The sequence below is a fragment of the Saimiri boliviensis genome, chromosome 2 (genome assembly GCF_048565385.1).
Source record: "Saimiri boliviensis isolate mSaiBol1 chromosome 2, mSaiBol1.pri, whole genome shotgun sequence".
Classification (NCBI taxonomy): domain Eukaryota; kingdom Metazoa; phylum Chordata; class Mammalia; order Primates; family Cebidae; genus Saimiri; species Saimiri boliviensis.
Genome location: NC_133450.1, coordinates 81,641,536 through 82,776,494, shown reverse-complemented (window position 1 = coordinate 82,776,494; position 1,134,959 = coordinate 81,641,536). Strand labels below are relative to the sequence as shown.

General features: G+C 42.9%; 23 protein-coding genes, 2 non-coding genes and 6 pseudogenes across 109 annotated transcripts; 15 read left to right on the top strand and 16 right to left on the bottom strand.

Annotated features, from left to right (window-relative positions):
• Positions 1-7,264: 7,264 nt before the first annotated feature.
• Positions 7,265-42,490, bottom strand: TGM5 (transglutaminase 5). Of its 2 annotated transcripts, none has more exons than XM_074393766.1 (13): positions 42,126-42,490; positions 32,238-32,417; positions 31,893-32,138; positions 28,412-28,530; positions 24,754-24,882; positions 24,011-24,188; positions 16,033-16,168; positions 14,348-14,451; positions 14,002-14,241; positions 10,698-11,066; positions 10,051-10,211; positions 8,833-8,966; positions 7,265-8,614 (listed from the first exon to the last, which is right to left on the bottom strand). In XM_074393766.1, exons 1-13 carry the CDS (start codon positions 42,160-42,162, stop codon positions 8,461-8,463), a joined length of 2,187 nt encoding a protein of 728 aa, XP_074249867.1. In that variant the 5' UTR covers positions 42,163-42,490; the 3' UTR covers positions 7,265-8,460. The 2 variants fall into 2 exon arrangements, with proteins under 2 accessions (XP_074249867.1, XP_003928992.1); XM_003928943.3 differs by lacking the exon at positions 42,126-42,490 and adding an exon at positions 38,224-38,546.
• Positions 26,599-27,123, top strand: LOC101030427 (large ribosomal subunit protein eL24). Its single transcript, XM_010339572.3, has one exon. It carries the CDS (start codon positions 26,611-26,613, stop codon positions 27,082-27,084), a length of 474 nt encoding a protein of 157 aa, XP_010337874.1. The 5' UTR covers positions 26,599-26,610; the 3' UTR covers positions 27,085-27,123.
• On the bottom strand, positions 39,296-40,085 carry LOC101029354 (ATP synthase peripheral stalk subunit d, mitochondrial-like). Of its 2 annotated transcripts, none has more exons than XM_010339573.1 (2): positions 39,785-40,085; positions 39,296-39,474 (listed from the first exon to the last, which is right to left on the bottom strand). In XM_010339573.1, exons 1-2 carry the CDS (start codon positions 40,083-40,085, stop codon positions 39,296-39,298), a joined length of 480 nt encoding a protein of 159 aa, XP_010337875.1. The 2 variants fall into 2 exon arrangements, with proteins under 2 accessions (XP_010337875.1, XP_010337876.1); XM_010339574.1 differs by having other exon boundaries at positions 39,296-39,472; positions 39,867-40,085.
• Positions 42,491-46,146: 3,656 nt separating the features above from the next.
• Positions 46,147-69,751, bottom strand: TGM7 (transglutaminase 7). The gene is made up of 13 exons (XM_039469243.2): positions 69,739-69,751; positions 60,267-60,449; positions 59,532-59,777; positions 58,801-58,919; positions 56,375-56,503; positions 56,114-56,291; positions 53,647-53,785; positions 51,700-51,803; positions 51,038-51,280; positions 49,474-49,800; positions 48,959-49,119; positions 46,735-46,868; positions 46,147-46,489 (listed from the first exon to the last, which is right to left on the bottom strand). Exons 1-13 carry the CDS (start codon positions 69,746-69,748, stop codon positions 46,330-46,332), a joined length of 2,133 nt encoding a protein of 710 aa, XP_039325177.1. The 5' UTR covers positions 69,749-69,751; the 3' UTR covers positions 46,147-46,329.
• An 11,524-nt stretch (positions 69,752-81,275) lies between these two features.
• On the bottom strand, positions 81,276-88,174 carry LCMT2 (leucine carboxyl methyltransferase 2). The gene has a single exon (XM_010339568.3). The coding sequence runs from the start codon at positions 88,172-88,174 to the stop codon at positions 86,114-86,116; it is 2,061 nt and encodes a 686-aa protein (XP_010337870.1). The 3' UTR covers positions 81,276-86,113.
• On the top strand, positions 88,165-119,216 carry MAPDA (N6-Methyl-AMP deaminase). 10 transcript variants are annotated; one of them, XM_074393760.1, is made up of 12 exons: positions 88,294-88,515; positions 90,122-90,226; positions 91,456-91,683; positions 92,236-92,366; positions 93,199-93,259; positions 96,826-96,913; positions 108,664-108,745; positions 111,709-111,835; positions 112,881-112,961; positions 114,739-114,877; positions 116,749-116,849; positions 117,552-119,216. In XM_074393760.1, the coding sequence occupies exons 3-12, from the start codon at positions 91,624-91,626 to the stop codon at positions 117,744-117,746; spliced, it is 1,065 nt and encodes a 354-aa protein (XP_074249861.1). In that variant the 5' UTR covers positions 88,294-88,515; positions 90,122-90,226; positions 91,456-91,623; the 3' UTR covers positions 117,747-119,216. The 10 variants fall into 10 exon arrangements, with proteins under 10 accessions (XP_074249862.1, XP_074249866.1, XP_074249864.1 ...); XM_074393759.1 differs by having other exon boundaries at positions 90,117-90,226; XM_074393761.1 differs by lacking the exons at positions 88,294-88,515; positions 90,122-90,226 and adding an exon at positions 88,165-88,256.
• On the bottom strand, positions 118,991-131,858 carry ZSCAN29 (zinc finger and SCAN domain containing 29). 2 transcript variants are annotated; one of them, XM_074393755.1, is made up of 6 exons: positions 131,747-131,858; positions 130,386-130,811; positions 129,707-129,911; positions 127,249-127,947; positions 124,450-124,917; positions 118,991-122,480 (listed from the first exon to the last, which is right to left on the bottom strand). In XM_074393755.1, exons 2-6 carry the CDS (start codon positions 130,701-130,703, stop codon positions 121,612-121,614), a joined length of 2,559 nt encoding a protein of 852 aa, XP_074249856.1. In that variant the 5' UTR covers positions 130,704-130,811; positions 131,747-131,858; the 3' UTR covers positions 118,991-121,611. The 2 variants fall into 2 exon arrangements, with proteins under 2 accessions (XP_074249856.1, XP_074249857.1); XM_074393756.1 differs by lacking the exons at positions 129,707-129,911; positions 131,747-131,858 and having other exon boundaries at positions 130,386-130,657.
• A 39-nt stretch (positions 131,859-131,897) lies between these two features.
• On the top strand, positions 131,898-195,709 carry TUBGCP4 (tubulin gamma complex component 4). 4 transcript variants are annotated; one of them, XM_003928939.4, is made up of 18 exons: positions 131,902-132,205; positions 145,567-145,695; positions 145,935-146,057; positions 146,439-146,492; positions 147,247-147,303; positions 149,181-149,260; positions 152,378-152,579; positions 155,144-155,309; positions 155,559-155,683; positions 179,245-179,295; positions 179,719-179,824; positions 181,690-181,797; positions 182,495-182,636; positions 185,840-186,017; positions 187,794-187,928; positions 189,367-189,483; positions 190,092-190,231; positions 190,876-195,709. In XM_003928939.4, exons 1-18 carry the CDS (start codon positions 132,128-132,130, stop codon positions 190,886-190,888), a joined length of 2,004 nt encoding a protein of 667 aa, XP_003928988.1. In that variant the 5' UTR covers positions 131,902-132,127; the 3' UTR covers positions 190,889-195,709. The 4 variants fall into 4 exon arrangements, with proteins under 4 accessions (XP_074249858.1, XP_003928988.1, XP_010337865.1 ...); XM_010339562.3 differs by having other exon boundaries at positions 131,903-132,205; positions 182,498-182,636; XM_010339563.3 differs by lacking the exon at positions 147,247-147,303.
• Positions 188,781-312,979, bottom strand: TP53BP1 (tumor protein p53 binding protein 1). Of its 11 annotated transcripts, XM_074393750.1 has the most exons (30): positions 312,752-312,979; positions 312,548-312,618; positions 290,037-290,225; positions 289,266-289,450; positions 288,978-289,071; positions 288,645-288,729; positions 273,898-274,028; positions 272,855-273,013; positions 272,388-272,517; positions 270,015-270,193; positions 268,045-268,174; positions 267,113-267,207; positions 263,607-263,812; positions 250,140-251,466; positions 239,578-239,697; positions 238,593-238,796; positions 231,045-231,102; positions 228,223-228,297; positions 219,274-219,757; positions 214,185-214,337; positions 207,665-207,936; positions 206,853-207,002; positions 206,124-206,554; positions 202,132-202,323; positions 201,506-201,721; positions 199,051-199,266; positions 195,590-195,684; positions 194,858-195,057; positions 193,918-194,063; positions 193,189-193,545 (listed from the first exon to the last, which is right to left on the bottom strand). In XM_074393750.1, exons 3-30 carry the CDS (start codon positions 290,041-290,043, stop codon positions 193,358-193,360), a joined length of 5,928 nt encoding a protein of 1,975 aa, XP_074249851.1. In that variant the 5' UTR covers positions 290,044-290,225; positions 312,548-312,618; positions 312,752-312,979; the 3' UTR covers positions 193,189-193,357. The 11 variants fall into 11 exon arrangements, with proteins under 11 accessions (XP_074249855.1, XP_074249851.1, XP_010337855.1 ...); XM_074393754.1 differs by lacking the exon at positions 193,189-193,545 and adding an exon at positions 188,781-192,859 and having other exon boundaries at positions 312,548-312,979; XM_010339553.2 differs by having other exon boundaries at positions 312,548-312,979.
• LOC120363899 (large ribosomal subunit protein uL4 pseudogene) lies at positions 221,030-223,869 on the bottom strand (annotated as a pseudogene).
• On the top strand, positions 295,324-295,631 carry LOC101028184 (10 kDa heat shock protein, mitochondrial pseudogene; annotated as a pseudogene).
• A 151-nt stretch (positions 312,980-313,130) lies between the features above and the next one.
• Positions 313,131-334,367, top strand: MAP1A (microtubule associated protein 1A). 2 transcript variants are annotated; one of them, XM_003928937.4, is made up of 7 exons: positions 313,131-313,397; positions 314,354-314,455; positions 323,402-323,484; positions 323,733-323,873; positions 324,085-332,272; positions 332,411-332,631; positions 332,834-334,367. In XM_003928937.4, exons 1-7 carry the CDS (start codon positions 313,160-313,162, stop codon positions 332,987-332,989), a joined length of 9,129 nt encoding a protein of 3,042 aa, XP_003928986.1. In that variant the 5' UTR covers positions 313,131-313,159; the 3' UTR covers positions 332,990-334,367. The 2 variants fall into 2 exon arrangements, with proteins under 2 accessions (XP_003928986.1, XP_003928985.1); XM_003928936.4 differs by lacking the exons at positions 313,131-313,397; positions 314,354-314,455 and adding an exon at positions 320,363-320,468.
• Positions 334,368-335,793: 1,426 nt separating this feature from the next.
• PPIP5K1 (diphosphoinositol pentakisphosphate kinase 1) lies at positions 335,794-391,558 on the bottom strand. Of its 34 annotated transcripts, none has more exons than XM_074393718.1 (33): positions 391,477-391,523; positions 386,406-386,498; positions 385,957-386,131; positions 385,066-385,261; positions 384,533-384,623; positions 384,234-384,319; positions 383,761-383,915; positions 383,513-383,614; positions 382,891-383,052; positions 382,666-382,787; positions 380,506-380,607; positions 379,244-379,330; positions 379,053-379,128; positions 378,801-378,910; positions 378,632-378,714; positions 378,290-378,421; positions 378,008-378,129; positions 377,549-377,731; positions 375,062-375,203; positions 374,653-374,876; positions 374,201-374,328; positions 373,878-373,992; positions 373,601-373,708; positions 372,558-372,674; positions 372,245-372,409; positions 370,061-370,210; positions 369,042-369,132; positions 365,446-365,571; positions 364,685-364,747; positions 360,926-361,108; positions 359,359-359,496; positions 341,780-341,893; positions 335,794-337,830 (listed from the first exon to the last, which is right to left on the bottom strand). In XM_074393718.1, the coding sequence occupies exons 3-33, from the start codon at positions 386,101-386,103 to the stop codon at positions 337,016-337,018; spliced, it is 4,635 nt and encodes a 1,544-aa protein (XP_074249819.1). In that variant the 5' UTR covers positions 386,104-386,131; positions 386,406-386,498; positions 391,477-391,523; the 3' UTR covers positions 335,794-337,015. The 34 variants fall into 34 exon arrangements, with proteins under 34 accessions (XP_074249819.1, XP_074249815.1, XP_074249816.1 ...); XM_074393714.1 differs by having other exon boundaries at positions 386,406-389,016; positions 391,477-391,516; XM_074393715.1 differs by lacking the exon at positions 391,477-391,523 and adding an exon at positions 388,532-391,171.
• Positions 391,559-394,471: 2,913 nt separating this feature from the next.
• CKMT1B (creatine kinase, mitochondrial 1B) lies at positions 394,472-401,277 on the top strand. Its single transcript, XM_010339541.3, has 10 exons — positions 394,472-394,885; positions 395,652-395,975; positions 396,577-396,775; positions 396,971-397,066; positions 397,456-397,677; positions 397,822-397,907; positions 398,025-398,148; positions 399,795-399,929; positions 400,699-400,824; positions 401,032-401,277. Exons 2-10 carry the CDS (start codon positions 395,827-395,829, stop codon positions 401,146-401,148), a joined length of 1,254 nt encoding a protein of 417 aa, XP_010337843.1. The 5' UTR covers positions 394,472-394,885; positions 395,652-395,826; the 3' UTR covers positions 401,149-401,277.
• A 27-nt stretch (positions 401,278-401,304) lies between these two features.
• On the bottom strand, positions 401,305-421,299 carry STRC (stereocilin). 7 transcript variants are annotated; one of them, XM_039469480.2, is made up of 29 exons: positions 420,971-421,299; positions 419,882-420,667; positions 419,769-419,793; positions 417,750-419,007; positions 416,742-416,804; positions 416,537-416,641; positions 416,226-416,392; positions 415,709-415,895; positions 415,456-415,571; positions 415,041-415,173; positions 414,516-414,698; positions 414,174-414,212; positions 413,838-414,005; positions 413,639-413,704; positions 413,057-413,185; positions 412,328-412,386; positions 410,801-410,924; positions 410,584-410,696; positions 407,634-407,769; positions 407,024-407,220; positions 406,736-406,826; positions 406,371-406,527; positions 405,602-405,771; positions 403,429-403,584; positions 402,708-402,850; positions 402,370-402,518; positions 402,043-402,140; positions 401,807-401,954; positions 401,305-401,641 (listed from the first exon to the last, which is right to left on the bottom strand). In XM_039469480.2, the coding sequence occupies exons 1-29, from the start codon at positions 421,014-421,016 to the stop codon at positions 401,553-401,555; spliced, it is 5,301 nt and encodes a 1,766-aa protein (XP_039325414.1). In that variant the 5' UTR covers positions 421,017-421,299; the 3' UTR covers positions 401,305-401,552. The 7 variants fall into 7 exon arrangements, with proteins under 7 accessions (XP_039325414.1, XP_074249799.1, XP_074249801.1 ...); XM_074393698.1 differs by having other exon boundaries at positions 413,057-413,182; XM_074393696.1 differs by having other exon boundaries at positions 401,580-401,954; positions 420,971-421,067; positions 421,180-421,299.
• LOC120364132 (U6 spliceosomal RNA) lies at positions 405,227-405,321 on the top strand (annotated as a pseudogene).
• On the top strand, positions 416,020-416,120 carry LOC120364196 (small nucleolar RNA U13). Its single transcript, XR_005579537.1, has one exon. It is a non-coding gene; the product is annotated as a small nucleolar RNA U13 (small nucleolar RNA).
• Positions 421,300-433,653: 12,354 nt separating the features above from the next.
• On the bottom strand, positions 433,654-455,756 carry CATSPER2 (cation channel sperm associated 2). Its single transcript, XM_010339540.2, has 12 exons — positions 454,728-455,756; positions 454,102-454,275; positions 453,864-453,932; positions 442,186-442,358; positions 441,507-441,662; positions 441,099-441,223; positions 438,787-438,965; positions 438,473-438,572; positions 438,103-438,159; positions 435,505-435,722; positions 434,968-435,132; positions 433,654-433,783 (listed from the first exon to the last, which is right to left on the bottom strand). The coding sequence occupies exons 1-12, from the start codon at positions 454,903-454,905 to the stop codon at positions 433,752-433,754; spliced, it is 1,626 nt and encodes a 541-aa protein (XP_010337842.2). The 5' UTR covers positions 454,906-455,756; the 3' UTR covers positions 433,654-433,751.
• A 40-nt stretch (positions 455,757-455,796) lies between these two features.
• Positions 455,797-480,895, top strand: PDIA3 (protein disulfide isomerase family A member 3). The gene is made up of 13 exons (XM_039469481.2): positions 455,797-456,105; positions 462,030-462,108; positions 463,980-464,097; positions 468,327-468,434; positions 469,708-469,837; positions 474,636-474,752; positions 475,064-475,189; positions 476,173-476,355; positions 478,277-478,385; positions 478,969-479,097; positions 479,908-479,987; positions 480,169-480,226; positions 480,452-480,895. Exons 1-13 carry the CDS (start codon positions 455,939-455,941, stop codon positions 480,563-480,565), a joined length of 1,518 nt encoding a protein of 505 aa, XP_039325415.1. The 5' UTR covers positions 455,797-455,938; the 3' UTR covers positions 480,566-480,895.
• A 1,200-nt stretch (positions 480,896-482,095) lies between these two features.
• ELL3 (elongation factor for RNA polymerase II 3) lies at positions 482,096-507,231 on the bottom strand. Of its 7 annotated transcripts, none has more exons than XM_074393709.1 (14): positions 506,132-506,243; positions 491,492-491,587; positions 487,633-487,782; positions 487,250-487,459; positions 486,990-487,025; positions 486,539-486,651; positions 486,221-486,419; positions 486,028-486,113; positions 485,809-485,884; positions 484,072-484,255; positions 483,953-483,995; positions 483,659-483,830; positions 482,799-482,843; positions 482,096-482,717 (listed from the first exon to the last, which is right to left on the bottom strand). In XM_074393709.1, exons 3-14 carry the CDS (start codon positions 487,666-487,668, stop codon positions 482,607-482,609), a joined length of 1,311 nt encoding a protein of 436 aa, XP_074249810.1. In that variant the 5' UTR covers positions 487,669-487,782; positions 491,492-491,587; positions 506,132-506,243; the 3' UTR covers positions 482,096-482,606. The 7 variants fall into 7 exon arrangements, with proteins under 7 accessions (XP_074249810.1, XP_074249808.1, XP_074249811.1 ...); XM_074393707.1 differs by lacking the exon at positions 506,132-506,243 and adding an exon at positions 497,583-497,657; XM_074393710.1 differs by lacking the exons at positions 491,492-491,587; positions 506,132-506,243 and adding an exon at positions 507,141-507,231.
• LOC141583605 (mitochondrial import inner membrane translocase subunit TIM14 pseudogene) lies at positions 496,093-497,661 on the bottom strand (annotated as a pseudogene).
• SERF2 (small EDRK-rich factor 2) lies at positions 506,157-508,233 on the top strand. 2 transcript variants are annotated; one of them, XM_010339534.3, is made up of 3 exons: positions 506,157-506,565; positions 507,161-507,269; positions 507,869-508,233. In XM_010339534.3, the coding sequence occupies exons 1-3, from the start codon at positions 506,559-506,561 to the stop codon at positions 508,152-508,154; spliced, it is 402 nt and encodes a 133-aa protein (XP_010337836.1). In that variant the 5' UTR covers positions 506,157-506,558; the 3' UTR covers positions 508,155-508,233. The 2 variants fall into 2 exon arrangements, with proteins under 2 accessions (XP_010337836.1, XP_010337835.1); XM_010339533.3 differs by having other exon boundaries at positions 506,457-506,565; positions 507,892-508,050.
• A 170-nt stretch (positions 508,234-508,403) lies between these two features.
• On the bottom strand, positions 508,404-513,664 carry SERINC4 (serine incorporator 4). The gene is made up of 12 exons (XM_003928933.4): positions 513,563-513,664; positions 512,886-513,062; positions 512,534-512,712; positions 511,996-512,075; positions 511,789-511,882; positions 511,323-511,534; positions 511,035-511,130; positions 510,805-510,931; positions 510,341-510,413; positions 509,875-509,923; positions 509,578-509,731; positions 508,404-509,402 (listed from the first exon to the last, which is right to left on the bottom strand). The coding sequence occupies exons 1-12, from the start codon at positions 513,662-513,664 to the stop codon at positions 509,180-509,182; spliced, it is 1,566 nt and encodes a 521-aa protein (XP_003928982.1). The 3' UTR covers positions 508,404-509,179.
• A 429-nt stretch (positions 513,665-514,093) lies between these two features.
• Positions 514,094-515,549, top strand: HYPK (huntingtin interacting protein K). Of its 2 annotated transcripts, XM_010339526.3 has the most exons (4): positions 514,094-514,462; positions 514,809-514,864; positions 515,196-515,247; positions 515,391-515,549. In XM_010339526.3, the coding sequence occupies exons 1-4, from the start codon at positions 514,094-514,096 to the stop codon at positions 515,484-515,486; spliced, it is 573 nt and encodes a 190-aa protein (XP_010337828.2). In that variant the 3' UTR covers positions 515,487-515,549. The 2 variants fall into 2 exon arrangements, with proteins under 2 accessions (XP_010337828.2, XP_010337829.2); XM_010339527.3 differs by lacking the exons at positions 514,809-514,864; positions 515,391-515,549 and having other exon boundaries at positions 515,196-515,255.
• Positions 515,550-517,628: 2,079 nt separating this feature from the next.
• MFAP1 (microfibril associated protein 1) lies at positions 517,629-535,250 on the bottom strand. The gene is made up of 9 exons (XM_039469483.2): positions 535,027-535,250; positions 527,680-527,899; positions 525,710-525,839; positions 524,319-524,506; positions 523,156-523,264; positions 522,892-523,052; positions 520,013-520,172; positions 518,415-518,504; positions 517,629-518,326 (listed from the first exon to the last, which is right to left on the bottom strand). The coding sequence occupies exons 1-9, from the start codon at positions 535,103-535,105 to the stop codon at positions 518,144-518,146; spliced, it is 1,320 nt and encodes a 439-aa protein (XP_039325417.1). The 5' UTR covers positions 535,106-535,250; the 3' UTR covers positions 517,629-518,143.
• A 2,444-nt stretch (positions 535,251-537,694) lies between these two features.
• Positions 537,695-581,551, top strand: WDR76 (WD repeat domain 76). The gene is made up of 13 exons (XM_003928925.4): positions 537,695-538,171; positions 539,023-539,424; positions 548,301-548,393; positions 549,077-549,132; positions 550,853-550,979; positions 554,694-554,795; positions 554,898-554,941; positions 557,047-557,200; positions 565,257-565,415; positions 570,592-570,809; positions 571,691-571,843; positions 574,433-574,486; positions 580,101-581,551. Exons 1-13 carry the CDS (start codon positions 538,112-538,114, stop codon positions 580,351-580,353), a joined length of 1,875 nt encoding a protein of 624 aa, XP_003928974.1. The 5' UTR covers positions 537,695-538,111; the 3' UTR covers positions 580,354-581,551.
• On the bottom strand, positions 558,231-563,051 carry LOC141583424 (putative uncharacterized protein encoded by LINC00596; annotated as a pseudogene).
• A 3,627-nt stretch (positions 581,552-585,178) lies between the features above and the next one.
• On the bottom strand, positions 585,179-934,346 carry FRMD5 (FERM domain containing 5). Of its 9 annotated transcripts, none has more exons than XM_074393702.1 (16): positions 928,519-934,346; positions 643,086-643,190; positions 638,005-638,047; positions 637,686-637,764; positions 627,344-627,441; positions 621,985-622,108; positions 617,985-618,072; positions 606,486-606,574; positions 603,966-604,052; positions 603,315-603,378; positions 602,671-602,762; positions 600,215-600,289; positions 598,947-599,015; positions 597,627-597,733; positions 588,511-588,854; positions 585,183-587,629 (listed from the first exon to the last, which is right to left on the bottom strand). In XM_074393702.1, exons 1-16 carry the CDS (start codon positions 928,618-928,620, stop codon positions 587,558-587,560), a joined length of 1,638 nt encoding a protein of 545 aa, XP_074249803.1. In that variant the 5' UTR covers positions 928,621-934,346; the 3' UTR covers positions 585,183-587,557. The 9 variants fall into 9 exon arrangements, with proteins under 9 accessions (XP_039325261.1, XP_039325264.1, XP_074249803.1 ...); XM_074393703.1 differs by having other exon boundaries at positions 585,184-588,331; positions 928,519-934,345; XM_039469327.2 differs by lacking the exon at positions 603,966-604,052 and having other exon boundaries at positions 585,179-587,629; positions 928,519-934,342.
• On the top strand, positions 906,990-907,051 carry LOC120364141 (U7 small nuclear RNA). Its single transcript, XR_005579484.1, has one exon. It is a non-coding gene; the product is annotated as a U7 small nuclear RNA (small nuclear RNA).
• A 40,825-nt stretch (positions 934,347-975,171) lies between the features above and the next one.
• Positions 975,172-976,695, top strand: LOC101040885 (small ribosomal subunit protein uS9m-like; annotated as a pseudogene).
• A 36,763-nt stretch (positions 976,696-1,013,458) lies between these two features.
• GOLM2 (golgi membrane protein 2) lies at positions 1,013,459-1,122,319 on the top strand. Of its 4 annotated transcripts, none has more exons than XM_074393694.1 (10): positions 1,013,459-1,014,100; positions 1,042,880-1,042,934; positions 1,051,484-1,051,586; positions 1,054,350-1,054,440; positions 1,058,838-1,058,982; positions 1,059,302-1,059,382; positions 1,079,561-1,079,659; positions 1,081,044-1,081,214; positions 1,098,309-1,098,429; positions 1,110,500-1,110,601. In XM_074393694.1, the coding sequence occupies exons 1-10, from the start codon at positions 1,013,774-1,013,776 to the stop codon at positions 1,110,510-1,110,512; spliced, it is 1,206 nt and encodes a 401-aa protein (XP_074249795.1). In that variant the 5' UTR covers positions 1,013,459-1,013,773; the 3' UTR covers positions 1,110,513-1,110,601. The 4 variants fall into 4 exon arrangements, with proteins under 4 accessions (XP_074249795.1, XP_074249793.1, XP_039324719.2 ...); XM_039468785.2 differs by lacking the exon at positions 1,098,309-1,098,429 and adding an exon at positions 1,119,906-1,122,319 and having other exon boundaries at positions 1,013,460-1,014,100; positions 1,110,500-1,110,667; XM_074393692.1 differs by lacking the exon at positions 1,110,500-1,110,601 and having other exon boundaries at positions 1,098,309-1,106,003.
• Positions 1,122,320-1,134,959: the final 12,640 nt, after the last annotated feature.

Sequence of the window (1,134,959 nt, the reverse complement as noted above, 5' to 3'; positions counted from 1 at the left end):
TAAAGTAACAAAAACGTTCAGGGGAAAGAAAAGTCTGGCTGAACTTTTTTCACCACAGCCCCCTGTCTGGGAGGGCAATGGGGAGGTTGAGGGCTGGCTTCCCTTTGGGGAATGGGTTTTCCTTTTGGTACAAGCAAGGAGAATCTTCTCTTTCCTGGTACAGTTCCCAGGAGAGCGTCACAGAGACCCAGTCTCTGGCAGTATTTCAGTCGGGGCACTTTTTGAGGAGCCCAAGATGAGACACACGCTGCTGCGTTTTGGTTGAGCTGGGGAAAACGAGTGGGAGATGTGGAGGATGGGGGGGGGCACCAGAAAGGTCTGTCCCACGGCACAAACACCTTTCTACTCCCCAGCCTCCGGCAGAAAAACAACCCCTCAGCTGGTGTAGACTCAAGAAGTATCCGTTTATTCATTTCCGAAACAAATACTTAATGAGCACTGTCATGCACCAGGAACTGCGCTAGGTACCGGCAGGTACTGATAGAAACTGTGAGGTAGACATAGTGCCCCTAAAAAGACTGGAGTGAGCGGAGCAGCAACGGCGGCGGCTCCCAACCTCCCCTGAGTCCCCGTTCCCTTCCTCAATCTGCCCCACCGGGTACTCGGGAGCAGTCGCGGCGCTCCCAAACCACCGCCTGCCCTAGGCCAATCGTCCGCAAGCGCTGCCCGCACGCGGCTTCGGGGGCCCCCCCGCTCCTGCCCTCAGGCCTCTCAGGGCGCGTCGCACTCCCACCTCGGCTTCGGGGCCCCCCCGCTCCTCCCCTCAGGCCTCTCAGGGCGCGTCGCACTCCCACCTCGGCTTCGGGGCCCCCCCGCTCCTCCCCTCAGGCCTCTCAGGGCGCCTCGCACTCCCACCTCGGCTTCGGGGCCCCCTCGCTCCTCCCCTCAGGCCTCTCAGGGCGCCTCGCACTCCCACCTCGGCTTCGGGGGCCCCCCGCTCCTCCCCTCAGGCCTCTCAGGGCGCCTCGCACTCCCACCTCGGCTTCGGGGCCCCCCCGCTCCTCCCCTCAGGCCTCTCAGGGCGCCTCGCACTCCCACCTCGGCTTCGGGGCCCCCCCGCTCCTCCCCTCAGGCCTCTCAGAGCGCGTCGCACTCCCACCTCGGCTTCGGGGCCCCCCCGCTCCTCCCCTCAGGCCTCTCAGGGCGCCTCGCACTCCCACCTCGGCTTCGGGGCCCCCTCGCTCCTCCCCTCAGGCCTCTCTGAGCGCCAGGGGTGCTTCCCTCCCCGCCGCCTCGCACTCCCATCTCGCAGGCACGCAGGTGGGCTCTGCTGCCTGGCCCCAGCCACAAGCCTAGACGCTGCGGCCGGAGGTGGGAGCCCCTGAGCCTCCCAGGGAAGAAAAGCCGAGAGCCGCGTGCTCCGCCCCCTCCCCCCGGGCCGCCACCGCCCCAGTCTGGCGGGAGAAGGAGGAGCCCCTGGCCGCCGCCGCAGGCTCAGTAGATAAGGCGTTCCTGAGGGGTTGCCTACACTTCAAAGCACGTCTAGTAGTAATGCTTCTGCGGGTGATAATGATCGACGGGAAAATATTGAGTATCCCTACCAGCTCTGCATTGCTCTTGCTACCTGCAGTACGGAACGACCAAGTCCAAATGGTCCAGACAGACCTTTTCAATGTCCAGCCTGCCGGGTGCGATTCACCCGTATTCAGAACCTAAAGCAGCACATGCCGATCCACTCAGGAATTAAACCATTTCAGTGTGACCGCTGTGGGAAAAAGTTCACAAGGGCTTACCCGCTAAAGGTGCATCGCCTAAAGCATGAAGTGATTTCCTAGTGCCGGACTACTTTAACCAGGAACGAAAAGAGACCTTTGTTCAGTATGATCTTGGAGAACACAGTTTCGAAAACAACTCCTCTGTTGAAATGCCTGTGATTTCACAGGTCTCCTCGACCCAGAATTGTGAAAGCACCTTTCCCTTGGGGTCTCTTGGTGGGCTGGCAGAAAAAGGAAGAAGTGCCTGAACTAGAGATGACCTCCCCCCCACCCCAAAATCAGAGCTGTATTCTATAACTATTGAGTAATTTTGTGATTTGGCTTCATTTTTGTTTTTTTGAAAAGTGCCCGTGTTTGGTCTTGTACATTTAAGTTTAATTTTTTTTTTTTTAACAAAAAAAGCCGGGCGGCGAGGGAGGGGGAGATTGGGAAAGAATTTCCCTTTTTCTTTCCGAGCCCAGAAACTGATTTTATTTTTCATAACTGAGAGATTACTTATGTAAGTACACAATAACATGATGTCGAAACAAACTATGAGACTTAGGAAAACTGGTTGACTTAAAACATATACCAGTTTCTTCTTCCATTGTTAAAAGTAGGCTAACAACAGATCATTAGCTAGAGAGGAAATCAGATTATTGGCCTTCTTGAGATGAAAGTTTACACAAGAAACTAATTACTAAAACAGTCTGACAAATGGCCTGAGTAGATAATTACTGCTATGCACAAGACGTTGTATACTATTTTGTAAAGTCTGTTGTTTTTGGAAGTATTTATGGTAAGCTTTCTTAAAAATAATTAGGGTAAATACTTCTGAAATCCAGCCTTCCTTTTTTTTTAAGCGTCGTCATTTCTATTCTGATTTTTCCTGGTGAAATTCTGGTACTGAGATGGGCATTCTCTGTACCTTTATAGTACCACTCCAAAGGCAAAGAACCATGACTGACAACAGTCAAGCTGTGGATGAAATGACCAGGAATGGAAAATGAAGTATGTAAATCTCACTTCACAGGAACTCTTCTCACATTGCTTTTCTGACTAAAATTGCTCTTTACCTGGTCTGAATGTTAATGCCTAAGTCATTCCCCAAATAGTTTTCCCCTTGCCCCATCAATATGTTCTCTTGCATATATTGGCATGCTCCCATATAAAGTAAAAATATTGGAGATATTCTATATTTTATATAAAGGTTTATGTATTGTTGGGGATGTTTTCGTTGTGCCCTTTTGGACATAATAAAGAATTCTTTGTTGAGGCAAAAAAATAAATAAATAAAAGAAACTGTGTTAGGTACTGGTAGGTACTGTTAGGAACTGTGTTAGGTACTGTGAGGAACAGTGAGGAACCGTGTTAGGTACTGGTAATACAGCAGTAAATTAGATAGATGTATCCCTGGCACCAAGGAGCTTCTATTCCAGTAGGGGGAGACAGACAGTACTAAGTGCATGCACCATTAGCTGTTTCTCTGCCAAGTGTGCTACATGCTGTGAAAGAGATGTTTGAGTGCTCTCAGACCTAGGTGTGGAAGGTCAGGGTAGACTTCTCTTAGAAGGTAATATTTAAGGCTGAGAAACTAGCAGGATAAATAGGAGTAAAACTAAGTAATAGGACATGGGTTGGCATGAGAGGAGAGAGCACAGCATGTGCACAGGCTCTAAAGCAGGAAGCAACTGAAAGGTCAGTGGGCCTGCATCACAGAGAGAGATGGGAAGAGGTAAAGCAAAGGCTAAATCTTGCAGAATTCAGTTGAGAATTTTGGATTTTATCCTCAGAGCAGTGGGAAGCCATTGAATGATATTTGAAGCAAGGGAGTAAAACAATCAGATTTGCGTTTTTAAAATACTGGCTAATATCAGGGAAATGATTTAGAGGGGGCAAAAAGGGAAGACAGATGACCGATAAAAGACTATGGTAATGGCTTAGGTGAAACATGATGGGGGTCTACTCTGGAGGTGGTTAGTAAAGATAGACATAGGCCAGGCATAGTGGCTCACGCCTATAATCTCAGGATTTTAGGAGGCCAAGACAGGCTGATCTCCTGAAGTCAAGAGTTTGAGAACAGCCTGGCCAACATGGCAAAACCCCGTCTCTACTAAAAATAACAAAAATTAGCTGGGTGTGGTGACCCGTACCTGTAATCCCAGCTACTTGGGAGGCTGAGGCAGGAGAATCGCTTGAAGCTAGGAGACAGAGATTGCAGTGAGCTGAAATCACCCCATTGCACTCCAGCCTGGGTTACAGAGAGAGACTCCACCTCAAAAAAAAAAAAAAAAAGACATGAACAGATTTGACGGAGATGTAGGAGGTTAAGTGAATATGACATGCTAATGGACAGGATATGGAATACAGAGAAGAAGAGATAGTCAACATGACTCCCAGGTTCAAATAAGTTAATTATGCTGGCACACTGCTTTACAAAACACTTTTGCATACATTATCTTGTATGAGCTGAACCTCAATCTTGTAAACTACATTAAGGGATCATTATTCCAATTTTACTGATGAGAAAAAAGGTTCAAAGAGTTAACATTTCTTTTACTGAATGTAAGATCAATTAATATACTGTCTCTTTCCAGAAAGAATTTAAGACTAACAATGAAACATGGTATTGCAGAGGAGCACATTAAAATGATTCAAATGTTGAAAGAATAGAGATGGAACCCAAACAGAGCCAAGGAGGAGGCTAAAAGTACACAATATAGCCTACCTATGCACATGCTTTCCATACACTAGAAACTTACCTCTAAGCTCCAGGAGGGAGGCTTTTCCAATATCTCACAGCTTATGGTAAAGCATAGAGTCAAACTGAGGTCTTCCAACTCAAACTCCACACATTTGATTTCACATTAGCCTTAATCCAAACCACCGCTGAGAAGGTCTCTCTATTAAACCTTCTGTTACAATCTCTCAAGAATTTCTGTATCTAAATACAGCAGACTAGTTTGTTACCATCCTCTCTGTTGGGAACAATTAGTATAGTTGAATGAAATGTTTTAAATATCTGTTTGAAGGCATCAAGGCAGTCCTCACTAATCCCTCATCTTGAGGGATCAAGATCTTGGGGATAAGCAGAGAACGCGAACTTGATACTGGCTCCCACTCTTTCATCTGCATCATTTGCCCATTCGTAACTGGCAGATGAGAGCCTGAGAATCTGTCAGTCTTGCAGGGTTTGAGTTCGAGGGTCATCAAGGATGAGTGGCCGCAATAAACACCCCAGGCTTTCCAATGAGACTACAGAAGGGCTATGCCCCAGGAGTTGAGATAAGCAGGAAATAGACTAATCCTTATAAAAGGCTGAAGCCCAGTTTTAAATCAATCTCCATAATGGCTCTCTGTCCCTATCCTAACTTCCTACCAGAAAGAAAATTCTGTGGAGGATATTAGTGTTATCCAGAGCCTGACAGTATGTATGATCACAGTGTTCTTTCTCGCATTCCAACAGATTCATTCAGCATCCCAGCTCAGACCTTCTGCTAACATTTGCTATGCCAGGCACGTGGTCTGCCTCCCCACTGGAAGCTTCAGTCTCTCGGGGAGTCTGAAGCCAAGTCCATCCTCTAGGGATGGAGGAAAGCTGGATATGTCTGAGATCAGCACTCTGCACTCAAATTATTTTTGTCTATACGCCTCAAAAAGCAACAGCCCCAAAACTGGCACCAAGTCATTCCTGGATACTGGAAAGTCAGGTCTCAGGAACAGGTAGAGAGAGGTAGTACCAGCTGCACATTGGTTGGTTGGCTGCTGGCCAGTGGGCAGGTGGTGAGGAAGAAAAACTGGACAGTGGGTCTTGGAGGGCCAGGAGGAGCAGGCTCTGGGAAACAAAGTGTAGCTCTTGCTGCTGCTTGCCCTTTCCACACAGCCAGCTCCCACCTCTTCAGTTATTACCAAGCTGAGGTCAGTAAGAGCTTCTGACACTTCCTTGAACTTCAGGCTAACTTATGACACTAACAAAGATACCTAAAGATGAACTGAGGACAGATCTCTGAGAGTACTGGGCAGTGTGACATGACGGGAATTTGGAATCAGACAGACTTTGCTGTGTGGTTTTAAACAAATTACCCAATTTCTCTGAATTAAAGTTCTTTGAATGCAAGCAAAGACAAAGTGAGTTTTGGTTGACAAAAAAACCAAGAGTGTGAGGGAGCTCCTAGGTTGATGGGGAATAGGAGAACCAGACTCAGGACTAGGAGAAGGATGGACTCCAGGGCAGCTCGAAGGTCTAGGCAGCAGGAACAGAGCTTGGTCTGTCTCAGAGTCTCTGCTGCCAAGATGGATGGACTCCACGTTTCTCCCTTCTCTAACCCACTTTACTCTGCAGTCAAAGTCCTGGGAGAAGTGTCTGATTGTTCCAGTATAAGTCACATGCCCACTTCTTGGCTATGGGCGAGCAACGCTTCTTTGCTGGCAGATCCACCAAGGCTACACACAATAAGGGAAAATAAATTCCTCCAAAAACCCTTTTTGGCCTGCAGTTGAGCTGAGTGTTGTCAGAAGAAAATTATACTGAGTTCCACTGGGGTTGAGGGATGAGGGATTATGAGGTTGTCCATTGGAAATGGGTTGGGGACAACCTTGTTTGCCCTGTTTATGGGTCTTTTTGCTACACTTAGAACATTCAGCATATTAGCAACTCAAAAACTGTTAAATGAATGGATGAAACACAACCTTTGCATTTAAGGAAAGCCTTTGCACTCAAAGAAGTAACTGATGGGAATTGCAAGCTCCTACGGCAGACAGGGGTGGAGAACTATTTGTCCTTTAAGTGCTTCTTAAATCACATGAAGTCTGCTCAGCTCTGCAAAGTAGGATCAACTCTCAGCACTGACACTGCAGGAAGTGACTGTGATCCAAGACTTAGAGAAGGCAGATGCCTGAAGCTCCTCACCCACTGGCTCCTGCCTCATTTCTTTCCTGCTCCTTGCTCCCTCCCACTCTGACCTCTGGCCATCTGAATGACTTGCAGCTCCTGGCTTCTTTACTCCACCCCCTCTCCTTCCAACTCCTAGTCTTTGACCAACCACTAGCTTTTAGGATTCCACTTAAATACCACTTCTTCCAGAAAGCCTTCCTTGAACCCAAATCCCAAGGCTGGACTAGTTGACCCTCCTTGTGTTCCCACAACACCCTGGGTTTACTGCTTCGACTTGAGCTCCTTGAGTGCAGACCCTGGTCCTTCTTGTGTCCTCAGGGCCGACCTGGCTCAGGGCCTGATCCCTTAGTAGAAGCTCAGTAAATCTTTGTTGAATGAAAGAATTAATGAATGTGGTGTTAACAACCGGACTCATTAAAGAGTCCTGGGTTGCAGGACCTGAAATCTTCCATGTGCTTCAGAGGTCATTGTGTCTAAGATGTTTCTCTCTATGGTGTTTTCCTTAAACTATCTCTCATGATTGTCAGGTAATAATTATAAAATGAAATAATTTTAAGATACTTCCAGCTCCCTGCCACTAGCTCCTCGTTCTCAGCCCACTGTCTCACAGGACTATTTCCCTAATTCCCACCACATGCCGTTCTATCCCTCTGATTAACTACACATACCCTTTGGTTTATACATACTGGAAATCTTTATCTTCTTTATTTATTGTGTGTGTATTTAATAGGACAGCTGTCTCTGTCACGTAGCCAGTACCGAGAGAGCAAGTGCATCATGCCTTTCTTTGTGCAGAACTTTGTGCGGTGCCACAAGAAAGCAGGGGCGTCTCAGAGGAGACAATGATAAGAATTGTTTTGTGTTCAGTAGGAGCCAGAAAGAGTGGAGTTTGCATGACCATAAACACAGGCTGGCTGCAACTAATAGAAAATTCTTGAGACTCTTCCATCCCCCACCCAAATTGTGGGTGTCATTGTGTCATTCAGCCGGCTTTATCTCCCCAGCCAACACAAGGCCATCCAGGACCGCAGTGTGTCGGTGGGCTTTGAGTGAATAGGCTGGTACTGTTAGGACTGATGGACCTCTTGGATGTGATGTGGGAAAGGATTCAAAGGAAGGCCAAGGGTGAAAGGTCTCCCAGGCTTTTTTTTTTTTTTTTCCCCCAAAGACAAAAGATGGTAGGTAGTATGTAGAAACACCTGTGAGGTTTTTGTTTTTCTGGCTGGATCCTGACTGATACACCACCTGTGAGTAACTCACTTAGTTGTTGACGTGTTGTCTACCTCCCCTGCCTCCACTAGAAATGTAAGCTCCATGAGGGCAGGGACTTTACTTTGTTTACTTTTTGCCCCTCCACTCAGAACCATTTCTGACATGTGCTAGGCACTCAATATTTTTTGAATGAATGAATAGCATGCTCCAGCATCCAGGGAACAGGAAAGTGATTACATGGGGCAAAGGAGAGCAAGGTCTGAAGTTTGTTCATATTAGGGAATTAGCTATTGCAACAACAAAAGGACAGTCAGCTGTTCAGCCTGTCTTTTTCTTTCCTGGATATCTAGCAGGCAGTAAGTCATGGCCAAGTCCTACCAGTATCATTTGACCTCTGTGCCAAAACACACTTCTGGATAGGAGACCGTGAAATCCCTGGACTCTCTGGATGGGACAAGGTGGAATCCCTGGGCCCTGAACAGAGTCCAGGATAGCTGTGCAAATGGTCTAAGAAAATGTCCATTCATGGTGTCCCCCTCTGCTGCTCTCACTGGAGCCCTGTGAAGTCTCTGTTGTGGTAGGGAATGGTACAGTTTGCATTTGAACTTGCTCCTTTTCCTGAAGCTTGAACTTCACACATCCAGCACATTGTTCCGGAATTTATAACGCAAAGTTTACATATACGTTCCTGTACCCCTTGATATCCTTAAACTTGTTGCTCCTCATATTAGCTTGGATCTGCCTTTGGCCACTCTTGAAGGGGACAGTCTCCAGAATGACACTTGCTCGGTGTTGAGGTTTGAGAACTCCAAGGCTGCAACAGAGAATGGAGTATGTCAGAAAACCATAGGCATGATGATGACCCTGGAGCCTTTTTCCACCCAACTTCCTGAGTGGAAGGGAGTGCTTCTACTTTCCCTTCCCCAGTGTTGTAGACCTGGCCTAGGAGCCGGTGTCCAAGGATAAGGATAGAGCTAATCTCGGAGCGGGGGAGGGAAACAGAAGAGAAGGTTGAGCACTTGCAGCACTCACAGGATTTTCTGCTGTTTCTTGAAGAGGCCACTTCCTTCCACAGTCAGCACACAACCCTCAACCTGTTCTGAGAGGGGGTTTGCAAATATCACCTGTATGGAGAGTGGCTGGTTCACAATGGCTGCTCCTAGAACCTAAACAGACCAGGAGGGAAAGGAGAATTATTCGTTATTCCCCAGCTCACCAGACATTTATAAAGGGCACTGTTCTGTAGGGTGGCAGAATATGCCACTCCCAAATATACCACTTTGGCATAAGAATTACTTTGAGCCGAAGACAATTGAGAAGAAGCAGATGCAAGAAAAGCTCTCTGGTTTCTCCTTATTTGCCTAAAAGCAGGACATAAATTTGCAAAGGTGTCCCCCCTCCCCTCTCTACCAGGAAGGGCAAAGGCTGATCAACAGAGATGACTTTAGACCCTTATGGGCCTGAGGCTGAAGTGGGCACAAGAGGAATCTACACCACAGGAAACTGCTTAAGTAAGCTTTATCTACCATGAGTTTCCCATGTATTTGCCTTCCCACAGTTTGCCACCCCTCGAGACTCTTGGTCCTTTCCCTTTCTCTTGTCACTTCTGTAAAAACATATTGCTTCTTTGCTAAGATGCCATAAAAGCCCAAACCTTCGTGTTTCCCCACTGGAGGGGACTCCATGGGCTTACTTGACAGGGTCTAGGAGGTTGGTTGGCCTTGGGGAGAAAGCATGGGAAGGAAGGGAGCCCTTCAAATCTTCCCACTTGGAAGACCACAGAATGTCAGAGCAGGAGGGGTCCTCAGAGGCCATCTAATCTAATTCCCTCTCTGACAGCTCAAGAAACAGAGGCCCAAGGGCTTGTCCAAGGATTCACAGCCAAAAACTGGCAAATCAAGTCTGAACTAACCTTCAGACAAGGCTCTCCCCCGACCAGAGACCCTCCCATCTGGGTTCACTTTCCCTATGTTGACCCATGGGGAAGGCCAACAGCAGGAGTGGCACAAGAGGGGGCTCTCCCATTGTCCATGGCACCTGCTCAAGTATCCATCCATAAAGCCTCTAGTGGGTGGTACAAGAGGATGAAGCCCTTTCAGACGAACATCCCCCTCCCCCGGAACACCAGAAGAGGCAAAGGAAGGAGGGGATGCTCTCCTAAGCAGGCCTAGGCTGCCCTCTCACAGGGTTTCACCCCCTCCCCACCGGACCCAAGGGACCCCACAAGCCATTTGTAGGAGTCCTGCCTACATTAATCGTGATGCTCGGGTAAGATAAGGTGACGATCTTGTTCACCAGGATTTTCTTGGGACTGCTTTTCTCTTCACCCAAGGCGCTGATGCGGATCAGCTTGTCTGTTGACAGGTACTGGCTGTACTGGGAATAGGAGATTTTGCAGGGGTAGGCCTTTGCTAAAGAGAGAACACAAGGATTGGGTGAGAATAGCTGAAAAAATCAGCCAGACCTGAGGCCCTCTTCCACAGAGAAGAGGGAATCAACATGTACCCAGTCCCAGAGAAGCAGGTGGTAGCTTTTCAGATGAGGAAATGAGCTGTAAAGAGCCAAAATGGCAGCCCAAGGCCATTCTGCTAGGAAATGGGAGAGCTGAGGAGCCAACCAAGGTCTCAAAGACTCCAAATCTCAGGCTTTTCCTGCAAAATCAGCTACTTTTATTGGGATGGAAAGGAGGAGAAAGAGAAAGGAGGGAGAGAAGAGAAGGAGATACTAGGAAGGAAGGGAGAAGGAAAGAGAAGAGGGAAGGAGGGGGAGTCTATACCGGAGAGGACAGTAGGAATAACAGGGTCTCAGGGGTCTGATCCCAGAACCCTGTTGGCTGGCTCAACCCCACTGACATTGCCAAAACCGACTCTGCGTACAAAATCTGTGCATGTGTGTACCTTCTTGAGGAGAGAGTGTGATGAACGCTACATCTTGCCAGAATGGGGGCAGGGGGTTGCCATCATGCAGCAGAGACTGGGCACTCAGGTTCACTTTGAGGTCCTTGAACTGGGAGGACATGTTGAGGGCCAGCAGAGCAAAGGATATATCCTGGCCCATGTTGGGTGGGTCAAGCATCTTGAATTTCAGGGAGACCTGGACCACATCACTGGGTCGAAGGGAAGGCACATCTAGGCTCCGAGGGCTGTCCTGGCTCAGTGGTGTGGACCTGGAAGGTTGTAACTCTGCTCCTCTTCGGGAGCCATGGAACCTTCTAGCCTTCAGCTTCTGCAGAGCCTTCAGAAACACCTGTCTCTCCTGGAGGGAACCTGATGGGAGAGAGCACAGCACTAGCTGTGAGCCAGGCCGATCCGGGTAGGCTGAGGCTGAATGCCATCCCTCACCCAGTATCTCCACCAACAACTTCAAGCCTTCATTCCCAGTAACAAGCATTTCCTCCCCTCCTTGTGAGCTTTCCCAGGCAGGCTCTTTTGGGTACTTCACACCCTTCTTCCTATATCAACCACAAGCAAGGTGTATTACCATTATCATTCTTCTTCTTATTCTTCTTCCATTCAGAGATAAAGAAAAGGAGGCTAAAAGAAGTCACGCCACCTGCCCAAGTCACACGACTAACAAGGAGCAGAGCCCAGGTGGAAACCAAACGTGCCCAACTCTAAAACCTGTGCTTGTGGCCACTTGATCCTATCCTGATGTCCTCAAGGGAAAAACAAAGGCCCACAAATGCAGAGAAAGAAATCTCTTAAAGACATCAGGGGATGGTGTGATTTCCTGTTCTGGAGCCAGATTATTGGTCAGGGAGAGACTAATTCCTGGAAGCTGAGGAACGGAGAAGTGCAGCAAATAAGTATATAAATATGAGAGGAAGTCTAGGCATGCAGAGTTCCCAGAGTGGCCCCAGGTTCCCTGCTCTATCTCAGGGGTCCCTGTGGGTCACATGTGGAGGAGTACTCGCCCCTGCCTTCCTTATAATTCCAGAAGCTGCCTTTGTTGAGTACTTACTGTCCCCAGGGACCAGCTCTACCCCTTCAATGCATTTGCCACAACATCCTTAGGCAGAGGCCACTTTCGTCCCCTTGCTCTGGGGGTCTTTCTAAACCCGGTTCCAGACAAAAGAGAATCTGGAGACATTTACTTCAGTGAGAGTGGGCCAACAGGCTGAGCACGGTGACTCACACCTGTAATCCCAGCACTTTGGGAGGCCAAGGTGGGGTGGATCACCTGAAGTCAGGAGTTTGATACCAGTCTGACCAACATGGTGAAACCCTATTTCTACTAAAAATACAAAAAAAAAAATTAGCCAGGCATGGTGGCAGGTACCTGTAATCCCAGCTACTCAGGAGGTAGGAGACAGGAGAATTGCTTGAACCTGGGAAACAGAGGTTGCAGACTCTGAGACTCCATCTCAAAAAAAAAAAAAAAAAAAAAAAAAAGAGTGGGCCCAAAGAGATGGGAATCCAATTTAGCACATTTGTGGTCTGTGCAACCCCAGACCCTGTCCGGCTGGATGGAAGGAGACTGGCCCAAGGAACATCTGAGTAGGACACTCAGGCCCACCAGGATATGGCTCCAATCCCCCTGAGTCCACATGGGACCCTATGGGCCTCTCTATCAAATGCTGTTAAAGCCCTGCCCATATTCCCTTTGTATTTGCCATTTCAGTGCCCACAAGCCCTACTTTCAAATTGCATCCCCTGCAACTCGGTCTGAGACTCTCTGTCACCTGAGCAGACTCAGCTCAGGCATGGGGTGGGCCAGAAGTGCTACAGAATTTACATCCCCCAGGAACAGCCCTCAACTCATGATCGACAGAAGTTGATGGATAAATACCCTAGCTCCTGTGCCTCTCTGCTGCAATAAATCTGCAGTGTTGTTCTACACTTCACACTGAATCAGTGACAGGGTTGCCAGATTTAGCAAACAATTACGAGGTAATTTATTTTGAATTTCAAATAAATAACAAATAATTTGGGACTTTTTCTTTTTTCTTTTAAGAAATGGGTTCTACTCTGTTGCCCAGGCTGGAATACAGCAGTAACATCATAACTCACTGCAGTCTCGAATTCCTATGCTAAAGCGATCCTCCCATCTCAGCCTTCCAAAGTGTTGGGATTGCAGGTATAAGCTATAGCTCCTGGCCTGGGACATACTCACACTAAAGCATTGTTCGTCCTGTATTTTCCCTGGCAGCCTCACTCCCAGAGCTCCCAGCCAGCTGTCCATTGTGCTAACAGGCTTGAAAATGTACTCTACATCCACTTCCTTCCCTTTCCTGTCTCGCTTCCTCACTCTGCTACCAGGATTTCCAGGATTGCCTCATAAATAAACCACTTGTATTTGAATCCTTGCCTCAGGATCCATTTCCAGGGCAACCCAGCCAAGATGAGGCCAGAGTCCCCAGGAAGTGGGTGGTGATGCCACTGTTGGGCTGTGTTCAACACTCATCCCCTACTGCGGATCCTCTTTCCAGGCAGGGAATTCTGGAGCCTCCATCCGTCTGTCCCTGAGGCCCATGTAGATGAACCACAGACACCCACTTACCAGTACTCCCAGCAACTGATCGGCCCTCCCCACCACTCTCTACCCACCCTGCCTTGTGCCTGCCTAGATCCTCCCCAGCCAGATCCCAGCTCTGGCCCTCACCCTGCCTCTAGCCTTCATGGACTGGATATTTTTGCCTTGCTCCCTGGTGGTTGAACCCAGTGACTGGCCGTTCTCAATTTCTAGGCATTCATCTATACCTGACCAACATAGCCTCCCCTGTGGCCCTGCTGCCAGGGCTGTCACCTCAGAGTCAGCTTCTGGCCCTGTGGCTCCACAGGGAGAAGGTGGGAGTGAACATCCGGCCTCACCTCAGTCTGTCCTCCAAAGACTCAATGAAACACAATGAATTAAACAATACCCTAAATAAAATAAATGAATGACAGAGTGTTTACTAAATTCCCTGCCATCTTCAATGGGAGGCTGATTTTGGGGGGAGAAGCAGGGGTGAAGGATTCATATTCTGTTGAGGCTCTCCAGTCCATGTGAGTACCTGTGGTGGGAGCTCGCTGACCTGCAGGATGTGGGGTGGAGGTGGCATGAGGAAGTGAGGCCGTGGGGCCACCCCAACTGGGGCCTCAAAACTGAAGAGCTGAGGAGACAGTGGGGCTGGGTCCTGCCCCACAGATGCTCTCTGACTCTCTAGGATAGGGGAAGGTTCCCAGAGGGCTGGGGCTCTTTGTAGGCCTGGCTTAGTCATACCTTCTTCATACTTGTAGTTCTCCGTGATGTCATCCCGCTCATCACTCTGGATGCTCTTTGTGCTGATAAAATTGCCAACAGAACTCGTGTCCTGGTGAAGCTTCTGCTCCTTCCCTCCCTGGACGAGCCAGGACATGCAGTCAGCATTCACCATGGAAAACACAAAGGGTGTGTCGTAGTTCAGGTCCACTTCTCCTTCTTTGATGGCTCTGACAGAGGCAGGGCCACAGCAGTAGAGGCCTGAAGGAGAACAGGGGAGCCTCGGTGGGCCATTTGTTGCAGGGCTGGGCAGGGGTGGGGCACTTTTCATGGGAGTGGGTCCTGCCTTTCTTCTGGAGAGCCTCACCGTTGCTAGTCTCCTGAGGTGTGGCGTCCAGTACCTGCCAGCCTCCATATCCAGGGGGGAGATCCTTCCGGGCCATCCAGCACTCATTCCAGACATGGAAGTTCCTGTGTCAAACAGAGCCAAGGGAGATGTAGTATTGATTGGTCTTTCTAGAACAAGGAAAGGGATGGATGACCAAGTGAACTGTACAGACTTAGCACACACAGGGCTTGAAACCTCTGTGGGTAGCCAGGCTCGGTGGCTCCTGCCTATAATCTTAGCACTTTGGGAGTCTGAGGTGAGAACATTGCTTGAACTCAGGAGTTCAAGATTAACCTGGGCAATAAAGCAAGACCTTGTGTCAAAAAAAAAAAAAATTAGCTAGGCATCATGGCACATGCCTATAGTCCCAATTACTTGGGAGGCTGAGGTGGAGGATCACTTGAGCCTGGGAGATCAAGGCTGCATTGACCTTGATCATACCACTGCACTTCAGCCTGGGCAGCAAAGCCAGACCTTGTTTCAAAAAAAAAGTTAATTAATTTTTTTAAGTGAAAGCTCTGACTGAATAGTGACAGAGCTTCCTCTCGTGGGCCTCTGTTTGCCTCCCAGAAAAGAGTTTCCTTCTGCAGACTCAGCTTGTGAACAGAAAGCAAAGTCTTCCAGAGTCCACTGAAGTTAAAAATCCTTCACTGTCTCACAAAACAGACTTCATGGACCCTTTCTTGTGTGTGTTGCTGACTCACAGAGGCACTTGTGGTCTTTGTGTTCAGAGGTAAGGCCGTCCTGTGATCAGAACTGTTGGGACTCAGGAAACAATACCCCAAAATAAAAGTATCAGAAGCAGAAGTGGTTTTTTTGGACCTCTTCCTGTCTTTATGCCTCTCAGTCTCACTTACCCCCATGGCTAGCCATAGAAACTAAAATCTCTCTTCCCGAAGGTGGGAAGATGACGGAAACCAGAACCCATTTTCCCCAAAGTGAGTCTTAAAACCTAAAAATATTACCCTAACCTTCCCTCTGCCTTTTTGTATAAAAACTGGGCATAAGAAATTTATCTGATCTACCTTGTTCGACTGTAGGTTATAAGACCCTCATTCCAGAGAGGGTTCTGCCCCATACTGGGAAGGAACACATGCTCAGAGAGGCCAAGCAGAATGTAGACAGACAGGGCTGGGTTTCCCCACTCAGTCTATTAGCATTAGGTCATACCATTTGTCCAAGCATATTTCTACATGGCTGTCCATACTCTGTTAGACTAAGCATAAAAATGGACAATTTCCCCTGTATCTTTGGATTCTGAAGGCTCCAGTGTACATGTTTATAAATGCATATACCTTTTCTCCTATTGATCTGATTTAGTGAGTTGATTTTTTTTTTTAAACAAATCTTCAGAGGGCAGTGGGGAAATTTTCTCTAGGCCCTACAGAACCAGGAGGTTCTGTGAAGGAGGTGACAAAGATGAAAACCTTAACACAGGGCAGGACACTCTCACGGTGCGAGACTCCTAAACCCTAGATGGGCTTTGCTCAGCTGTCTCTCAGCTGAAGATTGGCAAGAGGGGTATGGGCAGCCTTGGCAGATTTGGGGTGGGGTGCAGGAGGTGAAGGGGAGAAGGCTCATGGACATCGTCCTGCCCTTCTTCCTGCCATGGGGCTTAGCTCTGATGTGTGGCCCTAGAAATAGGTTGAGAGGTTGTTTCTCACCAGATAGTATCCTTCTTATTCCCCAAAATCCTGCCTGTGTTGTCATAATACTCATCTATGATCAGGTTTCCATCTGTGTCGTGGCCAGAGTCAAAGTTGGTGATCACACGGGTGGGGATCCCCAAACACCTCATCACTGCAAAAAGGGCAGAGAAAAAATCACCTGTGAGCTGTGGATTCAGGACCTGTGTATTCCTGGACTTAGGGCCCTGGACCTGGGGAAATCTTTCATTTGCCATCTGCAGGACCATGCCGGAGCTATCTGGAGCACTGGAATAGTGATATTTATTTCCAACTTCCTTCCCCACTTCTGGAGCTCATGAGAGAGATTCTACGGAAAGATTGGGTTGCTGGCAGCTCAGATAAGCACTGTCCAAGCCAACAGAAAGCCTAGCAAGCTGTGAGTTCTCCTGCTTATGCCATGAGGGTGGGACAAGCATGCCTATCCTTTGGCAAAACTCAAAGGTCTGACTCAACTGCATTTCTATTCTGGCCTTAAGTCTCCATCTTCAAGCGAAAGCTGGAATTCTATTCCTTTCTATGGTTAGGATTATTGCTTGAGACCATCAGATTCTTAAGCAAAAAGTTCTGTGGCTTGGATTCCCCCTTTTTCCTGGGTATATGATCTTGGAAGCCTCTCTAGGAAAGCATCACAGATAAAGTCAAAAAGAAGCATCACAGATAAAGCCAAGAAGAAAAGAAAGCTATGTAACAAGAGCTTAGAAAAGTGAGAGTTTCTACCTGGTAGGGAAATTCTGGAAAGAAGGTAGAGTATTATTTCTATTCCTGGGGGCCACACATTCTATTTGCCAGCCAACTTCCTTTCTTTATCTTCTGCCATATCTCCCCCATTCTGTGCTCTTTTAAGAACAGGAAAATCCCATCACAAAATGCTCTGGGGATCCCTGTCCCTTCAAGTCCAGCAATGACAGCCCACTCAATTTAATAATGACAATAACAGTATGTACCAGCTGGGCATAGTGCTAAACATTTCACACACATCCTCAGGACAACACTACATGCTGCTTACTATTATTATCTCCATTTTGAAGACAAAGAATCAGAGGCTAAGAAAGTTTGCTACCTTGACCAAGGTCACACAGCTTGTAAGAGGCAGAGCCGTCACTCAGATCCTGGTTTTACTGCTAAGCTTACAGTCAGTACGAAATCCAGCTCTCACTAGTATGTATACAGTTCAGCATTTTCATGTTTTCACCTAATTTTACATCCCAAACATTTTCCTGTATTATCAAATATTTGCCAAAAGCAAGATTTTAGTGATGATTATTTTGAAACATTTAGCTGGTTTTCAATTTTCCCCATTGTCAATACTGTAATAAATAGCTTTGTAGATCAATATCTCCCTCCCCAGGGTCAGATTCTCAGGGTTAAAATGACTGAGTCAAAAATATGGTTCTTTCTAAGGATTCTTACACACACTACGGTCATTTTTTAAAAATTTATAATTTTTACTTTAAACATTAAATTGCGTATAGATTTTAGCTCACACTCTTCTTATTCTGTACTTTGGCACACAGTCTCTCCAGGCCAGGGTAGGGAAAGGCCCCTGGATGTGACCAGAAAAGGGAGGAGAGAAACCCAAAGGGAGCCTTGAGCTTTCCGTCACGTGGCAGGTCTGAACAGGGCTGAAGAACTAGGGCAGGGAATGGGCAGAGCTGACAAGTGGGTTGTAGGTGGAGGTGAAACAGGACAGCTGCAGAGGTGAGGCTGAAGATTGAAAAGCTGTCACTGAAGGACCCTGAGATAGCAGTGAGGAAAGACAGCAGCATTGCAGGGACACATTTATGCTAAAAGTACAGTCAGGAGGGTGGATGACACTCACAGTAACAAGAAAATTTGCCAAGGAGGAGGGCAGGGAGGGAGATAAAGCAATAGAGTGGAGAGGCTTCATAATACATAAGGCGTTTGATAAGAGTCTTCAGAAGAGGCATGACTTAGCAGTGGGACTAAATTAAGCTTAGAGTCAAGATTGCTCCGGAGTCATCATAACAAAGCTTAAAAACAAATCTCCAAGAGCTCAAATCGATCTGCAAGGAATTTATTGCTGTACCACACAAAGTCCTTTAAAGAAATAAAACAAAATCCAGTTCTCAACAACATAACACAATAAAAAAATGAGCAAGCATGCAAAGAAACATGAAAATATGGCTCATAGCCAGGAGAAAAATTAATTAATAGAACCAGATCCAGAAATGCCAGAGATAATGAAATTAGCACTGAGTGATGAATCATTCATACTCCAAACCTCAGCATCAGATAATATACCCATGTAACAAACCTGCACAGGTATTCCTGAATCTAAAACAAAAGTTGAAATTATTTTCATTTATTTATATATTTTTTGAGGCAGAGTTTCGCTCGTTACCCAGGCTGGAGTGCAATGGCGCGATCTCGGCTCACCGCAACCTCCGCCTCCCAGGTTCAGGCAATTCTCCTGCCTCAGCCTCCTGAGTAGCTGGGATCACAGGCACGTGCCACCATGCCCAGCTAATTTTGAAATTATTTTTTTAAAAAGCCGACCTCAAAAAAAAGCAGACAAGGACCTCAGAGAGCTATTTTAAATATTATAAATATGCTCAAAATGCTCAAGAGGGAGTATAGAAAAACATGAACATAATGAGAAGAAAAACGGAAGGTTAAAAAAAAAAGACCCAGTGGAACTTCTAAAGATGAAAAATACACGCTGGTCCAAGTGCAGTGGTGTTTATCACTAATTCATCACAACCAGATACAGATTTCTTTGTTTCTTTTCCACTCCCACTGCTTCACTTGACTAGCCTTTAAAAAAGAAAAATAAAACTATATACATATAAAAGAAAAATACAATATATAAAACCAAAGCTATACTGAATAAAATACTGCACAAAGATAATAATATGATTTTTTTTTTTTTTTTTTTTGAGATGGAGTCTGGCTCTGTTGCCAGGCTGAAGTGCAGTGGGTGCAATCTCGGCTCACTGCAACCTCCACCTCCTGGGTTCAAGTGATTCCTCTCCCTCAGTCTCCTGAAAAGCTGGTACTACAGGCACACTCCACCAAACTCGGCTAATTTTTTTTTGTATTTTAGTAGAGACAGAGTTTCACCATGTTGGTCAGGATGGTCTCGATCTCCTGACCTCATGATCTGCCCACCTCAGCCTCCCAAAGTACTGGGATTACAGGCATGAGCCACCACACCTGGCCAATAATATTATTTTTTTTTGTGAAAACACATCGAACTACAATGCTACATATTAAACACATTAAAATGTTTATCTATCATGCAGGGAGGTGAATGGAAGTAGGCTATGAGATAAAAGGGAGACATTAATTGATTAATTTTAATAAGAGGGCCCCTTTACAAAGAGGGGCCTGAGCAAACCAATTATGCTAAGTGCCATGAAATGAGGAATATAGTTAACCCTAAACATCCCAAGGAGGAAAGAAAGGAAATAAAAGGGAGAAAAAGTGGTAGAGAAGGTAACTGGAGTTTCTGTGATAGCTAGAAACAACTTTTGGACAAGACCCAGCCAAACCCCTAGAGCCCAAGAGGCAGAGATTAAAACAGTACCAGACTGATTATAATAGCTAACAATTAGGTAAGACTATGTGCCAGACATCTTTCTATCTACTCTTCATATATTTGTCAACAATCTGATGAGGGAACATTCCATACAATAGTATGTCAATGGAAATCAATTGAAAATAATGGCAGGTTTCTGTTTAGTCCAGGGCATTGCACAAAAAAAGTTTGAACTGGGATCCAAGAAAAGGCTGAGGTAAAATAATGCATCAGGGCCTTGGCTGCGGTTCCTTCTTTGAGACTTAAGGGTAAAAACAATGAGAACAAGAGTTATTGTATTGAAATGATGATGAGATACTTTATAAAGACCTCTACATAACTGAGTTAGAAAAATCTTAGATAATATCTAGCTCAGGGGTTTTCAAAAAGGTATTAAGCAGAGGATGCTATATGCAAGCCAATCATAAGTGAGGATTTGATATATAAAAGACATGCAAGTGGGGTTGCTTTAGTTGAAGAGGAGGGTCCAGTCCCAGTCCCAACCAGGCAGCCTCCCATCTCCCACACTGTTTCCCACTTCCCCTTCGCCTTACAGCCCCTAGGACCTAGGACCTGATTTTACAGAAGAGGGATGATGCCGTACACCTCCCTCTATTCACACATTAGTACCTCCCAACCCTCAGCCCAACTCATTGCTGTCCTCCACCCAACTTCCAACCCCAGGCAGTTATGAGCAAGAATAGAGCAGGCGTATTCCCAGGATCCCTGGCTTTTTCGCAAACAATTTTCTTGAGACACAATTCGCATAGCATAAAATTCACCCTTGTAAAGTGTACAGTTCAGTGGTTTGTAATATAGTCACAGGTTGTACAACAATCTCCACTGTCTACTTTCAAAACATTTTCATCTCAAAAGGAAACCCCATTACATTAGTAGTCACTCCCAATTATCTCCTCCTCCCAGCCCTAAGCAATCACACTCTTTCTCTCTCTATGAATTGGCATATTCTGGACCTTTCATATGTATGAAATTATGAACTAAGTGGCTTTTTCATATCTGGCTTTTGGGGAGTTTTCAGGCAACAGAACATCACTGTACCCTCTGTTCTCTTGCTATCATGCAAGACATTCCAGGCTATTTCCCAGACCTCGGCCAAGAGCTGAGGGTCCCAACCTTGTCAAAGAGTGAACGACCAGAACAAGAAGAGGTCAAGGACTTACAACTCTAGGGTGGCCCTGAGCACAGGAAGGGTAGGCCAAGGGGTTCTCTAAAATTCTCAAGTAACAGGCAACTAAATGGATGCCAAGAACACAGCACATCTCAAAAATTACAACCTCATCTTTGATGCACACAAAGCCTCCTTTTGTGATTTTTCTATGGGAAGTTGAAGTTAATGTGTCAACATGTTGAAAGGCAACACTGGGAGGCAGGGCTGTAGAGGGGAGATGCACGTCCAAGTCAGACCAGAGGCCCTTGGTCTCTTTAAGCCTGCTTCTTCATCTGTAAAATGGCTGTAATGATATCAGCTTTGCAGGTGGTGGTCAGGATTAGTAAAAGTGTAAGTGCCCAGTGTGTTCCTAACGGACTTAGTGCTAGATTAATGGCAGCTGTTATCAATGTTCATGAGGCAGTATGTCCTAATGGTTAGAGCATGGCTTGCAGAGCCAGCCAGACTTGGGTAGGAGACTGGCTCTGCCACTCAAGTTCCTTATCTGCAAAATGGAGATGATAGGTCCCACCTCATAAGGTCATTCAGGGGATTAGATAAGATAACCCTAGCTGATGCTTCCTGAACACTCACTATGGTCAGGCACTTTTCTAAGCACTCTCCAGTGTGAACTCACTCAATCCCTTCAATAATCCCATGAGGTAGGTACCATTACTTTCCCCCTCATACATCAGAGGATGTATGAGGCACAGATTAAATGATTTGCCCAAGGTCACTCAGACAATTAATGGTAGTGCTGGTGTGCAACCTCACGCAGCCTGCCTCCAGAGTCCATATGCTTCTCCACTACTCTATGCTGTTAGGGTTTTAGAACTATGCCTGGCGCAAAGGAAGTGCCCAATAAACATTAGTTATTGTGGCTATGAAATAATAATGTATATATTTTTAAAAAACATGCTTTGGGAGCTGTTTGAGTTTAAGGAGTTTGACTAAATCTTTAACTTTGGTTGAAGACAGAAGCTGGGTATTACTCATCTCATATCCAAGAGTTCTTGGGACCCAGTTAGTGCCTGGTAGAGAATAAGGACTCAATACATATTGTTGGATGAAGGAATGAGTTTTTCAAACTACTGTATTTATTAATATATAACATGTTAGCCCTTTTGGGGAAGGTTGGTGCTGATTGAACTACAGGGGACCAGGCCATGTTTGACCTACTTTGCCCAGCCCTTTGTTTTCCAGGTCACTAAAGGGCCATGATTCTCATAAACATGTTAATTGGTCTACTGTCATTGCATAATCTCCATTCACTGGCTCCACTTCTCTCATCACCCAATTCCAGACAACCACACCCAAACCTGGCTCACTCCTTCTATACACACGTTCCTGGCCCATTAGATGTTAGGCTTTTCCATATACTGGAAGGTTCCCTTTCTATCTTGTCCAAGATCTAGTCTCTACCTGTCAGTCTTGTGCCTGCTTCTGGAAGGACTCAGACCTCCCATTTCACCCAAATCTTCATGACTTGGAGTTTCAAAGCTGTGGAATTCCTTCTTTCCTACACCTGGGCACTCAACTCATCCAACTCAAGAACTGGCTCTGTAGCTGAAGAGTAGTAAGCTTGGGACTTACTGATCATTCTCATTAACTGGGCAAAGTCACTCTCTCAGTGGCAACACTTCCTCGTGCCCTTGGACAGACTCCTGGGGCTCTCTGAGCTTCCTCCAGGGATGTTGCATTCTTCCTAGAGCCCAGAGATGGGCCCAGCACATATATGCACATGAAATGCACTAAACTTTGTCACACACAAAATACTGCCCAGAAGATCTGAGCCCCCAATAAACACGAAGTTATGGGCAAATATGGTATACCTGGCTTCAACTAGAGTCCTGTGAGCAAAAATCTTGTGTGGCCTCTCTCCCCAGCTTAACAAACAATTCTGTGATTGCCACCCAAATCAGCATGTGCAGGCCAAGAGGCCAAGAGCTGGCCAGAGTGTGGGGCAGGGCAAGGGTGGGGACCCGGCGCATGCGCTTGGCTCTAGGTGAGGCAGAAAGCCTCCTCCTTTTACCTCCAGTGTGTGACTCATTTCCAAGTATCACTCCCCTCAAGATTTCCTCCCTATCTCCTCCTCTTGCCACCCACAAACCAACTTCCATTTACCATCTTTTCCCCATGTGTATTTTTCAGTTTTTCCTCTACTAATGTAGTATCCATTTCCTATCTGAAATGCTGACCTCACGTTTTTTCCCTTCCTCTAACTCTCTGGCCAGAGTCAGGCTACCAGGCCCTGAACAACTCCAAATTCAAGGTGATTTTCCTTGGGTTGCCATCTTGCTCTGACCCCATGGCCCACATTACAGCCCTGTGCACATCTTCATTGGCCTGTTCTCTGTGCTCAGAAAGGACACTAATCAGTTTGTAGTTTCCTAATTACTCAGCCTCTCATCTCATTTCTGTCTTGAACCTAGACAGTTCCCAGCCAGGCTCTTAGGAATATGCTGGTAGGTTGCCTAAGCTCAGAAGAAGCAAGGATGCCAGGCATCCTCGGACATGTGACTCTCACTTCAGAACCATGGTCTGACATGAGCCCAGACATGTGCAGTCTGAGGTCCATGATGAGACATTTTATTTATTTATTTATTCATTTATTTATTTATTTATTTATTGAGATGAAGTCTTACTCCGTTGCCCAGGCTGGAGTGCAGTGGCATGATCTTGGTTCATTGCAACTTTTGCCCCCCAGGCTTAAGCAATTCTCCTGCCTCAGCCTCCCAAGTAGCTAGGATTACAGGTACCTGCCACCCATCCCACTAATTTTTGTATTTTTTAAATTATACTTTAGGTTCTGGGGTACATGTACAGAATGTGCAGGTTTGTTACATAGGTATACACAGGCCATGGTGGTTTGTTGCACTCATCAACCCATCATCTATATTAGGTGTTTCTCCTAATGCTATCCCTCCCCTAGACCCTCATCCCCTGACAGACCCACGTGCCTGATGTTCCCTTCCCTGTGTCCATTTTAGTAGAGATAGGGATTCACCAACTTGGCCAGGCTGATCTTGAACTCTTGACCTCATGATCCACTCACCTCGGCCTCCCAAAGTGCTGGGACTACAGGCGTGAGCTACTGGTGCCTGGCCGAGACATTTTAGAGAGGGAAAGTTCTTCCTTCCAAATGTCCCTTGGTGGGAACTGTGGGATGGGGATGAGAATGGTTCAGAAGCCTCATACACGAGCAGCTACACTTAGGACCTTTTCGTGGGGTCGTTTCTACCTCCTACCTGTGCACATGACGGCAGCAAAGACCCAGCACTGCCCGTAGCGCACAGGCTGGCACCCTGTGGCATGCCACTGTTTCAGGATGGCCACGCTGCCAGTCCACTCCGCAGGGTTGGCGCCATCTGTGTAATTCTCACTCCAGTTTCCATTGAGCACCCCATTGTCATCGTTGCTGTTGATCTGAAGAGAAGCCATATAGCGAAGTGTTAGAAACATCCATTTCCTCAACATGTCACATGTGGGCTGCCTCGGAAGACCCATGGGCCTGAGAAGCAGGAGAAACTTTTGACTGCATTTTAGTGGGGACTTCCAGACCTTCTGGGGTGGGATTAGGATGGAGGTTGACTCTTCTGACTTCTGCTCCACTGTGAATTCCTTTATTATTCTGTTCCTATCTACCCCTTACCCATATCCTCCCATCCCCTGCAAAACTGAAGCCTGGCTCTGAAAACTTTAAAAAACACTTCAGAACAGAGGAAATTTAGAGACAGCAAGACCGTTTCTCAAACCACAGCAACACTCACCCTTTCTCAAAACATGCAATTTGGAATTAATAGAGGTGATGGCCCACACCCAGCTATTTCAGAATTCGGCTGAGAAAACTTGTTACCCACATTCTGGCGTCAGTCTCATCCAAGATGGCTTTGCCAGAGGGTCCCTCTCACCAGTTGCAGGGGGCAAATGTGAGTGGGCAGGGCTCCCCCTGCACAGCCTCCTCCCTCCCCGGACATATCAGGGACCTCACCATGGCACACACCACTCTGCTGACGTAGACAGGGCTTCCCCGCAGGGCACAGTCTGTGGCTGGGTCAGTCTGGAAGTGCAGGCTCTTGTCTAGCAGCTGCAGGCAGATGTCTATGATTTTCTCTTCAAACTTCAGGGGGAGAGGCCGAGAGAGAAGGCAATCACGCTTGTCACGTGGGAGGATGTAAAAAGTAATGACCACCCCCCACTCCCCAGTGGAATATTAACCCACTTGGAAGGTAACTGTGTCAAACAGAACAGCCATGAATTTCCTCCCATTCAGGTGTGGGGTTTCAAAGCTCTAGGGTCACAATTCACCTGGTGTTTATGCCCTGCACACCAAATCCCTCCCCTTCACTCCAAGATGACTATTGCTCCTGCTGGGTTGTTCTGGGTTTTTTCCCCAGTGAGTCTAACTGAAAAGTCTCCCTCCTCTCCTCTCAATCCCCACACTCCTGGAAGCCCACAGGATGTTCTTGCTACAACCACATTGCCTCTGCTTCCACATTCACCTGCTGATCCAGCTTAGCATTGGCAGCTACTGCTGAAGTGATCGTGCCAACCTGCCATGGCACCCGTGATTCACTGGGGCTCTAGGCTGACTAACTGCATATGAGTTATGGAAATTTCCCACCCAAGCCAGGCTGGCTCCTCCTGGTCCTAGAGACCTGATATGAAATCCACTCCCTCTGAGGCCTTCCCCAGGTCTGAGCCTGCTTTAGCTCCACAGCCTTGAGTATGTCCCCTCTCCTCATGAGACTCAGTTACATGATGTTGTCAAGTCTGTCTTTTCCTGCCTGAGTGTCAGCACTGTTTCAGTCCAGCTCTCTTCACAACTCTGGACCTTAGGTCTGGCACGGTGCCCAGCACATTGCAGGAATTCTGTACGTCTTTGTAGAACAAGTGTACATTAGTGGATTTATTCCTATGTAACACTGGGCAACACAAAGATTTAGGAGGCTTCTCTGATCAATCTTCCCCAGGGGGTAGTCTGATCTGCTCACTTTTCTATTTTAAAATTTTCAAAGGCCCCCTAGAGCCTAGAGAATCAAAGCTCCAACCTCCTTCAAAAGGCACATAAGTTCCTCCTACATCTGGCTCCAACCTACCTCTCCAGCCTCAGGTCTCAATAATCCCCTGCAAACCCCATCCCCACCATTTTTGCTCCAGCAACACCAAATTCCTGCATTGGGTTTAACTGTTTCCCACCATCGTGTCTTTGCTCATGACTTCCCTCTGCCTGGGATGTTTTTCCTACCATCCTTCACTTAGTTAATTAACTCAGTTCAAACAGCTCCTCTCCCAGGAAGTTTCTAACATACCCCTATGCCCAGTCAAGGGCTCTTCCCCTTGGCTCTCAGAACACCCTGCCCCTGACTTTCAATCTTTACATATCCCACTGCATGATAATTGACCTGTAAATGTGTCTGAGTCCCCACTACACTGTAAGGTAAGGGAACTATGTTGTATTCATTTTCATGTCTCTGGAACTTAGCACCCTGCCTGGCACTGAGGAGGCAATCAACATACATTTAATGAAGAAGAAAGACAGAAATGGGCCAGGCACGATGGCACACACCTGTATTCCCAACACTTTGGGAGGCTGAGGCAGGAGGATCACTTGAGCCCAGAAATTTAAGACCAGTTTGGGCGATACAGCGAGACCTCATCTCTGCAAAAAATTAAAAAATTAGCCAGGCATGGTGGTGCATGCCTGTAGTCCCAGCTACTTGGGAGGATCACTTGAGTCCAGGAGGTCAAGGCTGGAGCAAGACATGATCTCACCACTGTCTTCCAGCCTGGGTGACAGAGTGAGACCATGTCTCAAAAATAAAAAACCACCCGTGCGGCCGCCGCCATGAAGGTCGAGCTGTGCAGTTTCAGCGGGTACAAGGTCTACCCTGGACACGGGAGGCGTTACGCCAGGACCGACGGGAAGGTTTTCCAGTTTCTTAATGCAAAATGCGAGTCGGCGTTCCTTTCCAAGAGGAATCCTCGGCAGATAAACTGGACTGTCCTCTACAGAAGAAAGCACAAAAAGGGACAGTCGGAAGAAATTCAAAAGAAAAGAACGCGCCGAGCAGTCAAATTCCAGAGGGCCATTACTGGTGCATCTCTTGCTGATATAATGGCCAAGAGGAATCAGAAACCTGAAGTTAGAAAGGCTCAACGAGAACAAGCTATCAGGGCTGCCAAGGAAGCAAAAAAGGCTAAGCAAGCATCTAAAAAGACTGCAATGGCTGCTGCTAAGGCACCTACAAAGGCAGCACCTAAGCAAAAGATTGTGAAGCCTGTGAAAGTTTCAGCTCCCCGAGTTGGTGGAAAACGCTAAGCTCGCATATTAGATTTTTAAATAAAGATTGGATTATAACTCTAAAAAAAAAAAAAAAAAAAAAAAAAAAAAAAAAAAAAAAAAAAAAACCAGACAACAGCAACGACAACAACAACAACAACAACAACAACAACAACAACAACAACAACAAAAGAGACAGAGGGACCCAGGGCTGAGAAAGCAGCAATCCCTCACTTCTGTTTCTCACAGATGGCAGCCAACTCCCATCCAGGTCTCTCGGATGCCCAATCTGCCCATGCTAAGTGAGGATTGGGGATGTGAGTTGGGGCCAGTTGAGGCTGCTATATCTCATCTTGGCTATAGCCATCCCTATGCCCAGGCTGGGGCTGGAAGGGTACATGTGTTGGAGTACTATTTGGGCAGGTCCAGGAGAGGAACCCATATAAAGCTGAGACAAGGCTCCATGGGGACCCCCAGAGTTTCCCAGTTGACAGCTGAGGGCTGATCCTCTCCCTCCCACAGTGCTCTTGGCACTGGGGCTCAGCCTCAAGAGCCCTATTCCTTGCCTGGCACTGGACTTCCTGAAGCCTCTGCTGCAGGCTGAATTTGAAATGAGAGGCAGGCTTTTAGAAAGGCAGGAGGTGCAGAGCATTGCAATTAATATGACGTTATTTTTACATATAAAGTAGCGTTTTAGAATGTGTGTAGAAAATTAATGTAGAGGAACATACACTACGCTGGTGATGGTGCTTGGAATGACCTTCATGTATCCATTTTTGTAATGTTTCTTTGCAAAGCTTTTTAAACAATAATGTATTAACTTTCATCATTAAAAGAGATGCATCATCAACAATACGCACAAAGAGACAATAGCCATGGGGAGGGAGATGTATTACTGTTCGTCAGCCCTGCTTCTGGCTGAGATGTTCAGGGGACAAGTTATCCTTTATATGACAGAATTGATGGTAGGGTCAGTCATGAGGGGTTGTGAGGATGATGTGAGACAGTAGAAAATGGGACCCCAGGGGAAAAGCAGTTTAATAAACCAAAATGCCAGGCATCATCACTGCTGTGGTGGCTTCCATGTCCTCCGTCCTCACTCTCATGCTCAGTGGAATTCCTGGTAGAGGTGCCTGTAACTACCCTTCCCTTAGCTCTTGCTGTCCAAATCGGACACAATCAGCAAAGGACAGACCATCCCATTCCCTATGGCTGCTTCTTAAGCAACCTGGGCTCACAACACACATCTTCCTCATGCCATTTAGTTAGTGTTGGTCAGCAGTTCTAGGTGAAACTCATGTGCTTCCTGCTCCCTCCCTCCACAAGCTCAGGGCCAGGACTGGCCATGAGAAGGGCTGAGATTCACCTGTCCATAGTTCCAGGGACATGGGCGGATCCAGTTCTTGTTGCCTTGGTAGATGAAGCCATAATCATTCATGACATACTCCTGCCTCTGGGGCTCACTGTCCAAGTAAACAGCATCCTCTAGGAACCAGAGTGGGAGGGTATGAAGCAGAAAAGTCACCTTTCCCTTCCTGTCCCATTCTCATCCCCATAGTCCCAGAGGAAACTGAGCTCTGGAGCAAGGACCCCTAGCGACACCAAGAGGGGCACAAGTTGGTGGGTCTAGTCCACACTCCCAACACCAGCAACAGGCTCAAAATGAACATGAAGTGAACAATAAAAATTTACCTTTGGTGGAATTTCTTGGTTTACAAAGCACGTTTACATCTTACCCCCATTTTAAGGTTGAGGAAAGAGGTTCAGAGTGATTAAGTAAATTGCCCAAATCACACATCAGTACAAAGCTGGAAATAGAACACAGCACACTGATTCCATATTCTGTACCTTTCTGTTATATTAATCTTGGTTGGAAAAGAGCAAATGAGACCTTAAGGGTTGGCACTGACCTCATTATTCCATTTCATATACGTACAAAGACTTAGACACTAAGCTGTTCTTCTGAGTGCTGTTTATTATATAGAAAAGCTGGAAATAAACTATATGCCCTGTTCTTGGGGAGTAGTTAAATAACTTCAGTATGTCTCCACCACAAAATCCCATGCTGTGGTGATGTAAGATGGCAAAATTGTGTACATGGACATGGAAATCTGTATATGACATATGAAATCTAAACTGATTATGAACAATGTTTACAGCATGAATTTATATATACATTATATATTTGGTTTATATGTGTATAATTTATATATATATATATTTATATATATATATATTTATATATATATATATATACACCTTCTGCCCATATGAACAGAGGGTTTTGAAGTCAATTCAAAAATATCTTAACATTAGGCTGGTGCAAAAGTAATTGTGGTTTTTGCCATTGAAAGTAATGGAGCTTGTTGAAGGTGGAGGGTGAGAGGAAGGTAAGGATTGAAAAGTACCTGTTGGGTAATACACTTATTACCTGGGTAACAAAATAATCTGCATCAAACCAAACCTCTGTGACATGCAATTTACCTATGCAACAAACCTGTTCATGTACCCCTGAACCTAAAATAAAAGTTAAAAATTATCTTTCAAAAGTTAAGAACAAACAAACAAAAGGCCATGGGAACAGACGCCCTCTTTGCAGGGTCCTGGAACTGTCTGGAAGCTCTGCCTGACCCTGAAGGGAAGGTGCGTTCCTCAGAGGCAGCCTTGGACACAGCCTGCAGGAGGCTAGTGCAAGAGAACTCATTGCTGAAATGTATTTTATTGGGGGTTTGTGACAGTGTGGTGAGAAGCTGCAGGTTCATGGTTGAGACCACAAGCACCCTCCTCTCAACCAGGGCCAGCAGTGGCCTGAGCTACATAGTGAGGCTTCCCAGCTAGTACCCTCCCATCCTGCAGCACCACAGGATACTTTAGCCCCCACCAACACCTAGGACCAGAGTTGGGTCTCCCCAGGGGCTGGGTGTGGCACAAGCTCAAGAGAGAAGGCTCCACTATGAATACTTTTCTACCCACTGCTCAGAAGGCCCCCAGAGAGAGAGAAAGATGAGACAGAGGCAGATGGAAAATAGTCGACTGGCTCTCCTTGATCCCATGACAGGGTCTCTTCACCTGATGGCTGATGGATGAGGGTTCTGAGCCATTTGGGGACAGGGAAGTGGGAAGTGGTTAGGGGCAGTAGAACCCAACCAGGGCTCTGGGTCCTGACGTGACCCAAGAGGTCCCCTTGGGATAAGGTTGGGGGAGAAGGTAGAAAGAGAGGGAAGACGGGAATGGGATTGACCCCCAAGTCAGAAGCCAGACTTTGGGAGTCTGGCCTCTGTTCAAAGGCGCAACAGACTCACTCTAATCCTGACCCTTTCTGCCCAAATTGTGTCCTTGTGTCTGCCTATGCATCTAGCCCTGTCCCCAACTAGATTTAGAGATCAGGGCTTGTGGGACAGGTAGTGTGAGATATTTACTGTGGCTTTGTTTATAGAAGGAAAAAAAAAACTGGAAACAGCCAGAATGCCCATAGAGAACTAGTTAAAAATATTTGGTGGATCCAAACAGTCAAATTATTGTAGGTTAAGAAGAATGATCTGGGCCAGGCCCGGTGGCTCACGCCTATAATCCCAGCACTTTGAGAGGCGGAGGTGGGAGGATCATGAGGTCAAGAGATTGAGACCATCCTGGCCAACATGGTGAAACCCTGTCTTTACTAAAAAATACAAAAATTAGGTGGGCATGGAAGCATGCACCTGTAGTCTCAGCTACTCAGGAGGCTGAGGCAGGAGAATTGCTTGAACCTGGGAGGCGGATGTTGCAGTGAGCCGAGATGGTGCCACTGCACTCCAGCCTGGTGCCTGGCAACAGAGGGAGACTCTGTCTCAAAAAAAGAAAAAAAAAAAAAAAGAAGAATGCTCCGATACGAAAATGTGCCTACAGTTGAATTGTCAAATAAAGAAAAAAGCTGAAGAATGATATGTACTATATAATCTCACTTGTGGTATGTATTGTAGAATCACACACGCGCACACACATACACAAAGAGCCATATATATTTGATTAAGCATTTAACACTTTTATAAAACTACTTTTATAAAAGCATAGAACACTTTTATAAAACTGTAAAACAATAAAATGTTAAAGGTGAATGGAATCTGGAAAATAGAACTGCTGTTGAATGGAACTTAGAGATTGGGAGGCTTTACTTTTTACTTTATACTTTTTCTTTTATTTTCTTGAACCCTTTGCTTCATTCCATAAATAATGTAATGCATTCATTACTTTTATAATGAAAAAATTCTACTTAACTTGGCAATATGTGATGAAGGTAAAGGTTATTCACAATCAAACTTAATTGTAACAATTTTTCTGGTTAAGCAAAGATGATTCGGTATATAATTTGAAAATTCTAAATAAGCAAATGAATAGCAAGGTTTCCTGCCCTAATTTTTTTTTTTTTTTTGAGATGGAGTTTCGCTCTTGTTACCCAGGCTGGAGTGCAATGGCACGATCTCGGCTCACCGCAACCTCTGCCTCCTGGGTTCAGGCAATTCTCCTGCCTCAGCCTCCTGAGTAGCTGGGATTACAGGCAGGTGCCACCATGCCCAGCTAATTTTTTGTATTTTGAGTAGAGACGGGGTTTCACCATGTTGACCAGGATGGTCTCGATCTCTCGACCTCGTGATCCACCCGCCTCGGCCTCCCAAAGTGCTGGGATTACAGGCTTGAGCCACCGCGCCCGGCCCCTGCCCTAATTGTTGGTAGTTGGGGTGGATGCTGAGTGCAGAGAATTGGGGAGGCTCTGGGTGGTTTGGGAGCGGGGTCTAGAAACTCTTGAGCCTGTCTCTCTGGTAGCACTGACAGAAGAGAGATGAGGGCACCACATGGGCACCCGGCCTTACCTGGGCACCAGGGATTGAAGAGCAGGATGAACTCCCCGAGCTGGTAGGCTGTCACAGACCCCTGGAAGGAGTCGACGTGTATTTTCAAGAGGTACCGACCCACGGCCGCCGTGGGAGGAGCACACAAGCTCACCTCTGTGGAGGTGTCCCCATTGGTCTCCAGCCAGGCGATCCAGGGGCTGGGGCTGCCATGGCTTGCCAGGCTGAATATAGCCCGAGTCCCTAAAGCCAGGTCTGGCAGTGGTCCTGGAGGAAAGGAGAGCTGAGGCCCTCTATGGCAACCTCCACAACCCGGAAAATCCCCTCCCACACACACAGCCCCTGTGAGCCAGCTGGGGTTCTTACCAGTCTCAACCACAAAGATGATGTTGTCCCGGCCTGGCTGGAAGCCCCGGTTCCTGAAGTACAAGGTGAGGTTGAAGGCCTGGCCCCGGCGAACAAGGAGATGGTCAACAGTGATCTCCTCCGTGTGGTGCTGCACATTATTTCTGGAGCTCTGGAGGTCTGTGAGGGCCACTTCTAGTCCTTCAACAAGGCAACCAGGGGTAGACAAAAGAGTGAGGTTGTGGAGCCAGTCCTATCTACCACTTACTAGTTCTGCAATCTTGAGAAATTCACTTAGCCTGAGCCTCAGTTTCCACATCAGTAAAATAGAGTCCATAAGATCAGTCTGCCAGAGTTAGGATGAGGATTTCATGAGGCTCCATAGGCTCTATGCATGCACGATCCTCTTTCTTCCTTCCTTTCCTATCTCTCTGACCCTCTATCTTCTTCTCCCTTACATCCTCTTGGAGGGGCATGGTTTTCTGCCTCTGTCCAAGTCCTTCTGTAGACCTGGCAAGTTTCATTGCTCCCTTCAGCCTAGCATGACTTCAGATTAACACCAGCATCCACTTTCCTGGACTCAAGTTAAGAGTCTCACTTGCCCCTGTACTAGCCACCAGGTCTGGGGAGCAACTCTCTGGTTTAGCTGCCCTGGGGTTAACTTTCCCTGGGCTAGCTGCTCTTCTTTTAGCCATCTGCTCTCTCTTTGATCACCATAGGCCATGTGCCCAATGCCCTAGGAGCTTGGATGCTGATGACAGTTAAAGAAATTTGCATTCCCAGCCTTTTGGAGCCTCTGCTAAAACACAGACTGACCTCACTAGTCTCCAAGTGTGCCTCTGCCACAAGGGGCCTATTTTTGACTTCTCCATCTTTGACCATGGTTCTGCCATGGTCCCAGTCACCTGGTGGGCTCACAGCCTTTAAATCACAATTGGCTCACGCATCTCCTTCTCAGCCCATGCCAATTCACATGTCACTAACTCTCTTCATGCCTTCCATTAAAACATGGTTGGTGTCTATCTATCCTTTTTCACATTCACATAATTCCAGTGTTTTCTCCTCATACCTAGAGACAATAATAGCCTCCACGAGGCATTATATTTGAGGTCTCCTGTCTCCTGTCTCTCTCCCCATCTCCCATCCCTTAATGCATTGTCAGATTACCTTTCCTCAAAACAATTTAATCATGCCATTCTTTTGCTTTACAAGTTCTGAGATCTCCTACAGTCTACCATATAAAAGGCACATTCCTTAACTTGACACAGTTCTTTATACTTGGCCTTAGCTTATTCTTGCATTCTCACTTCTCAGCATTGCCCCTCTCCTCTAGCCAATCTATCCCCAAGCAAATGCCTATGTTTGTATTTGCTGTTAAAGCCCCAACTCAGAATGGCCCCTCACTCTAGCCAGATTCCACCTGTCCTCCAATACCCATCTGCTCCATGAAGCCTGCCGCAACTGGCCCACCCTTCTTTCAATCACCTGCTGACTGATCTATACACTTAACTGAATTGTTCATGGAGAATTTTAACTGCTTAATTGACAAGTTAATTTACATGCTATGCTCATTTGTTCATTTATATCAGCAAACTTACTAGTGTAAGGATTAGGATAAGGTGTTCAGATGTTTTTCTTACTTTTTTATTTGTCTGTCTTTCATTTCTAGATGTAAGCCAAAAAGTACAGAGACCTAGCTGCTTTGTCTTGGTTGTATTTAGATTTTTTAAAAGTGAACCAACACATTCAACAGAATCCAACATTCTTTCATGATAAAAATACTTAACAAACTAAGAATAGAAGGGGACTTTCTCAACCTGATAGAGCATTTCTATGAAAAATCCACAGCCAATACCATACTTAATAGTAAAAGACTGGATGCTTTCTTGCTATGATAAGGAACAAGACAAGAATGTCTGCTATTGTCAGATCTGTTTAACGTTCTACTAGAGGTTCTAGCTAGGGCTATTAGGCAAAAAGAAGAAAGGAGAAAAGAAAGAAAGAAAGAAGAAATGGGGAGAGAGAGAGAAAGAGACAAAGAGAGAAAGAGAGACAGAGGGAAAGAGAAAGACAGACAAAGAGAGAAAGAAAGAAAAAATAATTCAAAGACATACAGATTGGAAAGAAGTAAAATTGTTTCTATTTAGATGCAACATAATCTTGTATATAGAAAATCCTAAGGAACCCACCAAAAAATAGAATTAATAAATGAATTGAGCAAGGTTGCAGGACACAATATCAATATACAAAAACCAGTTGTATTTTTATACATTTCCAAAGAGTAATCTGAAAATAAAATTAAGAAAATTTAGTAAATTTAATAAAAGAAGTGCAAAACCTATACCAAAAAGCATCAATGAAAGAAATTAAAGAAGATCTAAATAAATGAAAAGACATTCTATGTTCATGGATTGGAAGGCAATATAATTAAGATAACAAGTTTTTCTACAGATTCAACAAAATCCCAACAGCCATTTTGTAGAAATTGACAAGTGGATCCTAAAATTCATATGGAAATACAAGGGATCCATACTAGCCAAACAATATTGAAAGGTAAAAACAAAATTAGAGGAGTGGCACTTCTTGATCAAGGCAATGTGGTAGTGGTATAAGGATAGACATATAGATCAGTGGAATAGAACTGAGAGTCTAGCGATAAACTCACATTTATAATCACTTGATCTTTGACAAGGGTGCCAAGACAATTCAATGGGGGAGAGAATGCTCTTTTCAAAAAGTGATGCTGGGACAACTGGATTTCCACATGCAAAAGAATGAAGTTGGATGCATAACTCACACCATTTATTAAAAATTAACTCAAAATGGATCAAAGACCTAAACATAAAAGCTAAAGCTATGAAACTCCTAGAAGAAAACATAGCGGTAAGTCTTCATGATCTTAGACTAGGCAATGGTTTCTTAGATATGAAAACAGAGGTACAAGCAGTGAGAGAAAAACCAAATGAATTGGACCTCATCAAAATCAATAACTTTTTGGCTTCAAGAACATCATCAAGATAGTGAAAAGAAAACCCACAGAATGTTAGGAAATATTTGTAAATCATGTATCTGGTAAGGGACTCATATCCAGAATACTTTTTAAAAATTAATGGAACTCTACAATAAAAAAGACAACTCAAATTTAAAATGGGCAACTGACTTGAATACACATTTCTCCAAAGGCGATATGCAAAAGGCTAATAAATACACGAAAAGATGCTCAACATCGTTAGACATTAGGGAAATACAGATGAGATACCATCTCGCCTCTACAGGATGACTATAATAACAAGTGTTAGTGGGGATGCAGAGAAATTGGGATCTTCATATATTGCTGATGGGACTATAAAATGGTGCAGCACTTTGGAAAACAGTCTGGTAGCTCCACAAGATGTTCAGCAGAGAGTTACCATGTGACCTAACAATATCCCCAGGTATATGTAGCCAAGATAAATGAAAACATCTTCACACAATACCTGAATAATGATAGCAGTAGTATTCATAATAGCCAAAAAGTAGAAACAACACAATTGTCCATCAACTGAAGAACAGATAAACAAAATAATATATCATACAAATTAATATCATCTGACTGTTAAAAAAAAAGAATGCTGAACATACTGAATACGGATGAACCTTGAAAACATTATGCTAAGTGAAAGAAGTCAGACATAAAAGAACACATGTTATATGATTATATTTATACAAAGTGTCCAGAATAGGTAAATTCATAGAGACAGAAAATAGATTAGGGTTTGCTAGGGGCTAAAGAAAGGTGGAATGGGATGTGACTGCCAATGCGTACGGGATTTTTTTTTTGAGGTAATGAAATGTTCCGGAACTAGATAGTAGCAATGCCTGCAAAACATTATGAGTATATGAAAAACCACTGAATTGTGGACTTTGTACGGGTGACTTGATGGTATATGAATAATGTCTCAATAAAGTTGTTATAAACAAATAGGAAGCAAATCAACAGTGACAAAATACCATAACAAGTATTAAGCTTTATCTTAAATCTTTTTGAGTGCTTTTGATTACTTTAACACACATCTTTTTCATAAACTAGTTTAATATTATTATAAAAGAAATTCAGCATAATGATCAGCATATTGTAGGTACTCAGAAAGATTTGCTAGGTTAAATAGAATTCTCTCTTTTGCAAAATCACCCTGTACTTATTTCAGATTTCAAATTTAAGCAACATCTTATTTGAGGGCCTGTCTACTATGTGCCAGGCACTGTGTCAGGTACTCTAGAACAGTCATCTCATTTAATCTTCATCACATCCTGGGAGGGACAAAATGCCATGTCGTCCGTTCATGGAGATGAGAAAACCAAGTTTCCAGTGAGTTGAATGTCTTGCCTAAGGTTAAATCAAGATTCCTGACCACAGTCCAGTGCTCTTCCCATCACCCAATAGCTGCTGCCCACCGTTGGCTTTCACTCATGTTCAGAAAAATACCCAGACCCACTGCTGGCTGAGAAAGCACTTGGCTTTTTCCTAATAGTGGAAAAAGAAGCTCACTCCTTTTGGAGACCTATTGATTAGACAGCACTAACTGGCTGCAGTTCAGGTTGGGCACATGATGCAGGCTACTCAGCAGGCATGGCAGCCTCTGCCTGTCAGCAAGAGCTGGGGCAGAATTTCATACTCTAGAGACATCCTGGACCATGTTAATCTCTGTCTAAGACAGGGATGACTCTTCAGCTCAGGCACCATCTATTGATATAGGGGGTTCATTAGTCAATGAATACTGCACATATTTGTTCTCCTTAAAGTGAGAGGATAATGGGGTGAAATGATCAGGAAATAAACAGGAGACTGTAGAAAGAACTTTTAAAGTAAGTAATCTTAGTAGTTATCCTAGAGAGACATTCCCACATGAGCACACAGAGACATGGATAAGAATGTTCCTTGCAATATTGCTTGTGTAACTGGAAAATAGAAAACAACCTAAATGCCCATCAATAGGGGACTGGATTAGAAATTACTTTCACTGATACTGTGGAAAATATTGAGGTAGATCTATAGGTGCTAACTGGCATGGACAGAGCTCCCAGACATACAGTGGAGTGAAAAAAATCAAGTTGTGGAAATATACATACAATATAATGATACCATGGATACACTAAAAAAAAAAAAAACCCCACACATGCTAATCCTATGTATTACATTGAGTAAATATATGCTTGAATGTAAATGTGTAGACAAAAGACGGGTAACAATGCTTACTCTGGAGATGAGGCTGCCATTGGGGATGGCAGGCTGAAAACTATAGCATAATCTATAATTATGTTCAATTATTGATTGACTTTACTTCAGCTATGTATTCATACTTTTCTTGTGCATTTAAAAGTTATGAAAATTTTAAAACAAAAATTTAAACACAAAGAGTAGTAAATCATTTACATAGATTTATAGAGCAAATTGAAAGCTTATTCCTCTAAATGATTTCAACTAGCAATTTAATCTTCATAGAAGCTCTCTCCAGAGAGGGGGATGATACAGAGAGAAGGTTGGTGATGGGAAGATTAGCTAAGGTGAGATACAGACCCTCTGAAATGGAGAAAGAAGAGAAGATATGAAGATCCAGAGAACTTCAGAGCTGGAAAGATGATTTCAAGATTGCCTGGTCCAATCCAATGCAAGGGGTTGGAAAACAGAGGTGAAGTGACTTGTCCAATGTCAAAGGGTCAGCTAGTGGCAGAGAAGGACACAAACCCTGAGCCCCTCATCCCTGGCCTTGCCCTGGCCCACTTGGCTATGGAGGCAGGCATGTTAGCATGCAGCTGTGTGGCTGTGTTTACCTGTCAGCCTCCACGCTGTCTCCTGGTTCTCAGGCCACCAATAAATTTGGAGGTTTCTGGGGTTCTTGCTTTTACTGCCTCAGTTCTGTATTTACTTCTTTATTTCTCATAACCCACCCTCCACCCCTTGACTTCCTACCGTCTCTCTCTGTCCTCCTTGTTCCTGAACTCCAGCAGCCACAGGGGCTTTCCCTACCTTGGGCCATGGTGGCTGCCTCCAGTTCCTGGGATGCTCCCCACAGAACAGCTGGGCGGTCTGGAGCTTCAGAAAACTGCTGCCAGAGTGTCTACTTCCTCTTCCATTGGGAGACTCCAGGAGAACCAAAGGCGGGGTTGGGCTGCTGCACTGCCACCTGATTACCTGATTACCAAGCAGTTCACAACTGGTTTGCTCACTTGCCCTCGGGTTTTTCTTGGCAGTATTGCTGGCTTGAGAGGAAGTGTGGAGGATGTGAACTGTCACAGCCTGGTGCCATATGGGACTTTGATAGCTCTTGAGCAATAGGGCATTCCGTGGCAGGTGTTGTGCTGTGGTGGAGAAGCCAGGAGGGAGAAGTGAACTGATAGAGGCCTCCGGGGGGATGCAGGGGGCTGCTGGAGAGAGCATCACAATCAAGACCCTGCTCACAGCTTAAAGCACTTCAGCGAGCTGAGAACCCTGCTAGGTAACCAGGGCCTCTCTTTTATCCGAAGAGTCACTTCCTGAACATTAAATGCAAACAGAACCAACTCTGTCTGGATCTCCTTTGGTATGATTTCACCATATTTAGCTTTGCCATTGGCATTGTCTTGCGTGAGACCTGGCAGGTGCAGGACAAATCGCAAATAAAAGCAGTAGAGGAAGAAAAACTGGGACGATTTGTGGAGGAGGTTTGGAAATAGGTGAGAGAGTGGGAACGCCGGTGAAGAAGTACCTTGATCCTAGTAAGAAAAGCACAAGCCCTTGCAGTGCCCTTGTGGAGAGAAAAATGCAGGTGGAAGAAGAGAAAGGGAAGGAGGGGGAAGGGCTCTGCCTGTGGAGAAAATGCCCACCCTGTCTTTCTCTGTTGTGGCCACTTCTCCCTGCATCCCCTGCTTTCTTGTCCTTCTCTCTCAGGAACCTCATTCACCAGCATTGTCCTCCCTCCTGTATTTTCAATTCTCTCTGTCCCCACTCTGCTCTTTTTTTTTTTTTGTAACTATGTGATTATTTTTATTTTTAATGTCCAGATGTGTAATATAAGGGCCAGAGCTCCCTTCTGGACTCAATTTTATAGATTCTTGATTGGTTAGTGAGACCAATAGGGATAGTTTCTCTTGTCTAATTTGGTTTCTGGGAAAGCTTTGTTCAAGTTCTCAATGGTCACCTGCTCAAATGGAATTAAGTTCCTCATCTTCTCCAGCTGTTTCTTATAGTGTCCAATCCTGGCCTTTGAGAGAGACACCCACGCAGCACAAGTTTTCACATCTTCTTTTTTTTTTTTTTTTTTTTTTTTTTGAGGCGGAGTTTCGCTCTTGTTACCCAGGCTGGAGTGCAATGGCGCGATCTCGGCTCACCGCAACCTCCACCTCCTGGGTTCAGGCAATTCTCCTGCCTCAGCCTCCCGAGAAGCTGGGACTACAGGCACACACCACCAAGCCCAGCTAATTTTTTTGTATTTTTTTTAGTAGAGACGGGGTTTCACCATGTTGACCAGGATGGTCTCGATCTCTTGACCTCGTGATCCACCCGCCTCGGCCTCCCAAAGTGCTGGGATTATAGGCGTGAGCTACCGCGCCCGGCCTCACATCTTCTTTTTCTTCAGCATCTACCTGGGCTGTATATTTATCCTCTGGTGCAGGAAACTTCAGGGCATTAAATTTCTTCTCAAGGTCATCCACCAAGCCTGCCTTGGCCACGTTGGCCTTGTAGTAAGCGCAGTCAATAACTGGTAGATTCTCAGGTAAAGTAGCCAACCTGGAGGTAAGGGTTTCATTCCAGGATTTCAGGGAATTAGCAATGGCCTTTTGGTTTCGGAGTACGATCTCTGAAAAAGCTACCCAGTCAATGTTTTTTAGAGGAAGTTTTTGCCCAGCCATCTTGGGATCCTTCACCGACCCTGGCGGCCCATGGTCCACACCCCACTCAGCTCTTATAGGGTAGATGTGCACAAATGCAGTTCACTCTTTTAACGCAGCACATCCACCTTCAAGCCTCATCCCCAGCTTCCCCGGCAGCCCCTGCCCTTTCTCTCAACTCCACTTCTTGGCCAAGCTCTTTGCCCACTGGTTTGCCTCCCACCACCCCTCAAACACTGCAGGCTGCCTTCTGTCCCACAGCTGTCTCGAAGCCATGCTCACTTCCTAGCTCTGAGAGCTGGGCGCTGGGCGACTTTCCTGCTCTTATCCTGCAAGGCCTCCAGCAGCCCTGCCAGTACTGATCACTCCTCCTGGGCTTAGGTGACTTCTCTCTCTCAATGGTCCGCCTACCTCCCCATCCACACCATCCTCTTCCTCTCAGTCCCCATCACGGGCTCTACCTCCTTGAACTGGTGCCTCCCAGAGATGTATCCACATCTCGTCTCTTCTCACTCCACTGGATCCCATGTGACACTGGGGATTCCCAGAGCTGTGTACTACTGCAGGCACCTTCTGCTGGACAGCTCTGCTGGGGGAACCTCAGACACCTCACAGCTGTGGAGCCCTGATGGAACTCCTCCCCTCTCTCCTTCCTCTCAAAATACCTGCCCTTCCTCTTGCACGTCTGGTCTTGGTGAGTGAGGACACTGTCCATCCATCACTTCAGAGGACACCTGCGTGCCACCTCTTACTTCTCTAGCTTCCTGACCTCACTTTAGCCCATCAGTCCAGCCCAACTCCTGAGGCTGTCCTGAAACTGTGCCCCTTGCTCTGCGTTCATTGAAGTCCCCAGCTTACCTGGACAACTCCTAACCAGTTTCCACTCACTCTTTCTCCAAATGGGTCACCAGTGATTTTTCTGAAGTACCAATTCCGTCAGGTTGCTTCCTTGCTAGTGATCCCACAATGGATAAAGTCCAGACTTCTCAGCATCACCTTCAAAGCCTTTGAGGGTCTTCCCCTCCCCACCTGGAAGCCAGGCAGGCCAACCCCCTCTCTCCCGCACCTCCCTCTCTCTTGCATGTATCAGCCTCTCTCTTTCTGAAACGTCCTCTTCTCACTTGTCTGCTTTCTCCAGTACCCAGGCTCAAGCATCACCCCTCCAGGAAGTCTTCCTGACACCCTTCATCTACCACACCAGTATTCTAATCAGTAGCTCCTTCTTCTGCATTCCCTTTTAGCCAGCTCATGCCTCAACATTATAAATACTTGCCTGTCTTTCCCCCAGCCTCCCTGGAGGGCATGGACTGTGTACTATTAACAGTGTTTCTAGTGCTTAATAATGACAGTGGCTAATAGTAGTAGAATAGTAGTGACAGAATAGAATAGTAGTAGAACAACTAATACAACCAGTGGTAGCTTTTAACAACAGACACTATTTTGAGGTATTTATGTGCATGACCCCACTTGGTCTTACAACATCCCTATAGTTAGTGTTATTGTTCCTACATTATGGATGAGGAAATCCAGGCTTAAAGACATTAAATAGATCATTCACAAAGAACTGGTAGAGCCAGATTCTGAATGCAGCTGTCAGACTCCAGAGCCTGGGCGCTTCATAAGTGTTTACTGCACTGTCTCAAACATGGTTGGTTTTCCAGTTTGTATTTCTTGCCTGATGGAGTGAATGGATTAAAAGATGGTCCCTACATAAACAAATGGATGAATGCCTGAACCCACTGCCACATGCTGAGATGGGTTAACTGTGGAGGAGGAAGGGGCATAGGCAGGAGAGCACGGGGCAATAGGAAGGTAAGCACAGCTAGGGTAACTCTGGTGGCCGAAAAAGAAAGTGCCCAATGACCAGCGAGACAACAGCCTGTTTTGTGGTGCCCTGGAGCAGCCTGAACAAGCTGGGAACAGTTGAGAGAGTTTTGGAGCAATCAGGCAGTCACTCTAAGTAAAGTCCCTTGAGTTGTGCCAGCCTGAGTGGCTGGAACTCTGGGTAGCTCTGCCCACCCACCCCCAACCTTGAGGAGAGGGCAGAGAATTCACACTCACCTTGGAGGGCCTGGGTCTCCCCCAAAGGAGCCGGCATGGTCAGGACCACTTAGAGAAAGCTTGTTGAAGGTAGCCACTGGACAGGAGAGAAGAGGTAGAAGCACCACAGGGGCACAATGTCCATTCACATGGTCAGGAAAACCCCGGCCAGCTCTTCTGCCTGGACCCTGGGGCTGAATAAGATCTGGGCTCTGAGCCTAGGGAGTTGATTTGTAGGTTCAGCCCCTCATTCGATTCCTGTGAGCCATTAGTCAGAGGGTATGTGGGTGAGGGTGCTGGGGAGGGGGAGACAGCTCTGATAGAGCAGATTGTCCCTCGGCCCAGGGGAGGGGACAGGGAGAGACAGGGAGGCTAAGCAGAGTTGATGAGCACCTTTCTGTCTGGACAGAAGCAGGGCTGTGCTCACAGGGGAGGGACACCTGAACAGAGAAGTGAGGACACACCCGCTGTCCGCATAGGGCACGCCAGCGCTAACTAGGTGGGGGTGGGGAAACTCCAGGACTTCCTTTTTTTCTTTAATGTTACAGATGGGGTCTGACCTTTCTAAGACCCAGAGAGACTTGGGTGCTGATTCTGACCCTGCCACAAATTTCCACTGTGCTCCTGAGCAGATAGATGACAGTTTCTTTGCCTGCAGAATCAGATCCCGTGACTAGTTGGGTGCCCGGGTCTGAGGGAGGGTGAGAAGGTGATTACACAGCGAAGCCACAGCTGGCAGACATCAGTGGCTTCCTCTTTCCCCTTCCTTTCCCACCCCTTGAAACAGACAGTCGCCCTGGAGAAGGGATAAAACTGGTACAGGGCCTCCACAAGTGCCCTTCACAATTTACAAAGTACTTCGATTAAAAAAAATTTATTTTTTTTACTTTCATTTCAGGTTTGGGGGTACACGTGCAGATTTGTTACATAAGTAAACTCCTGGCATGGGGGTTTGTTATACTGATTATTTCATCACTAAATACTAAGCCTAGTACCCAATAGTTCTTTTTTCTGCTCCTCTCCCTTCTCCCACCCTCCAGCCTCAAGTAGACTCCAGTGTCTGTTGTTTCTTTCTTTGTGTTCCTAAGTTCTCATCATTTATCTCCCACTTTTAAATGAGAAAGTGAGATATTTGGCTTTGTTCCTGTGTTAGTTTGCTAAAGATAGTGGCCTCCAGCTCCATCTATGTTCCTGCAAAAGACATGATTTTATTCTTTTTTATGGCTGCATAGTATTCCATGGTGTATATGTACCACATTTTTTAAAATCCAATCTGTCATTTATGGACATTTAGATTGATTCTATGTCTTTGCTATTGTGAATAGTGCTGCAATGAATATTCCCATGCATGTATCTTTATAATAGAATGATTTATATTCCTCTGGGTACATACCCAGTAAAAAGATTGCTGGATCAAGTAGTAGTTCTGTTTTGAGCTCTTTGAGGAATCACCATACTGCTTTCCATAATGGTTGAACTAATTTACACTTCCACTAAGAGTGCATATATGTTCCCTTTTCTCTGCAGCCTCACCAGCATCTGTTGTTTATTGACTTTTTAGTAATAGCCATTCTGACTGATGTAAGATGGTTTCTCATTGTGGTTTTGATTTGTATTTTTCTAATGATCAGTGATATCGAGCTTTTATTCATATGTTTGCTGACCACATGTATATATTCTTTTGAAAACTGTCTGTTCGTGTCCTTTGCCTACTTTTTAATGGAGCTGTTTGTTTTTCTCCTGTAAATTTGTTTAAGTTCCTTATAGAGATTGGATATTAGACCTTTGTTAGATGCATAGTTTGTAAATATTTTCTCCCATTCTGTAGGTTGGCTGTTTATTCTTTTGATAATTTATTTTGCTGTGCAGAAGCTTTTAAGTTTAATTAGATCCCATTTGTCAATGGTTGCTTTTGTTGTGATTGCTTTCAACATCTTCATCATGAAATATTTTTCTTTAATGTTACAGATGGGGTCTGAGCATCATGCCTGGTTAATTTTTTGGTATTTTTTAGTAGAGACGGGGGTTTCACTATGTTGGCCAGGCTGGTCTCAAACTTCTGACCTCAGGTGATCAGACTGCCTCGGCCTTCCAAAGTGCTGGGAATATAGGTGTGAGCCACTGTGCCCAGCCCAAAGTATAATATAATAATTTTTAAAGCCAATTTTTACTTGGGGACAGGAAAAATAATTTGAAAGTTGGGTTGGAAGAGCAGAAATGACCAACATTGACATCCCCCTGGGAGGCCTTTCCAAGGCCAGTGGGAGCCTGCCCACTGTTCCTCTCCAGTGACACACCAGGACAGGAAAGGCCATGACTAAACATGAGGACCCAGCACTTGGCAGACAGGCGAGGTTTCACATTGCTGCAATGGCAGCTCAGGTGGCCCTCTCCTGATGGCAGGGAGCCACCTGGAACACAGCATGACAGGGCACCACAGAAATGCCCCATGAAACCTCACAGGGATGGGTGCAGCTGACATATGGGGTGCAGTGAGGATGTGCAGGCCTCCTACCCTTCCCAACCCAAGCAGCTGTGTGCAGACAGGGCTGGGGGCCACCCAAGAGAGAAAATAGAAAGGAGAAGTAGGACTCAGAGCAAACAAATAAATAAAAAATGCAGGGAGGAGAAGAAGGGAGAAAAGGGGGAGGGAGAGGAGAAAGAGGGAGGAAAAGGGAGAAGAGGAGGAAGAAGAGGGAGAGAAAGAGGGAGAGGAGGAGGGGAAGGGAAGGGAAGACGGAGAGGAGTCAAATGAAACCGCAGAGCTTCGGGCAGGTGAGGACTGAGCAAAGGCCAGGCGCCCGTGCCTGCAGACAACAGGAAGATGTTCTCCTTTCCTGTGTTTCTGAATTTTCTAAATTATCTATGATGGAGAGGTATCCATTTGTAATGCTGACTTTTCAGCAACATAATAAAAGAGGAAAAAAAGAATTTGAATGGTGCGCCCAGCCACTAGAGTCCCAAAGCTGAAAGCCAAAATGATTTCTTGAGAAATGTTAGCAAAGCTTTTCTCTGGGATGGAGAAGCTACTTGTGATTTTTCATTAGATTTTTGATTTGTTTTGCTTTTTTCCGCTTTCCAAATTATCTAAAATTTAGCAGGAATAATTTTGGAACCAGTGGAGAAAGAAATACCAAAAAGTGGCTCCCTCTGTCCTTAAAATAACAAAAACAAAAGACACAAAATAGGCTGGGCACAGTGGCTCAAGCCTGTAATCCCAGCACTTTGGGAGGCTGAGGTGGGCGGATCACCTGAGGTCAGGAGTTCAAGACCAGCCTCGCCAACATGGTGAAACCCCTGTCTCTACTAAAAATACAAAAAAATTAGCCAGGCATGATGGTGTGCGCCTGTAATCCCAGCTACTCAGGAGGCTGAGGCAGGAGAATTGCTTGAACCCAGGAGGTGGAGGTTGCAGTGAGCTGAGATTTCGCCATTGCACTCCAGCCTGGGTGACAGGAGGGAAACTCGGTCTCAAAATACACACACACACACACACACACACACACACACACACACACACACAGGAAGAGATGCAGAGAGTTGGGACGATGGAGAAGAATGCAAAATGAGGGTGAAGGAGCAAGTGGCGAAGGCAGGAAGGCAGGGACCAGGGAGAGCAGGTGAGGCCATTGCTAGACAGCAGCCAGCCATGCGGTGCTTCCTGGTTATCCTGTCTGTCAATGAACCCATGTAGAAAGGTGGCTGCCTGTGCCTCCCAGGATGCTCTAGGTTGGGGGCAGAGCAGTCCTGCTGGGCAGCTTCTGGCCACTCAGCATGGGATCACTGTCCTCCCAGCACATCCAAGCCGCCCTCCCCAGGTTCCCTCCATCCTCTGCCTGCAGGCTCGCTAAGACAATGTCAACGGAGAGACCTGGGATCCTTAATTCCAGAGAGGCTGCTTTAGAGGGGATAGTGGTGGGCTTATTTTGTGGTTGGGGCTCTTAAGGGAGGAGAGAAAGGACAGGAGGGGCAGGGAGGGCACAGCCACACAGCTGGCAGCCAGGCCAAGAGGACCAGCCAGGAGCAATAAGTGGCTTGAGAATGCCGGTGATCAATAAAGATGTCTTTATTGTCTCTTCCTAAAGCACTCGGTGCCTTTAACAGAGCTTCATTCACTCCCAGGCAGACTGGAGAGAGGATAGAGATGGAGCCATAGCAACAAGGTCAGGATTAGAAAGAGCAAGGTGGGGCAGGGGTGACAGGGTGGGTAGCCAGAGGACGGGGCTCAGGGAGCCCCAGCTGCAGTGACGAAGATGTCCTTGTAGCCTTTGATCTCCTTGACCTCATTGCTGCTGATGAGAACCTGGAGCTGGCGGGATCCGGCTTTGGTGGGGTAGAGGTCCAGTTGAATTTGGAGGGTGTGTCCAGCCACCAGAGTCCCAAGGCTGAAAGTCAAAAAGGGCCTATGAGAGCCTTGAGGAGTCCTGCCTGTGGGGAGGGTGATCGGTTCCCCTCTGGATGGGTAAGAAGCTCCTACTAGCCACCATCTCTAAGCCCAGCCTTTCCTGAGGAGGGTGAGAAAGTGGGGGCAGAGAGACATGGCACAGGAGACTGAGGAGGGTCCTGTGATGCCACGGGGCACCCCTTATCCGAGACCAGCATGGGAGAGGTGGAAAGAAGTGTCACTTACTTCTTTGCTATCTGCCCATTGACGAGGCCGCTTCCCTCCAGCACCATCATGCAGCTGCTCAGAGCCACCATCAAGTTGTTGGTGAGGGTGATATGGACTCTCAGTGCCTTGCCCACCTCAGCTCTCTCAGACACCTATGCAGAGAGAAGTCAGCAATCCCGTGCACAACTGGCCTCACTTCTGCACTCTGGTTCAGTTACTGCCCACTCCAGGTCCCTGGCGACCACCAGAAACTGCCGCTTAGGACTAACATGCTATGAGTATAAGCTGAGAGTGTTAGATGAGCACATACAAACACCTGTCTTAGGTCACAATACTCCACGGAGCCAATGCCAATCAGAAATTGCCACCAAGCTGAAACCTGTTTCCCTCCCCACCATCCAGTTCAAGATACCCACAAGATGTCGACAGAAGTGCCAGCTCCAGTGGGTGGGTGGTGGCTACTAGGAAGGCTGTGTTAGAAGGATCCTGAGGACAAAGGATCACAATCGATTCGTGTCTAGCACAGGTGTGGGATAAGGAAGTGGTGTCATGTGTGCCACCCATGTGCCATCAGTGATGTCATTCTGCCCTTACATTCACCACAGAGGAAATAATGAGCACAAGGTCCCACGATGTGTTAATGGCAGAGCCAGGACCTGACCCAGATGTCCCAGACCCCAGCCCAGGATCTTTCCCACACTGCTGCATCTTCATCAACATCAGCAGGGCATGTACTCAAGTTTTTCCAGGTGTGCTCACTGCTGTGCCACAGAGCAGCAGTGAGTGGGAGGTAGGCATCCTCCGTACTTGTTTCTGGAGCCCCTGTGCCTAGAATGGTGCTGGCCAGATGACGGACATCAGTAAACACGTGTTGAACTGAAATGAGCTCTGACCACCCACATCATACTAGGGTCTTGTCCTGGCTGGGCCAGAGACTCAGGGAAAAGGAAAAACATACCTGACTTGTCTGGGGTCCAAGAAAAATACCAAGTCCCTTGTACCCTAATGAGGGTGTCGAAGTAGAACAGGTTAAAATAACTGTCATTTTCAGGTCCCTTACTGATGGAGATCAATTAGCAACCGACTTGGCATTTGCCATGTTTGCTTCAGGTACAGGGCAGGGCCCCGGCCGCAGCCCCAGGCTTGTGGCTGCACTTGCAATTCTGTCCACTCTTTGCCCCAGCACAGAGGCTGCCTGGTGTCAGCTGGCTGACAGGCTGACAATGTGCTTAGGTGAAAACCGGAGGCTATGCTAGCTGATTTATGGTCCAGAGTTGCCCAGTTCTCATTTGGGGTGGGGAGGGGGCTGCTGTTGAGGAAGCCTCCAAGTACAGAGCCAGGTTTGGACTAGGCAGCGGGTAAGTCTTTCCAAGTGGGAGGGGCAGGTGGGGAAACAAGGCTTTAGGGAAGGAAACCCTGGTAGCCGGAGATGGGGAACGTGCCCACACTCTTCCATTCACCCTTCCTTCGCCTGAAATTCTTTCTTTGTGTAGTGGCCTTGCTGGCCACTCAAGCATCTGGACTCAAACGCTGAAGCTTGTTTTTCATTTGTTTCCCTCTTTGTCACCTCAATCTTGTCAATATTCACCTTTTTTTTTTTTTTTTTTTTTTTGAGATGGTCTCACTCTATTGTCCAAGCTGGAGTGCAGTAGCATGATCTCAGCTCACTGCAGCCTTGATTTCCCCAGATTCAAGCAATTCTTCCACGTCAGCCTCCCTATTATCTGGGACTAGAGGCATGCACCACCACACCAACTAACTTTTTTAAAACTTTTAAGAAGAGACGAGGTTTCACTATGGTGCCCAGGCTGTTCTTGAACTCCTGGGCTCAAAAGATCCTCCTGCCTTGGCCTCCCAAAGCACTGGGATTACAGGGCTAAGGCATCACATTTGGCTGGTGTTCACCGTTTGAATTTGACTTTGTGGAGTCTCTAAATCCGTCTTCTCCATCTCCTAGTCACTGCCTCTCCTGTCTCTCTGCCTTTGCAAAATGATTTCCTTACTTAAAATGCCTTCACAGCCATCTCATTTCTCTATACAGCTTCCTATGCATCCTCTGAAAAATAGTACCTCCTTTGAGAAGCCTTCAGGCCCCACCCCTCACTGATACAGAGCACAAGACCACACTATACCGTGCTGGAGCCATCAGTGTGGTGTGTGAGGTGGGGACAGTGTCTTGCTGGCTGTCCCAGCCCCTGGATTGGGAGAGCCTCTGAGCCCCGACCTGTGTCCAGACACCTACCTCAATAGACAAGTGGGGAGGCTCCAGAGAGACATCTTTTAGGACCAGCATGGACCTCCCTATCTCTTCAACCTCAGCAATGCCAGACACGCGGATGAGCTTTTCGTCCGTCAGCTTGTTTTTGTAATTGCTGTAGGGCAGGAGGAGCGGCCACTGTGTCTCTAAGCACATACAAAAGACACCATGAGTCCAGGACATGGGGCAGAAAGAGAGGGGGAATGTGTAGATGTGAAAGAGAAAAAATTAGAATTTTCATGTGAGAGGTAAAAGCGTGAATGTGTGTGTGAGAGAGATGGACAGTGTTCCACCACGCACACGCTGCCCCCAGAGCTCACTTCTCCGGCTCACCTGGTGGGGTGGCATCAGAGGTACAACAGCTGGCAGCTTCACAACCCAGAATGTGTGTGTGTTGGAGGAGGGGGTCTCTGTGTGATAGGGCTGGGCCCGACCCACTGTGTTCGTAGCCCCCCAGCTCCCTTCCTGTAGGTGGCTTCTCAGGCCTGCCTCACACTCACCCTTCCCAAAGTCCAGGTTCAACCTCACCGTGTGCCTCCAGAGGGGCTTCCGGGTGCCACCCCCATGCAGCAGGGCCTGCGCACAGAAGCGCACAACCAGTGCGATGGGCCTCCAAGGGTGGGTGCTGTCTGGCACCCTCCGGATACACAGCAGCAGCTGCAGGTCCTGGCCCCACTCGGGCATCCTGGCCAGGTGAAGCTGCAGCTGCACTGGCTGATTCCTAAGATCCCTGGACTCCAGGAGATCCAGGAAGGGCGAAGAAGCTCTTTGGGGGCCCAGCATTTTCCGAGAAGCCTTCATGAAGACAGCTCTCTCCTCAGAGGATCCTGCAGGAGGGAGAGGTGGGAGAGGCATGCATGGAGAGGGGTGGAGAGGACTGGTGACTTTCCTGGGACAATAAGGCACAGGAATAGCAGCTCAGGGAGGCAGCCTAGTGGCACGACTTAGGTACCACTTGCTGGATTCAAATCCTTGCTCTATCTCAGTCCTTTAATCTCTAATAAGAGTTCAGTTCTGTCATCCGTAACCCAGGGATAATATCTGCTTTCCTTATAAGGGATTCCAAAAAAGCCAGGCTAAGTGAGTTGCTGGCTGCAAGCACTCAGCACTGTTCTCTGCCATCACTATGGCCACCAGCATCACTGTCATCATTGTCATGAAGCCAGAGGCTTCTCTCCTGGACCAGTATCCCTCCAGCTAAAATATATGCTTGAAACTTATAAACAAAAGAGCTTCATCTCTTTGCTCATGGGGGCTACTCAACACAGAGGCTTAACCTGACCTTACCCCCATCTGTGGACTTCTCTACAGCAGTTGCTATGTGCCAGAGGCACTGTTCCCAGTGCTTTCTACGAATTCACTCATTTAACCCCCACAACAGCCCTCCAGGGGACTGTTATCCCGTTTTACAGATGAGGAAATGGAGGCACAGGGGTGGTAAACTGTGTCCAGGCTTACACAGAGCATGGCAGAGTCCTGTTTAGTACTCAGGCAGCCTGACTCCACACACGCGCCCTCCACGGGTGTGTCCACCCCATTCACAGGCCCCAGGGCCCATCCTCCCACCTCATCACTCCCCTCGCTACCACCCCTCCTGCCATGGACTTAAGGAGACAGTGGCACCACTCTGGGTGGAGTTAAAATACAGGACATCCAACTACATTTGAATTCCAAATAAACAACAAACGATTTTTAGTATAGTATGCTCCATGCAATATTTGGAACTTACTTATATATTAAAAATCATACCCACTTTGAATTTCAGATTAACAGTGAATACGTTTTAGAATAAGTATGCCACATACAACATTTGGAACATACACAAATAAAATATTTGTTTATCTGAATCTATCTAGAATTGAAATTTGAATGGGCATCCTGTTTTTTTATTTGCTGGTAACCCTACCCAAGGGTCATGTGCCTGGGATCCAGGAAGAACCCCTAGGAGTTTGCCAAGAGGAAGAGGTGATTAGATGGTGACGGTTTCAACTTGGAGACATCCCAGCTAGGGGGCAGCACAAACAAGCTTAAACCAGCCCTCTCCCCAAATTCCCAGCCAGGCACCTTCTGGGTACTTGTAGGAGCTGGTGATGCTCTGGCGCTGGTCTGACCCCACCATCTTGGTGCTGATCTCCTTCCCGATGGAACTGGTGTTGTGGGCCAGGATTTCCTGGGCCTGGCCATCCCCGAGGAGCCAAATTACTTCATCAGCATTCACCTCGGCATACACAAAAGGAGTGTCATAGGCCAGGTGGACATCCCCTTCCCTGATGGCCTTCACAGAGGCCGGGCCACAGCAGAACAGCCCTGTGGAGGCAACAGGCTACTGATATGGGGGCCAGGGACAGCTGGCCGTGGCTGTGGGAGGTGGAGGTGGGATGGGCAGTGGCACCGCTGACCCTCACCCGTGGGATGTCTTCCAGTTTACCAAGTACTTTTGTTCCCATTAGTTCACCTGACCCTCACAGCCACCCTGTGAAGTGGCAGTGTTCATCATCAGCTTTTCCACTGCATACTAAGAAAACACCTGAGGCCCAGTGACCCATCCAGGTGACGCCGCTGTCAATGGCAGAGTTAGATTCCTGATCAGAAGCTGTGACAGCTGGGACCTCAGGAATGGGGTGCAGAGGAAAATGCTACTCCTCCCTGGCCTCCTGCTCCCATGGCCAGTCACCCTAATCTGCCTCCCCACAGAGCCAGGGCCCGTCTCGGTGGTCTTCACTCACCACTGCTGGTCTGCTGGGGAGTGGGGTCCAGAACCTGCCACCCGTTGTATCCTGGCGGGAGATCTTTCCGGATCATCCAGCACTCATTCCAGACATGGAAGTTCCTGCAGGAAGGAGTAAGAAGACAAGGACTCGTGTTAGCTGAGGTTTTGCCAGGTACCAGGCACTGTAGGGAGTGATTTATATCATTGTTTCTTTTTCTTGCTTTTTATTAGGAAGTAATTTCATACTAAAAGTCACAAGAATAGTACAAAAAACATCCATCTACCCAATTCATCTGCTGTTAACATTTTGCCCCATTTTTTTCTTTCAGTGTGGACATATGAATAGATATCTATACATCTACACTTCAGTGTTTATTTCCTAAGAATAGATATCTTCTCTTAACCCCTATATAGTTTATCAACTCTAGCACATTGGATATTGATGTGATGCTTTTATCTAATACACTGTCTATATTCTAATGTTGTCAGTTGACGTAATGATGTCGTTTAGAGCATTCTTTTCCCACGTGGTACGGGATGCCACCTGTGATCACACACTGCATTCAGCTGTGCAGCTTCTCATCCCCTTTAATCTTGGAACAGTTCCTCCACCTTTCTTTCTTTTGTTACACTGGGATTTTAAAACGGTCTCTCGCTTTCTTTTTTTAATTTTTTGTAAATTTAAGGGGTACAAATATAGTTTTGTTTCATGGAGATATTGCCTAGTAGTGAAGTCTGGGCTTTTAATGAAAACAGTCTTTATTTTATTTATTTATCTTTTAAAACCAGAGTGGCCCCCATTTGGGGCTCATCTGATGTTTCCTCATTATTAGACTCAGGACATGCATTCAAATACAGAACTGTGCCTAAGTTACATATCCTCAGATATACCACTACTTCCTGAATCAGAGACAATTCAGCCCTCTAGGAGTCTAACTGTGGATCCCAGGCTGAAAAACCATTCTTACCGGCATTGATCTCATTGCACCCTAGAAATCTTGTGAAGTCGACATTATCTTCATTTTACAGACAAGGAAATAGAAGCTCAGAGAGGGAGGGGGCTCCTAGGACAGCAGCTAGTTCTCACACAACTCAAAGAGTATCATCTGGAGGCTGAGTGCGGTGGCTCACACCTGTAATCCCAACACTTTGGGAGGCTGAGGCAGGTGGATCACCTGAGGTCAAGAGTTCGAGACCAACTTGGCCAACATGGTGACAACCCCATCTCTACTAAAAATACAAAAATTACCCAGGCATGGTGGTTGGGGCCTGTAGTCCCATCCACTCGGGTGGCTGACGCAAGAGAATCACTTGAACCCAGGAAGTGGAGGTTGCAGTGAGCTGAGCTCGTACCATTGCACTGCAGCATGGGCGACAGGGCAAGACTCCATCTCAAAAAGGAGTCTTACCTGGAAACTGGCTGGAAGGCTGGAAAAGAAAAAACAGGAAACCAGATTTGGGAGTACAGCCAAGGACAAAAGAACCAGGAAAAGACACCAAAGATACACAAATAATGGATCACACACACACGAACACAGAATTGAGTAGGGTGGGGAGAGGAAGAAGGCAAGAGAGACAAGAAGATGTCTACAGAAGCAGCCAGTCCAGGCTCTGTCTGACTTCTGGGAAAACAGAATGGTACAAACAGAGGCTCGGAGAAGGAAGAGGAAGATGAATAAAGACTTTTGAGGTCAGTGTTCAGAAGACACCCAGCTAGACATTTGGTTCAGGCCTCAGAATGTTATCCCATTGTTTTCTGTCTCTGAAATGAGTTTAATTTGATGATGTAATTAACCAGAACAACCTCCTGGGTTGGGGAATTCTTTCTCTTCTTCTCTGAGTACCAGCAGCAATGTTCTGGGCAATCTTGCAATATTGCCTCAAGAGCCAGAGAGAACCAGATCAAAGTTTTCCTGCTTTTCTTGGGACAGAGCAGAGATCTGTTCAAGACAGTGCCTCTCACCATATTTTGTCTCGTTTCTGAGGTGACAGCATCTCTGCATTTCGGTCGTAGTATGTGTCGATGGTCAAGTTCCTATCCACGTTGTGCGCGGAACGGAAATTGGAAACAACACGAGTTGGAACACCTAAGCATCTCATTACTAAAGAGAAAAATAAAGTATAGAGAATCACGGAGTTCATCTAGGCAGAATTATTGGTTTTCCATGCATAATTTCTAACTTTCAAGCTGGAGGAGAGAAAGCCTAGACTCTTATGGAACCACATGAGTAACTCCTTTATTCCCAGAGAATCACACCCAGTCCCAGAGCCTGCTTCCCCATCAGTGGTCAACATCCCATAAGGAGAAAGGACTCATTTGAGGATCACTTAAAACAACAGTTACCAATAATCTATTTTATCATTTAGCAGTCTTTCAACTAAGCAGCTTTCCAAGTTAAAAACAGATAACCTAAATCATTTAATAACTAGAAAGAAAAAATTTAAATTTTTAGTGCTGTATTTGGCTATTTTCAAATGAAAAGCTGTGTGAACTTTGGTAAGTTGCTTAACTTCTCTGGTCCTTAATAACCTCATGTCTAACAAAATTAACCAAATGATTATTAGTTCCACAATTTTTTTTAACTTTTATTTTAGGATTGAGGGTACACATGAAGGTTGGTTATGTAGGTAAACATGTGTCAGGGGGGTTTGCTGTACAAATTATTTCATCATCCAGGTATTAAGTCCAGTACCCAATATCTTTTCTGCTCCTCTCCCTCCTCCCACCCTAGTTCTGAAATTTGGGATCTGTAATTCTACTTAAAGATAAGAGGTGGGGTGGGGGGAGGTATGAAAGAAATTAGAGAATGGATAGAAGGACAAGATAGACTTCTAGAGACAATGGAAGCAGAGACAAGGGGAAACCAGAGGCAGCAACCATCTTTAATAAGGCAACAGCTCCCTCTTGCGGCTTCCCATGATACTGCTATAAAGGCTTTTTAAAACGGAATTAAGATTTCACAAATCTAGTCACAAAGTGTAGACATTACCCCAACACACACACACACACACACACACACACACACACACACACACACACACACATATCTGCCTGCCCAGAGCCAGATGAAGTCAAGCCAAGAGCCAGCAAGAGCCAGGTGTGAACTTCGGGGGACATGGGTCCCAACATCTGCCAGCATGGCAAGGAGTTGAGAGAGGTTTATCCCACTCCTCTCCCTCCCAGAAAGGGCAGACAATGCCCACTGAGGCTACCAGGAGGATTACACAGCTTTGAAAAGTAAAAGGACTATTGAGAGCATCCAATCCATTTGTTTTGGTTCTCTGAAGAGCCCCTAAGAAGGCTGACTGTCTACAGTTACCTGTCCACTCACAGCACAGTTCCTGGGCTTGTCACAGATCCATAGCAGGCGTAGGAGCAACACCTGGGCTGCAAGTGGCCAGAAGAAGCTTGGCAGGGGCAGCTCCCCCAGTGCACAGTGGCCCCAGAACTCAAGGGCCTGGAAATGGGGAGAGGCTTGGAAGTGGAGCAGGGTGGTGGACCTCATCCTTCTCCTACTCATCCCAGGCCTCCCCAGTAACACCTACCTGGCCACAGCCTGGGGACTTCCCAGCCCAAGGGACAACTGGGAATACTGAATGCCAGAATAGCCCTAGCGCCATTTCACACCTGAGCAAAGTGAGGTCACTGGATTCAAACATTCAGATTTAAACCTCGTCTGTGTTTGCAGCACTTATATATAACTGCCGGGATCTGCCACCCCTCTCCAAAAAGTCTCTGCTCTTGTCTTTGGCACCTGTCTCTGTCCTCTTCATTCTCTGCTCCTCCTTCCTCCAACTCAGAGTCACCCTGTTAGTTCAGCAAATGTTGATCAAGCTTCACTCCTTAATGTAGCAGGACAGACCTATCTGTGTAAGGCATTTTGGCCTTGCAAGGGTGAGACAGGCAGTCACCTCAGTATTCTCCATCTTCCTCTCATCTTCGCAGATAATCTGCTCAACAACTTTGCACTGAATTGTAAATAACTGATACTGCATAAAACATTGAGTTTCTCTAAGGGTAGTCACCAAAGCAGCAAGTCTATAATGATAACTGCTCAAGGATCTCTTAGTGAAGCATTTGGGAGCTGCTAGCTCTGCCTACGGGTGAGGTCAGCTATCTCATGCCATCTGCTTGCACCTGCCACCATGCCAGGCTCGCCTAGAGCTGAGATGCAGGTGGCAGAAAGAAGTCATTTGGTCTCTGCTTCGGGACTACAAGCTCCTCTATCCAGGTGACAGTTATAATAGTCTGACTGCTCCATCAAGGATACTGTGCAATTGATTGCCACAGGTCAACCCCCCGCTCACATAAATGCACAGGATCCCTTGAGACTGTATGGTGTGCTGGTTCAGGGCCTGGGTGCCCACCACCCCCAGCTGTGGGCCATGGGCAAGTAATCACACGTCTACATGAGTGATCTTTTGCTCACCGGTGCACATAACAGATGCGAAGACCCAGCACTGTCCATACTTCACAGGCTGCCCGCCCCTGGCTGACCACTGCCGTAGGATGGCCACGCTGCCGTTCCACTCCAGAGGACTGACCCCCTTGGAGTAGTCCTCACCCCAGTTCCCCTGCAGCACGCCATTGTCATCATTGCTGTTGATCTGCACAGGACAGACAGATGGGTTTCCACAGCGCCTGGGGAAGCTCAGACTGTCCTCAGATGGCAGGAAGCATCCATCCTTACCATGGCACTCACCACCCTGCACACGTACACCACGTCGTTCCGCTGGGAACAGTCTTTGGCCGGGTTCTTTAGGTAATATAGGCTCTTGTTCAGGATCTCAAAGCAGATGTCTATGATGTCTTCTTCAAACTTCCAAGTGATTTTCAGGGAGAAAAAAGAGAAGAGCAAATGTCTAGAATTCTGAAACTTTAAGTCACCAACAGACTTTTGGGGCGGGCATGTATATGGGGATGTGAGGGGGGCACACTAAATATAAGACAAGGTCCTGTCTTTGAAGAACTTGTAAATCAAATTGGAAATGTATTAGGTTTGGAATTCTGAAAAACTAAACTGTGTTGCTCTGATGGAAAATAGAAATAGAATTCGAAGAGTGAGAGATCCCTGTTGACTGAATAGATGAGAGAAGGTTTTGGTACCAATGGACTTTGCTGGATTGGGTGAACAGGAAGAAAGGAGAGTGGGGACATTTACCTGAGGTCTTTGAGTGTGGTGGGTATCAAGGACTTAGACGCCTATCTGGAGGACTTGAAGGAGCAGGGAAAAGAGCAGAAAAAATCTAGAGATCAATGTAAGGCCAGGCATGCCAGTCTTGACACCAGGTAGAGAAGCTCGGAGTGGATGCTGCATGCCCTGGAGGAGCCAGGGTAGGCTCAGGATAGACGTGCACAATGTTTGTCTCAACACTTTGGCTGCCAAATGCACAGGTGTTTTTCTCAGTTTCAAAGAGGGTCACAGGTTGCCATGGTTGGAGAATGGGGAAAACATGCTCTCCCTCAGCAAGGCTTCCCCCACCTCTTCCCTTCTGGAGTTTGTGGACAGGATTGAGGTGGCAGTGGGCGGGAGAGAGAAAACGCGCCTTTAGGGGTTGAGAGTGGACTCGTTTCCCAGAGCCAAGGTCCCCCTATGTACACTGACTGGATATTTGATGTGGTTAAAGAATTACTGCTCTTTTTTTTTTCATGTATTGTGATTAAGTTTTTCAGAAAGTTATCATCTTTTACACGACCATATTCTGAAGTATTACTGGATTAAATATGCTAAAGTATTACTGGATTATATATGCTGAAGTATTACTGGATTAAATGATATGTTATCTGTAATTTGCTAAAAAAAAAATTTGGCCGGGCGCAGTGGCTCACACCTGTCATCTCAGCACTTTGGGAGGCCGAGGCTGGTGAATCACCCAAGGTCAGGAGTTGGAAATCAGCCTGGCCAACATGTTGAAAACCTGTCTCTACTAAAAACATAAAAATTAGCTAGGTGTGGTGGCATGCACCTGTAGTCCCAGCTACTTGGGAGGCTGAGGTGGGGGAATCGTTTGAACCCGAGAAGTGGAGGTTGCAGTGAGCCGAGATCTTGCCACTGCATGTCAGCCTGGGCAACAGAGTGAGAGTCCATCTCAAAAAAAAAGAAATCTAGCAGTAAAGTGAGGAGTGGGGGTGGAGGCAGAGGAGTACAGACCAGGGATGGATAAGATTTTTCTGTAAAGAACCAGATAGTAACTATTTTAGCCTTTGCAGGCCATAAAGTCTCTGTCTCAGTAACTCAATTCTGCCATTGCAGCATGCAAGCAGCCACAGACGATATCTAAATTAATAAACATGGCTATGTTGCAATAAAATGCTATTTGTGAATACCGAAATTCAAATTTCATATAATTTTCACATCACAAAATATTATTCTTTTAAAATTCCTTTCAACAGTTTAAAAATGTGAAAACTATTCTCAGCTTGTGGGCTAACAGGCAGTAGGCCACATTTGGTCTGTGGGCTGTAGTTTACAAACCCCTCGTATCGATGAAACAGACACACAGACACATGATACATCGATCACTATTAAAGCTGAAAGGTGGATACATGGAGATTCATTACAGTAACCTGTCTACTTTGATTACGTTTTAAGGTGTTCATAATAAAATGTTACAAACTAAAAAGGGGGCTGGACGCAGTGGCTCACACCTGTAATCCCAGCACTTTGGGAGGTTAAGGCAGGTGGATCACAAGGTCAGGAGTTCGAGACCAGCCTGGCCAATCTGGTGAAACCTCATCTCTATCAAAGATACAGAAAATAACCGGGCTCGGTGGCAGACACCTTTAATCCCAGCTACTCAGGAGGCTGAGGCAGAAGAACTGCTTAAACCGGGGAGGCAGAGATTGCAATGAATCAAGATGGCACCACTGCCCTCCAGCCTGGACGATAGAGCAAGACTCCATCTCAAACAAAACAAAACAAAAACAAGAAAGACATCCACCTCTTCCTTCCTTGCCCCTCTCACTGGATGTGAAGTTGGCCCAGCACCTCACACCCTTGCCTGTGTTAGTGACCATCCATGAGAGCTGTGTAATATAACAGCCTTACATAACAGGGTTGTGTAAAGACCAGCCTTAAGGAGCTCATCCTAGACCCACATCAGGTAATGGTGTTACCTGCCCGTAGTTCCATGGCCAGGAGGTGATGAATCTTTCATGACCCTTGTAAACAAAGCCATAATCTCTCATGACATACTCCTGCAGCAGTATTTCACTTGGCAGGTAGACGTCATCCTCTGAGCGTTAAGAGCAGTGGAGGGGGCAAAACCCCAAACCAAAAAACAGAGTAATAAAATTAAAAAACAGTAAAGTCAACATGTTTCTGGAAAACAGGAGGAGTAGCCAATGGGTTGTTAGCAACAGTAATTAAGACTGGACCCCCTTAAAGGTCTACTATGTGCTTTTCTAGAAGCCAGAAATACAATGTATACTTTAAAAAAAAACAATGATCTTTTCTTGATTGTAAAAGTGACTGATTATAGAGTGGTTTATTGCAGAGATTTGGAAAATACAGACTGGCGGAAAGAAGACAATGGAAATTGCTCATTTCCACTACTCGGAGACACCCACCATTACATTTTAGTGTATTCTAGCCACTCTTTCTGTGCACACATACTTAATACAATTAGAATCATACTAGAAAATGTTCCAGTGTTTTCACATAACATCACACCGTGAATACTTTACTCATGCCATTAAAAATCTTTCTAAAGATGATTTTTGTGAGAGCACACAGTACTATATTGCATAGCTATGGGGCGATTTATTTTCTGGGCTTTTTCCAAAGAACCTCACAGAGCCTTCCCATTGGATCAGGTTAACATTACAAGCTGTGAGCATGCTCCTACCTGCACTCCAAGGGTTAAAAAGTAGGATGAAAGTTCCCAGCAGGTAAGCCACACTGTGACCCTGGCCCTGAGAGATCTCTATCTTCAGAGTGTAATGGCCAATAACTGCATTGGCTGGTGTGAAAAGGGAGACTTGGAGAGAGTTGGAGTCCGTGGTGAAATCAGAAGCACTCCAGACATTCCCAGGCCGGACCAGGGTGAGGAAGAATGTGGCTCGGGTCCCCAGCAGCTCTGATGGCTTGGGTCCTGCGTAGGAGAGAATGATCCCAAAGTGAGGCTCAAAAAACCTGTGTGATACATGATTCCAGCGGGGTTGGAAGGACTGTCACCTTCTCCCACCGCTTATTAGCTTTTGGCTTCTACTGCCACTGGGAGTCCTCAGGCAAACCATTTAAGATGCCCAAGCCTCCGTTTTTTAATGTGTTAAATTAGGATCATAATAATACCACCTGAAAGTCTTGTCCTGGGGATTAAAAGAGCTAATGTGTGTAAAGTTTTAGCACAGTGCTTGTTGTGTATCTACAGGTTGGCTGTTACTGCCACAACCTCAGTTTGCCGAGCTCACCAAATCTTTCCTTAATAGCACTAACAGGGTCCTGAGCATGAGGGGCCTGGGGCTCCCAGAACAAGAAAGTGGAGGGCGGCGCAAGCAGGAAAGGCAGGGGCCCTGTAGGCAGACTGTTAATGCTCTTATTTTCAGGGACCCTGCCAGGCCTTGGGGCAGGGGAAACTCACCGGTTTCAGCCACAAAGGTGATGTGGTCGGTCTGGGACTGGAAGGGTCGGCTGAAGCTCAGCCGGAGGTGGAAGGGCTGGCCGCGCCGCACAGTGAGCCGCTTGACGCCCATCTCCTGCGTGTGGTGCTCCTTATTGTTCCTGGAGCTCTGCAGGTCGACAGACTCGAGCTGCAAGGTTGCCACTAGGGGAGAGGAGGGGACAGGTCATGCCCGCCTGCAACTCCCTGGGCTCAGGCATCCCCTGACGCTTATCAGTCATTTTTTTTTTTTTTTTTTTTTTGAGACGGAGTTTCGCTCTTGTTACCCAGGCTGGAGTGCAATGGAGCGATCTCTGCTCACTGCAACCTCCGCATCCTGGGTTCAAGCAATTCTCCTGCCTCAGCCTCCGGAGTAGCTGGGATTACAGGCACGCGCCACCATGCCCAGCTAATTTTTTGTATTTTTAATAGAGACAGGGTTTCACCATGTTGACCAGGATGGTCTCGATCTCTCGACCTCGTGATCCACCTGCCTCGGCCTCCCAAAGTGCTGGGATTACAGGCTTGAGCCACCGCGCCCGGCGCTTCTCAGTCATTTTTGGGAGGTGCAGGGGGTTGGCGGGAAGGGAGGTGTTGATCCTGGTGAGTTCCACGTCTGGACCTGGAGCCACAATGATCAAGGATTGCGTCCCCCAAAGGGAAACAATTCCAGATAACCGAAACTTAACCCCTGAAGAGCCGCTGCATGCTCTTAACTATTTGTTGACGATCTTTCTAAAAGTCACTCTACTCTACTGATATAAGAATAAACATACTAGGATTTTGTATGAATTAAGCCGGTGGGCTGATTGGAGACTGAGACTTCAGCAATAGGGCAAGCCTCTGCTTCGGGATTCTGAAGACTTTCTGGATCACTTCTAACTTATTCCTGGCTTCTCAGCCATTTCTAGGTGTATGAGGAGGGCACTGCGTGGTTCCTGTGTGCACGCACCTGGTATTTGGTTGTGAAACTCTCATAGCACAGTGGGCAATGGGCGGGCTCTGGACTGACACAGCCCCGGCTCTATCACCTGGGCTGTGAGACCTCAAGCAAGCCACTTAAGGTCCCTAGACATCAGTGTCCTCATCTGAAAAAATGGAGACTATTGTATTCCTACCTCATAGAATTCACGTGGGTGTTAAGAGAGGCTGGCCATGATAGAACCTTGGCATTGTGCCAGGCGCAGAGTAATCACTCTGTCATTATTACTCTTTACTGGTAAAATCATGAGGTCTTGGATTACATTTCTTTTGCTACCTTTGCTGGCAATGTTTATATTGCATATACTGTCAACAAAAGTTCATTCTTTCCCCTAGTAGTACATCAGTTTATCTCAGCGATTCTCAACAGGGGAAATTCTGTGCCCTGGAGGACATTTGGCAACGTCTGGAGACATATTTTACTGGGAAGAGAGACTGCTAAATAGCATCCTAAAGGAAAAACTCATGTTTGCTCCCCAGCAGTTTTTGTGCTGTTTGCATTTTGAACTTCTACAGAGGTTCTTTATGTTTTTGCATCTTTCCTACCTATCTTGACCCTTTTTTTGTTTGTTTGTTTGAGACATGGTCTCACTCTGCAGCCCAGGCTGCAGCACAATGGCATGCTCCTGGCTCACTGCAGCCTCAGCCTTCATCCTAGGCTCAAGTGATCCTCCCACCTCCGCTTCTCAAGTAGCTAGGACCACAGTTGTACACTACCATGGCCGGCTATATATATATTTTTTATTTTGTACAAATGGAGTCTCCCTATGTTGCCCAGGTTAATAGATCTTGATTTTTAGACATAAATGTTTTACTTTTCCATATATAGACTGGCTAAACTATCTTCCCGTCTTCATCTAAGTAGTCAGTAAGTTGTTTCTAAGAATTAGGGCTTAAGTTGGAGGTCAGTGGTGTATCATCAGCTCTTTCCTCCATGTTAACACTGAGCCATTAATAAATACTCTTTGGGGCAGGGTGCCATGGCTCACAACTGTGATCCCAGCACTTTGGGAGGCCGAGGCAGGTGAATCACTTGAGGTCAGAAGTTCGAGATCAGCCTGGCCAACATGGTGAAACCCCATTGTCTACTAAAACACAAAAAGTAGCCAGGCCTGGTGGTGAGCGCCTGTAATCTCAGCTACTTGGGAGACTGAGGTGGGAGAATTGCTTGAGCCTGGGAGGTAGAAGTTGCAGTGAGCCAAGATCGTGCCATTGCACTCCAGCCTGGGTGACACAAAAGACTCCGTCTCAAAAAAAAAAAAAAAAAAAAAAAAAAAGAAAGAAAGAAAAGAAACACTCTTTAGGCATGGTTGTTCAACTGCTGTAACTACATATAATCTTTGAATAAAGCTGAAGTCAGTGTTTTTAAATTTCCTTCACAATCTAAAATCAAATCCAGTTTTCATGTTTTCCATGAACATGTCAAATGTCTGGCTAAAAACAGAATATGCACAATGATCCCTTGATCCGCCTCTTAGTAACAATCTTTTTTAAGGTAGATTCAATAACAGTGAATTAGTGGATCAATTGGTACAAATTTGTTAAGCCTCTTGATGTGTTGGGGCACTTAAATAGGTATGTTATTAGAACCAGAAAATTCAGAGAAAGATATAAGGTGGATGCCTTTTGGTCATTTAACAGCAATTTTTAAACTTCAGGTCCAACTCATTTTGTAGTTTATGAAATCAATTTAGAGAGAGGTGGCAAGTAATAAGAAAAATTCAATAGAATAGAAAACACAATGCATCACACATAGGAAGAACAAGGACAATTTTACGTGTAGCTGGGTTATGATATAAATCATGGATCATAGTTAAAAGTCAGAAAGCAGCTGGCTTAGATCTGGTTGGAAACTGGTTGCATCTCATTTGTTCCTGAGTCTAAAGTTTTCATAGCAGGACCACGGAGTCTTCACAGAAAGCCTCTCCATCCCATACAAAACTCCCATCCTGAATAATCATAGATCCAAAAGAGGCAGGGACACACAGGAGGGAACAGGACTCAGGGCAGACTTTTCCTGGCGCTGTTTGTAGCTCAAACCATAGTTCCTAGGGACAGCCAACTCAATTTTTCCCTGAGCAAGGCTTCTCTTAGTTTGGGGAAGAAAGGCGAGGAGGAGGAAGGAAGACATCTTCCTCTCCAGATGCCCAAGTCACAGTGCATGGAGAAAACTCATTCTCTATTGGGCATTCAGGTTTTCTTTTTTATTCCATTCCACTGAAGTACTTCTCAAGTCAAAAAGACGATGATTTAGACAACAGAAGGAAGGGTTTTCAAGAGCAGGAAAAGAAGCCAAAAGGATCAGGAACACACTTAACAAAGCAGGAAATCAAGCAGAATCAGTTAGTAAAAACATGTCAGCACCGACAAGGCCTTTTTGACTTGGCCAGAGTCCCACTGGAGTTAATAGTATGAGTAAGACAAGAGCTAAGCCCCAGCCACAAGACTCCTGGCACTTATTTGACTAATACAAAGACAAGGGTATAAAAGGATCAAAACATATCCTGATACATTAACAGCCTTTTAAGAAAAAGCAGACGGCTGGGTGCGGTGGCTAACACCTGTAATCCCCGAACTTCAGGAGACAGAGACAGGCGAATCACGGGTCAGGAGTTCGAGATCAGCCTGACCAACATGGTGAAACCCCCGTCTCTACTAAAAATACAAAAATTAGCCGGGCATGGTGGCACACGCCTGCAATCCCGGCTACTCAGGAGGCTGAGGCAGGAGACTCGCTTGAACCCAGAAAGCAGAGGTTGCAGTGACCCGAGATTGCATCACTGCACTCCAGCCTGGGTGACAAAGAGAGATTCTGTCTCAGAAAAAAAAAAAAAAAAAAAGAAAGAAAAAGAAAAAAAGAGACATTAAAACAGCTATCTGCCTACAATGAGCTCTGCGATGCAAAGCTCGTATCTTCTGACACCAAACCCAGACAGCCCTGCTCTAATGCATGCCTCCGTCTTTCCACTCGGGTCTTGGCTCAGCAGTAACTACTGCACAGGGGTTTTCTTCAGCCATGAAGCGTGATGCTTTACTTCCCACCATGTGATTACTTGTTATCACAACTCCCCTCTACTTTCTTCAAGGCACTTAGTATCTAGAATTGGTTCCACAAAAGCAAGAGACCTCAGCCATCTTTAAATGCAGATCCCCCTGCCTAGAAAGGAGCCTGATGCCTAACTGCAGATGCAAGGGTAATGTTCATGGAATACTTACCACATGCCCAGCACTGTTTAGAGCATTTTACATGTCTGAAATAATTTATGTTCTCACCACTCCTCTGAAACGGAGCTGTTGATGTTGTTCATGACATACAGGAAGGTGCTGGGTGGAGATAGGATTCAAACCCAGGGAGGATGGATCTCCAGAGTCTGCCCCCTTAACCTGCACAATCTCTGTCATCCTGGTGGGTGCTCGGTGACATTTGCTGAATGGATAGACACACATGTGCATGAGGTTCAAGGAGCGTCATCTTGCAGAAAAGCACTGGGGATGAAGGGGATGGAAGGGGGCAGAGCCTGTGAGAGCAGCAGGGCCAGGATGAAGAAGGGCTCGAGCCATGGCCAAGATGCTGCTGCTTGATTCAATAGTCATGGGTAGATCTATCCCTGATGGGAAGAAAAAATGTTACGTCTTTCTGAGGGCAATTCATCAATAGTTATTACAAAATAAAAGAAAGCAGCTGGGCGAGGTGACTCAGGCCTGTAATCCCAGCACTTCAGGAAGCTGAGTTAGGCAGATCATGAAGTCAAGAAATCAAGACCATCCTAGCCAACATGGTAAAACCCCATCTCTACTAAAAATACAAAAATTAACTGGGTGTGGTGGCACATGACTGCAATCCTAGCTACTCAGGAGGCTGAGGCATGAAAATCGCTTGAACCCAGGAGGCGGAGGTTTGCAGTGAGCTGAGATCGTGCCACTGCACTCCAGCTTGGAGACAGAGCAAGACTCCGTCTCAAAATAAAATAAAGCCTTAAAACATAAATACCTTTTACTCACGAACTTCTCGTCTAGGATTTTTTTTTTTTAATAATAATTTGCGGTCAGGTGCAGGGGCTCATACTTGTAATGGTAGCACTTTGGGAGGCTGAGGTGGGTGGATCACAAGGTCAGGAATTCGAGACTAGCCTGACCAACATGGTGAAACCCCGTCTCTACTAAAACTAAAAAAAATTAGCCAGGCATGGTGGTGTGTGCCTGTAATCACAGCTACTCAGGAGGCTGAGGCAAGAGAATTGCTTGAACCCAGGAGGTGGAGATTGCATTGGCGTTGATTGTGCCATGGCACTCCAGGCTGAGTGACAGAGCAAGACTCTGTCTCAAAAATAAAAACTAAAAAAAATAATAATAATTTGTGTACAAAAATTAAGCATAAAAATGTTCAGTGCAACCCAAGTATCTTACAATAGGAGTTGGCTATATAAATTAGATTCCTCTCATCTGACAATTCCAACTTGATTCCAACAAAGAGGGCATCAATAGCAACCAAAAAACAGAGCAAAGATTAGAGAGAAGTCATTCACAAGACATTAGAAAGGAAGTTTTTTTTTGAAAATACTAAAAATCAGTATGTACAGATCATCTTTAGGTGGTAAAATTATCAGAAATTTTTCTTTAAGTTTTTTGGTGTTTCCCAGGCTTTTACTTTGAACATGTATTCCTTTTGTATTTAGGCAAAGTGCTACTTTGATTAAAGGCAGGCTTTTCAGCAGGAGTGGCAGGATCAAAACTTTACTTTAGGATTAATTCGGCTGTAGCATTTATCCCAGACCAAAGGGGAAGAAGACAAGGATGTGGGAAGGGCAGTGAGATCCCTGTCACAATGAACCAAGCCAAAGGCTCATGAGGACCTAAACAGAGGTATTGGTAAGAGGAAAATAAGGACCACTCTATGTGTGTAAGGGGCTGGCATCCCTGGGCATGTGGCAGGCTAATAAATACTTATTGAAATATTTTGACTTGCAGGACTTCCTAAGGCCCCAGCTAGGGTGGATTAAGAATGGGTTCAGTTAAAGAAATCAACTGCCAACAAAGTCCCAGGCAGTCAGGCTAGTGGTGAGGCCGGAACGCTCCAGGTGGAGACAACAAAGAGCAAAGTCTATCTAGTGCAGCTGGCAGAGAATAGGCACCTGCCACAAAATGCCAGGTGGACTCACCTTGTTTCTGCATTTATTCTACCTTCTTTTCTCTTTCCACTTCTCGTTATCGTTGTCCGTTTTTAGGACTTTTACAAATACTTTATTCTTTTTCATTTCTTCCCTTCTTAAAAAATTTGAAAGAGTATAATCTTCGGCCGGGCGCGGTGGCTCAAGCCTGTAATCCCAGCACTTTGGGTGGCCAAGGCGGGTGGATCACGAGGTCAAGAGATCGAGACCATCCTGGTCAACACGGTGAAACCCCGTCTCTACTAAAAATACAAAAAATTAGCTGGGCATGGTGGCGTGTGCCTGTAATCCCAGCTACTCAGGAGGCTGAGGCAGGAGAATTGCCTGAACCCAGGAGGCGGAGGTTGCGGTGAGCCGAGATCACACCATTGCACTCCAGCCTGGGTAACAAGAGTGAAACTCCATCTCAAAAAAAAAAAAAAAAAAAAAAGAGTATAATCTGTGTGAGAGCATATGAAGAGATTCCTATATGAGATTACTGCCGTGTTTTGTGCCTCTTTTAGTGTGCAAGAATAAAAATGTCCTATTACTTAAAAGTGCAAGTCCAAATTCCTTAGCCAATCATTCAAAGCCCTCCACAATTTGGTTCCAACATATCTCTCCAATCTTACTTCCTTCTAGCCCATAAATAAACTGCTTCACTTGTACTGTGGCCTCCAAATAGATCACACTCATATCTACCTCTGACAGTTCCTGGCCCTTCCCCAATCTCTTTGTGTCTCCATTGTACCCACTCTTCAAACAAAACCCAGCAGCCACTCCTCCACAAAATCCTTCCCAAGTATTTCAGAACATAGGGGTATGTTTGCACTTGCAACAATAGCGAATATTAACTAAGCATTATGGAACTCCAGGCTTTACATGAATCATCTCCTGCTCTCCGTATAAGTAACCAATTAGATATTATCAGCCCCATGTTATAGATAAGTAGGAAGATGATTGGCAAATTTAAGTAACTTTCCCAGTGTCACCTACTTAATTAAGTGGCAAAATTGGTGTTTTAACCTAGACAGTTTGACTCCAGAGCCTTTGCACTCCAGCCTGGGTAACAAGAGCAAAACTCCGTCTCAAAAAAAAAATATATATATATATATATACAAAAGTGGCTATAAATATCAAGAAGACAGTCTTGCTATAATAACAGCAAGAAATGCAAGCTAAAACAATCATGAGATTCTTCTCTGATCCATTCAAAAATATTTAAAAGAGTAAGAATAACCTGTTTTGCTGAGAGCATATGGAAATGGACTGTCTCATATCCTGATGGTGGGAGTGTACATTTACATAGACTTTTTAGAGACAATCAGTTGATATCCATCAAAACTTAAAGTGGATATTGCTTTAATCCAGCAGTTATTCTTTTAGAAATCTTACATATAAAAACTATTTGTATGCTAAGTTATATCATCAGGGACATCATTACAGCACTGTTTATATTAGAAATAATCTAAATTTCCATCAATAGGAGATAGTAACAAACTAAGCCAATGCAAATTAATAAATTCATCAAATACATTGTGCTTATATGCCCAGAATGGAAAATTATAATCATTACAAATTTTTGATAGATCAATATGCACTGACATGGATTTTTAAGATACGTGATTATTTTTAAAAAGTAAATCATCAAATAATATATACAATATAAGCACAAAATTGTTTGTGCAAAACAGACCATTTTATATGATCTAGTTTTATTTGGAAGCAGTTGATTAAATGCTAATGGGGCTTTCCTATGGGACAGGATCAGGATTGAAAGTATATAGGTATGTAAAAGGGAACTTGAGCTTGTTAAAATTCTGTGTGAACTTTTAGCTTTTTATAACAAGTATATGTATATTATTTACTTAATTAGAGTATGGAATTTTAAAAAATAATATAACTGTTTTAGACTTACTGTAGTTGGGGATAGTCAAGGGGAAAAGATACCCTAAAATATTGTCCTAAAGTACCCTGGGATCTAGCACATGACAAGCTTCTTGAGCCTTCTCTATCAAACCCTGGCTGCATTTTAAAACCATTTATATGTTGAATTTATTTTTTGTTTGAGACAGGATCTCACTTTTTCTCCCAGGCTGGAGTGCAGTGGCATGATCTCAGCTCACTGCAGCCTTGACCTCCCAGGCTCATGCAATCTACCCACCTAAGCCTCTTAAGTAGCTGGAATTGCACACGTGCGCCACTATACCTAGCTAATTTTTGTATTTTTAGTAGAGACAGGGTTTCGCCATGTTGGCCAGGCTGGTCTCAAACTCCTGAGCTCAAACACTCCACCTGCCTTGGCCTCCCAAAATGTTGGGAATACAGGTGTGAGCCACCATATCCAGCGTGAGACACAGTGCTTAGCCATTGGAGCATAATACATGCTTTAGAATATTATTGTAAGAAATATATGACTGAGTATGGTGGCTCACACCTGTAATCCCAGCACTTTGCGAGGCCGAGGCAGGTGGGTCACTTGAGGTCTGGAGTTCAAGACCAGCCTGACCAACATGGCAAAAGCCCATCTCTACTAAAAATACAAAAAGTAGCTGGGTACGGTGGCATGCACCTATAATCCCAGCTACTCAGGAGGCTGAGGAAGGAGAATCCCTTAAACCTGGGAGACAGAGGTTGCAGTGAGCTGGGATCATGCCACTGCACTCCAGTCTGGGGATCAGAGGGAGACTCTATCACAAAAAAAAAAAAAAAAAAAAAAAAAAAAAAAAAATTAAAAAAAGAAAAAAGAAAAGAAATACATGACCCATGTTTAGTGCCCTCCCTGGCAGGCCCCGTGTGTCAGCCAGGCTGGTCTGGCCTGTGGGCGCCTGTTCTTCTCACTCCCAGTAGAGGAGCCGCAGGGGTTCTGAAGAGATCCAGAAAGGGGCCTGAGCTCAGGGGTGGGTGGAGCAACTCTGGGTGAGGCCCTGACAGTCAGGGGAGAAACTGGATGAGGGAGAGGTCTAGGGTCTGAGAGGGGTTCCCAACAGCTTCAGAATTTGACCATAGCGATAGCCTCCCAAGCACCCAAGGACACTTGGTGGCAGGGGCCAAGCTCTTTTGGGGGCTCCTCAGACTTCCCAAGGCCAGGTTTTAAAGAAAAAGCTCTTCACAGCTTCAGAAAAGAAAACAAATGGCCATAGGATTTGTGCTCCGAGGTCCAAATGCAGATGGGGAAGTGGGAATAAGGAGCCAAACTGCACAATGAGCCACCAATCATCAATTCAGGTTCTCCTGTCTCTTCCCTTCATCCTCTACCCTCTCCAAACTTCTCTCCTCTTTTGACTTAGTACCTCCGAAAAGGTAAGTCAATTCCCAGTACTCACCCTGATCCATCTCTCTCCTTCTCCTGTCGGCCAAGGCCTTTCGACCAGTCAGCAGCACGATTCTAGACCTAATTGCCTTGTGAGCCTTTACAGTCACCCTGCTAGAAAGGTCCTTCAATCCCTGAGTCGGGTGGGGCTGCCACTTCCTCCTCCTCCCACTCCTCCTCTTAAATTTCCCGTCGTTCCAGGTATATCTTGGCATAAGAAAAGGAGCTTCTGACTTAAGCCTTGTAAAAATGTGCTGAGAGATTTGTTTCTGTGGCCTCCTTTTTGAGCTGAGAAGACTCCCAGGTGATGTGGATGGCAAGGCTTAGCTTGAAGCTGTTCCCTTGTGCCTCTGTCACTTCAGGACTTCCGACCCGATTTGATCTAAGCCAGCTCGGTCTGGCTTCTCCTGACCATTTGCGTGTTAAAACAGGGACGGGTACGAGGCGGGTGGATCACAAGGTCAAGAGATCGAGACCATCCTGGTCAACATGGTGAAACCCCGTCTCTACTAAAAATACTAAAAATTAGCTGGGCATGGTGGCGTGTGCCTGTAATCACAGCCACTCAGGAGGCTGAGGCAGGAGAATTGCCTGAACCCAGGAGGCGGAGGTTGCGGTGAGCCGAGATCGCGCCATTGCACTCCAGCCTGGGTAACAAGAGCGAAACTCCGTCTCAAAAAAAAAAAAAAAAAAAAAAAAAAAAACAGGGACGGGTAAGAAAGAGATGCCATGAGGAAGGTCATAGAAAAAGAGTCATGAAGAAAGGTTTGCATAGCCCATCAGGACCCAGAGAGCTTTGCATCTTGAAGAAAAACAAAGCACATTGAAATGGTAAATTATTAGTACTGCTGATTAAAAATGAAGTTTACAAAGTTTCCAGTGACAAGGAGAGATACCCATAATGTGATATTAACTGGGGGGAAAAAGTAGGATAGGAAAACAGTGCAGTTGTTCTCACTCATATGTGGGACCTGAAGAAGTTGAGATCACAGAAGCAGAGAGCAGAATGGTGGTGCTTAGAGGCTGGGAAGGTTGGTGGGAGCAGGGATAGGGAGAAGTTGGTTAAGGGATATGAAATTGCAGCTGGATAAGAAAACTAGGTTCTAATGTTCTATAGCACTGCAGCGTGATGTATTTAATAAGAATTTATTGTATATTTTCAAATAGCTGAAGAGAACATTTTGAGTGTTCCCAACACAAATAAATAATCAATGTTAGAGATGATGGATATGCTGATCACCCTGATTTGATTATTATACATTATATACATGTATCAAAATACATCAGAATATCACTCTGTACATCATAAATATGTACAATATTACATGTCAATTAAAAATAAAATAATTTTTAAAAAAGTGCAGTTTAACAGTGTAAAAAATATTATTATGCAGATAGACCCATTTTTAAAAGGTGGAAGAAAATGTAACAAACTGTGGTTGTCTAAGAGCAGTGAGATTGTGAATGTGTTTTCTTATTTGTATTGTACTGAATTTTTTAAAAAAAATTCCACAGTGGGAGTGTAAGACGTTTTTAATTAGGGAGAAAAAAACATTTTTTTTTTTTTAAAGAGAAAGCAAGAAAGGAACAGGAAGATCATGGCAGGAGATCCAGACATGTGTCTGTGTGCTTCCCAGATTCAAAGTTTAAAGAGAGAAATGCCCATTCAACACTCCTGGAGGAAGAACTTCGTTTGGTCAAAGAATAAGTGCTGCAGGAAAATCAAACACTGCATGTTCTCACTCATAGGCGGGTGTTGAACAATGAGAACACATGGACGCAGGGAGGGGAGCACTACACACTGGGGTCGGTTGGGGGGAAATAGGGGAGGGACAGTGTGGGGTGGGGAGTTGGAGGGGGGATGGCATGGGGAGAAATGCCAGATATAGGTGAGGTGGAGGAAGGCAGCAAATCACACTGTCACATGTATACCTATTCAACAATCTTGCATGTTCTTCACATGTACCCCCAAACCTAAAATGCAATTAAAAAAAAGAATAAGTGCTACAGACAGAAACAACTTAAAGCTATTTACACGTTTACTAATTATTGTCAAACCTATGTAACAGCTCCCTATTTCCCTGAGTTAATCTGTGTGATTCATTCATCACAAATTCCTATACCTGTTGTAACCAAAGCTTTTGGTCACATCCTCTGCCTTTTTAAATATGTTTTAATATGTTGATCATTCATGAAATGACCATCAGGTGAACACATTAAACTCACTCATTACCTGGTGTTCACTGGACACCCTGTGGGCTTTATTTTGTCAAAATTGCTGTACTTTGGCTCAGAAAAATACCTGATTACTGGTGCCAAGAATCTTTTACAGTAGGAACATATGCTCTTTTGAGGAAGGCAGATTTTTAAAAAACAAATTTTTTTGTAGTAAGAGTTCTAATTCATAAATTAAAGATATTTTGAACACAGATTTTTAAAATAATTATTTAGATGGAGGCTTGCTCTGTCACCCAGGCTGGAGTGCAGTGGCGTGATCTCTGCTCACTGTACCTCTGCCTCTGGAATTCAAGCAATTCTCCTGCCTCAGACTCTCAAATAGCTGGGACTACAGGTGTGTGCCACCACACCCAGCTAATATTTGTATTTTTGTCTTAATAGTCCCAGGAAGGACACATGATTATTAGTGAAGAGCGGCTGTCCCCAAGTCCCTTAGGGACTCAAGTAACAAGTGTCTGGGGGCTGCTACTGTTTCCCAGAGGGTAATTCTGCAACCCAGGGGGTTTCTAGAGTGACTTCCTTCAGAATAAGCTCTTAGGAGTTTAAAGACAGTCTTTCATATATTCATTCAACAAACATTTTGGTTAAGTGTTCTGTGAATGTGGCATTCATCTAGGTTGCTTGGGTGCAGCAGTAAATAACAGACATGATTCCTGAACTTGTGGAGTTTACATTCCACCAAGGGAGATAGCATCTCACAATTACGAAGCTCCAACTGAGCAAGGACAGAATATTCTGAAGCCACATCTCCAGGGGCCAGGTTTGTCTAGGGAAGAGCTCCTGTCTAAATAAAAATTTAAGCCACCCAAAGTCAGCATGTCAGCCACATTCTGGTGCTCAATCTTGAAAGATCCCTCAAGAAGAAATGTCACGTTGGTGAGTGGGAGTGATCTGCTTCCCAGGCTACCATCCTGGAACCTGGTCCTGACTGTGGGGCCCAGGGACAATCCCAATCACATGAGTCCTGGAGTTTCTCAGGGAATCTGATCAACCCCACACGAGGAAACAGGGAAGGGGTGTTGAGAGGCAGAGTGTCCTAGAGAGGTGAAAAGGGGATTGAAGTCCATGTGGGACCAAGTCGAGGCTGGACAGCACTGCCAGTCCTCCTGGAGAGGGGTTTAGAAAACTTTGAGGAAGGCACATTAAAGTGCAGGTCCTCTGATGTGTGGATGCTAGTTCCTAGGTGATCTGGGATTAATGTCAACTTCAGAAAGCAGAGTAAGAGATGGACAGCAACATTTGTTTTGAGGATGACCTGCATGCCAAGCACCGTACAAGACACTTGCTTCATTTGACCCTCACAGCACTTTATGAGGTAGGTAATATTATCAAACTCACTTTTCAGATAAGAAAACAGTGTCCCAGAGAGATTATGTGACTTCTCTCTTTTTTTTTTTTTTACTACCTCATTTTAATATTTATTTACTCATCAGTGAGGAAAAATACAACTTTTTATCTCATGTATGATAGCATATCATAAAAGCTTAAGTGTGCAAATCTTTCCAATAATAGTACCAGTTACATAATAAACATTAATTTTTTCTGTAAAAATGTATATTTGTTTAATTTTAAAACATCTTTATTTGATTTGTACATTATTCTTCCTCTGTGTATAAAAAGGCACAAATATTTCAAATATTTAATTTCATGCAATCACTTTCTTCTAGACTCTACTAATATCTTTTAACAGTAGATCAAGTAACAATTATTTCCTGGCCTCAAGCAGTAATATCCATAAACTGAACACTAGTCTCAAATCACCAATTTATCTCCAGGAATTATAAATACAGGATGGGAATTTATAAATTATAAATACAGGATCCACATGGTGGATCCAGGCTCTAAAATGTGTTCTCTAGGCAGGCATGGTGGCTCATACCTGTAATCCCAGCACTTTGAGAGTCCAAGACAGGAGGATCACTTGACCCCAGGAGTTCAAGACCAGCCTGGGCAACAAAGTAATATCCCATCTCTGCAGGAAATCAAAATATTAGCTGGACCTGGTTGTGTACACCTGTAGTTCCAAGTCCTTGGGAGTCTGAGGCAGGAGGATTGCTTAAGCCCAGGAGGCAGAGGTTGCAGTGAGCTGAGATCATGTCACTGCACTCCAGCCTGGATGACAGAGTGAGACTCTCTCTCTAAAAAAATAAATAAATAAAAATAAAATGTATTTTCTTTCTATACCCTAGGTGACTGCCATGAAGGGCCCTATTACAAAGGCATGTATTATTTCTCTGGAAGGAGTGTGTCACTCTGATCTCTCTGGTCACTAGACATTCTCTGACCGAGTATACTACACACGAAGTCTCTGTGTCTAGGCTTTAGCCATGGCCCAAAGCCCTCTCTGATCTCTGACAAAACAGAAAGCTAGGAGGTATCCTTCCCTGGTTTATATCCCATGGTTCCGTGGCTTCCAAATTCCTGACACAGGCCCCAGGACTCCACCTGTGCCTGGTAATTCCCTGCCTGTTGTTTAGGGAAGGTTCAACTCACACATGGAATGAGCCCGAGCAACTCTCTGAACAAGTTTTAAACCAAAGGAAGAGCAATCAGGATGGGTGATGGATAGTTTATTCAGAATCTGACAGGAAACCAGGTTAAGATAATTCTGTGTCAGTCTGTGGTATTGTTAATGATTATTCTGGCTTGCATTCTCATTGGCTGGAAAAGACTCTGGGGAAAAATCATTAAAGTGGGGTGTGGCTGATGAAACCCTGCACCTAGGCGAGGGGCAGACTGGGATTTAAGGATGGCTACATGACTAAGCCATTGTTTCAACACTTTCACCAGAAGCCCTGAATAAGAGATGGTTTCAGCTCCTAAGAGGTGTTGGCTTAGGGTCTGGGTCTCCTCCTCTTGAGCCTCCATCTTTTCCCCTGACCTACTGTTTAGGATGCCATAAATAAGTACAAATGAATCAATGAAAAAAGCTCCTGTGAAGGCAGAAAGTCAGGATGTTCATCAAAGGGAGGGGAATGGGAAGCCTGATTTCCTTCTAAATACAACATCCTGAGAGAAAACATCTGGACAGTGTTTAAGAATGAGAAAAAGTGTCCCAGGGTATCCAGTGGTTTCAGCAACATTTCAAGACTGGAGTAGGTAAGGTGCTAAGTGTCACCATTAAGCAAGTTTCCAAGGTTCAAAATAGCAGCTATTTCCACTCAGCTGTAAGCCAGAGATTCATTCAGTCCCCTGAAAATGACATGTTCCTGTGGTCTCGAGAACGGGTAAAGAAGATTCCTTCCATGCCAGGCATGGTGGCATGTGCCTGTAGTCCCAGCTACTCAGGAGCTTGAGTGGGAGGATCCCTTGAGCCCAGGAGTTGGAGGCTGCAGTGAGTGATGATTGCACCACTGGACTCCAGCCTGGGCAACACAGTGAGACCCTGCCTCAAAAAAAAAAAAAAAAAAAAGCCTCCCATCAGGGTCTAATATCAGGACAGATGTCATTTCTTCCATATAGGTGGTTATCCCAGGATCTGAAAGTTTGGGTGGTTATCCCAGGATCTGAAAGTTAGTGCTCACTTTTAACTTTTGCCTTATAGTAAAAGAGATTATAGATATGAAATGAGATGCTAAAAGGAGTAAAACACTAGCAAAGTTTCTATACGTCAGAATAATTTCCAGATTAATTTATTCTCCAGCAGTTAGTTCCCAGACTATCATCCCAATTAGTTTTCAAATTGAGCTGTGGACTTGGCAGCTAGGGCAGCTGCCTGTAATACACCAGCCCCAGGAAATAGCACACATTTCTTTCATAGTTTCATGCTTGGTTGGTTGTTCTGGACAAAAGGACAATGCTTCCCCTTAATGGTTTGTGTTTAACTGCTGTGACAGAAACCAATGCCTTGATTATTTGATTTCAGCGTGGCATTAAATCATAGGCCTGTAAAAGAAGTAGAGGCAGCAAAGAGTTACGTAAGGTTTCATTCTCAAAGTCAACAGAAATGGATATCAGGTTGCTGGGTTGGCAATGTGGAGAAGGGAGTTTGGCATTTCGGGGCAGAGCCAACATGGCCGGTATGGCCAGTCTGACCAGCAGCACATTCTCAGAGGTACTTCCTTCAAGTGTCATCTTGACTCTTCCAGTCAGGTCTTTAAGATGTGGTGGTGGCCAGGCACAGTGGCTCACACCTGCAGTCCCAACACTTTGGAAGACCAAGGCAGGTGGGTCACCTGAAGTCAAGAGTTTGAGACCAGCCTGGTCAACATGGTGAAACCCTGTCTCTACTAAAAACACAAAAATTGGCCAGGCGTGGTGGCAGGCGCCTGTAATCCCAGCTACATGGGAGGCTGAGGCAGGAGAATTGCTTGAACCCCAGAGGCAGAGGTTGCAGTGAGCCAAGATCATGCCATTGCACTCCAGCCTGAATGACAAGACCACTCCACCTCAAAAGTGGTGATGGTGGTTCTTACCAGGAAGATTAGTTTAGTGTGACTGGATTTGGTCCAAGCCTCAGAGCTGTCTTGACACTTGAATTACTACAGGATTCTCAATCCTGAGTTTGAATCCCATCTTGCTTTGTCTGTGTCCAGGAACAAGTTATAGCCCTCCTCTAAGCCTCAGTTTCCTCATCTTCAAAGGGGACATGATCATAGGAATAGCAACAAGTGGTTTTAACTAAATTGTAAGCTAACCTATAGCAGGAAGCAGAAACCTTGAGCTACTATGTATTCCAGCTGAATCCGTGTAGTTAAATTAACACTGGTGTGAGTCTAGGTGATCAGCTGAAACCAACAGTGGCCACAGCGATGTCTTACCCAAACTGAAAAAATCTGGGCTACAGAGTAAGATGCTGGTTGAAGTCATAATGGAATGAATCTTCCTAGTAGTTAAAATGCAATTTCTATACCCGTCTTCCACTAAAACGATTAAAAACTCAGTGTCTATATGGCTACTTAACCCCATCACTACCCCCCAGATGGCTCAGTGGGAGATGAAGGCAGCAGCAGGGCTGAGAATGGGGTTCCAGAAAGCAGTTTTATAAGCACAGCTCTGTTCTAAAGTTGCTGGCTGATTCTCTGAGTTTATGACCAAGGGCACAAGTTTGCACGATAAAGTTTGTGGTTTTTTTGGATGTCACTGTTATTACTCTCTGGTGCTACCCTATCCTTCCCCAGGAAGTCAGTGGGACAGGATTTGTTGCATTGAAAAGGCATGAGAAAGGCCTAGCTTTAAGAAGTTAAACACCCATAAGGAGAGACTCTTGTCTAGTTAAAGTGTTTATAGAGTGTTGGGTACTAGGATTACAAAGATGAACAAGATATTATTCCCGCTAGCAAGGAACTTCAGTCTGAAGTGAGAAGACAGACTGAAACACACATAAAACAAAATCCGATAAATGCAGTATGGATGATATTTACAAGGTGCTATGGCAATAGGAAAGAAGGACAACCTATCCCAGACTGAAAGGGGAGAGGGTTTGAATCAGGGAGTGCTTTCCAAAGGGAAACTGCTTTTTATTTTTGAAACAGGGTCTCGCTCTGTTGCCCAAGCTGGAGTGCAATGGTGCCATCACAGCTCACTATAGCCTTGACCTCCCAGGCTCAAGGGATCCTCCCAAGTATCTGGGACCACAGGCAGGCACCGCTGTGCCTGGCTAATTTTTTTAAAAATTCTTTGTAGAGACAGAGGTCTCCTTATGTTGTCCAGGCTGGTCTCAAACTCCTGAGCTCAAGGGACCCTCCCTCCTTGTGCCCCCAGAGTGCTGGAATTATAGGCACAAGCCACTGTTTCCAGGCCCTAAAGATAAGCTTTGAAAATCAAGTAAGAATTGTGTGAACAAGGTTGGGATGGCTTGGAAGTGGGATAGGAGAAACAATATTAAGAGTTCAGACAGGAAGAACATTGTGAGTAAAGGAACGGAAGAATGAAACAACATCACACACTTTGGGAACCAGGAATAGTACCAGTAACTAGTATGCCAAGTAAGGGGAGGTGGCATTTCAGAACATAGGCTTGTGAGATGAGGATTATCCAATTCTAGCTTTCTGAAAGCATTGCTAATAAAGAATTAAACAGTATAATAAATATGAATATAGAAAGAAAGAAAAGTCAGGAAAAAGAAAAAACAAGACAATGGATATGAATGAATGCAGCTTTGGAAGCCAGTACAAGCCAGGCCTGGACCATCTCACAGAAGATTTGCTCCTATTACTCAGCTACAATTTTTGTTTCCAATTTAACCATTTTTATTTGCTAGTCCCATGCCTGTGTTGTATCTGGATATTTACAGAAGAAAAAGAAAAAAATGGGTTAATGTAGAGGATGAGGAAGAAGATAATAAAAATAAATATCTTCATTTGGATATCTAACAGACATCCCAATGTCAACTGAACTCCTAAACTCCCCCTAAAACTCTGTGCCACAGGTAGCCTCCCCCATCTCAGCAGATGGCAACTCCAACCTTCCAGTTACTGAGGTCTCAAGTCTTGGATCCCATCCTTCACTCTGCTCGATCATACTCCATATCCACTCCATTAGGAAATTCTTTTGGGTCTACCTTCAGACTAGCCTCCATATCCTACCATTTTCTCAACATCTCCAGCTAAATTCACATCATCTCTCATTCTGATTACTGCAAAACCTTCCAACAAGTCTCCCTGCTTTTACTCTTGAACTCCTACAACCTAATCTCTTCACTAGAGGGATCCTTTAAAAATGTAAGTCAAAGTGAAATAAGCCAATCTGAAAAGGCTGTATGATTTCAACCATATCACATTCTGGAAAAGTCAAAATTATGAAGACAGTTAAAAAAAAAATTAGTGAATGCCAGGAATGGGGCAGGGGGAGATGAACAGGTGGAGCACAGAGAACTTTTAGGACAGCAAAACTACTCTGTATGATACTGTAATACGTGCAGACATGTGTCATTATGAACTTGTCCAAATCCATCAAATGTACCACTCCAAAAGCAAACCATATTGTAAACTGCAGTCTTTGAGAGGTAATGATGTGTCGGGATAGGTTCATCAGGTAGGTAGGGGTGTTGATATGGGGGAAGCTAGCCTTGGTTGGGGCAGGCTTTATATGGGAGATCTCTGTACTTCCTCTTTTTTTTTTTTTTTTTTTTTTTTTGCTGTGTTTTGCTGTGAACCTTAAACTGCTTTAAAAGATAAAGTCTGTTAAAAAAAAAAAAATGACTAAAACAATATAATCCAAAGCCCTGCACAACTCCCTTTTTTACCAAATGAAAAGCCAAAGTTCTTAATGAGTAGCGTTAGAAGTTTTGCTCTGGCTATTTCCTGTCTGAAATATTCTTTCTCCAATAATCTACTTAGCTAATTCTTTTGCATCCTCAAGTCTGCTAAAATTTCACCTCTCAGAGAGAGATCCTATCTGCCCTAGTTAGTATTGTAAACCACTACCTGCACCCCCATGCACTCCTGATCCTCCTTACCCTACTTTACTTTTTTCAAAGTCCTTCTCACTTACATACTGTATTTGTTATGTACGGTATTTATTATCCCAATAGTTGAATCTCTGGTCTCCTTCTGTTAGGTTGTAAATTCCACAATGGATTATTTGGTTTGCTGATCTATCTGCTTAGAATCATTAAATGCTGAAATGAATGAATGAATGAATATCTTCCATTGAAAGCTCCATCTTCTATAACTCAAACTTTCCATTCCTTTTTTTTTTTTTTGAGACGGAGTTTCGCTCTTGTCACCCAGGCTGGAGTGCAATGGCGCGATCTCGGCTCACCACAACCTCTGCCTCCTGGGTTCAGGCAATTCTCCTGCCTCAGCCTCCTGAGTAGCTGGGATTGCAGGCACGAGCCACCATGCCCAGCTAATTTTTTGTATTTTTAGTAGAGACGGGGTTTCACCATGTTGACCAGGATGGTCTCGATCTCTCGACCTCGTGATCCACCCGCCTCGGCCTCCCAAAGTGCTGGGATTACAGGCTTGAGCCACCGCGCCCGGCAAACTTTCCATTCTTAATGTATCTCAGAAGCTAATATTGAGAAACTGAGGGATGAGTTCTGTGCATCTTAATTCAGCTAATGATTGAAAAAGAAAAACCAAAATCTTCCTAGGGCATGATGACTCTGGAGAGGGGAGGGATACCTTGTGAGCTATTCATCTAAGGAAGAGAGGACTTACAAACGAAAATATCTGTTGACCACTAATATTTTAACATTTTAATGTATTTTCTTGCTGTCCAAAGTTTTAAATACTTATATAGTAAATTTACTGGTTTTTTTCCCTCTATTCATTTTGTGTTTATGTGTTCTTTAAGGACTTTCCTACTACCAAGGTTGTAATCATATTCTTTTATACTTGCTCTAATGCTCACATAATTTATGTTGTGTGTGCTGTTTAAAAATTTGGGTCTGGTCTTTAATCCCTTTGGAATTTATGCTTGTGATTTGTGAGAAACAGGGTGCCAACACCATTTGCACAAATGCAGTTCACCCCAGATCATAGACTAGTCTGGCCTTTACTCTTTGATTTGAAATGTCACCTTATCACACAGTCTGCTTTTAATTCTTTATTCCTTTTATTTATTTATTATGACATCAATACCAAACTATTTTTAATTATGACATTAAACTATATTTTGATTTTCTGGTGGTAATTTCTGATTCCAACATTACAATTCACTACTCATTTATTACTGATTTTAGCCTAAATCAGTTATCCAAACATTCATGTGATACATATTTTTGAGTATTTATATGTTATGCACTGAACATAAAAATATTGCTGACTGGATTCAACTGTTCAAATGTAAATTCAATGGACTGGGGCCTAGACTCTACTTTTTTAACTGAGGTTTTTTTGAGGGGAGAAAAAGGAAGGGCAACATTTATTTTCTTTAAATATTGGTTAAGTTCTGAGGCATCCATAAAGAAGAAAGATCATTGTTGCTAACTTTTTCTGAAGCAATACATCTAAATATGAATCAGAGGTTGGGGTTCTAATGGAAAGCCTAAAAATATGGACAAAGGCTGGGGAATGAGTTAAGCAGAATGCTATGTAATGTCCTAAAAGCCATTATAATTTCAATTTATTTCCTATCTTTAGTGTGACAATCATGTGGCAAATGACTTTTCACATAAAAAATTAGGGCAAGGTTTTTCTTCTTCCTCTATTAAACTTCCTTTGAGAGTTATACTCCAAGTCATGCCCAGTGAACCATCACATCCTAGGAAGATCCTGTGTACAATTGCTCACAAGCACATTTAATTGTATGTTCCTATTCCCTCAGATTAGCCTTCTGCAAAGTTAACTCATTTAATCTCCAAAGAATATGGTCATTGTTGAGCAAAAGAGAATGAGGATCAGCTGAAAATTGCAATCAGGGAGAAGGTTCAGGTTTATTCCATAAAGATAAAAATGACACCAGAAAGTCTACCACCTTTACACGGGACAGAGAAGTTGAATTTATTACAAAAGACTCTTAAACTGTGGGGTCTTTAAAATTTTAATGCTTACACCCCACACACATATACAATAGTTATAGGCGTTATTGACATCCATTTGTAAATGATAAGAACTATAGTAATATTCAAATATAATTTATTTAAGTACATGAGTAGACCTCTAACCAACAAGTATTTGTTGAGCATCTACTATTTTGGTGATAGAAAAGTGAACCAGACACAATTTCTTCCCTTAGTCAAGGAACTGCCCCTTCCCAATCAAGTGCTTTCTATCAGTGTCCAAGACAGATAAGTAAGCAGTCTTGTAACTAAACTATGGGATGACAGAATTCTTGTTTACTCATAATTACTGACATCCAAAGAAATCCCAGGCAACTCTAAAGCCAATTATAAATTTCATAATTCCTGCTCTACACACTCTCCTTCTCTCTTTAAACATCAAGTGTAATGTAATTAGCCAAGTTGCATGACCTTACTTGCCAGCTTAATGCTATTTTACACCCGCTTCTTCATTACTGAAGTTAAAAGGCTTAGTCCAACGAGACATTACTGATGGTCCCTAAGATTAAAAACCCAGCTAGACTGGGCATGTAATCTTGTAATCTCAGCACTTTGGGAGGCTGAGGCGGGCAGACCACTTGAGGTCAGGAGTTTGAGACCAGCCTGGCCAACATGATGAAACCCTATCTCTACTAAAAATAAAAATTAAAAAAAAAGTTAGCCAGGCATGGTGGTGCACACACCTATAATCCCAGCTACTCTGGAGGCCGAGACAGGAAAATTGCTTGAACCTGGGAGGTGGAGGTTGCAGTGAGCCAAGATTGAGCTACTGCACTCCAGCCTGGGCAACACAGCAGGACTCTGTCTCAGAAAACAAAAAACAAACCACCTTATTAACCAGTTCTTTTATTTACCAAACTTTCCAACGAGCACAGGCATCTCTTGCACAGGGAAAAAGTGGTTGATTACACTTGGGGCTGTCATACAGGGCTGTTTTCCAGAAGATGTCACATGGGATAAGTCCCAGAGTAAATATGGGTTGCTTGAGGTTGGATTTGGGATCACAAAATACATACGGAACAAGCTAGGATTTCAAAGTCTGAGATCACTGAAGACAACCAAGAAAATACCTGGGCCCTGGAACATAGTGGATATACACCATCTACCAAAGATCATTAAGAAGGCTTAAAGCTCCAGAAAGATGAAAAATGAATATTCAGCTATAAAATTCGGAAAGTACAAAAAGAAGCAACAGCACTGGCCTTTGAAGAACATATCCTCCAACAGTTGTTCTTAACCTGTTTTTATATCTTCACTATTATGATACACTATTTTTGAAATCCTGACCCAGAGTGCAGATTCAAAATAAGAAATTACTTTCCTTCCTTAAGTAGTTTATCTGGCCTAGAAGTAATTCCTAAAAGAAGAGACCTGTTCATTAACTACTCCAGAGCTCCATATCAGAATTTTAGAACAAAAATTTCAGAAGTAAAATGGAGAAGCAAAATTTATTATCCAGCTATAGTTCTCAATCTGGCTCACATCTCCAACTGTGCAGATTACTGTTAATGAAACTGTGATTCAGCACAGTCTATACTGAATGCTGCTCCAAAGGCATAGGGTAAATATTGCTGACAATATTTCTAAGTGCTTTAATGAGTAGCTCTCGAGAGATGAATAATTTCTTAACAGCATGATTCTCAGTTAAGGTGGAGAACATGCTTAATCTAGTAATCACTTACAGAAAATGTGGGTAATTTCTCTCGGGAGAACAAACCCTGTTACTCATAAGGCACCCTACTTACTGGGCAGCTCTCAAGACAATAGGCACTATTGCAGTCCTAATTTAGGTCTGGCACACATCCATATTCTCAAGATGGCGTTCCTCTTCCCCCTTTTTCCCCACAAAAATAATGAAACGATGGCTGATGGCATGATGTAAGCAGCATCATAGTGGAAGGCATAACCTGGGCTTGGGAGTTAGATCTAGGTTTGAATCTGGTACACTCTACTATGTAGCTGATAACACTTATTTCATTACAGTGTTGTTGTTATTAGAGACAGAGTCTCACTCTGTCACCCAAGTTGTAGTGCAGGGGCATGATGTCAGCTTGACTTCCCAGGCTCAAGTAATTCTCCCACCTCAGCACCCCCAAGTAGCTAGGACTACAGGCACGTGCCACCATTCCTGGCTAATCTTTCCAGATTTTTGTTTTGTTTTGTTTTTTGTTGTTGTTGTAGAAATGGGGTTTCACCATATCGGCCAGGCTGGTCTCCAGCTCCTGAGCTTAAGCGATCTGCCAGCCTTGGCCTCCCAAAGTGCTGAGATTAAGGTATGCGCCACCACACCTGGCCTCATCATAGTGTTCTGCTTTTATCTGCTTCTGAAAGCTGGGGTGGGCTGTAGTAAACTTAGAAACAGGAAATACAGAACAGTCATTTTTTCCTGCTGATCATACTCCCTGCCAGTTATCTACTACCTGGCCCACTGATTGCCTTGCAGGAAGATGCCTTCCCAGCTATAAGCCCTTTGTTTCCCAGGATTCACTCATAGCCGTAACCAATGCTTTCCCTAGAAAGGGCTCTTAAAAGTCTCAGGAAAGCTGAAGTTAGACAACCCTTTTTTTCTTTTTAAGAAACAGGGTCTCACTCTGTCATCCAGGCTGGAGTGCAGTGGCACAATCACAGCTCACTACTGCCTCAACCTCTTGAGCTAAAGCAATCCTCCTGCCTCAGCCTCCAGAGTATGAGACTACAAGCACATGCCACTGTGCCCACCTAATTTTTTTTTTTTTTTTTGGTAGAGATGGGGGTCTTGCTTGGTTGACCAGTTTGGTCTTAAACTCCTGGCTTCAAGTGATCCTTCTGCCTTGGCCTCTCTAACTGAGGGAATTATAGGTGTGAGCAATCATGCCTAGCCTAGACCACAACCCTTCTTGAGCTGGTCTCCCCCGGGAGCCTTCATCTAACAGAGCCAACATTGTTCTCTCCATACATTAGGTTTATGTTTGCTACTGGGTTTCTATATTATCACCTTTCATATCCATTTATATGCAAAATTAATGAAAATAAAGGACGCAATTTGTCATCAATGATGGTTCATAATAATTATGTAGGCATTTGTAGAATGAAAACTACTAAGGTTTCTAGGACTAAGAAGAAATACTAAAGTGATACACTTAGTACCACCAAAGCCACTACATTTTTTGAGATATAAATTTCACAATGTATACATAATTAAGATGACAAATTAAGGCTCAAATTTTAAGGATGAATAGCTATTTCATTGATTTTACATGGCTCAGTAGGCAACAGATTCCCATTTAAAGGGGATAGGTAATTGAGTTTAATGGGATGCTAACTATGAGCGGATGAGTAGGGTTAAAGGAAACCAAGTCAAGATACCTGGTCAGCAGTGTCCAGTAGATATTTCTGTAACAATGTAATGTTCTACATCTACATTGTCTAATATAGTGGCCAAAGCCACATGTAGTTATTAAGCACTTAAAATGTGGTTAAGGTGACTAAGCTACTGAATTTACTAATTCGTTTAAATAGTCCCATGCTGCCAACAGCTACCACACTGGACATTACAGTTCAAGTCTAGCAAAGAGCCATCACCAGGCGTTCCCAAACTACGGCCCGGGGGCCGCATGCGGCCCCCTGAGGCCATTTATCCGGCCCTCCAACGCACTTCAGGAAGGGGCACCTCTTTCATTGGTGGTCAGTGAGAGGAGCACAGTATGTTGCGGCCCTCCAACGGTCTGAGGGACAGTGAACTGGCCCCCTGTGTAAAAATTCTGGGGATGCCTGGCCATCACAAATCCTAGGCCTGAAGAGGCGAAGTAAAGAACAATTACAGAAACCTGGGGTGATGTGGAATTAGAATTCTATCTTACAGGCAAGGATTACATGACAGGAGCCATAGCCTTTGACAGAAGAATGCTACTACTGCCAACCTGCAAACCTGCTGGGGAAGAAATGGGAATAAATACTAATTCACTCTTCTTTTTGCCCCCATTCCCTTCTGGTGCCTCTGACTGGTGGAGGAACTCAATGAGAGCTCCTTGATGGAGTCCAAAAGGTCACCCTCAAGGAGCACCTAACAGTGATGGGTAAAGATTATATATGGAACAAAACATTATTATATCCCGTGCAAAATGAATTGAGGCATCAGTTTGGTTTATTGGAACTTATAAATCTAAATATGGAACCAATAGCAAAATATTTATAAAAAGCATGTTGTCAAACACCTACAAATGTTCCCTGTTGTTAAAGCTGAGTTTTCTGTTGCAATAAACAGCACAATGTTTTAATCAAACTGTGACTGTGTTCATTTCAGGTTTCTTACATTAAGAATTAGGTCAATACCACGCTCCTTCAACTATATTCAACCAAGAATCTGTGTGAAACTTTTTCGAAGGTACCATCTCAAATCACAAGGCCTGGGATTGGAAAATTTTTTTACTTTACTAAAGACCACTGTAACTCAATAAACGGATGGACTTAGATTAGAAAATCAGAGGAAGAGCAATAAACTGGATACATGAATCCAAACATCCCTACTCTCAGGCTGCATGGCCACTGTTTTCAATTGTTTTCTGTACTGATTGTAGGTATTTTACCAACCTTTTTCACTTTCTGCACTGAATAGTGCTAAGGAGGAAAAAGGATGGGGAAGGGAGGAGTGGCAATAACTAGAAGGTAGTTCTATTTGTGAAAAACTTTGTGTACTTTAGTGGGTCCTGAATAAGTCCAGTCCTTACTGCCCAGCACTTAAGGAAGAAAGGTCTAATGTGACTGTATGGGGATTGAAGTAGGTACCAAAGGAAAAGCAGTTCCCCCCACCTCCAAGGAGCAGGAGCTGTTGCTCTTCAGGAAGAAGGATGCTAGTATGGTTGTGTAACATTAATGGCCATGGCACATATGTTGTGTCAATCTGATATTCAGAGCTCAATCCTGTGGTCAAATTGATAACAGTCACTCCAGGAAATGAGGAGGAATGAATCCAGACCCCTCCAACAAGTAGCAGCTTTCCATTGAGCACATGAGCTGTGTGGGAGTACCTTGGGGTAATGGGAGGCTGGATGTCTACTGACTCCCAGAGGAATCCACAAGAGATTGGTCTCAGAAAGAACACAGAGTTCAATGGCTCCTCAGAAGCCCCGAGACCTCCAGCAATGAGGGCTCCCCCTTGCCAAGTGCTGGCACTGTGAGAATGCCGGGCTTCAGGTGCTTCTCCCTCCACTGGGATCTGGACCCAAGTCATTGTCTCTACATGCAGGAAATGCCAGTCACTGAGTACAGGTTCCACCACACTTCGACCCCCATACACAAACAAATATTCCTGATTCTGATAGGACACTTCTGTTGCTGAATGCCGCCAACAAGACAATATGGAATCATCCTTTCGGCCAGCCTTTGTTATTGTCACTTTCAGGTCCTCAGTGCTATTATCCTCACTCTTACAAAACTGAAGTTGGAGAACCCCCAAGGCTGGACATATTGGGGAGAGTCTTCCTCCCAGAACCAGAACCTGACTCTCTGAGAGTCTTGTCATGGTGTGATAAAGGCGTCCATCCCACTGAACTCCAGTACCACAACTTAGTATTTGGCTGCCTTTCCATTCAGAGTCACAGTCTCTTGAGAACAAGTGAAACTGGCTCACTCGGCAGTGCCGCCCCTCCTGCTCTCCAAATCCTCCTGCACTGAGAATAACGTCCGGGCTCAAGAGGACAGAGGCGTGGCCATATCTCTTCAGGTCTGGGCCCTGGCCCTCGCTAGTGACTACACTGGCAGGGAAGACCCCTGAAGGCAAAGCAGGATTTATACGAGGAAATGCCTTTGAGGGTGGAAACACTAGGGTGTGGGAGACAGTGTCTCCCCTGGAAGCTGCCAGAATGAAATAATGGGCGCACTTCAGATGCCACTCCTCAAACTCGTCAAAGGGTTCAATATTTTCCACCCGCCGGCGCTCTTCTGCAGGGAGAAAGCAGCGATAGAATTCATTCATATCCACGGCACCGCAGGCAGTCCAGCCAGCTTGAAGGAAGCGGCGCCTCTGCGCCTCCACGTCAGGAAAGCGCTCCAGGCCATGCAGGGGGCAGTTCAGCTGCTGAAAATGCTGCAGCATGAACTGACCAAAGGCGTCTTGAGACCTCATCTGCTCATAAACCACGAAAAGGGCATTAGAAAAACGCCGGGCTGCCCAGGCGATGAGGGCCGCAGCACTCTCCGGCTCGAGGTAGGTGAGCACTGCCTCGGCCAGGAGCAGAGTGGGTGAGGCTGGGTCGAGACCTGCGGCTCCCAGAGCCTCGTCCACTCGCTGGAGCTGCCGCAGGTCCAGGCCCAGGATGCGGTAGTCCACGCTCTCAAAGTACAACGCGGACGCGGGCTTGCCCCTCTGGAAAGGCCCGGTCAACGCGCACAGCTCTGGCGTATCTCCAATCCTCTCTGCTTTGCGTCGCGCCACGTCCGGAAAATCCACCTCCCAGACTGCAGCACGGGTCAGGCTGCCCGCGGTTTTCAAGCGAAAATAGAGCGAGTCGAACCCGGCGCCGAGGGACAAGATCTGAGCGCGCGGCGCGGCGTGCGGCGCCCAAGTCTGCTCCAAGAAGGCGTGCACATAGTGCCTCACGGCGCGTGCGCGAACGTAGTAGCCTCGGTGAATGAGCGGTGCGCGCCGCCCCGCGCCCGGAACCAGCAACGCGATGTAGGGGTCCTGCACGTACCCGCGGGCAGCCAGGGAACGCTTGCTGAGGGCGCTGCTGTCGTTGGTGCTCTGTACCGCTCCTGCCCGACGCTCGCGGCTCCGGGGACCCATGGCCAGAAGACACCGGTAACGGCAGTCTGTCACGGTCGTGAGTCGCCCCTTGGTTAATGTACTACACACCTCACGGACCTAGGTACGGAGAAAAACCACCCCTGCTCCCCGACTTCCCCTTCCGCCGGCACGTGTGCGTCACTTCCGGGAAGAGCGCATCTAGCCAACCGGACCTGAGGAGAGAGTAGGCGTGCTAAGTTCGCTCGCGGCTGACCTTTCTTTGATTGTCCTGGTTTCCGTGTGACTTGTGTGTTAGGAAAGGCGGGTTGTCACGTTTCTACAAGGCTTTCAACTAAAAGGGAAAACTTGCCCAAGTCTTCCTAGTAGAGGAATCTCAAGAGGTGAGTCAGTGGGGACTGACAGGATCTGGTAGGAGCAAAGAAGGGTGGGGACCAGGGACCTTCAGTGGGTAAGGATTAGTTAGCTTCTTTGGGTGCTAACAGTTGCTGATTTATTTAATCCTCTTTTCAAAGTTGCAAAAGAGAACCCATTTAAACTGAAAACAAGTCACTAAGGCCAGAGTACAACTGAAGAAACCGACCTTTACAAATAATTTGTAGCTACTTAATAAGAAAACGTCTCCCCACAGATATTACAAAGTTGATTCCCTTGTAGTCCCCGCCTTACGTTAGACAGTGTATAAACCACTCGTCCTCTCTCATCACACCCCTTTCGACTTGGAGAATTCCGTGGATTTTAAAGTAGTGTTCGATATGTCCCCGGAAGGGGGAGTCACTGAGGAGAGATTATTGTTCTCTGTGATATATTCTGAACTTTGTTTTTAGGGAGTAAATCCAGGTTGGAGTTCAAAATAATCACAAAGTTTCTAAACTGAGTGTCTGGGAGACATCCATGGAAAACCACTTCCAGAGACATTTGTTCACTGGGATTTGGTGACTGGCTGAAACAGAAAAGGAAATCAGATAACTTTATGATTAACTACAGGTGGTTCTGCATAATCGTTAAGAGCATGAGTTTTGGAGTCCAGCAGATTTGGATACTGGCCTCAAGAAAAAGTTTTATATTTGCCATTGTTTTCTTGTGGAAAAAAAATAAGAAAAAGGTTTGGATCAGGATAAAGATTTGGTAATTGAAAACTGACGTTTAGATTTGGTGTTTAAGAGCTCAGTAATGACCTTAGGGAGAGGAGTTTCTGTGGAGAAATGAGGGCAGAATCCATGTTTCAGTGAACAGGAGGTAAGTTAATGGAGGAATTCAGTCTAAATTATACTTTGGAAGAGCTTAACTCAGAAGGAAAAGAGTCAGGGCAGTGGCTAAAGAAGAATGTGGGATATAAAGAGTCTTTTGTTTTGTTTTCAAGTGGAAGCAAATACTGCACTTACATGTTAGTCCTGTGAGGAAAATCAGCCAGTGGAGAGGGAGAGGTTTAAGGAACAGAAAAATGAAAAGATAATTCACTAATAGAGTAACTTGGAATAGATAGAAATGGGATCCTGGGCACATATTAGTTTGTGGGGGTAGGAGAATGAATCCTTTGTCTGTGACTCCTGAAGGGGTTAAAAAAAAAAAAAAAAAGAAAGATTATGGATAATCAAGCTTAGGTGTGAGGTAGGGCAGAGAGAAAAAGAAGGAATTTACACCTGGTGGCTTCTGTTTTCTCTGTAAATTTGGTGGCAGAGTTGTCAGTTTAGTGTAAGGCCATTAGTCTGATAGAACATCTGAGGAGTTTGAGAATTGCTTCTGAAGGGATCAGAAGGAGGGTTCACCTATGCCTACTGGGTCATTGGATCCTTATCTCTAAAATGAGATTAAGTACTGCTTTGGGAGGTATTTCAGGGTTGATTGAGGGCCACATAGAAAAAAGAAAGAGTTGAAAGGCTGAAAAATACATAGCACTACAAAAACAAATTTGTTTAATGACAAGTGCCTAAAATGTAGATGTGATGTCAAAAATACTGCTTTTTTTTTTTTTTTTGCAAAGACCAGATCAAGAAAAGTAATTCAAGAAGAAAAAGAATGGAGTAGGCCAAGTGCGATGGCTCACACCTGTAATCCCAGCACTTTGGGAGGCCAGGGCGGTCGGATCACGAGGTCAGGAGATCAAAACCATCCTGGCCAATATGGTGAAACCCCGTCTCTACTTGGTAGACTAAGGCAGGGGAATCGCTTGAACCAGGAGGTGGAGGTTGCAGGAAGTCGAGATTACACCATTATACTCCAGCCTGGCAACAGGGCAGGACTTCATCTTAAAAAAAAAAAAAAAAAAAAAAGGAAAGCGAATGGAGTAAAATTTGTGATTTGGATGCCTTATGATTGTGTGGAGGGGTGTTTAAATCTCAATTTATTATATAATATGAGGATAATAATACTTCATGGGTTGTTTTAAGGATTTAAACAAAATAACTAAGACACCACAGTGCCTGGCTCATAGCAAGTGTGTAATAAACGGTAACAAATATTTTTATTATTATCAGTTCCCTTTGGGGGAGTAGGTGGGAGCATAAAGAAAGCTCCCTGGGAGACAATATACTTGCTTCTGGCCCTGTGCTAATATTGATGAAATATTACTAACGGGGATCTTATCCCAGTGTTTGTTGCCTTCTGGCCCAGACCAAAACTAGTGTAGAAATGTTAGATTTGGCATGGCATGCTATTGTTGGTAGCAGTGTTTTAGGCATGGAACAAATAATTTTTTTAATGTATAAAGATTTTGATTGCTTAGTTGCTTTTTAATTTCCATAGGTTAACATTGTAGCCAGTAGGTCAGTAAATTTACTCACAGCTAGTTAAAGGTCAGTCTGGAGGATGGTTTGAATGGGACACAGATTAAAGTCAGGATCCTGGAGTAAAATTGAAAATCTGGCCAGGCACAGTGGCTCACTCCTGTAACCCTAGCTCAAGCGAGTGGATCACTTGACCCCAGGAGTTTGAGACCAGCCTGGGCAACATGGTGAGAACACATCTTTACAAAATAATTTATTTAAAATTAGCCAGACATTGTGGTGCATGCCTGTGGTCCCTGCTACTTGAGAGGCTGAAGTGGGAGGATACCTTGAGTCTGGGAGCTTGAAATGGCAGCTCCTAGCGCTCCTACTGCAGCTCCTACTTTGATTTTAAAAGTAGCCACCTTGACTTTCTGGGTTCTCGCATATTTATGAGGATGACGTTTAAGAATAACAGTTTCCATGTGTTCATGGAACACACTTAAATTAGTCAAGTTAGTTTTAGAGGGGCTTTGCCTTTTAAAGAAAAAAATTAGCAAAATCCTGCTTCTTTGCTTTTATGTTAATGTCTGAAAATACTAACATTTGTTAAAATAGGTGAAGCTGAACCCAGAGCTACATGTACAGCTAATCTTATCAAAATGTGTGGAAGTAAAGCAATCTGAAGGAAATTCAGCACCATACAATTTACTGACTGAAATACATCATATTATTCATACCAAGAATAAGAGTGGAGAAGGACCATTTTTTTTTCCTGCTAAAATAATGGATGCAGAAGAACAACAGCTACGGAAGACAGACTTTTATTCTGAATTGCCAAAAGTGGTGAGAATTCAACTACAGAAATCTTGAGTGATTGCTAATTGTAATTACTTTTATGTTGCTTCTTTTCATGAAAGTCAATGTTTGCTGGGCACAGTGGCTCACGCCTGAAATCCCAGCACTTTGGGAGTCCAAGGTGGGTGGATCACCTTGGGTCAGGAGTTTGAGACCAGCCTGGCCAACATGGCAAAACCCCATCTCTACTAAAAATACAAAAATTAGCTGGGCGTGGTGGCATGCCTGTAGTCCCAGCTACTTAGTTGGTTGAGGCAGGATAATCACTTGAACCTTGGAGGTGGAGGTTGCAATGAGCTGATATTGCACCAGTGCACTCCAGCCTTGGCAACAGAGTGAGATTCCCATCTCAAAAAAAAAAAAAAAAAGAAAGAAAGAAAAGAAAAAGTAAATTTTGTAGGCAAAATTTGTAAACTTTGTTATATAGCTAAATCTGGTAAGCAGTTTGCCTGGTGCAAACTACAAACATCAGGTAGCTGGTATGATGCTATGAATCTATTGGATATTTGGTAAGTTTTCTGGTTGTATCTCTTATCTTAGGAACTTCATGCCCACTTGAATGGATCCATTAGTTCTAATACCATGAAGAAATTAATAGCCCAGAAGCCAGATCTTAATATCCATGATCAGATGACTGTGATTGACAAGGGAAAGAAAAGAACTTTAGAAGAGTAAGTGTGGGGAGGTTGTGGAGGTACTTCTTTTTCTCTATCAGTACTTTGAGATTGTAAGTAGTATGTAAGAATTCAGATTTTAATAGTTAACAGAAATAGGGTTGGCATCTGGCATAGAGCGTATCTCTTAACATACAGCATTTTTTTTCCCAGCTGTTAGACTGTTGGCAGTATTTTTATTGATTTCTGTTGTTTGTGAAGTTATAACATACTGGGATATTCTTTCTTTTCTTTTCTTTTTTTTTTTTTGAGACAGGATCTCACTTTGCTGCCTAGACTGGAGTGCAGTGGCGTGACCACAGCTCGCTGCTGCCTCAACCTCTGGGGCTCAAGCAGTCCTTCCACCTTAGCATACTGAGTAGCTGGGACTGCAGATGCATGCCACCATGACTGGCTAATGTTTTTTGAATTTTTTTAGAGATGAGGTTTCCCTGTGTTGCCCAGGCTGGTCTCAAACTCTTGGGCTCAAGCTAACCACTCGCCTTAGCATTTCAAAGTTCTGAGATTACAGGCATGAGCCATCATACCCAGCCTGGGTTGGTCTTTAGATTTGAAAATATAGGCAAATTAAATCTCTAGGTGTCAGGGGTGGATTGGACAAGGGAAACTGTTGTTTCCCACTGAAAAGTATCAGTAATGTTTTATTTTCAGTCATTTGATTATCTTTCCAGATCAATGTAGTTTTTGAAACATTGGTTCTGTAGTTCTTTGTAAATACAAATATATATTTACTATTGGCCTAAAATTCAATTCATTCAGTTAGTGAGTTTCTTTGGATGACAAGGTTTTGATGACTAGAATATGTTAAAACTTTTCATTCACATTGCAGATGTTTCCAGATGTTTCAAACTATTCATCAGCTTACTAGTAGCCCAGAAGATATTCTAATGGTAAGACATGAAGGAATTTTTAGAATGGTTTAAAAATTATGCAGTAATTTCCTTCCATTATTGCATCTGACTTTTTATTTTTGCTCTCATTAAGAATGATGAAAAATGTTTTCTCTTTTATGGCAACTCATAGAAAAACCAACATAAGACATTTGCCTAAGAGCTCATACAGAAAAACTGTGTTTCTTATAAAAGATATGAGGAAAGAACCAGGAGGAGCATCTTTTATAGGATACAGAATTATATGGGAGAGAAAATTTGGTCCTGTTTTTTATATATAACATATCTATATGAAATATTTGACCACAGATAGGGATATCCTTGATAAGGCATTGTCTGTTTTACATAAGAGACTTTCACTGCATGAGTGGACATTATAGAGAATGAAGAAGTTCAAGAAGGGCTTAGAGATTAAGTGATTAATCCCTAGGGAAATTCTGCCTTCCCTATGAGGTTACAAAGGATACCACTATGTTCTCTTATCTGAAGCTCCGTGATACTGGAGTCTGACATGGGAGATGGACTTCTGTATCATTGATGTGTCTAGGATGGCATTTTAAAATGTCTTCTTTGTAAATGGAGAGAAGCAAAATTGTGTCAGTGTTCTCAACCAGTAGAAAAAAAAATGCAAAGAAAGTATAACTTGTGTTTCGGGAGAGGTAACTTTTGACTTATCAAGAAAAAATTTTTTTCTTTGGTCAAGACTGATCTTTATGATAAGTGGTAAGTAAATTAATCACCTTTTAGAGGAGAGTTAACGCTAATAGTTTCATTCAGCAAAAAATGACTGACTGAGCACCCACAATGTTCCAGGCACTGTGCTAAAGTCTTAGACAGATTGACACAGTCTCTGCCCCTGCGGAATTTATAATTAGGTTGGAGAGACCCATAAGCAGATACTGCAACATAGTGTGGTAAGCTCTGTGTTAGAGACACACATAGGATTTATAGGGAACCAAAAGGGCATTCTCTAAGCAGCCACTCAAAAGATAACATGAACACTGCTAGGAATGTTCACCACAGGGCTCTGGTCTCACTTTGTTGATGAGTGTTACAGAGCAAAATGATGAAATTTAAATTCCAGGAGTTTAGTACTCTATAGGTGTAATAATGCCATGTTCATTGCTACGTTCATTTCAAAGTGAAAGTTGAAAAGCTCTGTTAAATGAGGTGAGAAGTTAAAGAGTCTGTGCATTTGACCTAGCGCTACCAGGTGGTTCAGGGGGTGACAATGACGTGCCCCATATGACAAATGAAATGTATATGAGAGTAAGCTAAGAGATTGTTTGTAAATGTAGAACTGAGTGTGAGGGAGATCACTTAAAACTCTAGTCAAGGTGACCCGGGTATAATCTCAAAGAGAGGATTGGAGTGTGGCTGAAAAAATGATACTCATTATTACATGTACCAGACATTATTCTTAGGACTACTTTCAGAAGTAGGTATTTTTATTGTTCCCTTTCTGTAGATGAAGAAATACGCTTAAAGAGGTTAGGTGTAACTTATTTAAGATCACATATGGCCGGGCGCGGTGGCTCACGCCTGTAATCCCAGCACTTTGGGAGGCCAAGGCGGGTGGATCACGAGGTCAAGAGATTGAGATCGTCCTGGTCAACAAAGTGAAACCCTGTCTCTACTAAAAATACAAAAATTAGCTGGGCATGGTGACGCATGCCTGTAATCCCAGCTACTCAGGACGCTGAGGCAGGAGAATTGCCTGAACCCAGGAGGTGGAGGTTGCGGTGAGCCGAGATCGTGCTATTGCACTTCAGCCTGGGAAACAAGAGTGAAACTCCGTCTCAAAGAAAAAAAAAAAAAAGATCACACACACAGAGTAAGTGGCGGCTCTATCTGGTTGCAGAGCTCATGCTCTTTCCCATTCAAGCTATACAGTCTTAGAGACTTTTGAGTAAGTAGGATCTTAACTAAATGTGATGTACTCTGTCTGGAAAAAGAATTGGAATAGATACTCTCAGTTCAGTGCATAGGAGAGGAAAGCCCAAAGAGGTGTCTTCAGTACCTACTGCACATCACAGAAAGGGCTAAATCTGGCAAAGACAGATGTAGACCCCAGGGAAATGTTCTTGGATGTGGGTTAGGGATGATTCTCTAGGCTTCACTGTGACCTAGGTAAATCATGTTCCTTTTGCTCTTGCTCCATACTTGCTAGTTTTTCGTTGTTCATTTGGTTTTACAGAGAGCTAGCCACTCAGTAAGAGGGATAGTAGTCACTTCAGTCACTGCAAAGGACTACTATTTCAAACCCTCACTTTTACCCAACTCCTCACAGTCAAACAGGTTTCTGCATTAGTCTAATGTGAGCTGGGGTAGGTGAGTTTGTGTCTGTTCACTTCTGGGACAATGATGGCATCCAGATTCCTCAACCTATTAATATAAAAATGAGGCCGCAGTTTAGTGGTGTCAGTGACAACAAGAGGGAGTTCCTGGAGTAGCAGTGCCATGGGGCCAATGCCATTAATGATGGCATGGAGGCTGCAGTGTCATGTTCCTTGGTGGAGGCAGCAGTGATATCTTGCTTGGTCCAGGAGTTTGATGTTTAGAATGCTGACATATTATCTTCGACTGTGTATTCTCAGAATCTGGGTCCTTAGACCTCTGGATGAAACTAAGCTACCCATTCCACTTATGTTATAATAAGTTCATTTTTGTCTTTAGTGGTAAAAGAAAGAAGAAGAGGCCAAGAACTTGGATTGCTATGAATTCACCATGGTAGTGCCATACTATTAGGCACTGTCTGTACAAACAGCCAGTCCCTGTTGCTTTGCCAGGACACTGCACTCGCATGCCTGTGTGCATGTATTAAAGCAGATTAAGATTAGGATACCAACTGTAAGGACTAATTAGGGCAATTTGTCACAGCTTCCTCAACTTAAGTCTTTTTTTTTTTTTTTTTTTTTTGTGGACTTTTTAGTTTGAAGGCGGAAAGGAAAAACATGCCTTCAGGAACTTTGGGATTATTGAGATTTGCACTAAATTGGATACAGTTTTACTCATTTTTATTACCTGCTTTCTTTGCCCTAAGTACTTCTCAAGAAAATTTAACCCTGCCAGAATTTTTTGAATAATATAACCTATTCCTAAATAACTTTAATAAAAACTTTAAGCCATGTCTTCAAATAACACATTAGTAATACCTAGTCATTTTAGCTGTTTATTTCTGGATGTCCATTTCCTAGCAGTCTACACATAATAGATGGTTCTGACTGGTTTTAGTTTTGCCTCATTTCTTTATTGTATCAATCTGCTATTATAAATATTAGGAAATAGAGAAATGTTTACAAGGGAAAAGAAATAAAAGGTGTAGCTAGTGTGCAGATTGGGATTTAATGTGGGAATGGAGGTGATGGGAGTGATTGGAAATATTGCTGCTCTGCATGGTCTCAATCAGGGATGTGACAAAGTGGATAACCTCTACCATGTGGAAAACTTACAACATTTCTTGCAAATCAAATTTAATGAGTAAAGTGAAGCTGTAGCACTTGGCATATTCATTGGGACCCTTACACAAACATTATTAATATTGTATACATTATCTTTATTATCAGGTCACAAAAGATGTCATAAAAGAATTTGCAGATGATGGTGTCAAGTACTTGGAACTAAGGAGCACACCCAGAAGAGAAAATGCTACTGGTAGAATTTAATCTTCTCAGCAAATGTACTATCCTTTTCCCGGGTGCTTTGATCATGTTTGTGAGTGGGAGTATGAAGTACTGGGAGTATGAAGCACTAACTTTTACACTATTGTATTGTTCTGTATTTCATTGAACCTTCTGTATTTCATTGAACAGTCCAAGTCCTCTCTCTCATAAACATTGATGATACTCATTTTGTTTGTTTGTTTTGGAGACATGGTCTTGCTGTTTTGCCTAGGCTGGAGTGCAGTGGCACAAACATAGATCACTGTAACCACAAATTCCTGGGCCCAACAATCACCTCAGCCTCCAAAAGTGCTGGGATTACAGGTGTGTGCCTCTGCACCCATCCCAATGTACATTATTAATGAGTGAGTTATTCTTAAGTAAAAAGTAGCAAAATTCCAGTCAGGCATTATCTGTTTAAGGAAGGAAACAAAAGCCTGCAACAATTTCTTTTGTTCATCCTTGTTTTGTTGTTTTCACTCTGAGAAAAAGATACCTGCTCCTTATAGTTGCATTGTCACAAGCAGAGGCTGATTCTTGCTCCCTGCATCACAGGCACTTATGAGACAATGTCGCTGAGTGGATGCAGAATCATGTTTTATGGTAGTTACTGAAATGTGGGTTATTCATTCACTTCACAGGGAATAGTTTCTTAGGCCATGAGCAAGCTGTGATGTGGTAAAACCTCTTAGAATAGAGATGAGATCTGGATATGGTCTGGAGGAATTTCCTGAGATTCTCCTTCTCTAAGAACAGCATCAGGAGACATTGGGGCCCTCTTAACACCTTGTTTATGACCCAAAGAGACCTAGGTCATCTTGCATTCTGATCTGTGTAGCTCAGTAATCATTTAGGGGTAAAATTTTTGAAACTATTATTGTAAAGTAAGTGTTTACATGAGATAAGGAGAAGGCTCTCATCTTGCATTTTTGAACCATAGAATCAGTTCCACGTTTTCCTGGTGAGAGTACTGAAAGGGAAGGAGAGAAGAAACCTGCCAAATAGTAGCACTCTTTAAATGGAGTTTCAAAAGAAGGATATCAACCTAAATATGCAACAGTAGAGGAATGGTTAAATAAAGGCTAATGAAATATTAGGCAACCATTAAAAATACTGGTGAAGACACTTTAATGACATGAGAAAATGCTCAAATCATGTTAAGTGACTGAACTGGGTACACATATACCTAGTAGCATCTCATCTATTTAAAAATGTGCATATGGGCAGAATGCAGTGGCTCATGCCTATAATTCCAGTGCTTTGGGAGGCTGAGGCAGGAGGAGCACTTGACTCCAGAAGTTCGAGTCCAGTCTGGGCGATATAGTGAGACCCACCTCTACAAAACAAATATATATATATTTTTTAATTAGCCAGGCATGGTGGTATACACCCGTAGTGCTAGTTACTCAGGAGGCTGGAGCAGAAGGATCACTTGAGCCTGGGAGTTCAAGGCTGCAGTGAACCATGATGTTGCCACTGCCCTCCAGCCTGAGCAACAGAGACCCTAAAAATGGTCTCTTGAAATAATAAATAAAAATAAATCTGTATATGTATACTTAAAATGTTACAGAATACCCAGGAGACTGGAGAGACCAAGGGGTGAAACAGGAGGATTTTATTAAAGTGGCCACCGGTTCAGCAGATTAGCGTCCCACGTCTGAGCCCAGGAGAAAGAAAATGGGATAATTTTTATACATCCAGGATGACGTAGCAGCTAATAGGTTTACAGAAGTCAGAATGAAGACCAGTTAATTAATTTGTAACATGTCTTGTGATGTACATTACATTCGAAAAATAGCATTTTGAGAAACGCATTGTACATTCTGTGGGTGTTATCGTGCTCTGTGACCTTGCTGCTGGTTAGCAAGAAAAATAGGAATCTTGAGATGCCTGGGAACCTTGCTGAGAATGTGGGGAGAATAAATAAGATAGGTTTTACAGGGACTTAGTTAATTTTAAGCAGAGCTGGGGGGTAGGTTTTCTATTAAACGGCACACAACACAGCAAAATTTATTATGTAGCAACTACAAATTACAAGGTTTTGTTTTTACTATTATTGCTATAATTTAATTCCCTTCCTCAAAAACACAGTAGTCATCTGGTGGGGGAGGCAGGGAGATTTATTTATTTATTTATTTTTGAGACAGAGTCTTGCTCTGTCACCCAGACTGGAGTGCAATGGTGGGATCTCGACTCACTGCAACCTCCACCTCCCAGTTTCAAGTGATTCTCCTACCTTGGCTTCCCTAGTAGCTGAGATTACAGGTGCGTGCCATCACGCCTAGCTCATTTGCATATTTTTAGTAGAGACAGGGTTTCACCATGTTGGCCAGGGTGATCTCAAACTCCTGACCTCAGGTGATCTTGCCTTGGCCTCCCAAAGCGATGGGATTACAGACATGATCTACCATGCCGTATTTTTATTTTTATTTATAACTTTCTGTATTTTACCAGAGACTTTCCACCAAACATAAGCATTTTACAGTCTGGGTAAAAGAGTATTTTATTCTTCCCAATGTAGCCTAAAGAAAAAGAAAAGAAGGTATTTTACAGGAGGTTGTTCTGGAGAGCACTCTTGCAGATCTTCCCAGAGAGCAGAGCACTCATACATAGAAGAACATGCCTGGTTCCCTGGATGAGAAACACTAAGCCTGAGCAGGATTGAGGGGAAAGGAACCCAAGTTAGGATTTTTTTTCTGGACCAGGAGAGAAAATGTCCCTTTTTTTTTTATTAAAAAAAAAAAAAAAAAAAAAACCAGGATGGATATGATGGCTCATGCCTGTAATCCCAGTGCTTTGGGAGGCCAAGGCAGGCAGATCACTTTCAACCCAGGAGTTTGAGACCAGCCTGAGCAAGGTGGCAAAACTCCATCTCTACTAAAAGTCCAAAAACTAGCTGATCATGGTGGTGTAGCAGGAGCGGCTACGGGAAAGGATCTTTTGGACGCTTATTGCAGGAGGAAGGAATGTATTACAGCTGGGAGCTTTGTTGGCATGCGTGCTTAATAGCAAAACTTGTCTAACAAAGGGAGGTTCAGCCTTTATATAGGCTTATACTTTAGATGCTACACGTGGAAGAATCTTAAGTTTATAGTTTTAGGACTTACGTGTGAAAAGATTTCTGTTTACGTATGAAAGGGTTTCAGTTCACAGTTTTAGGAATTACATATGAAAGGGTTTCAGTTCACAGTTTTAGGAATTACATATGAAAGGGTTTTAGTTTACAGTTTTAACAATTACATATGAAAGGGTTTCAGTTTACAGTTTCAGGAATTACATATGAAAGGGTTCCGGTTCACAGTTTTAGGACTCACATGTGAAAAGTTTTTTGTTTACAGTTTTAGGAATTACATATGAAAGGGTTTTGGTTTACAGTTTTAGGACTCACATGTGAAAAGGTTTCTGGTTTGATTTTGTTTTAAGTAAAAATAGTGACTTCTGAAGTTTTTTTGTGGCTTAGCCTGTGTTTTTAGGAAGAAGATTCAGGAGGCGCCAGCTGGCCTGCTCTCTCTTCTATTGAGATACACAGTGGAAGTGACAGAGCAGGAGGGAATCCTAAATGCCTGGGTCTCCCTCCTCATCCCTCTCTTTGAGACTTTCACCATTTTATAATATTAGTGAGAGGTCTCACTTTTATTTTTACTTTTCAGATTTTTTGAAGAAACTGATTATGTTTTATATAATACACTTGTGATGTCATTTTTTTGGCTAACTACAGTAGTGATGAAGCCTTTAATTATTTGAAGGAACAAGGGGAGTAGACAAGGGAGCAACAAACAAACACCTATTATTATTATAACACTTATAATGAGGGTTTTGAATTTTTTTAAGGATGAGAACTAACCTTTAAATAAGGACTAAGGGTTAAATCCGTGCTACACCTGTACAGGTATGTGTACTAGTTTGGTCATGTCTTGCACAGTATCTTTTACTGCTTGCCTCTGGTCATTTATGTGCAGACAGCAGTTGGTTAGATTGAATTTTTCACAGACTTCTTTTTCGGCTACTAGCAAATAATTTAGGGGCAGCCAGTTCTGATAAATTGCATTTCTTATTTGAGTTTCTTGTCGGGCTAAGAGGGACAGAGCTTTGCCTGTTTTATTAGTGAGTATTTTTAAAACAGCCTGCAACCAGATGATTTGGTTGAGCATGTAGATAGGGGTTTGGTATCCCCATGAGCCATTTTTGGCTCATGTGGCCGGCTTATAATACTTAATAATTTTTTCTGGTGGCCACTTACCATCTGTCCAATCCTTTATTTTTAGGTTTTTTTTTCCTTAGCAGAGTAGACTGGATACCTTAATAGCTTACTGGTTTTAACAGATAATAGGAAGAAAGAGGGCTTAATGATGCCTATGACACAGCTACCTGTCTACCTGTTAGGCAGTTGTATGTATGCCTTATGTCTACATAGCCAGTATAACCCAGGTGGGACTGTTTAATTTTTTTGGTACTTAGGATGATTTTAAGCATCCTGCAATTTTGGAAATTTTAGGAAGGGGTTCTTTTTTGTATAATTTGAGCTCCACTAGGTTACTGTGCCTATGGTTCTGTTATACAATTGCTGCCCTAAGCAGCTAAGCTTTTCTACTGGAATAGTGAAGCTTGCTCCCTTTCTGGCTAAACAGTATTGTCTAATAATTGAGACTTTTAAAACCTAGAAACTGTTGGTTTGAACCTTTTGAACTGAGGTTAGGTCTGGGACAGGGTCAAAAGGTAATAACTTACAGGCTTTCTATGGCTACCTGTCACCCATGGTCGTTCCTTTACATACATAGCAAGAAGTGACGTTGAGGGAATGGGCCACATTTTCAGCCAGTTGGAGGAACAAGTTCTTTGTTGTTCTTGGAAGCTCTGGTAGTGGTTTATTTAATATGTTATAAAAGTGTTGGTACACTGGCTGGGCTGAGAGTTTCTGGACTTTTTTCTGAATTTGCATACTAACATTAGGGTTAAGTCTTTTTTCATCAATTCCTAGCACTACACTTTCCCTTTTTTTCTATTTGGGGTCTTGGGGGTTTATGATTATTAATTTTACTGGCTTACAATGTCCTGAGATACAGGGGACATTACGTTTTGAAGTGGTGTTTTTCCTTTTTACAAGGCGAACAGGATTATTTTTATTATTTTTTCAAGTGGCTCAGGTGACACAGGACTAATAGGTGCAGTCACAGCACCAGTAGGTTTTTTGGCAGAGATATTTATGCTCTGTTGCATAACTTTGTTTTTACTCGAGGGAACTAAAGTCCCTGGCACCAGAAGGATAGATATTGATGGCTGCACAGGCATTAAACTTTTAGTGTGACCTGTTTTGGGCTTCCTCTTTCTTCTGTCCTGGCAATTAATTTAGTAGGGCTATTTTATCGCCTTGTCAGGAGTTTAATTTTAAAAGTTGTATGTATAGGGGGCTTTGCTGGGTTGTAACATACATTAGGCTGTCTATCCCCCAGTCTACATATCTTATACTGAGTACTATTGTATAAACACGTTCCCTTTTGTGTTCCTGTGTACTTATAATATCTGTAAAACAAAAGAATGGCAGTGACATTTCACCCTACCTTTGTAACCTGGTGGACACATTGAGAGCATTCTTTAAAATCAGTTAATGTCTTTACTGTACAAGTCTAAATATTAAGAACAGCAAGTTTTATGATGAATTTTTTCATGCTTTGGCCATGCGTGGACCAGCCACCTTTTGGGGTGTGGCTGGAGCAGAGCTTGTTGTCCTTTTTAAGGTGATTCAGCAGTCCTTGCCTTGGTCTAAGTCAGGCGTCCCCAGACTATGGACCGCGGGCCGCATGAGGCCATTTATCCGGCTCCCCAACGCACTTCAGGAAGGGGCACCTCTTTCACTGGTGGTCAGTGAGAGGAGCACAGTATGTGGCGGCCCTCCAACAGTCTGAGGGACAGTGAACTGGCCCACTGTGTAAAAAGTTTGGGGATGCCTGGTCTAAGTCTTAGGTGTTGCTGGTTTTTACACGGCTGTGGTGGATTTAGGCTGGGAGTCCCTTTACCTTTACAGCTGTGGGATTGGTCAGGATCAGGTCTGAGGTCTTTTCCATTGTGGCTGTAGAGGGACTGTACTCCTGTCCTTTGTTTACACATGATTACTTAGTGAGAAAAGGGCTTACAGAACATTTGTTATTTACTTAGGTTGAAGTATTTTAAGCGATTTTTTTTCTAGGGCTAGTAACTAGCATCCTAACTTAATCTCTCCCCACTTCTGAGGAGTTCCTAGGAGTGCCTAGAGTAGGGGAGGGGGCTTATGGTATAAGACTTTATAGGGGAATCTCCTGTTTTTCCTAGAGGGGGGTGCCTTTAATTTTGAATAACACCAAGGGAAGTGCTTGCACTCACTTTAATCTTGTTTCCTGACACACTTTCCCTAAGCTGTTTTTGATTTTTCTACTTTTCCGGAACTCTGAGGTCAGTAGGCAGCATGCAGTTTTCAGGTGATACCTAAGACCGTTGCTGTTTTTTGGACGAAATCCTCCACAAATGCTGGTCCCTTGTCTGATCTGATGCACAGTGGCAGTCTAAACCTAGGGATAAGATCTCGAAGCAGCACACAGATTACTTCATGGGCTTTTTTAGTTTCACCTAGAGTATGTGCACACTAGGACTAACAAATACCTATGTTTCCTACACTTGGACATTTTAGTAAAGTTTACCTGGAGATTTTTAAACAGAGCTGCTCCGTAAGCTTGAATGCCAGGGAGAATAGTTGGGACCCTGCTTCACGTTATGTTGCCGACATGTAATGAATTCATTGCTGTGCTACAATTTTAGTTGAGGCTGATAACTGTAAGATGTAAAAGTACTGGGCCGGGCGCGGTGGCTCAAGCCTGTAATCCCAGCACTTTGGGAGGCTGAGGCAGGTGGATCACGAGGTCGAGAGATCGAGACCATCCTGGTCAACATGGTGAAGCCCCGTCTCTACTAAAAATACAAAAGATTAGCTGGGCATGGTGGCACATGCCTGTAATCCCAACTACTCAGGAGGCTGAGGCAGGAGAATTGCTTGAACCCAGGAGGCGGAGGTTGTGGTGAGCCGAAATCGCGCCATTGCACTCCAGCACTCCAGCCTGGGTAACAAGAGTGAAACTCTGTCCCCCGCCCCCCCCCCAAAAAAAAAAAAGTAAAAGTACCGACCCAGCATCTTTTCAAGTGACGCTTGACCTAAACAAGTGGTCTTACGTATGGCTTGTACAACCACTGCACATAGCAGGCCCTGGTATTTGGCAGGCTTAACAATGAGGTCTTTTGTTATTCCTTAGAGTCACCGCTGTGTGGGCTGCTTTTATATTTAAATTTTTCCCAGAGTTGAGGCTAGAATCTTTGATTGCCATTTTTTTTCTCTTTTTTTTTTTTTTTTGAGAGCATGAAGAGGCTGTGTTAAAATCGGCTAACCCTAAAACCAGGGCTAACAGAAGTCTTACTTTTAGCTTCTGCCCCATTTGGAGGGTGTCTTATCTTTTCCCCTCTTCCCTCTGTCACTGTGTAAGGGTTTGGCCAGTACTGCAAAGTTTGGAAATTGACAATTTACAAAACCTACCGCTCCCAGGAGCTCTCTTACCTGCTTTTTAGTCTCAGGTTTTGTGACTTTGCAAATGGCTTGCTTTTTCTCTGCTTTTAGGCTGCGTTCCCTCTTCCAGATGGTGAGCCTTTGATATTGCATTTGCTTTTTGGCAAATTAGGGCTTTCCTTTTAGACACTTTATACTCACAGTCCTCCAGGTGCCAAAGTAAGGCATTTGTTTGTGCACCCGACTGCTGTGGGGTGTCTTAATAGAAGGTTATTAGCATACGGAGGCAGCATGCAAGCAAGAAGCTTCTGGAGGATGATCACGGGCTGATGCCTCCCTAATGATGATGAGAGAGCTTCTGAGTCCCTGGGAAGCTGGGTTCAGGTGCATTGAGTGGTTATGCCCGATTCTGGGTTTCTCCTATTGAAATACAAATAGTTTTTGACTCTCTAAGGCCAGTCCAATGCTAAGGAGGTATTTTTTAAGTCTAATTAAGTGAACCAACTATCGGATGCTGGCAATAATCCTAACTGCGTGTGTAAGTTGGGTGCAAAGCCACGCAAACCCTGCACTGGCCTGGGCAATAATATCAGTCCTCTGCTTCTGGCTAGGAAATCTTCACCCTCCTTCCTAAGGGACAGTGAGAGCCTGGATGACCCCCCAACTGAGGCAGTTTTAGCTGCAGGTAGTCTTTTTTGTTGAATGGGATAGTGGCCCTCCATTTGCACAACAGGTGTTGCTGGAGAAGGGGGGCAGGGGCAATTTATTAAATACAAGAAAGTTTGTTCTTTTAATACCTTAATAGATTTAACAACACTGGCCTTGTTCCTTTTGATGGAGGGTTACAGGGCTGTTATTTGGACTATGGGCTCTTTGGGGGCATAAGTCTAGCCCACATCTCTTTTAGCCCAGTGGCCCTTCCATTAGATTGAACTGAGCCCCTTCACGCTTATTTGGATCCTCCTGCTTAGGATTGTCTTGTTTTTCAGTTAACTGTGGACATTTTTTTTTCTTTTATTAGAGTCTTTTTTTTTTTTTCAACAGAATGCACACTGATCGCATTGCAGGCCTAGGCGGGCAGACTGTGGCAATTTCCAGGAACCCCCCTTTTTCTATACTCTTGGGGGTTCTGGTAATTTGCAGGAACATGCTCCTCCAGTCAAGTAGAAGTGGCTTGGAGTATTCTCTGCCTTTTATCTGTGTTAAAAAAAGATGTATAAGCAGAGGATGGCAATCAGTGCAAATGGGGTTATAAGTCTGAATAATAGTTTGCAGTAGATTGAGAGCTTGGGGTTTCTTGGTATAAGACGGGTTGTTTTTCATTGATAAGATCAGCCAAGGTGAACGGCAGGTACGTCAAAACACACCTTTTTACCATGTGGCCATCCTCTTCCACTCCTGTGTACCTCTGCTATCTTAAAGGCATCTGCACCCTGGCCTTGGGTTGCAGACAAGCTGCCAGAGGGGGAGTTCCCTCTTGGAAGTGAGCAGCAATGGACGGAGTTTTTCCACATTCTCTTTTGTCTGCTTTGGAGGATTTTAGGGGTGTGCAGCTCTGGTAGGGATGCTGAAGCCTCCGGCCCAAGGGCAGGGAGTCCTTGAGGAGGAGGAGGAGGCATCATCAACAAAAACTCTTCTGCCGCTGGGTCTACTAAAACTTTGGGAGTTGTCTCTGCTACTGAATTTGCCTAGACTTTGAGATTCCATGTTTCTTAGTGGCGAGGGGAATGGTGGTTTTTAGCAGTCTGTCCCTTGGCTACTAAAACAGTTGCTACTTGCTGTCTTAGCCACTTTGGAGGGTTTAACACTAACTGCAACCACGAGTCTATGTATGGAAATTGATCGAGGTGTTCTGGCTCACCGTATATAACTTTATACTTTACTTTGGAGACAAGGGACTTGTCTAGGGTTTTTAGGGGGGGCTAACTTACTCTAAGTGCTGGCTAATTTTCCTTGCATAAAACTTTTAATTTTTTTGGTGTTATAGTTACTTTATAATTTCCACTAAATCCCTTCTTGAAATTTTTTAGCATGGTTTTTAAAGGGGTGGGCTTACTATGGGAGTGACCTATATTAACGCTTTACAGAAACAATTCTTAACAGCTAGGAGAATGCTAGTTCACTCACAGCAGTTCCCGTTCCTACGTAGCACAGAGCACTTTCTGATTTACATTCACTTTAATTTTTTTGCAATCGCCTAGAGGCTCCTTCACTCAAGCTTTTTGTGGCTGTCTCTAATTTTTACAAATTGCTCGACCCATGAGGCCCCTCCTAATGGGCCTGATACCTTTTACGACTGATGAGTCCGGTCAGACACATTTATACACACAGACACACATTCAATTGCTCTCCTTCCAATTCAAAACTAAGCAAAAGCTTCTAAGGTTACAGAGAGCTACTTTTCAACGTGCCAATCTGGCACCCATGGGTGATTAGGCCACGCTTCCACCCAAAATGGGGTGGGCTACTTTCCCGAGTTCAAGCTTCTCTTAAAAATACACACACCTGATTGCTCTCCCTCCATTTCAAAACCATAAGCAAAAGCTTCCAAGCTTACAGAGAGCTACCTTCCAACGTGCCGATCTGGCACCCGTGGGTGATCAGGCCACGCTTCCACCCAAAATGGTGTGGGCTACTTTCCTGTGTTCAATCTTACCAAATTTAGTGTCCAGACTTCCCCAAATATTCATTCCTCCTCGGTGTTCAGCCACTGGGTGGATCGACACTGCAGGGCCTCCTTGCTTCGCTCTGGTGAGGCTTTTCCACTGGGCAAATACCTGCCTGGGAGTGCTCTCAGGATGCGTCACCTCAGCGAGCAGGAGTCCCCTGCAGGGATGCTCCGCACATCTAGGCAAACCACCTAAGAGACTTTTCCCACCGTCTGCTATCTGAGACTCGCTTCCTGGCCAATGCACCAAAAATGTAGCAGGAGCGACCACAGGAAAGGATCTCTTGGACACCTATTGCAGGAGGAAGGAATGTATTACAGCTGGGAGCTTTGTTGGCATGTGTGCCTAATAGCAAAACTCGTCCAACAAAGGGAGGTTCAGCCTTTATATAGGCTTATACTTTAGATGCTACACGTGAAAGAATCTTAAGTTCATAGTTTTAGGACTCACATGTGAAAAGGTTTCTGTTTACATATGAAAGGGTTTCAGTTCACAGTTTTAAAGGGTTTCAGTTTACAGTTTCAGGAATTACATGTGAAAGGGTTCCAGTTTGCTGGGCGCGGTGGCTCAAGCCTGTAATCCCAGCACTTTGGGAGGCCGAGGCGGGTGGATCACGAGGTCAAAAGATCGAGACCATCCTGGTCAACATGGTGAAACCCTGTCTCTACTAAAAATACAAAAAATTAGCTGGGCATGGTGGCGTGTGCCTGTAATCCCAGCTACTCAGGAGGCTGAGGCAGGAGAATTGCCTGAAGCCAGGAGGCGGAGGTTGTGGTGAGCCGAGAGCGCGCCATTGCACTCCAGCCTGGGTAACAAGAGCGAAACTCCGTCTCAAAAAAAAAAAAAAAAAAAAAAAAGAAAGGGTTCCAGTTCACAGTTTTAGGAGTCACATGTGAAAAGGTTTTTGTTTAATGTTTCAGGAGTTACATATGAAAGGGTTTCGGTTTACAGTTTTAGGACTCACATGTGAAAAAGTTTCTGGTTTGATTTTGTTTTAAGTAAAAATAGTGCCTTCTGAAGTTTTCTTATGGCTTAGCCTGTTGTTTTCAGGAAGAAGATTCAGGAGGCGCCAGCTGACCTGCTCTCTCTTCTATTGAGATGCACAGTGGAAGTGACAGAGGGGGAAGGAATCCTAAATGCCTGGGTCTCCCTCCTCAGTGGTACACACCTGTAGTCTCAGCTACTCAGGAGGCTGAGGTGGCAGGGTGGCTTGAGCTCAAGAGACAAAGGTTTCAGTGAGCCAAGATTGTTCCACTGCACTCCAGCCTGGGTGACAGCCAGACCCTGTCTCAAAAAAAAAAAAAAAAAAAAAAAAAGTCTTTATCTTTTTTATTTCATTTCTCTAGTACTTCATTTCCCCCCAATTTTATTAAAATATAATTTGCATTTACTAAAATATACCCGTAAGAGCCATGTTTTCACTCATCTTTAACCATGCTCTTGTCATAGCATAAAGTAAAAATGTAATTGTTTATGTAGAATTACTGAAGGTGAAGGATGAAATAGTTGATGATCTCTTTACATGTATTTTCTATGTGTCCTTTTCAGGAATGACTAAAAAGATTTATGTGGAATCTATACTTGAAGGTATAAAACAGTCCAAACAAGAAAACTTAGACATTGATGTTAGGTAAGAAGATTGTACCTTAGTAGTTAAAATTTACAAAACCAGAATGTGAATTTTTACTGTTTTCATCATGGGTGTAATGGATTTTTAAAAATTAATCATTAATTGATTTCTACAATAGAAAAATAAAATCAAGAACCCTGTTGAAAGTGAGAACACAATTCTGAATTTATTCACTTGGCAGTGAAAATCTGAGTATTTTTATTTGAGTAAAGTATGGTGTTCCTTTGCTGTTCAGCTAAAATGAACTTCTTACTGTGGCCCACAAGGTCCCATGTGATCTGGCTGCCTCTCTTACGTCAGCAGCTCATCTAGACAACTCCTCCTCCCTTACACGTGGGCCTACTGTCTGTTCCTAAAATAAGCAAGAAAGACTGTCCCCCTTCAGCACCTTTGTTTAGTACTTCCCAGAACACATTTCTTTTTTTATTTTTATTTTTATTTTCTTTTTTTTTTTTAAAGATGGGGTTTCACCATATTGGTCAGGCTGGTCTCGAACTCCTGACCTCAGGTGATCCACCCGCCTTGGCCTCCAAAGTGCTTGGATTACAGGCGTGAGCCAACGCGCCTGGCCCCCAGAACACATTTCTACCAGATTCCTGCCCAGCTGGCTTCTTCTCATATTTCAGGTCTCAATTTGGCTGTCACTTCCTCAGAGGAGCCTTCCTTTACCACTCTGTCTAAAGTGCCCTGCTAATCCTCTTTCCTTTATTTCCTTTGTATATATGCTCACCCACTAGAATGTAAGTGTAGTAAAGCCAAATAAAATTTCGTTTATTTCCTTTGTATATATACCCACCCACTAGAGTGTAAGTTTAGTGAAGCCAAGGACCTTGTTTTTTGATTCACCACTACATCTTTAGTACTAACTACAAAGCAGGTACATAGTAGGGGCTCAGTAAAGCCCTGAATGAATAAAGGAAAAAAGCTAGCTGTATAGTTTCAGGCTATAAGACTCTAAAAATTAAGCTTAACTAGACTAATACCCCAGTGAAAAACCAAGCAGAAGACAAGAATAGAATGCAGAAAAGAAGACATAAAAATAACTGGTAAATGTATAGAAATACATAGAAAACTAACTCACTAATCTTATATTACAATGCTGTTTCAATAGGCTAAAAAAAAGTAATAACCAGTGTTTGTGCAGTTATGCACTGCTGGTAAACATATATAATTAATAAAACCTCTTTAAATCCTGCACTTATATACAGGTAAGGGGGAAAAAACCTCTCTAAAGAGCAATATATGTCAAGATTTATAAAAAAAGGTTTTCCCAAGCCGGGCACGGTGGCTCAAGCCTGTAATTCCAGCACATTGGGAGGCCGAGGTGGGTGGATCACGAGGTCAAGAGATCGAGACCATCCTGGTCAACATGGTGAAACCCCCGTCTCTACTAAAAATACAAAAAATTAGCTGGGCATGGTGGCACGTGCCTGTAATCTCAGCTACTCAGGAGGCTGAGGCAGGAGAATTGCCTGAATCCAGGAGGCAGAGGTTGCGATGAGCCAAGATTGCGCCATTGCACTCCAGCCTGGGTAACAAAAGTGAAACTCTGTCTCAAAAAAAAAAAGGTTTTCCCTTTGACCCAGTTATTCTCTGCTAGAAATGTATCCTAGAAAATAGATTGATTTATGCATAAGATTCCATATTGTGATGTTATTTATAACAAAAATTAGAAAATATCCTAAAATGTCCAGCATTCAGAGTACAATTACGTTATGGTATGTTCATATGATTTGTACTATTTCTAACATTATTTTAAAGGCATGGGAAGTTGCTGAGTGAAGAAAAAGATACAGCATTTTATATATAGTTGATCTAAATTTTGTAAATACTTAAATGAGCAAATACTGAAGGAATTTATGTTGTGAATAAATAGTAAGCTAATAACTGCTGAAGAAAAATTACAGGGCTTCTCTGGATATTCAAGAAATATTAACAGGCCAAGCACGGTGGTGGCTTATGCCTGTAATCACAGAACTTTGGGAGGCCAACGTGGGTGGATCACCTGAGGTCAGGAGTTCGAGACCAGCCTGGCCAACATGGCGAAACTCTGTCTCTACTAAAATACAAAAATTAGCTGGACCTGGTGGCAGGCGCCTGTAATCCCAGCTACTTGGGAGGCTGAGGCAGAAGGATCACTTGAACCCAGGAGGCAGAGGTTGCCGTGAGCTGAGATCATGCCATCGCACTCCAGCCTGGGTGGTGCGCCAAACTCTCAAAAAAAAAAAAAAAAAAAGAAAAAAGAAAAAGAAATATTAACAGGGATTCTTTGAGTATTCAAGTCCTATAAAATTACAGCCAGTATTTGAAGAATGACCTTATATCAGATATTGGATACATTTTATAATGAGAATGTTACTATTTTTGTAACCCCTAATGGAATAATGGATCTAAGCCTCCTAAAAACACACCACCACCAGTTTACCTCTGAGTTTACTTTTGCCAAAAAATGGAATCTGATCTGCCTCTACACTAGGTAAGAAATATAAGAAATAGGAAAACATGTTAACAACACAGAGATACAATCTACAAAATCCAGACCATGAAAAACTTTGTAGGACAAACAACTTGGTTTCTTCAAGAAGTAAGTTACAAGAAAAGCAGGGTGGGAGGTGGGAGGAGAGGAAGGAGTGGTTGTAGATGAAGAGAGGCTTAGGTGATACATTGATTTACACAAAGTGTGGACCTTGTTGGGATCCTGAATCAAACAAACTGAAGAAACAAATACAGGAACAAAAAAACTCAAAAGACAACTGGAAATCTGAACACTGACTAGGTTCTTGATGCTATTAGGAATTCGTGTCTCTGTATGGCAAAGTAAAATATCATGTTGTCTAGATTTAGTCAGGTTCTACTTTTCCTAGTGAGATGCATTATATGTAATCTGCCATCTCTGGCCACACTCAATTGTCTTTTAAATCTGTATCATATTAGTTTTCAGCTCCGTCTTTCTTATGTTAAAGGTATTTGATAGCAATTGACAGAAGAGGTGGCCCTTTAGTAGCCAAGGAGACTGTAAAACTTGCCGAGGAGTTCTTCCTTTCTACTGAGGGTACAGTTCTTGGCCTTGACCTCAGTGGAGACCCTACTGTAAGTTATTTTTCCTACATAGATTTTAATTCTAAAAGGTATAATCAGTTAGTGGGTTAAGGACTAGCTTTGGGCATCTTGCACTGCATTCTCCATAGCGTCCAGCAGACACTCCACTCTGTGGATGAAGGCCTGTTCTGCCCTGGATGACTAGAATGCCTAGAGCAGCTTTCATCCAAGGTTCTGTGAACGAATTAAGTACCCTAAAAAAAAAAAAAAAAAAAAAAGAGTTGCCTGACTCTATGACTATTTTCTCCATTCTTCTGAAGATGGTACACAACTGGTACCAGACTATATGCACTATAATGTAATTCATTACATACAATGAATGGATGTCTTAGGGTGTTAGGGCTTAGCTGTCTCATAGGTAGTTGAGAAATGTTGGCCTGAGCTTCTTGAATGTCAGATTGAAGCAGAAATCTTGATATTTGGGGCTGAATAATTTGTTATGGGGCTGCCCCGTGCCTTGTAGAATGTTTAGCAGCGTCCTTGGCCTCTACTCACTGGTTGTCAGTAGCACTCTCCCATCTGTGACAACCAAAAATGTCTCCAGACATTGCCAAATGTCCCTTGGAGGGCAGAATTGCTCCTGGTTGAAAACCATTGAATAGGAGAGTCCCATGAAACTGATTCTTACGGCTTTGTCCAAACCTGGACTATATGTACTCCCCTTCTTTTTATCCATCCGTTTAACAGAGGTATTTTGAATAATCATGAGGGTTCCTGAATCAAGTGAGTGAGGTCTCCTTAGCACTGAATATCTAGGTGTCCTTCCAGGCATAAAATTTGGTGACTGCTATATCCAGCTTAGCTGATTGACCTCAGTTTACTGATACTAGACAAGATTCTCGAGAGCAGGGACTGTTGCAAACTTTGTATTCAGCAAAGTGGCTAGCACATTGTAGGTGTTTTATAAACAAGATGTGCAAATGATTTAATCTACCATAATTTTTTTCTCCCATTATGTTATTTGTTTACTGGAATGGAGAACTCAATTCCTCAGTTTTCCCAGAATTCTCATGCCTCCTCATTAAAACTTTTAAAGGTAGGACAAGCAAAAGACTTCTTGGAACCTCTTTTAGAAGCTAAGAAAGCGGGTCTGAAGTTGGCATTGCATCTTTCAGAGGTAAAAAATATTTTCTTAGGCTAGAGGGAACAGATTATAATAGAAAATAAGAGAGTCATTTCTAAGTGACTAGGAATAAACCTGGATTGGAAAAACATTTTTTAAAAAGGAAAAGTAGAAATATTTTAAAATCTAAATTTAAAAAGACATGACTTGCTTTAGTCTCTGGTGCTACTATTTTTATCCTTTTGTGGTTCTTCGGAGTGGCTGTTAACTCAAATGCCAGTTGTCATTTAAAAGCAGCTTCATGACATCTTGCTAGAGAAAAATGTATGAATTTCCAACATCAATCTTGTCATTGGCAAGCTGACTCTAAGAAAAGCACCAATTTATCTCACCTGTCCTCAGAGTAGAAGGGACTTGATTGTATCACATAAACTGGCAATAAAGGAAGCAGTGTGTCACTTTACAAAGCCTGGCTAAGAATTCTAGTGCCTCTTATAAGACCCAAGCTTGCGGGTAACATGAACATAGTGACAGATAATTGCTGGGAAGTAGTCACTTTCTTTAGCACATCCCTGTGAGGCAAACAAAGGACTCTGCTGCAGTTTTCCCCATTTTATAGATGGATTTATTTTTTACCTCGGTACTTCTATTTGTTTCTTAAATGCAGAAAATAATACTTAAGTCTACTTACCTCACAGAGTTACTGTATTAAAGGAGTAATGTGTAAAGTTTGAGTAGCATCATGATTTAAAGATTGAGGAAGAAAATCAGAACCTCTTGCCAGTACTCTTATATCTTTCATGTCTGTAAGCAGAGGGTCAGTAATCTACTGGCAGGGCTTAAAATCTGGAATCCATGTTTCCACACTCGAACCCAAAAGACCTTTCACCCATAGGACATCCTATGGCTGACCTAACTGATGCGTGATGGACACCACTGGTCATTTTAAAGGAACAGCATGTTTGACGGTGTGCACACAGGCACATCTCTAGCCTTGTGCACAACATCAGAACTTGTTCTTTACCTTAGTTTCTCTTGCTTTTCTCATACAGTCCATTGGATAGAAAACATTTCATTTAAAAATTTAAGCATTTTTGTTTTGTGCTATCTAGGAGCTAAAGAGCACAGCCAGACATTTTGATGGTGACTGTGGTATGTAGGTAGCCAGCCTTGTCAGAATAAACATGATGAGCACGCTATGTGAGGAAAGTAACTGGGCCCTGCAGTCACACTGAGTTAGGTTTCACCCTTATCTCTACCATTCACTAGCTCTATGGCCTTGGAAAACTTTTTTTAAAATAATGCTTCATATTTTTAACTATAAGAGTTATGTATACCTGAAAAAAAATCCAAGCCTCAAGAAGGAAAAGAGTTAAAAATTAAAAGCCAAGTTTCTATTTGTTTTGCTCCCCAGAGTTAATACTGTTAATAGTTTCGTGTTTATCTTTTTTCAGAACTTTTTACAATATATATGAACACATGTATACAACACAGAGCACACATATGCATGTAGAGTTGTGAAGTTTTTTTTTTTGAAAATTAATGTTTCTCAGCTTTAATTTCTTCATCTTAATACCTTGTAAGATTCTTGTGAGACCTTAAAGAATTTGTGTGAAAAGGCACAAAGTGTGTATTACTATCATTGAAATGAATCTAGAAGAATATTGGGAAAATAAAAAGGTCAAGAGAGCTAGGAAGGCAGAAGTAGTTCAGTTTTCCAGGTCTGCATTAAATACTACTCAGAGGGGTAGGGTACCTAGCTATAAAAAAAGGTACTCTAAGAACCACTGAAAGAGGCCACTGATGATCCCCCTTTCCCCTCTTTGTTAAGATTCCAAACCAAAACAAAGAAACACAAATACTCCTGGATCTCCTTCCTGACAGAATTGGACATGGAACATTTCTCAACTCTGGTGAGGGAGGATCTCTAGATCTGGTGGACTTTGTGAGGCAACATCGGATACCACTGGGTAAGGTCTGGAGTTTCAGGTCTTCCAGACAACCCTCTGTTCCTCCCCCAATCCCTAGATTGCAACCCATATGTAGAGAAGTACTGTCCTAAAAAGACGAATGTCATCTAGCTATTAAAAGATGCATGGAATTTGTGCTTTCTGAGCCTATTTAAGTAGCAGAAAGCTTTAGCTTCCATTAAAATACATGCTCTGTGTAATACAAGCTCTGTGTAACTCAGTAAGAATTTTTTAAAGGAATAAAGGGTCATCTAAAACTTTGAAATGATTTAAACAAAATTGATGTGTTATGAAAACATGTAACATTATTTAAAAATTAAGCATTATGGAAAATCGCAAATATATTTTCACATGTCTGTTAATCATTACACACTTGATTGTATTTATGACGTGTCTACTTTGCTGTCATTGCTGTTGATAGAGCAGTACACAAAACAGGCAAGATTTCTTTCCCAAGACAGTCATATTCTAGCAGAGGGAAGACAGTAAACAATATACAAGAAAACACTAGTGTTCTAGGAAGAAAATTAAACAAACTGATACATTAGTGATTGTATAACCACTTTGGATTGGATATTTAGGAAAGGACTTTCTAAAGAAGGAAAAAGTGGTTGGCTGCATACCATTTTACAGAATGATGAATTTGCTAAATTTACCAAGTTATAAAAATGCTTGTGTGAGTGTTTTAACTATAAAAGTTTCAGTAATTCATAATGCGTGAGATTTTCTTTTAAAACTAAGGAAAAATTTAAATATCTGCAAAAGTGGAGAGAGTGGGAACCACTTGCATAGTGATCTTACTTGTTGTGGTGGCCTAGCTCTGCTCCCAGCAGAGTAAGGGGGCAGTTTGGGTTTGTCATCCCTTAAACTGAGTAAGCCTGTGTTGAGGCTGCCTTACTCAAGTGAGCAGATGCCATCAATCAAATCAGTAAGGTATTTTGCTCTGGCTAGGGAGCCTGGTAATGTTTCCAGGAAGGAATGTGTTAATAGTAGGAGTCATTCTTAAGATGGACTTGGCCGGGCACGGTGGCTCAAGCCTGTAATCCCAGCACTTTGGGAGGCCGAGGCGGGTGGATCACGAGGTCAAGAGATGGAGACCATCCTGGTCAACATGGTGAAACCCCGTCTCTACTCAAAATACAAAAAATTAGCTGGGCATGGTGGCATGTGCCTGTAATCCCAGCTACTCAGGAGGCTGAGGCAGGAGAATTGCCTGAACCCAGGAGGTGGAGGTTGTGGTGAGCCGAGACAGCGCCATTGCACTCCAGCCTGGGTAACAAGAGTGAAACTCCGTCTCAAAAAAAAAAAAAAAAAAAAAAAAAAGATGGTCTTAACTTACCTATAAGCAGAAGGAGGTGAATGGATGATTGTCTGGGTGAAAGTGTTTAGGGGTTCTTAGAAGCCATGGCAAAGTCCCTGCTCATTCTTAGTGCTTTATAATGCTCTAACTCTCATGCAGTGCTACAGTTTTCTTACCTTTGTTTTGGCTTCCACCGTTAGACCAGGAGGGATTGCAGTAGCTTTTCAAAAAACCCTTCTCCTATCATGATAATTCCCTGCCTTTTTCATTATGACTGGCTTATGACATTCCTCCTTCCTATTTTGGTCAAAGAAGGAGAAGTGCATGGCTTTGAAAGGCATATTAATTCCTTGCCTGGTAGCACTGTTGCCATTAGTTGCAGCACATACTTCCTGTACAGCTACACTAATTGAAATACAAATTTTCACACGTAAGGAAAGATTGACTTTGTAAACTAATAAACTACTTTGAATTAGCAAAATTGGGAAAGATTTCTCATGTGTCTATTTGGTGAACATTGAATGAATTCACTTATTTGCTTTTAATAAGATTTTCCCCCCTTTCCATATAGAACTCTGTTTGACCTCAAACGTCAAAAGTCGGACAGTTCCATCTTATGACCAGCACCATTTCAGATTCTGGTACAGCATTGCCCATCCTTCTGTGATCTGTGTAAGGTGTTCTGTGTAAAATATTTTGCTCCTTTTTGCTCTCTGAGTTGCATTAAGTCAGATGTTCACTAGCTGACTGCCTTGCATGCCTGAGGATAATGCTCAAGTAGAGGAGTTAGAAGGGAGTGGGGCATAGCTGGGTGTGGTGATGCATGCCTGTAATCACAGCTATTTGGGAGGCTGAGGCAGGAGAATCACTTGAACCTGGGAGGTGGAGGCTGCAGTGAGTGGAGATCGTGCCATTGCACTGCAGGTTGGACAAGAGTGAAACTCTATCTCAAAAAAAAAAAAAAAGGGACTGGTACATGAGAGGCTGTAGAGGGCCAGGATGGCTCTGGATTGGCTCTATAGCAAAAGGTACTTGAGAGAACTTCAAAACAAAACAAAACAAAAAAAGAAACAGATGCTCTGCAACCATCCCATAAGATTTTGCTGCTTTATTTGATCTGGGGTGAGTCCTGGGCATAGATAGGCTTTGAAAGCTCCTTAGGTAATTTTAATATACAGCCAGAGTTGAAACACTGTTCTGGTATCTTAAAGTATAAGTCTGTTTAGTTACAGATATGCATAGATAAATTTATAGGCCCTTGTTTAGACTCTTGAAAGAAGTATAGTAAATAGGAAAAATAGACTGAACAAAAAGGTGGTTATTTTTTGAAAAATCATTTTTTTCATTTTGAAATGTTCTTGTTTACATTGGCAGACTGATGATAAGGGTGTTTTTGCAACACATCTTTCTCAAGAGTACCAGCTGGCAGCTGAAACATTTAATTTGACACAGTCTCAGGTGTGGGATCTCTCTTATGAATCCATCAACTACATCTTTGCTTCTGACATCACCAGATCTGAACTAAGGAAGAAATGGAATCACCTGAAGCCCAGAGTGTTACACTTCTAAGCTGTAATGAGGTGAACTACTTCTGAGTATGTTGAATCAAGGTGTTCCTGCCATATCCCACTTAGTAAAACAGGCCACCATTTCTTTGAAGCATAGCAGCCAAGTTCCATGGGCTCCATCATCAGCAACCTTACACGTGATGCTCAGTAAATATGTCTTAGACTCACAAGCTCTCAGGTGCTTACTGGATGGTACCTGACTGTTGCTAATTAAATCCCCAGTCCACCAGTGATTATTTTGACTCAGCAGTCCTTCCCCATTAGTAATCATAAACCTCAGGGAAATCAAAGTCTCATTTTGATTTGCTTTGGAATTACTAGCATAAGGTTAGGAAAGGCTAATATACATTTTTTGCTTCCTTTGCTGCACATGCTACCCCATGTCTTCCACAAAGACTTTCCTTATGTTAGGTGCATAGATGCTCTTGCTCCCCTAACAGTGGGCTTGGTTTCTCTTTCTCAGAATGTTTGAAGATATTTGTTGCTTTTATCTGTGGAATGGCAGGTTGGGCAGCATGTAATTATTGTGAGGTAGTTTGACATGAACTGGGTTTTCACCTGGTAAGCAAGTTGGCCCTTGCAGTGTTCCTTCTGCACATTCCATTCTTTTCATCTGGAGTTTTGAGGGTTGGTTCTGGGTCTTTAAAGCCTCAGCTGAGTTGTTCACAGTGGCTCATGCCTTTAATCCCAGCACTTTGCGGGGCTGAGGCAGGAGGATCGCTTGAAGCCCGGAGTTCAAAACCAGTCTGGACAACATAAAGAGACCCCCACTCCCCATCAATTCAGTAATTTAAAAAATTAGCTGACTGTCTTGGCTCATGCCTATAGTCCCATCTATTGGGGAGGCTGGGGATCGCACTGAGCCCAGGAGTTTGAAGGTGCAGTGACCTATGATGGCACCACTGCACTATAGCCGGAGTGAGATCCTGTCTCTAAAAAATAAATTTTTAAAACTTATTAAAAAATAAGATTCTGCATGCCCAGTTATCTTGGGTCCTAATTTATTGTGGATATGGGTAGAGGTACAAAGGAAGGATATGCATTCTAATTTCTCTTTTACCACAATCTGAATTATTCCTTTTTCTAGAATATAAAGATTCAGATAAAGATACTTCTAATAATCCCACATAGGGCGCTTTAAAAAAAGAAAGTTAAGATTGATCTTTTCCTGCCATCCACAACCTGATCATAATTTGCCTGTATTACACACACTCTCTCTCTCTCTCTCGAAGAAACACCAGGCACTTTATAGACATAATTTTTATTAACATGGTATCCCTGAGAAGCAGATTAGGTGTAAACATTTTGCTTTACAGAAAGGGAAATGGAGGCAGTTTAACTTACACACAAGACATCCGGAACCAGAGTATCTGTTGATACCCCAACCAATGTTTTTCCCACAAGACTATACATAGATATACTAAAGACAGTAATCTTTTTTTTTTTTTTTTTTTTTTTTTTTTTTTTTTTTTGACATTACCACATACTTCCTAAACCATCTGAGATCCTGAGGCACTGCTTCAGACTGGTGTTTCTTGTAGCTTCCTGTCTCCTTAGGCAACATAACAGAGGTACCATCTTCCTTTAATTCCTAATAAATATTAGTTTTTTTATACTAATAGCAACAGAACCCTAATTAATTTCTAACACAACGTTATAAATTATAGAATACTATATCTTCCTAATGCTGTCTTACTCCAGCCACAGGATTCCAATTAAATGTGAAACAGCTACTTATCCCAGGCCTTGGCCATCTGGCCATTTTTATCTTCCTTCTCACATGCCCTTCAAAATATCTTCATCAGATACTATGATTTCTGACCTTTGTCTCCCATAGGAGCTAGTCCCCTAAAACTGCTCATTCTTTCCAGTGCCAGTCAGCTGTTAGCTTGTCAATAGTTATAGCACAGTACCTGATTTAACTAGAGATGATGGGTGTACCACCTCATGGTCTGCCCCTAGCACCCATGTTTCAGCTAAGGTGATTCTCTCTGCCTGATGCATAGCCACTATCATACTTTTCCTTGAGTTCCATGCTGCTCCAAACTTTATCTAGCCTTCCGTATAGTCTATCCTTTGCTCTTTGTTCCATCTACACAAAACACCTTGCTCCCCCATTTTCCCATTCCTCAACCCACCCACCACTAAATTTTTCAACTAGTTATGGAAAGTTCTTCCTACCCTAATGTAACCAGTAAGCTTCCCTTGTTTGAACACTTCCTGCTTCATGAAGCCTTCCTGAATAAAAAGAAGAAAATAGCTCCTGGATTTTTCTTACAGCAAACTCTAATGCATTGGACCATGCATTTATGCATAGTGTTACTACCTAGCTTTCTAGATTTCTCTATAACTGCTGCAGCTATGCATATGCAGTACTTGTCCATGTCAGTATCATCTGCTTTAGGTTGTAAGGACAAGGACAGGACCTGTTTTACCTTGTGCTATACAGGACTGATCATAATACGAAGATACGGGCAGTTAATTCAATACTTTTATAAAGATGAGTAATTACATTTGCATTTAAAGAATTGCTTTTAATTGTGTTCACCTGAATGTGTATATGTAGATTGGCAGCTACACTGGCCAAAGATAATCCATCTTCCCTGCCATTAGGGTAAAGGGCTGTTCACACACAGTAGTTCATTTTCCCAAAACACGGGAACATGGCAGTGGCTTCTGCTTATTGCAGATAAGTACTGATTGCCCACAGAGGGCATAACACTATACTAGGTGTGTGGAATATAGACAAGTCCCTGCTGGCAGCTTTAACTGCTTTAACTGTCACCACATCCAGCTGCGTTGCTCTGTGGACTTCTGGACCACAAGGCACAGATGAAAATCAGATGAGACTGGACAGAAAGAAAACCAAACGAAATCCTGTAAATGTATTACTCTAACCCTTCTTCTAAGACTCAGAAGAAACTAAGAAATCCAGGGTTCACACTTTGGTATAAAGTTTTCATTGTTTCTGCCTAAGAACACCTGGTTATAGACAAGATGATTCACAGAGCAGAACCAAGATGGACATTAAACTTTCCTTCAAGGTCAATTAAGAGTATGCCTGACAAAGCTGTCATTTTGAACACAGGTTTAAGTGAACAGAAAGAGTCATTCATTCTAGCATTTCCAATTATTGTATAAAGAAGAGCTAGGCCGAGCACAATGGCTCATTCCTGTAAATCCCAGCACTTTGGAAGGCAGAGGCGGGCAGGTCACAGGGTGAGGAGTTCGAGACCAGCCTGGCCAACATGGTGAAACCCCATCTCTACTAAAAATACAAAAATTAGCCAGGCATGGTGGCAGGTGCCTATAATCCTAGCTACTTGGGAGAGTGAGGAAGGAGAATTGCTTGAACTTGGGAGGTGGAGGGTGCAGTAGGCTGAGATCATGCCATTGCACTCCGGCCTAGGCAATAGAGCAAGACTCCATCTTGTCAGAAAAAAAAAACCTAAGAGCTAGACCCTTACCTAATGGGCAAAGTCTCACAACAACTTCTTGAAATGTAATGGGTTTTTCCTGTCAAAATGCAGCTGAATGACAAAATGAATAAAGAAGGATACATATCAAATTCATAGGATCTACTACCATGTTGTCTTTACTTTATTAAGGGAACACCATAGGCACTGAAGGAAAAGATGTTATCCATCAATTCAGATGCAGGCAAAGAGAGGGACTGAAATTTTCCCTTCATTCTTTAGAGTGCCTTGGGGATTTGACTCTAGATCAGGAAAAACAAGGAACAAACAGTGGCATAAAGCCTAAAGAAAATTTCCTAAGCTAGCTGGACACAGAATAGGAGATGGATCTCACTTTTGGAAGACTTCTGAACAATACATTTATTGAGCCTCTTTATTATCCTCAGGGGCTTACTTAGGTGCTGACTGTGACAGAAGCTTTTCCCGTGCATGGATTTCTCGGTGCTTATTAAGGGCTGAGCTTTTACTGAAACACTTGCCACAGTCATGACACCCATAGGGTTTCTCTCCTGTGTGGGTTCTATGATGTGCACGTAAGTCAGAACTCTTACTGAAGCTCTTTCCACAGTCAGTACACACATGGGGTCTCTCTCCTGTGTGTATCCTCCGATGTGCACTAAAATGAGAACTGTTATTGAAACTTTTTCCACACTCTTCACATTGATAGGGCTTTTCTCCTGTGTGGGTTCTCTGGTGAATGATAAGGCTTGAGCTCTGATTGAAGCGTTTCCCACACTCACCACACTGATAAGGTTTTTCTCCTGTGTGGATCCTCCTATGGGTGATGAAATTTGAACTGTCACGGAAACTTTTTCCACAGTCAAGACATTTATAAGGTTTCTCTCCAGTGTGGATTCTCCGGTGTCTAATAAGTCGTGCACTCCGACTGAAACTTTTCCCACAATCAGCACATTTATATGGATTTTCTACCTGGTGGGATACCTGATGCATGAGAAGGGAATTAGGACCAAAGCTTTTGTTGTATTTGAGATATTTATAGGGTCTCTCTCCCAAGCAAGGTTTCTCTTCACTTAGGACTTCACTTAAACCCTTCTCTTGGAGTGTCAGTTTTCTTCTTTTCTCCCCTGGGGTCTTTTCCCACTGTCTTCCTGATCTACAGTCACTTTCATTGCCTTTACCTTGATTAAGATACCGGAAAATTTTCCTTTCAGACCTTGCAAGTAATGTCCTATGCAGTTGTACTTCCTCAGAAATATCCCGTTTTGAATTCTCTTCATTCTCAAATCCAGCTTCAAAACCTAATGTAAAATAGAATTTTAGAAGTTATCTATTTCCTTAATTATATGTGTCCTGGGAATGTAAAACTTGGGAAAAACAAGCATTACATCAGATAATTAAAGATAAAAATTAGGAAGCCCTAGATCCCAAATAACTACCATCATCTTTTTAAAATCCCAATGTTTTACTTCTCTGCTTGGTAACCTGTCATGTGCTTCTCATCTCTATAGGGTCTCATTAATATATACTTTTAACTCCTCTTGGTCACATAAGATCTTTGGAAAATCCTCTTAGTACAGCATGGAAAACTCACTAGGTTTTAGATAATTTCCATGTTTCTATAGGAAAGACACTTTCTAATACGTATTTTTGCCACATCTCAGGTCTATCAGAGTATTCTTATTCATGTTCTCTTTGCCAGTAACTAGAAGATTTAGAAGGACATGCTTAGGAAAACATTTTTGGAAACGGAAACTTTTATATTCAGAAGGAGCTTCATGAGTCTCCTTCCCCTCACATTCCAATATACATTGGAAATAAAAAGAGGATAGAAAAATACTTAGTTTTTCAAAGAACCAAAAGGCCTTAAGAACCAAATGCCTGGCTTCTTTGGGCCTAGGCTATGCAAATTTGCATTTGCATTCAGATATTTCAGGTAAACTCTGAATCCCATATTCCTGGGACTAAATCTAGGAGCAAAAACACGTTGAGTATCAGCCCATGTTTGTATCTCCTGAGACAGTATTTCCACTCAGAAGCCTAATCTTACATTTCATGAAATATTCACTAGATTAAATAAATCTTAGAACCTTAAATATATGAATATGTATTGTGAGCCTCCAAGAGGGGTATTTACCATCTTCCCAAACCTACAAGCTATTTTTTAGTAGAATATATTAATACCCCATGGAATTGACATTCCATGGAATACCCTTAAAGAATGCTCATCTTAAAGACTTATGAAAATGAAAACTATTATTTATTGAATGCCTATTATGTGCCAGGCACTGTGCAGAGTACCTCATTTATATCAACTCTATGAGGTAGGTCTTAATATATAAGCAAACTTGGGGGTTAAGTAACTTTTTTTTTTTTTTTTTTTAAAAGACAGATTTTCACTCTTGTTGCCCAGGCTGGAGTGCAATGATGCAATCTCAGCTCACTGCAACTTCCACCTCCCAGGTTTAAATGATTCTTCTGCCTCAGCCTCCCAAGTAGCTGGGCTTACAGGTCCCTGCCACCATGCCTGGTTCATTTTTTTTATTTTTAGTAGAGATGGGGTTTTGCCATGTGGGCAGGCTAGTCTCCAACTCCTGACCTCGGGTGATCCACCTGCCTCGGCCTCCCAAAGTGCTTGGGATTACAGGCATGAGCCACCAAGCCTGGCGTTAAGTAACTTTCACTAAGTCACTTAGCTAATAACCAGAGCCCAGATTCACATACATAAACATATATGACTCTGAAGTCAGAACTCTTCTTGCGAGGGAAGACCTTATCTAGTGGCTAAGATTCAAAGGGTCAGTTCTCTCAGGAACCTGAACAGTTAGCAGGTTTTCATAAATGTGAATAAAGCAGATGTACAGCTGGTACATAGGCTGACACTAGAAGAAAACCTTACATAAAAGAGAATGAACTTTTAAAATTAACTTTATCCTACTATGGGTATTTGACATGCTACTTGAGAAATGTGAGCTTTAGATTCCCTGCTCGGTAAACTGGCTGGAAACCTAGCCAGTTCATGAATAAATCACAGCAAGTTTGCAATGTGCAGCTATCTCAGATTGATGGTCTGGTGTGGGGAGGCAAGTCACATAAATATTTCATATCCCCTCAGTGAGCTGCTTTAACAGATGACAAACATGGGTGGTCACAAGAAGAATCCATGAAAGCTGGATATAGAGGCCAGTTCTCCTCAATCTGATGACACTTTTCCTCAAACCCACTGTTTTCCCTTTGTTAATTCAAACCATAATCATGAAAGAATCTTACCACGGGGGCTCTGGAATAACACTGGAGCACGGGTTATAACAGCCCCTGGGGGTATCTCAGTATCCTCTTCATCATCATCAGAATCTTCCTCTGTGACCTCATCTGCCTCCTCAGCTTGCTTCTGAGCTTCAGCCTTACTGGTCCCCTGGACAGGGCAAAAAGCTGTCTCTTCCTGGCCATCACTGGGTGGGGCAGCAACCCGGGCACTCACCAAAGCATCCATCTCTTCAAAGAAGGGACAGGTCTCTGGTGCCTGGCCATTCTTGACTTTACGATAGCTGGTTTGCAGGCTTTTAAACTTGGTCCGACACTGCTCCGGGGTCCTAAGGAAGCCATATTCCCATAACCTCTCAGCCACTGCTCCATACAGCTGGCTGTTGCGGTGACAATTCTGGAGGGCTTCATAAAACTGGGTCTCACTAAGAATTGCAAGGTAAGTCTTGGTCTCTTCATAGCCCCAGTGTACACCTGCCACCAGAAGAGAAATTTCAGCACCACTTAATCCAGAGCTTTACAGCCTGAATTCCTCAGTCCTATCATCTGCATCATGAGAATTCAGCTAAGCTCAGGCTCCTAGATGAGAAAGTAAAAATACTTAATGTTTCAAAAATCCACAAACTCCTTATAGAATGTTTTGCTTCTTTAGATCCTTAAGCAATTTCACAGAGACCTTTATTCATAAATTCTGTTTAGCCATATAAAAAAGAAGCTGGTCAGGCACAGTGGCTCATGCCTGTAATCCCAACACTTTAGGAGGCCAAGCTGGGCGGATCACTTGAGGCCAGGAGTTTGAGACCAGCCTGGCCAACATGGTGAAACACCATCTCCACTAAAAATACAGAAAAATTAGCCAGGTGTGGTGGCGCACACCTATAGTCCCAGCTACTTTGGAGGCTGAAGCATGAGAATCAAGATTGAACCAAGGAGACAGAGGTTGCAGTGAGTTAAGATCGCACCACTGCACTCCAGCCTGGATGACAGAGTGTAAATAACATTTAGCACATGTGCCATGTTCAGTTAGCCTACATATATTTGTATCCACAACAAAAAAGGAAAAACTCAATGAAGAAAACAAGAAAAAGAGAAATGAAAAAGCAGAGGACACAAAGACCAGAAAACTAGAAGAGAACTAAAGCAAGATCACACATATAATGAAAAATAAAAGGAAAAGACCACAGCTCACAAAGGGACTGCAACTTTAGCGATGTAGTCCTCCTGCTATGCCACATATTATGGTTGAGGAAATGGAAGCTTAGAACGGTTAGATAATTACTCATGATCTCCTAGTTGATTAGTGGTCATCAGAATTAGAATCTATACCTCCTGAATCATATTTTGGTGCTGTTTCCATAACAGCATAGTTGTACCAATTACATTAACAGTAATAAGTGATAACTTTAAAAAGGATTTCATAGGCAAAAATATTTCAATACAGAGTGTTAAGCTTTCTCACTGTAGGAGTTCCCAATCCTGTTAAAATGCTAATGTATACTATGAATTTCAGAGGAAAATTAGATGTTTCCCAGCCGAGTGTGGTGGCTCACACTTGTAGTCCTAACTACTTGGAAGGCTGAGTGGGAAGACTGCTTGAAAACAGGAGTTTGAGACCAGCCTGAGCAATATGGCAAGACCCTGTCTCTGTTTTAAATGTATTTTAAATTTTTTAAATAAAAAAAATGTTTCCCCAACTTTGGACAATTCTTCACTGTGCTACTCTAAGTAAAAATGAATAAAATAAACTGACTTTGAGATTTGGGGAAGTAAAAGATAAAATATGTAAAGCATTGGCTGGGCTTTACATATTTTACAGGTGGCTCACACCTCTAATCCCAGCACTTTGGGAGGCTGAGGCGGGTGGATCACCTGCGGTCAGGAGTTGGAGACCAGCCTAACCAACATGGTGAAATTCCATATCTACTAAAAATATAAAAATCAGCTGGGCATGGTGGCGCATACCTGTAATCCCAGCTACTCAGGAGGCTGAGGCAGGAGAACTGCTTGAACCTGGAAAGCGGAGGTTGTGGTGAACCGAGATCATGCCACTGCACTCCAGCCTGGGCAACAAGAGCAAAACTGTCTTAAAAAAAAAAAAAAAAGGCCAGCTGTGGGGGCTCACACCTATAACCCCCAGCACTTTCGGAGGCCAAGACGGGTGGATCACGAGATCAGGAGTTCAAGACCAGCCAGTTCGAGAACAGCCTGGCCAACATGGTGAAACCCCAGGTCTATTAGAAATACAAAAATTAGCCAGGCATGGTAGTGCACGCCTGTAATCCCAGCTACTCGGGAGGCCGAGGCAGGGGAATCGCTTGAACCCAGGAGGCAGAGGTTTCAGTGAGCCAAGACTGCCACTGCACTCCAGCCTGGGTGACACAGTGAGATTCTATCTCAGAAAAAAATGTGTGTGTGCGTGCGCGCACGCATATATATTTGTAAAGCATCAAGTTCCTATAACATACTCAATAAATACTGGTTGTACCTAAAGATAATATTGTGCCACATTTTTGTCAGCCCGCAATGATTTTTAAATCAGGGAAAAAATAATTTAGTGAAGAAATGATATTCCATCTCAGGACTGTGGATTTTCTGAGTGTATTTCTTTAGAAATCTATATTTATTCCCAATTATCTCACTGATTTTTCCATAAAAGAGAATTAAATACACATATAAAATTGAGAAGCACTTCTTTGTTCCCTAAGTGGTAAAGCTGGCATGTGACATTAAGGCCTTCTGACCCCACATCCAGTCTCTTCATTCCCCAAGTCTAATTCCAAAACCCCAAGAAGAAAAGCTTCTTACCACTTGGGCTTCTGAACAGGACAGGTGCAGTTGAATTGGAATCCTGGGGGATCGCCTCTAGATCCATGTCATCACTGTCAGACTCCTCAGCCACAGCCTCTTCTGCTCCTGCCTCATGCTGCCAGCCTCCCTGCCTTGGCTCCTCAGTCTCAGTATCACTGCCCACCAGGCCAGAGTGAGAGGCTGCTTCCTCCAAGGCATTACTGGGCAGGGCAATGACCTGAGCACTCATCAGGGCTTCCATTTCTTCAAAGAAGGGACAGGTCTCAGGTGGGTGGCCGCTCTTGACTTTCCGATAGCTCTTCTGGAGACCTTTGAACTTGGTCCGACACTGTTCCAGGGTCCGGAGGAAGCCATATTCCCTGAGCCGCTCAGCCACAGCCCCATACACCTGGCTATTTCTGTGACAGTTTCGGAGGGCCTCATAAAACTCAGTCTGGCTGAGAATTGCAAGCAGTGTTCTGGTCTCTTCATAACCCCAGTGCACACCTGCCACCTTCTCATCCTCAAAGCCCCAGTGATCCTGTTCCACCCAGCTTCTTCTATCTTTCTTGGATGGTAACAGATCAGCAAGCACTCGTCTGTCTCCCATGTAGTTACCACTTGGAAGTTCTTTCTCCTTGGAGCCTGGCAGATCTGGAATCCATGGCTCTCCCTGCTCCAACCTGGAGACCACACCGGATTTAAGAAATGGAAATCCTGCTTGCAGGGAAGCAAACAAAGGGTATCTTAGTTAGGACTGATTATCACAAAAATCTTTGAAATTCAGTCCTGCCTTTTTCATCCAAGAGGATTATAAATAAAGTGTCTAGGGAAATGTTTTCAGAAAGTTCAATGGGTTAAAAAAGGTGCGGAAAATACAGGATACCTCAAAAGATGAGAAATGTTCTATTTTCCAAAGCAGGGTGACAAGAGAGGAAAGGAGTCTGTGTGTTCAGAGCAGATAATTCTATTCCAAGTTGTTCCCTAGCTCTCCTATTTGTAGGCAGGTCCTAGTACTGCTGGAAATAATTATTTTTCACTTGGGGCTTCAGAATTAAACTCAGAGTGATTTCAAGGGGGGAGTGAGAGAAGACTGTCTTTATCTGTTTCCTTCACAGTCAGTCACCAAGTTCTAAAGGTGTTTATGTTTAGAACTACTGCCACCATCCAAGTCCAAACTCCTTATCCTCTCATACCAGGTAACTGCAGCAGTCACTGTTCTTCGTAACTCCAGGCTTCTGCTTCCTCAGCATACATTTTACCCTGCTGAGCCTTAACCTTAGTGTCTGCCATACCCATTCCTGTCAGACTCTTCCTCCAGAACACAGCACACTTTTATCACCCCTCTGTGGCTTTTAATTCTCTCTTATCCAATTTCAGCCCGTCCTTCAAGAGGCTGTATTTGCCAATGCCCTCAAGAAGCCTTACCTACAGCCGTCCCTCATCTCCCACTCTGCCAAACCCATACAGTACTCACACAATTGATCGAGTCATTGGCATTGTTTCAGTACAGTTCAGTTCAGCACATACTTAAGAGTTAGCCATTGTGGTTCTCAAGATGTTTTTAAGTTCTTTGAGGATATGCACATTTTTTTATTGCAGAGTATCCTGCAGGTGTTGAGCACCTTGATAGGTGTTCCAAAACTAATGAACTTTGAAAGTCTGTGAGATTCAGGGATTTAATCTGCATCACTAAACAGAGAGACCATTACCAAACTGGCTGAGAGAGCTATCATCTTAGATGATATTACCACAATTCAAAACAACCTCAACAAATTTTAAGTGAAATGGTAAGAGAAAAAAGCATACAACATGGAGATCAATAGAATACAAAGAAGAAAAACAAGTTCTACAAAATCAAGTACTAGAATAATCAAGCAGGTATAAAGGCACTGGGGAAAGCTATCAGAATCCTGGAAGTTACCAGGTGAACAAAAATATTACATAATCACAGGTTGGGCTATATTGATACAAGCTGTTGCAAGATTCTGAAATAAAATTGTTACTTAGCTTCTAACGGACTTTCACGAGAATAATATACATAAATTAGTTCTCCACAATTGACATACTTGGAGACCTTAAAGTTTCCAATAGAAAGCAACAAAAACTTAGGTTTAAAGAATGGATCTTCTAGGGGAAAGCTTAAGGAAACAAATAGAGTTTAATTTGAAGTAGGAAAACAACCGAAAGGAAGATATGCCTTCAAGTATAGAAGAGAATTTTTACCTAGAAAATAATGACCTATCATCATTACCGAGAGGAAGTAATTCCAAGTTCTGATAAAAACTAGGGAGCCATTCTCCAGTTGACTTATCAAGAGGTAATAAAAGAATACCAGAGGGCTAAACTACATGTCAACAACCACATATTCTACAATTTCCACTTATTCCTGAAATCCCTTTCCCACTCACTAGCCCCAACCCTACTTCCCAACTTGGAATGGCACTCTATCTGCCCGTATGAATCTACTCCTCACCGCTCCTTTGAAAAGGTCTGAGCTTCTCCTTTGGGTTCATCTGCTCCTGTGGTCCCAGGTCTGGGCTTCTTGCCCTCTCTTTCTTGGGTACGCCCCTGGGTTGGGGTTCCACTGACTCCTGCCGAACACTTAATAACTCTTGTGATGATTTCAGGGGTGTCATCTTCTCCAAGCGCACTTCCTGCCCCTTCACAGAGACTGTGACCTGGAAACAACCCCCGTTAATTGTCACTGCAAAGTCATAATGAGGGGGCATTCCCAGAGGAGATTATTTAATACCCCAAAAGAGATCATCCTTCAGGGCCATGGCCAGGATTTTAGGGGTGGGGGAGGTTAAAGTGAACAAGGGTCTTATTCCATTACCATTAGCTTAAAGCAGCTGAAACTCCAGAAGGAAACGATCAAAACAGTAAACCCAACTACAGGCTGAAAACAAAATCCTCCTTCTTCCTTATTAAGAAACTATAAAACTAGCAAAAACTCATTATGACAGGGTAGGTGAAGTACACCTAGGTAGCATCTCCAGACAAGCACTATCTGAAAAAGTTACTTATACCAGACCAGAAGTATAAGCATCACCAAGGGAGATTGTGTCCCTCTTTAAACCGGTCTATTAATTTAGCCCTCCACCCTTGCCCCTTCCCAGTATCACACTTTTGAATTCCCCCTCCCTTCTCACCGAAGGTCCAGGTCTTCCAGGCTCTCTTTCTAAATCTTCCACCAGAGTCACTGCCTCCTCTCCATTTTCTGGACACTGTTCCTGTACCCAATTCTGGATCTCCCCAGGTAAGACGGTCAGGAACTGCTCTAGCACCAACAGTTCTACAATCTGTTCCTTGGTGCGCACCTCGGGCCTTAACCACCGACAGCAAAGTTCCCAGAGTTGGCTGAAAGCCTCCCGCGGCCCAGCCACCTCTTGGTAATGAAATCTCCTGAAGCGCTGTCGGAATGTCTCAGAGTTAGGGCTATTCTCTCTCAGGGAAGATTTGGCCATCATTCACAGCAGAAAGCAGCTTCCCTCCACTTAAGAGTCTGGGTTCCAGAGCTTACATCTATCTTCCCATGTCCACCTGCAGATGACACTCTCTGTAAGGAGAGTTTCTTCCTAGGACAGAGAAAGATGGCACTATCAGAAGGAATATATTCATATGTCTAAAAGTCTTTCCAGAACTGGTCTCCCTTCCTATATGATCCAAGTGGCCTTCTGAGGTAGCACAATCTTCAGTAAAAAGACTGCAGAAGCTGCTTTTCTGGATGACTTCCAGAGCAGCCCCAGGAAGCAGCAGAGAATAAAAGTACTGTCCGCTCCTCTCCCACCTCCTTCAAATCTGATCCCATTTAACTCCCCTGACCAATGCTGCATAGTCAGTCCGAACCATACAGGTGAGCTGGAGCTCGAGAGGCTCTAAAGGCAAGTCACTATCCTGCTTGAAGGCAACAAAAAGCCTCTGTCCAGCTGGTCGCAGCTGATCTCCCCAAACACCGCCGCAGTCCTTCCCGAGGCCTTCTGCGTCCGCCCAGCCCCCTCGGGCTGCACAACTCCCAACGCCCACCCCAGGCAAAAATCACGTCCAGAATCTCGAGTCTTTGTTTTCCCCTCGTAGAAGTAGTAGCCTCTCAGCAAGAATTCGGGCACAACTTGTTGGAAAACCTCAAGCAAGGAGAGAAACCACTGTTGGCTCCAAAGCGAGGACCGAGTGGGTTTGGGGAGAGTCACACTGCGTTGGAGAGATGGAGTCCGAGGACCAGTAGTAACCGGCTTCCTAAGAATGAGCTCGGGTGCCGGCCAGGGGCTCCAGGTGCTGCCGGTTCGAGGACGCAGAGCTCTCAGCTGAAGGAAGGGCGGCTGCGGGATTCCGGCCTCTTTGTCTCCGCTCCCTCCGGCCGGGTCACCCGCAGCCGTCGTGCAGTCCCTCCAGAGGCCTCTGACCCGGCTAAGGCGCCCTAAGGGCGCCCTCCAGCCCACCCCACTCCTGGGAGGGTCTCCCTCTCGAGCTACCCCTCAACCTCCTCGCATCCTTGCCTCCTGGCCAGCCTCACCCACTCGGGGTCCCGCCCAGGCCCCAGCTCCAGCTCTCCAGCCACTAAGTACAGCTCCCAAACCGGAAGTCCGAGCAGGCGGCCCGGGGCGCCGAGGGCGCATGCGCAACGGCAGCGACCGCGACTAGGTCTCTGCAGAGTTGGGGCGGGAGTAGCGGGTGGGCCCCGTACAGCCGCCGAACTTCCGGGACTCGACCGTGACCCCTTCCCGGCTTCCCGTCCGCTCTGCCGCATTGATTGTCTCAGCGGGTTGATTCCGTACAAACCACCCGACCCAGGGGCCGGTGTGAGTGTGAAAAGGGGAGCACTCCCCTCGTGGTCGCCTGGAGGGGCGCTGGAGGAGGGGGTGACGTATCCAGGGACTCGAGGTCGGCTGCGGGAATGATCCACGAACTGCTCTTGGCTCTGAGCGGGTACCCTGGGTCCATTTTCACCTGGAACAAGCGGAGTGGCCTGCAGGTACTGTCCGGCGCAGAGCGCGGGAACCAGTAAGAGCTGGAGCGGCGGACCTGAGCCAGCGCCTGGGGGATGAGGCTGAGGGACCTAGCGGGCGGGACCTGCAGGGCTGGGGGCGTGTCCCTGGGCAGGTGACTGGAGGGCAGTCCCTTAGGGTGATCGCTGATGTGACGCCTAGAGAGGCCGGGCTTAGGCTGGAAAACGGAGGGCCGACCTCGAAGAGCCCAGCCTCTGGCGGGACGAGGAAAGGGCCTGAGGTCGAGGTGTCTGAGTGACAGTTGCTGGGAAATGACATAGAAGTGTGGGAGGCACTTCCTCCTATTTATTTTCACGCATGCATTGTTTGAGTTTTGAAGGACAGCTCCAAATACACAGCTCCCAAACACATGGAAAGCGTTAAGTAAAGTTTGCAGAATGAAGAAATGAAATGGAGAGGGTGTGATGTTTCCCTCATTACTCCTTTACCAGGAAATTTCTGCACTAGGTAAAGAACTTGGAAGGGGACCTTCGTGTAACCAGGAATGTATGATGGTCCATATATACATTATCTTATTTAATACTCACAACTGCCTATATCCATTTTACAGATTAACCTAGGTTTAGAATGTTATATAACTACCGGGATCACATAGCTAGTAATTAAAAGAGCTTAGTTTTGAACCCAAGCCTGTCTGGCTTCAGTGTTTGAACTACTCTTACCTGCTTCTGCTTCCAGTAATGTTATCTAATGCTCTCAATAATTTAGTAACTTAGGTATTGTTTCTACCGATTAACAAACGATCAAACTGAAGCCCAGAGAACTTTATGCTGGCTAGTCCTGGTAATAGCAAGATTGAAATCTAGGTCCAACTGATCATGAAGGCATGCCTGTTCCTAGGAGAATTTGCAATATAGACTGGAAGAGCAGAAAAGATACATTCTTAGTCTATAAAACCTGCAAATCAAACAGATTCCTTTGTTATTATTTATGAATCTGTATTTGGAGTTAGGGAGTTTAGGTGAATTTTTTTTTTATTTTTATTTTTTTTTAGACTGAGTCACTGCGTCGCCCAGGCGGGAGTGCAATGGCACCCTCTTGGCTCACTGCAACCTCCGCCTCCCGGGTTCAAGCAATTCTCCTGCCTCAACCTCCCGAGTAGCTGGGATTACAGGCACCTGCCATCTTTCCCGGCTAATTTTTGTATTTTTAGTAGAGACAAGGTTTCACCATGTTGGCCAAGCTGGTCTTGAACTCCTAACCTCAAGTGATCTGCCCACTTCAGCCTCCCAAAGTGCTGGGATTACAGGCTTGAGCCACCACACCTTGCCTATGTGAATTTTTGAAAAAAATAAGTGAGGTGAAGATTTGCCTGGTGGAGTTTGAATTGTTACTTTTGACCTGTAGGTCTTTGAAGACTAAGTCGATGTTTCACTCTCTCCATAGAACTTAATACAGTGCCAGACATGTAGGAGGATAGTATTCAGGAAGTATGTGTGTGCCTGATTGTCCAAAATGAAAAGAGATAACACAGTAAGGGAAAGATAGCTAGGGGATGGGTGGGGGAGACAGCCACAAGTAATTCATCTTTTCCCTGCCTTTCTTTCCTATGAAAAATTCTCAAACATGTATTTTCTAGCTTTTGATCCTTAAGGTCTCAGCTTTAAAGTCACTTTATCAGAAAAACTTTGGCCACATCTTTAAATTAAGCATCCTCCCCTAGTGCCATTATTCTCTATCAACTTGTTTATTTCCCTTATACAATTTGTCACAATTTATAATGTATTGTTACCTGTTTATAAATCTTTCTCCCTCATGGGTTGCCCATGGGAGCAAAGACCACAGCACATTTTCTGCCATATAGCAAGTGTTTAGCTATTGATGGAAGAAAAGAAGACAGAGACAGCAGATATTACATACTTTTTGCAGAGCAGTGTCTTTTACATTTGAATAAAGGGAACAGTTGTCATGAGTGCCAAGTGTTGATGAAAATTATTATAATATTGAATATATACTTAGGCTAGGTATAAACTCAAGCATAATGCTGTTAAACAACTATAAAATCAAATATAAATTAAAAGTAAACAAAACTACCAAATCAATATATTCAAATGAGCATTACTCTAATTCAGGATTTCTCAGCCTGTTCATGTAAATATGTTGTATAGAATGGTATCAGTAACTTCAAGGTATTTTGCTGTTTCAGAATAATTAGACATTGAACTTTTCTCGAAAGCTCTCACAAAAAGAAATGCTTAAATGCCAATTTTAATAATGGTATCATTGGATGACTGGTAGAGCTGCCTTGTTAATAATACAAAATTGCTTATGTGTATTGAGCACTGACTGTGTGCCTGGGACATGTGCTTATTGACTTATTTAATCCTCACAATTATTTTCTTCAGTATAGGTTTGAAAACTGAAGCACAGAGAGGTATAGTAACTTGCCTGAGCTTTCAAGCAAGTGAGAAGCAACACAGGATTCAAACCCAGGCAGTTAGTCTCCAGAGACCAGGTTCTTAAGACCAGGTGTTGTGCTACCTCTTAAGTTACTAACTTGAAGATATGATTAGCATTGTGTCATTAAAATCTATATTAATTGATTCTTAATCAATTTTCTGTGGACTCCGTAACAGAAAAATTCTTCTTTGCTTATTTGCTACCACATTTACTGTCATATAAAGATGACATCCACATATAATCTATATTATATATCCACCCATTTATAATATGCCAAGTTCCTTTGGAGCATTAACTGTATCTGATTTTGTTCACTCTTTTATCTCTAAGTATTAGCACAGTATATGAGATATAGTAATGGAAATGTGAAATGGTACAGCCATTGTGGAAAATGGTATGGCAGTTCTTCAAAAAATTAAATAAAAGCCAGGCACACGTCTCACACCTGTGATCTCAACACTCTGGGAGGGTGAGGCTGAAGGATCAGTTAATGCCAGGAATTTGAGGCTAGCCTGCACAACAGAGCAAGACTCCATCTCTAAAAAAATTTTTTTTTAATTAGCTGGGCATGGTGACACGTGCCTGTAGTCCTAGCTACTCTGGAGTCTGAGGTGGGAGAATTGGTTGAACCTGGGGGTTCATGTTGCAGTGAACTATGAACCCACCACAGTACTCCAGTCTGGGTGACAGAGTGAAACCTTGTCTCTTAACAAAAAATTAAATATAAAATTACCATATAATCTAGCACTTCCGCTTCTGAGTATATCCCAAAAGAAGTGAAAACAGGGACCCAATGGTATTTGTACACCCATATTCACCAAGCATTATTCAGAGAAGCTGAAAGGTGGAAGCAAGTGTCAATGGAGGGTCCAATAGGTAATTGAGATGTGGTATAAACATACAAGGAAGTATTATTCAGCCTTAAAAAGGAAGGAAATTCTGGCACATGCTACAGCATGGATGAACTGAAATAAGCCTGTCACAAAAGGACAAGTAATGATTTCACTGTTTTTTTTTTGTTTGCTTTTTGAGACAGAGTCATGTTCTGTTGCCCAGGCTGGAGTGCAGTGGCGCAATCTCGGCTCACTGCAACCTCCACCTCCCAGGTTCAAGCAATTCTCGTGCCTCAGCCTAGCTGGGATTACAGGCACCTGCCACCACACCCGGCTTTTTGTATTTTTAGTAGAGACAGGGTTTAATCACGTTGGCCATGCTGGTCTGTAACTCCTAACTGCACGTGGTCCACCTGCCTTGGCCTCTCAAAGTCCTAGGATTACCGGAATGAGCCACCATGCCCGGCCTAAATGATTCCACTTATGTGAGGTAGCTAGAGTAGTTAAAATTGTAAGGTTAGCCGAGAGAAAAGACAATAGGCCCTACGTCAGGCAAACACGTTTTATTAATCTGCTGAACTGCTCACTAACAATGAGAAGAGACAGCCCTGGGCCTAAAAAACAAGGAGTTTATATAGGACGAGAGGAACATAAGGGAGTTTCAGGACTGAGCTAATCTGTCAGCTTGTAGCAGGCACAAAGATAGTTTGTCAGCTTGTGACAGACTTACAGTACATCATCTAGTGACTTTTGTGGTGGCAGTTTAAAAAACACAGGATTTTACAGGTATGTGTAAAACAGGAATTTAAAGTTTTGTTTTCCATGACCTCCCCGGCGGCGCTGCCCAGGTGCCTGTAATCAGGCTTTGCTAAATCGTAGTGTATCTGGCAGCCTTGCTGTGGTGCCTAGATAGGAATGCAGCTGCAGAGCAATCACAGTCAGCTGCCCCTAACAGGCCAGCCTTTTAATAGTTAATAGAAGAGGGCGCCATTGTCTTCTGGATGCTTCTTGCTGGATAGGGGCCACGCTCGACGTTTGGGCTGAGGGAGGCTAGATAGTAGGGATTGTTGTTCCTGGAGCTGTTAGTATTCTTGGAGCAGCATCATATTTTGTATTGTCCCATGGGCGAAAGCTTTAATACAGTCCTGTAAAAACTGGGTGTGGAGTCGTAAGAGACAGGGACTAAATGCTAGAAGGAAGAAAAGGGTTATGGCAGGACCTAGGAGGGCCAGTAGCCAGGTTGCCCAGGGGTTACGGAACCACTGGGGCTGAGTAGAATTTAAGTTTTTGTGCTCGGTCTTTGAGCTTTTCGATAGCATCCATATTAGCCCAGATTCATTGAGGTAGAAACAGCATTGTTTATTTAAGAGGCACAGACCTCCTTTTTCAGCAGTGAGGAGGTCTAGGCCTCTGATTTTGTAGGATGACTACTGCTACAGAGTCTAGTTGGTTTTGGAGGTGAGTGATAAGAGTTTGCTATTTATTCTAGTGATGATTGGAAGTCTCCGAAGAGTGACTGGAAGTATGATAATGAAGTTCCTAGGCTTCCTGCTTCTAACTTGACAGTAGTTGTGACTCCAGGGTCTACTAATAAGGGAATGAACTGTATTGCTCTTTTTGAACAGGCATGTAATGTAGCAAGGACAGGGAGTTTTTGGTTTGGAGAGACAAGGTTAATGTTCGGGGTAAAGTAGACGAGGGTACAAGTACCTGTCCAGTTGGTAGGGAGACCAGAAGTAGGTTATGGATCCGCAGAAAAAGAAGATGCCTGCGGTGTTGATGAAAACAAACAAGTGGATTGAGAATTAGGTGTTGGAGTTTGTAGGTGCCTCGTCTGAAGGGACTCAGCAACCTAGAGTTGAGGAAGAGAGAGAGACCCCTTTGAGAACTCCTGTCTGGGGAAGGGGTTTCCATGTTTGAGAGGCAAGATGGGAGGAAATGCGGAGAGGCTGGGTAAAGAGGGCTTTAGCTTCAGGGGAAACTGAATAATCTACTTGGAGCAGGCGTCCCCAAACTACAGCCCAAGGGCTGCATGCGGCCCCCTGAGGCCATTTATCCGCCCCCCGCCGCATTTCAGGAAGGGGCACCTCTTTCATTGGTGGTCAGTGAGAGGAGCACAGTATGTGGCAGCTCTCCAACGGTCTGAGGGACAGTGAACTGGCCCCCTGTGTGAAAAGTTTGGGGACGCCTGACTTGGAGTGAGGTATGGGAAGAGGGATGAGAGATGGTTTGAGTAGAGCCACAGGCAGAGGGAGGGATGGTGCCTACATGTATGTGTCCTTTGGAAGAGGTGACACATAAGGGGGCTTGGCCAAGTTTTGTGGTGTGGAGGGTTATGGGACCTTGGGTGGCTGGGTGAGGGAGTTTTGTGCTGTTGTAATTGGTAGTGTATGTGAAGAGAAGTTTGGTAGCTGTTAGCGAGGGCAGTGGGATAGTTCCCAGCAAGGTTGAGGGCTCTATCTACAAAGGCAGAGCCTTTTGGACGGTGTATGAACAGCGAATGGGAGCATGGTCCCAGGGCTGAGAAATTAGCGTAGCTGAGTAGGCAGAGGAAAAGGAACAACAGGTCCAGCAACGGGAAGCAAGTGTAGAGCTGGAGCGCAGTAACAAGGAGGGAGTGAGACTGAGAGATCTTTCGAGCCTTGTAGAAGTGAGAAGGGACCTGAGGGAGCAGAGGCAGTAGGGCTACTAAAAGAGGAACTTGAGGAAGAATTGGAGTTTGTATCTGGGGGAAGGAGTTGAGAGAGGTTGTATGGGGAGGTGGCTTTTTTGTTGTAGCAGTGAAGCTCTTTCAGTGGGGGAATATTGGGGTCGCATTGTGGCGATAAAGAGGAGAGGGGCAGGGGCAGAAGAAAAGGGGACTTTTTTTGCTACCTCGTCTGCCTCTGTTTCCTCTTGAGATTTTATCTGACCTTGTTTGATGTCCTCGAAAGTGTGTAACTCCTGCTTTAGCCAGGAGGTGTGTAGCTTGGAGGAGCTGGTAAGGGGCCCGTTGTGATGGGGGTTCCTTTGGCAATAAGAAATTTTCTCTTTTGCCAGATGGCGGCGTGAGAATAGAGAATGTGATAGGCATATTTGGAGTAAGTAAAAATGTTGACTGGTTTGCCTTTGGAGAGGGTTAGGGCCCTGGTGAGAGCTGTAGGTTCTGCCTTTTGGGAGGAGGTCCCCAGGGCCAGGGGGTTAGCCTTAATTATTTGGTTAAGGGAGATGACTGCATACCTAGCGATTTTATGGGAGTTGACTGACTTGGAAGAACAGCGGTTTATAAATAACTGGTCGTCAGGATGGGGAGAGGTTCAGGGGAGATATTAGGGAAATTAGGCTATAGGTGATTAACGATTTCAGTGCAGTAGTGGGTGAGAGAGGAGGAAGGTACTGGAAGTAGAGATGCAGGATTGAGGGGAGCACTTTTGGAGAGAAGGGAACTCAGGGTTTTTAAGGAAGAGGGCATGGAGTAGTTGGATATGAGAAGGTGAAAGTGCTTGAGAGGAGAGGAGATCTTGTAGATTATGTGGGCTGTGGACTATAGTGTCTTGACTGTATGTTAGGTTTTTTTGCTTTCTAAGGCTAGGGTGGCTCTTGCTGCTAGGGCTCTGAGGCAGGTTGGCCACCCTTGGACAGTGTTGTTTATTTAGATAGGTAAGCTGTGGAGCAAAGGAGGGATAACTTCCTTTATGTTGGCCAAGGACACCAAGGGTTATTCCATGGTTTTCAGCCCTGTAGACAGTGAAGGGCTGAGAGATACCAGGCAAAGATCGAGCAGGAGGGGTTACAAGGGCAGCTTTAAGTTTGTGGAAGCTAAGGATTATGTTGTGAGAAGGATTTTGGGGGCTTGTTGAGAGGGCCTTTAGCTGCTTTATAGAGGGAGCAGGCTAGGAGGGCAAAATTGGAAATCAATATTCTGAAGAAGCCTTTTAGTTCTAGGAAAGAAAGGATTTCACCTTTAGAGATGGGTGGGGGCAGGCTATCTATTAGTGCTGCCCATGCTGATGTTATGGCTCGGTCCCCAGGGGAGAGCTGGACTCCTAAGTACATCATTGTTGGAGTGGAGAGTTGTGCTTTGGAGGGGGAAACATTATATCCTTTATTAGCAAGAAAAGTTTAGAAGGGTAATAATGTGAGTCTTAAAGGTCCTTTAGGGAGGGGCTACAGAGAAGGAAGTTGTCCACATACTAGAGGAGTGGGCTAGGGGAGAGGTCTAGTGAGGTGAAGTCTTGAGCTAGAGCCTGTCCAAAGAAATGGGGGTTATCTCTAAAGCCTTGGGAGAGGACTGCCCAAGTAATTTGTCATGACTGGAGGGTTTCAAGGTGGATCCACGTGAAAGCAAAGAGATTTTGGGAGTTTGGGTGAAGAGGAATGGTTTAAAAAGGCATCTTTTAGGTCTATGACGTTGTAATAGGTTGTGTCTGGAGGGATGAGGGAAAGGAACTTAGAGTGGTTGGGAACTACCAGATGAATGGGAGGGACCGCCTGATTGATAGCCCAGAGATTAGCCATCAGCCTTTGTGACAGGGAATATAGGGGTGTTGTATGTAGAATGAGTCAGCCTGAGGTGGCCTTGTGAGAGGAGTCTGTTTACCATGGGTCATAAGCCTTTTAGGTAGGTTAATGAAATGGGATACTGAGAGACAGGAAATTTGGAGGAGTCTTTTAGCTGGATTTTGATGGGATCATGGTGAGCTGCTAGAGAGGAGGTAGTGGTATCCTACACTATTGGATTAACAAGAGAAGAGGGGAGTAGATATTGGGGGGGAGGGGGGAGGGCTAGAGGGGTAGAGGACTGGCATGGTAATGGAGAAGAGTAGGAGAGAATCCGGTTATGGGGAACAGAAGGTGGTGATGGAAGCTTTGAATTTAGTTAGGTCTCTGCCTAGGATGTGGGTAGGGTAAGGAGGCATGATAAAGAGTGTGAGAAAACAGTATCAAATAGGGAACAAGTAAAAGGTCTAGTGGTGCATGGGCACCAGATGAGTCAGTCAACTCCCACAGCTAAGATCTGAGGGGGACGAGTGGATCCTGAGAATTCAGGCAAAGCCGAGTAGGTGGCCACAGTATTGATTAAAAAAGAGATTGGCTTACCTGCTACTGGTAGAGTTATCCCTGGGCTTTGATGCAGTGATGGCAGATGGGGCCGAGGGCCCTGGGCCTTGTCAGTCTTAAGCGGCTAGGCCAAGGAGCTGTGGGAGTGCAAGTGATTCTTCACCTTTTGTCTTGCTGAAGGGGTGGTGACTCTGAGGTGCAGACTGGGCAAGAGCTTTTTGGCGCTCATAGGTTAGGACATGCCCACACCCAGTAGCTTTCTTTGCCTCATTTAAAACAAGGCCCGGGAGGGCCACTGCTCTCGGGTCTTTTGTGCTCTTGGGTACTATGGCTAGGCTGATGGATAGCAGCAGCTAGAACAGGCGTCCCCAAACTTTTTACACAGGAGGCCAGTTCACTGTCCCTCAGACTGTTGGAGGGCCACCACATACTGTGTTCCTCTCACCACCAATGAAAGAGGTGCCCCTTCCTGAAGTGCGGCGGGGAACCGAATAAATGGCCTCAGGAGGCCGGATGCGGCCCACGGTCCGGTCCGTAGTAGTTTGGGGACGCCTGAGCTAGAAGCTGGTATTTAACACGATCTCTTTGGGCTTTATATAATTTACTTTGCTTATCCCTGTTATTGAGGACTTTGAAATCCAGGTTAAAGAGGTCTTGTTGTGGAGTTTGAGGGCCATCTTCAGCCTTTTTAAGTTTGTGCCCGATACTGGGGGCAGATTGGGAGATAAAATGGATATTAAGAACAATAGTTCCTTCTTGGAAGGCAGGTCAATGTGAGTATATTTTTTGGAGAGCCTTTATAAGGCGGTAAAGGAATTAGGATTTTCATCTGCTTTTTGGGAAATTTCTTTGAGTTTTTAAAAATTCACTGCCTTATGGGCAGATTTGTTAAGACCTACAATAAGGCAAGTAATTATGTGGTTATGTGACACCCAGCCGGGGTCTCTAGGTTGGTACTCCCAGGAAGGCTCTTCCTGGAGAACAACAGCGTGTCCTACAGGCTTAGTAGGATCTTGCTGATGAAGATTGTCGGCGTGTGCCTGGGCTGTGAGCCACACTCTTTACTTCTCTTGCAGAAGGAGAGTAGAAGAGAGGATAATAAAGAGATTATGCCAAGTGAGTTCATAAGACTCTGTTAGATATTTAAATTTTTTGATATAAGTATTGGGATTGGAGGAGAAGGACCTGACATATTTTTCAATTTTGGAGAGATTGGAGAGGGAGAAGGGGATGTGGGCACAGACCATCCCTTCAGCCCTTGATACCTCCCAGAGAGGAAGCAAGGGAGCTGGTTGCTGGGCATGTTGGGCTCGAGAGCGGGGAAGAGTTGGGGACAGGGAGGACTCAGAGTCAGAAGTGGGGTGGTTGGAGAGAGAAGGGGAGAGGGGTAGGGCTATAGCGGGAGCATACGGTGGAGGATCATGATGCTTTGGTGGGGGATTATGATGCAATCTAGGAGGAGGAGAATCAGCAGACCCAAGGAAGAGGAGTCATCAGCTGGGGCTGTGGGGAGAGTGGCAGGAGATGAGTTGTTGGCCAGGGCTGTGGGGAGGGTGACAGGGAGCAAGTTGGGTTTGGAGCATGTGAGGATTTGGAAAGTAGTACAGGACTGGCAGAGGGAAGGACTGCTACAGAGAGTGAAGAAAGCCTGAACATGAGGAATCTCAGACTATTTCCCGTTGCCATGGCAAAAGTTGTCTAGGTCTGTAAGTATATTAAAAGCGCCATATTTGGGCCATTGGTAGCCATTGTCTAATTTGTATTAAGGACAAATGATATTGCAGTAAAAGATAAGCCTCTTAGGATGGACCTCTGAACGGAGGCTGAGAGCATTTAGATTATGCAGGAGACACCATGGTGGGGGGTAGTTTTGGGAGGGGTGGACTGAGAGGCTTCCATAGGAAATGGGGGGGGGAGGTAGAGGAAGAGGAGACTACTGATGACAAAGACAGCGGGAGAGGGTTTCCCCTATCCTTCAGGCCTTGTCTGGAATAGAAGAGGTAGCTGCCAAGTCGGGAATCCCTGAAACAGGAACAGGAACCGGAGGCCTGGAGGCCAGAGGAAGCCCTTGACCCCAGCATTGCATTTGGGGAAGGCAGAGACGGTCAAGGGTTCTGGGTAATCTGCAGGAGTCTCTCATTTACCTCGGTGGAGGCTCTGGTGGCAGATGAGGTTGCCAGCAATGGGAGAGTCTGGGGGATCCTCCGGGTCTTCTGCAGGTTCAGGAAGGGGAGGGTGGCCAGGAGTGGGATGATAGGGAGGGAGGGATAGAAGCAGAGAGAGAGATGAGAGAGAGAGAGAGAGAAAGAGAGAGAGAGGAGAGAGAGAGACGAGAGAGAGACGAGAGAGAGAGACGAGAGAGAGAGACGAGAGAGAGAGACGAGAGAGAGAGACGAGAGAGAGAGAGGAGAGAGAGAGACGAGAGAGACGAGAGAGAGAGAGACGAGAGAGAGAGAGACGAGAGAGAGAGACGAGAGAGAGAGACGAGAGAGAGAGAGACGAGAGAGAGAGAGACGAGACGAGAGAGAGAGACGAGAGACGAGAGACGAGAGACGAGAGACGAGAGACGAGAGAGAGAGACGAGAGAGAGAGAGACGAGAGAGAGAGAGACGAGAGAGAGAGAGACGAGAGAGAGAGAGACGAGAGAGAGAGAGACGAGAGAGAGAGAGACGAGAGAGAGAGACGAGAGAGAGAGACGAGAGAGAGAGACGAGAGAGAGAGACGAGAGAGAGAGAGACGAGACGAGAGAGAGACGAGAGAGAGGAGAGAGAGAGAGGAGAGAGAGAGAGGAGAGAGAGAGGAGAGAGAGAGAGGAGAGACGAGAGAGGAGAGAGAGAGAGGAGAGAGAGAGAGGGGAGACGGGAGAGGGGAGACGGGAGAGGGGAGACGGGAGAGGGGAGACGGGAGAGGGGAGACGGGAGAGGGGAGACGGGAGAGGGGAGACGGGAGAGGGGAGACGGGAGAGGGGAGACGGGAGAGGGGAGACGGGAGAGGGGAGACGGGAGAGGGGAGACGGGAGAGGGGAGACGGGAGAGGGGAGAGGGGAGAGGGGAGACGGGAGACGGGAGAGGGGAGAGGGGAGAGGGGAGAGGGGAGACGGGAGACGGGAGAGGGGAGACGGGAGAGGGGAGACGGGAGAGGGGAGACGGGAGAGGGGAGACGGGAGAGGGGAGACGGGAGAGGGGAGACGGGAGAGGGGAGACGGGAGAGGGGAGACGGGAGAGGGGAGACGGGAGAGACGGGAGAGACGGGAGAGACGGGAGAGACGGGAGAGACGGGAGAGACGGGAGAGACGGGAGAGACGGGAGAGACGGGAGAGACGGGAGAGACACGGGAGAGACACGGGAGAGACACGGGAGAGACACGGGAGAGACACGGGAGAGACACGGGAGAGAGACGGGAGAGAGACGGGAGAGACGGGAGAGAGACGGGAGAGAGACGGGAGAGAGACGGGAGAGAGACGGGAGAGAGAGAGACACGGGAGAGAGAGAGACACGGGAGAGAGAGAGACACGGGAGAGAGAGAGACACGGGAGAGAGAGAGACACGGGAGAGAGAGAGACACGGGAGAGAGAGAGACACGGGAGAGAGAGAGACACGGGAGAGAGAGAGACACGGGAGAGAGAGAGACACGGGAGAGAGAGAGACACGGGAGAGAGAGAGACACGGGAGAGAGAGAGCCAGCACGAGAGTGAGAGCGCGCCAAAGCCTACCCCTTCCCAGATTTTGGCACCAAAAATGTAGATTTCAGAACCAAAATGTAAGGTTAGCATCGAGAAAGGGGAGTAGACCCAATGTCAAGCAAGCAAGTTTTATTAATCTGCTGGGCTGCTCCGTGACTATTAGAGGAGGCAGCACCAATCCTACAAAACAAGGCTTTTTTGGGGTTTATATGGGGTGAGAGGGGCATAAGGGAGTTTCAGGATTGAGATAATCTATCAGCTTGTAACAAACACAAAGATAGTTTGTCAGGTTGTGACAGACTTACAATACATCGTCCTGTGACTTTTGTGGAGGCAGTTTTAAAGAAACGGGATTTTACCGGTATGCATAAAACAGAATTTAAAGAAAGATTTGTTTTCTGTGACCTCTCCCGTGCTGCCCAGATGGCTATAATCAGGCTTTGCTCAATTGTAGTGTGTCTGGTGGCCTTGCTGTGGTGCCTAGATAGGAATGCAGCTGCAGAGCAATCAGAGTGGGGGGTCAGCTGCCCCTAACAAAAATCAGAGGCAGTAGCGTGGTGTTTGGCAGGAGCTGGATACGGAGTTTCAATTGGGGCAAACAAGAAAGTTCTGGAGATGGATGGTGGTGATGGTTGCACAATAATGTGGATGTATTTCATACCACTGAACTATATACTTAAAATAGTTAAAATGATAGATTTTGTTATGTATACTACGGTATTTTTAAAAGTTGGTTGAATGAATATATTTTCCCACTACTTTTTTCTACCTAAACTGCTGTGAAACCTTTATTTATAGTATATTTGGCTTTTATTTAAATTAAAAATATAAATGCAAATATGCATTCTATATGGTCAGTTATAAGGTACTTTTACAGATAATAATATGCTTAATTTTAGACTTTTAATGGAATAAAAACAATTAAAACTTTTATAGAGAATTTGTAAATCTTAAGAATATGTCAGATAAACCCATGGAACCTGCAGACCCGTTTAAGCAATATTGCTGAAGAGACTTTGTTGCAACCAGGTTAAAACCCCCATAGCCTGAAAGACCATCACTGGAAGATTGCATAAGAAGCAGGTAACTGGCTGGTTCTGGGAGGTTGACTTATTTTTAATGTACACCATTTTGTATTGTTTAAATTATTTAGCATGTGTTACCTATTTTAAGAAGCAAATAATTGGGTCAGGGATAGGGAACCTCGTTGAAGTGGTTTGGAAATATATTGTTATCCAGAACTTAACATCTTTAACTGGACATCTTGAGAAAGAAAAAGATAAATGCATAGTATCAAGCATTTGAAGCACCTGGAAGTTGGAGCAGTGACTGGCAGGCATCAGTGTTTTCGACAGTGTTCCTCTTCCTGCAGGTTTCGCAGGACTTCCCTTTCCTTCATCCCAGTGAGACCAGTGTCCTGAATCGACTCTGCCGGCTCGGCACAGACTATATTCGCTTCACTGAGTTCATTGAACAGTACACCGGCCATGTGCAACAACAGGTGGGTCCTGTTCTTAGGGAGTGTACACCTGTAGAGGGCAGGAGCTATGTCAAGCTTTCTGTCAATTTATCAGTAATTCATGTGAAATAAGTTATGGATTTCTTATCACTGGAAATTTTCAAGTGAAGGCAAGATCTGTAGTTGGTTTGTTTGTATAACTCTTAAAAGAAACAAGCCTCATAATGTCTTTTTCAGGTTTCAGAGCTTGAGCTGACAAGTTGGCTTCTGTTTGATTTCAGGATCATCATCCATCTCAGCAAGGCCAAGGTGGGTTACATGGAATCTACCTGAGGGCCTTCTGCACGGGACTGGATTCTGTTTTGCAGCCTTACCGCCAAGCACTACTTGATTTGGAACAAGAGGTAAGAAGGAGGAGATATAGGAAACACTTCTGGGACAATAGAGCGTGTTCTTAAATCTGAAATGCCCTTTGGTAAGGTCAGATAGTTAAGAGTGAACAGTTTCTTGCATTGCTGGAGGGTACAGTGGTCTCTCTCTGATTGTCCAACCTGTGATCGGAGTGGCTCACGGATCCTGACAGACTCTTTAGTGAGTTTATAAGAGCCCTGGCTTGGTTTCTTTATGGCCTGAAAATCAGGATTAATAACGTGATTAAATTATCAATTCTCGATAGCCTAAAACTAACACTTAGCCCATTATCAGATTCTCTTCTCATTTTCGTAGATCAAATAGATGTGAGATACTTTGTCTGGAGCCTTAATCACAGCATTTTTTTATTGCAGTTCCTGGGTGATCCCCATCTCTCCATATCACATGTCAACTACTCCCTAGACCAGGTATGCTGCCCAAGTAACCAAATGCCTTGGAATCTGTTGATAGTGTCAGAATAATTTATGACACTGTTTTTGAGAACTTTTTTCTTTTGGATTCAGAGCCCAACATTTTATATTTTGTACATTTTATGTGCTTTACTAGATCAAAACTGTTTAAAGATTTCCAAATGTAGTTAAAACTTAATGTCTGATATTATATGCTAATGTTAATCCTCTATGTTGACTTCAGTATTAACAAGCATCCCAGCTTCAGAAATAGAAACTGCTTCCTGGCAGGGCATGGCAGTGCCCACCTGTAATCCCAGCGCTTGGGGAAGCTGAGGCAGTTGGATCACTTGAGGTCAGGAGTTTGAGACCAGGCTGGCCAACATGGCGAAACCCCATCTCTACTAAACATAGCCGGGTGTGGTGGCATGTGCCTGTAATCTCAGCTACTCAGGAGGCTGAGGCATGAGAATCGCCTGAACCTGGGGGTGGAGGTTGCAGTGAGCTGGGATCCCACCACTATACTCCAGTCTGGGTGACAGTGAGACTGTGTCTCAAAACAAAAACAAAAAAAGAGAAGAAACTGCTTTTCTGTCCTATCCTCTTCCTATCTGCAGCGAACTTCGACATCAGATTGCCTTAGGATACTGGATCTTGACTGTTCTGTGGTATTGCCATTTTCTCTGAAGTTCAACTATTTAGAAACACAAGTATTTCCCGAGTTGATTTTTTCCCTTTACATTTGATTACATACCCATTCTCTACTTTGCAGTTCCAGCTTCTTTTTCCCTCTGTGATGGTTGTAGTAGAACAAATTAAAAGTCAAAAGGTGAGAACTTTCCTTATTCCTTTTGCTCTGCTAAGCACTGAGGGAATATTACTAATTTTGCCTTACATTCTTTTTCGAAGACACTAGTTTTTAGTAGTTTTTATTCCTGTATTTGTTTAACAGTAACTGCTTGTGTATCATGGTAAGTGTCAGGAATGCAAAAATATGACTCTGTCCTTAAACACCTCCTGGTCCAGAAGGTAGAGGAAATGTTAATAGATGTACCCAGGAATGTTTTTGGGGTAAGAAAAAAAGTGCTGTGGATGTTTGCAGGTGAGAGGAACCTGCAGTAAGGGTTTGGAACTGTTGGGTGTGGATCTTGATGAGAGGCAGCAAGGTAATTCTTAATAAGAAGGTAAAACGGTTGGTGTGCTGGCAGTTTTCTGAGAATTATGAAATCAGTGAGTGAAAGCCAGATGTTTATTAAATATGTCTATTCTTATCACAAGTTTTTATCTGGTGTATTGAGAAGTTAGGGCCTCCAATGTCAGGAGAATGTCTTTCTGGGCAGAGTTAATAATTCTGAGGAATAAGTGCTCTGAGATTTCATATTAGAAGATAAATCTGCTGTCCTAGTGAATTGGCCCACAGTTGGACCCAAGAGGACAAATGGATTAAACATCTTTAGCTCAAGTCTTCATTTTATAAGCTCCTTATTTGTGCCTAGCTTATTAGGGGTGTTCATTTTGATTAATATAACTAGTAAACCAGTTAATCTGCCACATTGCTGTATCATTTTTTACTGTGTAAGTGTAGAAACAAGTGCTCTGCTACTTATGCTGTGCCAGCAAGGCCAGTAGTGGGTGTTCATTGGCCCTTCAAAGCTGATTGTCCTGATCAAATAACAACATTTGGCTTTTACTATGCACTTACTGTATACTAGACACTGTGCTAAGTGCTTCAAATACGTTATCACACGCAATCCTCTAAAGGGCTAAGTGTAGGTTAAGGGGTGTGCTCAGGGTCAAACAGTAAATGGGTTTATATCCCAGCTCTATCTGGCTCCACAGAGTGTGCTGTTAACCACTAGATTAAACTATCTCCCAAAATAAAAGAGGATCTTCTAGGCAAGTAGAGTTAGCAAGGACAGCATAATGGAGCCAGGCCTAGCTGCATGTCTCAGTTGGCCTTAAGCTCCACTGGCTACAGGAAGGAGAGTGGAAAATAAGGGGATTGCAGATGGGTGAATCTTCCTGCCAGGATGGTGGTAGAGAAACTAGTATACCAAGGCTCTACAGAGTTTTTAAAAATCAGGTGGTCAAGAGTCTAGGCTGAGGGTAAGAATGGAGATTGGTTGCAAACAAGTACAAAGGGGCATTGTGGAGTAATGAGAATGTTATAAAACTGAGTTGTGGTAATGGTTGCACCGTGTTTGAAATTTACAAAAAATTGATGAGTATGCTTAAAACGGGTGAATTTCATGGTAAATTATACCTCAAAGTGGTAAAAATAAAAGCCTGAAGAACATAGAGGCAGAGGATTTTTGAAAAAGTATATACCTTAGAAGTAGCTGCATTGGGTCTTACCTTGAAATAAAGAGCTTTCCTTGGCTTTGGTGTTACAACTCTTAAATGATTCTGGTTTCTTTAAGTCTGGTGGTTCTCACACTTTACTGTGCATTAGAATCACCTGGAGGGCTTGTGGAAACACTTGAGTGCTCTGCTCTAACCAAGAGTTTGCATAGCTAATAAGTCCCCAGGTGTTACTGCTGCTGATGGGAGAGGTCCCTCTTTGAGAACCACTATGTGTAATCTTGGGACAAAGTTGACCCCCAGTCTCTTCTAGATTGGGCCCTCTTGGTTGAGTATGGAATATGGATTTGTCTTGAATGGACTATTATAAAGGAATCCAGTTTGACGAGACTGTATATTCCACAGATTCATGGTTGTCAAATCCTGGAAACAGTCTACAAACACAGCTGTGGGGGGTTGCCTCCTGTTCGAAGTGCTCTGGAAAAGTAAGTCATGGCTTAACTGGGAATTGGTGGTGGAGGTGGGTGGTCAAATTATTTGACTTCTCACATGTTTTATTTTCAGGTCATTTCAGGTTTTCCTCTTGGGAAGGTTATGACCAGGAAAGAAAAAGCCCCATGAGCAGAGGAGCCTATGTAACTCTTATGATGGCTCAGGCATTGCAATAAGGGCTATAAAATGTTGAGTGTCAAAGCCAGGATTTAGCTGCTTGGATGACCTTGAGGCAATGTTTTTAAATGTTTAGACCCTGTTATCCTTGCAGGAATTCCATTACATGTGCCAGATGTTGCTTGCTATGTCTAAACGTGTATCTGAGTAGCTGGTATTTTCAAATTGAAGGTCCTTAAAAATGTTCATGCTTTACAGTCCCATAATGCCACTTGTAGGAATTTTATCCTAACAAAATTATTTAATAGAAGAAAATAACTATATGAACAAACATGTTGATTGCACTGTTGTCTACTAATCAGAAAATTATAAAATAACCAACACTAGAAGAAAATTTAAATGAAGATATATTCACTTGCTAGACTATAAAGCCATTAAAAGTATAGGTACTATAACATGTAAAATATTTTATATAAGTTTGTACTGACAAATGATAACAAAACTGTATTTGTCTTGTGATTACAACTGTATAAAAATATATGTAGACTATGATCAAAGACTGTATGTTCAATCTTTCCATTTCTCCATTTTCCTTATTTTAAAAAAGTGACATTCATTGAAAAATTATAACAGATAGTCCATGAGGCCACTCACAACTCTTTTTGTTTTTTCTTTTTTTTAATCTTAATTTTTTGTAGAGATGAGGTCTGGCCATGTTGCCCAGGCTGGTCTTGAACTTCTGGGTTCAAGCGATCCTCCCACCTTGGCCTCCCAATGTGTTAGGATTGCAGGTGTGAGCCACTGCACCTGGCCAGGCCACTTAATCTCCTCTCTTACCACTGCATGAATAAAGTCTCATTAAAGTGGGAAACTTTCCACAACATGACTTAGGGACTTAATTCTCTATTATACTTTTATGTATAGAATATAAAATCTTATGTAGATGATGTTATATATACATATTTGTTCTGTGTTTGCAGGGATCAGACTTTACAGACCACATACTCCGAAATGCATAAACGTAAATAGCTTCACATTTGATCTTTTTAAAGAGAGATTCCATTCAGTTGGCATACTACAAATAACAAGCTCAAGCTCTTGTAATTTTTTTCTCCCCAACTTTTTGTTTTGAAAAATTTTAAACCTACAAAAAAGTTGAAAGAATTGTGTAATAAAACACTTGTAGCCCAGGCTTAGTGGCTCACACTTGTAATCCCAGCACTTCGAGAGGCAGAGCAGGGGGATCACTTGAGCCCAGGAGTTTAAGTCCAGCCTGGGCAACATAGCAAGACACTGTCTGTACTAAAAATAAAAAAAAATTAGCCAGGTGTGGTGCCTGCCTGTAGTCCCAGCTATGGGAAGCTGAGGTAGAAGGATTGCTTTAGGGCCAGGAGGTTGATGCTGCAGTGAGCTGAGATCTTGCCACTGTACTCCAGCCTGGATGACAGAACAAGATCCTGTTTCCAAAAAAAAAAAAAAAAAATAACCAGACACTAGTGTATCCTTTAGTTTCACCATTTGTTAACATTTGCCACATTTGATTTCTTTTTTTCTTTCTCCTGCTATATGTATATATGAAATACACAAACCACAATTTTTTTTGCCACATCATTTGAAACTAGTCACAGATATCCTAACACCTAGCACACACCTGTATTCCTAGTGCTTTGAGAAGCCAAGGTGGGTGGATAGCTTCAGCCTAGGAGACCAGCCCAGGCAACATAGTGAGACCCCCATCTCTACAAATATCAAAAAATTAGGTATGGTACATGCATCTGTGGTCCCATCTACTTAGGAGGCTGAGATGGGTGAATAGTGTGAGTCCAGGAGATCAAAACTGCAGTGATCCATGATTGTGGTACTGCACTCTAGCCTGGGTGACAGAGTAAGACCTTGTCTCAAAAAAAAAAAAAAAAAAAAAAAAGAAAAAAAAGGATTCTCCTATGCAATGTCAATTCTATATCACATTCGATAAAGTTATTAATTCAATAATACTGTATCTAAATTTTTCTGTCCCCCAAAATTTCTAGATAGCTGTTCTTTTTTTGCAATCCAGGATCCAATCAGTGTTCACATACTGCATTGATTCTCATGTCTTTTTAATCTTCTTTAATTGAGAACCATCCCCCTTGCCTTTTGTTGTTCTTGCTGTTTTTAATGAGGCTACATTTTAAGAGTTCTGTCCTGTATAATGTTTCACAATCTTTATTTATTTCCATATGATTAGATTGAGATTAAACATTTTTGGAAAGACTACTACATAGGTGACATTATTTCTCATTGTATCATATTAGAAGACACAGAAAGTAAGTTTATCCCATTACTGATGTTGTGAAGATGGATCACTTGGCTTAGGTGTTTTCATCACATGCTGCTCCATTGTAGAGGTCCATTTTCCCCTTTTTAATTAATATGCTATCTGGTAGGTGATCCTTTGAGACCATCTGAATATCCTATTCCTCAACAACCATTCTGCATTTCGTTTTAGTTTCTGGATTTTGCTAGATAATAGTTCTTTATGTATACGTGGCACTCAGATGTTAAATCTTCTCTCTCTATGTGATTCCAACAAAAATAAAACAAATTTAATACTGTTAGCCAAAAAGAGACTCTATTAAGTCCCTTTTTAAAGTTTTTTATTTTTATTTTTTATTGCTGTGAAACAGTTGTACATATTTAGGGCTCATCAGTTTTGAAAATTACATGAAAGAAGGAAAAAAAGTCTTCCCTAAAGTAATATCAGCACGTATACTGAACATTTTAGATTTCATTATGTAGGCTGCAAATATGGAAATTCAGTGAGTTAGTTCACCCACATTTAAATTAAAATAGCACAATTATTTTTAACTTAATTGGTTATTTCCCTTATGACTCATCAAACTCCCTGGCCTCTGTTTATCCTCTGACAGTTTAAAGCATGACTTCTGTGACATTTGTGGGGTTTAGTATTCTCTAAGTAGATTTCTAAGCCTTTTACTTTCTACTCTGCTCAGAATCCTGGCCGTTTGTCATGGGGTCATGTATAAACAGCTCTCAGCCTGGATGCTCCATGGACTTCTCTTGGACCAGCATGAAGAATTCTTTATCAAACAGGGTCCATCTTCTGGTAATGTCAGTGCCCAGCCAGAGGAGGATGAGGAGGATCTGGGCATTGGGGGACTGACGGGAAAACAACTGAGAGAACTCCAGGACTTGGTGAGAGCCCAGAAAGCAGCCTAGCACCCTCCTGCCAGGAGTCAGAAAAGTGTGCAGTCATAATGATCTTCTGGTGATCCCTTCTCAGCTCATAGCTGAGCACCTTCCATCAGTTCTTTGGATGTAATCTTTTCGCTTTATCTTAACTAGCGTGGGACTATAAAATAGAAAATATGTTTCTGAGGTTTATTTTTGTTTCCCCCTTTTCCAATATATGCATTTAACAGATTATAAGTCTTACCTCTAAAGGAGTAGCTAGCCCCTTGTTAGATTTTAAATACAGTTTGGAGTTTTGTTGTTTTGTTTGTTTGCATTTGAAAGGGAGTCTTTCTCTGTTGCCCAGGCTGGAGTGCAATGGCATCATCTTGGCTCACTGCAACCGCCACCTCCCAGGTTCAAGCAATTCTCCTGCCTCAGCCTCTCGAGTAGTTGGGGCTACAGGCGCACGCCACACACCCGGCTAATTTTCATGTAGAGACAGGGTTTTGTTATGTTGGCCAGGCTGGTCTCGAACTCCTGACCCCAGATGATCCACCCGCCTCACCCTCCTGAAGTGCAGGGATTACAGGTTTGAGCCACCACACCCAGCCTATTTGGTGTTTTGATTAGACTCCTCAAAGTCCGACATTGTCCGTATTCATCCATCTATCCATTCATTTATTCTGTGGCAATATTTCATTGAATGCCTGTTATGCCAGGCATTGTTCTAGGTGCTACAACTGTGTAGACAAATAAAAAGTGGTAGTCTCTGTCTCTGAGGATCTTCGTTTAGGGAAAGAGATACAGAAAAGTAAACAGTTACATTATAGTATTCTAAGTGCTCTGAAAAGACTAAATATGAGCATTCTTGGAACATCGTCATGGGGCATGGTCTTGGAGTAACTAAAGAAGGCTTTTCAGTGGAAGTCATGTCTAAATTGCAAAGAGTTTAGGAGAAGAGGTCAAGAAATACCCAGGCAGAAGGAGTAATGTGTGTAAAGGTACAGGGACCATTAAGGACATGGTTCATTCGGGGAAACTAGTAATTCAACTGAAATGGTCAAATAAAGGCTGATGTAAAATGTTACAAGAGATGGTATGAGGGAGAGGTGGTCTTTGAAATTGTTAAATTGGTACTTGATGAGAGGCAAGATCACAAAGGTGCATATAAACAGTGGAAATGAATTTGGACTTTAATCTGAAAAGAGTTGGGGGCTATTGAATTTTAACAAAGTGGGTACCACAGCCAGACTTCATGATAAATCACTCCGGATGCTGTATGGGGAATAATTTTTTAAAAATCAAGATTAGAGGTAAGTCGACCAGTTAAGAGTGCTAGGGAGATGTAGGTCAAAATAATAGTGCCTTAAACCAAAGATGGTAACACTAAATTAAGAATAGAGAGGTGGCCGGGTGCGGTGGCTCAAGCCTGTAATCCCAGCACTTTGGGAGGCCGAGGTGGGTGGATCACGAGGTCAAGAGATCGAGACCATCCCAGTCAACATAGTGAAACCCCGTCTCTACTAAAAATACAAAAAATTAGCTGGGCATGGTGGTGCGTGCCTGTAATCCCACCTACTCAGGAGGCTGAGGCAGGAGAATTGCCTGAACCCAGGAGGCGGAGGTTGCGGTGAGCCGAGATCGCGCCATTGCACTCCAGCCTGGGTAACAAGAGCGAAACTCCCTCTCGGAAAAAAAAAAAAAAAAAAAAAAAATAGAGAGGTGTGAGAGATGCTTAGAGGGTGGAATCAATAGGCCTAGTGAGTGTTTGGAAGTCAGTCAAGAGGGAAGAATCATTGATTATACCCAGGTTTCTGCCTTCAGCAGCAGGCAAGTAATGGTGATAAGGGTGGATACTTCTGGTATGCGGGGAAGAAGATGGGTCTAATTTGGGGGCATGTTGAGTTTGAGGAACTTGTGGAAGATGTTCATTGGGCTGAGCCTGAGGCTCATGAGAGCACTGCAGCTTGCTCTAAATCTATACATGGGAGTCATCAGCATGGAGCTTGGAGGTTTTTAAAATGGGGCCCATGGGTGGCTTCAGAAGGTTCATGAAATGTTATATGTCTGTACATTTGTCTGGAAGGTTCATAGCTTTTATGATTGGAGAGAGATCTGTGACCTAAACTTAAAAACTGTGTGTTACACTGATCAGTCACAGAGGATGATATGATTGTATAAGAAGTGTAGGATGAGAGGAGAAGACAGTCTGGGACAGTGCCCTGAGGCATACCAGCAGAGCAGACATAGAGGCAAGAGCTGGAAAACAAAAAAGACCACCTCTTTCATTGTATAAGTTAAGGAAGGTGATCGACTGTGCAAGTTTTTATGCAATAGTAAAGGTAGCGTGAGGGCCCAAATCCCAGTATTTAAAAAGCCACTCTTATTTCCACCATGCCACTCTGCTGCCTGAAGATGAAATACATCTCTCCAAAACTGGTGATTTGAGAACTATGCAACACCAGATTTTAAGTCCCTGCATCTTTACTTTAAATGATGGGTTGGGAGAGTTCCTAGATATTTTCTTGTTGTTGTTTTCTTCTTGTTTCATACTGCATCTCAATGTGCACTCTTTCCTTGACTAGCGCCTGATGGAGGAAGAGAACATGCTGGCACCATCTCTGAAGCAGTTTTCCCTGCGAGTGGAGATTTTGCCATCCTACATTCCAGTGAGGGTTGCTGAAAAAATCCTGTTTGTTGGAGAATCTGTCCAGATGTTTGAGAATCAGAATGTGAACTTGACTAGAAAAGGTAAAAAACTCCTTGTCCAGTGTACCACATCTTCAAACGTTCTTCTGCCTTAATACTATGTGGCCCCACAGTATGCCTGGTCAGAGCAACTGGCTGGTAATATTCCTGTCCTGAGATTGCAGCAGAATCATGATGTTTGTCTAAGAAGCAGGTGAAGTTGCTGCCCCACCGAGATTAGCCCTCTCCAGAAAACCCTGTCTGTCCTGGGTGCTCTCTGTCTTCTTTTGATGGTGCCTTCCTATTTTGCAGGATCCATTTTGAAAAACCAGGAGGACACTTTTGCTGCAGAGCTGCACCGTCTCAAGCAGCAGCCGCTCTTCAGCTTGGTGGACTTTGAACAGGTGGTGGATCGCATTCGCAGCACTGTGGCTGAGGTTTGCGCTTCATCTTTTTTTTTTTTTAAGGAAGAAAATGGACTAGCTCCCTAGAAAGTGAGTTATTTGGGTGGGTGCAGTGGCTCACTCCTGTAATCCCAACACTTTGGGAGGCCAAGGCAGGTGGATCATCTGAGGTTAGGAGTTCGAGATCAGCCTGGCCAACATGGTGAAAGCCCATCTCTACTAAAAACACAAAATTAGTCAGATGTGTTGGCGTGCATCTATAGCCCCCGCTACTGAGTAGGCTGAGGCAGGAGAATCGCCTGAATCTGGGAGGTGGAGGTTGCAGTGAGCTGAGATCACAGGATTGCACTTCTGCCTGGACAACAGAGCCTAAGTCTGTCTCAAAAAAAAAAAAAGGAAAGAAATTGAGTTACTTGACTTTTTTTTTTTTTTTTTTTTTCTTGCTGTGGTAAGAGCCAAGCTTGGAAAGAGCTGTTGAAGGTAGAAAATAGAAAAGCCTCTGTTTTCAGTAACAGAGGCAGAACTGCTTTCCTCTTTTCTCATCTAACTAAAAGACAGGTGGTTTTTAGTTAGATGGTTAGTTGAATAAAGGGGAGGTCTTGGTTTCTATTCTGAAAATCAGCATTTGGATCTGTCTCTATCATTTGCAGTAACTCCAAGGAATCAACTAATTCTGATGAAATGTAGTGTCTTTCTTTTTTTCTTTTTTTTCTTTTTTTTTTTTTTTGAGATGGAGTTTTGCTCCTGTTACCCAGGCTGGAGTGCAATGGCGCGATCTCGGCTCACCGCAACCTCCGCCTCCTGGGTTCAGGCAATTCTCCTGCCTCAGCCTCCTGAGTAGTTGGGATTACAGACACGCGCCACCATGCCCAGCAAATTTTTTGTATTTTTAGTAGAGACGGTGTTTCATCACGTTGACCAGGATGGTCTCGATCTCTTAACCTTGTGATCCACCTGCCTCAGCCTCCCAAAGTGCTGGGATTACATGCTTGAGCCACCGCGCCCGGCGTTGTAGTGTCTTTATAACTTGTACTTTCATTTATAAAGATAATAATCGTAAGAGGAAAGCAGAACGAAAATTATTTTCTCATTCTTATAAATGAAACAAATAGCAAGCTGACTTGTCTGGTGTGGCACAGTAAGTAGCCATAGTGAGGTCAGTGCAGGCCTCTGACTCCTGGAGTGCAGGGTTCCTCATTTTGAATTGTGCTGGTGCCACCAACTTCAATAGTGACCAGTAATTTTTCAAATGAGCATATATGTTCTGTGGCTTAGCAGTTGTCTCATGGATATGTGATAACCTGAAACGAGACACTTAGTCAGCTGTGTTAACTATATTCATGGCTTTCAGTGTTGGTTAAGCATAGAATTGCATGAGAAAATTTTATTATTGATTTTCTTATGGGGTCTCACTCTTGTTACCCAGGTTGGAGTGTAATGGCACTGTCTCTGCACACTACAACCTCTGCATCCCAGGAAGGAGAGGGAAGGAGAAGGAAGGGGAGGGGAGGAGAGAAGAGGGATTCATAAGATGATTATGTACACAAATAAAAGTACAAGTTAAAAAGCCATACTAAATGGCGTAAGAACCTACCCCCTCCTGACCAGCGAATCAGAAGCACTGGAACTAAGAACTTGGTGCAAGTGCACGTTTAAAAAATTGCTCATATGGGCCAGGTATGATGGTTCACACCTGTAATCACAGCATTTTGGAGGCTGAGGAAGGCAGATCCCTTTTCTTCCACCTCCGGCTCCCCGACTCCCCGGTGGCCTCTCCTGGTTCCCGGCTCCCCGCTCCCCTCTCCCGGTCCCCGACTTCCGGCTCCCCCGCTCCCGTCTCCCGGCTCCCGGCTCCCCTGCTCCCCTCTCCCCTCTCCCGGCTCCCCCGCTCCCCTCTCACGGCTCCTGGATCTCCCGGCTCCCGGATCCCGCGCTCCCCTCTCCGGGCTTCCCGCTCTCCCCTCTCCCGGCTTCCCGCTCTCCCCTCTCCCGGCTTCCCGCTCTCCCCTCTCCCGGCTTCCCGCTCTCCCCTCTCCCGGCTTCCCGCTCTCCCCTCTCCCGGCTTCCCGCTCTCCCCTCTCCCGGCTTCCCGCTCTCCCCTCTCCCGGCTTCCCGCTCTCCCCTCTCCCGGCGCTCCCCTCCCGGCTCCCGGCGCTCCCCTCCCGGCTCCCGGCGCTCCCCTCCCGGCTCCCGGCGCTCCCCTCCCGGCTCCCGGCGCTCCCCTCCCGGCTCCCGGCGCTCCGCTCCCGGCTCCCCTCACCCGGCTCCCGGCTCCCCTCACCCGGCTCTCGGCTCCCCTCACTCGGATCCCCTCTCCCGGCTCCCGGCTGTCCCGGCTCCCGGCTGTCCCGGCTCCCGGCTGTCCCGGCTCCCGGCTGTCCCGGCTCCCGGCTGTCCCGGCTCCCGGCTCCCGGCTCCCCGCTCCCCGCTCCTCGCTCCCCTCTCCCGGCTCCTCGCTCCCCTCTCCCGGCTCCCTTCTCCCGCCTCCCCGCTCCCCTCTCCCGCCTCCCCGCTCCCCACTCCCGGTTCTCGGCTCCCCGGATCCCCGGCTCCCCAGCTCCCCGCTCCCCGGCTCCCAGCTCCCCGCTCTTCTCTCCCGGCTCTCCGCTCTCCTCTCCCGGCTCTCCTCTCCCGGCTCTCCTCTCCCGGCTCCCCTCTCCCGGCTCCCCTCTCCCGGCTCCCCTCTCCCGGCTGCCCTCTCCCGGCTGCCCTCTTCCCGGCTCCCCTCTCCCGGCTGCCCTCTTCCCGCTCCCGGCTGCCCTCTTCCCGCTCCCGGCTGCCCTCTTCCCGCTCCCGGCTGCCCTCTTCCCGCTCGCGGCTCCGGCTCCTCGCTCCCCGCTCCCCGGCTCCCCGATCCCCGCTCCCGGCTCCCCGCTCCCGGCTTCCCGCTCTCGGCTCCCGGCTGCCCTCTCCCGGCTCCCGGCTGTCCCGGCTCCCGGCTGTCCCGGCTCCCGGCTGTCCCGGCTCCCGGCTCCCGGCTCCCCGCTCCCCGCTCCCCGCTCCCCTCTCCCGGCTCCCCGCTCCCCTCTCCCGGCTCCCCGCTCCCCTCTCCCGGCTCCCTTCTCCCGCCTCCCCGCTCCCCTCTCCCTCCTCCCCGCTCCCCTCTCCCGCCTCCCCGCTCCCCACTCCCGGTTCTCGGCTCCCCGGATTCCCGGCTCCCCGGCTCCCCGCTCCCCGGCTCCCGGCTCCCCGCTCTCCTCTCCCGGCTCTCCGCTCTCCTCTCCCGGCTCTCCTCTCCCGGCTCTCCTCTCCCGGCTCTCCTCTCCCGGCTCTCCTCTCCCGGCTCTCCTCTCCCGGCTCCCCGCTCCCGGCTCCCCTCTTCCCGCTCCCGGCTGCCCTCTTCCCGCTCCCGGCTGCCCTCTTCCCGCTCCCGGCTGCCCTCTTCCCGCTCCCGGCTGCCCTCTTCCCGCTCGCGGCTGCCCTCTTCCCGCTCGCGGCTGCCGTCTCCCGGCTCCCCGGCTCCTCGCTCCCCGCTCCCCGGCTCCCCGATCCCCGCTCCCGGCTCCCCGCTCCCGGCTTCCCGCTCTCGGCTCCCGGCTGCCCGCTCCCCGGCTCCCGGATCCCCGCTCCCCGGCTCCCGGCTTCCTCCTCTCCCGGCTTCCTCCTCTCCCGGCTTCCTCCTCTCCCGGCTTCCTCCTCTCCCGGCTTCCTCCTCTCCCCGCTTCCTCCTCTCCCCGCTTCCTCCTCTCCCCGCTTCCTCCTCTCCCCGCTTCCTCCTCTCCCGGCTCCCTCCTCTCGGCTCCCCGCTCCCTCCTCTCGGCTCCCCGCTCCCTCCTCTCGGCTCCCGGCTCCCTCCTCTCGGCTCCCGGCTCCCTCCTCTCGTCTCCCGGCTCCCTCCTCTCGGCTCCCGGCTCCCTCCTCTCGGCTCCCCGCTCCCTCCTCTCGGCTCCCCGCTCCCTCCTCTCGGCTCCCCGCTCCCTCCTCTCGGCTCCCCGCTCCCTCCTCTCGGCTCCCGGCTCCCGGCTCCCGGCTCCCTCCTCTCCCGGCTCCCGGCTCCCTCCTCTCCCGGCTCCCGGCTCCCTCCTCTCCCGGCTCCCGGCTCCCTCCTCTCCCGGCTCCCGGCTCCCTCCTCTCCCGGCTCCCGGCTCCCTCCTCTCCCGGCTCCCGGCTCCCTCCTCTCCCGGCTCCCGGCTCCCTCCTCTCCCGGCTCCCGGCTCCCTCCTCTCCCGGCTCCCGGCTCCCTCCTCTCCCGGCTCCCGGCTCCCTCCTCTCCCGGCTCCCGGCTCCCTCCTCTCCCGGCTCCCGGCTCCCTCCTCTCCCGGCTCCCGGCTCCCTCCTCTCCCGGCTCCCGGCTCCCTCCTCTCCCGGCTCCCGGCTCCCTCCTCTCCCGGCTCCCGGCTCCCTCCTCTCCCGGCTCCCGGCTCCCTCCTCTCCCGGCTCCCGGCTCCCTCCTCTCCCGGCTCCCGGCTCCCTCCTCTCCCGGCTCCCGGCTCCCTCCTCTCCCGGCTCCCGGCTCCCTCCTCTCCCGGCTCCCCGCTCCCCGCTCCCCGCTCCCCGCTCTCCCGGCTCCACGCTCGCCGCTCTCCCGGCTCCCCGGCTCTCCCGGCTCTCCCGGCTCCCCGCTCCCGGCTCCCCGCTCTCCCCTCTCCCGGCTCCCGGCTCTCCCCTCTCCCGGCTCCCGGCTCTCCCCTCTCCCGGCTCCCGGCTCTCCCCTCTCCCGGCTCCCGGCTCTCCCCTCTCCCGGCTCCCGGCTCCCGGCTCTCCCCTCTCCCGGCTCCCGGCTCTCCCCTCTCCCGGCTCTCCCCTCTTCCTCCTCTCCCCTCTTCCTCCTCTCCCCTCTCCCCTCTCCCGCCTCTCCCCTCTCCCGGCTCCCGGCTCCCCTCTCCCGGCTCCCGGCTCCCCTCTCCCGGCTCCCGGCTCCCCTCTCCCGGCTCCCGGCTCCCCTCTCCCCGCTCCCGGCTCCCCTCTCCCCACTCCCGGCTCCCGGCTCCCCTCTCCCGGATCCCGGCTGCCCTCTCCCCGGCTGCCCTCTCCCGGCTCCCCTCTCCCGGCTCCCGGCTCTCCCGGCTCCCGGCTCTCCCGGCTCCCTTCTCCCGGCTCCCTTCTCCCGGCTCCCGGCTCCCCCTTCTCCCGGCTCCCGGCTCCCCCTTCTCCCGGCTCCCCCTTCTCCCGGCTCCCCCTTCTCCCGGCTCCCCCTTCTCCCGGCTCTCCCGGCTCCCGGCTCCCCCTTCTCCCTTCTCCCGGCTCCCGGCTCTCCCTTCTCCCTTCTCCCGGCTCCCGGCTCTCCCTTCTCCCGGCTCTCCCTTCTCCCGGCTCTCCCTTCTCCCGGCTCTCCCTTCTCCCGGCTCTCCCTTCTCCCGGCTCTCCCTTCTCCCGGCTCTCCCTTCTCCCGGCTCTCCCTTCTCCCGGCTCTCCCTTCTCCCGGCTCTCCCTTCTCCCGGCTCTCCCTTCTCCCGGCTCTCCCTTCTCCCGGCTCTCCCTTCTCCCGGCTGCCCCTTCTCCCGGCTGCCCCTTCTCCCGGCTGCCCCTTCTCCCGGCTGCCCCTTCTCCCGGCTGCCCCTTCTCCCGGCTGCCCCTTCTCCCGGCTGCCCCTTCTCCCGGCTGCCCCTTCTCCCGGCTGCCCCTTCTCCCGGCTGCCCCTTCTCCCGGCTGCCCCTTCTCCCGGCTGCCCCTTCTCCCGGCTGCCCCTTCTCCCGGCTGCCCCTTCTCCCGGCTGCCCCTTCTCCCTTCTCCCGGCTGCCCCTTCTCCCTTCTCCCGGCTGCCCCTTCTCCCCGCTCCCGGCTGCCCCTTCTCCCCGCTCCCCCTTCTCCCCGCTCCCCCGGCTCCTGTCTCCCGGATCTCCGCTCCCGGCTCCCGGCCCTCCCGGCTCCCCCCTCCGGGCTCCCCCATCCAGGCTCCCCAATCCCGCCCCCCGGCTCCCAGCTACCCCCTCCCGGCTACCGGCTCTCCCGGCTCCCCTCTCCCCTCTCCCGGCTCCCCTCTCCCGGCTCCCGGCTCCCCTCTCCCGGCTCCCGGCTCCCCTCTCCCGGCTCCCCGCTCCCCGCTCCTGGCGCTCCCCGCTCCCCGCTCCCAGCGCTACCCGCTCCCCGCTCCCCGCTCCTCGATCCCAGCTTCCGGCTCCCGGTTGCCCTCTCCAGGCTCCTCGCTGCCCTCTCCCGACTCCTCGCTCCCCCTCTCCCGGCTCCCCGCTCCCCGCTCCCCGCTCCCCTCTCCCGGCTCCCAGCTGCCGGCTCCCGGCTCCCGGCTCCCGGCTCCCGGCTCCCGGCTCCCGGCTCCCGGCTCCCGGCTCCCGGCTCCCGGCTCCCGGCTCCCGGCTCCCGGCTCCCGGCTCCCGGCTGCCGGCTGCCGGCTGCCGGCTCCCGGCTCCCGGCTCCCGGCTCCCGGCTCCCGGCTCCCGGCTCCCGGCTCCCGGCTGCCCTCTCCCTTCTCCCGGCTCTCCCTTCTCCCGGCTCTCCCTTCTCCCGGCTCTCCCTTCTCCCGGCTCTCCCTTCTCCCGGCTCTCCCTTCTCCCGGCTCTCCCTTCTCCCGGCTCTCCCTTCTCCCGGCTCTCCCTTCTCCCGGCTCTCCCTTCTCCCGGCTCTCCCTTCTCCCGGCTCTCCCTTCTCCCGGCTCTCCCTTCTCCCGGCTCTCCCTTCTCCCGGCTGCCCCTTCTCCCGGCTGCCCCTTCTCCCGGCTGCCCCTTCTCCCGGCTGCCCCTTCTCCCCGCTCCCCCGGCTCCTGTCTCCCGGATCTCCTCTCCCGGCTCCCAGTTCCCAGCTCCCCCCTCCGGGCTCCCCGATCCCGGCTCCCCGATCCTGCCTCCCGGCTCCCGGCTACCCCCTCCCGGCTCCCGGCTGCCGTCTCCCGGCTCCCCGCTCCCCTCTCCCGGCTCCCCGCTCCCCTCTCCCGGCGCTTCCCGCTCCCCGCTCCCGGCGCTCCCCGCTCCCCGCTCCCGGCGCTCCCCGCTCCCCGCTCCCGGCGCTCCCCGCTCCCCGCTCCTCGATCCCGGTTTCCGGCTCCCGGTTGCCCTCTCTCGGCTCCGGGTTGCCCTCTCTCGGCTCCGGGTTGCCCTCTCTCGGCTCCCGGTTGCCCTCTCCCGGCTCCTCGCTGCCCTCTCCCGGCTGCCCTCTCCCGGCTGCCCGCTCCCGGCTCCTCGATCCCGGCTTCCGGCTCCCGGTTGCCCTCTCTCGGCTCCCGGTTGCCCTCTCTCGGCTCCCGGTTGCCCTCTCTCGGCTCCCGGTTGCCCTCTCCCGGCTCCCGGTTGCCCTCTCCCGGCTCCTCTCTCCCCCTCTCCCGGCTCCCCGCTCCCCGCTCCCCTCTCCCGGCTCCCCTCTCCCGGCTCCCGGCTCCCGGCTCCCGGCTCCCCGCTCCCCTCTCCCGGCTCCCGGCTGCCCTCTCCCGGCTCCCGGCTGCCCTCTCCCGGCTCCCTGCTGCCCTCTCCCGGCTGCCCTCTCCCGGTTGCCCTCTCCCGGCTGCCCTCTCCCGGCTGCCCTCCCCTCTCCCGGCTCCCGGCTCCCGGCTCCCGGCTCCCGGCTCCCGGCTCCCGGCTCCCGGCTCCCGGCTCCCGGCTCCCTGCTCCCTGCTGCCCTCTCCCGGCTCCCGGCTGCCCTCTCCCGGCTCCCGGCTGCCCTCTCCCGGCTCCCGGCTCCCTCCTCTCCCGGCTCCCGGCTCCCTCCTCTCCCGGCTCCCGGCTCCCTCCTCTCCCGGCTCCCGGCTCCCTCCTCTCCCGGCTCCCGGCTCCCTCCTCTCCCGGCTCCCGGCTCCCTCCTCTCCCGGCTCCCGGCTCCCTCCTCTCCCGGCTCCCGGCTCCCTCCTCTCCCGGCTCCCGGCTCCCGGCTCCCTCCTCTCCCGGCTCCCGGCTCCCTCCTCTCCCGGCTCCCTCCTCTCCCGGCTCCCTCCTCTCCCGGCTCCCGGCTCCCTCCTCTCCCGGCTCCCTCCTCTCCCGGCTCCCTCCTCTCCCGGCTCCCTCCTCTCCCGGCTCCCGGCTCCCTCCTCTCCCGGCTCCCGGCTCCCTCCTCTCCCGGCTCCCGGCTCCCTCCTCTCCCGGCTCCCGGCTCCCTCCTCTCCCGGCTCCCGGCTCCCTCCTCTCCCGGCTCCCGGCTCCCTCCTCTCCCGGCTCCCGGCTCCCTCCCCTCGGCTCCCCGCTCCCCGCTCCCCGCTCCCCGCTCCCCGCTCCCCGCTCTCCCGGCTCCACGCTCGCCGCTCTCCCGGCTCCCCGGCTCTCCCGGCTCTCCCGGCTCCCCGCTCCCGGCTCCCCGCTCTCCCCTCTCCCGGCTCCCGGCTCTCCCCTCTCCCGGCTCCCGGCTCTCCCCTCTCCCGGCTCCCGGCTCTCCCCTCTCCCGGCTCCCGGCTCTCCCCTCTCCCGGCTCCCGGCTCTCCCCTCTCCCGGCTCCCGGCTCTCCCCTCTCCCGGCTCTCCCCTCTTCCTCCTCTCCCCTCTCCCCTCTCCCGCCTCTCCCCTCTCCCGGCTCCCGGCTCCCCTCTCCCGGCTCCCGGCTCCCCTCTCCCCGCTCCCGGCTCCCCTCTCCCCACTCCCGGCTCCCGGCTCCCCTCTCCCGGATCCCGGCTGCCCTCTCCCCGGCTGCCCTCTCCCGGCTCCCCTCTCCCGGCTCCCGGCTCTCCCGGCTCCCGGCTCTCCCGGCTCCCTTCTCCCGGCTCCCGGCTCCCCCTTCTCCCGGCTCCCGGCTCCCCCTTCTCCCGGCTCCCGGCTCCCCCTTCTCCCGGCTCCCCCTTCTCCCGGCTCCCCCTTCTCCCGGCTCTCCCGGCTCCCGGCTCCCCCTTCTCCCTTCTCCCGGCTCCCGGCTCCCCCTTCTCCCTTCTCCCGGCTCCCGGCTCTCCCTTCTCCCTTCTCCCGGCTCCCGGCTCTCCCTTCTCCCGGCTCTCCCTTCTCCCGGCTCTCCCTTCTCCCGGCTCTCCCTTCTCCCGGCTCTCCCTTCTCCCGGCTCTCCCTTCTCCCGGCTCTCCCTTCTCCCGGCTCTCCCTTCTCCCGGCTCTCCCTTCTCCCGGCTCTCCCTTCTCCCGGCTCTCCCTTCTCCCGGCTCTCCCTTCTCCCGGCTCTCCCTTCTCCCGGCTCTCCCTTCTCCCGGCTCTCCCTTCTCCCGGCTCTCCCTTCTCCCGGCTGCCCCTTCTCCCGGCTGCCCCTTCTCCCGGCTGCCCCTTCTCCCGGCTGCCCCTTCTCCCGGCTGCCCCTTCTCCCGGCTGCCCCTTCTCCCGGCTGCCCCTTCTCCCGGCTGCCCCTTCTCCCTTCTCCCGGCTGCCCCTTCTCCCTTCTCCCGGCTGCCCCTTCTCCCTTCTCCCGGCTGCCCCTTCTCCCCGCTCCCGGCTGCCCCTTCTCCCCGCTCCCCCTTCTCCCCGCTCCCCCGGCTCCCGTCTCCCGGATCTCCGCTCCCGGCTCCCGGCCCTCCCGGCTCCCCCCTCCGGGCTCCCCCATCCAGGCTCCCCGATCCCGCCCCCCGGCTCCCAGCTACCCCCTCCCGGCTACCGGCTCTCCCGGCTCCCCTCTCCCCTCTCCCGGCTCCCCTCTCCCGGCTCCCGGCTCCCCTCTCCCGGCTCCCGGCTCCCCTCTCCCGGCTCCCCGCTCCCCGCTCCTGGCGCTCCCCGCTCCCCGCTCCCAGCGCTACCCGCTCCCCGCTCCTCGATCCCAGCTTCCGGCTCCCGGTTGCCCTCTTCAGGCTCCTCGCTGCCCTCTCCCGACTCCTCGCTCCCCCTCTCCCGGCTCCCCGCTCCCCGCTCCCCTCTCCCGGCTCCCAGCTGCCGGCTCCCGGCTCCCGGCTCCCGGCTCCCGGCTCCCGGCTCCCGGCTCCCGGCTCCCGGCTCCCGGCTGCCGGCTGCCGGCTGCCGGCTCCCGGCTGCCGGCTCCCGGCTCCCGGCTCCCGGCTCCCGGCTGCCCTCTCCCTTCTCCCGGCTCTCCCTTCTCCCGGCTCTCCCTTCTCCCGGCTCTCCCTTCTCCCGGCTCTCCCTTCTCCCGGCTCTCCCTTCTCCCGGCTCTCCCTTCTCCCGGCTCTCCCTTCTCCCGGCTCTCCCTTCTCCCGGCTCTCCCTTCTCCCGGCTCTCCCTTCTCCCGGCTCTCCCTTCTCCCGGCTGCCCCTTCTCCCCGCTCCCCCGGCTCCTGTCTCCCGGATCTCCTCTCCCGGCTCCCAGTTCCCAGCTCCCCCCTCCGGGCTCCCCGATCCCGGCTCCCCGATCCTGCCTCCCGGCTCCCGGCTACCCCCTCCCGGCTCCCGGCTGCCGTCTCCCGGCTTCCCGCTCCCCTCTCCCGGCTTCCCGCTCCCCTCTCCCGGCTCCCCGCTCCCCTCTCCCGGCGCTTCCCGCTCCCCGCTCCCGGCGCTCCCCGCTCCCCGCTCCCGGCGCTCCCCGCTCCCCGCTCCCGGCGCTCCCCGCTCCCCGCTCCTCGATCCCGGTTTCCGGCTCCCGGTTGCCCTCTCTCGGCTCCGGGTTGCCCTCTCTCGGCTCCGGGTTGCCCTCTCTCGGCTCCCGGTTGCCCTCTCCCGGCTCCTCGCTGCCCTCTCCCGGCTGCCCTCTCCCGGCTGCCCGCTCCCGGCTCCTCGATCCCGGCTTCCGGCTCCCGGTTGCCCTCTCTCGGCTCCCGGTTGCCCTCTCTCGGCTCCCGGTTGCCCTCTCTCGGCTCCCGGTTGCCCTCTCCCGGCTCCTCTCTCCCCCTCTCCCGGCTCCCCGCTCCCCGCTCCCCTCTCCCGGCTCCCCTCTCCCGGCTCCCGGCTCCCGGCTCCCGGCTCCCCGCTCCCCTCTCCCGGCTCCCGGCTGCCCTCTCCCGGCTCCCGGCTGCCCTCTCCCGGCTCCCTGCTGCCCTCTCCCGGCTGCCCTCTCCCGGCTGCCCTCTCCCGGCTGCCCTCTCCCGGCTGCCCTCCCCTCTCCCGGCTCCCGGCTCCCGGCTCCCGGCTCCCGGCTCCCGGCTCCCCTCTCCCGGCTCCCTGCTCCCCTCTCCCGGCTCCCTGCTGCCCTCTCCCGGCTCCCGGCTGCCCTCTCCCGGCTCCCGGCTGCCCTCTCCCGGCTCCCGGCTGCCCTCTCCCGGCTCCCGGCTGCCCTCTCCCGGCTCCCGGCTCTCCCTTCTCCCGGCTCTCCCTTCTCCCGGCTCTCCCTTCTCCCGGCTCTCCCTTCTCCCGGCTCTCCCTTCTCCCTTCTCCCGGCTCTCCCTTCTCCCTTCTCCCGGCTCTCCCTTCTCCCGGCTCTCCCTTCTCCCTTCTCCCGGCTCTCCCTTCTCCCTTCTCCCGGCTCTCCCTTCTCCCTTCTCCCGGCTCTCCCTTCTCCCGGCTCTCCCTTCTCCCGGCTCTCCCTTCTCCCGGCTCTCCCTTCTCCCGGCTCTCTCTTCTCCCGGCTCTCCCTTCTCTTCTCCCGGCTCTCCCTTCTCTTCTCCCGGCTCTCCCTTCTCTTCTCCCGGCTCTCCCTTCTCTTCTCCCGGCTCTCCCTTCTCTTCTCCCGGCTCTCCCTTCTCTTCTCCCGGCTCTCCCTTCTCTTCTCCCGGCTCTCCCTTCTCTTCTCCCGGCTCTCCCTTCTCTTCTCCCGGCTCTCCCTTCTCTTCTCCCGGCTCTCCCTTCTCTTCTCCCGGCTCTCCCTTCTCTTCTCCCGGCTCTCCCTTCTCTTCTCCCGGCTCTCCCTTCTCTTCTCCCGGCTCTCCCTTCTCTTCTCCCGGCTCTCCCTTCTCTTCTCCCGGCTCTCCCTTCTCTTCTCCCGGCTCTCCCTTCTCTTCTCCCGGCTCTCCCTTCTCTTCTCCCGGCTCTCCCTTCTCTTCTCCCGGCTCTCCCTTCTCTTCTCCCGGCTCTCCCTTCTCTTCTCCCGGCTCTCCCTTCTCTTCTCCCGGCTCTCCCTTCTCTTCTCCCGGCTCTCCCTTCTCCCGGCTCTCCCTTCTCCCGGCTCTCCCTTCTCCCGGCTGCCCCTTCTCCCGGCTGCCCCTTCTCCCGGCTGCCCCTTCTCCCGGCTGCCCCTTCTCCCCGCTGCCCCTTCTCCCCGCTGCCCCTTCTCCCCGCTGCCCCTTCTCCCCGCTGCCCCTTCTCCCGGCTCCCCCTTCTCCCGGCTCCCCCTTCTCCCGGCTCCCGGCTCCCGGCTCCCCGATCCCCGATCCCCGATCCCCGATCCCGCTTCCCGCCTCTCGGCTACCCCTTCCCGGCTACCCCCTCCCGACTCCCAGCTCTCCCCTCTCCCGGCTCCCGGCTCCCCTCTCCCGGCTCCCCTTTCCCGGCTCCTTGCTCCCCTCTCCCGGCTCCCCGCTCCCTTCTCCCTGCCCTCCCCTATCGCCGCTAACAGCCCTCCCCTCTCCCCGCTCCCGGCCCTCCCCTCTCCCCGCTCCCGGCCCTCCCCTCTCCCCGCTCCCGGCTCTCCCCTCTCCCCGCTCCCGGCTCTCCCCTCTCCCCGCTCCCGGCTCTCCCCTCTCCCCGCTCCCGGCTCTCCCCTCTCCCCGCTCCCGGCTCTCCCCTCTCCCGGCTCTCCCCTCTCCCGGCTCTCCCCTCTCCCGGCTCTCCCCTCTCCCGGCTCTCCCCTCTCCCGGCTCTCCCCTCTCCCGGCTCCCGGCTCTCCCCTCTCCCGGCTCTCCCCTCTCCCGGCTCCCTTCTCTCCGCTCCCGGCTCCCTTCTCTCCGCTCCCGGCTCCCTTCTCTCCGCTCCCGGCTCCCTTCTCTCCGCTCCCGGCTCCCTTCTCTCCGCTCCCGGCTCCCTTCTCTCCGCTCCCGGCTCCCTTCTCTCCGCTCCCGGCTCCCTTCTCTCCGCTCCCGGCTCCCTTCTCTCCGCTCCCGGCTCCCTTCTCTCCGCTCCCGGCTCCCTTCTCTCCGCTCCCGGCTCCCTTCTCTCCGCTCCCGGCTCCCTTCTCTCCGCTCCCGGCTCCCTTCTCCCCCGGCTCCCTTCTCCCCCGGCTCCCTTCTCCCCCGGCTCCCTTCTCCCCCGGCTCCCTTCTCCCCCGGCTCCCTTCTCCCCCGGCTCCCTTCCCCCCGGCTCCCCGCTCCCCTCTCCCCGCTACCCCCTCCCGGCTCCCCGCTCCCCCCTCCCGGCTCCCCCCTCCCGGCTCCCCCCTCCCGGCTCCCGGCTCCCCCCTCCCGGCTCCCGGCTCCCCCCTCCCGGCTCCCCGCTCCCCGATCCCGGCTCCCAGCTCCCCGATCCCGGCTCCTCGCTCCCGTCTACCCCCTCCCGGCTCCCGGCTCTCCCCTCTCCCGGCTCCCGGCTCTCCCCTCTCCCGGCTCCCGGCTCTCCCCTCTCCCCGCTCCCGGCTCTCCCCTCTCCCGGCTCCCGGCTCTCCCCTCTCCCCGCTCCCGGCTCTCCCCTCTCCCGGCTCCCGGCTCTCCCCTCTCCCGGCTCTCCCCTCTCCCCTCTCCCCTCTCCCGGCTCTCCCCTCTCCCCTCTCCCGGCTCTCCCCTCTCCCCTCTCCCGGCTCTTCCCTCTCCCCTCTCCCCTCTCCCGGCTCTTCCCTCTCCCGGCTCTTCCCTCTCCCCTCTCCCCTCTCCCGGCTCTTTCCTCTCCCCTCTCCCCTCTCCCGGCTCTTTCCTCTCTCCTCTCCCCTCTCCCCTCTCCCGGCTCTTCCCTCTCCCCTCTCCCGGCTCTTCCCTCTCCCCTCTCCCGGCTCTTCCCTCTCCCCTCTCCCGGCTCTTCCCTCTCCCCTCTCCCGGCTCTTCCCTCTCCCCTCTCCCGGCTCTTCCCTCTCCCCTCTCCCGGCTCTTCCCTCTCCCCTCTCCCGGCTCTTCCCTCTCCCCTCTCCCGGCTCTTCCCTCTCCCCTCTCCCGGCTCTTCCCTCTCCCCTCTCCCGGCTCTTCCCTCTCCCCTCTCCCCTCTCCCGGCTCTTCCCTCTCCCCTCTCCCCTCTCCCGGCTCTTTCCTCTCCCCTCTCCCCTCTCCCGGCTCTTTCCTCTCCCCTCTCCCCTCTCCCGGCTCTTTCCTCTCCCCTCTCCCCTCTCCCCTCTCCAGGCTCTCCCCTCTCCCCTCTCCAGGCTCTCTCCTCTCCCCTCTCCCGGTTCTTCCCTCTCCCCTCTCCCGGCTCTTCTCCCCTCTCCCCTCTCCCCTCTCCCCTCTCCCCTCTCCCCTCTCTCCCCTCTCTCCCTTCTCTCCCCTCTCTCCCCTCTCTCCCCTCTCTGCCCTCTGCCCTCTCCCCTCTGCCCTCTCCCCTCTGCCCTCTCCCCTCTGCCCTCTCCCTCCTCCCCTCTCCCTCCTCCCCTCTCCTCCCCTCTCCCGGCTCTTTCCTCTCCTCTCTCCTCCCCTCTCCCCTCTCCCCTCTCCTCCCCTCTCCCCTCTCCCGGCTCTTTCCTCTCCCCTCTCCCGGCTCTTTCCTCTCCCCTCTCCCCTCTCCCGGCTCTTTCCTCTCCCCTCTCCCGGCTCTTTCCTCTCCCCTCTCCCGGCTCTTTCCTCTCCCCTCTCCCGGCTCTTTCCTCTCCCCTCTCCCGGCTCTTTCCTCTCCCCTCTCCCGGCTCTTTCCTCTCCCCTCTCCCGGCTCTTTCCTCTCCCCTCTCCCGGCTCTTTCCTCTCCCCTCTCCCGGCTCTTTCCTCTCCCCTCTCCCGGCTCCTTCCTCTCCCCTCTCCCCTCTCCCGGCTCCTTCCTCTCCCCTCTCCCCTCTCCCGGCTCCTTCCTCTCCCCTCTCCCTTCTCCCGGCTCCCCCTTCTCCCGGCTCCCCCTTCTCCCTTCTCCCGGCTCCCCCTTCTCCCGGCTCCCCCTTCTCCCGGCTCCCCCTTCTCCCGGCTCCCCCTTCTCCCGGCTCCCCCTTCTCCCGGCTCCTCCTTCTCCCGGCTCCCCCTTCTCCCGGCTCCCCCTTCTCCCGGCTCCCCCTTCTCCCCGCTCGCTCCCGGCTCTCCCGGCTCTCCCGGATCCCGGCTCTCCCCTCTCCCGGCTCCCGGCTCCCCCCTTCTCCCGGCTCCCGGCTCCCCCCTTCTCCCGGCTCCCGGCTCCCCCCTTCTCCCGGCTCCCGGCTCCCCCCTTCTCCCGGCTCCCGGCTCCCCCCTTCTCCCGGCTCCCGGCTCCCCCCTTCTCCCGGCTCCCGGCTCCCCCCTTCTCCCGGCTCCCGGCTCCCCCCTTCTCCCGGCTCCCGGCTCCCCCCTTCTCCCGGCTCCCGGCTCCCCCCTTCTCCCGGCTCCCGGCTCCCCCCTTCTCCCGGCTCCCGGCTCCCCCCTTCTCCCGGCTCTCCCCTTCTCCCGGCTCTCCCCTTCTCCCGGCTCTCCCCTTCTCCCGGCTCTCCCCTTCTCCCGGCTCTCCCCTTCTCCCGGCTCTCCCCTTCTCCCGGCTCTCCCCTTCTCCCGGCTCTCCCCGCTCCCCGCCTGCCGTCTCCCCGCCTGCCGTCTCCCCACTGCCGTCTCCTCTTCCCCCATCCTTCCGCTTCTCTTCCCCTTTCTCTCCACTTTGCTTCCCCTTCCCTTCTAATTCCCTTTTCTTTCCGTTCCTTCCCTTCCCCTTCTCTTCCCTTCCCCTGTTCCTTCCCCTCCACCTCCCTTTTCCTTTCCCCTTTCCTTCTCCTCCCCTCCCCTTCCCCCTTCCCCTTCCCTTCTTTCCCTTCTCTTCCTCTCCCCAACCCCTCTCCCCCACCCCTGCCCTTCCCATACCCCTTCCCCTTCTCTCTGCTTCTCTTCCTCTTCTCGTCCCCTCCTCTTCCCCTCCGCCACCCCTCCTTTTCCCATATCCCTCCCCCTCCCCCACCCCCTCCTTTACATACCCCTTCCCCTTTCTCTTTACCTTCTCCTTCCCTTCTTCCCCTTCCCCTTTCCTTTACTGTCACCTTCCCCTTCCCCATTCCTCCTTCCCCTTCCCTTTCCTTTCTTTGCTTTTCCTTCCCCTTCTTTTCACCTTAACCTTTCCCTTTCTAGCATTTTACCTTCCCCTTCCTTTCCCCTTTCCTTCATCATCTTCTCTTCCCCATCTCCCCCCCGCCTCCCCCCCGCCTCCCCCCCGCCTCCCCGCCGCCTCCCCCCGCCGCCTCCCCCCGCCGCCTCCCCCCGCCGCCTCCCCCCGCCGCCTCCCCCCCGCCGCCTCCCCCCCGCCGCCTCCCCCCCGCCGCCTCCCCCCCGCCGCCTCCCCCCCGCCGCCTCCCCCCCGCCGCCTCCCCCCCGCCGCCTCCCCCCGCCGCCTCCCCCCCGCCGCCTCCCCCCGCCGCCTCCCCCCCGCCGCCTCCCCCCGCCGCCTCCCCCCCGCCGCCTCCCCCCGCCGCCTCCCCCCGCCGCCTCCCCCTCCCGCCTCCCCCACCCCGCCTCCCCACCCCGCCTCCCCACCCCGCCTCCCCACCCCGCCTCCCCCCACCTCCCCCCCACCTCCCCCCCACCTCCCTCCCCCCACCGCCGCCCCCCCGCAGCCGCCTCCCCCTGCCCTTTTCTCTGCCCTTTCCCTTCTCTTTTCTCTGCCCCTTTCCCTGCCCCTTTCCCTGCCCCTGCCCCCTCCTCCTCCCCTTCCTTCTTGTTCCTCTTCCTTTCACCTTTACCTTCCCCTCTCATTCACTTTTAACCTTCTCCTTCCCCTTCCCTACCCCTTCACCTTTCCCTTCCCCTCAACTTCACCTTCCTTTCACCTTCACCTCCGCCTTTCCCTTCCCTTCACCTTCCCCTTTTTCCCTTCCCCTTCTCCTTTTTTCCCCCCTTTCTTTCACCTTCCCCTTCTTATTCCCCTTTCTTTCAACTTCAGCTTTCCCTTCTGCTTCTCCTTTACATCCCCTTTTTTTCCCTTCACCTTCCCCTTTCCTTCACCTTTCTCTTCTGCTTCCCTTTCCTTCCTCTTCCCCTCCTATTCGTCTCCCCTTCCCGATCCTTCCTCTTCCCCTTCCCCTTCATCTTCCCCTTCCCTTCCCCTTCCTTTTTGTTTCCCTTTCCCATTCCTGTCCTTGTCCCTGTCCCTTCCCCATCTCTTCCTCTTCCCCTTCCCTTTCCCTTCTCCTTTCCTTCCACTTCCTCTCCCCTTCTCCATCCCCTTTCCCCTTCCTTTCACCAAGGCTGGAGTCAACCTCTGCCTCCCGGGTTGAAGTAATTCATGTGCCTCAGCTGCTTGAGTAGCTGTGACAACAGGCCTGCGCCAGCATTCCTGGCAAACTTCTTTGTATTTTAATAGAGACGAGGGGTTCTGTTTACTGGCCGGGCTGGTCTTGAACTTTTGGGCTCAAGTGATCCTTCTGCCTCGGCCTCTCAAAGTGCTGAGATTACAGGGTGAGCCACCACGCCTGGCAGGCACTTCTAATTAAGCAAGCCAGTCCATCCACTAAAGACCTCTACTAGAGATTTTGAAACAGACAGGACTAAAAAGCAATGCACTTAGGTCAGTGTTTGGAACTGCTAAGAGCATCAAATCTCCATGGGTTGGAAGCACAGGAATGTATTATAAATATGGTTTCCCTTTCTAGTCACTGTCTCAAAAACACCTGGTCCTCAGAGATGGAGCTATGATGTAGACACAGAATGTTCGATCTTAAAATGGCTGTGAAGTATGGTTTGATTTGATTCTTTGTAGGCGAGTAAATATCTAAACGACCCATGTTTCTGTCCTTTCAAAATTTTAAGACATTGCCTCGCTCCGGTCTAAAGGCCAAGTCAGGTTTAGTCTAAAGGGGTTGGTATCAGTTCCTTTGATCTTTAAAAATCTATTTGTTGTTTTATCATTTTTGTTATAAATCTTTGGAAAATATAATTAATGGAGATAAGTAGAATTGTACTAAATTAAAAATAAGAGGAAAAATTTTTTTTTATCGTGAAAGTTTGCTAGGAATTATATTTCCAGTTTGTAAAAATGGTAAGCAAACTGAAGCAGACTCTTTTAAGTTTTTTAGAATTGTAGCTAGTAGACTTTGGAAGACGTTATTGGAACAGTAACAGCCCACAGTAATGAAAATAAATTGTGTGCCCAGAAGGAAAAGTGGGGAGCGTTTTGTAAATAGATGTTATACTTATCCCTTTTGGGACTTTCTCTCCTTTAAAATTTTTTTTCTTTAAAGTATATATACTATGTGAATCTATTTCTGTAAATTTCAAAAACGGGCAAAGTGAATCTGGTGCTGGATGTTAGGACTGTATTTGCCTTTAAGTCAAAGGAAGGGACGTGAGCGGGGCTTCTAGGGTGCTGGTAACACTGGTTTGTGCCACTTCTTGATCTGGGTGCTGGCAGTACACATATTCAATTTGTAAAAATCTTCAAGCTATGAACTTATGACTTGTACTTTTCTGTATGTATTTTAGTACTTGAAAAAGATTTAAAATTCTTAGGTACTTAATAGTTCTTATTTTAATTATGTCTTTAGTTTTTACTGTTTACATAGAGAAATAGTGGTATTACTTTCTGTAGGTTAATCTTAAACCTTGCAACTTGTTGAACTGTTTTAAATTCTAATAGCCTGATTCTATGAGTTGTTCTAAGTAGATGATCATACCATCTGCAAATTAGGTAACTTTCCTTCTGTTTTTATTTTTTGACATGGAGTCTTGCTTTGTTGCCCAGGCTGATCTTGAACTCCTTGGCTCAGGAGTTTCAGTTTCTTCTATGAGTCACCATACCTAGTCCAATTTTTATCATAAGCAGATGTTGAATTTTATCTTTCTGTATCAATTAAGGTTCAGTTTCTTGCTCTGGTTTCTTTTTCTCCTTTAGTCTATATGATAAATTTCTGGTTAGATTTTGAGATGTTGATTCTTTCTGAGATAAACACTGCTTGATTGTGACATTTTACATCTATATCCACTAGTTGTATTAGTTTGTTCTCAGGCTGCTAATAAAGACATAGCCAAGATTGGGTAATTTGTAAAGGAAAGTGGTTTAATGGACTCACAGTTCCACATAGCTGGGGAGGCCTCAGAATCATGGCTGAAGGGGAATGAGGAACAAACTCACATCATGCATGGCAACAGGCAAGAGAGCTTGTGTAGGGGAACTTCCCTTTATAAAATCATGAGATCTCATGTGATTTATTCACTATCACAAGAACAGCATGAGAAAGACCCACCCCCATGATTCAATTACCTCCCACCAGGTCCTTCCCACTGTGTAGGAATTACGGGAGCTACAATTCAAGATGAGGTTTGGGTGGCCACACAGCCAAACCATATCAGTAATGAAATAAGACTACCCTTCTTGTCCTGTATTTTGCTTATATGGTTTTGGACTAGAGATTCTATAGTCCTCATAAACTGGGCTAGGTAGGTTTTGTTCTTTATCTGTTTTTTAGAACAGTTTACGTAAGACAGGAATTCTTACTGAAAGTTTGAATTTACCTGAAAATTAAGCTAGGTATTTTAGGAGGGAAGACTTAACTAGTCGAGTGTATTGAAAACCTATTGACATAAAACAATTATTTCTTGTACTAATTTTGGTATTTTCTAGGAATTTACCTATTTCATCTAGATTTGTTTTTATTTATTTAGATTTTATTTTTATCGTTGTCTTACTAGTCTTTTCAAAGAACAAGCTTTTGTTTTTATACTTTTTTTGTGACAGTCTCACTGTGGCCCAGGCTAGAGTGCAGTGACATGATCTTGGCTCACTGCAACCTCCACCTCCTAGGTTCAAGGGATTCTCCCATCTCAGCCTCCTGAGTAGCTGGGATTACAGACATGCACCATAACAGCCAGCTAATTTTTGTATTTTTAGTAGAGTTGGGGTTTCACCATTTTGGCCAGGGTGGTCTTGAACTCCTGACCTCAAATGATCCACCCACCTCAGCATCTCAAAGTGCTGGGATTACAGGCATGAGCCACTGGGCCTGGCTTTTTCTTGAATTAAAAAAAATTTTTACAGACAGCTTCTCGCTCTGTCACTCAGCCTGGAGAGCAGTGGTGCAATCACGGGTCATTGCAGCTCGACCTTCTGCCTCAATCGATTTTCCCATCTAAGCCTCCCAAGTAGCTGGGACTAGAGGTGTACACCACAGTGCACCATGGCTGGCTCATTCATTTTTTTTTTTTCTTTTTTTTTTTTAAATTGAGACAGGATCTTACTCTTCTTACTCTTTTACCCAGGCCAGAGTGCAGTGGTGTAATTATTGCTCACTGCAGCCTCCAATTCCTGGGCTCAAGCAATCCTCCCTTCTGCCTCAGCCTCCCAAAGTGCAAGGATTATACGCATGAGCCACAGCAACTGGCCTTTCATTTTCTTTTTTCTTTTTTTTCCCCCCAGAGATTGGTTCTTGTTCTGTCTTCCAGGCTGGAGTGCAACGGTGTGATCATAGCTCACTGTAATCTTGAACTTTAAAGGTAAAGCAATCCTCCTGCCTCAGCCTCCTGAGTAGCTAGGACAAGGGCAAAACATCATGCTCCGCTAATAATTAAATTTTTTTGTAGAGATGGAGTCTCAGTATGTTGCCGAGGCTGGTCTAGAACCCTCGGCCTCAAGCAGTCATCCCATCTTAGCCTCCTAAAGTGCTGGGATTACAGATGAGAGCCACCATACCCCAGCACTGCAGTTTTAACCTGCTTCATTTCTGACCTGGGCCAGTTCACCCATTCTTAGGCAACCTGGTGGTCCCCTGCTCCCAGATGGTCACCATATTGATGTTGAATTTATTGTGGACACACAATTGGTGTAGCACACTACAGCCCAGAATTCCTAGACTCAAGTGAAACTTCTGCCTCAGCCTCCCAAGTAACTGGAACTCTAGGTGTCTGCCACTGTACCCACCCAGCTTTTTATTTTATTTTTATTTTTTGAGACAGAGTTTCACTTAGTCGCCCAGGCTGGAATGCAGTGGCGTGATCTCAGTTCACTGAAGCTACCTTCTCCTGGATTCAAGTGATTCTCCCATCTCAGCCTCCCAAGTAGCTGGGATTACAGGTACCTGCCATCTTGGCCAGCTAATTTTTATATTTTAGTGGAGATAGGGTTTCACCATGTTGGCCAGGCTGGTCTTGAACTCCTGACCCCAGGTGATCTGCCGGCCTTGGCCTCCCAAAGTGCTGGGATTGCATATGTGAACCACTGCACCCGGCCAGTTTTATTTTTCAAAAATATATTTTTGGGTCAGACACGGTGGCTCACGCCTGTAATTCCAGCACTGTGGGGGGCCAAGGCAGGCAGATCACTTGAGGTCAGGAGTTCAAGACCAGCCTGACCAACATGGTGAAACCTTGTCTCTACTAAAATAAACTACAAAAATTAGCCAGGTGTGCTGGTGCCTATAGTCCCAGCTACTGGGGAGGCTGAGGCAGGAGAATTTCTTGAACCTGGGAGGCAGAGGTTGCAGTGAGCTGAGATGGCTCCACTGCACTCCAGCCTGGGCAATAGAGCAAGACTCCATCTCAAAAAAAAAAAAAAAAAACAAAATAAAAGATAAAGATAATTTTTTTTGAATTCTCTATTTTTTTTTTTAATTTTCTTCCTTTGTGTTTTTTAAATTACTCTTCTCCAGGTTGAAAGGCTTGACTTCTTTATTTTTAACCTGTTTTCTAAGAAATATATATAAAACTTTACATATTATTTTGACTGTGTCTTGTAAGTTTTTGGCATGTAGTGTTCTATGTTCTATATAATCCTAATTAATTTTATGATTTTTTAACCAAGGAATTTGTTTTAATTTTATTGCATTATAGTTGGAGAACATAGTCTATATGACACTTTTTCTTTGGAATTGGTTGCAGGTTTTTTAATGGGCTAATACAGGGTCTGGTTTTTGTTTTTAACAGTCCTGCGTATGCCTGGAGAATGTATATTCTGTCTTGAGTGTATGTTTTTTTTCTTTTTTTTTTCTTTTTTTTTTTTTCCAGACAGAGTATCACTCTATTGCCCAGGCTGCAGTGCAGTGGCATGATCTCAGCTCACTGCAGCCTCCGCTTCCTGGGTTCGAGCAATTATTCTGCCTCAGCTTCCTGAGTAGCTGGGACTACAGGTGCATGCCACCACGCCCAGCTATTTTTTGTATTTTTAGTAGAGACGGGGTTTCACCATATTGTTCAGGCTGGTCTCAAACACTTGGCCTGAGTGTATGTTCTAATTGTACATTTTAGGATATATGTGAAGCATGTGCATATTTATAATATATATTTATTGTGTTTTTCCTTTTATTTATACATAATGTCCTCTGTATCACCTATGAGATATATATAGATATTATATAATTGATACATATATATATTTTTCTGTTTTTTTTTTTTTTTTGAGACAGTCTCACTGTCACCCAGGCTGGAGTACAATGGCATGATCTGGGGTCACTGCAAAAACCGCTTCCCAGATTTAGGCAATTCTCCTATCTCAGCTTCCTGAGTAGCTGGAGTTAAAGGCGTGTGACACCACACCTGGCTAATTTTTGTATTTTTAGTAGAGATGGGGTTTCGCCATGTTGCCCAGACTGATCCCAAACTCCTGAGTTCAAGTGATCCACCCGCCTCGGCCTCTGAAAGTGCTGGAATTACAGGTGTCAGCCACCCCACCCAGCCTAATATATTCTTTACTTAGATTCTATTTTATTAGTTAGTAAGATCACTATCCAGCTTCCTTTCAGATTATATTTACCTGATGTCATTTTCCATCCTTTATTTGCAAACTTTCCTTGTACTTTCATCCCACCCTTGCTACCCTACCTGTCCCCAAGCGTCCACTGATCTGATCTATTCCCTGTCAGTCTAGGTTAGTTTGCATTTTCTAGAGTTGATAAAAATGGAATCATTCAGGATGGACTCTTTTGGAGGAAGAGACTAGGCTTCTTTTATTCAGCATAATTATTTTGAGATGAACCCACGTTGCATTTATCAATGGTTATTCCTTTATATTGCTTAGTAGTATTCTGTTGTTTATACCGGTGTGTTCACCCATTCATCTGTTCATAGATGTTTGGGTGGCTTCTCCATTGTCTTTTCATTTGCATGCCTGTAATGACTAATGAGGTTGAACATTTTTTCATGTGCCTCTTTGTCCATTTTGTATTGGGTTTTTGTTTTCTTATTGTCAAATTTTGAGAGTCTTTTATATAGTCTGGATTTAAGTTCTTTAACAGATAAGTGACTTACAAATATTTTCTCACGATTTATGACTTGTCCTAAAAGTTGTTAATTTTGATGAAATCCAGTTTACCTTTTTTTTTTTCCTTTTATGGATCATGTTTTTGGTGTTATGTCTAGGAACTCTGCCTAACTAAAGGTAACAAAGATTTTTCTCTTCTGTTTTCTTCCAGAAATTTTATAGTTTTCAGTTTTATACCCAGGTCTGTGATTGATATGTTGGATCTATGTCCCTGCCAAAACATCATGAGTTGTAATCCCCAGTGTTGGAGACAGGGCGAGGTGGGGCTTAGTGGGAGGTGATTGGATCATGGGATAGTTTTTCATGAATGATTTAGCACCATTCCCCTTGGTACTGTCCTCACGACAGGAAGTTCTTTTGAGATCTGGTTGTTTAAATGTTTCCAGCATACCAAGTAAAATGTTTGAGGTAGCGATTTAAAAAAAACCTCCCGCTTGCTCTCTCTTGCTCTCTCTTGCTCCTGCTCCTGCCATGTGAGATCCCTTTGCCTTCTGCCATGATTGTAAGTTTCCTGAGGCCTCCCCAGAAGCCACTACGCTTCCTGTACAGCCTGCAGAACTATGAGCCAACTAAACCTCTTTTCTTTATAATTACCCAGTCTCAGGTATTTCTTTACAATGGTGCAAGAACGGAATAATACAATGATCCTTTTGGGTAAATGTTTCTATGTGGGGCAAGGTATATATTCTTCTTTTAATACATTGCTGGATTTGTATGGAACCATTCTTGGCAGGAGTTCTCACTGTAATGAAATTTGTCCCTGTTTGGTGGTTGTTTTCACAGCATCTCTGGAAGTTGATGGTAGAAGAGTCCGATTTACTGGGTCAGCTGAAGGTAATGGCTGAGCTATTTTAATTCTTACAATGATGCTGGTAGGCAGTGACTTCCATTCCCTGACATTTTCTGAGAGCACTGGTTGCCTATACCCAGACTTCCAGAGTCAACTCATTTGTTCTTATCTAAGTGAGCAAATTATACCTAATGTTACAAATCTACTATCATACAAAGATTTGGGAGTATACTTTCTTCTGGCATAATATAATTATGTTGCTATTGAATAAATAAGGCCAAATACACACCAGTCATCCTGCTATGTGGAACTAAGTATACCTTTTTGAAATGTCCAATGCCTATATCCTTTTGTAGTTTGGGCCCAAGTTGATGAAATTGGAAATTACTGTATACATGTAATTCCTCAGGACAGTGAGGAGCTCCTGCCTTGCTTTACGGAATTGTAAGTTAAAATTCTTTCCTCAGATCATTAAAGACTTTTACCTTCTGGGACGTGGAGAACTGTTTCAGGCCTTCATTGATACAGCTCAACACATGTTAAAAACACCGCCCACTGCAGTAACTGAGCATGGTAATTGTCTGTGGCCCTGAGAATGATCAACTGATTGACATGGCAGGGTATTTCTTGGCTGCTGCTGACCCGTTTAAGGCTTGTTCCACATAAGAGCAGCCTGGTGTGTTACAGAGCAGTGGCTTCCTGAGATGGAAGGCCCTTTTGCAGGTAGGCTTCATGCTGGGGTCATTGGGAACAGTGTCTTGGCTCATGACCCCTCCTGGAAGAGTTGGTACAGACCTTCAAACCAGGTATTTTTTTCTCATTGGGCTATAGCCACATATGTTTTATGGGGCATATTGGGACTTAGTGCCTCTTGTCGTGTTGTAGTAGAATTCTTTAAGTGTGAATGATGGAAACGTCACCCGAGCTAGCCTAAGTAGGAAAGGGAAATTGATTTGCTATTGTATCTAAAACTCCAGTGGGACAACTTGGATTCATATTCATTCTCTCTCTCCCTCTCTCCCCTGCCCCACGTCTCTCGTTCATATCTTGTATATGTCTCTTGTGAACTCTTTGATCACCTTCTGGAAACATGACCCACCAGCAGCTCCCAGGAACATGCCTCACAGTGTCCTCTTCTAAAGGAACCAAACCTGGTCCCTCTTGTTGCAAGTTAGAGAATTCTACAAAATTCTCTAGGTTTTGATTGGCCCAGCCCACATCACATGCCTATTCTTTTTTTTTTTTTTTTTTTTTTGAGATGGAGTTTTGCTCTTGTTACCCAGGCTGGAGTGCAATGGCTCGGTCTGAGCTCACCGCAACCTCCGCCTCCTGGGTTCAGGCAATTCTCCTGCCTCAACCTCCTGAGTAGCTGGGATTACAGGCACAGGCCACCATGCCCAGATAATTTTTTGTATTTTGAGTAGAGACGGGGTTTCGCCATGTTGACCAGGATGGTCTCAATCTCTTGACCTCATGGTCCACCCGCCTCGGCCTCCCAAAGTCCTGGGATTACAGGCATGAGCCACCGCGCCTGGCCCACATGCCTATTCTTACATCAGTCAAAAAGGTCAGAACACTAGGCTATGCCTAGTTCAGTGAAGTGGCCATCCCTTGACCAACTGATGGCCATTCCCATTCAAACTGCATGAATAGAGTTGGGTAAGGACCAAAAAAACTAAAATGGGAGAAAGAAAATACATAACACACAGGCTGATTTTTTTTTTTCTAGCTCAGTAAAATCATAGATGTCCACGGTACTTACATAGTACAAATATAAGTACTTGTGGTTGTAAATACCAGAAAATCCAGTTCATACTCACTTAAAGCAAAAGGAAAGAAAGAATGTATTGATTCTCAACTGAAAAGCTCAGCAGTGTGATGGTTTTTGGCAAAGCTTGATCCAGTGACATGTGTGGCACCTTTAGGACTTGGTCTCTTTCCATCTTTCACCTCTTTATTCTCAGATAGGCCTGCTCTGTATGGTAGCAAGATAGTCTAGCCAAGTTACATCCTATTAAGCCCCTGTTTATCTTGAAAAAAGAGCTGTACTCTTTTAAGGGTCTGAATAGAGCCTCTGGATTGGCCTGGCTTGGTTGTGTTACTATCCCTAAACAATATAGCATAACAAAGTAGAGTATTACATTCCACGTGATCATGTCTACATCACCTGGCTACCCCTAGAATCAGGTGTTATCTAGCACTAACCCACTGGAAATACGTGAACTGTACTGAGTAGGGATGATTCTCCAAGGAAAATCAGGAGGCAGTTTGTTAACAGCAAGAAGAGAAGGATGGATGGATGTTAGGCAAATGCAACAGATGTCCACTGTGTCCCACTGTTAGTGCTGGGCGTGCTGAGGAGGAAGTGGAAAGCTGCAGGAGTCTGGGCTTGTTCCATAGGCAGGTGTCCTTGTCAGCCCACATGTTCTTTGTTGCAGATGTGAATGTGGCCTTTCAGCAGTCAGCACACAAGGTATTGCTAGATGATGACAACCTTCTCCCTCTGTTGCACTTGACAATTGAGTATCACGGAAAAGAGCACAAAGGTTTGCCATTCCTCCCTGCCACCTTAGAGTTCCTACTGGTCATACCCATTTTCCCATCTCTGCTTCCAGCCCCTGCCATAGAAACCATTTAATTTTGGATCTTAGAAATCAGGTAGTACAGTACTATAGTTTTATACAGAAGAAAAGGGAAGTCCAGAAAGGCTACGTGAGATGCCCAGGCTATGTTTTGGGGCGGTCTGGGGTTTTGTTTTTGGTCATGCTGCTGGAATGGTCCCTGTTTTATTTATTTCCAGCCTCCAGATTTTAAAGCTGAGGAAAGAATCTGTAGAAGACCTCCCAAGATAACCTCACAAAGTTTCCTTGCCCTCTTTTTTGTGTCACCTGTAACCTTCTGACATCAGAGTCCAGCGAGCTCTCGTTTCTTTTCTTTTGGAGATGGAGTCTCACTCTGTGACCCAGGCTGGAGTGTAGTGGTGCATTTTTGGCTCACTACAACCTCTGCCTTCCAGGTTCAAACAATTCTCATGCCTCAGCACCCTGAGTAGCTGGGACTACAGGTGCACACACCACCACACCCAGCTAATTTTTGATTTTTAGTAGAGACAGGGTCTCACTCTATTGCCTAGGCTTGTCTTGAACTCCTGCAAACTCATTTTGTGAATGTTACTCACTTGCTGAGTCTCTGGTTCTTGTAACCAAGTCGTTATCTTTTCTTTTTTTCTTTTGTTTATCATAGCAGATGCTACTCAGGCAAGAGAAGGTCCTTCTCGGGAAACTTCTCCCCGGGAAGCCCCTGCATCTGGCTGGGCAGCCCTAGGTCTTTCCTACAAAGTACAGTGGCCACTACATATTCTCTTCACCCCAGCTGTCCTGGAAAAGTGAGTATTTCTGGGTTTCTCTCACAGGTAAATATAACCCACCTTACTTGCAAGGGAAAAAACTATCAGTAATAGAATTACTGGGAGAGCAAGCTGTGGTAGCACATGGCTGTAATCCCAGCTACTCCAGAGCCTGACACTGGAGGATTCCTTAAGCCCAGGATTTCAATTCATCCTGGACAACATAATGAGACCCCATCTCTTAAAAAAAAAAATTTTTTTTTTAAATTAATGGGAGCAAGATAGCTACCCAACTAGTTTTTAACAATCCGTAAATCAAAAGTTCTAAACGCCTCTGCCTTCAGGGATAGACTGATCGATCACATTAGTAAGTGAAGCTCAGATATGAGACACAGGGAGTGGTGGGTGTTGAAATCCACGGGAGGGCACATACCCACTTCAAACTGTTGTTTTTTTAAATTGCCAGATAACAAGCAGTTTGTAGGCTGCCAGTTTGTGACCTCTGGAAAATAAGGTCTCAGGTACCATGTCCAGATAATTGCCCTTGATGATTCCCTCATGCCTGACAAGGTCTCTCCCTCAATTTTGTAATATTTTTTGTTGATTTACTTGGGAAAGTCTTCCAGCCTGCATGTTTGCTGTGGATGTCAGTCACTGGGGAAAAGATTGCCTCCTTACACCCAGGGAGAGAGAACAGGGGCAGCCAAGCTTGGGGGTGAAGTAAAGGAGCTGAGCAAGTTGGAGTCTCTTTCTGTCAGGTCACCCTTGCTCTTGATCGTGAGAGCTTGCCAAGCATTACTGCTTGGCTTGGTCAGGACCTAATGTCCCCAAACCAGAGATGTACAGAAAAGAGGCAAGAGAAGCAAATGTGGCTGGTTGGTGGCTTCTGAAATCTACCCTCACACCATATCTAGGAACTTCCCAAACCCAGTTACTGGTCAGAGAACTGGCCCCTGGCATGGATGGAGAATTGAAGCTGTCATACTCAGTGAAACCAGAGGAACGAAGAAAAGGGAAACAAACAAAAAGGCCATCTCTTCCTCCAGCCACCACTCTGAATCCTTCCTATTTTTTTTTTTTTGAGACGGAGTTTCGCTCTTGTTACCCAGGTTGGAGTGCAAAGGCGCGATCTCGGCTCACCGCAACCTCCGCCTCCTGGGTTCAAGCAATTCTCCTGCCTCAGCCTCCTGAGTAGCTGGGATTACAGGCAAGCGCCACCATGCCCAGCTACTTTTTTGTGTGTGTTTTTAGTAGAGATGGGGTTTCACCATGTTGACCAGGATGGTCTCGATCTCTCGACCTCGTGATCCACCCGCCTTGGCCTCCCAAAGTGCTGGGATTACAGGCTTGAGCCACCGCGCCCAGCTCTCTACATTTTTGAGGTAGAGAAGCTTAGGGTAGAACAGACTGGGCATAAACTAGAAAAGATGAGGCTGGTTCAGGGAGAAGATTCTATGGCAAATTCAGAGCCCATGGCCCAGCTAAGCAAGTGGCATGGACCCTGTACAAAGAACTTCCAAAGATCTTTAGTTCCCAGGATCCTGTAGGCCAATAGCCCACTTACCTCCCAACTGGATATGCTCTCAACATATAAAAACATTATAAACATTTATAAACAAATATAGACTATAACAAACTCCTGTGTCCTCATTATTCACCTTCAGTTAACCATCAACATTCTACTACTAGTTTCACCTGTCCCTCCCCCACTTTTGTTGCTGGAGCTGAATAAAGCAAATCATAATCCATTCATTCTGCCAATAAACAATGGAAAAAGGCATATTTCAGCAGAACTTCAATGCCATTGTCACATGCAATAAAATTAACAGTAATCCCTATAATCTAATATCCAGCCTACATTGAAATTTCTCCAATTATCTAAAAAAAAAATATGTTTGGGTTTGTTCAAATCAGCATCCAAACAAGGTCTATTATTTTATTGTTTGTTCCTTTAGAAATAGATAATTTTTAAAACCAAACATAATGGGACTGTCTTCTGCAAGCCTGCCTACAAACAGGTAAATAAATCCAATTCTACCAAGAATCACCTGTTACTCCCATGTGTCTTTTCAGTATGGGGTCTCAGCATTAAGCAGTTAGCTCCTCAGCTTGCAGGGAGGCAGGAGTCTATCTTAGAGGGAAGCTTTGGGCTTCAGGGACAGAGAATCAGCTTCATCATAATCCTTGATTCATAACACACTATTTTTTTTTTTTTTGAGACAGGGTCTTGCTCTGTTGCCCAGGCAGCACACTGCAGCCTTGACCCCTGGGCTTAAGCGATCTTCCTGCCTCAGCCTCCCGAGTAGCTGGGCTGTAGGTGGGCACCACCATACCTGGCTAATTTTTAAAATTTTTAGTAGAGATGGCATCTCACTATGTTGCTCAGGCTGGTCTTGAACCCCTGGGCTTAATTAAGCAATTCTTCTGCCTTGGCCTCCCAAAGTGCTGGGATTATAGGCGTGAGCCCGCCACATCTGGCCTGTTTAAAGAATTATAAAAAAGGCTATTTTTTGTGATTTACCTTTTTCATTCAAAAATCATATTGCTAAGAAGCAATGTGAGTCAACCATTCAAAAAGGGATATTTCAACAGAACTATAATGACATTATCACAGCCTATAAAATTAACATTTCTCCCTTATAATCCTATATCCAGTCCACATTGAAATTTCCCTAGTTATCTAAAAATTGCAGGCCGGGCGCGATGGCTCAAGCCTGTAATCCCAGCACTTTGGGAGGCTGAGGCGGGTGGATCACGAGGTTGAGAGTTCAAGACCATCCTGGTCGACAAGGTGAAACCCCGTCTCTACTAAAAATACAAAAAATTAGCTGGGCATGGTGGCTCGTGCCTGTAATCCCAGCTACTCAGGAGGCTGAGGCAGAAGAATTGCCTGAACCCAGGAGGCGGGGGCTGCGGTGAGCCGAGATCGCGCCACTGCACTCCAGCCTGGGTAACAAGAGCGAAACTCTGTCTCAAAAAAAAAATAAGTAAATAAATAAAAAATAAATAAAAATTGCAGAGATGGGGTTTCACCTTGTTATATAGCTGGAGTTCATTCATTTTGGCTGCTATATGATATTCCATTGTATAGCTAAATTACAATTTGTCTACATGTCTAGTCATTCTTTCCTTACTGCCTTTTTGTGAAATGGGTGGGTAGCACAAAGTCCTAGAGTCTGTAATGTGGGGGAAGTGCAGGGGGTGAAATTTTCATCTTGAATATCCTGTTGTTTCTGTCCTAGATACAACGTTGTTTTCAAGTACTTATTGAGCGTGCGCCGGGTGCAAGCTGAGCTGCAGCACTGCTGGGCCCTACAAATGCAGCGCAAGCACCTCAAGTCCAACCAGACTGATGCGATCAAGTGGCGCCTAAGAAATCACATGGCATTTTTGGTGGATAATCTTCAGTACTATCTCCAGGTTTGTGCTGAGAGATGAGTAGAAGGAAAGGATATGGAAACAAGCCTAGGAGGTTCAAAGGGAGTTTCAAAGAGGGACTACAATATTGTATTTAATACAATGGTGGGGTTTGACAAAATTCAGGAGTTAAACCAATAGGCATGTTTCTTAAAAAGTATTTTATTTTGCTATTTTTTAAACAACAGGGTCTTGCTCTGTTGCCCAGGCTGGAGTGCAGTGGTACACTCATAGCTCACTGAAGGCTCAAGCTCCTGGATTCAAGTGATCCCCCTGCCTCAGCCTCTCAAGTAGCTGTGACTACAGACACATGCCACCATGCCTAGCTTTTAAAAATTTTTTGTAGAGATGGAGTCTCACTTTATTGTCCAGGCTGGTCTCAAAATCCTGGCTTCGGCCACGCACAGTGGTTCACGTCTGTAATCCCAGCACTTTTAAGAGGCCGAGGCAGCCAGATCACTTGAGGTCAGGAGTTCAAGACCAGCCTGGCCAGCATGGTGAAACCCATCTCTACTAAAAATACAGAAAAATTAGCTGGGTGTGGCAGCACATGCTATAGTCCCAGCTACCTGGGAGGCTGAGGCAAAAGAATGGCTTGAACCCAGGTGGTGGAGGTTGAAGTGAGCTGAGACTGCACCACTGCACTCCAGCCTGGGCAACAGAGCAAGACTCTGTCTCCAAAAAAAAAAAAACAACTCACTCCTGGCTTCAAGTGATCCTCCTGTGTTTACCTCCCAGAGTGTTGTAATTATAGGCATGAACTGCCATACCAGCCTCTTAAAAGCATTTTAAAGGCTCCTCATCAGCCATCTGTTATTTATTGTTGACTTGCCCCTTATTTTTATTCTTTGCTATCACTTCCAGTGATAGCAAAGTAATAGGTGACTAAGTCAGTCAGTGGAGGGGTTGTGACATGAATGGGTTAGGATGTAGCAGGGGAGGCTGGGCACGGTGGTGGCTCACACCTGTAATCCCAGCACTTTGGGAGGCCAAGGCAGGTGGATCGCCTGAGGTCACGCGTTCAAGACCAACCTGGCCAACATAGTGAAACCCTGTCTCTACTAAAAAATACAAAAATTAGCCATGCATGGTGGTGGGCACCTGTAATCCCAGCTACTCGGGAGGCTGAAGCAGGAGAATCAGTTGAACCTAGGATGCAGAGGTTGCAGTGAGCCAAGATTGTGCCACTGCACTCCAACCTGGGAGACAGAGCAAGACAGAGTCCGTCTCAAAAAAAAAAAAAAAAAAAGGGCCAGGCGCAGTGGCTCATGCCTATAATCGCAGCACTTTGCGAGGCCGAGGCGGGTGGATCGCGAGGTAAAGAGATCGAGACCATCTGGTCAACATGGTGAAACCCCGTCTCTACTAAAAATACAAAAGTTAGCTGGACATGGTGGCGCATGCCTGTAGTCCCAGCTACTCGGGAGGCTGAGGCAGGAGAATTGCTTGAACCCAGGAGGCGGAGGTTGCAGTGAGCTGAGATCGCGCCATTGCACTCCAGCCTGGGTAAGAAGAGCGAAACTCTGTCTCAAAAAAAGAAAAAAAGATGGGGCAGGGGAGAGTGGTCAGCCAAGACATTGGACGGAGTAAAGAATTATGCAGATAACTTCCTACAAGGGTGGGCAATATAAGGGTGTCTTTGGTGAGCCTTAAAAGTGGCTTGGTTAGAAGGAAGATGAGTGGGGGCAAAGCATTTTCATTTCAACTTGTCAGGCATCTTAATGTCTTTTAGTCCTTAGAATATGCAAGGTGCTAAAATTTTTCTGTAATGTCTGTCAGGTAGATGTGTTGGAGTCTCAGTTCTCCCAGCTGCTTCATCAAATCAATTCTACCCGAGACTTTGAAAGCATCCGATTGGCTCATGACCACTTCCTGAGCAATTTGCTGGCTCAATCCTTTATCCTATTGAAACCTGTAAGTAAGGCTCATTGGTTTCCTAAACTGCTTCTAGTACTGACCTGACCATTCCCTCACACGCTCCGAGTTGACAGGAAATGAAACTATCATTAAGCAGTTATTCATTTTAAAACATTTTTAAAGAATGTATAAAGCAAAACTAAAAGGGCATGTTCAAAGGGACCTAAGATGTCTTTGAATTCCCGAAATATAGGGCATGGTAAGCAGCTATACATGAAAGAATTATGTGCTTATATGCTCAAGAGTTAAACTCACAAACCTTGCTTGACAGTACAGAGAAACCAATGAAAAGCATATGGAGTCCATCTTCTAAGAAGTCTTTTGGACCAGGATGGATCAGTCATTTGAGAGTTCTTTTCATAGACAAGTAGTGTTTATCTCTGGATGTGTGTACGTGTTTCTGTAAGTACATATGTATCTCCTTCATGGCAGTTATTCTCAACTTTGGCTGCACATTGGAATCATCGGGACCCTTCAAAAATATCTAGGTGACAGAGCACTTTAAGTCCCTATAATAGTGGGATCCAGTACCAATATTTTTTAGAGCTCACAAGCTAGTTCCAATTCCAGGATAAAAAATAGGAAGATTGAAATGATCTCTTGTAGTTTCTAATGTAATGGTTATGCTTCATCTCTGATATGAGCTACTTGTTATTCCTCAGTGTGCTATAGCATAGCTGTTACAGACCTTTTTGTTCTGGTGTTTAGGGCTATTTCTGCTGTATGAAGGGTACGTTATATATCAAAGGGCTGGCTGAAAATAACAAAAAAAATACTGTGATGGATAGACGCTGTCCTTGTGTGGCACAGATGTATCTGTAGGGAAAAACAGACTATCAGAGCAGGTCATCATCGTTAATTATTTATTGAGTGCTTACTGTATGCAAGGCACTGGGGATACAAAGAGGTATAAGTCATGGCTCTGCCCTTAAGGAGCTCACAATCTAGTTGGAAAAACAGACATATATACATACAAAAATCATTAACAACACAGAGGCCTGAACAATTGCCAAGTGGACAACAATAAAGAAACAAGAAATGGGGGTTCACTAAAGGCTACAGTGTGGAAGGGAGCGCTTCACTGAGTGGGTAGGACCTGAACTAGTATTAAAAAGAAGAGCATCCGGGGCAAAGGGAAGAACACTCACAGCTCAGAGGCAGGAACATACTATACTCTGTGGGTCTGAGAAATGAAGAGTTAAATGTGGCTAGAGTGGAGGTTTGCTGCAGGGCTGAGAGTAATACAAGCTTAGCCAGGAAGGGATGCGTTTGTTTTACACATTTTGTGTATTTGAGGGGCTGGCAGGCCTTGCAAAGTGGCAGTATATTCTCAGATTTGGGAGGTCAGCTACTAATCAGACTGTTCTCCCGAATCTTTAATTTCATGAAGGTTCCTTCCTTCCTTTTCCTAATGCCAACTCTGTTTCCTGGGTAGGTATTTCACTGCCTGAATGAAATCCTAGATCTCTGTCACAGTTTCTGTTCGCTGGTCAGTCAGAACCTAGGCCCACTGGATGAGCGTGGAGCCGCCCAGCTGAGCATTCTCGTGAAGGTGCGTCTGTCTGGAAGTATGCAGCCTTGCTGAAAGGATAGAGGTGGTTTTGCCAATGGAGGATTCATGATCTTTCCTCTGAATCATTACAACATTTCCTCAGTAAACACACACACAGAAATAAGATACAAAGATTAAAATGTTGGTATCAGTTGATTTTGAAACAGGTAATTACTGTGCCACCTCACAGTGCTCAAAAGTAGTTCAGTCCTGAGTAGTTTATTCAGCCCACCAAATAAGCACTGGCCTTGTTCTAACTTCCTCACATCCTACCCCTCCTTACTTCCTTGAACTAACTAAACCCCATCTCACTGAGATAATGACCTGCTTGTAATCAAAACAGGTTTTCCCCAACCTCAGTACTTGACAAAATATGTTAACTGGAAACCAGCTACTAAGTTCCTACTGATGAAAGCGTACTTTCATAGGAAGTCATGCATGTATGGATTTGGTACAAGTCATTTTAGGAACTAATAGGAATGTGGGAAGGCCAGGTGGTTCTATATAATTTTGAACAAGGCTTTTCCAAGAACCCCCCACTCTGCCCCCATCCTCCATATGGAGAGTTGAGTTGAAGTGGAATGATAACTGAGTCCTTCTGTCTGCAGGGCTTCAGCCGCCAGTCTTCACTCCTATTCAAGATTCTCTCCAGTGTTCGGAATCATCAGATCAACTCGGATTTGGCTCAACTACTGTTACGACTAGATTATAACAAATACTATACCCAGGCTGGTGGAACGCTGGGCAGGTAGGAGCAACCCTTGGGTAACTCAGTAGACTTTTTGGGGTATCTTTTTAATGAGTTATAGAATTCTAGAGCAGGAAGGAGACTTTAGCTATGATGTAGTCCAATTACCCTCATTTTATAAACAAGGCTCAGAGATAGAAGTGTGACCATCTTTAATAATTTTAATGAAGATTATTTTCTAGTAAAAGTCGTCATCATCAGATACTAAGAAACCTGACGGTGAGATAGGTGTTCAGTCCTTTGCTAGGTTATATACTGCTGTGCTGAGGGGGGCATGTGTCTTCCATTCCCAATTCTGACATGAACTAGCTGTGCAGCCATGGGCACCCCACCTTGCTTGTCCCTAGCCTCTACATCTGTGAAAGGAGGGACCACCCTTTCTAACTCTAAACTTTTAAAAAAAATCTGATAGTGAGATTCAGTGGTAGCTGGCTTACCAGAGGTCTGCCAGTTTTATTGACCTTTCTCTCTCTAAAATGTCCACAAGCAGATTCTTTCCTAAGCTTTTTTAGCAGAATAGTTGGGAGAAACTCTTGAGTTTTAAGATGACATTATTTAGATCACAAGTTGTCCTGATTCATATTTCTTTGAAGGCAGTCTTGGGAAAGCATAATACTTAATAAGGCTTTCTTTCTTTTTTGTAGTTTCGGAATGTGAAAAGCTCTGACTCATAAACTGAAGTAACAGTAAATCCCACCTCATTCCCAAGGTTGTAACAGAAGATTCGAAACAAACATCCCCTTCTAGCCACACACAAATAACTGCAGTCTAGTGATAGGACGGTACCTATCCCTAGAAGCAGTTACTGAACATCCAGGGGTACAAATCCTTCCCATCATTCAAGGGTCTGGCCCATCAAGGAGAACATGTGGCATCTCTGATACTTTACATTGGGAAAATCTGCTGGATATGTTTTTATTTAATAGTGATTTATTGAGCACCTACTATGTGCCTTGGTACTGTTCAAGCTGTGGGAGATACAGCAGTAAACAATACAGAGCAGAAAGTTAACTATTTCATGGTTCATATGTGAAAAAGTAACTGTATTTATAAACAGGTTAACTGCTGGATGTTACCACCAAGTAAGATAGGAACAGGTAAGATAGGCTTTCTCTCTCCCTACACCAAGTAATTTATACCTACACAGATTGGACAATTCTAACTAATGAAAATATATTTAAAGTATTTCTTAGGTCAGGTGTGGTGGCTCACACTGTAATCCCAGCACTTTGGGAGGCCGAGGCAGGTGGATCACCTGAGGTCAGGAGTTGAAGACCAGCCTGACCAATATGATGAAACCCTGTCTCTACGAAAAATACAAAAATTAGCCAGGTGTTGTGGCATGCACCTGTAATCCCAGCTGCTCAGGAGGTTGAGACAGGAGAATCACTTGAACCTGGGAGGCAGAGGTTGGAATGAGCCAAGATCACACTCCAGCCTGGGCAACAAGAGCGAACCTCCATCCCCACCCCACACCCCCCAAAAAAAGCATTTTTTATTCTCCAAGAAAAAGTTTCTTAAGAAAATACTGAGATCAAGTTGTTAGGTTTTTAAATACTGAAGACTGCAGGCCCAATTACCCATCTTACACAAACCATAGGAGTTGAAGTTATCTTAATATGGCCCAGCCATCACTGGTAATCAAGATTCATATCAGTGTGAGTAAATAAATATTTGTTTAACAACTCCCTCCAAACTGAAAAAGAATGCAGTGTTCTGCATTAGTTTATAGTCTCTGAATCTGGTTTTCATAGCTACATCTTCTACACACAGTGGGAAGCTCTGACAGCCTTACTTCCTACTACTATCAACTAAAGATCACCCTTTCCACTGCTGTCTCTAGAACAGGGGTTGGCAAACTATGGCCTGCTGTCTTTTTGTAAAGACTTTTTTTTTTTTTTTTTGAGACGGAGTTTCGCTCTTGTTACCCAGGCTGGAGTGCAATGGCACGATCTTAGCTCACCGCAACCTCCGCCTCCCAAGTTCAGGCAATTCTCCTGCCTCAGCCTCCTGAGTAGCTGGGATTACAGGCATGCGCCACCATGCCCAGCTAATTTGTTGTATTTTGAGTAGAGACGGGGTTTCACCATGTTGACCGGGATGGTCTCGATCTCTTGACCTCATGATCCACCCGCCTCAGCCTCCCAAAGTGCTGGGATTACAGGCTTGAGTCACCGCGCCCGGCTTTGTTTTTATTTAAATGTAGCCATGCCCATTTGTTTACTCATTGTCTGTGGTTGTTTCATGCTCTCACAGCAAAGGTGAGTAGTTGTGATGAATCAAATGGTCCACAGGGCGTGAAATATTTACTCTTTGGCCCTTTACAGAAAAAAAACTTGTTGACCCCTGCTGTAGAGAATGAGAAGACATAAACAGGGATGATGCTAGAGGAAGGGAAGGAATAGCTTCCAGACATTGTGACAACAATAATACTAATACTGGGCTTCTGACTAGCACTTTTAACATGTCCAAGCGTTCTCAGTTGTGCTTCTCGTGTTTATCTTACGGAAGGTCATACCATCCAGCTTATGGTCACTGTCCTTTCATGGCAGTTGGTGCTGTCGTTCTCCTTTTAGCTCTAACAGTGGGGGGGAAATACCCACAGGTCAGCTGTTAGTGATCTCAGCTCTAAAGAGAGAAAGAGAATGAGATCTTTTTTTTTTACTGTTAGGAAACAAGAGCTGTGCCCAATTCCACTCAACTTTTGGCACAACTATTTATTAATCTGGGCCATCGCCTATTTTAAACTGAGTTTTTGTCAGCATAGCATTTTAGACATTACCTAGAATAACTAAATTTTGGCAATGATGCCACAGAATAAAGTTCACTCTAACTTTTCAATTTCCTTGGCTAGCTGACCTCCTAAAGTGAATAAGCCTATTGAAAACTTCAGACAGTACTGTTTGTCTTGACATTTGTTGAGATTAAGCTCAAAGAAACAGATGAAGAAATCCCAGTTACTACAACCAAAGAGATTCAACATTTATTTTATCATAAAAGTTCAGCAAATAAAACTATATACAAGATCCATGCAAGGAATCCAGTTACACACAAGACACATTTAAAACCTGGTTAAAACACAATCTCCACGATAGCAGGGAATACAACCAGTAAGACCAAATATCTTTAGTGAGAAACATAATCGTGTTTATATTTTGGATGCTGCTTGAATCCAATTCTCTCCCCAACAATGAGGCACTGGATCACCCACTCTTGTGACACCACAGGCAGCTGCAATGCTTCAGCACATTTCAGCACCGAGGCTGGGCACGAGGGGTCCGTCACCACCACATCAAATACCCCTAAAGCAATATCTGCCAGAAGCAAGGGAAAGTGAACAAGGAAAGGACACTCAATTTAGCCCTCTGTTACAAAGAGAGATGTGATTCTAGCCAATACATCCCACTCTGCACAAACCAAAGCCCATTATGGCAAACATACTGCTACTGATCATGACCGAAAGTAGAGCTATAATCACTATGTGCTGACATTGTAAAAAATATTTAACAATATACATCCAGTGCTTCACTTACGTTGACTCCCCTCTTGAAGGTGGTACTTTTCTTCTCTTAGAAACATGGATACAGTCAACCTATTAGGACTGAGCCTTGGACCACAAGGCCTGACACCTACAGGTCTAAGGAAATCCCTGGAACAAAGACATAGACACAAACTCTTTCATGTACCTTTGTTATGGGCACTTGAATGGTGCTGCTTCACAGAGGCTGCACCACCAGTCATGAGGATCTCAGACCAGAGCTCCAGGAAGTTCTGCTGTTGGTCTGACACCAAGAGTACCTTCAGATTTTGGAAAGGATTTTCACGGGGTTGCCTATGAAAGAGACAGAGAAATAGCTCTATATAACCGGAAAGGGCCTTAGCATGACAAGTAAAACTGCCTTTCTGCAAACGCACTCATTGTACATCTGAATGCTTTCAACACTATGTGCCCCATCAGGCATGGTGTCTAATGCCTGTAATCCCGGGAGTTCAAGAGCAGCCCAGGCAATATGAAAAAGACCCCAACTCTACAAAAAAAATAATAAATTTAGCTGGGTATGGTGGCGACTGCCTATAGTTCCAGCAGCTTGGGGGGCTGAAGTAGGAGGATCACTTGAGCCCGGGAGGTTGAGGCTGCAGTAAGTCGTCACTACATCACTGTACTCCAGCCTTGGTGACAGAGCAAGACTTCATCTCAAAAAACTAAGGCCTGTATCGGGGTCCCGGTTCTCTTCCTTCTTTCTGTGAATGACCTGTATTCTTTGTGATCCTGGCTTTCTGATTTCCTTGTGTGTTCTGGGTCTGAGAATAATCCAAATCATGCTCTGAGCCTATATATTTTTAATGACTGCTTAAAACTTAATTCTCTAACCTTACAGGTTGAGAATATTGAGCCTATGTACAAATCTTCATACATTTTCAAAAGGTTCCTAGCCAATATAACCTATGAAAATAAACTAGATAAACTGCTAGTCATTTCAAACCTACTCAGATTTATCCTACACATATTCCACCTACACATATTCCAGTTTCTAGAAAGCTTTACTCTCTCACCTAGATTCTCTTCCCTCCAAAGTTTGCTGCCCTCCTGTCTATACAATTCTGGATGGGCTCTCAAATACCTACCAGTCCAGAATTCTTTGTTCCTCAAGGCTGTACCCAGCTGGCAACAGATAATTACGGTAGTTCTGGAGCTGGTTGGCATGGCAACTATCATGGACCCAGACATGAGAGACACAAGGAATCCCACTGGCAAGGCACAGGAAGTACTTCCGGGTTCGACAGTGCTGATCCGCAATTAGAAGACACTGGTATGCTGTATTACACTGGAAGAAAAGCAGCAGAGCCAATGGGTTTGGTGACTTATGTGGAAAGCTCCTAAGTAGCAGTCATAATGAGCCATGAAGAGCAGATCTGAAGACGTGCAACTACTACGCAAAATGCGATTTAGTCTGTCTGCCCAAGGCCACTTTTCTCACGGGAAGGTGGACAAAAGATGTTCTCTCTGCCTCACCTACGGCATTCTGAGGACCTAAATCCTCAAGGGACAACCAAGACCCATAAATTCAGCCTTTCAGGCTAACAATCAGCAACAGTAATAGGGGTTTCCACCACTAAACACAAATTTCAATCTACTTTTGTCCCAGCAACAGAACCACAGCCAGTAACCCAAGGTCCTAACTTCTCTTCCCTATACACAACAAAAAATCTGTTTCATGCAACAACATTTTGGTACTGTCTCAGTTCCTGAAATCTCAGGCTACTTTATCCAAATTCCCCAACTGCTCTCAGGCCTCTTCTCATACAGTAATTTGTCTCTTATCATTGCCACTGTGTTAGGTTACACAAACTCCTCACCTGGGCTTCATTGAAATCTTCAAGGATATAGCCAGCTCCTGCTCGAAGCTGGGATTCTGTGTACTGCTTGTTGAAAGGAGGAATTTCTAAAAATTCTATATTAAAACAAAAACAAAATAATTACTGAGTGATTGTTTTCTTATTTGCTACCTTATGCCTGCTTCTTACTGCCCCTTTTTCCACTCCCCAGCTATCTCCACAGCAGTGTGTCCCCAAAGACAGGCCAAGGGCTTCCCCATGGGTCAGAAAGAGATCTTTCTTGAGGCCTTTATAATGCTGCCAAAAGAAGGGACAAGAGTAGGAGGAATGGGAAGATGAGGACTGGAGGTAGGCCCTAAACCTAAAAACATCAATGGTTCCTGTACCAGACTGTTCATAGGGATGGGCACACAATCATTTCCCACAGTGACATATTCCAACTTGAATAACCCTTACCATCAGGAAGTTCCCGTTGTATCTATCCTAAATCTTTCCTGTTGCAAATAAAACCCCATTTCCTCTAGTTCTACCTTCTGTGGAAATGAATAGCTAATAAACACTTTTTATAATAAAGCTTTCACATTCCCACTTCATCAGCCTTTTTACCCCCTTGCACACTAAAACTTTGATAAACCTGAATGCTCAATTAAAAGTATAGTTTTAAAATTTTAACTGATTAACTGAAGGTTAGAAAATCCTGTTTCAACCTTTTTATTGAAAACTATCTACCTTTGATGATCTTGAAGTACCTCAGGACACTGAACATCAATGACTGCTCTATAGTCTTGAGGGTGAAGTAGAAGATATGAGAGATGAGGCTGAAGCTGTAATGACCCTAGGCAATTAGGAATTGCCTCTTTTGACCAAATATCTAATTTGAGCTTGTTTTCTTGTCATCTGCTCCTCTCATATATAAATAACACATTAAAAAAAAAAAGAAAAAAGACATTAGAGATTTTAGTTAATTAGGAGTTTTGGGAAATTAAGTTCTAATTAACTGAAATTTTTAGCACAAAGTTTAAAACCCAACCCAATCCAGTACATAAGGTTCAATGCTAGCACCACTCCCCTTCCCCTTCACACCCCTCGACGAAACCTAGAGCAGATCTCTTGCAGACAGCTCCCCCTTCAGTGCCCTCCTTGCCTGGTGAAGCAGCCCAGGCAGTGCTGAGGCCCCATGCCAGGGCTCAACATCTCTGCTTGGTTCTGACTAGCCAGGCTATTCACTTTTATTGCTCTTTTCTTCATTCAGCATTCTCTATATTCTTCCCAAATTGAAATCTCAAAACAGAAACTCTTAATGGTTATAAGAAACTCAGTATAGCAGGGCTGTTTCTCAGCTTTGCCACAGCATCGTTTTGCTGTCTCAATATAGCATGCCACAATCTTCAGCACCAAGACTCTATTGCTGAGTCACTGCTGACACTCCTCACAGTCCTGTATTTTTCTCAAGACTTCTACTTTATGTCTGCTTAATTCAGGACTGATCTGTTTAGATTTTAATCCCTAATTATATTTCCTTGCATTTGTCTAGTGAAATATTAGCCTGTGTAGGCAGTGTGTTTCTCTAATTTTTCTCAAGTAGTCCAGTTTCCTCATTTTTGAGTTATGAGTGCCCTGCCCAACCAGATGCTAATATGAATACACTGTTAATCCCACCATCTAAATCAAGTATGAAGGTACTAAATAAACCCAACTCCAGAGTCAATCCCTGTGTCTAAAGCATCTCTGATGGTGGTGCCACTCAACTAGGTTAGGTACCAAATTCATTAATAAATATATCTCATCAGATGGATTTAAATATTTTACTGAGCTCCTGTTATAAAGATGGTGTCTAAGAATTCCCACTTATCTGTAACATCCATCAAATAGTTTCTTTAAAACTGTAATTCTACAGAGAATTGTTTTACTATTAGGTATCTTCCACCTTCTTGAGATTGAGAAACCCCCAAGCATTGTCATACACTGAAAATATCAAGGATTCTGGTACTGCTGGGCAGTGTCCAAGAAGAAGGTACCAACATAAAGACACATTCACCATAACCATACTTTATACCAGAAACCTGGAGATTTCTTCAAAAACACTGTCCAATGCCTCATTTTATTTTTACAAGTAGACTTTATTATGTCTCACATAGGCACACAGATTTTAATGAAACTGGACAGCATGCATCTCAATACCAGTCAGTTTTCTTGACTATGCTGAGCCAGGCAACAAACAAAACATCTATAGAGCTGCCTTGTGAAGTCCTGGTTTAGAGTCCAGCAATATTATAAAAGGGGGAAAAAAAAAAACCCATGACCACTGTTTTAATGCCAAGACGCGCCTCTCTATGCAGAATCCTCAAAAAGACTCCCAGTTATTTCTGTCCAGGAAATTCCTCAAATAACCACTGTGCCTATCTGATTGTTTGACAAGCTAGGTGTTGCACACACTTAACCTTGGAAATCCTACCACACCACATCTACTCATTCCCACAGCCCAACTCTCCACACCAGAGCCTGTCTACTCAACAACTCTCTATGCACCTTCCTAGTAGCATATACCTGAATCGTCAGGCCCTGATCATTGTTTCCATGTCCTTGTACATATCTACTTGTGGCTGCAGTCGGTGAGATACAGTTTTGGTTAATTAGGAAAGAGTCATCCACACACCTGAAATGCCAACCCTCACAGATCTCCAGTGGTGCTATTTTATGACAACCATGTTGCCTAATTCAATTCTCTCTTGTAAGACATTAGTCAGACCTCTAACTTGTATAACATCATTCCCTCTGGACCTTTAGCCTTGACAGACACATTTAGATACTGCTGTCAGTCACTTATTTATAGCGTATACATTTGTATCTCCTCATCCCCTCTCCTATATCACACATTTTTCAGACCTCTCCCCACTGCAGCTTTCACTCAAAAACTAAGTAAAAGACAACACAGAAATAAACACAATGTACAGATTTAATTTAAGGTTAAAGAGCTATTTCTTTGCAATCACCCTGAGGAACCAGGCACCCCATAGTCCCAGTCTTACACTCAGACCTCAGGAGAATGAACTTTACCCTCCACATGGGTTTGTTCTAGCAGATGCCCACAGAACACAAATGGGGAAGACTGCAAGGCATTCAGACCTGACTGACTTGGATGGCTATAACAGGCTAAAACAACAGAGCTCTAGTCCAAGTCTGTCATTGTGGACAAAAGAAACCAATTGTTTAACCTGTCCAAACTTATTTCCTCACCCATAAAATAGGTAAGATCCATCTCTCATCTGCCTCACAGGATTGTTTTCAGGAACCACTCACTGAGAGGAAGTTTGTGGAAACAGTCTATAATCTGTTAAAAAGCAGCACATAGAGTCATTTCTATGACCAAGATGCTACTTGCCTTGCCTCTACATATGGCAAGGGGACCGCCAAGTCTTAAGTGACTGGAAAAGAAAGAAGTACACATGTGTCACAGCTCCCAGGGCTTCCCAAGGCCTTACCCTCCTCTTCCTCACTGCTTCCTGTAGGACCATCTGGAAGTTTGGAGCGGCTGGCCAACTTGTCACTGGTTGTGGCCATGGTAAGGAGAAACGCATAGCCCAGAAACAAGGTCTTGTTGAGAGGCAAAGGCCCTCTCTGCTCTTCCAGGGCAGAGGGTTCGCCGGTGTTGTCTCCACTCTCACAGGGGCTCACAAACTCTCCTGCCCCCACTGCACCTGGGAAGGACGGGCACAGTTACTAAAAGGATACACACCACTGCCTGAGCAAAAGCAAAAGACTTAGCACCAAAAGACCCCAGCACCAAGTATGACCTGATGGGTAGGCAATGTACTGATGAACTTATCTGAGCCAGAAACCAAAGACCATTCCAATGGCCAACCATTCTAAATGGCCGACAACCTAGGATGAAATTTACAACAGAGAAATTTACATATTTAAATTTTACACAGTTGTAATAATGTATATACAGTGTTTTCATAAATAAAAATTAACAAAGTTTACTTCTGAAGACATCTGAAGAAAGAGGTGGTTCTAATAGAAAGAGTAGGTGAGAGAGAAAAATGTTTGGAAATCCTCAGCCCACTTTCTCTGCCCCATGCTCTGATTTCCCCAGGGTATGATATATTTTGAGGCAGTCTTTGGAAAAAAAAAAAAAAAAAGGAAAAACACTTTTTTATTACCAAGAAATGCCCCTTGTAGATAGGTGATCCCACCCCATCACTGACCTTTACCAGAATGGTGCAGAGAATACTTGGTAACAAAGTGTTTTTACACATAGATCGTGCCACATCTAAAGAGCCTGCCTCAACTGACTTAGTTTTCAACATTTGGGTAAGTAAGTGACCCAGCCAGCCAGAACACCCATGCCAAGAGTGCCCCGATAAGTCTTTCAGGAAAAAAAAAAACCAGATACCTGACCTGGAGAAGCTGAATCGTAGGTTCATTAGGAGGCTAAGATGACAGACAGGTCATGCATGCCTCCCTAAAATAAAACCAGTAGCAAGAAAACAGTCTCAGAGGCAATATGTTATATATGAACAAGGCTAGAAACAGAAGGGAAGCCCACCAAAGTTTGAATACTGGCTTACTCTGTCACCTTGGGAAAGTGAGCCAACTTTTCTGTGCCTCAGATTCTTCAACTGGAAAAACTCATTCTAACACCTATACTTCATAGGGATTATATATGAAGTAATGTGTGAAGCACTTAGTGCCATGCTTCATACAGTAAATATTCAATAAAGATTAACTATTGTTGTTTTTAAATACCCCGAAACACAGGAGCAGTTGAGTAGATAAGGTGACGGCACAATTCAATACATAGGAAACAAAAGGAGCTCTGCTGCCAGGACGATGTAACAATCAGTGGAGTTTCATCAGTTTGCTAGCCTGAGAAAGTTCCAACAGGGAACAGACTGATGTTACCTTTGTAATATCCTGAACCCCATAGCAGCTGGGCGTGAGTTACAGTAGGGACTCAATGAACAACAGATGGAATTAACTCCTTTCTTAATTATTGAATACTAGGGACTGAAAAGGGGTCGTTTCAGGGATAATGGGCAGAGGGGAGAGCACATTAAGATAGGACCTTTTTTCTCTTTTTGACAGTCTCACTCTGCCACCCAGGATAGAATGGAGTGCCGTGGCATAATCTCAACTAACTGCAACCTCTGCCTCCCAGGTTCAAGTGATTCTCCTGCCTCAACCTCCCAAGCAGCTGGGAATACAAGCATGCCCCACCATGCCCAACTGATTTTTTTGTATTTTTAGTAGAGATGGGGTTTCGCCATATTGGTCAGGCTCATCTTGAACTCCTGACCTCAAGTGATCCCCCAACCTTGGCCTCCCAAAGTGCTGGGACTACAGGTGTGAGCCACCACGCCCAGCCACGACTTTTCAATAGTCTGAGAAAGCTAGAGGGCTAAAGCATGAGAGAGGGTAGCAGAATTTCCACAAAGAAGATGATGCAGGCAAAGACATATTACACCTATTTTGAATCTGCTTTAATTTCAGTACTTCTGCTTTCCTTCCTAGAACCCACAAAGTAGTCAAAGAATGGTTGTGATCAAGTCCTGGCCTTTCTGTTTTTTTGAGACAGAGTTTCACTCTTATTGCCCAGGCTGGAGTACAATGGTGCAATCTAAACTTGTCGCAACCTCCGCCTCCCAGGTTCAAGCGATTCTCCCACCTCAGCCTCCCCGGAAGCTGGGATTACAGGCGCCTACCACCACACTAAGCTAATTCTAGTCTTCTATCTACCTGCACTGGAGTCTGCAGAGGATGGGGGAAAAGGTATGCAGTGAGCTGTCCCTGAACATCACCTGTGGGCTTGGGCAAGACCCCGACTTTGTAACAGGACGGAAGTGCCATTGCCAAATATTAACCTCCATCTTTCCACCAGCTGACCCTGCATTCTGCCATAGTCTGATGGAGAATGAGGCAAAAAGGAGCACTTACCAGGTTTTACAGTGGCAGACTTGCGACCTCTCTTGGCAGGGGACCGTTCCTCTTCAGAAGTGATAAGTTTTCTTTTGCCTGAGAGAACTCCCATGGAGGCACGGGGACTTTCTGTGATCTTTCGGGTAGGGGTTGTGCTGCTGCTACTGGAGGCAGTAGGGGTGGCTGGGGAGCTGATGTTACTGCGCCGTTTCCGCTTCCCTTCCACCAAATTGTCTATGACAAGATAAGCCAAAGGTTGGTCAAATTCTATGGTATGAGACCCAGAACTCCAAAAAGCTGCGCAGACCCTGATTCAGACACCACAGTGTTCTTTCCCCCCACTTCCCAAGAGGCCAAGAAGCTTCTTTTTAAGGCCATAATATTTTTTCAGTTTTTGCCATGAATGAATGTGTTTAGTCCCCTAAGAACTGAGGAGGTCAGCAAAACCCAAAGGACTTTCTGTGTGGTACTAAGAAACAGATAAGGCAGTAGCTCTAGAAAATGACAGCTCGTAACCATCTGATAAGCCACACACAGGAATAACAGAAGTTAGGGAAACATTACTGACCAGTCCAGAAACTACTCCTCCCACTGTAAGCAGAACAGAAGCCCAAAAGCAGCTGTTCAGGAAACAAAGGTCTTACCTAAGCTGATATCTGCTGCCTTTGTGAGAGGTGTTACTGCCTCATAGGGGCCAAGCCCATACTGCTCTCTCAGTCTGTTTCCTTGCTCCAAGGACAGGATGACAGCCATTCGCTTATACCACTTTCTTTGGCCTTCTTTTTCAATGCTGTAGTACAATTCCCCAGATTCCTTCCTATGTCCTTTCACCACTCCTGGAGCGGGAGGCAGAAAACATAAAAGCAGCTTGCTGTGGTCTTAGGCTCCTTAGCACCCTCTCACAAGGGTTCTGCAAAGCAGGCCTGAGTTAGAGAATTTAGAGATCCAACAGTGGATTGAAGTTAGGACTTAAAGAAATTTCAGCTGTCAATCCCAAACAATAGCAGCACTTAGGACAGCCATTATGGATTGCTGGTTTTCAAATGATTTCCATGAAGTAAAAATGGCATGTGGTTTCCTAACAATTCCATTATACTTCTAAACCTTTCCTTCTTCGTTCCCTGGGAGGCTGAGTTGTAAGTCTTAAATTAAGCTGTAGGTGAAAAATGGCATCATTCTAAGAGATGGTATGTGTGTGTTTTTTGTCTGTGTATGCAGCAAAATTAGAGATAGCAAAGAAAAGGAAAAAAAAAACAGATCCTGCCTCTCCTACCTAATCTTCCTATTATCTACTTTCCTGCTCTTGCTCTGATTCAGAACCTGACGATAAGGCCTTTATGTTAGAAGGAACAAAATGTGGGATATAAAAGGAAATTAAGCTAGAATTCAGGAGACCTGAGCCTAGGCCTAATTCTGCTGCCACCAAACTGTGTGATCTTGGTCAGTACCTATTATTAATCCTGTGAAAAAGAACACTACTTCCTCTCTATCAATGAATAAACAATTTAAAGCACACACACATACTACGGCTATAGATACACACACAAACCCCCACCCCCACACACATACTATACAAAAACAAGGCATTACTATGATTATTTTTTCATTCCTATAAACAGAAGTGTCCAATTTCTTCTCACCCATTAGCCTGTGCTTGAATGAAGAGCTAAAAGAAACCCAGAGCCTACCCCACCCAAGGAAAAGAATACAGAGAAAGCAAGCCTTGGTTCTCTGTCTAGCCTTTGGAATCACTCCCTTTTCCCTGGTTTTTTCATCTCCTAGCTTAAATGTCTATCACCAAACTAAATCACAAAGACTCCCTCAAAATCACAAAGAAGCCCAAGGCCAACAAAATACTTTATACTAATGAAAAGCTACTAGAACTAGAAGCAGTCTAGTGTTTACATTAACAAACAGCCTCAAGAAATGGGACACAGAATCCCCACACCTTGTTGCCACAGTTCACTCCTGTTACAGAACTCTGCCTTTAAAAGGGCAAATATGAACCCCTAAGAGTAGCTTTACACCTGGAAGAAGAATGAATGTATCTGATACATTCAAACTATGAGTCCCAGTAAAAGACCCAAATCCATGTGCTACTCCTAACTGATTCCACATACAGCTAACAATGTTATCCAGAACTAGAAGGTGAAGTGGCCCATATAATAATCAACAAAGGGGCAAACAGCAACTACTGAGAAGATTCCAAATACAAGAAAGCCTGGAGGGACTCCAATAGAAAGCCATTTTTTGGGCCAGGCGTGGTGGCTCACACCTGTAATCCCAGCACTTTAGGAGGCTGAGGCAGGTGGATTGCTTGAGGTCAGGAGTTCAAGACCAGCCTGACCAACATGGTGAAACCCTGTCTCTACTAAAAATACAAAAATTAGCCAGGCATACTGGTGGGCACCTGTAATCCCAGCTACTTGGGAGGCTAAGGCAGGAGAAACACTTGAACTCCAGAGGCAGAAGTTGCAGTGAGCCCAGATTGTGTCATTACACTCCAGCCTGTGCAAGAGAGCAAGGCTCTGTCTCAAAAAAAAAAAAAAGAAAAGAAAAGAAAAAGAAAGCCATTTTTTGGCCAGGCGCAGTGGCTCACATCTGTAATCTCAGCACTTTGGGAGGCCGAGGCAGGCAGCTATGTTGAGATTGGGAGTTGGAGACCAACCTGGCCAACATGGTGAAACCGCGTCTCTACTAAAAATACAAAAAAATTAGGCTAGGCATGGTGGCGCATATCTGTAGTCCCAGCTACTCGGGAGGTTGAGGCAGAACAATCACTTGAACCTGGGAGGCAGAGGTTGCAGTGAGCTAAGATCATGCCACTGCACTCTAGCCTGGCAGGCAGAGTATAACTGTGTCTTAGAACAACAACAACAAAAAAAGCCAGTTTTCCCCCTTTTTTCCTAATCTATGTTCAAAAAGTCCTCAGAAGGATGTTTGTAAATGACAAACTCAACACAAATAAGTATCTTCAAATTATTTCACAGAAAGGAGACAGCATATTCAAAGAACCAGCACATGAAGCATTAACAACAAACATAAACCTCTCACCATCACCAGTACTACCTACTTCAAAAATGAAAAGGCACCGTTCTTCAAACCAGAGAATAAGCGGTAGATATGCAGGCATACAGACACAGCACTGAAAACTTCTTCCTAAACAAAAGTATTTCATTATATCTGCCATACTCATCTACTGGGTTCCAATCAAAGCAGGTAGTTAAGTGTTAAAAAAGAAGAGAGTGTGGAAAAACACTAACTTTAAAGTGGAGAATAGAATGCCAGGCACAGTGGCTTACACCTGCAATCCCAGCACTTTGGGAGGCCAAGGCGGGTAGATCACCTGAGCTCAGGAGTTCAAGACCAGCCTTGCCAATATGGCAAAGCCCTATCTCTACTAAAAATACCAAAATTAGCCAGGTGTGGTAGGGCACACCTGTAATCCCAGCTACTTGGGAAGCTGAGGCAGGAGAATCACATGTACCAGAAAGCTTGAGTTTGCAGTGAGCCGAGATTGCACCACTGCACTCTAGCCTGGGCAACACAGTGAGTGACACTGTCACAAAAAAAGAGTGGAGAAATCTGGCAAATACCTTAACCAGTGGTGAAGACTAACAGCATCAGTGATGTCATGTCGATATATCATCATTATCACAAACCCTCCCAGGTCATTATATAATAATATGAGAAGGGCATTTCACTCTGTGGCATATCTTTTTAAGAGACAGGGTCTCAGTCTGTTGTCCAGGCTGGAGTACAGTGGCATGATCATAGCTCACTGCAGCCTTGAACTCCTGAGCTTAAGCAATCCACCTGCCTCATCCTTCTGAGTAGCTAGGACTACAGGCGTGTACCTCCATGCCCAGATAATTTATGTTCCTTCCTTTTTTTCAGGAGAGACAGGGTCTCACTATGTTTCAGGCTGGTCTCCCACTCCTGGCCTCAAGTGATCCCCCTGCTTTGGCCTCCCAAAGTGCTGGAAGTACACGTGTGAGCTACCACGCCAAGGCATCTCTGTGGCATTCTTTTTTAAAAATATGCCGTAACTCCAATCTACTGAGAAAACATTAGACAAACCCTAATTGAGGGGCAATTCTATAAAATACCTGCCCAGGATGCCCCAAAATTGTCAAGGTCATGAGAAACAAAATACTGAGAAATTGCCACAAATCAGAGAAGACCAAAGGATATGGGATGACTAAATGCAACGCTGGATGCTGGAAGAGAAAAAGGACATTATGGAAAAGCTAGTGAAATCCAAATAAAGTCTAACGTTGTGTTAACAGTAATGAACCAAGGTTGATTTTTTAGTTTTAACAAATGTTCCATGCTAACATCAGATGTCAACAATAGGGAAAACTGGATGAGGGGTATACGGGAACTCTTTTTACTAGCAGTACTCTGTACTTTGCAAATTTTCTATAAATCATCTAAAATATTCTAACATAAGTTTATCAAAAATAAATGAACAAACCAAAAAGCAAGTGGCAAGAGTGAACAGTCTTGTACAAATAAAATCTCTGACTTTGGGGACCCCAGAAAAGTACGAAGTAATGTCTTGATAATTACTAACATAACAGAGTATTGCCCCAAGGCACAAAACAATCTCTACAAAGTCTGCTTCTCTCATTACCTGCACTGAAATACTCATCCTCGGAGAGGGCTGTGACTTCAGTGTCCAGCGGGATGGGGTCACATAAGAGAATGTCTTTGCCCAACACATCACACTCGTACCCATCATCAAAGAGCAATTTATACTTCCCAGCTCCGACATCTCGTGTGATTTTCCCAGAGTAAAAATAGCCATTGGAGGACCACTTGGCTACAACACGAAGCCCTACAAAGCTGTTCCCTGGAGAGGAGGCATCTAAGCCCTCAGAAGAGCCAGCAGCAGCCTGGAAAGGAATTTCTGGAGAGTCGCTACGACGCAAAGCACCAGCACCCATGTCTGTTCGTCTGGTGGAGTCTGACACTCGGGGCGTGACACGGCTAAAGGATTTATCATCTGGTGACAAGTTAGGTGAAATGTCCTCTATGCCCATGGGGCCAGGCACAGCTGTTTCTCTAAAGAGAGATAAGGGATAGGAGAAGCCAGTGAGAACAAGAACACAGAAGTACCTATCTACAAATTTTCCCACTCCTTTGTCCATCAGTCTCTTCAGCCCATTCTTTGAAAACCGCATCACAGGCATGAGCCTGGTCTCTCTGTGGCCTCACTCTGATCCCTCATGACTCCCCAGTCAGTATGAGCCCCTCTTCTCCCTCCTGACACCCCACAAACTCTCTACTCCCCTCTCTTCTCTCTATTCCCTTTTTTTCTGAACAAGTAATAGACTAAGTATATTTCACACTACCCAGGTACCTGGTTCCAGTGGTCCGAGAAGGTGGACGGCCCCTTCGCCCGCGCCCACGAGGTGTGACTGGAGCCTTCCCTCCCTGTCTGATGCCAAGGCCTGCATCGCCATCCTCCTCACACACTGGCGTCCCTGTCTGACTGACCCCTTTTCTAGGACTAGAGAATGAAGACAAGTTAGTCTGATAGCACCTGCTACTGAATCTTTTCTTTACAAAGTCTCCCCTTGACCCTTAGACTACATGACAGGCCTACATGTGCTAAGCCTTTGGGGCAGCAGGAAGCTGGTTCACACACACACCACCAAAATCTCAGCCAGGGAGTGGGGAGTGTGGGATAACAAGTAAAGAACATTCTCCTCCTTGTAAGTCGATTCCCTCTGACAAAGCTTCCTACTGCTGCACTAACAGCACGCCCATTTCTGCTATGCCTTCTCCTCTACTTTAGGCTCTGGACACCTGCAAAGAGTAACAAAAAGCTAGGGGATACATTAAGTTGGGGCTACTATCCCAAACCTCCTGTACTCCCAAGTAAATCTTGTAAAGGCTGTGGTGGAAACATGTACCCAGCATTCCCGAAGTCCCCTCCCCTGTTATCTACCTTTTCTCTGGGGCTTCTTAGCCAATGAAATCTACCTCCCACAGGGCTCCACCCTACTTCCATGCAAACCCAAGACAGGATGGGGACAAACAGTGAGGCGGGGGACTTGATTTATCTTGAATGGAGGATGGGGGATTTCCCATTACTCCCCTTTTCCTGTGATATTAAAATGTCAGCAACCCTGCCCCTGCTGTGGCTCTCTCTGGAGACCCTGTCTGCACCTCAGTTTTCCTGGGCCTCCTCGGGAGCTGGGTAAGGCAAAATCTGCGGGTTCTGTCCCGCTGGTTTTCCCTTTGAGTGGTCCGGCTCCTCTCCCTGAGCTGCCACTGCTGTGCATAGCTGAGAGACTTGTCCCACTTGACGTGCGGTGTAAGCTGGATGCCTTGGAGGAGAAGGAGCTGATATCCCCCAGGTCACCTGAGGAGCCCCCAGTCTGTGAAGGGGAAACTTCAGTTTCACACTCCTGACACTCTACAATTGGCTCTTCAGTCTCCTGCAAGAAAAAAATAGGAGACAGAAGCTAAAAGACGCCACAATAACACAATGCTAATATGATAGCTGGAAAATCCTACAAATGACACAAAATTATAATTCAAAAAGGTTGAGAATCAGGAGGAGATTTTCTGGAATAATGGGAATGTTCCGTATCTGTTTTGAGTAGCGGTTACATAAAATTTTCAAAAGCCACTGAACTGAACATTTAGGATCTGTTCTTTTTTTCTCTCTCCCCCAGGTGATTCGGGTAAGAATTGTTCATTCTAATGGGATTATGGTGTATCTGAATAAAATATAAAATAAAGATGGCACTATATTGGTAAGAAAGAATTTATCTTCTCATTGGATAAGTTCACAACTAAGATCACAACCTCTGGCTACCACCAAGGATTCTAACCCAGAAGACAGAGGTAATGTCTTGTCTGAGAGAAGACAGGGTGGCACGGGTAGACAGGTGGCGGGGGGAGTAGAAAGGTGAGAGGAGAAAATGATGGTCAGGAGCCCTTCTAGGTACTTCATTAACAGTGGACAGCATTACATGTTTTGACATTAGTTATTTGACATTAGCTTTCAATAACTGATCAAGGCAATAGAAAAGTACAAGCAAAAACAGGCTAAAAGGGGTCAAGTGTGGTGGCTCGCACCTGTAATCCCAACACTTTGGGAGGCCAAGGCGGAAGGACTGCTTGAGTCCAGGAGTTTGAAACCACCCTAGGCAACACAGTGAGAACCAGTCTCTATAAAAAATAAAAATATCAGCCAGGTGTTGGAGTGCACGCCTATAGTCCCTGCTACTTGGAGGCTGAGGTGGGAGGATCACTTGAGCTTGGAAGTCAAGCCTGCAGTGAGCTGTGATCATGCCACTGCACTTCAGCCTAGGCAATAGTATGAGACTCTGTCTCAAAAAAAAAAAAAAAAAAAAAAAAAAAAAAAGGCTAAAATAGTATTACCATTTGGAAAAATGAAGGTTAAAAGTATCTATAGATCACAAGAAAGTCAAACTGGCTTTATCTCAGATGCTTACTTTAACAAATTGGTAGTAGCTGCCTGGTGCTCAGTTTTAATAAGCCTTCTGAGACTAAATCCCAGACTCAGCCGAGAAAGATTCTAAGACCAATCAGCAATATCCACTATGGACACAGCATAGAGAAATTATAGCATGAGTGTGACACATCTGCCTTCCTAGTCTAGAATGTTCATACAATATTATGTTAATTGCCAGAGAGAATATGGAGACATATAAGAAAGACCCTTCCCTCAGAAAGTTTAGAATCCCCTTTGGGAGGCCAGGCACAGAGGCTCACACCTGTAATCCCAGCACTTTGGGAGGCAGAGGCAAATGGATCACTTGAGGTCAGGAGTTCAAGACCAGTCTGGCCATCATGGTAAAACCACATATCTACTAAAAAAATTAAAAAAAAAACAAAACCAGAAACAGACATGGTGGCATACTCAAGTAACCTCTCAACAGCTACTTGAGAGGCTGAGGCAAGAAAATCACTTGTGAACCTGAGAGGCAGAGTTTGCAGTGAGCTGAGATCGTGCCACTGCAATCCAGTCTGGACAAGACTCCATCTCAAAAAAAAAAAAAAAAAAAAGAATCCCCATGGGGAGACAGAATATAATGACACACATACATACACATTTAGATAATACTGTAAAATTATTAAATAATTATCTCTGATCCCTTTCTTCACGAAAATCTCTCCTCCTTTAAAATCCATAAAATCATTTTTTCTTTCTTTTGGTCTACCTCTTTGTCTACTTCTACTTATGCTTCTTTGAGTTCCTCCTTCTCTGCATGTTCCTTTAAAATCAGTATTTCCCAGGACTCTGATTTTATTCCTTTTCTCACTCTCACACGCTTTCCCTGGTCAGTCTCACCACACTCATCCTTACCTATCTACTAAGAATACAATGATGATTCAGCTCATACAAATTTCTACTAAAGCCTTCCCCTTGAATTTACCACAAACACCTGAAATTCAACAGTTCCAAAACAATCTACGATCCTCTCTCCACTTCTCTGCCTTCAGTGAATGAATCCTAGATATCCCCAGTACATCTCACATTTCCTAAAGCTCTTTCTAGCAGAGGCTAGTTTCTTTCAGCCAAAACTCCATTCAAGAATTCTGAGACGAGATACCTCCTTGCTCCCCAATGCCATTTACAGATCATTTCTATTTCCCCACCTCCTCTTCTTCAAAACCACTATTTGCCATTTTCTTAAAACTATCCTCGCCCCTTCCCTAGTTGTATCACCCTCTCTCATGCATGAAGACCTTGGCTTCATAGCCTCTCTACCTTCCCCATTCCTACTTGTCATCATTCTCAGTGGCCTATTTTAACTTGATATACTTCTGTTTCCACATCTACAAAATGAGAATAACTGCATCTACTTCATAGCATAGGTGTAAGGATTAAATAAGTTAATTCAATAAAGTGCTTAGAATAATGCCTGGTACATAGTATTTGCTCAATAAATGTTAAGTCACTATCATTATTTTATCTAATTATGGTAGTGTTTCCCAAACTATCTTCCATAGGGAAATAACAGGTATTACTTTAAAAAAAGCTAATGGTCATATAAGTTTGTGAAGTGCTGGGTTAAACAGAATAAAATAGGTATCCTAACTATAGAACTTCTTGGAACCTTTAACATGGTAACATGTGAATTTCCATGTTAGTGGAGACAGGGATTAATGGCATGCTATGGTTTGAATATCTGTCCTCTCCAAAACAGATGTTAAAACTTAATACTCAATGTAACAATATCAAGAAGTAGGACCTTTAAGAAGTGACTGAGTCATAAGGGCTCTGCCCTCGTGAATGGATTAGTCCATTCATGAACTACGAATTATGAGCTAATGGATTAATGAGTTATCACAGGAGTGGGTTAGTGATCATGAGAGTGGGTCTGTTATAAAAACTATTTTCGTTCTCTTTTGTAAGCTTCCTGGCAATGTGATACTCTGTGTTGCCTCGGGACCCTTCAGAGTCCTCTCCAGAAAGCCCTCACCAGATGTAGCCCCTTGACCTTGGACTTCCCAGCCTCCTACACTGTTAAAAAACAAATTTTTTTGATTTATAAACTATCCAGTCTCAGGTGTTTAGTTACAGCAACAGAAGACAGGCTGAGAGCATTTGGTGTTTTTCAAACTTATTCATGACCATGGAACCTTTTCCCTCCATCAAACTATCTAGAGGCCTGCTGTTTCCAGAAATATACTTTAGAAAGCACCATATAAAATATTAAATGGGCCTGGCACAGTAGCTCATGACTGTAATCCCATCACTTTGGAAGGCCAAGGTAGGAAGATCGTTTCAGCAAAGAGTTCAAGATCAGTCTGGACAACGTAGTGAAACCCCATCTCCACAAAAAATACAAAAATTAGCAGGTGCGGTGGTGTGCACCTATGGTCCCAGCTACTCAGAAGGCTGAGGTGGGAGACTCCTTTGAGCCCAGGAGGTCAAGGCTACAGTGAGCCGTGATAGCACCACTGCACTCCAGCCTGGGCAAAAGAGCAAGACCCTATCTCCAAACATAAAAATAAAAAATACAATTAAAAATAAATAAAAATTAAAAATACATTTTAAGAAATAAAGTAATATGTTTAACACTAAATGTCGTGTGCTAGACACAGTTTAATATGGACTATAAAAGTTACAAAAATTTTCATGAAAAGCAAATTGCTTTTCATAATGCTCCAAAATAGTAATAACATGAATAAAAATGTTTTTAAAACATTAAAAAATGAAAATAAAGGAGTATTTTAAAAGAAATATTTCTGGGATTTGGAATACACAAATAAAGAAAAAAAACAGGCTGGGCGCAGTGGCTCAAGCCTGTAATCCCAGCACTTTAGGAGGCCGAGGCAGATCACTTGAGGTCAGGAGTTCAAGACCAGCCTGGCCAACATGGTGAAATCCCGTTTCTACTACAAATACAAAAATTACCTGGGCGTGGTGGCATATGCCTATAATCCCAGCTGAGAGGAGGCTAAGGCAGGACAATCACTTGAACCCAGGAGACGGAGGTTGCAGTAGGCCAAGATTAGGCCGCTGGGCAACAGAGCAAGACTCTGTCTCAAAAAAGAAAAAAAAAAAAAAAAAAAAGGAATAAAAAACAATTTCTCAAATGAGTGCCTATAAAACCAATGAAATCTGAATTATCTCTGTATAATAAAACAAACAACAAACAATTCCTCAAACTAACCTCAAATGTTATCTGACATGAGGGCCACAAGAGTCCGCTGAATAACAGCAATTATACATTCTATTTAATACAACTATATACTAGAGTTTAACTCTCCCTGAGTACAACCTCCTACATGGGCAGCAGACAGAATTAAAGTATCTGGGTAAAGAAAGAATATCTGTGCCTTGCCAGGTGCAGTGGCTCATACCTGTAATCCCAACACTTTGGGAGGTGAGGCAGGTGGATCATGAAGTCAGGAGTTCAGGACCAGCCTGGCCAATATGGTGAAACCCCATCTCTACTAAAAATACAAAAAATGGCTGGGCGTGGTGGCTCACACCTGTAATCCCAGCACTTTGGGAAGCCAAGGTGGGCAGATCACAAGGTCAAGAGATTGACACCATCCTGGACAACATGGCGAAACCCTGTCTCTACTAAAATACAAAAATTAGCTGGTGTGGTGTGCCTGTAGTCGCAGCTACTTGGGAGGCTGAGGCAGGAGAATTGCTTGAACCCAGGAGACGGAGGTTGCAGTGAGCCAAGATCACACCACTGCACTCTAGCCTGGCACCTGATGACAGAGCAAGACTCTGTCCCCCGCCAAAAAAAATATTAGCCAGGTGCAATGGCGGTTGCCTGTAATCCCAGATACTCAGGAAACTGAGGCAGGAGAATCATTTGAACCCAGGAGGCAGAAGTTGCAATGAGCTGAGACTGTACCATTGTACTCTAGCCTGGGTGACAGAGCAAGACTCCATCTCAAAAAAAGAAAAAAAAGGTCAGGTACGGTGGCTCACACCTGTAATCACAGCAATTTGGAAGGCCGAGGTGGCTGGGTCACAAGGTTAGGAGATCGAGACCATCCTGGCCAACATGGTGAAACCCCATGTCTACCAAAAATACAATTAGTTGCACGTGGTGGTGCATGCCTGTGATCCCAGCTACTCGGGAGGCTAAGGTGGAGAATCACTTGAACCTTGGAGGCAGAGGTTGCAGTGAGCCAAAATTGTGCCAGTGCACTCCAGCCTGGCAACAAAGTGAGACTTTGTCTCAAAAGAAGAAAGAAAATATCTGTGCATCCTCTTACCAATTAGTAAAATGGTTCCAGATCTTAATGTACACCAACAAAGGTCCCAGATCTTTAATTCTAGAAAAATCTGCCTAATCTCTCTCATTATTAGATATAAACAAAGTCAGCATATTATGCTATTCAATATAACAAATAGTCACTAAATGCCAATATTGTGTTGACATTTGTAATGAGTCTATAATGAATCCCACTAAAAAATAAAGGTGCATTTCTTACCAACAGGTCCACGAACACACACAGTGACAAAGAAAGAACAGAATGAGTAGACATGAAAATATGTGAGGAAACACAGGTAGATAAACAGAGTGTTCTAAACTTCATTTGAGTTTCTAAGGATTTAAATACATACAATCTTTATACATGAGAGAGATTTACAGAGATTAAGATGTATTCTTTACAGAAAAGGAAAGCATGATGGGACTTGTCAAATAACTAACCAATGGTCAAACAGCAAACCCATAGTTGGAGAAAGCTTTAGAAAGCAAGAACTCTAATTTCTAACCCTGTTTCTCTATCTCTGCTAATAAATTGATGTTAACAAATTGTTGCACAAGAAAAGGGGATTTTTCAGCAGAAAGAAATGTGGGGCCAGGGCAGTGGCTCAAGCCTATAATCCTAGCATTTTGGGAAGCCAAAGGTGAAGGATTGCTTGAGCATAGGAGTACAAGACCAGCCTGGGCAACACAGTGAGACCTTGTCCCTCCAAAAAACAAACAAAACTAGCCAGTCATGATGGTTTGTGCCTGCAGAACCAACTACAAGGGAAGCTGAGGCAGGAGGATCACTTGAGCAGCCTGCAGTGAGACAAAATCAAGCCACTGCTCTTTAGTCTAGGTGACAAAGTGAGACTGAAGGAAGGAAGGAAGGAAGGAAGGAAGGAAGGAAGGAAGGAAGGAAGGAGGGAGGGAGAGAGGGAGGGAGGGATTAATTTGCCACACAGACTCAGAGTATATATTACCTCAGTTACTTTTCTTTCTACTTCTGTTCCATCCACATAATACACATCTGTAATGACACGAGTGACAAGTGTGCGTACTTCCCGGATTGTTCTCATGTGACGATGCAAGACATGGCCATGTGGAGGCTGAGGCATATCAAACTCTTCTTCTCCCTGTGACAGAAGACACAAAACATAAGCACAGGTCTCACTGCAAGCTGTCAAAATCACAACCGAATGTTTTATAATGAAAAATGTTTCCAGAGTCCATGAATCTAGTGTAACAGAATCTTCCAACTGTTTTGTTTTAACCACCTATAAATAAGACCAGGGATAGATCAGCTGTATAGCCAGAGGCTAAGAAAAGTTTGTATGAGCATCACCTAAAATGACCTATTTCTGTCTAAATCAAACTCATTACATCTAGTACTTATATCTACAAACATTTACACGAACCTTTGGGCCCTAAAAGTTCGTTAGTTTTAATTAAACTATACTTCTACTTTTGATGCTACCTTGCAAATTAGCAAACAAGTTTACACTTTACATTTGCAATAGCTGTTTAGAGAAAAGGTAGGCACTCTTTATTCCTTTACATAAAACCATAATGATTTATCTGTTAATCTCAGTTTATCTGTTTTTCCTGTATTAAAGTGAAAACCACAGTTTATTACCTAAAACAATATACACTGATCTCTCCTAGAATTAAATATAAATTATTTTGGCTGGGCGTGGTGGCTCACGCCTGTAATCCCAGGACTTTGGGAGGCCAAAGTGGGCGGATCACAACGTCAGGAGTTCAAGACCAGCCTGGCCAATATGGTGAAACCCTGTCTCTACTAAAAATGCAAAAAATTAGCTGGGTGTGGTGGCAGGTGCCTGTAATCCCAGCTACTTGGGAGGCTGAGGCAGGAGAATCGCTTGAACCCAGGAGGCGGAGGTTGCAATGGGCCAAGATAGTGCCACTGCACTCCAGCCTGGGTGACAGAGCAAGACTCCATTTCAAAAACAAACACACAAAAAGAATTAAATATAAAATATTTCATCTACCCCAAGGAACAGATTATGGCTAAAAAGTTGAGCTAGTGTCCAGAAATGGAAAAAATTGCAAATTAAGATTTTATATCCAGTTCTACTACAAGAATAACATAGGGCTAAATAAGACCCTATATTTTTATTATAACTATTAAATAATATTACTTAGGGGGACGGCACTTCTTTCACTCAAAAAACATTAAGCAAATATTTATCGAACAACTTAAGGGTGCCAGGTACTACAGTAGACAAATCACTGCTGGAAAGTTCAGGACAGGTATAATTGATTCAATACTTCTGAAGAACTTCAAATGCACTATTTCTGATTTACAAAAACACAACAAACTAATAACTACTGCTATTCAAAAGGATAACTGATTTAACCAATATAGCATCCAGATTCATTATTTCTTGTTCATAATTTTCTATTTACAGGCAGCCTGAGTTCATGCTTTAGTCAGATCTGGGTAATTTTTAAAAGATAACTTCTTAGCAAATTAAATCTTAAAGCCGTATTTACCACCTCTAATCATTAGTTAGTTTGGGACTTTCAGCCTTTATGACCTAGAACCTTCCTGAGGCTGATAAAAAGTGCTAGAATTTCAGTCTTGTATTTCTGAAAAAAATAAATGCTTTCTAATAACAACTATATCACATTTTTTCCCTCCCTCTTACATCCCATTGGCTCTGTAATTCTGAAAAGAAAACGCACACTTCTGTCTCTCACCTTATCTCCCCTATGGTAGGATGATTTTACTTTCAGCATTCAATATCAAAGTAGCCAAAAATGCAATAATGGTAATTCTGCATTTTTTTCTGACATGTGGTAGTAATTTATGAAAAGCTTTCAGTAATTGGTATGAATAATCCCCACTCCAATCTCAACTTGGAAACAGGCAGAGGTGAAATATTTACTAAAATGGAGATATGAAAATTATGTGAATAGTTATAAATAATATCAAAGGCATGGAATGCTACTCATCCAATTCTTTCAAATACTTCTACATATGGCTGGGTGTGGTGGCTCACGCCTGTAATCCCACCACTTTGGGAGGCCCAGGCGGGCAGATCACAAGGTCAGGCTTTTGAGACCAACCTGGCCAACATGGTGAAACCCCGTCTCCACTAAAGATACAAAAAATTAGCCAAGCATGGTGGCATGCACCTGTAATCCCAGCTACTCAAGGGGCTGAGGCAGGAGAATCACCTGAACCTGGGAGGTGGAGGTTGCAGTGAGCCGAGGTCACGCCACTGCACTCCAGCCTGGACAATAGGGGGAGACTGTCTCAAAAAAAAAAAAAACAAAAAACACTTCTACATACACAACTGTGTCTTAAGAATGGTTAAAGCACAGGTCTGTTCCACCTCAATCATCAGGATGCCCACCCATGAGAACTATGACAGCCTGAACTTCCTTCCTAAACACACAATACAACTATTCCCCAACTAAAGAGAAAGTCAGTCTAAAAGGTTTCAGTGCTTTACATATCCCTTGAAATGCGGCCAAGAAGCTACCCTGCATTATTACAATTACAACAGCCATATGAATGATCACTTCAAGAGAGAGACTTAAGCATGTCTGAGAGAATAAAAAGCAAAGGTAAAGGGGATAGGTAAAAAGAAAGCTATGCTTCCTCTCTTCAAATAGTCTTCTGAAAAGAGGTGTCTGTAAAATAAATAAGTTGATGATCATATCACCATTAAGGGAAGGAAACAAAATTAAAATTAAACCATACTTTCCCTTCACAGGAAACCTGGTTTCATGTCCATTTTGACATACAAATGAAAATTTCAGGAGTGTCAAAGTTGGCTGCTTATGCTTTTCTACTAGCACTGGCCTATGTCCTGCCTACACTGAAGGGCATTTTTAAAAAGCAGTGACACCTGGAAAACTTGCATACAGCCTTTCTCATTTGCTACTCTCTCTTCAAAAGATGGCACACCAATTTCAATTTCTGTTACTCCATGCATCATCTATATATTTTTATTATGGTAAAATCTGTATAACATAAAATTTGCCATTGTGTTTGAGCACAATGCTCATATGCCACAGGTGTTCAATAAATAAAAACTATTCTGTTTTTATAAAACAAACAACTTGGAAAATCAGAATAAGTGATACATCGATAGTGAAGATTTCCTAAGTAGATCCCAAATGAAGATAATCTACCACAGCAACTGAAAAGGCAATTTGACCACTACAGTATCTCCTTTATCTGAGGGAGAAATTTGCCAAAACCCCCAGTGGATGCCTGAAACTGCAGATAATACCGAACCCTATACACTATGTTTCTTCCTATACATACAGACATATTTATGAATCAAGCACAGAAAGAGATTAATAACTAATAATGAAATAAACTTTAACAATACACTGTTCATAATTTCATGGATAGATATGTTCTTATCATACATTTTAGTAACTTCAGCATATGATTTTTTTTCTTTCCTTATTAAGACCTTTTACCTTTTCACTTAAAGGAAGCACTTTACGACTTTTCTGGCATATTCAGACTGTCAACATCACTACTCTCAAACTTTGGGGGAAAAAGTAAAACAAAGGTTACTTGAAGGCAAGCACTGCAATAGCGTGATAGTTAATCTGATAACCACAATGGCTACTAAGTCATTAACAGGCAGGGAGCATATACAGCATGGATATGCTGGAAAAAGGGAGCATTCATATCCTCACCAGAACTAAGAGGGACAGCACTTGATTTTAACACATTATTGAGAACAGCACACAATTTAAAACTTATTATTTCTATAATTTTACATTTAGTATTTTTGGACTGCAGCTAATCATGGGCAACTAAAATCACAGAAAAAGAAACCAGTGATAAGCGGAGACTACTGTTAACTAGTAACTTCCAAATTTTCTCTGCCGTAAATCCTACTTTGCCATTCAATAATATGTTGTGAACTTCTACATATTTGTTAGCACATACATTTCTACCACTTATTTTTATCTACTCAATTTTTTTTTTAAGAGACAAAGTTTCAAGGGCCAGGCGCGGTGGCTCAAGCCTGTAATCCCAGCACTTTGGGAGGCCTAGGCGGGTGGATCACGAGGTCACGAGATCGAGACCATCCTGGTCCACATGGTAAAACCCCGTCTCTACTAAAAATGCAAAAAATTAGCTGGGCATGGTGGCGCGTGCCTGTAACCCCAGCTACTCAGGAGGCTGAGGCAGGAGAATTGCCTGAACCCAGGAGGCAGAGGTTGCGGTGAGCCGAGATCGCGCCATCGCACTCCAGCCTAGGTAATAAGAGCAAAACTCCGTCTCAAAAAAAAAAAAAAAAAAAAGAGACAAAGTCTCACTATGTTGCCCAGGATAGTCTCAAACTCCTGGGCTCAAGTAATCCTCCCACCTGGGCCTCCGAAAGTGCGGGGATTACAGACGTGTGCCAGCACACACAGCCACCTACTTAATTTCTACTGGTACCCATACTTCCCTACTCTGTTCCCTGGAACCTGATATTCTTCCAGCCTCACTTTCATCAGCCCTAATCCTTTTCCTCCGATTAGCTTGTAGTCTAGCCCCTCTTCTGCACTTTCCAGTCACCTGGGGACTTTTCCCTATCTCTCTCTCTCTATTCCTGTTCCTGTTCTTTCTGTTTCAAATACTGAAATACACTGTTCTCGGTGCTGCTTCTTTCCCCGTTACTTTCTACTCTCTGAATTCCGAGAACCACAATGAAATAGACTTAAGGGAGAGAAAATTACATCTGATGGTTAGAGGGGAAGATAAAAAATAATGGAGAAGGAAAAGAATGAATGTAGAAGAATATTACAGGACCCAAGCTGATCTCCGGCTTTCTTCTCCACTAAAGACCTATCTAAAAAAACTCTAACAATACTACATTTTCCCTCAAAGACTACTGGCTGTAGCTACCCACAATATCATTACCATATCTGTAGCTTGGAAAAGTCGTTTTTGTCTTATAACCGTTGTTCTATATAAAACTGTCAAGAACTGTCATTAGGTAGACATGCCACAACTTAAAAGTCTCTGAGAATCCTGAAAGTCAACAACAGGGCCTCTGATGCACCCTAGTATGTATGTTCTCTCACCTGGCTATGGAGCGACTCTGTATCATCCCCAGGAGCACTGACTGGTTTCTCACCACTCCCCCTCTCAGTCTGAACTGTGGCATCTTGCTTTCCGAAGTTCTGGTCCACTGTACTGGTCCCCTGCTCACACACAATCTTTATAGTCTGGGTTGCTGCTGAAACAGTTTCTGGGACCTTCAGGGAACACTCCATGGTTTGGATTCCTATGTTATTTTGGCTGGGCCTTTCAATCAAGGCCTTACTAGGATTTTCCTGATTAGTATTCTGTCCTTCTTTATGGTCTTCTAGCACATCTGTCACCATTGCTTCTCCTTGAGGACTGGATGGCACTTGTATGACCACCTTCTGGGAAGCAGGAGAAACAAGGTCCTTGACAGGACTAATGGGCTTCATGGGCTGTTGACTCTGCCTCATTGTATGGTCACTCTCCAATTTTTCTTTCTCCTCTTCTCCTTGAGAACTTGGAAAGTGGAGCAAGTTCCCCCTGAAAATGCAACAGAGAAAGAAGCCATGTCAATTAAGCAAGTGCATGTGTGAACATGTATGTGTGTGTGTATGTGTGTGTGCATGTGTGTGTAGTGGAAAGAGGGAGCCATATTTTGACAATATGAAAAATGTAAAGAAGGGAGAAATTAAGGTAGTCAAGCATTATCACCTTGGGAGGCCTCTCATAATTTCACCCCTGTAAGAAATATAACAGTAGATAGAACAATTCCCACATGATGATAAAATAGTCATAAAATTTCTTCCCATTACTATCTATGAATTCTGAAACTTGATGCAGGAAAATAAACAAAAAGATGTAAACCAATTACTGAAGTCACAGACAATGAAGGACAACTTAGGGATCTATTTTGAAAACAGATCAATTAAGCCAAGATGTCTCATCTGGCTTTATGAATGGTTCTAACATTCCTTAACTGAATCCTAGCATTCTAGATACTGTTTATCCCCTCCTGACCAATATTTTTAGGAAAGGAAATCTGATTTATAAAGAATAAAGTTGTAGGTAGATTCTAGTTTTTTCAACTATACTGATGTATCTACAACTAAACATCTCAGAATGAACTGGTTTCTCAAAGACAGTTAACAAGATATAACCCATTTCTTTTCATAAGTCATCCTACTTGGGTATCAGTGATTTGTTCCTTTATTCCACAAGCATTTGCTGAATGTCTTCTACAAACCACATACCATGATTTCTGAAGTGACTAGTAGCTTTCTTAAATGTCCCTAACAATTCTCCAGAATAAAAAGGTCCAGGCTAACTGCAAGTCAACAGAAATTTGACACTGATGTCTTAACCATCTTTATATGTAAAACACCTAACTCACAGCTTAGTATAAAATAGATGCTTAATACATGTACTTTGAACAGAAGAATGAATGTTCTCTAAATCAATCAATTGCAAAACCTACTCATAGATTAAATCAACATAATGCAGTTTTAGGCTCCATTACATGTAGAATAGCCAGAATAAAGATCAAAGGAATCCATTCTGAACTGACCATGCTAAGACCACATATGGAGTATCTGTTTCAGTTCTAGGCATGACAGTTTACAAGTCATAAACTGTAGATAAACACACAGAAGGTAACATGCAGGATGCTAAGGGGCTTAGAAGCCATGTCATATGTTGATTTAAGTATGTGGCCAGAAAAAGATAAGAGTTGGGGCTGTCTCCTACTTGAGAGAAGCTCTTATCCTTAGGATCTCAGCTTGCTTAAGTCAACAGAGTAAAGGAAGCAGGAAGTGCTCTTTAGGGATTGCTATGCTCTATTTCTTTTTTTTTTTTCTCTGCCTGTTTGATCAGGTCTTTATTCAGAAGAAGCTGTCCAAAATGATTTGACCTTTATGGAATAACCAACTTTAAGAGTTTATGCAGCAGGCTTCTTTTCCTCTGTAGTGGGTTTCTTTTCTGCTGGCTTCTTTTCAAGGGCTGGTTTCTTGGTTGCTGCTGCCTTTTTTCGTACTGGAGGCTTCTTCTGCTTCTTAACACCAACAGCAGCCTTCTTTCCTTTCTTACCTACTACAACAGGCTTCTTGCCTGCAACTCCCTTCTCATCTGATTTGGCTTCTCGTGCTGCTGCTGCCGCAGCCGCCTTATCCACCCGGAGCTTGTGATTCCTGGCCTGGCGAAGAATGGTGTTCCGGCGCATGGTCTTTGCGTATGGGTTTAGCTTCAACATGATTCTCAGGTTTTTCAGTGGGTTCTTCTTTAAGACTCTGCGATGAATCTTCTTGCGTGGTGCTCGAAGGGCTCTTTGGATCTCTGGGCTTTTCAAGATTCTGCTGAGATCTGTATTGATCATCTTGTGCATGGGGAGATTGTAGTTACTCTTGAGGGAAGCAGCTTTACGCCAAGTGCCATACAATTCATCTAACTTCTGGAAAGCACTTTCGGTCCAAATGCAGAAATGACCCACATGCCCACCAGGAGCAAGCTTCAAAATGTTCAGTTTGCTTACATTAAGCAGAGTAATTCCAGGGATGTTTCTGAAGGCCTTGATGATACCATTATCCTCATTGTAGATGATGCAGGGGCCTCTGCGCTGGATACGGCGACGGTTTCTCATTTTGCCCTTGCCAGCTCTCATTCGCTGAGAGGCATAGACCTTTTTGGTATCATTCCAGGCTTTAAGTTTCTTAAGAAGCAAAACAGCCTCCTTGGTCTTCTTGTAGCCTTCAACTTTATCTTCGACTACCAAAGGAAGTTCAGGAACTTCCTCAATACGATGACCTTTAGACATGACCAGTGCTGGTAAGGCTGAGGCAGCCAGGGCAGAACAGATGGCCTATCGTTTTTGGGTTGTGTTCACTCTACGATGCCAACGGCGCCAGGTTTTCGTTGGTGCAAACATTCGGCCTCCACGACACATATTTCCAAAAGCACCCTGGCCAGAACGGTGAGTTCCACCACCTCGAACTCTGGGAATTCGAGCCACAGCTCTGCCAGTACCCCAAGACTCAGCACTAGTCTGATGACCTGCTAATTCGCTGACAGCATAGGGCTGTCTGTTGTTTTTGTGCAAGTTGGTGTGAACAAAGTTCACAATATCTGGTCGAATAGGAGCCTTGAATACAGCAGGCAAAGTGACATTTTTGCCAGATGACTCCCCCTTTTCGGAGTACACCGATATCAGTGGGCGAGCACACGCCATGGCGGAGAGAGGAGACAGCCACGCTCCTCTCAGCCCGGCAGCTGCCACAGGAAAAAAAGCTCTGCTCTAGATCTTAAAGGAAAAGGAAAAAAGAAGTTTCTGAGGTTTCTATACTGTTTAGCTCAACTACCAGAACAGGACCTCACAGAGGATTTAGAATAGATTTCTAGCCAAGAAGAGCTTAGCATACATTTGGTTGTTACAGTTTATGTTCCATCTCTCAGGAACCTCAACTGAATGAGAATATATGGTTCAACGAAGAAGAAAGAACATGACCACCAGGAGACATCTACCATGAGGAGCAGTTACCTCTTGTGAGGTCTATAAATGGTCATATATGTAAGATATTGAGCACAGCAGCTGCTCAATCAATATTAGATGCATAAAACAAAGCAATTAAAGAGACTCAGTTCACCTTCAATATCAACTGAATATTCGTATTTGAATCTTTAAGACATCTGACATATCAATGGCTGAGCAAGAAGGAAAGTATTCAAAAGCCAGAAGAGCCAGGACTGGATTTTAGGAATTCAATTATTGGTGCTTCCCATCCTAAACAAGCTTATAAATTTTATCTCATGCTACAGACTAAATATCTATGGCCCCTTCACCCCAAGACTCATATATTAAATCCAAACCCCAAAGGTGATGGTATTAAAAGGAAGAGCCCTCATGAATAGTGTCAGTGCCCTTATGAAAGAGACCTCAGAGAACTCCCTTGCCCCCAACTGCCATGTGAGAACAGCTGTCTATGAACCAGGAATCAGACCCTCACCAGACACCAAATCTGCCAGTGCTTTGATATAGAACTTCTCAGCCTTCAGAAATGTAAGAAATAAATTCTGTTGTTTATAAGCCACCTAGGCTATGGAAGTTTGTTGTAGCAGCCCAAAAAGACTAAGACACCTTAGAAGCTGTTTATTCAGGTTAGAATATTTGAATGGAATTTTATTTCTACAGTAATCCAATAAATTATAAGAAGTGCCATACTTCTTCCTCTCCATTAGTTCTAGCTATGCAATTCTACTACAGTCACTATATGCCAGACTTAGAAACTAATACTAAGAGAGTAAATTTTAGGCTGGACACAGTGGCTCATGCCTGTAATACCAGCACTTTGGGAGGCTGAGGCAGGTGGATCACCTGAGACCAGAAGTTCAAGACCAGGCTGGCCAACATGGTGAAACCCTTATCTACTAAAAACGCAAAAATTAGCTGGGCATGGTGGCACATGCCTGTAATTTTAGCTAGTCGGGAGGCTGAGGTACAAGAATCGCTTGAACCGGGGAGGCAGAGGCAGTGAACCGAGATCATCCCACTACACTCCAGCCTGGGCAACAGAACGAGAATCTGTTTAAAAAAAAAAAAAAAAAATTGGGCCGGGCACGGTGTCTCACGCCTGTAATCCCAGCACTTTGGGAGGCCGAGGCGGGTGGATCACGAGGTCAAGAGATCGAGACCATCCTGGTCAACATGGTGAAACCCCGTCTCTACTAAAAATACTAAAAATTAGCTGGGCATGGTGGCGTGTGCCTGTAATCCCAGCTACTCAGGAGGCTGAGGCAGGAGAATTGCCTGAACCCAGGAGGTGGAGGTTGCGGTGAGCCGAGATCGCGCCATTGCACTCCAGCTTGGGCAACAAGAGCGAAACTCTGTCTCAAAAAAAAAAAAAAAAAAAAATCCTGAAAAGTAAATTTTAGCAGAAAAAAGCATGAATAAAGTTAATACAAACTGAGGCCAGGCACAGTGGCTCATGCCAGTAGCAGCACTTTGAGAAGCCAAGACGGGTGGATCACCTGAGGTCAGTAGTTCAAGACCTGCCTGGCCAACATGGCAAAACCCTGTCTCTACTAAAAATACAAAAAAATTAGCCAGGTGTGGTGGCATATACCTGTAGACCCAGCTACTTGGGAGGCTGAGGCAGAAGAATCCCTCAAATCCAGGAAGGAGAGGTTGCAGTGAGCCGAGATTGCCCCACTGCACTTCCAGTCTGCGTGACAGAGCAAGATTCCATCTCGAAAAAAAAAGTAATCTAAATTGAAATACAGAAGAATAAATCTCCATATTTAACAAATGTCTAACTATTCTATTCTGAGTGTAGCTCTGTTTATGATGCATCTGGAATCAAATCCAGCGAAAATCCCACATCTTTGCTCCACCGAAGTTTAACAATATCACCAACATTTTGGCACCTCTATTTTAAAATGCTTTAAAAAAAAAAAAAAGCAAGGCAATACAATGACATCAATAAATTTACTAATAGCTGAGCCATTACTACACCACTTTTTAAATCACATGATTTCCTTACCATCAGGATCATTTGATATCCAAGAATATCAAAAAGCACACACTTACTCAAAATGCCCATTTAAAGCAGACATCTTTCTTTTAAATACTTCCTTCAATAACGAACATAGAAACGTAGAAAGTATGCTGTTACTTTTTTTTTTTTTTTTGAGACAGTCTCGCTCTGCTGCCCTGACTGTAGTACGGTAGCACCATCTTGGCTCACTCACTACCACCACCACCTCCAGGGTTCAAGTGATTCTCGTACCTGAGCCTCCAGAGTAGCTGGAGACTACAAGCAAGAACCACCCCACCTGGCTAATTTTTGTATTTTCAGTAGAGACAGGGTTTCACCTTGTTGGTCAGGCTGGTCACTAACTCCTGGACTGAAGTGATCCTCCTGCCTCAGCCTCCCAAAATCCTGGGATTACAGGTGTGAGCCACCCTGTCCGGCCTTTTCTTTTGAGACAGAGTTGCCCTGGCTGGAGTGCAGTGGCACAATCGCAGTTCACCACAACCTCTGTCTCCCAGGTTCAAGCGATTCTCCTGCCTCAGCCTCCTGAGTAGCTGGGATTACAGGCATGCACCACCATGCCTGGCTAATTTCATATTTTTAGTAGAGACAGCATTTCTCCATGTTGGTCAGGCTGGTCTCGAACTCCCAACCTCAGGTGATCCACCCACTTCGGCCTCCCAAAGTGCTGGGATTACAGATATAAGCCACCGTGCCCAGCCTTTTTTTTAAAAAAAAAAAGCAAAAAACAAACAAAAAGAACAACAAAGTTTGGCTCTGTCGCCCAGGCTGGAATGCAGTGGCACAATCTCAGCTCACTGTAACCTCCATCTCCTGGGCCCAACCATCCTCCCACCTCAGCATCCCAAGTAGCTGGGACTACAGGCATGCACTGCCACACCTGGCTAATTTTTGTACTTTTATTTTATTTTTATTTTTATTTTTTTGAGAAGGAGTTTTGCTCTGTTGCCCAGGCTGGAATGTAATGACGTGATCTTGGCTCACTGCAACCTCCACCTCCTGGGTTCAAGTGATTCTCCTGCCTCAGCCTCCCAAGCAGCTGGGATTATGGGGACCTGCCACCACGTCCACCTAATTTTTCATATTTTTGTAGAGATGGTGTTTCACCATGTTGGCCAGGTTGGTCTTGAACTCCCAACCTCAGGTGATCGTCCTACCTTGGCCTCCCAAAGTGCTAGGATTACAGGCGTGAGCCATTGCACCTGGCCAATTTTTGTACTTTTTGTAGAGACGAGGTTTTACCATGATGCCCAGGCTGGTCTTGAACTCCTGAGCTCAGGCAATCCACCTACCTCAGTCTACCAAAGTGCTGGGATTACAAGTGTGAACCACCACACCCAGCCAAATCATGCTACTAATATCACTATTAGTGATACACCTACTGACAAAACATTATCAGATTGCCTAATTACGAAATCATTGAATTTTAGAGGTGAAAGATACTTCACTTCGTAATAAAAATACAGCTTCAATTCCACTGCCATTACCTGTCCCTCTACACTAAACATAAGAATCATGTATTCCATACAAGATACTTTTTATTCTTTATTTTTTTGAGTCAGTATCTCACTCTGTCCCCCAGACTGAAGTGCAGTGGCGCAACCACAGCTCACTGCAGCCTCGACCTCCCAGGTTCAAACGATCAACCCACTTCAGTCTTCCAAGTAGATGGGACCACAAGTGCATGCCACCACATCCAGCTTTTTTTTTTTTCCTTCAGCAGAAATAGGATCTCACTTTCTCTGCATATCTGTGACCGAAATGCTAATTAAAAAAAAAAAAGAAAAGAAACAGGGTCTTACTATGTCACCCAGGTTCATCTCAAACTCCTAGCCTCAAGGAATCATTGTGCTTTGGCCTCCAAGTGCAGGGATTATAGGCATGAGCCACTGTGACCACTCACCTCCTTAATTACTTAAACAGAGAAAAAAGACCTGTTACTCAAAACTTTTTTCCTGCCTCAGAACTCTTCTAAGAGATTATGGAGTAAAGAAATTATGGGGCTAAGCACGGTGGCTCACACTTGTAATCCCAGCACTTTGAGAAGACAAGGCAGGAGGATCACTTGAGCCCAGGAGTTTGAGACCAGCCTGGGCAACACAGTAGGTGCTGGGATTACAAAAAGTTAAAAAAAAAAATTAGCCAGACATGGTGGCACATGCCTGTAGTCCTAGCTACTCAGGGGGCTGAGGTAGGACTGCTTGAGTCTAGGCGTTTGAGGCTGCAGTGAGCTACTACTACACCATTGCACTTCAGCCTGGGTTACAGAGTGAGACCCTGTCTCTAAAAAGAAAAATAAATTACAGAAAAATTAATTCCATTAAGTCTTAAAAACTTTAAATTTGAGATGCTAAACATCTTATATTTTGCTCTGTGAGAAGCTAAAGGGAAATAAAAAGTCTGTTAAAAGTAAACAAGATTTCTAAAATAAAAACTAATCTGAGAAATATATAATTACATCAATTATTTTCATAGGCAAGGCACGGTGGCTTCCATTTGTATTCCCAACACTTCTGGACGTCAAGGTGGGAGGACTGCTTGATCCCACAAGTTTGAAACCAGACTGGACAACATAGTGAAAAGCCATCTCTACAAAGAATAGAAAACTTAGCCAGTATGGTGGCACATGCCTATGGTCCTCGCAACTGGGGAGGCTGAAGCCCAGGAGGTAAAGGCTTCAGTGAGCCATGTTCACACCACTTCACTCCAGCCTGGGTCACAGTGTGAGACACTATCTCAAAATTTATGTATTTATTTACGAAGATAGTCATTTCAAATTTATACAACTGGCAGATAAAGACAAAAATGTGTATCTATAAAACACTTAATAAAATGTCTCATGATAGCTCATGAATCTATTCAGAATACGTTATAGTCCCTTAAGGTTTAAAAAAAAAAAAAAAGAAGGTAAGCTTAAGCTCACAAAATAGTAGCAGTACATCCTGGTCTGTTTCCACCAGAATTCCAGAATAACAGAATTCCACCAGACTGGGAAATTTATAAAGAAAGATTCACAGGATTTGGTTCACAGTTCTGAAGGCTGGAACGACCAAGAACAGGGCACCAGCATCTAGATGGCCAGCTGGTGCGGGCCTTCTAGCTGCATCGCAACATCGTAGAAGGCATCAAATGGTGAGGGTAAATGCAAGAGGGTGGAAAGGGGGCCAAACTGCCCCTTAACCCTTTATAATTAACCCATGCTCACTGTAACCGCCTTAATGCATTCATATGGGCAGTGCTCCCATGATTACCTCACACGCGCGCACGTGTGTGTGTGTGTGTGTGTGTGTGTGTTCAACTTCTGTAGCTTTATACCAATACCACTAATTATCTCTCAACAATTGCTCTGGGGGTTAAGTTTCCAGCACGTGCCACAGTCAAACCATAGTACAGTACATATTAGGATACTGGCACCAACCATTTTGTAAACCAATGTAGCCCAAAAGATTCTAGGAAAATAACGCTTACCTGATGGGTGTGGTGGAAGTATCCTCGCTTCGAGCCTCATTCTCTTGCCAGAAGACAGACATGGTCTTCTGGGGACTAAGATAATATATTAAAGCAATATAATTGTTAGTTTGGAAAAGAAAAATACCTTTGGAGATTATCCTTGTATACAAAGAGGAAATAAAATGCCTTCTCTGCATACCACACTCCAAACCACCTTACACCAAAATGCAGATTCTTCATACTTGTTTTGAATTAGTGTAATTTAAAATTCTCAAACAAGACTCACTGGAAATAAGGTGGACAGAGGACTGTGTTAAGTACCATAAAGATGCAATCAGCAAAATCCAGATAACAATCTGTACCTTCAACAAATAATTTGCAAGAGGTTAAAAAAAAAAAATTAGAGGGGCAGTCTATACATTTTAAAAGACTTAAGGAGACATCATCAAATGCAGTATGTGAACCTCAGATCTTGAGTCAAACAAACCATTTATGAGACAGAGAAATCTGAACACTGAGTATTTTAGGATATTAAGGAACCATTGTCAGTTTTTTAAAGTATGATAATAGTAATGTGGTTAAGGTTTAAATTAAGAATCCTTATCTTTTGGAGACAGCATTAAAGTATTTCAGTTAAAATTATATAATGCTAAAATTATCTTCAAAATTATTCAGTAGGGAGCGGGTGCTGGAAATATCTATAAATGAATCAAGACTGGGCACAGGCAATTCTTGGAACTGAGTGATGAATACATAGCAGTCCAGTATACTGCTCTCTCTACTTTTGCATACGCTTGAAACCTTCTATAGTAAAATAAAAGCTTCACCTAGGCCAAGCATGGTGCCTTACGCCTGTAATCCTACCACTCTGGGAGACCAAGGCAGGTGGATCACTTGAGTTCAGGAGTTAGAGACTAGCCAGGGCAACATGATGAAACCCTACCTCTACTAAAAATATAAAAATTAGCCAGACTTAGCGGCAGGCACCTGTAGTTCCTGCTCCTTGTGGGGTTGAAGCAGGATCACATGAGCCCAGGAGGTCAAGGTTGCAGTGAACTGTGATTGCACCACTGCACTGCAACCTGGGTGACAAAGTGAGACTCCATCTCAAAGAAACAAATAAAAAAGCTCTACCTAAATGCAGCTTAAGCAAAGACCACTTCCAATACTGTGACAGGGCTTACTTTAGATGATTTATTATAGTGAACCCAATGGCAAACAAGTAAAAAATTTTTTAATTTAGATGCTTATATAGAAATTTTTCCTCAAAACCGTGTCAATAAATTTCATCTCATTCTATGATCTGCCATTCCAACCCTCTGCTCAAAGTTTTTCCTAATTTTCTCCTCTCTACTTTCTACCCTAAGGGTTCTAGAAGCTTCAGCAACATACTCTGTTCCCTCTGAATATGCATATGTACAAACTAGTAACAACTTGTTCCTGGCCAGAAATTCTGTTAATGCCAAATAGATCAGATACACACTGTACCTTCTTTCCCTTCTAAGTTCTCTAACTTCTAAAGACCTTCTCAAGTTCTTCAACTTTAATGATACTTCAACAATGTATCATGAAAGGATCTTCAAATGAGTAAGGACGGTAAGGTACTTATCTTTCAGATTAAGTATACAATAGCCCAGAGAGTAACTAATCTCTCTAAGACATAGCTAAGAACAGATCAAAAGACTTTGAAAAAGGTCAGAAACTCACAGGAAAGAAGTCACATTGAGTCCACAGGCCTCTTTTGATATTTTATTTTTTTGAATCCAGGATTTCTTTTTAAAAACAAAGATGTGGCAACCACAAATTTGCAATCTTGCATGACAACCACTGGCTGGAGTTGAGTGGGGCACACCCTTGCACATGGACCATACATTCAGTTTGCCATTATCCTCAACCCTCTGAATAAAGTTATTTATACTGTAAATAACTTCAGTTTATTTACAGTACCTGCCTAGCCTCTATTAAAGAATTCTTGGTGAGGCATGGTGGCTCACACCTGTAATCCTAGCACTTTGGGAGGTCAAGGCAGGCAGACTGCTTGAACCCAGGAGTTCAAGACCAGCCTGGCAACATAATGAGATCCCCATCTCTAAAAAAAATACAAATATTAGCCAGGTGAGGTGGTGCATGCCTATAGTCCCAGCTGCTTGGGTGGCTGAGGCAGGAAGGTTGCTGGAGCTCAGGATGTTGAGCTCCAGCATGGGCAACAGAGCAAGATTGTGTCTCAAAAAAGGAAAAAAAAAAGAATTCTTACCTATATTTCACCAACTGCTGTTAGGATTTTCATGCTGGATGACTCATGCCAAACACAAATGAAACCACTATACTCTCACAGCCACCAGATGGCAAAGCTTAACACCAAAACCTCAGTATGGGGTCATATTCATCCTCAAAGCATTACAACATTCATGACAAAGCAAAAATAACAGCTCAACATAGCAGTTAATTTGACAGGCAGAAGAGAAAATGACCTGAGTCTGTGGCTGAATACGGGATTGCAAAAGGAACAAGGTCTGTAACTATCTCTTGTTAAGCCTTCCTTTTCTCATCAATTGGAACAACAATCCTGAAATTGTGGAGTCTCTTGTCTCAACAACAGAAATAAGTGGGGAGAGGAACTCTCACATAAACAAAAAGAAAGACATTTAATACCTTTCGAGGTATAGAAAAAAGCTTCACTGCACTTAAAAAAGTATTAATTTAGAAGTGTGTAATCAATTTAATACACTGCTAAATTCTTTATGGAAGAGTCTCATTTTAACTTTCTCTGTTGATAAACCATCTACCCTCATTACCAGTAGCTTCATATTAAACTCTAAATAGCATCCAGCTTTGGTTACCTGGCAACAGACTCAGCGACAGCAGTAGATCCATTTTTTCTTTCATCAGTTGCAGGCTCTGAATAAAAACAAAACCAAGGAGAGAAAGGAAAGACAAACAGAATTTAGTTAGTATCACACCTAAAACCTTCACTCTGCTCAACTAGTATTTGCAACAAGTAACAAAAAGAAATAGAAATAAGTAAAACTAATAAGTAAACATACAAACATTCCTTGTAATTTTTTTTTGAGACAGAGTCTCACTCTGTCACACAGGCTGGAGTACAGTGGTTTGATCTCAGCTCACTGCAACCTCTGCCTCCAGGTTCAAGCGATTCTCATGCCTCAGCCTCCAGAGTAGCTGGGACTACAGGCATGCATCACCACGTCTAGCTAACTTTTTTGTATTTTTTTTTAGCAAACACAGGGTTTTGCCATGTTGCCCAAGCTGGTCTCGAATTCCTGAAATCAAGTGATCCCCCAAATTTCTTGTTTTTATTTGTTTTGAGATGGCGTCTCGCTCTTTTGCCCAGGGTGGAATACAGGCCAGATTTCTTGTAATTTAATGGTGTAAGTTTTTCTCACTTCCACCAACCAATTTTCTTTCAAACTTCCTATAAGACACTAATAAATTTGCAAAGAAATACGATATAATGAATTACTAAGCAGTAACTTTAAAAAAAAAAAAAAAAAAAAAAAAACAAGAGTCTTACTCTGCTGCCCAGGCTGGAGTGCAGTGGCATAACCTCGACTGCTGCAACCTCCACCTCCTGGGTTCAAGCGATTCTCATGCCTCACCCTCCCTCATGCACCACCACACCCAGCTAAGTTTTGTATTTTCAGTAGAGATGGGGTTTCACCATGTTGGCCAAGCTGTCTCAAACTTCTGACCTTAGGTGATCCACCTGCCTCAGGCTCCAAAAGTACTGGGGATTATACCCGTGAGCTACCATGCTCAGCCCTAAGCAGTAACTTTTTTTTTTTTTTTTTTTTTTTTTTTTTGAGACAGAGTCTCACTCTGTCACTCAGAGTGTAGTGGCATGATCTCGGCTCACTGCAACCTCTGCCTCTCGGGTTCAAGCGATTCTCCTCCTCAGCCTCCTGTGTAACTGGTATTACAGGCACCTGCCATCATGCCCAGCTAACTTTTGCATTTTTAGCAGAAATGGAGTTTCACCATGTTGGCTAGGCTGGTCTTGAACTCCTGACCTCAGGTGATCCACCCCCCTCAGCCTCCCAAAGTGCTGGGATTATAGGGGTGAGCCACCACACCCGGCCAGCAGTAACATTCTTTTTTTTTTATTATTGCATTTTAGGTTTTGGGGTACATGTAAAGAACATGCAAGATTGTTGCATAGGTACACATAGTGTGATTTGCTGCCTTCCTCCCCTTCACCCATATCTGGCATTTCTCCCCATGCTATCTCTCCCCAACTCCCCACCCCACACTGTCCCTCTTCTATTTCCCCCCAACAGACCCCAGTGTGTGATGCTCCCCTCCCTGTGTCCATGTGTTCTCATTGTTCAACACCCTCCTATGAGTAAGAACATGCAGTGTTTGATTTTCTGTTCTTGTGTCAGTTTGCTAAGAATGATGGTTTCCAGGTTCATCCATGTCCCTACAAAGGACAAGAACTCATTGTTTTTGATGGCTGCATAATATTCCATGGTGTATATGCAGCCATCAAAAACTCCACATTTTCCCTGTCCAGTCTATCATCGATGGGCATCTGGGTTGGTTCCAGGTCTTTGCTATTGTAAACTGTGCTGCAATGAACATTTGTGTGCATGTGTCCTTATAGTAGAATGATTTATAATCCTTTGGATATACACCCAGTAATGGGATTGCTGGGTCAAATGGATTTTCTATTTCTAGGTCCTTGAGGAATCACCACACTGTCTTCCACAATGGTTAAACTAATTTACACTCCCACCAACAGTGTAAAAATATTCCTGTTTCTCCACATCCTCTCCAGCATCTGTTGTCTCCATCGCCATTCTAACTGGCATGGGATGGTATCTCAATGTAGTTTTGATTTGCATTTCTCTAATGACCAGTGATGATGAGCATTTTTTCATATGTTTGTTGGCCTCATCTATGTCTTCTTTTGTAAAGTGTCTGTTCATATCCTTCACCCACTTTTGAATGGGCTTGTTTGTTTTTTTCTTGTAAATCTGTTTTAGTTCTTTGTAAATTCTGGATATCAGCCCTTTGTCACATGGGTAGAATGCAAAAATTTTTTCCCATTCTGTTGGTTGCCGATTCACTCTAATGACTGTTTCTTTTGCCGTGCAGAAGCTGTGGAGTTTGATTAGGTCCCATTTGTCTATTTTGGCTTTTGTTGCCAATGCTTTTGGCGTTTTGGTCATGAAGTCCTTGCCTACACCTATGTCCTGAATGGTTTTGCCAAGATTTTCTTTTAGGGTTTTTATGGTGTTACATCTTATGTTTAAGTCTTTACTCCATCTGGAGTTAATTTTGGTGTAAGCTGTCAGGAAGGGGTCCAGTTTCTGCTTTCTGCACGTGGCTAGCCAGTTTTCCCAACACCATTTATTAAATAGGGAATCCTTTCCCCATTGCTTTTTTTTGTCAGGTTTGTCAAAGATCGGATGGTTGTAGATGTGTGGTATTGCCTCTGAGGCCTCTGTTCTGTTCCATTGGTCTGTATCTCTGTTTTGGTACCAGTACCATGCTGTTTTGATTACTGTAGCCTTGTAGAACAGTTTGAAGTCCGGTAGTGTGATGCCTCCCGCTTTGTTCTTTTTGCTTAGAATTGACTTGGCTATACAGGCTCTCTTTTGGTTCCATATGAAGTTTAAGGTGGTTTTTTCCAGTTCTGTGAAGGTCATTGGTAGGTTGATGGGGATAGCGTTGAATCTGTAAATTACTTTGGGCAGTATGGCCATTTTCACGATATTGATTCTTCCTAACCATGAACATGGAATGTTTCTCCATCTGTTTGCGTCCTCTCTTATTTCGTTGAGCAGTGGTTTGTAGTTCTCCTTGAAGAGGTCCTTTACATTCCTTGTTAGTTGTATACATAGGTATTTTATTCTCTTTGTGGCAATTGTGAATGGGAGTTCGTTCTTGATTTGACTCTCTTTAAGTCTGTTATTGGTGTATAGGAATGCTTGTGATTTATGCACATTGATTTTGTATCCTGAGACTTTGCTCAAGTTGCTTATCAGTTTCAGGAGATTTTGGGCTGAGACGATGGGGTCTTCTAGATATACAATCATGTCATCTGCAAATAGAGACAATGTGACTTCCTCCTTTCCTATTTGAATAACCTTTATTTCTTTTTCTTGCCTGATTGCTCTGGCTAGCAGTAACATTCTTAAATGAAAATTAAATTTCTCCTGAATCCCAATTCATCTCTTCCCATATAAGATGTTTAAAAATTATGTAATAATACAAAATTGAAAACTTAAAAACAATTTAATTTGTATCATAAAAAATTTTTAAACAAATTAAAAATGAAAAAACAATAAAATATGCAGAAAATATTGTAGGTTGATGAACTAATTTTAAATAGTTTTTAGAGCACCTAGAAATAGAAGGTACCCAAGTTCTCCCCAAAGTGCTTTGGGACAGACACTTGAAAAATAAACGGTGGCCAGGCACAGTGGCTCAGGCGTGCAATCCCAATACTTTGAGAGGTCAAGGTGGGAGGATCGCTTGAGCCTAGGAGTTCAACACCAGCCTGGCTAACATGGTGAAACCCCATCTCTACAATAAATACAAAAAATTAACCAGGCAAGGGTAATAGCATGCCGGCATTCCCAGCTACTAAGGAGGCTAAGGTGGAAGGACTGCTTGAGCCTGGGAGGCAGATATTGTAGTGAGCCAAGATCACCCCACTGCACTCTAGCCTGGGTGAAAGAGAGAGCCCCTGTCTCCAAAAAAAAAAAAAAAAAAAAAAGAAAGAAAGAAAAAAAGAAAAGAAAAGGAAAAAAAAAGGATGTTTTCAAGAACATGCAGCAACAAATTAAAGGTCATACTAAAAAGAAGCCCATATTCTCAGAGCAATGTCACTAATTTCACAGGATTAAAATTTTTTCATTTACAATTTATACCAGGCTTAGAGCAAACAACCCTTAAATGTTTTTAAATATTTCTAAAATATTCATGACCCAATATAATCTAAACAGTCCATCAGGAAAGCAGCTGAAGTTCAGTTAGAGCCCTGGTTCTGAAACAGAAACCTGGTTCACACCCTGGCTATTGCACTTACTTATTCCAAAACTTCAATGCTGTGGTACTTATTGATTTAGATCTTAGCAGCTCAGTAGACACTAAAGTATTACATGGTTCCATCCTTACTGTCATATTCTCTGGAATAAATAAGGGCTTATTGCCAGGCATGGTGGTTGGTGCACCTGAAGTTTACTAGGAGTAAACTACTTTGTCCTAGTAGTTTACTACTTTGTTCTAGTAAACTACTTTGTCATTTTGAGTCTAGTTTCATCCTCTATAAGATAAAAACACGATAAACCTCAAAAGTTTGTTGCAAGGATGAAATGATGTAAGTAACACTGAAGACAGTCCCTAATACTATGCTCCTAGTATTAGGAAAGGTAGTAAAATTTACTGATGTAATCATCCTTAACACTTAGCTACTTGTAACTTCAGGTCCAAAGGTGAAGTAAGATTCAAGGTTATCATATACCTTCTCTCGACAAGCCTTTTAAAAATTTTTATTTTTCTGAGATGAGATCTCACTATGTTGCCCAGACTGATCTTGTACTTCTGGGTTTAAGCATACCTCTCACATCAGCCTCTGGAATTGCTGGGATTATAGAAGCGCACCAACCACCATGCCAGGCAATAAGCCCTTATTTATTCCAGAGAAGATGACAGTAAGGATGGAACCATGTAATACTTTAATGTCTACTGAACTGCTAAGATCCAAATCAGTAAGCACCACAGCATTAAAGTTTTGGAATCAGACTTCCTGGATTTGTGTCCAGCTACTCCATTTGCTAGCTATATCTAGGGAAGGTGCTCAACCTTCCTGTACCTCAGTTTCCTCATCGGTAAAAGAAGGATAATAATAAAATATAGTTCATAGGCTTGTTATGAGATTTAATGAGCTATACATGTGAAGTGCCTGGCATACAGTAACAGCTAAAAATGTATTAGGCTAAAATTACTTTTCTCTGGTCTCAGAGTTGCTTATCCAACCTATTCTGGTGTAGTCTTCAATAGCTTCCCCTCCCAACTTCTTCAGGGCCTTGATTAGTCAACTATTTCCCCAATTCCCTCATCTTTAATCTATGCCTCCCTCTTTTGGACCCTTCCTTAACCCATTTATGCTGGAGATTGCAAATTTTTTGTGTGAAAAATCAGACCTTGGCAATGACCCTGAGCAGGATATAAATAACTCCCACAAGCTTAGTGTTCCAACAGTGGAATACTAGGCATAAATTAGTTAAACTCTATAAACTTGCTCAGGCCTCTCCCAGCCAAAAATAACAAATGCTCTATCAACCCTGCATTTCCCTCTAACTCACCCTATTTTCTCTTCTCCTCTCACATGCAATTCTCAAAAGTAGACAGTACATTTGTGGCCTCATCTCCTCTTGTTCATCCTTCCTCAATTACTTTCAGTATAGCTCCCAACCGAACTGCTCTGAAATGGCTCTTGCTAGAGTCACCAAATGGATCCTAATTGCCAAAGTCAATGTATATTTTCAGGCAATCTTACTAAACTTGCTCCTGTGCCTGACATTATCTTCCTGTAACTCTCCTCTCCATAGACTTCCATGGCTTCATATACCCTCCTAGTTCTCCTTCTCTCTGAATGTTCCTTTACAATCTCACTTATGAGATTTCTTCCTCTTCTAATCCTCCTTAAACTGCTTTTATAAACTACCAGAAATGAAAAAATTATAAGCTTCAGAGTTAGGTCTGACTCAAATTCCAACTCTACCTAGCACCAATTATTGTGACCTTAGGCACCTAACCTAAAAACCTCTCAAAAGTGGGCAAAGGATATGAAAAGACACGTTTCAAAAGAAGACATATATGAGGCCAACAAACATGAAAAAATGCTCATCATCACCGGTCATTAGAGAAATGCAAATCCAAACTACACTGAGATACCATGTCATGCCAGTTAGAATGGCAATCATTAAAAAATCTGGAGACAACAGATGCTGGAGAAAATGTGGAGAAACAGGAACACTCCTACACAGCTGGTGGGAGTATAAATTAGTTCAACCATTGTGGAAGACAGTGTGATGATTTCTCAAGGATCTGGAAATAGAAATTCCATTTGACCCAGGAATCCCATTACTGGGTATGTACCCAAAGAACTATAAATCATTCTACTACAAAGACACATGCACACGTATGTTCATTGCAGCCCCGTATACAACAGCAATGACCTGGAATCAACCCAAATGCCCATCAATGATAGACTAGACAAAGAAAATGTGGTACATATACACCATGGAATACTATGCAGCCATAAAAAACCATGAGTTTGTGTCCTTTGTAGGGATTTGGATGAATCTGGAAGCCATCATTCTCAGCAAACTGACACAAGAACAGAAAACCAAACACCGCATGTTCTCACTCATAGGTGGGTGTCGAACAATGAGAACACGTTGACTCAGGGAAAGGAGCATTACACACTGGGGGCAGTTGTTGGGGGGTAGGGGAGGGACAGCAGCAGGTGGGGAAGGTGGGGGAGATAACATGGAGAGAAATGCTGGATATAGTATACACCTAAAGGAAAATTTTAAAAATAAACCAAAAAAACCTCTCACTGTGTTTTCATTTCAATAAAATGAAAATGCAGACACCTACTTGGCAATACTATTATAAAAATGAGATGATACAAAGAGTCATTCTCTATTTTTTTCCTCCCCTTTACTTCCATATTCAACTGGCCCCATGGTTCTGTCTATTCAACCCTCAAATTCATCCCTCATCTACAGCCCTGTTACCAATGACCTCACTTTCTGGTTAAAGACTGGGTAGAATTTACCAGGTAGGAGAACAGAATGTGGGAAATGCAAGGAAAGGAACCATCAAGCACAAACGCACAAGGTTTTGAAAAACTCAGCTGATCCTTTTGTAAAAGGCAAATCTGATTATATTACTCCCTTGGGTAAAATTCTTGAGCTTCTCAGCATGATGTAAAAAGTCTTTCAGCATCTGGTCCCTACTTTGTTTGCATCCCTCCCTTGTAACTTCTCTAACTTCTCTTTATTCTAGCCCTACCAAACAACTTGTAATTCATGTGAGAAAGAATCAACATTAATCTGCAATGTGAATCCACAGTCCTAAAATTTTCTACCCTATTCTGAAGTCTTTCTGAATATGAAAACCAATTATATAGAAATAGGCTTAATACAGAGAAACAAGCTGTAACATTGAGATTATAAAAGAGTATCTTTAGTAACATGACAGCTGGCCGAAAGCAGATAATTAAATCTATGAGTCTAAGACTTTACAAATAAACTTATAAATATAAAATATCAATTATTATAACTAGATTATAATAAATACTTCCCAGATGAACTGCAGCTACTAATTATCCAAGATTAACATAAACTTACTTTCCAGGTTGAACTGCAAAGACTCTTCACTTGCCTCAGTCTCAGGACTAACCAGTTTCATTCTTAGACACAATTTATCATCCATTTCTGGGGCAGCCCCAGAATCCCCTTTTTCACTTCCAAGTATGGGATCATGGGTCTCCACCATGCTTTCAGACATGACATCACTGGTTGCTATGGTGCTTTCTGGATAGTTGCTAATACCTGAAAGAAGTGAGGGAGGGAGGAAGAAAAAAAGAACACTAAAATACACACACAGAAAAAAAACAGAAATTCAAGGTCATCAATTTGCCTGTTTGGCTCCAGAGCTCTGCAAGATTGGAGGAGGTTCCTAGGATAGATCCCTGTCATAAGTATTAACAACTACGAACTAGTATTGACACCTGGTCTTAAGAGGAGCAACAGGATTCAGTTCCACTTCTGCATCTGGACAAAGGATGCTGCATGAGCCCTCAGCCAACCCACATCTGCCAGCATCAGGCATAGGTAGCAGGAGACTCCAGACGGCATGACTGTTACCTCCCAGCTGACTAGAGAAAACAAATAGGTTAATGTAGAAGACTACTGGCTGCTTCAGGGAATGAGGATCTAAGTTTTCTTGCCCTGTCAAGCAGCAAACTGATTAATTAGCCAAGGTACTGAATAAATAGTACTTCTACCCTACCTCCTACTCCTTCCTTATAAAATAGCTCTATATCACTACTTAGCACTCAGATTCTACTGTCTTGCAAATAATAAGATAAAATCCTTTTAAGTATTCTCTTTCTTTCTTTCTTACTTCCCTCCATCCTTTCTTTCCTTCCTCTCTTTACCCCTCATCTCCTAGAAGTAAAATCACAGAACTAGACTTCATAGCCCTATTCTCCCTAAGACAAAAATCAACCTTACCAGCCAGGCCCAACTCCTCAGATCTAAAATATCACTTGCGTAAAGAATGACATCTCAGAAATTCTGGCTTAAACATCATTATTTTTTATTCACTCACCAATAGGAGTACTGTGTCTCTTGGGCTCCAATTTTAGGTGCCCAATGAGAGGTGGGGTTGCCCCAGTCAATGGTGGGATGATATCACCTTCTTTAGGCAAAGTGAAATGAAATGGGGTTTCTGGAAAAAAAAAAAAAAAAAAGAAAGAAAGAAAAAATGATAAAAAACAAACCAAAACAGAAGTATAAAATAAACAAAAACAATGATAACTCCAAGAAATATTTCAATTATTCTTTTCCTTTGCTCCCAAATTCTGTCTCATTCCTACCACCCTCACCAGGCCCCCTGATCAACTCCCTTCTATTGTGTCTGCTCTCCTCACAGCCAACAACTATAGTATTGACACGAAGTAGACAACTAGAGGACGGGCAAACAGAGAAACCAAAAAATCTGCAGGACCTGAGAAACATGGAGTCAAAAAGAACACACAAATCTGTGCTCCAAGACAGTACACATCAGAGAATATTTAGCAATACAAATTTGGACAGTTTCAAACCTAGACAATGTAATTTTATGCAATGCTACCCTAAGGAGTTCATTTAAGCCTTAATAGTCTGTAGGATTCTCCAAAGCAAAGTCTGAAGTTAATATTATAATTTATAATCTAATCAAAGAGATGACAAAGGATCTCACAGGTCAAAGGACTTCAAGATACTGACTGGTTCTAGCACAAAAATCCAAGGGTTTCATGGTTCAGCAGTACTGACCAGCATTCATTCTAGGACTAAGTGTAATCTTCATACCTAGATCTCTGCAAAACAGTAAATCCCTCATATATAAGCATCACTAGTGTTTTAGTTAGTTGTTAAATTATTATAAATAGAAAATATTTGTCAAGCCATAAAGCTACTTTTTACCTAGGACTCAGTTCCAAATTTTTGCTAATCAGAACTAGAAAATTGTCAAAAATTACATTTTCTAATTTCCTAATTTATCTCTTTAATAAAATGATACATTTGGGTGAAAATGAGAATTGTGCCAGACTGCCCTCTTAAAAGTAATACATGAAAAAGTCTTCGTACTTTCCTGGGATAGCTCAAAATAACTATAATCTGGCATACTCAGACAACTACTACTCATGAAAATAGTTTGCTTCTTTCATCTTTTTCCACTCCTCTTCTATCTTTAATAGCAAGCATCATGACAATTTTTTCCTTTAAAATAACAAAACAACAAAAAATCTCTTATATCTACATGTAAGAGACAATGAATTAGTAACCTGAGGAGATGAAAAGAGAAAAAGAAATGGTCTTTAGAAATAAAGGATGAAAGTGCATATGCTCAGCTAAAGAAACTGTAGGGCCGGGCGCGGTGGCTCACGCCTGTAATCCCAGCACTTTGGAAGGCCGAGGCGGGTGGATCACGAGGTCAAGAGATCGAGATCATCCTGGTCAACATGGTGAAACCCCGTCTCTACTAAAAATACAAAAAATTAGCTGGGCATGGTGGCGCGTGCCTGTAATCCCAGGTACTCAGGAGGCTGAGGCAGGAGAATTGCCTGAACCCGGGAGGCGGAGGTTGCGATGAGCCGAGATCGAGTCATTGCACTCCAGCCTGGGTAACAAGAGTGAAACTCCGTCTCAAAAAAAAAAAAAAGAAGAAACTGTAAAGAGGAGCCGGGTACCATGGCTCATCCCTGTAATCCCAGCACTTCAGGAGGCAGAGGCAGACGGGTCACTTGAGGTCAGGAGTTCGAGATCAGCCTGGCCAACATGACGAAACCCTGTCTCCACTAAAAATAAAAAACTGGCTGGCTATGGTAGCAGGCGCCTGTAATCCCAGCTACTCAGGAGGCTGAGGCAGGAGAATCGCTTGAACCTGGGAGGCAGATGTTGCAGTGAGCCAAGATAGTACCACTGCACTACAGCCTGGGTGACAGAGTGGGACTGCCCAAACTGTAAACAGTGTAAGTGAAGAACCTCAACATTACATCTAACTGGCAAAGACATCCACCATAGTTACAAAAAAGAAATGGGTCAAGTAGATTAGCATTCATTCTGTGCTAGCCCCTTATAAAGCAACTTGTTCTAATAAAGAACTTAGAAGAGATACAGAAACTGAAAAAACACCTTGCAAAGCCTCATACATTCCAGACTTCTGAAAATGTGCATAAATCTTTAAGCAGACCTTTCTATGTGACATATATAATATGCAAGCATTAACTGCGGAATATATCCCTGTAATAAGGTTTCCTTTGCACAGTATTACATAAAACTTATGAAAAGTAATTTTAACACCATTTATCTAACTGCATGACTATAACCTAATGGAAAACTGAGACTTTTATAAGCCCTAGGGAAAGCATTGCCACTACTCTCCTCTGGTCTCCAACGCCTCATTCCTGGGTTATCATAGTCCATCAATCACTTCCTCTCCCTAAGTCTCTCGCTCTTCCCAACCCCCATTCTTTCTGAACACTGTAACCAAAGCTGCCTTCCTAGAAAACATGGCTTTGTTAGCTCCTGGTCAAAAAACTTACAGGTTTTTACTAGAAAACAAATTCCTAACTCTTTAGTCAGCATTCGACTGACTAGTAGCAGCCTGTGTGTCCAGTCTTTAATTATTCATGTTCATAAAGCTTCTATTCAATGTCCTCCAAATGTTTCCCATTTTTATGCTTTTGTTCCCTCATCTGAAAAATGAATCAATACTCAAATTATTGCCAAATCTTTAAAAATACATTTGCTGGCATATTTTATCCTTTTAAATTTATGAAATTTTCCACATATTCCATTCTTTCTCTAACATTCAGCACTCCGACATTATTTAAATCATCAATTGCCTTCTTGTTTTTCCGGATAATCATGGGCTATCATGTTGTATGTCAGCATACCAAACAAGGAAGATATGAATGAGGAAACAAAAGGAAACTCAGTATCAATTTTGCAACCACTTGAATGGGAGTTATGTCCTTTAAGGACTTTAGAGAATAACTCCAAAGCAATATTTTAAAGTGTAAAGGTTGAGAGAGATCCAAGATGGCTGATCACTAGCAGCTCGGGATTGTAGCTCCCAGTGAAAGCGCAAAGAACGAGAGGACGCCACACCTTCACATGAATTCTTGTTGCTCACGCACCAGGAGATTCCCAGCGGAGGAGTCCCACGGGTCGCCAGCGCAACTCTTGTGACAAGGGAGGCGGTTTTGCCGGCGCCTCGGAGCGTCGGTTCTTGGTGCAGAGTTAGAAAAGCACCATCAATCTTAATGCTGCTGATTTGGTCGGTGCAGTGGGTTGCTCAGATTTCGGCGCTGAGAATCAATAAGTTGGACGTCCACTCAGAAACCCAATTACAATGACGGTAAATACAAAGACCACAGATGGGTAAATTTATAACGAAGGGAAGAAAACAGCCAAAAAAGGCTGAGAATACCCAAGATCAGAATGCCTCTCCCTCAGCAGAAGATCACAGTTCCTCAACAGCAACGAAACAAGGCTTGATGGAGAACGAGTGTGTTCCAATTACAGAAGCGGGCTTCAAAATGTGGATAATGAGAAACTTCTGTGAATTAAAAGAACTTGTTCTAACTCAATCTAAAGAAACAAAGAACTTTAAAAAAAGATTTGACGAAATGTTAACAAGAATACACAATTTAGAGAGGAAAATAAGTGAATTGATGGAGCTGAAAAACACAATACGAGAACTACGTGAAGTATGCACAAGTTTTAACAGCCGAATTGATCAAGCAGAAGAAAGGACATCAGAGGTCGAAGACCAACTCAATGAAATAAAACAAGAAAACAAGATTAGAGAAAAAAGGATAAAAACGAACGAGCAAAGTCTCCAAGAATTATGGGACTATGTGAAAAGACCTAATCTACGCTTGATAGGTGTACCTGAATGTGACGAAGAGACTGAATCCAAGCTGGAAAATACGCTTCAGGATATTATTCAGGAAGATTTTCCCAACCTAGTAAGGCAGAATAATATTCAACTCCAGGTAATACAGAGAACACCACAAAGATATTCCTCAAGAAGAGCAACTCCAAGGCACATAATCGTCAGATTCACCAGGGTTGAAATGAAGGAGAAAATACTAAGGGCCGCCAGAGAGAAAGGTCAGGTTACCCACAAAGGGAAGCCTATCAGACTTACAGCAGATCTCTCAGCAGAAACCCTACAAGCCAGAAGAGAGTGGGGACCAATATTCAACATCCTTAAAGAAAAGAACTTTCAACCAAGAATTTCACATCCAGCCAAACTAAGCTTCATAAGTGAAGAAAAAATAAAGTTTTTTCTGAATAAACAAGCACTCAGAGATTTTATCACCACCAGACCTGCTTTACCAGAGCTTCTGAAAAAACCACTACACATAGAAAGGAAAAAACAGTATCAGCCTTTCTAAAAAATACGAAAAAGAGCATTAATAAAATGAAGAATTTACATCAACTAATGGGCAAAATAGCCAGCTAATATTAAATGGCAGTATTAAACTCACATATGTCATTATTAATTCTAAATTTAAATCAACTAAATCTCCCAATCCAAAGACAGACAGCCAATATGAATAAAAAACTAAAACCCATCAGTATGCTGCATCCAGACCCATCTCACATTTAAGGATACACAAAGACTCAAAACAAGGGATGGAGAAAGATTTACCAACCAAACAGAGAGCTAAAATAAATAAATAAAAAGCAGAAGTTACAATTTTTGCCTCGATAAAACAGTCGTTAAAGCAACAAAGATCAAAAGAAGCAAAGAAGGACATTATATAATGATAAAAGGATCAATACAACAAGAAGAGCTAAAGATCCTAAATATATACGCACCCAATACGGGAATACCCAGACATACAAGACTAATAAGGAGACTTAGACTCCCACACAATAATAGTGGGAGACTTCAACATTAATATTAGACAGATCAATGAGACAGAAAATTAACAATGATATCCAGGACTTGAACTCAGATCTGGAACAAGTAAACGTAATTAACATTTATAGAACTCTCCACTTTAAATACACAAAATATACACTCTTATCAGTACCACATCATATCAACTTAGAAGTTTAAACGAAATGTTGGTGGGCTCCTTGTTTGTTATTCTCTTCCCTCATTTTCTTTTATGTCTCCATTATAGGACAATTATAGGCATACCCATATTTAGATTGCATTCTAGCCCGGGCAATAAAGCAATACCCCCATCCTCTCTCCCTCTTCCTCTTTCTCTTTCTTCCTCTTCTTTATTCTTTTTCTTATTAAAAAAAAAAAAAAAACTGTAAAGGTTAAGAAGGTCTCTCCTAACTTTGTTATAGTTTTAACCCCACTTTTTTCTTTATTCTTAGAAGAACTGGTTACCCCTAAGAATTCATTAAAAGCCATCTAGTTAAAAAGGTAACAATTTACATGTCAGGTGGTATCATGCATGAACAATCTACCCTACAAGTCTGCCTCTGACAATACCCAATTAAGATGACATTCTTTCAGGTAAGCCAATAAAGATTATATCTAGAGCCTAAAACACATTTAGCTTCCCTGATCATTATTAACTATTACAGACTATTACTTGTGGATTTAATTAAAGACTTACTGCACTCATTACAGTTTTTCACATCATCAACCCACCACATATTTGTTCTATGTTGAATACGGTTGGGCTTCCAAGTACCATCTTGCTACTTTTTTTTTCAGGTTTGAGAGGAGCTCTCCATAGACAGATATTTGAAGAGGTCTCCAAACTGTTAACAGTGATAAGTTATCTATAAATGGAGACATTTAGAGCAATTCTTTCTCTCCCTCTCTGTACTCACTCTCTCTTTTCCTCCCAATGCCCTCTCTCCCCACATCCTCCCCACTCACAATCTCTACTTTCTTGTATTGCTTCAATGTTTTTCAAAATTAAGCATGCTTTATTTATGTATTTGAGACAATGGTCTTGCTCTGTCGCGCAGGCTGGAGTGTAGTGATGCAATCTCAGCTCACTCCAACCTCCGCCTCCCAGGTTCAAGTGATTCTTGTGCCTCAGCCTCTTGAGTAGCTGGAATTACAGGTACATGCCACCATGCCTGGCCGCTATCTTTTTAAAAAAATCAGTAACTCTGTTTGTTAACAACAAAGTACTCTTCTAACTTTAGCAGATGAGTAAATGTAAAACCCACCCAATTCATACCTTTCCTCTGTCTTTTCAGACTGAAGAATCATTATTTTTTAGGTTACTATCATTTAGGTTACATGTCAAAATACTATTAAATTTGGCCGGGCCCAGTGGATCATACCTGTAATTCCAGGACTTTGGGAGGCCAAGGTGGTCATATCACTTGAGGTCAGGAGTTCGAGACCAGCCTGTCCAACAAGGCAAACCCCTAACTCTGCTAAAAATACAAAAATTAACCAGGCATGGTGGCATGCGCCTGTAATTCCAGCTATTCAGGCAGCTGAGACATAAGAATCGCTTGGACCTGGGAGGCGGAGGCTGTGGTGAGCCGAGATCACCCCACTGCATTCCAGCCTGGGTGACAGAGCAAGACTTTGTTCCAAACAAGTAAAAATATGTTAGTCTCTCAATGTTTAGCAACTAAACAACTATATTTTTAAGTACAAACTAGTATTTTTCTGTTCTTTTTCCAATGCTCTTCTAAATGACTTTATTTTATACAAATCTCTAAGTTAAAAACTATTATTATTCTCAGCTGAACACAGTGGTTCATGCCTATAATACCAGCACTCTGGGAGGCCAAGGTGGATGGATTGCCTGAACCCAAGAGTTCAAGACCAGCCTGGGCAACATAACAAAACCCTGTCTCTACAAAAAATTAGCCAAGCATGGTGGTATACGCCTGTAGTCCCAGCCTCTTGGTGGGAAGCGGGGTCTGGGGTGGGAGGATCACCTGATCCTGGGAAGTCAAGGCTGAGGTGACCAATGATGGTGCCACTGCACTCCAGCCTGGGTGACACAGTGAGACCCTGGCTCGAAAATAAACAAACTAACAAACAAAAAAACCAAAAGACAAACAACTATTCTCCCTTCGTGTTCTAATTTACAATTAAAATTATTTTTATTTAACTTCTCCTCATAAATACTATCTTTCCAACCACTGTCTGTATTGCTTTTCATTGTTTGCCCAAGAATTAAAATCATGAAGTAAACACAAAATCACTAGCATTTTCAATAATCTGGATAGTAATAATATTAATAAAATAATAAGTTTTACTATGGCAGTGTTTGTGACCAAAAAAAGCTGACTCTGCCAATTAACACTGTAAACAAGAATTCATGAAGAATATTAAGTAAAATAATAGAATTAATGTATCAAAGTTTTAGAAGCTTCTTTTGCATATAATTGAAAAGCACTCTAGGCTGGGCTTAGTGGCTCACTCTTTGGGAGGCTGAGGTGGGCGGATCACGAGGTCAAGAGATCAAGACCATCCTGGCCAAATGGTGAAACCCCGTCTCTACCAAAAATACAAAAATTAGCTGGGCGTGGTAGCGTGCGCCTGTAGTCCCAGCTACTCGGGAGGCTGAGGCAGGAGAATTGCTTAAACCTGGGAGGCGGAGGTTGCAGTGAGCCCAGATTGTGCCACTGCACTCCAGCCTGGCGCCTGGTGACGAGCCAAGACTCTGTCTCAAAAAAATAAATAAATAAAATAAAAGTACTCCAAAATAATAGCATTAAAACAATCAACAAGACCCGATACTTTGTTGGCACAGGTCATTAACAGTATTTAAACATATAATTACAAAAATATTCTACTACAGAATTTTAGATTATTCACATTGTTCCTCACTACAGATCTTCAGAATCAAATAAACTGCATTAAGTAGTTTTACATTAAGAAAAAGCACAGCCGGGATTAGGAGACCTAGGTTCTAGTCCCACCTCTGTCATTAACGAGCCACAAGATGTTAAGAAGAGACTAAATCCAATAACCCCTCACTTCCTTTTTAGCTCTAACATTCCTTGTTCTGAAGAGAAAAAAAGTACTAAATATAAAAGCTAATAAACAGGGACATTTGTTTTTGTTTGAGGCAGAGTCGCGCTCTGTGGCCTAGGCTGGAGTAGAATGGGACAATCTCAGCTTCGCATGCCTCAACCTCCCGAGTAGTTGGGATTACAGGCAACCATCATCGTGCTGGGCTAATTTTTGTATTTTTGTTTTGTTTTGTTTTGTTTTTTTGAGACAGAGTCTCACTGTGTCACCAAGCTGGAGTGCACTGGCGCAATCTCGGCTCACTGCAACCTCCGCCTGTCTGGTTCAAGCGATTCTCCTGCCTCAGTCTCCTGAGTAGCTGGACTACAGGCGCGTGCCACCGCACGCAGCTAATTTTTGTACTTTTAGTGGAGATGGGGTTTCACCATGTTGGCCTGGATGGTCTTGATCTCTTGACCTTATGATCCACCCACCTTGGCATCCCAAAGTGCTGGGATTTATTTTTTGTATTTTTAGTAGAGACAGGGTTTCACCATGTTGGCCAGTCTGGTCTCAAACTCCTGATCTCAGGTGATCCACCCGCCTTGGCCTCCCAAAGTGCTGGGATTACAGGCGTGAGCCACCGCACCCGGCAATAGGGACAATTTAAAGACAAAAAAAAAAAAAACCTATTAATAACCACACATAGACAATGAGTATACAATGGGACTGTTCTAGGCCAGGCACAGTGGCACACACCTGTAATCCCAGCACTTTCGGAGGTCGAGGTGGGTAGATCATGAAGTTGGGAGATCAAGACCACCCTGGCCAACATGGTTAAACCACATCTCTACTAAAAATATAAAAAATTAGCTAGGTCTTGGGGCACCTGTCTGTAGTCCCAGCTACTCAGGAGGCTGAGGAAAGAGAATCGCTTGAACCCGGAGGCTAAGGTTGAGGTGAGCTGAGATCATGCCACTGCATTGCAGCTTGGCGATAGAGAGAGACTCTGCCTAAAAAAAAAAGGCGGGGGGGGGGTGGGGGGAACTGTTCTAGACAAACCAAAATAAAATATACAGTCACTCATGCTATTTTATGTAAACTTGTCAAATACTGTTTTTTCATTTCATCCTAGAAACTTGTTTTCTTAAGTTTGTGTCTTGGTCTTATTTTAAGAGTTTGTTTTGATTTTACATTATACTAACTCTAAGGATTCATAAATTATTAAATTATTTTCAGCTAATGTCATACAAATACTTCATTTTTTGCAGACAGAGTCTCACTCTGTCACCCAGGCTGCAGTCCAGTGGCACGATCTCTGCTCACTGCAATCTCCACCTCTCAGGTTCAAGTGATTCTCATGCCTCAGCCTCCTGAGTAGCTGGGACTACAGGTGCATGTAACACCATGCCGAGCTAATTTTTTGTATTTTAGTAGAGACGGGTTTCACCATGTTGCCCAGGATGGTCTCAAACTCCTGAGATCAGGCAATCTGCCCACCTAAGCCTCCCAAAGTGTTAGGATTACAGGTGTGAGCCACTGTGCCCAGCCTACAAATAGAAAGTTATCTGTTTTCACGCTGAATTTCATAAAATAAAGAACAAGAACTAATACATTTTCCAGTTTCAGGTTTAAGAGCCATATATTTTTTGAACAAACTTTAGAAACTTTACTTAATGCCCATAAAAAGGAAATGACTCACTGATGAGATACTCATCAAAAGAATTCTGAATGTGATTTTATCATGCAGAGTTAATCAAAAAAGATCCTTCTACTTTACTTCAAGGCAACTTCAAAATCTATACACACAGAGCAACAATACAATCTAAGTAAAAAAAACCAGATTGGTACAATTTCTAAATATTTTTTATCAACTACTCCTGAGTTATAAAGCTGAAAACTCAAATATCTCTAATCACACAAATAACTGTAACTATTAAAAAATGCAATTCAGGCTGAGCGCGGTGGCTCAAGCTTGTAATCCCAGCACTTTGGGAGGCCGAGGCGGGCGGATCACGAGGTCGAGAGATCGAGACCATCCTGGTCAACATGGTGAAACCCCGTCTCTACTAAAAAAAATACAAAAAATTAGCTGGGCATGGTGGTGCGTGCCTGTAATCCCAGATACTCAGGAGGCTGAGGCAGGAGAATTGCCTGAACCCAGGAGGCGGAGGTTGCGGTGAGCCGAGAACGCGCCATTGCACTCCAGCCTGGGTAACAAGAGCAAAACTCCGTCTCAAAAAAAAAAAAATGCAATTCAGGCCGGGGACGGTGGCTCATGCTTGTAATCCCAGAACTTTGGGAGCCCAAGGCAGGCGGATCACTTGAGGTCAGAAGTTCAAGACTAACCTGGCTAATGTGGCAAAACCCCATCTCTACCAAAAATACACAAAAATTAGCCAGGCAGTGACACATGCCTGTAATTCCAGCTACTTGGGAGGCTAAGGCACAAGACATCACTTGAAACTGGCAGGTGGAAGATGCAGTGAGCTGAGATCACACCACTGTACTCTAGCCTGGGCAAGAAAGCGAGACTCTGTCTTAAAGGAAAAAAAAAAACAATTCAGAAAATTTAATTTTCCAATTATTATTGGTTGTTCATTAACATAAACCAAAGTTAATGTTCACCCCTGAAATAAGCATGCAGTTGTCGCCAACCTTCCATTCCAAATTATAATTTAGGTGGAGACAGAATAATCTACAATCACACTCACCACTAGAACTTTCACAGAAGCTTTGTGAGGCATGGGCAGAGGCCTTCTCCAGCTTCTGGGCCTCTGCACCTGAGTTTAGCTGCTTTGTATTAGCCATTTTTGAGTCTTCTGTTAATGAATTATCTTTTTTCTCCTGAGTTTGGGGCTGCTCCATCTCTTGGTCAAGTCTCAGAGGATCATCTGCTCTCACCAAAGGTAAGGGAGGTTGTGAAGAGTCTTCCGCTACAGGTTCTGTTTCTGCAGTCCCTGATTTCAGATCTCCTTCATATTCTGCACTCTTTTCTTCCTTGGTATCTAATCTATTCTCAGTACATGGTTCTATTTCTGGAGCAACATCCTCCCAAGACTGGGAATCTGAGCATTTCTCCACTCCCTCTAAAGGTTCACAAGAAACATCAACTCTGGGAGACGGCTCTTTCACATCTACAATCACAACACTGGAGTCCTCTGAAGTAGCTTCTTCCCAAGCTTCCTGATCCTTATGTTCCAATTCTTGGTCAAGTATTGCCAACTTTTGAGGAGAATCAATACTAATCACACTGGTTTCAATTTCCATAGCTTCTGAGCATTCTTTTTTTGGTATTTCCTTTTGAAGACACAACCCTTGGGACTGAGTTTCAGTCAGAGAAAGATGCAATGGGACACTCTCCATATTTTCTTCTTTGAGTTCCTCTCCTTGACTTTCACAAGGTGTCTCAGGGATTTCCTCCACCTCAGACCCTGAAGACCCCTCCTCTGGATGGTGTTCTTTAATTTCCATAGCTTCCTCCTGATCTAACACACTAGAGAGTGCCTCAGATCGAGTAGCTGGTGAAGGAACTGCCTGACTCCCCGAATCACAAGTGAGATCAATACAAACATCTTCTGCTACGCTTTCTTCTCTGCCCTTGCAATCAGTGGCTAAAATGCTAATGTCATCCCTTGTGTCTGTGTCATCTCCCTTTGTTTTGTCATCATTCTGACTCAGTCGTACTTCATCATCCTGTGCTGGATTCATTAGGATACTATCATTTTCAGCAGGAACAAATTTAGAATTGAGAACTGGAGACAGGGGTTCGACATCCTCAATCTGTGTGTTTTCTCCATCTTCATCAATCCTGTGAGAACTCAGGCTCTCCATCTTTGGGGACTGACTATACTCACTTGTAGAAAGCATCAACTTGCAAGAATCCCCTGTCAAAGATAGCCCAAGATCCTCAGGAGAATTCTTTGGTTCAATCTCTGAAGTTTTAGAACACTCAACTGTCAAAGATGAACTATGCAAATCTCCATCTTTCTTCCCATCGTTTGATTGTTCTTCTAGACTTGGGGAGGGAATAAAGATGTCCTAAGGAAGGATAAAAAGAAACAAATCATAATTTGTTCATGATCATATATCTTTTATAGCTAATCCCTGGATTCATATAAAATTTCTAAAATCAAATATTCAAGAATTTAAGAACTCCAGGATAGCCAGGAGCAGTGGCACATGCTCCAGCCCACTTCAGTTCTCACGAGGTAGGAATATGTACTCATCTTCATTATTTCAAAATATGCAAGCATTCATAAATCAGATATTAAAACCCAGTGGCTGGGCACAGTAGCTCATGCCTATTATCCTAGCATTTTGGGAGGCCAAGGCAGGTGGATCACCTGAAGTCAGGAGTTTGAGACCAGCCTGGCCAATACAGTGAAACCTTGTCTCTACTAAATATACAAGAATTAGCCAGGTAGGGTGGCACGTGCCTGTAATCCCAGCTACTCAGGAGATTGAGGAAGGAGAATGCCTTGAACCACAGAGGCAGAGGTTGCAATGAGCCAAGTTAGTATCATTGCACTCCAGAGTAGATAACAGAGTGAGACTCCATCTCAAAAAATAATAATAATAAATAAATAAATAAAATCCAAAGCTTACAATATCAATAGTCAACAGAGAAATACAAATTAAAATAACAATGAAATGTCACTATAAGCAACAAAAGCAACTAACATAGGCCGGGCGCAGTGGCTCCCGCATGTAATCTTAGCATTTTGGAAGGCCAAGGTGGGTGGATCACCTGAGGTCAGGAGTTCCGGACCGGCTTGGCCAACATGGTGAAACCCCATCTCTACTAAAAATATAAAAATTAGCCAGACAAGGTGGTGCAAGTCTGCAGTCCCAGCTACTCAGGAGGCTAAAGCAGGAGAAACACTTGAACCCAGGAGGCAGAGACTGCAGTAAGCTGAGATTATGACACTGCACTCCAGCCTGTGTGATACAGCAAGATTCCGTCTCAAAAAAAAAAAAAAAAAGCAAACTAACTTCATAAAACAGCCAGGCATCATGGTTCAGCCAGGCGTGCTGGCTCATGCCGGTAATCCCAGCACTTCGGGAGGCTAAGGTGGGAAACCTGCTTGAGCCCAGGAGGTTCAAGACCAAACTGGGCAACATGGCTAGACTCCATGTCTACAGATAAGAATGAACCAGGTATGTTGTTGTGCCCCTATAGTCCTAGCTACTCGAGAGGCTGAGGCAGAAGGATCACTTGAGCCCCAGGAGTTCGAGACTGCAGTGAGCTATGATTGTGCCACTGCATACTAGCCTGAGTGACAGAACAAGGCTCTGTCCCAAAAGAAGAGAAAACAACAGGCTCACAAAACCAAGGATTAGCAAGGATGTGGAACACCTGCAACTCTTATACATTGCTGCTGGGAATGCAAAATGTTACAGCCACTTTCAAAAAACAGTATGGCAGTATCTTATAAAGTTAAACATTCATTACTATATAACCTAGGCATTCTATTTGTAGGCATTTACCTAAGAAAAATAAAAATTTGTGCCCACAGAAATATGTGCATGCGAATGATCATAGAGTTATTATTTATAACATGTGTATGCTAGCCAGGCGCAGTAGGCAGATCTCTTGAGGCTAGGAGCTCAAGGCCAGCCTAACCAACATGGTGAAACCCTGTCCTGACTAAAAATACAAAAATTAGCTGGATGTGGTGGTGCACATCTGTGATCCTAGCTACCCAGAGGCTGAGGCACGAGAATCACTTGAACCCAGGAGGAAAACGTTGCAGAGAGGCAAAATCATGCCACTGCACTCCAACCTGGGCAGCAGAGCAAGATTCTGTCTCCAAAAAAAAAGATGTGCATGCAAATGATCATAGGATTATTATTCATAAATTCATGGGAAATTATTCATATATTCACTCATGTCATATATTAATTATAATTGAATAATTATTCAAAATAACCAAAAACTAGAACCAAATGTCTATCAATTGGTGAATGAATAAACAAATTGTAGATACACATATTATGGAAAATTATCCAACAATATAAATGGAATAAAATATTACTAATTACAATACAAGCAAATCTCAAAAATATGCTAAGTAACAGAGCTCAAATATAAAAGACTATATACATACTTCCTGATTACAATTACATTAAATTCTTTTTTTTTTAACAACATGGTTTTACTCTGTTGCCCAGGCTCTGGAGTGCAGTGGTGATATCATAGCTCACTGCAGCCTCAATTTCCTGGACTCAAGCAATCTCCCACCTCAGTCTCCCAAGCAGCTGGAATACACGTGGGCGCCACCACACGCAGCTAATTTTTTTTTTTTTTTTTTTTTTTGAGATGGAGTTTTGCTCTTGTTACCCAGGCTGGAGTGCAATGGCGCGAACTCGACTCACCGCAACCTCCACCTCCTGGGTTCAGGCAATTCTCCTGCCTCAGCCTCCTGAGTAGCTGGGATTACAGGCACGCGCCACCACGCCCAGCTAGTTTTTGGGGTTTTTTTTGTATTTTTAGTAGAGACGGGGTTTCACCATGTTGACCAGGATGGTCTCGATCTCTCGACCTCGTGATCCACCCACCTCAGCCTCCCAAAGTGCTGGGATTACAGGCTTGAGCCACCGCGCCCGGCAACACGCAGCTAATTTTTAAAATGACTTTTAGAAATGGGATTTGCTATATTGCCTAGACTTGAAATTACTGAAATACCAAAACTATACTCACAGAAAGATGACATGTGGTTGTCTAGGGCAGGAGAGGGGAGTATATTGAGCCAGCAGGGAGATCAACCACAAAAGGTGATTTCCTTATGGAAACTTTTTAGGGTAAGGGAACTGTTCCCTACTTTGATGGTGGTGGTGGTTACACAGCTGTATAAAATGGTCAAATTTCATCAAATCATACATGTAAAATGGCCATTTTATTTTATGTAACCAATACTTCAATATTTTTTTAAAAAATTAATACAGCCGGGCATGGTGGCTCAAGCCTGTAATCCCAGCACTTTGGGAGGCTGAGGCTGGTGGATCACGAGGTCAAGAGATCGAGACCATCCTGGTCAACATGGTAAAACCCCGTCTCTACTAAAAATACAAAAAATTAGCTGGGCATGGTGGCACGTGCCTGTAATCCCAGCTACTCAGGAGGCTGAGGTAGGAGAATTGCCTGAACCCAGGAGGCGGAGGCTGCGGTGAGCTGAGATCGTGCCACTGCACTCCAGCCTGGGTAACAAGAGCGAAACTCTGTCTCAAAAAAAAAAAAAAAAAAAAAAAATTAATACAAAGCTTAGTTGTTTTTACATAAGAATTTGTTTTTTTGGTTTTTTTCTTACATAATAATTTACATTTAGTGTGTCATTTTGTCTAATGCAAATGATGTAAAACTCCAGACACAGATGGTTAGGCATTCATTTCCTATGTTTTGTTTTGTTTTGTTTTGTTTTGAGACAGGATCTTGCTCTTTCACCCAGGATGGAGTGCAGTGGCTTGATCACAGCTCACTGCAGCCTTGACATCCTGGACTTAATTGATCCTCTCACCTCAGCCTCCCAAGAGCTGGGACTACAGGTGCACACCACCAGAGCCAGCTAATTTTTGTATTTTTTGCAGAGTGGGTCTCACTTTGTTGCCCATGCTTGTTTCAAAATCCTGGGCTCAAGCAATCTGCCTGCCTTAGCTCCTCAAAGTGCTAGGATTACAGGCATGAGCTACCATGCCCAGGTTTTTCTCCTACGATTTTTAAGGGAATGAGGAATCAAATGGGTAGACAAGCATTCTATATATTCCTTAACTTCTGGTATTTCAATGTCTGGTACTACTGTTTATCCTATCAGATTGTTTAAATCTGTTCATATACTCTCAGATATGACTGAGTATAAATTGGTTCAGGTCGGGTGCAGTGGCTCAAATTTATAATCTGAACACTTTCGAAGGCTGAAACAGGAGGATTACTTGAGCTGAAGAGTTTGAGACAAGCCTCAGCAACAAAGTGAGACCCTATCTCTACCAAAAAAAAAAAAAAAAAAAAAAAAAATTAGCTGAGTGTCATGGCACACATCTGTGATCACGCTACTTAGGAGCCTGGAAGGCCAAGGCTGTAGTGAGTACCGATTATGCCACTGTACTCTAGCCTGTACAACAAAGTGAGACACTCTCTCAAAAGGAAAAAAAAAAACAAAACCAAAACGGTTCAACATTTCTAAATGGCAATTTAGCAAAACACAACAGCCCTAAAATCCTATATACCCCATAACCCAATAATTCAATTTCTGTGAAATTAATCAGTAAGAGAACACTGATACTTAGCTACAAAGTGGTTTACTGTTTTATTATAACTTGGAAAACAATATGAAATATCTTAAATTGTTTCATATATATATATATATATATATATATATATATATATATATATATATTTGTTTGTTTTTTTGAGACAGGGCCTCATTCTGTTGCCCAGGCTGGAGTACAGTGGTGCCATCATGGCTCATTGCAGTCTCAACCTCCTAGGCTCCAGTGATTCTCCTACCTCAGCCTCCTGAGTATTTGGGACTACAGGCGCACACCACCTCACCTAATTTTTTAGTACTTTTTGTAGAGATGAGGTTTTGCCATGTTGCCCAGGCTGATCTCGAACTTTTGGGTTCAAGTGATCTGCCCACCTCCAACTCCCAGAGCACTGGGATTACAGGTATGAGCTACCTCATCCAGCCAGGATAATCATTTTTAAATTGTATTGTATCACATGATAGAATATTTTGTGTCTACATAAACCTATACTGCAGAAGAATACTAAAAGTTCAAAAAACATTCAGGCTATAGCAAGAAGTTTCTATTTTAGTAAAATATTATGCAGGTATATATTATAGTCTTTTTTTTTTTTTTTTTTGAGACAGTGTCTCGTTCTGCCACTAGGCTGAACTGCAGTGGCACCATCTCTGCTCACTGCAACTTCCACCTCCCAGGTTCAAATGATTTTCCTGCCTCAGCATCTGTAGTAACTGGGATGATAGGCACCTACCACCATGCCTAGCTAATTTTTGTACTTTTTAGTGTAGATGGGGTTTCACCATGTTGGTCAGGCTAGTCTCAAACTCCTGACCTCAAGCGATCCATCCGCCTCAGCCTCCCAAAGGGCTAGGATTATAAGCATGAGCCACACACCTGGCCATTACAGTCTTTTTATACATTTTATAATATGTAATCTTCATGTAATGTTAGTTTATAAACATATATCCAAAAAAGCTAAGAGTTGGCCAGGCATGATGGCTCTAACACCAGCACTCTGGGAAGCTGAGGCAGTTAGATCACCCGAGATCAGGAGTTCGAGACCAGCCTTACCAACATGGTGAAACCCCATCTCTATTAAAACAAAAAAACTAGCCAGGCATGGTGGCAGGTGCCTGTAATCCCAGCTACTCGGGAGGCTGAGGCAGGAGAATCACTGGAACCCAGGAGGCGGAGGCTGCAGTGAGCTGAGATCACACCATTGCACTCCAGACTGGGGAACAGAGCAAGACTCTGCCTCAAGAAAACAAACAAACAAAAAAGCTGAAAGCAGTTATTTCTGGGATAGGATTACTAATGATCTTATTTTTTCTTTTTCTTTTTTTCAAGATGGGGTCTTGCTTTGTCATCCAGGCTAGAGTGCAGACGTGCAATCATAGTTTACTGCAGCTTCAAACTCCTGAATGAAAGCAATCCTTCGCCCTCTGACTCCTACCCCTGCACCAGGAGCTGAGGCTACAGGCACACATCATCAAACCCAGCTAATCTTTTGTAGAGGTGGGTAGAGAAGGGGGTCTCACTATGTTGCCCTGGCTGCTGTCACACTCCTGGCTCAAGCTATCCTCCCACCCTGGCATCCCAAAGCACTGGGATTACAGGTGTAAGCCACCATGCATGACCACCTCTTCTGCAAGAAATATGTATTTTTTCCCTTGTTGCAAAAAAGTAACTCATTTTACAAAAGCTCATAGATAAAACATCACTAATGTAAAGCTAAGAATACCCTTTTTTAAATGAAACTCACGACATAAAATTAACCTATTTTAAACTAAACCTTTCAAGCCAGGCACGGTGGCTCCTGCCTGTAATCCCAGCACTTTGGGAGGCCAAGGCAGGCAGATGACTTGAGGTCAGAAGTTTGAGACAAGCCTAGCCAACATGGCGAAACTCCATCTCTACTAAAAATAAAAAAATTAGCCGGGTGTGGTGGGGTGCACTTGTCATCCCAGCTACTTGGGGGGCTGAGGCAGGAGAATCTCTTGAACTCATGAGGCGCAAGTTGCAGTAAGCTGTAATCATGCCACTGCACTCCAGCCTCAGCAACAGAGCAAGACTCCATCTCAGAAAATAAATAAATAAATAAATAAATGAAATGAAATAATTCTATGGCAATTACTGCATTTACAATGTTGTGTCACCACCACCACTATTCTAGTTTGAAAACATTTGTCTAATTGTCCTCACCAAAATTAATACATATATCAAGAATGAGAAAAATGGTAACTATCAAACTATGTTCTACTCATCCTCTCCCCTTCCCTCATATCCTGGGGCTCAAAGAGGCTTGGCGACTAACAAATTTTTTCAGAAAGAAAGAAAAAAAAAATCAACAAAATTTCCTTTATCCCAATTTTCTCTTGAATAGTAATAATCTCTTTACACATATTTAAATCTCACAACATCAAACTTAAGTTGATTTGGACTCCAGTAACCAAGAGACAAAAGAAATAACAGATGTACAAGGGTTACCCATTAAAAATAATATGTACAAGTTTGATATATGATGAAAAAAGTAGAGAGCTTAATAAAAATGGAGGACTGAATATACACATATTCAGAAATTCCATTAAGTAATGGTGAAGGGATTTTTCTTAAGCACAAAATTTTGAGAAAAAGAGAACAGAAGAAAAGATAACTGCAAAAAAATTCTGGAGAAGGTAATCTATTTAGCAGAAGAGTGAAAGTTGAATTCCTAAGTCAGCAGTGGAGAAAGCCAAGAAACAACTAGTCATACCACAGTTCAACTCCCATATCCTCACCCTGTCCCTCCTCTGCCCTGGAGAGAGTAAAATCAACTGTCCCAGGACTGGCAGAAAAGAGGCATAGTTATGAGGAAATACAATACTGAAAACAGGGAGATTAAATGAAAATCTACATATTGAATGAAACCTGCACCTGTTTCCCAACGCTCCCTCCCACCCAGAGCCTTCTTCCATTAATAGACTTCTAGTACATTGGTAGCCAGGCCTAAACCCTGCAAATAGATGAGACATTTTCCTAGGCCATCTGACCAGACCAAGATAAATCAATATACTGACATTATGGGACTCCCAATAAAATGTCCCAGCAGATCACATTATAGCAAATTCCAAAAACAACAAGACCCAACCACCAGCTCAGAACTATCAATCATCTTTCTGATATTTCACTCTTGAATGTCAGTAAATAATCAAAGATTACCAGATATCTGAAGAAAGCTCCTAATTTGAAAGAGATCAGAACAAACAAAACTAAAGCCCATTTGGAAGAAATAATGACTACTCCAGAGAGGAGAAAACTGTTACTAATATTGTTACAGAGATAAGATACCATATCCGTAAAGTAAGACAAATGCTATTAAAATATATCTATTATATTCTGAAAAAAAAATTTAGAAATTAAAAACCCAAGACTAGAAATTAGCAACTAAGAGAAAAATTAAAAGATAGGTGAACTGGGCAGTTACACTGTAGGTACACATAAGAGAAATAAAACCATGTTTACACACAAACTTGTCTATAACTGTACACAGCAGCATTATTTACAACAGCCAAAAGGGGAAACAAGCCAATGTCCATCAACTGATGAATCAATGAGTAACTACGGTATATATAAACACAATGGTATTATTCAGCAATAAAAAGGAATGAAATTCTTTTTTTTTTTTTATAGACAAGGATAGATCAACAGAAAAAAAAGGAATGAAAATCTGATACATGCTACAACATAGGTGAGCCTTGTAAATGTTATGCTAAATGAAAGAAGTCAATCACAAAGGCTATATACTTTATATTCCATTTATATGAAATGTCCGGAATGAGCAAATCTATAGAGACAGAAAGTGACTGGTGGTCTCTAAGGGCCAGGGTAAAAGAAATGTGAGTGTTACTGGGCATGAGTTTTGGGAAGGTGATGAAACTATTCTAAAATTAGATCATGGTGATGGTTGCACAACTCTGTGCATATATTTTAAAAAAACATTGGATTGTGCAAATTAAATGGGTAAACTAAATGGTATGTGAATTACATCACAATATAGCCACTGTTTAAATGACTGAATAAGTCAGCCAGAAAGTTGAACAAAAAGAGAGAGATGATCAAAAGTAGGAGACAACATAAAATTAGAAGACTATTACAGGAGTTTCAACATCCAAACAACAGATAGTCCATTTAAAAAAAAGAGAACAGACAAAATAAAGAGAAGAAATTAAAGAAATAAATTTATTTGAATGGAAGGACCTGAGTTTCTAAATTGAGAGAGCCTACCAAGTATACAATACAATGAATGAAAATAGATCTATCCCAAAGGTCTGGAAATTTCAGAACACTGGAATCAAACAGAAAATCATACAAGATTCCAGTAAAGAAAAAACTGATCACCTATTAAATGTCAAGATCAGACTGCCTTCACACTGTTTTGTTTTTTTGCTGTTATTTTGGTTTCATTTTTGTTTTTGTTTTTTGACAGAAACAGGGTCTGGCCATGTTGCCCAGGCTGGTCTCAAACTCCTGGCCTCAAGTGATTCTCCCACTTTAGCCTCCCAAAATACTAAGATTACAGGCATTAGCCACCACGGCTCGCTTGGCCTCACACTTCTCAACAGCAGCACTGGAAGTTGAAAGGAAACAGAGCAATGCCTTCAAAATCTTTAAAAGAAAATTATTTCCAATCTAGAACTCTATACTCCTGTAAACTACAAATCAAGTGTGATAGCAGAATATGTGACAGCAGAATAAAGGTTACTAGACAATGTCCCCCACCAAAATGAGGGAGTAAACCAAGCAAGAAGACATGATGCTACCAACAAAGACAAGCAAGTAGAATCTCCAACAACGACAGTGAAGGGAGGTAACATTTACGCACTAGGCATAGAAGGGAACAGTATAGATTAAGAAATCAGGAGGGTCCAAAAGTGGTTTCTACAAAAAGTGAAACAGAAAGTCTAAGTCTCCTAAACATCCTGAAAGAAGTTTCTGACAATTGGTGGAGAGTCTAGAGTTGATTTAATGAGAGTCAAAGAAAACTAAACAAATAAAGGCATTCACAATTTCAGAAATCATATATTATACAAACATGAAAAAAATAATAATGTCATAGGCTCTGCTGTGAACTGTTTACATAGTAATGAAGTAATATCACAGTGATATTAAACTCAGTAATGATCTAATATCATTACATAGTATCATATGATAGTAAACTCAGTAATGATCTAAACCAAATTATGATGTAACTATACCTGGAAAATGGCTAAAATTTTTTTATGAAAATAGACTGGGCACGGTAGTTCACACCCGTGATCCCAGCATTTTGGGAGGATGAGGCAGGAGGTCTGCTTAGGCCCAGGAGTTCAAGACCACCCTGGGCAACAGAGTGAGGTCCTAGCTCTACAAAAAACTTTTAATTAGCCATGTGTGGTTGTGTGCCAGTAGTCCTAGCTACTCAGGAGGCTGAACTGGGGGGAGGATGGCTTGAGCACAGGAGTTCAAGGTTACAGTGACCTATGACTGCTCCACTACCCAGTCTGGGCAACAGGGCAAGACCCTGCACCTAAGAACAAAAAATATAATCATGCCATGTAGAATTATACGAAAAGAAAAAGCATAAAGAATCAAAATTGGTTATCTTTGGGTAGGAAGAGGCCTTGTTTTAACTGTCTGACTGATTTTTTGGCTTTTACAAATGCTTAAGTAAAATCAAACCTTTAACTTAAAAGCTGTGTTGTAAAGGTTATTTTTTTTTCTTTTGAGACAGTCTCACTCTGTTGCTCAAACTGAGTGCTGTGGCATGATCATTGCTCACTGCAGCCTTACCTCAGCCTCCAGAGTAGCTGAGACTATAGGCACATATCACCACTCCCGGCCAATTTTTGACTGTTTGTAGAGACGAGGTCTCACTATGTTGCCCAAGCTCTTCTCAAAGTCCTAGGTCCAAATGCTCCTCCTACTTCAATCTCCTGAGTAGCTGAGATTACAGGCATGCCCCACCATACCCAGCTACATTCACATATAACTTAGAAAAATAAAAGCTAAAGGCCAGGCATGGTAACCCATACCTATAATCTCAATACATTGGGAAGCTGGGACAGTAGGATTGCTCGAGACTTTGAGAACAGCCCTGGCATCATAGTGAGACCCCGTCTCTATAAGAAAAATTAAGAAATTAGTTGGGCATGGTGGCGCATGCCTGTAGTTCCAGCTACTTGGGAGGCTGGGGTGGGAGGATCACTTGAGACTGGAAAGTCGGGCTCGCCACTAAACTCCAGCTTGGGTGACAGACCAAGATCCTGATTCAATCAACAGCAACAAAAAAAAAAAGCTAAAGAAAATAGTATGTGGTTTGAACATCCATTTCACCTCTAGGTAACCTTGTTTTCAACCCTTTCACTGTCAACAACAGCTACCCTTAAGTAGCATTTATCAAGTGCAAGGCACTAATCCAGGCATTTTATACATATTAACACAATCTTCATAACTATCCTATGAGGTAGACAGTATCAGTATCCTCACCATTTGACTGATAAGCAAACTAAGATTCAATTTCGATTAGTCAAAAAGGTGGTAATGAAAGAGCCAGGAGTGAGTCCAGCAAGTTCTGACTCTAGAGTCCTCATTCTTAACAATGCCACCAAACTGCTTCTAATGAACTGCATAAAATGAAGTCCTTTAACAAAACAAGTTTTGAAACTCCAGAAAACAAATCAATTTATTTCTACCTACTGTCCTCTCCTCACTTAAGTTATGGCACAGTTCATTACTATTCATTGTCAAATTTTACTTTTAAATACAAACTCTTGTTACAACACCTCCAAACTGAAATGTGTAAAATAAGCTCTCCCAATAAAACTACAATAATTCCCACACTTAAGGTCTTATAAGAATAGGTATTTATATTGAACATATAAAATAGTCATTTAGCTTTAAGGATTTTCAACTCACTATGAAACCTGAATTTCATTTCTTTAAATATTTAAATTTAAAACTATACAAATTAAAAGTTAGTTTTCCCTTCCTTTTAGAAGAAAACACACATTGGAAAACTAAAAACCATCTTGATACCCTAAGTATAGGAATTATCCTATACTGAGATCACATCCATTTAGAGAAATAATACACAACTTTTGAAAGGATAAGTGAAGACAATGTAGCACTGAGAATGATTTTATTATGACACAATGTTAAATGGAAAAAGAAAATTAAAATTGTGCTATATAAACACCTTTTTTATAAAAACATAAGCATGTGGGGGCATATATCATCAGGACCTCCTAAGGATGTGAAATGGGCAAAAAAATTTAGTATTTAAAAAAAAACATGGCTGGGTGCAATGGCTCATGCCTGTAATCCCAGCACTTTGAAAGGCCGAGGCAGGCAGATCACAAAGTCAAAAGATCGAGACCATCCTGACCAACATGATGAAACACTGTCTCTAATAAAATACAAAAATTAGCTGGGTGTGGTGCCATACACCTGCAGTCCCAGCTACACAATAGGCTGAGGCAGGAGAATAGCTTGAACCCAGGAGGCAGAGGTTGCACTGAGCTGAGATTGCATCACTGCACTCCATCCTAGCAAGAGTGAGACTCCCTGTCAAAAAAAAAAAAAAATATATATATATATATATATATATATATATATATATAAACAGCTGTGTTAAGGTAGAATAATGATTTAAGTCCCTTTGCAATTTTGCAAGTAACATTTTCAAAAAGTTTAAAGACACTGTAAAAAGTTTAAACATTAAAAAAAAAATCAAAATGTTAAGTGACTCTGGAAATGTTCTAAAACTGCTTTGTGATGACAGCTTCACAACTCTGTAAATTCACTAAAAGATCACAAAATCATACACTTAAAATGTGAATTTTATGGTCTATAAATTATACCCCAATAATGCTGTTTTTAAAAAATATATTAGGAGAAACAACTGTTTTTACAATACTCACATGAGAAAACTGAGGCTGGGATGGGATAGGCAGTGACCCAGGAGTGAAGACTGGTGTGCTCTGAGATACTGGTGTTGAAGCTTGTGGTGATACAGTGGGCTCAGGTGGGAGAGGGGGGTTTTCTAACTCCACTGGTTCACTTTGAAGTTTCTTCTGAAAAGGCTCTCCTCCTTCTTCAGATAACATTGACATGTCCATTGGCTTATCTGATTTAAAACAGGAAAAACAAATTGAGAAATGTCACTCATCAATATTATTCATGTTCCAACATCACTAAGAACAATTACATTACAGAAATTTTCACTCTAAAAAAATAGTGATGTAATTTTCACAAAAGCTGACAGAATAATAGAAGATTGGGTCCTAGCAATCTAGCAATACTTCCTTTGGTTGGCAGAGCAGTCCAAGCTCCTATTTTTAGGTATAGATTAAAACTGATGCATCTGGGGCTACCCACCCATTCATAAGAAATGTTAAATTAACTTGGCTCCTTTCCTGATTTTATAGCTCAGTCTTTCACATTTCATGTAGAAAAGCCCAAACTACCGGTACTTAATTTAACCATCATATATTCTACCGTGGGCCTTGAAAGACAGTAAACTTGTCACCACTCTAAGTAAATACAGTGTCTATAATTCATATTTATGAACTCATTATATTTACATTAACAATTGCTAAGTGCAGAGAGATGGATGCCTATACAAATACAGATGAAGAAAAAAAACCTATCAATGCCAATCAGCACTGATTTATCAAAGAACTAAGAGAAGACACTAATCCTGACACAAATTAGGAAGGAACACACACACAAAACACAAAACACTGCTGTCCCATAGTATACTACCACCTGCAGGCTATCGGGACCTTGCTTGAAGTCAGCCTAGCTAGCTAAGTATTTGATTCATCATTTTTATCCTCTATCTTACAACGTGACCCCAATGAGGCTTCCTCTAGATCACTACAAACTACTTATAACATTTACCTTTTCCCCATAATTCACATTGATTCTACCAGCTACCCAAACCGCAACCTCAATACCTAACCTTGCTGCTTACCTTAGCCTCAATCTTACCAGTCTACACCTAATTTGAGATTTGGTGCTACAGGCCTTTAATATACTACCACAGCTGTGCTAAGTATATTTATTGTACCCTTTGAACTTTCTGGCCATGACAAAGCACATTGAAAACCTGCTATTGGGCTGGGCGCGGTGGCTCACACCTGTAATCCTAGCACTTTGGGAGGCCAAGGCGGGCAGATCATGAGGTCAACAGATAGAGAACATCCTGGCCAACATGGTGAAACCCCGTCTCTACTAAAAATAAAAAAAAAATTAGCTGGGCGCAGTGGCACACGCCTGTAGTCCCAGCTACTCGGGAGGTTGAGGCAGGAGAATTGCTTGAACCCGGGAGGCAGAGGTTGCAATGAGCCAAGGTCGCGCCACTGCACTCCAGCCTGGCACCTGGTGATGAAGTGAGACGCTGTCTCAAAAAAAAAAAAAAAAAAAAAGAAAAGAAAACCTGCTATTGTAGGCAACTCATATAAAAAAGGCTTTAGGTTAATAATCTAAGAGAAAAGCAAAAAAAAAAAAAAAACCAAATAAATACAAAAGGCACATATAGTTTCACAAACACTGATACACATATTAAGTAGACGCATTAAATCTAAAATATAACTGACAAGGGAAAATACACTTTTACATAGAAAAAGAAATCTGAGTCATATACATGATGCCAATTATGTAAAAATAGTTTATATTTATGCACTGAAAACTGAAATATATCCAACAATACTAGTTGTAACTATAGCAGGCTTATAGTACCACAGGTGAGTTTTATTTTCATTAATTTCCTATATACTTAACAAACTTTCTACAATAAATATTAATTGTTTACAATGAGGAAGAAAGTTGTTTTTTTTTTTTTTTTTTTTTTTTGAGACAGGGTCTTACTCTCTTGCCCAGGCTACAGTGCAGTGGTGGGAACTTAGCTCACTACAACCTCCACCTTCCGGGTCCAAGTGATTCTCCCACCTCAGCCTCCCGAGTAGCTGTGATTACAGGTGCCCACCATCATGCCCAGCTAATTTTTTGTATTTTTAGTAGAGATGGGGTTTCACCATGGTGGCCAGGCTGGTCTCAAACTCCTAACCTCAGATGATCTGCCCATCTTGGCCTCCTAAAGTGCTGGGATTACAGGTGTGAGTCACTGCACTCAGCCTGAGAAAGCATATTCAATATAATTATTTTTATAGTTTTTCAATATTCTTAGAAACTGTTCTAAGAATTAACCAAACTTAACTTGCATTACCAGGGTTTTTGCAGTATTAATTCACCTAATCATGTTATGCTTAGATTAGTATTAGTCCATTTGGATACCTACCAACATTTTAAGAAAACAGCCAGAGACAAACTTTGTAGAAGAAAGTCTAAGGTCAAATTCTATCACTGATAAATTACATGTGAAAACCAGTTAAATATGTCTATGTTTTACATTATTCAAGAACAGAGAAAGGATGTAACAGGAGGCATATACATGACAGATAATGGGACAGGTTCTGGAGGCAGCTGCCTGAGTTCAAATCTGCTTCTACATCTCATTAGTTGCAAAATCTTTCTATGTCTCCATTTCCTCATCTGTAAAATGGGGATAAAAAATAACACCTCCTTCTTAGGATGTTTGTGAGGATTCAATGAGAAAAACCACAGAAATGCACCTAGAACAATGCCTTGCATATACTAAGTGCTCAATAAATAAAAATAAAGCTATTATATTATTACTTATACATGAAAGAGAGAAAAGATGAAAATCATGGAATTTGTTAGAAAAAGCTTTGTAGGAATCACAGAAATTTAGAAACATCTTCAATGACTGGATAGGAGACTGGGGCAGAGCAAAAGAAGCTTAAATAATGAGATAAATTAGCTAAGTAAAAAGGAAAGCTTTCCTGCAAATAAAGTAATATAAAATCTCTAAGTCTTCAAAGGAGTAAATGAATGAAGTTAAAATTTTTACCACCTACTCTTAATCACTCTGTGCTAAAACTGTTTTAATAACAGCAAAAATAACCTATGAGGACCACAAGAAACAACTGTTGGTTCCTTCTTACCAAAAATATGTTGACAAGTTGCTAGAAACGACTAGGCCATTACTAATAAGCCCAGTTCTTCCCCATACTAACTCATTTAAGTCAACTTTAAAAACAAAAATTCTTCCTCCAGAGCCTTTTTAAAAATTGAGCCAACAATAAAGAAATCTCAACAGAATTAGTACTAGAAAAGCAAAGAATGGGGGATGGGGTCAGACAAAAAAAAGAAAAAAGAACAAAGAACTGGGGACAGCACTTTACAATAGGCCATATCCCTAAAGGTTAGACAGACATGAGTCCTACTGAATTGTGTGGGTCATAAGCATTCTAAAGCACAAAGAAACAGTACATTTTGCAAGGCAGAAGAAGTGTTGCTCCTATTCTAATCTGAGATAAACAGACAGATCAAGAGGGCTCACCTTGTCTCCCTTCTTGTTCTGTGGGACTGCTAGGAACGATAAAAGGAGTAGATCGGAAAGCATCAGGGGAAGGAGCAACAAGATCTGAGGAATTCCTTTATATAAAGAGAGAATCACAGGTTATTTTACCATAGCCACAGTTTTGCATTTCTGTATTTGTTTTTACTTTTTAATAGGAAAAAATATCTAAGGCATTCAGATAAATACTTATCAGCACTTCTCCCAAACAGCAACCTGAGTGAGGCTGGCGGAAGAACTGCAAATAGTTCAATAACTATTTCCCACAGCAGATATTTCTATTCTAAAATAATAACTTTTTCAAAAAGAGAGCAAGGGAAAAGTGAATGATCAGACACAAGGACATCATGACTGAAAAGAAAATAAGCAGTGCTAGGAAATAAATAAATTTGCAGATTAAAGACATAAAAAAATTATCCCATTTTTTGCCTGACAGACCATGCATATTTTCATTAGAAAACAAAGCTAAAACTAAACAAACAAACAAACAAAAAAATAAACAAGCAAACCTCTTTGCCCTAACACAGAGATAAAGAAATCCAACTATTATCAACTATAACAACCTATTCTCCACCCTCTGCTATTAAATGAGAAGAATTGCAAGTAAAACAAAGGAGCAGAATGCTTGTTTTGGAGAATGCTTGTTTTGGAGGTATAACATTTTCTAAATAACTGTGCCTTTTCTTTCTTAGTCAAACCTTTGCACTACTATCAGAAAATTTTCTAATGGGAAAACAGATTTACCTGCCTTCAACAGTTTACTATGTTCTCATCCCCACAGCTGTAAAGCCTAGGTTCTACCTTTTAATTTCAAAAAGAATTCCAGAGTAGCAGGCAATTTTAGCTCTTTCAGCCTTAGCCTAAGATGCTCAGGCACATATTGCCTTGGCATAAGCTATTTTAGGCTTACTTACGTGGAAAAACTCTCCCGAACAAGGGACCGCTGACCAGAGAGCTGCAGGAGATGCAGAGTGGTGGCAGGTGTAGAAGCCAAAGAACACCCACCTTCCTCCCTTGAAGGAGTACAGTAACTATCAGAAGCTACTGAAAAAAAGAAATTCAGTTGCATTTACTTCTCAGATTGACAGTACTGAGCTGCCAAAAAACATTCAGTACTGCAAAAAGTAATATCCAAATTTCCAACCATGTTCCAAAAGGGCAGAAATTGTTTTCTAATTATACAACTAATTGAATACCACAATGGCCCAAATCTTGAGTGAACATTAACCACCACCCCCACATGGGCTTCCTGAATAAAGAATTGATAAAGAGTTCCTTAGTAATTTCTGTCATGATCTAAGCTTAGAGATTAAAAGCCAGAATCCCGGCTGGGCGTGTTGGGTCACACCTGTAATCCCAGCACTTTGGGAGGCTGAGGGGGGCGGATCACTTGAAGTCAGAAGTTCAAGACCTGGACTGGCCAAATTGGTGAAGCCCCGTCTCTACTAAAAATACGAAAATTAGCCAGGCGTGGTGGCGGATGCCTATAACCCAGCTACTTGGGAAACTGAGGCAGGACAACTGCTTGAACCTAGGGTGACAGAGCGAGACTCCGTCTCAAAAAAATAAATTAATTTTTTTAAAAAAGCCAAAATCTTTATACTTCTGCTTAGCTGCTCTTCTTTCTTGGGATGCTTCTATTAAAAAATAGCAAACAAGCTGGGCACAGTGGCTCAAGCCTGTAATCCCAGCACTTTGGGAGGCCGAGGCGGGTGGATCACAAAGTCAAGAGATTGAGACCATCCTGGTCAACATGGTGAAACCCCATCTCTACTAAAAATACAAAACATTAGCTGGGCATGGTGGCGCATGCCTGTAATCCCAGCTACTCAGGAGGCTGAGGCAGGAGAATTGCTTGAACCCAGGAGGCGGAGGTTGTGGTGAGCCAAGATCACGCCACTGCACTCCAGCCTGGGTAACAGGAGTGAAACTCCCTCTCAAAAAAAAAAAAAAAAAAGCAAACAAAGCAAACAAGCCTTTTATTCTAAGGTCTACCTTAGGTAAAGTCACGCTCATGCCATGATACAGATGCGAGAAGTCAAAACAATGCACGTGACACCTGATGTTATAAATGCAGCGGTTTTCATGAATTGGGCCTCCTCAAACGAAATAGAAAAGACTAATGCATTAGTAACAGAATTTATGACCAGCCATTACTGATTTATACTATGAACAGTCTCCTATTGGTCCCTTCCCCTTAGCAATAGACGGAGTATCAACTATATCAATCCCAGTATAAAACAATTGCTTAAATAAAACCTTACAACTTTAGTAAGAGACCAATAAAGGTTTCTTGGTGACCATGTGAATGTCTTGCACAGCAACCTACAACACAGCATAGTAAAAGAATATGACCTTCTTCCGTTCCCTACTTAAAACCAACATAATACATTTTTCTAGTCATTAACTCAGGCTTTCTGGCTCTCTGAGGTTGTGGAATAAAAGATTGGTAGAGGCTAAAAAGTGTGAAACAAATTAAATTCTTTTAAGTTTTATGTCCTTTCTGCTAGATTTTAACTTCCTATCTGCATCAGATGAACTAATAAACAGATTAAGTTAGTAAACTGTTACCCAGATGAATATGAAAAACCTAAGCCTAATAAGATTTGAAGACGTACTAGCCATATAAAAGAAAACGGTTAATATCCGTAATACTAAAGTTACTGCATTCACTATTCTTCAGCATCTCATTTCCAAAAGAGAGAAAATCATCTCAAAATATTGAATGGAAATTATTCGCAAAAAGCCCTTCTCACTAATTAACTAGAAACGCATTTTCCTTCTATAACACAAACAAGTCTGCAAACCTATACAATGCTTTATACTTAACCAGTAGCCTCAGACTAAAAGTTTAGATCTTTGTAGAATAGCTGTAACAACATACCACTCTTGGTACCTGTTTTATTGCTCTGGTCAAACATGTCTTCCTGAGTTGACAAAACCTCAGGTTCTGGTGACTTCTGAATCTGCAGTCCACATTCCATAAGTTCTTGTGCAGACATCTGTTCTTTCGTTTCCACAGCAGCAAGAGACACTTTGGGGCTAAAATGCATGTCCTCTGACCTAGGAAATTCGTATCACCAGGAGAAAAAGTTGCTAAGTTCAAATGATTTCATCTTTTAACTAAAAGCTTTTCCTGTTTTGTTTTTCTTTAATAATTTCAAAATTTCCAATGGCTCTAATCTACATAATTATCTACTAAAAAGGAAATAAACTACTCTTTGTAGTGATACAAACTCCTCAGCCCATTTCGGAACCTGTCTCACTCTCTCACACAGCCAATACCTGTCTTCAACTCTGCTCAATACCATGCTGCAGGCTTTCTAAGACTTCTAGTGAGTGACTTGGGGAATTTTTGTTACATATACTGTTATCCAGACCTGTAGGAAGAATTCTGATCCAGACCACAACAATGCCAGTAAGGAGAACAGTCCAAACTAAGACGTTCCATGGAAAGTGTTTGATGTGAATTATCCTCTGTACTAGTGCAACACACATCTTCTGCTGACCTTTTCCCCAAATACTAACACATGTAAGACATTCATCCCTGGTCCCTTTCCAGACACTTAAGAGATTCACCTGTCCTACCACTCCCCAGTATAAACAGAATAGCATAACTAGCTAGAAGGCAGTATCTAAAAGAAAAGCCTAAAAAGTCACTGTTATGCCAAGTGTTTTACACTAGAAAGACAATTTCTCTTGATATTCAACTTGGCCTAGGACAACCCCTCCCCACTCTTTCTATTAAAGGAATTAATAAAACAATACTGAGGCCGGGCGCGGTGGCTCACACCTGTAATCCCAGCACTTTGGGAGGCCGAGTGGGGTGGATCACAAGGTCAGGAGTTTGAGACCAGCCTGGCCAAAATGTTGAAACCCCGTCTCTACTAAAAATACAAAAATTAGCTGGGCGTGGTGGCACGCACCTGTAATCCCAGCTACTCAGGAGGCTGAGGCAGGAGAATCGCTTGAACCTGGGAGGTGGAGGTTGCTGTGAGCTGAGATAGTGCCATTGCACTCCAGCCTGGGTGACAGAGTGAGACTCTGTCTCAAAAAAAAAATAAATAAATAAAACAATACTGACTGTTTATTTATCCCCTTCCCCAAACTGGAAGCATTCCAGTTTTCCTCGGCCATATTCAAACTTCACCTGCTGGCCAAAGGCAATGAAACTTTGGTTATAAAAATCACTAAAGACGAAGCAGAGGCACATTCCCTAATTCCTACCAAGTTAAAAGCCTAAAGAACCTGAGAAAATCCCTACATCTATCGATACCATAAAATACCAGATGCAGGATACTTGAGAACCCAAAGCAATCTGGGAACTCCTCAAGTATATAAATAGTAGGCTTTCAAATATAATATTCATGTTACTCTTCATAACTAACCAGAGAGGCTAAGAAGACCTCCCACAGACGGGCAGTGTCTCTGCAGACAAAGATCACACAGGAGGTGTGGCAACCAAAGATCACAGAGTTATGCTTATAGTTAGAGCAGCCTTAAAACATCATTGTAGGCCAGGCAGAGTGTCTCACACCTATAATCTCAGCATTTCAGAGGCAGAAGAATCACTTGAGCCCAGGAGTTTGAGACCAGCTTGAGCAACACAGCAAGACTCCCATTTCTACACCAAAAAAATCTTTTTTTTGAGATGGAGTCTTGCTCTGTCACCCAGGCTGGAGTACAGTGGCATGATCTCAGCTCACTGCAACCTCTGCCTTCTAGGTTCAGGGGATTCTCCTGCCTCAGCCTCCCGGGTATTTGGTATTACAGGCACCCGCCATCACATTTGGCTAACTTTTAATAGGGATGGGATTGCACCATGTTGGCCAGACTGGTCTCCAACTCCTGACCTCATGATCCACCCATCTCAGCCTCCCAAAGTGCTGGGGTTACACGCATGAAACACTGTGCCCAGCAAAACTTTTTTTTTTTAATTAACAAAAAAGAGTCTTTGTAGAATGCCTAAAGATAAGATTAGTAGTTAAGTATGGCCCTGGTGTTTGGGAGACAGAGGCAGAGAATCATATGAGCCTAGGGCAACATAGTGAGACTTTGTCTCAAACAGACAGACAAAAAATAAGTCTTGAGACTTCGTAAGTAAGCAATGTTTCTAATGAAACACAAGTATGCCCAGTACAAGGGAAAAAATATTTATAAATCAACAATTTCTAAAAATGTTTTTATCTGGTAAAACAAAATTAGTGTAACCCTATAGCAAAACCCATTAATACTTTTTAGAAAGAACACAACTTACCTTGTAGGTAGTAGATTTTGCTCTTTCACCACATGTACATCCTTACTGGGCTGTGCTATCACAGGGACATCCTTGCTGGACTGTTCTGCTATGGGAATATCTTCACTGGACTGTTCTTTGTGCTTAATTGCTTAGAGTTTGATAAAAAAACAGAAAGGAGATAATTAATTTTTCAAAATACTACATACAGTCCCAGATGCTTTTAAAAAAGCAAAAATTTTAACAGAAGTGCAATTTATAAATATATACAGGGATCATTCTAAAAAGGAAGGTAAACTATAACTTAAAGAAAACCTCAGACCACAAGCCAACAATTGACAGGTATTTACCAGAAAACTCTTCGACATTACTACATGATTTTGATTTTATCAACTCGGATAGCTATAAAACTTACCAAGGAAAAAACAACTACCTCTAGTAGGGGAGAAAACACAACAACTCCAAATGCCAGAAAACACGTTTCATACCAGTATTAGCAACCACATCAGATAGCCTGGTATAGCCAGAGTTGGTGGTTACTGACTGTAGATGCTCTTTGTCCACTTCACATGGCACAGTACTTTCTTCAACATCCTGGCTCTGGGAGAGTTCCAGAACCCCAAAGCCCAACTGTGATGAGGCAGTATCTAGGAACACAATGCCAAGAAATTCGTTATCATCCCACAACATAATGCAATGTACAAGCTGCTGTCCCTTAGCAAAGGAGGGTCCTGGTTAAGTCCTTCATATCAAAGCTCTGTGCACCCCCCAAATTTTTCAAAAATAAAAAACAAATGTGGCTAGGTGCATTGGTTCACACCTGTTAATTCCAGCATTTGGGAGGCCGAGGTGGGTGGATCACTTGAAGTCAGGAGGTCGAGACAAGCCTAGCCAACATGGTGAAACCCCATCTCTACTAAAAATACAAAAATTAGCCAGGTGTGGTGGCACACACCTGTAATCCTAGCTACTCAGGAGGCTGAGGCACAAGAATTGCTTGAAGCCAGAAGGCAGAGGTTGTAGTAGGCTGAGATCACACCACTGCACTTCCAGTCTGGGTGACAGAGCTTGACTCCATCTCAAAAAATTTTTTTTTAATTTTTAAAAAAATGCATTAAAGATGAAGGGGGAAAATGTGTAATAAAGTAAAAATACTTCATACTATAAAACCTTATAAGTACTTAATACGATAGACTATGTTTGCTTTCTAAAGGTACATCATAAACCATACCCACAGTCATAGCAATTCAGATTGTATTTCCACCTGACAAAGCACACATTCCAAAAATATTTGAAAAACAAATGAATACAAAAGGAAAAAAATTCAATATACAGAAAGGAGGCTATCCAATGAAGTACAAATTCCTGAACACCAAATCAGGTGGAATATTTTAAATTACTAGCAAATTTATTAATGACTCTCAATTTAATTATGAGAAATCTGTAACCAAATAAAGAAATTTAGACACGTGAAGGATCATGTTAAAGGAAGTTAGAAAAATCTACCGTTCTGAAAAAGGCACAAGGCTACCTTCAGCACCAAGGGAATGTGTGGTATTGCCTGAAGTATATTCTTCCTTCTCTTTCTCCTTCTGTTCCAGCTCTTCTTCCTTCTCTTCCTCCACAGCAGGGGCAGATTCCACCACTGACATGCCCAGAACACTACACAGCGGAAGAATGTAATCATGTGTTCCCAGACTGTTTGGGACACTTTGATCAAAGCACTCTGACCCCCCACACATACCAACCACCTCTTAGCCGAACTTGAAAAAGTAAGAAAGTAAGATACCTCACCTTTATAGTGTTTCTTTCTATAAAAAGCATCTAAAAGATTAACAATTCAACATCCTATACAGAATTAAGTAAATAAAAAATAAGGCACCAACATACTTGTATTTTATATTTTTGAGAAGAGGTAGAAAAATTTTGCATTCAGAAAAATTACTGATGAGTGACAAGAGAAGATATACATTAGATGAGCAGAGAAAGGGCTCAAAAAGCTTAAAAAGTTCACAGAAATATTTTAATAAAAAATCTTAGAACATGGCTGGGCTCCGTGGCTCATGCCTGTAATCTCAGCACTTTGGGAGGACAAGAGGGGCGGATCACAAGGTCAAGAGACCAAGACCATCCTGGTCGACATGGTGAAAGGCTGCCTCTACTAAAAACACAAAAAGTAGCTGGGCATGGTGGTGTGTGCCTGTAATCCCAGCTACTCAGGAGGCTGAGGCAGGAGACTCACTTGAACCTGGGAGGCAGAGGTTGTAGTGAGCCTAGATCACACCGCTGCACTCCAGCCTGCGTGACAGAGTAAGAGTCCATCTCAAAAAGAAAAAAAAAAAAAAATCTTAGAATACATAATAGAACCAGAGAGTCCAAACAAAATTCAGGTAAGAAGCTTATATATGTATACACATATACTTTTTTTAGTCACTTTTTTTTTTAAGGGACTGGGCATGGTGGCTCACACATGTGATCCCAGTATTTTGGGAGGCCAAGGCAGGCGGATCACTGAAGAGAGATAGAGACCAGCCTGGCCAACATGGTGAAATCCCATCTCTACTATAAATACAAAAATTAGCATGGTAGTACGTACCTGTAGTCCCAGCTACTTAGAAGGCTGAGGCAGGAGAATCCCCTGAACCTGGGAGGCGGAGGTTGCAGTGAGCCAAGACTGTACAACTACACTCCAGCCTGGCGACGGAGTGAGAACTTGTCTCATTAAAAAAAAAGAGACAGAGACGGAGTCTCCCAGGCTAAACGGCAGTAGCATGATCACAGCTTACTGCAGCCTTAAACTACTGGGCTCAAGCAAACACCAATTTTTTTTTCTTTTTTGAGATAAGTCTCACTCTGTCACTGAGGCTATAGTGCAGTGGCATGATCTCGGCTCACTGCAACCTCCACCTCCTGTGTTCAAGCAATTCTCCTACCTCAGCCTCCTGAGCAGCTGGGACTACAGGCAGATGCCACCATGCCTAGCTAATTTTTGTATTTTTAGAAGACAGGGTTTCACCATGTTGGCAAGGATGGTCTCAACATCCTGACCTCGTGATCTGCCCACCTCCCTCAGCCTCCCAAAGTGCTGGGATTATAGGCGTGAGCCACTGCACCTGGCCAACATCATATATTTTTAAAATAAGTTAACACCACAGGTCAAAATACATAATAAAATTAAAAGACAACTGGCTGGGCACAGTGGTTCACACCTGTAATCCCAGGACTTTGAGAGGCTGAGGTGGATGGATCACAAGGCTCAGGAGTTCAAGGTCCAGGAGTTTGAGATCACTCTGGCCAACATGGCAAAACCCAATCTCTACTAAAAATACAAAAATTAGCCGGGCATGGTGGCACACACCTGTAATCCTGGCTACGTGGAGGCTGAGTCACAAGAAATCAATTGAACCTGGGAGGCAGAGGTTGAAGTGAGCCGAGATGGCACCATTGCACTCCAGGCTAGACGACAGAGTAAGACTCTGTCTCAAAAACATAAAAATAAAATGAATGTTTAGGCCAGGCATGGTGGCTCATGCCTGTAATCTCAGTACTTTGGGACGTCAAGGCAGGTGGATCACCTGAGATCAGGAGTTCGAGACCAGCCTGGCCAAGGCGGTAAAACTTCATCTTTACTAAAAATACAAAAATTAGCCAGGCAAGGTGGCACATGCCTGTAGTCCCAGCACACGCCTGTAATCCTGGCTACTTGGGAGGTTGAGTCAGGAGAGTCTTTTGAACCTGGGATGTGCAGGCTGCAGTAAGCAGAGATCATACCACTGTACTCAAGCCTGGGTGAAAGAGCGAGACACTGTCTCAAAAAAAAAAACAATACAATAAATAAATTTTAAAAAAACTAAAAGACAACTAATTAGGAAAAGATAACTGCAAGGTATACAACAAAAGATTAGTCTCCATAAAATATAGAGGATTCGCCGGGCGCGGTGGCTCAAGCCTGTAATCCCAGCACTTTGGGAGGCCGAGGCGGGTGGATCACGAGGTCGAGAGATCGAGACCATCCTGGTCAACATGGTGAAACCCCGTCTCTACTAAAGTGCAAAAAATTAGCTGGGCATGGTGGCACGTGCCTGTAATCCCAGCTACTCAGGAGGCTGAGGCAGGAGAATTGCCTGAGCCCAGGAGGCGGAGGTTGCGGTGAGCCGAGATCGCGCCATTGCACTCCAGCCTGGGTAACAAGGGCGAAACTCCGTCTCAAAAAAATATATAGAGAGAGAGAGAGAGAGAGGATTCATACATACAAAGAACCTCAAAGTATACAGAAATGACAGAATAGACAACTGAAAAAAAATACAAGTATCTTTAAACACATAAATTAGAGAAACCATTTGTTGCTAATTAAGTTAGAAAAATTGTTTAATGCTGTACTACAATTCAGTGTTACTCAAATTAAGGTGAAATGAGCATCATCATACACTTCCAATGAGTACAGATAAACAAATACTTTCTGGGCAATCATTTGGAAATATTCATCAAAAGTTTTAAAAATACACATACCTAGCAATTCTAATCATTTCTATCGTAAGAAATAATTTGAAATACGGAACAATCCTTATGCAAGCTTATTTCTAAAAGTCTACCGTTATTAAAAAACAACCTGGCATGGTGGCTCATGCCTGTAATCCCAACACTTTAGGAGGCCTGAGGCAAGCAGATCACCTGAGGTTGGGAGTTCAAGACCTGCCTGACCAACATGGAGAAACCCTGTCTCTACTAAAAATACAAAATTAGCCAGGCATGGTGGCGCATGTCTATAATCCCAGCTACTCAGGAGGCTGAGGCAGGAGAATAGCTTGAACCCGGGAGGCAAAGGTTTCGGTGAGCCGAGATCGTGCCATTGCACTCCAGCCTGGGCAACAAGAGTGAAACTCTGAAACAACCTCTAAGTTAAGCATTAAGGAAATGATTAAGTAATTTCATAATCTATTAATAAAACATTATGCCGCTATTAAAAATGTTTGACACAGGGCCAGGTGCAGTGGCTCATGCCTGTAATTCCAGTACTTCGGGAGCCCAAGGCAGGCAGATTGAGCCCGGCGCAGGCAGATGACCTAAGGTTAGGAGTTCGAGACCAGCGTGGTCAACATGGTGCAACCCCATCTCTACTAAAAATACAAAAATTAGGCCAGGTGCAGTGCCTCGAACCTGTAATCCCAGCACTTTGGGAGGCTGAGGTGGGCGGATCACGAGGTCAGGAGATCAAGACCATCCTGCCTAACATGGTGAAACCCCATCTCTACTAAAAATACAAAAAATTAACCAGACGTGCTAGAACAAACCTGTAGTCCCAGCTACTAAGGAAGATGAGGCAGGAGAATTGCTTGAACCCAGGAGGCGGAGGTTGCAGTGAGCTGAGATCACGCCACTGCACTCCATCCCAGGTGACAGAGTGAGACTGTGTCTCAAAAAAAAATTAACCAGTGTGGTGGCATGCACCTATAGTCCCAGCTTCTTGGGAAGCTAAAGCAGGACAACAGCTTGAACCCAGGAGGTGGAGCTGCAGTAAGCCAAGATTGCCCCACTGCAATCTAGCCTGGGCAACAGAGCAAGACTCTGTCTCCAAAATATATGTGTGCGTGTGTGTGTGTGTGTGTGTGTGTGTGTGTGTGTGTGTGCATATATACATATATACATATGAAACAATCAAATATAAAATGTGAAACCTGAATTGGATCTTAGATCCTATCAACCAATCAATCAATAAAACAAGATAAAAGACATTTTTGAGACAACCGGGAAAATCAGAACTACATAATTAGATATTATGGAATTATTACTTTCTTAGGTATGATAATGGTACTATGATTATATAGAATAATGTACTTATTCTTAGGGGATGAAAGCTTAAGTATTTAAGAGGATGTCATATTAAGGAGAACTCTGATGAAAGCAACCTAGTTTTAAACAATTCAACCCCCCAAAAAAAGTACAACACACACAGACACAGATAACAACTGTATACTCTTTCATTTCTTATGTATGCTTAAACTTTTAAAATAAAAAACTTGGGGAATATGTTAAGTTTTAATTGTCACAGCAAAAATGTGCATGTTGTTAAGCAAAACATCAGTAAACATACACTTTTACTTTCCACATGATGTCAAACATACAAATCAAATGAACAAAAAAAGAGAGAAAAGATGGCAAAATATTTACAGTAATTAGCCTCTGGGTGGCAGGATTACAGATGGTATCTTTGCTTCCTTGCAACTTTCTACACAATTAATACTTCATAAAAAGAGCATTATGCATAACTTTAATAAACATAAAAGAGGTGAAAACATAAATTTGCAAAGTTGAGAACAGTGACTCGAGCAAGTGAAAGACGACAAGATTTTTACAAAAACAAAATAGAACATTATCTATATAACTGAAAGGACCAGATAAATGGCCTTGGGAAACAGAGAGAAAGTTCAAGAGCAAATGTTGCAAATGGTATAAAAGCAGCAATGAAGGATGGCAGCACTCTGAGCTCTTTTTAGTTTCTTTTGGTGTTTTTCCCTCTGGTCCCTGATCTCTAAATGCTGGTGGGCTCCATGAGTCCCTGGACCTCTTCTCTAGCTACATTCACCACTTAATGACCTCATCCAGACTCATGGTTTAGAATAGTATCTATCTGCTATGAGTCTGCAATTTAAATCTCCAGCCTAGACCTGTCCCTCTAACCTCCAGACTTCCTCGTCCAATTGGGTGGCTCAATGCTTAACATGTTTAAAACTGAACTTCCCCTCCTGCAGTCTTCTACATCTTAACTGTCATTCCATTACTCTAGTTGCTCAAATCAAAAACCTGGAATCTGCCAGCCATGGTGGTATGCATCTGTAGTCCCAGATGCGCAAAGCAAACCAAACCAAACCTGGAATAACCATTATTTCCTTCTTGTCTCTCACACTCCACATCTGATCTATCTTTGAATCCTCTTTTCAAATACTTAGACTCTCACTATTCTTCATCTGCTTCAACCCTGGTCTAGCCACTATCGCATTTTGGTAAATTATGTCAATAGTTTCCTGACTGGTCTTCCTGCCTCTAGCCTTGTCCTCCTTCACTCTATTCTTAATCAAGCAGCCAGAATGATTCTGTTAAAAATCTAAACCAGATGATGTCATTCCCCTGCTCAAAACTCTAAAACGTCTTCCTATCTCACTAAAAATAAGAGCCAAATTCCTCACAATGCCTTACATAATCTGGTTCCCTTTTCACTTGCCTAACCTCTTCTCCCACTTCTCTTAGTCACTCCACTATAGCCACACTAACCTCCTTGCTATTTCTCAAATATTCCAGGGACATTCATACCTCAGGGTCTTTCTACTTGCCATTTTCCATGCATGGATCACACTTATCCCAGATAACAGCAAATACACTTACTCACTTTAGACATTTTTTGGAAATATGGTCTCACTCTGTCACCCAGGCTAGAATGCAGTGAAGCAATCATGGCTCAGGGCAGTCTTAACTTCCCAGGCTCAAACGATCCTCCCACCTCAGCCTCCCATGTAGCTGGGATCACAGGCTCATACCACCATGCCTGGCTTACTCTGTATTTTTTTATAGAGATGAGGGTTTCACTATGTTGTCCAGGCTGTTCTCAAACTCCTGGGCTCTCCTGCCTTGGCCTCCCAAAGTTCCGGCATTACAGGAGTGAGCCACAAATGCCCAGTCTCACTTGATAGGATTATTTTTAATCAAATGTTCTATCATGAAGCACTCCCTAGACGGCCTATATAAACTTGCAACTCCTTTGGTGCTTCCTCTCTCCTTCTCTGCTATATTTAGATATTGATTCGGCCCTTATCAATATCTAACGTAGTACATATTTTACTTATCATATATTCCTATACCCTACACAAGAACGTAAGCTACACTAAGGTCTAGGATTTTTATTTCTTTTGATCACTTTGTACTCCCCAAATCCAACAACACCTGACATATAGAAAATACAAAATAAAAAAGTACTTTGGGAGGCAGAGTTGGGCGGATCACTTGAGGTCAGGAGTTTGAGATCAGCCTGGCCAACATGGTGAAACTGCATGTCTACTAAAAATACAAAAATTAGCCAGGCATTGTGGTGCTCACCTGTAATTCCAGCTACTCAGGAGGCTGAGGCACAATAATCACTTGAACCCAGGAGGTGGAAGTTGCAGTGAGCAGAGATCGTGTCACTGCACTCCAGCCTAGGCAACAAAGCAAAAAGCAAGACTCTGTCTCAAAAAAAAAAAAAAAAAAAAAAAAAAAAAAAAAAAACCTCAAAAAATTTTGGAGAATGATTAGATGAATCAGAAAAAGGATGAAATAATTAAGATTACAGACAAAAAACCATACTGATGTTAAACTTTTCTCCACTGTCTAAAGTTGCTGGAAAGAGAACACAAAGGTTTAAATATATTATTTAGAGGTATAAAAGGAGCCAGTAGAAGAATTAAAATAACTATTAATCAAAAATTGGGAGAGTGAAAACAAATTTTAAAAAATTGGGAGGGTGTTGCTCAGTTATCCTATCTTTCATTATCAGAACTCAATTGTCTTAATCTGATAATGCAAGAAACGACAGTACAATAGAATTACTTTATATATAAAACACATTTATAGTTTCATAATAGGATCAGAGGTAGGAAGATAACCTCCCAGAAGTAAAACCACAAACAGTTAAGGACAGTTGCCTTTGTGAAAAGGTATCAAGGGTGAAGAAGGACTCTCTGCTTTTCATCATAAGCCCTTTTCATTTTATTTTATTTATTTATTTTTGAGGCAGGGTCTCACTCTGCTGCCAAGGCTAGGGTGCAGTGGCACGATCACAGCTCACCGCAAACTCTCCTTCCCAGGCTTAAGTGATCCTCCCACCTCAGCCTCCTGAGTAGCTGGAACCACAGATGTGTGCCACCATGCCCAGCTAATTTTTTTGTATTTTGGTAAAGATGGGGTTTCACTATATTGCCCAGGCTGGTCCTGAACTCCAGAGCTTAAGTGATCCACCCACGCTGGCCTCCCAAACAGCTGAAATTCTAGGTGTGAGCCACTGTGCCTGGTCTATAAGCCCTTTTTAAAGTAAATGATTTGGCTGGGAGCAGTGGCTCACACCTGTAATCCCAGCACTTTGGGAGGCCGAGGCAGGTGGATCACGAGGTAAGGAGTTCAAAACCAGCCTGGCCAAGATGGTGAAACCCCATCTCTACTAAAAACTACAAAAATTAGCTGGGCGCTGTGGCAGGCACCTGTAATTCCAGCTATTCAGGGTGGGGCTAAGGCAGGAGAATCGCTTGAACTCGGACAGCAGAGACTGCAGTGAGCTGGGACTGCGCCACTAAACTCCAGCCTAGGTGACAGAGTGAGACTCTGTCCTTAAAAAAAAAAAAAAAAAAAAAAAAGGAAATGATTTATATTATTCTGTTAAAAAGATTTAACAGATCTCAAGCCGGGCGCAGTGGCTCAAGCATGTAATCCCAGCACTTTGGGAGGCCGAGGTGGGTGGATCACGAGGTCAAGAGATCGAGACCATCCTGGTCAACATGGTGAAACCCCGTCTCTACTAAAAGTACAAAAATTAGCTGGGCATGGTGGCACGTGCCTGTAATCCCAGCTACTCAGGAGGCTGAGGCAGGAGAACTGCCTGAACCCAGGAGGCGGAGGTTGCGGTGAGCTGAGATCGAGCCATTGCACTCCAGCCTGGGTAACAAGAGCGAAACTCCGTCTCAAAAAGAAAAAAAAAAAAAAAAAAAATTTAACAATCTCACCAAAATTGAAAATTGCTCTATGAAAAACCCTGTGAAGAGAAAGAAAGGATAGAGTGGGAGAAAATATTTGCAAAACACATATTCTATGAAAGACTAGTATCTAGAATATATAAAGATCTCTGAAAACACAACAGTAAAAAGACAATACAATTAGAAAACAGACAAAAGATATGAACATTTATTTCCCTGAAGAAAATGACAGGCAACAAGTAACACATGAAACAATGCTCACCATCATTAGCCATTAGGGAAATACAAACTGAAGCAACAATGAGGTATCACTATAGACTTGTAATGGCTAAAATAAAAAATAGTGTGGATCAGGTGCGGTGGCTCATGCCTGTAATGCCAGCACTTTGGGAGGCCAAGGTGGGCAGATCACCTGAGATCAGGAGTTCAGGACCAGCCTGATTACCATGGTGAAACCCCGTCTCTACTAAAAATACAAAAAATTAGCTGGGCGTGGTGGCAGGGACCTGTAATCCCAGCTACTTAGAAAGCTGAGGCAGGAGAATTGCTTGAATCCAGGAGGCAGAGGTTGCAGTGAGCCAAGATTGAGCCACTGCACTCCAGCCTGGGTGTGACAGAGTGAGACTCCATCACACACACACAAAAATAGTGAAAACACGAAATGCCAGTGAGGATGAAACAAAAATTAGATCATTCATACATTGCTGGTAGGACTATAAAACAGTACAGCTGCTCCTGAAAACAGTTTGATCGTTTCTTAAAAAACCAAACATCCAACTACTAAGACCCAACAATTGCAAAACTCGGCATTTATCCTAGAGAAATGAAAAACCTGTTCACAGAAAAACCTGTACATATGGCCGAGAGCAGTGACTTACACCTGTAATCCCAGCACTTTGGGAGGCTGAGGCAGGCCGATCACCTGAGGTCAGGAGTTCAAGAACAGCCTGATGAACATGGTGAAATCCCATCTCTACTAAATATACAAAAATTAGCCAGGCATGGTGGCACACGCCTGTAGTCCCAGCTACTTGGAAGGCTGAGGCAGGAGTATCGCTTAAACCTGGGAGGCAGAGGTTGCAGTGAGCTGATTGCATTCCAGCCTGGGTGACACAGCGAGACTCCATCTCAAAAAAAAAAACAGGCCGGGCGCGGTCGCTCACGCCTGTAATCCCAGCACTTTGGGAGGCCGAGGCGGGTGGATCACCACGAGGTCAAGAGATCGAGACCGGCCGGGCACGGTGGCTCAAGCCTGTAATCCCAGCACTTTGGGAGGCCGAGGCGGGTGGATCACGAGGTCAAGAGATCGAGACCATCCTGGTCAACATGGTGAAACCCCGTCTCTAATAAAAATACAAAAAATTAGCTGGGCATGTTGGCGTGTGCCTGTAATCCCAGCTACTCAGGAGGCTGAGGCAGGAGAATTGCCTGAACCCAGGAGGCGGAGGTTGCGGTGAGCCGAGATCGCACCATTGCACTCCAGCCTGGGTAACAAGAGCGAAACTCCATCTCAAAAAAAAAAAAAAGAAAAAAGAAAAACCTGTACATAAATGTTTATAGCAGCTTTCTTCATAGTAGTCAAAACCAGGAGAAAATCCAGAGGTCCTTCAACAGATGAATGGTTAAACAAACTGTAGTATATCCACAGCATGGAAGACTACTCAGCAATAAAAATGAACTACTGATAACATGCAAAAACATGGATGGATAGCCCAGAAGTTACGCTGACTGAAAAAGCCAATCCAGAGCTAAGCATGGTGGTTCATGCCTGTAATCCCAGCACTCTGGGAAGGTAAGACGGGGGGATCACTTGAGCCCAGGCATTGGAGACCAGCCTGGGCAATACAGCAAAACTCCATCTCTAAAAAAAGTTAAAAAAATTAGTTGAGTGTGGTGGCCTGTGCCTGTTATCTCAGCTACTTGGGAGGCTGAGAAGGGAGGATTGCTTGAACCCAGGAGGTGCAGGTTGCAGTAAGCATGACCTTGCCACTGCATTCCAGCCTGGGCAAGAGCGTGAGGCCCTATCTCCAAGAAAGTCAATCCCAAAAGATGACATACCATATGATCCCATTTTATATAGTATTTTGAAATTATATTTTTATATATGAAGAATGGAAGAATGGTTGCCAGGGGTTGGGATGCAAAAGAGGGAGGTCGATATGGCTATAAAAGGGCAAGGCAGGCCGGGTACAGTGGCTCACGCCTGTAATCCCAGCACTTCGGGAGGCCAAGGCAGGCAGATCACCTGAGGTCAAGAGTTCAAGACCAAACTGACCAACACAGAGAATCCTCGTCTCCACTAAAAATACAAAAACTGGCCGGACGTGATGGCGCATGCCTGTTCTCTCAGCTACTCAGGAGGCTGAGACAGGAGAACTGCTCGAACTCAAGAGGCAGAGGCTGTGGTGAGCCGAGACTGAGCCATTGCACTCCAGCCTGAACATCAAGAGCAAGACTCCATCTCAAAAAAAAAAGAGCAAGGCATCCTTTCGGTGTTAGAACTGTATCCTGACTGTAGTGGTGCACACACAAACCTACACAGGTGATAAAACTGTATAAAACTTAATACACACATATTCACAGGCACACACAAAAAGAAGTAAAACAGGAAATGTGAATAAATTCAATGGATCTGGCCAAGTGAAGTGGCTCACACCTGTAATCTAGCACTTTGGGAGGCCAAGGCAGGTGGATCACCAGGTCAGGAGCTCAAGATCAGCCTGACCAGTATGGTGAAATCCCATCTCTACTAAAAATACAAAAAAATAGCTGGGCATGGTGTTGTGTGCCTGTAATCCCAGCTGCTCAGGAGGCTGAGGCAGGAGAATTGCTTGAACCTGGGAGGCAGAGGTTGCAGTGAGCCGAGATCTCGCCACTGCACTCCAACCTAGGTGATAGAGCAAGACTCTGTCTCAAAAAAAAAAAAAAAAATATTAGCCAGGAGTGGTGGTGGGCACCTGTAATCCCAGCTATTCAGGAGGCTAAGGCAAGAGAATCACTTGAACTCGGGAGGCAGAGGTTGTAGTGAGCCAAGATTACACCATTGCACTCCAGCCTGGGCAACAACAGTGGGACTCTGTCTCAAAAAAAACAAAGTGCCTTGGCCGGGCGCGGTGGCTCAAGCCTGTAATCCCAGCACTTTGGGAGGCCGAGGCGGGTGGATCACGAGGTCAAGAGATCGAGACCATCCTGGTCAACGTGGTGAAACCCTGTCTCTACTAAAAAATCCAAAAAAATTAGCTGGGCATGGTGGCGTGTGCCTGTAATCCCAGCTACTCAGGAGGCTGAGGCAGGAGAATTGCCTGAACCCAGGAGGCGGAGGTTGCGGTGAGCCGAGATCGCACCATTGCACTCCAGCCTGGGTAACAAGCGAAACTCCGTCTCAAAAAAAAAAAAAACCAAAGTGCCTTGAAGAGATTTAATTCTTTTGGAATCAACTCAGTTCTTTCCAGCTTAATGGCCTTTTCACACACAGTTCATTCTGTCTGGAAAACTCTTCCTTGCACACTGCACATTACTCCCCTACCCTTCAACTATGCCTAGCAAATTCATATTTATTGTTTAGACTATATTCCACAAACAGGTATTCCCTTATCACTCATATTAGGTTTAAATGTATTTTTTTTTCCTCTTTGCAACGATAACAATTGTAATTGAATAGCTACTGATGTAATGACTCATTTAACATCCGACTCTCCTATTATAAACTCCACAATGGCAAAAGCCCCTTTAAAGCACATGCCACAATGCCTGCAAAACATGAAAAGAAGTAGCATGAAACTTCTCAAACACCATTGCTTTATTCACAATGAGGGATGTCCATACTTCCTGTCCCCACTGGCTAAAACCAGGATGCTGAGCCACAAATACACAGATAAGCCTGGCACGCGTTCCTAAAGAGGTACTATAAACTTAAATGCCCACAGAAATCAAAGCAAGATAACACAGATGAGTGAAGCAGCTGGGCATAAGAACAAAAGCACAAGAACTATGATAAATGACAAAAGAACACCTGGTCTCTGTATCTAAGTACAATAGTGAATTGTACTGACTATAGCAAATTATAGCACTAATGTTCAAAAAATTAGCTGAGGTTAATTAAGCAGAGGTTGATGGCTACTCATAACCCCACCCAAGTGTTGCCAGTAGAGACGAGAAACGCCAGAAGCTGGAAATCTAAGATTTATGAGATATTTCCCCATTTTTAAATTCTGTCAATTAATTCAAACATATTAACATTTTACCACCTATGAAGGCCAAAAAAACCCCTTCTGCAGAGCCCAATGAGCCCATCAGTTTGCAGGTTGTTCTAAAGCTTTTATTTTACTTGATGATTTGTGAGAAAACGAAATTATGTACAAACGAACACAGATTATAAAATAAAACACACCTCCAAAAAAGCTTTTCTTTTTGAGACAGGTCTCACTCTGTTACCTAGACTGGAGTGCAGTGGCACAATCATGGCTCAGTGCAGCCTCAATCTTCCAGGCTCAAGTGATCCTTCTACGTCAGCCTCCTGAATAGCAGGGCTACAGGCACATACCACCATGCCCTGCTAATTTTCTTTTCTTTTTTTTTTTTAAACAGTGTCTTGCTCTGTTGCCCAGGCTAGAGTACGGTGGAGCCATCTTGGCTCACTGCAACCTCCGCTTCCCAGGTTCAAGTGATTATCCTGCCTCAGCCTCCTGAGTGACTGGTATTACAGGCACCTGCCACCACACCCAGCTAATTTTTATATTTTTAGTAGAGACAGAGTTCCGCCATGTTGGCCAGACTGGTATCGAATTCCTGACCTCAGGTGATCTGCCCACCTCAGCCTCCCAAAGTGCTGGGATTACAGGTGTGAGCCACTGCGCCCAGTTCATTTTTTTTTTTTTTTTTTTTTTTTGTAGAGACAGGGTCTCATTATGCTGCCAGGCTGATCTCAAACTCCTGGGCTCAATGATCGTCTTGCCTGAGCCTCCTAAAGTACTGGGGTTAAAAGCATGAGCCACTCCACCCAGCCAAAAACCCTTTCTTTTTTTTTTTTTTTTTGAGACGGAGTTTCGCTCGTTACCCAGGCTGGAGTGCAATGGCATGATCTCGGCTCACCGCAACCTCCGCCTCCTGAAAAACTCTTTCTTTTTAAGAAAAAATTTAGTCTTTAACCATTTCAAGCTAACATTCTCCACTCTAACCACCTCCCCTTTCTACTATGACACCCAAAAACTCCTAAAGTTCTCTACATTCTTCTTGGACCTTAGGAGAATTGGGGCAGAAGACTGAGAAGCACTGACTAGTTAGAAAGAAATTGGAGGCTGGGCGCGGTGGCTCAAGCCTGTAATCCCAGCACTTTGGGAGGCCAAGGCGGGTGGATCACGAGGTCGAGAGATAGAGACCATCCTGGTCAACATGGTGAAACCCCGTCTCTACTAAAAATACAAAAAATTAGCTGGGCATGGTGGCACGTGCCTGTAATCCCAGCTACTCAGGAGGCTGAGGCAGGAGAATTGCCTGAACCCAGGAGGCGGAGGTTGCAGTGAGCCGACATCGCGCCATTGCACTCCAGCCTGGGTAACAAGAGCGAAACTCCGTCTCAAAAAAAAAAAAAAAAAAAAAAAAAAGAAATTGGAGGCATTCGAGTCACAAAGACCAGGTTCAAAGCCCAGCTCTGTCACTTACTAGCAATGTACTCTAGAGTAAGTTATCTAATTTCCTTGCCCATCAATTTTCCCCTCTATACTATGGAAATAACATAATGTCTTCATTGAACAGCTGCTTTAAGAACAGGATTAAATAAGATTATACTATATGTCAAACACCCAATACAGGACCCAATACAGAGGATGAACTCAAGACATGGATACTATAAAGATATGCATAAGACACAGTAAAAGATGAATGTTGTTTAGGGTATGAATTAAACACTCTGGTTTTAAAACTGATGGGTTACTTCAATTGGTAGACGGAAAACATGCCTAATAGTTCTGATAATACTCCTAAATGCTTTTTTTTTTTTTTTCCTGAGATGGAGTCTCGCTCTGTCACTCAGGCTGGAGTGCAATGGCACAATCTTAGCTCACTGCAATCTCTGCCTCCTGGGTGCAAGTGATTCTCCTGCCTCAGTCTCCTGAATAGCTGGGATTACAGGTGCATGCCACCATGACCGGCTAATTTTTGTATTTTTAGTAGAGATGCGGTTTTACCATGTTGGCCAGGCTGGTCTCAAACTCCAGACCTCAAGTGATCCACCTGCCTCAGCCTCTCAAAACGCTAGGATTACAGGCACAAGTCAACCCACCTGGCCCCTAAATACTTTTGAATGACTTTTTTTCTACTAACAGGAATGCTTATTCGTTTCACATGCACAAGACAGATAATGATTTGAATAAGGCATAAAAATTGTTATTACCTTTACAAAAGAGATTCCAACTATCAGTACTAACATAATACTAATACAATCCTCCAGTCCCATTTCCTAATCCACAAGAAAAAGATTAATCCTTTTATCCTTTGAATCAGGCAACAGGTACAGATAAAAGAACCAATCCGATAATACACTTAAACTCCTTCAAACATTGTATACCTGCTTGTCCTGTTTGGCTGAGGTAACTGCTCAATGACCTGACTGATGGAACCACATGTGTCCAAGTTAGAAGAATCCACAGGGTCTGAAAAAAACAAATGAATATTAGCACAAAGGATATTTACCACCAAACTTTAATACAAAATCAATAATACAGACAATACCAATCTAATCAGTGACACTAGCACATCAAATTTTGAGTGCCTACTATGCAGATACCACAGTAGGCTTCCTTATATACACTGGACATAATCAAATAAAGTTTAAATCCACCCAGCTCCAACAAGAGCACCCAAAAAATGCAAAGGGGACCAAGAGCTTTAAACATCTCACCTGCAACCTTGTTTTCTTTCAAATGTTCATTGAACTCCCTATTACTGTCTCCTCGTTCTTCTTCAGCTGTCTGTTCAGGATTGGACACAACATCCTAGGAAATACACATACAAAATATCCCCAATATATATGAACTAGTTCAAAATGAAACATACTATTTGCGAACAATTTTTCCAATCAACTTTATTGAGAAGATAGTGATCTTCTAAATAATTATGTTTGCTGGTTGTTCTAGGTTTAAAGAAAAAAAAAATCTACTCAATCATTTTCAAACAAGACATCACTCACCAACACAGGATTTTCTTTGTGCGTCTGAAGATTAGGAAGGTGTCGAGACAGCATACTGAAGTGAGAACCAGAATCATCTTCTAGAACCTGGCTTTCAGGCTGAGAATCTTCAATTATCAGGCAAGGAGTATCTTGCTGAGAGAAATCTGAATCCAACTGACTTCCAGTAGGGTCCATCTGCTCCCCTGGAATGGAATAACAAAAGATCAGTTCCGTGTAACGGACTAGCCTTGCTCACGCAGTCTAAGCCTAAATAATGGGCGGAAGTACAAGAGCTGGGAAAGGGGGCCAGTTCAGGACTCCTCCAATTAGAATATTTTATTTGTAATTGCTGCAAGCACTTTCCTATCATGCCTACCAAGTCATCCATTCCTCGTTATTTACAATAAGCCTGCCTATCCCTCCCTCTTTTTCATCACCTTCTCGTAGACACCCTTTCCCCTCCTTCCTAACCTCTTTTTCTCCCCGCCCCTTTTTCCACCCCCACCCCCACCCCACAACTCTCCCAACGTCCTTCTGGCGCCTCTACCGCCGCCCAAAAGACTGCTTTGTAGTATCTGTTCGCCAGAAGCCACACAGCCTTTCAGCTTTCCTCACGACCACCAAGCCTTCCTAGCTACCGTTTCCCCACCCCCTCCTCAGGGCCCTCCAACCCCTTCCCCGTCACCGCCGCCATGCTTGCCACCCCGCCCCCTCCGGTCAGCCATCCCTTCAGACCCGAAATACAGGCCTTCAGAGCACACTGCACTCCCATTTCTCTCCAAACAGTACCAGGCATCCCGGCGGGAGGTCCCTCGCACTCGAGCAAGAGGTTTCTGCACGCTCCCCAAGTCCCTCCAGATCGATCCCCAGGTCTCCGCTGTCGCCACCGCCGCCACCGGCCGCGAACTCCCCCTTTCCCGGCTCGTCACACAATATTGGATCGTCCATTCGCTGCTACTGCCCGCCACTCAAGAAATCCTACGGATGATAGGCAGCTGAGGCAGAGTGCCCCGCCCCACGTAAGAAAAAGGAACACGGCGGCGCGTTTCCATGGCAGCATGGACGTTGCAGGCCCTCCCCTTAGCAGAGCCGTAGAATGACGGTATCCTTGAACCGAAGGGACCTTGAAAGGGCGAGAAATACCTTCCCTTGCTTCCAGGACGATTGCATTTACCACTGCTCACACATTTCAGAACCTCTACCTGCTTTTTCTCGTTCATGCCCCTTAATTCCCTTCCCTCATTCTCTTTCCTGGAAAAGGAGAGAGTTTCGCAGCTTTCTCTTAACAGGGCAAAGAAGAAGCGACTTGAGGATGGCTAGTACTTCAGAGCTGGTAAAACGGAGAGACTCTTTCTTCTTTGACACAGGGTTAACCTGTGTCAATCAGGATCCCTTTTGTGGGCCTCTATTCTGAATTCAAGGGCCTGACATTGTATGTCTACCAGGGTGTTTTTGGGTTTTGTTCGTTTTTACATTGTATCCGAGCTCCAGTAAGCCATATTTCTTCCCATTGCCCTTTCCAGCCTAGAACGTATTTCAAGCGTCACATTTGTTTATCCTAGCTTTATCTTTTATGGGATTGCCTACAGAGACTACAGCCCCAGACATATTTTGCACCTCCCATTAAAAGAAATGAGCTGTCATTCTCAAACTCCGTAGCAAAGAGAACAGCTGCCACCCTTTCTAACTAAATGACCTCAAAGATACCTCCAAGCCCAGAGATTATATTATCCTAATTATGGTGCCAGGGTCTTAAAGAGGGTGTGGCAGCTGTGCCAAGTCTTAATGAACCAAGCCTCCTGAGGCATATGTGTTTAGGTTTTTTTTTGTTGTTGAGGGGTGGGCGTTTATTATTTAAGTGGCAGTTGGATCCAGGATAGAATTCTAGCCAGAGCAGCTGTCAATAGGGAAAGCACCTAGCACAATGCCAAGCATGTACATAGTAGGCATTCAATAGAAGGCAGTTTTCTCTTTCTACCCAGGTTGATTTATTTCGGCACAGCCCAACCATGATTCTCCTTTTCTGTAAATGCCCAATTCAGCACTTGATATAGGCAAAGCTTATATAGGAAGTGGAGCTTCCTACCAATCTTCTCATTGCTGCTATAAATTACAGTGATCATATTTTCCAAACCAAAATCAAGGCATGTTGTCTGAATACATGTTACTTATGGGAACAAAAGAACTGACTCCTTGAAACTGTCCTGAAAAATCTATAGTCTATTACTGCCATAACTAGAACATAATTATGATCCCCAGAATATTTTATTAGTGGAGCTAAAATGAAATGGACCACACAGAGACACATCTCACTTCTTAACCTTAAAATCATTTATAATTGACTCTTTTCATACTCTATTCCTAAAGTTACAGAAAACCAGTGACTAAACAAACTTAATACTTAAAGGACCAGGTAAGATCAATACTAACTACACTAGGTGGACAAAGTGAGTTCATCTGCTCTATTTGAGAGGGCACAACCAACCAGGTCCTGTTATGAGCAAATTATGACCTTGAGTCCCATAAAAGTCCCCCAAAAGTCACCTTTTGTTTTTCTTCTCCAGCCTGCCTCTGCTTCCTCCCCAGGTGAAACACAAATAAACAGATGTGTTTGATTACTTGACAAGTGTGTTTGTCAAAACTCATAAAATGGTTGGGCTCAGGGTCTTACACCTGTAATCCCAGCACTTTGGGAGGCCAAGGCAGGTGGATTGCTCGAGCCCAGAAATTCAAGACCAGCCTGGGCAACAAGGCAAAACCCCATTGCTACAAAAAATATGAAAAAAAAATTAGTTGTATGTGGTAGCATGTTCCTGTAGTCTCAGCTCAGGAGGCTGAGGTGGAAGGATCTCCTCAACTAGGAAGCAGAGATTGCAATGAGCCAAGACTGCACCAATGCACTCCAGCCTGGGCAAGAGAGTTAGACCCTGTCTGAAACAAACAAACAAACAAAAAACCTAAAAACCTCAACCCGAGTAAAAGTAAACAGATGAATAAATGAGCCTGATCCATTTGCATTACTAAACAAAATAAGAGTCTTAAAAAAAAACAAAACTGTTAAGAAAAACTGTTAATTCCTTGTTAGGCAGTGTTGCAATTAAATTAATCATTAAATAATCCTGAAAAACAGAAACTACAGGCAGAATGGTTAGCCATGGAGGCTGTAACTGATTGCAGCTAGGTGAGCCAAAGGCCTTTACTGACCCCTAGTAGGCAAAGGACAAGCAGCACATCTTCTGTCTCCAAGTGCATCTTTATCTAAACCACCTTAGACAAATCTAAGTTACCTCTAAAGCCCTTCCAGAGAAGAAGACTCATCAGATCTGTTAACTCGATTTAAAGTTTAACAAAGCTCATTGTCATAAATTTTTCTTCTAAGCCTAATCTTCTAGTCTTCTAGCCTAAATCCTTTATTCTAGAATTTAAAGCCATTTCCTCTCATATTATCTTTAACTGGTATCTTTAAAATCTGGATGGATGTCATTAAGTTGGGATCATCTCATTAGGTCCTATAATTCTATAATAAATTTCAAACAAACAACAAATCTAAATGCTATATGACTTAATTTCAGTTTCTGAGTCTTTTTCTGAAGTCTCCTCAAAGACTTCTCTAAGCAAAGGAACCCTAGCCAGCTCATTCTTCCCTCACAGGTATTATTCATAAACCTTTAAAGTTGCTTTATGGAAACTCATAGTTTTGGAGCTCAGTGGCAGGGTACTCTACTGAGGAGACTTGACAAGTGCCAACCATATTTAATGACAGGAAAGCAATTATATATTTCTTGTGTGTGTGTGTGTGTGTGTGGAAATGGAGTCTCACTCTGTCACCCAGGCTGGAGGGCAGTTGCTCGATCTCAACTCACTGCAACCTCTGCTTGCTGGCCCAAGCGAGACTCCTGCATCAGCCACCCATACAGCTGGGATTACAGGTGCACACCACCATGTACAGCTAAATTTTTTTGGTATTTTTAGTAGAGATGGGTTTTCACCATGTTGGCAAGGCTGGTCTCGAATGCCTGACCTCAAGTGATCCACCCACTTCAGCCTCCCAAAGTGCTGGATTACAGGGGTGAGCCACTGCGTCCAGCCAATTATATATTCCTTTTAAGCTATAATATTAAATAAAGTATTATATGCTGACTTACAGGTAACCTATAATTGATTCTGATCCCTAACCTGCCTGTTGCACTTGGACCTATTGCACTTGGATCTATACAATCATGTTCAGGTATATTTATTGAATAAAACTAATTAACAACATATATTATATTTTTGCTATGTGGCAGGTACTGGGCTGTATTATATTCATTATCTCACCTGAAAGCCTCATAACTCTATAAGGGTTATACATGAGCAAACTAAGGTTTGGAGAGATGAAATAATTTGTACAACATCTCAGAGCTAATAAAAAGCAGTAGAAATTTGAACTAGTCTGCATAACTGCAGAGCTTTTATATAACCATGATTGAAGAGAAGCAGTGACAAACTGTAAAACAGTTGAGACAAATCATTTTTGTTTTAGAATGTATTTTTATTTGAATTCTGAATATGGGTGTCCCTAATATTCTGTGAATTTATAATAATTAAAATAATGTGATGAAAACAGAGGAGAACCTGGGTTTCTACTCAGAGTTGTCAACTCCACAGCCTATAAAGAAGTCCACAAAGAGGTGATGATATAATTAAAATGTGAAAGCCAAATTGTTTAAGGCAGTCAACAATTGCTTGTGATACTATATTAAACTCCTAACTGTAGGATGATACACGTGTAGATAGATACTTGCAACCTTTGCAGTAGAAGCAATTCCAACTGTTGTATATCTTACCTTTCCAGAACTTCATTCTGTCAATTTATGTAAGTAAACTTTTTATTTTGAAAAAGTTCAAAGCAAAAGAAAAGTTGCAAGAAGAGTATAATGAAAAACAATATAGGCCAGGTGTGGTGGCTTATGCCTATAATCCCAGCAATTTGGGAGGCTGAAGTAGGAGGATTGCTTGAGCCAGGAGGTAGAGGCTACAGTGAGCCATGGTCTCACCACTGCACTCCAAACTCGATGACAGAGCATGACCCTGTCTCAAATAATAATAATCTCTCATAAACCCTTCACCTAGTTAAATTTTGCCATGTTGTTCCTGTGCATTTTTTATTGTGGTAAAATATATATATATAACATAAAATTTACCATTTTAACCATTTTAAGTGTACAGTTTAGCAGCACTAAGTACATTCACATTATTGTACAACCCCACCACCATCCAGCTCCAGAAAATTATCATCTTCCCAAACTAAAGCTCTGTAACTCATTAAACAATAAATCCGCATTCCTCCCTTCGCCCTGGCAACCACTATTCTGCCTTCTGTCTTTACCAGTTTGCCTACTCTCTGTACCCTATATAAGTGCAATTATACAATATTTGTTGTTTTGTGTCTGGCTTATTTCACTTAGCATATCTTCAGGGTTCATCCATGTTGTAGCACATGTCAAAATTTCCTTCATTTTTAAGCCTGAATAATATTTCATTGTATATCTTTGTCACATTTTATTTTCAACTCCTGTTCATTTTAACCCACTTTCTGAACCTTTCTAGAGCCCTCAACTCTGTCATACCCAAGTACAGATGAGGCTCCTGAGGCACAATTAGCAGCACTGTGCCAACTCAGCACACTGCTCCCCCTTCTAGACGTCTTCATTTTCTGGCCAGCCAATCAGCTGCGGGCCCTCTTATTAACCTGAATCTCTCTCAGACACACAATACCAAGGACACTTTTGACTGTAGTATTAGCTGCAATTTTCCTCCTTCTACCTTTTCAAATATGCAGTCCAAAAAGCTCAACTGGCCAGGAGTGGTGGCTCACCCCTGTAATCCCAACACTTTGTGAGGCCAAGGCGGGTGGATCACTGAGGTCAGGAATTCAAGACCAGCCTGGCTAACCTGGTCAAACCCTGTCTCTACTAAAAGTACAAAAAATGGGGGCCAGGGCGAGCGCGCCTGCGCGGTGGGCGGCCTTTTCGCGTGTCGCGAGGTCTCTCCTTGCCTCTGTGCGCCAGAGTAGGAGTCTGAGGCTGACGGAGTCATGGCAGGACAGGCGTTTATAAAGTTTCTCCCACCCTGTGACCGAGTATTGGTTGAAAGGAGTGCTGCTGAAACTGTAACCAAAGGAGGCATTATGCTTCCAGAAAAATCTCAAGGAAAACTATTGCAAGCAACAGTAGTCGCTGTTGGATCCGGTTCTAAAGGAAAGGGTGGAGAGATTTAGCCAGTTAGCATGAAAGTTGGAGACAAAGTTCTTCTCCCAGAATATGAGGCACCAAAGTAGTTCTAGATGACAAGGATTATTTCCTATTTAGAGATGGTGGCATTCTTGGGAAGTACGTAGACTAAAATAAGTCACTATTGAAATGGCATCAATGTGAGCCGGGCGCGGTGGCTCAAGCCTGTAATCCCAGCACTTTGGGAGGCCGAGGCGGGTGGATCACGAGGTCGAGAGATCGAGACCAACCTGGTCAACATGGTGAAACCCCGTCTCTACTAAAAATACAAAAAATTAGCTGGGCATGGTGGCGCGTGCCTGTAATCCCAGCTACTTAGGAGGCTGAGGCAGGAGAATTGCCTGAACCCAGGAGGCGGAGGTTGCGGTGAGCCGAGATCGCGCCATTGCACTCCAGCCTGGGTAACAAGAGCGAAACTCCGTCTCAAAAAAAAAAAAAAAAAAAAAAAAAAAGAAATGGCATCAATGTGAAGCTGCCCATTCCACTGAAGTTCTGAAATCTTTCATCATGTAAACAATTTCCATATCTCTCTTTTATAATAAACTAATGATAACTGGGGGGAAAAAAGTACAAAAAATTAGCCAGGCACCTGTAATCCCACCTACTTGGGAGGCTGAGGCAGGAGAATCACTTGAACCCGGGAGGTGGAGGTGCCAGTGAGCCAAGATTGCACCACTGCACTCTAGCCTGGGCAACAAGAGTAAAACTCTGTCTAAAAAAATAAATAAAAATAAAAATAATAAAAGCTCGACTACTATGAGCCACATACCTGGAAACAGAAAAAAAAAAAAAAAAGAGAAACAGAAAGTTGTCATATGGAGGAGGGGAACACAGAATTCTTGACCATTTGAATTTTTTTTTTCCTTGAGGCAGGGACTCACTCTGTCACCCAGGCTGGAGTACAGTAGCAGGAGCATGGCTGATTGCCAACTTGACTTCACAGGCTTAAGTGATCCTCCCACCTCAGCCTCTTGAGTAGCTAACACTACAGGCATGTGAGACAGGGTCTCACTAGGTTGCCTAGGCTAGTCTTGAACTCCTGGACTCAAGTGATCCGCCTCCCTCAGTTTCCCAAAGTGCTGAGATTACAGGTGTGAGCCACAGCGTCTGGCCTAGCCCCATTTGAATATATTGGTTGGTTCGTTGGTTGGATTTTTCTTGAGACAAGGTCTTACTCTGTTGCCCAGGCTGGGGTGCAGTGGCACGATCACAGCTCACTGCGGCCTCAACCTCCCGGGCTCAAGTGATCCTCCCACCTTAGCATCCCCAGGAGCTAGGACTACAACCACACACCACCATGCCCAGCTAATTTTTTTATTTTCTTGTAGAGATGAGGTTTTGCCATGTTGCCCAGGCTGGTCTCAAATGGGCTCAAGCAATCCTCCCACCTTCACCTGCCAAAGTGCTGAGATTATAGGCATGAGGCACTATGCCTAGCCTTCCTATTTGAATAATGATGGAGGCTGCCATCCCCCCTTTTCTGGCTTCTCCTCTCTTTATATAGAAGTAATCACGCCGGGCGAGGTGGCTCAAGCCTGTAATCCCAGCACTTTGAGAGGCGGAGACGGGTGGATCACGAGGTCAAGAGATCGAGACCATCCTGGTCAACATGGTGAAACCTCGCCTCTACTAAAAATACAAAACATTAGCTGGGCGTGGTGGCACATGCCTGTAATCCCAGCTACTCAGGAGGCTGAGGCAGGAGAATTGCCTGACCCCAGGAGGCGGAGGTTGCGGTGAGCCGAGATCGCGCCATTGCACTCCAGCCTGGGTAACAAGAGCGAAACTCCGTCTCAAAAAAAAAAAAAAAAGAAGTAATCAATCTTCACATTCAAGTAGCATCTCCCCTCCACTCTACTTCTCTACAATGGCAATCTGGATTCAACCTCCATAAATCTAATTCCTAGCACAATGCCAGACACAAAGTAGTTACTTTATACATATTTATGACTGATTCTAAAATTTTCTTGTCAAATTACCTCATTATCAGCGAGGCGCAGTAACTCAAGTAATCTCAGTACTTTGGGAGGCTAAGGCAAGTGGACTGCTTGAGCCCAGGAATTCAAGACCAGCCTGGCCAGCATGATGAAACCCCGTCTCTACTGAAAATACAAAAATCAGCCGGGCATGGTGGCGCATACCTGTATTCCCAGCTACTCAGGAGGCTGAGGTAGAAGAATCACTTGAACCCAGGAGGTGGAAGTCACAGTGAGCTGAGATCACACCACCGCACTCCAGGCTGGGCTACACAGCAAGACTGTCTCAAAAAATAACAACAAATTACCTCATTATCTTTGACGTCTATCGTGTCTGATGCTGTTGCCATTCGCTCCTCAGAATTCTCATTTTGTGACTCGATATATCCTGGCTCTCCTCCATCATCTCAGCTTTTTTTTTTTTTTCCCAATTCCTAACTTCCTGGAAGCCAGAACTACAGAATAAAAATCGAGAGTGATACCAACATGCTCAACACAAATGAACCTTGAAAATACTATGCTAAGGGAAATAAGCCAAACAGAAAGAACAAATTTTGTGTGATTCCACTTATATGAGGTACCTTGAGCAGACAAATTCAGAAAGAGAGAAAGTAGAATGGTGGCTGCCAGGAGCTAGGAGGGGGGAGGAAAGGGAACTTATTGTTTAATGATTTACAGAGCTTCAGTTTGGGAAGATGAAAAGGTTCTGGAGATGGATGGTGGTGATGGTTGCACAACAATGTAAATGTACTTAATGCCACTGAACCATACACTTAAAAATGGTTATAATGGGCCGGGCGCGGTGGCTCAAGCATGTAATCCCAGCACTTTGGGAGGCCGAGGCGGGTGGATCATGAGGTCAAGAGATCGAGACCATCCTGGTCAACATGGTGAAACCCCATCTCTACTAAAAATACAAAAAATTAGCTGGGCATGGTGGCGTGTGCCTGTAATCCCAGCTACTTGGGAGGCTGAGGCAGGAGAATTGCCTGAACCCAGGAGGCGGAGGTTGCAGTGAGCCAAGATCGCGCCATTGCACTCCGGCCTGGATAACAAGAGCGAAACTCCTTCTCAAAAAAAAAAAAAAAAAAAAAAAAAAAAAGGCCGGGCGCGGTGGCTCAAGCCTGTAATCCCAACACTTTGGGAGGCCGAGGCGGGTGGATCACGAGGTCGAGAGATCGAGACCATCTTGGTCAACATGGTGAAACCCCGTCTCTACTAAAAATACAAAAAACTAGCTGGGCGTGGTGGTGTGTGCCTGTAATCCCAGCTACTCAGGAGGCTGAGGCAGGAGAATTGCCTGAACCCAGGAGGCGGAGGTTGCGGTGAGCCGAGATCGCGCCATTGCACTCCAGCCTGGGCAACAAGAGCGAAACTCCGTCTCAAAAAAAAAAAAAAAAAAAAATGGTTATAATGGTACATTCATGTTACGTATATTTTACTACAGTAACAAAAGTTTTTCAATGAGACTAAACTTTAATATTTAAAGATGCATACTTAGATCATAAAAAATTGTAATAACAAGTGTGCAATAAAAGTCAGAATGTATGGTCAATTTTATAGGGAACAGTGGGGTTGTGATTCATTAAGAGGCATGTGAGGTGCTTGGAAATGTTCTATTTTTTATTACCAGAGGGTTTACACAATTGTACTATTTATAATTCATAAATTTGTACATTTATATTTTATTTTGTTCACTTTATGTATGCTATATTTCACAATAAAGATGATTCAAAATAAATATCATTAATGCTAAAACTCATAATATGGCAAAAGAGGGTATATACATGATCTCAAAGTATATCCCTAAAATATACTGAATTTTTTTTTTTTTTTTTTTTTTTTTGAGACGGAGTTTCGCTCTTGTTACCCAGGCTGGAGTGCAATGGCGCGATCTCGGCTCACCGCAACCTCCGCCTCCTGGGTTCAGGCAATTCTCCTGCCTCAGTCTCCTGAGTAGCTGGGATTACAGGCACGCACCACCATGCCCAGCTAATTTTTTGTATTTTTAGTAGAGACGGGGTTTCACCATGTTGACCAGGATGGTCTCGATCTCTTGACCTCGTGATCCACCTGCCTCAGCCTCCCAAAGTGCTGGGATTACAGGCTTGAGCCACCGCGCCCGGCCTTTTTTTTTTTTTAAAAGATGGGGTTCTACTATGATGGCCAGACTGGTCTTGAACTCCTGACCGCAGGTGATCCACCCACCTTGGCCTCCCAAAGTGCTAGGATTATAGGCATGAGCCACCGCGCCCGGCCTAAAATATACTGAATTATTACAAAGAGAAAAGTAGTAAATTTGCTGTGGAAGAAACCTCGTATTCAACAACTCAACCAAGTGATCCCAGGTAATATACCAGTAAGGGAACAAAAGCCATCCATGTCACTTGATATGATGCACTGAAGATATATCACACTTTAACTGTATTCCTGCCAAAAATGTATAACCTGAATCTGATCATGAGAAAATATCAGATAAACCCACATTAATGGGTGCTCTACAAATAAACAACCCATATTCTCCAAAGAGAGAGAGAGAAAGAAGGAAAGAAGTGTTGCCAAGGTCAAGAATGACAATGAAAATATCAAGAAATGGCTGGGCACAGTGGTTTACGCCTGTAATCCCAGTATTTTGGGAGGCTGAGGCGGGCGGATCACCTGAGGTGGGGAGTTCAAGACCAGCCTGACCAACATAGAGAAACCACATCTCTACTAAAAATACAAAATTAGCCGGGCGTGGTGGTGCATGCCTGTAATCCCAGCTACTCAGGAGGCTAAGGCAGGAGAATCACTTGAACCCTGGAGGCAAAGGTTGAGATGGGCTGAGATCGGGCCATTGTACTCCAGCCTGGGCAATAAGAGTAAAACTCCATCACAAAAAAAAAAAAAAAAAAAAAAAAAAAAAGAAAGAAAAAGAAAAAAAAAGAATCAAGAAATGTTCTAGATTTGAGAAGACTACAAAGACAAAACCATTAAATGCAACAGGGCAACAGATGATCCAGAACTGAATCCTAGACAAGAACTTGGTTTTCCTTCTTCTATAAATAATTCTGATGAGAGCACTGTTGATATCTGAATAAGGTCTGTAGATTAGTAAATGAATCAATCTTATTTTTCTGACCTTGATGATTATACTGTGGTCATTAAATAAAGAAGAGAGAAAGTGGTACCAAATAATCCAAGATTGGAGCTGGGCAGCTTAGCACTAAGCAAAACTAAAGAAAAGTTAACCTGCACCTAACATAGGAACAGCATGAGGACAAGAGAAGGAATATACATAGAGACTGTGGAAACTGCCAGAAATCAGAGCCAGGATGGTGAAGGGTGAGAAAAGTTCATTTTGCAAATTGGAAAAAAAAAAAAGTTACTCCTAAACTCTTATGTCTCAAAGGGAAGAAGGGAGTTTTTAGGTTGTGGGGCTGAGAAATCTAAAAAGAATGTAAGAGAAGACTTCAGTGGACAAAGACACCACTGTGTGCTAGTAGGCTAGTAGCTAAGCTGTGAAATTGTTGCTCATCTTCTGAAGTTGCATGAGTGTACATAAAGTAATGTTTATGTACAAAGAAGGAAACAACAGACTCCAGGGCCTCCTTGAGGGTGGAAGGAAGGAGAAGGGTAAGAATAAAAAACTATCAGTTACTATGCTTGTTACCTGGGTGGCAAAATAATCTGTACACCAAACCCTGTGATAATGCAACTTACCTATTTAACAAACCTGCACTATCTAAAATAAAAGTTAAAAATAATAATAATAATAATAAAGTAGAAGTAACATCGCATGAAAACAGTGCCTACTCTTGGATCCTACTTCCTGCATCATTTTTGCCTCTTCATATTCTAATCTGAGTCAGCTGACCTGTATCCCTTCTATCTTCAGTATGGTTGGGTACAGGCTAATCTGGGCTGTACAGAGCTAGTGGTCTAACTAGCGGCAAGAATAACAGTAACACATCTTGGCTCTACGTACATATAAATACATCACACAGAGTCTCAAGAATCCAAAGTCAGAGCAAGTCAGAAAACCCATAAAATGGACCAAAAGTTTCTTCACAAACTCAGGTTCATTTATTAATTTCAATTCACTTAAATTCGAGGCACTATTTTGGCTCCATGGTGGTGGTGGAGAGCTGCAAAGGATAAATAACATCTAGTTTCTAGCTTCAAGGAATTTACAATCTAGGAATGAGATAAGACATATAAACAATGATAGTACAAGATACAATAAAAGATCTGTAGGAATTGTGAGACAGAAATAGAAATAATTTTATTCACGTGTTTATAATGAATACTTCTTGAGTACTTATGTTATAAGTTCTATTTACTCACTCCTTTCTTGATGTTATCCAGTCTCATTGCTATAAATACAATATATACACCAATGACTCCTAACTATATCTTCAACCCACACCTCTCTCAGATTCCAAAATTTATATCTCTAACTGCCTATTCAATATCTCCATTTTGATGTCCAACTAACATCTCAAACTCAACATGCTTAAAATTGAACTCATCTCTTCTACCAAACCTGCTCCACCTACAGCCTTCCCCATCTCAGTTGATGGCAACTTCACCCTTGTGGTTGCTTATAAGGAAAAGCTTGAAGATATTATCTTTTTTTTTGAGACAGAGTTTCGGTTTTGTTGCCCAGGATGGATTGCAATGGCATGATCTCAACTCACTAGAACCTCCACCTCCCAGGTTCAAGTGATTCTCCTAACTCAGCCTCCCGAGTAGCTGGGATTACAGGCGCCCACCACCATGCCCAGCTAAATTTTTTGTATTTTTATTAGAGATGGGGTTTCACCATGTTGGCCAGGCTGGTCTCAAACTCCTAATCTCAAGTGATCTGCCCGCCTTGGCCTCCCAAAGTGCTGGAATTACAAGCATGAGCCACTGTGCATGGCCAGATATTGTTTTTATTAATAGAAAAAAAATTTTAAACCTATATACTTATATAATCCACCATCAACAATTATCAATAAATGCTCAATTTTTTTTTTCAAAAAATGCTCAATCTTATTTCATCTGTATCTCCACCCACTTCCCCCACACTGATTTCTAAACAAATTCCAAACATCATTTAATTTTATCCATAAATACTTCTGTGTCTAAAATATAGAGAATATTTTAGGCCAGGCTTTGTAGCTCATACCTGTAATCCCAACATTTTCGGAGGCCGAGGTGAGTGAATCATCTGAGGTCAGAAATTTGAGACCACCCTGGCTAACATGGTGAAACCTGTCTCTGCTAAAAATACAAAAATTTGTTGGGCATGGTGGTGGGCACCTGTAGTTCCAGCTAGTCTTGAGGCTAAGGCAGGAGAATTGCTTGAACTGGGAGGTAGAAATTGCAGTGAGCCAAGATCGTGCCACTGCACTCCAGCCTGGGTGACAGAGTGAAACTTCATCTCAAAGAAATAAAATAAAATAAAGAGAATATTTTAAACATAAGAACATCATTAGCACACCCAAAGAAAATGAACAGGCCAGGCATGGTGGCTCACATCCCAGAACTTTGGGAGGCCAACACAGGAGGATCACTTGAGCTCAGAAGGTCAAGTCTGCAATGAGCAGTGATCAAGCCACTGTACACCAGCCTAGGTGACAGAATGAGATCCTGCCTAAAAAACATATATACATAAACTTAAATCACTGTATTTTAAAGCCTTTTAAAAAATAATTCTACCAATTCAATAGTAAGGCTTGTTTCTTTCATTTTTTTATTTTTAATTTTTAGTGACTGATTTTTTTATTGAGGTAAAATTTAAATACAGTGAAATGAACAGCTCTTGTGTAATTTCTTTTATTTAAGAGACAGGGTCATGCTCTGTGGCCCAGGCTAGAGTGGAATGGCTCTATCACAACTCACCACAGCCTGGAACTCCTGGGCTCAGCTCCTGGGCTGGAGCGATCCTCCCATCTCAGTCTCCCCAGGGGCTGGGACTACATGCATGCACCACCACGCCTGGCTAACTTTTCTTTCTTTTGTAGAGACAGGGTTTCACTATGTTGCCCAGGCAGGTCTTGAACTTCTGGGCTCAAGCAATCCTCCCACCTCAGCCTCCCAAAATGCTGGGATCACAGGTATAAGCCACCATGCTTGGTAATTTGATGAGCTTTGATAAATGTATACAGCCATGAAAGCTATGTAACAAACAATACATAAAACATTTTCATCACTCCAGAGAGTTATTCATGGTCCCTTCTAGTCAATCCCCATTCCATAAGGCAGTCATGCTTCTGTAAGGCAGTAACTTCTATGACCATAGATTAATATGGCCTATAATACTTTTTTTTTTTTTTTTTTTTTTGAGATGGAGTCTCGCACTGTCACCCAGTCTGGGTGCAATTGTGTGATCTCGGCTCAGTGCAACCTCAGCTTCCCAGGTTCATGCAATTCTCCGGCCTCAGCCTTCTAAGTAGCTGGGATTACAGGCACACACCACCACACCTGGGTATTTTTTTGTATTTTTACCCGCCTTGGCATCCCAAAGTGCTGGGATTACAGGTGTGAGCCACTGTACCTGGCCAGTAATACTATTTGATATAAATGGAATTACCAAGTATGTGGTCTTTTGTGTCCAGTTTCTTTTTGTTTGTTTTGTTTTTGTTTTTGTTTTTGTTTTTGAGACGGAGTTTCGCTCTTGTTACCAAGGCTGGAGTGCAATGGCGCGATCTCGGCTCACCGCAACCTCCGCCTCCTGGGTTCAGGCAATTCTCCTGCCTCAGCCTCCTGAGTAGCTGGGATTACAGGCACGCGCCACCACGCCCAGCTAATTTTTTGCATTTTTAGCAGAGACAGGGTTTCACCATGTTGACCAGGACGGTCTCCATCTCTTGACCTCGTGATCCACCCGCCTCGGCCTCCCAAAGTGCTGGGATTATAGGCTTGAGCCACCGCGCCCAGCCAAAATTGGCCCGTTTTAAGTGTAGGTTTTGATGAGTTCAACAAATGCGTGTGTGTGTGTATGTGTGTGTATGTGCGCTATGACCCCAATCAAATACAGAACATTTTAAACACCCCAAAGTTCTCTTGTGCCTTTTGCAATCAATTCCCAACCCGAGGCAATCATTTATTTGCTTTCTGTCATTGTAGATTAGTTCTGCCCACTCTAGAATTCCAGATAAAGTTCTTCATGCAGTATGTACTGTGGCAACCATGAAAATGCACCACTGGGCCGGGTACAGTGGCTCACGTTTCTAATCCTAACACTTTGGGAGCCCAAGGCAGGCTGACCACAAGATCAGGAGATTGAGAGCATCCTGGCTAACACGGTGAAACCCTGTCTTTACTAAAAATACAAAAATACTAAATACTAAAATACAAAAAATTAGCCGGGCGTGGTGGCAGCTACCTGTAATTCCAGCTACTCGGGAGGCTGAGGCAGAACTGCTTGAACCTGGGAGGTGGAGGTTGCAATAAGCCGAGATCACACCATTGCACTCCAGCCTGGGCAACAAGGGCGAAACTCCATTTCAATAAAAAAGAAACAAGATGCACCACTGATACCTACTTTGTGAGAGCATAATTAACTGATGGCTCTACCTGCTGCCCTTCTGGATCCACCATCACATTTGCATCAAAGCCGTATTTCCCACAGGCTGGTTCTAGCCATTGCTTAAGCACAGCTTGAATACAAAGGTAGGCCCATTCCTATTAAGATGCAAGATCAGCCGGGCGCGGTGGCTCAAGCCTGTAATCCCAGCACTTTGGGAGGCTGAGGCGGGTGGATCACGAGGTCGAGAGATCGAGACCATCCTGGTCAACATGGTGAAACCCCGTCTCTACTAAAAATACAAAAAACTAGCTGGGCATGGTGGCGCATGCCTGTAATCCCAGCTACTCAGGAGGCTGAGGCAGGAGAATTGCTTGAGCCCAGGAGGCGGAGGTTGCAGTGAGCTGAGATCGCGCCATTGCACTCCAGCCTGGGTAACGAGAGCGAAACTCCGTCTCAAAAAAAAAAAAAAAAAAAAAAGATGCAAGATCTTCAACAGGTGCCTCTGGTTTAAGGACTCTTCCTAGACCTAGCCAAAACTTTCTTAGATAAGTTTCTTAAATAAGTAGGATAAGATTCCTTTCCAGTCCTCCTTCCTTCCCTTTCTGCTTCCACTTACAGCTTAGTCTGAAGTCTCACCTTGCCTTCTCCTGATTCTTCTTTGTAGTGTTTTGAAATATAGTCAGTCTTCCCTATACGTGGATTCTGCATCTGTGGATTCAACCAGCCAGGAATTGAAAATATTCAGGAAAAAAAAAAGATGCTTGCATCTGTATTGAACATTCACAGACTTTTTTTTTCTTGTCATTATTTCCCAAACAATGCAATATAACTAATTACATAGCATTTACACTGTGTAAGGTATTACAGGTAATCAAGAGACAATTTAATATATACAATTTAAAGCCTGTAATCCCATCACTTTGGGAGACCAAGATGGGAGGACTGCTTGAGGCCAGGCGTTTGAGACCAGCCTATGCAAAATAGCAGGACTCGCATCTTTACAAATCAATCAATAAACTAAAACAACAATTTTTTGAGACAGAGTCTTGCCGTGTTGCCCAAACTGTAGTGCAGTGGCATGGTCATGGCTCACTGCAACCTCATGTGATCCTTTTGCCTCAAGTGATCCTCCTGCCTTGGCCTCCCACAGTGCTGGGATTATAGGTGTGACCCACTGTGCCTGGCCATAAATATTATTGAATTCATTCATTCATTCATTCATTCCAGACATTGTGCTAAGCATATTTAAAAGGTTGTTCCACTTAATTCTCAAAATAATCCCTATAAGGTGAGGTGCTATTATTTTAATTTTAAGGCAGAAACTGAAGCACAGAGAAGATAAGTAACTTGCTAAAATTCACATAATTGGTAAGTGAGAATGTCAGTTTTGCAGAAGCAGCTGTGTTTGGTTTTGGTAATATCCCTTAAATCCTTTGTGGAATGAGATGCTTTATTCTACAAATAAGGTAAAGGTAAATAAATAAATTCTTAGATAAGAATTAAGGAAAACAGAGTATTCAAGGAGAAATGAACAGCCTGAACAGAAAATACAAGAATGAGAGAAAGGCAAGGGGTTCAGAATGAGAGAATGAAAGGGTTAATACAGGATATTTGCAGCAGGGCATGGAGGCTCATGCCTGTAATCCCAGTAATTTGGGAGACCAAGGTGGGCAGATCACTTGAGGCCAAGAGTTCAAGACCAGCCCGGCCAAATGGTGAAACCCCGTATCTACCAAAAATATAAAAAATTAGCCAGGTATGATGATGTACACCTGTAATCCCAGCTACTTGGGAGGCTGAGGGAGGAGAATGGCTTGAACCCAGGAGGCAGAGGTTGCAGTGAACCAAGATCGTACCACTGCAATCCAACCTAGGCAACAAGGCGAGACTCGGTCTCAAAAAAAAAAAAAAAAGGATATTTCCAGGAGGTAGAGTTAGGGCATATTATGAAGGATCTTTGAGAAGGAACCAATGAGAAGAAAGAGACAAAGTATTTATGATTTTGTGATATTGTAAAGGGAATAATATTTCTTCAATGCAAACATTCATTGAAAGAAAATAACTCCATTCTATTAATACTTTGAGGAAAAAATTGCAAAATATCATTCACAGACAGGCCTGAAAGCTAAGTTATATAGTTAGGTTTGAATCCTCTTTACCACCATCATCTCTACCACCACAAAGAAAATCCTTAGAGATCCCTGCAATAAGAGGTAGCTTTGCTCAGATTAAAGGAAGAGATGGTAACAGAGGTCAGAGACAAACACTACCTTCCATCTCACAAGCTAATGGAATGGACAAGGGAAGATGATACTAATAAATACTTTTTTTGCTTTTGGGAATCACTTTCTTAAATAAAAGAATGTGGGAAGTGAGGGAAGAAAAAGGGAAACTTTCTTCATCATCTTTTGCAATGCTCTGCAGGGGGAAGGTAAACCCAGTGCCATTGCTCTACCGATTTACTTAACGGGAACAAATAATAATTAGAAAAATATTTATTGTTGGCCTCCTCTGTGGTCCAGAATAGCAATAAATTCAGATTTCTTCCCCATCTGAAGCTTTTTAGATATTATTTTACTCAGTGCCTTTTTAAAGGTTATTTTACTCCATGCCTTTGCAGACATACCAGCTGTTCACGCTGAGGTGACCCTATGGCTGCTGGTATGCTTTATGATCATAGTATTTCCCCCAAAAGCCAAGGATAAGCCTCTGACACAGCATTTCTGTAATCCAACACGCCTCTCTCTGTGTAAGAATGCTTTATAGGCAGAACTGAGTACAGGGTGGGAATCTGAGCTTTATGCAGCTCCCTTTGGATTTTTTGGTGGATAAAACCATTCAATCCAGCAGAGCAGGCTGGAGTTCTGCCAAATAAGTTCAGACTCCCAGAAAAACTAATGACATTCATCAGGCTAGAAGAGAAGGGCCAGCATTTTTTCTTTATAAATTGCCAGAGCTGTCTTAAATCTTATGGAGACTTTAAGCACTGAAAGAATTACGATGCTCTTCTCCCCCATGAACACATAATTTAAGATGAATGTGGCCAGGCACAGTGGCTCATGCCTGTAATCCCAGCACTCTGGGAGGCTGAGGCCGGCAAATCACAAGGTCAAGAGATCGAGACCATCCTGGCCAACATGGTGAAACCCTGTCTCCACTAAAAATAGAAAAATTAGCTGGGCATGGTGGCACGTGCCTGTAGTCCCAGCTACTCGGGAGGCTGAGTCAGAATTATTTGAATCCAGGAGAAGGAGTTTGCAGTGAGCCAAGATCATACCATTCCACTCCAGCCTGGTGACAGAGCAAGACTCCAGCTCAAAAAAAAAAAAAAAAAAGTGTAACTGATGACAAGTAAAGCTCTGATTTTTCATGAGGACAACTTTAATAATTTATTTTAAATGCCAAATATAAAATTATTTCCAGAAAAACTTAAGAGATGCCCTTCCCACTTTGTTAAGAATGTGGTTAATTTACCGATTGGATAATTTATCACTATGCATTATGAAGGCATGGGGTTGATAATTCCCTAACTGATTTAAGCTTAGCCAATATTTTTCATACCATTTGCGATTGATACTATCTTTTGCCTTGTGCCCACTCCAGTGCCCACCCAAGGAAAGAGCCTGTAATAGTGCCTTCCTCTTGCACCTCTTCTAAACTCCTCTTTCAGTGGTGGATCCTTAGAGACAACTTCAACAATTCAAGCGTCCTTCATAACAAACAGTTTAAAAGCATTGGTATGCCACTATATCTGCCAATTTTGCTTGGCAGGACTGTGGAAAAAGCTACAGAATTGGACAGCTCCAGAAAGATTATACTTGGTCATTCCAGGAGGTCAACAGTTAAATGAAACACAACAGGAGGCTCCACAGCCACCACACACTACTACCTATATCTGACAATCATGTATATCACAGGTCCCTAATAATCCCCTTGAGGCAGGAGAATAGGGTCTGGAGATAGGGAGCCTTCACTTCAGCCTCTGACTGGTGGTAGCCAAGTCTTCATTTGCATAGGGTGAAACTTCTCTTCAGCCTCTGATTGGTCACAGGCTAAGCCACCACTTCACCCTCTAATTGGTCACAGAGGCCAAGTCTTCATTTAGGTAGGATGTAATTAATAAGAAACCTCCAAAGGGTACTTAAACCCAAGAAGATTTTGCAACCAGTTCTCCTGAGCAGCTTACTAGAGCCCACTCCCACTCTGTGGAGTGTACTTTTACTTCAGTAAATCTATGCTTTCATCTTCCATTGCTTTGTTTGTGCATTTTGTCCAACTCTTCTTTTTTTTTTGAGACGGAGTCTTACTCTGTCACCCAGGCTAGAGTGCAGTGGTGTAATCTCCACTCACTGCAACCTCTGCCTCCTGGGTTCAAGCAATTCTCCTGCCTCAGCTTCCCAAGTAGCTGGGATTACAGGTGCCCACCAGCACACCTGGCTAATTTTTATATTTTTAGTAGAGATGGGTTTTCATCAAGTTGGCTAGGCTGGTCTTGAACTCCTGACCTCAGGTGATCCACCCACCTCAGCCTCTCAAAGTGCTAGAGATTGCAGGTGTGAGCCACCATGCCTGGCTAGTTCAATTCTTTGTTCAACATGACAAGAACCTGGACAACTCATAGTCAAGACCTCGACTGGTAATATTCTTGGAAGGGCCTTTGAATAGCATCCTTTAACTACTAGGCCTCTGCCATAACACACTTCCTAAATTCAAAACAGGTTTTTAAATACTTTGTAATTCACATGTGCATTTAATTTTTTTTTTTCAGTTTTCTGTCTTCTACATATGCATCAGAGCATTTTCTGTCTTTGCTTATAAAATTCTGGGACACAGATGCTAATGCTCCACAGTTTTCTTTTTTCTCTCTTTTTTTTCTTTTTGAGATAGAGTCTTGCTCTGTTGCCCAGGCTAGAGTGCAGTGGTGAGATCTCAGCTTACTGTAACCTCTGCCTCCTGGGCTCAATTGATTCTCCCATCTCAGCTTCATGAGTAACTGGAACTACAAGCATGCACTATCACACCCAGGTAATTTTTGTATTTTTTGTAGAGATGGGGTTTCATTATGTACCCCAGGCTGGTCTCAAACTTCTGGGCTCAAGCGGTCTGCCCATCTTAGTCTCCCAAAGATCTGGGATTACAGATGTGAATCACCATTCCTGGCCACAGTTTTCTTTACAGAGCACTTTGGACAATGCTCTGTGCAATTTAACACTCAAAAATATTTTCTGGGCTAAGTACAGTGGCTCACACTTGTAATCCCGGTCCTTTGGGAGGGATGGGCAGGAAGATTGCTTGAGGCCAGGAATTTGAGATCCACTTGTGCAACACACAAAGACCCTGTCTCTACAAAAAATTTTTACAAACTAGTCCAGTATAACAGTGTGCATCTGTAGACCTAGCTACATCAGAGCCTGAGGAACAAGGATCACTTGAGCCCAGGAGTTTGAGGTTAAAAGTGGGCTACAGGCCGGGCGCAGTGGCTCAGGCCTATAATCCCAGCACTTTGGGAGGCCGAGGCGGGTGGATCACGAGGTCAAGAGATCGAGACCATCCTGGTCAACATGGTGAAACCCCGTCTCTACTAAAAATACAAAAAAAAATTAGCTGGGCATGGTGGCGCGTGCCTGTAATCCCAGCTACTCAGAAGGCTGAGGCAGGAGAATTGCCTGAACCCAGGAGGTGGAGGTTGCGGTGAGCCGAGATCGCGCCATTGCACTCCAGCCCGGGTAACAAGAGCGAAACTCCGTCTCAAAAAAAAAAAGTGGGCTACAATCATGCCACTGACCAGCGTTGGTGACACAGCAAGAACCCCGCCCCCTGTATATATATATATATATATATATATATATATATATATATACACACATATATATATACATATATATACATAAATATATATATACATAAATATATATATATATATACACATAAATATATATATATAATCATCACCCAGTGGAATGGCTGGAATACTGTTAACCAAGGAAAGAGGAGGGTAATTAACAGACACCTATAGCCAATCTTTCTGTGACATTGTCAGCCTTTGGCAATGAGCCTCCAAAATACTCTTTCAGCACACATAACAATTTTATTACTATCATAATCTACATATGCACTGTAATTAATAAAACCCAATTTTAGCAAGACCTGAGATCACAAGGCTGAATTTCTGCCCCTACCATCTAATCAGTGCGTGGATTCTTCCCTATACTATTCAGATCTATTGTTTAGTCCCTTTGTCATACTTGATGAAAGCAGAGTCTCTGGTTAACTACTGCTGACCTTTATACCGAGACCCTGTGGTAGTTAGAGGCCTCATCTCTACAGTTGCTATGGAAACTGTCCCTTTCTCCCCACAACCTATTCTGGCTCTCTGTCTCTACATAGTACTCTTTTTCTGATTGCAGAAGAGGAGGCCTGCACATCTCTCCAAGCTCTTTTCCAGATTCAGATCCACAAATAGTGGGGAGGGGGAGCAGGGGTGCAGCAAAACACCGTCTCATGTGTCATGCAGGGTGAGACACCCCCACCATCTGATGTTTTGCCAGTACTCTTATTTCCCCTTTTCTGCTGCAAAAAGGATTTTCAGGGCCATGTCCAGATTGGCTGCAGAATGGACTAGCTGTTTTTCTGTAACACATGCTCCATGATAGGGACCAGGATTGCTGTGACCTTTTGTTTTGTTTTGAGACGGAGTCTCACTCTGTTGCCCAGGCTGGAGTGCAGCGGTGCAATCTTGGCTCACTGCAACCTCCGCCTCCCGGGATCAAGTGATTCTCCTGCCTCAGCCTCCCAAGTAGCTGGGATTATAGGTGCCCCCCACCCCCCGCCACCCAGCTAATTTTTGTATTTTTAATAGAGGTGGGGTTTCCTCACGCTGAGCATGCTGGTCTCCAACTCCTGACCTCAAGTGAACCACCCACCTCGGCATCCCAAAGTGCTGGGATTACAGGCCTGAGCCACTGCCGCCCCCGGCTGCTGTGAAGTATTTAACATGCAGACACTGCCCAATCAGAATGTGGCTCACAGGCAGCCTTGCTGAATCTGGTACTGTGCTCCTTTCTTTACTGTACAATCTCCAAAGTGAAGGCAAATGGGACAAAGACACAAGTGGTGCTGGAGCCCTAGGGTGAAACATAGGCGGTTCCATACATACATGTACAGAATGATTCGGTATCCTAGATTTAAAAAAGCCTTTGGAGTGTGGAGAAGCTGGAGACACAGAGGAATGGGGGAGGCTAGACTTACAGCACATTTTTACAAAGATGTTCTAGTCAGTCATAAAACAGTGCAAGGCCTCCCCAGTCCTTTCCCAACCTCTTCTTTGGTGCAAACATTGCCCCCTCTGTTTTAAGAACTCCCCCGGGAAAGTAATACAACAGTCTCCTAAGGGAGACCCATCTCACTTTGTCATATCACTTGCAGATGGGAAGGTCTTTCCTAGGTTTTACTCAAATCCCCCTTGCTGCAGTCTGAGCTCATTGCACTCAAGTCCTGCACTCAGCAGAGATGGAGAGTAGCCAGCCAACTGCTATCTTCAGAATAACAACTCACCAGGGACTCAAGGCCGGAAGGTCATTCTGTCCCCTCCAATACTGCGCAGACTTCCAGAGCACTCCCAGGGCCTGAGGCAAGGACAGGGAAACCAAGGATAGAGACCTCGGGCAGGACCCAGGCAGGCAGTGACAAGCAAAAAACAAAAACGCCAAACAACGATAATGCAAACACGCAGACACAGATGGAAGCAATGATACAAACTCGGAGAGGGACAAGATGGCTCCCCTCAGTTCGGGTGAGGTTGCAGAATTGCCAGACAGTACTTATCAGGGATACATCTTAACTAGAAGCTTCTTCAGGCGCCGAGGCAACCGACCAGCCCCTCCAATGGGTCCCCCAGAGACCCCACCCCCGCTCAAGTCTGAGTGGAAGCTCCCGCTAGCACGGAGAGGGGGGGTTGTGGGGGGGGAAGGGGGACGCCACCACCCTCAGGCCCAGCGAGACCGCAAAGCGGACGCTTCTGGCTCTGGCCCCGGCCCGCCCCTGCGGCGCCTGTGCCCCGCCCCCTGACAGGCAGCAGCCAATGAGCGGCACCTGCCGCCGGCCTTTAAGAACCGCGCGCACTCTCCCTGCAGAGAACGCTGCCTGCCTAACACCGCCGGAGTTACCATGGAGACCGAGGCCGGGCCTGTGGGGCCTCACAGTGTTGCCATGGAGACAACTCTGGGGCCGGGGCTCCGAAGTCCCGTCTCACCGCTGCCTCAGAAACCCGCGGAGCCGCTGTGCGAGGCTGGAGCCGTGGTGGCGGCTGCCCGCTGGGACCTGCAGAAGCACTCTTTGCTCATTGTGATCGGCGATATCGGTACCGAGAGTCAGCTCAGGGCCGTGCGGGCCCACCTTGAACAAGGTGAGCCACTGTTCTGGCTGTGCTTCAGGTATCTCCATCCTATGCTTCTCCGCCTTCTGCATTCAACTCCCAATGCATACATCTGCATATCCATCCCTTGTGTGCACTTCCTGAGATCTGCGCCCTTGTCACCTGCATCTTCCATGCCATGTGTCCGTATCCTCTCGCTCTACTAACATCTCGCTGGCCCATCCTTCCCACACACCCCGTGGCGTTCCGCAGTCTCTCTGAGGCAGCGGAGCTCTATGCAGCCACTGGGGCCCCTCTGGTCACACCCTCCTCCGCAGTGTTTTGGGCCAGGTGTCCTGAAAGTCCTCTCCATCCCCTGGAGAATCCACATCCCAACCTTGCTGTTTCTTCTTTATGGTCCCTGAACCAGCATGAGGAGCTTCGTGAATGCCCTGTACAAATCTCAAATCTCTAAATGCTAGCAGCCAACCTAAGGATGACCTTTGTGGCTCCCAGCTCCTAAGTCCTCACTTCCATCCCCAGTGCTGTGCCTGTGGCGGTGGTGCAATGTTGCGGAGCCACCTGCGGGTGGAAGCAAGCCGTGGAGGGTTGGAGACAAGGAAGGGAGCATAGAAGGCTGACACAGAATCCTACTTAGCTGTAAATTGGAAAAGGTAACTCTCAGTATCTGGCAATAGGTTCTTAGGTGTCACTTCCACCACAACTAAGCAACCTTACAAGAAAATTCCTACTTATAAACTAATTAATGACCGAGGTTAGTCTAAAGTCTGTCCTCCCTCTGTCTTAGGCAAAGCCTAGACAAGGTAACCGGGAGAAAGATACCACGACTAGCCACCTTTCTTCAAGACATCACTGAGGCTGATTGTGGCAACTGCCCATATACCCTCCCCTCCTTACCTGTTCTGTGAACTTGAAAGTATTCCTGCAGTCCCACCACCGCCCAACCCACAACCTTATCTAGAATCCTCTTTGTTTTTCTCCCACAGGGATTCTCTCCTGGAACATTGACCTGTCATCCTTTGACTTGAACCAACAGTTGAGACTCTTCATTACCCGGCATCTAGCTCACTTCTCCTCAGAGGTCAAAGGTTAGGACTAGCATTTTATTTCAGTCATTTGGGTGACAGCTGGTCACCGAAGAGCAGAAATCCAGTCTCCCTGGGAGAAGTGGCCTTGTGGGAGGTTTGGGTGGAGGAGAAGGGAGGAAAGTCATGGAATTCCATAGCTATCCCCACATACCGAATATACTTTGCAGACATGGTTTGATAGTGGAGGGAGCCTAGAGAACGTAACTTCTCCCTGAGAAGCGGGTTGTTTGTGGATAGCTGTTGACATGCACTAAAGAAATGAGGTACTCCTTTTAGTGATCAATCATCTCTCATGCAAAAATTCACTTTCTTCATTTGTGTTCCCCTTTCTGCATATCCCGGACTCCCTGCTTTCCTTTAAAGATACCCCAGAATCCCCCATTTATCTTCCTAGACCCTGTTTAACATTTTTTTTTTTTTTTTTTTTTTTGAGAAGGAATCTAGAACTGTTGCCCAGGCTGGAGTGCAGTGGTACGATTTTGGCTCACTGCAACCTCTGCCTCCTGGATTCAGGTGTTTCTCCTACCTCAGCCTCCTGAGTAGCTTGAGTTACAGGCACCCACCACCACGCCCAGCTAATTTTTTGTAGTTTTAGTAGAGACAGGGTTTCACCATGTTGGCCAGGCTGGTCTTCAACTCCTGACCTCGTGATCTGCCCACCTTGGCCTTCCAAAGTGCTGGGATTACAGATGTGAGCCACTGAGCCTCACCTAGCATTTTTATTTAGGCTGCACAGGTTTCAGGGTTTCTGGTTCCTGCTTTGGCTTCGCCAACAGATCTCCAGAGCAGAGCAGAATCCTGGTACTATAAGATGATGGGCACCATCAAATCCAGAGTGGAAGGAGGGTCTCCTGAATTTACTGCTATGAGATCAAGTTGTACTCTGAGATTTGTCCCAGATCAAAGCTCACATAATGCAGTTTCCCATTCTGCTGGGTGGGAGGAATGGGTGGGTTAGAGAATTGAGAAAATAAGATTTTAGGAACTATCGCTCCATGACAGATATCTGTGAGGACACAAGGGAAAGCTCCACATCCTATTATAAAAGAGTTAGGGCCAGGCACGGTGACTCACACCTGTAATCCCAATGCTTTAGGAGGCGAAGGTGGGTAGATAACCTGATGTCAGGAGTTCAAGACCAGCCTGACCAACATGGAGAAACCCTATCTCTACTAAAAAATACAAAATTAGCCGGGCATGGTGATACCTGCCTGTAATCCCAGCTACTCAGGAGACTGAGGCAGGAGAATTGCTTGAACCCAGGAAGTGGAGGTTGCGGTGAGCCAAGATTGTGCCATGACACTCCAGCCTGGGCAAAACTCCATCACAAAAAAAAAAAAAAGCTAGGCATCTATTCATGTTATTGGAAAATGTTGACACACCAATCCATGCAGCTTAATAGAATATAAAATCCATCCAGGTCAACAGCCACTGCAACTGAATGACTGAATTCATATCTTATACAGATAATTCTCAATTATCCAGTATAGTAGTCACCTCTCCTTAGTTACCTCTCCTCCTTTTCCACTGCTTCTTCCTTCCAAATCTTTGATCATTTCCTGATCACTAATGTCTATAGATGCTGCTGGGAAGTTGGAGAAAATAAAGGTAATATGACTAAAGCTCTATCATCCTAGGAATATGTACAGCAATTTTATATTAATATATGTGAGGCTAACATCTTCCTGATGTGACTGGCTTTCTGTAATGCAGGCCACTCACTCTTTTGAGAATTCTTCTGTTTAGAATTATGCATGTCATGGCTTCCTCCATTATCCCTGATGATGATGAAAATCAACAGTTTTACCGCTTAGTAGTCCTAGGAGCTTTGGTGCAGGGCCACATACAGGGATGACAGAGGATGAAATTAATGACTAACAGAAGTTTGTGATTATGTGCTGATGTTAATAATTCACACTGAATTCTCTAACCTTGTCCTTTTGGCTACAGAGACCTGAGAGTAGGCTGGTTTCTGGAATAATATAAGAAATGAAAAGAATTTAAACCAAAGTACCTAGTCATTCTTCAGATTAAGATGCAGGGATACTTGGGAAGACACTTACAGAGAGATACATAGTTATTCTCAGGCACTTCTTAGAAACAAGCACTGATATATAAACACCTACTAGACCCTTTCCATCAAAGAGTTTGGCTGTGGTGTACTCAAGGGGCTTTAGGACCATATACTCCAGATTAGGGCTTACTTTGGCATACTGAATATTTTTAGGTTTGGATATTTTTATCATGGTCTGTCTATGTCACAGGAGAATAGTAGAGAATTTCGTGGAAAAACCCACACTGCTCAAGACAGCCACAGCCCCACCCCTGTTGGCTCCTCTTTCAGCTGTCCCCACAAACAACAGTCAGCCCAGAGCAGCTGCAGACATTGCCCCTCCCTTCAGCCTTCTGTTAGTAAGGACGCAAAGGGACCAGGCAGCTGGGATGAGCTCAAGGGGATATGTTAGTGCCTTATGGCTTGACTACCCCACAGGCTGGGCCACCATATCTATCACCTACCCTCAAGCCCTGGGCCAAAATGCTAAGAAAGCAGACAAAAAGTATCCTACAGTGACAGGGAGAGTACAATTATGCCTAGGGACTGCCCTCTCCACATTGACATACCCACACACAGAAAAGAAGGGACCCTCTGATAAAGAGTCAGTAGCTCCTTCTAGTGGTCAAGTCTGGTAAAATCTTTCAAAGATGATTTTTGCACCGTGTAGTCTCTCCAGCAGTGACCTTTTTTTTTTTTTGAGATGGAGACTTGTTCTGTTGCCCAGGCTGGAGTGCAGTGGCACGATATCAGCTCACTGCAACCTCTGCCTCCCGGGTTCAAGCAATTCTCCTGCCTCAGCACCTGCCTCCTGGGTTCAAGTGATTCTCCTGCCTCAGCTGGGATTACAGGCATGCACCACCACACCTGGCTGATTTTTGTACTTTTAGTAGAGACAGGGTTTCATCATGATGGCCAGGGTGGTCTTGAACTGCTGATCTGGTGATCCGCCCACCTTGGCCTCCCAAAGTGCTGGGATTACAGGCGTGAGCCACCCTGCCCAGACCCCGTGGTGACTTTCTAACCCCTACAAAAAATCTGGATCTTCCAGGCATTCTAATACAAACTCAGAAACATTAGGACAGTGGAAAACTGATTTTCAATAATTTTGTGATTCTTTTACTATTGGATACCTATAGGAAATGGAGGGGAGGGCTCATAATTCATAACTAATATTCGAAGACTAAAAAACACAGGGCCGTGTGTGGTGGCTCACACCTGTAATCCCAACACTTCGGGAGGCCAAGGTGGGCAGATCACTTGAGGTCAGGAGTTTGAGACCAGCCTGGCCAACATGGTGAAACCCCGTCTCTACTGAAAATATAAAAATCAGCCCAGGTGGTGGTACACAACAGTAAACCCAGATACTCGGGAGGCTGAAGTAGGAGAATCGCTTTAACCCAGGAGACAAAGGTTGCAGTGAGCCAAGATCGTGCCACTGCATTCCCGCCTAGACAACAGAGCTAGACTCCATCTCAAAATAAATAAATAAATAAATAAAAACACAGGCTGAGGGACCAGTCAGGAGGCCGTCAATCTGACTCTCCATTTCTACTGATGGAATTGGGAAGTGATTGTTCTATTGCTTCTGCCAATACAAAAGTTACCCTGAATTAATAATACAGCAGCTCATTAGCCCTTGGAACTGGGGTCTACATTGCTGTCTAAAACGGGAAAGCAAGGACATGAAAAGGACTTCAAGTCTCATACTGCAGGCATCTCTAATTCTGGGTTTACCTGGGAGATAAGAGTACTCTAGAGTTGATCTGGTCTGAGGTCCTGATTTACAATTTCCTTGATCACCTAGGTGACCTCTCGGAAATCTTCCACAAAAGGGAGAAAGACTTCCAGTGGCATTTGTACATTGCAGATTTAGAAGTCTAGGAATGAAGGAGCATTTTTTTCATCTTTTATACAATTCAAACCTCACAGCATTATTGGAGGATGGTACTAATAAACTCATTTCATACTTTATGAAGCAGGCTCTGATAGAGGTTAAGTGACTTGTTTAGCAGCATGATTAGTAAAATGGTGGATCAGGTCTCAAATCCAGAGTTTCATATCTTACTTTGTGTCTGAGCTCAAGCCTCTCTTTCTTCTTTGGCATCTCACCATTTCATTGCAGCAGAGCCTAGAAACACAGCAGGTGGAGAGTTGGTGGTGGTGCGTAGCTGTTTAGAGGGTGAAGGCTGAAGGAAAACTCTACTGTGAGTTGGCACCATGCCCAGGGTGCGGCCCTTGAGCTGAGAATAAAGGTGGGCTCTGCATTGGTCTGGGAAATGTTATTTTGTTCTTAAGGCAAATGTCTACTCAAATTTCCCTCCTACCACACTCCAGAAAGCCCTAGAAAGCAGAGAGGAGATAGAGGGCTTGAGGTCGGAGGAAATAAGAACGATAAAGTTACAGAAGAGAGGTATTTTCCTTTTGTGATACTCGGAACTCAGCCTGCTTTTCTGTGTGTGTCTCTGCAGATGGCTGCTTCTACCCAAATGGGGTTGTTGCCATCGTTGCTGATTTGCATCCCCGGATCTGAGCAAGAATTGCTCCCCCTTTGTCCCCTCAACCCCAAGAGTACTAGTGACTCAGCTCCTCCTCTCCTCTGGCTGCAGTTAAGAGGGGATGGGGGTTGCTGAAAGCACAGACTATTTTGGTTTCTCTGACCTTCAAAAGTAGCTCTTGGCAGCCTGGGGCAAGGGTGGGGCTAGTCTTGGGGTATGCATGGGTGGCTGTGATTGTGAGGAAGGCCTTAGGAGCTAGCCAGGACTGGGAAGAGTGGATGGGAAGAGGGCAGGGAAGGACTATGTGAGAGCGTGAGCATCCTCCCATTGGAAGGAAGTGCTACCGCTCTCCAGATCCTTCCTTTAAGTCCTAAAGCACTTCACTAAATCTGAGACAGAGGTAGTGACTAAGGGAAACAGGATCAATGTTAGAAGGATCAGAATAATATAAGACAGAGTCAGCAAAGAAACAAGGAGAGAGCAGGAACCCAACCATCCTACACAGTCATTATAGGATTTTTTAAATCTAAAAAGTACTTCTGTTACATTTAATAATTGGCCTATCATAAAGCCTTGCTTGAGCCTGAGGCCCTGAGGCCCTGGTGATCCTTCTCGGTCCTTGTAAACTCCTTCACTGTAAGGCAGAAAGCTCCCTGCCCCTTCAGGGACTTGTCTGTATATTCCAATGACTCAAGAATCCCAAGAATCAGTGCCTGTGTGGTTACTGTGTTATGCTGCATTGCCACAGAACTTCATGTAGCTCTCAGGGTCCCTGTGCCCCACCCCAATAGGCTAGGGATCATGTGTCCACTCCAGAATTTCAAACTACCCTCTAACCCTAAAATAAGATTTATTTCTGCCCTCCTTGGTTTCTGTAGCTGAGGTTCAGAAGAAGGCAGCACATCTCCCTATCTGCAACCTTTCTCTTAAGCAGTTCCCCACCCCTACCCCATGTTCTTGGTTCCCCAGCCTTTGTCTCCTGCTCCTCCAGGGACTGAAGGTTACTTCCTTGTTCCATCTGAGGAAAGAGGCAGCAGATGGTTTCTAAGAGAAGGGGGAGAGCCCACGCAGCCCATGCCTTCTATAGCCTCGCTCTGTCCCCTAGCATGGGGCTTTGGTCTTTTGGCTGATGCTAAAAGAGTATTTCCTAACTAAGCATGGTTGTAAGAGAAAGCTCCTGTGGGCCATAGGACATTGCAGAGGCTCTTTGAGCTGCTAGACAATCCCTCAGTCCCAGAGCCAAGCAAAAGCACTAGCGTATGGACATCATGAAGGCAAAGAAACAGTTAAATCTCCAGTGTCTCGTCACAGACCAGCCCCTCTTCCCCGCCCTGGCGCCGCCCTCCTCATCAAGCACCCCCCCCTCCACACTCCCACCCCAAGTGCTGCAGACTCTTCCCTGAAGCTGCCGGCTGAGGCCGGAGCTGCCGCCTCCATGAGAGGCTTCCTCCCACACCCCGGGGTAAGAACCGAACCAAAGGGCTTGGTATGTGGGGGTACAATGTGATAGGGAGGGAGGGGAGGTGGGATGGGGTCATGGAAAGGGTGCTGGTACCTAATCTGGTACGTCTGGAACTAGCCCAGTGGCAGGAGGCAGGCTGGGCAAATGGAGAGAGAAGATGAACATTACTGGCTGTGGGCCCAGTCTGGACCCAGAACCAGAGGCCACCAGGGGCTGTTGACAGTCCACCTCTCCAGCTGGGCGGGGGTGGGAGACATCAGCCTGGGACAGCAGCAGAGGGTGGTACCACTGGCTCTGCTTGGCAGCCCAGGGTGATAGAGGAATTTGGGAGCGATGTTTTTGGTCAGAGGCAGAAGAATCTGAGAGAAAGGGGGATGTTATGGGAATGTACCTAATGGGAGGGCCCCTGGGTGTCAGCTGCTGGATTGCTCAGCTTCTCCTATGCTGGTGGTGAGGAGGGCAGTGAGTTTTTGCCAAGTAAGGGAAGGTGGGGGACAGTATGGAAAAGAAGGGAGGAAAGGGTCACTAAGACATGGCATGCGCCTCCTCACAGACCAACCGGCTTGCAGTGGGCTCCCCCCACCCTATTCCCTGCGGCTAGCTTTAGACTGGGACTCTAAACCCCCCTTTCTGGCCCGCTAAGGCCACTATGGAGATGGAGAACTCCCTCCCCAGGGGCTACCCAGCATTTCCAGTTCTGTCAGCCTCACAGGTTCCCAGTCTCAGCCCTACTCCCACCTCATCTCTGCCTCTCTTCCCAAGATGGGGGCTCTTGAACAGAGAAGCCAGTTTCTTCTCCCTCTCTGCATCCCCCTATCCCCACCCCCCATGCAGAAGCAGCCAAGAAAATGACTTGTCATGCTGGGGTGGGGGGTGGGGGCGGAGCTGGAGCCAGAGCTCAGCGCGCACACTCACACACACTCACACACTGCGGCAAACTGCAGCTGCCCAAATGGCCCTCCTCCCCTTCTGCCTCACTGCGGAGACACCTGCCCTCCTGCCTGCTCAGCCTCCGCACCACAGCCCACCCCCCACTACAGCACTGTGTGCCCCTACCTCACAAGATGGTCCTCTCCAAAGAAAAAGGAAAAAACGAGTCCGTTCCCTTCAGTGAGACAGCCGGGGGAGCAGAAGAAATGGCTTTCTCCCAGGCCTGAAAAAGAGAGGCACAGGATATAAACCATGTAGTTGCAAGTCAGAACCACTCCCAGGGATAGGGTGAGGAATAGGACCTTATGCCAGGACAGGAACTGGGATCGGAGAAGTCTTGTGGTGATAAACGGGGACCGTGAGGAATGGGAGACTCGGGGTAGAGGGGAGTGGTAGATAGAAAGCAAATCAGTGTGTGCTATAGATATTTGTCTTTCTGACCTTCCTACCTCAAATGTGTGACCTTATTTGTGTGGAGGGAGCTCTTGCCCTTCTAAATCTGAACTACTTAAGGCTGGCAGCTTCCCAAAGGTTGATATCCCTCACTTGCCCCATGCCCTGCCCTTGCCTACATCTGAGGTGGCCCTTGTTCTCTGAAGTTATCTCAAATGTTCCCTCAATTCTCAAGTGAATAGAAGGGAACCCTTGAATTCCTCTTTGCCCCAACCTACCCTGTATGGGGTTTGGCCTTCTGACACCATCCATCGTTCATTTCCCCCACAGCTGCATCTGCAGCCCTATGCTGTCACATCTGCCTGATCCTGGCACCATGGCTCTTCCTCTTAACAAAGGCCCTGGCCCCAGGCTTCTCTTGTCCAAGCCCCAGAAAGAAGAGGAAGCTGGGTCACAGAAGAAGATCTAAGAGACAAATTATGAGCGCTCCCACCAGCATCCTCCACACAGCCCACTGCCATCTGTTGGATGCTCTATGAGGTTAATGCCACTATGTACTGCAATCAGAAAGGGGGTTGGGGGAGGAAGGGCAGGAGCAGAGGATGGCAGCATTCTTCTTCAGCATCTTCTGTCTGATTTGCCACTTTCTTTCTTTGCTGAATTGCTTGGTGTTTCATGTGAGGCTGGAGAAGGGAAATAGGGGATTTGGGGATGTTTTTCTCCATGGCCTGGGGAACACCCTGAATCTCTCCTTCCTTATTAATGTGTTTCTTGTTCAAGAACCTTTCACTCCCTGTGTCCATGGTAGAGGACCCTAGGAGAGGGGCAAAGATGAGAGAAGAAACTGTTCACAAGGAATAGGTTGTGGGGTAGTGAATCCGATCTCTCTGAAACTTTGGGACATGAAGATGCTGTGAAAACCTTCTAGTGGGAACAGTATGTTTGTGTGCATGTGTATTAGTGCAGGCTGGGCCTTTGAGGAACCAAAGGACAGAAGGGGAAGTTATAGTCCTATGCCCATTCTTTGAATCATAAAGGGTTTAGATAGCACAGGCTTCTCTGGGTCTGGAACAAGAATTCTGGCCTTGGATGGCAAGAAAGTTGGGGAGTCTGTAGACACAGAAGCTCCTATCTCCTTATTTCTAGACACTCTGCTGGCAGAAAAGCCCAGGGCAGAGCCAAGCCAGGAAGGAGAAAGGGAAGTGAAGAGCATCATCCCAGGGGCCCTCTCTCCAGCTGAGCCCCCCATCCCCAGGCAGCACCAGGAGCTTAGTGCTCCAGCAGGACAAAAGCTTCTTGTCAACAGGGCAGTCTGAGGCTGTAGTTCCAGGCAGAGGAGTGGGGACACAGGCAGCAAAGGGTGTGGAAGATGAAGGGAAGGAGAGGACAGCCAGTGTGGAAGACAGGGAGGTGGAAACCCTGAAAGGGAAGGGCTGGAGGAGCCAGTTCCTAGACCTTACTCAGCAGTATCCAGGGTGACAGGATCCAAGGATAGCCAAGTTTCTCTTTCTCCTGAGTCCCATTTTCTGATAATACATTCTTTCTTCTCCTGCACCACACAATTTCTATACCTATTCTCCTCAATATAAATTCCTACATCTCTCCCTCAGGCCAGAGGACCCTTTGCCACCAGAGTGAGATCCTAGAGACCATCATCCTGGTAAATCCCAGTGCAGACAGTATCAGCTCTGAGGTAAGGCCAGGGCCTGTCCCTTGCCAAGCAGGCCTGGTTTAAGTGCTATACCCACCCTTGCCAGTGCTACCACTATTAGGCCAAGTATTCCTCTCTCTGGCATCTAAGCTGACTTATTGTCCCCAGCCTAGTCTGGAGGTGGTGGGAGGGACACCAGTGGGAAGCATGCTCTTGCAGTACTTCAGGGACATTCATTGGCTTTCCCTGGATTTCCTATACCTGTGACCACTACCCTTCTTCCATTCTAGGTTCACCATCTTCTTAGCAGCCCTTCAGCTCATAAACTACTAATTTTGAGTGGGCAAAGTTTAGAGCCTGGGGGAGACCTCATCCTACAGAGTGGCACCTACTCCTATGAAAACTTTGCTCAGGTCCTTCACAACCCCGAGGTAAGTTCCATCCCAAAGTGTCTGGGAGAAAGGGCAGCACTAGAGCTACGGGAGGGATCTAAAGGAAAGTCTCATATTTCTTAACCATGGGGGCCCCTGGCAGAAAGGTAAGAGTTCACCTTGGAGAGAGGTGAAGATTAGGGTGCTGAATCTGAGTCAGACCAAAACAACTCTAGTGACCTGATCAGGCTTCTATCTCCTATTCTTCTAGATTGCCCAATTGCTCAGCAATAGAGACCCTGGGATCCAGGCCTTCCTCACTGTGTCCTGCTTAGGGGAAGGTGATTGGAGCCACCTGGGATTATCCAGTTCCCAAGAGACCCTGCACCTCCGGCTAAACCCTGAGCCCACGCTGCCCACCATGGATGGCGTGGCTGAGTTCTCCGAGTATGTCTCTGAGACTGTGGATGTGCCATCCCCATTTGACCTGCTAGAGCCCCCAACCTCAGGGGGCTTCCTCAAGCTCTCCAAGCCTTGCTGCTACATCTTCCCAGGTGGTCGTGGGGACTCTGCCCTCTTTGCTGTCAATGGTTTCAACATCCTGGTGGATGGTGGCTCTGATCGCAAGTCCTGCTTTTGGAAGCTGGTGCGGCACCTGGACCGCATTGACTCGGTGCTACTCACACATATTGGGGCAGACAACCTGCCAGGCATCAATGGACTACTGCAGCGCAAAGTGGCAGAGCTAGAGGAGGAGCAGTCCCAGGGCTCTAGCAGTTACAGTGACTGGGTGAAAAACCTTATCTCCCCTGAGCTTGGAGTTGTCTTTTTTAACGTGCCTGATAAGCTGCGGCTTCCTGATGCCTCCCGGAAAGCCAAGCGCAGCATTGAAGAGGCCTGCCTCACTCTGCAGCACTTAAACCGCCTGGGCATCCAGGCTGAGCCTCTGTATCGTGTGGTCAGCAACACCATTGAGCCACTGACCCTCTTCCACAAAATGGGTGTGGGCCGGCTAGACATGTATGTCCTCAACCCTGTCAAGGACAGCAAGGAGATGCAGTTCCTTATGCAAAAGTGGGCAGGCAATAGTAAAGCCAAGACAGGCATCGTGCTGGCCAATGGGAAGGAGGCTGAGATCTCTGTGCCCTACCTTACCTCTATTACTGCTCTGGTGGTCTGGCTACCAGCCAACCCCACTGAGAAGATTGTGCGTGTGCTTTTTCCAGGAAATGCTCCCCAGAATAAGATTTTGGAGGGCCTGGAAAAGCTTCGGCATCTGGACTTCCTGCGTTACCCTGTGGCCACGCAGAAGGACCTGGCTGCTGGGGCTGTGCCTACCAACCTCAAGCCCAGCAAAATCAAACAGCGGGCTGATAGCAAGGAGAGCCTCAAAGCCACTACCAAGACACCTGTGAGCAAGTTGGCCAAACGGGAGGAGGTGGTAGAAGAGGGAGCCAAGGAGGCCCGCTCAGAGCTGGCCAAGGAGTTAGCTAAGACAGAGAAGAAGGCAAAAGAGTCATCTGAGAAGCCCCCAGAGAAGCCTGCCAAGCCTGAGAGGGTGAGGACAGAGTCAAGTGAGGCAATGAAGGCAGAGAAGCGAAAACTGATCAAGGACAAGGTGGGGAAAAAGCACCTTAAAGAAAAGATATCAAAGCTGGAAGAAAAAAAAGACAAGGAGAAAAAAGAGATCAAAAAGGAGAGGAAAGAGCTCAAGAAGGATGAAGGAAGGAAGGAGGAGAAGAAGGATGCCAAGAAGGAGGAGAAGAGGAAAGATACCAAACCTGAGGTCAAGAAGATTTCTAAGCCAGACCTAAAGCCCTTTACTCCTGAGGTACGTAAGACCCTCTACAAAGCCAAGGCCCCTGGAAGAGTCAAAATAGACAGGAGCCGTGCTGCCCGTGGGGAGAAGGAGCTGTCTTCTGAGCCCCGGACACCCCCAGCCCAGAAGGGGGCTGTATCACTCCCAACAGTCAGTGGGCACAGGGAGCTGGTCCTGTCCTCACCAGAAGACCTCACACAGGACTTTGAGGAGATGAAGCGTGAGGAGAGGGGTTTGCTGGCTGAACAAAGGGACATGGGACTAAGAGATAAACCATTCCCTCTAGACACTGCAGAGGAGGGACCCCCGAGTACAGCTATCCAGGGAACACCACCCTCTGTTCCACGGCTGGGACAGGAAGAACATGTGATGAAAGATAAAGAGGTTGTCCCAGAGGTCCCTGAGGAACAAGGTAGCAAGGACAGAGGCCTAGACTCTGGGGCCGAAACAGAGGAAGAGAAAGATACCTGGGAGGACAAGAAGCAGAGGGAAGCAGAGAGGCTCCCAGACAGAACAGAAGCCAGAGAGGAAAGTGAACCTGAAGTAAAGGAGGATGTGATAGAAAAGGCTGAGTTAGAAGAAATGGAGGAGGTTCACCCTTCAGATGAGGAGGAAGAGGACGAGACAAAAGCTGAGGGTTTTTACCAAAAACATACGCAGGAAGCCTTGAAGGTAACTCCAAGGAGCAGGGAGGCTTTTGGGGGTCGGGAATTGGGACCCCAAGGCAAGGCTCCTGAGAAGGAGACCTCATCATTCCTAAGCAGCCTGACCACACCTGCGGGAGCCACTGAGCATGTCTCTTACATCCAGGATGAGACAATCCCTGGCTACTCAGAGACTGAGCAGACCATCTCAGATGAGGAGATCCATGATGAGCCGGAGGAGCGCCCAGCTCCACCCAGATTTCATACAAGTACGTATGACCTCCCTGGGCCTGAAAGTGCTGGCCCATTCGAAGCCAGCCAACCTGCTGACAGTGCTGTTCCTGCTACCTCTGGCAAAGGCTATGGAGCACCAGAGACTGAACTTACCTACCCTTCTAACATAGTGGCTGCCCCTTTGGCTGAAGAAGAACATGTGTCCTCGGCCACTTCAATCACTGAGTGTGACAAACTTTCTTCCTTTGCCACATCAGTGGCTGAGGACCAGTCTGTGGCCTCACTTACAGCTCCCCAGACGGAGGAGACAGGCAAGAGCTCCCTGTTGCTTGACACAGTCACAAGCATCCCTTCCTCCCGTACTGAAGCTACTCAGGGCTTGGACTATGTGCCATCAGCTGGTACCATCTCACCCACCTCCTCACTGGAAGAAGACAAGGGCTTCAAATCACCACCCTGTGAGGAATTCTCTGTGACTGGGGAGTCAGAGAAGAGAGGAGATATCATAGGGAAAGGCTTGTCTGGAGAAAGAGCTGTGGAAGAGGAAGAGGAGACAACAAATGTACAGATGTCTGAGAAGCTTTGCAGTCAATATGGAACACCAGTGTTTATTGCCCCTGGGCATGCCCTACATCCAGGGGAACCACCCCTTGGAGAAGCAGAGGAGCGGTGCCTTAGCCCAGATGACAGCACAGTGAAGATGGCTTCTCCTCCACCATCTGGTCCTCCCAGTGCCACCCATACACCCTTTCATCAGTCCCCAGTGGAAGAAAAGTCTGAGCCCCAAGACTTTCAGGAAACAGACTCCTGGGGAGACACTAAGCGCACACCAGGTGTGGGCAAAGAAGATGCTGCGGAGGAGTCAGTCAAGCCAGAGCCTGAAGAGGGAACACTGGAGAAGGAAGAGAAGGTTCATCTTCCCAGGAGCCCCCAGGCCCAGGAAGCACCTGTCAGCATTGATGAGGGACATACAGGCTATACCATTCAGCTATTGCCAGAGCAGGATAAAGCAATAGTCTTTGAGACTATGGGGGCAGGAGAGCCCACAGGCCCAATTCCGGGAGCAGAAGCCCTTCCTGGAGGTTTGAGGATATCACCTCAAGAACCTTGCAAACCTCGGAAAGATGAGGTGCTCAGATATCCTGACCGAAGCCTCTCTCCTGAAGATGCAGAGTCCCTTTCTGTCCTCAGTGTGGCCTCCCCAGACACTGCCAACAAAGAGCCCAGCCCCAAGTCTCCCTGTGGCCTGACAGAGCAGTACCTATACAAAGACCATTGGCCAGAGGTATCTCCAGAAGACACTCAGTCACTTTCTCTGTCAGAAGAGAGCCCCAGCAAGGAGACATCCCTAGATGTTTCTTCTAAGCAGCTCTCTCCAGAAAGCCTTGGCACCCTCCAGTTTGGGGAACTAAACCTTGGGAAGGAAGAAAGGGGGCATCTGATGCAGGCCGAGGACACCTCTTACCACATAGCTCCCATGTCTGTTCCAGAGCTCTACGCAGCCACAGTGTTACCTCCCACAGATGGGATGACTAGATACTCTGCACAGACAGACATCACAGATGAGAGCCTTGACAGGAAATCACCTGCCAGTTCACTGTCTCACTCTACACTTTCAGGAGATGGGAAGCACTTACCTGGGGTGATCATGAGCCCTGGTGAACACATTCTGACACCTGATAGCTCCTTCTCCAAAAGTCCTGAGTCTTTGCCAAGCCCTGCCATGGAGGACATTGCCATAGAGTGGGAAGATAAAGTTCCAAGGTTGAAAGACAGAACCTCAGAACAGAAAAAGAAGGAATCTGAGCCAAAGGATGAAGTCCTGCAGCAGCAAGACAAAACTCTGGAGCAGAAGGATATGATAGAGCCAAAGGATACAGCCATCCATGAGAAAGATGAGGCTCTGGATGTAAAGAACAAGGCTGTGAAACAGCAGGATAAGGCTTTAGAACAAAAAGGCAGAGACTTAGAGCAAAAAGACATATCCCTAGAACAGAAGGACAAGGCCCTAGAACCAAAAGACAAAGACTTAGAAGAAAAAGACAAGGCCCTGGAACAAAAGGATAAGATACCAGAAGATAAAGACAAAGCCTTAGAACAAAAGGACACAAGCCTGGGACAGAAGGACAAGGCCCTGGAACCAAAAGACAAAGACTTAGAACAAAAGGACAAGGTCCTGGAACAGAAGGACAAGATCCCAGAAGAGAAAGACAAGGCCTTAGATCAAAAAGTCAGAAATGCTGAACATGAGGCTCCAGAGGACAAGGTCGCTGAAATGAAGGGCAGAGACCTAGAACAGACAGACAAAGCCCCTGAACAGAAACTCCAGGCCCAGGAAGAGAAGGACAGAGCCTCAGAAAAGAAGGATCAGGCCTTAGAACAAAAATACTGGGCTTTGGGACAGAAAGATGAAGCCCTGGAACAAAATGTTAAGGCCCTGGAAGAGAAGGACCAAACTCAAAAGCAGGAGAGCCTAGTGCAGGAGGATAAAACCAGGAAACCAAAGGAGAAGATGGTAGAGGAAAAATCCCCAGAAAAGGTCAGGGCTGTGGAAGAGAAGTTAGAAGCTCTTTTGGAGAAGACCAAAGCTCTGGGGCTACAAGAGAGCCTCACGCAGGAGGGCAAGGCCAGAGAGCAGGAAGAGAAGTACTGGGGGGAGCAGGATGTGGTCCAGGAGTGGAGAGAAACATCTCCTATGAGAGAGGAGCCAGCTGGAGAACAAAAAGACCCTGTCCCAGCATGGGAGGACACATCTCCTGAGCAGGACAACAGGTATTGGAGGGGCAGAGAGGATGTGGCCTTGGAACAGGACACATACTGGAAGGAGCTAAGCGGTGAGCGGAAGGTCTGGTTTCCTCATGAACTGGATGGCCAGGGGGCCCGCCCACGCTACACTGAGGAACGGGAAAGCACTTTCCTAGATGAGGGCCCAGATGATGAGCAAGAAGTGCCCCCGCGGGAACACACAACCCAGAGCCCCTGGGCCTCAGACTTCAAGGATTTCCAGGAATCTTCAGCGCAGAAGGGGCTGGAGGTGGAGCGCTGGCTTGCTGAATCACCAGTTGGGTTGCCACCAGAGGAAGAGGACAAACTGACTCCCTCTCCCTTTGAGATCATCTCCCCTCCAGCCTCCCCACCTGAGATGGTTGGACAAAGGGTTCCTTCAGCCCCAGGACAAGAGAGCACTATCCCAGACCCTAAGCTCATGCCACCCATGAAGAATGAACCCACTACCCCCTCATGGCTGGCTGACATCCCACCCTGGGTGCCCAAGGACAGACCCCTCCCCCCTGCACCCCTCTCCCCTGCTCCAGGTCCCCCCACACCTGCCCCAAACCCCCACACTCCTGCACCCTTCTCTTGGGCCACAGCTGAATATGACAGTGTGGTGGCTGCAGTGCAGGAGGGGGCAGCTGAGTTGGAAGGGGGGCCATATTCCCCCCTGGGGAAGGACTACCGCAAGGCTGAAGGTGAACGGGAAGAAGGTAGGGCTGGGGCTCCTGACAGCAGCTTACAGGGCTCAAAGGTACCAGAGGCCAGCAAAAGCCATACTACTAATGAGCCTGAGCAGACTGAGCCTGAGCAGAGAGAGCCCACACCCTATCCTGATGAGAGAAGCTTTCACTATACAGACATCTATGAGCAGATGATGCTTACTGGGCTTGGCCCTGCATGCCCCACTAGAGAGCCTCCACTTGGAGCACCTGGGGATTGGCCCCCATGCCTCTCAATCAAGGAGGAGGCTGCTGGCCGAAATACATCTGCAGAGAAGGAGCTTTCATCTCCTATCTCACCCAGGAGCCTCCAATCTGACACTCCAACCTTCAGCTATGCAGCCCTGGCAGGACCCACTGTACCCCCAAGGCCAGAGCCAGGGCCAAGTGTGGAGCCCAGCCTCACCCCACCTGCAGTGCCCCCCCGTGCTCCTATCCTGAGCAAAGGCCCAAGCCCCCCTCTTAATGGTAACATCTTGAGCTGCAGCCCAGATAGGAGGTCCCCATCCCCCAAGGAATCAGGCCGGAATCGCTGGGATGATAGCACTAGTGACTCAGAACTGGAGAAGGGGGCTCGAGAACAGCCAGAAAAAGAGGCCCAATCCCCAAGTCCTCCTCACTCCATCTCTATGGGGCCCCCCACATTGTGGCCAGAAACTGAGGCACATATCAGCCCTCCCCTGGACTCACACCTGGGGCCTGCCCGACCCAGTTTGGACTTTCCTGCTTCAGCTTTTGGCTTCTCCTCATTGCAGCCAGCTCCCACACAGCTGCCCTCTCCAGCTGAACCCCGCTCGGCACCCTGTGGCTCCCTTGCCTTCTCTGGGGACCGAGCTCTGGCTCTGGCTCCAGGACCCCCCACCAGAACCCGGCATGATGAATACTTGGAAGTGACCAAGGCCCCCAGCCTGGACTCCTCGCTGCCGCAGCTCCCATCACCCAGCTCCCCTGAGGCCCCTCTCCTCTCTAATCTGCCACGACCTGCCTCACCAGCCTTGTCTGATGGCTCCTCCTCTGAAGCTACCACACCTGTGATTTCAAGTGTGACTGAGCGCTTCTCTCCAGGCCTTGAGGCTGCAGAACAGGAGTCTGGAGAGCTGGACCCAGGAATGGAACCAGCTACCCACAGCCTCTGGGACCTCACTCCTCTGAGCCCAGCACCCCCAGCTTCAGTGGACTTGGCCCTAGCTCCAGCTCCAAGCCTGCCTGCAGATATGGGTGATGGCACCCTGCTGCGCCACCTGGAGTGCTCAGGGGCAGCCACAGAGAAGCCAAGCCCCTCCCAGGATTCCTCTGGGGATTGTGCAGCCAATGGCCTAACTGAAACCAACCCTAACACCCTAGGCCCTGCCCCAGCCAAGGCTGAAAAAGAAGAGGCCGAGGCCTGTCCTGCCTGGGAACGTGGGGCCTGGCCTGAAGGAGCTGAGAGGAGCTCCCGGCCTGACACACTCCTGTCCCCTGAGCAGCCACTGTGTTCTGGAGGGGGCTCTGGTGACACACCCAGCAGTGCCTCTCCTGAGGTTGAGGCTGGGCCCCAGGGATGTGCTGCTGAGCCCCGACCCCCTCGGGGGGAGCTCTCCCCATCCTTCCTGAACCCAATTCTGCCCCCATCCACAGATGACAGTGACCTCTCAACTGAGGAAGCTCGGCTGGTAGGAAGAGGCGGGCGGCGCCAGGCAGGGGGGTCAGGGACCACTGGGGGCCCATGCCCTGTGGCTGATGAGACACCCCCCACATCAGCCAGCGACTCAGGCTCCTCACAGTCAGATTCTGATGTCCCACCAGAAACTGAGGAGTGTCCATCCATCACAGCAGAGGCAGCCCTTGACTCAGATGAAGATGGGGACTTCCTGCCTGTGGACAAAGCTGGGGGGGTCAGTGGCACTCACCATCCCAGGCCTGGCCATGACCCACCCCCTCTCCCACAGCCAGACCCCCGCCCATCACCTCCCCGCCCTGATGTGTGCATGGCTGACCCTGAGGGGCTCAGTTCAGAGTCTGGGAGAGTAGAGAGGCTACGGGAGAAGGAGAAGGTTCAGGGGCGAGTAGGGCGTAGGGCCCCAGGCAGGGCCAAGCCAGCATCCCCTGCACGGCGTCTGGATCTTCGAGGAAAACGATCACCCACCCCTGGTAAAGGACCTGCAGATCGAGCATCCCGGGCCCCACCCCGACCACGCAGCACTCCAAGCCAGGTCACCCCAGCAGAGGAAAAGGATGGACACAGCCCCATGTCCAAAGGCCTAGTCAATGGACTCAAGGCAGGACCGAGTAAGTATATAATGAAAAGTGGCAGAGAGTATGGGTTAGGGCTGGGTGTGAGCTGGTCAGACTCCAGGAGTGGGAAAGAGAAGGTTGCCAAAAGTGTTCTACTTTTCCTCTACAATGAATACTGGCTTGTCTCTGCAGTGGCCTTGAGTTCCAAGGGCGGCTCTGGTGCCCCTGTATATGTGGATCTCGCCTATATCCCGAATCATTGCAGTGGCAAGACTGCTGACCTTGACTTCTTCCGTCGAGTGCGTGCATCCTACTATGTGGTCAGTGGGAATGACCCTGCCAATGGCGAGCCAAGCCGGGCCGTGCTGGATGCCCTGCTGGAGGGCAAGGCCCAGTGGGGGGAGAATCTTCAGGTGAGTAGCAAAGGACACCAAGGAAGTAGTTTGGTCAAAGCTCACTCAGAGGAGTAGAACACTAGAACACGGTCCCTATTTATTAAAGGATGGACCTTTTCTAAGGGCAACAGGGCTGTTTCTGAGACCATCAGGTTCCCCTTCCCCCTCACCTACCTTCCCTTCATGTTCTCACATCAGGCATGTCTTATCTCCCTCCTAGGTAACTCTGATCCCTACTCATGACACGGAGGTGACTCGTGAGTGGTATCAACAAACTCATGAGCAGCAGCAGCAACTGAACGTCCTGGTCCTGGCTAGCAGCAGCACCGTGGTCATGCAGGATGAGTCCTTCCCTGCCTGCAAGATTGAGTTCTGAAAGAGCCGCCCTCCCTTCCCCAAGGATCCACTCCCCCAGCTCCTTTAGATAATGGCTACTGCTGAGTCCTGTGGTGTTGAGGGAGATGGGAGCTAGGGGGAGGGGAGGGAGATGTCTTCTTGTGGGGACTGGGGCTGGGCTAAATGGGAGGGATTGTCCCTTCCCGTCATCCATTCCTGAGAGGGGTCTCAAACCAAAGGATAGGGGAAGGGGACAAATTAGGATGGGATAGCATCTGATGCCCGAGAACCCTCTCCTAGCACTGTCAAATGCTGGTATTGGATGGGGACTGAGGATAGGTCTCAGAGAGCAACCTCCTCCCTCATAGAGGCAGATTATATCCCCAACACCAAGGACCTCTTTATCTCAATCTATTTATTTGGCATCCCAGGAAGGATTTCCAATAGCAATTTATGTGACCTGGGGGCCGGATAGTGTCAGTGAGGTGCCCAGAGCTGCACCCTTTCCTCCATCTCCCATCCCCCATCTCCCCACCCACCAGTGTCTGAGTTCTAGCAGGGGCCTGGGGTTATCCCACTACTACACTGTTCTACTGCTTCCCTCAGGATCTGAATGTCTCAATTTAAAACTTGAAGCTCTTTAGACCAATAGATAGACTGGTGAGAGGAGAAAGGAGCTTATTCCCCAGCCCCTGCTGTATACCATTCACATCCCAAGGCTGTGTCCAGACAGCACAAAAGGGCAAGGAGAGCCCATTCCCAATGCCAGAATTCTTCCAAACTCCCTGACTCTTTGAAGTTTTTACTCACCCCATTTCAATTATCCTGATCCCTTCTCATCCCCTGCTTGGCTTCTCTGCATGTGGTCATCTGCTGTGGCCCGGTGTGTTAATGGGTTAAAAATAAGCAACTGCCTGACATCCCAACATTTGACACCCCAGCAATGTGTGACTCCTTCAACATTCCACTATGCCATCCTGCAGCTGAAATGGGAACGCTGGCTGCCTCTCCAAACCCACTCTTAGATGATCTGAGAGATGGAGGCCAGGCCAGAGGACTTGGGGAAAATGAGAGGGAGGAAGGAAAAAGGGAGAAGCAGCTGAGTCATAGCTTAACTCTTACAGAGTAAAGTGAAAACAGGCCGAAAATACCACCCCAGGAGAGGACCTCATCCCAAGCAAGCCAGTGAGCAGCACTGTCAGACTACTGCTGAACTGAGAAACCAGAAGCTGGTAGTCACCTGGGCTCACCTTCTCTGCCAAACTATTTGGAAACCAAATTGAGCCCACCTAGTGTACTTCCTAGCTCCACCCTCCCCGTGCTGCTGTGCTCTGCTCCTCCCCACACTTCCCTGCTATAGTTCCCAGCTGCTGTAACGGAGCCACCTCCAACTCTAACAATAAACTGAATTCATTGCAGATGGTGTAGTGCTGCTTAGGTTTTTCTGATTCCATACATTGCTTAGTTGCTGGGAGTTGCCGGGCCCTGGCTCCTACCTCTCTATTTCAACCAGCATTGAATTTATCTTAGGAGACTCCAGTGCTTTTGATTACTGGAAACGCTTGTGCCTGAGTATGGAGAATAGGAGCCTAGGGTGGGTACATACTTACATACGTCTGATTTGGGGGAGGGAAGAGGGGCAAGGGGCCTCCTGGGGGAGGGCATCTGCATTCCGTGGGGGCAAGAGCTGAGGACCAAATAACCAGGATCAGATAACCTGGACAACCTCTTGGGCTAAAGAGGTAAGAAGCTGAGGGATCCTAAGAGATCCAGAGCCTAATGAGGTTGGAAACAAGTCTCCTTGCACAGTCAGGATTTCCATGGAGTAAAATGGTAGACTTTCCCCCACCACGGAAACCCTTTATAGTCCTAGGTATGTCAGAAGTGGCCATGTTATGAATATTTGAGGAGGGGCATGTTCTAGCTCTCCCACTGTTCTGGGCTCTCACATAGTAAAGATGTCAAGGGACCAGAGAAAGGGCATAGCCCCTTTATATAAACTCCTGACACTCCATCAGAGTAAAAAGTTAACAGGATGATTCCAAGAACTTGGTGACAAGGCACGTACCCTCTGGTGCTTCACAGAGACCAGCCTGGCCAACATGGCGAAACCCCCTCTGTACTAAAAATATAAAACAATTAGCTGGGTGTGGTGGCGGGTGCCTGTAATCCCAGCTGCTCAGGAGGCTAACACAGGTGAATTGCTTGAATCCGGGAGGTGGAGGTTTCGATGAGCTGGGATCGAACCATTGCACTCCAGCCTGGGGGACAGAGGCGAGACTCGGCTTCAAAAAAAAGAAAAAAAAAAAAGAGACCTTTTGAGATAGTGATTTGACTGCTATAGGCACCTCTTGGGATATCTAATCTCTATATTTTTATAGTCTATTTTTGGATGCCTGATCTCTGTATTTTTGCAGCCCATTCCTGCTCAACTATAACGTCTTCTGACTGATTCAGATTAATCAGTTACAGACACAACTTATTCACAGTCATACTGATTTTTTTTTTTTTTTTTTTTTTTTTGAGACAGAATCTTGCTTTGTTGCCAGGCTGGAGTGCAGTGGCGTGATTTCAGCTCACTGCAACCTCCGCCTCCAGGGTTCAAGCGATTTTCCTGCTGAGTAGCTGGGATTACAGGCGCATGCCACCATGCCCAGCTAGTTTTTGTGTTTTTAGTAGAGATAGGGTTTCACCATGTTGGTCAGGTTGGCCTCCAACTCCCAACCTCAAATGATCTGTCTGCCTCAGCCTCCCAAAGTGCTGTGATTACAGTCATGAGCCACTGTGCCCAGCCCATATTCATTCTTAAATCCATAAGGACATCACCATCATCCAGCACCACCATTCTCATCATTTTATATTTATTAAGCACTCACAATGTTCCGGCCCCCGACTCCAATGACTGCATTATCCCTCCTACCCCCTCCCATTCCCATCCCCAGATCTTTGGAAAAAGCTTCATAATCATATCTGGCCCTCAGACACAATGATATAAGGATAAATTTCTTGGGGAACCTGGAGTGTTTGGTCTTTGGCCAGTCTGTCCCTGGCACAACTACAGAAATATATATATACACACACATATATATGTATGTATATATATTTATTAAACCTTTGCTTGTATCTGTACAATATTGATCTCTGCTGATTGCTTAAAATAGAACCTGATTATCTCTACTACTACAGCATCTCCTAAGCCAAACAGCCCCACCACAAAGGGAGACCCAGTTTCACAGACTGGCTAAGAACACTCTAGGGCATTTTAAGTAATTGCTCTGAATTTTGCACAGCAATCTAATACCTACTTTTCCCTAGAGCTATTGCCCAGAGAAACAGGACTGAGGCAGAAGGGGCACTTTGGGATGATATGGAAAGATCTGTAAGGCAAGTCTAGAGATTAGTGGTCATGACAGATGTTTGTTTGGAGAAGGGACTCTATTTTCCAGACATTTCAGATGGCCATCCTGGCTCACCTGAGGAGTGCTGGCAAAGACAAGAGTCTCCTGAATGCACATATGGTCTAAGGGTACCTTGAGAAGTCATGAATGTTTTCCCAGAAAAGTGAAGACTCTAGAGTCCTCTCTTTTGCATTTGCTGTCCCCAGATGGTGTCTTCAGCAGTGAAGCAGCATTTCCTTTAACAATCTGTGATTTCCTAGGATGCTCAGAGAAGGCTGGGTAACGACAGACCAACCCACCCCAAGGAAATCCTATTCAAGTCTAACGGCTAAGTGAAGAGCCAATGGCTTCTTTGAACCTAAAACTGGCTCCTCCTCAAACACAGCTCTAGCACGGGTATGCTTCATACCAAGGGAACTGCTTCCCCAGACACTGCTGGTGAGAGCCGACCAGTGAGTTAGCCAAGAGAAAAGGTTGCTGGCTCAAATGGCTGGTATAGTGTGACACCACTAATGAGAAAATTAATTACATGTTGCTGGTGAAAAGGGTGAGTGCTGGTCATGGGCTAGAGACTGCCTCTGAGTGTTTGGATCACCAGATGGATTCTGGGCTTGAGGAATACCCTCTTCAGGCAGCTGATCAACCACCTCAGGGACCACCCAGGACTTCTAATTTATCTCCTCAGGGACCTCCTGGGCCTGCAGATCAATCTCCTTAGGGAACTCTTGGGATGGTTTATCAATCTCAGGAATGCCCTGAGACAACAGATTGAATGCAGAAGGCTCCTGGGCCAGCCTGCCAACCTCCACAGAGAACTCCGGGTACGGCTGGCTGACCTCCTCAGGGATCTCTTCAGCTGGCCCGCCAAATTCTATAAGGGTTTCCTGAACCAAGCCACCAGCACCTACATGGAACCTATGGACCAGCTTGTCAACCTGCATAGAGACCCCCTGGCATGACTGGCTGACCTCCTCAGGGTTCTCCAGAGACAGCTGGCAAACTTCCTCAGAGACTTTCTGGCACAGTTGACTGGCCGTCTGGCATGGCTGGCTGATCTGAGGGACCTCCTGGCATGTGTGGTTACCATTGTCATGGTGCTCCTGGCATTGCTGGCTGATGTCAGGGACCTCCTGACATGGCTGGCTGAGCTCCTCAGAAATGTTCTGGTATGGCTGGCTGATGTCAGGGACCTCCTGACATGGCTGACTGACCTCAGCCACCTCGTCGTCGTATGGCTGGCTGGTTTCCACAGGTCGTACCTGTGAGGACTGATTTGGTTCAAAAAGCTCTTGTTCCCCTTCTATGGAGAGCTCTTGTGCTCCATTCCCAGGGGTCTCTTGGAGCAGCCCAAGGCCTTGACGTTCTTCAGTCACGTGTGAATTTAGGGAGGGTGGATCACTGAAGCCAAATTGGGAGTTACCATCTACTGTAGTAGGGGAAGAAGGACCAGCACTGGACACAGTGCTAGAAGGGCCACTGCTGTCTGTAAAGCAAAGTCGAGAGATCAAGTCAGAGAAGCTGGAAGAGTAGGTTCCACCCTGTGCAGATAGTTCAAATGCTAGAATGGTTGGCCTATGCTACTCATGTCTCTGAATTCTTCCTAAGTTAAGCAGAGACTACTAAGTTTGCTTCGCTCAGGAACTGTCACCTTGGCCTAATGTATACTCTAAGAGTAACCACAAGGTACATGTAAGACTTTAGGAGAGAGTACTAAGACCAACTTCATCTGGTTCTTTCACAAATGCACTCCCAACCCAATTCTAAGTTTCCATGGCCTGTAATTCCTACTTTGGAAGCATATGAATACTTCAGCCAAGTGGTTCATAATTAAAGTCATAAATTTTTTTTTAATATTAATTTCCAGTTTTCAACTTCAGAGATCCTAATTCTATAGGTTTAGTGTAAAGGTGTAGCTTGCAGGAAGGAGGAGGATGAAGGCAATATAATTTTGTTGGAACACTCTCAATTGAATCTGATGTACACCTTCTGTTAAGAATCATTCTTTAAAGCAATCAATGTATTTCTGGGGCAGAGGTAACCATTATTTATAGCCCAAATGATAAGCTGGCAGGAGAACGTAGAAAGACAATGTAAATCAGAACAATAGGAAAGAAAATGGTTTCCCTGGCCAGGTTCGGTGGCTCATGCCTGTAGTCCCAGCAGTTTGGAAGGCTGAGGCAGGCGGGATCACTTGAGGTCAGGAGTTCAAAACCAGCCTGGCCAACATGGCAAAACCTCGTCTCCACTAAAAATACAAAAATTAGCCAGGCATGGTGGCGGGTGCCTGTAATCCAGATACTCAGGAGGCTGAGGCAAGATAATCACTTGAACCCCAGAAGCAGAGGTTGCAGTGAGCTGAAATTGTGCCACTGTACTCTAGCCTGGGCAACAAAGAAAGACTCCATCTCAGGAAAAAAAAAAAAAAAAAATCGTTCACCCAAAGATGGAAAATGGCCATGGAATCTCTACATGGCAGTTCTTAACCTTTCTAGGGGTCAGTGGCCCCTTTGAGGTACTAATGAAAGTCATAGATTATCTTCCAGGAAAAATGTACATATGAATATTCACACTAATCTTTACATGTGATTCCTGAAGCTCATAGGCTCTACCCTGAAACCACATTCCATGGATCCAGGGTTAAGACCCTTGTAAGTCTTGGGATATACAATGTTACAGGCTTGTCCATAGTATATACACAGGAAACATTAAAAAACAGATTTCCTAGATCCTGAAAGTAATGTAATAAAGACCTCAGAGTCTTCAATTACACTGTGGGATGATTCCTAACCCAACCTCTATTTCTTCACTGACCTCTAGTACAGGACTAACCTACTTTTCCCTTGGTAAATATAATTTTTATTGATAGTATTATAATGATACATTAAAGCACTATGGTATCAATAATGACAGATTCTGGTAAAAGAGGACATCAGAACATATTGCCGTTAAAGAAAACCTCAAAAAGTTGGTAAACCTGAGCCTACAAAGGCTCAACTCATCATTGAGTTTAAGGTATGCTAGTTATCTGTCTTCTATCAAGAATTAAAAGAGGCATGCTTCAAGCTAAAAAAGAGGCCAGGCACAGTGGCTCATGGCTGTAATCCCAACACTTTGGGAGGCTGAGGAAGGTGAATCACTTGAGATCAAGAGTTCGAGACCAGCCTGGCCAACATGGAGAAACCCTGTCTCTACTAAAAATATAAAAATTAGCCAGGTGTGGTGGAGGGTGCCTGTAATCCCAGCTACTTGGGAGGCTGAGATAGGAGAATCACTTGAGCCTGGGATGTGGAGGATGCAGTGAGCCAAAATTGCACCACTGTACTCCAGCCTGGGTGACAAAGCAAGACTCTGTCTCAAAAAAAAAAAAAAAAAGACAGAGAGAGAGAAGATATGGTTTTGAGCCAACAAGGCTTTAAGAGATGTGGAGCCTATTTCTGGTACAGACATATAGATCCTAAAGAAGATGTTTACCAGTGAGGCTAAACACCTGATGCTGAGTCAAAAATTATACTAGATGGAAAAAAAGAAAAAGATGTAAGCTGAGCTTTACCCAAGTAAAGAAGTAGCCTTAATATCCAGCTAGTGGTCTGATTCAGGCAAATCAACAAGGTCAACCAGAAACAGAAAAGAGAGAAGGGTAAGATTTCCAGGGGCACAGAACTCATCAACACTCCAGGAAAGTGGTAAAAAGGGCAAAGGCAAGGTGAGTGTAGGATTCTCTGAAATGCAGGGGAGGAATTCTTGGTATCAGGGAAGAAAGTTTTTTCCTCATATAGGGGAAAAAGGGCAAAATTCTACAACTGTTAAGTCCAATGCTGAATGAAGTAAAAATCTTTGCTTGGGTCCTATCCAAGTAAAATAATGAAAGGCATGTTTGATTTCAGTTATTCCCCAGAGGCAGGATAATACTTCACCAGTGCCTGTGGCCCATATCCCCACCTCCAATTACCACCACTAGCTCCTCCTTCCTATAGTCATTCAAGAATTCTGTGTGGCTTCACTGTTCACACTGATGCCAAAAATAACTCGTGATAGATTAGAGATAATAAACAATAGATGGGAAAAAGCAGCACCTCAACTTATACTAAAAACTGAAAACAGACCAACAGGAGAAGGGTCATGGAGAATTAAGTGGCAGATTCTAGTCTCCTGCTCCCAGCTTTTCTAAACGTCTAGGTTGTCTGCTAGTCATCTTTACTGGAGAAAGCTGTTGAGATCAAATAGGGATCAGAGGAGAATGAAGTCTCCATCCTTTCTTCCTCAAAGGCCCCTTTGAGGAAGCACTTCTCTCCAAATTAAAAAGTATTCCTGCCTTTTGGCCAGAACTGCCATCTTCGGATAATTTGCCAAAATGATGAACACAAAGGGAAAGAGGAGAGGTACCAGATATATGTTCTCTAGGCCTTTTAGAAAACATAAAGTTGTTCCTTTGGCCACGTATATGCAAATCTATAAGAAAGGTGATATTGGCTGGGTGCTGTGGCTCACGCCTATAATCTTAGCACTTTGGGAGGCCGAGGTGGGTGGATCACCTGAGGTCAGGAGTTCAAGACCAGCCTGGCCATCAAGGTGAAACCCCATCTTTATAAGTAAAAAAAGGAATGCCCCACAAGTGTTACCATGGCAAAACCGAAGAGTCTACTATGTTACCCAGCATGCTGTTGGCACTGTTGTAAACAAACAAGTTGAGGGCATGATTCTGGCCAAGAGAATTAATGTGCTTATCGAACACGTTAAGCACTATAAGAGCTGAGATAGCTTCCTGAAATGTGTGAAGGAAAATGATCAGAAAAAGAAGCCAACTGAAGCACCAGCCTGCTCCACCCAGAGAAGCACACTTTGAGAGAACCAATTTGAAGGAGCCTCGGCTGCTGGAACCTATTCCCTAAGAATTCGTGGCATAATAGGTGTTAAAAAAAAATAAAAGGCCTCTGGAAGGTAAAAATGTTTCTCTTCATTGAGTGGAAGTGTGGTGTCCTCTCCCCCAAAGAAATATTTAAAACAAATTTTAATTGTGTCCCAATTCATTATGTAATATATTTACTATTCAAATTTAATTTATTTCTTGCTGAAAGATGTGAGGTAACTTATTGCAATAAATTGCTCAATTGGTTAGAAAATGGACAGGTATTACACATGAAATATTTGTACTTGTTTCAAGATAGTCCCCCTAAATCATTAAGGAAGAAATAATTTACGAAAAAAAAATAAAATTAAAAAAAATCATTCCTAATACTGGAGAAAAGCTTCTCTGCAATGAGACAGAAGGAACATGGAGAACAGAGGTAAAGAAAGAGAATAAATAGATTCTCCCTTCATGTTGGAAATGGCAGATGAGACTGCTTCTTTTCCCTCAGGCAACAGGCCCCTCATTCACCAATCACTCTAGTCTTCTTGGCTTTTGTTTAGGCAGTTCCAAAAGGATTACTTACACCAAGGGGGTTTCTCAGAGCGCTGCTGGAGTTGCAGGGGAGGTGAATGAAGAGTACGTGGTGGGGAAAATGGGCTATCTGAGGCCTGGCTGCTGTGCATGGAATCAAAGAGGGCTGGAAAGGAGGTAGGGTGAAGGGAGAGGGAAGAAAAAAAGACAGATGAGGAAGAATCCAGGAGCCACAGGTTATCAACATAAGTCAAAGCCAACTTACCCTTCCTTGTCTGAGAAGTAGCATTTCCTGGGGACCCTTCAACCAAACCATTTTCAATTTTTTATTCTTTTTTTTTTTTTGAGACGGAGTTTCACTCTTGTTACCCAGGCTGGAGTGCAATGGTGCGATTTCGGCTCACTGCAACCTCCGCCTCCTGGGTTCAGGCAATTCTCCTGCCTCAGCCTCCTGAGTAGCTGGGATTACAGGCATGTGCCACCATGTCCAGCTAATTTTTTGTATTATTAGTAGAGACGGGGTTTCACCATGTTGACCAGGATGGTCTCGATCTCTTGACCTCGTGATCCACCCGCCTTGGCCTCCCAAAGTGCTGGGATTACAGGCTTGAGCCACCGCGCCCGGCCCCATTTTCAATTTTTTAAACCTTGTATTATGAACATTTTAAAACATGTTTTTAAAAAAGTTGAAAGACTGGTGTAGTCAATGCCCATATACTCCAGTCTGGGTGACAGAGTGAAACTCTGTCTCAATAATAATTATAATAAAATATAAGAAATTTTTCCAGCTGGGCACAGTGGCTCATTCGGGTAAACAAACACTTTGGGAGGCCAAGATGGTTGGATCACTTGAGGCCAAAAGTTCAAGACCAGCCTGGACAACATGGAGAAACCTTGTCTCTAATAAAAACATAAAAATTAAGGGTGGGTGCAGTGGTTCACACCTGTAATCCTAGCACTTTAGGAGGCTGAGGCGGGTGGATCACAAGGTCAGGAGTTTGAGACCAGCCTGACCAACATGGTGAAACCCTGTCTCTACTAAAAATACAAAAATTAGCTGGGCATGATGGCAAGCACCTGTAATCCTAGCTACTCAGGCGGCTGAGGAGAGAATCGCTTGAACCCGGGAGGCGGGGGTTGCAGTGAGCCAAGATGGCACCACTGCACTTCAGCCTGGGTGACACAGCAAGTCTTTATCTAAAAAAAAAAAAAAAAAAAAAAAATTAGCTGGGCGTGGTGGTGCATGACTGTAATCCCAGCTATTCTGAAGGCTGAGGCATGAGAATCACTTGAACCCAAGAGGCAGAGGTTTCAGTGAGCAGAGATTGTGCCACTGCACTCCAGCATGGGTGACAGAAAGAGACTGTCTCAAAAAGAAAAGAAAAGAAATATATATATATATACATTTTTCTAACATAGCCATACACCATTAACAAGCTAAACACAATTAAAAAGAATTCCCTAATATCATTCAACACCCAATCTGTATTCAAATTTTCCCAATTATTCCCACAAATGTCTTTTATAAAAGCATCCAAACATGAACCATGGACTACATCTTGTTACGTCTCTGAAGCCTCTTTTAATCTAGAATAGTGCAGCCTCTTCTTTTGCATAGTAACTTTTTTGAGACAGGGTCTCACTGTCACCCAGGCTGGAGTGCAATGGTATGATCACTGCTCACTGCAGTCTTGTCCTCCTGGCTCAAGCGATCCTCCCACCTCAGCCCCTTGAGTAGTTGGGACTACAGGCATACACCACCACTCCTGGCTATTTTTTTTGTATTTTAGTAGAGATGGATTTTCACCATGTTGCCTAGGCTGGTCTTGAACTCTTAGGCTCAAGCAATCTGCCCACCTCAGCCTTCCAAAGAGTCAGGGTTTACAGACATGAGCCACCGTGCCCAGCCCATAGCAATGTTTTTAAAAGAAGGCCGTGCATGGTGGTTCACATATGTAATCCCAACACTTTGTGAGGCTGAGGCAGGTGGATCACCTGAGGCCAGAAATTTGAGACCAGCCTGGCCAACATGAAGAAACCCCATTTCTACCAAAAATACAAAAATTAGCCAGGCTTGGTGGTGGCTGCCTATAATCCCAGCTATTTGGGAGGCTGAGGCAGGAGAATCACTTGAACTCAGGAGGTAGAGGTGGCAGTGAGCCGAGACTGCACCACTGCACTCCAGACAGGGCATCAAAGTGAAACTCCATCCTTTTTTTTTTTTGCTTGGAAGTCTCACTCTGCCAGGCTGGTGTGCAGTGGCACGATCCTGGCTCACTGCAACCTCCGCCTCCCAGGATCAAGTGATTCTCCTGCCTCAGCTTCCCAAGTAATTGGGACTACAGGCACCGAACAACCACATCCAGCTAATTTTTGTATTTTTAGTGGAGACAGGGTTTCACCATGCTGTCCAGGATGGTCTCTATCTTGTGATCTGCCCACCTTGGGCTCCCGAAGTGCTGAGATTTCAGGCTTGAACCACTGAGCCACTGCGCCCAGCCAAGACTCCATCTCAAAAAAAAAAAAAAAAAAAAAAAAAAAAAAAAAATGGAGAGAGAGAGAGAGGAAAGAAAAAAAAACAAGCCACATGTCTTTGCAGAAGGTCATGTCCCACATTCTGGACTTGTCTGATTGTTTCCACATAGAATCATTTAACTTATTTTACTATCCCTTGTATTTCCTATTAACTGGAAATTAGATCTAACTTAGCTAATTTATGTTAAATAAGGTTGTTAAGAATACTTTAAGGTGATCCCATGTACTGTATATTGCATCATACTGGAGTCATATTGTCTCGTCCCATTATAAGTATGGCTAAGTTTACTAAGTTAAGGTGGCACCAACAAGATCTTACTGTCAAGTTTTCCCCTTCTAATTAGGGGTGATCCTTTGAGGAATGTCTACTTCTCCATCAACCGGCGTATTTTCAGTAAAGAGGAGCTTTCCTTCTCCAAATGGGACTATTTAATTAAACTGAACCACAGTTCTCACTGAAAAGACTGTGTTTATTTCCCTTTAATTAGTTTTCAGAGTAAAGAATTAGTGAAAAATATTCTCCAATAGTGGCAGATGAGTATTAATTTGTTTTATCATTTATTTATTTAATTTTTTTTTTGAGACAGAGTCTTGCTCTGTCACCCATGCTGGAGTGCAGTGGTATGATCACAGCTCACTGTAGCCTCAAACTCCCAGGTTCAAGTAATCCTCCAATCTCAGTCTCCTGAGTAGCTGGGGCAACAGACATGTAACACAACGCCTAGCTCATTTTTGTATTTTTGTAGAGATAGGGTTTCACCATGTTGCCCAGGCTGACCTCGAACTCCTGAGCTCAAGTGATTCCCCTGCCTTGGCCTCCCAAAGTGCTGGGATTACAGGTGCATGAGCTACCTCGTCCAGCACCCAGCTCTTGTTTTCATTCATTATGAGCTTGTGGATTTTTATTATATATATTCAGTGTGCTTTCTTTTTTTTTAGAGATAGGGTCTTGCTCTGTCACCCAGGCTGGAATGCAGTAGTGCAAGCATAGCTCACTGCAGCCTCAAACTCCTGGGCTCAAGCAATCCTCCCACATCAACTGAGTAGCTAGGACTACAGGTGTGTGCCACCACACCTGGCTAATTTTTTTTTTTCTATATATATATATATATATATATATATATATATATATTTTTTTTTTTTTGAGATGGAGTCTTGCTCTGTCGCCCAGGCTGGAATGCAGGGGCACCATGTCGGCTCACTGCAAACTCTGCCTCCTGGGTTGAAGAGAGTCTTCTCCCTCAGCCTCCCATAGCTGGGACTACAGGCATGTGCTGCCACACCCAGCTAATTTTATTTTTAGTAGAGACTGGGTTTCACTGTTTTAGATAGGATGGTCTCAACCTCCTGATCTCATGATCCACCCACCTAGGCCTCCCAAAGTGTGGGATTACAGGCATGAGCCACTGCACCTGGCCCTAATTTTTTTTTTATCTTCTTAGAAATAAGATCTAGCTGCCGGGCGCGGTGGCTCAAGCCTGTAATCCTAGCACTTTGGGAGGCCAAGGCGGGTGGATCACGAGATCGAGCCCATCCTGGTCAACATAGTGAAACCCCGTCTCTACTAATAAAGTGCAAAAAATTAGCTGGGCATGGTGGCACGTGCCTGTAATCCCAGTTACTCAGGAGGCTGAGGCAGGAGAATTGCCTGAGCCCAGGAGGCGGAGGTTGCGGTGAGCCGAGATCGCGCCATTGCACTCCAGCCTGGGTAACAAGGGCGAAACTCCGTCTCAAAAAAAAAAAAAAAAGAAAAAAGAAATAAGATCTAGCTATGTTGCTCAGGCTGGTTTCAAACTCTTAGGCTCAAGCAATAGTCTCACTTCAGCCTCCTGAGTAGCTACATCCAGCGTACTTTAATCAACTACAGTAATTATTCTTTTTAATGCCCAAACTGTCCCAATTTTGGTCACTGGGAGCCTCTTTGGGCTTGACCGCTTCCTTGCTTCTTTTATCCAACATGCTGCGAGATTATCCTGGGTTTTCTTTGCCCTCGACCATGCATTCTAAACAAAATTGGTTCTTGTGGGGATAAAAAAAATCTTAGCTATTCCAATGGTTTATGGTCCACCAAATGGTCACAATACATAAACATGATATATCTGTGGTATTAAAATTGCATGTGGTAGGAGGTAATTAGGGAAAAAAAGATTCTAAAAAAACTCCTGGGATGGAGAGTAATTTTCAGAAAGGTTAAAAAACCCTGCTCTAAACCAAAAATCAAGTTACTTTCCCATGGAATCCTAGTTACTTTTAGTGGAGAATGCTACATTCTCCACTAAAGAGACCAAAAATCTAGTTATTAAAGGAGCTCATTGCTACATTTGCCAATGCATACCAGAATTCATATTGATATTTTCTTTTTTTTTTTTTTTTTGAGACAGAGTTTCGCTCTTGTTACCCAGGCTGGAGTGCAATGGTGCGATCTCGGCTCACCGCAACCTCCGCCTCCTGGGTTCAAGCAACTCTCCTGCCTCAGCCTCCTGAGAAGCTGGGATTACAGGCATGCGCCACCATGCCCAGCTAATGTTTTGTATTTTTAGTAGAGACGGGGTTTCACCATGTTGACCAGGATGGTCTCGATCTCTTGACCTCGTGATCCACCCGCCTCGGCCTCCCAAAGTGCTGGGATTACAGGCTTGAGCCACCGCGCCCAGCCTTCATATTGATATTTTCAATTCAAATTTATCATTACAGCATTTTAAAAGTCTTTTGAATTTATACATGTATCTAATTTATCTTACTTTGAAAATCCTGGTTCCTAATAACAGAAACGTAATTCCTTATTTGCATTACTCTATAATACATATATATATATACATAATATATATATATATACTATATATATAGTATCAATATGACTGTAGTATCAATATGACTATTGATACTATGAAACTTTCCTTCTCTTCCCTTCAAAAGTTTTTTGAGAAACAAACTGTTTGCCACAGAAACTGTACGATTTTATATTTCCATTAGCACTGTATGAGAGTTCCAGTTTGTCCACATCCTAACACTTTCTTTTCTTTCTTCCTTTTTTAAAAATAGTTATCCTGTTGGGTGTGAAGTGGTATCTCACTGTGGTTTAGATGTGTACATCCCTAATAACTAATGTAAGTTAGCATCTTTTCATGTGCTTCTTAGCTATTTACAGGTCGTCTTTGGAGAATGCCAATTCAAGTCCTTTGCCCCTTTTTAAATTGTGTTGCCTTTTTGTTGTTATATTCTATACCCATCAGATATATCATTTGCAAATATTTTCTCCCTTTCTGTAGTTGTTATTTCACTTTTTGATAATATCCTTTGATGCACAAATATTTTTAGTTTGGATAAAGTCTAATTGTTTTTTCTTTTGTTGTTTATGCTTTTGTTCCACCTACAAATCCATTGCCAAATTTAGGGTCATGAAGATTTATTCTATGACTTCTTCTAAGAGTTTTATAATTTTAGCTCTTATATTTAGGTCATTGATCCATTTTGAGTTAATATTTTCATATAGTATGAGGTAGGGGTGAATGAATTCTTTTGCAGTGTGAATACCCAGTGGTTTCAGCATCACTTATTGAAAAGACTATTTTTTCTCCATTGAATAGTTTTGACATCCTTGTTGAAAATCAATTGGTCATACGTGTTTAATTCTGGACTCTTGATTCTAGTCTATTGGTCTATATGTTTATACTTTTGGCAATACCACACTGTTTTTACTACTATAGCTTTCTAACACATTTGGAAATTAGAAAGTTTGAGTCCTCTAGCTTCGTTTTGCTTTTTCAAGATTCTTTTGGCTATTCAGGCCCACTTACAGTTCCATATGAATTTGAGGGATGGCTTTTCCATTTCTGAAAAAAGGCCATTAAAATTCTGATAGGAATTATATTAAATCCAAAGATCACTTTGGGGAATATTGCCATCTTAACAACATCATGTCACCTACATGAACATGAAATGCCTTTCCATTTATATAGGCCTCTTTAATTTTTTTCTTCTGATATGTTTTCTTTTTTTTTTTGACTCACCTTGTCATCCAGTCTACAGTGCAATGGCATGATCATGGCTCACTGCAGCCGACCTCCTGGGCTCCAGCAATCCTCCCACCTCAGCCTCCCTGGTACAGGGCTACAGGCACACACCACCACACCTAGCTCACTGTTTTTTTCCAAGATGAAGTCTTGCTCTGCCACCCAGGCTGGAGTGCAGTGGTATAATTGTGGCTCACTATAACCTCCGCCTCCGAAGTTCAAACAATTTTCCTGCCTCAGCCTCTGGAGTAGCAGGGATTATAGGCACCTGCCACTGCACCTGGCTATTTTTTTTGTTGGTTTTTGTTTTTTGGTATTTTTAGTAGCGATAGGGTTTTATCATGTTGGCCAGGCTGGTCTTGAACTCCTGATCTCGTTATCTGCCCACCTTGGCCTCCCAAAGTGCTGGGATTATACGCGTAAAACCACCACGCTTGGCCTTTTAAAAAAATTATTGTTATTTTAAATTTTTTGTAGAGATGGGATTTCTCCATGTTGCCTAGGCTGGTCTTGAACTCCCGAGCTTAAGCAATCCATCTGCCTTGGCCTCCCAAAGTGTTGGGATTACAGGTGTGAGCCACTGCACCCAGCATTTTTTTTTTTTTTTTTTAACAAGACAGGATTTCACTCTGTTGCCCTGGCTGGAGTACAGTGGTACAGTCATGGCTGCTCACTGCAGTGTTGATCTTCCAGTTTCAGGTAATCCTCCTGCCTCAGCCTCCCAAGTAGCTAGGACTACAGGTGCATGTGGCCACACCTGGCTAAGTTTTCTTAAAAATTATTTGTGGAGCCCGGCCTGGTGGCTCACGCCTGTAATCCCAGCACTTTGGGGAGCCAAGGCAGGTAGATCACCTGAGGTCGGGTGTTTAAGAGCAGCCTGGACAACATGGTGAAACCGCCTCTCTACTAAAATTACAAAAAAATTAGCCCTGCATGATGGTGGGCACCTATAATTCCAGCTACTTGGGAGGTTGAGGCAGGAGAATCGCTTGAACCTGGGAGGCAGGGGTTGCAGTGAGTGGAGATCATGCCACTGCACTCCATCCTGGCCAACAGAGTGAGACTCCATCTAAAAAAATAAAATTATTTAGAGAGACAGGGGTCTCCCTGTGTTGACCAGGCTGGTCTTGAACTTCTTGCCTCAAGCAATCCTTCCACCTTAGCCTCCCAAAGTGCTGGAATTACAGGCATGAACCACTGCACCTGGCCTTCTTTAATTTCTTTCAGCAATGTTTTATAGTTTTTGGTGTACAAATCTTTCAACTTCCTAGTTAAATTTGTTCCTAGGCATTTTATTCTTTTGAATCCTATATAAAATATAATTTTTTTTTGGATTTCCTTTTTCAATCATTCATTGCTGGCGTATACAAACACAATTGAGCTGGACACGAAAGCTCATTCCTGTAATCCCAGCATTTTGGGAGGCTGAGGTGACAGAATCACTTGAAGCCAGGAGTTCAAGACCAGCCTAGGCAACATGGAAATACTCCATCTCTACAAAAAGTTAGCTAGGTATAGTGGCAAAGGCCTGTGGTCCCACTTATTTGGGAGGCTCAGGTGGGAGGATCACTTGAGCCTGGGAGTCAGAGGTTTCAGTGAGCTGAGATTATGCCAGTACACTCCAGCATGGGCAGCAGAGCAAGACCCTGCCTTTAAAAAAAAAATATATATATATATAGAAACAAGTTTTTAAAAATTAATTTTATACGGCTGGGCACAGTGGCTCATGCCTGTAACTCCAGCACTTTGGAAGGCTGAGTTGGGAAGATCACTTGAGCCCAGGAATTTGAGACCAGCCTGAGCAACACGGCAAAATGCCATCTCTACAAAAAAAAAAAAAAAAAAAAAAAAAAAAAAAAAAAATTAGCTGAATGTGGTTGTATATGCCTATAGTCCCAGCTACTTGGGAGGCTGAGGTGGAAGGATTGCTCAAGCAAAAGAGGTCAAGGCTGCAGTGAGCCATGATGGCACCACTGCACTCCAGCCTGGGTGACAGAATGAGACCCTATCTCAGGAAAAAAAACAACAAAACTATTTTATAGAGATGAGATCTTGCTATGTTGACCATGCTGGTCTCAAACTCCTGGCCTCAAGTGATCCTCAGGCCTTAGCCTCTCAAAGTGCCAGGATTATAGGAACAAGCCACTAAGCCCGACCCACAACATTTTTGTGAGTTGATCTTTTTTTTTTTTTTTCTTGAGACACGGTCTTGCTCTATCACTCAGCCTAAAGTACACTGATGCAATCACCACTCACTGTAACCTTGACCTCCTATGCTCCAGTCATTCTCCTACCTCAATCTCCCAATTAGCTGGGACTACAGGTGTGCATCAACATGCTTGGCTAATTTTTTATTTTTTTGTAGAGACAGTGTCTCCCTATGTTGTCCAGGCTTGTCTCAAACTCCAGGGCTCAAAAGATCCTGCCACCTCAGTCTCCCAAAGTGCTGAGATGACAGGCATGAGCCACTGTGCCCAGTCTGAGTTCATCTGTACTCTGCAACTCTGCCAATTTTTTTCATTAACTTTTTTTTTTTTTTTTTTTTGAGACGGAGTTTCGCTCTTGTTACCCAGGCTGGAGTGCAATAGCACGATCTTGGCTCACTGCAACCTCCGTCTCCTGGGTTCAAGCAATTCTCCTGCCTCAGCCTCCCGGGTAGCTGGGACTACAGGCATGTGCCACCATGCCCAGCTAATTTTTGTATTTTTTTTTAGTAGAGACGGGGTTTCACCATGTTGGCCAGGATGGTCTCGATCTCTTGACCTCGTGATCCACCCGTCTCAGCCTCCCAAAGTGCTGGGATTATAGGTGTGAGCCACCGCACCCGGCCTTTCATTAACTTTAATAGCAGTTTTTTATTGTTTTTTTTTTTTTTTGAGACTTCTTTGTGATTTTATATATAGGACTATATCCTCTGTGAACACAGATAGTTTTATTTCTTCTTTCCAATTTGGGTAATTATTTTTCTTGCCTAAACTCCTAGTACGATGTTGAACAGCAGTGGTAGAAGCCAGCATCCTTGTCTTATTCCAAATTTCAGAGAGAAAGCCTTCAGTATTTCACTACTGAGTATGATGTGTGCTTTGGCTTTCATAAATTCCCTTTATCATATTGAGGACGTTCCCTCCTATTTCTAGTTTGCTGAGTGTTTTTATCATGAAAGGGTGTTGGATTTTGTCAAATGTTTTTCTGTGTCAACTTAGATGATTGTGTTTTTTTTTTTTTTTCGCTGTTTCTAATAATGCAGTGTATTGCACTGACCAGTTTTCTTATATTGAATCACTCTTGCATTCTTGAGATAAATCTCACTTAGCCCTAGTATAATTCTTTTATTATGTTGTTGGATTTGGTTTGCTAGCATTTTGTTCAGAACTTTTGCCTCTGTATTTATAGGGATACTGGTTTCTTTTCCTATGCTGTCTTTGTTTGAAATGTGGTATCACGGTAATGCTGGCCTCAAGAAAATGTTTCCTCCTCTTTAATTTTTTTGGAAGAGCATGAGTAGACTAGTTATTTCTTCTTTAAATATGTGGTAGAATTCACCAGTGAAGCCATCTGGTTTTAGACTTTTCATTTTTTGGAGGTTTTTGTTACTAATTTAATCTTTTTCACCTGGGTGCAGTGGCTCATACCTGTAATCCCAGCACTTTGGGAGGCCAAGGCCGGTGAATCACTTGAGGTCAGGAGTTCAAGACCAACCTGGCGAATATTGCAAAATCCTGTCTCTACTAAAAATACAAAAATTAGCTGAGTATGATGGTGGGTGCCTGTAATCCAAGGTACTTGGGAGGCTGAGGCAGGAGAATCACTTGAAGGTCAGATGCAGAGGTTGCAGTGAGCCAAGGTCAGCCACTGCACTCCAGCCTGGGCAACAGAGCAAGCCTCTGTCTCAAAAAAAAAAAAAGTATTATTATTATTATACAATAATAATTTAATTGTTTCCTTGTTATAGGTATGTTAAGATTTTCTACTTCTTGATTCAGTTTTTGTAGATTTGCATGTTTCTAGGAATTCATCCGTTTCAGCTAGGTTATCTAAGTTGTTGGCATACATTTGCTCATAGTACTCTCTTACAATCCTTTGTATGTCTACAAAATCAATAGCAATGTCCCCACTTTTATTCCTGATTTTAGTTATTTGCATCTTCTCTCTTCTTAGTCTAGCTAAAGGTTTGCCAATTTTGTTGATGTTTTCAAAGAACCAACTTTTGGTTTCATTGATTCTTCCTATTGCTTTTCTTTAATTTTTCTTTATCTCCACTCTAATCTTTATTTCCTTCCTTTTGCTTTTTTTATTTTTATTTTTTGAGACAGGGTCTCGCTCTGTCATCCAGGCTGGAGTGCAATGGTGTGATACTGGCTCACTGCAACCTCTGCCTTCCAGGTTCAAGCGATTCTCCTGCCTCAGCCTCCCGAGTAGCTGGGATTACAGGTATGTGCTACCACACTTCGCTTATTTATTTATTTATTTATTTATTTAGTATCTTTAGTAGAGACAGGGTTTCGCCATGTTGGCCAGGCTGGTCTAGAACTTCTGACCTCAAGATCCACCCCCCACAGCCTCCCAAAGTGTTAGGATAATAGGCATGAGCCACCATGCCTGGTTTGCTTTTTGAGTTTAGTTTATTCTTCTTTTTCTAGTTCCATAAGGTATAAATTAGGTTACTGATTTAAGATTTTTCCCTTTTTTTTTTTTTTTTTTTGAGACAGGGGTCTCTCTCTATCACCCAGGCTGCAGTGCAGTCGTACAATCTCAGCTCACTGCAACCTCTGTCTCCTAGGCTTAAGCTCTTCTCTCACCTCAGCGTCCCAAGCACCTGGGATTACTGGTATGTACCACCACACTTGGCTAATTTTAAAGTTTTTCTGTAGAGACGAAGTCTCACTATATTGCCCAGACTGCTCTTGAACTCTTAGGCTCAAGCAATCCTCCCACTTTGGTCTCCCAGTGTTGGAATTACAAGTGTGAGCCACCATGCCCAGTCTTTTCTTCTTTTTTCTTAACGTAGATATTTACAGCTATAAAGTTATCTCTGAGCACTAATTTTGTTGCATCCCATATCATCTGGTATGTTTTGTTTTCATTTCATTCATCTCAAAGTATAATCTAATTTCCCTTGTGATTTCTTCTTTGACTTATTCGTCATTTAAGAGTATGTTGTTGGCTAGGTGTGGTGGCTCCTGCCTGTAATCCTAGCACTTTGGGAGGCCAAGGAGAGCAGATGTCTTGAGCTCAGCCTGAGCAACATGATGTGTCTCCACAAAAAAAAAAAAAGGGCAAAAATTAGCTGGGTGTGGTAGTGTGCGCCTGTAGTCCAGCTACTCAGAAGGTGAGTAGCTGGAGGTCAAAGTTGCAGTGAGCCGTGATCATACCACTGCACTCCAGACTAGGTGACAGAGTGAGACCTTGTCTCAAGAAAAAAAAAAAAGATGTTGTTTTACCCACAAAAATTGAAAACAAAAAAGGAAGTCAGGCCTGGTGGCTCACAGCTTGTTGCTACTAAAAATACAAAATTAGCTGGGTGTGGTGACACATGTCTGTAGTCTCTGCTACTGAGGAGGCTGAGGTGGAAGAATTGCTTGAATACGGGAGGTGGAAGTTGCAGTGAGCCAAGATCATGCCACTGCACTCCAGCCTGGACAACAGAGCAAAACTGTCTCAAAAAAAAAAAAAAGATATGTTGTTTAATTTCTATATTTGGGAATTTTACAGTTTTCTCTTCTGTTATTAATTCTAGCATCATTCCATTGTGGTTGGAGAAGATCTTTTGCATGATTTCAACCTTTTAAAATTTATGGAGACTTGTTTTGTGGCCTAACATATGTTCTGTCCTGGAGAATATTTCATGTACATGTGAGAAGAATCTGCATTCTGCAGTTGTTGGATGAAATGGTCTATATATCTGTTAGGTCTAGTTGGCTTATAGCATTCTATTTCCTTACTAATTTTCTTCTTCTTGTTTTTTAATAGAGATGGGATCTCATTCTGTCACCCATGCTGGAGTACAGTGGCACAATCACAGCTCACTACAACAGCCTTGACTTCCTGGGCTCAAGGAATCCTCTCACCTTAGCCTTTTAGGTAGCTGGGATTACAGTCATGTGCCACCATGCCCAATTAATTTTTAAATTTTTTGTAGAGACAGTATCTCACTTTGTTACCCAGGCTGGTCTCAGATTTCTAGGCTTAAGTGATCCTCCTGCCTGTCTTCCCAAAGTGCTGGGATTTCCTTACTAATTTTCTGACAAGTTGTTCTGTCTATTATTAAAGTGGGTATTGGCTGGACACAGTGGCTCATGCCTGTAATACCAGCATTTTGGCTGAGGCAGGAGAATCAATCACTTAAGCCCAGGAGGTCAAGGCTACAGTGAACTATGATCACACCACTCCAGCCTAGGGAACAGAGCAAGACTCTGTCTCTAAAAATAAAATAAACAAAAGGAGGTAGTGAAGTCTCCAACTACCATTGTAGAATTCTTCCTTCAAATCTGTCAATGCTCTTGTCATGTATTTTGGGGATCCATTATTTGGTATGTATGTGTTCACAATTGTTTTATCTTCTGATAAACTGACCTCATTAACAATATATGACTTTCTCTTACTTGTAACAACTTTTTTTTTTTTAAAGAGACAGGGTCTTGCTATGTTCCCCAGCTAGAGTACTCCTGGGCTCAAGTAATCCTCCCACTTTAGCCTCCCAAGTAGCTAGGGCTGCAGGTATGCACCTCTGCACCCAGCTCCTCTTGTAACAATGTTTTTACTTAAGACTATTTTGTCTAATATTGGTATAGATACTTCAGTTCTCTTTTGGTTACTATTTGCATAGAATATCTTTTGCTACCCTTTTACTTTCAACCTATTTGTGTCCTTGGATCTAAAGTGAGACTCTTGTCGAATATAAGACACCTGGCATACACACACACATGCACACACACATGCATGCACAAGGAAAGGTGGAATATGTTAGAAAACAAAACGACATGAGAGAATATTACTAAAATTACTGTTAAAGGTAGAAGTTGGAAGTCTGTCTCATTAGACTTTTCATTTGTTTATAATTATAATTAACATTATAATTATAATTAAATACTGACATTGTTAGAGTAAATAATTTTTTTTGAGAGGGAGTTTCACTCTTGTCTGGGATTACAGGCACCAGCCACCATGCCTGGCTAATTTTTGTATTTTTAGTAGAGACAGGGTTTTACCATGTTGGCCAGACTGGTCTTGAACTCCTGACCTCAAGTCATTCACTCTCCTTAGCCTTCCAAAGTGCTGGGATTATATGCATAAGCCACCATGCCCAGCAGTTAGAGTAAATAATAAATTTAAACACAAAACACGATTATATTTTCCTAAATCTTGATTGCTTTTCTTCTGCTCACCTTATTGTAACAGTCTCTCAATGAGAAAACTGTTGGAGTTTTCTATTTTATTGATTGATTGATTGAGACAGGGTCTCACTCTGTCACCCAGGCTGGAGTGCAGTAGCACAATCTCAGCTCACTGTAACCTCGACCTTCCAGGCTCAGGTGATCCTCCCACCTCAGCCTCTCAAATAGCTGGGACCACAGGTGCATGCCATCACGCCTGGCTAATTTTTTTTTTTTTTTTTTTTTTTTTTTTTTTTTTTTTGTAGAGATGGGGTTTTGTCACGTTGCTCAGGCTGATCCTGAAATCTTGAACTCAAGCAATCTGTCAGCCTTAGCCTCCCAACAGGTGTGAGCCACCACCATGCCCACCTGAGTTTTTGTTCGTTTTTTAATTTTTTTTTTTTTTTTTTTAGAGACAGAGTCTCACTCTGTCATCGCCCAGACTGGAGTGCAGTGGTGCGATCTCAGCTCACTACAACCGCCACCTCCCAGGTTCTAGCCATTCTTCTGCCTCAGACTCCTGAGTAGCTGGGACTACAGGCACATGCCACTATGCCCAGCTAATTTTTTGTATTTTAATAGAGACAGGGTTTCACCATGTTTCCCAGGTTGGTCTTGAAGTCCTGGACTCAGGCAATCCACCCACCTCAGTCTCCCAGAGTGCTAGGATTACAGGTGTGAGCCACCGCACCCAGCCTTAAAATATTTGTTGTAATATTGAATTTTCTATCAAAACATTTAAGAATTGCAAATCAGAGGCCGGGCGCGGTGGCTCAAGCCTGTAATCCCAGCACTTTGGGAGGCCGAGGCGGGTGGATCACGAGGTCGAGAGATCGAGACCAACCATGGTCAACATGGTGAAACCCCGTCTCTACTAAAAATACAGAAAATTAGCTGGGCATGGTGGTGCGTGCCTATAATCCCAGCTACTCAGGAGGCTGAGGCAGGAGAATTGCCTGAACCCAGGAGGCGGAGGTTGCGGTGAGCCGAGATCGTGCCATTGCACTCCAGCCTGGGTAACAAGAGCGAAACTCCGTCTCAAAAAAAAAAAAAAAAAAAAAAAAAAGAATTGCAAATCAGAAAATAAACCAATTCAATTTTTAAAAAATAAATTAAGTGAGTCTCTTGTGGACACTTTTAAAAGTGCATTCTGGCCAGGTGTGGTGGCTCGCACTTGTAACCCCAGCACTTTGGGAGGCTGAGGCGGGTGGATCACCTGAAACCAGGAGTTCAAGACCAGCCTGGACAACGTGGCAAAATCTTCTCTCTACTAAAAATATAAAAATTAGCCAGGCGGGGTGGCATTCCAGCCTGGGTGACACAGCAAAACTCCATCTCAAAAATTAAAAAAAAAAAAAAGTGCCTCCTGGCCAGGTGTGGTGGCTCACACCTGTAACCCCAGCACTCTGGGAGGCCGAGGCAGGTGGATCACGAGGTCAGAAGATCGAGACTATCCTTGCTAACATGGTGAAACCCTGTCTCTACTAAAAACATAAAAAATTAGCCGGGTGGGGTGGCATGTGCCTGTAGTTCCAGCTCCTTGGGAGGCTAAGGCAGAAGAATCACTTGAACCAGGCAGGCAGAGGTTGCAGTGAACTGAGATGGCACCACTGCACTCTGGCTTGGGCAACAAAGTGAGACTCTGTCTCAAAAAAAAAAAACAAAACATCCTGAGGCCGGGCACAGGTTGTTCACTTGCCTTACAATGTTTTTAAGGAATGTTCTCTGCACAGCCACTTTTCTGCCCTGAGCAAGTTAAATTTAGGCAAAACAAAGGTAGGTACCTTGTGTCAGTCCTCCAAGCAGCCCACCAACAGATTAGAAAAGACAAAAATCTTTGAGGATAGAGTCTTCTCTGCTCCCTCTGGAACCAGGGACCAGGTTCCCACACTGAGAACATGGGCCGTCATCTTCAAAAGCACAACCAAGCCAGGGAGGCACGGTGGGGTAAGGGCGAGTAAAAAATGTTGCAAAGCTTTTCTGCCATTTTTAGGTTGCCTCTTTCTGGATTTAGCATTTTCCTAGTTTCTGCAAATCTTTGACTATTCTCCAGAGTTCTGACAATGCTGGTTCTGACAGTTTTTGCTTACTTTTTGGTGTTTCTGTGAATCAACAAGCCCTTTAGATTAGATAAATCATGTATCTAACACATGATTTAATTTTTACATTTAGATTTCTGATCCATATGGAGTTTGTCATGGTATATAGTATAGGTTCAATTTTAATTTTTGTCAAATGGCTATTCAATTATTCCCAGTCTATTTAGTAAATAGTCTTTCTAGCCGGGTGTGGTAGCTCATACCTGTAATCCCAGCACTTTGGGAGACCAAGGCAGGTGAATCATCTGAGGTCAGAAGTTCAAGACCAGCCTGGGCAACATGGCAAAACCCCATCTCTACTAAAAATACAAAAATTAGCCAGGTATGGTGGCAGATGCATGTAATCCCAGCTATTTGGGAGGCTGAGGCAGGGAGAATTGCTTCAACACCAAAGGCAGAGGTTGCAGTGAGCTGAGATTGTGCTGCTGCACTCTATCTAGCCTGGGCGACAGAGTGAGACTTTATCTCAAAAAAAAAAAAAAAAAAAAAAAAAAGTCTGTCACACCTGTAATGCCTGCACTTTGAGAGGCCAAGGCAGGAGGATCATTTGAGCCCAGGAGTTCCAGGCTGCAGTGAGCTAGGATTGCAAAGATTAAAACTAAAATGATGTTTTATAGAATGTTTTAAAATGTGGTAGGGCTAGTATTTGCTCATTGTTCTTCTTTTCAGGGTTTTCTTTACTTCTCTCTTTATCTCTCTCTCTCTGTCTCTCTCTCTCTCTCTCTCTCAGTAGAATCTTGCTCTGTCCACCCAGGCTGGAGTGCAGTGGCATGATCATAGCTCACTGTAGCCTTGAACTCCTGGGTTCAAGTGATCCTCCTACCGCAACATACCAAGTAGATGAGACTACAGGCACACAACATGATGCCTAGCTTTTGTTTTGTTTTCCAGAGAGATGGGGGGGATTTCACTCTGTTGCACAGGCTAGTCTTGAACTCCTGGCCTCAATAATCCTCCTGTCTCAGCCTCCCGAATCACTGGGATTATAAACGTGAGCCACTACACCCAGCGCATTCTTCACTGTTCTTGCTTATTTTTCAATGAAAATTTCAGAACTGATTTGTTTGATTTTTGAAAAACCATATTTTTATTGGTATCATGTTAAATTAATTACCTTAGAAAGGAGTGATATTTCTATGATGTTTAGTTGGCCTATGCAATTATCCTTTTCTTTTCTTTTCTTTTTTTTTTTTTTTTTTGAGATGGAGTCTCTGTCACCCAGGCTGGAGTGCAGTTGGCTCACTACAACCTCTGCCTCCCGGGCTCAAGCGATTCTCCCACCTTAGCCTCCCAAATGGCTGGAACTATAGAAACACACCACCATGTTCAGCTCATTGTTGTATTTTTTTTTTTCAGTAGAGACAGGGTTTCACCATGTTGGCCAGGCTAGTCTCAAACTCCTGACCTCAGGTGATCCACCTGTCTTGGCGTCCCAAAGTGCTGGGATAATAGGCATGAGCCACCGCATCCGGCCAGCAATTATACATTTTTAAGTGTATTTTCGTGTCTTTGTGGACTGCCTAACTCGCTTTTTAATTTATTACTTTCTTATATTCTAGGAAGCATTGGAATAGGAACAGAGAGAAAGGTACAAAACAAAAATATCCATACCTGCAGATGCCTGTGCCTGGGTATCAGTGTGGCGCTGGCAGACTCTACTCAAGAATTCACTCACTTGACGTAGGGAAAGGGCATTATGCAGTGTTTCCAGAGGGTAGATGGTAGGCACCATGGAACACCCTTCAAATCCTGTTTGAAAAGAGATGGGCAAAGTCAATGTTATTCCTGCCAGCTATACCCCAACTGGCCAAGGAAGCATGGAGAGTCCCTGAGAGCCATCAGGAGAGTCTGTGGCTTTTGGAGTGTGGGGTATCCAAGACTCTTAGGACAGGGAACTCTTTAGAGCCCCTAGGGGAGTCTGCTTTTCTCACCTCCAGATTTCCTAAAACATCTACCTGCTGAGGTCTCCAGGTGAATCAAATCACCTCTCATCCTACCTATGGAGAGCCTGCAATGTTCCATGAAAAAATCAACAGAATCCCAGTAGGGTAAGCACCAACATTGCTCTCATACTTTCTGGAGGAATAAAACAAGGATCCAGAGATAAGGAGTGAAACTGTAGATCTAATATGAGATAGGGAGCTGGGAAGAAACAGCAGATTTCAGGTATCATGAATAAGAGAACCGGATCAAGGAGAAGGACATGAAATCTGAGAAGGAGTTCATGCAAATTTAGGATATGGGTAGAAAGGCTAGAATACTTGGATGCAAACTGGAGGACATGCAATACACATGAAGCTCAGCCCAGGAAAACCACATGCATGAACAGGATGGGGATGGAAGTTCTTTCTTGGTAATTTCCATCACAGCAAAGCTTCACCCTTCTGATCTGCTAGAAAACCCCAGACTTGCTAGGATCTTTCTGCTGATTCTCTGCTCTAAACCCAAGAATTCCAATGTAGGTCTATCAATCTGGGTAGGGTCAAGGGTAAACAGAAATATGTAACCTGAATACTAGGGACTGGTGATGGAAAAAATGTCCCCATTCGAGGATCAAGAAACACACATTCCAACCACTTTCTCAGTCCCCAATCTTTCCTATGCCTCCTCAACATCTCCTTAAAGGGACTAAGGGTAGGCGGGACAACAATGTCTATGCAAGATAGCCTCCTTTTCACCAGTGACTAAAATCCATAACTCAAAAGGATTATATTTGACCATCTTCTAACTTCTGGCCTTTGTTTGCCCCAAGGATACAATTGAGGCCTCTGTGCTTCAATTTCCCCTGAGATCTAGTGGGAGGAGGGCAGGAGAGATACTGTCTCTAGCTCCTCAGGGTGGCTAGAAAAACATCTGGACTTGCAGCTGGTGGTAGTAGAGGGTTAGAGTGGTAAGAACAGATTCCAAGGCAAGACATTACTCCTGTATTGAACAGAATTGGGGAATGAGTAACATTAGGGGGTGGTGAGAAAGGAGAATAGGAAGGGGATGAGCAGCCAATGCTATAGCTACCAGGCAGTCCAGCCCCAATCCCATCCAAGCAACTAAATGCAAGTTACATAACCTTAAGGCAAATAGGAGAAAGAAACAGGTGGGCTCTCCTGCCAGAAGTGCAATAAGCAAAGCAGTCAGTCCCAGCCAGGGTAGTGGCAGCAGCCAGCTTGGTGGCAGGGGGTACCGTAGAGGCACTCGGGGTCATCCTGGCCTGAGCGCAGCCAGTTCCGGAAGAGGCGCAGGTGGTAGGAGCACTGGTGCAGGTGATGCGCCAGCGTGGCATCCAAGGAGACTGGCCGGCCCCCTGTACAGTCAGAGGAAAAACTGCGCAGCAACCGGACCACAGGGTGCTGGTCATCCAGCAGCTCTGGAGGGGGTGAGGGGACCACGGCAGGAAGCACAAAGATAGAGAAAGAGAAGAGGGAGAGACAATGAAGGGGGCACTGACTAGCACAAGCATTACTGGGAGGTGGGGGCACTCAGATCCAAGGTGAGCTAAGAGAGAAGCAGAGATGGTCAGAGCCACTGGGCATCTCTTGCAGGGAAGAAGAGTAGTGTCATCACACAATGAGTCTGAAAGAGGGGTAAGTGAGACCTCATCATATAGCAATGCCCTCCCCTTCCTCCTTGAGCATAAGTTAGTCGGTGCTTGTAGACAGCAGTCACATCATTGTGGACAGGGGTAAGCTGGCAGTTTTGTGGCTGGGAGCCTTGACTACAGCTTCAGGATCCCTCATCATTGGATAAACCCTACTTAGGGCCTGCATTATCAGGTGAATGGATTTATGAAGTAGGGCTAAAAATGAAAAAGTTCAAAGTTACTAAGAGAAAAGTATCAAGAATGATATCGGGTATCAAGATAGTCAAGCTAAGAGAAAAGAAAGAAATAATAATAATAATAATAATAAAGATAATCAAGCTAAAAAGGCTCCTTTTAAGGGCAGGCCTTCTGGACCAAACTCTAGGATAGCCAAAGACAGGGATGGTATTAGGCAGATAGCACAGGAGACTGGCAGGAAACCAAGTGTAGAACTCATTTAAAAGGGTACATGTAAAAAAATGGAATCAATATGTGAAAATACCAACATTGACTAACCATCCTCTACCTTACTCTTGTTTAAACAATTAGTTTTTAAAAAGTATAAAGTATACATAAAACTTAGGACTTAGGAGATACTGTATCCATTACAGAAGCTGAAAGTTAGATAATTTTATATTTTCTTCCCACTGCTGGTGAGTCTAACTGTACTTTTTTCAGCTGGTGAGTAAAAAAGCTTTGATTCTGAACCCCTCATTTTAGCTACGTGGCAAACTTTGTGGAAGCATGTAATTCAGCTACAAAAGGTTGAAGGCAGCCAAAGCCACGTGGAGAGGGCTATAAGAGGAACAATAGGGAAAGATCTTACAGAAAAGTTATGGGATCTTAAAACATGATGTGAGGATGGACAAGAACTTGAACACAGGATGTTGGTATAGAGAAGGCAGAATCAAGGCAGCTGAGGATGACTGCTCCAAACTCCAGAAGTGGCTTCACAAGGTGATCCCATGTGGTCAGAGACCTTAGCTTGGATTTCAGGAGAGACTTCAGCTGTACCTAAGCTAGTCTTGAGAGCACTAACTGTATGTATCAATGGTCACAAAGTTATATTGGTTCCTAAAAGATAATGGGCTTGACAAATCTAGTGCGCATACACTGACATTCTGGATGAGGGTGAGCCATAGTCTTTCCCACTTTGTTAATTTACTTTGGTGAGTTCAACGTGCAGTTTAGTAACAGGTTACACTGGTGTGCTGGATATAGTCACAGCTCATCAGAACAGAGGCAGGGATAGGAGGAGGGCAGCTCTCTCATCAAAGTGTGGAGACACACTGCGTTGCCTCCTTTCCAAAGCCAGGTCCAGTATTTCCAGCTGCTGTTTCAAAGCCAAATATCATGGCAAGGAGACGGTGATGATGGACCTGCTTGACTAATCTGCCAAAAGCAACTACAGACAAAACATCCACTTTATAATTGCTGGTCAGTCAACCAAGATCTTGGCCATGGAGGAATACCTTCATATTTCTTGAGGGTCAAACTGAATCTAGATAATCTTCCTTAGCAAGTGACATACAACTCCAAATTTCTCCTGTTGTCAACAGGTAGAGCCCAGATTCTTGCTTCTTAAGCATGTTAGCCTCCAAGCTCCAGCACCAGAAAAACAAAGGAGGCCAGAAGACCCCCAGGGAAGTGTGCAGGGTACTAGAGATCTTAAATTTGTTTTCCTGCACAATACCTGCATTTTGCAGGTAATTTTTCCTCTCCTCCTTTTGGCAGAATTAATTCTTCTTCAACAGGTGAGGCTGCTAAACAAGGCTTCAGGGAACTGGAGATACATAGGTCTGAAGATTTGTTTTATGGATTTGGGTCTTTTCTTATGGCACCTAAGAACTAGGAGATCCGTGATTTGCTCTGATTTCAGGAGCCCATGTTCCTCATACTATACTGTGGACTCTAAGTCCAAGTTCCAGGCTGTGCTACTGATGCATCAGGTTGTATTCTCAAGATGGCTGTGGCACATGAAGGCCAAAAGAACTTGAAGCTAAATGAACAGGCACATCCATGATGCTCTGAATGGGGACTCCTGCCACAGGCACAAATGGGAGCCTGGGGGCAGGGATAAACTGAGCCAGCATAGACTGGTCAACCTAGGGAGAGATTTGAGCAGTGCCTCATGAGATGTACAACCTGACTGGGCTAAAACCTAGCAGCTGCCACTTGCTAGACAATAGGAGATTAGCACATAGAGGTTTTCTAGTCAGGAAGCCAGCCTAATTTTACTTCCCTTAGAGAGTCTTAGCTCTCGAATAGAAGAAAACCATATCTAAAAAAAAACCTAGATTTGCCTTGAAGACAAAATACAATACAGAGAGAAAACAACTAAGGATACCAAAGATAAAACTTTGAAAGAGAGTGAGCCTGGGTTCTCCTGCTATACCTTACAAAGTGACCATACCCTTCAGTTCATGCTTTATAGAGATCTCCAAACTCTCCCACCTTAGTGTGGGCAGACCCAGTTCTTCAATGTTCTTAAAATATTATTCATTCCTAAGCTCCCCCAGCATCCCCAGCAGACATCTCAACTCTTCAAGCTTCTCTGTGATAGCTTTACCATAGGTAGGCTGGTGCCACATGGAACTACATTTTAAAAACTCAAGGTACAAACTTTTTCTTTTACCTACTACCTCCTACTCCTTTCTTTTTATTTGTGTATCCCAAAGCAACCTGGGCTCTTGTTCTTGAGGCCCAGGCACTAGGTTAGTAGTAACATAAAGCAAATGTCAGGAGCACAAGAGCCACATAAAATACAAACAATGGCAGGAGAAATAAATATGGAGATGGGAAACTACATACTCAAGACCAACACCCTTATAAGTAGGCTTAGGAGCTGGGAATTGCAGCATTGCTCCAAAGAGGAACAAACTAGTCATCCACATCCACCCCAACAAAAGAGTTGGAGAAAAACCAGAAAGATCAAAATTATATAAGCTGAGGAGTTAGGGGTATGAGGGAAGAAAATAAATGGAATCAATCTAGGAAACACTATTTCCATCCTAAGAAGGGGAACCATCATATCTGTACACAGCCTGGCAGTCATGTGATAGGAAAGGGAGAGGTTTAATCAGTGTTTTGGTGGTGATGCTGACAAAAGCGGCATAATGGTGATGACAGTGATTATGGAAGTAAGACCCTGAGTTGCCACAGGGATGGGGCAGCCAGGCTACAGCCAAGATTAAGGCTGTCACAAGGAAACCATCCCAGGAGGGACACTTAGTGAGTGGCTCATTCAGAGACAGTAGGGTATCAACACAGTGAAAGGAGAGGCAAAGTCAGTGTCAAAACTCAGTTAAGTGTCTACAGGTGACATGGTGAGGAGGAATGACATTGAGTCAGAAGCAAACGTACCGTTAGTCGGATGCTTTGCAAACGACACAGAAAATCGTTTTACGGCCGGGACAAACAAGAGCTCTGGGGAGAAAAGACATCATGGGGATTATACCCACCCTTGTCCCCACCCTCTGCTCTGGAGTTCGCCCACAAGATATTCTGTTCTTTAAAGTTATTTATCTGATCTGCTCCCCTCCCGACCCCTTGGATTTCTAACTAACACGTCAATCTCTTTTCCTTTGGTAATCTCCTAGGAATCTACGTGTCATCTCTACCACAATACACTTCTACAAACAACCCTAATTTTACCACTATGTCCTCTTTCTGGTCATTCAGAAATAAAATCTTCATAGAAATATTCATCCCTTCCCCCAGACTCTTTCCATATTATCTTTTCTGCCTTAGCTGAGCAATATTCCCTTCCCTAAACCCAATTTGCTGGTTTTAATCGAGGTTCCACTACATTCTTCCTAACCATGCATCATCCTCTTTGGTCCTTAACCCTACAGGCCAGAATCCAGGAAAGAGTACAGACTGATGCAGCAGGACTGTATGTGGGAGATTATGAAGGGATAAGCATAAATAAGTAGTATTTTTATGGCAAGAGGGAATGCAAATGGAGGGGTGGAAGGGGTCCTGGTTCCTTCTCTCATCTACTACTGATGAAGAAAACTTGTTATAAGGTCAGTGTCATCTTTAAGCATGAATGGTTCTTGAGCTACGTCCCTGCTGAGAGACAAGTGAAGAAAGGAGTTATCCCCCAAAACCCACCCACATACCATCTCGGTGCTTCAGACTGGCAGGTGGTAGCTTTTTGCCATGGCTGCGGGCGTAGTCCTGAAGATTCGGGGCGCTGGAGGAGCCACCCAGCACTGTGGTGCTGAACAGCCCTGTGCACTGTGAGCCTGCAAGGCCGGGAGGGCATTAGTAGCCACATAAAGCTGCAACTATCATACATAAGTATACACAACTTCACATGACAACATCAAGACACACACACAGCTATTCACAGCCACCACCATGTGGATATTCCACATAACCACAAATGGCTTTATACTTGTCCATAGTCACAGTGGGCAAGAAAAAGGGGGATTCTTCTGAAGAGCTACATGGCAGAGACAAGAGGCCACTACAAATGCAGGGTTAGTCATATTAGGGGATTCAAAGCTACTGAAAGGGATAGACTGCTCTCCAGGTGGCTCTCAGAAATGTTAAAATAATAGCTCCCTCTAGATTCCCTCTAGATTTAATTCAGCACCCTTACCCTGGATATATGGCTTGAGAAACCCAGAAATCTAGTCCTTGTAGATTTGAAAGGAAAAGGCTTTGACTGAAACTAGAGACTGGGTTCTGAGCATTCACCTGGCACCCTTCCAATCCTTCCTAAGTTATTTATCCAACATCCCCTCCCTTCAGGCCTTTTTACCTTTCCCAAGAATGAAAGTATAAGACTCACTTTTTTTTTTTTTTTTTTTTTTTTTTAGACAGAGTCTCACTCTCTTGCCCAGGCTGGAGTGTAGTAGCACAATCATAGCTCATTGCAACCTTGGTCTCCCAGGCTCAAGTGATCCTCTCACCTCAGCCTCCTGAGTAGCTTGGATCACAAGCACACACCACCATGCCTGGACAATTTTTTTATTTTTTAGTAGAAACGACGTCTCACTATGTTGCCCAGGATGGACTCTAACTCCTGAGTTCAAGTGATCCTCCCACCTTGGCCTCCCATAGTGCTGGGATAATAGGTGTGAGCCACAGCCCCCTACCTCATTGAAATTTTTAAGCTAGAAGGGACTCAGATCATGCAGTCCAACTTTCTTATTTTAGAGATGAAGAAACTGAGATCCAAAAGGGACGTCCTTTGCTTAAAGTCACACAGTCTGTTAGAGGCTAAGCTGGAGTAGAATCCAGGTTTCCTGACTCTGAAAACCAACTGTATTGTTAGAAAGTAAATAACTATTTTTTAGGAACCAGCACAGTTTCTGAAGTCAAGATGGATGCAAATTGAAGGGCATGTGAAGAGTAAGTTGATTATATGTAGAGCACGCCTATTATGTGATGAGCACCTACTAAGAAGGAATACGGGAAACAACAACAAAAAGACATGTTTTTTTTTTTCTTATCGTCTTGTAAGCCTATGCTCAAAGCCAGTTCCCCACACATATAAATTCAAAGAAAGCAAAAAGAACTCCATTGCCAATGAAAGGATTAAATAAAATTTGAATAATCACTGAAGGAAATAAATCATACCCAACAGCTGATCTAGAGGAGGGTTAGGACTCCATGGTCCCTTTTCCTACTACAGCCTATAAAGACAGAGTGGTCAAGAATAAAGAATAAAAAAGACTGACACCCAAGTTCTCTGGATTTGCCCCTCTACTTCCAAATCCATCTTAGCCAAGACCCCAGGTTTGGTTTGGGACTTAACATTCATAGGGGAAATGGATAGAGTGGAAAGGAGGTCAATTCTCCTTGAGACCACAAAGAAAGGACCATGATTTCAGGGTCCCAGGATTTCAGGGTCACCAGAGCAATCAGGAAGTGCAGACAGCTGATGATTTCCATGCTGGAATTCAGGTCCTCTCCTCTATAAAGCAACTTCCTCTGCCTTTCATGCTCAAACAGGCTCTGGAATGAGATTCCAGAGAGTAATAACAGTTGCTAAATATGACTGCTTTTCTTCAGAGAAGCTAAAACTAGCTGGCTGTATCCCAGACCACCCCAAGCTTTGTCCTACATACACTTCCTCCACTGAATACTTTTCTGGTGCAGTCGTGCCAACTCTGTTCTGCCCAGTCCTCAGATCACCTCAGAGGGTGGTCTCTACCTTACCACTACCATCTGTCAACCAGTTCCATGTCCATACTTCTGCCTTGTTCTTGAAAGCATTCCCATGGCCCACTTAACTGGCCCAGACACACCTATCCTCATTTCTAGTCTATCTGATACCTAGACACACCTATCCTCGTTTCTAGTATATCTGAAATCTGTTCTTTACTGGGACTTCTGGGAAGAGAGGTCCATGTCACGGATCTACACTACCTTTTTTTTTTTTTTTTTTTTTTTGAGGCAGAGTCTCACCTAGGCTGGAATACAGTGGTGCAATCTCAGCTCACTGCAACCTCTATCTTCCAGGTTCAAGCAATTCTCGTGCCTCAACCTCCCACGTAGCTGGGATTATAAGGCATGTACCACCGTGTTGGCCAATTTTTGTATTTTTAGTAGAGATGGGGTTTCATTCTGTTGGCCAGGCTAGTCTCGAACTCCTGACCTCACTCAAGTGATCTGCCTGCCTCGGCCTCCCAAAGTACTGGGATTATAGGTGTGAGCCACTTCGCCTGGCCGGATCTACACATCTGTCATTTATTTCTCATGACCCAAACCATCTTCCTCATTTCAGGAATCTAGAAGGCAACTTATTCTCATAAAATTAGCCTAGAAATTTCTCATAAAATTTCTCTTTCCCTTGTTGGTCCAAAACCTGATCATTTTGGGGCCAAGAAATTGGGTCCCAAGGACAAAGGCAACAGAAAAAATTAGAGGCGCTAAATAGAATAATAGGACAAGATACAAATAGCCGGGGGGACCAAGTCCAGACCCCACACAATCATCTCTGACCTCTGGTTCTAGTTACTGGCTCACAAGGCACTGTGCTCAGAGATAGCTCCTCCCAAGGACTTCCCCCCTCTACCCAAAGAATACAATACCCTCTGAGGCCTGATCCTTCCTGCTGTCTGTGTTCTTATCAAATGCTGAATGATGTTCTCTACCCCTTTCCAGGGATTAAAAAATCAAGAGATATTTCCTCAAAGTCCCGAGAGATGTCTCTGCCACTACACCAGTCTCAGAAGGAAGGGGAAAAAGTTACAGGATTAGGAGATGATGGAGGAAAGGACAAGGTGGTAGGAAGGGCAAGAGCAGGAATGTGAAAAACACAGGTTTCAGGGGAAGACATGGCACAATTCTTCAAATGAGGAATATGATATTTATGAAGGTTGCAAGTACCTCTGTTTATAGCTCTGTCCCTGATAACTCTGAAGGTTCAGAGTCTCCATGGCCCCTTAAGGTCTGGGCTAGACTGGAGGGACAGATAAGGAATGAGAGGGAAAGCCAAAAAAAATGCCCTTTGACCAGGAAAATGTCGTTGGTATAGAAAACCAAGAGATAAACACCTTTCTGGGATGGAACTTATCTGAGATCCAAGTTCACATCTAACTATGGATGATCCCACTTCATCCTCCCTACCCCCCACCCCACCCCATATTCCACTGACTGGATGGTCCCAAATCCCACGACAAAGGTTTCCCACAATAAAACTCTGAAGAACAGACAGACAATTTTTCCAAAAATCGATGAGAAATGCTGAAGAAAACCATACCTAGGCCACTCTGCTTCATTTCTGTGGGTGGCCGTGAAGCTGAAAAAAGCCGGTAGCCACCAGGCCTTGAGGATGAAGTCTCAGAAAGTACCTGCAGAAAAAGGACTCCATATTAATCATTTTGCCACCTCAACCCAGAAGTATAAAGCCCAGGTCCTGAATTCTTGCCCCTATGAAGCCAAGCAATGTCAGAAAGTTTGGAAGAACCAAAGGATTTATGGGGAAGAGGGATGAAAGGGAAATAGAGAACATACTTTTACGGAGGGAACTATCCAGGGAATCCTTCTATACTAGAAAACATTTCTATTTTCAAGATACCTGTCCCGACAGCCCTCCCATTCCCAATCTGAGTTTGAGAAATAATTATTCAACCATTCCTAGTTCTCAGCAGAGTGGAGGTTCCTAATTGTGTCTATCCCCCAACCAGACTCAGAAAGCCAATCACAATGGCTCAGCCACAAATAAGAAAGTCTGGCCACGTGGCTGACGCCTGTAATCCCAGCACTTTGGGAGGCCAAGGCGGGTGGATCACAAGATCAAGAGATCGAGACTATTCTGGTCAACACGGTGAAACCCGTCTCTACTAAAAATACAAAAAATTAGCTGGGCATGGTGGCGCACGCCTGTAGTCCCAGCTACTTGGGAAGCTGAGGCAGGAGAATTGCCTGAACCCAGGAGGTGGAGGCTGCGGTGAGCCGAGATCGCACCATTGCACTCCAGCCTGGGTAACAAGAGCAAAACTCCGTCTCAAAAAAAAAAAAAAAAGAAAGTCTGGCCACTCTCTCTTCTTTCTGTGGGACAGTTGTGGCTACTGTAACCATATTACATACTATATTACATTTCTTATTTGAATCAAGAAGGAAGCCCTCCTCTCCAACTATCTCACTCCTAGAAACATGAAATAGAATTCTTAAAATGCCCACAAGGGCCCAATCACACAACTCCCAACACACACTCATCCCACCTAGAGTTTCTAGATCCCAAAAAGCAAAACAGGAAGGTGAGGTAGGGAGGGACACCTGTGTGCAGGACGCCAGGTGAGTGGTGGACACAGCCCAGGGCTGTAGGCTGATGGCTGGGGAAGGCCGGGGGAGGTCTCCTGACCTCCTGCGGCGCCGTCCCCGCAAGGGGATCAGGTCCAGGTTCCCCGTGCACTGCATGTTCATGACCTGCAATTAGACCGGGTGAAAAGCCGGTCACAGCTCCTTTAAACCCCAGGCTCCCAGAAGCCCCAGTGCCCATAGAGCAGAGCTAATTACAGGGCTAGAGAGGATGACCAGCTAGGGTATAGATGCTATGAAGGTCATAGGTTTTATAATCTAAAATAGTTAAAAAATATGAGATAACAAGAGAAAAGAAGGGATGGGGATAGGATGTAGTTGATAAGGATAAGATGGCCCAATGCCTATATTTATAGAGCAAGAAAGAGAAATATTAATATTAGTACTATAAGGCTTTGTGACCAAGGAGCAGACAGATGATTTTCTTAAAAAGCTGAGGAAAATATCCTGGACAACTACCACCGTGGATAAGCCAAAGTCTAAGCAGTACTGTAACTGAAAAGAAGGAATGTGATTACAATAGGAAAATTCCTATAGACCTAAAAGAAAGAAGTCAATCTTATCAAGTCTGAGAGATGATACACAGAGAGCTCTCCTTTGCCTGTGTCTTCCTTTTTTAAATTTTTAAAAAATTTTTGTAGAGACAAGATCTTGCCCAGGCTGGTTTCGAACTCTTGGCCTCCTCCCACTTAGGCCTCCAAAAGTGTTGGGATTACAGGTGTGATCCACCATACCCAGATGCCTATGTCTTATGACTGTGTAAACCAGAAAAAGGGGCTTCAAGCACAACAGCCCTAGGAGAGACTAGCAGACCATGTGAATAGGAAAGACATTTGGAGGAGCAGTTGATTGATGGAAGAATTATGTGTCATTCTATCCACACGAGTATATGAGTATAAAGGGTAATAGAGTACTACAGATACCAACACCACAAGGAGAAAATAATGCATATCCTACCTAAAGAAACTCTGTATATTACCAATGTCAACTTCACCTTAAAATAATCCAGAAGTAAAGAGTGAATCAAAAGAAGAGACTGCAGTTTATCTTCTCAGCTTTCTCCAAAATCTGAATTGCAAACCTTTTGCTGAACTAGATAAGCTAGTTATAGATTGTTCTGATATATCCCTAAAATGGAAAAACCAATTCCTCTAAGATAGAGACGTGGCACAGAGCCAGGTGATCAGAGTCTTCAGGTCAGAGTAGAATCCAAATCAGACAGTCAAAGTCTCTGAAACAGGGATAAATTGTGGTGTCAAAAAGAATGAAAGTGATACAGAAGGAACTGGATAGGGGGGGAAAAAAAGGATGTAATTGGGCCAAAGACAGAAACAGTTCTTCCAGGAAAATGACCAAAACAAAAACTTCAGCTGGTTAGCTGGACATAATATGAGATTATTAACACTTCCTTCCTCTAAGCTAGAGAACTAGAACCAGAACTAGAGACAAACTCCAAAAGCAACAAAACACAGGCTCATGCTGACAAAGATCCTCATTAGAACTAGAGGAAGACAGACAGAGCTCTGGACTGACCCACTTTCTGGAACAACAGTACAGATAAAGTGCCAGGTATTTGCTCCTCTCTGAGCTATAATGTTTACCCAAGGTGACGAACAGCTGGAGAGGGCCAATTTAATATCAATTGTATTGTTATTATATTACTGTTTGTTGAGCATCCATAAGGGCGATACTACTCACATTTTACAGGTGAAAAAAAATTGAGGTTTAGGGAAGTTAAAGCCAGAGAAGTGTAGAGAAGTTACCCAGTCAAAGTCACACAGCTTCCAAGTATCCGACTGGGATTTTAGCCCAGAGTTTATGCTTTTTCTACTAGATTTCCTCTTAAAGAACACTACCTTTTCAAATTCATCCAGAAGCCTCCTCTTTAATCTTATCTCTTTAAACCCTTATCTCTCAGGCACCCTTCAATGGCAACTCTTTAATCTGAGAAGTGGCAACCAGGTTAAAAGAAGCTCTATTGGGAGACCAGCTGTGAAAGAGAGATTAAGTAAAACATCAATGAGAGCAGGAGGACTCTGCTTCAAGTTCCAAGAGTCCCCACCAAGGGGATCTAGAGGATCCATGAATATAGTCCTGTGATCACTTTTACCCCTTCATTTTTTCCCAAGGCCCTCTCATTACCTCCATGGAACCAGCTTTTCGGTTACGAATGAGGGGTGATCTCCTCGGGAGGCCAGGGCCCTCAGGAGGCTGGGGTGAAGTCTGCAATGCCCGGTCTGGCTCATCTGATGCCTTTCCTGGGCACAAGTTCTCCATACTGCCTTGGTTGGTTTTCAGCTCCTCATTCTATACAATATGAAGGCAGATAAGAGAGGTGTTAATGATCTCCAGGCTCCTATTCCCAGACTACCCAACCCTTTTACTTCTCCCTGTACCGTTTCCCACCACTTGGTTCCTAAGTCCTTGAGTCCCAAATCCCAGCACTCTGACCCACCTCAGAAGAGGCTGGACGGAATCCACAGCCAGCTGGGGCACTGCCTTCTTCCTCAACACCTTTCACTCCAGGGCTGAAGTGTAGCTCCACATGGAACCGTTCCTCTGATAAGGGATCCTACGGGGCATCACCACAAGAGGGGGAAGTTGGGAGAAGCTGGATATTGTGGTGGAAGTAGAGAGAAACTCAAGAGGATTCATCCTCCCAGGAATTCAGGGTCTTGAACTACTCTAGGGCTGACCTGTTATAGCTTCCTTTTAACTATATATTATCTCTTACAGGATCCTCATTCCCTCATCTCTACCATTTGTGATTTTGCCATGTGACTTTTGAACTTCCAGCTTTATAACCCTTCCCATTACCTTCCACAATAACTCAGCTTGGCTATGGTGGATACAGCAGAACACTTAAAGATATCTTATGGGCCGGGAGCAGTGGCTTATGCCTGTAATTCTAACACTTTGGGAGGCTGGGGCAGGTGAATCACTTGAGTCCAGGAGTTTGAGACCAGCCTGGGCAACATGTTGAGACCCCATCTCTACAAAAAATACAAAAAATTAGCTGCACATGGTGGCATATGTCTGTCATCCCAGCTATTCAGGAGGCTGAGGTGAGAGGATCACTTGAGCCCAGGAGGCAGAGGTTGTGAGGTTGCAGTGAGCTCAGACTGCTGCACTGCACTCCATTCTGGGTGACGGAGTGAGACCTTGTCTCAAAAAAAAAAAAAAAAAAAAAGGTATCGTTGTGGAGCCGTATGCAGAAGACATATGTATACCACCATGTTTGAGGAAATAAGACTCATAACATTGTCCCAAATTCCATACTCTTCCTAATGCCAGAGCTGTGTTCTAGATTATCTCTCTGCTCAACACCATCCCAGAACATATTTCCCATTCCAGTAGCAACCTCCTGGATGCTCTGCATCATGCTGTTCCTAAGTGCCACACCCAGCTCAATTCTCCAAATTATAAGGATAAGCGAGGGTTTTTTTTTTTGTTTTTTAATAGCGGTAAAAAGAAGGAGTGTTCCTCTCATCTCCTCACCTGTGTGTTGTCCTCATAAAGCATGATGACAATCTGCGTCATGTAGTTAAGCTCTGAGATTGCACTAAGATAATCCAAAGCTCGCTGCCATTGTGCATCCTGGGTCTCCTACCAAATGCAAAAACAAGTAAGCCATTGCTTAAGGACAAGGGAGTCAGGGAATAAGCAGGGGGCCAATGAGAATGGAGAAAGCTTTCATTAAAAAAGCATGAGGAGAAGAGCAAAACAATGCTGGGATAAAGCTGTTCACAGGCCAAGGAAGAAAGAGGATCCTTACATCAAGAAGACCCCCATAACGGAAGACACTGAGTAGGGAGTGGACGTGGCTCTCACTGGTGAAATAGAGACGTGTTCGAACATGGCGACCTGGGGAGAGCACACCTCGGGAGTACCTGAGATAATAGTTAAATCACTCACACAGTCAGTTAACCCTCTTCTCACCCTTTTGCAAACTCCCTCCTCCCACCTCAAAGACTTCTCTCCTTTCCATCCCAAAATCTTGTCTATTCTTGGTTCGTCAAGCTGTCCCAGGCTTGATTTCCCCAAGGCTCCCTGACATGCCCCTCCCTCCATCCAGCACCCCTCCCAGCCCTCCCTCACAGGGGATGCAGCTTGTTGACAGACTCATCTTCGTGGGTTCTCTGCAGGTCAAGTAGTATCTTCCGCAACAGTGGAAGACAGAAGCCCACAGCAATTTCCAGTTTCTCTTCCCGACTGATCCCGTACTCCTAGGAGCCATAGGCCAGGAATAAATACCTCAGTAAATCTTTTTTTCTCATGCCTCATATTCCAGGACCAAGATCATGCCCGTCATCACCTCAGGTCTAGGGCTTCTTTCATATCCACTATATTCCCCCTCTTCCAGGTGTCTCCTGAATTAGCCTCCTGTACTTACCAAGAGCCAGAGTGGACCCTGAGAAATGTAGCAACTCAACTTATATCTTCTCTAAGTTTCTTTCCTCTAGTCCCAAATCAACCTTCCTTTCCACCTTTTCTCTCTTTCCTTCCCGAACACCCTCATCCCCAAGCTAGGTCCCTTATACAAGACACACCTGGGGAATGACCACATCAGCCAATGCCTTAGAGAGACGGAGCAACTCTGCTGTGCCTTGAAGTCCCAGACTCCCATTGTGCTGCACATCATACTTGACACAGTCATAGATGTCAGGGATTTTACTGATATCATAGCGCCCACTCTTCTGTCGAAAGTCACGCTCCAGTTTGCTCCAACGCTGTAGCATTAGTTCTAGTGTTTCACTGTGGTAGAGCTGCAGGTCTGGAAGAAAGGCAGCAATCAGATAAGAATCAAAGATTTTACCTCAAAAGACCCTGACAACTCTGAAGCAGAACCAGAGGGATGAGGAGGCCTGGTCTCTGACATTTAGGAGATGACACAAGAATGCCTGAGAAACCCATCCATACCTGAGAACTTGAAGGGAAGATAGTAGTATTCACACCCACCTACAGACCTGGGGTCCTGCATTCGTTCTCGGATCTGGTGTGTGAGGTTTTCGATCAGGGCAAATACCTGATCACAGACCTTCACAGGATTCTGGATGATAGTCATGGAGTTGAGCAGGGAAGTACTTCTGGTGGGAGCCAGCTATGAAGAATAGAGAGAAGAAAAGCAAGATAGGCTCAGAACTAATGGCCCAGATTTCCTGTGAGCGTATTACAGAGAGACTACCTGCAATACAGATCTGTATGTTAATTCACTCCAGTGAGCATTCTTAGGTTACTGGGCATACTAGCATTTCTAGGCCTTCAGGTAAGGGGGCTGCTCTAGCACATAGTCATGTAAGAGGGATTGAATTAAAAGGTCCAGAGAAAATAAAATAGTCCTAAGTTCTTTTCTTGAGGGCTCTAGAATACACATGGAAAATACTGCAGAATAATTAAACCAAAATCCCTCAAAATCTCCACAGAATGTTTTCATGAGTAGAGATCAGAGATAACATTATCTTCTTCCTCTAAACAACAAGCTAGCCTGAGCCTAGAGTAGAAATGCTGTCTCAGAACTGGGTTCCAACTCAGGCTTTTAGGACAGTCACAGTCAATGAGAAATGGGGAGAGAGAATAAAGATTGTGGCTGAAATGCACAATTCTATGTAGGTCCTCGCAAGTTTCATTTTTGCTCGCAAAAGAAGGCAAGGCAGAAAAGGAAAACTGCCTTAGCTTTTTTGAGTTTTGACAGTGAACAATCGAAAATAAAGGAGCCAAGTCCTGTTCCTTATCAAGTCCTACTCAGATTTGAAAATGGAAGGGAAACACAGAAATGCAGGCCGGGTGCAGTGGCTCACGCCTATAATCTCAGCACTTTGGGAGGCCGAGATGGGTGCATCACAAGGTCAAGAGATCGAGACCATCCTGCTCAATGTGGTGAAACCCCGTCTCTACTAAAAATACAAAAGTTAGCTGGGCATGGTGGCGCACGCCTGTAGTCTCAGCTACTCGGGAGGCTGAGGCAGGAGAATTGCTTGAACCCAGGAGATGGAGGTTGTGGTGAGCCGAGATTGTGCCATTGCACTACAGCCTGGGTAACAAGAGAGAAACTCCGTCTCAAAAACAAAAACAAAACAAAACAAACAAACAAAAAAGAAACACAGAAATGCTATGGGCTCATAGCAATGTGCTTAGCTACTTAGCTCATTTAAGAACCAATCAGAAATATTACACAACAAATGCATGTGATGCTACTGAACTGTACACTTAAAAATGGTTAAAGTGGTACCATAATTTTAAATTTTTAAACATTTTTTAAAAGAACCTATCAGAAATGAGGAGTGGGAAAAGTAGAAAACCACTGCCTGGTCAATTGTAGCCTGAATACACAGGAAAAAGAATGACCATATTGGAAAATGGCATATACTAGGATTAATACTGTAAGGCAATGTAACAGCCTAGGCTTTGGAGTTAGACTCCTTGGGTTCATATTAGCTGGATGACCTAGGAAAATTGCTTAGATTCTTCTGAGCCTAGGTTTCCTCATTTGTAAAACGGAAGGAAAGTCCTTGTGGTGTCTGCAGTCCTCATAGTGGTTTAAAGATGACCATCAATTCTTTGTCTTCCTTGTCTTCCCTTAAATCTGGCTGGCCCTGTGACTGCTTAACCAATAAAAAAATAACAAAGTTACATTGCGCTAATTCTGAGCCTACACTTTAAGAAAGCTTCTAAGCTTCCGCTTTCGCATAACCCTAAAGCTACCATTTAATACGTCGTCCAGCTATCATGCTATAGAAACCATGTGAAGAACCACTTGGAGAGGAGAGGCACTGAGATTACAGGGAGAGCATAAAGAGGGAGAGAGTCAGCCATCCCACAATCCCAGCTGAACTTCCAGATGGTTCCAGTTCTAGTCAATATCTGACTGCAATTTCAGGAGAGACTCTAAGCAGGATCAGTTGAGCCCAGAACTGTGGAAGATAATAAAATGGTTGTTGTTTTAGGTTACTATGTTTTGGGGTAGTTTCTTATGCAGCAATGGATAACTGAAACTTTTTTTGTTCAGGATCCTTGGGATCAGCTGTACTTTGGAATTGAAAATTTTTTTGGACTTTAGAATACAGTACATATGCCATAGGTATATAGTATCTCCACCAGGGCATATGGCATAACCAAACACATTAATATTTCTGCCACAAAATACATGACTATTTACACTAAGTGGGAAAAATCAGGATTATAAAAATCTTACTACAGTATTTGTCAGGTTTAGCTGCCAAATAAATCTTAATGTCAACAAAAAAAATCTTTTTAATTTTTAAAATTGTGGATTAGAGATTGTGGACCTGTACTTACCTCAAAGGGCTACTGTAAGGACTAAAAGAGATATATGTGTAAAACAACTAAAACAGTGCCTGGCATGCAGTAAATACTATTATTATTGATCTTGATCCCTACTATATAGAATTCAAGGAATTTGAGACCCAGGATATTTTAGACTCTGACCTGATCGTAGTCCTCAGGGCCAAAGGGTGCATCCTGCTGTAAAATATGGTGCAGCCGAGCCTTTACCCGGTGCTGACAGCTGCTCAAGGAATCCCCATCGCTGTCCAGGAGCCCATTCATGTTGGCACTCTTCACCATTTGTACCAAAATGGGTGTCAGCTCCCCTTCTAGAGCCAGAAGGCCCTAAAGGGAAAGCACAAAGTCTATTTGTTTCCCTTCCAGGTTAGTATTCTTAGACCTAGATGGTCCCATTCAGAGACTGAATGGGAGCTGGTTGAATAGATAGGGCCTACCCTCACTAATTATTTTCAGCTCATTCTCAGTAGTATGGAATGGGTCTGATACATGCAGAAATTTCTCTGAGTTGGCCTACAAGCACCCTGAAATCCTCAACTGGTTCTCCAAACTCTCTGCTTCTCTACCTAATGGAAGCTGGGACTATAGCACTGTAGCATGCACCTTGGCAAAGGCAGCAGCAGTCATCTGGACACGACCCTCATCAGAGGCATAGATCTTGAGATCATGGCGGAAAGTGCTATGGAGACGAAGCAGCCCACAACCAGGGAAGCCAGCATAGTCACCTGGGGACAAAGGTGAGGACCAGGAATGGACTGCTATAAATATTCATGTGGAAGAAAAAATACTAATTTCCCCACTGTCTCTGTCCCTTCATTTCCCCCAATTAACTCTCTAATCATTTTATCCCAGCCCTGCTAAGTGTTTACCCCTCAAAACACTCACCCTGTCCTCCAGGGTACATGCAGCGAAAAGCCCGCCCCAGCTCCTCAGCCTGAACACGACCAGCAGGAGTCAGTTCTCCACCCCACTTCAGTACCAGCAAAAGAGATGGGGCCACAGCCTCCCTTTGTGGATCTGAGGAATAAGAGGCAGTGAATGGTCTAGATCTAAGAAAAATAGTGGAAATATCTAAATGTTAAGTCTTCTGAGGAGACCAGAAAGGTAATTAAGGGTAGAGGTCATCTATAGGCTCAAGTAAAAGGGATCTGGTAAGGAGAGAAGATGGAAAAAAAATTAAAAGAACACAAGATTTGAGAGGTAATGGTAAAGGGGACTATATCTTACCTTGTCCCTCATTAGAAGCTTTTACTCCATGAGGGTAGTAAGTCAATTGCACCTTCCGGTTTATACCTGAGAAGTGACCATACCTGCAAGATAAAGTCACAGTTGATTTTCTGTACCAGCACCCCAATTCTCACTGTTATTGGCTCCCTTTAGCTATCCCCTTTCTCACATCTCCAATACAGACTTCAGCTGCTCTAGTTTTCCAGTCTTCTCCTCGATCTCACCAACTGGTTCTTTCTCCAGTTCAGCCAACAACAGCCTTGTGATATCCAGTACCTCCTAGAGGAAATAATAAGGTATCCATGCAGAAGGCCAAATCCTGGACAGTTACCTTTTCATCTTAGTTTTTTATCAAGACCCCTAATGCCATATTCTCTATCTCTCATAGCACTGCTCCTCCTGGCCAGATTCACTACTTTACCTGGAGCTGCTCAGGTCGCTTGAGTTTTAATTTCCCTGTCTTGTAGCCACCATGTTTTTCAAATAGAGCAAAAAACCTGAAGAAGTAATGAGAAGCTTCAGTGTGGGATGAGACAAAGCCTCTAGGAGTTGCCCCCCCATGCAATCTTCCTCACAAAAACCTATTTGTGTAAATTAGGACACTCTTCCTACCTTAGGTGTGTCACTTCCATCTTCATCTTCTGCTTGGGAGTACGATCCCCATGACGAATAATTGCAATGACACAACGAAGTTCCATCCTAAGATCATAAATGTGATCAGAGCTTCTCCCATGCCCCCATCTAACCTCCTGTCATCACATTTGACATTTTGACATGTCAAAAAACAGAGGGGCTGGGCAGGGTTCACGCCTGTGATCTCAACATTTGGGGAGGCTGAGGTGGGAGGATCACTTAGGTCCAGGAGAAGCACAGGGTGAGTGTGAGCAACATAGGGTGAGCCTGTGTCTATAAAAAAGTTAAAAGAGAAAAAATTATCTAGGCATGGTGGCATATGCCTGTGGTCCAAGTTCTTCAGGAGACTGAGGTGGGAGGATCACTTGAGCCCAGGAGGTACAGGTTGCAGTGAACCACGACTGAACATTGCACTCCAGCCTGGGAGACAGAGCCAGACCCTGCTGCAAAAAAACAAAACAAAACCAAAAACCAACCAAACAAAAAAAATAAAAACAGAGGGAAAGGGAACTGAGATTAGGAATATACATGGAAGCTGGACATGGTGGTTCACACCTGTAATCCCAGCACTTTGGAAGGCCGAGGTGAGTGGATCACTTCAGTCCAAGAGTTCAAGACCAGCCTGGTCACATGGTGAAACCCTGTCTCTGCTAAAAAGGCAAAAATTAGCCAGATGTACTCACCTGAACCCAGGAAGTGGAGGTTGCAGTGAGCTGAGATCATGCCACTGCACTCCAGCCTGGGCAACAGAGCAAGACTCTGTCTCAAAAAAAAAAGAATATAAGTGGAGTTAAGAAGACTGAGCAGGCTGGGCGCGGTGGCTCAAGCCTGTAATCCTAGCACTTTGGGAGGCCAAGGCGGGTGGATCACGAGGTCGAGAGATCGAGACCATCCTGGTCAACATGGTGAAACCCCGTCTCTACTAAAAATACAAAAAACTAGCTGGGCGTGGTGGCGTGTGCCTGTAATCCCAGCTACTTAGAGGCTGAGGCAGGAGAATTGCCTGAGCCCAGGAGGCGGAGGTTGCGGTGAGCCGAGATCGCGCCATTGCACTCCAGCCTGGGTAACAAGAGCGAAACTCCGTCTCAAAAAAAAAAAAAAAAAAAAAAAAGAAGACTGAGCAGAAGAGCCCCAGGCTCTGATGGTCAGATAGTATGGGGTCAGGAAGTAACCTTCAGTCTGGCTTAAAGAATCTCATGTGTCTTTGGTAAAGTTACTCCAGATTTTTTACTTTTACTTACATAGTGCCAGATGTGGTAGGAACAATGGGAATGTCCTCAGCCTCTGTGGGGATGGACCATGGGATTTGGAACTGTGGGGCAAGCTCCCGCATTATGGTGTTCCTAGAAAGAGAAATGAAGAAGCCATGTGAAAATGAATAAACCAGAACTACTCATATGAATGAAGCTCACAAAAACAAGCAGACTGCAGGCAGAAGAATATATTAATATAAAGTCTAAAAACATACAAATACTCACACATATGTAGTAAAAAAAATAAATAAATATATGGGAATGACAAACACCAAATTAAGGATTGTGGTTCCCTCTGGAGGTAGGGAGGCAATGTTACCAGGGAAGAGCATATAGGGGCTTCAACTATATTCTTTTTTTTTTTTTTTTTTTTTTTTTTTTGAGATAAGAGTGTTGCTCTTGTTGCCCAGGCTGAAGTGCAATAGCATGATCTCAGTTCACTGCAACCTGGGTTCAAGCGATTCTATTGCTTCAGCCTCCCGAGTAGCTAGCATTACACCACCATTCTGGATAATTTTTTTTTTCTTTCTTTTTTTTTTTGAGACTGAGTCTTACTATTGTCACCCGGGCTGGAGTACAGTGGCACAATCTTGGCTCACTGCAGCCTCTGCTTCCTGGGTTCAAGCGATTCTCCTGTATCAGTCTCCCAAGTAGCTGGAATTATAGGCGTCCCCCAGCATGCCTGGCTAATTTTTTTTTTTTTTTTAGTAGAGATGCGGTTTCACCATGTTGGCTAGGCTGGAACTCCTGACCTCAGGTGATCTGCCTGCCTTGGCCTCCCACAGCGCTGGGATTACAGGTGGGAGCCACTGCACCCGGCCAATTTTTTGTATTTTTAGTAGAAACAAGGTTTCACCACATTGGTCAGGCTGGTCTTGAACTCCTGATCTCAGGTGATCCACCCACCTCAGCCTCCCAAAGTGTTGGGATTACAGGAGTGAGCCACTGCACCTGGCCTATATCAATATTTTATTTCTTAAGCCAGGTGGTGAATACATAGATGCTCACTATAGTCATCATTCCTTATATATTTTTGAAAGGCTTAAACATTATGTGACAAAATTTTTGGAAAGTCAAGTTGCAGAGCAGTATTATAGTATGACCACATTTGGTAAAATAAATACAATTCGAATATGGCAGAAAAAGACAAATTGCTATGTCTAAAACTGTTAACAACAATGGTCTCTGGGGGGTCAGTGTTAAAAGGCAAGGAGCCTAAGAAGCCCTTTCTCTTTTTTCTTTATTTTATTTTTTAAATCATGGAATTTTGCTCTTGTCATCCAGGCTGGAGTGCAATGGCATGAACTCAGCTCACTGCAACCTCCAACTCCTGCATTCAAGCGATTCTCCTGCCGCAGCCTCCCTAGTAGCTAGCATTACAGGTATGTGCCACCATGCCTGGCTAATTTTGTATCTTTAGTAGAGATGGGGTTTCACCATGTTGGCCAAGCTGGTCTCTAATGCCTGACCTTAAGCGATCCACCCGCCTTGGCCTTCCAAAGTGTTGAGATTACAGGCATGAGCCATTGAGCCTGGCCTTTTTCACCTTTAAATCATATTTATAACATTAAAAATAAAGTAGGCCAGGTGCGGTGGTGGCTCACATCTATAATCCCAGCACTTTGGGAGGCCGAGGTGGGTGGATCACGAGGTCAAGACATCGAGACCATCCTGGTCAACATGGTAAAACCCTGTCTCTACTAAAAATACAAAAATTAGCTGGGCATGGTGGCGCGTGCCTGTAATCCCAGCTACTCAGGAGGCTGAGGCAGGAGAATTGCCTGAACCCAGGAGGCGGAGGTTGGGATGAGCCAAGATTGCACCATTGCACCCCAGCCTGGGTAACAAGAGCGAAACTCCGTCTCAAAAAAAAAAAAAAAAAAAAAAATTAGCTGGGCATGGTGGCGCACGCCTGTAGTCCCAGCTACTCAGAAGGCTGAGGCAGGAGAATTGCCTGAACCCAGGAGGCGGAGGTTACGGTGAGCTGAGATCGCGTCATTGCACTCCAGCCTGGGTAACAAGAGCGAAACTCTGTCTCAAAAAATAAATAAATAAAATAAAATAAAATAAAATAAAAAATAAAGCAAAAACTTTCAAATATTCTTCTGCAAGCCCATTCTCCCCAGCATAGATCATTATGTCTCTTACCCCAGAATCTTGGCACAGTCATCATAGTATTTCATCGAGTTCTTGACAAAACTAAAGCCATTGACATCACACACAAAGGAATGACCATTGGCACGAAGAAGGTCAAATCCACAAACTGTTTGCTGAAAGGGAAAGCAGAAAGATGACGACAAGACAGTTACTTTTCCCAGACCCCTATTCCTTCCTTTCTCCCTCATTTCACAACCTCCCTGGGTCCTCCTCTACCTTGAAAGCTACGCAGACTTTCCTGGCCACCAGCTTTTCCATGGCAGTCAGCATGACTGGATATCGAATCTCTTTTCCCTCACTGTCTCGTTCAACTTTCCCATCCAAAGCTGGAGATTTTCTAGCTTCAGCATGGGCATAATCTGGCCCCACTGTATACACCTGCAGGTACATAGCATCACTGAGTATGCCCACAGCTCACCCTGTATATGAGAAGACAACATGAGCACTGGTCTGTAGACTAGTTTCAGAGTAAAACAACAACAACACAAACAAATCCTGAGCATTAAGAAGGAGTCTGACCAACATTTTTCTACTGAGCCCTAACTGAAGTATCATTATGAAGGTTTCTCCTCAGGACTCCTATACTGTCATCTAGTCCTTATTAAAAAACAATTTACTAACATTATGCCATTTTTCTAAGTCAGCCTCACCCCTGCTCTGATAGTGAAATGTCTATATCCTCCATTCATTACCTTCACCTGAATATGAAAGCCAATCACATTCACATCATGTTATTTTCCAGGACCTCCTCCCCATATACTTCCACCTGCTTCCCACGTACCCCAACCCCCCACCCCCAGACATTTGTAACCTCTTAAATCCCTGTATCCACCATAACCTTGACATCTGTGCCATCTGTTGGCATAAACTCCTCATAGATGTATGACCCTGTCTTTCGGACGCTGCTCTCAGGAGAGTAAACACTGCTTCGGCTGCCAATCTTCAGGATAAAAAAGAAGAAAAAACAATGTTATCTCAATTCTTTATTCTGTCCCCAAATTCTCCATTCTCCATCTTCCTTCCCCACAACCTCATCCTTGCCCTTCTACCTCTCTGACTCTCCAGATGCTCAAATATCTCCTGTACCTTACGAAACAGACGCTGGCTTCCTCCTCCAGCTGAGCTGGGGTAGTAGATGTAAACATTGTGGTCTTCTGCACTCACTGGCTTCTCCACAAAGGGCTTGGGAAAGACAGCTCCATTGACCTCTACTTGGTCTTCACCTTCTATTAGGTTGCATTCTGAAAGGTAGGTAGGTGTGTGGTCATTTCGATGGTGCAAAGTTGTAGAATATTACTAATTGTCATTTCCCCAGGTTTTAATGTCTATAACCATCTCATTTTTATGACTCTATGTTTGTAACAGATGAGGTGATATCTCTATATAATAGGTCCAAGGCCCTGTCCAAAGACTCATAGCTCTAATCCCACCCATAATCCAATAACCAAAGCCCCACATAGATAGGTAGTATATAGGAGATGTCTAGAAGATGAAAACGTGGCTAAGTCATAGAAAGCAAGAAAGGGAAGGACTAACCCTCCCTCAGGCCAGGTACTTACCCTCAGGCCGGGCAGGATCACGGTTGAGCACAGCATATCGAGGCAGATCAATACCCTCTTCCTGCAGGATCCGGTACACCTCCCTCCTGTCACCCCCAAATAAAGTAGCTGGGAGAGGTGGGAGTAACTAAGGGGAGAGGCTGGGGATTTCATTTACACAAGGATTAAAGGACACCAAGGCACAAAATTATGGTACAGAAATTAAGCATGGTTGTTTGACTCGGTCCCTCCCAGAGTGGGTTCTCTAAACATGCATGATCCCAACCCCACCCATCTTACTGGTCAACAGGAAGTTATACCTATCTTGGATGTAATACTGCATGGCCAGATCATTGATAAGAAAGGGGTTTCGAAGCTTGGAGTAAGCAACAGCTTTGTCCAGAGGAAAGCCTGGAACGGAGACAGGAAATAAAGAGATCAAAGAAAGGAAGTGAAACAGAACAAGAAAAGAGCAAGAGAGATAGAAAAACATATTAAAGCTATTAGCTGCCACTGAGATCCTCTACCCATTCAATCCATCATTTATTCTTCTGCCCAGCTCCCCAAGTCTAGAATATTCATCAAGAAAAAGTAAAACAGAAATTATATTTCCAGAGACCCAATTCTGTCAGAGATACTAAGATACTTAGAGTTGTCCTGAGGTTAGAATACAGGCTTTAAACCCCTGGCAACTCCTCCAAGATGTACGGAAAGCAAACTCCTTTGCACTGTTCTCTAGTGTGCCACAAGGAGCTGATGGCTCTTTACTAAGGAAATAAGACAACAAGAACCTCACTTCCCAAACCAGTATTCCCACCACCATTCCTTCCCATTTTCCTTCCCAGACCCCAACCTTTGGAGTGGAAAGAGATGAGGCAGTGGCAGGATGGCCAGTTTTCCACAGGTTCATTAAGGATTACATCTTCTCCCAGAATGATAACGGTCAGGTAGTCAAATCTGCATAGTCGCTCTAGGATTTGAGTCATTGGCTTGGACTTCGATTTCTTGGTCATGGCACAGATGCCAACAATGATCTGAGGTTCAGGAGGCTACAGAGAGGAAGTGCTATCAGAAACTCAAGAACTTCCCACCAATATCACCCACTTCTGGGAACACTGTCTTATCTCCTTAGGGCACAGAGGTTCTTGCCAGGACTCTGGACCTATGGGATAAAGGGTGCCTCCTAACTTTGCTCCAGGTTGGAGCACAGCTAAGGATTCTGACTGCCTACAGAATAGGAGCTTTTCCACAGTAGGAAAAACGTGCTCAAGCAGAGAGCTAGAGAACCAACAACCAAGAAACCAAGAGACAACAGGAAGAGCCTAAGGGCAGGGGTTTCTTTTTCTTTTCTTTTTTTTTTTTTTTTGAGACAGAGTCTCACTCAGCCTCCCAAGTAGCTGGGATTATAGGCGCCCACCACCACATCCAGCTAATTTTTGTATTTTTAGTAGACACAGGGTTTTAAGACTAGTTTTGAACTCCTGACCTCAAATGATCTGCCCGCCTTGGCCTCCCAAAGTGCTGGGATTACAGGTATGAGCCACCGCGGCCAGCCAGGGCAGGGGTTTCTAAGAGAGGCAACCTAACCAATCTGTACTGCTCCTCCCCTAAACCAGGATAGGCCCTGTTTATGACAGGGAGTCTGTGTATTTGGAAAGAACAGAGAGGTATCTCCATTCAACAGAATCTGAACTCCTTAGACAGAGGCTCCAACACCAAGTTACATCATTTTCCCCATTCTTACCACTTCATCCTCCTCATCCTCAAGGAGCTCGTTGTCACTCTCTTCTGGCCTCATGCCTATTCCACGGGTGCCCAGCCCCTCATCTCCAGCTCCAAGGAAGAAGTGGGCTGTGGTACTCTCGCCCTCACTGGCCGTCAGCGACCACATCCCTGCCAGAACACCCACTCATCCCGCTCTGCAGAAAGGGGTACCCCATCAGATCAGAACCCAAGCTCCCTGGCAGTGGGTGGGGATGGGGATAGGGATGAAAAAATTAAGAGGGAACTATAAGGGTACTAGGGTGAAACAAAACAAAGCTATAGGAAAAAGGATCAACAAGAAAGGAGGCATATGGGCTATGCTTGAAATGCTAAAAGAGCCATAAAAGAAAAACAAGGTATCCCATTTCCTCCCTGCTCACCCCACCCCAACCAATAAATTAGTAAGAGGATCAGATAATCAGCCCTTACAATGCCTGCATGTCCCTGATTTGGCCAGCAAGAAACATTAACTTCAGTCAGCAATGGGAAAGGCAGGTCCTCAAGGAAGGCTACTGCTGAGTCCTACCAGAAGAGAAGGTTAGAGTGACATTTCAAACTTTGGACTCATTCCACAATGTTCCTAGCCCTTTTCCACCTCCTCACAGAAGTGATGAATTCAGTGATTTAATTCAAAGGCAGAGGAATGAGAGAGCTCAGCTGCCTTTGCCCTTAAACCTCATCTTAATTCTTTCCAAAGATGAACTAAAAAAAATATTTATTGAGGCCACCCAACATTCTAAGCATTATATCAGAACATTAAGGCCAGGCACACTGGCTTACACCTATAATCCCAACACTTAGAGAGGCTGAGGAGGGTGGATCACTTGAGTCCAGGAGTTCGAGACCATGCTGGGCAACATGTTGAAACCATGTTTCTACAAAAAAAAAAAAAAAAAACCCACAAAAATTAGCCAAGCATGGTGGTGCATGCCTGTAGTCCCAGCTACTTGGGAGGCTGAGGCAGGAGAATCATCATTTGAGCCCGGGATGCAGAGGTTGCAGTGAGCTGAGATCACGCCATTGCACTCCAGACTGGGTGACAGTGAGATCCTCTCTCAAACAAACAAAAACAAAACAAAACAAAAACAAACAATATCCTTAAAAACTCCATGCTCTCTCTATCCTTCACTCATTCCATCTTAAAAGACAGTTGTCCAGTCAGATGTTGTGGTTCATGCCCGTAATCCCAGCACTTTGGGAGACTAAGGCAGGAGAATCACTTGAGCTTAGGAGTCTGAGACCAGACAGGGCAACATAAGAAGATTCCATTGCTACAAAAAAAATTTTAAGGCTGGGCACAATGAACCATGCCTGTAATCTCAGCACTTTGGGAGGCTGAAACAGGATGACTGCTTGAGCCCAAGAGTTTGAGACCAGCCTGGTCAATATAGGGAGAGCTTGCCTTTACAAAAGCTTTTTCTTAAATTAGCCAGGCATGGTGGCATGTGCCTGTGGTCTAAGCTACTTGGGAGGATAACCTGGGAGGATTGTTTAAGCCCAAGCAGTCGAGTGCAGTGAACCACTGCACTCCAGCTGCATGACAGAAAAAGACCGTGTTTCAAAAGAAAAAAATGTTTTTTAAAATTAGCCAGGCATAGTGAGTGGTACCTGCCTGTGGTCCCAGCTACTCAATAGCTGAAGTGAGAGGACTGTTTAAGCCCAAGAGGTCAAGGCTGCAGTAAGCTGTGATTGTGTCACTGCACTCCAGCCTGGGTGACAGAGCAAGACACTGCCTCAAAAAATAAATAATAATAATGATAACAATAATAATAAAAGACAGATGCAGAAGTTCAGAAAATCCATTCAGGGAAAGGGGTCTAGTGTGGTTGGGAGGTTGAGGATACAGGCATCCATACAGCAGTCTCCAACCCATTCTCTTTATTTATTTATTTTTAATTATTATTATTATCATTTTTGAAATGGAGTTTCGCTCTTGTTGCCCAGGCTGGAGTGCAATGGTGCAATCTCGGTTCACTGCAACCTCTGCCTCCTGGGTTCAAGTGATTCTCCTGCCTCAGCTTTCCGAGTAGATGGTATTACAGGCATGTACCACAATGCCCCGCTAATTTTTTGTATTTTTAGTAGAGACGGGGTTTCACCATGTCGGTCAGGCTAGTCTTGAACTCCTGACCTCGTGATGCACCCGCCTTGGGCTCCCAAAGTGCTGGGATTACAGGCGTGAGCCACTGCACCTGGCCTTCTCCAACCCATCCTCAAACTGAAATTTCAATGTTCTCTCTAGTTGTCCCCTGGTGCAATAGAACCAGTGCTGGTCTAGGCCAAGGTCCCTCACACCAGGAGCTGCAGTTTAAAAAAAAAAAAAAAAAAAATCCTGCCTAAAACTGTACCAGTAAGAATATCTTAAGACTTTAACTTGAACAGCAGTTCCACTTCTAAGTACACACAACTAATTGAGAACCAACCAGCTGTGATTTTGTTGCACAGGGGAAATTTGGCCGGAGACATTTTTGGTTGCCACAACTGAAATGATATTATTGGTGTCCAGTGAGTAGAGGCCAGGGATACTGCTAACCATTCTAAAATGCATAAGGTACCTCCTCACAACCAAGCACTATCCAGCCTTAAATCTCAGTAGTGTTGAGGTAGAGAAACCCTGCTGTAGAGAAATTCTCCTACATAAGAAGACTTTCGTAAGGAAGTTCTCAGTCTCTCTGTTGGTAATGAGAAAACATGAAAACAGTTCAGAGGTTACAAGTAGAATCAATACATACAATGTAGCATATAGAAATGACAGACTAATATCAATATAAAAATAAAAACTATATGTAATAAATGTACAGTTTCCAAATACAAACTGCAGAAATATACCTGCAGTACAATTGTATTTGTATAAATACAAATATTACATATTGTTTGTGACTGCATATATAATTAATAGAAGTATAAAAACAGGGACTAGAAAGAAAGACATCAAATTCATGACAGTGGTTACCTTTGAGGAGAAGGGAGAATGGAACTGAGGATTCAAACAGTACTTCACAACTTTATCTATAATGTTTACTTCAATTGTAAAAAACATCTGAAGCAAATACACAAAAGGTTAACATTTGTTAATATGAATTGTAAGGATATGAATATGTTATTATTTTCCAAAAATAAAAATTGAGTCACACATCAGCAATTTTCCATGGTCTCCAAAAGTTCTCAGAAACACTGACCAATGACTCTAATGAAAGTCACAAACTCCTTAAGTAAATGAACTTGTCTTACAGAAATAATGTTTTATATATGTAGTCTTATAGATTCTGAAAATAGTCTTGAATAATTATTTTCTCTATTTTTATTTTAACTCTTTCATTACAACTAGGGTTTGCAATTTTGACTAAAAAGTTCTAGGTGACCATCAGGTGCGGTGGCTCATGCCTGTAATCCCAGCACTTTGGGAGGCTGAGGTGGGCGGATCATTTGAGGTCAAGAATTAGAGATCAGCCTGGCCAACATGGCGAAACCCTATCTCTACTAAAAATAAAAAAAAATTAGCTGGGCATGTGCCGTGCGCCTGTAGTCCCAGCTCCTTGGGAGGCTGAGGCTGGAGAATCACTTGAACACATGCGGAGGTTGCAGTGAGCCAAGATCGCGCCACTGCACTCCAGCTTGGGCAACAAGAGTGAAAACCCCATCTCAAAAAAAAAAAAAAAAAAGAAAGAAAGAAAGAAAGAAGGTTCTACCTGACCTTTATATACCTTGACCTTTCCAGTGTTCATCATATGCTGTGTTTACTTCTCAACTGCCATGGGGGTGCAACATTCTCCTTAGACTTAACATTTCCATTGTGCACTCATACACACACTCTTCCCCCTGATAAAATGGCTATTTTTAAATTCCTTTTCAGTGACCTGACCCAATTTCCCTGACTTGGGACATTCCCAAGGTCTCTGTATAGTTTGAGCAATTAGAATTTTGTTGCATTCTTTATCCTTGCTCTGAACCAGGGACTTTCTCTCAAGTCTAAGATTACTAACCCTTTGCCCTTTCTTCCATTAAGTCCTTCCCTGTTTTCTACTGAATTTACAGTAATGTTCTTGAAATTCTATTGCAACTACATAATGGGGCATGGTAAGTAATTGAATAGGGATGAGACTGTTTACAAATATGTGGCTGAAGAAAGACGAAAGGTCTAAATTCACAGTTAACAAAGCCAAAATAGCAGCCGGACAGAAATAGCTATGAAATAAGCCAGGATTTATTTAGATGCACCTCTGGGAGAAGCTGGGCTTTAATGTGGTGTTCCCAGAGCCACCTCCCTGTTTTCTATGCCCTGCTCCCCAACCTCCCCCACAAACATTTGTTACAAAAGAACAGAAAACTTCAGTGTCTACACTGGGCTAAAGGGCAGTCTTACTCTAACATGAATCAATATGAACGGAAGGAAAGAAGCAAGGAGATGGGCAAGTAAGGTAAAGAGGGAGACGCAGGCAGGCATTCTTCTCAGGAACATCTATATTAAATCAGATGTGGAAAAGGGTTAAAAGGCAGGGTAAACAGTGTAACTTCTTTATCCCTTAGAATTTAGGGCTGTTTGCATAATCGTCTCATTTCCTAAATCACTATGCACTTGATGGTGGGCTCCATCGGTGGTGAAAGGCAAATATTAATACAAAATCCAAGCAGGAATACATCCAACACAGAAAAACTACTCAATCCACCAACACTACTTTCTGTCCACCTTGAAGAGTGGATGCCCCCCTTTCTTCTTAATGCAATTTTTAATTCATCAGACACACTCCTCATTCCAACTCTGATCAACTGTGCTCCTCTCCCTGTTCTCAGTATCAGCTGCCTCATACCGTCTTCTTTCCCCAACTTGCTACAAGGACTCTGGTCCCAATACTGACTGCTGCCTACCCACCCCGCACCCCCATCACTGATCAACTAATTCCATTAATCCAATTAATCCTCCCACTCAAGGATTCCCCAGTATTAAAGTCCTTCATCCCCTCACACGAGTCACCATACTTGGTAACATCTTTATACAGACCTCTCAGTGACCCCCACAATGACTGCCTGCCATCCATTCTTTCCTCACGCCACCCCTTTCTGGAAGCTGCCTTCTCTCCGCCGCAACCCATTCCTCAAGCTACCCCTACGCCCGGATTCCAGCCCCACTCCTCCTGGCGGAGATCCCCTCCACCTTGATCCTCTCCATCCTCCCGCAGGACCCCCTCTTCCTCACGCAGACCCCCACACACCTATCTTCTCTCTCACCGACCCCCTCCTCAGTCCTCTCCTCGCACTGCTACGGGTCACGAATACTGCCCTCCCATCCCGACTCCACTAGCCTTTGCCCGCCCCCGCCTTCGCCGCCTCACTCTCCCTGCGCTGACACTTAGGGCCCTCCGCTGGGCCTCTTCCCAAAGCCGAGCCCACCCGGAACGAACGCCAGCCCTGGCAACCCACCGAGTCCACTCTACCGCGCCCACCCCCTCCGATACCGCCCCCAGCCCCAACCACTCCCCCACCGCCCCCGGCCCTCACTCACCCGCCTCCCTCCGCTCGCGCAGCCGAACCTGCCGGCAGCGACACCTGACAGCCGCCCAATCAAAGCGCGACTTCTTTGCGGTGCCACCAATCGGCGGAGGGCGCGCACCGGCAACAGAGTCAGGCTGCGTTGGCCGGCGCTTCTGCGCGGAGGAGCGTGACTCCTAGTGGCTCTGGGAGGAAATGCAACCTGGTGCTCCCTTCCTTTGATTTCTTACTGCGTCGCCGAAGTCCAGATGCTTGGTCTAGACAGAGGCGTTCCATGAGGCGACGGGGTGGGTGGAAAGCCTGATGCTGAAGAAGAGCAAGAGGCAGATTTTGTGCCACTGCTGCTCCTTCAGGGAAAAACCAGTTCTTCCGTTTGTCTTATAAGACAAAACAGGGTATGATACATGTACAGATCCATTAAATAAAGGTTGAAAATGTTAAGAGATGTAAAGAGGGGTAGTGTGATAGGGAGACTGGAGACAAAAACAGAGACAAGGGGAGACAGATCAGAAAGTTAAGGGAAGGAACAGAGACATTTGCAGAGGCAAGAAAATGGATGAACATGGAACTCTAGGCAAATTGCCATATCTCCGCAGCCTGCTTTTTCTCTACCCTCCAGACAAAGCTGGATTTGAATCCTGGCCGTACCATTAATAGCTGTGCAGCCTTCAGTGAGTCACTTAACTTCTCTGAGCATTTACTTTTCTCATCCATAAAACTGGGATTAAAAACTTAATTAAGGCCAGTTGTGGCTCATGCCTGTAATCCCAGCACTTTAGGAGACCGAGGCAGGCAGACTGCTTGAGTGCAGGAGTTCAAGACCAGCCTGGGCAACATGATGAAACCCTGTCTCTACAAGAAATGCAAAACTAGCCAGGCGTGGTGGCAAATAACCTGTGGTCCCAGCTACTCATGAGGCTGAGGTAAGAGGATCACTTGAGCCTGGCAGACGGAGGTTGCAGTGAGCCAAGATCACCTCACTACACTCCAGTCTGAGTGACAGAGCAAGACCCTGTCTCAAACAACAACAACAACACACCTAACTTAAAGCATTATGTATTGAATATGTTTGTATTACTCTTATTATTATCCTTGCATCTTCACTTGGTGATCAAGACAGTCATTCCCTGGTTCTTCTCTGCAACATTAGGAGTCTTGACACTTTTTCAGTCTTACCTCATTGTACCGACCCCCCCCACCCCGTCCCACCACCTGCCAAGGCATTCTGAATGGATATAGAGGTGATACTAAGAGCTGGAATAGATGATTCTAAGAGGAATAGATGCCTCCCTAGTTCATGCTTAGGCTAATACCCCCTTCACCACTCTAGCCCTTCAAACTAGCTAGTATAGCATCTTCCAGGTATTTAACTTCTCTTACTATTCCCCTGAAAATGTAGACTTTGTCCCTCATAATCCACTGGAACAATCTAATTTAACTCAATGAAATAATAGATATGAAAGTTTCTTGTAATTGTAAAGTGCTTTTTTTTTTTTTTTTTTTTTTTTTGAGACGGAGTTTCGCTCTTGTTACCCAGGCTGGAGTGCAATGGCGCGGTCTCGGCTCACCGCAACCTTCGCCTCCTGGGCTCAGGCAATTCTCCTGCCTCAGCCTCCTAAGTAGCTGGGATTACAGGCACGCGCCACCACGCCCAGCTAGTTTTTTGTATTTGTAGTAGAGACGGGGTTTCACCATGTTGACCAGGATGGTCTCCATCTCTCGACCTCGTGATCCACCCGCCTCAGCCTCCCAAAGTGCTGGGATTACAGGCTTGGGCCTCCGCGCCCGGCCTTGTAAAGTGCTTTAAAAATATTAAATACTGGCCAGGTGCAGTGGCTCATGCCTGTAATCCCAGCACTTTGGGAGGCCGAGGCAGGTGGTTCACAAGGTCAGGAGATCAAGACCATCTTAGCCAAAATGGTGAAACCCCATGTCTACTAAAAATACAAAAAATTAGCCAGGCGTGGTGGTGCACGCCTGTAGTCCCAGCTGCTTGGGAGGCTGAGGCAGGGGAATTGCTTGAACCCAGGAGGTGGAGGTTGCAGTGAACCAATATTGCACCACTGTACTCCACCCTGGTGACAGAGCAAGACTCCATCTAAAAAAAAAAAAAAAAAAATTAAATACTATTGACAATAGTTCTTATTAAATAGCATACCATATATCAATGTCATATATTGATTACTTCCATATGCTGTAGAATATGTTTTTTTAATGAGTATTAATATATTATATGCCTGTCAAAGGCACACGAGGGATAAGAAAAGTGCAAAAGTACATGTGTTTTCCCTGTGGAATTATTGAATTATTGTTCAAATTTGGGCAGCTACTCTCTAAACTTGGGTTATTTCTCTTACTTCTCTGGCTGTCTTACTTCTCCTCCTGTAATTATCTCTTCCCACTCCCTACCCCCTTAATCTTAGTAACCACCTTCTCAATCAAATAGCAACCTTACTGCTCTGGAAGATTATCTCCCTATTTACCTGGATAAATACATGCTATTCTAAGAAATTATATTTATTTACTCATGGCTATTTTTTAACCTAGTTAAAGAGGCCTCACAACACAGGTAACATTTTCCACACTGCAGAAACATAACTCTGTTCTCTAATAATTGATGTCTTTCCAGGAGAAGAAGACATGGACCCAAGAGAGAAGTGGACACTTCTAAGAATACCCACAACTGAAGAAAGTAGAAAAAAAGGACACAAAGGAGGCCTAGAAGGAATGAAGGGAATGAGAGTAGTATGGGAAATTCTTGATGTGAAGGGAATTCTCTTTCCCAAATACTCTCTCTTAAGATTTCCAAGTATCTTACTGTCTTGTGGGTACACCAGAATAGCAGAGGGAAGGGACTAATGCCACCGTGCTACTCCACTTTAACTGATCCTCCACACTGAAGCCCCCCATCTCTATTTCAACTATAGCATTCATTCTCCTTGCTACCAGAACAAGGGTCCAGTCATACCTGGAGCTGGAAACACAGCCCTCTCAAATCTGAATATGTGTTTTACGAGGAGAGAGAGCAGGAGAGGGGACCACGAGAGAGGCAGAGACTCCCTGATGACCTCATGCCCTTGTACACCACTCGCCTTTACACTCTGGATTAAACAGCATTAGGGAGCCAAGAGAGGAAACACATGTGGTGTCTGGAGACCTGTGCCTGCCTGTTCCAGTCCCACGCCCAGTCATCTCACCACACCCTTCACCTCACTTTCTCACATTCTCCTCCAGCCCAGGAATTAGGCGAGAGAAGTGAAGGGACAGGAGGAAGAGGCAACTAACAATTCTTTGTCCAACCACAGCCCCACACCCAGGACAACCAACAGGTGGGCAAGCTTGCCAAGAATACGCAGAGGACGTCCTACGAGCAGCAAACAGGTCTGAGCCTGGAAAAGACGCAGAGAAGTAAAAGATCAAAGGTGAGGTAGGGGACGAGGAGGAAAGTGGGCGAGACAAAAGGAAAAAAAAAAGTGGGGGATCATGAGAAGTAGAGGCAGGAAATAACAGGGCTTCAGACCTGGACGCAGAGTGGAGGTGGAGGACACAGCACAGATGGCCTAAGAGTTAATATTTCCCTGGTTCCTCCCTGGGAGTCCTTTCTCAACCTTGTAAGGAGCGCACAGGGGTGGCAAGGAAGCACCTTGGTCTTCTTCCTGGTTCTAAGGAAAAGGTGACCTTGAACCAGTGGGTGTCTTTCCCAGTGCCTGCCTCTAACCCTGTGCTTTCTCCATATCCTCCTCTGCTATCTGTGTTTATTCCGCGGTTTCCCTGCGGCTGCCCCGGGAGATGGGAGAGGTGGCTGAGGCAGGCCAGAAGCAGAGAAGTTGGGCAATGTCACCCTTGCACACCTACAGTGTAGAAGGATCGGGTTTCGGCTTAAACCGAGGGGTTTGGGGGAAGGGTGTTGGGATTTAGCTAGTCCACGTGGGTGCTGTCCTCTATTTGGTGCTGAAATCTGGGCGACCTCATCCAGGGGGGCTTTCATCCCAGGTTTTAGGCGCGCGAGTCTCAGGCCCAGCTAATTACCTGGCGGGTGCTGCCCACCCCTGCCCCCACGCACCTAGCGCGGTGGCAGGCGGAAAGGCGGGGCCTAGGGGAGCCCCACCCCTGAAGACTGCGGCTGGGGCTTCCCTCGCCTCCTCCCGCCTGCCCGCCTGCCACTAGCTCATTGCGACTCTCCTGCAGTCTGATCGGTACCGGCTCCTATTCCGGCTCTAACCTCCACTGCGACCCCCATCTCGGCTGCAGCCTCGGACCTAGCTCCGGCCCTCAGTCTATCCGCTTGCATCCTCCCTCCCTGTTCCGGATCCTGTCTTGCGCCAGCGCCTACTCTAGGATCCCGTAACCAGACCCTCAAGCCATGGCTGGTCCCTTCTCCCGTCTGCTGTCCGCCCGCCCGGGACTCAGGCTCCTGGCTTTGGCCGGAGCGGGGTCTCTAGCCGCTGGGTTTCTACTCCGACCGGAACCTGTACGAGCGGCCAGTGAACGACGGAGGCTGTATCCCCCGAGGTAACAGTGCCTGAGGCGCGGGAGGGGGCGGGGGCAGGTGGTGATGGGAATGAAGGTGCGGGTAGAAATGAGAATCCGGGCAACAGAGAAGGGCTATAATCACGAAGGCCCTGGAGCTGGAGGGCTGTACAGTCTGCAGACCTCAGTGGGGTGGGGGTGGGGGCCAAAACCATAAAGCAAGAACATTCCTGGGGACCTGTCAAGACCAGCTCCGGCCCTGCGAGTTCTAGCTGCACTTGCTGCCCAAATCCCTAATTGCAAAGCCAGGAACTATTCTTTTCGCTCCCCTCCATCTCCTTCCCTCATTTCCTCAATTCCTCTCCTTAGTCTTTCTCCTCCTCCATCCCTAGTGTTGTCATGGAAGGAAATAACAGAGCAGATCTGGAGAAACTGAGCTGGCTAGCCAGAGGCAACTAGAACTATTAGGAAAGAATAGACTCTCAAAGTACCTAAAGAGATTACCAAGGTTTAGCCTCTTTCTAATTCCCCCTCCTCCCACGGAGCAAAGCCAGCCATGGCCAAGTGGACAGCTCCCAGGTAACTGCACTAGGTCTAGGCCACTGTGCCCTCCCTCCATGGTTACTGGGTACCCCCTCCCTAGCGCTGAGTACCCAGACCTCCGAAAGCACAACAACTGCATGGCCAGTCACCTGACCCCAGCAGTCTATGCACGGCTCTGCGACAAGACCACACCCACTGGTTGGACGCTAGATCAGTGTATCCAGACTGGCGTGGACAACCCTGGCCACCCCTTCATCAAGACTGTGGGCATGGTGGCTGGAGATGAGGAGACCTATGAGGTAGGGGGTCCCCAGAGTCTCCCTGGTGATCCAACTCATCTTCCCAGTAATCCCAGCTCCTTCCCCCTAAAGACCTCTCCAAGACTCCGAGCCATCCACACTTAAGTTTTTCTGACCCACTGAAATCAATGCACAATTGAAGCCTAGGGAGGGATTTCCTCTCCTTAACCATCTCTTCCTCTTAACTCCCCTTAGGTATTTGCTGACCTCTTTGACCCTGTGATCCAAGAGCGACACAATGGATATGACCCCCGGACAATGAAACACACCACTGATCTGGATGCCAGTAAGGTATGTTTAAAAATTCCACTTCTGATTTGCATTGCCTGTGTACAACACTCTGTGTTTCCAGTCCTTCACCTTATTTCCTGACTCATGGTCATTACACTGCTGAGCTTCTAATCTTAATGTAAGGAAAGAATCCTGTCTTAAGGAGCAGCATGTATGGAGACGAAGGATAGATAAGAATGACCATGGCCCCAAGATGGGCAGTTTGGGGAAGGGTCTGCAAGGCCACCTTCAATTGGAGTGTTTTCCCAATGAGCCTCTTCTTCCAATGCACACAGGAAGAATACACGAAGAGTCCACAAATCCCTAAGGAAGGTCTCTCCTTTCCCAGGGGCCCTCAGTTCCCACTCACAGTGTTTCTGTGACTTATATTCATTTCCCTTATTTCCCAGATCCGTTCTGGCTACTTTGATGAGAGGTATGTATTATCCTCGAGAGTGAGAACTGGCCGAAGCATCCGAGGACTCAGTCTGCCTCCAGCTTGCACTCGAGCGGAGCGACGAGAGGTGGAACGTGTTGTGGTGGAAGCACTGAGTGGCCTGAAGGGTGACTTGGCTGGACGTTACTATAGGCTCAGTGAGATGACAGAGGCTGAACAGCAGCAGCTTATTGATGTGAGGGCCTTAAGAGGGAGCTGGGTTGGGGGAGCAGATAGAGAAAAGAGCCAGAGGGGAGCCTGGGCCAGATGAGACATGGGCTCTGAGAGGTCCAGGGGCCACCATTAAGATTCTTAACCCAAGTCCCTTTACTCTTCCCAGGACCATTTTCTGTTTGATAAGCCTGTGTCCCCATTGCTGACTGCCGCAGGAATGGCTCGAGACTGGCCAGATGCTCGTGGAATTTGGTATGAGGCTGCTTCTTACCTCTTTTGTCTTCAGGGCCTCGTAAATGCTTTTTTTCCCCCTCTGTCTCTCCCAATTCTTGCCTTGCCTCTTGATCACTGTCCTTCTCTGGCCCTCAGGCACAACAATGAGAAGAGCTTCCTGATCTGGGTGAACGAGGAGGATCATACACGGGTCATCTCCATGGAGAAGGGCGGCAACATGAAAAGAGTGTTTGAAAGATTCTGCCGAGGCCTCAAAGAGGTTGGAGAAGAGTGTGTAGGGTTGCTAGGTGGGAGGACATAAGGAAAATTGAAGAGTAGCATAAATAGATTATGTAATTTGTAAACCAACCCAGGACATGTCTGATAGTAAAAAGGGTTGCCATTAATCACTCTAGGACTAAAAGAATAAACCAGCTGGGACTATACCGGGAAAACCAGGACATGTGGTCACCCTAAGATTAGGAAGAGAGAAAGAGTATCAGGAACCTTAGGACATGAATAAGGCAGTTGCCAGATAATGCAAAGAAGGAATAACTGAAGGAAGGCAGGTCAGTGCCTGGGACGTGTGGTGTGGGATGCTGAGGTGTGCAGATAAGGAGATGATTTGAGCTTTGATTGATGTTGGTGGGGAGAGGTTGCTGTGTTCATGACTCTATTTTAACTACCCAGTTCTGACCCAAGGTAGGCCTTGTATCTGGATTCTATCATTCTTGCTTAAGTACCATGTCTAGGCTTTAAGCTGAGAGTTGGGAGGGAGATTGGGGAAGATGGAGGATAGAATGGTTTGAGTTCTAGAATATGTGGCTGTAGATGAGAGGTTGAACTTAATCCTCAATCCTACATAGATTGGTTCTCCATATTGAAGTCTACATTAGAAAACCCCATAAACCCAATTCTTACTGTATGTACTCATACATACAGTTCTATTTTAGGCTTGCAAAGAAAAAAGCTCCTCTTTTAGATTCTGAGCAGTTTCTACTATTTTTGGCAAGTAATAGATAACATATTCTCACTATGAGTGGGTAAGGAAGTAACTTTAAAGTATATGCCTCAGTTTCCTCATCTGTAAAATTGGGATAATGCGATTTTCTACATTTTAGGTTGTTGTGGGGATTAAATGAAATACAGGTAAAGTACTTGGTCCATAGTAAGTGCTTAATAAGTGTTAAAGTGTTAGCTGCATTATTATTCTAGATGGAAGGGTTTCCCCATGTTCAGCATGTAAGATATTCCCCTATGCCATGGTTCTTTCTGAACTGTAAACAGGATCCGTTTACTCATGTTGGGTAGTGGTCTTTGTGACCTGTATTCTGGTAGATCCCTTGTCTCTTCAAGTCTAATAGTCACCTTCATGACTACACGGTTAAGTGAAGCAAAACGCCTTCCCCTGCCCCCCATTCCTATGAATCTGGCTTTTCTGCTCTGTTTTTGTCTTCTCTGCTTTCACACGTGTTCCTTTCACAGTTAACAGAAGGTTCTCTTACCTCTTCCTAACAAAGCTTACACCTTCATTTTCTGCCTGAAAGGAACCTTCCAAGCTCTAGACTCATTAGCAAAGCAAAGATAATCAATGCATGTATAACTCATTGAATAATCAATCCTTTCTCAGTTCAGTTTACCACCTCTGTTCATTTTCCTAGATCATCCTTAATACACCACTCCCTCGAGTTTTTCTTCCACATATTTTCACAATCTCATTATTATTCACATCATAATTTTGCATCACACATGCATGATAATAATAACAAACCATTTTCACTGAAGAAAAAGAGCATTGTCATTCATTCACAGCCAAGTTTCTGTTCTAGACCTATTTCTAGTGTTCTTGTGTGTCTAGCTAAGGGAGGGTCTAGCGCTAATGAAAATATCACTGATTTTTCATTAACAAAACCTTTGTGGACTTAGGTGGAGCGACTTATCCAAGAACGTGGCTGGGAGTTCATGTGGAATGAGCGTTTGGGATACATCTTGACCTGTCCATCTAACCTGGGCACTGGACTTCGGGCAGGAGTGCACATCAAACTGCCCCTGTTAAGCAAAGTAAAGGAGTTGTGGGTTTACAGAGGGGTGTGAGTAAGGAAGGGTGGGTTGTGGATGGGGAGGGAGTGGACCCTTTGGAAAGGCTAAAGGGTGAGGAGACTGGCCGGGCACAGTGGCTCATGCCTGCAATCACAACACTTGGGAGGCCAAGGCAGGCATATTACTTGAGCCCAGGAGTTCAAGACCAGCCAGGCAACCTGATGAAACCCCATTTCTCCTACAAATACAAAAATTAGCCAGGTGTGGTGGAGGCTGAGGTGAGAGGATCACTTAAGTCTAAGCCCAGGAAGTCAAGGCTGAAGTGAGCTGTGACCACTCCCAGCCTGGGTGACAGAAAGAAACCCTGTCTTTAAAAAAAAGGAAAAGGAGGCCGGGCACGGTGGCTCATGCCTGTAATTCCAGCACTTTGGGAGGCCGAGGCGGGTGGATCACGAGGTCAAGAGATCGAGACCATCCTGGTCAACATGGTGAAACCCCGTCTCTACTAAAAATACAAAAAATTAGCTGGGCATGGTGGTGCGTGCCTGTAATCCCAGCTACTCAGGAGGCTGAGGCAGGAGAATTGCCTGAACCCAGGAGGCGGAGGTTGTGGTGAACCGAGATCGCGCCATTGCACTCCAGCCTGGGTAACAAGAGCGAAACTCTGTCTAAAAAAAAAAAAAAAATGGAAAAGGGTCAGGAGACAGCTCTGAGCAGGTTTAGGGCTCTTTCAGGTAGGACTAGTCTCTGCCTCGATTGACCCTGCTCTCAATCCCTATCTCCTCTCTAGGATAGCCGCTTCCCAAAGATCCTGGAGAACCTAAGACTCCAAAAGCGTGGTACTGGAGGAGTGGACACCGCTGCCACAGGCGGTGTCTTTGACATTTCTAATTTGGACCGACTAGGCAAATCAGAGGTGAGATCCTAAGGGATTAGGGTGAGAAGCAGTATAGGTCTGTGGGGGCTGAAACATGGCAGTGAGTAAGCCTCAGGAATGTTAACAGAATCTGAAATGAAATTCAGATTGAGTGGGGAGGCAATTGGAAACGAGCAGGCAAGTCAGTCAGTGCTAAAGAAAAATTCAGATTGTAGAAAGCAGATATCAAGGATTAGTGTCGTTCAGGTGGAGCTGGTGCAACTGGTCATCGATGGAGTAAACTATTTGATTGACTGTGAGCGACGTCTGGAGAGAGGCCAGGATATCCGCATCCCCGCACCTCTCATCCATACCAAGCATTAACTCCCCATCGCCAGCTGATGACTCAGGATTCCCAGGAGTTCTGCTCATTCTAATGAGGGCTTATTCTACTTTGCTCCGGACCTGCCCCCGCATACCCTGCCTCCATCCTAGTAAAGACTCCTTGCTATATTGCAGTTGTCTGTGTTATTTCTAACGGTGGGGTGAGGAGGGAGCAGCCTTCAGGAAATGAAAAGAGGCAGTGGGATTATTTATGATGGAAAGAGACTCCAGTTATGGCATGCCAGGAACACTGATTCTCAGGTGGGTGGAAAGCATTAACATTTTACCCATATTCCTCATCAGCTTCTGAGAATAATCAGGATGCACTTCTATTTGCACTTTATTCTTTATGACTTAAGATTTTTCTCCCCACAGTCTCCTTCTACTCCTTCCACCTTCTAGGCTCATAGCAGGTGGCCAAGGAAGCTGATTGTCAATACCAGGGACCAGGAAGGTTGTGACCAGTCCCAGAGGCCCCAGGCTGTACTTCGACCTATAATAGACAGAGAATGGAAGTAATGTCACAACTCTGCTCTCCAGGAGCGTTGATACTTGGAAATTAGCTCTCTGCCTGTAGACTCCTTCACTCCAGGGATCTTCCTGGGGTCTGATTCTGGGTCAGGAGATGGAGGGTCAAACTGTGCAGCTGGGAACTCACCTTGCTGTTCTGGGCTCCCCTTCCCCTCATGCTGGGCCCATGCAACAGCTCGTCGCTGCTCAGGACTCAGAAAGGCCATTTGCTCAGGAGTGACAGCCACAGCCTGAGCACTGGTGAGACTGGACAGTTGGGTGGGACTAAACACCACCTAGGGGCAGGGGTAGGAATCAGTGCATGCATGTAGTCCCTGTTGGGCCCTGGCTCTCCTGTAGTCATCCCAGTCCATTAATACTTACAGCAAATTTAGGAGGAGGGATGACAGAAATGGCAAGAGGAGTAAGACCTTGGATCTGTCCCCGCAGCAGTGCTGAAAGAGCCAGGTCTGGGATCCCAGCTGTTGAAGCAAGTGGCATCCAAATATTGTCTTAGACTGACCTTCCTTCTCTTCAAACCTATAGACCTCTCTAACTACTCCCAAAATGCCCTACTGCAGACCTTCCCCAGTATGTCTCCAGCCCCTTACCTAAATACCTTCTCAGGCCCCCACCTAAGAATTGCAGGGCAGTTTTCCATTCAGTCCACCCATGGTATAGAAACCAAACCAACTTATACCAGCTTCCCACCTGCTATTGTGCCAATTTCAGTGAAGATCTCAGGCCCCCAGTTACTGATTGGGCCAAAGCCACCAGGCAGTACAAGGAGGTGGGCCAGAACCTCCAGTTGTTCCTCAGAGCACTGGAGATGCAGCATGCCCAGGAAGAGAGCTGCTTGGCTGCAGAAGAGTGGGAAGGAAGGAAGAAGAATTCAGCTTCAGCAAAAGGGTTGTAGTCATGAGACAAAGGAAGAGATGGCTTCAAATGAGTTCCCTTCTTCCATGGGACCACACCTTCATGACCCTTCTTTCCCCAGTTAAGTCCACATTTACCTCAATACCACCACCCTCAGCCCTTTCACAAGTGACCTAAACTCCCAACTGCTGATGTGCTGTAGCTCCTCTGGCCGCAGTCCACAGAGCGTATAACCCAGTGCTGTCAGATGAATGAAGTCCAAGTGGCTCACATGCCGACCACTCTGCCGTAGGAAACTGGAGACCACAACCCGGAGCTGGGGTGGGGGTTAGGGGCAGAGGGAAAGGAGAAAAGTATGGAGAATTAATGGACAGGGAAGTGATAGGTGTTGATGGGTTATATCCTGTTAATATTAAGACCTAAAGTGCCATGGGGAAGGTTGAGGATTCAAAAAAGAGAAGGAGAGAAAAGGAGGAGGCCTTTGGGAAAAAGAGGCAGGAGACAGTACTATGTGGCCAGGACCTCAGAGTGAATAAATCAGAGTCCTGAAGGTTACTAGCATGGGGTATTAAGAAAAGATAGAAAGAATGACCAGGTAGGGTCACAGGGAAAAATTCCTTGGGCTTCAGATGATCTAGACTGGCGTCCCCAAACTTTTTACACAGGGGGCCAGTTCACTGTCCCTCAGACCATTGGAGGGCCGCCACCTACTGTGCTCCTCTCACTGACCACCAATGAAAGAGGTGCCCCTTCCTGAAGTGTGGGGGGGGGCGGATAAATGGCCTCAGGGGGCCGCATGCGGCCCTCGGGCAGTAGTTTGGGGCCGCCTGATCTAGAGGGCTGGGTCCATGGGATGGGTGTTTGGGAAATGGTAGGAAGGATAAAAGGTATTACCTGGGTGGAGCTCCAACCATCTATCTGCCCCAGGGTGCTCAGCACTCCCCAGTCCACTAGAATCAGCTCCTGTAGTTCCCGATCTCCTAGACCTATTAAGAGCCGACCCAGCTGCAGGATCTGCTCAGGACGAAATCCCCGGGGGGGACCCCACAACTAGGAGAAAGAGAGGAACAGTGTGAGTGGAAAAGCAGTGGAATGGGAGTCAGAATGCTGGGCTTTAAGTCTTGCCTCTGCCCTTAGCTGTTATAACTCCAGGCAAGTCACTTGCCTTTTTGTTAATTTCCTCCACTACAGAATGAGGCAGTTGCCTTACAGTTCCTCTGACTAAGGAGTTTTGAAAGACATTAGAGTCAGTAGAAAAGAAGAGCAAACTAACTTTAGTCCAGGAGTTCTAAACTTTTATGTGCATCAGACACAGAGACACTTATTAAAATGTCTGAGGACTGGCACTGTGGCTCACACATGAAATCTTAGCACTTTGGGAGGCTGAGCTGGGAGTAATGCTTGAGCCCAGGAGTTTGAAACCATTCTGGGAAACATAGTGAAACCCCATCTCTACCAAAAATACAAAAATTAGTCGGGTGTGGTGGGATGCACCTGTAGTCCCAGCTACTTGAGAGGCTGAGGCAGGAGGATCGTTTGAGCCCAGGATGTAGAGGTTGCAGAGATCACACCACTGCACTCTAACCTGGGTGACAGAGTTTGTCTCCAAAAAAAAAAAAAAAAAAAAGATGTCTGGACACTTTCTCCCAGAGACTGACTGACCGATCGACTGATTTATTTATTTATTTATTTATTTATTTTTGAGACCGGGTCTTGCTCTGACACCCAGGCTGGTGTGCACTGGTGTGATCTCGGCTCATTGCACCTTCCACCTCCTAGGCTCAGGGGATTCTCCTACTCCAGCCTCCCCAGTAGCTGGAATTACAGGTGTGCACCACCACACCCAGCTAATTTTTTTTCTGTTTTTAGTAGAGACAGGGTTTCGCCATGTTGCCCTGGTCTCAGGGCAGGGTTTCGCCATGTTGTCTGGTCTCAAACTCCTGAGCTTAAGCAATCCACGTGCCTCAGCCTCCCAAAGTGCTGGGATTACAGGCATGAGCCATTGGTCCGGCTTCCCAGAGGTTTTTATTAAGTCTGTCTAGCATGGTAATCCAGCATCGGCATTAAAAACCTGTTCCCAGCCGGGCGTGGTGGCTCATGCCTGTAATCCCAGCAATTTGGGAGGCCAATCAAAAGGTCAGCAGTTCAACACCAGTCCTACCAGCATGGTGAAACCCTGTCTCTACTAAAAGTACAAAAAATTAGCTAGGTGTGGTGGTGCACGCCTGTAATCCCAGATACTCAGGAGGCTGAGGCAGGAGAATCATTTGAACCCAGGAGGCAGAGGTTGCAGTGAGCAGAGATCAAACCATTGCATTCCAGCCTGGGTGACAGAGTGAGACTCCATCTTAAAAAAAAAAAAAAAAAAAAAGCCGGGCGCGGTGGCTCAAGCCTGTAATCCCAGCACTTTGGGAGGCCGAGGCGGGTGGATCACGAGGTCGAGAGATCGAGACCATCCTGATCAACATGGTGAAACCCCGTCTCTACTAAAAATGCAAAAAATTAGCTGGGCATGGTGGCATGTGCCTGTAATCCCAGCTACTCAGGAGGCTGAGGCAGGAGAATTGCCTGAGCCCAGGAAGCGGAGGTTGCGGTAAGCCGAGATCGCGCCATTACACTCCAGCCTGGGTAACAAGGGCGAAACTCCATCTCAAAAAAAAAAAAAAAAACCTGTTCCATGCTTGCTTCAGCAGCATATATACAAAAAAAAAAATTGGAATGATAAAGAGATTAGCATGGGACCTGTGCAAGTATAACATGCAAATTCATGAAGCATGCCATAATTTTTTTAAGAAAGAAAAAAGAAAATAAAGGAAAAAGTTGGTTCCCTTGATGACTGTGATACGCATTAAAATTTGGTAATTACTGCTTTGTTCCTCTATTCATTGTACTGGCTCTCTTTCCTCAAGATTTATCTCCCCTTACCTCCTACTTGTGACCCAAATCTTTTAACTCTTTTATCTCCTGCTTCCCCTACCTCTCATCCAACTCTTCTTTCTCTTCGTGTCCCACATCACACCCAAACAACTTCCTCATGGCCGACCCCAGTTGGCTCTCCATCCCTAACCTGTTTTGCTTTGCCCATGGCTGCCCGCAGTTCCTCAGGCCCAAGTCCTGGGTCTCCGGCAAATAGTGTCAGGCAGTCCTCAAAGTCTGAGAGCTCCATCTCTGCAATCTGGGTGGCAGACCAGGCTGCTGGGAATGTCCCTCGTACATCTGCACAATTTGGCACAGGTTCTGAAGAAGGAAGGCAGGGCCAGGAGGTCAGTGTAGTATTAACATATGCCCAGAGAGATATCTGTAGATGGAATGACCCTTCCAACCTTTGGAGGATGGGGCACTGGGGGAAGTAGGGATCAAGGAATTATTACAGGGTAAGATTTATAGGGCTTAGAAGATAATAGAACAAGAAGTGATTGGACATGCCAAGTCCCTCGTTTTATAGATGGAAGACTAAGGATGTTGCCCAGGCATTTAATGGCAGAGCTGAATTCAAACCCAGTTCTTTAGCCTCACAATGCCTCCTTCAGAGCTTCTAGGGCTCTCCCCAGCAGAGAGCTCCACACTTAGCCAAGCTAGAGCTGAGTCAGCTGTTTTTATAGAGACAAGAGAGCAGGAAAATGGGAGTTGTGGGCTAAAAGAAAATTTAATAGTTTACAAACTCCCGGAGCTATAGAATTCTAGAACTAGAAGAGACTTGAAGATCATCACTCTAACCTCTAACCTTGCTTTATAAATTAGAAAACCCAATCCCAGAGAAGAGCACATGTAGCAACCAGACTGTCGGATACTCCCTGTACATCCTACTGGGCATATGAGTATTTGAGCAGTTTCACCTGGAAGATCTTCAGCAGCTGGTCGCACCACCCCTGCTACCAGGGCTGCTTTCTTGGCAGCAAGCTGTGGCCCCCTACACAGCTGTCCAAATCTACTCTGCTCCCAGCTCTGCTGCTTTTCTAGAAGCCGCTCCAGGGTCTCTGGACCCAAGGCCTCCTGCATGAGAAGATAGAAGGAGAGTGGGGAGATCTGGACAGGTCAGGGCCTACTGTTATAGCTATATTTACAAAGTCCTGTCTCTGTTTCGCAGTCTCCCCCCAGAACTAGGCTTCACATCCTTTGCCTTCTTTGGCCATGGGTCCCCATAAACAGCTCACCAGTCCCCTCTATGCATTTACTCCCTTCTCTTGTTCCTTCATCTCACCCTGGGGATCAAGGAAATTGCCTCAATTGACAGAGTGAATAGTAGGCGTCCAGCTTGCTCTACTTCATCCTGGCTCCATAACTCTGGTTTCCTGGGGGACAGGAAGAAGATCAGGGGCTGGGGAGCTGAGGGAACTGTGAGGAAAAGAAAGGGGAAAGAGGACATGCTAGGATTTGGAACAGGGGGCTCCAGGGACCTTAAGAATATGAAACAGACTGCCACTGATTATGGTGGTTGAGGGACTGGGTATAGGATGAATTAGAATCTGAAGTTCTCAAAGGTCCATACCCAAGAACAGGCTCCTGCAATAGCAGCCATCCCAGTTCTGTGGCAAATGTCTCTCCTAGGCAGTAGCCTTGCAGCTGACTGAGATGGGACAGCAGGATCTTTAGGGGGATCCGTCGTGTGCTCTCTATCCCCAGGAATCCAACCAAAGGGCCTAAGGTCTCCAGCACCTCCCTTGAAACTGCAGTCTCCTTTGGAGCCTGGAGAGGAGCATCGGAACTTGGACAAATGCACCTCTGACTCAGAGTACCAGACACTTTGATCAAGACACCAAGCCCCTTGATCCTTCCTCCCTCTTGCTCTCAACTCAGCACCCTATGATGCTCACTGCCTTCGTTCACTTTCTTAAGCGATGAGCCCACATAGGAGCAGGCAGAAAGACTGAGAAGTGGACTCCAAAGGATTTCTTGGGCTCCAAGAGGTATTGACAAGTAACATGAAACAGATTGTCAAGGAATAGAAGCCGGAGGCAAAAACAGGGCCTTGTAGAAAGGAACCTGTTTGGCAGCAACAAAGCAAGAAGTAGAGATTTGGGGGACAGTCAGAGAGCATTGTCCGAGAAGCAAGAATTGCCCAGGGCAGCAAATCTCAGTCTGGTAGGGTGGACTCTTACCAGGTTTTGTAGTGCCCTCTCTGCCAGGGCTGCCTGGTGGAGTGGGGTCAGTGCCAACAGCTGCTCTGGAGCTCTTTGCAGCAGCTCCACCACCAACATAATAGATTCATTGGATAGTCTGTCCATTAGCTGGATTCTGTTATAGCAATGTGACAACAACAGCATTCAGTTGGAACTGAACCAAGTTGAGAAGGAACCACAGAACACCAAGTTCCTCAGCTAAGATGTGACCCCAGACCAAACTTAATGAAGCTGGACAGGACAAGAACTGATAGTAAACAACTCCATGCCCAATTCCCACCATCAAGCTTGAATGGAGGAGAAAAAGGGAGTGACACATTTCTAGTCTTCCTAAAAAGAAATAACAAACACTCCTACCTACTCTAATGGACTCAAAAGCTCCAAATATTAAATATCATTAACATTTTCTCATTTTACAGATTAAAAAACAGGTTCACAGAGATCAAAGTTAGGGTCTCTCACTCCCAATTCCAGTTTTTTCCCAAAGGGCCACCCTTCCTCTACTTGTGAGGAGACCCCTTCTTGTTTGCATAATGCTATGCAATTTACAAAGTTCTTTCAGGTGTTATCTCATTTGATCCTACAATAAGACCTGGCCTCATTCCATTACCCAGGCCGGAGTGCAGTGGTGCTGTGATCTCAGCTCACTACAACCTCTACTTCCCAGGTTCAAGCAATTTTCCTGCCTCAGCCTCCCAAGTACCTGGAATTACAGGCGTGTGCCAACACACCCAGCTAATTTTTGTGTATTTAGTAGAGATGGCATTTTGCCATGCTGGCCAGGCCAGTCTTGAACCCCTGACCTCAGCGATCCACCCACTTTGTCTTCCCAAAGTACCGGGATTACAGGTGTGATCCACTGTGCCTGGACAAAATAGGTGTTTTTCTTATGCCTCCTTCACTAATGAGGAACTCAAGTTTTCTGACACATGGTCTAGGATGTTTCACCTCATCTGTGACCTTGGGATTCTAAATAGTCTCACGGAACCCACGTATTTAAACAGATTTGAATAGCATTAAAAAAATAAAAACAGGCTTGGCGCAGTGACTCACACCTGTAATCCCAGCACTTTGGGAGGCTGAGGCCGGTGGATCACAAGGTCAAGAGTTCGAGACCAGCCTGACCAACGTGGTCATCTCTACTAAAAATACAAAATTGTATTTTTAGTACAACCTCCGCCTCCTGGGTTCAGGCAATTCTCCTGACCATCTCTACTAAAAATACAAAAATTAGCCAGGTGTGGTAATACGTGCCTGTGATCCCAGGTACTCAGGAAGCTGAGGCAGGAGAATGGCTTGAACCCGGGAGGTAGAGGTTGCAGTGAGCTGAGATCATGCCATTGCATTCCAGCCTGGGTGACAGAGTGAGACTCTGTTTCATAAATAAATAAATACAAATACAAAAAACCCTTTTGCCCAGAAATCAGAAGTGACAGCCTGTACCCTACCTAGCATTGCCAATTCTGGAATTGGGCTAAGTCACACAAGAGCTAACGTCTGTGGAAAGCCCTATAAATATGTAAGAATGTTGGGAGGCTGAGGCAGGTGGATCACTTGAGGCCAGGAGTTCGAAACCAGCCTGGCCAACATAGTGAAACCTCGTCTCTATAAAAAATACAAAAATTAGCCTGGTGTGGTGGTGCATACCTATAGTCTCAGCTCCTTGGGAGACTGAGGCAGGAGAATTGCTTGAACCTGGAAGGCAGAGACTGCAGTAAGCATAGATCATATCACTGTACTCCAGCCTGGGCAACAGAGTGAGACTCTGTCTCAAAAAAAAAAAAAAAAAAAAAAAAGAAATAAAGAATGAAGTCAACTGCTTTTACTCCATATCATCTCCATATCTCTCCAGGAAGACTATAACACTAGCATTTTCCTACTCTGACTTACAGTGCAGATGGCAATGGGGTCGTGGTGGGGGTGAAACAAGAAAGGCAGCATATGAGTAAGATACTCAAAAACTTCTAGCTCTCTGGGTTGGGAGGAGCCTTGGGTTCCTACAGCCTTCTCTTCTCACAACCTATATGTGAATGTGCTCCACAACATTCCTGCCATGGGGTCATCTGGCCTAGGCTCAAACAACTCCAATGACCAGGAACTCACTACCTTAGGTTTTTTTTTTGAGACAGAGTTTCGCTCTCGTTACCCAGGCTGGAGTGCAATGGCGCGATCTTGGCTCACCGCAACCTCCGCCTCCTGGGTTCAGGCAATTCTCCTGCCTCAGCCTCCTGAGTAGCTTGGATTTACAGGCACGCACCACCATGCCCAGCTAATTTTTTGTATTTTTAGTAGAGACGGGGTTTCACCATGTTGACCAGGATGGTCTCGATCTCTTGACCTCGTGATCCACCCACCTTGGCCTCCCAAAGTGCTAGGAATACAGGCGTGAGCCACTGCGCCTGGCCCTAGTTTTTCCTATACTATGTAAAAATCTGATCTCCTCTAATTATTCTTAGTCTTGCCCAATGGGGCCACTCATAAATATGACAATCTAATTTCTACTTGATAGCCCCTCAGGTATTTCAATGTATTTATCACGTTTTTAATATATTTTCTTTCTATCTACGCCTCTGAATGCACTGAGAACACAGGGCCCTGAGCAAACTACAATCCTTTGGGGCAGAATTGGATCATTGCCTCCCTCACTTCAGATACTCTATCTCAATTAATGTGGGTTAGGTTATTGTAAGATTACTTGGCAGGCCTCGATACAGTGTTGCCACCCTCAGCTGCCCCATGCTGGCACCATGTTCTGGGAACCAGTCAATACACAGAGCAACTTTGAATAGAATCTTCTGCTTTGGACTATAAATGATGTCACGGAACTACCACACAGAAAAACCACCTCCTCCAGGGCATTCCCTAAGGGTAGATCTTCACCCTAGATTGAGTTTTCTGAGGGGTCAATATCTCCAGCTATAGTACTTACGGTAAGTCCAGGAGTAGCTTGCTATCCAGCCCATTCAGTTCTGGCCCTAGAGTTGTCCATTCTGGTTCTGGCATTGCCATCCTCCGCTGTAGCTCTGCCCAGATACAGGCCCTCTGTAGGGAAGCAGGGTGAGGCCAGAGCAGAACATAAGAGCTGGGTTCTATACCTAGGGTCCCAGCCTCCCTGCTCCCACTAATATCCCAGCACCCCCTCTCACCAGGCTCCCTCGAACTCTAGTGTGCAGTTGATAGATCATGTGCACCACTTCAAGGAAGTCTACCATTGAGTTGATCTGCTGCAGAAACTCACAGGACATGCCCCCTGCCATGGTGCCCAGAGCCCTGTGGGTATGTGAGTGGGTAGATGCTCATTCAACACAGGCCACAGCCTGTCTGCTCCTTGATATCAGTACTCTCAACACAAGTACAGCTCTTCATTTAGGCAATTTATGGTTTGAGCAATGTTTTTTATTTATTTTTATTTATTTTTATTTATTTTTTATTTTTTGTGACGGATTTTTGCTCTTGTTCCCCAGGCTGGAGTGCAATGGCATGATCTTGGCTCACCGCAACCTCTGCCTCCTGGGTTCAGGCAATTCTCCTGCCTCAGCCTCCTGAGTAGCTGAGATTACAGGCACACGCCACCATGCCCAGCTAATTTTTTTGGATTTTTAGTAGAGACGGGGTTTCACCATGTTGACCAGGATGGTCTCGATCTCTCGACCTCGTGATCCACCTGCCTCGGCCTCCCAAAGTGCTGGGATTACAGGCTTGAGCCACCGCGCCTGGCCTTGATCAATGTTTTAATATATTCTCATCAGTTTCCCATACATCACTGTTGTTTATCAGAGAAGAAAAGAATTTACAGATGTCAGGTAACATTCTCAACATTATTCTACTAGAAATGTGGTAAACTGAAACTAGAGCCATAGCGTAGATTCTGAAGCCCTTGGGAGGCCGAGGTGGGCAGATCACCTGACGTCAGGAGTTCAAGACCAGCCTGGACAACATGGTGAAACCCCATCTCTACTAAAAATACAAAAATTAGCTGGGCATGGTGGCGCATGCCTGTATTCCTAGTTACTCTGGATGCTGAGACAGGAGAATTGCTTGAACCTGGGAGGCGAAGGTTACAGTGAGCTGAAATCATGCCACTATTGCACTCCAGCCTGGGCAATAGAGCAGGACTCCATCTCAGAAAATAAATAAATAAATAAAGATTCTGAAGCCCATGGTTCTTTTACTGTGGGTTTAAGTAAAGTGATACCTTCTTATTCCTATTTATTCTTGCTTGGCCAGAAGTCACCCTGAAGTAAACTAATAGTAGCAAACATCTACTGGGAGTTTACAATGGGCCAGGCACTGTGTTAAATATCTTACATGACTTATTTCATTTAATCTTCATAATAACTACTTATGCAGCTGGTGCCATTTTAATTCTCATTTAAAGAAGTGAAAAATGACAAAGGGAGGTTAAATGACTTGCCCAAGAGCACAAGTAGGTGACAGGACTGGAACCTGAACCCAGGTTTTCTGAGTCCTTTGTTTCTAGTCAGGATAGGCATGGCACTGTGGAAGGACAGAAGGGCAAAGAAAGGAGCTAGGAGAATGTCCACAAGGCAGGGACTATGCATCATTCATCCCTATATTCTCCCATTCCATATCACATAGTGCCTGGCACACAGTAAGCAAATTAAAAAAAATGTTGATCGAATTCAATTCACTGCTCAACACAAGTTACTCACTGTAGATTCCTAAGGGTCAGGTTGGTGGGTACTTGCATCTTCTTCCAGAGAAACTGTGCCTACAAGAGAAAGAAAGAGGAGCCACTTCACAGAAGAGACACTGTTCAAGGATACCCCCTAGAGTGGAGAGGCAGGAATGCTTTGGACCCAGTCCTGCCTCTTCACTCTGTGGGACCTACCAGCCTCCCACTCTCCCAGATGCCCACTCCTCTCTTAGAGAGAGTGAGAAAGAAATGAAAAAAAGGGAAGGAAAAGGAAAAGAAAAGCAAGTCACATTATAAGTGATACTAAGGGGGTAGGTGCAGCGGCTCACGCCTGTAATCCCAGCACTTTAGGAAGCCAAGGCAGGAGGATTGCTTGAGGCCAGGAGTTCAAGACCAATCTGGGCAATATGATACCTCAACATAGTGTCTCAATACAGTGTTCACATTGTTGTATTGTCTGTCTCTACAAAAATTTTAAAAATGAGCCAGGCATGGTGGTAACCGCCGGTAGTCCTAGCTATTCAGGAGGCTGAGGCAAGAAGATTGCCTGAGCTCAGGAGTTTGAGGTTACATTGAACTCTGATCATGCCACTGCACTCCAACCTAGGCAACAGAGTGACTCTGTCTCAATCAATCAATCAATAAAGGATACTAAGGATAATCTGGCCAAATAGGGCTGAGGGATGGGTACAGAAGATAGACTACATTGAGGGAGAGAGTTCTGAAATTAAGTGGGGAGAATCACCTGCTGCTCAGACCAGGGCAGCTCCCGGTAGTGTCTTCGGTTTGCTAGAAGAGCTGAGGAATCCAGCTGTAGCAGCTTTAATGGGAGCAGGGGAAGCAGGCAATCTGGCCAGGTGGTGGAAATAGGCTGCTGGCGGTGATGGGTATAGCAGTGTAGTGAGAGAGTCTAGACTTAGCACTCAGAGCAAAGGAACCATGGGGGCGGAAAGGGACCAAAGCTAGGGCAGAAGTGGAATGGCATTTGCCACTGTATCAATAAATGCCTAAGAGCCTCACACTGCAGGCTGCTGTGGTCAAGTTCTGCTGCTAGTTAGGCACCAGATGAACAAAGTTCCTTAGCTTCTCTGAGCACTGGTCTTTTCATCTGAAAGCAGGTGGTTGGCCTGGAAGATTTCTCAGGCCCTTCCAGATTTGACATTCTGGGACAATGTGGGTCATGCTGTCCTGCATCTGGAACTACTAATGGGTAAAGAGCTAACCTGAACTCTCAGGGCCACCGCAGGGTAGTGTGGGAGGCAGCACAAGCCATATGAAACTGCCCTGGAATGGAGAGAGGAGCTCAGTTGGGAGATCTCACACTTACCTGACCAGGGATGCACACAGCTGGACCGGAACCTGTTGTACCCATATTTTTAACGCCATCTTTCACCTGCATGAGAATTGCTTGTGTGTGTGTGTCAGTGGGGAGGTATGAAAGGCCTTCCCTGGCCACAGGGAAGATGTCTTCCAACCAGAGAGAGCCCATAGCCCTGATTGTCTCACCCTCTTTGCTACCCTCATACCCGAAAGGTCTGCAGCAGTGCTGCGGTCTGGCAGGCTGAGAGGCGTGACAGTTCTGGGGCCAGGCAGGAACAGGCCCCAACCAGGACTCTCCTAGGAATGGCCTGGAGTGTCTGGGGGCTGAGGCCTGGCAGCAGAAGGTGCAAGGAGCACAGTTCCTCCAGGGATAGCTAAAGAGCAAGAGAGACAAGGCCTGAAGAAGGGTGGTGGGGAAGACAACAATCACAAGGCAGCAAGGCAGTAAGTACGACGGGAGCGGAGAGGGAGGAGGGGCAGATGCAGGAGCCAGGGAAAAAGGGAGACCTCTGGTGGGAGGCTGCGAAGTTGGTGCTACTCACATCGTGCCTGGGGAGGAGCCGTCCAAGCAGCAGGGCAGCCTGTGTAGGGATGGGACCAAAAACAACAGCTCTCAGGACCCAGCAGCCAGGTCCTTAGCAGCCTTCCTAGGGCAGGCCCTCCAAAACTTCCCACTCCCTCTTAACCATCCCCAGTAACCATCCTCAGTGACTCAGGTACCTTCTTGATCTGAGGAAGGGGAATGAAGGTGTCCACCTGCGGACAGTTTACCTCTACTGTTCACCCAGGGAAAAGAGGGGCTGGTTTTTTCCCTGAATGTGATTCTCTTGACTGGGGCTCAAGCGGGGATGGAGGGTGAATGCCAGGGAGTAAGACAGGCAAACCTGAGCAGGTGTAACACTAGTTCCCTGCAGGACAGGAAGCATGGCTCTAAGCTGGGGCTCTGACAGCTCCTGCAGGAAGCGGAGGCCCAGCTGTGGGAAGAGAGGGGCCCAGACCCGCAGTTCCCGGGGGCTCAGGACTGCTCCTCCAGATGAGCGCAACACCCCCAGAAGTTCATATGCCACCTGTAATCAAAGAAGGTTTGGGACTAGAGAGAAAAGACAGATGAACCTTCTTCCTCTCTTGATTTCCCAGAACCTGGGCTAGGGTTTGGAACTAGGGACTGGACTGGAGTGGATTAGGTTCAAAATGGCAACGGGTATGTTTGGGATGCCACAGACCAGATAGGGAAGGGCCAGAAAGAGGTGGTAACAGCTAAGAATGGCCGTGGAGTAAGGAATGGTGGTTGCAAAAGTGGAATGGGGGCTGGCACCGCTGTGCTCAAGCTTGGTTGACACAATGGGAAAGCCATCCACACAGACCCAGGGGAAGCCTAGAGTCTTGTAGGCTTGTGCTAAGGGGCTCACCCGTCCTTCTGGGCTGAGGGTCCCGTTGGCTGCACATTCCAGCAGCCCACGCTCTACTGGCCCCATCGGATCATTCAGGGGTACTAGGCTCTGCAGCTCCTCAGGGCTCAGGAAACAGGCGAGGGGCCCAAGCCTGAGGAGGGCATGAAGCTGACCTTCATATGGTCCCTGAGGCTGGCACTAAGGCAGGCCTGGCAGCAGATGGTATGGGTACATACACTGGGCACTCTGACCACTATACCACTACACAGGGGTACCATCTATAGACCTCTCTCCTAGAACTCCATGCTGCCTGGGGCCACTGCCTACTCTCTTGCCCCTTTCTTCCTAAAACACTGACCCACCATGACATCTGTACCTTTCTCTCTCTACCTCTTTCACTCTGGCCTTGATTACTGATCCCATGACAACTCACCTGCGTACCTGCTCCTCTCCATCCTGGACACTCTGGTTTACCAGGCTGCGCAGCACATGGCGGGCATGCCCTGGCCCCAGACCTGCTGCTGGCCAGCTATCCTCCAGGGCCTGGATCTGAGATGGGGAAGGTCAGCTCACACTGGGGTCACTGTGGAGCTCTTGCAGGGAGGTGCCACTGAGAGACATGCCATTGACTCTCATCCCCACTAGCAGAAGATGGGCCAGTCAAGTAAAGATGATGATTCTCATACCTGGTGAGGGCTGAGCTGCAGAAAGTTCTCCAGAGGGAGGTGGGGGAGCAGGGGCAGCACAGCCCACAGCAGCTCCTGGGGCCAGGCAGGCACTTCCCCAAATAGTTCAGGGGCCAGCAGTCGCTTTGCCAGAGCCTCCTTCTGTTCAGGCCTCATTCCTGGGCTGTAATCCCGGATGGCAGCCAGGCTGCGGGCAGCAATGGATCTTAATCCTTTGTCTTCTTTAAAACTGTTTTTCCCTGGCCCTCTGTAACCCTGGTGTCTAGATAGGAAGGAGACTATCCCTGGTTTTAATAGAGAGGAGCTCTCTGATCCTTTTGTAGTTCATCAGCATGATGATTGGGTTTTCACTCAGGTGTGAGATGTGCCTCTCTCAAATCTTGTTACATGTTGGCACATTACCTATCTGGCACGAAAGAAAAAAAACAGAGAGGAGCTCTGGAAGGGGCTGCTCCAGGTGGATGGGGCTGCTTGCTTGACCCTGACAGGAGCAGGATGAGTAGTACAGGAAACTTACACACTGTCATTGGCTAACAGGGATGGTGGGAAGCGCAACAGGTCAGAGACAGCCAAGAAAGGGATGAGTGGTGACAGGTCAATGAAGAGCTGGGAGGTGAGGCGAGGGTACCGCTGGAGCAGCAGAGCTGTCAGGTGACCCAGGGCCTGCTCCTCGGATGGTGGTACCTGTGGGGGCACAGGAATGGATTCTGGCTCTGACGATGCTCAGTATCCCTGCCATTTCCTCTCTGGAGTTCCTCCTCCCACTAAGGCAAGTCCTCTGAACACTAGGCTCCAGGTGCCCTTGCTCCCCTTTCCCTCTATGCTCACCTGCAGCTTCCCCTGCAACATGAGGGTCAGGAAGCCCTGTGCAGCCTCCCTCTCTGCTGAAAGCACCAGCTGCTGGAGGTTTTCTGGGGGCATATGCAGGTACGCCTGCAAATAGCAGGTCATGGCAGGTATGGCCTCAGGGAGCAGGGACCTCCAGCCAGGCTGTTACCCAGCCCATCCTTGTGCCCTCCACTAGAATTTTTACCTGCACTAGAATCTTCAGGACCCAAACACTCTTTTCCCTCTGGAGTAGATCCCACAGCACAGACTGGTGGGAAGAAAAACAAGATGCAAACAGAGCTGTCTTCTTTGTCTCTCTTGCAGCTCCAGAGGGATTCCAACTCCACTTGCTGGGATGCTTGTCCTTCATCTCAAGTGTGATTCTTCAGCTATTAAGCTCATTTAGGTCCAGGATAATGTCTCTAATTTCTCTCGTACCCTCTCCCATGCCAGTTTATAGTTGGCTCAATAAATTCTTGTAGACCTGAACCAAATACTATGACTATTTAATTCTCTTTTACTGGGCCCAGGGCTTGAAAAAAGGTGGCCCTATCATGGGGTAAGGAGTTTATATATATCCTGCAGAACCTAGCAAAGTACCTTGCATATAACAGGCAGTCCGTGAATGAATTGTGGTATTTAACGTGTTCTAACCCCTCCATTCTACAGAGTAAAACCTGAAGCCCAGAAAAACTAAATTAAATTGCTTGCCTAAGATCACACTAATTTGTGGCACCGTTGAAACTAGAACCAAAGTCTTCTGATCAGTAGTGTCCCTGAATCTTTCTCATTCTTGCCCTATCTTCCTGTATTTGGCCAGCCTCCAATTCTCACTCTCTAGGGGAAAAACTAGAGTCCTCTCATCTGATCCCTTTTCTTTCTGGTGCAGAAAGGGGGAGTCAAAGAGCCCACAAGAATAGCAAGGTAACATTTACTGTACATTTATGTATGATGCACTGTGCTATGTCCACAGCATGTATCATCTCATATACCATTATCATCCCCAGTTTATAGATGAGAAAACTATTGCTCAGAGGAGTTAAACAATTCATTCAAGGCTGGTCACAGAACCAAGATATGAATCCAAGCCTGTCTGACTCTAGAGCTGTGTGCTTAAACTACTACCCTATACTGCTGCCTCTCAGTATTCTAGGAATTCCCCTGGTGGCCCTTCTCACTGTTCCAGGAGCTTTCGCTCTGGTAGAGCACTCACACTAAAGCAGGCCAGCAGCTCCATCTTGCTTATACCAGAGCTGGGGTTGACAGTGGGTTCAAAGCCTGGTGGCGCTGGTTGCTCCTCCTCTTGTTCCAGGTATTCCCCAATCGTTCGTAGCACACTGAGCCGGCCCTCTGGGCGGAAGGCATCCCAGAAGGAGCAGTTGTCTGGGAGACTAGAGAGGAGTAGGGCCCGACCCAGCATCCCCTGGGCCTCGGCCCCTCCAGCTCCTGGACCCAAGAGGAAGGTCAGCAGGCGCAGGAGATAGTGTAGGCGTGTGGGGTTAGCAAGGGCTGGCACAGAGGACTGACAGCGTGGCAATTGGGATAGCAGGCCAAGCAGGAAGGGCCCGGGGGCCAGACAGAGTGGGGATGGTCCCAATGGTGGCAGAGAGGGCAAAAGGGGGCCCAGCAGCCCTTCTAGGAAGCAAGTGTCATTGCCCCCACGGCTTATCCTGCATTGGCTTGCTAGCCAAGGCCAGAAGGGCACCAGGGACTCATACATGGTGTCATTGGCACAGACCATCACCAGGAAGCTGCCCCCATCTGGGCAGCGTTCCCCACAGGGTCCAATGTGGCAGGGTGGGGAGGCAGTGACATCTAGGGTAGGGCCCTGGCACACATGCTGGACCCAAGCCTGGTTGCTGGGAGGCACAGCTTGTAGACTTGCCTCCCCACACAGCCGCTCAGCCCACAGAGTCTCATTCTCCAAGAAGCAGCCCCAGAAGATGTCTGGGGTGAGGGGAGCAGGGGGCAGGCCTTCAGGGCAGCTGGTAGGGGGTGGGAGCAGGTCAGCACAGAGCCGCTTTACCAGGCGGCGGTTGGAGCCAGACAGGGCTGAAAAGGAGAGATTGCTACAGACTGCATCCAGAAACTCACCAGGAAACTGGTCATGGCAGGCCTGTAGCCAGCCTTGAGCACCTGGTGCCCATGAGACTGCATACCACACAGCTGTCTGGCAGATGGCAGTGGTGCTGGGAGGGGACTGTGGAGTGGCAGGCTTGGTGTGCTGGCAGAGCAAGTGAATGGAGAAGTTGGAAATGCTGTAGGGTGGTGCTGGGCCTGACTGGTTCTCACAGAGGGCCTCCACAGTGATGGCTCGCCGTTGGCGTGGGCTCATATGGGCTGAGGGCTGAGAAGCTCTGGGCAGAGGCACACCCGTGCTCAGGCAGTGGAGGAGGGCAGGGGGTGGGGGTGGTGATCCAGACAGAAAGCCCAGCGCCTGGACATCCCAGGAAAGGTTGTGCCGGATGCCCCTGGGTGCAGAGGGAGGAGCAGGTAGGATCTGGTCAGTTCACATTTCCTCCAGCTGAATATTCTGACCCTGACCTAGAGCCCCTCAAGGGACATGGCAAACATGGGCTTTTTTACAAGTGAGGTTCCTAAGAGTTTAGGCATTAGTGGCTGAAATGTTGCAATGCGGCAAGAGGGAGAGAGCTGCCTTGCCAAGGCCCAAAATCACCTAGGAGAAGACCCAGTTGGTATTCTTTCTGCCCACCTGGCCCCTTTTTTTTCCTTCATTCATATGCTTTTAGATAGCTTAAACACAACCCCCAGCGGGCCTCTTGTCAGGAAATCTGCTCAGCAACTCAATATGTCTAACTGTGCTCTGGCACTATTGTACTGAAGTGGTAAGGGGGTAGAGGAATCCATTTGTGTCCTCATTTTTCATATCCCATCTTTATTAACTAACGTATTAACCACTATGTGCCAGCAGTGTTTTAAGTTGTTTGCATATACAGTATCAAGTCATTTAATCTGGTGCAACAACTCTGTGGTAACTAATATTATCATTCTTGTTTTATAAATCGGGAAACTGAGGTATAGAAAGACTATGTAACCTGCTTGAGGTCATATGGCTAAGAAGAGGTGGAGCTGGGACACCAACTCACTCCAAAACCACTAAACCACACTCCTCCCAGCAGTTTCCACTTCCTCTCTGAAGGCTCATGTCTTCAGCTCTCCACCTCCAGACTTCCCAGGCCCATTCCCTCAGAAGTGGTCCGCTATTACTTACCATAAGAGCAGCTGTTGAAGGTTACCTAGGAGGAAAAGAGTAAGGAAAAGAACTACCCCAATCTCCCTTTTCTTGCCCTGCCACATCCCAACCCCAGCCCTGGCCACACTCACCTCCCTGGCACTGCCCATTGGAATCAGGCTCTGGCTGCCCCAGAATGGAAAAGACCTCATCCTGCAGGGAGTGAGTGACACGGAGCAGGCCCTCCTGAAAGGCAGCATAGAGGGGGGCCCCCACTGTGCGTAGCAGACCGCCCCAAAGAGCCTCCTCGGAGCCTAGCTCCCCTGTTGGGGTTAGCAAACCCAACAGACCCTGCAAAAAGTGAGGAGTTGGCTCCCTCCCATCAAGGCCTGTGGCATTGGTGGGGTCTGCACTGGGCTGCACCTGCACCAGAGCCTGCCAGCGTGTGCCCTCTAACAACAGCAGCAAAGAAGGCAACCAGTCAGCAGCGAGGACACAGTCGGAGGGCCCATCACGGGTGCATGGGGGCCGAGTTGGGGTAGAGGGACCCCCAGGAACTAAGGCTCCCAGCAGCACCTCCATGAGTCCACCCAGCACCCCTGCCTGGTGCACCAAGAAATCTCGGGGAGTCTGCTCCTGTCCCAGCAGTGCCAGCACATCCCCCAGCAGCCCTAGCATTGGCTCCCAGTCGGGGCTGCCTCTCAGCGTCACTAGAAAATCATGGAGCCGGAGAGCAGGGGGCTGGAGAGGTGGGGGCTCTCCTACTGGTCCCTCCTCCATTCTCCCAGGCTCAAAGGAAGAAGAAATATTGGCCAGGAATGTAGAGAACCGTGAGCGGCTGAGGGAGCCCTGGGGAGCCTGGTCCAGAGTGGAGAGCAATGACTTCAGGAAGGAGAGACCAGGGTCCAGGGACTGAGGCCCAGTAGGAGCCAGAGTCACTGTAAGGAGAGAAACCAGAGGTTACTAAAGAGGAGGAACCTAGAGCCCAAAGAGCCCTGCCCCTGAGCACCATTCCCTACCTGGATCTAAAGATGAGGTGAGGGGATGGTGAGCTGAGCCCTGCTGGGTGGCCCACAGTAAGTCTCAGCCTGCCTTTCTTAACCCTCATTGTCTTCCTTTGCACAAGTCTCTGCCTCCCTCCTTTGTCCTTTTATCTAATAGGTTAATCTCCACATTCTTAATGTCTTTTTCTAGCCACCCTTCTCCTCCTCATCCCCAGTTCTGCTCACTGTTCTTCTCACCTGTGCAGGACAGCAGCAGCAGCAGTGGCCAGAGGCTCAAAGCCATGTTTCCAGGTGAACACTGGTACTGGAGGTGGTGAGTCCTGGTTATTCTCACCTGTGGGATAGCCAGGTGAGGACACGGCACTACAGGCAGCCTGAGGCTCCACTGACACCGTAGTGTGGTCTTTCAGCAAACAATATCTGTAACCTGACAGCAGGTTTGTTACCTGATCCACTGACTATCTGATCCTTTGGCTCTGGAGAAGGGTATGCTTCTGTGAGAAGGACCAATGATAGGGGATCCCAGGGGCCCCTCAGAGGAACCCAAGGAGATTGCTTGAGTTAGGAGCCAATGATGCAGAAAGGAATAGGCAGACATGAAGATGGAAAACTGGAGACCCGGGGAGTAATCTGGGGTTCTGCAGAAACATAGAAAACAAAGAGGATATGAAGGAGCTAAGAAACAAGAAGGATTTGAGGAAATTGAGAAAGAAAGGACACCCAGGAGAAAGAAACAGGGCAGCGAGGTATAAACAGATGAGAAATGAAGACAGAGGTCTGGTCCAACAAAGGAGAATTCAAGAAGAGGAGAGCTGCTTTCAATTCAGTACTCAGAACCACAGAATGTCAAGAGCTGAGCAGAGCAGTACCCCAGAGATCACATAGACCAAACTTTTCAATTTATGGATAAGGAAACAGACCAAGAAAAATGTGATTTACTCATTACGCCATTCAAATGTTTGGGTCTTCCCTTTGGTTCTCTCTCTGTGGCCTAGGTGAAAGCCCTATCAAAAATTCTGAGCCAAGAAGAGACAAACCAGATTAAATCACTACACAGAGGGACTGATCTTTCTACACACAGAACTTGCTCACAGAACAGAGAGAGAGAGAGAGAGAGACGTTTCATTCAAAATAATCTGGTTTGATCAGGGTTAGAAGTCTTTTTTGTTGTTGTTGTTGTTTTGTTTGTTTTTGTTTTTTGAGACGAACTCTCTCTCTATTGCCCAGACTGGAGTGCCGTGGGGCTATTTCACCACTGCAACCTCTGCTTCCCAGTTTCAAGCGATTTTCCTACCTCAGCCTCCTGAGTATCTGGGATTACAGGCATATATCACCACACCCACCTAATTTTTGTATTTTTAGTAGAGATGGGGTTTCGCCATTTTGGCCAGGCTGGTCTTGAACTCCGGACCTCACGTGATCCACACACCTTGGCCTTCCAAAGTGCTGGGATTACAGGTGTGAGCCACTGCACCTTTTTTTTTTTTTTTTGAGACAGAGTGTCACTCTGTCACCCAAGCTGGAATGCAGTGGCAGAATCTCAGCTCACTACAACCTCTGCCTCCTGGGTTCAAGCAATTCTCCTGCCTCAACCTCCTGAGTAGCTGGAGACTACAGGCATGCACCACCACGCATGGCTAATTTTTTTATTTTTTGGTGGAGACAGGGTTTCATCATGTTGCCCAGGCTGGTCCTGAACTCCTGACCTCAAGTGATTTGCCTGTCCCGGCCTCCCACAGTGCTGAGATTACAGGCTTGAGCCACTGCCCCAGGCCAGGGTTAGAAGTCTTTTCCATTCTCCATTTATATCTCCCCAAATGCCTTCACTTGACACCAGCTCGAAGTAACAACTCAACACTGAGGCTACACCCAAATTTTTGTTCTTTCTTTCCCTAGAACCCTTTCCCATTTTCTCCCCCAAATCCACACATTGAACTACATTATTAATGTGCTTCTGTCCTAGAAGTTTCACTTAGGATCACAGAGTTTCATTTTTATGTATTTATTTATTTAGAGACAGGGTCTTGGTCTGTGTCCCAGGCTGGAATATAGTGGTGTGATCCTGGCTCACTGCACCCTCGAACTCCTGGGCTCAGGCGATCCTCCTGCCTTGGCCTCCCAGGATCACAGAAGAGACCGAGGAATCCTCTGGTAAGAACTTCTCATTTTATAGAGAGGAGAATTGAAGCCCAAAGAAATGGAATGACTTAACCCAGGTCACAAAGGGAGCTGGAAGTAATGCTGGGATTTTCCAAGGCAAATCAAAAGTTGGGATCAGTGAATTTATCTATTGCATAATTTTGCCAGTATTCCCTTTGCCCATCAAGGATACCACATCTAGTCTAAAAAGCAGACAGATGAATCCGAGGGAGAATATGACCTGAGTTCCCAACAGCTTTCTTGTTCTAGCCCATTCTGTAATCTACCTGAATTTCTGCCCTTTATTCTGTAACAACCCCCTTATAACAAATTATCTTTTCTTGCACATAGGATAGCAAAAATTGAGATGGCCTAGGCTCAAATCCTCATTCCTACATTTACTAGCTGTGTTTCCTGGGGCAGTTTCTAAATCTCTGCCACAGTATTTTTTGTGTTTTATTTTTGTTTTGTTTTGTTTTTTACTGTAAAATGGAAAAAATCCTAGTGTAGAGTTTTTGTGAGGATTAAATTAGATAATGCAGTTAAAGTACTTAGTGTAATATCTGGCATTCACTCAACAAAGATTAAGCACTTATTATGTGCCAGACACTGGTACAGAATAAACATTCACTCCATGTTACTATTACTATTATTAGAATAGCTCCAGATGAATTCTTCTACTTGAAACTAAAGGAGTTCTGATGAATACATAAATTATTATCTGGAAGTTGTATCTTGAGTGAAAGACCTTCAGAAGAAATATGAAACTAGTTGAGTCAAGCAGAGAGAGGAACAATGAGGATTCCCTCAACTTAGGATGGAAAATTTCCTGGCAGTTCACGTTCTGCTGTTGTAAAACATTGATTAAGCAATTTTCTTGCTGCTGAGGATTCAGACTATGTGCAAACTGAGGATGAAGTGCTTAGGGTTTATGCCAAATATACCAGGCTATTTGAGTGTATTGGTTACCGCTTATAATTTGATAAAGTTCAATGAGAGTGAGACAAATTCCAGCCTACCGATAACCAAATGGAAACAGAGTACAACCAGCAAATTGAAATTACAAGGATCCAGAACAAGAAATTAATCATGTGTCCTGCTAAAGTAAAATGGATTAACACTGTTGACAGCTGGAACGGCTAAAATGAAATGGATAACACTGTTGACAGCTGGAACATTCTGTGATCTGCCAATTAGAATGGATATTTCTGGAAAGAGCCACAGGAGTTGAGAACTCTGAAACAACCTCACTCCCTAAAACTTCCACAGGGCACTCTCTCACTCTCTGCCTGACAAGAACAGATGTGCCTTCAGACAATTCGCCTACCTTGCCCTCCCAAAGGGCTAGGATTACAGGTGTGAACCACCGTGCCCAGGTAGGTGCCTCCCTTTGTAAAGTATAAATATTTTTCTCTTTTTTGGGTTTGCCTTTTGTAACTGAAATATTTATTGCTTACTAGATACACATTTCCCAGATCTCTTGCAGTTACATGGGCTCAGGTGATTAGTTCTGTCAATGGACTATGGTCAACCAAAGAATTTAAAAGCCAGCAAATGAGCCTCCCTATTGAGGAAACCTAGAAACTAAATGTTGAGACGGCAGTGTCACCAGGTCAAAATAGCCCTAGGCTCCAAATTGCCACAGCATTTATAGTCAGTCCTTGTCATTTGTGAGTTATATATTTGTAGATTTGCCTAGTCACTGAATGTGTTTGTAACCCAAAATCAATACTTACAGTGCTATTGAGGTCATTCACAGACTTGTATTGAGAGGTGACAAGTTTGAGTCACCTGGTACGTTCCCAGCTGAGGTAGAACAAGGCTGCTCTGCCTTCTTGTGGTAGCTCTCATGGTGTAAATATTAGTGTCTTTTTTGTTGTCCATCTAATGATGCACTTTTTGCATTTTGGGGCTACTTGTTGGTGATTTCACTGTTTAAAATAACCCTTAAACTTAATGCCAAAGTGTTGTGTGGTGTTCTTTAGTGCAAGAAGGCTGTAATGTGCCTTATAGAGAAAATGTGTGCTAGGAAAGCTTTATTCAGGCATGAGTCACAGTGCTGTTGGCCATGAGTTCAACGTTAATGAGTCAATAATATATATTAAATAAAGTGTCTATAAACAACAACACAAAGAAAACCAAGGTTATATAGTTGATCAGTTGATGAAAATGTTGTGGCCAGAGGCCCACAGGAACCTAACCCTGTATTTCCCCTGGGAGCAGTGAATCAGTAGTCACTAATTCAGTTGTTTGCAGCAACTTTATAAAACATAACTATTACAAATAAAAAAAGTTTACTATACCTTGAACAGTTACCCAACCAGTACTGGAAACTTCATGAGTGAATAATAAGCCTTTCTTATACTAAACCACTGAGATTTAGGGGTTAATTTATTCTTGCAGCACAACCTTTGACTCTTGTGATTAAGATAGTTAAATTATGTTTCATTTTGATATCAGGTCTCTGAATTCTGGGTCTTCATTCCATATTTATTAGTCTGGTGACGCCAAGAAGTTTCTATAATTCACTTATCTGTAAAATGGAGATACTATTACTTACCCACCCAATTTTGCTCATTCACTTATATTATAAAGTGTCTATGATGAGCCAGGTACTGGAACAGATCCACTAAATCTTACCACCACTATGATTAGACTAGCTCAAGATGAATTATTCTTCTGCAACTTAAATAATGTTTTTTTTTTTTTTTTTTGAGATGGAGTTTTGCTGTTGATGCCCAGGCTGGAGTGCAATGCACAATCTCGGCTCACTGCAACCTCCCCCTCCTGGGTTCAAGTGATTCTCCTGCCTCAGCCTCCCAAGTAGCTCACTACCATGCCTGGCTATTTTTTGTATTTTTTAGTAGAGAAGCGGTTTTGCTATGTTGGCCGGGTTGCTCTCAAACTCCTGAACTCAGGTGATCCACCTGCCTCGGACTTCCAAAGTGCTGGGATTACAGACGTGAGTCACCATGCCCAACCAACTTAAAGAATTTTAATACAAAAATTGGTACAAGAAATAGCACCTTAAGTCAAAGATCTTCAGACAAAATACTAAAAAAATTAGGCAGCGAGGAGATCTTTGGGGACTCCTCCAACCCACAAAAATTGTTTGGCACTTCTTATTGAGAGTAGAATAGGAAAAACAGGTTGGAAGAAGTGACAACAAGTTCAGTTTTGGACATATTACAACACAGTGGTAACTCCATCTCTACAAAGAAATTTTAAAAATTAGCCCGGTTGTGGTGGTATGTGCCTGTAGTACCAACTACTTAAGAGCCTGAGACAGGAGGATCACTTGAGCCTGGAAGATCAAAGCTGCAGTGAGCTATGATTGCATCACTGCATTTCAGCCTGGGTGAAAGAGCAAGACCCTGCTCAAAAACAACAAAACAAAAACAAACAAACAACCAGAAAACAGGGGAGGAGATAAAATTACTGTCTTCGTGGAAGTTTTATCATTTGTTCAGAAGAGGAACTAGTTAGGAAGAACAGGAATTTCTGTTTTGTTCACTCATTAATATATCCCAAGTGTCTAGAACAATGTTTGGAACATACAAACTCAACAAATCTGCTGACTAAACTTCCATTCCTGTAGAAAAAAGCCAGATTGTTTTCATTGAGGAAAGAGTTAAAGAATCAAATGCAGAATGCATAGACCACTGGAAGGTATCAGCTATAGAAAGGCAGGAGCGGGTGGGCGCAGTGGCTCACGCCTGTAATCCCAATACTTTGGGAGGCCAAGCAAGACGGATTACTTGAGGCCAGAAGTTCAGCACCAGCCTGGCCAACATGGCAAAAACCCATCTGTACTAAAAATACAAAAATTAGCCAGGCATGGTGGTGTGTGACTGCAGTACCAGTTACTCGGGAGGCTGAGGCACAATCACTTAAAACCAGGAGGTGGAGGTTGCAATGAGCAGAGACTGTGCCTCTGCACTCCAGCTTGGGCGACAGAGCGAGACTCCATCTCAAAAAAGTCAGGAAGAGACTGATTTGAGTAATAATAAAACTCCAGTCTCTTCCACAGCCAGCTCTGCGTGGGAAAAAGAAAGAAAAAAAGAGAGGGAGAGAGAGCGAGAAAGAGGGAGAGAGAGAGAAAGTAAGGAAGGAGGGAAGGAGGGAAGAAAGGAAGAAGAGAGGGAGGAAGGGAGTGAAGGGAGAGAAAGAGAAAGAAAAAAAGAAAGAGAGAGAGAGGAAGAGAAAAGGGAAGAACAGAAAAGAAAGTCAGCAGGGTACATCTGTGTAGTGTCTGGGGGGAAAAAAGAGGAGGGAACATTCACCAAATATTTATAAAGCAGTGCCTCTGAATCTTCTTTTTTTGGCAACCTCTGCTACCCAGGTTCAAGCAATTTTCCTGCCTCAGCCCCCAGAGTAGCTGGGATTAGAGGCACCTACCACTGCACCTGACTAATTTTTGTAGTTTTAGTAGAGATGGGGTTTCACCATTTTGGCCAGAGCTGGTCTTGAACTTCTGACCTCATGATCCACCTGCCTTGGCTTCCCAAAGTGCTGGGAATACAGGCATGAGCCACTGCACCCAGTTGCTGTTGAATCTTTTATGTGCAGCTACATAATCTGATTCAGTAGGCCTAAGGGATGGGGCCTGAGATTCTATACTTTTTTTTTTTTTAAGATGGAGTCTCGCTCTGTCACCCAGGCTGGAGTGCAGTGGCGTGATCTCGGCTCACTGCAACCTCTGCCTACCGGGTTCAAGCAATTCTCCTGCCTCAGCCCTGAGTAGCTGGGATTACAGATGCGCGCCAACGCACCCAGCTAATTTTTGTATTTTTAGTAGAGACGGAGTTTCACCATGTTGGTCAGGCTGATCGTGAACTCCTGACCTTGTGATCCACCTGCCTCGGACTCCCAAAGTGCTGGGATTACAGGCATGAGCCACTGCACCCGGCTCCAAACTTATTTTTTAAGTTATTTATTTTCGTAGCCTTGTGATAGTTAAAGAGATTCTACACTTTTTTTTTTTTTTTTTTTTTGAGATAAACTTTCACTCTTGTTGCCCAGGCTTGAGTGCAACGGCACGATCTCGGCTCACTACAACCTCCGCCTCCTGAGTTCAAGCTATTCTCCTGCCTCAGCCTCCCAAGTAGCTGGGAGTTCAGCATGCACCACCACACCTGGCTTATTTTGTATTTTTAGTAGAGATGGGGTTTCTCCATGTTGCTCAGGCTGGTCTCAAACTCCCGACCTTGGACCTGGGGTGATTCGCCTGCCTCAGCCTCCCAAAGTGCTGGGATTACAGGTGTGAGCCACCGCGCCCAGCAGAGATTCTACACTTCTGACAAGTGACCAGATGAAGCCAATTCTGCTGGCCTTCTGAGCAATGCTACTGTGAGCAATGCTACTCAAGAGCATCTCCTTTGTGGATAATATATGTAAGATTTATGAAATAATGCTTCCTTATTGTTTTATTATGTTTATTATATTCTGATTGCCAAATTCAATGGATGATGCTCCAGTCCAGCTCTTATTTATTTATTTATTGAGATGGAGTCTTGCTCTTCGCCCAGCTGGAGTGCCATGGCGCAATCTTGGCTCACTGCAACATCTGCCTCCCAGATTCAAGCAATTCTCTTGCCTCAGCCTCCCAAGTAGCTGGAACTACAGGTATGTGCCACCACACCCAACTAATTTTTGTATTTTTAGGAGAGACAGGGTTTCACCATGTTGGCCAGGATGGTCTCCATCTCTTGACCTTATGATTCACACATCTCGGCCTCCCAAAGTTCTAGGATTACAGGCGTGAGCCACCACGCCCGACCCAGTCCAGCTCTTATCGGACCATTCCTTTCTTAAAATTCTGTCTTGGTTCTAGGGACATTGCTCCAAATGGTTATGTTTCTATCTCTTCATCTATTCCCTCTCATGCTTCTTTGCTGGCCCTACTTTCTCTTTCTATCCTTTAAACATTTGTTTCTCAGGTTTCTGTCTTCAGCCTTTTCTTCTAATAATTTGTTTGACAGAGTCTTGCTCGGTTACCCAGGCTGCAGTGTGCTGGCTCATTCACAGCTCACTGCAGCCTCAACTTCCCAGGCTCAAGCCATCCTCTCACCTCAGCCTCTTGAGTAGCTGGGACCACAGACACATCCTACCACCATACCTGGCTAATTTTTTTTGGTGGAGATGGGATCTCACTATGTTGCCCAGGCTATTCTTGAACTCCTTGGCTCAAGCAATCCTCCTGCCTCAGCCTCCCAAGTAGTTGGAATTATGGGCATGAGCCACCAACCACATCCAGCCTTTAAAAAAAAAATTGTCTTGTAGAGACAGGTCTCACTATGTTGCCCAGGGTGGTCCTGAACACCTGGCCTTAAGTGATCCTCCTACCTTAGCCTTCCAAAGGGTTAGGATTACAGGTGTGAGCCACCACATCTGGCCCTAATAGTATTAAATGTTATCTTTGCCTATTGTTACCTCTAATTCTATTTGATTCCTTTGGGATTTCTAGGTATAAAATCATGTCTAAAAATCGTATTTTTAGTTCTTTCTAAATATTTATGCCATATTAGTTTATGCCATATTCAGTTCTTTCCAAATATTTATGTCAAATATTTATGCCATATTTCTTATGATAATCAGGATTTCTAATCAATGTTAAATATTGCAGTTTATTTTTAAAACACTTTTGTTTTCTTCCTCATTTTATGGGGAATGAAATGATTTTCCTTGAAATGTGATTTTTAGTTTTAGGTAATCTTTACTTAATTTTAAAAATTCAGATATAATTCATATAAAATTCACCATTGTGTGTGTGTGTGTGTGTGTGTGTGTGTGTGTGTGTGTGTTTTTTTTAAACAGGGTCTCACTGTTGTCACCCAGGCTGGAATTCAGTGGTACAATCTTGGCTCATTGTAACTTTCACCTCCTGGGCTCAGCCTCCCAAGTAACTGGGACTTCAGGTGTCCATCACACCAGGCTAATTTTTGCTTTTTTTTGGTAGAGATGGGGTTTTACCATGTTGCCCAGACTGGTCTCAAACTCCTGAGCTCCAGTGATCCACCTACCTCAGCCTCCCAAAGTGCTGGGATTACAGGTGTGAACCACTGTAAATAAGCAAATTCACAATTTTAATGTGTACAATTCAGTGTTATCTTTTATTTTACTTTATTTTTGAGACAGAGTTTTGCTCTTGTTGCCCTGGCTGGAGTGCAATGGCACAATCTCAGCTAACCGCAACCTCTGCCTCCCAGGTTCAAGCAATTCTCCTCCCTCAGTCTCCCTAGTAGCTCGGATTACAGGCACCTGCCACCATGCCTGGCTAATTTTTGTATTTTTAGTAGAGACAGAGTTTCATCATGTTGGCCAGGCTGGTCTCGAACTCCTGACGTCAGGTGATCTGCCTGCCTCGGCCTCCCATAGTGCTGGGGTTACAGGTGTCAGCCACTGTGCCTGGCCCAACTCAGTGTTTTTAAATATATTATGTTGTTCCTGTAATCCCAGCACTTTGGAAGGCCGAGGCAGGTGGATCATGAGGTCAAGAGATCAAGACCAACCTGGCCAACATGGTGAAACCCCATCTGTTCTAAAAATACAAAAATTAATTGGACATGGTGGCGTGTGCCTGTAGTCCCAGCTACTCGGGAGGCTGAGGCAGGAGAATTGCTGCCTCAGCCTCAACCCGGGAGGCAGAGGTTGTAGTGAGCTGAGATCCCGCCACTGCACTCCAGCTTGGTGCCTGGCAACACAGCGAGACTCTGTCTCTGTATTATGTTGTTGAACTATCTAATTCCAGAACATTTCTATCACCTGCAGAAGAGACCCTATACCTATCATCTGTCGGTCTCAATTTCTCCCTCCCCAACCCCTCAAAAACCACTAATCTACTTTCTCTCTTCATTGATTTGTCTGTTCTGGGCTCCATGCGCAGTGGCTCATACCTGTAATCCCAGAACTTTGGGAGGCCAAGGCAGGCGGATCATGATGTCATGAGATCGAGACCATCCTGGCTAACACAGTGAAACCCCATCTCTACAAAAAATACAAAAATTAGCTGGGCATGGTGGCACGCACCTGTAGTCCCAGCTACTTGGGAGGCTGAGGCAGAATTGCCTGAACCTGGGAGGCAGGAGTTGCAGTGAGCCAAGATTGCGTCAGTGCACTCCAGCCTGGGCAACAGAGCAAGACTCCATCTCAAAAAAAGAAAAAAAAAAAAAAAAGATTTGTCTATTCTGGACATTTAATTAATTTGCCTTTTCCCCACCTTGGCCTTTTTGCCCAACGTACTCTTAGGTGAGGACTTTATAATTACCTCCTTATTGTCCTTTCATCCTTTCCCTATTTAGGTAGCAGCCCTTACTTAAGGTTGGGTGTTACTGACCTTACCTCCAGTCAGGAGAAAGCCTTAAGTAGTGATTCCATCACATCCACCTCACCTCTACAATTAGTTCAGACATAAGCATATGACCTAACTTCTTGATCCAATCAGAGTGGTGCTCAGGATGTGTTTGTAGAGGAATGGAGGTTGACTTACATAGAGTTAATGCCCAGATTTTAAGTGTACAGTTTGTTGAATTTTTACATTTATATATACACCTGTGTAACCACCATGCAGATTAAGATATGGAACATTATGGCACTCCAGATACTTCATGCTTCCTCCCAATCAGTATCTTCACTCGAAGAATAACCAATAACATGATCCAAAGCTCAAAAGGTTTGTTCATAGACTGAGAAAAGAGTCACTGGCTCTATTCCCCTGGATATGGGTAAATAGGTATGCAAGCCTAGGAGCTTCAGAAAATTAACTGGCTACCCAAGTGAAGCCAGTCTGAGAATAAAAAGAACACGTGGGGCCAGGCATGGTGGCTCAAGCCTGTAATCCCAGCACTTAGGGAAGCCGAGGCGGGCGGATCACAAGGTCAAGAGATCAAGACCATCCTGGTCAACATGGTGAAACCCCGTTGCTAATAAAAATACAAAATAATTAGCTGGGCATGGTGGGGCATGCCTGTAATCCCAGCTACTCAGGAGGCTGAGGCAGGAGAATTACCTGAACCCAGGAGGTGGAGGTTGTGGTGAGCCGAGATTGTGCCATTGCACTCCAGCCTGGGTAACAAGAGCAAAACTCCTTGTCAAAAAAAAAAACAAAAAACTGTTTTTCTTTGCAGAGAAACAAAACCACAGCTCTAACAACAGTGACTTTTTACATTAAATCAATCCTAAAGCTATACTACCTTTGAACTTATCAGTCTCCAGTAAGCTATTTTATTGTTTAAATGGCTTAAACTGATTTTTTTCTCAACTCAGAATTTTTAACCCGAGTTAGAACCTTAGCTCTACCTCTTACTTGGTATGTGGTAGTATATATAACTCTTGAGCAAGTTACTTAATTTCTTTAAGCCTTAGTTTTCTGATCTCTAAAAATGGGAGGCTATCTTCCATATAAGATTATTTTATGAAATACACATAATACCCTACATACAGTATATATATACTAAATATGTAAATATCCTCATAGATGTTAAACACTCAATAGTAATATAATTTTTAATAATAAACATGTTGGCCAGGCACGGTGGCTCACACCTGTAATCCCAGCACTTTGGGAGGTCAAGTTGGGCAGATCACAAGGTCAAGAGATTGAGACCATCCTGGTCAACATGGTGAAACCCCATCTCAATAAAAATAATAATAAACATGTCTAAAGACTTAAGTCTTCTAACAATGGAATGAGATCCCTTCTAGATAATAAATCCCAAATAACTAGAAACACTAAGCATCACCTGGATAATCCTCCTTTCAGTGATGTTCTAAACGTGTTCCTGCTTTAATGGGAGACAGATTAACTCTGAGATCCCTTCTAACACTAAAAACCTGTAAAACACTTACTGATTTGAACACTGCCCTGAGCAATGGCAAAATGGAATAAAGAGACTCTTGGCCCAGAAACAGGTAAAAATAATATCCAATTAAAGTTAATGGTTCACAAGAGAAGCAACATCAGTAGAATGGGCAATGGAAACAATACTTCTCAATTAGTTGCATTAACAGCTCTGAAGATGTCCTTACTCCACAGAGAGGCCTTTACATATGCATCAGGGAGGGTGAGGGTAAAATTAGGACTCTAATCAGGCAGTAGAGGTTGCAGGAAGGGTGGAAGCTCTAATGATAAAGTCAAGAAATGAGTCAGATTCAGGGGCTGCAGAAAGGGTAGAAAGCTAAGGAGCACACACTCCACTGGCATGAGCTAACTAATTTTTCTTTTTTAGACACGGAATCTTGCTATGTTGCTCAGGCTGGAATGCAGTTGCTGCAGCCTCAAACTCTTGGCCTCAAACAATCCTCCTGCCTCAGCTCATAGCTGGGACTAGAGGCATGCATCACCACAATCAGCTTGAACTCTTTTCCTTGACCTTACACCTTTCAATATCCCTTATCTCAGAGACAGACTACTGAGCAGCTACCAGCAGTATTAAACACTTATACTTTTTTTTTTTTTTAAAGACAGAGTCTCACTCTGTTGTCCAGGCTGGAGTGCCACAATCTTGGCTCACTACAGCCTCTGCTTCCCAGGTTCAAATGATTCTGCTGCCTCAGGTTCCCAAGGAGTTGCTGGGATTACAAGCATCTGCCACCACACCAACCTCATTATTTTTTTTTGTATTTTTAGTAGAGATGGGGTTTCACCATGTTGGCCAGGCTGGTCTCAAACTCCTAACCTCAGGTGATCCGTCCGCCTCTGCCTCCCAAATTGCTAGGATTATAGGCATGAGCCAGCATGCCGGGCCTAGACACTTATACTTTTTAATTTTAATAAACAGACATTGTTCCATCTGAACAGGCATTTATATTTTGAAATCTCTATTTCCAACAATTCTCTTATCTTTTGCTGGGCCCAAGGATATTGAAGCCATCCATCCCTTTATTTGTCTTCCAAGTTCATCAGTGCCTGTACTGCAAAGGAAACAGACTGTGAGGCTTGAGAGCTAAGAATAGTCAAAATATATAAATTTATATAAATGTTTGGTGAAGACCTTGCTTTTCTGGGTTCCCACGCAAGTCTTTTCTTATCTCTAAATTAAGCCATATGCTTCTGTGTACTCTTTGCCATAGACAAGTTCATCAGGATTAAAGAAACTACCTTGCTACATTTTCCTTCTTTTCACCCTGTCCTCTCCAGAGAATAAGTGGGAAGCCAGGGCTAAGACTGACTAGGAGGAACAGGATTAAATTTAGGCAATATTTTGAAGTAAGCAAAGCCTGTCTTTCACATCTTGCTCCAAATTCTGTGTTCCAATGTTGTTATAAATTCCTCTTATTGCCCACCTGGGCCCACCACACACAAACACACAGTCCTCCTCCCTAATTTCTTATTTTCACATTGAGTTGATTTCAACTAGGTATGAGGGTGAAAACCCAGATAACACATTTTAAATTGCAAAAATCTGCCCCTAACTCTTCTGTGGTTTTTTGTTTTGCTTTGTTTTGTTTTTACTTTTAGAGAAAAATTTTATTAATCTAAATTAGTCATGGAGTGGTGAAATTTAGGAAAAATAACTGAATAGATAGTTATCAGTTTACATCAAACTCTGCTATTTAAATCACACACTTCTCTCTATAAGGGTGACATTAGAAGGGGCAGATACAAACAGAAGTTTATAATTCATAAACCTCTTTAGGGAGTTAGGACAGTGAGCACTTGAGGGCCTCCTGCTCACTGTCTGATCCCCATAGCTCTCCAGCTTGAGCCTTAGGCCCTGCAGCTCAAGTCTGAAATGCAATCTTCAGAGAGAACAAACGTCCAGAAACTGGTGGGCTGCCCAAATCAAGCAAGAGCCTACCTTGTCCTAATTCCCAACAACTGGGATTAGACATTCTCTCCTGGGGAAATAAGCTCTCATACCTCATAGGATTTGGGCATCCCCTGCTAAAAAAGCAGTTTCTAGGTTCTCTCTCTGTTAAAGAAAAGTGGGACACATTCCCAGAATGTGACATACCAAATCAAGAATTTGCCCATTTTAGGTGTAGGCAGAAATTGAAAAACTGAGATGCCAAAATAGTGGACACCCTCCTCCTTCTCCACAGCTATATATGCTATATACATTCCCATGGTCCCCATGACTGCCCCAACTCCATACCTGCAAATTCTTGTAATTTCTTACGCTCCTCTAGGTTATACTGAAGCTTTTCTAGCAACTCAAAATATCGGAAGAGTGAGTCTCTGGGCCAAACACGGTCATCCTGATCCATTTCCATTAGTCCGGGCAGATTCTCGTGCACAAGAGTCTCCCAGTCCAAATGACCTGTAGGGAGGAACGCTTCAGAAAACCATGTCTAGATTTGTAAAAGCTGGGTAAGAGCTGATAAATCCTATGGTGTGGGTGGAAAGGTGGGGTGAAAAGAGGTAACAGGAAACAAGGAGGGAAAGAGTCCATTAGCAAGAAACTACTTTTTACAATGAGCAAAGAGGGCCACAGCCACACTTACCGAAAGTGAAGAAGTACATGGGAAATTAAGAAGCACAAAGAAAGTAATTAAGACCAGAAAATTGGAACGCAGATATAGTAGGAGAGCTCCACTTAAGACTAAAATGTCTTATAAAGGAGTCTGAATTCAAATGGGAAAAACTCATTATTCTGTGTACTCTTTGCCATTATTAGAGCTCTTCTACTCACCAACAGATTCAGAAAATCTGGATTCAGAAGAGGAAGTACTGGAGGAGGATGTGGAGAAAACACTGGAGGAAGACTGGTACTCTTTCTTTTCTGACAAGGTCTCTTCAGGTTTTGAAGCAGATGTTACTACATCCGCTTCAGTGGCCTCATAAACAGACTCTACTTCGGAAACTTCTGATAAGTCCGAACTTTCCTTTTGTTGAACAGCTCCTCTTGAACTGAAAGGAGAAATGTACGGATTCACAAACATTTACAAGATATGACTAGACCATTCATTATTCTAGTTCTGGCCCTGACCACCCGCTAAAGCTGGGGCATAAGACAATGAGGGACAAACTACTCCCAAACTCTAAACTCAGGCACTTCCAACATCAATCATTCATGTGTCATCCTTAACTCTTCACTTCCCTCCCATATCCAGTCCATCAAGAAATCCTGCTGATTCTACTTTCAAAATGTATCTTTTCTCACTAACTCACTGGTACCACTCTGGTCTAAGCTGTCATCATTTCTTGTCTGGGCAGCAGCATAGTCTCCCAACTGATCTCTCTGCTCCTTCCCTTGTTCTTCTATCAACACAGCAACCAGAGTAATCTGTCTTAAATGTAAGTTACTTCACTCCTCTGTTCTGCTTCCCATTTCAAAGTCCCTACAATGGCACCCATAACCCTACAGAATCAGGTCACCATTATCTTTCTGACTTCATTTCCCAGCAGTCTTCCCCCTACTCACTCTACTACAGTCACAATGGCCTCCTTGCTGTTTCTCAAACACCAAGCATGCTTCTATCTTAGGACCTTTGCATTAGCTGTTTCCTCTGCCTATAACACTCTTCTTACAGACATCCACATGGTAATCCCCTTACCTCCTTCAAGTCTTTTCTCACATTACCTTTTCAATGAGGTCACCCTGATTGCCCTGTTTAAAACTACAACCCATCTGTGATCCCACCTTCTACCCCCAACCCCCCTTCACGTATTCTACTTTTAATTTTCCCATAATGCTTATATTTTAACATATTAATTTACTTAATATGTTCGTTGGTTATTAATCTCTTTACCACTAATACATAAGCTCCATGAAGCAGGTATTATTGTCTATTTTGTTCACTGACACAGCCCAAGCACCTACAAGTATTCAATAATTATATGTTCTGTATTTTTTTGTGTGTTTTTGGGGGCAAGGTCTTGCTCTGTCACCCAGGCTACAGAGCAGTGGCACAGTCATGGCTAACCACAGCCTCAACCTCCCAGGCTCAAGCGATCCTCCCACCTCAGCCTCTTAAGTAGCTGGGACCACAGGTGCACACCACCACATCCAGCTAATTTTTGTTTGGAGACAGGATTTTGCCATATTGCCTAGGTTAGTCTTGAACTCCTGAGCTCAAGTGGTCTGCCCACCTCAGCCTTCCAAAATGCTGGTATTATAGGCATGAGCTACTGAGCCTACCTTGCTAAAATTTTTTTTGAGATAGGGTCTTGCTCTGTTGTCCAGGCTGGAGTACAGTGGTGTAATCATGTCTCACTGCAGCCTTGAACTTCTGGCTTGAACTTCAAGCAATCCTCTTGCCTTTGCCTCTCAAAGTGTTAAGATTAAAAGTATAAGGCCGGGCGCGGTGGCTCAAGCCTGTAATCCCAGCACTTTGGGAGGCCGAGGCGGGTGGATCACAAGGTCGAGAGATCGAGACCAACCTGGTCAACATGGTGAAACCCCGTCTCTACTAAAAATACAAAAAATTAGCTGGGCATGGTGGCGCGTGCCTATAATCCCAGCTACTCAGGAGGCTGAGGCAGGAGAATTGCCTGAACCCAGGAGGCAGAGGTTGCGGTGAGCCAAGATCGCGCCATTGCACTCCAGCCTGGGTAACAAGAGCGAAACCCCGTCTCAAAAAAAAAAAAAAAAAAAAAAAAGATTAAAAGTATAAGCCATTACATCTGGCCAATAATTATTTGTTAATGAGTGAATGAGTTTATACTTCTGCATTTTTTTCCCATTGCTAAACACTTGGGGTCTAGAATTGTATATGCTTCATTGAAGGCACCCTGTATTAGTGTCCTGTAGCTGCCATAACAAATTACTATAAACTTAGTAGGTAAAAACGACAGAAATGTATTCCCTTACAATTCTAGAGGCTAGAGTCTGAAATGAAGGTGTTGGCAGGGTCATACTCCCTCTGGAGGCTCTGGAGAAGGTTCCTTGCCTCTTCTACCTTCTGGCAGCTGCCTGGCATTCCTCAGCTTCCCATGGCTTGTGGTGGCATTAGCCCCAACCTCTATATCCATTTTCACATTGCCTTTTCCTATTCTTTGTGACTTCTCATCTTCCATCTCTTTGTTATTGGATTTAAGACCTACCTGGATAGTCTAGGATGATTTCATCTCAAGATCCTTAACTTAGGATCTTTTTTTCCCAAATAAGGTCACATTCACAGGTTCCAGGGATGTAGGACATGGACACATTATTTTGGGTGCCACTAGTCAACCTACTACTATATGCAGTTATTGAATGAATGCTCTCTCAAAGCCAAGCTTCATTTTTAGTTTTCTACCCTCTCATCCTTCATGTGTTTCTATCCCAGTTCACATATATATTCCTAACCTGTCATCTGTTTTGCCATGAGTTGACTTCAGTGCCTCATGTGACACGTTTTTTCTCCTGCAAAGCAAAAAAAATCAAGAGAGTAAAGACGGTTATATTCAAGCAAAAGTGTGGTAAGAAAAAAAAAGAATTAATATCAAAGTGAAGAAAACTAAACAGGGAAAACAAATCGTAGTCGAGGGGTGAAAAAGAATAGAGGATTCCCCACAGAGGATGAAGAATCAGGCAATATTCTAGAGCTAGAGAATTCTTATCCCTGGGGGCAAATCTTCTGTCACAAAGGGAAAACTGGGGTCAAGGAGTAGAAACAAAAAATGAACTCAAGAAACCCTTGAGAAGAAACATTGGAGTTTAAAATGGAGAAGCAGACCTCTGGATAATCTGCCGCTTGAACATGTCAGCTTTGACCTGAACCTCCCGATGCGCCATCTCCTCATTCAGCTCTTTCCTGATATTCTGAAAGTTAGTAACTGCCGCAAAGGACCATTAGAAGTTGGAAGATGGTAATGACTAGACCTGGGAAGAAGGCTTGGGTGGGGAGAATCCAAGTGAAATATCCAATCCAGAACCCAAGCCTTCCTGCTACAGTAGGTTCTTTCAACCCATAAGCCACCAATCCCAGCTTTCAGAATAATTTCTTCCCAACCACCCTTCCCAAACAAGTTTCACCTCCTCTATGCTTACCCATCATGGCTACTATGATATTTCGAAAGATAATGGAGCCAAGCAACAACCAAAGGATGACATAGATGCTGCTGAAGATGCGACTGACTTCAGACACCTTCCAGACATCCTGAAGCAGTGCATACCAGTGATCCAAGGTGAAGAGAATGAACACTGTCACTAGGGAATTCAGGAGGTCCCTAAAGAAGAAGGCATGTGAATAGACAGAAGCAGAGATTTAAACCTTTCAAAAATGGTACCTGTATTTTTTTTTTTTTTTTGGAGACAGTTTTGGTCTTGTTGCCCAGGCCGGAGTCCAATGGCGCGGTCTTGGCTCACTGCAACCTCCAACTCCTGGATTCAAGAGATTCTCCTGCCTTAGCCTCCAGAGTAGCTGGGATTATAGGCACCTGCCGCCACACCTAGCTAATTTTTGTATTTTTAGTAGAGACGGGGTTTCACCAAGAAAAATAAAGCATTTCTTTGTAGTTTCTTCTGATTTTTGGCTCCTTTTCTTCCATACTCAATTTTTAGCTAATCATTCTTCGGTTTGTAGTTATTTTATTCTTTTTTTTTTTTTTTTTTTTTGAGACAGAGTCTTGCTCTCTTGCTCAGCCTGGAGTGCAGTGGTGCAATTGACTCACTGCAATCTCCGCCTCCAGGATTCAAACGATTCTCCTGTCTCACCCTCCTAAGTAGCTGGGATTACAGGCATGCACCACCATGCCTGGCCAATTAGTAGAGATGGGGTTTCACCATCTTGGCCAGGCTGGTCACAACCTCCTGACCTAAGGTGATCCACTGGTCTCAGCCTCCCAAAGTGCTAGGATTACAGGCATAAGCCACCGGGCCCAGCCAAAATTCTCCTTTATCATGAATAATCTATGACTACCTCTCATTATTCCATTAGTTCTGGAGTATAATAAATACTCAATAAATAGGGACTGACTGAATTTTTAAAAAATGAATGAATCATCAACTAGACAGTTTTCTAATTTTTTTTTTTTTTGAGACAGAGTTTCGCTCTTGTTACCCAGGCTGGAGTGCAATGGTGCGATCTCGGCTCACCACAACCTCCGCCTCCTGGGCTCAGGCAATTCTCCTGCCTCAGCCTCCTGAGTAGCTGGGATTACAGGCACGTGCCACCATGCCCAGCTAATTTTTTGCACTTTTAGTAGAGACGGGGTTTCACCATGTTGACCAGGATGGTCTCGATCTCTTGACCTCATGATCCACCCGCCTCGGCCTCCCAAAGTGCTGGGATTACAGGCTTGAGCCACCGTGCCCGGCCCCATTTTTCAAAAGAGATAACTGAGTCATAGTAACCAAGCTTAACCACTGGAGTGTACGGCCATTTAAAAATGGCTGATGACGGCTGGGTGCGGTGGCTCAAGCCTATAATCCTAGCACTTTGGGAGGCTGAGGCGGGTGGATCACGAGGTCAAGAGATCGAGACCATCCTGGTCAACATGGTGAAACTCCGTCTCTACTAAAAATACAAAAAATTAGCTGGGCGTGGTGGCACGTGCCTGTAATCCCAGCTACCCAGCAGGCTGAGGCAGGAGAATTGCCTGAACCCAGGAGGCGGAGGTTACGGTGAGCCGAGATCATGCCATTGCACTCCAGCCTGGGTAACGAGAGCGAAACTCCGTCTCAAAAAAAAAAAAAAAAAAAAAAAAAAAAAAAGGCTGATGACAGTGTGGTTTGAATTTGCAAAACCCAGAATAAACCTGGAATTAGCTACCTTACCCTCAAGATCAGAGTTAGTATCACTCACTATTCTTTTGCTTTCTCTTTCCCTCTTCCTATTGTGTTCTATTTCAGTTTCTTAGAATACACTACACTTCTTTTTTTTTTTTTTTTTTTTTTTTTTTGAGACGGAGTTTCGCTCTTGTTACCCAGGCTGGAGTGCAATGGCGCGATCTCGGCTCACCGCAACCTCCGCCTCCTGGGTTCAGGCAATTCTCCTGCCTCAGCCTCCTGAGTAGCTGGGATTACAGGCACGCACCACCATGCCCAGCTAATTTTTTGTATTTTTAGTAGAGACGGGTTTCACCATGTTGACCAGGATGGTCTCGATCTCTTGACCTCGTGATCCACCCGCCTCGGCCTCCCAAAGTGCTGGGATTACAAGCTTGAGCCACCGCGCCCGGCCGGTCTCGATCTCTTGACCTCATGATCCACCCGCCTCGGCCTCCCAAAGTGCTGGGATTACAGGCGTGAGCCACCGCGCCCGGCACACTACACTTCTTACATACTATACTTTAGCCAAGCTTCCTGGTTTCTTAGCCAAATTCACTCCCCTCACCCAGCCATCCCCCAGCTCTGCTTACGAGAAGAACATATGGTATTCCAGGTCCTGACGAGGTGAACGGGTGTACTCTGCAAAGAAGTAGACACCAGCCACAGCAAAAATGTAGAAGAAGATGAGCAGCAGCATCAAGAGGAAGGTCATGCTCTAGAGGCCATGACCTCAAGTCAGAAGTGGGCCAGACTAGGCTGATCTCCACCAACACCCCATTCAAGCCCACCTGGCAATCCCCCACCAAACCCTCACTTGTACTCCTGAGCCCAGTCATCTTTGAACCGTGGGAGCTGGCCCCAGCCCCTTCTGATCCAATAACATTTCATAGGATGTTTCATTGCCTTCTTTGACCCACCCAGATTTGTTTCATATTCTATGTTAAGCCCCCATATTTATCTACCTTGCCCACTCCTTTAGTTTGCAACAGTCAAATCACCTTGAGGGCCCTGACCAGGGCCAAAATAATAACTCGAATTTGACGAAATCGTGCAAAGAGTTTGAGTGACCTCAGCACCCGGCAGATCCTCAGAAACTGAAGCCACACCGGTTGGCCTGTTACCCCTGCCAACAACACAACTTCAGGAAGCAAGGACTGTAGAAAACACACAGTTTATGAGTAAAATATACCGCCAAGCACCCAAGCACAGTTATACCTTCTTCATCTCATTCTCTTCGCTGTTCCCTTGGCATTATCCCTTGAATAGCATCCTCTGATAATTTTTCCATTCAGCCTTTCTATATTAAGTTGCTTAAACACTGTACTTCAACTTGTTCAGATATATAAGGGGGATAAAATTCATGGTTATTTAATTGGGTTGTTGTGGAGCATAAACAAGATAATGTAAGTAAAACACTTAAAATAGTGCCTGGTACTTAGTAAGTACAAGGTTACCAGCAGATGTTATTTATTGTTGGCACTGATGTGTGGTTAGACTACCTTGCTCCTAATACCAACAATTCCTGCAATGACTGATGTTTAGTTTTAGGGGGAAAAAATCAAAAGAAGTCAGGTAAATTTTTGTTTCTTCCTTTTATGTTAACTTTTCCTGTCCTTTCAATTCACCTAGGCACCTTCTTCATCCCAATAAACAAACCCTCAGGATCTCTATCCTTACCAACATGGTAACAACAAAGTCAAAGACATTCCAGGCACTCTTCCAGAAACGGGAAAAGCTGGATAGCCACATAAGAATGATCTCCAGGATGAAAATAAACAAGATAAACCAAGCTGCCACCTCCAAGGTCAGCTTCAATGGCCACAGTTTTGTATTTGTGGATTCCAGCAATTCTGTGAGGATACAGCAAAAGAGGAATAAAAGTTAAGGATGCTGGAAACTGAATGATGGAGAATGATCACTTATAAACCACAGTTTTGTCCACTACTTTCCATTTTTCTTTGAGTTTCTCTTCCTAACACTGTTGCTTCAACCTGTGAAATACTGGGAAGGACAGAATTGACCATAAAACAAAGCCACAGCTCATCATTGATATAGTTATGTCTACCCAGCTATAAGTCACTTCCTATCCACTCTGGGGGGGTCACACAGCCATTAAGAGACTGCGCTCTTTAATTACCTCTACCCCCAATCCCCTACACCTATCTACTGTACTGTTATCTCAGTTCCAAAGTTCACAAGAAAGCAATGGATCTTGAGAACAGAATAAAAATACATGGCCATGATATCTGAAGTACTTTATAAAAAATGCAAAAACAAAAAGCTAGATTCGTTGGAGAATATCGAATTATAACAATAAATCACTTGGTTCTTTGTTAGTTTTCTTTTAAAACTTTTCCTTTATTCTCTGCCTAAAATTGGTTTTGTTCTGCAAAACAAACTGAATGCATACTTCCTCTCTAGAACCCTATTATTTATTAATTGCTATTCCTTAATTCATTGCCTTTCTCTTTCAACCTTATTCTCTTTTGTACAATTAATGGACATATACCATGCTCTAGAAAAAACAAAACAAAACACTGAGATTAAAATAGACTTAAGAGCTAAATAGGAATCAACATTGTGGTACTCTGGCTTTAAAGTCATCCTGATGTTGAACTGGATCCAAACAAAAAGAACAGAGCCATACTTCAATCATTCCTAGAATTTTACAGAGGTTGATCCCTTCTAACAACCAGTGGAGTCACACTATGATTATTCCTATGCTTATTTTGAGACAGGGTATCACTCAGTCACCCAGGCTGGAGGAGTGCAGTGGCACAATCATAGTTCACTGAAGCCTCGATCTTCTGGGCTCAAGGGAACCTCCCATATCAGCCTCTGGGTAACTGGGACCACAGGCACATGTCACCATGCCCAGCTAATTTTTTCTTTAAATTATTTGTGAAGATGGGGTCTCCCTATGCTGCCTAGGTTGGGCTCAAACTCCTAGGCTCAAGTGAGCCTCCCATCTTGGTCTCCCAAAGAGCTGGACTTACAGGCGTGAGCCACTGCAGCAAGCCCTTCTACGCTTATTTAGGATCTGTGCTTCTTTGGTTAGTTTGTCTTTCACACACGTTTCTCTATGATGAACAATTTTTCACATTTTAACATCTATGAAATTAGAATGCATTTTATAATCAGTGATGTGTCTCAGTTTAATTGTGGATGTTTTATTTTAGTGGTAAAAGTGAATTTCACCTTGATGACAGCTTAGATTCAGTAAAAGACAATTTTTTTTCACTTAATAATAAATTCTGGCTCGCAGGAGCATGGGATTACATAATTAGAAAGAGCTGAGGACCACATTTGTGGCTGGAAAGTAGAATGCTATCAATTTTTATTCAGTTTTTGCCCTTGCAAAACAGGAACCCAAAGACAGCAATGAAGTAAAGTAAGGGTCTTGTAAAGCAGAAGATAGTTTTAAGTAGTTTAAGTAGGGAAGTCCAAATTACAGAAGCAGTAGCACTTTTACTCTCTGGGAAAGAGGAATAATTTTATAGAAGCTAACCAAACCCATGGAAGTTCAGAGGAACAAACAGCAGAAATTGCCTCAGCAGGACAAAAAGTATAAAAGTGACTGCCTCCACTCTACATCACATAATGTTGCCTATCTAAAGATGGAAATATAACTTTTTAAAATTCTTGGAATTTTTCAGCCTGCTATAACAACACAAAGGAGTCTAAATGGAAATAGCAACCAGGAACCCAGTGAAGTCTATCCAGGAATCTTAGCCAGTGTAGTAAGTTAGCAATGAAGATCTATGCTTGAATATTCTTCTCTTGGGGCAAGAGACAGTAGACATTTGATCAAACAAGTCAAACAAATGTATAATTCTGTTTCACAAGGTAGACTTCCCATGAACAGTCATCTACTGCTACTCCCTATTCTAGAAAAACAACAGTAGGTCACCTCACAGAATACCAGATAAATTCACATTGGTTTCAAGGAGTCCAATATTATGGGTAAGGAGAATAGTAGACTGTAACAACGAACTGATATGTAGATTCTGACATTTACACATTTTTAGTAACGTTTTGGCTAGTTATATCCATCATGAAGTAAGGAACACTGATGCTGAAACACAATTTCTTTTTTTGAGATGGATTCTCACACTCGCCCAGCTGCCATCTTGGCTCATTACAACCTCTGCCTCCTGGGTTCAAGCGGTTCTCCTGCCTCAGCCTCCCAAGAAGCTGGGACTATAGGTATGCACCACCACACGCACTGATTCTTGTATTTTCAGTAGAGACTAGATTTCACCATGTTGGCCAGACCAAGCTGGTCTTGAACTCCTGATCTCAGGTGATCCGACAGCCTAGACCTCCCAGTTTGCTGGGATTACAGGCTTGAGCCACCACGCCCGGCCTGATCAAAAACTTTATATAGCCTGTAATCCCAGCACTTTGGGAGGCCGAGGCGGGTGGATCACGAGGTCAAGAGATCGAGACCATCCTGGTCAACATGGTGAAACCCCGTCTCTACTAAAAATACAAAAAATAGCTGGGCATGGTGGCGTGTGCCTGTAATCCCAGCTACCCAGGAGGCTGAGGCAGGAGAATTGTCTGAACCCAGGAGGCGGAGGTTGCGGTGAGCCGAGATCGCGCCATTGCACTCCAGCCTGGGTAACAAGAGCGAAACTCCGTCTCAAACAAACAAACAAACAAACAAAAACTTTATATAGCACATCAAGTTATCTTCTCCAGGACTTAAAAGTTAATGTAAAAAACTGTAATCTTCAAGAATATACCTGCCTTTGGGAAAAAATTATAATATTATACTTAGGTTTTATTTTTATTTTTGAGACAGGGTCTTGCTCTGTCACTCACGCTGCAGTACACTGGCATGATCATAGTTTACTGCAGCCTCAATCTCCTGGGTTCAAGTGATCCTCCCACCTTAGCCTCCTAATATACCCAGTTTTTAATTTTAAATAAGGATGTCTACACTTGCAATGTGTTATTTTCTGAGAAAGGTTTGAAAATGAGTCAAATCTTTTTTCATTCTCATTATTTAGAAATAAAATATGAGGGGCACTGTGGCTCATGCCTGTAATCCCAGCACTCTGGGAAGCTGAGGCGGGTGGATTACGAGGTCAGGAGTTCGAGACCAGCCTGGCCAGCATGGTGAAACCCCATCTCTACAGAAAATGCAAAAATTATCCAGGTACGGTGGCGTGTACATGTAGTCCCAGTTACTTGGGAGGCTGAGGCAGAAGAATCACTTGAACCTGGGAGGCAGAGGTTGCAGTGAGCTGAGATCCCACCGCTGTACCCCAGCCTAGGCAAGAGAGTGAGACTCTGTCTCAAAAAAAAAAAAAAAAAGAAAAAAGAAAGAAAGAAACAAAATAGAGCTGGGCGTGGTGGCTCACAACTAATCCCAACACTTTGGGAAGCCAAGGCGGGCAGATCACGAGGTCAGGAGATCGAGACCAGCCTGACCAACATGGTGAAACCCTGTCTCTACTAAATATACAAAAATTAGCTGGGCATGGTGGCACACACCTGTAATCCCAGCTACTTAGGAGGCTGAGGCAGGAGAATCCCTTGAACCTGAGAGGCAGAGGTTGCAGTGAGCCAAGATTGTGCCAATGCATTCCAGCCTGGGTAACAGCGTGAGACTCTGTCTCAAAAAAAAAAAAAAAAAAGGAACAAAATATGATTTTTTTTTTTTGAGATGGAGTTTTGCTCTTGTTGCCCACACTGGAATGCAATGCTGTGATCTCAACCCATCACAACCTCCATCTCCTAGGTTCAGGCAATTCTCCTGCCTCAGCCTCCCAAGTAGCTGGGATTATAGGCATGTGCCATCACACCTGGCTAATTTTGTATTGTTAATAGAGATGGGGTTTCCCCATGTTGGTCAGGCTGGTCTTGAATTCCTGACCTCATCTGATCTGCCTGCCTTGGCCTCCCAAAATGTTGGGATTACAGGCATTAGCCACCACGCCTGGCCCAAAATATGAGATTTTTAAAAGTAAGCCAATTTATGTTTAAAGTGCAAAACAGAGAGATATCCAAGATGGCTGATCACTAGCAGCTTGGGATTGTAGCTCCCAGTGAAAGCGCAAAGAACGAGAGGATGCCACACATTCACATGAATTTCTTGTTGTTCACACACCAGGAGATTCCCAGCGGAGGAGCCCCACGGGTTGCCAGCTCAACTCTTGTGACCGGCAAGGCGGTTTTGCCGGTGCCTCGGAGCGTCGGTTCTTGGTGCAGAGTCAGAAAAGCACCATCAATCTTAACGCTGCTGATTTAGTCGGCGCAGTGGGTTGCTCAGATTTCGGCGCTGAGAATCAATAAGTTGGACGTCCACTCAGAAACCCAATTACAAAGATGGTAATTATAAAGATCACAGATGGATAAATCTACAACGAAGGGAAGAAAACAGCCAAAAAAGGCTGAGAATACCCAAGATCAGAATGCCTCTCCCTCAGCAGGGGATCACAGTTCCTCATCAGCAACGAAACAAGGCTTGATGGAGAACGAGTGTGTTCCAATTACAGAAGCAGGCTTCAAAATGTGGATAATAAGAAACTTCTGTGAATTAAAAGAACTTGTTCTAACCCAATCCAAAGAAACAAAGCACTTTGAAAAAAGGTTTGACAAAATGTTAATAAGAATACACAACAATTTAGAAAGGAAAATAAGTGAACTGATGGAGCTGAAAAACACAATACGAGAACTTCGTGAAGTATGCACAAGTTTTAACAGCCGAATTGATCAAGCAGAAAAAAGGATATCAGAGGCCGAAGACCAACTCAATGAAATAAAACAAGAAGACAAGATTAGAGAAAAAAGGATAAAAAGGAACGAGCAAAGTCTCCAAGAAATATGGGACTATGTGAAAAGACCTAATCTACGCTTGATAGGTGTACCTGAATGTGACGAAGAGAATGAATCCAAGCTGGAAAATACGCTTCAGAATATCATTCAGGAAAATTTTCCCAACCTAGTAAGGCAGGATAATATTCAACTCCAGGTAATACAGAGAACACCACAAAGATATTCCTCAAGAAGAGCAACTCCAAGGCACATAATCGTCAGATTCACCAGGGTTGAAATGAAGGAGAAAATACTAAGGGCAGCCAGAGAGAAAGGTCAGGTTACCCACAAGGGGAAGCCTATCAGATTTACAGCAGATCTCTCAGCAGAAACCCTACAAGCCAGAAGAGAGTGGGGACCAATATTCAACATCCTTAAAGAAAAGAACTTTCAGGCCGGGTGCGGTGGCTCAAACCTGTAATCCCTGCACTTTGGGAGGCCGAGGCGGGTGGATCATGAGGTCAAGAGATCGAGACTATCCAGGTCAACATGGTGAAACCCCGTCTCTACTAAAAATACAAAAAATTAGCTGGGCATGGTGGAATGTGCCTGTAATCCCAGCTACTCAGGAGGCTGAGGCAGGAGAATTGCCTGAGCCCAGGAGGCGGAGGTTGCGGTGAGCCGAGATCGCGCCATTGCACTCCAGCCTGGGTAACAAAAGCGAAACTTCGTCTCAAAAAAACAAAGAAAAGAACTTTCAACCAAGAATTTCACATCCAGCCAAACTAAGCTTCATAAGTGAAGGAAAAATAAAGTTTTTTGTGAACAAGCAAGCACTCAGAGATTTCATCACCACCAGGCCTGTTTTACAAGAGTTTCTGAAAGAACCACTACACATAGAAAGGAACAAACAGTATCAGCCTTTCTAAAAAATACCAATAAGTAAAGAGCATCAATATAATGAAGAAAAAACTAAAACCCATAAGCCGAGCGTGGTGGCTCAAGCCTGTAATCCCAGCACTTTGGGAGGCCGAGGCGGGTGGATCACAAGGTCAAGAGATCGAGACCATCCTGGCCAACATGGTGAAACCCCGTCTCTACTAAAAACACAAAAATTAGCTGGGCGTGGCGGTGTGTGCCTGTAGCTACTTGGGAGGCTGCGGCAGGAGAATTGCTTGAACCCAGGAGGCGGAAGTTGCAGTGAGCCGAGATTGTGCCACTGCACTCCAGCCTAGTGCCTGGTGACAGAGTGAGACTCTGTCTCAAAAAAAAAAAAAAAGAAAAAACTAAAACCCATCAGTATGCAGCATCCAGACCCATCTCACATTCAAGGATACAAAAAGACTCAAAACAAGGGATGGAGAGAGATTTACCAACCAACCAGAGAGCTAAAATAAGTAAATAAAAAGCAGAAGTTACAATTTTTGCCTCTTATAAAATAGTCGTTAAAGCAACAAAGATCAAAAGAAGCAAAGAAGGACATTCTATAATGATAAAAGGATCAATGCAACAACAAGAAGAGCTAAAGATCCTAAATATATATGCACCCAAAACAGGAATACCCAGACATACAAGACTAATAAAGAGACTTAGACTCCCACACAATAAGAGTGGGAGACTTCAACATTAATATTAGACAGATCAATGAGACAGAAAATTAACAACGATATCCAGGACTTGAACTCAGATCTGGAACAAGTAAACATAATTAACATTTATAGAACTCTCCACTTTAAATACACAAAATATACACTCTTATCAGTACCACATCATATCAACTTAGAAGTTTAAACGAAATGTTGGTTGGCTCCTTGTTTGTTATTCTCTTCCCTCATTTTCTTTTATGTCTCCATTATTAAGGACAATTATAGGCATACCTATATTTAGACTGCATTCTAGCCCGGGCAATAAAGCAATACCCCTATTCTCTCTCCCTCTTCCTCTTTCTTCCTCTTCTTTATTCTTTTTCTTATTATTCTTTTTTTCTTTCTCAAAAAAAAAAAAATAAAGTGCAAAACAGAACTACCAATATCCAGCAGCGGAATTATATATATACCTGTGTATATATATATGTACGTATATATATACACACATATATATACACACGTGTATATATATACACACACATATATATACACATGTGTATATATATACACATATATATATACACACATACATATATTTTTGAGATCAAGTCTTGCTCTTTTCGCCAAGGCTGGAGTGCAATGGTGCTATTTCGGCTCACTGTAACCTCTGCCTCCCAGGTTCCAGTGATTCTCCTGCCTCAGCCTCCTGAGTAGCTGGGATTACAGGCACCTGCCTTTGGGACCCCAGCTAATTTTTGTATTTTTAGTAGAGATGAGGTTTCACCATGTTGGCCAGGCTGGTCTTAAACTCCTGACCTCATGTGATCCACCCACCTCAGCCTCCCAAAGTGCTGAGATTACAAGGGTGAGCCACTGCACTCGACTGAAAGTAGATTTTTTTAAAGCCCTAACATAGTTTAGATCACTCTGTGATCTCGAAAAAAAAAAAAAAGTTAAGCCTAAACGAAGTCTTAATATTTATCGTATGAATAGTCTATTCAAAGAAATCTGTTTCTCAAAAATAATTTCCTTTTGCAAAATCCCTCCTCCCTTTCTACCACAAGAATATGCTTAATAAGATAAAATGTCCATGAGCTTGCCAGGTAGTTTCCAGTCTGGCAATCTACCTATCTTCTGGTACAGGGATCATGTTTCATATTCAGTTAACTGTTTTACCAAATAGAATGGTTAATGCTATCCTATTTTGATGTGTCTATTAGATCTAGAGCAGGGGTCCCAAGCCCCAGGCCACAGACTGGTACCAGTCCATGCTCTGTTAGGAACCCAGCCATACAGCAGGAAGTGAGTGGTAGGTGAGTATTGCCCCCTGAGCTCTGCCTCCTGACAGATCAGCTGTGGCATTAGATTCTCATAGGACGGAGAGCCCTATTGTGAACTGTACCCGGGTGCTCCTTAGGGAACTCTATGCCTGATGATGTGAGGTGGAACAGTTTCATCTTGAAACCATCCCTCCTACTCCATCCGTGGAAAAATTGTCTTCCATGAAACTAGTCCCTGATGCCAAAAAGGTTGGGTATCACTGATCCAGGGAGTCCTGTATATATACTATTATTTACTTCATTCCAAGGCTTACTATAACCCTAGCCCTACAAGGTAAATACATGGCAGCAATCACACAATATAGGGGAACTATAAGTAACTTAGTTCAAAATCTTCACCATTATGAGGAGGAAATAAAACACCTCAAAGTATACAGTATACTGTAGTGGGTCTGTGACATCAATTATTATTGCATTTTTAAGTATATTTGACCTGACTGCACTAAAGGACTGTTTTATTTTTTTGAGACAGGGTCTGACCTTGTCACTCAGGCTGGAGTTCAGTTGCGTGATGGCTCACTGCAACCTCTGCCTCCTAGGCTCAAGCAATCTTCCCACCTCAGCCTGCTGAGTAGCTGAGCCTACACACACGTGCCACCACGCCCAGCTAATTTTTGTATTTTTTGTGGAGATGAACCTTCTCCACTTTGGCCAGGCTGGTTTCAAACCCCTGAGCTCAAGTGATCTGCCTACCTCAGCTTCCCAAAGTGCTGGGATTATAGGCATAAGCCACCATGCCTGGGCCGCAAAGCTTATAGAGGACTCAGAGCTACAGGCAGAGTTCTGAACCTCTTTTCTTCTAGTCCTACAGTGGCTACAGGGAGTGGACATTTCTTTTTTTTCTTTTCTTTTTTGAGACAGAGTTTTGCTCTTGTTCCCCAGGCTGGAGTGCAATGGTGCAATCTTGGGTCACTGGCACCTCTGCCTCCTGGGTTCAAATGATTCTCCTGCCTCAGCCTCCTAAGTAGCTGGGATTACAGGCATGCACCACCACACCTGGCTAATTTTGTATTTTTAGTAGAGATGGGGTTTCTCCATATTGGTCAGGCTGGTCTCGAACTCCTGACCTCAGGTGGTCCACCTGCCTCAGCCTCCCAAAGTGCTGGTATTACAGGTGTGAGTCACCATGCCTGGCCTGGCACTGGACATTTCTGTTGAGGAAAATATTCAGCCGGGCGCGGTGGCTCAAGCCTGTAATCCCAGCACTTTGGGAGGCCGAGGCGGGTGGATCACGAGGTCGAGAGATCGAGACCATCCTAGTCAACATGGTGAAACCCCGTCTCTACCAAAAATACAAAAAAAAAAATTAGCTGGGCATGGTAGTGCGTGCCTGTAATCCCAGCTACTCAGGAGGCTGAGGCAGGAGAATTGCCTGAGCCCAGGAGGCGGAGGTTGCGGTGAGCCGAGATCGCGCCATTGCACTCCAGCCGGGGTAACAAGGGCGAAACTCCGTCTCAAAAAAAAAAAAAAGAAAAAAAAAAAAAAAAAATCCATGTGGCATAAACAGCCAAGCTCTTAACTATGCCCTTCTCTTAAAAATTCTAACTATGCCCTTCTTTTAAAAATTCCTCCTAGGCTGGGTGCAGTGGCTTATGCCTATAATCCCAGCACTTTGGGAGGCTGAGGCAGGAGGATCACTTGAGCCCAGGAGTTCAAGACCAGCCTGGGCAACATAGTGAGGCCCTGTCTCTACAAAAAAAATCAAATTACACTGGGCGCAGTGGCTCACACTTGTAATCACAGCACTTTGGGAAGCCAAGGTGGATGGATCAGGAAGTCAGGATTCCAAGCCTGGCCAAGATGGTGAAACCCCATCTCTAATAAAAATAAAATTAGCTGGATGTGGTGGCACATGCCTATGATCCCAGCTACTACTCGGGAGGCTGAGGCAGATCATTGCTTAAACCCGAGAGGTGGAGGCTGCAGTGAGCCAAGATCATGCCACTGCACTCCAGCCTAGTCGACAGAGCAAGACATTGTCTCAAAAAAAAAAAATCAAATTAGGTTGGCGTAGTGGCACGCACGTGTAGTCCCAGCTACTCAGGAGGCTAAGGTGGGAGGATCAATTGAGCCCTGGAGGTCAAGGCTACAATGAGCCATGATCACACATTGCAATCCAATCTAAGAAACAAAGTAAGATTCAATAAAGTGGGAGACTTCCACACAAGTGAAAGTGAAACAAGTACTTCTACTGTCCTTTCATCATTTCTGACCAGTTTTAGATTATCAACAAACGAGCTCACTGATTTTGCAGACATTCTTACGTTTTGAATATGTTTCACGTAATTTTTGTTTTGACAGAGTCTCGCTCTGTTGCCCAGGCTGGAGTACAGTGGTATGATCTTGGCTCATTGTAACCTCCGCCTCGTGGGTTCAAACAGTTCTCCTGCCTCAGCCTCCCGAGTAGCTGGGGCTATAGGTGCATGGCAACACACCTGGCTAATTTTTTGTATTTTTTAGTAGAAACAAGAGTTTCACCATGTTAGCCAGGATAGTCTTGATCTCCCGACCTCATGAACTGTGTGCCTCAGCCTCCCAAAGTACTGGGATTACAGCTATGAGCCACAGTGCCTGGCCTGGTTCATATAATTTATTAAAGAATCATTTCCTTTTTAAGTAATTTTTTGGCTCAGCTAATATCTTAGCTGTACCTACCTTTGCACATTTTGCTTTCTTATTTGTACTTAAATAATCTAAGTATACTTGTAAAAATGTAAATGTTAGATTGTTCACTGATAGGCACCAATATCTTTAACAGAAATGGTTAATTCAAACAAATGTCAGGCTAAACTGACAAGAGAAATAAAACTAGGAAGGAAATAAAACACATTCATTTTCTTGTGTAGTTGTTAAATTGCTACATATACCTAGTTCTGTGTGTCTAGATATGCTGTATTGACTATACTTTTGAGAGCCCTCCAAATGTTACTTATTTTTTTTTTTTTGAGATAGAGTTTCACTCTGTCCTGCAGGCTGAGGTGCAGTGGTGTGATCTTAGCTCACTGTAACCTCTGCCTCCCAGGATCAAGTGATTCTCCTGCCTCAGCATCCTGAGTAGCTGGGATTACAGGTGCCCACCACCACACCCAGGTAATTTTTTTATTTTTAGTAGAGACGGGGTTTTGCCACGTTGGCCAGGGTAATCTTGAACTCCTGACTGCAAGTGATCCAACCACCTCGGCCTCTGAAAGTGCCTGGGATTACAGGTATAAGCTACCCACCCCAGCCAACATTTCTAGATTTTAGCAGTTGCATAAATCCTACTCCAAGAGGCTTAATTGTCCCTATCACAATTCAAATGACATTCAAAAATGTAAAATGATCAATTTAAAAAAAAAAATTACTCCTACCCACTTCCTTTTTTTGAGACGGAGTCACACTCTGTCACCCAGGCTGGAGTGCAGTGGTGTGATCTCAGCTCACTGCAACCTCCACCTCCTGGGTTTAAGCAATTCTCCGGCTTCAGCCTCTCAAGCAGCTTGAACTACAGGCACATGGCCCGGCTAATTTTTTGTATTTTTTTGTGGAGACAGAGGTTCACCATGTTGCCCAGGCTGGTCTCAATCTCCTGAGCTCAGGCAATCCGCCCGCCTCAGCTTCCCAAAGAGCTGGGATTTCAGGTGCCCGGCCTCACTTCCTCTTTCATACAGTTATCAGTTCTTACCTATTTCAACCATCAATACGATTGTATTCAAGATGATGAGGAAGATGATGAAGTTTGTGAAAAGAGGACCTGTTGTCTCTTAAGGAAACACAGAGTGGAGTTCTTTCTGATTTATGCAGCTGAAATAATAAGGGCAATAACATAAGTGAGAATGAGAAAAAGGAGTTTGGGGAGCAAAAAATAAGTCATTAGGCAGATGATGAACAGCCAGGATAAAAATAAGTGACATGAAGGATACACTCAAGGACCCATCCGGCCCACAAAGAAAGAGGTGGCCTCTGACTACAGCGAATATGAAGCTTGCTCAGTAGCCTCTGGGCTTGTGAAATCTGTCCTGTATGTTGAGGCTTTACTGAGAAGCGCACTAGCTGTTGTTGATCTTCCCACATAAGTTTCTTCTGGCGAGAGGGATCTACAATAAAATTAAAAAGGGATAGTGGATAAATATAAATAGAGCAGATAGGTTTGGGAGCAGGGATATTGGTCAGATAATGAGTCCCCCCTAGTGCCTTAATGCTGCTCCTTCTCTTCTGGCAGCAACTAAGAATTCTGCTGGTTTGGAGTGAGTGCAAATGTAATGCTTATGACCAACACTGTCCTTACCCAGAAAAGCAGCAGGTTCACTCTCAAAGTTTTAAATGTCTTTGGTAGAAACTTTTCAAAATCACCCAAGGCTAGTGGCTATGCTAGGTCTAAAAGTGAAAGACATGGATCCTATCTCTTCGGTTTTATTTACAGGCCCTTGACTGACCAAGTTTGGTAAACCAGCAACCAAACCGACCTCCTCAGAATTTTCCACTCTTAAATGTAGAAAATGTGGATGGAAGTCTTAAATTTAAATGAGTGAAGAAATAGGCTGCTGACCAAGTAACTCCCTGACAGTGTGCCGCGGCACAGCTTGGCTCAAGCCTTGCAAATGCTCGATGAGAGAGAAAGTATCGATGAGACGTGAACGAATGGCATCAGCTCGGGGCAGCTGCATCTGCCCTTCTTGGTGATAAGTGGCCATGTCTGCTAAGAAAATGGAAGAATCAAATGTCATTTCATTGTTGGAGCAGCACCAAGGATTACAGGTTTCCTGTCCCCTCCTCCCCTCCCTCTTTTCACTTAAGATTCCTTAAGTGAAAGATTCCACATTTAGGAACTAGGAGGAGCTAGGAAGATCATTGTTCTAAGACTCTGGGTTTTTTGAAACAAAAGGGGCCAAGAGTGGTAAAGATTTTGCGCAGTCGACAAAGTGGCCAGGCATCTTCACTTTGTGATGGCATTTCTAATTAAAAACTCATTTAATAAAATAAAATAAACACACACACACATACATAAAAAAGGAGCAGCCACAGGGCAAGAGCCCGGGGCTGGAAATAGAAGAATCTGAGCTTCACCTGGGCCTGAGAGAACCCCGCAATGAAATGAGGCTGCGGGAGGGCTTAGCCCGCCCCCGAAAGAGAAACCAGGTGAAGAGGAACTGGACAAAATGCAAAAGCCTGACATTTTGAAAAGAGGTCTAGTCCCAAGTATGTTCACCCCAACACTCCCTCAGGGGCGAGTTCCTTCTCCCCTCAATTTTCTCTTCTGGGCCTCACCTCAGCCCAGGTTCTCTTCGCCCACTCAGTCCTCACTTCACGCTTCCGCCTCCAGCTCTGAGCAAAGCTCCCTCCACGCAGGACGAGCTCAGGGTCGGCTCCCAGCCTCACTGCGCCCCATTCCCAGCTCCAGCCTGCCCCGACCGACCCCCCACGTTCGGATTCGCCCCGGGTCCAGCCCTCGCCCCTGGGCCCAGCCCAGGAACCGGCCTAGCCACGCTCGCCCAGGTCCTCGCCGCCTCCGCCCCGCCCCACGCTCCGGCCACTCGGCGGTTACCAGCTGGTCCCGCCCGCACGACGCAGGCGCAGCGCAGCCAATCGGTGGCTGCCACACAGCGGCCCGAGCCGGGCTAGGGGGTTGGGACCTCCGGCTGCAGGTCCGCCTGGGCCAGACGCGCGAGCGCAGACAGCCGCTGTGTGGACGCGCGCACGACCTCCACAGTCCCAGCCGAGCCCCGACTCTCCCGGCCGCCCCCACCTCACCTTGCCGCCATGCGCCTCCGCCGCCCAGCGCTGTTGTCGGGCGTGGCGCTGCTTCTCGCTGCTGCCGGCCTAGCCGCTGCCTCCGACGTGCTGGAACTCACGGACGACAACTTCGAGAGTCGCGTCTCTGACACGGGGTCTGCGGGCCTCATGCTTGTCGAGTTCTTCGCCCCCTGGTGAGGCCACTCTGCCGGGGCGGGGGGAAGAAGGGCTGAGCTGGGCCGGGGGCGAGGGCGCGGGGAACGGTTGGGCCTACGCAGTGCCGGCGCCCGTCCCCATTTCTGTGGGTCCCGGCTGCGGCCGGCACATTGCTCATTCCCGGGGAGCTGGAGGCGCCTCCCGGGAGCGGGGGAGTCGGTGCTGATAGGCGGGAGAAAAACCCGGAGGCTGCGCTCACGCAGGGCCACATCCTTATCTCCGTGTTCTTGCCGCACTTCCTATTTGCAGAGGGTTTAGCCACCCCTTCCCCCACTTCAATATGTAGCTCTATCGTTTCTGCGTGAGTCAGTATTAATATTCTCCAGTCTACAGACTAGACATTCCAAAACCTTGCAGTGGAAGCGGCCGTTTCACCAAACGGCTGTGTCCTGGATCCCTAGGGTGTTTTTCTTCCCTCTTAACCCACGCCGCACAGCCGTTGGTTTCTAGCCAAGGTCACTAAGTGGCTGCAGAATGGCCATTAAGTGTTTTCTTGAGGCAGGTAATTTGTCCGTCACATGGTGTTCAATTTCTCCCTTCAGCGGATCACTTGCATCTTAGCACCGCCAGACACCTCTGTCAAAAAGAAAAGAGGAGGCGAACAAGAATAATTCCATCAGAATCTGTCCAAGTTGTCCATTTTAATTAGGATTTCTTTAAAATGACAAAAAAGACTCCAATGAGAAAGTAACCAATGTTAATTAAATACTCTAGGGTGACTTAAGTGAACAAGGGTGTAAATTCCTTAGCTAGAACTAACTCGAAATTAAAAAAAAAAAAGTTGGGGAGAAGGAAGGGCAAATAGGTTTCTGGCCCAGTCAACTTGAGTGTTTTTTTTTTTTTTTTTTTTTTTTAAACCTCCACATCTCTGGAACTCATGCCCGGCCGTAGTAAATGATGATTATTTTAACCTTGGGATAGCTCAATATAAATATATATAATTACAGTGCTTAATTTTTCCCCTCCTGGCACAGTGACCCTTGGTTTAAAACTGTGTTCAAAATGGTCAGTAAAAGTTAGTGTATACTTTTATTTGCTTTAGTCTCAGGTCTTCACTTCTTGGCCTCAACCAGCTTGCTGGGGGTTACAAGGAAAAAAAAAGCCCTGCAGTAAAGACCACGTGAATCAAAATGATGTGCTAAAGATGGCATATTTTGTTTTCAGCTTGGGCAGGTTTTGTGTCCATGGCATTTCTGGGGCTAACTGGCAGTACAGATTACACATATAGATAGTTCTTTTTTTTTTTTTTTTTTTTTTTTTTTTTGAGGCGGAGTTTCGCTCTTGTTACCCAGGCTGGAGTGCAATCGCGCGATCTCGGCTCACCACAACCTCCGCCTCCTGGGTTCAGGCAATTCTCCTGCCTCAGCCTCCTGAGTAGCTGGGATTACAGGCACGCGCCACCATGCCCAGCTAATTTTTTGTATTTTTAGTAGAGACGGGTTTCACCATGTTGACCAGGATGGTCTCGATCTCTTGACCTTGTGATCCACCCGCCTCGGCCTCCCAAAGTGCTGGGATTACAGGCTTGAGCCACCGCGCCCGGACCTAGCTAGTTCTTAAACATCTCTGGAACTCATGTTTTCTCTTAGGATCAACTCTTCCCAATTATATAATCATGCTGTTAGCTTTGAGGGGGTGTCACTAAATTTGTAAAAGCTGGGGTTTCACTCAGTTTGTCAAATCTGAGTGATGCTTTTTACTACAGTGATGTTTTTGCAACAATTTAAAGTAGGGATTGTTTGCCACTGGAATATTAAAGAAGAATTATTGGCCCAGGTGCTATGGCTCACACCTGTAATCCCAGCATTTTGGGTGGTCGAAGCGAGAGGATCACCTGAGGTCGGGAGTTTGAGACCACCCTGACCAACATAGAGAAACTCCCATCTTTACTAAAAATATATAATTAGCTGGGCGTGGTAGTGCATGCCTGTAATCCCAGCAATGGCGAAATCTTGGCTAACTGCAACCTCCACCTCCCAGGTACAAGCAATTCTCCTGTCTCAGCCTCCCAAGTAACTCAGATTATAGATAGGCGCTACCACGCCTGGCTGTTTTTTTTTGTTTGTTTGTTTGTTTTTTAATTTAGTAGAGACTGGGTTTGACCATGTTAGTCAGGCTGGTGGTGAACTCCTGACCTCAGGTGATCCACTTGCCTCAGCCTCCCGAAGTGCTGGGATTACAAGTGTGAGCCACCATGCCCGGCCTCAGTATTTTTATTTCTTAACATTTCAGCTGGAAGTATTTCCTGACCTCTATATTCCTTTGTGCAGTTCATGAGTTCTATCTTACAAGAAACAGAGTAAGAGTAAATGGGGTTGGGCCTTGGGATGTACACTTGTAATCCCAGCAGTTTGGAAGGCCAAGGCAGGCAGATCACTTGTGGTCAGGAGTTCAAGACCAGCCTGACCAACATGGCGAAACCCCATCTCCACTAAGTCCAGTTAATTTTTAAATTAAAAATTAGCATATCTGTAATCCCAGCTACTTGGGAGGCTGAGATGGGAAAATAGCTTGAACCTGGGAGGCAGAGGTTGCAGTGGTGTGATTAGAGACCAGCCTAGGCAGCATGGCCAGACCCTTTCTTTACCAAAAAAGGACAAAACTTAGCTGGGCATGGTGGTCCACACCTGTAGTCCCAGCTACTCAGGAGGCTGAGAGGCAGAGGTTGCAGGGAGCTGAGACTGTACCACTGCACTCCAGCCTAAGTGACAGTGTGAGACCCTGTCTCAAAAAAGAAAGTAAAATATACCTATTTTAAGCTAGTTCTTTTTCCACTTTGATGTTTCAAGTGAAAGTGAAAGTGAAAGCTTTTTTTTTTTTTTTTTTTTTTTTTAATACAGTCTTGCTGTTTCCCCGGGCTGGAGTACAGTGGCGAGATCTCGGCTCACTGTACTCTGCCTCCCGGGGTTCAAGCGATTCTCCTGCCTTAGCCTCGCTGGCAGCTGGGATTACAGGCATGTACCACCATGCCTAGCTAATTTTTGTATCCTTTTTTTTTTTTTTTTTTTTTGTAGTAGAGATGAGGTTTCACCATGGTGGCCAGGCTGGTCTTGAATTCTTGACCTCAGCTGATTCACCCGCTTCAGCCTCCCAAAGTGCTGGGATTACAGGCGTGAACCACTGCACGCAGTATAGTGAAAGCTTTCTTTGCAGTTGACTTTGTAGACTAATATTTCTGTTATTCATTATGGAGTTAATTGTGTGTGTGTGTGTGTGTGTGTGTGTGTGTGTGTGTGTGTGTGTGTTTGAGACCGAGTCTCTTTCTTTTTTTTTTTTTTTTTTTTTTTTTGTTTTGAGGCAGATCTTTGTCTTGATCTTGGCTCACTGAGGCCTCTACCTCCCAGGTTCCCATGATTCTCCCGCCTCAGCCTCCTGAGTAGCTGGGATTACAGTTGCACAGCACCACACCCGGCTAATTTTTTATATTTTTAGTAGAGACGTGGTTTCACTATATTGGCCAGACTAGTCTCGAGCTCCTGACCTTGTGATCCACCCACCTCAGCCTCCCAAAGTGCTGGGATTACAGGCATGAGCTACTGTAGCTGGCAGAATCGTTTCCCATGAATTTCTCTGGGAAAATAACACTATTTAAATGTTTGAAACTTTCTGAAAATGTATTGATCAGTGTTAACATTTAATATTAAGTTCTCAACATCTGTTTATGCTGTAAGATTTGTGTGTTACCCTCTAAGACAGTAGTAATAAATAGCATTGGCCGGGCACAGTGGCTGATGCCTGTAGTCCCAGCCCTTTGGGAAGCCAAGGTGGGCAGATTATGAGGTTCGGAATTCAAGACCACCCTGGCCAACATGGTGAAATCCCGTCTCTACTAAAAATACAAAAATTACCTGGGCATAGTGGTGAACACCTGTAATCCTATCTACTCAGGAGGCTGTGGCAGAACTGCTTGAATCTGCGAGGCGGAGGTTGCAGTGAGCTGAGATCGCACCACTGCACTCCAGCCTGGGTGACAGAGCAAGTCTCCCATCTCAAAAAAAAAAAATAATATTTATGCTGGTTTCTTGTAATCCCCACCCCCACCCCCTAATTGATCTTTTCAACATCAACATTTAGCTCAAAAATTTTTTTTCCTTCTGTGGACAACAAACTGGTTGATCCTGCCTCTCTGTTGGCATCTAATAATCTCTGTCACCCCTGCCAGATAGGTATTCCTATAAGGAAAGGACTATATCAATTTTCTTATCAAAGTCTTAAAAAGCACTTGACTCATGGTATGCCTGAAGTGATGATTATTGGGTGAATGTATGTTGGAATTCATGATCAACTGCCAGGTGCCATCCTTGAGGGTAGATGGGATTATTTGTATTTTAATATTTTCTAGGGGTGGATGAAAGGTAGTGGTTAATCTTGAAAGATCTGTATTACCTGACCCTGATTTCCCTTAAATTCCACCTCAGTTCCATTCCTAGTGGATTTGAAGAGGGCAGTCTCCTCCAGCCTCATTGAAACTCTTTGTGGATTTGATGATCTTATGGATATTGCCAAAGTTTAAGATAGTGGATTTTAGTCCCATCCTTGCAGCTTGCACACACACCTGGTTGCTCCCCAGATTTCTGGAGATTCTCATTCAGTAAGACATGGATACTTTTTTTTTTGTTTTAATGCTCCATGGATTTTTTTGATAAGCATCTAGAGTTGACACCCACTGACTTGACCTAGTAACTATTTTATGTGATTTTTTTCTCTTAAAATGTTCGAAGATGCCTCAGCTTTGACAACTACCATATATTCAACAGAAATCTCTCTTCTGTCTCTTCTTAATTCTCATTGCTGCCACTCTGGTCCAAGCTTTTATTACGTGCCGTGTGAAATGCATTATCTTATAGATGGCTTTATTCTTGTCTCTGTTTTCTCCATTCTTGTCAGTCTTTTACATTGCTGATAGATATGGTCTTAGTACAGGTGCATGTACATTTATTATCTCAAAAAGCCCTTCACAGTTCTCTGAATTTAAGATGGGTACTCTTACTGGTACTCTTTTACGTTGGCTCTACTCTCCCCCCATCTTAAATTCCCTATCCTCTCCTCTCTGAAGCGTTAAATCCTTAAAGACCCAGATCCAATTGTTATGCCCTTTAAAATACGTTTACTATGCAATATTAAAGGAATACAGAGGATATAATGAATAATACCCTATTTCACACACATAAGACATGGGGTTTCACCGTATTGGCCAGAGTGGTCTCGAACTCCTGACTTCATGATCTGCCCACCTCAGCCTCCCAAAGTGCTGGGATTACAGGGGTGAGCCACTGCACTCAGCTGTTGTATAGTCCTTTATTTTAAACAAGTTTTAGATGTACAGTATTTCCAAGTTTTTTTTTTTTTTTTGAGACGGAGTTTCACTCTTGTTACCCAGGCTGGAGTGCAATGGCGCGATCTTGGCTCACCGCAACCTCCGCCTCCTGGGTTCAGGCAATTCTCCTGCCTCAGCCTCCTGAGCAGCTGGAATTACAGGCACACGCCACCATGCCCAGCTAACTTTTTGTATTTTTAGTAGAGACGGGATTTCACTGTGTTGACCAGGATGGTCTCGATCTCTTGATCTCGTGATCCACCCGCCTCGGCCTCCCAAAGTGCTGGGATTACAGGTTGAGCCACCACACCCGGCCAGTTATACTTTTTGTATTGCGAAAATAGAGCTGCCCTGGGCTGAGCCAGTACTACAGAGTCAACCTCAGTCGAGAGATAGGACCTTTGTCTTCCGAGAGATCTCGTTTACTTTAAAAATAATGAATGTTGTTCATGTAATGATTTTGCTATTGGAAGCATCTACTAGCTCAAAAGTAGTATTATAGTGTGAGATTCTTTCTGAAAGTGAGACAAAATTTACAAATTCATAGGATTAAACTGAGAGTTTGTTTTTTTAATATGTATATAGGTGTGGACACTGCAAGAGACTTGCTCCTGAGTATGAAGCTGCAGCTACCAGATTAAAAGGAATAGTTCCATTAGCAAAGGTAAGTACAGGTGGATTCTTCACTAAAGGATGTGAAGTATTTTAAAAAGTAGTTTGGCCAGGCGTGGTGGCTCATGTCTATAATCCCAGCACTTTGGGAGACCAAGGCGGATGGATCATGAGGTCAAGAGATCAAAACCATCCTGGTCAACATGGTGAAACCCTGTCTCTAATAAAAATACAAAAAATTAGCTGGGCATGGTGGCGCGTGCCTGTAGTCCCAGCTACTCGGGAGGCTGAGGCAAGAGAATCGCTTGAACCCAGGAGGCAGAGGTTGCAGTGAGCCGAGATTGCACCATTGCACTCCAGCCTGGGTAAAAAGAGCGAAACTCCATCTTAAAAACAAAAAAGTTTGTTGTCTCAGCTTTGCTACATGGAAAAAAATAACAGTTATAGTTTGTAAGATTAACGTTCATTTTCTCTGCTCTTATTCTGCTAAGAAGAGTGAATACTAGTTTCTGGGCAAATACACAAATGACTTAGTTTCAAAAGATTAAGAGTAGTGGTCAGGCGTGATGGCTCATGCCTGTAATCCCAGCACTTTGGGAGGCCAAGGAGGGCGGATCACCTGAGGTCAGGAGTTCAAGACCAGCCTGGCCAACATGATGAAACCCCGTCTCTACTAAAGATACAAAAATTAGCCATGTGTGGTGGTGCACAGCTGTAGTCTGAGCTACTCAGGAGGATGAGACAGGAGAATTGCTTGAACCCAGGAGGGCAGAGGTTGCAGTGAGCTGAGATCGTACCATTGTACTCCAGCCTGGGCAACAGAGGAAGACTCCATCCCCTACTCCCCCCCAAAAAAAGATAATAATAATCATTGTTGGCTGACAAGCCTAGGGTAAAGAAAAATAATAATAATCATTGAGTAAATGAGTTCAATAAACTGCCATATGATAATTACAGTAATGGAAATGATAAGAGGATATTGATGAATGTGTAACCAAATGGTCAACTATAAACTTGGTATTTGTTTTTACAATTAAAGTAATGCTTTCAGAATGTTGCCATTTTGTAGTAGACCCATAGTTGTTCTAGTTTAAAAGCTGGTACCTTTGCCAGCCTCAGATATAGTTCATGGCTATTTTTGGAAACTACTTTTAGTCCTATCAGGCAGCTTGCCATAGGAAAAAAATTTCAATCACAATTTCTGCCTTCTGTGCTACAGCCTGTGTGACTATACACACATTAATTTTCTGGATCTCAGTTTACCCATCTTAGAGCATAAGGATCATACTTAAGAATCTTGTGGAGATTAAATGAGATAATATATGCAAAGTACTTGTAGCACTGCCTGGTTTGGAGTAAATGGCTCAAAAGAGGAAATTATTTTCCTTCTTCCTGATAGATCTCACGAGATATGTTATATTATGGTATAGCCCAAACTCAGACTAGCTCAGGGAACATATAAACAAGTATTAGTACCTTTGATAATAGCTCTAGATGATTTGTAAAATCAAAATATATTCCATCTAAAGGATATGTACCCCCATCTGTGTATTCTCTTGATGATAGTCATTAATCAAAATAAGCCCCTGTTAATAATTTAAGTGATCTATCCCTCATGTGTTCTGAAGCAGAAAAAAGATGAAGACCACTGCTTTAGCTAATAGAGACTCGAAGGGCAGAATTTAAACAGTAGTTTTGTATTTTGTATGAGGCCTAGAAATCTCAGTTTTAAAGAATTCCTTAGGTAGTTCTGATGTAGTTAGGCAAGCACCAATCTGCCTTTGAAATCTGATGTTCTATGGCTTATATGCCACGAATTCCTTGATCCTCTTAAGATTTGACCAATCCTAGTATTTTGAGAATATAAGAAGAACCTGCAACACATTCTTGGCTAAGAAATAGTTTGTGTGTTTTAATCTTTAGGTTGATTGCACTGCCAACACTAACACCTGTAATAAATATGGAGTCAGTGGATATCCAACCCTGAAGATATTTAGAGATGGTGAAGAAGCAGGTGCTTATGATGGACCTAGGACTGCTGGTAAGGATCCTGAATTACATTCTGAAAACTGATGTTAAGTACCTTACTCTTTGTAATGGAAACATAAATATTTGTTTTTCTACACAGTATACTTTCAGTCTTAAAAATTCCTCATCTAAGAGGTCAGTTTGGTGGTAATAAGACCTCTCTAAATGAACAGATTATATAAGTAATATAAAAAAAACATGAACTTGATTTATAAGGTCAGCTAGACATTTTTTCATTTTACAAATATTTATTGAGTAATTACTCTGTGCCAGATATTCTAAATATTGGCATTTCTTTTTAGGTGCTTGGCATTTATTGATAAAACAGACAAGATCTCTACTCTTGTGAAGCTTACATTCTGGGGGATGAGGGGAAGGAGGCAACAAACAAGTTTTAAAAATATGTATGACCTGGGTGCAATAGCGTAGTAGACCTATAGTCTTAGCTATTCAGGAGGCTGAGGGAAAGACTCTCTTGAGCCCAGCCTTTGAGATATAAAATGAGTCTCTGATAAAAAGTTAGGGCCAGTTGCAGTGGCTCACACCTGTAATGCCAGCACTTTGGGAGACCGAGGCAGGTGGATCACAAGGTCGGGAATTCAAGACCAGCCTGGCCAGCATGGTAAAACCCCATCTTTACTAAAAATACAAAAATTAGCCGGGCATGGTGGTGCATTCCTGTAATCCCAGTTACACAGGAGGCTGAGGCAGGAGAATTGCTTGAACCCAGGAGGCAGAGGTTGCAGTGAGTTGAGATCATGCCACTGCACTCCAACCTGGGCGACAGAGCGAGACTCCATCTCCAAAAGAAACTGGAAACTTTGTGCACTCTTAGGAGTATAAAATGGACAACCACTATGGAAAACACAGTATGGTGGTTCCTTTAAAAATTAAAAATAGAAGGCCGGGCGCGGTGGCTCAAGCCTGTAATCCCAGCACTTTGGGAGGCCGAGGCGGGTGGATCACGAGGTCAAGAGATCGAGACCATCCTGGTCAACATGGTGAAACCCCATCTCTACTAAAAATACAAAAAATCAGCTGGGCATAGTGGCGCGTGCCTGTAGTCCCAGCTACTCAGGAGGCTGAGGCAGGAGAATTGCCTGAACCCAGGAGACAGAGGTTGCGGTGAGCCGAGATCGTGCCATTGCACTCCAGCCTGGGTAAAAAGAGTGAAACTCCATCTCAAAAAAAAAAAAAAAAAAAAAAAAAAATTAAAAATAGAGTCGGGTATGGTGGCTCACACCTATAATCCCAACACTTTGGGGGAGGCCAAGGCAGGCGGATCATTTGAGATCAGAAGTTTGAGACCAGCCAGGAAAAACATGGTGAAACCCTGTCTCTACTGAAAATACAAGAATTAGCTAGGTGTGGTGGCACATACCTGTAATCTCAGCTACTTGGCAGGCTGAGGCAGGAGGTTTGCTTGAGCCCGGAAGTCGGAGCTTGTAGTGAGCTGAGATTGGACCGTTGCACTCCAGCCTGGGGAACAAAGCAAGACTCCATTTCAAAAAAAAATTAAAAATGCCAGGCACGGTAGCTCATGACTGTAATCCCAGCTCTTTGAGAGGCCAAGGTGGGTAGATCACTTGAGGTCAGGAGTTCAAGACCAGCCAGGCCACCATGGTAAAACCGTGTCTCTACCAAAAAATAGAAAAATTTGCCAGGCATGGTCCCAGCTACTTAGGAGCCTAAGGCAGGAGAATCTTTTAAAACTAAGAGGTGGGGGTTGCAGTGAGCCAAGATTACACCACTGCTCTCCAGCCTGGGTGACAGAGTGAGACCCTGTCTCAAAAAATAAAAATAAAAATGGAATTAACCATATATATGATCCAGCTTCTCTATACCCACCTCTGGGTATACAGTAAGTTCTCAATGTTGTCAGTAGATTCTTGGAAGCTGTGATTTTTTTTTTTTTTTTTTTTTTTTTTTAGATAGAATTTCACTCTTGTTACCCAGGCTGGAGTGCAATGGCGCGATCTCTGCTCACCGCAACCTACGCCTCCTGGGTTCAGGCAATTCTCCTGCCTCAGCCTCCTGAGTAGCTAGGATTACAGGCACGTGCCACCATGCCCAGCTAATTTTTTTTATTTTTAGTAGAGACGGGGTTTCACCATGTTGACCAGGATGGTCTCAATCTCTTGACCTCGTGATCCACCCGCCTCAGCCTCCCAAAGTGCTGGGATTACAGGCGTGAGCCACTGCGCCCAGCGAAAGCTGTGATTTTTAAGTGAACAACCCTTAACGAAACCTGTTTTTTTTCCTCATCAATGTTATAGGAAACTGTTATTCTAGGACTTGCTGTGCATTCTTTGTCTTAAAGTTGCAGTTTCTGAGCACCTATGAGTAATATTAAGTGAGGACTTACTGTATACGCAAAAGAAGATAGTTGTACACCTACATTTACAGCAGCATTATCATAGTAGCCAAAAGGTGGAAGTAATCCAAGTGTCTATCAGTGAATGAGTGGTAAACAAAATATGATTTATGCATCCAGTGGAAGATTTTCAGCCTTAAAGAAGAAAATTATAACTACATGCTGCTGTATGATTCCACTTACATGAGGTAGCACAAATAGGATACAGAACTGTATGTTTAAAAATCGTTGTGGTGTGGGGTCACTCGCCTGTAATCCCAGCACTTTGGGAGGCCAAGGCGGGCCTATCACCTGAGGTTGGGAGTTTGAGACCAGCCTCACCAACATGGAAAAACCCCCATCTCTACTAAAAATACAAAATTAGCTAAGCGTGGTGGTGCATGCCTGTAATCCCAGCTGTTCGGGAGGCTGAGGCAGGAGACTTGGTTGAACTCATGAGGTGGAGGTTGTGGTGAGCTGAGATCTTGCCATTGCACTCCAGCCTGGGCAACAAGAGCAAAACTCGATCTCCAAAAAAAAAAAAAAAAAAAAAAAAGGTTAACAAGGGCTGGGTATGGTGACTCACTCCTGTAATCCCAGCACTTTTGGGAGGCCGAATCAGAAGGATCATGAGGTCAGGAATTCAAGACCAGACTGGCCAACATAGTGAAACCCTGTCTGTACTAAAAATACAAAAAAATAACCAGGCATGGTGGCAGGCACCTGTAATTCCAGCTACTCAGGAGGATGAGGCAGGAGAATCACTTAAACGCGGGAGGCAGAGGTTGCAGTGAGCTGAGATGGCGCCATTGCACTCCAGCCCAGGTGGCAAGAGTGAAACTGTCCCCACCGACCCCCACCCCCGCCCCGCAAAAAAAAAAGGAAAGGAAAAGGTTAATGAGTCTCATGCCTTAAACCCGGAGGCAGAGGTTGCAGCACTTAAGGAGGCTGAAGCAGGTGGATCGCTCAAGCCTAGGAGTTGGAGGCCAGCCTGGGCAACCTAGTGAGATCTCATCTCTATGAAAAAATACAAAAAACTAGCTGGGCATGATGGTGCATGCCTATAGGCCCAGCTACTCAGGAAACTGAGGCAAGAGGACTGATTGACCCATAGAGGCAAAGGCTGCAGTGAGCAATGATCGTGCCACTGGACTCCAGCCTGGGCAGCAGGAGACCCTGTCTGAGAAAAAAAAAAAGATTAGAAACAAATGTCCATCAATTTTGCACCTGTGTTTGGTTAAATAAATTAAGGCACATTTACAGTGAAACACTATGCATTTTAAAGAGTATTTCTGTTAAAAAATTTTTAAGCCGGGCGCGGTGGCTCAAGCCTGTAATCCCAGCACTTTGGGAGGCCAAGGCGGGTGGATCACAAGGTGAAGAGATCGAGACCATCCTGGTCAACATGGTGAAACCCCGTCTCTACTAAAAATACAAAAAAAGTAGCTGGGCATGGTGGCATATGCCTGTAATCCAAGCTACTCAGGAGGCTGAGGCAGGAGAATTGCCTGAACCCAAGAGGCGGAGGTTGCGGTGAGCCGAGATCGCGCCATTGCACTCCAGCCTGGGTAACAAGAGCGAAACTCTGTCTCAAAAAAAAAAAAAAAAAAAAAAAAATTTTAAAGTATAATAACAAACTATGTCACTGTAACAAAAGGTTGAAGTAGCTATGTATATGTGATTGCCTGTTTATGCATTAAATGTCTGAAAGGATATACAAGAAACTGAAATCTTACAAGGAGGAAACTGGGTGAGTAGGGACAAGGGTGGCAAGAAAATTTCATCATATACCCTTTTGTGCCTTCTGAATTTCGAATCATGAATAATTGCCTTCTCAAAAATTATAAATAAATAAGTGTGTTGCTATAACTTTTATTTTGACTTCTAAGATGGAATTGTCAGCCACCTGAAGAAGCAGGCAGGACCAGCTTCAGTGCCTCTCAAGACTGAGGAAGAATTTCAGAAATTCATTAGTGATAAAGATGCCTCCGTAGTAGGTAAGCAGCAAATATTAAACCATGCCACAGAATTATCAGCTTGGTTTCCAAAACCCTCCATGTCTGGGAAAGCCACAATATTAAAGCACTTAAGGAAACCTTGAAGCAGTTCAAAAGACAACTGACAGAATTGGGTCAGCATTGCTATAATGTGGGGGGCACTTGCTGTTTAATTTGAGTGGGTTTGTGTTCTTAAAGATATAAAGGTTTAATTTCAATTAAAGGACGGTGATAGGAGTGAGCATGGGGGAAAAATAAAGGACTGGGATAGGAATATCTTCGCCATTTTCTAATGCTTCTTAAACTCTGAAATTTAACTCATATAATAGGGTAGTTGTGACTGAAAATAAGGTTTTAAGGTAGGAAAATACAAGTAAATAATAAACCTCTGCTATTTTCACAATAATTAGGGGACTTAAAGTCTGATTGATAGGATTTGTCTTGTTTTTGCAGCAATCATTGCTTTCTCGTGTTGCAGTATCTCATTTTTAAATGGCATGAGCCAGTTAAACACTTTCTGCATCTTAGATGTTCATTGTTTTGTTTTTTTAAATGTGATGTATGATAAATGTGACTAAAAAATGAATTTAAAAATAAAAACTATGTACTTCTCTTAGTCTCCTAATTTCTGTAATAAAACTGACTTTCTGGCAGCAGAATGTCATTTACCATTTAAATTTGGCTAAAAGCCACTTTTTATCTGGGTTTTACTGATTCTTTATATTTCATAAGGAGTTAGTGTGTATTTGTTGAACATTTATGTTTTAGTCACTTTTCTAAATGAGTAGATCTAAAGACAAATACTGAGAAAGAAAAAAATTGGGTGAAGTGATTTACAGTTTAACATATCATCTTAATTTAATCCTTCCGATACCTCAAATAGTCCCTAAAACTCTTAAGAAATTAAGCAATTGGCCAGGCATGGTGGCTCACGCCTGTAATCCAAGGATTGGAGGCCAAGGCGGGTGGATCACCTGAGGTCGGGAGTTCAAGACTAGCCTGACCAACATGGTGAAACCCTGTCTTTAAAAAAAAAAAAAATAGAATGAAGATTCCAACACTGACAAATCTTCCTTGGCTCTCTCCAAAAATGTTTCTGTAAAGGGTAGAGGGGAATTTCTCATCCTAAATGTGCCTGTTTGAGGTAGTCATGGAAAAGCAGGCCCAGTCCTCAAAATAGAATGAAAGCCTTGAAAAATAGACCTTTATGGTTTGGAATGTCTATCTGTCAGGACTTACTGCTTCTTCCTTGTGTTTAATATTTTCTCTATAGGTTTTTTCAAGGATTCATTCAGTGAAGCTCATTCTGAGTTCCTAAAAGCAGCCAGCAACTTAAGGGATAACTACCGATTTGCACATACGAATGTTGAGTTTTTGGTGAACAAGTATGATGATAATGGAGAGTAAGTGATCTGAGTTGAATCTACAGACCAAGATTTACTGTGTGAACTGGTAGTTTTTATTTATTTATTTTTCTGAGACACGGTCTCAACTCTGTCACCCAGGCTGGAATGCGGTGGTGCGATCTCTGCTAACTGCAACCTCTGCCTCCCAGGTTCAAACAATTCTCCCACCTTAACCTCCCGAGTAGCTGGGAGTACAGGCAGGCGCCACCACACCCTGCTAATTGTTGTATTTTTAGTAGAGAGGGTTTTACCATGTTGCCCAGGTTGGTCTCGAATTCCTGGCCTCAAGTGATCCATCAACCTTGGCCTCCCAAAATGTTGGGATTACAGGCATGAACCACTATGCCCTGCTAAACTGGTGATTTTTATACCTAATTTTTCCAAAAGGTTTTTTTTTTTTTTTGAGACGGAGTTTCGCTCGTTACCCAGGCTGGAGTGCAATGGCACGATCTCAGCTCACTGCAACCTCCGCCTCCTGGGTTCAGGCAATTCTCCTGCCTCAGCCTCCTGAGTAGCTGGGATTACAGGCACGTGCCACCATGCCCAGCTAATTTTTTTTTGTATTTTTAGTAGAGACGGGGTTTCACCATGTTGACCAGGATGGTCTCGATCTCTTGACCTCATGATCCACCTGCCTTGGCCTCCTAAAGTGCTGGGATTACAAGCTTGAGCCACCGCGCCCAGCCCAAAAGGTTTATTAAGTACTTTTTTTTTTTAGACAAAGTTTCACTATTGTTGCCCAGACTGCAGTGCAATGGTGGGATCTCGGCTCATCGCAACCTCCGCCTCCCGGGTTAAAGTGATTCTCCTACCTCAGCCTCCCAAGTAGCTGGGATTACAGGCATGCACCACCACACCCAGCTAATTTTCTATTTTTAGTAGAGATTGAGTTTCTCCATGTTGGTCAGGCTGGTCTCAAACTCCCAACCTTAGGTGATCTGCCTGTCTCGGCCTCCCAAACTGCTGGGATTATAGGCAGAAGCCACTGTGCTCAGCCTTACTGAGTACTTTCAAGGCGTTATGCTAATGTCAGAAACTATTGCTGCCTTCAAGGGACATTCCTCTATCTAGCAGAGGGAGATTATATACGTGAACGTATGTAAAAATGTAAAAAACATATGTAAGTGTTACATGTTATAATAGAAATATATACAGAGTGGGTTGGAAGTACAAACGTGGGAGTGATTTTTTATCTTTTGGAGTCGGGGCAGTAATATCAGAAAAAAGATTCATAGAAAGGGTGACTCTTGAAGGATGGGTTTTTTCTGGAAGGTTATGGCCTTTGAAATAAAAATTATTCTAGATAGAGCACCAGGAATGAAAGCCTTGAGATGTAGGATCGCCTAGGTATGTAGGAGCCCTACATAATACTGCTGGAGCATTGCTTGTGATTGAGATCATAGTAAAAGTTAAGATTGCAGTGTTCAGCAGAGACCAAAGTACAAATTTTAAGTGCCATATAAAAGAGCTTCTATTTTATCTTTTAGACATTTGAGAACCATTGAAAGATTTTGGTCTGGGGAGCAATGCCTAGTGTTCCATTATTGGAACGTTAAGCTTGTTGGAATTATTTATATCCTCCTGCTCAAGGTCGTTGCCAAGGTCTGATTTTTCACAAAAACATTATGCAACCTCTGGCATAAATGGTTTAAATTTGTGAAGAAGTCACTGGCAACCACATGATAATGCTTTGAAAGGGGAGTGGTGCAAGGCATTCTAAGGAGAATTCTAAGGGGAATCTAAATTGAGGGTGACGTGTGAGAGTCTAAACTCAGTCAACATCATTAGTGGCAATGGAAGGGAATGGGGTGAATATTAAAAAAAATAAACAAGGCCAGGTGGCGGTGGCTCACGCCTGTAATCGCAGCACTTTGGGAGGCTGAGATGGGCAGATCATGAGGTCAGGAGTTCAAGACCAGCCTGGCCAATATGGTGAAACTCCATCTCTATTAAAAATGCAAAAATTAGCCAGGCATGGTGGCACGCGCCTGTAGTCTCAGCCACTCAGGAGGCTGAGGCAGAATAACTGCTTGAACTGGGAGGCAGAGGTTGCAGTGCGCCGAGATCACACCACAGCTGTGGTGTGTGTGAACTTTAGGGCTGCAGTGAGCTATGATCACACCACTGCACTCCAGCCTAGACAACAGAGCAAGACTGCATCTCAAAAAAAAACAAAAAACAAAAAATGTAAACAGTAGTAGTCACTAACCATGTGTGAAAAGAAGAAGATTTAGAGTAAGCTTGAGGTTTTTTTTTTTTTTTTTTTTTCTAGCTGGAATCTTTTTTTTTTTTTTTTTTTTTTTTTGAGATGGAGTTTTGCTCTTGTTACCCAGGCTGGAGTGCAATGGCGCGATCTCGGCTCACCGCAACCTCCGCCTCCTGGGTTCAGGCAATTCTCCTGCCTCAGTCTCCTGAGTAGCTGGGATTACAGGCACGTGCCACCATGCCCAGCTAATTTTTTTGTATTTTTAGTAGAGACGGGGTTTCACCTTGTTGACCAGGATGGTCTCGATCTCTCAACCTCGTGATCCACCCGCCTCGGCCTCCCAAAGTGCTAGGATTACAGGCTTGAGCCACCGCGCCCGGCTCTAGCTGGAATCTTGCCCTTGTTGCCTAGGCTGGAGTATAATGGCACGATCTTGGCTCACTGCAACCTCCACCTCCTGGGTTCAAGTGATTCTCCTGCCTCAGCCTCCTGAGTAGTTGGGATTACAGGCATGCAGTACCACACCTGGCTAATTTTTGTGTTTTTAGTAGAGACAGCGTTTCATCATGTTAGCCAGGCTGGTCTCAAACTCCTGACCTTAGGTGAACTGCCTGCCTTGGGTTCCCAGAGTGTTGGGATTTACAGGCATGTGCCACCCCACCTGACCTGCTATTGTTTTTAAAGGTTTGAAAATCCACTCTAACCCCCTTTTGAGATAGTGAAAAAGCTGAAGCCTAGATGGGTTAAATTGAGACCTGGTCTAACATGTTTGGAATTAGTTGGGGAACTATGATTAGAACCAAGTTCTCTTAATTTTCCAATTCAAATTTTATTAAACCGTATACCCAATTACTGCACTTAAGATTAACGTGGTGTCCAGGCGCGGTGGCTCACGCCTATAATCCCAGCACTTTGGGAGGCCGAGGCGGGTGGGTCACGAGGTCCAGAGATTGAGACCATTCTGGTCAACATGGCGAAACCCCCTCTTGACTAAAAATACAAAAAAAAAAAAAAAAAAAAAAATTAGCTGGGCATGGTGGCGCACACCTGTAGTCCCAGCTACTCGGGAGGCTGAGGCAGGAGAATTGCTTGAACCCAGGAGGCGGAGGTTGCGGTGAGCTGAGATTGCGCCATTGCACTCCAGCCTGGGTAACAAGAGCGAAACTCCGTCTCAAAAAAAAAAAAAAAAAGCTGGGTGCGGTGGCTCAAGCCTGTAATCCCAGCACTTTGGGAGGCTGAGGCAGGTGGATCACAAGGTCAAGAGATCGAGACCATCCTGGTCAACATGGTGAAACCCCGTCTCTACTAAAAATACAAAAAATTAGCTGGGCATGGTGGTGCGTGCCTGTAATCCCAGCTACTCAGGAGGCTGAGGCAGGAGAATTGCCTGAACCCAGGAGGCAGAGGTTGTGGTGAGCCGAGATCGCGCCATTGCACTCCAGCCTGGGTAACAAGAGTGAAACTCCGCCTCAAAAAAAAAAAAAAAAAAAAAAAAAAAAGATTAAGGTGGTTAGCATCTCAGTGTTAATTAGAAGGTCATGTTGCTGAGTCCAGTACTAGAAAAGAGTCCTTATGTGCTTAGATGATACTAGTTTAAAGTGGTGGCAAAAGTAGCTAGTCTGAGCTTTACATGAAATATGGGGCTGTGCCTGTAATCCCAGCATCTTTTAGAGGCTGAGGTGGGAGGATTACTTGAGCCTGGGAGTTCAAGACCAGCCTTGGTAATATGGATAGACCCCCATCTCTACCAAATTAAAAAATAAAAATAAAAAACTAGGCTGGGTACAGTAGCTCATGCCTGTGATCCCAGCACTTTGGGAGGCTGAGGCGGGTGGATTAGGAGGTCAGGTGTTTGAGACCAGCCTGGCCAAGATGGCGAAACCCCATCTCTGCTAAAAATACAAAAATTAGCCAGGTGCAGTGGTATGCACCTGTAATCCCAGCTACCCAGGAGGCTAAGGCAGGAGAATTGCTTGAACCTGCGAGGCACCAGTTGTAGTGAGCAGAGATTGTGCCATTGCACTCCAGCCTGGGTGACAGAGTGAGACTCCATCTCAAAAAAAAAAAAAAAAAATGAGTTGTGCATGGTGGTGTATACCTATTTTGTCAGCTACTTGGGCAGCAAAGGTGGGAGGATCGCTTGAGCCTGGGTGTTTAGGACTGCAGTGAGCTATGATCACACCACTGCACTCCAGCCTGAGCAACAGAGCAAAACCCTATTTAAAAAAAAAAAAAAAAAGGCCGGGCGCGGTGGCTCAAGCCTGTAATCCCAGCACTTTGGGAGGCCGAGGCGGGTGGATCACGAGGTCAAGAGATTGAGACCATCCTGGTCAACATGGTGAAACCCCGTCTCTACTAAAAATACAAAAAAACTAGCTGGGCGTGGTGGCGCGTGCCTGTAATCCCAGCTACTCAGGAGGCTGAGGCAGGAGAATTGCCTGAGCCCAGGAGGCAGAGGTTGCGGTGAGCCGAGATCGCGCCATTGCACTCCAGCCTGGGTAACAAGAGCGAAACTCCATCTCAAAAAAAAAAAAAAAAAAAAAAAAGGGAGACCGTTTTTGTGTCTATTGAGACTTTTTTTTTTTTAAGGGGTATCACCTTATTTCGTCCTTCACATCTGACGAACAAGTTTGAGGACAAGACTGTGGCATATACAGAGCAGAAAATGACCAGTGGCAAAATTAAAAAGTTTATCCAGGAAAACATGTGAGTACTTCTTTGTATCTTGTCTGGGATTTCTTTGCTTGATTTTAGTTTTTTTTAGTCTCAGTTATTAAGCAGAGCTATATTTTGGCTTAAATGGTCTATTCAGGGGGTTGTAACAATAATAATTTGAGTTTATGTTAAAGCAGTAACGTATGGGTGTTAGAACTCTTGTCATCCTGTAAGGTATATTGCTCCGTACTAAATGTTGAAAATCTCTTTCCTTCGTAAATGCTGTCAATTACTTTGTGGTAACTTTTATGATATAGCTAAAAACTTGCCACGCCAGTTGATAATGGATTCTTTCATTTCAGTTTTGGTATTTGCCCTCACATGACAGAAGACAATAAAGATTTGATACAGGGCAAGGACTTACTTATTGCTTACTATGATGTGGACTATGAAAAGAATGCTAAGGGTTCTAACTACTGGAGAAACAGGTAATAAGAATTATGTTTTTCCCTTGTGAACAAGTTTACTCAGTGTAGAAACAGTCTCATAACTATCCTGTAAAAAAATAATTGGTTTCTTAAGAAGCTGTAAAAAAGAGAAAAAAAAGCCGGGCGCGGTGGCTCAAGCCTGTAATCCCAGCACTTTGGGAGGCCGAGGGTGGATCACGAGGTCAAGAGATCGAGACCATCCTGGTCAACATGGTAAAACCCCGTCTCTACTAAAAATACAAAAAATTAGCTGGGCATGGTGGTGCATGCCTGTAATCCCAGCTACTCAGGAGGCTGAGGCAGGAGAATTGCCTGAACCCAGGAGGCGGAGGTTGCGGTGAGCCGAGATCACGCCATTGCACTCCAGCCTGGGTAACAAGAGCGAAACTCCATCTCAAAAAAGAAAAAAAAAAAAAAAAAAAAAAAATGAAAATAAGTATCCTGTTACCATATGTGGTGTAAGAGCAGGAAAGAATGGGAACATTTGGCTTCCAAAAACTACATTTGAAGCCATAAGGACAGGTAACATAAACTGTTTTCAAAGTCTATTGAGCATGTATTTCATAGGTGTTTCTTTGCTTTGTGACACACTGGCTCCAAATAAAATGTGCAAATTTGATGTAAAATGCACTTAAAACATTGTGCTTACTTGCACCTTTAGACTCTCAGTGCATTTTATCCTCATGAATTTTCTTTCCGTTTCAGTCATTATGCCTAAAATAGATTTCAGTTATATAATACAGCAAGATTTAGCAGGAATGGACGTGTTGATTGGGTATCACCAATTTGGCCGTGAAGTTTAGTAAGGCATTGAAATATATTATAATCCTTATTCAGTGCTGAAGAGCTCAGACTGTTCTGATGCCAGAAGGCTACATGGACTGTAGAACTTAGTCTTTGATTTCCAGTCACTTGCTTCTTAGTTTCAGAAGTGCTTGACCACCCTGTATAGTCTTGGCACAGATGTCTCTTGTTTCCCACAGGGTAATGATGGTGGCAAAGAAATTCCTGGATGCTGGGCACAAACTCAACTTTGCTGTAGCTAGCCGCAAAACCTTTAGCCATGAACTTTCTGATTTTGGCTTGGAAAGCACTACTGGAGAGATTCCTGTTGTTGCCATCAGAACTGCTAAAGGAGAGAAGTTTGTCATGCAGGAAGAGTTCTCGTGAGTTGCTAGTTGGGCTTTGATTCTGCAAGGCAATTATTAAAGCCTTTTATACCACAAAGGATTTATAAGGAACAATACTACTGGAATGTGAAGATAGGTCTTTTAAAATCAAGACCTGTGACTGTCACGTTTCTCAATTTAAATATAGGTAATTTAGGCCAGGCATGGTGACTTATGCCTATAATCCTAGCACTTGGGGAGGCCAAGGCAGGCAGATCACCTGAAGTCAGGAGTGTGAGACTAGCCCGACCAGCATGGAGAAACCCCATCTCTACTAAAAATGCAAAAAGAATTAGCCAGGCGTGGTGGCGCATGCCTGTAATCCCAGCTACTCAGGAGGCTGAGGCAGGAGAATCACTTGAACCGGGAGGTGTTGCGGTGAGCCAAGATCGCGCCATTGCACTCCAGCCTCGGCAACAAGAGTGAAAGTCCATCTCAAAATAAAAAAGTAAATAAATATAGGTACTTGAAGGATTATGATCCTTAATGAATTATGAAAACTAATGAAAGGATGGCAGCTTGGAATTCTTACATGATTCCACTTGGTCATTAGAAATAGTAGATAAAGGCTGAGCACAGTGGCTCACATCTGTAATCCCAGCACTTTGGGAGGCCGAGGCGGGATGATCACAAGGTCAAGAGATTGAGACCATCCTGGCCAACATGGTGAAACTCCATCTCTGCCAAAATACAAAAATTAGCTGGGCATGATGGTGAACGCCTGTAGTCCCAGCTGCTTGACAGGCTGAGGCAGGAGAATTGCTTGAACCTGGGAGGCGGAGGTTGCAGTGAGCCAAGATCATGCCACTGCACTCTAGCCTGGCGCCTAGAGACAGAGCAAGACTCTGTGTCCAAAAAAAAAAAAAATTAGCCGGGCGTGGTGCTGTGCACCTGTAATTCCAGTTACTAGGGAGGCTGAGGCAGGAGAATCACTTGAACCCAGGAGGCAGAGATTGCAGTGAGCTGAGATCATGCCACTGTTCTCCAGCCTGGGTGACAGAGCAAGACTCTGTCTCAAAAAAAATAAAAATAAAAATAAAAGGAAAGAAAGAAGGGAGGAAGGGAGGGTGGAAGGGAAAGAAAAGAAAGAAGATTGGACAGCCTCCTTTGAGCCAGGCATGATGGCTCACATCTGTAATCTCAGTACATCGGGAGGCTAAGGCAGGAAGATAATTTGAGCGCATGAGTTCAAGGCCAGCCTGGGCAACATAGCAAGACCCCATGTCTATAAAAAATTTAAAAATCGAAAAAAAGATTGGAAAACCTCCTTTTTACTGATATAATTTGAAACCAAACCATTTTCCCCTTCATCCCTACAGAATGTCTTTTCTTTTTGAAATACTACATGGGTGAGCCAGGCATGGTGGCTCACGCCTATAATCCAAGCACTTTGGAGGCCAAGGCGAGCGGATCACTTGAGGTCGGGAGTTCAAGGCCAGCCTGACCAACATGGTGAAACCCCGTCTTTAAAAAAAAAAAAAAAAAAAAAACTACATGGGTCTAAAGTAAGTTCAGAATCAGGAAGACCCTAAGACTCCAGAAACAATTTTTATCCTCACTCTTTGAGATTTTGGGAGATTGAGACAAGAGAAAATCTTCCTTGTGAGCCAGTCTATAAAAGAAAAAACTGTAAACACACACTATACTCCAGAGCAATAGGATCTGGTTCTTTTACAAAAATCAATCTCCAAAAGACAAATGATTCTTCTTTCTCTGAACTTTCTAATCCACAAAGAACACACTAGAAACAAAAGTTACAGTTTGTTCAGTCAGTTCTGCATATTGAGAGATAAGAATTCTCCCTTTTTTGCCTTGAAATTAAAACTAAAATACATAGTAACTGTTCAAAGAACTTGCTTTTAATCTTCTCAGTGGTAGGAGTAAATTAACCAGCCTCACCTTTGTTTTCCAATTGTAGGCGTGATGGCAAGGCTCTGGAGAGGTTCCTGCAGGATTACTTTGATGGCAATCTGAAGAGATACCTTAAGTCTGAACCTATCCCAGAGAGCAATGATGGTCCTGTAAAGGTGAGGTGCTCACAACCTTATTAAGCTATGAGCAATTGCCTCTCATTTTCTCTCTCTTTTTTTTGTCCTCACTCCCTGAGTCATAAAATAAGCATTGGCAGGACTCAAAATGCTTGGTAAGGGAAAGTGTATAAAGCCTGCATAGAACTTTCTGATGAAATTTATATTGGGCTAACTTATGAGGATAGAGCAATCCCTAAGAACAGTGTATTGCTCTGAATGTTTTTTATAGAAATGCAGTCTTACTATGTAGACTCAGCCTTCTGAGTAGCTTGGACTGCAGGCATGTGCTACCATGCCTGGCTTGAAATTATTTTAGGGAACGGTTGGGTAGCACTTTTGTGTCCTGTAACTTCCTGAACATACTTTGACAGGTGACAAACATAGGAGCAAGTTGGTATCTAGTGAATGGCAACATCTTTAATCTGTAAATGTGATTTGGGTTTCCATGACTTACTTTCTAACACATCAAATTAGATAACACATCAAATTAGAGAGGGATTGGGTCTAGGAACAAATACAGCTTGTGAACTTATTTTTTTTAAGGTTATCTTACAACCAGAGATTATTCTGTGTTTTTCAGGTAGTGGTAGCGGAGAATTTTGATGAAATAGTGAATAATGAAGATAAAGATGTGCTGATTGAATTTTATGCCCCTTGGTGTGGTCACTGTAAGAATCTGGAGCCCAAGTATAAAGAACTTGGAGAGAAGGTAAGTGTGAACCCTATTCTGAGGATAACATTTGAGCGGGAGCCGTAAGTTTATATGTTCAGCATTGGCTAATTTGCTTAGTTCCTAAGTACTGATAGATTTTTTTTCCCCAATTACGGTTTACTCACTTTATTTGACTGTACCGTAGTGCTCCAGCCTGTGCAGCACCTGAGATACTCGCTTTTAACATTCCATTCCTCAGGCTCAATGTAGATTATGGTTAAAAATATCTAAGAACTGGCCGGGCGCGGTGGCTCAAGCCTGTAATCCCAGCACTTTGGGAGGCCGAGGCGGGTGGATCACGAGGTCGAGAGATCGAGACCATCCTGGTCATCATGGTGAAACCCCGTCTCTACTAAAAATACAAAAGCTGAGGCAGGAGAATTGCTTGAACCCAGGAGGCGGAGGATGCGGTGAGCCGAGATCGCGCCATTGCACTCCAGCCTGGGTAACAAGAGCGAAACTCCGTCTCAAAAAAAAAAAAAAAAAAAAAAAAATCTAAGAACTTCTGAATTTTGTTAATGGCTTACATGAATCCATATGGTCCTTCATCTTGAAACATTTGGCTTAGCCTTTGTAATGTCTTATTCAGACAAGGTAAATTTGAAGGTGGCAATATGTAGTGTCTTAATACAAGAGAAAAAAGGGAAGTTTGTGTAAAGTGAGGTACTACTATCTGCAAACCACTCTTCCTACCTGAACAGCAGTTTATCTGGGTGTTTGAAGAATGAGATTAAGTCTTGAATTGACTAAGTGTCCCTCAGTCACTGAAAACTTGGAATTTAAACATTTAACCTATTTTATTAACAGCTCAGCAAAGACTCAAATATCGTCATAGCCAAGATGGATGCCACAGCCAATGATGTGCCTTCTCCATATGAAGTTAGAGGGTAAGTGGATTAAAAATTAACAAACATATCCAGGCAATTGATAGGAATAAAGCCTGTAACCACCGGGAAACTATTTATTTACAAGACATGGTTTTAGGGGAGGACTTCATATTCCAGTTGAAGGCAAAAGCAGCATGGCCCCATGTGACTCCTTGAAATTAATAAATGTTTCTTTCCCCAGTTTTCCTACCATATACTTCTCTCCAGCCAACAAGAAGCTAAATCCAAAGAAATACGAAGTAAGTGAATTGTCCCATATCCCCACAAACATACACATGACATAAACACACACTCTTAAGCATAGTTCTTTAATTGGGTTTATTTAACTGAAAACTCTGTAAACTCTCATGGTGAGTATAGGTGGGTACTAATGTGCTTTTACAAACTCAAGTCTTCCTGTTTGAGTGAGGCAGATTGGGGTTCTTTAAAAAGTTACATTTTTAAGGTAATCTTTCTGTTTTCAGGGTGGCCGTGAATTAAGTGATTTTATTAGCTATTTACAACGAGAAGCTACAAACCCCCCTGTAATTCAAGAAGAAAAGCCCAAGAAGAAGAAGAAGGCACAGGAGGATCTCTAAAGCAGTAGCCAAACACCACTTTGTAAAAGGACTCTTCCACCAGAGATAGGAAAACCATTGGGGAGGACTGGGACCCATATGGGAATTATTACCTCTCAGGGCTGAGAGGACAGAATGGATATAATCCGAATCCTGTTAAATTTTCTCTAAACTGTTTCTTAGCTGCACTGTTTATGGAAACACCAGGACCAGTTTATGTTTGTGGTTTTGGGAAAAATTATTTGTGTTGAGGGGAATGTTGTGGGGTGGGGGGAATTGAGTTGGGGGGTATTTTCTAATTTTTTTTGTACATTTGGAACAGTGACAATAAATGAGACCCCTTTAAACTGTCTTATTTTCCACAAGATTGAGAACCAGAGGTTCTCTACACACTATCACTCCAATAGAGCTTTCTTTAGTGATGGAAATGTTCTGTTATCTACACTGTTCAATGGTAGCTACGGAGCATCTGAAATATTGCTAGAAACTACATTTTTAAATTTTTTATATTTTTTTTAGAGATGAGGTTTCACCATGTTGGTCAGGCTGGTCTCGAATTGTTGATATCGTGATCCGCCTGCCTCAGCCTCCCAAAGTGCTGGGATTACAGGCATAAGCCACCGCACCCAGCCCATTTTTAGTTTTCATTAACTTAAATAGCCATACAGTTGCTACTGTACTGGTCACTGCAGCTGTAGACTGATTTGACTGGGTCCATAATTAATCAACTCAAAATTCTTTCCAAATGTATCATCTCTTTCTCTCCTTACATGTTTATTGCCCAGGCCTACCCTGGTGTTTAGAACAGGTAACGGGCCTTACTTGTTAGGCTGTCCATGCCCTAAGGATGGGTTACTGTTTATCCTTGCTGTGCAGCTGAGCTTACTGCATGTTTATACCTCCCAAGGACTGTTCTCTGCCCAGAAATATCCTGTTATGGGCGTGGCATCACAGGGTTCCATCCAAGTTGTTTCGGGAATTGCTGACACTGCTGGGTGCAGCTCTACCCTCCAAAGCCTAAGGTGTGGCCCTTTAATTTCCCTCTCCAGTAGAACTGGGAAAGGCAGTAACATTCCTAATTAAGAGTGAAGCATCCACTTTCCTTTGTAACAATAAGGAACAGAAAGGATAGGATTGGAGAGTGATCTTTTGTCCAAATAAACTATTTCTCTCCTTTTGCAGGTAAACTCAAATCCTGCCCAGTTACTGTTTTCAGCCACTGGATAATTCCAGATAGAAGCCTTACTTTAGGTGATCCTACAAACACCTCTATGTTCAGAAAAGAACTTTCTTCCTACTATATAATTAGAATATTTAGCTGTCGGTTTTAAGATGAATTTGGTAGAGCCTTATAGCAAAATAGATACCTTGGTCACACACAGAGCTTGGAAAAAGTAAAAGATGTCTAAACCATAATCTTCGAGATTTTAACTCATAACATCTGGGCTGGGGCACGGAGATCTAATTATTTACATAGCCCAAAAGTGGCTCAGATGTAAAGCCAGGGTTAAGGACCAACTGCCTTGGAAGATTTAAGGAAAATATATAAACTTGTACAAAGAACACAGAAGCAATCAGTTTTAATTTTTTAGCCATGTTGGTAAAAAAAATTCAGTACATGGGTAAGACCCAGGCCCCTTCCCATTATATCCAGGTATGCTACAAATTACTGTAGCTCTTAGCAAAAGTTATCATTATTTCCTTAGAGTGGCTACTGGGCTAAATTAATTTGTCTAATGTCCTCATTATCTTATCCTGAAGATGATGTCGTTTCTCAGGACTTGAAAATGACTTGGCTGAACTAAAAGTGAAGAAGCCAAGCTTCTCTCACTTTTTCTAGACTCCTGAGCACAACAGCTATGGAGTCTTTGCACAGTGCCTACACCCTAAAAATTAGCAACAATGAAAACCAAACCTCAAGAACCTAGAGCAACTCTCCACTTGCCACCTGGACTCCAGTGGTCAGCATAAGAAAAACAGATAGCTGCATTCTACTTAGTTTATAGCTGCTTTGTTCCTTCATGTTTCACTAAGCAGAGGGTCAAGAGCCCTCTTGATAACTTCAGCTGCCCCTGTTCTTTTCCTCAAACTCCAGGATGAGACCTTTAATGTGGGACAATTTCTGGTGAAGGTACTCACAACGACGCTTTTCTTCTCTGTAACCTGGGTACCGCTGCGGAGAAAAGGCATCCATGTCAAAAAGTAAAAATCCTCATTTCTGCCTTCGTTCTTTCGTTCCCAGATCTTGTCTTACCTTCCTGAACTTTTTATATTCCTGGACTATCTTGTCTTCCAGCACCTGAAACAGAAAATACTAGCACTGAATTTAACATTAAGAAATAAGGCGCCGGGCGCGGTGGCTCAAGCCTGTAATCCCAGCACTTTGGGAGGCCGAGGCGGGTGGATCACGAGGTCGAGAGATCGAGACCATCCTGGTCAACATGGTGAAACCCCGTCTCTACTAAAAGTGCAAAAAATTAGCTGGGCATGATGGCACATGCCTGTAATCCCAGCTACTCAGGAGGCTGAGGCAGGAGAATTGCCTGACCCCAGGAGGCGGAGGTTGCGGTGAGCCGAGATCACGCCATTGCACTCCAGCCTGGGTAACAAGGGCGAAACTCCGTCTCAAAAAAAAAAAAAAAAAAAAAAAAGAAATAAGAAAGGGGCTGGGTACAGTGGTCCATACCTATAATCCCAGAACTTTGGGAGGCTGAGGTAGGTGGATTACTCGAGGTCAGGAGTTCAAGACCACCCTGGCCAACAGGGTAAAACCTCGTCTCTACTAAAAATAAAAAAAACTACCTCAGCATGGTGGCACTTACCTATAATCTCAGCTATTTGGAAAGCATGAGAATAGTTTTAGCCTAGGAGATGGAGGTTGTAGTAAGCTGAGCTCGTGCCACTGCACACAAGCCTCAGTGACAGAGCTAGACTGTCTCAAAAAAAAAGTTAGGGGGAAGTAACTTCCCTTCTCATTCTAACAAATGATAACAGACTAATTTTCCCCTCAAACAGGTTTTCTTGTCACTTTGCTTAGTACAAACCCAGGCATATGGGTGGTTAATGGGTTAATGGCCAGTAGAGCTGAAAAGCCAGGCTGGGTCCTGTCCTTACCTTGTGTTCCGGAGTTCCTTGCTGAACTCTCTTAATCTCTGCTCCCAGCTCTATGAACCTTTGGCTTGCAGCACCAACACGGGCATGCAGGATGCGGTATTCAGCATAATCTGTTTCAAATTCCTGCTCATAGACATGTTGCTGTTCTGCACTGTGGATGGCCCTGTATTGCCTGCCAGGAGAAGAGAGGTGTCACCTTCAATTTCATTGCCCCAGAAAATCTCCCAGCTTCCAGGAAGTGTATCTTAACATATGCACAAGGCTTGATGAAATTAGAAAAAGCACGGAACTCACAGAAGGTAGTCTGGTACATCTTGAGGACTTGGGGATCCAGAGGCTAGGAAGGAAGCAAGAAAACACAAGTGATTATAAGTCTTTCCACTGGCATTTTTAGCCTCCTCTCATTAACTCACCTTCCTGAACTGAGGAACTGTCTTCTAATCTGGGGTCCATGTCCTTATCTTTATCATCTTGCTCCCAGTCTTCTCCCTCTTGTAAATCCTGATGGCTCTGGCCTTGTAGGGGATTTGGCACTAGAGGTAGAGTTCTGAACCTCTTTTCTTCTAGTTCTACAGTGGCTACAGGCATTGAACGTTTCTGTTGAGAAAAATATCTGTGACATAAACAGCCAAGCGCTTCCAAATACATCCTTTCCAAAATTCCTCCTAGGCTGGGCACAGTGGCTAAGACCTGTAATCCCAACCCTTTCAGAGGCTGAGTTTGGGGGATCGATTGAGCCCAAAATTTCAAGACTAGGTAATACAGTGAGACCCTGTCTCTACAAAAAAATAAAACAATTAGCCTTATGTAGTGGCACACACCAGCTGAAGAGGGAGAATCACTTGAGCCCAGGAGTTCAACACTGGTGAGTCGTGATCACACCACACCACTCCATCCTGCGTGACAGAGTGAGACTGTCTTAAGAACAAAAAAATCTATATAGGATGGCTTGAGCCCAGGAGTCTCCAGCCTGGGGAACAGAGAGAGCTTTCTCTAAAAAAATTCCTCCCTCCCAGCACTTTGGGAGGCCGAGGCAGGTGGATCATGAGGTCAAGAAATCGAGACCATCCTGGTCAACATGGTGAAACCCCATCTCTACTAAAAATACAAAAAATTAGCTGGGCATGGTGGCACATGCCTGTAATCCCAGCTACTCAGGAGGCTGAGGCAGAAGAATTGCCTGATCCCAGGAGGCGGAGGTTGCGGTGAGCCGAGATCGTTCCATTGCACTCCAGCCTGGGTAACGAGAGCGAAACTCCGTCTCAAAAAAAAAAATTCCTCCCATAGCCAGTGCAGTGGCTCAAACCTGTAGTCCTAGCACTTTAGGAGGCTAAGGTGGGCAGATCACAAGGTGAAGAAATCAAGACCATCCTGACCAACATGGTGAAACCCGGTCTCTACTAAAAATACAGAAATTAGACCAGGTGCGGTGGCTGACACCTGTAATCCCAGCACTTTGGGAGGCTGAGGCAGGCGGATCATGAGGTCAGGAGATCGGGAGCATCCTGGCCAACACATTGAAACCCTGTCTCAAAAAAACAAAAAATACAGAAATGAGCTGGGCATGGTGGCATGTGCCTGTAATCCCAGCTACTTGGGAGCCTGAGGCAGGAGAACCATTTGAACCTGGAGGCAGAGGTTGCAGTGAGCCGAGATTGTGCCACTGCACTCCAACCTGAAAACAGAGTGAGACTCTGTCTAGAAAAAAAAAAATTCTTCCCATATAAGGAGCTTCCAATTTCTAAATTTTAGCTTGACTAAAACTGCTCTTCAAAATAGTCCTTGCCATTATTATAGCAGTGTTAAAAAAAAAAAAAAAAGAAAAGCTAGAGCCAGGTATGGTGGCTCACTCCTGTAATCCCAGCACTTCGGGAGGCCAAGGTGGGCGGATCCTAAGGTCAAGAAATTGAGACTATCCTGGCCAACATGGTGAAATCCTGTCTCTACTAAAAATAAACAAATTAGCTGGGTATACTGAAAGCACCTGTAGTCCCAGCTACTCAGGAGGCTGATGCAGGAGAATCGCTTGAACCTGGGAGGCAGAGGTTGCAGTGAGCCAAGATCGCACCACTGCACTCCAGCCTGGTGACAGAACAAGACTCCGTCTCAAAAAAAAAAAGAAAAGAAAAGCCCTTGCCATTATAACTTACCTTCTCCAGACGTTTCCGGCTGGCAGAGGAAGGCAGTGCCTGATCAGGTTCTCTGTTTGGAAGATAGGTCTGGTTTCTAGGATATTTAAGGGGAATGGGATAGAAGAAAACCAGGGTGGGAGGTGGAACAGGATCTTTTATTAGATAACATTTGAGTGGAGATTAGAAAGGAAGACAATGCTAAAATTTCCCATGTTAGTTCCACCCCATCCCAAGTACCTCACTTCCCACTGTGCCATGTGCTCCCTTGAGGATCCTGGGAGTGACTGTCCTTGGTTGCTTGCCAGTGGATCTGACATAGACACCTGGTGGGGAAAGTGACAGGAACACTTGGTTCCCTGGAGTACTGGGATACCTTGGACTTCAGGCTTTGCCCCACCTTCTCACAACTCCCTGCAGTTTCTGGCCTTACCTCCTCTAGAGCCATCTGTGGCTGTGATATTGCATCTCCAGAACAGTCTCCTGTGTTCTGCCAGCTGTCAGGATGTCTGGCATCTTCAGTCAGGTTGTGTCCCTGAACTGATGATGGGGCTGGGATAGAATCCATGGCTGTCCAAATAGTGAGGCGCTCCCTGAGTGAGCCCAGGCAGTGAAGGCGGTTAGGCCCAGACCTGGAAAGGGATGGTGGAAAAAAAACAGGAGGGTAGTGAGCTTTTAAGCACCTCTCCACATTTCCCTCCCCCACTTTCCACAAACCTCTTCTTGCCTGCTACCTATTGTTCCCCCTTACCTGACCAAGCGTTGGCACACAAGGTCCAAGCTACCACTAGCGCCCTCTTGGCCACACTGGGACACTATGAAAGAGAAGAGGCAGGAACAGCCAGGGCCTGGGAGCCTCAGATACTGGAGGTGGAAGGAGACGGTAAGCACCATGAAGTCAGCCCCTCCCCCTCCTGCCGCCGCCTCTCGTCCCGGAGCCGGCCTAAGACTAAGAACGGGTCCCACGGGGCTCGTTAGCACACCAGGTGCAGCTGGGCCTGAGTTCCCCAGGAGGCTAAAACAGCACAGTCTCCTCAACCACAGCCCCCTGGGACAACCCCAGCAGCCTCCTCGCCCCACTTGGGGTTTAGTTCTCGGAACTACCTCAGACTACCACTCGCAGCCTCCGGCCCCGACCACACGTTTCACCTCCAGCCCACCTCCCCCACCTCGCTCACACACCCTCCTGGGCCAGCACTTACCCCTCGGTGGCCTTGGAAAGCAATCAGCGGCCGTACCTGCGGGGAGGGCGAAGATGTGACTACTGAGGTCAGGTTAAGCAGTGTCCCCGGGATCCGGGGTCCGAAGCCCGGGTCACCTGCCTAGCGGGCTTCACTTGGAGAGCTGGGGAGGCCAGAGTTTGCGGACGCCGCTCTCTCTCCCCTGCACCTTCTCCAGTGCCGCCGGCTGAGGCCCAAAGTCCCCAGAGGCAGGGACTAGAGAAGAAGGGGATCGGCCGTACCTGTTGCCGCTGACACTCTTGCAGCGCCCGCAGCGCAGCGTCGTTGAGCCTGAGCAGTAAGAGGCTGGTCCGGGCAGCAGGCGAGAAGCAGAGCCGGAGCTGCCCCCTCAGAGGCTCCTGGAACTCCTCCATGGCGGCGAGTTCGAGCGCAAGCAGCACCGGGGCCACAGGCGAGGGCCACCACCACCTCCTCCTCTGTGCCGGGCTTGGCTGGCACACCCGGTAGCCCACGTCTGCCCCGCCCTCCGCCAGGAACCCGCCCCCGGCCCCACCTCCAGCCAGCACCACCCTGAGGTTTCCCAGCCGCGTGGGCGGCCCCACCTCCAGCCAGCGCCACCCGGAGGTTTCCCAGCCGCTCTCCCTGGCCAGCCGCCCGGACCTACCTCCCGGACCTCGGCGCTTTCTTCTAGGATCGGCATTAATCGCTTTGGGCTGTCAGAAGAGCCGTCTCAGCTCTCGGAAGAAAGAGTCCACGACCAGCGCCTGACCTCTCACCCAGAGTCCTCAGTCCTGCCTCAGTTTTCCCGGCGACCCTGAATTTGGGGTTGCAGTCTCTGTAAGTCAAAGCTGAACCTGCAACCCCTTGAGGGTTTCGGCTGCAGAGGGGCGGGAGAAAGGGCCTGGTTGGTAGGCGGGCTCAGCTGTCCGCCCCTAGTCAGCCCCGAGCCTGGGAGACCAGGGAGACCAGAGGATGGGCGGACCCGAAGGGGAACCCTAGACAGCGCTTTGACTTTTTCCCGCCAGCGGTTCTACCGCGGATCTGAAACCGGTTTCTAACAGGCTGGAGAGGCAATCGCGCCGTGCGGTTGTGGTGGCTCCGGTGGAAGTTGGCTATCACTGACTGGAGCGCCACCTATTGTTGGGCAGGGGTACGGGCGTGGGTAGTAGCAGGAATGTTGCCGGGCGGAGAGCCAGAACCCAGTCCTAGCTCTCACCTCGTGGCCTAAACACACGTCAGAGTGGTGAGACCGCTCCCTGAGGAGTGCTGGAAGCTGCCATGAAGTCGCCAGGCATTCCAGAGGGCCAGATCCTGGTGCAGTGAGATCCAGGACTAACCTCGGGCCAGCCCATGGTGTCTCCACTTGTTCCTGTTTGATTATGTTTCCCAGAGCACTGATGTTGTCCTGTTTCCTAACCAGGATCCCTCTGTTAAATGTCTGGACCTGCATAATCCTAGGAGACATTACTGCCCTCCAACACAAATAAAATTACCCAAACATTTGTCAAAACTCATCAAAGAAAACACATAAAATTTGCATGTAAATTACACTTCAATAAAGTGGGGTTTTTTTGTTTGTTTTTGAGGCAGAGTCTCGCTCTGTCACCCAGGCTGGAATGCATGGTGTGATCTCAGCTCACTACAACCTCCGCCTCCTGGGTTCAAGCAATTCTCCTGCCTCAGCCTCCTGAGTAGCTGGGATGCAGGCATCCACCATCACATCCAGCTAACTTCTTGTATTTTTAGTAGAGACAGGATTTTTTTTTTTTAATTTTTAAAAATTTATTTTTTTGGAGACAGGGTTTCACCATATTGGTCAGGCTGGTCTCGAACTCCCAACCTCAGGTGATCTGCCCGCCTAGGCCTCCCAAAGTGCTGAGATTACAGATGTGAGCCACTGTGCCCAGCTCGAGACAGGATTTCATCATGTTGACGAGGCTGGTCTTGAACTCCTGACCTTGTTATCCACCCTTCTCGGCCTCCCAAAGTGCTGGGATTACAGGCATGAGCCACCGAACCCAGCCAATAAATCTGAACTTTAAAATCTGTGCTCTGTTTCTCTGTGACAATATCCTAATTTGATAAACAGTTGTGGTAATGGATATAGCTGACCTCTTAGCTGGGCATGGCAGTGCATGCCTGAAGTCCCAGCTACTCAGGAGGCTGAGACAGGAGGATCACTTGAGTCCAGGAGTTTGAGGCTGCAGTGAGCCATGTTTTTGCCACTGCACTCCAGCCTGAGCAACAGAGAGATCCTGTCTCAAAAACAGAAAAAGAAGGAAAATATTTCCCAGGCTTTCTTTTCAGAGGACATCTGTGGCCCTTGTAGGATTTCCCTAGATTTAAACTCAAAGGAGAGACTAGAATGGTAAAAATTTCAGAGAGGAAGGAGGGAGCAGTGGTGCAAGAACAGGCAAGTGGGAGGATATTTGGAGAAGGGAGAAGGAAGAAGGATGGTAAGGATCTAACATTTGTTCAGTATCCATTCTGTATCAGGATCTTTGCCAGTTATTTAATCCCTACAATAACTTTTTTCTTTTCTTTTCTTTTTTTTTTTTTTTGAGACAGAGTGTCACTCTGTCACCCCGGCTGGAGTACAGTGATGCAATCTCAGCTCACTGCAACCTCCGCCTCCAGGGTTCAAGCAATTCTTCTGCCTCAGACTCCCGAGTAGCTGGGACCACAGGTGTGTGCCACCACACCCGACTGATTTTTATAGTTTTAGTAGAGATGGGCTTTCACTATGTTAGCCAGGGTGGTCTTGAACTCCTGACCCAGGTGATCCACCCACCTCGGCCTCCCAAAGTGCTGGGATTACAGGCGTGAGTGATTTCTCCTGGCCTACAATAATTTTCTACTGTAGGTATTATAATTAACATTTCTCATTCATTCAAGTGACCTAGTGGAGGTCACTTCTATTTTAAGAGTTACTATGGTTGCTGTGTTGAGAATAGATTGTAGAAGGACAGAATAAAAGCAGTATGATCTGTTATGAGGCTATTTCAGTAATCCAAGCTAGAGATGGTGGCCTTTTGGACAAGGTGGGAGAAGTATATAAGGTTCTGGCTATATCAGTAGAGCCAACAGGATATCTTAACGGATTGAATGTGGCATATGAGAGAGAAATGACAAGGATAACTCTAGGATTTTTGGCCAGAACAAATATAATAGAGGGATGAAACTGCCATCAACTGAAGTAGGAAAGACTGTGGTGGAGCAGGCTTAGTCCTCAACATGTTGGGTTGTTTATATGAATCCACACTGAGGCCAGATGTAGTGGCTCATGCCTGTAATCTCAACACTTTCAGAGGCTGAGGAGGGTGGATCACTTTAGTCCAGGAGTTTGAGATCAGCCTGGGCAACATAGTGAGACCTCATCACTACAAAAAATGAAAAATTAGCTGGTCATGGTGGTACATGCCCATGGTCCCAGCTATTCAGGAGGCTGAGGAAGAAAATCACTTAAACCTGGGAGGTCGAGGCTGCAGTGAGCCATGATTTTGCCACTGACCACTGCACTCCAGCTTTGGTGACAGAGTGAGATGAGACCCTGTTTCAAAAAATAAAAAAATTCCCATGGGGGTGGGTATAAAGCAGGCGGTTTTTTATTATACATATACAAGTTTGGAGTTGGTCAAAGCTATCTGGGCTAGAGATATAAACTTGGTAGTTATAAAACATATGAGCTCTGGCACGGTGGCTCAGGCCTGTAATCCAAGCACTTTGGGAAGCCGAGGCGAGAGGATCATTTGAGGTCACAAGTTGGAGATGAGACTGGTCCAACATGGTGAAACCCATCTCTACTAAACATACAAAAATTAGCCAGACATGGTGGCAGATGTCTGTAATCCCAGCTACTCAGGAGGCTGAGAGAGGAGAATTGCTTAAACCTAGGAGGCAGAGGCTTCAGTGAGCCAAGGTTGTGCCATTGCATTCCAGCCTGGGTGACAAGAGTGAAATTCTGTCTCAAAAAACAACAACAACAACAAACACAAAACAAAAATTAGCCAGATGTGGTGGTGGGTGCCTGTAATCCCAGCTACTCACTCACAAGGCTGAAGGAGGAGAATCTCCTGAACCCAGGAGGCAGAGGTTGCAGTGAACCCAGATTGATTGCACCACTGCACTCCAGTCTGGGAGTCTCGACAGAGTGAAACTCTGTCTCAAAATAAACAAACAAACATATGGAGGTTATTTAAAGCCATAAGGCTGGATGAGATCACTCAGGAAGATAGAGAAGACCCTAAAGGATTATCATCCTGGGGCACTCCAATCTCTAGAAAGAGGTCAGCGGAGAGAAAAGCGAAGTCAATTGAGAGGAGATGACCAGTGAGAAAGGAGGAAAATTAAGAGTGTGACCATCCTGAGGCCAGGTGCGGTGGCTCACACCTGTCATCCCAGTACTTTGGGAGGCCGAGGGGGGCAGATCATTTGAGGTCAGGAGTTCCAGACCAGCCTGACCAACATGGAGAAACCCTGTCTCTACTAAAAATACAAAATTAGCTGGACATGATGGTACATACCTGTAATCCCAGCTACTTGGGAGGCTGAGGCAGGAGAACTGCTTGAACCCATGAGGCAGGTTTCGGTGAGTCAAAATCACGCCATTGCACTCCAGCCTGGGCAACAACAGTGAAACTCAGTCTCAAGGCAGGGCACGGTGGCTCACACCAGTAATCCCAGCACTTTGGGAGGCCGAGGCAGGCGGATCAAGAAGTTGGGAAATGGAGACTATCCTGGCCAACATGGTGAAAACCCATCTCTACTAAAATACAAAAAAAAATTAGACGGGCGTGGTGGTGCGCACCAGTAGTCCCAGCTACTCGGAAGGCTAATGCACAGGAATTGCTTAAACCCAGGAGGCGAAGATTGCAGTAAGCTGAGATCACATCATCACACTCCAGCCTGGTGAGAGAGCAAGACTCCGTCTCAAAAAAAAAAAAAAAAAAAAAAAAAAAAAAAAATTAGCCAGGCATAGTGGCAGGCACCTTAGTCTCAGCTACTCGGGAGGCTGAGGCAAGACAATCTATTGAACCTGGAAGGTAGAGGTTGCAGTAAGCCAAGATCGCCACTGCACTCCAGCCTAGGCGATAGAATGAGACTCCGTCTCAAAAAGAAAAAAAAAGCCTGGCTCAGTGGCTCACGCCTATAATCCCAGCACTTTGGGAGGTTAAGGCAGGCGGATCACAAGGTCAGGAGATAGAGATCATCCTGACTAACATGATAAAAACCCATCTCTACTAAACACACACACACACACACACACACACACACACACACACACACACACACAAGTTAGCCAGACATGCCTGTAGTCCCAGTTACTTGGGAGGCTGAGGCAGGAGAATCACTTGAACCCGGGAAGCAGAGGTTGCAGTGAGCCGACATTGTGCCACTGCACTCCAGCCTGGGCAATGGAGCGAGACTCCATCTCAAAAAAACAAACAAAAAAAAGAGTATGACATCTTGAAAGCCAAGGGAAGAAAACGTTTCAAGGAGAAGGGAGTGATCAACTACATTAAATTCTGTCTATAGGTCAAATATAATGAAGATTAAGAATTGACTGAGGCTGGGTGCAGTGGCTCACGCCTATAATGGCACTTTGGGAGGCCAAGGTGGGTGGACCATGAGGTTAGGAGTTCGAAACTAGCCTGACCAACATGGTGAAACCCTGTCTCTACTGAAAAAAAAAAAAAAAAAAAAAAAAAAATTAGCTGGGCGTGGTGGCACGCACCTGTAATCCCAGCTACTTGGGAGGCTAAGGCAGGAAAATCCCTTGAACCCAGGAGGCAGAGGTTGCAGTAAGCCAAGATGGTGCCATTGCACCACAGCCTGGGCAACAGAGCAAGGCTCTGTATCAAAAAAAAAAAAAAAAAGAAAGAAAGAAAGAAAGAATCAACCATTCTGATGGAAATGTTCTAATTGACAGTGCTGGTGTTTGCACATATTTGTGAATATCCTAAAAATCATTAAATCGTACGCTTCACTTCAAATGAGTGAATTTTATTCATGTGAATTATCTCTCAAAGCTGTTATGTGAAAAAAAGAATAACTGACCACTGGATTTAGTGATGCGAGTTCATTGGTAACCTTAGACAAGAGCAGTTGTGATGAAATGGTGGGGATGAAAGCCTGACTGGAATAAGTTTAAAGAGAATGGTAAAAAGGAATATACAAAGAATATAAGAAACTGAGTTTTCGGCTGGGGATGGTGGCTCATGCCTGTAACCCCAGCACTTTGGGAGGCCAAGGCAGGTAGATTACCTGAGATCAGGAGTTTGAGACCAGCCTGGCCAACATGTGAAACCTGTCTGTACTAAAAATACAAAAATATAATGGATAAGTACAGGCTGAAAGAAAAAAAAAATGAAAAAAATACAAAAATAGCTGGGTGTGGTAGCACACGCCTGTAGTACCAGCTACTCTGGAGGATGAGACAGGAGAACAGGAGAATAGCTTAAACTCAGGAGGTGGAGGCTGCAGTGAGCCAAGATCGTGCCACTGCACTCCAGCCTGGGCGAGACAGAGCAAGACTCTGCCTCAAAAAAAAAAAAAAAAAAATGCTGGGCACTTGGTGGCTCACACCTGTAATCCCAACACTTTGGGAGGCTGACGTGGGTGGATTGCCTAAGCTCAGGAGTTTGAGACCACCCAGGGCAACATGGTAAACTAAAAATCCAAAAAAATTGGCCAGGCATGGTGGCTCATGCCTGTAATCTCAGCATTTTGAGAGGCTGAAGTGGGGAGATCATAAGGTCAGGAGTTTGAGGCTAGCCTGGCCAATATGGTAAAACCCTGTCTCTACTAAAAAAAAAAAAAATACGGGCCGGGCGCGGTGGCTCAAGCCTGTAATCCCAGCACTTTGGGAGGCCGAGGCGGGTGGATCACGAGGTCGAGAGATCGAGACCAACCTGGTCAACATGGTGAAACCCCTTCTCTACTAAAAATACAAAAAATTAGCTTGGCATGGTGGTGCGTGCCTGTAATCTCAGCTACTCAGGAGGCTGAGGCAGGAGAATTGCCTGAACCCAGGAGGCGGAGGTTGCGGTGAGCCGAGATCGCGCCATTGCACTCCAGCCTGGGTAACAAGAGCGAAACTCCGTCTCCAAAAAAAAAAAAAAAAAAAAACAAAAATTAGTCAGGCATGGTGGCGGATACCTGTAGTCCCAGCTACTTGGGATGCTGAGGCAGGAGAATCACTTGAGCTCCAGAGGCAAAGGTTGCAGTGAGCTGAGATTGTGCCACTGATCTCCAGCTTGGGCCACAGAGTGATATTCGATATTCCTCCTCAAAAAAAAAAAAGGAAAAGAAAGAAACCTGAGTTTTGCTTAATATGGGGACAGAGAAATAGAAGTCATGGTGGGGAAATATGATCAAGAAAAAGTTTTAAGATGGGAGAAATAGCATGTTCTATGTTGATGGAAATAATTTTTAGAACATCTCCAAAATTTTTATGGTGTAGAAGATTTACTGGAGTAGTGCCCTTGAATAAGTTTGAGGTCATAAGATCTATTCGGGATTGGCTTTAAGTAAGAATGTGGGCAGTTGGTTTATAGTAAGAGGCCACAGGCAGAGAAGGTGGGTGCAGATGCAGAGGTTAGGTAGATGTGGTGGGAGTCTGAAAAAAGTTTTTTTTTAATTGCTTCCATTTTTCCCACTGAAGTAGGAAGCAACTGAGAGAGAGGATGAGGGAGGAGTGATGGGGGTTGAGGTGTGAAAATAGTGTGAAACAGTTGCCTGGAAGTGTAAGACAGTTAATACGTTAGGAATGTGTCAAACACTAAGGACTGATGATAAATCTTCGGCTTCCTACAGATCATAGAATTCAGGGAGTTTGTGAACTTGGAAGGAAAAAAAATTACATATTTTATTTATTTTTGAGGCAGGGTGTTACCCTCTGTTACCCAGGCTGGAGTGCAGTGGCACAATCATAGCTCACTGCAATCTTGAACTCCTGGGCTCAAGAAGTCTACCCACATCAGCCTCCTTAGTAACTGTACCTACAGGAGTGTGCCACCACACCTAGCAAATTTTTAAATTTTTTATAGAGACAGAATCTTGCCATGTTGTCCAGGCTGGTCTCAAACTCCCAGCCTCAAGTGATTCTCCCACCTCAGCCTCCCAAAGTGCTGAGATTACAGGCATTAGTCACCACACCCAGCCAAAATTACAACTGTATTTCCACTAGCCTCTAACAGAAATTTAGCATCTCATTTAATTATGAATGTAGGCAACAAATCACTGGTACTGGCAGTAACTGCAGTGTTCTTACAAATAGAAATAACAGATATTTTCATTTTACATTATAAGTGTTAAAGATACATCTAAATATTGTTTGCATTGAGCACACTTTGTAATTATAATTGCTATTAGACTTACTGTTAGATCTTTAATGCATTAATGAAAATCAGTTACTATATCATAAACATTTTAATATTTTGATAATTATATTTGAATATAATTGTTTTCCTTTATGAACCCATGTGTTTTTTACAAATACTTAAAAATGTTTATTTATTTATTTGGAAGATGGAGTGTGGCTCTTGTCACCCAGCCTGGAGTGCAATGGTGCAATCTTGGCTCACTGAAACCTCTGCCTTCTGGGTTTAAGCAATTCTCCTGCCTCAGCCTCCTGAGTAGCTGAGATTACAGGCATGCGCCACCACGCCTGACTAATTTTTGTAGAAATGGGGTTTCACCACATTGGCCAGTCTGGGCTTGAACTCCTGACTTCAGGTGATCAGCCTGCCTCAGCCTCCCAAAAGTGCTGGGATTACAGGTGTGAGGCACTGTGCCCAGCCTAAAACATGTTTAATTAGAACAAAACGCACATGACATAAAATTTATAATGTTAACTACTTTTTAAAAAAAAAATCATTTAAATTTATTAGTGTATAAATTCTTTTTATTTTTTTCTTTTTTTTTTTTTGAGACAGAGTTTCGCTCTTGTTACCCAGGCTGGAGTGCAATGGCGCGATCTCAGCTCACCGCAACCTCCGCCTCCTGGGTTCAGGCAATTCTCCTGCCTCAGCCTCCTAAGTAGCTGGGATTATAGGCACGCGCCACCATGCCCAGCTAATTTTTGTATTTTTAATAGAGACAGGGGTTTCACCATGTTGACCAGGATGGTCTCGATCTCTTGACCTCGTGATCCACCCGCCTCAGCCTCCCAAAGCGCTGGGATTACAGGCTTGAGCCACCGCGCCTGGCTAGTGTATAAATTCTTAATAGTCTAAATTGAATATTTTGATATTGAGAACATTTCAGTTTTGCTAACAGTGTTTAAGTGTAATCATAACAATTACAGAAGCTTGATTGTCAAGAAATAGTCAACTGAAGGAATAATTTATAAATGGTCAGTACCTTTAAGGGGCTAGCTGAATACAAAGCAAATACTTCTCATTCCTGTAATCCAAGCACTTTGGGAGGCTGAGGTGGGAGGATTGCTTGAGCCCAGGAGGTTGAGGTTGCAATGAGCTGTGATTATGCCAGACCCATACTCTGAAATCTTTATCATACTATTTTTAATGTATGAAATAAATATTCTGTTTATAAATAGAATGCATACACACCCACCCACACCCTAGGTCAATTTCATAGGTCTAAGTTGTGGCTAAATTCACTTTTTTTTTTTTTTTTTTTTTTTTTTAAGACCGAGTTTCGCTCGTTACCCAGGCTGGAGTGCAATGGCGCGATCTTGGCTCACCACAACCTCCGCCTCCTGGGTTCAGGCAATTCTCCTTCCTCAGCCTCCTGAGTAGCTGGGATTACAGGCACGCGCCACCATGCTCAGCTAATTTTTTGTATTTTTAGTAGAGACGGAGTTTCACCATGTTGACCAGGATGGTCTCGATCTCTTGACCTCGTGATCCACCCGCCTCGGCCTCCCAAAGTGCTGGGATTACAGGCTTGAGCCACCGCACCCGGCCTAAATTCACTTTTAAATACAAGATTCCAAGTATCCAAGTTGCTGGGCCAGTTGCCTGTACCTGGAACAGCTATTTTTTTTTTTTACCTCATAAGACACCGTATTTGAACAGCTTGAGCAAATTCCTATCATACTATTTATCACATAGCCCAATTACCAGTTTATCGGCCTCCCATTAAAGTGGGGGCTCCCTGAGAGCAAGGACTGTCATCTTCACTTTGCCTTGAAGAGTAGACATAGGTCCCAAATCATCTGCTAAACGAGGAATGAACAATATTCCTCTTCAAATGGTGTGTGTTTGCCCATAATTAATATGCAAATATTCTAAACTATAGTCTAATTTAAAATCCCCATGTCTAAACAACAAAATTATACCAAGGCTTGTGCTAAATCATTTTTTAAAACTGTAGCTCTGAGGCATTTTATTATAAAAAGTTAGTACTCATATACATAAACTAGTATGAACTTAAAATTCATGATACATTTACTTCATTTTTTAGCTTGACCTTCTAGTAGATCTTTAGCTTCATTGATTTTGGCTGCTATATAAGGAGATCCTCGTTTGTCAGGATGATTTAAAAGCATAATTCGTCAATGAGCGTCTCTTATTTTCCCTTTATTGGCAGTAGGGCTTACACCTAGTATTAATGCCGCTGCCCGTTTTGTCATTTTGGGTTCAAACCCACCTTTGTAAACGCCACCACTGAAGGCAGATTTTGGTAGACTTTGAAAAACTTGTTTTACTTGAGGCTCCATATGCTTCATGGCTTGCAAAACATAACGGCCTGCAAATCCTGCAGCTGCAATGGTCAGTCCAACTGCTACCACTGTACTGGCTGTGGCTGCTGTGGCTGGGTTCCCTTGCTTCCACCAGGAACATGGCTCATCCCAGTGCAGAGATCGTGGCCGACACTCGCACGCCTGGACCAGAGAGTGATGCACCTACAACCGCCACAATCTTAACTACTTTTAAGTGTATGAGTCAGTAATGTTAAGTACATTCATACTGCCCTGCAACCAATCTCCAGAACTAAAACTGAAACTCTATACCCATTTAACAATTCCTCATTTCCCCCTTCTCCCAGCCCTTAGCAACAACCACCCTTCTGCTTTCTGGTTCTGTGAATGTGACTACTCTAGATACCTCATACAGTAGTTTACCCTTATCTTCAGGGAGTATGTTCCAAGGCCCTCAGTGGATTCTTGAAACCACAGAAAATACTGAACCTGACATGTTTCTGTTCATTTCTTCCATTCACAAATTTAATGCCTTTTCCATCTTAACTGAGCACTTACAATGCACTGTGGCCACAACTTTTGCAGTTAGAGGTGCAACAGCAAAACTAGCACGAATTTTTTTTTTCTTTTTTTCACAATTTCATGAATGGGGAGATTTGTTCTTACCTTAAATCTTAGCAACCTCAACATAATATATTTTTTTTCCTTAGTGAGAACTTCCATCTTTTCACTTAAAGAAAGCACTTTATAGCTTCTCTTTGGCAAACTCAAATTGGCAACATCACTACTCTTGTACTTTCGGCTCATCATTAAGTAAAATATGGATTTCGTGCAAACAAGCCCCGTGATACACTCCGGTAACTGAGATGGCTACCAAATTATTAGTGGGTGAATGTAGTTTACAGTGTGGGTACACTGGAAAAAGGGAGGATTATCATCCTGGGTGGGATGGAGAGGGAGGACACAAGATTTTATCACATTATTCAGAACAGCACTCAATTAAAAAACTTACAAGTGTTGTCCAGGTGTGATGGCTCATGCCTGTGATCCCAGCACTTTGGGAGGTCAAGACAGGTGGATCACTTGAGGTCAGGAGCTAGAGACCAGCCTGACCAACATAGTGAAACCCCGTCTCTACTAAAAATACAAAAATTAGCAGCTAATTTTAGTCCCAGCTACTCGGGAGGCTGAGGCAGGAGAATCACTTCAACCCAGGAGGTGGAGGTTGCAGTGAACTGAGATTGCACCACTACACTCCAGCCTGGGCACCAGAGTGAGGTTTTGCCTCAAAAAAACAAAACAAAACAAAATATTAATTATGTATCCATTTTTCCATTTAATTTTTTTTTGAGACAAGGTCTCACTACGTGGCCCAGGCTAGTGTGCAGTGGTACAATCCCAGCTCACTGCAACCTCTGCCTCCTGGGTTCAAGCAATTCTTCTGCCTCAGCCTCCTGGGACTACAAGCATGCCACCATGCCTGGCTATTTTTTTTTTCAAGACAGAGTCTCACTCTGTCATGCAGGCTGGAGTACAGTGGCTCAATCTTGGCTCACTGGAATTCTGCTTCCTGGGTTCAAGTGATTCTCCTACCTCAGCCTGCCAAGTAGCTGAGATTACAGGCTTGTGCCACCATACCCAGATACTTATTGTATTTTCGGTAGAGATGGGGTTTCACCATGTTGGCCAGATGGTCTTGATCTCCTGACCTTGTGATCCACCTGCCTTGGCCTCCTAAAGTGCTGGGATTATAGGCTTGAGCCATTACACCTGGCCCTACTTCTTTTTTTTTTTTTTTTTTTTTTTTGAGATGGAGTTTAGCTCTGTCACCTGGCTAGAGTGCAGTGGTGCAATCTCAGCTAAATGAAACCCCTATCTCCTGGAATCAAGCGATACTCGTGCCTCAGTCTCCTGAGTAGCTGGGATTACAGGAACGAGCCACCATACCTAGGTAATTTTGTATTTTTAGTAGAGATGGCGTTTCACCATGTTGGCCAGGGTGGTCTAATATCCTGACCTCGGGATCTGCCTGCCTTGACCTCTGAAAGTGCTGGGATTACAAGCGTAGGCCAGCCTATTTTTTTTTTTTTTTTTTTTTGCGGGGGTGGGGGTGGGGGAGCAGAGTCTCACTCTGTTATCCAGGCTGGAGAGCAGTGGAATGATCTTAGTTCACTGCAAACTCTGTCTCCTGGACTCATGCGATTCTCATGCCTCAGCCTTCCAACAGCTGGGATTACAGATGCCTGCCACCACACCTGGCTAATTCATTTTATTTTATTTTTTTAGACAAAGTTTCACTTTTGTTGCCCAGGCTGGAGTGGAATGGCACGATCTTGGCTCACTGCAGCCTCCACCTCCCAGGTTCAAGTGATTCTCCTGCCTCATCCTCCCAAGTAGCTGAGATTACAGGCATATGCTACCATGTCTGGCTAATTTTGTATTTTTAGTAGAGGTGTGGAGTTTCACCCTGTTAGTGAGGCTGGTCTCAAACTCCTGACCTCAGGTGATCCACCCACCTTGGCCTCCCAAAGTGCTAGGATTACATGTGTGAGCCACTGTGCCTGGCTAATTTTTTTATTTTTAGTAGAGACAAGGTTTCACCATGTTGGCCAGGCTGGTCTGTAACTCCTGGCCTCAAATGATCTGCCAGCCTCGGCCTCCCAAAGTGCTGTATTACAGGTGTGAGCCACGTCGTCCAGCCTGCTGAATGTTTTCCTCTTTTATTTTTTCCTTTTTTTTTTTTTTTTTTAAAGACGAGGTTTCACCATATTGGTCAGGCTAGTCTCAAACTTCTGACCTCAGGTGATCCGCCCGCCTCAGCCTCCCAAAGTGCTGGGATAACAGGCGTGAGCCACCATGCCCGGCTTTTTCCTTGTTTAAATTTTAGAGACATGGTCTTGCTTTGTCACCCCGGCTGGAGTGTGGTAGGGAGATCACTGCTCACTACAATTTTGAAGTCCTGGGCTCAAGCAGTTCTCCCATCTTAGCCTCCTCAGTAGCTAGGACTACAAGCACAAGCCACCACACCTGGATGTTTTTTGAATTACCTCTTTTTATAAACTTCCTGTTGTTTTTCAATATCCTCTCTCTCAAATAATACTATTTATAGTCCCGTGTCTCCGATTTTCTTGTGGTTTTGAAAACGAATTGTTTGTTTCCTCTGAGAATGCCTTTTCTTTTTCGTTTCTGTTTTGTTTTGTTTTTTTTTTTGAGACAGAGTGTTGCTCTGTCACCCAGACTAGAGTGCAGTGGCACGATTTCAGCTCACCGCAACCTCCACCTCCTGGGTTGAAGCAATTCTTGTCCCTCAGCCTCCCAAGTAGCTGGAATTACAGGCGCATGCCACTACGCCCAGGTAATTTTTGTATTTTTAGTAGAGACGGGGTTTCACCATGTTGACCAGAATGGTCTTGATCTCTTGACCTTGTGATCCACCCGCCTCGGCCTCCCAAAGTGCTGGGATTACAGGCATAAGCCACCATGCCCAGCCGTGAGATCGAATTTTCTGTGTTTTCTGGGGGTCTATTTTTTTTTTTTTTTTTTTAGACGGAGTTTCGCTCTTGCTACCCAGGCTGGAGTGCAATGGCGCGATCTCGGCTCACCACAACCTCCGCCTCCTGGGTTCAGGCAATTCTCCTGCCTCAGCCTCCTGAGCAGCTGGGATTACAGGCATATGCCACCATGCCCAGCTACTTTTTTGTATTTTTAGTAGAGACGGGGTTTCACCATGTTGACCAGGATGGTCTCGATCTCTTGACCTTGTGATCCACCTGCCTCGGCCTCCCAAAGTGCTGGGATTACAGGCTTGAGCCACCGCGCCCGGCCGGGGGTCTATTTTTATGTTAGGACTGTTTTCTCCAATGCTTGGTGATCCTTGGTTCTATATTCATCTCTATAAGCAAGGCACTAAAAACCTGGGTGATGTTTGGTATGCGTGGGAAGAGCTGGTTGCACCATTTCATTAGGTGAGGCCTAAGTGCATCTAATTATCCAAGCTTATCCCCATCTCAGGGCCTTGGCATATGCTGTTTCTCTTTGTTTGATTAAAATGTATTTGAAGTAACAGAAACCTGACTCAAGGCAGCTTAAACAAAAACAAACAACCAACCAAACAAACAAAAATACGGTTGTTCCCACAGCAGGACACTCAATGTAGAAGAAATGTTACAGTTGAGGTATCCAGTGGTCCAACAGCATCACCAAGTACCAAGATTCTTTCTGCTATTCATTTGCTTCAACCTAACATTGCTTCTCTTCTAGGTGATAGACTAGAGCTGCAAGGAGCTGTATAGGCTATGTTTTCCTCATTCATGTCAGTAGGAAACAGCATTGTCACTCCCATAGCAATGGATAAAAAGTCCTTCCCTTTGGTCTGATCAGGTTAATCTAGGCCACATGCTCATTCCTGAACCAGTAACTGTTACCAGGTGAGTATCACAAAATAATCTGTTTAGGCCTGGATTCCTAAACCAATCAATATTAAAAGGGATTAGTTTACTTTGATTGACTTAGCCATTCAATACCACCCTTAGCCATTCAGTACTACACCCTTGAGTATAGGCTGAAGGGGAAGAATTTCTTTTCTTTTTTGGGGGAGGTTGGAGTTTTGCTCTTGTTGCCCAGGCTGGAGTGCAATGGCACGATCTTGGCTCACCACAACCTCCACCTCCCGGAGAACCACTTCTGAGTTAATATTTGTTTGTTTTTTGAGAAGGGTCTCACTGTGTCACCCAGGCTGGAGTGCAGTGGTGTGATCACAGCTCACTGTAGCCTCCATGAGGTAACATTTAAACTGAGACCTAGAGCCTGTTGCCTGTGATAGCCTCCTGACTGGTCTCATTTCTAGTCATCTGCTATAATACATTCTCTACTGGTAAAGTGATCTATTCAAAACTTACCTTCTGCTGATGAAGAGCACAGGCTGGGTTAGACTCTCAGCTCCACTCCTTATTATCTCAGTTTCCTTGGGAAAGTTATTTAACCTGCTTGGGAGGAGGTTTCTGAATCGGTAGGAAGAGGGTAATGACACATCCAAAGGTCATCGTAAGCCTCAAATAAGAAAAGTACACTAAATGTACCAAATAAAAACCCACTTGATGTTAGCTAGTAGTTATATTAGCAGTAGTAACTTGGATCTCATCACAACCCTACCTCCCTATCTGACTGGTCTCACTCTCACACCACCCTGCTCATTAGGCATTAGTGACTTGCCCTTTACCTACACAATAATCTTGTGGCTCTTGATGGGATGACCTGAGGAAGGAAGGCCTTAGAGCCTTTACATGTGCTGTTCACTCCTGAAATGTTCTCCTTGCCCTTCCCTCCTTGCCTTGGCTAACTTGTCATCTTTTTGCTTTAGCTCAAATATCACTTACTTCACCTCCCTAATCAAAATTAAAGTCTACAGAGACCACAGGTGTGCTCCCTTCATAGGACGAGCAGTACTGTTTAGTTACTTCATACCAGGTGGAATTGCTCACAGAGTCCTCATTCAAATTACACTGACATCTGTTTTTATGGGTCAGTGCTTATGCTGTGTGTACTGTGAAACATTTTGAATATCATCCTTGCGTGGAATCTGTTATTTTCCATTAAAGCTATTATCACAATCAGTTTTCACATACAGGCCAATGTGGTGGCTCACACCTGTAATCCCAGCACTTTGGGAGGGTGGATCACTTGAGGTCAGGAGTTTGAGACCCACCTGGCCAACATGGTGAAACCCTGTTTCCACTAAAAAAAAAAAAAACTAAAAAAGGCCGGGTGCAGTGGCTCACGCCTGTAATCCCATCTTTGTGAGGCCAAGATGGGTGGATCACGAATGAGGTCAGGAGTTCAAGACCAGCCTGGCCAACATAGTGAAACCCTGTCTCTACTAAAAATACAAAAATTAGCTGGGTGTGGTAGTGGACGCCTGTAATCCCAGCTAGTGGGGAGGCTGATAAAGGACAATTGCTTGAATCCAAGAGGTGGATGTTGTAGTGAGCCAAGACTGTACCACTGCACTCCAGGCTGGGCCACAGAGTAAGATTCCATCTAAAAAAAAAAAAATTTATATATATAGATATATACATACAGATATATACATACATATATGCATTTTAGAGAGAGAGAGAGTGGGACAGAGAGAAAGTATATGAGAGAGCTTTTTTCTCTTTATATCTTTCACTGTAGTAATACGTTCCGCTGATCAAGATATACCCAATGCCAGTTGTGCGTGGTGGCTCATGCCTGTAATCCCAGCAGTTTGGGAGGCTGAGGTGGGCAGATCACCTGAGGTCAGGTCTTCAAGACCAGCCTGGCCAACATGATGAAACCCCATCTCTACAAAAACACAAAAATTAGCCAGGCATGGTGGTGGGTGCCTGTAATCCCAGCTATTAGGGAGGCTGAGGCGGGAGAATTGCTTGAAATCTGGAGGTGGAGGTTGCAGTGAGCTGAGATGGGGCCATTGCACTCCAGCCTAAGGGTATCTTATTACCTTTTTTTTCTGAGACAGAGTCTCACTCTGTTGTCCAGGCTGGAGTGCAATAGCAGGATCTGAGATTACAGGGGTGAGCCACCGTGTCTGGCCTCTCTTAAACACTTTAACACTTGTTAATTTCTCTTTTCAAGAGTGGTCAGAGGCTAGGTAGATCACCTATGCTCAGGAGTTGGAGACCAGCCTGAGCAACATGGCAAAACCCAATTCTTTAAAAATACGAAAAATAAAAAAATAAAAAATCAGCCAGGCAGCCAGGCGCGGTGGCTCAAGCCTGTAATCCCAGCACTTTGGGAGGCCGAGGCGGGTGGATCACAAGGTCGAGAGATCGAGACCAACCTGGTCAACATGGTGAAACCCCGTCTCTACTAAAAATACAAAAAATTAGCTGGGCATGGTGGCGTGTGCCTGTAATCCCAGCTACCCAGGAAGCTGAGACAGGAGAATTGCCTGAACCCAGGAGGCGGAGGTTGCGGTGAGCCGAGATCGCGCCATTGCACTCCAGCCTGGGTAACAAGAGCAAAACTCTGTCTCAAAAAAAAAAAAAAAAAAAAAAAAAATTATGTATTTCATTTTATACTTACTTTTTGTGAGCAAGTGATGTAGAGAAATATGAAGTTTGATTTATATCTTTTATTTAAGACTGATACAAAAATATTTAGTAATATTTAGTAATATTTTTTCAGATACTTTGGTATGGAGAATAGTACTGACTGAGATTTACTACTTTCCATCAGCTCTATGTTGAGGTGAAGCCAGCTTGAAATTCGAGCCTCAACTTGGTTGTGCTGTGGGCACTGGCTGGAGAGAGATACAAGTTAACATCTACAACCAATCCTTTCCTGTGATATTTCCGAAGCATTTCTCCTTTAACCCATTAATTCCTCAGGTCTGGTGGAGACTTTTGTAAACAGATTAATGGAACTGGGAATGAGAATGAGTTTAATTTTTGCTTCTTGTCTTATTCCAGGGTTTTTGTTTTGTTTTGAGACGGCGTCTTTCTCTGTCACCCAGGCTGGACTGCAGTGGTGCGATCTTGGCTAACTGCAACCTCCGCCTCCCAGGTTCAAGAGATTCTCCTGCCTCGACCTCCTGAGTAGCTGGGATTACAGGCATGCACCACCACGCCCAGCTAATTTTTTCTATTTTTAGTAGAGACAGGGTTTCACTGTATTAGCCAGGATGATCGCCATCTTCTGACCTCGTGATCCACCAGCCTCGGCCTCCCAAAGTGCTGGGATTACAGGTGTGAGCCACCGCGCCTGGCTAATTTTTGCTTTTGGTCTTATTCCAGGATCTTAATACAAAACCAGGTGTGGCTGGTGGAGATGATACAGTGAGGAAAGGTCCAGAGGGGAAAAGCGAACATAAATTTTGCATTATCTAATCTCAGCCACTGATCCAACTCCATAGTCTGTGACTTTTGGAGTCCTCCAGTATTTCCAAATTGCATCTTCACATTTAAAGTTTCTGGGGGAAAACGACCAGGGCAGATTTTTAGGAAATACCAGATGTGGCAGGGGCGTGGAAGGGGACAATGGGAATAGAAGCAGGTTTTTTTTGTTGTTTTTTTGTTTTTTTTTTTCCGAGACGGAGTTTCGCTCTTGTTACCCAGGCTGGAGTGCAATGGCGCGATCTCAGCTCACCGCAACCTCCGCCTCCTGGGTTCAGGCAATTCTCCTGCCTCAGCTTCCTGAGCAGCTGGGACTACAGGCACGCGCCACCATGCCCAGCTAATTTTTTGTATTTTGAGTAGAGACGGGGTTTCACTATGTTGACCAGGATGGTCTCGATCTCTTGACCTCGTGATCCACCCGCCTCAGCCTCCCAAAGTGCTGAGATTACAGGCTTGAGCCACCGCGCCCGGCTAGAAGCATGTTTCTTAAGTTGTGTTTGTACTAAATTTTAAGCGAGCTGAGAACAACTCACGTTCAAGTAAGCGGCTGAGAGGTGGTCCTAAGTAAGAACAAGTTTAGTCGTAGAGTACCCGTAACATAGAACTGGCTTAAACCTCACCCTCCGTCTCCCGGCGCTTCTTCAGTGCGACTTTGTCAGTACCCCAAACGGTCCCAGCATGAGGTCACTCTGCCCGGTCACGTGCTCGAGCCCGCGGGAGCGCCACATCGCCAGCCGCACCCCTCCACCCCCACCCTGCCCACGTGAGCCGGCCTAGTTTCTCCAGGCTCGGCCCTACGCCTAGCTCGGGAGGCCCCGCCCCACGCTGAGCGCTCCGCCCGCGACTCTCAGTCCCTTACCCACCCCGGCTCTAGCACAGCCCGTGGCCCCACGTGTTTTTTGTTGTCCAATGGGAGCCGGCGTCCGGGTGCGATGGGGCGGGGAGGAAAGGGACGACTGCGTTACGTTGCGAGAAGGGGGCGGGACCTGCAACGTCGGACAGAACGAGGGGACGTAAGGGAGGGAGGTCGGAGCCGCTGCCGTCGCCATGACCCGTGAGCATCTAGACCCCTTCTCCTTGCCCTTTTCTTTCCCTTCACCCTAAACATCACCTCCAAGTCGCCAGCTTTGACCTTCCGTAGATTCCCTGGCCAGGCCTTTTTCTGGGCGCGCTCTGTAGCCACCCTCACACTCGGTGCCCGGAAATCGAGCCTTTTGCCCACAGCCACTTCACGGGACTACCCCTCCGCGTTAAGCATAGGCCCTCCCGGACCTTCCGCGGTGTGAGGAGAAGCCCAGCGCCTCTGTGATAGGCCCAGAGCCCCCTACTTCACAAGCGAGCCCATCCCCCACAGAGACCCAAACCGTCCCCACAGACCCCGCCAGCTGTTTGGGCCCCACGCCGCCCCAAATCACGCCTCCAGCTGGCTTCTCGGGACCTCTTCTCTCCACCCCGCATTTTAACCTGGCCCGTGGCAGATTCGCCACTCCCCCCCTACCCTAAGCAGCCTGGGCCTCGAAGGTGGCCGGTGTCGGGGCCGGGGGATTGAAGTGGTGTTGGATCCTGCTGCTGGCCGCACTGGGGTACAAGGGTTGCCGATGTGTGGGCACAGCGGCCCCTGCGTCTCACCTTTAATCTTCTTTCCTTAGGCGGTAACCAGCGAGAGCTCGCCCGCCAGAAGAATATGAAAAAGCAGAGCGACTCGGTTAAGGGAAAGCGCCGAGATGACGGGCTTTCTGCTGCTGCCCGCAAGCAGAGGTAGCCCCAGGGAGGGGAGGGAAAGGGACGGTGGAGACCTGGGTTAGGCCGAGGGTTATAGCAGGAAGGAGCTATCTCAGGGCTTGAATCTGGACTAGTCGTGAGGAGCAGAGTGCATTGCTTCCTCTAGGGTTTTATTTCCTCCCCAGCCTCCAAATTGTTAGCTTACAGGCTTACAGGAAAGGACGGGGGCGGGCGACTGCCCTCAGTCTGATTTTTGAGCGTGCTTGGGTTTGACCTTAAGGGCAAGGGCAGGGAGCTTCACATTTCAAATAAGTTGTGGCTATGACAGCCCAGTACTTTGGCCCTCCTTGCTGTTCGATTCTCCTCCCTTCTCCCAACCTGCTCACTGGTGGTGTTGGGTGTGGTACTCAACACAGAATAGAGAGCCTTGGGCCTGTGTCGCCAGACTTCTGACCCTTTGGGCAACAGCCAGATGGAAACTGGTTGCCTTTTGAGCCTCAGCTCTCTTCCTCTTGTTCTCCTAGGGTGGGAATGCAGCAGCCAAACGCTGAGCTTAGTCCCATCCACTTCCATCTTATCCTTTGTGCCCTTCATCCCCCTGCATCTTGTCCTTTTTGCCCTCTGGTACCTCCCAGTGCCCCATCATCTCTACCCCCAGGGACTCGGAGATCATGCAGCAGAAGCAGAAAAAGGCAAACGAGAAGAAGGAGGAACCCAAGTAGCTTTGTGGCTTCGTGTCCAACCCTCTTGCCCTTCGCCTGTGTGCCTGGAGCCAGTCCCACCACGCTCGCGTTTCCTCCTGTAGTGCTCACAGGTCCCAGCACCGATGGCATTCCCTTTGCCCTGAGTCTGCAGCGGGTCCCTTTTGTGCTTCCTTCCCCTCAGGTAGCCTCTCTACCCCTGGGCCACTCCCGGGGATGAGGGGGTTACCCCTTCCCAGTGTTTTTTATTCCTGTGGGGCTCACCCCAAAGTATTAAAAGTAGCTTTGTAATTCCTTGAGCGCCTGGTTTGACTGGGGACTTGGGGGGATGGGGTTGGAGGAATGACTGCCCTTTCCCACCAAAAAGGGAGAAGTCTTTAGACTCAGATTGTGGATATGTAGACTTAATAAGTGAAACATCACAGAAGAAGCCTTTATTATTAGAATGACAACCAAACAAATACTCCGGATATGTGGTAGAGGAATCCTCTGAGAACCACAGAGACTTCTTTTCTGTGATTTTTGTTCCCCACCCTTGAACACCATCTCTGGGATGGAGTTGGCCTAAGAGTGAAGGCTGCAAGATCTGTGTTTATGCCTCTCTTCCTCATTCTTCCTCAGTTTGTTCGTCTGCTTGAAAGTTGACCAAAAAATCCTGCTGCTCACCGACTTCCCGTGGTCAGATGCTGTCAAATGTTAACATTCTCTTCTGTCATTCCTCATGGAATGAGGGTGGTTTTTGTCTTCCCGCTTCCCTTGACCTCAAGATCAGGATTAAAGCCTGGGGTAGCCTCTGCTCCTTTCTTCCAATGCCCTGGTTTGTTCTCTGGTTCTGGGCTTCTTATATCCCTGTGCCCAGGGCTGAACTGCTTATTTTCCTTTCTCCAAGGGCAGAGCTGTCTTCAGTCCCTGTTGGTCTTTCCCCACCCCCACTTCCAGCCCAAGAGCCAGGAAAGGGCTGGTGCCACACTGTCTGCTAAAATCAGCAGTGGTTCCTGAGCTGCTGGTTTGGGAGTTAGGCTCTTGAGCTGGGATGCAGATGTAACAGTAGCTCCAGTGAGTCAGACACTGCCCAGCGCATTAGAGTGTGTTTGACCACTTCTTCCAGTTCAGACATAGTATTGACTTTAGCCTAAAGGGAAATAACTCCCCATTGTATCCTTGATGTATTGAGCTGGGCTGGACAGCTCCCCTTGAGCCAACTCTAGGAGTACAACGTTAGGGGAACCCGTTTGTGAAAGGGACTTAGGCTGGAGGATATTTATTATCTGGGGATACGATGCAGTGGCGGTGTCGCCTTCGTCGCCTGATAATAAGGGGCCGAGATTTCTGGGTGGGGGACCAACAGAGTGGTGCCAGTAGCAGCCCCAGATAGAGGAGTACACAGGCCCAGCATGAGGCAACTTTGACCCAGAAGGTGGCCCAGCTACCCTTGGTGAAGGTCTTTTCCAGTTCTGCTCCCTCATAGCTGTGTAACCAAAGGCTCTGGTTAGAGAATATGAAGGGCCTTAGCTTTTAGACCCTTTCTACCTTGTCACCAAAAATAATGGCAGACCCATGTGTATCTGGAATGGCCTTGAATTGCTCTTTCTGTAAAATAGCTAGGTCTTCAGGAGAGTATCTAAGACCCACCTCCATCTTACCTGAACCAGTTGGTAAGAGTAACCATGACATAGAGTGAGGCAAGGAAGAAGACGAAGTGAAAGGCAGAATAGCTGTAGGAAAGATGCTGGACTTGGACTGGAGGAGCTGGAGGGGTCTCTTGGTCAGCTGGCCTAGCAGCCCCACCCCTTTGTCCTGGAGAGATGAAAGGGCTGCTGGGAGCAGTGCTGCTGAAACACCTCTTCCACTCTCCCCCAGCTACCTTTAAGGCTCTTGAAGGTTCTTATGGCACTCCACAGAGATCTACCACTTCTTATGGCTCCTCACTTGACACTCACCTTCATCTGCCTCCACTCTTTCAGGGCAGCAGAAACACAGTGAGGGCTTCTGCAAAACAGAATGCAGGTTTTGGAATGGTCTTAAAATATGTGAAGGTGTTAATCTAGGAAACTTCCCATGTGAAAAGATTGGTCTAGTATTAAAAAGTGAAGGCACACCTGGGTTCAAATTCTAGCTCCATCATATAACTGGCTGTGCGGACTTTGGTAAGCTGTTTAATCTTTTGTGCCTCAATTTCTCCATTTGTAAAATGGAGCAAATACCTACCTCACAGGGTTGTTGTGAGGGTTAAATTAAATGAGATTATGTAAAAGTATCTAGCACAGTTGCCTAGCACATTGTGGGTACTCAATAAAAGGTAATAGCTGCTAGAATCTGAACATTCTGGGTAGAGGTTGGTAGGATGTGTGTGTCTTTGTGTGAGGGAGGGAGGGGTTTTGGGGATATTGAGCTGTTTATCCTCACCTGAAACTCATAGCTGTAAATCTTGACAATCCACAAGGGTCCAAATACCTCAGCCAGGTAGGAGGCCTCATTGCTGAGAAAGAAGAAAGTTCTTAAGCTGGTCTAGTTAAATAGGGATTATCTGGGGGCATTTACTACCAACTGGTCCATATTGGTAACCCTCAAAAGAGGGTACCGTACTCCCTGTGCCCTTTTCCACCAAAGATTTAGAATTCTATTCATGTGAGAGTCCTAAGATCTTTGCACATATTTTACATTCTTAAATCATTCCCCCCGCCTCCTTAATCTCATACAGATCATCTGACAAAGTACTATTCTTAGAAATTGTCCCTGTTTGTGGGGAACTTTTCTCAGTCTAGTCTTGCTCTAAACTTGAAATAAACTATGGTCCCAGACATTCTCCTGACCATCTCTCCCTGTCCTGGGCACCCTCCCTCCTCTCATAGCTTTACAGCTTTACGCACCAAGCAAAAAGTACACAAGCATACATGATGCCAGCACTCAGCATTGCTAGAGAGGTATCTGGTGTTTGGGGTTCCATTTTACTCAGGCCAGGCAGGCACAGGGTGTGATTCTGTCCTTGAAGGATTACTGGGAAGGGACACAGAAGAGATGGTGTGAAGAACAATGAGCTAGGTATTTGGCAGGGGCAAAAAAAGGTCTTAGCACGTAGAATCCAGATCCTGTTCCTTACGTCTCTCTGGAGGACGGCTGGACAGCGCAGAGAAGGTCAGATACATGATATAGCAGCTGATGACAGAGGCTTGTAGAAGGCCAGAGTGGGGTTGCTCTGGGGAGTGAGTATCATTGCTTTAGTCAACAGGGTGTTTCCTCCATCCCTACCCCCACCTGTACTACTGTCTCCTCGTGGGGGTAGGGAAGCAGAGATTCTTTTATGAAATAATTGAGATTAGGGAGATAATGAAACTTGATACACTTTTAAGGCCCCCAGAATCTGGAATGTTGTAGGGCATGTACCCACTGAGGCGGATGCAAGGAGTGACGGAGAGGAAGGAGATGAGGCCACAGAAGCAAAGGTGCAGACTGAGGAGCATCTTGTTGAGCAGGCAGCCAGCTGGGTGTGTGTAGTAGCCAAATAGGAGCATAGCTCCCACACCTGCCATACTGTAGAATCCTAGGGTGGCCAGCACGACAGCCAGGAACCAGCTGCAGTCTTGAGCTGCACCTGTCTGCCTAAGGGTGAAAGGTGGGCAATGACTTGGAGCTCCAACTCTTTTACCTATTACCAACTATTCCCCTGCTCCCAGAAGACTGGTGTGACTCCATCCTACTTGGCCCACAGAGTCATCGCATTCTTAAGCTTTTTTGATACTGCTCAGTGGGAGGCTGCGGGACCAGTGCTCTGCCATGCCTTTTGCCCAGCCCTTTTCATAAAGTAATACTAGAAACCTTCCCAGGAAGAGCCTTTAGGGTTAAGTGCCCCTTACCAGTTCTTGTTCCAGGAATGGGCAAAAGCTGTAATAAGCACCAACTGTAGTAGGATGAATGCAAAGCCTCCACAAATGCCAATGTAATGCCAGGCTGCAAGTGGAAACCAGTGGAAAAATGTGGTCAAATCATTACTCCTCTTCTTACCTGCTTGTCATCTTAGAAAACTTAGCCTACTCCTCCCAGGAGTGTGGGAGGGAGATTACCTGGGAAGAAATGCTCATCAGGAATGCAGAAGGCAAGGGCACAGAGACCTAACAGGAACAGCAGCTTGAGGAGCCAGAAGCTGGTTAGGAGGGAGAGAGAAAACCAGACTCAGGAGAAAAGGCAAAGGAGAGTGAAGACTGCCTATGGGGAAAGGCAAGAGAGCAAGCAAAAATACAGGAAAGCAGACAGACGAGACAACTGAGGAACCAATCCCAAATGAGGGGACAGGCTTATTGCACCTTATTCCAAATTCTAACTCAAAGATACTTAAATAACATCATCTGGGCAATGTTTTACAGTTTATAAAGGATTATATTGCAAAGATAACCCCACTGTTATCTCCATTTTAGATACTAGAAGCCTAAAGAGGATTAAGTGTCTGGCTTAAGGTCACACAGCAAGTACACTGGAAGCAGGGACTTAAACCTGTTTTCTGTCTTTTTACAGTGCTATTACTTTATCCTGGAATTTCCTTTACCCAGCTTGTGTCTACTTTCCCTCCTCTGTCCCCTTCCCACCCAGAAAGTACACACAAACCTATTATGCAGCTGTGCCCTCGGGCTGGTGGGGGAGTGGAGGTGGACCAGCAACACAGCCTGCAGCAGGTGGAAGGTGGCGGTTCCTGCACATACTCGGTACACAGCCCCAGAACCACTGAGCACTGGACAGTCAGAGAGGCCAAACAGGTGGGCACACAAGCCTGAGGGCATCTGGATCTGGGAGTGTGTATGAGAGAAATGGCAGGACAAATCATAATGCATGGAAAGGTACCTACTTGTCATGGGGTATGACCACTCATTTGTTTCCTGTCCCCAACCCAAATCTCTTCTTTGTCAGGGTTTTTCCTTTTATCTCTTCCCACCTGACAACCTGACGGCCTCTCACTTACCCTGTGTGTCTTGCCCCACACCCTTTCCACTACTGTCCTTGACAGCAGGAGGCAGCAGATTGCTGAGGCCCCCACATGGAGGAAGATGTAGAACAAGCGGCTGCAGGTGGATGTGGTGAGAAAGGGCCACCTAGAGTGGCAGCAGCTGGCACAAGGAGCAGGCCCACAGCAGCACACCTGGGGGTAGAGCAGATGCAAGGCGGCGAGGTGGACTTGCTGAGGAAAACCATACGTTAATGTATGTGTGAAGTTAACCCAGGAGGTTGAATTCCAAAATTCCCCTGACCCCTTTCTTCCTTTGACTCAGGTTCTGTTTCAAGCTGGTTGCAGCCATTTGGGATTGCCTTCCACTGACAACTCAGTAGGGATTTCATTACAAGCAGCCTTGAGATGGCTGACCTTTCTCTAAACCTAAACACCTGGGGCAGGGAACATGGCTGGAGAGAGTTAAGATTACCAGGGGCAAAGAACCAGAACGACGTAGGAGAAAAGAGTCCTGTCGTTTTTATTGGCTTCTGCAAGTTTTCCTCCCCAGCTTCAGCCACTCTCCCCTTTGCACCGTCTCACCAGGGGCAAAGAACCAGAACGACATAGGAGAAAAGAGTCCTGTCGTTTTTATTGGCTTCTGCAAGTTTTCCTCCCCAGCTTCAGCCACTCTCCCCTTTGCACCCTCTCACCTGACAGAAGGGGCTTCTCACTAGGACACTGCTGCTTCCGCTGCGCTGCTGTGCCAGGCCCAGGGAGGTGCTGGGGCTGGGGCCGGCCTTGGCACCCACCATCCTTGTCCCTGGGATTAGGCTTAGGTCCACCAGACGGAAGGCAGATGAGAGCAGCAGCTGCTTCTTTCCTCAGCCCATTGGACTTCCACTGTGCTGGGGCTGAGCACTGGGTCGTGGGCAGAATGGGGACATCCGGAAGACAATACTGACCTCCAGGATGTGGTAAATGCAAGTGCCCTGTGAAGGAGTTTCCTCCTCAGGGTCTCACCACTGGGACCACTCAGGCTGTTCTCTCCAGATTAGGGGCTGTTTGTCTATCTGGTCTCTTGTGGATTAGCATTCTTAATTGGTTTAGGATTAGACGTCACCCATTCAGGTTGAACGGAGTTCCCTGAGGTGGGTGCGTGTCTATGTGGTGAGGTGACTGTTCCTAGGTTAAGACGGGGGAAGGATGTCGGTGGGGCGGGCCGGAGCGGTGACGGGTTAGGTATGACAGAAGGCCTTGCAGAAGACAACACTGTGCAAGCCTTAAAGGAAGTCGAAGAAACAATCGCCTTCCTCACTGAAGCTTCTAGAACTGGAGTAGAAAGGAGGTGTGGCCCACTACCTGCCCCGCCTCCTCCCCGGGCGGAAGTTGTGTCAGTTGCCGGAAGTCGCTGTGGGGTGGGGCTTATGCAGCGGCGTGGTGAAATAGATATGGCGACCGAGGGGGATGTGGAGCTGGAGTTAGAGACCGAGACCAGTGGCCCAGAGCGACCTCCTGAGAAGCCACGGAAACATGACAGCGGTGCGGCGGACTTGGAGCGGGTCACCGACTATGCAGAGGAGAAGGAGATCCAGAGTTCCAATCTGGAGACGGTAAGGTTGGCCAAGAACGTGTCGGGGCGGACTGAGAGCAGAGGGAGGCTCTGAGGCTGTAGCTGGAAGCCAGCACCCTAAGACGGGATTCTGGTCCCCATGGCAGGAGGCGGCAATAGGATAGAGCCGAGGGAAACGGCGGTCCTCAGAGCCCGCTCTTGCCTAAAGAAGCTTGATAGTGGGCTTAAGGGGACCTAACATGCATAGAATGGAATTAAACATAGTCCTTGCCACCTGGCAACACTTATCATCTTGAATTCATACCTGAACCTCTCGTTTTACTGGCTTTTTAGATTATTAGGAATTGTGGGTAGCGGAGCAGTAACTAGACCTGCCTTTCCCATAGGCCATGTCTGTGATTGGAGACAGAAGGTCCCGGGAGCAGAAAGCCAAACAGGAGCGGTAAGTCTTCAGGGGTAGCCACCTTTAACAGTTCTTTCTTCCCCACTCCCCAGACAAAAATAAAAAGCATTATTAATCCTTTATACCGTTCTTCAACTTTATCACCAATTTCTGCAGATCTAGGCGCCACAACTTTACTACCCTAGTTAGCAGAAGGCCTTCTGGCAACGCCTGCTCCCAAGACTTCAGGGGAAAGGAGTATTAGTGGGAGTTTTTGTTTTCAATCAAGTATTTACCAAGATTTATTTACAGGGCACATTTGGGAATGACCGTTCCTGGGAGTTTATGGTGTTGGTTGAGAATGAGGACTAATCTATTTAAATATTTGCAGGGAGAAAGAACTGGCAAAAGTCACTATCAAGAAGGAAGATCTGGAACTGATAGTGAGTAGTAGGGCCTAACTCTAGTGTATGAGCAGGGGAGGTTGTTCTACTTAACTTGGGTTGTTTCCTGAAACAAGTGGAGTCAGTATATTTGGTGGCACATTAATGCCTGGGAACCTATGTAACATGATTTTTTTCTGCAGATGACTGAGATGGAGATATCTCGAGCAGCAGCAGAACGCAGCTTGCGGGAACACATGGGCAATGTGGTAGAGGCGCTTATTGCCCTAACCAACTGATGCGTGCTTTCTTAGATATACCTACTGGATTAATTTATGGCAATAAATTTTTTTTGGTCTTTTTTTGCAGTTCCATCATCTTGGGTCAAGTGCAATATATACCATATTTTTTTTGTGGGGAATTTATATGTTGGGGGATAATTGAATTTAAGTGACTCATTAAAACCTTAGCATACCTATGTGAAAAATCAGTGTAGAATACCTTATGTGTAGATGCCAGGTGGCAGGCCAGTCTCATTCACCTGACTAGCTCTCCATAGTATTCAAGGTACATACGGAGTCTTGGCAGAGTTACTGTACTCAATGGCATGTGTCTCCAAGATAGCTTATGAATATGTAAAAGCCTAGCTCCCTGCCTAGGAACCACCATATACAGGTAGATGTAAGTTATGAACTGAGTTCATAGGCCACCTTGAGTTAGAATTTTGGTACCTACAACATGCTTGGTTTGGATTAAACAAACAAACAAAAAAACTTAGGGGCCAGGTATGGTAGCTCCTGCCTGTAATCCCAACACTTTGGGAGGATGAGGCAAGAGGATAATGTGAGAGCCCTGTAGTTTGAGACCAGCCTGGGCAACAGTGAGGCTTCATCTCCACCAAAAAAAAAAAAAAAAAAAAAAAATTTAGGTACCTGAGGGTTAGAACATGGTAAGACTAGAAGATATCAAAGGTTGGGCCAGGTGTGGTGGCTTGTGCCTGTAACCCCAGGATTTTGGGAGGCTGAGGTGGGAGGATTGTTTGAGCTCAGGATTTCCAGAGCAGCCGGGGCATCACACAGCATGATCTAATCTCTACTAAAAAAAAAAAAAAAAAAAAAAAAGGCTAGGCATGGTGGCATGTACCTCTCTATGGTCCCAGCTACTCTGGAGGCTGAGGTGGATTCACTTGAGCCTGGGAGGTTGAGGCTGCAGTGAGCTCAGACTGTGCTACTGCACTCCAGCCTGGGTGACAGAGCAAGACTTTCAAAAAAAAAAAAAGCCGGGCGCGGTGGCTCAAGCCTGTAATCCCAGCACTTTGGGAGGCCGAGGCAGGTGGATCACGAGGTCGAGAGATCGAGACCATCCTGGTCAACATGGTGAAACCCCGTCTCTACTAAAAATACAAAAAATTAGCTGGGCATGGTGGCGCGTGCCTGTAATCCCAGCTACTCAGGAGGCTGAGGCAGGAGAATTGCCTGAACCCAGGAGGCGGAGGTTGCGGTGAGCCAAGATCGCGCCATTGCACTCCAGCCTGGGTAACAAGAGCGAAACTCTTGTCTCATTAAAAAAAAAAAAAAAAAAAAGACCTGTGAAAGGTTTTGATTAGTATTTGAATTCAGAGCCATAATACATTCTACATGTCATCTAGGACTGTAGAATTTTTACTTTAAAGGTTAATCAGGGCTGGGTGCGGTGGCTCACACATGTAATCCCAGCACTCTGGGAGGCCAAGGTGGGTGGATCACCTGAAGTCAGGAGTTTTGAGACCAGCTTGGCCAACATGGTGAAACCCCATCTCTATTGAAAAAAAAAAAAAATTAGCTGGGTGTGGTGGTAGATGCCTGTAATTCCAGCCACTTGGGAGGCTGAGGCAGGAGAATCTCTTGAACCCAGGAGGCAGAGGTTGCAGTAAGCTGAGATTGTGCCATTGCACTCCGGCCTGGGCAACAAGAGTGAAACTAGGTCTCCAAAAATAAAATTAAAAAAAAAAAAAAAAGGTTAATCAGCTTTGACCAAGTCATACCTGTTGAACTAGTTTCCTCAACTATAAAACTGTAAAGGCCCCTAAGAGTCTGTTGTATGGATACTTAAATGGCAGTTAGAAACATTTCTCAGTAAGAATTTGAAGGCCTTACCCTCATTCTGACTCTAGGATAATTCTTAGATTGTATCCCACACAATAGTGTGTTCATCTCTATGTGTTTACCACCTCATAGTAATTATTTACATTCATTTTTATCATAGGACACTCAACTGTTTGCTCATGGAATAAATCCAGATGCTGTTTAAAGCCTGGCTAGTTCCTGAGCTTGTTTCTGAGATCAAAGGGAATGATCAAAATGTGAAACACCTTCTCCCTGACAATTGTGTTAACCTTTTACTTTAATAGGTAATTAATGCTTGTCAGCCTGGACATCATTTCCAGTATCATGCTAAAAATCTCCTTGGTGTACGATTCTTTTATTTCTTGACATGCACACATATATGGATCAAAAAGTATGTACAGGTAGAAAAATGGACCCCAAGCAAAAATGGAAAACATGTTTCTATGAGCTTAGATTTCCTGGTATATTACTCCTAAACCTAAGGTAGAAGTAATGCATTGTTCACTTACATGCCCACTTTTCTAACCCAAGCTAAGGGCTGGAAAAAAACTCAGAACAGTCCCAAGTAAATATGGGAAACCACAGCAGTGATAAAACCTAAGATTTCTCAGAAATAGTTTTAAGCGGGAAGCTTCTAATTCTACCTGGACAGTGTTTTCCCTGTGGGTTTCTCAGCATGAGTCCAAACCTCACAAAGCACCTTCCAAGTCTGGGCTACCCAGTATCAGAATTATAAAAGTAGGTCCAATAGCTGGATATAAGGGCCAAGGAAATAATGAAAAGGCAAATCAAGGACCACATGCTGAGACTTCCCCTTGTGTTCCACAGTTGGAAGAATAAGCAGTTGGACCCTAGGTAGTTTTTCGCTTCTTGGCAGATGGCCGCTCAAATACATCTCGTACCCCAGCTGCCTTTTGTTTGAAGAACTTTGTGTTCTGGGCACTCTCTTGGCCCCAAGCTGAGTCAAAGGAGGTGGTATCTTGATCCACAAGGTGAGTGTATTTGGTGCGACCTGAGCGTCCAAAGTTCTTGACCTGAGGGAAGATGTATGATGGTTATACCACCAAACCATACCTCATCTGTCAATACATTACTTTTTCATGTTATTAAGGTTCCCCATACCTGCATGACTTTAGGAAGAATGGTTTTGTTGAAATGATCCTCCAGGGTAGGAGCGCTGAAATCTCTCTTGTATACTTCCTCATCCTCATCCTGTAGAGAAGAATCGTATCAATATCTTGTGGCTTTATTTCCTATATATTCAAACCACAAACATACTTAACTCTACAATGAAGGATACAAAGAAAGCAGAGGGTATTGAGCCTTTCTTCAAGAGCTTACATCTAGTTGAAGAGATTCTTTTTCCTTTGTTGTACTGTCTTTTATTTTTTTTTCCTGAGATGGGGGGTCTCATTTTGATGTCCAGGCTGGAGTGCAGTGGTGTGACCACTGCTCACTGCAGCCTTGACCTCCCAGGATCAGGTGATGCTCGCTCTTCAGCCTCCTAAGCAGCTGGGACTACAGGTGCACGCAAGTATGCCTAATTTTCTCCTTGAGTAAAGACATGTCTCAAAGGTTGGCTTACTCTCTCTGCCCTCAGTGTGTTCATTTACTCATATGACTTCAGCTCTGCACAGGCCTCTCCAATCTCCAATCCTGGATTTTCTACTGCCTTTTATACAAGCTGGATATATTGGGACTTTAAACTCACATCTAAAGTGAAGGGCAGGAATTTAGTTGCGGTGGGGATATTTAGAATTTGCTACACAGCACTTGAAAAAGCTCGTCTATTTTTTTGATACAAACTGCTTTAACATTACGAAATCATAAACCATACAGGGTTAGCAGATTGGTATTTTGACCTTAGACTTTATATGAAGAACAAAGATGATGGCACTCCACCTAATGGTTAGATAATAAACCATGCTTTTGGTTAGTTACGCTTAGGTACTTTGTTAGTTCAGAATGAAGTGAACCTTTTACCACCCAAATTCGAATTAATGTAAAGCAATTTGCAGTTTGGTTTTCACATAACCAAAACTTCTTATTCAGGTATGAAATAATGACAACTAAGTTATTTGGAGGACCTAATTAGTCCACTATCTATATAGATGACTTCTCCATTTCATTTCTTCAGTTTATCTAAAACTGGGTATGATGGCTCATGCCTGTAATCCTAGTACTTTTGGAGGTTGTGGTGGGAGGATTGCTTGAGGCCAGAAGGTCAAGATCAGCCTGAGCAACATACAGTGAGACCTGGTCTCTACAAAAAATTGAAAAACTAGCAATTAGCAAAAAAAAAAAAAAAAAAAAAAAAAAAAAAAAAAAATTAGCCAGGCATGGTGGTGCATGCCTATGATCTCAGCTACTCTGGAGGCTGAAGCAGGTGTATAGTTTGAGCCCAGGCCCAGGAGGTCAAGGTTGCAGTGAACTATAATCACACCACTGTACCCCGAGCCTGGGTGACAGCAAGACTTTGCCTCTTAAAGTCTATTACATCATTTCCTCTTTTTGAGAGCTGGGGCCAAAAGAGAGTTGATTATACTTCTATAATCCAATTGCTGATGCTTTTCTCTGAGTTTATATTCTTCAGAGGGAAACAGCAAATGAGAAAGCTGACCACTGGCAAGTGAAAATAACATTCTTGAGGAGAAAAAATAATTCAGAGTCTCTGAGTTATTCCTACTGCTCAATTTTTGGATTCTCTTTTCACTTCTTACCATGAAGAAGGCACCCCTGTGATAATACTTCTGTAAGAACTTGTATTTGCCCTTAACAGCTTTGTTGGTAATGACTTTGCCATTTGCCCGAAGCTCAGCTCTCCTCTCTTCCTCAGTCAGGTTTCGCATGCGTTCAATTTCTGCTTTCTCCTTCTCAAGCCTGTCCAGGGAGCAAAACAATTTATTGGTACTGTTACAGCTTCAGAAAGACCAAATTATCTGAAAAGAACAGTCCCATGTCATTTCAAATATTAGTCACCTTCTTTAATTCTAGTCACTGCCTATTAGGAATCAAGACCAGGAGCTCAATAAACAAAAGGGTGAGTTGGTCTTCATTGTTTTGCCAGACTAGGTATTGTTCACTTCCAAAAGTTGATTCTAACCGTTCTGAGGTTAAGACGTACCATTACTGCTTCATTTTGCAACATTACAAATTCTCTTTCCCTAAAAAGTATTCTTAGCTTTAAAAAAAATCAGTGAATTTAAAATAACTGTCCAGGACTTCGCTGATACTCCTTTATGTAAGTGCATCAGAATCATATAGGTGCTTGTATGTCATAAACCGAAGATTACTATCATTAATTAGATTGCTGTAACTTTTTAGCCATTGTTGGGGAGAGGGGGTGATATCCCCTTTTTCCAAAAAAATGCATATATACACATAATTTTGTGTACAATTTTATTTTTATTTTTTTGAGATGCAGTTTCGTTCTGTCACCCAGGCTGGAGTGCAGCGGCATGATCTTGGCTCACTGCAACCTCCACCTCCTGGGTCCAAGCGATTCTCCTGCCTCAGCCTCCTGAGTAGCCGGGATTACAGGTGTATGCTACTATGCCTGGCTAATTTTCTTATTTTTAGTAAAGATGGGGTTTCACCATGTTGGTCAGGATGGTCTCAAACTCCTGACCTTGTGATCTGCCCGCCTTGGCCTCCCAAAGTATTGGGATTCCAGATAGGAGCCACCATGTCCAGCCTTGTGTACAATTTAAAAGGGCACATGGATTCCTACTCGTTCAAGTCCAGGATAAGAACCTTAGAAACTACAGACTGAGGGCTGGGCATGATGGTCATGCCTGTAATCCCAGCACTTTGGGAGGCCAAGGCAGGTGGATTACCTGACGTCAGGAGTTCGAGGCCAGCCTGGCCAAAATGGTGAAACCTAGTCTCTACTAAAAATAACAAAATCAGCCAGGCATGGTGGCACATGCCTATAGTCCCAGCTACTCTGGAGGCGGAGGCAGGAGAATTACTTGACTCCCAGGGGGTGGGGGTTGTAGTAAGCCGAGATCACACCACTGTATTCCAGACTGGGTAAGAGTAAGACTCTGTCTCAAAAAGAAAAAAAAGAAACTATAGGATGAGGATGGAGTTATCTATTCTGTGTAGCTTATATGGCTCATATTCAAGCAAATTTTGGTGGTTTTTTCAGACAGTCTCACTCCAGCCCAGGCTGGAGTGCAGTGGTATGATATCAGTTCGCTGTTACCTCCGACTCCTGGGTTCAAGTGATTCTCCTGCCTCAGCCTGAGTATCTGGGACTAACAGGCACACACAACCAAGATGGCTAATTTTCATATTATAGTATAGATGGTGTTTTGCCGTGTTGGCCAGGCTGCTGTCTAACTCCCAGCCTTAAGTGATCTACCCACCTCAGCCTCCCAAAGTGCTGGGATTACAGGTATGAACCACTGCGCCCAGCCTAGAGTTATCTGTTGATTGTTTCCCTTTGTGATCTGGGATTATCCTCTCATACCTAGTAATTTACAGGAATGGGTGATGCAGCTCAGAAATGATTCTGCTTGCACTGGGCATGGTGGCTCACACCTGTAATCCCAGCACTTTGGGAGGCAGAGGTGGGTGGATAACTTAGGTCAGGAGTTTGAGACCAGCCTGACCAACGTGGTCAAACCCCGTCTCTACTAAAAATATAAAAATTAGCCAGGCATGGTGGCACATGCCTGTAATCCCAGCTACTCTGGAGGCTGAGACAGGAGAATTGCTTGAACATGGGAGGCAGAGGTTGCAGTGAGCCAAGGTTGTGACTTTTCATTCCAGCCTGGGCAAAAGAGCGAAACTCCATCTTAAAAAGAAAAATAGTTCTGCTCTAACACATTGTAGATTATTTAAGTGCCACAAATTCTTCCCCTCAGAGTACGCGTGGTCGTTTTCAAAAAGTATGACTTTGCTGCTGCTCCTATCCAGAGGTAGAGTCTATTTCTCCACCTGCTTAAAGCTAGATTGGCCTTGTGACTTGCTTTGACCACTATGTGGCAGAATGGATGTATGAGTTCTGGAACCTAAGTGTTAGGAGACCTTGTCCTCTTCGAATGGTGCCCTGAAACTGCTATGTAAGGAAGCCAGTCTAATCCAGTGGAGGAGAAGTGAGGCATCCTAACTGATAGCCAGCACCTACTACTGGCATGTGAGTGAAGTCCTTTTAAGTTTCTAGACCAATCACCCCTCTAGCTAGATGCAACTATGTAAGTGAGCCCAGGTGAAACCAGTAAAGGAGCTGTTCAGCCAACCTCCAAAATTGTGAAAAGTAATAAATTGTTTCAAGCCACTCAATTGTGGGTTGGGTTGTACACAGTAAGAGATAACTACTAACAGTTACTGGTTTTTGTGTCTGCTAGGAAACTACAGGGAGCACTGGCTGGCACTCTGTTATGGACATATGTGACAAATGTGTTTCTCTTCCCTGATTTCACTGTAACAAGTGAAACTCACATTCCAATTATAGGAAACTCACCCAGCACTAAGAACTCTGTAGATGGCTAGAAAGGAACTCATAGTCACAGTAGATAATGAGTTTCAGAACTGTCCTACTAGAAATCTGTTCCATTAGCAGAATTAACTCTAGGTTCATCTTTTTACTCACGCTTCTCTATCTTCTCTGTCCCTCTTGATTCTTTTTAGCTCCCGAACTTTCCATGCCTCATATTCCTCCTCATCATTTTCATCATCAGTATTAAGTGCATCCAGTGCAGCCAGGGATCGCTTGTTCTCTTCCAGCTCTTTCTTGGTTTCCTCTTCGACAATCTAGATAGGGAGAACAATTCAGCCTGGACTTCCTTACTCTCCTCAGACAAACTTGATTATACACCATTTCTTGCAGTCAATCCTTGCAACCACTCTCTAGTACCTTGAGTGTGTACTTGCGCCTCTCCTCAGCCATGCGTTTTGCTTCCTGCTCCAGCTCCTTCTGTTTCAATGCTTCGGCTTCACGTTCTTGAACTGTCACTCGGTCCTTCCTGCATCACAGAGGTCCTGTTAATTGCCCAAAGTCCTTAGAGTGGAGTTCTCTGTTCCCCCAGACATAGTCCCATCCAAATCAGGCAAAACCAAACAATCTTTGGCTATATTTGCAAAGAACAAAAAACACTGAGTCATCCCAAGTCTTTTTTTTGTTTTGAGATCCAGTCTTGCTCTGTTGCCGAGGCTGGAGTGCAGTGGTGCGATCTCGGCTCACTACAACCTCTGCCTCCCAGGTTCAAGCAATTCTCTGCCTCAGCCTCTTGAGTAGATGGGATTACAGGTGCCCACCATCATGCCTGGCTAATTAAAAAAAAATTTTTTTAGGTAGGCCGGGCGAGGTGGCTCACGAGGTCAAGAGATAAAGACCATCCTGGTAAACATGGTGAAACTCCGTCTCTACTAAAAATACAAAAAAATTAGCTGGGCATGGTGGTGCGTGCCTGTAATCCCAGCTACTCAGGAGGCTGAGGCAGGAGAATTGCCTGAACCCAGGAGGCGGAGGTTGCGGTGAGCCGAGATCGCGCCATTGCACTCCAGCCTGGGTAACAAGAGTGTTACCCAGGCTGTAGTGCAGTGGCACAATGGTCTTGGCTCACTGCAATCTCCGCCTCCTGTGTTCAAGCAATTCTCCTGCCTCAACCTCCTGAATAGCTGGGACTACAAGTGTGCGCCACCATGCCCAGCTAATTTTTTTTTTTTAAGTAGAGACGGTGTTTCACCATGGTGGCCAGGATGGTCTCAATCTCCTGACCTTATGATCCACCTGCCTAAGCCTCACAAAGTGCTGGGATTATAGGTGTGGGCTACCTACTGTGCCCGGCTTCTATATGCTCTTCAACTAGGAAAAAAAAAAGGTATGTGAAAACAAACTCAGGTTCTCTGCTAACACCAAGATATTCTTCAGCAGCTAGTCTAGCAAGGCTAGAGCACTGGCAAAAGCACTTTCACTCAGGGCTTAGATTTCAGAATAGCACGATAGAAAACAGACTTGTCTCTATGCCTGGAAAGTGGTAATTAAGTGGATTCAGATCTGGCTTGTGAGATACTTACTTTCGAATGAAGACTGGTTTAAGGCGAGGCTCCATCTCATCTTCACTGTCTGTGTACTCTTCATACTCAGACTCTGATTCTGACTCCTCTCCAGAACGTCCCTCATCTTCCACTTCCATGACTTCCATCTCTTCATTTTTTCTCTCCTGTGCTCGCTGACGCATCATGCCACGCCGCCGCTCTATTTCCTATCAAGTCACATATGTAAGCCAGTTAGTCAAATGGTCTGTAGCTTTTTGTTTTTGTCTCATCAAACACAACAAATGCAAATATAAACAAATACAACTGGATGAGAGTGGTGGCTTATGCCTGTAATCCCAGCACTTTGGGAGGCCAAGGTAGGCAGATCACAAGGTCAGGAAATCGAGATCATCCTGGCTAACAGGGTGAAACCCCGTCTCTACTAAAAATACAAAAAGTTAGCCAGGAGTGGTGGCACGCACCTGTAACCCCAGATACTTGGGAGGCTGAGACAGGAGAATCGCTTGAACCTGGGAGGCAGAGGTTGCAGTGACTTGAGATTGCGCCACTGCACTCCAGTCTGGGCAAGAGTGAGGAAAAAAAAAAACAACAGGCCAGGTGCGGTGGCTCATGCCTGTAATTCCAGCACTTGGAAGGCCAAGGTGGGCGGATCATGAGGTCAAGACATTGAGACCATTCTGGCCAACATGGTGAGACCCCGTCCCAACTGAAAAAATACAAAAATTAGCTGGGCGTCGTGGTGTACGTCTGTAGTCCCAGCTACTTGAGTGGTTGAGGCAGGGGAATTGCTTGAACCCGGGAGGCAGAGGTTGCAGTGAGCCAAGATTGTGCCACTGCACTCCAGCCTGGTGTCTGGTGACAGATTAAGACTGTCTCACAAGAAAAAAAGAAAACAAAAACCACAACTTAGTACCATTCTATTTTTAATTTCATCCCAGCAAACAAGGAACATGATCAGAGTCCTGCCAAGAGCAGAGATTTTGTGTTTTTAATGCTTCAACAAATGAACACTGGCCTCAACTTTTTCTTATACTCAGAAAAATCAGAAAAATACTTCCCATGTTCCTTTTTTTTTTTTTTTTCCTTTTTTTTTCTTTTTTTTTTTTTTGAGACAGAGTTTCGCTCTTGTTGCCCAGGCTGGAGTGCAATGGCGCGATCTCGGCTCACCGCAACCTCCGCCTCCTGGGTTCAGGCAATTCTTCTGCCTCAGCCTCCCGAGTAGCTGGGATGACAGGCACACGCCACCATGCCCAGCTAATTTTCAGTATTTTTAGTAGAGATGGGGTTTCACCATGTTGACCAGGATGGTCTCGATCTCTTGACCTCGTGATCCACCCGCCTCGGCCTCCCAAAGTGCTGGGATTACAGGCTTGAGCCACCGCGCCCGGCCCCATGTTCCTTTATCATACCTCATCATCAATTTCTTCTTCCTCTTCTTCACTGCTATCTTCTCGTTCCATGCGCCAAGCATCTCCTTCTACTTCTGAGTCACTTTCTCCTACCACTTCAGGTTCCACTATTTTCCGATGTCGAGCCAATCTGAAAAACAGTATGTAACACCAATGTCATAAAAATGGAGTAGCATTTTTATGGTCCAAATGTAACACCAATGTCATAAAAATGAAGTAGTATCAACCACATTTCCATAGCCACAAAGCACATTGTTTGCCTTCATTAGTACTGAAGTCTTTTCTTTTTTTTGAGGCAGCGTCTTGCTCTGTTACTCAGGCTGCAGTGCAGTGGCGTGATCTTGGCTTACTGCAACCTCTGCCTCCCAAGCTCAAGTGATTCTCCCACCTAAGTCTCCTGAGTAGCTGGAAGTATAGGTGTGCCACCACACCTGGCTAATTTTTGTATTTTTTTTTTGTAGAGACAGGGTTTTACCATGTTGTCCAGGCTGGTCTTGAACTGGACTTAGGCAATCTGCTCGCCTTTGCCTCTCAAAATGCTGGGATCATAGGTGTGAGCCACTGTGCGCATCTAATATTAAAGTCTTGAAGTGGGGGAAACTGAGGTGCAGATTAAAGAAACTAAACTAGGATGTCAGAGCAAATAGTCAAGTTGGGTCTGAAATACTAAATGTATGTTGAAGCATCCTGGGGCACCACAGCGAGCCAGCAAACTCATAGGGATGCACTGGGATTTTTTTTTTTTTTTTTTTGAGTCAGAGTTTCGCTCGTTACCCAGGCTGGAGTGCAATGGCGCGATCTCGGCTCACGGCAACCTCCGCCTCCTGGGTTCAGGCAATTCTCCTGCCTTAGCCTCCCGAGTAGCTGGGATTACAGGCACGCGCCACCATGCCCAGCTAATTTTTGTATTTTTAGTAGAGACGGGGTTTCACCATGTTGACCAGAATGGTCTCGATCTCTTGACTTTGTGATCCACCCACCTCGGCCTCCCAAAGTGCTGGGATTACAGGCGTGAGCCACTGCGCCCGGCCGCATTGGGATATTTTTAATAGCTCAAGGTAATTCAGTTTCAACATTAAGCCACACTACATTCCTTTGAATAACATCGTATTTTTGTGAAAGTGGGTTTTGGTGGCTGCTGTGAAAAAAGCAAAAGATATCGTGAAAATCAATATAAAACAAGACATGAAAACCTGACAGTGCTGATTCCAAGGTTTGAAAGGCTGTCAATGTCTAACAGGCACACAAATTCCACTAGTAACTATGGTACAGTGAGAATGAATAAGTGTTTTTTGCCTGATGGGCACTTTAATTTTCAAGTGACAAAATTGTTAGGATATAAATACTTACTAAGTTATTTGGCTCTAACTACTTAATAACTAAAATAAACAGAACCGTTTTGACCCAGGAGCCCTGTGAAACAATTATGAACCCTGAAACTTCAGGACCCTTGGCCTATTCTATAAGGTAATGTCTCGATCGACACATAACATACAAAATTGCTCACTGGGCGGCTCTCCTTCCACCATGAGAACTTTATGAGGTCTTTTCTCCTACTTCAGTGTCATTTCCCCATATTAGCATTTAGAATTAAGTAGATGTATAAAATCAATTTATCAAAGTTTATAAAACATCTGTGCTAAAAAGACTCACCTCAACAGCCAAGGAATGATCTGTGTTTTCTATTCCCATAAGGAGTTGAGTAAGGGCTTTAGGCCAGAAGTAACCTGTTGTTTTCTGAAGCTGCCACTTTGTAACTTTGGTCATGTTATTTTCTTAGCCCCTTTGTGCTCTTAGTTTCCTCCTTTTGTGACATGGGGATAATAGCACCTATCTTATAAAGTTATTGTGTGGATTACGAGAATTAGCAAATGTAATCTACTTGGCACTACTATTAAAGTATTAGCTATTATTGCTATTGTTAAGCTGTAGAGGTTCATGTTCAAGGAAAACACCATCATAGACATTACCTCTCTTCCACATCTTCACTAATACGGTTCTGCAAACGCCGTAGCCGGGGGTCACTAGATGAATCCTCCTCTTGTTCCTCAGGCTCTGCTTCTTGTTCTTTGGCTTTTTTAATGAACTGAAATTCTTCATCCTCCTCATCTGAGGACTCCATAGGGGCATAGTCTGGCCTCTTTCCGGACACATAACGTTTTACCTTCACTTTTTCCATTGAAATCTCACCTGGGCGAGAAAGGTAACTTGCATTTCAGGAGCCTCTTTCTCAATGTCCTTCAACCCATGACCTTTACAAATAGAGCCCCTTTATTCCTAGGAGACAAGAGTCTAAGCAGGAGAAGAAAGCCATTAACCAACCATCTATTCATCTAATAATGTTTTCCTACAAAGGCCAAGTCATGAGACTGCCTCCTTGTGAAAGCCAATACTAATGATAATGAGGCTTACCTTGAGTACAATGAAGTGGAGGAAGGTAGGCAGTGTAATAGTAGAAAAAAGTCCCCCTAAAAAGGGCAGACTGCATCCATCACAAATTCATGCTATTCTACCTCAACTATACCTTTAAACAAATTATTTTTAACAGTGCCCAGCACATAGAGTGATTTATGCAGGAACATCAAACTAAAATGCTGCTCAGGCATTCTTGTAGTTCCCTCTGGGACTTCCATGGCAGCCTTTATAACATATTGCCACATGACTCAATATTCTAACCTTACCTATTTTTATCTTCTTTTCCTTTACCTTATGTGCTATCAAACCTGCAAGAGTAGGTAATCGCTTACAAATACAAACAATTCTAGTGAAGAGAGAGAGACAGTGAAAACTAACCAACTTATTTTATGAGTATAATCTTGATAACCAAATTAGACAGTTCAAAGGAAAACTTCAGGTGAATTTCACTTACAAACATCAATACAAAAATACTAACATAAGAGCAAATTTATCCCCGCAATATAAAAACTATCCAAAAAACACTGAAATAAAAAATCCCTAAGTCAACACAGCTTATTAGAATTTAGCCCAAGACTACAAGGATAGTTTTACCTTAGAAAATTAATGAGAGGGCTGGGCGCAGTGGCTCATGCCTGTAATCCCAGCATCTTGGAAGGTTGAAGCAGGAGATTGTTTAAACCCAGGATTTCAAGACCAGCCTGGGCAACACAGTTAGACTTTATCTCTACTAAAAGTAAAAAGAATTAACCGGGCATAGTGGTACATGCCTGTGGTCCCAAGCTACTTGGGAGGTTGAGGTGGGAGAACTGCTTGAGCCCAGGAGGTTGAGGCTGCAGCAAGCTGTGATCACATCATGGCACTCACTCAACCCTGGGTGATAGAGTAAGACCCTGGGTCAAATACAAAAATATATACAGCTGGCACAGTGGCTCATGCCTGTAATCCCACCACTTTGGAAAGCAAAGGTGGGCATATCATTTGAGGCCAGGAGTTCAAGACCAGCCTGGCCAACATGGCGAAACCCTGTCTCTACTAAAAATACAAAAATTGGCCAGGCGTGGTGGCACATGCTTGTTAATCTTAGATACTCAGGTGGCTGAGGTAGGAGAATCGCTTGTACCTGGGTGGTAGAGGTTGCAGTGAGCTGAGATCATGCTACTGCACTCCAGCCTGGGCAACACAGCAAGACTCTGTCTTAAAAAATCATCTATCTATCTATCTATCTATCTATATATATATAGATAGGTAGATAGACAATGGGAGGGGAAGCAATATACTATTTTTAATTTTAAAAGTGATTTTTGTTATTTTTAAAAGGGTAGAGAGTCTCACTATGTTCCCCAGGCTGGCCTTGAACTCCTGGCTTCAAGTGATCCTCCAGCCTCAGTCCCCCAAAGTGCTGGGATTACAGGTGTGAGCCATCTCTTCTGGTCTACTATTTTAAAGTCACATTTTTTTTAATGATACAGCAGACTTTATACTTAATGATAAAACAATGGAAGCATTTTATTGATTAATTGATTGAGATGGAATCTTGCTGTCACCCATGCTACAGCACAGTGGCATGATCTCAGCTCACTGCACCCTCCGCCTTCTGGGTTCAAGCAGTTCTCCCTGCCTCAGGCTCCTGAGTAGCTGGGATTACAGGTGCCTACCACCATGACTGGCTAATTTTTTAATTTTTTAGTAAGACAGAGTTTCACCATGTGGGCCAGGCTGGTCTTGAACTCTTGACCTCAGGTTATCAGCTAGCCTCAGCCTCCCAGTGTTGGGATTACAGGCGTGAGCCACTGGGCCTGGCCAGAAGCATTCTCTAAAAAACAGTCGGCATCCTAATAATGTCGCTATCACACCTTCTAGTCAACACTGTGTTATGGTTCTAATTTAGGCAGTAAGGAAAAGTTATAAGGATTTTAAAGGAAGAAATTGCCATAATTTGCAGATTACATTGTTGTCTTTGGAGAAAACACAAGATAACAGATAAGCTAAAAGAACAGAAAAAATGCTGGATATAAAACTTATTTATAAAAATAAGCATACCTGTACATTATTAGCTACATATAACTAGAAAGTACAATTTTATTTTTATTTATTGATTTTTTTTGAGACAGAGTTTCGCTTTTGTTACCCAGGCTGGAGTGCAATGGCGCAATCTCGGCTCACTGCAACCTCTGTCTTCTGGTTTCAGGCAATTCTCCTGCCTCAGCCTCCCGAGTAGCTGAGACTACAGGTGTGCGCCACCATGCCCAGCTAATATTTGTATTTTTAGTAGAGATGGGGTTTCACCATGTTGAGGATGGTCTCGATCTCTTGACCTCGTGATCCACCCGTCTCGGCCTCCCAAGGTGCTGGGATTACAGGCGTGAGCCACCACGCCCTGCCTATTTATTGATTTTCTTGAGACAGGGTCTCAATCACACTGTTGCCCAGGCTGGAGTGCAATGGCACAATCATGGCTCACCGCAGCCTTATATGAGAACTCCCAGGCTCAAACTGTTCTCCTGCCTCAGCCTCCCAAGTAGCTGGGATTACAAAAAAATTCTTTTTGGGACTACAAAATTAAAAAAATTTTTTTTTATAGAGACAAGGTCTTACTGTGTTGCCCAGGCTGGTCTTGAACTCCTGGGATCAAGCGATCCTCTTGCCAAAGGCCTCCCAAAGTGCTGGGATTACAGGAGTGAGCCACCATGCCTGGTATATTTTTTACTTTTTGAGAAAGAGTCTCACTCTGTCACCCAGGCTGGTATGCAGTGGGATGATCACAGCTCACTGCAGCCTCAACCTCCTGTAAAGTGATCCTTCCTCCTCAGCCTCTGGGTAGCTGGGACTACAGGCAGGTGCCACCCAGGTAATTTATTGTATTTTTTGTAGAGATGGGGTCTTCTATGTTGCCCAGGCTGGAGAAAATAAAGTTTTAAAGTACCATGAACAATCACAACTAATCTATAAAATAGTGAGGAATAAATCTAATAAACAATGTGCAGGTTTTTAGGAGGAAAACGATATAATTTTATTGAAAGTAAAAAAGATCTAAGATCTAAATAAACAAATACTTCACATTCAAAGATGAGAAGATGGCAGCTGCGCCTGAATTAACCTATACATGTATAATCTACCATTTTAATGCAATTTCATTAAAAGTTGTCTCCAGGCTTATTCCAAAATCATATGGAAGGACAGGAGGCCCCAAAGAGCCAAGAAAATGCTAAAAACGAATAAAAGCTGATGGGGGTGGGGAAGGAGGGATAGGGAATAGCTTACCAGATATGTCAGTGACCTAGGAAGTACACAGAGATCAACTGAACAGAGTAGAGAGCAGAAAAACAAGCTTATAATAAGAACTTGAGTATATTACAGAAGTGGCATTACAAATTAGTAGAGAGTGGATGGGCTAATCCATCAGCAGAGAAGGGACAATTGGCCAACCATATAGTAAAATTAGACCTCTAACTTCTACCATGGACACAAAAATTCCAGATGGATTAAAGACCCAACTATGAAAAACTTATCAGCCGGGCGCAGTGGCTCATGCCTGTAATCCCAGCACTTTGGGAGGCTGAGACGGGCAGATCACGAGGTAAGGAGTTTGGGACTAGCCTGGCCAACAAAGTGAAAAACCCTGTCTCTACTAAAAATTCAAAAATTAGCTGGGTGTGGTGGTGGGCGCCTGTAATCCCAGCTACTTCGGGTGGCTAAGGCAGGAGAATTGCTTGAACTCAGGAGGCGGAGGTTGCAGTGAGCCAAGATCGCACCACTGCACTGCAGCCTGATAGAGCAAGACTTCATCTCCAGGGGAAAAAAACAAAAACTTATCTTAAATATTTACATTTCCTATGGGACTGTAAGCTCCCTAACTTAAAGTGTGTTTTGTGTCAGTATGTATTCAATCCAATTTAATATATATGAACACTCAGAAGCTAGAAAACCTTTACAATAGCTGGGGACCATGGCTCACACCTGTAATTCCGGTACTTTGGGAGGCCAAGGCAGGTGCATCACCTGAGGTCAGGAGTTGGGAGACCAGCCTGGCTGACATGGTGAAACACTGTTTCTACTAAAAATATAAAAATTAGCTGGATGTGGTGGTAGGCGCCTGTAATCCCAGCTACTTGGGAAGCTGGGGCAGGAGAATTGCTTGAACCCATGAGGCAGAAGTTGCAGTGAGCCGAGATCATGCCATTGTACTCCAGCCTGGGCGACAAGAGCAAAACTGTCTTAAAAAAAAAAAAAATACAGAAAACCTTTACAATATGAGTATCTGTGATCTCAGTGCAGGGAGGGATTATTTCTTAAATGATATACCAAAAAAAAAAAAAAGCACAAATCATAAAAGATAAAGTTGGTAAGTGATAACACTAAAACTAGAATCAAGACTTCATAATTAAAGTTAAAAGAGAAGCCAAAAAATGGGGAAGAGGTTACTATAGATTTGGAACATATAAAAACAAAGCAAACAGAAAGTGGGTAATTGACAGAAACAAGTAATAGAAAAGAAAACCTAGGGAGCTTATTAGACACATGAACAAGATGCCCAGCATCACTAGTAATCAGGGGAATGCAAATTAGAATAACAAGATGCCATTTCACACCTGCTGCATCTGACAGATTGGGCAAAAACGTAAAAATCTGATACAACCAAGTGTGTAAATGATGAATATATATATATGGGAAATAAAGCTCTTAGGTTCTCAAAGTTTTTTTTTTTTTTTTTTTTTTGAGATGGAGTCTCACTGGGTCTCCCAGGCTGGAGTGCAGAATTGCGATCTCGGCTCACTACAACCTCCTCCTCCTGGGTTCAAGCAATTCTCTGCCTCAGTTTCCCGAGTACCTGGGATTACACCACACCCAGCTAATTTTTGTGTTTTTAGCAGAGATGGGATTTCACCATGTTGGCCAGGCTGGTCTTGAACTCCTGACTTCGTGATCCTCCCACCTCATCCTCCCAAAGTGCTGGCATTACAGGTGTGAGCCACCATGCCCAGTCTTGTTTGTTTTGTTTTTAAGATACAGGGTCTCAATGTATTGCACAGGCTGGAGTGTAATGGCACAGTCATAGCTCACTGCAGCTTTGAACTTCCAGGCATAAGTGATTCTCCTGCTTTGGCTTCCCCAAAGTAGCAGGAACACATAATACATCCAGCTAATGTATAATTTTTTTTGTAGAGATGAGGGTCTTGCTACGTTGCCCAAGCTGGTTTTGAACTCCTGGCCTCTAGTGATCCTCCTGCCTCAGCCTCCTGAAGTGCGGGGTTACAGGTGTGAGCCACTGTGCTCCACAAATTCTTATGTTTTTTGTTTTCGTTTTTTGAAACAGTTTTGTTCTGTCGCCAGGCTGGAGTGCAGTGGTGCGATCTCAGCTCACTGCAACCTCCGCCTCCCGGGTTCAAGGGAGTTTCACCATGTTGGCAGGATGGTTTTGATCTCTTGACCTCATGATTCGTCTACCCTGGCCTCCCAAAGTGCTGGGATTACAGGTGTGAGCCACCACGCCCGGCCAAATTCTTACATTTTTTACAACTCACTTTGGAGGGGCATTAAATAAAAGCTGGATTGGCTAGAGAATGACAACTGCAGAACTTGAACTTGTAGCTGGGATTACAGGCGCCTGCCACCATGCCTGGCTAATTTTTAGTAGAGATGGGCTTTCGCCACGTTGGCTAGGCTGGTCTGGAACTCCGAGACTCAGGTGATCCGCCCACCTCAGAGGTGTGAGCCACAGTGCCCAGGTATAGCACTTTTTTAATAGGGAAAAAAACAACAATGGGACAACTACCTGCCCCTCAGGAGGGAATAAACTGTGGGTTACAGTTTATTTAATTAATTAATTAATTTTTTTGAGACAGAGTCTCGCTCTGTCGCCAGGCGCCAGGCTGGAGTGCAGTGGCGGAATCACGGCTCACTGCAACCTCCGACTCCCGGGTCCAAGCAATTCTCCTGCCTCACCGTCCCAAGTAGCTGAGACTACAGGTGCACGCCACCATGCCCAGCTAATTTTTGTGTTTTTAGTAGAGATGGGGTTTCACCATGTTGGCCAGGATGGTCTCCATCTCTTGACCTTGGAATCTGCCCGCCTTGGCCTCCCAAAGTGTTGGGATTACAGGAACGAGCCACTGCCTCCGGCTGGTTACAGTTTATTTTACACAATGGAATTCATAAACAGTTCAGATGAATAAATATCTAAAGGGATTCAAAGGTAATTCTCAAAATCCATGTTGAGGCTAGACACGGTGGTGTTTATCTGGGAAGCTGAGGCAGGAGGAAAGCCGGAGCCCAGGAGGTCGAGTCCAATCTAGGCAGCATAAACAGTCTTCTATGGACAGCAAAAGAGGGACAATATCCCGCACAATGCCCTGCAAATACGCATTCTCTTTGTCTATGTATCTACCTACCTACCTATCTAGTCTGGTATTATATGTTTATATTCTGATATATACCTAAGTTTCTAATTATTAGATTAACATATATACTTAAGTTCCTAAGTAATTAGACTAATACATATATTCTAGTAATATGTAGTGATATATTCTAATATTAGACTAAAACATATATTCCAGGAGATACATATATATATATATATATATATATATATATAGACATCTATATTCTGATATATAGTGTATATCAGAGTAACTATTTCATACGTTTATCTATGTAATATATATACAATGTACATATTAGTCTAAGGAATTTGTGTAGGCTAAGGGGTGCTTGCTGAATATGAGAGCAGGCCACAGGAACAAGATCGGATGCGAGTGGGTGGGGATGGAAAGGTCGAAGAATTTGGGACCCAAATCTTGAGAGTGGGCGGGATAGGAGTGGTCTGTCTGGGAGAGGTCTGGAGGTTGCTGGGGCCGGAAGAGGTTAAAATTCGACTGGAAAAAGGGTTGTCAGCACTGTACCTTTCTCATTGCGAACCGGGACGGCCCCAGCCGTAGACTGAATGGGCGGTTGCTTCATGAGAGCGCTTGGGACCGACATGTTGATGGCAGCGACGGTGATTCCCGAAACTTGACTAATTCCAAACAGTGAACGTCAACGAAGAGAAGATCTCCTTTCCACCTAGGTCCACGAACACAGCTGCTCGACTGATAGAGAAACCGCTTACGGCTGAGCTAGATAAACCGGAAATACGTAACGAGGGGATTGTGGGATGGTGGAGGACGTTTGAGCGCCCATAACGAGGAAGTTGCGTCTGTTTCTGCGTCTGCTCTTTGGCTGCCCTCGGAAGTTGGAAACCGCCTTTGGCGGGAACTTTTGCTTCTTTTGGGCTTTGCTGTTAGGACCCGCGGACTCTGCGGTGAGGAAGGTTCGAATGAAAGGTTCCACGTGTTAGCTTGGTTAGAAGCCAAGAACTGTATAGTGAATAAGAAACTGAGGCGCCAGTGAGTTGCTGTTTGGCTTGTTGAAAGCTCAGAAAAAGAGTTAGATGGAGTAAAAATCTTGGTAATAGCATCTGATTAGGTCAGTTGATGAAGCCACTGTGAGCTGTGGTGCGGTATTTGGTATCACACAGGACAAGTGGTGCTGATTTAGACCAGTGACCAAAAAAAAAAAAAAAAAATTCTAGCCGGGCGCGGTGGCTCAAGCCTGTAATCCCAGCACTTTGGGAGGCCGAGGCGGGTGGATCACGAGGTCGAGAGATCGAGACCATCCTGGTCAACAAGGTGAAACCCCGTCTCTACTAAAAATACAAAAAATTAGCTGGGCGTGGTGGTGCGTGCCTGTAATCCCAGCTACTTAGGAGGCTGAGGCAGGAGAATTGCCTGAGCCCAGGAGGCGGAGGTTGCAGTGAGCCGAGATCGCGCCATTGCACTCCAGCCTGGGTAACAAGAGCAAAACTCCGTCTCAAAAAAAAAAAAAAAAAAAAAATTCCCCAAAGTGCCTGAGACATTGCCTGCCCGAAATCCTAAAACTCCACTTCTAGGCTTTCAGATTCTTCCACTGGTAGTTGGAAACTACCTATTAAAATATATTCCTGGCTGGAAAGTGTATTTAAGTTTCTTTCTTTCTTTCTTTTTTTTTTTTGAGACGGAGTTTCGCTCTTGTTACCCAGGCTGGAGTGCAATGGCGCGATCTCGGCTCACCGCAACCTCCGCCTCCTGGGTTCAGGCAATTCTTCTGCCTCAGCCTCCTGAGTAGCTGGGATTACAGGCGTGGGCCACCGTGCCCAGCTAATATTTTTGTATTTTTAGTAGAGACGGGGTTTCACCCTGTTGACCATGGTCTCGATCTCTTGACCTCGTGATCCACCCGCCACGGCCTCCCAAAGTGCTGGGATTACAGGCGTGAGCCACCGCGCCCGGCCTGTATTTAAGTTTCTAGGTAATTATTATTTTGAGACAGGGTCTTGCTCTGTCACCCAGGCTGAAGTGCAGTGGCGGGATCTCGGCTTACTGCAGTCTCCACCTCCCGGGTTCAAGTAATTCTCCTGTCTAAGCCTTCTGAGTAGCTGGGATTACAAGCACCCGCCACCACTCCCTGCTGATTTTTGTATTTTTAGTAGAGGCGGTTTTACCATGTTGGCCGGGCTCAAGGGATCCATCCACTCTGGCCTCCCACAGCCCGGTAATATTTGTATTTTTAGTAGAGGCGAGGTTTCACCATGTTGCTCAGGCTGGTTTTGAACTCCTGACCTCGGATGATCCACCCGCCTCGGCCTCCCAAAGTGCTGGGATTACAGATGTGAACCACCGTGGCCGGCCTATTTAAGAACTCTTTAAGGACTTGTAGAATAATAACAGAAGCAGCCCCACTTTACAAGCTGGGTTGTGTAAAAAAAAAAAAAAAAAAAAAAAAATTGGAAAGTCAGGGCATATTTCACAGTAGGAAGGACACCATGAAAAGTTTGGTTTTATGAGTAATTTTTGAGTCATGGAGGGCCTTGAAGTTGCTGTTAATATGATTTACCCAAATTACTTCAACTGTATTCTACAGTTGGGCCTTGGGTGGGAGAAGAAATGAAACTGGACAAGTCTCAGGCAAGTAACAGTGTGGGACCCAGTTAAGCAACTAAGGGAAACAGTTTTGGGCTAGAAGGAACCTTAAATAGAAGAATAGCCAAAATCTTATTTTAATTTTATTTATAAAAGAGACAGGGTTTTGCTGTCGCCCAGGCTGGAGTGCCGCCGGATGATGCCTCACTGTGTCCTCATCCTTCTAGTTTCAAACCATTTTCCCACCCGTCTTCCGAGTATCTGGGACTACAGACGCACAGCACCACGCAGGACTAATTTTTGTATTTTTTGTAGACATAGGGTCTCACTATGTTGCCTAGGCTGGTCTCGAAGTCCTGGGTTCAAGCGATCCGCTCCTCTCGGCCTCTCAAAGTGTTGAGATTACAGGCGTGAGCCACCGCGCCCGGCCTGCCAGTGTTTTTCAGAGCGGCATCCCGTTACCACCAGAATCAGAATGACCAGTCAAAGGTAAAAATGTCAATTCAGACCAAGTACATCCCTAAAGAATTTTCAGTCTAGGGCTTTAAGATGGCTTTCTTGGCCGGGCGCGGTGGCTCAAGCCTGTAATCCCAGCACTTTGGGAGGCCGAGGCGGGTGGATCACGAGGTCGAGAGATCGAGACCATCCCGGTCAACATGGTGAAACCCCGTCTCTACTAAAAATACTAAAAATTAGCTGGGCATGGTGGTGCGTGCCTGTAATCCCAGCTACTCAGGAGGCTGAGGCAGGAGAATTGCTTGAACCCAGGAGGCGGAGGTTGCGGTGAGCCGAGATCGCGCCATTGCACTCCAGCCTGGGTAACAAGAGCGAAACTCCGTCTCAAAAAAAAAAAAAAAAAAAAAAAAAAAAAGATGGCTTTCTTAAGAGGCGCGCGTAACCCAGTCTTCCTGCTCTGGCTGAGGTGCGATTGGGCTCCGCCGCGTCCCGGCCCCGCCCCATCCTGCCCTACTTCTCCCGGCCTCGCTCCACCCACCGCCGGTCTCCTGCCGTAATCTTGGCGGGAAGGCGCCGGCCGCTAAGAAGCCGAAAGATGTCCGGGTCGGGCGCGGCGGCTGAGAAGGCGGACTCCAGACAGCGACCCCAAATGAAGGTGAGAAACTGGTTGGTGCTTCTGGGTGTGCTTCTGCCTCGGTTTCGGTGGGGTTCTGCGGGATACAGGCCTGGGTGGTCGAGAGCACCTGCCATTGCGGGTAGGCGGGTATCCCTGCCCTGAGGCCTTCAGCATTGTCGAAAACTTTTAATCAGTAACCCTAGAAATAGTGGGAGGGTCAGATCTGGGATTCACTTTCTTCAGCCTTCTGCGTTTGCTTTTGCCACACTTTTATGGTCAGCTTCACACTGTAAATCATTCCATCCGCAGCTGGCAGTTGGGGTAGTTGCCTCTGTCATAAATGCTAGTCATTATTATTATTGGTCTGACAAACTCTTACGGGCAAGAAACGTGCCAAGTAAATGAATTCTATTGAGGTTAAGGTTAATGAATTACATATCTAGATTTGGAAGGGAGAAAAAGTTTTCTTACAGGCTATCAGTTTGGATTTATTTATTTATTTGAGACATAGCCTCGCTCTGTTGCCCAGGCTGGTGTGGAGCCCACTACAACCTTCCTGTCCTGGAGTTCAAGCGATCCTCCTGCCTCAGCCTCCCGAGTAGCTGATATTACAGGCACGGGCCACCACACTCAGCTAATTTTTCTATATTTAGTAGAGACGGGGTTTCATCCTGTTGGCCAGGCTGGTCTTGAGCTCCTGACCTCAGGTGATCCACCTTCCTTGGACTCCCAAAGTGCTAGGATTACAGGTGTGAGCCACCTCACCTGGCCTCAATTTGGATTTATATTGTCATTGTGAAATGGAATTATTAGATCTGTTGGGGATCCTGTAAGGAAAGGCACAGGACTTGGAATTCTTATATTCTCTTTTCTTTTTTTGATCTGAATAGGTCAATGAATATAAAGAAAATCAAAACATCGGTTATGTGTCTCTGAAACCAGTACAGACTACAGTTTCAATAAAAACAGCTACAGTCTATCTTACCCCCTTTTCACTTAGTAATTATCAGCTAGACCAGCTTATGTGCCCCAAATCCCTATTAGAAAAGAATTCTAACAATGAAGTGGCGTGTAAGAAGACTAAAATAAAGAAAACCTGCAGAAGGATTATACCTCCAAAGATGAAAACCACATCTTCCAAGGCAGAATCCACACTGCAAAATCCGTCCTCAGCTGTTCATACTGAAAGTAATGAGCTACAACACGAGAGAACAACAGATGCGATGAATCTCGATGTTGATATGGAAAGTAGTCAGGATGGAGACAGTGATGAAGCTACCACACCAGGCCTGGTAAGAACTTAATTAGTAGCTTGTTCTAGTTTCTTTTACAATTTGGAAATTTGACGTTCTGATAAAGCGAAGTTTATCAAGGATCTCTCTAATACAAACAAATTATTTCATCATTAATGTAAGTATAAATGTAACAATAAATTTCTATTATTTTTAAGGTTTAACAAATAACTTCCTTGGATTAATTTTGCTCTTGCTGTGTTGTCAATGAGAGGATTGACTTAATCTTTACTCTGTTTCCCTTTTTCTCCCTCTGAACTTACTGCATTTATTTTTGGGCTTACTCATACTTTATGGTGCCTTGCTCACCTTTACATGTTTATGTACAGTATATCAGAAGTCATTAGTTTGTGGGACATAAGGTATTGACTGACCCTTTATATCAGGGTAGGGAAACATTGATTATATTGATTTGTTGAATATATTTCCTTTAAATGCAAAAGGGGACAAATGACAGAGTAGAGAAAATACATGAGAAACACATTAGTTCTATATAATTCCAATCAATTTAAGCAATTTGATTTGTAATTCTTTTAGCTTCTGCTGGCCACCAGGAGGGCTGTGCTCCATTCAAAGTGACAAACTTTACACAGGACAAGATAAAACCGTACACAGTACATAACACAATGTTGCTGGAACTCAGGGAACAGAAAATAATAGTAGGGAAAGGGAGATACTATAATTGAAGGACATTGTTATGAAATAGAAATTTGGTTTATGATCTCTCATCCCAGAGTTAAGAACCAGGACCCGTAGTGGAACAGCATGGGGTAAGTGTTAAATGAATTGGACTTGGGGTTGAGAGTCTAGCACCGCCACTTGTAAGAAACCTTGTTCCTTTAATCAAATCACCTTAGTGAGGGGAGTGGATAAAATCTGTGGTTCTAAAACTTTAGGCTATATCAAAATTACCTGCAGAATTTGTTAAGACTGGATTGCAGGGCCCCACCATCAGAGTTTCTGATTCAGAAGTTTTGAAGTTGGAGCATACAATTTGCATATCTTTTTTCTTTTTCTTTTCTTTAATAGAGACATTAGGATGTTGAAGGGGCAGGAGTGTGTGTTGCCCAGGCTCGACTTGAGTTCCTGAGCTCAACCAGTCCTCCTACCTCAGCCTCCCAAAGTGCTAGGATTATAGGCTTGAGCCACCACATCCAGCCCAATTTGCATATTTAACAGTTTCCTGGAGACACTGATGTTGTTAGTCCAGAATTGCACTTTGAGAACCACTGGATTAGATTATCCCTTTGGCCTCTTAAAGATTATGAGAATACAAGGTAAATATAAAGCAGATTTTAGTTTGATGTAAGGGAATAGATGAGTTAATAAAGTTGTTACAAAAAAAAAAAAATTAAAGGAGGCAGATGTATCATGTGAGTTCAGGAGTTCAAGACCAGCCTGCCCCAAATGGTGAAACTCCATCTCTCCTAAAAAATACAAAAATTAGGCTGAACTTGGTGGTTCACGCCTGTACTCCCAGCACTTTGGGAGGCTGAAGTGGGTGGAGTTCGAGACCAGCCTGGCCAACATGGTGAAACCCATCTCTACTAAAAATACAAAAATAAGCCAGACGTGGTGGTGGGTGCCTGTAGTCTCAGCTGCTTGGGGAGGCTGAGGCAGGAGGATTGCTGGAATGCAGGAGGTGGAGGTTGCAGTGAGCCAAGATCACGCCACTGCACTCCAGCCAGGGTGACAGAGTGCGACTGTCTCTTCCTCCATGCCCCACCCCAGAAAAAAAGAAATTATAAAAATTAGCCAGGCTGAGATGGGAGAATTGCTTTAACCTGGGAGGTGGATGTTGCAGTGAGCTGAGATTGGGCCACTGCACTCCAGTGTGGGTGACAGAATGAGACTTTGTTTTAAAAAAAATAAAGCCTCCCAAATAGCTGGGACTACAGGCATGTGTCCATCTTGCCAGGGTAATTTTGCCATTTTTATGTAGAGATGTGGGTTGTGTTATGTTTGTTGCCCAGGCTGGTCTCAAATTCCTGGGCTCAAGTGATTTGCCCACCTCAGCCTCCTGAAATGGATTACAGGTGCGAGCCACTGTGCCCAGCCAAGATATATATATATATATTTTTTTTTGATTACAGGGTCTTGCTCTGTCACCCAGGATGGAGTGCAGTGGCATGATCTTGGCTTACTGAAGCCTCCACCTCCCAGGTTCAAGTGATTCTCCCATCTCAGCCTCCCAAATAGCTGAGATTACAGGCATGTGTCACCATGCCCGGCTAATTTTTTGTATATTTAGTGGAGAAGGAGTTCCTACATGTTAACCAGGGTGGTTTCGAATGCCTGACCTCAAGTGATCTGCCTGCCTCAGCCTCCCAGGGTGCTGAGATTACAGTGCCCAGCCATGGCTGTCTTTGTTGGTTTATTCTTTCATTTTGGTGAAGTGCAGCTTCTGAGAAAGTGTATGAGGCAAATATTTTGCATGTCAGAAAAAGTTTTGTTTTTGTTTTTTTTTTTTGAGACAGTCTTGCTCTGTCACCCAGGCTGGAGTGCAAGTGGCACAATATCGGCTCCTTTTAACCTCTACTTCCCAGGTTCAAGTGATTCTTCTTCCTCAGCCTCCGAAGTAGCTAGGGCTGCAGGTGTCCACCACTGTGCTCGGCTACTTTTTGAATTTTTAGTAGAGATGAGGTTTCACCATATTGGCCATGCTGGTCTTGAACTCCCGACCTGGTATCTGCATGCCTCAGCCTCCCACAGTGCTGGCATTACAGGCATGAGCCACTGTGCCCTTCCCAGAAAAAGTCTTTAGCTTTTATTTAATTGATGACCTAATTGGATTTAGAATTGTAAGTTGAAAATAATTTAATCTTTCCTTAGAATGTTTTTTTCTTTTTCGAGACAGAGTCTCGCTCTGTTGCCCAGCTGGAGAGCAGTGGCGTGATCTTGGCTTATTGCAGCCTCTGCCTCCTGGGTTCAAGTGATACTCCTCTCTCAGCCTCCTGAGTAGCTGGGACTACAAGTGCATGCCACCACACCTAGCTAAGTTTTTGTATTTTTAGTAAAAATGGATTTTTACCATGTTGGCCAGGATGGTCTTGATATCTTGACCTTGTGACCTGCCTTCCTTGGCCTCCCAAAGTGCTGGAATTGCTCCTTAGAATTTTTAACGCATTGTTCCATTGTATTCCAGCTTCCCTCAATGTTGAAAGTTTGTGCCATTCTGATTCTGGATTCTTTGTGATCTTTTTTCCCCTTTGTGTGCTTTTAAGATCTTTTCTGGCTGGGTTTGGTAAGGCAGGACTGTAGTTTCAGCTACTTGGGAGGCTGAGGCTGGAGCCCAGGAGTTCAAGTCTGCAGTAAGCAGTAATTGAGCTGTAATTGAGCCACTGCACTCCAGCCAGGGTGACAGAGTGAGACTCAGTCTCTTTTAAAAAAAAATTGTGGTGATATGCTGAGCCCTAGGTTCTTCTTTCTTTATTTTTAGACAAAGTCTCACTTTGTCGCCCAGACTGGAGTGCAGTGGAAGGATCTTGCCTCAGTGCAACCTCTGCCTTCTAATTTCAAGCGATTCTCCTGTCTCAGTCTCCTGAGTAGCTTTTTTTTTTTTTTTTTTTTGAGACTGAGTTTCGCCCTTGTTACCCAGGCTGGAGTGCAATGGCACGATCTTGGCTCACCGCAACCTCCGCCTCCTGGGTTCAAGCAATTCTCCTGCCTCAGCCTCCTGAGTAGCTGGGATTACAGGCACGTGCCACCATGCCCAGCTAATTTTTTGTATCTTTAGTAGAGACGGGGTTTCACCATGTTGACCAGGATGGTCTCGATCTCTCGACCTTGTGATCCACCCGCCTCGGCCTCCCAAAGTGCTGGGATTACAGGCTTGAGCCACCGTGCCCGGCCCTCCTGAGTAGCTTTGATTGGAGGCATGCGCCACCACAACCAGCTAATTTTTGTATTTTTGGTAGAGATGAGACCAGTCTGGTCTTGAACTCCTGGCCCCCTACCTTGGGCTCCCAAGGCGCTAGAATTATAGACATGGGCCATTGCATCTGGCCTGTTTTTTTTTTTTTCTTTTAACACAGAGACTTGCTCTTGCCCAAGCAGCTAGAATGCAGTGGAGCTGTCTTGGCTCATTGCAACGACCACCTCTTGGGTTCAGGTGATTCTTGTTCCTCAGTCTCCCAAGTAGCTGGGATTACAGGTGTGCACTACCACACCCAGCTAATTGTTTTGAGTTTTTAGTAGAGACGCGGTTTCCCATGTTGGTCAGGCTGGTCTTGAATTCCTGGCCTCTAGTGATCTGCCCAGTGGCCTCTTAAAGTGGTGGGATTATAGTGGTGAGCTACCGAGCCTGCTTGCCTGGGTCCTTTTTCATTCATTGTGTTGCATACTCATTGGCCCTTTTTAATCTGGAAGCTCATGTCTTCAGTTTTGAGAAACTTTTTTTTTTTTTTTTTTTTTTTTTTTTTTTTTGAGACGGAGTTTTCGCTCTTGTTACCCAGGCTGGAGTGCAATGGCGCGATCTCGGCTCACCGCAACCTCCGCCTCCTGGGTTCAGGCAATTCTCCTGCCTCAGCCTCCGGAGTAGCTGGGATTACAGGCACGCGCCACCATGCTCAGCTAATTTTTTGCACCATTAGTAGAGACGGGGTTTCACCATGTTGACCAGGATGGTCTCGATCTCTTGACCTCGTGATCCACCCGCCTCGGCCTCCCAAAGTGCTGGGATTACAGGCTTGAGCCACCGCGCCCGGCCTCGAGAAACTTTTAAATAATATTTTTCATTTTAAAAGAATTTTTTAAGAGATGGTGTCTCATTTCATTGCCCAGGCTGGAATACAGTGGTGTCATCATAGCTTACTACAATCTTTAACTCCTGGGCTCAAGTGATCCTCCTGCTTGAGTTCCCACTTAAATTATTTTTCTAATAATTTATTTTTTTATTTTTTATTTTTTATTTTTTTTTGAGAAAGAGAAAAAGAATAATAAGAAAAAAAAAAAAAGAAGAGGAAGAAAGAGAAAGAGGAAGAGGGAGAGAGAATGGGGGTATTGCTTTATTGCCCAGGCTAGAATGCAGTCTAAATATGGGTATGCCTATAATTGTCCTTAATAATGGAGACATGAAAGAAAATGAGGGAAGAGAATAATAAACAAGGAGCTAACCAACATTTCATTTAAACTTCTAAGTTGATATGATGTGGTACTGATAAGAGTGTATATTTTGTGTATTTAAAGTGGAGAGTTCTGTAAATGTTAATTACGTTTACTTGTTCCAGATCTGAGTTCAAGTCCTGGATATCGTTGTTAATTTTCTGTCTCATTGATCTGTCTAATATTAATGTTGAAGTCTCCCACTCTTATTGTGTGGGAGTCTAAGTCTCTTTATTAGTCTTGTATGTCTGGGTATTCCTGTATTGGGTGCATATATATTTAGGATCTTTAGCTCTTCTTGTTGTTGCATTGATCCTTTTATCAGTATATAGTGTCCTTCTTTGCTTCTTTTGATCTTTGTTGCTTTAATGACTATTTTATCAGAGGCAAAAATTGTAACTTCTGCTTTTTATTTATTTATTTTACCTCTCTATTTGGTTGGTAAATCTTTCTCCATCTCTTGTTTTGAGTCTTTGTGTATCCTTGAACGTGAGATGGGTCTGGATGCAGCATACTGATGGGTTTTAGTTTTTTTTTTTTTTTTTGAGACGGAGTTTTGCTCTTGTTACCCAGGCTGGAGTGCAATGGCGTGATCTCAGCTCACCGCAACCTCCGCCTCCTGGGTTCAGGCAATTCTCCTGCCTCAGCCTCCTGAGTAGCTGGGATTACAGGCACGCGCCACCATGCCGAGCTAATTTTTTGTATTTTTAGTAGAGACGGGGTTTCACCATGTTGACCAGGATGGTCTCGATCTCTTGACCTTGTGATCCACCCGCCTCGGCCTCCCAAAGTGCTGGGATTACAGGCTTGAGCCACCGCGCCCGGCCCGGGTTTTAGTTTTTTATCCAAATTGCCTATCTGTCTTTGGATTGGGGGATTTAGTCAATTTAAATTTAGAATTAATAATGATATATGTGAGTTTAATACAGCCATTTAATATTAGCTGGCTATTTTGCCCATTAGTTGATGTAAATTCTTCATTATATTGATGCTCTTTACTTGTCGGTATTTTTTAGAAAGGCTGATATTGTTTGTTCCTTTCTATGTGTAGTGGTTCTTTCAGAAGCTCTTGTAAAGCAGGCCTGGTGGTGATGAAATCTCTGAGTGCTTGCTTGTTCACAAAAAACTTTATTTTTCCTTCACTTATGAAGCTTAGTTTGGCTGGATGTGAAATTCTTGGTTGAAAGTTCTTTTTTTTTTTTTTTTGAGACGGAGTTTCCCTCTGGTTACCCAGGCTGGAGTGCAATGGCGCGATCTCGGCTCACTGCAACCTCCGCCTCCTGGGTTCAGGCAATTCTCCTGCCTCAGCCTCCTGAGTAGCTGGGATTACAGGCATGCACCACCATACCCAGCTAATTTTTTGTATTTTTAGTAGAGACGGGGTTTCACCATGTTGACCTGGATGGTCTCCATCTCTTGACCTCGTGATCCACGCACCTCGGCCTCCCAAAGTGCTGGGATTACAGGCTTGAGCCACCGCGCCCGGCTGAAAGTTCTTTTCTTTAAGGATGTTGAATATTGGTCCCCACTCTCTTCTGGCTTTTAGGGTTTCTGCTGAGAGATTTGCTGTAAGTCTGATAGGCTTCCCTTTGTGGGTAACCTGACCTTTCTCTCTGGCTGTCCTTAGTATTTTCTCCTTCATTTCAACCCTAGTGAATCTGACGATTATGTGCCTTGGAGTTGCTCTTCTTGAGGAATATCTTTGTGGTGTTCTCTGTATTACCTGGAGTTGAATGTTATCCTGCCTTACTAGGTTGGGAAAATTTTCCTGAATGATATCCTGAAGCGTATTTTCCAGCTTGGATTCATTCTCTTCGTCACATTCAGGTACACCTATCAAGCGTAGATTAGGTCTTTTCACATAGTCTCATAATTCTTGGAGACTTTGCTTGTTCGTTTATCCTTTTTTCTCTAATCTTGTCTTGTTTTATTTCATTGAGTTGGTCTTCGACCTCTGATATCCTTTCTTCTGCTTGATCAATTCGGCTGTTAAAACTTGTGCATACTTCACGTAGTTCTTGTGTTTTTCAGCTCCATCAATTCACTTATTTTCCTCTCTAAATTGTGTATTCTTGTTAACATTTCGTCAAACCTTTTTTCAAAGTGCTTAGTTTCTTTGGATTGGGTTAGAGCAAGTTATTTTAATTCACAGAAGTTTCTTACTATCCATATTTTGAAGCCTGCTTCTGTAATTGGAACACACTCGTTCTCCATCAAGCCTTGTTTCCTTGCTGATGAGAAACTGTGATCCCCTGCTGAGGGAGAGGCATTCTGATCTTGGGTATTCTCAGCCTTTTTTGGCTGTTTTCTTCCCTTCGTTGTAGATTTATCCATCTGTGGTCTTTATAGTTACCGTCTTTGTAATTGGGTTTCTGAGTGGACGTCCAACTTATTGATTCTCAGCGCCGAAATCTGAGCAACCCACTGCGCCGACTAAATCAGCAGCGTTAAGATTGATGGTGCTTTTCTGACTCTGCACCAAGAACCAATGCTCCGAGGCGCCAGCAAAACCGCCTCGCCGGTCACAAGAGTTTCGCTGGCGACCCGTGGGGCTCCTCTGCTGGGAATCTCCTGGTGCGTGAGCAACAAGAATTCATGTGAAAGTGTGTCGTCCTCTCGTTCTTTGCGCTTTCACTGGGAGCTACAATCCTAAGCTGCTAGTGATCAGCCATCTTGGATCTCTCCTTTCTAATAATTTATTATCTTGCAGTTTCTCTGCAGTTTCTAGAATTATAAATTGGATATTGGACCTCTAAGATTGAGTCTCTGTTTTTTGGTGTTTTCTGTCCATGTGTTTATCTCTTTTTGTTCTGCTTTCTAAATTTAAGCCTTTTAATGGATTTTAAAACTTCTGTTATTTAGTTATGTTTTTAAATTTTCTCTTATAGTATTTTGGTGGTGTTTCTTGCATATGCTATCTCATATCTCAGGGTTTAAAAAATTTGGTTTACTGTTACATTAGTGGCTTTTTAGGAGAAAGTGGGAACATGTACTTCTCTACTGTGTTTAAAGAAAGTTTTTTTGTTTGATAAAGATAACTTTTTTGAGATAGAGTTTTGCTCTTTTACACAGGCTGGAGTGCAGTGACACAATCTCGGCTCACTGCAACCTCTACCTCCTATGTTCAAATGATTTTCTTGCCTCTGCCTTCTGAGTAGCTGAGATTATAGGCACCTGCCACCGTACCTAGATAATTTTTTTTTTAATTTTTATTTTTAGTAGAGATGAGATTTCACCACATTGGCCAGGCTGATCTCCTGACCTCAGATGATCTGCCCACCTTGGCCTCCCAAAGTGCTGAGATTACAGGTGTCAGCCACCACGTCCAACCAATTTTTGTATTTTTAGTAGAGATGAGGTTTTACCATTTTGTCCAAGTTGGTCTTGAACTTCTTACCTCAGTTTATCTGCCCGTTTCAGCCTCCCAAATTGCTGGGGTTACAGGCGTGAGCCACCGCACGTGGCCAAAAATAAGTTTTAAGTAATAGCACGATTAATTGCCACAGGAAATAATTTGCTGCGAGATTATACTACTTGATTCCTAATGTCACTTCTTAACTGGGAAGCCATACAAATGTTTTGTGGTTATCCCAAATTCAGACTTAATGAAATATCCAATTCAGCAAACTCTTTTTTTGGTAAGATGGCATGAAATAAATAGAAGTAGTAACAATTTGAAGTAAACTGTACAAGTAGAAAATAAAACAGTTTTCTGAAGTGCTTTTGCTATAGATTATATAAAGTAATGCAGTCTTTTTAATGTAATTTTATAGGATGATTTTTCAGGATTGTCACCCTACGAAAGGAAGAGACTGAAGAACATATCAGAAAATGCAAACTTTTTTGCTTCTCTTCAGTTGTCTGAGGTTTGTGTGGAGTCTATATTTAAAACTAAGATGAAGGGCCGGGACCAGTGGCTCACACTTATAATCCTGTCACTTGGGGAGGTTGAGGTGGGTGGATTGCTTGAGGCCAGGAGTTCAAGATCAGCCTTGGTAACATAAGGAGATCCCCCCCAATCTCTATAAAAAGTAAATTAGCTGAGCACAGTGATACATGCGTGGAGTTCCAGCTACTGGGGTGGCTGAGGTAGAAGGATGGCTTAAGCTTGACAAGTTAAGGCTGCTGTGAGCTTTGATGGTGCCACTGCACTCCAGCTTGGGCAAGAGAGCAAGACTGTGTCTCAAAGCAGTAACAGCAACAACAGCAGTAAAACCCAAGATGTCATAACTCCCAACAGAAGGTCAATAACATACCAGGTTTCATAGTGTCAGATGAGGAAGTGTAAAATAGGACCAGGTTTTGTACTTAATATGAAAAGGTTACTGTATTCCATTGATTCTAAGGCATTTTTTTTTTTGAGATAGGGTCTTGCTGTGTTGCCCAAGCTGGAGTGCGGTGGCACTGATCATGACTCACTGTATTTCTTAAGGATCTTTAGTTCCTGAGTAGACGTTAGTTTAGTTTGGGCATAGTAGCAGATACTTAATATTTTAAACGGTAAGATATGTAGTTATAACATTTTTACATGTTTTTTTATACTATACAGTCTGCTGCAAGACTCCGTGAAATGATAAAGAAGAGACAGCCTCCTAAATCCAAGAGGTAAAATACCTGGTTTGCAATGCCTAAACCATGATACAGTGTTCAGTTGTTTTATAATTTGAGAAAAATGGTTTGGCATAGTAAGCTTAACAGATCATAAAGTGTTACTTAATCTCAGTCCCTATAGGATCTCTGAGGCAATGCTACCCTTTAATAACTTCACAGTTCTCATCTTTATCAAAGCAATATGGAGCAAATAGAATTGAGAGCTGAATTTTGTTTGTTGTTGCTACTAATGGAGGAAAATCTTCATTTCCACTAAATTGTTACCTAGAAAGCTATTATACTTTTTTTTTTTTTTTTTTTTGAGACACAGTCTCACTGTGTTGCCCAGGCTGGAGTATAGTGGCGTGATCTCGGCTCGCTGCAACGTTTGCCTCCTGGGTTCATATGATTCTTTTGCCTCAGCCACTCAGGTAGCTGGGACTAAAGGAGTACGCTACCATGCCTGGCTAATTTTTGTATTTTTAGTAGGGATGTGGTTTCACTACGTTGGCCAGGCTGGTCTTGAACTCTTGATCTCGTGATCTCCCCACCTCGGCCTCCCAAAGTGCTGGGATTACAGGTGTGAGCCACTGTGCCCAGCCATAATTTATTTTTTTAAATGTGAAAATAGTACATAAAAAATAGGGAATGTATATGATTTAAAAAGTATACTATAGTGTATGGAAGGGAATGCAGTGAAATGTTTAACTTTCCTTCCTATTTTAGACCTTAGTTTTCCAGGTCTTTTCCCTACAAATAGTAGTTTTATGTGTATTCCTCCATAGGTATCCTCAGCATGTACAAATGTATATGTAACCTTTTTGTAAACATGTACTGGACTTTGTTTTTGCTTTGTTTTTTTTTTTTTGAGACAGTCTCGCTTTTGTTGTCCAGGCTGGAGGGTTCAAGGGATTCTCCTGCCTCAGCCTTCCAGGTAGCTGGGATTACAGGTACCTGCCACCACGCCCAGCTAGTTTTTGCATTTTTTGTAGAGACGGGGTTTCGCCATGTTGGCCAGGCTGGTCTTAAACACCTGACCTCGTGATCCACCCGCCTTGGCTTCTCAAAGTGCTGGGATTACAGGTGTGAGCCACGGTGCCCGGCCTTTTTTTTTTTTTTTTAAATGTAATTTTGCATTTTTTGGGTAGGAGGGCGGGGGGATGAGGTGTTGCTCTGTCGCCAGGCTGGTGTGCAATGGTGCGATCTTGGCTCACCATAACCTCTGCCTCCTGGGTTCAGGTGATTCTGCTGCCCCAGCCTCCCGAGTACCTGGAACTACAGGTGCATGAAGTTTTGTGTTTTTAGTAGAGACAGGGTTTCACTATGCTGGCCAGGATGGTCTCAATCTTTTGACCTTGTGATCTGCCTGCCTCGGCCTCCCAAAGTGCTGGGATTTCAGGCGTGAGCCACCTCGCCCATCCTGTTTTTTGCTTTTTATAACCTAGGGTTCCTTTCAGCAGTATATAAAGATCTATATCTTTATTTTTATGGTTGCATATTGTTCTATTAGATATGTATACCATAATTTATCTTACATCCCTCATCTCCCTATGATGAACATTTAGGTTTAAGTTTTTTCCATACTTCTTATTAAAATAATTGTGGTCATGTATATATAGCTATGCAGTGTTTAAATATATCTGTGGGACACATTCCTAGAAGTTACCTCTTTAATATTAGTGAATATATTTTATTGGTTTGCGAGTATAACAGGAATTTTTCCCTACTCCTTTAGAAAGAAGCCTAAGAAGAGAGAAAATGGGATTGGATGTAGAAGGTCAATGCGATTACTAAAAGCTGATCCTTCAGGAGTTTTATTATCAGCAACTCCAGCACCACCAGCCTTAGTAGCAGATGAAACTGTAAGAAAATGTGCAAATACAGTATTTTGCTTAATAAAATACTGAAAAATTTCAAGTGTTGAAACTAGACTAAAAGTTCATTAGATTATGTTTAATTTTATATTTCATTCTTGAATTTTTTTTTTTTTGAGATGGAGTCTTGCTCTGTTGCCCAGGCTGGAGTACAGTGGCATGGAACCCCCTCCTCCCAGGTTCAAATGATTCTCCTGCCTTAGCCTCCTGAGTATCTGGGATTACAGGCGTGTGCCACTATACCTGGCTGATTTTTTTTTTTTTTTTTGAGACGGAGTTTCGCTCTTGTTACCCAGGCTGGAGTGCAATGGCACAATCTCGGCTCACCGCAATCTACGCCTCCTGGGTTCAGGCAATTCTCCTCCCTCAGCCTCCTGAGTAGCTGGGATTACAGGCACGTGCCACCATGCCCAGCTAATTTTTTGTATTTTTAGTAGAGACGGGGTTTCACCATGTTGACCAGGATGGTCTCGATCTCTTGACCTCATGATCCACCCACCTCGGCCTCCCAAAGTGCTGGGATTACAGGCTTGAGCCACCGCATCCGGCCCTACCTGGCTGATTTTTTAGATGTTTGGTAGAGACGGAGTTTCACTATGCTGACCAGGTTGGTCTTGTACTTTTGACCTTACCTGTACCCCTCCTGTACACCTGCCTTGTCCTCCCAAAGTGATGGTATTAGAGATGTGAGCCTCTGCGCCTGGCCTGTTACGGATTAATGAGTAAGATTTCAAAGCCATAAAGACTGGATTGGATTCTGTATTTCTGCAGGGTTTACCTGCTGTAGGATTGTGGGTGAGTTAATTAGCCTTTCTGATCATTTCCCCATTTAAAAAATGTCAACAATGATAGAACCCTCAGTAAATATGTACAATTTTATTTCAGTTAAAAAAAAAAAAAAAAAACCTCCGCTAGGCACGGTCGTTCATGCCCGTAATCCCAGCACTTTGGGAGGCTGAGGTTGGCAGAACCTGAGGTCAGGAGTTTGAGACCAGCCTGTCCAGTATGATGAAACCTGTCTCTACTAAAAAATACAAAAATACTAGCTGGGTGTGGTGGCACATACCTGTAGTCCCAGCTACTTGGGTGGCTGAGGCAGGAGAATCACTTGAATCTGGGAGATGGAGATTGCAATGAGCCAAGAACTCGCTATTGCATTCTAGCCTGGGCGACAGAGTAAGACCCTGTCTCAAAAAAAGAGAAACCTCTAAAGAGCGATTGTAAGCATAAATGAAATCATATCTGTAAAGTTTCTCACTTTGTATTAGGTCTTAGTAATCAGTAAACTAGTTATTAATGTTAATTTTAGTGAGTAGCATTTAATTTAGCAAACTTATTGTCTAAGATTTTTTTTTATTCAAGAACACCTATTTTTTAATACTTTATATCTAAGTATTTAATTGTAAATAGGAGAGTGGCACTAATTAGGCCGGTGCTTTGGGAGCAAATTGCAAATATAGGTGTTATGGGAAGCAGCATAGAAGTTAGCTTTCACATTTTTTCGAAGCCTCAGCCCACAAGAAATAAATTTATGGCCAGGTATAGTGGCTCATGCCTGTAATGCCAGTGCTTTGAGAGGCTGAGGCAGGACAGTTGCTTGAGCCCAGGAGTTTGAGACCAGCCTAGCCAACATAAAGAGACCCTGTCCTTACAAAAAATACAAAACTTAGCTGGGTGTGGCAGCATGTGCCTTATAGTCCCAGATCGTCAGGAGGCTGAGGTGAGAGCATCATGTTGTTTAGGCTGGTCTCAAACTCCTGGCCTCAAGAGATTTGCGGCTGGGCGCGGTGGCTCAAGCCTGTAATCCCAGCACTTTGGGAGGCCGAGGCGGGTGGATCACGAGGTCAAGAGATCGAGACCATCCTGGTCAACATAGTGAAACCCCGTCTCTACTAAAAATACAAAAAATTAGCTGGGCATGGTGGCACGTGCCTGTAATCCCAGCTACTCAGGAGGCTGAGGCAGGAGAATTGCCTGAACCCAGGGGGCGGAGGTTGCGGTGAGCCGAGATCGCGCCATTGCACTCCAGCCTGGGTAACAGGAGCGAAACTCCGTCTCAAAAAAAAAAAAAGAGATTTGCCCACCTTGGCCTCCCAAAGTGCTGGGATTACAGGTGTGAGCCACCACACCTGGCTGGTATTTCTATTTTATTCTCATTGACTGAAACAAATTGCTAGTTGTGACACATTTTTTTTTTTTTTGAGACGGAGTTTTGCTCTTGTTACCCAGGCTGGAGTGCAGTGGCACAATCTCAGCTCACCACAACCTCCGCCTCCTGGGTTCAGGCAATTCTCCTGCCTCAGCCTCCTGAGTAGCTGGGATTACAGGCACAGGCCACTATGCCCAGCTAATTTTTGTGTTTTTAGTAGAGATGGGGTTTCACCATGTTGACCAGGATGGTCTCGATCTCTTGACCTCGTGATCCACCTGCCTCGGCCTCCCAAAGTGCTGGGATTACAGGCTTGAGCCACCGCGCCCAGTAGTTGTGACATATTAACATGATTTCTCACCCATTTATGCATTACAAACTGTTTTTAAAAAAATACTATCCACCCAAAAAAGAAAAAAGAAAAAAGAAAAAAATATTATCCCCTCCCGCATGGTGGGAGCTCCCTCCAGGATTTCCCCTGTAGAATCCCCTTCAACACTCTTCATGGAAGGCTTTCTCTTCTCCTTTCCTTCTCTTCTTTCTACCTAAATAAAATCAGCTTTCTGCAACAACAAAACAACAACAAACTACTAATGTAGGTATAATACTGAGTAATGAGTTAAGATAATCTGAGTCAATTCTCAGCTGCTTTAGTTATTGGCTCTGTGACTTCGGGCAAGTTAACTTCCCTAAGTTTGAATTTGGTGTCTTTAAAATGTGATACCTTGGCTGGCTGCGGTTCATGCCTATCATCCCAGCACTTTGGGAGGCCGAGGCGGGTAGATCACGAGATCAAGAAATCGAGACCATCCTGGTCAACAAGGTGAAACCCAGTCTCTACTAAAAATAGAAAAATTAGCTGGGCATGGTGGCGTGTGCTTGTAGTCCCAGCTACTCAGGAGGCCGAGGCAGGAGAATTGCTTGAACCCAGGAGGTGGGGGTTGCAGTGAGCTGAGATCACGCCATTGCATTCCAGCCGGGGAACAAGAGTGAAACTCCATCTCAAAAATAATGATAGGCCGGGCGCGGTGGCTCAAGCCTGTAATCCCAGCACTTTCGGAGGCCGAGGCGGGTGGATCACAAGGTCAAGAGATCGAGACCAATCTGGTCAACATGGTGAAACCCCGTCTCTACTAAAAATACAAAAAATTAGCTGGACACGGTGGCGTGTGCCTGTAATCCCAGCTACTCAGGAGGCTGAGGCAGGAGAACTGCCTGAACCCAGGAGGTGGAGGTTGCGGTGAGCCGAGATTGCACCATTGCACTCCAGCCTGGGTAACAAGAGTGAAACTCCATCTCAAAAAATAATAATAATAATAAATAAAATGTGATACTTCATTCACTAGGTTGTTGAGAGGATTTAATGAGATAATACATGTTGTTATTACTTTATAGGGTACCTGGCATTCATTTATTGAACAGTTATTTTGAATGTCCATGATTGCTGATGTAGAAAGTGAAGTTGTAGAAAAACAGACAAGTACCCTTGTCCTTCTGTGTTTACATTCTAGGGCAGGGAGACCAACAAAAAACTTTTTATTTTTTTATAACAGCCTTTGTTACCTCCTGGGCCTTTAGAAATGACTTCTGAAAATCAAGATGACAACAATGAAGGATTTAAAGGATTTCTGCGGACATGGGCAGGAATGAGCAAGGTATCGCTTGGGAAGGAAGGCTAATAGCCTTTAGAATCATCTGATAAGGAGATATATATATATATATATTAACTTAGTACTTGATCTCTCTCAATGTTTCAGCCAAGTAGTAAGAACACTGAGAAGGGGTTATCTAGCATTAAAAGGTAAGTTGAAATTCCTTATGTTTCTTTTATATTTTTTGAGATGTTTGAGTTATAAAGATTGTATATCATTACAGGGAATTTTGAAAGTGAGATGTTTTGTATATTTCTTAAGTGTTGCCCTATGCAATACTACTAGGATATAAGCTTCATGAGGGCAAAAATTGTATCTCAATAACCAGAAAAGTGCCTGGCACATAATTATATGTTAAATGTTAAATAAATGAGTTAATCAGTTTTTACTTCATGTTCTAATGTATATACAATTTTGTGTTATACTCTTTTTTTTTTTTTTTTTTTGAGATGGAGTTTTGCTCTTGTTATCCAAGCTGGAGTGCAATGGCGGGATCTCAGCTCACTGCAACCTCCGCCTCCTGGGTTCAGGCAATTCTCCTGCCTCAGCCTCCTGAGTAGCTGGGATTACAGGCACATGCCACCATGCCCAGCTAATTTTTTGTGTTTTTAGTAGAGACAGGGTTTCACCATGTTGACCAGGATGGTCTCCATCTCTTGACCTCGTGATCCACCTGCCTCGGCCTCCCAAAGTGCTGGGATTACAGGCGTGAGCCACCATGCCCAGCCTACACTCTGTTTTTTGTTTGTTTGTTTGTTTGTTTGTTTTTTTGAGGCGGAGTTTCACTCTTGTTACCCAGGCTGCAGTGCAATGGCTCGATCTCGGCTCACCGCAACCTCCGCCTCCTGGGTTCAGGCAATTCTCCTGCCTCAGCCTCCTGAGTAGCTGAGATTACAGGCACGTGCCACCATGCCCTGCTAATTTTTTGTATTTTTAGTAGAGACGGGGGTTTCACCATGTTGACCAGGATGGTCTCGATCTCTCGACCTTGTGATCCACCCGCCTCGGCCTCCCAAAGTGCTGGGATTACAGGCTTGAGCCACCGCGCCCGGCTTTACACTCTGTTTTTTTTAAAGACAAGATCTCCCTCTGTTGCTTAGGCTGCAGTGGCGTGGCACAATCTTGGCTCACTGGAACCTCTGCTTCCTGGGCCCAAGTGATCCTTCCACCTCAGCCTCCCAAGTAGCTTGGACTACTGGCACGCACCATCACACTTCACTAACTTTTACATTTGTAGAGATGAGATTTTGCTATGTTGCACAGGCTGGTCTTGAATACCTGGGCTCAAATGAGCCATCTGCCTTGGACTCCCAAAGTGCTGGGATTATAGGTGTGAGCCACTGTGCCTGGCCCACATTAATGTTCTTTTAGTTTGTGGTTGCATGTTACTAGAGTCTTTTTTTTTTTTTTTTTTTTTTTGAGGAGTCTTGCACTGTTGCCCAGGCTGGAGTGCAATGGCACTGTCTCGGCTCACTGCAGCCTCTGCAACCTCTGCCTCCCAGGTTCACGTGATTCTCCTGCCTCAGCCTCCTGAGAAGCTGGGATTATAGGTACACTACCACACCCAGCTAATTTTTTTTGTATTCTTGGTAGAGATGGGGTTTCACTATGTTGGCCAGACTGGTTTCAAACTCTTGACCTTGTGATCTGCCCGACTTGGCCTCTGAAAGTGCTGGGATTACAGGCATGAGCCACCGTGCCCGGCCTGCATGTTGCTAGAGTCTTTAAACTTATTGAATGATTGTAAAATAGTCCGTTGAGTAGAGGGAATTTGCTTTTCCTCCCACCTGCTTGGTATTTGCAGTTGCTTTCTATTTAGTTCTGTGTATTTGTGTATGTGTTGTTGAAGTGTATGGATATAATAGTGGATTATTTCTTTAGGTTAGATTTCCACAAGTGAAATTAATGCATCAAGTATTAACATTTTTATGGCTTTTAGTACACATTGCCAAATTGTTTCTAAAAAGTCTTTTTTTCTTTCATCTAAAATTTTATATGAACTTACTCTTCCTCTGGCAATATGTGTTAGTATGTGTATTTAACTTCAGCCTATCAGTTTTTGGTGTTATTAAAATTATCAAGGGTAATTTAAAAAGTGAAACATAGTATTGCTTGATTTGATTTCCTTGGTTACTAGGAGATTGAATAGTTTCCCATGTTTACTGATTGTGGTTTTTCTTTTGAATCATCTTTTACTTAGTTTGACTATTGAGATTGATTTTACTTATAAAATTTAACTTTCTAATTTTCTTAGCTACAAAGCCAATTTAAATGGCATGGTCATTAGTGAAGATACTGTTTACAAAGTTACCACAGGCCCAATATTCTCTGTGGCTCTCCACCCATCCGAAACTAGAACTTTGGTAGCAGTTGGGGCCAAATTTGGGCAAGTTGGACTTTGTGATTTGGTAAGTTATTAGTTTTTGAAGATGTTATAGTTTGACTAAAGCAAATAGCCTAGAAGAGAATAAGCTAGAGCCATGTGTTTATAAATGTTGTGTGAGACTTATAGTTTTGGATTTTATGATGCTTTATGATTCCAAATTTTAGAAATCTGGAGGAATGTAAATTTGCTTTATAGAACTTTAATATTTTTAACTTGAATATCATTAACCATCTGGGCATAAATTAACTGCCAGCAAACTTTATTACACTTTAGATGTGTATGTGAAAAGATCACACAAAGTTCTTAGTTTTCTAGTTGTGTTTAAAATATTGTCTGCTATGGTCTGAATTCCCTCCCCCCAATCCCCCACCAAATTCATATGTCGAAATACTGATCCCTGTGATATTAGGAGGTAGGACCTTTGGGAGGTGATAAGGTCATGAATGAGATTAGTGCCCTTAAAAAAGAAACCCAAGAGAGACCACTGCCCCTTATACCATATGAGGACACAGCTAGAAGGCACCAACTATGAACCAGAAAGTGGCCAGACGTTGCGTGAGCTGGAATCTTGACCTTGGTCTTCCTGGTCACCAGGACTGTGAGAAATAAATTGCTGCCGTTTATAAGCACTCAGTATGTTGTTTTAGCAGCCCAAATGGACTAAGACACAGTTTCTAAGCTGTATCAAAATATCTTCCCAGGAACCTGCTTTGGGATGATTCCAGTCATCTTTGATGAGCCAGAAATAGATATTGCATTTCATTCATTGTGCATATAATTCTGAAGGAAGTGCTGTCTGTTGTTAATTGAGAAAAGTCAAGTTAATGTTCTCTGAATTTATTTTTTTATTGGGGAAGAAAACCAAAGACATGAAAAATGCCATAAGGATAATTAATGAAGATGAAACAGTGGTGACTTGAAGTTGGTTGGGGTTTATAAACAAAATTTGCAAGTCGGAAGACAGAGATAGAAACCAAGTTCTCTCTTATTTTGGGATCAGAGATTCTCCCTTATTTTGATAAGATGTGAGTGGGGGTAGGAGGTGATAGGATTTAGCAATGACAACTGAAGCAAAAAAGTGGAAAGAAGATCAGAATAGTCTATTTTAGAAGCCAAGATAAGAGTTTCAAGGATGGGAGGTTGGCAGAGCATTTTGCAGAGAAGTTAAAAGAATGAGCCGGGCGCGGTGGCTCAAGCCTATAATCCCAGCACTTTGGGAGGCCGAGGCAGGTGGATCATGAGGTCAAGAGATCGAGACCATCCTGGTCAACATGGTGAAACCCTGTCTCCACTAAAAATACAAAAATTAGCTGGGCATGGTGGTGCATGCCTGTAGTCCCAGCTACTCAGGAGGCTGAGGCAGGAGAATTGCTTGAACCCAGGAGGCGGAGGTTGCGGTGAGCCGAGATTGCGCCATTGCACTCCAGTCTGGGTAACAAGAGTGAAACTCCGTCTCAAAAAAAAAAAAAAAAAAAAAAAAAGAATGGAGAAAAGGCCATTGATTATGAAAATAGGGTACCATTAGTTGAGAGAATAGCTTTGACAATGAGTTAAGTAAGGAACAGGGGCTTTTGGAGATTAAGAAAGTATGGGGTAATGGAAGAACTGGAAGCAATGGGATAGAGACTACTGTTTTTTTTGTTTGTTTCTTTTTTCTGAGACTTAATCCCACTTTGTTGCCTAGGCTGGAGTGCAGTAGCATGATCATAGCTCACTGCAGCCTCAGCCTCCCAGGCTCAAGCGATCTTCTACTTCAGCTTCCTGAGTAGCTGGGGTTACAGTGATGTGCCACCATGCCTGGCTAATTTTTTTTATTTTTTGTAGAGACAGGGTTGTCGCTATGTTGCCTAGGCTGATCTAGAACTCCTGAGCTCAAGCATTCCACCTGCTTCAGCCTCACAAAGTGCTGGGATTACAGGTGTGAGCCACTGCCCCCATCTGAGAATACTTTTTTTTTCTTTTTGAGATGGAGTTTTGCTCCTGTTGCCCAGGTTGGAGTACAGTGGCTTGATTTTAGCTCACTGCAACCTCCACTTGCCAGGTTCAAGCATTTCTCCTGCCTCAGCCTCTTTAGTAGCTGGGACTACAGGCACTCGCCACCACACCCAGCTAATTTTTGTATTTTTAGTAGAGAGAATTTCACCGTGTTGGCTGGGCTGGTCTGACCTTGTGATCCACCTCCCTTGGCTTCTTGTCAAAGAGCTTGGATTACAGGCATGAGCCACTGTGCCAAGCCCTGAGACTACTATTTGAAGAATTTTGAAAAGGAAAAATTGCGAATTAGCATGATTAAGTGAAGATATTTTTTGGATGAGTTAATCTGTATAGAATTTAAGACTTACGACCGGGCGCCGTGGCTCATGCCTGTAATCCTAGCACTTTGGGAGGCCGAGGTGGGTGGATCACCTGAGGTCAGGAGTTCAAGACCAGCCTGGCCACCATGGTGAAACCCCGTCTTTTTTTAAAAAAAAAAAAATGAATTTAAGACTTACGTGAAAATCCTTTTTTCTTTTTCTTTCTTTCTTTCTTTTTAAGATGGCGTCTCACTTTGTCGCCCAGGCCGGAGTGCAGTGGTGTGATCTTAAGTCATTGCAACCTCCACCTCCCGGGTTCAAGCAATTCTCCTACCTCAGCCTCCTAAGTAGCTGGGATTAACAGGCATGTGCCATGCCACCATGCTCGGCTTATTTTTTGTATTTTTAGTAGAGGTGGGGCTTTACTGTGTTAGCCAGGGTGGTCTCCATCTCTTGACCTTATGATCTGCCCACCTCGGCCTCCCAAAGTGCTGGGATTACAGGCGTGAGCCACTGTGCCTGGCCCAAAAATCCTTTTCCTCCTATCTTTCCTGGTGACTCCAAAAATCTGTATTACAGCTGAGCGCGGTGGCTCACGCCTATAATCCCAGCACTTTGGGAGGCCGAGGTGGGTGGATCATGAGGTCAAGAGATCGAGACCTTCCTGGTCAACATGGTGAAACCCCGTCTCTACTAAAAATACAAAAATTAGCTGGGCATGGTAGTGCACGCCAGTAGTCCCAGCTACTTGGGAGGCTGAGGCAGGAGAATTGCTTTAACCCAGGAGACGGAGGTTGCGGTGAGCCGAGATTGCACCATTGCACTCCAGCCTGGGTAACAAGAGTGAAACTCCGTCTTAAAAAAAAAAAAAATCTGTATGACTAGGTCTCTATAGTCCAGTATCTCCATTCACCTAGTTCCAGGATACTTGGCAATCTCGTTAACAGACTTAGCAAGTCTAAAAACAATATCATCTTGCCTATCCTGTGCTCACAATTTCCCAGTTTTTTTAAGTAGCTTTATGGAGGTATAATTTATCATAAAATCCACCTACTTAAAATGTAAAATGCAGCGTTTTCTTTTTTTCTTTTTTTTCTTTTTTATTTATTTTTTTTTGAGACGGAGTTTTGCTCTTGTTACCCAGGCTGGAGTGCAATGGCGCGATCTCGGCTCACCGCAACCTCCACCTCCTGGGTTCAAGCAATTCTCCTGCCTCAGCCTCCCGAGTAGCTGGGATTACAGGCGTGCACCACCATGCCCAGCTAATTTTTGTGTTTTTAGTAGAGACGGGGTTTCACCATGTTGACCAGAATGGTCTCGATCTCTTGACCTTGTGATCCACCCGTCTCAGCCTCCCAAAGTGCTGGGATTACAGGCGTGAGCCACTGCGCCTGGCCCTTTTTTTTGTTTTGAGATGGGAGTCTCACTCTGTTGCCCAGGCTGGAGTGCTGTGGTATGATCCCAGCTCACTGCAACCTCTGCCTCCTGGCCTCAGGCAATTCTTGTGCCTCTGCCTCCCAAGTAGCTGGGGTTATAGGTGCTTGCTGCCACACCTAGCTAATTTTTGTATTTTTTGTAGAGATGAGGTTTCTTCATGTTGGCCAGGCTGATCTCGAACTCCTGACCTCAAATAATCCATCTGCCTTGTCCTCCCCATGCTGGGATTACAGGTGTGAGCCAGCATGCCTGGCCTCAATGGTTTTTAATAAGTTTACTGAGTTGTTTAATTTTCATAGTCTGGTTTTAGAGCATTTTCATCATTTCTTTCTTTCTTTTTTTTTTTTTTTTGGTCTTTTTTTGTTTTTTTGAGAAAGATTTAACCTTGGCATTTTCATCATTTCTGTAAGATCCCTCATGCCGGCTGGGCACAGTGGCTCATGCCTGTGATTCCAGCGCTTTGGGAAGTTGTGATTCCAGCACTTTGGGAAGTTGAGGCAAGAGGATCGCTTAAGCCCACTAGTTCCAGACCTGCCTAGGTGACATAGTGAGACTCCTGTCTCTACCAAAAAAAAAAAAAAAAAAGGGTGTGGTGGTGTGTGCCTGTAGTCCCAACTACTCAGGAAGCTGAGCTGGGAAGATCTTCTGAGCCCAAGGAGATTGAGGTTGCAGTGAGCCATGATTATGCCACTGCATTCCAGGTTGGATTGACAGAGTGAGACCCTGTCTGCAAAAAAAAATTTTTTTTTAAATTTACTTATTCCAATAAGAAAGAAGCAGAACTTAATGTAGTACACTTAAAAACTAGCTACCAAGGAGAGAAATCCTGCAGCAGAGCTAGTAGACAGCATAATTTAGCTTCTGCTCTGCCTTGTGCACAGAATCCATACTGCTAAATGGAACAGATTCTGAGAATTTTCTCCTGTATTATTAAAAATAGAAGCACATTGTATTCTGATTTTCCCTCTTTTGAATGAGAAATAGGGAAATGGTTGCTGGGGAAAAATGAAGAAAAATAGAGGAAGTAGGGAAAGTGAATAGTAGAACTGATCATCTTCAAGGAAGTTTTCTTGGCCCATGGGAATGGTAACAGTGGTATGAATCCTGGTATATACTAATGAACAAGGCCAAGCATGGTGGCTCACACCTGTAATCTGAGCACTTTGGGAGGCCGAGGTGGGCAGATGACGAGGTCAAGAGATAGAGACTATCCTGCCCAATGTGGTGAAACCCCGTCTCTACTAAAAATACAAAAAGTAGGCGGGTACCTGTACTCCGGACTACTCGGGAGGCTGAGGCAGGAGACGCGCTTGAACCTGGGAGGCAGAGGTTGTAGTGACCTGAGATCCTGCCACTGTGCTCCAGCCTGGGTGACAGAGTGAGACTCCATCTAAAAAGAAGAAAAAGGCAATTAAAGATGATCCAACAAATGGAACAGAAAGTATATTTAGAAAAATTTCCTGCAATTAAGGCAGAATTGAATTGGCAGTTGAATGTGTACACCATGTTCCAGGAATATGAGAAGCTTACTAAATCTTCTTTTGTTTGTTTGTTTTTTGAGACAGAATTGTGCTCCATCACCCAGGTTGGAGTGCAGTGGTGAGATCTCAGATCACTGCAACCTCCGCCTCCCGGGTTCAAGAGATTCTCCTGCCTCAGCCTCCTGAGTAGCTGGAACTACAGGTGCGCAGCACCACACCCAACTAATTTTTGTATTTTTAGTAGAGATGGGGTCTCACCATACTGGCCAGGCTGGTCTCAAACTCCCGACCTCGTGATCTACCCACCTCGGCCTCCCAAAGTGCTTGGATTACAGGTGTGAGCCACCACCCTGCCTTGATTTTTATTTTTATTTTTATGCAGAGTCTCACTCTGTCCCCCGGGCTGGAGTGCAGTAGTGCATTTCCGCTCACCACAACCTCTGCCTCCTAGGCGGTGCAAGCGATTCTCCTGTCTCAACATGGTGAAACCCCATCTCCACTAAAAATACAAAAATTAGCCAAGCGTGGTGGTGAGCGCCTAGAATCTCAGCTACTCAGGAGGCCTAGGCAGGAGAATCTCTTGAACCCAGGAGGCGGAGGTTGCAGTGAGCCAAGATCATGCCACTGCACTTCAGCCTGGGTGACAGAGTGAGACTCCATCTCAAAAAAAAAAAAAAAAGACTGTTGGAGGTATGGTGAGAATAAGATTCTCAAATCAGTCATCAATAGAAATTGTCTAAAATTAACAGTTTAAAAAATAAAAAGCCACCGGGCATGGTGACTCACGCCTGTAATCCCAGCACTTTAGGAGGCTGAGGTAGGTGGATCATGAGGTCAAGTATTCAAGACCAGCCTGACCAACATGATGAAACCCCGTCTCTACTAAAACTACAAAAATTAGCTGGGCGTGGTGGTGTGTACTTGTAATCCCAGCTTCTAGGTTGGCTGAGGCAGAATTGCTTGAACCTGGGAGCGAAAGGTTGCAGTGAGCTGAGGCACCGTTGTACTCCATCCTGGGTGACAAAGCAGGACTCCCATCTCAAAAAATAAAAAGCATAATGACTACAGTTCCTTCTTGTTTTATACTTTTGTCGTTGCAGGAGATAATGTCTCTGTAAATACTTGAAGTTTAAAAATTCCTTTAGCTTCATATTCTTAAATTATTTTGACATCTTTGTATGTACCTATACAGATAGAATGACAGAGAAGAAATTTTACAAAAGGACCATGTGATATGTGCCATTTTAAATTACATTGAATTTGACTATAAAGATGTCTATAATAATACTCAGTATTTTCATGATAATTTTGGCTAATTTTAGATTTGGAAAGTTGTTTCTTTTTTTTTTTTTTTTTTTTTTTTTTTTTGAGAAGGAGTTTTGCTTTTGTTGCCCAGGCTGGAGTGCAGTGGTGTGATCTTGGATCAATGTAGCCTCCACCTCCTGGGTTTAAGCAATTCTCCTGCCTCAACCTTTCAAGTAGCCAAGATTACAGGCATGCACCACCATGCCCGGCTAAGTTTTGTATTTTTAGTAGAGATGGGGTTTCACTATGTTGGTCAGGCTGGTCTCGAACTGCAGACCTCAGGTGATGCCTCCACCTCGGCCTCGCAAAGTGCTGGGATTACAGGCGTGAGTCATTACACTGATCCTGGAGTGATTTTTTTTTTTTCTTGAGATGGTGTCTCACTCTGTCTCTCAGGCTGGAGTGCAGAGGCGCTATCTCGGCTCACTGCAGCCTCCACTTCTCTGGTTCAAGCATTTCTCTGCTTTAGCCTCCCTAGTAGCTGGGATTACAGTCGCCCACCACCACCTGCAGCTAATGTTTGTATTTTTAGGAGAGGTGAGGTTTCACCATCTTGGCCAGGCTGGTCTTGAACTCCTGCCCTTGTGATCCACCTGCCATGGCCTACCAAAGTGCTAGGAATACAGGTGTGAGCCACTGTGCCCGTGGCCTGGAGTGATTTTTTTTGTTGTTGTTGTTCTGGAGTGATTTTTTAAAAACATTCATCTTTGTACATTTCTGCATTGTTTGAGTTCTTTATAGCAAGAGAAAGGTTTGCTTTTCTAGAAAACAAATGCTGTAAACAAATATGCCAGTAGTTTCTGGTAACAGGAAGAGTATGTGTGATGATAATTTTTTCTCTTTTTTCCCTTATAAAAATATTTCATTTAAAATTTAAAAAAAGTGCTTTACCATTTCAGAGTAGACTAAGCCAGATTTGGAGGTGATGCTTTGTCTGGTTCATAATATGCCACACGGCATACAAACATAACTTACTTTGATCTGAAAAGTGACTTCTCAGGAATTGGCAATCCATTATGGAAAGAGTAGTCCTTAGGAGTAGGTATATTAATACGGAAATTCAAATACATGCCTTTTAATGGTGTATTTAGAGGACAAAATACGTCTAAAAGTATCATTTTTGTCCCAAGACCAAATACCTTATGAAAATTATGCTGAGAATGAGTAAATTAATATTATACAGAAGCCTGCTGCAGAAGCAAAGTGATAAGGTACTGATACTGTTTTGGTTAGCACTTACACCATATGTGAAATAAAGAGTAGATTTCTCATTTTCTGAGGATTTTATGAACTGACAGTAATATATAAAGTAGTATATTAGTTGCAGAAAGCTGGTCACTTAATGTGACTTGGTATTGTTGGATTGATAACTACAGAAAAGTTAATGACGATAAAGTTTCTAGTTCTGACTTTGTGAAGGGAAGAGTGGTTACAATTATAGACTAAGAAAAGACAATATAATCCTTTGTAAATGTAAATTCTTTAATGACATATTAGCATAGCAAAAATCACTACTTTTCACTAGTTTTGTTCTCTCTCCTCACTCTCAACTCTCTTCCAGACCCAGCAACCTAAAGAAGATGGAGTTTACCTTTTTCATCCCCATAGTCAGCCAGTTAGCTGTCTTTACTTTTCACCCGTCAATCCGGCCCACATACTGTCGCTAAGCTATGATGGCACGTTACGCTGTGGGGATTTTTCCAGGGCTGTTTTTGAAGAGGTAACTGTTAATGTGTTTACATGCTGACCTCAGATGATATTCTGGATTATTTATGAAATGTCCCATGAATAATTATTATATCAATCATATTGGTAGAAGTGGTATAGCAGAAAGACTTTGAGAAATACACTAAGTTCAAATCCCAGATCATCTATTACTAGTTGTATGACCTTGACAAGTTGCTTAACCTCTTTGTGTGTCACTTTCCTTAGTTGTGAAATGGGATATAAAAGTACTGATCTTATAGGGTTGTCATGAGAATTTCATGAGTTTATGCAGATAAAATACTTAGAACAGAGCCTAGCACATAGTGTGTGTTTGCATTTGCTAATTTTTTTTCCCAAAGGTTTTAAATAAAGTAACTTATTTTTCTGTTTTTAGGCATAAGACTTATATTTAGCTGGATGTGGTGGCTCATGCTTGTAATCCCAGTACTTTGGGAAGCCAAGGTGGGAGACTCACTTCAGGCCAGGAGTTCCAGATCAGCCTGGGCAACATGGCAATACTTTGTCTCTACCAAAAATAAAAGATATTAGCTGGGTGTGGTGGTGTGTGCCTGTAGTCTCAGCTACTCAGGAGACTGAGGTGGGAGGATCAGTTTTGCCAAGGAGACTAAGGCTGCAGTAAAGCTGTGATCACTTCATTGCACTTAAGCCTGGGCGACAGAGTGAGACCTTCTCTCAAAAGAAAACATCTTCTCCTTAATGTTTAAAACAAACATACCTTTTGAGATGAACTTTCAGATTTCCTTAACTGTATCAGATTGCCTCAATAAGAGAATTATTATAAGTTGAACTTTGTTTTTTCTTTTTTCTTTTTTTTTTTAAGACAGAGTTTCACTCTTGCTGCCCAGGCTGGAGTGCAATGGCGCGATCTCCGCTCACCACAACCTCCGCCTCCTGGGTTCGAGCAATTCTCCTGCCTCAGCCTCCTGAGGCACGCACCACCATGCCCAGCTAATGTTTTGTATTTTTAGTAGAGACGGGGTTTCACCATGTTGACCAGGATGGTCTCGATCTCTTGACCTCGTGATCCACCCGCCTCGGCCTCCCAAAGTGCTGGGATTACAGGCTTGAGCCACCGCACCCGGCTTTGTTTTTTCTTTTTTTTAGACAGAATTTCACTCTTGTCACCCAGGCTGGAGTGCAGTGGTGCGATCTTGGCTCACTGAAACCTCTGCTTGGCTTACTGCAACCTCCGCTTGGCTCACTGCAGGCTCTGCCTCCCGGGTTCAAGTGATTCTCCTGCCTCAGCCTCCTAAATAGCTGGGATTACAGGTGCCCACCACCACACCTGGCTAATTTTTATATTTTGTTTGTGTGTGTGGAGATGGAGTCTTGCTCTGTCGCCCGGGCTGGAGTGCAGTGCCTTTATCTTGACTCACTGCAACCTCCACCTCCTAGGTTCAAGTAATTCTACTGCCTCAGTTTCCCAAGTAGCTGGGACTATAGACTCATGCCACCATGCCTGGGTAATTTCTTTTGTATTTTAGTAGAGATGGGGTTTCACTGTGTTGGCCAGGCTGGTCTCAAACTCCTGGCCTCAGGTGACCCACAAGCGTTGGCCTCCCAAAGTGCTGGGATTGCAGGTGTGAGCCACTATGCTCAGCCATAATTTGAACTTAAAAAATATATAGATTTTAATATTTGTAAAACTTAGAATGAAAATTTAAATGTAGATCTTTATCCTTTATCTTATTTTGAATGGGATTTAAAAAATTTTTAGAGATTGTCAGTTTAAGAGCAATTTGTATGTGATACACAATGCAGAAAACCATATACTCATTACTGAAGTTACTTTAAAGTTACTAATTGATGATCAAGTTTATGCCTTAGTTTTTTTTTATATAAGCCAGTGCTCAAAATTAACACATTCTGGTATTTTGCAGTTATTCTAAATATGTATAGATGGTTCATAATTAATACTGTTATTGTTTTGGAGACTGAGTCTCTTTTGCCAAGGCTGGAGTGCAATGGTGTGATCTCCGCTTACTGCAACCTTTGCCTCTTGGGTTCAAGCAATTCTCCTGCCTCAGCCTCCTGAGTAGCTGGGATTATAGGGATTACAGGTGCCTGCCACCATGCCTGTAATCCCAGCATTTTGGGAGGCCGAGGAGGGCAGATCACTTGAGCTTAGGAGTTTGAGACCAGCCTGACCAACACAGGGAAACCCCATCTTTACTAACAATACGAAAGTTTGCTAGGCATGGTAGCGTGCATCTGTTGTCCCAGCTTTTCGGGAGTCTGAGGCATGAGAATTGCTTGAACCTGGGAGGTGGAGGCTGCAGTAAGCCGAGATTGTGTCACTGTAGTCCAGTCTGGGTGACAGAGGGAGACACTCAAAAAAGAGAAATATGTTACATACGATACAATTTACCATTTTAGGTGTACAGTTCTGTCAGTTTTGATGAATTGCGTACACCTACGTAACCATCATAATTAAGATATGGAGCCAGGTGCCTTGGCTCACACCTGTAATCCCAGCACTTTGGGAGGCTGAGGCAGGTGGATCACTTGAGGTCAGGAGTTTGAAACCAACTTGGCAAAACCCCATCTCTACTAAAAAAAAAAAAATACAAAAATTAGCCAGGCATGGGGGCTCACGCCTGTAATCCTAGCTATCCAGAGGCAAGGGCAGGGAGAATTGCTTGAACCCAGGAGGTAGAGGTTGCAGTCAGCCAAGATTGCATCATTGCACTCCAGCCTGAGTGACAGAGTGAGACTCTATCTCAAAAATATATATGTGTGTGTGTGTGTGTGTGTGTGTGTGTGTGTGTGTATAAAATTTCCATCTCCTCCAAAATTGTGTCATGACCTTTTGTAGTCATTGTCCTTCCACTGCCTGTAGTCCCTGGTGACCACTAATGTGATTACTGTCCCTATACTTTTGTCTTTTCATGAATGTCAAGCAATTGCAATTATATGTAGCCTTTTTTTTCTGGCTTCTTTTACCTAGTGTAACACTTTTAAGATTAATTCATGCTGTTGCATATATTCATAATTTGTTCCTGATTCTACTGACTGAACGGTTACCTTATGCTAGGCACTATCTTGAGTGTGCTTTATATACATCAAGTTTATAACACCTTAGAAAATGAGTAATGTGCATTTAACAGGTGAAAAAATCGAGGCAAAGAGGTTTATGAGGTTGCTCAAGGACGTAGATTGCAGAACAAGAATTTACACTAGGGTTTGTCTGACTCCAAAGCCCCTGCTCTTAACAATGTAAATATACTGAGTATGTCAAGTTTTATTTGTATATATTGATCTTTTTGGCGGGCTTGGGGGTTGTGATGCCTCTAGTATATTAGTTTGTTATTCTTAGTTAATAATACTTGTTATTAGAACTAAAAATCAGCAATTAATGATTCAACAATAAGAATTGTGGTCGTCCTCTCTTACATGATAGAAAGATTTATTTTTTTGTTCTTTATGTGTATGAGTCCTAAACCCAAAGTGATTGCATTGCTGATTACATGTGATTAAAAACTTAATAACATGCTCATGATAAAATATTTACAGTAAATCAGATATGAAAGTAAATCTGCCTTTCATTCCCATTATTCATAAGTAACCATTGTTTCTTTTTTTTTGAGACGGAGTTTCACTCTTGTTACCCAGGCTGGAGTGCAATGGCGTGATCTCGGCTCACCGCAGCCTCTGCCTCCTGGGTTCAGGCAATTCTCCTGCCTCAGCCTTCTGGGTAGCTGGGTTTACAGGCATGCGCCACCATGCCCAGCTAATTTTTTGTATTTTTAGTAGGGACGGGGTTTCACCATGACTAGGATGATCTCGATCTCTTGACCTCGTGATCCACCCGCCTCGGCCTCCCAAAGTGCTGGGATTACAGGCGTGAGCCAGCGCGCCCGGCCTATATCTTGTGTATGCTTTCAGAAAGTGCACTTATTCTTACAAGCATATAGTTATACTTTTTGTTGTTGTTGTTGTTGTTGTTTTGAGACAGAGTCTCCCTCTTTCACCAGGAGCCAGGCTGGAGTGCAGTGGCACAATCTCGGCTCACTGCAACTTCTGCCTCCTAGCTTCAAGCAATTCTCTTGCCTCAGTCTCCTGAGTAGCTGGGACTACAGGCATGCGCCACCACATCGAGATTATTTTTGTATTTTAGTTAGAGGGGTTTCACTGTGTTGGCCAGGATGGTCTTGGTCTCTTGACCTCATGATCCACCTGCCTTGGCCTCCCAAAGTGGTGAGATGACAGGCGTGAGCTACTGCACACGGCCTAATTACACATTTTTTTTCCCTCTTCTTTATACTAATGGATTCATACTAATATATGTAGCCTTTTGCAGCTCTTTTCACTTAGTAGTATATCTTGGACAGCTAATAATATAAAACTACCTTATTCTTTTTAGCATTGCATGGTATTTCAAAGCAGAGATGGACCATTATTTATTTAACCAGATCTTTCTTGTTGGATATTAAAGTTGCTTCTTATAAGCAGTCTTGCAGCAGGCGTTGTTATAGATCTTAGTAAAATTACTGAGTCAAAAAGTATAAGCATTAAACATTTTGATAGATGTAGCCTGATTAACTGTCAAAAATATATAAATTTACTCTTCTACTAAGAGTAGGTAGGCATTCAGCTGTGCATCTTGGATTTGGTTGGCAAAGTTACCTTGCTTATTAGGATTAATATTAATTTCTGTTGGGTAGAATTCTGATTGCGTTATTTTCCTGTTAATTTGCGAAGGGTAGATCTGGAACTGAGGTTTATTGGGTTTGAGAAATTTGGGATGTAGCCATGATACGGGTAGGTGGGCCATTTAATTATAGGCAAGTCTCACAGCTGATCAGTGCCTTCTTTGCTTTCTTTTTTTTTTTTTTTTTTAATTTTCAGGTAGATGGAATAAGTTCTAATGTTCAGTAGCAGAGGTAGGGTAACTATGGTTAAAAACAGTGTATTGTGTATTTTAAAATAGCCAGAAGAGAGGACTTGAAATGATCTCAACACATAAAAATGACAAATATTCAAAGTGGTGGATATCCTAAATACCCTGATTGTGTTTCCGTTGTGTCCTGTGCATATGATGGGGATGGTGGGAGAATAAATGAGGTTATTTGAGTAAAGTGTTTTGTAACTCTTTACCAAATAGTTTATGCTCTGGTTTTCTTTACAAGAGGAATGTGGTACAAGCTGATTGGTATTTATATTCTTAGGTATATAGAAATGAAAGAAGTAGCTTTTCCTCCTTCGACTTCTTGGCAGAAGATGCCTCCACTTTAATAGTAGGACACTGGGATGGAAAGATGTCACTGGTGGATAGACGGACACCTGGAACTTCTTATGAGAAACTTATCAGTTCTTCTATGGGAAAAATAAGAACTGTTCATGTCCACCCAGTGCATAGACAGTATTTTATCACTGCCGGATTGAGGTATGGTCTTTATAAGGCTTTATGACTTGGACCTTTTAATGCCACAGTTACCTGGTTTAGTTTGGTTGTCAGAGATACCTGACTTTTGTAATACCCAAAGGCCAAGTACTTTCCCTTTCTGTACTGATTGAAACTTTTTTTGAGTGATTTTTTTTTTTTGGAAAAGTAGAAATTCTTTTAGATTTAACAAATAGTGAAAATGCTGAAAGAAATTTTTGTTTTCCTTGGCATTACATGCATTTACTTTTAATCATATGAGAAGAAAATTTAAAGGAAAAAAAAAGTTGTATGTGTGTTAACTTTTTTCTTGGAAGGATTGAAAAACCAGTTAGAAACTTGATGGCTGGGTGTGGTGGCTCATGCCTGTAATCCCAGCACTTTGGGAGGCTGAGGCAAGCAGATCCCTTGAGGTCAGGAGTTCAAGACTGGCCTGGCCACTATGGTGAGACCCTATCCCTACTAAAAATACAAAAATCAGCCAGGTGTGGTGGTGCACACATATAATTCCAGCCACTGAGGAGGCTGAGACAGCAGAATCACTTGAACAAGGGAGGCAAAAGTTGGAGTGAGCCAAGATCACACCACTGTGCCCCAGTCCGGATGACCGAGCGAGACTTAGTCTCAAAAAAACAAAATAAAGCAAAACAAAACTTGTCTTTCTGTACACACTGGTTACCTGTATCTACTATAGTTTTGGGATGTGTCTAGTATTTTACTTGTTATCTATACTGCTTTTGGGAAAATTACAGATTATTAGAGGTTTCTGTCTTAAATGCTCTTCAGTATAGCAAGTATGTGAGTGTCTAACTTACCTTTAGTCCTGTTGTAGAGTCTCGTTACATCTGCTATGGCAACACTGATCATTGTTTCTGCCATTACAGGGATATTCATATTTATGATGCAAGGCACCTGAATTCCAGGGGAAGTCAGCCTTTGATTTCTTTGACTGAACATACAAAGAGCATTGCTTCTGCCTATTTTTCGCCTCTTACTGGTAACAGAGTGGTGACCACATGTGCTGATTGTAATCTGAGGTAAATTGGGAAGGCAGAAATATGTTTTTAAGGAATCTGAGGAGTCTGTAACTACTGTGTTAGTCAAAAGCTTTGTTTACTGCTGTCCCTATTAAATTGCTAGTGTTAATGTTTTGTAGTCATATCTCAGTTCCCAAAGACCAGTGACCTGTATTTAATGGGTTTTCAGCAGTTCTTGAAATTTCTTCGAGACTGGCAAAGGTCCATAGCTACCCTGGGGGGTTTATGGTCAGGTTTCCCTTTTAGCACTGAAGAATCCCAGAAACCAGGCTGCATAGCATTCTGAAAAGGAGATAATTTTAGCATACTTTGGGGTCAGTGGGATTTATTCCATAAGTGAAGTGCTGAATGGAAATTGCAGAGCTCCCGACATTGGGCAGACAGAAAATAGCAAAAACTGGGATGCTATACAAACTATTGGTTGGATATGGTTTTATAGTTCTAGGGTTTTAGCTTTAGTACCTTTCTATAGCTACTACCTAAAAACGGATTTAAAGTGTAATATAAACCAATTGAACAGAAAACAGTGTCAGTGAAGATATCGGGAACATTAGTGTAGTCACAAAGGAAAATTATTTTGTTCTCTTTTAGAATCCCCGATTCTGCTTAAAATTGCAAGCACTTCTCAGTTTATGAGTGTTTTTACCTTAAGTAATTTTGGAATTCATATATTACTCAGTTGAATGTATACTGTGCACCAGGCTCCAGAATGGCACCCAATTTCTGTTTAAACCCATGTATTGGGAAGAGCATGGTCTGCAGAGTGTGACAGGTGTCCAGTTAGGTTCTAGCAAAGTCTGTATTACCAGATGGTGCAGAAAGAGAGTCACCAGGAGTGGCAGGCCAGGATCTCCTTTCCACTCATGCAGTTTTCTTTGTCTTAAGGGCTACCTGTTCTGTTCCTGTTCATTTACACTGCAGTTTACTCTTGTTACATTAACCGTTAGTGGTTTGACTTTCTACTAATCTATTTAGGCCATAAGCTCTAGTGCCTAGAAACCACATAGAAAAGCTAGGCACAAGGAGAAGAGAAGAAGTTGGAGATGCTTTCAGTTTTCTTTTTTTCTTCTTTTTTTTAAAATACGGGGTTTCACCATGTTGGCCAGGATGGTCTCGATTTCTTGATCTCGTGATCCGCCCGCCTCAGCCTCCCAAAGTGCTGGGATTACAGGCGTGAGCTGCCGCACCCGGTGCTTTTGGTTTTCTTCTGCTGAGGTGCTCAGTGGAGGCTTTTAGACTCCTCTCCAACTGCCATATAAAACCTGCTCTATTTGGCCATGTGCAGTGGCTCATGCCTATAATCCCAGCATTTCTGAGGCGGGAGGATCAGTTGAGCCCAGGAATTCGAGACCAGCCTGGGCAACATAGGGAGACCTTGTCTCTACAGAAAAAAAATTAGCCGGATGTGATAGTGTGTGCTTATAGTCCCACCTACCTGGGAGGCTGAGGTGGGAGGATCACTTGAGCCTGGAAGGTTAAGGCTTCAGTGAGCTGTGACAGCGCCATTGCACTTCAGCCTGAGCATCACAATGAGACGCTGTCTCTTGAAAAACCAAAACGCAGCTCCTCTCCTCGGTTGCTGGCTGGTCTTAGTCTGGAAATGACACTATCAGGCCTTCAACTGGTAAGTCTCAGGAATACTGCTGTTGATACATGGATGTGCTTTTAGGTAATTTGTATATTTTCAGACCACATCTGTTATATCCCATATTATTGTGAATTGTTGAATATAGTTTGACAGTTCAAATTGTTACTTTAGAAAGTGCATTTTAAGTTTGGAGTAATAGTATTTAAATAAATTATTGCTATTTATCATTTATCATTCATTTTTTTTTCAGACAGGATCTTTTTGTTGCCCAGACTGGAGTGCAGTGGCATAATCATGGCTCACTGCAATTCTGATCTGCTGGGCTCCAGCAATCCTACTGCCTTAGCTTCCCAAGTAGCTGGGACTACAGGCATTTGCCTAGCTGTATATATATATTTATTTTTTATAGAGATGGGGTCTCACTATATTGCCCAGGCTGTTCTCAAACTCCTGGCCTCAAGTGATCCTCCCACCTTGGCCTCAAAATGCTGAGATTACAGGTGTGAGCCACCATGCCCAGCCAAATGATTTCTACACTAAACTATAAGCACTGACTTACTTTATAATACATCTTTAACTTTTGTTTAGTATCTTGGCCAAGATTTGTTAGAGCCTGATCCTACTCTTTTTTTTTTTTTTTTAAGACAGGTTGTGCTCATAGCTCGGTGTAAACCTCAGACTCTTGGGTTCAAGTGATCTACTTGCACTCAGCCTCCTGAGTAGCTCAGACTACAGGCATGTGCCCCACGCCCAGCTAATTTTTAATTTTTTGTACAGATGGGTCTCACTGTGTTGCCTAGGCTGGTCTCAAACTCCTGGCCTCAGGTGATCCTCCTGTGGATTATAGGCATGAGCCTCTAAACCTAGTCTAATCCTACATATTTTTAAATGACAGTTACATATTTCATACCATGAACTAATGAGAAGCTTGTTAAATACACTGATACTTGTTTTGTAAAGTTTTTAAGAAACAAAAGAGTGTCTTACTCTCTATTTTGCAGAATTTTTGACAGCAGCTGTGTATCTTCTAACATTCCTCTCCTCACCACCATCAGGTAGGCTTCTATAGGCCAAAAAACGTAGACTGTGGATTACTGTGAACTGTTTGTTGCAGTGCATACATTAGACATCTGATTGTCAAAGAGATGTAATAGTGCTGATTTTTGCCTACAAACATACACTGTGTAAGTGTCCGTTTGCTAGTTCCTATCCAGAAGGGTTCTTACTTCTAGGTTCCCTGTGTCTGTAGAGGTTCAGTCTCTTTTAGTCAGTAGCTGTTCTCTTCTGATGGGAGATTATTTTTAGTTAAGGTTAATGACTTTATTCAGACCTGAACTACTCATGCTATCTTATTTAAGAAGACTGTAGCTACTCTCTTGCTGATGAGGCTTTCTGAAGTTCTGTTTATTTGTGTCTGTTTATTCTGAACATAGAGGACTTCCCCATCTTCTCACTTCATTTCTTTGATTATACTCTAGCATTAACTATTTTGAATGTGTGTATTTTACATCAAACTACTCAATGCCGCCTTCTAGATATCCCTCTTTGTCAGTATTTATGAAGTTGGGAATTGAGTGTGTGATATATGTTGATTGTTGTTTCATGAGTTTTACACTCTATAGAGGCTATAGTTGAGTATGTTCATTTTCTTTTTCAGAATTGTTTTCTTATTTTCCTTTTTCAAACATTTTGTTCCATTTCATCAGTTTCTTTTTTTTGTGGGGGGGAGTCCACAATTTTTTATTTTTTTAAAGACAGTCTCATTTTGTAGCCCAAGCTGGAGTACAATGGCATGATCTCAGCTCACTGCAACCTCCGCCTTCTGGGTTCAAGTGATTCTCGTGCCTCAGCCTCCCAAGAAGCTGGGATTACAGGTGCATGCCACCTCACCTGGCTAATTTTTGTATTTTTAGTAGAGATGAGGTTTCTCCATGTTGGTCAGGCTGATCTCGAACTTCTGATCTCAAGCGATCCACCCATCTTGGCCTCTCAAAGTGCCAGGATTACAGGTGTGAGACACTGTGGCCAGCTTGTTTTATTTTTATTTTATTTATTTATATATTTATTTTGAGACATAGTCTCGCTCTGTTGCCCAGGCTGGAGTGCACTGGCATGATCTGTGCTCACTGCAGCCTCCACCTCCCAGTTTCAAGCGATTCTCCTGCCTCAGATCCTGAGTAGCTGGGATTATTGGCACACGCCACTATACCCAGCTATTTTTTCTATTTTTTTTTTTTTAGTAGAGATGGGGTTTCACCATGCTGGCCAGGCTGGTTTTGAACTCCCGGCCTCAAGTGATCCACCCGCCTTGCCCTCCTAAAGTGCTGGGATTACAGGCATGAGCCAATGCACCCAGTCTTATTTTTTAATTGACTAATAAAATTGTATATATTTATCATGTATAACATGTTGTTTTGAAATATATACACTGTGGAATGGCTAAATCAAGCTAGTTAACATATGTATTACCTCACGTGCTTACCATTTTTTTGTGGTGAGAACACTTAAAATCTGTCAGCAATCTTCACTAATATAGTACATTGTTAATAACTATAGTCATCCTGATGTACAATAGATCTTGAATGTATTCCTCCTGTTAACTGAAATTTCATATTCTTTGACTGACATCTCCCCAACCCTTCCCCTCTCTGCCAACCAGTCTGTTAACCACTCTCTCTTTTTTTTTTTATAAGACGGGGTTTCGCCATGTTGGTCAGGATGGTCTCGATCTCCAGACCTCGTGATCCGCCCACTTCAGCCTCCCAAAGTGTTGAGATTACAGGCGTGAGCCACGGCGCCCGGCCCCACTCTCTCTTTTTTTTAAAATAAGGAACAGGGTCTTGCTCTGTTGCTCAGCATGGAGTACTGTGGCATGATCATGGCTCACTGCAGCTTCAGTCTTCTGGACTCAAGCAGCCTTCCTGCCTTAGGCTCCCAAGTAGTGGGGACTACAGGCACACAACCATGTCCCACTAATTTTAAAAATGTTTTTGTAGAGATGGGATCTTGCTGTTGTCCAGGCTGGTCTGGAACTCCTTGCCTCAACTGATCCTCCCATATGGGCCTCCTGAAGTGTTGACATTACAGGCATGAGCCATCATGTCTGGCCTTACAACTTTGTTATTTTTTATTATTTTTTAGACTAGTCAAGTGCACTACTGAGAAGGTGGGAAAGAGTAGAATAAAGAGTTTGATCTGTAACTGACTGTGAACAGTCAATTGAGATAATTTACTACCTTTGGACCAGCCTCAGCTTTTTAAAATTCCACGAGTGAGGTAATATGGTATTTGTCTTTCTGTGCCTGGTTGATTTTATTTAACAGAATGTCTCCAGGTTCATCCGTGACGGGATTTTCTTTCTTTTTTTTTTTTTTTTTTTTTTTGAGACGGAGTTTCACTCTTGTTACCCAGGCTGGAGTGCAATGGCGCGATCTCGGCTCACCGCAACCTCCGCCTCCTGGGTTCAGGCAATTCTCCTGCCTCAGCCTCCTGAGTAGCTGGGATTACAGGCACGTGCCACCATGCCCAGCTAATTTTTTTGTATTTTTAGTAGAGACGGGGTTTCACCATGTTGACCAGGATGGTCTCCATCTCTTGACCTCGTGATCCACCCACCTCGGCCTCCCAAAGTGCTGGGATTACAGGCTTGAGTCACCGCGCCCAGCCCAGGATTTTCTTTTTTTAAGTGGGATAATATTCCAATATGTGTGTATGCTTCATTTTATTTATTCATTTATCCATTAATTGATTGATTGCATATCTTAGCTGGAACAGTGAATGTGGGAGTACAGATATTTCATAGAGAGTTCATTTCCTTTGGATATATTCCCAGTAGTGGGATTGCTGGATCATATGGTAGTTCTATTTTTAATTTTTTGAGGAGCCTCCATACTGTTATCCATTATGGCTGCACCAATTTCCACCAACAATGTACAAGGGTTCCTTCTTCTCCCTATCTTTACCAAAACTTACTATCTTTTGTTGTTTTGGTAATGGCCATTCTACTAGATGTGAGGTGGTATCTCATTGTGGTTTTAACTTGCATTTCACTGATGATTAGTAATGTTGAATATATTTTCATATAATTGATTGGGCATTTGTATGTTTGCTTTTGAGAAGTGTGTATTCAGATCCTTTGCCCATTTTTAAATTGGGTTATTTGTTTTCTTAGTTGAGTTCCTTGTATATTTCAGATGTATGGTTTGCAAATATTTTCTCCCATTCCTTAGGTTGTCTCTTTACTTTGATGATGGTATCCTTGGCTGTGCAGAAGCTTTTTAGCTTGGTGTAATCTCATATGTCTATTTCTGCCTTTGTTGCCTTTCCTTTGGGATTCACATACAAAAAAATCATTGCCCAGGCCAGTGACAGGGAGATTTCTCCCATGTTTTCTTCTAGTAGTTTTACAGTTTCAGGCCTTACATTTGTCTTTTTTTAAAATTTATTTTTGTATATGGTGTGAGATGTAGTCTAATTTTACACTTCTGCATGTGGATGCCTAGTTTTCCCAACAACATTTATTGAAGAGACTGTCCTTTCCCCATTTTGTGTTCTTGGCACCTTTATTGAAAGTCAATTGACCCTAAATGTTTGGATTTATCTCTCAACTCTCTGTTCTATTTTTCTGTGTCTCTGTATGCCAGCACAATATGGTTTTGGTTAGTATAGCTTTGTAGTCAGGTAGTGTGATGCCTCTAGCTTTGTTCTTTTTGCTCAAAATTGCTTTGGTTTATTGGGGGTTGTTTGTGGTTATATACAAATGTTAGTATTGTTTTTTCTATTTCTGAAAAATGCCCTTGGAATTTTGATAGAGATTGCATAGAGTCTGTAAATCACTTTAGGTAATATGGACATTTTAAACAATATTATGCCTGTTTATGAACATTGTGTATCTTTGTATCTGTTTGTGTCTTTTTCAGTTACTTTCACCAGTGTTTTATAGTTTTCAGTGTATAGATCTTTCATGTCCTTTGTTAAATTTATTTCCTAAATATTTAAATTTTTTGTAGCTATTGTAAATGAGGTTGTTTTCTTCAGCTTTTCAGTTTGTTCATTATTAGTATATAGAAATGCTACTGTTTTCTAGGCCAGGCATGGTGGATTATGCCTGTAATCCCAGCAATTTGGGAGGCCAAAGTGGGCAGATCACTTGAAGTTAGGAGTTTGTGACCAGTCTGGCCAACATGGTGAAACCCTATCTCCACTAAAAATAAGAAAATTAGCCAGGCATTGTGGTGCACACCTGTAATCCCAGCTACTTGGGAGCTGAAGCACAGAATCTCTTGAACCTGGGAGGTGGAGGTTGTCCAGACTGGGTGACAGAATGAGACCCCATCTCAAAAACAAAAAGCTATTGATTTCTGTATGTTGATTTTTTTATACTGCATGTTTACTGAAATTTTTAGTTCCAACAGATTTTTGATGGAGTCTTTAGGGTTTTTACCTAGCTTGTTGGTTGCTATGTAGTATTATGTTTTTGTTTTTTTTTTTGAGACAGAGTTTTGCTCTTGTCACCCATTATGGAGTGCAATGATGTGATCTCGGCTCACTGCAACCTCCACCTTCCGGGTTCAAGTGATTCTCTTGCCTCAGCCTCCCGAGTAGCTGGGATTACAGACGTGTGCCACATGTATTTTTAGTAGAGACAGGGTTTCACCATGTTGGACAGGCTAGTCTCAAACTCCTAACCAGGTGATCCACCTGCCTCAGCCTCCCAAAGTGTTGGGATTATAGTGTGAGCCGCTGTGCTCGGCCAGTATTATGTGTCTTTATTTTATTTTATTTTATTTTTTTGAGATGGAGTCTCACTCTGTCACCCAGGCTGGAGTGCAGTGGTACAATCTCAGCTCACTGTAACCTCTGCCTCCTGGGTTCAAGTGATTCTCTTGCCTCAGCATCCTGAGTAGCTAGGATTACAGGCAAGTGCCACTATGCCCGGCCAATGTTTGCATTTTTAGTAGAGATGGAGTTTCACCATTTTGGCAGGCTGGTCTTGAACTCTTGACCTCAGATGATTCGCTTGCCTTGGCCTTCCAAAGTGCTGGGATTACAGGCATAAGCCACTACGCCCAGCCAATTTTTGTATTTTTAGTAGACTGTATTTTGCCATGTTGGCCAGGCTGGTCTCGAACTCCTGACCTCAAGTGATCCACCAGTCTTCGCCTCCAAAGTGCTGGGGTTACAGGTGTGGGTCACTGTGCCTGACCATGTTATGCACATTAAAAAACAATTTATTGCTGTGTGTGTGTATGTAAAAAAAAATTAGGGTGATTATTCTAGGGGCTAAGGATTTTCCTTAAAGATACAGATACGGTCATTTAAGTAGCAGTGGGAAATGTTTTTCTCTATTGTCTGTACATTAATGAAAAAGGATTGTTAGTGATATTAAGATATACAGACTAAAAGGGCAATACTTTTATTTATGCTTTTAAGAGCTATAACGGGCTCCATATGTTTTATTTTGGGAGATTTTTGGATGAGGAGGATATAATCTCTTTCCAGAGTTTCAGCCTGTAGAGAGGGTAAGATAAGGTTGGTAGTAATTCAGTAACTTAATGAGAAGAGACTTGGCAGAGAAAAGTAGCATTTAGGAGTAATGCCGTCTTTACCCTGTCCCCAGTGCTACCTTATTTAACCTTCATTTAAAAAATACTTTGTTTTCCTCACTAGGCACAACACTTTCACTGGGCGATGGCTGACCAGATTCCAAGCCATGTGGGATCCTAAACAAGAAGACTGTGTCATAGTTGGCAGCATGGCCCGTCCACGACGGATAGAAATCTTCCATGAGACAGGAAGGAGGGTGCATTCTTTTGGTGGAGAATGCCTTGTCTCTGTGTGTTCCATCAATGCCATGCACCCAACTCAGTATATTTTGGCTGGAGGTAATTCCAGCGGGAAGATACATGTTTTTATGAATTAAAAAAGCTGCCGAGTTTTTGGTTTAAGAACATCAGTTTGTTCAAATTGACCACTGTCTAAGGAACCTAGTAATTGGCATAGCTTAGTGTGTTTACTTGGTAATGTGTTACTTTTAGGAAATATAAAATTGTTTTATTAATAAAACTATAAGAAGTGTTTACTTTTAGTAAGGGAGAAGTCTTGGAGGTTACTTCTGTAGGATGGGGAGGGAATGTGAGGGGAGGCTGAGGTGCCTTCAGCACTTTTTTTTTTTTTTTTTGAGATGGCGTTTCGCTCTTCTTGCCCAGTCTGGAGTGCAATGGCACGATCTTGGCTCACTGCAACCTTTGTCTCCTGGGTTCAAGTGATTCTCTTGCCTCAGCCTCCTGAGTAGCTGGGATTATAGGCACTCGCCACCATACCTGGCTAATTTTTGTATTTTTAGTGGAGACAGGGTTTCACCATGTTGGCCAGGCTGATCTAGAACTCCTGACCTCAGGTGAGACACCCATCTCAGCCTCCCAAAGTACTGGGATTACATACCCAGGGCCATCAGCACTTTTAATCAAGACAGTATGTAGAGAAATTCTAACATTATAAATTATAAAGCTTTGACTATTATTAAAAGTTTTTATGAGTTAATGATATGGTTTTGATTCTGTAGTGATACATGGATTTGTGATCTTTTTTTATAGTTTGGAATGAATACTTATTTCTAGACTCACACTGGAAGGGGGCCTGGAAAGGTAATCTAACTCAGTGATTTTGAAACTTGATTTTTTTTTTGTTGAGAACTTTTTTTTTGCCACCCTCCCTATAGGTTAAATCTTACGTGAAACGCCAAGATAACTGCTAAGCAGCTTTGGTTTACTCAGGGCGGGGTCTGGGTCTCTCTGTGCTTTCCTTTCCCCTTCCTCTAGATGGCTCCTGAGACACAGCCAGGACTCCCAGGCACAGAATGTGGATCTGCCCTGGTCCCTGCATTCCAGTGTAGGATTGCCTCAGACCTGTGTTTTTCAGACTGGGTTTTTGCTCTTCATATGAAATCAGTTAAATGACAATGACTGGTGTTGAAAAAAATGAAAAGGAAATAATTTTGTAAAGAACAGAAAACATATTTGAGTAAGTATTGTTTTGTAAAACATATATGCATATATATTTGTAGGTATATATGTTTATGTATATTCTGATGTAAAAAATATATATTTTTAATTACTGTAGTACCATGGGTAATGGTTAAAGAAGTGAAAGCTACTGCTTAGAATGTCCCAGTCTTTGTCCCCATCTTTAAACTCTCCAAAGGATATTCAGTAGTGTTAAGTGAATACCTTCATTCTTATTCATATTTGGGGGAAATGTTATGAAATATCACTTTTGGTATTTCTTTCATCAAAATATTTTATTTTCAGAAGTGATGGTAATTTCAATGTGTTGTTGGGAGGGGAGCAGCCAGATCAGTTACTTATATTACTGTGTGACATCTATCCAACTTTCTTCGTACTTTTTAATTTCCAGATACTACTGAAAGACTGTAAATGGCTTTGGCAATATGTTTGGCTTCTAAGAGGAAATATTTTCTCATAGTTGTATATCAGAGAAATAGTGATATATAATCTCTTTGAAAAACAATTTCTAAATAATTTTCTTCTCTGTAGTTAAAATCTAAGTGTAAAAAGGTTTAGTTTCTTAATAGGTTTAGGTGTTTATAAGTAATATTTCTCGATTTTCTAGTTGGTGTAAGTAGTGGAATTGACAAGTGAGATGGAAATGTTAATTTATAAAGGGAAAGTAAAGCTAGGTGAGGTTGAATTATAATTAGACTGTGCAGGAAACACTATAAAGGCTTTAGGCTACCTTTCTCATTTCTGTGCCAGTTAATTTCCTGGGTTCTAGAGTGGTTAGTTCTATGGGAATTGTGTTTTTTAATTTTTTTTTTTTTTAATGATGAAAACTACTCTCAATCATTTAAGCTTTGAATACCTGGCAGTAATTGCCTGGACTCTTCAATAAACATTAGCAAATTCTTGATGTTTCTCACTTTTGTGGTTTCTTTTGAGATTGTAGTTTCATAAACAGTGCTATTTACATTCAGTTTCACTTAATAGAGTTATCTTGAGGCAATGCAGGAAGGAAGGAGAATGAGTAGGGACTTGTTTCTTTTTTTTTGGTGATCAGCTTTTAATGGAGTAATTGTTTAAATCTAGACAGCACATAAAATTGTCTCCCTTGGGACATCCTTACACTGTAATCTGTAGTGCAAGGCACTTTTCCCAGAGACTTGCTTACAGCTGTAGCTTCTGTAATTGTGTGTGTATTATGATTGCTCCCTTCAGGATAAACCTTTTCTGTTAGTTTGGCCTATATGTTATCTCTTAAGCTCTGAATTCCACTTGATGGAATGTAAGCTCTGAATTTCACTTGAGTTATTTATTATTATTATTTTTTAAGATATTCAGCCAGGCCGGGCGCGGTGGCTCACGCCTGTAATCCCAGCACTTTGGGAGGCCGAGGCGGGTGGATCACGAGGTCAAGAGATCGAGACCATCCTGGTCAACATGGTGAAACCCCGTCTCTACTAAAAATACAAAAATTAGCTGGGCATGGTGGCGCACGCCTGTAGTCCCAGCTACTCAGGAGGCTGAGGCAGGAGAATTGCCCGAACCCAGGAGGCGGAGGTTGCGGTGAGCCGAGATCGCGCCATTGCACTCCAGCCTGGGTAACAAGAGCAAAACTCCGTCTCAAAAAAAAAAAAAAAAAAAAAAAAAAAAAGAGATATTCAGCCGTTCGTTATGTGACTTTTTTTCTCTTCTTCCCCCATTCCTTATGTAACTTTTTTTTTTTTTTTTTTTTTCGATCTCTTGACCTCGTGATCCACCAGCCTCGGCCTCCTTATGTAACTTTTAAGGAAGAAGCAGACAATTGTTGTTTGGGTGGTCAGAGACTTGGTCAGACTAGGAGAGACCACAAATGATTAGGAATTAATAGAATTTGAGTTGCTTAAGTCCTATTTTTAGTATTCTGGTCTTTGAGTTTTCCTTTTCACCAAGAAGATTTTGCAAAGGGAGTTCTCCAGGAAAGCAGGGAGCATTAGGGCTGTGGATACAAGGATTTAAATCCTTTCAGCCAATGTACAGTACATGGGGTAGAGTAAGGGAGAAGACATACATGCCTTCTGTATTGTACTGAGAAGAGGAAATAAATGCCCCCCTAACTTGAGATTCCAAAAACTTTGATGTCCTGTTGGGTTGTCCTTTCTGACTTAGTACATTTCCCCCTGCTTTTTAGTAGGGTGTTGATAGCTAGAAATACCAAGACAGCATAGATTCTATTTCGACTCATTTGGCTATAAATATTTGGATTTTCAAATGAAAAGGTGGAATTTATGAGGAAGATAACATTAAGTATAATTTTACAGAGCTTAAGAACAACACATTTTATGATACATTTTCCCCATAATGGAAGCTGGGCAAGAGAGAATTGATTAAAAGTGTGTTTAGCTGGTTTTACTCCACTCCATCAGCAGGTTCTAGGGGTCTGAAGAGGAAGCCTGTTCACAAGCTAAAACCAAAAGTGTGTTCAGGTGCAGAGGAGCTAGATCGTGCTGGAGGAATCCAAAGCAGAGGGAAGTAGGGACTAGAGTCCTACCAGAATGTGTGCAGACAGTCCTTGATAAGCTCTCAGCAGAAGAGGGGCTTCTGTGAATTGGCAGGGCCATGGGAAGCCACCCAAGTCCGGTGTTCCTTGTGCTTTTTACTCTTTGGATCACTTCAAGCAAAAACTTATGTCATAAAAACATATAAAAATTCCACTGGGGATAGTGTGCTGGATAGCATTTTATAGGTAGTGGGTACCTCTGAAACTTGGAGTTGAGTAACATAACCTGATTGATTGGTGTTTAGGAAGATGATCTGGCAACAGAAATGGGAGAGTGGAGGGCAAGCAGAATTGAGAAGACAAAGGTATGTAAAAAGCTAGCACAATGGATGAAGCCCCCAGTGTCACCTCTTACTTAACCTCATGGAATTTAGAAGACCATTTCCAATTCTGTAGCCACAGAATCATGGTTACATAATCAGATGAGTTAATGCTATTGGGATAGATTTTGTAAATATGTGGCTTGTTACTGTAGTGTTACCATTCTAGTTCCTTCTTAGTATTTTCTGTGCTCGACTTACTCCAGGCTTGAGTAAGAACACTGGACCAGAAGCTGGACCGTCTGGGTTCTAATTGGCTTTACCACTATTTAATCTTGGGAAAATCACTAGCCTTCTTGGTTTTCCTCATCAGAAAAATGGTGTCCAATTCACTTTAAAATTATTACATTTATAGCTTCTCAGTTTCTTACTGTATTTATTTGAGGGTAGGGACAAGAATAATAGGTGGATACAAGCAAAATGATTTTTTTTTTTTGAGATAGAGTTTAGCCTTGTTATCCAGGCTGGAGTGCAATGGCGCGATCTCGGCTCACCGCAACCTCCACCTCCTGGGTTCAGCCAATTCTCCTGCCTCAGCCTCCTGAGTAGCTGGGATTACAGGCACGCGCCACCATGCCCAGCTATTTTTTTTTTTTTTTTTTTTTTTTGTATTTTTAGTAGAGATGGGGTTTCACCATGTTGACCAGGATGGTCTCGATCTCTCGACCTCGTGATCCACCCGCCTCGGCCTCCCAAAGTGCTGGGATTACAGGCTTGAGCCACCGCGCCCGGCCGGGAAAATGATTATTTTATATGGTCCAAGTGAATAGCAGTTAGCTGTGTAAAGCCCACTGGTAGCCTTTTATCTGTGTTGGTAACTCTAAGGGGGGAAAGTAAGACAGGCTGTGAGTTAAAGAAAGAGCCCACTCTTCGATGATATTTAAATATTTATTTAAGTTTAAAAATAATCTTCATGGCACCAATGATTTTATGCTAACTACATACTGCATATATAGAAAAAGGTACATTGCTTTGAAGGAAAATGTAACTTAAGAGTTTTTGGCACACAGAAGGTTAACAACTATATTTTTAAATGAAACTAAGAAATTCACATTTGCAGGTAGTTTACCCTCTACTGCTTAAAGATGCAGTACACTACTCTTTAGTAAGAGTTTTATTTCCTCTGATAGATGAAGCTATGGAAACCATTGATTTTTCTAAAATGAGGTAAAATAATTTTGAGAAAAAATGAGAGACATGTTAGAACACAGTATAAACAGGTTAAAAACTCGAACAGTTTTTAATGGTGTAGATATTACCAAAAAAAGACTAGTCATCAACAAAGGAGGTTTATTATTCAAGCACTATTTGAAAAGCAAACTGAAGGAAACTTTTCTATCCATATTTTCTGGGATGAGCCCTGGGGGGGGAAAAAAAACCCTAAAGGTTCCTGTTTAGAGAGCAAAATTTAGCTGTTAGAAATGGCATAGACTACTGTTAGAATGCTAGACACAAGGAACATATTAGGATATGGAATACTGCATCTATCTCTAATGTGAATATGAAAGGTCAGAGTTGAGGCTATCACTCACTGCATAGAAACACCAGATTCTACAAACTGAGGTAGGAGCACTACACTAAAAGGTCATCTGCTATGTTGCATAAGACAGTAGATATCCAGATTAACACCAGACTCCTGTCTCCTGACAGCCTTTTCATCTCTGGGTCTACTTCTCACATTAGTCCTGTGCTAAATAAAGCCTTTGCTATGTAGATGACAAGTAGCAGTGGCTAGTTGGGTTTAACTGACCCCTAATCTTTACTAGGATTTCCTTCGGTTTGTATTGTCATGCGATAAATAGATACTTATAATTCTGCCCAAATTGTTGCTGGTATGGAAATGGTCAGAGAGGCCCTCTTTTTTTCTTAGATTCCACCCATGTTTTAGCATTCCAGTATTTGATCTTGCCTATTTGGCATCGGACACCTCTTTGCTGGTTGGTTGGTCGAGCACCCTTTAAACAAGCAACCTGGTGCCTCCACTGGGAAGTATTCCCAGATGTTTGACACATGTCAGTCATGGAAACAGAGCTGACTGACATGTCTGACCCTCTTCTGCTAACATACTAGTAAGGATCAGTTTCATTGTCTAGATCAGGACTGGCATATTACGGCCTTTAGGCCAAATTCAGCTGACTGTGTTCATACAGTTTTATTGGAACACAGCCATGTTCCTTCATTTATATATTATCTATGGCTGTTTTTGTGCTATGGTGGCAGAGGTGAGTAGTTGTGACAGTATAGTGTGCAAAACCAGAATATTTACTGTGTAGCACTTTACAGAAATTTGTTGACCTCTGGTCTAGATGAAAGGATGTCTTTCTTTAAAATTATACAAATCTCTCCCTAAGAACCCCAATTATTCCACAGTTGTTGTATTCTAAACATGGACATGGTTCTACTATCTCGGGACAAAATAGGGGAGGTCAAATCACAAGTGACTCATTCTGTTCTGTATTTGGGGCTGTCCAACATTATAGGGTATCAGCAGCTGCTCTACTTGTGTGTGGGTCCAGGAATATGTCCATTGACCATCCTTAAATAAGCCCACAAGCCCCAGATGACTTAGAATTCTCTCCCTGAGATGAAAACAGGATCTTGTGTGTGATTGGTTTTAGAGTTGAAGAGCTCGGGTCTAGGACCCCACACTCACCCTTCCTGTGCTTCTGTGGTCCAGGGCTTCCCTCCGCAAGGATGGCAATGCTTTCCTAGAAATTATGCAGAGGATGACCCTAGGGGGCAGCACTTCTACATCTAAGTGTTGGTCTCTGCCACAGTCACCTTCTGTGTTTTGTAGGCATCTCTTAGAAATCCTATTTTTAAAGTTGCTTCTCCTGGTCCCTTCTAAGGCTGTTGATCTTGGAATTCTACTTTCTGAAGCTTTTCATTCTCAGGATCAGTTTCTTTCTTGCATCATTTAGTTCATCAGGCTCTATTTTCTTAATCCATAAAGTAAAAACAAAATATGAATTGTTAAGAAAATAACATTTCGTTGTTAAAATATAAATTGAAATACTCTTTGGCAGGGGGCGGGGTATATAAAATAAGCACTGCTCTCCAAATCTCAACAGTCAGGTAACAGCTCTACTTTAACTACATTTTGTCCAACGTTTCTGACAGAACTCTCTGGCACTACTGAATTCATTTGATGCCCTGGAGCACTGTGAAAGTCTTCAGAAAGAGGTTCTTCAGAAAAAAAATCACATTAAGTGTAGTTTCATTATACAAAACTATAGCGATGCCCACTAGGCTCTAGACTAAGGGGACAGACTTACCCCACCCCTGCTGCTGCTGCTGTAGCGGTGGTCCCTTCAGATGCCCACTCTGCTCAGATTTGAAAAAACAAAAGGAAAAGAAAATCCAACTCAGACCATCATAAGAAGCAACTTTCCATTTAATCATTCTACATGGATGTTTACTTTTTAAAAAATTCTGTCTGGCAAAAAACTAAAGAGTCCCCATTGTCCAGTTCCCTGGCCTGCCCCTTGGAGGCTGCAGTGACGAGTGCTGGAACCCAGTGGCAGCAGCAAGAAAGCTCCTGCAGAGTACAGAGGACAGCAGCTCTCTAGTCTTCAACTAGTGTCCCCTCTGCTAGGTGACACTACTGCAGTAATCAGTAATAGTAAAATAAATTATTTTTATTTGATACCTCAAAATAATACACCTCTATGAAAAATCAAAATTCAAAACCAAAAATTATCCTGCAAATTGGAAAGATGAGAAACAAGAGTCGCTGAGCCTTTCTTAAAAGAACTTCTGAAGAAAATGAATTTTCCCAGTTTGTTTAGACAGGGCATGAGCCTATCCCTTTCTTCTTCTGGGAAACACCCTCCTAGGCTGCAGTGGACTTTGAGTCATGAGAGGAGGACTTGGTATATGTGCCGATGGTTCCGCGATGGGTCCCATTGCTGGGAGTGGGTAGCCGGGCTCCGTGGTCCACCTGGCTAGTTTTTGGGAGGAGTCATGCCTTCTCAGGTGTCAATGAGCAGGCTCACCACTGAGCGGATTTTGCAGGCAAACCATCGCCTGAGGGGACAAAAGTATTGATAGTGGAATTGTTCAAACTCAGGAGTCTGGCGGATATCGCGGAAAAAGGCAATGTCAAGATCAGACTCAGTAAGGATGATCAGGAGGAGGAGCAGAACAAAGAGGAGTCCCATGGTCACAAGGAGCAAGCGGAGGACACTTAGAACAAACTTATTCACCTGTTCCTCCTCGGGCCCGCTGTGTCCCTGACACAGGGCCCTCAACTCTCCCCCAAGGGCCTCCACCTCTGTAGCAGTAGGGGTGCTGGCTTCAGATTCCTTCTCCTCCTCGATGCTGCAGGTGGCTCCATTGATCTGCCGGGACAGCAACATCAGCTCCAGGCTGTGCTCAGCCACAGGGGTGGGCAGCACACTGTCTGCAGGGCTGTAGGCCTCATCTGCAATCACAGCTACTCGCTCATTGCTGTCTGTCCGACTACTTCTCACATGAGGCAGGAAGGTGTCCCCATGAGAAGAAGAACGCACTGGCGTGGAATGAGCACTGTCCCGTAGGGATTCTAGGCCTAGAAAGACAAAAGGAACATGTGTAAGCTGTCCCAGTACACCCTTTGCTTTCTAGTAGCACCCATTGTGTTTTGTTGGGTGCCACTACGCACACCCACATGACCAGCAGCAGTAGCCGCTGCACTCTATTTTGATACATCAAGAAGACGACAGGCTGAAGATGGCTCACACCTGTAATCTCAACACTTTTGGAGGCAGAGGTAGGCAGATCACTTGAGGTCAGGAGTTCCAGACCAGCCTGGCCAATGTGGTGAAACCTCTTCTCAACTATAATTTAAAAAATTAACCGGGCGTGGTGGCATGTGCTGGTAATCCCAGCTACTCAGGGGGCTGAGGCAGGAGAATTGCTTGAACTCAGGAGGCAGAGGTTACCCTGAGCTGACATTGTGCCACTACACTCCATCCTCAGCAACAGAGTGAAAGGGACTCCATCTTAAAAAAAAAAAAAAAAAAAAAAACTTGAGTAACATAGCAAGACCTGAACTCTATTTAAAAAAAAAAACAACAACAAAAAAAAACAGCCGGGCGCGGTGGCTCAAGCCTGTAATCCCAGCACTTTGGGAGGCCGAGGCGGGTGGATCACGAGGTCGAGAGATCGAGACCAACCTGGTCAACATGGTGAAACCCCGTCTCTACTAAAAATACAAAAAATTAGCTGGGCATGGTGGTGCGTGCCTATAATCCCAGCTACTCAGGAGGCTGAGGCAGGAGAATTGCCTGACCCCAGGAGGCGGAGGTTGCGGTGAGCCGAGATAGCACCATTGCACTCCAGCCTGGGTAACAAGAGCGAAACTCCGTCTCAAAAAAAAAACAACAAAAAAAAACCAAGTGTGATGGCACATGCCTGTAGTGCCACTTTGGAGGTGGGCAGATTGCTTGAGCCTGGGAGGTGAACCAAGATCACACCACTGCATTCCAGTCTGGGCAACAGCAAGACCCTGTCTCAAAGATACATATATAAAATAAGAAGAGAAGCCACAGGAATCACAGTGGCTATTTAGGAAGAGTTTTTCTTTGCTTTTTGTTTATGGTGTTGGCCTGATTTGTGTGTGTTTTTTGAGACAGTCTTACTCTGTCACTGAGGCTGGAATGCAGTGGTATATTCTTGGCTCACTACAACCTCTGCCTCCCACATTCAGGTGATTCTCATGCCTCAACCTTCTGAGTAGCTGGGATTGCAGGTGTCTGCCAGCACACCTGGCTAATTTTTGTGTTTTTAGTAGAGACGGATTTTGCCATTTTGGCCAGGCTGGTCTAGAACTCCTGGCCTCCCAAAATGCTGGGATTACAGGCGTAAGCCCCTATACCCAGCCCCTAATTTGTTAAAGATTCTGCCTTCCCTGTCTTTGGTGTCTTGGCGCTGGTTTTTACCCCAATTTGAAAGAGAATCTGAATTCCAAACTACCTGTGATACACAGCTGGGACCAGGGTTTTGAGTCTCAAGTATGGCTGATGGGTGGAGGGGTTTGAGAGGCAGGAACAAGCCTGACACGGTAGCTCACATCTGTAAACCCAGCACTTTGGGAGGCCAAGGTGAGTGGATTACTTGAGCCAAAGTGTTAAAGACCAGGCTGGGCAACATAGTGAGACACTGTCTCTACATATAAAATAAATGTTTAATAAAAGAAAAGAGTTAGGAATGGGGAGAAGGAGAATATGTCTTACCTAATTGGGTTTCATCAAATTCTGAGTATCCTTATAAAAACCCAGCATATAGCATCTTGAGCTCATAAGGTCAATATTTTTGGATTTCTGCAGCTGTCCCCCAAGAAGGAGCTGGGTCTAGAATAGGTTAAAAGCTCCCATATCTTTAGACACGTCAGAGCACAAAACAGTATCTGAGATCTTGTTGGGTCGGTGGGGGTGGGGAGGGTGGACTTCTCTTACATTTGGTAGGAGAAAGGGGTATTGTAGCCCTTAAAACTACCCATTATCATCTCCACCTTCTCTCTTTCCAAGGTTCTCAGGGCTCAAGCCCTGGTAGGGAAAACAGGAGCTGGTTATACCCTCAACTGAACAGCAACCACCCAGACCAGAGGCTTTGGGCATATAGTGAGAGAGTATGGCCTACATCACAGTGCTCCCAAGAAAATGGCTTCTTGTTTTAGGCTTGACATCTACATTTTCCACTCCTTGCCATATTAGTGGTGCTGGTGTGGTTCTCTCTGCCTCTGTGACCTATGAAAAGAAACCCTAGTCCCCTTCTGTTGCTCTGAAATAGTCCCTGAGAATCCCAGACTGAATCAGACTTCCCAGCTCAGTAAAGGAAGTCAGGGCTAGCTCCAGAAGCCCAAAGATGTCTCTTTTTCTCCCTTCTCCAAGGACACGAAGCAGCCCAGAGGTCTCTATTAAAAAGGTGTTAATAGAAGCAGCATGTTCCATCTTCCTTGGCTCCCTATTGGCTTGGCCATTTGCACCTAGGCAGCCTACCTGACCAGCCAGGTGGAGCCCTTCTTGGCACAGGTACAGTTAAGGATTCTCCAGAGGAATGAGTCCTGGAATCTGGGTTATGAATGAGTAGGATAAGGGGGTGGGGGGGCAAAGGCAGGGCACCTGCCATCCACCTCGCCTCAGGGCTTGTACATTTGCCGCAGCTCTCAGTCTCTGCTTTCAGAAGCTCCTCATGGTCCTAGCTGTATTTTTTGTCCCTGTAAATTTATATAATGCTTTCAACTTTTTAAAGCACTTTCATTTTATCTTTCAGTAACTCCACGAAGTAGTGAAGGCAAGAGGTTACCCACTGTGCCTGAAGTCATATGGTTGGTGGTTAATGGCAAAACCAAGGATAGAATCCAAGCCGCTTTCTAGTTCATGATCCTGCTGATCATATCCATTAAGTCCTCACTTTGTCAACAGGTTCTTGGAAACCATCACTTTAAGCCAAGTGACATTACAGCAGGTCCTCTAATGTTTTCTTCAGCATCATTTTGTTTTAATTTTTGAAAGTTTTTAATTTTTTTGAGACATTTTTTTTTTTTTTTTGAGACGGCGTTTCGCTCTTGTTACCCAGGCTGGAGTGCAATGGCATGATCTCGGCTCAACGCAACCTCCGCCTCCTGGGTTCAGGCAATTCTCCTGCCTCAGCCTCCTGAGTAGCTGGGATTATAGGCACGCGCCACCATGCCCAGCTAATTTTTTGTATTTTTAGTAGAGACGGGGTTTCACCATGTTGACCAGGTTGGTCTCGATCTCTCGACCTTGTGATCCACCCGCCTCGGCCTCCCAAAGTGCTGGGATTACAGGCTTGAGCCACCGTGCCCGGCTGAGACAGTTTTACTCCATTGCCTAGACTGGAGTGCAACTGGTGGAATCACGGCTCACTGTTGTCTGGACCTCCCAGGTTCAGGTAATCGCCCCACCTCAGCCTCCTGAGTAGCTGGGACTACAGGCATGCACCACCATGCCTGGCTTTTTTTGTTGTTGTTCTTTGACACAGTCTTGCTCTGTCACCCTGGCTGGAGTGCAGTGGCGCAATCTCGGCTCACTGCAACCTCTGCCTCCCGGGTTCAAGCAATTCTGCCTCAGCCTCCTTAGTAGCTGGGAGTACATGCACCCACCACAACGTCTGGCTACTTTTTGTATTTTTAGTAGTGATGGGGTTTCACCATGTTAGCCAGGCTGGTCTTGAACTCCTGATCTTGTGATCTGCCCACCTCGGCCTCCCAAAGTGTTGGGATTACAGGCATGAGCCACTGTGCCCAGCCCCATTTTGTTATAATGTTGATGAGGAAAAAAAAAATTTCATTGTACATCATTTTGCTTAAAGTTGCAGTTTCTAAGATCCTATGATGATAAGTGTCAACTTAACTGTAGTTGGATTCCATGGAATGGAACCATGGGCCAGGATGGATTAAATCAACAGCCAGCATCTACCTTAGATTTAGGTCTTAATTGCCCAAGAAACTGTTCTGAAATAACATGAAATTAAGAGCCTCTCTCTTGTTCTAGAACTCTTGCTGTCCTTTGACCTCCCTCTTACCCAGTATTCCTCCCTGATGTCCCCATTTGCACATGCAGCTTGAGGAATATGTACCTTGGAGCATGTTACATGTCACTGATGAAGCAGAAACTTTAAGGTCTTGGTTGCAGCATATTGCTGGCTTGTCTCCTCTGCCTGCCTTAATTGGAACCTCAGCCCCATTGCACAGGGCACCTGCCACCCTTTTGAAGGCCTACCCCTTCAGAAGGACAGCTCTGACTGCAAGATCTTCCAAAGTGTGAAATGCTGAGCTGCCAGCAGCTCCTTGAATGCAAGCTTAGCTTAGCCTTCAATTATGCCCTCAGCTTGTGGGGAAGGAGAGAGGCAAAGAGAACAAGTCAGAGGACCACCTGGAGCCACATCATACCGGGAGCTGTTGGTGCTCTCAGTAACAAGATAATGGATAGATAGGCTTTTTTTTTTTTTTTTTTTTTTTTTTTTTAAGATGGAATCTTGCTCCATTGCCAGGTTGGAGTACAATGGCACAATCTTGGCCTACTGCAGCCTCCACCTCCCGGGTTCAAGCAATTCTCCCACCTCAGCCCCCTGAGTAGCTGGGAGTACAGGCGCCTGCCACCAAGCCTGGCTAATTTTTGTATTTTTAGTAGAGACGGGGTTTTGCTATGCTGGCCAGGCTGGTCTCAAACTCCTGACCTCAAGTGATCCTCCTGCCTCAGCCTCCCAAAGTGCTGGGATTATAGGCATGAGCCACCGCACCCAGCCAATTAGATAAGCATTTCTAGTAGAATGCATGAGAAATAAAGTTGAGTATCAGTCTGTCAACAAAAGACCTCAACAGAAGACCTCACCTGAAAGGTGACCTTTCCACTTCAGGTTAGTCCTATATAAGAAACTGTTTTCACTACTATAAAAGCCACCACCTGTCCTGCCACTTCATTGAAACTGTTGTTCTGGGATAGATAGGGTGGGTGCCATGGGAAGGATCTGAGCTAAGTGGCACAGCAAAACAGGAGAATCTTTTACCTTGGAATTGTTCCAGCTGATTCCCTTGCCTGGGGGTGGCTCCCAGTGGGCTGGGGGACACAGCAGTCAGGACCCTACCCTGGAGCCGGGGCCCCATCCTCAGGATCCGCACACTTAGGGGCCGAAAGCAGTGATTAGTCAGTCGGAGCTGGACGCGGACTCTGGTGTGAATCTTAATCAGACTCTTCCCCATGGCGGCCCAGGAAGGCAAATACTTCTTCAGTGGAAACCAGCTGATCTCTTGAGAGAAACCAGCCAGGCAGGGAAAGATACACAGAGGGAAAGACGGAAAGCCAACTAGGAACAAAGGATTTCCACGGATCCCACACAATAGCAGCCCCTTAGCAGTGCCTCCCATGCTGTAGAGAGAAGGTCACCTCTCCAAGCCTCAGATCAGGCTGAACTGCAGGGAAGGAGCAGCTCTGAGAGGCCAACGTTATCAGGGGACTGGATTTAGTCAGAAGCACTTAGAGCCATAAAAAGTAATGCTTTTGTAGCTTGCAGCTCTTCCCCTGAGGCCTAGATAAGGGCTCCAGCCTCTCAGAGGGCAAGGGACAGAGTGGGCAGAGAACAATCTCAGAGGGCAAGGGGAATCAAGATTGTCCCAGAAAATCCAGGATGTAAAGTTACAACGCCAGTGGGCTTTATCCAGGTCATATTTAGTCCAGGCCTGCCATGCTGCCAGCTATGTCGCATGGTCAGTGCTAGCTTTGGGCTGAGTGGCTCCGAAGGGTGAGGAGGGGTCTCTGTGATATGAATGGGCCAAATGGACTACAGAATAAAGACAGTCTTTGGTGGGGCGTGAACCAATTTCAAATGCCCATAAGTTTCGTGGGGCTTTTGTTGGTTGTGCCCTTCTTCTGAGGCCCTCATTGCATCCCTCACGGTCCCTCCCTCCCTGGTTGAGGTGGGCAGTTAGGGTCAGCTGTGCTTGTCAAGACATTTAAAGGCAAGTCTTCCTCTTGAAAGATGGTGCACCTGAACTCTTGCTTTCTGGAAACTAATCCATTCTTTACTTCCACAGGCTTGGTAGCCCCTGTACTGATAAAAGACTGTTGCAATTAAATGGCTTTATTTATTTCCACATCTAAACCCAATGTCCATCTCCCTCTCCTTACCCTGAGCCTGTGAGATTCATTCGGGCCAGGTCAGTTCTACCTGCCCACTTCTGCATCTAATGGGTCCTGGGCCAGGGGCCCTGACTGGGGCCATAGACTGTGCTTGACCACTGGCAGCCTTGGGTATGGGGTGTGAGGAGTACCTGGAAGACTGCTGAGCTCTAACCTACCAAGTATGCCATTCTATGAGGCTGGTTTTGAGGAATTGCCTGGCCCTAGGGGGCCTATACTCAGCAGCCTCTCCCCGCTGTACCTCTCCTTGCATTTGGCAGCAAGAGGGGACAGTTTGGACAAGGAACCTGCTGCTGCAATGGGAGAAGAGAGGCTCTGGGAGGAGGAGGCTGGAGGTAAAGCCAGAGCTGAATGCAGAACTGAGGCAGCCACAGCATGTCTTGGGATCACAAGGACTATTTCCCCCGCCTCAGTTCTAGTTGGTAACAACTCTCAATGAGTTTTGTTCCCACACAGCTTCAGCCCTCCCTCTTTTGGGAATGCTGGTTTCCTGAACGTTCTTCCCTGTTCTGGGAAGTAGCAATGCACAAGCCTCTCCTATTTTATATCCTGCATGGTGCTGGCTTCTCTACGGTCAGCCATTTGTTGGGAAGGACAGCTGTCCCAGCTCTGTGGAACACGGGATGGACCATCTAGCTTCAGCCTCAGGAGGAATGGGAAGGAAAAGCCACAGAGGGGAGAAAGATGTTTCCTCAGAGAAGGAGAAGTTCATTCTACTTCGTGAGATGTATACCCCCAATGAAGAGGGACAGTGAGAGCCAAGCTCAGTTATCTGGCTCAGCCTAAGATGGGAGGAAACACCAGGAGGCTGTCTGATGATGGTCATAAATCCGTAATTCCACTCTTTGCATAATGATTCTACTTGGTAGTCCACAGGCACTCTCCCACACTGAGCTGTGTTCTGCAGTGGGGGCACTGGGCTCAGAGAGATTGAACAACCTGCTCCAGAAAGTGCATGGAAGAGCTCCTAGTCAGACCTTACCTTAGGCATCCTGACCAGGACTCGGCACTGTGCTTGCTGCCTGCCCATAAATGCTTTAGTCTCTTTACAATACTTCTGCACATATAAGCTTCCTTGCAACCAATGGGGTGGGCAAGGAAGATGTTCCTATTTTACAAATGGAGCAATGAAGATACTCAAGTAACTTGATGGTGTTTGTCCAGCCAAGGTTCTCAACCTCTAGTCTCAACCTCTAGACCAGGCGTCCCCAAACTACGGCCCGCCCTGAGGCCATTTATCCTCCCCCACCCCGCCCCCCGCCGCACTTCAGGAAGGGGCACCTCTTTCATTGGTGGTCAGTGAGAGGAGCACAGTATGTGTCGGCCCTCCAATGGTCTGAGGGACAGTGAACTGGCCCCCTGTGTAAAAAGTTTGGGGATGCCTGCTCTAGACCATTAGGAGTTATATTCCAGACTCCGGTAACAAGGAATCTCACATTCACAGTGACACATCCTAAAATCCTAAACACAAATTAGATCTTCCCAGGGAAACAGAGTGATACCCTTCCTAACCTAATTCATTTTCATTCCCCAGCAAGATTCTTACAAAAAAGGCAAAGGCTGTCCCTTCCCAGCTTGCACACTGTTAATCCCAGGAGAGAGAGAGGTATGAACCAATTCTGCTGTCTCCTACTGTATGAGATCTGAGGTCCTAAAAAAACACCGTCTCTGGGAATGAAAGCGCTCAACTTCACATCTGTATCCAGCCTGCGGGTGACCTGGGCCAGTGACAACAGCTGGAGGGCAGTATTCCAAGAGCACCTCCTAACAGCATTAACTACCCAGATTATTGGCCTCAGCTACTGGGGTATCTAGTGCAGTGGAGATACATAGACTTTTCCCCTCTTGCCACCTCGGCCTCCTCCAAAGGAAGGGAAGTGTGGAGGGAGCTGGATCATATTAGATTTCCTGAGACAGTGGTAAGAAATGGAGACAGCAACAGGACAAATTTCATTTTTTTCAGACGGTCTTACTCTGTGGCCCAGGCTGCAGTGCAGTGGCGTGATCTTGGCTCACTGCAACCTCCGCTTCCCAGGTTCAAGCAATCCTCTTGGCTCAACTTCCCAAGTAGCTGGGATTACAGTTGTGAGCAACCATGCCTGGCCCCTTAAAATTTTTTTTTTTTTTTACACAGGCTGGAGAGCAGTGGCTCAATTTCAGCTCACTGCAACCTCTGCCTCCCAGGTTCAAGTGATTCTCCTACCTCAGCCTTCCAAGTAGCTGGGATTACAGTCATCGCCACCACGCCTGGCTAATTTTTTTAGTTTTAGTAAAGACAGGGTTTCACCATTTTGGCCAGGCTGGTCTTGAACTCTTGACCTCATGATCCACCCATCTAGGTCTCCTAATGTGCTGAGATTACAGGCGTAAGCCACCATGCCGGGCATGAAAAGCCTCTTGATGGAAAGCAATTTCAGAACTGCATGGAAGCTGTAGATTCCACATGTGCAAGTCCCACAAAGTACTAACCCAGCACCCTCAAATCCACAACCCCTGCCTAGATACCCGTACCACCCTGTACCCAAGCTAGTATTCCCATCCACTGGATAAAACCTGCCACTGGAGGCTCTTTTCCCCAAGAAATGTGCTGCTGTCACTAATGCAAATTAGCCTCATTTTGAGGTCCCAGATCACAACTTGGAGGACCCCAGTGGTCACCTATAGAAGCTCATGCTCACCTTCCATGATGGAGATGTGAACAGCTCTTCTGCGGGTCCTGGGGACGCTGCTCAGCCTTGGGCCATGGGTTATGGAGGGACAGCTCCGGCTGGGAACCATCCCTGCTCTGCGGTTAAATAAAAAGAACCTTGTTAATTCAGTGCACAGACACATTTGGTGGGCACTTAAGAGTTGAGTACTGACTACTAGAATTGCCTGGTTGTATTAAGTTTTGGTCCTCTCTCTCTCTCTCTCTTTTTTTTTTAAAGACAGAGTCTCGCTCTGTCACTGGGCTGTAGTGCAGTGGCGCGGTCTTGGCTCACTGTAACCTCTGCCTCCTGGGTTCAAGTGATTCTTCTGCCTCAGCCTCCCAAGTAGCGGGGACTGCAGGCACACATCACCACTCCGGCTAATTTTAGTAGAGACTGGGTTTCACCACGTTGGCCAGGCTGGTTTTGAAGTCCTGACCTTGTGATCTGCCTGCCTCGGCCTCCCAAAGTGCTGGGATTACAGGCGTGATCCACTGCACCTGGCCTTTTCTCTCTTTTTAAAAATCTTTAATAACTTCTCTTTGCCTTTGGTCTCTGAATCCCAGTCAGAGACAGGGCTTCAAACTCCTCTACCTCCTTATAAGCCTAGACCCATCTGAACCTTTTTTTTAGTGTGGCAGCAGTGCCACTGGTCTCAGGGGTTGGGGCAAATCTGTCAGAGAGTAGAGCACCAGTATGGGCAGTACTCCTGAAAACATGCCTGGACCAACATTGGCAGCCACCCCTGACTGCCAACAGAGGCTGCTGATGACGGGGTGCCATGTGGAGGGGCAGGCAGTAATGCTCACATTCCTAGAGGCAAAGGCTGGTTGGCAAATCCTAGTCTTGGTCAGTCATATCCTTTCTGGATCTTGGACTCTAGGAGACAGGCTTCTAGAAACAAACAATTTGTGGATCTGCATGAAGCACAGATCCTGAAACTATTTTACACCCTGTGTGGCAGGGCTTTGCGACCATCCTTGCCTTCGTGTAATGGACTGATTCCAGAACCACTGAAATGGTGTGACGTATCTATAATCAATGTCAAGACTTGGGAGGGCAGAAGAGAACTGCTAACTGAGGTAGCATTTGGATCTGATGTACTAGCTGTAGTAGCCCGTCCTCCCCGGCTCTTTCATTAAGGGTCAAAGATTTCTCCCCATTCCTTCTGAGAAGTTTCTTCACCCATCTGCCCTATTCTGCCCCTTTTGGTAGCCACTGGGGCCAGGAGCTTCACAGTACTCAAACTGCTGAATGGAGATCCTGGGATCTGAGCTAGAACTGTTTTGGGGGGATGCCCCAGCAGCCCACCTGTGTATTTCCGGTGGCTCCCGTTTGATCTTAGCACTTGACTCCATGACTTCCTTTGCAACTCGGCCACTATAAGTAGTATAATAAAAACAAGCAGCAAGAAATGAGACTGTGTTCCAGGACAGCTCCTCTCCAAGATCTCAGGTGCTTTCGCTGAATCTGAAAATGGCCTCTGTGGCCCACCCATTCCCCAATGTTTTCATCATTAAGAAAGGCTTGCGGCAGGGCGCGGTGGCTCAAGCTTGTAATCCCAGCACTTTGGGAGGCCGAGGCGGGTGGATCACGAGGTCAAGAGATCGAGACCATCCAGGTCAACATGGTGAAACCCCGTCTCTACTAAAATACAAAAAATTAGCTGGGCATGGTGGCGCGTGCCTGTAATCCCAGCTACTCAGGAGGCTGAGACAGGAGAATTGCCCGAACCCAGGAGGCGGAGGTTGCGGTGAGCCGAGATCGCGCCATTGCACTCCAGCCTGGGTAACAAGAGCGAAACTCCGTCTCAAAAAAAAAAAAAAAAAAAAAGAAAGGCTTGCTTGTTGAGGTAGAGTTCTAAAGCGTTGTGACAGCCTATCTGAGAGAGCTCTCTCTATGTCTAAGAGAGTCTTTAGGATCTTCCATTCTCATTTAGGAACAATTCCTCATTTTCTGGCATGTTACAATTGCATCACAAAAAAACATGAAGCAACCTTTAGATAGTGAGACATGAAAAGAGTAATTGTTATAGTTCTGATTTTGCTGCTGTTGAAGAGAAAGGGAAGATACATATTTATTTTTCATTTTCTTGGAGACAGGGTCTTGCTCCCAGGCTGAAGTACAGTGGTGTAATCATGGCTCACTGCAGCCTCAACCTTCTGAGCTCAAGCAATTCTCCCACCTCAGCCTCCCAAGTAGCTGGGACTACAGGTGTGCACCACCATGCCCAGCTATTTTTTTATATTTTTTTTGTAGAGATGGGTTTCACCATGTTGCCCAGGCTGGTCTCGAACTCCTGGCCTCAGGTGATCCATCTGCCTCAGCCTCCCAGAGTGCCAGGATTATAGGCGTAAGCCACTATGGTTTGCCGATATACCTTAAGACCCTACAGACAAATAGCTGTAGGGAAGGAAGGAAATAGTAACAGGGTCATAAGACAGGAGAATTGGATGGAAACCTCAGGCTTTTCTGAGCCTTCCCCAGTTTCTCTGTTCTCAAGGATAAGGACCACTGAATGTTCTCCAGAGAAGGGTCTGAAAATAGATCCATAATGGTTACTTACTGTCACTATTTACCTGTATCGGAACCGGCTCCCTTTAAAGAATAAGTTGCTGCTGGACACTGTGCGGACTTGGCTTGACTTCTCCAGCCTGCAGCAAGACAAAGTCCAGTGTGACAGAGGGCCTGAACTACCTCACCCAGGCTAAGGCAGCACACCCCCAACTTTCAAAGTCTACTTGAAACTCTTCAGGAAAAATCCCTTTATAGTCCACACTTGTCTCCGACTGTTATTTAGGATCTGGGGGCTGTGCTCCTGCCTCAGTGCCCAGGACTGTCACATGGAAACCCATTTTGGTGTTGGGAGAGTGAAGGCCCCCGCAAAATGCTTCATAGGTTTTACGAGGGGGACTGAGAGAACACTTGCTCGGGTCGATGGTCTGGGGAATAACAGAATGCCACCCATCTGATCTCAGCCAGGCCACTTATTAGCAATGTGATATGACTTCAGGTACATTTCCTTCCCTCTTAGCTTTACCCTTCTAAAATGATGAAGCTGGGACTGCTGGATCTCAGGGGTCTCTTTTCCAGTGCCCGTATTTGATCTTGTGTCTGTCTGGGTGATTTGGGTAGAGAAGAGGGTGGGGGCTGCCCTTCCTGTTCCATCTCCCTCTTGGAGGGTCCTAAAATACATGACCATGGTAAAGACTGAGAAATCCTGCAATGAAGAAACTAGCTTAACTTTAATAAAAGTTCCATCATGTATTTGAATTTGGAGGTTTCCTCCCTCCCCCAGAATATCTATTTGATATCTCTTTTGAGGCTGATGTGGAGCTCTGTGATACTTTTTCCTGGGTGACTTCACTAGCCCATTAGCTCTCTCAGCCTGGGCTAAGCTGCTCACAGAGAAGTCTCCTAAGATGGGATCCACCTATAACATGACCAGGTGCCTATGGTACTGATCCAGCCAGCGACCCATGTGGGTCTGAAACCTGTGCTATGAGCAGTGAGTAGAAGCTGTCTCCACATCCATGAAGAGTTCCTGGGAGACACCATCCCTGCCTGTCTCAGGGTTCCAGGACATCTGGCTGCTTACCCTCCTGCCTGGGCATGTTCTTGCATCTGACTGGGCTCCTGCCAAAGCATCACGCCAAAGGCAGGACTAGGGATCTGTATGTGAAAGACACTGAGCAAGGCCAAAGCACTGCTGCCAGAGACTTGGCATACCTGGGGATCTGACCCTGGCTAGAGGCTTTTACCACTTAACAAAACATTAGGGAGGCAACGGAAAACTGAAAAATGACCTCGGTTTCCAGAGTGGGTGCAGGCAGGGCTGCGTGGGTATGGAGATCTACTTGTGGGAACACTCAGAAATCGAGTGTGGTCACAGGTTCAGAAGCACACTTCTGTTTCCATGACACAGATGGGAAAACCAAGCCCTTAAGAAATGGTGCTGAAGGCATGAAAAGACAAGAGACAAGAAGATTGCTTCTGTTTGCATTAGACCGTTTGGCAGAGAGAAAGGGACGTCTTCCACATACACCATTTCCAGGGCAGTGACAGCTTGGTGTGGAGCAGGCCCCTGTCTGTTAGTGCCTTCCTCTCTCTGCTAGGGAGACCCATGAGACCCCATCCTTCCTGGGCTGCTCCTCAGTCCAACAAGCAGGAGTTTGCATCTCAAGTTGCTTCTCTCTAGGTTCAGGTAACCACCTGGATTACATCCTCACAGGCAAAGAGCGGGTGGTAGCTAAAGAAAATAAATGTTTTCTTGACTTTCTATGGACAGTAGGGACTGAACAGGACGGAAATGTGACCACGCCAAAGTCTCCCCTGAGTGTATTCTTCAGGAGAAGAAAGGCTGCTGATTCAGTGAATCCTTGATTCTGGTATGAACACATAGTGAGTATGAAGCAATTCAGAATGCCTTTCTAAGAAACAGCCTCTGGGGCTGTGGTGCTGGCAACTGGAAGGACAGCAACCCCATAACAGCTAGCAGGCAGCAGAATCTTCCCTGGGGAGGAGCATGGTGCCACTTGGCCCCGAGCAGTTCTCATCTTTCCAGGATCCTTCAGGTTACTGAAGCTGGGACCTGGCCTGTCAGGGGCATTTGGTGAGAGCAGGGCTCACCCCAGGTAGAAAATACCACACACTCTGTCTTGCCTTGACCTCATTCATATACATCTTAGTGAAGCATAAATCATTACGGTATATTTTTAAAGTAAGGCCAAGGGGTTTAGTGAGACATGCTTTACCTGACTTCACCCCTGTGACGGGCCATTTCTTCACTCCCTTAATGCTTTTATAACCACTTTCTTAATCAAAGAAAACAACACAAAAGCCCTACATATTTTACAAAATCCCTTTGGTAGGCAAAGCTCTTGCCTTTGGCCTCAACCTGGCTTCTCAGGAACTGTCAAGCTCTTGCCCAATTCCAGCTACCCTGCCCCAGGCTCCTGGGCACGTGGCCTCCTGTCCTGACTCTTTGTGACTCTGGCTCTGAGAAAGACAGTCCCCATCACATGTATCCACTCACTTGTAGAAGGCTTGGTTCTCAATTCCACATTTCCAGAGGTGCTTACACGCTTCGGGAGTTGGAGCAAAATATGTAAGAATAATTTTCTTTTCCTGCAAAAATTTCCACATAGATATCGCTAAGTATGGATGGAGAAGTAAAGGGTGAAGCTGATGAGGACCCTGACTCCAGAGCTGTTAGAGGTCCTGGCAGCTGGCTAGTTGGAGGGGAGGGCCCATGGGACCCACTGGAGCGGAGCTCAGTTCAGTGCATCACGTCGCACTTGACAAGTCCAATCAGGATAAGTCTCAGCTGGCACAAAACTGGCACAAATTGAACCAGGCGAGCTCTTGGTGAGAAGGTGGCTCTTGCCTTTGGAATTTCCATATATATGAAAAAAAAAAAAAAAAAAAAGAGTCTTCCTTTGCATCTCCTGGAAGTGGAGATCTCTTGAGTGGAAGCTCTGGGTGTCAACAGCATCCCTGAGGAGTCCTGTGCTCCAGGGCCTTCCTCCCCCTTTGCATCGTACCTCCAGGTCCTGACCTTGGTTTTGGCTTAGCATGTGGGTGGCTTGGCTCTACTGGGATCCCTCAAGCTTGGCTCTGGCCACCAGGAAGCATCCTATCACCCCAGCCCTCCCTGAAGAGAAGGAAGCCAGCACTCACCTCTTTCTGACTTACGTATAAATAGAAAGTCTTTCCTTCAAATTTCAGCTTGGTCACCTCATTCCTAGAAGCACAAAGATAGTGCCTGTCACCTCATTGCGGGCTGCTTGTTCCAGTTAAATCTTGTAGATGCAAAGCCCACCCCAACTGGAAGGGGCTCCAGGCACAGACACAATTTTAGCCAAAATTAGAACTGAAACAAGACAGCAGCGCAGAGGCCTTAGAGAACGTTGTTGAAACAGTTCAATCCACAGTTTTCTGGTCAATCACACTATAGTAATAGGGTGACAGGAGGATTTCAGGATTATCAACAGTGGCTGTAAAAGGGAAACATTTGCATGGAAAGTGAGTCTAGGTAGAGTATCCAGGGTCATTTCAGGACTGGGTTCATAACACAGGTGCATTATCTGGATGGGACTGTCAAACGTAAGATGCCACAGGTAGCTGATGAGGCCAAAGTTCAAGATACAGCAAATAATGAGAAACAATGCAACCAGGTTCTGAGGGAGTTGAGTCTTTCAGGTGACTGTGCCACTGGATGGAAAATGCAGTTTAATGCAGACAAATGTCAAACAATCTCAGGGAGCGGGGCAGGGCAACATACCAAAGAGAGAGAACAGATTACATGGAACAGTCATGCAGCGTACTGACCAGGAAAGGGGCTTAGGGGTTATTGTAGAAAAATCCTTGAAGCCACCAGCCCAGTGAATGGCTGCAGTAAAAGAGGCAAACAGGATACTGGGGTACATCACCCGTGGGACAGACACAAATCAGAAGAAGTGACATGGTTACTATACATGGCACGGCCTAGACCTCACCTCCACATCCACTTCCTGCTCTCAGCCTTGGTTACATTTGCAAAATGGAAAAACTACTGGGTCTTAGGTGAATGTCCCTGAGAGCCAGAGAACTAGGACTCAGCATTGGTCGCTCCTCGCTTCCCTTCTATCTGCCCAACATAGCTGCCCTCTGGAGCCTCTCAGCCCTCTCCATGAAACTGGAGGCCCCATTTCTCTACCCAACTGGGATCCCCAAAGCAGTTCTGGTCATGCACATCCACCTCCACTTGGCCGCTAATTTTTTTTAAATAATTTCTAGGGAGATTACCTCAATATCCTAAGAAATAGTAGAAAGGTATTGAGAATCATGTATCCAATTTATTGCTGGACAAAGTTCAGGGGACAGAGGAAAACCACTTGTTCTTTGTGGTCCTGGAAATCATGGCCGGGGTCAGGATGAGATTTCACAACTTCTGACCACCAGTTCTGAGCTAACACAAGCCACATGGTAACCCTTCCCTGTATGATTCCCTCTCAAACTCCCTCTCAATCAATCATCAATCTCATGCGCACACACAATATGATAAATGCCAATTGGTTAATATATACACAAGCACATAGATCATCTAGGTTCCAACAAGCAAGCTAGGAAAGGAGTTTTATTTTGAAGGTGAGATTGGGTTTACATCTATTATTACAGAGTTGACACATGGTGAAGAGGAGACTTCCAGAAGAAGTAGTGCATGAGAAAAGCCATGGAAAGAAAAGCATCTGTGAGAACTAGGAGACATCATGGCTTCTGGAGGGGTAGGGATAATTTAGGGACTGCAGGTGTCTGTAACAGGTGTGTCCTACTTGTTTCTAGCTAAATATGCCCCCTGACAGGGACCTGAGGCAACAGCTACTCTGGCTGGAATGTTGCCCAGTATCTGGGCCCTCTAAGGAACATCAAATAGCCCAGATGTATCTAGGCAGCAGAGGCCCCACACTAGGAGGGCTGTGGCCTGATCCTGCTCATTGTCTTTTTCTGAAAAGCATTTGGTTGGACAGGAGATTCCAAAACCTCACATCTTCACCCAGAGAGCACAGTGAAATAGGCTGACTTGGGGATGCCTAGGAAACATGTATGTCAGGGTGTATTCTGGTAATTCCAGGACAGCAGCTGCCTTGTATCAGGCTGTTGTCCTGGGGAATGAGGCCTCACCCCGAGGCATGTGTGAGGAACAATTTCACCAGCACTCTGGCTGATGATCGTAATGCCATCCTTCACAAAAGCAAGATGGGCTGGAAAGGTGTTATCTGTCCTCAAGCTCAAGCTCAGTTGGGGAGCTGAAGAGGGCACAGCAGGGCAGATGGCCTGCAGTAGCTCTGGCAGAACGCTGACTAGGAAGCACCTGTACTCAAGATTCGTCATGAGCTGTCCTGGAGAAGGCAAAGAAACCAAGCAGGCTTCCCTCCACTGAACTCTGTTGGACCAGGAAGCCACTTACCTAAGCCCCTAGGAGGAGTTGGCCAGCTTAGACTTGGCAGTCTGACACTCAGGAAGGTAAAGAAATCACAGGAGCTTAGTAGAATATGCAAAATGTTTTGATGCCGACAGATGTTTGTATGGGCTGGCCACCTAAAGGGTCTCCAGGAGATCCAAATGTCAATCAACAAACTAGAGTCTTCCCAGAGGCATGCAGCAGAACCCACCCCAAACAAAACAGAGAGGGGTAGGAGAGGAAGCAGTTCAGAGTAGCTGCAGCGGAGGCAGTGGCTCTTGCCTGTGAGATGGGAGTGGAGAGGGGAGGGAAGTAAGAGTGGGAATGTGACTCCTGGAGGCTGAGGACATTTAAATGCCAAAGAGGGAGAGGAGTGAGACAGCAGCAGACACAATGCCCACAGTGAGGCCTGGTCGGAGAAGGCTGTTTTGCTAAAGTAACAGGGTGACTTATATGTGCTCCAGGGGTCACTATCTGTGAGCCCCCTCCCCACTCTTGTTAGCAGAGCAGGTAAGGGCACTAAGCCATCCACCGAGATGGTTCAGAACAGCCAGCTCAACAGGGCTGGCTACCGCCCTCAGTGGGTGATACCCTCAAGGACTTAGTTCTTACAGGAACTTTGCTCAGCTAACACTGCCTCCAGCCCCAGGCCTCTCACCCTCCCCAGAAATCAAACCTTTTATCCCTTTTCCTCTCTGGAAAGGCTGTTGGCTCTCAGGGACACCCCTTTGGAAGAACAGGATGCCTAGGAAGAGACCACTCCCTTCATCAGTAACCACTATCAACGCAAGGCTTTGGAGAGGGCTCTGAACCAGAACTGCCCAATCACAGACAAAGGACATGGGAACCATCGCCCCTCCCCAGTTGGTGAGATATAAAGAGCCTGTTTTGGAAATGAAGACGCTCACCATTTAATGAAGTGGACCCTCTTGTTTCCTTGAAGAACAACAAACCCAAAAGGAGTGAAGGCCAGAAATGCAGCATTTCCTGACACGTCCTGCAACACAAAAAGACTTCTCACTGGGTGATGCAGGCATAGAGGTGAAAGGGTGAGAAACACAGCTGTTCATAGGTGACACAGGGTTAACACTTGGCAATAGGTAGCAGAGTGAAAAGCATGTCATCTGGAATCACAAGACCACAGTTTGAGTCTCAGCCTTGCCACTTGCCAGCTGCATGACTCCAGGCAAGTTACTTACTAAGCCTCAGTGCCCAGATCTGTTAAGTTGTAGTTCATAATGATACCAACCTTAGAAGGTTGCTGTGAACATCCAAAGAGATAGGCAACACCTCATGCATTGCTGATGGGATCGTAAAATGGTCACTTTGAGAAAGAGTTTGAAAGTCATTTAAATTGTTAAAAATAGGCTGGGCGCGGTGGCTCAAGCCTGTAATCCCAGCACTTTGGGAGGCCGAGGCGGGTGGATCATGAGGTCGAGAGTTCGAGACTATCCTGGTCGACATGGTGAAACCCCGTCTCTACTAAAAATACAAAAAATTAGCTGGGCATGGTGGCACGTGCCTGTAATCCCAGCTACTCAGGAGGCTGAGGCAGGAGAATTGCCTGAACCCAGGAGGCGGAGGTTGCGGTGAGCCGAGATCGCGCCATTGCACTCTAGCCTGGGTAACAAGAGCGAAACTCCGTCTCAAAAAAAAAAAAAAAAAAAAAAAAAATTGTTAAAAATAGAGTTACCATATGACCCAGCAATTCCACTCTTCAGTATGTGCCTGGAGAATTAAAAATGCACATCCACAGAGAAACTGCTACATGTCTGTTAATAACAGCACTATGTGTAAGAGCTAAACAGTAGAAACAACCCAATCCATTTTCCAGTGTAAAGTTTCTGTTAACTGATAAATGAATAAACAAGTGGTATATTATGATACAGTAGAATCCTATTCAGCAGTAAAAAGGAACGAAGTACTGATAGACGCTACAACACGGGTGAACATTGAAAACATTATGCCAAGTGAAAGAAGCCAGTCATAAAGAATCATGTTGTAATCTTTTAGCTCTGTCAATATACTAAAAACCACTGAATTGTACACTTCAAAATGGCGCATTTGGGCCAGCACGGTGGCTCACGCCTGTCATCCCAGCAGTCTGGGAGGCCAAGGTAAGTGGATTGCGAGGTCAGGAGTTCGAGACCAGCCTGACCAACGTGGTAAAACCCCATCTCTACTAAAAATACAAAAATTAGACAGGTGTGGTGGCAGGTGCCTGTAATCCCAGTTACTCAGGAGGCTGAGGCAAGAGAATCACTTGAACCTGGGAGGCAGAAGTTGCAGTGAGCTGAGATAACACCACTGCATTCCAGCCTGGGAGACAGAGCAAGACTCCATCTCAAAAAAAAAAAGTTGGGCAGGGGCACATTTGGCTGAGTATGGTGGATCATGCCTGTAATTCCAGCACTTTGGGAGGCTGAGGAGGGCAGATCACCTGAGGTCAGGAGTTTGAGACCAGCCTGACCAACATGGTGAAACCCCATGTTTACTAAAAATACACATTAGCTAGGCGTTGTGGCACGTGCCTGTGGTCCCAGCTACTCAGGAGGCTGAGACGGGAGAATCACTTGAACCCAGGAGGCAGAGGTTGCAGTGAGCTGAGATCACGGCACTGCACTTCAGCCTGGGCAACTGGGCAAGACTCCGTCTCAAACAAAACAAAACACATTTTATATGTGGATTATATCTTAAAAGGCTGTCATTAAAGAGTGGGGGGTTTGTTATCACTTTCATAATAGTCCTATAACATTGGGCCCCTCAGGGAAGTTTAGCTGAAGAAAAAAATAAAGAGCAACTGGCCAAACAGAACAGTTGCCTTCAGCTCTGAGATGCCTGAACCAACAGAGAGGGTGTCCTGGTCGCTGGCACCATCAGTGGGTAAACACCAAGCTTGAGGCTCCATTGAACACAGCAGGGAGCGGGTGCAGCAGAAGCTGCAGGTCCTGCGTCCTCATGTGGGAAAGTCAGCTCTGTGAGGACTAGGCTGGGTGGAGGATTTTGCCCTCCCAGAGGGGCTTCCTTTGTGACAGGGGCGTGAGGTGAGATTTTGTGACATCAGGCTACATGAGTGGCTCTGGAGAGGGTATGAGTGTGTTGAGGTGACCAGAAACTTATGCCGTGATGCTGGTCAAACGTGTCTGCGGGAGAGTTTTCTGGGCCACAGCTCAGGTGGTGCCATGGAGTCAGGGCCAAACGCTGGGCATGAGGCATGGGTATGGGGGCGAAGGCTGCCGGCTGGGCCAGGTCGGACTAAGGTTTGGCTCTCTTGGTCTCTCAGGTTTCAGGGCTCGGCTCCTTGGCACAGATTCTCAGCCTGATTGGTCCTAAGAACAGTGGGGCCTCTGCAGGGCCTCATGAGTCCTGCCTCAAGAAGCAATACAGTTTTGCTTTAAAACTATCTCTCAGAGTCAGGGTTATAAGTGTGAGCATCTGGGTCCAGGGAATAAACTGAGTATATGTTTGGTAAACATTTGTAATTAATGTATTGTTATTATTGTCCTTTCCTCAGGGTCTGTCATAATCTAGACACTTGGCTACACAATGTCATGGGCACAACAAAAAGCTGTTTAAAAATAACTGGAATACAGACATTGTGAAGCCACAGGGCTGGATTTCCTCCTGCTTGTCATCAGTGCTTGGTGGTGGTTATTACTATCTGAGTACCAGGCACTGCCCACAAACACTGTTCCTGCCAGGAGGCACCAGGGCTAACCTGGCAGGCTTGGCAGAGGTATGGGTCAGGGAAGGGTGGCTTGCCTCTTCTGCTCACTGTGCAAGTAGGACCCAGGGAAGCTCTATAATTGCAGGCTTAGAAAAACAGAGGCTGGGAGTGGAGACCTTATTGTGTGACTGCTGGTGTAGAAAGGGCCTGCAGAAAATGTTGAACAGATGAAGGTGTAAGACAGTGGGGTGGGTCTGAGGGGCCAGTTTGGCTGCAGTGGGGAACATCCATGTGTGGGTAAAAATGAGAAGGGAGGCAGAGATGGGGCAGAGGCATGGAAGGGGTCATAATGCTCGCTGAGATAGAGGAAAGACCTAGGAAGAAGAGGTGGAGGGATGGAAATGAAGCCTTGGGCCTGCAGTGGGGTAGCAGACAGCCTGAAATAATAGGGGAAGAAGTAGGGAAGGGAGGTGGGGGGACAAGCAGGGGAGGGAGACAGCAGAGGAGCCCCTCTGCTTCTTCCACTCTGGCTCATACAGGCAGTGACTTGCAGAAGAGCGCCCCCACTAGAACCACAGTGCTGTGGGCTGAGTCAAACCGCTTGGGTCCAGGTCCAGCTCTGCCACTTACTGTGTGGCTGTGGCCAGGTCCTTAATTTCTCCACGATTCAGACTCCTTGTCTTATAATGAGGGTTTGATCATATTATCTACCTCATAGGTTATGTTTAGGAAGCACCCCACAAATGCTAGTGGCCATGGGGTTTTTGTTTTAGAGACAGGGTCTCACCATATTGCCCAGGTAGCTCTTGAACTCCCAGGCTCAAGTGATCCGCCCACCTCAGCCTCCCAAAGTGCTGGCATTACAGACATGAGCTACCACGCCTGTGTTTGTTAATATTATTAGGGCTGGTAATAGTTAGCTGAGTTTGTTTAAATTAATACAAATCCTTTTTTAAAAGAAATCTAGGCCGGTAGATCACAAGGTCAGGAGTTCAAGACCAGCCTGACCAACATGGTGAAATCTCGTCTCTACTAAAAATACAAAAATTGCCGGGCACGGTGGCTCAAGCCTGTAATCTCAGCACTTTGGGAGGCCAAGGCAGGTGGATCACGAGGTCGAGAGATCGAGACCATCCTCGTCAACATGGTGAAACCCCGTCTCTACTAAAAATAGAAAAAATTAGCTGGGCATGGTGGTGCGTGCCTGTAATCCCAGCTACTCAGGAGGCTGAGGCAGGAGAATTGCCTGAACCCCGGAGGCGGAGGTTGCGGTGAGCCGAGATCGCGCCATTGCACTCCAGCCTGGGTAACAAGAGCGAAACTCCGTCTCAAAAAAAAAAAAAATACAAAAATTAGCTGGGCATGGTGGCGGGTACCTGTAATCCTAGCTACTCAGGAGGCTGAGGCAGGAGAATCGCTTGAACCCGGGAGGTGGAGGTTGCAGTGAGCTGAGACTGTGCCATACCACTGCAGTCTGGGCTACAGAGCCAGATTCTGTATCCAAAAAAAAAGAAGGCTAGGCTCAGTGGCTCACACCTGTCATCCCAGGACTTTGGGAGGCCAAGGAGTGTGGATCATGAGGTCAGAAGTTCAAGACCAGCCTGACTAAGATGCTGGAACCCTGTCTCTACTAAAAATACAAAAAAAATTAGGTGAGCATGGTGGTGGGCACCTGTGGTACCAGCTACTTGGGAGGTTGAGGCAGGAAAATCGCTTGAACCCAGGAGGTGGAGGTTGCAGTGAGCTGAGATCGTGCCACTGCACTCTAGCCTGGTGACAGAGCAAGACTTCGTCACAAAAAAAAAAAAAGAAAAGAAAAACAGAAAGCTAACATTTTACTATTATTCCTGATGTTGACAGATTTAAATTTTGCTAGTTAAGAAACAAAAATGCGGCTGGGCGCAGTGGCTCAAGCCTGTAATCCCAGCACTTTGGGAGGCCGAGGCGGGTGGATCACGAGGTCGAGAGATCGAGACCATCCCGGTCAACATAGTGAAACCCCGTCTCTACTAAAAATACAAAAAAGTAGCTGGGCATGGTGGCACGTGCCTGTAATCCCAGCTACTCGGGAGGCTGAAGCAGGAGAATTGCCTGAACCCAGGAGGCGGAGGTTGCGGTGAGCCGAGATCGCGCCATTGCACTCCAGCCTGGGTAACAAGAGCGAAACTCTGTCTCAAAAAAAAAAAAAAGAAACAAAAATGTGGGAAGTTAGAATGAAAAAAGGGAAGTAATTAATTGTTAGGGGACCACGGAGGAGTGAGAAAGAGAAGGGAATAGAGCCCATGACACAGTCAGAGATCCGTCAGAATCTTCTCAGTGACCTGTGTCCCTCTGGGCAGAGCAAAGGGAAGTCAGTCCCACAAGATGGGTGGTGCTGGCCAGGCTGCCCTGCATCCTGCAGATACCTCAGAGCTGGCCTCTGAGTGAAGGCAGGTGTTAGAGTGAGAGTTAGAGGGGCAAAGCCTCTCCTAACCAGACTGGCTGCTTTGCTGCAGAGAGCTGGGAATAAACCCCAATGAGGTGCCACATCATTTTATAAGTAATAGTAACTTGAACAATCCCAATGCAGTCTGTCATATGAAGAGAGCAATTCTCCAAACTGTTTCAAATGCAACAGATGCAGATGATGGCCTCCAAAAGAGCCCAGCACCCGGGCAGGGGCAGGTGACAACTGGGATGTCTGCAACTTGCCTCAGGCACGTGAGGCTCAGCAACCAGTGTGGAAGGGACTTGAATTACAGTGAGAAATCTCACATCTGTACTGGCATGAAAATATGAGCACGCAGCCACACTGACACCTTCCCTGGAACGTCTCCAGTTTCTTCTATCTGACTTGTCATTCTTGTTGTGAGCCTGCCCTTGGAGTTTGTGTGCAAGATAACAAGTTGCATGATAAAAAAGAGGAGGGAATGAGGACAAGGTGAGAAGTGAACAGTCAACAGTTGTCTTCAGAGCTCCCATTTCATCAAGCTGGACTGCCTTTCCTCCCTGTCCCCTTCCCATCCCTATGAAATCAGTGCCCACAGGATTGAGCCATTACTAGAGTCAGGAAGTGGAATACAAACTAGGGTCCTGAGAGCTATGTCATGGCTACTGCCAGCTATACTCTGCAGCAAGTAATAGCCAGAAAAATCTAGCTCACTTCTACAGTTCTGAGGTCAAAAAATTATTTTCAGTTTCTCATCGTGAAAAGAGCTGTCTCGATTTAGGACCCCAGCTCTGCTTCTTCTTTGTTCCGTGACTTGACTTCTCCATACCTTGGTTTCCTCATTTGCAAAATGAGGACGATAATATATACCTCGAGAAATACTACTTCCATCTGATTTAGGGAGATGGCCTAAATACCTTACTGCTAGGACATGGCCAGTGGTATTCTCCTTGGAGAGGGGATGAACATGCATTCCTTGTCACTCATGTGTTCACATGACCCTCGCCATCAAACTTGACCTGTGTCGGTCAACACCGCCAAAGTTCACCCTAAGAGGATCACGCTGCCCAGGAAAGAATTTTTGGAAATCAAAGCACTGACTGGTTCAGAAGCAGGAACATCTGGCCACCATTTCTAGTCCCCACCAGTTCCACTTCCAGATTCAAAGTAGCCTTCTGTCTTCTGCCACCCTAGAGGACACGCTGGGTGTGACCGAGCAGAGAACACAGCATTCTTGGTTGTTAGGCCTCTAGTGTCTCCTGTTTCCTCTTTGGGGCATGACTCAACCTAATTTAATTTTGATGGGTGAAGCCACTATTTCTTATAAAACCCTCCAGAAGATCATTCTACATGCTCTACCAGATATTTATGCCCATTTCTAAAAGAGCTCACAGTTGGGAAGCTGAAATCAGTTATGAAAATCACCCAGTCTGAATATACTACACTTAAACTTGGCCACAATAAACTAGAATAGAAATGAAGAGGAGGAGGAGGCACCCTATAAGAGACTTGGTGTTACTCCCTGACAGCTCAGAAATGGAATTCCTGGTGAAAATTTCACTAGGTGGCTTTGGTGAAGTTCTTCATTTCAGCCGTAAATCTAACCCTACCTGCAGCACCGCCAAGAGGGACCCGCCCAAGGGTGGAAGAGCCATCACTAATCCTTCTGGTTCTGCTTCTCAGAAGTGAGGGATGCCAGGTGTGGTGGCTCACACCTGTAATCCCAGCACTTTGGGAGGCCGAGGTAGGCAGATCAACTGAGGTCAGGAGTTTGAGACCAACCTGACCAACATGGAGAAACCCTGTCTCTGCAAAAAAAATTAGCTGGGCGTGGTGACATGCACCTATAATCTCAGGTTCTCAGGAGGCTGAGGCAGAAGTATCACTTGAACCAGGGAGGTGGAGGTTGCAGTGAGCCAAGATCATGCCATTGTACTCCAGCCTGGGTAAGAAGAGTGAAACTCTGTCTCAGAAAAAAAAAAAAAAAAGAAGTGAGGGGCAACTCATCAAGACAGGGGAAGGAGTTCTTCTTTAGAGAGCTGGCTAGGTGGCTGTATTATGAAAGTAATGATCCTATTTTAAGGGCAAAAGGACACTGTAATTTTGTTTTTGTGGTTGATCTAACCTAGATTCTGCTGAAATCAATTTTATCCTGGTCTATACAAAGCAGGCATAAAGACACTGGTGAACTTACATTACATTTTTACAGGATGATGATATGGTTTGGCTCTGTGTCCCCACCCAAATCTGGTGTGGAATTTTATTCCCCATGTGACAGGGAAGGGCCATGGTGGGAGGTGTTTGGACCATGGGGTTAGTTTCCCCCATGCTGTTCTTGTGATAGTGAGGGAGTTCTCACAAGATCTGACAGTTTAAAAGTGTGGCCCTTCCCCTCTTGTTCTCTCTTTCCCGCTGCCAAGTAAGACATGCCTTGTTTCCCCTTCTGCCATGATTGTGCTTCCTGAGGCCTCCCAGGCATACAGAACTGTGAGTCAATTAAACTTCTTTTCTTTATAAATTACCCAGTCTCAGGCAGTTCTTTATAGCATTGTGAAAATGGACTAATACGTATGATGTCAATAATCTTGTAGGTTAGTGCCCTTTCTGTATCAGAATTGGCAATGAGTTGTGCTGAGTTCCTAAATTCCATCTCTCCAAAAGGAAGACCATGAATAATAACTGAAAAAGCATAGCATTGAGACTCAGATAACCCTGGGTTCGAGTCTCAGTACTATGTTACCCAGTACCTTTGAACATGTTAGTTGGTCCCTTAGAGGGGACTTTTCTCCCTCATATCCCTTCTTGTCTGTATTTGTAGAGGCTCAGTGTTCTTATCTTAAAATGGGGACAAGAATATCTTCTTGGTAGTGATGTTGTAACAATTCAATGAGATAATGTGTGAGCCTGGCACAGGCAGACTCTCAATAAATGGTACCATCCAGACTCTTAATAACAAGGCTGCATATCTGTAACAGGCCTAACTACTCCTTGAACCTTAACAGGGCATCTCCATAAGCTGGGCCCAGGAGGCCAAAATACAGTGCTGTAGGAGACCCAGGTCAAACAACAATGTCAGGGCCACCTGGATGGAACAAGATGGTGGCTCCTGAAGTTAGAGAGCTGTCAGAGCTGGCCAGGGAACAGATGTAGCAATGGACTGCCAGTGGTTTGCTTAATTCCTCTCTTCTAGCAGCTGTAGGGCTGGGCTGCTGAGCCTTTTGCCAGGAGTTCCGGGCTGAGGCTCAAGGCAGAGAGTTCAGGACAGCCTTGTGCACTTTTGGAATTTGGATATTAGCTAATAGAGCTCTCTGGCTGTCCCATTCAGCATTTGTAGAATCTCCTCTTCCTAGTCCCAGGGCAGACAAGGACATTCTGGGCAGAAAGAAACCATGAGTGTGTATAGGAAGAACAGCAGCTTCTTAATCAGTCCAGGGGACAGAGCCTAAGCTAGAGCGTTGTTCTGCTCTCATTTAATTATCAAAATGATTCCTCTTCTTCTGTCCTCCCTAGGGCTGCATGCCCCAGATTCCCTGGGCCCAGTAATTGCCTCTCTGTTAATAGAAATCATCAGTATTTATTACACCAAGTATGCCAGCTTATTTCAGATCTTCTTGTAGCAGCATTAAGGGGAGTGCTTGATAGCATATCACTTAGTGACAAGAGTAAAGGCCTCTGAACTGTTCTCTTTACTGGGAGGGCTGAGGAATCATGGGCAGAGCCTAATGAGAGAGGCTGAGGGGCTATGTGTGGGGTCTACAATAGGGCCCTGACATGGCCCTGGGTAAGGAACAGGCACAGGGCTCAGCAACAAGGGACCTGAAACCCAGTAAGATGAGCACTCCCACCTTCTCCCCAGCAGAAGTCCCCTGGGGATTTCTGTTCTTCTACAGGGTACATAACAATAGGTAGTGACTTGAGGTCAAATGCTTGCTTTACTGCTCAGGGCTTATGAACTTTGGCCTTTTGGAATGCCAGTCTTATCTATAAAACAGGGTGAATAACATCTACCTCCCAGGGCTTGGTGTGAGGATCAAATGAAAAAATAATGTGAAAAGACTCCACTGGGCCTGCCATAGGAGGCATGCCACAAACAACTCTTCTTCCCTCCCTGCCTCCCTCTTTCTTTTCAGGAGTTGATGCGTGGGGTTGAGATGACATGACATATGTGACTGGGCCACAACAGTGCCTGGTATGAATGCTGGTTCCTCCCCGCAGCCTCATCAGCTTCTCTGTGTCCAATGATAGACAAATTCATCCAAGACAAGGCTGAGACAGGAGTCTCAAAGTCCTGGAGTGTACATGGATTTGGGCTGTAGACCAGGATGGCTGCCACTATAGCATCCAGACTCCCATTGGCAATGGTGGAGAATCCCTTTCTCCTCTCTAGTCAGTGTAGTTCTCTGGCTCGCTGTCTGCCCACCTCCGTGTGCTTTCAGTCCTGCCCAGGGACCCATCTCTGAAGAGGTGGGTGCTATGTGTGGCCTCAAGGAGACTGGGCAGGTTTGGGGTCAAATGCAGAAGTGACCTGGCCCCTTCTGATGACCATATCTTCAGGCAGCTGTCTTTAATGTCCTGGAGTGACTCAGCAGTTCAGGAAGCACAGTTATTGAATACATACTGTATACTTTCAAATGAGGCTCAGAGAAGCTTCCAAAGGCCCCAGTAAATAGGAGATAGGAACTGGAGCCTAGGGTCAGCTTATCCAAAGCTCTCTTCACTCCTGTGAGGGTGCCCTGCCCTGCTAACAGTGACTGATCAATTTATGGAGGGGTTTAAACTACATCTGTCACATGGAGGACATTGTTTAGGAACTTTTTGCTAATATGTAAATATCCATATGTCAATTCTCTGGTATAATAGGCATGAGTGTGTTTTCTAACAGTGTGGCCCCAAGAACACAGGGATTACTTTGCAGCAGGCTGTGCTAGTGGATGGGGAACTGTGGGGTAGATAAGATGACCAAGGTTTCTGAATGTCAGGATGTTCTCAAGGTTCACAAGTCCTAGGCAGAAACAAATCACCATCATTTCTTCAAGGGGCCAAAGGACACACTGCTTTGTTCCCATTTGTTATGGGCTATATTGTGTCCTCAAAAATTTATATGTTGACATCTTAACCTCCAGCACCTCAGAATGTGACCTTCTTTGAAGACCGGATCTTTAAAGAGGTAATTAAGTTAAACTGAGGTCATTGGGATGGGCCATAATCCAAAAGGACTAAGGTCTTTGGAGAAATCTGGACAGAGACATGTACAGAGGGAAGACAGCATGAAGACACAGGCAGATGACAGCCATCCACAAGCTAGGAGAGGGGCCTGCAAAGGATCCTTCTCTCAAAGCCCACAGGAGAAACCAACCCTGCCAACACCTTCTCTCAGACCTGCAGCCTCTAGAACTGTGAGACAATAAACTTCTGTTCTTTAAGCTACCTAGTCTATGATACATGTTACAGCAGCCCTAGGAAACTAACATACTGTTCTTTTCATTTTTGCTTGAAACTTAGTGTCCCCTCTCTGGTTAGGAAGAAAAGGTTGATGCCTTCCTGTTCCTGGCTGACACTGTTTCCTTCAGATCAGCTTGACAGGTGGTTTTACTGGTGATACTGGATCCATTCCAGGAATGGAAAGAGAGAGGCAGAAATGTGGAGAAACTGAGGTAGAGACCAGTGGTGTCAAAGCAACAGGGACAGGAGGTGACACGAAGGGCCACAGCTGCAGAGAGAGACAGGAAGGGACCATGGGTCTGCACAGGCCTCGGCAGTGACTGGCTGCCTGCATTCATCTCCAGAATGCTAGACACACATGAGTAATTACAGAGGTTTTCTCTGGGCAGCCTCCCCGGCTGCTTCCCGTCTACCCCTCACAGGCGCGTAATAGAATTAAATGTGATTCCGCTGCAGTTCCGTGCAGTGACTTATGCCACTGCAGTCAATAAAACCCACTCTTGGAAAGAAAGTAGATTACAGGTCAGGAAAGGATGGGCAGTTGCTGAGCTGCCTCTGATCGTTCCCTGTGGGGGGCCTTCACATCCCTCCTCTCTTCATTTCTACCAAATTACCCATTGCGGGCCCTAGCTTTGGATTTGTTATTTAGATTGACTTTGCCTCGGTTCCTCTGACATTGATGTGGCACTACAAAATTATGCAGCATGGGATCTGGAGTTTTCCAAAGGAGGCATTTTCTCTGGCATCTCACTGAAAGTGCCAGCCATGCAGACGTTGAAGGGGGCTTCTGGGCGCAGGCATGTGGGCCCTTCCTCCTGACGCCTTCTAGAGGAGGAAAGGTCAGTGCAGTCTCTAACCAGGGAGTCTTACCTTACATGGGTGAGGATCCACTCCATATGTTTCCAACGTCTGTGCTTTTCTTAAGAAGTTCAGCTCTGATGTTGCTGGTGTTTGACCACTGGAATAAACAAAATGAGATGATTTCTAGGTGTCTTGTTCCCACAGGTTCCCCTGAGATAAACTCTTTATGAAGACGTGCTCAGGGTGAGCCACATATCTCAATTTTTGTAGGGTGTGCTCCCTGCTTGGCTCTAGGACCAATTTCAGAGACTCCTACTAGAGTAGGAGTCTGAAAACTAGAGTCTCAGATGTTTTCACAGTGAGGTAGGCTAAATAATGAATTACTTGGGCTGAGTATGAACCATAGGGAGTGGTGGGGACTGTGGCAAACTGTAGCCTAATCTAATGACTACAGCTGCACCTTAGTGCTGAGATTACCATCTCTGAGAATGCAGGGCCCACTACTTGGGAGGCAAAAGTAGGAGATGGGAGGATCGCCTGCACCCAGGAGTGTGAGGTTTTAGTGAGCTATGGTCACAACCCTGCACTCCACCCAGAGTGACAGAATGAGACCCTGTCTCCCAAATAAAGAAAAGAATGAAGGGCTCAGCTAAATATTGTGATTTTAAACGAAAAGTCAGAGATACTGATTTTTATATGGTATTTTACAATTTAAAATACTATGGGGTAAAACAAAATACATCTACAGGCTAGAGGCAAGTCATACACTTTTCACATGTGATCTGATTTAGACTGAAAAACAAATAAGGGGCTCATATAGCTGGCTGGTGCCACTCAGCCCTCTTCCTTTGCCAGAAGGGAACACAGGGGTGAGGAGAGGCAGAAGGAGACAGTGCTGAGCTCCCATGCTTCACAACAGCTGTCTGTCCACAGGGTGATGACCATGAAAAGGAAAGATGCTGAAAAAGGCAGAGATCAGCCCCTGCTCCAGGCCATCTGAAGAGGCCTTTGACATCACCCCTTCCTACTGCCTCTTTAGCAGGTGTGTCGACAGGCTCATTGCCGACCCAGAGGCAGAATCACCATCAGGTTCTTGCCTGGGTCCAGAGCTCTGCAAAGCAGATGTACTTCTACAGAAACAGGGCTGGCTTTGGTGAGGAGGGGTGGGAAACTTGTGAAGTCAACGTCTCTGATGACTGGTGGGCAGGACTGGGCGTGGCTCATTTCTTTCTTTTTTTTTTTTTTTGAGACAGAGTTTCGCTCTTGTTACCCAGGCTGGAGGGCAATGGCGCGAACTCGGCTCACCGCAACCTCCGCCTCCTGGGTTCAGGCAATTCTCCTGCTTCAGCCTCCTGAGTAACTGGGATTACAGGCACGCGCCACCATGCCCAGCTAATTTTTTGTATTTTTAGTGGAGACGGGGTTTCACCATGTTGACCAGGATGGTCTCGATCTCTTGACCTTGTGATCCACCCGCCTCGGCCTCCCAAAGTGCTGGGATTACAGGCTTAGCCACTGCGCTCAGCCCGCGTTGCTCATTTCTAAGCTATAATTTACCTCAGGTGATATGGCCAGGCAGTAAAATAAGCTGACACCAGGAAGGAGCAAGCCAGACTCCCCCTAGTGTTCCTCTGGAGAGGCATCAGTCAGGCAGCACCTTTATGTGCCAGCCTCTGTGCTACTTGTTGGAAAACAAACCAAGAAACACAGCATACAGTCTGGGCCCTAAAGAGCCCATATTCAAGTTGCAGCAAGGAAGCATGGACACATTTTTACATTATGAAGACGAGGTAAGACCTGTGTAAGGTGGTATTCCTGTGAATACAGATTCTATGTCCACCAGCATACCTCAGACACAGGGAAGGTAAGTTTGGAAAATACTTGTGTGGCAAGCAAAGGGCTGGCTAGAGCACTGCTTCTCTTTCCAGGGAGTGTCCTAGTCTGCTGGGGGAGTGGGCCCTGTGGGCTCCATTTACCCCTGGACTTGCCCCAAACCTCCCGGGTCCTCAAAGCGGGCATCATTTCCTGGGGGAATCCCCTGCTTTGAACTAGGTTTCTGGATGTCTGTACCCTCTATTCTGACATCTCCTAAAGCCCTCCAGGCAGTTCCAGCACATCCCTTATCTCTTTTGAGGAACCTGTCCTCAATACCACAGGCCCATGTCTATCCTGATCTTTACCACAAGGGGTCTCTATTCCCTAAGAGAGTGACTCTAGGTGCCATGGGATCCCGCACCCGGGAAGGCACACCCAGGGAGAGGGGCAGCCAGCATCCAAGATTCTACTTGTTCGGTGTTGCCATTCTTCTGGGAGGGCCAGAAACCCATCCTGCCACAGGGCATGGGCAGAGGGGTCTGTTTACAAAGGCTAAGGAGGCTTTGGGTTATATTTGTTGGTAAAGTCATTGACTGAAGGGTTTCTAGGGGCCTGTGGTCAGGGAAGGAACAAGATGAAGCTTAGTATTAGCATTAGAAATATCCTGCTCTGCTCCCAGCTGTCAGGCATAGTCTTTTCTCGAACAGTAGATACACAAACATTTTAAAATATGTTTTAAAAGATGTGATGTATTATGATGACAATATAACATTTTATTTTTATATTTATTTTTCTTTTTTTTGAGACAGTGTCTCATTCTATGGCCCAGGCTGGCATGCAGTAGTGTGAGTCCTGCTCACTGCAACCTTGCCTCCTGGGTTCAAGCAATTCTTGTGCCTCAGCTTCCTGAGTAGCTAGGATTACAGGTATGTGCCACCACATCTAGTTTTTTTTTATTTATTTACTTTTGTTTTCAGTAGAGACAGGGTTTCCACAATGTTGCCCAGGCTGGTCTCGAACTGCTGGCCTCAGGTGATCCACCGTCCTCTGCCTCCCCAAGTGCTGAGGTTACAGTTGTGAGCCACTGTGCCTGGCCAACACTGCATTCTATATCCCTTTTTTCCCTCATAGTTTGTCAGTCTGGAGAATCTGTGCTCTACACCAAGTGGAGCCCAAACACCCTATTGTTACTTTTTAAAACCAGTCTTTGTAGAAAATCCCACTTCCTGTGGGTGAAAGGCTGCATTAATACTGTTTTACGGTATTCAGTATATTCTGGGCAAAGTGAGAGAAGCTGAGAAAGACGAGGCCCCACATTTGAAGCCACGTCTCCTCCACTTCCCTCTGTGCAAAGTCAGGGACTCCAGGTAGGGTGTGGTGGGGGGGCTAAGTTAGGCGGGGCTGAGGACATAGCCCTGAACTAAAGTGCTCCCAAGGCACCCTCAGCATTTATGAATCAGCCCTGCACAGTCCATCCTCTGCTGAGAAGCCACCTGTCACGCTGTCACAGACTGAAAGCAGAGGTCTGCTCTTTTTCATATCCTCATTCAACCTCTCCTTTTTCTTTCTTCTTCTTTTTTTTTTTTTTTAAACAGAGTCTTGCTGTCACCCAGGCTGGAGTACAACGGCATAATCTCGGCTCACTGCAACCTCTGCCTCCCGGGTTCAAGCGATGCTCCTGTCTCAGCCTTTCGAGTACCTGGGATTATGGGCACCCACTACCATGCATGGCTAATTTTTGTATTTTTAGTAGAGACGGGGTTTCACCATGTTGGCAAGGCTGGTCTTGAACTCCTGACCTCAGGTGATCTGCCCACCTTAGCCTCCAAAAGTGCTAGGATTACAGGTGTGAGCCACCGCACTTGGTCTTTTTCATCTTTTTTCTCTTCTGTGGTTTCCTTTGTGTTTATCTTATCCTTTTCTGTAGTTCATGCTTTCCTCTGTATCTTCATTAAATATCTTAATGAAGCAAATGTCTTTCATAGGCCAATCCTTCTCTGTTTCCCCTATAACACGACATTTCCCTCCTCTTTAAGCTTCAGTCTAAGTGGCTCTTCTTGGACAGGGAGCCCACAGGGCTTGTGGCTGTGACTTGTGCTGTCAGTGTATCGCTGACAATGGTACATCCTGGGGTCAGGACGGCTGGGGAGCATCACTCTGTGTCAGCAAATAATCTACAAGAGCAGATGACACAGCGTGGAGCCTGTGTGCTCAGGCTGTGGAGAAACCAAACTGTTGTGGGCTTGTCACGTACCTGAGTTCTGTCTTGTGAATCTCGGCAATTTTCCTTTCCAGCTTCTCTGAATGTTTAGGGAAAAACTGGAACTTGGAGCTGTAGCCTTCAGGGTGTTTTCCTGAGTCATAATCCCCAATCTCCGCTTTCAAAAGGAAGGTGAAAAAAAACAATTATGGAGACAGGTAAATCATCACTGACAAAGCAACAAGAGATTACACACAGAGCAAAAGCCAAAGCACCCATCAGATTTACAAGAAACAGTGGATTCTGAGCACAGCTGTGGGCTAGGCAGAGGGCAGGCCCCTCAGGAGCATGTACACCTTTGTTTTCCCAGGTGGACACACTGGGTTGACATTCAGGTCTATGCAGAGAGGCAGTAGAGCTGACCTTGTGTTCTGAGGTCACCACAAGTAAGTATATGATGAAAGAGCAGAGGCCTGAACTATGGTCCTCATCCATTCTGCCATGAGAAGAGGGTCTGGGAGCAGTGTTCTTTGTGGCAACATAGAAAACGGTGAACTCGATTAGAAAGAGAGATCCTCCTGGGGCTCAGCCAGTTCAGAAGCCTAAATCCTCGTTTGAGGATTTTAGCAGGGACACAATAAATTGATGAATGAACTGTGATCCAAATTCAGAACTCAACCCTCAGTCCAAACCAAATAAAAATCAATAAATTTGAATAAATATTCATTAAGGACTGACCATGTGCCAGGCCCTTCGAGAGGCCTGCAGAATGGGAAGCCTGGCTGTAACCAGAAAGTACTGTTGAGTTCAGAAGCGTCAAGTTCTAAGGTTCATTTCTCAAGTTCCTGCCAGGTGTGAGCCTTTCTCCTCTGGCTATTCACAGAGAGAGTTCATCTCTAAACCTGATGAGGTCTCCCAGCAGTAAACTTTAGGAGGGCAGAGGACCCGTGGTGCCTTCCACACCCAGGTCAGAATCCAGCTTTCTCCACGTGAAGCCCTCCATAGGGAGGATGGAGAGTATAACAAAATAAAGAGGAGGGGCCAGCTACTCTGTGGGTGCCTTTTTTCCTTCCCAGGTGAGAGCCATAATCACTTCAGATGTGAAGTCTTAAGGGAAGAGTAAATATTAAGAGGAAAACGTGACTTCCTCCCATGGCTGAATATTGTACTTGTGGCTTGTACTTTTTCACTACAAACCTACTCACTGTGTCTTCCAAATTACTTGGGAATTTCTTTTTTTTTTTTGAGACGGCATCTTGCTCTGTCGCCCAGGTTGGAGTGCAGTGGTATTATCTCAGCTTACTGCAACCTCCACCTCCCGGATTAAAGCGATTCTTACGCCTCAGTCTCCCGAGTAGCTGGGACTACAGGTGTTTGCCACCAAGCCTGGCTAATTTTTTTTTTGTATTTTTAGTAGAGACAGGGTTTTACTATGTTGGCGAGGCTGGTCTCAAACACCTGACCTTGTGACCTGCCTGCCTCTTGGCCTACCGAAGTGCTGAGATTACAGGTGTGAGCCACCGCATCCAACCTACTTGGGAATTTCTACTGTTAGCAAGAGACCCAAGCCTGAAGTCTAGGGTGACCTTGAGCCTTGGAGTCTTGGTTTTGTGTTTGTTTGTTTTTGACAGGGTCTCTCTGTCACCCAGGCTGGAGTGCTGTGGCATGATCATAGCTCACTGCAGCCTTGACCTCCTAGGCTCAAGTGATCCGCTCATCTCAACCTACAGCTGAGACTACAAGTATACACCCCAAGGACTGGCTAATTTTTTTTTTTTTTTTTTTTTTTGATACAGTCTCGCTCTGTTGCCAGGCTGGAGTGCAGTGTTGTGATCTTGGCTCACTGTAACCTCTGCCTCCCAGGTTCAAGTGATTCTCCTGCCTCAGCTGGGACTACAGGCGTGTGTCACCATACCCAGCTAATTTTTGAATTTGCAGTAGAGATGGGGCTTTACCATGTTGGTCAGGCTGGTCTTGAACTCCTGACCTTAGGTGATCCACCCGCCTCGGCCTCCCAAAGGCCTGGGATTACAGGCTTGAGCCACCATGCCCGGACTAATTTTTTTTTTTTTTTTTGAGACAGAGTTTCGCTGTTGTTACCCAGGCTGGAGTGCAATGGCGTGATCTCGGCTCACCGCAACCTCCGCCTCCTGGGTTCAGGCAATTCTCTAGCCTCAGCCTCCTGAGTAGCTGGGATTACAGGCATGCACCACCATGCCCAACTAATTTTTTGTATTTTTAGTAGAGACGGGGTTTCACCATGTTGACCAGGATGGTCTCGATCTCTTGACCTCGTGATCCACACGCCTCGGCCTCCCATAGTGCTGGGATTACAGGTTTGAGCCACCGTGCCCGGCCTGCCCGGACTAATTTTTAAAATTTTTGTAGAGATGGGGTTTCACTCTGTTGCCCAGACTGGTCTTGAACTCCTGGGCTCAAGTGATCTTCCAACCTTGGTCTTCCAAAGTGCTGGGATTATAGTTGTGAGCCACTGTACCTGGCCCAGAGTCATTTATATTGATTATATTTAGAAAGTTCCAAGTGGAGGCCGGGCGCGGTGGCTCAAGCCTGTAATCCCAGCACTTTGGGAGGCCGAGGCGGGTGGATCACCAGGTCAAGAGATCAAGACCGTCCTGGTCAATATGGTGAAACCCCGTCTCTACTAAAAATACAAAAAAAAGTAGCTGGGCATGGTGGCACATGCCTGTAATCTGAACTACTCAGGAGGCTGAGGCAGGAGAATTGCCTGAACCCAGGAGACGGAGGTTGCGGTGAGCCGAGATCGCGCCATTGCACTCCAGCCTGGGTAACAAGAGCGAAACTCCGTCTCAAAAAAAAAAAAAAAAAAAAAAAAAAAAAAAAAAAAAAGTTCCAAGTGGAAAACAACAATATTGGACATCAAGTACTTTTTTGAAGAAAAACGAATTATTGGGTAACACTGTAGAAAAGACTAGAGTATAAGACTTCACTTAGGTCAGGCCAGGCTTTCTCTGTAAAAACAAAATGGGTACTCAGGACTTGGAGACCAGCCTGGGCAATGTGGTGAAACCCGATTTCTACAAAAAAATTAAAAATGTAGTTGGATGTGATGGTGTACACTTGTTGTTCCAGCTAGTTGGGAGGCTGAGGTGGGAAGATCACTGAGCCCAGGAGGTGGAGGCTGCAGTGAGCCAAGATCACACCATTGTACTCCAGCCTAGGGAAAAGAGCCAGATCCTGTAGGAAAAAAAAAAAAAAGAAAAATCAAAGGGGCATCTTTGGGTATCTTAAAATTAGTAAGTACCTGTTGGACTCCCCATGTAGGTGATTTTAAAAACAGGAGTCTTAGAAGTCAAAGTGGCAATGGGCTGACTTTTACGTTCCTTTTTTTTTGAGACAGAGTCTCATTCTGTTGCCAGGCGCCAGGCTGGAGTGCAGTGGCACAATCTCGGCTCACTGCAACCTCCGCCTCCTGGATTCAAGCAGTTCTTCTGCCTCAGCCTCCCAAGTAGCTGGGACTACAGGCGCACGCCACCACGCCCAGCTAATTTTTGTATTTTTAGTAGAGACAGGGTTTCACCATGTTGGCCAGGATGGTCTCGATCTCTTGACCTCATGATCTGCCCACCTCGGCCTCCCAAAGTGCTGGGATTATAGGCTTGAGCCACTGCACCCGGCCTGACTTTTACATTCTTAACACAGGCAGCCAGCCATAATATTTCTATTGCCAGGACTTTAGTGTCTTATTCTTTAGTTAGTTTATATTGGCAAGCACTTTCCAGGTTCTCTTCACAAAGTAGCCTCTGGGATTTCCAATTAAGAGTTCAAATTCTTTGGGGGAAACTTTATGCTTTCAGTGCTATGGTCCAAAATGATCCACTAGTAATGGCAGTTTCAGGCCTTGGGACTAAGAAATCTCAGAAGCTACCCTTAAGTGTCTCTGCATCTCAGAAGAGGACAGGTATGAAGACTGCATATATCTCCCAATGTTTTGCAGAAAAAGCCACTGGGCATCAGCTGGGTAAACCTGAACTCTTACTTATTAGCCTGTTAGGAAATATGCTTGATACTTGGAAACACTTTCAACTCTGAGCACCCTGTACTAAAAGGTCTCTGAAATAGCTATCAGAATTCCACTATGCTTCACATCTTGGAGATGTACCTGAGAGGATGGGGAAAAAAAATCAATTCTGATTACTCTCTAGTGTCTCAGGGACTTTATCAACCAGGGGCCCAGGGCAAATCCCTAAAACAGAGTCAGAATGACTTTAAGGAGCTGGCAGTAATACCTTAGGCACAGTTTAGGGCTGAGTGTTCAGTGTTATCTGACTCCAGGAAATCCAAGCAAAATCCTCTAACTTGGCTGGGTGTGGTGGCTCAGACCTGTAATCGCAGCACTTTGGGAGGCCAAGGCAGGTGGATCACCTGACGTCAGGGGTTAGAGACCAGCCTGGCCAACATGGTGAAACTCCATCTCTACTAAAAATACAAAAGCAGGCCGGGCGCGGTGGCTCAAGCCTGTAATCCCAGCACTTTGGGAGGTCGAGGTGGGTGGATCATGAGGTCAAAAGATCGAGACCATCCTGGTCAACATGGTGAAACCCCGTCTCTACTAAAAATACAAAAAATTAGCTGGGCATGGTGGTGCGTGCCTGTAATCCCAGCTACTCAGGAGGCTGAGGCAGGAGAACTGCCTGAACCCGGGAGGCGGAGGTTGCGGTGAGCCGAGATCGCGCCATTGCACTCCAGCCTGGGTAACAAGAGCGAAACTCTGTCTCAAAAAAAAAAAAAAAAAAAAAAAAAAAGCCAAAAGCAATCAGCCGAGTGTGGTGGTGTATACCTGTAGTGTGTACCTGCAGCTACTCAGGAAGCTGAGACAGGAGAATAGCTTGAAACCGGGAGATGGAGATTGCAGTGAGCTGAGATTGAGCCACTGCACTCCAGACTAGGCAACAGACCGAGACTCCATCTCAAAACAAAATAAAACACAAAACACCCTCTAACTTGAACTCTGCTTCAAGTTAGACACTGTTTATTTATTTATTTATTTAGAGATGGAGTCTTGGTCTGTCGCGCAGGCTGGAGTGCAGTGGTGTGATCTCGGCTCATTGCAACCTCCATCTCCTGGATTCAAGAAATTCTTGCACCTCAGCCTCCTGAGTAGCTGGGATAATAGGGATGCCCCACCACATTGGCTAACTTTTGAATTTTTAGTAGAGATAGGGTTTTACCATGTTGGCCAGGCTGGTCTTGAACTCCTGACCTCAGGTGGTCTATCCACCTTACTCTCTAAAAGTACTGGGATTTTAAGTGTGAGCCACTGCACATGGCCTAGATAATGTTTAGATTCAAGAAGTAGTCATCTGTGGTAACTGAAAATAATGTAATCAGTACTTGGCATGAAAAGCAAACCTATCTTGTCAAAAGTCATTACCTTGAAGGATATAAGCTGCTAACAACGCAGCATCCGATGTTTTACAGAGGAGGCGGCCATGGTAGAGATCCCTTTTGATCTGTAGGAAAACTAAATACCTGGGGAGAAAACAGAATGAACAATAAAAGATTTCTTTGATTGCTTTAAAGATAGAAATATGTAATGTAAGCCTATCTAAATCTTTGTCAGGATACTTTAGCTACACTAAAAAAAAATTCTTGAAACATAACGTAGAACAAATACATTCTCCATTTCCCTGTAGACTCTTTCAAGTACTTTGCCCTGAACTCACCTGAGGTTCAGTTCAAAACATGTCAGTTTCCTCCTGTAGCTCAAAACAGAAATGGCTGGTAAAAGCATCACCCCTCCAGTTCTGGGCTTTTGAAGGAGCCAGTCCCAGTCAATCTGGAGCCAAAAAAGAAAACTGTGCCATCAGAGACTGGCAAACTGGGCCTCTCTCCGCCTTGGGTGCTGGCTGATGTTCCTTCTTAAGTAGAATGGTGGGTGAAGGAACTAGCCCAGGAAGAGTTGTTTCAGCTTGCCAAGAGAATCTGTCCATATGTGGAAACAGCCTGCAGTTACTGAGGTTAACCAGACCCTTGAAATGGACTGAAGTGTAAGAAGAATGAGCCGAGATTGCACCACTGTACTCTAGCCTGGGCAACTGGCGAGAGAGACCCTATCTCAAAAAAAAAAAAAAAAAAAAAAAACGAAAAGAAAAAGTGCAACAAGAGGCAGTGGTGAAGGAAGCATACAAATGAAGCAGAAACCTAGGGCAAGCATTTCTTTAAATACAGAAAGCTGTTGCCTCAGGTCGAAGCAGGATATCAAAAACAAGAGCAAATAGTAGCTGACATGTATTGAGAGCTTATGATCTGCTTCTCTAGCTGTTACACACTTTACATGCAACATCTTATTTAATTCTCACGTAACACTTTGGGATAAGTACTATTATTATCCCTGTTTTTTCCAGATAAAGAAGATGAGGCCTTAGTGATTTTCTCATGGACATACAGGTAAGTGGAAGAGCCAGGATGCAACTTCAGCACTGTGAGACCCCTGAACTTCGTTCTTCATCAGCACGATATTCTGCCTTCCTATAAACGCTTTGCAGTTTCACTATGTGAATGGACCCTGTCACAGTGGAATGGAATTGATGACTTTCCATTTTGAAATGTCTTCACAAGGAGTGTGGTTTTTATTGCTCTTCTTAGAAGACCTGTGAGATTATGAGGAGCATCAATTTCTGGGTGGGATTGGGTGGGTCACCTATCATGGTAGCTCCTTGGCCAGGGAGCATCTGTGGTGATTTAAAAATACTTCTGGCAAGGCATGGTGGCTCATGCCTGTACTACCAGCACTTTGGGAAGCTGAGGTGGGCAGATCACGAGGTCAGAAGTTCAAGATCAGCCTGGCCAAGATGGTGAAACCCCGTTGCTACGAAAAATACAAAAATTAGCTGGGCATGGTGGTGTGTGTCTGTAATCCCAGCTACTCAGGAGGCCGAGGCATGAGAATTGCTTGTATCGGGACCCAGGAAGTGGAGGTTGCAGTGAGCCGAGATTGTGCCAATGCACTATAGGCTGGGCTACGGAGCGAGACTCCGCCTCAAAAAAAAAAAATACACACACACACACCCGCATATAAAAATATTTCCATAAATTCTTTGATAATCCTAATTTCATGAGGTAGAGCTTGATTCCTTCTCTTTGAGTATGGCTTAGACTTGGTAACTCACTTCTATCAAAAGAATTTATTCTATTGATAAGTGAGTGTCTGACTTCTGAGGTCATAAAGTCATTGCAGCTTCCTCCTTGTTCTCTTGCCTTTAGATTACTCACTCTTCTTGAGGTTGCTTCAGCAGTATTATAGAAAGGTCTATGTGGTGAGGAACTGGGACCTTTGCCAACAGCCAGCAAGGAACTGAGGCTTCTGGCCAACAGCATTTGAGTGCCTCATGATGGAAATGAAGCCCCCAGCTCCAGTCAAGCCTGTGGATCACTGCAGCCTCAGCCAACCTCCTGACTGCAACCTCGTGATTTACCCTGAGCCAAAATCTCCCAGCTAAGCTGCTCTTGAATTCCTAACCCATAGACACTCAGAGATAATAAAATGCTTGTCATTTTAACTTTTATGGTGCAGCATCCCTAGAAGAGTAATGAAAATGTAGTAAAATTCCTTTAAATTCTACCACTTTGAACCAAAAAGAAATTGACCCCTCCCTGAACAACTAGAGGTTTCCATTGTTTCTGTTTTCAGGCTGAAGAATGAAACAGAGGATTCCATGTCCACCTGATCCTGTAAAAATGCTCAAGAGGAAGACGGCTGTTGACAGTGCAGCTTCTAGGAGGTGGTAGGAAGGGGTCCCAGCAGCTAACTCTGAGAGGCTTGGGTTTGGAGATTCAAGCAATTAACGAACAGAAATGAGGGAGCAACCAAGCCTTCTTTTCTCCTTAGGCCTTGCTACTCAAAGTGTAGCCCACATATCAGGAGTATCAGCATCACTTGAGAGCTTATTGGAGATGAAGAATATAGGCCCATCCTACACTTACACTTATACCTTTTAACAAGATCCCCAGGTGATTTGTGTATAGGTTAAAATTTAAGAAGCTGTCCTAAGAAAATTCAAAAGCAACCTTCTAACCACAGCAGATTGGACTGCCTTCCTCAGACCAAAGGGAGTCTTGTAGTCGGGAAGTTATTAAGAACCCAACCCCTCGCTCCCACCAACCCTACTGCCCAAATGTTTGCCAAGAAAAACTAAAGGAAAAAAGACATCATGTAGAGTGAATAATTAAAATGGATCTACCAAATCAAGCTCTTCTTCACTCTGCTTCCTACAGCGAAATGGCACACATTGTGTGGGAGAGAGTGAGTGAGCACTTCTCTGCCTCTCACTGTTCCAACTCCCACCTTCCATAGGCTTCAGCAGGATGAGGATGCAAACCTTTTGCCCCTTACTCACTGATCACTCCATGGGCCTGGATTCATGCATCACATCTTCGATGTTTCTCTGCTTGTCTGTGTCCAAAATTCAGGGACTGTACTTATTGGACTAAAGAAAATACTGCAAAGGGATAACATGGCTCTGGCAGTGATTTTCAACATGGCAGAGAGGGGAACATCTTCCAGGGGGAGCCCGTCAGAATCCATGTATGTTGGGTGTGCTCCTGTGCTTTGAAAAGGCCCCTTTGGGCCAAGCGCGGTGGCTCACACCTGAAATCCCAACACTTTGAGAGGCCGAGGCGGGTGGATCACCTGAGGTCAGGAGTTTAAGACCAGCCTGGCCAACATGGTAAAACCCCATATCTATTAAAAATACACACACAAAAAAATTTTAGCCAGGATGGTAGTACATGCCTATAATTCCAACTACTTGGGAGGCAGAGGCAGGAGAATTGCTTAAACCCAGGAGGCAGAGGTTGCAGTGAGCCAAGATCGTGCCACTGCACTCCAGCCTGGGCGACAAGAGCAAAACTGCATCTCAAAAAAAAAAAAAAGAAAGAAAAGAAAAAGGCCCCTTTAAAGTTTCTGATTTGCTCCCCACTCACCCCACCTAAGGGAACAGGATCCTACTCACTCACACTGAGAACCACTGCCTTTCCAAGGCATCATTACTGATGGCAGCTAACAGCCTCAGGTGAACTGGAATGGAAACAACTGGTCAGGATTCCTTTTGATTTCTGGTGATAAAACAGCTGCAGGAAGGTTAAAGACAAGTCCATGAGGCAGTATCAGGCAATGTCATAGAACTAGATGGAAAGAGGGAAAAGGGTACACTAGTATCCTAAAGAAGCAAACCATAGTTGAGGACAAGGAGAGATGAGCTCATGAAACAATCAATTGAGCTTCAAGAGAGAGGAAGCTGTACTGGGGCCCCCCTCCCCTTTCTGCCACAGTGGCTTCCATGGAGCTTTGTGTTTGGTTCATTTAAGGAGATAACAAGTGACTCAGTGTTGTTGGTGAAAATATATTCCACATGACTCAGAGCATCCTTAGGCCCATTCGCAAGAGACCCTGGCATGTTCTCCCCTGACACACATGGGCCTAAGGAAGACAATCTTGTTGCCGGAGGTACTATTTCCAGGACCACTGTGTACTGCCAAGCAAAGGGTCAGCCTGCTGGGGCTGCCCAGTCCAGCCCTCCTGAATCTCTGAACCTCAGAACATTTCATAACCAAGGAAATTGAAGTCCAGAGATGTAGAGTGACTTATCTGAGGTAACACAACAATCAGAATCCAGGCCTTCTGACACAGCCCAGTGCTTTTTCTACCCCTATAGTAATTCAGTTAGTCATGAGATTAGTCCTAATCCAAGTCAGGAGAACCCTCTGTTATCAGAGAGAAATTCTCACTGTGACAGAAGGAGAAATCGGCTCTAGACTGGATTTTGGAGAACAAGCTTGCTTCTCAGGAAACTGTTTTGTTTTTAAAACTTTGCTGGTATCTTTCTGGCCTCAAAGAGGCTTTACCTCACCTCCATTTTTGTTTTAATGCTAGTGTTGTCCTAAATTGATTGGAGTGTGAATCAGCACAGAATGAGCAAGAGCCTGAAAGATGCCAAGGAAAACCTGAGCTTCTCTGTAAAGTGTATGTCTCTCCAGGGCACTAGCTTTAACATAATGCTTTCTTAGGGTGGGAATGAATCCACAGTTATTTCCAGAGTTTAAGGCTCTGAACTCCGGAAAGCACTGGAGGCTCCTGTAGTTTTTTCCAGAAGATCCTTTGGCCTCACCTTCCCTTCAAATAGATTCTTTGCCACTGGCTTCCCTTATTTACTATTTCCTTTTTCCTGACTATAATTATGTTTAGTATGTCTTCCTCCTCCATATTAGGTTGTAAGCTCCTTGAAGACAAAGACTATGTTTTATTTACTTTTAATATTCTTCCAGGGAGCCTAAACATCCCGTGCCTAGCTCATCCACCCATCCATCCATCCATCCATCCACCCACCCACCCAACCACCCATCCATCATCCATCCATCCAGTTCTGACACTTAATATGTGCCAGGCACTGTCACAGGTGCTGGGAATGCAGCAGGGAACAATCCAGAGTCCTGTTAATGGAGCTTACATTCCAATGGGGGAGATGACAAAATAACAACAAAACAAAATAACAATAATGACTCACATTTACTGAGTGCATGCTGTGTGCCCTGTTTCACATGCCCCTTTTCATTCACTCCTCCCAGGAACTCTATGAGGTGATGACCATTTTACTCCTTGTTTAATGGATGAGGAGACTGAGTGCTTAGAGATACTGTTGCCTGCCCTGTCACAGAGCTAGTTAAACAACAACCTGGGATTTGAAGCCAGCTCTTTCTGATTTCTTAGCCCAGGGGTTGGCAAACTATAGTCTGCTGCCATAGTTTCCAATGAAATAAAATTTTATTGGAACACAGCCTTGCTCATTCATTTATGTATCGTCTATGGCTGCTTTCACACTACAATGACAGAATTGAGTAGTTGCAACAGAGAACATATGGCCCAAAAAGCCTAAAATACTATTTGGCCCTTTACAGAAAAAGTTTGCCAATCCATCTTAGCCTAAGCTAGGCTCAAGTGACGTTCATTGAAGGAATAAGTGACCTGATGACTCCATTCATTCATGTATGTATTGATTCATTCTATTAACATTTTCCGGAGCACCTGTTGTTTACAGACATTTTTGCTTCCTTGGATGATGGGGACCATTTGCAGTCAGTTTCCTTCTCTTACTTGATCTTTCCAAAGAGTTCATACACCTGCAATCCCTGTTAAAAGCCAAATCTGGTACCCGATTCCCCATTTTCTTTGCCTTGTCTCTAGCCTAGACAAGAAAATCTATTTACTACTTTAAAAATGACAAAATAAATTAATCAGGATTTGGCAACTAAATTTATCATCTGGAAAGAAGCCAAGACATAAATTGAACCAAGTTCTGTACTCCCTACTTCATCCCCTTCTCTCAGCCTGGCTTTATGGGAATGGCTGAGACGGCAGTAAAATTTAGGACAAATATTGCCAGGAAAAAACACACTGACAGCTAAATTAGTTTGGCAGCAAGGTGGGATGGAGGGCTCTAAGCCAGGGATGAATTACGGGTGTTGAGTGAGGCTGGGGCCAGTATCTACTCTCTTCAGATCAGTAGGGATGTGAATGAGAAAAATGCAGCTAATTCCACAGCCTCACAGAGTGGCCCAGGGATGGGGAGGCACGAAGACTGCAAAGCAGACCCAGGCACCTGTGCTTCATACACCTGACAATGCTAGAAAATTACATACTAGGGAAAGAACGCTGCTGAGGTTGAGAGAGATGGGAAAATGGCCCAAGATGGCTAGCACAAATGCATGCAGATGGAGAGGAGCTCATTTTCTTGCCAGTGTCCTTGAAGTCTGCTGACTTGGTGAGAGGCCTAGCCATGGTCCTAATGCTGTGCTTACCAGGACTTGGATGATTACCTGGGATAGCTTTCTGTCTCAGAACTCGGAAGTTAGCTGCTTAAGTTTTAGGATTCTAGCTGGTGGGGAAAGGGGACAGAGGAGGAGTAGAGATTATTAGAGAAGAAGTGCTTTTCACATAAACAAGGGAGAAAAGCCAATACTAACTGTACTTGTGCCCCATGCAGAGCCTCAGGGGCCTCTGGACTGTGTAATGAATCTGGCAATGAAATATTGAGCCTTTGCTCAGTGCGAGGCTCACTGTGGGTGTATTAAGAAGTATGAGATGCTGGGATAGTGGTTAATCCTCCTGACAATTCTATGAGGTAGATATTACTATCGCCATTTTATAAATGAGTAATCTAAAGTTAGAGACGTTAAGTATCTTATTTCCAAGGCTATACAGCCAACCTGTGACGTAAGTAAGATCTCAGCTCCCAGGTCTATGCTGCTTCTTGGGTAGGAAGGTCCGTCCATTCATATAAGATAGTGACACTGGATTCAGAAAATTGTATTTCTTTTTTTTTTTTTTTTTTTTGAGACGGAGTTTCGCCCTTGTTACCCAGGCTGGAGTGCAATGGCGCGATCTCGGCTCACCGCAACCTCCGCCTCCTGGGCTCAGGCAATTCTCCTTCCTCAGCCTCCTGAGTAGCTGGGATTACAGGCACGTGTCACCATGCCCAGCTAATTTTTTGCACTTTTAGTAGAGACGGGGTTTCACCATGTTGACCAGGATGGTCTCGATCTCTCGACCTCGTGATCCACCCGCCTCGGCCTCCCAAAGTGCTGGGATTACAGGCTTGAGCCACCGCGCCCGGCGCTGTATTTCTTTTTGAGATGAAGTTTCACTCTCGTTGCCCAGGCTGGAGTGCAATGGCGTGATCTTGGTTTACTGCGACCTCCACCTCCCGGTCAAGCGATTCTCCTGTCTCAGCCTTCCGAGTAGAGTAAAAGTACTGAGTTGTTTTATGCACTCAAAGTTGTTACTGGCTTAAAATGGCTTCATATAAGATGTTCTGTGTAAGCCTCATGGTAACCACAAAACAAAGGCCTAGAGTAGATTCACATAAAAGTAAAAAGTAAGAAATCAAAGTCTAACACTAGACAAAATAAATTACAACGGAAGATAGCAAAAGAAGAAAGGATCCACAAAACGACCAGAAAACAACCAGCAAAATGGCAGTAGTACATCCTTACCTATCAATAATCACTTTGGATGTAAATGTATTAAATTCTCTAATAAGGAGACATAGAATGGTTGACTGAATTACAAAAATAAGACCCAACTATATGCTGCCTACAAGATATTTCACCGTTAAGGACACACATAGATTGAAAGTAAGTAAGTAGCTGGGATTACAGTCACTCACCACCACGCCCAGCTAACTTTTTTATTTTCAGTAAAGACGGGATTTCACTATGTTGGCCACACTGCTCTCGAACTCCTGACCTCATGATCCACCCACTTTGGCCTCCCAAAGTGCTGGGATTAAAGGCATGAGTCACTGTGCCTGGTCGAAAACTGTATTATTAAGAGCACCGCCTAAGGGCCAAGACAACCATGTATTTCCGGTCCATGAATCAAATTGGAAAGCCATATATCTGTGGTGCTCTCACTGGCTGCCCTCTCTCATCCCCACTGTTGGTCCAGTGAGGTGGACAACAAAGATGTGCTAGGTTTGCTCTGATGTATGAGGAATATAGGGGTCTGTCCTCACACCAGTGTCTCTTTCAGCAGAGAGAAGTTCAGAGCTAAGGCAAACACTCTGGAGATTGTGAGTGGAGCAGGCTGGTGGTATTTTAACAAAACTATTGCTTTTCTTTTTTTTTTTTTTGAGACAGAATCTTACTCTGTCACCCAGACTGGGGAGTGCAGTGGCATGATCTTGGCTCACTTCAACTTCCACCTCGTGGGTTCCAGTGATTCTCCTGCCTCAGCCTCCTGAGTAGCTGAGATTACAGGCATGTGCCACCAGGCCAGGCTAATTTTTGTATTTTTAGTAGAGATGGGATTTCGCCAAGTTGGCCAGGCTGGTCTCGAATTTCTGACCTCAAGTGATCTGCCCGCCTCGGCCTCCCAAAGTGTTGGGATTTCAGGCATGAGCCACTGTGCCAGGTCTGAAATTTTAAACATAGTGGTTCTACCCTTACTCACCTATCTAAAGCCTTAGGGTCTCTATGATTTGGATGAATTTGGTTTTCTGAAGCAAAGCCAAGAGCCACCTGCACTTCTGTATAGATGAGCAGAGACTGCAGCTTCTATGCTTAGTGAGAGGCATGAGGTTTCGTTCTAGCTACACACCTCACTGTCTTCAGTGCTTCAGAATAGGTGAGTACACACTGCCCAATGCATCTGCAGAAAACAATCCTTCCTGATCCTTCTGACTCCATCAGAAGATTTCCCTCAACTCCAACTGGGGCTCATGTGACGAAATCACTTTTCTCCCCTGTCCCACTTCCTTATTGCCTTTTCACTATTAATTCCTGTTTCTTGCCCTCTCCTTTCCCCATTTTCTGATTTCCCCTCTTAAACTTTTGTTCCTTTCACCTGGCATGCTCTTCAGATCAGGAAATGAAAATAATTCCTGCCAGGCATGGTGGCTCACGCCTGTAATCCCAGCACTTTGGGAGGCCAAAGTGGGTGGATCACGAGGTCAGGAGATCGAGAGCAGTGTGGCCAACACGGTGAAATCCCATCGTTACTGAAAATAAAAAAAATTGTCTGGGCATGGTGGTGAGCCCCTGTAATCCCAGCTACTCGGGAGGCTGAGACAGGAGAACTGTTTGAAACTGGAAGGCAGAGGATGCAGTGAGCTGAGATCACACCGCTGCACTCCAGCCTGGGCAACAAGAGGAAAACTCCATCTCAGAAAAAAGAAAAGAAAAAGAAAATTATTCCATATTCTTTCCTTCTTGTTCTCTCCTCTTTTTCTGTCTTTGGAATTTTCCCAACAGTTTAGGATCTAGGAGTGGATCTCAAATCCTTACAGGATAAATAGTCCGTATGACTGGCAACATCCGCATTCCCACCTTTGCGGTCTCCAAGGTCTTAGCGAAGGCGTTAGAGCTGGCAGTGCTGTCTCTTCCTCAGCTCTAGGATTCCCTGGCATCACATCCTCACCTGTGGTCCTGGCTTCTACAAGGTAACATCAAGGTTTTGCTTATGTCGAAATCAGGTCTTTCTAATATAAAAATTAGGGATCCCTGTGGTAGAGTATTCTTGAATCTCTGAGGTGAGACTGGTCAGAATGAATTTGGTTCAGATATACAAAATCCTGGGGAAGCTTTGAAGCTCTCACTCATTGACCCTCTTTTAGGATGGCTGGGAACACAGAGGTTTTTTCTCATCCTCAAGTGGTACTGGATGAGATAGGATGCATTCCATGCAGCTGTCTGCTTGCCACAGAACACGATCCCCACAATAAAGAGTTTATCATGAACCTGATCCAACAGCATACCGGAGTTTACCCATTTTGATTTAAAACCTTCAGGATCTCCCAGCTTATCTTTCAATGCCATGCCTTGGCATTTTCCAAGTATATCCATTAGAACACTTGAGTCTGTTTTCAACCCCTAAAATAAGCAGCAACACAGCCCTCTCCAAAAATGTCCAGTGGCCATATCACAGGTAAAAGAAAAGATGCTTCTGATTGGTTAGTTACTCCAGATCCCTATGAGAGTGACCAATTCAAGAAGCAATATTTACACTTCTTGAAAGAAAGAAGTCCACTCTGTTCCAACTGCACTGAGGGGTAAGGAAGGAAAGCATGTGGAAACGAAATACAGAAGTCATTATATTTAGGAAGAGTTCCTTGCCTCTAAGAGTTAGGTGCATCCAAATTAGAGGCTCTAAGAGGTGACTGTCCCCCTTTCCTATGCTCTCCAACAGGTCCTAATGGCTGCAGGAAGTGTGTTCACCTCACCTGGTTATTTCTTCTTTCAGAGCAGCAGGGTCTGCAGGATAAAATTTCACACGGAAGCACATGGTGAATGGAGGCTGGGCTGCAGAGAAAAAGAGGTGAACATCAGGGAAGGCCCTCTCCCAGAAGAGGACAGGGCTCTACTGCCACTAGCATGCACAGGCCACTGAAGCACCAGAAGAAAACCCTCATATATTTAGGGCCAACTTATACACAAAACAGTGGAAAATTATATATGTAGACCAAGACTTGCGATAGGTGGGAGGTTTTATCCCACCCTCCCCAGGGGTGCAGCTTGACTCTTTTCATGGAGAATACTTACATCTCAATTGTTTCACCACAGACTTTGTAAATTCCAGCCAATGCTGAAACAGAGAACACAGAATATGAAAAAACTAATGAGAAGGGCTGTAAAATATAACTTGTTTTCCCTAAGGTAAAAAAGTAGACAGATTTTAGCCTAGGGTGAAAGCAGCCCAAAAGCTGGTGCAAGATAAGTCTGGAGAGTAAAGAGTGATATGATTTTCTGAAATGAGCTGCCATGGAACCAGCTGTGAAAGAGGGAAGTAGTTCCAGCTTCAGATGCCATTTTGGTGCTTGCCTGGAAATGCTATCTTCTAGAGCAGGGTGCCAAACTTCTGAGCCATGTTTTTGGCATGCGATTAGGCACAGACAACTCCATGTATGTGTGGTGGTGACAGAGCCCCACCTGGGTTGCGTCGGGAAATACTGACTTTAATGAGTGGTGTGTGTTTGTGTTATGTACCAGTTTTTTTTTTTTTTTTTTTTTTCTTGGCAGGGTAGTGGAGATAGAGGATATTGGTAGCAACTCCAGAAAGTAGTGAGAAGTAGAAATTTCCTAAGTCAGGGATGGCTGGTGTATATTCCATCTTTCTTTGAGTAACATAGATTGCCAACCCTTGTGTTAGAAAACACATACTCAGGATTCCTTGGCATTCAGGGATGTTTAAAGTCTAAATCTCAAATGATAACTAACCACAATCAACCTGTAGGATAGTACCTCTTCCCCTTGGATTTACAAAGAGGCAGGACGTAGAGGTAATATACATTTTCCCATGGCACTTACATTTGGGGGAAGCAATGAAACCATTCTAAATGTGTTTATTAATTCTGCATGGGTCCTTTATAAAATATATTATTGATGTTTGTTACTTTTAGCTAATCAGGATTAGGTAGGACTGCTATTAACTGGGGTTTGATTATCTGGAGGTAGCTTAACATTGCCAGATGTAAGCTCCATGAGGACCCAAAACTGTCAGTCTTGTTTACCACTGCATCACCAGTGCCTAGCACAGTGTTCAATAGGTAGCTGCTGAATGGCAAAGGGACTGGGCCCGTAATTCCTTCTTTTCTGGCTACTTCCATTTAGTATAATGTCTTCGCAGAGTCCTCTCTCTGGCAGGAGAGCAGCCAGGGCCCTGCAGTCAGCATCCTGGCCTCCCTTAATTCCCAGTGATCACCTTCTTGGCTGGGCCATGGGTCATGCAGTTAATGGACCCACTAAGAGCCAGTTCTTCCGTTAGCTCCACATGGATAATCTGGGCTGACATTCTGCTCTCCTGCTTCTGCTGATCTGAGTTCCCACGAGGCTGACAACTCATTATAGCCACTCAATGTGGTTAAGAGGTCCTTCTCACATTACACGGCCCACCGCGGCTCTGCTTCACAGGGAAGCAAAGGCAAGAGATGAAATTGCTCAGAAACAACTCGGGTTCCAGGCTGTGCCTGTAAAGAGGGAGGAGGCCCATCTGTTCACAGCACACTGGAATTGTGGACAGTAAGGGGAAGACAGCCAGTGCCAGGGACCCAGTGCACAGAAAAGCAACAGCCCTAGACATTAGACTGATAGTTTAAAGGAAATAAACAAAGGGAGGTAGAAATTAATGGTTGTGAGATGCATTATCAGCAGAGGGCAGATAAAGCTGAATGACAAAAAGGCTATTCCCCTTGACAATAGTTGGAGAGAAGATTTTAGTTTTATTGTGGTGAGAGATCAAGAAAGGACTGATGCTGGAGGAGAGTAGCAAGGGGTGAGAAGGGACTAGAGAGCTGTCACAGCTGATCCATGAGATTTGGAGTCCAGCAGAGAAATCTTGAGAGGAACCCAAGAATACAGTGATGGCCAGAGTTGCCTTTTGCAGCTGCCTGGCCAAAGTGGTCCCAGATTCACTGGCAAACAAACAACATGGGCTTGGGAGAAGGGATCAAGAGAAGAGGAAAAGAAGATTCACAGAGGCTGGGCGCGGAGGCTTATGCCTGTAATCCCAGCACTTTGGGAGGCTGAGGTGGATGGATCACCTGAGGTCAGGGGTTCGAGACCAGCTTGGCTAAAATGGAGAAACCCCATTTCTACTAAAAAAAAAAAAAAAGCCAGGCATGATGGCGCGCACCTGTAATCCCAGCTACTCGGGAGGCTGAGGCAGAAGAATCGCTTGAATCTGGGAGGCAGAGGTTGCAGTGAGCCAGAATGGTGCCACTGCACTCCAGCATGGGTAATGAGAGTGAAACTCTGTCTCGAAAAAAAAAAAAGAGAAAGAGAAGGGTTTCCTCCTCTGATTGGGTGAATGGGCCAATGTGCCAAAGTGGCACAATCTTCAGACTCTAGGGGCTTGAAAGGGTATAAAGGTGAGGCCAAGAAAGGTGGAGAACCTAGGCCTGAGTCAGGAATCTTAAGGAAGGAGAGTGAGGGCGGCTCCTCTGGGAGAGACCAGGAAAGCTCCCAGATGCATGGAGGCTCCTGCAGAGCAAGCAGTAACATGGGGTTGCATATGAGTGCTGGGTTCAGACTGTCTCGTGACCCAGGGAAGGAGGTTTATGTTAGGGCCTTACACCCTGATGGAGCAAGGGAGCGCACCTCCTCCATCCCTCCCATGAATGAGTGCACCAAGGACAACTCTTTACAGGTTCCTAGTTCCCTACAACTCTCAGATACTCTCTCAAGCCTCTCTGCTCTCCTTAACCCCTCCCACAAGGCACAGAGTTACACAACTTTCAGAAGCTGTCAGTTATACATTCAGCATGGAATCTCAGAAACCACATTGGCCCTAGAGTCAGGCAGGTCTTAGCTCGAGGCTGGCTTTGCTACTTACCTTGGGCAAGTTACTTAACTTGTCTGATATTTTATTTACTCATCTGGAGAACAGATATTATAATTAGGGATACTCATCTCATTTCATTAAGGATGAGATGGAATAACATACATGCAACTCTTAGCTTAGTGCCTGGCAGAACTCAGTGAGCAGTACACATCAGCTGGAAGAATCAGGTTTGTGTGCAGCGCAGAGCCTGGCAAGCAGTAAGAACTCGATAAATGTTTGTTTCTCCTCTTTCCCATGTTCTTATCTCTCTCTAGCTTCTTGATCACATCCACGTATTCCCTTATTCTCCTCAAGCACATTCTGACCTAACTAAAAAACCAATGAACATGACACAATTTGCCTTTTTTTCTTCATATACCACCACTCTAGGGGATAAAGAGATCTTGAAGTAACTGGCCCTCCCCAACCTTTAGGGAAAAAAAAAAAAAAAAAAAAAAAAAAAAAAAAAAAAGACAGAGTCTTGCTTTGTTTCCCAGGCTGGAGTGCAGTGGTGTAATCTTGGCTCACTGCAACCTCTGCCTCCTGGGTTCAAGTGATTCTCCTGTCTCAGCCTCCCAAGTAGCTGGGACTACAGGCATGTGCCTCCATGCCCAGCTAATTTTTGTATTTTTAGTGGAGACGGTGTTTTGCCATGTTGGCCAGGCTGGTCATGAATTCCTAGGCTGAAACAATTAACCTGCCTTAGCCTCCCAAAGAGCTGGGATTACAGGCATAAGCCACTACACACAACCAGCCTTCCTTATTAAGGATAAAAGTTTGGACTGGCCGGTCACGGTGGCTCACGCCTGTAATCCCAGCACTTTGGGAGGCCGAGGCGGGTGGATCACGAGGTCAAGAGATCGAGACCATCCTGGTCAACATGGTGAAACCCTGTCTCTACTAAAAATAAAAAAAAAATTAGCTGGGCATGGTGGTGCGTGCCTGTAATCCCAGCTACTCAGGAGGCTGAGGCAGGAGAATTGCCTGAACCCAGGAGGTGGAGGTTGTGGTGAGCCAAGATAGCTCCATTGCACTCCAGCCTAGGTAACAAGAGCGAAACTCCGTCTCAAAAAAAAAAAAAAAAAAAAAGTTTGGACCAAACAAAGAAACACCATTTGTAAAAATAGTCCATCATTACCTCTCCAGTTTAGTGGGGATACCAGAGAGTCCATCTCCACAAAGAGCAAAGGGTAAATGAAGGTAAGTTATAGAAACTGCAGGAGTGTGCAAGCTGAGGCTGGGCAAATGGATGTAAGAAACATAGCACTATAAGCCATTAACTCACGCATTCATTTCTTCAGAAAATATTTATGGAATACCAACTACATTGTAGGCCTGTGCTAGTTACCTGGGAGACAGTGATGAATGTGATAAAGTCCAGGCCCTCATGGAACTTATATTTTTGCAGGGAACACAGCTAATCACAGCATGATGTAACAAGTGCTATAACAAGGGTAGCAGAGGGCACATGGGAGCCAAAAGGAGGATTACTAACATAGAGTGGGCATAGAGGAGGCTTCCTAGAGGAAGTAAAAGTCTAAGCTAAGACCTTAAGTGTAAAAAGGAGTTAGCTGGAAGAAGGATGTGGAGTGTGGAGCAGTGAGGAAAAGGGAATATTCTAGGCAGGGGAACTCTATAGGTGAAGGCTCTGTAAAGAAAGAAGGTATGATGTATCTGGAGAGCAAAAGTACTACTATCTGGGTGGAACACAATAGGGAGAAGACAGGTCAGGGGCCTGAGATAATGGCTTGTTCTCATATCTGTCTGGAATATCAGAATCCTGTCTATCAGAATGCCCTGTGTCTGTAGAGCTGCCTATGCTGTGTAGAGCAGAGCAAGAACTGTTAGATCTGCAAGGTGCTGAGGGGCCTGTGATGGTTTGGTTCTGTCTCTGTTCTGCCTAGATTGGGTTGGTATGGCACCTTTGGTGAGGCCTTTCCTAACCAGAACAATGTGGCTCAGCCCACTTACTAGAAAGGGGACAGGAGAGAATTACCCTGTGACCTGAGCTCTGAGACTACAACCCCAGTACAGCTGCTCTGCCTCCAACTTTGTGCAAATCACTTAAGCTCCCTAGCCTGCCATTTCAGAAACTAAAATGACAAGCTTCTCCAGGTGAGCTCTAGCCAAGGTGCCTTCCAGGTCTAATGCTATCATTTGAAGAGACAACATGCAATTACAGGGACTGACTGGAATTGGGGACCTTTGAATTCTTCTGGAATCAGGGACCTTTGAATATGAATAACAAGACGTCAGGATTACTGACTGGCCCTGTCCTCCTTTTGTGCTTTGAATATTGACTTACCCGCTGCTTATCTGGGTCTACAAAGCGTATCCCAAAATAGTCTTTCTCAAGTAGGTTCAGGTGGTGGCAAAGAAGGTCGAACAGGTACTGGCCTTTGGCATCTCTCTGCAAAGAAAGCAAGCTCCATTGAGGAATGAGTGGGCTTTTTCAGTTTAACTTTTTTTTTTTTTTCAATAGCCGTTAAAAGTTGTTTGTAACTCTTGCCTCTGAAGTAAATCTGGAATCCACCAACTTTCCCCTCTCCATTACCAACACCATAGGTCAAGCTACCACCATCCCTCAACAGGACCACTGCCAGAGTCTTCTAACTGATCCTCTGCCTCTGCTCTTGCCCTCTTCAGTGCGTTCTCTGCACAGCAATGAGGGTGTCCACAGTTTAGACATCATCTCTTTCTTGATGAATAAGTGATCAGGCACATAGTACGATATTTAAACATACAAAAGGATACACTATGAATACTAAGTCTCCCTTCCACCCTAGCCACCTTGTGCCCCATTTCTTCTGCCCAGAAGCAACTATTACCAGCTTCTTGAATATCCTTTTTGTTTGTTTGTTTTTGAGATCGAGTCTCATTCTGTCACCCAGGCTGGAGTGCAGTGGCACAGTCTCAGCTCACTGAAACCTCTGCCTCCTGGGTTCAAGCGAGTCTCCTGCCTCAGCCTCCCAAGTAGCTGGGATTATAGGCATGCACGACCACACCCAGCTAATTTTTGTATTTTTAGTAGAGACGTGGTTTTGCCACATTGGCCAGGGTCATCTCTAACTCCTGACCTCAGGTGATCTGCTGCCTCAGCCTCCCAAAATGTTGGGATTATAGGCATGAGTCACCATGCCCAGCCCTTTCGTATATCCTTTATGTGATGCTTTATACACAGGCAAAGCTACATACATATACATCTCCCCTTTCAAAAATACATTTTGAAACATTTTTAAACTCTTTTTTTCTCTCCCACTTAGGGTATCTTGCAAATCCTTCTATGGTAATATATATAGATATATCTCACAGTTTTAACTGCTGCATGGCAGTTATGCAGGTTTAGTTCACTGCAATGAACCTAAAATTACCCAGTTCCATGTTGATGAAATGTGTTTCTAATTTGCTATTACAAACAACGTGGCAGTTAACATACAATGATCTTTATGTTACTCACTTCTCTTAAAACTTGTTGCTCTCAGAATAAAATGAAGACTCTGATCATGGCCTCCCAGGCCCTATATAGCCTGACTCCTGACTTCTCTCTGCACTCACCCCAAATCATTGTCCTCACTGTACTCCTGCCGTGGCCTTTCTGTTCTGGACTCCCCAAGGCTTTTCTGCCTCTCTGCCTTTGTATTCCCTCTGCTGGGAATGCTCTTCCTGCAGCTCTTCGCAGTCACTCCTATTTTTTGAGGACTCAGCTCAAATGCCCCCTCTTCAGAGAGGCCTTTCCCTGTAGTATAGCCCTTCCCAGTTACTTTCCATCTCATTTTACCATTTATGTCCTTCACAGCACTTACCTCAATCTGTAATTACCTTGTTGATATGTTTAGTTATTTATTTACTGTCTGCTTCCTTTCTACACTGTAATTTTCATGAGGTCAGAAGCCCCAGAACTTAGCACAGGACCTGATGCATGGCAGGCAGGTCCTCAATAGTTATTTGTTGAATAAATTACTGAACGAACAGAAGGAAAAAGGTTGGCTAAAAGATTTCACGAAATGGTGAAAAGCTAGGCTGTTTATAACCCCATAATCTTCTACTTCAGAGCCCTGCCTGGGTGCCAAGGATCAAGTGGGAGGAGAATGACTTGCAGGAAACAGTCAAAACATCTGGAGCCTGCACAGCATCCATCGCTGGGCCTGTCCTCAGTGGGCTCTGAAGCTTAATTCAGATGACCATCTCTGGTGGGTCCATGTCTAATTTTGCATACAAATTGAGGTTGTATGAGGAATTTCTGCAGTGTAGTAGTTGTCCTGTTTACCTCACAAATTGAGGTTTTATGATCAGACCCAAAGATCTCTCCTGTGCCAAGGCCCAAGTCCATGGGTAATCACAGAAGGGTCTGGCCCTGCCCCAAGAACGAGCATATTTTTAAGACCTTCACAAAAGGTTTACACCTCACCTCTTCCCCTTCTGCTAGCTCACCCCATAACACCCAAGGAGAGCTAGGGTAGGATGCTTATCTCGCGGCAGTTATGTTAAGAAGTTTATCCTTGCAAGAGCTGGAAGAATGGATGAGTAGACAGTTCAACTACAGGAGGCAACATGGGAAACACCCCTCCTCTTCTGAGACAGGAATAATACAGGGTGGTCACAGGAAAGTAAAAATTCCAGACAGCAGTTTCACAGGACTAGAGGCTATGGGCTGACAAGACCCTGAAAAACAGGGCATGGACCAAGCTAGCTAAGACCTACTGAACCCAATGTGCAGCTGGATTTGACCTAGGTTTCTCCTAGGACCTCATTATAAACTCATTAACCTACTAGATCACACACCTACCAGCACCATGACTGTTCAAAGACTACCCATATTTGCTTTAAAAATAGGTAGCACTGCAGTTATGAGAAATCTCTACCTTTTTGCAAGAATTTGCATGAATATTCCACCCCTTGGTTAAAGAAACCTATAAAGATAGAAACCCCAAACCCCACTGTGCGACTCTCTCTGTCGAGTATGCCTGCACTCCCTTTTCTTGAATGTATACTCTTCCCTTTGCGATAAATCTCTGTACTTTTACTATTTTCTGACTCTTCCTTGAATTCCTTGACAGAATTCTTATCTTCTTAATGGTATCAAGAGCCTGGACACCAGCTGGGGTGGAGGTCCCCACCAGCCTACTGATACCACTTCTGCTGGCCTCGCACTCCCTCTCACAACATAAGCCTGAACTCGCAGGCTCTATTCCCCCCATCTTTGGTCTTTCATAGGAAAGAGTGACTCTCAGGACAGAGACTCATTATGAATCATGCTGGGACTTCTGAGTGGTGGGCTACAAACCAGGTCTTTCAAAGGACTCCATCACAACTTTCTTTGTGCAGGACCTGTTAACTACTTCTTCACTGATGCTCAGAGAGTGAGAAGAGCTTAAACAGCTATTTCAGGTTCTCTGGGAGCAGAGGAAACATGTTCAACTCTATCCCATGCAGGATATCCTACACTCAGAGCAACTGAAATGGAAGAGTGAGAGACAGTAGCATATTTCCATTGGTTTTCTCTACAAATCTTACTTTGCACCAAGCTGGCTATTACCTTGTGATCAGCTGGTATGAGTTTTTTTTTTTTTTTTTTTTTTTTAATGAAAAAATGTTTTCACAAACATTACTACAATATGATGTGTGTTTTAAGGGCTGAAGAAGTTTGCTTCCATATATACAACAACCAGATTAGCAATGGGATAGAGATAGTTAGAGGGAAAGCATGCTTCTGTGATGGAAATCAAACGGACTTTTAATAAGAATCCTGCCTTCCATAAAACTACTCATTCTCATGGGCTGGGAGCTCAAATGCATTTGTAAGGGTCTTAGCTGGTAAGAACCCTGAACTAAGTAGATCCAACTTCTTATTTCTTCCACTTGGCAGGAAGAAAAAGGAAGCATGACTTTTCTCTTGGAGTAGTTAGGAAATAAGGACATATCCCATTACCCATTCCCTATAGCTACATTAAAAAATACCTTTTTCTGGTTATTTCTCAGTACCTGGTGAATCCCCCTGCTCCCCCACCATGAAGTCATAGTTCCCTCAAGTTACCATTTACCAGTTACCAGTGGTAGACACACTGTTTTGAGCTATAGGACTCTTGCACAGACTAGTGAAGAGAAGCATCTTCCTTTGCTATTTCTTCAAGGCTGGGGTGGGGGTGAGGGGAATGAGGAAAGAGGTAGACACAGACTGCCTTCTTGTAGCAGAATTCCACAAAATTTAAATCCTTAGCAGATATGCAAAGGTAGAATCAACTTACAATGCTGCTGCTGCAGAGGCACCTTTCACAGAGGGTTGAGACAAAGCCCTTCCTTTGAGGTACTCACACCTATGGCTGTTTGAGTGGCCTGAGGCAGCACTGGGTGAAGTCACATGCAGCTGAACCATCATCATGGGATCCCTACAAGCCAATGGCAGGGGCAAGATTTCAGAAATTTTACAACTTCCTGGGATTATAGGTCCCCTTGCGCTGCCTGATGTCAGCTGTCCTGGAATACACTCTCTATAGCCTCCCAGTCCTAAGTCCAGGGGTTTCTGGAATATTCCACGGCAGCCAGTCTTATCTTTTGATGCTATGGCAAAGCCATCTTCCCCTCCCTTTGCCTGCAGTTGCCCTAGTATTGTGGCTAAACTGAGTGTTGTGCATTGAATGTCGTGCCATTGATTATACTGGAGAAACAGGCACTTGCGCTGACAGGTGATTACTGTTTAGTCACAAAGTCAGAGCTCCAAGCCTGAGGACGTTTATCTTCAGACAAGTGAGCGGAAGCAGAGCACCCAAATCCTCACTCTGCAGCTAAACTTGTGAGGTTATTCTCTTTCCAAAGACATTATTGGGTCAGAATAACTTATTAAGCACTCATTTAAAAAATAAATTTATATTTTATGAACCACAACAGTACCTAAACATATTTGAAAATACTAGTGCATATAGGTACAACCCATTTATTCTCTCTATATGGTGCATAGAATGATTCATGAGTCTCTTGGAATCACTGTGCAGCTCTGAGGGTGGAATAATTCCTATTTTTGCTCCTCCCTGGAACACCTGGTTCTGGTTCTCTATGGTTTGCCTATTATTTAGGGAAGGGACACAGGCAGCAAGCAGTAAGCAAGCTTGGGCCAGTGACCTAAACTATTCAAGGTTAACTGCATTTTCTGTCTAATCATCAGTACCCATGAGCAGGAGAGAAGCTTTATTTTAACCCATCATGGATGAGGTTAATCCCAGGCCCTCTGGCATGCAGCATCCTCATGAGAGAAGCCAACATGCAGAAAGCCCCACTCATTAGACTCCACTTCATTCAATCCTGCTTACTTGTGAGGCACACAAGTACCTCACAAGCAAGTGCAAACAAAGCGAGTCTAGAAGAGGGCAAGAGTGATTCCATCTTCCTCCTGGCCACATGCTATGATCTTGGTTCACAATCTGTTAAAGGGTAGCTGGCCTTGGTGTCAGAGGCCCTTAGAGAAGGCAGGCTAAATGGAGGGATTACAGAAAGTGGGCACCTATAGCCCAAAGTACAAGAGTCCAGAGGAAGAAGAAAGCCACACCAAGATTAGGCATCCTGGAGGAAGGGCAAGAGTTGAATAAGTTGTCCTTGGAGGCCCACCAGGGAAGGAATAGTCATCCCCTGGTGGGATGGGATGGCACCTCAGCCTGCATTCTAGCTTAACTTTATATTTAGATTTCTTGTAGGCCAAAGACTTCCTTGCCTTCCTTATCAGTGGCGTGAGGGCATGAGTGGTGTGCTGATGTCTGCCAGGTTCCAAAGCAGATACTGTGTAAAAGCCCTTTAATGTTACAGAGGAGCAGCCACATTAGCTCATCTTCTCAGGGCCGTGGCATTAGTAAGCTGAGCAGAAAAGTGCGAATCAATTTCTGGGGTGCAGTCCCTGCCTCTGTGGTCACAAACTACACCCAGCCCAGCTTTCTGAGGCAGGGGAAGGGTGTGGGGCGCAAACATTAACAGCAAGGCCCCAGATTTCCTAACCTCAGCACCTTCTTTATACTTTTTTGAAGGGAAGGAACCCCTGCCGAGCTCCTGGCACAGGAGCCCACTTTTCCTGCTTAGTTGTAAACCAACGAAATCTGTCCAGGAACTGCTGAGGTTGCAGCTACAAGAGCAGCCAGCTCACTCTGGGAGAAGATTAAGAATGTTCATTCCGGCCAGGCGCAGTGTCTCAGGCCTGTAATCCCAGCACTTTGGGAGGCTGAGGTGGGTGGATCACCTGAGGTCAGGAGTTCAAGACCAGCCTAGCCAATACGGAGAAACTCCGCCTCTATTAAAAATACAAAAATTAGCTGGGTGTGGTGGCTCATGCCTGTAATCCCAGTACTTGGAGGCTGAGGTAGGAGAATCGCTTAAATCCAGTACACAGAGGTTGCAGGGAGCCGAGATCGCGCCACTGCACCCCAGCCTGGGTGACAGAGAAGACTCTATCTCAAAAAAAGAAAGCTCATTCCAGGGGAAATGTAGAGATGTCCATCTGTAAGCCATACTGTCTTGAGTACCAGGTCACCACAAATGTGGCAAGGCCACGGCTCAGCCCTACCCAGGTACTCCCCTCTGTTTTCTACTCTCAGAACTCAGCCATCAGGCGGGGAAGAATGGGGCCCAAGCAGTCTATCCAGACCACAGTGCCGGGAAACTGCTGTAGGGCCAGGTAACCTATGTGGCTCCTGGAGGAGTGGTCAGGCCCCAAAGTGGAGGGGAATCAGAGCTCAGAAGCAGAGAGGATCAGTGCTTCTTAGCCACTGTTCTCGCCAAATCCTTAAATACAGCAAGTTCTTTGCTCCAACAACCCCCTTCTACATGCAAATTGAGAGCTGGAATGGTTTTCATGATGCCACACAGATATCTCTAGGGTCAGATGCCAGCTGCACTGCTGCAGGGAGCCTTGTTGGCAGTCCTCACTTGAGTCAGAGAACTAGTTTAGCTCATCACCACATGGTATGGCATGCAGGACGTGCATGTGGGGAGGGGAAATCACATGCAATCTGGAACATGGAGGTCGCCGTGTGCAAGGAAATGTCATGGGAGGGAGGACTAAGTGTTCTGTCAACACAGATGGCCCAAAGCAGACTCAGCAAGGGCAATTAAGACCCTCTGAGCAGAACTTCAAACCTGCTGTAGTACAGCTTCTAAGAGCAGGGCTAACGAGAGCGCTAGTCTTATTGAGATATCAATGGTGATGCTTCAAGAGACAAGGTGTCTCATATGAAATCTTTGTACTCTGTGAAAAACAGAGCCAGGTCTGAAGAAAAGCAGACAACTCATTCATCTTTCCTATCTTTGGTGAAGCCACTTTTACAAGTAAGGTGACTCTTAAAAGCATCACTGCATCTTGCTATTGATTGAATAAATTTTAGTTTTATTTTTCCAACCAGTGCAGAATATCTCAGTGGACTAGTCGTGTCACAGCTGCAGAATTACTGGAAACTCAGCCAGGCTTGTTAGAAAAAAACTCATTACTTTGTATTTGTGAAGCTCATATTCTCTTTCTCTATTCCCTGTCTCTCTCTCTCTCCTCTCTTTCACACATACCCTGACCCCCACCAGCACACACACATTCTCTAAAACAGCTGCATTTCTCATACAATGCTGCTTCAAATAACTTGTAAAGAAAATTCGGAATTTGGGGAAAGACTGATTTCCCTTGCTCCAACCCTAAGGACAGTTGACAACTCATTTTATTGCGTTTTTTTTTTTTTTTTCTTGCAAAGGACAAATGCATGCTTGGCAAATCTGGGAATTTCTGGGGGTATAGGCAGTATCCTGGGTGGCCATGGTCAGGAGACACATGAAAAACTCACTGGTCCTCTTAACTCTATTTCCCTCCTCTTCCCAAAAAAATTGCTTACTGGCCAGGGCCAACATATGTGGCGGATGCTGAGGTAGACGTATTTCATTAGTAAACAGGTTAGGATCATTGAGTTCTGAGTGCAGTCTCAGTGCAGTTTCCTTTTCAACTCTCTTCAACAGGTTACTTACGTTCCTTAGAAGTTGGGGCACAGGGAGGAGAAAGGGGAGGAGCTCTGGGAAGGCAAAGGTTTTGAGAACAAACACTAACTAGACTTAAAGTCAAGGCCCTGATCTGCTACTTCTCAGCTTGTGATCTCAGGCCCACCCCTTAATCTACCCAAGCTTCGGCTTCCTTATCTATAAAACGGAGTTAATTCTACGTCTCTCCAAGGATTATTGTGGGGCTAAAAACAAGACACACAATATACATAAAAACCCTGTGAGTTTTCCTGCCATCTTCCTCAGCCTCTTGTGACCTCTTCTTCTTCCAGGATGGAAAGACTTGAACACACAAGGCCTCAGCAATGAGTCAATGCACTCAGGGAACAGAAACCTCTCCTCTCTGGACAAGAATGCATGAATGGATCTTGGCTACATGTCTACCTTGTAGTGTCCCCAAGATATGAGAGTAGCTACCATTTTGGAAACATGCCCAAAGTGGCCCTTAAAGTACAAATCTGCATCTTGTTCTTACCCAAAGGCTATTTTTTTCCTCATCAGATCAGAAGAGTACACATTATGAAATATGTGCAAACAAACCAAATACCCTCAGAAGCCTGGCAGCTTCTAGTCAGTACCACAGAGACAAAGGCAGAGCTTCTGTAACAGGCTCCTGACATGCTCCCTAGAAAGGGGGAGTTGAGTAAGGGGAATGAGATATGATGCAATTCCAACAGACACCATACCTTTTAATGCCTTGGCTTTAATTAGAATAAAAAGAAAAAAGCATTTGGCAAAATATATTTCAAGAAATTAACTTAGTGGTCTGATCTCTCTCAAAAAACAGAAGAGGTTCCCTTTGTAGTTAAAGCTCCAGGAGCTACCTGCAGCATTAGACTTGTCCTCCTTGCATTCCCTAGGGGACTGCACAACAGGATATTGACAGATAAAGGAGGGAGGGAAGGGCAAGTAGGGCCCACAGCTCTCTGACTGAAGCCCCAAGTTCCCCAGAGCATGCCCCGTCACACACAGCTGCTGGCATCCTATCCCAGGACCAGACAGGTCATTTTCACTGCTTCTCCTGAGGACAACCAGGGCCTCCCCTGAAAGCCCCTTGTCAGAGCAAGCACAACTTTGAACAAGAGTTCCATGGCCTGCCTTGATCTGTGGTCCCACTAGTGGAACAAAAGCCAGGTTTAAGCCTCCCTTCTCGGGGCTAAGTACAAACAACTTCACTGGAACAACAATACTGAGAGTCCCAGGAGAGGAGGAGTGAGACAGCTGGAGCCCAGAGCCAGACAGATGGGTGTAAAGACAGTTTCTTATACAAATACTGAGGCCTAGCAAAGCAGTAGGACAAACCCCAAGTCTTCCGGTAGTGGCTGTCCCAGTGATGCAGGAGAAGAGGAAAGAAGACGAAAGGGAGGCAAGAGAGGAGGCAGATAGCTAACTCACTCAGAAGGCAGCCTTTCCTTAATAAACAGCAAATTAGGAACCATACCATATTCTGGACCAGTGGTTCTCACAGCTGAGTCCGCATCAGAATCACCTGGAGGGCTTGTTAAAAGAGAGATTGCTGGGCCCAGCCCCTCGAGTTTCTAGTTCAAAGGTCTGCTGTGGGGTCTGAGAATTTGCATTTTTTTTTGAGACGGGGTCTTACTCTGTCACCCAGGATGGAGTGCAATGGCCTTGGGTCACTGCAACCTCTGCCTCCCGGGTTCAAGAGATTCTCCTGCCTCAGCCTCCCAAGTAGCTGGGATTACAGGCACTCACCACCACACCCAGCTAATTTTTATATTTTTAGTAGAGACAGGGTTTCACCATGTTGGCCAGGCTGGTCTCGAACTCCTGACCTTATGATTCACCCGCCTTGGCCTCCCAGAGTGCTGGGATTACAGGTGTCAGCCACCACACCTGGCCTGAGAATTTGCATTTATAACAATTTCCCAGGTGATGCTGCTATTGCTGGACTGGGTATTACTGGCATCTGTCAATCTTGCAGCTGTTAAAGCCAAGACTACAGGGATAAGGGAAAGAGAAGCAGATATTTGACCTCTGTCACAATCCAACTCTGTCAGCACAAACCTCACTTCCATTAACCTTCTCATTTTCATATACCAAGAGTACCAGCTTCAGAGCATTAGGCTGTGAGTTAAATACTCCAGAGAAACGCTGCTACTTCCTGCCAGGTTTTCAAATTCTGCCTTTCATGACAAGTGGGCAACTACCCAATCCTGGCTTGAAAGTTTGAGTCTCCAATTACCAATTATTTTCAATGGCTAACTAGCTCAAAACTCACTGCACTTTTGCTATCAACTAGATCAGGTGTCCCCAAACTGCGGCCCCCTGAGGCCGTTTATCCGGCCCCGCGCTGTGCTTCAGGAAGGGGCACCTCTTTCATTGGTGGTCAGTGAGAGGAGCACAGTATGTGTCGGCCCTCCAACGGTCTGAGGGACAGTGAACTGGCCCCCTGTGTAAAAAGTTTGAGGACGCCTGAACTAGATCATCAGACAGTAAAGCCAGCAGTTCTCATCAAACTCAATCTAGGGAAACAATTCCCCTTCTCACCCCCAGATCTGCTGTCAGTGACAGGGAGTCTGTTTCGTCCTATCCTGACCTCTGGGCTCTCTTGTCTGGAAGGCGGGGCTTGAAAGTGCCCCAGCCCTCAACCTGCTGTCTCCTCTCTACATCTGTGCTCCTTGAGGCTCCTTAGTCAGAATTCTGTCTTGGCTGTCATGACCAGCCTTCTCCTTTCTTTTTCCTGGGAGAGGATCCAGATGCCCCTCCACAGAGGGGTTGGGGTTGATATAGGATATATGCTCTGAGCATGTAGTTCCATGCCAAGGAGGCAAGTCTTCCATGTTTAGCTTTGGCAGGGAGTTTGGGGCAGGAGGGAAGTGATGGGAGTAAGAAAAGGCATATTCTGATTATGATCTATTGGGCAGGTCATTTTCCCTTCTGGGCCTCAGTTTCTGTATCTGAAAATAATCTTATGTCCCCTTCTGTGCTCAAAATTCTCTGATTCTGTTATTAGTCGATCAAAGTAATCACATCCCAGGTCCATCTTCTCCTAAACAAGGTTTTAAAAAAGTTTTCTTTTCTTTAAAAAGGGTAATTGGGTAGCTTTAACAAGGTAGATGTTTATCGCTAGTGTAATTAATCTAAAAAACTCAGGGTAATTGCTCAAAGTAAATGGAAAGAGTAAACAGAATCCATTCAATTTCAGAAACTGCCGCTACCAGGCCTGACACAGTGAGCACCATCATGTGAAACTATTATCCTGCTACGGTCTGGTCATTTTGCATTCCACTGTGAGGATGGAAAAGTCACATTAGATCACCTAATGCATGCCTGCAGCCTCATAAAATGAGGATTGTTCCAAGATCTTCTCAGAGTGGATCCTGAGGCTAATACTAGCCTCTGTTTTTCCAGGCTCACAGTTTCCTAGACTATAACCCAGGCAGTAGAGGGGCTATGCGAGGGTCCTAGGGGTGACAGTCTGGCTGGGGTGAGGGTGGTAAATAAAGGTTTATCTGTACGATCTTGTATATAAGATTGAGACATCTTGAAATGTCCAGATAAAGAAGGGATAAGGACTGACAGAGATGGAAAGGGGCTGATAAAGTCCCTTCCAACCTCATCTCACTTAACCAGAGGCAGAGCCTTTGAAACTTTACTGAAGTAGAGCTGTGAATGTGCTTTGAGACAAGTACCACTGGGTCTCTCAACTTGTTAGTTTCCTGAGGGTACTCTCAGATGTGATATTTCAGTGGCTGAGCAGCAACATACATCTCTTGGTCTATAAATAATTCTTTGGGCTGGGCATGGTGGCTCACACCCGTAATCCCAGCACTTTGGGAGGCCAAGGAGGGTGGATCATCTGAGATCAGGAGTCTAAGACTAGCCTGGCCTGAATAGTGGAACTCCATCTCTATTAAAAATACACACAGGCTGGGCGCGGTGGCTCAAGCCTGTAATCCCAGCACTTTGGGAGGCCGAGGCAGGTGGATCACGAGGTCAACAGATCGAGACCATCCTGGTCAACATGGTGAAACCCTGTCTCTTCTAAAAATACAAAAAATTAGCTGGGCATGGTGGCGCGTGCCTGTAATCCCAGCTACTCAGGAGGCTGAGGCAGGAGAATTGCCTGAACCCTGGAGGCGGAGGTTGCGGTGAGCCGAGATCACGCCATTGCACTCCAGCCTGGGTAACAAGAACAAAATTCCGTCTAAAAAAAAAAAATACAACCAAAATAGTAGCCAGGTGTGGTGCAGCTAATCCTGTAACCCCAACTACTCTGGTGGCTGAGGCAGGAGAACTGCTTGAACCTGAGAGGCAAAGGTTGCAGTGAGCCGAGATTGTGCCACTGCACTCCAGCCTGGACAACAAGAGTAAAACTTAGTCTCAAATAAATAAATAAAAATAAAATAAATAATTATTGGGCTTGGAAATGTATTTCTTAATGTGCACTGGGGGTAGGGTGGGAATGACGAGGTCCCCAGTGCATCAGGAAGAACCGTGGTCCAGGCTTTGCAGTGTGATGGAGAGAGCAAATGGAGGAAGCAAGTTTTCTGGAAGTGTGTGACTGCTCCTTCTTCAGTTTTTCGTCAGAAGAGTAGGGGTGAGTAGAGGCGAGGCAGAAACCTTGAGCCCAGCAGGCTCCCTGAAGCCTCTGGCATATCCTGTCATCTTCTATGCCTCTGCACAGCAAGGTTGCAAACATGAGACCGAGAGCCCACTGAGGGCTGCACAGAAACACTGGCTGGGATATTACTGCTGAAAAAAATCTAACACCTGCTGCCAACTGAATGTTGTGTTATTTGAAGGCCAAAAAGTGGATGGAAAACTATTGGGAACAACACTCAATTCAAAGTGTATCTACAGAAGGCCTCATTTGAGCAAGGCACTACCTGACCTATCTCAAGGTTGCAGAGACACACAGTTTAGACATATCTGAAAAAGTGACTTAGGAAAAGCCATCTTTTCTCTGATCTCATGGTATTCACTGCCTGTACCCCTTAGCTGTCCAAATGCTAACTTTCCCATGTTTAGGTCCACTCTCTTTTCCATTACTGGGAAAGACAGAAGCATGGTGTCCCTTTATGGTTCACAGCCCAGTACCTTGCACATGATCCTGGAGAAGTATTTGTGGGATTTTGTTTTTGTTTTGAGACAGGGTCTTGCTCTGTTGCTCAAGCTAAGGCTGGAGTGCAGTGGCGCAATCACCACTCACTGCAGCCTTGACCTTGCCTCAAGTGATCCTCCTCCCTCAGCCTAGGAATAGCTGGGACCAGAGGCATGTACCACCACACCCAGTTTATTTTTAAAGTTTCTGAAGAGATGGGGGTCTTCCTATGTTGTCCTGGCTGGTCTTGAACTCCTAGGCTCAAGGGTTCCTCCTGCCTTAGCCTCCCAACATGCTGGGATTACATGCATGAGACACCACACCCAGCCGAGAAGTATTAGTTCATTAATTACTAAATGACTATGACAGGGCTAATTAGCAATAGATTATCTTATCTGATGAGCTCCTCCTTCCTGAGTCTTCAACTCCTTTTTTTTTTTTTTTTTAAGAGAGTTTTGCTCTGCATGCCACTTGAGTACAGTGGTGCAATCTTGGCTCATTGCAACCTCTGTCTCCCAGGTTCAACTGATTCCCCTGCCTCAGCCTTCTGAGTAACTGGGCTACAGGCATGTGCCACCACACCCTGCTAATTTTTTTAATTTTACTAGAGACTGGATTTCACCATGTTGGCCAGGATGGTCTTGATCTCTTGACCTCGTGATCTGCCCACTTCGGCCTCCCAAAGTGCTGGGATTACAGGTGTGGGCCACTGCGTCTGGCCTCAACTCCTAACGCCCAGTGAGATCAGTGTAGGAAAAAACAGAGGATCAAACTGGGGTAAAGGTATTCCTGGAGATGGTATTTCTGTCCAAATCAGAATCTAACTTAAGTTATTCACTTCAGGATTGGTCTGATGGGTACTGCCTTTTATCTAGTTTGCTGATTCTAACTACATAGGCTGTACATGGGAGGGGAGGGAAGGGAAAGAAGCTCAGTGAAACAGGGGGCTCTCAGCCCAAACTCCAGAAAGATGCTGACAATGCAGCCTGGTTCTAAAGTAACTTCTCATGCAACCGACACAATCACAGACAAGTAAAACGGCTTTGCTTCCAGGAAGGTCGCTAACTGGGTCCTTGTTGGAAACGGAATTAAAAGCTCAATACTGGAAGAGTAATCATTACATTTGCTTAATTATATTGATGTGAACCTCATAGCCAAGTCATTTTTAGGAAACTGATGCTAAAAAATATTTCCATGCTCTTGGGCTCATGTAGAGCAGGATTTAGGATGTTTTTAACTTTTGGAAATTATCAAATGCCTTTCTGTGGGGAAGTGCAACAGTTCTAAGATTTTCTCTTTACAGTTTTTCTGATGCTTTGCCTGTCTTTCTAAAATACATCCTGATACCTAGCCAAGATGTCATAGGATCGTTTGGCTTCAGTACCTCAGATCAATGGGTGATAAATGATAACACAGAATTGGCTACCGGCCTTATCATTTGCCAGAGGCCAGATTCCTTAGGAAGTAAACTCTAGGACAGAGTCTAGCATGCAGGATGTTTATTAAGTGCTCTTCAGCCAGGTGTGGAGGCTCATGCCTCTTATCCCAGCACTTTGGGAGGCCGAGGCAGGCAGATCACTTGAGGTCAGGAGTTCCAGAACAGCCTGGCCAACATGGCAAAACCCCATCTCTACTAAAAATATAAAAATTATCTGGGTGTGGTGGCACATGCCTGTAATTCCAGCCACTAGGGAGGCTGAGGCAGGAGAATCATTTGAACCCAGGAGGCGGAGGTTGCAGTGAGCCGAGATTGCGCTCTGCACTCCAGCCTGGGTGACAGAGTGAGAGACTGTCTCAAAAAAAAAAAAAAAAAGAAGTCCCTCTTGGGAACAACATCCATGGAAGAGAGCGGGAGAAGGCTGGAGTGAGCAGAAGGAGAAGCTGAGCTGTCACATGGGCCTAGTGTTGATTTGTTGGGACCATGGGGAGCTGGGGAGCTCTGGAGCTAGAATGGCCCTTTTAGAATTGTTTCAAGTTAAGCCAAGATAGCCAAACCTTTTATAAACATCTCTCAAGCAGTTACTGAATGTTGACCACTGCCAACAGGACCCCTAGTAGGGACCTGGGTGGAGCATTAGCGTCCATCACACCACTCTTGACAGAAACCCCAAATTGTAACTACCATTTCCTAAGAGCCTACCATGTGCAAAGCATACTACGAACATTATCTCTAATGCTAACAATAAGTTAGCATTAGAAAGTTTCTATTAACCCCATTTTATAAAGAGAAACAAAGGCTTAGTCAGGTTAAATGACATGCCTAAAACAACACAACTAGTACATGAGACTCAAATCCACGCTGCGTTGCTCCAAAGCTCACATTCTTTCCAAACACTCAACTCTCATTTTTTGATTTTCTCATATGGTTGCTGGAGAAGCAACCTACAGTTCCATCCTTCTATGCGGGTTTGGATTGGCTTTATAGTCCTCTGACTATATTTATAAATTGGAAGCTATGCACATATATGCAGCCCATTGCTTGAATTCTTTTCTGAACTCTTTGGATTCCTTAGACCTGGACACTATTGACCTGCTTCAACCAGAACACCACTCCTATTGAAAACAGTATAGAGGCTGGGCCTCTCCAAGAAAGCACACACAGAGGGAAAGTCTCAAAATTTAACAGAAACCAGTAACTTAGCTAACAATATTTGAGGATTATGAAGTAAAAAACGAGCAGCATTTAAAGCCAGGTTTCTTTTTTTTAGATTTTTTTTTCTTGACACCATACTTATCCTTAATAGATTGATTGTTTGTTTATTTATTTATTTAATTTTTGGAGACAAAGTCTCACTCTGTCACCCAGGATGGAGTGCAGTGGCACAATCTCAGCTCAGTGAAACCTCTGTCTCTAGGTTGAAGCAATTCTCCTGCCTCAGCCTCCCAAGTAGCTGGGATTGCAAGTGTCCACCACCACGTCCAGCCAATTTTTAAAAATATTTTTAGTAGCCGGGCGCGGTGGCTCAAGCCTGTAATCCCAGCACTTTGGGAGGCTGAGGCGGGTGAATCACAAGGTCAAGAGATCGAGACCATCCTGGTCAACATGGTGAAACCCCGTCTCTACTAAAAATACAAAAAAATTAGCTGGGCATGGTGGTGCGTGCCTGTAATCCCAGCTACTCAGGAGGCTGAGGCAGGAGAATTGCCTGAACCCAGGAGGCGGAGGTTGCGGTGAGCCGAGATCGCGCCATTGCACTCCAGCCTGGGTAACAAGAGCGAAACTCCGTCTCAAAAAAAAAAAAAAAAAAAAATTTTTAGTAGAGACGGGGTTTCCCCATGCTGGCGAGGTAGGTCTTGAATCCCTGACCTCAGGTGATCCACAAGCCTCGGCCTCCCATAGTGCTAGGATTATGGGTGTGAGCCACCTCACCCAGCCAATAGATTTATTTTTTGATCAGAACATTTCTAAATTTCTATATCCTGGAGATTAAATATCAGTGGATAACCAATCCAAAATTCCCCAGATGGGGGAGCTGATGAGGCAGGTGCCAGGGATAAAATGAGAGGTTATACACACCCTCTCTATATTCATAGGCTGTTACTAATCTTCCTTTCCACACTCCGGATCTCCCTAATCTTCAGCATGACATGTAAGGGTCAAAAGAAGTCATCAGTTCAAGACAAGAAAAGCTGATGCCTCAGTAAAAAGATGCACCACTGACAAGTTTATTTGGCTCTGTGGGTTTTTCTCCCCAGGTAGAGCGTCTTATAGTTGTTCTCTGGGGTGCTCTTTTTAATTAGTTAATGTATGTATGCATGCATTTATTTATATATATTTTTTGAGATAGGGTCTCTCACTCTGGAGTGTGGTGGTGCAATCATGGCTCACTGTAGTCTTGAACTCCTGACATCAATATATCCTTCCACCACAGCCTCCTGGGTAGCTATGACTACAGGTTTGTGCCACCAGGCCCAACTAATGTTTGTATTTTTTTTTTTTTTTTTTTCTTTTTTGTACAGGTGGGGTTTAAGCTTGCTGCCCAGGCTGGTCTCAAACTCTTAGGTTCAAGTAATCCACTTACTTCAGCCTCTCAAAGTGCTGGGATTACAGGTGTGAGCCACTGTGCCAGGCTGGAGTACTCTTTTTAATTTGTCAAAGATGCTTAGAAAAGCGGCTGGGCATGGTGGCTCATGCCTATAATCCCAGCACTTTGGGAGGCCAAGGTGGGCAGATCACCTTAGGTCGCGAATTCGAGACCAGCCTGCCAAACATGGTGAAACCCCATCTCTATTAAAAACATAATATGCCAGCTGGGCATGGTAATGGGTGCCTGTAATCCCAGCTACTAGGGGAGGATGAGGTAGGAGATTCACTTGAACCTGGGAGGTAGAGGTTATGGTGAGCCGAGATTGTGCCACTACACTCCAGACACTCCAGAGCCTGGGTGACAGAGTGAAACTCTGTCTCAAAACAAAAAAATGACAAAAAAAAAAAAAAAAAAAAAGATGCTTAGAAGAAAAGCACATGGCATCAAACTGTCAATGCAGTCAATGAACAGTTTCTGCAGCAGCCTCCTCAGTGCATTTAAGTCATCACCACTCTCCAAGAAGGTAATGGGGCCCTATTTCTTGTGCCCATTCATCCTGCCCAGGGAGACTCTTGAGATGAGGAATGAGAGAATGATTCCCTTGACTATCCTTAATTAGAAAATTTTTGGGAGGGAAGAATATCTCCCAAATTACAATGGGATGATAGGTGTTGTAACAGAGGTATGTACAAAATTACAGGGGTAGTCTAGTGGGAGTGAGACCATCATGTCTAGGGAATGTTCTAGGAATTTCAAGTAACTGCCCTGATGCAAGGATGACTGTTACAGATCAACATGGAGAGGTAAACAAGGACCAGGTGGTAGAGGGTCATGTATACCATGCTAAGGACTAGCTCGGAAATCACTGTAACAATCCAGGTGAGCTATAACAGGCAACAAGGTAAGGTCAATGAGGATAAAAATTAAATAAATGTTTACGTGGCAGAATAAACAGTATTTAAGTGACCAATTTGAAGAGGGGCATGAATGAGACTTAGGAATGGAGGACAATTTCCACAATTTCAGTTCAGCAAGGAGGCTAAGAGAACAGGTTGAAAAGCTATCTTTAAATCGAGTATTATCACAATGACTTTGGCAAATGGGCCATTAATTCTTTCAGAGCTCCAACTACTGAATTAGTTAAGGAAATAATTAAGATTTCTTAGATCAGCCATTGCATTGATTTATTTTTAGAGCGCAGTTTTGGCAAATCCTATGTTAAAAAAATGTCTGCTAGAATACATTATCTTCTTATAAATACCAAGGTTGAAGTTAATTATCAAAACACAGAAATCATGTTTGGGCTGGGCAGAGGAGTTCACACCTGTAATCTCAGCACTACCAGAGGCCAAGAAACTGATTGCTTTAGCCTATCGGTTGGAGACCAGCCTGAGCAACATGGTGAAACCCTGTCTCTACAAAAAATACAAAAAATTGGCTGCGCATGGTGACTCATGCCTGTAATCCCAGCACTTTGGGAGGCCAAGGCAAGCAGATCATGAGGTCAAGAGATCAAAACTAGCCTGACCAACATTGTGAAACTCCATCTCTACTAAAAATACAAAAATTAGCTGGGTGTGGTGGCGTGTGCCTGTAGTCCCAACTACTCAGGAGGCTGAGGCAGGAGAATTGCTTGAACCCGGGAGGCAGAGGTTACAGTGAGCCAAGATTACGCCACTGCACTCAAGCCTAGTGACAGAGCAAGACTCCATCACAAAAAAAAAAAAAAAAAAAAAAAAAATTAGCCAGGTGTGGTAACATGTGCTTGTAGTCCCAGCTACCCAGGAGGCTGAGGTGTGAGGATCACTCTGCTGTGCATGTTGGGTTGTAGTGACCAATCATAGCTCACTTAGGCCATCAACTCCTGGGCTCATGTGATCCTGCCACTCAGCTTCTTGAGTAGCTAGGACTACAGGTGAGTGTGTGCCACCATGCCTGGCTACTTGTACATTTCTTTAAGGCAAGTTTTAGATGCTTTTTTCTGAGCTTCCACAGCATTCTAGACATAACCCTGTCAATATGTTGTATCTGCTTCTCATGTTGTATCTGCTTCTCAATATGCTGTAATTATCTAGACGTTGTCATAGAGAGCCGGGTGGGTGGAATAGGGACTTTGTCTTACTCCTCCTGGTATGCCCACTTCTTGAAATATAGTGGCCACTTAAAAAGTAAATCTTGTCAGCATAAAAGCTGTAGAAATAAAGTAGTAAATTATGTCTAACAAACACCACCGGCCAGCAGAACTAAAACTAATTCTGCACAGAAAACTAACGGGGTGCTCCTGTGAGCTCAGCTGAGCCTAAACACTAACTTCAAGTTGTATATTGGTGATCATTTCCATACCAAAGAGAGTCAATTCCAGACAAGAAATATATCTGAAGATGTAGCCCATCAGCAGGAGCCTTTGGCGGCAATAATTTCTTACTTCTAAGATTCTTATTCAAGAAACATATTAAGAGAATTACTGATGCTCATGTTTATTGTCAAATTAGCCATGACAGCTGCAAAATGTTTTCATTTTTAGTTGAATCCCCAAAGCTTCATTTGCATGTTCTCAAACTTAAAGATATTGTTAGAAAAAGCCAGGCTTGCCTGTATAGGGGTGGAGGGAGAAGAAGGGAGAAGATATTTCAACTCTGGTTCTTCTGAGTTGAATTAAATACTTTAAGTTAATCTCTAATCTGTCATTAGGGGTTTTGTCCATATGCTTTTTACAAATTACAACTGCTAGAAATTCATAATTAAAGAATGTACGAAGGTCAAGAATATGGAATTTCAACTAATGTCTGAAACTATGGCCTCAAAGATAAGAGTCCCTCAGATATCTTCCCCCTCCCTCTCCTAGAGCAATTTAATACAAGGGCTACTGCTGAGATGCAAGCATTTCCAAATGCAGCAACACTGAAACTCATTATGAGTTTTAACAACTTGCTTTTCAGAGTCTACGGGACTTTGACAATCCAAATTTAGGTTTGCTTAATGGAATGGCTTTGGTTTAGAAAACACATTTTGTGTGGAGGGTTTTATAACCCTCTTCTCCCCAAAAATGCATTTAACCTTACTCATCTGGAACAATGAAAGGTAGGAAGAGACAGGGAGAAGACAGGGATTAGTCCTTAGTGATATCTTAATTTTATTTTTTATTTTTTATTTATTTATTTTTTGAGACGGAGTTTCGCTCTTGTTACCCAGGCTGGAGTGCAATGGCGCGATCTTGGCTCACCGCAACCTCCGCCTCCCGGGTTCAGGCAATTCTCCTGCCTCAGCCTCCTGAGTAGCTGGGATTACAGGCATGCGCCACCACGCCCAGCTAGTTTTTTGTATTTTTAGTAGAGACGGGGTTTCACAATGTTGACCAGGATGGTCTCGATCTCTTGACCTTGTGATTCACCCGCCTCAGCCTCCCAAAGTGCTGGGATTACAGGCTTGAGCCACCGTGACCGGCTTCTTAATTTTAAATGTTTATAGTGAAATGAAATTCTTGTTACTACCAATGACAACATATAAGAGTCAAAATATAAATGAGTCATGAATAATTAGGTATTAATCATAACACACAATACACTGTTATGAATAATAATGTTCCATAAAATAGAATACTTTTTTTTTTTGAGACAGGGTCTCACTCTGTCACCAGGCTGCAGTGCAGTGGTGCCATCTTGGCTCACTGTAATCTCCGCCTCCTGGGCTCAAGAAAACCTCCCATCTCAGCCTCCCAAGTAACTAGGGCTACAAATACGTGCCCCCAGGCCCAGCTAATACCTTTTGTAGAGATGGGGTTTTGCCATGTTGCCCAGACTAGTTTCAAACTCCTGGACTCAAGTGATCCTCCTGCCTTGGTCTCCTACAGTGTTGGGATTACAGGTGAGAACCACTGCACCTCGTCATAAAAGAGTACTTTAATATTAAGGGTGAAGTAGGCCCAGAACTGTAAGACCTTGGATATTTCATCACACTTTTAATTCACCTCTGTACTGGGTGGAATAGTGTCCCCCAAAATTCATGTTCACACAGAACCTTAGTATGAGACCTTATTTGGAAATAAGGTCTTTGCAGATGTAATTAGTTAAGATGAGGCCATACTGGATTAGGGTGGGCCCTAAATCCAATTACTGGTTCCTTATAAGAAGGCCACGTATAGACATAGACACACAGAGGGAAGACAGAGGCAGAGATTAGAATGATGTAGTTACAAGCAAGGAATGGCAAGGATTGCCAGCAACCACTAGCAGCTGGGAAGAAGCCTCAGCCTCCTGATAGCTGGGACTACACGTGTATGCCACCATGCCTGGCTAATTTTTTCTTGTATTTTAGTAGAGGCAGGGTTTTACCATGTTGGCCAGGATGGTCTCAATCTCCTGACCTCATGATCCACCTGCCTTGGCCTCCCAAAGTGCTGGGATTACAGGAGTGAGCCACCACGACCAGCCTGTCCATGTATTATTTAATCATCACAACACCCTTATGAGATAGGTACCATAATCCCTCCCATTAAAAAAAAAAGGGAAAATCAAAGCACAAAGAAGGCAGGCAAACTTGCTTAGTAAATGACTGAGCTGGGAATTGAACCCAAGCAGTTTAATTATAGAACCTGAATATACAATCATTGTGCCATATGGCATTTTCCAAAATAACAAAAAATAACCAAGTTGAAAGGATAAAAGGGATTGAAGGTGTATTGTACTCTAATATACGGCTGCTGCCTGGGAAACAGGATATAGTGGTAGAAGTCTGGAGTCCTCCTCAGTGTCCATTTCTGCCACCCACCATTATTTGTAAGAAAGTTGGAAGAAAAAAAATCTACCTGAAACCATCCTTTCTTCTAAATTCAAATCTGAATAAGCTAAAGAATTAAAAATCTGTTTGGATTTTTGACATATTCACTCCATTATATTAAAATTTCTATTAAATGTCAAATCCTCCTTACAGGGAACATTTCAGTAATTTGATGGTTGAATCATGTAGCAATTATAAGCCTAACTTCTAGAGCAGTTTCCATAAAAAGGGTGTATTTTTTCCAAAGTATGTATAAATACACACACATACCAATACTCCCTCACTCTATGTAAGATACTTTAAAGCCAAGTTCCCATTTTTCAGGTTCTATTTATATCCAGCCAGTTCTAAGAATTCTCTGAAAAGGACAGGCCTGTACTGTCCCCTAACATCTCTCTAAGGAAAACTCCTCAACTATTTTTCAGGCATGACCCACTTAGAGGGTTCAGATTCTGTGATGAGTCACATGCAAATCTTCTAAGAACCTGATGGGTTGCAAATGAGATGAAAATGAAAATGACCAAAATGTTCAGAGTGAACCATCTTAGTTTCTCTTTCCTATTTGCCATCTGTCCACAGCTCATTAGGTTCAAATCATATTTTTGTGAATAAGAATCTAGAATTTGGGGACCTCTTCATGGGACACTTCTGCTTTACAGACACATAGGCCAAATGATACAACTAGGTTGTAAGGGCTGTATGGTTAGTAGGCAAAGCTTGCAGGGAAAGAACTCAGCAAGGGTCACCAATGGGGGCACCGTAGGTAACCAAGCTTACCACTTTGGTGGGCTGTGTGGATGACTGGGAAGGGCCCTGAAAAGCCCCTGCAAGGTTCCCTGACATCCCTAGCAGTAACTGTAAGCTTCTTACCCCCTCCCTTCCCCTCAGTCTCATCTACTACCATCTATGCTCACTGGCCACATGGGTTCCTCTTCACAATGGGATGGGCTTTCCATTCATTTTAAAAATCAGTCTTAGAGCCCTCATAACTTTTTACCTAGTGATACAATTGTTCACAAACATATTCTACTTCCTACTAAACTGTAAGCTCCCTTAGGTAGGACCTACATCCAGTTCCCCTGTCTGAAACTCATGGAGTCTTACCTGATAGATGCTCAAAAAAACACTGATTTAAACAAATGGTTCTAGAAGCCAGTCTCTGAAAATCCTGCTAGGTAGAAACTACAGGATTAGATGGACACCTTATGAGCCTCAAAATGTTCATTCCTTGTACAACACCAGAGTTGAATCATTCCACATATGCCAATGGTGTTTTTTGTAAGTCGGCTTTGTGTACTCCCCAGTGTCCTACAGGTGAAGTAGTCCGATTAGGCAGTGACTGTTTAAATACACATTAATCATGCATTAGGAGTCCTAAATTGAATAGCGCAATACCCAAGAAAATACTCTAGACACAAGGCATCCATTACAGAGAGAAGTGATCTCTCACGTCGTGCTGTGTACATATTTGGAGAGTGAGTGCACTTCAGGGAATTCTGTTAACTTAAAAAAAAAAAAAAAAAAGAATGAAAGAAGAAGACATTTGCCTGCTGCGTGGAGAGTCCATGGCTTGGGAAGGGCACACTTGTCAGGCAGCCAGAAGCTCTGGAACTTGCATTAGCAATTATGCCTCAGTTTCTTGAACTGCTTCCTTCTTCCTTCTTGGAGTACAGAAAGGCTACAGCAGGCGTCCCCAAACTTTTTACACAGGGCGCCAGTTCACTATCCCTCAGACCATTGGAGGGCCACCACATACTGTGCTCCTCTCACTGACCACCAACGAAAGAGATGCCCCTTCCTGAAGTGCGGCGGGGGTGCCGGATAAATGGCCTCAGGGGGCCGCATGAGGCCCGAGGGCCGTAGTTTAGGGATGCCTGGGCTAGAGGGTTGTTCTACACTGCATCTGGGCAGGCTTTGGTTACAAATTCAGGCCCACTGCTCAATGGTCTCAGCCCTCCTAGCTGAGGTACTGGTGGGATGGTGCAGCTTCTGAAGAAACCCATTCAGATCTCTGCCCTAGAGGCCATGTGTATTAGATGTGCTTCTGTACAACAGGGAAGGTGAAAAAGGGAGTTGGGTGTGACCAAGGAGGGATATGAGCCTCCTTTAATGACATCCTAAATTCAATCCTATCTTCCTCAATAAAAAGGAGAGCAGGCCATTGTCTGGGGAGGAAAATTGGCTTCATGCTTTAAAACATGCATTCACATAGACAAACACTCATGCTTAAACTACGCTAGAGTGAAAGCTGATGACAAGTCCTTAGGGATGAGGATTCTGTAGTCTCTCTTCAGCTACCTCAGGCATACTTGGAAATACATAAGCATTCACACCCATTCCTGTGAGCAGGGATGCATTAAGAGAGGCACCAACTGAGCCTCTCTTAACCTCAGTTTCACCTGCAGCTCCTAAATAACATGGGCAGAGACCAAGCATTCCCATTCAATGGATCTTAGTCCCCAGAGTGAGCTCAGCTTGGGACCTGGCATCCCGAGACCATGAAGAGAATTTTGACAATAAGGCACAGCTGGGACATCCTTACCAGCGACAGCAAACCCCAGATTCTAAAATGGTTTACGCCAGCTGCCTTGCTCAGCTATTTTAATAACCAGAGAAGCTGGCTGTTTAACAGTTGAATGCTTCCCCTGCCATCATTTTGGTACTTTGATTACAGTCAAAGTGACACTGACTTTTAACAGGGATATATAGTCTTTAATATAATGCTCTTCATATCAATGAAGGTTGAGTGATCTTGATTTCTTTCCTCTAAATGTGGTGTGAGATCAGATAACAAAATTTGGGTGAGCCCATCAGAACACCTACAGAAAAGAAAGCACTTTAAATATGTATAGCACTATGATGAATGTACAAGAATGCATAAGAAAAAAAGACTGGAAGAAAATGAGAGCAAATGATAATATTAGTGTACTAAGGTGCTAAAGTTAGGTCAAAAGGGTTTTTCTCTTAGTTTCTAAATGTTTTGTGATGTGATTTTTTAAAATAATAAAATATTTTCATATTCATAAAATTTATCCTTTTTAAAAATTTTAAATTGACACATAATGTCCATGAGTACAGTATATTTCAATATAGTGTACAATATGTAATGATCAAATCAGGGTAATTAGCATATCCATCACCTCAAATATTTATCATTTCTTTGTTTTGAGAATATAAAATCTGTTCTTCTACCGTGAGAAAATATACAATGAATTGCTGTTGTAAGTACCCTATAATGCTATAGAACACTAGAACTATAATGAAAAATATTTTATAAAGAAAATAATTCATGGTGCTCTCAGACTTCAAATACTAAACAGATTATGCTCTGGATAATTAAGAATGGATTACTGAATTTCTTACACACCAGATAATGTGTGTGAAAGTACCTCATACACAGTACAGTGGTGTAATTGTATTAGATGTTATTGTCCTTCACTGCTTTTGAGCCTTAGACTGCTGTATTATCAAACTACTTAGCATGGCTCTTGTTTGTTGTGATGAGTGATGGTCAGTAAGGCTGAAGAGACAATTCATAAGCCATCAAGTAAAAACATCCTTATATTAAACAAGAATTTGCCTGCTACTTTTCTGAAAATAAAGGAACAACACCACATGACAAATTCTCCCCTGACCAGGCCTCTCTTACATCTTGGGTGGAAGGCTAAACCTGCTAAGGAGACACATTCTTTTGGGCCCAAGTCTGTAGGGTGGGTGGAGGGTGTGTGTGTGTGTGTGTGTGTGTGTGTGTGTGTGTGTGTGTGTGTGTGTTTCAGAGTTGTCATGTGGTCAAACTGCCATAGAGCATCCCATCCAAGCTGAACAAGTAGCTCTCCCAGGAGGGGTAAAAAACAATCTGCTCAGCACAGTGAGCAACTTCCTTATGAGGTGGGAAAATCTGGACCTGTCTCATCCTGACTTTCTGTCATGCCCCACATAAGCAAAACTGGACTAAATACACATCCCAAATACATTCTATCAGGGAGCTGAAGCAACACCAGTATTTATGCTCAGGCTAATGTTCTATTATATGGATTATACTCAACTGGAATAAAATGAATATTCTCTACCACAACTCAATTGTTCTTTATACAGTTTTTAATGAGATTCCGCCCAGTGTCACAGCAGTACTTATATAATTACTCTATATAACTTTGCCAGCAAGGAGGGAATGAAATCTCCTTATCAGGGTATTGCAAACCAGTAACACCTCAGCAGACTGTCTCTTTCCATGCGCTGCTGCATTTTGGATAGTCTGGGAGCACCACCATCATGCAGAGGGAATGCTTGGGTGACCAAGGCTTCAGCACTACAGACTCGCTTCCAGGAATGTGCACTGCATTTTCTTGAGATTTCCCAAGAAAACATATGAAAAAGCGAGCCTGCAGCTTCTGTGCTGGGTCCTCTTTAATTGGTATGGTCAAAGGGGCATGTGTGGCCAGTGTGCAGCCATGTGGTCAGCATGCAGCTTTCATCAGAGGCTGCTGAAGGCAGCTTTGCTGTAACTCTGCATTAATCCACCCAGGAAGGGAAGTAAATAGAAGACAGGGATGGAGATGAACAATTACTTGTTTGGCTCCTTGGGAAAACTGTAAGTAAGCAGAAAGCAGAATACAGAAAAAAAGGGCAGCTGAGAAAGAGGCTAATCTGGTCTTGAGAAATTATCTAAATTAGGGAGATGGCCTCTGCCCTCCACTGCTGGAGGACCGCAGAAGCCAGCGGCTAGACCTTGAGAAGTTCCACTGAGGCTTTGTCCTGTGGTCCTAAGAATGACTTTTTCCTCTACTGGCATTTCTACTTTAGATGTGAGAGGAGCCCAGAGCTGCCCCAGGGGCTATGAAATCTAAGACCACAGTCCAGGGACTTCCCCACTAACCCAAAGTCCAGTGAAGGAATTCAATCTGGAGGACTTAGCGGCATAGTCCTGGTATCTACAAAAGAGCACTCAGGGCTTTCCCAGGGGAGCAAAACTACACAGATTCTGCAAGGTAGAACATGGAGGAAGGACAGGACCATTGCATCACAAAATCCTTGCTGGCTGCTTTCTGAGCTTCTCTCTGGTAGCATCCCGATCCCTCAAGTAAGGCTCAATCCTTTGGTAGTGAAGGGTGGGAGAGGGAGCAGAATTAGGAAGCAAGCATCACTCCTACTCCACAACCAAAAGAAAATGAACAATGAGAAGAAGGCTTGGTCAGATAGAAACAGGAAACATAAATGAAGAATTACTACTCTCACGGCCTACTTTGTAGGCATTGTTCTCTATGCTTAACTAGGCCCTGTTGTAGAACTAGGAGAATTACGGTAGATCCTTCTTTGCTCTTTACTGCAGCTATCCCTCACAACCACTTTCCTCAAAACAATAAAAACCTCACACCTTAGCTATAATTTACACTCCTATGTCAACACAAAGAGTGGTAACAGGTTTCCACAAGGTACTTGTCATTTCTTACCTCCAAGGGTAGTATTATTTGCACTTAATTGTGTTAATAGTTAAGACTTTAGTAATAAAAATAACCCTTCAAAAGGTATTCTAAGCTATTATGTGACTTCACAGCCTTAGACACAAAATTCACAGAGACCAGTAGGATGGGTATTCTTCCTACTTTATAAATGAAGAAAAAATAACTCACAGATGTTAAATGACTTGCCTAAAGTTTATGGCACAGTTGAAACTGGTTCCCAGGTTTCTTCATCCTTACACAACGCCTCATTCTATGAAAAAGTTCTGTGCTACCTGGGTGGAATGATCATTACAAGAGAAATCTGGCAGAGCTGAGCTGCACGTGAGGGAAAGAAAGCTGCTGGGCCAAGCCTTGTCGGTGCCCAGATTCAATTAAATATCATTAGGTATGAGCTATTCAGTTTGTGCACTTCTCATCTCTTCTGTTGTCATGCTGTCCTTGGGGACTGGCACAGAACTGCACAAACTGTGATTCAGGGCATTCTTCTGGGCCAGAGATGCTTCTGCCTGTTTGCTTACCCAGGAGATGAAGGCCTGCTGGAAGGCTGACATCCAAAGCAGATGGGCAAGCTCTTCACTGCACTGGGTACTGTCCTGGCCCTCAAAGGCACCATGTGATAGTGACTCAAAGGTTATATTTACAGATCCCAAATTATTCAGTTGCCTTTACATGCTTCCCTACTTCAAATACAGGGGGTGAGTGACAGGACAAAGTGAGAGCTCGGTGGCCAAAGTAAGATGAGTAATAGTGAAGGGCAGGCATAAGGATGACTCTCGCCCAACACCATTCTAAAACGTGTAGGTGATAATGTGTGCGAGGGGAAGGGGGTTGACTCATCCTGGTTTGCCATATCTGAACAACAACTATGACATTTTACTTAGCATTTCCATAGGATCTCTTTCTACAGAGCTTGGCACTTGCCACATCTACCTTCTCTTGACATGATGAAATAGCCTTGTCTAACAGGGGATCAGAGGAAGCAATCTATGCCCTTTAATGAGACTGTGCTGTTGGGTGCGGTGGCTCATGCCTGTAATCCCAGCACTTTGGGAGGTTGAGGCGGGCGGATCGCAAGGACAGGAGTTCAAGAGCAGCCTGGTCAACATGGTGAAACCCCGTCTCTACTAAAAATACAAGAATTAGCCGGGCGTGTTGGTGGGTACCTGTAATCCCAGCTACTTGGGAGGCTGAGGCAGGAGAATTGCTTGAACCCAGGAGGCGGAGGTTGCAGTGAGCTGAGATCACACCACTGCACTCCAGCCTGGGCTACAGAGTGAGACTCTGTCTCAAAAATAAAATAAAATAAGATTGTCCCTATCATCCTGCAAAGTCTCAGATGAAATCTACCTTTCTTCATATAGTCTTTTCTGATTTCTTCCGACTAGCTATGATTATTTCCATCCTTTAAATACCCCAAGACTTCATCTCTATACTTATGTCATTTTTTTGTACATTTGTAGTCTACCCAATCCCTCACAGCCTTTTAGATTTTGTTCCTTGGGAGCAGGGCCTGTGTCTCACTCATTGTTTACCCACCCCAAACCCTGGCAATAATGTCCTCACTGCAGTGAGGCTCTATAAATACTAATCAGACGTGAATTATTTTCTTCCCACACTCTGGGTCAAGGCCTTTCACAGTACTCCCCAGTATTTTTCTAGGAAGTCTTGATCACAGTGCATGCCCATCTTGATGGAGAGGCACAGCCTTCATCTTTCAGGGGTGTGGTATAAGGGAAGTTGAACAAACTGGCTGGGAGGTCAGATTGCTGAGGTTTCTCCTAATTCTGCAACTCTATAATTCTAAAAGTTTGATTAAATGAAAATAAGAGGTTAGTAAATCTTGAGAGAAAATAATAAGTTCTGAAATAATGAAAAAATGAAAAGGGAGTTAGGTATATATGGTAGGCCCCAGGAAAATATCAAATATTCTGAGAAGGCTTTCTGAGGATGATCTGATTTAAGATGCTCTATGAATACCAGGAAAAAACATTTACTAGATAAAATGGGGTATCTCTATTGTAAGGTTAGGTTTAGGAAATGTCTTGAAATGAGATCAAATGATTACTGTTGAGTAAATCTGACAAGAAAAGCAAGAAGAGTCCAGTAAGGACAATGAGATAGACTAAAACAAGTGAAAATCTGAAGAGACAGTGAGCTCAAAGAAACTGTGTGCATGTGTCGGGGAAGGTGGACGTGATATATTAAATATAGACATTGGAATTAAGTTAGTATGGAATCTTGTCTGCCATGATTACTAGCTGTGCGACATTAAACAAGTTATTTAATCTTTCTAAGTTTCAGTTTCTTCATCAGGGGGAGCAATCCATGCCCTTTAATAAGACAGTCCCTATCATCCTGCAAAGCCTCAGATGAAATCTACCTTGCATGACATAAAAGATATAAAGCACTAGAGTGCTTAGCACAGCACCTAACACTCTTCATTTAACAGCTATTTATCCTATGTGCTAGATGATATGCTAAGCATCTTACACAATAAATAATTAGAAAATGGAAGCTATTATAATTCTTATTATCTAAAGAGACTATGCCTCCTGTTCCTACATTCTCCCATTGCAAATCAAGCTCTTTTTGATTCTGGAACACAGAGGGAAAAAATGTCACTTTACTGCTTATGCAAGTAAATTTGTTTGCCTTTGATGTATCTTGCTTAAACAAAACAAAACAAAATTTGTCCTCAGCTTCAGGTACACTATAAATGCAAATGAAGTAACAAGAATTTTCCTAAAGTCTCAACTCTTTAACACTGTCTCTCCTTTGGACACAGGGATGTAATCAAAAAGCTAAACACAGAGCACTCCATACCCTTAGAAAGTCATTCCCCAACGTGGTACCCAAAGAGACATCTTGAAAGAGACATGCACAGTTATGTGTTCCCTCTCCAGGGACAGTCTTCTCCAGTGGATGAGAAACAGGCTGTGGCAGCTGCTTAGACCAAGGACAAGTCAACTGCTCTCTCAGCCTTAAAATAAAGTCATCATCTCAAACTCAAAATACTCAGTGTTTGGCCAACAAAAGAAAGCCAGTGAAGGCCCAGTTATCATTAGAGATTTCTTATTGATCTTATGAGATCTCTACAGTGAATAACTGAAAGTGTGATTTGTATGCATGTATGGCATTATGGAGAAACTGAGGAAAGGCAACTGCTTTGTGAAAAGGGTCATTTTGTATGTGTAGATCAGCAAATCAATCAAACCTGAATGAAGTTTGTTTCTGTTAAGCACATAATTTCTTAATACATTTCACAAGCAAGCAACCTCTGAGTTGAACATTAGCCTCTGAAAAAGGAACAAATTATTCTTCTGTATGGTCCATGTTTTCCAATGAACGTCTCTATTTTGGTTATAATCAAGAACAAGACAGCAACTTCAGAGACTGGATTTTTTTGTTTGCTTGTTTTTGTTTTTTAGGGCATGGTCCTTGGCAATACAAGAGAATCAATATGTTTTCAGAGTTTCAGATGCTAATTACGGATCCATTTGGGGTTCTGTTTTTTTTTTTTTTTTGTGGAAGTTCCCTATAGATAAGACAGAAACATAAGGCTAAGTAACTAGTACATGCAAACAAGGACCACTTATAAAATCACTCACTCATAGCTGTTCTTATTCAAGCCCTGGATAAAAAGGGAAGGCTCATGCTATTTCAACTAATAATTTAAATATGATTGCATCACACTTAGTGTAGATTCATTTCCAACCTAATGCTTGGTTTTCTCTAATCTTGTTTATTCTTAATTGACACAATAATCTGTAGGCAGGATAAGGTATTTTCTCTCATACATTTGTAAATCTTTACAAAGGAAATTACTTTGTGGAAATTACTTCAAATGTCAAGTAAGTCAAGGAACTTAATCTTGGAATTATGTTTCTATTTTTAATGTTTTAATCCAGACTCAGTTTTTTTTCTTAAGTCCCCTTAAGTACTGAAGGTACTATATCAGCTCTCATATAAACAGCGCATCAGAGGGAAATAATCAGAATTTTCTTCCTCATTTAGTTTTTATAAATTCAACTACTTTGTGGGAAGATATCAAAATAAATAAATCAAACATTAAAATACACATGATGTAAGATGACATTTTTTTGCTCCTAAATCTTCAACATCTTAATTAGAAACATCTGCTCAATTAAGAAAAATAGATTGAATGGAGAAATCTCAAAAAGTCATTCAGTCTATGACCCTACTCTTAGGCCACAGGTTAACTAAAGCATCCCTAAAATGTAATTGCCTATTTAGTGTTTCTTTACGGACTTTGCAACACTCCAAGGCATTAAACAAAATGAATTTTAAACCATTTTTACCTGTTAAAGCTGCTGTATAGCACTTTGGTCATATGTATGTGTGTCTGTCCCGAAAGGCTGGAAATGGTGAGTCCATGAGTTTCATAAGTACAGCAAGGAGGGGATTACTGATGTTCATTAACAGCTGGCTATTGTTTAGAAAACTTAACCATTGGGCCTTTTCTCTTTTGCCTCTACACAGTTGACTATTGCAATCCCATTTCTTTCAATTCTATAATCTATGAAAATGAAGATTTATCATCATCTACCTTTTATTTATTCTTTCATTGATAACATCTAGAGGCAGTTAAATCAGCCTTTTTAAAGGGAGTATCTTTCCCTATCATCCCTTTAAAAAACTGATTTATATGTTTTACAATTTGCACAAAATTATATAACATATAATGTGCCCATGTACAACAAATTGTATAATTTGTTGTACATATGCACAAAAATACTCAGAAATTTAAAAATCATTCTTAAACTTGTTCACAGATATGAGAACTAAGTGAGGTCACATATCACCTATTAAAGTATTTGTGATAATTGCTTTTCTTTTTCTTTTGAGATGGAGTCTGGTTTTACCCAGGCTAGAGAGCAGTGGCGAGATCTTGGCTCACAGCAACCTCTTCCTCCTGGGTTCAAACAATTCTCCTGCCTCAGCCTCCCAAGTAACTGGGATCACAGGCGTATGCCACCATGCACGGCTAATTTTTTGTATTTTTAGTAGAGAATGGATTTCACCATGTTGGCCAGGCTGGTATCAAACTCCTGATCTCAAGTGATCCATCTGCCTGGGCCTCCCAAAGTGCTGGAATTACAGGCCTAAGCCACCAAGTCTGGCCTGTGATAATTTCTAGTTAGGTGGCTAAAAAATGCTTAGCCAGGGGCTTAAGCCCAGGCTTTCAATTTCTAATCTTTGGTTCTCTCCACGGTTCTTTATTTGCCTCTCAGTATTACTTGATTTAGTTTTTCTCAGTGCTTTTAAGCCATGCAACCCCAAACTGAAGTAACACTCTAGTAATGTGCAGTGAAAGCATTATCACTTTTATTTTGAATGTTGTGCTCTTGACAAACAGCCTTTCAAAATAGCCTCTTTCACTGATTATTATTAATTTAACTACCAGTCTGCTTTTTTTTTTTTTTTTTTTTTGAGATGGAGTTTTGCTCTTGTTACCCAGGCTGGAGTGCAATGGCACGATCTCAGCTCACCGCAACCTCCGCCTCCTGGGTTCAGGCAATTCTCCTGCCTCAGCCTCCTGAGTTGCTGGGATTACAGGCACGTGCCACCGTGCCCAGCTAATTTTTTTTTTTTTTGTATTTTTAGTAGAGACGGGGTTTCACCATGTTGACCAGGATGGTCTCGATCTCTTGACCTCGTGATCCACCCGCCTCAGCCTCCCAAAGTGCTGGGATTACAGGCTTGAGCCACCGTGCCTGGCTGCTTTTATTCTTAATCATTTTTCCTGTGTTGCTAGCAAGCCAGTCAGCATCCTTGTCTACTTAATTTACTTTTCCTCCGTAACACAGAGACCACTTACTGAGTCTTTACGGTGGGTGAGACATTGTGCTTATTTCATGTTCACATAACTCCACAAGGTATATATTATTAACCTACTTTGCAAATGAAGAATCTGAGGTTCAGAAAGGTCAAGTATGTGTAACCTATTATTTTTTGAATATATCTAAGAGAATCTGAATTTTGTCTTTCAAGTTTCTCTTGATCCTTTTTATGATACAGTGTATATTCCCCTTTTCCTAATTAAAGAAGCACTAAATGTCATTCCAAATAATGACTCATTTGTGCATATGCTAGGACCCAGAATATAAGATAAGCTGCCCATGTAGTTTCATTGCTAACATAGTGGTCAGCACACAGGTGCTGAATAATGTATTGATTGCTGCTCACGCCTTTGAGGACTATGCCTTAGAGTACCATTGGTAGACTGAAAAATGTAAGAAAAAACAATCTAGGAAGAGAAAACAATGAAAAAGGGAAAAGACAGAAGAGAAAGAAGGGGGAAATGGTTCTGTAGCCTCTGAAGTAAATTTTCTTTTTTTTTTGAAACAAGGTCTCACTCGGACACCCAGGAGTGTAGTGGAAAGATGACAATCATGATCATGGCTCATGGCAACCTCTACCTCCGGGGCTTAGGTGATCTGCCCACCTCAGCCTCCTGAGTAACTGGGACTACAGTTGTGTGTCACCATGTCTGGCTAATTTTTTAAAATTTTTGTTCGTGACACGGTTTTGCCATGTTGTCCAAGTTGGTCTCGAACTACGGGACTCAAGTGATCCACTCACCTCCTTTGGGAGACCTTGGCCTCCCAAAGAGCTGGGATTACAGGGGTGAGCCACCCTGCCCAGCTGGTAAATGCTTTTCAAAAGGAAGATTAATTGCTTTACATTCTGTAATTAAGTTCTTATTAGTACTCCTATTGCTTGAGCTCCTGTTCTTTCCTGTGTGGTGGTCTCTGTGACTATGTCACCAAGGTGGCAGACTCCTTGGAAACAGAAACAAACAAGTATTCAACTTTGTGCATCTCTCCTGGACATTTGTGTCATTCCAGATCCCATCTGGCATACAAACAACACTGACGTCAACTCTCCTATGTATCCTCTGAAGGGGCTTGGAAAAAAGCCGTCTCCAGCCTTAACACAAAGGCCAAACTTCCCTTTCCTACAGATGACTGTGCTTTCTTACAAATTCAAGCAACTTCTAGTGACTAATTATATAAGAAGTCTCTCTCCTTGGACCTCACAGCTCACTGCCTCAATTCCTCTAAACACAGCCATCTGTTAGCCAAGGACTCAACATCAAAACATTCTTTGATGAGTCACAATTAATGACAAGTACAATGTGAGTACTGCCAGAATGATAAATTTAACACTACTCAAATATTCATCATGGACTAAATAAAGAGCCTTTTAGGTTTCGAAGATGAAATATTTTAAGGTTTATAAAGCTGTTTGGCTTTAAAAATAAACCAAATACAGTCCTGGTAGTTCCCAAGAAATCAAATGGATCTGAGGTAGTGTTAGCAAAGCTGCCATTATGTGCCTGAAGATAATCACAATTTAGATTTTAATAGTTGATACGAATATTTTAATAGTTGATTTAGATTTTAATAGTTTCCAAGTATAAAAGTCAAGTGAGCACAATGAACTGACTGGGAGATGAAACACCAGAACTCTGACTCTAGCTGGGACACCAACTACTTTATGTCCCTAGACCAGATGATTACCAAAGTCCCTTCCAGGGCTAATACTCCATCACTCTGTGAATATATGTTTTAGACACATGCCTACCTTTTGAATTCAAAGAGGGCTCTATTGACAATATTTTCTGTGTTAAGATTACTGACATCTGTGATATTTTTTCCTGGACATTTTTGCTTGTTAAAAGACTAGCAAATTCAATGAGTGAATTTATCCAATATTTCTTTTCCCTTTTAATGGGCCTGTTGCATGATATTACTGAAAGGGAAAGTTATTTGCATTTACACATGAAATTTTCTCAGTAAAGTGATTTTTTTTGACACAAAGTTTCGCTCTTGTTGCCCAGGCTGGAGTGCAATGGAGTGATCTCAGTTTACCGAAACCTCCGCTTCCCGGGTTCAAGCAATTCTACCTCAGCCTCACGAGTAGCTAGGATTGCAGGCATGCACCACCATGCCCGGCTAAGTTTTGTATTTTTAGTAGAGATGGGGTTTCTCCATGTTGGCTGGTCAGGCTGGTCTTGAAACCCTGGTCTCAGGTGATCTGCCCACCTCCCAAAGTGCTGGGATTACAGGCGTGAGCCACCACACCCAGCCTAAAATGATTCTTTTTTAAAAATGAGACCCATATAATGAAAACCAACAGTTCTCCTTAGGTCTGTTTTGCAATCAGTAAAAGGTAAATAAGAAACAGCTCAGCAATAATGAGCAGTAGAAAAACAAATGTAATTTAAAATCTGAGTCCAATTTTATGGCTTAAAGCTGAGTAGCATAAGTAGACAAGTTGAAGACTACCCTTGTATTTGAAAAAAACCTAACCTACATAGAATTGTGACTTTAAAAGCATTTGTGAATGCAACTTTTGTTATAACCATAGGTTAAAGTGATGATTCATTAGGTAACTTTAAGAAGATCAATAGCAAGGGATCTAAGAAATGGCACCCCAGTGAGTTCAACTGAGTCACAAGTCCCTATAAACATAATAATCCAGTGATTCCTTTTTCCATGTTCATTTCTGTGATAACTAATGCTTTTGTGGCTATTTTCCTGAACTTTTTTTCTTTTTTCAAGCATGAAAACAATATAGGATTAAATACTGAAATAAGTGAGGCCAGGAACAGTGGGTCATGCTTGTAATCCTAATCCTTTGAGCCATGATCATGCCACTGCACTCCAGCCTCGACAACAGAGTAAGGCCTTGTCTCAAAAAATAACAATGATAATAATAATAAAAGAAAACGAAAAAGAAAAAGAGGTGCTGATAGTGATAGAATCCTGATAAAACAAAGTTTTTTTCTTTTGGCATATTAGATTTTGGCCTCTTTCACATGCTAATGCTTTTTCTTATGTGTAAGTGAGCACATATTCAGAATCCTGCCCTCAGTGGAGAAAAGACATTCCCTAAAAGCCAATTCCAGATGATGACAATTCTCTTGTGACCTTGCATTCTGCCTAGTCTTATGTTCTCAAGTATTGACAACATTGTGCTTTATGACGGAAGTCCTTCTGTATCAGTGCTTTTGGGTCTTGTCTAGAATAGGCAACCTTGGATCGCTAAATAAATGAAAATACAATGATTTATAGACCATGGTTCAGAAGACTCAGAGCTGGCAAACTCACCATGACTGTAAGCAGAAGACCGCAAGCAGAAGACTGCAGGAGAACTAAGTACAGTTAGGGTTGCTGCGAAATAAAGAGCAAGCAAAGAAAGAAGACATGACTGAGCTATGGTTTGGATTGAGGGGAAGTCTCCAAAAAACTGTACTAAGAGAACTCACCTAGTATGCAAATGGATGAAGAATGGCCTTGGGACTTAGTACTTTTTAAATTGACAGGGATTCTAGCTATATTTAGCTTGTAATCCTTACTAAGGATGCACAAAAGCAAATACAGAGCACAGAGGCAGGGCTTGGAGGACTGGGTAGAGACTTATCCTGATTCTTCTCTATATTTACTGCATGCTATCTCCTGAGTTAAAAAGAATCACGATCATTCACTTTGATGACCTGTCAAAACCATCTGATGTGCACTAAGATAATAATATCTGCCTTTTACTGATGACGTGCCAGGGACTATACACACACTGTGCCTAATGGTGCAAAGAAGTCTTATTACTGTGTTTCCATTTTATGATTGAAGAAGCTAAGAAATAAAGAGGTCAAGTAAATTGCCAGGATTTCACATAGCTGATGTGTCTAAGTTGGGATTTGAATCCAGGTCTGTGTAACAAATAAGACTGAACCTAATTTCCCAGTATGCCACCCTCTAAGATGCTATGCCAAACTAATTTTTCTAAAAGTCTTTTTTTTTTTTTTTTGAGATGAGTTTTGCTCTTGTTGCCCAGGCTGGAGGGCAATGGCACAATCTCGGCTCACCAGAACCTCCACCTCCCGGGTTCAAGTGTTTCTCCTGGCCTCAGCCACCCATGTAGCTGAGATTACAGGCATGTGCCATCATACCCAGCTAATTTTGTATTTTTACAAAGAATGGCCTGGGGACTTAATACTTAATAGCCAGGGTTTCTTCATGTGGGTCAGGCTGGTCTCAAACTCCCTACCTCAGGTGACCCACCCACCTTGGCCTCCCAAAATGCTGGGATTACAGGCATGAGCCACGGTGCTCAGCCTAAAGTCATTTTTTAAGATCCAAAGAAGCACATATGAGTATAGTATTAATACGCTAAATATAACTATCAGGAACTATATAATCCCATCTCAGTTTAGGTAATATTTTTCCTCAAATGTTAATGAAAGTGCGAGCTGCATGCAAAGCACTGGGCCTTGCGGCAGGAAGATATAAAAGTCACAATTATTGCCTTTTAAGAGTTTATCATTGGGCTGGGTGCAGTGACTCACGCCTGTCATCCCAGCACTTTGGGAAGCTGAGGAGGGAAGATCAATGGTCAGGAGTTTGAGACCTGCCCGGGCAACATGGTGAAACCTAATTTCTACTAAAAATACAAAAGTTAGCAGGGCGTGGTGGTGTGTGTCTGCAGTCCCAGCTACTTGGGAGACTGAGGTGGGAGAATTACTTGAACCCAGGAGGCAAGGGTTGCATCAAACAGAGATTGCATGCCACTGTACTCCAGCCTGGGTGACAGAGTGAGACCCTGTCTTTAAAAAAAAAAAAAAGTTTATCATGTAACTGGACAGGATAGGAAAAAAGTAACAATAGTGATAATTCACTGCTTAAAACAAGAATAAATGTAATATCACAAAGGAATATATGATTACTTGCCAAATCAATCATATTTAAGACTAAGAAAAGGGAGAGATTACATGATGTGGAAGAGTTTAGGAAGACTTCTTAGAAGAGAAGGGGGATGAGGCTGATTTTTAGGTATTAATAGAATCTAGATAGGGAGAAAAGTAGTACTGAATCCTAAGAGGGCAGATGGGGAACAAAAACACCAGAGAGAAAGTGTTTTGCTTAGAGCTGAAGGTTTAGAACATGAGTGGTTGTGAGGTAGCTGGAAAGTCCAGTTAGAGACTCAACACTGGAGACTTTGAAGGTAGTTTAAGTAAACTAGATTTAATTCTATGGGCAATGGCGATCCAGGAATGTTTCTGAGCCAGGGAGTCACATGATCCAAGAGGTGTTCTAGGACAATTTCTCCAGCAGTAGGTTGCAGAAAGTTTGCAGAGAGGCAGAAGGAAGGCAGGAAAAACAGTCAGGAGTTGCCTATAGGAGCATCCCAGAAGCAGAGAAACAGAAGCAGAGAGAAAGAAGAGGAAGATATTTCAGTTTCATTCTGATGCTATAGATTTAGAAAAACATGGACTTGCTTCTGGCTGGAACCGGTTTAATTAAATGTAAATTTGGAAAATAAAGCACACATAACTTTAGATAGACATATAGTTAAATTAAAATTATTTGGCTTTATAGTTTTGTGTCATTTTACAGGTTATATAGCACTTTCAGAAATATTAATTCCTTTATCTGCATAACACCCTATAAGGTAAAGTTTGGCATTATTTCAATTTTTCAAATTTTCAAACTAAGGTTTAAAGACCTGTAGTAACTAACACAAGGCAGCACTGTTAGCACATTTTAAGATTGAAACCTGTAAATAATGAGCTTTTGATACTCTATTTCATGCATTTCCATTTTTGGGGGGGCTTAGTAATATCTTTTTTTAAATTCTCTTTTTTAAATTTTACTTTAAGTTCTGGGACACATGTGCAGAAAGTGCAGGTTTGTTACATAGGGATACATGTGCCATGGTGGTTTGCTGCACCTATTAACCTGCCATCTAGGTTCTAAGCCCTGCATGTATTAGGTATTTGTCCTAATGCTCTCTCTCCCCTTCCCCCAACCCTCCGACAGGACCGAGCATGTGATGTTATCCTCCCTGTGTCCATGTGTTCTCATTGTTCAACTCCCACTTCACTCAAGAGTGAGAATAATGCTTTTCCTATTTACCACACTAATGTTAAAAAAAAAAAAAAAGGAAAATTTTTCCTCTAGGAAATCATCATTTTTAATTTTTTTCAGGGAATATTTTAAACATACACAAAAGTAGACAGAATAGCACAATAAACTCCCACATACCTATCATCCAGCTTCAACAATGATAAACTCACAACCAGTCCTATTGCATCTGCACCCCAACCACTCCCAATTACTTGATGCAAATCCCCCAAACCATGTAATAATCCTTTTAAATAGAAGGCCCAGGTGATATTTTTAAGAATTCAAAATCAGTTGTATTACTTGCCAGTGGAGTATTTCCTATCTTTAGCTTCAATTGAAAAGCTGAGGTAGATGTATGCTGTCCTGCAGAGCACTCCTATTCTTACCAAGATGTGAGAAAGTAAGGAGCAAAATAATTGACCCCTTTTCTCAGAAAAATTTCCTGGGACTTTCATTTTTTTCCAGCTACCTCTGACATGAAAAGTGACATATATTTCTTTTGTTCTCCTGACTCCTATTATGTGTGTTTCTTTTTTCCAAGTTGGCATGATGACAGTCATTAATTGTACATAAGGTGTTTGTAGCTTTCCTAATGGTGGTTTAAATAGAATGCTTTGTATCTATCTACTTTATTCAACCATGTATGAATGTGTATGGAATATGCAGGGTGTTTTACAGGCTAAAGAAAATTGTTTTTCTTTCTATAATTTGAGGGAAAAACACATTCCTATATTTAACAAGCTTTCCCTTCATTGCAAAATGACTGCTTTTGCTAAGGACACTATCATTTCACAATCATTTATTCTCACATTGCTTAGGGGAAAAAAATCTACCTAGAATTTTAAAGTTAGTAACTGAAAGACACTGAAAAAAAATCTTTACTTTCACAAAAATCCTATGTTGTTATTTTATTCTGAATTTGTGCCTAATTCATGGAATATGTTTCCTAGAGTTAGACAGGTCTGTGGGTGAATGCAGACTGATTATATCTAGAGGCCTTAATACTGATTTAGAGAGAAGAAAATAGTTTGCTACTGGCAACCCAAAAAGAGGTTAAAATTGCCTTCATTCTTTTCTTTTGTTTTTGTTTTTGAGACAGGATCTTGCTCTGTCACCTAGGCTGGAGTGCAGTGGTACAATCATGGCTCACTGCAGCATCCAACTCCTAGGCTCAACTTCTGCCTCAGTCTCCTGAGTAGCTGGGACTACAGGCATGCACTATCACACCCAGCTAATTTTTAAGTTTTTTGTAGGGATGGGGTCTTACTATGTGGCCCAGGCTTGTTTTGCACTCCTGGGCTCAAGTGATCCTCCTATCTCAGCCTCCCAAAATGCTGGGATTACAGGCATGAGCCACTACATCCAGCTGCCTTTATTCTTCAATCTTTGAGAATTTTACAGCCATGCACATTCATTCTTTTTATCATTCATTTAACAAATATTTATTCAATCTTTCCTATGCCCAGTTCTATGTGTGCTTCTGAGGACATAATAATAAATAAGAGAGATACAGTCCCTCTCCCATGGATGGAATTTCTACATATAAATTAGTGGAATTTCTACATATAAATACTGCAATCTTTCGATTCCCAACAATTGTCACATACACTCAAAAAAACTGGAAGTTCTTATAAAGGACTTCTTTTACATATCTTATCCAATAAATAACAGCCCTGAGAGGATTATATATTGCCTATAACCAAATCTATAACACTTGCCAGACAGAACATATGCAACTGAGAGCCTATACCAGTTAACTGGATAGTTTCCTAGTTAAGAAGAGATGAATGATACTATTCCTCTGTCCTGAGATTTTCTGGAGTTAAGAACCATACTGATTATAAATGCACTTTTGTTGGAGTTACTGAATTTTATTCCTTCTGTGTTCCAATATAAGCATCCTCTTCCCTCAGCAACCTGCCTTTCATTATGAAACCTGCCAACTAGCCTTCATTACTGCCAGTTTTCCTGCCCCTTTCCTATAGCAAGGGTCCTTTTCCAATGGAAGTCTGCAGGAACTTGTGGCAAAATTCTGTCTTGGCAGTGTCTAAGCAATTGCTGCAGAGGGGGTTGAACCATACACAAGAGTGAAGTCAAAGCAGATTGCTGTACACACACACGTCAGCCACGAGAGTGTCCTGGCTGAGACACAAACTGCACTTGACAAAATGCAAATTACAAAAGGGAGGGTAGAAGAAAAAGTGGGACTTGGATTTTGTGCTTAATTTTCTTTAACTTCTACATTGTAATGTGATTGATGAACTATATAAAGAGAGTTCTAAAATTAAAACTAGAACCAGGTGGAGATTTAAGATAAATTTCTATTCTCAGAAACATCAGAAGACAACCCAGGTTGCTGGCCTGACACTCATGGCCTAGCTACTGCCAGCACTTCTTGACAATTTACTCTTGTTAACTGCTCTGTGCTTCTATTCTACGTCTTTGAAATGTTCCTTTCCCAGCATTCTTTGGATTGGAGACAGAAAAGGCTTAGAAGTTGAAAGCACTGCATCAAATGTTTTTTAGCTAATGCCCTCTCCCACTTCAACATATTATGGTATCTAGGGTAATACACTCTTGCATGTAGCATTTTACCCCATCTATTTCTTTGCTGTTTTGTTGTTGAGACAGGGTCTTGCTCTGTCACCCAATCTGGAGTGCAGTGGTATTATCTCAGCTCATTGCAACCTCTGCCTCCCGGGTTCAAGCAATGCTCCTGCCACCGCACCTGGCATGGTGGTGGGCACCTGTAATCCCAGCACTTTGGGAGGCCAAGGCGGGTGGATCACGAGGTCAGGAGTTTGAGATCAGCCTGACAAACATGGTGAAACTGTCTCTACTAAAACACGAAAATTATCCGGGCATGGTGGCACGTGCCTGTAATCCCAGGTACTCAGGAGGCTGAGGCAGAGAATTGCTTGAACTCAGGAGGCGGAGGTTGCAGTGAGCTGAGACTGAATCACTGCACTCCAGCACAGCAGACAGAGCGAGACTGTCTCAAAAAAAAATTTTTTTTTCCATGCAACAGGGTTGAAATTACATTATATGCATACTTTTATATTTTGTTTTTAAATTTTCATTTTTTTTTTTTTTTTGAGAGTGAGTTTCACTCTTGTTGCCCAGGCTGGAGCGCAATGGCATGATCTTGGCTCACTGAAACCTCTGCCTCCCAGGTTCAAGCAATTCTCCTGCCTCAGCTTCTCGAGTAGCTGGGATTACAGGTGCCCATGACCATGCCCAGATAGTTTTTTGTATGTAGAGACAGGGTTTTAAACTTCACATTTAAATATAAAGATTGTTCAGTCCAGACATGATGGTTCATGCCTATAATCCCAGGATTTTGGGAGGCTGAGGTGGGAGGACTGACTGAGGCCAAGATTTTGAGACCATCCTAACCAACACAGCAAGACTTCATCTCTATTAACAATACACACACACACACACACATACCTCTTTTTATATATATGTAAATACATATATAAAGATTTTCAGTGGAAAACATTTTAATGGTGCTTCATCTCCAAAGAAAAATATGACAGGCACTGAAGATGCCTCAGATATAGCAGAGCTCACACCTTGTTATTAAGAGAGATTACAGAGCATGGAAGACCAACCAACTCCATGGCTCTCTCAAGCCCTCCTGCAGCATATCACACAACATCATGTGGGATGAGGTTAAGGAGGCCTTTAAATGCATCAATATATTAAAAAGCATATATATTCTCCTTTGGGTTAAGTGGAATTTGTTTACTTAGATTTTCTTCACCTCATTTTCTTGAGTTTTAATTAAATAGAGCTGTGGCCATAGACTAATGGACAGTAAGATTTGGCAGGGGGTTAGCAGTTACTGATCTGATCTCTCAACCTTTCTATATCTACTAGACCTGGGGTATCTCTGGGTGAACTATAAAAAGGTACCTCTTTCTCTGGGTAACCAATGCCAGGATATATGATGTAGTTACTGCAGCACTGGCTAGATTTCAGCTCTAGTTGCCCCCTTGGCGAGGTGCCCTTGTACAACAACTGACCTATATAACTGTACAGTCCTAATCTCAGGGCTATGGTTTTCCAGCCTCCAGGTGAGAGACAGAGACCTCAGCACCTCATACAGGTAGTCCCATCCACCTTTGAATAGTTTTGTGGCAAGTTTTTAATAATAATAAGAAATATATTCTAGCATGCAACTTCTACCCACTTACCCTAGCTCCGCTTCCTGAAGGAAAAGAGAACAACTCCACCCAGGCTTCTACATGATTGCTTTTCAGATATTGGATACTGTCTTATCCCATGTCTTCCAAGTCTTCCCTTCCCGAGGCTGAATATGTAATTCTTAAAACTATTGTAACTAGATTATCATATGACTTCTTTCTAGATTTTGGTCAATATCCTGTTATTCCCTTGTTTGCTAATGTTCTCTCTCTTTTTTTTTTTGAGAAGGAGTCTTCCTCTGTCACCAGGCTGGAATACAATGGCATGATCTCAGCTCACTGCAACCTCCACCTCCTGGGTTCAAGTGATTCTCCTGCCTCAGCCTCCTGAGTACTGGGATTACAGGTGCCCACTACCATACCTGGCTAATTTTCATATTTTTTAGCAGTAGTTTCACCATGTTGGTCAGACTGGTCTTGAACTCCTGACCTCAGGTGATCCACTCACCTTAGCCTCCCAAAGTGCTGGGATTACAGGCATGAGCCACTATGCCTGGCTGCTAATGTTCTTTAAGTCAGATTACATTGAGTATGATATTCCAAATATACTGCAGTGTTGTAATATAATATAGCTATTAAATCTTAATTTAAATGCTATACTTTCCTTAATACAACCCAAACCTCTATTTGGTTTTAGATAAAACTTACACACCATTGGCTTATATCCAATTTGTGGATATCTAGAACCCCATTTCAAACATTCTCCTACTAAGTCAGGCCTCCTCAGTCTTATACTTGTACAGTTTAACTGCTGGAACTAGAAGCAGGATTTATGTCTGGTAAATTTCTTCTTGTTGATTTTAGCCCACCATTTCAGTATGTTAAGATCCTGTTGAAACACATCAAATTAACTTCCTTTTCTTTCTTTCTTTCTTTTTTTTTTTTCCTGAGGTTACTCCAAAAGGGATGTTTGATCTTGAAGTTGCTCTACTGGGTGGAGACAAATAGGCACTTTGAAAGCAAAATGATAAGCGGAACAGTTGGAGTAAGTAGTAGGGTGCTATGAAAGCACATAAGAGGATCCTCTAGTGAAAGTGAGAGGCAAGGAAGAAAACTTTCCCATGGGAATAAAAATTTCAGTTGACTCCTTAAAGGTAAATGAGAGCTAAATGAAAAGCGTCATGGAAAGCAATCTAGGAGGAGAAAGGCATGAGCAAGTGTTTGGGATTACAGAAATCTTTGACTGCCAACATCTTTTAGTATCTTCCTCTTTTTGGACTCCTATCCAGTTGTCCAGAAATTATATGCTGTAGGTGCTCATTTAATTCTCTGGACAAGTTTCTGTAGGTTAAAGCTGCTTTTTATGCCTTAGGATGATCCCATTCCTGCCTCTACCCTCCCTTTTCTTTCTTTCTCTGAGAAAGCATTAGAATTAGTTAACTCCTACCTACACTCTGGCTTCTGTAAGCTTTTCTAAGAGAGGACCATGCCTTATCTATTTTGGTGATTCTGGTTCCTGACACACTGCTTGGCATGCCCCAGGTATTTGACAAATGTTTAAAGTGCTGAAAAGCAAAACAACCGTTTACAAATTTTAATACACATAAACAATATTCTGCAAGACAGAACCAGATTCGTGTAGCTCTCTGATTTAGAAATCACAGAAAGCCTACTTTGTAGCCAACAGAAATAAAAAGCTTCCTTTTCAAATAAAAATCAAACACCAATTTTTAAAGAATTTTTTATATGCAGATCCTTTAATTGTTCAAAATAGGTTCATAGAACAATGACTGAGGCTCTTGTGCCTTCTGAAATCATCTCCCAGAGTTGCTGAGAAATTTGCCAAGTTGCCTGCTGGCTCAAAGGTGAGAACCCCAGGCTACCTAAGCTCTGCCCATTGATGTGGAATCGTCTCTCTCTTCTAATGTGCTCAGCTGGAACAGAATCACAGAATGTCCAGAGCAGTGAACCATGAGGAATAAGAGCAGATTAGCTTAGCAAAAAGATAAACTAGGCATCGCCCAAGGGACAATGACAAGTGAGGTGACCTCATGCTTTGCTCTCAAATCAGAGATCTCAAAAGTCATCTAAGCTAGAATATGCAAGGGAATACCAGAACTTCCTATTGGCAGAAAGTAGAAGATAAAAATTAACAAGGAATGAAAGCTATAAAGAGGTATTTGCCCCAATATCTAAATTACTATTTCAGAATTCAAGAGCCAAAAAAGAGAAACACCTCCACTATCAATAAAGCAAACAAACACAATAGAGGAAAAACAAGAGACCAAAAGATCACCTAACACAGATATTCTTGGCAAATAAAATGCAGGGCCAATATAAAAGCAATAGAGAAGAGAAAACCTGAGGGGTCAATAAATACTTGAAAGACACTTCATTGGTGATTAGTAGTAAAACCACTATGAGACACCACTTTACATGCAAGTGATTAGCAAATATTTAAAATTCTAACAACTACAAGGAAAACCATAAGATGTTACTGAAAGTAGTGAAAGAAAATGAAAGATACACAAACGGAGGGATATATCGTGTTTACAGGTTTCAAGATTCAAAATTGTTAACTTGTCAATTCTCCCCAAATTGGTCTATAGTCAATGCAATCCCAGTTAAAATCCCAGAAGGCTTTTAAGCAGAAACTAGCAAATGAATTCTAAAATTCATGTGGCAATAAAAGGATTTAGAATATGCAAAACAACTGTGCAAAAGAAGAACAAATTTAGAGGACTAATATGATCTAGATTCAAGACATTACAAAGCTACAATAACCAAGACTGTGTGGTATTGACACAAAGACAAACAGATCAATGGAACAGAATAAAGAGCCTATAAATAGACCCACACATGTTCATTTTCAACAAGATGTAAAGGCAGTTCAGTAGAGAAAGGAAAGCCTTTTAAAGAAGTGGTGCGGGAACAGTGGGATATCTATGTGCTAAAAAAAAAAAAGAAAAGAAAAAAAAGGGAGAGGGAGACTTCAATTCATACCTTGTTCCATATTAAAAAAAAAAAAAAAAAGTGGATCATAGACCAAAATGTACAACATAAAACTATAAAATTTATAGAAGAAAACATTTGTAACCATGGATTAGGTAAACACTTTTTAAACGTAACACCAAGAGCATAATCCATAAAAAACAAATCTACTCATAAAATAAATTGCTATATTGGTCTTTATCAAAATTTAAAACTATTTTTCAAAAGAAACTGTTGAGAGAATAACATGACATGCCAAGGACTAGGAGAGAATCTTTGCAAATCATTTATCTGACGAAAGACTGGTATGTAGAATAAAAAGTACCCTCAAAATTCCATAAAAAAAAACAAGCAATGTCATTTTTTTAAAAGACAAAAGATATAAACAGACACTTTACCAAAGATACATATGGAAGGTGTTAGGAAGATTTTTAAAAGGAAGGAAGTGAGAGAGAAGGCAACTCAACAGCCAAACAGGTTTATTTACAAGAATAAGCCTGTAAGGGGTCCCAGCCAGAAATCTGGTGGTTTACAAGCCAAGGTTTTTTTTTTTTTGAGATGGAGTTTCACTCTTGTTGCCCAAGCCGGAGTGCAATGGTGTGATTTCGGCTCACTACAATCTCCGTCCCCCGGGTTCAAGTGATTCTCCTGCCTCAGCCTTCAGAGTAGTTGGGATTAAAGGCATGGACCACCACCCCTAGCTAATTTTATATATATATATAAATATATATATATAAAATATATATATATTTATATATATATCTCTCTCTCAAAAAAAAAAAAATATATATATATATATATTTTTTTTTTTTGAGACGGAGTCTCATTCTGTCACCAGGCTAGAGTGCAGTGGCACAATCTTGGCTCGCTGAAATCTCTGCCTCCTAGGTTCAAGCGATTCTCCTGCCTCAGCCTCCTGAGTAGCAGGGACTTGGCATAGGCGTGCCACCATGCCCAGCTAATTTTTGTATTTTTAGTAGAGACAGAGTTTCACTATGTTGGCCAGGCTGGTCTCGAACTCCTGACCTCAAGTGATCCACCTGCCTCAGCCTCCCAAAGTGCTGGGATTACAGGCGTGAGCCACCACGCCTGGCCTTATACTAAAGATTCTATAGGTGAGGGGTTGGGAAAGTGCTGGCAGATTGGAATTGGCGCGGGCTGATGTGGTAAGGGCCAGGCTTTGTTGTGGTCAGGGTTGTTACTCTCTGCTGAAAGTATGGGTGAGACTGACCTTTGCTTTGTTTTTGGAAACACCCTCACCAAGGTAGGAAACACAGTCATCAAGATAGAAAAATGGCATTGCTTGCCTACAAGAACTATATCAAAGATTACCTGAAAACAATCAAAGGCAAACTTGAAGAACAGAGACCAGAAAGAGTAAAACCTTTTGTGACAGAGGCTATAGAACAAATCCAGCACATCCTTGCTAATTGCAAAAACTACTAGTTCTTTATTGGTGAAAACATGAATCCAGATGGCATGGTTGCTCTATTGGACTATCATGAGGACAGTGTGACTCCATAAATGACTTTCTTTAAGGGTGGTTCAGAAATGGAAAAAATGTTAACAAATTTGGCAGTTTCTTTGAATCTATCACCTGTCATCATAACTGGCTGCTGCTTGTCATCCACACAACACCAGGACTTAAGACAAATAGGACTGATGTCATCTTGAGCTTTTCATTTATTTTGACTATGGATGCATGGAGTGGATGCATTGTTTTTAAGAAAAGCGTGTCATGTAGGTTTTCTAAAAATAAAATGCATTTAAACTCAAAAAAAAAAAAAAAAGAAAGAAAAATGGCATTGCTATTGTTAATTCTCACATCCCACCTCTTCATATTATTATTTAGGAATAGAAATGTAGTTTTTCTGAGACCGACTTTCAAGATGGCCGCCTAAGAACAGCTCAGGACTTCAGCTCCCAGTGAAAGTGCAGAGGGTGAGTGGACGCCGCATTTCCAGACGAACTCTTATTGCCCACAGACCAGGAGATACCCAGGCAGAGGGGTCGCCAGCGTCGCAGTCCCAGCCAGTGCGGCTGTTTTGGCCCCCGAGGGGCTGATTCCGCCCGCGCGGCTGCTGTGACCACTCCCTGTTGCTGCGGTTCTCCGTACAAAAGCCACTGCTCTGGGAGCCCTCTTAGCTGGCGAGCAGAGCCCTGAGACGGCAGAATAGCCCATTCATCTGAAATAGCGAGTCAGGCCAGGAGATTTCTAGGCAAAAAATCCACCAGGAGCCGGCGCCGCGGTTCGAGCCGACTCCGTGAGTCGCAGCACGGGAGATCCCGGCGCCTTTTCAACAAGCGACCGGACCGCGGGGTCGTTCAACTTAAAAGAAAAGACTCTGAGTCAGGGAGCCAGGTGATCAGGCTCGGTTGGTCCCACCCCTCCACCCCCAACAACAACGGAAGCAAAAACAGTAATTGGAAACCCTCTGGGTTGAGCCCTTCAAACCAAGCACAGCTGAACCAGGACGGTCCGGCTCCGTGGGGGAGGGGCTTCCGCCATTACTGAGACTCTCCACCGCTACGGAGGCAGGCTGCCGTTGCCGAGGCAACCCGCCGTTGCCGAGGCAACCTGCCACAACAGAGAGAGTCCGCCATAACAGAGGCGGGGCCACCGTTGCCCAGACAGTTCTAACTACGCCCATATAAAAAGGACTACAGGGAAGAGCTCAGGGCAGCTGGGCGGAGCCCACAGCAGCTCAGCAAAGCCCCTGCGGGCAGGCAGAGGCTAGGCGTGCTGCTAGCTGGGCGGGTCCGACCTGAAAAAAAAAAAATCAAAAAAGGCAGTAGTGCAACGGAAACTCATAAAGCACCAACTCCCTGGGACAGAGACAGACAACAGGTGGATAAACCCACAAAAATGGGTAGAAACCAGCGTAAAAAGGATGAAAACTCCCGAAACCAGAACACCTCTCCTCCTAAAAGTGATCACAACTCCTCACCAGCAAGGGAACCAGACCGGATGGAGAAGGAGGGTGATGAAATGACAGAATCAGACTTCAGAAGATGGGTAGTAAGAAACTACAATGAGCTAAAAGAACATGTTCTAACCCATCGCAAAGAAAATAGGAACCTTGAAAAAAGATTGGACGAACTGCTGACGAGAATGGACAGCATAGAGAGGAGAATAAGTGAATTGATGGAGCTGAAAAACGCAACACGAGAACTTCGTGAAGCATGCACAAGCTTCAACAGCCGAATTGACCAAGCAGAAGAAAGGATATCAGAGGTCGAAGACCAACTCAATGAAATAAAAAGAGAAGGCAAGAACAGAGAAAAAAGCGCAAAAAGGAATGAACAAAATCTTCAAGAAATGTGGGACTATGTGAAAAGACCTAATCTACGTCTGATAGGTGTACCTGAATGTGATGAAGAGAATGAATCCAAGCTGGAAAATACTCTTCAGGATATTATCCAGGAAAACTTCCCCAACCTAGCAAGGCAGACCAATATTCAAATCCAGGAAATACAGAGAACACCACAGAGATATTCCTCAAGAAGAGCAACCCCAAGGCACATAATCGTCAGATTCACCAGGGTTGAAATGAAAGAGAAAATGCTAAGGGCAGCCAGAGAGAAAGGTCGGGTTACCCACAAAGGGAAGCCCATTAGACTCACAGCAGATCTCTCAGCAGAAACCCTACAAGCCAGAAGAGATTGGGGGCCAATATTCAACATCCTCAAAGAAAAGAACTTTCAACCCAGAATCTCCTATCCAGCCAAACTCAGCTTCATAAGTGAAGGAAAAATAAAATCCTTTGTGAACAAGCAAGCACTCAGAGATTTCATCACCACCAAACCTGCTCTACAAGAACTCCTGAAAGAGGCTCTACACATATAAAGGAACAACCAGTACCAGCCACTCCAAAAACACACCAAATAGTAAAAAAGCAGCAACACAATCAAGAATCTGCATCAACTAACCAACAAAACAGCCAGGTAGCATCAAAATGACAGCATCAAATTCACACATAACAATACTATCCCTAAATGTCAATGGACTAAATGCCCCAATCAAAAGACACAGACTGGCAAATTGGATAAAAAGCCAAAACCCATCAGTGTGCTGTATCCAGGAAACCCATCTTACATGCAAGGATACACAAAGGCTCAAAATAAAGGGATGGAGGAAGATCTACCAAGCAAATGGAGAGCAAAAAAAGGCAGGAGTTGCAATTCTCATCTCTGATAAAATAGACTTTAAAGCAACAAAGATCAAAAGAGACAAAGAAGGACATTACATAATGGTAAAAGGATCACTGCAACAAGAAGAGCTAACGATCCTAAATATATATGCACCCAATACAGGAGCACCCAGATACATAAGGCAAGTTCTTAATGACTTACAAAGAGACTTAGACTCCCACACAATAATAGTGGGAGACTTTAACACCCCATTGTCAATATTAGACAGATCAACCAGACAGAAAATCAACAAGGATATCCAGGACCTGAACACAGACCTGGAACGAGCAAACCTAATAGACATTTACAGAACTCTCCACCCCAAATCCACAGAATATACATTCTTCTCAGCACCACATCACACCTAAAATTGACCACATAATTGGCAATAAATCACTCCTCAGCAAATGCAAAAGAACAGAAATCATAACAAACAGTCTCTCAGACCACAGTGCAATCGAGTTAGAACTCAGAATGCAGAAACTAACTCAGAACCGCACAGCTTCATGGAAACTGAACAACTTGCTCTTGAATGTTGACTGGATAAACAATGAAATGAAGGCAGAAATAAAGATGTTCTTCGAAACCAATGAGAACGAAGACACAACATACCAGAATCTCTGGGACACATTTAAAGCAGTCTCTAGAGGAAAATATATAGCAATGAGTGCCCACATGAGAAGAAAGGAGAGATCGAAAATTGACACCCTATCATCAAAATTGAAAGAGCTAGAGGAGCAAGATCAAAAAAACTCAAAACCTAGCAGAAGACAGGAAATAACTAAGATCAGAGCAGAACTGAAGGAAATAGAGACACAAAAAACTCTTCAAAAAATCAATAAATCCAGGAGCTGGTTTTTTGAAAAGATCAACAAAATAGACAGACCACTAGCCAGATTAATAAAAAAGAAAAGAGAGAATAACCAAATTGATGCAATAAAAAACGATAAAGGGGATATCACCACAGATTCCACAGAAATCCAAACCATCATCAGAGATTATTACAAACAACTCTATGCACATAAACTAGTAAACCTGGAAGAAATGGATAAATTCCTGGACACCTGCAACCTCCCAAGCCTAAACCTGGAAGAAGCCGAAACCCTGAATAGACCAATAACATGGTCTGAAGTCGAGGCAGCAATAAAGAGCCTACCACCCAAAAAAAGCCCAGGTCCAGATGGGTTCACAGCTGAATTCTACCAGACATACAAGGAGGAGCTGATACCATTCCTTCTGAAACTATTCCAGACAATCCAAAAAGAGGGAATCCTTCCCAAATCATTTTACGAGACAAACATCATCCTGATACCAAAACCCGGCAGAGACTCAACAAGAAAAGAAAATTTCAGGCCAATATCCATGATGAACATAGATGCAAAAATCTTCAATAAAATACTGGCAAACCGATTGCAACAGCATATCAAAAAGCTCATCCACCATGATCAAGTAGGATTCATCCCAGGGATGCAAGGCTGGTTCAACATACGCAAGTCCATAAACGTAATTCACCACATAAACAGAACCAAAGACAAAAACCACATGATTATCTCGATTGATGCAGAGAAGGCTTTTGACAAAATTCAACAACCCTTTATGCTAAAAACCCTCAATAAACTAGGTATTGACAGAACGTATCTCAAAACAATAAAACTATTTACGACAAACCAACAGCCAATATCATACTGAATGGGCAAAAACTGGAAGCATTCCCTTTGAAATCTGGCACTAGACAAGGATGCCCTCTCTCACCACTCCTATTCAATATAGTACTGGAAGTTCTAGCCAGAGCAATCAGGCAAGAAAAAGAAATAAAGGGTATCCAAATTGGAAAGGAGGAAATCAAATTGTCTCTATTTGCAGATGACATGATTGTATATCTGGAAGACCCCATCATCTCAGCCCAAAATCTCCGGAAACTGATAAACAACTTCAGCAAAGTCTCAGGATACAAAATCAACGTGCAAAAATCACAAGCATTCCTATACACCAGTAATAGACTTCAAGAGAGCCAAATCAAGAACGAACTGCCATTTACAATTGCTACAAAGAGAATAAAGTACCTAGGAATACAACTAGCAAGGAACGTAAAGGACCTCTTCAAGGAGAACTACAAGCCATTGCTCAACGAAATAAGAGAGGATACAAACAGATGGAGAAACATTCCATGTTCATGGTTAGGAAGAATCAACATCGTGAAAATGGCCATACTGCCCAAAGTAATTTACAGATTCAATGCTATTCCCATCAAGCTACCAATGACCTTCTTCACAGAACTGGAAAAAAACACCTTAAACTTCATATGGAACCAAAAGAGAGCCCGCATAGCCAAGTCAATTCTAAGCAAAAAGAACAAAGCGGGAGGCATCACACTACCGGACTTCAAACTATACTACAAGGCTACAGTAATCAAAACAGCATGGTACTGGTACCAAAACAGAGATATAGACCAATGGAACAGAACAGAGGCCTCACAGGAAATACAACATACCCACAACCATCTGATCTTCGACAAACCTGACAAAAACAAGCAATGGGGAAAGGACTCCCTGTTTAATAAATGGTGTTGGGAAAACTGGCTAGCCATGTGCAGAAAGCAGAAACAGGACCCCTTCCTGACACCTTACACCAAAATTAACTCCAGATGGATTAAAGACTTAAACATCAGACCTAATACCATAAAAACCTTAGAAGAAAATCTAGGCAAAACCATTCAGGACATAGGTGTAGGCAAGGACTTCATGACCAAAACGCCAAAAGCAATGGCAACAAAAGCCAAAATAGACAAATGGGACCTAATCAAACTCCACAGCTTCTGCACGGCAAAAGAAACAGTCAGTAGAGTGAATCGGCAACCAACAGAATGGGAAAAAATTTTTGCAGTCTACCCATCTGACAAGGGGCTGATATCCAGAATTTACAAAGAACTAAAGCAGATCTACAAGAAAAAAACAAACAAGCCCATTCAAAAATGGGCAAAGGATATGAACAGATACTTTACAAAAGAAGACATACAGGAGGCCAACAAACATATGAAAAAATGCTCATCATCACTGGTCATCAGAGAAATGCAAATCAAAACCACATTGAGATGCCATCTCACACCAGTTAGAATGGCGATCATTAAAAAATCGGGAAACAACAGATGCTGGAGAGGATGTGGAGAAATAGGAACACTTTTACACTGTTGGTGGGAATGTAAATTAATTCAACCATTGTGGAAGACAGTGTGGCGATTTCTCAAGGACTTAAAAATAGAAATCCCATTTGACCCAGCAATCCCATTACTGGGTATATATCCAAAGGATTATAAATCATTCTACTACAAGGACACGTGCACACGAATGTTCATTGCAGCACTGTTTACAATAGCAAAGACCTGGAACCAACCCAAATGCCCAACGATGATAGACTGGATAGGGAAAATGTGGTACATATACACCATGGAATATTATGCAGCCATCAAAAACGATGAGTTCACGTCCTTTATAGGGACATGGATGAACCTGGAAACCATCATTCTCAGCAAACTGACACAAGAGCAGAAAATCAAACACCGTATATTCTCGCTCATAGGCGGGTGTTGAACAATGAGAACACGTGGACACAGGGAGGGGAGCACTACACACTGGGGTCTGTTGGGGGGAAATGCGGGAGGGGCGGGTGGGTGGGGAAGTGGGAAGAGATAGCATGGGGAGAAATGACAGATACAGGTGAGGGGACGGAGGCAGCAAAGCACACTGCCATGTGTGTACCTATGCAACAATCTTGCATGTTCATCACATGTACCCCAAAACCTAAAATGCAATAAAAAAAAATAAATAAAATAAAATAAAAAAAAAAAAAAAAAAAAGAAATGTAGTTTTTCTTTGGCTACTTCTTGCTGACTGGGGGTGGTGCATGGGGGAGGTGGTCTTCCTCTGGTGATGAAGTCATTTGTTGTTTATGTAGCAGGGATGCTACCTTGATGTGTTCTGTTATGGTGGTCTGAGCAATTGAGGTAACTTTTTATTTTTTTGAGACGGAGTTTTGCTCTTATTATTACCCAGGCTGGAGTGCAATGGTGCGATCTCGGCTCACTGCAACCTCCGCCTCCTTGGTTCAAGCAATTCTCCTGCCTCAGCCTCCTGAGTAGCTGGGATTACAGGCACGTGCCACCATGCCCAGCTATTTTTTTTTTTTTTTTTTTTTTTTTTTTTTTGTATTTTTAGTAGAGACAGGGTTTCACCATGTTGACCAGGATGGTCTCGATCTCTCGACCTGGTGATCCACCCACCTTGGCCTCCCAAAGCGCTGGGATTACAGGCTTGAGCCACCGCGCCCAGCCAATTGAGGTAACTCTTTCTAAAATAAACTTTGAAAACAATTTATCAAGCAGGGTAAAAACATTAATATTAAGCAGATGACAATGAAAGGACCAATTACAGGGAGTGCCCAAGGGAAGAAAGAACTGAAAAAGTCAGCAGGTTGTTTGGGCAGGCGTTCTGCAGTTTTTCTAAGTATGGATATTCCTTCTTTTACCAATCCAGATTTATTTGTAAATAAACAGCATTCTTCTTGTAAGAAGAAGCATAGGCCTCCATTTTCTGCAGTAAGGATATCTGGTCCCCTGCGATTTTGGTCAACCTCGTCCATACCTTTAACAGAGTAATAACCCTGACTCCAAAGCCTGACTGGACCTTACCACATCCTTCCCCGGCCTACTGTAGTTCTAACCTGCCTGTACTTCCCCAACCCCTCCCCTATAGAAACCGTATTATGAAAACCGAAGCTTATAAGCAATCAAGGTCTCAGCCAGATTCCTGACTGGGACCTCTTGCAGGCTTATTCTTGTAAATAAACCTGGCTGGCCACTGAGTTGCCTTCTCTCTCACTTTCTTCCTTTTAAAAATCTTCCTAACAGATGGCAAATAAGCAGATAAGAAGAAGCTCAATGTCATTGATCATTCACAAAATACAAATGAGATAACATCGCAATACATACCATTACAAATACAAAAGAGATACAGCTACTGGAATGGCTAAAGTGAAAAAAAGACTGACCCTACTAAGTGTTAGCAAGGGTATCTGCAGGTACTAGAAGTCTCATACATTGCTGGTGAGAATATAAACATCATAATAACGGTTACTAATCAGGGAAAGAAGGGGATGAGATTAAGTTGGGGTACATGGACAGGGCTTCTAGAGTAGGTGGCAACGGTCTATTTCATGATCTATGTGATGTTCACTTTATAATGATTCAAACATTTGGTTAACATGATTTTCTGAATCTCTGTGTGTTTTTGTAATCAAAAAGTTTCACCCAGGATGCAGTGCAGTGGTGCAGTATCAGCTTACTGCAACCTCCACCTCCCAGGTTCGAGCAATTCTTCTGCCTCAGCCTCCAAAGTAGCTGAGATCACAGACACCCGCCACCACTCCCGTCTAATTTTGGTATTTTTAGTAGAGATGGGGTTTTACCATGTTGGCCAGGATGGTCTCGAACTGCTGACCTCATGTGATCTACTTGCCTCGCCTCCCAAAGTGCTGGGATTAAAGGCATGAACCATCACACCCAGCCAAACCTGGCCAAGTTTTCTTTTAAAACAAAAAGTTCTTTAGCCCTTACTCCATTGGATAAATATAGATTTTGCACATTAAGTTTCCTTAAAGGAAGATGGAATTCTACTGGCAAAATACCGTCTCCTAAATCTTGGTAATTCTGTACTTTTGAGGACAACACTATTTTTGGCAATGTAGAAACTGCTTATAGAAAGTGTTCAATTTGCTTCCCATAGCATGTTTGTCCAGCTCCTATACCTCTGCACCCTCCAACAGGCAAATACTGACCCATGGTTATTCAAATGCAAGGAAAGGCCACTAGAGTTCATTGCTGAGGCAAGGGACTGGGACTTGAACTCAAGTCTTAAAAGGCCTAAAAGTGGCAGTCTTCTCTGAGATTCAAAATAGGTTATTCCTCATGGATTGGATGAGGGTCGTGGTGGAAGGGAATTTGGAAATAACATGTACATTATTGACCAAAAAGAAACATAGATAGCAATACATAAAACTTGGATGATTTCTTTCTCTCTAGTTCAAAAGTCCAAATGAACTGTCATGAGGCATTAGTGGAGATACTCTGAGTATTTTTATGCATTTTCTGTTTCATTAAGAATTTCCAGAGTAATCATACTTTACTTTTACCCATTGTTCTTCACAAATGATAGATAATCCTGGGAAGTGTCCCAGAATGGTTAAATAAGAGATAAAGCAGAATGTTTCTTACTTAAAAACAATTAAAGAAAAAGCAACATAGAAGCTGGGCGATGCTGTAAAAATAAAGACTTGAAGAACAAAACCAACTCCAATTGGAGAACAGAGTATTTAGGGTAAAGGAATCGGGACATATTAGATTGCAGTTGAATTCTAAGACCAATGTGCTGCCCAGAATCCTAGATGTTCCATTTGAATTCCTCCTGTTTCCACTTTGAAATACTAGTCTATAAATCTAATTGATTTTAAGTGTGATTTCCCTAGACGCTTATTTACTCATTTAATGTAGTATTGCATTGTTTCTAATAAGGTATTCAGGCCCTATAAAGTATGCTTAAAACAAAAGCAAAAGCTACACTTAAGTGCTTCTCTAATAAAATTTACCTCTGCTTAAGTATAAGCAGAACCTCAACTATGTCATCTCTTCTAACAGGGAGACTGTCCCAAACCTGCAGAAGTCCTTCAGAAAACTGACAATGCTGGTGTGGTGTTGGAGATACCCTTAACATCATTGCTATTAGAAAAATAAATGTGGCCGGGCATGGTGACTCATGCCTGTAATCGTAGCACTTTGGGAGGCTGAAGCAGGTGGATCACTAGGTCGGGAGTTCAAGACCAGCCTGGCCAAGATGGTGAAAGCCCATCTCTACTGAAAACTATAAAAATTAGCTGAACATGGTAGCAGCACGTGCCTATAATGCTAGCTACTTGGGAGGCTGGGGCAGGAGAATCACTTGAACCTAGGTGGCAGAGGTTGCAGTGAGCCAAGATTGTGCCACTGCACTCCAGCCTGGGCGACAGAGTGTGACTAGAAAAATAAATGTTCACCTTTTTAGGAATAATTAGTACTAGGAAAAATAACTCAGCATTTCTAACACAATATATCCCATTAAGCCTCTAAACAAACATTTCCCTATTTACTTCCTAAAGTCTTTTCTGCTACCATTTAAGTCATTGGGTCTTTAGATGCTTCCTTGCCTGTGATTTTAACGAGAACCTGTCCCTGGTTCTCTTTTAATACTTCCTGGCTTGTGGTGCTAGATCTTTCTACTCTTGACACCATTCTTGTCTCTTGACAATTTTCCCTCAATTGAGATATTAAACTGAGTATCACCCAAAAATGTAAACACCCAAACCACACATGTGAAATCTGAGTATTTTTTTTAATCTTAAAGCTGGTCCCAGTTGGAGGTAGCCTAGGAGACTGAAAATACATGTTATTTAATGAAGGAGAATATTTCAGTAAAGTTAAAACTGAGCTTATTTTGGCCAGACATAGTGGGTTGCAGGTGCTGCTTATTATTGTGTATCCATTATACAATTGACCCTTGAACAATGCAGGAGTTAAGGGTACTGGCACCCCTCCCACCTGGTACAGTAAAAAATCTACCTATAAAATTTGATTCTCCCAAAACTTTACTGACACCTTACTGTGGACCAGAAGGCTTACTGATAACAGTCAATTTCACATACACACACACACACACACACACACACACAATTTTGAGACAAAATCTCACTCTATTGCCCAGGCTGGAGTGCAGTGACATGACTGAAGCCTCTGTCTCCTGGGTTCAAGTGATCTTCATGCCTCAGCCTACCAAGTAGTTGGGATTACAGGCATGCACCACCATGCCTGGCTAATTTTTGTATTTTTAGTAGACATGGGGTTTCACCATGTTGGCCAGGCTGATCTTGAACTCCTGGCCTCAATGCCACTGCCTTGACCTCCCAAAGTGCTGGGATTACAGTTGTGAGTCACCACATCTGGCCTTAAAACATATTTTGTATATTATATGTGTGACATATTATATTCTTACAATAAATTAGAGAAAAATACATTATTAAGAAAATCACAAGGAAGAGGAAATATATTTACTATTCATTTAGTGTCAGTGGATTATCATAAAGATCTTCATCTTTGTCTTCATGTTGAGTAGGCTGAGGAGGAGGAGGGAAAGGGGTTGCTTTTACTGCTTTGGGGGTGGCAGAGGTGGGAGAGGTAGAGGAGGTGGAAGGAGAAGCAGGAGAAGCCAACACACTTGGTGTGACTTTATGGAAATACATTGTAATTTCTGTCTGATTTTTTTTTTTCCATTTCTCTAAAAATGTTTCTACATGGTACCAATTCTTCTTTCACTTTTTGCTTTAGTTTTACTGCCCATATCATAGAAGGGTCCATGTCGTAAAAGAAGTCAAAAGCAGACTTGAACAATTAGAACCCTTCTGCTAGATAGTCTCATGTCAGTTTGCTTTCCAGCAATCCTTCTACATCTTCTTCCTCATTGTCTAGCACTGATTCAGAAGCACTCATCTTCATCAAGTTGTCTTCTGTGAATTGCTCTGGTGTGGTGTCTATTAATTCTTTCAGTTCTCCAAGATCCATATTTTAAACTTTTAACCCTCTACCCTCTCCCCCATTTTTCTGCTGTATCTACAATCTCTTTTATGATTTCTTTGATTAACTCTCATAAATCCTGTGAATTCAGGTACAATATGTGGACACAATTTTCTCCAGCAGGAATTTATTATTTTGAGCTTGATGGCTTTCATGGCTTTTTCTATAGTGATGGCATCTCCAATGGTGTAATCCTTCCAGACTTCCATGATGTTCTCTCTATTCGGGTTCTCTTCCATGGGGTTGACATCCTTCCATACAGTACTGTGTGTAATGAGCCTTAAAAGTCCTTATGATTCCCTGACCTAGAGGCTGAATTAGAGACATTGTGTTTCGGGGCAAGTAGACCACTTCGATGCCTTTGGTGTTGAACTCATGGGGTTCTGGGTGGCCAGGGGCACTGTCTGGTATCAAAATAACTTTAAAAGGCAGTCCTTTACTGGCAAGGTGCTTCTTGACATCAAGGGAAAAACAAATCAGTGGAATCAATCCAGAAAAAGGATTCTTGTTGTCCAGGTCTTCTTTTTATACAACCCAAAGCAAAACCTGGCAGCTAGTGTTTATCTTTTCACTTCAACGCCTGACAGTTAGCAGATAATGGCAGTCCTGATCATAAACTCAATTGCATTTGTACAAAGTAGTAGAGTTAGCTTTTCCCCTCTTGCCTTAGATCTTGGTGCTCACCTCCTTACTAATAAGTGTCCTTTGTGGCATTTTTCCACCTAGAATATGGCACTTTCATCTGCATTAATAATTCAATTTTTTAAATACTTCATTAGGGGAGAAATGGAACTTTATAGCAATTCTATCAAGAAGTTTTTAAAGAACACATTGGGTCTTTATAAACTGTATTTTTAAAGTTTTGGAAAGAAAGATAGAAGATGAAAATAATTACCTTAAAATAGACCTCTGATATGATTTCCAAAGAACAGAAGGTATATTTTTTTAAATCAGGGTATGAGACTTACCGAAAATATTTATTGATGCTAATGTGAGCCTTCAGTTGGAAAGAAAAACTAGGTAGTCACTTGCAAACTAAATTTTTTCCAATCTTTTTTTTTTTTTTTTTTTTTTTTGAGATGAAGCCTCACTGTCACCCAGGCTGTGACAGTGCAGTGGTGTCATCTAGGGGTACTACAACCTCTACTTCCTGGGGTCAAGCAATTCTCCTGCTTCAGCTTCCCAAGTAGCTGGGATTACAGGCATATACCACCACACCTGGCTAATTCTTTTATTTTTAGGAGAGATAGGGTTTCACCATGTTGGTCAGGCTGGTTTCAAACTCCCGACCTCAGTGATGCACCCGCCTTGGCCTCCCAAAGTATTGGGATTACAGGTGTGAGCCACCACGCCTGGCCCCAGTCTTCTAATTTTTAAAAATACTCTTTCCCTTCTCTTTATTCTGAGATCTAATATATCTATACATAAGCAAACTAGGTGGTTTGTATACATTTTTGTCCCAGCCTTCAATGTAAACCTTAACTTAAATCATTAATGGAGCCTTTTCTGGTAGCCCAAGTTGAAAAGTTATCATAATGGGGAGGCTATGAGGATTTTTTTTTAGCCCTTGGACCAGTATTTACACTAGTTTCCTTGATCTGGTTTCTTTAACCACAAAAATACAGTCCTAACTCCTCCAAAAGTATGTTATAGCCAGCAAGATTCACAACTGCCAAATCACCCAGGATTTTGCACTTCATTTAGGAAATCTGACAATGTTTTTATCTACAATATGATACAGTCGAAACCACACTTGCCTAGGAATCAGGAAACCTGAGCTCTAGGCTGAATCTAGCCCTAAACAAACTGTGCAACTATAGCTAAGTTTGTTGACCATTTTGGATCTCGGTAGAGGAAACACAAATTTTGGAATTGAAATTGAAACACAAGAATAAGTACTAAAGTTCCCCCTGCCCCCACCCCCCATCTCCATCTCTGGCTCTAAAATGTCATTTTGCTGTGAAATGCTATCTTTCATCTTCTAGAGCCTAGTGAGAGGCCAGGGTCCCAGGTAACAAGTGCTAGAGAGAAGGTAAGGACAATTTATAAGGAAGTCCCTTGATCTCGGTTTCCTTGAATTACGCAGCTCTTCAATCCTTAAAATGGCTGTAAGACACATTAGCATTTCAAACACTGCTGTTGCCTGTGACAGGTGAACTCAGGGAGATTAGGAAGTAGCAAAATTCTGTTTTTGTTTTTCTTCAAGCCCAAATGGGTATGTAAGCATTAACTGTTGGTATTATACACACTATTCAACATTCCTCATTCATTTTTCATGAACTCACACAACGTATCAAAGGGATGATGCTCTACTCTTTAGTGCATCTCTCAAATTACAGACAGACTCATTTTACTCTGTCAGCAAACCTGAAGGCTAGAGTCTTCAGTTCTGAGAATATCTTACAGAAATAGAAAAAGCTTTACAGAATAGTATATTCAAACCCCACCCATCCCTACCTCCCCAGCTTTTCCTCTATACACTGCCTCGGGAAACAAGCACCGTGTGCACAAGTCAAACAGATACCTAAGCCCCAAGTGGATGGCAGCTTGGGCACCAGTGGGCAGGTGCGGAACACACACTGGAGCAGGACTGATTGGCCTCCAGAGCTGCTCCAGGCCTCCATAGCTCCTACTACCTCAACATTCCTTGCCACAACTACTTTCTCATTCATTACAGAGAAACATATTTCAGCATCTCTCTTCATATATTATTCCACAGATACACAGAAAAAGAAAATCACCACAGGAGAGCTTGAAAAAGATGATGATCAATGACTTTGATTGTTTCCCAAAGGATGGAAATTAGGTTGAAAGACTGGGAGTTTGGAGTGGGCACAGTGGCTCACGCTTGTAATCCCAGCACCTTGGTGGGCAGATCACTTTAAGTCAGGAGTTCCAAAACCAGTGTGGACAACATGGTGAAATCCCATGTCTACTAAAAATACAAAAATTAGCCAGGCGCAGTGGCATATGCCTGTAATCCCAGCTACCTGGGAGGCTGAGGTGGGAGAATCACTTGAACCTGGGAAGCGGAGGTTGTAGTGAGCCAAGATCATGCCATTGCACCCCAACCTGAGCAACAGAGTGACTCTGTCTGGGGCTGGGGTTGGGCGGGGGGAGAAAGACTGGGAGTTTGGAACCATCAGTTCTATTTCCTGCTCTGTGTTTAACTGGGAAAGCATAGGCAAGTCATCTGGCAACTCTGGACCTTAGGTCTCTCACTTATAAAATGAGTAGGTTTGACAAAACAATCTCTAATATATCTGTCCTATCCAAAATTCGATTAGTCTATAATAAGATTACTAAGAACTAGGAAAGCATGGTTTATATTATAAATTAAGCCTAGCTATAATATGGAGAACATTTAAATACATAGATTCCAAGGCCCCACCCAGGACCTTTACGGAGTCCTTTACACAACTAACTGGACTGTACGATCAAAGGATGAGCTGACTGGGTGAACCTGTGCTGGTATTCAGGAACTAATGTTCTGTGGGGATAATCAGTATTCACATTAGTGAATGGAGAAATGTCTATTTAATTTGTAAGTGATCATAAGCTAGTGGGGCCAAGCAGCATTTCAAACAAACTTAGAGACTGAAGGAGTGATTAGAAACCAAGAGCATAAATGTCAAAGAGGAAAGATCAAATGTATTGCCTCTGGAAAAGAAAGAAAAACTTCACTACGATGAAGTTAGTAAGGCTATATATATCAGAAAAAACACTGAAAGTCAGAGTAGATAACAAACTGACCAGGAATCAGAAAATTAGCAGTGGGCCTGATGGAATGTATGAATTGATTGAGGCTGTCCTTGCTTGGCATGGTTCTAAAACGAAAGAATGTCAGTCCCCAAAAAACAGGGTTGAAATTTCAGTTGCCATGGTTTATTAACTGTAATTACATAAAGTACAAACTTGACTGCTAAATAACAGATGTGTATCATGATCAGTGACAAATCACATCACTTCTTTCGCAGTCTGTTGGTGACTAGTCACTGTGCATCTGACAGTTAATGCACAAACAACCAAGTGTGCAGTGTGGTTGCCTCTTTGTCTTCCAGTAATAAAACCCCAAAACACAGGTAACTGAAAGAGGGAACTGACTAACAAAGATGAAAATGCAGCAAAGTAACAAAAAGAGTAACAGGAATGTAAATGGAGTTACAGAAGAAATAACTAACTGTGAGATTATTGACATTGCTGCTATGTAAGGGACTGTAGATATGCACCAGAGGAACTCAGTGAAGGCAAACTAATCTATGTAAATGAGGAAAGTGGTTGTGATGAAAGTATAAGGATGTCCCACAGGAAGTGATGTTGGCAAAAATTTAACGTTAAAGGAACTCTTGCAGATATTTCATGACACTGAAAACACAAAGCACAAAATACTGGAAGCTCATCCAAATTTAGAAGGGAGTATGATGACAAATGACCAAGGCACAGAAAAGATGTTTTCTCAGATAAACTACATGATAAAAAGGAGGCAAGCACTGTTCAAAGTACTTGGGATTTTTAAAATAAATATGGACACACCCAGTTTTATTGTGCTTTGTAGATACTCTGGGTTTTTTTTTGAAAGTCTCACTCTCTTGCCAAGCTGGAGTGTGGTGGTGCCATCTCGGCTCACTACTGCAATCTCCGTCTCCTGGGTTCAAGTGATTCTCCTGCCTCAGCCTCCTGAGTAGCTGGGATTACAGGCCTTCACCACCACACCCAACTAATTTTTTTATTTTTAGCAGAGACAGGGTTTCACCATGTTGGCCAGGATGGTCTAGATCTCCTGTCCTAATGACCCGCCTCGGCCTCCCAAAGTGCTAGGATTATAGGTGTGAGCCACCACACCTGGCCTTGGGGGTTTCTTATTTTAACAAATTGAAGGTTTGTGGCAACCCTGCATTGAGCAAGTCTTTTAGCACCATGTTCCCAACAGCATGTGCTCATTTTGTGTCTCTGTCGGATTTTGTTAATTCTCGCAATATTTCAAACTTTTTCATTATTATTATATCTGTTATGTTAATTTGTGATCAGTGATCTTTGATGTTACTATTGCAATTGTTTTGGGGTGGCATGAACCACACGTATAGAAGACAGTGAACATAACCAATAAATGTGTATGTCCTGACCGCTCCACTAGCGGGGTATTCCTCCATCTCCCTCCCTCTCCTCAGGCATTCCTATTCCCTCAGACACCACAATATGGAAATCAGGCCATTTAATAACCCTACAAAGCCTCTAAGTGTTCAAATGAAAGGAAGAGTCACATGTCTCTTAACCTTAAATCGAAACCTAGAAGTGATTAAGCTTAATGAGAAAAACATGTTGAAAGGCCAAAAGCTAGGCATCTTGTGGCAGTTAGCCAAGCTGTGAATGCAAAGAAAAAGTTCTTGATGGATTAGTTGGGAGAGTCGATCCAAGATGGCTGAACAGATAAAACTCCAGCACACAACACCCAGCGAGAGAGATGCAGAAATCCAGAGATCTCCTAGCTCTAACCGAGGTACCAGGTGCATTTCAATGGGTCTGGTCTGACAGTGAGCAAAGCCCACTCAGGGAAAATCGAGGCGGGGAGCGGTGCTGCTTCACCCAGAAAGTGCATCTGACCAGCGAGTCGGAGGCCCCCACTGTGACACTCTGGTCCAGATACAGTGCTTCCCCCAAAGCCTCACCAATACACAGAACAGGGGATCTTTGCCAGTCAAGCACTGGGAAATACAAGCATGCAGTTGAACAATAATCCAGGATGGTGTCCCAGGCTGGCGCACAGACCTGCACAAGCCCAAAAGGTGGCCGGGAGAACTGTGGACTGAGCTGTTGCCCCCTCCCCACGCCCAGAAAGAAAGGGAGCTGTAAGCGGGAGCAGCTGGGCAGGCCCCTATCCCATGACTGGAGAGAGAGGATGGTGAAAGGGGGAGATGGCCGGGTGCTGCTCGATGGATCCCTACCCTCACCTACAAACTCCAGAGGGCTGAAGCTTCGACTCTAGCGGGTTGTGCAGCCAGTGCCATAGTCTGAGCTGAACCCTGAATGATCCAGCCCAGTGGAGGAAGGACACAACCCACCATTAGAGGGGTGGGACTGGGCTACATGTTTAAAAAAAAAACACAGGAAGGGCCTGGCACGGTGGCTCATGCCTATAATCACAGCACTTTGGGAGGCCGAGGTGGGTGGATCACGAGGTCAAGAGATCAAGACCATCCTGGTCAACACGGTGAAACCCCATCTCTACTAAAAAAATACAAAAATTAGCTGGGCATGGTGGTGTGCGCCTGTAATCCCAGCTACTCAGGAGGCTGAGGCAGGAGAATTGCTTGAGCCCAGGAGGTGGAGGTTGCAGTGAGCCAAGATTGCTGCCATTGCACTCCAGCCTGGGTAACAAGAGCGAAACTCTGTCTCAATGAAAAGAAACAAACACACACAGGAAGCCTACATAGCAACGGGACGGCATTCTTGACAACCCAGCAGCGCCTACAGGTCAGTGGAAGAGGCGGGCCTAATCTCCCAGCATAAACAAGAAAGACACAGGAAGCTTCCCCAGTAACCTGAAGGAGTCCCTAGAAACCCAGTACCATCTCCACAGGCAGACAAGCGACCTCATCAAGCAGCTCCCTGAACCACTGCCAGGTAAACCCACAAAGATGGGAAAAAACCAGCGCAAAAAAGATGAAACCATCAAAGACAAGAATACCTCTTCTTCAAAGGATCACAACTCAACAACACAGGATCGCATCATGACGAGAAGGAGTGCAACGAATTGACAGAAACAGGCTTCAGAAGGTGGATAATAACAAACTTTTCTGAGCTCAAGGAACACGTTCTAACTCAATGCAAAGAAACCAAAAATCTTGAAAAAAGGTTGGATGAAATGCTAACTAGAATAACCAGCTTAGAGAAGAACATAAACGACTTCCTGGAGTTGAAAAACACAGCATAAGAACTACACAAGCCGGGCGCAGTGGCTCAAGCCTGTAATCCCAGCACTTTGGGAGGCCAAGGCGGGTGGATCATGAGGTCAAGAGATCGAGACCATCCTGGTCAACACGGTGAAACCCTGTCTCTACTAAAAATACAAAAAAGTAGCTGGGCATGGTGGCACATGCCTGTAATCCGAGCTACTCAGGAGGTTGAGGCAGGAGAATTGCCTGAACCCAGGAGGCGGAGGTTGCGGTGAGCCGAGATCGCGCCATTGCACTCCAGCCTGGGTAACAAGAGCGAAACTCCGTCTCAAATAAAAAAAGAACTACACGAAGCAAATACAAGTTTTGATAGTCGAATCAATCAAGCAGAAGAAAGGATAGAGATTGAAGATCAACTCAGTAAAATAAAAAGAGAAGGCAAGACAAGAGAAAAAAAGAGTGAAAAGAAATGAACAAATCCTCCAAGAAATATGGGATTATGTGAAAAGACCTAACCTATGCTTGATCGGTGTACCTGAACATGATGGAAAGGATGAATCCAAGCTGGAAAACACACTCCAGGATATTATTCAGGAGAACTTCCCAAGCCTACCAAGGCAGTACAAATTTCAAATTCAAGAAATACAGAGAACTCCACAAAGATATTCCTCAAGAAGAGCAATCCCAAGGCACATAATGGTCAGATTCACCAGGGTTGAAATGAAGGAAAAAATGCTAAGGGCAGCCAGAGAGAAAGGTCAGGTCACCCACAGAGGGAAGCCAATCAGACTTACAGAGGATCTCTCGGCAGAAACCCTACAAGCCAGAAGAGAGTGGGGGCCAATATTCAACATCCTTAAAGAAAAGAACTTTCAACTCAGAATTTCATATCCAGCCAAACTAAGCTTTTTAAGTGAAGGGGAAATAAAATCCTTTACTGACAAGAAATTACTGAGAGATTTTGTCACCACCAGACCTGCCCTACAAGAACTCCTGAAAGAAACACTAAGCACAGAAAGGAACAAGCACCAGTCACTGCAAAAGCAAACCAGTGGGCAAAGACCAAAAATGCAATGAAGAAAATGTATCAACTAATGGGAAAGAAAACCAGCCACTAACAAAATGGAAGGATCAAATTCACACATAACAATAATAACAGTGAATGTAAATGGGCCTGAGCGCCCCAATCAAAAGACACAGACTGGCAAACTGGATAAAAAGTCAAAATCTATCGGTGTGCTGTATTCAGGAAACCCATCTCACATGCAAAGACATACACAGACTCAAAATAAAGGGATGGAATAAGATTTACCAAGCAAATGGAGAACTAAAAAAGCAGGGGTTGCAATCCTAGTCTCTGATAAAATGGACTTCAAACCAGCAAAGATCAAAAGAGACAAAGAAGGACACTACATAATGGTAAAAGGATCAATCCAACAAGAAGAGCTAACTATCCTAAATATATACACCCCCAACACAGGAGCACCCAGATACATAAAGCAAGTTCTTAACGACCTAAAATGAAATTTAGACTCCCACACAATAAGAGTGGGAGACTTCAACACTCCACCATCAATATTAGACAGATCAATGAGACAGAAAATTAACAAGAATATCCAGGACTTGAATGCAGAGCTGGACCAAGCAGATCTAATAGACATATACAAAACGCTCCACCCCAAATCCACAGAATATACATTTTTCTCAGCACCACATTGCACTTACTCTAAAATTGACCACATCATTGGAAGCAAATCACTCCTCAGCAAATGCAAAAGAATGGAAATCATAACAAATAGTCTATCAGACCACAGCGCAATCAGACTAGAACTCAGGATTAAGAAACACACTCAAACCTGCAAAACCACTTGGAAACTGAACAACTTGCTTCTGAGTGTTGACTGGATAAACAATGAAATGAAGGCAGAAATAAAGATGTTCTTGGAAACCAATCAGAATGAAGACACAACTTACCAGAATCTCCAGGACACCTTTAAAGCAGTGTCAAGAGGAAAATTTATAGCAATAAATGCCCACATGAGAAACAAGGGAAGGTCTAAAATTGACACCTTATCATCAAAATTGAAAGAGCTAGAGGAGGAAAACCAAAAAAACTCAAAAGCAAGCAGAAGACAAGAAATAACTAAGATCAGAGCCAAACTGAAGGAGGTAGCGATACATACAAACCTTCAAAAAAATCAATAAATTCAGGAGCTGGTTTTTTGAAAAGATCAACAAAATAGACCAATAGCCAGACTAATAAAAAAGGAAAGGGAGAAGAATCAAATAGGTGCAATAAAAAACAATAAAGGGGATATCACCACTGATCCCAGAGAAATACAAACTACCATCAGAGATTACTACAAACAGCTCTATGCACATAAACCAGTAAACCAGGAAGAAATGGATAAATTCCTAGACACTTGTACTCTACCAAGACAAAACCAGAAGGAAGTTGAAACCCTGAATAGACCAATAACCAATAACAAGGGCTGAAGTAGAGGTAGCAATCAATAGTCTACCAACCAAAAAGAGTCCAGGTCCAGACAGGTTCACAGCCGAATTCTACCAGACGTACAAAGAGGAGCTGGTTCCATTCCTTCTGAAACTGTATCAAACAATACAAAAGGAGGGAATTCTCCCTAACTCATTTTATGAGACCAGCATCATCCTGATACCAAAACCAGGCAGAGACTCAACTAAAAAAGAAAACTTCAGGCCAATATCCATGATGAACATCGATGCAAAAATCTTCAATAAAATACTGGCAAACAGATTGCAACGGCACATCAAGAAGCTTATCCATCACGATCAAGTAGGCTTCATCCCAGGGATGCAATGCTGGTACAACATACACAAATCCATAAATGTAATCCATCACATAAATGGAACCAAAGACAAAAACCACGATTATACCAATAAATGCAGAGAAGGCCTTTGACAAAATTCAACAGCCCTTCATGCTAAAAACTCTCAATAAACTAGGTATTGACGGAATATATCATAAAATGATAAAAGCTATATATGACAAACCTACAGCCAATATCATACTGAATGGGCAAAAGCTGGAAGCATTCCCTTTGAAATCAGGCACTAGACAAGGATGCCCTCTCTCACCACTCCTATTCAACATAGTATTGGAAGTTCTAGCCAGAGCAATCAGGCAAGAAAAAGAAATAAAGTTTATTCAATTAGGAAAGGAGGAAGTCAAACTGTCTCTATTTGTAGAAGACATGATTGTATATCTACAAGACCCAATCGTCTCAGCCCAAAATCTTCTCAAACTGATAAGCAACTTCAGAAAAGTCTCGGGATACAAAATCAAGCTGCAGAAATCACAAGCATTCCTATATACCAATAACAGACAAACAGAGAGCCAAATCAAGAGTGAACTACCATTCACAACTGCTACAAAGAGAATAAAATACCTAGGAATACAACTAACAAAGGATATAAAGGGCCTCTTCAAGGAGAACTACAAAGCACTGCTCAATGAAGTAAGAGAAGACACAAACAGATGGAAAAACATTCCATGCTTATGGTTAGGAAGAATTAATAATGTGGAAATGGCCACACTGCTCAAAGTAATCTGTAGATTCAATGCTAGCCCCAGCAAGCTACAAATGACCTTCTTCACAGAACTGGAAAAAACCACTTTAAACTTCATATGGAATCGCAAGAGAGCCCACATAGCCAAGACAATCCTAAGCAAAAAGAACAAAGCCAGAGGCATCACGCTGCCAGACTTCAAACTATACTACAAAGCTACAGTAGGCCAAACAGCATGGTACTGGTACCAAAACAGAGACACAGACCAAGGGAACAGAAGCCAAGATAGACAAATTGGATCTAATTAAAATTCAGAGCTTCTGTACAGCAAAAGAAACCATCATTAGAGCCAATTGGCAACCAACAGAATGGGAAAAATTTTTTGCAATCTACCCATCTGACAAAGGGCTAAAAACCAGAATCTACAAAGAACTAAAACAGATATACAAGAAAAAAAAAAAAACCATTCAAAAGTGGCTGAAGGATATGAAAAGACGCTTTTCAAAAGAAGACATATGAGGTCAACAAACTGATGAAAAAATGCTCATCATCACTGGTCATTAGAGAAATGAAAATCAAAACCACATTGAGATATCATCTCACACCAGTTAGAATGGCGATCATTAAAAAATCTGGAGACAACAGATGCTGGAGAGGATGCGGAGAAATAGGAACACTCTTACACAGTTGGTGGGAGTGTAAATTAGTTCAACCACTGTGGAAGACAGTGTGGCAATTTCTCAAAGATCTAGAAATAGAAATTCCATTTGACCCAGCAATCCCATTACTGGGCATATACCCAAGGAACTATAAATCGTTCTACTATAGACACATGCACAGGTATGTTCATTGCAGCCCTGTGTACAATAGCAAAGACCTAGAACCAACCCAAATGCCCATCAATGATAGACTGGACAAAGAAAATGTGGTACATATACACCATGGAATACTATGCAGCCATAAAAAACCATAAGTTCGTGTCCTTTGTAGGGACTTGGATGAATCTGGCAACCATCATTCTCAGCAAAGTGACACAAGAACAGAAAGTATTTCTCAGTATTTATAATGTTTTAAATTATAGTTTACCATTATTAGCTTTACTATGTTTTTTCATTTCTCTATACATTTATAACCAATAGAAATAGTTTTTTGGTTTTTTTTTTTGAGACAGAGTTTCGCTCTTGTTACCCAGGCTGGAGTGCAATGGCGCGATCTCGGCTCACCACAACCTCCGCCCCCTGGGTTCAGGCAATTCTCCTGCCTCAGCCTCCTGAGTAGCTGGGATTACAGGCACGCACCACCATGCCCAGCTAATTTTTTGTATTTTTAGTAGAGACGGGGTTTCACCGTGTTGACCAGGATGGTCTCGATCTCTTGACCTCGTGATCCACCCCCCTCGGCCTCCCAAAGTGCTGGGATTACAGGTTTGAGCCACCTCGCCCGGCAGAAATAGTTTTAAATGTTTTGACACACACTTATGTATTATAAATTTTCTCACTAAAATGATATGGAGTCAGCTTGCATGGTAATTTTTAGTCTCATACTAGTGTGCAAAGCAAAAACTACAAGTATTTAGGAAACACGAGATGAGTTTTTTCCCTCTGCCAAGTACTCATCAGATATTTCTAAAGCACTGGGTCCAGTTTAAGCTTTACAACCAAAGATTGACATGGAAAATGCAGGAGAAGGTAAGAGACTGAAAATACTGGCCATAGAAAAACTGTTTAAGGAAATTGACAGATGTTAGCCACTGAAAAGACAGTTGAAGTGGTAATTTTACCATGGCTGATCTTCAATGACTTTAGCATAAGGGATACTAACTAGTCATTATATATCCCTACAGAAGAATGAACATAAACAAAAATGAATTTCAACTGAAACATGTCGGATTTTGGTTAACTTAAGAATAAACTTACAGTGAAAGAGGTACTATATATCAGAACAGATTTCAAAGAGATCTCTGTAATTTTCTTTCTGGAAGTCCTAAAATTTTAAATTAGTTCTTATCCAATTGGAATGGTTTAAGTTTTGAAAACAAGCAAGGGAAGATGGACTGTATGACCTGTAAAGGGCTCTGCCAGAGTTAAGATGCTGCATTTTTTTTTACCATTGTAGAACTTTATTTTACCCTAACCTGCCAATTATTTTTGAGAACTGTACTTAAATTGTTCTTTGCTTTGTACATTCAGCTCCCTTTCTCCCAGACCCTCTCCAGTTAAAGGGCATTAGATTATGGAGTGGAACTCTGATGGGAAAGGAAAGCTGCAGAACAATCCTTTTTTTTTTTTATAGTGAGGCTCTGTGATGCGGACTGCAGTGGCTTTGATGTACGCAGCTCCCACAGCATCAGTGCATCCATACAAATGAGCCCTGAGTGCCTGGGATAGGTCTTTACTACTGCTGCTGCTGCTGCTGCTGCTGCTGCTTCTGTTGCTGCTGCTGCTGCTGCATTCCGTACACTCAGACAGCACTGCTCCAGAGCACCTGCTTGGTTTGAAATACGGATGTTCATTATAAAAACCCATAAATGCATTGCCAAATTGGGCTGATTAACACCTTCCCAGGACAAGGCATTTATAGGGAGGACAAATATGGACCTTTTGATCTGTCTTCAGTGCTGATCATTCTTGAACATTAAACCAGAGAATTCTTGCCACAAAAAATTCACAGTCTCTTCTCCATTAAAAACCATCAGGCCTACCAGGTGAAGGATTATCTGATATTTTCAAACAGGGCACTGACGTGTTCATCCTCCTGTTTACTCACCTCCATTTATGTATTAGCTCTGCTGAACTTGAATCTTGGTCCAACATTCTTTGGAGATGGCTCAATAATAAAATCTCTAAAACAATGCAGTGTCGTAGCCCTGCATCCTTTTTCTAATTACTAGGTTTCCAGAAGAAAACCATGTGTCAGAAAAAATCCAAACCCTGAATGTTGATAGCTCCCAACAAGATAAAGTATGAGAGAAACATAAACTCTTTAAACTGTAAGTTATTTGAAGATAAGGTATTTTCTATTAAAAAAAAAACACTAGGAATATGCTGGCTTTAAAAATAATAAAGTTAGCTTTAGAAATAGAGACTACAGCCGGGCGTGGTGGCTCAAGCCTGTAATCCCAGCACTTTGGGAGGCTGAGGCGGGTGGATCACGAGGTCAAGAGATCGAGACCATCCTGGTCAACACGGTGAAACCCCGTCTCTACTAAAAATACAAAAAATTAGCTGGGCATGGTGGTGCATGCCTGTAATCCCAGCTACTCAGGAGGCTGAGACAGGAGAATTGCCTGAGCCCAGGAGGCGGAGGTTGCAGTGAGCCGAGATCGCGCCATTGCACTCCAGCCTGGGTAACAAGAGTGAAACTCTGTCTCAAAAAAAAAAAAAAGAAATAGAGACTACAAATATTCTCCATTAATGAGTCTCAAGGCGGAAATAAAATCTGTTCTTTAATCAAATTTCCAGTGGAGATTGTTCTGAGTTTTTGTTTTGTTTTAATCTGACTTGGAGTTTTAGACTTGAGAATTGTCTCTACAGCAAAAATAATCAATATTGGCTGGGCATTCCTGAATATGTCCAGTTAAATACTTGATGAGAAGGTTGTAAATTCTTTTTGTACGGGGGACTGGAGTTTTATTTTTTATTTTTAGGTTTTGAGATCGAGTCTCACTGTGTTGCCCAGGCTGGAGTGCAGTGGCATAGTGTCAGCTCACTGCAACCTCTGCCTCCTAGGTTCAGGTGATTCTGCATCAGTCTCCAAAGTAGCTGTGACTGCAGGTGCATGCTACCATGCCCAGCTGATTTTTGTATTTTTAGTAGAGATAGAATTTCACCATGTTGACCAAGTTAGTCTCAAACTCCTGACCTCAGCTGATCCACCCACCTCAGCCTACCAAGCTTCTGGGATTACACGTGTGAGCCACTGTGCCCGGCTGGACTGGAGTATTATTATTACCTAAATCAGTGTCCAATTCTTATTTTAAGAGATGGGGTGTTTCTCTGTTGTCCAAGCTAGAGTACAATGGCATAATAGCTCACTGTAACCTCAAACTGAGGCTCAAATGATCCTCCTGTCTCAGCCTCTCAAAGCCTGGGATTATAGCCATGAGCCCATGGGTTTTTTTTTTTTTTTTTATGTAAATGTTTATTGCTACAAACTCACACCTTAGCACTGCTTTTTCTGCATTCGACAAGTTTTGGTATTTTGTATTCTATTTTTGTCTCAAGATATTTTTACATTTCCCTTTTAATTTCTTATTTGTTGTTTAGAATCATGTTGCTTAATTTCCATGAATTTAGAAAATTTCTAAAATTCCTCCAGTTTTTAACTTCTAGTTTCATACTTTGGTAAGTAGAAAAGATATTTGATATGATTTCAATCTTCTTAAATTTATTTAAATTTATTTAGACTTGTTTTGTACCCTAACATGATTTATTCTGGAGAAAGTTTCATGTGTGTTAGAGCACAATGTATATTCTGTTGCTGCTGGATGCAATGTTCTGTGTATGCTTGTTAGGTCCTTTTGATGGTAAGTGTAGCTTAAATCCAAGGGTTTCTTACTGATTTTTTTTTTTTTTTTTTGGTCTGGATGAAAGGTCCATTGCTTAAAGTTGGATATCAAAGTCTCCTACTATTACTGTGTTGCAATCCATCTCTCCCTTCAGGTCCTTTAATATATGTTTAATATACTTAGGTGCTCCAGTGTTGGTGCATATATATGTATAACTTTTATAGTCTCTTGATGAATTGATCTCCTTATCTTTATATAATGACCTCATCTCATTTTACAGCTTCTGACTTAAAGTCTATTTTATCTGATATAAGAAAAGTTACCCCTGCTTTCTTTTGATTTCTATTTGCATATACTATATTTTGCCATCCTTTTACTTTCAATATATGTGTGTCCTTAATGGTGAAATATCTTGTAGGCAGCATACAGTTGGGTCATATTTTTGTAATTCAGTCAACCATTCTATGTCTCCTTATTAGAGAATTTAATACATTTACATCCAAAGTGATTATTGATAGGTAAGGATGTACTACTGCCATTTTGCTGGTTGTTTTCCGGTCGTTTTGTGGATCCTTTCTTTCTTCTTTTGCTATCTTCCATTGTAATTTATTTTGTCTAGTGTTAGACTTTGATTCCTTACTTTTTACTTTTATGTGAATCTACTCTAGGCTTTTGTTTTGTGGTTACCATGAGGCTTACACAGAACATCTTACAGTTATATGAAGCCATTTTAAACCAGTAACAACTTTGAGTGCATTAAAAAACTCAGTACTTTTATTCTACCCACCCCTCGTATTTTATTTTATTTTTCTTTGAGATGGAATCTCACTCTTATTGCCCAGGCTGGAGTGCAGTGGCGTGATCTCAGCTCACTGCAGTCTTTGCCTCCCGAGTTCAAGTGATTCTCCTGCCTTGGTTTCCTGAGTAGCTGGGATTACAGGCACATGCCACCACACCTGGCTAATTTTTCTATTTTCAGTAGAGATAGGGTTTCACCACATTGGCCAAGTTGGTCTCAAACTCCTGACCTCAAGTGATCTGCCTAATTTGGCCTCCCAAAGTGCTGGGATTACAGGCATGAGCTACTGCGTCCAGCCATATTTTATAATTTTAATATCAAATTTTATACCTTTTTATATTGTGTATTCCTTAATCAATTATAGCTATTATTATTACTGTTATTATTATTCCAAGACAAAGTCTCATTCTGTTGCCCAGGCTGGAGTGCAGAGGCGCAATACTGGCTCCCTGCAACCTCTGCCTTTCAGGTTCAAGTGATTCTCCTACCTAAGACTCCTGAGTTCCTGGAACTACAGGCATATGCCACCATACTCAACTAATTTTTATAGTTTTTGGTAGAGACAGGGTTTCACCATGTTGGTCAGACTGGTCTCAAACTCCTGACCTGAAGTGATCCACCCACCTCAGTTCTGGGACTATAGGCATATGTCACCAGACACAGCTAATTTTTATATTTTTTTGGAAGAGACAGGGTTTTACCATGTTGGCCAGGCTGATCTTGAACTCCTGATCTCAAGTGATCCACCCACCTCCCAAAGTGCTGGGATTACAGGTGTGAGCCACTGCACCCAACACTTTTAGTATTTTTTAATAGTGTTGCCTAAACTTCATGCTAAAGATATAAGTAACTTACACACCACCATTACAATACTCGAGAATTCTGAATTTGACTGTGTGCTTACTTTTACCAGTGAGTTTTATACTTTTATGTTTTAATGTTAACTAGTTAGCATCCTCTTCTTTCAGCTTGAAGAACTCTGTTCAGCCTTTTTCATATGACAAGTTTTGTGATGATAAACTCTCTCAGCTTTTACTTATCTGAGAAAGCCTTTATCTCTCCTTCATTTCTGAAGGACAGCTTCCAGGTATTCTTGTTTTCTCCTTCAGCACTTGGAATATAGTTATCCCTCAGCATCTGTGGGGGACTGTTTCCAAGACCTTTTGGGAATACCAAAATCCACAGATGACAAGTCCTTTATATATAGTATTTGCATATAACAACAAACAGTACAGTGCGTATAACAACATATGCATATCCTCCCACACACTTTAAATAATGTCTAGATTACTTGTAGTACCTAATACAAAGTAAACACTATGTAAATAGCTGTTATACTGTATTGTTTAGGGAATAATGAACAGAAAAAAATGTCTGTACATGTTTGGTACAGATGCAACCATTATAGGCTTAATTACATTTTTGATTCATGGTTGGTTAAATCCATAGATGAAGAACCTGCAGCTATCAGGCTGAAGCCTGATTTCAAAGAGGCTGGCCTGGTGCTGGGGTGTGCCTGGAGCCTGAGTTTGTGAAAGCACGGTGGGTCCTGGGTCCACAGGAGGTGGCCTGGAGTATGGGTCTCCAGGATTAGACCTGGAGACATAGTTCATGGAGACTCTCCTGGCACTGGTGTATATAGGGGTGGGCCTGGACCCTGGGTCTGCTGGAGGAGGCTTAGATCCTGGGTCCACAGGAGGTTAGGTCTATGGGGATTGGCCTGGAGTCTTGGGTCAGCCTAGTGTTAGGGCAGAAATGAAGCTTGGATCTGTAGGGGCTAGTCTGGAACCTGAGACCATGGGTACTGGCACAGTACCTGGAGCCCTGGGGGCTGGCCTGAATACTGGGTCCGGGGGGATGTGCCTAGAGGTTAAGTGTGCAGGTGCTGGTCTGGAAGCTAGGTTTTTCAGGGCTGACCTAGGTCCTGGATCCATGAGAGGCAGCCTAGAACCTGTGTCCACAAGGGTGTTCCTAGAGCTTAGATCCATGGTTTCCAGCCCAGTGATGGGATCGACTGGGATGAGCCTGGATCCTGGGTCGCTAGAACAGGGCTGAACCATAGAGCTGCTGGAGTGTGGGGCTGCAGAGACTCACCTACAGGGTGGGGTTATGAGGATCAGCCTGGTCTGGAGCCCCTGTCTGAAGGTAATGGCCTCGTGCCTGAGGCCTAGGATGCTGCCTTGGCATTAGGGAAGTCTTAAAGTCTGGGGTTGTGTGGGCTGACCTGGCTCTGGGCTGTTTAGAATCTGGGGTGGGCCTGGAGACTAGGCCTGCAGGGGCTGGCCTGGAAGCAGGGTCCACTGAGTGGGCCTGGAGCCTAAGGCTGCAGGATCTAGCTTGCCACTGTGGTGGACTTGGAAGCCTTGTCAGTAGGTACGGGCCTAGAGTCAGGGGCCATGGGGGCCTCCCCAGTGATAGGTTTTACTGGGACAGGCCCAGTGTTGAGGAATGAGGCAATGTCCGGTACTCACTTCTTCCATCACACAGAGGGTATGCTGTGCTGTCTGAGGTTTGGGGAAGTGTGATGAAGAGAACGTAAAACTGTCTTTCCTGCCCTCTTCAATGTATCTTTTCTTATGACACCTGTTGCTTTAATTGCTCACCTGATTTCCCTAGTTTTTCTGACGGTATTTCCATGTATGGATAGTTGTTTACACTAATATTTCTGTGAGGTGATGAGTGCTATAAAGTTCAATTTTACCGGCCGGGTACAGTGGCTCACACCTGTAATCCTAGCACTTTAGGAGGCTGAAGCAGGTGGATCACCTGAGGATGGGAGTTCAAGGCCAGCCTGACCAACTTGGAGAAACCCTATCTCTGCTAAAAATATAAAAACTAGCTGGGTGTGGTGGGGCACGCCTGCAATCCCAGCCACTTGGGAGGTTGAGGCAGAAGAATTGCTTGAACCTGGGAGGCAGAGGTTACAGTGAGCTGAGATCAAACCATTGCACTCCAGCCATTGCACTTTTGCTTTCCAACAAGAGAAAACTCCGACTCAAAAAAAAAAAAAGCTCGATTTCACCATCCAGCTGATGTTCAGATCCTCAGTTTCTCTCCTATAGATTCTGACTGAATTGGTCTGAGTAGGTATTGCCTTTTTGTAAGCTCCTTAGGTGTTTTTTTTTTTTTTTTAATTGTACACCAGTTTGAGAACCATTGTTCCGAAATTTGCTGCTCAATGTGTTCTGAATATTGAAAATGCAGAATTTTAGATTCTACCCTGGTTCTACTGAAAGCAGAAGCCATCTTTTAACAAGATCCCCAGATGATTCATTTAAACATTAAAGTTTGAGAAATACTGCTCATGCAGGGAGCTTTTTAAAAAATGATACAAGGCCGGGCGCGATGGCTCAAGCCTGTAATCCCAGCACTTTGGGAGGCCGAGGCAGGTGGATCACGAGGTCGAGAGATCAAGACCATCCTGGTCAACATGGTGAAACCCCGTCTCTACTAAAAATACAAAACATTAGCTGGGCATGGTGGCGTGTGCCTGTAATCCCAGCTACTCAGGAGGCTGAGGCAGGAGAATTGCCTGAACCCAGGAGGCGGAGGTTGCGGTGAGCCGAGATCGCACCATTGCACTCCCGCCTGGGTAACAAGAGCTAAACTCCATCTCAAAAAAAAAAAAAAAAGATACAAGCCAGGCATAGTGGCTCACGCCTGTAATCCCAGCACTTTGGGAGGCCGAGACAGGCAGATCAACTGAGGTTGGGAGCTTGAGACCAACCTGACCAACATGGAGAGAAACCCCGTCCCTACTAAAAATACAAAATTAGCCAGGCATGGTGGCCCATGCCTGTAATCCCAGCTACTCTGGAGGCTGAGGCAGGAGAATCACTTCAACTCAGGAGGCGGAGGTTGCAGTGAGCTGAGATCACACCATGGCACTCCAGCCTGGGCAGAAAAAGCTAAATTTCATCTCCAAAAAAAAAAAAAGACACATGCATTGATATATCTTTAAGGATTTCCAATGATTAAAATATGAATACCACTGAACGAGGAGGTACAAACACAAATATCTGCACAGGTATACTCTAGTCATGATGAGTAGAAGCAACAAAGAGAAAGTCTGAACTGCCACTTTCAAGAAGAGAGACACAGGGGACCTACCTTAACAGAAGAATGCTGCTAGCACCAGAAAGAAAATGACTCTTAACAATGCTCTACCTCTCTAAAAGCAGCCTTCATTGTTGTCCTGTTCTCTGCCCACTCCTCTCCCCAATCCACACCCAAATACTCTACTCTTGAGATTCCTCAAGCAAACGTTATTTTTGGCTCTAGGGAAGAAAAATGGATCAAACTCAAAAGAAATTCACCATTCTGCAGTAAGGCTGCAAAGGATATATTCTTACCAACACATTCTCTTGTGGTTCATTTCATTCCCTTCAGGGTGTCTGCTGGCAATGACGCAAGATACCAGAATTGCTGATAGAACCTAGTCTGTCTCTGTAGGAGAAACTGTCTCCTGGCCTGTGGTCTCCTTGCCCCTGAGCTTTCTTGATGTAGTTCTGCCTCCAAGATGAGTGGCTTTTTCCCCTGGGCCCAATTTCTACTGTTAAGTTTTTATATTATTGAAATCTACCAGTGATACTTGCCGCCTTATAATCTAGACAATGCTTGTAAATGATAAAGAGGAAACATGTCTATCTATCTCTACTCTTTATAGAAAAACCAGAATGATCATACACGCCACAAGAAACAATTGTTTCACTCCACGTGACTTCTGTTGTCTCCAAACACAACAAAACCATAATGACAACAAAAAGATATGTTTCTCAAAGTTCATGACATTGAGATGTCCCATCTACTTCCAGTAGATCTTTTAAAGGCCTCTTTTTCCTGTATAACATATAATATAAAAAATATTATATATATTTAAGGTATACAACATGATGTTATACTATATAAAGTAAAATAGTCTTTTGTGTGAGTTATTTCCTACATCACACTAAAGAGACTTGGTTAGCTAATATAATTGACGAAGCTACATTTCTTCAGTGGGTTCAATGTGGAACTAAGGTATGGTCATCATGGATATAAGGATCACAGTTGCTTACAGGTGGTATATGATCTTGAGCTATGATTCCTTCTCTACAAAATGGGGATAAGACTATCTTCTTGCCGGGCGCGGTGGCTCAAGCCTGTAATTCCAGCACTTTGGGAGGCCGAGGCAGGTGGATCACGAGGTCGAGAGATCGAGACCATCCTGGTCAACATGGTGAAACCCCGTCTCTACTAAAAGTGCAAAAAAATTAGCTGGGCATGGTGGCACGTGCCTGTAATCCCAGCTACTCAGGAGGCTGAGGCTGGAGAATTGCCTGAACCCAGGAGGCGGAGGTTGCGGTGAGCCGAGATCGCGCCATTGCACTCCAGCCTGGGTAACAAAAGCAAAACTCCGTCTCAAAAAAAAAAAAAAAAAAAAGAAAGAAAGAAAAAGACTATCTTCTTTTTAGTTCTGCTATCCAGATTAAATAAATAATAGATATATAACTTTGAAAACTGTAAAGTGGTCTACAAGATTCAGATATGCTTATTATTAGTTGGTAGGAGTGAGTGATGTATCCTGGAAGTTGAGTAAAGAAATCATTTCCAGGGTATAGCAAAAGTATTAAAGGACAGATGGAGTTCTCTGACATCAAATCTCTACACAGGTGAGCAAGGGTTCTAGTTCTAGTTTCCTATTAAAGTTAAGAGGCAGCACTACACATTGCCTTTGACATTAGTTTCAAACAGGAAGACTGATTAGAGGCAATGCATATGTGATCCAACACTCCATGGAAAAAGTGTCTTGTCAATTCTGTCATGACCATTAGGCTCTCTACCTCGTTCAGATTAAGTACATACAAATCCCTAAACTCCACTGCCATTCAAACTGGCGGACACTAAGGCTTGAGCACTAAAGGGAAAACAGTGGTGCTTTTTTTCAGATCTAATAATGGCTGGCCAGAGGATTCTATCCCTGGCAGCACAGCTGCTTCTACCAGGAAATTGATGAGTGCAGCTTGTGAGATGATGGCTGATTTCACATTAGGAAGTTCAGTGTGATTTGAATGAAAGAATTTGCATTCCAAGGCTCTGCCCTGCCGTGAGATAGGCAGGCCTATTTCTATACAGCTGCTCACCAACATGCAAAATGACGTCACTTTCTAGAACACAGGCAATCTCTGGGAACAACCTGCTGGCAAGCAAGCACCAAAACTTCTGGAAAAAGAAAATAAGCTGTAGTCATCAAATGCTAGGGATAGGAATCAAGCAGACAATAATTTCATTCCTCAGCTGTTAACACAGTTTCTTCTCTCTTCACACGTTGCTTTCAGCTTTACTTTTATTTTATTTTATTTTATTTTGTACAGAGTCTCCATCTATTGCCCAGGCTGGAGTGCGATGGAATGATCTTGGCACAATGCAACCTCCTGCTCCCAGGTTCAAGCGATTCTCCTGCCTCAGCTCCCTGTATAGCTGGGATTACAGGCATGTGGCACTATGCCTGGCTAATTTTTGTAATTTTAATAGAGACAGGGTTTTGTCATGTTGTCCAGGCTGGTCTCGAACTCCCGACATCAGGTGATCTGCCCCCTCGGGCTTCCAAAGTGCTGGTATTATAGGCATGGGCTATTGTGCCCAGCCTCCTCTCAAGTTACTTTCAAATAAATCTCAAGTTCTTTATCTTGGACAACAGCGAAGCCATAAATATTACTGAGGCAAATATAATGAAATATTTAATGTTAGAATGTTGGATTGTTCCAAAGCCTAGTGCTTGTTTCTGTTTCATTTAAGCTCATGCCCTTGGTGATCTTACCAACTCTCATAGCATTGAATGCCATTTATATGTAGACCCCAAATTTGATAACTTAAGCCCTAATCTTTGTCTCAAACTTCCCAATGTTTGTAAAACTGCCTATTTGTCATTTCTATTTAGATGTCTAATAGATATCTTGAACTTCACATGTCCAAGATCAAACTCCATTATGCAATTTCTTGTTTTGAAATAAATTCAGATTTATAAGAAGTTGCAAGAATGGTACAAAACACTCATATTCTCTTTATCCAGATTCCCTGATAATTAACATTTTCCAATATTTAATAATTGTTTTTATCCATATATCATGTATAAATATATCATTATTTCCTGAGCCACTTGAAATTGTAGACATGATGACCCTTTATTTCCTAAGAACAAGAACATTCTCTAACAAAACCATAGCGTAATTACCCAATTTGAGAAGTTGACACTGATACAGTACTGTTACCTGACTCACAGGTCTTACTCATATTTAAGTCAATTGCTGCAATATGTTACTGCAAAGCAACATATTGATTCAGGGTCCATCCAATCCAGAATCGGGAGGCCGAGGCGGGTGGATCACGAGGTCAAGAGATCGAGACCAACCTGGTCAACATGGGGAAACCCCGTCTCTACTAAAAATACAAAAAAATCAGCTGGGCATGGTGGCACGTACCTGTAATCCCAGCTACTCAGGAGGCTGAGGCAGGAGAATTGCGTGAACCCAGGAGGCGGAGGTTGCAGTGAGCCGAGATCGCGCCATTGCACTCCAGCCTGGGTAACGAGAGCGAAACTCCATCTCAAAAAAAAAAAAAAAAAAAAAAAAATTCTGTAAAACAATGTGATTTTTAATCTATAATAGGAATTTGGACGAAGAGCTCTCATATTTATTTTTCAAACCAGCATTCTCTCAAGAAGGAAGGTGTCCTTACAAGAAAGCCAAGGTACTTCAAATGAATGTTAAATCAAACTTCCAGAGAAAATGCCATAGTTTTTATTTAACCTGTATGTATACCTATATGTGTACATATAAGTGCAAGCATATCTCATTTTATTGTGCTTCACTTTATTGTGACTCACAGATACTAAGTTTTTTGTTTTAAATAAATTGAAGGTTTGTGGCAACCCAGTATCAAGCAAGTCTGTCAGTACCATTTTTTCAATAGCACATGCACAGTTCATGTCTCTGTGTCACATTTCCTTGTAACTTGCAATATTTCAAAGTCTTCCATTATGATTATTTCTCTTACAACGGTATGTGATCCTTAATGTTACTACTGTAATTGTTTTGGGGCACCATAAACCATGCCCATAGAAGATGGCAAACTTAATAAATGTTTTATGTGTCCTCACAGCTCCATTGACTAGCTGTTCCCCCCAATTTAATTCCTCTCTTTGGGCCTCCCTATACCCTGAGACACAACAATATTGAAATTAGCCAATTAATAACCCTACAATGGCATGTAAGTGTTCAAATAAGAAGAAAAGTCACATGTCTTTAACTTTCAATCAAAAGCTAGAAATGATGAAGCTTAGTGAGAAAAGCACATTGAAAGCTGAGACAGGCTGAAAACTAGGCTTCTCCAGCCAAATAGTAAGCCAAGTTGCAAATGCAAAGGAAGAATTCTTGAAGGAAAATCGAAGTGCTACTCCAGTGACCACATGAATAATAGGAGAGTAAAACAGTCTTCATGCTGATATGCAGAAGGTTTTAGTGGTCTGGATAGAAGATCACACAAGACACAACATTCCCTTACATCAAAGCATAATCCAGAGCAAGGCCTTAACTCTCCTCAATTCTATGCAGGTTGAAAGAGATGAAAAAGCTGCACAAGAAAAGTTTGAAGCTAGCAGAGGTTGGTTCATGAGGTTTAAGGAAAGAAGCCATCTGTATTAAGTCCATTCTCATATTGCTATAAAGAAATACCTGAGGCTGGGTGTAGTGGCTTATGCCTATAATCTCAGCACTTTGTGAGGCCAAGGTGGGAGGATCATCTGAGGTCAGGAGTTTGAGATCAGGCTGACCAACATGGTGAAACCCTATCTCTACTAAAATGACAAAATTAGCTGAGCATGGTAGTGTGTGCGTGTAATCCTAGCTACCTGGGAGGATGAGGCAGGAGAATCGCTTGAATCGAGGAAGTGGAGGTTGCAGTGAGCCAAGATCATGCCATTGCACTCCAGCCTGGACAAAAAGAGCAAAACTCCATCTCAAAAAAAAAGAAAAGAAAAAAAGGAAATACCTGAGACCAGGTAATTTACAAAGAAAAGAGGTATAACTGGCTCATAGTTCTGCAGGCGATAAAGGAAGTATAGTGGCGTCTGTTTCTGGGGAAGCCTCAGGAACTTACAATCATGGTGAAAGGCAAAGGCCACTCACACGGCCAGAGCAGGAGGAAAAGAGTGAGGAGGGTAAACAATTAGATCTTCTGAGAACTCTATCACAAGAACAGCACTAGGGGGGTGGTGCTAAACTATTCATGAGAAGTCACCTCCATGTCCAATCACCTTCCACCAGGCCCCACCTCCAGCCTTAGGGATTACCTTTCAATATGAGATTTGGACAGGGACACAGACCCAAACCATATCACTATCTTTATAACATAAAAGTGCAAGATGAAGTAGCAAGTGCTGATATAGAAGCTGCAGTAAGTTATCCGGAAGATCTAGCTGAGATCACTTATTAAGGTGGCTACAGTAAACAATAGATTTTTAATGTAGATTAAACAGTCTGCTACTGGAAGAAGATGCCATCTAGGACTTTCAGAGATGGAGTAAAGTCACACCTGGCTTCAAAGCTTCAAAGGACTCAGATTAAGGGATAATGCAGTTCCTGACTTTAAGTTGAGGCCAGTGCTCATTCACCATTCTGAAAATCCTAGGATCTTTAAGAATCATGTTAAATCTATTATGCCTTTCCTCTATAAATGAAACAACAAAGCCTGGATGATAGTTCATCCATTTACAGCATGGTTTACAGAATTTTTTTTTTTTTTTTGAGACGAAGTTTTGCTCTTGTTGCCCAGGCTGGAGTGCAATGGCACGATCTTGGCTCACTGCAACCTCTGCCTCCTGGATTCAAGTGATTCTCCTGTCTTAGCCTCTCAAGTACCTGGGATTATATGCATGTGCCACCATGCACGGCTAACTTTGTATTTTTTGTAGAGATAGGGTTTCTCCATGTTGGTCAGGCTGGTCTCCAACTCCTGACTTCAGGTGATCCGTCTGCCTCGGCCTCCCAAAATGCTGGGATTACAGGCGTGAGCCACTGCACCTGGCCAGTTTACAGAATATTTTAAGTTAATTGTTGAGACCTGCTGCTCAAAAAAAAATATTCCTTTCAAAATATTACTGCTCGTGGCTCACTGCAGCCTTGACATCCTGGGAGCACTTGGCAATTTTTTTTTTTTTTTTTTTTTTTTGGTAGAAATGAGGTCTCCCTGTGTTACCCAGGCTGGTCTCAAACTCCTGGGCTCAGGCAACTCTCTTGCCTCATTCTTCTGAAGTACTGGGATTACAGGCATGAGCCGCCACATCTGTAAGGTTTTATTTCATCTTATTTTATTTTTTGAGACAGAGTCTTGCTCTGTTGCCCAGGCTGGAGTGTAGAGGCACTATCTCAGCTCACTGCAACCTCTGCCTCCTGGGTTCAAGAGATTCTGGGAATATAGTCGTGCATCACCACACCTGGCTAATTGTTTTGTATTTTTAGTAGAGACGGGGCTTCACCATGTTGGCCAGGCTGGTCTTGAACTCCTGATCTCAAGTGATCGCCTACCTCAGCCTCTTGAAGTGCTGGAATTAAAGGCATGAGCCACCATGCCCAGCCACAGGCTTGATATTTTTAACATGTGGAACACCAAAGGTTTTTGTAGGTATAATTTTGTGTATATTTATTTTCAGTGGTGGGAGAGGATTTTGCATGAGATTTTCAAAGGAGTCTCTGACCTAAAATAGGTTAAGAATCATAGCATTAATAAGACAAGGAAAACAGCCTTCTAAAGTGGCAAAAAGAAAGAAAAAGAGAAAGAAAGAATGAAAGAATGAAAGAAAGAAAGAAACAAACAAATAGAATCATAGCATTAAACTTGTAGAGTTCCTCTATTAAAAATTAGCTTCCTGAGGACAGGAACCATGTCTGTCCCATCATCAAATCTCAGTTTCTAGCAAGTAGTAAATAATAAATGTTGAACGAATAAAAATAAGGAAATAAATAATGAATGAACAAATCACTAATGTACTGCCTCAGCTCACACCATCTCTTCTTTGCCCAGCTTTCTAAGGGATGGGTCATAGTAGCACATATGACTGATAATGAGTCAGAAAGGGAATAAGACTTGCTCAATGCAGCTATCACTAAACTTGGCTAGGGGGAACCTTTGTAGGAGTGACAAAGAAATCTTAAAGATGCAAAAGACATTTGTCTTTCTGTACATTTTTAAAGTAAAATCTGGCAGGGCGCGGTGGCTCATGCCTATAATCCTAGCACTTTGGGAGGCCATGGCAGGAGGACTGCTTCATTCTAGGAGTTTGAGACCAGCATGGGTAACAAGGAGAGACTCTGCCTCTACAAATACAAAAAATTAGCTAGGCATGGTGGCATACACCTGTAGTCCCAGCTACTCGGATGGCTGAGGTAGGAGGATTACTTGAGCCTGGAAAGTCAAGGTTGCAGTGAGCCATGACTGTGTCACCGTACTCTAGCCTAAGTGACAGACTGAGACTCTGTTTAAAAAAACAAAACAAAACAAAACAAAACTACTTTTATGGAGTTTTTTGAGGCAATGCTTTCCTAGGGGCTTTGGGGCTGCTATGTACTTCTAGGTACTAAGAGGAAAGGCCGAGAGTACAGGCTGCTAAGAGCTTGCTCCTGGACCCAGGGTTAAGGGGAGAAGGTAATATTTATTACCTTTAAGTTCCCTGTTTGGCTCTCCAACTCAGTTTATAAAATTAAGAAAGGAGACAGAAATTCAAATAAGAATTCTGCCCAGGAGTAAACACTGTAGATCTATACTGCATCTTTTGGAACCTGAGTATGTTAGACAGAACACAGAGGCTACTCTTCCCTAACAGCATACCCTGACCTTCAAATGGATTTTGAAATTTTTATTATCCAACTCCTACATTATATTGGCCATAAAGAATCATTTCTATTCATAAGGGAATTATCCACTAAGATTGATCAGGCTATTACTTAGGACAGATTCCATCTCTGGAATGGCTGCATCTGTTCTGCTGAGGAAACTTTCTGCCATGGATGGCTTGGCTATGAATTACCAGAAATACTCAAGAGGACAGTAAGTTGCCTTCTGTCTCTGCTTTACACACAGCAGAAAACCCAAGTGGTTATGGAATACAGTGAGGTACTCCAAAACAATCAGTTACCAGAAGCTAAGATTACAGTGATGACTGACCTCAGAGATGAATCCTTCCAAGAACCTCTTCTCTGTTTTTTCTTTTTCTTTTCCTTTTTTTTTTTTTTTTTTTTAATAAACAGAGTCTCGCTCTGTCACTGAGGGTGTAGTGCAGCGGCACAATCTCAGCTCATTGCAATCTCCAACTCCTGAGTTCATGCCATTTTCCTGCTTCAGCCTCCTGAGTAGCTGGCTAATGAGCGCCTGGCTAATTTTTATATTTTTAATAGAGCAGAGTTTCACCATGTTGGCCAGGCTGGTATCAAACTCCTGACCTCAAGTGATCCACCTCCCTTGGCCTCCCAAAGTGCTGGGATTACAGGCGTGAGCTACCACGCCCAGCCTCAAGAACCTCTTCTCTAAACCAGACCTAGAAATGAGATTCTTGATAATGGAATGGATTATTTGAAGCACACAAAATAGAAGGGAAGTCAAACAAACATGAACAGGGAACTCTTCCTTAAAGCAACTCTAACTGTGGGCAAAGCAACTCTAACTGTGGGCAGGAGTTGTTCAAACTTCATTACTCAATGTTAAAAAAAAAATGCTTCAGGGGGTACCTACCATGTATTAAAGGATAGCACTGGGTTAGGTGAGGGTACCAGGGTGAACAAGATGAGAATCCATGATCTCTAATACTAGAGATAAAATATGAACACTAATAACTGGAATGCAGGTGAAAAAGAGATACAGATACATTTAGAAGAGATAGAATATTTAGCTAGTGGCAGTGGGGTATGTTGCTTCTGCTTGGCAGATTAAAGAAAAAAGGAAAGAAGGTTGGGGACTTGGATACCCAGCTAAGGAGGCTTCTTTTCTTTTCCCTTCCTTTTTCTCTTCTTCCTCCCTCCTTTTCTTCCTTTCTAATACTTCATATCTTTCAAAGTTTTACGTACAGAACTGAAGATAAGAACTGCTCTCCGGAGAGATTAATATGTTAGCAGTGAAGCTTGTAGTAATGGGAATTCAGCGACAGAGCCAACTGACGTTTAGGATATAAATCAACAGGTCCAGGCAACCAACTGTTGTGGGGATCACTGAGTGGGACGAGTCAAAGATGACTTGGAGAATGCTGATGTCATTCAAGAACAGATGCCCAGGAGAGAAATAGAAGAAGGCTGACAGATGATGTGTGGTTCTGGACACACTCAGGTACTAATGAAGCTATCTGACAGGCCTTTGGAAATGCGAGACTGAAGCCCTGGGGAGAGGTCTGGATTGTTGAAGCTATAGATGTGAGACTATTCTGTATACAGATGAGATGACATCAGGAAAGTAGATGAGATCACCAAGGGAGAGAGTAGAGGAGGAAAGAGAAGGACAAAGGGCAGAACCTCAGGGAATACTTGCATTTAGGAAAAGAAAAAGACCCAGATGATGCCAGCAAAAAAGGAATCACCAGAGCAATAATCTGAGAATCAGAAGACTGTCACAAAGCAAGAAAGAGGCTCAAGAGGGCACAAGAGGTCACAAGAGAAAATGCTACCCAGAGGTCAAAAAGGATGGGGCTTGAGAAAAATGCCAGTGGGACACCGAGGAGCATTTTTCACTAGACTTTTGGTGGGATCAGAAATCAGAGGTTTCAGGTGCAAAGGTTAAAGAGGGAACAAATGGGTTATTCAGTTGATATTTGTGGGCATCCATCTGTCTTTACTGTTTGCGTCTTCTTTTTCCTTCCTGAACTCACCATCTGTTCACTTTCACTGCTATGTGCAAGTTTCTAAAGACTCTTCATTTTAAGGCTTCAATAGTTACAGACAAATATTGACAAAAGTAATTAGTAACCCCCAGCCCCCTAAGAAATCCTAGGCTCCTAAAAAGGCCACTGCTTGTTCACATTTTGTTTCCCAGGCAAGGATATCCCAAAGACAAGTGAAATGGCCTGAGGATAGAGAGGGTGGACTGTAAGTGCACCAATGAATAAACAACATTTCCAGTCTTCTATCACAGAGACTCTAAACCTTCCTAAACACTCTGCAGATATTCTTTTGACATCTCTAGGCTTTGCAAAACTACACACCTAATCACATTTAGTTAAAGCCTTCTTAAAACTTAAGCATATTTAACCATTTCAAGTCTATACCAGAATATGGCATTAAAGTTCCCCTACCAAATTAAATAAGGCTAACTATTCATAGATGAAAGAAAAACATAACACATTTTGGTATGCCTCTTTCAAAACTGGTGACTAACTTCCTAAACATCTGCACTGAACAGATCATTTTGAGAAGTGTTGGGGGGGACAAAATTACAGGATATGACTACCAATGTTATTCACTGATCTCAATTAATAGGGGGTACACTTGCTGGGTACATTAAGTCTAATCTGGGTTTAACAATATTTTGGGTTTACCTAAAACACTGTTGGTTACTGGCAAGTTATTGTATCTTTTTTATTTCCCCCGAGATGGAGTTTCACTCTTGTTGCCCAGACTGGAGGGCAATGGCACAATCTCGGCTCACTGCAACCTCTGCCTCCCAGATTCAAGTGATTGTCCTGCCTCAGCCTCCCAAGTAGCTGTGATTACAGGCATGCACCACCATGCCCAGCAAATTTTGTATTTTTAGTAGAGACAGGGTTTCACCATGTTGGCAAGGCTGGTCTCAAACTCCTGACCTCAGGTGATCCACCTGTCTCAGCCTCCCAAAGTGCTGGGATTACAGATGTGAGCCACTGCGCCTGGCCTACAGTATCTTAAAAAGTAGATTCTCATTATGAAAAGCACACACTGATTTCTAAAAGTCAATATTTTGTTCCAGCACTTTGAGAAGCTGAGGCAGGATGACTGCTTGAGGCCAGGAGTTTAAGACTTACCTGAGCAACAAAGGAAGACCCTGTCTCTACAAAAACATTTTGAAAAAATTAGCTGGGCATGGTGGCATGCCCCTGTCACCTCAGGCTTGCTTGAGCCCAAGAGTTTGAGGTTAAGTCCCTAAGTTATACAAAAGGTTTATTTCCAAAGTTCTTCAGTAACTTAGGTACTTAGAAATTAATGAGTATTTTCTCACCGATTCAATGATATTAATAATGGCTAAGTCAAGCCATGGACTTAACAGTGGTGGTGATTTGTATCCCTAGTGCCTGGTATAGTTTCTTGCACATGGTGTTCTTTAAAAGGTTGCTGATCAAATGATTGAATGAGTCAACAAACAAGGAAAGTGTAAACCTTTACTATTCTGAAAACAAGTAAGTAATAAAAATTATTACATATAAAAATGCTTCCTTTGAAAAATACATTCAGAATTCCAGCTTGGTTGTAAAGAACAATCTCTCCTATGGTTCATTCTCTAACTTTGGTGGCTGAATGAGGATTACTTTCCCAGCTATGACATTAATTTCATATTAAGTTTCAATTATCCTCAACATTTTCTTACTTCCATTGGGGAGGTCCTATAAGGAAAGTTGGAGGAATGAAAAGAAATAGATGAGGAAGAGGAATGATGCAAGTGTTTGGAGACACTTTCAACAGGGACAATCTCAGTGTTGGTTCAACCAATCCTTTCATCACTTGTTCAACATTAGCCTAATTGGAACAAGGTGAGGACAGAGATTGGGGTGAGAGGGGGTCTAAGTCACAAAATACTATGCAGCTGTGATGGAGGGGGGACCAAGTCTGAGGAAAGGAGTCTTCCTGTGCAAGCTTATCTAACGCTGGTATTCACCCAAAGAAAAGCAGTATACAAGAGAGGTTAAGTGTAAGGACTCGGGCCAAACTTTCTTGGTTCAAGTTTCAGCCCCCTACTTTTTATCTAAGCGATGTCAGACTAAGTGCTTAACCTCTCTATATCCCATTAAAATGGGTAAAATAAGAACACCTACCTTAAGAGTTCTTAGGAGGATTAAATAATTTAACAGTGCCTGAGATATCCTGAAAGCTATATAACCATTGGCTAAACAAATACATCAGGCATGTGTAAGTTGCTGATTACATGTTTTGTCAATTAAAAACTTGGTTAACCTTGAAAAGTATAGGTTTCCTAGGGATGAAAACACAAGAGGAAAAGAAGGTGGGTACTGTTTATTAAATATCAGTAAAAACCATAGTACCATCTTCAATCATATGTGATCTCTGTTTTTCACTTCAAAAGGAAAAGAAAAAAATATGCCTAACCCTGTGCCAAACCAGCACTTAGGACTAGGAATTTTTAAATGGTACTATGAGACTCAAGCAAGTCGCAAGTCTTACTGAAACAGTTTTTGTTTTTTTCGTTTTTCAAGACAGGGTCTCATTCTCTTGCTGAGGCTGGAGTATAATGGTGTCATCATAAGTCACGGCAGCCTTGTATTCCTGGGCTCAAGTGATCCTCCTGCCTCAAACTTCTGAGTTGCTAGGACTACAGGCAAACACCACCATACCTTTTACTTTCTGTAGAGATGGTGTCTCATTATGTTGCCCATATGGGTCTCAACCTCCTGGTCTCAAGTGACTCTTCTGTCTTGGCCTCCCAAAGCACTGGAATTATAGGTGTGGCAACCGTGCCTGGCCCTGAAGCTATTTTAAGAGTACATTTTCATCTGATAATGGGAAGATTATGAAATATATCTTTTTTGACAGTGTTGCCCTAAGACAAACTATTCAAAATGGATTCTATTTAAGAGTACATCTCATTTCACTAAGCGAAATAAGGTCATTCTTTTTAATTTTAGAAAAGTCTTTGTCCAGAAAAATGCCATTTGGAACTCTGGTGCAGAAATTGCAGTAATTTTTGAGACAAAAAATTCAGGGTTGGGCTGCCAAGTCCACACGCTTTCTTTCATGGTTTGCCAGCCCAAAGAGTTACTAGGGGAAAACGTTCATTAAATGAGAAGGGTTATGTCATATTGAAGGACTATGCCATTATGGATGGCTTGCCTTTGCCCAGTATTCAAGAATCAGAGTAGTTGTCGTTTCTTCCTTTACTACAGGATTATTCTTCTAAGTAAATGAAAGATTGACTTATATGTGCATTACACTTATTATCTTGCTAGAGTACAGAGTAAGGTTCAGAATACAATATTTATAGGGAGTGCCTAGAGGTGGAGAAGTTCACTGTTTACATATAGTGTCTAATAGAAAAAGACTAATACCTCGCCTTCCCACCAGTTCATAGGACCCAAAGAAGCATTATCTCTTGCTTCAAAACCCAACCACTTATCAGCTATGCTAATGAAACTCCTGGTTCTATCATCCTCTACAGAACAATCTAATTAAACAGTAACATCTGCAAACCCAGAGTGGTAACAAAATGTGGCAGATCTGGTCAGCAAGATCTGACCAAAAACCCACCAAAACTACTCACAATATTAGACCAATAGAACTGAGCAATCACGGGGATTCTGTTATACTGCTGAAGTTTTACTAAGAAACCATCAGAATCCTTATAACGTAGTTAATATTTGTACATACAGATAATATATTTCTTCATTATATCCTGAAACAGGCCATAATCCTGTAATTACAGTACTTGGGAGACCCAGGTGGGTGAATCAGCTGAGGTCAGCAATACAAACAATTAGCTGGTGTGTTGGCATGTACCAGATACTTGGGAGGCTGAGGCAGGAGAAGTGCTTGAATCCGGGAGAGGGAGGTTGCAGTGAGCCGAGACTGCATCAGTGTACTGTAGCCTGGGCAAAATAGTGAGACTCCACTACAAAAAAAAAAAAATGAACACGAGTTCAAGTCCAGCTGTTAGAATTTTATAAATAGAGTGGCCCTAGATAATAAGAGATACTAATACTTGCTGTAGTTTACATAATTCTTTTGTGTGTTTTTTTGAGACGGTCTCACTTTGTTGTCCAGGTTAGAATGCAGTGATCAGCCTCCCAAATAGCTAAGACTACAGATTCACACCACCATACTGTGCTAATTTTTTGTAGAAACAGTTTTACCATATTGCCAGGCTTGTCTTGAACTCCTGGGCTCAAGTGATCCGTTCGCCTCGGCATCCCAAATTCCTGAGATTACAGGCATGAACCACGGCACCCAGCCTCTGAATTTTTTTACATCAAATGAAATCATGTATCTGTCAGTATTTTGTAAATGGTTAAGGCCTTTCAAATTCTACTTTTTATTATCATGATTACATTTGAGTATTTATTTAGTACATTAGTCACTAAGGATTTTAAACACAGTACACTGATAAATCAATTGGCATGTATTGAGTTGATTTTGGGCAAGTCATTGATCTAATAGCATGAATCCCCAAGGAAATTAAACATGACTTTCAAACCCTGCTGCAGTCCCACTGCACAAGGGCTAATTTTTTTATTAGCCCAAATCCTATTCTCTAGGAAAGGCTAAATGTTTATCCATTTCTGCTTATAAGGAAAGAGAAAGTAGAACTCTGTACATCTATATTAGCTTTTAAATCAATATTTTATCTGAGAATATGTCAGGCAGCAGGATTATTTAAGTTAATGTTATCTATTTGAAATATTTGTTCAAAGCACAGGCTGGCATCAAAGTCTTTAATATGGTTTAGATCAAGGGATTAGACTCTGTGACTTTATGGAAATAAACTTCAAAAGGCATTTTTGACAAAAGTTAATATAAATGGAATATACAAACATAAAATATCACTTTTTCCTCAAAGGAACAGTTAAGCATTATATACCAATCTGTCTGTTTCATGCCTCAGTTGAATTTAGGTATTATAACAAGGACGGAGTAACTCCTTTAGTGAAGTGTGGAGCTACTCTTAATGGCTGTCTGCATAAAGTGATGAGGAAAATTTGATTAAGTTTGGGCATGTGAGTAATTAATTCTCAGTAAGGAAATCTGATTGGGGCCTCTGCAAATAGAACACTGAAAAAAATATATCACTGTGGGACATAATCATTAAAATGTCCTGTCACTAAGTTCTCAATCTATTCACTTGTTTAAAGCAAAATCCACAGGCACCGGTCTGTGGCTGCATCCCTAAGAATTCTAGTCTGACTCAAGGAGTGAGACAAAGTGTACAGGGCAGGAGGAAAAGGCCCTGGCTTCCACAGCCCTAATTCTTTCTATTATTCCTTCTCATCTAGTCAAATAGAGATTTTTGCCCTGTAAATCCCAAGCCAGCATTGTCTCCTTGTCCTCCCTGTTTTGGTCTTATTGACACAGGCCACTGATTTCCAGAGAAATAATTTTTGGCATATTAAGATAGTTAAGAGAGAGATATTAGGCCGGGCACGGTGGCTCAAGCCTGTAATCCCAGCACTTTGGGAGGCCGAGGCAGGTGGATCACGAGGTCGAGAGATCGAGACCATCCTGGTCAACATGGTGAAACCCCGTCTCTACTAAAAATACAAAAAATTAGCTGAGCATGGTGGCACGTGCCTGTAATCCCAGCTACTCAGGAGGCTGAGGCAGGAGAATTGCTTGAACCCAGGAGGCGGAGGTTGCGGTGAGCCGAGATCGCGCCATTGCACTCCAGCCTGGGTAACAAGAGCGAAACTCCGTCTCAAAAAAAAAAAAAAAAAAAAAAAAAGAGAGAGAGAGAGAGATTACAAGTTGATGTGTGTGTGTGTGTGTGTGTGTGTGTATATTCTTTTCTTTTTTTTGAGATGGAGTCTCATTCCATTGCCCAGGCTAGAGTGCAGTGGCGTGATCTCAGCTCACTGCAACCTCTGCTTCCCAGGTGTAAGTGATTCTCCTGCCTCAACCTCCCAAGTAGCTGGGACTATAGGCAAGCACCACTATACTTGGTTAATTTTTGTATTTTTAGTAGAGGTGGAGTTTTGCCATGTTAGCCAGACAGGTCTCTAACTCCTGACCTTAGGTGATCCACCCATCTCGGCCTTCCAAAGTTCTGGGATTTACAGGTGTGAGCCACCATGCCCAGCCAATGTGGGTATATATTTCTAATGCATTTATGATTGCCTATTTGTTTTAAGCAGACCATATTTCACCCAATTTTGTAAATCCTAGAGTTGATATTTTTATTAGCACAGCTAGTATACACAGTGACCATCTATTAAATGCTTACTGATGATGATCTACCACCACCATCCAAGATGCCCCGGAGAAGAATATCTTTGGTATTTTAAAGGCATTCAAAGAAGGATGTTTTAATAATCAGAAAGGCTAGTCAAAATATCTTTGACATCCTATTAAGAGAAAAAAAAGGTAGGCTGGGCACGGTGGCTCATGCCTGTAATCCCAACACTTTAGAAGGCCGAGGTGGGTAGATCACCTGAGCTGAGGAGTTCGAGACCAGCCTGGCCTACATAGTGAAACCCCGTATCTACTAAAAATACAAAAAAATTAGCTGGCATGTTGGTGGATGCCTGTAATCTCAGGGACTTGGGAAGCTGATGCAGGAGAATTGCCTGAACCCAGGAGGCAGAGGTTGCAGTGAGCCAAGACTGCACCATTGCACACCAAAGGAAAAAAAAAAAAGGAAACCAAGCACTAAAATCCTTGGCACAGTGTCTAATACCAAACATTTGCCACTTAATTTTTTCTATTCTCTAAATGTTGTATTTGTTATCATTATGAGCAAATATGTATCTTTTGAGTAGTATTTTCCAGAACAGCTAGCACTGAACCAGGCAAATGAGACTGCAAAATATTTATTTACAAAGAAATCAAACAAATGTATGTTTTCTTTGAATGAAACAAATTATATACAAATCCTTACCTCTATTAGAGTCTTTTAAGAAACCATATAAAATACATTCAATATACGGTGTAATATAAAAATATATAATTTTTTTCCTTTTTTGAGACAGGGTTTTGCTCTGTTGTCCAGGATGGCGTGCAGTGGTACAATCTTGGCTCACTATATCATAATATATCTTAATAAGATCACTTTACATTTGCTTAATGCTGCTTGTTCATAAAGTGCTTTCAGCTTTGTTATCATGTTTGCTCTTCCCTCACCGCAGTATTATAGCAGCTTAGATCTATTGTCTTCAATTTACAGATGAGAAATTGAGACACTGAGAAGTTATATATCTTCATCTGTTGAACAGCTAGGCACTTTTCTAGGTGCCAGATTTACAGTGATGAACAAGACAGAGTTCCTGCTACTAGGATGCTTACTCAGTAGTTTATAAATTTTTAAAAACTAGCTCTTCAAATGTGGGCCACCATGAATGTATGAATAGTTTTTTAACAACCAAGACAAAAGTAAAGCAAAAGCTGTGTGTTGGAACTTTATTATCAGTGGTATGAGTGACTTTCTTTGCTAAATCAAATAATAATTTTCTAATACTGGAAGAATATTTCTCAATTTTTTGGGCTATTCACAAGTAATAGCTATACACAGTGAATTATTGACATTTTCTTCATCACGTTCTTGAGTCTAGACAATCAACAAAACAATAAATCAAGCCCTAATTTGTAGTGTTTGTTGATTTCAGTGGTGTAAGTACTTCTATCACAGGTAATTTCAAGCTATCAACATGAAATCACTGAACTCAGAGTTGGGGAAAAAATGCACAGTGGTACACCATTACATAATATTTCCATCATTTAGATATAATAGATGTAAATATCTGAAGAGCATAGATAACCATAAAATGATTAGCTTTGAGTATTTACTTTGTTTTTAATATAACTGAGTTGGCTTGGTGCAGTGGCTCATGTCTATAATCCCAGCACTTTAGGAGGGCAAGGAAGGCAGCTCACTTGAGTCTGGGAGTTTGAGACCAGCCTGAGCAACATGGCTAAACCCACTGTCTACAAAAAATACAAAAATTAGCCAGATGAAATGGTACACATCTGTGGTCCCAGCTACTCAGGAGGCTGAGATGGGAGGACTGCCTAAGCCTGGGAGGGAGACGTTGCAGTGCACTGGGATTGCAACACTGCACTCCAGCCTGGGCAAGACCCTGTCTCAAATATACATATATATGTAAGGTTTTAGTTTATATAGTTTAATTTTTAATAATTTCTGTGCTTTAAAACCAATTCACAAAAGGTAACTAACTCATAGCATGGGAGGATTTGCAATGCATATATCTGATAAGGGATTAATATATCTATCACATAAGGAACACCTACAACTCAACAACAATGCAAAAAGCCAAACAACTATATTTTTAAAATAGGCAAAGAGCTTGAACATTTTTCCAAAGAAGATATACAAATTGACAGCCAGTGAGCACATGAAATGATGATTAACATTACCAATCATTAGGGAAATGCAAACCAAAACCACAATGAATTACTACTTTGCATCTACTAGGATGGCTATTATTAAAAAAAGAAAAAGAATAATAAATGTTGCTGAAGATGTAGAGAAACGAAGTCCTATACATTGTTGGTAGGAATGAAAAATGGTACAGCTGCTATGTAAAATGGTATGGCCACTCCTCAAAAATTAAACATGTAATTACCATATGATCCAGCAATTCTACTTCTAGGTATACATTCAAAAGAATTGAAAACTGAGATTCAAACAGGTATTTGTACACCAATGTTTACAGAAACATTATTTATAATAGCCAAACGGTAGAAACAGCCAAAATATCCATCAATGAATAAATAAAATGTAGCCTATACATACAACGGAATAGTATTTAGCCTTAAAAGGAATAAAATTCTAGTACATGCTACAAGATAGATGAACCTTGGAAACATTATGCTAAGTTAAATAAGCCAGACACAAAAGGAAAAATATTGAATAATATACACTTATATGAGGTGCACACAGTAGTTAAATTCATAGGGACAGAAAGTAGAAGAGTGGTTACTTGGCATCTGTGAGGAGGGAGTAATAGTTTCCATTTGGGATAATTAAAAAGCTCTGAAGATGGATAACAGTGATGGCTTCATGATCATGTGTATGTACTTAAACACAGCTAAAATTATAAAGTTTGTTATGTATATTTTAACATGATAAAAAAAAAAGAGAGAGAGAGAGCAGGCGGCTGGGTGCAATGGCTCATCCCTGTAATCCAGCACGTTGGCAGGCTGAGGTACGGGGATCACCTGAGATCAGGAGTTTGAGACCAGCCTGGCCAACATGATGAAACCCCATCTCTACTAAAAAAACAAACAAACAACAAAAATTAGTTGGGCTTGGTGGTATGTACCTATAACCTCAGCTACTCGGGAGGCCGAGGCAGGAGAATAGCTTGAACCTGGGAGGCAGAGGTTGCAGTGAGCCGAGATTATACCACTGTACTCCAGCCTGGGCCTGGGCAACAAAGCAAGACTCTGTTTCCCCCCAAAAAAAAAAAAAGGTGGGGGGTGGGGAGGGCAGGTAATCATGAATATTCTTATACTTAAATAATTTTAAAAGAAAGAAAAAAAAGCTCACAAGATTACCAGAAATTTAACAATCATATTTTGTGGGCCAGGGTAGGCTTGCTCCAGGATTCCAATGAGCTTACTTTTCTTCTAAGGGAGAGAGGAAGGAAGACTTGCTCAGGGATACATGTGAAATGCAAGAGCCAGCCCTGACTCTAGATCATCTAAGTGGTCTAACAGTATTTCCACAGCTGCATAGCATTTTAACAGTATTTCCACAGCTGCATAGCATTTTTCATATAGTCAGATTAATGTTACAAAGTTCTGAGTTATATACGTTTGTTACAGAATGGCCTCAGGGAGATCAGAAAAACGACCCTGGAGGTTAAGCTTCATGAACATAGTTTTGAAAAAAGTAATGGGGCAAATTTTAAGGAGAAGAAATGTTGGAAAGATGGGTGAGAAGAGCTCAGAGGTCCAGTAGCTTATCTGTTACATATGTATTAATGCAAATATAGGGGTGGAGGGACACAAAAAGCCCTAATCTTTGGGTCTCACAAATTATGTACACTCCTAGGGTGAGGTCAGGGGTTTACAAGAGACATTCCTGCCTCCTAAATGTAGCTACCATCTAGATGATACCCAAAGACACCCCTATCTCCCCTAAATTTCCCCAGGTCCCCCAGTATCTCCCATCTGGAGGTTGTCACAGGAATTGTTTGCAAGTGAGGCAGTAACAGTTATAGCCTGACAAAGGAGTCCTAAGCTATAATGTTGAAAAAACATTTTACTCAGAGGAAATTTCATGTACAAAGGCTCAGAGGCCAGACAAGAAAGCCAAGCGTTGTGGACAGAAAATAGGGAGGTGGCAACAGGCAGACCATTACAGAGCACCTTGAGCTTTGCAATACAGAACTTTCTTTGTGGGAAAGAGGCTGTTTTAGTACAAAACCTTTTCATTCATTTCTTTTAAAGAAATAAGCTCCTCTCAACTTCAATGTCTAGACTTTAAAACTGTAAAGTGTATTTTTAAAGCCTCTTTTAAAGTAAATCGGACTTGTCTGCAGTCCGTACACATGCCCACTGGTGATCTCTCCAGTAGTCTAAAAATAAAATTACAAGGAGAATTGGCAAATATGAAAGTCTTTAATAACATAAAATTCACAATATTTGAAAATCACTTTTTACTATATTAAAATGGATCATTTTCAGAGCTCAGGTTATTAACTGATTGTAAATTGTGGAACATTAATGCTTTCAGGACACAAAGGCAATACTTTGTGAATTTCTGAGAATCAGTATGATATCAAGAAAGAAGATACAGCTGGGCACGGTGGCTCACGCCTGTAATCCCAGCACTTTGGGAGGCCAAGGCGGGTGGATCATGAGGTCAAGTGATCGAGACCATTCTGATCAACATGGTGAAACCCCGTCTCTACTTAAAATACAAAAATTAGCTGGGCATGGTGACGCGTGCCTGTAATCCCAGCTACTCGGGGGGCTGAGGCAGGAGAATTGCTTGAACCCAGGAGGCAGAGGTTGCGGTGAGCCGAGATCGCGCCATTGCACTCCAGCCTGGATAACAAGAGAGAAACGCCATCTCAAAAAAAAAAAAAAAAGAAAGAAAGAAAGAAAGAAGATACACTTTATTTACCTTCCTGGTTCTCATCTAGTAGCTGATCTAACAAGACCTGCCTTATAAGGTTGTTGGATGTGAAGGATATCGAAGTATATGTAGCACCTAGCAATAAGAAGCACTCAGTAAATTGTGACTGCAATTACAATTGTGAACACAAATGAAATTTCAATAAACATTTGTTAAGTGTTACAATGTGCAAGACACAGTTGGACAGTTGGAATCTAGGTTTACTTTGTTTCATCTTTTGTTTTACATTATTAACCTTTTAATAAGAGAAAAGTATAGCAAATAAACAGCAGATATGTGGCAGATAATTTGTTTTAACTCCCTATGATGTTTGACGTTTCAAAAATCACAGTTTGTCCATCCCCCTCATAATATTGGCACTAAACATGACTCCTGGGAGAATTTCTTTAAGATACACATTAAGAAGTGGAATTGCTGGGTCACAGGGTATGATAACCTTTGCATTACCAGAGTGTTCTCCAGAGTGGCATACCATTTTCTTTTGTACCTAGCATTGTGCATTGTAGGTGCATTCTCATTTACCAAAACTAGATGTCAGGCATTTTACTTGTTGCCAACATTACAGGTATGAAATGGTATCTCCTCTTTTAACTTGTTTCCCTAATTACTAATGAGGTTGAGTTATCATTTCATATGTTTTTGCCTATTACAGGTTACCCTTAAGTAAACTTTCTGATCATTTATTTTGATTATTTCTAAAATTGGAAAATCAGTTCAGTTTTTAAAATTGAGTTGTGAAATTTTAGAAACACATTCTTTTCCAGTTATATAAAATAGTCTCAATGTCTATTATTTTTCTTTTTATCTTTGTTTATAGTGAACATAGGTTTTCTCATCTGTAAAAATAAAAACATCTACTTCATGTGATAAAATACCTGAAAGTTCTTCGTCAAGTGTCAGACACAGATTATACATTCAGTAAAAATGAGTTTCCTTCATTTGCCCTCAACCTACATCCTTAGTAAATTCATAAATGAGTAACAGAAGAATGGTTATAGGTATGATATCTGGAGAATAACAGATTTGGTTTTAAATCTCAACTTTACCACAACTAGCTGTATGAACTTGGCCCACCTAGCTCAAGCTCTTTCAGCTTCAACTTCCTCGTTTGTACAAGTGGAGTAATACTACTTAACTCACAGTGATATTGTAAGGAATGAAGAGTTTAGTCCAGTGGCTACCCAACAGAAAGTTCTCAACATACGGTAGCTGCTATCACTATCATCATTATTAGGGGGAGATACGAATATATACAAATAACTATAATATAGAACAAAATATTGTTAAAACGCCCTATAAAAATAATTAAATGCCATTGGAATGCAGAGATGGGAAGTGGTAACTTCTACCTTGGGGCCAAGAGAGACTGAATGGAGGCTTCCTAGAGGAAATTCCATTTAAATGGACATTAAAGGAAGTTAGAAATTGAGAAGAAGGACATTCTAGCAAACAAAAGTGATGCATAGGGTAACATAAACACACATATAGGTAACTATATGTATTATAGCTAGCTATCTATGCTGTCTGCCAAAGAATAGGAACATCTAAGTCAAAATCAGAAGCAAGCATTCATTAGGGTACTCTATGTATTAAATGCTAACTCAGGATTTAATTAGTATTCTAAGTGTAAATATGAAATACGGTTGGCTTTGGAATAAAATTTGGTATAGTAAGATCTGTGGAAGACTTACTCAGAACTGAGAGTGTTAAGAAAATGGGGGTATTAAATATGACTGGTATAGAGAAAGCAAACAGATATAGATGCCCAATGAATGACAGGTGAGCAGCCTACCACTCTTCAGAGCTGGGCTTGGTGGCTGCTCACTTACTTCCTTTCTGGGAATCGGCAACACATGATTTTCTTTGCTAAACAGGATAAGTTCTGAAACCTGATCCAGAAAAATCACACCTTTTCTCAATCATTTTTCTTATACTGGCTCTGGAAATTATGGTCAGCCTAATTTCCTTCTTTCCTTCCTCCATCCTTAATTTCTTTTTTTTGTGTGTGGGGCGGAGGGGGGCGGGGTTGGGGGATAGGGAGGTGTAGAGTCTCCCTCTGTCCACCCAGGCTAGAGTTTAGTGGCATCACCTTGGCTCACTGCAACCTCTGCCTCCTGGGTTCAAGTGATTTTCACGTCTCAGCCTCCTGAGTAGTTGTGAATACAGGTGCCCACCACCAAGCCTGGCTTTTTTTAAATTTTTTTTATTTTTAGTAGAGACAGGGTTTCCTCATGTTGGCCAGATTGATCTCAAACTATTGACTTCAAGTGATCCACCTGCCTTGGCCTCCCAAAGTGCTGGTGTTACAGGTGTGAGCCACCACGCCTGGCCTCTCTCTTTCTTTCTTGAAAGAAACAAATTTCATTCAGTATGTTTTGTCTTAAGCAGAAAGTTCCAGTTATTATCCACTTTTGTCATACCTATTCTACAAATTAAAATAGCATTTGACTGTATTAAAATACAGGAGATTATCTATTACTGTATTTCTCATGTTCTTTCTAGTTTCTTTTCCTTTCCATTTTTATAACACATGAACAATTACTTTAAAAGTGATTATGCCTTACATTGTTGCATAACAGCTTATTATTTATTTACTTGACAGAACTGAACTATGAATCTGTTATCAGATTCAGTTGCAAATCCTGTCTATCACAATAAAGTATCTGAAGTTAGAACTGTTATTTTTTCTTAGCAAATCCATGGTTTGAGCGTGATGAAATGATTTTCTCAAACAGAAAATGGTGGGCATTTCTGTATACAAACAACAAATAAACTGTTTCAGCAGGGAAACTCCAACCACTCAGATCCACAAGAATCCTAAGCATTTCTAAAGGAAAAAGCCACTATATTTTCCTTTTTCCAAAATTTATTCTGCTCATGGCAATTACCATGTCTGCACAGATGCAGCTAAAATGAACACTGTGGGATCAACAGTTCTTTCTTCACTGTCTACCAGTTTTTTTGTTTGCCTCTGGCATAAGTAAATAAACAGCAGGTGTAGTCACCACTCAATAAATATTACATACTTACAAATTCCTAAAATACAATGGAATAAAAAATAACAAGAATAATCTGTGGTGTTTATTGGAATCTGAGCTATACTGCTTGCATCCACACAAATACAGACAGAAAGGATCCTATGGTTGTTCACAAACTGTGGACCATGATCCTGGGATCACAACCCAGAATTAACCTGTCACTGAATAGACTTAGTACCTTCTTCTCTATATTATATTTTTATAACAATGTCATAATCTTAAAATAATACTTTCTATCCTTTAATAACTTCTAATTTTCACCTGGATATGCTGTATGCATAGCATTTATTTCTATAACAATGGTCATTTCTTTCTTCAGAGCAAAAGCAAACACACACAAGAAACCAGAACAAAAAACTAGAGGTTAGAACATTTTCCGTATTTAGTTACTCTTGTTATGTAACATGGAATATTTTGAAATAATTAAGTCAGCTTTGCTATATTAACAAATAAACCAAAATCTTCATGGTTTATAAGAACAAAATTTTCTCACCACAGTGGTTTGGATGCAGGTCAGGGGCAGCTTGGTTTCTGTTACATGACTCTCATTCTGTGACCCTTGCAGACGCAGCAGCCCTTATTTTGGTCATGCCACTTTCATGGCAGAAGTGGCAGAAGGAATTGAGCAAGAGGGCTGGTGGAAACCTGTGTTGACTTTCAAAACTTCTGCTCAGATGTAATATCATATCCGTTCACATGTCACTGGCCAAAGAAAGTCACACATTTAAACCTAACATCAATGGTACAAGGATGTGTACTCTTCTCATAAGAGGTGCTGCATACCGCATGGAAAAGGAAGGGAGAAAGAACAAACAGAGAAAAATATAATCTATGACATGCAGGAAGACAGTAGTTTATAAGCAAAAAGCCATCTTAAAGACTTTTCCAAAATACTTTTCCTCCCTTTTCTATATCAATCAACAAGCCCATACAAAAGGGAGTGTACAGAAGATATTCCATCCAACTATGACTGCTAGGTCTATGGCAAGAGAAGGATATAATGTAGGAAAAAGTCCAGCCCTTCCAGACTATGGGAGATGGAAGTGCAGCAAAGGAGCCCTGACTTCCTCAGCCTGGAGATAAATCAGGCTGATTTATTAAACGAGTGAGGATAAAACTAAAGGTGAAGTGCTCACTCTTTCTTCACGTTTGGGAGTCTAGAGAAGATCAACTCTCAGGCAATCTCTACCACAACATGGAGCACAGAAACTGACTGAGGGTTTTAGCAGGCCTGGTAGAGAAGAGTCTGAGGCTCATGTTTCCTGAGGCTCCCATAGTTCCCATAAGGCACGGATTCTTAGAGACTATAAAGGGGTGAACTGGACAGTAGACACACCAGAGGCTCAGGGGGGTGCAACAAGAAGTCAGGGGGAGGCCCACGTAGCCGAGTGCTACTGGGTTCTGAGGAAGCAGCCTGTAGCCACATATTTCAGCCACAAATGACAGCAGAAGTGGATGAGGGACATTGCCACTGAGACCAGGAGACACCTACGGCCATCATTTATGACCTTACCCCCAAGGGACTATCTGAATTACTGGATCAGTTTAAGCTTTAAACCAGAGTGGGTATTCAAGTAATTTTTCTTTCCTGGGGCTCAGAGGGTAGGAGCACAGGATGAAGGCTGTTAAGACGCTGACAAAGAAGTGACATTTTCTCGGGGGAAGGCTCAAAGAAATAGAGTGAACCACTTCTATTTTATTTGCCACTACATGCACTGCTTTAACAGTGCCTGACTTAAGTAGGTATTCAAAAAATATGCTCAGTGATACCATGGATCCCATTACGATTCCCAATGAAGGAATGAATAAGAGGACATAGAGAAAGGAAATTGATCAATTGGCAAAGCTATGATAGAAATACCAGGCAGGTTGAATTGAAAAAACAATGCCAGTTTTATTTTGCCACCAAGCCAAAAAGGTCCCCACTTTACTCCTAAAACAAGCTTGTAACCTTTATGGAATGGCTCCTGCCACTGTATTTAACTTACATTTGGTTCACTGTTTTAAAACCCTTTAGATAACACTGCTGCATCCTTTTGCTTCAAGGAAAAAAGAAACCAGAACCATGCTTGGCTTTGCAGGATTTCGACCTCACAATAGGAAAGCAACAATAGGAATGAGAATGGGTGATGTCTGAATCAATAAACTAAGTCTGGCATTTAGAAGCAACTTGATTTTACCTGCCCCAGGATAATTTCAGTTTTAAAGCTGCTAAACCTATAGGTATTCTAGTGGCTAGGATTAATAAACAGAACATAACAGAGAACAGGACAGAGAAAACATGGTAACGAAAATATAAGGTTGTACAGGGTTGAGGTGGAGGCAAAGGCTGACATAGGCTGATATGGTAACTAAAATATAAGGTTATACAGGATTGAGGTGCAGACATATGAAAACACTGTATCTTCCACAGTAAATTTGCTTCTTAACACTCTAGTAGTAACCTTAGAATCACCTGTCAGGCTTTACAACAGAACAGATGGTTGGAGATTCTGATTCAGTTAGGTCTGGGGTGGGGCATATGCCATGCTAATTTTTAATAACTGCACAGGTGACTCTGATGCATAGCCGCAGCAGTCTGCAAGTGAGAACACCTGAAGAACATCATCAGTAAACACTCAAAGAACTAATGAGTGAAAAGTCTCCTTGGATTATAAATTATTTAAGAGTATGGACTATGTTTTATTCATTTTTGTACTCTAGCTCAATGTTTCTTGTAATTAATGAATAAGTGAACAAACAAATCATGAATTCTCTGCCTTGGTAGCCTGATGCTCTCAAAGAGACTGGAACATGGGAAATAAACAAAAAAGTTGACAGCTGATGTTGTAAATCTGTACTTCCTTAATAGAATTTCTGGCATAACTTTAGACTGACTAAATGAGAATGAACATATGTGATCATTACAACTCTGATTTTTTACAAAACTAATTTTTGTTGAACTGGGGTGAGGGGTGGGGGAAGGAGGAGAAATTGGTGCTCTAATAAGATTTACGTAACAAAATCCCATACCCAGAGTGAGAATATGAAAAGCAGAATCACAAAGCCACTCCATTTATAAATCCTGATTCTGCCCTCTACTGTTTGTTTATTTTTATATTTACTTTTCCTTGAGCAACAATATAATGCACAACTGAAAGTATCTAGTGTTACTGACAAGATTTGTAATTCTGCACTACTTTGTGGGAATGCATAATGTGTTACTCACTTCAAAGCCCCGGATGAAGGAAGAAAACAGGGATTGACTCAGTGAAACTTCTCCTTTCCTGTAAGCTTCATTCATTCCCAAGCTTTATGGAAACAAACCCTATGCTAGGAAAAAGCAATTATGTTTCACTCTCTGCCTCTCCCTAGTTAAACACTATAATCAAAGGCAACTCCACCTTGTAGCAAAGCTCAGTGATACTGTGGATACCATTATGATACCCAAAAAAGAGAAGGTGAAGGAGGAGGAAAATGAAAGTTTTGCATGATTTGACTCTGTCTCCATGAAATGTGCCATCTTTCTGTCACCCTCACACTTGAAGTTACATGGAAAGGAGGAAGACAAAGTGCTGGATGAGAGATACTTAAGAGTGCAAAGTCTGAAAAAGACAAGAGAGAGAATAATGGCCTGAACTAAATAGGGAAAAGAAATCTATTCTCTATTACATCAGCAAGAAGTCGCCAAAGCAAGTTTTCCAAATGAGACCAGGAAAATAAATAAATAAATAAAGAAGCAGCTCTAAAGTGATGCAGGAGTGTTAGAGTCTCCTAGTCAAAAGTTCTGGCAGAGTGACTAGACACTCACATGCTCTACAACCCTAGTGAGCCTAGTGCTCTGGGCTCCCACCTGCCTGCATGGATGGATGCTGCACACTCAACTATCTGCTTGGCTGATAAAATTAATTAGAACAGGTGGTGTAGATGAAGGTTGAAGTCCTTGAAAAGTGCAAGAATATAATGTTCTGCCCATGGTATCTCTTCCACAGAGGAGAAAAAAGCCACACGAAACTGGATATGACAGTTATCTCATCATATCTATGAAAATATAAAAACAAAATCATGTTTGTCTTAGTCCATTTGGACTTCTAAAACAAAATACCATAACCTGGTTGGCTTATAAACAACATAAATTTATTTCTCACAGTTCTGGAGGCTGAGAATCTAAGATTAAGGTGCCAGCCATTCACGGTGTCTGGTAAGGGCCCTCTTCTTGGTTCATAGATGGTGCCTTCTTGATATGTCCTCATATGGTAGAAGGGAAGAAATCTGGTATCCTCAACCCCTTATAAGGTCACTAATCTCAATCATGGGGGCTCTATCTTCCCACGACCTCTATCCTATGACCTAACCACCTTGCAAAGCCCCCATCTTCTAATACCACCACAATGAGAATTAGGTTTCAAAATATGAATTTTGCAGGGGATATAAATATTCAGTCCATGGCAATGTTAGTCCCTTTTGGTCCTATTTCATATACTCCAGTATTTGGTGGCTATTTCCAGGGTATTCTCTAATCATCTTATTGTTGCATCTGCCTTAAGATTACCTGAATGTTACAGAAACTGAAGATGGGAATACCCTTCATTTTTATCAAATGATTATTCTGTTCCAACTCTATAGATTACAGATGCAGATGTTTATTGATCAGGTCCCTTGAGAGCTATTTGAAAATTCAAACAGGCTAGAAAATAATTACTACAAGTCTATAATGCCCAAAACAGCATAGTACTGTTATTAAAACAGGCACATAAGCCAGTGGGAAAAAAAGCCCAGAAATAAGGCCATACATCTACAACCATCTGATCTTCAACAAAGCTGACCAAAATAATGGGGAAAAGATTCCTTATTCAATAAATAGTGCTGGGAAAACTGGCTAGCCATATGCAGAAGATTGAAACTGGACCCCCTCCTTACATCATACACAAAAATCAACTCAAGATGGATTGAAGACTTAACTGTAAAACCCAAACCTATGAAAACCCTAGAAGACAATCTAGGCAATACCATCTTGGATATAGGCACAAGCAAAGCTTTCATGACAAAGATGCCAAAAGCAATCGCTATGAAAGCAAAAATTGACAAGTGGGATTTATTTAAACTTAAGAGCTTCCGCATAGCAAAAAAAAATTGTCAAAAGAGTAAACAACCAACCTACAGATGGGAGAAACTGACAAAGATGTAATGTCCAGTGTCTATCGAAACTTAAATTTACAAATGCATCTGACAAAGATGTCATGTCCAGTGTCTATAAGGAACTTAAATTTACAAGAAAAAACAAACAACCCCATTAAAAATAGAGCAAAGGAAATGAACAGACACTCCTCAAAAGAAGACATATATGCAGCCAACAAGCATATGAATAAAAGCTCAACATCACTGATCATTACAGAAATGCAAATCAGAACCACAAGGGGATACCATTTCATGCCAGTCAGAATGGCTATTATTAAAAAGTCAAAAAGTAACAGATGCTGGTGAGGTTGTGGAGAAAGAACACTTATATATTGTTGGCAGGAGTGTAAATTAGTTCAACCATTGTGGAAAACAGTATGGTAATTCCTCGCTACAAAGAGCTAAAAGCAGAACTACCGTTAAGACTTAGCAATCCCATTACTGGGTATATACTCAGCAGAAGATACATCATTTTGACATAAAGACACATGCATGCGAATGTTTATTGCAGCACTATTCACAATAGCAAAGACAAGGAATCAACCTAAATGCCCATCAATGACAGACTGCATAAAGAAAATATGGTACATATATGCCATGGAATACTACGCAGCCATAAAAAAGAATGAGATCATCTTTTGCAGGAACATAGATGAAGCTGGAGGCTATTATCCTTAGCATACTAATGCAGGTACAGGAAACCAAATACTGCATGTTCTCACTTATAAGTGGGAACTAAATGATAAAACATAATTTAGCTAATTATAGCTAAATTGTAAGAACTTATAAACACAAAGGAGGAAATAATAAACACTGGGGTCTACGTGAAGGAGGATGGGAAGAGGGAGAGGAGCAGAAAAGATAACTTTGGGTACTGGGCTTAATACCTGGGTGATAATTAATATGTACAATAAACTCCTGTGACACATTTACATATGTTAAAAAAAAAAAAAACCTTCACATATACCTTCAAATCTAAAAGTTAAAAAAAAAAAAGTTTTTCAAACTGGTAAGAAGCAAATTTTCTTTTAAGAGGAATTTCAATAAATATCCCAAATGACAGTTTTTGTTTAAGCCTCTTTCTTGATATAGCATAAATGAACTTAATATTTTCATATATAATTTTCATTGTGTATATTCAGTTGAAGCTTTCATTTACTCCATTGTTTCTAAGATTTTTCCATCAGAGAACTACACCCTACACCAATAAATAATTATAATATTTCAAAAATGGTTTTAGTTCTGAGCTAATTTCAAAACAGGAAGAGAAAATGTAGAATATAATGATTAAAATCATGGACATAAAAGTCAAACTCCTTGAGTTCAAATTCTGCTTCTGACACTAACTGGGTGAATTGGGGTAAGTTGTTTGAACTCTCTTAGGCTAGCTTCCTCTATAAAATGGGTGAAAAGAGTTTGTCCTTGAAGATTCATAAGAATTAAATAAGATCATTTATTTTTGAGGCTTAGCACATTGTCTGATAGTTACTGTTTGATAAAAGGTGATTATGATTCATTTTTACCTGATCTAGAGTATAAATGTTCCCATGAAGCATTTATACAGGATAACACAATAGGCCACAGACAAGGCATCTCTGATATTGGTCATTAGAAAGACTCCAGAAGTTTGCCTGGTCACATGGGGTTCTGGAATTTAGCCAGGCTGATACCAGTAGAAACTGTTACTCTTGTTTCCTTGTCAATAGTCTGGGCATCTCAATTTTTGATAATCCAAAGTCAATTAAAAACATGCTCCTCAGGCAGGTATCTAATTAAGTGTTGTCTACTTGAAATGTACAGTGACATAATTCACCATAAGGGGTTCTTAAAACTTTACTAATCACACAGGGATGTTACTGTTTATTCAACCCTCCTTTTTCAGCTATTTTTTCAGGTTCCTAGTTAGAATTATTTGACTACCTACTTATATGGTCTGTTACCCTAACCGAGTAATACCTGTGTGTTGTCTTTAAAGGTTCACTTGGTCTACAGTTGGGTTCACAGACTTCTAAACACTGGGAAACTGAGTTACATTCCTCTCATTTGCCACCTACATTAGTGTCTGTTTCTGCATCGGTAAATTTTGCAGTAAAAGATTATTGTGAAATAAGCACATGTTCCCTTTCATATTCCTTTGGGAGTTAAGGGGGTTATGTGCTCATCTATCTTAGGAAAATATTTCTCCCTTACTTAGCACTGTCTGGAGCAGGGAGCTGTAGGGCTTGCCTAGTTCCCTGCCCCAACCTCCAAATTGCATCCTCAGCAACTTTATCTAATTTTAGATTTAGCTCTTTTTCCAGGCTTTGGGCAGTCTGAAACTTGGGAACTGAGGGGGAAGAGAAGATTTAAGAAGGCCTAGTCAAATACTGATGAGTTTTGTATCAGGATCAGTCTAGCCCTATCCTAACAAACTAGGTGCTTACAACTATTTTCCTTCTACCCAGGTTAGGGATCTATCTCTCCACCTGTCCACTTGTATATCTAACCCCTTCTTTTTGTTACCTCAGTCCCTAAAGCTGGCTCCCTGAAACAGTGAATGTTGCTTGCTCCCCATTTCCAGTGGCCGATCAGAATACTGTTAATTCTTGTTAGAATTCTGTTTTCAATTTCCATATTTGCTTGAGACCTGGTACTATATTTAAAATTTCTGATGTAGCATATGCAGCAGTTTCCAAGACTTCAGTTCAAGCCCCAAAGAGCCTGTTATCATGAGGTCACAGGTGATTTTTCTGGGGCTGGCTAAGTCACAAGATATGGTAACCATACTCAAAAAACACTGTACATAACCAGTGGTTTTAAAATTTTTGTTGTCTTGACATGCCATGCTGACAAAAGGCCATAAAGACCTTAAGGAATATACAATTGCTAGCAATGAAATCAACCTTGAACAGGTTGTATACCACTTAGGTCTGGTCTGACCTCAAGTTTTGAACATTTACACATCTGGAGCATTCTCCTAAGTGTTACTCTGGTGGTGTAAAGAAGCGACCCCTCAGACTTTGCCTGTGCCTGACTGGCTGCAAGTCAAACACACAGTATCCTGGATGACTCCTATTTTGGCATTTGCTAGAATGCCTTTTGCCAAATTTCTTTGGCATTCATTTGAAGTCATCAAAATGTTTTATCTCTCAAAGAATATTTAATTTTCTTGTCCAAAAAAATGCCTGTTATGATATGCTTACTAGTGTTGTTAGGGTGTAACAGAAGTCATAAAATTTGGAGACCCTTTTGGACCTGTCAGGGATGTGCCATTATGCAAATATTTCTCTTATTAGAGGCTGGTACCTATTTTTTCTCTGGGCTAACTGCCAACTGAGCAGTGTTGATCCCATATTTTAAAATCTATAGTGTTTTATATTTTCTGTTTATATATCATAAAAGTTGAATAAACCTATGCTATTTTAGGCATTTAAAAAGGTGACATTGGGTACTTTTTATTCATCAGCTGGGACGCTTTTATTCTATCCTAAAGCCAACTAAATAGAGTGACTGAAAAATGTTATACATGTGCTCCTGACAGATCTTCCCCGTAGTAAATTCTCTCTAAAGGCACCACTTGGATGAACTAAGTGAGAAATGTATGCTGACCTAAGAGAAGCCTGTGGCCAAAGAAACTGCGTCATATGTCACAAAAATTAAAGGAACAACTCCTAATGCAGCATTGCCCATAATATATACTGAGAGGACACTTGTCAACAAAATCAAAACAAGACCAGAAATGTCTACTCCAAACTCTGTGGTTTGTTTCAACCGTAACAACCCTTAAGCTAGTGTCAGAGGATGAGGGCACATTTCTCCTGACCAAGGTTGAACTTCTCTCAAGTTCTCCTATTCTCTTTTTTTTCTATCTCTTACAGAACTAAGTTCTTTCAATTAGTCCCTGTCTTCACTCTCACTCATGCACCTGCTCAATATTCTCTTATCTTCAAATTAAAAAAAAAAAAAAAAAAAACCTTCCAAGGTCCCTTCTAATTACTATTTCTGTTTCTGCCTTTGAAGATAGAGGAGAGAAGTTGTTTAGATAGTATAGGTGCCATTTCCTTGGAGTCTTCTTTCCCACTCAGTCACTAAAAGGTTCTGGCAAAGGCCACTAATGAAATTCGTGTTAAATCCAGCAAGCACTTTTCAATCATTCTGCCTGACTGTTAAGGCAGCATTCAACATGATGACGACAGCTTTTTAAAAACAAACAATTCTCATTCCCTTTGCTTCCCTAATACAACATGTTCGATGTTCATTTCCTCTCTAAACTTTCTGTCTCAGACTGCAAGCCTATACATCCTCTGAGTTCCCCATAAATAAAACTGTGTCACATAACTCACACTATAACTCTGATGTGGAAAGAAAAATAAAATTTCTTCATTTCATTTAAACTAATCTGACTCGCTTCTCAAGCCTACGCTCATGAGTTAGTGGGGAAAAAAAACAACAAAATATTCGATCCAATGTAAAGTGTAGTCTTATTCAATATTTACAAAATTCAATTAGACTGAGTTTAGTCTGTCTTGCATTACTCAGTCAGATGTGCCCAGGAAGTAAATGATTAGCAAATTCTGTAATGTGTCCTAGATATTTTCCCATTTAACATTAGATTTTTGAAAATGGCATTTATGGCAAGGACTCATTTTCCTGTCATGCTGTCTTTTCTAACAAAAGAGAAATGGCTAGTAAGTTATGACATTCACTTCCCTTCTCTGGTGTATTTTGTATTCCTGACTACACTTAAATGATTCACACCAAAAGGCTGATCAACCCACACCAACAATAGTTAATCAATTTAAAAAATGCAAAAACAGGGGAAAGTAGAATAAAGTTTACTACGCCTATGTACATATTTGTATATGCCCGTACATATATATTTTAAATTCAACATAGAAGATCAGATTATTAAGAAATATCAGTGATAATAAAACTAGTAATTAAGACTATTCTTCAACAGACAGCACAGTAATATAGGAGGAGGAGAAACAAAATGAAGATTGAAGTGGTTAGAAAAGGCATTCAGAGTATAAGGAAAGGGCAGAAGAAGAGTAGAAAGGAGAAATGTATTTGTCACCCATTCCCTAAGCGAATACAATGGTATTGTACCCTAAATATGAGAACAGTTGACTTTAATATCAGGCCAAAGCACTATCTGACTAATAGGAAATGCAGTTATTCCTTCAGCTCATAATCAGGGCTTGAACAAGGTCTGTTGTCATTTGTCACTCTGGCAAATTCAGTGGAGTTATTCTGTTTCTTCCTACCTACAACTGTATAGTCTTTTTGCTGCTATTATTATGCATAGCACTGAATTGTTACTTTAAACAGCACCTCAGAACTCAGCTCTGCAGTCAACTCCTTGACTAATTTAGAAACGCCCAACACCTAGCATAATACCTTGCAGAGTACATACTCAATAAATAATTCCTGAATAAATGAATGAGGTTCTCCTTTCATTGAAGAAGACGGAACGGAGTGATGTCATATTCTTCCTTTCTTAAATATTCCCCAAAGAAAAAGATTTGAACATTTTAAATTTAACTCTGAATAAAAAACAAGTAGGAAAGAAGTCAAGACAAAATAAAAAGGAAGAATTAATAAATAGCTACAAATGTGCTAATATCTCACAGTAAGAATGGAGGTAGACAAGCCACACTTAGTGAAAAAATAATTTTGATGACGAATGACAGAAAATGCATTATGAGCCTTATTGCACCAACGATATTTCCATATCCTTACATATTTCCATACCCATACACATTTTCATTTAAGTCTTTAAGGTTTATTCAATGTCTAATTACCAACGCCAACTCAAAGCAGAGAAGTACAATGGGCCATGCACAAAAATACTGGCTCAAGAGGTTAATAGGAATTTAAATTTCCAATCTTCCTTCATAGCAGCTTCCCTAGTGTTTGCTAGCTGACTCTGACATACATTGTTTTGGCTCTGGAACTGAAATACAATGTTGGTATAATTACTTTTCCAAGAATAGCAATGGTCACTACAATTTTTCTAAGCAGTTCCTAACCTTTTTACATTTTAATGTTTGCAAATACTTGGAACCACCACAATACATAGTGCAATACATGTGGAAGTTTTATAAGGTTAGCCAAGTTCAATTTCCCTTAATTTGAAAATATCAAAAACTAGACATCCATGTAGCCTAAGAAAAGACTATCCTATTCATTTTTTCACTGAATACCAACTGGAAACATTCTTGGAAGATATTAATTCAGATTTTGCTATAGGTGTCTAGCATGCCAGTATTCTTGGAAGATATTAATTCAGATTTTGCTATAGGTGTCTAGCATGCCAGTATCATCTTTACTGTGAAGACATCTCTTGGGAAACGATCCAACTGTTAGTTAATGAAAAAACTGTTTAAAGTCGAGCGTGGTGGCTCATACCTGTAATCCTAGCACTTTGGGAGGCCGAGGTGGGCAGATCACTTGTGGTCAGGAGTTCAAAACCAGCCTGGCCAACATGGTGAAACACCATCTCTACTAAAAATACAAAAAAATTAGCCAGTCATGGCGATGGGCGCCTGTAATCCCAGCTACTGGGGAGGCTGAGGCAGGAGAGAACAGCTCAAAACCGAGAGGTGGAGGTTGCAGTGAGCCCAGATCGCGTCACTGCACTCCAGCCCGTGCAACAAATAGAGCAAGACTGTCTCAAAAAAACAAAAACAAAAGAAAAAACTGTTTAAGCTTCTGCTTACCAATTACTAGACCAGACATGGGTGCCTGTCTGATTTGTCCTTTGGCTTAATATTCCTAGGCCTATGCAAAGTTTTAAATGTATGTGTTGGTGGGGTGACCCTTTCCCTACCATAAAGATCAATACATTTTATAATACAAACCTCTAGGACAAGCAATTCTTTTTTAAAAATGGATTTGAGATTGGGAGGCCAAGGTGAGCGGATCACAAGGTCAAGAGATTGAGACCATCCTGGCCAACACGGTGAAACCCTGTCTCTACTAAAAATACAACAAAATTAGCCAGGTGTGGTGGCACATGCCTGTGGTCCCAGCTACTTGGGAGGCTGAGGCAGAAGAATCACTTGAACCCAGGAGGCGGAGGTTGCAGTGAGCCGAGATTGTGCCACTGCACTCCAGCCTGGTGACAGAGCAAGACTCTGTCTCAAAAAAAATAAAAAGTGGATTTGCGATATACTTTACATATCATAAAATGCACCATTTAAAGTCCACAATTCAGTGATTTCTGATATGGTCACAACTATCTAATTTTAGAATATTTAGAATATTTCCTCCTAAAAGAAACCCCCTATCCATTAGGAGCTAATTCCCATTCCTCCCAACACCTTTCCTAATCCTTACCAGCTGCTGGCAACCACTAATCTATTTTTTGTCTCTAATGGTTTGCCTATTCTGGACATTTTATAAAAAGGGAATCACCTGACTTGCGGCCCTTTAGTTTTTACCATATCTTTTTCAAGTTTGATCTATGTTGTAGTCTGTACCAGTACTTTCATTTTACTGGAAAATCATATTCTATTTCATGGATATGCCATGTTTTGTTTATCTTTTTCTCAGTTGATAGACATTTGGGTTGTTTCCACTTATAAGCTATTATGAAAAATTCTGCTATGAACATTCATTAAGAAATTTTTGTGTGGACATATATTTTCAATTCTCTCGGTTGTTAACTTAGGAGTGGTATTGCTGGGTCACATGGTAACACTATACATGTAGAGTTTAACTTATTGAGGAACTGCCAAACTGTTTTCCAAGGTGGCTATACCATTTTCTATTTCTACCAGAAGCATAGCAGGGTTCTAATTTCTCCACATCCTCACAAGCAAGGCTTGTCCATTTAGTTATAGCCATCCTAATGGGTATGAAGTGCTAGCTCATTGTCATTTTACTTTCCCCTGTGACTAATGATGTGGAGCGTCTTTTCATGTGCTTATTGGCCATTTTTGTATCTTGTTTGGAGAAACATCTATTTAAATCCTTTGCCCTTTTGTTACTCAGCTATATAGAGTTCTAAGAGTTCTTCATATATTCTGGATATGAGTCCCTTATCAGTTACATGATTTGCAAATACTGTCTCCCATTTTGTGGGTTGTCATTTTACTTTATTGGTGATATTTGCAGCACAAAGTTTTTTATTTTAATGAAGTTCAATTTACCTATTTTGGGTTTTGAGACAGGGTCTCATTCTGTTGCCCAGGCTGGAGTGCAGTGGTGGGATCTCGGCTCTTGGCAACCTCAGTCTCCCAGGTTCAAGCAATTCTTGTGCCTCAACCTCCCAAGCAGCTGGAATTACAGCTGCACACCACCATGCCTGGTTAATTATTGTATTTTTAGTGGAGACGGGGTTTCGCCATGTTGGCCAGGCTGGTCTTAAATTCCTGGGCTCAAGTAATTTAATTCCTGGGCCGTCTTGGCCTCCCAAAGTGCTGGGATTACAGGTGTGAGCCACCGTACCCAGCCTCATTACAATTTTGATCTCGTATCTATACTAATTTAAAATATAGTCATATACCTAGAAATCCACTGCTAAGCCATTTTATAGTTCTTCAGGGAAAGGCAGCATGCATTATTGCTATTGCCTATAGATTTAAAAGTTGGGTCAATTTAAAAGCAAATTACAATACTGCAACCAAAAGAGAAACCCTCCTAAACATGACTGGCATGTGCTACCAGCCATCTCTTAATTACCCATAGAAATAAGGGTGATAACTCATACAACTGAAAATCCACAGATGATATGCAATCTTTATTTCAAACATAGTTTTAAGCTCCCAAACCAGACCTCTAACCAGAGTTGTTAGGAAGTAGACCACTCATCTGATTGAGTTTTACTTCTCCTGGAATCTGTACCACCACCTGACAGATATATCCACAAGCTTCAAAGTAGCCTAAAGAAATAAGGCATAAAAAAGTATAAGTAACCCGAACAAACCTTAAGCTGGACAGTGGGCTCCTTAAAACACAGGGTAACCCTAGTGAATAAAGGGCTGGCTTTGCTCCTCCATTCCATATTCCAGCCACTAAAAAGCCACTATAAAAAGCCTCTGCAAACAATATATTTACAAACAATATATTTGTGGAAATGTAAAAATGGAAAGTGACATAATCAAATTAATTCATTTATCAAATGAGGAATCAATCAGAAAAAAAGGCAGAATAGATATTTGTTTTATACAACATTGTTAGAACCAATAGGTAGGACTAGAATTTCTTTCCTTGTCCTTTCTCTCATCTCCACTTAAAGGATTTGAAGAACCAAATCCTTCAGTCATTCAACAAATGTTATTTATTACCTATGTGCTGGAAGTACATGTATCAATAATATATAACTCTTGACATAGAGGAATCTGAAATTATTTAAGATCAGGTCAACCTACTAATTCCTCTATGAAACCTCAGAGTTTTCCAATTGGGAGTAATCTCTTCCTTTACTCATTTTGGATAGTACTTTATCAACATCTTTATTGGAAAGCTATAACCCTCTACTTTATGATTTAGTTGATTATAAACATGTCTTGTCTCCAGCACTAAACAATAATCTCCTTGTGGGCAGGATATGTGTACAAGTAACCTTTCTGACCCCTATATCACCCTGTATATGAATATAATAAATTCTAGTTTAGTGAATTAACTTTAAAAAATCGAATTTAGGAACACCAGAAGATTAATATAAACCCTATCTTTCACAAAAATTACATCTATGAATTATTAATGCAGAAGCTTATTACCTTAGTCTGGAATATCAGCTATTCTAGTTTCCATATAAATGATTTCTTCTCATCTTAAGCAGTGCGCAAAAAAGAGAGTGGTTACATCTTTAGACTATTTTAGCTCAAGTAATAAAATTCAAAACACTAGAAACAAAAAAATGATAGAGACGTTACACTTGAGGAGTACCTGATAACTAAAGAGAATTTTTCTTTTCTTTTCTTTTTTGAGACAGGATCTCACTCTGCCACCCAGGCTGAAGTACAGTGGTGTGACCATGGCTCACTGTAGACTTAACATCCTGGGCTCAAGCTATCCTCCTACCTCAGCCTCCTGAGTAGCTGGGGACTACAGGCACATGCCACCATGCCTAGCTCCTTTTCTTGGTGTAGGTGGTAAAAAATGTGGTCTTGCTATGTTGCCCAGCCTGGTCTTGAACTCCTAGGCTCAAGTGATCCTCATGCCTCAGTATCCCAAATTACAGGTGTGAGGCACACTGGTCATTTTTTTTTTCTTTTTTTTTTTTTTTTTTATGAGACAGAGTCTTGCTCTGCTGCCCAGGCTGGGGTGCAATGACATGATCTCAGCTCACTGCAACCTCTGCCTCACAGATTGAAGTTATTCTCCTGCCTCAGCCACCCTGGTAGCTGAGATTACAAGTATGTACCACCACACTTGGCTAATTTTTGTATTTTTTAGTAGAGACAAGTTTCACCATGTTGGCCAGCTGGTCTCAAACTCCTGACCTCAGTCAATCCGCCTGCCTCGGCCCCCCAAAGTGCTGGGATTACAGGCATGAGCCACTACGCCTGGCCCAGTCACTTTTAAAAAAAAGAAAAACTTTCTTTCTTTCTTTCTTTATTTATTTTTTGAGATGGAGTCTTGCTCTTGTAGCCCAGGCTAGATAGAGTACAATGGCCCAATCTCAGCTCACTGCAACATCTGCCTCCCAGTTTCAAGCGGTTCTCCTGCCTCAGCCTCCTGAGTAGCTGGGATTATAGGCGTGTGCCACCACGGGCGGCCAATTTTTGTTTTTTTTTTTTTTTTTTTTTGTAGAGTCAGGGTTTTACCATGTTGGTCAGGCTGGTCTCGAACTCGTGACCTTGTGATCCACCCACCTCAGCCTCCTAAAGTGCTGGAATTACAGGCATGAGCCACCGCACCCAGTGAAAAAGACATTTAAATAATTTTTACTAACGAATAGTTTTAAAGATATTACAGTTTTAAAGACTGACATTTGTAGACATACTACAGAGTTCCAATACATCTCACACTCAGTTTCCTTTCCTATTAACATCTTACATTAGTACAGCACATTTGTCACAATAACCAATATTATTATTTTAAAATAAAATCCATACTTTATTCACATTTCCTTAGTTCTAACCTAATGCTCTTTTTTCTATTCTAGTATCTCACATTACATTTTGCAGTTGTATCTCCTTAGGCTTCTTTTGGCTGTTACTGTTTTTCAGATTTTCCTTGTTTTTTTTTTTTTTTTTTTCGTGTGTGTGTGTGTGTGTGTGTGTGTGTGTGTGTGTGATCTTGACAGCTTTGAGGAGTATTAGTCAAGTATTTTGTAAAATGTCTCTCAGTGGGGATTTGTCTGATGTTCTTCTCATGATTAACTGAGCTTATAGATTTTTATAAGGAGGACGAACTTATAGGGAGGAAGAACTACAGAGATAAAGTGCCATTTTTATCTCATCATATTAAGAGTAATACTATGAACATTTATCACTGTGAATGCTAAACTTCATTGCTTGGGTAAGGCAGTGTCTGTCAAAATTTTCCACTGTAAAGTTATTCTTTTTTTTTTTTTCCTCTTTATTATACTGTATTCTTTGGAAGAAAGTCACTATTCACAGCCTACACTTAAGGAGTAAGGAGGCCGGGCGCGGTGGCTCAAGCCTGTAATCCCAGCACTTTGGGAGGCCGAGGCGGGTGGATCACGAGGTCAAGAGATCGAGACCATCCCGGTCAACATAGTGAAACCCCGTCTCTACTCAAAATACAAAAAATTAGCTGGGCATGGTGGCACGTGCCTGTAATCCCAGCTACTCAGGAGGCTGAGGCAGGAGAATTGCCTGAACCCAGGAGGCGGAGGTTGCGGTGAGCCGAGATCGCGCCATTGCACTCCAGCCTGGGTAACAAGAGTGAAACTCTGTCTCAAAAAAAAAAAAAAAAAAAAAGGAGTAAGGAGTTGTGCTCCACCTCCTTGAGAATAAAGTAGTTAAATATATTATTGTGAATTTTTCTTCATGGGAGATTGGACTCTTCTCCCAATCATGATAGCTTTTTCTATTCTCTCCCATTTACTCAGACTTTTATTTATATCAATATGGACTTATGTATATCAATTTTATACTTGGGGTTACAATGCAATACTACTTTTGTTGCTCAAATAGCACTGACCTTTGGGAGCTCTTTAAGTTGGAATGCTGTGTCCCTTTAACATATGCAACCATGGTGTTTCTTTTGAGCACTTACACTCTGGCACTGTAGGATGCTTCAGGCTTATATTGTATATTTCCTGTCCCCATCCTAGAATCAGCCATTTCTCTAAGGATCCCTCATTCCTTTACCAGAGTATGGTATTTGAATCTAAGAGCTGAGTGCAAGGTATACTTGTTACTAGTTCGGTACTATTGGTTCCACAGCCACTTCTTTTTACATAACATTTGTTTCCATTTTCAGAATCAAAATATTTGTCAGGACACCCTGAGATAGTGCCTAGGAACAATATTAGACACCATAAGTCCTTTCACTCTGATTTTGGGAAGCCCCACTCTAATGTACCAGTTTTAGCCCCCCCAAAAAGATACCGTGACCATTTCTTAAACACAGTGAACAATTACTCTCCATTTAGTACTTATCTAGTGGTATACTTCACTGTCCCTTATAGAATTATAGAATTAAAAACCAGAAAGGGCCCTAAAGAATATTGAATTAATTTGTTCATTCATTCGCAAATGTATATTTAGGGTCTAGTATGTGCTGGGCAGTATCTTAGGTGATGGGGATATAACAGGACATAAAACAAGACACACTCCCTTTCATGGGGGAGTTTATGGTCTGATAAGAGAGATGCATGCTATTTTAAAAATATCACACAAATAATTACAACAGTGTAACTGTGCTAAGTGTTACAATGAAGAGGTAAATGATATTATGAGACAATACTACAGGAAGACTAGATCTGTTGTGTATCAGGAGTCAGGTAAGGCTTCCCAGAAGAAGCTAAAATCAGATGGAATAGGAGGTAACTTAGAGCAGGAAACCAACTTCAGACAAAGGGAAGGCAAAAGTTTGTAGCAGGAGGTTATGTGGTACATTAAAAAACTCAGAGAGTTAGGGAGATACTTGCAAAAGACGAACACAGAAGGAAAGCAACCACAGAAGTCCTTGCCAGTCATAGCAAAGATTTGGTCTTCATTTTAAAAGCAACAGGAAAACTGGCTAGCCATGTGCAGAAAGCAGAAACAGGACCCCTTCCTGACACCTTACACCAAAATTAACTCCAGATGGATTAAAGACTTAAACATCAGACCTAACACCATAAAAACCCTAAAAGAAAATCTAGGCAAAACCATTCAGGACATAGGTGTAGGCAAGGACTTCATGACCAAAACGCCAAAAGCAATGGCAACAAAAGCCAAAATAGACATATGGGACCTAATCAAACTCCACAGCTTCTGCACGGCAAAAGAAACAGTCAGTAGAGTGAATCGGCAACCAACAGAATGGGAAAAAATTTTTGCAGTCTACCCATCTGACAAGAGTCTGCTATCCAGAATTTACAAAGAACTAAAATAGATCTACAAGAAAAAAAAACAAACAAGCCCATTCAAAAATGGGTGAAGGATATGAACAGACACTTTACAAAAGAAGACATACAGGAGGCCAACAAACATGAAAAAATGCTCATCACTGGTCATTAGAGAAATGCAAATCAAAACCACATTGAGATACACCATCTCACACCAGTTAGAATGGTGATCATTAAAAAATCTAGAGACAACAGATGCTGGAGAGGATGTGGAGAAATAGGAACACTTTTACACTGTTGGTGGGAGTGTAAATTAATTCAACCATTGTGGAAGACAGTGTGGCGATTCCTCAAGGACCTAAAAATAGAAATCCCATTTGACTCAGCAATCCCATTACTGGGTATATATCCAAAGGATTATAAATCATTCTACTATAAGGACACGTGCACACGAATGTTCATTGCAGCACTGTTTACAATAGCAAAGACCTGGAACCAATCCAAATGCCCATCGATGATAGACTGGATAAGGAAAATGTGGTACATATACACCATGGAATATTATGTAGCCATCAAAAACGATGAGTTTGCGTCCTTTGTAGGGACATGGATGAACCTGGAAACCATCATTCTCAGCAAACTGACACAAGAGCAGAAAATCAAACACTGCATGTTCTCACTCACAGGCGGGTGTTGAACAGTGAGAACACATGGACACAGGGAGGGGAGCCCTACACGCTGGGGTCCATTGTGGGGAAATGGGGGAGGGATGGGGAGGTGGGGAGGTGGGAAGAGATAGCATGGGGAGAAATGACAGATACAGGTGAGGGGAAGGAAGGCAGCAAACATGTGTGACACTGCCATGTGTGTACCTATGCAACAATCTTGCATGTTCTTCACATGTACCCCCAAACCTAAAATGCAATTTAAAAAAAAAAGCAACAGGAAGTTCTGGAAGTAAAGTTCATTAGAGTTTTAAGGATGGTAGAATGGGTAGTGACATCTTGAAATTAGTGTTTTGCAAAGATCATTCTGGTTGCTTTGTGGAGAATGATAAGTGGGTGAAAAGCCCAAATACTAGTATTTATACTGGAATAGCAGAAAATATGACGCTAGAGAGCCTGGACGGGAGCAGTGGCAGTGGAGATGGAGAAAAGCAGACAGATTTCAGTTACGTAGGAAGTAAAATTGTGACGACTCTGTGACATACCGGATGTGAGACAAGAGTAAGGATGGCTTATGGCAAGACCTAAGTTTCTAATTTTGCACAATTAGATGGATGATGAATGGTGATGTCACTCATTAATAAAGAGAACACTTCTCTATCAAACACAGGTTTGATAGAGAAATCCATGAGCTAAGTTTGTTCTGAGATATTCAAACACAGAGGCTAAAAAGATCATCAGATATAAAAATCTGATGCTTAGGGTGAGAAATATACATCTGATATAATTATTAATTTTATAGATGATAACTGAAGTCACAGGCACAGATAACATAGTTTATGAAAGAATTCAGAATGTGAAAAGAAGGGGCACTGAGCAAGTCATTTACAAAATGAGGTAATTTCCATTTCATAGAATTAAATATCATCACACATGTGAAAGCAAATAGCACACTGTAAGCACTCAATCTTTAAAGCATCAAAATTGTGAATTTTATAAAAAACACTCCTATGGAATATATCTATGGTTGTTTGCCTTCTCATGTTCAACTACTTGACATAATGTATATATGATTACTTATGTCTTATAAAACACAAAATCTCTGGCACTTAAAGGATTAACAGTTACTAATAACATAAAACACAGTGTTGTATTAATGTTATTTCATTTTCCTAATTATTGGCTCACAGGTGAAAATGAGGCATTGAAGGAAGAAAGCATCAGGCTGTGGTAGCAGCTTTTATCCCAACCTCCATCATATATTATCTTCCCTGCAACCATCTGCTCTCCAGAGCCATTGGAACAACTCTTTACAACCATAAAAATCCCAAACCTGCCAGATTTTACCAAGAGCCTCTTAAAATACACATTAACTAATTTTGTGATAAATAACATCTTCATTATAGAAACTGACTCTTTTTTTAAAATTTTTTATTGCATTTTAGGTTTTGGGGTACATGTGAAGAACATGCAAGACTGTTGCATAGGTACACACATGGCAGTGTGATTTGCTGCCTTCCTCCCCTTCACCTATATCTGTCATTTCTCCCCATGCTATCTCTCCCCACCTCCCCATGCCCCATCCCTCCCCCATTTCCCCTCAACGGACCCCAGTGTGTAGTACTCCCCTCCCCATATCCATGTGTTCTCATTGTTCAACACCCGCCTATGAGTGAGAACACGCGGTGTTTGATTTTCTGCTCTTGTGTCAAGAAACTGACTCTTGAGTGAATGTAAAAACATATAATGTAAAGAGTTGTTTAAGAGATTTTAACTATCAACTGAATGTTATTTTCATAGGGATTGTCCTCCAAAGAACAGAATTTTTCTAGCTAGAATAATTCTACAGAATTACAGCTAATTCTATTATTTGGAGAATATATTAATAATCCTCTAATCAGATTTCACCCATATTTTAATCATATGCAAACTCTTTAGGATAAAACTGTAAGTGATATGTTACTTTTCAAAAAGGTAAGACCAGAATCACAAGGATGAAAAGTACACAAGGATCTGCTTCCAAAAGAGTGGAGCTGCTTCCTAAGATTGCACAGTTTGTGCACTGCTCAAAGGCACCTGGCTATGGGATCTGAAATGCAGCCCCTCCTCTCTCACAAAGCTTTGTGGCCAGGAATGAGGGTGGGCAGCTGGGGTGGGAATTGTTTGTGTCTTATTTTATTTTTTACTTGGCCCCAGGATTAAAGACTCTGGCACGTTATAGATCAGTAGTAGCACTGTAGAAGGATCAAACACAAGAACAATTATTTGGACTCCAGAAAAACACTGAAGTCTTATAACTTGATATGGATTTAGATAGTGGTCTATGTTTTTATGACAAAAGCAACCATTAAAGTGCTTTTATTAAACAATTAGCACTATCCTCAGCTACTAAGGAGATCTCATTTGCTTGTTGAGGTCCCGTAACTGACACTATACTGTCAACATAAAGTCACTATATATATTACCAGCTTTACTATGCAATGCATTTTAAAACATTAAAAATAGCCACACATGGTGGCTCATGCCCGTAATCCCAGGAATTTGGGAGGCTACGGCAGGTGGATCACGAGGACAGGAATTTGAGACCAGCCTGCCATGGTAAAACCGTGTCTCTATTAAAAATACAAAAAAAAATTAGCTGGGTGTAGTGGTGGGTGCCAGTAATCCCAGTTACTTGGGAGGCTGAGGCAAGAGAATCACTTGAACCTGGGGGGCAGAGGTTGCAGTGAGCCGAGATCATGCCATTGCATTCCAGATCAGGTGACAGAGTGAGACTCTGTCTCTTAATAAAGTAATAAAATAAAACAAATTAAAAATCAATTCCTTTTAATTTTACCAAATATTGCTATAAAAAAGCCACCAGATAGTAAAAACAATTCTTCAGGAAAGGAGATATGAAACATTCTTAAAATACCTGTGGTTCTCTGTGTTACAAGGCAGATGTGGCAAAACCATCTGCAATCAAAAGACCTCAATTCAAATCTTGGGTGCTGATCTTAACCGTTATGTGATCTAAGTCACTTAGCCTCTTTCAGTCTCAGTTTCTTCACCTATACATTAACTGGATTCAACTCAACTATTTTTAAGGCCTCCTCCTGCTCTGAAGATTTTCTAATTCTACAAATGTCATGATTATAAGTCTCCGATTCTTTGTGTGATCTTCTTCATTTTCTATAGCAGGTATTTTCTAACCACCATTTTGCCTCCTTATTCTGGTATTTCTTCCCATTTGTCCTCACATTGAAATAACCTCCTCCCTTATTCATTAATCAACATACAATTCCCTCTCATCTTCAAACCTTTCCAAAGAATTAACTTTAAAATTTTCATTTGCAGTTATTCACTTAAGAGCTTAAAGCTTTATTCATCTCTTTGCCCACTGTCCAAATTCTTTCTGACAACTTGGCCTAGAACAAATACTCCAACTTATATTTAGGTAGTCAACAAGTATTCAAAATTCAAGGCAGTCAGGGGGGATTCCCAAAAATTAAAGACATCCAGGAGGAAAATTAGCATGTAATCAAACCAGGATAGAAAAAATCTAAAGTACCATATAAATGAAAGAGGGTAGGGCAAATACAGTGAAAATAAACTAAACAGAGCAGGAGAAATCTCAATATAGGCTAGTTAATTCATCTGGAAAGAAGAATGAGAATAGAATTGAGGAAATCTCTGCATGTGGGGCAATCTACACAGAAACCCAGGTACCAAGCAATTATAATTCTGAAAAGCCTTTCCAGGTGTTTTCTCTTTTCTAGAAAAGAGAGATGGCCAAGAGAACAAGTTTCCTAATGACAGTTTTATTTACATGTTTCAATACTCTAAAGAGTGTCAGCCATAGCAATGAGAAAAATGTCTCATTAGAAAAAAAACCATCAATATAATTTAAGTTATTCCTTCAAATAGACTAAGTGCTAAACGTGTTATCATGGTCATAAAGGATGACTTCAGAAACCTAGGCTAGGAAGGACACTCTCTTGGCAAGTGTATCAGACACCTCCTCGGTTCTCCTCCACACCATTATCTCATTGACCCTTAAACACCTCCTCAGTTTCCTTCCACACCACTGTCTCATCATCCCTGAGGACAATCAGGGACATTGTAGGGGAGGAGGAGATCCTCCCTATTAACTACAAATTAATGATATACCCAGAGCTTCTGGATTCTCCGTACCACTTACCAACTTGGATGAAATCCTTTACCAGGGCACAGAATCTGGCTTTCCAAGTAAAAGGACAGGATGACACCACTCAGAACTGTGAGTTAACTCTCCATGGACTGACCTTTGATAATGGAAAACAGCAGCCAGAGAGAAAATGGGCAGATAAATTCCCTCTCCCTCTTTGTTCTCATCAACTGTTAGTCAAGCCTACGTGCTTGCAGAATCAGCCATGTCTCTTTGAGGATCATCATGACACAGTCGCTAACAGTAATCAAATCACCTTGCTTTGTTCCTCAAAGCTTCTCACTTCTCATCTCTTTTCCTTCACTCTTACTCCTGAAATTGTACCACCCAATAAAGCATCACTTAATTTCCAGTCAGGCTCTTGTTTCTAGAAAACCCAGGGTACAATAGCAACAAAATCCAAAAAGAAGTAAAGAACCTTGGATTAGGAATCGACACACATCAGGTCTAACCTTGCTATAATTGGTTCTGTTATTAATTATCTATTTGATCTTAAGCAACGAACATTCTGAATTCTGTAATATGGGATAGGAGTTAGAGAAGAGGGACTAAGCTTCATGACTGCTGGGTCCCTTCCAGTTCCAATGCTTTAAGATCCCTAGGAATTAAAAACCTCAAAACCTTAAATAATCCATTAGCAAATGGGTCAGTCTGAAAATTATGGAGTTCCATATACCCCAATTCATTTGACTACATTCGTAGTTTGGATCAGTCTTATGAAATACAAGTATAACCAAATCTTGGCTCTGAAACAGGGCCATTTTCATTATCATCAGCAGCCAATGTTATTTGATGTGTAACAGTATATCCTGCAACTTAATCAAATCTCACAAATCCAATAAAACCAGGCCACAGAAGGACTTATGAGAGTTATAAGACATCTGTTCTGAGGAGAAATTACAAATACAAGAGTATTTTTAAAAACCAAGTATCAAGCAGTATCAAGTCAAGGAAGCCAGTCACAAAAGACCACACATGGTAGATATAATTTCATTTATATGAAATGTCCAGCACTGGCAAATCTATAGAGACAGAAAGTAGATTTGTGCTTTGCCTCAGACCAGAAGCTGGGTAACTGTGGAGTGACTGCTAAGGGGCATGTGGTTTCTTTTAGTGGTCATGAAAATATTCTAAAATTATATTGTGGTAATGGTTGTACAACTCTGTGAATAAACTTAAAGCCACTGAATTATGTACTTTAAATAGATGAATTGTATGATACATAAATTATATTTCAATAAAGCTCTTTTTAAAAGCAATGGGGCTGTTTTATTGTGGGGAGTGAACTGGCTCAGAGATGAAAACGTGTGAGGAACAAACAAGCATTTTTCTGTAAGAACAGAGTATTTTTAAATATTTTATTTTTTAAATGGCTCTGGAAGGGGAAGCATACAGTAACTTCATTTGTTTCTGTTTTACACTAAATTTCCCCAAGCAGCAAAGAGCTAGGATCTTTGGGGACAGATAATAGAAAAAACTTAGAAACCTGTGCAACTGGCAGAGAAGTTTTAATGTGAGCAAATGCAAGATGGCACATTTGGTGGGAGGGACCCTCAACTAGCATCATCCACAAACCACAAAAGGGACCTGAGAGTGGGCAGATTGTTCAACTCAATAGAACATTCTGGAGAAGGCGACTATATACAAGGTATTGTCTTAAGAGCTGTAGTAAAGAGGGGAATACAAAGATGACACAAATAGATTCCCAACCCCTCCTTGATTTCAAAGGGCGGCCTTTAAGGGCGAGAACATGCACATTTCAAGGCTATGTGAATAACTGCTATGATAGAGTCTGCATAGGTTCTAGAAGAGTAAAGAAAGTCCTCATAGAAGAACTGGAATTTTCCTCTGGACTTAAACATATGAGACTATCAAAGCAATATGTTGGAAAATAAATACAAAAAACTAAATTATTCTGCTCTTATTAAAAACAAGAGATACTCTTAGTATGGGTCACTATATTTCATAAGAGGTAAAGTAAAACTACATTTATATATAGACAGGTTTCTGGACAAATCTCTGGCTTCAAATTCAGAAAACACCTTTAAAAAAACAGTATTTAAGTTTCAGATCAAGTTCCTGAACACCCGGCAACAAAAATGGCCAAAAGTGCTAAAGAGCTGCACTGGCCATTGTAGGAAAAGCCTTCCTCCAATTTGCTGACAATGTCTACTACATAAAGGAGAAGGAGAAGACAAGAAGGTAAGTGGAGAGAACTGTTAGACAGAACAGAGACTAGAAGCAGAAGCAGAGGCTGAAAAAGATGACAGAGTAGGCAGCAAGGTTCCAAGTAGCAGACACTGGTACACAAGAAAGCCAGTTACGGAATGCTGGGAAGATGGCCGCCTAAGAACAGCTCAGGACTTCAGCTCCCAGTGAAAGTGCAGAGGGTGAGTGGATGCCGCATTTCCAGACGAACTCTTATTGCCCACAGACCAGGAGATACCCAGGCAGAGGGGTTGCCAGCATCGCAGTCCCAGCCGGTGCGGCTGTTTTGGCCCCCGTGGGGCTGATTCTGCCGGCGCGGCTGCTGTGACCACGCCCTGTTGCTGCGGTTCTCCGTACAAAAGCCACTGCTCTGGGAGCCCTCTTAGCTGGCGAGCAGAGCCCTGAGATGGCAGAGTTGCCCATTCATCTGAAATAGCGAGCCAGGCTAGGAGATTCCTAGGCAAAAAATCCACCAGGAGCCGGCACCGCAGTTCGAGCTGATTCAGTGAGTCGCAGCACGGGAGATCCCGGCGCCTTTTCAACAAGCGACTGGAACGTGGGGTCGTTCAACTTAAAAGAAAAGACTCTGAGTCAGGGAGCCAGGTGATCAGGCTCGGTTGGTCCCACCCCTCCACCCCCAACAAGAACGAAAACAAAAACAGTAATTGGAAACTCTCTGGGTTGAGCCCTACAAACCAAGCACAGCTGAACCAGGACAGTCAGGCTCCGCGGGGGAGGGGCTTCCGCCATTACTGAGACTCTCCACGGCTAGGGACGCAGGCCCCCATTGCCGAGGCAACCCACTGTTGCCAAGGCAACCTGCTACAACAGAGAGAGTCCGCCATAACAGAGGTGGGGCCACCGTTGCAGAGACAGTTCTAACTACGCCCATATAAACAGGACTGCAGGAAAGAGCTCAGGGCAGCTGGGCGGAGCCCACAGTAGCTCAGCAAAGCCCCTGCGGGCAGGCAGAGGCTAGGCGTGCTGCTAGCTGGGCGGGTCAGACCTGAAAGAAAAATCAAAAAAGGCAGTAGTGCAATGGAAACTCATGAAGCTCCAACTCCCTAGGACAGAGCACCTGGGAACAAAAAGTGCTTTATGAGTTCAGCTGCAGCAGACCTAAACATACCTGCCCAGCAGCTCTGAACGAACAACGGAGCTCACAACTCAGGACTTAAGCCCCAATAAAAGATAGACTGTCTCCTCAAGTAGCTCCCTGACCCCCATAGATCCAAAGACGCACCTCATAAAGGAGAGAACGGACTGACAGTAGGCGAGCATCCTTCTGGGACAAAGATAGCAGAAGAAGAAACTGGCAGCAACCCTTACTGTTCTGCAGCTCCTGCAGGTGACCCCCAGGCAAGCAAGGCCTGGAGAGGACCTCAGCAGTCCTACAGCAGAGGGGCCAGACTGTTAGAAGGAAAGCTTAAAAAAAAAAAAAAAGAGAAGTAACTTCAGCATCCACGAACTAGAAGCTCACTCAGAGACCCAATCTGAAAGACAGTAATTACAAAGACAACAGGTGGATAAACCCACAAAAATGGGAAGAAACCAGCGCAAAAAGGATGAAAACTCCCGAAACCAGAACACCTCTCCTCCTAAAAGGGATCACAACTCCTCACCAGCAAGGGAACCAGACTGGATGGAGAAGGAGGGTGATGAAATGACAGAATCAGACTTCAGAAGGTGGGTAGTAAGAAACTACAGTGAGCTAAAAGAACATGTTCTAACCCAACGTAAAGAAAATAGGAACGTTGAAAAAAGATTGGACGAACTGCTGACGAGAATGGACAGCATAGACAGGATTATAAGTGAATTGATGGAGCTGAAAAACACAACACAAGAACTTCGTGAAGCATGCACAAGCTTCAACAGCCGAATTGACCAAGCAGAAGAAAGGATATCAGAGGTCGAAGATCAACTCAATGAAATAAAAAGAGAAGGCAAGAACAGAGAAAAAAGCGCAAAAAGGAATGAACAAAATCTTCAAGAAATGTGGGACTATGTGAAAAGACCTAATCTACGTCTGATAGGTGTACCTGAATGTGATGAAGAGAATGAATCCAAGCTGGAAAATACTCTTCAGGATATTATCCAGGAAAACTTCCCCAACCTAGCAAGGCAGACCAATATTCAAATCCAGGAAATACAGAGAACACCACAAAGATATTCCTCAAGAAGAGCAACCCCAAGGCACATAATCGTCAGATTCACCAGGGTTGAAATGAAAGAGAAAATGCTAAGGGCAGCCAGAGAGAAAGGTCGGGTTACCCACAAAGGGAAGCCCATTAGACTCACAGCAGATCTCTCAGCAGAAACCCTACAAGCCAGAAGAGATTGGGGGCCAATATTCAACATCCTTAAAGAAAAGAACTTTCAACCCAGAATCTCCTATCCAGCCAAACTAAGCTTCATAAGTGATGGAAAAATAAAATCCTTTGTGAACAAGCAAGCACTCAGAGATTTCATCACCACCAAACCTGCTCTACAAGAACTCCTGAAAGAGGCCCTACACATATAAAGGAACAACCAGTACCAGCCACTCCAAAAACACACCAAATGGTAAAAGAGCATCAACACAATCAAGAAGCTGCATCAACTAACCAATAAAACAGCCAGGTAGCATCAAAATGACAGTATCAAATTCACACATAACAATACTATCCCTAAACGTCAATGGACTAAATGCCCCAATGAAAAGACACTGGCAAATTGGATAAAAAGCCAAAACTCATCAGTGTGCTGTATCCAGGAAACCCATCTTACATGCAAGGATACACAAAGGCTCAAAATAAAGGGATGGAGGAAGATCTACCAAGCAAATGGAGAGCAAAAAAAGGCAGGAGTTGCAATTCTCATCTCTGATAAAATAGACTTTAAAGCAACAAAGATCAAAAGAGACAAAGAAGGACATTACATAATGGTAAAAGGATCACTGCAACAAGAAGAGCTAACGATCCTAAATATATACGCACCCAATACAGGAGCACCCAGATACATAAGGCAAGTTCTTGATGACTTACAAAGAGACTTAGGCTCCCACACAATAATAGTGGGAGACTTTAACACCCCATTATCAATATTAGACAGATCAACCAGACAGAAAATCAACAAGGATATCCAGGACCTGAATACAGACCTGGAACAAGCAAACCTAATAGACATTTACAGAACTCTCCACCCCAAATCCACAGAATATACATTCTTCTCAGCACCACATCACACCTACTCTAAAATTAACCACATAATTGGCAATAAATCACTCCTCAACAAATGCAAAAGAACAGAAATCATAACAAACAGTCTCTCAGACCACAGTGCAATCGAGTTAGAACTCAAAATGCAGAAACTAACTCAGAACCACACAGCTTCATGGAAACTGAACAACTTGCTCTTGAATGTTGACTGGATAAACAATGAAATGAAGGCAGAAATAAAGATGTTCTTCGAAACCAATGAGAATGAAGACGCAACATACCAGAATCTCTGGGACACATTTAAAGCAGTCTCTAGAGGAAAATACATAGCAATGAGTGCCCACATGAGAAGAAAGGAGAGATCGAAAATTGACACCCTATCATCAAAATTGAAAGAGCTAGAGGAGCAAGATCAAAAAAACTCAAAACCTAGCAGAAGACAGGAAATAACTAAGATCAGAGCAGAACTGAAGGAAATAGAGACACAAAAAATTCTGCAAAAAATCAATAAATCCAGGAGCTGGTTTTTTGAAAAGATCAACAAAATAGACAGACCACTAGCCAGATTAATAAAAAAGAAAAGAGAGAATAACCAAATTGATGCAATAAAAAACGATAAAGGGGATATCACCACAGATTCCACAGAAATCCAAACCATCATCAGAGATTATTACAAACAACTCTATGCACATAAACTAGTAAACCTGGAAGAAATGGATAAATTCCTGGACACCTGCATCCTCCCAAGCCTAAACCTGGAAGAAGCTGAAACCCTGAATAGACCAATAACATGGTCTGAAGTCGAGGCAGCAATAAAGAGCCTACCACCCAAAAAAAGCCCAGGTCCAGATGGGTTCATAGCCGAATTCTACCAGACATACAAAGAGGAGCTGATACCATTCCTTCTGAAACTATTCCAGACAATCCAAAAAGAGGGAATCCTTCCCAAATCATTTTACGAGACAAACATCATCCTGATACCAAAACCCGGCAGAGACTCAACAAGAAAAGAAAATTTCAGGCCAATATCCATGATGAACATAGATGCAAAAATATTCAATAAAATACTGGCAAACCAATTGCAATAGTATATCAAAAAGCTCATCCACCATGATCAAGTAGGATTCATCCCGGGGATGCAAGGCTGGTTCAACATACGCAAGTCCATAAACGTAATTCGCCACATAAACAGAACCAAAGACAAAAACCACATGATTATCTCAATTGACGCAGAGAAGGCTTTTGACAAAATTCAACAACCCTTTATGCTAAAAGCCCTCAATAAACTGGGTGTGGTGGCATGGGCCTGTAATCCCAGCTACTCAGGAGACTGAGGCAGGAGAATTGCTTGAACCCGGGAGGTGGAGGATGTGGTGAGCTAGATTGCACCACTGTATTCCAGCCTGGGTGACAGAGCAAGACACGGTCTCAAAAAAAAAAAAAAAGGAATATTAATTCAAGAGAATAACCTGGTTAAAACTGGGCAAAGGACCTGAATAGACATTTCTCAAGGGAAGAAACACAAATAACCAACAGGTATATGAAAAAACTCTCAATATTGCTATTCATCAGAGAAATGAAAATTAAAACCATAATGAGATATCACCTCATACCTGTTAGAATGGCTGTTATACAAAAGAAAAGATTACAGGTGTTGGCAATGGTGTGGAGAAAAGGAAACCCTTGTACACTTTTGGTAGAATGTAATAAATCAGTACACTCATCATGGAAAATAGTATGGAGGTTCCTTACAAAATTAAAAATAGAGGTACCACATGATTTAGCAACTCCACTACTACATATATATCCAAAAGAAAAAAACGACAGTATTTTGAACAGATATCTACACTCCTATGTTCACAGCAGCACTATTCATAGTAAACAAGATATGGAATCAACCTAAGTGTCTTTCAGTGGATAAAGAAAGAAAATGTAGTCCATGTGTGGTGGGTCATGCCTGTAATCCCAGAACTTTGGGAGGCCGAGGCGGACGGATCACTTGAGGTCAGGAGCTCAAGATCAGCCTGGCCAACATGATGAAACCCCATCTCTACTAAAAATACAAAAATTAGCCATGCGTGGTGGCATGTGCCTATAATCTCAGCTACTTGGGAAGCTGAGGCAGGATAATCAATTTGAACCCAGGAAATGGAGGTTATAGGCTGGTCTTGAACTCCTGGGCTCATGCAATCCTCCAGTCTTGGCCTTCTAAAGTGCTGGGATTACAGATATGAGTCACCATACCTGGCCAATGTTGGTTTCTTAACCTTGACAAATGTACCATGAAAATATTAAGACATTAATAAGGAAAACTGGGTGAAGGATATATGGGAACTCTGTACTATCTCTCCAGGTTTTCTACAAATCTAAAATTATTCCAGAATAAAATGTGTATTCAAGTTAACTACTGCAAAAAGACCAAAAAACCCAAGTGAACTTAAAAAAAATAACAAGTGCAACTACTGAAGTCTAGAGATGATTTAAAGTATATAAGAGAATGTACACAGGTTACATGCAAATACTATACAATTTACATAAGGGATTTTGGTATCCTCAAGGAGTCCTGAAACCAATCCCCCCAGTTACAGAGGGACAACTGTAATTTTTGTATAAGGGGTATGATAAATGTTGAGGTTATTGTACATGGATATCTAATTCTTCCTTGGTAATTTTCTTAAAAAAATTGACTGTATATATGTGGGTCCATTTCTGGACTCTCTATCCTGTTTCACTGATGAGCATATATATTCTTAAGCCTAAACCATATGATTTTGATTACTGGTGCTTTATATTAAGTCTTAAAATCAAGGAGAGTGAAATCTCCAGCCTTTTCTTTTTCAAAATTGTTTTGGCTATTCTAGGTTCTTTCCATTTCCACATGATTTCAGTTTGCCAGCTTCTTTTCTTTTTTAAAGCCAGCTAGGAAGAGTTTGTATAGAACTAGTAAAATGTGTAAGTAAATCTAGGAACACAGTTTTATTTTTGGCTTTGAGATTTTAAGCCATTAATTAAATTTCTTTAAAGGACATAGGGCTATTCCAGTTATCTTTTTCTTCCTGGGTGAGTTTTGGTTATGTCCCTCAAGAAATGTCATTTCAATTGTCAAATTAATTGGTATAAATTTCTTCACGTATTTAGGTATTTTAATATAGAAACAATCTAAAGTCCACCAATGTATAAAACAATTTTTTCAGTGAAGAAACAAATATTTTGAAAATTAGGATCTCTGCTCCTCCTGTTTGACAGCAGCAACTTCTTGTGCAGGGCTACCTGTACCCCTGGGACACCATGGTGAAGGTGAAGGCCAGGGTAAATGAATTTGTCTATACTGGGCATCAGGTCACGCAGGGCTGCTTTTAACTCTGGCAAAGTGAGTATTGTTGCCATGAATGACCTCCTTGTTAACCTCAACTACATGGTCTACATGTTCCAGTATGATTCCACCCATAGCATTGCGTTCCACAGCATCAAGGCTGAGAATGGAAAATTTGTCACCAGTGGAAATCCTATCACCATATTCCAAGAGTGAGATCCCACCTAAATCAAATGGGGTGATGCTGGCACTGGCACTAATTACATTGTAGAGTCCACTGGTGTCTTCACTACCATAAAGAAGGCTGGGACTCATTTAGATGGAGGAGCCAAAAAGGTCATCATCTCTGCCCCCTCTGACGTCCCCATGTTTGTGATGGATATGAACCATGAGAAGTACAAAAACAGCCTCAAGATTGTCAGTAATGCCTGTACCACCAACTGCTTAGGTCCCCTGGCCAAGGTCATCCATGACAACTATGGGATCGTGGAACAATTCATGACCACAGTCCATGCCATCACTGACACCTATAAGACCATGGATGGCCTCTCTGGGAAACTGTGGCACAATGGCTGTGGGGCTCTCCAGAGCATCATCCCTGCATCTACTGGCATTAACAAGGCTGTGGGTAAGGTCATCCCCAAGCTGAACAGGAAGCTCACTGGCATGACCTTCCATGTCCCCACCACTGTTTGGTAATGGATCTGATCTGCTGTCTGGAGAAATCTGCTAAATACGATGACATCAAGAAGGTAGTGAAGCAGGCTAGGTGCGGTAGCTCATGCCTGTAATTCCAGCACTTGGGGAGGACAAGTCGGGTGGATCACTTGAGTTCTGGAGTTCAAGACCAGCCTGGTCAATGTGGTGAAATTCTGTCTCTACTAAAAATACAAAAATTAGCCAGGCATGGTGGCACACAGCTGTGATCCCAGCTACTCGAAAGGCTGAGGGACAAGAATCACTTGAATCTGGGAGGCAGTGAGGCTACAGTGAGCTTAGATTGCACCACTGCACTCCAGCCTGGGCAACAAAACGAGACTCTCTCTCTAAAAAAAAAAAAAAAAAAAGAGAGAAGGAAGAGGAGGAAGAAGAGGAGGAGGAAGAGGAGGAAGAGGTAGTGAAGTAGGCATCAGAGGGCCCCTTAAAGGGCATCCTGGGCTACAGTGAGCACCAAGTTGTCTCACTCTTCTATCTTCAATGCTGGGCTGGCATGGCCCTAAATGACCACTTTCTCAAGCTCATTTCCTGATATGACAATGAATTTGGCTACAGCAACAGGGTGGTGAACCTCAAGGCCCACATGGCCTCCAAAAAGTAAGACTCCCAGACCACCAGCCCCAGTGAGAATACAAGAGGAAGAGATAGACCTTCAGCTGCTGAGGAGTCCCTGCCACACTCAGTCCCCCACCACAGTGAGAATCTCCCCTCCTCACAATTACCCTGCAGATCCCCTGAAGAGGGAGGGGTCTAGGGAGCCCCACTTTGTTACAAACCATCAATAAATTTTTTATACTCAAAAAATTATGTAATAATTTTTTTAAATCCTCCTTTACTCTCAAAAGTGAAAGGATGAAAAAAATTACATTGCCATGATCAATATCAGTATAACTTTCTAAGATTTTCCTATGATTTTAATGACTTTGAAAGTTGTTTTAGTTGGGCATAGTGTTCATAGTTATAATCCAAGCATTGTGGGAGGCCGAGACAGGAGGATTGTTTTAACTCAGGAGTTCAAGACCAGCCTGAGCAACATGGTGAGACCTGTCTCTACTAAAAAAAAAAATCAAAAAATTAGCCAGGCATATCAGCACACATCTGTGGTCCCAGCTCTGCTGGAGGCTGAGGCACAAAGACCACTTGAGCCCAGGAGGTTGAGTGTGCAGTTAGCTGTGATCACATCACTGCACTCTAGCTTGGACAACAAAGGAAGACACTGTCTCGAAAACAAACAAAAGAAAAATTGAGAAATCTGATGTCTATTTTATACCTACAGACATCTCAATTGAGACCAGTCTCATTTTAAGTGCTCAATAGCCCAGTGTGGCTAGTGGCTATCACGCTGAGCAGCACAGAGCTAGAGCCTTGCTACTCAAAGGATCAGCATCACCTGGGAACTTATATTAGAAACACTGCATCTCAGGCACAACCCCCGAGGCACAACCCCCCATCTATAGAGTTAAAATCTGCATTTTAACAAGATCACCAGGTGATTCATATAAACATTAAAGTTTACAACACAAAACCTTGCAGCAGAGGTTCCTAGCATGTATGATATGGCAAGGTGTTACAAGTAACAATCCCTTCAGCTCTCGAGATGGCTGTGGGCTGTTAGCCAGAGATCCTGCCATTTATCTCTCCTCTGTTTACTATAGCATGTCATACAAAAATCCTTTTCTTTCTCTTGATGGACAAAACGTTTAGGAAGTCCTGACCTAGAGAACCTCTTACACAGGAACACAATAAGATATGAACAGGGATGCCCACTGAATTATCATCTATAAAAGAAAAAATATAGAAACCATCAAAACATCCAGCAATAAGAGATGGAATTAATTGTGATATATTCATACTATGGAATACAGTGTTTGAACTAGATCTGAAGATATCAGCATGATTAGATATGAAAACAATGTTTTAAAAGTTGCTTAATATTAATACAGGATATTATAATGTATGTAAAATTTAAAATATGCAAAATACTATACATTGTTTATGGATTTGTATCTTTGTAATATATGCATAAAACATGGAATGACTGACAACCAAATTGATGGCAGTCATTGCCTTCAGAGAGAAAAAAATGAAAACAGAATTGGGAAGAGAAACCAGTAAACTTCAACTTTATAATTTTAGAAATTTTCTAAAGCAAATATGAAAAAATGTTTACTTTTCTTTATTTTGAGTAACTGATGTATGGAAATGTATTTCATTATCTTTGTCATTTTGTATTTGGGGAGTTATTTTTCAAGAAAAATAAACACAATCTCACAAATACAGAAGTTAACATAAAATTTCAAATAAAACAGAAATACATGGAATAAAAAGTCCCACTTGGCCAGGAGCAGTGTCTGATGCCTGTAATCCCAGCACTTTGGGAGGCCAAGGCAGGCAGATCACGTGGTCAGGAGTTCAAGACCAGCCTGACCAACATGGTGAAACCCATCTCTACTAAAAATACAAAAATTAGCCAGGCATGTTGGTGGGCGCCTGTAATCCCAGCTACTCAGGAGGCTGAAGCAGGAGAACTGCTTGAACCCAGGAGGCAGGGGTTACAGTGAGCCGAGATCATGCCACTGCACTCCAACCTGGTTAACAGAGTGAGACTCCATCTCAAAAAAAAAAAAAAAAAGTCTCACCTTACTCCTTTCCTTAATCTCATTCTTTTCCCCAGAGTTAATCATAGATGACAATTAGTATATGTAATCCCCAAAATTTTCCTATATATTTACCAATATATGCAGTAACACCTACATATTAATGGGCTATTAAAAGAATAATGAAGATATTTCTGGGACTTGTTCTTTTTACCTGACAATATATTGCAGACATATTTTCTTGTCAGAAAATATTTGTTTTACTCATCCTTTTTTTTTTTAGAGATGGAGTTTCATTCTTGTCTCCCAGCCTGGAATGCAGTGGCGAGATCTCAGCTCACTGCAACCTCTGCCTCCTGGGTTCGAGTGATTCTCCTGCCTTGGCGGAGTAGCTGGGATTACAGGCACCCACCACCATGCCCAGCTAATACATATACAAACATATATATATATATATATATATATATATATATATATATATACACACACACACACACACACACACACACACACACACACACACACACATATTTTAAAGTAGAGATGAGATTTCACTGTATTGGCCAGGCTGGTTTCGAACTCCTAACCTCAGGTGATCTACTTGTCTTGGCCTCCCAAGTACTGGAATTACAGGCGTGAGCCACTGTGCCTGGCCTACTCATCCTTTTTAATAATATGTTCCATTGTATAGATACCTCTGAATATATTTAACACACTAGAAAATTGGACAGTGCTTACTTGAAGATGAAGCAAAGACTTAGAAAGTCTTTAAACTTATATTTATTTTTCTTATCCAGGAAATTGGATGAGATTATAAGAAAAAACTAAAAAAATAAAAAAATAACTAAAAACCACATGTTGTCTCTATCTTTCTCTTCAGAGAAGCTTAGAAAAAATAAAATTGAAAAAAATCCTACTGAAATAGTATCAGAAAGCACATAGTCTTATATTACCTCCATTTCAAATCCAACTTTTAGACAAAGAAGAAACCTATTTTGGGTAACCAAATAACGAGTCCCTTTTAAGCCCCAGAGTTTAAAGATCACTGAAAAATGAAAATTATGTAATGTCATGTACTCAGGATGTTCTGGAAATTATTTTTGAATTCCCACACCATTATCATTAATGGACACCAGCTGTAGGCTCACAGTATCCTGGGTATATTACACAATAAAAACATAGACAGGATGTCACCGCACATATGCCATGCACACAGCTTGGTTCTAATTAGTGTCACTGAGAAGAGACGTTTGTTAAAGACGACAATGTAGTGGTTAAGAGCCCAGGCTCTGGAGTCCAACCACCTCGGTTCCAATCTTGGCTCAGTCATCCATTCAATGTATGACCTTGAACAAATTATTTCAGTCTCATTTTCTCCTTTGAAATAACTCACAAAGGTCCTATGAGAATTAAAAGAAATAATGAATATACAGTATATAGTATCATGCCTATCCCTTAGTAAGCACTCAATAAATATTAAGGATTATCATAAGTGGTACTACTGAATAATTATAATACTAAAGGGGTCCTGTTAGGACTAGGGTTTACAAAAATATATGGCACCGTGTATCAGCTTTCAAGAACTTACAATTTAGAAATCAAAGAGCCCAAAAGGAAGGATAAAATAATGAAAGATAATTTTCCTATTAAGACCTAAAAATAAAACAAAATCACTTTCAGTCACTCAACCAAAACAGATTGTAAATATTTAATTGTTTAATCTGATTTGAATACCCAATAGAGTTAATAATGGAGGTTGAGTATATAATGGAGGTTGAGTACAATCTAGTACACAGGTTAACTTAAAACTTTTTAATGTAAAAGTTTGGGGCTGGGTTTATCCTTGAGAATATATTGATTTTGGTCATAATATTGACTTCATGATCCACCCATTGTTAAAGAACCATCTGGGAGACTGCCACCACCTACTGACCAGCTAACAGTAGTCTACAAGCATATAAACTGACCTATATTTTGTAAGAAGTCTTTTTAAACTTTAAAGGTCAACTTATACGCAGCACTTTAGAGTTTACAAAGTTCCGGCAACTCATTACTTTTTATCTCCATAATTGAGAGATGAACATGACATCCTTCACAACAATTCTAGGGCCTTCATTCAAAACAGATGATACAGTTTGTCAGATAAGGTGACTTTGTATCATTTTACTCAACCAGTTCCACTTTTTTTTTTTTTAACTCTCAGTGTTTTGAGAATAAAGAGTAAATATGCTATGTACTGAGTGGTTTTCAAAAATACAAACAACATTCAGAAAAATGAGGTTTTGAACTCTAGGTGCTCTGATTTGCTGTAAAGCTAAAGCATAAATTGCCTTCTCAGCTTCACCTCCCACTGTCTACCCCATGTTTTCTGCTTTATCTTTTCAAGATTTTTCTCCACAGATGTAGGTATCCAGGTTCTTGTTTTCAATTTAAACAAAAATAATTCAAGAAATACTCAATTTAATAAATCAATTCAAGAAATACCTACTAGCTCTACCAGCCCTGGATGGTTGCTGGAGAGGGTCCACAGACAGGTTAGTCTCTGCCTTCAGAAAGTTCACAAGCTACTTTCAAAAGCTCTAATACGAGATCAAATAATAAGGGCCACATAGAAGTTTAAAATGTGATAGGGATTCCAAGATTGGAGAGTGCCCTCTGCTGGAAGGGGAAGAGATGATCAACAGAGACTTGAAGGTGTTTAAATTTTACACAGAATTTCCATAGGAAGAAATGAAGGAAGACAGGCATTCCAGGGAACAGGCATTACACAGGAAACTAGTGGCAAGGGGTGTTCAGGGAAGAAGGAGTTGTTCAGATCTATCAGAGTTGAGAGAACATGTTATGAAGGGCTTTGAATATTAGATTGGGAAGTCCTATAGAAAACTCCATATTAAATGAGTCATCAACGTCTTTAGGCAGGAGAGTTAGGTGGTACTTCACTTTGGGAAGATTCATCTGATGAAAAGTGTGTAAGAGGAGTCCAAGTGGGAGACTGTGAACTTTGAGGCCACTGAGAGGGTTACTGTAATATTTTAGATGAAGTCAAACTGCTCTTTCAAGATTAAAAGTAAAGGGAAGGAGTCAAAGAGGTTGGTAGCTAAAAGGAAAAATAAAATTGGGCAAAGCGCCCCCTCCATTCTTTTCCTTAAAGGAGCAACAAAGACCTGAGATTATATAAAGGCAGCAAAGAAAGATTAACAGAGAACAAAATATTATTGATGCTAGGGTGGAGAAAAAGACCAATCACTGAATTAAAGTCCAAGAAGAGGAGGGATGGAGCGGACTAGGTGGAAGTATTCATTTTGAAAAGAAAAATGCCTATTCTTCAAAAGAGAGAGAGAGTACAAAAGAGCAAAGAGTGAAAATACGTGGAAACTTATTAAGTTGGGACAGAGGAAGCTCAAGAATTTACAGCAATCTCAGTTTTCTCAGAGAATAGGAGGCAAGCTCATTTGCAGGGAGAACTGAGGAGAGAGTGGGTATGTGCCATGAAAGAGGGGTACTCAGAAAAGACATTCAGAGGGATATAATCATGTGCAAAAAAGTACTGATTAAAATATTGCTAAAATACCAATGTAAATGCAACCAAATAAAAAATAGTTAAAATAGTCATTTTCAAAACATAAAGACCTTTGTGCTTCAAAGGACACTGGCTTAATCAGTGTTAGGCTGCTATAACAAAATGCTATACACTGGATAGCTTATAAACATGTAATTTATTGCTTTTAGTTCTGGAGGCTGGGAAGTCCAAGATCAAGGGACCAGCAGATATGGTGATTGGTGAGGGACTATTCCTCATGGATTATGCCTTGTTGCTACATCCCCAGATGATGTAGGGCAGAGACAAGTTCCTTGAGCCTCTTTTATAAGCATACTAATCCCATTCATGATGGTGGAGCCCTCATGACCTAATCACCACCTAAAGGCCCCAACTCTTAATACTATAGCATTGGGGATTATTTCCAATACATAAATTTGAGGGAAATACAAACATTCAGACCATAGCAAACACCACCAAAAAAGTGAGAACACAACCCACAAAATGAGAGAAAGTATTTACAAATTTGATATCTGATAATAATCTAGCACCCAGAATATACAAGGAAATCTTAAAACTCAGCAATGAAAAACCAAATAATTTAAAAATAGGCAAAGATTAAAATAGATATTTCTTCAAGTAAATACAAATAACCAATAAGCACATGTAAAGATGCTCAACATCATTTATCATTAAAGAAACGCAAATCAAAACCACAGTGAATTATTCCTTACCTACCAGGATGGTCATAATAAAAAACACAAATGGACATAATAAAAATAACAAGTGTTGCTAAGGGTGCAAAGAAACTGGAACTCTCACACATTGCTGGTGGTAATATAAAATGGTTCAGCCATGGGAAACAGTTTGGCAGTTTCTCAAACAGTTAAATATAGAGTTACAATATAACCCAGCAATTAATTTCATCACTAGATATACACCCAAGAAAAATGAAAACATATAGCCATGCAAAAATTTGTGCACAAATGTTCATAGCAGCATTATATATCATAGCCAAAAAGTGGAAGCAACTTAAGTGTCTGCAATTGACAAATGAGTAAACAAAATGTGGGACATCCATATAATATTATTTAGCCATAAAAACAAAGTACTAGTGTTATACATGTTACAGTATGAATGAATCTTTAAAATATTATGCTAAGTGAAAGAAGCCAGACACAAAAGGTCACATATTACAGAATTCTGTTTATATGAAATATCCAGAAGAGGCAATTTGATAAAGAAAGTGGTTTTCAGTGGCTGAGGGAGTGGCAAAATGGGAAGGTGCAGAGTGACTGCTAATGGGAATGAGATTGCTTTTTTGCAGTGATAAAAATGTTCTGAAATTACATATTGCTGATGTTTGTACAACTTTGTGAATATACCAAAACCCACTGATTTGTATACTTTAAACAGGTGAATTTTATGACATGTGAATCTTATGTTTAAAAGATTGCTAACAACTTTAGATAATCTGTATTTTGTTCTAGATCTATTCAGAATGGAATCATGATTTTCTCATGATTATGATTCGAGATGGCAGATATTGTTCCCTTCAAAGATAAAATTGTCCCATGTTTGTGCTAGCAAAAGAAAAAAAAAATCTGTGCTTTTCATTATCTATATATTATACCTGAATAAAATAAAAGATTAAGGCTAGACACAGTGGCTCATACCTATAATGCCAGCACTTTGGGAAGCCAAGGTGGGAGAATTCCTTGAGGCCAGGAGTTCAAGACCAGCCAGGAGTTCAAGACCAACCTAGGCAACACAGTAAGACCACATCTCAAGCAAAAAAAAATTTTTTGGTCTGAAATTTTCTTTCTTAGTTGTGTCTCCACCAGGTTTTGTTATCAGGATGATGTTGGTCTCATAAAATGAGTTAGGGAGGATTCTCTCTTTTTGTATTGTTTGGAATAGTTTCAGAAGGAATGATACCAGCTCCTCTTTGTACGTCTGGTAGAATTCGGCTGTGAACCCATCTGGTCCTGGACTTTTTTTGGTTGGTAGGCTATTAATTGCTGCCTCAACTTCAGACCTCATTATTGGTCTGTTCAGGAATTCAACTTCTTCCTGGTTTACTATTGGGAGGGTGTAAGTGTCCAGGAATTTATCAATTTCTTCTAGATTTATTGGTTTATCTGCATAGAGGTGTTTGTAGTAATCTCTGTGATAGTTTGTATTTCTGTGGAATTGGTGGTGATAGCCCCTTCATCATTTGTTATTCTATCTATTTGAATCATCTCTCTTTTCTTTATTAGTCTGGCTAGCAGTCTATTTTGTTGATCTTTTCAAAAAAAAAACAGCTTCTGGATTTATTGATTTTTTGAAGGGTCTTTATATCTCTATCTCCTTCAGTTTTGCTCTGATCTTAGTTATTTCTTGTCTTCTGGTAGCTTTGGAATTTCTTTGATCTTGCTCCTCTAGTTCTTTTAATTGTAATGTTAGATTTTAGATCGTCCCTCACTTCTCAAGCGGGCATTTAGTGCTATAAAATCCCTGTAGACACTGCTTTAAATGTGTCCCAGAGATTCTGATGCGATGTGTCTTCATTCTCATTGGTTGTGAGGAACATCTTTATTTTGGTCTTCATTATTTATCCAGTAGTTAGTTTAGTTTCCATGTAGTTGTGCAATTTTGAGTGAGTTGTTTTTTTTTTTTTTTTTTTTTTTTTTTGAGATGGAGTTTCGCTCTTGTTACCCAGGCTGGAGTGCAATGGCGCGATCTCGGCTCACCACAACCTCTGCCTCCTGGGTTCAGGCAATTCTCCTGCCTCAGCCTCCTGAGTAGCTGGGATTACAGGCACACGCCACCATGACCAGCTAATTTTTTGTATTTTTAGTAGAGACGGGGTTTCACCATGTTGACCGGGATGGTCTCGATCTCTTGACCTCGTGATCCACCCGCCTCGGCCTCCCAAAGTGCTAGGATTACAGGCTGTGCCACCGCACCCGGCCTTGAGTGAGTTTCTTAATCCTGAGTTCTAATTTGATTGCACTATGGTCTGAGAGACTGTTTGTTATGATTTCTGTTCTTTTGCATTTGCTGAAGAGTGATTTACTTCCAATTATGTGGTCAGTTTTAGAGTAGGTGTGATGTGGTGCTGAGAAGAATGTATATTCTGTGGTTTTGGGGTGGAGAGTTCTGTACATGTCTATTAGGTTTGCTTGGTCCAGATCTGAGTTCAAGTCCTGGATATCCTTGTTAATTTTCTGCCTCGTTGATCTGTCTAGTATTGACAATGGGGTGTTAAAGTCACCCACTATTTTTGGGTGGGAGTCTATGTCTCTTTGCAGGTATTAAGAACTTGCTTCATGTTTCTGGGTGCTCCTGTATTAGGTGTATATATATTTAGGATAGTTAGCTCTTCTTGTTGCATTGATCCCTTTACCATTCTGTAATGCCCTTCTTTGTCTGTTTTGATCTTTGTTGGTTTAAAATCTGTTTTTTCAGAGACTAGGATTGCAATCCCTGCTTTTTTTGCTCTCCATTTGCTCGGTAAATCTTCCTCCATCCCTTTATTTTGACCCTGTGTGTGTTTTTGCATGTGAGATGGGTTTCTTGAATATAGCACGCCGATGGGTCTTGACTTTTTATCCAATTTGCCAGTCTGTGTCTTTTGATTGGGGCATTTAGCCCATTTGCATTTAAGGTTAATATTGTTATGTGTGAATTGATCCTGTCATTTTGATGCTAGCTGGTTGTTTCGTCCATTAGGTGATGCAGTTTCTTCACGGTGTCGATGGTCTTTACAGTTTGGTATGTTTTTGCGGTGGCTGGTACTGGTTGTTCCTTTCCATGTTTAGTGCTTCCTTTAGGAGCTCTTGTAGGGCAGGCCTGGTGGTGACAAAATCTCTCAGCAGTTGCTTAGTTGCATAAAGGATTTTATTTCTCCTTCGCATATGAAGCTTAGTTTGGCTGAATATGAAATACTGGGTTGAAAATTCTTTTCTTTTAGGATATTGAATATTGGCCCCCACTCTTTTCTGGCTTGTAGGCTTTCTGCCAAGAGATTCGCTGTGAGTCTGATGGGCTTCCCTTTGTGGGTAGCCCAACCTTTCTCTCTGGATGCCCTTAGCATTTTTTCCTTCATTTCAACCTTGGTGAATCTGACGATTATGTGCCTTGGGGTTGCTCTTCTTGAGGAATATCTTTGTGGTGTTCTATTTCCTGTATTTGAATGTTGGCCTGCCTTGCTAGTTTGGGGAAGTTATCCTGAATAATAACCTGAAGAGTGTTTTCCACCTTGGTTTCGTTCTCCCCATCACTTTCGGGTACACGAATCAATTATAGATTTGTTTTTTTCACATAATCCCATATTTCTTGGAGGCTTTGTTCATTTCTTTTCACTCTTTTGTCTCTAATCTTGCCTTCTCACCTGCAGTCCCATTACTGGGTGCATACCTAAAGGATTATAAATCATTCTATTATAAAGACACATGCACAAGTATGCTTACTGCGGCACTGTTCACAATAGCAAAGACTTGGAACCAACCAAATGCCCATCAATGATAGCCTGGATAAAGAATATGTGGTATATATACAACATGGAATACTACACAGCCATAAAAAAGGATGAGTTCATGTCCTTTGCAGAGACATGGATGAAACTGGAAACCAACATTCTCAGCAAACTGACACAGGAACACAGAAAACCAAATGCCACATGTTCTCACTCATAAGTGGGTATTGAACAATTAGAAAACATGGACACCAGGGCCTGGTGGGTGGGTGGCTAGGGGAGGAATAGTGGAGGGGGGATTGGGAAGGGATAACATTAGGAGAAATACCTAAAGTAGATGATGGGGCGATGGATGCAGCAAACCACCACCATGGCACGTATATACCTACATAACAAACCTGCACAATCTGTACATGTACCCCAAAATTTAAAGTATATTAAAAAAAGACATTTGCAGCCAAAAAAAAAAAATCATTCTATTACAAAGACACATGCACATGTATGTTCATAGCAGCACTGTTTACAATAGCAAAAACTTGGAACCAACCCAAATGCCCATCAATGATAGACTGGATAAAGGAAATGTGGTACATATATACCATGGAATACTATGCAGCCATAAAAAAGGATGAGTTCATGTCCTTTGCAGGAAAATGGATGAAGGTGGAAACTATCATTCTCAGCAAATTGACACAAGAACACAGAAAACCAAACACCACATGTTCTCACTCATAAGTGGGTATTGAACAATGAGAACACACAGAAACAGGGAGGGAAACATCACACAGTGGGGCCTGCTGGGGTGGGGAAGCTAGGGGAGGAATAACAGGGCATAGGGAATTGGGAGAGATAATATTAGGAGAAATACCTAATGTAGATGATGGGGGGATGGATGCAGCAAACTACCGTGGCATGTGTTTACCTATGTAAAAATCCCGCACGATCTGCACAGGTAACCCAGAAATTAAAAGTATACTAAAAAAAAGTAGTATCTAGTATTTGATAGCACAACAGGGTGAATACAGTCAATACTGATTTAATTGTACATTTTAAAAATAACCAAAAAATACAATTGGATTGTTAGTAACACAAATGATAAATGCTTGAGGAGATGAATAGCCCATTTACCACGATGTGATTATTATGTATTGTATGCCTGTAACCAAATATGTCATACTCCATAAATATATACAACTACTATGTACCCACAGAAATAAAAAATACCAAAACAAAACAAAATGACAAACATTGTATAGCAAGCCCAGCTAAGGGTTATCTGACTCTCTAGCAAATGTGATTTTGTACACCTTACTATGTATGATTTATGGAATCTCAGACACTGTATAATTATACATAGCTAGCTGTTACAGAAAACTGCTAAATTGTATCTTTTTAGTGTAGTAGAAAAGATAATCCCAAAGATTAAGGTCATCCTGCCTCTTTTAAGAGCTATAGGAAAGAATATTTATCTTTTTGTCATGTTGATGATTTTTTTAACTTTTAAGTTCAGGGGTACAAACGCAAGTTTGCTATATAGGTAAACCCATGTCATGAGACATTAACTGGATTATTTTATTTTAATTAATTTAGTGTTCCTTTTGTGCTCTAAAATGTAAAATCACATTTTTCATATTCTTTTTTGAACTGGCTTTGTTACCCTGCTATCCCCCATTAATTAGTTAAATACAGTTTTTGACATGTGTTCATTAAAAAAAATTTTTTTTTTAAATTAGTCAGGCATGGTGGCACACAGTGGTAGTTCCTGCTACTTGGGAGGCTGAGGCAAGATGATTGCCTGAGCCCAGAAGTTAAAGGTCAGAGTGAGCTATGATCATGCCACTGCCCTCCAGCTGGGGTAACAAAGCAAGACTGTCTCTAAAAAAAAAAACAAAAAATTTTAAGATAAAAAAATAGTAAAAGTTAATCTTTCAAGTAAATCTTAAGCATTCCTCTCCCTATTGCATGATTTCCTGCATATTTGCCTGTTCCAGAGTTTCAAATTCCTTTTCTTGACCCTTTCAGCAACTCTGCACACAAAAACATGTGTATAAGAGCAAACTTAATATTCAGCCCAAACACCTTAAAGTTTATTACTAATATTCATAATGTGTTTACATATAATTAATATAATTATTAAATGCCGTAGCATTTAATAAAAAGTCCTTAAATGCTGTAGCAAACAGATTAATATATTAATTTGAAGATTGCCTGCAAAACGAGTAGGGACTTGTGATTAATTTTTTTTGGAACAACCAAATTGCATTAACTACCTATTATATTCTGACATGTTAATAACAGCAGAAATGCAAAGTATCATGGATATAGGAATCTTGATCCACTTCAAATCATTGACATTGCCCTGACTGCATAGTTTCATCCTTGGTTTTCTTTACAGTACTTAGAAAGGCTGATCCCATTGTCCACAAGGGTCACTCTCTAATGGATGCCTAGTCCTGATCTCAAGTTAATAACATGCACTCTCAAGACATTCCCTCTCCTGGGGCCATAATGAGGGTGTTCCCACATCCGTCCCAGACAAAAATAAGTCCTCTATGACATCTATTCATATGCCATTTTAAAAATCTGATATAATTTTGCAGTTTACAACAATAAAACACTGGCATAGACTGTGAGCTACATCATGTGGATATATAATGACACTATATGTAACTAGATATGAGTCAATACAGTATTTGTTAAATGAGATTCTATCTATAAATTCTATCCAAATTTATGTTAACAACAATCTAACACCATCGATTGTTAAAAAGGAGGCAGGAACTTAAAGCTTCATTCTAGAATACCCTCCCCAAGCCCTATCCTACACATCCATCCAAAATAGACCCTAAACTGGGAAATGGGAATTAATTAGTTTGACTTAGCAGGCAAGCCATTTCTCCCTAACTCCTTAAGCATTACCATGTTTATCTATAAAATGAGTACTTTATTTTTAGTCTGCATGCTCAGAATCATAGAAGCCCCCAAAAGTAATAGTTGGGCCTGGAAGTTATTTTTATTTCAAAAAGCTTATTTGTTACAGAACCCAAATAAAATATCCATTTTTTTTTTTCTAAGCTGAAATTATGGTACTAACCAACCATGATTTTCTCATATTGACCAGAAGTCCTGGCTGGCTTTGGTCAGTAAAGTTATAAAACAAATGAATTATTATTTAATCAATACATAATAATAAATATTTCAAAATCTGGAGGCCATGAGAAACAGAAATAATTAAAATGATCTTTTGCAGGGGAAAAAATGAAAATACAGAACTGAATTATTCTTTTTTTTTTTTTTTTTTTTGAGATGAAGTCTCGCTCTGTGGCCCAGGCTGGAGTGCAGTGGCATGATCTCAGCTCACTGTAACCTCTGCCCTCCAGGTTCAAGTGGTTCTCCTGCTTATTCTTTCATCTAATATTTACTGTATACTTTTTCCTGTGCCAGGTTTTTCACTAGGTCTTAGGGTTATAGGGATACCATTGAGAAGTCCATGGCCACAGTCCAATAAAGGGGATGAGGCTCCTTCTAGCTGCTATGGAAGGTCTATTTACTTGTTAATGAAGAATTTAGTTTATATAAGAAACTTTTAAAACTTCTTCACAAGGGGTACAATACCTCCTGCTCGCTTTTCGTAACGATGTCAGCTTTAGTGCTGTCACCAGGCATTTCTTAGGTCTGCATTTCCGAGGTCCAGTACTTATACCCTAAGGACTAAGGAAATAGAGCATTGGGGTCCCTCTGAGCTACAGAGTAAAGCCAGTACTTTAGCAGCTCTGGGTGATGAGCAGCCATCACAGTGCCTTTCACGGTCCAGGTCAGCTCTTAGTACAAGTGACTCCTAAGGGAAATGGACTTGGTTTGGAATAGTATAAAATAGAACATGTTTGCTTCTTCATTCCACATAATAAGTATCTTTTTTAAAAATCACATAGGCCTTGGAGAGTTTCTAAACATTTGCTGGTTTGATACAGAGCCATCATAAGTAGACCCAGAAAACATCTCCCTGGCTTGAACATCAACAATTTTAATAAATTGGTTGGAAAATGAAGTCTTAGCCAAGTAGATCTCAACTAGAAATTCTAAAGTGGTGCAAATTTTGAAGGAAAATAAATAAATTGCTTCAAAAAAGAGGCTGCTCAACTCTTGAACAGTCATGGTTTATTACAGATATTAAAGGAGTTCAAGAAGATGTAAGTTTATTAAACCCCTATTTCCATCATTTAAAAGTTTCCTCTCTTAATTTAATTAAGTCATGTCTCAATCTTTTTGACATTTACCATACAAAACACTCCACTATAAATACTTAGATGATGGTATAAATATAGGGAATATTTCCTCAATTTAGACAGTACTTTACTTTTAACTTAGGGTTTAGCAAATCAAAGAAAACATATGTGTAGGTAGCCATGGAAGCATTCAGAGTTGCCTCCCTTCAGGTTCTCTATTTGACTCATTTTTTCTATAGATAGTCCACAAGAAAAGGAGTCTCCCAACTCAAAAACCAAAAAACTATCCAAATTCAATTATTCACTCCCGTGATATGAGAGCGGGAGCTCAGGACAGCACAAGTCCTGACAAGCAGAGGAAAACACTCAGATAAATGAAAAGCTCTAGGAACAAGTACAGAGGTTTTCTGGTCTCTGGACTTAACATGATACCTCTTATAGTAATCTCTCAGTCTGAGATGTCCAGAAATGGGTATCATAGAGTGACTCACCGTTGTTATAAAAAATCTCAATTCAGCCATCACATGTATTCTCAGAAATTTGCTTGGCCAGATTGATTTGCTTGGCTAGCACAGATTTATTCTTGGATATAGACTGCTATAGGGAAATGTTGTGATGTTTGAAATAACAACACTCTTGCCTTGATACTTTCCCCAGAATACATTTCTTTTGCTCACTCTCCTGGAACATTTTCCCTGGGGAGATCTATAAACCAAGGGTAACAGGTTATGACATATCCATGTCAACGGGTAACGGAACACACTTTAGGAAAAAAACTGTCATTACCTATCATGGCTTAATGTTCATGTAAATCAAATAAACTACTCTCCACTTAAAACACACAGAAACAATTATTTTTTTGTTTTCTTCTGAAGAGCTATGGTGTACTACTCTGGAGTAGGAATATTACTAGAGTAGCTTGAGGATTTGTTTGTTTCTGAGAAAAATCATTACAAAGAAATGGGCACTTATTTAAAATGTTCTTAAATACATGGGAAATATATTCAATTGCAATGCCAAAAAATTAAATCAAAACTATAAGAGATTACAAAAAGAAACTATAAACTCCATCATTAAAAAGAAGCCAACAACAACTGCAGCATGCTTAAGTTCAAAGCAGAAATTTGATAGTTCAAATAAACATAAATGTTGATGGGAAAATACTAACTTCTTACCTTTTAATCAAAATGACTCAGGCTAGAAAATACAAAAAAATGTGATGACTAACAAATTTAGCAAACCTCTTTCCTTCAAATAGATAGGGGAGAAAACTAAGTGACTAGATGTATGAAGTAACTAAGCCAGAAAAGTTCCTTCAAATACTGCCTATTATTTATTGAACAGGAAAATATAGACATAAAATTCTTATTAAAATTTCACTGAAAAGTGATTATCAAACATCTGCTACGGAAAGTAACTGTGTTAGACTTCAAGAAGCTCAGAAGTTGAGAAGGACTTATCTAAAAGCTATTATGATTTATACATTCTAAAAAATAAAAGGTAGCCCCTGAAGATTTCAATTTTTATAGCTTGTTAAAGTGGGTAACTAGGTATATTTTATATGTCTATATTACATACATATGTTACAGATTGCACTATAAAATCCCCCAAGCTTATTTATTTATAAAGCAAAAAAGATTATTGAGAATGGGTAAGAGAGGAGTCAATCTAAAACTTTTGCTAAAGGCAAATGCTGAATAGCTGAGTATTTTCTAATCAAACTTTTAAAAAAGCCAAAAGGCATAACTGTTTTTTTAAACGTGGCTTCCTCCGTTTTCTCTAGAAAGAAAGTATCTTTTTAAATCCTTTATTCTGTAATCTTTTCTTCCCCCTAAAGGTTTAAGTAGTACCATGTAGCCCTTGACTGGCTTAAATTATCATACCCTGCCATTTATCCTAAACTTAGATGAGCTACAGAGGATTACCTCAAAAGGAGATTTTATTTAAAAATATCATAGAGGACTTCCTATAAAATACTTCAAAGACCACAAGTAAAAGTATGTCACTGTCCTATAATTCACATAGAATTTCAAGAATCCTAGAGTCAAAACAATTTTATAAAAGAAGAGCAAATTGGTGTCTCACATTTCCTGATATCAAAACTTATTACAAAGCTACCATAATCAAAACAGTGTGGTACTGTACTAAGAACAGACATATAGACCAAAGGAATAAAATAGAGTCCAAAAATAAAACATCATGCTATGTGAAATACACTAATGGCCAAATAATTTTTCAACAAGAATGCCAGGACCATTTAATGAGTAAAGGAGGTCTTTTCAACAAATGTCTTTGGGATATGCATATGCAAAAGAATGAACTTGAATCCTTATGTTATACAATAAACAAAAATTAATTCAAAGTGCATCAAAGATCTACATATAAAAACCAAAATTATAAAACTCATAGAAGAAAACAGGGAAAAAAGTTTCATGCCACTAGATTTAGAAATGATTTCTTAGACATGAAACCAAAAGCAGAGACCACCAAGGCAAAAACATACACTGGACTTCCTCAAAATTAACAAAAGGCACTATCAAAGCGCACCAGAGTAAAAGGCAATTAACAGAACGGGATAAAATATTTGCAAATCATATACCTGATAAGCAACTGATATTAAGATATATACAGAACTCCTATAATCCAAGAACAAAAAAAAAAATCCCAAATAAAAAATAGGCAAAGAACTTGAATAGATATTTCTCCATCAAACCTAAACAGATGGCTGAGAAACACATAAAAAGATATTCAAAATCACTAATATATTAGGAAAATGCAAATCAAAATTACAATGAGATACCACTTCACACTTATCTGGATGAGTATTATCCAGAAAGTAATAATAAACCCCAAAACAATGTAACAAACATTGTCAAGGATATGGAGAAATTAGAATGCTTGCATATTGCTCATGGGAATGTGAAATGGTGCAGCCACTGTGGAAAATAGTATAGTGGTTCCTCAAAAAAGTAAACATAAAATTATCATATGATCCAGCAACTGAACTGGGTGCTGGTGGATGCCTGTAGTCCCAACTAATTGGAAGGCTGAAGCAAGAGGATCCATTTGAGCCAAGGAGCTTAAGGCCAGCCTGGGCAATATTGAAAGACCTTGTCTAGAACTCAATTCAGTTCTATTTTTTAAAAAATTTATCCACCACCTGTCCTGTTAAAAATGATGTGCTAATGCTACATGTATCAAATAGCTGAGTGAGGCATTTCATTGCCTTTTAAGAGTGTGTAATCTGTTATGGAGAATGAGACAAGTACACAAATAATAAGCATTATCAGGAAGTGGTAGTCTCATCTTCTCTTTTAAGCCCCAGATCTGAGTAGTTAACTGCCTGTTCGACCTCGCCCAACAAGTTTTGAGTACAGAAATGTAAACTTTCCATTTCTAATTACTCAAAAGGTAAATTTAGAAATGCAGATACACATGAAAAACTTGAGTGTTTTCTCAAAGCTATCAATTATTTGGGTTGCAAATGTAGAATTCAGATGTTTTAGGCACACAGGAGAAATGCTAATTGTCTCATACACCTACAAACCCTTTATGAAGAGGACATATTCTAACATAGTACTGTCAAATTTTGGAAGACAAAGAATGCATATATAAATTCTTCATTTAAAATTGGGTTTGAAAATTTAGGCAAAATTATCTAACTAAAGGGGATAAAAAGTATTATTTTGTTATTCCTTTATAGCCTCAGTCACATGCTTTGATTTTTTTTAGTTGTGTGTGTGTGTGTGTGTGTGTGTGTGTGTATATATATATATATATAAAGTTTTAATTTTATATACATATATATGTATATAAAATTAAAATTAGCGTTTAACCATTTTTAGGTATACCATACGGTGGCACTATGAACATCCACATGGTTGTGCTAACATCACTACCATTCATCCCCAGCCCTTTTACATCTTCCCAAACTGAAACTCTGTATCCATTAAATAGCAGCTCCCTATTCTTTCCAAGTCTTTCTACAGCTGGTCTATCTAGATGTGAAACGTGTAAATTTTCTCTAAATCTAAGCTAATCATTTTGGTCCATTTGCAAATGGAAGGTCAAGGTTTGCAGCTAGGCCATAATGCCTACATTTCAGTCTCCATTTTACTATATGAACATCATTCAATAAATAGTACAAGTGAGATCTATTTTTTTTTTGGTTCATTTGGCACCATACTCTCATTGTATACCTACCCCATTGAGGATCACAGTATAGAGATTCACAGCCAAAAATAAGGCAGGAGGTCAAGCAATGCTCTTTATGCAGGAAGGATATTCCCTCCTTTCCTTTTGGGAACACTTCAACTAACCCTGTTTTAGTTTGGCTGCTTTGCCTCATTTCTAAAAAAAATGTCATTACACTCCACAGCCCTTCCCTTGATGCCCTAGTTAATTAAGTTTACATAATTTCCTACTGATTAGTTTTAAACAGCTTGCTCTGGATTTTCTCTCCTTTAATTTTGTCTTTACTGACTGCTTAAAATCCTCAACTATGAACTTGGGAAAGCCTATGTGTTACCACAAAGTTCATTGTTGTACATGTAGAAAGAAAAGCATATCAGCATTGTGATTCATAAAGAGATCTGGGATCAACTATTGCAGGAAACAGAAACTTTCAGGTCAAATCTAGTAACAAACCAGTAATAATAAACACCAGGAAGACACTAGTTATATTCTTTCACACACAAAAATGAACTATGGTCCAATCCTTAAATTTCACATTTACTGAGATCCTATGGGATTCTTTCTCTGTGTTTTGGAACTCAGAGGATTAATAAAAAGAATTATCAACATGTATTTAAAATTACTGTTCAAGTTGATTTATACCCTCCTCAAATAAAATTCTGAACTGGAATTCTGCCTGTGTTTTGGGGCCACAAATGAATAGCTTACAAGGTAATTTAAAAATCCATTCATTTTGGCCATTTTTGTGGCTGATGTAAATTGCAACATAACCAGTGAAAGTTTCTAATAACGGAAATAGTGAAAATTAACAGGTCAGCTGTGCCACAGTCTGGTCCATCTGCTACATATAGACAGCCTCAGAGGACAATGAGTAAGAAGAGTGAACCCAAAACGTCAACACCAATATCCTAAGGCCTTTCATGATCCAAGAAATGGCAATTGGCTTTGAAATTATTCTGAAACCTGCTTTTCCCAAAAATTCTTTCATTTTCTTGGTACTTTAGGGACAGCAGAACAACTTATTTTCAAAAATACGTTCAAATTTTTTAGTTTTATAAATTTCAAAATTCTCAATACTGTTCAAAATTTCACAAAAATTTTTTCTTGCTCACAAAACTCCATAAAACAAGGGTAAGGGCCCCCATACTCCACTAGCTCATATCGGAACACAGAAGGGTTTAAAGGTTACAGCAAATCTCCTTTAAATACACTCTATCTGCTAATCAGAATAAGTCTGCACTGGCAAAACCAAACTAATATATTTTTTAATGTATTCTCAAATGACTTTTCTGGTGATGAGATATACTCTCCACCCCACATACTGAACTATGCTAGGTCTGTTAGGGAGAACGAGACACAGGCCAGTATTCTTGCTATATGACAATCAGTCCTCCTCCCTGGAGGTACCAAGTGTTTTATTTGTAGTAATTTTGTCCATAATTGACAGCCAAATGTGCTGTTTTGTACAAATCTCATTCAGTTTTCTTTTACTTCTATTGAAGACTTCCTTGTTTTATATGCCAAGAAATTCTATGGAAGTTTCTTTAAAATTTGTTTTAAAAAAAATCAGTTTCCACAAACAGTCTGAAGATTTTTTAAAATTCAGACATACATAATCACTTCCTAAAAGCATAACTGAAGGTCATATTACACAGTGATGAGATGTCAAGCAAAGGAATACATACATTTCAATTTGCAAGCTCACAAATAAGTGTTGGTACTTAGAGGAAAAAAAAAATCATAGTCTTGGGAATGAAAGACAAGATATGAAACACTGGCTAATTGGCTAATTCACAAGGATAGCTTCTCCTTGGAACAAGCATAATTCCCATTATAATAAGCACTTTGCAGGTGTACTGAAGGAAAAAAAGATAAAGTTTGCCAATTAAGTCAGTGTTTTCCCAAGTCAATTCTGACTCCAACAATGGAGAACCAAAGGAGTGTGATGCAATTCTGAACCTAAATTTCACAGGATTTTTTGCTGAAAATACTATGTGATTCACTGAAAGCGCTCATAACTCATGACAAGCTTCTCAAACACTTTCTGATTATATGCCTTAAGAGACAAATTAAAATGCTCCTCTTTTACCTTTGGACCTCAGTGGTTATATATAAATAATCACACGATATTTCACGTGATTTTTAAAACCTAAAAAGAGAAGTAGAAATATGCAAAATATCCTACTCTCTTCGGGATGCTAGAAGGAAGACTAAGACATGTAATCTCACAGGGCAAATCTATATCCATCTATTTAAGCAAGAAAATTTATTTGATAAACTCCTCTTAAAATATTTAAAACAAGGATTAGATTAGATTTCATTTTCTCACGCCAGTCTTAAATGGTTACTAATTGTAGTATTTTAATGCTATGTGTTTAAATTTGGAGGACAAAATTGCTGTCCATCCACATTATTGCACAATTGTTTCTAACCTCATTGGTCCTGCTCAGCCTTCACTACTGGCTGATATACTCCTAGTCGAGCTTCAACTGAGCTCAGGATTTTTTTTCCCCACTGCTTTTATTTCATTGTTCTTGAGTGTCTTACTGCTTTTACTGTTTTTGAAATTGGAATGCTTTGCTATTTAATGCATTTGTTATTCATGTTAAACATTCAAGACACTGAGATAAAAGTGGACCTGGAATAAAATGGGATACATGGGATCAAACTACGGAAATAACATTAAAAAACAACAATAAAAGCAAACAGAGAAAAAACAAAGACATACACAGTTTAAAAGGCCATTCTGTGTTAAATCAATGGTTCATTCAGTTCAGTATCTTCCCTCTGTCACCAGCACCAGGGTAAGTTTTGTAGTAAAGCTTGTCATTCATACTCTTTGATCTTATCCTCAAAAGGTTTGAAAGGTATCCTGAACATACCTACCTTTCATTAATAATACATTAAGGATGTGGTTGTAACCTAGTCTTTGGCCTGTCAGTATTTCCATCCAGTAAATTATTTTTATATTAAGTATTAAATAATTCCTTTGTCTTAAAATAATATGGAGTCTAGTTCCAACTCTGCCACTGACTGGCTATTTGACCTTGGGCAATGTTTAATAACCTCTGTATCTGAATGTCCCATCTACATAATGAGGAGGTTACTCTCTCAAATCTAATGTTTTGACTACCAAATTTCAAGAAGATGATAACACACCTGTCTTAACATCATACATACCCTCTGTTTTGCAAGTTGTAGTTAGCTTCTTCTCCCTTTGTTTTCTCTAGCCTTCAAAAAAATCAGTCTCTCATGGTAGAAAGAGATGGCAGAAATCATCTAATATAACTCACAGATGCCTGAATCAACATTACAGAATTCCCCACTACCAGTCATCTTGCTCCTGTTTGGATACTATTAGTGATGGAGGGTTTTATGAACTCCTGAGGCAGCCCACTTTATTTTCAACTAACATCGACTGTCAGAAATTCTTCTGATATGAATTCAGATATAAATGTTGATATAAACCTATCTCCTTGCTACTTCCTGGTTCTTTCCTCCAGGGCAACACAGCACAGACTTAAACCTTTTTTTCTGTATGATCCACATGACAGATCTAATACTCAAGGAAGCTGTCACATTCGTACAAGTTATCTCTCTTCTCCAGGCTAATCATCCTTTGGTTTTTATGCCATTCAACTATATACACCTTAAACGGGTAAATTGTATGGTATGTGTTGTATCTCAAATTAGTTTTTTAAAAAGAGCTAAAGAAATGTAAGACACTTCAATTGTTTTATCTCTAGTGAAAAACCGACAGCAGCTCAAAGAATACATCCCTAGTTATGAAACTCAGAGGCCATCATTCCCCATGGGCAATTATAATTCTGCCAAAAGATCATGACTATAATGCACAATCTGGGGAAGCAATCTGGGGATGTGGTATAAACCACATCCAGATATCATTACACATAAATGACTGTTATCTGCCGGGCGCGGTGGCTCAAGTCTGTAATCCCAGCACTTTGGGAGGCCAAGGCGGGTGGATCACGAGGTCAAGAGATCGAGACCATCCTGGCCAACATGGTGAAACCCCGTCTCTACTAAAAATACAAAAAATTAGCTGGGCATGGTGGTGCGTGCCTGTAATCCCAGCTACTCAGGAGGCTGAGGCAGGAGAATTGCCTGAACCCAGGAGGCAGAGGTTGCGGTGAGCCGAGATCGCGCCATTGCACTCCAGCCTGGGTAACAAGAGCGAAACTCCGTCTCAAAAAAAAAAATAAAAAAAATAAATGACTGTTATCTGAGCACCAAGAGATTTACCTATGGAAATCTAATATGGCTACCAGGAAATGTTCCCCTATGTACCAACTTCACTCAGCAGCTGTCATTTATATACAGTAGATTCTTATTTGGCAACTGCATCAATCAGATTTTTGTGAATTTTAAAAGGTGAACAAGTATTTCAAATAAACACTGTGGTTTGGAGAATATTCATTAAAAAGATATTATATAAACATTATGTTCTAGAGTCTAGGAATATAAAGATACATTGAACCCACTTCTAGCCCTAGGAGAGTCCTATACGAGAAGCAAAGTGAAAAGACATGAGATAAGACAAGAAATATAAAAAAGATTTTTTATTTCTGTCAATACAGTAGACCAGATAACGTAAAGAGCCTCCCCCAACAAAACTCAAAGAAACTTCAGAATAAAATATAGCAAATGTTTTTTAAAAGTATACAGCTTAGTTTTAAAGAAGATAAGGTAACTACTCAAAGGTCAAAGTAGAAAAAATAAGTAAGAAAACAGAAGAGAAAGCAAATGATCTGATATTATGACAAACCTGTGGATGGTTGGGATGCAGATACTGGTCTCGATAAGGAGCCACATAGAGCAAGAGAAACCAAAGAAGGGATCTCAAATCAAGCTGAAAAGTTTAAACATTATCTTATAGGCATAGAGCGTTATAAGAAAGTACAAAATAGGGAACAAATGGTTAATTTTGCATTTTAGAAAAATTACTCTACCAACAGTATGGCTAATGAATTTGAGGTAATGAAACCTGAGGAAGAGAGATAGAAGACTCTTAATAATCGATAACATTTATTGACCCCTATCTTTCCATCAGAAGGTTAAGAACTTTATACATATCATCTCACTTAATTATGACAACCCTATATATACATTATCCTCTATCTTATCAATAATGCAGTAGAGACTCAAAGGTGTTAAATAATTTGCCCAAATCAGTTAGCAACTGGTTAGGTCAAATACACTAACAGTCTGATGGTTTGAGTGTCATTCAGGAGATAATTAAAAGGTAGAACCGCTGGGCGCGGTGGCTCAAGACTGTAATCCCAGCACTTTGGGAGGCCGAGGCGAGTGGATCACGAGGTCAAGAGATCGAGACCATCCTGGTCAACATGGTGAAACCCTGTCTCTACTAAAAATACAAAAACAAGCTGGGCATGGTGGCATGTGCCTGTAATCCCAGCTACTCAGGAGGCTGAGGCAGGAGAATCGCCTGAACCCAGGAGGCGGAGGTTGCGGTGAGCCGAGATCGTGCCATTGGCACTCCAGCCTGGGTAACAAGAGCAAAACTCCGTCTCAAAAAAAAAAAAAAGGTAGAACCAAGAGGGTCAGATGACCCCAGGAATGAGAGGAAGAGAGGTGTTTAATAATAATACAATAAATAATATTCATGTGTTATATAGTATCTATAAAATACACAAGGGATATGAGAGTTTCCTCAATAAGCTAAACACAGAACTACCATGAGACATAGCAATCCCACTTCTAGGTATATACTCAAAAGAAAAGCAAGTGTTCAAATACTTACATATGAATGTTTATAGCAGCTCTATTCATAACAGCCAAAAGACGAAAACAACCCAAACATCCATCAACAGATGAATGGATAAACAATATGAATGAATGAATGTATATTCATGCAATGAAATATTATTTAGTTGTAAAAAGGAATAAAATATTAATGCTTGACACAATATGAATGAATCTTGAAAATGCAGTATGCTAAGTTTAAGATGCCAGACAAAGGCCACATATTAAATAATTCTATTTATATAAAATATCCAGAATAGGTAAATCTAGAAAGACAGAAAATACATTAGTGGTTGCCAGAGGCTACAGGTAGGAGGGAACTAGGAGGGGCTGCAGGTAGGAGAGAACTAGGAGTGACCACTTAGTGGGTTTCTTTTTGGGGTGATGAAAATGTTCTGTAACTAGTTAGTGATTAGGTTACATAACATTGTAAATATACTTAATGCCACCATGATACACTAAAAGTGGTTACAGTGGTAAATTTTATGTGTACTTACCACAATTTTTAAAAGGTGAATACTGGCCTATAGAGAGAGTACTTCCATGGAGATATTTACAGGGTAGGACTGATAGGGGTGAGGGAGAAAGATTAGTCTTTCATTAAAAAGCAATAATCAGCCGGGCGCGGTGGCTCAAGCCTGTAATCCCAGCACTTTGGGAGGCTGAGGCGGGTGGATCACGAGGTCAAGAGATCAAGACCAACCTGGTCAACATGGTGAAACCCCGTCTCTACTAAAAATACAAAAAATTAGCTGGGCATGGTGGCGCGTGCCTGTAATCCCAGCTACTCAGGAGGCTGAGGCAGGAGAATTGCCTGAACCCAGGAGGCGGAGGTTGTGGTGAGCCGAGATCGCGCCATTGCACTCCAGCCTGGGTAACAAGAGTGAAACTCCGTCTCAAAAAAAAAAAAAAAAAAAAAAAAAAGCAATAATCATGTATTTTATGAAACATTTGTATTATGAAAGGGATACCAACCTTAAAATGAACCAGTACTATGAAGAGGCTTTCCATTTGCTACAAAACCCATCACAATTCATGATTCATGGTCTTGATAATATAAAGGGCCACACAGAACAACAGTGGCCATGGTTAGAAACAGATAAAGAGCTAGTCTCTGCCCTTAAAAGTGGTTTTTGTTTGAGACAGAATTTCACTCTATCACCCAGGCTAGAGAACAGTGGTGCAATCTTGGCTCAGTGCAACCTCGGTCTCCCAGGTTCAAGCGATTCTTGTGCCTCAGCCTCCCAAGCAGCTGGAATTACAGGTGTGTGCTACCACATCTGGCTAATTTTTGTATTTTTTAGTAGAGATTGGGCTTTATCACGTTGGCCAGGCTGGTCTGAAACTCCTGATTTCAGGTAATCCATCCACCTCAGCCTCCCTAAGTGTTATAATTACAGATGTGAGCAAACGTGCCTGGCCCAAGTTTTAAAATAGAGTAAGTAGGACTCACAAAAAGCCCTACAATATAAGAGTAATTATATGAAAACTTGAGTAATGCAGCCAACATATGCAATGAATTCAGAGGAGAAAGTAGTCAAGGTAGGCTCCTTTGAAATACATGAACCAAAACATTATGGTACATTCTAGTGCAGTAATTAAAAGTATGGGTTTCAGTGCCATACTGAACTTCGGCTCTATCACTTGCTACCTGCCTGAACGTGTGCAAGTTACTTTCCCTCAGTTGCCTTATATGAAAAATGAGAATAATAATAGAACCCATCCCTAAATTGTAGTGAGGATTAAATGAGAAATTTATTTATTTATGTGTGAATATACACATATTTATTCATTCATTTATTTAAAATGCTTAGAATAGTGCCTGAAGCATAGAAAGTACTCACTAAATATCAGCTCCTAACGTCATCATCATCATCCCAAGTATTGAATAAGGAGTAAATTGCATTTAGGAATAAAACTTGGTGTTCCAGTCCAACAATGTTCAAACTTATTTGGGAATGCAAATAAAATCAAAATGGAAAGTCCAATAGTTATACTCAGTTGAAAAAAAAAACTACTCTAGCTGAAGTAATTCCCATATGGTGAGTCACACTGTCTAAGAATCCTGTCCTTGACTTACTCAGGAAGTCATTCATTATTCACTATTTCGTGAACATCTACTATATGCTAGTTTTTATGCTACAATGAATGTTTGGAGAGGAAAGATAAGATCCTGTTCTCCAAGAAAGTTACATTCTAGTTGATGAGACAGGCAAAAACTCCCAAAATTTTAAACATCTTTATTGAGACATAATTCACAATTCACCCATTTAACATTCAATCGTTTTTAGTGTAGGCAGAGTTATGTAACCATCCTCACAATCATTTTAGAGGATTTTCACCATTCTCAAAGAAACACTGTGCCCATTAGCAGTCATTCCTCACCTTCCTTCAACCCTCTCTGCATCAGCCCTAAGCAACCCCTAATCTACTTTATGTCTCTATATAGTTGCCTATTCTGAACATTTAATATAAAAAGAATCATAAATATATGGTAAAAATCCACCGACTTTAAGATCACTCCAGGATAATTATAATATTTCTTAAGTAATATCAGAACTTAGTAAAGAGAAATGACACCCTGATTCTTGTTCCACATGCTTTGATTCCATGTATGCAGCTCTGACAGATATCAACTGTTTCAGGTTATCCCTCCTCACGTTTTCTCTTCTTCCTTCCCCCAAAACCTTGTGTGTCCAGAGAGGTACTCAGGACTGAAGGTAAGAGGAAAGAAAACAATACCAGAGGCTATCATTTATTGCTTTCATACCATATGCTAGGCACTATAATATACTTTATATATATGTTCTCCTTTAATTGTCACAATAATTCTGGGAGACAAAAACTACTAGTATCTTCATTTTACAAAGAAGGAAACTGAGGTTTAGAAAGGTTAAATAGCTTGCCCAAAGTCGCACAACCAGTAATGTCAGAGGTGGAATCTGAACCCTGTTTAGTCTGACTATAAGGCCGTAAGTCCCTAACCCTCTAAACTGCTAAGCTCTTTCACTCAGTAGTGGTTTTCTCCTGACCCAAAGTGGCTTATTCTTCAAAAAAAAAAAAAAAAAAAAACCTCCTTAATGTATAAAATAAATCGGTTCTGAAAATTGCCAATAAACTTTCATACTTATTTTTGTTTTTTGAGATGAAGTGCAGTGGCGCAATCTTGGCTCACTGCAATCTCTGTCTCCTGGGTTCAAGCAATTCTCCTGCCTCAGCCTCCCAAGTAGCTGGAACTACAGGCGTGCGCCACTATGCCCAGCTAATTTTATTGTATTTTTAGTAGAGATGGGGTTTCACCCTGTTGGCCAGGATGGTCTCCATCTCCTGACCTCGTGATCTGCCCACCTTGGCCTCCCAAAGTGCTGAGATTATAGGCGCGAACCACCACGCCTGGCCCATATTTATTCTATGTTTTACGGATTTACATTAAAAACTCAGGTTTCAAGAGAAAATAAAAGTTGGCTAGCTGACTGATATAACAGAAATAATTTGTCAGCACAGGAGGGGACAGAAAGATGATGACTCTAGGTCTCCAGATCTATCCGAATTTCTCACATTTGTTTCCCCTCCCTTTTCCCATTCTACCACATGAAAGAACTTTACAACCTCAGACATGCTTTTAAATCTTTCTTTGAGTCCATTTTTATATATAAAACAAGAAAAGAAATACCACATAAAACTATTAACAATGCTTTTAAGTATATGCATAATGTGGAACTGACCACTCCTTGTCAGTATCAGAGATTCCAGGAGATAAAGAGGCATGTCTGCTTTATCTCCTGGAATAGGTTATTATAGGTAATTATAGGTTCCTGCCTATAATCTCAGCACTTTAGGAGTCTACATGGGAGAAACATTTGAGCTCAAGAGTTCAAGACCAGCCTGGCTAGCATGGCGACACCTAGTCTCTACAAAAAATACAAAAATTGACTGGGCATGGTGGCATGTGCCTGTAGTCCCAGCTACTTGGGAGGCTGAGGTGGGAGGACAGCTTGAGCCCAGGAGGCAGGGCTTGCAATGAGTCAAAATTGTGCCACTACATTTCAGATCCTGTGTCAAAAAAAAAAAAGTTGACCACTTCCTAACAGGAGGCATTTTATTTGGGTGGTTTTCTGCAGTCACAGCAAGCAGAAGCAAAGGAACTGGAACATAAAGAATAGAAAGAATTTCAATGGAAGATGTCTGTAGTGCATGTAGCCAGGTAAGTCAAGACATTAAAAGTGTCTATTACAAAGCAGTAGCAAAGAGAAAGTGGCTGATTAGGCCTAAGGGCCTAATGAAACTTTGTCTTCCACCTCTCTCACTCTATCATAAAGAAAGAGCACAACAAAGACCTCCACCACACTATCCCTCAGCAGTGTACACAGGTGCTTGCACACACACTTACATGCATGCATGCTCACCTGTGTCTCTCACTTCACTTAAACTAAATCTGTGTTTTGGGAGCTCCCACTTGAATTCCCATTTTAAACTTGTTTATTCTGAGGTTGAGGCCAAGAATCTAAAAATTTGTGGTATAGGTGAATGTTAGGCACACCAGGGTACAATTTTAGATCCCATATATAAGCTCCAAGATCATAAGTTATTTAATCTCCTACATCCTTGGAATTCTTGATTATAAAATTATTGAGATGAAGTAAATAAAATTCCTAGTGAGTACTGCTCTCTTTAGGTGTCCTATTTGATTTGTGACTATATTTCAGCATATATAGTATTTAGCCACAATAGCTAGCTCAATACTTTTTTAAAAATTAAAAATAAAATGTTATAGAAGTCCTGTCTAAATTGCCAAAGAGATGAATAACTGAGGTGTTTTTTTCTTTGTTTGTTTTTTTTTGTGTGTCTTTTTTTTTTTTTTTTTGAGATAGCGTTTCACTCTGGTCTTACAGGCTGGAGAAGAGCAATGGCACCATCTTGGCTCACTACAATCTCTACCTCCCAGGTTCAAGTGATTCTCCCACCTCAGCCTCCCAAGTAACTGGGAGAACAGGTGCCCCCCAACATTCCCAGTCAATTTTTGTATTTTTAGTAGGGATGGAGTTTCACCACATTGGCCAGGCTGGTCTCGAACTCCTGACTTAAGGTGATCTACCCGCCTCAGCCTCCCAAAGTGCTGGGATTACACATGTGAGCCACTGTGTCCGGGTGAATAACTTCAATTTTCTTCTGATGATGTGCCTGTTTAAATTAAGCCTTACAGTACTTATTTCCAAAGAAAGTGGCTATATTTTAATCAATCTACATTCTATGTATTGAAATTTTTTTAAAGACTACTATGAATCATCACCATGACAACTAAATTCTTTCCATTACTAAAGACAGCAAATACACAATCTGAGAAAATGTGCAATTTGAGACAACCTAACACAACCAGCTTGGGGACCCTGCACAAAGAGCACTGTAACTAAGGAAACATCTGGCAAAGAAGTTACACTATACATCAAAGAACCTGCTCTATTATTCAAGTACCAAGTAGTTGAGACCAATTTATAGTAACTGTAAGCTATTAATAATTGTATTCTATTGTATTTGTCAAATACAATTTTCTCTCTCAATGAAATCTTTAAGAAATACTTAAGTATTTTTCTTCAGGAGAAGAAAATGTTAAACCTGCCTAAGTAGTACAGTATATCTGACTGGTGGTACAGTATACTTGACTGGTGGTTTTTAATCTGTTGTGAAACAAACATTATGAAATCAAACTTACTTAGTACTTGGCATATGTTTATATTATTTACATTTTACATATATAGCCTGATACACACACACACACACACACACACACATATACACATACACACACACACACACACACACATGCACACACATATATAGATACAGATATAGCTCCTGTTTCTTCAACCAGGTTAATAAATTCCTTAAGAGCAGAAAACATAACTTACAAGTCTCTTTATCATCAGTACTTAGTGGAATGCCCACGATCCAGTCCTTAATGAATGCTTTCCTGACTAATTTTTGTTCCTCTTTTCTAAGCACAAAAGACTTTGGAAGAAGATAAATCGCAGCACATTAATGTGAACACGATTTTATGATAGGAAAAAAAAGGAATCCGTAACTGAATGAAATCTTAGAGTGCTAAGTTCCAGAAGGAGGTGTGTAAGAAATACCTTTATATATATGGTGTCTGGTTCATTAAACACTCATTTTTCTCCACAAACTTTTTTTTTAAGAAAGGAAACTCTAGGCCAGTGCTAACTCTTATGTTAATTTTCTTCTACCCACGGGAATTTTTTTTTAAACTGATAGGTTTTGCTTTGTTTTTCTCTAGAATGGTATGCTGCCTGAGTCTCTACTCTTATCTCTCCCTCCTTTCCCTCAGTTAAGAGAGAAAGGAAAAATACAAGGTGCATATGTATGAATTTTAGGATAGAGCTGAGGCCTGACATACTACATGAAATATCAACAGAGCACCTCACTGTACAATGACATGGGATGGAAGAGAAGCAGACTTGGAAGTATTTCAGTTTAAAATTCCCAATTTTTAATTTGAAAAGCAAGGGGAATAAACTGCTTCATATTTTTCTCTCATAAAACAGTAATGTGTAGGTTTCTTTCCTTTGTTTATGTCTTTTGGGAATCTAGTCCCTTGATTCTGTCTGGTCCTTCAGATTCCACTTCTACAATGTTCTCAAGTCAGCCTCCATCCTTTCTGTTCTAACTCAAAGGTCTTCATTAATTCTCAGCCAAGCTACCATATTCACCTCCAAATTGGTCTCACAGCTGCCAGTCTTCCCCTATAACTCATTCTATTTGGTGCTGCTAAATTAATGTTGCTAAGATACAGCTGTGATTCATGAAGTCACAAATATTTCTTTTTTTTTTTTTTTTTTGAGACGGAGTTTCGCTCTTGTTACCCAGGCTGGAGTGCAATGGCGTGATCTTGGTTCACCGCAACCTCTGCCTCCTGGGTTCAGGCAATTCTCCTGCCTCAGCCTCCTGAGTAGCTGGGATTACAGGCACGTGCCGCCATGCCCAGCTAATTTTTTCTATTTTTAGTAGAGACGGGGTTTCACCATGTTGACCAGGATGGTCTCGATCTGTTGACCTCGTGATCCACCCGCCTCGGCTTCCCAAAGTGCTGGGATTACAGGCGTGAGACACCGCGCCCGGCCCACAAATATTTCTTAGCACATACTCTCTATACCAGACACTGTGCTAGACTCTAAAGATTCAGAAAAAAAGACATACAGTTGTCATTTTATCTCATGAAGCTTACATTCTAATGATGTACTCTGCAAAATTCATCAATGGCAACCCACTGCCAATGGAATTAAGTGTAATTTCCTCACTCTGTTTTTCATAGGATATGAGCTAAGTGATCCTTTCTAGATTCATCTTCTACTGCACCCTTGCCCTCTGTTCTATTGAAATGAGTTTTGCTCGTGAAATTTTGCTACACCCATGCTATTTTTTTTCTGACTTCTGCACCTAGAATCCTCTCCTTCCTCTCTCCACATCTGCCTCTAGAAACTCAATTTATATTTGAAGCCCTAATTTTTTAAAAAGCCCTATTTAATTCAAGTCCTGCCTTCATAAAGTCTTTTGCTCACCCCACATCCTAATGTTTCTCTCCCTTTAATGTCCTCTGAAACTTTTCTTTTACTTTGCATTATAATAATTGTGTTTGTTCTATCCTCTGTCTTACTCCCTTTTTATTACTTAAAAAATTAGCACAGAAACTTGTATAAATTAGATACGGAGTATTTGTATGAATGTATATATTTTCTAAACGCTCTTTCTTTCCTTCCTTCAGGCCAAAAACAAACCCAAAAAACCCCCCACTTGATCTTATCGGGGTAGGGGAAGGGAAGGGCATGAATCAACAAGGAAGACTGACTGATATAGTTAATAGGAAACTTAAACATGAATGAGGCTAGCCAGGAAAAGACGGGTAGAAATGACTACACTTATTAGCTTATGCAAAAGCGTAGATGAAAGACAATACTTTGTTGACAAAACACTGCAATCATGCTAATATCTTAATGAAGCGATACAACCCAGCTTCTGCTGGAAAAAAAAAATCATGAAAGTCTTCACCATTACATACAATAGTAGTTGCATTTTGGGGTGAATCAGCTTGCAAGAATCCTCTTTCTTAAAGACCATACCTCCACATTTCATTCCATATCTCCGAAACATGTGGACTCTGGCATATGAGCTTACCATGAACCCAGGATACACGCTGACTCAAGCCAGTCCAGTCAGATTTCCTCTCCTGGGAGTTTGGAATTAGAACCATGAGAACAAATCAAGGCAGTCTCTTCATGAGTTACTCAGGTACTGCAGCTTGGACATTTGTCTACCAAGCAGACTGGAACAAGAAATCTTGTCTGTATATAGGTAAGAAGCAGATGTGCAAATAAAAGCAGAGGGAGAGGGAGCATGGGCACCTCCTAGGTCCGGGCCGGCTTTCCATTTGTTCCCTAATTCCAGTCTCTCTCTGAGGCTCAGCTGCTCCCATTCTTAGGTCTGGCAACCTCTACATCCTTATAACAAACCCCTCATTCTGCTAAGGCTAGCTCCAGTTTCTCTCAGACACCTATAACCCATTAGTCCTAACTAGGACATAAACATTTTATTGAGCCACCAAACTCCCACTTAACTGTGTGTTGGAATTCATCTAGCATTTAACAACCTCCTCATGCTCAAGTTATTCATCACCAGTGTACAGAAACCTAAGAGTTTTATTTTCCATTTTATTTAACATTTTCTTTTGATCGTAGCACAAATTATTTTAGGTCACACATACTTAAAAGTTTTGTGTCATGTAAACCCAAAGCCTATGATTCCTGTTTTATTGTGCAGCTAATATTCACTCTGTGAGTTACTGATATATGCATATCAATATTCTGAAAGACACTTTGAGAGATAAAGAGACAATGAGTACAGAAGCCACCTTTCATCTTTTTAATCAGACCAAGTTCATCCAACAGATTTCGATTGTGCTTATAAAAAGTTTTAGGAAAATTCATTGAGGGGAACAATGAAATGGCCTCTCTAGAAAGCAATGACAGGATTACTATATCCACAGATATAACATTACCATGATCCAGTGATTCACTGTGCATTTACTCAATGGGCTGCTAAGGAGCCAGCCAACAAGATTAATATAATCTAGCAGCAGGGTATTTCTCAAAATTACCCAAGCCTAAGACTCATCCAGAGCATATGAAAACATACAGATTCCAGGATTCCACCTGAGACCTGAGATCTGGTCAGAATCTCTAAAAGACAGGGCTTAGACTCTATTCCTCTAACAAGCACCTCCAGAGGATTCACTTTCTTTTTTTTTTTATTTCTTCTTTGAGTCAGGGTCTTGCTCTGTTGCCCAGGATGGAGTGCAGTGCTGCAATCATGGCTCACTGCAGCCTGAACCTCCTGGGCTCAAGAGATCCTCCTGCCTCAGTCTCCCAAGTAGCTGGGACCAAAGGCATGCACTACCACACTTGGCTAATTTAGAAAAATTTTTTGTAGAGATAGAGTCTCACTATGTTCCCCAGGCTGGTCTCAAACTCCTGGGTTAGAGCGATCCTCCCACCTTGGCCTCCCAAAGTACTGGGATTAGTGTGAGCCAACTCGCCTGGCTTGAATTCAAAGTTTCTGTTTATATGACTTCAAAAATGAACCCCGAACTTCATGCCCAAAAGGAAGCCCCTGTCAGATGTTGCTGAAGGAGCTCTGATTCACCTGTGCCTCTTCTCCTCTCTTTCTTGCATTTTCTTACCTTCATTAAATTTTCTGGCTTCTTCTCAAATGTAGCCCTTGCAGCAAGATTCTGTAGCTTTCCCAGAGTTCAGTTACTTTATTTTCTCCTGGCATGGCCAACTAGAAACCCACTAAGATAAAGGAACTGCTCCTATACCTTCTCCCCATTCTTGACCTAGTCCTTCCAAGTGTATGCTGCACTCAACGGCATGCCTGACTGGATATGGCCTGGCCTTGAAAGCCCACCTCCATCCTAAGCAGACTCCAGGAAGGCTGACCTACATGTCACCCAGAAGTATAAAAGTAAATTAAATTATGTTCATGATTCCAACTCAGGGTGATCCATTTAATCACAAATGCCACACTCTTGCTGTATAAACACTAAAACAATTGTAGTAGCATAAGCCTACTCATGTAACAACCTGAAACACATGCTCCAATGTATTACTGAATGATCAATCTAGTAGTGTGTATCTTTTTTTTCTTTGTTCTTTTTCTTTTTGTTTTTTTTTTTTGAGACAGAGTCTTGCTCTGTTGCCCACCTTGGAGTGCAATGGTGCGATATCAGTTTACTACAACCTCCACCTCCTGGGTTCAAGCTATTCTCCTATATCAGCCTCCAAGGTAGCTTAGACTATAGGCATGAGCCACCGCACCCAGCTAATTTTTGTATTTTTAGTAGAGATGGGGTTTCAGGGTGTTGACCAGCTGGTTTTCACTCCTGACCGAAAGTAATCCACCCACCTTGGCCTCCCAAAGTGCTGGGATTATAGCGCTTTGTAAGTGAGGCCACCACATCTGGCCTAGTAGTGTGTATCTTTAAAACAAATTTTGTAGAAGGGAATCTGCAGGAGGGCAGTCCTTGGCCAGCCCATTTCATACACCACAAATGTGTTCTTAAGGTCCATGTGCAGACAGTCACCACTCTGTTTAACAGCTGTCACACAGGGGTACTACTCACTGAAAAATGTCAGGAGCAAGAGAGCAGTGAGAAGCAGAGATGATAGTGAGTGACTTTTGTCATATCTCACAAATGCTTCATACAAAAAATGTGGGGTCTGCTTTGTAAAGTACTAAAAGCATGATAATGAATCAACAAAATAGAGAATGGATGTCTAGAAGAGTTTATTCATAGATTTACTGATAACAGTTAATCAAATAGTATGAAACATGCAGGATTTTTTTTCTTCGCAAAAGCTACTGAGAGAATAAGAAGTCCAATAAGACCACTTTGTTCTCTGGAATAAGTAATACTTCTGATGGTTAAATCCACTTTGCCAGAGTTGATGAGTGAGAGTAAAGTAAACCTAAGGGGAGAAAAAGAACAGCTACCCTCACCTGGTAGGAACAGCAAGATTCATAGGAAAGTTCTGAGTGCCTTCAACAAAGTCTCACTTTGCCTCTGCAAAACCACTTCAGACAAGCAGTCTGGGTCTTAAGGTTTATCTGGGTCAGACTTGAACCCTTAGAATGACATGGCTATGAAAGCATCCAGGTCAAACAGACAAGAAGAGGGTCTCCTGTACTAACCTTAAAAGAAGTAGAAGGTGCTACCAGAGCAGACTAGAAGCTCTCTGAAGAAAGCAATGTAGCTCAGGGGAGGCCTCTGCCTTTATACTGTATACAGAGTACAGTATGTTACAGTATAAACACAAATACACACACACACACACACACACACACACACACAGAGAGAGAGAGAGAGAGAGAGAGAGAGAGAGAGAGAGAGAGAGAGAGAGAGAGAGAACACTGCCTATCTGTGTCTTGAAGATTCAAGACTAGTAACTTGTCTAATGTGTGCAAATTCCTTCTATGGGCAGTAGGACTGCTACTGTGTGCCCAGATGGGTACATGGGACAAATTATGTTTACTCAACTTCAAAGAAATCATGCCAAAATATTCCTCCCAAACAACTGATTTCAACTTGTTCTTGTTTTCTTCCAATAGCAGCCTGACAAACTGTTTTATACATGCATTTGACTTTTCAAATATGTGCATGCAATCATGGCAAACTCAGCAAGTCTTTGTGCTCCAGGAACAGCAGAATGGCCTCTGAATGACTTGTGTACTGCATCCTGATGTAAAATGTCATCTCCTTAAAGTCTAGGAGAAAGGACCTGCAACAGCATCAACGTGGCCTGACCCTGTAGTATGTGCATCAGCAGGAGCCAAATGCCTAAAGCAGCCAGAAACTAATGCCATGCTCCCTAAAGTGCAGAGTGACCAAAAAAAAACAAAACAAAACAAAAACAAAAAAAACAAAACTGAAATTAAATAAAAAGGCCAAGCTTCAATGATTACATGACTCTCTGTCACCTGACTCTTCACTGAACAGAAAGCATGTTCTCTACAAAGAGACACAAACAAAAAAGCAATCTGTGAGTTGGCTTCTGTCAGAGCCTTGAGTCTTCCTTTATCCACAGAGTTAGAAAAGTATGAAACCAAACTACAAATGTACCGTTTCCTCACCAATGGTCATTTGACACTTCTGATGCCTCTTTAAGAGACCTTGTCACAGTTGTGATGTAAAGAATACTCTATGCTTTACTGTCTCCATTTTTTATATTCTCTTAATTCCTATAAACTTCATATATTAGAAGCAGACAGTCACCTTTTCCAAACATCTACAAACTTCATACAAAACAAATCCTCATTTAAAAATTATCTTTTGAGTTTTTAAAATAGACAATTTGCTACTTATAGTAAAAATGCTTGTTTTGCAAATGAAGAGTAGTAAACTGCTCCCCACCTCCTGGATATGTTTATAAAAGTGAGCATGACAGTAGTCAAATATTAAAAATATGACAATATTAACTATTAATTCCCTAGGTTAAGGGCAACCTTATCAGAAATTGTTTAGGCTGGGTGTTGCACGGTTTCTGCAGGGAAACCAATCACCTTCACATGTAAACGCCTCCCTCACACCAATATATTGTAGTTCTAGTAAGTTCACAGTCATTTTAACAATCAAGAGAGGTCGGGAAATTAATGTATACATGATCAATAAAATAAATAACCACAGTTCCTTCTACCAGTGCTCCTCAAACTTTAACATGCATGCAAATCACCTAAGGATCTTGGTAAAATGCAGATTCTGATCCAGTAGGTCTGGAGTAGGGCCTGAAATTATAAAATCCTAACAAGCTCCCAGGTAATGCTGCTGCTGCTGCTGCTGATCCATGGATTACATTTTCAATAGTAAGGCCATCCACCATGACCTCTCTTGGAGGTGTAATGTCCAAGTAATCTCTTTGAAACACATGAATTCCCATGATCTGATTATGAAAAAGGAGACACTGTTAAAACAGAAAAAAAAAAAAAATGTGGCAACTGCAATTCTTGGTTCTGGAGAATGGAAGGAAGAAGTGAATTTGGGATTCCTGGCCCCTATTTTGATTCATATCATCATTCTATTATCCGTTCCTCCAAATTTGCTTGGCATCATGACTCCTCAAGAGAGTTTGCTGCCAAGGGTCACCAGTATTCAAGATACAAAGACATTATCTTTTATCCTCTACTTGCAAGTACCATAAAGAGGCCAGCCCTAGGGTACTTTCAGGCTTGCTATGGAGGCAACCATAACACTATCTCTGGCATTAGAAACACATCTACAAAGCAGAATTAATTATAGAGTTGCAAAGAATTCCACAGCATCTAAAAAGATAAGCTTGTATGAGTTCAACCAAACTATTCTGATTATGCAATTTTTGCTAGCTTTCCCTCATCCTGATTTAACCTAGAAGTTTTAACAAGCACTCTGAAAGCCTCCCTACCCTGAGTCTAGCCACACAAAAGCTGAAATCCAGTTATCCTGACTGTATCTAATAGCTTTTTTTTGAGCTGAGATCATGCCACTGCACTCCAGCCTGTGTGAGACAAGACTCCATCTCAAAAAAAAAAAGGGAAATAAACTAGTCTTTCTCACCCTATGATGCCAAGGTGGAGAAGCCAGCTTTGTGATCCAGCAGCTCTTCACATGATTCTGAGGAGATTTCCCCCAGAAAAAAGAACATAAAGAAAGCTTGTGGGCCGGGCGCGGTGGCTCAAGCCTGTAATCCCAGCACTTTGGGAGGCCGAGGCGGGTGGATCACGAGGTCGGGAGATCGAGACCATCCTGGTCAACCTGGTGAAACCCCGTCTCTACTAAAAATACAAAAAATTAGCTGGGCATGGTGGCTCGTGCCTGTAATCCCAGCTACTCAGGAGGCTGAGGCAGGAGAATTGCCTGAACCCAGGAGGCGGAGGTTGCGGTGAGCCGAGATCGCGCCATTGCACTCCAGCCTGGGTAACAAGAGCGAAACTCCGTCTCAAAAAAAAAAAAAAAAAAGCAAGCTTGTGGAAGGCCGGGCGGGGTGGCTCAAGCCTGTAATCCCAGCACTTTGGGAGGCCGAGGCGGGTGGATCACAAGGTCAAGAGATCGAGACCATCCTGGTCAAAATGGTGAAACCCCATCTCTACTAAAAATGCAAAACATTAGCTGGGCATGGTGGCACGTGCCTGTAGTCCCAGCTACTCAGGAGGCTGAGGCAGGAGAATTGCCTGAACCCAGCAGGCAGAGGCTGCAGTGAGCCGAGATTGTGCCATTGCACTCCAGCCTGGGTAACAAGAGTGAAACTCCGTCTCAAAAAAAAAAGAAAGAAAAGAAAGCTTGTGATAGCAGGCAGGGTAAGAAATCAAACCAAATTAAGTACAAACATTACAAGATACACATTTCCCCCAAAATGTAGGCATAGTAGAGTATCTTAAACACTGTAAAACAATACTAACACCATAACCTCATTAACTAACCTACTTACTGTGTATTTCTTGTTGCTAATTCCCTTGGTGCCTCTCAATTTCAGGCCTCTTACAGATGATTCTGAAACTCCTATGAAGGTGAAAATAGACTGATTATGAAAGCTAGTGTACCTGCTTCTTTTAGATCTTTTCTATAAAGAATGACAATGAAGGTACTACTTTTTCCCAAGGTGAGGATGAACAAACATAAGATGATGAGTACTGTTGTTACTTCACAAGTAGATATATTCCAGGTCCTAGGCAATTTATACTATATTTTGCAAATTACTCTTAGTTCTTTCTAAATCTCTAGGGATGGAGCCTATTACTAAAGAAAAAGTGGTTATGACATTGTTTCCTCTGAGAATGATGCCTGAACCAACTGTATCAGATACACTTGGGTGCTTTTCAAAAATGCAGATTCCTGGGCCCCACTTCAAGACAGTTTAAATCACAGATTTGGAGGGGTTCCAGAAATCTATTTTAAATCATTACCCTTAGTGATTCTGAGCTCTCTAAAGTCTAGAGACTTTGGCTTAAGGTTCTGCAGGGTTAAAAAGCTTTGGACTACTGACTAGTTGAAAGCCATGTAATTGATTCTTATGGTGACAGCCTTATCACACTCAATGCAGAAGCAGTCTACTTGGTACCATTATCCATTCTTTGTATACCTTTAACCTCTTGGACATATCCACTCCCCTGGACCACAAGGTCTAAATACAAACAAGATGCAGTTGATCATGCACTGGGATGAAGAGCCTTCAGAGAATATTCTGATTAGAGAACATGAGGAATATGTAGTTCAATGCAAGAAACAAAGATGAATCAGCTGAAAGATAAGAAGTAAGCTAGGATGCTACACTGTGAAAAATATTGTCAAACCCAGTAAGTTGAGTTTCACTCAAAGAAAGACTGAGTTCTAAGAAGGAAGGAGTTGTCAGGAATATTATCTCATAAAGTTAAGTCAAATGAGGACAGAAGGTTTTTGGCATGAAGGAGGTCCTCAGTCTAAGAATGTACTTCTGGTAAACAGATCTGACAAATCAATGGAAATAAAAGCTAATTGAAAGGGCTGTGGAGAAATCAGGGTATGGAAATGAAGATCTCACAAACAGACTACTCTTTAATAGGAAAAGAAAATAAAGAAACTGTCCTAGCTTGGAATTAAATATAGTGTTTATTTGAAGATGGGAGTCTTTTTGGGAGTTCCCAAGCAGATTTTCATTCTTCCCTACAGAACAAAAGAGTAAGGGTTCAAAAGATACTATGTAAGAGTTCAAAAAGCCTCCCAGTCAACAGCCTACCCAAACCACTAACGAAATGGATGGTCAGAGTTGGACCTACAGTCTTGCGGACTCACTTGAGAATCACTTAGACAAGCAACAGTATGACAAAACTGGCTAGACTCCCAGCTGTTCACTCTGTGTGCCTGAATGAGTAAACAAATCAGAAAGGCTCACTAGTCACAACCTTCTGCTCTGAGGCATGGAGACCTAAAAGGAATGAAAAGGGGAAATTGAAAAAAGGAGATGGTAGCTATGAAACAAAAGCCTTGCCTACACCCATAACCTTGGGTACTAGGAGAGGGAAAGGAAGGAATTCCAGAAGTCATGGTTGGAAGATTTTCCTCCTATTATTCAAAGAAAAGAGGACACACATGGTCAATCAGGAAGAAAAACTTCTTTGTGTCTGATACATTGGATGCATTGTCCTCATGCCATTTGCCCTAACATAAGAATAGTCTTGGGAACACAGCCAGCATGAGTGTCCACTTTACTCATTAGCTGCAATAGTACTAGTCTCTGAGACCTTGTCAGGTCAATACAGAATGAGCTCTGTCAGAATTCAAAGTTTCTCCAGAGAGGGAGAAGCAGGAATTAAATACTAATAAAATGGTAAAAGATATAGGGGATTTTTATCTTCAAAGGAAAAAAAAATCATTCTATTCAAGTTAGGAAGCAGTTTTATGGAAAAGTTTTGATTAGACATATACTGGTACAATGTAGTCTTTGGCATTTTACCTTCCCTCACAACATGTATTTTCAAACTTTCAGTATTCAAGTTATCACACTAACTGCCGAAATACAGATAAACAGTTTTATAGAGGGATAACTCATATGCTAAACAATTCACCTATTTAAAGTGTACAATTTGGTTTTTTGTAAATATAGAAGATTGTGCAACTTTGCCACAATCAACTTTAGAACATTTTCATCACCCCAAAAAGAAATCCTGCCATACCCATTAGCAAGCAGTCACTCCCCATTTCTCAACCTCCTTCTCCCCCATTCGTGGACAACCATTAATCTACTTACTGTCTCCATGGATTTGCCTGTGCGGTCATGCAGATGATCCAATGTTTTGGTCAACAATCGATCTCATATATGATAGTGGTCCCGTAAGACTATAATGAAGATGAAAAATTGCTCTTGCCTAGTGGTGTCATAGCCATCATAATGTAATGCATTACTCATATAATTGTGATGATGCTTGTATAAACAAACCACTGCAATGCCAGTCATATAAAAGCATAGCACATACAATTATGTACAGTAAATAACATTTGATAATAGTAATGACTATGTTACTGCTTTATGTATTACACTATAAATTTTTATCATTATCCATGTGTGTTACTGCCCCTGAAGACCTTCCAGTGAGACAAGATACAAAGGTTGAAGACAGTGATAATGATGATCCTGACCTTGTGTACGCCTAGGCCAATGTGTGTTTACCTTAATTTTTAACCACAGAGTTTAAAAAGTAAAAACAAATTTTAAATAACAAAAAGCTTACAAAATATTTTAAATGTTTTTGTACATCTATACAATATGTTTATATTTTAAGCTAGGTATTATTACAAAAGAATCAATACGTTTAAAAATTCTAAAAGTTCATGAAGTTACAGTAAGCTGAGCTTAATTTGCTATGGAAGAAAAAAATTTTAGTAAATTTAGTGTAGCTTAAGTGTACGTTATTAGTAAATCCATAGTAGTGAACATCAATGTCCTAGACCTTCATTTTCACTCACTCACTGACTCATCCAGAGAAATTTTTTTTCTTTTTTTTTTTTTTTTTGGAGATGCAGTGTCGCTCTATCGCCAGGCTGGAGTACAGTGGAGTGATCTTGGCTCACTGAAATCTCCATCTCTCAGATTCAAGCGATTCTCCTGCCTCAGCCTCCTGAGTAGCTGGGACCATGTACAGGTGCATGCCACCACATCCAGCTAATTTTTGTATTTTTTTTAGTACAGATGGGGTTTCACCATGTTGGCCAGGATGATCTCGATCCCTTGATCTCGTGATCCGCCCGCCTCAGCCTCCCAAAGTGCTGGGATTACAGATGTGAGCCACCACGCCCGGCCATCCAGAGCATCTTCTACAAGCTCCATTCATGATAAGCGCCCCGTATAGGTATACCATTTTTAATGTTTCATACATTGAAGATGTTTGATGTTTTACCATACTTTTTCTGTTTAGATAGCCAAACACTTAGCATTGTGTCACAACTGCCTACAGTATTCAGTACAGTAATATGCTATACAGCAGGCGTCCCCAAACTTTTTACACAGGGGGCCAGTTCACTGTCCCTCACACCGTTGGAGGGCCGCCACATACTGTGCTGCTCTCACTGACCACCAATGAAAGAGGTGCCCCTTCCTGAAGTGCGGCAGGGTCTGGATAAATGGCCTCAGGGGGCCGCATGCGGCCCGAGGGCCGTAGTTTGGGGATGCCTGCTATGCAGGTTTGTAGCCTAAGAGCAATAGGCTAGACCACATAACCTAAGTAGCAGAGCAGGCTATACCATGTAGGGTTATGTACGCTCTACGACGTTCACCCAACAAAATCACCCTATTCTCAGAACGTAGCCTGTTGTTAAGTGTTGACACATGACTGTAACTGGAATCATACAATGTGTAGTCTTTTGTGATTGGTTTGTTTCATTTAACATAACATTTTTAAGGCTCATCCATGCAGAAAACATGTATCTCTTTTTATTGGCAAATGTTCCATCGTATGGATATACCACATTTTATTTATTCATTTCTCACCTGATAGATATTTGGGTTATTTCCACTTTTGGCTATTGTGTTAGCAAAGAGCCTGTATCACTCATATTATTTGGTTTTTTTTTTTTTTTTTTTTTTTTCTGAGACAGGGTCTCACCCAGGCTGGAGTGCAGTGACACAATTACATCTCACTGCAGCCTCAATGATCCAGGCTCAACTGATCCTCTTACCTCAGCCTCTTAAGTACCTGGGACCACAGGAGTACACCACCACACCCAGCTAATTTTTGTAGAAACAGGGTTTTGCCATGTTGCCCAGGCTGGTGTCAAACCCATGAGTTCAATTAATACACCTGCCTCAGCCTCCCAAAGCGTTGAGATTACAAGTGTAAGTCACTGTGCCCAAATAAAATTATTTCAAAGGTATGAAAGGCAAACCTTATTAAAAACACATGTGCTATTCAAGATGCCATCTTAGAAGCAGAGTGACCAAGGCGCTAACTTCTTGATTTTGAACGTCCCAGACTGTGAGAAATAAATTTGTTTTGTGTTTTTAGTATGCTAGTTATAAGAAACCATCAGATTTAAATGGTGGCAATAAAAATGATGCAGATTTGGTAACATGTTTTGTTATTTATTACTGAGTAGATGATTTAAAGGTTTAGGGTTCATTTTACTACTATTTATTTGTAGCTTGTCATTTTCCCTTTCATGCCTGTACTGCTTTTAACTCTAGCAGTTCTCAATTTAGTCTTTAAAAAAATGGGCTGGGTACGGTGGCTCATGCCTGTAATCTCAGCACTTTGGGAAGTTGAGGCGGGTGGATCATGAGATCAGGAGTTCCAGATCAGCCAGGCCAAATAATGTTGAAACCCCATATCTACTAAAAATACAAAAATACTAGCCGGGCATGGTAGTGTGTGCCTGTAGTCCCAGCTACTCAGGAGGCTGAAGCAGGAATACTGCTTGAACCCAGGAGAAAGAGGTTGCAGTGAGCCAAGATTGTGCCACTGCACTTCATCCTGGGCAATGGGAGACTTTCTGTTTCAAAAAAAAAAAAAGGAAATACTTTTTTACCTTCATTAGCTTTAATGAGAAAACTCATAATTACTACTGCCCATTAGAACTAAATTGATGGTGAATATTTACCACACAATTTCTTCCTATTAAGCCTACAGTTGCCCTTGGGGACTGGTTCCAGGAACCCCCCAAGATACCACAATCCAAATTCTCAAGTCCCTTATATAAAATAGAGTAGTATTTGTATATAACCTAGCACATCCTCCTACATACTTTATCTTTCTAGGTTACTTAGAATGCCTAATACAATGTAAATGTATATAAATTGTTGTTTTACTGTATTGGTATTTTTATTTTTTATTTTTCCCAAACATTTTCCATCCACAGTTGGTTGAATCCATGACTGTACTATGTTTTAAAAACTACAGTTACATTCTGTTTACAAATGGATCTGACACCCAATAATTATTTTAATAAGCCAAATTCTTCATGTATAGAAAGATGAAATAATACCACATATGTGCTCAAAATAAATAAATAAATAAAGATGGGGTTTCCCTTTAAGGATAGAGTCTAAAGTCCTAAAAGGCCAAAATTGGCTCTCTAAGAACTGTTTCCTGTCAAATCTCCACTACTCTTTTTTTTTTTGGGGGGGGGGTGGGTGCGGGAGGCGGGATGTTGTCTTGCTCTGTTGACAGCCTGGTGTGCAGTAGTGCAATCTCCACTCATGGCAACCTCTGCCTCCCTGGTTCAAGCAATTCTCCTCTCTCAGCCTCCCAAGTAGCTGGGACTACAGGCGCACACCACCACGTCCAGAAGGCCTCCTACAACAATCCTTCACCTGCCTCATTCTAATTTTTAAAAGAATTGGTTCAGTGGTCATCTCCTCTAGGAAAGCTTAAGAAATGTGGTTCCAGCCTCTCATTGATCCCACCCCTATCACCAGTAACATAATCACAACAAGTTAAGTATACCTCCCTCTGGACTCCCACGATGTGTAATATTTCTGCACTTACTGACTCCAACTGTACTGATCCTTTGAGATGTATTGTCTTTATCTCTAAACTGTGAGGGAAGGTTCTGCCACTGATTCTACACAACTAGTACTGGGACTGAAAATACAAAGCTGCTTAATAAATGTTTTTAGTTTGCTGATGAAATATATTAGTCATTCTCAAACTGTTTTGTCTCAGGACCTCTTTACACTGCTAAAAATGATTCAGGACACCAATGAGCTTTTGTTTATGTGGATGATATATGTGGTATATTTTTACCATTTTAGAAGTTTAAACTGAAAATTTTTTAAAATAGGCATCAATTCAAGAAAGAAAAGTTAATAAGCCCTAGCATTTTTTGAAAATAGCTGTGACTCCAGGGACTCTCTGAAAGGGTGTCAGGGACCACCAATGGTGGTCCACAACATAATGGTATTGTGAGTTGTTTCAGAAATTACAAAATGTGTTTTCATTCACAAAGTATTTGAGAAGGTTGATAGGCAAATGAAAAGATATAAGGCAAGGGAAGAGATATACAAACTTAACCACAGCTAGACAAAATAGCTGAGGACAGGAAGGCAAAGCTAAGTAAGAGTAGTAAAAAGCATAAACATCAGCCGGGCGCGGTGGCTCAAGCCTGAAATCCCAGCACTTTGGGAGGCCGAGGCGGGTGGATCACGAGGTCGAGAGATCGAGACCATCCTGGTCAACATGGTGAAACCCCGTCTCTACTAAAAATACAAAAAATTAGCTGGGCATGGTGGCGCGTGCCTGTAATCCCAGCTACTCAGGAGGCTGAGGCAGGAGAATTGCCTGAACCCAGGAGGCGGAGGTTGCGGTGAGCCGAGATCACGCCATTGCACTCCAGCCTGGTAACAAGAACGAGACTCAGTCTCAAAAAAAAAAAAAAAAAGTACAAACATCATCAATCTTAGGAAAAATAATAAAGAAACTAAAAATAATTCTGTACCAACAATACCAAAAATAGGAAATGACACAGCAGGCCAAAAGTTTGAAAAAAACCTTAAGTAAAAACTGATCTTTTGGGTATGAAATGTACCACTTTAACAATGCTATCCCATGCTACTCCCATCTTTTTCTCTTTCCCAATCTTCATATGCTCTTTATTACACACCTCTTCTCCCTCTTTTTAATCTCTATTCTCTCTTGATTTGTAGTTACTGGCTGAAATATGCTACTCTAATATATGATTAGAGGGGAGAAAGCAACAGCTCTCATGAAGCTGCATGACTGGAATTCAACTGATAAATCTTTTAACATTCTATTAAAATATTTAAAATGTTAATGAGATTTTAAAATTAGGAATGCTGAAGTTATTTTTACATGCTGAAAATAACATTAAAAATTACTGTTCTTAAAATATACTGCACCAAGGCCAAAACTGGAAAGATTTGGCTATTGTGCTAGGTTGGTAGAATTAGAGAAGATTTCAGTTATTTCCTTAATTTTGTTATATCATTGTTCCTACAGCAACAAAAGCCATGGAAATATGACAATTAATTCTCAATTTCCATATGCCTTTGGTCCTTTCTACAGACTTTTCAGGGATGTGAAACTGATTTGAATTTTGTTAAGCCGTCATGTGGACTGAGGTCAAAAACTTAAAAGTCTAGACTAGGGATAAACGAATTATAGACTAAACCAAATCAAGCCCATATACAGTTTTTGTATTGCCCTCAAGCTAAGAATGGTTTCTTAGATTTTTAAAAGGTATAGAAACAAAATAAACAAATGAAAAAATAATAACAGACAAAACAAATTGTAAATAGTCAGCTAAATCAAAAATATTTGCCTTCTGGACTTTTATTTTTAAAAGTCTCCCGTGCCAGGTACAGAGGTGCACACCTGTAGTTACTACTACTGGAGAGGCTGAGGCGGAAGGATTAGAGGATCATAACTGACGCCTGTAATCCCAGCACTTTGGGAGGCCAAGGCAGGTGGATCACCTGAGGTCAGGAATTTGAGACCAGCCTGGGCAACATGGTGAAACCTTGTCTCCACTAAAAATACAAAATTATGTGTGGTGGCACATGCCTGCAATCCCAGCTACTCAGGAGGCTGAGGCAGGAGAATTGCTTGAACCCGGAAGGTGGACAATGCGGTGAGCCAAGATTGCACCATTGCACTCCAATCTGGGCAACAAGAGTGAAACTTTGTCTCAGGAAAGGAAAAAGGAAAAAGGAAAAAAAAAAAGGAAAAAGGAAAAAGGAAAAAGGAAAGGAAAGGAAGACAGATCGACCGACCGATGGGCACAGTGGCTCACGTCTGTAATCCCAACACTTTGGGTGGTGGCCAAGGCAGATCTCTTGAAGCCAGGAGTTGGAGACCAGCCTGACCAACACAGTCAGACACCTCTAACAATAGTTTAAAAATTAGGCAGGCATGGTTGCACAAGCCTGTAGTCCCAAGCTACTTGGGAGGCTAAGGTGGGTGGATCCCTTGAGCCTAGGAATTCGAGGCTGCAGTGAACTATCATGGTGCCACTGTACTCCAGCCTGGGCAACAGAGTGAGACCTTCTTTCTAAATAAAAACAAAGGCTGGGCACAGTGGCTCATGCCTATAATCCCAGCACTTTGGGAGGCTGAGGTGGGCGGCTCATGAGGTCAGGAGTTCAAGATCAGCCTGGTCAACATGGTGAAACCCTGTCTCTACTAAAAATACAACAAAGTAGCTGGGCATGGTGGCACGTGCCTATAATCCCAGCTACTCTGGAGGCTGAAGCAGGAGAATTGCTCGAAACGGGACCCAGGAGGCAGAGGTTGCAGTGAACCGAGATCGCGCCACTGCACTCCCGCCTGGGCTACAGAGTGAGACTCCATCTAAAACTAAAAAATAAATAAATAAAAATAAAATAAAATAGTTTTCCAGTGCCAGATACAAAGCATTTCAGCTTTGTGCCTGGTCCATAATATGTACTCAATAAAATGTTAGATACTACTGTGATAATATTATTGCTCTTTTATTATCCTTTTTTTTTTTAATTGCATTTTAGGTTTTGGGGTACATGTGATGAACATGCAAGATTGTTGCACAGGTACACACTTGGCAGTGTGGTTTGCTGCCTTCCGTCCCCTCACCTGTATCTGTCATTTCTCCTCATGCTATCCCTTCCCACCTCCCCACTCCCCCGCCCCTCCCCCATTTCCCCCCAACGGACCCCAGTGTGTAGTGCTCCCCTCCCTGTGTCCATGTGTTCTCATTGTTCAACACCCACCTATGAGTGAGAATATACGGTGTTTGATTTTATGCTCTTGTGTCAGTTTGCTGAGAATGATGGTTTCCAGGTTCATCCATGTCCCTACAAAGGACGTGAACTCATCATTTTTGATGGCTGCATAATATTCCATGGTGTATATGTACCACATTTTCCCTATCCAGTCTATCATCGTTGGGCATTTGGGTTGGTTCCAGGTCTTTGCTATTGTAAACAGTGCTGCAATGAACATTCGTGTGCACGTGTCCTTGTAGTAGAATGATTTATAATCCTTTGGATATATACCCAGTAATGGGATTGCTGGGTCAAATGGGATTTCTATTTTTAGGTCCTTGAGGAATCGCCACACTGTCTTCCACAATGGTTGAATTAATTTACATTTCCACCAACAGTGTAAAAGTGTTCCTATTTCTCCACATCCTCTCCAGCATCTGTTGTTTCCCGATTTTTTAATGATCGCCATTCTAATTGGTGTGAGATGGCATCTCAATGTGGTTTTGATTTGCATTTCTCTGATGACCAGTGATGATGAGCATTTTTTCATATGTTTGTTGGCCTCCCGTATGTCTTCTTTTGTAAAGTATCTGTTCATATCCTTCGCCCATTTTTGAATAGGCTTCTTATTTTTTCTTGTAGATCTGCTTTAGTTCTTTGTAAATTCTGGATATCAGCCCCTTGTCAGATGGATAGGCTGCAAAAATTTTTTCCCATTCTGTTGGTTGCCGACTCACTCTACTGACTTTCTTTTGCTGTGCAGAAGCTGTGGAGTTTGATTAGGTCCCATTTGTCTATTTTGGCTTTTGTTGCCATTGCTTTTGGCGTTTTGGTCATGAAGTCCTTGCCTACACCTATGTCCTGAATGGTTTTGCCTAGATTTTCTTCTAAGGTTTTTATGGTATTAGGTCTGATGTTTAAGTCTTTAATCCATCTGGAGTTAATTTTGGTGTAAGGTGTCAGGAAGGGGTCCTGTTTCTGCTTTCTGCACATGGCTAGCCAGTTTTCCCAACACCATTTATTAAACAGAGAGTCCTTTCCCCATTGCTTGTTTTTGTCAGGTTTGTCGAAGATCAGATGGTTGTGGGTATGTTGTATTTCCTGTGAGGCCTCTGTTCTGTTCCATTGGTCTATATCTCTGTTTTGGTACCAGTACCAGGCTGTTTTGATTACTGTAGCCTTGTAGTATAGTTTGAAGTCCGGTAGCGTGATGCCTCCAGCTTTGTTCTTTTTGCTTAGAATTGACTTGGCTATGCGGGCTCTCTTTTGGTTCCATATGAAGTTTAAGGTGTTCTTTTCCAGTTCTGTGAAGAAGGTCATTGGTAGCTTGATGGGAATAGCGTTGAATCTGTAAATTACTTTGGGCAGTATGGCCATTTTCACGATGTTGATTCTTCCTAACCATGAACATGGAATGTTTCTCCATCTGTTTGTATCCTCTCTTATTTCGTTGAGCAATGGCTTGTAGTTCTCCTTGAAGAGGTCCTTTACGTTCCTTGTTAGTTGTATTCCTAGGTACTTTATTCTCTTTGTAGCAATTGTGAATGGCAGTTCGTTCTTGATTTGGCTCTCTTGAAGTCTATTACTGGTGTATAGGAATGCTTGTGATTTTTGCACGTTGATTTTGTATCCTGAGACTTTGCTGAAGTTGTTTATCAGTTTCCGGAGATTTTGGGCTGAGATGATGGGGTCCTCCAGATACACAATCATGTCATCTGCAAATAGAGACAATTTGATTTCCTCCTTTCCAATTTGGATACCCTTTATTTCTTTTTCTTGCCTGATTGCTCTGGCTAGAACTTCCAGTATTATATTGAATAGAAGTGGTGAGAGAGGGCACCCTTGTCTAGTGCCAGATTTCAAAGGGAATGCTTCCAGTTTTTGCCCATTCAGTATGATATTGGCTGTTGGTTTGTCGTAAATAGCTTTTATTGTTTTGAGATACGTTCCGTCAATACCTAGTTTATTGAGGGTTTTTAGCATAAAGGGTTGTTGAATTTTGTCAAAAGCCTTCTCTGCATCAATTGAGATAATCATGTGGTTTTTGTCCTTGGTTCTGTTTATGTGGTGAATTACGTTTATGGACTTGCGTATGTTGAACCAGCCTTGCGTCCCCGGGATGAATCCTACTTGATCATGGTGGATGAGCTTTTTGATATGCTGTTGCAATCGGTTTGCCAGTATTTTATTGAATATTTTTGCATCTATGTTCATCATGGATATTGGCCTGAAATTTTCTTTTCTTGTTGAGTCTCTGCCGGGTTTTGGTATCAGGATGATGTTTGTCTCGTAAAATGATTTGGGAAGGATTCCCTCTTTTTGGATTGTCTGGAATAGTTTCAGAAGGAACGGTATCAGCTCCTCTTTGTATGTCTGGTAGAATTCGGCTGTGAACCCATCTGGACCTGGGCTTTTTTTGGGTGGTAGGCTCTTTATTGCTGCCTCGACTTCAGACCATGTTATTGGTCTATTCAGGGTTTCAGCTTCTTCCAGGTTTAGGCTTGGGAGGATGCAGGTGTCCAGGAATTTATCCATTTCTTCCAGGTTTACTAGTTTATGTGCATAGAGTTGTTTGTAATAATCTCTGATGATGGTTTGGATTTCTGTGGAATCTGTGGTGATATCCCCTTTATCGTTTTTTATTGCATCAGTTTGGTTATTCTCTCTTTTCTTTTTTATTAATCTGGCTAGTGGTCTGTCTATTTTGTTGATCTTTTCAAAAAACCAGCTCCTGGATTTATTGATTTTTTGAAGAGTTTTTTGTGTCTCTATTTCCTTCAGTTCTGCTCTGATCTTAGTTATTTCCTGTCTTCTGCTAGGATTTGAGTTTTTTTGATCTTGCTCCTCTAGCTCTTTCAATTTTGATGATAGGGTGTCAATTTTCGATCTCTCCTTTCTTCTCATGTGGGCACTCATTGCTATATATTTTCCTCTAGAGACTGCTTTAAATGTGTCCCAGAGATTCTGGTATGTTGCGTCTTCGTTCTCATTGGTTTCGAAGAACATCTTTATTTCTGCCTTCATTTCATTGTTTATCCAGTCAACATTCAAGAGCAAGTTGTTCAGTTTCCATGAAGCTGTGCGGTTCTGAGTTAGTTTCTGCATTCTGAGTTCTAACTCGATTGCACTGTGGTCTGAGAGACTGTTTGTTATGATTTCTGTTCTTTTGCATTTGCTGAGGAGTGATTTATTGCCAATTATGTGGTTAATTTTAGAGTAGGTGTGATGTGGTGCTGAGAAGAATGTATATTCTGTGGATTTGGGGTGGAGAGTTCTGTAAATGTCTATTAGGTTTGCTTGTTCCAGGTCTGTATTCAGGTCCTGGATATCCTTGTTGATTTTCTGTCTGGATGATCTGTCTAATATTGACAATGGGGTGTTAAAGTCTCCCACTATTATTGTGTGGGAGTCTAAGTCTCTTTGTAAGTCATTAAGAACTTGCCTTATGTATCTGGGTGCTCCTGTATTGGGTGCGTATATATTTAGGATCGTTAGCTCTTCTTGTTGCAGTGATCCTTTTACCATTATGTAATGTCCTTCTTTGTCTCTTTTGATCTTTGTTGCTTTAAAGTCTATTTTATCAGAGATGAGAATTGCAACTCCTGCCTTTTTTTGCTCTCCATTTGCTTGGTAGATCTTCCTCCATCCCTTTATTTTGAGCCTTTGTGTATCCTTGCATGTAAGATGGGTTTCCTGGATACAGCACACTGATGGGTTTTGGCTTTTTATCCAATTTGCCAGTCTGTGTCTTTTCATTGGGGCATTTAGTCCATTGACATTTAGGGATAGTATTGTTATGTGTGAATTTGATACTGTCATTTTGATGCTACCTGGCTGTTTTATTGGTTAGTTGATGCAGATTCTTGATTGTGTTGATGCTCTTTCACCATTTGGTGTGTTTTTGGAGTGACTGGTACTGGTTGTTCCTTTATATGTGTAGGGCCTCTTTCAGGAGTTCTTGTAGAGCAGGTTTGGTGGTGATGAAATCTCTGAGTGCTTGCTTGTTCACAAAGGATTTTATTTTTCCATCACTTATGGAGCTTAGTTTGGCTGGATAGGAGATTCTGGGTTGAAAGTTCTTTTCTTTAAGGATGTTGAATATTGGCCCCCAATCTCTTCTGGCTTGTAGGGTTTCTGCTGAGAGATCTGCTGTGAGTCTAATGGGCTTCCCTTTGTGGGTAACCCGACCTTTCTCTCTGGCTGCCCTTAGCATTTTCTCTTTCATTTCAACCCTGGTGAATCTGACGATTATGTGCCTTGGGGTTGCTCTTCTTGAGGAATATCTTTGTGGTGTTCTCTGTATTTCCTGGATTTGAATATTGGTCTGCCTTGCTAGGTTGGGGAAGTTTTCCTGGATAATATCCTGAAGAGTATTTTCCAGCTTGGATTCATTCTCTTCATCACATTCAGGTACACCTATCAGACGTAGATTAGGTCTTTTCACATAGTCCCACATTTCTTGAAGATTTTGTTCATTCCTTTTTGTGCTTTTTTCTCTGTTCTTGCCTTCTCTTTTTATTTCATTGAGTTGATCTTCGACCTCTGATATCCTTTCTTCTGCTTGGTCAATTCGGCTGTTGAAGCTTGTGCATGCTTCACGAAGTTCTCGTGTTGCGTTTTTCAGCTCCATCAATTCACTTATAATCCTGTCTATGCTGTCCATTCTCGTCAGCAGTTCGTCCAATCTTTTTTCAAGGTTCCTATTTTCTTTGCGTTCGGTTAGAACATGTTCTTTTAGCTCACTGTAGTTTCTTACTACCCACCTTCTGAAGTCTGATTCTGTCATTTCATCACCCTCCTTCTCCATCCGGTCTGGTTCCCTTGCTGGTGAGGAGTTGTGATCCCTTTTAGGAGGAGAGGTGTTCTGGTTTCGGGAGTTTTCATCCTTTTTGCGCTGGTTTCTTCCCATTTTTGTGGGTTTATCCACCTGTTGTCTGTCTCTGTCCCAGGGAGTTGGAGCTTTATGAGTTTCCGTTGCACTACTGCCTTTTTTGATTTTTCTTTCAGGTCTGACCCGCCCAGCTAGCAGCACACCTAGCCCCTGCCTGCCCACAGGGGCTTTGCTGAGCTGCTGTGGGCTCCACCCAGCTGCCCTGGGCTCTTCCCTGTAGTCCTTTTTATATGGGCGTATTTAGAACTGTCTCAGCAATGGTTGCCCCGCCTCTGTTATGGCGGACTCTCTCTGTTGTGGCAGGTTGCCTCGGCAACAGCAGCCTGCCTCCGTAGCGGTGGAGAGTCTCAGTAATGGCGGAAGCCCCTCCCCCACGGAGCCCGACCGTCCAGGTTCAGCTGTGCTTGGTATGGAGGGCTCAACCCAGAGGGTTTCCAATTACTGTTTTTGTTTCCGTTGTTGTTGGGGGTGGAGGGGTGGGACCAGCCGAGCCTGATAACCTGGCTCCCTGACTCAGAGTCTTTTCTTTTAAGTTGAACGACCCCGCGTTCTGGCGCTTGTTGAAAAGGCGCCGGGATCTCCCGTGCTGCGACTCACGGAGTCGGCTCGAACTGCGGCACCGGCTCCTGGCGGATTTTTTGCCTAGGAATCTCCTGGCCTGACTCGCTATTTCAGATGAATGGGCAACTCTGCCGTCTCAGGGCTCTGCTCGCCAGCTAAGAGGGCTCCCAGACCAGTGGCTTTTGTACGGAGAACCGCAGCAACAGGGCGTGGTCACAGCAGCCACGCGGGCGGAATCAGCCCCATGGGGGCCAAAACAGCCACACCGGCTGGGACTGCGACGCTGGTGACCCCTCTGCCTGGGTATCTCCTGGTCTGTGAGCAATAAAAGTTCGTCTGGAAATGCGGCGTCCACTCACCCTCTGCACTTTCACTGGGAGCTGAAGTCCTGAGCTGTTCTTAGGCGGCCATCTTCCCAGCATTCCCTCTTTTATTATCCTTAATGGTTGCGTTCCTTGAATAATTTTTTACTCTCGAAACTTGGTCTCTTCACATTAACTATGAAGTATCAGTGCCATTGTTTGCTCTTTGCATTCTTTTCATCCAGCTATTCTTAAATATCTTGGCCTCTCCTTTCTTTTACTATGGTAAAATACACGTAACATTAAATTTACCATTTTTCTCCTACATTTTTTGAAAGACATTTTTACTGGTTATAGAATTCTGGGTTGACAGAATTTTTTCCCATTTAAATATGTCACCCATTATCTTCTAGCTTGCAAGGCTGGCTGGCTTCCTTCCTTCCTTCCTCCCTCCCTCCCTCGCTCCCTCCCTCTCCCTCCCTCTTTCTTTCTTTGCACCTATTTTTAAATTTCTTTTTAGTTAACAAACTTTGTTTTTTTTTTTTTAGAGTAGTTTTGGTTCACAGCAGAAATGAGTAGAAAGTACAGAGTTCCAATATACTACCCTACCCGCCACATGAAACCCATCCCCCGCACTACTGACATCCCATCCTACAGTGGTACATTTGTTATAATCAATGAACCTACATTGACCTATCATTATCATCCAAAATCCACAGTTCACATTAGGGTTCACTCTTGGTAGTATACTTTCTCTGGGTTTTCAAAGTGTACAATGACATATATCCACCACTGTCATATTATACAGCATAGTTTTACTGCCCTAAAAATCGTCTTTGCTCTAAGTTCCCTCCTTCTTTCCTAACCGCTGGAAACTAGTTTACTGTCTCAATAGTTTTGCCTTTCCCAGAATGTCATATAGTTGAAATCATATCGTATGTAACTTGATTGTTTTCTTTCACTTTGTAAAATGCTTTTAAGTTTCCTCCATGTCTTTTCATGGCTTGGTAACTCAGTTATTTTTAGTGCTAAGTGTACCATGGTTTGTTTGTTTATTCACCTTCTGAAGAACATTTTGGTTGCTTCCAAGTTTTGACAATTATGGATAAAACTATTATGAACACCCACATGCAGTTTTTGTTTTTTTAGAGACAGGGTCTTGCTGTGTTGTCCAGGCTGGAGCACAGTAGCTATTCACAGGCATTCACAGCATACTGTAGCTTCGAACTCCTAGACTCAAGCAATCCTTCTGCCTCAGCCTCCTGAGTAGCTTGGACTTCAGGCCCACAACACCATGCTCAGCTACGTGCAGTATTTTGTCTGGATGTAAGTTTTCAGTTCATTTGGGTAAATGTCAAGGACTGCCACTACTAGATTGCATGGTAAGAGTATGTTCAGTTTTGTAAGAAACTGCTTACAAGGTTTCTGAAGAGAAATCTACTGTAATTCATCTTTGTTCCTCTCTATATAACGTTTCTTTTTTCTCTACCTTCAAAATTTTTACCACATATTTGGTTCTCAGAAACGTGAATACGTTATGTCAAGGTATGGGTGTCGGGGGTAGGGAGGATATGTGTTTGTCATTTATCCTTCTTGGGATTCTCTGAGCTCCTTGCACCTGTGACTTAGCTTTCATTTCGTTACTTTTGGAAAATTCTAAACCTTTATCTCTTTTAACGTTTCTTCAGCCCCATTCTTTCTTTTTCTTTTGGGATTCCAATTACATGTGCATTATTGCATTAGACCATTTGATACTGTCCCAGAACTCTTTGATGCTCAGTTGTTTGGGGATTTACCCCCAATTCATTTTTCTTTATGTTTTAGTTTGGGTAACTTCTACTGACTATATTCAAGTACACTGATTCTTTCCTCAGCTGTGACAAATCTACTGATGAGCCATCAAAGGTATTCTTCATCACTGTGTTTTACATTTTAAGTACTCCCATTTGATTCTTCCTCAGTTTCCATTTCTTTGCTGAAACTCTTTATCTGTTCATGCATGTTGTCCATCTTTTCCACTAGAGCCTTTAACATACTAATCATAGTTATTTTAAATTCCATGTCTGATTGTTCTAATACATTGGTCATTTCTAAATCGTATTCTATTGATCACTTTCTGTCTTGACATTCAGCTGGTTTTTCTTATTCTATGTGTCTCATATTTGTTTAACTGACTCCTGGTCATTGAATAGAAAACCTCCAATTGTCTAGGCCCTAGATGTTTTCTGCTCCCTCCCCTATCAGTAGAGGGTATTTTACTTCCTCTTTTCCTAGTCTCTTTTCCTAATGGGTTTCTAACTATACCCTAAGATTCAACAGGGTTTGCTTCTCTTCCCCAAATGGCATAAAGTCTTTTTCCCTTAGAGAAGGGTATAGGTAAAGCTTTGTATTCTTCCTGCAGCAGCAAGAGCAGCAGCAATCTCCCTTTCTAAGCCTGCAGAACTGAGGGATGATTGTTCTCTTTTCTCACCTTGTCCCCAATCTTTCCTGTGAGCACCCAGGAGAGGTCCTTGGATATGAAACTGTAGGTGTGTGCAAACTCCCTTTGTGTCTGCAGCTCTTAGCTATTATATACTCTCAAATTAGCCCACACTCAACTTTAACAATCTGTTAAACTTTTCGGCTAAACTCTTAATCACTTTTATATTGACCCCATCTTTCTCCCATCCTTTGCCAACAGGTAAGCCAGCGCTTACATTCTGTCTCCCCTTGGAATCATCTATACTTTTTCTAGATTTCAGCCTAGTTGATTGCCCTGAAACCTCAGCTCTCTGATACACTCAAGAAAAGCTATGATTTTGTGTGTATTTTCTGACTTTTTTTGGTTTGTTGTGTGAGAAAGACACTACTTCCAGGTTTCTACATCCAAGACATAAACCCGTCCAATCTTATTTTTGAATACTCTGGGTATAAATAGCTCTTGAATATTTTATAATTTCCTTTGCTCTTCTAATCTATTTTATAGACATTATGCCCAATGTCATCATGCACGAAGAACAAGTTTGGACTACATAGTACACATCCTACTGCAATAATAAGCAGATATTTATCAGTTATAATGTCCCAAGCTAATTTTAAGTTGTTACCATTATTACCGAGGCAAGACAAATTCTTTAATGCTTTCTACCTTTTTGTAGGACTTCATATATTTCACAAGTGCAATACCATCAGTCCTCAATTTACTACCATTCAACACAGTAAATCACTGATACAATTCTCTGGCAACTATTTCTATTACCTCTCTTAACACAGAGGGAGCGGACTGTCTCTACTTTTTCATTATAATCCATCTCTAGCTTCAATATTTTTTCATTGTTCCACCTATTGCTAACCCTGAAACTCTCAAGGGTTAGTATTTTCTAATCCCTTTAATGAAGTCATGCTCTAGCACTTCCTTGCCGTATGATCTTCCTGAGATCACTGAATCTCTCTAAACTTGTTTCCTGATTTGCAAAATGAAGATAATAGGGTAAGAAATTAAATGAGAAAATGTATTATCTTTGAAAAGTGCTAGCCTATTATTGCCCTTTTCTATCACTAATAGCTAATTAAATATTACATTTATAACCAATTTTATAAAGACTTAGGTATCTCTTCCCTAGCTAAGTATATAACTCTATTATAATGCTACTTCTAAAGGAAAACCAAATTCAACTTAAGGAAACCATTTCCAATTAATTAAAATACCTTTTCCAGAAATTCAACCTGCTGTAAATATGAGGTTCCCCTATGAACTACAAAATATTTTCTTATTTTAACTCTCATGTATACATATATATGTAACATACATATATGTGTGTGCTTCTATATATATGAACCTGATAACTCGTGACTGCCCCTACACATCTGGCCTTCCATCTACAACAGGGACAGTGCCAGATACAATGCTTAGCTAATTTTTCTTCAACAGATTCCATAACTCACTCACATATTTCACTGATTCTCACAGAACCAAGCAAATGATCTGATGGTTTTGGTAATTAAAAAATTTCCTGCCAGCATGCATTTTCAGCAACTGTCAAAGGTATCCAGGGTGATAAATTGCTCCTGCAAAGGCCTGATCAATTTATTTCTCTTGATCATAAGGTCCAAGGGATTTCTTGTCTATAAAGCAATGTCCCTAAGAATATTCTGATGCAGCTGCTAGCAGTATCCTTGGAATGCTGACTGGGTATGCTTTCCTTCATAACATTAAGTCTCAGGCTGAAAAAGGACTCATAACTTTCTTTCAACTCCAAAACATTTAAAATTGTTCTTAATCACCCATTCAGAGACCTTTGAAGAAGTAGAGCAAGAATCATCTTGTTTCTAATCCCTACAAAAGAAATAGATGCTACTTCTAGTACTGTCTCCATTCGTAGTCATTTGAGGTGCATTAAGGAGCTAGGGAATATTGGTTGGTGACAGTCACCACCCAGTATTTCAAAAGTCAACATGAGGAAACCCATATGCCAAACCTGACTTGAATACTTCTCTCTTTTCAAATAAAACTATCAGAAGTCCCTGGAGACAGAAGTATATCTTATTTTTATATTTCAAAATTGTGCTATAATGCTTATGTTAAGTGTACACGAATGATAATGAATTTATACTAGAAGTTTTATTTTAAAATTCCTGTTACATGGTTTTAGAAATCATTTTAAGAGAAAAAAAGCCTGAGAGACTATTAAGAACTCCTTTTATTATTTGTGTACTATTTTTTTTTTTTTTTTTGAGACGGAGTTTTGCTCTTGTTACCCAGGCTGGAGTGCAATGGCGCGATCTCGGCTCACCACAACCTCCACCTCCTGGGTTCAGGCGATTCTCCTGCCTCAGCCTCCTGAGTAGCTGGGATTACAGGCACGTGCCACCATGCCCAGCTAATTTTTTGTATTTTTAGTAGAGACGAGGTTTCACCATGTTGACCAGGATGGTCTCGATCTCTTGACCTCGTGATCCACCCGCCTCGGCCTCCCAAAGTGCTCGGATTACAGGTTTGAGCCACCGCGTCCGGCCTTATTTGTGTACTATTTTTAAAATTATATTTCAAGCTAATTTTTTAAAAATACTGAAGTAAAAATGTAATAAAAAGGGAATCCCTTAACTGCCACTGCACCTTCACTGAGTTCTTTTTGTTTTTTGAGACAGAGTCTGGCTCTGTCACGCAGGCTGGAATGCAGTGGCGTGATCTCGGCTCACTGCAACCTCTGTCTCCTGGGTTCAAGCAATTCTCCCATCTCAGCCTCCCCAGCAGCTGGGACTACAGTTGCCTGCCACCACGCCCACCTAATTTTCGTATTTTTAGTAGAGACGGGGTTTCATCATATTGGCCAGGCTGGTCTCAAACTCCTGCCCTTGTGATTTTCCTGCCTCAGCCTCCCAAAGTCGGCGCCTGGCCACCTTCACTGATTTTTCCCTTTTATATTTCTAAGTCTCTTATTAAAATGAAAATGTTTCAGGGATAAGCTTCACTAGTGAATACCTTCATGTTTAGCCAAATGAGAAGGGGGCCTTATAGGAATGCTTCTGTATAAAACCTCTCTTTAACTTTTGCCCTTCTATCTACAGCTATCCCAGAGAAGATCAAAGGGCACCAAATTTGCAGGATTCTCACTCACAAACAGGGTATGACTATATCCCCAAGGACCCCTCTTGACAGGTTCTATGTCACTTATACCCAGTAGGGTGAGCAGGTGACCCTGTTTTCCCAGTAGGAGCAAAAAAAGAACTTTGAAAAGAAACAATCTGTATCTTAGGGTTATGGTCCCTTCTCATTTCTCATCACTAAGTCCGCCATCTGGTTCTACTGCTTATCTTGGAAACATGGACTTTAAAGTCAGAAAAATCTCACTTTAATGCCCAATCCTGTTACTTACTAGTTTTGTTTTTTAATTTTTAATTTTTGTGGATACATAGTAAGTACATATATTTATGAGATACTTTGATACAGGCTTGCAATGCGTAATAATCATGTTATAGTAAACGGGGTATTCATCCCCTCTGGGATGTATCTTTTGTGTTACAAACAATCCAATTATACTCCTTTAGTTATTTTTAAATGTACAACTAAATTATTATTGACTACAGCCCCTCTGTTGTGCTATCAAGTACTAGGTTTTATTTATTCTAACAACTTTTCGTACCTATTAACCATTCCCACTTCCTTTCCTCCCCACTTCTACCTTTCCCAGCCTCTGGTAATCATCTTGCTTGCTTTTTGACCTTGAATAAGTCACTTACATTCTCTGATCATCAGTTTCTTACCCACCACCACCCCTCTTCCCCGTCTCCGCTGCCCCCAGCCAGCCAGAGTTTCACTCTGTCACCCAGGCTGGAGTGCAATGGCCCAATCTCAGTTCACTGCAACCTCCGACCCCAGGTTCAAGTGATTCTCCTGCCTCAGCTTCCCCAGTAGCTGAGATTACAGGTGCTCACCACCACACAAAGCTAATTTTTAATAGAAATGGGGTTTCACCCTGTTGGCCAGGCTGGTGATCCACCTGCCTCAGCCTCCCAAAGTGCTGGGATTACAGGCGTGAGCCACCATGCCCAGCCCAGTTTCTTTGTTTTTAAAAATGGAAATCATGAAACCCTCTCAGATAACTAACAAAGGGTATGAACTGGATAAAACAACATTATAAATGTGAACTTTATTTGGGTAACTATAAAATATTAAACAAATGCTATATTAATCAGCATATAAGAACAAAGTGTACTCAGAATTTAGACGACAAAACTAAACATGAATCCAGAAAGGGTAAACATACAATGGATGGCATCTTTATCTATAAGTCATCCATCATAAAAAGGCCATTTGAATTCCTCTATCCCAACTCCAATAAGGTAATTAGGTATTTCAGAAAAAAAAAATGACATATATAAAGAGGTAACCTAATGATACTAAAATTCATATTAAAGAATGTATTAACAGAAGATGGTAGTGTAAATAATTTTCTAGAAAGAAGGAAGGGGTTACAAGAAGAATTCAGCAGTATTCACCCAGCAGTGTCCAAGGAAAATGGATACTGACTTAGCAGGCATTACAATTTTGAGAGACAAATGTTCTGTACTATAAAGCAAACTTAATACATCAGTTCTCACTAAGATATATTGAAATCTCCTTCAAAACTACTGCTTCCTTTATTCTGAGTCTGTGTTCACCAAGCCAGTTTTTGATTACTAATTGGATCGGCAAGAATAAAAACCAGACCTAAACTGACGTGATCTCCACAAGGACACTATGAGGCCCTGTGGGTAGAAAGCCAGCATTTCTTCTGACTTCTCTATTGACTCCTCTTTCTAGATTCAACATTAGCTATTTTTATTATGAAGGCACTTTGCATATTTATCAAGAGCCATATAACTGTTCTCATTTTTTGACTCTATATTTCTGCTTCCAGGTTATAATGCCAATGTGAAAGAATATGTTTACAAAGTTGAAAATCAAATAATTATATATACTTTTAAAAAGAAACTGATAACTGTAGTACCCTTACTCCATGAGTATTTCATAATACTTTCAGATAATGATTTTAAAGACTATATAGTAGGTGTCACAAACTCAAACACCTACAGGATCAGGAAAGCAGCAATAAAGAGCAAAACAGACTGCCTTAAGAGATAATAGAGAATGACGAAGACTGTAGTAAACTACTAGCTAACAAGGGCAGCCACCACTCAGCTCTAGTCATTTATTGTCACAGAGGAATGTAGACCCAAAGTTGTTAAATCTTCTGTTTTTTTTTTTTTTTTTTTTTTTTTTTTTTTAAGAGAAGCTACAAGTCAGGAACTCTTCCTGAAATATCTTTACTTTACAACACTGGCAATTAATTCATTTTTTTTTTTAAAAAAAGAAGCGAGCTAATATTATGAGGAGCAAACATGCCTATAGCCTGATCTGACCTAGAGTCTACAAGTTTGAACTCTGTTCTGCAACTCTGAAAAATGCTTGTGTTACATTAAAAAAAACATAAAACATTGAACCATAAGTCAAATTATATAAACTCTTCTCATAAACAGATACATAAAAACTATCTATATGTGTTACATGTAATAAGCCAGTAATAGATTTTGTTATCAACATCAACTTTCATCTCCATAAAAAAGTAGTTATCTGAACTACTCAGACATATATGTCATATTGCATTTTATTCTTTAAATCTTGTATTAACTTGCAAAATAAACTTAACATATTCTATACCTTTAAATATATTTGAGCTGGAAATGTGTTTCTACTAAAGAAAACTATAAATAATGTTTAGATTTTTAATAACATTTTGAGTCAATCATACATAGAAGGGTAATATTATATGAAACTATAGATACATATAATGTGAAATAATAAAAAACTAAGACTGGGTTGAGATGATAGACTTTATGCACATATCTGAACCCCTTTCCATCCTAAATCCAGTAAAACAAAATACTTAAAAGAATAAATTCAAAATTTCAGCGAAAGCAAGGACGAGTGCTAAGCAGATCACAGATTTTGAGGATTTCTCAAAGGAAAGAAAGCATGTGGAATCAGGTAAGAGAAACAAGATCAGAGGAAATCTGAGTTCTAAACATTTGTATGAAAAACCTGCTACAAAGGTAGGTGCAGTTTCAGGAAGCTGCAAACTTAAGACTCAATTGAATAAGGAGCAGATGCAGATTCTGAGGCAATCATTAGGACAAGAAAGCATCCCTAGTATCACAAGACGCTGGTTAGAAAAAGAAAAAAAATAAAGAAGAAGAAAGCATCCCAAGTACAACAAGGCAGGTCCTTTCTTTCTCTGGATTATGCTAATAGACAGCTGACTGATCAAAGCAGCTAATGTGAGCACTGGAGTCCAACCTACTGCTTGTTAATAATTCAGACCCTGTCCCATCACCTCTATTTGATTGCCAACCTTCCTCAAAATGATAGTTGCTCAGGATGTATGCTAACCAGAGGAAGTAGTGTGATAAGGAAGAGTAGGAAAGATGATTATTGAGGGAGATGGAATAATGTTTCAGAATACATATGTATACAACCATATATTATATAAATACACACAACTATATACTTACACAACTATATATACGCACACTATATATTATATATATTTTTTTTATATATAGGTTTTTTTTTTTTTTTTTTTTTTTAAATAGACAGGGTCTTGCTGCCTCACTCTGTTGTTGCCCAGCCTGGAGTGTAGTAATACAATCATAGCTCACTGTAACTTTGAAATCCTGGGTTCAAGTGATCCTCCTACTTCAGCCTCTAGAGCAGCTAGGACTAAGGACACCACCACACCCAGCTTCAAATATATTTCTTTGGCTTTAATAATTGGCAGAGCCTGAGCCCGGACTACATGGCTACAACAGCCAGAGAAAGGGTACATTTTGAAAACTGCCACAAAAGCATCTGAAGATGTCAGGTAGACATGTTGTTGCTAATGTAATATCTTTCATTAACTGGCTAAAGGGTTAAAGAAGGAACCGGGTGCCTGCAACAGGTTAGGGTTGAGAGAGAGGGAGAAGGGTCAGCACTATCTCCTTTATGCCTCTCCCTTCCCAGTGCTGATTACCAATCTTTTCTGTCTGCATCATTCCTCCCTTAGGCCCAGAAAACAGAATTCTTGAATCCTCAAAGCAACTTTATGTAACCATGCAAAATTTATTAAAGTGTGAATGCATGGGCCAGGTGCGGTGGCTCACGCCTTTAATCCCAGCACTTAGGGAGGCTGAGACAGGCAGACTACCTGAGGTTAGGAGTTCAAGACCAGCCTGGCCAACATGGTGAAACCCCGTCTCTACTAAAAATTCAATAATTAGCTTGAACCCGGGAAGCAGAGGTTGCCCTAAGCCTAGATCACGCTGCTGCTCTCCAGCCTGAGTGACAGAATGAGACTCCATCTCAAAAAAAAAAAAAAAAAAAAAAGTGCATGCACCCATCCTGAAGGAAGAGATAGCTAAAATGCATTTTGTCTTCACCCAGTCAATTTACCTTCACTGCCCTCTAATGAAAGTTCTCTTTGAACTATCTAGTTTCCCAGGACTTACTATGATTCAGAATCAAGAGAACAAGTAGTAGAGAAAGGCAGGACTGAAGATCTGAGAAGAAAGGAAGGATTCTGCTTGCTCAGTTTCTGAAGTCACCTTTACCGAGTATCTGGGTAATGGTTAAGGAATCGAGAAAAATGACGGAATAAGCCAAAAAAGACTAAGTCTGCCCATCTAATAAAGAGTCGGGGAGAACAAGACGAAAGGGAAAAAAATCAAATTGGGGTAGCAGAAAGACCTCAGGTTGAGCATTTTTGGGGTTTCTGAGCAGTACTAGAGTGAAAGATTTGGAGAGAGGATAAAGAGATTGTGAGAAGCATTGCTCTGGGTGACAATTTAAATGTTATTTAACAATCTTTGAGAAAAGCACATCAAGACTGAGATTCCTTTTATATTTCTTCTGGATGCTGGACTGTGGTTCTTTGTATGCAACTCTGCAGAGATGATCTTCCTGGGCCTTAGCATTTAGGAAGGTTAAGGCCTTAGAGGGGCCAGAGGAGGTTGAGGGAAAGTGATATAAATATAATCAAGGACCTAGCAGCTGTAATTCCTTTGTCCAAGATACTTACGACTTAAATTAAAATTAATGGAATTTCTAAATAAAACAGCAACTTTCCATGACTAATAAATCTTCTTCCCTCACTCTCAAATACACACAGCCTTTAAAGGTTTGGTCTGAGGAATTAGAGCAAGGGATAAAAACTTGTCAGTTAATCTGAATTCCATTTCTTGCCTTCCTTCCTTCTTTCTTTGTCTTTTTGTCACTGTTTTCTACAGGGAGAAACATTTCAAAGACTAATGAAGCTTGCTAGGGGTAGTGACTGAGGAGGATACATATATTCCAGTAATTTTCTCTTAATTTATAATCAAATTTTAAGAAAGAAATTAAGGAACTAATTATGAAAACTTCTGTACTTAAATATATTTAATAGCCCCCAGGTAACTCCATGCCAAGGCCTACCTGAGCCAAATTTCAAAGCAGACCAAGTTAGTCGTAAGGGCTATAAAGTGTTTTCCCTTCTGGGTATATTGTATTATACAAGGCCAAAGACATCTTTAAAAGAATGGTCAGCCTTCACTAGCAAATGGAAAACACATTTTAAGGAAGATTTTAAGGGCCTTTCTGGTGCTCTAAAAATCCAGAGCATGCTTGTGGTCTCCTCCTCTGACCACTATACAAAGCCAACTTTAGTTAATACTCTGTATTATTTTAGTGTAGATTTCCCATTTACCATTTCTACATCATTTTGTCTCTACATTCAATCACTTTCTTGCCTCCTATACACTTCTACGAACCAATCTTTTTTTAATTTCCTATCCTACCATTTCACTGTACTACATGTTTATCACAGCATTTACTTCTCTTTTTAAAATTCCAATTCACACTCAAACCTAAAGCAGGAAATTTTCATGAACTAGGCAGTCAAAATCTCAGATTCAAACAGATCCCCCAATGGGATTCAAAAGGTATAATACAGAGCTTTGTATTGAATCTGTCCTCTAGTTTTGTTTTTTTTTTTTTAAACACAGAATCTTGCTATATCACCAAGGCTGGAGTACAGTGGTGCAATCACACACATACATATATATATACATGAAGTAGACAGTCATGTGTCTATACACATGTGTGTATATATATGTGCATGTACATGTATGTATATGTGTGTAAATATATACTCATGAAGTAATGTATATATACACATAAGTAGTGTATATATACACATACATATATATACACACACACATATATACACATGTGTGTGTGTATGTGTGTGTGTTTTTTAACTTTAAGGCACTGTGTAAGGACAAAAACATCTAACCCATTCCTGGGATCTGCCAGAACACAAGCTCCATGAACATAGGGATCTTTGCCTGTTTTATTCATTATTACCTCCAGCACTTAGAATAGTACCTAGCATACAGTAAGTGGTAAAAAAAAAAATACTTACTGAATAACTGGCTGAGCATCTCAGAGGAAGTAACCAACTAAAGAAGACAGAATATATTTCAAGGGAACAGAATGTGCAAAGGCATAATAAGCAATCAACAGCATGGTCCCAGAGATATGTAGATAGTTCAATATGACTGGAGCATAGAACACCTGTCAGGGAATGCCAAGATACACAATTCTGAACAGACACAGAGGAGACAGTTCATAAGGGGACCTACAGACCATACTAAGGAGTTTGGGCTTTATCCTAACAATAATGGAACATTAGAGAATCCCAAGAAGAATGGCAGGGGTATACTGAATTTTATAAAGATCTCTCTGGAATCACTTTGCCTGAAATAAGAATGAATAGGAAAGAACTGTCTAGAGGCTGGGAGATTAGGTAAGAGGCCACTGGAGATCAAGCAAAAATAATGAGGGCCTAAAATAAGACAGTGGCAGAGGAAATGGAGAAGAGCCGGATTTAAGAGAGATTTCAAAGACAGAACTGAAAAAACATGATAAGAGATTGATGTACAGAAGAAGAATTACAGAATAAGTACTAGATTTAGCTTGGGTAACTAGAAAAATAGTGAAGAATTTCCCAAAAATAGGGATTATTGAAAATGGTGGATTTTGAAGATGAGATGATGAATTCAATTTGAACATGCTGAGTTAGAGGTGCTGGGTTGAACCCAAGTAGAGATATGTAGCAGGAAACTGGGTATACACATCTTGTGCTTAGGAACACAGCCTGAACTCAATCAACTTATAAATTTAGTACTCATCAGTGTTTAAGTGGTAGTGGAAATTGAGGCCACAGGTAAAATTAACTAGAAAGAAAACACAGAGTGAGAAATGAGAAGTTCAAGTATACAACCCTCTGAAGGAAGGAAAAAAGAACATGCAAAGAATTGAAAGGTGCAGGAAAACAATGAAAAGGAAAAGAGTAGTCATTACGTTGATTTAGAGGAAACTATCAAAAAGAAGTACTTCACAGTGTCAAATATAAAAGCTCAATTAGTATAAGGGCTGATGAAGTATCACTAAGGATATTAACTAGGACATTTGGGGCAGGGGGTTGGAGGGAGAGTCAGTTTTCAGTGGATGTGAAGTGAATAAACGCCAAGGAGGTGAAAACAGCAAGATGTCTTTCAAGGAGATTGGCTATGGAAGAAAAAGGGGAGAACAGAATTAAAGGATTTTTATAAAGTGGAAAAGGCCATTAAAAAGGTATTGCCATATTAATCCTGAAATACTGATCTGCTTTCAGTCTTCAATCCAATGATCGCTGGTCTAAATGTAGCAAGATTTAAGATCAGTAGTCCCCAATGAGTAGACAGATTCTAATCACCAAATCTCTCAACCTTGAGAGACCTAATCACCAAATCTCTCAAGATTTCTCCCCAATTTTCTAGATCTTTCATAGGTATCTCCAGGCTTTAAAGGGAAAACTTAAAACAACAACAACAACAACAACAAAATCTCCTTATATGACAGTTGAAATAATCTATTGAGACCGGGGGCGGTAGCTCACGCCTTTAATCCCAGCTCTTTGGGAGGCTGAGGCAGATGCATCACCTCAGGTCAAGAGTTCGAGACCAGCCTGGCCAACATGGTGAAACTCCATCTCTACTAAAAATACAAAAGTTAGCCAGCCATGGTAACACACGCCTGTAGTCCCAGCTACTTGGGAGGCTGAAGCAGGAGAATCTCTCGAACCCAGGAGGTGGAGGATGCAATGAGCCAAGACACGCCACTGCACTCTAGTGTGGGCGACAAAGGGAGACTCAAAAAAAAAAAAAGTCTATTCAATACCATACTTTTCGCTGTAACACAGAAGAAAATATATTTATTCAAATCACATTCCTAAATTATAGTGACAGTAAGTAGAAACTTAAGTAAAAAATAAAAATTCCATTAACAAAATGTAAAAATCCTTGAAATACTCAGACATTATTTTAACCAAACGTAAGGTATTTACTTAAGAGTTAAACTGTTAATGGTAAAAGAAGGCATAAATAAAAATCTATACTTCAAATAGATAAGACTAAGTATTGAAAAGATAATAGGCTGGGCATGGTGGCTCACATATGTAATCCCAGATCTTTGAGAGGCCAAAGCAGATAGATGACTTGAGGTTAGGAGTTCGAGACCAGCCTGGGTAACGTGGCAAACCTTGTCTCTATGAAAAACACAAAAAAATTAGCCAGGGATGGTGGTGCACACCTATAGTCCCAGGAGCACTTGGGGGGCTGAACTGTGGGGGCTGAGACAGGAGGATCGCTTAAGCCTGGGAGGTAGAGATTGCAGTGAGCAGAGACCACGCCAGCCTGAGCAACAGAGTGAGACCCTGCCTCAAACGAAACAAAACAAAAACAAAAGATAAAACCTCTAAGTCAAAAATAAGTTTAATTCAATATCAATTAAAATCCTTTCATATTTTCAATTACAAACCTAATAAATACAGAAAATAAGATGGCAAGAATCATTTTATGGCTATCACAATGTGAACATTAATCAAAATTATACCGCAGGCCAGGCACAGTGGCTCATGCCTATATAATCTCAGCACATTGGGAGGCTGAGGTGGGTGGATTATCTGAGGTCAGGAGTTCGAGAACAGCCTGGCCAACATGGTGAAATCCAGTATCTACTGAAAATATAAAAAATTAGCCAGGCATGGTGGCAGTAATCCCAGCTACTTGGGAGGCTGAGACAGAAGAATCACTTGAACCCGGGAAGCAGAGGTTGCGGTGAGCTGAGATCGTGCCATTGCACTCCAGCCTGGGTGACAAGAGTGAAACTCCATCTCAAAATAATAATAATAATAATAATACGGCACAGGGTTAAAGAAAAGTGACCCTCAAGAAATATGACAGACAAGTTTATTTGGCATTATTTTAGTATATAAACAAGCTTAAAATCAACAGCAACTCAATGTTGGGGAAAGGAATCACCACTTGGGAATTGTTGGGATAACTGAATATTAGTAGAGAAAATTTATTTGGATATCTATCTTGCTTCATATACCTATGTATTTGTAGGACTAAATATTGTTTAAAAAATAAACCAGGAAATCATCTTTTATAAAAAGCAACAAAACACACTGAGAAAACTGACAAACGTTTCTTGTCCAAAATATAAAAGAAAACAAATATGCAATTATATAAGGGCAACACCTAAAATTTAAAGTGGTCAAAGAGAGAAAAAGATAAATTTCAAAAAAGAAAATACAAACGGGAATCAACTGAGAAAATACAACATTAGAAATTAAAGAAATGATGATTAAAATAGCTTTAAAGTACTACCACTTAACTAGCAAGATGTAAATTACAAAATCTGAGGTTGACTGGGCTACATTTCCATTTAGTGACATTATTATTCAATACAATCTTCCTGAAAAATCATCAAGATTATGTAATAAGAACTACAAAATTGTTTAGAACTTTTGTTTTGTTTTCTGTTTTCTGAGACAAGAGTTTCACTCTTGTTGCCCAGGCTGGAGTGCGGTGGCAGGATCTCGGCTCACTGCAACCTCTGTCTCCTGGGTTCAAGCAATTCTCCTGCCTCAGCCTCCCAAGTATGGGATTACAGGCACCCACCACCACACCTGGCTAATTTTTGTATTTCTAGTAGAGACAGGGTTTCACCTTTTGGCCAGAATGATCTCAATCTCCTGACTTTGTGATCCACCTGCCTTGGTCTCATAAAGTGCTTGGATTACAGGTGTGAGCCACTGTGCCTGGCTATTCATATCTTTTGATCCAATAATTCCACCTGGTATGACAAGGAATGTAAGAAAATATTCACTACCCTCAAAAGAAAAGAAGAAAAAAAGAGATAGGAAAGGAAGAAAGAGAAAAAATAAAGATGTTCTTAGACACGCTATTATTCATGTACAGTGAAAAACTAGAAATCATCTAAATATCTCTCAGAAAGAGAATCGTTATACAAATTAGGATGTATGAATAAGACAGACTTCAAAACAACAATTAAGAACATACCCAGAAGCCAGCCACGGTGGATTCAACAGGAGAGGCAGGGAAGATAACTTGAGCCCAGGAGTTCCAGACCAGGCTGGTCAACATAGTGAGATCTCATCTCAAACAACAACAAAAATCCAGTGACAAATAAAAACAATTAATTTGGAAAAATGTGAATAAAGTTTTGTTTTTATTGTACTGTAGTCCTTTTTTTCTGGAAAGTAACGTAAGTTCATGAAAAGAGTGTTTTCTTACATTGTCAGTAAGAATGCTGTGCAAGTCGGCCGGGCGCGGTGGCTCAAGCCTGTAATCCCAGCGCTTTGGGAGGCCAAGGCAGGTGGATCACGAGGTCAAGAGATCGAGACCATCCTGGTCAACCTGGTGAAACCCTGTCTCTACTAAAAATACAAAAAATTAGCTGGGCATGGTGGCGCAGGCCTGTAATCCCAGCTACTCAGGAGGCTGAGGCAGAAGAATTGCCTGAACCCAGGAGGCGGAGGTTGCGGTGAGCCGAGATGGCACCATTGCACTCCAGCCTGGGTAACAAGAGCGAAACTTCGTCTCAAAAAAAAAAAAAAAAAAAAAAAGAATGCTGTGCAAGTCAAAATCACAAACTTACTAAAATTAGAAAAGAATAACTAGCTGGGCATTTGGTTCACACTTAAAATCCTAGCTATGCAGGATGCTGAGGTGGGAAGAGCCTGGTGTTTGAGGCTGCAGTGAGTTAGGATCATGCCACTGCACTCTAGCCTGAGCAACAGGATGAGACCCCATCTCTTAAAAAATAATAATTTACTACTTCACCCTTGTCTATTGGTCTTTCATTCTATCAGAGAACAGGAAATAGATCTGACATGACTGATTTTCAGAGTCATTCGGATTATTACCATAGTACCTTGTGCTCTTGTAAGTAATACCAAGATAAACGTTAGATGATTTATTCCAGTTTCTTTCTAAATGCTGAGGTTAAGCTGATTTTAAAATTCCTTTACTTTGCCTCAGGGCCTATGCAATTGAGGCTAAAGCCTTAGCTACAATTTCTGAGATCATGAAATACTTAGACCTGAGAAGGGTGGCCTGATGTATACTAACTACCTGTGATTTTACTTTCAAACAAAATAAAAATTCTTATTTCTGGAGAAAAAAAAAGAGGACTATAAAGATAATAAAAATGACAGTTTTTCTCATCAGTCTTCAAAATTCCAACATAATTTTTATGACCTCTTGTGGCATTTTAATTCAATGATCACTGAATATAGCACTCATCACCAATCTTGCCACAGTAGTCCTCTTTTAACTGTCATGTAGAATTGACTCTGCTACTCTGCCACCATTGACTTCAGGAAAGCACGTTAATGGAAGCCCAGGACATCTTAACCTTTCTGAGTATATCTAAAAGCAATAAAATGCTTTTTAAAATGTAGGTAGGCTTATCTGTAAATTTTATAAATTACCTTTCACATGAAGAAATTCCCACAGTTATGATCAGATGGTTTCAAAAAAAAAAAAAAACCAATATAAGTGAGATCAGCTATTGCAATGATTCTGCTGGACAAATGTATCATAAGTACACCAAAGTTTCCTTAAAAATTCACCTCTCTGAACCACCTCCCAAGAGATAATCAGTACCAGGATCATTTTCTCCTTTACTCTTATATATGTTACCACATTAAAATGACAATCCAGCTTGGTGAGTAAAAATAAATTCAAGAAATATGGCTCCAACTGACAGCTTTAAAATTCAGGCACTTCAAAGTGTTTGAGATAATGGCATTTCCCTGTAACAGGTGCTACTTTCCACAGATTGAACCTTCTTCTTTGCCATAGTAATTACTTTAGATCAAACTTCATTTCTAGAAAACACTAAAATGCATGAAGTAGTAAATCTTTAAAATAATCTAAGTTTGTATGTGATGTGTGTTAATTCCAGTTTTAGAGACTGTATCATGTAGTTCCTAATAAAACGAGAGCATCTAAAAACCACTGAGTTTCTCTTCCATCCACAATGACATGATCCTGCCATAAACCTTTGCAGAAACATCACACCATCCTATCGACCAGGAGCCAATTCCAATTTGAGTTTCACATTCTTATTGCAACACTCCAAGGACCATCTACTCTTCATGCTCTCCATACAAACCCTAGACTCTTTCCTCATTACAATATATCTAGTCCTCATTCTCTTTAGCAGCCCGTTGTTCCTCCCTTCCTTTTGGCTCTCCTACATTATGTCCCTTCCACTCTCAGCTGACCAGTATTCCAACCTGTTATTGCCTAAATCACTTTGGAAATTAGTCTTCCTCACAACAACTTTCCCAAGTAACTAGAAGTAAGGGGAATAGTCCAGTCAAAGGAACATTAAGCTAATTAAACTAATGTTCTTCCCTCATACCAATCACTGGACACTACACATTCATGCACTACAAATACTTTTTTAAGTACTTTGATCCTAATGAGAGTTCATTCTGCAACTGTTCACTTTAAATAAAAAACACCTAGAGAGGAACAATCTCTCTGCATAATATAGAATAGAACATGTTTCACATAGTCATTTAATAATTTTTTTTTAACAGAATCTTGCTCTATTGCCCAGGCTAGAGTGCAGTATCAGCTCACTGCAGCCTCCACCTCCCAGGCTCAAGCAGGATCAAGCAATTCTCATGCTTCAGACTTCCAAGTAGCTGAGATTACAGAGGTTCACCAACATGCCAACTAATTTTTGTATTCTGTATTTTTAGTGGAGACCACATTTCACCACGTTAGCCAAGCTACTGAACAATCTCAACTTCACTGCTCTTGGCTCTCCTTTCCCTTAATGATGTTTATTAATAAAAATAACCAGGGCAGGTGCAATGGCTCACAACCTGTAATGCCAGCACTTTGGGAGGCTGAGGCAGGAGGATCACTTGAGCTCACGAGTTTGAAATCAACCTGGGTAACATGGCGAAACCCCATCTCTACAAAAAAAAAAAAAAAAATACAAAAATTAGCTGGGCATGGGATATACCTGTAGTCCCAGCTACTTGGGAGGCTGAGGTGGGAGGACTGCTTGAGCCTGGGAGGTAGAGGCTGCAGTGAGTTGTGATCTCACTGCTGCACTCCAGCCTGGATAATAAAGTGAGACCCTGTGTCCAAAAAAATAAAGAAATAAGTCAGCAGATGTCAGTAACATTCTAAGAAAACAAACTTTTAGTAATATGAAGGAGGCAGCTGTAGCAATCTGGTTTTTCCACATTTCCTCATTTTTTTGCTTATGCTTCCATTTTTAATTATTTAGCCTATTTAGCAGCTATGCTGAGAGAGGAAAGTAAAATTTCACCCTCACTGTACAGATAGAATCATGGCAGTTACATTTCAATGATGCTTCCGAGAAAAAAAGCAGTCTTTAAAAAATGTCCAAAAGAGCAACTATTTTTATATCCATACTGTTCAGCACTCATAAGTTAACAAAGTAAATTTTGCCAAGCGCAGTGGCTCATGTCTGTAATCTGAACACTTTGGGAGGCCAAAGCAGGTAGATCACCTGAGATCAGGAGTTTGAGACCAGCCTGGCCAACATGGCAAAACCCAGCCTCTACCGAAAATACAAAAATTAGTTTGGCGTGGTGGTGCACACCTGTAATCCCAGCTGCTGAGAAGTCTGAGGCAGGAGAATCATTTGAACTGGGAAGGCAGAGGTTGCAGTGAGCTGAGATCATGCCATTGCACTCCAACCTGGGCAACAAGAGCAAAACCCCATCTTAAATAAATAAATAAATAAATAAAAAGAAATTAGGTTTCACAAAATAGAATCATTAAAAAAATGAATTACGAAGTTGATTAAGGTATATGCTAGACATAAGTCACTAGAATTTCAATACTGGCATTCACTGAGTATGTTAGGATATTCCTAGATATGTGCTTACCTAAGCAAACTGTTATCATTATTCAAAAATAAAATAGTCATAATGATAAAGAATATGACTACTTTCAGGACATCTTCTACCATCCCCTCAACATCATTCTTCCTTTAAACTGACGATGACAGGAATTAAGACTGAATTTTTAAGATTTGAACAAGGATAGAAATAGGGAGATTAAAGGAGCTGAAAAAGAAAGAAAAAGGACAACACAGAATGACGTGGTAAGAAGTCTCAAAGCATAAATTGGGAGAGAAGGCATATATAACGAGTTGCTTTTGGAGAAGGTAGACAGTATTAACCAAACAGCAGCTAGAAGTACAACATTAGTGGATGGACAAAGTCAACAACATTGGTCATAAAACATTTCCACATTATAAAATCTCAGCCAAGTCCTACTTTGAAAGAGATACTAATACAAAAACCAAGACCACAGGCTAACTTTAATACAAATAGCCCTTAAGGATCAACATCAATTATATTTGAAAAATGTACAGAAAGGTCTTATGATTCCCCAATCTAAAATGAAAAAAGAATCCCTTGCTTACATGCTATTTTTAAAAGTCAGTTCAAGAAACTCCATCCAGTAAAAAATAATTTTGTATCTAAAGCCAAAACCCAACTTTGATATACTTAGTAAACATTTCATAAACCTGAAACCTGACCATTTTGCTTATAATTCAGATTCTACAATTGCAAGAAGCACTGTCCCAAAAATGTAATAAGCAAAGGAATCACAGACTTTATACCCAGGGCTATGGAACTATAACATCAACTTTGTTCTGTTTCTAAAGAATCCATTGAGGAGTGACAGCAATTCCTCTGATTATGTCTTTACCCTGTCATCCATATCTCAGAGGCATTTTTTTATTCAAAATAAACAAAAGTTAAAGTAATCCTTAGAGATTCCCTGCAGTCCTCAGATAATATTAGAACTCAGTTTCTGCTTCAATATCCCATTAACTCCAAACTGGGAAAGACAGTGTAAAGTCATTTCCAAGGACATCAAGAGATACTGTAGGATAAGCTTTAAGAGTGAAGCTTCTAACAGCAGTCTGCATCACAAAAATGACTTAACTAGAGCCCAAAACAGAAGGAAGAGCCTTTTCCTCTCCAATTTTCACAGTGATTTTGTTTCTTCCAACAGAAAGGTCATTCTAGATGCTTTGACTTGCAGCACTTCCCCAGATTAGTAACTAGGACCCTTTCTATAATTGACTTCTGATCAGAAACAAACGAGCCACAGGCAAAGCCCATGAGTCAGCAATCTTTTATAACCACTGTTCCCCAGAGAACATCAGCTTGGGTAAGACCAACCAAAGACCTCAATGTCCACATTTACATTGTCAACTCTCCCTAACTCAGTGCCTCCTTCCTTCTCTTAAAAGATGCTGGGCTGGCTTGCATCTTGCCTGGTAATTCCTGCAGTCAACGGCGCTCCCTTCTGGTTGGCTGCACTAATACTATAATCACCCTCTGCCCTAAACCCATCATGCTTCAGCAGGTTGCTACCACTCGTCACCATTACCACATTTATTACCCTGTGCAAGGTAAGAACCATGAGAGACTGACATCCCTGCCAATCCCTGGAGGCAAGAGGATTTGCCCACTAGTCTGGGACAGCTCTACCTCACCTTCATGGCCTTTTCCCCTACATTGGAAATGCGTATTCCCCAAGACGCTAATGACATTCCTTTTACCTCTTTTTCCAAAGATTATACTTCAGTCCCACTATTCCAGGGTACTTCCATGTGAGGGCCCTGGCTCACTGGTAAAGTTTAGTTTTAGGTGACCCTGGATAACTCACACGAAAACGGACAAATCTATTGTAATCCAGGCAAAATGAACCTTGTTAAAAGTTCTAAAAAATGACTTTGGAGCAAGTCTTTCCATAATATGTTATTATCTATTAGAACTGTAAAAACTGTTTAAGAATTTGTATACTTAGCACTTCACAAGGTACATATTTTTTTCCAAACTTGAATAGATACAAATTATAAGGCAGTACCTGGTTTACAGTTGTATGAACCAGCTGGAAATAACTAAGATGGAAAAAACATAGCAACTCTTGTGGAACTTCCATTCATTAGAACTTCAAAGCACAAAATGCACAGATTTATAGATTTACTTACAACACTGAATCTAGCAAGCAGAAACCATTTTCGCATAAACCAGTTGATGTTTATATTAAAAGAAATTCTTATTTCTATACTAGTAATTTCACAGTAATAGCAGTAGCAATAAATAAATAAATAAATAAATAAATAGTTTTATTTGACACAGATGACCTCTACTGACCAAAAGATGAATCCAAGCCAGGATTTAGCCTTATAGTTATCCAAACTTTATCTCAGAGGCCTAACCAAAAAGCTATTCAGTCTAATCATTTTTAATCCTTCAATTGCATTCATGAAATCTCCAAATCTTACTGTGTTGCCAAGGTTAGTACTATACACTTTCATTCAAATGAGTATCAAAAAATAATTCTTTAGACATTTCTCCAAAGAAGATATACAAATGGCCAATAAGCACATGAAAATATGCTCCACATTACTAATCATTAACAAAATGAAAATAAAAAATACAGTGAAATATTACCTCACACCCATTAAGATGCCTATTATCAAAAAAAAAAGTGTTGATGAGAATATGGAGAAAATGAAACCCCTACAAACTGTTGGTAGGAATATAAAATGATATAGCCACTGTGGAAAACAATATGGCAATTCAAAAAAAAATCAAAATATAATTCCTATATGATCCAAAGATTCTACTCTGGTTGTTTACTCAAAACAACTGAACACAGGGTCTCAGAGGGATATCTGTATACCCATGTTCATAAGCAGCATTATACACAATAGCTGACACATGAAAGCAACACATGTCTATCAATAGATGAATGAATATGCAAAATGTGGGATATACATACAATTGATTATTATCCAGACTTTAAAAAGAAGGAAATTCTGAACCTTGAAAACATTTTGCTGAGTTAAATAAGCCAGTCACAAAAAGAGAAATACTGAATAAATCCACCTACATAAGACACTTAGAGTAGTCAAAAATCATACAGACAGACAGTAGTATGGCGGTTGTCAGAGTGTGGTGGGAGAATAAGATGGAGAAGTATTATGTAATGCACTGGTCCCCAACATTTTTGGCTCCAGGGACTGGTTTCACGGAAGATAATTTTTCCACGGGGGCAGGGGAGTGGGAGATGGTCTGGGGATTATTCAACCATATTACATTTATTGTGCACTTTATTTCTATTATTACATTATAATATATAGTGAAATAATCATACATCACCATATGTAGAATCAGTGGGAGCCCTGAGCATGTTTTCATACAACTAGATGGTCCCATCTGGGGGGTGATGGGAGATAGTGATAGATCATCAGGCATTAGATTCTCCTAAGAAATGTGCAGTCTAGATACCTCACATTGGCAGTTCACAATAGGGTTCACACTCCTATGAGAATCAAATGCCACCACTGATCTGACAGTGGGATAGCACTCAGGTGGTAATGTGAATGATGGGGAGTGACTGTAAACACAGATGAAGCTTCACTTGCTCATCCGCTGCTCACTTCCTGCTGTGCAGCCTGGTTCCTAACAGGTCACAGACCAGTACCAGTCCATGGCCCAGGGGTTGGCAGACTCCTGATATAATGGGTATAGAGACTCAGTTTTACAAGATGAAAAGAGTCATTGGAGACAGATAGTCGTAATGGTAGTACATTATGAATGTATGTATGTATGTATACATACATAGAAATGACAAAGAAACTCTGTCACCAAGGCTGGGGTATAGTAACATGATCTCTGCTCACTGCAGCCTCAGCTTCCTGGGCTCAAATGATCCTCCCACCACAGCCTCCCAAATAGTTGGGACTACAGGCATGTGCTATCACATCCAGCTAGTTTTTCTATTTTTCATAGAGACAAGGTTTTGCCACATTGCCCAGGCTGGTCTCAAACTGCTGGACTCAAGTAATCCTCCCGCCTCACCTTCTCAAAGTTCTGGGATTACAGGCATGAGCCACCATGCCTGGCCATTATAAATGTATTTAATACCACTGAACTTAAAAATGATGACACTTAAAAGTGATTACAATAGCAATTTTTATATGTATTTTATCACTACAAAAAGTTGGAAAAAAAGAGGTAATTCTTTTTTTTGTTTGTTTGTTTTTTGTTTTTGTTTTTGTTTTTTGAGACGGAGTTTTGCTCGTTACCCAGGCTGGAGGGCAATGGCGCGATTTCGGCTTACCGCAACCTCCGCCTCCTGGGCTCAGGCCATTCTCCTGCCTTAGCCTCCTGAGTAGCTGGGATTACAGGCACGCGCCACCATACCCAGCTAGTTTTTTGTATTTTTAGTAGAGACGGGATTTCACCATGTTGACCGGGATGGTCTCGATCTCTCGACCTCGTGATCCACCCGCCTCAGCCTCCCAAAGTGCTGGGATTACAGGCTTGAGCCACCGCGCCCGTCTAGTAATTCTTAACTATCTGTGAGAAATCTTTAAAACTGCTTATTGGGAAAAAAAAAAAAAAAAGGAAGAGGAGACACTAAATAGAACTTAATTCTAGGGCCGGGCACGGTGGCTCAAGCCTGTAATCCCAGCACTTTGGGAGGCTGAGGCGAGTGGATCACGAGGTCAAGAGATCGAGACCATCCCGGTCAACATGGTGAAACCCCCGTCTCTACTAAAAATACAAAACATTAGCTGGGCATGGTGGCGCGTGCCTGTAATCCCAGCTACTCAGGAGGTTGAGGCAGGAGAATTGCCTGAACCCAGGAGGCGGAGGTTGTGGTGAGCCGAGGTCGCAGCATTGCACTCCAGCCTGGGTAATAGGAGCGAAACTCCGTCTCAAAAAAAAAGACCTTAATTCTGACAAACGAGAAAGAATAGGTTGGCGTTGTGAAAATAACAAAAATCTAGGAAGAAGCAGCCTATGTAAAATTCAAGTATTTAATTACACATGAAAAATTAACCCTTGTCATATCAGGCATTCATATTCAAGTTTTTTATAATAGATCACAAAAAGTTCAGAGAAGATTCGGATATAAGCCAATGTCCAGAGATCGTAAAAAATAATAATTTAAGCCCCAGAAGGCTGAAAAAAATCAAAGCTTTACAGACACAATCACTAAAAGAATAAGAGGGAGAGACCTCTAAATAAGCCAATATGGTTGGTCAAAGGACTCTCTGAAGCACCCAAACTTTAAAAGATATGTTCAAAAGACAGATGGAAAATAATCACATGGCCAAAGCAAAATATGCAAAAGACTGGCAAATACTTTTTTTTGTTTTGTTTTGTTTTGAGACAGGGTCTCACTCTGTAGCACAGGCTGTAGGGTGCAGTGGCACAATCATAGCTTGACCTCCTGGGCTCAAACTATTCTCCTGTCTCAGCCTCCTGAAAAGCTAGAACTACAGGTATGCACCACCACGTTCAGCTTCACAAATACTTACAAAAGAATACTTGGAAGGTAAAGGCCCAAAATGAGCTAAGGTTCATGAAAAATATGGAGGGCACTAGTTAAGAGCTCTTCTAGAACCATAGAAAGTAGGGCAAATAAGGGTGTGGTAATACTTTTAAAAATAAAGCTAGGTAAGAGGATAGAGAGGTATACTTTATTTTTATTTTTTTGAGACAGGGTCTGTCTCTGTCGCCCAGAATAGGCTCACCCTAACCTCTGCCTCCCAGGCTCAAGCAATTCTCCTGCCTCAACCTCCCAAGTAGCTGGGATTACAAGCATGTGCCACTATTGCCTGCCTAATTTTTGTCTTTTTAGTAGAGATAGAGTTTTACCATGTTGGCCAGGTTGGTCTTCGACTCCTGACCTCAAACGATCCAACTGCCTTGGCCTCCCAAAGTGCTGGGATTGCAGGCTTGAGCCAATGTGCCCAGCCCTGAGAGGTATACTTTAGCTAGTCAGTAATAGCCTTTCTGAGAAGGTGGCATCTGAACACAGACCTGAATTAAATGAGGGTGCAAGCTATGGGACAAAGACCCTGCAAGTTGAGGCAATAGCAAATGCAAAAGCCCTGAGTTGGCAGGATACCTACGTGAGAAACATCAAGAAGACTATTAGGGCTAGAATGGAGGGAACAAGGGAAAGAGAAACAAGAAATAGGTGGAAAGAAAAAAAAAAAAAAGAAATAGGTGGAAAGATCTGATTCATACTTTGAAAGTGTGACTCTGGCTACTGCAGAATAGAGACTATTGAGGGACAAGCATGAAAGGAGACAGACCTGCTAGGAGGCTACAAGTTCAGGACAAGAATAAACCTTCATTTCTAAATCAGTCTGAATCCCCAAGTCTATATAAACTACACCTCAAAGTACTGAAAAAATGTGCAGATGTATGATTCATACAACCATCCTTAATCATTTTTAACAACTTATGAAAAACAAGAGTGGTGCCAGAAGCCTGGAGTTAAATGTTTTTCTGGTCAGCACGGTGGCTCATGCCTGTAAGCCCAGCACTTTGGGAGGTCAGGTGGGAGGATCATGAGGTCAGGAGTTCGAGACCAGCCTGGGCAACAGGGAGAAACCCCGTCTCTACTAAAAATACAAAAATTTGCTGGGTGTGGTGGTGCACGCCTGTAGTCCCAGCTACAGGCAGGGAGGCCGAGGCAGGATAATCACTTGAACCCGGAAGAAGGAGATTGCAGTGAGCCAAGATTGTGCCACTGCACTCCAGCCTGGTGACAGAGCAACACTCTGGCTCAAAAAAAAAAAAAAAAAAGTTTTTCCTAAGTTTTCACAAATGGAGAAAAGGAAAGTCAGATTTCATATATTAAGAGTCAAGACAAGCCCCACTGGCTTTATTTCCTCTAAGAAAGCTTTAACTATTTCCAATTTTTTCATATTTTCTTATAGTCCACATTCCTATTCATACCTGATTTTTCAGTTACAAGTATAACATAGACATGTTTTTATTGCTTAATTATTTTAGATTTTACGATATTATAGACATTCTCTGTGTTGTGACTCTGGCGTTATTTTTTAAATAACTATAAATTGGTCTGGGTGGGGTGGCTGACTCCTGTAATCCCAGCACTTTGGGAGACCCAGGCAGGCGGATCACGAGGTCAGGAGTTCAAGACCAACCTTGCCAATAAGGTGAACTCCTATCTCTACTAAAAATACAAAAATTAGCGGGGTGTGGTGGTGCACACCTGTAGTCCCAACTACTCAGGAGGCTGAGGCAGGAGAATTGCTTGAACCCAGAAGGCAGAGGTTGCAGTGAGCTGAGATAGCACCAGAAAGAGCCTGGGTGAAAGACCAAGACTCCGGCTAAGAAAAAAAAAAAAAAAAGGACAGGTGCGGTGACTCACATCTGTAATCCCAGCATTTTGGAAGGCTGAGGTGGGCAGATCACCAGGTCAGGAGTTTGAGACCAGCCTGACCAACATGGTGAGACCCCGTCTCCATTAAAAATATAAAAATTAGCTGGATGTAGTGGTGCTTGCCTGTAATCCCAGCTACTCAGGAGCCTGAGGCAGGAGAATCGTTTGAACCTGAGAGGCAGAGGTTGCAGTGAGCCAAGATCGTACCACTGCACTCCAGCCTGGGCAACAGAGAGAGAGACTCCGTCTCAAAACAAAAAACAAAAAAACTACAAATGAAAGGCAACAAGGAAGCAAGCTGGTAAACGCATAAAATTTTCAGGATACTTTTGCTTATTTACTGAACTATATTAATAATATTACTTAAAATACAAATCTGACATCAGTTACTTTTAGGTTGCAATAAGTAATGCCAGAAAAATTATAAAATAGAACATTTCTTTTTCTTTTTCTTTTTTTTTTTTTTTTTTGAGACAAGGTCTAGCTAGCTCTGTCACCCAGGGGGTGTACAGTGGTGCCATCTTGGCTCACTGCAATCTCCACCTCCCAGATCCTCCTACCTCTACCTCTTGAGTAGCTGGGACTAGACCAGCCCATTTTTTGTTCAGTCTTTTTTTTTTTTTTTTTTTTTTTTGGTAGGGATGAGGTTTCACCAGGTTGCCCAGGCTGGTCTCAAACTCCTGGGCTCAAGCAATCCACCCACCTTAGCCTCCCAAAGTGCTGAGATTACAGACATAAGCCATGGTGCCCGGCCTGAAATAGAACTTTTCTTATCAGGTGCAAATAACATTTTAACAAAAAAGGAATGTCAGAAATCCCAGAACCCTTTCACAAAGATCGCTAGAGTTAATATTTATTTTTATTCTATAAATTCTAAAGACGGACTTTATTTCTTAGGCACATATTTCACAGACTGGCGATGATAAAATAAAAAACTAGAAAGAAAATAGGGAGGGTAACAGTTATTTGAGGCTAGCTGATATTTCTACTTTTGATGATACTAATTCATCATAGTCAAGAACACAAACCTTTATTACCCTGCAGTGGTAGAAAAATGTGTTACATCTTCCAAATTTCCTTAGGCCAATCAGTTTGCATTAAAACCCTAAATAAACACTGTCTTCTTTCTCCTCTTCTAGGATAACCAATGCCATTAAATTTCAGCTTTGTAATGTTATGGTTGAGACAACCTTGCAATTAATAATGGTTTTACATACCAAGGAACTAAAATAAATCATTTGAAATTGAAAAACAATGTAAGTGACAGATAATTCTTGTTAAAATGGCTGTGTAGGTTCACACTTTGAGGCCACACACCCCAACACATATGCACTCCTGCACCATTCACATGATAATAGATAAAAAAATTTTTAAATTTTTCTTAAAAAAGGAAAATCATAGCTGCCGTATTAGATTGGGTTCAGTTGCAGGTATAAAAAAACCTCTAATATTTTAAATAGGATCAGATTTAATATTTAGGTGCTAACACTTAGATGCTAACAAATTAAATGGAAGGGTTGGAGGAGGAGGTTATAAACTAGATCTTAAAGAATGTAACTCAGAATCCACACAGAACTGGCCTGCCAAAGGAACTGCCACCTCTGCCACCATCAGAAAGCTGAGGAAGCAAGGCACTACTGTGCCAAGTGCTGGCTACAGGATCACACCTCCTTAGCCACAGTCCAGGAATTAGGTAGCCACCAGTGTGACTACTGTCTCCCAGAACATACTGCCTTAGCTTCAGTTAGGTCAATAAGCTCCCACCAGAATTGCTGGCTCTAAGGAACAGCCCACGGCTGCAATGTGGGGATTAGAAACACTGTAAACTTCAAACCACTGGATCTGCATGAGCAAAATGAATGCTATGTGCCCTACCATCCTCTCCCTATTGACTCAATTCTGAATTCAAATCTCATGCAAGTGAATATGATCAATAGAATCTGAATTACATCACACACTCTAGATATAAGGAAGCCTAACTGGTAGTTTTCACTTTCCAGTCCCTGTAGTAAGGAAGGCATACCAGATGGAGGTTGAAACAGATGCTAAATTAGCCCATCTAGCATATATGCCATAGCCAACAATATGAATTAGATAATAGAAATTATTTATAATAGGGCCGGGCGTGGTGGCTCAAGCCTGTAATCCCAGCACTTTGGGAGGCCGAGGCGGGTGGATCACGAGGTCAAGAGATCGAGACCATCCTGGTCAACATGGTGAAACTCCGTCTCTACTAAAAATACAAAACATTAGCTGGGCATGGTGGCACGTGCCTGTAATCCCAGCTACTCAGGAGGCTGTGGCAAGAGAATTGCCTGAACCCAGGAGGCGGAGGTTGCTGTGAGCCAAGATTGCACCATTGCACTCCAATCTGGGTAACAAAGGTGAAACTCCGTCTCAAAAAAAAAAAAAAAAAAAAAAAAAAGAAAGAAATTATTTATAATAAATATTTACAAGGACTATAAATGAAACAGAAACAGAAAGCAGTGAGTGAAGGCGAATGGGTTCCATTTCTGGAAGCAAGCAAAGATGGTCAGGAGTTCAGCTTCTGTAGGTTAATGACAATTTTTTTTTTGAGACAGAGTCTCGCTCTTGTTGCCCTGGCTGGAGTGCAGTAGCTCGATCTCAGTTCACTGCAACCTCTGCCTCTCAGGTCCAAATGATTCTCCTGCCTCAGCCTTCTGAGTAGCTGGGATTACAGGCATGCACCACCACACCCGGCTAGTTTTTATATTTTTATTAGAGATGGGGGTTTCACTATGTTGGTCTCACTGGTCTTGAACTCCTGACCCAGTGATCCGCCCACCTCAGCCTCCCAAAGTGCTGGGAGTACAGGCATGAGACACATCCAGCCAGTTAATGAGAATTCAAAGTGTCTCACTTAAGGCAGGAGACTGAGGTCAGGCACATTGCTTAAAACCAGGAAATGGGCAGCACTCCAGAAGTGAGACTGTAAAAAGCAGTTATGTCAAACTATACAATAAGAGGCAGGAGGTACCAAAATCTAAGCAAGCCATTTGCTAGCTCAGTGGCTACATATGTACCGTTTACTATTATCACGATGATTAGAAATCTGAGTTGCCTACAGGAACCAGATAGGGGCAACCACAAAACTGATAGGCTGGGTAGGATATGATGATATTGATTAACAACTGTCATTCTATTAAGCTTTCAAATCAAAATTCCAAATACATTTCGAAAAATTAACACCACAATTACCAATCAAATCAACTATTTGGTAGATAAATTCACTCAAGACAAAATGAAAACAATAAAACAATCTGAAAATGACCTTAAATGTTTAGAATCCTCAAAGATAAAAAGGAAAATAGCCATAAAACATAGAGTTTCAAAGTCCAATCTCAGTACCAATCAGGATAAACATAAATAAATCACATAAATAGTGAAAATGCAGAATATCAAAGTGCCATAAAGAAATATTACCTACCAAAAAACAACAATTAGACAGCAAACACTTCATCAGCAATAATGGATGCCTGGAAGATAATGGAGTTGTAAGTTCAAAATGTTAGGAGAAAAGAAACGAAAAAGCCAGGATTCCCTGCCCAGCTAAGCAATCATAAAGAATGAAGGCAAAATAAAAACATATTAAAAACTACAATTACTATGTTCCACTAATAGACTCTTAGTAAAGAACTGATATATCACAGAATGTACTTCATAAAGAAGAGCCCAAAGAAGGAAGCAAGACAGACTGGAGGTCACAGAAAATGACCATAATTTATTTATTTATAATCAGTAATTGGCTGCATTTGATAAGCTATATTATCATATATATAAGATATATATATCATAAAATATCTAACATATCATATATATAAGATACATATATTAATATCTTATCAAATGCAGCCAATTACTGATTATAAACAATAATTAAAAGTGATTATGATGAAAAGAAAAACAGCAACATGGATGAACCTTGAAAACATTATGCTAAGTAAAAGAAGCCAGAAACAAAACCACACATTCTATCATTCCATTTACATCAAATGTTTAGAATAGACAAATCTAGAGACAGAAAGTAGATTAGCGGTTGCCTAGGACTGGGGCGACAGAGAAGAGAGTGGGAAGTAGGCCAGCACTGTTGGTGAGTACAGGATTTCTTTAAAGGGGGACAAAAGTGTTATAAAATTAGATTGTGGCAATGGTTGCACAACTCTGAATATACTTAAAAAATTGACTTGCACACTTTAAATGGGTGAATTGTATAGTATGTGTATTATATCTCAATAAAGTCATTTTAAAAAGTGGAACTAGAGAGGAAAAGGGGATGTTCAAATATACTAAGATCCTTTCAAATTTTGATAGAAATTTTTGTAATTGTTTATGAATGTTCAAAACTTAGAAATAACCATTACAAGAACAGAAACACCATCTATAGCTCCCCATTGCTCTACATACCCCCCCCACACACACTTCCTCTCATCTACTAAAAGACAGTCTATGAGACTAGGTAAAAAAAAATCTTATTTAGAAGCCAGAACAGAAAAAGAAAAGAAATCATAAAAATAATTTTTTTGATCCAACTAAACACTGCTTATGAGACATATCTAAGATAAAATTATGTAGAAAGTTTGAAAATAGACAGTGAAAAATATATCAGGAAGGTGCAAAAGAAAGCTGGTACAACATAAACAGACAAAATAGAATTTAAGATAAAAAACAAAACTGGAATAAAAAAAGACAATACAGGCCAGGCGTGATGGCTTATGCCGTAATTCCAGAACTTTGGGAGGCAGAAGTGGGAAGATCACTTAAGCCCAGGAGCTGGAGACCAGCCTGGGCAACAAAGCGAGACCCTGCCTCTATTTAAAAAAAAAAAAAAAGACATTACATAATGATAAAAAAGAGTACTCTTCAAAGAAAAGTATAATGAATGTATACAATTAATAATATAAGCTCTCAAATGCATATGAAGCAATGGCAGATACAATTAATAAGGAGAGACTGATAAAACTACAGTCATAATGGGAGACTTTAATACTCTGTTACCAGAAACTCAGACTAAATGGACAAAAATTCCCCAATGATATAGGAAATTTGAATACAATAGTAATTCTGATCTTATATATATACACATATATGCATCTAAATATATATACATATGCAGTACATGTCTGTGTGTATATATCCACATACATACATATATGTGGATATATACATATATGTGGATATATACACACACAGATATAAAACTGTGCTCAACAGAAAAAGAATATATGGTGGTGGTTTTTAAGCACATAAGACATTTATAAAAATTTACTATTGTCTCAAAGGTATTATCAATTAATTTCTTAGAATAAATAATACGCGCCGGGCGCAGTGGCTCAAGCCTGTAATCCCAGCACTTTGGGAGGCCGAGGTGGGTGGATCACGAGGTCAAGAGATCGAGACCAGCCTGGTCAACATGGTGAAACCCCGTCTCTACTAAAAAATACAAAAAATCAGCTGGGCATGGTGGCGCGTGCCTGTAATCCCAGCTACTCAGGAGGCTGAGGCAGGAGAATTGCCTGAACCCAGGAGGCGGAGGTTGCGGTGAGCCGAGATCGCGCCATTGCACTCCAGCCTGGGTAACAAGAGCAAAAACTCCGTCTCAAAAAAAAAAAAAAAAGAAAAAAAAAAAGAATAAATAATAAGCTAATCACATACACAAATAATTAGAAATCAATAATAAAAAGCAAATAATCATATATAAAAAATAATGTACTAAAAAAACTCATAGGGAGGAGTCTAAATTGATATGAAATACTAAAACTAAACAACAACAAAATTACCATATTAAAAACTTTGTAAAAATACAACTAAAAGCATAAAGAGGGATAGTCAAGAATAGAATAAAGATGTCCGTTATCACCACTTCTAAACAACATTGTTTTGAAGGGCCCAGACAACACAGTAAAGCAAGAAGAAAAATACAAAGCATAAGAATTTAAAAAGAAATATGAAAAATGTAATTATTTGCATGCTATCATTACTCTCATTAAAAAAAAAATCTAAGAGAGGCCAAGCACGGTGACTCATTCCTACAATCCCAGCAATTTAGGAGGCTGAGGCGGGTGGATCACTTGAGCTCAAGAGTTGGAGACCAGCCTGGACAACACAGCAAAACCACAACTCTACAAAAAAAAAGAAAAAAATAATAATTAGCTGGGTATGGTGTCATGTGCCATGTGCCTGTGGTCCCAGCTACTCAGGAGGCTGAGATGGGAAGGTCGCTTGGGCCTAGGAGGTCAAGGCTGCAATGAGCCAAGATCACATCACTGCACTTTAGCCCGGGTGACAGAGTGAGACCCTGTCTCAAAAAAAAAAAAATCCAAGAGAATTTACAACTAAAATTAATAAAGAGGATTCAGTAAGGTTGCTGGATATAAGATTAACTTGTAGAAACTGACAGTATTCTCTTATATACCAGTAATAATCAACTTAGAAAATGTAATTTAGAAAAATTACAATAGCAATAAACTGTGGGAAAAAAATCCATAAAATATGTGTAAAACTCTGCTAGATGAAAGTATAAAATTATATTAAAACCCCCCAAAAATAAATAGAGAAATGTATTATGTTCACAAATATGGATACCTGATGGAATAACCACATCAATTCTCCTCAAATTATGCCATAAAAAAAATCAACATTCTATAGGGAATTTTTACAAAACTTGACAAGTTCATTCTAAAGTTGACATAGAAGAATAAATAGCCAAGACAATTTGAAAGAAAATGAAAAAAAAATAGTTAAAAGAGCATGATACAAGTCTAGGGGTAGACAAACAGATCAACGGACAGGACTGAGAACTCAGAAACACTCAAGTACATACACAGAAATTTGGTAATAAACAATGGTGGCATTACAAATCAAGGCGGAATTAGACTATTCAATAAAAGGAGATAGGATTAGCTACACACAAGGCAAATTAAATCACAACCATGTAACAAAATAAAATTGATGGAAGAAAAAGAGAGAACTCTAAATGTGAAAAGCAAAACTATAGAACATTCCAAAGGAATTATAACATTGTGGTTCCTTTGACTTGTACTTGATACAATTTCTAGGCTCTAAACAATCCTATTTGTTCTCCTGAAGGGCACTCTGTACCCAGAACTGAATTCTCCTTATAATTTGGAAGCTTCAGAGTAGAGTGTAAGCATCACTTTCCAAGTGCTGTTATCAGATTTCTGGTGACAGAACCTACCTCAGATCACACTAGCTTTACTTATTCATTACAAAATGGAATGATGAACACTGTACTTCCCATCTATTTAACAGCTAACAGCTACCTAACCTCTCACATCCTAGGCTTATTTGTACAGGGTTTTTTGTCTCCTCCATGTGTAAGGTCTTATTCTTACATCTACTTATTGCTACCATTAAATTAGGCCTGTTGTCCTTGTCTGTGGCCTTTTCCATAATCTCCTTATGTCATCAAATGTATTCAATATCCCATCCTGCACTATGTCATTCACAAAATCAATAATCCTACCTTCTACAGAAGGCTTCACCCAAATAACTGATTTAAAATGTTGATTAAGAAGTTTTACACAGAGAACCCTGAGAGACACAACAAAAAATTTCCTCTTAATACTAACCACTTAATTATATTAGCAATCAGTCCATATTTTTCCATCTGACCATCAAAACCCTCCTAAGACAAGGTCAAATGCCCTGCTCAGTTTTGGTTTAGCTTTGCTTGTTCCATTTCCATGATCTGCCAATCTACTAAACCTTTCAAAGAAGTGAAATAAAAGTGAGATAAGTCTGGCATCACGTAATTTTAGTAAACACATAGTAGCATCAAACCACTTGTACATCTTCTCTTAGATGCTCACAAACCACTCAATAATTTTTAAGTAAATTCTGAAAAATCAGCACAAATTACAGAAGAGACCAAATTATAGAGATTCCACACATTGTTAACATAATTATTATAGTTTCCATGAGGAACATATAATTATTTTAAAAATATGTTCACACTAAACAGGCCAGAAAACTTCTTTAAAATCTGTCATTCACAGAAAAAGAACTAGTAACCCTAAGAAGTGGAGCCCTTTGGGTGGAGAAGAATATGGGGATGGTGATAAATGTAAAAGGATAACAGAGCTCAAAAACAGAACTTTGATAGTTTAAGAGAAGGCAGATAGGTATACAACTAGGCAAATGCTGTACTTCCTCACAAAAGAAGAGTAAATGTGTTCAAAATCCAGACAAGTTATAAAACTCAGCTCCCAAGAAAACATGGGGTACCTATCCCACTTAATCACAAAGAATGTATCAGACACAGTACACCCCAAACACTGAAAACAGTAGAAAATATTCTGCTACCTTCATGCAACCTGCTTTGAAACTGTTCCTCATTTGATCTTCCTGGTGAATTCACACATGAGCACCTAAGAGACTTCTATCTGGTTCTCTCAGTGTTCCTCAAACACAAATTGTTCACTTGGGGACTAAGAAACCAGCTATCTACAAAGATATTGTTTCTAAAGAGATGGACATCTAGCCAAAATTTTTCACTGACGATAAAGAACTATGAGATGGGATAAACCTTTTGCTACTTAAGGCATCTTTCCAAGGGTTCCAGTTATAAGCAAGGTATTATGAGCATTTAACCATGAAAACCCATTCTGGAAACAAAGAAACATAGCATTTCCCAACAAACTATAACAGTGGTATCAGAATGCATTACTAGATAGTAGAAAATATTATCTTTCCCTGAAGCTCTATTTCTTGATTGTAAAAGAGAAATGGAAATAAACAACACTTAAAAGCTAAAAACAGGCCGGGCACAATGGCCCACACCTGTAATTCGAGCAGTTTGGGAGGCTGAGGCGGGTGGATCACTTGAGGTCAGGAATTCAAGACCAGCCTGACCAACATGGTGAAACCCCATTGCTAGTAAAAAAAAAAAATACAAAATTACCTAGGCATGGTGGTACACGCCTGCAATCCCAGCTATAGGCTGGGATTGAACTTGAACCCGGGAGTTGGAGACAGTGAGCCTGGATCGTGCCCTTGTACTCCAGCCTGGGCAACAAGAGTGAAACTCTGTCTCAAAAAAAAAAAAAAAAAAGCTAAAAACATGCCAGATACTCTGCATAACTATGAAACTCCCTGAGAACCTTTCAGTGTCCAAAAAAGTGGCATTCAATAATTTTTAAACTTTATCTGCTCTGCCGGTGTTCTTCACACTTCATTATAGGATTTCCTTCTCATCTGCTTTTTTTCTAGCATAGCTTCTGCTTAAAAACAAAAGTGAGTTGAGCATATTTATAGAGTAGGTATTATTATTTCGAGACTGAGTCTCACTCTGTTGCCTAGGCTGGAGTGCAATGGCATGGTCTTGCTTCACTGCAACCTCCGCCCCCCAGGTTCAAGCAATTCTCCTGCCTCAGGCCTCCTGAGTAGCTGGGATTACAGGTGCCTGCTATCACGTCCAGCTAATTTTGGTATTTTTGGTAGAGACGGGGTTTCACCATGTTGGCCAGGCTGGTCTCAAACTCCTGACCTTGTGATCTGCCCTCCTTGGCCTTCCAAAATGCTGAGATTAGAAGCATAAGGCACTGTGCCCAGCTAGAGTAGGTATTATTTTTATAAGTATTTCTTCATCTTTTTAGTTAAAGACCCATCTGGAAAAGGAACTTGCAAGTAAGTAAGGCCGACTCAGGCTCCAATACTGTATGAGCTTGTGGTTTGACTGTTCCCTCTTATCTCTTTTCCGCTAGGTAACAGCTAGGCATGGATAATGGGTAGAGCCAAGTACACAGTGAATTAGTGAGTAGAAAAGGGAGTGTGCTCAGGAGTTTCTACTTACTTCATTCACAGGACTCCATGTGATACAAGAGTTTAAGCTATAGAGGGTCCTGGGCCCAGAGGACTTTGTATTTCAAGGGCCCCAAAGGATCCTAGACTACACAACTTCTCTTTCCAGGGGCATCCTGAGGCAAATGGTTTCTGTGGACTAGTTTGAAAACCTCATCATCATTTAGAGTATTACATCTATTTAAAACACATCTTCCCATAATCAACTGACATTTGAACACTTGCTTAATTCATGAATATGCCATTGTTATATTTAAGATCTTCCATTCATTTTCTCAAAAACAAATCCTTCTAGAAGGGAGAAACTGCAACAAAGTGAGTCAAGTCCATACAACATACAAGCATTTTAAAATGTGAGAAGACTGAGGAAGCCAACGCTTGTTCCCTTTCTCTAGGAGGCTGTAAAGAAAGCTGGTCCCAAGTGCAGAGTTGGTATGTGAGATAGGAGAGTAAAGAGTCCTGACTGAAACCTGGCCAGAGTCCAGTATCATAAGAATTACTAATGAATTTGTCCTGATAAAATGTTCTGGAAGCAAAATGCTCTTATCCTTTTCAGTTTACTAAAATTTTAAATTAAAATTTTAAACTGAAGTAGAATCCCAGGGGGTTAAATAAACTACAGCAGTCTATTTCTCTGTTTTTGCTCCTGATGCTGCTTGACAGACCTATCTATAAAGGCCTCCTGCAAACATTTGTCCTGAGGTCCCAATGCTCCAGGCCATCAGGGAACTGGCAAGATAAAACTGCACAGAACTGAATGCACCAGCTACTCATTTCAGTCCAAAATGGGAATGGGAAATGTCTTTTATGCCACCATCAACTTAATGTGCCTGTTAACACAACCACTTAAAATCCTGCATTTCTTTAAAAACTCACTATTTCAAGTAAAGTATTACTTTTTACTATTGTATTTTCTTGAACAGTTGTTTCATAAATGCAGTTTTGTCATACCAGTGAAACTGACAGGGATTAATTGCTGGTATCATTAACAAAGTTTAGGGGAACAGGATTTGAGGTTCTTAAAACAAGGTTTAGCAAGAAAAATTAAATGGAAACTTAGATTAAACATACATTTCAAAGCACAAAATTTGGGAGTAAAATTCATTTTGGTGTAAAACTCATTTTGAACAGGACTCCAACTCTAAGAAACCTAACCTTAGAAGTTGCTATTCAGAGTTGGGAATTTGTTAGCATATTACTCACAGTTACAATTCTGATTGTACATCTGCGGTCCAATGTTTGATAAGCAGTAGGGACACACGGCTACCAAGGATAATTCTACTGAACTGAATGAAATCTTTAATGAAAGTTCAAGATTTAACACAAGTAATTTAGTGAGCATTATTTGGTCACTAATAAAATGTAACTGACCTTTTCATTTTAATCACCGTTATTAGAAGAAAAACACCTCATAGTAAAGGAGCTTACCATACTGAAATGATAAATTAAACTTTATGCTCTATTAGCATGCAGAAAATTAATACGTTATATTTTTGCATAGTAAGAATGGATTTGAACTATTATTTAAACTTTTTTTTTAATTTAATTTTAAATCCAGGATCTATGTGCCAGGCAGGCAAGTTACATAGGTAAATGTGTGCCATGGTGGTTTGCTGCTCCTATCAACCCATCACCTAGGTATTAAGCCCTGCATGCACTAGCTATTTATCCTGATGCTCTCCCTCTCCTTGCCACCCCCCAACAGGCCCCAGTGTGTGTTGTTCCCCTCCCTTTGTCCACGTGTTCTCATTGTTCAGCTCCCACTTATAAGTGAGAACATGTGAAGTTTGGTTTTCTGTTCCTGTGTAACTTTGCAGAAGATAATGGCTTCCAGCTCTATCCATGTCCCTGCAAAGGGCAGGATCTCGATCCTTTTTACAGCTGCATAGTATTCCATGGTGTATATGTACCACATTTCCTTTATCTACTCTATCAAATGATGGACATTTAGGTTGATTCCATGTCTTCGCTATTGTGAACACTGCTGCAATGAACATATGTGTGCATTTATCTTTATAATAAAAGGATTTGTATTCCTTTGAGTATATATCCAGTAATGAGATTGCTGGGTCAAACGCTATTTCTGGCTCTAGGTCTTTGAGGAATCACCACTCTGTATTCCACATGGTTAAACTAATTTACATTCCCACCAAGAGTGTAAAAGCATTCCTATTTCTCCACAGCCTTGCCAGCATCTTTTGTTTGACTTTTTAGTAATCGCTATTCTGACCTGTATGAGATGGTATCTCATTGTGGCTTTGATTTGCATTTCTCTAATGATCAGTGACATTGAGCTTTTTTTATATGTTTGTTGGCAGCATAAATTGTCTTTTAAGAAGTATCTGTTCATGCCCTTTACCCACTCTTTAATGGGGTTGTTTGATTTTTCTTGTAAATTTGTTTAAGTTCCTTGTATATTCTGGATATTAGACCTCTGTCAGATGGACAAATTACAAAAACTGTCTCCCATTCTTTAGGTTGTCTGTTCACTTTGATGGATAGTTTCTTTTGCTGTGCCGAAGCTCTTTAGTTTAATTAGATCTTGTTTGTTCGTTTTTGCTTTTGTCGTAATTGCTTTTGATTTTGTCATGAAATCTTTGCCTGTGCCTATGTACTGAATGGTATTGCCTAGATTTTCTTCTAGAGTTTTTATAGTTTTGGGTTTTACATTGTCTTTAATTCATCTTGAGTTAATTTTTCTATAAAGTATGAGGATGGGGTGCAGTTTCAATTTTCTGCATATGGCTAGCCAGTTTTCCCAGCACCATTTATTAAATAAGGAATCCTTTCTCCATTGCTTGTTTTTCTCATGTTTGTCAAAGATCAGATGGTTGTGGATGATATGCGGTCTTATTTTTTTTTTTTTTTTTTTTTTTGAGACGGAGTTTCACTCTTGTTACCCAGGCTGGAGTGCAATGGCGCGATCTCGGCTCACCGCAACCTCCGCCTCCTGGGTTCAAGCAATTCTCCTGCCTCAGCTTTTGTATTTTTAGTAGAGACGGGGTTTCACCATGATGACCAGGATGGTCTCGATCTCTCGACCTCGTGATCCACCCGCCTTGGCCTCCCAAAGTGCTGGGATTACAGGCTTGAGCCACCGCGCCCGGCGATATGCGGTCTTATATCTGGGATCTCTATTCTATTCCGTTAGTATTCTGTTTACATAATAGTGCCATGCTGTTTTGGTTACTGTAACCTTGCAGTATAGTTTGAAGTTGGATAGCATGATGCCTCCAGCTTTGTTCTTTCTTAACATTTCTTGGCTATAAGGGTTTTTTTGTTTGTTTCATATAAATTTTAAAGTAATTTTTTTCTAATTCTATGAAGAATGTCAATGGTAGTTTAATGGAAATAGCACTGAAACTGTAAATGACTTTGGGCAGTATGGCCATTAAATTGTAAGCACTTCGTCTTTTAACATGACTTAGAAAACCAGTGTTAGAAACAGACCAGTACAGGAAAGGATTCTGGTAAGATAATAGAGTAAGAAGTACCAGGAATCTGTTGCTGCACCTAGACAACAATCTGTCTGATGTAACTATTTTGGAACTCTGGAGTGTACTGAAGGCTTACAGCTTCCAGAGGAAGGCTTGCATAGTCAAGTGTGGTTAATTTTTATCAATTTCAGCTGTTAGCACAGTAGCAGCTGCCCATTCCCCACCCACAGCCCTGTGGCAGACAGCTGTGCACCTACTCCTGGAGCAGCTTGCATACAGCTTGCAGGAGCCAAGGTGAGCAAAAACGACTTTGTTCTCCAAATATCAGTGATCTGTGCTTTGACTGCTGATTGGTGCTTCTGACCACAATATCTGTTATGACGTTATAGATTTAGTGTGCCCACTAACACTTCAACACTTAAAATCTAGCATTTCTTTAATCCAGCATTTCTTCACCAGCTGAAGTGACTTCCAGGGTACTTAATGGGCCCACATCTTTTTTGTTTCCCTCCATTCATTTTTCTCTTTTTTTCCCCTTTTGGAAGTTGATACTAAAGACTAGGACATTCAAAAGTTACTGCACATGCAGACAAACTTAGAAAATGGCCGTACACGTCAATGGAAAAATACAGGCCCAGAAAAGAGACAAGAATACTGCAAGTATATATCACAGACTGATTCTTGGCACAGAGACAGCCTACAACAATCAAAACAAAACAATAACCAAAAAAATACCAAATCATGAGGAAGGGGCTGATTTCCCAAGTTATTACATTATGAATCCAAGTGTTCAGTTTTCAACAAAAAATCATAAGGCATACCAAAAAAATCAGGAAAGTATGGTACATTTAAAGGAAAAAACCAACAAATTGGCCAGGAGTGGTGGCTCACACCTATAATCCCAGCACTTTGGGCTGTCAGGGCAGGCAGACTGCCTGAGTCCAGGAGTTTGAGATCAAACTGGGCAACATGGCAAAACCCCATCTCTACAAAAAATATTAAAAATTAGCAAAGTATGCACCTGTAGTCCCAACTACTTGGGAGGCTGAGGTGGGAGAATCACCTGAGCCTGGGAGGGTGAGACTGCAGTCAGCCAAGGTAACGCCACTGCACTCCAGCGTGGGCAACCAGAGTGAGCCAAGAAATGGAAAGGGGGAAGCGGGAAGGGGAGAAGGGGGAGGGGGAGGGGGGAAGAAGTGTCCCTGAAAAAGACCTGAAGGTAGATCTACTAGACAAAAACTTTAAAACAACTGACTCATAGATGCTCAAAGAACTAAAGGAAGATGTGGAGAGAGTCAAGAAAATTATGTATAACCAAAATGGAATTATCAATAAAGAAACAGAAAATCTGAAGAGACTTTTTTTTTAAAGTTCTGGAGCTGTAGTGTATAAAAAGTACAACTGGGCCAGGTGCGGTGGCTCACACCTGTAATCCCAGCACTTTGGAGGGCCAAGGCGGGTGGATCATGAGGTCAGGAAATCGAGACCATCCTGGTCAACATGGTGAAACCCCGTCTCTACTAAAAATACAAAAAATTAGCTGGACATGGTGGCACGTGCTTGTAATCCCAGCTACTCAGGAGGCTGAGGCAGGAGAACTGCCTGAACCCAGGAGGTGGAGGTTGCGGTGAGCCGAGATCACACCATTGCACTCCAGCCTGGGCAACAAGAGTGAAACTCCAACTCAAAAAAAAAAAAAAAAAGGACAACTGAATTTTTCACATTCACTAGAGAGATTCAAAGGCAGATTTGAACCAGCAGAAAAAAATGCTAAGCAGTCAAAATTTGAAGATAAGAGAATGGAAATCATGGAGCCTAAGGAAGAGAAAGAAAAAAGGTTGAAGAAAAATGGACAGGGACATGTAGACGTGGGACACCATGCACACAGCTTTCAGGGTCAAGCTGACTAACTTAGGCATTATGGGAGTCCTACAGAAGACGAGGGAGAGAAAGGAGCAGAGAAACTATTTGAAGAAATAGTAACTGCAAATTTTCCACATTTGATGTAAGACATGAATATAAACAAGCAAGAAGCTCAATGACCTCCAAGTAAGATGAACTCAGAGACACAGAAACTTTCAAAAGCTAAAAACAGAGAAAATCTTAAAAGCAGCAAGAGGAGCCACTTGTCACAAACAAGGAATCCTCAATAAGATTACCAGCAAGCTTCTCATTAGAAACTTTGCAAGCCAGAGGCCAGGTGTGGTAGCTCACACCTGAAATCCCAGCAATTTAGGAGGCTGAGGTGAGTGGACCAGCCCGATCAAGATGATGAAATCCTGTCTCTATTAAATACAAAAAATTAGCCGGGTGTGGTGGTGCATGCCTGTAACCTCAGCTACTCAGGAGGCTGCAGCAGGAGAATGGATTGAACCTGGGAGGTGGAGATTGCAATGAGGCCAGATCATGCCACTGCACTGGAGCCTGGGCAGCAAGAGCAAAACTCCATCTCAAAAAAAAAAAAAAAAAAAAAAAAAAAAAAAAAAAAAAAAAAAGAAACTCTGCAAGCCAAAAGGCACTGGGCTGATATATTCAAAGTGCTATAAGAAAAAAAACAACTGTCAATCAAGAATTCTATATTCTGGCAAAACTGTCATTCAAAAGTGAGAAAAGTAATAGTATAGCATTGTACTATTACAATAATTGTATCTTAATCTGGAAATTAAGACAAACAAAAGGTGAGGATGTTAACATTAAGACTTGCCCTGGGCCGGGCACAATGGCTCACACGTGTAATCCCAGCACTTTGGGAGGCTGAGGCAGGCTGATCACGAGGTCAGATCGAGACCATCCTGGCCAACATGGTGAAATCCTGTCTCTACTAAAATGCTTGGCGTGGTGGTGCATGCCTGTAATCCCAGCTACTCAGGAGGCCGAGGCAGGGGAATCACTTGAACCCAGGTGGTTCCAGATGATGATGCTGTGAACCAGATGATGCTGTGAACCAAGATTGTGCCACTCCACTACAGCCTGGGTGACAAAGAAGACTCTGTCTAAAAAAAAAAAGACTTGTCCTGAAAGAAATGCTCAAGGGAGTCCTATGAAGAAAGGACACGAGACAGTAACTCAAAAAAACAGACAGTAATAAAGTTTTAATAAAATTCTAAATAAAGGTAAAGGGCTAGGTGGAGTTGCTCGTACCTGTAATGCCAGCATGTCAGGAGGCCAAGGCAGGCAGATCACTTGAGGTCAAGAGTTCGAGACCAACTTGGCAAAACTCTGTCTCTACTAAAAATACAAAAATTAACTGGACATGGTGGTACACACTTGTAATCATTTGGTCTGAGGCACAAGTATCACTTGAATCCAGGAGGCAGAAGTTGCAGTGGGCTGAGATTGCACCACTGCACTCTAGCCTACATGACAGCGTGAGAGTCTGTCTCAAAAAAATGAGAAAATAAGGAAATAAATGAAGGTACAGGCACACCTTGTTTTACTATGCTTTGCTTTATTGTGTGTGTCTGTTTTCTTTTTTTTAACAAATTGAAGGTCTGTGGCAACCCTGTGGCAAGCAAGTCCATCACTGCTATTTTTCCATCAGCATGTACTTTGTGTCTCTGTGTAAGCCTTTTTAGCAATAAAATATTTTTAATTACAGTAGGTACATTTTAAAAGACATAATGCCATTACACACTTAGTAGACTATATAGTACAGCATAAACATAACTCTTTTTTATGCACTGGGATACCAAAAAAATTGTGACTCACTTTATTCCCATATTTGGTTTATTTCAGTGGTCTAGGACCAAATCCACAATATCTTGAAGGTATACCTATAAATAACTGGGCAATTATAAATGCTAGAATTATTGTAACAATGATTTGTAATTACAGTTTTTGTTTTCTCCGTGACTTAAGAGACTTACACATTTTTAAAAATTACTAGCCTAAAAGCTAATATTAATATAACTTTGATTCGCAACTCCACATTTTGTTTTCTACATAAGAGTCTTGTGTATTCAAAAGAATTATTAGTTTATGTTTTGGCACACACAATGTATAAGGATGTAATTTTGTAACATCAACAACCAGAAGGAATGGGGACAAAGCTATAAAGAAGCAGTTTTTATGGGATTAAAGTTGAATCTGTAAAAATTCAAATTAAAGTGTTAACCTTAGAATGTTAAATGTAATTCCTATGGTAACCATAGGGAAAACATCTATAGAAAACACACAAAAGGAAATAAAAAAGGAACGTAAATAATCCATTACAAAAAGTCAACTGAACATAAAAGAAGACAGTAATGCAGAAATTAGAGATTTTTAAAACTGTAATATATATAGAAAACAAACAGCAAAATGACAAAAGTGCTTCCTTATCAATAATTACTTCAAATATAAATGGGTTAAATGCTCCAATCAAAAGACAGATTAGCAGAATCAATAAAAACACATGATCCAACTATATGCTATCTACAGAAGACTCCCTTTAGATTCAAAGACAAAAGTAAGTTGAAAATATAAGGATGTAAAAAATATATAGTCACCGTAAGAGAGCAGGAATGGCAATAGTAGTATCAGACAAAATGATTTTAAATCAAAACAGTTTACAAGAGACAAAGGACAACATATATTAATTAAAGATTCAATACAGCAAGAAGGTGTAATAATTACATGTATGTACCTAATAAGAGACCACCAAAATATATAAAGCAAAAACTGAATGAAATGAAAGGAGATAGAGACACTTCTCATTCTCATTCTAGGAGGCCAGAATTACCCTAATGCCAAAGCAAAGGCAGTGCAAAAAAACTACAGAACAATACCCCATATGAACACTGATGTAAAAATCCTCAACAAAATACTAACAAACCAAATTCAGCAGCATAGCAAAAGGATTATACAACATAACCAAGTTAGATCTTTTCCCTGCAAGATGGTTCAACATATGAAAATTAATCAGTACAATACATGACACTAACAGAATGAAGAAAAGAAAAAAATAATCATTTCAACTGACGAATAAAAATGTTTGACAAAAATCAAAAGCTTTTCATGATAAACATTGAACAAACTAGGAATAAAAGAAGTTACCAATATAAGAAAAGTCATACATGAAAAATCCACAGCTAACTTCATACTCAGTAGTGAAAGACTGAAAGCTTTTGCTTTAAGATCAGGAACAAGGCAAGGATGCCTACTCTCACCACTGCTATTCAATATAGAACTGAAAGTTTTTACCCAAAGAGATTATGCAAGAATAATAAATAAAAGTCACAGAAGTCAGAAAGGAAGAAGTAAAATTGTTCGTCTGTTGATATGATATTATGTGTAGAAAAGTCCCAACGATTCCACCCCACCCCTCCAAAAAAAACAAAACAAAAAAAACCCTGTTACAACTAATAAATTAATTCAGCAAAGTGACAGGATATAGTCAACATACAGGCTGGGTGTGATGACTCACTCCCACAATCTCAGTGCTTTGAGAGGCCGAAGCAGGAAGATCGTTTAAGCCCAAGAGTTTGAGACCACACTGGGCAACACAGCAAGTGACCCTGTCTCTGCAAAATTTTTTTAATTAAACAGAAGTGGTGGTATATGCCTGTAGTCCCAGCTACTCAGGAAGCTGAAGCAGGAGCACTGTTAGAACCCAGCAACTAAAGGCTGCAGTGAGCCATGATCACACCACTGTGCTTCAGTGTGGGCAACAGAGCAGACCCTGCCTCAATAAACAAGCAAACAAACAAGCCCGGTGCAGTGGCTCACACCTGTAATTCCAGCATTTTGGGAGGCCAAGGTGGGTGGATAACTTGAGATCAGGAGTTCGAGACCAGTCTAGCCAACAAGGCAAAACCACATCTCTACTAAAAATATCAAAATTAGCTGGGCATGATGGTATGTGCCTGTAGTCCCAGCTACTTGGGAGGCTGAGGCAGGAGAATCACTTGAACTTTCTAGGTGGAGGCTGTAGTGAGCCAAGATAGCACCACTGCACTGAAGCCTGGGCAAAAGAACAAGACTCCGTCTCAAAAAAAAAAAAAAAAAAAATGAATCGACACACAAAAATCAGTTGGGTACTATATACAAACAAATAATAATCTGAAAAGTGCAAAAACAATTCAATATATAATAGCATCAAAAAGAATAAAATACTTAGGAATTAACCAAGGAGGTAAAAGATTCATTGGATGTAAACTACAAAACAGTGCTAAAAGACTTAGATTTAAGACATAAAACCATAAAACTCTTCGAACAACACTGGATTTGGCAATGATTTCTTGGATATGGGACCAAAGGCACAAGCAAGAAAAGAAACAGGCAATTTGGACTTCATGGAAATTATAAAAATTTGTGCATCAAAATCAAAAGAGTAAAAAGGCAACTCACAAAAGGGAGACAATCTTTGTAAATCATGTATCTGATAAGGGATTAATGTCTGGAACACATAGTAAACTCCTAAAACAAAAAAACCACCCAATTAGTAAATGGGCAAAGGCCAGGCTAGGTGCAGTTGATCACGCCTGTAATCCCAGTACTTTAGGAGGCTGAGGTGGGTAGATCACTTGAGGTCAGGAGTTTGAGACCAGCCTGGCCAACATGGTAAAATCCCCTCTCTAATAAAAATACAAAAATTAGCCAGGCATCCTGACACATGTCTGTAGTCCCAGCTACTCAGGAGGCTGAGGCACAAGAATCAGTTGAACCCAGGAGGCCCAGGTTGCAGTGAGCTGAGATTGCACCACCACACTCCAGCCTGAGCAATAGAGGAAGACTCTGTCTCCCAAAAAAAAAAAAAAAAGCAGCTCTATTTTCCCCTTTCCCAGTCAAAAACCTGCAGCAGTAACCACTATTGTACATCTTTTGTGCTTCCCTTCTTTTGGTCAATTTTCAAAGATAAATCAATGTCATTGTATATATCAATACTTCATTCTTTAACCTTGATGTGTAGTATTCCAATGTGCAAATATATAAGTAAGCTGTAATTTGTTTATTCGTACTCCTACTGAACATTTGGATTGTTCCAGTTTGGGACAATTGTAAAGTTGCTACAAACATTCTCGTACAAGCCTTGCAGAATAGATGTATGTTTAATTTTATCAGAAAATACCAAACAGCTTTCTTAAGTTACTCAGTAAATGAAAAAAGCTCCACCAGAGAGAGATGAGAGCTAAGTTGCTCTAATCTCTGCTAACACTTGGCCTTGGGGTTTTTTGTTTTGTTTTTTTTTTCAACTTTAACCACACTGGTAGACATCTATTAATATTGCACATCAATTTTTACTTGCATTTCCCTGATGAACAACAATGGAACACATATTTACTGACCATCTGGAGATATTTTTTGTGAAGTGCTTATTAACATATTTTCCCTGTTAAAATTGACCATTTATCTTGTTCTTATTGATTTGCAGGTGTTCTTTATATATTGTGGATCTGACTTCTTTATTAAACTATGCTGCAAATATTTTCTTAAAAAAAAAAAAGTAAATGGGCAAAGGCATTGAATAGACATTTCTCCAAAGAAGATATACAAATGGGCAATATGCACATGAAAAGATGCTCAACACTACTAATCACTAAGGAAATGCAAATCAAAATTACAGTGAGATACCTTCTCACACCATTAAGATGGCTACCACCAAGAAAAGAGAAAACAAATGCTGAAGAGGATGTGGAGAAACTGGAACTCTTATGCACTACTGGTGGGACTATAAAATGGTACAGCCACTGTAGAAAATAGTATGGTACTTTGTCAAAAAATTCAAAATACAATTACCAAGTGATCTAGCAATTCTACCTCTGGGTGGGTATATACTCAAAACAGTAGAACAAAAGGTCTCAAAGAGATACTTGTATATCTACTTTCATAGCAGCATTATTCCCAATAGCTAAAAGGTGGAGGCAACCTAAATGTCCATCGAGAGATGAATAAGCAAAATGTGGTATATAGATATAATGGAAGATTATTCCAGCTTTAAAAGGAAATTCTAAAATAAGCTTAACATAAATAAATCTTGAAAAAATTATGCTAAGTGAAATAAGCCAGTCAGAAAAAGACAAATACTGTATGATTCCACTTATATTAAGTATAGACAAGTACCAGAATGGTGGTTGCCAGAGATTGGGGGGATGGGGAAATGGGAAGTTATTGTTAAAAGGGTATAGAGTTTTAGTTTTACAAGATTAAAAAGGCTGTGGAGGTGGATGGTGGTAATGGTTGCAGAACATTATGAATGCATTTCATTTCACTGGACTGTACATTTAAAAAATGGTTAAGGCTGGGCATGGTGGCTCACGCCTGTAATCCCAGAACTCTAGGAGGCCAAGGTGGGCAGATCACCTGAGTTCAGGAATCCAAGACCAATCTGGCCAACATGGTGAAACCCTGTCTCCACAAAAATACAAAAATTAGGCATGATGGCAGGTGCCTATAATCCCAGCTACTTGGGAGGCTGAGGCAGGAGAACTGCTTGAATCCAGGAGGTGGAGATTGCAGTGAGCCTAGATGGCACAAGTGCACTCCAGCCTGGGTGACAGAGCAAGACTCCATCTTAAAAAAAGAAAAAAAAAGGTTAAGATGGTAAATTTTAAGTAAAATTAAAACTTGGGAAAAAGTGTTGGCGGTTGTAGTGGCTCATTATACCTGTAGTCCTAGCACTTGGGGAGGCCAAGGTCGACAAATCACTTGAGCCCAGGAGTTGGAGACCAGCCTGGGCAACGTGGCAATTATCCCATCTGTATAAAAAATACAAAAATTAGCTGGGTGTGGTGGTGCCTGCTTGTCATCTCAGCTATTTAGGAGGCTGAGGTGGGACTATCAATTGAGCCTGGGGTGTTGAGGCTGCAGTGAGCCATGACTGCACCACTTCACTCCAGCCTGAATGAAAGTGAATCTCAAAAAACAAAAACAAAAACAAAACACCTTGAGGGAAAAAAAAAAAAACTTTAGAAAAAGAATAGACCAATATAGTACACAAGTTTTTAGTTTTCCCTAATCACCATGTTCAGTTTATCTGCTTACATACTTGGTTATTGAGGACACCAAAGCTTTTCTTTGGGATTAATTTGGTTTTTAATCCTATGTAACAGTATAAAACAGTTATTTATGATTTATAATCAGTGCATACATGTAAGATGCTTAGAGTGAAAACTGCTTGGTAGATAGTGCTCATCAAGCCTTAGTGAACTGTTTTCACTGCAAACCAAGCAACGTTTTTTGTACCAAGCCTTTATTGCAACCATTATACAATGTCTTTTATATCTGGAGAGTCACAAAGCATCTCATGTTGTATGATTCAATTTATATAAAATATCCAGAATAGGCAAGTTTATAGACAACAAAAAGTAGATTAGTGGTAGGGAGGGGCAGAAAGGGAAAGGTTACATGGTGATAGCTAAGGGGCACAGGATTTCATTTTGGTATAGTAAGAATACTCCAAAAATTGACTGTGGTGATAGATGCTCAACTCTGAATACCTTAAAAGCCATTTAATTGTATACTTTAACTGAGTTATGTATGATATGTGAATTATATCTCAAGGAAGTTATTTTTAAAAGAAAAATATATACTTCACTTAAAAAACTAATAAAAATATGAAACGATACTTAATATTACTAGGCATCAGGTTAGCACCAAAGTGAGATACCATCATACATCTACCAGAGAGCTAAAATATAAAAGTCAGATAATAACATATTGGTGAGGAGACAGTACAGTATATATACACTGATGATAAGAAGAAAAGTTGTATAATCACTCTGGAAAGTAATTTGGTAGTATCTATTAAAGGTGAATATAAGCATACTATATGATGCAGAAACTCCATTCCTTTATCAAGAAAAGGTTGAATTATTTTATTCACAAATTTAATCCCTCCCCAAATATATATATATGTGTGTGTGTGTGTGTGTGTGTGTGTGTGTGTGTGTATATATATATATATATATTTATTGAGGCAAAGTCTCACTCTCTTACCCAGTCTGGAATGCTACAGCACCATCTCAGCTCACTGCAACCTCCACCTCCCAGGTTCAAGTGATTCTCCTGCCTCAGCCTCCTGAGTAGCTGGGAATACAGGCACCCAGCACAATGCCTGGCTAATGTTTGTATTTTTAGTAGAGACAGAATTTCACCATATTGGCCAGGCTGGTCTTGAACTCTTGACCTCAAGTGATCTGCCTACTTCACCCTCCCAAAGTGCTGGGATTACAGGTGTGAGTGACCATGCCTAGCCCCTCCACAAACATATTTTTTGAGTGACCATTGACTAGGTGCAATAAGGAGTATAATGAAATAAGCAAGTTCTCCACAGGAAGGTGGGAAAAAAAAGACCTGATACTCATGAAAAACAGCACAGTATCACAAAACTAGAACCACTTGAGGCAAGGTTCAAAGCCTTAAATACACTGAAAAAGACTAATATTTAGTCTCAGTGAACTAAAGCCAGTCAACCACTTGCCTAATTGTAAAAAATTTTTAAAAATGAGATATATATATGTGTGTGTGTGTGTATATATATATATATATATATATACACACACACACAATTTTTTTGAGATGCAATCTTGCTCTGTCACCCAGGCTGGAGTACAGGGGTGCAATCTTGGCTCACTGTAACCTCCGCTTCCCAGGTTCGTCATTCACCTGCCTCAGCCTCCCAAGTAGCTGGGATTACAGGCGCATGCCACCACAGCTCAACTAATTTTTGTAGTTTAGTAGAGATGGCATTTCACTATGTTGACCAGGGTGGTCTCGAACTCCTGACCTTGTGATCCGCCTGCCTCAGCCTCCCAAATTACTGGGATTACAGGCATGAGTCACCGCGCCCAGCCATAATTTTTTTTTTTTTTTTTTTGAGACAGAGTCTTGCTCTGTCACCCAGAAAGGAGTGCAGTGGCATGGTATCAGCTCATTGCAACCTCTGCCTCCCCAGGTTCAAGCAATTTTCCTGCCCCAGGCTCCCTAGTAGCTGGGACTACAGGCAAGCGCCACCATCCCCAACTAATTGTTGTAGTTTTAGTAGGGATGGGGTTTCACCATGTTGACCAGGCTGGCCTGAAACTCCTGATCTCAAGTGATCCGCCCACCTCAACCTCCCAAAGTGCTGGGATTATAGGTGTGAGCCACCACGCACAATCCATGTAAATAATTTTAACTGTAAATAGAGGTCAAAGATTGTGCTTTAAAAAGTAAAGCAAAGTTGAGATTTTGGTAGTAGCTTTTAGTACTCTAAACTTCCCTTAAAACATTTGAGTCCAATGTTTGAGGTTCATGCATTTGATTTTTTTATGCGTTTCCAGAAACATAAGTATCATCTAAGAAAGTTGAGGAATACCTATTAGACCCAGTAGGCTACTGCTGCTTATGAACCTAAATCTCATCTCTACTCTGTCATTTGGAAGTATGCAAATAGGATTTGATACACATCTTGACTTATACCCACTATATGTTTGGAACTGTAATAAACGTCGGGAATATATCTTTTTAATTGCCTCTTCCACTCTAGTCCCAAATACTTGGGAAGCTGAGGCAGGAGGATCACTCCAGCTCAAGAGTTCATGATCAGCCTGAGCAACATAGATACACTTTGTCTCAAAAAAGTAAAAATATAAAAATACAAAAATAAATTGCCCCTTCTAGGTACATAAGAAACTAGTTAACAGTAGTCTTTCTGAACAGGCAGGCTGGGAATTGGAGGTCAGGGATGAAACAAAGGTCAATTTTTCATTCTATATCCTTTCTCTCTGTTATTAAAAATAAGTCAACCTCAAATTAAAAAGTCATTATGATTACAAGCTACATAACATATTAAATACATACAATAATTTTTACCTGTATTATTTTATGACAGCTAAAATCCAGATACCTTCAGATATGTTTAATTCCTACATCTATAGATAAAGCCCGCTTTCTTCTTCATATACCCCCATTCTCAACCCCTTGAAAAGCATAGTTTATGTCAACAAACACATACCTTCAAAAGTTTTCTCCACTGGCCAAATGTTCAAGAGTAATCAATCAGTATCAATGCAGGCAATATTCTATGATTATAATCTACCTGAGGTCCTCTCACATTAGGAGCTGGGCATTCAGATTCCTCTTTAAATAACTGTGGGTCATGTGAATATATGAAAAGCCTAATAGATGTCTAAATTATTAGTACCACTGTAATATCCTGCAGATAGTAGTATTCACATAATACTTCACGTAATTCACAATGACAACTTAAAAAGTCCTAAGCAGGTAAATCACACTACCAAGCAATTAATTATTCAATGTACTAAAACAAATTTCTAAGTGTGTTGTGTGAAAAACAACTATTGCTAAGTCATTTATATCATAACTGTAAATAAAAAAATACCACTAGCTCTATGATACGCAAATGGGTACAATCTGATTTCACTTTTAAGTTAGTCTCACTTCCTTTCTTCACTAGACTCCAAATAAGAAAATGAAAGAGTACAATTCAGGAGTTGAAAGAAAAGGAAAATCCAGGAAATTCAATCAGATCTACATGACTCATGTTGTGTCAATCACAAATTTTTTATTTCAAACTTCAAAAAAAGGAAACTTCAAGGACCTTTCAAATTATATGACCTTTCAAGTCATATGACTGATTAGACAATTGAATCACCTTACTGGACTACATTTTTCCCCTTGATTCAATCTCTTCTCTTGCTGCCACAAATATGTTTGCTCAGTATAAATGGAGTGATGAAGACTGACCTTTCTACTTGAGCATCTGGCAGAAATGGATTTTAAATAGTATGCTTAGGATTTTACTTCACTTGATTTAAGGCAAAAGAAGTGAAATAAAAGTTCATGGATAATAGATCCATATATCTAATTTTAATGCTAGGAATTTCAGAGCCTCTGTCTCACCCTCTTTGACAAATTCAGTATCTCCCACCAGGATGAGGTATAACCAGAAGTGAAATGTTAAACTACTACTGTGAGAACTTAGTAGCAATTCTTTTAAGAATTGTTCCCATCTATTTTCTGTTCTAAAGAAAGTGGAAAAAATAGAACAGAAAGGAGAAAAAAAATGTTGTACCCTTAAGCCCTGCCTAGTACCTTGACTCATTCCAATGTCTTTTCACTGATTTTCTATCCAACATCACCAAAATAATAAAACTTCCATTTCCTTCTTTCTTTTGTACCTCATAACCTGACAAAACAGTCTTGGAAAGTGTTCTGGATATTTAAGACCACATATACTTCAGCATTTTGTAAAATTTTTACTCTTCCTAATATTTGTCACCTTATCCTAGTTATTGTATACTCCTGACCCAACCCATTATTCACTAAAATTATAAACATAGAAGGTAATGTACAACTGCTGAAAAATTACATACTCAAAGCAGCCCTCAAAAACAAATTTCCACGAATACCTAATGGAAAGAAGAAGGAGCGTTCATTTATGAAATTTCTGTTAGACCTGCTACCTGATTTTCATTCAAAGCTAGCATGTGATCAAGAGCTAATCTGCATAGCTGAAAAGAAGCTGAGTCCAATCATTTATTCACAGCAGGCATAGTGCCAGAAGCTAAGGATGCAGAGATAAAAGACTCAGACTCTTCATTCAAAGACCTCAAAGCATAGTGGAAGAAAGAGCCACATAAACGACAATCAAAACATCATGGGTAAGTGTCATGGCAGGAGTATGCCCAGAGTGGCATAAGAGGACAAAAAAATGAGCACCTAACTCTGAAAAGACTGGGAAAAGCTTTTCAGACAACATAGCATTAGAATCAAGTCAAGAGAGATCCTTAGGAGGAACAGGGATGGGAGTAGAGGAGTAGGGCATTCTATACAGAGGAAGCAGTATGTTAAAAAAAAAAAAAAAAAAAGGAAAAAGAAAAAGAAAATTCTATACTGAGGAAGTAGTATGTAAAAAGACATACATATTCTATTTGGGATTATGCAAACATTCTGGAAACAGGGGGTGGTGTTGGTTACACCAGTCTCTATTTATGTACCTAATGTCACTGAATTGTACACTTAAAAATGATAAATTTTATGTGCATTTTACTATACATACCTATGTTTGGGAGAGTACAAACACCACATAAGGTATCTGTGGAGGAGACTGAGTGGCAAGAAAAAAGACTGAGATGCAACAGGGCTAAAAGGTTTTTTGCATTTCACAGTAAAGGAGTAAGTATGGAGGCTAAACCAGGGTGGAAGAAATACTGGAAAGCACAGGGATGATTAGGAGGCTACCGATATCTCCAGAGGAAAATTAAAGTCTAAATTCTGAGAGGCAGTGTGACAAAAAGAATGAACTGACTTCCAACACAGCAAGAAAGAAGAATGAAGGGGTCTTGGAGCCTTAAGTTAAGGAACAAGAAAAGTCTAAGACTACTCTCAGGTTTTGTGCTTAAGCAATCAAGCAGATGACAATGCCAAGTCACCTAGAGAAGCATTAGGTTGGATCAGGAATCATTGGTAATTTTTGCTTTGATCTGCCAAGTTTGAATGCTTGTGGACAAAGGATAAAAACCAGCAGTTGGAGGAGTTGCTTGGTTTCTTAAGTGGGTCTGTGTACTCTGCGGCAACAAACAGTAGCTGAGATTTCAAGAGGAAGCCATTGTTCCATCCTTTGACTAGAATCCAGCACTATCACCCAGAAAATCAGGGGTTTTAACAGGTTCAGGAGGTAGCTTCTCTGGCAAGGTCCTGAGGTTCTCAGTAGTACCTTCAGTGAGGCTCTTCATGGGGCAGCATCTATCATCAAGGGTGAGCCAAAGGTGAATAAATAACATGGCTGATCCTTCATGGTAGCCATTGCTGACATTTAGTTCTCACAGAAATAACTGGGGAAGGCTGGGCACGGGGGCCCATGCCTGTAATCCCAGCGCTGTGGGAGGTTAAGGCAGGATCACAAGGTCAGGAGTTTGAGATCAGCCTGACCAACATGGCAAAACCCGATATCTACTAAAAATACAAAAATTAGCCGGGCATGGTGGCATGTGCCTGTAATCCCAGCTACTCAGGAGGCTGAGGCAGGAGAATTGCTTGAACCCAGGAGACAGAAGTTGCAGTGGGCTGAGATTGCACCACTGCACTCCAGCCTGGGCAACAGAGTGAGACTCTATCCCCGCCCCCCCCCAAAAAAAAAAGAAGAAGAAAAGAAATAATGGGAAGTACCAGAAGCAGTGGCTCACGCCCGTAATCCCAGCACTTTGGGAGGCTCAGGCAAGGAGATCACTTGACGTCAGGAGATTGAGACCAGCCTGGCCAACATGGTGAAACCTTGTCTCTACTAAAAATACAAAAATTAGCTGAGCATGGTGGTGCACGCCTGTAGTCAGGAGGCTGAGGCAGGAGAATCACTTGAACCCAAGAGGCAGAGGTTACAGTGAGCCAAGATGGCGCCACTGCATCCAGCCTGGGCAACAGTGGGAGACTCCATCTCAAAAAATTATTAAAAAATAACTAGGGAAGTTTCACAGGATAGAACAGAACCTGAAAGGTGGGGAGGAGAGGGAAGGATAAGTTGTTATTTTAAAATGCAAACAGGACCTACTGTATTATTCCAGACTACCAAAGCCTACAGCTTACCAGTTTATAAACATTTTAGTAAAGCAAGACCTTCATACTGTTTGTATACTTCTTTTTGTAATTAACAATAAAGTGAACATATTTCTATATCATAACATCCTTCTATAACTTCATGCTTAAAGCTAAATAGTATCTGATTATATATCGTAATTTATTCAACCACATATTGCTGGATGCTTAAATTTGAAGGAAGCTTTTCAAGCTAATTTTAAACATTAAGCCTATCATTCCAAGTAATCCTAATCCCATTTTTATGGTGACATCTAGCAATATCTCAGCATTTTATCTGAAGATTCCTTGTCTATAAAATTCTCTTTCAATTTTTGTTTAAAACATTTTTAAAACCCTATATAACCAGCTAAAAGAATGCACAGCAACTTACTAGCCCTTTAATTAAATTGCTCACTTGTTGGGGGTGCATTAATTTTATCAGGCCACTAGTGTACCATATTGTACAAGAGAGGAGGCAGGTAATTCACTAAATAGCACCCTCGTGGCACCAAAGAGTAAATGCATCTTCAGTAAGTGAACCATGTGCTCTTTGTCAGCAGGATCAGCATATTATTTTTTATCTCCTTTCCCATCCCATGGATGCTTACTGGTCCCTCCTTGAGTTAGCAATAAAAGCAGACAGAGATGCCTCCATCTGTGCTCATGTGGTTACTTCTACCCATGTCCCACAGCTCCCTCAATTTCTATGCCCAACCAACTCCTACTTATCATTCAAAAAGTTCAACTGTTATTTCCTCCAGAAAGTCTTCTCCAACCAGCTCATCTTGAGCCAAGTGGTCTCAAAGCATCCTGCCTGAATCTCTGATGATAAAGTACAGTTTATTAAAATGGCAATTTTATAGTCACCCACAAAATCATAAGCCTCTTTAGGTAAGGACCTTGCCTTTCACTGTAATACCACATAGCTTCATTAAATAATTGCAAAAGGAATGCTGTGATTCAAAGAGTACCAGAAAGTTTTATCTGCCTATGAATATTCTTCTCTACCGGTAATATTAATATTGTCTATTGCAAGCAACTGGGCAAATTCCTTAACTGTTAAGGCTATGTATAGTTTTCCAATAAAATACAACAATAATTTGACACATACTCAATGTATAATCATTGTTGTGATGCATGGTATTTAAACACAATAGGTATAAATTGCTACCATTGGTAATTTTCAGGAATGGAGTGGAATGGCATGTGGTGACCAACTTCTCCCTCCAACAGATATGGCTGACCTCATCTACTTCTGTTCTACATCTTTCTAAACGTTCCAAGTTCCAAAACAGCACCATACTATACCTTCCACAAATTCTCCACTAAAATGACTGTTTTCTCATAGGAAATTGAATTAAGCTGAAACTTCTTTCCCTGCTTTTCTACTAAACTGTCACCTTTATGATAAGCCTTACATTCTACTATCCCTTCTTAAGATTTTTAGGTAGAGACAGTTCCTTGAAAGGTTGTAAGAACCTCAGACTTCCCTCTTTTCATGTCTCTCCTTGTACTTTTTTTTTTCTTTTGAGAGGCAGTCTCGCTTTGTTGCCCAGGCTGGAGTGCAATGGCGTGATCTCAATTCACCATAACCTCCGCTTCCCAGGTTCAAGCTATTTTCCTGCCTCAGCATCCTGAGTAACTGAGATTACGGGCACGCGCCACCATGTCCAGCTAATTTCTGTGTGTTTAGTAGAGACAGGTCTTTCACCATGTTGCTCAGGCTGGTCTCGAACTCCTGACCTCGTGAACCACTCGCCTCAGCCTCACAAAGTGCTGGGATTAGAGGCATGACCCATCGCACCTGGCCTCTCCTAGTGCTTTTAAAAATGAATAGATACAGTATACTTTGGGTGATTTGAATTTTTTTTTTTTTTTGAGAGAGAGAGAGTCTCACTCTGTCGCCAGGCGCCAGTCTGGAGTTCAGTGGTGCAAGCTCGGCTCACTGCAACCTCAGCCTCCTGGGTCAAGCAACGCTCCTGCCTCAGCCTCCCAAGTAGCTGGGACTACAGGCGCATGCCGCCATGCCCAGCTAATTTTTTTTTTTTCTTAGTAGAGATGGGGTTTCACCATGTTGGCCAGAATGGTCTCAATCTCTTGACATCATGATCCGCCCGCCTCCGAAGTGCTAGGATTACAGGCGTTAGCCACTGCGCCCGGCCTGTGTGGTATGAATTTTAAAAAAGCCTTTCCCTGACCAGGCATCGTGGCTCACGCCTGTAATCCCAACATTTTGGGAGGCCGAGACAGGCGCATCACCTGAGGTTGGGAGTTCAACACCAGCCTGACCAACATGGTGAAACCCTCTCTCTCTTAAAAATAAAAAATAAAAAAAAATTTTAAAAAAAGGCTTTCCTGACTCAAAATTCCTCTCCCATATTACTAGCCATTTTATCATTTACAGATTCATTTGGGTTAACAAATAAACACCTTCCTCTCCTCCTGCTAACAAAAAAACTAACTCAGCATCATAGGTTTACTGGTGGTGCAAAGCAAGCTGATAATTAATCATACTAAGAGAATAGTTTTGAGAGAAAGTGGGGAAGGAAAGGAGTAAAGGTAGAAGTTTCAGTGAGTTACTTAGTGGAACTGCTTTAATGGGGAATCAAGAAAGCTCTAGTTATGAAAGAACATGGAGATGCAAAAGAAAAGAGAAGGAAACTAGGTAAAGCCCTAAGATTGACTTCAAATTTCAACCTAAAGCTCCCCAAATATCCACATTTTTTCCTTTCCCTTTGAAAGCTGACTTCTATCTGCAATTCCCACCATGAGAAGGGACTGGTTTAACTATTTTTGCTCTTAACTGTTACATACTCATTTACTTTACACAATACTTCGAAATATATGGAGTCTTCGCATCTCGAAAATGGAGATACCTGCTCATAGACCAGAAGCAGCAGATGATTATTCAGGAACACAGTGACATTACTTCATTAGATTAACAAGAGGTGCACTTAAAATACAAGTTTAAAAGTTCTTCCTCCACACATCATCACTGAAGTATTTCAGATTAAAAGAAAATGCCGGTACATAAATATTCATAGCAGAATTATTCACAATAGCCAAAAAGTGGAAACAATCCAATGTCCACCAAACAATGAATAGGTAAACAAAACATGGTATATCCATACAACAGAATTATCATTTGGCAATAAAAAAGAATGGAGCAGCTGGGCGCCATGGCTCACACCTGAGGCCCCAGCACTTTGGGAGACTGAGGCAGGCAGATCACCTGAGATCAGGAGTTCAAGACGAGCCCGATCAACATGGAGAAACCCCATCTCTACTAAAAATACAAAATTAGCTGGGCCTCGTGGAGCGTGCCTGTAATCCCAGCTACTCAGGAGGCTGAAGCAGGAGAATCACTTGAACCAGGAGGCAGAGGCTACAATGAGCCAAGATTGCACCACTGCACTCCAGCCTGGGCAGCAACAAGAGTGAGACTCCATCTAAAAAAAAATGGAGCACAACGTGAACGTACTTAATGCCAAAGAACTGTACACTTAAATACTGCTATAAAAGGCCAGGCACAGTGGCTCACGCCTGTATAAATCGCTGCACTTTGGGAGGCTGAGATGGGCGGACTGCCTGAGCTCAGGAGTTTGACACCAGCCTGGGCAACCCAGTGAAATCCAAACTCTATTAAAATACAAAAAATTAGCCAGGCATGGTGGCATGCACCTGTAATTCAAGCTACTCAGGAGGCTGAGGCAGAAGAATTGCATGAACCCAGGAGGCAGATGTTGCAGTGAGTCGAGATGATGCCATTGCATTCCAGCCTGGGCAACGGAGTGAAGCTCTGTCTCAAAAAACAGTAACAATTTTTTTTAAACTGCTAAAATTAAAAAATTTTATGTTATAGTTTGCCACTTTTTTTTTTTTGAGACAGAGTCTCATTCTGTTGCCCAGCCTGGTGTGCAGTGGTGCGATCTTGGCTCACTGCAACCTCTCTCTGACTCCCAGGTTCAAGAAATTCTCACTCCTGAGCAGCTGGGAGTATAGGCGCCCACCACCATACCCAGCTAATTTTTGTATTTTTAGTAGTAGAGACAGGGTTTCACCATCTTAGCCAGGCTGATCTTCAACTCCTGACCTTGTGATCCACCCACCTAAGCTTCCCAAAGTGCTGGGATTACAGGCATGAGCCACCTGCCCGGCCAGTTTGCTACATTTTTTTTAAAAAAAAGAATGAGGTGCTGACATATGCTACAATAAGAGTGAACTTTCAAAAATATTATGCTAATTAAAGAAGCCATGATAAAATGTCACTTACCATATAATTTTATATGAAATGTCCAAAACAGTCAAATTCACAGAAACAGAAAGTAGATTAGTGGTTGCCAAGAGCTGGAGTTACGAGAGAATGGGGAGTGACTGCTAATGGGTAGAGGGGGTTTCTTTATAGGGTAGTGATTTCATAAGTAAATTATATCTCAATGAAGTTGTTATTTTTAAAAAAGCAAATTCTGCTAAACACAGTATCACTGATATTGCTGGGACATTTAAGAAACATGTATAAAAGAAAAACAAACAAACAAGAAACATGTATAATATCTGAATAAAGGTAAGGCCTCAGAAACTACACAATTAACTTATTAACATAGGAAAAACATCAATAAGATACAAAGCACAAATCTGACTACCATCATGAAATTAACATTGCTTGGAAAAGAAAATGTTGCCAAAAAAAATTTTTTTTTACTGTGCAGAATTAGACTTCTGTTAGGTCTAAAAGGGGTGGTAATGTGTATTGGTTAAAAGCTGAGACTCAAAAGCTGACCTAGGGTCTAATCCCTAGCTCCATTATCACTAGCTCTGTGATTCTGAAAAAGTGACTTAACTTTAATTCAGATTTAATTTCTTCATCCAAAACATGTAAGGTTGGTTTTTTTCATTCATGAAGCTAAATTATTATTTTGCTTTTAACTTTTTCCCTGGCTTTTATGATTAGAAATTTCTTCACAACAAAATCCTTTTTTATATTGTAACTGTTTTATATGTACTGTTTTATTTTTTGAGATAGAGTCTCACACTATCGCCAGGCTGGAGTGCATCTTGGCTCACTTCAACCTTTGCCTCCTGGGTTCAAATGATTCTCCTGCCTCAGCCTCCTGAGTAGCTGGGACAACAGGTGCGCACCACCACACCCAGCTAATTTTTTTATTTTTGGTAGAGATGGGGTTTCACCATGTTGGCCAGGATGGTCTCATTCTCTTGACCTCATGATACACCCACTACTACCTCCCAAAGTGCTGCAATTACAGGCGTGAGCAACCACGCCTGGTCTTTTTTTCTTTTTTTTTTCTTTTTTTTTAATATATATTTTATTGCACTTTAGGTTCTGGGATACATGTGCAGAACATGCAAGATTGTTGCATAGGTACATACATGGCAATATGGTTTGCTGCCACAATCCTCCTGTCACCTATATCTGGCATTTCTCCCCATGTTATCCCTCCCCAACCTCCTTACCTCCTGCTGTCCCTCTTTTATTCCCCGCCAACGGACCCCAGGGTGTGATGCTCCCTTCCCTGTGTCCATGTGTTCTCATTGTTCAACACCTGCCTTTGAGTAAGAACATGCGGTATTTGATTTTTCTGTTCTTGTGTCAGTTTGCTGTGAATGATGGTTTCCAGATTCATCCATGTCCCTGCAAAGGACATAAACTCATCATTTTTTATGGCTGAATAGTATTCCATGGTGTATATGTGCCACATTTTCCTCGTCCAGTCTATCATCGATGGGCATTTGGGTTGGTTACAGGTCTTTACTATTGTAAACAGTACCATGATGAACATACATGTGCCTGTGTCTTTATAATAGAAGAATTTATAATCCTTTGGATATATACCCAGTAATGGGATTGCTGGGTCAAATGGAATTTCTATTTCCAGGTCCTGGGGGAATCGCCACACTGTCTTCCACAGTGGTTGAACTAATTTACTCTCCCACCAACAGTAGAAAAGTGTTCCCATTTTTTCACGTCCTCTCCAGCATCTGTTGTCTCCAGATTTTTTAATGATCACCATTCTACTGGAGTGAGATGGTATCTCAACGTGGTTTTGATTTCAATTTCTCTAATGACCAGTGATGATGCACATTTTTTCATGTCTGTTGGCCTCATAAATGTCTTCTTTTGAAAAGTGTCTGTTCATATCTTTTGCCCACTTCTGAATGGGTTTGTTTTTTTCTGGTAAATCTGTTTTAGTTCTTTGTAGATTCTGGATATTAGCCTTTTGTCAGATGGGTAGATTGCAAAAATTTTTTCCCATTCTGTTGGTTGCCAGTTCACTCTAATGATTGTTTCTTTTGCTGTACAGAAGCTCTGGAGTTTAATTAGATCCCATTTGTCTATTTTGGCTTTTGTTGCCAATGCTTTTGGTGTTTTTGTCATAAAGTCCTTGCCTATGCCTATGTCCTGAATGGTTCTGTCTAGATTTTCTTCTAGGGTTTTTATAGTGTTAGGTCTTAAGTTTTTAATCCATCTGGAGTTAATTTTAGTGTAAGGTGTCAGGAAGGGGTTCAGTTTCTGCTTTCTGCACATGGCTAGCCAGTTTTCCCAACACCATTTATTAAACAGGGAATCCTTTCCCCATTGCTCGTTTTTGTCAGGTTTGTCAAAGATCAGATGGTTGTAGATGTGTGGTGTTTCCTCCTAGGTCTCTGTTCTGTTCTCCTGGTTTATATCTCTGTTTTGGTGTCATGCTGTTTTCATTACTGTAGCCTTGTAGTATAGTTTGAAGTCACATAGCACAATGCCTCCAGCTTTGTTCTTTTTGCTTAAAATTGTCTTGGCTATGCAGGCTCTCTTTTGGTTCCATATGAAGTTTAAGGTGGCTCTTTCCAGTTCTCTGAAGAGGGTCATAGGTAGCTTGATGGGGATAGTGCTAAAACGGTCGCCCAGATTTGTGTGAGTTTTTGTGTGGAGACCCACTGCGCCGTGCTGGAAACTCGTGGTACTTTCAGCCCAGGAATCTCCTGGTCTGTGGGCAGTAATAACTCGTTTGGAAACGCAGTGATCACTCACCCTCTGAATTGTTCTCGCTGGCGACTGCACTCCAGAGCTGCCCCTATTTTGCCATCCTTTTCTTTTTTTTTTTTTTTTTTTTTAAGAGAGATAAGGTCTCACTACTTTGTCCAGGATGGTCTCAAACTCCTAAGCTCAAGCAATTCTCCCACATCAGTTTCCCAGAGGATGGGACTACAGGTCCACGCCACCACCCCTGGCTTAATAATTTGCCTTTATGTTAATATTTACATTACTTTTGCCTAACACTGCATTTCCTCCCTTGCTAGCTTTCTTTAATTATAATTTGTCAATTTCGTATTTCTATTGCCTCTAATGTTTTTTCCTGTCTCCAGGCTAAAAATTTAATGTTCTCTTTGTCTTAAAACTCCTTTGTCTCCCCCAAATCCGCATCTTCCTGAGCTCTATCACTTCCAGTGCTCCTATCATTTCTTGATTATACTCAATGTGTCTACTTCCTCAGTGGATTGTGAACTCTTCAAGGGCAGAGAATAGGTCTGTCTGCCTTATCTGCTGTACCTCCATGTACATAACTACTGCCTGGAATACAAGGGTTGGGCATTCAAATACTTTCTGAATGATTGAGTTGATAAATAATGTGGTCATAGTATACTTCTTTAGCTTTAACAGATTCATTACATTGTTTTGATCACTTCATATTGAATTTCCCTACCACTTGTATCAATTTGTTAACTGCTCTGGAATCCTATTATTCATCACCCTCATATGACTAGCAAAAGCTGAGCTACTGAGAATTTGGCTTCAGTGCATACAGATATTTTACCCTTTGATAACTGAATTGCTAACTAAATCTTCATGAAACAAAACATCCAAGTTTTAAAAGGGAATAAAGTAAGTATCTAAAGAATAATAACTTCTGCAGAGTCTCAGGCAAGGGTAAAAACTGCTATCTCCCTCTCCCCTCTCTGTTCTAAGATTTTTAATAAGGCCATTTGTCTTGCTACATGGGGAGAGTGTGCAGCTGATCAGTGGCCCTGAATGTTGCCTAGTCAAGTGCCTTCACTTCATTCCGTATAAGGCAAATTAAATATTGACAGACATCATCATCTATCTTTAACTTTGCATTCTGTGTCTCTGCCTTGCTTCTAGCAAGAGGAAGTCTTTCAAACCTGAGATCCATTTTATGCTGCTCCTTAACCTCTGCACCAGTTCCTAAGAATGCAAACAAAATGCCTCTTTCCTCCAATCCTCCTCTGTTCTCACCTGCTTCTCACTGTCTTCCCTACCTTTCCTTTAATTTCTTCAGCCCACTCCCTTCCAAACAATGTCTAGCCTTCATGTTTTCTTTGGTTTCCCTGAAAGCCCTTATTTACTTAATGATAACTTCACCTGAAATTCCCCCTACTTGATCATGGTACATTCTAGTAGTGTACTATTTTTGTATTTTAAGCACTTTTTTTTGCATTATAAAAGAAAAACATACCTATAATATTTCTAACTTTTATGGATTCACTTAACAACACTGACTACTTACCATGTTCACAGCCTATATTATTGTTTTTTGTTTTTTGTTTTTTTTTTAAGGGAGAGTTTCGCTCTTGTTACCCAGGTTGGAGTGCAATGGCGCGATCTCGGCTCACCGCAACCTCCGCCTCCTGGGTTCAGGCAATTCTCCTGCCTCAGCCTCCTGAGTAGCTGGGATTACAGGCACGCGCCACCATGCCCAGCTATTTTTTTGTATTTTTAGTAGAGACGGGATTTCACTATGTTGACCAGGATGGTCTCGATCCCTTGACCTCGTGATCCACCCGCCTCGGCCTCCCAAAGTGCTGGGATTACAGGCGTGAGCCACCGCGCCCGGCCTTTTTTTTTTTTTTTTTTTTTTTTTTGGCAAATGTAAAACTATTCTGCAAATTAAAATCAGCCTAAAGATCAGGGACCACATAGAAGATGGATTGTGACATACTGATAAATAACACCATACAATAATAGAAATTATGTTAGCCTATTCACTAACAAGATAAGAGCCAACCAACAGTAAATTTTACAATTTTGCTCATATTTTGATGAAATTAACAAATATTATGGATTTTTTCCTATCCAACATTTGAACTACTTTCTATACGTCTTAGTGGGAGACACTTTAGAAACTGAAAATACCAGATACTCACTTTCCCAGCTTCCTCTACAGCTAGTATAGAGTACATGACTTGGGCTTGGCCAATCAGACACTCCTACCTTGGCCTTTGACAATGAAACTGTGACAGTAAAGAAGCAGGAACCATGTAGAATACATTCTGGTAGTCAGCAGATGTAGCTAAGACAGTTGTAACACCAGTACAAAGTGTACAGGGGCAGATGTGGTAGCACTGTGGCATTGGTGCCTAGTGTTTCGTGTCTAAGATGACAACAGGGCAAGCTGGAGCATCCAGATAGATGTTTGGAGGTGGAAGCAGCAGTATCCTCTCAGACTGCCTCTGTAGTAGTATTCTGGGTCCTGGGTGCTCCCTAGCCTCCCTTGTCGTTGTCCATTTTCTAAGCCGGTTTGTTGTTCATTTTCTAAGACCGTTTCTGCCTGCACCATTTCTATAAAATATCTGAGCTACTCAATGTCCTTTCAATAAAGTTCCCCTATGTTAAAAATCAATCAAAGTCAGCCAGGCCTGGTGGCTCACACCTGTAATTCCAACACTTTGGGAGGCCAAGGCAGATGTATCAGTTGAAGTCAGGAGTTCAAGACCAGCCAAGCCAACATGGCAAAATCCCACCTCTACTAAATATACAAAAATTAGCTGCGTGTGGTGGTGGTGCACACCTGTAATCCCGGCTACTTGGGAGTCTGAGGCAGAAGGACTGCTTGAACCTGGGAGGTAGAGGTGCAGTGAGCGAAGATCATGCCACTGCACTCCAGCTTGGGCGACAGATTGAGATTCCAACTAAATAAATACATATATACATAATACATATATACATACATACAACCAAAGTTGTATTTGCTATTGCTTGCAACTAAGCACTCAGTCCCAGCACTTTGGGAGGCCATGGTGGATGGATCTTTTCAGCTCATGAGTTTGAAACCAGCCTGGCCAACAGGCTGTTTTTTTGTAGAGAAACCCAATCTCTACAAAAGATACAAAAATTAGCCAAGTGTGGTGGCATGTACCTCAAGTCCCAGGACTTGGGAGGCTAAAGTGAAAAGACTGCTTGAGCTGGGGAGGCTAAGGGTTCAGTGAGCCACGATTATACCACTGTACTCCAGCCTGGGTGACAGAGGGATACCCTGTCTCAAAAAAATAAAAATACATCAATAATGTTTCCCATTCAGCCTCTGAGTATTTAAAGAGGTATAATTAACATACATGTTTTAATACGTAGAATAAATTTTTTCACTATTATAATATTCTAATAAACATCTTGATATAAAAATTATTTTCTTGTATTTTAAACCATTTCCTTAGGGGAGATTCCTAGGAGTTAACATGTCGATCTTTCATAAAAACTGTACTAACTTAAACTTGTACTCATTATATTCTTATTTCATAGTTCCTGCTAATTTACATAATAAATTTGGAACTTGTTTTAACTTACAGCTTTTGCTTACTAGTGAGGTTGAAATAAACATTTTTCTTTTTTTTTTTTTAAATAAACATTTTTCACATGCCTATTAGCTAACTGTAATTTTAGTAGAGACATGGTTTTACCATGTTGGCCATGCTGGTCTCAAACTCCTGACCTCAAGTGATCCACCTGGCCTCTCAAAGTACTGGGATTACAGGCATGAGCCACCATACCCAGCCTCTGCTGGCTTTTAACACAATTATCATTACACATTGTTTTTTGAGGCAAGGTCTTGCTCTGTTGCCCAGATTGGAGTGTAATGGCACGATCACAGGTCACTGCAGCCCTGAACTCCCTGGGCTCAAGTTATGCTCCCACTTCAGCCTCCCAAATACCAGGGACCAAAGGTGTGTGCCATCATATTTGGCTTTTTTGTTTGTTTTGTTTAATTTTTTGTAGGGAAAGGGTCTTGCTATGTTGCCCAGGCTACTCTCAAACTCCTGGGCTCAAGCCACCTTCCAGCCTCAGACTCCCAAGGTGCTGGGGTTTCAGGTGTGAGCCACCATGCCCAGCCCATTTTTATTTCAGAAAACATACATTAAGAGTGTAGTTTCTCGGCTGACATCGCACCATTCCACTCCAGCCTGGGCAACTGAGCAAGACTCCATTTCAAAAAAAAAAAAAGAGTCTGGTTTCTGAAATACAAAATATAAATAACCCAGAGGCAATTCTAGACAAATTATAAACACATCAATCAATATTTCTATTTTCTTTGCTTTAATTTAGAATTCAGTAATTTTTTGAACACTAGCCTCTAGTTTCAAAAATGGGACATGCTATTATTTTTTAAATATTACTCCAAATGATGAAAGTAGATCTAGCAAGCATATGAACCTAAAAATGAAACAGTACTTGATGGTAGATATGATTGTTCTCAGAAATAATCTCAGAACTACTTAAAATATATCATTTTATTTTTTAATTAAATAAAAATAAGTTGATTAGATGGTAACCGCTAAAAAATAAAAACCCTCAGGAAAAAGTTTTTCCTCTCTTAACCAGGAAGAAGAGGAAGTAACACTGAAAATGACCACCTTACCAGCTTTAGCTATCAAAAGGGGAAAGATACTTCCATTTCACCAACATTGTTTCCAACATTGTCTCCTGTGTTTACAGTTACTGAGGACTGGCAAATAACTTTTAACTCCATCTAAGACAGAGGAGTCAAATCAACAAATGACATCTAGGTCAGGCAAGGTGGCTCACGTCTGTAATCCCAACACTTTGGGAGGCTGAGGTAGGCAGATAACAAGGTCAGAAGTTTGAGACCAGCCTGGCCAACATGGTGAAATCCCATCTCTACTAAAAATACAAAAATTAGCTGGGCATGCTGGCAGGTGCCTGTAATCCCAGATACTGGGGAGGCTGAGGCAGGAGAATTGTTTGAACCCGGAAGGCAGAGGATGCAGTGGGCCAAGATCATGCCATTGCACTCCAGCCTGGGCAACAGGGCAAGACTCTGTTTCAAAAACACAAACAAACAGAACAAAAACAAATGAAATAGTTTTTCATCATTATTGGAGAAGTTGAAATATATGACCCCACCATTCATATCTACAAAGTATATCATGATAAAGTATCTTTAACTCTATTACAGACCAACAAATGGGCTTGACCAAGGTAAAGGCATATTAGGTTTCAAACACATCTAAAGGCAACAGAAATCCCAGAGAAAAGGCAGGCAAAAGTACAAGAAATTTAGTAACTACAAGTAAGGGCAATTCAATGCCAAATAAGAAAACCTACATGCAGCTTATAGGTCTGATACTTTAACCAGGGTTGTTAGGCTAAATATATGTAGACAATAAAAACTATTTCTTTTTTTCCATAGGAAAAAACTAATACAGCTATTTTTCCTAATGGATAAAAGTGAGAAAATGGCATCTATATGAAAGAGGAGAAGGGGACTAAGCACACAGCAAAGTTTCCAAAAGCTTCAAAAATGAGAGATACAGGACAGAGGCAAAAAGAAAGAATGCAAGTAAATTATTGCCAAATATAAGAAAGAAAAATCTTTTTTTTTTTTTTTTTTTCTGGCAGGGGGAGACAGAGTCTCCCTCTGTCACTTAGGCTGCAGTGTAGTGGCATGATCTCAGCTCACTGCAACCTCCGGGTTCAAGTGATTCTCCCACCTCAGCCTCCTGAGTACCTGGGACTACAGGCATGTGCCACCACGCCTGGCTAATTTTTTTGTATTTTTAGTAAAGATAGGGTTTCACCATATTGCCCAGGCTGGTCTCAAACTCCTGAGCTCAAGTGATCTGCCCACTTCGGCCTCCCAAAGTGTTGAGATTACAGGCCTGAGCTCAAACACCTGGCTGAAAAATTATTATTTTTTTGATTTTTTTTTTGTTTGTTTTTGTTTTTGAGACGGAGTTTCACTCTTGTTACCCAGGCTAGAGTGCAATGGCACGATCTTGGCTCACCGCAACCTCCGCCTCCCGGGTTCAGGCAATTCTCCCGCCTCAGCCTCCCGAGTAGCTGGGATTACAGGCACGCGCCACCACGCCCAGCTAATTTTTTGTATTTTTAGTAGAGACGGGATTTCACCATGTTGACCAGGATGGTCTCGATCTCTTGACCTCGTGATCCACCCGCCTCGGCCTCCCAAAGTGCTGGGATTACAGGCTTGAGCCACTGCGCCAGGCCCTGAAAAATTATTTTTTAAAAAATTCTGGCCGGGCACGGCGGCTGAAGCCTGTAATCCCAGCACTTTGGGAGGCCGAGGTGGGTGGATCACAAGGTCAAGAGATCGAGACCATGCTGGCCAACATGGTGAAACCCCATCTCTACTGAAAATACAAAAATTAGCTGGGTGTAGTGGCGTGTGCCTGTTGTCCCAGCTACTCGGGAGGCTGAGACAGGAGAATTGCTTGAACCCGGGAGGCGGAGGTTGCGGTGAGCCAAGATTGTGCCACTGCACTCCAGCCTGGCGACAGAGTGAGACTCTGTCTCAAAAAAAAAAAAAAATCCTGTATGTTGCCAGTTCAAAGATTATTATTAGTAACAAAACTATAGCTAAATAACACCAAAGTTTTTAAAGTAGTTTCACATACATTTCGTTTTTTCTCATCCTCACACAACTCTGGGAAATAGGCTGGTCACAGAAGTTAGTTGACTCATTCAACGTCATATAAGTAGTATGAAGCAGAGCCAAGACTGACCTCAAGTTTCCTGAGTCAAAATATACTCCTTTCGCTACATCATTATTAAATAAAACTAGTCAAATCCACCAAAGGCATTGTAATAAAATTCTGTTCAATATAACCATGCATGGCTCACCCATCAGTCCTAAAGCCAATCTCAGAATTGCCAACACTGTATAGAACTGTTTTCAGACTCTGGTAATTTCTAGAAAAACCTCAATAAAGGAAAGATTTCAGAAGTGAATCTTTCTTATAAAAAAAAACTTACTCTAACCATTATGATTGCATCTAATGAATTCAATTTTACTCTTTCAACTTGATGAACCACTGTCAGTGTTCATCAAAACTTGTAACAAAATATAATGGGTTTCCCCATGGCAAATCCCTGCTTATTCCCTCACCTATTTCTATAATGTACTGTCATTTAGAACCTCTGACAGTTGTGCCACATTTCCCACATTACGTAGAAACAAAGTACAGTAATTTTGGATGGTTTGGTACTAGAAACTGGATTCCTACAGAAAAGATAACCTCCATTTTTTGGTCAGTACAGCTAACTCATGAAAGATGACTTTGTTTCCATACACTACTTTTCAATATAAAAGAAAATTTTAAAAATATTTATGACTTAGACAACTCTTGATCAGTAGACTTTTCATCATAATTCTTCCTTGAGCCAACAAACAATAGAATCTGAAAGTTATGACAAGATAGTACACTGCAGAATAAAGAACTCTATTGTATGAATCCATTTTGGACTAACTATAGGATCTTGGGTAAGTCAATTTACCTCTCTGGGTCTTTGTTTTGCCCTTTAAAAAAATTCAGTTCAAATGAGAACACATGGACACAAGGAGGGGAACATCACACACCAGGGCCTGTCTGGGGGGTAGGGGGAAAGGAGAGGCAGAGTATTAGGACAAGTATCTAATGCATGTGGGGCTTAAAACCTAGATGACAGGTTGATAGGTGCAGCAAACCACCATGGCACATGTATACCTATGTAACAAACCTGCACGTTCTGCACATGTATCCCAGAACTTAAAGTAAATTAAAATTCAAAAAAGAATTCAGTTCAGTAGCTTTCATTTTTTTTTAAGAGACACCTTTTTTCTAATGATTTATCACCTGGAAATTCAGTATTTTAAAAACGGATAAAAGGTAGAGTCCTTCTGGGCAGGTTGCTCAGATCCCACCCACTCAGCATTCAGCAAGCCCCTCGGTCCCCAAATCCCAACCTCAGACATCCCGTGAAACATGTCTGAGGAACAGAATATAAAAAGCAGGAATGAACTCTTACATGTCTCTTCCAACTTCAAAAGTCTAGGATTTCATGAATTTTATGCTCCATATCATTAGCCATTAGAGAAATGTAAATGAAAACCTCAATGAAATATCACTATATACCTATCAAAATCACTTTTTAAAAAAATGCTAATAACACCAAGTACTGGTAAGCACACAAAACAACTAGAATTCTCATATATTGCTGGTGGGAATGCAAAATGATAGAGCCATTTGGAAAACAGTTTGGCAGTTTCATATAAAGGTAAACAGACAAACATAAACAATCAGTAACTCTACTACTAGGTACATACCTAAGTAAAACTAAAACTTTTGTTTATATAAAAACCTGTATGTGCCCGGCGCGGTGGCCAAGCCTGTAATCCCAGCACTTTGGGAGGCCGAGGCGGGTGGATCACGAGGTCAAGAGATCGAGACCATCCTGATCAACATGGTGAAACCCTGTCTCTACTAAAAATGCAAAAAAAATAGCTGGGCATGGTGGCGTGTTCCTGTAATCTGAGCTACTGAGGAGGCTGAGGCAGGAGAATTGCCTGAACCCAGGAGGCGGACGTTGCGGTGAGCAGAGGTCGCGCCATTGCACTCCAGCCTGGGTAACAAAAGCGAAACTCTGTATCAAAAAAAAAAAAAAAAAAAAAAAAAAAAAAACCTGTATGTGAATATCTTTTTGGCAGCCTTATTCACAACTACCAAAAAATAAAAACTCGAATGTCCATCAATGGAATAGATGAACAAATTGTGATACATCCAAAAAATACAATAGCACTCAGCAATGAAAATGAAAAAACTGGCAGGTTGTGGTGGCTCACGCCTGTAATCCCAGCACTTTGGGAGGCCGAAGCAGGCAGATCACAAGGTGCAAAATCATACCTTGTTAGTTAGGCACCAGCCTAACTAACATGGTGAAACCCCATCTCTACTAAAAAAAATACAAAAATTAGCCAAGCATGGTGGCACACATCTGTAATTGGAGTTACTCAGGAGGCTGAGGCAAGAGAATCACTTGAACCCCAGGAGAGGGGGTTGCAGTGAGGCAAGATCGTGCCACTACAATCCAGCCTGGGTGACAGAGTGAGGCTCTGTCTCAAAAAAACAAACAAAAAAACCTGCTAATACATGCACAAACATGAATGAATCTCGAAAGCATTATGCTTACATTGAAAACCACAAAACGTGTTGTAAAAATTTAAAGATCAGCCGGGCGCAGTGGCTCAAGCCTGTAATCCCAGCACTTTGGGAGGCCGAGGCGGGTGGATCACGAGGTCAAGAGATCGAGACCATTCTGGTCAGCATGGTGAAACCCCGTCTCTACTAAAAATACAAAAAATTAGCTGGGCATGGTGGCACGTGCCTGTAATCCCAGCTACTCAGGAGGCTGAGGCAGGAGAATTGCCTGAACCCAGGAGGCGGAGGTTGCAGTGAGCGGAGATTGTGCCATTGCACTCCAGCCTGGGTAACAGAGCGAAACTCTGTCTCAAAAAAAAAAAAAAAAAAAAAAAAAAAAAAAAAAATTTTAAAGATCTAGCCAGCCGGGCGCGGTGGCTCAAGCCTGTAATCCCAGCACTTTGGGAGGCCGAGGCGGGTGGATCACGAGGTCAAGAGTTCGAGACCATCCTGGTCAACATGGTGAAACCCCGTCTCTACTAAAAATACAAAAAAAAAAAAAAAATTAGCTGGGCATGGTGGCACGTGCCTGTAATCCCAGCTACTCAGGAGGCTGAGGCAAGAGAATTGCTTGAACTCAGGAGGCGGAGGTTGCGGTGAGCCGAGATCGTGCCATTGCACTCCAGCCTGGGTAACAAGAGCGAAACGCCGTCTCAAAAAAAAAAAAAAAAAAAAAAAAAAAAAAAAAAAAAAAAGATCTAGCCAGTGTGGGTCACACCTATAATCATAGCACTTTCGGAGGCCGAGGCAAGCAAATCACAAGGTCAGAAGATCAAGACAAGACCATCATAGCCAACCATGGGGAAACTTCATCTCTACTAAAAATACAAAAAAATTAGCTGGGTGTGGCAGTGCATGCCTGTAGTCCCAGCTACTCAGGAGGTTGAGGAGGAGAACTGCTTCAACTCAGTGGGTAGAGGTTGCAGTGAGCCGAGATCACACCACTGCATTGAAGCCTGGCAACAAAGCAACACTCTGTCTCAAAAAATAAAAATTAAAATTAAAAATTAAAGATCTAAATAAATGGAAATACATCCTACATTCATGAATCAGAAGATGTAACACTGTTAAGATGGCAACACCCTCTGAACTGCTGAATTATCAACAGATTCAGTACACTTCCTATCAAAATTCCACCTGGAATTTTTACAGAAATTGAGAAGCTGATTCTAAAATTCGTACAGAAATGCAATAAACCAGAATAGCCGAAAGAATCTTCAAAAAGAAAAAAGTTGGTGGACTCATACTTCCCAACTTCAAAACTTACTACAAAGCTATTAATCAAGGTACTGTGGTAGTGGAATAAAGGTAAACAGATCAATGGAACACAATTTAGAGTCTAGAAATAAACCCATGTATTTATGATCTATTCATCTTCAACAAAAGTGCTAAGACAATTTAATGAGGAAAAGAATAGCTTTTTCAACTGATTGTGCTGGACAGCTGGATATCCACATGTAACAGTAAAACTGTGGACCCCTATCTCACACCATACACAAAAATTAACTCAAAGTAATTCACAGAACTAAATGTATGAGCTAACACACACACACACACACACACACACACACACATATATATATACACCCCTCCTAGAAGAAAATATGTATAAATCATCTTGATATTGGGTTAGGCAATGATTTCTTAGATGTGCCACCAAAAGCATAAGCAGTAAAAAAAATAACATTAATAAATTGGACTTCATCAAAATTAAATCTTTTGTGCTTCAAAAGATGCCATCAAGAAAATGAAAAGACAGTGTTAAAGCTCTTTTAGAATTTGTCTAGCAGTCATTCCAGTTTTTGCGGAAAAGCCTCTCTGAAAGAAAGAAAATGAAAAGACAACTCACAGACTAGGAAAAAATATTTGTAAATCATCTATCTTAAAAAGGACTTGTATGCAAAATATATAATGAACTCTTATAACTCAACAAAAAGATGACCCAGTTTTTAAATGGCCAAATACTTGAATATACATTTCTCCCCAAAAGATATACAAATAGCCAATAAACACACAAAAAGATGCTCAACATATTTAGTCATTAGGTAAACGCAAATCAAAACCACAGTAAGATATTCCTTCACACCCATTACAATGGCTATAATGAAAAAAAAAGACAAGCCGGGCGCGGTGGCTCAAGCCTGCAATCCCAGCACTTTGGGAGGCCAAGGCGGGTGGATCACCAGGTCAAGAGATCGAGACCATCCTGCTCAACATGGTGAAACCCTGTCTCTACTAAAAATACAAAAAATTAGCTGGGCATGGTGGTGGGTGCCTATAATCCCAGCTGAGGCTGAGGCAGGAGAATTGCCTGAACCCAGGAGGTGGAGGTTGCGGTGAGCTGAGGTCGCACCATTGCACTCCAGCCTGGGTAACAAGCGCGAAACTCCATCTCAAAAAAAAAAAAAAAAAAGACAGATAATAGTGAGGATTGGCCAGGAGAAACTGAAACCCTTGAGCCATTGTGGAAAAGGGTTTGACAGTTCCAAAGGGTTTGAGCATTGTGGAAAAGGGTTTGAAAAAGGGTTTGGCAGTTTGTTGGCTCATGTGGTAACAGAGTTATCACACAACCCAGCAATTCTACTCCCAGGTATCTATCCAAGAGAAATAAAAACATACTTCCACATAAAAACTGTACACAAATGTTCATAACATATTCAAGAGAAATGAAAACATCCACACAAAAACTTGTACATAAATGTTCATAGCATTATCCATAATACCAAAAAGCGGAAATGACCCAAATGTCCATCAACTGATAGAGAAACAAAATGTGACCTATACAATGGAAAATTACTTGACAATTAGAAAAATAAAGTATTCATTCATGTTATCACATGAATGAACCCGAAAAAATTATGCTATGTGAAAGAAGTTACAAAAGACCACATACTATATGTCATTATTTAATATATCTAGAAAAGACAAATCTGGAGAGACAAAAAGTAGGTGTATGCCTAGGATGGGGAGTTACGGTGGTGGGGGGGAGGGGTGGTCAGAATTAGGGAATAACTGCTAATGAGTACAACATTTCTCTTGGGGTGATAAAAATGTCTTAAAATTAGATTACCTTGATGGTTGCACAATTCTGAAAAGATACTAAGAACCACTGAAATGTACACCTTAAACAGATGAACTTTCTGGTATGTAAATTGTATCTCAAAAAAGCATTATGCTAAGTGCAGGAAGCCAGACTCCAAAGATTACATATTGTATGATTCCATTTATAACACTGTGGAAAAGGCAAAACTATAAGGACAGAAATCAGATTTGTGGCTGCCAGAGCTACAGAAAGAGGAAAAGACTGATCATAAAGGGGTATAAGAGAAATTTACAGGGTGGTGAAAATATTCCATGTAAGGTAGTTACATAACTTGTATATATTTGTCAAAATTCATAGAACTGTACAGCTAAAAAAGTCAATTTTAATCTGTGTAAACTGTTTCCCAATTAATCTGACTTTTAAAAAGGCAAGTTTGGCCAGGCGCGGTGTCTCATGCCTGTAATCCCAGTACTTTGTGAGGCTGAAACGGGGGATCACGAGGTCAGGAGTCCAAGACCGGCCTGGACAACATAGTAAAACCCTGTCTCTATTAAATATACAAAAAAATTAGTCAGGCATGGTGGCAGGCGCCTGTAATCCCAGCTACTTGGGAGGCTGAAGCATGGAGAATTGCTTGAATCTGGGAGGCAGAGGTTGTAGTGAGCTGAGATCACTCCCCTGCACTCCTGCCCAGGCAACAGAGACTCTGTCTTAAAAATTAAAAATAATAAAAAGGCAAGTTTACATTGTGGAGATACAGAAACCTATTTTTGGAAACTTGAGATGAAAAGGAAAGTGGAAACCTTTGAAATATACCAGAACTCACCCTTACTGAGTTCTATAACATATAAAGAGCATGCCATCAAGATTATGGATATCAAGATTATATAATATTGCCTATGACAGAAAGACAATATAGTCAAATATTGTGGACCATGGCAGAATTCTCCTTGGAATTTGGGATCAATGTTAGAAAAACTCCTCCCTTTGAAAGGCCAACCAGTGAAAGTCAACATAAAGTTGTCTGGCCAAGTCCTCTAACTTAGAGGGGAAATTACATTCAGAGTTGAGTCTTAACAAATACCCATGTCTAGGCCAGGTGCAGTGGCTCTTGTAATCCCAGTATTTTGAGAGGCCAAGGCAGGCAGATCACGAGGTCAGGAGATCGAGACCATCTTGGCTAACACTGTGAAACCTCGTCTCCATTAAGAATACAAAAAATTAGCCGGGCGTGGGGGCACACACCTGTAATCCCAGCTACTTGGGAGCCTGAGGCCTGAGAGTCACTTGAACCCGGGAGGTGGAGATTGCAGTTAGCCAAGATCGTGCTACTGCACTCCAGCCTGGGCAACAGAGCGAGACTCCGTCTCAAAAAAAAAAAAAAAATTAGTGGAGCATGGTGGCACACGTCTATAGTTTCAGCTACTTGGGGGTCTGAGGAATGAGAATCGCTTCAACTCGAAAGTGGGAGGTTGCAGTGAGCAGAGATTGCGCTATTGCACTACAGCCTGGGCGACAACAGCAAATCTGTGTCTCAAAAAATAAATAAGAAAAGGAAAAATTAACCTGTCTGAAAAAAAAGTCCTATTTGCACAGGTACAATAATCTGCATGAAGTAGGAGAATAAGAGAAGACTACCAGCAATTAGTAAGTACTTCCTAAAGGAGAAAGAAAACTGGTTCTAGTAGATATATAATTACTAGAACTCTACTACAGAACAGAGATCATTTATAAGACTTTGAACCTGAAAGACTATCCCCTCAAATCCACTTAATTCCCTTTGCCTTCCAGATAGCTTTCTAATCTCGTTTTCCAAAGTCTCTAATCCTAAAAGTAGTGCCTACAATGGCAGAAACTAGTATTCACTATACCATTATAATTGACAAACTAATATTCTGGATTATATATAAAAAACAAAAGTTCTTATGATTTTAGTTAGCATGACTCAATCCCCCAGAACTTGAAATCTGTTGAACAAGCATATAAAGCTGTATTTTGTGTTCTGTAAAACCAAAGACCAAATCATAGACAGAAGCAGTCACCAAGTTCTTCCTTTGACAACTCTTTCTTTAAAAGGAACAGCTTTATTTATAAAGAATATCCTTCAGAGAGGGAGCACACACACATTAAACAAACAACTTAGAGAGCCAAGGATAAATTTCTTGAACTACAGAACATCTGTGCTAAAAGGGACTGGAGGGATCATCTATTTGTGCCTCCTCGTTTGACAGACTAAAGGGTTACATTGCAATTTTAGAGATTTAAGTTACCTGACCAAGGTTTCAAAGTTAATCAGTGTCAGGCATTTAACAGAGTTCTCCTAAATCACTCCAAGTCATCATCACAGAGAAGTAAAACAACTGTAGCCAGGCACAATGGTGTGTGCCTATAACTCCAGGTACTTGGGAAGCTGAAGTGGGAGGATCACTTAAGACCAGGAGTTCAAGGCTGCAGTGCACTGTTCTCCACACCTGTGAACAGCCACTGCACTCCAGCCTGGGCAACATAATGAGACTCCATCTATTAAAAAATTAAAAAGGCAAAAAAAGACAACTCTGTAGTCACACAGACCTAAGTTCAAATCCTGGCTTCCCCACTGACTACTCCTGGGACATTAAGTTATTTCACCTCTCTAAGCCTCATCGTACTCATCTGTAATTAGAGAAAATATCATTTTATATCTTACAGATAAGATTAAATCAAAGAATGCATATAACGTATTTAGCATAGAACCTGGAACAAAGAACTTAATAATTTTTTGAATTAACATATATTACAAATTAAAGATATGTAATATGGACATTACAGCAAGTAACTCCCTAAGACACCAAAATGGCACGTTATAATATGCATAATTTATCAGTACTTTCATTTTAATTCTAAGTGTGTCAGAAATATTATTTTAAAAGGAACAAAGAGGCCAGGCACAGTGGCTCAGGCCTATAATCCCAGCACTTTGGGAGGCCAAGGTGGGCAGATCATGAGGTCAGGAGATAGAGACCATCCTGGCCGACGTGGTGAAACCCTGTTTCTACTAAAAAATACCAAAAAAAATTAGCCGGGCATGGTGGCATGCGCCTATAGTCCCAGCTACTTGGGAGGGTAAGGCAGGAGAACTGCTTGAACCCAGGAGGCAAGGTTGCAGTGAGCTGAGATCACGCCACTGCACTCCAGCTTGGGTGACAGAGTGAGACTCCGACTCAAAAAAAGAAAAAGGAACAAAGAATCACAGAGAAAGGATGTAAAAGAAGAATACTAGTCAGGCGGTGGCTCACGCCTGTCCCAGCACTTTGGGAGGCCAAGGCTGGCAGATCACTTGAGGTCAGGAGTTCAAGACCAGTCTGGCTAACATACTGAAACCCTGTCTCCACTAAAAATACAAAAATTAGCCAGGCATGGTGGCAGATGCCTGTAATCCCAGCTACTCAGGAGGCTGAGGCAGGAGAACCTTGAACGCTTGAACCTGGGAGGTAGAAGCTGCAGTAGGCTGAGGTCGTGACCCTGCATTCTAGCCTAGATGACGGAGTAAGATTCATCTCAAAAAAAAAAAAAATACTGCCAAGATATCATTTATAAATCCTTAATTGTTATCTTTTATTAGAATATAATTGATAGTCAATTACATGTTTACTTATACGTAGATATGTTTTGACATGTGATACTTAAGAATAAAATACTGATATGTAATTTTGAAAAGTAACTGGATCCTAATCAAGTGAGAAAACATTCTACAGCAATTCTAAACCATAAACACAAACCTGATAATAAACACATTTGGTCAGAAAAACTAATGAATCACTTTCTTTTTTTTTTTAATATATTTTTCTTTAATATAAAGATGGGGTTGCACCATGTTGGTTAGGCTGGTCTTGAACTCCCAACCTCAGGTGATCTGCCCGCCTTGGCCTCCAAAGTGCTTGGATTACAGGTGTGAGCCACCACGCCCGGCCTACTTTTTTTTTTAAACCAGGTCTCAGTCTGTTGCCAGGGTATAGTACAGTGGCTTGATGACAAGTCATTCCAGCCTCCAACTCTTGGGCTCAAGCAATTTTTCCTGGCCTCCCTGGAACTACACGAGCAGGCCATCATGCCTGGTTAATTTTTTTTTTATTTTTGTAGAGACAGGGGTGTCAATATGTTGCCCAGGCTGGTCTCAAACTCCTGGACTCAAGCAATCTTCCCACCTTAGTCCCCCAAAGTGTTGGAGGCATGAGCTACTGTGCCCAGCCTAATCTTTCTATTTTTTTTTTATTAATAGTTACAGACACACAAAAAGTTGCAAAAAATATATGGAGATGTCCCACATGCCCTTCAACCACCTTCCCCCAAGGATAACATCTTACATAACTATAGTATATTATCAAAACCAGGAAATTTACATTGGCACTGAGATACAATTCACATACCATAAAATTCACCACTTTATAGTGTACAATTAAGTGGTTTTTAGTATGTTTCCAGAATTGTGCAACCCTCACCACTAACCACCTTTTAAAGTCACCATGGGCTAGGCACAGGGGCTCATACCCATAATCCTAGCACTTTGGGAGGCTAATGTGGGAGGATTACTTAAGCCCAGGAGTTTGAAACCAGCCTGCTCAACATAGCAGAACCCTGTCTCTACAAAAGAAAATTTTTTAAATTAGCTGGGCTTGGTGGCATGCACCTGTAGTCCCAGCTACTAGGGAGGCTGAGGCAGGAGGACTGCTTGAGCCCAGGAGTTCAAGTGTACAGTGAGCCAAGATCATGCTTCTGCACTCCAGCCTCAGCAACAGGGCGAGAGACTGTCTCAAAACAAAACAAAACAAATAATACCATCGTAGCATAATTCTCAAGAATAGAAAACGCGATGGGTTCATTTTTTTCACCTATTTAGCTCAAGCTAATAGTAATATTACATTTGGTTTTTGTTTGTTTTTTTTTTGAGACAGAGTATTGCTCTGTCGCCCAGGCTAAACTGCAGTGCCACCATCTCACCTCACTGCAACCTCCATCTCTGAGGTTCCCAGGTTCAAGCAATTCTCCTGCCTCAACCTCCCTAGTAGCTGGAATTACAGGCGTGTGTCATCACACGCTGCTAATTTTTATATTTTTAGTAAAGATGAGGTTTCACCATGTTGGTGAATGGCTGACTTCATGTGATTCGCCTGCCTCAGCCTCCCAAAGTGCTGGAACTGCAGGTGTGAGCCACAGTGCCTGGCCCTATATTTACATTATTTAATAATCATTTTTTCAGAGCTAATACTTTTATTCATACACATCTACAATCAACATATATTAAGCCCCTAGGTGACACCTTAGTTACTAGCTGTACAAAGATATCTCTGCTCTTCAGTTCACAGTACAGTGAGAGGCAGACATGTGAGTAAATATTCACATTTCAATATGGTAAGTGGTACAAGTTCCCCAAGGCACTGCCCAGCAACAATGTAGAGGGAGTCTACCTTGGAACAAGGAGGCTGGTGATCCATGCAGTGAGAAAAGATGCATATGGAAGATAAGACAAGACAATGCTGGAAAGGGAGGTAGCAGAGAGATTATGGAAGTCCTTTTATGCCATGCTAAAAGGCTACTGTTACCCTGTAGGCAATGGGAAAACCATAAAGGATTTTTATAAGAAAAAATAGAGTTGCATTTGGGAAGCATGTGAAAGATGTGAATCAGTCCACCACTCCACAGGAAGGTAAAACCTACACAATTTGGTTCCCACATCTGGCAAAGGCAAATAGGGAGCCAGAAAATGCAACGTCATCAGCATTACATAGTGGCTGGTCCACGAGAGGGTTTATACCCAATACCAGCGCACTACAGCAGAGTATTATTCAGTGAGGTGTTCGCTATGATTCATTGACCGTTGAATATTTGAAATGTCACCCCCACACAAAGGCCAGGCCCAGAGGGCTCCTTTAAACCATTAAGTCTCTACCATCACACACAGGTGCAACAACAAAAAATAGAAATCAGCCAACATGGTGGCTCACACCTGTAATTCTAGCACTTTGGAAAGCTGAGACAGCTGGATCACCTGAGGTCAGGAGTTTGAGATCAGCCTGGCCAACATGGTGAAACCTCATCCGTACTAAAAATACAAAAATGAGCCGGCTGTGGTGGCTTGAGTCTGTAGTCCCAGCTACTGGGGAGGCTGAGAAAGGAGAATTGCTTGAACTGGGAAGGTGGAAGTTGCAGTAAGCCAAGATCACACCACTGCACTTTAGCCTGGGCGACAGAGCAAGGCTCGGTCTCCAAAAAAAAAAAAAATCTCCAATATTCTCTCATTATCCTCAATCTGCTACTCCAGATTCTGACCACGTATTTCTACGTAAGGCTTATCTCACTCCAACCCCTCCGATTCTCTGGTTTTGATCTTTTGTTTCTCCATTTAGTCAATTATTTTAATTATCCCTGCACTTTCACTAACTTAGGCTATCCAAAGAAAAGACATTACTGGCCATGGAAAGTCCACCTCCTGACACCATGTCTACCCAATCCTGAAGTACCAGACCTGAAGATATACTACACATAGAGTCACACTGGGTCCACTAATCCATTAAGAAATTATTACCGGGCCGGGCGCGGTGGCTCAAGCCTGTAATCCCAGCACTTTGGGAGGCCGAGGCGAGTGGATCACGAGGTCAAGAGATCGAGACCATCCTGGTCAACATGGTGAAACCCCGCCTCTACTAAAAAAAAGTACAAAAAATTAGCTGGGCATGGTGGTGCATGCCTGTAATCCCAGCTACTCGGGAGGCTGAGGCAGGAGAATTGCCTGAACCCAGGAGGCGGAGGTTGCGGTGAGCCGAGACCACGCCATTGCACTCCAGCCTGGGTAACAAGAGCGAAACTCTGTCTCAAAAAAAAAAAAAAAAAAAGAAAAAGAAATTATTACCAAAAAGAGTTAATGGAAACTCTAAACATACAATACCAACCCAGCTAAAGCCCAAGGCTTTCAGGAATCTTTAGGTTGGCGCTCCAATATGTCATTTTATACAATACAGATTTCCATTTGTTTGTACTATCTCAATTAACTAAATATGCAACACTCTTATATTTAAAAATGAACTTACAGTACATGTATCACATTATGCCTTAATGTACATTTACTTATACTATGATTGTACCTATTTAATACCTCTTACCACCAACAGAAGGTGTAACCATCACCCAAAGAATCTGACCAAAGGTATAACTAAGCAGTGATGGCAATTAGAAATGGTGATAGGGCCAGGCGCGGTGGCTCACGCCAGTAATCCCAGCACTTTGGGAGGCCAAGGTGGGTGGATCACGAGGTCAAGAGATTGAGACCATCCTGGTCAACATGGTGAAACCCCATCTCTACTAAAAATACAAAAAATTAGCTGGGCATGGTGACACGTGCCTGTAATCCCAGCTACTCAGGAGGCTGAGGCAGGAGTACTGCTTGAACCCGGGAGGCAGAGGTTGCAGTAAGCCGAGATCGCGCCACTGCACTCCAGCCTGGGTGACAGAGAGAGACGCCATCTCAAAAAAAAAAAAAAAAAAAAAAAAAAGAAAGAAATGGTCATAAAAGACTCTATTAAATGAGAGGCTAAAAGTATAAATAAGGAGATAATAAGAGACGCTCAGAACGGCTATCTTGTGAGGAAAGATGGCAAGAAATAAAATTTTGGAATTCAGAGAGTGAAGAGAAAGTAAAATTCTGACACTGCTTTTGTCATTTTCTTTCAGTCAGAAAGTAGCTTATGTGAGATAAATCATTAGTAAAAATAGTCCATAATATTTTATAATGACACACTGAAAGATCTCATTTGCAGCAAGACAGTATATCATTATAGCTGTCTCTTTAAAAATAATTAGACTGACTGGTATACCCAACATTATGAATTAGAATATGGGTAATATCTCCTTTTCCATAAAATTAAAACACAATTCATAGATGAGCATTCTGTAATGTGGCTATTCATTTAAACAAGCTTTTCTAAATTACTTTAGATTAAAAAGTAAGCAAAGAAAGTAGTAATTTTTCACATTAGCTGTGCTGCTTAGTTGGTTCAGTATCTTATGTCCTACAGCTACACCAAGCAAACTTCTCTCCGAATTTTTTTAAAACCTATTTCACATGTACTAGAATCTGAAGCTGGCATAGTTTGAAGAAGTTGCATTCCAGTACTGAGACTGCCTTATGTTTTTATCAGAGTTTCACTACTCAACAGCCAAATTTATTTTAATAGTGTAACTTCCAAATGGCGTCCCAAACAGCTGATGGCCTATTCTGTTAGGTAAGTATACTTAGAAAATGCAGGCTTAATATGCCTTGTAACATTCCAGACCTCATTGCCAATCCATGAAATCCTTCTGACCTACAAACCCCCAAATCCATAATAACTTTGGGGCTTTTAGAGTCTTCTAGAAGCAAGGCTAGGCATGGTGGCTCACACCTGTAATCCCAGTACTTTGGGAGGGTGAGGCAAGTGGATTGCTTGAGGTCAAAAGTTCAAAACTAGCCTGTCCAATATGGTGAAACCCCTTCTGTGCTAAAAATATGAAAAGTAGGCCGGGCGCGGTGGCTCAAGCCTGTAATCCCAGCACTTTGGGAGGCCGAGGCGGGTGGATCACGAGGTCAAGAGATCGAGACCATCCTGGTCAACATGGTGAAACCCTGTCTCTACTAAAAATACAAAACATTAGCTGGGCATGGTGGTGCGTGCCTGTAATCCCAGCTACTCAGGAGGCTGAGGCAGGAGAATTGCCTGAACCCAGGAGGCGGAGGTTGCGGTGAGCCGAGATCGCGCCATTGCACTCCAGCCTGGGTAACAAGAGCGAAACTCCATCTCAAAAAAAAAAAAAAAAAAAAAAATATGAAAAGTAGCCAAGCATGTTAGTGCATGCCTGTAATCCCAGCTACTCAGGAGGCAGAGACACAAGAACTGCTTGAACCAGGGCAACAGAGTAAGACTCCATCTTTAAAAAAAAAAAAAAAAAAAAAAAAAAAATGGCCGGGAGCAGTGGCTCACACCTGTAATCTCAGCACTTTGGGAGGGGAAGATGAGCGGATCACCTGAGGTCAGGAGTTTAAGACCAACCTGGCCAACATGGTGAAACTACATCTCTATTAAAAATATAAAAATTAGCCAGGTGTGACAGCAGGCACCTGGGAGACTGAGGCAGGAGAATCACTTGAAACTGGGAAGCAGAGGTTGCAGTGAGCTGAGATTGTGCCACTGCACTCCAGCCTGGGTGATAGAGTGAGACTCCATCTCAAAAAAAAAACCAAAGATGCTTTTAGAGGCCAAGAATCTAAATGAGGGCAGTCTGGATGCTTTCTTCATCTTCAGTTACCTCTAGAAGTACATGAGATCCTTATGTGAATTGATTAATTCCACTTTTTAGTGTTCTGATCAATGTTCTTACCTGCCTGGTTCAAGTCTAACAAAACAAGAATCTTAGTGGCACTTCCTGCCTTAGTGCCACTTCCAAAGGCTTTGGAATCCTTTGGAAATCCTGAAGCCAACTTTTCCACTCAATATTCTCAAAATTAGACAGAGGCCCAGAGTAGAAGACCTTGGGTTAAATCGAGGTGTAGAGAAAAAACGCTCTGCACCTGTCGGAGGTGAAGGATAATTTGCCTGACTAAGGAGTGCCTGGATGGAGTGCCAGACTACAAGGGTTCCTAATGATTTGGCTTTTTCCTACTACAAGTTCACTGAAAGTGGCCAGACATTTCAGTGTGCCCTGAGGCATGCGAGTTTGATGGACTACTATTTATTTCAGGTCTTGAGCCTGTGGGCCTTTGCTAATTGTTCTGGCTCCCACAATACCACTTCACAGCAAGCCCCCTTAATCTCTCCAATAAAGTGGAGGGTCTGTATTGTCAGTCATCCCCTATTCATCATCAGTCTTTATCCTTTCTTTTTCTCCTTTTCCAGAGCAAAATAACCTATTAGCATTGGCATTCCGCCGAACACTGATTGCCCAAATGCCGAACAGTGCTTTCTTGGAGGTTCCCATCCCCAAAGCTCTAGCCTGGCATTGTGTTGAGTACTAAAAGTACACGCTGTATAGGGCTGGGAACTTCGAAGCTGTCAGGCAGGGGTTCACTGGGGAACTGAGAGACGCAATCCTCAGTCCTCAAGAGACGCAATCCTCAGTCCTCAAGAGAAGTTATTTTTGGTGGCCACTCAGGTTTAGGAACAGAGATATTGAAATGTGCCTTTTAGGACTTCATGGGTCACATTTCTTAACTGTTAATGCACAATTGGGGCTGCACTGTATTCATTAAAGGATTTTCAAACATCAGCTAAAAGTTGCAATTTGATACCTTCTTTTTTGTCAGATGATTAAACTGATGCCAAAGAAAAGAGTCATCTTGGAAATAAAATTCATATGTAGTTACTACAGTCACAGAATGAAGACTGAAATCTGAATCCACCTTTTTTCTTAACATAATGCCGTTGCTTTTTGAAAAAATCTTAATTTGTGTTATACGTTTTTAAAATTAGACTTAATTCAACACTGCCTTTATACATTTATTTTTAATTTAGATTGATTCCTCTCTGCATGTCAAGTATAATTACTGCATGACAGTAATTTTCCCTAAGCAAATTTCTGTTGTTTGACTCAACTGTACCAGAGTAAGTCAGATAAACATACTAAAGAAAAAAACTAAAGACTTTACATTTTTAACTTTTCCTCTTAGAAGTAGTCTGCTATTGGCCAGGCGTGGTGGCTCATGACTGTAATCCCAGCACTTTGGGAGGCCGAAGCCAGCGGATCACAAGGTCAGGAGATTGAGACCACCTTGGCTAACAGGGTGAAACCCCGTCTCTACTAAAAATACAAAAATGAGTCGGCCATGGTGGCACACGCCTGTGGTCCCAGCTACTAGGGAGGCTGAGGCGGAAGAATCGCTTGAACTCAGGGGACGGAGGATTCAGTGAGCTGAGATTGTGCCACCGCACTCCAGCCTGGTTACAAGAGCAAGACTCCGTTTCAAAAAAAAAAAAAATACAAAAATTAGCCAGGTGTGGTGGTGCGCGCCTTTAGTCTCAGCTACTTGGTAGGCTAGGCAGGAGAATCCCCTGAACCTGCGAGGCAGAGGTTGCAGTGAGCCGAGATTGGGCCACTGCACTCCACCTGGGCAACAGAGCGAGACTCCCATCTCAAAAAAAGAAGAAGAAGAAGAAGAAGAAGAAGTCATCTGCTGTTAACTCACAGCCATTTTATGATTTTTGCTTTTTTTTTTTTTTAAGATAGGGTCCAGTAGCCCAGGCTGGAATACAATGCCACAATCATAGCTCACTGTAACCTCCAACTCCTGGCCTTATGGAATCCTCCCACCTCAGCCCCTCATGCAGCTAGGACTATAGACATACACCATGCCAGCCTAATTTTTAAATTTTTTTGTAGAGACAAGATCTTGCTATGTTGCCCAGGATAGACTCAAACTCCTGGCCTCAAGGGATCCTCCTGCTTTGGCCTCCCAAAGCACTGAGGTTACAGGTATAAACCACAGCCCTTGGCTCTGCTTTCGGCAATTTTTCATAACCTCGTTCAAATTTCATCTCCTTTGAAAAACAATTATTAAAAACAATTATTAGTCCCTCCCCATCTCCCAAACTACAACCCAAATTTGCACTGCCACAACATATCCTTGTCTTAGCTCCAAATTCTGTGATGTTTATAATTGGTTATTTATGTGTTTGTAAACCCTAAGTTGTAAGTCCTTTGACAACAGGGGCCTTGATTCTTCCTTTCCCCCAGTACATCAAATTGTGAACAAAATTTGTTTGAAAAAAACAATATACAAACATACAATAATCATACTGTTTTTAAGTCAGGAGAGACAAAAAATACTAACCAATAAATACAACAGCATCAAACTGTATAATGACATACTGCAGAATCTAATTTAGATGCCTACCTTGAAAATAGGCATGAATATCTGTAGACAACCTAGCATTTACCTTGCAAGGGTAGAGAATCTGCTAAGACAATTCAGAAATAAATCAAAAGTTAGAAATGTGAGATTCATTCTTCGCCTCTCCCTCTCCCTCACAATTTATATCCAGTCAATCAACACTTGTCCATTTTACCTACAAAACGTCTCTGTAACCCTGTAGTATTCTCAAACCTCAGGAAGCCTAAGAATCACCTGGAAGACTTGTTAAACAGATTGCTGACTCCATCCCTGAAGTTTTTGATTCACTAGGTCTGGGATGGGGTCAAGAACTTGCATTTCTAACAAGTACCCAGATAATATGTATAAAGCCTATCTAGGGGCCATACTTTGAGAACCACTGCTTTATCCAATCCCTTATTTCATTTTCCATGCTTTTGACAGACCTCAAAATTTCTACTGAAGCAAAAGAACCCCTGAGTTGTGACACAGTAAAATGACTCAAATAAGGCATAAGAATAACTAGATTTGGTCCTGATTTTGAATGGTTTCTCTTGGTGGCCAGTGGCTGTCTGAGGCTTTGAAATGATCTTTAACATACAGGAACGAGTTCTAGGCATTTCTGGAGCGGTCCAGAGCACCTCTAAATATGAAGCAGCAGATGAGGTCATGGTAATTCAGGGAGTCAGAAGTGGAGGGGTGGGGGGTTGAAAGCTATAATCACTGTCAAAAGGGTGTTTTCTGTAGACAAGTGAATGGAGCTATTGTACACAAACTCAGTGGTTGCCAAGCATGTGGCCCAATTATTTTGCCTTCATGAGCATGGCACGGAAGGATCTCTTTAGAGAACCTGATTCACACAATTTTGTGTTTAGTCTAACAGTAGCAGGCAAAAGCCTGGGGAATTTTAACCTAAGTAAGAGTCTTTACAAGTTCTTGCCTCCCAAATCTAGGATATAATACTGGAAAGTTGGTAAGACCGTAAAAGTAAAACAGAATCCTTAGAAATAAGGTAACAATTACAACTGATGAAAAACCAATATAGGAGCCTATCTCGGTCAAAATGTTGACAACAATGAGGATCACATGCTGACCATGGGAGACAAAATGTCCGTAATTTAAATTTCTCTGAGAAGGTTTTAGCATCATGGAGAAACTGGAGGTTGGAGTATGTGAACTCAGACCCTCTGCTCTCCCTGATTTATCTTTGGCTCTACCTATATTTACAGTGTTTTTAAAAGTCCAAACCTTTTTTTTTTTCTTTTTGAGACAGAGACCCACTGTGCCCCCAGGGATGGTATGCAATGGCAAGATCTCAGCTCACTGCAACCTCTAACTCCCAGGTTCAAGCAATTTTCCTGCCTCAGCCTCCTGAGTAGCTGAGATTACAGGCATGCAACATCACACACCTGGCTAATTTTCGTATTTTTAGTAGAGATGAGGGTTTCACCATGTTGGCCAGGCTGGTCTCAAACTTCTGACCTCAAGTGATCCACCCACCTCAGCCTCCAGGGTTACAAGAGTGAGTTACAAATTGCCAGGGTTACAAGAGTGAGCCGCCACACCTAGCCAAAAGCCCAAAGAATTTTATTGGACACCAGGGTCTAGGGTCTTAAAAGGAATGGAAGATCTGCTTCAATTGCTAGGATAGACATATTAATTGGCATTTTGCTCTTTTAGGGGAAACACCCTTCTCCCTGAAACATAGGAATGGAGATACTTTAGTATTCTTCAGATTTCCTAGCTGCATAAGAAAACCACTGAGGTGGCTGGCCTAAGCCCCAAAGGGTCAAAGCGAGAAAACAGAGAAGCAACAACCATCACCTGGCCTCCAGGAAAGCAGCACTGCCCTTCCTGGACACTACAGAAGTGAGAAACAGAAACTATAAGGTTGCTGCCAATAATTCCATGGTACTCACTTGTTTAGTACAAGCCCTAACTAGGCACATTTGAGGGAAGAGCAGCTCACTGTAAGCTACTCCATGAAACAGGGTCTGCAGAGTCAGAATGTTATAGATGAGGCTATGAAAGGTGAACTCAACTTAGATGTAACTAGAAACAGGATGGGAAGCATGGTTCACTTCCTCTAGGAGCAAGAGGTGAGAAAATGAGGCTGTGATGAGGTCTGCCTCCTGTTTTATGGGGTACTAAGGGGAAAGGTATGCAGGAAACTTCTGTAGCTATGGTGATCCCCACACTCAATATCCTAATTCTGGAAGCACTCTAACACTCCATGAGGCACTGCATCACACAATATTCATTTGATCTAAGACCTCTAAACTTGCAGAGATAGAGGCAGGGGGTGATGGGACCTGAAAGTTCTGAAATCCTAAAAGACAAACCAAAAAGTCATTGGAACTATACCAACTGGCACTCCACTAATTCACCAAAGGAAAATTGCAGAAAATTATGAGAGACCTCAAAGACCTCATAAATACCACATTAACATACTGTGCTTCTCACCAGGGCGAGGGGTCACACAGCAAAATGGTTTGTAATGGAATGGACTGAAACTATAGTTACACAGTTGTTGGAACTGTTTATTGCTTTCAGGAATAAGAAATTTTGAATTGTTGAAGTTAACATAGCAATCATGTAGCACAAACAAATTAGAACAAATATTTACTGAACTATAACTATGAAAGGTACTGAACTAGATGTGATAATTCTTAGGGTTGATGATTTATAGCTTTCTCTTAATCTATTATAAAGTCTAAAGCATAATCTACCATAAAATCAAGTTCTTAAAATAATTGAAAATATTTTAATATAATAGTTAATGTATCATTGGTGAATCTCTTCTAAAGCTAATGCCTTGCATCTTATTTTGGGTTATACATTTTTACAGCTATTCATAAACCACCACATATGTATAACAAAAATGACTATTTTTCGGTATTCAGGTTGTGGTTGTCTAATTTTATGTTGGCAAACATCTTTTGTTTTTAAAGTATATTAATGATAGCACAGACATGATAAATGAGTCTCTGGGCAATGTAACATACAGAGGACTCAGAAACCACACGCTCTTTTATTAGACACTCTGTTGAATTGCCTCATCTAGCATACTCATTCCAAGCATTTAGTAGAATGCAAATTCATACAAATACTCTTTTTGAGGAAAATCTTCTGTGGTGAATGAATGCTTCTAGATTTCTCTTGGATATCACTGACAGTTCCTTAGACAAGACTGTTTCAAAAAGAAAAACAATGAGTGAACAGTTGCGTATCTAGAATGTACCTTGTATACTAAACAGGTTGATATGCATTAGTTTTATACAATAAATATTTAATATAGAAGTAGAAACTGAATAGAAATGCTTTTAGGATTCTAGAAGGTTAATTCTGGAACTATCTTGGTTTCCAGAGTTTAACTAACTTGCTATTGTAACAGAGATCCTGAAGCAGTATAATTACCTGTTCAAGTGTTTTTTTTTTTTAATCAAAATTCATGAAAATACAATAGCTTAGTGTCTTTTTTTCTTTTTCTTTTTTTTTTTTTTTTTTTTTTTGAGACAGGGTCTCACTCTGTTGCCAGGCTGGAGTGCAGTGGTGCAGTCGTGGCTCATTGCAGCCTCTACCTCCTGGGCTCAGGTGATTCTCCCACTTCAGCCTCTTGAGTAGCTGGGACTACAAATGTGCACCACCATGCCCGGCTAATTTTGTTCCATTTTTTTTTTTTTTTTTTTAGTACAGACTGGGTCTCACCATGTTGTCCTGGCTTGTCTCAAACTCCTGGCCTCAAGCAATCCGTCCACCTTGGCTTCTCTAAGTGCTGGGATTACAGGCATGAGCCACAGTGCCCTGCCTTTTCTTCTATGTGAATAAAATTATCCTAGCTCCCTAATAACATCTCAATATCTCTTTTGCATTAATAAAACCAAGAATGCCACTTACCAAATATGAAGCAGTTCTAGGGAATACAAATCACAGTCAAGAAAATAAATGCCCCTATCAAACATAAGACTTGGTAGGATAAAAGGGAAGTAAACATGAACTCTTGTATTTTATAGAAGAGTTTTAAAAAAGAATTGAGTTATGCCAGCCTGAAATTTTACAATTTCATTGAAACTAATCAGAAATCATTTCAAGAGGACCTAAGGGTAAAGTTGATTTGTTTTCAAAAAAGTAAAACATTTCCCAATTCTGTTTTTTATCTGAATAGAATAAGATACAATGTACAGTATATAATCCTGTTTAAATGTTCCTTATTATTTATAATATTTCCAAATCACTTTCTTTTTATTGTAAGTCTCAATATTCACATTTTATAGATGAGGAAATTTGAAGTGATTTGAGGAGTCAGAATGGAGGAAACAAAGATGGGATTAAAAGACAAAAAGACCAGGGTTTAAATACAGTATGGCCAGCAACTAACTATGAACAAGTTCTTCTGGCTTCCTGGACCTGTTCTTTCATCTGGAAAACAGGGATAATACCACCCACCTCTCAAATGATTGATGTAAGGCAAACTATGTAACAAAATGCTTAGTTCATTGTCAGCCATTCAACTAACAACAGCTCTCCCACCAACCCACAATCCCATTTTCTTCACATGAAACAATGGATATAGAATCAATCTACAATGCTGTTGGAGGTAAATGATATAACATGCATGCAGAGTGCCTGGCAAGCACAGGGGTCAATACATTTGTTCTCTCCCTTCCTCTTACCCTAGCTACCACAGCTACTAAGTGGTTGATCCACAATCAAATCCAAATATTGGTTATACTGTGGAACTGCCTCTGCACACACATTCTATTTTATAGTAGTATCTTATTTAACTGCACAATTTAACCTGGCTGCTTAATCTATTATTTTAATGTGTATGTCAGTAAAACCAAATTCATTTCTAGAGTAGCTCACCTTTCAGTAGTCACAAAAAAAATTAACATTTCTGACTTGAAAATAGATATTTTTTCAACACATATTTCTACTAGAAATTTTGTGATATATATTCTTATAATTTATAAACTACTATAAGCTGAAAGATAGTTAAGCTTCTCCTTGTCTGCCTTGGGCTGTGGGGTGGGGGTGGTCACCAAAAAAAAAGGAAAATAGTTAAAAATTTAATCCTTATAAGCAGGGCATGGTGGTACACTTCTGTAGTCCCAGCTACTTGGGAGGCTGAAGCAAAATAATCACTTCAACCCAGGAGTTCAAGTCCAGCCTGGGCAATATATCAAGATCCCATTTCTTAAAATATATATATATTCCTTAGGATATTACATACCTAAGCATGTAAATGACTCCTTTGAGTTCAAAGGAGTACATTGAGTTCAAAGATACTAGGTATCTTTTCATTTTTTATTTTCCCCATTTTCTCCTAAATAACGAAGGTAATAAATGTGTTAAATAAATATATATATGCATAAATGAAACGGATGAGTGAAAAACAGATGAGTAGACCAGATCTGCATTTACGAGGCAATGACCTTCAAAACTGGCAGGGAGCTGTTAACAATGTTCTTCGCAGAGGAGCAGTTATACTACAACCCTCCTATGTATACTTTCATTTCTCATGGTCTACAAATACATTTACGTATCAGAAAGAGTGAAAGAATAGTCTGGTAACTGTGGCAACCTTCACTGAGAAGATACAAGGCATTTTCATTACCTTAATAATTACATCCTAAATGCCAGATCAGAATAAATGCTGCATTATGAAAGGATAGACAAATACTTTGATGAAATTTCCTACAACTGAAATTTACCAAATGTAACTATCATGAATCCATCCCAGTGATACATTTTTGATTCTTTAATACCCTAAGTAGTCTCTGCTTATGCTAAGGCACTAAAATCATTCTAAAATAGATACCTTATTGAAACAAAAATATGGCATACAGTACTTTAAGGAAAACCAGTTCAAATTATCACCAAAAAAAATTAAAATACACAGTATTACAGTGCCTAAAATGTTGGAAATATTGCTTAACCTAATCAGAAGCTCACAGATCCTTTCCATACTGATTTAAAAGACCCTGTGCCCAATGTTTAACAAATAAGCACATGCACGCGCGCACACACACACACACACACACACTACAGAAATGCATGAGGGGAAAGTTGATAAGAAAAGCTCAATATCTAAATGTTCAAAAAAGCTACATGCAGAAAATGTTAATTTCCTATAAGATACTGTCTTTTTTCTCCATTTCTTCAAATGGGTAAAAACAAAAGCAATTCACAATAGTGGTGCCAAAGAATGACAACATTACACATACTTTACAATCCCTGTGTTTTTCAGATTCTATGCAAGAATCACAATGCACAATATTAACGTGTCTAGACAGTGGACACTTACTACAGTGTGGCCATATTACGCTAAGCTTAATTTTTAAGTGGCCTAGATATTTTATAAAATTAAATTGTAATAATGTAAAATGAGAGCAGTCGGAAAATAAGTACAACCACAGTAGGATATGGCACAAATCCAGTAAGTCGTCTTTAACTCAAAAATAATATTTTCCTCAATAGCAATAAAAACTACCCACAATTATAATGCCAATAAGCAACCTCAAAGGTTTCACTAATAGGGGAAAAAAATAACTATATGCCTCCTTGCAATACTTTAAAACCACAAGGTTAACAATCATTTCTAGTGAAATGGTGATGTGAATTGTGTTTCATTTGTATTCCAGACGTTGGCAAGTTAATGACCTGTCCTGGAAATTATTTCACATACTCCAAAAGTATTCTCAGGACTCAAGCAGTCTAAAGCTCACACTGCCCTTGATATGCTATTGATAAATGCCTTAAATTTTAAAACAAAAGACTTTTTAAAAGCTCTAGACAATATACTCAAATGGTGAAGATGTCAAGTCAATGTATTCTCCTACCCCAGGAAAACAAAAAAACAAAAAAACTGGTATGGCACAACGATAAAATAGGAACAAAAAGTAGTATTCCACGCATTCAGCAAGGAAATAATACACAGCATCTCTCTATCATATTCAACTACAAAAACCGTTTTACTTGATGGCTAGCATCTTTATGACTGCTTAGTCCGTATTTAAGTGGCCTTAAAAAGAGATTTTGTGTTCTTTCTCTGCCCTCATGTATCTTTGGCAGCAGTCAGCGCTTATGCCCAGAGCTGGTTTCGAGGGGAGGGAGAAAAGGGAAAGTGAGGAGAAGGCTGAACTGAGCACCGAGTCAGCAGAGAGCAGCTGCTCTCATACACTACCCAGCATCTTTCTCACACACAGCTATTTTCCGCTATTGAGCACGGTCAGCAAAAATAAATAAATAAGGAGGCGGGGGGCAAGGAGACACTGAGGGTAGGACCCAGGCCGACAGTTTATGTCTGTCACATCTGAGCCAGAAGCCTCCTCTGGTTTCCTGCTGTAAAGGCAAAGGATCAGGTGAGAACCCTCCGGGTCTAACTCAATTTGCTTCTCCACAAAGAGCAGTTTCCGGCGATGAGCGCAGGATCCTCCTGGCTGATGAACTAAACACGGGAGCATAATCAATGTTTTCAATCTCTGACTTTCTCATAAAGGAGGAGAGAGGGCTGTGACTGCATTCCCGGGAAAGACTACTACTCCTGACGTGCACACAGCAGTAGTGAAGGAACAGGAGCAAGAGGTTGTAAAAATCCCTTCAAAAATACCAGGTTCTGAAAGAAATGCTGTGCAGCATTACCGTATTGTTGGCGTTTTTAAAGTCGCCGATTCTTCCTGGCCATCGCTAAGCCCCAGATCGCTGGGACTTGTTGCTAAATCTTTACCTCACACCCCCCAAAACCGCCTAACACAATAAGACTTGGGGATCGAAAGGCGGGAGGGGGCCTAAATCTCTAAAGCCCAGAGGGCTGGGCTCTCTTCAATAGGCCACTCTGCATGGGCTGCATTCAGTTCTACCTTCCGAAAGCTCTGACTCACAAATGCTGGGGGGGAGGGGGGAGCGGAATTATGACATAAACCATTATCCTTCCAACCAAAGAAAGATAAGAAAAGCCAGCCATACGTCCTTGCCTGGCCAGAGAGCCAAAGCCTGCGCCCCCGACGGGGCGGCCGGGCTACAAGCCTACCGCCCTGCCCGCCTCCCTCCGGGCGTCCGGGAAAGGTGCACGCTACCCGGGCGGGCTCGAGGAGCCAGGACGGGGCGCCCTCACCCCGGGAGGGCAGGGGAGGACTTGGGGGTGTGGGACGCGGAGACTCGCCCCGTGGCAGCGGTAACACACCGAGTGACAGGGCTCCGGCAGGGGCTCCAGTGATGGTACCCTGCACTGGGGCGGTCCGCCGTAACCAGGAACGGACAAAGCACGGCGCTGGGGCGACCCCCGGGCGGCGGCCGCCGCCTGCCAAGTTGACCGGACTCGGGGCATGAGGGGGTTCCGCGGGCGGGGCGGGGCGGCGCAGTGCTGACCTGGATGGTGCAGGTGTACTCGCTGTCGTCCAGCAGCCTCACAGTGCAGCTGTACTCGCGCTCCAAGCTCCTGCTGCTGCCGCTCATCAACCTGCTCAGCATCTTCCCGCCCGCCCGCCCCGGAGCGACGCGGCGGCGCTGCGGACCCTGAACCAGGCGTCCCTCAGCCCGGCAGCTCCGCGCCGACCCCGGGCACTTGCACCATCACCCCGGCCCCGTCGCTGTCGCTGCCTCCTGCTAGCCTCGTTCCTCCTTCTTAGCCTCCTCCTTCGCCTCAGCCGCCACCGCCTCCCCCCAGCCCAGATCAAACGCCGGGCTCTCTTTCCTCGGCGCCCCACTGCCAGTGCCCAGCTCGTGGGGCGGGGCCTCAACCTGACGGGGCCAATGGGAGTCAGCGCGGCGGAACCGAGTGGCAAACAGAAGAGCCAATAGAGATAGGGCACTGGGATGATGGGCGGAGTAAAGAAGCAATCACAGAAAAGCAGTCGGACCTAGTCAAGCCGGACCAGCCCTCTAGCGTCCCAAACGAGGGGCTCCCGTCCTCCCCGTGGTTCCTGTGGATGCTGTTTCCCCTCCCCCGGGCCAGGTGTGAGCACCCAACTGGATTGATGTCTGCCACCTGAGATACATTTGAGCTGTGTTTCCCGAGCTAAGCCCCGCACCCTGCAACACCGTGGTTCCCGCCCTCTTGGGAGCGGGAGCGAGGAGGCGGCGGGTGCTGGATCACAGTCCCTGCACCTGCAGAATGCGGGTACCTCTCGCTCCAGATCAGGCGACTGCCCCCACCTGTGCTGTATCCTAAGTCGCACCGTCTGGCCTCTGTGCTCCAGCCCTCTTATTTTGGGGAAGAGGAGCTACTTAAATAAAAGCTAAAGGGACCTCGAGGTTAAGTACCCGGGTTTAATCCCCCAAAAAACTCTCCACTCTAACATCCTTTGCCTCCTTCTTTTTATTTTAGAAGACAAAAGGAGACTGCTCCTTCAGCTGGTAGGGAGCAGAGGAAGCAATGAATCTTCTCCTTTCACTTTTAGAACTGGAATTATGTCTTCAGACTTTCCCAATAAAACACCAAAGTATGTCAGGAGGTATACATCAAAAAGAATTGTCTCCTTCTCTTTGTCACCCCAACTCTACAGACTTCAAGTTTTTTTACCCAAAACTTCACTAAGAAACATAATATTCTCTCTGAAAGGTTCTTGAAGGGAGGAAACGTTAAAAAATAATCGTGTCGCCGGGCGCGGTGGCTCAAGCCTGTAATCCCAGCACTTTGGGAGGCCGAGGCGGGTGGATCACGAGGTCGGGAGATCGAGACCATCCTGGTCAACATGGTGAAACCCCGTCTCTACTAAAAATACAAAAAATTAGCTGGGCATGGTGGCTCGTGCCTGTAATCCCAGCTACTCAGGAGGCTGAGGCAGGAGAATTGCCTGAACCCAGGAGGCGGAGGTTGCGGTGAGCCGAGATTGCGCCATTGCACTCCAGCCTGGGTAACAAGAGCGAAACTCCGTCTCAAAAAAAATAAATAAATAAATAAATAAAAAATAATCGTGTCAGCCTGGTGCAGTGGCTCACACCTGTAATCCCAACATTTTGGAAGGCCAGGGCAGGCGGATCACCTAAGGTCAGGAGTTCAAGACCAGCCTGGCCAACAAGGTGAAACCGCCGTCTCTACTAAAAATACAAAAAATTAGCCAGGTGTGGTGACAGATGCCTGTAATCCCAGCTACTTGTGAGGCTGAGACAGGAGAATCGCTTAAACCCAGGAAGAGAAGGTTGCAATGAGCCAAGGTAGTGGCCATTGCACTCCAGCCTGGGGCACAAGAGATTAGCTGGGTGTGGTGGCACACACTTGTAGTGCCAGCTACTGGAAAGGCTGAGGTGGGAGAATTGCTTGAGCCTAGTCAGGGGAGAAATTTGCTGTGAGCCAAGATTATACCACTGCACTATAGCCTGGACGACAGAGCCAGATCCTGCCTCGAAAAAAAAAAAAAGAAAATTGTAATAAAAAAAATGGCATATCTGCTTAGATGCTCACCTAACTGAAAGACTAGTTAGATATTCATTCATGCTTAGGTATAATATTCAGAGAGAACTTCAAACTCTCCCTTCTTTCTCTGATACAAAATACTTTGTGAGGAAAACAGAGAATGAAAAAATAATGGAAGAAAAGAAAGAATCTAGATGTATGCCTCCACAACAAAGCTCATGAGAAGAAGCCCAAGAGGAACTAGAAAGGAAGGGCTTATATAAAACCAAACTGAACTTTGGGAGACTGGGCGGAAGAATCAATTGAGCCAGGAGCTATGATTGCACCACTGCACACCAGCCTGGATGACAGAGCAAGACTTTGTCTCTAAATAAAATAAAATAAAAAGTAAAACCAAACCGAGGAATATTTTGTTTGTCTTTGTTTTTGTCAAATCTATTAAGCAGGATGCCACGGATGGAAAGGGTTTGTTTAATAAAAGGCCTCATTTGCCCTTGAGAACCAGGGTGCCATAGCTTTCATGTGTCTTTGAGTATAAAGGAGGCCTCACTAGGACATGACAAACATAGGCCTTTCCCATCAAAGTTTCCCACAACACAGCTAAGACCAGCCTGTAACTCCTAACAATATTTAGAAAAAAAGAATAATCCAAAGTATAACCTGCAAGTATGATACGGCTACTCTCAAAGCCTCATGTTCTATGAATTAGATACAGGCCTGGCCTTACTGTCAGGCTTCCATTCTGATTCATGTGGCAGAAGACAACTTCCCGTCTCCAGCAAGAGTTTCCCTAACTATGTCTTAGGCATTTACCTCCAATCACTGTGAAGAAAACAACTCTCCTCACCCTGGTTAGGGTACACTTTTCAAGTCCCATTTTCTGTCCCAGGTGCTACCTCTTCGTAAGATGACTGACCATGGAAATATCGACTTTTCTGGAGGAAACCCCAACCTGCATGCACAAGGGTATGACCTTGACCTCTGAGCCAACAGGGCCATCATATCAGAACAAAATAGTACACATCAGCACATTTCTCACAAAGATTATTCATTCTTTACCTGTGGGTTAAGGTAAAGCCTTGTTAAAGCCAGTCCAGTCCCTTTATACATAATTATTTCTCCAGCAAGCAGTGGAAATCATGCCTGTCCTTGCTTTCCAATATTTATTAGGTCTCAGCTTCTGCTCTCCAAAGAGCAGGGGCTCAAAAGGACGTTCACATCTCCACAGAAATAACAATGTATTGACACATACATGCTCTAAATCCACAAAGAGGAAAGAAACGGATTTTCTGTTCTTCTCTTCTACAACAATGTCTGCAGAAGCAGTACTTCTGCTCCACACACAAAGATTTGCATATTCAAATGGAGCACTCTGCTTCTCAGTGTAAAGCATTTATATTCAGGTTAATGGTTGCTTTATAATTTTCTAAGAGTAATACATGTCTACTTGATTGAATATGAGTAATTAAGCAATTCATAGTTTTCCCAGAGTACTCTGCCCTTGAAGAAATGCTCTAGTTTTCCCTTCTATCAGGACATAAAAGCACATATAGTTTGAGAGACAATTTTCTACCTAACCTTAGGACCTTCGGCTAACTCCTATTACATGTAGAAGAGGTATTTTATGTTTGGAAATATAAGCAGTACAAGTGCTTTTTAAAATGCCAAACTACAAACATTTACTGAGCATTTACTATGTGTTAGGCATTGTAACAACATTCTAGAATATCTAAGACATAGCCCAGATATGGGAAAAGGAAATAAATCAAGAAGTTTATTAAAAAAAAAAAAATCTGGCCACGTGCGGTGGCTCACACCTGTAATGCCAGCACTTTGGGAGGCCAAGGCAGATGCATCACGGTCAGGAGATTGAGACAATCCTGGCCAACATAGTGAAACCCTGTCTCTACTAAAATACAAAAAATTAGCTGGGAATGGTGGTGCGCACCTGTAATCCCAGCTACTCAGGAGGCTGAGGCAGGGGAATCGCTTAAGCCCAGAAGGCAGAGTTTGCAGTGAGATCATGCCACTGCATACTCCAGACTGGTGATTAAGCAAGACTCCGTCTCAAAAAAAAAAAAAAAAAATTCTTCCCAGTGTAGAAGACAGTGTTAGATGTATGTAAACTAGCTATAATACAATACATGGAGCATGGGCAAAGTACTACAAGAGCACAATAAATGGTACAATTATGTAGGCTTAGTTAGGAGAGACAGTGAAGCCTTATAGAGAAAGCACATTTGAGTTGGACCTTGAGGACTGGAGTAGTCTCTTGATTGTGAGGAAGGCAGAAAAGATGGATATGGGATGGGGAGTGATGTTTAATTAGAGGAAATTGTATGAGCAAAGACACAGAAGCCCAAATAAGGTTGAGTATAGCATGTTCCAGAAACTGCAAGTTTCCCTGAATGGATAGCAAGTGAGGTACCTTGGCCAGAAAGAGATGGATTGAAGCCAGGTCCTGTAGGACTTTCACTGACATGCTTAGGAGTTTGGACTCTGTTACACAGTCAGTAGGCAGTTATCGGAGGTTTTTAAATAGAGAAGTGACAGGATCAGCTCTGTGTTTTAAAATGATAATTTTGATAGCAGTGTGAAGGATTAATAGAGTATGAAGAACTTATTTGCTGGGGGAAAATGGAGTCTGAAAAAAATAGAATATCTCTAATGAAGCATCAGAAGCATTTATAATAGGTCTCCCAGATTTGGGTGACAGGCTTTATTATATTCTCCAATCAGTTATAGCTCATTTTTCTTATATTTCCAGCTAGTTTTCAGCCATTATTCTAGCAACAAATGTGAATGAAACAAAGCAAATTAATTCATTCATTCAAAAAAAAGTATTGGTGATCTACTATGTGCCAGTCCCCATGTCATGTGCTGACAGAATTCAAAGGTGAATAAAATATATCTTCTCCAATCCTCAGAGAACTTACAGTCCCATGCAACCAGAAAAATTCCTTCAACATTTTAAAGTCATATATTTATGTAGATTGATATTCAATATACATTGGTTTAAAAAAGATATAAAGGGGAAAGGCAGCAAATATATGAGAAATAGCCCAAAAAATATGAGCAAAGAAAATATACAAAGAAGAAATCAGAATAGTTCATATTTCTTGGCCAAGCACCATGGCTCACACTTGTAATCTCAGTACTTTGGGAGGTTGAGGCAGGTGGACTGCTTGAGGCCAGCAGTTCAAGACCAGCCTCGCCAACTAAATCCCCATCTCTACTAAAAATACAAAAATTAGCTGGGCTTGGTGGCGTGCGCCTGTAGTCCCAGCTACGCAGGAGGCCAAGGCAGGAGAATCACTTCAACCCGGAAGGCAGAGGTTGCAGTGAACCGAGATCACGCCACTGCACTCCAGCATAGGTAAGAGAATGAGACTCTATCTCAAAAAAAAAAAAAAAACAGAAAATAGTGTCAGTTGATGACTTGCTCTGTGAAATGAGATATTTAGTATTTGTATGCTTTCTTCTGCCTCCATATTCCAACTTCTAATTTTGTAGTTTCTATTATTTCTATTTTGTCAGGGTTTCTAATATTTATAGGTTTTGGCAACCATACAAGGAGGCTTCAAAAAGTTTATGACAAAAAGAGAATTAAAAGATAAACATTAAAAAAACTTTATTTCTCAATATAACCTCCATCAAGTTCAAGACACTTATTTATTTTTATTTATTTATTTATTTATTTTATTGCATTTTAGGTTTTGGGGTACATGTGAAGAACATGCAAGATTGTTGCATAGGTACACACATGGCAGTGCGGTTTGCTGCCTTCCGTCCCCTCACCTGTATCTGTCATTTCTCCCCATGCTATTTCTTCCCACCTCCCCACCTCCCCGTCCCTCCCCCATTTCCCCCCAACAGACCCCAGTGTGTAAGACACTTTTTAAAATGATGATATTTAGTCCATCCCTGAAGAACTGAGCATCTTGGAAATTTAACCATATCAATGCAGTCTTTTACATTAAAATGTGTGACCTTTAAAGATTTTTTTTTAGCTGGGCGCGGTGGCTCAAGCCTGTAATCCCAGCGCTTTGGGAGGCCGAGGCGGGTGGATCACAAGGTCAAGAGATCGAGACCATCCTGGTCAACATGGTGAAACCCCGTCTCTACTAAAAATACAAAAAAAGTAGCTGGGCATGGTGGCATATGCCTGTAATCCAAGCTACTCAGGAGGCTGAGGCAGGAGAATTGCCTGAACCCAGGAGGCGGAGATTGCAGTGAGCCGAGATCGCGCCATTGCACTCCAGCCTGGGTAACAAGAGCGAAACTCCGTCTCAAAAAAAAAAGGTTTTTTTTTTAATATTAGGAAACAAAAAGAAGTTAGAAGGAGCCAAATTAGAATGGTAAGGTGGATGCGTAGTGATTTCCCATCAAAACTCTCAGAAAATTGCTCCTGTCTGATGAGAGGAAAGGAATGAGCAGGAACATTGTCATGGTACAGGAGAAATCTCTGGTGAAGATTTCCCAGGCTTTTTTTTTTTTTTTTTTTTTTTTTTTTTTGCTAAAGCTTTGGCTAACTTTCTCAAAACACTCTCATAATAAGCAGATGTTATGGTTCTTTGGCCCTCCAGAAAATCAACAAGCAAAATGCCTTGAGAATCCAAAAAACTGTTGCCATAACCTTTGTTCCTGAGTGGTCCACTTTTGCTTGGACTGAACCATTGCCACATCTTGGAAGCCATTGCTTTGATCGTGTTTTTGTCTTCAGCACAATCTGGTAAAGCCATCGTAAACTAGTAGAGCCATGTCTCCTCTTCTGATACAATTCTTTGAAGAAATGCTTTAGGATCTTGATCCCACTTAAATTTTCCTTGGAAAGCTCTGCTCTTGCCTGCAGTTGATCTGGATGCAACGGTTTTGGCACCCATCAAGTGGAGAGTTTGCTCAAGTTTAATTTTTTAGTCAGAATTGTATAAACTGAACAAATTGAGAGTTCCGTGGTGTTGGCTATTATTTCTGCTATTAATTATTGGTTCTCTTCAATTAGGGAATAAACAAGATTTTTTTCCTCACAAATAAATGTGGATGGCCTGCCTCTGTAGGCTCCATTGTCAACATCATCTTGTCCCTTCTTAAAACGAGTTATCCATTTGCAAATTGCTGATTTATTTGGGACACTGTCCCCATAAACTTTTCATAAAGCATCAGTGAGTTTACCATTCCTCCACCCAAGCTTCCACCATAAGTTTGATGTTTGTTCTTAGTTCAATTTTAGCAGAATTCATGTTGCTCTGATAGGGGCTCTTTTCAAACTGATGTCTTATCCTTTCTAGTGCTTCAAAGTAAGTCCTGTTCTACATGTTATAAAAAGTTAGAATTAGTTTATTTTCGTGCAAGAAATGTTTGAAATCAATGCATAGTTTTTTGAGGTTTTTGTTGTTGTTGCTGTTGTTTGTTGTTTTTTTGAGACAGGGTCTTGTTCTGCTGCCCAGGCTGGAGTGGGGTGATGCAAGCATGGCTCACTGCAGCCTCAACCTCCTGGGCTCAAGTGATCCTCCCACCTCAGCCTCCCAAGTAGCTGGGACTACATGTGCATGTCACCATGCTCAGCTAATTTTTTAAATTTTTTTTGTAGAGACAGGGGTGGGGGCGGTTTTCACTTTGGTTGACCAGGCTGGTCTTGCACTCTGAGCCTCAAGCAATCCTCCCACCTCCACCTCCTAAGTAGCAATGACTACAGGCTTCTAAAGAATAGAGGCAAGGCGAGGAGCCACACCTTACTGAACCAGAATATTCTGTTTCTTTTATTGTCCTACTGCCCTACTTTTTTTGAGACAGAATCTCACTCCATTACCCAGGCTGGAGTGTAATGGCGTAATCTCGGCTCACTGCAACCTCTGCCTCCTGGGCTTAAGTGATTCTCGTGCCTCAGCCTTCCTAGTAGCTGAGATAACAGGCATGTGTCACCACACTCAGCTAAATTTTGTATTTTTAGTACAGATGGGGTTTCACCATGTTGGCCAGGCTGGTCTCAAACTCATAGCCTCATGTGATCCACCTGCTTAGGCCTCCCAAAGTGCTGGGATTACAGGCGTGAGCCACCACGGCTGCCCCCTGCACTTTTTTTTTTTTAAATAACATTTCACTTGTGTGTAAGGTTTTCCCCCTTACCTTGTTGCAGCTGCTATTTGATCTTTGTCAATGTATTTTTGTTTTTCATTTCATTAGCTATTGGTGTACAGAAAAATCTGTGACTTTACCTAATTCTTCTATCTTACTCAGAACTCGGCTGAGCTCAACTGGGCTTGAAGTAGTTGCGAATCAAAGATACTTTCATAAAGAGGTTCAAACAGAAGAAAAAGGAAGCATAAACATTCCACAATGGACATTCTAATTATTCAGTAAATGCCTGCAGAATTAATTTCAGTTTTCCTGGACATAGTTCAACTAATTAAAATTGCAAATCATTATTACACCTTATCATTTCACTTTTTCCATTATAGTAATAAGGGAGCATTCACTATATGCCAGAGACTATCGTGAGTACTTTACATATATTACCTAATTGAATTCTCAAAATAGTGTGGTTAGATTGTGCTATTGTTATCATCTTCATTTTATAGACGAGGAACTTTCAGCGCAATGAGACTAAACAACTTGTTGAAAGAACATAGTAATCAAGAGGCAAGACCTGGACTCATACCCAAGTGTCTGGTGCCAAACACTGTATTTTTAACAACTACATTATACAGCCTTCGTTTTTAGGAATTTAGTGGAAAGAGCATTGAACGTGGAGTCAGAAGACCCAGCTCTAACATTCTATGCTACGTCATCTTGGCAAAGCATTTAAATTCTGTTTCTCATTTGTAAATAGGGATTATAATGCCTTCTCTGGTTGTTCTGAATCATAAGACTTTTGCTTAAAAATGGCAAATTGAACACATGCATTTACCTCTGCTGTCACACTGAACCACTAAAGCAACAATAAAGTGATTTTTAAAAGGCTTTAACCAGGCCAGGTGAGGTGGCTCATGCCTATAATCCTAGTTCTATAAAAGGCTGAGGCAGGTGGATCCCTTGAGCTCAGGAGTTTGAGACCAGGTTGGGCAATATGGTAAAACTCCATTTCTACAAAAAATACAAAAATTAGCACCTGGTGGTACACGCCTGTAGTCCCAACTACTCGGTAGGCTGAGGCGGCAGGATCGCTTGAGCCTGGGAGGTGGAGGTTGCAGAGAGCTAAGATCGTGCCACTGCACTCCAGCCTGGGTGACAAAGTGAGACCCTGTCTCAAGAAAAAGAAAGAAAAGGCATAAACCTAAAAGACCGATTTAATGGAAAGGAGCCATAACAACAACATTTTGGAATCCATAATGTATATGGATGAGTAATAATTGAGCAAAACCAAGCAAGCTGAATCCAGACCTAGCAGGGGAAAGCTGAGAAGCAACCTGATTTGCACTGTGGAATGTACAAAATATTTAGAAATTGATTTACCTGTTCATTTGGAAATGAAGGTAGAATTGAAAACGCCAATTGTTAGAAAGTCAATTTAAGAAGCAATTCCTAGCCAGGCAAGGTGGCTCATGCCTGTAATCCCAGTACTTTGGGGGGCTGAGGAGGGTGGATCACCTGAGGTTAGGAGTTTGGGACCAGCCTGGCCAACATGGTGAAAACCCATCTCAAACCAAAAAAAAAGCAATTCCGTTCTCTGACTATATGGTGAAACCCCGTCTCTATTAAAATACAAAAAGTAGCCAGGTGTGGTGATGCACCTATAATCCCAGCTACTCGTGAAGCCAAAGTGGGAGAATTGCTTGAACCTGGGAGGCGGAGGCTGCAGTGAGCAGAGATCAAGCCACTGCACTCTAGCTTAGGCAACAGAGCGAGACCTCATCTCAAATAAACAAACAAAAAGAAGCAATTCCCTTCTCTGACACTGTGCAACCAAGCTTTTTTTCTTCATCCCACCAGAAGACTGAATTCTCTGGAGAGACTAAAATAGAATTTCTGAACCAGAATGGGGTCACCAGAAATTTAAGAAATATCTCTAACATAAAATATAGAGACTAAAACAAAAGGAAAACAGGCAACTTGAAGGACAGAAAAACTAACTAGGAAAAAGAAAAACTTCAAAATGAAAATTATTAGCAAATATCCTAATAGAGATAGAAGATCTTGTATCCAGTAAATAAGTCTGGGATGCCATTTAGAAAAATAGGGGGGAAAAGCATTGTCATTTGCAAATGTAAAATAAAATAGGATAAGTGAAAAATAAAACTGAATTGAAATAGAAATAGGGGGCAAGGGCCAGACATGGCAGCTCATGTCTATAATCCCAGCCAGCAGTTTCAGAGGCTAAGATGGGAAGATGGCTTGAACTCAGGAATTTGAAACCACCCTGAGCAACACAGTGAGACCCTGTCTCTACAAAATAAAAATTTTAAAAATTAGCCAGGTATAGGGACGGGTGCCTATAGTCCCTCAGGAGGCTGAGGTGGGAGGATCACTTGAGCACAAGAGGTCAAGGTTGCAGTAAGCTGGGATCATGCCATTGCACTCAAGCATGTGGTCGATAGAGCAAGATCCTGTATTTAAAAAAAGAGAGAGAGAAAAATGGAGGACAAAAAATTATCAAAGGCATAATTCAAGAAAATTTCCAAATTTAGAGTGGCTACCAAGTGTCCACACCAGAACATATTACTATTGATAGAAACAAATCCGCACCATAACATAGTACTGTGAAATTTTAGAACAGTAGGAACAAAAAAAAAGCTTCCAGAAAAGGAAAAAAAAGTTACAAACAAGCATTTGAATTACATTGAACTTCTCAACAGCAGCATTAGAATCAAGAAAATAGTAGAACAGCATTTACAGATTCTGAAGAAAATTATTTCAAATCTAGAATTCTATATCTAAATACACTACACTTGAGTAAAAATACATTTTTAGACATGTTAAGAACACAGTATCTTATAGTCTTATGTATCCTTCTTCAGGAAGCTTTTGAGGGATGGGCTTCCCAAAAATGTCAGAGCAAACAAAGAAATAAGAATACATGGTAAATTGTGTTATGTCGCCTGTAATCCCAGCAGTTTGGAAGGACAAAGTGGGAGGATCACTTGAGCTCAGGGGTTCGAGACCAGACAGGGCAACATGGCAAAAACCCATCTCTACAAAAAATACAAAAATTAGCCAGGTGTGGTGTGGCACATGCCTGTAGTCTCAGCTACTCGGGAGGCTGAAATGGGAGAATCACTTGAGCTGGGGAGGTCAAGGCTGCACTGAGCCGAGATCACACCACTGTACTCTACCCTAGGTGACAGAGCCAGACTCTCACACATATACACACACAAAAAGATTGTGTTATGTCTTCAAATATTCACTCCCTTCTCTATTTCCACCTACCCTACTGACACTAAACTTGACCACTGATTTGGTTTGAACAATAGAACATAAGTGAAAATTGTGTATATTATTGATCTTTTATTTCCCAAAAGACTAGCATGGCCCAGATAAAGCTTGCTCCTGGGTCCTGGGAAAAAGCCAACATGGAGTAGAGGATGCAGCCAACCCACAGAGGATGTCTAATGAAAGTGAGAAATAAACTTTTTTGTTGTAAACCACTCATATTTTGGAATCATTCTTGAAAAAAAAGTATTAAAAGCTGACTAATACACATAGGATCCTAGAAATAGGATCTAACACAGAAAGGGGTAATGTAAAGTCTCAGAATAATGGTGAGGTTTGATCTCAGAAAGACAGCTGTGAAGCTAGTCTAGAAAATAATACAGGTCAGAATGGAAACAATGAGATGGCTCCTAAGTGTTTTCAAGAAAACGAAATTGATAGACTACCTAATATGCTCGACTATGCAGTAATGAGAAGAAAAACACTTTTAGGGGAGAATTTGGTTATAAGTTAGTAATCATTATATTAAAACAATGGAAGAGAAAAATAAAAACAAAGTATGTATTAACTTTAGGAAAAACAAAAAGTTGTATAAGAAAGAAAAATAATCATAGCACATGTATAAGAATTTACATAATCATAATAATATACTTATTACTAATTTAACTGACATAACTATATTGAGATAATGGATAGAAAAGTATATGTGATTGGGGTAGGCTGAGGGTTGGAATAGTTGAAAGAGATAATATATCTTTCATAGATAACACCTAAATTTTAAAAAAATCAATAAATAGCAGTACATGCCAGGCACAATGGCTCACGTATGTAATCCCGGCACTTTGGGAGGCCAAGGCAGGAGGATTGCTTGAGCTCAGGAGTTCAAGACCAGCCTGGGCAACAAAGCAAGATTTCATCTCTACTAAAAATAAAAAAAATAGCCAGGTATGGTAGTGCATACCTGTCATCCCAGCTACCTGGGAGGTTGAGGTAGGAGAATCACTTAAGCCTGGGAGGTTGAGGCAGCAGTAAGCCATGATCATGCCACTACACTCCAGCCTGAGCTACAGAGTGAGACCCTGTCTCAAAAAAAAAGAAAAAAACAAAAAAGAGAAATAGCAGTATAAGCATATTATTTAGAAGTATTGAGACAAATACAAAAGAAATAGCTAAAATAGCTAAAAGTTATTGTGGGGTGAGAGTAGGGGTAGGGGGGGCAGAATTTGAGGCATAGGGAATTGATTTTTTCTGTTTTGTTTTGTTTAGTTTTGAGGCAGGGTTTCACTCTGTTGCCCAGGCTGAAGTGCAGTGACCCAATCCCAGCTCACTGGAGCCTCTACTTCCGAGGCTTAAGTGATGCTCCCTCATCTCAGCCTCCCAAATAACAGGAATCATCAGCATGAGCCACCAATGCCCAGCCCTGATGGTTTTTTTGTTTTGTTTTGTTTTTTTTGTAATAGGCCTAGTAGAACTATTTGACTCCTAAACTATGTACATGCTTAGTTTTGATTAAAACAAACATTGCAGCACAGAGGCACCTTCAGGCCTAAGAATTCGAAAGATACAAAAAGAAACAATTTGACAAATCAATACAACACACATTTACACACCAGGAAAAAAGAAAAGAAGAGAGCGTTTGAAAGGACTTTGTAAACTCTCAAGCACTAGGAACAAGTTAGAAGACTCAGTAGAATGGAAGCAAGAGAATATGGTTAAGAGTAGGGGCTCTAGGTTCCAACAATCCCAGTTTACACTCTAGCTCTGCTATGTACCAGCTGTGTGACCTTGAGAATGTTGCTAAGGCTCAGTTTCCTTATTTGTAAAACAGTTATAATAATAGTCCCTCTCTGTGAGAGACTGTGAGAGTAAAATGAGATAAGCCTTTGCACAGAGAACACATTGGAAAGTTTTAGCTACTATTAATCTCTTTTGTTCCTTCATCTTCTCTGTGGATTAATGGACATTAAATGGAGGACTAAAAGGGACTCAGTATAAAAGAAAATCTAAACGAAAAATCTGAGATGATACACAGACTAGAGAACCAGCATCTAAGTAATTGAAAACTGTGATTGTTGTGGTTTCAGTAGTGTAATTGGCAAGCCAATTGCCTTAGAGCTACAGCTGTCCATGCCTTCCTCTGTCCCCTTTCCTTCCCTTTTCTTTATCCTAACCATTGTCATTATCATCTTTTTTTAATTTAATTTTATTTTTTGAGACAGAGTCTCCCTCCATCACCAGGCACCAGGCTGGAGTGCTGTGGCCCAACCTTGGCTCACTGCAAACTTGTCCTCCGGGGTTCAAGCAATTCTCCTGCCTCAGCCTCCCAAGTAGGTGGGACTACAGGCGCACACCACCATGCCCAGCTAATTTTTTTTGTGTTTTTAGTAGAGACGGGGTTTCACCATGTTGGCCAGGATATCATCATCTTTTAATGGTTACTGAGCATTTCATTCATTCAGCAAATATTTATTGAATGCCTAATGTGCTTCTTTTAGTCTCTGATTCCCATGTGCTCAGTTGATCTAGTTACATTATTTAGACAACAGGTTCAGACTATAGCTATGAAAAGGAACTTTTTTTCTGCAACAAAAAGTAGTCATGATCAATGACAGGTAAGGAGGCAAATTAATCCAAGAGCAACCACAGGGCATCCAACTCTCACAGAAGGTAATTTTCCTCTACACCTAGTACAATTCTCCTCCCAAACACCATTCCTTTTCCCTAATCTGTTCATCACAAAATGTAATTTTTTTGTTTTTTGAGACAGAGTCTCGCTCTGTCACCAGGCTAGAGTGCAGTGGTGTGACCTCGGCTCACTGCAACCTCCGCATCCCGCGTTCAAGCGATTCTCCTGCCTCAGCCTCCTCAGTAGCTGAGACTACAGGCGCACCACTGTGCCCAGCTAATTTTTGTATTTTTAGCAGAGATGGGATTTCATCATGTTGGCTAGGATGGTCTCAATCCCTTGACCTTGTGATCCGCCCACCTCATCCTCCCAAAGTGCTGGGATTACAGGCATGAGCCACCATGCCCAGCTGTGATTTTTCAAATTAAGTTTTTATGTCATTCTTTTTTTTTTTTTTTTTTTGAGAAGGAGTTTCGCTCTTGTTACCCAGGCTGGAGTGCAATGGTGCGATCTCGGCTCACCGCAACCTCCGCCTCCTGGGTTCAGGCAATTCTCCTGCCTCAGCCTCCTGAGTAGCTGGGATTACAGGCACACGCCACCATGCCCAGCTAATTTTTAGTATTTTTAGTAGAGACGGGGTTTCACCATGTTGACCAGGATGGTTTCGATCTCTTGACCTCGTGATCCACCCACCTCGGCCTCCCAAAGTGCTGGGATTACAGGCTTGAGCCACCGTGCCCAGCCTTATGTCATTCTAAATACGCCTGATTCTTCCTTGAATTCTAGGGAGAATTCTTTTGTTTTGTTTTGTTTTTGTTTGTTTGTTTTGAGACTGAGTCTTGCTCTGTCACCCAGGCTGGAGTGCAGTGGTGCCATCTCAGCTCACTGCAACCTCCTCCTCCTGGATTCAAGTGATTTCCCTGCCTCAGCCTCCTGAGTAGCTGGGATTGCAAGCATATGCCATCAAGCCCAGCTAATTTTTGTATTTTTAGTAGAGACAGGGTTTTGTCATGTTGCCCAGTCTGGTCTCAAACTCCTGGGCTCAAGGAGTTCGATCCATCCGCCTCAGCCTCCCAAAGTGCTGGGATCACAGGTGTGAGCCACCACACCCAGCCAGAATATAGTTATTTTTGTTGTTGCTGGGTTTTTTTTGTTTTTTGTTTTTTGTTTTTCCTAACTATCACTCAGAAATGTTGCCAGGGCTGAGGCATTGTTAAGGACCATGAGGCATTCTTTAGGACCACCATTCCACCACCATTCCTTCACTGAGAGAGTGCCCAGAGTTAAATGGTACTTTCTGTGACTCAAAGGTTTTTTGTTTTGGTTTGGTTTTTGCAGCTTCATGGTTGGTTTTGGCCAACTTTTTATTTAGTATTCTGTAGTTAACACACACTTAAATAGTCTTATTGGGGGAGGGAAAAGGGGAGGTTCTTGCAGATTCCCAAGGAAATGTCAGAAAGGCAAAATGGCCAGCATTATCCATTTGCTTTTTTGGGTTTACTGGGTGGATATTTCTTTACATAGGCATCTGATTTCAGGTTTTTCATACTGAGAACATTGAGATTTCAGATGGAAGATACCCTAAAATCTTAAAGCATACCCCAACCACCCTCTAATAGCTACCTTGTTTGTATAAGCAGAACGATTCATCTCTCCATTTTAGATGGCTAGATGTTTTGTGGAAGATCTTAGAATGCTTGCCTCATTTAGTGGGAAAAATCAGATAGGAAGTGGCCTTTAGGGACACTTTTATTTGGAAAGTTACAACACTAATGCAAGTCTTAACACACTTAACATTTGCTTGTTGAAAAGCAATGTCATAAAGTCAAAAGAATGCTTGAAGAACTGCCTCACTGTCCTTTATAGACATCCAGTTGTTGTTTTCTCCCTCCCTCTCCCAGCCTCTTTTATCTTTCTTATCCATGTAGCTGAGCCCTTTGGACCTGAATGTTCCACCCAACACATACCTATGACCAACCTGACCCAGTGTCAGCTTGCCATTGCTGCTCTGATTCTGGTTTTATACTGCAATTTTAACAGAGTTCAAATTTCTGAGATCTGGGCCCTACTTCTGGAATCTGAGCTCCTTTTTGATTCCTTTAATTGGCTCCCTTGTCTTAATACACCATGAAATCACAATCCCTCAGAGTCCAATATGCTCCTACTACTCCCCCATTGCAGATGCTGCTATTTGCAACATCTCTGACTCAAACAGCAGGCTATTTATCTGGATCTCTGGATATTACTTTTTCTGGGTTATCCAGCACTGTGCTATCCAGTTTAGAAAAATTCTCTAGCTCCAAGTTATTCCTCCTTCTTGTTAACAACTTCCCAGTCTATCCTCCCTTCTGATGTGTACCATTGAGGCTGGACTTCGTTCTAGAACATGCAGCTGGATTTATCTTATACCTGTCTTGATCCAATGTACCTTGTCCACCTACAGTTAATCAGAACATGTTGGTCCTGTCCTAAGACAAGACGGTCATTTGACCAACCTACAGAATACAATTCTCATAAGGAAGTAGGAGGTGTAAATTTTGAGATCAAGGCTACTTGTACATACATAGCTTTTATACACATATATACACATAACCCATGTCACACCATGCCTTTCCTTACCCACATTGCTATCTGCTTGTGAAAAGGCAGACATATGTCTATTTCCTAATTTTGAGTCAGTGACTGGATTTGAAAGGATATTACACTAATAAAATAATTAGTTCCATTGGCAGAGATTTCAAGAAAATACAAGGTTTTGCATATGGGGGTATAATAATGACTAATGCAACTTACTATAAGCTAGGCTCTGTTTTAAGTGCTTTATATAAACTAACTCATTTAATCCTCGTAACTATCCAGTGAAGTAGTTTCTGTTATTATCCCCATTTTACAAATAAGAAAATTAAAGCACAGAGGCTGGATATGGTGGCTCACACCTGTAGTTCCAGCACTTTGGGAGGCTGAGGCAGGATGATCACTTGATGCCAAGAGTTCAAGACCAGCCTGGGAAATATAGCAAGACCTCATCTTTAAAAAAATTAGTTGTTTTTTTTTTTTTTTTTTTTTTTTTTTTGAGACAGAGTCTCGCCCTGTCGCCCAGCCTGGAATACAATGGCACAATCTCGGCTAACTGCAACCTCTGCCTCCTGAGTTCAAGCAATTCTCCTGCCTCAGTCTCCCAGTTAGCTGGGATTACAGGAGCCTGCCACCACACCTGGCTAATTTTTGTATTTTTAGTAAAACAGGGTTTCACAATGTTGGTCAGGCTGGTCTCAAACTCCTGACTTCAGGTGACCCACCTGCCTTGGCCTCCCAAAGTGCTGGGATTACAGGCGTGAGCCACTGGGCCTGGTCAGAAAAATAATAACAATAATTTTTTTTAATGCTTAAATCAAAGCACAGAGAGCTTGAGTAATTTACCAGAGGTCATATAGTTAGAAGAACTGGGTATTGAACCCAAGCAATCCTAGAGGACTACTGTGCTATATTTCTTCTGATCTTTATATCCTCCTTCAAACTGGATTTTGTAGTTCTTAAAATAAAGTTCAGCCTTTTTTCAGGCGGTCAGGAAGATGGTGGACATTCAGATGGAGCGTGTGTACTTAAAACAGCCGACTATTTTTCAAAACAAGAAGAGGGTCCTGCTGGGAGAAACTGGCAAGGAGAAGCGCCTACGGTACTACAAGAACATCAGTCTGGGCCAGGCGCGGTGGCTCAAGCCTGTAATCCCAGCACTTTGGGAGGCCGAGGCGGGTGGATCACAAGGTCGAGAGATCGAGACCAACCTGGTCAACATGGTGAAACCCCGTCTCTACTAAAAACACAAAAAATTGCCGGGCGCGGTGGCTCAAGCCTGTAATCCCAGCACTTTGGGAGGCCGAGGCGGGTGGATCACGAGGTCGAGAGATCGAGACCATCCTGGTCAACATGGTGAAACCCCGTCTCTACTAAAAAGTGCAAAAAATTAGCTGGGCATGGTGGCACGTGCCTGTAATCCCAGCTACTCAGGAGGCTGAGGCAGGAGAATTGCCTGAGCCCAGGAGGCGGAGGTTGCGGTGAGCCGAGATCGCGCCATTGCACTCCAGCCTGGGTAACAAGGGCGAAACTCAGTCTCAAAAAAAAAAAAATTCAAAAAATTAGCTGGGCATGGTGGCGCGTGCCTATAATCCCAGCTACTCAGGAGGCTGAGGCAGGAGAATTGCCTGAACTCAGGAGGCGGAGGTTGCGGTGAGCCGAGATCGCGCCATTGCACTCCAGCCTGGGTAACAAGAGCGAAACTCCGTCTCAAAAAATAAATAAATAAATAAATAATTAAAAAAAAAGAACATCAGTCTGGGCTTCAAGACATCCAGAGAGGTTACTGAGGGCCCCTACATTGATAAGAAATGCCCCTTCACAGTTAATGTCTCCAGTGGAGGGCGGATCCTCTCTGGCGTGGTGACAAAGATGAAGATGCAGAGGATAATCATCATCCGCCAAGACTACCTCCACTACATCCACAAGTACAGCTGCTTTGAGAAGCACCACAAGAACATGTCCATACACCTGTCCCCGTGCTTCAGGGATGTCCAGATCAGTGACATCGTGACAGTGGGTGAGTGCCAGCTTCTGGAGCCCTTCCTGACACCTCACACTAAAATTAACTCCAGATGGATTAAAGACTTAAACATTAGACCTAACACCATAAAAACCCTGGAAGAAAACCTAGGCAAAACCATTCAGTACATGGGCATAGGCAAAGACTTCATAACTAAAACACCAAAAGCATTGGCAACATAAGCCAAAATAGACAAATGGGATCTAATTAAACTCCAGAGCTTCTGTAAAGCAAAAGAAACAATCATTAGAGTGAACTGGCAACCAGCAAAATGGGAAATTTTTTTTTGCAATCTACCCGTCTGACAAAGGGCTAATATCCAGAATCTACAAAGAACTAAAACAAATTTATAAGAAAAAAACAAACAAACCCATTCAAAAGGGTGCAAAGGATATGAACAAACACCTTTCAAAAGAAGACACATATGAGGCCAACAAACATATTAAAAAATGCTCATTATCACTGGTCATTAGAGAAATACAAATCAAAACCACATTGAGATACCATCTTATGCCAGTCTGGAAACCATCATTCTCAACAAACTGACACAAGAACAGAAAACCAAACACCGCATGTTCTCACTCTTCGGCGGGTGTCAAACAATGAGAACACATGGACACAGGGAGGGAAGCATCACACATTGGGGTCTGTCGGGAGGGGCTAGAAGAGGGACACTGGGGGTGGGGAGGTTGGGGAGGGATAGCATGGGGACAAATGCCAGATATAGGTGACGGGAGGATGGGGGCAGCAAACCACCTCGCCATGTATGTACCTATGCAACAATCCTGCATGATCTGCACATGTACCCCAGAACCTAAAGTACAATTTAAAAAATAATAAATCAGTAAAATAAAGTTCATAAGTTTCAGTAAATCAAGGAAATTTTAGTGCGTTTGGCACTGTCTTCATAATACATTTGCTAATGTAAACAGGAAAGCAGTCAATTACCAGTAAAGTGTGTTTTATGTTTTTATTATATTATATTATATTATTATTATTTGAGATGGAGTTTTGCTCTTGTTGCCCAGGCTGGAGTACAATGGCACGACCTCAGCTCACTGCAATCTCCACTTCCTGGAATCAAGTTATTCTTCTGCCTCAGCCTCCCTAGTAGCTGGAATTACAGGTGCCCACCACCACACCCAGCTAATTTTTTTATTTTTAGTAGAGACAGGGTTTCACCATGTTGGCCAGGCTGGTCTCGAACTCCTGGTCCCAAGTGATCCACCTTCCTTGGCCTCCCAAAGTGCTGGGATTACAGGCATGAGATACCACACCCAGCTGTTTTGTATTTATTAAACAATACTATAAAATTCTGATGAAATCCCTATTGTAATTCAGACTTGAGGTTTCTTTTTTTGATCTTCAGAAACTGACCCAGCTGTTTCTTCCAGCTGCCTGGTAATTCAACAGGAACAAAATCAGTGAATCAGTTCAAATCCTTAATTCTGAAAAGAATGCATTTCCTTTTGTCTTCATAAGACACCTACATTTAAATAACAATGCAAAAGCAACCAGGCGCTGTGTGAGCAAATTTACATAATTGGTGTCAGGGGTCTAAAGCAGAAGCAAAAGGGGGCTAGAAATTGATGGAGTTGATAGAGCTGATTATTCCATCCATCTTAGCATCTTTTCAAATCTTTTATAATGGAGACATTAAATTGCTGTGCATATGTCTTTTGTCTCTCTAAATTAATGGGGTTTAAGTTAAAGAAAGCTAATTTAACCATAGGTTTTGTATGTTTAGATCTATGCTTTTTGGTTTAGAACATGTATGATAAAGCATGTGACCATTTCTGCAAAGATTTCATGCCAGTCAGCACTTTTTTGTGACCCATTTGCTCACAGAGCCTGCCACATCTGTCATACTGAACAGCCAGTACATCTACTTGGAAAGCTAATGTTTTTTTTGTTTTTGTTTTTGTTTTTTTTTTCGAGACGGAGTTTCGATCTTGTTACCCAGGCTGGAGTGCAATGGCGTGATCTCGGCTCACCGCAACCTCCGCCTCCTGGGTTCAGGCAATTCTCCTGCTTCAACCTCCTGAGTAGCTAGGATTACAGGCACGCGCCACCACACCCAGCTAATGTTTTGTATTTTTAGTAGACACGAGGTTTCACCACGTTGACCAGGATGGTCTCGAGCTTTTGACCTCGTGATCCATCCGCCTCCGCCTCCCAAAGTGTTGGGATTACAGGCGTGAGCCACTGTGCCCGGCTTCGAAAGCTAATCTTAATAATTTAAGCAAAATTTTAAGAAGCCAAACACCTGCAGTAAATATAGCATATGTTCTTGATAGATTTTAGCCATTCTATGTATAGAGACATAGACATTTTTCTTAGCCATAATTGTAGGGCACTAAATCCCACTCAAATTAGTTCAAGTACAAGGGGATCATGTTTATTGAAAAGATCGACAAGTAACTTATAAAACCAAAACTGTTAGGACAGCCAGGTTTCACAAGGGATTTGACATGAAACCCGAAAGTCACAAACTGAAGATATTATTTTCATCTCCTCTGTGCTCCATTCTCCTTTCTTTGAAGATTGGCTTTCAGTATCCCCTTGGTAGAAAATGGCAGTCCAGACCCAGCTCTTCATTATTTATTATTTATTTATTTTTTTTGAGATGGAGTTTCACTCAGTGCTCAGGCTGGAGCGGTGCAATGGTGCGATCACGGCTCACCACAACCTCTGCCTCCCAGGTTCAAGCAATTCTCCTGCCTCAGCCTCCTGAGTAGCTGGGATTACAGGCATAAGCCACCACGCAAGGCTAATTTTGCATTTTTAGTAGAGACAGGGTTTCTCCATGTTGGTCAGACTGGTCTCAAACTCCCAACCTCAGGTGATATCCACCTGCCTTGGCCTCCCAAAATGCTGGGATTACAGGCGTGAGCCATTGTGCCTGGCCTTTCTTCATTATCTAACATTTCTAGTGCCCAATATAAACAAACCAAAAACTCTGCATCCCAATTCCAAATTCCCAGGAGAGAGAATGTAATTAACTTAAGTCAGGTGTCTACCTCTTATTCAGTCAGCTGTGGGTAGACTGTATGAGCAACGTCATACAGTCACTGGGTTGCTTTCTGCACATTAGGAACTGGGGTTAGCCGGCTTTTTGGAAAGGATTTCACAGCACATTGTTGCCATTCTTTGAAATGAGAGATAAGGAGGTAATGCATATGTTAATTTGCTCAATTGGGCCATTCCATAATATTTCAAAACACCGTGTTGTATATGATAAATAAAATTTTGTTTTGTTTTTGAGATGGGGGTCTCTCTGTTGCCCAGGCTGGCCTTGAACTAGGCTCAAAGGATTCTCCCATCTCAGTCTCCCAAGTAGCTGGGACTACAGGCATGCATCTCTACATCTGGCTGACACATAACATTTTTGTCAGTTTAAAAAATTAAAAAGAAATTTTTTTTAAATTAGAGATAATGAATTGCAGATAAGCCCTCTAGGATACACGTTTTGTCCATCTTCACATCTCAAATCCATTCTGATCCCTACTAATAACCTGCAACACTTGATTTTTTTCATTTCTGCATCTGCCAAAAGCATCAGCCAAGTGTTGACAAGATAGCTGTGAGCATTTGTCAACTTGTACAACTGATGGTGACTCTCCTCGTGGAGAATTTCCTGGAAATTTTATGTTTATGCTTCAAGAAATTTCACAAGTAATGCCTGCAAATACCTCCACCTTGCCCTTATGCTAGGTGCTCAGTGACCAAAAATAACATCAGGAAAGGCAATCCACATCTTTTAGTTTTAACCTCCAAATAAATGAGACCAATGTAAATACATCTGAGTGTGAAGATGTGTAAAAGGAAAAATCAGAGTGATATCCTTATTAATTTACACATTTTAATTTTGACTTCCAAGCTGTAAATAAGCCACTTTATTAAAATATAGCCTTAACCAGAGGTTGCAGTAAGCCAAGATTGCGCCATTGCACTCCAGCCTGGGCAACAAGAGGGAAACTCCATCACAAATATATATATACATACATACACATACACACACACACACACACACACATCTCCATACCATTGTCAATTCCAAGTGACATTTCAGGGAAAAATAAATGGTGATCCATCTAATGACTGAGTTCAGCCATGATAATAATTCCATGTCACTGTAATTTAGCCCAAGCCTCTTTCCATGTGAAGAAGGAGAAAGTGCTTTCTTGTTTTTAATTTGCTTTAATTTTTAAATTTTACAAGCTATATGAAAGTTCCCTTCTGGTATCTAGAGTTTCCTAGATATAGGAGATAAAGATCTCATGCTGAATGACTTTTTAAACTCACTGGGTAAGAACTTAGAATTTTAGGAGCTGAGCTAGAGATGACTTCCTAATGCATCTATGCAGAAAATGCTGATTATGGGTACTAGTCCAGGAATAACCACAGTCATATTTTTGCTTTCTTGTGTTTTCCAAATGACTCATAAAAGACCTTTTGCATTCAAACAGTGTTTCATGAAATGGGAATGATAAAATACAGAAAGTGGACATTGCTGTCTCTTCTTGATGAATGCAGCTTTTGTTACCTGGTATGAGGCCAGAATAGCTTATCTAAAACAGGAGTGAGTTGTACTCCATGCCAGCCACTTCCTGTGCTCTGTGCTATTTCTCTGCTATTTGTGTGACTTCTCCCTGGGGGAAGAAATGTCTTTGAGAATGTCTGGTCCAGTGGTTCTTAACTCTGCAAATTAGAATTACCTGAGGACAGTTAAAAAAACACACACACACACAAAAAACAAAACAAAATAATGTGTTGATTTCACCAGTTAAATTAGAATTTCTGGAAACTAAACTTGGATATCACTGTTTTTAAAAAGCTCTCCAAGAGATTTAAATGTGCCACTGGAGTTGAGAATCCCTAAATTAGATTTGATGAAGATAACCTGACTATTACAGACCAATGTTTCTCAACCTTTATTTCATTATCACCTCTCAAGGAACCTCTTTAGACTTTTTTTCTAATCATCCCCCCATAAATAGTTAATATCACATATTATAATATATCTATTTGTGTACTGTATATGCAATAACATATGTGTGTGTGTGTATGTTTCATTCTGGGGGCTGAAAAATCCTCCTGTCTCAGTCTCTCAAGTAGCTGGGATCACTGGTGCAGGCCACACCTATCTAATTGTCTTATTTTTTTTGTTAAGAGATAAGGGCTCACTATGTTGCCCAGGCTGGTCTCCAACTCCTGGCCTACAGCAGGTCTCTCGCCTCAGACTCCTAAGAAGCTGAGATTACAGGCGTGAGCCACCACACACATCACATCTGAGTTCTACAACATTAAAAAAAAAAAAAAAAAGAGTATGGGCTGGGCTCGGTGGTTCATGCCTGTAATCCCAGCACTTTGGGAGGCCAAGGCGGACGGATGACGAGGTCAGGAGATTGAAACCATCCTGGCTAACACAGTAAAACCCTGCCTCTGAAAAAAAAAATTAATTTATTAAAAAAAAGTATGAAGCCTGGGCAACAAAATGAGACCCCCCATCTCTGCAAAAAGTTAAAAAAAAAAAAAAAAAAGCTAGGCATGGTGGTACACACCTGCAGTCCCAGCTATAAGGGAGGCTGAGACAGGAGGATTGCTTGAGCCTAAGAGGTCAAGGCTGCAGTGAACAGTGTTCATGCCACTGCACTCCAGACTGGGTGACAGAGCAAGCTCTGTCTCAAAAAAAGAGCATCACTTTGTTGCCCTTCAAGAACCAATTTTTGGCTGGGCATGGTGGCTCATCCCTGTAATCCCGGCACTTTGGGAGGCCGAGGCAGGCAGATTACCTGAAGTCAGGAGTTCAAGCCCAGCCTGGCCAACATGATGAAACCCCCACCTGTACTAAAAATACCAAAAAAAAAAAAAAAAAAATTAGCCGGTGTGGTGGCAAGCACCTGTAATCCCAGGTACTTGGGAGGTTGAGGCAGGAGAATTGCTTGAACGCAGGAGGTGGAGGTTGCAGTGAGCCAAGACAGTGCCATTGTACCAGCCTGGGCAACAAGAATGAAACTCCACCTCAAAAAAAATGTTTGCTCTCCATGGGGTGATACTTCTCCCACTAAGAACGTATGATGTAGGGCTGTGCTGCAGTGACAACCCAAAATCTTGGTGACTTAAAACAACAGAAGTTTACATCTCACTAGCACAACATGTGTGCATTGGAGGTCAGCAAACTTACTCTGCTCACCTCCATCATTATCTTCACTTTGGCACCCAGACTGCCAGGGCAACTTCTATCTGGAATATTATTGGTAACACGGCAGAAGAAAAGCGAGTCATGAAAAAGCATGTTCTGCCCTTAAAATTTCTGCTAGAGGAACCCCCAGAGCTTCCACTCAACTTTCGGTGGCCAAAGAAACTCACATGGTGAAACCTGAGCTCCACATGACAAGTAATTGTGATCTTCCCACATAGAGACGAACCAGGTATCAGTGAGCAGACTACTAGAGCAGACAATGTTTCAGACATATCCACTGTGATTAAGAGACCTACACACTACTATTGGCCAGTAAGATCTAATCTTCTGGTTATTGGGCACCTGGCTCCAGACCTAACGTAGGGCATAACATGGCACTGGCAATGCTATTTCTGTCTGATTTTTATGCCTATCTTTTACTTGAAATTGAGGTGGAATTAAGAGAACAGTGGGCATTTCTTTGTTATGGTTCTTCTAACACTGTGGCAACGAGCCCAGCACTTGCATTATAAACAAGACTCCTTTTAGTAGACTCTCCTGATAATCTCTGGGATCACATCAGGTTTTCTATATTGGCTTTTGACTGAGTTTCATATTTCCAGTCTGAGGTTTGGGAGTGCCCATTGACTACATTATATAGCCTGTACAAAATTTGTTTTAGCTTCAAACCTAGAAAATGCAGGCCAGGCCGGGCGCGGTGGCTCAAGCCTGTAATCCCAGCACTTTGGGAGGCCAAGGCGGGTGGATCACGAGGTCGAGAGATCGAGACCATCCTGGTCAACATGGTGAAACCCCGTCTCTACTAAAAATACAAAAAAAAAAAAAAAAAATTAGCTGGTGGTGTGTGCCTGTAATCCCAGCTACTCAAGAGGCTGAGGCAGGAGAATTGCCTGAACCCAGGACGCGGAGGTTGCGGTGAGCCGAGATCGCGCCATTGCACTCCAGCCTGGGTAACAAGAGTGAAACTCCGCCTCAAAAAAAAAAAAAAAAAAGAAAAGAAAAGAAAATGCAGGTCAACATCCTGGGTTTTTATTGTTGTTTTTGTTTATCAATAAAAGTTCTGCCAGGACTATATAAGACGTCTAAGCCTTAGGAAGGAAACAGTCAGGATTTTTCCCATTACAAACCACGATGATTGGACATATTGCCAAGTTCTGTAATCTGGAATAAAGTTTGGCTGCAGCATGGAAAAAAAAAAAAAAAAGTAGAACTTCATAGCTGAAATCAGGCACATCATTTAGAAGGGGCCAGGGGTCACTAAAAGAAATAATACTTGTGGAAAGTAAAGATTTAACGTAAACTGACTGACATTATAACTCAAAGTATTTAATATGATATTTCTCTAAATTGTTGTTGCAATTAGGCACAGCAATTCCCATCAGTTACCAAAAGACTGAACTACAAAGTTGGTCTAAGGGTTTGGCAGCTTTTAAAAAGATTTTGATTAGGAAAAAAAAAAAAAAAAAAAAAAAAAAAAAAGCTGTGTTTTTGGTCCTGTGTTCTAGACTCTATACCCATTAATTTGAAGGACCCCAAATAGTAGATCACATTACAATAGATCCATAACAACTAGAGATGTATCTCGCAAATTCCATAATATGTCTCCCACATACTTCTTTTTCTGTGATTTGTCTGGGTTTACCTTGGGAACGAAGCTTCACTCTTAATAACTGTCCCTTGCACAGCCCTTTCTGTCATAGTCCATGCCTTGCCTCTGCCCCCGCCCCTATTCCTGCTGCAATGATCTCAAGGATTTGAGGAGACTGAGTGCAATTCCATCATTTACTACTTTCTTGAGTTTTGTCTTCTCCTAAGTCACGGAAAAGCATATTCCTGAATGTCACAGAGAAGGGTCATTCTCTCAGGATCCTAAAGATGTCACCAGTAACAACCTTTTTATTCTAGTAGATATGTGATCTTACACAGAAAGTCTAAAAAGCATTCTCCTCACACCATATGTTGCTAGAATTTAATGACCAAAACAGGAGCATCTGTGCTTTTTATCACCTGTTCCTGCTGGAAATCTACAAGGCTGGGAAACTGAAACATGATCTCCCCAGCTCTTTTTGGGGAAGGGCACTTTTGAAAGATCCAGGTCTTTTCTAGTAGCCTCGAGACTTCTGGAACCATGAGGGACACTGTGGAAACTTGACTTTGCCGGGTCCGGTTTATTGTGAAGAGAAGATTTTGTGCATGACACAATTGGATGCACGCTTTCTCATAACTGGACCCTAGCTCCTCCATTTCCTCCATGGAGGAAACTGATAGAATGTTTCGGGGCAACCCACTCCCCTGTGCTTCGTTTGGTTCTCTCCTTCCCTATTTCCTACTGTTTATCTACACAGTTATAGCTCTATCTGGTGCAATTCTTTGTTCACTTTTGGTTTTTCTCATGAATCGGGAATCTGGCTTTGACCCGGCATTTCAGTACCAAGGACCGATTAAGTAACTGGGAGGATGACTTGAATATTCATAGTCGACTGGGCAATCACTGTCTAGCCATGGGGAGATTGTTGAAAAGTAAGCAATACTGCCGCCTTGTGGAAGACAATAGTTACATTCTTTTTGGCAGAAATGGCAACAAAAGTAACCTCTGCTTTTCTTTTTGTACTTTTTTGAATTGTTTGAATTTTGCCATCTGCATGAATGAATCTTATTTTAAAATAAATTTTGCCCACTAATAAATTAATTTAATTAAATTTCAAACAGTGAAAAAAAATTAAGATATTTTAACATATCTTAAAAAATATTTTATTGGCCGGGCGCGGTGGCTCAAGCCTGTAATCCCAGCACTTTGGGAGGCTGAGGCGGGTGGACCACGAGGTCGAGAGATCGAGACCATCCTGGTCAACATGGTGAAACCCCGTCTCTACTAAAAATACAAAAAAATTAGCTGGGCATGGTGGTGCGTGCCTGTAATCCCAGCTACTGAGGAGGCTGAGGCAGGAGAATTGCTTGAACCCAGGAGGCGGAGGTTGCGGTGAGCCGAGATCGCGCCATTGCACTCCAGTCTGGGTAACAAGATCGAAACTCCGTCTCAAAAAAAAAAAAAAAAATTTATTGTTTAAGTCATTTAAAGTTTGACCTGGCTCCACCTCTAATTAGCTCTGTCAGTTTAATCATTTGAATTTTTTCTTCATTAGTAAAATGTGGGAGGTGAATTTGATGACATTTAAATTACAATTATTTTTTTCTTTTTTTTCTTTTTTTTTTTTTTTTTTGACGGAGTTTCGCTCTTGTTACCCAGGCTGGAGTGCAATGGCGCGATCTCGGCTCACTGCAACCTCCGCCTCCTGGGTTCAGGCAATTCTCCTGCCTCAGCCTCCTGAGTAGCTGGGATTACAGGCACGTACCACCATGCCCAGCTAGTTTTTTTTGTATTTTTTAGTAGAGACGGGGTTTCACCATGTTGACCAAGATGGTCTCGATCTCTTGACCTTGTGATCCACCCGCCTCGGCCTCCCAAAGTGCTGGGATTACAGGCTTGAGCCACCGCGCCCGGCCTAAATTACAATTATTGTTCTATATTGTCCACTAAACTTTTCCCAGCTTTCTTTTATCAGATATAGTAATCAATGTGTTTGTAACTCACTTAACAAAAAAGTGAAAACCTTTTAGCGATTAGATTAAATCAAAACAGGGTCATTGTAACCTGATGGTTCTTAAACATAGCTGCACATTAGAATCCATCTGGGGAGCTTTAAAAATTCCATTTTATGATTCTCACCCCAGACCAATTTATTAGACTCTCTGGGTGGTAGGTCTCAGCATTAGGCATCTTTTAAAAGCTTCTCAAATGATTCCAAAGTGCAACTAAGATTGAGAATTACTGCCAGTTAAATTGTTGCCTGACCTAAAAATATCTCCTTTGAAGAGATTAAAATTCCACTACAAAATCATTGTCCCTTGGGTTAATGACTGTCCTTTTCTCAACTGTAAATATGCATAAAGATTAAATTAACCGGCCGGGCGCGGTGGCTCAAGCCTGTAATCCCAGCACTTTGGGAGGCCGAGGCGGGTGGATCACGAGGTCGAGAGATCGAGACCATCCTGGTCAACATGGTGAAACCCCGTCTCTACTAAAAATACAAAAAATTAGCTGGGCACAGTGGCACGTGCCTGTAATCCCAGCTACTCAGGAGGCTGAGGCAGGAGAATTGCCTGAACCTAGGAGGCGGAGGTTGCAGTGAGCCGAGATCGCGCCATTGCACTCCAGCCTGGGTAACAAGAGCGAAACTCCGTCTCAAAAAAAAAAAAAAAAAAAAAAAAAAGATTAAATTAACCAAATGCTTTGATTCAAATTAGCTTAGTAAGAGCACTTTCTTCCTAACGCCTAGCTAAGGTGAGCCTCTTGAAGAGATTAAAAGTCTAAACAGAGTTAGAAAGGACCAGGCGCGCTGGTTCACGCCTGTAATTCCAGCACTTTGGGAGGACAACGTGGGCAAATCACTTGAGGTCAGGAGTTCAAGAACAGCCTGGCCAACATGGTGAAACCCTGTCTCTACCAAAAATACAAAGTTAGTTGGACGTGGTGGGATGCACCTGTAGTCCAAGCTACTCAGGAGACTGAGGAAGGATAATCGCTTGAACCTGGGAGGTGGAGGTTGCAGTGAGCCGAGGTCATGCCATTGCACTCCAGCCTGGGCAAGAAGAGCAAAGCTCTGCCTCCAAAAAAAGAAAAGAAAAGAAAAAGAACAGAGTTAGAAAAAAAGATACCTCATTTTGAAATACACTATATTATGAAATACTTTCAGAGAAATAAGGTCTGAAGATAATGCAAAAAGGAAAGCAGCAAGCAATTAGAAATCATCATGTGGGCCAGGCGCGGTGGCTCATGTCTGTAATCCCAGCACTTTGGGAGGCAAAGGCGGGTGGATCATGAGGTAAAGCAATCGAGACCATCCTGGCCAACATGTTAAAACCCCGTCTCTACTAAAAATACAGAAATTAGCTGGGCATGGTGGCGCTCACCTGTAGTCCCAGCTACTTGGGAGGCTGAGGCAGGAGAATTGCTTGAACCCAGGAAGTGGAGGTTGCAGTGAGCTGAGATTGTGCCACTACACTCCAGCCTGCCGCCTGGCGATGGAACAAGACTCTTAAAAAAAAAAAAAAAAAAAGAAAGAAAGAAAGAAAGAAAAAGAAACCATCATGTGGCCACCAGGAATGTGAATACAGAAGAGGATGAACCTGAACAGAAAAGGGCAGGAAGGTGAACCAAAGACTAATTACAGCTACTTCAAGTTTGTTTAAAAATGTCCATTAATCCAATTCATAATGTAACCATTCCTAATAATATCAAGACTTTAAGGCTGTGTAGAGAAGGCATTTAGATATGTAGAGTATCTTAGTATTTTTTTCTATGTATTATTTCATTGATTAAACAGTTACTGTACTTATTTTTTATATAACATATTTAATCCTTACAACTTCATGAAGTAAGCATTATTATCTCCATTTTATAGATAAGAAAACTGAGTAGGTTTGAAGGAAATGGGATTAACTTTGCTTTGTCACAATGAAAAGAAACTTAATCATGTCTCTATTTGGCACACACCACTACACCCAGCTAATTTTTGTATTTTTAGTAGAGACAGGGTTTGCTTGAGATACACACATGCCCTTTTCTGTTCATGTATAGAGACAGGGTTTGCTGTGAGATACACACACGCACACATACACACCTCTCTTCAGAAGAGGTGTATGTGTGTGCGTGTGTGTATCTCAGAGCTGTCCTGAATAATTATGCCTCAAATAACTAGCTATTGTCCCTAAATAATATCTGCTCATCTGTTATTTCTTCTTTCCTTTTTTTTTTTAAGATAGAGTTTCACTCTTGTTGCCCAGGCTGGAGTGCAATGGTGCGATCCTGGCTCACTGCAATCTCTGTCTCCTGGGTTCGAGTGATTCTCTGCCTTAGCCTCCTGAGTAGCTGGGACTACAGGCACATGCCACCACACCCAGCTAAGTTTTTATTTTTTTATTTTTATTTTTATTTTTATTTTTTTTGAGACGGAGTTTCGCTCTTGTTACCCAGGCTGGAGTGCAATGGCGCGATCTCGGCTCACCGCAACCTCCACCTCCTGGGCTCAGGCAATTCTCCTGCCTCAGCCTCCTGAGTAGCTGGGATTACAGGCACGCACCACCATGCCCAGCTAATTTTTGTATTTTTAGTAGAGACGGGGTTTCACCATGTTGACCAGGATGGTCTCGATCTCTCGACCTTGTGATCCACCCGCCTCGGCCTCCCAAAGTGCTGGGATTAAAGGCTTGAGCCACCGCGCCCGGCCAATTTTTATTTTTTTTTAGTAGAGATGGGGTTTCACTATGTTGGCCAGGCTGATCTCAAACTCTTGGTCTTAAGTGATCTACCAGACTTGGCCTCCAAAGTGCTAGGATTATAGGCTTGAGCCACCTCACCTGGCTGTGGCCTGTTTTCTTTAATCATGCTTTTTCATAACCACACACACTTCCCATTTTGATTATAAATGGCTATCTTGAGATTTTTTTTTAATTACTAAGCATAAAAAATAATCTGACACAAGATTACCAAATATTACACCTAGACTGATTTTCTAACTTCACAAAAAATTAAACGCATAACCTGTTGTTTTTATGAAGTAAGCTAAGGAAGAGATTTTATTTGCATACTTTGAAACATTAGCAACCAAAGCAGGAGGCAACTAATGAGAAAGAATGAGCTTCCTTTCTTGAACTGAAAGAAATGTCATTTTCACCAATACTTAACAAGTGACCTTTATAGAGAAGTTTCCTATAAAATGAGGCTGCCAGTAGCTTTAGTTACAGTGTTTTCTTCCTGATGCAAGATCTTCAGGGACCACCAGAGAAGAAATTATTTCCTCTAGACTTAGTGAAACCTGGACTCACAGACCTGAGGACACCTGGAAAAGAATGCCCCCGTGTTTAAAAGTGTTTATTTCATGGCCGAGCACGGTGACTCATGCCTGTAATCTCAGCACTTTGGGAGGCTGAGGTGGGTGGATCACCTGTGGTCAGGAGTTTGAGACAAGCCTGACCAAGATGGCGAAACCCCGTCTCTACTAAAAATACAAAAAATAGCGGGGTGTAGTGCTGTGTGCCCATAATCCCAGCTACTTGGGAGGCTGAGGAAGGAGAATTGCTTGGATCCGGGAGGTGGAGGTTACAGTGAGCTGAGATTGTACCATTGCACTCCAGCCTGGGCAACAGAGCGAGACTCCATCTCAAAAAAAAAAAAAAAAAAAAGTGTTCCTGATGACTGTAATGTCTTGGAGTTTACACATAATGCGCCAACTAATTTACTTCAGGTCAAAAAACATTTATTAATGACACTGGAAACAAACACTTGTACTCAACCTTGCAGGGGATGCAAAGATCTAAGGGTCAAAGTTACCACTGTCAAAAAAATAAAATAAAATAAAATAAAACAAATAAAATTAAATTTAAAAAAAGAAAGTTACCACTGTCTCTTGCCTGAATGATTTCAAATGACAAATAAAACCACCTCCCACCAAAACAAATAACAAACTCTTGTGTCTCTGATCTATTCATATTGCAGTCAATGTGCTTTTAAAAACAATTCTGATCTCTTCATTTCTCTTATTAAAACCTCCAATTACTTCCTACTGCCCATGAGATAAAATCATAAATTCTTATGACTGCATGATTGAGCACCTGTCTGCTTCTACAGGCTGACATGGTGCCTGTAGAGACGGGGTTTCAGTAGAGATGGGGTTTCACCACGTTGGTCAGGCTGGTCTTGAACTTCTGACCTCATGAGCCGCCCGCCTTGGCCTCCCAAAGTGCTGGGATTAGAGGTGTGAGTCACCACGCCCAGCCAGAGCATGTCATTATTTCTAAAGTCTTAGTTTCTTAGATACTGTTCCTGTCCTCTTTAAATTCCCTTCTCATTTTCATCTTGCTAGTTCTTACTTTTTTTTTCTCTCTTTTTTTTTTTTTTTGAAACAGGGTTTTGCTCTGCAGTCCAGATGGGAGTGCAGCGGTGCAACGACGGCTTGCTATAGCCTCCATCACCAGGGCGCAAGCAATCCTTCCACCTCAGCCTTCCTAGTACCTGGGACTATAGGCACACACCACCATGCCCAAGTGATTTTTACGGTGCAACGACGGCTTGCTACAGCCTCCATCACCAGGGCGCAAGCAATCCTTCCACCTCAGCCTTCCTAGTACCTGGGACTATAGGCACACACCACCATGCTCAACTGATTTTAAAAAATTTTTTTAGCCGGGCACGGTGGCTCAAGCCTGTAATCCCAGCACTTTGGGAGGCCGAGGCGGGTGGATCACGAGGTCAAGAGATCGAGACCATTCTGGTCAACTTGGTGAAACCCCGTCTCTACTAAAAATACAGAAAATTAGTTGGGCATGGTGGTGCGTGCCTGTAATCCGAGCTACTGAGGAGGCTGAGGCAGGAGAATTGCCTGAACCCAGGAGGCAGAGGTTGCGGTGAGCCGAGATCACGCCATTGCACTGCAGCCTGGGTAACAAGAGCGAAACTCCGTCTCAAAAAAAAAAATTTTTTTTTTTAGTACAAACAAGGTTTTGCTATGTTGTTCAGGCTCTTCTTGAACTCCTGAGCTCAAGGAGTTCTCCTACCCTAGCTTCCCGAAATGCTGCAATTATAGACATGAGCCAGAGCACCAGGCCGGTACTATCCTTTAAAACTCAGTTTAAATGTTACTTCTTCCAGGAAGCCTTCCCCAATTACTCAGACTAAATTATGTTCTCTTCTAATATATGTCTATTAAAACTTACCTCTCATCATATTCAATACACTTGCAATTCTTTGCTAACGTCTGGCTTTCCTTATTGACTAGAAGCTTCAGGAGAGTATTTAACACAGCAACTAACCCCATTCATTATTGAATAACTAAAATTAGTGAAAAATTTGGTCTTTGTTCTTAGGATCTCAAGTCCAGTAGAGCAAACATATTTACAGATCACTCTTAATTTGAATACAGGATAAACCAAGTGTAGTAGTGACACAACATGCAAGGAAAATAAGAGAGAGGCATTAACCCTCCATAAGGAGATGTAAAATAGCACTACTTAAGCTGGGCCAAGAAGGATGGGAAGGATTCCAAAAGGAAGAGATGATGGGGAAGGATTTAACAAGGAGAAACTAGCATAAGGAAAGACATGGAGATAAGAGACTATAAGTAGGTTTGGGCAAAGGCAAGCCCGCCAAGTGATTGAGGTATAGAATATGTAAAACAGTGGGGTACAAAATAGAATTGGAAACGTAGGCTGATATTATCAAACTGAAGATCATACTAAGGAGTCTGTATGCTATTCTCCAGGCAGCAGAACCAAATCAGAACATTTTGCATCATATAGAATTAAGTGAAAGACAAGGAAAGAGGCAGAGAGATCATTTAGGGACTGTTCAGAGAAGCAGTTCTATTTACAGACAGCAGTCTCTCTACACTCTAAATATGTCTATAAACATTTAAAACACACAAGAGACTAAGAAATTTCTATGCTGCTGCACACGAGCATTTCCAGAAAAATGTGGATCATGCTATGGATATTATAGATGCTAACCGCAGAGGAATATATCCATTCAACTAAGTTTATTCCAAAACGTGCAAGTTCCAAAGTTAGAGTCGTTTTCTTCTTTCTTTTTTCTTCCTCTGAGAGATGAGATCTCACTATGTTGCCCAAGCTGGAGTGCAGTGACTATTCACAAGCACTGTTATTGTGTACTATAGCCTCAAACTTCTGGGCTCAAGCACCCCTCCTGTGTCATCCTCCCAAGTAGCTGGGATTACAGTATGCAAGATTACATCTGGCTAGGGTGGTTATCTTTTTAAATAGGATTTTACCAGGGCTAAATAGTGCCTCCAATAACAGTGTGGTAGTTTCACTTAAATAGTAAAGTGCCTCAGTTATTTAAGGAAAATAAGCTGATCTGGCCTTCAAAAATAAAAATAGTAAGATCAAATTATTTAGAACTCTGCTCCTAGTTCAGGAAAATAAATTCTCATACACAACTGGTGTGACCACGTCTACCTAAAAGACCAATTTGGCAATTAGTTTCCTATAAGCATAAGGCAGCTGATAATGTTTCCATTTTCTATGGCACAATGCTTTAATGACAGTCCTGTGTGATGCAATAACACAAACCTATCATGAACTTGACATTTCTTATATATATTCTGGGGTATTTGGCTTTTTTTTTTCTTGCTTTCAGGTGCAGTGTTTGATGTGTGATAGGCATTCCTTATGCATGTATCTCAGTACAGAATGTAACACAGTCTCATATACTTATGGGTGTCTTCTTTTCCTACTTCCTGCATAAAGTATTTGCAAGGAACTATAAAATTGTGGTAAATACTCCAAGGACAAATATTTGCTACACTTATATCAATGTTATGTTTCACTGTTGTTTCTGTGCTTTTCGAAAGACAGAATAAACTTTCTTTTTTTTTTTTTTTTTTTTTTTTTTGAGATGGAGTTTCGCTCTTGTTACCCAGGCTGGAGTACAATGGCGCGATCTCGGCTCACTGCAACCTCCGCCTCCTGGGCTCAGGCAATTCTCCTGCCTCAGCCTCCTACGTAGCTGGGATTACAGGCACGCGCCACCACGCCCAGCTAGTTTTTTGTATTTTTAGTAGAGACGGGGTTTCACCATGTTGACCAGGATGGTCTCGATCTGTTGACCTCCTGATCCACCCGCCTCGGCCTCCCAAAGTGCTGGGATTACAGGCTTGAGCCACCGCGCCCGGCTTACATAAACTTTCTTTTTGAAAAAAATTTTTTGAGACGGAGTTTCGCTCTTGTTACCCAGGCTGGAGTGCAATGGCACGATCTCGGCTCACCGCAACCTCCGCCTCCTGGGTTCAGGCAATTCTCCTGCCTCAGCCTCCTGAGTAGCTGGGATTATAGGCACGCACTACCATGCCCAGCTAGTTTTTTGTATTTTTAGTAGAGATGGGGTTTCACCATGTTGACCAGGATGGTCTCGATCTCTTGACCTCGTGATCCACCTGCCTCGGCCTCCCAAAGTGCTGGGATTACAGGCTTGAGCCACCATGCCTGGCGAGAATAAACTTTCCATTCTGAATCATAATGCAATCATGATTAATTTTAAATAGAAATTTACCTTAGGCCGGGCGCAGTGGTTCAAGCCTGTAATCCCAGCACTTTAGGAGGCCGAGGTGGGTGGATCACGAGGTCGAGAGATCGAGACCATCCTGGTCAACATGGTGAAACCCCATCTCTACTAAAAATACAAAAAACTAGCTGGGCATGGTGGCGCCTGCCTGTAATCCCAGCTACTTAGGAGGCGGAGGCAGGAGAATTGCCTGAGCCCAGGAGGCGGAGGTTGCGGTGAGCCGAGATCGCGCCATTGCACTCCAGCCTGGGTAACAAGAGCGATACTCCGTCTCAAAAAAAAAAAAAGAAATTCACCTTAATACCTGTAATTCAGTGCCTATAACTTAAACAAAGCAATATCAACATGAACAGTATGACCAAGGTCATGAACACATGCATAGGCATTGACAACTGAAAAATCTGCTGCTTGGGGTGTCGTGGATCACGCTTGTAATCCCAGCACTTTGAGAGGCCAAGGAGGGCAGATCACCTGAGGTCAGGAGTTCTAGACCAGCCTGGCCAACATGGTGAAACCTTATCTCTACTAAAAATACAAAAATTAACCGAGCACGGTGGCGGGTACCTGTAATCATAGCTATTTGGGAGGCTGAGGCAGGAGAATCACTTGAACCCGGGAGGTAGAGGTTGCAATGAACTGAGATTGTGCCATTGCACACTGGCCTGGGTAACAGAGTGAAGAGAAAGAAGAAAGAAAGAAGGAAAGAAAGAAAGAGAGCAAGAGAGAAAGAGAGAAAGAGGGTAAGAGAAGTTGGGGGAGAGACGGAGGGAAGGAGGGAGGAAGGGAAAGGGAGGAAGGAGAGAGAGAAAGAGAGAGATGATTCAAACTGTCCTAAATAAACAGTATATTGGCTCACAAAAGTTCAGGGTTGGTTAACTCAGAGGAAAAATTACATTATCAAGAACTCAGAGCCCAGTGTGGTGATACACACCTGTAGCCCCAGCTACTCGGGAGGCTGAAACAGGAGGATTGCTTGAGCCTGAGAAGTCAAGGCTGCATTGAGCCATGACTGTACCACTTGCACTCTGGCCTGGTGACAGAATGAGACTCCTTTTCTCAAAAAAAAAAAGAAAAAAAGAAAAAAAAACACCTCAGTTTTTTCCATCTCCCTGCTCTGCCTTCTGTAATATAGGCTTAATTTTAAGCCTCCTCTGCCATAATCTCAAGATGACTGTCAGTAACTATCATGCTATATAGGCTACATTCTACCCCTTAACACTCAGCAAGATCAGTGAAGTTCCTTTCCTAGAGCCTTCCAACAAACCTCCTACGACTTGTTGGTCAGAACTGGTTCACATATCTTAAGCCAATTACATGACAATGGAAAGGAGGTTTGTTTGTTTGTTGTTGTTGTTGTTGCCGCTTTGAGACTGAGTCTTGCTCTGTTGCCCAGGCTGCAGTGCAGTGGCACAATCTCAGTTCACTGTAACCTCTGCCTCCTGGGTTCAAGCAATTCTTATGCCTCAGCCTCCTGAGTAGCTGGGATTACAGGTGCCCGCCACCGTGCCTGGCTAATTTTTGTATGTTTTAGTAGTGACAGGGTTTTACTACGTTGGCCAGGCTGATTTTGAACTCCTGATCTCAGGTGATCCACCCACCTTGGCCTTCCAAAGTACTAGGATTACAGGCCTGAGTCACTGCGCCCAGCCTGGAAAGGAGTTTTTGTGATTTGTTTAGATTAACCAAGTCTCCAAAACTATAAAATTGAATTCGTTTCTCCTGAGGCATATATGGTCTATTCAATAGAAGGGTAAACTCCTGGTCAAAATTAGAGTTCTGTAAGTAAGAGATAGTAGGGCAATACTCCAGAACTCTCTTTTTTTTCTCTCTCTCTTTTTTTTTTTTAGATGGAGTCCCACTCTGTTGCCCAGGCTGGAGTGTAATGGCTCTGTCTTGGCTCACTGCAACCTCCACCTCCGGGTTTAAGCAATTCTCCTGCCTCAGCCTCCTGAGTAGCTGAGACTACAGGCACCTGCCACAATGCCTGGCTAATTTTTGTAGTTTTAGTAGAGACCATGTTTCACCATGTTGGCCAGGCTGGTCTTGAACTCCCGACTTCAAGTGATCTGCCCACCTTGGACTCCCAAGGTGCTGGGATTACAGGTGTGAGTCACCATTAACCCTCTTGAATACTTCTTTTGCATTCCTGCTAATACCTAGGACTTGACATACTAAATGGTCTTTTTTTTAAGGCCAACGGCTATGGCCTTATCTATTCTCTAATTTCCTACACTTAACCGATGCTCAATAAATGTCTGCTTTTTTTTTTTTTTTTTTTTTTTTTGAGACAGAGTCTTACTCTGTCATCCAGGCTAGAGTGCAGTGGCCCAATCATAGCTCACTGCTGCCTTGACCTCATGAGCTCAGGGGATCCTCCTGCCTCAGCCTCCTAAGTAACTGGGACTAAAGGTGAATGCCACCATGTCCAGATAATTTTTTTATTTTTCTATTTTGTAGAAACAGGGTTTCAGGCCAGGCGCGGTGGCTCAAGCCTGTAATCCCAGCACTTTGGGAGGCCGAGGCGGGTGGATCATGAGGTCAAGAGATCGAGACCGTCCTGGTCAACATGGTGAAACCCCGTCTCTACTAAAAATACAAAAAATTAGCTGGGCATGGTGGTGCGTGCCTGTAATCTCAGCTACTCAGGAGGCTGAGGCAGGAGAATTGCCTGAACCCAGGAGGTGGAGGTTGTGGTGAGCCGAGATCGCGCCATTGCACTCCAGCCTGAGTAACAAGAGCGAAACTCCGTCTCAAAAATAAATAAATAAATAAAAGAAACAGGGTTTCATCATTGTCCAGGCTTGTCTTGAACTCCTGGGCTCAAGCAATGCACCTGCCTCAGCCTTCCAAAGTATTTGGATTACAGGCATGAACCACTGTATCTGGCCTATTATTTTAATAGTAGGCAGTATTGTTTTTGTTTTGAGACAGAGTCTCACTCTGTAGCCCAAGTTAGAGTGCAGTGGCATGATCTCGGCTCACTGCAACCTCTGCCTCTGGGGCTCAAACAATTCTCATGCCTCGGCCTCCCTAGTACCTGGGACTACAGGTGCACAATGCCATGTCCAACTAAATTTTTGTGTTTTAGTAGAGACAGGGTTTCACCATGTTACCCACGGTGGTCTCAAACTCCTGGGCTCAGGAGATCCACCTGCCTTGGCCTTTCCAAGTGCTGAGATTACAGGTGTGGAGCCACCATGCCCAGCCTGACAGTATTGGTTCCAACATTGGTTGTCTTTCTTTCCAAAAGAATTTTAAAATTACCTATAGTTTCCTGTTCTTTTTTATTCAGAGGACCCTGAACCGATAGAAAGAAAACAAAGATTTTGCTGGAAAAATCTGGTCCAGTTAGATTCTTGGGCTAAATTTTTTATATCCCCAAGAATTTAATGACCATGGCAACTTATCCATGAGGGTAAAGTCACAAAGTGTGTAATAGCTAAATGGTGAAACAATGTCATTAAAAGAAACAGGATTGGCCAGGCGCAGTGGCTCACATCTGTAATCCTAGCACTTTGGGAGGCTGAGGTGGGTGGATCATGAGGTCAAGAGATTGAGACCATTTTGGCCAAAATGGTGAAACCCTGTCTCCCCTAAAATTACAAAAATTAGCTGGGCATGCTGACATGCACCTGTAGTCCCAGCTATTCGGAAGGCTGAGACAGAAGGATCACTTGAACCCAGGGGCAGAGGTTTCAGTGAGTGGAGATCATGCCATTGCACTCCAGGCTGGTGATAAAGACTCTGTTTGAAAAAAAAAAGAAAAGAAAAGAAACAGGATTATATTAACCAAAGCTGTTTACCAAAAGCTTTAACAAGGATTCAGGGAAAGGAGGAAGTAAGCCCACATCTATATAAAAAGATTTCTTTTGCGGAACTCTGCTCCATGGAAGACAAACAGAGATTATAGCTTTTTGTTTTTTTCTTATTCTGGTTGTATTCCAATATGAATCATTTCTTGTTCTAAACTATTCTGCTTTCCTTTTATTTGATCCCCAGAGTCTGAAAACTAAAGATAGATAAGATCTGCTTGGCTAGCTAATTTTTTTTTTTTTTTTTTGAGATGGAGTGTGGTTCTTGTTGCCTAGGCTGAAGTGCAATGGCATGATCTTGGCTTACTGAAATCTCTGCCTCCTGAGTTCAAGCAATTCTCCTGTCTTAGCCTCCCAAGTAGCTGGGATTACAGGCGCCTGCCACCACACCCAGCTAATTTTTTTTTTTTAATTTTTAGTAGAGATGGAGTTTCACTATGTTGCTCAGGCAGGTCTTGAACTCCTGACCTCAGGTAATCCACCTGCCTTGGCCTCCCAAAGCACTGGGATTATAGGTGTAAGCCACTGTGCCCTGGCCCAAACAGAAACTTTAGATGGGGCTTGGTTTTCATAATTTCGACTCCTTTTTATGAAATGGTTTTTATGGATCAAATTCAGTAAAAAATAAATCTTGGAGTTAGCTCTCATCAATAGCAAACATTTTGTTTTTATTAAAATAAATGGTACAGTAACATTTACCTTCTATTCACTGTAAGACCAGACAGCATAATAGGATATTCAATCAAATCTTCTGGAAACATGATAGATCTTATCTTGGATTTGAAATTTGAGAAACTCTGTTTTCCAAAACCTTACCTTCATCATATTAATTTCTACTGTATCAATCAATCATTTCCGAGCTTCTCCTATGGACTCAGCTTGTTTCCTTTTTTTTTTTTTTTTTTTTTAATTGTACTTTAGGTTCTGGGGTACATGTGCAGATCATGCAGGGTTATTGCATAGGTACTTATATGGCAAAGTGGTTTGCTGCCTCCATCCCCCCGTCACCTGTATCTCCCTACTTGTATCACAAATCATAACATGTATCCCCAAAAAAGAGGAGAAATATTGGCAAAGGAAATGTAATTGTGGGCCACTAAAAGGCACTACAGAGAGATTCTTCCATCAGCAGAAAAATATTGCTGAGAAGAAAATTGAATTCAATAAAACTGAAAGAATATTGGTTACCTTGGAGACAGCAGTCTTAGGGATGGAAGTCAAAGCTCAAGATGTTAAGAAGAGAATGGAAGAAGAGAAAGTGGGTACAGTGAGTGTGGACCACACATTTTAGGAGATTGACAGTGAAAGGAGAGAGAAAAAGGACATGAGCTAACTAACAGTATCAGCAAGTTCCAATAAGGCCAGTCTCTCAGTTCTCCTTTTTGCTCTCAGGGACTTGGACATAGAAAGATATTCCACATCTTCCCTCCATAATTTGAACCCCAGGGTCCAAGAGAAGTCTGTCCTTTTAAGTGGATGAACAGAAGCTGGAGTGGTGCAGTGTTGTAATTGCAGCTCACTGCAGCTTTGAACTTCTGGGCTCAACTGATCCTGATCCTCCTTTCTCAGCCTTCTGAGTAGCTAGGACTATACATGTGGCACCACACCCAAATAAGTTTGTTTTTGTTTTTGTTTTTGTTTTTGTAGAAATGGGCTCTCACTGTGTTGTCCAGCCTGGTCTTGAACTTTTGGCCTTGAGCAATCTTCCTGCCTCAAAAGATCCTCTCACCTCAGCCTCCCAAAGTGCTGGGATTATAGGCATGAGCCATGGCACCCAGGCTACAGGTCACTTTTCTAAGACAGATGTGTTGCAATTATAGAAGTTGAAGATCTTCTATAATTGCAACACATCTGTCTTAGAGGTGGATCACGAGGTCAAGAGATCGAGACCATCCTGGTCAACATGGTGAAACCCCGTCTCTACTAAAAATACCAAAAAAATTAGCTGGGCATGGTGGTGCGTGCCTGTAATCCCAGCTACTCAGGAGGCTGAGGCAGGAGAATTGCCTGAACCCAGGAGGCGGAGGTTGCGGTGAGCCGAGATCGCGCCATTGCACTCCAGCCTGGGTAACAAGAGCGAAACTCCGTCTCAAAAAAAAAAAAAAAAAAAAGTGTGGTCTCAGCTCACTGTAATCTCCACCTCCTAGCCTAAAGCGAACTCTCACCTCAGCCTCCCAAGTAATTGGGACTACAGGCTCATGGCACCATGCCCAGCTAATTTTTGTATTTTTTGTAGACACAGCGTTTGCCATATTGCCCAGACTGGTCTCAAACTCCTCGGACTCAAGTGATCTGCTAGCTTCTGCCTCCTAAAGTGTTGGGATTACAGGCATAAGCCACTGTCCCCAGCTGTATTCTTGGTATGTAATGGGTACTCCATTAACCTCCTGACTGATGAACAGGAGGATGACACTGAGCAAATGAGCAGACTCTTTTTTTTTTTTTTTTTTTTGAGACGGAGTTTCGCTCTTGTTACCCAGGCTGGAGTGCAATGGCACGATCTCGGCTCACCGCAACCTCCGCCTCCTTGGTTCAGGCAATCCTCCTGCCTCAGCCTCCTGAGTAGCTTGGATTACAGGCATATGCCACCATGCCCAGCTACTTTTTTGTATTTTTAGTAGAGACGGGGTTTCACCATGTTGACCAGGATGGTCTCGATCTCTTGACCTTGTGATCCACCCGCCTCGGCCTCCCAAAGTGCTGGGATTACAGGCTTGAGCCACCGTGCCCGGCTGAGCAGACTCTTTAACTTGAATTGCTTCTACTTAATAGTTTACGTTGATTTAGGAAACATATTACGGCTTTGGAGGAAAAAAATTGATCATGAAACATTTTTAATAGAGACAAAACTTTCATTCTATGTCTGAAAGACAGAAGGGGCATGCTTATTACCAGTATAATCTTTGGGTTTTCTGAATGGATGGAGTTATAGAAATGAGACTGCATCTGAGTAAATACATTAATCCAGTTCCAGGTTTAGTGTTTTGGCTAGTACGTTTTCAATTGTTCATTGTTCCCTAAATAGGCCTCTCTGTGCAATAACAAAAACATTTTCTTCCTTTCTTTTTTTTTTTTTTTAGTTATACCATGTTCAGAACAAAAACATTTTCTTAACGATTACCAAATAATTGAAGGGATGGAATACAGTGCCCTTGTGCTATGACACAAAGATAACACTATTACATTTATATAAAACTTTATAGTTAACAAGGTACTTTTCCATCTTATGACACTTTAATCATCTAATCCTTGTGACTCTACGATATAAATATTATTACTATTATCATCATTTTACCGATGAGTAAACTGAGACTTAGATTAGGTAACTTGCTAAAAAAAAAATAATAATAATCCCTGTCCACCTAAGTCTTATCCTTTCCCCCTGGTTGGTATATTTGTCATGCCTTGATCTTTCAGTGTAATTTGGGAAATTATGCTTGGATGATAAGAATAAGAAAAAAAAAAGTTAAAATGTCAACTGAGGAAGAAAATAAGAATTTAATTAATGAAAAGCTTCCTAGATGACAGTGTCTATATAGACTTATAAAAATGATATGAAAGGAAAAGAGATGTAAGTGTGTCTAAATGACATAGAAGCTAACCTGAATTAGCTCCTAATAGCAAAAGCCATATAATTAACAAAGCCATATAATGGACTGGGCATTGTGGCGACTCATGCCTATAATCCCAGCACGGTGGAAAGACAAGGTGGGCAAATCACTTGAGGCCAGGAGTTTGAGACCAGCCTGGCCAACATGGAGAAACCCCATCTCTACTAGGAAAAAAAAAAAAAAAATTAGCCAGGCATGGTGGCACACACCTGTAATTCCAGCTACTTGGAAGGCCGAGGCATGAGAATCACTTGAACCCAGGAAGCAGAGGTTGTGGTAAGCCAAGATTGCACCACTGTACTCCAGCCTGGGCAACACAGCTAGATTCTTCTTTAAAAATATATATACAACAGGGCTGGGTGTGGTGGCTCAAGCCTGTAATCCCAGCACTTTGGGAGGCCGAGGCAGGTGGATCACGAGGTCAAGAGATCCAGACCATCCTGGTCAACATGGTGAAACCCCGTCTCTACTAAAAATACAAAAACATTAGCTGGGCATGGTGGCACGTGCCTGTAATCCCAGCTACTCAGGAGGTTGAGGCAGGAGAATTGCCTGAACCCAGGAAGTGGAGGTTGTGGTGAGCCGAGATCGCACCATTGCACTCCAGCCTGGGTAACAAGAGTGAAACTCCGTCTGAAACAAATAAATAAAATAAAATAAAATAAAATAAATATATATATACACATAACAATATGTATTAATAACAGTATTATATTTATAACCCAAAGAATATAATAAATATCCATGAGTCCACACAGATATAAATAAAGGACTAAATAAATAAATAAGTAAACAGGAGAAAAAGAACAATTGTTCCTTGTAGAAGAATTCCAATTAACAGTGCAGAAAAAATAAGGGAAACAGAAAATTACAGTTAGAAAACCACAATAGTGGCCAGGTGCAGTGGCTCACGCCTGTAATCCCAGCACTTTGTGAGGCCAAGGCAGGTGGATCACCTGAGGTCAGGAGTTAGAGACCAGCCTGGCCAATATGGTGAAACCCCATCTCTACTAAATTTACAAAAAATTAGCCAGGCATGATGGTGGGCGCCTGTAATCCCAGCTACTTGGGAGGCTGAGGCAGAATTGCATTAACCCGGGAGGCAGAGGTTGCAGTGAGCCAAAATCGCATGATTGTCACACCATTGCACTCCAACCTGAGCAACAAGAGCAAAACTCCATCTCGGGGTGGGGTGGGGGCTGGTGCAGGGAAAGGGGGCGTGGAGTGGGAGCAGTGGCACCTGCCTGAAATCCCAGCACTTTGGGAGGCTAAGGCGGGCGGATCACCCCAGGTCAGGAGTCAGAGACCAGCCTGGCCAACATGGTGAAACCCCATCTCTACTAAAAATAAAAAAAATTAGCTGGGCATGGTGGCGCGTGCCTGTAATCCCAGCTACTCAGGAGGCTGAGGCAGGAGAATTGCCTGAACCCAGGAGGCGGAGGTTGCGGTGAGCCAAGATCCCGCCATTGCACTCCAGCCTGCATAACAAGAGTGAAATTCCGTCTCAAAAAAAAAAAAAAAATTAGCTGGGCGCGCCGGTGCACCCTGTAGTCCCAGCTACAACCTGGGACTTGAACCTGGGAGGTGACTACTTCTGTCTCTCTTTCTCTCTCTCTCTGTCTCTGACTCTCTCTCTCTCTCTCTGTGACTCTTTCTGTCTCTCTGACTCTTTCTCTTTCTCACTCTCTGACTCTTTCTCACTCTCTCACTCTCTCTGACTCTCTCTCTCTGACTCTCTCTCTGACTCTCTCTGACTCTGTCTCTTTGACTCTCTCTCTCACTCAGTCTCTCTCTCTCTCTCTCTCTCTGACTCTCTCTCTCTCTCATTCTCTCTCTCTTCCTTCCTTTGTTCCATGTCAGTCTTTCTCCTCTAAAGAAGGAGGAAAAAAAAAAAAGTAAAAGAAAAAAAAAAGAAAGAAAGAAAGAAAAGAACCTGGGAGGCGTAGGTTGCAGTGAGCCAAGATCTCGCCACTGCACTCCCAGCCTGGTGGCAGAGCGACCTCCGTCTTTTAAAAAAAAAAAAAAAGAAAGAAAGAAAAGAAGGCCGGGTGTGGTGGCTCAAGCCTGTAATCCCAGCACTTTGGGAGGCTGAGGCAGGTGGATCACGAGGTCGAGAGATCGAGACCATCCTCGTCAACATAGTGAAACCCCATCTCTACTAAAAATACAAAAATTAGCTGGGCGTGGTGGCACGTGCCTGTAATCCCGGCTACTCAGGAGGCTGAGGCAGGAGAATTGCTTGAACCCAGGAGGCGGAGGTTGCGGTGAGCCGAGATCGTGCCATTGCACTCCAGCCTGGGTAACAAGAGCGAAACTTGTCTCAAAAAAAAAAAAAAAGAAAAAGAAAAGAAATTTAATAGTTGTGACAAATGTACACGAAAGATATTAACAATAGGGGAAAATGGCTACTATGTACTATTTTTGCAACCTTTCTGTAAATCTAAAACTATTTTTTTTTAGACAAGAAGGCCAGGCTGGAGTGCAGTGGTGTGATCTCGGCTCACTGCAATCTCCACCTCCAGTGTTCAAGCGATTCTCCTGCCTCAGTCTCCTGAGTAGCTGGGGCTATAGGCACACGTGACCACACCCAGCTACTTCGTGTATTTTTAGTAGAGATGGGGTTTCACCATGTTGGCCAGGATGGTCTCTATGTCTTGACCTCAAGTTATCTGCCCGCCTCGGCCTCCCAAAGTGCTGGGATTACAGGCGTGAGCCACTGCACCAGGCCCATCCAAAACTATTCTAAAATAAAAAGTTTATTTAGGCCATGCCAACTTTTCTATAAATCTAAAACTATTCTAAAACAGAAAGTTTAATTAGGGTGGGCATGGTGGCTCATACCTGTAATGTGAGCACTGTGGGAGATGGAGGCAGGAGGATCACTTGAGCCCAGGAGTTCAAGACTAGATTGGGTAGCATAGCAAGAGCCTGTCCCTAAGAGAAAAGTTCATTTAAAAAATAAAAAACTGCTGGCCGGGCGCGGTGGCTCACGCCTGTAATCCCAGCACTTTGGGAGGCCGAGGCGGCTGGATCACGAGGTCAAGAGATCGAGACCACCCTGGTCAACATGGTGAAACCCCGTCTCTACTAAAAATACAAAAAATTAGCTGGGCATGGTGTCGTGTGCCTGTAATCCCAGCTACTCAGGAGGCTGAGGCAGGAGAATTGCCTGAACCCAGGAGGCGGAGGTTGCGGTGAGCCGAGATCGCGCCATTGCACTCCAGCCTGGGTAACAAGAGCGAAACTCTGTCTCAAAAAAAATAAAATAAAATAAAAATAAAAAATAAATAAAAAACTGGACCTCCCACAGCAAACATGGCGGCCTGTATGTCCTACCATGGAGCAGTTTCCTACAGGCTGCTTCTCTGGGGGAGGGGTAGCCTCCTTCGGAAGCAAATCCTCTGGAAAACCGCAGCAGGTGAGTTGCAAACAAATGTCAGATCCCAGATATTAGGGCTAAGTCATACTGCAGTTGTAACAAGAAAGAAAAACGTTCCCGCCTTAAAACGTGAAACGTACACAGTGGATTTTACTAAAAAGCAGACTGAAGAGTTCAACATAGGAAAGAGACATTTAGCCAACATGATGGGAGAAGATCCAGAAACTTTCACTCAAGAGGATATTGATAAAGCTATTGCTTACCTTTTCCCAAGTGGTTTGTTTGAGACAGAAGCCAGGCCAATAATGAAGCATCCTGAATAACAACAACAAAAAGCCAGGCCAATAATGAACATCCAAAACAAAGAGCAATCCAGTGGGAAGAAGATGGCTGTCCATTTCACTATCTTTTTTTTTTTTTTTTTTTGAGACAGAGTCTCACTCTGTCACCAGGCGCCAGGCTGGAGTGCAGTGGCACAATCTCAGCTCACTGCAACCTCTGCGTCCCGGGTTCAAGCAATTCTTCCACCTCAGCCTCCCAAGTAGCTGGGACTACAGGCACACGCCACCACGCCCAGCTAATTTGTGTATTTTTAATAGAGACGGGGTTTCACCATGTTGGCCAGGATGGTCTCGATCTCTTGACCTCGTGATCCACCCGCCTTGGCCTCCCAAAGTGCTGGGATTACAGTCTTGAGCCACCGCGCCCAGCCTCCCTATCTCTTCTATACTGGCAACAGTCATACTATTCATTAATGCATGATATATATGGAATGTTACTCAATTTAGAAAAACGTCAAAGTCAGTTGCAAGCCAAAGGTCTGCTTCCAGAAGAAACTAAAACCAGAGACCTGATTGGCAGCAGATGGCTGATTAAGGAGGAACTAGAAGAAATGTTAGTGGAAACACTGTCAGATCAAGATTATATGCAGTTCATTCACCTGCTAGAAAAGTTATTGACGTTGCAGTATGGTGCTGCTGAGGAAGAATTTGTGCAGAGGTTTCAAAGAAGTGTAATCATTCAATCAAAAAAACAGCTGATTGAACCTGTGCAGTATGACGAGCAAGGAATGGCCTTTAGCAAAAGCAAAGGTAAAAGAAAGACTGCAAAAGCAGAAGCAATTGTTTATGAACATGGAAGTGGAAGAATAAAAGTAAATGGAATTGATTACCTTAATTACTTCCCAATCATGCAGGACAGAGAACAGCTGATGTTCCCTTTCCACTTTGTTGACCGGCTTGGGAAACACCATGTGACCTGCACAGTCTCAGGGTAGGAGGTCGGCACAGGTTGGAGCAGTACGATTGGCAATGGCAAAAGCCTCGTGCAGCTTTCTCACTGAGGACGAGGTCGAGTAGATGAGACAGGTTGGACTGCTTACTACTGATCCACGTGTGAGAGAACGGAAGAAGCCAGGCCAAGAGGGAGCCGGCAGAAAGTTTACCTAGAAGAAGCGCTAAGGGTTTGTTCCCAGGAAAGAGGAAGAGCTGTATATGTGTGCAGACAGGTAGCAGACACACAGTGAATAATGGCTGACCAGCATGAGGGCAGTACTGTCAGAAATTTCTTTTGAGTTGTGAGATGGATTTATTTTTAAATGCTACTTTGTAAAGGTGACCTTTACAAAATAAAAGGAAAAAGAAATCTAAAAAAATAAAAAACTAGGCCAGGAGCAGTGGCTTACACCTGCAATCCCAGCACTTTGGGAGGCGGAGGCGGGTGGATCACCTGGCCAACATGATGAAACCCCTTCTCTACTAAAAATACAAAACATTAGTTGGGCCTGGTGGTGGGCGTCTGAAATCCCAACTACTTGGAGGCTGAGGCAGGAGAATTGCTTGAACCCGAGAGGCAGAGGTTGCAGTGTGCCAAGATTGCCCCATTGCACTCCGGCCTGGGCGACAGAGCAAGACTCTGTCAAAAAAAAAAAAAAAAAGAACAAATTTAAATTATATGTAAATGATACACAAATTAGGAGAATTACTTGAACCTGGGAGGCAGAGGTTGCAGTGAGCCGAGATCGCACCATTATCGCACGATTGCACTCCAGCCTAAGCAACAAGAGAAAACCCCGTCTCAAATTAAAAAAAAAAAAATTGGGGGGCTGGGCACGGAGGTACACACCTGTATTCCAGCACTTTCGAATGCTGAGGCGGGTGGATCACGAGGTCAAGAGATCAAGACCATCCTGGCCAACATGGTGAAACCCTGTCTCTACTAAAAATACAAAAATTAGCTGAGCGTGGTGGCGCATGCCTGTAGTCCCAGCTACTTGGGAGGCTGAGGCAGGAGAATCGCTTGAACCTGGGAGGCAGAGATTGCAGTGAGCCAAGATCACACCACTGCACTCCTGTGTTTCCTATGGCTGGCCTATGCCTTCTGGAAAGTCCTGTTAGGTTTTAATACTTTTTAATACTGGTAGTAAAACTGAAGTATGATCCCTATGTATAAAATCATCCGTGGAAAAATAAATACCAGTAGACTGCAAGCTGTTCGAGAGCAGAATTCACATTTTAAAAAATAGATATGGGATCAAGCTCTGTTGCTCAGGCTGATCTTGAACTCCTGGCCTCAAGTGATTCTCCCACCTGTCTCCCGAGTAGCTGGGATTATAGGCGGGAGCCACTGTGCCCAGCAGAATCCATATCTTACTCATCTCTGTGTCCTTGATACATGGCAAATAATTACTTAATAAATGCCTATGAAATTGAACTATGCTGTGTAGATGTATATTATATACATATACATATTCACACACATATACATACATACGCATCTACAGAAAGAATGGAGGAAGCAAAAGATTACAATCATAAAGACATACGTGTTACTAAAATTGAACAGCAAAATACAAAAATGAAACATCTCATGAATTAAATGAGCATGTTCTATAAGCTCAGATGCTATAAACCCTTGAGTCTTTTCCTCCCTGACAAGCTTTTCAGCCATTTGACAGCATTTTGCCTTTGCCACCTGGTGACAGGATTGAAGGAACAGTGAATATGCTGACAGACTATTCACTCTACCCCTGTGGGGCACCTTCCACCAGTGTTCAGAGTTCCCCCGATATCCATAAAAGAGCATCTTCTGTGAGCTGACGGCAGCTATGGAGTCACTGAAAAGGGAAATCGTGGCGCAGAAAATAGCGGACTGCCTTTTTGCACAACCACTTTGTCTCCAAACCAGCATGAATAAGGGAATAGGGAGCAAAGTGAATACAAGAGAGAGCATTTTGCCCAAATTTGCAGAGTGATGGATAGGAAAGTACAGATGGTAGATGGATCAGATTAGGAGCTGTTTTCATGTTTTCTTTTTCTATATCCTTTTCTTTGTGTGTATTTGAATATGTATGTGTATGTGAGAGACAGAATGAGAAAGAAATACAGAGACAGATAGAGAATAATTCATTTCTGAATGTAAGAGGCCATATGCAGTCATAGTTACACACAGACACTTAGAGGTGTAGATAGAATTGGAGACAAAACTCCCTGCTTGCCAATTTTACTAAATAAACATATTCACAGATTTCATAGCATTAATGAGCTGCAAAATAATTACATATTGAAGCTGCATGCAGCTGTCTATACTGTTTGAGGATATTTTAAGTGAATATAAACCAATAATATAAATTAAAGAGGCCAAATTCTCAAAGAGGCTTAAATAAGAAGCCAGTTAGCATGAATAGAATGAGCACATGGTTTGGATGACAGATGTTAGATTCATAAGTATTCATTATAACTTTATGATTTACCTTAAATGATATGCATTTTATGAGTTAAAAAATATATATACTGGGGGGATGGTAAGAAGATAATAAGAAAAACTTTTCAAATTGGTTTCTAGGTGAGTACAAATGTTTAAAGTTAAAAAGATGAATGCCTTGTAAAATAGAAAGAAAAATGTGTACCAATGGATGAATGCCTTGTAAAAAATAAAAAATAAAAAAGATGATGCCGGGCGCGGTGGCTCAAGCCTGTAATCCCAGCACTTTGGGAGGCCGAGGCGGGTGGATCACGAGGTCAAGAGATCGAGACCATCCAGGTCAACATGGTGAAACCCCGTCTCTACTAAAAATACAAAAAATTAGCTGCGCATGGTGGCACATGCCTGTAATCCCAGCTACTCAGGAGGCTGAGGCAGGAGAATTGCCTGAACCCAGGAGGCGGAGGTTGCGGTGAGCCGAGATCGCGCCATTGCACTCCAGCCTGGGTAACAAGAGCGAAACTCCGTCTCAAAAAAAAACAAAAAACAAAAAATAAAAAAGATGAGGCACAAGTTACAGTTATGATAAGTGGGCAATGATGCTCAGAGCTGACAATACATTGTCTGCTGCATTATCTGCTGATAGCTTTGACACATTTCTGAACTGGGCTAAGAAATATTTATTGTGATGCTAACAAACCCATGCAGTGCTGAATTTTAACAATCCAGTCACAAGCCTGACTTTTTATTGCATTGAGCATTATGGAAACAAGACCTATACTCTGTATGATTTATAACTAATATTAGAGGAGAAAGAGAAGAATAATGTTGAAATTTAAAATATGCATCATAATTTATAAAACATTTATAAAAAATATATTCACATATAAAATTTTTACATGTACCCCTAATCTCTTCCAGTTTAGAGAATATGAATTTCTGAAAGTGGCTCGGCAAGGTGGCTCACGCCTATAATCCCAGCACTTTGGGAAGCCGAGGCGGGTAGATTACCTGAGGTCAGGAGTTCAAGACCAGTCTGACCAACATCATGAAACCCCATCTCAAAAAAAAGAAAAAAAAAAATTAAAAAAAAAAAAAAAGAATTTCTGAAAGTTAGGCTTTTATTACGCAAAAACTTCTAGCATCTCAGACCTGCCATGCTCCTAATCAACCAAGAAGGGTGTAAGAAAACATGCTAGACAAGCCAAGAAAGAACAGATGTAAGGACCACCATTATCAAGTTCCTTTTTTGTGCTAAGCACATTTACAAAGGTTCATTCCTCAGAAAGTAGTTATTTTTATCCCCATTTTACAAGTGATAAGCCTGAATTTAGGAAAGCTAATTAACTTGTGCTTATAAAAGTGATTGTCTCAATGGGAAGAAGATAGTCTCATATTTGCAATAAGAAAGTTATTTTTCTTCAGTAATTTCAGCAATAAAGATGTTTCTGTTATTGTGGATAATTATAAATAGTTGATCAAAATAGATAAAACAAACCTGTACCAGTCTCATGTCCTACACTAATAGAGAATGGTAAGAATAAATTCAAACTCAAGTCTGATAGCATGGCCCACTTTTTTCCCACCATATCATGTCCTTTCAAAGTCCTATTGTCATTAAAGTTCTAAATAATTATAGAAATTGAGCTGTTGAAAGTCAGCACTAGGAGAGAAAAATGAAAATCCCACTTGACATGTTCATTCTAAAAATTATACAGAAATGGAAAATAACAAATAGCCAAGACCCAACTGAAGAAGAACTGGAAAGGAGAGCTTGTTCTCTTGGATATAAAGACATGGCATAAAGCTGTAGCTATTAAGACAGTGTGATGCTGGTACAAGGAAAGACAAATAGAATGGAATGGAAAGTATTGCTTATATTGCTCATGTGTTGTTTAACATTTGATTCTTAACAAAGGTGATACTGCAGAGCAGCAGAGAAAGAACAGTCTTTTCAATAAATGATGCTAGGATATTTGAAAAAGAATCTTGGCAAGAAAAAAAGAAACAACCTTTAACTCACATCATACACAAAGGACAATCCAATGTAGATTGTAGATCTAAATTTGAAAGGAAAAAATACCTGAGCTTAATTACCTGAGCACATCACAGCCTAATGGAAGCTAACCGAAAAGAAATAATACAAGCATTAACTATGACCATTATTCTAGGTGCTTATTTCATTCTCCTACAAATCTCAGAATATATTGAAAGTTCCTTTACTATTTCTGATGGAATTTATGGCTCCACATTCTTTGTCACTACAGGATTTCACGGCTTCCATGCTATTATTGGATCTACATTTCTCACTACATGTCTTCTTCGCAAACTAATATTTCACCTTACAACCAATCACCACTTTGGCTTCGAAGCTACTTCATGATACTGACACTTCATAGACATAGTGTGATTGTTCCTGTATATTTCCATTTACTGATGAGGATCCTACTGTCCTAGATAAAAAGTACAATTGACTTCCAATCAATAAGCTTCGATTCAAACCCGAAAGAGAGTAATTGACCTAACAATAACTAGCAACTGACACTCTCTTAGCCCTATTACTGATTATGATCACATTCTGACTCCCACAATTAAACGTTTACAGAGAAAATCATAACCCCTATGAATGTGGGTTTGATCCCATAGCCTCTGCTCGCCTACCTTTCTCTATAAAATTCTTTTTAATTGCTACTACATTCCTTCTATTCAACCTAGAAATTGCCCTACTACTACCCCTACCATGAACAACCCAAACAAGCAATCTAATGTTAACAATTAGCATAACTCTTATGCTAGTAATTAGTTTAATTCTAGGCCTAGTTTATGAATGAACTCAAAAAGGATTAGACTGGGCCAAATTAGTATATAGTTTAAATCAAAACAAATGATGTCGACTCATTAGATTATGATGAATTATATCTACCAAACGCCTTTTATTTATATTAATAATATACTAGCAAATTCTATATCTCTACCAGGAACATTAATTTATTGATCCCACCTAATATAATCTCTACTTATGTTTGGAAGGCAAAATATTATCGTTGTTCATTATAATTATACTCATAACCTTAAATATACATTTTATCTTAATATCTATAATATCTCTTGTCTTTCCAGTATTCGCTGCCTGTGAAGCTGCAGTAGGCCTAGCCCTACTAATTTCAACTTCTAACATACACGGCCTAGATTACTTAAAAAACTTAAGTCTACCCCAATGTTAAAAGTTATTTTCCCAACAATTATACTGCTTCCAACAATGACTTTCAAAAAATTATATAATATGAATTAACGTAGTCACTCATAGCTTATTTATCAGTCTCTTTATCCTATTATTCTTTCACTACCCCAACAACAACCTATGTACCTTCTCACTTTCTTTTCAGATCCATTAACATCTCTGCTTCTAATCTTAACAGCCTAACTTCTACATCCCATAATTTTAACTACTCAACACTACCTATTCAACATTCCTCTCCCACAAAAAAAACCTTTACATTTCCATACCAATTATCCTACAAACTTCATTACAGCATTCACGACCACAGAGCGAATCATATTTTATATCCTATTCGAAGCCACATTAATTCTCACTCTAATTATTATTACCCGCTGAGGATATCAATCAGAAGGCCTCAATGCAGTCTCATATTTCTTATTTTATACACTAGTAGGATCCCTTCCCCTACTCGTCATACTTCTTTACACCCAAAACACCTTATGGTCACTAAATATAGTAACAGCAACAGTTATTGCTCAAGAAATATCATTCTCCTGAACCAATAATGTTACATGACTAGCATATATAATGGCCTTTAGAGTCAAAATGCCTCTATAAGGACTCCACCTATGACTCCCTAAAGCCCATGTATAAGCCCCTATCGCCAGCTCAATAGTACTTGCTGCAGTACTGCTAAAATGAGGCAGCTATGGCATAATAAGAATTACCTATGTCCTTAGCTCCCTAACAGAAACCATAAGCTATCCTTTCCTCATCTTATCCTTATGAGGTATAATTATGACAAGCTCTATCTGTTTACGACAAACTGACCTAAAATTACTCATCGCCTATTCTTCCGTAAGCCATATAGCACTTGTTATTCTAGCAATCCTCATTCAAACCCCTTGAAGTTTTACAGGCACTACTACTCTCATAATCACCCACAGACGCACCTCATCTTTAATGTTCTGCCTAACAAACTCAAATAATGAACAAATCCATAGCTGAAACATACTATTGACCCGAGGCCTCCAAACATTTCCATTAATAGCCCTCTGTGGCTGGATGCAGTGGCTCAAGCCTGTAACCCCAGCACTTTGGGAGGCCGAGGCGGGTGGATCACGAGGTCAAGAGATCCAGACCATCCTGGTCAACATGGTGAAACCCCGCCTCTACTGAAAATACAAAAAATTACCTGGGCGCGGTGGCATGTGCCTGTAATCCCAGCTACTCAGGAGGCTGAGGCAGGAGAATTGCCTGAACCCAGGAGGCAGAGGTTGCAGTGAGCTGAGATTGCGCCATTGTACTCCAGCCTGGGTAACAAGAGCGAGACTCCGTCTCAAAAAAAAAAAAAAATAGCCCTCTGATGACTTTTAGCAAATCTTACTAATCTTGTCCTACCCCCAACCACTAATTTAATTGGAGAACTCTTTACAATCATACCCTCCTTCTCCAGGTCAAACTTCACTATTATAGTACTTAACAGACTAATTACAGCCCTTTATTCACTATACATATTTACTGCAACACAACAGAGAGCATTAATGTACAGCATTAGCAGTATTAAACCTTCCTTCACATGAGAAAATATTTTAGTATTTATACATCTTGCACCAATCCTACTCCTTACTCTAAACCCCAAAACAATCACAAGATTAACGTCCTGTAGCTATAGTTTAACTAAAACATTAGATTGTGAATCTAACAATAGAAGCCTACAACTTCTTATCTACCAAGAAAGTATGCAAGAACTGCTAACTCATGCCCTCAAGTCTAATAACATGGTTTTCTTACTTTCTTTTTTCTTTCTTTCTTTTTTTGAGACAGTCTCACTCTGTCACCAGGCACCAGGCTGGAGTGCAATGGCACAATCTTGGCTCACTGCAACCTTCACCTCCCGGGTTCGAGCAATTCTCCTGCCTCAGCCTCCCGAGTAGCTAGAACTACATGTGCCTGCCACCATATCCAGATAACTTTTGTGTTTTTTAGTAGAGATGGGGTTTCACTATGTTGGCCAGGATGGTCTTGATCTCTTGACTTTGTGATCTGCCTACCTCAGTCTCCCAAAGTGCTGGAATTACAGGTGTGAGCCACCACGCCTGGCCCTGGCTTTTTTACTTTTAAAGGATACAAGTAATCTATTGGTCTTAGGAAGCAAAAATATTGGTGCAACTCCAAATAAAAGTAAAAAAGCATTCTTCCATCACTTTAATAACCCTAATTTCCCTATTCTTACCTATTTTCATTACCCTAATTAATCCCCCTAAAAAGATCCTATATCCATACTATGTAAAAATGACTGTTATATATGCCTTCATCACCAGTCTTATCTCTATAACAGTATTTGTTCTCACAAATCAAGAAACTATTATTTCAAATTGACATTGAATAACAATCCAAACCCTTAAACTATCATTAAGTTTCAAACTAGACCTCTTCTCCACGATATTTACCCCCATAGCATTATTTGTTACTTGGTCTATCATAGAATTCTCAATACAATATATAAATCTAGATCCTAATATCAATCAATTCCTCAAATGTTTACTCATTTTTCTCATCACAATATTAATCCTAATCACCGCCAGCGGCCTCTTTCAACTTTTTATTGGTTGAGAAGGAATAGGCATTATAGCTTTCCTATTAATCAGCTAATGGTACAGCCGAGCAGATGCTAATACAGTGGCCCTCCAAGCAATCTTATATAACCGTATCGGTGATAATTGGTTTTATCCTAGCAATAGCATGATTCTTTTTATTCTCCAACTCATGAGACTTCCAACAAATATTCATCCTCAACTGCACCCCAAATTTCTTTCCACTAATAAATCTCCTCCTAGGAGCCTTCTAGAGGATAATACAAAATACCTTTATAAACTTGGTGTAGAGAAAGTGTTCTAAAACAGGAAACATATTTTAAAAGTTGATGAATTTGACTCTGTTATAATCAAGAATTTTTCTTCTTCAAAAGACTATATAATGAAAAGATAAGCAACAAAAAGGAGAGGAAATTTATAGCATATACAACTGAGAAAGGGCTTATATCCAGAGTATACTGTATAAAGAACTACTGGAAATCAATAACAAAAGATAAACAACTCAGTTGGAAAATAGGCCAGAGACCTGAACAGGCATTTCACAAAAGAGAATATCAAATAGCCAATAAACATATGAAAATTAGTCTCATTAGTAATCAGGAAATCGAAAATTAAAACCACAATTGGGCCTAAGAATGGTGGCTCATACCTTTAATCCCAGCACCGTGGGAGTCCGAAGCTGAAGGGTCGTTTGAGCCCAGGAGTGCAAGACCAAATTGGACAACATGTCGAAAACCTACGTCTAAAAATAAATAAATAAATAAATAAAAATTAAAAGAAGAAAAGGCCAGCTTGGGCAACATAGACTCTGTCTCTACAAAAAAAAAAAAAAAAAAAAAAATCAAGATATGGTGGCATGTTCCTGTAATGCCAGTTACTTGGGAGGCTAATGTGGGAATTAGCCTCAATTGTACTCAGGAGTTTGAATCTGAAGTGAGCTACTGCACACCAGCCTGGGTGACAGAGCAAGACTCTGTCTCCAAAAAACAAAATGAAATAAAATAAAACACACAAACGAAACACACAACTGGATAATAGCATATATCCCCCAGAAAAGCTAAAATTAAACAAACTGACAATAATAACTGTTGGCAAGGGTGTGAGGCATTGGGAACTCTCATACACTGCTGGCAGGAGTGATGCAACCACAGTTTGACTTTCTCTACTGAGGTTGAAGGTGCATACTCAGTGATCCAGCAATTCCACCCTCATGGACCCAGTACAAAAGTGTACACATATATATCAAGAGACATATATACAAATGTTCATGGAGGTGTTATTTGTAATAGTTCCAAACTGAAAATAACCCAAATATGGCATTGACAGAAGAATGAGTAAATATGGAGTGTGATTTATTCATACAATGGAATGTTATTCAGCAATGGAAATGAGCAGGCTAAATCTATATGCAACATTATGGATGATTATGGATGACTTTTAGGTACAAATCTTTTTACAACATTATGGATTCATTATGGCTGAATCTTAGATACAAAAGAATACATGTACAGTTAGTGTCCTCGGACAGAGTTTCCTGACGGATCCCTGTCATCTGGAGTTAGTGGCAGCAGGGTAGCCCCTAGGACCAAAGCGTGCTGGCAGGATGCTCCAGCAGGCAGCTGCTCTAAGGTAACTGCTTCATTAGAGGTTTAGAGATGAGCAGGTTTCCAGAACTAAGGATTAGGGTTTCCTTTTTCTGGGAAAGGCCAGGAGGGAGAGAAGATGGGGAGATGGACATCTAAAAAATATCCACCTTAGACATTTTCAGCTCTATTTCAAGGCTTTCTCCTCTTGTTCAGTGTTACGCCTTTTGTAAAAAGTTCTAAAAACCAGGCAAGACTAACCTACAGTGTTTAAAAGTATGTGTTTACAAAAGTCAAGATAACAGTTACATTTGGGAGAACAGAGGGGATAGTAATTGAGAGAGGGTTGATGGTAATGTTCTTTTTATTGAGCTGAGTAGTAGCTACATGGATGTTTGTGGATAATTCGTTGAGCTAAACATTTTTGTATTGTGCTCTTTCCTGCCTTTCTAATTGAGAATTATATTTCACAACAAAAAAAGGTTTAAAAGATCATAATTTTAAAATTCCCATTCAATTTCACTGAGGGAAAAAAAGTATTCAGTGCCTATGTGTTAGGGGTGGTACTCTTTTCCTGAAGCCAAGGGAGAAATGAAATACAAAGATGAATGGCATGGTTCCTGTCTCCAATAAGCTTACAATAAAGTATTACAAGGTAGAATTCAATAAGCAGCAAATAATGGCATTGTTATGTTATTTGCACTACTTAGGTTTAAAACATCACCTTATCGACCAGGTGAGATTGCTCACTCCTGTAATCCCAACGCTTTGGGAGGCTGAGGCAGGTGGATCACGAGGTTAGGAGTTCAACACCAGGCTGGCCAAGATGGTGAAATCCTGCCTCTACTAAAACTACAAAAATTAGCCAGGTGCGGTGGCACACACCTGTAATCCTAGCTATCTGGGAGGCTGAGGCAGAAGAATCGCTTGAACCTGGGTGGCAGAGGTTGCAGTGAACCGAGATGGCGCCACTGCACTGTAGCCTTGGCGACAGAGTGAGACTTGGTCTCGGAAAAAAAAAAAAAATATATATATATATATATATATATACATATGGCCGGACGCAGTGGTTCATGCCTGTAATCCCAGCACTTTGGGAGGCTGAGGAGGGTGGATCACGAGGTCAAGAGATCGAGACCATCTTGACCAACATAGTGAAACCCCGTCTCTACTAAAAATGCAAAAAATAAGCAGGACATGGTCGCACATGCCTGTAATACCGGCTACTTGGGAGGCTGAGACGGGAGAATTGCTTGAACCCAGGAGGCGGAGGTTGTGGTGAGCCGAGAACGCGCCATTGCACTCCAGCCTGGGCAATAAGAGCGAAACTCCGTCTCAAAAAAAAAAAAAAAAATATATATATATATATATATATATATATATATATATATAATCTAAAAATTGTATTTAAAAGTTGATGGCCTCAATGGGAAGAATTGAGATATAAGAAAAAATAATAATAAAGTTCTTTTTTTCAGTAACAGGAGCAATAAAGATGTTTGTTATTGTGGCTTAAAAACAACAGATTGGAGCCGGGCACGGTGGCTCATGCCTATAATCCCAGCACTCTGTGAGGTTGAGGAGGGTGAATCACCTGAGGTCAGGAGTTTGAGACCAGCCTGGCCAGCATGGTGAAACCCCATCTCTACTAAAAATACAAAAAGTAGTCAGCCATGGTGGTGTGTGCCTGTAAACCCAGCTACTCAGGAGGCTGAGGCAGGAGAATCACCAGAAGGTGGAGGTTGAAGTGAGCTGAGATCATGCCATTGCACTCCAGCCTGGGCAACAGAGCAAGACTTTGTTTCAAATAATAATAATAATAATAATAATAACAGATTAGTTGATCAAAATGCACAAAAACAAGCCTGAACCCTTCTCATGGCCCTTTAACTTCACACTCTGAAGCTTTTCCACCACTGTTATCATATCTGGCCTTTAAGTTTTCCAAGAGCTTACATTCCAAAAAGATAATTTTAAAAACTTTATTAACACTGACTTTAATAATATGAAATCCAGGCCGGGCATGATGGCTCACGCCTGCAATCCCAGTATTTTGGGATGCTGAGGTGGTGGATCACTTGAGGCCAGGAGTTCAAGACCAGTCTGGCTAACATGGCAAAACCCTATCTCTACTAAAAATACAAAAATTAGTTGGGCGTGGTGGCACACACCTGTAATCCCAGCTACTCAGGAGGGTGAGGCAGGAGAATTACTTGAACCCAGGAGGCGGATGTTGCATGTTGCAGTGAGACGAGATTGTGCCACTGCACTCTAGCCTGGGTGACAGAGTGAGACTCCGTTACACACACACACACACACACACACACACACACACAACAGCTCTAATGATAATGCATGTCTTTCTTTGCTTGTTTGTGAGACGGAGTCTCACTCTGTCACCCAGGCTGGAGTGCAGGGTGCCATCTTGGCTCACTGCAATCTCTGCCTCCCGGGTTCAAGCAATTCTGCCTCAGCCTTTCAAGTAGCTTGGACTACAGGCGCATGCCACTATGTCCAGCTAATTTTGTGTATGTGTATTTACTAGAGATGGTGTTTCACCGTGTTAGCCAGGATGGCCTCAATCTCCTGACCCCATGATCTGCCTGACTTGGCCCCCCAAAGTGCTGGGATTAGAGACATGAGCCACCGCGCCCAGCTAATGCATGCTTTTTCAAAGAATTTATCACCCTTGACTTGTGCCCAAGTCATGACTTGTGCCTTTATTTTCTAGCTCTGCAAAGTACTGTGTTAACCCAGCACTTACATGATCATCACTATTATTATCCATATTAATAATAGAGATCACACAAAAGTGAAATACAATGCAAAACAAATCCCAGCTCAGTTTGCAAACACCAAGCACGAGCAGGAGGCCAAATGAGCTGCCAGCCTCTCATTGAACCTTATGTTCCTACTCCAACAATCAGCAGCAGTTTTCTATTACAGTGGATGCTATAGAACCTGTAGCCAGTCTAGGTCCTGTGATTCATGTTCCCTACATAGCTGATTGTTTTTAATTTGCAATGTGAAAATCCATGGTAGAGGAAATGTCTATAAGTGTAAGTTGCTATGGAAACACAGAAAAAGAAATACTTAATTCCTTCTTGAAGGTACCAGGGGGATTGAAGTTCAGGGAAGGTTGCCCTTTCGATCTGAGTTTTGAATAAGGAGAGAATGTCTGCAGATATAGAAGCAGGAAAAGGCACATCCAGGTGAGAATACCTTATGAAGAGACAGAAAACATTGCTGTGGAAGTTTGGAGAATAGAACTTAAATTGCCATGGCTGAAACAGTTATTTGAGAGCCAGTTTTCAAATAAGTTTTAAAATAATGTAAATGTATGTCTATTCTATTGTGTAGAACTAGTGTATCTTATACCCTAAGAACAGGTGTTGCTGTTCCTCAATCACTTCTCAATTACTGGTTTAGATAATTTTACTCACATTAATCTGCATTCCTTTTCTTCCCGTTAGCCATTTTTCTCTTTTATAAGAATTGCTGCCGGGCGCGGTGGCTCAAGCCTGTAATCCCAGCACTTTGGGAGGCCGAGGCGGGTGGATCACGAGGTCAAGAGATCGAGACCATCCTGGTCAACATAGTGAAACCCCGTCTCTACTAAAAATACAAAAAATTAGCTGGGCATGGTGGCGCGTGCCTGTAATCCCAGCTACTCAGGAGGCCGAGACAGGAGAATTGCCTGAGCCCAGGAGGCGGAGGTTGCGGTTAGCCGAGATCGCGCCATTGCACTCCAGCCTGGGTAACAAGGGCGAAACTCCGTCTCAAAAAAAAAAAAAAAAAAAAAAGAATTGCTGTAATTTACAAAAGGTACTGGCAGTCTCTGATAAAAATATATATCAGTGTACAGTTATTCATGTGGTTTGGGAGCTGAACACTGAACTCTAAGCAGGATATCTAGATGTTGGTGCTGGCATGTCCTTCAAGGAACTCCATAGACCTGGGCATGTTGCTCAACTTGTTTTGACCACAATGTTTTTTATGTGTAAAACAAGATGATCTCTAAGACCCCTTCTACTATAATGGTCCTTTCAGATGGTGAATTATGAACTAAGCAGCCTAATGTCCTATCTGGCTAGGAGATTTGCCTCACATGCCTACAACAAGATGGAAGTTAAAATATTGGGTTGGACGCAGTGGCTCATGCCTGTAGTCCCAGCACTTTGGGAAGCTGAGGCGGGCAGATCACCTGAGGTTAGGAGTTCGAGATCAGCCTGACCAACATGGTGAAACCCTGTCTCTACTAAAAATACAAAATTAGCCGGGCATGGTGGCACATGCCTGTAATCCCAACTAGTCAGGAGTCTGAGGCAGGAGAATCACTTGAACTTAGGAGGCAGAAGACGCAGTGAGCTGAGATCGTGCCATTGCACTCCAACCTAGGCAATAAGAGTGAAAGTCTGTCTCAAAAAAAAAAAAAAATTATGTCTTAAGAAAGGGTATCTCAGGTAGAGACCCCTAGACAATGATGAGGCAAGGCAAAGAACCTCACACTTAAGTACATGAAAAACTGCTAGCCATGCTAATCTGTCATTAAAGTTTGGTTAAATTAGAATCAAAAATGTGTGGACAAGAGCAATGCTATGGTTTTTGTTGTTGTTCACTTGTGTGTTTTGAGGCAAGGTCTTGCTCTGTCACCCAGGCTAGAGTGCAATGGGTGCCATCACATCTCACTGCAGCCACAACCTTCTGGGCTCAAGCGATCCTCCCATCTCAACCTCTGAAGTATCTAGAACTATAGGTGTGCACCACCATGCCCAGTTAATGTGTGTGGTTTTTTTTTTTTTTAATTTTTTTTATTTTTAGAGATAGGGTCTGAATATGTTGCCCAGGCTAGTTTTGAACTCTTGGCCTCAAGGGATCCTTCTGCTTTGGCCTCCCAAAGTGTTGGGATTACAGGTGTGAGCCACCATGATTGGCCACTATGCTTTTTGAAAAATTGTAGTAAAATAACATGAAGTTTATCATTTTTTTTTTTTTTTTTTTTTTTTTGAGACGGAGTTTCGCTCTTGTTACCCAGGCTGGAGTGCAATGGCGCGATCTCGGCTCACCGCAACCTCCGCCTCCTGGGTTCAGGCAATTCTCCTGCCTCAGCCTCCGGAGTAGCTGGGATTACAGGCACGCGCCACCATGCCCAGCTAATTTTTTGCACCTTTAGTAGAGACGGGGTTTCACCATGTTGACCAGGATGGTCTCGATCTCTTGACCTCGTGATCCACCCGCCTCGGCCTCCCAAAGTGCTGGGATTACAGGCTTGAGCCACCGCGCCCGGCTGAAGTTTATCATTTTAACATTTTAGGTATATAATTCAGTTGTATTATGTACATTCACAATATTGTGTAATCATCATCACTAACGGTAAGTGCTATGCTTTAGTGTTTTGTTTTTCCTCCCTTAGTTTCCTTAGAGAATACTATTTTAAATAAATCTTCTCCCTCAGCTGAATGAAAAGAAACTTTTTCATATCATCATTACAGTGGTTCTTTTTCTTTTTTTTTTTTTTGAGACGGAGTTTCGCTCTTGTTACCCAGGCTGGAGTGCAATGGCGTGATCTCGGCTCACCGCAACCTCTGCCTCCTGGGTTCAGGCAATTCTCCTGCCTCAGCCTCCTGAGTAGCTGGGATTACAGGCACGTGCCACCATGCCCAGCTAATTTTTTTGTATTTTTTTTTTAGTAGAGACGGGGTTTCACCATGTTGACCAGGATGGTCTCGATCTCTTGACCTCGTGATCCACCCGCCTCGGCCTCCCAAAGTGCTGGGATTACAGGCTTGGGCCACCGCGCCCAGCTTCTTTTTCTTTTTTTAAGAGACAGAGGTCTCACTATGTTGCCCATGCCGGACTCAAAGTCCTGGACTTAAGCAATCCTCCAACCTCAGCCTCCAGAGTAACTGGGACTATGGCATTTGCCACTGCATTGGGCTACAGTGGTTCTTAACTTGGAGATCCTTTTCCCCTTTAGGGGACATTTGACAATGTCTGGATACTATTGACATCTAGTGGGTATAGGCTAGCAATGTTGCTAAACATCCTACAATTCACAAAACAGTTGTGATATGGTAATTGCCCCATAAACTGTATACCTCCACCATACCTCAGCTTTCCATTGAAACTGCTCTCTGTAACCCTAATGTGACATGCAAGCAGTCCAAACCAACACCATTTTGGCCTCTGCACCATTTTAAGAAAAACTAAGCCGGGCGCGGTGGCTCAAGCCTGTAATCCCAGCACTTTGGGAGGCCGAGGCGGGTGGATCAAGAGGTCGAGAGTTCGAGACCATCCTGGTCGACATGGTGAAACCCCGTCTCTACTAAAAATACAAAAAATCAGCTGAGCATGGTGGCGTGTGCCTGTAATCCCAGCTACTCAGGAGGCTGAGGCAGGAGAATTGCCTGAACCCAGGAGGCGGAGGTTGCGGTGAGCCGAGATCGCGCCATTGCACGCCAGCCTGGGTAACAAGAGCAAAACTCCGTCTCAAAAAAAAAAAAAAAAAAAGAAAGAAAAACTAAGACTTGTAGTAAGGTGTGTAATTTCCTCCCTACTCAGACAATGTGTAAACTAAGGCTTATCTTGACTTCCGTGAACCACTTAAGTAACAATGGGAATGTCAAAGGCCCCTCACCCTCACCCCTACCCAAGAGGTCGTTTACAGAATGTCCAAAGTCCACTGGCCCTTGGAATGTCCAAAGCCCCTTGTCCTCACCCAGGAGGTGATTTACGGGCATAAAAGGTCTTGACACCCTCCTTTCAGGGCCACAGATTAGAGAGACGCGAGTCCTCCATTGCTGCCGGCAATAAAGACCCTGAAATTTGGTCTAGTCTTTGTCTCAATGGTAATTTTGAGCTCGCTTGGTTACAACACAGCTACCCTCACCCCCACCCAACAAATAATTATCTAGCCCCAAATGTTATTAGTGTTGCTTTTGAATCCTTGCTCTTTCAGAATCAATCTGGGACTCCATGCCTCTCACTTTCAGCAATGGAGAGGCATGGTAGTAGAAAGACTGGATAAGTTCTGAAACCCAAGGAAATACAGCAAGACTTAGGCAGATAAAGAAACTAAATAAGGATGAACTGTGAACATTAACTCCTTTTCTCCTAGTGAACCCCTCATTGTGTTACTCTCTAATTCTATGTTAGTGGTCATTTTATAACTGTTCCTAGTACAATATTTATCAATAGCACAACTACAATGGTAAAAGGACAGGACCAAGATGCAAGAAGCCCAAACAGTGAAAGGCAGTGTTTAATTACCTTTCTCTTTCGGATGAGTTCTTTTTTTTTTTTTTTTTTTTTTTTTTTGAGACAGAGTCCTGCACTGTTGCCAGGCTAGAGTACAGTGGCGCAATCTCAGCTCATTGCAATCCCTGCCTCCCCAGTTCATGCAATTCTCCTGCCTCAACCTCCCAAGTAGCTGGGACTACAGGCATGTGCCACCAAGCTGGGCAATTTTTGTATTTTTAATAGAGATGAGGATCATCATGTTGGCCAGGATGGTCTCGATCTCTTGACTTTATGATTTGCCCACCTCAGCCTCCCAAAGTGCTGGGATTACAGGCATGAGTCACTGAGCCTGGCCCGGGATGAGTTCTAAGAAGCAGTCTCCTCTTTAAATTTGACTTCTGTTGCACCTTGATCATCAGCATCTGACTGTCAATTTACTGAATATGCTAGTCATATGTCTGGTCCTGATTGTGACTTGTCCAAGAGGAATATTAGTTTGGTTAGTAGTCTCAGTGGAACTCCCTACCAGGAAAAAATAAGCAGTAATTCCTCTTTTTTTAAAGTAAAGACAGGGTTTCACCATGTTGGTCAGGATGGCTTGACCTCTTGATCTGGTGATTGTAAGGTCTTTCAGGCTGACTGATGGTGCCATGGCCGGCAGGTAAACCTCTGGAGAGCCTTCCAGAATTAGAAAACCTGAAGATCATGAAAAGCAGAAGAATGATTAAGCCCTGCAGCACCTAATTAACTTGAGACATTCTTCTATTGTTTCTTATTCCAGCCTCAAATGACCAGGCCATTGGACTTTGTAACCGACCTTGGTCAAAGTTGTGACTCCAGACCCTACAACCTTCTCACAGCTTGAAAACCTATGACCACCTCCCAGCTTGCAAAAAACCACCCTAAACTGTAACTTCCATAACTTTTCACTGCTTACCCCAAACCTTTAAAACCAGCTCCTATCCCACTGCCCTCTGCTGACTCTCTTTTTGGACTCAGCCTGCCCGCACTCAGGGGAATAAATAGCCTTGTTGCTCACACAAAGCCTGTTTGAGGGGGTCTCTTCATTCAGAGTTTACATTTTAACATTTGTGCTGAAACCCAGAAAGGCGGAACTCCTAAGGGAGACCAAACCCCTGACCTTGTTCTCCTTGGGCTCCCTCTGTAAAGAGACCTACCTATGACCTAGGCTTATCAGACCAGCCCATGCATCCACTCACCATCCTCAGATCAGGTAACTAGTTTGCCTCAACTCTCTTCTTCAGCCCTTCTTGCTACCTGTCAACCTCCTTCTTTCAGTTTCGTCTTCCTCTCCCTTTCAGGGGAGACAAGAAAGATAGGACTTTCTGTGTGGTTCATGAACGGAAGAAATTCTACATAGGTAACGAAACTGGGAAGACAGTCTTCCCTCAATGACTGATTATTGTGGAGACATCTGCTCTGGTCACTCACTCACACTCATAAGTGATGGATCAATGCAGGGGATGCCCTCTTTGACCTATTCACCCCAGGTTCAGACCAAGGTTTAGTCTGGGATGCCTGCTAAGCTGCTTTGTCATGCATTCACTTTCCTGGTCTCCACTGCTCTTCTTAAACTATGGGCAATCTCTCACCCTCTATTCCTTCCTCCTCTTCCTTAGCCTGCGTTCTGAAAAATCTCAAACCCCTCCAGCTATCACCTGACCTAAAACCTAACCGTCTTATTTCCTTGCAATACCACTTGGCCACAATATAAATTGGACAATGGCTCCAAATGGCCAGAAAATGATACTTTTGATTTTTTTTTTTTTATCCTAGAGGATCTAGACAACTTTTCCTGTAAAATGGGCAAATGGTCTGAAATTCTCTATGACCAGGCATTTGTTTTTACACTCCAATCCCTCCCTAATATCTGCTCTCAGTGTTACTGGTTCCAAATTTTCCTTCTCTCCCTTGGTCTGCCCCTCCTGCCTCTGCCGGCAACCCAGAATCCTACTTGTCCATCAAGCCTTCTGACCTTTCTCCTCCCTGCCTGTCCCCACCCTAAACTGTAACTTCTGTAACTTTTCACTGCCAAATCAGGCCCTAACCCTCCACCCCCACCCAGCACCTCCCTCCTCTTCCTCTGCCCACAACCCACCTCCTTATACCCATCCTGTTACCTCCGCACCTTATACCCAGTCCGGTTTCCTGCAGCCAACTCCTCCGCCCCTTCCCAAAAATTCTCCCTTCAAGAGGTAGCTAGAGCCAAAGGTATAGTTAGGATGGAGGTTCCTCTTTATCTGACCTTTCCTAAATCAGCCAATGGTTAGGCTTCTTTTTTATCAGATCCTCCAATACTTAACCCAGTCCTATAATCTCACTTGGAGTGAGGACTTAAATGTCATCCTTACTTCTACTCTCACCCCCGAAGAATGCTTAATATGCATTTTATCACCCAATCAGCCCCTGACATTAAAAAAGCTACAGAAATTAAAATCTGGCCCTCAAACCCCACAACAGGAATTAATCAACCTCGCCTTCAAGGTATTCAATAATAGGGAAAAAAGCGGCTCAGCTGCAGCACATCTCAGAACCACAAATACTTGCCTTTGCCGTAAGGCAAACCCCAGCCACACCCCTGGCTCACAAAACCTTCAAAGCACTCAGACTGCAGCGTTCAGACACCCCTCCTAGACCTTGCTTCAAGTGTCAGAAACCTGGCCACTGGGCCAAGGAATTCCCACAGCCTGGGATTCCTCCTAACCCCTAACCCGTCTGTGCTAGCCCCACTGGAAATTAGACTGTCTGACTCACATGACTGCTCCTTGGCTTCGTGGCTGAAGACTGACACTGCCCAAACATCTCGGAGGCCTCCTGAACCATCACGGATACCGAGGCTGGAGTAACTCTTAAGGTGGAGGGTAAGTCTTAATCAACCAGGGGCCATTCACCCCAGTCCACCTTCTTTTCAAGGACCTGTCTCCTTGGACTTCATAACTCTTGTGGGAATTGATGGCAAGGCCTCCAGGCCTCTCAAAACTCCCCAAATCTGGTGTCATTTAGGCCAGCACTCCTTTCTACATTCTTTCCTAATCATTCCCACTTATCCAATTCCCCTGTTGGGCCAAGATATCCTAGCAAAATTGTCTGCCTCCTTAACTATTCCTGGGCTATAGCCACACCTCATTACCTCCCTCCCCTCCGCCCCGAACCCGTACCTCCCTCAATAGCTCCCCTTATGTCCCCCTACCTTAACCTTAGGGTGCTGGACACCACCTCCCCATCCCTTCTACAAGTCTTCATCCCCTTAAAACCTAACCACCCTTACCCTGCCCAGTGCCAGTACCCCATCCCACAACAGACTTTAAAAGGCCTAAAGCCTGTTATCACCTGTCTATTACAACACGGTGTTTTAATTCACCCTCTTGCTTCTTCAGCATCTATAATCAAAGGGGTATTGCATATCTCCTTCCAAAGCCCAAATATCTTCCCCTATGCTACCTGTCCAAAAACCAGACAAATCCTACAGGGTAGTCCAAGACCTACAAAAGGAAACCTATCTGCCTCCATAGACCAAAAATCCTTCCCCCATTCTTCCTGCCATTCTCTAAAAAAGGCCTCAGAGACTGTTCCTACTTTCGTGCTCCCCAATTCCTCTCAACTCTTCTGTCTACACAGCAGAAATAAAAGGCTGTGCCATCAGAATTCTTACACAGGAGCCAGGCCCACAGCCTGTAGCCTTTTTATCCAAACAATTTAACCTCGCAGTCCTGGGCTGGTCCTCATGCCTATGCTAGCAGCAGCTGCTGCTCTGATGCTCTTAGAATCCCTCAAAATCAGAGGCTATGCCCCACTTACCCTCTATAGCTCTCACAACCTCCAAAGTTGTTTCCTCTTCACACCTTACATAGATAATTTCCACCCCTCGCCTCCTCCAACTCTATTCACTGTTCATTGAAATCCCCACAGTAACCATTGCTCTGGGTCATGACTTCAACCCAGGCTCTCACTTAATACCTAACACAAACCCTGAACCCCATGACTGTATTCAACACCTCAGCCCCACCAGAACACTTTGTCATATTTTCAGTTTACTCTTCCAGTTCTGTCTAAGCCAAGAACTTTTTTCCCTCTGTGGTTCTTCTTACATCTGCCTTCCTACCAACTGGACAGGCACTTGTACTCTAGTTTTCTTTAATTCCAAAATTCAGTTTGCAAACAGAAACAAAGCCTCCCTATTCCCCTTGAGATCCTGACATGACACAAACAGGTCATTCCATTGATTCCCTTACTTGTAGGATTAGGAATTACTACTACACTCCTCACAGGCATAGCAGGCCTTATCACTTCAATTGTCACCTTCTGTAGCCTCTCTAATGATTTCTCTGCTAGCATTACAGAATTAATTCAATCACTATCCCTTCTTCAAGCTCAAGTAAATTCCCTAGCTGTGTTGTCCTCCAAAACCTCAGAAGTCTTGATTTATTGACTGCCAAAAAAGGAGGTCTTTGGCTATTACTAAATGAAGAATGTTGATTTTGTGTAAACCAATCCAGCCTCGTATATGATGCCATTGATAAATTAAAAGACAGAGCCCTAAAGCTGACTAATCAGGCAAATGGTTATTCTGGACCCGGCTGGACTGGCTGGACACTCTCTAACTGGGAGTCATGGCTTCTCCTAATCCTTAGTCCTCTGATACCTATCTTTCTCTTTCTCTTGTTTGGACTCTGTGTTTTCTGACTAATCTCTCAATTCCTACAAAATCGTATGCAAGCGATAACCAATCAGTCAATATGACAAATCCTCCTTCTTTTTTTTTTTTTTTTTTTTTTTTTTTTTGAGACAGAGTTTCGCCCTTGTTACCCAGGCTGGAGTGCAATGGCGCGATCTCGGCTCACCGCAACCTCCGCCTCCTGGGCTCAGGCAATTCTCTTGCCTCAGCCTCCTGAGTAGCTGGGATTACAGGCACGTGCCACCATGCCCAGCTAATTTTTTGCACTTTTAGTAGAGACGGGGTTTCACCATGTTGACCAGGATGGTCTCGATCTCTCGACCTCGTGATCCACCCGCCTCGGCCTCCCAAAGTGCTGGGATTACAGGCTTGAGCCACCGCGCCCGGCCGACAAATCCTCCTTCTAACAACCAGCAATCCTACGATATCACCCTTTGCCCCGAGATCTCCCAACAGTCTAAATTCTTTCCCATTTTTAGGTTTCTGTGCCGCCCCCAATACCGATTGGAGACGCCCTGAGAAACATCACCCCATTACCCCTCTGTGCCAGCCTTTCTAATATTGCACTGCCCTCCACTCTTCATTTCTTTTTCCTTTAAATTACTAACATAAAAAGACAGGAATGTAAGGTCTTTTAGGCTGGCTGACGGTGCCATGCCTGTACGTACACCTCTGGAAGGCCTTCCAGAATTAGAAAACCTGAAGACCATGAAAAATTGAAGAACTACGGGGTGCAGTGGCTCATGCCTGTAATCCCAGCACTTTGGGAGGCTGAGGCTGGTGGATTATGAGGTCAGGGCTTCGAGACCAGCCTGACCAACATGGTGAAACCCCTTCTCTACTTAAAAATACAAAATTAGCCAGGTGTGGTGGTGCACACCTGTAATCCTAGTTACTTGGGAGGCCAAGGCAGGAGAATCACTTGAACCCGGGAGGCAGAGGTTGTGGTGAACTGAGAGAACACCATTGCACTCCAGCCTGGGCGACAGAGTGGGACTCCATCTCAGAAAAAAAAAAAAAAAAATGGCAGAACCATCAACCCCTGTGGTGCCTAACTTGAGACATTTTTCTATTTTTATTCCAGCCTCCATTGACAAGGCCACTGGACTTTGTAATCGACCTTGGTCAACCATGTGACTCCAGACCCTATGATCCCCTCCCAGCTTGCAAACCTATGACCCCTTCCCAGCGTGCAAAAAAGTGCCCTAAACTGTAATTTCTGTAACTTTCCAGTGCTTACCCCAAACCTATAAAACCAACTCCTATCCCACGACCCTCCACTGACTCTCTTTTTGGACTCAGCCCACCTGCACCTGGGTGAATAAACAGCCTTGTTGCTCACACAAAGCCTGTTTTGGGTGGGGGTGGGGGGTCTTTCCATTCAGAGTGCATTTTAACGGCGATCTTTACCCCTCAGCCTCCCAAAGTGCTGGGATTACAGGCGTGAACCACCGTGCCTGGCCAGTAATTCCCCTTCTAACTTCACTCTTGGTTTGGTGTGGTGGTTCACGCCTATAATCCCAGCACTTTGGGAGGCCAAGGTGGCCAGATGGCTTGATCTCAGGAGACCAGCCTGGGCAACATGGCAAAATCCTGTCTCTACTAAAAATACAAAAATTAGCCAGGCGTGGCAAGGTATGCCTGTGGTCCCAGCTACTCAGGAGCAGGAGGCTGAAGAATCTCTTGATCCTGGGGCAGGGCAGAGGTTTCAGTGAGCCAAGATCACCCTCCAGTCTGGAGTTTTTTGTTTATTTTGGTTCCCCCTCCTCACCCCCCCACCCCCCGCCAGGCATGAGCCACCACACCCGGCCAGTTAGACTGGTTTTTAAATTTCACGAGTTTGACTACTTATTTTAAAACTATAAATCATTTTGACCCAGACCTACATTGGAAATGAGCTGAATTATCCTAAGACCTAAATATGGGGCCATGGCCAGGTTGTTAGTTCCGTACTTAATGTTTTATGAAGTCTTAAATCATTGCTGCTAAGAGAGGATCCTAACTTTTGATCCAGTGAGAAATAATTTGCTCATGGAATGAAGAAGAGAGTAATAGGGTAGGGCAGTTCCCAGGATGCAGCCCCGCCTTTCCTCCCTCCCCTCCCAACAAAAGAACAGAGGTTAACTATGGCAGCCCTTTCCAAAGTGTGCTCCATGGGACAATAATGCTTAGAAAGTCAGCAAGTGTTAAGACAAAAAAGGGTTGGGAGGGTTAAAATCAGGATGCAAATTAGTTATTAGGTTCCCTAAGTGAAAATGTCGGTGCTCCAAGATGCAGACATCAATTAGAATGCTTTTTCAACATAGTTTCCTTATTTTTCACTCAAGGTAACAATCGGTAATTGCTGGATATTTCCTGCCCTGGCTTACCAAGCCTTCTGCTCCTGGTAATCTTGCTCCTAGAATTTTGTCAAAGTTCAAACCAGAATTAGAAATTCACCCTGACCTTCTCAGTAAGAGCTGACCTAATTACTGCTCCCTACCCCCCAGGTTATCTGCCTTCCTCTCATTTAATCAAGAAGATTGATAGGCCAGACCTGGTGACTCACACCTGTAATCCTAGCACTTTGGGAGGCCGAGGAGAATGGATCACTTGACTTCACAATTGAGACCAGACTGGGCAACATCTCTATTAAAAATACAAAATATAGGGCCTAGAGTGGTGGCTCGCACCTGTAATCCCGGCACTTTGGGAGGCCAAGGTGGGTGGATTACGAGGTCAAGAGATCGAGACCATCCTGGTCAACATGGTGAAACCCTGTCTCTACTAAAAATACAAAAAATTAGCTGGGCATGGTGGCGCGTGCCTGTATTCCCAGCTACTCAGAAGGCTGAGGCAGGAGAATTGCCTGAACCCAGGAGGCAGAGGTTGCGGTGAGCCGAGATCACGCCATTGCACTCCAGCCTGGGTAACAAGAGCAAAACTCCGACTCAAGAAAAAGAAAAAAATAAAATAAAATAAAATAAATTTAATTTAATTTAAAAAAATACAAAATATAGCCGGGCGTGGTGGCATGTGCCTGTAGTCCCATCTATTCAGGAGGATCACTTGAACCTAGCAGGCAGAGGCTGCAGTGAGCTGAGATCACACCGCTGCACTGCAGCCTGGGCAACAGAGCCAGACCCTGTCTCAAAAAAAAAAAAAAAAAAAAAAAAATTAAAAAAAAGATTGATTATGAAGACATCCAATTATAACTTTTTCCTTCTCATTTGGAACACTAAAAGGTAAGCATCTTCTTATCTCCACTAGAAATATTATAAAGTGATAAGCATTTTTGTAATATTGTAGTATATTTGATATGTTCTTTCCTTTCCTCTGATATAATTTATAGGCTTTATTTTGTGGAAAAAGAAAAACTTAAGTTTTATCTAATACATTATTTTCCCAGTGACTGCTTAGCTCTCCAAGAGATAGTTCATGATGTTCACATATTTACAGGCACATGGCTACAGTCTCACTCTGCTATTCAATACCTACAAAGTGAATAGGTTTCCTTATACATGAATATTCATAGTAGCATTATTCATTATAGCCAAAAGATGGAAACAAATGCTTTCTAACTGATGACCTAACAAAATGTGGCATATCTATATTGGAATATTATTTGGCAATAAAGAGTAATGAAGTATTGATACATGCTAAAAACATGGATGAAGCTCAAACACATATGCTAAGCAAAATAATCCAGTCACAGAGACCACATATAGGATGATATCGTTTATATGAAATGTCCAGAATTGGTAATTTCATAGAGACAAAAAGTAGGCCTAGACCTAGTGAGAGGAAGAATGCAAAGTGACTGCTTATGGATTTCTTTTTGGTATAATGGAAATAATCTGGAATTAGATAGTAGTAATGGTTGCACAGCTCTGTGACTATACTAAAAACCATTGAATTATACACTTTAAATGGATGAACATTATGGCATGTAAATTATACCTCAATAAAGCTGTTTAAAAAGTTAATAGGTTTCTTTATTATAAGTTGTCAGAGCCTTTAATATCTTAATGTAATCTGTGAATCTTCAAGAGGAAAACAGAAAATGAAGTCTTTCTCAAAATGATTTGTTCATGGACCCAACCTCCCCTATACCATAAATTTTGTAAAATTAATTTATTTATTTTCCGTTTTAGAGTCAGGTCCTCACTCTGTTGCCCAGGCTGGAGTGCAGTGGCACCATCATGGCTCACTGCAGCTCAAACTCCTGGGCTCAAGGGATCCTCCTGCTTCTGCCTCCCCAATAGCCAGGACTATAGGCATGTGCCACCATGCCCAGCTAACTAAAAATAAACTTTTTTGTAGAGAGAGGGTCTCACTATATTGTCCAGAATGGTCTTGAACTCCTGGTCTCAAGTGATCCACTAGCCTTGGCCTCCCAAACTGTTGAGATTACAGGCATAGGCCACTGCGCCTGGCCTATGCCACCATTTTTATGAGCATCTATTCCAGGAAAATGGTGTTTCTATGTATCCATTTAGAAAAACTCTAAGATATGTAAACAATACTTAAAGAAGTCCTAAGTAAGACAGAGAAGTTGTAAATCCTTTGATAGGGATTTGGGGGAACGCATTTCAGTGGATTTAGGTGAGATGGATCAGGTCTTACCACTTTAACCAAAGTTATAGATAAGACATATTTATTTATTTTTTAAAATATTTATTTATTTATTTATAAAGATGGGGTTTCACCTTGATGGCCAGGCTGGTCTTGAACTCCTGACCTCAGATTATCTACCCGCCTTGGCCTCCCAAGGTACTAGGATTATAAGCGTAAGCCACCACACCCGGCCAAGACATATTTTAAAAAGTAATGTTTCAAGTTAGTGAATTCCTAAACCTAATTTGCTCTCACCCAAAAATTATCTTCAAGTGTGAGAGGAAAAGGAGGAAAGAGCAGAGTAAGGTATCTTGCTTCAGCTTCAAGAATTCTCAAGAGAGTTGGCCATCAGTCTTGCTAGGATAAGTTCTTCTTGAGGAATAAAAGGCAGGCCCAGATGTGAGGAACATCAGGCATGATAAACCTTTCCAGGTCCTACCTACTATTCTACTGCTAGACCAAGAGAATTGTTTGTGTCTCGTTGCAAAACTAGTTAACTAAACACCAGTGATCTTGTCTCCTTTTTCTGTGGCATCCATCTTTCTGAAGCATTAGTCATCTACCTAATACTTTCTAGAAATAAAAAACAGTCTAGACAGATGATTATTCTTCAAAACCACTTCCCAGAAGGAAGAGGAGGAGGAGGAGAAAGAACAAAACACGAGGTGGGGGTGGGGAACACAGAGTAAGATCACACTTTGTGAAGTGATTATCAAAAGAAAATTTTAGGTTTTTTTTCATACCTATCAATCACATATTGGCAGGAGGAGGTAAAAGATATGACTTGTTATTCAGTCAACAACATTTATCTTATTATGACAGGGGATAAAGCTCAAGGAATAAAAATTAGCTTCATGGTTTAAGACTCAAGACAATCTTAACAGCTCTTGGATAGAATTTGAGAGAGTAGAAAGATCTGAGGTTGTCAGATGAAGATCTTCGAGGACTTAGTGAAGTAATGTGTAAATTTTCTCTACAACTAGAAAATCTTCTGCCTTCTAGAAATGACTGTAAGCTCATTCGTTCTCCAGAATTCCTGTTTCAGGGAATGCCCCCGGCACTGATACAAGTGTCCAAGTTAAAACCTGTTTCCCGGATGTTTCCTGGACTCTAATGTTTGTCACCTGAATTGTTGCAACAGCCTCTCAACTAGCCTTCCTGCCATCTACAGACTTGTAGGCATAATCACACTTAGCTAGAAAAGTCTTTCTAATCATAAATATTCTTAAAGCCTTTTAGTGGTTTTCTCTTACTTACTCTTGGGTAAAAATCCAGACTTTTTACTATGAGCTTCTCTGTGATCTGACCCCCACTTTTCTCTTCACCTATGTTTCTTGCTACTTTTCTCATTTCTACACCAGGGGATCTCAAGTGGAGTGTACAAGATCATCCTCTGGGTGTGGGATGAAAATATCTCAACTTCTACTGACTGAGAATAAGGGACAGAAACCAAAAGAACATCACACATAAGAGACTGGAGCAAGCCAAGTCAAAGTTCTGTACAAGTGGAAGTTGAAAGGTAGCAACAACTCTGAAGAAGAGAAAATTAGGGAGACATCGAGATAAGAGGAGAAACCAAAGTGTCAGAAAGAGGCCAGGCACAGTGGCTCATGCCTGTAATCACAGCACTTTGGGAGGCTGAGGTGGGCAGATCACGTGAAGTCAGGAGTCCATGACTAGTCTGATCAACATGGTTAAACCCTGTCTCTACTAACCATGCAAAAATTAGCTGAGTGTGGTGGCAAGTGAGCTGAGATCACACAACTGCATTCCAGCCTGGGTAACAGAGCAAGACTCAGTCTCAAAAACAAGGTGTCAGAAAGAGTAGTTGGTTTATAGAGCTTTGTTCTGATAGATGGACTTCCGGCTCCAGTTTTGATCTATGGACTGAACATCCTTCAATATGCCCTCCTTCTCCTTGAGGCAATATGAATGAGTCTTCCTTAAATGTTTAAAGTATCTTGCCAGCTGAGCATGTTGGCTCACACCTATAATCCCAGCACTTTAGGAGGCAAAGGTGGGCGGACCACCTAAGGTCAGGAGTTCGAAACCAGCCTGACCAATATGGTAAAACCCTGTCTCTACTAAAAATACAAATATTAGCTGGGTGTGGTGTCACGCATCTCAGCTACTCAGAGGCTGAAGCATAAGAATCATTTGAATCCGGGAGGTAGAGGTTGCAGTGAGCCAAGATTGCGCCACTGCACTCCAGCCTGGGCTACAGAGCAAGAATCTGTCTAAAAATAATAATAAATAAAAATAAAAGTGTCTTGAGAAGTGACTTTGTTCTGGGTGACCGTAAGAAGATACCTAAAATACTTAGTGATCATCTATAGGAGATTCATTAAATAAAGTATATAATACATTGTTCTATGCATTGACCAAAAAATGGATATGTAGTAATAAATTTATTACATGGAAAGCTGCCTAGAAGATATTGTTAAGTGAAAAAGCAGGTCACAAAACAATATGCATAGTACTTTTCATATACATTAAAAATGCATTTATGGACCTGGGAGTGGTGGCTCATGCCTCTAATCCTAGTGCTTTGGGAGGCCAAGGAGGGAGGATCACCTGATGCCAGGAGTTTGAGATCACCCTTGGTAATATAGTGAGACTCCCATCTCTAAAATTAGCTAGGTATGGTGGCATGCACCTGTACTCTCAGCTACTTGGGAGACTGAAGATGGCTTGAGCCCAGGAGTCCAAAGTTATAGTGACTACAATTGTGCCACTGAAATCCAGCCTAGGCGACAAAGCAAGATTCTGTCTCAAAAAAAAAAAAAAAAAAAAAAGTCTAGAAAGATCTACGCTAGTGGTTATATATTGGTTTGATCATTGCAGCCTCATCCTCTTGGGCTCAAGTGATCCTCCCACCTCAGCCTCCCAAGTAGCTGGGACCATAGATACATGTCACCATGCCCAGCTAATTTTTGTATATTTTGTAGAGATGGGTTTTGCCATGTTGCTCAGGCTGGTCTACTGGGTTCAAGCAATTCACCTGCTTTGGAGTAATTTTTAATGTGGATTAAAAATAATCCCATCAATGCTCAGATGCCAAAAGAAAGCATTGTGCACACCAATATAATGTTAACAAGGATCAATATTTCAAAGTTACTACATCACCCTGCTACAAAATATGGTCTTTTGCAATCCCTGGCTTCTGTTCTGTTTTTGGATGAAATGTGCTGTTTCTCTGGGATACTGACAAATAAAAACATAACACCTGAACAGGAGCATGAAGTGAGTTCAATCCATCATGGTGTTTACTTGATAGGTATCAGGAATTGCACTGCTGAAAACAACACAAACAACATGCTGAAACTAACAGATTCAGTGAAAAACTACGTAGGTTAAAAAAAGCTTTTAACTTCTACTTAAAGCTCAGACAACGGATCCACACTAGTATCTGCTTAAAGGGCAGTAGATGACACATGACTAGCTCCACTCACAGCTGTGTCTTCTGCCTGAAAGTCAGCACAGGAGGATTTATTGTGATGCCACACTAGCAACTGCAGCAGGTACAGAGGAATGGGGAAAAAATACATAAATAAAGGTTTGGAAAATTGCAAGGTTGATCATCTGAAACTAGCCCCACATAAAGTCCCACTGCATCAAATGGGCCATATTTAATTGGGTCACTCTTTAGAACAATATCTAGCAGAGAAAGCTACCATGAGCTAGAAGACTAGATGAACTGCAGTGCAGAGAACAAAAAATAGGGCAGAAACCTTGGATTTTCTGCCAAGTATAGAAAAAATACATTGCAGCAGACTGTGCAGAGGCATGACCATCTTTTCATTGCTTGCCAAGAATCTAAGTATGGCTTTTAAAAATTACAATGGAAATAGAAGCAAATGTTAAGGAACAAGAACCACTATGTTTTGAAAAGATAGGTGAGAAGTGATGACTAATCAGGCAAAAACTATCTGAATCCCTAGTATGTGCCCATTAATTCATTCAATACATATCTGCTTAATATCACTAACTGATAACAGACAAAATAAAAGCAACAAATCTGTGCTTTCTAGAGTTTATAGGTCTGCCTGCCTCGGCCTCCCAAAGTGCTGGGACTATAGGTGTGAGTCACTGCACCCAGCCAAATAGAAGAGTTTTTTTTGTTTGTTTGTTTTTGTTTCTGTTTTTTTTTTTTTTTTTTTTGAGACGGAGTTTCACTCTTGTTACCCAGGCTGCAGTGCAATGGCGTGATCTCGGCTCACCGCAACCTCCGCCTCCTGGGTTCAGGCAATTCTCCTGCCTCAGCCTCCTGAGTAGCTGGGATTACAGGCACGAGCCACCATGCCCAGCTAATTTTTTGCATGTTTAGTAGAGACGGGATTTCACCATGTTGACCAGGATGGTCTCGATCTCTTGACCTTGTGATCCACCCGCCTCGGCCTCCCAAAGTGCTGGGATTACAGGCTTGAGCCACCGCGCCCGGCTAGAATAGTTTTAAATCACATTATTTCTCTGGATTTTATCTTCATCTATAAAATGGGAGTTTTGGCCAGGCGCAGTGGCTCATGCCTGTAATCCCAGACATGGGATTGGGAGGCCGAGGCAGATGAGATCAAGAGATTGAGACTACTAAAAAATACAAAAATTAGCTGGGCGTGGTGGCATGAGACTGTAGTCCCAACTACTCAGGAGGCTGAGGCAGGAGAATTGCTTGAACCCAGGAGGGAGAGGATGCAGTGAGCCAACATTGACTCACTGCACTGCAGCTTGGCACCTGGCAACAGTGAGACTCCGTCTCAAAATAAATAAATAAAATAAAATAAAATGGGAGTTTTAGACTAATCTCTAAATTCCCTTTTGTTCTAAAATTTCATAATCCGAGGATCTAAGGAAAAAAGAATGAAATGAAGGAGAATTGCTTGAACCCGGGAGGTGGAGGTTGCAGTGAGCCGAGATCGACCCACTGCACTGCAGCCTGGCGCCTGGCAAAGGAGCAAGACTCTTGTCTCAAAAAAAAAAAAAAAAAAAAGAATATTTAAAAAATGTTTTAGGCTGGGCATGATGGCTCATGCCTGTAAATCCCAATGCTTTGGGAGGCCAAGGCAGGAGGACCGTTGGAGCCCAGGAATTTGAGACCAGGCTGGACAACATAGAAAGACATCATCTCTACAAGATTTTTAAAGTTAGCCAGGCATGGTGAGCCGAGATCGCGCCATTGTACTCCAGCCTGCCTGGGTAACAAGAGTGAAACTCCGTCTCAAAAAAAAAATAGCCAGGCGTGGTGGTGTGCATCTGTAGTCCCTAGCTACTTGGGTGGCTGAAGCAGAAGGATCGCTTGAGCCAGGGAGGTCGAGGCTGTAGTGAGCTGTGATTGTGTCACCACTCTCCAGCCTGGATGACAGAGTGAGACACTGTCACAAAAGAAAAAAAAAAAACCATTTCAGATAAATAGAAGAGAAAGAAGTGAGCAGACACTGGAGAAGGGGAAAAAAAAAGTCTAATGGTATGGTGCCAAAACAAAATCACAGCCTACCTCATGCTGTCTTACAATGCGATCCTGCAGAAAAACATCTACCAAAAGTCTACTATAGAGGCAGCAACATAAACTGCTGCAATAGAATACTACAGGACATCATGGAGGTACAATAAGATAACGGTCACTTCCACCACTTGGGAGCAGCAGGGCCTGGGAGGTGTTGAAAATGTTTTCAAGGAGGAAACTAAATACACTGTTCCCCTGGTTGGCACTGGTAAAGGAAGAAGAGACTGGAAGTTTCAGGAGAAGCTTTCTATTTCTGCTGTATCCTCCGCCCCTCCTTTCACCTACAACACTGTATATTGTCAAGCAGCAGGCACACAGTAAATATCTGAATAATTAATTAATTTGCTAATTACTTAATGCATGTACCATATGAAGACTTCAACAAAGCAGGTTTCCAATAACAATGACATGATGATATATTTTTTAAAAATTTCACTGAAAAGTATTCATTACTCAGCTGGACACAGTGGCTGACATCTGTAATCCCAGCACTTTGGCAGACTAAGACAGAAAGATTGCCTAAGGCCAGAAGTTCAAGACCAGCTTGGCCAATATAGTGAGATCCTGTCTCTAAAAAAAAAAAAAAATTTTTTTTAAAAATTAGTTTGGGAGGCTGAGGCAGGAGGATTGCTTGAGTCTAAGAGTTCAACGATGCAGTGAGCTATGACTGAGCCACTGCAGTCCAGCCTCAGTGACAGAGTGAGACCCTGTTTCAAAAAAAAGCAAAAAAAAAAAATTACCAATGTTATAACTTCTTCAATTATTTTCTCAACTACATATTATGTTAATAGTACAGTTGCAAGGCCGGGCACGGTGGCTCACGCCTGTAATCCCAGCACTTTGGGAGGCAGAGGTGGGTGGATCATGAGGTCAAGAGATCGAGACCATCCTGGTCAACATGGTGAAACCCCGTCTCTACTAAAAATACAAAAAAAATATCTGGGCATGGTGGTGCGTGCCTGTAATCCCAGCTACTCAGGAGGCTGAGGCAGGAGAATTGCCTGAACCCAGGAGGCGGAGGCTGTGATGAGCCAAGATCGCGCCATTGCACTCCAGCCTGGGTAACAAGAGTGAAACTCCATCTCAAAAAAAAAAAAAAAAATAGTATAGTTGCAGTCATGTAGGTATGTGAGAAATTTGTATCATTTTTATTAAGAATAAATAAATTCATGAATAAATGATAGTGAAAGATGAAAGAAAGTAAGAGAAACATTCCAAAAAGCCCGAGACATAATATAGCCTAGAAAACACAATTATCCTAGGGTTAGGGCATAAGTGATAGGAAGAAAAAATAAGGCTATGGAGGTTGGTAGAGGCAGGGTTATAGTCTTTTTTTTTTTTTGAGACGGAGTTTCGCTCTTGTTACCCAGGCTGGAGTGCAATGGCGCCATCTTGGTTCACTGCAACCTCCACCTCCTGGGTTCAGGCAATTCTCCTGCCTCAGCCTCCTGAGTAGCTGGGATTACAGGCACGCGCCACCACGCCCAGCTAATTTTTTTTGTATTTTTAGTAGAGACGGGGTTTCACTAGGTTGACCAGGATGGTCTCGATCTCTTGACCTTGTGATCCACCTACCTCGGCCTCCCAAAGTGCTGGGATTACAGGCGTGAGCCACCGCGTCCGGCTGGGTTATAGTCTTATAAAGAATGTAGTCCTACAGGTCAGAGATTACCCACCTTTTTTAAAAAAATTATTTAGAGATGAATCTCATTATGTTGCCCAGGCTGGAGTGCAGTGACTAATCACAGTCACGATCAAAGAGCACTGCAGTGTTCAGCTCCTAGGCTCAGGTCATCCTTTTGTCTTGGGCTCCCAAGTAGCTGGGACGACAGGCAGTGACAATGCTCTGAGCTTAATTTTTTGACTCTTCAAACTTCTTTTTTAATGTCAAAAACAGTACAGATTACCATGTGATAGAAATTGTGAGTTTAGCATCTATTGATTTTTTTTTTTTTTTTGAGACAAAGTTTCGTTCTCGTTGCCCAGGCTGGAGCACAGTGACATGATCTCAGCTCACTGCAACCTCCACCTCCCGGGTTCAAGCAATTCTCCTGCCTCAGCCTCCTTGAGTAGCTGGGATTATAGGCATGTGCCACCATGCCTGCTGATTTTTTTTTTTTTTTTTTTTTAGTAGATGGGTTGTACCATGCTGGCCTGGCTGGTCTTGAACTCCTGACTTTGTGAACTGCCTGCCTGCCCAGCTAATTTTTGTATTTTTTTTTCTTGAGACGGAGTTTCGCTCTTGTTACCCAGGCTGGAGTGCAATGGCGCGATCTCGGCACATCGCAACCTCCACCTCCTGGGTTCAGGCAATTCTCCTGCCTCAGCCTCCTGAGTAGCTGGGATTACAGGCATGCACCACCATGCCCAGCTAATTTTTTGTATCTTTACTAGAGACAGGGTTTCACCATGTTGACCAGGATGGTCTTGATCTCTTGACCTTGTTATCCACCCGCCTCTGCCTCCAAAAGTGCTGGGATTACAGGCTTCAGCCACCGCGCCCGGCCCAATTTTTGTATTTTTAGTAGACACGAGGTTTCACCATGTTGACCAGGCTGGTCTTGAACTTCTCAGGTGATCCACCTGCTTCAGCCTCCCAAAGTGCTGGGATTACAGGCATGAACCACCATGCCCAAAAATTATCTATTGATTTTAAAAATAAAGAAAAACGTTGGCTGGGCGTGGTGGCTCAAGCCTGTAATCCCAGCACTTTGGGAGGCCGAGGCAGGTGGATCACAAGGTCAAGAGATCGAGACCATCCTGGTCAACATGGTGAAATCCCGTCTCTACTAAAAATACAAAAAATTAGCTGGGCATGGTGGCGTGTGCCTGTAATCCCAGCTACTCAGGAGGCTGAGGCAGGAGAATTGCCTGAACCCAGGAGGCGGAGGTTGCAGTGAGCCGAGATCGCGCCATTGCACTCCAGCCTGGGTAACAAGAGTGAAACTCCGCCTCAAAAAAAAAGGAAAGAAAAGAAAAACGTTAAAGCAGATTCACTAGTAATTTTACTTATTTATTTTAATTTTTTTTAGAGACAGAGTCTTGCTCTGTCTCTTAAAGTGCAGTGGCATGATCACCGCTCACTGCAGCCTTGAACTTCTGGGCTCAAGGGATCCTCCCAACTCAGCCTCCCAAGTAGTGGGAGTACAAGGATACACCATCAAACTCTGTTTTTTTTTTTTTTTTTTTTTTTTGAGACACAGACTCACTTTGCCACCAGGCTGGAATGCAGTGGCATGATCTCGGCTCACTGCAACCTCTGCCTACCAGGTTTACACGGCATTGTTACTAATTGATTGCAGTTTGGCATTTCCCCTTCATTATCCAAAACCTGGTTGGCATGGATTATACCCCACTTCCAACCCAGGACAACTCTGAAGGATCATCATAGCTCATACTCTACATGGAGTTGGCTGAAGCTTTCACTGCAACTTCCCAGCAGCCCAACTTGTCCCTCTGCCCATCCTGTTTACCTCTCTTTTCTTTCCCTTCCCTTCTGCAGGTGATGATCCCAAGAACACTCCGTAAAAAATACTTGCTATTACCAATCTCCATCTCACAGTCTGTTTTCTGGGCATGGTTCTCCTGCCACAGCCTCCAGAGTAGCTGGGAACTACAGGCATGAGCCAGCACACCCAGCCTAGAATACTTTACGATTGCTGGTTGAGTAGAGCAAGGCCAATATGAGTTGAGAAAAACAGATATGGAAAGGTTCGTTATAGTTAATCATTTCCCATTTTTGCCTTGCTTCCTTTGCCGAAGTCTGTTTGCCATCTAAGAAATAGGTGTGAACCAAGTATAAATAATTTTGGTGTTGCTTTTCTGTACTGCATCTATGAGAGAGTAATCATTGTTTTTTGAAGGGGCAGTAATACTTCTACGCTACTGCAGGACTTTGGGAAATAATGTTTGAGGATAGGAAGCAAAGAATAATTATTCAAAGATGACAAGTCTTCCTGCCTCAAAATCGTTATCACTTGGATTTGAATAAAAATACGAAGGTTTTTCCATTCTTGAGGTTTTATACTCTTTAAGTTCTTGAACCCGAGGTCTGAACAATAAGGTAACCTCATCCTCTCCTTAAACAGGTTAGAGCCAGTAACTTTTTATTTTTCTATGCACAGACAAAAGAATTATGCAGAAAAAAAACAAAAGAGGTGGGGGCTTTTTCCGCATTATTGAAATTCACATTAAACATATAGTTAGCTTGCTATATGCAGAGAGCAATGGTGTTGAGAGTCCCATGATGTTAATTCAAGCCTATTTTAAACTAGATATGAGAAAGTTTCCAAACATCTTTGTGTCTTGGATTCTTCATCTGTAAAACTGCGTTATTGAGAAGATAATTTGAGACAGAGTGCGCAAAACAATGTTAGGACTATTATTTCTAACCCAGAAGGTGTTGACTGTCAGTAACAGTGCATTAGTTACGATTCATCGAGGGCAGCTTCTGGACTTTCTGTTTGGAAGCCCAGACGAGGCAAAGGCAGCAGTGCGTTTAAAAATTGGAGTGAAATTCTTTCGGTTCGTGAAAGCAGTAACCTCGGAAACGAGACTGGTACCACCCCTTTCAGTCCTAAAGCTTTTGTTTCTCCTGCTTTTCTGCATAATGTTTAGGGCATCGCTATTTTACAGTCTTTTTGTTTTGTCTTTTCTTTCCACATTATTAGCACAAAAGAGAAATTCCCCTTCTACAGAAGCAAGTACAAAACTTTTTCAGTCGCCCCTTTGTGGCTGCAGCTCACCTACTATTTTTTCTATTCCGCGGTCGGAGCCCCGAACGTCCTCAAAGACAAATATTTTCGCAAGGGCCAGTGTAGGACAGGCACTCCCTAGATCTTGAATCAAGGGAATCTAGTAGGTAATAACAGAAAGGATTCGGATCCAGAAACCAGAGATATCAGAGACTGTCAAATTTAACATCCTTTGCGACGGCAAAAACTCTCGCGATAACGGGCTGCAAGGAGACGAGACGAAGTAACGTTCTCGCGAGAAGAGGGGGGTGCCTCGGCGGAAACTTGGAAATGGCCCCCAGGCGACGCGACCCCAGCCAGTGGGTGGGGCCAGAGTAAATCCACCCACTTCCGGCTTTTTTCCCCGCCTCCCAACCCTGAGGTGCTGCGTTGGGGGCGCGGGCAGCTGGGTTCTCCCGGTTTCCTTGGGCAGGCGCAGGGTCAGGTTCAAAGCCTCCGGAACGCGTTTTGGTCTGATTTGAGGAGGGGGGCGGGGAGGGACCTGCGGCTTGCGGCCCCGCCCCCTTCTCTGGCTTGCCGCGGACAGATAAGCCCGCCTCCACCGTCGGCCGGCCCTGGGGCCGTGTCCCCCGGGCATCTCCAGCAGAGGCCTCAGCTTCTGCCTGCAGGTGTCTGTGGCGAGCCCCCTAGGGTACACCCCGATTTGGCCCCATGGTGGGCTTCGGGGCCAACCGGCGGGCTGGCCGCCTCCCCTCTCTGGTGCTGGTGGTGCTGCTGGTGGTAATTGTCGTCCTCGCCTTCAACTACTGGAGCATCTCCTCCCGCCACGTCCTGCTTCAGGAGGAGGTGGCCGAGCTGCAGGGCCAGGTCCAGCGCACCGAAGTGGCCCGCGGGCGGCTGGAGAAGCGCAATTCTGACCTCTTGCTGTTGGTGGACACGCACAAGAAACAGATCGACCAGAAGGAGGCCGACTACGGCCGCCTCAGCAGCCGGCTGCAGGCCAGAGAGGGCCTGGGGAAGAGATGCGAGGATGACAAGGTAAGGACGACCCTGTTCTGTTTCAACCCCCATAGTTTCTTTTCTCTACGGGGTCTGGTAATCCGGTAGCGGTTGCCCTATCCCTTACAGTACTGCAGCCCTGAAGGCTCCTTTCACCCCCAACAACTCTGTTTCTGTCAGACTTTTCCTGGTTTATCAGTGCCACGTTCTCCGGTCCCTGCCAGACAAAACTGACTTTAAATTCTGGTTCTCTAGAGTGGCCTGTGTGCGGATGCTGCCTATTCTCTAAGCTCAGCTGCTGAGCTGACAGTAGTAATCGTCTGGCCTATGTGGCCGCCTTACCTCAAAGACACACAAATCTGGAGACTGCCAGGTTTGGTGTGGGTATTGTTATTTCATTCTTATTCCGTGCACATTGATCAATATTAATTTCGTTATTTAAAGAACGAAGCCGCCTCTGACTCCTCTACCTATGGTAGTCACCATAGTATATTTTTTAAGCTGTGTGACTTTTTAAATCTCTATAGGGTGATGTATTGAATAACTAAATAATCAGCTATTACTGCTTTTTCGTGATCAAAATGTTATGATAAATGGACCCTCGAGCTATATGTGAGCCCCGCTTGTGTCTTGGACATAGTTGATCCATAATTATCTACTCAATTTGAATTGTTAATGAAATTAGCCAAAAGATTAGAATCTAAAAATAAGTTTTTTGTTTGTTTGTTTGAGAGGAAGTCTCACTGTGTCGCCCAGGCTGGAGTACAGTGGCGCAATCTCAGCTCACCACGAGCTCTGCCTCCCGGGTCCAAACGATTCACCTGCCTCAGCCTCCCGAGTAGCTGGGACCACAGGCGCCTGCCACCACGCCCGGCTAATTTTTTGTATTTTTAGTAGAGGCGGGGTTTCACGGTGTTACCAGGATGGTGTCCATCTCCTGACCTCATGATCCGCCCGCCTCGGCCTCCCAAAGTGCTGGAACTACAGGCGTGAGCCACTGCACCCCGTCAAAAATAAGTTTTAAGCAATAGAATACCCTGTCAGTGTCTTCATTGAAAGAAAATGGAATGAAATTTTGTATGGCTAAGTAGCTATTAGGGTTGGTGTTTTATACAGATGGAAAAAACTATACAAAGTTTTAAATAGTAAAAAGTTTCAAGTTGAACTGTAACCATACTTGCTACTAAATAGTCTTTATTTTAATTATCTCATTGGTAACTATAGTAATAGTTTATGACTTATGCAACTTCTGTAGGGTATAATAGAGTTATGAATAGTAACTCTATTCATAAGTTATAATAGTAACTCTATTCAGAGCAGGATAGTAGATGCCTTTCTTTCTGTACACTTCTTTGGTAATCTTCACATTTTTGTGTGTAAATGCCGGTTATAATTACAAGTTTTACTTTGCGCATTAAATCACTTAAGGGTGAGTCGTTACAAATTTTTTGTTGTTTGTTTGTTTTTTGAGACGGAGTTTCACTCCTGTTACCCAGGCTGGAGTGCAATGGCGCGATCTCGGCTCACCACAACCTCCACCTCCTGAGTTCAAGCAATTCTCCTGCCTCAGCCTCCTGAGTAGCTGGGATTACAGGCATGCGCCACCATGCGCAGCTAATTTTTTGTATTTTTAGTAGAGACGGGGTTTCACCATGTTGACCAGGATGGTCTGGATCTCTTGACCTCGTGATCCACCCACCTGGGCCTCCCATAGTGCTGGGATTATAGGCTTAAGCCACCGCACCCGGCCTGAGTCATTACAAATTAAACCCTGCACGAGCTTCTAACTTTCCTGTTGACAGCCTCTACCTTGCTTTCTTACTTCATGAAGATTAAGGCTGTCAGCTAAGTGCTTCCCTATAACCCTCTTCTTTTCACCATAACATAGACATGCTCTGACAGGGGCAGGGAATCAGTAAATTTATGTATGTGCTGCATACCGAGCTCTAAAGACTGAAAAACTTGGGTAGAGTAGGTAGAAATCCCTGAAAATTTGGAGTATTAAAGTAAGGTCTTCCTACTTGGAATGGTTAAGCATTACAATTCACATTCTTCTGTCTGGTCTCAAAGGAAGGTCTCTTTTAGTAATTAATAACTGTTGATTACATTCTTTCATCCACTGGACTTTTCTTTTTTTTGAGACAGGGTCTCACTGTGTTGCCCAGGCTGGAGTGCAGTAGCTGTTCACAGACATGATGCACTACAGCATTGAACTTCTGAGCTCAAGTGATCTTCCTGCTTCAGACTCTGAGTAGCTGAAATGCAGGTGTGCACCACCTTGCCCAGCTCTACTGAACTGTCAGTCTCTTTCAGTTTGTTTCACTTTTTACCTTCAACAGGATGTGGATGTCCCCTGTTCTAAGTAAAGAACAAAAGACTTTATATATTGCTGTCTCCCAACTAACCCATTTGTTTTTTCACTTTCATTGCTAAAGTCAAATTATCGATAGTCTACAAATGTTCCATCTACTTGTTTTTTCATACCCATCCTAATCTTAAAATGTCTGCCATCTTTCTTTCTTCCCCTTTTCTGAAACTATTCTCTCTTTTTTTTTTTTTTTTCCAAGACGGAGTTTCGCTCTTGTTACCCAGGCTGGAGTGCAATGGTGCGATCTCGGCTCACTGCAACCTCCGCCTCCTGGGTTGAAGCAATTGTCCTGTCTCAGCCTCCTGAGTAGCTGGGATTACAGGCACGTGCCACCATGCCCAGCTAATTTTTTGTATTTTTAGTAGAGACGGGGTTTCACCATGTTGACCAGGATGGTCTCGATCTCTCAACCTCTTGATCCACCCGCCTCAGCCTCCCAAAGTGCTGGGATTACAGGCTTGAGCCACCACGCCCGGTGAAACTATTCTCTTAAAGGTCAGAAATAGCAGTCTTCCTAGTCAAAATCAAAGAACGTTTCTATTCTTACTGTCTTTGATCTTTCAGTAGTTTAGGCCTGTTGATTGTCTCTAGCTATTTAGAAAGTATTTCCTTTCTTGCCTCTGTAATATTGGACTCTTCAGTCCTATCTTCTTCACTGTATTTGTTGCTGGATTTATTTTTTCTTTCCAGCCACCTACTAAGGGACTTTGTTCTTGAGCCTTTGCTCTCCCTTGAGAGCAGTATTCCCCAAAGTGGTGTTAAACAGAATTCCCTTTTTATAATATTTCACAGTGGTAAGGAGAAAAAAAAGAAAATCTGTTTTGGAGGGAAATGTTAGTGTATCCTCCTCTTGAAATTTATGATGCCTGCTAGAATATAAAAGCTCTGAGAAAACCATTAGTAAAGAAGCCTATTCAATTTTGTTTAACTCAGTCTCATTTAGTTTATTTGATCACAGATTACTGTTTTCATGGCCTACCTGTTATGGTACAGAATAATATAGCAAAGCACACTAGTTTGGGAAATATTGCCATAGGTATCTTCTTCTTCTTCTTTTTTTTTTTTTTGAGACTGAGTTTCACTCTTATTGCACAGCCTAGAGTGCAATGGTGTGATCTCGACTCACCACAACCTCTGCCTCTCAGGTTCAAGCAATTCTTCTGCCTCAACCTCTTGAATAGCTGGGATTAGGGCATGTGCCACCACACCCGGCTAATTTTGTATTTTTAGTAGAGATGGGCTTTCCTGAGTAGCTGGGATTAGTGCATGCGCCACCATGCCCAGCTAATTTTGTATTTTTAGTGGAGATAAGAGTTCTCCATGTTGGTCAGGCTGGTCTTGAACTCCCGACCTCAGGTGATTCGCCTGCCTTGGCCTCCCAGAGTGCTGGGATTACAGGTGCAAGTTACCACGCCGGACCTGCCCTGGGTATCTTAACTACTACTAAGTGTTTGGTTAATATTTTATGCAGCTGGCTCACGAGTTTGCATCTCTTACTTGAATGTCAGTTCTGTACATTTAAAAAAAATTTTTCTTTTTTTAGTTTTGTAGAGATAGGGTATTGCTATGTTGTCCAGTCTCATTCTTGGCTCCAAGTGATCCTCCTGCCTTGGACTTACAGAATACTGGGATTCCAGGTGTGTGCCACAACACCTGGTGGTGGTGCCACTTCCATATTTTGAGAGCTGGCTATAACAACTTTGTTGGGCTGCTTGTGAATATCTGCTCTTGGGGTTAAAGAGGACTCTCCATGCTGCTTAGTAGAAAGGGTTGTCTTGGTCTCTGTCTTTTAAACGAAAGAGTTTTTTGGATTTTTTGTTTGTTTGTTTTGAGACAGAGGCTTGCTCTGTCACTCAGGCTGGATAGCAGTGGTGCGATCCTAGCTTACTACAGCCTTGAACTCCTGGGCTCAAGCAGTCCTCCCACCTCAGCCTCCCAAGTAGCTGGGACTATAGGTGCAGGCCACCATGCTGGTCTAATTTTTCATTTTTTGGTAGAGATGAGGGTCTCATTATGCTGCCCAGGCTGGTCTCCAATTTCTGGCCTCAAGCGATCTTCCTGCCTTGGCCTTCTAAAGTGCTGGGATTACAGGTGTGAGCCACCATACCTGGTCACATAACAGTTTTAGATCTGGAAAATTATTGCAAAGATAGTACAGGGAGTTTCTATGTACCCCATACCCAGTCTTCCCTATTATTAACATCTTACATAAGTATGATGCATTAGTCACAATTAATGAACCAGTTTTCATATCTTATTATGAAAATCCATGCTTTATTCAGATTTCTTTAGTTTTCTCCGGCTGTCCTTTTTTAATTCCAAGGTCTCATCCAGGGTAATATGTTACATTTAGACATTTATGTCTCCTTAAGCTTCTTTTCAGACTTTCCTTGTTTTTCAGACCTTTTCTCGTTTTTGATGATCCTGACAGTTTTAAGGATTACTGATTAGGTGTTTTGTAGAACGTCCTTCAATTGGGAATTGTCTGAGTCTTTTCTCAGGATTAAACTGGGATTATGGGTTTTGGGAGAAAGACCACAGAAGTAAACTACCAGTTTCAACACATCATATCATGGGTGCATTTTACAAAATGGTTTATCACTATTGATCTTAACCTCAATCACCTGGCGTGAGATAGTGCTTGTCAGCCTTCGCCACTAAAAAGTACTCTTAAAAACAAAAAAAATCTCTTTCCATACTGTACACGTTGGAAGAAAATAATTATGTTCACCCTCATTTAATGAATGCGTAGTTATGCTCTTCCTCCTTAAGGGCAGTGTATCAACATAAACTGTATGGAATTCTTCTGCACAGGAGATTTTGTCTCTTCTCCCTTATTTATTAATCATTTATTTATTATGGACTCGTGGATATTTATTTTATACTTTGGCTTATAATCCAATGTTTATTTTTTTGTTGCTCAAATTATTCAGCTCTGGCCATTGGAGAGCTCCTTCAGTTAACTCCTTTATCCCCTCTTTACTTTATTTATTTATTTTTTTGAGATGGAGTCTCACTCTGTCAACCCAGAGTGGAGTACAGTGGTGTGATCTTGACTCACTGCAACTTCTGCCTCTGCAGTTGAGGCGATTCTTCTGTCTCAGCCTGTGTAGCTGGGACTACAGGTGCGCACCAACATGCCCAGCTAATTTTTGTATTTTTAGTAGTGGTGGGGTTTCACCATGTTGGCCAGGATGGTCTCGATCTCTTGACTTCATGATCCTCCCAAAGTGCTGGGATTACAGGCATGAGCCACCATGCCCGGCCCCTTCTTGACTTTTATAGTGCCAGAAAATACAGAGAATTTCCACATACCCTATGCCCAGTTTTAGTGTGACATACTCCTTTCTTACTTTTTGGTACTTTAAGGTGCTCTAGGCTCATCTTACGTATTTCCTACTCCAGTCCTAGAGTCAGCCATTTCTCCAAGGAGCCCTGGTTCCTTTTATTGGAGAATGGCATTAGAAACCAAGGTCTGTGGCTGGGCACAGTGGCTCACACCTGTAATCCCAACACTTTGGGAGGCTGAGGCAGGTGAATCATTTGAGGTCAGGAGTTCAAGACCAGCCTGACTAACACGGTGAAACCCCATCTCTACTTAAAAATAAGAAAATTAGACTGGGCACCATGACTTATGCCTGTAATCCCAGCACTTTGGGACATCAAGGTGGGCAGATTACGAGGTTAGGAGTTTGAGACCAGCCTGGCTAGCATAGTGATACCCTGTCTCTACTAAAAATACAAACATTAGCTGGATGTGGTGGCACATGCCTGTAGTCCGAGCTATTCAGGAGGCTGAGGCAGGAGAATCGCTTGAACCCCGCAGGCAGAGGTTACAGTGAGCCGAAATTGTGCCACTATCCTCCAGTCTGGATGACAGTGAGACTTTGTCTCAAAAAAAAAAAAAAATTAGCTGGGTGTCATGATGGGTGCCTGTAATCCTAGCTACTTGGGAGGCTGAAGCAAGAGAATCACTTGAACCTGGGAGGTAGAGGTTGCAGTGAGCCAAGATCGTGCCACTGCAGTCCAGCCTGGGAAACAGAGTAAAACTCTTTCTTAAAAAAAATAAAAATAAAAAATAAACCAGATCTTCATGGCAGATATAAACATAAAAATAGAAACATAGAAATCTATAAACATAGAAATATTTTTTTTTTCTTTTGAGATGGAGCCCCACTCTGTCACCCAGGCTGGAGTGCAGTGGCATGGTCTCAGCTCACTGCACCATATACCTCCTCGGCTCGAGCAATTCTTCTGCCTCATCCTCCTGAGTAGCTGGGACTACAGGCTCAGCCACCACGGCCGGCTAATTTTTGATTTTTTGGTAGAGACGGTGTTTCACTATGTTGACCAGGCTGGTCTTGAACCTCTGACCTCAAGTGATCTGCCCACCTCGGCCTCCCAAAGTGCTGGGATTACAGGATTGACCCACCACATCTGGCTTTGAACATAGAATTTCTTTAAAGGAGCTTGAAGCTGCTCCTGTCTTGTCCAAAGAAGTAAGAAACAGCCACGCATGGTGGCTGACACCTGTAATTCTAGCACTTTGGGAGGCCGAGGCAGGCGGATCACCTGAGATCAGGAGTTCAATCAGCCTGACCAACATGGAGAAATACTATCTCTACTAAAAATATAAAATTAGCTGTGTGTGGTGGCACATGCCTGTAATCCCAGCTACTTGGGAGACTGAGGCAGGAGAATTGCTTGAATCCGGGAGGCAGAGGTTGTGGTAAGCTGAGATCACACCATTGCACTCCAGCCTGGGCAACAAGAGTGAAACTCCATCTTAAAAAAAAAAAAAAAAAAAAGTAAGAAACAAGCCCTGCTTTTCTGAGATTCCCTCAAAGTTTTCTTATTTTTATCTTCCCTCTAAAGGGTTTCAGCCTGGAGGAATATATTTGTTTGCTAGGGCTGCCATAACAAAATACCACAGACTAGGTGGTTTAAGCAGCAGAAATTTATTTTCTCACATTTCTGAAGGTTGGAAGTCTAAGACCAAGGTGCTAGCAGAGTTGTTTTACTCTGAGGTTTCTCTTCTTGGCTTGCAGATGGCAACCTTCTTGCTGCTTTATTGTGACATGATAGTCCCTCTTATATACATATCCCTGGGGTCTTTTCCTCTTCTTTTTTTTTTTTTTTTTTTGAGACGAAGTTTCGCTCTTGTTACCCAGGCTGGAGTGCAGTGGCGCGATCTTGGCTCACCGCAACTTCCACCTCCTGGGTTCAAGCAATTCTCCTGCCTCAGCCTCCTGAGTAGCTGGGATTACAGGCGTGAGCCACCGTGCCCGGCCTCCTCTTCTTATAAGGATACAAGTTATATTGGATTAGACTCACTGTAACTTAAGCAGTCTAAAAACGTTGTCTCCAAATATGGTTACATTCTGAGGTCCTGGGGGTTGGGACTTCAATATGTGAATCTGGGGGAAACACAGTTCATCCTAGAACAAGGGAGATCAGACACAGACACAGACACACACACACACACACACACACACACACTCACACTCTTTTATTTCTTCTTTATTTTTGAGACAGAGTTGCACTCCATCACCAGGCGCCAGGCTGGAGTGCAATGGTGCGACCTTGGCTCACTGCAACCCCTGCCTCCCGAGTTCAAGCAATTCTCCTGCCTCAGCCTCCCCAGTAGCTGGAACTACAGGCGCACGCCACCACACCCAGCTAATTTTTTTGTATTTTTAGTAGAGATGGGGTTTCACCATGTTGGCCAGGATGGTCTCGATTTCTTGACCTTGTGATCTGCCTGCCTCGGCCTCCCAAAGTGCTGGGATTACGGATGTGAGCCACCGTGTCCAGCCAGGGCATTTCTCTTAACTTGAATTATTAGTCTCTCTCTCTTTTTCTTTTGAAGACATGGGATCTTACTACATTGCCCAGGCTGGAATGCAGTAGCTATTCATAGGTGCAATCATAGCACACCATGGCCAGGAATTCCTGGGCTCAAGCAAAGGTCCTCCTGTTTAAGCCTTTGGAGTAGCTGAAACTACAGGTGTGCACCACTGTACTTGGCTCCTAAACTTGGTTTCTTGCAACCTATAGCTTATACTAAAGCTATGTAGTCCAGATGGGCCAAGTCAAGCTCTTGATAAATTAAAGGAGCTGTTAGAATGTAGAAAAACTCTCAAAATTGTCATTTTTGTTATAAACACACACACACATAAGCCAGTTTTGAGGTTTGAAGCTGATTAGTAAATGACTTTTTTTCCCTTTAACAACAGTAATTCTCCCTGATGTAGTGAGTGAGTAATACAGCCACTCTGAAAATAAGGTTTGAAGAAATTCAGGCTGGCTTCACAAAAGAACTGACTAAAAGAAGTGGAGACCAAGGAAAGGGGACTAGTTAGGAATCTACTAAGTTCTTTATTCTTCAGTCAGAATGATGTGTTTTTTTTTTTTTTTTTAATTTGATCAAGTAACTCCTCTGCATGTTGAAGCACTCATTATGATATACTGAAGGAATCAAATACAAAACCCAGATGTCTAACCTCAGTCTTAAATAATGGTTGCATGGCATCATTTATAGGAACCAAGAAGATAGGAAAGGGATGTCTTTTGGAGGAGTTATCAGTTTTGACTGATTTGTTTAACTTAAGGCATATGCCTTTGGTTGAATGGGGAAAAGGTCATGTGTTAGAAAGGAGGGTGAGAAGTGTATTATACAAAAATGTTTTTTGGGAGGAATATTTTGGAATATAGTAGTAACCCCCCTTATTCTTGAGAGGTTTGAGTAAATTGATTAAAACTCTTAAAATAGTAGTGCCTACTACCTAAGTATTGCGTTAGCTATTGTTATTCTACAGCCATTTCCTTATTTCTGTCCTGTTTTTTTTCCAGGATGGGGCTCTGTCTGTGTTCCTGCCCAAGATCTGGTCCCAGCCCTAGTCTACCTGCCTCACCTTTTGCTCTTGAACATCTGACTTTTTTTGTTGTTTTCAATTTCCTGGTTCATTTCCAGTTAGACTTATTTGGCTCCTCCCATAGGTGTCTCAGCTGACTTCTTACTTGCCTGTTCCTCTGTAATTTGAGTTATCATCCTTCTACAGTTTTAATATGCCGAACATGTTAATTCCTGCCTTTGCCTCTGCCCCACCAGCCATAATCTGGCCTTTAACTGTAATTGCTGCCTCAAATTATTCATAAATCAATCAAAACTGAAAACTCCTTCAAATGATACCCCTTTTGTATCTTCTTGGTCCCTATAAATGATGCCCATGCATTTATTTAAGACTGAGGTTAGAAATTTGGGTATTTTTGGGCCGGGCATGGTGGCTCAAGCCTGTAATCCCAGCACTTTGGGAGGCCGAGGCGGCTGGATCACGAGGTCAAGAGATCGAGACCATCCTGGTCAACATGGTGAAACCCCGTCTCTACTAAAAATACAAAAAATTAGCTGGGCATGGTGGCGCGTGCCTATAATCCCAGCTACTCAGGAGGCTGAGGCAGAAGAATTGCCTGAACCCAGGAGGCGGAGGTTGCGGTGAGCCGAGATCGTGCCATTGCACTCCAGCCTGGGTAACAAGAGCGAAACTCCATCTCAAAAAAAAAAAAAACAAAAACAAAAACAAAACACCCAAATTTCTTTTTTTTTGTTTGTTTTTTTTTTTGTTTGTTTTTTTGAGACGGAGTTTCGCTCTTGTTACCCAGGCTGGAGTGCAATGGCGCGATCTCGGCTCACCGCAACCTCCGCCTCCTGGGTTCAGGCAATTCTTCTGCCTCAGCCTCCTGAGTAACTGGGATTACAGGCACGCGCCACCATGCCCAGCTAATTTTTTGTATTTTTAGTAGAGACGGGGTTTCACCATGTTGACCAGGATGGTCTCGATCTCTTGACCTCGTGATCCACCCGCCTCGGCCTCCCAAAGTGCTGGGATTACAGGCTTGAGCCACCGCGCCCGGCCTTGGGTATTGTTTTTCATTCCTTCAGTATATCAAGTGCTTCAACATACTGAGGAGTTACTTGATCAAATTAAATGTCGTTCTGACTGTGGAATAGAGAACTTAGTAGATCCCTAACCAGTCCCCTTTCCTTGGTCTCCATTTCTTTTAGTCAGTTCTCCTGTGAAGCCAGCCTGAATTTCCTCAAACCTTATTTTCAGAGTGGCTGTATTACCAGGTTAGAATTCTGCTGTCTCATCTTGAAGGTCTTCCATAGAACGGCTCCAGCTACCTTTGTCTCCAACTATCTCCTGACCCAAATTGTATTTCATTTCAGGTTGGTTGTTTTGCCTACTTTTGCCTGCCCACCTGCCTTTCTGTATCATGTTAATTCCTGTTTCTATGCCTTTGTTCCTGCTGTTTCACTCTTAGCTTCTTGCCTCTTTTCTGAATATTTATTCTACCAGTCTTTTTTTTTGAGATCTTGCTCCGTGGCCCAGGCTGGAGTGTAGTGACGTGATCTTGGCTCACTGCAACCTCTGCCTCCCAGGTTCAAGAGATTCTCCTGCCTCAGCCACCTGACCTTGTCATCCACCCACCTTGACCTCCCAAAGTACTGGGATTATAGGCATGAGCCACCAACACCCGATCTGTACTACCAGTCTGTTATCCAGCTTCTGATCCATGTCTACTATGAAGCCCTCTGTGACTTCTGACCTAGAACCCGCGTTTCCTTCTTTTTTTTTTTTTTGAGATGGAGTTTCATTCTTGCTGCCCAGGCTGGAGTGCAATGGCGCAATCTCGCCTCACTGCTACCTACACCTCCTGGGTTTAAGTGATTCTCCAGCCCCAGCCTCCCAAGTAGCTGGAATTATGGGCACCTACCACGATGCCTAGCCAATTTTTTTTTTTTTTTTTTTTTTTTTGTGTGTGTGTGTTTTTAGTAGAGGCGGGGTTTCCCTACATTGGCCAGTCTGGTCTTGAACACCTGACCTCAAGTGATCCACCCACCTATGCTGCCCAAAGTGCTGGGATTACAGGTGTGAGCCACTGTGCCCGGCCATGCTTTTCCTTCTTTATACGCAATTTACACTTATTGTTTGAGCTTCAGTAACTTACTTTGTTCATTTTTCACTAATAGTTTATTGTGTGTGAACTTTGTTTTCTTAACAAAATTTTAAGTTCCTTGAGGAAGGATTATGTTTTAAATTTTTTGCTGTGGGAAAAATAGTTCTTAGTGATGATACAAAATGTAGGGGTTGATTTATATCCCCTAAAAGGATATGTTGAAATCTAAATCACCAAATATGTTGAAGTCTGAGTGTTATCTTATTTTGGGAATAGGATCTTTGCAGATATAATCAAGTTAAAATGAGGTCATACTGGATTAGAGTGGGCCTTATTGCAGTATAACTTGTGTCCTTATAAGAAAAGAAGACAGAGAGGAGAACACCAAGTGCATGAATATTTTTTTTTTTTTTTTGAGATGGAGTTTCGCTCTTGTTATCCAAGCTGGAGTGCAATGGCACAGTCTCGGCTCACCGCCACCTCCGCCTTCTGGGTTCAGGCAATTCTCCCGCCTCAGCCTCCTGAGTAGCTGGGATTACAGGCACACGCCACCATGCCCAGCTAATTTTTGGTATTTTTAGTAGAGACAGGGTTTCACCATGTTGACCAGGATGGTCTCGATCTCTTGACCTCGTGATCCACCCGCCTCGGCCTCCCAAAGTGTTGGGATTACAGGCGTGAGCCACTGTGCCCGGCTTTTTTTTTTTTTTTTTTTTTTTTGAGATAGAGTTTTACTCTGTCACCCAGGTTAGAGTGCAGTAGTGCGATCTCAGCTCACTGCAACCTTCACCTCCCAAATTTAAGCGATTCTCCTGCTTCTGCCTTCCAAGTAGCTGGGATTACAGGTATGCACCACACCCGGCCAAATTTTGTATTTTTGGTAGAGACAGGGTTTCACCATATTGGCCATGCTGGTCTCGAACTCCTGACCTCAGGTGATTCGCCTGCCTCGGCCTCCCAAATTGACTAGATAACTTCTCTGATATAATATATACTATGTGGCAATATGGTTTGCTGGAAAGAAAAAGGGCTTTTGGAGTCAAACAGACTTGAGTTTGTAATTCTGCCATTGTATTTCCTCTCCTTAAGCCTGTTTCTTCACCCATAAAATAAGGAGGATTCATGAAATAAAGTATTTAGAGGCCTGCCCCATACAGAGCTTGACATTTAATAATTAGTTCCTTTCTTTCATGTGTGCACTGGTATAGTTAATCTTGAAGAAATCTGGGGCCAGGTGTGGTGGCTCATGCCTATAATCCCAGCACTTTAGGTAGCTAAGGCAGGAGGATCACTTGAGGCCAGGAGGTTGAGGCTAGCCTGGGCAACATAGCAAGACCCTGTCTCTAAAGGGGGAAAAAAAAAAAGCTGGTCGTGGTGCCACATGCCCATAGTCTTAGGTACTCGGGAGGTTTAAGCAGGAGGATCACTTGAACCCAGGAGTTTGAGGCTGCAGTGAGCTATGATTTTGCCACTGCACCCTAGCCTGGGGAACAGAGGAAGGCCGTGTCTCAAAAAAGAAAGAAAAGGAGAAGAGAAGGAAGAAAGGAGAGAGGGTGAGAGAGAAAGAAAGAAATGGAAAGGAAAGGAAGGAAGGAGAGGGTGAAAGAGAAAGAGGAAAAGGGAAGAAAGAAAATAAAAGAGAAAGAGGAAAAGGGAAGAAAGAAAATAAAAGAGAAGGAAGGGAGGGAGGAAGGAATAAATTTAGTCTTGTATTATTCTATTGAAACCCAAGTATATTAATTCAGTTGACAAAAAAATTTTAAATATATTGAGCACTTACTGTACTGTACACTAAAATGATCTTTAAAACATGTTCTCACTTTTCTTTATCTCTCTTTCTTATTTTTGTATTTCTGTTTTTTCTTGCTCTCCTGATAAAGCACTGAGTAATCTCAGGGGGTTCCATGGAGATCATAAAACAAGCTGCTTTTTGAAAAATGATGACTAGGATTTAGTTGTGCAAAAAAAAAGGTAAAAGGACATTCAAGGAGCTCCCTTTCACTTACTCTGTAGAGGAAAAATAACCAGTTCTTACAGTGTGGTATGTAGCATCTGTCTTCTGAAGTGATAGGGAGTACCTTTTGACTTATGACTTCATTAAGCAAGAAGAACTAGTCCTAATCTTTTTTCTTTGAAGACCTGAAAATTCACCATGTTGGCCTCTTCTTCAAAAGAGAGTTAAAGTTTCCTTGAATTCAAAGTCCAGGCTTTTCTCTAGGAACAGGCTGGACATGTAGTAATTGTAGTTTCTCACAGTGCTTCAAGGCTCTCTTACTCCTAATTAAATTTATCTAAGCTTCTTAAATTCTTTCTGGCCAGGTAGTTTCTCTTTTGAACGGTGTTGCCGTAGAGGTTTTGCTCAGGTGATTTCAATGTCTGATTCTCTTTTCCAAACTGCATTTTTCCCCTGAGAATGACTTCAAAACTTATATCCGGGAAGCTTTTTCTATTTAATATAACATGATTTGCTTTCCTTCTGCAGTTTCAATTCTTTATATCCAATTTAAATTCAACTTAGGGCAAAATTTTTTTCTCATTTGATGATTAACAAAGGCCTCTCATAGCTCACTGCAGCCTTAGACTCCTGACCTCAAGTGATTCTCCTGCCTTAGCCCGTCAAAGTGCTGGGATTACAGGCGTGAGCCACCATGGCCCAACCACATTTTCACTCTTAAACCTGACTCTCCATGGCATTTTATACTGATGATCTCTCCTTTCTCCCCTTTTTGAAACTTCTTCCCTTTAGCTTTAATAACAGCCATTTATCCTGGTTATCCTATCTTTTTCTCACTCAATGTTTATATATGTATGCTTCCATCTTTAACCCCATTTTCATTTCTTTATTGAACAGATATGTTCAAATTTCTATTTTGGATCAGTTGCTATGCTACCTGCATATCACATAGTGAATGAGTGAACAAGACAGACATGGTATACATTGACTATGGACTTACACTTGAGCAGGGGCTATGAGGGGAAGACCTAACCTATTTTGAAGGTTTAGGGATGACATTCTTGAAAGAATTTTAGTTGAGTCCTAAAAAAAGATCAGGCTTTAATGAGGCAAATACTGAGTGAGAAGTTTGGGATAAGAGACTCAGGTGAGATGCAAAGAGAGTTCCAAATGTAGGCTGTTGCATATTTTATTTTATTTTGTTGCATATTTTAAAGCACAGGGTATCAGACAGGTGTGGTGCCGCATGCCTATAATCCTAGTTACTTGGGTGGTTGAGGCAGGAGAATTAGTTAAATCTAGGAGGCAGAGGTTGCAGTGAGCCGAGATCATGCCAGTGTACTCCATCCTAGACTACAGAAAGAGACCCTGTCTTAAAAAACAACAACAACAACACAGGATAGCGGGATAGAGGAAAGCCTGGTGAGTTTGAGTATCTAAAAGTTCAGTTCATTATGTGTAGCCGGACACAGTGGTTCATGCCTGTAATCCCAGCACTTTGGGAGGCTGATGCAGCAGATCACTTGAGGTCAGGAGTTCGAGACCAGCCTGGCCAACACGGTGAAACCCTATCTTTACTAAAAATACAAGAATTAGCCAGGTGTGGTGGTGTGTGCCTGTAATCCCAGCTACTTGGGAGGCTGAAGCACGAGAATCCCTTAAATCCGGGAGGTAGAAGTTGCAGTAAGCCAAGATTGTCATGCCATTGCACTCCAGCCTGGGCAACAGAGTGATACCCAATCTCAAAAAAAAAAAAAAAAAAAAAATTCATTATGTGGAATAAGGGAGCTGGAATGAGTATGATAATATTTGCTGTTGTGCTGCAAGACTGGATTCAGATTATGAAAAGATTTGTGAATCATGTTAAGGGCAATAGGAAGCCATTGATTGTCTCTCTTTTTCACATTAAAAAAAATTTTTTTTTCACCAAGATGGAGTCTTGACTCTGTTGCCCAAGCTGGAGTGTGGTGGCACAATCTTGGCTCACTGCAATCTCCACCTCATGGGTTCAAGCAATTCTCCTGCCTTAGCCTCCCAAGTAGCTGGGACTGCATGTGTGTGCCACCATGTCCAACTAATTTTTGTATTTTTAGTGAAGTCAGGGTTTTGCCATGTTCACAAGGCTGGTCTCAAACTCCTGGCTTCAAGTGATCCTCCCGCCTTGGCCTCTCAAAGTGCTGGGATTACAGGCGTGAGCTACCATGCCTGGTGATTCTAATTTTTTCTTGTCTTCCAATGATATATTATGAATTGATTTATTTCTTTCCTTTTTTTTTTTTGAGATGGGGTCTCACTCTGTTGCCCAGGCTGGAGTGCAGTGGCACCATCTCAGCTCACTGCAGCCTTCACCTCCCAGGCTAAATTGAGCTTCCTGCCTTAGCCTCCCAAGTATCTGGGACTACAGGTGCACACTACCATGCTCAGTAAATTTTTGTATTTGTTTTTTTTTTTTTTTTTTTTTTTTTTATGAGAGGGAGTTTCGCTCTTGTTACCCAGGCTGGAGTGCAATGGCGCGATCTCGGCTCACCGCAACCTCTGCCTCCTGGGTTCAGGCAATTCTTCTGCCTCAGCCTCCTGAGTAGCTGGGATTACAGGCACGCGCTACCATGCCCAGCTAATTTTTTGTATTTTTGGTAGAGACGGGGTTTCACCATGTTGACCAGGATGGTCTCGATCTCTTGACCTCGTGATCCACCCGCCTCGGCCTCCCAAAGTGCTGGGATTACAGGCTTGAGCCACCGCGCCCGGCCGTGTATTTGTTTTTAGAGATAGGGTTTCATTATGTCACCCAGAGTGGTCTTGAACTCCTGGACTTAAGTGATCTGCCTGCCTCGGCCTCCCAAAGTGTTGGAATTACAAGTGTGAGACACCATACCCAGCCTGTGAATTTCTTAACTATAAAAATATAGTCTAAATCGAGTGTAAATCTAACACTTAATATTTCAGGCTATTCCCTATATCTGGACTCAGTAAATATTTGATTATTGGTTCAGCAGTTTGTACTGGTTCTTCAACCAATGGGTGCATAAATATGTGCTAGGGCTACCACAGATGTTATCCACATACCTGATTGCACTACCTTTTCTGGAAGACATGACTAAAATATTCAGATGTAAAACTACTGCTTGTCAACTCATCTTTCTATTATACGTAGAATATATCTTTTATTTGAAACGTGCTGTACTAGATCTAGAATAGTATTTTATTCATTTAGAAACTCAAAAATATTTGGGTATGTCTTCATAGCAATGTGTAAGAAAAAAGAGTTTTTTTGAGATTTTATTTTAATTCAATTTATGTATTGAATAAAAAATATTTGTCTGATTCAATTTAGTGTTTAAGTGACGAGAACAAAACTTTGGGATTAGCTTCATGGGGGTGTAATGAAAAAGTTTGAGTTATAAGCATAACTTGAATTTTTATTTTATTTATTTTTTTTTTTGGTGATAGGGTCTCATTCTGTCACTCAAGCTAAAGTGCAGTGGCATGATCAAGGCTCACTGCAGCCTTGACCTTCTGGGCTCAAGCAGTCCTCCTGCCTCAGCACCTGGAGTAGCTAGGACTACAAGCTTGTGCCATCACACCTGGCTAATTTTTTTTTTTTTTTTTTTTTTGAGATGAAATTTAGCTTTGTTGCCCAGGCTGGAGTGCAGTGGCTTAATCTTAGCTCACTCTAACCTCTACCTTCCAGGTTCAAGCGATTCTTTGCCACAACCTCCCGAGAAGCTGCGATCATAGGCATGTGCCACCACGCCTGGCTAATTTTGTATTTTTAGTAGGGACTGGGTTTCTCTCACACCTATAATCCCAGCACCTTGGGAAGCTGAGGCGGGCAGATCACAAGGTCAAGAGATCAAGGTGATCCTGGCCAGCATGGTGAACCCCATATCTACTAAATATATACAAAATTATCTGGGCATGGTGGTATGTGCCTGTAGTCCCAGCTTCTGGGGAGGCTGAGGCAGGAGAATTACTTGAACTCTGGAGGTGGAGGTTGCAGTGAGCTGAGATTGCATTACTGCCCTGCAGCCTGGTGACAGAGCGAAACTCCATCTAAAAAAAAAAAAAAAGGAGACAGGGTTTCTCCATGTTGGTCTGGTCTGGCTGGTCTTAAACTCCCAATCTCAGGTGGTCCGCCCACCTTGGCCTCCCAAAGTGCTGGGATTACAGACGTGAGCCACCAAACCCAGCCAAATTTTTTTTTTTTTTTTTTAACGTAGAGTCTTGCTCTGTCACCCATGCTGGAGTTCAAGTCTTGCTCTGTCACCCATGCTGGAGTTCAGTGGTATGATCTCAGCTCAATGCAACTTGCACTTCCCAGGTTCAGGCAATTCTCATGCCTTAGCCTCCTGAGTAGCTGAGATTACAGGCATGCTCCACCACACCTGGCTAATTTTTGTATTTTAGTAGAGATGGTGTTTCACCAATTTGGCCAGGTTGATCTTGAATTCCTGACCTTAAGTGATCTGCCTCCCTCAGCCTCCCAAACTGCTGGGATTACAGGTGTGAGCCACTGCACCTGGCCACTCCTGGCCTATTTAAAAAAAATTTTTAGAGGTGTGGTCTTGCTGTGTTCCCTAGGCTGGTCTTGAACTCCTGGCCTCAAGTAATCCTCATGCCTCAACCTCCCAAAGTCCTGAGAGTACAGGCATAAACCACCATGCCTGGCCTATTCAAATTTTATCATGAGATTACAGCAATTTAGTCACATCTTCAGGCTCCACTTTTTTTTTTCTTTTTTAAGACAGTGTATCACTCTTGCCAGACTGGAGTGCAGTGACGCAATCTCGGCCCACTGCAACCTCTCCCTTCTGTGTTCAAGTGATTCTTCTGCCTCAGCCTCCCAGGTAGCTGGTACTACAGGCATTCACCACCACGCCTAGCTAATTTTTCTATTTTTATTAGAGATGGGGTTTCACCATGTTGGTGAGGATGATCTCAATCACTTGACCTCATGATCTGCCTGCCTTGGCCTCCCACTGCTGGGATTACAGGTGTGAGTCACCACACTCGGCCCTCTTTTTTTTTTTTTGAGCCAGTTTAAGTCTTGTTGCCCAGGCTGAAGTGCAATGGTATGATCTCAGCTTACTGCAACCTCTGCCTCCCAGGTTCAAGTGATTCTTCTGCCTTAGCCTGAGTAGCTGGGATTAGAGATGCCTGCCACCATGACCAGCAATTTTTGTATTTTTAGTAAAGACAGGGTTTCACCATGTTGGCTAGGCTGGTCGCCAACTCCTGACCTCAAGTGATCTGCCCGCCTCAGCCTTCCAAAGTGCTGGGATTACAGGCGTGAGCCACCACTCCCGGCCCTCCAGGCTCTACTTCTAATGCTAGTTCTCTTTCTCCCCGTCTTACTCTGTCACTTAGGCTGAATGCATTGGCACAATTACAGCTCACTGTAGCCCCGACCTCCTGGACTCAAGCAATTCTCCCATCTCAGCCTCCTGAGTAGCTGGGCCACAGTCCTAAGCCATCATTCCTGGCTAATTTTCAAAAAATGTTTTGTGGACACAGGGGCTTGCTGTGTTGCCCAGGCTAGTTTTAAATGCCCAGACTCAAGTGACCCTCCTGCCTTGGCCTCTGAAAGTACTAGGATTACTGGGATGTATCCACCATGCCTAGCCTAATTTTAGATCTCTTGCTATTTGTACCATGTCTTCAGTTACTTCACTGAAGTCTTGAACCCCTCAAAATTATTCATGAGAGTTGAAATCAACGTATTTCAAATTCATTTTCCTGTTGATGTTTTAGCCTCCTGTGAATCACAAATATTCTTTTTTTTTTTTTTGAGACACAGTCTCTGTCACCCAGGCTGGAGTATGGTGGCACAATCATGGCTCACTGCAGCCTCCCTCCCTGGACTCAAATGATCTTCCTACCTCATCAGCTTCCCGAGTAGCTGGGACTACAGGCACATGCTACCATATGCGGCTAATTTTGTATTTTTTGTAAAGATGGGGTTTTACCATGTTATCCAGGCTGCTCTCAAAATCCTAGGCCCAAGCAATTCGCCTGCCTTGGCCTCCCAAAGTGCTGGAAGTAATGGCCACTCTGCCCAGCCACAATTTTTTTTTTTTTTTGAGATAGAGTCTTGATCTGTTATCTAGGCTGGAGTGCAGTGGTGCAATGTCAGCTTACTGCAATCTCTGCTCCCTGAGCTCAAGTGATCCTCCCACCCCAGCCTCTGAGTAGCTGGGACCACAGGCACGACCATTACGCCTGGCCAATTTTTCTGTTTTTAGTAGAGACAGGGTCTCATCATGTTGTCCAGACTGGTCTCGAACTCTTGAGCTCAAGCGTCTGCCCACCTCCGTCTCCGAAAGTTCTGGGATTACAGGCGTGAACCACTGCACCCAGCCTCTACAGATGGCATCTAGAATGGTGACTCCTTTCCAGAAGACTTTCAATTTATTTTGCCCAGATCCATCAGAGGAATTACATCATGGCAGGTATAGCCTTATGAAAGGCCTTTCTTAAATAATAAGACTTGAAAGTAGAAATTACTCCTTGCTCCATGGGCTGCTGTTAGCAGACATGAAAACATTAATCTCCTTGTAAATCTTCATCAGAGATCTTGGGTGACCAGGGACATTGTCAGTGAGTAGTAGTATTTTGAAAGGATTCTTTTTTTTAAAGTAGTATATCTCAACAATGAACTGAAAATATTCAGTAAACCATGCTGCAAACAGATTTGCTGTCACCTACGCTTTGTTGTTCCATTTATAGAGCACAGGTAAAATAGATTTTGCACAATTCTTAAAGGCTAGGATTTTAGAAATGGTAAATGAGCATTGGCTTCAACCTAAAGTCACCAGCTGTCCCTAATAAGAGAATTAGCCTGTACTCTGAAGCTTTGAAACCAGACATTGACTTCTCTGCAGCTATGAAAGTCCTACGTGGCATCTTCCAATGGAAGGCTGTTTCACCTACATGGAAAATCTGTTGTTTAGTGTAGCCACCTTCAGCGATCTTAGTAGATTTTCTGGATAACTTGCTGCAGCTTTTTCATCAGTACTTACCACTTCGCCTTGCACCTTTATGGAGATGGCTTTTTTCAAACTTCATGAACCAAGCTCTGCTGGTTTTAGACTTTTCTTGTGCAGATTCCTTACCTTTCACCCTTCATAGAGTTGAAGAGAGTTAGAGCCTTGCTCTGGATTAGGCTTTGGCAGTTATGTTACAGAAGATAGAATTGTCTCTAGAAATCATCTGAGTATGAGATGTAATCAAGAAAAATATTTCTTGTGTGGAGAAACAGGAGTCAAGAATGACATCTGTAAAAAGCCAATTGTATAGAACCTTTGGAATAAATGCTTATAGTTGTGCTGATTGCCCAAGAACAGACTGTAATGAAAGGGAAGCAGACGCACCTGAGCCATTTTCAAGGTCCCAAAATGGAAAGTGAAGCTGAATAACTGAGCTGGTAAGAGCTACTAGAATTAATTTAGAGAAGCCACATAGGTTGGGGAAACATGAAAAGAACTTCAGAAGAGAGCTGACAGAAAAATAAAGATGAAGTTTTAGATGTTGTAGGAAGAAAGATTAAGGGAAAATAAATGAAGTACTTGGGGATGAACAAGAAGTGCTATAGGGAAATATCAGGAAAAAATAATTCTTACTGAGAAAAACAAATAAAGAACCTAAAACTTAGGACAGAGAAGAGGTCTCAGGAAGGACAGTAAACACGTTTTAAGAGATTAACAGGGAAAAGGCCAGAGCAAGGATAATTGGCCTATTATAGATGAACTCAAAATCCCAGAGATACAAGAATTACAGAAAGAGAGGGATAAAGTAAAGCCTAAAGGCAATGATGGTGATAATAAGGGGAAATAAATGAAGGCACTCAAAACAAAAACAAAAAACCTTGAGGAATAATCAAAATTATGCAAATATGGATAAAGTATAACTTAGGAGAGTGTGTAGTACAAAGACTATGGGACATAAAAGTCTAGGGGGTCTTTAAGCAAACATTTATTCAGTGTTTATGGGTGTCAGGAAGTTATGTGCTGTTACCTTTCTGGAATATACTTAGAAAAAAAGTCAAAGTATTCTGGAAGCATTACCAGTTCAACAGAGAGTAGATGTGGCAAAATGAAGGTAATCTTTTTTTCTAATCATGTGTTTGTAAGAATTCTAATTAATTTCTCAACAGCCAGAACGTTTTGGCAGTCATTTGGAAGATAACCAAATTCCTAATGACCACAACGAAATTAAAACTGTGAGGAGAGAGCTGGGTTTGGTGGCCTGAGTCTGTTATCACAGTTATTGAGTTCAATTCCAGCCTTGAACAACAGAGTAAGACTCCCTCTCTAAAAAAAAAACACGAAAAAACAATGAACTATGAAGAGGAAAGAATACCTAGAAGGGAAGTTAAGTTTTCTTTTGAAGGTGAAGGGATGGTGGTGGAAATATTAAATGAAGGCTGTCAGAGGAAGGGTTAAAGCCAAACGAATTAAAGAGCTGGCCAGGTGTGGTAGCTCACACCTGTAATCTCAGCACTTTGGTAGGCCAAGGTGGGCAAATTACAAGGAGTTCAAGACCAGCCTGACCAACAGGTGAAACCCCGTCTCTACTAAAAATACAAAAAATTAGCTGGGTGTAGTGGCAGGTGCCTGTAATCCAAGCTGTTCATTTGGGAGGCTGAGGCAGGAGAATCATTTGAACCCAGGAGGCGGAGGTTGCAGTGAGCCACTGCACTACAGCTCCACAGCCCAGAGCAACAGAATAAGACTCTGTCTCAAAAAAAAAAAAAAAAAAAAAAAAAAAAAAAGCTAAAAGACCAGATTGGGCAACATGCCAAACCCTGTCTTTACCAAGAATACAAAACAGTAGCCAGGAGTGGTGGTATGCGCCTGTGTTCCCAGCTATTCGGGAGTCTAAGGTGGGAGGAGTGCTTGAGCTTGGGAGGCAGAGGTTACAATGAAGTGAGATTGTGCTACTGCACCCCACCCTGGGTGACAGAGTGACCCAGGTTGAATACATCTATTGGTTGAATATACATATATTCAACTATAGATTGAATTTTCCACCTCCATTAAAAATTTAAAAGTATAAGAATATAAAAGAGACAGTTCAGGGAAGCTGAAGCCACTCACAGCCTAGTGTTTAAGAGTGAGGCTGTGCTCACCTCTGTAGTCCTAGCATTTTGGGAAGCTGAGGTGAGTGGATCACAAGGTCAGGAGTTCGAGACCAGCCTGGCTAAGATGGTGAAACCCTGTCTCTACTAAAAATACAAAACTTAGCTGGGCATGGTGGTGGGCACTTGTAATCCTAGTTACTCTGGAGGCTGAGGCAGGATAATCGCTTGAACCCGGGAGGCGGGAGGTTGCAGTGAGCCAAGATTGTGTCACTGTACTCTAGCCTGCATGACAGAGTAAGACTCTGTCTCAAAAAAAGAAAAGAAAAGAAAAGCATACCTCTAGCAATTTCAGAAGCACATTTAAAATGGAGTGCAGAGAAACTGATATAGCATCATAGAAAATGATTTTAAAAAGTAAGACCCTCATCTCTACAAATGACAAAAAAAATTAGCTGAGTGTGGTAGCACATGCCTGTGGTCCCAGTTACTTCGGAGGCTGAGGTGGGAGGCTCTCTGGGCCCGAGAGATCAAGGTTGCAGTGAGCTGTGCTCATGCCACTGCACTCTAGCCTGGGCAATAGGGCAAGACCCTGTCTCAAAAAAAATTTTTTTTAATTAAAAAACCGTGTTGAAAATGAATATGAAGGATGATGATATTCTTTGGAAGGACAACAAATACAAAAACAAAAAGAGATTGGGTTCTGCAAATGAAGGAAGTAGGAAAGAAAGTAAAACACAGGCTAATTGGAAGTTATTAAGGAGCAGTTTTAAGTGAGCAAACTAATCAAATATTGTAGTTGTTGGTGTCAGATTTTTTTGCTGCCCCTGTAGCTTTCCCTCAGTGATCATTCTCGGGACCTGGATTGCTGTTTGAATGTGAATGGCTCTCAAGTCATCACCCAAGTTCCAGACCCTTATGTCCAACTGCTGCCTGAAGATCTCTTCTTGGATATGTCACAGATGCCTTAAAATCAATAGATCCAAATCTGAAAATAATCATTTTTCCACTTCTCTCCCCTACCCCAAGTCTCTTTCTCTTCCTGTGTTTCCCTATTACAGAAAATTAGGTTCTTACTCAGCTAGTCACCCTGATTAGAAATCTAAACATCATATTTGATACTTCTTCATTTACTCCTGTATCTAATCAATCCATAAGACTATGTGTCTTATCTCACATGTATTTACCTCTCTTTTCTGATTCTACTAGTTTAGACCAGAAGTTGATAGACTTTTTCTGTAAAAGTCTAGATTGTAAATACTTTAGGCTTTGCAGGATAGTCTCTGCCACAACTACTGTAGCTCAAAAGCAGCCATACACCATATGTAAACAAGTTAGTGTGGCTCTTTTCCTATAAAACTTTATTTGTAGACACTGAAAATTGAATTTCATATAATTAATGTATCACAAAATATTCTTTTGATTTTTTCCTTTTCCCCCAGCTATTTTTTTTTAAATGTAACAGTCATCCTTAGCTTCCTTCCCTACAAAAACAGGCTCACAGGCCCACCCCTCGCTTAGACCAACATTCTTACCTATAATTGATAATAGTACTTGGTCTCTCTTTCTCTCATCTTGCCCCCTCTAGGCTATTCTTCACGTTGCAGCCAGACTGACTTTTTAAAATTGCAAATTGGGTTTCACTACCTTGCTTAAAAGAACTTTAAAAATTGAGTATAGTTTACAGGGTGAATCCATATTTCTTGGAAGATCCTTCTTAATTGTGAACCTTGCTTACCATTCTAGCCATATTTCTTACCAGTTCTCTCTGTTATAGCTACTAGGAATTATTTATAGTTCCTAGAATGTTAGGTGTTTTTCATAGGTAAGTTTTGACATGTGCCTTGAATGTCTTTCTTCCTCATCTTCTCCCTATTTATACCTGGCTAAACACTACTCTTCCTGCAGGACTCGCTTCAGTCATCATCATCATCTCCAGAAGCCTTCTCTCATTCTATGAGCTGTATTAAATACTTCTACTAAGTTCTCCCATCATGTCCATAGAACCAAATGATAGCATTTATTTTACTATATTATGATTGTCTATTTACTTGACTCCCCTCCTAAATAATGAGCTCCTTGAGTACATAGTATTTGTCCATTGTTTTATCCTCACTCTGTTTTTCTTTTTTTGAGATGGGGTCTTGCTCTGTTGTCCATACTGAAGTGCAGTGGCTTGATGATGGCTCCTTGCAGTCCTGATCTCTGGGCTCAAGTGATCCTCCAACCTCATCCTCCCAAGTAGCTGGGACTATAGGCACATGCCACCACATTTGGCTAATTTATTATTTTTTATTTTTAGTAGAGATAAGATCTCATTGTGTTGCTAGGCTGGTCTTAATTCCTGAGTTTAAATGATCGTGATCCTCCTGCCTCAGCCTCAAAAATGCTGGGATGATAGGCATGCGCCATCATGCCTGGCCCCCCAGTTTCCTCTATGATACCCCGTAGTACTGTCAGCATTCTGATGTGTGTATGGATTTTTTTTTTTTTTTTTTTTTTTTTTTTTTTTTTTTTTGAGACAGGGTCTCTCTCTGTCACCTAGGGTAGGAGTGCAGTGGTGCAGTCACAGCTCACTGCAGCCTCAACCTTTTTGGGCTCAATCAGTCCTCCCACCTCAGTCTCTCAAGTAGCTTGGACCATAGGCATGCCCAGTTAAGTTTTTGTATTTTTCGTAGAGCAGGGGTTTTGCCATGTTGCCCAGGCTACTCTCAAACTCCTGGACTCAAGTGATCCTCCATCCTTAGCCTCCCAAAGTATTGGGATTATAGGCATGAGCTGCTGCACCTGGCCATTTTTTTTTTTTTTTTTTTTGCATTTTAAAAATTGACGTATAATTCATGTACCATAAAATTTATCCTGTTAAAGTGTACAATTTAGTAGGTTTTAGTATATCTAAAATGTTTCACAACTATCACCATAGTTTAATTCCAGAATGTTTTCATCACCCCTAAAAGAAACCATTTACCTTCACTCCTCATTCCTTCCTGTCCCCAGCCCCTTCCAGCCACTAATCTCCTTTCTGTACATTTCATATAAATGGAATCAGATAATATTTGAACTTTCATGACTGTCTCTTTTCATTTGGCATATATAATGTTTTCTAAGTTCATTCATATTGTATCATGTACTAGTACTTAATTCATTTTTATTACTGAATATCAACATTATATTTCATTATATATATTTATATTTATATATTAAAATATTAAATTTATATAAATTTTTATAAATGAATTTATATATGTAAAATATGTATGTATACATACATATATTTATTTATTATTATTATTTTTATTTTTTGAGATAGGGTCTTGCTCTGTCTTCCAGACTGGAGTACAGTGGTACAGTCCTAGCTCACTGCAGCCTCAAACTCCTGTGCTCAAGTGATCCTCCTACCTTAGTTATCTGAGTAGCTGATTACAAGCATATTCCACCATGCCTGACTAATTTCATTTTTTATTTTCTTTAGTTATCGTAGGTCTCACTATGTTGGCCAGGCTGGTCTTGAACTCCTGGCCTCAAGTGATCCTCTTGCTTTGGCCTTCCAAAGAAGTGGGATTCTAGGCATAAACCACTGTGTCCGACCTAGCTTTATATTTTAAACTTCATTCTTCAAAGCCCCCAGGACTCTAGGGGAAAATAAAAAGGGACCCCTTTTACTCCTTCTTCAGCTAGAGCGGTTCTATTTTCATCTATTGTTTATGGACAAACTTTCATTTTAAATTTGAAAGTCATAGGCTCTCAGCTTGAAAAATACATTCTACCTAGGACTGAAAGATACTCCATGGTCTTTTTACTCTAACTTTCTTTCCAACTGTTCTTTTCATATGCTTCAGTCAAACAGTATGTTGCTGGGGTTTTCAGGTATACCTCATGCTTTCTTGCCACTGTACCTTTTCTTATATCATGTCCTCTATCTGAAATGCCCGTTTCCCTTCTGTTTAAATTTTTACCTAGCTTTTAATGCCTAATTCAGATATGATTCATTCCATGAAGTTTTACCTGATCTCTGGATTCTTATAGAAATTATACTGCTTTAGATGGTACCATGTCTAATTTCCTTGAGACTGTGCTCATGTTTTCTTAGCAGTTTTATACTTTCCCATTCAGTGGCTTGACATAGGATGGTGGGAGAATGTAGGTTGGGTGTGACTATAATGGATTGTATGGGCCAGGCGTGGTGGCTCATTCCTGTAATCCCAGCACTTTAGGAGACCAAGGCGTGAGGATTGGTTGAGCCCAGGAGTTCAAGACCAGCCTGGGCAACGTAGCAAGACCTCATCTCTACTAAAAAATATATATATATTAAACTTTTTTTAAAAAAAAGATATTAAAATTTTTTTTTACTGGCATGGTGACAAACGCCTGTATTCCTAGCTATTCAAGAGGCTGAGGTCGGAGGATCACTTGAGCTGGGCAGGTGGAGGCTGCAGCAAGCTGTTGTACCACTGCACTCCAGCCTGGGCTACAGAATGAGACCATGTCTCAAAAAAAGAAAAAGGAATAAAAAAAAAAAAAAAAAAGGATAGGCCGGGCATGGTAGCTCACGCCTGTAATCCAAGCACTTTGGAGGCCAAGACGGGCAGATCACCTGAGGTCAGGAGTTCAAGACCAGCCTGACCAATATGGTGAAACCCCGTCTTTATATATAAAAAATAAATAAATAAAAATTTTTAAAAAAAACAAAAGATAGCATGAGGGAGATCTTTGTGATGATAAAATTGTTCTGCATCTTGATTGATGCCACCATCAACCTAGATTTATACAAATCTACACATATGATAAAATGAGATAGAGCTATACATACGTATTGTACCAATGTCAATTTCCTGGTTTTGATGTTGTACTGTAGTTACATAAGATGTACCCATTGTGGGAAATCGTGTGAATTGTGTGAAGGTTACCTGGGACTTCTCTGTGCTGTCTTTGTAATTTCCTGTGAATCTATAATTAATTTTAGAATAAAAAGTTTAGGTTGGCCATGGTGGTAATCCCAGCACTTTGTGAGGCTAGCAGGAGAATCACTTGAGCACAAGAGTTCAAGACCAGCCTGGGCAATATAGCAAGAGCCTGTCTCTACAAAAAAATATATTTTAAAAAATTAGCTGGGTGCTGTGGTACATACTTGTAGTCCCAGCTACTCGAGAGCCTGAGATAGGAGGATAGACTTGGACCCTTGAGGTCAAGGCTGCAGTGAGCCGTGATTGCAACACTGCACTTCAGCCTGGGTGACAAAGCAAGACTCTGAAAAAAAAAAAAAAAGTTTAAAAACACATTCTTTAGGCCTGGTGTGGTGGCTTATACATGTAATCCCAGGACTTTGGGAGGCCGAGGCAGGCAGATCACTTGAGATCAGGAGTTCGAGACCAGCCTGGCCAATATGGTAAGACCCCATCTCTACTAAAAATACAAAAATTAGCTGGGTATGCTGGTACATACCTGTAGTCCCAGCTACTTGGGTGGCTGAGGCAGGAGAATCCCTTGAACCCAGGAGGCGGAGGTTGCAGTGAGCTGAGATCATGCCACTGCACTGCAGCCTGGGCAACAGAACGAGACTCCGTATCAAAAAAAATCATTTTTCCCACTGGGTGCGATGGTTCACAGCTGTAATCCCAGCACGTTGGGAGGCAGAAGCGGGCAGATCACCTGAGGTCAAGAGTTCAAGACCGGCCTGGCCAATGGTGAAACCCCATCTCTACTAAAAATAAAAAAATTAACTGGGTTTGGTGATGGGCACCTGTAATCCTAGCTACTCGGGAGGCTGAAGCAGGAGAATCACTTGAACCCGGGAGGCAGAGGTTGCAGTGCACCGAGATTTCACCACTGCACTCCAGTCTGGTTGACAGAGCAAGATTCCATTAAAAAAAAATTTCGTTTTTCCTTGGTGCTACTTCTGATTAATATTAATCTGCCTATGCCTTTCAAAGTAAAGATACCTTGGGGTAGACAAGAACCTATCTATAGTGATATTTTAGTGGCATTTTACAATTAGAACAAACTTGCCTAAAGCAATAACTGAGACAGAGTGGTTCCCTGTGTACAAGGTCCTGGCTTATCCAAGGTCTTATTTTAATATTTAAGTTGACTGGTAAGCCTTTAATTTGAGTCATGTTTTGGTATGCTTTTAAGTTGTTAGTATTCTTATGTACTGGCTCCTAGATGATAGTGACCATAGCTCTGAATTTCAGAAGAAAAAAAAATTATGTGATGTTTAATTCAAATGTTAAAACTTTTAAAGTTGTTAAATTGTTTATCAATTGAAACGAATATTCTTGTGCAAATTTAAAGTAAGCATTACAAGATCAGAATTTACTGCTGATTCTATTTTGGAAGAGGTAGAGTATAAATAAAGAGTTTTTCATTTGCATTTATGATCAAGCACAAAGTGAATATGAGCAAAAAAATGGGTAAAGTACATATGTTTTAGTAAAATGAAAACTTAACTTTTTTTTTCAGGTTAAACTACAGAACAACATATCATATCAGATGGCAGACATACATCATTTAAAGGGTAAGAAACTTAATTACAGATTAAAGATAAACAAAGATCACTAAGTGCCTAAAAGTCTGAAGAATTAAGAAATAGTAGGCTGGGCGCGGTGGCTCACGCCTGTAATCCCAGCATTTTGGGAGGCCAAGCGGGTGGATCACGAGGTCAAGAGATTGAGACCATCATGGTCAACATGGTGAAACCCTGTCTCTACTAAAAATACAAAAAATTAGCTGGGTATGGTGGCGCGTGCCTGTAATCCCAGCTACTCAAGAGGCTGAGGCAGGAGAATTGCCTGAACCCAGGAGGCAGAGGTTGCGGTGAGCTGAGATCGTGCCACTGCACTCCAGCCTGGGTAACAAGAGCGAAACTCCGTGTCAAAAAAAAAAAAAAAGAAATAGTAAATAGCATAATGAAATAAAGTTTTCTGAACAAAACTCCTCTGATGGTAAAACATTTATCCTTTTGCCTTAAGATACGCATTATTATCACTTCTCGGCAAAAAAAAAAGATATGAATTATTGAATGTTCCTTTATATACGATAAATCCAAGTTAAAATTTGAAATCTGTATCAACCTTGTGCTATAGACAAGGTTATGTAATGAAATGCTCTTAAGATAATACCCAAAGAAAATTGACTTGTAGCTTCAGATGCCATGAAATTTCTAGGGAAAAGGTGAGAAGTGTTCTGTCTGTACTGTGTCCAAACTGCTAAATTAATTTTTTCAGGTTTAGGGATGGTTTGGCTAGGGCCTCCAAGCTTAATGTTTTAGATGCCCTGGGAACAGAAAGAAATGTGGAAGATAGATTAAATATATAATTAATAAATAAATAATATAAAAATATACACACATATTTTTGCTTGGACAAAGTGATAAAGAGATACTATAGCTTTTATGGAAAAATTAAAAAGCCCTACAGTCTGCTTATGTTACTTCACACCATCGCTGCTGGCCTGTGGAATTTGGGATCTAAGGATCTAATCCTCTTCTTCACACCCTTTGGTTATAATACTGTATTTTAAAACTCTGCATGCATCATCTCTAGGTTTATGTATATGGGTAATACATGCTCTCTAGCTTCATAAATATCCTTTATTATCCTTTTGAGCCTCTTTAGATATACTTAGATAATCTATTTTTATTGTCCTCTTGAAGTAGCCAACCTTAGCTGGCTTTATAATGTAGTAAAAATTTCCCCCTTAACACTTCCTAATGTACGATCATTAGGAAGTGTTATTTGTGTGTTGTAACCCTAAAATAAGTTGTTGATTTCCTATTATTCGTGATTTGTAACAGCTTTGATTTTCTGTTAGAAATGCTTTCTGGGTGGTCACGCTGGTTTTTGTTGCATCTGTGTCCATGTTCTACTCTTCTTGACTCACCAAAATATATTGGGATGACACAGAAGATGCCACAGTGTCAGTGCTGCTTCCAACTTGCAATTTTTACAAATGCTTCCAGTTGTCATCAAAGTATACTTCTTATTAAATATTAAGAAATACTATTAGGGCTTATTAAAGGAATAACTTAATGCTTATCAACTGCTTATTAAATAGATCAGTTAAATAAGAAGTCCTGGCCAGGAGTGGTGGCTCATGCCTATAATCTCAGCCCTTTGGGAGGCCGAGACAGGTAGATCACCTGAAATCGGGAGTTTGAGATCAGCCTGACCAACATGGAGAAACCCAGTTTCTGCTAAAAATACAAAATTAACCAGGTGTGGTGGCGCATGCGTGTAATCCCAGCTACTCAGGAGGCTGAGGCAGGAGAATCACTACTCAGGAGGCTGAGGCAGGAGAATCACTTGAATCTGGGAGGTGGAGGTTGCAGTGAGCTAGGACTGTGCCATTGCACGCCTGGGCAACAAGAGAGACACTCCGTCTTAAAAAAAAAAAAAAAGGACCTGTGGCATGGCTTCTGTTAGTATATATCAACAACAAAAATGACAACCTGTGTTACTGATTAAAAATCTTTATTGTACCATATGTGTTGAAGTAGATCATGAGATATTTCGGAATTGTATATGATGATACTCTTCAGCAGAGAAAAAGATCTTGATTCGTATGTATAGCTGAACAACTTTTGGTTTTGAAGCCTGGACTCTTAAAATTGAATTTCTATAATGTGACTTTTGCAACTTTGGAATGATTTCTACTGAAACAAACTTCTTGACAATTTGCCTTTCATAGGCAAGTTTTCTTTGAAATTAATATCTGCTATAGTAGAATTAATAGACACTAAGACCCTTGAGATGGTTTATATTTTCTTTCTTTTTTTTTTTTTTTTTTTTTGAGACGGAGTTTTGCTCTTGTTACCCAGGCTGGAGTGCAATGGCGCGATCTCGGCTCACCGCAACTTCCGCCTCCTGGGTTCAAGCAGTTCTCCTGCTTCAGCCTCCTGAATAGCTGGGATTACAGGCACGCGCCACCATGCCCAGCTAATTTTTTGTATTTTTAGTAGAGACGGGGTTTCACCATGTTGACCAGGATGGTCTTGATCTCTCGACCTCGTGATCCACCCGCCTTGGCCTCCCAAAGTGCTAGGATTACAGGCTTGAGCCACTGCGCCCAGCCGAGATGGTTTATATTTTCTTGGAAATAAATGAAAGTTGGTTTTTTTTAACCCTCGAGATAATAAATTGACGTATCAGATTTATTTTGATTATTTTACCTTGTTTTTATGCCTGTTACTAAAAGAAAATTCAAAGTTTTCTAGAAGTAATTTTTTTTTTTAAAAGCTGGTCCCAGGCAACCCATTTCTTACCTATCCCTAATCTTTTGAAGTTAAATTAAGCCATGTCGTTGTATAACATAACTAGTGTTGCTTTCAGAAATGGAGCATCCTGTATAATTAACCTGACTTGTATTAACTTACTCTAAGAGTTCTGCTATGGTAACCTGGATCAGTCACACTAGACAGAATATTTCTGGGTTCATATAAAGAAAACACATGCCAATCAATCAAAAGTAAAAAAATTTTTTTTTTAACTTTTAAGTTCAGGGATATATGTGCAGGATATGCAGGTTTGTTACATAGGTAAACGTGTAACATAGGGGTTCGTTATACAGATTATTTCATCACCCAGGTATTAAGCCATTAGTTAGTTTTCCTGATTCTCTTTCTCCTTTGTTTTTCTTTCTGATCTGCTTAATTTTCCCCTTGCAGATCTGTGTTTTGACCCACTAGAAATCACCAGTTACCTCTCTGCTTTATGATCTTTCTCTGTATTCAGACAAGAAAAAAAAATCTTATTTTACATGGACTAAAACTCATTTATATTAATGTTTTATTTTTCTTTGTCAATTGTATTTTAAGTCTGTCTTTAATTACAAAGGAAAATTCTGTTTCCTGATAAATGAACTTCAAATATTATCAGTGGGAAGTTTTGTGGGGAGGCAGAGAAGCCATCTGAAATCTTAAGTTATACTAAGCATCAGGTTCATTCTGAAGCTATTTCAGGTGTTTTACAGCATAGCCTGAATCAGAAGGGACTGTAATTTTTCTGTTCCCTTTTTCCTGAGGAGAATGAGTCCTAAAGATCCCCAATTAAAATCTCTTCCCCAATTAAAATCTCTAATGTTTTGTTTGTTTTTTAATTGTAGTTTTTAGATTTAGTTTTCAGTTCTAGAACCTGTCCAGCCTGAGCACAGGTTTACTGAACTGGCAAGTTCAATCCCTGAGCTACAAGGCTTTTTGCCACCGCTTCCTACTGTGATCTCATTGTCGCTGTAGAATCAGCATTCATAGCTGGGGCCAGGGTTTCTTGTACCTCTGGCCTGCTTTATCTTAGGAGATGGGGACAGGGATCAGGCAATAAGCTGAAAGAGTTGTTTATGGCTACCTGGCCACCACATATTCATCCCTTTTATTTGAGATGGGGTAGGGTAAATCAACCATGTTTACATAATGAAGAATTAATTTAAAAAGAGAAATTTGGCCGGGTACCGTGGCTCACACTTGAAATTCCAGCATTTGGGAGGCCCAGGCAGGCAGATCACCTGAGGTCAGGAGTTCAAGACCAGCCTGGCGAACACAGTGAAACCTTTATCTCTACTAAAACTACAAAAATTAGCTGGGAGTGGTGGCAGGTGCCTGTAATCCCACATACTTGGGAGGCTGAGGCAGGAGAATCACTTGAACCTGGGAGGTGGAGGTTGCAGTGAGCTGAGATCACACCATTGTACTCCAGCCTGGTTGACAGAGCTAGACTCTGTCTCAAAAAAAAAAAAAAAAAAAAGTCAGGGTGTGGCTCATGCCTATAATCCCAACACTTTGGGAGGCTGAGGCAGGTGGATCACGAAGTCAAGAGATTGAGACCATCCTGGCCAACATGGTGAAACCCTGTCTCTACTAAAAATGCAAAAATTAGGCCAGGCACAGTGACTCACGCCTGTAATCCCAGCACTTTGGGAGGCCGGGGCAGGTGGATCACAAGATCAAGAGTTTGAGACCAGCCTGGCCAATATGGTGAAACCCTGTCTCTACTAAAGATGCACAAATTAGCTGGGCGTGGTAGCACATGCCTGTAGTCCCAGCTACTCAGGAGGCTGAGGCAGGAGAATTGCTTGAACCCAGGAAGCAGAGATTGCAGTGAGTCAAGATCACACCACTGCACTCCAGCCTGGGCAATAGAGTAAGACTTTGTCTCAAAAAGAAAAAAAAATTAGCCGAGTGTCGTGGTGTGCACCTGTAGTCCTAGCTACTTGGGAGGCTGAGGCAGGAGAATTGTTTGAACCTGGGAGGTGGAGGTTGCAGTGAGCTGAGATTGAGCCACTGCACTCCAGCCTGGCTACAGAGTGAGACCCCATCTCAGAAAAAAACAGAGAGAGAAATTTAAAATGTAGCTTGAATATGCCAAGGTAATGATTGACTGCAAATATTTTTTGTGAATCATTTTTTTCATACTTACTATATTATACAATAGTTATGCATATTGTTAAACATTATGTGTCTCGTCAGATGTTTATGTGACTTAAATTTTTGTTCTTCATTATTGCCACAGTTGTAATTCCACAATAACATTTAGAGAGTAACAAGAACAGAAAACAAAACACCTCATGTCCTCACATGGGCACAGGGAGGGGAACATCACACACTGGAGTCTGTCAGGGGTTTGGGGGCTAGGAGAGGGATAGCAGGGGGCTTGGGGGCTAGGGGAGGGAATAGCATTAGGAGAAATATCCAATGTAGATGACGGGATGATGGATGCAGCAAACCACCACAACACTGTATACCTATGTAACAAACCTGCACGTTTTGCACATGTACCCCAGAACTTAAAAGTGTAATTTTTTTTTTTTTTTTGAGACAGAATTTCGCTTTTGTCACCCAGGCTGGAGTGCAATGGCGTGATCTCGGCTCACCGCAACCTCCGCCTCCTGGGTTCAAGCAATTCTCCTGCCTCAGCCTCTTGAGTAGCTGGGATTACAGGCACGCGCCACCATGCCCAGCTAATTTTTTTTTGTATTTTTAGTAGAGACAGGTTTCACCATGTTGACCAGGATGGTCTCAATCCCTCGACCTCGTGATCCACCCGCCTCGGCCTCCCAAAGTGCTGGGATTACAGGCTTGAGCCACCGCGCCTGGCCCTAAAAGTGTAATTTAAAAAATTTTAGAAAGTATGGAAAAAAAAAAAATATGTTCAAAATCTTACCATCAAACACAATCACTGATAGCACTTTGATATATATATATATATATGTATGTTTATTTTTGCTTTTTTTGAGATAGAGTCTCCCTCTGTTGCCCAGGCTGGAGTGCAATGGTGCAATGTCTGCTCACTGCAACCTCGCCCTCCTGGGCGCAGGTGATTCTCCTGCCTCAGCCTTCTAAGTAGCTGGGGTTACAGGCATGCACCACAGTACCCAGCTATTTTTATATTTTTAGTAGAGACGGGATTTCACCGTGTTGCTCAGGCTGGTCTTGAACTCCTGACCTCAGGTGATTCACCCGTCTCAGCCTCCCAAAGTGCCGGTATTACAGACCTGAGCCACCGCGCCTGACCCAATATATTTTTATTCTAGTCTTTTTTTTTTTTTTTTTTTTTTGCATGGATGCAATTATATGTTTACTTCTGCTGTTTAAAAACATCTGCTTTTTATTAATTTATATATATATATATGTTTTTTTTTTTTTTTTTTTTTTTCTTTTTGAGAAAAATCTCACTTTATCGCCCAAGCTGGAGTGTAGTGGCATGATCTAGGCTCACCGTGACCTCTGCCTCCCGGATTCAAGTGATTCTTCTGCCTCAGTCTCCCAAGTAGCTGGGATTACAGGCATGTGCCACCACACCTGGCTAATTTTTGTATTTTTAGTAGAGATGGAGTTTTGTTTTGTTGGCCAGGCTGGTATCAAACTCCTGGCCTCATGTGATCCACCGTCCTTGGCCTTTCAAAGTGCTGGGATTACAGGCGTGAGCCACCATGCCTGGCCAACATCTGGTTTTTTGTTTTGTTTTGTTTTGTTTTGTTTTTGGTTTTGGAGTGCAGTGGTGCAATCTCGGCTCACTGTAAACTCCTCCTCTTGGGTTCAAGTGATTATCCTGCCTCAGCCTCCCAAGTAGCTGGGATTATAGGCACAGGCCACCATGCCCAGTTAATTTTTGTATTTTTCGTAGAGACACAGTTACACCATGTTGGCCAAGATGGTCTCCAATTCTTGACCTCAGGTGATCCGCCTGCCTCTGCCCGCCAGAGTGGTGAGATTACAGGCATGAGCCACCACACCCAGCCCCAACATCTGCTTTTTAAAAACAGCTGGGCGTGGTGGCTCATGGCCTGTAAACCCAGCACTTTGGGAAATTGAAGCAGAAGGATTGCTTGAGCTCAGGAGTTTGAGACCAGCCTGGGCAAAATAGTAAGACTTCATCTATATAAATACATGTATATATCTATATCTCTCTTCCCACTCAGGAAAGTGGCCATATATGTAATATATCTCCCAAGTATTTTTAGAGTAATATGAATTCTATAAGCCTTCTCTGAAAAGTGGATGTTATAGTATTGGTACATTATGGCTAGATGTTATGTTTTAATCTTAATACTGTTGCTTATACAGTATAGACCCCTGTTTTTATTTATAAAAATTATTTTAATACTACTTTTGCGCCGGGCGCGGTGGCTCAAGCCTGTAATCCCAGCACTTTGGGAGGCCAAGGCGGGTGGATCACGAGGTCAAGAGATCGAGACCATCCAGGTCAACATGGTGAAACCCCGTCTCTACTAAAATACAAAAAATTAGCTGGGCATGGTGGCGTGTGCCTGTAATCCCAGCTACTCAGGAGGCTAAGGCAGGAGAATTGCCTGAACCCAGGAGGCGGAGGTTGCGGTGAGCCGAGATCGCGCCATTGCACTCCAGCCTGGGTAACAAGAGCGAAACTCCGTCTCAAAAAAAAAAAAAATACTACTTTTGCTTAATTGCTTAGGCTGTTAGCTGTTTTTAAAATCACCTAGCCAAGAGATTCTTCTTATTTATTTATTTATTATTATTATTATCATTTTATTTCTTCAAATGGAAGTTCAACTCCATCCAATAAATTAGCATTTACTCTTTGCCTCCTGCACTTCTTTTGTCTATAGGCTTAGATCATGAGGAAGTGAAATGTAGAAAATGTGTCGCTGGTGATGGATTAAACATTTACAAACAAGTGTTTGGCCAGGTTATAATTTACTATCCAGTTTAAAATTTCATGTTAATCATTTCCACTAAAAAATTTCAGTCCTGGTCCAGAAATTTTGAACTTTGAAAATAAAATTTGGGGATATGTAGAGCTACCATCCTCAGCCGAACTAGAAATATATCTAAAGCAATTGGCACCTAAGTTGTTAGTAAAATGTGATTTAAAACGAGAGGAAGAACTTAAAATTTATACCCATGGTAAGCATATTTTAAAAGTTTGACTTTTTTTCCTACTTTAATAAAGCAGATAGGTTTGAAGAGATAGGTAGCTTTTTTTATTGTCTCCACAACTTAGCATGTGTCTACATAAAGTGAAACAATGTATAATTTGAAGACTATTTCAGGTTGGTGTGAAAGCCACTGAAGCTATATTGTTTTAAAAATAAATGTTACTGGTTGGGCATGGTGGCTCATCCCTGTAATCCCAGCACTTTGGGAGGCCAAGGTGGCTGGATTGCTTGAGCCCACAAGTTCAAGACCAGGCTGGGCAACCTGGCTAAACCCTGTCTCTACTAAAAATACAAAAATTAGCTCCAGCTACAGGTATTGTGCACCTGTAGTCCCAGCTACCTGGAAGACTGAGGTGAGAGGATCACTTGAGTTCAGGAGTTAGAGATTGCAGTGAGCCAAGATTGCAACACTGCACTCCAACCTGAACAACAGAGCAAGACGCTGTCTCAAATAAATAAATAAATGAATAAATTTTATTGACCATGAATGTGTTACAAAAGGCTATTAAATGTGGTATTAGTTACATAATTTAATTTCCTGTGAGTGTTAGTAAAGAAATTGAGAATTATGTGTAGTTGAAAAGACATCCCAGAGCTTCTCAATAGGAAGCAGTATAATGAGTGAACTTGATTCCTTTGGTTCTTACCTCATGTGAATAGAACAACTTGCTGAGCTTCGTCAGGAGTTTCTTCGACAAGAAGACCAGCTTCAGGACTATAGGAAGAACAATACTTACCTTGTGAAGAGGTTAGAATATGAAAGGTAAGATGTTACATGCAACATATGTTTATGAATCTAAAATATTTGTCCAGCTTTTGGATTCAGTTCATTTCTTCCTTTCTGACTTTTGTTTTCCTTTTCTTCTCTTCTTTCATTTTCTTAGGTCTTTTTAATTTCTTTTCTGTTATCCTTCTATAGCTCTTTGAAATCCAGACTCTTTTATTTTGATAAATTAAACAGCATGAAAATATCTCTTACAGGGCATGTTGAGTTTGTATATGTTGTAGAATTTATGTGAGACAGAAAATACAAGTTCTTGAGTTTTATCAAATTTGATGTGGCAAAGATAGAAAGAAGATTTGTTATTCTTTTTGACGGGCATCCAGAAGATGAAGCTAGCACTGGGAGATGTTCCCAGAGCTGAGGGCCTGAATGCTGGCTGCTCTTCCTACTCTGTATGTCAGCCCTCTTGCTGATATCTTTACACTTGGTGATGAAGTTGGGAAACTTCTTAGGGGCCTTTCTAGCTATCACTCCTTAAAAATTTTATTATATTTTCAATCAATTTTATGGAAAAAGATATTCTTTAGATCTATACACTAAAAATTAGAAAGATTTGCCATATGTTAAAGCATTTTTGTTCATTTCTGACTTCTTACATATGCATAGGTAATATATTATTCTAGCATATTAATGTACCAGAACTTCTTTAGTCTCTTCAATTGTGGGACCACAATAGGAGTTTTCCTTTTCTCACTTTAAGATTTTAGGTATGGTGTTTCATACCTATAATCCCAGCACTTTGGAAGGCTGAGATCGGAGAATCAGTTGAGCCCAGGAGTTAAAGACCAGCCTAAGCAACATAGTGAGACCTTTGTCTCTACAAAAAATTTTTAAAAATTAGCTGAGCATGGTGGCACATGCCTGCATTCTAGCTGCTTAGGAGGCTGAGGTGGGAGGATTGCTTGAGCCCAGGAGATTGAGGCTGTAGTGAGCCACAATGATGCCACAGCACTCTAGCCTGGGTGACAGGGTGAGACCTTGTGTCTTTAAAAAAAAAAAAAAAAAAAAGACTATCACAGCTATAAAAATTTCCTTGCAAAAAAATATTTCCCAAAACTAGCTGGGTGTGCTGGCACATACCTGTGGTTTCAGCTACTTGGGAGGCTGAGGTGGAAGGATCACTTGAGCCTGGGAGGTTGAGGCTGCAGTGAGCCATAATCATGTGCCTGCACTCCAATCTGGGCAACAGAATGAAACCTTGTCTCTAAATAAATAAATAAAGATTTCCAGGCTGGGCGCGGTGGCTCAAGCCTGTAATCCCAGCACTTTGGGAGGCCAAGGCGGGTGGATCACGAGGTCAAGAGATCGAGACCATCCTGGTCAACATGGTGAAACCCCGTCTCTACTAAAAATACAAAAAAATTAGCTGGGCATGGTGGCGCATGCCTGTAATCCCAGCTACTCAAGAGGCTGAGGCAGGAGAATTGCCTGAACCCAGGAGGTGGAGGTTGCGGTGAGCCAAGATCGCGCCATTGCACTCCAGCCTGGGTAACAAGAGCGAAACTCTGTCTCAAAAAAAAAAAAAAAAAAAAGATTTCCCCTCCCCTTATATTATTTCAGTAGCATATTTTCTCAAACATAGAATTCCTCAGAAAGAATGCTTTACCAATTTTGTTGCTTTTACAGCATAGATGAAAGATTGCTTTCTAAAATTATTATACTCATTTATAATGCAGATATTTTCCCATGACCCTAGAATTTGATTTTAATTCTAATTTAATTTTGCTAGTATAGGAATAAGACACTACTATATATACACATACAGGAAGTTGGTGGGTTGTTTTGTTCTTTCTTTTTTTTTGAGACTGAGTCTGTCACCTAGGCTGGAGTGCCAGTGGCATGATCTCAGCTCACTCCAACCTCTGTCTCCTGGGTTTAAGCAATTCTCATGCCTCAGCATCCTGAGTAGCTGGGACCACAGGCATGTGTCACCATGCCTGCCCAATTTTTTTGTATCTTTAGTAGAGACAGGGTTTTGTTGTGTTTGCTAGGCTGATCTCGAACTCCTGGCCTCCAGTGATCTGCCTGTCTTGGCCTCCCAAAGTGCTGGGATTATGGGCATGAGCCACTGTGCCCAGCCACATAAAGGAAGTTTATTTTGCATTTTATAATGGTGAGATTTAACATTTTTCTATATATTTGTTAACTGTTTCTTTTGCGTGATTGGTCTATATGTATCCTTTGACTGCTTGGTCAGCACAAAGTCATCATCTTTATCTGTTTTACTTCTATTCACTTTCTCTTGATGGCACCAGTCTATCTTCTTTATTAGTTTCTTTCATTTCTAGTATTCTGTGGTTTAGTCTTTTATTACAGTGTTTAAAGTACTACTGGATGAATCATCTGCTACCACTCCTTATTAACTCTCATAATTCTAGCTTTCCTCATCTCTTACTATAAATTGGTCTCAGTTTTCTCTTCTATAGTATTTTTCTCTTCCATAATTGAAGTTAGTTTTGATAGTTTTTTTTATAGATGCAGTTTATGGAAATAATAGGAAAATAAATTTTATCTTTGTAATTTGTTTTTGCAATTAGCTTTATCAGTATTATCTGTCTCCTATAAGTTCAAGTGTTTTTAAAGTTTTGATTGTGAGCTATTTGTATGCTCTTTGTTTTTTCCAACCCACTCTCCCCTGCTGACTGAATGTTTTATCTTTTTTAACTTATGTGTCAACTTCTGGACAACTTTGAGAATCCAATTCAAGATAATGTAATCTAAAAGAACGACTTTGTAATTTAGTTTTCAGTGTGGACAGCAGATCAAGGAATTGAGAGCACAGCATGAAGAAAATATTAAAAAGTTAGCAGACCAGTTTTTACAGGAACAAAAGGTAAATTTTTTAAGGGTTCTTAAATCTAGACATCTCTTTCATAAGTCATGGTAATTTAGAAATCAAAATTGTGATTTGTCACAAAATATTATAATTTTTCCAGCCAGCCTAATTTCAAAAGTGATTTACAATGGCTTTATTTCTGAGTATATTAAGCAGTTGCAAAAAATGTAATCTTAATTCTTAAAACTGGCCAGGTACAGTGACTCACGCCTGAATTCTCAGCACTTTGGGAAGCCAAGGCGGGCAGAGGTCAGGAGTTCAAGACCAGCCTGGTCAACATGGGGAAAACCCATCTCTACTAAAAATACAAAAAATAGTTGGGCCTGTGGTATCTGTAATCTCAGCTACTCAGGAGGCTGAGGCAGGAGAACTGTTTGAGCCCAGGAAGCGGAGGTTGCAGTGAGCCAAGATTGCACCACTGCACTTCAGCCTGGGCAGCAGAGTGAGACTCCATCTCAAAAAAAAAAATTTTTTTTAATTAATTTTGAGCCCAAATATCTTTAAAAAAAAATGTTAATATATTTCTCAGATTGTAAAGTGGGCAACATTTTACTGAAAATCAACTACTTCCTTTTTTATGCATTTGAGAAATAGAAAAAAAATGAGATACTTTTTCCTTTATTATCAGTTTCTGTTATTCTGACACCCTGTCCTAAAACACAGAATTGAGACACTAGCCACTATTACCAACTTGATTCATACTTTTGGTGGGGGGGGGGGTAAATTCTTTTATTATTCATTTTGAATTAATAGGTATTATGAAGGTTCTTTTAGCAACAGAAGAAATCGTTTGAAGATTACTAGTTATTAGGACATGATTCATTTTTTTATACCCTGTAGTCTTACCTGACTAGGCATGATTTGTATGATGGACTCTTGTGATTTAAAGGAAAGAAAGACTTAAAAGTGAAAAGTATTTGTTTTGCTTTTTGGAAGCATCTCAACTAAAGGACTAGAAGTTAAGGATATCAGGTATTCATTCTTAGCATTTTCACAATTTTGTAGTAAGATATAGAGGATGTCATTTTTTTTCTCTATTGCATTTTTAAAATCCACAAAGTGAAATAGCAGCTGCCTATCTGCAGCCTACTTTGAAGAGTTGTGAGGAATGGATTGGTGGAAGAAATCAAACCTGAGTGAGCTACCATAGTAGAGGCATTGAGGGCAACCAAAAGATATTATTGAGACACTGGAGGGTTAAAAGAAGATGCTAGAATACAAAAGGAAGGGGAAGAGAGGTTTGCTATTGCAATTGTGTCATTATAAGCATAGTATATAAATAATGGGATAAGTTTGCTCACTTCTATTCTCTTAAGGAAGGCAGTGGAGAACTTTCCCTTTTTTTCCAAGCCATTCTAATTCTTTCTGTTCTTCTATACAAGGCTATTTTTATATTATTAATTAGCTAATGCCTCTCCAATTCTTCCTTGCCAATATCCTTCCCTAAATGGAACAAAGCATGGCAGGAATTGAGGTACCCAGAGAACTTCTCCTTTTTGGGTAGCACATTAGCCCTTACTCTCTAGACCAGCTACCTAATTCTCCTCCCCGTCCTTCATTTTCTCTTCTTTAACTACTGTAGCAAGTTGGTTCTGTGCAATTTGAGTTTTCATAGAGACACATCCAACGTTAGCTATATGAAATAAGCATAATTTGTATTCAGGGCTTTATTTATCTTTTTGTTTATGAATTTTTAAATTAATTAATCAAGCACATATCTATCATAGAAATGACTCTGGAAAAGGAGTTAGCAAACTGTAGCCCACAGGCTGAATTCAGCTCACTCCCTGTTTTTGTACTGTTTAGAACTGAAAGGCTGGATGTAGTGGATTATGTCTGTAATCCCAGCACTTTGGGAGGCCAAGGCAGATCACGAAGTCAGGAGTTCAAGACCAGCCTAACCAACATGGTAAACCCCATCTCTACTAGAAATACAAAACTTAGCTGGGCGTGGTGGCACACGCCTGTAATCCCAGCTATTAGGAGGCTAAGGCAGGAGAATGGCTTGAACCTGGTTGCAGTGAGCAGAGGTTGCAGTGAGCTGAGATCGCACCGCTGCACTCCAGCCTGGGTGACAGAGTGAGACTGTCTGGGAAAAAAAAAAAAAAAAAAAAAAAAAAGCCAAAAATGGTTTTCACATTTTTTAATGGTTGAAAAAAAAAAACCAAAAACCAAAAAACAAAAGAAAATTATCTTAGTACATGGGAAAATTATAAGAAATTTATACTTTGGTGTTCATAAATAAAATTTTATTGAGAAACAGCCATGCTTATTTACTGCTTTTATGCTATAAGGGCAGAGAAATTCTCAGCCCAGAGAAGACTAAGGAGACTTGAGGACTTGAATGCAGTATAATAGCCAGGCACAGTGGCTCACACCTGTAAACCCAGCCTTTGGGAGGCCAAGGGGGCTGGATCACGACGTCAGGAACCCAACCAAGACATGGAAACCCTGTCTCTACTAAAAATACAAAAAATCAGCCAGCATGGTGGCAGCCACCTGTAATCCCAGCTATCTGGGAGACTGAGGCAAGAGAATCGCTTAAACCTGGGAGGCGGAGGTTGCAGTGAGCTGAGACCATGCCACCGCACTCCAACCAGGGCAACAGAATGAGACTCTGTCTCAAAAATAAAAAAATAATAAATAAATAAATGCAGTGTAGTTTTCTGAATTGGATCCTGGAACAGAAAAGGACTTGGTGGAAAAAATGGTGAAATCTAAATAAATCTGGAGTTTAGGTACCAATAACGTACTGATGTTGTTTGTTTAGTTTTGTAAATGTACCATGGTAATTATGGATGGTACGTTAACAGGATTTTAGATTTTCTGTAAATCTAAAATTGTTTCAGAATAAGAAGTTTATTTAAAAAACAATCAGGAAACCCCCTCACCAAATCACAAATATTGCATCTAAAAAGGCATCTTATTCTATTAATATTAATATTGTCCATTCGTAGAAAGGTACTATCAGTAATGCATTAAAGGGACAACATTTTTATTAACTATTTCCAGTGGAAAAGTGTTTTGAATGGTAGCTTGTTGACTTTTAATTTTATTCAATATTTGTTTCATACACATCTGCAAAAGAGTAAAGATTAACTATAGCAATAACCTTATGAGATACTGTTATAGTGAAGATACACAGAGATTCAAGCTGGCTGCTCAGCTTGTGCCTCATGGGTTTTTTCACCCTTGGCATTCATATTGATATGTTCAAAAATTTCATTTTATCATTTCATTAGTCTATGATTAAGCTATCAGAATTGATTACAGCTTACCAACTTGCCAGAAAATGTGGGATTTGGAGTCAAAAAGACTGTTGTTAGAATTCCTTCTTCACAGTTCTCTAGCTTTGTAACTTCGGACAAACTGCTTAACTCTTTAAAGCCTCAATTTTATTTTGTTTTTCTCAGAACTGTCCACTTTATGGCTACTAAAGCACAGATATGAAAGCAATTTGGAAACTGTGAAGCACGATGCAAATATTTGTTGTTGATTTTATCTGCCAGGGCACTGGAATACCTATACCTGATTGTCAGAGTACCTTTCTCCTTTATTGTGACACACTCTGAAGATTTGGCTTTTGTTTTTCCAGATTCCATATAGATTTTTTATACTATTTTTGTAACATTACTAATAATTACATTTCATACTGCTTTAGTTTACAAAGCATTTATAGATGCATTAAATCTTGACTAGAGGGATCTATATATGGCATCCCAAGCATGTGTACTTGACTTCTTGCTGTTCCCAATTTTCCATGGAGGCAAATTCAATACTGGTCCACCAAGAGAATTTAGTTAGGCCTAACCGTATACTTGAAGATTCACATTTCCAAGAAGATGCTAGGTTAGGAACAGGTTGGAGGAAGCACTGACCTGTTTATTGTCCTACCATTACTCTCTGTGCTTTGGTGGCCAGCACACTTAGGAATAAAATTGCCTGTTTTTTACCCTTGCTCCTGAAGAAGCACCTGTCTGCCAGTTTCCTCCTTTCTGCCATCCTGCTTAATTTCTACATATACTTACAGAGAACCACTCTGCCCATAGCACCCAGGATAATGCCCAATTGTAGGCCATCAAGGCAACCTACAGTGCTCAGCAAGCTGTCTTGCAGAATCACACACCTCAGCATAGCCAAATAGTTACCTCTGCCTACTAAACCGTTCATTTACTGTAACTAAAGACTTTCAATAGTGTTATTCTTTGACCTTTTATCAGGTATAAAAGCTGCGCAGAAAATAATGTATCCCACATCTCCAGTTGTTCATTATTTGAACCCATGGTGTATGTTTTACAAAATAAACTGTTTGAGAACATTAATTAATAGTTGTGTCAGTGGTTTAACAATTTGCATTGAAAAATATTTATTGTTATCAAATCTTTATCTAACAGCAAGAGACCCACAAGGTTCAATCAAATGATGGAAAAGAATTGGGTATAAACGATCAAGTAGTATCTAAAAATATTCCAAAAGTAGCTGAGAATGTTGCAGATAAGAATGAAGAACCCTCAAGCAATCATATTCCACATGGGAAAGGTATTATTATTATTTTGTTTTGTATTAATAGGATATTGACTTTTTCTTTCCATTTTGAAGTAAATATTTTCAATCATAAAATTGTTTGATTTTAATTCACACATGATTAGGTGTCTGCATTGTTTCAAATTTGGATCCTTTGGTAGAAGAGAAGAAAGAATAAGTTATTTTGGAGTTACAGCTGTGTCCAAAGCAAGATATAAAGATATTCAGTTGATGTAGCCTATTGCTTTTAGAAACTGATTGTTACATTCCTTCAAAACATTTTCAAATTATGTAAGAAAAATTATACAATTCTCTCTTTTTGTTACTTGGGCAGAACAAATCAAAAGAGGTGGTGATGCAGGGATGCCTGGAATAGAAGAGAATGACCTAGCAAAAGTTGATGATCTTCCCCCTGGTAAGTAAAAATTCTGAGAGAACTCAACTAAAGTGATGATAATACTTTTCATGTTACCCCATTAACTTTTTGGGTAACACTTGGAAAAGTCACAGATATCTAGATGATTGATATTTCTAGTTAATTAAGTACCCATTAATTGCCAGGACTTTTTTGGATACACTTATAAAATTTTTTGCTAAGATATATGAAATACTTGTTTTTGCTTTGATAAGAATCAGTTATATTTGAATCTTTTCTTCATGACTCAGAGTTTTTGCTTATGACAGTTGTACTATGTAGAGTCATTTATATTTACTAAAAGTTTGCATGGCTCTTTTCTACCAAATGTGCCCAGATTCCTGTGTTGTTGGTATGCTTTAATAAGGCATAGTAATACCCTAATAAGAGTTACTTAGTTTTGAGGGGTTGACTTTTCCTTTTATTGAATTATCCCACAGTTTAGGATAGTTTACATTTTTTTTTATTCTTCTTTTCTGGCTACTTCTGTTCATTGTATATCTACTTCCTCCTTAATGTGTCTGCTTCTTACCCATTTTCACTTGAAGTCCTGATCCCACTTGCTGCTATCTTAACCTCCTTCATTTTTTCCCCTTCATGTCTCTTCTTTGTTTTTCTTGCCATATCTATGTTTCTTGGCTATTAATGGTGCTTCTCCCTGCTGACTCCAATTTATTATGCTAGAAAAATCAGAAATTAACAGCATGCTTCTGTTGCTTTTGGCTGGTTTTATTTCTTCTCAATCTTGGTAATTATTTCTGTAATTATAGCTAGTTGTACGTGACTGAAATTGCTAAATGTTTAGACCAAATAAATGAAGTGTTGGTCCTTTCCTTTATAGAGTTTTGTTGTCTTCTGAAATTCTTAAGGGTTTCCAATTCATAGCATATTCCCCTAAAATAATGGTAAGAACAAATGCAGTAACATGAATTTGAAAGTGAAGAATCAGAATTACCAAGCTTTGTTTGTAAGGCAGTGAAGTAGTCAAGTGATTTTTAAAAATTTATTTGTTTATTTTGAGATTCAGTCTTGCTCTGTTGCCCAGGCTGGAGTGCTGTGGCATGATCTTGGCTCACTGCAACCTCCGCCTCCCAGGTTCAAGCAATTCTCCTGCCTCAGCCTTCTGAGTAGCTGGGACTGCAGGCATGCCCACCACACCCAGCTAATTTTTGTATTTTTAGTAGAGACAGGGTTTTACCATGTTGGCTGGGATGGCTCGTTCTCCTGATCTGGTGATCCACCAATCTGCCCACCTCGGCCTTCCAAGTGCTAGGATTGCAGGTGTGAGCCACCGTGCCAGCCTCAAAAAAATAATTCTTTAAAAACATTAAAAAAAAGAGGCTATTTGCCTTTTTTTTTCTTCTTCTTCTTTTCTGGCCATTTCTGTTCATTGTATGCCTCTTTCCTCCTTAATGTGTCTGCTTCTTATCCATTTTCACTTGAAGGCCTGACATAAACACATTTTAAAAAATATTAGTCACATAATGTCTACACTCAGAACTCAGTGTAACTAAACTGAAAATCAATAACAGAAAGATAGGCTCTCTGCTCCTTCTATGAGATAAAGGACTACATCTCGTGCAGCACCAGCCATGTCCCTGAGACATGGCGAAATTGAAGGTTGTAGTAAACAGATTTGACTGTTATAGGCATCTGGTCATCTGGGCTGCTTTTAAGTCTGTCAAAGTAGGTATTGTCATCAGTGACCACTTCACTGACTTCAACTACATGATCTACATGTTCCAGTATGATTCCAGTAATGCCAAGTTCCATGGCACTATCAAGGCTGAGAATCAGATGTTTGTCGTCAGTGGAAATCCTATCACCATCTTCCAGGAGCAAGATCTCACCAAAATCAAATAGGGTGATACTGGTACTGATTGTGTTGTGGAGTCACCTGGTATCTTCACTACCTTGGTTATGGCTAGGACTCACTTAGAAGTAGGAGCCAAAGAGTCATTATCTCTGTTCCTTCTGATTCCCTGTCTGTGATGGACATGAACCATGAGAAGTATGAAAGCAACCTCACAGTTATCAGCATTCCCTTCTGCGCCACCAACTGCTTAGCATCTATGACCAAGATCATCCATGACAACTCTAGCATCATGGAGGGATTCATGACCATAGTCCATGCCATCACTGCCACCCAGGAGACCTATGGATGGCTCTTCTAGGAAAGTGTGATGTGATGGTTGTGGGGCTCTCTAGAACATTACTCCTGCACCTACTGGCACTTCCAGGGCTATGAGCAAGGACATCCCCAAGCTGAATGGGGAGATCACTGGCATGGCCTTCCTCATCCCTACCACCTATGTATTGATTGTGGACCTGACCTGCTGTCTGGATAACCTGCCAAATATGATGACATCAAGAAGACAGTGAAGCAGGCATTGGAAGGTCCTTTCAAGGGCACACTGGGCTACACTGAACACCAAGTTGTCCCCTGTGACTTTAGTGGTGACACTCTTCCACCTTCAATTCTGGAGCTAGCATTGCCCTCACCAACCACTTTTTCATGGTAATTTCTTAGTATGACAATGACTTTGGCTATAGCAATGGGGTAGTGTACCTCATGGTCCACATGGCCTCCAATTAGTAACAGCCCTCTGGACCACCAGCCCGAATGACAGCATGAGAGAAAAAGAGAGGCTCTCAGCTGCTGAGGAGTTCCTACCATACTCTATCCACCACCACACCAAGAATCTCCACTCTACCACAGTTTTCATGCCATATCCTCTGAAGAATGGGAGGGCCCTAGAGAGCCCCACCTTGTCATGTACCATCAGTAAAGTCTTCTGTACTCAGCCAAAAATAAAATAAAATAATAGAAAGATAACTGGAAAATTCCAAAATATGTGGAGATTAAACAATTACTTCTGAATAATGCATGGGTCAGAGAAGAAATCTCAGGAGAAATTTGGCTGGGCACGGTGGCTCACGCCTATAATCCCAGCACTTTGGGAGGCCGAGGCGGGTGGATCACGAGGTCAAGAGATCGAGACCATCCTGGTCAACAGGTGAAACCCCGTCTCTACTAAAAATACAAAAATTAGCTGGTCATGATTGCACACGCCTGTAGTCCCTGCTACTTGGGAGGCTGAGGCAGGAGAATTGCTTGAACCCAGGAGGCAGAGGTTGCAGTGAGCCGAGATCGTGCCATTGCCCTCCAGCCTGGGTAACAAGAGTGAAACTCCCTCTCAAAAAAAAAAAAAAAAAAAAAAAAAAAGAAATCTCAGGAGAAATTTAAAAATATTTGGAACTAAATGAAAATGAAAACATTATTTATCAAAATTTATAGGATCCAGTGAAAGTCGTGCTTAGAGGGATATGTATAGCAGTGAATGCAAATATTAGAAAAGAAGAAAGGTCGGCCAGGCACGGTGGCTCACACCTGTAATCCCAGCACGTTGGTAGGCCAAGGCGGGAGGATCATGAGGTCAGGAGATCAAGACCATCCTGGCCAACACGGTGAAACCCTGTCTTTACTAAAGAATACAAAAATTAGCCGGATATGGTGGCACGCGCCTGTAGTCCCAGCTACTTGGGAGGCTGAGGCAGGAGAATTGCTTGAACCCAGGAGGTGAAGGTTGCAATGAGCCAAGATTGTACCACTGTACTCCAGCCTGGCACCTGGCAACAGAGGGAGACTCTGTCTCAAAAAAAAAAGAAGAAAGAAAAGAAAAGAAGAAAGGTCTAAAATCAATAATTTAAGTTTCCACCTTAGAAAACCGAAAAAAAAAAAAAAAAAAACACAGCAAATTAGGCCTGGTAGCTCACATTGTAATCCCAGCACTTTGGGAGACTGAGCTGGGTGGATCACCTGAGGTCAGGAGTTTGAGACCAGCCTAGCCAACATGGTGAAACCCTGTCTCTACTAAAAATACAAAAATTAGCCAAGTGTGGTGGTGGGTGCCTGTAATCCCAGCTACTGGAGAGGCTAAGACAGGAGAACTGCTTGAACCTGGGAGACAGAGTTTGCAGTGAGCCGAGGTCACACCACTGCAATCCAGCCTGGGCAACAAATTGTGAAACTCCATCTCAAAAAAACTGCAAATTAAATCCAAAGTAAGCAGCAGGAAAGACATAATAAAATTAGAATGGAAGTTAATAAAATTAAAACCAGGAAATCAGTAGAGAAAATCAATGAAACCGATAGCTGGTTCTTTGACAATTTTAATAAAAATGCATAAGCCTCTTGCAACGCTAAGAGAAAAAGAGAGAGGACACAGATTGCTTCTGTCAGAAATGAAAGCGGATTATCACTACAGATTCCAGGGACATTAAAAGGAAAATAAAGGAATACTATGCACAGCTCTATACCTACCAATTTGATAACCTAGATGAACTAGATCAATTCCTTGAAAGACACAATCTGCCAACTCTACAAAAAGATAATCTGAGTAGATTTATATCTATTAAATAAATTGAATCTATAATAACCTTCCAAAGGAGGAAGCACCAGGCACAGATGGGTTTGCTGGCAAATTCTACCAAACATTAAAAAAGAAATTATACCAATTATCTACAGTCTCTTTCAGAATATAGAAGCAGAGGGAATACTTCCTAATTCATTCTATGATGCCATCGCTATGTCAGTACCAAAACCAGAGAAAGTCACTACTACAGACCAATGCCTTATGATCTTAGATGATAGAAAATTTTTTGCATCTTAGATATAAAAATTCTCAATGAAATATTAGCAAATTGAATCCAACAATGTATGAAAGAATTTGGCCAGGCGCTGTGGCTCATGCCTGTAATTCCAGCACTTTAGGACACCAAGGCAGGCAGATCGCAGGGTAAGGAGATCGTTCACCCATCCTGGTGAACGTAGTGAAACCCTATATATATATATAAAAAATATATATATATATATACACACAAAAATTAACTGGTCTGGTGGCACGTGCCTGTAATCCCTACTTGGGAGGCTGAGGCAGGAGAATAGCTTGAACCAAGGAGTCAGAGGTTGCAGTGAGCCTAGATCATGCAACTGTACTCCAGCCTGGAAATAGAGGGAGACTGTCTCAAAAAAAGAAAAAAAAGAATTATAGTCTGGGCATAGTGGCTCATGCCTGTAATCCCAGGACTTTGGGAAGCTAAAGTGGGCAGATTGCTTGAGCTCAGGAGTTCAAGACTAGCCTGAGCAACATGGTGAAAACACATCTCTACAAAAAAATACAAAAACTAGCCAGGTTTGGTGGCACATGCCTGTGGTCCCAGCTACTCAGGAGGTTTAGTTAGGAGGATTGGTTGAGCCCAGGAGGTTGAAGCTGCAGTGAGATCACACCATTGCCTAGGAGACAGCAAGACCGTGTCCACCCACCCTCCTAAAAAAGAAAAAAGTGTATCACAGCCAAGTGGGATTTATCCCAGATATGCAAATCTGGTGTAATAATAATAAATCAAGTAATGTGATTCATCATATCAGCAGACTAAAAAAGAAAAATCATATGATTATATCAGTTATTTTTATAATGCAGTAAAAGCATTTGGCAAAATCCAAAACTCATTCATGTAAAAAACACAGTTAACTAGGAATACAGGGAGTCTTTCTCAAGTTGATACAGAATATCTACACAAAAATGTACAACTAGTACTGTACTTAGTGATGTTAAACTAGAAGTTTTCCTACTAAGATCATGAACAAGGCAAGGATGTGCCTTCTTACCACTCCTTTTTGATATTATACTAGCAGTCTTAGCTAGTATAATAAGGCAAGAAAGGGAAATAAAAGTTGAACACATTGGAAAGAAGAAGCAAGAAGTAAAACTGTCTTTGTTCACAGATGTCTTTATTATCTTCTATGTAGAAAACCCAAAAGAACTGGCAAAAACACTCCTGGAACTAGTAAGTGATTACAGAAGGGTTGTAGGACATAAGTTAATATATAAAAGTGAAGGCCGGGCATGGTGGCTCAAGCCTGTAATCCCAGCACTTTGGGAGGCCGAGGCAGGTGGATCACAAGGTCAAGAGATCGAGACCATCCAGGTCAACATGGTGAAACCCCGTCTCTACTAAAAATACAAAAAATTAGCTGGGCATGGTGGCACGTGCCTGTAATCCCAGCTGCTCAGGAGGCTGAGGCAGGAGAATTGCCTGAACCCAGGAGGCGGAGGTTGCGGTGAGCCGAGATCGCGCCATTGCACACCAGCCTGGGTAACAAGAGCAAAACTCCATCTCAAAAAAAAAAAAAAAATATATATATATATAAGTTAATCACTTTCCTATATAACAGCTGTCAACAAGTAGAATTTGGAATTAAAGACACAATACCATTTATATTAATACTTTCAAAATTCAGTTATTTAGGTATAAATTTAATAAAATATGTAAAGTTCTATATAAGAAAAACTATAGAACTCTAAGGAATGAACTCAAAGAAAAATAAATGGAGAGAGTTCAGATTCATGGATAGGAAGGAAGACTCAGTATTGTCAAAATGTCAGTTCCTCAGAGTGTGATTTATAGAATGATGTGATCCAAGTCAAAAGCCCAGCAAGTTATTTTGTAGATATTGACAAACTAATTCCAAAGTTTATATAGAGAGGCAGACCAGGCATAGCGGCTCATGTCTGTAATCCCAGTACTTTGGGAGGCCGAGGCGGGCAGATCATTTGAGGCCAGGAGTTTGAGACCAGCCTGGCCGTCATGGTGAGGCCCTGTCTCTACTGAAAATACAAAAATTAGCTGGTGTGGTAGTGCACACCTGTAATCCCAGCTACTGAGAAGGCTAAGGCACAAGAGTCGCTTGAACCCAGAAGGCAGAGGTTGCAGTGAGCCATGATTACACCACTGCACTACAGCCTGGGCAACAGAACGAGATCCTGTCTCTAAAAAAAGAAAAAAAAGAAAACAACTTGGTAAAAAATGGACCAAAGACCTAAACAGACATCTCACCAAAGAAGGCATAAAAATGGCAAATAAATATATGAAAAGATGCTCCACATCATGGGTCATCAGGGAAATGCAAATTAAAACAACAATGAGATACCACTACAGTAGATTTTGGCCTATTAGAATGACCAAGTTTTGTGACAATGCAAAATGGTCAGTCACTTGGGAAGACAGTTTGACAGCTTCTTCAAAACTAAACATAGCTTGACCATATGATCCTGAAATTCTACTCTGGTATCTATTGAAAAGAGTTAAAAAATTACATCCATACAGTAGCCTTCACATAAATGTTTATAGAAGCTTTATTCGTAATTGCCAAAACTTGACAACAACCAAGATGATCTTTAGTAGGTCAGTGGATAAACTGTGGTACCTCTGGACAATATAATATTATTTAGCACTGAAAGTAAATGAGATACTAAGACATGAAAAGGCTTGGAGAAAGCCAGATGTGGTGATTCATGCCTGCAATCCTAGAACATTGGGAGGCCAAAGTGGACAGATTGCTTGAGCCCAGCGGTTGAAGATCAGCCTTTGCAATACAGTGAAACCCCATCTCTACAGAGAATACAAAAATTAGCTGAGTGTGGTGGTGTGTGACTGTAATCTTAGCTACCCAGGAGGGGCTGAAGTGAGAGAATTACCTAATCCTGGGAAGTTGAGGCTACAGTGAGCTGTGATTGTGCCACTGCACTCCAGCCTGGGTGATGGAGTAAGACTCTGTGTCAAAAAACAAAGAAGACTTGGAAAAAATTAAATGCATATTACTAAATAAAAGAAGCCAATCTGAAAAGGCCGCATACTATAATAGCAACTATAGACATTCTGGAATAGAAAAAATTGTGGAGACACCAAAATGCAATTAAAAAATTAGTAGTTGCAAGGGGATGGGAGAGAGAGAGAGATGAATAGGCAGCACACAGAAGATTTTTGGGGAGGTGAAATGCTCTGATACTATAATGGGGAGACATGTCATTATATATTTGTCCAAACGCATAAAATGTGCAACACCAACAATGAGCTCTAATGTAAACTAGGGACCTTGGGTAATTAGATTGTGCCAGTATAAGTTCATCAGTTTTAACAAATGTACCACTCTGGTAGGGGGTGTTAATAATCGAGGAGGCTGTCCATATATGGGAGCAATAGATATATGGGATGTTTTTCTACCTTCCTGTCAGTTTTGTTGTGAACTTAAAACTTAAAAAACAATTAAAGAGAGGCCAGGGTCATGCCTGTAATCCCAGCACTTTGGGAGGCTGAGGCAGGAGGATCACTTGATTCCAGGAGTTTGAGATCAGTCTAGACAACATAATATGAGACAGAAAAAAATATCAAAATTAGCCATGCATGGTGGCACATGCCTGTAGTCCCAACTACTTGAGAGGCTGAGGTGAGAGAATCACTTGAGCACAGGGAATTTACACTTCAGTAAGCCGTGATGGCGCCATTGCATTCCAGCCTGGTCAACAGAATGTGACCTTGTCTCAAAGAAAAAAAGTAAAATTAAAGGGAAGTAATTATAGTGATATGTGAGAGGAGGAAAAAAGAAAGATTATGTCTTAAGGCCAGGTACAGTGGCTCACACCTGTAATCCCTACAGTTTGGGAGGCCGAAGTGAGAAGATTGTTGAGGCCAGGAATCCAAGGATACAGTGCGCTATAGTCATGTCACTGTACCACTGTACTTCAGTCTAGGCAACAGAACAAGACCCTGTCAAAAAAAAAAAAAAGAAGCATTGTAGTTAATCATTTATATTTTTGGTAGAGATTATTTTTCTAAAAGCACTCAGGCAAAAATCTAAGTTATCAAAATTTAAAAATCATAACAAATTATCAGTCTTGATATTAAAATTGTACTTAAATTTTTTTCTTAGCTATCTTATAAAACAGACATCAGCAAACTACCAAGTGGCCACTTGTTTTAATAAATAAAATTTTACTGAAACATAGACATACTCATTTGTTTATATATTGCCTATGGCTGCTTTTTTGCTAGAATAGCTGACTTTAGTAAGGCCCACAGGCCTGAAACACTTACTATCTGGCCCTTTAAGAAAAAGTTTTCAGGCCGGGCGCGGTGGCTCAAGCCTGTAATCCCAGCACTTTGGGAGGCCGAGGCGGGTGGATCACAAGGTCAAGAGATCGAAACCATCCTGGTCAACATGGTGAAATCCCAGCTACTCAGGAGACTGAGGCAGGAGAATTGCCTGAACCCAGGAGGCGGAGGTTGCAGTGAGCCGAGATCGCGCCATTGCACTCCAGCCTGGGTAACAAGAGCGAAACTCCGCCTCAAAAAAAAAAAAAAGAAAAAGTTTTCAGCTGAGTGTGGTGGCTCACACCTGTAAATCCCCTGTGCTCAAGTGATTTTCTCACCTCAGCCTCCCAAGTAGCTGGGAGTACAGCACTTTGGGAGGCTGAGGTGGGCAGATCATCTGAGATCAAGAGTTTGAGACCAGCCTGACCAACATGGTGAAACCCCGTGTCTACTAAAAATAAAAAATAAAAAAAAAATTAGCTGGGCTCAGTGGCGGACACCTGTAATCCCAGCTACTCAGCAAGCTGAGGCAGGAGAATCACTTGAACCCGGGAAGCAAAGGTTGCAATGAGCCACGATCGTGCCACTGCACTCCAGTGTGGATGTCAGAGTAAGACTCTTGTCTCAAGAAAAAGAAAAAGTTTTCATATCCCTGTTATAAAGGAGACTTGAATCCTTCCTATAGATTAAAATTCCTACTTTGATTATCATTTCCCTTCAGCCTGAAGAACTTCCTTTAGCATTTCTTGAAGTGCAAGTCTTCTAGTGTGAATTTTTCAACTTGTTTATCTGAAAGTATCTTTATTTGATCTTCATTTTTGAAGGCTATTTTTGCCAGATATAGAAATGTGGGCTGATGGGTTGAGGGCATTCATTTAGCATGTTCAAGATGCAGTTTCAACTATCTTCTGGCCTCCATTGTTTCTAAGTCAGCCATCTTTCTTTTGTTCTCATTTATTAGTATGTATTTTTTCTCTAGATGCTTTTAAGATTTTCCCTTTAATTTTTATCAATTTGCCTAAGATGTGCCTTTGTTTGGTTTTTTGTTTGTTTGTTTGTTTGTTTTGTATTTATCCTGCTTAGGGTTCTCTGAGGTTCTTAGATTTGTGCATTAATGCTTTTCACCAAATTTGAGGAAATTTCAGCATTTATTCAGATCAACTATTATTCAAATTTTAAAATTCTTTTTTTTAATCCTTCTAGGACTCAAGTTATATACTTTATTTATTTATTTATTTATTTATTTATTTATGATAGAGTCTCGCTTTGTTACCCAGGCTGAAGTATAGTGGTGTGATATCAGCTTATTGCAACCTCTGCCTCCTGGGTTCAGGTGATCCTCCCACCTAAGACTCCCAAGTAGCTGGGATAACAGGCATGTACCACCATGCCCAGCAATTTTTTTTTTTTCTTGTATTTTTAGTAGAGACGGGGTTTCACCATGTTGGCCAGGCTGGTTTCAAACTCCTAACCTCATGTAATCTGCCTGCCTCAACCTCCCAAAGTGCTGGGATTACAGGCATGAGCCACCATGCTCGGCTGGGTTGCATACATTTTAGACTGCTTGATATTATCCCACACACCACTGAAGTTCTGTTTAGTTTTTTATAATACCTTTTCTCCTTCAGTTTGTTTAATGTCTTTGATTTGTCTTTAAATTAATTGACTCCATTTTTGGCTGTGTTTAGTCTGCTTTTAAGCCCATTCAGTATATATTTCATTTTAGATGTCATACTTTAAATTCCAGGAGTTCCATTTGGTTCTTTTTTACTTCCCATTTCTCTACCAGATGTTCCCACATTTTTCTTTAAATCCTTGAACATATATATACACACCCACACACATACATATACATATATACACACACATTAGTGTACACATACATATATACATACATATATATGTAAACAGTTGTTCATAAGTTCTTGTCTGCTAATTTTCACAAGTGGATCACCTCTCCGTTTGTTTCTGTTGATTCTTGAATTCCTTTTTTTTCTTGATTATGGGTCATTCTCTGCTTTTTTGTATATCTAGTAATTTTATTTTATACTTTATGAGTATTACATTTATGAGTCTCACCTTGTGCATACACAACCTGGGGCATACACAACCTGGGGCTTGGCCAAAGACTCAAGGGGAAATCCCCATACAGATTTCTGCTGTTTGTTTCATCCCACACTGCGTCCTCTTCTGTAATATTCTTTCCTGCAAATTCTAGCCACGCAGGCCAAACTCTGGTGATCTCTGTCTCCTCTGCTCACAAAGACTACCTATTCATATATATATATCCCTTCTTTTAAGATCACGGTCTTGTGCTGATGGTTGTACAGTACTTACAAACAGCTGCCTCATGTATTTTGTCTGCCTTTATAATTGTTTAGGGTAGAGTAAATCCAGTACTAGTTAGTATGTCATTTCTAGCAGTGGAAGTTCATATTGTCCTTTTTAAATTAAATAAATTGATCTCAAAGTTTAAAAGAAACTCAACAATTCACAGACTATGTCTCAGGAGCCATATTAGGACATCATTTTAAATACTGTATGTAGATGTTAGCTATATTTCACTGGAGGGCTGAGATGGTCCCATTAACCAGTATTTGAGCAAATTTCAAGTGCGTTGTATCTGTTCATATACACAGAGCAAAGAATGTTTTATCATTGTTTTGTATTTAATGTTCATGCTTCAGAATGATATTACTTCATCTCTTTCTAGGAGTTTTTATGGTCAATTGCTGATCTGAGTTTCAGTAACTTTCCAGAATGTTACTATAAGTAAATATTCATCAGGACTCTGAAGTGTGAGTCAACCATATAATCAGGAGGCTCAGTAAATTGATCATAGCCGGTCAATAAATGGACTAGTTTTACATGTAAATTGTAAAACTAATCAGATTGTTTTCTCAAGCTAAATCTTAGATTCTTTTTCATTCTAAGGATACTTTACTTTGACAGCTCTAAATACTGCAATATGTAGTGATCACCAACTATTTGCTAGGCTTGCCTCATAATCCAGAGGAATGTATTCTCACTTAGTCCCCACATTGATCATTCAGGGTCAATGGCATCATCTCTATTTTATAGATGAGAGTTGAGGCTTAGAAAAATTAGAAACTAACCCAAAGTTATACAGTTAATAAATTACAGAGCCATGATTTGACTCTCTAAAAGAGAAAATCTGGTCTAACTCCAAAGCTTATGTTTTTTATTCTTTTATTCTCTTGGCTGTGCAATAGAACCACCTTTGGAGCTTTCAATAAGTACAGAAACCCATGTGCCATTCCCATATTCAGTATGTCAGGGGTAGTATCATTAATATTAGAATACAGCCAGAGTTGAGGACCACTGCTGTTCAGTGTCATACTCCTTCTCTATAGTCATAGGCACTGGATCATGAAGACTTGCTAGTCAGGAAATAGGAAGTCTCAACAGTTTTCAGATTATAGCCCTGTTGTTAGAGTAAGAAAGTGAGGCCGGGCGCTGCGGCTTATGTCTGTAATCCCAGCACTTTGGGAGGCTGAGGTGGGCGGATCACCTGAGGTCAGGAGTTCAAGACCAACCTGGCCAACTTGGTGAAACCCCTTCACTACTAAAATACAAAAAATAGCCGGACATGATAGCAGGTGCCTATAATCCCAGCTACTCCGGAAGCTGAGATAGGAGAATCACTTGAACCCAGGAGATGGTGGTTGCAGTGAGCCAAGATTGTGCCACTGACCTCCAGCCTGGGCAGCTGAGTGAGACTCCGTCTCAAAAAAAAAGAAAGAAAATGAGAGGAAAAGGCAGGATCAGTTCTTTTTTGGCTCTAAGAGTAGAGGCTACAACTGAAGCTTAATAGAGAAGTGGAGATGATTACTCTTGTTCTGTTTTGTTTTTGAGACGGAGTCCTGTTCTTATCACCCAGGCTGGAATGCAACGGTGCAGTCTCAGCTTACTGCAACGTCCACCTCCCAGGTTCAAGTGATTTTCCCAGGTTCAGGCGATTCTCCTGCCTCAGCCTCCCAAGTAGCTGGGATTACAGGCGCCCACCACCATGCCTGGCCAATTTTCATATTTTTAATAGAGACAGCGTTTCACCATGTTGGCCAGGCTGGTCTAGAACTTCTGACCTTGATCTGCCCACCTCGGCCTCCCAAACTGCTGGAATTACAAGCATGGTCTTCAGTGAAGAGGACCAGGTTAAAATATAAAGAGAGTTGCTCTTTTTATTTTATTTTATTGAGACAGAGTCTTGCTCTGTTGCCTAAGGTAGAGTGCAGTGGCATGATCTCAGTTCACTGTAACCTCCACCTCCTGAGTTCAAGCAAGTCTCCTGCCTCAGACTCCTAAATAGCTTTGATTACAAACACACATGATCACACCCAGCTAATTTTTGTATTTTTAGTAGAGACAGGGTTTCGCCATGTTGACCATGCTGGTCTCGAACTCCTTACCTAGTGATCCACCCACCTTGGCCTCCCAACATGCTGAGATTACAGGTGTGAGCTACCATACCTGGCCAAGAGCTGCTTTAATATCGTAAAATCATTGTCATTATATTGTTTGCAGCCTACTCTGCATCTAATTTTCCCCACAGTTTCATTGTTTTCAGGCTTACATTTGTTACTGTTTTTTTCTTAATTTGTTTGAGGAGTATTCTTAATTTGACTTAGCACTTTCTTTTCTGAAGATTTCTAGGCTGGGCACAGTGACTCATGCCTGTAATCCCAGCACTTTGGGAGGCCAGGTCAGGAAGGTGGCTTGAGCACAGGTGCTCAAAAATAGCCTGGACAACATAGTGAGACCTTGTTTCTACAAAAAAAATTTTTTTTAGCAAGTGTAGTGTCACATGCCTGTGGTGCCAGCTACTCAGGAGGTTGAGGTTGGAGGACTGCTTGAGCCAGGGAGGTTGGTGCTCCAGTCAGCCATGATCACACTGATGTACTCTAGCCTGAGTAACAGAGCAAAACTCTCAAAGAAAAAAAAAAAAAAGAAAAAAAGAATGCTCATCATAAACTGTTTATAATGATAAATTGAAAACCATGGAAATCTTACAGGGAGAGTTCATTAAATTTGTTATATTCATAAAAATGTAATATGTAGCCATTAAAAAGGATGATGTTGAGCTATATTTATTGGCATACAAAGATATCTATGTTGTTTTTTGTTTTTGTTTTTTAAGACAGTGTTTCCCTCTGTCACCCAGGCTGGAGTGCAGTTGTGTGATCATGGCTCACTGTACCCCTAGCTTCCTGGCCTCAAATGATCTCCCATCTCAGCTTCCTGAGTAGCTGGATTACAGATGTGTGCCACCACACCTGGCTAATTGTTTTTACTTTAGTAGAGGCATAGTCTTGCCAGGTTTCACAGGCTGGTCTCAAACTCCTGGGGTCAAATGTTCTTCCTGCCTTGGCTTCCCAAAATATTAGGATTATAGACATGAGCCACTGTACCCAATCTGTATCTGTGATTTTTTTTTTTAACTAAATAGAAAACAGATTACAAGAAAGCAAGTATAACATAATCTCATTTTTGTGGAGAAAAAAAGTCATATTTGTATGTGTATACACAGGTATCTCCTATACAAAATTGGAGGGTAAGTTTAATAATTACTTCTGGCCGGGCGCGGTGGCTCAAGCCTGTAATCCCAGCACTTTGGGAGGCCGAGGTGGGTGGATCACGAGGTCAAGAGATCGAGACCATCCTGGTCAACATGGTGAAACCCCGTCTCTACTAAAAATACAAAAAATTAGCTGGGCATGGTGGCACGTGCCTGTAATCCCAGCTACTCAGGAGGCTGAGGCAGGAGAATTGCCTGAACCCAGGAGGCGGAGGTTGTGGTGAGCCGAGATCGCGCCATTGCACTCCAGCCTGGGTAACAAGAGCAAAACTCCGTCTCAAAAAAAAAAAAAAATAATAATAATAATAATTACTTCTTTTTTTTTTTTTTTTTTTTTTGAGACAGAGTCTTGCTCTGTTGCCAGGCTGGAGTGCCGTGGCATGAGCTTGACTTATTGGACTTATTGCAACCTCCACCTACCAGGTTCAAGCAATTATCCTGTCTCAGCCTCTAGAGTGGCTGGGACTACAGGTGCCTGCCACCACACCCTGCTAATTTTTGAATGTTTAGTAGACATGGGCTTTCACCATATTGACCAGGATGGTCCCTATCTCTTGACCTCATGATCCACCTGCCTTGGCCTCCCAAAGTGCTGGAATTACAGGCGTGAGCCACTGTGCCAGGCCTAATTACTTCTGTTTTTAATTTTTAATTTTTGTAGGTATATAGTAGGTGTTTATATTTATGGGCTTATAACTATTACTCTGGCCTCTGGGAAGTCCTCGTAAGTATTATATCCTAGTTATAAATAAATACCTTTCCCCTTACAACAAAAACAATGCTGGAGTTTTCTAAGAGGAATTTTTCAAGGAAACAAAAACAGGAGAGTAAACAAAAGGCAAAGTAAAAAGCATAGAAATCAAAGTGTTTACAGGATACACACTGTTTTTTCCTATGTTAGTAAACGCCTGTCTACCAACCAGTTAAGTTGTTATAGTTTATGGGGCTCTAAAGTTTTTGGGAGCTGGATGTCAGGGCTCATGCCTATAACCCCAGCACTTTGGGAAGCCAAGATGGGGTAATTGCTTGAGGCCAGGAGTTTGAAATTAGCCTGGGCCACAAAAAATAAAAAATTAGCCAACTCGGGCCGGGCGCAGTGGCTCAAGCCTGTAATCCCAGCACTTTGGGAGGCCGAGGCGGGTGGATCACGAGGTCAAGAGATCGAGACCAGCCTGGTCAACATGGTGAAACCCCGTCTCTACTAAAAATACAAAAAATTAGCTGGGCATGGTGGCGTGTGCCTGTAATCCCAGCTACTCAGGAGGCTGAGGCAGGAGAATTGCCTGAACCCAGGAGGCGGAGGTTGCGGTGAGCCGAGATCGTGCCATTGCACTCCAGCCTGGGTTAACAAGAGTGAAACTCCGTCTCAAAAAAAAAAAAAAAAAAATTAGCCAACTGTGGTAGCATAAGTCTGTGGTCCCAGCTACTTGGGAAGCTCAGGTGGGAGAATCACTTGAGCTCAGGAAGTTGAAGTTGCAGTGAGCCATGATTCTGCCATTGCTCTCCAACTTGGGCAACAGAGCAAAACCCTGTCTCAGAAAGTAAAAAATTAAAATAAAAGTCCTTGTGACTCTGCCACCCAGGCCGGAGTGCAGTGGCATGATCTCAGCTCATTGCAACCTCCACCTCCCAGGTTCCAGTAACTCTCATGCTTCAGCCTCCCTAGTAGCTCAGATTACAGGCATGTGCCACCACACCTGGCTAAATTTTTTGTATTTTTAGTAGAGATGGGGTTTTGCAATGTTTGTCAGGCTGGTCACACTCCTGGCCACAAGTGACTCACATGCCTCTGTCTTTCAAAGTGCTAGGATTCCAGGCATGAGCCACTGCACCGGGCCCGTTGTAGCAATTCTTTAGCCACATCTCTTTAGCCAAAGCTATAAAATTGAGAGTTTTGATTCAACATTATCATTTGGTAATATTGTAGAAAAAAATGGAATGACATAGAAAATATGTATGAAACAAAAATAAGATTATAAGATAGTGTATATGATATAATCCTAATTTTAAGGTATACAGTGTAATAAATCAAACATACCAGAGAGATACTCTCCAGATGATGCCAGTGGTTATCTTTAAGTGGTAGTACTAGAGTTAAATTTTAATTTATTTGCATTTTTGGTATTTCTAAGTTCTATAGGAACACATTATTAAAAAGTATATTTTTAGGCCAAGCACAATGACTCATGCCTGTAATCCTAGCACTTTGGGAAGATGAGGCAGACTGCTTGAACTCAGGAATTCAATACCAGACTGGGCAATAAAGTGAGAGCTCATCCCTACAAAAAGTTACAGCTTCTTCAGAGGCTGAGGTAGAAGGATTGCTTGAGCCTGGGAGGCAAAGGCTGCAGTGAGCCAAGATCACATCACTGCACTTCAGCCTGGGTGACAGAGTGAGACCCTATCTTTAAAAAAAAAAAAAAAAAGCCCGGGCACGGTGGCTCAAGCCTGTAATCCCAGCACTTTGGGAGGCCGAGGCGGGTGGATCACGAGGTCAAGAGATCGAGACCAGCCTGGTCAACATGGTGAAACCCCGTCTCTACTAAAAATACAAAAAATTAGCTGGGCATGGTGGTGCGTGCCTGTAGTCGCATCTACTCAGGAGGCTGAGGCAGGAGAATTGCTTGAACCCAGGAGGCAGAGGTTGCGGTGAGCCGAGATTGCACCATTGCACTCCAGCCTGGGTAACAAGAGCAAAACTCTGTCTCAAAAAAAAAAAAAAAAGAAAGAAAGAAAAAAAAGAGGAAGAAGAAAAAACGTATATACATATATATACATATACTTATATGGGTTCCATAGTGCTACTCTATTGCTGTTATCTCAGTTCTAAACTCTTCTGAGTGTTTTATAAGGGCCCTTTTTAATCTTGTTTTGTTCTGTGTATCCAAAATCAGTTTTGCCTCAAACAGTAACTTTGTTCTTGAGCAGGAAGCATTATTATATAAAGCTAAGGATATGAATGATTACTTCTTTTTTAATAATGGAGGAACCTCCCTCTGTCTTCTGGTTTGTTTAGAGCTGGGCCCAGCTAGGGTCAAAAAATGATCAACAAATTTGTTGATTATCATTGCTTTCTGTTTCCAAATGTATCTACCAGATGCTTACCGTCCTCAGAGTCTGTTAGCAAATCAAAATTGTATTGTTAAAGTTGGCAAAGTGCTGCTCTTTTAAGACATTTGTTGATTGCAGTTATTTAGCTATTCTGTGTGCAGAAGTGGGTGATGGTATTGCAGATGGCAGTAGGCATAAGAATATAGGAGCACAGTGAGATTCAGAAAACCTCAACTTTATGTAAATATGAGTGGTGTGTGTTCTTAGAGTGAATTTAAAATGTTGGGGGTCCTTAAGTTTAGAAAATGATGTAATAATAATTGAAATATAATCATTGAAATAAACTTTTAATGATTATAAAAATAACCCAGGCTGGGTGTGGTGGCTCAATGCCTGCAATCCCAGCACTTTGAGAGGCTGAGGTTGGTGGATCACTTGAGGTCAGGAGTTTGAGACCAGCCTGGCCGACATGATGAAACCTCGTCTCTACTAAAAGTACAAAAATTAGCTGGGCATAGTGGTCCACACCTGTAGTCCCAGCTACTTGGGAGGCTGAGGCAGGAGAATCGGTGAACCCAGGAGGTGGAGGTTGCAATGAGCCAAATCACACCATTGAACTCCAGCCTGGGTGACAGAGAGAGACTCCCTCTCAAAAATGGTAATAATAATTGCCCAAGTATATATACTATTTAGGATTAACTAGACTGTGATGTATTAACAGACAACCCCCAAATTGCAAGTGGCTTAAAACAGTAAAAGTTTATTTATTTGTTCATCCTGTAGTCTCAAGCCGTTTGTATAGCTTTTTTTGCAGCTCTCCTCCATGCAGTGACCCCTTCCATTATATTAAATGAAAACATATAGCATTGTCTCTGTGACACCTAAGTTTTAGAGGAATACAATGTGTTACTAACCATATCTTATAGATGGGGCTTTCTGTTTTTTTCTGTTTATTTGCTTTCTTTCTTTCTTTCTGGTTTCCTTCTTCACTCATGTCTCTGTCATGTTAAGCTGCCCAGAGATAAAATGGAGTGAGTGGTAGTGAGTGAAAAAACCATTTTTTTTTCTGTTGATTTCATTTCTGAAGAGATAAGAAAGTCCCAACTATAAGTATATACATCTTTGCACAAATTTGTTTGTTTTTGTTTTTTTTTTTTTTGAGACGGAGTTTTGCTCTTGTTACCCAGGCTGGAGTGCAATGGCGCGATCTCGGCTCACCGCAACCTCAGCCTCCTGGGTTCAGGCAATTCTCCTGCCTCAGCCTCCTGAGTAGCTGGGATTACAGGCACGAGCCACCATGCCCAGTTAATTTTTTGTATTTTTAGTAGAGACGGGGTTTCACCATGTCGACCAGGATGGTCTCGAGCTCTCAACCTCGTGATCCACCCGCCTCGGCCTCCCAAAGTGCTGGGATTACAGGCTTGAGCCACCGCGCCCGGCCGCTTTGCACAAAATTTAAATGTTCTGTCTTCAGAATAAAAACTCATTTCATTGGATAAGTCATATTTAATTATTCTTAGTTACTCAGATTTTAAATAAAACCTAAATATGACTAATAATGACTATGTATTTTTAGTAGAGATGGAGTTTTACCTTGTTAGCCAAGCTGCTCTCGAACTCCTGACCTTGTAATCCACCCACCTCAGCCTCTCAAAGTGCTGAGATTATAGGCATGAGCCACCGAGCCTGGCCCATTATATTTATTTATCAAATCTTTGTTGAACTTATCTTATATGCTAGGCACTGTTCTATGTGTTGGGAATATAGTGGTGACAAAGACAAAGTTTGTACTGTCATGGAGCTTATATTCTCGTCAGAGTTATTGGTCAAAAAAATCTGTGATGGGGCCAGGCACTTTGGGAGGCTGAGGCAGGCGGATCACCTGAGGTCAGGAGTTCAAGACCAGCATGACCAACACGGAGAAACGCCATCTCTACTAAAAATACAAAAATTAGCCAGGCACGGTGGCAGGCGCCTGTAATTCCTACTACTCAGGAGGCTGAGGCAAGGCGAATCACTTGAACCCGCGAGGCAGAGGTTGCACTGAGCCAAGATCATGCCATTGCACTCCAGCCTGGGTGACAGAATGAGACTCCATCTCAAAAAAAAAAAACAAAAAACTGTGATGGATGGTACAATGTATCAATTAGTAACTGTAAATAAATTAGCATTCCAACTATAAGGATTACAAAATTAGACTACACATCATAGAATTAGTGCAATGTAAATTGATTCATGGTGGAGTTCTGTTTGTTTTTGAGACGGAGTCTCACTTTGTCCCCAGGCTGGAGTGCAGTGGCATGATCTTAGCTCACTGCAACCTCTGCCGCCCGAGTTTAAGCTATTCTCCTGCCTCAGTCTCCCGAGTAGCTGGGATTACAGGCATCTGCCACCACGCCCGGCTAATTTTTGTATTTTTGGTAGAGATGGGGTTTTACCATCTTGGCCAGGCTGGTCTTAAAACTCCTGACCTCGTGATCCATCCACATTAGCCTCTCAAAGTGGAGGCATGAGCCACTGCGCCCGGCCCTCATGGTGGTTTTTTTTAGAAATCGTAGTATCAGTGGGAGTAATATGGATTTACTTTTTTCTTATAGCTTTAAGGAAGCCTCCTATTTCAGTTTCTCAACAAGAAAGTCATCAAGCAATCTCCCATCTTCCAACTGGACAACCTCTCTCCCCAAATATGCCTCCAGGTATGAAGTCTTATTCTTTTTTTTTTTTTTTTTTTTTTTTTTGAGGCGGAGTTTCACTCTTGTTACCCAGGCTGGAGTGCAATGGGGCGATCTCGGCTCACCGCAGCCTCCACCTCCGGGGCTCAGGCAATTCTCCCGCCTCAGCCTCCCAAGTAGCTGGGATTACAGGCACGCGCCACCATGCCCAGCTAATTTTTTGTATTTTTAGTAGAGACGGGGTTTCACCATGTTGACCAGTATCGTCTCGATCTCCTGACCTTGTGATCCACCCGCCTCGGCCTCCCAAAGTGCTGGGATTACAGGCGTGAGCCACTGCGCCCGGCCCTGAAGTCTTATTCTTATAATTCCATTTGAAAACCAATTTACTATTCCTGTGCAGTTATATAATGTATAAAATATATTACCAAGCAGTGTAGTGAAATAGAATTTTTTCTTTGAAGTAATGTTCTATATGTTTTAAGACTAGTAAAAGCTCAGAGAGAAATAATCATCTGAAATTTCACATTATCTTGCGGGTTTTTACAGTTTTTTTCTTAAGAACAGAAGTATTATTTATTGTGCCACTTTGGGCTATATTCCCTTTCCTTTCTGCCTGCTATACAGGTTTAGCTTCTTCAAAATGTGTTCAAATTTATCTCATAGAGGCCTTCTATAGATTATTGTACCCCCCTAGATTAAACTCTTTACTTTGTATTTATGAATGTATTTATTCCCTGGACACTCATTCGATTTTATAGAAACATTTCCCTAAAATGAGAATAGATATGATTGAAGAGACTCGCTTAAGGGAGATGATGGAAAGGAAAAATGTCAGAGTGGTATAGGATGTTTTGAATCCAAAATTAAAGGCTTTGATGAGGATAAAAAGGGAGATGGGGGAAAGTGAGGTGGTATCCAGTAGATAATGCTAAGAAAGAATCAAGAGTCAACACTTGTAAATCACTGTGTAGATGAAGATGACTTAGAGAATAGAAATGTCAGAAGCCATACTGGATTTTGGAGGTTTCTGTTAGAGATATGGAATTTGGAGGAAGGAAGAGATACGGAATTTGGAGGAAGGAAAAGATACGAGTATCATTGCTATACTGATCTATGGATTTCTACTGTATATCTTTTTGGTGAGTAAGTTTATAACCATTAGTGGAGACAGTTACCTGGAAATGATCAGTAAACCTCCCACAGCTAAAATCACATAGATTATAAGATTTGATTAAAGAAATGAGAGTAAAGCTTTAAAAAAAAAAAAGAGAGAGAGAGAGAGAGAGAGCTCTGTGGCTACCCAATGTTAAACAACAGAGTATCTTAGCTTTCTAAAGCAGATCTTGTGAAATTCATCTTTAAAGATTAAATTATGTTCTTTTAATTTGATGTTTTTATTCCACAGATTCACACGTAAACCGCAATGGAAACCCTGGTACTTCAAAACAGAACCCTTCCATTCCTCTTCAGCATTTAATTCCAGGCTCAAACTTGGACAGTGAACCCAGAATTCAAACAGATATACTAAAGCAGGCTACCAAGGATAGACTCAGTGATTTCCATAAATTGAAGCAAAGTAAGAAACAATTGATGAATATTATGCTAAAAATATTTCTTTAAATGTAATATGAATTAAGGTCTTCATTATTCTTATCCTTAATAAATGTATAGTGAAGTTATATGTATTTAAAGAGAAGGTATGAAAGTGTCAACATTAAAGGAAACGTAGGTTTTAAATGGATAGATACTATTTTAAAGAAAACGTTAAAAAGGTTCTCATGTTCTCCATTAAACAATAAATTTCAGGTGAGTTGACTTTTTTTAAAAAACGCAGTTCTTATGAATATAAACTTCTTTGGAGATATGAGAAAAGATCTATTTTGATAGGCTAACAAATGAAATCTTTGGTTACTTTGATGAGGAAGGAGAGAAGAAAAATAGTTTTGAAAAATGGAACATTCTGGTAGCAGCATATACTGTAGGGAGACTGTCCTAGTAGATTGCTCAATACTGCTTCCTCCTCCAGTCCCTTCAATTAGAGTTTTCCTCATTTAGATGTTAGAAGTATAAGAAAAAATTCTGGTAGTAGAATTTGAGGAAGGAGAGTGTCCCTTCGATCAGCTTTGTTAAACTGTACTTTTCACTGGTTCTGCTTTTCATGACATCTTCCTACCATCAATTCTGAATAGACTTCCAAAGTGTGACAGGGAAAAGAAAAAAAAAAAATCTGAATATACATACAGAATCTTTCAAAGCTTCAATTTGTCTTTGGTTTATTTATTTTTAATTTTTGTCAATCACCAGGAGTAGGATCACGTCTTTGGTTTTTATGATGGCTTCTGTCTATGGTACAACTGTGCAGTGCACTAGTTAGGCAATTATTTGTAGAAAGGTTGCTTATAAGCTAATAATTGAATAATGTTATATTTGTGATTGAGGATATTTTATTTATTTATTTATTTTTAGAGGGGGGTCTCACTTTGTTGCCCAGGCTGGTCTTGAACTTCTGGGTTAAAGTGATCCTCCCACCTTAGCCTCACAAAGTGCTGGGATTACAGGCGTGACCCACCACACCCGGCCTATTCAAGGTATTTTTGTTGGTCTTGTAGCAATTATTCAAATTTATTCATATATATGAATGTATAGTTTGCATGAGTTTAATTGGCTTTCCTTTCTTGAATTTTTTTTTCTATTTTCTTCAAATAGAAATTCCTTGATATTTTAAAGCATATCTGTGTATCTTGACCAAAATATTGTGTGAAAAATATTTTTATTATAAGGATTTAGCCAACATTTTAAATATAATGAAAAAATATTTCCTCAAAATTGGGTTGGGAGATTGGCTTGAAAACTTACATCTCAACAAGAAGAGGTGTACAATAAGAGCATAACAAATAAAATATCTTAATTTGATCATTTAAGATTTTCTTCTTTTTTAAAACATTTTTTTGAGATGGAGTCTTGCTCTATTGCCCAGGCAGGAGTGCAGTGGCACAATATCAGCTCACTGCAGCCTCTATCTCCTGGGTTCAAGCAATTCTTCTGGGTTCAAGCAATTCTTCTGTCTCATCCTCCTGAGTAACTGGGATTACAGGTGTGTACCACCATGCCCTGCTAATTTTTGGATTTTTTTAGTAGAGATGGAGTTTCACCATGTTGGCCATTCTGGTCTCAAACTCCTGATTTCAGGTGATTTGCCCACCTCAACCTCCCAAAGTGCTAGGATTACAGGTGTAAGCTACCATGCCTGGCCAAGATTTTTTTCTAAACTTATTCTATACATTTTTTAAATTGTTGTCTTACTTATATATATATTTTTAGCTGATATTTGGGTAAAGAAGGTATTTGGAAATAATTGCTAGGAAATTATCACTCCACAATGATTTTGAAAATAATCTAGGCATGGTGGCGAGTGCCTGTAGTCCCAGCTACTCAGGAGGTTAAGGCAGGAGAATGGCTTGAACCCATGAAGGGTTCAAAAAAAGAAAAAAGAAAAGAAAACAGCCTATTGAATTTTAAACCCTCACTCCAAATTCTTTTCCACATATCACTAATGTATATAGAGAGTTGAAATCAGTGCATGCACAGTTTTGTGATTTACTTTGACATTATTTTTTGTTGTTGTTTTTTTGCTGGAGTCTTGCTCTGTTGCCCAGGCTAGAGTGCAGTGGCACAATCTTGGCTCACTGCAACCTCTGCAACTCAGGTTCAGGTGATTCTCCTGCCTCAGCCTTTCAAGTAGCTGGGATTACATGTGCGTGCCACCACATCCGGCTAAATTTTTTTGTATTTTTTCTTTTTTTTTTTTTTTTGGAGACAGAGTTTCGCTCTTGTTACCCAGGCTGGAGTGCAGTAGCGCAATCTCGGCTCACCACCACAACCTCCACCTCCTGGGTTCAGGCAATTCTCCCGCCTCAGCCTCCTAAGTAGCTGGGATTACAGGCATGCGCCACCATGCCCAGCTAATTTTTTGTATTTTTAGTAGAGACGGGGTTTCACCATGTTGACCAGGATGGTCTCGATCTCTTGACCTCGTGATCCACTTGTATTTTTTCTTAATAAAGACAGGGTTTCACCATCTTGGCCCAGCTGGTCTTGAACTCCTGACCTTATGATCCACCCACCTCGGCCTCCCAAAGTGCTGGGTTTACAAATTTTACGTAATTTAAATTTTTATTAATTATATGCATACATACACACACTTACATGTATGCATATACATACATATATTCTGTTGTGCTTAGGCAATATAGTTTACTTAAGACTCCTCTCATTGTTTCTTTTTCTGTCCTTTTTTTCTTTCACATGACACTGCAAACCTTTACACACATCTCTTATTGTTTAGATCATTTCATATTTTCTTGTTGTAGCTGTCATGATTACGCCCCTCCCCACCCCCTCCACCCAGTTATTTCCTCTTCCTCCTACTTTGGGTGTTCCTTTCAAAGTATAGTCTTCAGAATGAAATTACTGGGTCAAAGCACTTGACTAGCTTTTTAACTCTTGTTATATATTATCAGATTCTTCTCTAGAACAGTTTTACAGTGTCACTGGAGTTATTTAAGTTTAGCGGTTTCTCTGTGGCCTGGCCACGTTGATTTTTATCGCTTTTATAACATATTTAGAATATAAAGTTTCCTTAAAAGTCTTTACATAAGCATTTACTTTTTGATGGCCTATTTTTATGTGAGGAATTTTATTGTAATTATTTCTTGGTATATAATCTGTTCATCAGTTTTGATCACTTAGCCTGAGCTCTTTGTAGATTGGTCCTATTTATTTGTAATTTATTTGTATCAACTCTTTTCTTTGTTTCTTTTTTTTTTTTTTTTTTTTGAGACAAGGTCTCACTCTGTCACCCAGGCTTGGAGTACAATGATGCAGTCATGGCTCATTGCAGCCTTGACTTCCTGGGTTCAAGTGATCCTCCCTCCTCAGCTTCCTAAGTAGCTAAGACCACAGGTGTGTGTCATCACACCTGGGTAATTTTTAATTTTTTTTTTTTGTAAAGATGAAGTCTTGCTCTGTTGTTGAGACTGGTATTGAACTCCTGGGCTTACACGATCCTCCTGCTTCAGCCTCCCCAAATGCTGGGATTACAAGTGTGAGCTACCATGCCCAGCCCCATATCAAATCTTTATATATAATTCAGATTTATCACAGTTTTCCTCTTCTATTGTCTTCCCTGATAGAAAACCTTATTATGCTTTTCATGTAAAAAGTTTTTTTAATTAAAAATAATTTTTGTTGTGATAAGTTACACATAAAATTCACCAAAATGTATAATTCAGTGGTATTTAGTACATTCGCAAAGTTGTACAAACTATCACCACTCTAGTTCCAGAACATTTTCATCACCCTGAAAGAAAACTCTATTCTCTCCTATCCACAGCACCTGGCAACCACTAATTTGTTTTTTTCTCTCTATTCCTTTTATATTAAATATCCAAAATAGGTGACTCTATGGAGTCAGATGGCTGGCCTCAGTGGCTTATGCCTGTAATCCCAGCACCTTGGGAGGATGAGGTGGGTGGATCATGAGGTCAGGAGATTAAGACCATCCTGACAAACATGATGAAACCCTGTCTCTACTAAAAATACAAAAATTAGCCAGGTGTGGTGGTGGCATGCGCCTGTAATCCCAGCTACTTGGGAGACTGAGGCAGGAGAATCGCTTGAACCAGGGAGCTGTAGGTTGCAGTGAGGGGAGATCGCACCACTGCACTCCACCCTGAGTGACAGAGCAAGACTCTATCTCAAAAAAAAAAAGGGGAATCATACAATATGTGGCCTTTTGTGTCTGGCTTCTTTTACTTAGCATAATTTTTTCCAAGTTCGACCGTGGTATAACATGTAGCATGTATCAGTATTTTATTTCTTTTTATGGCTAGATAATATTCAGTTGTATAGATATATTTTACTTTATTAATCTGTTGATGGTACATATGGGTTTTTTTTTCTTTTTGCTATTGAATAGTACTTCTAGAAACATTTATGTACAAGTTTTATTGAACACTTGTTTTTAATTCTTTGGGTATGTACCTAGATGTAAAATTGCTGAGTCATATGATAGTTCTATGTTTAGTTTTTTGAGGAACTGCCAAACCATTTTCCACAACAGCTGTACCATTTTACATTCCCATCAGCAATGTATAAGAGTTCCAGTTTCATCACATGCTCATCAGTCCTTCCTTCCTTCCTTCCTTCCTTCCTTCGCTCTTTCCCTCCCTCCCTCCCTCTCTCCCTTCATTCATTCATTCCACCATGTAGTGCATATGAAGTAGCCTGTCCTTGTGGTTTTGATTTGCATTTCACTAATGACATTGAACACCTTTTTTGTGTACTTTTTAGCCCTTTGTATATCTCTTTAGAGAATTATTCTTTCAAGTCCTTTGTCCTCTTTTAAAATTTATTTTTAGAGACAGAGTCTACCTTTGTCACCCAGGCCAGAGTACAGTGGGACAGTCATAATCTGTTTCAAATAGCCATAATCTGTCTCGCAGCGGCCTGAAACTCCTGGGCTCAAGCAATCTTCCTGCCTCAGCTTCACAAGTAGCTATGGCTACAGACATATCCTACCATGCCTGGCTAATGTATGTATTTATTTGGTAGCTTCTGTGGAGATAGGGTCTTGCTGTCTTGCCCTTGCTGGTCTCCAACTCCTGGCCTCAAACAATCCTCCCGTCTTGGCCACCCAAAAGCATTGGGATTATAGGTATGAACCACCAGGCCCAGCTCTTTGCCAGTTTTTATATTGAGTTATTTGTCTTGGTTATTGAGTTTTTATTTTATTTTATTTTTTGAGATGGAGTCTCTCTCTGTCACCAGGCTGGAGTGCCATGGCACGATCTTGGCTCACTGCATCCTCCGACTCCCTGGTTCAAGCAATTCTGCCTCAGCCAGAGATGCCAAGTAGCTGGGATTACAGGCATGAGCCAGCACGCCAGGCTAATTTTTGTATGTTTAGTAGAGTAATCAGATTTATGATTTGCAAATATTTTTGCACAGTCTATGGGTTGTCTTTTCACTTTTGATAGTGTCCTTTCATGCACAAAAGTTTTTAATTTTGATGAGATCCATTTTATCTGATTTTTGTTTTTGTTCATAATTTGGGTATCATATCTAAGTGCCAAAATCATGATCATGAAGATTTGCCCCTGTGTTTTCTTCTAAGACGTTCATAGGTTTAGTTGTTACATTTAGGTGTTTCATCCATTTAAAGTTAGTTTTTGTATATGGTTTGAGGTAAGATCTAACTTCATTCTTTTGTATGTGGATACCAGTTGTCGAGTACCATTTATTGAAGACTCTTCATTTCCCATTGAACAGTCTTGGTATTCTTGTCAAAAATCTATTGACCACAGATATGTGGATTTATTTCTGGATTATCAGTTCTGTTACATTTATTTATATGTCTATCATATGTCTATATTATGCCAGTATCATACTGTATTGATTGCTGTAACTTTGTAATAAGTTTTGAAGTTGTGAGTTGAGTCTTTCAACTTCTTTCATCTTTAAGATTATTTTAGCTATTCATGATCCCTTACAATTTTATTGTAGGATCTGCTTTTCCATTTCTACTAAAAAGGCAGTGATATTTTAAAAGGACTCGTGGCTAGGCACAGTAGCTTACACCTATAATTCCAGCATTTTGTGGGGCCAAGGCAAAAGGATCACATGAGGCCAGGAGTTCAAGACCAGCCTGGGCAACGTAGCAAGACCCTGTCTCTACAAAAAATTTAAAAATTAGCTAGGCATGTTGGCACAAGCCTGTAGCCTCTGCTACTCTGGATGCTGAGGTGGGAGGATTGCTTGAGCCTAAGAGTTCAAGGTTATGGTGAGCTATGATCGTTCCACTGCACTCTAGCTTGGGTGACAAAGTGAGCCCTATCTCTGAAAAAACAAAGTTAAAAAACTGACCAGGTACATGGCTTGTGCCTGTAATCCCAGCATTTTGGGAGGCAAAGGTAGGTGGATCACTGGAGCCCAGGATTTTGATAACAGCCGGGCAACATGACAAAACCCCATCTCTACAAAAAATACAAAAACTAGCAACATGTGGTGCCGTGCACCTGTAGTTCCCATTACTTGGGAAGCTGAGGTGGGAGGATCACTTGAGCCCAGGAGGCAGAGGCTGCAGAGAGCTGAGATTCTGAGACTCTGCCATTGCATTCCAGCCTGGGTGGCAGACCAAGACTTTGTCTGAAAAAAAAAAAAAAAAAAAGACTGTAGATCACGTTAGAGAGCACTGCCATCTTAATATCAAGTCTTTCAATCCATGAATGTGAGATGTCTTTCCATTTATTTAGGTCATCTTTAATTCCTTTCAGCAATGTTTTGTGGTTTTCACTGCACAGGTCTTGTGCTACCTTGGTTAAATTTATTCCTCAGCATTTTACTATTTCGGTGTCATTGTAAATCAAACTGTTTTATTAATTTTCCTTTTAGACTTCTTGGTAGTGCATAGAAATATGACTGATTTTTGTGTGTTGATCTTGCGTTGTGCAGCTTTATACAACTTGACACAAAAGGTCTTTATTTGTATATATTCAAGCATATTACCTAGATTCTTATGATGATTTTCATTTTTTTTTTTTTTTTTTTTGAGACGGAGTTTCGCTCTTGTTACCCAGGCTGGAGTGCAATGGCACGATCTCGGCTCACCGCAACCTCCGCCTCCTGGGCTCAGGCAATTCTCCTGCCTCAGCCTCCTGAGTAGCTGGGATTACAGGCACGTGCCACCATGCCCAGCTAATTTTTTGTATTTTTAGTAGAGACGCGGTTTCACCATGTTGACCAGGATGGTCTCGATCTCTCGACCTCGTGATCCACCCGCCTCGGCCTCCCAAAGTGCTGGGATTACAGGCTTGAGCCACCGCGCCTGGCCTTCATTTCTTTTATAAAAATATTTTTTAATTCTATCTGGGCATAAATATACTATTCAATTTTTTTTTCTTTCTTTTTCTTTTCTTTCTTTTTTTTTTTTTTTTTAAGACAGAGTCGTGCTTTGTTACCCAGGCTGGAGTGCAGGGGTGAGATCTCAGCTCACTGTAACTTCTGCCTCCTGGGTTCAAGTGAGTCTCTCACCTGACCAATATGGTAAAACCCTGTCTCTATTAAAAATGCAAAAATTAGCCAAGCTTGTTGGTGTATCCCTGTAATTCCAGCTATTTGGAAGATTGAGACGCAAGAATCACTTGAACCCAGGAGGCGGAGGTTGCAGTAAGCGAAGATTGTGCCACTGCACTCCAGCCTAGGCAACAGAGCGAGACCCTGTCTCAAAAAAAAAAAAAAAAAAAAGGGAATTCTTGTGTTTATTCATCTTTGCTTTCCATAGAGTAAAAACTATTTAGTCATAAGGAAAATGTATTTTATTTTAGTTATTTAAGAGACAGGTGGCCTGGCACAGTGGCCCACACCTATAATCCTAACACTTTGGGAGGCTGAAGCAGGTGGATTGCTTGAGCCCAGGAGTTCAAGACCAGCCTGGGCAACATGGTGAATCCCTATCTCTACAAAAGATACAAAAGTTAGCTGGGCATGGAGGCATGTTCCTGCAGCCACACCTCCTTGGGTCGCTGAGTCGGCAGGATTGCTTAAGAACAGAAGTTCAAGGCTGCAGTGAGCCATGATTGTGCCACTGCACTACAGCCTGGGCAATAGAGCAAGACCTTGTCTCAAAAGAAAAAACAGAGAGAGAGAGGGTCTTGCTATGCTGACTGGCTGGATTCAAACTCCTGGGCTCAATTCATCTTCCTGCCTTAGCCTTCTGAGTAGCTGAGATTATAGGCATGCATCACTGACCCCAGTGAAAATTCATTTTTTAAGTACAGCTTTGATTTATAATTTTCTTCTTTTTTGACTTACAGTGTTTTTCTTTTGTTTTACACTTGCCAAATTTATGTGTCCAAATCATTGTTCTCAAAAATTTCAATGCAGCCGGGCGCAGTGACTCATGCTTGTTATCCCAGCAATTTTGGAGGCCAAGGCAGGTAGATCACTGGAGGCCAGAAGTTCGAAACTAGCCTGGCCAATATGTTGAAACCCCATCTCTACTAAAAATACAAAATTAGCCATGTGTAGTGGTGGTGCATGCCTGTAGTCCCAGCTACTCGGGAGGCTGAGGGGGAAGGATTGCTTGAATCCGGGAAGCGGAGAGTTGCAGTGAGCCATGATCACGCCACTGTACTCCAGCCTGGACAACAGAGTGAGACTCTGTCTCAAAAAATAAGTAAATAAATAAATAATAAAAGCACTTATAGGTACAAAATGACATGCTGTTAGAAAAAAGTTGAAAATTTTATTGAAAACACTATTAGAAAAATAGAGGAAGTCCTTAGACTTTATACAATTACCACCTTTTTTTTTTTTTTTTTTTTTTGAGACAGGGTCTCACTCTATCACCCAGGCTGTACTGCAATGGCATGATCATGGCTCATAACCTTGACCTCTTTGGTCTCAAGGGATTCTCCCACCTCAGCCTCCTGAATAGTTGGGACTACAGATGCACACCATCATGCCTGGCTAATTTTTGTATTTTTGTAGAGACGGAATTTCACTATGTTGCTCAGGCTGGTCTCAAACTCCTGAGCTCAAGCAGTCTTCCCACCTTGACCTCCCAAAGTGCTGGAATTAAAGGCATGAGCCACCATGCCTGGCCTCACTACAGATTTTTTGGCTGCTTTAAATTTAGTCTTTCTGTTTTATAGCTTCATGTATCATATTTATATTTACACAGAGTTGCATATTTTTGTAAATTTAATTTTATATTACCACATCATGTAAAAATGGCTGGGACATTTTGTGGCATGTTTCACCGTGTTTGGAAGATGTATTTGGGTTAAACTTTAGAATATAGGTTATTGGTAACACAAAATGTAGTTTAGGGATACTTCAAAGAAATAGACATCTTCCAAATAGTTGAAACTGAAAATCCATGCAAGGCCTATCTGTTTGCCAGCCAGGAGGGACATATTATTTGTACTTAGATGCTTTGAATAGAGATAAGAATTTACTTATTACATTTACTTAAATGTTAGCTCCCATATGGAAAGCCACAAGGGTAGTTACTCCAAATAGTAGGGAGTGATTGTTGATCAAACTCCTTCTTGTATTGGCTTTTCTGTATAGCAGCAGGGTTTCATTTATTTAACAGTGGTTATTAATCATTCTCCTGATCAGCATTGGAGAGGCAAGCTGGTGTATCACAGAATACCTGACCTTCCTTTACATATATAATTTTTTGGCTGGGTGCGGTGGCTCACGCCTGTAATCCCAGCACTTTGGGAGGCCAAGGTGGGTGGATCACAAGGTCAGGAGACTGAGACCATCCTAGCCAACATGGTGAAACCCTGTCTCTACTAAAACTGCAAAAATTAGCTGGGCATGGTGGTGTGTGCCTGTAATCCCAGATACTTGAGAGGCTGAGGCAGGAGAATCACTTGAACCCAGGAGGCAGAGGTTGCAGTGAGCTGAGATTGCACCACTGCACTCCAGCCTGGGTGACAGAGTGAGACTCTGTCTCAAAAAAAGAAGGAATTTGTAAAAGTATTTTACAGTCTCTGGTCCAGATGGCTTACTGAGTTCACCATTGACATATCCACCCAGTTCACACATATAACAAAAACAGATAAAAGAAAGAAAGAAAAGATAAGATTAAAAAAAGAAAAGAAAGAACTAAAAATATATTCATAAGCTTAAAAACATGGTAACCATTTCAGTGCTCAAAAAAATAATAATAATAATTAGAACGTTTGAGCTTCAGGTCTGGAAAGGCAAGTTTCCAGGAATTTGGCTCTTGAGAGCAACAAGGCCAAAACAGTGCCATTTAAAATGGAAGTCAGGCTTACTCCTTACAGCCAGGACCTAATTATTGTTTCATCCCCTTTGGTGAGAGAAGCAGAAAATGAAACTATTGCTGACTGTCATCAAGGACCACAGCGTTTAGCAGCCTGAATCCTTATGGAGACAAAGTATTGTGACCATGCACTGAACATACCACCATTGGTTTTATACTGATGCTATTCCTAGTAGCACCGTAGAATAGAAACTCTGAAATGTGATTTTAAAATCTCACCATAGACTGGGAAACTGGGTGAAAGCAACTTGAAAATGACTAGATAGGCCAGGCACAGTCGCTCATGCCTATAATCCCAGCACTTTGGGAGGCTGAGACGGGCAGATTGCCTGAGCTCAGGAGTTGGAGACCAGCCTGGGCAACACAGTGAAACCCCGTCTCTATTAAAATACAAAAAATTAGCTGGGTGTGGCAGCATGCGCCTATAGTCCCAGCTGCTCGGGAGACGGAAGCAAGAGAATTGCAAGAACCTAGGAGGTGGAGGTTGCAGTGAGCCGAGATCGCACCACTGCACTCCAGCCTGGGTTATAAGAGTGAGACTCCGTCTCAAAAAAAAAAAGAGAAAATGACTAGATAATATGGGCAAATACAAAGAGGAGAAAAGAGAAAAGTAAGTATCTCCACACACTGAAAATTAGTAAAACAAAACTCCATTGATGTCAGGAGTTTGAGACTAGTGTGGGCAACTTTGTGAGAGCCTGTCTCTACAAAAAACTTGAAACTTAGCCAGGCATAGTGGTACACACCTGCAGGTCTTTACTTGGGAGGCTGAGATAGGAGGATCATTTGAGCCTAGGAGTTGGAGGCTGCAGTGAGCTCTGATCAGGCCACTTCACTTCAGCCTGGGTGACAGAGTGAGACCCTGTCACAAAAGATAAAAAATAAAACCTTCCAAAAACATGAAAAATGTTAATGCTGAGACAGCTATGTTAAAAAACGTTAGTGCTGCTGACAAATCAACATTTGAAACATGAAAATAATTTTATGTAACAGTCTACTAAAGATCAGTATATTTAAGAGTAGTCAAAGAAATAAATGAGGGAACAATGGGGAGAAAAAGAGATTAAGAAATAGGCAGATAGGCCTGGCTCTGTGGCTCACACATGTAATCTTAGCACTTTGGGAGGCCAAAGCGGCAGATCACTTGAGGTCAGGAGTTTGAGACTAGCCTGGCCAACATAGTAAAACCCTGTCTCAACTAAAACCATGAAAATCAGCTGGGTGTGGTGGTGGGTGCCTGTAATCCCAGCTACCAGGAGGCTGAGGCAGGAGAATCACTTGAACCCAGGAGGCAGAGGCTGCAGTGAGCTGAGATTGCACCACTGCACTCCAGCCTGGGCAACAGAGTGAGACTGTCTTAAAAAAAAAAAAAAAAAAGCCGGGCGCGGTGGCTCAAGCCTGTAATCCCAGCACTTTGGGAGGCCGAGACGGGTGGATCACGAGGTCAAGAGATCGAGACCATCCTGGTCAACACGGTGAAACCCCGTCTCTACTAAAAATACAAAAAATTAGCTGGGCATGGTGGCGCGTGCCTATAATCCCAGCTACTCAGGAGGCTGAGGCAGGAGAATTGCCTGAACTCAGGAGGCAGAGGTTGCGGTGAGCCAAGATCGCGCCATTGCACTCCAGCCTGGGTAACAAGAGCGAAACTCCATCTCAAAAAAAAAAAAAAAAAAAAAAAAAAAGGCAGATGGCCAGGCATGGTGGCTCATGTTTGTAATCCTAGCACTTTGGGAGGCCAAGGTGTGTTGGTCGCTTGAGCCGTGGAGTTCAAGACCAGCCTGGGTAACATGGCTAAACCCTGCCTCTACAAGAAAATACAAAAAACTAGCTAGGCATGGTGGCATTTATCTGTCATCCTATCTACTCAGCAGGCTGAGGCAGGAGGATCAGTTGAGCCCAGGAGGTCAAGGCTGCAATGAGTGGTGATCATGTCACTGCACTCCAGCCTGGGTGACAGAACGAGACTCTGCCTCAAATAAATAAACGAACAAGGCAGATATAAAAACAAATAGATATAAAATACAGTTATACCCTTTAGAAATGAAAACTATAATCATTGAAATAAAAACTCAGTGTATGAGATAGACCACGGACATAGCTAACCAAAAGAAATTACTTGGAAGGTTATATTGAGATAGTTGGCAAGAATGTAGCACACAGTGGCAGAGACAGACAGATACAGATACAAATTTATTATGTGACATATGTATATATGACAGAGATGTTATGAGGCATAGAAGATGTATGTATGTTTTATAGAAGTTTTAAAAAGAGATTGGAGGAAATGGTGGGTAATCAGTACTTGAAAGGAATTTTGAAGGATGACTTTAGGTTTTAAGTTGAATATATCTGCTAATTATTAGGATAATGAAGAAAATTCTTGCTTTTAGGCATTATAGGAAAACTTTAGAATATCAAAAAATAAAGGAAAAAAATCTTAAATGATACCAGAAAACATAGATTATTTCTAAGGAATGACAGTTATATGGATAGGCACCTTTTCATTACATATCAAATCCAAAAAGATAGTGGAATAATATCTTCAACATGATGATTGGAATATAACTGCCAATATAGAATATTATCTGAGTGAGAACTAGGAATATAAAATGAAGGTGTATTAGTTACACAGCACTAAGTTTACCTCTTACGGATGGCAATGAAAGAAGAGTACAGTTTACTTTTTAGTAAAAATAAAATTCAAAAAAAAAATTCAGGAAAGATAATAGTGGTAAAACCTCATCTCTACTGAAAGTACAAAAATTATCCAGGCATGATGGCAGGTGCCAGTAATCCCAGCTACTTGGGAGGCCAAGGAAGGAGAATTGCTTGAGCCCAAGAGGCAGAGGTTGCAGTGAGCCGATATTACACCACTGGACTCCAGCCTGGGCTACAGACTCCCTCTCAAAAAAAAAGAGGCCAGGCACAGTGGCTCACGCCTGTAATCACAACACTTTGGGAGGCCAAGGCAGATCACCTGAGGTCAGATGTTCGAAACCCTCCAGACCAACATGGAGAAACCCCGTCTCTACTAAAAATACAAAAAACTAACCAGGCATAGTGGTGCATGCCTGTAATCCCAGCTACTCAGGAGGTTGAGACAGGAGAATTGTTTGAACCCAGAAGGTGGAAGTTGCCATGAGCTGAAATCATGCCATTGCACTCCAGCGTGGGCAACAAAGGCAAAACTCTGTTTCAAAAAAAAAGAAAGAAAGAAAGAAAAGTTTCACAAATGGGAGTGCAAATTGGTTTAAGAAAGCTATTGATTGATTGATTGATTGATTCACGGAGTCTCCCACTCTCGTCCAGAATGGAGTGCAGTGGTGCAATCTCGGCTCACTGCAACCTCCGCCTCCTGGGTTCAAGCAATTCTTCTGCCTTAGCCTCTCGAGTAGCTGGGACTACAGGCGCACACCCCCACACCTGGCTAATTTTTGTATTTTTAATAGAGACGGGCTTTCACCATGTTGGCCAGGATGGTCTGAAGCTCCTGACCTGATTATCCACCTGCCTTGGCTTCCCAAAGTGCTGGGATTACAGGTGTGAGCCACCGCACCCAGCCTAAGAAAGCTAGTTGTATGTTAAGATAGGAAAAACACTAAGAGATAGTAGTAAAAGACAGAGAAAAGATGTTCAAGGGTAAAATCAGCTAAAGTTCATGTCCTGTTCAGAAAGAGACAGGACAGAGAGCGGTGGCTTCTGTAATTCCGGCACTTTGGGAGGCTGAGGTGGGAGGATGGCTTGAGCCCAGGAGTTTGAGGCCAGCCTAGGCAACATACTGAGACTTTGTCTCTACAAAAAGTAATAATATTAGCTGAGCATGATGGCATGTACCTGTAGTCCCACCTACTTGGGAGGCTGAGGTGGGAGGATCACTTGAACCCAGGAGGTCGAGGCTGCAATAGGTTGTGATCATACCAGTGCACTCAGCCTGGGCAACAAAGTGAGACCCTGTCTCAAAAAAACAAAGAGAAAAATAATGCTGAATACTTTCAACTTTTGTTAGAAAAATTTATGAAGTAGGTATGTTTGGAAATTAAGGGTCATCATTAAAAGAATAGAAATATCATGTATAACTTCCATCTAACAGTAGGTAGAGGACAAGAAGGAATTAATATTGGAAAAAAAGAAAAATGCTCAAAGAGGACAGCATAAACTTTAAAAGCAAATAAATAAGTTCAAATACTACAGTAGCCACACCAAACATAACCAGATTAATGTTATGTGTCAGAAGGCCAAGGATAAAAGAATATAAAAATAAAAGCTAGGGGTTTGGGGTGAAAAAAAATCCAGCTATATATGGTTTATAAATAAAAAAAAAATTTTTTTTTTTTTTTTTGAGATGGAATCCAGGCTGGAGTGAACTGGAGTGATCTCAGCTCATTGTAAGCTCCACCTCCCAGGTTCAGGCGATTCTCCTTCCTCACCTTCCCGAGTAGCTGGGATTACAGGCGTGTTCCACCACGACCAGCTAATTTGTTATTTTTAATAGAGATGACAGGGTTTCACATGTTGGCCAGGCTGATCTCAAACTCCTGACCCCAAATGATCTGCCCACCTTGGCCTCCCAAAGTGTTGGGATTACAGGCATGAACCACCTTGCCCAGCCTATAACTAATTCTTAAACACACAAAGAAAATGCAAAAATAAAAGCACTATGAAAGATTTAACACACACAGAAAATGTGAAAATAAAAGGACTATAAAAGATACTCCTCAAGATACTCCTCACTTTTGGGTATGTACCCAACAGAAATGAAAGCAGGAACTTGAACAGGTATTTGTACACCCATGCTCATAGCAGTATTATTCACAGTAACCAAGTGGTAGAAACAACTCAAGTGTTGATCAACAGATGAATAGTTAAATAAAATATGTACACAAAGGAATATTACTCAACCTTTAAAAAAGAGGGAAATTATGACAAATGCTACAACATAGATGAACTACTTTTTTTTTTTTTTTTTTTTTTTGGGACAGAGTCTCACTCACCCAGGTTGGAGTGTGGTGGCATGATCTTGGCTCACTGCATTCTCCGCCTCCCAGGTTCAAGTGATTCTCCTGCCTCAGCCTCCCGAATAGCTGGGACTACAGGTGTGTGCCACCACGCTCAGCTCATTTTTTTGTATTTTTAGTAGAGAAGGGGTTTCACTGTGTAAGCCAGGATAGTCTTGATCTCCTGACCTCATGATCTACCCGCCTCAGCCTTCCAAAATACTGGGATTACAGGCATGACCCACCGCACCCAGCCAACGTAGATGAACTTTGAAGACATCATACCAAGTGAAATAACTCAGTCAGGTACTGTGGCTCATGCCTGTAATTGCAGCACTTTGGGAGGCCAAGGCGGGCGAATCACTTGAGCCCCAAAGTTTGAGTCCAGAAGTTTGAGACCAACTTGGGCAACATGGCAAAAACCCTCTCTCTATCATAAACAAACAAAAACTGGTACTTTTTAGAACATGTGGAGAAAGTCAAAACAAGTACCAAAAACAGGAAAAAAAAAAAAAAAAGGCCAGGCGCAGTGGCTTATGCCTATAATCCTAGCAATTTGGGGAGGCCAAGGCAGGCAGATCACTTTAGGTCAGGAGTTCCAAACCAATCTGGCAAACATGGCAAAACCCCATCTCTACTAAAAAATATGTAAGAATTAGCTGGGTGTGGTGGTACATGCCTGTAATCCCAGCTACATGGGAGGCTGAAGTAGGAAAATTGCTTAACCCAAGAGATGGGGGCTGCAGTGAGCCAAGATCTCACCACTGCACTCCAGCCTAGGCGACAGAGGGAGACTCTGTCTCAAAAAAAAAGTAAATAAGTCAGTCACAGAGGACAAATACTGTAGAATCCTGTTTACATGAAGTACCTAGAGTAGTCATTCATAGAAACAGAAAGCGGATTGTTGTTTGCCATAATCCAGATGTGTGGAGAGGAAGTTACTGTTCAGTGGATACAGAATTTCAGTTTGGGAAGATGAAAAAGGTGTATGGATGGTGGTGGTGGTTACAATCAATAATGGCATATATTTAATGTCATTGAACTGTACACCTAAAACAGTTAAGAGAATAAGTTTTATGTAATGTACTTTTAGCACGAATTAAAAGTATTTCTTGGTAAAAACTAATTAAAAGAAAACTGATGTGAAGGATTAACAAATGAAAAAATAGATTTCAGCTGGCTATGTTGGCTTACACTTGTAATTCCAGCACTTTGGGAGGCTGAGGTGGGTGGATCATGAGGTCAGGAGAAAAAAGACCATCCTGGTCAACATGGTGAAACCCCATCTCTACTAAAAATACTAAAATTAGCTGGGCGTGGTGGCACGTGCCTGTAATCTCAGCTACTCGGGAGGTTGAGGCAGGAGAATCACTTGAACCAGGTAGTCAGAAGTTGCAGTGAGCCACGATCACGCCACTGTTTGCCAGTCTGGCGACAGCGAGACTTTGCCTCAAAAAAAAAAAAAAAAAAAAAAGTAAAAAATAGATTTCAAGGAAAAAGGAAAAATTAGAATAATCTACTAAAAAAGAATCATCACTAAAAAATAGTAACTAGGAAGATAAGCTCATAGAATTTCAAGGACTAATTGACAACTATCTAATGTAATTTTAAAATATATTTCTATGAAAACATAGGTCACAAGACTACAGAAATTTTGAAGCAAAAATTATCAAGTTTATATATGTATATGTATATATACATGTATATAGGTCCCTATACTTGATAAAGAGAAAATATTTTTCGAGTACTCATGGAACAATTACAGAAATTGGCTAGATACTATATCACAGGGAGTTTTTTTTTTTTAAGACAGGGTCTCACTGTGTAACACAGACTGGACCACAGTTATACAATCATAGTAGCTCACTGCAACCTGGAACTCCTCAGCTCAAGCCGTTCTCCCACCTCAGCCTCCCAAGTAGCTGGGTCTATAGGTATGTGGCACCACACCTGACAAATTTTTAATTTTTGATTTTTTTTTTATTTGGTAGAGATAAGGGTCTCACTGTGTTGCTCCAGAGCAAACTTCTGACCTCAAGCAGTCCTCCCATACTGGCTTACCAAATTGCTGGGATTAGAGGCCTGTACCACTATGCCTGGCCTCACAGACAATCTTAGTAAATTTCAAGGAACTTATATTATGAATAGTGTTTTTAAACCCCTATATTTAGATAAACTTAAAAAAAAAACCCTAAATAACTTATGGGAGGGACTTATAATGGGCATTTCAAAATTTACAGAACTGAACGATAGCATAAATACTGTACGTATCAAAAGATGAAGGATATGTCTGAATTACCATTTACAGCTAAACTTATGGCCTCAGAAGCATTAAGGAAAAAACGTAAATGAGTTGAATTAAACTCAAAATAGCAATAATATTAGTGGTGGGCATGGTGGTACATGCCTGTGGTCCCAGCTACTTCGGATCCTGAGGTCAGAGGATCACTTGAGCCCAGGAGTTCAAGCCTAGGTAACATAGTCAGACCCCCATCTCAAAAAAAACAGTAATGGTAGTGGTAATACTGCTGTAGTATAGTGGTGGTAATAGTATCAGTAGTAATAGCTAACCGTTGAATGGTTTCTGTGTGTCAGTTGCTGTTCTAAACCATTTCAATGTGTAAATGCATAACAAACCCATGTTTAGATATTATTCCCATTTCATAGACTGGAAACAGATACAAAGATGTTGTATAAGACTTCCAAGGGTTTGAATCCAGGCAGTCTGGCTTCAGAGAAGAGAGAGAGAAGGAATAACAAAGGACCCCTAAAGAATGTAGAAGGGAGAAAAGAGTAAAGACAGAGCAGTCATAAATGAAATGGAAAATAAATAATCACTATATAGGAGCAAAAAAAGATAAACCTCTAGCAATATTAATGAAGAAAAAATATTTACAGCAACAAAGAAGGTTTAACTACTAATGCAGTGGAGATTTAAAAACTGTAAGAAATTATTATGAAAAGCTTTAACAATAAATTTGAAAGCTTAGATCAAATGAGAAATTTTCTGGAAAAGTATTATCTCAGTTTATTGTTGCTGCTGTAAGAAAACACTGCAGACTAGGTAATTTATAAACAATAGAATTTTATTTCTCATAGTTCTGGAGGCTGGAAAGTCCCAGATCAGTGCACCCATAGGACTGATGTTTTCTGAGAGTCGCTGTCTATTTCCAAGATGACACCATGTTGTTGCATCCTCTAGAGGAGAGGAACTCTGTCCTCACATAGCAGAAGAGCAGAAGAGAGTGAACTCACTTCTCAGAAGTTCCACCCCTTCCCTCAAAAGAGACTGATAAAAGTTAGTGAGAATTTAGCTTGTTTACTAAATTCAGGGTCACTATATGAAATCAAGGAAACCAAAAACTGGTTCTTTGAAAAGGCTAGTGAAACTGAAAAGACCATCAGCACACATTAAGACAGAAAGAGATGGCACAAATTTTCAATAACAAAAATGAAAAAAGGCTAGGCACAGTGGCTTACGCCTGTAATCCCAACACTTTGGGAGGTCCAGGCGGGCGGATCACTTGAGGTCAGGAGTTCAAGACCAGCCTGTCCAGCATAGTGAAACCCCACCTCTATTAAAAATACAACAACAACAACAACAAAATATCAGCCAAGAGTGGTGGTCAGCTCCTGTAGTCCCAGCTACTCAGGAGGCTGAGGCATGAGAATTGCTTGAACCCAGGAGGCAGAGGTTTCAGTGAGCCAAGATCACGCCACTGCGCTCTAGCAGGGGTGACAGACCAAGACTCTGTCTCTGAAAAAAAAAAAAAGAGGAAACACTCCCCAACCCATTTCATGAGACCAGCACAAGCTGGATACCAAAACTAAGGATATTACGAGAAAGAAAAATTGTAGGACAGTTTCTCTTATTAATATAGATATAAAAATCCTGAATAAGGCCAAGCATGGTGGTTCACGCCTGTAATCCCAGCACTTTGGGACACCGAGGCAGGTGGATCACCTGATGTCAGGAGTTCGAGATCAGCCTGGCCAACATGGTGAAACCCCATCTCTACTAAAAAATACAAAAATTAGCCAGGCACAGTGACGCACATGCATGTAGTCCCAGCTACTCAGGAGGGTGAGGCTGGAGAATCACTTGAACCTAGGAGGCGTAGGTTGCAGTGAGTCGAGATTGCACCACTGCACTCCAGCCTGAGCAATTGAGCAAGACTCTGTCTACAAAAAAAAAAAAATCCTGAACAGAATATTAGCAAGTCAAATCCAGAGATAGATAAAAATTATATACATGATAATCATGCTGGATTTAATCTGAAAATTTAAGGTTGTTTAATATTTGAAAAAGGATATGTGTAATATACCACCATATTAACAAAATATATGAGGAAAATCATCTCAAAAGATGTAAATAGAGCATTTGAGGAAATTCATGCATTTATGATAAAACAACCAATTTTAGGCAAAGTAGGATTAGAAAGTAATTTCCTTAACTCGGTAGAGTATTATAAAAATTCTATAACAAATATCAAATTTAATGATTATCAAAAACCTTCCCCTTGAGATCCAGAAAAGATACCCACCATCATCACTTCTATTCAGCTTTTCACTGTAGATTCTAATCAATAAGATCAAAGCAGAACTGAAGAAGATAGAGACACAAAAAAAACCTTCAAAAAATCAATAAATCTAGGAGCTGGTTTTTTAAAAAGATCAATAAAATAGTTATACCAGTGGTCAGACTAATAAAAAAAAAAGAGAATATTGAAATAGATGATAAAGGGGATAGTATCACTGATCCCACAGAAACACAAACTACCATCAGAGAATACTACAAACACCTCTATGCAAATAATCCAGTAAATCTAGAAGAAAAGGATAAATACTGGACACTTACACCCTCCCAAGACTAAACCAGGAAGAAGTGGAATTCCTGAATAGACCAATAAGAAGGTCTGAAGATGAGGCAGCAATTAATAGCCTACCAACCAAAAAAAAGTCCAGAACCAGACAGGTTCACAGCTGAATTCTACCAGAGGTACAAAGAGGAGTTGATACCATTCCTTCTGAAACTATTCCAAACAATACAAAAAGAGAATCCTCCCTAAATCATTTTATAAGACCAACATCATCCTGATACCAAAACCTGGCAGAGATGCAACTAAAAAAGAAAATTTGAGGCCAATGTTCATGAACATTGATGCAAAAATCTTGTATAAAATACTGACAAACCGAATCCAACAACACATCCAAAAGCTTATCCATCACGATCAAGTCAACTTCATCCCAGGGATGCTGGTTCAACATCCACAAATCTATAAACGTAATCCATCACATAAACAGAACCAAAGACAAAAACCACATGATTATCTCAATAAATACAGAGAAGGCCTTTGACAAAATCCAACAGTGCTTTATGCTAAAAACTCTCAATAAACCAGGTATCTATGGATTGTATCTCAAAATAATAAGAGCTATTTATGACAAATCCAGCAGCCAGTATCATACTGAATGGGCAAAAACTGGAAGCATTCACTTTGAAAACTGGCACAAGACAAGGATGCCCTCTCTCACCACTCCTATTCAACATAGTGTTGGAAGTTCTGGCTAGAGCCATCAGGCAAGAGAAAGAAATAAAGGGTATTTGAATAGGGAGAGAGGATGTCAAATTGTCCATGTTTGCACATGACATGATTGTATATTTAGGAAACCCCTTTGTCTCAGCCCAAATTGAAACCCGCAAATGAACATTGGACTAATGAAGCAAAAGGGACTCATCTTGGTGTTTCATTTGACTTATAGTAAAGAATTAAAATATGCAGCCTAGTTTTTCTTGATTGAAATACCCTTTTGTAATTAAGAAATGTTATTGTTATTATCCTCTTATTTTCTACTGGTTTTTATTTTTGAAGATGTTTCTATTTTATTTTACCAACAATTTAAAACTGTCTTTATTTACCAAAGATTGTCAAAGTCATATGAACTTGAAAAGCATGAGGGCTAGTTATTTAAATTTTATGAATGTTTATTTATTTATAGGTCAATGATACCATGTAGACAATATACAAACGTACCTGTATACATGTACACATAATACAGACAGACAAAAGTAAACACTTTACAACTTTGATTTTAAAGTTTTAGCCATGAAGCCAGGCGTGGTGGCTCATGCCTGTAATCCTAGCACTTTGGGAAGGTGAGGTGGGAAGATGACTTGGGCGAAACCCCATCTCTGCTAAAAATACAAAAAAAAAAAAATTAGATGTGCATTGTGGTGCATGCCTGTAATCCCAGCTACTGGAGACGCTGAGGCAGAAGAAGCGCTTGAACCCAGGACATGGAGGTTGTAGTGAAATGGAGGTTGTAGTGAGCTGACACTGCACCACTGCACTCCAGCCTGGGCAGCAGAGTGAGACTCCATCTCAAAAAAAAGTTACAAAGATAAAAAATAAAATATTAGCCACGAGAAATGGCTACATTTGCTTTTTCACTTAACATTTGCTTTCTCATACCTTCCCTATAAAACTCACTAGTTTAAAAGGATAGTTGTATTTAAACTATGCCTTTGTAAATGGAAAAAGTTTATCTGTTCCACATGACCGAAGCCCTTACTGAATTTTTTCTCTACTAGTTTCTAAAGTTTGTAGTCTGATATTTGAGATGTTTTACAGAATGTGTAGCATTCTGTGTGAAGTTTTATTGTGGTGTTTAAAGTGACTGAAAAGTGCATTAAGTGCCTAACATTTTAGGTGACATGGAACATATGAAGTTAGATCACATGGTGTATGAATTAAAGTAAAATGTATGAAAAATTACTTCATACATGCCATACATGCTTATTATCTATTTACTAGAACTTTAGTTCACTTAGCCCATAAAAAGAATTTAAATATTAAAAATAATCTTTGCTGGGTGCAGTGGCTTACGCCTATAATCCCAGGACTTTGGGAGGCCAAGGTGGGCAGATCATGAGTTCAGGAGATCAAGACCATCCTAACCATGGTGAAACCTCGTCTCTACTAAAATACAAAAAATTAGCTGGGTGTGGTGGCACATGCCTGTAGTCGTAGCTACTCAGAAGGCTGAGGCCGGGGAATCACTTGAACCTGGGAGATGGAGGTTGCAGTGAGCCAAGATCATACCACTGCACTTCAGCCTGTCAACAGAGCAAGACTCTGTCTCAAAAAACAGAAAAAGAAAAATTATCTGTTTTCAAACTTGGTACAACTCAGACTTTCAATAGCTAATGGGTGTGTTGCTGGTAATAAAATAATTTTCAGCTGGCCACCAGAGTGAAAATAATACTCAAGTGCACAATTGAATTTTGCAACAACATACGGAATTCTGGGGATCCAAACTAAATATAATTACCATGTTACTCTCTAGCTGGGCACAGATTTAACAGTTTAGTTATTGAGGAGCAGAACTGTATTAAAGGTTGTAAGAAGTTGAAATGTTTCAGAGATGAAGTCTAGTACTTAATTCCTGTTAAAACACATCATAGATTTATACCATCAAATGATAACTTGACCCTCATTACTTTTTTCCCTTCCTAAATATAGTCATCCCCCAAAATCACTTCTTTGACTTATAACTGTTTTATGTAAATATTTATTTATTAAAATAATTATTGGCTGGACGTGGTCCCAGCACTTTGGGAGGCCAAGTTTGGGTGGATCACCTGAGGTCAGGAGTTTGAGATCAGCCTGACCAACATGGAGAAACCCCATCTCTACTAAAAATACAAAATTAGCCAGGCGTGGTGGCACATACCTGTAATCCTAGCTACTTGGAAGGCTGAGGCAGAAGAACTGCTTGAACTTGGGAGGCGGAGGTTGCAGTGAGATAGCGCCATTGCACTCTAGCCTAGGCAACAAGAGCAAAACTAGGTCTCAAAAAAAAAGAAAGAAAAGAAATTGTCTTCTGATAGTTTATCACCTTGAAATTTATGATTTTTGTTTTGAGACAGAGATCTCAGCTCACTGCAACCTCTGACTCCCTGGTTCATGCGATTCTCCTGCCTCAGCCTCCTGAGCTTTGATGACAGGCATGCACCACCACATCCATCTAATTTTTTTTTTTTTATAGAGTCTCACTCTGTCACCCAGGCTGGAGTGCAATGGCATTTTCTTGGCTTACTACAACCTCTCCCTCCCGGGTTCAAGCGATTCTCCTGCCTCAGCCTCCCAAGTAGCTGGGACTGTGGGTGCATGCCACCACACCTGGCTAATTTTTGTATTTTTAGTAGAGATGGGGTTTCACTATGTTGGCCAGGCTGGTCCTGAACTCCTGACCTCATGATCTGCCTGCCTCGGCCTCACAAACTGCTAGGATTACAAGCATAAGCCATAGCGCCTGCCCTTAAATTTTGTATTTTTAATAGAGACCATGTTGGCCAGGATGGTCTCCATCTCCTGACTTTGTGATCCACCCACCTTGGCCTCCCAAAGGCCTGAGCCACTGCACCTGGCCAAAATCTAACAGTTTTAAATCTACATGCTTAGCCCTCACTTTGCACCTAGAGTCTAGATCCGTATAGCCATGTGTCTATAAAACATTTTCATTTGGATGTCATACTATAGCCCCAAAGTCAGTTTATCTAAAGCATCATTTGCATTCTCATACCTTCCCAATTTGGGGTATAGGTAGCATTAATTTTAGTTTCCAGGCTAGGATTTGGAATCATCTTTTGACTCTTTCTGCTCCATTATGCCATATATTCTTTTTGTCACTTTCAAATGTATCTGATTCATCCGTTTCTAACGTTTCCTCCATCTTCCTACTATAAGTCCTCATTCCTTCTTATCTAAATAGATACTGGAGCTACTGTAGGGCATAAGGCAGATTAGATTTCTGTTTGCAGGGATCTTAAAAGAAATCTCGACTACTACTATTGCCTCCTGCATAATGTTGAAACTCACTCTATCAAGAGGAAGCCAATTGAAGCCACTGTCTCTATGTTTGGATGTTACTTTCTAGAGCACTGTGCAATAGCACACATAGCATCACTTCCTAATTACTTATCTGTTTTCCTTACTATACTCAGTTATAGGAGATGAAGATAGGATGTTATTTTTGCTTTATATTTTTATTTTTGAGACAGGGTCTCATTCTGTCACCCAGGCTGGAATGCGCTGGTATGATCAGAGCTTATTGCAGCCTGAAGCTCCTAGGTTGAAGCCTCCTGAGTAGCTAAGACTACAGGTGTGCACCACCATGCCCAACCGTAGATTTATTTTCGTATCACAGTGCATAGTGCAATACCTATCACATATATCAGTAAACCATAGACGGATGAAATAGCATTGTAATTTCATATATTTTGTCATTGGATTTAAACAATGACTTGGTAAAGTGAATATAGGAGACTTTTTTTTTTTTTTTTTTTGAGGAGTTTCGCTTTTGTTGCCCAGACTGGAGTGCAATGGGGCAATCTTAGCTCACTGCAACCTCTGCCTCCTGGGTTCAAGCAATTCTCCTGCCTCAGCCTCCCAAGTAGCTGAGATTACAGCTGCCTCCCACCACAGCCAGCTGATTTTTTGTATTTTTAAGAGAGATGGGGTTTCGCCATGTTGGCCAGGCTGGTCCACCCGCCTCAGGTAATCCACCTTCCTCAGTCTCCCAAGGTGTTGGGGTTATAAGCGTGAGCCACCACGCCTGGCTCTGTAATTATCTTAATTTGCTTGTTCGGGCCGGGTGTGGTGGCTCACGCCTGTAGTCCAAGCACTTTGGAGGCCAAGGCGGGCAGATCACCTGAGATCGGGAGTTCAAGACCAGCCTGACCAATATGGTGAAACCCTGTCTTTCAAAAAAAAAAGAAAAAAAAAAGAATTTGCTTGTTCAAACTTATTCTAACTTTCTCATATAAATCCAGCCAAATTAATCTCTTTACTACCTTCTGAATACCCTATCTTTGTTCTTACCTGTTCTTTCAGTGCTGCTTTCTTTCTCTCTGTCATAGTCTAATGTAATGCCTTCTTTTTGAGACTTTTCCTTCTCTCACATTGACATATTGCTCTTAAATGTTGAATAATTTATCAGTCTGTTATACTGATCAGTATTATGCATTTTTGTCTGTACCGTTATATTCATTCAATGTTTAATGCAAAGTTTGTCTGATTTCCTTGATGGGCAACTCTGTATAGTTGGTTCTGTGTTTATCAACTTTTGTTGTCAATGAGAATGTTGGAAACCCGGTATTAAAGGTTAGCTATAAATATTTCTCCAAACATGATAATTCTGTACATATAATAGCACAGATCACTATTTAACAATGGACAATTGTGTCATTATTCTTGTTATTGATATTTTTATTATCTCTGAGTGTCACTGTAATTAGGGTATTAAAATTTTGAGTAAATTTAGGCTAGTCAGATCATCAGTTAAACACCTAAAAGGAAATTTTAAATTGTTCTGTTGGAATATTATAATAGGTACAAGTGGGACATTTCTTTATTCCATGTTTGACAATATTAGTAAATGATGTATATTTTGCAGTACCTTGTCTTGGCCTAATTTTTTGAATCTTCTGTATTTCATTACTGTGATTTATAAATGAAGGCCTGCTGCAGTGGATCATGCCTATAAGCCCAGCACTTTAGGAGGCCAAGGTGGGTGTATCACCTGAGGTCAGGAGCTCGAGACCAGCCTGGCCAACGGTGAAACCTAATCTCTACTAAAAATACAAAAATTAGCCAGGCATGGTGGTGGGCGCCTGTAATCCCAGCTACTTGGTTGGGGGTGGGGGTCTGAGGCAAGAGAATTGCTTGAACCTGGGAGGCAAAGGTTGCAGTGAGCCAAGATTGTGCCACTGCACTCTAGTCTGGGCGACAGTGAGACTCCACTGCAAAATAAATAAGTAAATAAATAAATAAAATAAAACATTTTATTGGAGGAAATAGTGTACTTTGAAAAACTCACTAGTAACTACCATATTTGTATGTTTTAAACAGCAGTTTCACATTGCATAAAGATGACTTAACACCAACAGCTGTTTTGTCAATAAGCAAATACTGCATATTGAGGAAAAGAAAATATGGATTTCTGTAAATCTCTTTTTACTGCATACATTGACATCATTTATTATTCGGAAAAAAGATTTAAAAAAAAAATGTCTGTTTTATAATTAGGAGACAGAGTGTTTTCTTACAAATAGCCTAAGTATTCTCTTGTATGTTTCTTTTCTCTAACTCTATTTCATCTACTTTTGTATTTATTTATTGTACATACTCAAGCTTATACTAAAATAGTTTTAAGATTAATTCATGTTCTTTTTATTGGCCTCAGTTACTCCAATTACTTCAGTCTCCTGTTGTCCCCACACCCTTTCTTCTTTAAAAGACTCTGTAAGTGCAATTTGTTCTTTAACAATTTTCCTGATGGACTCTATACCCAGCTATTAGAATTACATTGGCTTGATGATGTGATGAACCATCTATAGAATTAACCAGTACCCCCATAATTCTATTTGTACTTAACCTTCCTTTCCAAGCAAAGGAAACTGTTAATTTTTTTCCTTAGTGTTTCATTGCAATGTAAATTTTATTTATTTATTTATTTATTTATTTTTTAATTTTTAGAGATAGGATCTTTCTGTTGCCTAGGCTGGGGTGCAGTGGCAAAATCATAGCTCACTATAACCTCAAACTCCTGGCCTCAAGTGATCCTCCTGTATCAGCCTCACAAGTAGATGAGACTACAGACACACGCTACCATGCCTGGTTAATTTATTTTTTTAAGAGATGAGGTCTCACTCTGTCACCCAGGCTAAATTGCAGTGGCACTATCCTACCCACTGTACCCTTGGACCCTTGGGGTTAAAGCAATCCTCCTATCTCAGCCTCCTGAGTAGCTGGGAGTATAGGTGCGCACCACCATACCCAGCTGATTTTTGTACTTTAGTAGAGATGGTTCTCAGTATGTTGCCCAGGCTGGTCTCCACCTCCTGGGCCCAAGCAATCTTCCCACCTTGGCCTTCCAAAGTGCTGCTATTACAGACATATGCCACTGCACCCAGCCTGCATTGTAAAGTTTTGAAATATATTTTTCAAATTTTGGACCTATCACAGAAAGTTCTTAAATTTCTAAGTCTTACATTCTTGCATCATTAGTAAGTTAATTTTATGGATTAAAACAAATCTACGTTTATGCTAAGTTAAACTTAATGTCTAAGTATAGTTTTAGTTTTACTTGCATTTCTGATTCAGATCCTAGTGTGCCTAACAAACATTTTGATTTTCTCTTTTTTTTCTTTTTTTTTTTTTTTTTTTGAGACAGAATCTCACTCTGTCACCAGGCTGGAGTACAGCAGCCAATCTCAGCTCACTGCAACCTTAGGCTCCTGCAATCCCCGCCTGCCGGGTTCATGTGATTCTCCTGTCTTAGCCTTTCAAGTAGCTGGGACTACAGGCAGGCACCAGCATGCCCAGCTAATTTTTGTATTTTTAGTAGAGACAGGGTTTCACCATGTTGGCTAGAATAGTCTCTATCTCTTGACCTTGTGATCCACCCACCTCGGCCTCCCAAAATGCTGGGATTATAGGCGTTTGCCACCTCTCCCGGCCTGACATTTTGATCTTCAATGTCTAACTGTTTAATAATTTTCTACAGTAGATATCATGTTTATTTATCTTGATTTCTTTCTCTTTTTTTTCTACAGTAGGTATTATGTTTATCTTCTTGATTTCTTTTTTTTTTTTTTTTGAAATGGACTCTTGCTTTTGTTACCCAGGCTGGAGTGCAGTGGCATGATCTCTGCTTAGTGCACCCTCTGCCTCCTGGGTTCAAGCAGTTCTCCTGCCTCAGCCTTTTGTGTAACTGGGATTACAGGTGCCTGCCACCACACCTGGCTAATTTTTGTATTTTCTGTAGAGATGGGGTTTCACCATGTTTGCCAGGGTGGTCTTGAACTACTTACCTCAGGTGATCTGCCCATCTCAGCCTCCCAAAGTCCTGTGATTACAAGTGTGATCTACAGCACCCAGCCTGTCTTGATTTCTAATGATTGTAAATGTGTACAATATAATGGCCTGATGTAGGTCAAATTTCTTAAGCTTCCACTGACTTTTTAAAAAATCTGGAGTAGGAAATGAGAAGAAATAAACCAGAATTACTTGGGATTTTTTAAAAAACCACTAGGGATTCTGATGGCTTACTTTCTTTGCCATCCTTTTTTGGAAATCCAAAATGCATGCCACCATACCCACTAATTTTTTTTTTTTTTTGAGACGGAGTTTCGCTCTTGTTACCCAGGCTGGAGTGCAATGGCGCAATCTCGGCTCACCGCAACCTCCACCTCCTGGGTTCAGGCAATTCTCCTGTCTCAGCCTCCTGAGTAGCTGGGATTACAGGCACGCACAACCATGCCCAGCTGATTTTTTGTATTTTTAGTAGAGACAGGGTTTCACCTTGTTGACCAGGATGGTCTCGATCTCTTGACCTCATGATCCACCCACCTCGGGCTCCCAAAGTGCTGGGATTACAGGCTTGAGCCACCGTGCCCGGCGTATACCCACCTATTTTTGTATTTTTTATAGAGACAGGGTTTCACCACGTTGCCCATGCTGGTCTCAAACTCTTGAGCTCAAGCCATCCACCCACCTAAACCTCCCAAAGCTCTATGATTATAAGCGTGGGCCACTGCACCAGGCCTAGATTTTCAAATTTTAAATATGTATCATCTCTAGTAATAAAATAATATATTCTCCTAAAGTGTTAAATTAGACTTACTTATATTAGAGAAGTTTTTGGTTATTAGGAAAACAGTCCTAAAAGTGGTGCCAATTTCTTTAAGAAATCATTCAAATCTTAAGTGGCAAGCACTAAAGTTAACACAAAAGAGAAATTCTTAGTAAAAGTTATATATTTTCAGTCTTCGCTCTTAGATACTTTTGTCTTGGATAACATTCACAAAATGTATCCTTTTATATCCAGTACCCTAAAAGTTGTCAGGTTTCACTTGTCTACTTTCTAGTCTGCCTTCAGTATAGATTCCTTCTTTTTTTCTCTCCTTACTCTTGAATTAATCCTCTACCTACTTCACAGGCCGGTTCTTTGATGAGAATGAATCCCCTGTTGATCCGCAGCATGGCTCTAAACTCGCGGATTATAATGGGGATGATGGTAACGTAGGTGAGTATGAGGCAGACAAGCAGGCTGAGCTGGCTTACAATGAGGAAGAAGATGGTGATGGTGGAGAGGAAGACGTCCAAGGTGAGCGTGGGCCTGGCCTCCATGCTGTAACCGTCAAACCCAAATCTTTTAAGTTTTTTGGTTGAATTTGTGTAGAATTTCCCCCATTTATTAGTAGCAGTATAACCTCAATTTTTTTTTTTTCCTGGAGACAGAGTTTCACTCTTGTTGCCCAGGCTGGAGTGCAATGGCGTGATCTCAGCTCACTGCAACCTCTGCCTCCTGAGTTCAAGCCTCCTGCCTCAGCCTCCTGAGTAACTGGGATTACAGGCATGTGCCACCAAGCCCAGCTAATTTTGCATTTTTAGTAGAGGCAGGGTAACCTCAGGTGATCCACCTGCCTTGGCCTCCCAAAGTGCTGGAATTACAGGCATGAGCCACTGAGCCTGGCCAACCTCACTGTTAATACAAAGAGGTTCTGTGTGCTTTTTCCGTTTTATTTTGAAAACTATTTTATGATAGTGGTAGTTGTAAATGTGCAAATTATTTTGATTTTTAAAATTTTGGTTATCTTACGTATATTATTCATACAGTTACAATTTAAAACTCAGAATTTTCACAAATTTTAGAATTAAATTGTTTAGAATGACCCTAGACTTTACCTAAGGCAAATGCTTCTAGAAAATATACTTTTCCAATTTCTAACTTGAAAACATTTCATTATTTCAGGTACAAATATTGCCCAGGTAGCTTTTTCATTATAAGGAAAGCCACAAAGGGAATGGTCTTCTCCACACTGAAGATAAGATTATTTCACCACTCACATAGCAAAGGAAGGCTATTTTTGAATTTTTTCTGAGAGGCTTAAAATTTATATTTAACAATCAGTATGTGAAGATTTATTTTATATTTAATACACAGATTCAACATATTTTTCTTATTCACGGTGTTACTACTGCTGAGCATTTAACTTAGTGAAAGTTCACAATCTACCTGTGTGCATGCAGCCCTGCCCATGCATGCATATCAGAGTGTTTTGTTTTATTGCAAGTTTTTAGGCCAGTTTTCTGCCTGCTTATATTGTTTATTGTTTAGTAGTATTTGTGGAGCTATTTCTCTTTTCCATAAAAGTTGATTGTATCTTAGTGTGTGATACATTAAATTTTTATGTGATGCATGGAAATTTTTCATTGTATCCTGTTTTGATTTCTTCTTTAGCTGTTTTTAAATAATTAAATTTTTATTTAGGTTCATGACAAGCATTGTTTTTATAAAACCCAGAAGAAAATATAGTTGTTCTAGAAAATTATATGGTTTGTAGAATAAAGGGAAACTAGTGCACAACTCTGACTTCTACCTAGGCACTGTTTTAATAGTTCATTTTAATTGTGGAAAAATATGATTATTGGGGATAGAAAGGAGATTAATATGTGCTAGGACTTATATAAGGTTATATTTATAAGAATTTCTCGTGAGGCGCGGTGGCTCAAGCCTGTAATCCTAGCACTTTGGGAGGCCAAGGCGGGTGGATCACGAGGTCGAGAGATCGAGACCATCCTGGTCAACATGGTGAAACCCCGTCTCTACTAAAAATACAAAAAAGTAGCTGGGCGTGGTGGCGCGTGCCTGTAATCCCAGCTACTTAGGAGGCTGAGGCGGGAGAATTGCCTGAACCCAGGAGGCGGAGGTTGCGGTGAGCCGAGATCGTGCCATTGCACTCCAGCCTGGGTAACAAGAGCGAAACTCCGTCTCAAAAAAAAAAAAAAAAAAAGAATTTCTCAAACACTTTTTGATAATATTGATATAAATATAACCTTACAATATTATGTACTTTTTTTATAATCTCATCCTTTTTTCATAAATTTTAACATTTTTTTCTCATTGTCTTTTTTTATTTGTTTGGATTATATCTATTTGCAATTATTTATAATGTTTTAAGGCTTTTTCATGTGTGCATATCGTATCACCAATTAGATTGTAAGCTCTTGGAGGGCAGGAATTTTTATTTATTTTGCCTTCTATTTTGTTTGTATCCTTTTTCACCTTCACACACACACCCCACAGTACTTTGTACACAGGGCCCTCAATAAATATAATAACTGATAATTGTATGCTTTTCTCATTGAGCTCTTGTTCTTATAACTGTGACTAGGGTGATAAGCCTTTAACTTCTGGTCTCATAAGCTTGCTTGGTTTGCACTTTAAATATTCTCTAATTTTTTTAAGGACTTTTTCATCTCATTGGATAATTTTGAAGTTTTTATTATAGCAGTTTATCTCAATCTTTGTTATCAATCATTTCTTATATTTTTGTCTATCTGAAAGTTGATAACTGTCACAGTATTTTAATATTTGTATGGGTTTTAATCTATTGTAAGTAAATTTATTTTCAGTACCTTCTCTCTCCCTTTATTGTACCCTTCTCCTTCTTCCTCCCCTGATTCTCGTTGCCGCCTTCTACTTCAAGTCCCCAAGACCCTCATGTTGCCCTCGCATTCCTTTCACAAGAAAATAAATTCACTGATTCTAAGGAATGTAAGGAAATGACAAAAGATGATATCCTCAGTGAAGTAGGGAAGGAGTTGTTACATTTTTTTATTTCCCTATTTGCAAGTAAATCTTACTTGATCTGAGTGTTGCCATTTAACATTTCTTATCTTATTCTGGAGTTCTCTAGATGATAGCGGCAGGAGGATAGGGCACCTACAAAGGGGACGAAGAACAAAAAGATGCAGGAACATCAGCTCCAACAAATAAAGAGGGATTAAGTTTGGGTGAACTGACTGAAAAGGAATACTGAGGAGACCTAAATAATTGTTGACATGTTCGAGGAATTCTTTTTTTTGTTGTTGAGACAGAGTCTTGCTCTGTTGTCCAGGCTGGAGTGCAGTGCCACAGTCTTGGCTCACTGCAGTCTTCAACTCCCAGGTTCAATCGATTTTCGGGCCTCAGCCTCCCAAGTAGCTGGGACTACAGGCATGCACCACCACGTCCAACTAAGTTTTGTATTTTTAGTAGAAACGAGATTTCATCATGTTGCCAAGGCTAGTCTCGAACTCCTGACCTCAAGTGATTCACCTGCCTCAGCCTCCTAAAATACTGGGATTACAGGCATGAGCCACCATACCTGTCCATCCAAGGATTCTTTAGGTATATTATTAACTGTCTAAAAAGTGGCAGGAGGAAATTATGGCTGTTCCCTAACTTATCAACAACTTGGATTCCAAATGTTTGTTACTGAGTCAAAACAGGTAACAGAATACTTCATTGTGCCAATGTGGAAATAATGGTTGGGTGCCCAGTACGGTTTGCACTTGTAGCCAAAACAAGTAATAAAATAGAAAAAAAGTTAGTCGGTCAGGTGTGGTGGCTCACGCCTGTAATCTCAGCACTTTGGGATGCCAAGGTGGGCAGATCACCTGAGATCAAGAGTTTGAGACCAGCCTGGCCAACATAGCGAAACCTCATCTCTACTAAAAAATACAAAAATTAGCTGGGCATGGTGGCAGGTGCCTGTAATCCCAGCTACTTGGGAGGCTGAGGCAGAATTGCTTGAACCTATGAGGCAGAGGTTGTAGTGAGCTGAGATCGCGCCATGGCACTCCAGCCTGGGTAACAGAATAAGACTGTCTGAAAAAAAAGTAAGAAAGAAAAAAATGCTAGTCTAGAATCAAGAGATACACTGTGTATTGCTTTCCAAGTCACAAACTGTCTGGGCCACAATTTCTTCATGTGTATGAAGACTGTTGAACTGGAATAAATGATCTTTCTCAGTTTTAAAATTCTGTGGCCACATTCAAGGTGGAATCACTATATATAACACAAGTATAATGGGAAAATATGTTTCAGATTTCAGGTTGTCCGAAACACATCTATTCCCAAATCCATGAAAGAAAGTAGAAACTTTATTGCCACCATTGTGACTCTACAGCCAAAGATAACAAAAAATGAAGCACACATTTAATGTTCTATAGATAGGAGCTCTTCTCTCCTCTCTCTAGTAGTAGGAGTAGTCTCAAGTTGTGAGGTCCCTAGGATTAGAGATTCCACCTGCAGAATAAGATTCTGGCTTCACCTAAGTACACTTTGGCTTTGGTCTCCAAAACTGTGTATTATGAATTCAGGCTTTGGCAGCGTATCTGCCAATAGGGAACTGAAGGATTCCAGCCTTACCTGTGATACCTGTTTATTACATAGTAATCACTGGGGTCAGCACTACTTGTAAAGTGTTTTGTAGAATTGAGGCCTGTTTTTCCTTTGTTTACAATTATTTATATATATAGATTAAAATATAACGTTTTAATTAATATTTTAATTTTAACTTATATTTTAATTTTAATTAATAAACTACAACTTAATTAAAATATAACATATTTTAATCTGTTTTCTAATTTATTATAGTTAGAGCTAGATAATTTTTTACAGAAAAAATTATATATAAACATTTATATAAAAATGTTTACATATTTATAATACATTTATATCTATTTCTATTGATATATAAATGGTTATATTTTTAATATATGTATATTATATCTATATGTGTGTGTGTGTGTATATATATATATATTTTGGACAGGGTCTCCCTCTGTCACCCAGGCTGCAGTGCAGTAGCGTAATCGTGGCTCACTGCAGCCTCAACCTCCTGGGCTCGAGATCCTCCTACCTCAGCCTCCTGAGTATGTAGGACTACAGGCATGCACCACCACACCTGGCTAGTTTTTTTTTTTTTTTTTTTTTTTGTAGTGGCGGGGTTTGGCCATGTTTCCCAGGCTGTTCTTAAACTCTGGGACTCAAATAATCAGGCTGCCTAGGTCTCCCAAAGTGCTGGGATTATAGGCATGAGCCACTGCACCTGGCTCCTCACTGGCTTTTTGCCTCAAGAAGTTATTGCTTGGTAGAGCTTTCTTTTTTGCTGTTTGTGGGTTTTTTTGTTGTTGTTGTTAATTTTTTAATTTTCTAAGATGGAGTCTTGCTGTGTTGCCCAGGCTGGTCTCAAACTCCTGAACTCAAGCTGTCCACTTGCCTCAGCCTCCCAAAGTGCTGGGATCACAGGCGTGAGCCACTGCACTCGGCTGGTAAAGGTTTCTTTAATGGAGGTAGCCTTTCTTGACTTCAGAGGGAATTTAGGAATTATTTAATAAATTATTGCTATCTTTAAAATTATATTTCCTGTAATGCTCATTTTTACCTTGATGAACTATTTAATATTTTGCTGCTTCCTAAAATGAACTATATAAGTTTCTATAACTATATTTAGTGGTTATCCATTCTACATTAGATTTGGTTAGATGATTTCATAATCACATACTACTACTTTACATATAAAGGCAAAGAGGTTGTTGGTAGAAACATGAATTCTGGATAGAATAGCTACACTGAATTTAAAAGTCCTATGAAATTCTGAAAACAATGTGAAGATACCATATTAAAACTTTGCTAACAGATATAAATTCATAAAACAAAAAAAAAACTTTATATTTATCAAGAACATTGCAAGTAATGACTGTCTTCACATATATTATTTTGCGGTAGGGAACACAGTTATTTCTATTTTCCTGAGAAGATAATTAGAGGTCCAAATAATTTTAGGAAGTAGATCATGTTTGTTAAGTACCTGAGATGGGAGTAGATTTGTTTTTCTGTTCCTAGACATTTGCTCTTATCCTAATTTCACTTTACATTTGTTCACTTAAAAATCCCAAAAAGTGGCCAGATGTGGTGGGATCATTCCTGTAGTCCCAGCACTTTGGATAGCCAAGGCGGGTGGATCACCTGAGATCAGGAGTTTGAGACCAGCCTGGCCAACATGGTGAAACCCCATCTCTACTAAAAATACAAAAAAAAATTAGCCAACCCAGTCATGGTGGTGGCCGCCTATAATCTCAGCAACTCAGGAGGCTCAGGCAGGAGAATTGCTGGAACCTGGGAGGCAGAGGTTGCAGTGAGTTGAGATCGCACCACTGCACTCCAGCCTGGGCCACCAACAATGAGACTCCACCTCAAAAAAAAAAAAAGTAACGACACCTTTTCTTTTCAATAACTTTCCTGTTAAATTTCTAGAAAATTGCCGGGCGTGGTGGCTCACGCCTGTAATCCCAGCACTTTGGGAGGCTGAGGCGGGTGGATCACGAGGTCAAGAGATCAAGACCATCCTGGTCAAAATGGTGAAACCTCATCTCTACTAAAAATATCAAAAATTAGCTGGGCATGGTGGCGCGTGCCTGTAATCCCAGCCACTCAGGAGGCGGAGGCAGGAGAATTGCCTGAACCCAGGAGGCGGAGGTTGTGGTGAGCCGAGATTGTGCCATTGCACTGCAGCCTGGGTAACAAGAGTGAAACTCCATCTCAAAAAAAAAAAAATTTTTTTTCTAGAAAATTATCCACTGCTCCATGATGATTAAGGCTTAATTTAATTATATTAAGGTCCTAAAAGATGTATTTATAGCCATAAGGTGAGGTTCTATAACGTGGATCCTAAGGAGAACTTTCTGGAGAGATGCCTGTGATTATTTTCCCTTTTAAAACCAAAGATAATTTCTTTTAAGTATAGAGTTCTTTGATAAATTGATTAACATGTATATAAAGTAAAAGTGTGAAAATGGATATAATTTCAGGTTTAATACATATTAAGACAGATTTGGTTAACCAAAAAAGAAGAGGAAAAGAATAAAAAAAGATTCGGGATTATCAAACCTAGTGGATTATACTATTTAAAAATAGATCATTTGTTAAGAATATGGAGAGGCTGGGCGCAGTGGTCACAGCTATAATCCCAGTACTTTGGGAGGCCAAGATGGGCAGATTGCTTGAACCCAGAAGTATCAAGAGCAGCCTGAGCAAGGTGGTAAAACCTTGTCTCTACAAAAAAAAAAAAAGCAAAAATTAGCCGGGCATGGTGGTGTGTGTCTATAGTCTCAGCTACTCAGAAAGCTAAGGTGAGAGGATCCCTTGAGCCCTGGAAAGTTGAGGCTGCAGTGAGCCGAGATTGTTCCACTGTACTCTCACCTGGGTGATGGGAATCAGACCCTGTCTAAAAAAAAAAAAAAAAAAGGTGCAAAATGGTTGCCTGAAATTCTAGAAATGAAAATTTCTGTAAGTTCCACAGGAAAGATGTTGAGAAAGAAAGTTGGTTTGTTTAACCGTTTTATTTTCTTTTCTTCTTTGTTTCTCTCTCTCTTTTTTTTTTTTTTTGAGATTTTTTTCTTTTGAGATGGGTTTAGCTCTGTTACCCAGGCTGGAGTGCAGTGGTGTGATCTGTGCTTACTGTAACCTCAGCCTCCTGAGTAGCTGGGACTACAGCTACACACAAACACACTTTACTAAATTTTGTTATTTTTATTTAAAAGAGACTGGGTTTCAGTGTGTTGCCCAGGCTGGTGTTGAACTCCTTAGATCAAGCGATCTGCCTGCCTCAGCCTCCCAAAGTGCTGGGATTGCGAGCTTGCACAACCATGCCCGACCTATTTGACATTTTTGAAAGAAGGAAGTTTTAGAGTGTAAAACCTCTCATGCCTAAAGTAATAGATTTCAGAAAATTATAGTATACATATGAATTTAGATTCCAATGTATAACTTTCTTTATATTAACAAAAATTAAGCTTTTGGGTAATAGTATCTGTGAACCAGAATGTAGGAAAAGTGATTTTTTAAGTCTGCAGAGGAGCCAAAAGACACTATAAAAATTCATGTACTCCAGGCCAGGCGCGGTGGCTCAAGCCTGTAATCCCAGCACTTTGGGAGGCCGAGGCGGGTGGATCACGAGAGATCGAGACCATCCCATATAGAAACCCCGTCTCTACTAAAAATACTAAAAATTAGCTGGGCATGGTGGCGTGTTCCTGTAATCCCAGCTACTCAGGAGGCTGAGGCAGGAGAATTGCCTGAACTCAGGAGGTGGAGGTTGCGGTGAGCCAAGATCGCGCCATTGTACTCCAGCCCGGGCAACAAGAGCGAAACTCCGTCTCAAAAAAAAAAAAAAAAAATTTCATGTACTCCAAAGGGATTCTCCAAGGCTCTGGTCAAAGTACTTTTCATTCTTGTTCTAATATAATTTTAATACTATTGGTTGAGGCCAGCGGATCACTTTAGCCTGGGAGTTCCAGACCAGCCTGGGCAACATGGCAAAACCCCATCTTTACAAAAAATACAAAATGTAGCTGGGTGTGGTGGCATGCACCTGTGGCCCCAGCTACCTGGGAGGTTCAGATGGGAGGATCACTTGAGCCCAGGAGGCTGAGGCTGCAAGTTGCCCATGTTATCACCACTGCATTTGAGCCTGGCCAACAGAGCCAAGATTCTGTCTCAAAAACCAACAACAATAACAACCTCTTGAGCAGTCTCATTTTAAAATCTGTAATTTGCAGCAAAATTAGAAAAAAAGGATTGCTACTGGCACGTAAATTGACAACAAAGCAAAGTGACAACTCATAGCCAAGAAAGAGCCAGAAAAATATGTAGTAGCCAAATAAATCAAACTTCATAGCACTATTTGGAGAATTTAATATAGCTACTCAAAGAGGCTTTGAAGATTTTATTAAGAGTAATCTTTTTTTTTTCTGTTTAGTTAAGAACAGTTTAAATTTTGGTTGTTAAACTCCATTTAGGAAGCCAAGAGTAAGCTATTTGCAGAGAAGCAAAGAAATTCACTAAAATGTGAAATGTTGGGATCATAGTGACTTTTACTTTTCTATCTTTTATAATTTTTACATTACCAATATGGGATACTTTTTTACTAAGAAAAAAAAATTGATTTTTAAAAGCCTGAAAATGTGTATAGAAAGGTTTCTACCAAAGCTTTAATGTAAAGGACTAAACTTCATCTGTATAGAAATAATATATTTAGGCTGGGCACAGTGGCTCATGCCTGTAATCTCAGCACTTTAGGAGGCTGAGGTGGCAGATCACCTGAGGTCAAGAGTTCGAGACCAGCCTGGCCAATGTGGTGAAACCCCATCTCTACTAAAAATACAAAAATTAGCTAGGCGTGGTGGCAGGTGCCTGTAGTCCCAGCTACTTGGGAGGCTGAGGCAGGAGAATGGCTTGATCCTGGGAGGTGGAGGTTGCGGTGAGCCGAGATCGTGCCATTGCACTCCATCCTGGGTGACAGAGTGAGACTCTATCTCAAAAAAATAAAGAAATAGAACAATATTTGTACTTTGCACTCTTTAGCTAAGCATCTAAGAAATAGAACACTATTTGTACTAGGTGTAAAATAACAAGCAGAAACTATCTTAAGGCTGAGAAAAACTGAGACATTAATTGGATTTCTGCAGTGATAAAAAAATAATATTTTGATACAAAACTATTTTACTTACAGATGATGAAGAAAGAGAACTTCAAATGGATCCTGCAGACTATGGAAAACAACATTTCAATGATGTTCTTTAAGTCCTAAAGGAATACTTCAGAAAACCTAAAGTGCTGTAAAATGAAATCATTCTACTTTGTCCTTTCTGACTTTTGTTGTAAAGATCAGTTGTATCAGTTGTAAAGATACATTGAGATAGAATTAAGGAAAAACTTTAGTGAAGGAATGTACCCATGTACATATGTGAACTTTTTAATATTGTATTATCATGGCAGAGACTTTTTGGTTATAATACACTTAAGCCAAAAATAGTTAATTTTTGCATTTAAAGCAAACTAATGTATATTTCACATTTTATTGAGCCGACTTACTTCCACATAGATAAACAGGAAAAAATGGCTGTACAGGTTATATGTTGCATATAGCATAACCATAGTAAGAACAGATATTCAGCAGAAAACTTGATATACACTAATTTTTTTTTTTTTTTTTTTTTTTTTTTTTTTTTTTTTTTGAGATGGAGTTTTACCTTGTTGCCCAGGCTGGAGTGCAATGGCACAATCTAGACTCACTGCAACCTCTACCTCCTGGGTTCAAGCAATTCTCCTGCATCAGCCTCTGTAATCCTGCTGGGATTACAGATGCCCGCCACCATGCCTGGCTAATTTTTGTATTTTTAATAGAGACAAGGTTTCACCGTGTTGGCCAGGCTGGTCTTGAACTCCTGACCTCAGATGATTCTCCCACCTTGGCCTCTCAAAGTGCTGGGATTACAGGCATGAGCCACCATGCCTATACATTAATTCTTGTTAGCCCAACAGCTGTTCTGTTCTATCTACCCCTCATTTCATGCTCAAGGAGTCATACCTAGAATAGTTACACACAAGAGGGGAAACCAGAAGCCAAGCACTGGACAGTATGTATACAAAGTCACCTCCCTACTCCTTTAATTTTACATGAGTGCAGATGTGTTTTGGCAGATAAAATTTCAGCTGAGGCCTGATGGAAATTGAGATAACCTGTAAAAACATAACAGTATTTATGAGTTATATCTTACTTAGTTCTTGAAATTATGGAATGCATGATTGATAATATATTTTTAATTTTTATTTTTTCAAGTAATACCAGTACTGTTTAACTACAGCCAGCAATGGCTAAAATTTTTATATTTTCAGATTTGAAGTTCCTGACGACATTAATGATTTAAACACCAGATCCTGAAAGCGGTTAAATCTACTTTGAAATGAATCTGTAATCAGTATTTCAAAGCTTTTCTGGTAATTTTAGTGATCTTATTTGACTAGACTTTTTCAGAAGTACTAAATAAGAAATTTTAACAGGTTTTTATTAATGCACAGATAAATAGAAGTACAGTGAGGTCAATAGCCATTTTATTAAAGTAGCTTAAAAGTTTGTAAAATAATGAATCTTGGTAATTACTTAATATGTAAGTTAAGAACCCATCAAGCTTATATTTGCTGGACTTACAAATTATTTTAAATGCCTTTATCTTTTTTGACACTATTCAATGGAATGTGTAAGCAACTTAATTCTTGTTTTCTGTTTTAAAGCACTTTTAAATCTTTTCCTGCTCTCAAAAAACAAAAGGTTTTGATCATAAGGGGAAATTTAAGATTGTTAACCCCGTTTTTCAGAAGGGCTACTGTTAATTGCACATAAACATGAAATGTGTTTTCCCCTGTCTACTAACAGATTCTAGTCAAAATTCAAACTTACAGTAGTAGAAAAACAGGTTGTTCATTTGTTGAGGTGCAAAAATTCATAAGACTCCTGTTTAAAATTGCTTAATCACTAGGAAAAGATGCAGTAGTTTACTAAAATTGTTTCTCCACCATATCAAAGTAAACAATTCATGCCTTTATAGGGTCAGGCCTACAATGAATAGGTACGGTGGTTCACAGAATTTTAAAAATAGAGTTAAAGGGAAGTAAGTGATATACCTTTTGGGGGCATTAGGGTAGGGAGATGAATCTAAAAATATCCCTATTAATACTTTATATTTAACACTGCAAAAGCTTTACAAATGGAAACCATGCAATTACCTGCCTTTGTTCTTTTGTCATAAAAACAATCACTTGGTTGGTTGTACTGTAGCTGTTACTTATATGGCAACATTTCTTCAATTAGCAGCCTAGACATTTTATAAACAGAAATCTTGGACCAACTGATAATATTTCTGACTGTATTAATATTTTAGTGCTATAAAATACTATGTGAATCTCTTAAAATTCTGACATTTTACAGTCTGTAGTAGACATACTGTTTTTATAACGTTTTACTTCTGCCTTAAGATTTAGGTTTTTAAAATGTATTTTTGCCCTGAATTAAGTGTTAATTTGATGGAAACTCTGCTTTTAAAATCATCGTTTACTGGGTTCTAATAAATTAAAAATTAAACTTGTTTCACTGATTTGCTGAGTCTAATACATATACAAACATCACATTCATGCTGCAAATACATTTTAACACTAAAACCTGAGTAAGTTGTCTGGGCGCGGTGGCTCATGCATGTAATCCCAGCACTTTGGGAGGCCGAGGCAGGTGGATAACCTGAGGTCAGGAGTTCAAGACCAGCCTGACTAACATGGTGAAACCCCATCTCTACTAAAAATACAAAAATTAGCCAGTTGTATTGGTGGGCACCTGTAATCCCAGCTACTCAGGAGGCTGAGGCAGCAGAATCGCTTGAACTCAGGAGGTGGAGGTTGCAGTGAGCCAAGATTGTACCATTGAACTCCAGCCTGGGTGACGACAGAGCTAGGCTTCATCTAAAAAAAAAAAATCTGAGTAAGTTAAGCACTTGTTTTAAGTTCATCTCAACTAGAAAACCAGTTTTGTTTTTTTTTTTTTTGAGACGGAGTCTGACTCTGTCGCTCAGGCTGGAATGCTGGAACGTAGTGGCACAATCTCGGCTCACTGCAACCTCTGACTCCCAGGTTCAAGGAATTCTCCTGCTTCAGCCTCCCAAGTAGCTGGGATTACAGGCGCGTGCCACCACACCCAGCTAATTCTTGTATTTTTGGTAGAGACAGGGTTTCACCATGTTGGCCAGGCTGGTGCCCTACCTGAAAACCAAGAATTTTTATACCAGGGCACTTTACTGTAGGTCTAGTTTATTCAACAAATATTGAATGCCTATTGGGTGCCCAGCATTGTCCTAGTTATTAAGATAAATGGATAAGATAGACAAGGTCTCTGTTCTCATGGAGTATACATTCAAGTGGGGGCAGACAATATACAAGTAAACAAATGAACAAGATAACTTGAAATAGTGTTAAAGAGCTATTAAAAATAAAAGTTCCGGGGCCAGGCACGGTGGCTCACGCCTGTAATCCCAGCACTTTGGGAGGCCGAGGTGGGTGGATCACGAGGTCAAGAGATTGAGACCATCCTGGTCAACATGGTGAAACCCCGTCTCTACTAAAAATACAAAAAAATCAGCTGGGCATGGTGGCGCGTGCCTGTAATCCCAGCTACTCAGGAGGTTGAGGCAGGAGAATTGCCTGAACCCAGGAGGCAGAGGTTGCAGTGAGCCGAGATCGCGCCATTGCACTCCAGCCTGGGTAACAAGCAAAACTCCATCTCAAAAAATAAATAAATAAATAAATAAAAGTTCCGGCTCGGTACAGTGTCTCACGCCTGTAATCTTAGCACTTTGGGAGGCTGAGGCAGGTGGATCAGGAGGTCAGGAGATCAAGACCATCCTGGCTAACATGGTGAAACCCTGCCGCTACTAAAAATACAAAAAATTAGCCTACTGTCGTGGCATGTGCCTGTAATCCCAGCTCCTCAGGAGGCTGAGGCAGGAGAATTGCTTGAACCTGGGAGGTGGAGGTTGCAGTCAGCCAAGATCGTGCCATTTCACTCAAGCCTGGGTGACAAAGTAAGACTCTGTCTCAAAAAAAAATTAAATAAAAATAAAAGTTCCAAGGTTCCAAATAATTAGGTTTTCACTGAACTAAAACATTTCAGTTATGTGGCTGGAGTGTAATGCGAAAGGGAGAGAGAAATGAGATTGAAGAAGTATGGAAGGGGCAAGATAAGGGAGAGCATTGTAAGTTTAGGTATTGCTATTGACCCATTAACAAAAATGAAGCAAATATACATGGAAGGATTATTTTAGGAGAAATGTGATTGAAATGATTTTGAAGTCATTTCAAAATCATTTTTGACTTCAAAAATCATTTCTAAAATATGTCACACTGTTTGAAAAAAATCTTAAGATTGTATCTTTTGGACCTCTCATTCCTGTAATCACATAACAGCAAAATTTGCTTGAATATGAGGACAGAGAATTTGTTTTTAAAAAAGCAACAACATATTTACGAGGAAGTGTATTAGTCCGTTTTCACACTGCTATAAAGATACTACATGAGACTAGGTACTTTATTAAGGAAAGAGGTTTAATTGACTCACAGTTCCACATGGCTGGGAGGCCTCAGGAAACTTACAATCATGGTGGAAGATAAAAGGGAAGCAAGGCACATCTTACATAGAGACAGGAGAGAGAAAGTGTGCACACAGGAAACTGCTATTTTTTTTTTGGTGGGGGGACGGAGTTTCGCTCTTGTTACCCAGGCTGGAGTGCAATGGCGCGATCTCGGCTCACCACAACCTCCGCCTCCTGGGCTCAGGCAATTCTCCTGCCTCAGCCTCCTGAGTAGCTGGGATTACAGGCACGTGCCACCATGCCCAGCTAATTTTTTGTATTTTTAGTAGAGACGGGGTTTCACCATGTTGACCAGGATGGTCTCGATCTCTCGACCTCGTGATCCACCCGCCTCGGCCTCCCAAAGTGCTGGGATTACAAGCTTGAGCCACCACGCCCGGCCGGAAACTGCTATTTTTTAAACCATCAGATCTTGTGAGAACTCACTGTCAGGAGAACAGCATCAGAGAAACCCTCACCATTAACCAAGCACCTCCCGGAACCAGGTCTCTGCCTCCACACATAAGGATTATAATTTGAGATGAGATTTGGGTGGGGACACAGAGCCAAACTATATCAGGAAGGTAGTCACTTTCCATAATGGGGCTGACCTTAGAAACATCTATTCCCTCATGTGTGGCATATGGTTTCAATAGGACAAACAGTGTGTCATTAATACATTTTCATTCTAGGTTTTAGTTTTCACATCACATGTGGGCCATCGACATTTAGTTCTAATTGGACTATACAAAGCCCAGTCCAGCTTCTTCTTCTTCTTTTTTTTGTGTGTGTGAGACAGTAGCGCAATCTGGGCTCACTGAAACCTCTGCCTCCCGGGTTCAATCAGTTCTTCTGCCTCAGCCTCCCAAGTAGCTGGGAGTACAGGCATGTGCTACCACGCTCAGGTAATTTTTGTATTTTTAGTAGAGATGAGGTTTCCCAATGTTGGGCAGGATGGTCTCGATCTTTCGACCTCATGATCCACCTACCTCAGCCTTCGCAGGTGCTGGGATCACAGGTGTGAGCCACCATACCCAGCCAAGTTTCTTTTAAAACTCTCATTACTAAGAGTTCCAAATGAAAATTCAACCAACTAACCCAGAAAAGGGGAAAATTTAATGGTTCATGTAAGAAAAGTGCATAAAGAACAGGAATTCTCTGGACTTAAAAGACAATTGAAATAAGGACTTGATGCTGCCAGGACTTCATTTCACCAACTCCCATTTCTACTTCCCTCTACTTATTACCTTGTTTCAGATTAGCTCCCTCCTCAAAGTTCTGTGGCTTCTACAGATCATATTTTCTTTTGCTATCTGAGAGGAGCTGCTCCTCTTCCCTTAGTTTAACTTCAAAAAATCGATGGAGGCCAGGCACAGTGTGTCATGCTTGTAATCCCAGCACTTTGGGAAGCCAAGGTGGATGGATTCCTTGAGCTCAGGCAACAGCAGCCTGGGCAACATGGTGAAAACTCTGTCTCTACAAAAAAATTAAAAAATACAAAAATTAACCAGGTAGGCCGGGCGCGGTGGCTCAAGCCTATAATCCCAGCACTTTGGGAGACCGAGGCGAGTGGATCACGTGGTCAAGAGATCAAGACCATCCTGGTCAACATGGTGAAACCCCATCTCTACTAAACATACAAAAAATTAGCCGAGCACGGTGGCCCGCGCCTGTAGTCCCAGCTACTCGGGAGGCTGAGGCAGGAGAATTGCTTGAACCCAGGAGGCGGACGTTGCGGTGAGCCAAGATCGTGCCATTGCACTCCAGCCTGGGTAACAAGAGCGAAACTCCGTCTCAAAAAAAGAAAAAAAAATTAACCAGGTATGTGTCTGTAGTGGTGTATACCCATAGTTTCAGCTACTCAGGATGCTGAGGTGGGAGGATGCTTGAGCCCAGGAGGTCAAGTGAGAGCCTGTCTCAAAAAAAAAAAATCTGAGGTAAGGAAAGGGAGACTTCTGTTTCTGGCTATGATGGAGTGACTTGACTAGCCCTCTTGGATTAGTAGCACCTATAAAACTGGACAAGATGTATTAGGCAACTATTTTCAGCCAGCACAAGACTGCCATCTCTGAGAGAAGGGAAACAGGGAGTGAGCCCCACAATCATCCCACTATCCCACTTTTTGTGGTGTAAAGAGGCTAGAGTAAGAGCAGAACACAGTGGATCTGCTGAACTGAGTAAGAAGGCAGAGATCATAGGGAGCAGCTGAAACATTTGGAATCTGCCAGGTGGGACAGCAGAGAAGAGGGAGCTGTTCACAGAGGCAGTCCCAGAAATCTACATAGAGGTCCTCACAAATCCATGGCTGACGGCTAGACTGTACATGCTCAGAAAAAGGCCATCTAACGCTTGCAGATAGCCCTGTAGAAGTTGCTACAGGTTGAGAACAGAATGGAGATACCAGAGGCCACAAAGTTTGGCATAAAAGCAGTGCTAAGGGACATTGGATTTCTGGGCCTGCCAAGGTGAACGTGTCTCTTTTTTTTTTTTTTTTTTTTTTTTTGAGACAGAGTCTTGTTCTGTCACCCAGGCTGGAGTGCAATGGTGCGATCTCGGCTCACTGCAACCTCTGCCTCCCAGGTTCAAGCGATTCTCCTGCCTCAGCCTCCTGAGTAGCTGGGATTACAGGCTTGCAGCACCACACCTGACTAATTTTTGTATTTGTAGTAGAGACGGGATTTCCCCATGTTGGTGAGGCTGGTTGTGAAATCCGGTCCTCATGATTTGCCTGCCTTGACCTCCCAAAGTACTGGGATTACAGATGTGAGCCACTGCACCCAGCCTGTGAATGTCTCTTTAACAACTGCAGCAACAGGCTGGGTGGGTGGCTCATGCCTGTAATCCCAACACTGGGAGTCTGAGGCTCCCAGATCACCTGAGGTCAAGAGTTTTGAGACCAGACTGGCCAACATGGCAAAACCCCATCTATACTAAAAAAAAAAAACCCACAAAAATTAGCTGGGTATGGTGGCACATGCCTGTAATTCCAGCTGCTTGGGGGGATGAGGCAAGAGAATCACTTGAACCAGGGAGGCAGAGGTTGCAGTGAGCCAAGATAGCACTACTGCACTCTGGCCTAGGTGACAGAGTGAAACTCTGTCTCAAAAAAAAAAAAAAAAAAAAAAAAATTGCAGCAACAGCTGAAACATTAGAAAGGCTTCATGTTATGAGTAAACCCCATCCCCTACAGTAAGACCTTCTCTAGATCTGCCTTAGCAAAGCCTAAAGTCAAGCCTTGGCAAGTTTAGCAGGGGAAACAGAGTATGGAGCTTGAGTACTGCCAACGTAGGGCTTGCAAATCTTCTTATGCTTTCCATAGATGTGAGCTAACAAAGTGTAAATAAAACCAAGCACCAGGCACGGTGGCTCATGCCTATAATCTCAGCACTTTGGGAGGCCAAGGTGGGTGGATCACCGTGGTCAGGTGTTTGAGACCAGCCAGGCCAACATGGCGAAACCCTGTCTCTACTAAAAATACAAAAATTAGCCAAGAATGGTGTCGGGTGCCTATAATCCCAGCTACTCAGGAGGCTGAAGCAGGAGAATTGCTTGAACCCAGGAGGCAGAGGTTGCAGTGAGCCAAGATTGCACCATTGCACTCCAGCCTGGGCAATAAGAGCAAAACTCCATCTCAAATAAATAAATAAATAGATAAATACAAGCATCTACAAGTTTAGGTGACCACTCCATAACTGAAGTGCCTGCTAAAACAAGAATCATAACTTTTCAGGGAAGATAACAGAATCTAGAGTCTCTAAAACATATTATTCATGATGTCCAGTGTTCCCTAAAAAATCACCTACAAAGATATGAGAAAATGTGACCCATAGTTTTAAAAAATTGAGATGGACTTTGTTATTCTTATTTTTGTTTTGTTTTGGAGAGAAAGTCTTGCTCTGTCACCCAGGCTGGAGTGCAGTGCCACCGTCTCGGCTCACTGCAACCTCCACCTCCTGGGTCAAACAATTCACGTGCTTCAGCCTCCTGAGTAGCTGGGACTACAGGCACACACCACCACAACCAGCTAACTTTTTTGTATTTTAGTAGAGACAGCATTTCGTCATGTTGCCCTGGCTGATCTTGAACTCCTGAGCTTAGGCAATCCACCAGTCTCAGCCTCCTAAAGTGATAGGACTACAGGTGTGAGCCACTGCATATAGCATTTATTGTAATGTGGCTATCATAACTATGTTTAAAGAATTAAATGAAAATATGTTAATGAAAGAACAGATAGGGAATCTCAGCACAGACATGGAAATTATAAAAATTCCAATGAAATTCTAGAACTGAAAAGAATAACTGAATATGAATGAATAACTGAAATGAAAAATTCATCAGATGGGTTTAATAGTAGATTGGAGATGGCAGAAAAATGTACTTGAAGACATACAAATTAACTTGTCCTAGTATTTGGAAACACAGGGTTGAAATGTTGAAAGACTCAGAAATGTTAATTTGGGATTTATTTGTCAAAATTAATGTACAGGCCTTAAGATGATATCCATCCCACTCTAACACAGGATACCATCATGGCAGAACAATGATCATTCTTTCAACTACATATTGAATATCTAATATGTGTACAGAACCATTTGGAGTACTGGGGATATAGCCATGACAAAAATCCCTGCCTTCATGGAACTTATATATTAGAGGAAGAGACAAATCATTTTCTATACTTATTATATGCCTGGTAGTGATGAATGCTGAGAAAAAGAAGCCAGAATAAAGTGAATAGTGGGCAGGGCATGGTGGCTCATGCCTGTAATGCCAGCATTGGGAGGCCAAGGCAGGTACATCACTTGAGGGCAGAAGTTGGAGACCAGCCTGGCCAACATGGTGAAAACCCATCTCTACTAAAAATACAAAAATAGCAGGACGTGGTGGCACGTGCCTATAGTGCCAGTTACTCAGGAAGCTGAAGCAGGAGAATCACTTGAACCCTGGAGGCGGAGGTTGCAGTGAGCCGAGATCATGCCAGTGCACTCCCGCCTGGGCAACAGAGTGAGACTCAGCCTCAAAAAACAAAAACAAAAAATAAAATGAATAGTGATGGACGGGTGCTATTTTAGATAGGATGGATCAGGGAAGGCCTTTCTGAAGAGGTGGTGTTAAAATATGCAATGTGAATACCCTGTATACCACTATCCAATTGAAATATTGTGTAACACAAACCACCTATATAGTTTCATATTTTCTAGTAGCCACATTTTTTAAAAAAGGGTTAAATTCTGATACTTAACCAATATACCCAACATGTGTTCAATATAAAATACTATTAATGAGTTATTTTATATTATTTTGGGCTGAATCTGAAATCTAGTGTGTATTTTACATTTACAGCATATTTCAATTTGGACACCAAACTGCCATTGGAAATATGTATTGGTATTTAGAAACCATGAAATTTATAGTTGAATAAGAAGATCCACATATTCATGATCCAAGCATACTTAAAGGTTTTCCAATAACTGAATCAAGTACTAATTTTTTTTCAAAAGACTAGTTTTTAGGGCAGTTCTAGGTTCAAAGTAAAATTGAGCAGATGGCCAGGCATGGTGGCTCATGCCTGTAATCCTAGCACTTTGGGAGGCCAAGGCGGACAGATCATCTGAGATTGGGAGTTCGAGACCAGCCTGACCAACATGGAGAAACCCTGTCTCTACTAAAAATACAGAATTAGTCAGGTGTGGTGCTGCATGCCTGTAGTCCCAGCAACTCGGGAGGCCGAGGCAGGAGAACTGCTTGAACCTGAGAGGCGGAGGTTGCAGTGAGCCGAGATCGTGCCATTGCACTCCAGCCTGGGCAACAAGAGCAAAACTCCATCTCAAAAAAAAATAGCGTAGAAAATAGAGTTTCCACATACCATCCCTTCACACACACACACACACACACACACACACACACACACACACCCTTTAAGTACCATCAACATTCTGAACTAGTGTAGAACATTACAGCCGATGAGCCAACATTGATACATCATGATTAACCAAAGTCCATGGTTCCCATGAGGATTCATTCTTTGAATTACATTCTCTAGGTTTGGATAAATGTGTAATGATATTTATCCACCATTCTAGTATCATGTAGAATATTTTCATTGCCCTAAAAATCCCCTATTCCTCCTTTGTGATCCGTAAATCCCTGACCACCACTGACTTTTTTTTTTTTTTTTTTTTTAACTATCTCTATAGTTTTGTCTTTTCCAGAATGTCATATAGTAGGAATCACATAATACATAGCGTTTTCAGATTGGGTTTTTTCAGTTAGTAATATACACTTAATATTCCCCCATGTCTTTTCATGGGTTGATAACTTGTATCTTTTTAGCTAAATAATATTTCATTGTATGAATGCACCAGTTTATTTATCTATTAACTTATTGAAGGACATTTTGGTTCCTCCAAGTTTTGGTAACTATGAAAAAAGCTGCTATAAACATTTGAGTGCAGGTTTTTGTGTGGATCTGTTTTCAACTCATTTGGGTAAATACCAAGTAGCAATTTTTTATATACATAAAATTTACTGATATACATTTATATTTAAAGCATATCATTCAGTGGCATTAAATACACTCACAATGTTGTGCAACCATCACAGCTATCTAGTTCCAGAACTTTTCAGGTACCCAAACGTTTCAACTTTCCCCTTACTGGGAACCCTGTACCCATTAAGCAGCAACGTATTTTTAAATTTAATTAAAATGGAATTGAAAATGAAATTCCTTAAGTCACACTTGGCAAATGGAGGCAGAGAAAACAACAAATCTAGAGCCTTTGATGGAGGAATGCATTTTTTTCAAAGAACAGTTAGTAGGCCAGTATGACTGGAGAATACAGAGCAAGAAGTTGGGAAAGTGGTCACTGAAAAAGAGAGAGCTAATAAAGGGACCTCCATGTCATAGTGAAGAGTTTAGGTTTAAGAGTGATGGAAAATTTGCCAAAAAATTTTTTTTTTGTTTGAGACGAAGTCTTGCTCTGTAGCCCAGGCTGGAGTGCAATGGCATGATCTCGGCTCACTGCAACACCTGCCTCCTGGGTTCTGATGACTCTCCTGCCTCAGCCTCCTGAGTAGCAGGGATTACAGGAGCCTGCCACTTTGCCTGAATAATTTTTGTAGTTTTACTAGAGGTGGAGGCCATGCCCAGCCAAATTTTTTTTAAAATGATAACTGGCTGGCTAGGCATGGTGGCTCATGCCTGTAATCATAGCACTTTGGGAGGCTGAGGTGGGCAGCTCACTTGAGGCCAGGAGTTTGAGACTAGGCTGGCCAACATAACGAAACCCAACTCTACTAAAAAATACAAAAATTAAGCCGGGAGTTGGGGCTCACATCTATAATCTCAGCACTTTGGGAGGCTGAGGCAGGTGTCACCTGAGGTAAGGAATACAAGACCAGCCTGGCCAACATGGTGAAACCCCATCTCTACTAAAAATATAAAAAAATTAGCTGGGCGTGGTGGCCTGTAGTCCTAGCTACTTGGGAGGCTGAGGCAAGAGAATTGCTTGAACCCAGGAGGCAGAGACTGCAGTGAGCTATTGCGCCACTGCACTACAGCCTAGGTGACAGTGTGAAACTCCATCTCAAGAAAAAACAAAAACAAAAACAAAAATTAGCTGGGTGTGGTGGCAGGCACCTGTAAACCCATCTACTCAGGAGACTGAGGCAAGAGAATCTTGAACCGAGGAGGCAGAGGTTGCAGTGATCTAAAATCTCGCCATTGCACTCCAGCCTAGGCAACAAGAGCAAGACTCCACCTTAAAAAAACAAAAATTAGTCAGTTGTGGTGGTGCACAGCTGTAATCCCACCTACTTGAGAGGCTGAGGCAGGTGAGTCGCTTGAACCTAGGAGGTGAAGGTTGCAATGAGCCTAGATTGTGCTACTGCACTCCAGCCTGGGATACAGAGCAAGATTCTGTTTCAGAACAAAAACAAAACTGGAGGCCGGGCGTGGTGGCTCAAGCCTGTAATCCCAGCACTTTGGGAGGCCGAGGCGGGTGGATCACGAGGTCAAGAGATCGAGACCATCCTGGTCAACATGGTGAAACCCCGTCTCTACTAAAAATACAAAAAATTGGCTGGGCATGGTGGCGCGTGCCTGTAATCCCAGCTACTCAGGAGGCTGAGGCAGGAGAATTGCCTGAACCCAGGAGGCGGAGGTTGTGGTGAGCCGAGATCGCGCCACTGCACTCCAGCCTGGGTAACAAGAGCGAAACTCCGTCTCAAAAAAAAAAAAAAAAAAAAAAAACAAAAAAAAACTGGGTGCTCTGTTGAAAAGATTGAAGGGGTTCCAGAGTGAAACCGGAAGGCTTTAAAGGCTGCTACAACATTCCAAGTTAAAGACGATGGTTCTTCAACTAGGAAAGCAGTTGAGGTGGTGAGAAATGTTTAGATTCAGAATGTATTTTGAAAGTTTATTGTACTTTAAAATTGGCCATTGGGTGTGACAAATAAAAACTGCATTCAGTAGGAATACTTAAAGAGGTGCGGATTTGAGAGAAAATTAAAAGTTTAGTTTTGAACATACTAAGTTTCAGATGACCACTGCCATCAAGTAATTGCAACAGTAGGGCAAAGTAACTGTTCTGATATTTATTTTTTTATTATTAATTTTTTTTTTGAGATAGTCTCTCTCTGCCGCCCAGGCTGCAGTGGTGCGATCTCCGCTCACTGCAACCTTCAAGTCCTGGGTTCAAGTGATTCTTCTGCCTCAGCCTCTCGAGTATCTGGGACTATAGGCACGTGTCACCACGCCTGTCTATTTTTTATTTCTTCAGTAGAAATGGGTTTTCACCATGTTGGTCAGGCTCGTCTCAAACTCCTGACCTCATGATCTATCTACCCGCCTTGGCCTCCCAAAGTGCTGGGATTACAGGTGTGAGCCACCTCGCCCAGCTATATTCCTTTTTTTTTTTTTTTGAGATGGAGTTTCTCTCTGTTGCCCAGGCTGGAGTGCAGTGGCATGATCTCCATCCACTGCAACCTCCGCATCCCACGTTCAAGTGAGTCTCCTGCCTCAGACTCCTGAGTAGCTGAGATTACAGGTGCATACCACCACACCCGGCTAATTTTGTATTTTTTTTTTTTTTTTTTTGAGACGGAGTTTCGCTCTTGTTACCCAGGCTGGAGTGCAATGGCGCGATCTCAGCTCACTGCAACCTCTGCCTCCTGGGTTCAGGCAATTCTCCTGCCTCAGCCTCCCTAGTAGCTGGGACTACAGGCACGTGCCACCATGCCCAGCTAATTTTTGTATTTTTAGTAGAGACGGGGTTTCACCATGTTGACCAGGATGGTCTCGATCTCTTGACCTCGTGATCCACCCGCCTCGGCCTCCCAAAGTGCTGGGATTACAGGCGTGAGCCACCGCGCCCGGCCATATTTTGTATTTTTAATAGAGATGAGGTTTCACCATGTTGGCCAGTCTGGTCTCAGCTCTTGACCTCTGGTGATCTGCCCTCCTCAGCCTCCCAAAGTGCTGGGATTACAGGCATGAGCCACCATACCTGACCTATTACATTACTTAATGAACACTCTATTTCATTAGTGTCTTCATATAGCAGTAGTTTTGAATAGTTTAAAAAGCATTCGAGCTGGTTGTGATGGCATGTTCCTGTAGTTCCAGCTACTGAAGAGGCTGAGGTGAGATGATCACTTGAGTCCAGGAGTTTGAGTCCAGCCTGGGCCGCCTGGCCAATAGAGCTTGACTCCACCTCTTAAAAAGCATGCAAAGATACCTCTTAATAGGTTTTTGCATTTATTACATTTTTTTTTTTTTCCTGTGGCCACTGCTTTACATCTAAAAATTCTTCATCCTTTTTTTTTTTTTGAGACAGTCTCGCTTTGTCACCCAGGCTGGAGTGCAGTGACGTGATCTCGGCTCACTGCAACCTACGCCTCCCAGGTTCAAGCGAGTATTTGGGATTACAAGCATGCGCCACCACGCCCGGCTAATTTTGTATTTTAGTAGAAACGGAGTTTTAACAAATTGACCAGGCTGGTCTCGAACTCCTGACCTCGTAATCCACCCGCCTCGGCCTCCCAAAGGGCTGGGATTACAGGCGTGAGCCACCGTGCCCGGCTAAGAGCTGAGTATTCAACGTGTAGAATTACCGCCAACATAGGATTGAGTTGAAGGAAGTGAGTATTTATGACTGATCCAAAAGCGACTGCTACGCCCTCCAGACAATGAAATGGAAAGGTAACCTTCGGGGGCCACCGAGATCCCAGTAAAGGCGCCAGATTCGCTTTCTCCCGGCCTCGGGTAATGCTCCCTACAAACTACCTCCTCCAGCGCGCCGAGCCGTTAGTCCCGCCTTATATCCTCGGCTCCACCCACCCGGCGCGCCCACAGTCACTAAACCCTAGCCGCCAGGGTGCGCGACGCATTCGTAAGCCCCGCCTCCGGAGCAAGGGCGCGCTCCCCCTCCTAAGTCGGCCCCAGCAGTTCCGTTAATAGCGGGAGGAAAAACCGTCCTTCGGGTCCCCGCCTCTCCACTCCTAACGCTTTACTCCCTACTCCCCCTGCGACCACTAAACAGCCGGCTACGGAGGCCCCTAACGTACAAATATCCCCCAGGCCCTTGCGTGTCCTAATAGGTTTTGTCCTTTCT

Bases quoted from the DNA above. Each gene is read 5' to 3' on its own strand.
- LOC101030427 (XM_010339572.3), top strand. From the start codon at position 26,611: ATGAAGGTCGAGCTGTGCAGTTTCAGCGGGTACAAGGTCTACCCTGGA.
- LOC101029354 (XM_010339573.1), bottom strand. From the start codon at position 40,085: ATGGCTGGGCAAAAACTTCCTCTAAAAAACATTGACTGGGTAGCTTTT. The intron at 39,475-39,784 runs GCGCGGTAGCTC...AAAAAAAAGAAG, and splicing joins AAAAGAAGATGTGAGGCCGG to ATGTGAAAACTTGTGCTGCG.
- TGM5 (XM_074393766.1), bottom strand. From the start codon at position 42,162: ATGCCGGCTCCTTTGGGGGAGACCCAGGCCCTCCAAG. The intron at 32,418-42,125 runs GTGAGTGTGAAT...GCCTTGTTGAAG, and splicing joins GGAGACCCAGGCCCTCCAAG to GACTAGAAGTGGCCCTCACA. The intron at 8,967-10,050 runs GTAGGCAGGACT...TGGTCTGTTTAG, and splicing joins ACCCGAGCATCACGATTAAT to GTTCTAGGAGCAGCCATTGT.
- TGM7 (XM_039469243.2), bottom strand. The intron at 49,801-51,037 runs GTGCCTGGCTGG...TCCCTCCTGCAG, and splicing joins CTCCTACAAGTACCCAGAAG to GATCCTCTGAGGAGAGAGCT. The intron at 46,490-46,734 runs GTAAGTGACACT...TTTGACTTTCAG, and splicing joins AATGGGCAGATAGCAAAGAA to CCTTGGGACTCTGGTGGCTG.
- LCMT2 (XM_010339568.3), bottom strand. From the start codon at position 88,174: ATGGGTCCCCGGAGCCGCGAGCGTCGGGCAGGAGCGGTACAGAGCACC.
- MAPDA (XM_074393761.1), top strand. From the start codon at position 91,624: ATGGATGCAGAAGAACAACAGCTACGGAAGACAGACTTTTATTCTGAA. The intron at 92,367-93,198 runs GTAAGTGTGGGG...TTCACATTGCAG, and splicing joins AAGAAAAGAACTTTAGAAGA to ATGTTTCCAGATGTTTCAAA. The intron at 108,746-111,708 runs GTAAGAAGATTG...CTTATGTTAAAG, and splicing joins AACTTAGACATTGATGTTAG to GTATTTGATAGCAATTGACA.
- ZSCAN29 (XM_074393755.1), bottom strand. From the start codon at position 130,703: ATGATGGCCAAATCTTCCCTGAGAGAGAATAGCCCTAACTCTGAGACA. The intron at 127,948-129,706 runs GTGAGGAGTAGA...CCCTGCAAGCAG, and splicing joins CAGACCTTTTCAAAGGAGCG to GATTTCCATTTCTTAAATCC. The intron at 124,918-127,248 runs GTAAGAAGCTTT...TTCTGGTGGCAG, and splicing joins CCTGTTCAGAAGCCCAAGTG to GTGTACACTGGGGCTATGAA.
- TUBGCP4 (XM_003928939.4), top strand. From the start codon at position 132,128: ATGATCCACGAACTGCTCTTGGCTCTGAGCGGGTACCCTGGGTCCATT. The intron at 155,310-155,558 runs GTAAAAAACTCC...CCTATTTTGCAG, and splicing joins TGTGAACTTGACTAGAAAAG to GATCCATTTTGAAAAACCAG. The intron at 179,825-181,689 runs GTAATTGTCTGT...TCTTTGTTGCAG, and splicing joins CACTGCAGTAACTGAGCATG to ATGTGAATGTGGCCTTTCAG.
- TP53BP1 (XM_010339553.2), bottom strand. The intron at 268,175-270,014 runs GTATGTTGTTAC...TCTTTTTTTCAG, and splicing joins TAAAACAGGTACCAAGAGTG to TAGCTTCTGATAGTTACTGT. The intron at 263,813-267,112 runs GTGAGCCCTCTT...GTTTTAAATCAG, and splicing joins AGAACAAGAAGGGAGACAAG to ATAAGCCAATGGACATGTCA.
- MAP1A (XM_003928937.4), top strand. From the start codon at position 313,160: ATGGAGACCGAGGCCGGGCCTGTGGGGCCTCACAGTGTTGCCATGGAG. The intron at 313,398-314,353 runs GTGAGCCACTGT...TTTCTCCCACAG, and splicing joins GCGGGCCCACCTTGAACAAG to GGATTCTCTCCTGGAACATT. The intron at 314,456-323,401 runs GTTAGGACTAGC...TCTCTCCCTCAG, and splicing joins CTTCTCCTCAGAGGTCAAAG to GCCAGAGGACCCTTTGCCAC.
- PPIP5K1 (XM_074393718.1), bottom strand. From the start codon at position 386,103: ATGTGGTCGCTGACGGCCAGTGAGGGCGAGAGTACCACAGCCCACTTC. The intron at 380,608-382,665 runs GTAAGAGACATA...TTCTCTTTCTAG, and splicing joins GACTGTGCCAAGATTCTGGG to GAACACCATAATGCGGGAGC. The intron at 378,130-378,289 runs GTGAGTGTTTTG...CTTTGTCCCCAG, and splicing joins CATGTACCCTGGAGGACAGG to GTGACTATGCTGGCTTCCCT.
- CKMT1B (XM_010339541.3), top strand. From the start codon at position 395,827: ATGGCTGGTCCCTTCTCCCGTCTGCTGTCCGCCCGCCCGGGACTCAGG. The intron at 395,976-396,576 runs GTAACAGTGCCT...CCCCCTCCCTAG, and splicing joins CGGAGGCTGTATCCCCCGAG to CGCTGAGTACCCAGACCTCC. The intron at 398,149-399,794 runs GTTGGAGAAGAG...TTGTGGACTTAG, and splicing joins TCTGCCGAGGCCTCAAAGAG to GTGGAGCGACTTATCCAAGA.
- STRC (XM_074393695.1), bottom strand. From the start codon at position 421,016: ATGGCTTTGAGCCTCTGGCCACTGCTGCTGCTGCTGTCCTGCACAG. The intron at 406,528-406,735 runs GTGAGATGAAGG...CTTCTCATGCAG, and splicing joins CAATTTCCTTGATCCCCAGG to GAGGCCTTGGGTCCAGAGAC. The intron at 402,851-403,428 runs GTAATACCTTTT...CCCCCACCCCAG, and splicing joins ATGGTTGGAGCTCCACCCAG to CTCCGGGTTGTGGTCTCCAG.
- CATSPER2 (XM_010339540.2), bottom strand. From the start codon at position 454,905: ATGACATTTGATTCTTCCATTTTCTTAGCAGACATGGCCACTTATCAC. The intron at 441,663-442,185 runs GTAAGGATAGAG...TGTTTTCTACAG, and splicing joins ACTTTGTTGTTACCATGTTG to TCCTTGCTTCCTGAAGTTGT. The intron at 435,723-438,102 runs GTTAGGAATATA...TTCTCCTTTCAG, and splicing joins CATGGCAAAACAGATGACAG to TTCAAGAGGAGCTGTTCAAC.
- PDIA3 (XM_039469481.2), top strand. From the start codon at position 455,939: ATGCGCCTCCGCCGCCCAGCGCTGTTGTCGGGCGTGGCGCTGCTTCTC. The intron at 462,109-463,979 runs GTAAGTACAGGT...TTTAATCTTTAG, and splicing joins GAATAGTTCCATTAGCAAAG to GTTGATTGCACTGCCAACAC. The intron at 478,386-478,968 runs GTGAGGTGCTCA...TGTGTTTTTCAG, and splicing joins GCAATGATGGTCCTGTAAAG to GTAGTGGTAGCGGAGAATTT.
- ELL3 (XM_074393710.1), bottom strand. From the start codon at position 487,668: ATGCCGATCCTAGAAGAAAGCGCCGAGGTCCGGGAG. The intron at 486,114-486,220 runs GTAAGGCCAGAA...TTTCCCCACCAG, and splicing joins CACAGATGGCTCTAGAGGAG to GTGTCTATGTCAGATCCACT. The intron at 482,844-483,658 runs GTAAGGACAGGA...TTTCTGTTTCAG, and splicing joins AAGGAACTCCGGAACACAAG to GTGCTGGAAGACAAGATAGT.
- SERF2 (XM_010339534.3), top strand. The intron at 507,270-507,868 runs GTAGCCCCAGGG...GGTACCTCCCAG, and splicing joins GCTGCTGCCCGCAAGCAGAG to TGCCCCATCATCTCTACCCC.
- SERINC4 (XM_003928933.4), bottom strand. From the start codon at position 513,664: ATGGTGGGTGCCAAGGCCGGCCCCAGCCCCAGCACCTCCCTGGGCCTG. The intron at 511,535-511,788 runs GTAAGGGGCACT...TTTCACCCTTAG, and splicing joins CATTCCTGGAACAAGAACTG to GCAGACAGGTGCAGCTCAAG. The intron at 509,732-509,874 runs GTGAGTGTCAAG...TCATCTCTCCAG, and splicing joins AAGAGTGGAGGCAGATGAAG to GACAAAGGGGTGGGGCTGCT.
- HYPK (XM_010339526.3), top strand. From the start codon at position 514,094: ATGACAGAAGGCCTTGCAGAAGACAACACTGTGCAAGCCTTAAAGGAA. The intron at 514,865-515,195 runs GTAAGTCTTCAG...AAATATTTGCAG, and splicing joins CAGAAAGCCAAACAGGAGCG to GGAGAAAGAACTGGCAAAAG. The intron at 515,248-515,390 runs GTGAGTAGTAGG...TTTTTTCTGCAG, and splicing joins AGGAAGATCTGGAACTGATA to ATGACTGAGATGGAGATATC.
- MFAP1 (XM_039469483.2), bottom strand. From the start codon at position 535,105: ATGTCGGTCCCAAGCGCTCTCATGAAGCAACCGCCCATTCAGTCTACG. The intron at 523,053-523,155 runs GTACTAGAGAGT...CTCCCTATCTAG, and splicing joins GGCGCAAGTACACACTCAAG to ATTGTCGAAGAGGAAACCAA. The intron at 518,327-518,414 runs GTATGGGGAACC...ATCTTCCCTCAG, and splicing joins TTCTTCCTAAAGTCATGCAG to GTCAAGAACTTTGGACGCTC.
- WDR76 (XM_003928925.4), top strand. From the start codon at position 538,112: ATGTCCGGGTCGGGCGCGGCGGCTGAGAAGGCGGACTCCAGACAGCGA. The intron at 538,172-539,022 runs GTGAGAAACTGG...TGATCTGAATAG, and splicing joins GACAGCGACCCCAAATGAAG to GTCAATGAATATAAAGAAAA. The intron at 539,425-548,300 runs GTAAGAACTTAA...GTAATTTTATAG, and splicing joins AAGCTACCACACCAGGCCTG to GATGATTTTTCAGGATTGTC.
- FRMD5 (XM_039469324.2), bottom strand. From the start codon at position 928,620: ATGCTGAGCAGGTTGATGAGCGGCAGCAGCAGGAGCTTGGAGCGCGAG. The intron at 643,191-928,518 runs GTCAGCACTGCG...CTTTCTTTGCAG, and splicing joins AGTACACCTGCACCATCCAG to AGAGATGCCAAAGGCCAGTA. The intron at 638,048-643,085 runs GTAAGTCAATAT...TCTCTGTTTCAG, and splicing joins TAGACCCAGATAAGCAGCGG to CATTGGCTGGAATTTACAAA.
- GOLM2 (XM_039468785.2), top strand. From the start codon at position 1,013,774: ATGGTGGGCTTCGGGGCCAACCGGCGGGCTGGCCGCCTCCCCTCTCTG. The intron at 1,042,935-1,051,483 runs GTAAGAAACTTA...TCATGTGAATAG, and splicing joins AGACATACATCATTTAAAGG to AACAACTTGCTGAGCTTCGT. The intron at 1,110,668-1,119,905 runs GTGAGCGTGGGC...TTTTACTTACAG, and splicing joins TGGAGAGGAAGACGTCCAAG to ATGATGAAGAAAGAGAACTT.